Source organism: Siniperca chuatsi, linkage group LG20, assembly GCF_020085105.1.
Source record: "Siniperca chuatsi isolate FFG_IHB_CAS linkage group LG20, ASM2008510v1, whole genome shotgun sequence".
NCBI lineage: Eukaryota > Metazoa > Chordata > Actinopteri > Centrarchiformes > Sinipercidae > Siniperca > Siniperca chuatsi.
Window position 1 is genome coordinate 14730586 of NC_058061.1, and position 1132902 is coordinate 15863487.

General features: G+C 40.8%; 67 protein-coding genes and 3 long non-coding RNA genes across 175 annotated transcripts; 38 read left to right on the forward strand and 32 right to left on the reverse strand.

Moving 5' to 3' along the window:
* The first annotated feature begins 8318 nt into the window (after positions 1-8318).
* Positions 8319-13788, forward strand: metrn (meteorin, glial cell differentiation regulator). Of its 2 annotated transcripts, none has more exons than XM_044178544.1 (4): positions 8319-8635; positions 9367-9800; positions 11271-11330; positions 11898-13788. In XM_044178544.1, the coding sequence occupies exons 1-4, from the start codon at positions 8529-8531 to the stop codon at positions 12209-12211; spliced, it is 915 nt and encodes a 304-aa protein (XP_044034479.1). In that variant the 5' UTR covers positions 8319-8528; the 3' UTR covers positions 12212-13788. The 2 variants fall into 2 exon arrangements, with proteins under 2 accessions (XP_044034479.1, XP_044034480.1); XM_044178545.1 differs by lacking the exon at positions 8319-8635 and adding an exon at positions 8660-8952.
* An 11628-nt stretch (positions 13789-25416) lies between these two features.
* Positions 25417-32235, reverse strand: ccdc78 (coiled-coil domain containing 78). Of its 2 annotated transcripts, XM_044178548.1 has the most exons (14): positions 32025-32229; positions 31605-31736; positions 31417-31503; positions 30701-31030; positions 30074-30124; positions 29843-29931; positions 29491-29569; positions 29190-29315; positions 28906-29102; positions 28132-28306; positions 27505-27548; positions 27334-27415; positions 27081-27181; positions 25417-26999 (listed from the first exon to the last, which is right to left on the reverse strand). In XM_044178548.1, the coding sequence occupies exons 1-14, from the start codon at positions 32094-32096 to the stop codon at positions 26912-26914; spliced, it is 1653 nt and encodes a 550-aa protein (XP_044034483.1). In that variant the 5' UTR covers positions 32097-32229; the 3' UTR covers positions 25417-26911. The 2 variants fall into 2 exon arrangements, with proteins under 2 accessions (XP_044034483.1, XP_044034481.1); XM_044178546.1 differs by having other exon boundaries at positions 25417-27181; positions 32025-32235.
* A 694-nt stretch (positions 32236-32929) lies between these two features.
* On the reverse strand, positions 32930-59532 carry ift140 (intraflagellar transport 140 homolog (Chlamydomonas)). Of its 2 annotated transcripts, none has more exons than XM_044178549.1 (30): positions 59369-59532; positions 58703-58866; positions 58369-58590; positions 57962-58083; positions 57683-57813; positions 56951-57126; positions 56726-56817; positions 56538-56644; positions 56182-56321; positions 55833-56036; positions 55618-55690; positions 55351-55442; positions 55031-55158; positions 54755-54872; positions 54450-54571; positions 54223-54358; positions 53890-54021; positions 53004-53248; positions 38106-38283; positions 37342-37532; positions 37135-37230; positions 36877-37009; positions 36350-36493; positions 36089-36217; positions 35735-35917; positions 35428-35631; positions 35005-35217; positions 34501-34667; positions 34215-34356; positions 32930-34100 (listed from the first exon to the last, which is right to left on the reverse strand). In XM_044178549.1, exons 2-30 carry the CDS (start codon positions 58847-58849, stop codon positions 33921-33923), a joined length of 4347 nt encoding a protein of 1448 aa, XP_044034484.1. In that variant the 5' UTR covers positions 58850-58866; positions 59369-59532; the 3' UTR covers positions 32930-33920. The 2 variants fall into 2 exon arrangements, with proteins under 2 accessions (XP_044034484.1, XP_044034485.1); XM_044178550.1 differs by lacking the exon at positions 59369-59532 and adding an exon at positions 59048-59226.
* tmem204 (transmembrane protein 204) lies at positions 38344-48151 on the forward strand. 2 transcript variants are annotated; one of them, XM_044178554.1, is made up of 3 exons: positions 38344-40418; positions 41365-41515; positions 46731-48151. In XM_044178554.1, exons 1-3 carry the CDS (start codon positions 40203-40205, stop codon positions 46973-46975), a joined length of 612 nt encoding a protein of 203 aa, XP_044034489.1. In that variant the 5' UTR covers positions 38344-40202; the 3' UTR covers positions 46976-48151. The 2 variants fall into 2 exon arrangements, with proteins under 2 accessions (XP_044034489.1, XP_044034488.1); XM_044178553.1 differs by having other exon boundaries at positions 38669-40418; positions 41360-41515.
* Positions 59533-59953: 421 nt separating the features above from the next.
* Positions 59954-68953, reverse strand: telo2 (TEL2, telomere maintenance 2, homolog (S. cerevisiae)). 3 transcript variants are annotated; one of them, XM_044178552.1, is made up of 21 exons: positions 68531-68953; positions 66767-67155; positions 66407-66684; positions 66243-66311; positions 65521-65668; positions 65302-65404; positions 65151-65219; positions 64928-65069; positions 64457-64593; positions 64246-64328; positions 63534-63647; positions 63324-63412; positions 63120-63211; positions 62804-62920; positions 62607-62678; positions 62328-62498; positions 62155-62246; positions 61952-62051; positions 61537-61601; positions 61138-61253; positions 59954-60419 (listed from the first exon to the last, which is right to left on the reverse strand). In XM_044178552.1, the coding sequence occupies exons 2-21, from the start codon at positions 67105-67107 to the stop codon at positions 60304-60306; spliced, it is 2514 nt and encodes an 837-aa protein (XP_044034487.1). In that variant the 5' UTR covers positions 67108-67155; positions 68531-68953; the 3' UTR covers positions 59954-60303. The 3 variants fall into 3 exon arrangements, 2 of the variants coding, with proteins under 2 accessions (XP_044034487.1, XP_044034486.1); XM_044178551.1 differs by lacking the exon at positions 68531-68953 and adding an exon at positions 67527-67743; XR_006375954.1 differs by lacking the exon at positions 68531-68953 and adding an exon at positions 67527-67748 and having other exon boundaries at positions 60390-60419; positions 61537-61597.
* A 1146-nt stretch (positions 68954-70099) lies between these two features.
* rab11fip3 (RAB11 family interacting protein 3 (class II)) lies at positions 70100-99535 on the reverse strand. Of its 3 annotated transcripts, XM_044178555.1 has the most exons (14): positions 96539-99535; positions 89902-89995; positions 86480-86556; positions 83541-83713; positions 79577-79777; positions 77528-77665; positions 76413-76448; positions 76180-76273; positions 75686-75930; positions 75019-75100; positions 74755-74892; positions 74440-74595; positions 74139-74279; positions 70100-74033 (listed from the first exon to the last, which is right to left on the reverse strand). In XM_044178555.1, exons 1-14 carry the CDS (start codon positions 98171-98173, stop codon positions 73920-73922), a joined length of 3324 nt encoding a protein of 1107 aa, XP_044034490.1. In that variant the 5' UTR covers positions 98174-99535; the 3' UTR covers positions 70100-73919. The 3 variants fall into 3 exon arrangements, with proteins under 3 accessions (XP_044034490.1, XP_044034491.1, XP_044034492.1); XM_044178556.1 differs by lacking the exon at positions 77528-77665 and having other exon boundaries at positions 96539-99533; XM_044178557.1 differs by lacking the exons at positions 86480-86556; positions 89902-89995; positions 96539-99535 and adding an exon at positions 84307-84502.
* Positions 99536-100299: 764 nt separating this feature from the next.
* Positions 100300-105254, reverse strand: decr2 (2,4-dienoyl CoA reductase 2, peroxisomal). Of its 2 annotated transcripts, none has more exons than XM_044178558.1 (10): positions 105043-105254; positions 104307-104408; positions 104079-104147; positions 103434-103485; positions 103201-103336; positions 102577-102701; positions 102161-102254; positions 101979-102083; positions 101131-101319; positions 100300-100900 (listed from the first exon to the last, which is right to left on the reverse strand). In XM_044178558.1, the coding sequence occupies exons 2-10, from the start codon at positions 104405-104407 to the stop codon at positions 100866-100868; spliced, it is 906 nt and encodes a 301-aa protein (XP_044034493.1). In that variant the 5' UTR covers position 104408; positions 105043-105254; the 3' UTR covers positions 100300-100865. The 2 variants fall into 2 exon arrangements, with proteins under 2 accessions (XP_044034493.1, XP_044034494.1); XM_044178559.1 differs by having other exon boundaries at positions 101067-101319.
* A 1692-nt stretch (positions 105255-106946) lies between these two features.
* LOC122867315 (retinol dehydrogenase 13-like) lies at positions 106947-114189 on the reverse strand. Of its 2 annotated transcripts, none has more exons than XM_044177964.1 (7): positions 114072-114189; positions 109976-110094; positions 109708-109863; positions 109517-109621; positions 109166-109378; positions 108947-109048; positions 106947-107834 (listed from the first exon to the last, which is right to left on the reverse strand). In XM_044177964.1, exons 3-7 carry the CDS (start codon positions 109847-109849, stop codon positions 107512-107514), a joined length of 885 nt encoding a protein of 294 aa, XP_044033899.1. In that variant the 5' UTR covers positions 109850-109863; positions 109976-110094; positions 114072-114189; the 3' UTR covers positions 106947-107511. The 2 variants fall into 2 exon arrangements, with proteins under 2 accessions (XP_044033899.1, XP_044033898.1); XM_044177963.1 differs by lacking the exon at positions 114072-114189 and adding an exon at positions 111190-111399.
* A 151-nt stretch (positions 114190-114340) lies between these two features.
* sbk1 (SH3 domain binding kinase 1) lies at positions 114341-127317 on the forward strand. The gene is made up of 4 exons (XM_044177958.1): positions 114341-114479; positions 121941-122182; positions 122742-122944; positions 123456-127317. Exons 1-4 carry the CDS (start codon positions 114442-114444, stop codon positions 124281-124283), a joined length of 1311 nt encoding a protein of 436 aa, XP_044033893.1. The 5' UTR covers positions 114341-114441; the 3' UTR covers positions 124284-127317.
* Positions 127318-143944: 16627 nt separating this feature from the next.
* LOC122867316 lies at positions 143945-145701 on the forward strand. The gene is made up of 2 exons (XR_006375897.1): positions 143945-144544; positions 145344-145701. It is a non-coding gene; the product is annotated as an uncharacterized LOC122867316 (long non-coding RNA).
* Positions 145702-160828: 15127 nt separating this feature from the next.
* si:ch211-183d21.1 lies at positions 160829-178879 on the forward strand. Its single transcript, XM_044177957.1, has 12 exons — positions 160829-161018; positions 161787-162648; positions 162877-163057; positions 164042-164181; positions 168549-169114; positions 169661-169934; positions 170116-170311; positions 171810-171994; positions 172370-172465; positions 173131-173295; positions 174944-175037; positions 176643-178879. Exons 2-12 carry the CDS (start codon positions 161826-161828, stop codon positions 176704-176706), a joined length of 2784 nt encoding a protein of 927 aa, XP_044033892.1. The 5' UTR covers positions 160829-161018; positions 161787-161825; the 3' UTR covers positions 176707-178879.
* A 147-nt stretch (positions 178880-179026) lies between these two features.
* Positions 179027-198545, forward strand: nlrc3 (NLR family, CARD domain containing 3). 3 transcript variants are annotated; one of them, XM_044177955.1, is made up of 19 exons: positions 179027-179705; positions 181742-181909; positions 188202-188465; positions 189081-190827; positions 190915-191001; positions 191232-191315; positions 192090-192173; positions 192259-192342; positions 192462-192545; positions 192864-192947; positions 193127-193210; positions 194171-194254; positions 194743-194826; positions 195313-195396; positions 195675-195758; positions 195927-196010; positions 197307-197390; positions 197807-197890; positions 198051-198545. In XM_044177955.1, the coding sequence occupies exons 2-19, from the start codon at positions 181786-181788 to the stop codon at positions 198139-198141; spliced, it is 3405 nt and encodes a 1134-aa protein (XP_044033890.1). In that variant the 5' UTR covers positions 179027-179705; positions 181742-181785; the 3' UTR covers positions 198142-198545. The 3 variants fall into 3 exon arrangements, 2 of the variants coding, with proteins under 2 accessions (XP_044033890.1, XP_044033891.1); XM_044177956.1 differs by lacking the exon at positions 179027-179705 and adding an exon at positions 183910-183956 and having other exon boundaries at positions 181778-181909; XR_006375896.1 differs by lacking the exons at positions 194743-194826; positions 195313-195396; positions 195675-195758; ... (2 more) ...; positions 197807-197890; positions 198051-198545 and having other exon boundaries at positions 192841-192947; positions 194171-194227.
* A 10520-nt stretch (positions 198546-209065) lies between these two features.
* On the forward strand, positions 209066-221248 carry LOC122867314 (glucagon receptor-like). 3 transcript variants are annotated; one of them, XM_044177959.1, is made up of 14 exons: positions 209066-209275; positions 213905-213999; positions 214172-214274; positions 214458-214568; positions 215594-215715; positions 217754-217860; positions 218255-218411; positions 218586-218745; positions 219095-219155; positions 219270-219339; positions 219510-219601; positions 219804-219942; positions 220105-220146; positions 220582-221248. In XM_044177959.1, exons 2-14 carry the CDS (start codon positions 213940-213942, stop codon positions 220651-220653), a joined length of 1296 nt encoding a protein of 431 aa, XP_044033894.1. In that variant the 5' UTR covers positions 209066-209275; positions 213905-213939; the 3' UTR covers positions 220654-221248. The 3 variants fall into 3 exon arrangements, with proteins under 3 accessions (XP_044033894.1, XP_044033895.1, XP_044033897.1); XM_044177960.1 differs by having other exon boundaries at positions 214461-214568; XM_044177962.1 differs by lacking the exon at positions 213905-213999.
* A 283-nt stretch (positions 221249-221531) lies between these two features.
* wdr90 (WD repeat domain 90) lies at positions 221532-245834 on the forward strand. 3 transcript variants are annotated; one of them, XM_044179397.1, is made up of 43 exons: positions 221533-221877; positions 222065-222156; positions 222549-222725; positions 223054-223192; positions 223350-223520; positions 224039-224165; positions 224800-224867; positions 225182-225294; positions 225457-225690; positions 225878-225940; positions 226050-226118; positions 226242-226352; positions 226560-226705; positions 226822-226879; positions 227155-227273; positions 227755-227916; positions 228051-228181; positions 228616-228732; positions 229244-229479; positions 230404-230540; positions 230954-231084; positions 231418-231548; positions 231820-231981; positions 232399-232527; positions 233347-233480; positions 233581-233621; positions 233714-233839; positions 234857-235018; positions 235135-235217; positions 235302-235404; positions 235827-235948; positions 236506-236662; positions 236831-237021; positions 237159-237327; positions 237579-237702; positions 240144-240315; positions 242078-242200; positions 242483-242651; positions 243001-243131; positions 244090-244233; positions 244821-244937; positions 245056-245140; positions 245270-245834. In XM_044179397.1, exons 1-43 carry the CDS (start codon positions 221865-221867, stop codon positions 245425-245427), a joined length of 5547 nt encoding a protein of 1848 aa, XP_044035332.1. In that variant the 5' UTR covers positions 221533-221864; the 3' UTR covers positions 245428-245834. The 3 variants fall into 3 exon arrangements, with proteins under 3 accessions (XP_044035333.1, XP_044035332.1, XP_044035334.1); XM_044179398.1 differs by lacking the exons at positions 243001-243131; positions 244090-244233; positions 244821-244937; positions 245056-245140; positions 245270-245834 and having other exon boundaries at positions 221532-221877; positions 242128-242200; positions 242483-242650; XM_044179399.1 differs by lacking the exons at positions 221533-221877; positions 222065-222156; positions 222549-222725; ... (2 more) ...; positions 224039-224165; positions 224800-224867 and having other exon boundaries at positions 225435-225690.
* A 1921-nt stretch (positions 245835-247755) lies between these two features.
* rhot2 (ras homolog family member T2) lies at positions 247756-258573 on the forward strand. 3 transcript variants are annotated; one of them, XM_044179404.1, is made up of 19 exons: positions 247756-248014; positions 248915-248973; positions 249861-249942; positions 250123-250166; positions 250688-250741; positions 250858-250910; positions 251181-251289; positions 251488-251589; positions 251712-251810; positions 251917-252025; positions 252122-252242; positions 252513-252597; positions 252718-252863; positions 252998-253098; positions 255037-255167; positions 255322-255396; positions 255488-255610; positions 256731-256933; positions 257168-258573. In XM_044179404.1, the coding sequence occupies exons 1-19, from the start codon at positions 247978-247980 to the stop codon at positions 257283-257285; spliced, it is 1851 nt and encodes a 616-aa protein (XP_044035339.1). In that variant the 5' UTR covers positions 247756-247977; the 3' UTR covers positions 257286-258573. The 3 variants fall into 3 exon arrangements, with proteins under 3 accessions (XP_044035339.1, XP_044035340.1, XP_044035341.1); XM_044179405.1 differs by having other exon boundaries at positions 256734-256933; XM_044179406.1 differs by lacking the exon at positions 247756-248014 and adding an exon at positions 248098-248156.
* Positions 258574-259794: 1221 nt separating this feature from the next.
* On the reverse strand, positions 259795-261167 carry LOC122867943 (histone H1.0-B). The gene has a single exon (XM_044179415.1). The coding sequence runs from the start codon at positions 260917-260919 to the stop codon at positions 260332-260334; it is 588 nt and encodes a 195-aa protein (XP_044035350.1). The 5' UTR covers positions 260920-261167; the 3' UTR covers positions 259795-260331.
* A 1898-nt stretch (positions 261168-263065) lies between these two features.
* Positions 263066-317207, forward strand: rhbdl1 (rhomboid, veinlet-like 1 (Drosophila)). Of its 5 annotated transcripts, XM_044179409.1 has the most exons (9): positions 270716-271304; positions 278525-278683; positions 286258-286482; positions 287432-287580; positions 287740-287852; positions 292739-292811; positions 307548-307648; positions 309389-309449; positions 311591-311847. In XM_044179409.1, the coding sequence occupies exons 1-9, from the start codon at positions 271266-271268 to the stop codon at positions 311700-311702; spliced, it is 1032 nt and encodes a 343-aa protein (XP_044035344.1). In that variant the 5' UTR covers positions 270716-271265; the 3' UTR covers positions 311703-311847. The 5 variants fall into 5 exon arrangements, with proteins under 5 accessions (XP_044035346.1, XP_044035344.1, XP_044035347.1 ...); XM_044179411.1 differs by lacking the exons at positions 270716-271304; positions 292739-292811 and adding an exon at positions 263066-263162 and having other exon boundaries at positions 311591-317207; XM_044179407.1 differs by lacking the exon at positions 292739-292811 and having other exon boundaries at positions 270723-271304; positions 311591-317207.
* Positions 317208-317759: 552 nt separating this feature from the next.
* zgc:112496 (uncharacterized protein LOC541336 homolog) lies at positions 317760-321046 on the reverse strand. 2 transcript variants are annotated; one of them, XM_044179414.1, is made up of 7 exons: positions 320925-321046; positions 320639-320786; positions 319912-320005; positions 319079-319238; positions 318701-318853; positions 318442-318531; positions 317909-318049 (listed from the first exon to the last, which is right to left on the reverse strand). In XM_044179414.1, the coding sequence occupies exons 2-6, from the start codon at positions 320761-320763 to the stop codon at positions 318443-318445; spliced, it is 621 nt and encodes a 206-aa protein (XP_044035349.1). In that variant the 5' UTR covers positions 320764-320786; positions 320925-321046; the 3' UTR covers positions 317909-318049; position 318442. The 2 variants fall into 2 exon arrangements, with proteins under 2 accessions (XP_044035348.1, XP_044035349.1); XM_044179413.1 differs by lacking the exon at positions 318442-318531 and having other exon boundaries at positions 317760-318049.
* Positions 320976-330187, forward strand: wdr24 (WD repeat domain 24). 2 transcript variants are annotated; one of them, XM_044179400.1, is made up of 11 exons: positions 320976-321106; positions 322072-322150; positions 322437-322921; positions 323259-323436; positions 323605-324277; positions 325146-325255; positions 325346-325473; positions 325566-325670; positions 325771-326108; positions 326539-326723; positions 327331-330187. In XM_044179400.1, the coding sequence occupies exons 3-11, from the start codon at positions 322441-322443 to the stop codon at positions 327497-327499; spliced, it is 2367 nt and encodes a 788-aa protein (XP_044035335.1). In that variant the 5' UTR covers positions 320976-321106; positions 322072-322150; positions 322437-322440; the 3' UTR covers positions 327500-330187. The 2 variants fall into 2 exon arrangements, with proteins under 2 accessions (XP_044035335.1, XP_044035336.1); XM_044179401.1 differs by lacking the exon at positions 320976-321106 and adding an exon at positions 321170-321536.
* anks3 (ankyrin repeat and sterile alpha motif domain containing 3) lies at positions 329801-336543 on the reverse strand. Of its 2 annotated transcripts, none has more exons than XM_044179403.1 (16): positions 336433-336543; positions 335827-336024; positions 335507-335705; positions 334359-334480; positions 334196-334277; positions 333896-334013; positions 333636-333782; positions 333191-333316; positions 332888-333003; positions 332629-332793; positions 332374-332498; positions 332138-332279; positions 331771-332023; positions 331586-331657; positions 331399-331491; positions 329801-331319 (listed from the first exon to the last, which is right to left on the reverse strand). In XM_044179403.1, exons 2-15 carry the CDS (start codon positions 335991-335993, stop codon positions 331409-331411), a joined length of 1917 nt encoding a protein of 638 aa, XP_044035338.1. In that variant the 5' UTR covers positions 335994-336024; positions 336433-336543; the 3' UTR covers positions 329801-331319; positions 331399-331408. The 2 variants fall into 2 exon arrangements, with proteins under 2 accessions (XP_044035338.1, XP_044035337.1); XM_044179402.1 differs by having other exon boundaries at positions 335827-336048; positions 336433-336534.
* A 2912-nt stretch (positions 336544-339455) lies between these two features.
* On the reverse strand, positions 339456-342102 carry lg20h8orf33 (linkage group 20 C8orf33 homolog). The gene is made up of 5 exons (XM_044179608.1): positions 341684-342102; positions 340472-340947; positions 340301-340391; positions 340016-340162; positions 339456-339878 (listed from the first exon to the last, which is right to left on the reverse strand). Exons 1-5 carry the CDS (start codon positions 341709-341711, stop codon positions 339664-339666), a joined length of 957 nt encoding a protein of 318 aa, XP_044035543.1. The 5' UTR covers positions 341712-342102; the 3' UTR covers positions 339456-339663.
* Positions 342103-343058: 956 nt separating this feature from the next.
* On the forward strand, positions 343059-345100 carry h3f3d (H3 histone, family 3D). Its single transcript, XM_044179618.1, has 4 exons — positions 343059-343214; positions 343989-344123; positions 344381-344534; positions 344647-345100. Exons 2-4 carry the CDS (start codon positions 343996-343998, stop codon positions 344773-344775), a joined length of 411 nt encoding a protein of 136 aa, XP_044035553.1. The 5' UTR covers positions 343059-343214; positions 343989-343995; the 3' UTR covers positions 344776-345100.
* Positions 345101-345917: 817 nt separating this feature from the next.
* On the reverse strand, positions 345918-348312 carry lg20h16orf91 (linkage group 20 C16orf91 homolog). Of its 2 annotated transcripts, none has more exons than XM_044179616.1 (2): positions 348079-348312; positions 345918-346486 (listed from the first exon to the last, which is right to left on the reverse strand). In XM_044179616.1, exons 1-2 carry the CDS (start codon positions 348168-348170, stop codon positions 346159-346161), a joined length of 420 nt encoding a protein of 139 aa, XP_044035551.1. In that variant the 5' UTR covers positions 348171-348312; the 3' UTR covers positions 345918-346158. The 2 variants fall into 2 exon arrangements, with proteins under 2 accessions (XP_044035551.1, XP_044035552.1); XM_044179617.1 differs by having other exon boundaries at positions 345918-346483; positions 348079-348305.
* Positions 348313-348769: 457 nt separating this feature from the next.
* Positions 348770-358671, forward strand: LOC122868063 (uncharacterized protein C7orf50). Its single transcript, XM_044179614.1, has 6 exons — positions 348770-348932; positions 349407-349558; positions 349642-349743; positions 356476-356687; positions 357213-357294; positions 357809-358671. The coding sequence occupies exons 1-6, from the start codon at positions 348887-348889 to the stop codon at positions 357986-357988; spliced, it is 774 nt and encodes a 257-aa protein (XP_044035549.1). The 5' UTR covers positions 348770-348886; the 3' UTR covers positions 357989-358671.
* LOC122868058 (G-protein coupled estrogen receptor 1-like) lies at positions 349778-351431 on the reverse strand. Its single transcript, XM_044179607.1, has one exon. It carries the CDS (start codon positions 351423-351425, stop codon positions 350268-350270), a length of 1158 nt encoding a protein of 385 aa, XP_044035542.1. The 5' UTR covers positions 351426-351431; the 3' UTR covers positions 349778-350267.
* Positions 358672-359176: 505 nt separating the features above from the next.
* Positions 359177-361887, reverse strand: gnptg (N-acetylglucosamine-1-phosphate transferase subunit gamma). Its single transcript, XM_044179609.1, has 11 exons — positions 361731-361887; positions 361543-361597; positions 361397-361464; positions 361176-361230; positions 360997-361080; positions 360794-360887; positions 360381-360495; positions 360211-360293; positions 359848-359982; positions 359647-359728; positions 359177-359552 (listed from the first exon to the last, which is right to left on the reverse strand). The coding sequence occupies exons 1-11, from the start codon at positions 361795-361797 to the stop codon at positions 359473-359475; spliced, it is 918 nt and encodes a 305-aa protein (XP_044035544.1). The 5' UTR covers positions 361798-361887; the 3' UTR covers positions 359177-359472.
* Positions 361888-361913: 26 nt separating this feature from the next.
* On the forward strand, positions 361914-365454 carry tsr3 (TSR3 ribosome maturation factor). The gene is made up of 6 exons (XM_044179610.1): positions 361914-362318; positions 362828-363038; positions 363506-363699; positions 363827-363997; positions 364726-364780; positions 365119-365454. The coding sequence occupies exons 1-6, from the start codon at positions 362198-362200 to the stop codon at positions 365225-365227; spliced, it is 861 nt and encodes a 286-aa protein (XP_044035545.1). The 5' UTR covers positions 361914-362197; the 3' UTR covers positions 365228-365454.
* A 214-nt stretch (positions 365455-365668) lies between these two features.
* On the forward strand, positions 365669-374018 carry pdpk1b (3-phosphoinositide dependent protein kinase 1b). Of its 3 annotated transcripts, XR_006376037.1 has the most exons (15): positions 365669-365951; positions 367858-368148; positions 368362-368404; positions 368516-368653; positions 368803-368947; positions 369067-369164; positions 369300-369375; positions 369505-369573; positions 369820-369916; positions 370083-370256; positions 370448-370665; positions 370921-370978; positions 371351-371503; positions 371650-372720; positions 372824-374018. XR_006376037.1 is itself a non-coding variant. In XM_044179604.1 (14 exons), exons 1-14 carry the CDS (start codon positions 365928-365930, stop codon positions 371761-371763), a joined length of 1698 nt encoding a protein of 565 aa, XP_044035539.1. In that variant the 5' UTR covers positions 365669-365927; the 3' UTR covers positions 371764-374018. The 3 variants fall into 3 exon arrangements, 2 of the variants coding, with proteins under 2 accessions (XP_044035539.1, XP_044035540.1); XM_044179604.1 differs by having other exon boundaries at positions 371650-374018; XM_044179605.1 differs by lacking the exon at positions 365669-365951 and adding an exon at positions 366062-366196 and having other exon boundaries at positions 371650-374018.
* A 231-nt stretch (positions 374019-374249) lies between these two features.
* Positions 374250-392241, forward strand: kctd5b (potassium channel tetramerization domain containing 5b). Of its 2 annotated transcripts, XM_044179612.1 has the most exons (7): positions 374250-374625; positions 381904-382012; positions 382441-382532; positions 382654-382749; positions 382939-383043; positions 385559-385684; positions 388947-392241. In XM_044179612.1, exons 1-7 carry the CDS (start codon positions 374404-374406, stop codon positions 388974-388976), a joined length of 780 nt encoding a protein of 259 aa, XP_044035547.1. In that variant the 5' UTR covers positions 374250-374403; the 3' UTR covers positions 388977-392241. The 2 variants fall into 2 exon arrangements, with proteins under 2 accessions (XP_044035547.1, XP_044035548.1); XM_044179613.1 differs by lacking the exon at positions 382939-383043 and having other exon boundaries at positions 374256-374625.
* Positions 392242-393092: 851 nt separating this feature from the next.
* ube2ib (ubiquitin-conjugating enzyme E2Ib) lies at positions 393093-400330 on the forward strand. Its single transcript, XM_044179615.1, has 7 exons — positions 393093-393328; positions 394967-395045; positions 395172-395255; positions 395672-395744; positions 397050-397159; positions 397602-397681; positions 399545-400330. The coding sequence occupies exons 2-7, from the start codon at positions 394980-394982 to the stop codon at positions 399606-399608; spliced, it is 477 nt and encodes a 158-aa protein (XP_044035550.1). The 5' UTR covers positions 393093-393328; positions 394967-394979; the 3' UTR covers positions 399609-400330.
* Positions 400329-405689, reverse strand: LOC122868057 (interleukin-21 receptor). Its single transcript, XM_044179606.1, has 8 exons — positions 405494-405689; positions 403729-403861; positions 403440-403642; positions 403150-403307; positions 401736-401907; positions 401464-401566; positions 401282-401360; positions 400329-401209 (listed from the first exon to the last, which is right to left on the reverse strand). The coding sequence occupies exons 1-8, from the start codon at positions 405615-405617 to the stop codon at positions 400736-400738; spliced, it is 1446 nt and encodes a 481-aa protein (XP_044035541.1). The 5' UTR covers positions 405618-405689; the 3' UTR covers positions 400329-400735.
* Positions 405690-407514: 1825 nt separating this feature from the next.
* On the reverse strand, positions 407515-414001 carry si:dkey-220f10.4 (tubby protein homolog). 3 transcript variants are annotated; one of them, XM_044179646.1, is made up of 14 exons: positions 413795-414001; positions 413335-413396; positions 412095-412254; positions 411723-411953; positions 411372-411500; positions 411010-411168; positions 410756-410916; positions 410455-410616; positions 410208-410320; positions 408582-408696; positions 408396-408494; positions 408133-408304; positions 407896-408021; positions 407515-407597 (listed from the first exon to the last, which is right to left on the reverse strand). In XM_044179646.1, exons 2-14 carry the CDS (start codon positions 413374-413376, stop codon positions 407590-407592), a joined length of 1677 nt encoding a protein of 558 aa, XP_044035581.1. In that variant the 5' UTR covers positions 413377-413396; positions 413795-414001; the 3' UTR covers positions 407515-407589. The 3 variants fall into 3 exon arrangements, with proteins under 3 accessions (XP_044035581.1, XP_044035582.1, XP_044035580.1); XM_044179647.1 differs by having other exon boundaries at positions 407515-408021; positions 413335-413393; XM_044179645.1 differs by having other exon boundaries at positions 407515-408021.
* Positions 414002-414979: 978 nt separating this feature from the next.
* On the forward strand, positions 414980-417573 carry ccdc189 (coiled-coil domain containing 189). 4 transcript variants are annotated; one of them, XM_044179651.1, is made up of 10 exons: positions 414980-415091; positions 415186-415290; positions 415488-415522; positions 415612-415677; positions 415780-415943; positions 416308-416378; positions 416488-416604; positions 416739-416811; positions 417137-417241; positions 417337-417573. In XM_044179651.1, exons 2-10 carry the CDS (start codon positions 415273-415275, stop codon positions 417489-417491), a joined length of 804 nt encoding a protein of 267 aa, XP_044035586.1. In that variant the 5' UTR covers positions 414980-415091; positions 415186-415272; the 3' UTR covers positions 417492-417573. The 4 variants fall into 4 exon arrangements, with proteins under 4 accessions (XP_044035586.1, XP_044035587.1, XP_044035588.1 ...); XM_044179652.1 differs by having other exon boundaries at positions 415002-415091; positions 415213-415290; XM_044179653.1 differs by lacking the exon at positions 415186-415290 and having other exon boundaries at positions 415010-415091.
* On the reverse strand, positions 417562-421368 carry phkg2 (phosphorylase kinase, gamma 2 (testis)). Its single transcript, XM_044179648.1, has 10 exons — positions 421120-421368; positions 420724-420835; positions 420453-420628; positions 420294-420348; positions 420108-420173; positions 419497-419660; positions 419306-419396; positions 419013-419166; positions 418701-418826; positions 417562-418572 (listed from the first exon to the last, which is right to left on the reverse strand). Exons 2-10 carry the CDS (start codon positions 420816-420818, stop codon positions 418327-418329), a joined length of 1173 nt encoding a protein of 390 aa, XP_044035583.1. The 5' UTR covers positions 420819-420835; positions 421120-421368; the 3' UTR covers positions 417562-418326.
* Positions 421369-421508: 140 nt separating this feature from the next.
* Positions 421509-435148, forward strand: rnf40 (ring finger protein 40). Of its 4 annotated transcripts, none has more exons than XM_044179636.1 (20): positions 421509-421652; positions 422162-422310; positions 422465-422632; positions 423030-423336; positions 424354-424554; positions 424756-424877; positions 425056-425202; positions 425937-426011; positions 426176-426295; positions 426473-426652; positions 426889-427024; positions 427473-427594; positions 427754-428013; positions 428351-428480; positions 428608-428757; positions 431325-431537; positions 431636-431761; positions 432941-433081; positions 433214-433315; positions 433721-435148. In XM_044179636.1, the coding sequence occupies exons 2-20, from the start codon at positions 422173-422175 to the stop codon at positions 433895-433897; spliced, it is 3015 nt and encodes a 1004-aa protein (XP_044035571.1). In that variant the 5' UTR covers positions 421509-421652; positions 422162-422172; the 3' UTR covers positions 433898-435148. The 4 variants fall into 4 exon arrangements, with proteins under 4 accessions (XP_044035571.1, XP_044035568.1, XP_044035569.1 ...); XM_044179633.1 differs by lacking the exon at positions 421509-421652 and adding an exon at positions 421792-421813; XM_044179634.1 differs by lacking the exon at positions 421509-421652 and adding an exon at positions 421792-421813 and having other exon boundaries at positions 431328-431537.
* Positions 435149-435298: 150 nt separating this feature from the next.
* Positions 435299-443122, forward strand: LOC122868078 (tumor necrosis factor receptor superfamily member 12A). Its single transcript, XM_044179657.1, has 5 exons — positions 435299-436142; positions 440139-440237; positions 440349-440492; positions 440992-441040; positions 441481-443122. Exons 1-4 carry the CDS (start codon positions 436061-436063, stop codon positions 441030-441032), a joined length of 366 nt encoding a protein of 121 aa, XP_044035592.1. The 5' UTR covers positions 435299-436060; the 3' UTR covers positions 441033-441040; positions 441481-443122.
* Positions 443123-443258: 136 nt separating this feature from the next.
* Positions 443259-453173, reverse strand: znf646 (zinc finger protein 646). 7 transcript variants are annotated; one of them, XM_044179632.1, is made up of 5 exons: positions 453008-453146; positions 451632-451737; positions 448929-451512; positions 447612-448691; positions 443259-446883 (listed from the first exon to the last, which is right to left on the reverse strand). In XM_044179632.1, the coding sequence occupies exons 1-5, from the start codon at positions 453017-453019 to the stop codon at positions 446868-446870; spliced, it is 3798 nt and encodes a 1265-aa protein (XP_044035567.1). In that variant the 5' UTR covers positions 453020-453146; the 3' UTR covers positions 443259-446867. The 7 variants fall into 7 exon arrangements, with proteins under 7 accessions (XP_044035567.1, XP_044035561.1, XP_044035566.1 ...); XM_044179626.1 differs by having other exon boundaries at positions 443259-447010; XM_044179631.1 differs by lacking the exon at positions 453008-453146 and adding an exon at positions 452054-452442 and having other exon boundaries at positions 443259-447010.
* On the forward strand, positions 453049-456277 carry znf668 (zinc finger protein 668). 2 transcript variants are annotated; one of them, XM_044179642.1, is made up of 3 exons: positions 453051-453187; positions 453568-453650; positions 453750-456277. In XM_044179642.1, exon 3 carries the CDS (start codon positions 453758-453760, stop codon positions 455744-455746), a length of 1989 nt encoding a protein of 662 aa, XP_044035577.1. In that variant the 5' UTR covers positions 453051-453187; positions 453568-453650; positions 453750-453757; the 3' UTR covers positions 455747-456277. The 2 variants fall into 2 exon arrangements, with proteins under 2 accessions (XP_044035576.1, XP_044035577.1); XM_044179641.1 differs by lacking the exon at positions 453568-453650 and having other exon boundaries at positions 453049-453187.
* A 129-nt stretch (positions 456278-456406) lies between these two features.
* gjz1 (gap junction protein zeta 1) lies at positions 456407-458162 on the forward strand. 2 transcript variants are annotated; one of them, XM_044179656.1, is made up of 3 exons: positions 456407-456542; positions 457043-457626; positions 458073-458162. In XM_044179656.1, exons 2-3 carry the CDS (start codon positions 457069-457071, stop codon positions 458160-458162), a joined length of 648 nt encoding a protein of 215 aa, XP_044035591.1. In that variant the 5' UTR covers positions 456407-456542; positions 457043-457068. The 2 variants fall into 2 exon arrangements, with proteins under 2 accessions (XP_044035591.1, XP_044035590.1); XM_044179655.1 differs by lacking the exon at positions 458073-458162 and having other exon boundaries at positions 457043-458036.
* Positions 458163-458189: 27 nt separating this feature from the next.
* On the reverse strand, positions 458190-468395 carry LOC122868070 (circularly permutated Ras protein 1-like). 4 transcript variants are annotated; one of them, XM_044179638.1, is made up of 20 exons: positions 468243-468395; positions 467847-467940; positions 467063-467317; positions 465701-465928; positions 465429-465563; positions 465233-465313; positions 465055-465128; positions 464587-464772; positions 464437-464478; positions 464091-464180; positions 463738-463889; positions 463565-463646; positions 462854-462984; positions 462521-462605; positions 462242-462348; positions 461990-462102; positions 460553-460670; positions 459890-460030; positions 458709-458802; positions 458190-458480 (listed from the first exon to the last, which is right to left on the reverse strand). In XM_044179638.1, exons 1-20 carry the CDS (start codon positions 468321-468323, stop codon positions 458391-458393), a joined length of 2379 nt encoding a protein of 792 aa, XP_044035573.1. In that variant the 5' UTR covers positions 468324-468395; the 3' UTR covers positions 458190-458390. The 4 variants fall into 4 exon arrangements, with proteins under 4 accessions (XP_044035573.1, XP_044035572.1, XP_044035575.1 ...); XM_044179637.1 differs by having other exon boundaries at positions 465423-465563; positions 468243-468394; XM_044179640.1 differs by having other exon boundaries at positions 465423-465563; positions 468239-468288.
* Positions 468396-468874: 479 nt separating this feature from the next.
* LOC122868075 (protein kinase C and casein kinase substrate in neurons protein 3-like) lies at positions 468875-476316 on the reverse strand. Of its 2 annotated transcripts, none has more exons than XM_044179650.1 (10): positions 476064-476316; positions 474491-474561; positions 474166-474322; positions 473678-473913; positions 472181-472336; positions 471582-471757; positions 471340-471460; positions 470826-470893; positions 470608-470687; positions 468875-469516 (listed from the first exon to the last, which is right to left on the reverse strand). In XM_044179650.1, the coding sequence occupies exons 2-10, from the start codon at positions 474545-474547 to the stop codon at positions 469404-469406; spliced, it is 1164 nt and encodes a 387-aa protein (XP_044035585.1). In that variant the 5' UTR covers positions 474548-474561; positions 476064-476316; the 3' UTR covers positions 468875-469403. The 2 variants fall into 2 exon arrangements, with proteins under 2 accessions (XP_044035585.1, XP_044035584.1); XM_044179649.1 differs by lacking the exon at positions 476064-476316 and adding an exon at positions 475725-475895.
* A 1881-nt stretch (positions 476317-478197) lies between these two features.
* LOC122868067 (SH3 and multiple ankyrin repeat domains protein 1-like) lies at positions 478198-520775 on the reverse strand. 7 transcript variants are annotated; one of them, XM_044179623.1, is made up of 29 exons: positions 520523-520775; positions 520115-520169; positions 507194-507649; positions 502984-503187; positions 500560-500631; positions 500356-500464; positions 499994-500145; positions 499222-499389; positions 498628-498669; positions 497853-497969; positions 497669-497746; positions 497447-497513; positions 497057-497226; positions 496781-496911; positions 496050-496189; positions 495429-495536; positions 494584-494662; positions 489388-489470; positions 489090-489214; positions 487019-487154; positions 486759-486839; positions 486294-486302; positions 486081-486107; positions 485929-485985; positions 485629-485750; positions 484955-485078; positions 481641-484866; positions 480632-481528; positions 478198-480347 (listed from the first exon to the last, which is right to left on the reverse strand). In XM_044179623.1, the coding sequence occupies exons 3-29, from the start codon at positions 507575-507577 to the stop codon at positions 480296-480298; spliced, it is 6960 nt and encodes a 2319-aa protein (XP_044035558.1). In that variant the 5' UTR covers positions 507578-507649; positions 520115-520169; positions 520523-520775; the 3' UTR covers positions 478198-480295. The 7 variants fall into 7 exon arrangements, with proteins under 7 accessions (XP_044035558.1, XP_044035555.1, XP_044035559.1 ...); XM_044179620.1 differs by having other exon boundaries at positions 507194-507788; XM_044179624.1 differs by lacking the exon at positions 520523-520775 and having other exon boundaries at positions 520115-520480.
* On the forward strand, positions 513332-534089 carry LOC122868072. 2 transcript variants are annotated; one of them, XM_044179643.1, is made up of 10 exons: positions 513332-513475; positions 519769-519823; positions 528245-528282; positions 530327-530365; positions 530571-530795; positions 530904-531182; positions 531379-531654; positions 531819-532031; positions 532630-532743; positions 532820-534089. In XM_044179643.1, exons 1-10 carry the CDS (start codon positions 513346-513348, stop codon positions 533269-533271), a joined length of 1821 nt encoding a protein of 606 aa, XP_044035578.1. In that variant the 5' UTR covers positions 513332-513345; the 3' UTR covers positions 533272-534089. The 2 variants fall into 2 exon arrangements, with proteins under 2 accessions (XP_044035578.1, XP_044035579.1); XM_044179644.1 differs by lacking the exons at positions 513332-513475; positions 519769-519823 and adding an exon at positions 527613-527718.
* Positions 534090-537702: 3613 nt separating this feature from the next.
* Positions 537703-552899, reverse strand: LOC122868079 (vesicular glutamate transporter 1-like). Its single transcript, XM_044179658.1, has 13 exons — positions 552405-552899; positions 545066-545318; positions 544248-544366; positions 544036-544150; positions 543843-543930; positions 543420-543506; positions 542756-542892; positions 542120-542269; positions 541598-541730; positions 540920-541030; positions 540557-540684; positions 539919-539988; positions 537703-539734 (listed from the first exon to the last, which is right to left on the reverse strand). Exons 1-13 carry the CDS (start codon positions 552464-552466, stop codon positions 539454-539456), a joined length of 1734 nt encoding a protein of 577 aa, XP_044035593.1. The 5' UTR covers positions 552467-552899; the 3' UTR covers positions 537703-539453.
* A 7433-nt stretch (positions 552900-560332) lies between these two features.
* On the reverse strand, positions 560333-573064 carry LOC122868083 (sodium-dependent neutral amino acid transporter B(0)AT2-like). Of its 3 annotated transcripts, XM_044179675.1 has the most exons (13): positions 571460-571597; positions 571194-571332; positions 569603-569822; positions 568732-568889; positions 568179-568299; positions 567881-568056; positions 566056-566166; positions 565719-565960; positions 565234-565417; positions 564942-565143; positions 564328-564487; positions 563542-563704; positions 560333-563142 (listed from the first exon to the last, which is right to left on the reverse strand). In XM_044179675.1, exons 3-13 carry the CDS (start codon positions 569820-569822, stop codon positions 562894-562896), a joined length of 1986 nt encoding a protein of 661 aa, XP_044035610.1. In that variant the 5' UTR covers positions 571194-571332; positions 571460-571597; the 3' UTR covers positions 560333-562893. The 3 variants fall into 3 exon arrangements, with proteins under 3 accessions (XP_044035610.1, XP_044035609.1, XP_044035608.1); XM_044179674.1 differs by lacking the exons at positions 571194-571332; positions 571460-571597 and adding an exon at positions 572907-573064; XM_044179673.1 differs by having other exon boundaries at positions 571194-571558.
* A 430-nt stretch (positions 573065-573494) lies between these two features.
* LOC122868081 (epidermal growth factor receptor kinase substrate 8-like protein 1) lies at positions 573495-586392 on the forward strand. 5 transcript variants are annotated; one of them, XM_044179670.1, is made up of 19 exons: positions 573495-573897; positions 575022-575075; positions 575186-575344; positions 575460-575609; positions 575733-575815; positions 577019-577131; positions 577386-577441; positions 577536-577665; positions 577780-577865; positions 577958-578032; positions 581101-581249; positions 581897-582041; positions 582829-582875; positions 582966-583074; positions 583184-583309; positions 583450-583603; positions 583861-584023; positions 584326-584458; positions 585677-586392. In XM_044179670.1, the coding sequence occupies exons 2-19, from the start codon at positions 575046-575048 to the stop codon at positions 585761-585763; spliced, it is 1995 nt and encodes a 664-aa protein (XP_044035605.1). In that variant the 5' UTR covers positions 573495-573897; positions 575022-575045; the 3' UTR covers positions 585764-586392. The 5 variants fall into 5 exon arrangements, with proteins under 5 accessions (XP_044035605.1, XP_044035604.1, XP_044035603.1 ...); XM_044179669.1 differs by having other exon boundaries at positions 573501-573897; positions 575027-575075; positions 577777-577865; XM_044179668.1 differs by having other exon boundaries at positions 573502-573897; positions 574967-575075; positions 577777-577865.
* luc7l (LUC7-like (S. cerevisiae)) lies at positions 586216-593777 on the reverse strand. 2 transcript variants are annotated; one of them, XM_044179684.1, is made up of 10 exons: positions 593561-593777; positions 590544-590638; positions 590270-590368; positions 589274-589384; positions 588958-589101; positions 588679-588855; positions 588396-588484; positions 588258-588287; positions 587992-588153; positions 586216-587421 (listed from the first exon to the last, which is right to left on the reverse strand). In XM_044179684.1, the coding sequence occupies exons 1-10, from the start codon at positions 593619-593621 to the stop codon at positions 587301-587303; spliced, it is 1089 nt and encodes a 362-aa protein (XP_044035619.1). In that variant the 5' UTR covers positions 593622-593777; the 3' UTR covers positions 586216-587300. The 2 variants fall into 2 exon arrangements, with proteins under 2 accessions (XP_044035619.1, XP_044035620.1); XM_044179685.1 differs by lacking the exon at positions 593561-593777 and adding an exon at positions 591751-591821.
* A 74-nt stretch (positions 593778-593851) lies between these two features.
* Positions 593852-599888, forward strand: fam234a (family with sequence similarity 234 member A). 8 transcript variants are annotated; one of them, XM_044179676.1, is made up of 12 exons: positions 593852-593990; positions 594962-595269; positions 595352-595462; positions 595560-595742; positions 596329-596453; positions 596669-596801; positions 597384-597516; positions 597624-597767; positions 598095-598176; positions 598271-598423; positions 598506-598608; positions 598744-599888. In XM_044179676.1, the coding sequence occupies exons 2-12, from the start codon at positions 594993-594995 to the stop codon at positions 598953-598955; spliced, it is 1656 nt and encodes a 551-aa protein (XP_044035611.1). In that variant the 5' UTR covers positions 593852-593990; positions 594962-594992; the 3' UTR covers positions 598956-599888. The 8 variants fall into 8 exon arrangements, with proteins under 8 accessions (XP_044035611.1, XP_044035614.1, XP_044035612.1 ...); XM_044179679.1 differs by having other exon boundaries at positions 593877-593990; positions 594959-595269; XM_044179677.1 differs by having other exon boundaries at positions 593899-594009.
* Positions 599889-601371: 1483 nt separating this feature from the next.
* LOC122868089 (cytochrome c oxidase subunit 6B1) lies at positions 601372-603563 on the forward strand. 2 transcript variants are annotated; one of them, XM_044179690.1, is made up of 4 exons: positions 601372-601529; positions 602290-602430; positions 602736-602836; positions 603316-603563. In XM_044179690.1, exons 2-4 carry the CDS (start codon positions 602325-602327, stop codon positions 603367-603369), a joined length of 261 nt encoding a protein of 86 aa, XP_044035625.1. In that variant the 5' UTR covers positions 601372-601529; positions 602290-602324; the 3' UTR covers positions 603370-603563. The 2 variants fall into 2 exon arrangements, with proteins under 2 accessions (XP_044035625.1, XP_044035626.1); XM_044179691.1 differs by having other exon boundaries at positions 602317-602430.
* A 249-nt stretch (positions 603564-603812) lies between these two features.
* Positions 603813-620680, reverse strand: LOC122868080 (katanin-interacting protein). Of its 8 annotated transcripts, none has more exons than XM_044179664.1 (29): positions 620507-620677; positions 619814-619931; positions 618277-618365; positions 617806-617981; positions 617269-617381; positions 617054-617155; positions 616748-616897; positions 616260-616500; positions 615858-615983; positions 615564-615715; positions 615212-615318; positions 614813-614909; positions 614490-614699; positions 613879-614016; positions 612009-612873; positions 610361-611128; positions 610057-610265; positions 609667-609745; positions 609397-609574; positions 608969-609134; positions 608478-608644; positions 608317-608381; positions 607496-607606; positions 606749-606888; positions 606519-606620; positions 606257-606417; positions 605972-605998; positions 605573-605658; positions 603813-605487 (listed from the first exon to the last, which is right to left on the reverse strand). In XM_044179664.1, exons 2-29 carry the CDS (start codon positions 619823-619825, stop codon positions 605429-605431), a joined length of 4896 nt encoding a protein of 1631 aa, XP_044035599.1. In that variant the 5' UTR covers positions 619826-619931; positions 620507-620677; the 3' UTR covers positions 603813-605428. The 8 variants fall into 8 exon arrangements, with proteins under 8 accessions (XP_044035599.1, XP_044035595.1, XP_044035596.1 ...); XM_044179660.1 differs by having other exon boundaries at positions 615852-615983; positions 620507-620675; XM_044179661.1 differs by having other exon boundaries at positions 615852-615983; positions 619814-619967; positions 620507-620675.
* A 171-nt stretch (positions 620681-620851) lies between these two features.
* Positions 620852-628718, reverse strand: dcun1d3 (defective in cullin neddylation 1 domain containing 3). 2 transcript variants are annotated; one of them, XM_044179686.1, is made up of 5 exons: positions 628333-628718; positions 627171-627253; positions 625895-625945; positions 625168-625724; positions 620852-623057 (listed from the first exon to the last, which is right to left on the reverse strand). In XM_044179686.1, exons 4-5 carry the CDS (start codon positions 625611-625613, stop codon positions 622514-622516), a joined length of 990 nt encoding a protein of 329 aa, XP_044035621.1. In that variant the 5' UTR covers positions 625614-625724; positions 625895-625945; positions 627171-627253; positions 628333-628718; the 3' UTR covers positions 620852-622513. The 2 variants fall into 2 exon arrangements, with proteins under 2 accessions (XP_044035621.1, XP_044035623.1); XM_044179688.1 differs by lacking the exon at positions 625895-625945.
* Positions 628719-629086: 368 nt separating this feature from the next.
* Positions 629087-631986, forward strand: lyrm1 (LYR motif containing 1). Its single transcript, XM_044179689.1, has 5 exons — positions 629087-629214; positions 629998-630179; positions 630275-630335; positions 631284-631315; positions 631426-631986. Exons 2-5 carry the CDS (start codon positions 630021-630023, stop codon positions 631537-631539), a joined length of 366 nt encoding a protein of 121 aa, XP_044035624.1. The 5' UTR covers positions 629087-629214; positions 629998-630020; the 3' UTR covers positions 631540-631986.
* Positions 631987-639149: 7163 nt separating this feature from the next.
* Positions 639150-681290, reverse strand: LOC122868097. 2 transcript variants are annotated; one of them, XR_006376039.1, is made up of 7 exons: positions 681168-681290; positions 680209-680378; positions 662406-662510; positions 643819-643874; positions 642952-643036; positions 642590-642781; positions 639150-641955 (listed from the first exon to the last, which is right to left on the reverse strand). It is a non-coding gene; the product is annotated as an uncharacterized LOC122868097 (long non-coding RNA). The 2 variants fall into 2 exon arrangements; XR_006376038.1 differs by having other exon boundaries at positions 639150-642781; positions 681168-681271.
* On the forward strand, positions 662491-673712 carry kcnj12a (potassium inwardly rectifying channel subfamily J member 12a). Of its 2 annotated transcripts, none has more exons than XM_044179696.1 (2): positions 662491-662741; positions 668651-673712. In XM_044179696.1, exon 2 carries the CDS (start codon positions 668811-668813, stop codon positions 670110-670112), a length of 1302 nt encoding a protein of 433 aa, XP_044035631.1. In that variant the 5' UTR covers positions 662491-662741; positions 668651-668810; the 3' UTR covers positions 670113-673712. The 2 variants fall into 2 exon arrangements, with proteins under 2 accessions (XP_044035631.1, XP_044035632.1); XM_044179697.1 differs by lacking the exon at positions 662491-662741 and adding an exon at positions 665972-667015.
* On the forward strand, positions 681268-693764 carry med24 (mediator complex subunit 24). Of its 2 annotated transcripts, none has more exons than XM_044179693.1 (26): positions 681268-681405; positions 681701-681831; positions 681944-682026; positions 682125-682163; positions 682251-682324; positions 683086-683309; positions 683689-683800; positions 683947-684097; positions 684469-684582; positions 685017-685070; positions 685243-685325; positions 685458-685544; positions 685720-685831; positions 686201-686343; positions 686556-686593; positions 686706-686788; positions 687026-687204; positions 687627-687726; positions 688104-688279; positions 688441-688705; positions 689878-690059; positions 690146-690239; positions 690476-690575; positions 691225-691305; positions 692882-693030; positions 693380-693764. In XM_044179693.1, the coding sequence occupies exons 2-26, from the start codon at positions 681702-681704 to the stop codon at positions 693494-693496; spliced, it is 2970 nt and encodes a 989-aa protein (XP_044035628.1). In that variant the 5' UTR covers positions 681268-681405; position 681701; the 3' UTR covers positions 693497-693764. The 2 variants fall into 2 exon arrangements, with proteins under 2 accessions (XP_044035628.1, XP_044035630.1); XM_044179695.1 differs by having other exon boundaries at positions 685732-685831.
* A 410-nt stretch (positions 693765-694174) lies between these two features.
* Positions 694175-698241, reverse strand: csf3a (colony stimulating factor 3 (granulocyte) a). Of its 3 annotated transcripts, XM_044179702.1 has the most exons (6): positions 698225-698241; positions 696978-697041; positions 696449-696621; positions 695237-695344; positions 694994-695134; positions 694179-694909 (listed from the first exon to the last, which is right to left on the reverse strand). In XM_044179702.1, exons 3-6 carry the CDS (start codon positions 696599-696601, stop codon positions 694718-694720), a joined length of 594 nt encoding a protein of 197 aa, XP_044035637.1. In that variant the 5' UTR covers positions 696602-696621; positions 696978-697041; positions 698225-698241; the 3' UTR covers positions 694179-694717. The 3 variants fall into 3 exon arrangements, with proteins under 3 accessions (XP_044035636.1, XP_044035637.1, XP_044035639.1); XM_044179701.1 differs by lacking the exons at positions 696978-697041; positions 698225-698241 and adding an exon at positions 697102-697179 and having other exon boundaries at positions 694175-694909; XM_044179704.1 differs by lacking the exon at positions 698225-698241 and having other exon boundaries at positions 694180-694909; positions 696978-697117.
* Positions 698242-705434: 7193 nt separating this feature from the next.
* On the reverse strand, positions 705435-710560 carry lrrc3ca (leucine rich repeat containing 3Ca). Of its 2 annotated transcripts, none has more exons than XM_044179699.1 (2): positions 709956-710560; positions 705435-706819 (listed from the first exon to the last, which is right to left on the reverse strand). In XM_044179699.1, exon 2 carries the CDS (start codon positions 706734-706736, stop codon positions 705942-705944), a length of 795 nt encoding a protein of 264 aa, XP_044035634.1. In that variant the 5' UTR covers positions 706737-706819; positions 709956-710560; the 3' UTR covers positions 705435-705941. The 2 variants fall into 2 exon arrangements, with proteins under 2 accessions (XP_044035634.1, XP_044035635.1); XM_044179700.1 differs by having other exon boundaries at positions 709952-710554.
* Positions 710561-722140: 11580 nt separating this feature from the next.
* Positions 722141-735536, forward strand: top2a (DNA topoisomerase II alpha). Its single transcript, XM_044179692.1, is given in 36 exon segments — positions 722141-722299; positions 723304-723453; positions 723698-723788; positions 723921-723984; positions 724155-724300; positions 725298-725395; positions 725490-725702; positions 725791-725964; positions 726319-726420; positions 726570-726707; positions 726798-726936; positions 727031-727188; positions 727315-727440; positions 727693-727803; positions 728328-728433; positions 728579-728688; positions 728839-728931; positions 729032-729146; positions 729262-729383; positions 729833-729981; positions 730127-730358; positions 730471-730605; positions 730753-730953; positions 731094-731211; positions 731214-731288; positions 731440-731531; positions 731631-731780; positions 731897-731980; positions 732259-732465; positions 732657-732777; positions 733284-733448; positions 733749-733929; positions 734030-734088; positions 734184-734303; positions 734613-734845; positions 734972-735536. Coding segments are annotated over 36 exon segments (4740 nt in total). The 5' UTR covers positions 722141-722281; the 3' UTR covers positions 735116-735536.
* Positions 735537-735667: 131 nt separating this feature from the next.
* Positions 735668-740474, forward strand: LOC122868093 (gap junction delta-3 protein-like). The gene is made up of 2 exons (XM_044179698.1): positions 735668-736420; positions 736882-740474. Exon 2 carries the CDS (start codon positions 737096-737098, stop codon positions 737957-737959), a length of 864 nt encoding a protein of 287 aa, XP_044035633.1. The 5' UTR covers positions 735668-736420; positions 736882-737095; the 3' UTR covers positions 737960-740474.
* A 33890-nt stretch (positions 740475-774364) lies between these two features.
* Positions 774365-912725, forward strand: raraa (retinoic acid receptor, alpha a). 13 transcript variants are annotated; one of them, XM_044179707.1, is made up of 12 exons: positions 774385-774649; positions 775863-776041; positions 791789-791858; positions 836828-837666; positions 896169-896317; positions 903291-903432; positions 905719-905769; positions 908762-908922; positions 909062-909238; positions 909373-909577; positions 909822-909980; positions 910202-912725. In XM_044179707.1, exons 4-12 carry the CDS (start codon positions 837513-837515, stop codon positions 910396-910398), a joined length of 1395 nt encoding a protein of 464 aa, XP_044035642.1. In that variant the 5' UTR covers positions 774385-774649; positions 775863-776041; positions 791789-791858; positions 836828-837512; the 3' UTR covers positions 910399-912725. The 13 variants fall into 13 exon arrangements, with proteins under 13 accessions (XP_044035653.1, XP_044035642.1, XP_044035644.1 ...); XM_044179709.1 differs by lacking the exon at positions 775863-776041 and adding an exon at positions 812600-812719; XM_044179714.1 differs by lacking the exon at positions 775863-776041 and having other exon boundaries at positions 836828-837161; positions 837456-837666.
* A 1444-nt stretch (positions 912726-914169) lies between these two features.
* mki67 (marker of proliferation Ki-67) lies at positions 914170-925774 on the forward strand. 4 transcript variants are annotated; one of them, XM_044179722.1, is made up of 18 exons: positions 914170-914355; positions 914886-914988; positions 915410-915491; positions 915790-915905; positions 916532-916601; positions 916696-916771; positions 917223-917906; positions 918153-918385; positions 918486-918587; positions 918639-919260; positions 919755-919861; positions 920129-920306; positions 920408-920551; positions 920701-921701; positions 922137-922182; positions 922317-922397; positions 922624-923343; positions 923707-925774. In XM_044179722.1, the coding sequence occupies exons 2-18, from the start codon at positions 914900-914902 to the stop codon at positions 925515-925517; spliced, it is 6162 nt and encodes a 2053-aa protein (XP_044035657.1). In that variant the 5' UTR covers positions 914170-914355; positions 914886-914899; the 3' UTR covers positions 925518-925774. The 4 variants fall into 4 exon arrangements, with proteins under 4 accessions (XP_044035657.1, XP_044035658.1, XP_044035654.1 ...); XM_044179723.1 differs by having other exon boundaries at positions 918690-919260; XM_044179719.1 differs by having other exon boundaries at positions 918486-919260.
* Positions 925775-926629: 855 nt separating this feature from the next.
* Positions 926630-933492, forward strand: tut1 (terminal uridylyl transferase 1, U6 snRNA-specific). The gene is made up of 10 exons (XM_044179724.1): positions 926630-926891; positions 927316-927506; positions 927685-927891; positions 928340-928454; positions 928582-928709; positions 928875-929101; positions 929245-929354; positions 930330-930452; positions 931161-931253; positions 931423-933492. The coding sequence occupies exons 1-10, from the start codon at positions 926816-926818 to the stop codon at positions 932556-932558; spliced, it is 2406 nt and encodes an 801-aa protein (XP_044035659.1). The 5' UTR covers positions 926630-926815; the 3' UTR covers positions 932559-933492.
* A 3218-nt stretch (positions 933493-936710) lies between these two features.
* Positions 936711-943852, reverse strand: LOC122868104. The gene is made up of 2 exons (XR_006376040.1): positions 943718-943852; positions 936711-939493 (listed from the first exon to the last, which is right to left on the reverse strand). It is a non-coding gene; the product is annotated as an uncharacterized LOC122868104 (long non-coding RNA).
* On the forward strand, positions 940116-943311 carry pyyb (peptide YYb). Its single transcript, XM_044179729.1, has 4 exons — positions 940116-940270; positions 940530-940717; positions 942237-942317; positions 943037-943311. Exons 2-4 carry the CDS (start codon positions 940530-940532, stop codon positions 943059-943061), a joined length of 294 nt encoding a protein of 97 aa, XP_044035664.1. The 5' UTR covers positions 940116-940270; the 3' UTR covers positions 943062-943311.
* Positions 943679-984253, forward strand: mpp2b (MAGUK p55 scaffold protein 2b). Of its 3 annotated transcripts, none has more exons than XM_044179726.1 (13): positions 943679-943814; positions 954797-954876; positions 967193-967293; positions 974765-974917; positions 975239-975394; positions 976186-976413; positions 979415-979546; positions 979685-979787; positions 980864-980932; positions 981024-981185; positions 981428-981630; positions 982058-982186; positions 982708-984253. In XM_044179726.1, the coding sequence occupies exons 2-13, from the start codon at positions 954846-954848 to the stop codon at positions 982882-982884; spliced, it is 1644 nt and encodes a 547-aa protein (XP_044035661.1). In that variant the 5' UTR covers positions 943679-943814; positions 954797-954845; the 3' UTR covers positions 982885-984253. The 3 variants fall into 3 exon arrangements, with proteins under 3 accessions (XP_044035661.1, XP_044035662.1, XP_044035660.1); XM_044179727.1 differs by lacking the exon at positions 943679-943814 and adding an exon at positions 948091-948109; XM_044179725.1 differs by lacking the exons at positions 943679-943814; positions 954797-954876 and adding an exon at positions 956634-956952.
* Positions 984254-990008: 5755 nt separating this feature from the next.
* On the reverse strand, positions 990009-993786 carry abi3b (ABI family, member 3b). Its single transcript, XM_044179728.1, is given in 6 exon segments — positions 990009-990389; positions 990392-990957; positions 991704-991774; positions 991948-992127; positions 992537-992704; positions 993308-993786. Coding segments are annotated over 6 exon segments (1335 nt in total). The 5' UTR covers positions 993452-993786; the 3' UTR covers positions 990009-990183.
* Positions 993787-1001737: 7951 nt separating this feature from the next.
* Positions 1001738-1021939, forward strand: ace (angiotensin I converting enzyme (peptidyl-dipeptidase A) 1). 3 transcript variants are annotated; one of them, XM_044179732.1, is made up of 26 exons: positions 1001738-1002119; positions 1002194-1002450; positions 1006096-1006266; positions 1006417-1006504; positions 1007228-1007371; positions 1007541-1007732; positions 1009578-1009675; positions 1009887-1010056; positions 1010565-1010788; positions 1010953-1011097; positions 1011738-1011836; positions 1012683-1012805; positions 1012911-1013116; positions 1013542-1013678; positions 1014021-1014179; positions 1015558-1015645; positions 1015964-1016107; positions 1017084-1017275; positions 1017719-1017816; positions 1018235-1018407; positions 1018762-1018985; positions 1019089-1019233; positions 1019412-1019510; positions 1019784-1019906; positions 1020312-1020502; positions 1021397-1021939. In XM_044179732.1, exons 1-26 carry the CDS (start codon positions 1002095-1002097, stop codon positions 1021567-1021569), a joined length of 3888 nt encoding a protein of 1295 aa, XP_044035667.1. In that variant the 5' UTR covers positions 1001738-1002094; the 3' UTR covers positions 1021570-1021939. The 3 variants fall into 3 exon arrangements, with proteins under 3 accessions (XP_044035667.1, XP_044035666.1, XP_044035668.1); XM_044179731.1 differs by having other exon boundaries at positions 1001739-1002119; positions 1021394-1021939; XM_044179733.1 differs by having other exon boundaries at positions 1001740-1002450; positions 1021394-1021939.
* A 70-nt stretch (positions 1021940-1022009) lies between these two features.
* Positions 1022010-1058214, reverse strand: itga3b (integrin, alpha 3b). Of its 2 annotated transcripts, none has more exons than XM_044179734.1 (25): positions 1057772-1058214; positions 1039633-1039760; positions 1037304-1037386; positions 1036032-1036281; positions 1035721-1035819; positions 1035217-1035421; positions 1034231-1034424; positions 1033613-1033701; positions 1033380-1033516; positions 1032887-1032973; positions 1032732-1032799; positions 1032317-1032462; positions 1031991-1032137; positions 1031776-1031873; positions 1030921-1031074; positions 1030620-1030694; positions 1030452-1030531; positions 1028235-1028312; positions 1027973-1028075; positions 1027463-1027639; positions 1026148-1026255; positions 1025117-1025230; positions 1024498-1024596; positions 1024276-1024401; positions 1022010-1023550 (listed from the first exon to the last, which is right to left on the reverse strand). In XM_044179734.1, exons 1-25 carry the CDS (start codon positions 1058197-1058199, stop codon positions 1023383-1023385), a joined length of 3441 nt encoding a protein of 1146 aa, XP_044035669.1. In that variant the 5' UTR covers positions 1058200-1058214; the 3' UTR covers positions 1022010-1023382. The 2 variants fall into 2 exon arrangements, with proteins under 2 accessions (XP_044035669.1, XP_044035670.1); XM_044179735.1 differs by lacking the exon at positions 1022010-1023550 and adding an exon at positions 1023915-1024070.
* Positions 1058215-1074102: 15888 nt separating this feature from the next.
* Positions 1074103-1077194, forward strand: dlx3b (distal-less homeobox 3b). The gene is made up of 3 exons (XM_044179736.1): positions 1074103-1074858; positions 1075766-1075950; positions 1076282-1077194. The coding sequence occupies exons 1-3, from the start codon at positions 1074516-1074518 to the stop codon at positions 1076594-1076596; spliced, it is 843 nt and encodes a 280-aa protein (XP_044035671.1). The 5' UTR covers positions 1074103-1074515; the 3' UTR covers positions 1076597-1077194.
* Positions 1077195-1082302: 5108 nt separating this feature from the next.
* Positions 1082303-1087523, reverse strand: dlx4b (distal-less homeobox 4b). Its single transcript, XM_044179737.1, has 3 exons — positions 1086872-1087523; positions 1085693-1085886; positions 1082303-1084182 (listed from the first exon to the last, which is right to left on the reverse strand). Exons 1-3 carry the CDS (start codon positions 1087188-1087190, stop codon positions 1083928-1083930), a joined length of 768 nt encoding a protein of 255 aa, XP_044035672.1. The 5' UTR covers positions 1087191-1087523; the 3' UTR covers positions 1082303-1083927.
* Positions 1087524-1132902: the final 45379 nt, after the last annotated feature.

The following is a 1132902-nucleotide window of genomic DNA, read 5'->3' on the forward strand; positions in this document are numbered from 1 at the left end:
CTGTATGTAGGCAGGCTAATTATATTCTGAACAGCCAAGGATGACCTAGCTTGGCCAAACTCAATTCACAGGGCAGGATGCAGTGCAGAGGAGGAGGAGGAGGAGGAGGAGGAGGAGGAGGAGGAGGAGGAGATCGAGTTCAGTCAAGCAGCAAAAGAAAAGAACGGACCATCCATTCTTTTTGTTTTTTAGTTTGCAGCATTTTACATGTGTGAGTTTCTGATGAGTGTATTCTAAAATGTGATGTGTGCGTGTGATCTTTTTAAGTGAGACAAGCAAGAGATTGCTTGTTACACTAGTGATTATTAATGAGCTATATAGGGGTTTTGATAGATTCTATTACAATTATTATATGAAATATATTACGTAAAATTGTCCATATGAGATGTTTTGTGGTGTAATGGAAAAATTTGTGACCATAAAATTGTGAGGATTCATCTAATTAATACCACTCTCACATCTGTCCTCATATATTTAATATGAAGCTGGTTAGCTTAACTTAGCATAAAGGTAAACTGGACGCATCACACTGCACACTTTGACAGGAAACCGTCCTGTTTTCTGTGTAACTGTTGTTGACAAGTGGGACAGATGTGGACACTGATCATGGATCCACTGATGCCTTAAAACCATGTCAAAAGTTTAATATTTTTTTTAAATTAAAAGCTATACATTCCGTAGCATCAAGTATGGAAAGTCTATCGCAACCCGTCTTGGATGCCAAAATTATGCATCTGCCTTGACCGCCAAAATATATCCCCTTTGTATTCTCTCTCATTGCATCCAAATAAGGGTATTCAAATGTGGATGTGGTCGAGAGGGACAACATCTGTCTTTCCTGTGGACATATGTAAAACACTATACCTATTGTCAATTTTGGAGGGATCCTGCTTCTTGTTAAGTTTCCCTCCAAACTGATTCAGCCAATTAGAAGTAGTGTGGGGGGTGGGAGAGCAGCAAACAAGACAGACAGCGGACAACCTCTGTGCCTGACCCCCAGCTGGGTTCCAACAACACTGCCTATCAAACTCCCCAGGCCTGAGGCATCACTATATCACTGCTGGGCTGCTGATAACAATACTCACATCTGGATTTCAAATAGTGGGATTGGGAGATGCTCTGTTAATTGCAGCTAATGAGAGTCATAAACGTGAAGTGAAAGGGGCTGGAGACGCCGTCTTCTAAAGGGCAACGACTAAAGTGGATTTCCCTCCGAAAACAAGACAGACCAAACCATTCAGAGACCTGATTTTGCAAATAAATGTCAGGCAATCATGACAAGCTCACCCACACACACTACCATGCCCTAATGAGGGAATGCAGCATCTATAAAGGAGCCCGACACATGCTTGTTTCAATCTGGCCACAATCAAAAGCTGTGGTGCTGACTGCAGATGCTTTGTAGTCTAAATTTACCCTCAAACCTCACATACCACAGGAAACTTCCTGTGCATTCTGCGGTGACTGCGATGTGTTTTCTTTTGCCTTTTTTTTTTCATCCCTGCCTGCTGCTTGCAATAAAGCACTGACTATCAAAAGTAAAAATCCTCTGAGTTAGCACTGGAAACATTGTGTGAAGAACCACTTAAAAAGAGTCTGGCCTGTCTACCCTCCAGCTAAACTATTCCCTTGTGTGCTTTTGAACACTGAGGAATGTGAGAATCAACGCAAAGGACATCAAGGTTGGCTGCAGTATTGACGCTGTCCCTGTTTAAAGTCTCAGTTCAATGACACTATCATTATCTGCTTACGCTGAAATAAGGGACTTGATGTCAAGATACAATAATTATTAGGCTTTAAGGATGATCAATTTTTCACCACAACAGCACTTTGAGAGGAAAAAATATAGAAGAGCTGTGAGGTTCCTAAACAGTGGGAATTAATTTCCTGGCCCTACCATTACATGATTTTAATTTAATATTGTAAGAAATGAACAATTTGCTCGAAGTTTGACACAAACTAAGTGAACAAAGGTGAGCAACAAAAGCTCAAAGGGAAATTGAATGTCTGCAGATGTATCTGGAGAAGTTAGCTGGCAGAGATACTGCAGTGAGGGCTACTGGCATGTTGAGCTCTCTGCTGTCTTAATCAGCACTTCAGGCTGCATTGCTCAACAATTTCAGGGCTGAATCAGACCAGTGTTTGGCTCCATTTAGGAACACACAAACAGTGGTGGAAGAGATACTCAATTCTTTTACTTAAGTAAAAAACAATACTACAATGTAAAAGCACTCAATTACTGTAAAAGTCTTCAAAATCTTATTTAAGTAAAAGTACAGAAGTATTAACAGCTAAATGTACTTAAAATATCAAAAGTAAACTCTTGCAGAAAACTAAAAACTAAAAGTGTTTTATTATGTATTATATTAATGGACCTTTAATACTGATGCATTACTGTATTTTTTATTTAGTTGTTGTAGTGAGTTGAGGTGGAGATAATTTCAATTACTTTACATACAATTGGGTAGTTTAATCCAATTAATCCAATTCATTAATAACAATGCAGTGCATTTTATTAGCTGATTATATATTTTGTACAGTTTGAAAATTCTTTATCTGCAATGTAACTAATAACTGTGGATGTCAAATGTAGTAAAAAGTAGAATATTTTCCAGTGAAATGTAGTGGAGAAGAGGTATTAAGTAACATAAAATGGTAATAGTAGAGTACAAGTACTTCAAAATTGCACCTAAGTGCAATACTGTGTAAATGTACTTAGTTAAATTTCATCAGTACTGATAATTCTGTTTTGTTAAATGTCAAAATGTGAATTTAACACAATGCATGATGTACAAATATTGAGTTTGAAGTGACAAAAAGTATATCTATTGTAGGAAAAACAGATTTAAAAACCTAAAATTCAAGAGTGATAGAGAACTTCCTGAATTTAGGCACAAAAGATTGAGAGGTCCATTTTAGACACCTGCAGCCTCTTCCCTCCATTTTGCTAATGAAAAGTCCCCAGGGCACCCAGCTGTGACCTCTAACCCCAGACACTATAATTGGGTTACATTTAGAGCTGCTGAATGCAAAAAGTGGATTGTCAATTAGCTATAAAGAAGATTTAAAGGAACATCTTCAAAGCACTTTAAAAAATTAAAGAGACAAAGAGACACAAACACAGATGACAATGATTAATGAGATTAAACAAGTATTATAAACTAAAACAAGTGTGAATGTGAGTTTTAAGAGAGAGAGGCAGGAAGAGGAGAGAGTTGCTGCAGAAAATGTGTAAACTGAGACTTGTTCCCAGCTGCCACAAACAAATCTCTTGTGATTTGTGTCATTCTGACTGGATCATGAGATAATTTATTTGAATATGACAACACGTGGGCCGTATCTTCATGCAAAAGTTATGCGAGATCCCGATGGAGAAGATTAAAGCACACAAGGGCCGTATGAGAGTGTTGTGACAGTGGAGCTAAGTGATCTATTACATGTTTAGAAAAGCATTAGAGAGCATTCTCAGGGTGTCTCTGCACATTTCCAGCTGCGTTTGCTATCAACCCTCTCTGACTCTGTTTATCTGGTATAGATCCCTCTTGTATTGAGTTTCCCACTGGGCTTTACACTAACATACACACACACACACACACACAGTCACACAAACCGAGATGAGAGGCACAAAGAGAAATTTACTGTCATACAAACAAACACATACACAATAAGGATCCTGAGAAAGTGCAATGAGAGAGCAGGTGTCAGTTTTCACATGAGGCTCTCATGGGGGCTCGGAGGGTAAATATCAGCAAGTTTTTCCGGCCTCCTAACATTGGTTCTTCTCACAGTCTCTGGCCGCCATTCGACTCTGACCGTAGACCAGGAGTCCCTCACCTGCGTGGAGAGGTGGGAAAATGGCAACTTCACCGCTCTCACTGACTCATCACAATAAAAAACTCCAGTGAGTGTATGGGAATCGTTCAAACAGCCTCTTTCCTATAACTACATACACAATATGTCACTGTTTAAGCTGATTTACAGCTAAAACTTTGACTTGTTGTACAAAATATGCATCCTTATAATGGTTAAAGCTTGTAATGTTTTGTGAACCAGCTACCCTGTAATTGTAGATAATGTGTCGTCACAGCAACAAAATCCACAAGCCTTTAGTACATGTTGTGTACTTACTCAAACTTTTGTTTTCATACAGAAATAATCCAAGTATGTACTTGTCTTTGGCTCTATTTTCAACTTGATAATGACATTTACTTTAGGGCACTCATCCAGCAAGTGTATGACTCTATTCAGTATATGTATTTTGGCATTCAGGATATTAAGGTTTTTCCCCATATAACCCCCCAAAAAAATTTTTTTTAAACAATTGCGTATGTGACCCTGATTCCACAGCCACTTAAACAGTATTTCCCATGACTAACCTCAAACTAATCAGGCAAAAACATAAGACACAGCACAATCCTGTGGCGGGAAGGGCATATTTTCAGCCACCCTGAACGTAGGCTGATTATCAGAGTATCCTGACAAGGTCTTAGATCTCATTACCAGCAGATAGATGACGCTGTGCAGGAAAACAAACAGCAGCAATGTCAGATGAACTGGATTAGCACTCAGGTGCCACGGGAAGCTGCTGAAAAGTCTGGGAACGGGGACATCTCAACTTCTCAACTCAGATCAGGTCATCCTCTGGTGTTTCAGCTGGGACATTATGGATAGCATACTGCTGCTATACCAAGCTTTTCTGAATGATATACAAGACCTTTTCAGTCTTCTCTCTGGTACAGCACATCTGTAAAGGTTGTGTTCACTCCCTTTTATGACCAAAGACCAGTGCTCTGGGAGGCTGTGATCCTGCTACAGGATTAGGTTTCTAGATATCAGCCATGTTGGACTTTTGCTGCATTACAGAGACAGAAGTGTGAAATTGTGATGAATTTTTAACCAGTAACTTTCAGAGAGGCCTTACAAGCTGAAATTCAAAGGAGGAAATTCAGTAAACATTTTCATTACTGAAATAATTGATGCATTTCTACTAAGTATTTCTAACATGTTTTAGCCTCAAAATATGTTAAAAGTTATGTTTTAGCACTGCATGAGCATCAAAATCATCAACCTGTATTACCTTCAAAATAAAAGTAGCATATGATATATTTCGTCACTGCTTTTACTCACACATTACCCTGTATATAGAAAATGTCAGCATTTATGGAAGATACAGCATGTCTGAAAAGAGTCTCTTTGTGTCTGAGACAGCAAGAACAGACAGCGAGACAAAAAAGTTACACAATGTCATGGTCCCGTAAATGCCAGGATGTAGTGACACCACACTGTCACTACATCCTCCTCGTGTTTGCAGGCACACACACATAGAGGAATGCAGTATACCAAGTAAATAGACACAGCACTGACATATGCATGCAAACTCTCGTATGCGTACAGCAGCACTGTTTGAAGACGCTCTCATTGGCAGGCCGGTGAGAATACAGTGGACACAGAGAGAGCTAGAACTCTACAGGAATCTGGTTCAGTGGTTAAAGTATGAGGACAACCAGACAGTGTTACATTAGAATCAAAGATAGCATTGTTCCTGATGCAGAACGGAAACAACCAGATCTGATGGCACACACACTCAGACTGACCTTTAAAAGTGACTTAGACACTGTTTGATTGAAGCTCTGCACACACATGTATAATTTGTGATTCAGTCCTATGTGCAGTACAACACAAAGGTCCTGTGACACCAACGTGTTGCTACAAGGTGATTTATTGGGATTTACATGAGCCTTGTATTTACATTGTTGTCCACAGCAGATTTATGAAAATAACACTAAAGGTTTTATGCAAACTACAAAAGGGAAAACTTCAGCTTTTGTCAGGGGGCCAACATTTTTTGTTGGAGCGCCAGATTTGGTCCACGGACCACTTTATGCCGGCCACATTAAACAAATAAGAAATAACTTGTTAATCAGTGAGCTTTAGAGGTGCTGTTAGGTGTATTTTGTTACCTTTGGACGGAGCCAGGCTAGCTGTTTCCCCCTTTTTCCAGTCTTCATGCTAAGCATATGAGCGTGGCATCAATCTTCTCATCTAACTCTCGGCAAGAAAGTGGAAAAGTGTGTTTCCTAAAATTTTAAACAATTCCTTTGATTCATTTAGTGCATTACTTTGGTACCAAGTCATCCACTTTGTGATGACAATGTTAAATGCACTACTTTGCTCTGTGTATGAGTTAATGCATGTTTAAACTAAATCAAATGTCGTTTTCAAAAACCTTTTTTTCTAATCTATAACCCATACTGCATGACTTTTTTAGTGATGAAAACGCTCAGTAACTAAGAGTGGGCATAAGATTTCATGTTTCAAGTCATGAAACAGTTGATAACCACATCAAATGAGTTTAATCTCAGCATGTTTGAACTGTATGATCCTTTTGTGCATACCAGTGCATTATACAGCCACATGAAAGCATTGAATATGATCCTGGCTGGGTAAGACTGCAGTTCAGGTCATACCAGGGTCACAAAGCGTGTGTGCTGCTATTATTTTAATGGACACGTGTATGAATACATACACACTGATGTGTTTGACAAAGTGTGTAAATCTGACTGTCCATGTCTCTATACACTGTGCACATGTGGATGCTATGACATATTTGTGAAGTCCATAACTAAATTTAGGCACAATGTATTCATTTTTCTTTGACTGGGTCACCCCCCTCCCCCCATTGCTCTGCACTTTAAACACTGCTGCTTTGAAATGCCCTGCAGAAAACAAAGATCTGTCCTGCTGCAGACAATAAAGCAGCTGGATTCTTGCACATGTGCCTTTGTGTTGGTCTGAGGCCTTGTCATAACGCCATTGGAGAGGCCTAGACTTTCATCACACAAACACACACACATGCAATAACACACACACACATGCAGTAACACACACACACACACGTACACTGAAAGTCACTGGCTCGAGGAGATGGATGGCAGTGTCAACACAAAAGAATATTTCATTTGGTTATAAATACCACAACATGAAAGAGAAGCCCAGCGGGTAAAGGGCAGAGGGCATGACAACCAGAGGAGGCAAAATCTTCATCATCATCATCATATATGGTGTGTCTGAAAATCAGGTTAGCATTATTAAACTGTGACCAGTGCTTTATGTCTCCTCTTCTGCCTATTTCATTTGATTTAGTCTTAATTTACTTCTACATGAAATGGCCACTGTTGTTAAAAAATCTAATGAAGCACATGTAGACTAGGCTGCTGATCAAAACCAAAAAGCTTTATTATAATAAGTAAGCTCAGTGGATTTGGGGTGTTAAAAATGATTTGATTTGTGTTTGTTTAAGTCTAACAACCAACAAAGTGGATATGAAAGAAAAGCTATTGAACATTTTGAAAACCAACATTTCTCTACTATAAAACCCAGCATCATTAAGCATTTTAATGGTGTATTTGAAGTCCCCCTCCACTCAAATATGTGTTCTGCTTATTGTTTCCTCATTTGGATGTTTGACCTTCACAGGAATGAGAGTTTGGCACTAGAAGGCTGTTTTCACATTCAGTTTCTCTGTGCTCACCATAAATCTCAAGTTTAACACGTACGTGTGCGTATGAGTATGAATTAGTGACATCACAACTAGTTTGGAAGCCAATCCTGGTCCAATATGCAACTTACACAGGTGTGATGTGGTAACTTAAAGCCTCCAGTGCACAAACACTTTACAGTGAAGTAGGAGACATCATGTGTTCAGTAGTTAAACTTTTGAAATGAAAAATATTTGTACATAAAAGATTTTTAAGGAGAGAGAAGGAGTAGATGTAGTTTTAAGAATTTTTAATTAGCTAATTCAACTTTTTTGTGGAAAAACCATGTCAGATACAAATTACTATTCAATGCAGAGTATTAAAAGATATCTGGAGGGGGTCTTTAAATAATAATGATAATAATAATCTTTATTTATAGAGCATTTTTCAAGCTACGAAGTGTTTCATACAAGGCAGCAAATTAAAATCAACAAATTATAAAATCATTAGATTTATTAATAAAACAGATTTTTTAAAAACTATTCCAGTAAGGTAAAATCAATAAAGAAAAGAAATAAAAACAGAAATAATAGAATAAAGTGGAGGTTTCTGTAAACTCACTCACCAGTTATTCAGTCATTAGTATTTTCTGTGCAGACATGTCAAACACAATAGTGAATTGAAACTTTATATCTGCATACTGTTACTCATTCTGCAGGTCAGGTGTCCCTCCCCCTCCGCTGTGTGAGTGGTTTAAAGTTTCTCTTCTCGGGCTCTGATTGGTCCGTGAAGTTTTTCTGTGGGGGAATAACTTCGCAGCTCTGCGTGCCCTGACGCACAGCAGCCCGGAGAAGTTTAGAGGAGAGTGCGTACAATTTAGCAGTATTCTCTTATCTTAGACGTCAGGGTAAGAGGATACTATGGAGGTTATCAGAGATAGAGTCAGGTTTGTTTTATAGAGGATTTTTACTCGCAGAGGTTTAGGGCATCGCGGTTTTGGAATAATCTTTTTCTTACGTGTTTTTTTAACCGCGTCATCTGCTGTAGAAAATGTCTGGTTTTGGGGTTTGGATTAACGCAATTTGGATTTTACTTTTAGCCGTTTTTGCCGTGGCTTTTTCAAGCTACTCAGAAGACCAGTGCAGCTGGAGAGGAAGGCAAGTACTTCATATTTCATCTGTGCTGTTTTCTGCAGGTGGCTGAATGAAAAGATGATTCAATGATTCAAATGCCGCTCAGAGATGCTACAGGTGTCTCTTATTTATTTAGAGTGAGTGGCCGCTTGGACAATGCTTGTTTGAATGCAACATGTTGAGACTTGCCATTAGGACGCAATTAAAATATTTCTAGTTCTCTGCTGCGATTGCGCCTGCGGGCTGTCTGCAGGAGGCACGGGGGTCCAGACAGACAGGAGACTGAAGGATTAACTCCGATACTTGGAGAAAAGACATACTGTGCATGCAGTTGTTGAAGGGTAGGCTAGTTTCATTATAGATATATTGTTAAAATACCTGCAGAGGACTTTCAGTATTTATAGAAGTTTGGCCCTAAAGATGCTATGATTGGCCCCTGCTTCCACAGAGCTGCCAGTAGGCGGCGCCTTTTCTGAGTATGTCTGGGTCTACTAAAGTCCTACTAATGCTGGATTTTTAATTCTTTTTATTTCTTCTTTGGTTTCTACTCATTTCTTATCAAATGTTTGGTTTATGTTCACTCACATTTAAAGCAGCTCAGTGCATCCTGCAGTTAATCAGTGCAGTTGTTTCAGGAAAGTATCCACTGATGATGTTAGGGGCTCAGATTTTCAGCCCAAGCTCTTGCCTGAGTTTCAAAATCATACAGAAACCTTTATATAACCTCGTCTCCCTCCCTTTTTTCCCTCTCACAGTGGTTTGTCCATGCAGCAGGGCAGCGTGGAGCAGATCTCCCTCCACTGCTCTGAGGGCACACTGGACTGGCTGTATCCCAAAGGGGCCCTTCGCCTCACCCTTTCACCCCGCCTGCCCTACGTGGCGGTGGGGCCCGGCGGCAGCAGCTCGGGCCTCATCACAGCCTGCGTCAAGCCCTCGGAGGAGTTCCACGGAGCCCAGCTGTACCTGGAGAGAGATGGGGTCCTGGAGCTCCTGATAGGAGACCGCCTGGAGTCCTCTCCTCCACCGAGGGTTCGCTGCTTCAGCCGCCTACCTGGGGAGAGGGTGGCTCTCTTCCTGCAAGCTACACCTCATCAGGACATCAGCAGGAGGATCGCCTCCTTCCGCTATGAGCTGAGAGGAGACTGGACCGCTCGCCTGTCGCTGGACTCCAGCCCCATCAGCAGTGAAGGTGAGTCAGTGAGGCATGAGTCAGCCATGTTGGTTTGAGTGTGACTACTTGAGGTCAAATATGAATAGACACAGTACTTTTACTTTAATTTGTCATTTCTAGTTAATAAATTAGTGAACAGAGGAAGTACATTAACTTGCTCAGCTCATTCTGTTACTACAATGAAACAGTAATCTCTGTGTCTGTTGCTTTGTGAACACCTCACCGCCAAACTGTGGTCAAAGTTCTTTTTCTTCCTTCCTGAAAAGTTTTGGAGATGCAAGGTTTTAACCCACCAGTGATGATATTACACACCATAAAATCCTCCGTGTAGATGATTCATAATTCATAACAGGCCAATGTGGGCTGGTTAGACTTTCCTCGGCCCATGCAGAGTGCAGAGAGGAGGAAGTGGCCAAACTTTCCCCAGAGGCGTGCTGGTTTGGAGTAGGAGAAGGAGAGCCGTGGAGTGGGGAGGGGGGGGACAAAAGCACAGTATGTGGGGCTTTCTCCAGAGTCCAGAGCCCTTTGAATGGGTGCCGCATGAGTATTCTGGGATTACTGCCGTCGCCTAGGCAACAGGGAGGCCTCTGCCCAGCTGAGATGCTCTTCTCTTTTGTTGAGCTGCCTCTCTGTGAGGAGTCTGTAGGAGTATTACACCCCCCCCCCTCCAACACACACACTGATTAGGTTTGGAAGGGGGTTTGCTGTGGACTAGAGAGGATGGAATCTCATTTATCAAGAGGTTTTCACTAAGGAGGAGAATGTGTGGGGTGGGCAAGGGACCTCCAAAGAACCACAAGAAGAACTTTAAAAAAATGCCAGGATTTTTTTTCTACCCACAGTTTAGTCAATGCAGACAGACTGAGCTTTGCTGGTTTGGTTTACATTTTTTGTGGCCATCTGAAAATCCTGTTACAAATTGTAGTAAGGTGCACTGTGCACTGTATTGTGTGTGTGTGTGTGTATATATATATATATATATATATATATATATATTTTAATTTATTTATTTTTTTCTGGGACGTGGGATTGTTCTCCTTTAAAAAATAAATAAATAAAAAATCGTTGAAGTCCTCCCCCACTTCCTCTCCTTGGCCCCTGTCTAGCTGGCTTTGATGAGGTGTGACTGTAGACACCCTGAAAGGCTTTAAGGGGGGAAGTTTCATTTGGCCATTTAAATCGTCTGGGGTGGAAGAGCCTCACACCTAAAGCTCCACTGGTCCTCCTCTGCCAACTGTAAAAGTCTGTTGGAACGCAGTGGTTGGTCTCTCCTTTCTTTGTTGCTCGTCTTTGCGCAGAGTTTTAGGAATAGTTTTATTCACATCTCACATTCCTGTGCATGTGATCTGGAAATGCGGTCTTTGATTTCCAGAGGCTCAGTATAAGTATTAGCATATAGGTGTTTTCTAGCAGTTTAGAGTATTATGTGAGGTCACCAATTGACCCTCTGTCTTTTCTTTCTTTTTCCTCCCCTTGTTGTCTCTCCAGAGGCCTGCAGACCCTGCAACAACACTGAGATTCTGATGGCTGTTTGCACCAGTGACTTTGGTAAGTTACCTCATACAACTGCCGACATAACATGTAAAAACCCAGACAAAACTGTTACAAAATGTTATTGTCACTCAGACCCCCCCATTTGGCAAAGCCGCAGAATGTAATGATTTCTTGTCAGGATCCACAAATTGTTTGTGTCGAATCGCTTTAAAGTCAGAGCACCCCAGTGCCTCCAAATCCTCTCCTCTCAAAAGTGCAAAGGTTAAAAGTGAAAGAGCAGCTCTCTGTATCCCCCAACACACACATACAGGAACCTTCAATGGAGGCACTGTAGTGGACTAATCCTAACATCACCCCCCTAGCGAAGGAGCAGTGGACTAATCTGCAGGCCTGATTGAGCTGTAATAGCACTGAGGAGAAGAGAAGTTCAGCTGGCAACAAAAGTTAGAAGCATTAGTGAGCAGGGCCTTCGTATGGCTTCGACCATCAGTCGGTATCCCACAAAGATCACAGCTCTAGCTCAATTAGCAAATCATTTAAAATTAACAAAAATACATAAATTAAAGTTATACATTGTAAAATAACCACAAAAATGAACCTGAATGTTCTGTTTATCCACAGTAGTGCGTGGTAACATCCGATCAGTGGTGGAAGACGAGAACCTACGAGCAGCGGTGATCAAGGTCAGCGCCACCCGCGTGTTTCGTCAGAAGTACACCCTGTTCACCGGCAACAGTCGCCTGAACAGCCGGGGCGAGGTCAGGACTCTGCTGCAGTGTGGCGTCAAACCGGGGCCCGGCAGCTTTCTTTTCACCGGGCGGGTCCACTTTGGGGAGGCCTGGTTGGGCTGCGCCCCCCGCTACAAGGACTTCCAGCGGGCTTACACTGTAGCCAAAGCAGCCCAGCAGATACCTTGTGAACTGCCTGTTGACTGAGTTATAAACTGCAGCAGCTTGTCTACCATTTAGAGTCAAGGCCCTACTGAAAGCCAGGCCAAACTCAGCCCTGTTCCATGTATCGGAAGAAGCCACAGTGTGCAACTGTTGGCCGATGTAGCCATAGTGCCAACGGATATCGTCTTCCCAAAGGACTGAGGAGTGAAATGGACTTTTCCCAACTCCATTTCAGTGCAATATGCAGTCGCCGGATCAGAACGAACCTGATGGGGTCGTGACATGAGGGACGTGGCTGAAATGAAGATTTATAAGCATTTGGCATTGGACAGTTTTTACACACAGTAATGCCTTTATGCAGGTTCGGAGAAAATCTATTGAAAAGCTTTCCATTCGGGATAAATTAAGTCAAGCCATTAATTCAGGCCTATTGAGAGTCATTGCTTAGAAACTCAGGAAAATAAATTAAAAGTTCTATAGAAAGCGTACTGCCTGTTAGTTGGTATCCCAATGAGGATACACTTTAGGCACCTTTTTTGTTCCTAAAATGTTTGGCCATGGAAAAGTGATGTTTTGCTGGCTACCCCTGTACTGGGGTCATCCTCAGTGTTACTATTAAGGAGATTATTAAAGAAAAAGTCCTCACAAAAGGAGATGTTAAAAAATATATATTTGCACTGATAAAGGGAAGGGAATGAGCTGGAAAGTGTGATGCTGCGAGCACTGAAAACCAAATAGAAAGCAACGATATGTAGCATAGCGGAGCGATTGAGAATTTAATATATGTACAGATAATGTGAGCACGTACAGTAGTAACACAAAGCTACGGCCACCTGAGCAGGTTTCACAGCTCAAACTAGTGCTCAAAGCACTTTCACATTCTAGCCAACTCTGAGATCCTGCTGAGATTCATTTCAGTAGTAATGCAATATTTCTGCATATTTTTACTAATTGGACTGTATTTGACTTTAAAGAGAATTATTTAAAAGAAAATGTCGGGGTGGAATTGCAGCAGTGTTGCCAAAGCAGTTATAAGGTTTGTTGTTGTGAAGTCATTCACTGCTCTCTGCTGATGTTGTCATATATTATCGCACATAAGAAACTAAAACCAAGAAGCTATTTTATGATGTGAAGTAAAACAAGATATTCACCTGTGTGTATATAATCAGCAATGTTCATAAAACTGTTGACAATAGCCATTCAGAACTGAAGTCCAGTGTTATTATATGATATAAATAAATGGATGAAAAAATCCTCTAACCAGCTTTTGGTTGGTATTACACTGGACGAGGCTAGCTCAAGAGAAACACAAAATATGCATTCAGTGTATAAAATTCTGTTCTGTAAAATGATTTCATATCTAATGTGCACTATATCAACAAGGGGAGGGGTTCATACCAAATTACCGTGATGTGCTGATGCTGTATGCGTACACTGCCATTTTGCTGTTTGTTATTTTTTATGTGAATTTATGTCAATTTCAATGTGAATGTAAATATGTTAATAAGAAATTCTAGAAACAACGGCATGGAAAAGTCTGTGGAAAAACAACATTGTGTCAGTATTGTGGATTATTTTTATGTTTGTCTGTGTTATTAAAATATACTGGAAGAAAACGGTCTTGATGTTTTTGGATGTATTTATTTTCTTCTAATAGCCTTTCTCATATATTCACTTTGAACTCTTCTTTGGTCATTGTTTGCTCCACAAACATAATGCAGCTGGATCGCTAATGTATCAGCACTCTAACCCTCTCACCTAACACATCAATACAGTTGAAGCCACGTTATAGTATTTGGGTCCAAAGGTTTCTAGCATGGTAAACTTTTCTCAGACATAAGTCACTTCAAGTGCCCATTAATCAGGCCCCTGAAAGCTCAGAACAAATGCAATGTGTGAGAGAGCGAGAGGCCTGAAAGGCAGAGAGATTTAGGGAGTGTTTAGGACCCTGAGGGCGTTTGGAAAGGGAAGGACAGCGGTTGGAATTCTGTTGTCCTCTGCCTCCCATTTTCAGGATTCAGGAAGCAATAAATTGCCATTAAGGGAGTGGCATGGCAGACTCGGCTGAGCTGAGGTGCCACACAGTCGCTCACTTCATCCTGACCATGTGTACACGAGGCCACAATCAAACCAAATCTCTTTTCCACTCTACTTTGACATAAGCCTTCAAGCCTGGAGCTAAAGTTTGCATGCTGCCTCAACTTGGATTTTATGTACAGCACCACGTAACATATGTTACCTGTGGTGGCGTTCTGCTCTAACAGATGAGGAGCTGCATGGTGGATAATACAGAAACACCCATATTACTGAAAATAAATTCACGACCCGTTTCTCCTCCTTGCAAAATTCAGCATAAACATGTAACTGCACACACCTCAGTAAAATCTCAGATTTAATGCACCCAGTGAATCCATTTGAAAAAGAGCAGCTGGGGAATTAACATGGTGTTTAGGTTAATTGAAAAAAAAATCACAAAAGCTCGACATGCCTCCCATGTCTGGCAAACTATCTCCCATGGAAACCCTGACACTGGTTTGCCACTGCATCAGTAGTTCATGTGAGTGAACCTCCAACTTCCAGAGCTATTTACTGCCTCAGTGCCCCTTTAAAACATCCCGTAGCTGGGGGGCCCCAAGCTGCTTGGCCCTGCACACACACTCCTCTGCCCCCTCCCCTCTAGTCCATCTGAGGTTACTGCTGCGGGGCTGATAAGCCAATACAAAGAGCACCCAAATTATACTCCCTCAACTAATACATCATGTGGCATTCTGACAAAGCTCAACTTCCTGCATTGTTGTTACTGTGACCCCAGCTTGAACCCCCAAAACTGCAGTATTAACGTCAGTGTGGCCACAATGAGACAGTGCTAAATAAAAGCTAGAACTACTGTTTAAATGTATACAGTGTACAAATAAAACGTTGGGAACAGGACATAATATAACATAACTATGACTATAGAATTTTTTGCTCAAGACTTTGGAAAAGCATTTTTGCAATTACCAGTTGCACACATTCCTTTACCGCTGAGTGATTTTTATTTGTTTTGCAGAATGCTGCAAAAACACAATAAACCTTCCTCCCCCCGTCCACCCCTCTCCTCTCTTTCCTCTGTCCTGTTGTGTGGTGAGGTGAGGTATGGACACGGCAAAGCGGGAAGCACTCAGGAAAGGGGAATCCAAGGCGAGGGGAGAGAGTTGTTGGGTGTGGACTTCCGTCAGCCTCTGGGGGAGTTGAAGGAAAAATGTCCTGAGACAAAGCTCCAGAGATGAGAGCACAGACGGGGGGCAAAGTGCTCCTGGACACTCCCTTGTAGTTCAGCACAACAACAACACCCAACCCAGCACACAGGTCCTGTGTTTCCAGCAGAAACTCTCACTATATAAAGGTCCGCAAATCAGACCTGCAAACCCCCTGATACTGGACTTATTCAGACAGACATCAAACTTTCTAATCCAATCAGATAATGGACTCATCTACAAGTATTTATTGCAATTTTCCTGATGTGTTAAGCTTTTTGACAAGTTTTTCCTCGATAGCGGAAGTACATTCTCGACCTTGGAAACAGCAGTTGATTCGGTTGATTCTATTACCGTTCGGGAGCTTTCGATCGCATCACACGATATTCCTCAGTGGATGGAGTTTGCACAGTTATCATGGAATTGAGGATGTTCAAATTTCTGAGCACCTCAAGGACTGCTGTTTCCAGGACCAAGAATCTCCAGAACAGAAAAAAGTTATAGGGAGATTTTTGTGTCAACCAGAGTTTTTACTTCTCCTCAATAATATTGGATTACACAAATACATTTCACTTTGTTTGAAAAATGTAATTTCTGTATGCACAATGGAAAAATTTACATTTTCACTTTATAGAATAAGGGTTGCACCAACAACAGCTGGTTAGGTAACTCTCAGACACAGTCTACCAGCCTATTAATGTTGTAAATCCTGTTTTTCTCCCACATTTTATTCTTGGCTGTTTGCCCTCAAACAGTCAAATCTGAAACCATCTTCTCCCCTTTGTGTTGTTGTATAACTGCAGGAACATCAGTTAATTTGCTTCAGTTTCTTATTTAAACTATTAATATAATCAAGTAATGTCTTAATTCATTTTCATTCCTGCCCTATGTCCTGATCTCTCTCAGTACATAATAGAGCTTCTCACACTTAAGCTTCACCTGGGTCTCTCTCTACTGGAACATTTCATGGGTTTATCATCTAATCTTTCCCACAGCTGCTGGGTGGTGTGCTGTTGTGGATCCAAAACAGTGGTTGTGGATCCAAAACAGTCTGACACACACTTGATAAAAAATCTCTCTCCTTGTGCCAAAATATACTTGAAGCTTGTAAATGACTGAATCTCTGTAGCCCTTATGCTGCTTTCTTTCTCCAGTGATTCACTTTTGTTCCTCAATGGCAGGTGAGAAAGAGAGGGTTTCATTCCAACTGTCCTTCAAACACGTACAGATGAGACACATCAATCCATCCAGGCATTTATTTTTCCATCAAGCACAAGATTGTAGCTGCATGGATGTATTATATCTCTGCACACTTAAGCAGGTTTTTGCATCCACACTAATATCCCAAAGTTTGTCCAAAAAATCTTAAATTTGAGCTTAAAAGCTACACCCATTTTTTGAAAGCTAACTTCATAAGACAATTAAAAGATAAGATAAGATAACATTAGTGTTTCTTTGTTGTACATGGTTTTAGCCCATACTGTGTGATTACCTATTTTATACAGTCTATGGTTATTACGTATAAGGCCACAGCAGGAAGACAATTTGAGGGTGCGTCTGTACGGCCTCTGCATAAGCTGGGTTAGTAAGAAGTGATGAACAAACAGCTGTGGATTTCATCAGACTTTATTTTCCACATAAACAAATTATTTTGCCATACTGGTAACCCAACCCACTGCAACCAAACAAGTGGCCTGTCCGCGTCTTCCTGTGACTCAGTGGCTGTACATCCTGCTGCCTCTCCATCAGCTCAGCACCAACTGGCAGTGAGCCTGAAGTCCACAACCACACTTTGGCATCCCAGATTCCCAGCTGACAATTTCTTGTTCCCATAACACCCTTGCACAGCTGGGAGTAATAATTCCCAGATGGAAACTGTGAATGTTCACGTCTGAGAACATGCTAAAAGTTTTATCATCAGTACAAATGCAAGCAATAAGCGTCATGCTCTGCCTCAACTTTGATGGCACTACGCTTTCAGTGCAACAGTTTTTATAAGGCACTGACTCACATTGGTCTTTCTGTAGTGAGCCAAAACTGATGAGTAGCCTCTATTCACAGAGCAGGGTGAGGGTTGGAGAAAACAACGTGGTCAGCTTTAAAGTAGAGTGGGCAGTTTGGGTGGGTTGAGAGGTCAAGGCAGAATAGAGAACAAGTGTATAGCGGTGCAAGAGCATGTTTATCTGGCCATGTTATCCCTCTGAAGTACTGAAGGGAGGAGAGCGAGGAGCCCCCTTTGTTCCTCAAGAGCCTGCAGATGGCTGTAATCCCTTCCAAAATGCGCACTGAAAATCAATCAAGACAGGGTGGACATGGTGTATGAGTGTGGAGGCGGGCGACACTTTTCTCAGGGAGGGGGTCCCGCAAAGAAACACAAGTTGGGTCAAACAAGCGTCTTTGGTGCTTTCCCGCCAAAAAAAAAGTATTGTAAGTAAAGACAGAGGGAATGAATTGCGACCCCCTCCAATGAAGGCCCACTCGCTACCCCTCCATTTGAGCTGAACACAGCTGCCATCTCCTCACTGTATCCTGGGGCTGACATCGCCTGCAGGGGGTACAACCACAAAAACCTCCAAACACTGACATCATACTCTAATAAGGCTACTTGGAGACAGTCACTGTGGCAGGATGAGGGGAAACAGGCTCACATCACAGAAGAAGAGAGATGGATGGATGGATGGATAGATAGATGCTAACATCAGCATCAACATGCTCACAATGACAATGCTGGTCAACATGCAGATGTTTAGCAGGTATAATGTTAACCATTGTGTTTTAGCATATTAGCATGATAACATTTGCTTATTAGCACTAAACACAAAGTGCAACTGAGGCTGATGGGAATGTCAGTTTTGCAGGTAGTTGGTGATAAGTCAAAGTATTAAACAAACTTGATATATGAAAAGTTAAGGGGTTGCCAAAGTTATCACAACTTATCCTGAGGGGGAAATGAATGCCTGAAGCAAATTTTATAGCAACTCATACAAATAGTTGTAGAAACAAGTAATTAAAAAACAATTGAAACTCATGGAAGTGATGGAGGAAAAAGTCATTATGATTCATCCTCAGGGCACCATGGATTTAAGTACAAATCTCATGGTAATCCATTCAATAGCTGTCACGGCTTTCATTAAAAGCCCAAAATATCAACCTCATGGTAGCTCTAGAGGAAAAGTCAGTGGATCACCAAAGTCATTGGGATTCATCTTCTGGGCATCATGAATGTCTGTACAAAATTTTATGAAAATCCATCCAATAGTTGTTGTCAGTCTGGACCAAAGTGGTGGACCCACCAACAGACCGACAGTGCCATCCCTAGAGCCATGCTGCTAGAATGGCTAAAAATTAACATATTCACTAAGACCTATTTTAAAATATGAAATATCATCATATGATCATTTCCTAAGGGTCACTTTTCTACAGTAAATGGTGCAGTACATTTTCCTCCAGTTCCTCCAGTGCTAAAAACAGAACTCTTTGTAATACAATGACACTTGAATTCTCTGTCTTGCTTCCTCATGTGGCTGACGTCAGCCTTCTGAATACTAAACCCCAGACTGAGAGTCTACCCACTACAAGGAAGCACACCTGTCTTTGGAAGGGCTCTCCAACCCTTCCAGTTAACCACCAGGATTATGGTTTTCTGACAAAACCTGTCTGAATTTCTACACAAAGGGGAGAAACCTCCCTGGCAGAACAGTTCAGTTCTTATCTCGCTACCTGCCACCCACCTCTGTGTTTCTCCAATCTAATCCTGCAATACTGCAACGCTGCCCAACCTCCCTTTTGGCACAATTATTTTGCCTGTTATCTTTCTTCTCAGATAAGTCGTCTTAGGTTACCTCCTCAGAGACATATTGCACTGTGCCTATTGTTAAATTTGTTTATTAAGGAAAAGAGGTAGGCAGGAACGAAACTGCCACTCACAGTGGTTTTGTTATGTTACTAGTATCTCCTTGCATTTTCCTCTTGCAAAACAAAGCTTCAGGGCAAGATTTGTCAACAGATACGCTGATACACAGCAGAGCAGTGCTGTGAAATATGTGAAAATGTGATATTCAATAGCACTCTTATTATGAAACTTATGAAGGTGTTCATTTATTAATATTAAAGGAAGAATACATCACTTGATACAAAAATATTGTTATATTATCCATTGGTAATATATTAAGGTTGGTAGTTCTGTCCCTCTACATAACTTCTACATAAATTAAAAGTTTCCTTTATTTGAACAATCGCCAGAGTAAAGCTGTGACATTATTGCTTAGAATCAAAGATAGGGAAATGGGCATATGTGATTGAGACCCAGAAAGCAAACTAAATTATGAACAACTTTGATCCCTATCCCTTACTAATGCCCAACATGTGTTCTGGTCTACTGAGGCAGCTGTTGCCTCCGTTGATTTCTACTTTATGACCTTTGAATATTGAGTTCAGAAAAAAAGCTCTTGCATTTTAATTCTGGGAGATCTTCAACAAAACCTGGTATTTATTTTTGGGTTTAGCTCATCGAAACAATTTCAAACTATATCAAAACTGAACTGGAAATATCTAAATATGATGTCATGTTCTCTCAGTTTGGTGATTTGAGAATACGAAAACATGTGGTTTAAACCTGCAATAACTGATCTTTTGGCCACTTGTGGGAAGTGGAAACAAACTGACATATGTTAAGTTAATATAGTGAACATGTTAGCAAACAGTTGCCTATTTACACATCCAGCAGATATAGAGAAACATTAGCATTTATTTGGAGTTGTATTTGTGTCCACCTGATGAACAGTAAGTCCAATATTCACACGCCTTTTAGCTCTGTTTTGGTCTCCACCAACACCTGAGTGAAATATCTGGCTCTTTAGCTGCTAAATGCTCCACTATGTTCACCAGCTAGTTGCAAACTTTGTCTATCTGTCAAAAATTCCCAGTTATAATAATAATACACACAATAATCTTCACTGTCAGCAGTTTGTATAGTGACAATATTGTCGTGAAATGTCATTTAAATGTTATTTTGCACCATAAACAATATTCCATTCACCGATATTGGATATCACCAGAAATCTTGGAGACAAATATCTTAAAACCTTGTCATAAAACTGACACTGTTCGTGGCTAGATAGCACTAGAAGTTATGGGGGAAAACATGTATTTTTGCAATTTGGGTGAACAGATGCTTTAACAGGGTGTGTTTTAAGTTGGTTTTTCCTTTTAACATTCATGAAATTAATCTTTTAAGTTACATACTTCTCACATGGTGCAATGTGACTATGCAATGCTAAGTGGCTGCTAAGAGCACTTTTCATGTTGGATGGAGTGGAAAGGAAAAGAAAGAGTAACTTGTGAAGCCATTTATGCATCAGATGTGCTGACAGTCAGGCGGCATGTTTATATTCCAACAAAGTGCACTCACACATTGTGCATCAGCCCAGCCGCTGTGGCCTGTCTGATGTGTCAGAAGCTCCCGAGCCTTCCTTTCCCTTCGCTCTACACTCATTCCAGGGGAACATGTGTGCTGGAATTCTCCCCCAATTAAGACAGGGATTAGCCAGGTCCACTGTGGGAACCGGCCGAGTGTGGGAAAACAGAGGGTCTGTCCCTCTCTCCTTCCCTCACCGACACTCAGCCTCATTCTCATTCGCTCTTGTTCATCAAGCTGCCTCCCACCCCTGTCTTTTTCACCCTTACTGTAACTCTTCCTCATCCCTTTTCTCATCCTATATTCTGTCTTTCCTCAACATTTTATACCTTTCAGTCTATCTCTTTGCAGTTTAAGCCCCACTTCCAAAAATCTATTTTTCATTGTTTCCCCTCTTATCTTTTTAATCATGCACACTGACCCCCTTTATTTTTTCTTCTTTTCATTCTTTTCCACCCTCTTTCTTAGCCACCCAGAATCTCCATTGCTTTCAGTCCTAATTCTTCAAGGTTTTCAGTAGTGCACGGTTCTTCTGTGCTCCCCTCTCCTGCCCCTTCCCTCCTCCCTCTTAATGCCTCTCCAGCCTTCATTCTGAAAGCTTGTCTGGAGGGGAGCTGGGGACTGTTGCATGAATAATCTGAGACTGTCAGACTGAAAGAGGGGGCCGAAAAGACAGCTCATCAGAAAAGAAAAGACAGGTGTCTCCGCAAACAGACAGTTACATAGTCTATGTTGGCAGTTTCTCATTAATTAATGAATATCCAACATAAAAATTGTATTTAACTAGTCCTATCTTTGGTATATTGCACATACAATCTGCAGCATCCTAAAAATGAATCATGGGAGAATTCAAGAAAGAACCCATAAAACTTGAATGAGCATTAACTAAACATCCATAGGAACATCCTGGCTAAACTTCATGCTCACTTTTCCATTGTCACTACATCTCTTTCTCATGATCTTGCAATACTCTCACTATCACGCCGGATTCCTCTCCCACTGCCTCCACATTCCTCGTACTCATTGTCACCTTTTCTTCCTCGTTCCCACTCTCCCTCTCCTTTCCTTGCATTCCCATAAATCCCATCCCTGTGCACTCCTCCACACAAGGCTTGTCCGTTCCAATTATGGCAGGGCCGTCCAGCCCCCCAGCTCACACACTCTGCGCACACAGCCCTGCTCTCATTAAGCCTGTATCAATTAGGCATTAACCTAACCTAAAACAAAGGGCCTCTTGACGAGCGGCCCATCGCAGGCCATGTGAGGTACTTCCTCTTCATCGCTCCATCCTGCTTCCCATCCTCAGAACGACACATTCATCCAGCCTCTTTCCCACTGTGCTGGCCACAAAACAAATCTGGGCCCAAAGCATCATCAATAAAACAGAAGAGAGCAGAGAAAGTGAATAAGCATCAAATGTTTACTTGTAATGTTGATTAGGTTTTGCAGTATAATGATTTAACAAAAACCAGAATGCTAATGTTCTGTGTATGCTGGTTAAAACCATTCGCAATTTTCTTTTAATTTCACTCAACCTTCTGTCGACACGAAAAGTATTATTGTGTTGGTGGTTTCATACTTACAGTATTTTTCCTAACATTTTGAAATATCATGCAGCATCGTCCTTCACACTTCCCGGTGATGGAGTTTTTTTACTTTTACTGGACTGTGCTATCAGACAAGCATAACACAGTATTGTGTGGGTAATAGTTTTCAATTCCCAAATGTAAAACATTAGTTAGAATAAAAAAAGTCACATCCAGTAATTTTATTTCAGATGACAGGGATCATACATTTTTGTGGCAGACCAAAAGGACAGAAAAAAAAGAAGAACAGAAGTACATTTTTGCTGAGATGAGAGCCTGACATGAGGGCATGACTGTGAAAATTACACAATTACAGTTTTTGCAATGTCATTTTTTTTGCCAATATAAAATGATGTGAAATTGTTTTCAGAGGTGGACTCTAATCACTTTTGGAGAGTGCTGGACATGAACTCTTTACTACAGAAGCAACACCTGTACAGTATTACAGAATGCAATGTAATAGTTCTGAAATGAATGCTATCTTTGTGAAGCTTAAAATGTTTAGTTTTGATGTAAGAAAGGAGTTCATTTGACTCGATGGTAATTTCTGAGTTTGAAGCTTAAAATGTTGTGGATTACATTATACTGAAGAACTAAATGCAACTTTGGTCCCGTAAAGACAAGACACAAGAAACATCTAACAATCATTAAATGGCAACTTCATAGTAACATTTTATAATAATGTGCTATACTCCACATAGCCATAAAGTAAAATGATACAAAGCTCAGATTTATACAGCATTTTTAAATGATGAAATATTGATGTACTACAAATAGTAAATAAATAAGTAATGATCACATTCATCTTTTAAATGCAGCTATGAGAGGATCAGAGGCAAAATGATCTGTGATTTACTGGTAGAATGATGGGACTCATCTTGACATTCTCATCAATTTAATATTTTACTGATCATTTAACACTCATTTTATGCCTATATGTGTGTGTGTGTGTTTTATTGGGTTGTGTGCCTGTAAGTGCTGTAGTAGAAACAAGTGTCCTCCACTTTCTGTGGGAGGGGATCAGTAAGATTATTTCAGACAGACAAAGAACAAACAGCTTACTACACTGATAACATGCTGCTGCTGCTGGCTTTCACATCTGGAGTGAAAAATGCTGTAGGATGATGAGTTTCAACCCTTTCTACTGCTCCTCCTGAGCTGACATTCACCACATGAACAAGTAATATCTTATCACTCAATTACTGCTGCACATAAACTGATTCATCGTACGCTGGTTTGGGTGATAAATGACAGTGGAAGTGGGGACATAATAATTAGATTTGAATCTACAGTGGTGTGCAAAAGTGTTTGCCCCCTTCCTGATGTCTTATTCTTTTGCATGTTTGTCACACTTAAATGTTTCAGATCATCAAACAAATTTAAATATTAGTCAAACACAAGTAAACACAAAATGCAGTTTTTAAATTAAGGTTGTTATTATTAAGGGAAAACTAAATCCAAACCTACATGGCCCTGTGTGAAAAAGTGATTGCTCCCTAAACCTATTAACTGGTTGGGCCACCCTTAGCAGCAACAACTGCAATCAAGCATTTGCAATAACTTGCAATGAGTCTTTTACAGCGCTGTGGAGGAATTTTGGCCCACTCATCTTTGCAGAATTGTTGTAATTCAGCCACATTGGAGGGTTTTCGAGCATGAACTGCCTCTTTAAGGTCATGCCACAGCATCTCAATAGGATTCAGGTCAGGACTTTGACTAGGCTACTCCAAAGTCTTCATTTTGTTCTTCTTCAGCCATTCAGAGGTGGACTTGCTGGTGTGTTTTGGATCATTGTCCTGCTGCAGAACCCAAGTTCGCTTTAGCTTGAGGTCACAAACAGATGGCCGGACATTCTCCTTCAGGAGTTTTTGGTAGACAGCAGAATTCATGGGTCCATTTATCACAGCAAGTCTTCCAGGTCCTGAAGCAGCAAAACAGCTCCAGACGATCACACTACCACCACCATATTTTACTGTTGGTATGATCTTTTTCTGAAATGCGGTGTTACTTTTACACTAGATGTAATGGGACACACACCTTCCAAAAAGTTCAACTTTTGTCTCGTCAGTCCACAGAGTATTTTCCCAAAAGTCTTGGGGATCATAAAGATGTTTTCTGGCAAAAATGAGACGAGCCTTAATGTTCTTTTTGCTCAGCAGTGGTTTTCGTCTTGGAACTCTGCCATGCAGGCCATTTTTGCCCAGTCTCTTTCTTATGGTGGAGTCGTGAACACTGATCTTAACTGAGGCAAGTGAGGCCTGCAGTTCTTTGGATGTTGTTGTGGGGTCTCTGAATGGCTGAAGAACAAAATGAAGACTTTGGAATGGCCTAGTGGATATAAGTTGAGCAAAATGTTTGCTAATGTTTATTCAACATCTGTTGCATAACAGCCGAACCTTATATGGATTCAGATGTGAATTTGATACAGCATTCTAGTGAGGCTCACAGACGAAGAAGAACAACAAAATGAAGACTTTGGAGTAGCCTAGTCAAAGTCCTGACCTGAATCCTATTGAGATGCTGTGGCATGACCTTAAAAAGGCAGTTCATGCTCGAAAACCCTCCAATGTGGCTGAATTACAACAATTCTGCAAAGATGAGTGGGCCAAAATTCCTCCACAGTGCTGTAAAAGACTCATTGCAAGTTATTGCAAATGCTTGATTGCAGTTGTTGCTGCTAAGGGTGGCCCAACCAGTTATTAGGTTTAGGGAGCAATCACTTTTTCACACAGGGCCATGTAGGTTTGGATTTAGTTTTCCCTTAATAATAACAACCTTCATTGAAAAACTGCATTTTGTGTTTACTTGTGTTATCTTTGACTAATAATTAATTATTTGTTTGATGATCTGAAACATTTAAGTGTGACAAACATGCAAAACAATAAGAAATCAGGAAGGGGGCAAACACTTTTGCACACCACTGTAAATTTGTCAAAAGCCACAATCTTTTGGTTGTTTCACTGAACTCAGTTGTTGCATGGTTGGGCACAGATGTTTCATACTAGAATAACTGCAGATGATTTCACCAACCACTCCTTTTTGTGGGACTAAACAATACAGCATTTCAACATGGTAGCTGTTTTTCATGGCCACATTTATTAGACCAGTTGAATCTAAGCTAATCACTATTATGATCAGTATTCACATCATAATAGTGACCACATATAGTGGTAAATAAAAAGTTGTTCAGAGTCCAAGAAGTGAACTTTTCCAAAATGCTCCAAGTTAGGAAAAAACTTGGCTCTTTGCCTTCTTGACCAGCTGTGGTGCACCAGACTTCAACCTCAACATTTGTAATGTTACAATTTCTACTACTTATCTACTACTTTTCTTGCTTTTTGTTTACTTAGAGTGAATTTTATTTGTATGTTTGCAGAGGCCTCTGCAGGCACATCGTCTCTCACCATCTTTTTTGGCTGAGCGCAAAGAACAACCTGGTTTTGATTTTCCCACAGATCTGCCGGTGAGAGGAGTGGTCCCCAGCACCCAGCGCTTTGTCACAGTGACTATGTTGGCACAGACCCAAGCTGAACACCCCCCCCACCTCTTTTCCCAGGGCCCTGGGAGTGTAATACATTACTAACAAAATCCCACTTCCCATTCCTCTCAAACTTTCACACCCCTGCTCCCCTCCTCCCACGGCTGGCATGCCCCCTTAAAAGAGGATTGGGGTGACATGCGTATGACTCTTTCCATCTCCTCTACTTTTCCCATCATTCCCCAGAGTATTTTAGCTTCAACATTTTATCTTTTTCGACATAAAAAGTACTGACATTCTTTAACCAAACCTTTCAACTTTTAAAATACTTTTTAAAGGATTTTCCAATTTTAAAGCTATGTCAGCGATGGCACCAATGAAAACCCAGCTACCAAAACACACTAGAAAAAAATGCTGACCCTTTCACTGTTAAAGGGATTTAAAGGCAATACATGCCTATTCACACCAACACTGAGGTTATAAATATGAACCCTCATTCTGGAAAAAGCTTGGCTTGTTTGTGCCACAGTTCTCAGCCCGATGGGCGTGTATGTGTCTGGGTAACATGTAATGACATTATTCTCACCAGGGTGACCCCTCATTGTCACCACGCTTTCTTCTCCCGAGCTCGTGAAATTGACATAAGCTTTACAAACATTCCAGGCATTTTTTTCTCAAGGACGGATTTCTTTGGGGGCCTTTCATGGAGAAAGCCACCAGTATGAGCAGCACCACCTAGTGATGGTGTAAATGCACACAATACATATGCTCTCCGGTCAAAACAAGTTATTCAGTTAGATTTATAATTAGTATCCACTTAAAAAGCAATCAAATATTGTAATTTGAATGAAACCAGCTTACACTGGTTTACATATGATTTGCATATGATTTCAGTGAAAGAAATGTTTAAGACTATACGTTTTCATTTTCAGATTTAATATGTTTGAGGTTTAAAACTTAAAAAGTGTGTAATTTTAAATTATATTGCAATATATGACTGGGGTTCAGATTTTGTGACCAGTTTTCTTAATTGAGTGATGAATTAGCACTTTGGGAACGCACCACCTCCTGTATTCCATGCAGTCTGCAGAGATGTGAGATCTCCTCTTTATACCTGCAGATTGTGGTAAAGCTCAATGTAACGCTCTTCTGAAAGTGAACATTACATGACTTACACATCAAGTGACTTCCTGACCTGCCCAAGTGGTTATCAATGTAGTCCTGCAACTCGGACACCTGCGCCTCTGCAACTGTTGCTCTGGTCATGAGAAGGGCGCGCTCCTTCTCAAAACCCACCTGTTGGAAGAAAAGAAATCTTCAAATCACACAAAACTATTTATTTCTTCAAACAAAAGCTTTTAAGTGAGGTTGTAAAATTGTATGATTTTTTTGTGTGAGGGATGTCATGTGACAATCCAAATTTTAAGGGGTGAGAGAGTTTTGTTTACCAGTGTAGAGTCTGTGATCTCTTTCAGCTGTTTCCTTATGTCCGACCAGGATTCCTCGCATATCTGCTCCAGGTTTGCTGGCCTGATAAAGTTACATTTTTCATAATTTTTTATGACACAATCAACAGCTGCAACATTTGTCATTTGGTAAAACACAAAAATGCCACTCACTCCTTACGGCTTAAATTTTGAACAGGCATTTTGAGCATAGCCACCTGGAACAGAAAAATCAGGGTGAAGGTCTTGAATCACCATAAACACATAAATGTATGTAAAACGATAAGTTAATATAAATTAAGATTTGAAGTGTGTGATATCAACAGAATCTGAGCCGTAATATTTTGCACCTAAAAAGTGAAAAAGTTATTTCTGTTATGCTTATTTGATGGTCAGGCTTTCATTCAATTCAATTATAATAACTTTATTTTTCCCACAGGAGGCGCACAATTTAGCCAGAAACACATATCTGAACATGTTAAAGGAACAATCTTGGGAAATACGCTTATTTGCTTTCTTGCAAACCAGTCACCATGACAACCACCTAGTTAAGATTTAATAGCAACAAATCTCACATCCATCAGTGCTGCTACATGATCTACAATACACAGAAAGGCTTTTTGTTGCCATAGGACACAAATTTTGACGTAATTTTTTCCAGTTCACCACTCACAAAACAAATGCTTTGTGAGGGAAGTATCGACACAAAAAAGAGTCCCCACAGACCAAATATAAGCATTTGCCAGACGAAACAAAAGCAGATCAATCCACTTTAAAACAGCAATCCTTCTTTTGCGCTACCTGCTCCCGGGCTGCCTGCAGCTGACCCTCCAGTCTCGCCTTGTCCTGGCGAAGGTGCTGAAGCTCCTTCTCAGTTTCATCTCTGAGCTCAGTGGGCTCCAGGTTGAAATGGGCTTCTGGGGGTCCAGGGTCGAGACCGCTCTCCAGTTTGGCCAAGATCTGCTCCCTCTGAACCCTAAAGACCACAATGTATAGATGTGGCCAGTTAATCATTATGGATTAACTGGGAATTTGCTCTTGACGGCAGTGCTGGTACCCTACCCTACCCTAATTATGTTTGTTTGTTTTGGGGTTTTTTTTGACTCTCTAATCTTTGATTTTTCTTTTTCTTTTAAAATACCAAAAACAATTTATCTCTTCAGGCCTCTAAAATGTTTCAAATTACATCATCTGAGAAAGGAAAATCACTCTTCAATTTAGCTATATTCACAACTAATAGATACAATGATGTATGATGTATGAAGATGTATGCAACTTGTTATGAGGGGTCACAAGTAGACATGGCTTTGTATTAAGGGGTCATAAGCAAAAAAGGTTGGAACCACTGGTGTAGCAAGTTTCAGCAGCATGTTTATGGAATAGATATATACACTGAAAAGCAGAACATAAAAAGACACATCGTCATCTGGACACTGTTTTCAGATCTGAAAACAGTGTCCAGATGATTACAACTGAAACCTTTTCTACGATGAAACACTCCTGGACGAATGAGGGACTACACCGTCTCATAAAAAGACACATTAAACAAACAGTAAAGCACACGGGAAGTCTCACCTATACGCAATAAGGAGAGCATGATGGGTCTTGGTGATGTTCTGAAGTCTCTTCTTATAGGAGCGAGCAGCAGAGGCGAGCTGTTCCTCCCTGACCCTGTAGGATGAGCGAACATCCTGGAGCATGCTGTCCACAAATGCCCTCATCTTGGACGTCTCTGAAGGGATTTTACCTTCTCCAAGTCCATCAACGTACTCCTAAATGATAGACATGCAGATGGATGTTGTGTTAGAGATCGTCCTACCTGACTTTGTAGACATGCTTGTGTGAGTGCTGCAACTCACAGCTAAGTCCTGTAAATAGCACACAAGCCTTGCACGGTATTCCTCATTCAGCTCTTTGACTTGAAGCTGCAGCTTTGAGTTCTCTTCTTCTACCTCCTTCACTTGGCTCTGAGAGCACATCAGGGCCTTGGACAGAAACACCACAAACATGATTTGAATTTGAACACATTTCCACCATGTAACTTCTGTCACCTGCTACTGAAATTATTTTAACATTAATTCAGAGGTTGCAAAACAGTGACAGTATCTACAATAATTTTTGAAACGTTCTGTGAATCAGTATGGGATTGTTCATGCTCACCGCACTCCGCTCAGATAGTTCCTGCTGGCTATTATGGATGGCTCTCTTGTTCTCCTGGTGCTCTCTTCCCATTGCCACCCTGATGACCAAACACAGGCCCAACCACAAGAGAGTAGTGACCAAAATCCACAGCCAGTCACATCACAGGGGGAAAACAAAGAGACCACATCACACACACAGCACATAAATCAACAGAGACAAAAATCAAAGAGGGGACCACAGAGCAGATGTGTGTGGGACATACATCCTGAGATGGGTTTGGCTGTTTAATGACTGGAAATGGTAAGATAATCATGTTTCATCTTAATTAAGCTTGTGCACAAGTAAATGACAAACATTCAGTGGCCCTCACACTTTCTCCTCCAGTTTCTTCTGCTGCTCCTCATAGCTGTTCTTCATTTTCTCCAGCATGTCTTTGATCTCATCTTGGTTTCCAAGTAGCTATGCGAGAGCAGATGAACGAGTAGGCAAAGGAGGTAGGCAGTTACCGAAACTGTAGTTACATAGTTTACTGATGTCCGTAAAACATGTGTTGGCTACTATTCCCAACAATGAGATATATGTTTTGTACCAAAGTACTTACAGTTTTTTCCATAGTTTTTTGCTCCTTGTCCAAAGCTGACAGATCCTCAAGCTGTTAAGACAGTTATGTTTTGTATATTTGAATAAACATTTAAAATAAATAATGACAAGTATGATATTTCAAATTGAAGATTTAGTTTACCCCAAAAAGCTAAAAGAAAATGTGTTTTATAAATAAGATCTTTTTTTGCTTCCAAAAACATTCAATTTCTTGCGTGACCAAGGCTTTGTCAGTGTGTATAACATAGGAAATTATGTAGGAAAAGTTAGTCTTTTGCACATAAAGTGCAGTAAATCATGTTGCAATGGTTGCATGGACTGGAGAAATGTGAGAAACCTCACATGACAATTTGTATCGTTTTATACATGGACAGGAACATTTTCTGCTTATGTCGGAGCTGCATGACCTTTTTATTATAGCTGAGATGGGACTAACATGTAATTTTTATTTTGTTGTGGGCAATTCCTTTAAAGTACCACTACAACTACAACAAAAGCCCCAAAAATTGCAGGAACTATGGAGTGACAGGAGCTTAACCCAGGAACTAAAAGTCTCTTTTGCCCATTCCTGTTTTGCATTTCCTCTGCATCTGAAGAGCGGTGAAGATGAATTAACACACTGTCTCACCTTGACTCTGTTACACGACATGCGGCTGATCAAGGCCCGCACCCTGTACAGCTCACCATGCAGGCCCTGAGTGGTAGACTTCACACTCTGCTGCTGCTCCTCCAGCTGCCTACGGAGGGCGTCCTGGGCCAGCTCTTCACTCTGGTCCAGCTCTTTATCATGGGCCTGAGCCAGAGCTTGGTATTTCTTCTTCAGTGTGGCATAATCCTCTGTCAGGTTTTGACCGCTCATCTCTCCCACTTTCAGACGAGCCTCAGGTGACTGGAGTTCCCTGGTTAACTTGTCTCGCTCCATCTCAAGCTCTGTTATTACACCGGCTTGGTTCAATATCTAACAAGGGGAAAGAAAGTGCAGCACAGGCAGCCTCTGTGAATCGGGATCACACTGTATGCAGGGATGTAGAGGAGAGTTAACCTATAAAAACTCCATTTAACCCTGAGAAAATACTTTCCCCAAACTTTTTAGGCTTATTAAATCTTCTTGTCCTAAAATCCTTGTATAGTAAGATAAATCAAACTTATAACGGTTCTAGAAGAATTGTTTGAGGAAAAAGGACAGATTAGTGTGTTTGTGCTTTTTCACACATTTGTTCTTACTAAGAGCAATTTAATTGTGTATTCTCTATTGGGCATTTACACTATTGTTATACTGATCAAATAAAGGCTACATTTAACCACTTTTATTTAGCATTACATCACTTAAAGCACAACCTTCACCTTGTTTTTCAGCTCAAATGTCTCTTCTTCAAACTGCTCTCTCATCTTGTTTGTCTGAATTTTCTCCTCCACCAGCTCCTTAGATATCTGAAAGATGAGACAGAGAAAACAAAGTCTTCTGGATCTATACTGACCAGATACAATGAGCTTGTAGCTCATATATGCTTAACACAGCTCACGAACTCTACCTTTAGTTTTTCCTCTTCACTCTTGACAAGCCTACAGGACAGATCTGTGTTGGAGCTGGCCAGGTGGCCCAGTCTGCTCTCCAGGTAGCCCACTTTGATGAAAAGCCTTTCATTTTTGTCAAGCAGCTGCAACTTAAGTGAGGTGAACAGAAACGCTTATGTCCAATACCTTAATTTATCTCCCATGTTGGCTGTATTGTAGCTACATCTCAGGGACAATTTCCTAACCACCTGAGTTTGTAGTCTAAGTTACAGTTCATTTCCTTTAATTTTAATAATTTAATTTCATTTAAGCTAACGTTGGTTAACAGCTAACTTAGCTTACTTCAGATATCAGCTAGGTTACCTAGCCAAAATTTTCATAAGTGAAAAGTGCGTAGGACCCTTGCATATAAAGATTGACTGGTTTATTTTACTAACATTTTCTTCGGTTAGAGCTTGACGTCGGTCCTGAAGTTCATTTGAAGTTGGCTGGTGTTCATGTGTATCCATCTTTGTTCACTGTCAAAGGCTACTTAGATTAACGCACTCACGGTATCCACCAACAAAATGTTGCCATGGCACTAAGTTACAACACAAATAAAACTGGTGCGGACACTCTTGTTTCTTTTTTGCATACTTTATTTTATACCTTAGATTACTATTTATTTATTTATGTGAAGAAGAGCACCACAAATGTCACTGCAAATGTCATTCAGAAAAACTTAACTTCCTCTGGTGTCTTTCTGGTGACTTTCACCACTAACTTCAAATTCACTAGACCTGTTGAATATTCAAGTGTCTACAGTTAGCTTACAGTGTTTCCCCGGTTGTATCATAAAAACTACACTGTATGGGAATCTCTAAGAGCTATTATTGCTTAAATGTGATTTAGCAGTTTACTTTGTAAGCCAGAAAAACAACAAGGCCTCCTCCACCTACATACTATGTATTCGGGTCACTGCTTCTCACAGGGGCCCAAGGTTGGTAAATGTCATTGACAGCAACGCCATCTTGTGACTACAGTTGGGATACCGGCTTCTTCTGACTTGGCAAAATGACTTTTATTTGTTTAGGAAACGACTAAATCCCATCGGGATTAATAGGCAATAGGGTCACTGTATGCTCATTGTAAATCAGTGGTAACAATAACTTTATGTTATGGTTAAATAATGTGTATTGTCTGACCTGGCAGTCAGCTAATTCAAGTTAACATGTTTGGAGAACTAAATTTAGCAATTTTAGTCAGCTTCACTAGTCTGTGTTTGTTTCTTTTACATTTTATTACAGGCCTATGAATATGAATAACGCTACTGATATAGAACCTTTAAGGCCATACAGTGCAATTTAATTTAAAAAATGTTTTATTATAGTAACTTTACAATGTATAGGAACAATGCATTGTAATGTAAAACACATTCATTCACAATATCATGTGCTAAGTAGAAATTGACTCACACGTTATCAAAAATAGCTGGAAAATGCTTTACAGAGATATAACTTTTGACACTGAGATGATAAATACATTTACCACATCAATTGAATATAAAAAAATACATTGTACCAAATGCATGTAAAACACATAATCAGATCTGGGGATACACCTATGACAAACAGCAAATTCAGAGCCAAACCTAGATATAAAATTCAGCTCAAAGGCAATAATCTGTATTCATCAATATGTACCATTCTGCACAAAAAACAGCTGTAAAATTAATCCAGGATTGAAGGTAGAATAGAAGAGCTGCATTAAATAATTAAACTTTTTATACTCTTTTGCAGATCATAGATCTAGTGTATCTCTGAATGCACTCCTCATTAGATTGAAAAATTGTTTAAATATATGCGAACATGAACATTAACATATCAAAGCTGTAAAATAAGAGCCTCCATTGTTGATTCCTTCACTTGGTCCTCAGTCACACTGGAAATTTGCACTTTAATGTCTTGCAGGTCAGAATATTGTTTTTTGAGGTAGGAGACATCTTCTCAGCTCAACTGTCTTAATGAGTGTGGAAGATTTTAAATAACCTCATGTGGTCTTGGTGTAGCCTTCTCTCCCCCGTCTCTACTGTCTTCGTTCCACAGTCCTCGTCCACTGTGTGATAATCAAGTGCCTTCGATTGCAACCAATTTTACCAGTGTGACTTCTGTTGGTAACTGTGACACATCTCATGTTGAACAAACTGCACAGTCGTTCCCAGTTTGAGAAAGTGCAGACTCTTGCATATTCATGCGCTTAAAAATGCAGATTTTTCACACACATTAATAAAGAATCCAAATCTATCAAAATATATCATATTGTTTAGCAAAATAAAAATCATCAGTGAGACTTATTTAAGATACATTTAAGTCCTCCTCCACTTCATCCTCCTCCTTCACACTGTGCCTGCGGTCACCACGATCCATGGGTACACCCATCTCTTTTTGCAGGGCCTCTAGGCTGGCCTGGCTCACATAGTACCTAACATTCTGCGATGGCAAAAGCTTCTGGAGCTCCTCCAGCTTATGGTAGGCCTGGAGAAGAACAATGGAAAGAAGATAAAGAGCTGAGTGTTTGTCCAAGGGCTTTTCTTTTTACCAAAGTGTCATTTCACCTGATAAAAAAAGCTATAAATAAACGATAGTCACCACTTGGAAGTTGCCTTGCTGACAGTGGTGCTCCACCAGGAAACCAAATGCATCTCCAATCCTGACAGCAGGGTCCAACTCTGGCTCCTCCAGCAAGGCTTCACATAACCGCACCGCCTCACCAGCATCCTCCACATACAACCTGCAGATAAAGGACAAAAGCTCAGAACCTCAGATGAAGATCACAGCCAGACAATAACAAAACCCCCCATAAAAAATGTCTGTTTCAGAAGGAAAAAAGACTTTTCAAGATACAAAAGAGAACACATACGAGTTATATTCTTACCTGCGTGCATGGACAAACTTCTTGATTAGGGTGATTTTACGCTGCATGTCAGCCAGTCTTACTTCCTGTTGCCTAGTTGAAGAGTCCTTTGCTTTTGAGAGGCACTTGAAAGCCTCAGTCAAAGCATCGAGAGCCTTTTCATAGTTCTGGTAATCATCAATCTCCACCTTAACAATGGTCAACAAGAGGAAACTTGTTTACTAAGTATTCAACTTAATATCTTTTCTCATTATATTTTCTCGTTATATCTCATTATTTTTCAACATTTTTGTCTCAGTTCCAAGATCACTGCAACAAAAATAATACCACAGCAAACATACACTGTTATTTGAAAAATGTATTTTGCCTGGATAAACCAGAAGTAGAATTTCTATGTTAAAACTTAGATGTTTTACATTTCTCCCACAGAACACGCTTGTTGTTATTTAAGGCTACTGCCCTAAATTTAACAGACTTCTTCCAAAATGCTTATTGTCAGATATGTTGTATGGCGTATTGCTCTACCTGAGCACAGGCTTCATAGAAGCCAGCAAGCAGGTCCGGTGCCCTGCCTTTAGTGTAGAAACCAATGATCGTCTTCAAGATCTCTGGATTTTTCCGCCAGTCCAGAGACTGGAGGTAATTGGCAGCCATGATGAAAAGCTCCTTCTGACGAGAAACATTTGCAAAGAATACTATTTTCTCCGTGTCGCCCGACTTGAGGAGTGCCCTCATGGCCTGTTTGAAAAAGATACATTAAAACATTTTTAAGGTTTAATACTGTCATATTTTAACTTGCATGTGAATGTATTTGTGTGTGTCTGTATTGCATGACATCAGGCTGACAGGCCAGAGGGAGTAATCCTGTGTCCTCTCACCCAGATATCTGCAAAATGTTCTAAGCTTGCAGAGAATCCATATAGTGTTTAATACACACCACAGTATTACCTTGAGCTTGTTGCCTGCTTGTGTGTATTTCTTGGTGGCCAGGTGGTAATTGCCCTGACGCATGCAGCAGTCAGCTATCCTCTCCAGCAGCTCCTTTCTGGACTGTTCAGACAAGTCTTTTGAATCAGTTACAGTCATTCTCTCTGCCAGCTCCTCTGTGATGGTCAAGTTCTGGGTCACACACAACTCCAGGGCTTGATGGTACTTTGTTCATATAAAGATGAAAAGGCACACACACATACAGTTAAATACGCACATATGAACTGATGTTTCCATGTATAGGTGATGATGTGTCACAAACGGGTACCTTCTTGGCTGCTACCAGTAACTCCACAGCCTTATCATACTGGGAATGTGTGATAAAGAAGTCAGAGCAGCGTGCCAGGACGGCTGGGTCAGAGCTCTCGTTCAGATCCTCAGCGATCAATTGAAGCGCGGAGAACTGTTGAGTGGCGAAGGCCAACTCCAGAGCTTTGGAGACGTAACCAGCCTACAGTGGAGAAATTAGTAAAATAACATACTGCTGAAGCAAAAATTTCCCTGATCAGCAATGCTCAGTTTAAATACATGGTGCAATATTGCCCCCTTGTGGAATCATTTAGAATGCATCAATCTGAACATAACCGCAGCCATTAAGAAAAAGCAGACATTTGTGAGGGACCTTGTGGTAGAGTGCGACAGCTCGGTCCATATGGGTGCCTTTCTCCTCGTAGTAACAGGCGGCCTCCATCATGTCCTCTGGGTTACTGAGCAGAGCCAGGTTCATCAGCTGGTCATCCAGACCATTCTCCTGTTTAGACACAATACACACACACACCAACAACTGATTCATATTTATTGATTTATAAATACCTGTATGTTGGGTATTCACACAGATTTCTAACTAAGAATGGGCAGAAAAGTACACAGTGGAGTACTTTACCTTACAAAGTCGTATGGCATTGTTGTAGGCCTGGGCTCGCGTGTAGAAGTGGACGGCCTGTTTGATATCATCATGGCCCTCATAGTGTCTGGCCAGGTGGTATGACGCTGCCCTGTCACCTGTGTCATTGGCTATCTCAGATGCCTGGTATAATATACAAATACATACACCATCACATTTATGGACTGTACTTAAAAGTGTCTATGTTCATCTGACCAAGGCCTTTTAGTTGTCCCCTTAATTAAAGTTAAAAACAAAAGGAGAATGTGCACAACTCACTATATCAATATTATTAGTGTATGTTTATTACTGCAATACATACCTATGGGTCAAGTGCGAATAATGAGAGTTAAATCACAATGGAAGGCTGTCGTTTCAAAACAATTTACATCTATATTTGAAAGAAAGCTAATATCTCATGTACACTACCCAATATAAAAATGAGTAGAACGGTGTTCTCAAAATGTAATTGTTTTAAATAAAATCTTATAAATGTTACATGACACCCGTAATACAAACTGAGTCACCTTTTGAATGTTCCCCATGTAGCAGTGGACTCGAACCAGGGAGAGGTAATCCTGGGCACATTCATAGAAACGCAGCGCTGAATCCATGTCTGACTGGCTCTCCAGGTACTGGGCCCACCACTTATAGATGTTCCTGGAGTGATAAGATAATAGGACTGAAGTTTTAATGTAACTTAGTGCATGCATATAGCATGAGATTCATGTGATACCCACTTCAGATGACAAGGTTTTTACCGTCAAGAGAAAGTCTGGACTTACTTGTCTTTCATTTTGTTAACGTAGATCTCTAGAGATGATGTGTCATCCTGGAGCATTCTGGGCACTTCAACCCTGTGTGTGTCTGAATTCTCATAACTGTAACAAAATGGCTGACAATCACCACTGTTTCCATGGTAAATTTGCCCATAAACAGAAAGTCGCATGTACCAAAATTAACTGACATAAAACCACAACAGATTGTCTTACTATGCGAGGGCCAGGGTCCTGTCGCCCATTGACTCCAGGTATTTGGCATAATTGTAGTAAGTGGTGCGCAGATGGATGCGATCGTGGTTCTCTGCTGTTTCCAAAGCTTGCTGCCATTGGCCAGAAGCCTGGTAGAAATTGTTCAGCAGGTCATAGCGTTGACAGCACTTGTACAACTTTTCTGCATCTTCCTATTGGAAGACAGGAAAAGATTTTGGAAAGATAAATACTTTTGGTCCGGAAAGTCCCCGTTGTTCATTGTGTGGTGCAGTGCTTCACCCTAAAAAGAGGATGTGTTATTTGTGGCCAAAGGATGTGGCATTATGTTGGACTACGCATTTAGGGTTATTTATGAAGAACAGAAAAAATCCTCTGGATGGATTTTATGATCTGGAGTGAGGGGATGGCCTTTCTGTTTTTATTAATATTTTCTCTATTGCATTGTCTGTCTTGTCCGTTTTTTTCCTGTATGTTGTTTTTCTATGAATAAAAATGATGACAGAAAGCATGGCTGAATAAAAAAAGGATTGTATGTCACTAAATAAACATTTCATATCTATCATATTTTCAATTTCAAAAGTTGCAATGTAAAATTGAAGGATACCATACACACAAAAGCAGAGGAACAAACATTCCTTTATTGTCTTTAACATAATCCATAAATTTTCATAAAGAGAAAAATGGGTACAATCCATTCCACTAGCATGATAGTGAGTGTGGCATGTCTCATTGGTCATTTACACACCAATACTTGAATATCTTACCAGCATGCCGAGCTGAATGGCCAGCATTGCCACTTGGGCTTCTGGCTCAGGCTCAGCCTCCGCCTCCTTCAGTGCTTTTGCTGCCCTGGCATTTCCCATATTCCCAAGGCACACGCGTGCCACATCCAGCCGGCGGGTTTTCACACACATCCCTGCCATGTTTTCCCATACCGCTTTACTACAGAGAAAAGAGAAATGGCTTGTTTTCAAGGGTAACATGTAGCCCACTGCATTGGTATTTTATTATTCATCAGTGAAAACAGTTGTACACATTATACACATAACGTACAATTATTTACAGTTTAGTTTAGATTTATATTTTAGACCTAAAACTTTAGTATGCATGTGAAAATGGTGACAAACCTGACCCAAATATGTAAATACCCTTGGGTCTCACTGGCAAGACCTCTAGTAATGTAGTATTATTTCAACATTTATCACGATTATAACAAATGTTCACAAAAGACCTCGTGCATACAAACAATGATATAGCCAAACCATTAAATGTGTGCAGGAGTTTAACTCAAAGCAAGAGGCGTGCTTTTCTATCTCTGTCTTTCCTTTTGCCTTGCTGACGTAAATCAACCCCTCTACCCCCTTTTTTTTGCTTCAATTCCAAATGTAAGATTCCGCAGCCATCTGGTCTCTATTTGCGTCCCCTCCCTCCTGCTTGCTTTAGCAGATACAGATGTGGGCTGTTTATTAAAGTTGGGCAACAGGAAATACCCCAAATCTTTAGGGGCCCTGCTATAAGAGGGGGAATGGAGGCCAAGTGAAGAAAAAGAAAGAAAGAGTTGTAACTGTCAGCCAAAATCTTGCTCTATAAGGTCACAGAAAACCAACTCTGAAAACAAAAAGTAAGATACTTTAAAATGCTGAGCAAAATAGAGCTTGCTGCACACAGAGCGGCAAGATCTAGAGAGCCAGAAAAGGAAAGACAAGAGAAGGAACAGGTCTACATTTGGCCCCTCTTCCCATCCTCTTTTCCTCTCAGGAAATACATCCTGTTGCTGACTGACTGCGGTGGCCAATATGTTTGCTGCACACGAGAAAGAGGACTTTAGCGAACGCCCCCTGGGCTCCAGACAAAGGAATACACAACAGTGACGTCTAAGACATTCTCTCACACAAACACACACACATTTAAAGTGATCATGAAGGAGGGAGCTGTGTGTTTAAAGCTTGCTACAGTTGCGAACTGATGTCTCGGACTATGACGAACAACTCCCCCACATTTCAACTCTAACCTCAAGGATTTGCAGAAACAGTGAGCGAGGGAGAGAGGGAAAGACAGAGAGAAGCAAAAGGAGGTGTGTTAAAGGACTTCTTGTTCCAGTCAGGCAGTAGGGGCTCTTCTAGTTGAGAGCGAGTCTTGGTAAGCCTCAGTAAAGCCACTGGAAGTCAGCTCACAGCAACACTTCTCCAATCTATGCTTATTTGCATCTTTACTCTTCCGAAGGCAATGTGAAGTGGCTGAGGAGACAAGACAAGAAAAAAAGAAAGAAGAAAACAATCTACTGCCTACACAGAGAAGCCAGCTGCACACACAGAAGTCAGACCAGTGCATTAAGTAAAGCACTGAAGAAAGGAAAAGGAGAAGATAAAGTAGGGAGAAAAATCAAGCAAGGAGCGGTATCCAAGAGTCAAGCTGCAGCCAGCCGGAGCCAGTGGAATGGACCTAGGTGCCAGTTGGATTAATCCCCGCGTACCCGCAGTGCTGTCTGAGGAGGAGGGCTGAGGATCTGCTGCAATGACAACCAAGTCCTGAATGAGGATGAATGGAGATGTTCTTTAGCTAAGCCTCAAGACAACACTCTTGCCAAGTCCACCTCTGTGGGAACACTCGCTAACAGCTGGAGGAGGAGGAGGAGGAGGTGGTGGCGGAGGAGGTGGAGAGGAGCCAGGGGCCCCAGAGCACTACTGGTGCTACTGCCCCAGAGGAGAGGCAAGGGAGCAGGCAGGACACTGAGGAGGAACAGGGCTCAGAGGAGGGACACGAAGGAGGGGGAGAAGTGGCGGGCATTGGGCGTCGCATGGCCGTGCAGAGGCTAGTGGCGGCAGCGGTGGCGGTAGCCCTGCTGTCCCTAGTCCTAAACAATGTTGCAGCCTTCACCCCCAGCTGGGTCCTGCAGGCCCTGGAGGATGGACGCAAGCGGAGTGTGGGACTATGGAGGATGTGCCCCACTAGTGGGGAAAGGGACCGCAATGATTTCCAGGCGGCGAGAAGGGGGCAGGGGACACAGAGGCAGTGCGAAGGCCTGGGATGGGGCTCTGAGTATGCAGGCTACCAAGAATCCCGCAGCACCGTCAAATGTAAGTTTTTACACTAGTTTTGATTTTAAGTGCAACATAATTTTATTTATGTCTGCTTTCTAAAATAAAATGTTAATTAGCGCTTCAGAGTGTCTAATCTGTTTCTCATCATACTGGTTGACTGATTGATTGGTATGTCCAAGATGTAATAGTTCTCAACAGCAACAATCATCAGGTTGTAGAAATAAATTCTATTTTCAGGGGTCTCTGATTGGGGGCCAGAGATGATCTATATGAGGGATGACTATATGTCAAAACTCAAAACCAAAACACTCAAGTCACTGGATTAACAACAAAAAAACATCAACTTCATTTGTGCTACATCCAGAAAATTAAACCTAAATGCTTTACTTTAGGTCAGTGGCAGTCTGATGTATTAGTGTAAAACAGTAGCACACGGCAGCCAGCCAAATATTTATAGTATGTAAGTGATTTAAAAGCCAAATGCATCTTTTTGTTGGGCAATAATGTTGCTGAAATGGTTTGAGTATAAACCTTATCTGGATGAGTTTTCAGGCAGTCAGTGTTGTGGTGAATTTATGTGCTTAACTAAATTAAGCTCCATTGAGAAATTTTCATTCAAGAACAAGTCTGGGAAACTTTACTGGGCACAATGGGCAGCACTGCCTACTAATGTTAGACAAAGACGTGCCTCACCATTCATGATAAAATAGTAATCATGTCAATGTCACCTTGCTACAAATATATATATATATATATATATATATATATATATATATATATATATATATATATATATATATATATATCTCCCCTTAAGTTTCGTGTTTGCACTACAACATTCAGACATATTATCAGATTATCCTTTGGATATCAAGACCTCTGATTTCGATTCAATCTAACTTAACAAGCATATCCAATAAATGCATTTAAATCACGGTGCAGGAAAAATGACACAGCTCTTCTTCTGGTCCCTCAAGTGCAGTTTGACATGATGCGGGCATGTAATCTGATGGCGACGGTGGCCCTGACTGCCGGTCAGCTGATCTTCCTTCTAGGCCTGATGGAGCTGCCCTTCATCACACAGGAATCCCAGTGGTGGGAGGAGGCCATTGCTGCACTCTTCCAGCTAGCCAGTGAGTACTAGCGTTTCTACAACTTGTTTGCATCAGCTAAAAGACAAGTCTCAGGGAAGCACGTTTCTGATGAAATTGCTAAGTATCCTTCTATCCAACAAACTATGCACATAACATCATTCTGACGCGGAAAGAAAGAAATCCAGATGCTGCAGAGCAAAGTTCACATGCTCTCTGGTAGAATGCTAAAGAGTGGGGATAAAAATCACAGGGGGAGCTAGACTGGCTGACACTCCAACACTAAATATCAGCCTTGAGGGCAAAAACACAAAACACACTGTGAAAACATTCAGACACAAACAAGTAAAAGGCAGCACACCTCTTGCTTTGAGTTGACTCAGTGAAAATCAAATGTGGATTTTTTGAAAATGGCTGCTAGACAATATTTTTACTGAATGTAAGTCCAAATCCATGGTAAATGTAGATAATGTAGGTGAAATGTGACAATAAGTGCACAGTAGTGGAAACAATAACCGACTTAACTTACTGTACTACTATCCATCATCATTTTATTTCTCCTCGTTTTTATTTAAACATGGTTTGCTGAAACCACTGTGTTTCTGATTTTGGCAATGAGAGAAAAAAGTAAATAAACCAAATAAAACAACAGACCAGTCAAACTAAGAGAGAAGAAGATAGGGGAAACCAGAGAACAGAAAGAGGGCTATCCTCTGGATTAATTAGCATGGGACATAACTTAGTGCAGTCATGGTAACAACCCCCCTCCTCCACAACCAGCACCATCCATCCATCCCACTGTGCCACATTAAGAGTTGGCTGGTATGGCCTGTCTCAGTGCCCCTGCTGTGGAAGTGTGTTGAGTTGTGTTGCAGTGGTCACTCAGCTGGTTGGTATCACTGCGGCAGAGCGGCATGAAGGGGGTCTGCTCTGGGTCTAAATTTAGTCCTAGTCCCGAATCTATGGGCCAGAGCTCCAGCGAGCCAGGGAGCGACTGTCGGGCGCCAGGATATCCCTGCTCAGGACGAGGAAATGTCTGTGACTACCTGTTATGCAAACCCCCGAGCTGAAGAAGGAAAAAGCGGGGAGGGGGAATGGACGGGAAAGACAGTTTCGACAGGGACTGTGTGTTTGTGTGCACACTGGCAGGAGGGATTATGTGCATGCAGGTTTGTGTATGTCAGTGTGTGTGTTGTGATTGTGTGTTTATAGTGCGTTTTGGTAGAGACATGTCCTGTGTTACATACAACAGCAGGGTGAGAATAGCCTCTGTCCAGATAAGCCGGCCTAGCTTTTATGTCTGTTCACAAAATGTCCAAGAGCAATGAAAAATAAAGAATCTCCTCTTTATCGTTAGAGTCTTCAGCACGCATTGCAGCAGGGATGAGGCCTTTTATCTGAAGACCTTGGTGAGAGGATTGAGACCCACCCAACATTACAGTATTTAACCAATATTAGACAACACCACCAGCCAAACCCCAGTGACCAAGAACTCGTCTCAACAAAGCGTGAGACAATGGCAAAATAAACAGATTTCACATCCCATAAATCATTACCACCAACATGGGTGGTGGACATTTATAGCTGTTTTGATAATGTGGTCAATGATTATCTATAAGACAATGTTCACAAATGTGGGCATTAGTAACAATAGTGACAAGCAAAAAGTAACAAACAGTACACAACTTTTCCCCCTGACATCTAAAAATAGTAATGCTTTCTGTCTTCCAATTTTACTCTCTTGCCGTATATGGTCAACAACGCTGCTGAGTAATACGATGACATGTATCTTGGCAAATGGGATGTTCCCACCCAAAAACAGAATACTCAGGAGAATATTAATCAACAGAGGCTAACATATGTGGACAATCTGAGTTGAATGAGGGGAAATAAGTCTTCATTATGCTGCTATGCTTGTCAAATATTAACATATTATATATATATTAATATATTTAACTTTCTTATCATTTGGGAGTTTCAATAAAATATATACCCAGGTAAGAATAGTTTGACAAAACAATCCCAACTCAAGGTCCATTTACTAGCATTTTTCCCAGGGCTTTCAACCATATCAGACAGTTTTCATCAGCAGATGGAGCTGAGTTTTCATGGACACAGTAGTTTGGTAGTTTATTGTAGGTTTTTTTTAAGGTTGAGAATGACCCGTTGAAAATCTAGAGCCAAAATGATTAGTGAGTTATTCAACTAAGTGAGACACAATGCTAGCATGGCTAATAACAATGCCAGCTTATCACATTTGAGGATTTGCTGTTTTCTTTGTCTTTGTCTGATAGTAAACTGAATATATAAACATTTTTGAGGTTTTGGACTGTTGGTCAGACAAAACAAGCAATATGATCTTAGGCTTTAGGAAATTAAATGGGTAAATTTTTTACTATTTAAACAATGAATTGATTAATAGAGAAAATAATTGTCAGAATTATCAATAATTAAAGTTAGTTAGTTGTCTTGAATAAGCAAAAAGAATTAAAAGTCTGAAAATAAAGGCTGCAAAAATACATAAATACTGGCTTTCCTTTACCAAATTCATATTCAAATAAAAGGGATCCTTTCGAGTACAGACAGGCTTTAACCATTCAGTAATCCATTCCCCATTCCTACTTTAGACCTCCCCCACTGAGTCAGTGAATAGACTTCAGCTCTGAATGAATGGAGATATTTTTACCCATCACCCTTTCTCAGGAATGTTTTCATTTTCAGACGTGCCAAAATGCTCAGCTATTGCAAGCAGACTGTGGAATAACAATATCCAGTTCCATTCAGTGATATCTCAGCAGTGTTGGCAGGTCCAGGCTGAAAGTGCTATATTTGTTGTTTCACCCCTGGAGACAACTCTGGAATGTGTTTTCTGAATGGACAGAGCTCTAACATATCAAAAGTCATGACTGCATGTCCCTCTGTGTTTAACATTTCTTTTGATTTTGAGGAATTGCAACAGCGGGGCTTAATTCAGATCTGGCTCATGAAGGAGTCAAACTTTTCCCAGAAGTCTGTGGCTCAAGAGATTCCTGGTAACGGAGTGATAAAGAGAAAGAGAAAGAAATCCAGGCAGTGTAATCACTCTAATCAATTCTGTGCCTTTTAAGAATAAACCAAGACTATATTAACTGGAAGGAAAACAAACCAGATAAATGAATTTCCAAGACCTGTCCTTAAGATAAGACTTGTTTAGATTTTCTCTGTGACAGATCATGTCAAATGTCCAGAAAATATATTAACCTTGAAGCTTAGGGTGTGGAGGGGAGGGAAGGAAGGAAAGATGGAAAGAGGAAGAAGGGGAAGGAAGTTTGAGAGATAAGTGTGTGCCAAAAAAAGAGGTTCACACAGCCCACTCTGGCTAGAACCTGGACAGGAGATTATTCATTTTCTTGGATAAGGAGTCATACAGGTTAAACATGAACAGATTGAGCAAACAGTTGCATTCTTACAAGTACACACGGTGGTAGACACGCAATGATACAGACACAATGATCCACATCCTCATTTAAAACAATGAAAGCCATCTTACTGTAGAGGTAGAGAAAGAAATACAAATAAACTCCCCCCTTGGTGCCAATGACTGCTTCAGGAAACTGACTGATTCATATCCTAAAGCACCAACGTCCCTATTTCCAGTGATTATTTTTGGTCCCTGTATTCATACCACTGTGGATCGGGCAAGTTTTCAGACATGTATTATTGTTGAACTATTGGATGGCTCCAGACCACACTTGAATGCAGAAAATGAGTAATCTATTGGGGGGGTACTTGAATTGCATTGATTGATGTGGGCTTTCATACGCACCACTAATGGTAAAGAATGTGGAAGGGTGTAGGCTATGGAGACAGTGAATAACTGTCCACTGTAGATAATGTCGATAAAACAAAGTAAAGATCAAAGAAACAGCATGGAACTGAAGGCCATGGCTTTTTACCTTGGCATGCAAACAGGAGTTCCTCATTACGGGAGTTACTGTGAATCAAAGAAATCAGGAGATAAAACATCTCAAAGGCTTTTCCGAGCATATATTCATGCTCTGATATTTTTACTTTATTGAGAACTTTGATCTTGAGATCTCAGAAGTTCTTCCTTGGAGGAAACAGATTTCCAATTTCAAAGGCCTCACACAGAGCGCCCGCTGAACTGTGAAATACAAGGCTACCGGGATGGATGTCGCATGTGGGATTTCAAAAAGCCACTCAGACCTTTAGGTCACGCATTCTGTTAAATTACTGTACCATTAAACCGTGGCTTTCCGAAAAGCCAAAAAATACTAAACTATAAATTGTAAAATACATACATACCTATTCACAGAAAAGAAAATGTTTTTTTCCTTGCTCTGCCAAAGAATCCCTGAAGAATATTTTCTTTTCTGTGACTAGTTTTTAGCCACATTAGCGGCGTGGCTCCATGGATGACAATGTTGGTCTGTCTGTCAGTTGGTTGGTCCACCACTTTAGTCCAGACCGAAATATCTCAACAGCTATTAGATGGATTGCTATAGAATTTGTACAGACACTCATGATCCCCAGAGGATGAATCCTACTATTTTTGATAATGCACTGACTTTTCATCTACCATCACCATGAGGTAAATGTTTTTGTTTTGAGTGAAATGTCTGAACAGCTACTGGATGGACTGCCATGAAATTAGGTCACCCTCAGGATGAATTGTAATAACTTTGGTGATCCCTTAACTTTTTGTCTAGTGCCACTATAAGCTCAACATTTTAATTTGTCCAATACTTTGGTTTGTGACCAAATATTGGCAAACTAATTACACTGACTTTCTGTTTAGTGCTAATTAGCGAACGTTAGCATGCTAATCTAAGATTGTGAACATGGTAAAACATTACGTGCTTAAAATCAGCATGTAAGCATTGCCATTGTCATTGTGAGCATGTTAGCATGCTGATGTGACCATTTAACTCAAAGCACTAGCATGGCTATAGACACTTATTCTTGCTTCATTCTCAAGAGTACTGGACATTCCCTGGACATATTACATGTGAAACAGATTACACTGTTTATATTTGTCAGCTCCCAGTAATTGTATTAATATTAAACAGACCAATGCCCATTTGTCTAAATGTGAAACATGACACTGCTTAACAACATAGCATTCAGAAAAAAACTCAAATTGCTAAACGTTCAATAATATTGAAGTGGAACCTCACTTCACAATGACATGTTGCTAAATGAGGATGGCAGTGCGTTTTCACTGATCGAAGCCTTTTCTCTCCGTGCTCTTGTACAGGTTTGGTGCTGGTGATTGGACTTGTGACCTTCTACAGGATCGGGCCCTACACACACCTGTCCTACTCCTGCTACTTGGATATAGCTGCTTGCCTGCTGGCCACGATGGCTGCGGCCATGCTCATCTGGAACATTTTACATCGCCGTGATGACTGCCTTGCACCTCGAGTTATAATCATCAGTCGCTCACTGGCATCACCTTTCCACCCACGTCTAGACAATGACTATGTAGAGTCGCCTTGTTGAGCCATGTGACACAAGCCAATAAGGCATAATAGATTACACTGACAATGCTGTGTTCTCAAAATATTCATGTTTTACTCCAGCTAAGAGCCTCCAATGTGACTCTCAAGAGAAGATGACATTCCTGTAGCTCTACAACAGCTGGACTAACATGTACCTGCAATTGTAAAACTCTATATTTCGCAACTTCTCCCACCATAAACAAAGATATCAGAATTATTTTGCTGCTTAGTGCACAAAAGTCACAGATTTAACTAAAATTTCTGTATAAAGCAGCACTAAACTTACAAACATATTCAATACTGTATGATGTTTCATTTATTCATGCTTGGGTGAGCTAATTGGTGGCTAAATTTGGACTAGGACTGCCTTGTATGAAACATCCTGCTTATGAAAAGATCAAGCTGGAACTTGACCTATTTTGTTATATGTGCACTTATTAAATGGCCTCATGCATAATTATGAATTGGAAATTATGAAAGATGTTGAAAATGTAATACCAGAATACCTCATATTTGTTTTCATCCATTTAAAGCTTATTACAGTCTTGATACATATTAATATTAATGATATATGTTGCAAGTAAGTAGGTAAACTAACAAGGTAAAAGCAGAAGAGTCAGTCAACCTCAAACTTTTTGATTGGTCTTACTCAAATCATGGACAATATTTTATTTTAAAACAGCCAATGAAAAGGTAATATTTTGATCAAATAATATCAAACATGTACCTACTGAAAGGCATGAGGGAATATTCTCACTCATGAGTTATTGCCACATAACTAAAAAAAAAAAAAAAAAAAAGAACAAATGATCTGCCAATCAACGTATGTGAATTGATTTGGATTTTTTAAGCAGTATTTAGTAAATTGATGATAACAAATGTTTTGGCGATGTACTGCATTTTGAAATGACACACACTGAGTGACACATTTCAAGTTTTCATGATGCTTTCCATATGAAACTCTGCTTGCTTGTGGTACATAATGTATACTTAAATTAATATAATATAGGTGTATAAAGAATAGTGCTATCATTAGTAGTAGTATTATTGTGACCATATCATACTTGTGCACACAACTCCAGGCTATCTGTGGGTCTTCCGCATTGCCAAACATAGGGGCACATTAAAATAATAATATATCATATAAATTCAATAAATTTATTGGTAAATATTCAAACACAGTGGTTGTTGTTGTTGCTGCTGTTTTGGTGTCCAACACCACACCTGACAAATGGACAACACAGAGCTTCATTAAACACATTTTTAAAAGTTAGATATAACATGTATTTTTCAACCATATATCACAGCATTCTTCAGCACGCTGAATTTGCTCAGGTGTCATCACATGACCTAAGTACAGTACTAAATGCAGAACTTCTAATAATAACAGATGACCGTATATATCTTTGCTGAAGAGGGCTGTGAGATATGGTTGAAAGCTCAAGAAAAAGCTATTGTAGTAAGTGAGCATGGAGGTCAAGAATGAACCTCCATGCTTAACCTTTAAGATTTATTAAGACTGTTAAGAATTAAAGAATAAATTAAGAATGGATTGTTATTTGATCTGTAAGTTTAGAGTTACAACATACAGTATAAAGAAGTTGAGAGAGTATGAGGAAAAAGTGCTACAAATACTGTATATTGCTTTGGGTGTTGTGTGCTACAGCCATTGGTGGAACAAGTATTCTGATCAGACAGTGTAGTCCCTCATTCGTCCAGGAGTGTTCTATCGTAGAAAAGGTTTCAGTCGTAGTCATCTGGACACTGTTTTCAGAATCAAGACGTTTCGGCTCCCATCCGGAAGTCATTCTCAATTGTGAAAAATGGTCCGGGAACTCAGAAATTTAAGCTACTCTGTGTTACTTAAGCCCTGCCCTCAGGAAGGAGTCTTCGAAACGTCTTGATTCTGAAAACAGTGTCCAAATGACTACGACTGAAACCTTTTCTAAGTATTCAGATCCTTTACTTAAGTAAAAGTAGCAATACCACACTGTGAAAATACTCCACTACAAGTAAAAGTCCTACATTCAAAGTATTATCAGCATAATTTACTAAGTACTAAGATACTAAGTATCAAAAGTAAACATACTCAGTATGGAGATACCATCCAATACCATGACAAATACCATGATATAAAGCGAACAATGACATAACAAGTAATGTACTTAACGTAAGCTAGGTTGTGGGTTAGCAAACTGTTGCTACAGTTGCTGCTGCGAACCTAACAGCCGGATAGGACGAGTTGAAGTGTTGTGTTGTGTGGCTCAGCCCGAGCCACTTTGTTTATTTCCCATTTATAGAGCCAGGGCTGTGTACAAACACCAAGTTTTTTTTCAGCGCACACACAGAACGAACAGCTAGCGGACCGTGAGGAGATATTCGCTGAATTTGACAAAAGATGTGTATTGGATTAGAATTGCATACCCCACCTTTAAATAGTTTATTTATCTTAAGAAGTAGGAGAATTTTCTCAACCCATAAAGGAAATTTTAATTCAAAATCACCAAATTTGGAGATACGTGATTTTTATGGACAGGAAGGGTATGAAAAGTTGTAATCTGAGAAACTACTAAAGCTACTAGTAACTAAAGCTGTCAGACAAATGCAGTGGAGTAAAAAGTACAATATTTGCCTCTGAGATATAGTGGGGTAGAAGTATAAAGATGCATAAAATGTAAATACTCAAGTAAAATACAAGTACCTCGAATTTGTACTTAGGTACAGTACTTGAGTAAATGTACTTAGTTGCATTCCACCACTGGCTACATATATTGAACCCAAAGAAACTATGTTCAATGTGATATATTTCAACAGTTACATCTCAGCAATGCAACTCCAAAACACTAAGACACCAAAAATTAATTATCACAGTGTAGTGAGTGAGAAGAGTGCACTGGTAGAATGATTTTAAATTCCAACACTGCCATCATTATAAGAAAACTGACCCAAACCTGTCAGGTGAAAGATGATAAAACACTCTGTATCTTCACTACTCTGTGAAGATAAATATCTACATTTTCTACAATTCAAATTCTAATGTTTGCTTCAGCGAACAATGCTACTAGTTTCTTTGAAGAATGACAGACTAATAGTGGAGAAGAACTGTAACGGTTTCATGCAGTGAATTACATACTTTCCAATGACAAATGACAAACTGAGAGCATGAGCCACAGCCAATTATAATGACTACAACATCATTCATCAGTCTCTGCTTCACCCCTGAACACTTCCTCCGGTGTTTTTGTTCCTGATGGAACGGGGGAGTTTTGCTTTTAAATAGCAAATGCAGTGGCAAAAAGACAGTAAGAGAAGGCTTATATTCATATGGGCAGATAACCCTGCAGCATGTCACCTAAAGTCAAGGACAACATGAATGAGAGGAAGTAGCACAGTCTGGACTGAATAAAGACATTCCAGACTTTCATACTGAGAATATCTGCTTTGGAAGTGAATTATAACTTTCATAATTTGATTCAGACCATGCATGGACGAGGCTGAGTAAAGCCCCAGTAAGGTAGAGGATTTTGTTGTTCACACAAACATGTAGCTCGCCTACATGTCTGTGATTTGGATGAACTGACCCTTTAACATACAGTGTTGTGAAAAAGTGTTTGCCCCCTTCCTGATTTCTTCTTTTTTTTTGCATGTTTGTCACACTTAAATGTTTCAGATTATCAAACAAATTTAAATATTAGTCAGAGATAACACACGTAAACACAAAATGCAGTTTTTAAACGAAAGTTGTTTTTATTAAGGGGAAAACAAAATCCAAGCCTAACCGTTTCTGAAAAGTTACATTTCTGTCCACAGAGTAATTTAAAATACTCTGTGGACTGATGAGACAAAAGTTGAACTTTTTGGAAGGTTTGTGTCCCATTAAATCTGGTGTAAAAGTAACACCGCATTTCAGAAAAAGATCTTACCAGCAGTAAAATATGGTGGTGGTAGTGTGATCGTCTGGGGCTGTTTTGCTGCTTCAGGACGTGGAAGACTTGCTGTGACAATTGGAACCATGAATTCTGCTGTCTACCAAAAACTCCTGAAGGAGGATGTTCGGCCATCTGTTTGTGACCTCAAGCTAAAGCGAACTTGGGTTCTGCAGCAGGACAATGATCCAAAACACACCAGCAAGTCCACCTCTGAATGGCTGAAGAAGAACAAAATGCAGACTTTGGAGTGGCCTAGTCAAAGTCCTGCCCTGAATCCTATTGAGATGCTGTGGCATGACCTTAAAGAGGCAGTTCATGCTCGAAAACCCTCCAATGTGGCTGAATTACAAAGATGAGTAGGCCAAAATTCCTCCACAGTGCTGTAAAAGACTCATTGCAAGTTATTGCAAATGCTTGATTGCAGTTGCTGCTGCTAAGGGTGGCCCAACCAGTTATTAGGTTTAGGGGGCAATCACTTTTTCACACAGGGCCATGTAGGTTTGGATTTTGTTTTCCCTTAATAATAACAACCTTCGTTTAAAAACTGCATTTTGTGTTTACTTGTGTTATCTCTGACTAATATTTAAATTTGTTTGATGATCTGAAACATTTAAGTGTGACAAACATGCAAAAAAAATAAGAAATCAGGAAGGGTGCAAACACTTTTTCACACCACTGTACGTGTTTGAAATGGGTGTATCATCTTCAGTGTCTCCAACGGATATTTCATTATATGACCTCAAATACATGTACTATATAAAATAAACTTGACTTCTGGATCGCGCGCCAGTCTCTGACTTAAGTATGAGAACCTCTGTCAATTTAAAGATCTGCACCATAGAGACAAGTCCCAGAAGGTACAGGTTACCGCTGCAGGAAATGCATATTCCTGTGGGTGGAGATATGCGGGAATCGAACACAATACCAATCTTTTGAAAAAAAAAAGGAAAAAAGAAGCAGCAGTAAAAATAGCCATCAATGAGGAACTTAGTAAAGCTGTCATCATACCTATTAAACTCTTTATCCGGCCAGTGGGATATGCTATTTTCCCATTTGGGTAATGTTTGTACGTGCAAAAGCAACACTACAGCAGAATTCAGACAGTGCCCTGAATCACGTATTCTGCTAAAGATAATATCAGATCTTTGCTGAAATCACATATACATTGCACACACACACACAAACAAACAGGAACGGACACACACATCCTTTTAGTGACCTGATTCAATGTTTGCAAGAATGGAAAGGGCACTCCTTTTGGACCAAACTGGCAGGGGGACCCTAATGTCTGTGCGTGTGTGTGTGTTTGAGTCACAGTGTGTTTAGAAAAGTACATCCCCTCAGAACACACCCGCACACTAACAGAAACAGTCACATATATACACACTGAAGAGTTCCTTCCCTGAGCACAGACACAGAAAAAGTCCTTAATCATGTCCTGTGTTTAAAATTCTATTTCATGTACTGACATAAACAAATAAAAGTTATGCTCTGGTGGATCTGATTTTATTATAGCATCACGGTATGATACACAAACTGCTGAGGTTAGTTTTATATATTATTAAATTCTGCATATACATTATTTAAAACATACTAGCCTTTACATAGACAAATAGTGGTGTGTCATTTTTTCCCCACTGACCTGTCAAGTACCTGTTTTGTTCTTTCTTTCTTTTCTCAGGAATAAGAGAAAAAGAAAATAATAAAATAAGCTGTGTTTAGTGCCTTGATCAGCTGTCAGACTTAAAGAGAGTATATCAAAGTTAAGGTTACAAAACTATTGTGGTAGTTTCCCTCCATGTTGACCTCAACAGTCAAAGGTGCTGAATGAAATGAGGGTGAAGAGTGGCAACAATGCCCCATTCTCAATGCAAGTCTAAAGCAATTAATTACAGCTCTCCCACTACAAACCATTGTAGAGAATTCTGAGAAGAGTCAAGGCTGTAGCAACAATGCTGTCCCTGTGGCCTTTGATTAGCCTTTGAACTAAAGCTCGTGTGGAAAGGACTGCTGGGAGAGGTGATGACAGCGATCAAACAGGGGGATGTGCCCACAGCAGGCATGTCTCCTCCTGATGGTATGCCCATATTGATGCCTTACCTCTTGATGAGCTTGATAGACTTGAAGGCTTCGTCCATATCGCCGATGGTCAGGTAGAAGCTGAAGTTGAGCATGGCGTCACGGGTGGCCTTCTCACAGTTCTCCAGGCCCACAAAGTCTCTGAGAGCTCGTCTGGTCACCATATGGGGGAACTGGGCAGCTGACCCCTTTGATGGCTGTGTCTGGTGTGGAGGTGCTGACATTGTGGCTGAAATCTCTGCTAACACCGGATCTCTCTCACCGGGCTGAGGAGGGGTAGATCAGGTAGGAAAACATAGTGTTAAGACCGGTAAACATGTGATTCACAGCCAGTAATGAACATAGCATGTTGTGAGGTATGATCATTATTGTAAAACAAATGTAAAATGCAAAATCCTGGGGAAAACATGGGCTTGGGGAATGGATAAGAGGCACAGCAAACCAAACAACAACAAAGGATCACAGAACTAATCTATTCATCAAGACAAGGTGGATGGGAACTGGACACAGCATAGTGACATCTAGATATTTCAGGGATGCACTTGTGCTGCTGATCTTGGAGAGCCAATACTTAAATACTTAAATGCAGCACAAGGCAGACACGATCACAGTTGTTGGAAGTTGGGAGTCAAGAATACTGAAGCTTTTTGAACGATCCGTAGGGGACAGACACTTACTTCTGGTCGAAAGACACCCCCCCTCCGAAATAATAGCTGGGGTGTGTAAGACCAAAGACAGAGTTTCACATAAGAATAGCGATGGGAGCGAACAAAAACACAAGGAATATGTTCAAGTAAACTCGTGATTTGAAACAGCCAGCCAGAGAAACCCCACATGCTGTATGAGAACTACCCCCCTCCCCCGAAGAAACAACACACAAGCAGAACAGAGTGTTCTCTGTCCTCACCTTGCAGCTGAAATAATAGTAGGGCACATCCAGAGCGAGGAGCGCCTGCAGGCCTGAAGGTTTAGGGTAGCAGTCCTGTAGGAGGAGCCCATGCTCCTGCGTACAGAAAAGTGTCACTACCGACACGTCCACCTGAGCAGAAGGAAGACAACACACTGTCAAACTACTTTAAATGTGCTTTACGTTTATTACAATTTTATAACAAGTAATCACATGCTGACTGCTGGTCTTAGATAAATGCTTGAATCAACATATTTATGCCTTTTTGGTTCTCAAAACGGCTGTATAATAGCATGAGTAGCACCAGTCTCAATGTTAAGGAGCAGTCTCTACCGTATCGAAGAAACTAGTTGATGAGGATTCAGAGCTGATCGGCACTGTCTCACAAACAAAAAGACGAGGTTCACTCTCATCCCAGAAGTGAGATACAGGGCAGCGACCGCTGAGCTCTGTCTCCTGGAACTGCTGCCTGAAACACAGAACACACATGTACAGTATAAGATAACCAGAGGAGAAAACTCTACATCGGCAGAATACAAGTCAAAAACAACGTCAGTTACCTTTCACTTTCTTCTGACTGTGAGATACCACTTGACGGTCTGCCAATGAAGAAGTCAAAGTGCGTCACAGTGTCCATGTCAACATCATAAAAGTACACTTTGTGATCAGGTCGGCCATTAACCTGAGAGGAAGAGTTACATTCAGTTAAGAGAAATATTCACATGAAATGGTCGCATTTTAAGATACTGAAAGTAAGCATAAAATACTTGTGTCTTTTACAATAAATATCAGAATCAGCTCTCAAAAACACATATTGAACAGCTTTTAAGAAAGTAGAGGGTGACTGTTATGTTTGTCCATTCACCTGAGAGATTAGGATGCTGACTTGGCTGGCATTGGTGTTGCATTTGACTGACCTCAGGGCTCCCAGATTGGCAATCTGGTCAGCCAGGTTCTTAGCACTGCAGTGAGCTTTGGCATCTCTATAAAGACATACAGTGAGACTGGCAGTACAAAGTACTTTGAACATAGAAATTGTCAATGAACAGAAATTTACAATACATGGAAAGTTAGCTGGCTTTCTTTTTACTACTTTACTACTCTTAAGGAAGTGATACAAACATCCACATTAACATTATACCTTCGGGAGAGGTCAAAGACTCTAATGTGTGCTGTGTCTGTGCCTACCACCAGGTAAGACTGACACACACTGAGTAGTACAGGGTTGCCCTCTGCCTTGGAGAAGGTCAGCAGTTGCTTCACGGTGCCCTAAATAAAAGAGAGGAAAAAAGATGGTTCAACAATGAACCAAATTTATGGTGACAAATACCACTTGCCTGTGTGCATATGCTCAAAACAACAACACCCAGTTTGTGTTCAGAAAATACAGGCTCAAAAATTTATTGCGTCACTGTATTTAAGTGAATACTGGATAGTAGGTTCCAGGGCGGGACAAGAGACCTGCGGTGTGCGAATCTGGACCCTGTTAGGTTCCACAGTGTAGAGGTTCTCGCCATTTACAGCTACTACATGGGAGTCACAAGGAAACGATCCTGGGAAATCAGCAAGAAGGGGAGGTGGAGAAAGAACGTTTAGAGAAATGGAGGAAAAACGCATACGTTTACAAATGAAGGCAGGGATGAAGGACAGGAATCAATGCAGTTTCTAAAATGTCACATCTATAAAATGTTGTTTGGTCTGTTAGGTGGGCTTTTGCTTGTGTTGTACCTGTATTGCGAAGAACTGTCCCTGAAAGCTCATACACAGTGACCTGCTTGCCACTCCAGACAGTCACTGAATCCTGTTGGTATGACAACACACATCCAGTTACCATGATATCAATTTCATTATTATCTTCATGGGCAAACCTTTGTAGAGCATTTTTTCTTAAGTACAGAGAAATATCAATTCTACAATTTCCCTGCTCTCAACTCCACATTTACCTTGGTAACACACACTCCCTTGATGTGTATGTCAGACTGCAGAGCAAGGTGCGCTCCTGTGGTGAACTGAGTGATGCTGAGCTGGGTTGGGGTGAGCTGCACCGCTGCCACCTGCTGGCTGAAGTGGACTGACATCACATGCTCACACAGGATCAGCACTGTGTTCAAATTGTTGGCCGCCAGCAGATTCAGGCTAGAGCCCCACTGAAATGGAAAGTCTGAGTAAACTTTCATAGTAGAATACTATATGTATGTTGACAAAAAATCATTTTTATGTTATTGCATTTTACATAACTAATTGTTAATTTGCTAATATCACATTTTGTAAAAATGCTGGTCCAGATAGTACCTGTAGCTGAATGACATTTCCTTCTATTTCTGTGGGTGTTTGTAGCTTCCACTGGGCCTTGGTATCACCTCTGCTGCCTGGCTGCACCACCATCCTCCACATTGCTATGCGTCCATGGCTGGTACCAGCTGCCAAGATTTCTGGGGAGGACGCAACATTATACAAAAACAACGGGGCTTTGAAACAAGTCTGCACACCACTTGTAGTTATCAAGGGGACTGATTACATATAATCAGTCAACTCAAGGTTTGAGAATGTGATGAAATAAAGCATCTTGAAACTACCAAATCCACAGGAATGTGAAGAAAAAACAGCACTTTACTGTCCAAACTATGGGACAAATAGTTTGCAGTTACCTTTTCCTGCACAGTATGAAACACAGTTGATCATCTCTCCTCTCTCAAACCCCAGAGTCTCGTCAAGAGCCAAAACATAGTTGTCATCTCGCTCCAGGTCCCACAGCCTAAAAAATAAGAGACAGATATTGAAGTTGTGAAAATGTGAATGCAGCGTATGTGTGTACAAAAAGTATGTGTAAACTGACCTGATAACCTGTTCCCCTGTTGCTGTGATGAGGAGGCCGTTCTCTGTCCAGAAAATATCTACATTCTGCCCGGTCTTGCTACTCAACTTAACCTGTGTACGAAAAAAAAACAATTCCTCTCACTGGGACCTTTACAGTGATCTACCAGTACAAACATAACCCATTAAAATACCATGGTCTTCAACAGATTAAAAATAAAATGTATCTTTGATGACTTTAGTATACCTTCATAAATTCCTGGGCTCCTCCCTCAGGTCCAAGAGTGTACTGTGACAACATCAGGGTTTCTGTGATCACAGCAAGTGCCTCTCTTTTCTCAAGGTAGAACAGTTTCTTGATTGCGCCCTCCACATTGAGAAGTATGCTTGTCTTACAATGCTCATCCACACTGTGGACCTTACCTATTACAAGGTACATAGGGGTAAAGATTAAAAAAGTGATATATTAAAAGTACATATCTATTGCCACATAGCACAAAATTACTGGGCTTTTCAATGTAAGTAGAAAGTGACATGTTTTTGAGCTTTTTTCTTTTATAATTTGTGGAAAAACTGCCAAATTGGTCTAAATAATTTTCTCTTGGAAGTCTGGATGAAATAATATTCATTAAGTTTGTTAGATTCTCTCTCAACTCTCTCTAGATTCCTTTCGGCCTATATTGTTTTAGAAGTACTCTTCCCACTCTCTTTTTTTAAACTGCTCAGCAATGGAGCGCAGTCCTACAAGCAAGTAACCAGCATGGTAAGTCATACTCTCAAGCCATAAAATTTTTTTATGGAGATTGTGAGCTGTCTCAGAGAATGGTCATTGATGAAAATCATTGGTTACCAAAAGAGATTGTAAACGTCATGAGCTACACGATGTGGCTTTAAGAAAACATACTCACGGTGGTACAAAAACACATTAAAACAGGATTTTACTTAAAATGCTACACACAACAAAAAGACAAACTTTTACCATCTGCAGTGCTGACGTAGAATGCGAGTCCCTCCTGTGGGCCCATCCTGAGAGGTGCACCCTTCCAGCTGAACATGTCTAGAGCACTCTCATCTCCACTCACTGATGCCCGGGCTAGCATTGCCACATCGCTGTAACATATGTTACATCCTACTATTAGCAACACAGCATTCAGATCAAGAGGGCATAGTGATATCACAATGTTTTCAATATTATCTCACTGCCAATGACTTAAAAAGAAGAATAACTAACTCGGAGCATTGCATCCTGTTTACTTACTCCCCAGGTGAGGCCGGTCTGAAGATGCAGCAAGTTAGAGGTTTGTTGTATTCATGCTTCACAAGATGGTTTCCTTGAAGTCTCCCTCTAGCATCTACCTTCCATACTGCTAGCGCTCCAGTCTGTCATTAAATAATTACACTATATTTATGTGGTTCAATAAGAAGAAATTGGAAGTTTCAAATTGCATCTGTGCACGCAATTCATCCACTTTATGCCTTGATTACCCTGCTAGGGCTTGTGCCAAATGCCATGTTGGTAATCCATCTTTGGTCCAAGTATTTCCAGAAAAACATGCATATTTATCATGTATGCGATGCTATGAATGAGTCAGTATCAGTATGTTGATATGACATGTACATTATGCGCAAGAGTGTCTGTGTATACAGTCCTTGCAACACACTTACCTGATCACCAGTTACCAAGCGGCTGCCAGAGCTACTCCACTCCAGCAGTGTGATGCAGGCTGTATGTGTGCTGGGAAGGACTGTTTGATCTCCAGAGGGGTGTGTTAGCAGCACTACCTCTCCATTCTCCCAGCCTAGAGCCAACACTGGCTTTGTGGGATGCCAGCGCAGCACTGTGGGATGGTGAGGACGTTCAAAATGACAGCTCTCCACATATTCTCCCTGTATATGGACATAACATTTACAGTGAATATATAATAAATTGGTCTTTCTTTCTTTCTTTCTTTCTTTCTTTCTTTCTGTGTCAGTGTTCCTCTGCAAAGCCAGAGTTTACCTGCTGCAAGTAGAGGTCTACATTGCTTCCAGTGGTGGGGCTGCTTGAGGCCACAGCCAGTATAGGAAGAGCCGAGTGCCAGGTCAACTGAGAGGGCACACCACTGCTTTCAGGGGCCTCAATTCGGTGGTCAAAATACACCGTCATGTCCCCAGTGCTCCTCTCTAGATAAGAGAGAAGAAACAGCGGATGGGAACCTCCAATAATATATATGGGTATTCATGGTGCATTCTTTGATTTGATTTTGACTTGGATTTGTTGTGCAGCTTAATGTCCCTTTCCCAGCTACTTAGCAGTCTGGCTAATTCGTGTTATAAAAGCTCGGTATTCACTAACGTTAGTTACCTCTAGAACGTACCCTCAAATAGCATGCAATGATTACAAATGTATAATTTCACTTTACATGTAACGTTAGTTGACTTAAGCTAACTAGTTCACTGATTGGTACAGATAAACAGTGTATACTTTAACTGAGCTATTGATTCACCATAATAGTTAGCACTATCAGCTACCATTAACGTTACTAGCGTTGTGTGACATGATTAAGTTAGCTTTAGCTGCTAAGATTAGCTAAGCTAGATAAGCTAGCCAAAGTTAGCATTCATTGCTGGTCCTCTTTACTGTAGAATAAAGTTAACCGTTCTGTTTAAGTAGCTGAAGACCAACCTCACTGTCGTTTGCTTCGGGTTAATGCCGACTTAGTTGTTTAGTCCCGAAACAACTTAAAACATCGACCGTAACTTCCAGTGTTGTTTAGCCTCCTGTGTGATCAGAAAGCGTCTCTTCCAGTTGCCCCTGACAACCTCGAAGGCTGGACAGGGGGAGTTACGGAAAACAACGAACATAACCCGAGGTGTTGTTGAAGGTGGTGTTAAATTGATAGCAGTGGAATATGCTATCAATATATTATAATATAATATTTTTTCTGATGCAGTTCCCACAGGTTCCTGACAGTTCATTTTTAAGGGAGTTTGCTCTCATTGTTTTGTTGTCGAACAGAAAAAGGAGCAAAGACCTTGACCATTTTAGATTTGAAACCAAATTTGATTTAAATATGAAATATTTCATTGTTTGAGAACATACAGATGAACACATGTTTCATTTATGTCACAAGAGGAAGTAGTAGTAGTATTTCCATTTTTTATGAATGCGTGCTGTGTATGCACGTGAATATTCACAGGATGTCCTTTGCAAACAAACAACCACAGTACAGAGAGATGTGCCAGTACAGGAAAGAGATTGAAAAGGATATCCTCATAACATACATTTTATTGGTGGGCAAAAATGGCATCCTATCCTCCATTCAATCAATTTTCGATTTTATCTGGTTCTTAAATTCTACACAATATGTTCATCTAAACAATAAAATGTATTAAAATGTGTGTGTGCATGATGCAGAAAGACATTCTCAAACGCGTGAGAAGACATGTGCCCTCCATTTCCGCTGGTTGGCTGTGTGTTCCAGGATATGAAAAAAAAAATTGGCCAGCCAAACCCAAAAAACAAAATTTCCATCGACCTCAATACTCCGGTCCCCAGGCTCTGTGAGGACCAGGCCGAGGACCCATTCAGTATTTAATTGTTTATTGTTGATGCTTTGATCATGACTCCATGGCTTGCTGATCTTGTAGCTGTTTCTTCAGACTCTTGTCCATTAGTACCAGACTCTGCACAGCCAGACTGCGGCAATCTGCATCAGGGTCTCCTTCAGCCACATCTGCGAATATTAACAACACAAAAAATTATTATTAGCAGCTTTAGCAGTGGTGACAACAGGCTGCAAGAAAGTCTACCTCTGTCAGTATAATTACAAAAGCAAAAATCACATATTTTTATTTCTGTGCCTGCACATAATCCTGGCATTTTCTATGCACAATTAACAATCCTGCGTGGGAGGGGAAAATGTGTCCTTTGCACTGTGTCATTCAGCTCACTTTTATGTGAAACTTCTTTTAACCTCAGAGGGATAAACATCCAACTGTTGATGAGCCAATCACGTCATGGACAGTCTGGGTACAGGACATCCTGGTTCTCCATGTACTTCCCAGTAATGCTCAGTCCAGCTGTGCATGTGTGTGCTGTATGTGTTTGTGAGTGCATGAATGTGTGTCACTGAGGGGACATCCCTGACAGAATTACACTATGCAGGTGCAGCCTCAGACTTTTGTGCAAGAATCATGTGTTTTACGGTTAATCTGTTATTAGTATCATATAAACAATGTATTGCTTTATTCACGTGTAAGTTCTAAATTAAATACTAATGTATGAAATTGCGGACCTGTAATAACAGAACCAGGATAAATGCTCTGCCTGACTGTCACCTCTTAAGGAGAGATTTTAATGAGATTTATCTACAAAATGTGAATATTTCTATGTTCAAGTTCAAAGAAGAGGAACCTTCAGACCTTTGTCATCAGCAATGTTTGTTTTTTTACCTGCCAGCCAAGTTCTGGTCTCAAACAGCTGATCACCGAGGTCCACCAACAGGTTTTGAGTGGGCATGCTCAGAAACACAGAGCAAACAGCGAAGAGGACGCCTCGTCTCACCATCCTTTAACAGACAGATTTCAGGTTACAGCTCGGACTGAAATAAGACAACAAAACATCCTGTCCAGACCTTATTGTCTGTTCAGGCCTGTTGTTATTTTTATGTCTGACTGTTCTAATTAACATGTTGCTAGGAAGAGGCTATAGCCATACAGTTACCTAATTAATGTTGATGATAAAAAGCCTGGTTAATAGCAGATAATACTACATTATAGTGCTGTTGACAACCACAAATAGCTTCCTCAGACAATTAACCGTCTTAAAACACTGATATGCATCATACTTACTGGTCAACATGGTAGCGCACCGCCCACACAAAGTCCAGTAAAGCATGACCCATCTGTCCAGCTATCTGCAAAAAATAAAAAATGTCATGGGAGTCCCATATGGGTAGAGCTGGTAAATACTGTTGTAATATTGTTATTCTAATATAAGACTACATAGTGTTTGGGATTATCTTATTGTAATATTGTGTCAATGTCTTTTCCTGGTCTTAAAATCTACAGTATCTGAACTGTTCTAGCTCAGCAAAATGAGCGATGGATGCCTCTGTCTGTCTAGCCATAAATCCCATTACTTTCCATTATTTTCTCTTTTATAATAAAATATACTGTATATATATGACTGCATCAAGAGTCACACCTACATAAAGCTCTACATTGAGATCATGTCACATCAACACAGACAGATGGATAAAACTACCGGTGCATTGACTGCCAGATGCATGAAGAGGCTCATGGTGTGGATCAGCCTGCCCAGTACGAGATGGTCACTGCCCAACAGGTCAAAGGTCACCTGAGGCCTTGGGGAAAGGTATTACATTTCAGTTTTAACATGTTCTGTTGTACACTTTAGCATAAAAAAATATGAATGTTGAGCTTTTAAATTTGCATAAAAGAACATACTTGTCATAATTCCTGAGCAGAGGAAAAAAGAAGTAACCAGCAACAGGGGCATAACGGTTAGGGGTGGCCTTAGCTGGAGGTTGTGTGGCACCCTGTAGCACAAGAGAAATTACTTAGGAGTAAGCCTTCACTCAAATACCAAAAAGATGAAAATGTCTGTCTACTTTAACTACCTTCCTGAGGCGTTTTGTCTTGCTTTGAATCCGCTTCTCAACTTCTTGTCGCCAGTGAACAGGGTTGTCACCGGGGTATGGAGTCAAATCAGTGCTGGCAGCAATACTCATAGATGGATCTTTCTTTTCCATGATTGGTTTATAGAGCTCCTGTGCTGCCAGGGCTAGGACCTGATAAACCAAAACAAGAACAGCCTCATGATTACACTTGTGGCAATAATCAAAAGAGATTAAATCAATCACTAAATGTATTTGGTGAAGGACCACTCTTGTTTTCACCTCCAAGATATCGAGCCGCTGGCGAAGACTGTAGTTCAACGAGTAAAACTCTGTTGTCAAATACTGAGTCACCTATCAAGGAAAGCAGAGAAAAGCTAAAAAAAAAAAGCAGAAAATCGTGGCAAAGCTGTGTGGTAATGAACATAAATTTTGATGTGAAAAGGTAAACCGTCTAGAAACTGAGGTGAAAATCATACAGGGATACAGTCAGTGACAGTGAGCGCCACCATGGTCGCCTGCCTGAGACTCATGAAGCCATTTATGCTGTACTTATCGTCCATGTGAAGAAGCACTTTGGTCAGCTGGACACTTATCTGAAAAAGGCATAACAAACATGAACTGCAGTGCGAAAAGTGATCTGTAGGTAGCAAAGTAGCAAATATTCAAATCCCTGTACTACAGTAGAGTACAGGGATTTAAGACTTAATGCTATAGATATGAAATGTAATGTTACCTAGTGTTTTTTGAAGCACTGGATGAAAACTACATTTTTGTTGTGTGTTGCTGTCATACCTCTCTGGTTGCAAAGATGTTCTTCCTCACCAAACCCTCAGCGACTCTCAAACTGAGCTCCACGCGAACCGGGTCCTCAGAGGAAATTAAAGCTGGATAGGTCAACAGATGAGAAAATATATATATATAGCTGGAGCTAGTAACACAGAATTTAAATAGCTGGTGATCGGTAACGTCAAATAAATGTAATCTGTGGAGCCATACTTTCCAGACAGTCTCGTAGGTAGCGGGGTGGGGATGCTTTACTTAGTTCCTGATCGCCAGACATATCGTACGGAGTGAGCTCATCATCACTGCACCAGTGAAAGACTTGGAGTTAACAAACACTTCTATAATTCCTTCAATACATACACAATCCCACAAATACATTTAGTATAACAGCTTCACTGACTGAATTCAGGAGCTAAAGCTTACCTGTCCAGGTCGGAGTCTGGGTCAGTTTTCGATGGCTGAGGTCCTGACTTATTTAGAGATGATACATTCTGAGTAGATGGAGTCGTTTCATTGGTCCCTTGAGGAGAGTCAACTCTGCGGATGACAGACCTTCTCTTAAATAAAATCAATGCCTACAAATATATAGTGACTACGTTTTATGGGGTTTGGGTCATTGTTGGAACATAATCTTTAAGAAATTAGAATATTAGTTGCCAAGATTATGTACAGAATGTCGCCATTGCTCTGTTAAAACACTTGAAAACTGACTACTCAGTTTTAAAAAAAAGTTTGTAGTTCCTATTAAACAGATGGCAGATTCTTACATTTTAACTATGAAATACCAGTAATGCAATGTAACAGATGTAATAACTATTCAAATCTAAATATATTTTTTCAACTATTTCAGATGAGCATACATTTAGTCATCTGCAACACTGTGAATTTTCACCCACAACCTATATAAATAGGGATAGTAATGCTTGGCAGTTCATAATGTAATTTTGTGTAAATCCTACAAAACAAAAAGCCACTTTGTTGCATATCAGTTAAGATTCCTCAGAATTGAGAGATGCTATAAGTTCTCGTTATCTAAATTTAAGACAATACTTCTACCTCTACCTCACAGACATGCTGACCAACAGGCCAACCTCCCAATTGACGTTAACAGTTACAGAGATGTAAAAACACTTACCCGTTTACAGGCTCGGCCTCTGGTTCATCACCAGCGGGAGTCATCAGAGAAAGCAGCTCTCGAGTTTCCTCATCCTGATCATACTACAACACAGCACAATACAAACTCAGACACAGGGCTCATAATGGCATTTCAATCAAGCAAAGGCAATTAGGCGGACTGGGCTGCTGTCGGAACTGACTGTATCTTGCAATTAATACATTGACTGCACCTCAAATTTCAGCTTGGTTCCATTGATATCCATGCGAGAGCTCAGGCACTCTCCCACCACCATGCCCATGTGCCTGATACGCACCACACTGCTGTCCAGGTGGCTCTGCATGCCGCCCAGCATACACTGAAGTAAGTCTGAGAAAAGAGTCACACAACAGAGAGAGGAGAGCTGAAAGCAACAATTTTTATTATCCTTTAATTTATATGATGATGTTATTACTTCTGTTGCTGCTGTTGCTGTTACTGACTGTAAACCTGTTAACTTAAGTTTGTTGGGTAAAGTCCCTGACCTTAAGAACCCAAATAACACACAGTTGTCAGCTTGAAATTATACTTTTTGCAGTTTTCAAAAGCATTAATATGTTAGGTTAGCTCCTAATATAAATCACACTGTAGAATAGAGTGTGTGTGATACAAAGGATGTGGAGTCATAATCCTTTCTAGTTTGACCAAACATTGTTATTTGTACCTGAGCGCAGCTCCTGTAGTTCAGAGTCTTTCAGCAGACTCACACTCAGCAGTAAAGCCTTGCTGACATACAGATGCTGCTCTAGGGGTGTGTGCTTCACTGCACTGGGGTTAGCCCAGGCCTGGGACACAGACCGCAACACCTGAGAACACACACACATGTCAAAATCATCAATATATACAATGTGATATCATTTGGCTGCTGAACATCCTAATGCACTCACCTGGATGAGCAGTGGCCTTCGCTCCCTGTCTGCTGCGAGGTAACCGAGAACAATTCTCAAGACTGGAGTCTGAGAAAAAAAACATATGCTTCAAATGATATTAACAAGATACACATGTGGTTTACTTTAAGACTGCTAGTTATCTTCTTACCTCATACTTATACTGTAGTAACAGCAGTTTATGAGTGATGACAAACTGGGCTTTTTTATTTGTTAAGACTAGATTCCCAATGATCCTGCCCAAGGCATCAGGCCTGAAAAAAAGAGCGAGAGACTGGTGTCATTAAAGGCAGATAGAAAACTGATAGCTAGAGGCCAGATAAACTGCCGACTGTTTAAATACATATGACTGAAGCTCTAACCATCTTACCCGCTGACAGCCTGCACCAGTCCAGTGAGCACGCTCTCCACCCATCGCTGTGGAACGTTCGCCAGCAGCTTCCAGCAGACCCTCTGCCACACCATGTCTGAGCGTGTGCAGACAGACAGCCGAGGAACCATCACTGCCAGCACCAAACCTGTAGATAGAAAGAAAAAATGCCAGAGAAGCATAAAAAGGGATTCTGTGTCACTAGGGACCCTGCAATAAATAACCAGAAGTCCATTCATTAGGCGATAGTTATGCCTATCATACCTAATCAAGATTGTACAGCAATTCAAAGATTTTCATTTCTTTATTTGAAATGATACTAGCAACTAATTATTATTTCCATTATAATTTAATTTGGTGCCTATTTTTCCTATTAATGGTTTGTTCTTTAAAATGTCAGAAAATAGTGAAAAATGACCATCATAATTTCACAATGCTCAAGGTCATATTTAAAGATATTAAATATATTATAATGTAAAACAGACAAAAGCAACTAAGGAACCTGTGACTGTTTGGCATTTTTGTTTATAAATAACTCAAACGATTAATTGATTATCAAAATGGTTGTGCTTGTTATAATAATATTCAAGTGTGTTGTTACATGTTATAACCACTATGCAATTTTCACTTGTCGAGCCAGTAGTGCTACTTATCAACCACAAGACTTGCCGTGTGAATGGGAGGAGACACAATATAGAAATGAATAATGTAACTAAACTCACCACTATGGCCCTGGATACACACTTTTCCAAGTGTCTGAGCCACAAAAGTCAAGGAGCAGTCTGTGCCATCTGTTAAATATACAAACCAGATAAATAGACTGAATGAGAAACGATCATTTTGATATCACAACAACGAATCTTTAGTTTAAAAGATGTTCCCTTGCCTTTGAGTGCTTGGCAGGTCCGCTCCAGGGCAGTGAGCATCTCTGTGGCCAGTAGTGGATAGTACTGCTGAGGAAGAAAAAGGGGCTTGTTTTTTGGATGTAAACTGTTGGCGGTGAGGTCCGGCAATGCCACAATACGTCCCAGCAGAGTCTCTCGGAGCTGGGGGGAGTCAGAGGGTCCTGGCTCCAGACAGTAGGACCACAGCAGGTCAGAGAGTCGACCACACTGAAGGAACTTCTCGGTGATGCTGACCAAGTGGTCCAGATTTGTGCTGGCTCTGTGGTGGAGAGACAATAACAGAGTAATTAGTGAATAGACAAAATGATGAACATGCCCCTCCCCTATCCAACACCACCCACCTTAGCTCTCCTATTCCCTCCATCAGCACCAGCAGCGCCTGCTCTGGAGGGCCTTTGAGGAACAGGCCGTCCCATAACTCTGTGCGCTGGGCTGCTGTGAGGCTGGGCAACCAGTCGGCCTGGATGTTGCTGACAAGGAACTGAAGGGTACGAGTGAAGTGAGCTCTCCTGAACTCTGCCCGCTGAATTGAAGTGGTTCTACACTCTGGTCCTTCATCCAGGTATGAGTGGAGTGTTTGAAGAGCGGTGATAATGTCTTTGTTATCTGTGGATGTAGAGAGGGTCCGGAAACACTGGGCCAACGCTAGGCGAACCTCAGTATTTGGGGCAAGGGACTCCATCTTTGAAGAACGGTGAAGAGTTTCTACCAAGGTATGACTGCCAAATATCTATCGCCACACAGAAACAACCACACAACAGTCCAAAGTCTGTAGATTATAATGAGTAGCTATGAGTGTATTTTACATTTTACACATTTTGTGTAGCTTTATGGATTTAGCTACAAGTTATTTCAACATATCACACCAAAACTGTCTGGATGTAAGAAGAATGAAGTTCATTATGTTTTCGGTGAACTCTCCCTTTACTCCTGTAGCTAGCAGTCACTGAGCAACTAGCAGCTTTAATTATCAAGTTAGTAACGTTAGGGTTTCAAAATACAGCAGCGGTCAATAAAAACAGATAAACACAGATCTCTATTGGAGTGCCGTACGTTAAGGGAATTAGCTTCAACTGTTAGCCTGTTTAAGTTGATACGCACCTGGACATTTTTATTGAACAAAACAACAGAAGTTTATATGGCGACTGCGGACATGATTTTCATTCATTGTGACATTAAAACATTTCTTTTCGAGGTGAAAGTTGCAGTTCCTTCTGTCGCGTTTTGACAAGAACGTCCCGCCATGTCGGTCTCTGTGTGCTCCATCAAAATACATCCGTGATGAGCGAGAAGGAGCGGTAAGGTTCCGGGGACAGTCTGACCGGTGTGGCATTCAGGAGCCAACGGCTTCTGTAATACTTCTGGACGCTCGTTGTGTCGTAATCAGAAATCCTTTTATACATCGATTAACTATTAAACTAATCGGTGAATTTATTAATTAAGAAATGCGCAAGTCTTATATAGAATAATTACTTTAGAAAATAACGAATATACTATATATATAATATATAGTATATAAGCATAAATGTGATTAGTTTTTTCTAGAATAACAAAATAATTGAGTGATTGTTAAAAAATAATAGTTTTTTTGAAGATTTGGGGGTTAGTTTACAACGTTACACTAAAAAGCTGATTTCAGCATCTGAAATCAAGGGTTCTGCTTTTTAGAAAAGCCACATGAGTCGAATAAGACATCATAATAATTATACTACTCTGGCTTGATAAGTGAACATTACAATTTATTAACAGTTTGTGTAGGTGATGAGAAACAGTAACACCAGCAAGCTTTTACCCACAAATTTGTTGACAGCAGTTTCAGTCCCACCTCTTAGAAAAGTGTAGAAAATCAAACATAAAACCAAAAGTCAAATTATCAGTTACTTCACTTTTTTCATTTGAATTATTCCATTATTTATCTCCACTTAATCGATTTAGTGTTTTTACTAAGCCAATGAAATTGATTAATTTTCTATTGCCTTTTCCATTTCTTTTCACATTTCTTGATTATTGACTTGCTGAATATTGATAACACAAATGGGCTCCATAAAGTTCTGACACAAATTAATAAAAAATTTAAATCTTTATTATTGCACACCTATACTCACCAGCAGCTGACATGGTTACTACAAGGGGACAGACTGGCTTCACTCCTTCCTTCTGGCAGTTGTAGGTTGTTAACATAGTGTTATATAATTGGTGAAAGTATTAACAGGATTGTGAGGTGTTGTTGAGGGCCCATGCAGTACATATCCACAACCTGCAGGTGGGGCTGATAGGTTGGAGGCAGGGGCACCCAGTATCTGGTGATGAACAAAACAAGAGGAAGGAACCAGAAGAACTCCTCCAGGCAGTGTTTTGGTTTAACAACACACGTCTGTGATCAAATATCAACAAAGCTCTATGCACCGAGTCTCATGATCAGACACAATCTTATGGAGCTTATACAGGAATAAGTAGGAAATCAGCCAGAATGGAATAAATGTAACTTTTAAGACGGTGTAGTCCCTCATTCGTCCAGGAGTGTTCTATCGTAGAAAAGGTTTCAGTCGTAGTCATCTGGACACTGTTTTCAGAATCAAGACGTTTCGGCTCCCATCCGGAAGTCATTCTCAATTGTGAAAAAATTGGACGGGAACTGGAAATTTAAACTACCCTGCCCTCAGGAGGGAATCTGCCTGAGTATCTGTTAATAGCTAATTTCACCTGAAACTGACCTAATAGTTTCAAGATGGCCCAGTGATCAGTAATCAGGCCTATTGTTCTCTGGCTGCATCTACTTCATCACTGTTAAGAATCTTCACCTCGTTGTCTTCAAATGTGTGGTTTGTAGCTTTTAAATGCAAATGCACGGCGCTCTGTAGATTCTTAGTAGAGAGAAGAGTTGGTTTGAACGCGGTGTCAAGGAAGCCATTTTTGTGAAGAAAGAGAACCCCTCTTTGAACAGAAATGGTGGTCTGAGATTTAATCTGCCCAAAGTCTATCAGAGTGTATTATCACCTTGGTCACGCCTATCACATGCTAATCAGGCACTTAACAGTGATGAAGTAGATGCAGCCAGAGAACAATAGGCCTGATTACTGATTACTGGGCCATCTTGAAACTATTAGGTCAGTTTCAGGTGAAACTAGCTATTAACAGATACTCAGGCAGATTCCCTCCCGAGGGCAGGGTTTATGTAACTCAGATTAGCTTAAATTTCCAGTTCCCGTCCAATTTTTTCACAATTGAGAATGACTTCCGGATGGGAGCCGAAACGTCTTGATTCTGAAAACAGTGTCCAGATGACTACGACTGAAACCTTTTCTACGATAAATGTAACTTTTACAAATATTTCCATTGGGAAAACATTCATTTTAGTTAAAATGGAGCTGAAAATTGAATTATTCTAAAATACTAAACTGTTGCTTGATCATAAAAAAAGAAATCCCCTAAAGCATCACTTATTTGATTTATAGTGACTTACCATCTGAGCTTGTAACATGTGAGAGAACATGTGTTAACCTGGAGCTTTATTCTGTCAAATTAACAGTGTTAAGAGTATGTGTGGTAAAATCAAGCCTAAAGGCAAGCAAGCCCTGTATTCAGCTGAAAACTCTTCCAGAGCATATACATTACATGTACAGTACATGCAAACACATAGTACAATGTAAAAAATGAGGCAACCAAACACAGGGTTGTTTTATTCCATTTATTTTTCTAATCTTACTTTCACTGCTTACCTTTATATTTTTCTCTTTTTACAATGACTGAAATTTCCCCAGTAACAATTAGGATTAGATCATATGGAGAATCTTCAAAAATAATATACAGCTGTAACCAATACTGTTATAATTTATACATTTATCTTTGAAAATAGGCATAAATTTAACTTTCTCTTTTCTACAATATTCTCTTTATCTTCCCATGTCACATAATGGCAAGCCATGCACTACTACAGTAGTGATGTTTGTGCCTTGAGCAAACTTTCTTTGGACACTGGAAGTGAGCGTGAGAGAGAAAAAGAAATCACAAAAATGACGATTCATATTTACAGTAAACTGACAGTCACGTGGTCAGTGCTTTCCCCAGGGCTCATCATCAGGTTAGTTTATAGGCAAAGCTTGAGACCCAGAGGCACAGTGTTTAGACTAGCAGGCCAGTTTGTTTCTTTCTTTAAGGTCAAGCTCAGAGTCTGCTGATTTATGATTTATTAGAACAGGAAAGTGTTACCAAAAGTGCGATCACGGACCCTGATAGATAAAACGATCAGTTTAAGTTCAAACATCTGTCTTTGGTCATATTGAAAGCGGGAGTTAAAATGGAGAAATTTGGATCTGGTTAAAGTGCAATCACCTTCAGCTCTGCTAAAAGGGGAATGTTTTGTCAGCTCTGTGGTCTCACTGTCTAGTCATTCTGTTGCCAGCCAAGTTAGTCCCCAAACTATCTGTCAAAACCAGACACTAAAATATGAAGCAGGGAGAAAATTAAGTGTAGTATAGCCTGCTGTGTTCAAGTGTCATTCCATTTCCTCTTTATAATGCAAAAAATGATTAATTACTATAAAGAATGACGTATTAAATCTGTTGGGACAAATCTCCAGTCACACTAAAAGGCAGGAAGCTGAACTCAGAAAGCCTGGGTATGAGGTTTTACGTGTCCTGTGTTGAGGTCTCACAACCTATGACTCCACTAATGGAAATGATAGCATATGGTTTGTCAGTTAAAACCTTAGGTCAAAACAACTGAATCAGAGATCTACAACAAAAATCAGTGTTTCCATGCAGGACCTGACTCCATCTGGGAAGACAACAGTAGAAACTGCAGACTCTGCCATATATCTAAAACCACAACCCTGAAGAGGTCACAGCAACGTCAGCATTATGGAAGAGTGCAACGACCTCAACAAACGACCACTCCGAGCGGGTCACATTCAAGCGTTTGCACACGATGGCGAGTCAACCGACGATACAACTTTGCTTTGAACATTTCTCTTAATTCAAATCAATTCTCCCAACAGATTCATTCACCACCAATTAATCTCCCCTTGTGAATTAAAAAAAATGTACAAACGTGTTTTCAGCAGAACAGATCACAGAGTGTCAGTTGTCGATTTTGTCAAATGATGAATAAATATCTGCATGTTATTTAAAACAAGAAAAAAAAAAAACAACGGATACTGTACACGCTACATGCTAGAGAAGAATACAGGCAGCTGTCTCAGCATAAGACAAGAAGAAGAAATGTTCTTTTTCTTCTGACTATAAAAATACCTAGAATCTAGAATGAGTGTAGAAAAAACTTTACATGTACAAGTCATTTACATCCAAGGCCATTTTTCCATGGAGTGGCAGGTGAAGAAGAGCAGTGAGATAGAGGTGAACAGGGTGAAAAATAGGAATTCTTCTTAGCATATTGGTGCAGAACGCCATGCTGTTTGGACAAAAACAACCTCCCCAACCAATTATAAGTCCGTCAAGATGTCTGGTAGGTAAATCCGACACTTGTGTCCAGGTTCAGAGTCAGAAAGAAATGTCCAGAAGTATAGTGAGATGGGCTGCACAGTACCGATAAGCACGGCACCAGTCCAAAATCAGTCCGTACATCTTCGAAAAAGCGGATGAGGAAATAAAGAGCGGGTTTGGTTCATCTGCCCTCCACCAATGTCCACTTTCTTGCCAAGCATTATTGCTACCAAAGGCTGCCATGTCTCTTCAGTATTATATCTGCAGATCAGGAAAAAGATACAACTGGCCAATAGCCAGCAAAAAAGCATATCTGAACTCCTGAAAAAAATACAGTAAGTAAATGGAAATTAAACTCATCTAAGACATGGCTGCAAAGTTTTTTGTAGTATTCTTGAATATTTCCAATTCAATATGGCATTAAAATTAGCGTGATGTTCTTACAGGAGTGGGATGTCTGCAGCCAACACCAGTCCCAACATTGCTGGAATGTCAGTAGCAACAAATCCCGCTTACTTTCGGCTTCATACGGGCTTCAAAACTATCTTCATTTAAGATGTGATCCCTTCACAATAAACATTTTTTTTCTATAAACAAAACAATAATGAAATCAAAACAAAACTTAGTGCAAAGTACAACCATTTGACTATTCACATACAGCATTTTACAATCTCAATAACATTTTTACCAACGATAAATCAATAGGGACAAAAAAAAATTAAAAATGGAGTTTGGTTACCTGGATAAGCTTTCTCCTCATCACTTTCACTCAGCAAGAGAACCCTGGGGTCAGGTGGGCTGTACTTCAAAAAAAACTAAACTACACTACAATTCCCAGAATCACTCATCAGTTTCCCTTCATGCTTAGTTCAAGTGTTGTGAGAGTTTACAAAGTGAACTTGTCAGTATGAGCAGGTTATATTTTGTCAGTTACAGTACCCAGTCTACACTTAGTGAGATACGTTTGAGTTACCTAAAATTTGTACCTTGGAGTGATGGGAAATGTATTTTTTCCACTGGAGGTTTCCAGCCCACCTGAGCTCCGGGACCCTGTTTCATTGTAAAAATAAAAATAAATGAGATGAGGCAAATTATAAAGCACCCAGTTCCTTCATTTTGGATAATGAAGCTTATATTACTCCTCTTAGTGTCACTAAGCTTTTTCAAAACCTTTAAGTAACAGAGCAAATGTCAAACACCTCACACACACACACACACACACACACACACACACACACACACACACACAAAAACCCTCCGGGCATTTCTCATCCTCAATCCCTAGAAATGTCCGTCACTTGGGTTCACAAGAAAGACAGTCGAACATGGTGAAAGGACAGAACACAGTTGTAGGGGCTGGTAGGCAGCACAGCAAGCTTTAAACATATTAAAAGACAAATTCAAAAAGAGAAATCGCTGCTCCGATCTCCTCTCCAGTGCTTCATTTCTCACTTGTGATTAAAACACGATTCAGCCTGGTTCAGGAGATCACAGCCCGCATACTGTACCACCACTGTCCCAGGAACACTATACTGACTGAAATGAGGTATGTATGGTACGTATAATTAATGAATACTTTGATCACCTTTCATTTAAGGCCTTTCGGTACTGTATAATTGTCTGATAGTTTTTTTTTTGTTTGTTTTTTTCCATCAATCAAACACTGACACTTTGTTTTTGGAAAGGGATGGGAAGATTTTCTACTCTTTATGTTACTGACCTCTTGCACACATTTACACATTCACTCACTCGACAGAGGAGACTCGGGTCCCTCTAGCCAAATACATGGAAGTCACCAGAACCCAAGTGTATTCAGGAGGGTTAACACATACACACACAGGGATATCTAACTGAAAATTGCTTATTTTTCACAGACAGCCATGGACTTCTTAGAAAGCTTAAATTCGTCTTTTTGGGGGGAGTTGGATGAGTTGAGTGCGTTGTTGTTTTCCTACCAAAATGATGTCAGAATATTTTTACATCCTCTCTTGGTAGTATTCTTTTAGCCGAGTCTCCAATATTTTTACCAGCCTGAGGAGTCACTGTGTGTTCTCTATTTGACCTCTAGGATGGAGGGGTTGGACTCCATGATGGCCACGATGATTTTGTCAATGTAGTCCTGGAGTCTGTAGTTGATTTCCTCCTGTTTGTGGATGGCCTCCATCAACTACAAACAGAGAAACGGAAGTCAGAGGAGATAAAAGTGACAACAGAGACACAGAATAACACTTGATGAACAGACGATGAATACGTTTCACGACTTTTTTCCTACCTCTACACGAGATACAGAGTTGATCTCAGCTGCCAGGGAGTCAGAGAAGGAGGCCGACATCAAGTTCTTGGCTCCTTGGATGCTCAGGTTGATAATCTGGCCATTTAACTCGTCATTCTGCTCCTTCAAGCTGCGGTTGTCCTGGAGTGGTTAAGTCAAATGTAACACATCATAAAACAGCAAAATCGTTCTTACATTTCATCACAGTCTGGTCAGATTGATAGAATGAGAAAACACTGCATAAAAAAGTGAAGTGAGTGAAGAGGCAGAAACTCGAGGATACTCAGAATACGTGTGCTACCTGTTTGAGTCGTTTGATCTCTTGCTCCAGCTCGGCTTCGCGGGTGCGGGTCTGATATTCCTGCAGCCCTGCGCCGGGTGTGCGCCCTCTCTTTGCTTCGGCCTCCAACTTGTACAGCTGTAGGTGCTCAAGCTGTTTTCGCAAGTCTTCAATGAGCTGTGGTACAAACAAATCAAGAGACATCAGTGAGTAAAGTCATTAGGAATCTTAGAAAATGAGGGGTAGAGGGTAAAAACACAGGAACATTTGACGCATGACGCTACGCTGTACTGTAATATTTAGGGTTTATTTTGTACATAGAGAAACCAGTCCCACCTCCTGCGTGCACTCCTTCTCCTTCTGGCTCTGGTGGCGCTCATGGCTCAGCTTGTCAGCCATCTTCCTGCGGGACTCCGTTTCCTCCGTCAGCTTGTCGGACATGGCTTCTGTATCATCCTGCAGCTTCCTCTTCTCCTGGGAAAAAAAAAGGAGTGAGGATAAGGAGGAGTGTTAAGACAGGTGAGATATGGAACCTGAGGATTGCAGAAGGAGCACGAGGAAGGCTATACAAACCAGTAGATGAGATATTATTGCTCTCACCTCCTCTAGTCTCTCGATGTTTGCTCGAAGACAGGGAACACATGACCTCAGCTCACTGTTCTCCTCATCCAGCTGCTGCAGCCTGAGAAACAAACACAAATCCTTTAGACAGACACACATCAAAAACCTACAGTACAGTCACAAACTAACAACTGACACATCCTCGCTGTTTGTTGATAGTACACAATGCTATACCATAGAAAAGTAGCTTACATTCAGTGGCAGATTAGTGCCAGAGTGTGGCAGTATAGAGCCATGATTCCTCCAACCAACAACATATCAACCACTGGCGTCACAATGAACAAATGAGTTTTTAATATACCATTACATCTAGTACAACACACACACACCAAAAAAGCACAACCTAAAAACTTACCAGGGTATCAGACTGGTTTTGTTGTCAATATCAAGTTAAAATTATCACAAAGTATCAAAAACATCTAAATGGCTGATGACAATTTGTTTTGCTTTTGTGGTTTATAGACATTTTTTACTCATCGAAATAATAAACATAGGGATCAAATAGTTTTTAATAAACCAGGTAGCATGTGCAGATCTTTAACAGAATATAAACCAATTTGTTGAACAAAAAAATAAATATATTTAGATTTCTAATGCTGCCACCAAAGATATTCTAAAACACAAAAATATTTTCTCATCTGCTCACCTGGCCTGCAGGTTTTCCAGCTCCAGCCCCGTCTCCCTCTCCAGCTTGATCAGGGCCTCCTTGTGACGACGGGTCTCTTGCTGTAGTTGCTCATCAGCGTGTACCTCCTGCTCCTTCAGTTGCTCCTCCAAGGCATTGGCCCGGTGCACCAGCTGAAGGTTCTCCTGGCGCAGCCGCGCGTGCTGCTCCCCCGATGCCTCCGACTCTTTTTCTAGCTCTGCCACTCGACGCTCAAGGAGGAGCACCTGGGAAGAGTCAATGTTTCATAGTCAGCGGAACAAAACTAGTTGTATAAGTATTCAACTATGATGCATTGACAACGGTACTGATGTATCTGTACATCTGTATCTGTAACTGCCAATATGAAATGTTCCTTCTTCCTTTAACAACTACTGTAACAGGTGAAAACTGTGGCAGCTCACAGGTATGAATGTGTGTAACCAGAGGGATGTGAAAAGATTATCAGTTAACTTCTTTGACAGATGAGCTCTCACCTTGTCCGTGATGTCGTTGTCAGCGAGCTCCAGGATATCCCGCGTTAAGTCACTCATGGTGTCCAGAGTCATCGAGCTGTTCTGGAGGAGATGTCTGCACGTGGAAAGAGAAAATTTTACTCAACCGTCCCTGGATAAATTGCCGTTTCCCTATGCCAAACATAAGCTATCTGTTACAATCATCAGAAATATGAACCCTTGCCTACTGAAGTCAGAGCAACTATTTAGCTTACCTTGCTACTTTCTTGCTGGACAGCCTCTTGCCAGCGCTGAATGGGAAGACAGAACAACAGGAAAAATGGTCAGGAAGAGAAAAAAAGATAAGAGGAAAGAGACACCATCTCCTGGTATTCGTCCTATCCACCCCCCATCCCTCTCTCTGCTAGCAGAGGAGCTCCACAGACAAAAAGGGCATGTTGAGGTGGCTCTTTACTAATAAATCCCTGGGTTTCTGTTGAAACTAAAGCTACGAGATATTCACACATCACAGCAATCTAACACAAACACAGCAGCATATATTAATAGTGTCTACCAAATACTGATCTAGGATCAGTTTTGCTTGACAGATAGACATTGACCTGTGACAGCATTACAGAAACTTCAAATAAAACCTGTAATAGGAGTTTTATAGATTTCTAAATTCTTCTAAAATCCCTAAAAGTGAATTCTAAAGTTCTCACCAAATTCAGTTGTTGAACAGATCAAACAGGATTTCAGTATTACTAAGTTTCTGTAATACAGCTACTGGTCAGTAATCCTGGATCAGCAAGTCTGTTCCAATAAAATCAGGTTCTTTGAAAAGCTTTACTCCACTACCAGCAGTCATTCTGCAACAACTCAAATGAAGCATGAAGACATTGGCATTAAGAACCAAAACGACACCACTCACCTGTGATACCCGGGGTTATTGTTTCATATTTCTATAGACTCTTTCAAATGAACATGTACAATAAATCTAATAAGCTTTTTTTCAGATGAGTATAATGTTTATTATGTATGAGTGACAAATCATAATTTGTACAGATGGGAAGGAACTGACTACACCATCTAAAAAATGCATCGTTTTTCCTTCAATAAATGCTAAATATTAACACACCGCAACTCACACGCAAAAAGTGGGTGCACATGAAAAAAAGAGTGGGAACAGTGTGAGGTAAGATGGACCCACAAAATACACCATAATGTGTGTGTGTGAAAGTTAAAGTCTGTAACATAACACACACCATGTTGTCGCTAGTCCAACACAGCATGCACACATTATGAGAACATGCATGATTCTGTATCTAAACAGCACTGCAAACACATTCACACAGCTTATAGTCGGAGTGAGATGTGAATGACGTGTTACCTAGTCATCTCTAGGAAATTGAGGCGAGTGGAGAGGTCCTCCAGACGACTTATTTGTTTGTGACACTGGCTACAGAAAAAGTCCAGCGCCTCCTCCCTGAGGAAGCTCTGAAAGCAGTCAGGGAGAGGAGCAGGTGCACTGGAAAGAGGAAACAGGGAGGAAGAGGAGGAGGAAGTGGTGAGTGACAGACAAGAAGGGGTGCACTGAGGTGGGACAGGACACCTCTGGGGGTGCAGGGGGTATTAGTGAAATCCACAAGAGAGCTTGAAAGAGTAAAGTGTGAGGGCTACAGTGGGAGGGAGACGTGAAACAGACTGCAGTGTGGCTGTGGTTTGTTTTCTGGATAGTGTAAGGAAACAAAACATTCTAGGAGGAAGAATGTGTTGAAATTTTCTTTCCCTGCTGCCAAACATTCTTATCTATTCAACCTTGGCGTCTTTGCCGCAAGCTCAGAAAACCTACTGAGTGGTTACAATTAGTGAAATAAATCAAAATAACATAAGCTCTCAAGCAAACAAATGAAACGCATGGCTGATTATTTCATTGTTTGGAGTCTGTGCCCTCTCCTCACATCACCTCTAACAGCAGACTGTTCATTCAGGGAGCGAGTCAGGTCTGAATTATGCAACATACTGGCACAGGTTCCTGTTTATGTAGGCAGAAACAAGGCGTGGCAGACTTTGAGTGAGTGTCACTTGATGGTCATATGCACCATTGTACTGAGCCATTTTCTTCTGACAGAGTGAGGGACGACTTTGTTAGATAATGCCTACAGTGATGGGTTGCCTCTGTTCTACAAAAACGCACAACAGTGTGTACTTGTTGTCAAAGTGCTGTGATATGCAGATAGATAGATGTGGGGGTGTGTGTAGGCAGCACTGTTACATGCGCCAACAATGAGTGTGATTGGCTCAAAATACAGTGACGCATTCACACTGAGTGGGTGAAGTTTGTGGGATGCAGTTATCTTTTTTTGTGTATGATTTTATTGCCTAACCACCGAACAGATTTCTTCTCAACTTAGTATTCTATGAAATCTTTCACATACTGCATGTAATTTACTAATTGAATTTCATTAATTTGTTATTTAGTGCCAATCTAGTTGGACCATCTTATTGCCATATTGTCAATGGGCTACAAAAACTAGGTAGTTAGTTGTTAAGAGCTTCCTGGCAAGGCGAATCACAGAAATATCACCCAAGTGGGAATTACGCATTATCCGGCTTTGGGTCTCTGATGAAAACAGAGTAGGAGGGAGGAAAAAAGATGACTGGGAAAAGGCTACAATAGGGGCTTCAACACAAATGAAAGATGTCATAGAGAGAAGTGTGTATATATATGTGTATATATTTGGCTGTTTTTTGGTGTTCAGCGGACACCTTGATGCTGCTAAAGTTAATCTGTATCTGTACTATGGCAGCCCAGAGCTTGTTAGATACTCCTCAAGATGTCTGAACTTAATGCAACAAAACATCCACCGTCTGTCTGTCCCAGAAGGCTTGGCAACAGCCGCCACCCTTAAGACTTAAATAGTGTGAGCGTAAAACATTTACTGAGACGACTCAGGAAAGGAAGCAGTTTTAGAACAGAATTTAGCCCAATATCCACATTGTCATTAACTTTGCAACAGTGAGAGTAAGTCTGATGGAATGAACTTTGTATACACTTCATTTATCTTGCCCTTCAGCAGAAAAGGAGGCAGATGAGGGTGGGAAGGACGTCTCCAGATAGCTCTTATCAGCGTTTGACCTCAGTGTCTTTATTGAAACAGAAACATTTTCTCTGAAGAACGTAAATAGAGGCATTTAAACCTGGACGATACAGCTAAGAATGTAACAGTGTCACACCTCTTATCAGGAGGGGTTGATAAAAAAGAAAGTTAGTCAGCCTGGTGAAAATGATATTAATATTCACATCAGTTAAATAATCTTCAGGCTGTCTACGTTTCAGAATGTCCTCATACAACATTGGAGTTCAACATGTAAAAACACGTCGTTGTAAGATGTACTGGCACTCTGGTTTAGTTGTGTAGGGAAGACAAGCTCATACCTGGGAGAGAGCAGTGAGGAGCCATTGACCTGCTCAGGTGGCTGCACGAGAGGGGAGTTGCCCCCCTCCTCTGTGCCCTCCACGCTGCTCTCCTGTAGCAACTCTGAGGTATTACTTTCCCCAAAGTCCTCAAAGTGCTCCTCCTCTCCACCGATGACCGTCACCAAGGAGTGGTTATGGAGCTCGGAGTTCAGGGAAAACCTGATAGACACAAAGGAATGGATTACTGTGTTAGTGTGCGTGCTTACTTGTGTATTCAAGCACAGTGTAGTTAATTTTAGCCAAAATGAGGAAATGTGTCAGGTTTGGGTAGGATAAAAATGGACAACTGACTGGGTATAAACAGCCACATAACCATCCATTTAGGAAATCACAATCTCAGCCAAATCAAACAAGACGTTTGACACCATTCAAAGAAAATGGACATAACATGTTGAAGCATGGAAATGACTAGAGCCTACTGTAAATCCCAAACAAGTACAATTAATCTTCCCCTGGAAGAGCGGCAATCTGGTTCGACGATCACTTGTCTTCAAAAGGTAATCTGTTAATTCACATTAATCCCAAAGGCTGCTTTGGCTGAAACAAAATGTCTTGTGCCTTGCTGGTAATGCAAAACCATGATGGGAACACTTGAGACATGTGAGAGGAACCTTTGTGTAGTTTGATGCAGGTTAAGTTTAAGAGATGTCTTGTCTTGTCTAACTGCGCTGCCAGAAAGGGCTGTGAGTTTGGTTTTCAGAATTGGCTGGTTGTCTTACACAACTGAACACAAACCTATTGGGTGGATCTGGAAGTCTGTGAATTTGACAGAGTTACAAGAGTTTCAGTAAATAAACTCTTTGATTTTCAACAGGAAAGCTGGAAAGCTGGCCTTTCCTGTTGTCCAACAGGATATGTTGGATGTCTTAAGCACACACAGGACGAGGATGTCCCACTCAGCAGAAAAGCTTGCTTTCTCAGCACACAATGACAAAGCCCATTTTGCTTGTTTACAAGAAAAATGACATTCATCTGTCAAATTCAAAGCTAAAATATCACCTTAATTTGCAGTGTGAAAACCTTAAATCATATACTGTTGCACAAAAAAGCAGTCAAATAACACTTCTAACTCTTCAGTTTCTAACCAGACAACAATGCAGTTCCCTGTTTGCACAGGGCATTGCTGCAGCTGCAGGGCTCAAGTGGTTAATTAGAAACACAACCAGTTTTGAAGTCACTTACCCTTTACTCAGGCTCTTACTACTTGGCCCCATATTGAGGTCCCTCACACAGAGGGACGGCGAAGAGAGAGAACGCATCTTTAAACGCCCTCCACTGCCCTGGCGTGAAAGCCGCGGAGCAACTGGAGTTAAAACCCCGGACAACCAGAGTGGAATCCTGAAGTTTCACAGGTTACACCAATTTAAAACAAAACCACGACTCCCCAGTTTGGAGAAAACAAAAGGGTCTGCCTTTGAAAACGGCTAAGTCTGTGGTCCTAATGAGCTGCCAATCTACAGTGCCATGACTGATGTTATATCATCTGTGCCACCCGACAGACCAGAAAGGGTTGACTGTGAGCGGGTTAATCAGATTTGAGGCTAAGCAACGGCCGACAGACAGTCCTGCTGACCGTCCAAGGGCCAAATGTGTGTGGGGACACGGGTAGGACAGAGGAGGGTGGGGGAGGCTAATCCCGTTAGATTCTTAATCCCCAGTCTAGTGCATATACTCCTACTCTGAATATGGTTAGAGTTAGCTGGGCTAACCAGGCTGCACAGCAACATCTCAGTTTACTTACTGACCTTTTTGTTGCATTTACTCACAGTCAATGTTCAATCACTGTAAGTAGTAAATAGATTCTGACTTTGAAAACCCCTCTTGGGCATGAGAAACATATAAACTTATCTCCATTCACAGACTGTCCAGACAGTCACTGGCGTGATAAAGTCACTAACGAATCAAGAGAGAGCTTCTTCATTCTGGGAGGCGAGTTAGCAATGATTTTTGGTAAACATACTGTATGACTCTATGACCTTAATATTCTCTCATTTCCACAGTTAGTGTGAGGTTCCTGCCAGCAGTCGACTTAACAGGGCGATGGTATGAATAAGTGAAGGGGAGAGAATCAGATTAGCCATTGCCACACAAAGAAAAAAGGGAAAACAACAAAAAAAGGAGCTAACTCAACATTTCCTGAAATTCAAGGCTCAATCATGGAATAGGAAGTCCAAACACATCCATGTCAGGCAGACCACTCCAGTCCATCATCAAGCCAGACAGACAGGTCACAGAGTCAGCAGATGAGGTCTCAGTTCTCTGCACTTCCTCCCTTGTGTTTGCCCTAAATACTATATCAACAAGAACATTTATGTACAGACATATAGACCTCATCTGCAGCAACTATCTGCTTTTAACAATGAGAGAATGGATCGAATTCAAATCAGGATAAAGCAACAGAGAAATTGGGTTCATGATCAGGGTTTGATCTGCACCACAAAAATATAAAAAATCTCCTACTCATCCTACTTGTCTGATGAAAAAGGATCACAGAAGCACAAGAGACAGTTTGTGACTATCTTTCTGGTCCAAAATGACTCACTACTGTGCTTAACAATGACACATCTTCCAAATGTAGTTTTCTGTGATGCTACTTTGTCTTATATGGTGGAATTAAATTCCACTCTATGGAGCTGACTTTTACCAAAGAAACAATACTAAAGCAATATATTATCAACACTAAAACCATAATAATACCAACACTTTCTGATTTAGACAAATCCATTTTCAAAAGACTTCGTTCTTGCTCTTCACTTTACCATTACACATATACACGCCATAGTCAAAACCTACTATTCACTCAATCCATAATAATGTCATCTGAAGGTAATTCAAACCGATCAACATATACAGTACATATACTGTGTTGAGTCAGTAAAAATTTCAGTCCTAACACTAGCATCAAATGAAGCCATGAATTCAGTAAATTATTGAAAAAGACTGACTCAAACGTGTGACACAGACTGACGGCTGTGTGTCAGTATGAAACACTCATCACACCAGCCCATCTGAAAGAGATTCGGAAAGCAGTGGTAAAGTCATTAAAGATGACAACCTTTACTATTTTGACAACATTGAGCGGGCACTACTGGTGTTGAGGGGGGCTGGGATAACTGGGCATTTTCCATTGCACAAAGCTAATTATATTAACCTCCACTAAACATTATAAGAAAAGAATAAAAGAATCCAACTCCAGTCCAAAGCAACTGTAAGCCAAAGAACATAAGACAAATGAAAAACATTGTGACAAAACTATGAATAGAAACCAAGTGGTTCCTGAGAAATGCATCAGGCTGTCCAATTCTTGCAAACCCAGGTGGGATAACATAAAAAATATTTTGCTTACTGTGATCAGTGAACAGTTTATGCCATAAAGTAAGAATTCAGAGAGGATGAGCAGATCTCAGGTCTCTTTTCATACGATACAAATGATGATCCACTCAGACACACAGACTTGGGTAAAGAATGGTAGAAGGGCTTTCTGTGTTCAAGGTTTTGGGCGCTCACACTGTGCACATTTCAAGATATTTCTGAATGAGGTTTCCTGTTCAGTCAATGTCCCCGCTGACTATATGTCAAGTGTTACCTCAAACTGCCTGTACAATGCATGGTGTACAAGTACATGAGGAGCTAGGTGATCCGTGTTAAAGGTTAGTGCAGGGCAACTCCAGGGCTCACCCATAGCTGGAGATTTGACACATTTACAGTCAATTCTGCAGCCAGCAGCAATTACAAACAGCATTATGACGTTGATCTGGTTCTCAAAACAAATGGATTACAATTGATGATGTATGACAGAAGTCATTCAGGGTCGCAACTAGCCTTCTCAGCATATATGTACATATACAAATACGCAGGAAATAGGAGCATATTGGCCAAAATTGACATTGTGTATATGGCTGAAGGTGGAATGTATACCGACCTATTAACGCCATCTTCAGGGTCGTGCAGTGTGGCCTCAATGCCACTGTCCGTCTCTACATCCTCATGCATCTCGGGGGGTACGAGGGCCCCCGTGTCCTCATCAGTGAAGGTCTCACACTCACTGTAAGTGCTCTCGGAGCCCAGGTACGCACTGTCTGTAACCTCATTTTGCTGCAGAAACAGAAACAGAACACGAATAAACACATTACAGTATGCCCATTGAGCAGTAAACAGACAAATCTATACTGATCTAAATAATTCAAATAACAACAATACTTTCTAACAATGTCTACAGAATGGTTTGAAATGTCATAAGGTGTAATTCAAATTAGGATTATTTGCAATTACGTGAAGCAAAAGGTGGACAACACACCTATAGGTTGATCAAATGAAAAAAAACCCAGCCAGTTCAAAGACAGTCTATTTTGAATCTTCAATTCTAGCCAGCAGGTACTGACGCCAATTACGCCAACAACCAAACAAATCACAAAGCATAAACAGACTTCAGAGACAGCCTGCTGTGATTCAGATGGCTGTTCCAAGCAAAACCTGCTGCATCAACACCTCTAAGCAACAAGTTCAAACAAAACGAGCAAGCTTTAGGCTTTCCAAGCAACAAATATCAAATTCAATACAAAACCCATAGACCGATACATGCTACAAAAGAACATCTATTAGCAACTAGAGACACATTATCAGATATCAGAGCTGTAAAGCAATAATGAAGGCAAGACAGGGGAGTTGTGTTGGAAAGCATAACGTACCATTATAAAAGAAGTGCCAGGAGAAGCAGGGCCCAGAGGGCTATCCACCATGCCCAGAACCATTCTCTCTGCCCAGTCTCACTGACAGGAAAGTTGGCCTGCCGTAAGAACCTCCTAATAACTCCTGCTAATGCTTCCTCACCTTCACTCTCAGAGAGAGCGCGTTTGAAAAATGGAAAATACTGTTAACACCTCATTCAGCTCCACTGGGTGGTCAGAGGGGAGGAGACAGAGACAAAGTCCAAAGAGCAGCAGAAGTCAGCTGTAATACTCAATCAACCAGCTTTCTACCCGAGAGCCCGAGTTAAAACACCACACGATCAGCGCAATAACTGTTTAATCTTTCCTGGCTCCTGGGAGCTTCACTTCCTGGCCCAGAGTGACAGTCATGTTCTACATGTTTACAGACTGCACAGTGAATGAGGGCTATATATCACAACAACCTGTCATAACTATGTGACTGTTTGCCAAACGAAAACTAACCCTCTGAAAGGCAGAGTAGGTGCATGATTTGCAACGTTTTGGCAGGACAATAACAAAAACACTGGTTATGAAAAGCGGGAAGGCCACGACTTCTGTTGTTATGTGGTTCTATTTAAGATATTAAAATGTGAGATGGAAATGTGAAAGTTAGCAACGGGAGAAAATATTTAGTCAAGGAAAAACAGGGTGGATGGGGCGTTACTTTTCTCTTATGCCAGGCCTCAGCTGAACAGCCTCACCTTGCCTGTTTTGAAAGCAAACAGGGCTAGAACAGCACAGCCATTGAGAGAGAGGAACCCTTTTCTGCCAGGAACTCGAGGGAAAAACAAGGCCACGGACACAAGTGTGGCGTCTACTTCAAACATAAGTTTCCCCAGAAATCTGCTTACAGGTTCCAGTAAACAGCAAAGACACTTTATAAATCGCTGGACCTTACACATTGTTAATTCAGATTCACATCTACTTTCCTATGTAGAACACATCCGTTTCTGTTAGTGGCCATTTTCAGTTGCATTTGTAAAATTTTAATAAAAGATCTCATAACTGTAAGCGGCAAACTGCATAAAGTTTAGCTCAGTTTAGCAGTTTATCGAATGGTCATATGTAACTTAAACATAATGTAAAACAAGTAGACCTCAACTGCCTTAACAGACGCACATATATCTTTGAACATTTACATTAGTCTAACACCTAAAGCAACACAACTGGGTACATCAAGCCTTTGAGCAGAACCACACATCATTCAGGAACTATTAGAAAACACAGGAGAGGAAACTATTTTTTATTTACTAATTTGGACACATAATTTAATATACGGATCATTTAACATCTACTGTAACTCCAATTATCTTAATTTCACCCTCAACTTGGTGGTACTCTATCAGTTATAATGTATGAAATGTCTCCATTTTCTATTTCAAACAACTTTTAAACACAGGCTTCACTGTGGTCTGGAGACTACAATACATCAGGCATTGTGTTAGTGTTGCTTGTATTGGATTTACTAGTCTCAACAAAAATCCACAGGGATGCAATGTTTTTAGGTTTTTCTACCATTGTATTTCAAACAAATGCTTGATTTTATCATACAATTATCAACTCATGAAGCCCGTGAAATGGATTAAAGCGGAGGGAATCCATTTGCACTCTTGACTATGGTACATGGGCCTGCACTTCTAAACCATACCAAGAGAGGGTGCTGATACTGTGCAATGTACAGCTGCTAAAACAACAGTTATAGTCCTGCAATGCTCAAAGTGCACACAATAGCAGAAACACTGAGATTTTGCGGAGGCCAGCAACAATGATGGTTAAATATACAAGTTCCGGGCACAAGGAGACAGGAATTCCAGATATGCTAACCACAACTGTAAAAACACAAGTCCACACACATGTAAAAACTCAACGCACATTCCAGCTAATTCAATATTTGTCAAAGAATACTCAAAAGCCTGCCAGATGCTATTTAGTGTCAGCCAAACCAGGGTGTTCAGTCTGTGGAACATTCACAGAGTAATGATAGCTCTGCAAGTCACTCAGTGAATTACAGTGGGAAGAATGAGAGTGCACAGGGAGTTCAGCCTGTGACCTCCACATTGTGCTGCTGCGTGCACCAATGGGAACTGAAGGCACAACAACTGGACCACATACGCAACTAGAGAGAGGATAAGCCTCTTGTGTGGTGCCTCACCTCATCGTACTCCTCTGGACAGCCCACAGCTCCATCCCCTGGACTGTAGTTTACATTGTAGAGCTGTGGCTCTGGACCTGTAGATATGAGAGGAAGAAGACTGGTTTAATGAGTGCAGAATAAACACATAAAGTCAAACAGCAAAGGAGGCTCAACAAACACAAGACTGGTGTTTATAATACCAACATCCATGTGCAAACAAACAGCCATTATGAAGAAAGGGGTTACCGGAGGTTATGGATTTAAGGAAATGTTTTATAAAATGTATCATAATAGTTCCAATAGACTGAAAATCCATTGTTACAGTGATACATTCTGCTTATCTATAAAATGTGTGACTTAAAAACCAAAACCCAACAATCAACATTTTTAATACTCAAAATAATAATGAGCCAACAATGTTGGATATTACTTTATTCTGTCCCACTTTCTGGTTAAGCATAGACCTGCTTGCCCTGTAAATATAATCTCAGATCAATTACCTGATACAGTATAATACTAATAAACAAATTTCATAATAACTGAGTGTTTTATATATATCAATTTAAAAATAGATTACAATGTTTTTTGTATATTTTTTAATTTCTAATTTAAATTAACATGAGCTTATTGTTAACAATGAAAACAGGGTAATTTTATCTACAGTAGTAAAAAGAAAATCCAAACGTAAATGATATATATATATATAATTTAAAATAGATCTAGATAAGGGAAGGAAAAGCATTTTGGGAAGACATTAAGTATATGCTGCCGTGTTTTTTCAGATAAGGTTTTCCATTTATTTTGCAAAGGAATAACAGTGTTTCCATCAGTGTTTGACAAACTGATATTTCTGCCTATAATGTGTTTGCTCAAGTATGCAATCAGCACATTTTGTGTCCTAGCTGACCTACTTGGGCACATTTACAGTCAGCAATTTAAGCGTGATGTGACAGTAAACATTATGTAACTTTTACACTCACATTTCAAGGGCTATAGAATGTCATGTAATAAGGGTATGGGCAAAATAAAACAATAAGAAGCAACCCATATCCAATTCAAATTTGTCAATACAGACCTCTGTTGAAAGCACCTGCAGACAAGCAATGTAACCTGAGACAGACCAACAAGATGGAGTCCCATCAGGCACTGTGGCTCCTGTAGCTAGTAAACAGAGCTGTGAATAGCACCCTACTGAGAGAATAGAACACAAACAGTGTTCTCCAAAGCTGCCAGTAGACCCAAGGGGTTTTGTGCCCCCGGTCTTATGTAACCCATTGCTCTTGATGACTCGTACACGTTGCTGGCCATTTAAGTAAAATGAGTCTGCACTGAATGGGCTGTGCAGGAGAAGCTGGCTTCTGTTTGAGCAACACACCTGCAGTCTCTTGGCGTGATGTCAAAATATCAGACGTAGATATTTTTCCAGACCAACGTTTGTTGATCCAGACATGCTACAGCCACTACAGCGGACAAGGCATTTCCATAGCCTGCAGGCCTGTCTTTATTAAAAGGTACACCTGCCAGTAACAAGTGGAGCAGAAATGACAAAAAAAGAACGAGGAGTGTAATGAAGTTTAATATTGAAACTAGAGAGCAGCTTGGGAGCTGGAAGAGTAGGTTTAGTGGTAGAGGGGGTGGCAACGGTGGTAGAGAACATGACATGGATCTAGTGGATCTAAAAATCAATAGTAAAGTGTCTGAAAAACTGGACCCCGCCTTTACGAGCATAGTGGAATTCTGTCAACAGTGTGTGAGTGACTTGGAGAGTTACAGTAGAGGTCTGATCTTCACACACTGATGGGAAACTGTCTTCCAGCAGGAAATATCTGATCTCCACATTGCTGACTACACAGAAAATACTAAAGAGAGGCAGAAAAAAATAGGACAGTGAGTAACAGGAACATGGGACAATGACCCGCGGCTGGATTGACATCATGGTTACAAGATATGTGCTTTAGCCAAACAAGCCACCAAAGAAAATCCAAACAAAACAATTATTTCAGGTTGCCTATGCTGTGAAATAGGCATCACACTAAAGGTTTCTGGCGATATATACTTTATATAAAAGCACAGCTTGTTTTGACAAATTTGTCAATATATACCAATACAGGCATGTCTGTGTTCTGTCAAGCTGACTTTACAACACAGCTTTGCAACTAGTGACAAGAAGAGAAACAAGGGAGAAACAGAGAGGACAGGGCAGAGAAAGGACAATAAATAATTTAGGTGAATAGGACTCTCTGCCCAAACCCCATCTCACTGCCACTCCAGCTCTGAAACCTTGCCAATAAGCCCATGAGGCTGTGCATCTCATGCTTTCCAGTGCATGATTTATTAATGGTCTGAGTAACCAGAGCTGTGCAACCCAGAAAGCCTTAGGAAAGAGTACAATCTATTGATTGGCTGGGTGGATTGAGGCAAGCGGCGGACTATTGCGGTGACGTCACCACAACCTGTACAGTATGTCAACACAACCAGTGTGTGCTGTAAACTGCCGAAGAGCTGAAACTCTCTGTAATGACGTCACTTTGGTGAGCATGGAAAATAGTTCATATTTAAACTCAATTTAAGATTTAGATTATATTAGATTTAGTGCTGAGGTGAAGCCTGAAAAACCTGGTGTCATAGACAGGATTATAAATTCTCATTTTGGAAGGGAAAATACAGTATGTGAGAACTTACAGCAGTTTTTAAATAGCATATAAAGTGGAAAAGGAGGACAGCAAAATGGTTAAAGAAAGAAAAGCAGCATTTTTAGTCCAGTTACAAAGAATTTGGGTCAGTCTTCTGCCTTTCCTTTCAAAATCCCTCACCTCAGCTGAGCAATGGATGTGAACATACTGTGTTGACAACAATACTGGGCGCCATGTGGAATGCAGAGAGATGGAGCCAGATGCAGGAGACTAAATGTAGGTACATGAATTTGCTGCTGAGGCGGAGGGTTTTTTACAGCAGAATTAGGTTAACGTCAGGTTAGCCAAAATAAAATAGAAATAGAAAGGAAAATTTGTTCTTGCACATGGAGTACTACAGGCAGATAAAATAACATCAGTATGTAGAAAATGGAGTTCACCATACATCACAGTTCTTTGATTAGTGATGAAAATATTAATATATCCAATAAAAACTTACTGCATTTTTTTATTTATTTATTTATTTTTTTTTATTTATTTTTTTTTACACATGACATATTTATGTCAGAATATTTTTAGTAGGTAGGTTTCACAAATCATTAAATGTAGAACCGCCAGAGTCTTAGACAACAGGTCAATTGAGTCCACAAAAAGGGGACGCTAGATAAAGAGGTTAAAGGGGAAACAATTAAAGACGAGTTTACTTACTACATGAAATAGCAGGTTCTGAATATAAGATTAAAACCACTTGGACACACACACACACACACACACAGTGTTAAAAAGTGATGACATCCGATGACTCACCTCCACCGCTAATTGCAGAGATTCCACGGTGGAAGTCTTCAAAACTGATCACTCCCAGGCCGCTGGGATCCAAAAACTTGGTCAGATCCTTCACCTGAAAGATAAAAGTAACACAACATTCAAAACTAATTTCATCATGGCAACAGAAGAAAATCACTCTCCATAACCCTATCATTTGTTCTGCCTGGATGCTTCAAAATGATGTCATAAATGATGTAAGGGGAAGTTTTCCGCACAAGGAGGCAAATGACATGACTGCAGTGTTTGCATACTGACTTCAATGGAAAAGCACATGCACAAGAATAAGCCAGTACTTGATCTGAACATAAATTACTTAAAACCACTAAGAATTCATTCTTAAGGTAATTTCCCTAACATGACAGTTTTACTGCAGAATTGCATGAATTACAGGAGCAAAAAGTCATCAATAAAAACAACTGATGACCTCCAGAATAAAATCAACTTTTGCAGACGGTGCAATAGTGCGTTTACAAGGATTTTCAAGTGTGCAAAGGGTACGGCCTTTATTCTCTTTGCATATGACAAGGGAGAAAAAAAAGGGACAAAATAAGCAAAGAAAAATGTTACTGAAAGCTTGACAGTTTCAGACAAAATTACAGATAAAGGGAAGATATGAAGACAGTTTACTCAATCAACAGAAAAATTCTTATTCTAAATGCATTTATTAAAATTCATGCATGTATAATAATTTGAAGCAATATAGCGTTTTGAGCACAGAAATGTTGCTGCACTCAGCTGTTAAATGGGTTACGTAAGTGCACCTACATTCTGTATATTCCTAGTCAGTAACTTGGCAACAAGAGGACGTGTGCTTCAGTAACTACAGGACCTCAGAGCATTAAAAAACAACAACAGTGCATCTTGGATCAACATTTTTTTTAGATTGAAAATTGACACCTAGTGTATGTGAAATGAAATCTAATCTGTACTGAGAGAGCCCTCACCTGTACAAATTCCTTGGCACATTGCCCCAGTTAATGCGCACTATCTAGTTTTCTGGCTCCCAAAGACCTGGGAACTAGATATGCGCCTGTATCTGCAGAATTATTGGTGGCGCCAAGCAATCAAAATCTATTTACACAAATAATAGACTAAGTCAAATGTCCTTCATCACGAAATTGCACTAACCCATTATTACAGTAGAATTTCAGGCGTGTATCACTGACAAAATCAGCTGGGAGGGAGCCTGAGAGTATGTCGGTTGAGGTTTCTGTGGTTTTGACTCACTTATTCCTTGAGAAAGTAAGCGCACAATGTGAACATGGTCATTTTACTGAGACTTTCATTCCATGTGCGCCTTCTCTCTTCTACACTTTTTATATCGGTTACACATAAAAACAAGTTGATGTGCTTAGCAACGCTGAGCTCCAACTCAGGAGGATGAGAAGGCTGAAACTCCTATTAAACTGACTCCGACAACCCCCGTGGCTTATGATCTTGGTTTGGTGAATTAAACACAGCTGTACTTAGTGTAAGGAGGGGAGTGGATGATCTCACTGAATGGTGGTTAACACTGCAATGTTAAGTTTAGCATGTGGAATCAAGGCTCATCAAACTTCCACCTCCGCTATGCTAAACCTTTCCATACAGCAGATTTGGTATTGGCTGAAGACGGGTTTGTGAGGAAACAGGGTCTTTCCAAGGATTGAACTTATTAAAATAAATCTGTGGCTGAGGTCAGTGGGAGGCGTTTGAATACAGCTTTTAGTTTTCCGTTTCACAATGTATCACAGTTCACATGTTCCATGCAGCTATTCAGAAACCCCTCTGCTGGGTGAGGTGAGAAAACGGAGGTGTGATTGGGGAATTAACTATGAGTGTCTATGGTCCTGATGACATTTTTACATAACTGTTATAATAGGCAGTGAATTAGTAGGATGGATGAACCACTGACAGCCAAAGCAACCAGAGCAATATAAACCTACTATACTGTGGAAGCTATCCATGGCCTACATCAGAGTTGTTAAGTCTGTGCAGCAGTGCCAGGCCCCTCAGGTCTTGTGAACAGAGCCTGCTGGCTATTCCTAGGTCTAACCTAAAAACTGAAAGGTGAAAGTGATTTCAGTTCAGTTGTATTTTGGCCACAAGACCCTGAAAAAGTCTCATTACAGCTGTTAAACTGTCCCCATTTTAACTGAATTAATTTACTTTGTTTAATGCTGTTAGAAGCACTGTGTTTTGCAATGGATTATCAATTTATGTTCTCATTCTTGTTTTGATTGTTACTGTGTACTCTATATTTGACCTGCTGACTGCCTCTTTTGTTTTCTTGCATGGGTCTTGCAGCATGCTTTACAATTACACAGAGTTTACTGGCATGAAGTTTAGGCAGACTAAAAGACTCTTTAAAATTACTTCTTGAAACTATTTTATAAATGGTAGTTTTTTCTGGATAAGTATTTATTTAAATATTTATTTAATTATTTTGTATTTGTCTCTGTCTTTTGTTGTTAATTTTTTTTTTACTGTTTTCTTCCCATTTAATAGTTATTTTAAAATAGCAGCCTTTGTTTTCAAAAGTGTAATTCACAGTATTATCATAAATCCTGTATTATGTACTGTATTATGTAATAATGTATAATAATTGTATCGTCACACCTAACAAGCACAGCCCTGAGAGACAGTTGTAAGGCAGATAGCAGCTTTACTGCTTAGCAGAGCAGTGAAGGCACTGTGGTTTTTCTGTTTCCTCTATTTGTGTCTAATCAGTGTCGGGGCATGCCTGACCGCCTCTACACAAACCGCTGTTGTGCATAACCTCATGGAGAAGAATACCCTTTGGTGAGAGTCTTTCCTGCAGGGGATTTCACAATATTTCCTAAATAAAACTCTGATAACCATGATCATAAGCCTAGTGGGTTTGCATAAGATGATGAAAAAGAAAAAAAAAAAAAAAGCAGATTTGTCTTTGGATATAAAACATTAACACACAAGTGAACTCAAGAGAGGGGATGTTTCAGGGCATGGGACATTCCATTGTGGATTAGAGGGGCAGTACATAAAAGCAGTGGGTGAGGGGAGGGAGGCTGCCTAAAGTAGGGTTGGGAGTGTCGACTGACAAGAGAGACATGACAACAATGCAGTTCAGTATGGCGTTTGTGCACAATCAAAACCAGTGAGTGAAACCAGTGAGTTGTGGTTAGAAAGATCTTTTTAACTGAATTCCCAGATTTTGCACATGCCTGCAGGACATTTCACATTTGATTGGACAGTTTTTTTTCCATCAAAAGGTAGAGTAGTAGTAGTAGGCACGCATAACAGCAGGTCAGCTTTAACCGCTCAAAGTGTCGCCAACAGTCAAGTAATATCACAAAACTACAGTAAATCAGATGGTTTCATGACACTGTCTTGACATCTAAACATCGCACGTCACAAATCTCAAAATGGTTCTCCTGAAAAAGATGTCTCACCCAGAAAAATGATAAAGCAGCAAGAAGAAGCAAGTCGTGGGTCTTCATAAGGGAACATCTATGATTTAACTCAAAGGAGTATGTTTGCTCTTGAAATAGGTTTGAAAGTTGGCATACAATAGACTGTATTTTGTCTTATGCTTTAAGATTCTACATTATATGACGCTTATATTCAAACCACACACAATGCAGTATGTGTGTATGCACATGGTAACTATCATATCCTGGAATAATTCTGGAGAAAACATTTGCATGCTCAGCATACAAGCACCAGCCGAACATGCATGCAAATACTTCTTGAATACCTTCCTGCTGTCTCTTGACAGGTTGCTGGGATATTTGCAAAGTGGTACAGGATAATACACATGCAGGTTTAGTTGCTAGCCCTCAACTAAACTATGACAATTTAAATACAAAATCTTACTGAAGAATGCCTGTTGTATATAAGCTTGGCAGAAAACAAGTAAAGCAGAATGATCTGTGAAGCTTGTAGATGTAATACAAAAATAACAACTAAACCAAACATTGTTTAATCACACTTAGATGATTCCTGCTAAAAAAAACAAACAAACATCCTGAGTGTAGCCCTTAACCCCACTTCAACTTGGCTTACATCCCTACTGGCAATCTAAACTTTGTATTGGTTTTTAAGTGGGTTATTTATGGATGTCCTCATGAATTAGTGTGACCTATTGACTGTTAAAATACTTGTGTTACTACCATGGTCCACAGTAAAATGTCACCAATCTGAGCAGCTCAGGTGTGGAGGTTATTCAAATCACTTTTAAGCAAGCACATGTATTCTTTACTGATATGAGAATAATGAACCATTTGCTACATCAGCAAAGAAACAATCAGCACTCTGACTTCAGAGAGCTGCATGTAAGCCTTGTTAGATCAGACCTGACTTTCCCACTGCCTCTTGAGTTCAGCTAATGAATGCCAAATCCACTAAAAGGTTACATGCATTATATAACACAAATTCTGAAGATAAGTCTGTGTGCTGCCTGCTTACTTATTGTAAAGGTGAAAGGCAAACAAGCCAAATTCTCTGTCTCGCTCTCTCTGATCACAAAAGGACAGAAATCTGAGAAGAGTTTCCTGTAAGGGCACAAATTAGTTCCTGCAGCTCTCGGAAACCAGATATGTGATAGATAAACACAAAGAAAGACGCACAAGTCATCAATCTGCACAATCTGGTTAGTAGTCCAAGGAAAACCTTTAAGAAACAAAGATCCAAAGGAAACAGCTGGAATCTAGATACTTGGGAGGTTGAGCAGGATAACTCCACCAGAAACCAAACCGTATGGAATAACAGTTAAACAGACCACACCTATAAAAGAAAATCAACTCCCAGTGTCATGTAAATGTATCACCTTTAGCACTGCCTAGCAAAACAACAGGTGGAATTGATTTACATTAGACTAACATGACAAAAGCTTCGCTCCTCTGTCCCTAAAAACAAGGTCATGGGCAGTTGGTGGACGGCACCCAAACCATGGAGTCCCTCTGACTCAGGAAAATACATTTTACTCTTAATCCTTCACAATTCCCTGCCTGGGGATCCACAGATACCTACGGCTAGACACGGGACAGATCGGGGGCAAAAGAAGCGCTTTGAACTGGGAGATAAGGGATTAAAAAGCATTAGTGAGCCAGCATTACAATCTCTGTGTGGAGTACCAACAAGTACCCATCCTCACCCAAAGGCCTTGTTCTAAGTTCATTGAAAAGAGTTTAAATTAAGTTGGTTAATATATTCTAAAATAATTATTGATATCAGCCTTGTATCTAAATCAACATTTAAAAACAAGAAGGGACATATTTTTCAAATTACAAATGTTGTAGTGTAACAAGATAATTCTTATTGCTTCATGAAGAAATAGAGACAATTATAGAGATAAATGAGTTGAAAAAGATATGTAATACATGCTCGTCGGGGCACACTTGACAGTTATGCTTATTTCAGTTACCAGTAAGGTTACATCATCATTTGCATCCATCCCTTTACTGTTATTTGCAAATGGTGTGATCACTTGCTGAAGCTCAGTCTGATTCTTGTAAATATTTAGACAGGCATACAGACAAGCACGTCTGACAGGAAAAGAAACTGACATCGTTTTTACTCCAGAGCGTGTAACACCTACGCCAAACTCTTACTTTAACTTTCGGTTAAAGATGAGACCAACACCTTACCCCACCATGCTCAAAGGATCTAGTTAATACAGTTTAGTCAATAACTTCACACAGGGAAAAAGCAATGGCAAATTCTAATGGACTGATGAGAAGCAAACAGGCTCTCTTCCCTTTTACTGCTCATATAGAAAAATGCTGATTCACTAAGTAAGACTATCAATTAGAATTTAATCGATTTAAGTTACAATACGTCATTGCCTTGCAAGTAACAGTGAAACTATTTCACAGAATGTGGAAAGCCTGGTGCCAAGGTATATGCAACAAATGGGTGAGGGTCACGGGTGGAGTGAGACACATCAGCCATTTGACAAGAGATTATCCCCAAACCACAGGAAAATGCAAATGTGAGGATGGGTGTTTGTCATTTGACATATGGAGGAGCGCCAGGCCTGACAGAATTCATTAAAGCCAATATGCTTGACAGACTTATCTGGATGATAACCCAAATCTCATGGCTCTTGAACACTCACTAAATATAGATGACAAACTAATCCAGGCATGGCTTTAATAATATGCCGCGGCATTAGCCAAATCTATTACACCAAATGCTGAGAGCTGCTTTGTCGAAAACACACCAGCACCCAAGCAGGGGTCATTTACCTCTGCTCCAGTACATGTCATAATCAGGGTCCAATTTTAGAAACAACATACTTTAGGCTATATATAAATTGTATCAATAGCACAACGTTAACATCTATATGCAAATTTTACATTCACACTGAGACCTTATTTACTTTCTTTACTTCTAACAATAGTGAGTTTCAAATAGATTTTGATCCTTAACAACTTGAAATACTGATAGCAAAGTGACATCAGCCAGATGGATTTCAGTTGACTGAATTAAGCAGGCTTTTTGCAGGAAGCTCTCTGAGGTTCAGCAGGAAATCAATAATAAATAATTTACGTATATGGAGCTTTATATGGTTTTACACAGAACTTCACTCAGCATGAATTTCCCAGTAGCTGCAAGTTCAACACAATGAAATCAATAGAAAAATAAGGCATCTCACCTGATCGGCCCCATAGGCAGCAGCAAACTCCATAAACTCCTCAATACGAACGAAGCCATCTCCATCTTGGTCTAAAGCATCGAAAACAGCTTTTAGAGGAGAGACATCTTCCTCCCTTGTAGTCACAGCTGAGACCATTGGCAGTGAGTCATCTACCACCATCTTAGAGAGGGAAATTGTCTCCACTGTTTGCTCACTAGTCCATCCAGCCTCAGGAGAAGAAGTGTGTAAGTCCTGAACTGAAAAATCAAAAGATGCCACTTCATGACAATCTGATCCTTGGAGCTGGTTAGTGTCTGTCAACCTCTCCTCTTCCCTCTGTTCGGTTGTCGGATCAGGAACACATCCATTCTGTACACCCTCCTGTGGTTTCAAGTCCCAAGTTTCCTCATCATGGACCTCATCAGCAGTCAAGCACAGATCCAAAGCCATTGCCTCATTCCCCTGATGTTTGGCTTCAGAACAAATCTTGTCTTCCATCAAATCCTTAGACTCATTTTCCACAGAGTAACTCCCACTGGTGAAACCACCCTGGATGAAGGCATCTTCAGCCAGAGGCACTGTCAGTGATGAAGGTTCAGCTGACAAACTCAGAGCAAATGAGTCATTCTCACCTTGTTGCTCTGAAGTCACATTTCCAATTGCAGTAGCTCCTGCATGTTCCACCTCCGACTCCTCTGTTGATAAATGTAATGGCACACCTGTGCAGATAACAGAGGAAGGAGTGGCAGGGCACAGGCTCAGACTGCTGTCACAATCTGGAACCTCTAAATCCAACAAAGGCACAGATCCTTCGTAACAGTCCAGTTGCGTGCTCATGTGGTTGTGCGGGAGGCGGTCCTCAGGTAAACCTTGCAGGGTAGTGCTACAGGTTACAGTCACTTGATCAGGGAATAAACCTTTGTCTTCGGTTACAGGTGACAAAGTCTCCCTGTTCTGTGAGGGAGGGAGACCTGCCTGCTCCTCTTCTGACAGGTCTACCAGCTCCTCACTGACACCCTGTGGGTTCAACGCACCTGAGGACTCTGGGGGGAGACAAGAGTGGTCATTTGAGAGGAGATCTACCAACAAAAATAGATCCCCTGTGTTGGTCTCGGAAAATTTCGATGGAGAGACCGGTACACTGAGGCTTATTAGCTCAGCCTGACTACTGAGGGCATTTGAGCTCTCAAGAGGGTGCTCCTGTGTCAGACTCAGTTCATCACTGGCAGAGTTTTTCCCAACCACATCAGTGAGTTTGGGAGAAAATAGCCATGACAAAGTGCAGTCACTCATTTCATCAGGTCCCTCAGTTTTCTCTGTGAGGGACAATTCCTCTATATGAGTACAATGGAGAGAAGTTTGGGAAATAGTGGACTGATCTCCCTTAAACTGCAAATCTCCATAAGAAAGATTAGAGATATTTAAGAGGTTGTCCAACTCTACTGGATTGTCCTGGAAAATATTTTCTTCTTCACTTTGTTGGGATGTTGGATCCTGGTCCCCATTTCTGAAATCCAAACCTGTCTGGCCACTCTTGTTTGGACAGAGCACACCTCCATTGTCTGAATCCAGTGTGTGAAATCCAAGAGGAAATGGCTGTTCTGACTCCCACTGTGTGTGCCCCAAAGGGCCAGACAGAACTGTCGGCTCCATTTATATTGGCTGTTCCACTTTGCAAACTTGAGAAAGCTTGTGACGCCTTATCTCACGGCTGCTGTCAAGATACAGTTCTTCAGTTTTAATGCCATGTTTTTAAATGGCACTATACATCTCCAGTGAAATTAATGTGTCGAATTCCTCCAAGCATTGTCTACCTCTGACATTTAAAAAACGCTAACATGTATTGTGATTTTATAAATAATAGTATAAGGTAGGCTAGTAGGGGTAGTTTCAAAAAGCTAGGTAGGTTTAGAAAAAAATGTCAGTCAGGCAACGGATTAACAAATTGCATTTGTTTTAACTTTAGTGGTTGCCATCCACATCTCGACAAGTGTTACCTAACGTTAAACTCAAAATTCATATTAATGTCTCAGCCGTACTGAATATCGTACTGATGTAAAAGTGTTTTGACTCACTATGTCCCTTCCTGTCATGGCAGGTCCACTCCTGGTTGTTGCCCAATGTTTCGGCTTTAGCACATCCAACGTCAACATGCTTCACTTCTGCCTGAAAGCTGGCAAGTCACCGAAGTTAAATCTCAAAACTGAACTGACAAAAACGTCTGACTCTCTGCTCGTGAGCCAATTTGAAACAATACAAATCAACGCGTTAAGTCACCAGTGTTTGTCAACATTAGCTTTCTTAACCGATTATCTTATGTTATCCATGGCAAGCTAATTTGCTGAGGAGCCGACAGGGCAGCGAGGAAACGATGTGGCCAGTGTTACTCAAACCTAAATTAACCTCTAGCTATAATGTTAACCCTCTCATTACAAGGCAGTTTACTAAATATAACACCGACTGTCAAAACCTTTCCAATGCATTTATGCTAGCAACTAACGTTAACTCCTCCTTCGAGCATCCCACTTCTTTCGTGCCATTGGACAGGGAAGCTGCTAACTGACTAGCTAGCGAAATTAGCCTATTAGCTAGCCAAGACGCCAAACAGCCCAGCTACCACCTCTCTCAGTTAAATTGAACCATGTGGTCGCTTCAATATTCCACGGTTTAAGAGGTAACTACGGAAAGTGTCGCCTCTGTGATAGTCGAAGATTATGTGTTCATTTCGATGCCGTTTTCCAGCGGCAATCCACCTGTGTCAGGAACAAGACAGGCCAGACGAGTGACGAGACGAAACCGTTCTTTCCTCCTCAAATTCTTCTTTTATTCTCGTCTCAAAAAACACATCGGTCACAGCGTCCCTCTTCGAAACCCATAACGACACGAAAAGGGTAATAAATAAGGCCAAAAAGCTCCGTCATTTGGCAGTCAGTCCACTGATGTTGATCGCAGACACCGAAAGCTCTCGCATCAGCATCAGCAGTGTCCCGTCCTCCTCCTCCTCCTCCTCCTCCTCCTCCTCCAGCCGCATACACACCACTGACGTTTCACGCAAGCGTACAAAACACCCCGCAGTATCATTGGCTTTAAAGCAGTTATCAATTGGGACCTTATGATTTGTGTTTATGCATAAACCCCATGGCTAATATTCAAAACATTGTCCTGCACTCGTATGTCGGACAACGGCAGTATTTTACGTAAGCAGCCCCTCACACGGAGGTCAAAGTTCAGGGGCAGCTAGCGGAGCTTTCGGATGACCGGGATAGGGGTGTCTTGCTCAGTGACACTTCAGCAGGGGAGATGTTTGTCTGTGAAACCACCAGGTTTACCATTTAAAGGACTGTTTCTGTAAGCATTAATTTCAAAGCAGTTGAAATAAAATTAGTTATAAACCAATACGACACAGTTGAAGAACTTAAGTGGACAGAGATTTTTAATTTTGAGAAAATAGTCAGTGAGAATAGTCACTGTTAAATGGTTGCAATTGTAATGTTTTGGCGCCCCCATCTGACTTACAGCGGTGTAGATTTTCTTCAAAGTTTGCAATTGCCGGATCTCATTTTGGTCATCCAATCCAGTGGATCCCAACCTTTGTGGTTTGTGATCCCTTAGAACTAATTATAATCGACCTATGACCTTCTGACTAGCCTTCTGACTAACCAAAGACTGACTTTTTCTCCTAAAATTGTTTCACTTATTTTAAGGGGCCTGAAGAATTCAGTATCCAAAATTTCAGAAGAAAAAAAGCAAAAATAAATAAAAATTGAAAAAAGACACAAAACATTTTGGGGTTTTATTTTGTTTCTTTTTTTCCTTCAATCAACCCTCAGATGTGGGGTCCTGACCCCTAAGTAGGGACCCACTAATTTAATCTATCTGATTTGCGGTCTGCTCCTTCCTACAGGTACAATTCAAGCTTCAGTGATCAAGGAAAATGCATAACCAGTCAAACAGCAATCAGAGGACAAGGAGACAGTTGTCTGTACATTTGCAAAGAAACAAATTACTTGCAAAAGTAAATGCAAACAGTAGTCACCATTAACTGTAATTATAAAAGTTTTAACAATAAATGAAAGATACTGAAAAATCATATTAAATGGCATGTAATAAACATGACTACATGAAATGCATGATGACAATACACAGCACTAATGTGTGAGAAATCCTCTAATTGTTATCTAATTTGATCCATTACTAAGATTGTAAACAAATATAATACAGCACATATAGTATGTTAGTGTTCAACTCCTCGAGCCACTTAGCAATACACTCTTAAGGCAACAGTGGGTGAGATAAACCACAAATACTGTACTACAGATGCCCCCTAAATTACTCTTTTCAGCATTTACTTGTCACTTTTCTTCTCAGATGACCAATAACCTGAAAGAGAGACAGGTGGATTACTATGGGTTATACTGTATTCCTGTCATTTTAACAATCTCTTTAACTTTAATACTCTAAATCAGAGATGACACAATGCACTGCATACATTCTCAGTCATACTGTCTCTCCACATGGAACTCAAGCTGCGCCTCCTCCTACACACCTGGGTCAGGAGGAGGCCAGGGGAGCCCCTGTTCAGAGTTTAGCAGATTTAGAGTAGGCTATACCCATCAGCATGGAGACGTCGTTGGCTGAGGTCAGCCACGCCCCGCCGTCTGCCACCAGGATGGCTCCAGTCACATAGGAGGAGGCCTGGCTGGCCAAGAAAAGAATGCAGTGGGCCATCTCTGTCTTGTTGCCTGCTCGCTGCAAAGGAATGGACTGGAACGCACCAGCAGCCTCCACTCTGGGACCACCTGAGGGATTAAAAAATAAATAAATCCATGCTCAGATACTCTTACACTGTTATACTGTACATCAGTGGCTCCTAACGTTTTAGTCTGACATACCCCCACATCCCTGTCAGTTGAGCTCAAGTACCCCTTCACTGGCACCATACGTTATATTCCAAATGTGTCCTTATGAATGTATTATAACTTATAATGTAATTATATAAAAGTGGTTATTGTTACAATATTTTTTTTCATACATTTGAATTCGTACTACAACCACATGTAGCAGCTGGACATTTCAACTGTTACTTTTAGCTAACATTTCCACTGTTTATCCATTACTTTTAGCTAACACTTCAACTGTTTATCCATTACTTTTAGCTAACATTTCGACTGTTTATCCATTACTTCTGGCTAACTATTTCAAATGCTTATTCAGTACTTTTAGCTAACATTTCAATTGTTTATCATTAATTTCCATTTTTTGAGTTATTTGAGTTTAGTTGAGTTAATTAGTTGAGTTTTCCACATAGGCCTACCACCTGGCGACTGCAGAGGGACCCACTGGGGTACAAGTACCTGTTTGGGAACTGTGATGTTTAAGGAATTCAAAGGCAATCCGTATGATGAAAAGTGTTGTAATGTTCTTTTTTTTGTGTGCATCAACATGCTTAAATCTTTACCCAGTCTGCGGAAGCCCTCTGTGCCAGAGACAGGACCTGGAGCCACAGTATTGACTCTCACCCCACTGGGCCCCCACTCCACAGCCAGGTGCTTGGTCATGGCATCTGGGGACAGGAGAGGCAACACTGAGTCATTCTATTCTTATTTTGATATGATTACACAACAGTAAAAAAGCTCTTACCATTTGCAGCCTTAGCAGAGCCAGCATGCACCTGGAGGCCCTGTCCCCTGTATCCAAGTGTTGCAGAGATGTTGACTATGTTGCCACCATGATTCTGCACACAGAAATTAATCAAAATCAATGCAATGATTAAACAATCAAATCAGCTTCAGAGCACAGAGGCAGCAGTTTAAATCCCATTTAAAGATGACAAGGCCTTCAGTAATCTGTAATCTTTACTGTCCTCTTTTGGTGACCAGAGTGAATTGCAGAGAATGATTTCTTATTGAAAGTTATTGATCAATAACCCAATTATGTTCCTGCAGATACAATATTATTGTAATTTCTGTGCTATGGGGTAATAAACAATTTACTTATGGCTTCTTAACTTGAAACTGAGAAATATTGCGCCACACAGACAGAAAAATGTACTGTACCTGGAACCACTTCTCATAAACCACCTTGCTGGTGTTGAATGTACCCATAGTGTCTATCTCCATTACTGTCTTGAAGGCATTGAAGGAGAGTGAGGCAGCCGGGCAGAGAAAGTTTCCAGCAGCATCTGTCAAAAACAGCACCGTGACTTTAACCATAGCCAAAATTATGACAAATGATAAACTAAATTCCTATGCAAAACAGGCAAAAGAGTTGAATATTCCATTAAGGTTTTATAAATGTTTCATTAAAGCTATAAATGCATTAACTATGTGGTACATTAATGAAATAGAGATCACCTTGCATAGGTGATCTGCATTTAATTTGATAACTTAAGTAATGATCTTGTTGTGACGTAGAGGGGAGTAGGGTGCAAAGATAGATAAAATAGATGCAGCATTAGAAAAGTTGATGATTAAACCAAAACCTTTCACACTTAACCTTTGTTTAAAGTACATTTGCACTTATTCACTCTACATACACCTTCAAATGTATTTGCACCTATGTTGGCAGGATGCATTGTGTAATGACAGAGTGTGAAGGCGAGAGACTGCCGGCAGCACACAAACTCAGTAATCATTAGCACAAAAACATATTTTTAGGCTTGTTTCTAAGAGGTCACATACTGTTTATAAGGATGTCTATGCGGCCCAACTCTTTCAGTGTCTCATCCACAGCAGCTGCGATGCTCTCAGGCTGCCTCACATCTATACATAAAGGGAGACAGCGGCGTCCTGACACAGCAGACAGCTTTTTAGCTGCCTAGGGAGACACATAATCATGAGGCCAACACATTAACATTTAGTTACGGTGTAAGATATATAATTTAGGATTGTGGAAATTATGTAAGAGGAATAACTTCTTTGAGCTTGTCCAAGTTCCTGCTCGCAATCACTGTGTCACAGCCATGCCTGAAAGAAAACAAAGAAATATAACAATGTGGAGAGAAAAAGAGACAACAATAAAGAGCACATGCTGCATTTTGTTGAGTAGAACATGAATATGTAATAATATAGTAATGTAAATAAGGCTGATAGGGAGACAGAGGGAGTAACTCATGATGAAACAGGTGGGACAGAGAGTGAGGGACAGGAGACAGTTAATACAAGGTCAAAAATGTGCTAAAAGGCCACAGGCACACAAAACGAGGAAGACAGCCAGGGACACCAACAGATACAGTTACAAGATGTGCCGCTTATTTCTGCAACATGAGTAAATTATTGAACTATTTCAACTTTGTCACACAAGCAAAATTATGAAAGTCAGACGGTCAGATAACACAAGCAGAAGATTTAAAGTGCACCTACAAACTATCTCACTCACACATTTTACTGTTTTAGAGTAATAGTAATGACATAAAGCTGACAGAGCATTGATTCTACATGTTACAGATTTGTTCTTATACTATATATGCACCAATAATGTCTATGAATGTGAAATTTGACTAAATATTGACATTTCTGCAAGGGCATGTTATGGAGAAACAAACAGGTAATCCTCTCACCTCATGAAGATTTCAGCTATCCTGAATCCAATTCCAGATCCACCACCTGTGATAAAGGCAACCTGATCTCTGAAAAATAAAGTGCAAACCTTCAAAGGTCACTTCATGAAATTTACAGTGACAAACATGTCAACATTTATTTACAGACAGCTGTGTGAATGCAGTAAAGCCATAAGATCACACCAGGCAATAGGAAAACCATTTAAAAGCACACATTTTCAAACGTACTTTAGTAAATCTGGACTGTAGATGTGTGTGTACGAAGTCAGGCACTCGTCTGTACCAACATCTTCGGGCAGCAGCTCTCCTTTTCTCTGTGGCTCTGCCATGCTGATGAACAATGCATGTCAAATAGATGCAATCACACTGTCATTGCCAAAATCACAATGCAGTAAATGACATGTCTGTAAATGCAGGAGTTGCACAAAATAACAGAAACACTATACAATACAATAGCCCTCTGCAGCAGTTTGGTGAGGATCAGGATTGACAGATATTTAAATTAAAGTAAAAGGCAGTTTTTACTGTGTTTCAGTAATTGTTGGTAAGACTTGCTTCCATTTTTACTCTTTTTTTTTTTGAAGCACTTGTGGTCACATGCTGTCGTGCTTTTTGTGACTTAACCTGTGCCACATTACAGAATTTAAAATAAATCACAGTGACAGTGGCAGCAACTGTACAGCAGTCATGTCAAACAACTCTAACAGATTCGGCAGTATTCTGGGTGAGTTTGCCTCACAACACTGCATCTCAAGGCTTTAAAGGCTCGAATCTACTGCCACTCTTCCTGGGCCTCCACACAGAGGTCTGCCATACTGTACGCTACTGTGGGGGGTGTTTCTGTTGTTTTGTCTATCCCTGTAAACATATTCAAAGTTAGTCTACTGCTTTCTACAGCAAGCAGTGTACCAACAGCCTTTAACTGTCGGGACTTCACTTCTAGCAGCTGTCGTATTAACATTACCTGCTGAAGAAAAAAAAATAAGCTAGTTTTGTAGCGCTGAAAGAAGAACCGTCCAACTCCTCTGAGATGAAACACGAGCCGTAAACGAAGCACGTCTCTAAATCAGACGAAGATCCTTTACATTTATTCCTCAGCCATTAGGGGTTTTACTCAGGAGAAACTATTTGTACCTTGGACGCTTGCGTTTTCGCTGTCCTTTAGTGATGCATTATGGGCAATGAAGTCCGTCCCCGGTGCGTTCAAGAGCACACATATCTCACCGTCCAAACCTATACTCGTTTGTTTTAAGACAGAAAATGTAATCATGGGAAGAATATACAAATAAAGCAGGGTTAAAATTTTGAAAATACTGTGAGCACAAGACTTTAGAGGTCAGGACTGATTTGATTCATGCCAGAAAGAGAAAGTATATCAGACAACATCATGCTCTAGGGACTGTAAAGTCTTCGACAATCTGGAGAGCAAAAGAAAACCCAGTGATTCTGTTGCTCATCTACATTAACCATCATCTTCTAGGATGGCACCAGCGAGGGCCTCCACTGGTAAACCAACACTGAAATAAATGATCCAGGGTTTGCAATTTCAGGGCCGACGCTGATCAGTCTGCATTAGTGCAGAGAGTGGCCCTTATTGATCTGTACTTTGGGATTTACTGTTGGAAAAAGCCATGCAATGGATCCTTCAAATACTTTTGGGATGGATACTCTTCTCGGAAATGTAAGATGAGTGCTTTTGTAACTTGATTTCTTTCTCAAGAGTAAACAAGAGCAAAAGCAGAAGCAGAAGCAGAAGTGCACATAAAAGTACACAAACTTGATAGTAAATGATAGCAGATGCTTTTTATTACCACCAATGGTTTTACCATTTGTGTTTACTTCAAATGACCTTCCTGTTTTTGCATTGTTTAATACTTCTACTACAAATCCCATTCTTCACATTATTACTGAGCTTTTTTCAAAGCATTCCCTACTGTTTAATGTTTTGAATGTGGTTTTCTACTTTCTTACAATTAGTTTTCATTCATTTTGTATAATATAGTATGCAAATAATTCAAGTTCATTATGAAAATGTATTTGCATTGTCTGCTTTTATTGTCAACGTTATAATATCAGTGTAATGTAGAGGCAGTTTTTAGTCCTGACTGCAGTGCAATCCACACCATTAACATAACTCTAATAAAAAGCAGATGATGTTTCTGTGATGGATTACAAATGTCAAGTGATTTCCAAGTGTCTGCAAACTAATTCTCATACCAGGTTTAAATAAACTAAATCAAAGGCTTCCAAGATTAAAAAAAAAAACACATCCAAAAATTTAACACAGCTGCACGCCTAGATAAATGCTCAGCAGTAATGCACTCATGATCTGCACAAAAAAATGGAAAAACATGTATAACTACTACACTCTGTATTTTGATGCTAGTCTGCAGGCAGATGGCGCTATCTGTCAGCATATTCTGCTTGAATCCACAACAATAAAACCCATTGGCAGTGCTCTAAATGAACCTACAGTAAAGCTGCATAAGAATGCCTCCCTCTGTAACACATATACGGTTCAAATTACTGAGACTGGATTCACTCATCTTCCTAGTGTCTGTGTGTGAAATAAAGCATTTGAAATACTGTCTGTAAACCATAAAACACCATGACAAATTCCTTGCATATAAAAACCTACTTGGCAATAAACCTGTGCTTAAGATTCTGTGCTTAAGTGTAATGTGATTTTAGGGGTGAAGGGTTCCAGCAGCCTACAAAAAGGTAGACAAACAGTTGGTTAGATTTTGTTCAAATATTAATTTATTTCTGTTTTGTGTATTTTCAGATGAGATGTTTCTCCAAGCCCCTTCCCGTTTTTACCCCACCTACTGTATACATCTCAGTAAATTTCTGTCTTTGCAAGCACTGTATTTTAGCGGTTCATATCATTTTTCCAATGTGTCTGAAATAATACAAATAACTTAAAGTGAGACTATGTAACTTTATTACTGATAAATGCTAAAACCTTGTATAACAGGTACACACAAGTAGAGAAGAATCATAAAGTCAACAAAACAAACAAACTGACTCACTGATGTCAGTTACACAGCAATATCTATTTAAAGTTAGCCAACATTAGCCACCACAAGCTACTGGTCATACCAGACCAAGTAAGGCTGTATCAGCAAAACCCCTGAGTGTATTGAAGCGAGCAAGACTGTGTTTGTTTATGAATTCAACTTTTCATTTGTAAGGAAACGCAAGTGATATTTTTCCAGAAAGTTACATAGTCTACCTTTATAAAAAAAAAAAAAGTCAAAAGTCAATTTTCAAAGGCTGCTTGTTTTACGTGTTTTAAAGAAAATGTCCTGATGCAGGAACATAAAGGACAACCAGAATCACAGACTCAGGCGGTTAATTGTTCCAATGAGCCTGGCACAGCTCAAGCCATAAAGGTCCATTATCCTCTGCTGGCCCAGAGGCCAGAGCAGACCTACAGCCCCGCAGTACTGACAGATGGTCCTGGGCTCTGTCCTTGTGTCTGAGCTGGGTCTGTCTGTGCAGCTATGCTCTGGCCTTCTGCTGGTGGGTTTGACTTGGCGGACTGTCCCCCCTCCTCCAGACCCACCAGCCTGCTGCTGACCTCCCACAGACTGCGAGCTGCCTCCTCATCCAGGGCCTGGGGTGCTGGTTCCTTTTCTGTCATCACATCATAGTACCTTCCCGTCACCCCCTCCATCTCCTCGGACACGGCCAGGTAGACGCTAGGCTGGGCCCCCAGCTCTGGGCTCTTCACCAACAGGGAGAAGAAGGGACCTGTAGGGGGGGGGTTGGTGGAGACCAGAGGTTTTGCTGGTTTAAACTCAGCCAGAAGGAGATCTTTTAGAGCCTATCAGAGGTACTTTATTAAATTATACTGCCAATGTCAAGTACCAATTCAAGTACTAACTGGATTCATGTTGTTGTCTGTGGTGTATGACGAAAGGAAACACTTACATGAATGTGCATCAGTTACATTGTTCATATCAAATCTGGCACACGTTGAAGATTTTTATTATCTTCTTGATTGACTGTAAACAATCTCGATCACAAACACTGTTCTCCCCACAGTGGAGGACCTTTATTACCCCCGAGCGCACGGAATAAAAAAATACTCATTGCGGAATAAACAAAAAATAAATTAAAAAACAAGTACATTCAGTGATGCCCAGAATGAGTACTGAGAAGCTGTATCAGCAACAACATCGGTAGCACTGGTGTACTTTGATTTCAGAGGTTCTATATGAACTGTAATATCGTTTTTCTAAAGGGGTGGTTGGGGTGATGTAGAACATTGTAGCAGTGGAGGGAAAACCTTGTAAGAGTGATTTTGGTGTTTTTGTTTTCACTTCAGTTGACGTATTACATGCTCCTGTACTAAAAACTTACTAAAACCTTGAAACTACCCAACAGTATATGAAACAGTTCAAATATAGCTCCACCTCAACCAGCTACAATGGTTAGATGCTTCTTATATAAAAGAGTATAAACAGTCACAGTCCATTTTTCTTCACTGAACTTTTATTTTGATACTTTATATTAAAATTATTTACGTTACTTTAATACCATTTTCAAAGTGGCTAATGGAGTATTTTCACAGTGTGTAATTGCTACTTCCTCCAACACTGCCCCAAAACCAAGATGGCCTTAAATCAAACAGCATAGTCAGAAAGCTAAAATGAATGTTTTTTGTTTTTCAGTTGTAGAGTTAAGAGAAGTTTTGTGGAAATATCTATTTAATCAGAACAAGTAGATTAAAAATAGAAAATTCACTGATAGGACCAATGCAGCAGAGCTTTTACAGCCTAAGCTAATTGTTGCAGATGCATTAGGTAAGCATTTATTGACTTCTCTAAATTCAGAATCCAATAAGAAAGCAGGATACTCACTGAGCACAGAGCTTGAGAACTGTGATTGGTGCAGACCCGTGTGCCTCCCGAGCTCCGTGGCAACAACGCCTGGGTGCACAGCATTCACCGTGACTCCTGTGCCTGTTAAACACAGCATTGTTTAAAAATATATATCCAATGGCCAATTACAAACAAGAACATAGGCCGTACTCCCTCCCACCCACACATGCCCACATATGCAACAGCCAGTAGACTTGCCTTGTAATCGCTTGGCGAGCTCTCTGGTGAACAGAACATTGGCAAGCTTGCTCTGACAGTACGCCTGCTTGGTATCAAACTTCTTCTTCTCCCAGTTCAAGTCCTCAAAGTCAATCTTTCCAACGATGTGGGCGAGTGAGGCCAGGTTGATCACTCTGCTGGGGGCGGACTCTTTCAACTTATCCAGCAGAAGATTTGTCAACAAGAAGTGGCCTGGAGGAAGACAGAAACTATGGGAATCAGGTAGTGATGGAGTAAGGGAGAGTTTCTTAGAATGTAAAGATAATTTTATTTTCTTACAGAGAGTTTAAAAAAAACAGGACACCACTGTCTGTCTTAATTAGTAAGTACCTAAGTGGTTAACTCCAAACTGCATGTCAAAGCCGTCTTCTGTCTTCCATGCTGGACATCTCATGACCCCTGCATTGTTTATCAGTACATCCACACGCTGCTCCTCTACAATACAATAAAGATAATGTTTAAGAAACTGTTACTGAGTATGGTCTATTTCTATAACTGAACACGTTTGTTTGTTTCCTCACCTTGTTTGATTCTCTCCGCAAACTCTCGGATGGATTTCATGGAGGCCAGGTCGAGGCGACACGCGTAAACGTGAGGATTGAGGGTCTTCCCTCGTATTTCCTTCGCAGCTTCCTCGCACTTCCCCATGTCCCGACATCCCATAATGATCCGACCCCCTGATGATGTGGGAATGGGAAAAGGAGTGTGTCAGCGAGAGCAAAACAACTGCTGAAGATTTTATTGTGTCTTTTTCCAGCACATCAGCGTGACATCATATTTTCTGCACACCTCTCCGGGCCAGTTCCCGGGCAGTCTCTTTCCCGATGCCCGCGTTGGCTCCTGTAATAACCACAGTCTTCCCATTAATGGTGGCCTTACTAGTACACCGGCCTCCGGTCACATGGTTCCTATGAGTAGAATTAAAGTTCAGTGTCATTTTATTTAAGCACTTGAGATGTTAACATCTCGTAACTTGATAGCTTCTTAATTATAAATAATTAAAGGCCCTGCACAGGAGTTTTCATTTACTCTGGCTGAATAGACCTCTTGTCAGGTTGAAGTTAGGTGGCGCAATGCTTGTAATTACATGATGTCACCAAACTCTGCACACACCCGCTAAGTCCTGAGAAGAGGTCTAATCAGCTACATAAGTGAAAACACCTATGTGGGTTGACTACAGTTGTGTGCAGGCTTTAAACTTTCCACACAGCAAACTTGGGGAGATATAAGATTCCAGAACAGGAATACTGTGCCAAGTCCACAACAAGGGGGAGGGATGGGGGTTAATAGGGGCCAAACAGCTCAGTTCTGCAGGTTAATGATTAGTGACTCCAGTTGTATGACAAACACAAAATTGGGATTTGTTTTGTTTGTTTTTGCTCTAGTCTTAGTCTTGATTTAGTCTTAAAATGTTAGATTTGATCATCGCCAAAGGGCATTTGGTCCTGGATTTAACCTGAAGTCAACTACTGTGTAGATCACTGTCGTCGTGCGGTTCTATCCCATTAAGTGAGTAAGATAACACACGGAAAAATAAAGTTCACACTAGCCTTATTAACTGTGAATGGGTGAACAGAATGTCATTAACACCTTAACAGGTTATTCAATCCAATACACTCACCCTGCTATAAATGCTGCCTTTGTGAAGCATATCTAACTGCAAAACTGAGCCAAAGAGCCTGTACTTTGTGGGGTTGTTGTACTGGATTGTATAGTAGTAGTTAAGTGTTGACCCCCTCACTATGGGAGGAAACAAATATTACTTAATAAAATGACTAAAATGACAATTATCTGTCATAATAATCTGACAGTTTAATGCAACATCTCTCCGACAGTCTCAGCCAAAACTGAACTTTATGAAAATGTATTCTATGCATTAGATATATGCGTGTGCGAATTCAATAGCATATCCGTATCAGCAGCAAATGTGACACTTAAGGTGTAAATCATACAGTTACATCAGGACACAGTGGCCTTATGTCATATTATGAAGAGTTACTCACTTCAGTAAAACAGCGCATCCAAACAATGTTCCAAAAACTGAAACAGGTAAAATATATTTGCTCATGACTCCCGAATAATGCTGAGGACAAAATACACATTCAAAAATATTTTAGCACGGTTTCCACAGATGATTCGACAACACTCTTGTTGCACAAGGTTACGCGCGCATGCTTTTGGCGTCATCAGTTACTACTAACCAACCGCAAGGAGCAAAAACGCAATGGCATGGTGGGAAATGTAGTCCCAATTGAAATTTACATCCAAAACAGCAAATTACATTTTAGTTTTTTCCAACATTGTTGCGTTGAAGTTGTAAGCAACATAAACACTTAGAAGAAGTTCTGTAAGAATAGTTAGAATAAGAATAAGAGTGTTTTTTTATTAAGAAAACTTAATTGAAATCACAAAATCCCTGTTAACTGATATGGGTATTTTCTGTTAGTCTTTCAAAAATATCTTTACAATAAATACAATAATAAAATATCTTTGCTTTTACTTCTGAGATGTGTGAAAGTGTCGTTAGCTCAGGGAATCTATTCTATATTTTTATCATTTAAAAAAACCTGAGATACATCTGACTTCATGAAAATGTCCCTGTGATCACATAGGAAATAACAATGCCATGAAAATAAAATAAAATAGGAACTATAAGAATGAGATAGTGCTGGGTTTTACAGGAGGACTTGGACTTAGCAGAGAAGGAGAGGACTATATGATTCAGTGGGGGAGGGTGATGGGGCTGTGAGCTGCTTTTTCTGTTTTTGGATTGTGAAAACACAATGTGAAATGACTCTGCTGTTGTGACTGCAGTCGGAAAAGTCATTCTAGTCAGTTGAGACTGAAAAAGTGAAAGCGTCAGAGGGAAGAGAGAGCTAAAGTAAGAGACAAAGAGGGTCACGCCAATGCCTGGAGGTGTGAGGGCGGGGTAGAGCTTTGTACACCAGTAGCATACTTTTGAATTCAATACTTAACTTTTTTTCTCTCTGCCTAAATGTTACTCCACATGTTCTCTAAAGTAAAAAAAATCTCTCTTCTGTTCAAAGGTTAAGTACCTGCTGTTCAAATCAAATTCTCCAGGCATTTAGTTGGATTGTTTTTCTGCAAAAAGCAGATAGTTTGTAATGATGTTCAGATTTCAAACGACCGGGGAAAGTAAATAAGTAAAGTAAATGCTAGTGATAGTCGACATATTCATACCCATTTATAGACAAGGCTCCTCTGTACTTCCCATTTCCTCCAATTTTCCAAATGGCGAAATCATCAATGGCAAATATAACTCTCACAAGCTTCATTTACTCCTAAATTAACAGACACATTAATTGGTGTTTATGGCATGCCCTGGCAGTTTAATGCACTGATGGTTGTCCATGATTTTGTTTTCACAGGAAGAAGAACACATAAACTGTATCCTTTTTTGAGCCCTGTGTAAATATCCCTCCACTATGACACTACAGTTTATAGAGCAGCTGCTGCAGGACACACAATAACAGTAGAGTAAGAGTAAACTCTGCATGAAGATGAATTTGAGGACAGTGAAAAAACAAGGCCACCCCCTTGCAACAAGATTTGGAAAACTTGAGGTGACACATAAAAAGTAAAAACTAGGACGTGAATGTCTGAAAATGGAGTGAGGAGGGGAGGGAGGAGCAGCCCTGCTCTATTTCTTCACAGCTCAGAGGTGTCTCCTCCTGGTGTGTTTGACCCTCGGTGCTCTCCACTGTCAGCCCACAGTGCTTGACCTTCACTATGATTTATGACAGCTCTGTTCCCAAGATAACCCTGAGGAAACTCTTCGCCTCGCTGCCTGTTTTGGCCTCACTCTGCTGCGTGAGACACCTGAATGTCTCAAAGAGGTGCTGAAGATGCAGTCCTCATCCTGGACTGCTTGAAAACTTTCACTCTTCACATAGTCTGAGCCTGGGTATGAGCCTCCTGCATCTCTTCAGTGTGAATTTGAGCTGGAAGAACACATATGGTAAAAAAAAAAGAAGGTAGAAACAAGAGTGGACCGAAAAAGTATATGCAGGAAAGAAAAAAAATAATTATAGAAATGAATAGAAGTTTTTGTGACATTTTGGGTCTGAGGTGAGATCAAGATGGGAGAAAGTAAAAAACATTTACCAAGGGACTTGATGAGCGCAATCTTTATTTACTTAAAACAGCTTCCAATCATTCCACCTCCAAACCCATCTGATCTTTGGTGCTGATGCATTAAGGTTATCCCTGTTATGTCGATGCTGTTTTCTCAGTCCAATCTGTTCTGGTTGGCAAACATGCCTGGCAGGAGGCCTGTTGTTAAACATGTACAGTAAAGGGGAGCTGCCAGGGCAGTGAATTAATTGAAAGTCTTGCCTCGCTGTTACCTAAATAAGGACAGTTGGCAAAGTCACCGCGTGAAGTTCTTGAGGCCATAAGCTGTTGAATTATGCAAGAGTGGAGCAGCTTGTTCCTTCAAAGCATGAATCAAGAGTAAAAAGCTCATGGAGGCATTGATGTTAGATGGTTGGAAGGGAGAGTCCAGGCGCTAGGACCCGGGACACGTGAGTGTATTAGTTTGCCAGAGGGTGGAGACGGTGAACAATGAGGGAGCTGACTGGTAGGACCAGAAGAGGAGCAACATCTGAGACCCCCACCCCGCCCCCCCAACCAACCCAGAGTCCCGCTGGACCGACGGACAAAACAGACTGACGGGCCGACAGCGAGAGCAAGACGCTGAGTTTAGAGAGAGTGGGAACGTGCAGATTTGCCCATGCGTGCTGCAAAGAACAGAGGTTTGCTGAGCCCCCCTGTGTGGATGTGAATGAATGGGTTCGTGTCATTGTGTGTGTGGTGCTGAACTGGGTCATGCGGACCACTGGAGGAGCGAAAGATAAACACGCACCCTCCTCCCGCTGCTTGGCAGGTTGAGATGGTGGGCGCTCAGAGGAGGGATCCCAGCCTGTGTCCTCATCGCAGCATCCAGCATCAGATGATGCTTTGATTTAATCCGCCTCTAAAAGAAAAGTCACAAACTGTAGAGCATCTCCAGAAACAGGACAGGAATCATCTTGGGCGGGCAGAAGGCAAAGCACAACGGCGGACCTCATCCAAGCTTGGTCAGCTGTGAAACTGCAGAGTTTTGCGGTTTTTTAAGGGACCTGCACGGTTTTCTTTGCACCTGATCGATAACTTCCTTCAAACGAGGAGATCCATCCATCAGTTTCCCGCAGACCCCAGCGGATCAGAGCGCAGCAGCTCTGCTCGCCGAGCGGATGCAGGACCATGGAGGAGAGAGACAGGTCGCCAGCAGGTGAGTAACACCTAAATGCACCCTGAGGTGCCTGAAACCGGGTCGTTCAACAAGATGCTGTAAGAAAGACAGGGAGACAAAAATAATGGTTGTAAAATTATTAATATGGATTAAATGGATTATTGAAAGCCTAAGTGCTTTGGTTTTGATTTATAATAAATATTGTTCAGTTTTTTATTTGAGGAGCTTGGAGTTGTTTTCACTCGTAATTCTGTTGCACTGATTGTGAGTAACTTGGTGTTGTCTGAACTTTGACTCACTCTCATGGACAGTAATAATATATGAATAGGCTAATACATTCGTCTCATAATAAAGCAGTTCTTATACGGCTTTATTTTCCATTAGGCTATGATTAACTCTAACTAGTGTTAATGGCTGAGCTGCGACTTAATTTCTATTTTCACCCACATTACTCGTGATACCCGCACCTATTTGTTTCCCAATCTGCTTTTGTGATTCAGTCTGTGGTAGATGGATGCGAGGGCATCCGGGGCACTCCACTTTTAATGGCCCTTTTATACTTTGTCCAGGGCAGACAGGTGATATCTCATCGTTAATGCCGTCTAATGCATTTAAATGAGCAGCTGATTTGATAGAGCAAAGCAGAGGCTGGTAATGGACTCTAAATGAAACACAACAGCAGCCACTACACATGGATTTGCTTTTGTCACAAACAATTGGTATTGGAGAGATGCAGCAGTAATGGCTGGACCTTTACTTTGAAGGAGTAGTTCATCCCAAAATCAAATAAAATTCAAAGTCAAAGTTGCTCTACTCGGATCAGGATCTGCCTCAAACACTGTAAACAAAACTTTATACAGACATAATGTTGCCATTGTTTTATAGCAATTATAAGCATTCAGTTCCATCTGAATTAATCATCACATTTAATATATATTTAGAAAATGTTGCACTTTTAACATAGCAGAACAAAGCATACACATGCATGTAAGTATGGGATCTTTCATGAAAGTGGAGCCCACTTTGCAAACTTAATCATAAGACCAAATCCTTCCTTAAAATTCTCCACTTTGAATTAAGCAGAAACATTGTGGGAGTCCATAGACATGTCCCAAACATGTCCTGCAGAACTAGGAGGGTATCTGCTGCTTCAGCAAACAGATAAAAGGACTGCAGTATTACGGCTTCATATGAAAACGGCAGAAACCAGACAATGACCCAATCCAACAGCTGGCACAGACACTCCAGCTAAACCAGTTGTTGCCCCTCACATAGCCACAAAACTCGCACATCACTTATATACGGTTTTACAATGAGTTCTGGCAAAGTGACGTTAAAACAACATCTTAACAGATTTGAATCAGTTAAATGAAAGGAAACCAGACTCAGCAGATACAGTCTATCAATTGATTAGCTGCTGTAGGAAAACATGGCTGCTTAGAGAACAGAAAGGATGCAAACATTGTCATTAGGACACATAGAGGACAAGAAGCATTGTTTTACTCTCTTCAAAAGTCTGTGCCCTGCTGGGTGAAAGTAAAGAAACAACACAAATATCTGCAGATTACATCCCAACCCGCCATCATGTCAGTGAGACAACAGCTGCCTAATGATATCCCTGTCAATCAACGTGCATACTGTGTACATGTATGTGTGTGTGGGTGTGTTCATAGTAGGAATATGAGTGTATACTATGCGTTATTTGCATTCATGCATGTGTTTACTGTAATTCATATTTTCCATTTGCCCTATTATAGTTATTAACGATTATCATTTTATTTGGTTAGTCAGTGTTTGATTTATGTACAGTATGTTCTTGTTTTTAATTGTCTTGTATTTTTTTGTGTCCTACTTGCTTTTGCAGCATTTGCTAATATCCAGTCATATTTGAATTTAAGACAGAGAGAGAGAGAGAGAGAGAGAGAGAGAGATGGAATGCAGCCTCAGCAATCAACATTAGTGCATTGATTGTAGTTAGAGGCCATTGTGAATGAGCGGGATCACAAATCACCATATACTGTTAGTTTGCCTTGAGGTGGAGGGCGAAATGGTCTGAGGGAAAAAAAGGCAATGTCCTCCTTAGCAGTACTGTTACATCATTTAGCCACACCCCCTTTTAGACCCCATTTTCTGAGCTCATATTAGACTCCCATTTCCACCATGTATTTGACATCAAAGGGACGCAGTCTATAGCATGTGGTACAAAGGGAGGGATGCTTTAATTCAGTCTCATTGGATTCCCCCAATCCTGCGCTCTCTCTCGCGCTCTCTCTCTGGTCTGAAGCCTCCCTGTTGGCACTTGAGGCTACTGGATTGTGATAGAGTGGAGGTTAGGTACACTATGTTCCCTTATTACAACTAGGGTGATGATGACATGGCATTTATAATCAGATGCTTTATAGTTTCCAATTCCAAAGCCTTAATCCCAAACTACAATATTGATGTATTCTGCAGTGTGATGTTTTGTTGTTGGTATTGTTTTTTTATATTTTTTCTTTGATGGACATTTGTGGTCAACATACAGTACTCGAGCCAAGTGTCCTTGTAGTATCACCACCCATAGCTAATTTCCACTCTCGGCCGTTGTTTGGATCTCTTTAACCTTGGGATATCCCGCCTCGGGGGCTTAGGTCAGCCCAGCAGGAGGCCAATGGTCGGCAGCATTTCCGTCAGGACCTTTCAGCAGGCAGTAGCTCCATGGGATGTATAACATACAGTAGAGAAAGAGAGAGAGAGAGAGAGAGAGAGAGAGAGATGGGAAGGAGAGTAGAGGCGAGACAAGTCAGGGAGGGGCTACACAGCACTTGGCCCCAGCAGGGATCCTCCATATGGACAGGCAGGCAAAGATGAGAGCGGGTGATTTGTCAAAGTGAGTGTCCGTGGCCTAGGCCGCTGGTTCACCTATCACAGCACAGCGGGGGGTTTCTTCAGCTGTGTGTTGGTGGAGGCACTAAACCCACCAACTCATCGGCTCAGATATTCTGTGCGGCTAAGGAAGGTGATTCAGTTTTTTATGCCTGAGTGGGGAACAGAGTGTCCTGACTGCAGCTGGCTGTCACGAGGAAGCCCATTTGGTTTTTGATCGAGTGAGAGATTGTTTAGGATCACAGTGATTTCTTTTTATCCTACGCATCCACACTGAGGGATGCAGACAGATAGACAAAAATACTTTCCATCTACAGTATATGTGTGTCTATGCACGCAGTTGTTTTTATTTTCAGACAGTGACAGAAACCACATCAGTCACATTGTATTTCACTCACTGTTTTCCCTTTGACCCAGAGGCAAGGCACGTTGGGCATTTTGACAGTAAATTGGACACAGGAGATCAGTCCTCACCCATAATGACTCTTCTGCTGAGAGCAAAGCAGCTAGTCCATTAGTAATGGAGAGAGGTAGAGACGTGGGGCAGGCTTTGCAGTCTATTTATTTCTTTCATTAGTCCCTTGTTTATATTTTCTGGAACAGACAAGAGACAAAGAGGAGAGGAGGAAAGAAGGCTGGACTAAAAAGGGCAAACAGACGCTTTGTTTACATTAAAATACATTTGTCACAGATAAAGGTGCAACATCAATTTTATTGCCCAAATTTTTGTCTTTTCCACAACTACTATGTAACTCATCTCCTATATGTGAATCTGTATTCATGCTTGAACCTCACCTCTATGAAGTCTTTATGCGCTAATCAATTTCTTGTCACAGTTCATTGCAAGTGTATCACTCACTACATTTAAACTGGGAGAGCCAATAGCTCACTGAATGCACAATTATTGTCCCTGATCTTAGTCACATGACAATGCCACAGATAAAATGTGTCCACTTGCAAGCTCTGCTTCCTATGTTAATGAGTTGTTAACGTTACTACAGTTAGTCTTTGGAAAACAAATAGCCCCATTATTGAAGACGACCTTAAACGTACTTAAATATGTGAACAAAAAAGAGTCTGCAGCCATGCTAGGGGCTCTGACGCTGTAGGCACAGCGGTGCTTTGAGCTAAATGCTAACATCACCATGCTAACATGCTCATAATGACAATGCTAACATGCTAATGTTAAGCAGGTATAATGTTTACCATTTTCACCATCTTAGTTTAGTGTATTAGCATGCTAGCATTAGCTAATTAGCACTAATGACAAGGTTCAGCTAAGGCTGATGGGAATGTCATTAGTTTTAGTCATAAATCAAAGTACTGGATAAATTCAAGTTATGACCCGATGATGGTGGTAGATGAGAGGTTAAGGGATCACCACCGTTATTAGAGTTCATCCTGAAAACATGAATGTGTGTACCATATTTCATGACAATCCATCCAATAGTTGTTGTGACTTTTCACTCAAAACCACAAATGTGAACTTCGTATTGGTGCTAGAGGAAAAGTCAAGGGATCACTAAGATAAGTAGGATTCATCCTCTGGAGATCATGAATGTCTGCGCAAAATTTCCAATAGTTTCCTATAGCAGAAAATTCCCAGTCAATAGTTGTTGAGATATTTTAGTCTGGATCCAATGTGGTGGATCGATCAACCAAGCAACATACCAACTTGCCATCCCTAGGTCCACAGTCAGAATGTAACTCTCAGAGTTCAGAGGCTAGCAACACACCGGACAAGAACACACCCTGCAGTCTGTGACAAGAGAGGCGACTGCCAGTGGCATCACAGGGTTCATCTCTCTTCTCATCTCCAGCTAAGTGTTTCTAGAAGAAAAGGTCAACTGCTCCTGCAGTTTAATCTCATGTGTGACACATGAAGTCAGCCACAACAGGTTTCTAGACCGTCGCTGTGCTTATTAGGACGTAAAACTGGATGTTTTGCCTTTTTCTGGGACCAACCTGGTTTTTTAAGAGGTTTACACTGCGAATGCACTCAGCTCTGTTTGAGTAATTGCTAAATGGAGCGAGATTGTCAATCTGTATTTGAGGGGAAATTAGTGTCTGGAAAACAGATTTTTGCTGCTGAGCGAAAACCTTGTATCTCCACTCTTTAGGAATTAGAAAAACAGGCTGGCCTGTCATTGTTTTCAGACTGTGCATGCTTGAGTTTATTTATTGAGATTTTCAAACGGTTTCAGGCACTCAACTGTCAGAGGATTTTTCAGCACAAGTAAAACATGAAAATCACAAATATTGAAGTTACAATGACTTACCTCAGTGGCAAAAACAATACAGGATTAAGTGAGCAGCCCAGAAATCTGTCATTAAAAAGGCTTACAGATTATTAATAATGAGTGTGGCTGGCTCAAAAAACCCCACAGACATTAAAATGTGTCTCAAGCTGAATCCTCATCTGTATGTGGAGCGTGTTGCTGTTACCTTGTCTTTAGCTGCCTGAGAGGACAGGAGAGGAGCAGAGGGCAGCATGGGAGATCAGGGGGGCATGTGGCTGTGGTCGAGCACGAATGCTCGTGCGGAGACTCACAGCTGCTCTCTCTCAGAGGTACGAAAACAAAGGGCCTTTGATAGGGTTGAGTGTCACTGTGTGACTGATACACCAGACACCCCCCCCTCCCCAGACTCACACACAATCATCTCCCAGAGACCACATAACTTCATCTCCACACCTCAGGGACACTACACTGCAGTTTCTGGTTCACATTTACAGCATCATCGCAGCTGCAGAGAGCAGCCCAACCACTCATCACATTTCAGGACTCTTAATCCAGTTCTGCAAAGGAAATGAGTGCAAAGCGTCCTGCGCGTTTGGGTGGGGTGTGCTTTTGTCTTGGTGGGAGCTGAGTAATGTGATTAAGATCCATGCTGGAGTGCTGCACATTCTGCACATGGAGCTGACTGGAAGAAGTGCCAGTAAACAAGCACTCCCTTTGTTCTGCTTCGTTTCTCGCTGATAGGAGGCTATGGGGCCATGCAGGGTGGGCGGTCAGAGGAAATGTGCTTCCATTCTGTCTGTCTGTCCAGTTTAAATGTTTAATCACCAAACCTGGACCACAGACTGATCTGGATAATGATCAACTTTTGTGTTGCCCCGCTGAAGGCTATACAGTGGGCTCGCTCAGCATGAGTAGGCTACAATATTCATAAGCTCTTATATAACCATCTCCATGCTTATGATAAAATCAAGAAGCAAGTGTTATTTACAGAGATACATACGGTACACAGGGCACTCTTTCTATTTGCAGTGTTGTTTTTTCTTCGACAAAGAGTGAAAAGCTAAGAACACAAGGCTACAAATGGTCGCATCTTATTTTAGTTTTTGCTGTCTAATAGCTATATTTATCACACTCTTCCCACTAGATAGCTCAACAGCCTCAACACCTTCAGAGTGTCTGAACAAAACGTGTTTTCATCAACTGTACATTAGCTACTGTGTTATTAATTCAGCTCTATTTTCCCCCAAAATGCACCTGACAGTCAACACAGACATATTTGTGATGTTCTCGTTTAAATCAGTGGTGCCGAGAAACTGGCTGCAGGGAGAGAAGAACAAAGAGCAAAGCAGTTGTCTTTGAATGATGGATGATAAAGGCCATCAGCAAAATTGTTTGTGCTGATTTGATGCCTATTAGTGTGCGTATGTGTGCGTGCTGTGCATGATTGGATGATTAAATTTGATTGTGTGTGTCGAGGGAGGGGCGTTGAAGAGAGATAGATACAATGGGTAAGATCATTAGTGTGATCCACTTCATTTCCTCAAAAGGTCCATTTTATGCAGTTTGTTCAATAGTTTTAGTTGTCTTTCATTTTACTTACTGTTTGCACAGACACTGTAACAGACGCTAGCATGCACAGTCATTCATCTCTGATTTTTAATTTGTTGTCAGTTGGCACATTTAGGGTGTCTGACTCCATTTAAGCTTGCAATTAAATCAGCTATTTATTTCCCTCCTTGGATCAGTCTGACCTATTTCAAACCTGGCACTTCTGAAAACCAGCAATAACTTTTCTGTTGCAGTATTTTTTTCTCAGCTTCAGCAGTTTGACTGAAATACTTAGAACAACCGCTGTGCAAACCAAATGTTTTCCAGGCAAAACTAAGCAACCCCCTTTTCTCACAGCCCCACTGATTGTTTCTGCTGTAGTCTATGTATGAACACTTCAGAGTGGTCACAGACGATCAGTGGCATGTCTTACCAGCATGTATACACCTTGATGCTGTCAGCGCTCTCCATTTGTTTCTCCTTCTACCTGGTCATATTGATTTTCCTATAGCTGTCTGCCAGTAAGTGCTGTCTGAGACCGGCCATATCTGAAAGCTGGCCAGAGTGATCTAGAGGGACAGCAGGAAGTCCAATACATTTTTTGAAAGCACTTCTGTTTATGCCTTCCCTGAACTGATTCTATGGAAATGGTCTGTTAAAGCCTTCCTGATTTAACCATCCTTTGGGACACGATGTACAGACAAGAATATATGGATGTGCGCCGACAAACATAAAGATACCTGAGCATTCTGTCATAAGCACATACATGCATAAAATTTACATTGCCTGCCATCATCATAACAGAAGAACACCTGGCTATAAGCTGTTTTCTCTCCTCTTCATTTAGTCTGTCCCACAGCGTCAAGGCGAGCCTGTCTCTTTCTCCATCTGGGCCGGGACGGGTGGGCAGCGGTGGGGGCTCCCCTACGTCTAAGATGGGCTACTGCGGAGGGGTGCCTGTGGAGGACATGCAGGCCCTGGCCATCACTTCTCTGTCGGCAGCAGACGTAGCCAAGCAATATGAGCACATCCGTGAGCTGGGGAAGGGCACGTACGGCAAGGTGGACCTGGTGGCACATCGGACGCAGGGTGAGTTGGTTAAGGCATCGGGGTTTCAACATGTGGCTGAAGATCTTTATCCTCTAACCCTGTCTTATTAGTTGACTGTCAACCATCTAATGAAGCATAAATATGATTTTCTTTTAGATTTACTGTTTAATCCTTGGTTGTAAGAAAATCAAGGTTAGAGAGCTGGCTCAGTCTGAAAACAGTATAACTAAGCATTGTAAAGAAGTGCGGCATAGAGGGCAGTAGAGATTCAAAGTGCTGTGTGTGTACTAAAGAGCCTCTGTATTTCTGCAGCTGTGATCACAAACAGCTGGTAGTATGTGTGTAATGGAGGTGAGATTCATTCACTGTACATGTTTATATGAATGAATGTAGCAGCTGTTACAAAGTCAGGGTTGGGTAGTTGGAAATCTCTCCACTCCCTTCGAGTATTAGGTAACACTTACAAATTCACTTTAAGTGCTTTGGATAGCACTTGGAGTGTTTGGATAGTAAAATGTTGGCAGTACTTATTTGATGTACAGGTTTAATACACTAGAGCTTAACTGTGTCTAATTTTCTGCATCATTGATTTTTGTAGGCAACAAAATGGCGCTGAAGTTTGTTACCAAGAACAAGACGAAGCTCAAGAGTTTCCTGAGGGAGTACAGTCTAACAGGCTCACTTAGCTGCAGCCCTTTCATTATCAAAGTCCTGGACGTGCTTTTTGAGACGGAGGACAGCTATGTGTTTGGACAAGAATATGCCCCCGCTGGGGACCTTTTCGACATCATCCCCCCACAGGTAACGCTATCATCCTTCCTTCCACCAATCACCATCCACACTCAGCCAAAGCTGCTCCAATCAGTCACCATGTTCAGACACGGCAGTTTTAACAAGCTCTCCTGGGAATGGAGCCTTGTCTTCGTCCCGGTTTTCTCTCCGCGCAGAGCTCTCACTTTGCTTTAGTGCTATTCCAGTTGATGTGCTGGGAGTGCTTGACTTCAAGGTTCTTCTAAAGACTCATTAAAAATGGTTGCAACGGAGACTCTTTTGTTTCAGTTTTCCTTTTTGGAGTGTATCACTTGTGACCCTGTACTTTCATTCCTCCACTCGCTATAACCAGCACCTATTCTTTTTAACAGTACTGTAACCTACTTACCACAAAGCTCTTTTCTTGTATCACCTCCCATAGTCTCACCTCCTACACAATGTACTGTGTCTTTTAGACTGCATTAATCAAAAATCTTCTCTATTTTTCTCTCTTTCTGTCTCCCAACACTTTCTCCTTCCCTCTACTCTCTCTTCTTCTCAGGTGGGTTTGCCAGAGGAAATGGTCAAACGCTGCATGCAACAACTGGGCTTGGCCTTGGACTTTATGCACAGTAAAAACCTGGTGCATCGGGATGTCAAACCTGAGAATGTGCTCCTATTTGACCGTGAGTGCCGCCGCATCAAGCTGGCCGACTTTGGTATGACCCGACGCGTGGGCTGCCGTGTGAAACGGGTGAGTGGCACCATCCCTTATACAGCGCCAGAGGTGTGCCGCGCTAGCCGTGCTGAGGGTTTCCTTGTGACCACCAGTCTAGATGTGTGGGCGTTCGGCGTGCTGGTCTTCTGTATGCTGACAGGCAATTTCCCCTGGGAGGCAGCGCTGCCGGCCGACGCGTTCTACGAGGAGTTTCGGCGCTGGCAGAAAGCAGGGTGTCCTGTGGGAACGTACCCATCTCAGTGGCGCCGCTTCACTGATGATGCCTTGCGCATGTTTCAGAGGCTGCTCGCCGTTGAGCCGGAAAAACGCTGTGGTGTCAAGGACGTCTTCTGCTTTGTCAAGTACGAGCTGGTCAGCGAGCTAAGGCGCAGAGCATCCTGCCGAGCCAAGAGAGGTGAGAGGTCAAGCTCTGGAGTGTGCACTGGCAGTTGCACTTCCTCCTCGTCCTCCACTTCATCACGTTCCTCCCATAGACACCCTGAGCCCTCCACCCCTCCAGGAACATCCTGCCTGCGCCCGGCACCGCTCAAACGTAGTGTCCTCTCCGACCCGTTATCTCCCAGAGAGGAGTCCGGACAGCATCAGTCTCCCGGCCGAGACAAGAACAAAAGCCAGATGGTAATGGCAACTGCCATTGAAATCTGTGTGTGACCACACTAATGTTAGCAGTGGAGACTAGATGGCTTTTCACAGTAATAACAAGCTGTGAAGAGGTGTTAATGACTACCACAGAGACTCCAGTGAAAAAGGAGAGGTACTTTAACCATGAAAGAGAAGCTCAGGATCACATCCCTGGCTGTGGAAATGGTCATCATCAATCAGCGGTACATACTTGGACAGTTTATCACTGGCACATGCCGTTTAGGTTTTGATTTGTGACCAAAGACTGCTTCCCAAGCTGAGAAGCATGCAGGCAGTGTTTAAGAGTCCGCTGATGTTGCTCATCTCAGCAGCTCATTCTGTCATCCAGATATTTGTGTTTTCTGCCCATTCACTGTGGTGGTGCTAACGATTATATAATTAGATACTCCATAAAAACTGATTCTGTCTTTTCTCACTCATCACCCCATGTCTCTTGACTTGTGTTTATGTTATGTCTCTTTACTAGTGTTTATTTATCTCAGAATATAAGCTCCGGGGAGGCCGGTGATCTGAGGGCAATCTACTCAAACTACATTCGACTGCCATTTCTCAGACTTTGTGCCAACTTCCAATGCATAAAATTTGTCATAGACTTTTTCAAGAGAAAATGTTATAAAGAGAAAAAGAAAAAAAACCTTAATGTAGCAGTTTGAGATGTCTTTTCATGTAAGTGTTTAGACTTAGAGACATATTCTCAGTGATAGGCATCACCTCAGGACACTTAATTGGGTCACTTCCTGTTTGATTATTAATGGAAATCCATTGACTGGCTGGAAGACACATCTGCTACTTTTGAACTGCTATCAATGAGATTAATTTCCAATGTACCACAATAGAATACAGGGATTGTACAAACTCTGAGTGAAAAGGGTGGTGAACAATGAAGAGGACAAGAAATGTCTTTTTATTGTTTCTTTTCTACCTGCTGTGTGTGTTTGGATGTGTATGTGTGTGTGTGTGTGTTTCAAATGCTAAAGCACAAGATTTTTGTAAAGGAGGAGAACTCTTAGTAGAAACTACGACTCTATATTGTAAATAATTTGATATTTCTAGGAGTGCTCTGTAATATCAGGTAGTTCAACTATGTAGCGGTACTAATTTTCTACGACAGGGAAAGGGGTTTTAGGGTTTTACGGTTACTGTGGGGGCAATGCACTGTATGTAGCAACAAAATATGACAGAATGTACAGTATATAACAAATTAAATATATAGAAATATGATCTAGAGCCTATCACAAGTATAACATGGTAGCAGCTGCTCTTCTCTTTTTTCTTTTATTGTTTTGGGTTTTATCTGAACTGGACCTAGGTATGACACACAAATTGTTGAATAGACATCACTCATTTCTGCATTTTCCTGTCACCATAACCTTATCATGAGCAACATCCATTTCCTGTCTAAAATCATCTGCTTCCCGGTTGTCAATGAGTACAGCCCATTCTGTCTTCATTCAATCAGTGAAAGCCACTGAGGGCTTCTTTGCAGGTTGACACCTTACAAATTTATTTCCCAGCATCACAAAAGGTGTTCCAATATTTGATTAACACGATGCAAAATTAGCACAGAATATGTTGTTGCACCCCCTACGCTCACCTTTAGTTTAATCTTCCTGCCTGGAAATTCATCCAAATGTATCACTCAAATAGCAGAGCCCAGGTGTTTATTGTCTGGAGGGATGACCTCTGTGTCAGCCACTGATGTTCTGTGAGCTGATGATTGATCCTGAACAGCGCACAGCTACGGCTTCCGAAGACTTACTGCTAATTATGAAAGCTCTGTACATTCAGTGTGAATGCTTCAATGTGTGCTCATTTCCATTATTTTTCTTGCTTGAATTGTGTTAGTTATGTCAGTCAGGTGTGTGCGTGTCTATGTATGTGTGTGTGTGTGTGTGTGTGTGTGTGTGTGTGTGTGTGTGTGAATGTGCTTGTCTTCACTCTCCTTATTTCCCCACTCCTCCTATGACAGCCCATCAGCTCTGTCGCTATAGTGACAGTGCCTCCTCTGGTTCTGCTTCTGTCCTCTTCTTGAAAATCAATTCTAATTGAGCCCAATGAAACAACTGGTCACCAACCCCCCTCCCAGTCACCCAAGGCTCGTCATGACAGTTGCTTAGCTTATTATACTGGATGACACATTTCTGCAGATGCACATTTTGCTGTATTTTATGAGCTAGTTCACCAAGTCTTTATCAAGTCTCATCAGGCATAATCGAAGCTGTTGATGATCCCTATCATTTTCCCTGTCTCTTTCCATCCTTACTCTCGATTTTGCAAAGGTGACCTGATTGAGGCTGAAGACTTATCAAGGGGATGTATTTTATGCTGCGATGGTGGCTGCCTCATAGGATCTGTCAAAAGGTAATCTGTCAGTAGATTGTAGTGGAATGTAAATTAGCCCTGCCCTACATCTGCCTGTGTGATAATGTAGGATCTACATAGACAAGGATCAGATGGACAGTGTAGTCACAACATAAGGCAATATAAAGTAATGCAACTCAAAGTAACACAACTCAAAATAACTTAATGCAACATAATGTAACATAACGTAACATTACATTATGTAATGCATTGTAACATGACACATCATAACGTGACATACTGTAACGTGACTCAACGTAACATGATGCAACGTAACATGATGCAAGGTTACGTGACACAACATCACATAACTTATACATGTATACATGTAGCCCCCAACCTGACAAGTGACACAGTGTTCTGATGTGAGCAGCTGTGGCTTTGTTAAACATCATAGCCATTAGTATCATTAGACTGTTGTTGCAATGTTTTTCATTGACTGTTATAACAGGAATTGTTAAGTTTAATGATGAGGTGTCAAATTATATCAAGTTTTATCGAAGCTCTAGAGAGTAGCCTTCCGTTAACCCAGTTTATCCTGATCCAATAATTAAACTGTTTTCTGTCAGCAAGTGTTGTTGTAGAATCAAATGTAAATACTGTATGTATTGTGTCTTTAACAAAACAAAAAAAAGAATAAACAAAATGTTAATATATGTTGAAATAAATTTATTGCACCACATCTTATGGCTCCAGGACATTTCTGCGGGTAGTTTGAAATACTGTGGTACTGTGTTTTTTTTTTTCTGCCAGTGTAGGCAAAGCAAATTCAGCCCAGCTTTGTATGGTCCCCAGACTGCACAATAGATGAAGGTCAGCTTGAATCACATGTGATTTCCAGAGGCTTTGGTCTGGTTTGCCAGCGAGCCCCCAGACTATTTTAATAAGCTGACTTCCTTCTGAAAGCCCAATTAACACATCTGTAGATAGGAGTTATCTGCTGCCCTCAAAGAGCAAATGAGTTCAAGGGCGGTTAGAATATGGCACTGAAGATGAGAACAGTTATCAGCCCACCACCCCTTCATACTCTGCTGTTGTGTCAGAGTGGAGGAGTTTGCTCAAGTTGTTATCAGACAGAGTTTAGACAGTGGCGGTAAGATGTGGTGTATCTGCCACTGAGAAAAGCTAATCAGTTAAGACAGTGCAAGAGAAAGGAAAGGTCAACCATGACACGCAGGGCTTGTGTAGTGAGTGGAAGCTTGTCCTTCGTGATAGCCTGTTCTCTGCCCTTTAAGGGCTACAGCAGCCTAGTGGCAATGTAAGAATCCTAACTGTGTTAGTCCCAACGCTCAGCTGAGAAGAAGGAAGATGCTGAACTCAGGCTGAGTCAAAACGTGGAGGCATTTAATACAGGCTGCACTTGAATTTAACGGGTCAGGTCACCCAAATCACAAAAACACACACATTTCCCCCATTTATCCCTTGTGGTATCTTCTATTTTTATAGATAAGCATCAAAGGACATTTTACTCAACAGCAAGTTGTCTTTCCTGAAACAATGTCAGAGTTTCTCAGGATAATTTACAGACATGTTCCCTATCTCCACAACTATCTGCATGGCTAGATACCAATAGGGTAAGTAAGAAAATATTTTTTTCCAATTGGGCTGAACTGACCCTGTAAAGATTCTGCAATGCTGGATTATTCGTTGCTGCAGCTTTTAAGAGACTGTCAGCTAAACCAAATTGACTCCCTGGACTGGAGGAATCTGGATGTTAAGCCTTCAGTAGGTGGCCCAGAGCTCGGACAGCAAGGAAAGTGATCTCCCTGGATGCAGCTGTCTCCATGAGATCAAGTGTTAAATCCTCTTCAGTTCTGCTCTCTCAGCAAGGGCTAATGTCGGTAACATGAGCTGACTGTGTGACTGACGGGGAGACCATTCACTATCCTGATTCACGTCAGCATATTTCAGCTGTCAATTGCCAGGTTTCACCATGATGTACCACATGGACAAATATGACAAAATTTCAAGTACGCACCAGCAGAAACCCTCCCAAAAAAATCCCACTCATACTCTCAATGTGATGTTATCACAGCATGAAATGTGTGGCAGAGATAAGAGGCTGTCAAATCCTTGTAGCTTCGCCGGGGTGTATGAATCAAAGTGAACTGGAAGAAAAATAAATAATTCAGGTGCTCTTGCAGCATGTACTCCAAGTGTGGCTGAATTGTTTAACATTTTAAAGATAATTTTAAAGAAACAAGTTCATCCTAAAATTTGTATGTAGCTTTTAACCTCGGACTGAGAGTGTTCAGCTCAAACATCTCTCTGTGCATGTAGGTCACAACCTCCAAATTCTGCCTGGTAATACTTGAAGTACTGTATATCTTTTCCAGAGCTCTTTCACAGATGATGATGAGGACATATTTGTACAAACAGAGGTCGCAGGCATGTAATTACTGAACATTTCTGTCGTGCTGGGGAGCAATAAAAAGATGTAGCTGTTGTGTCTTTACATAAGCCACCTAATGTGGTTTTATTCAAAGAAAATTCTGCTGTGTAAGTGAGCAAACAAAGCATGGGCGAAGCATTCTTCTCGAGGTTGAATGCATAGTAAACAAAGAACAGAGATATTTTTAAGTTTTCTAAGTTGCAGACTGCAGAGTAATATTATTTTCTGCTCATTTTAACACCACAGGGAACATATTGTACAGTAATAAACCTCCTGCGTCACCTCAGGTTCCTGCCTCTGCATCTAGAGATGAATCACTGTGAAACTATTAGATGCACCATGAACTATTCTTCTGTCTCTGATGCATTTTGCAAAACAGCTGCAGGCATGATGCTGGAAATGCAGCCAGAGATTCGAAAGTTAGAAACTCTGGATAGTGATAGTGATCTCAGCAGGGCTTGACTGTGAAGGGATGTCCCCCACTCCCTCAGATCTAGACACAGGCGCTCATGTGAAATAGTGTCTGATCACAGCTGGAGAGCTGGGAAGAGAAGGAAAAGAGAGGGAAAGAATGCCAGAGCAGAGAGGAGAGAGAGAGAGGAATACGAGCAGGAAGGGACGTGTCAAGTGGGACAAATGTGTTTGTGTGTGTGCTAGAGAGGGAGTCACACAAGGGCAAAGTGAGTGTACGCCAAACAGTGTACATTCAGAACTGTGGAGTCATGAGAAAATAACCTTGTTTATCCTAAATTTGTTCAGTTTTTAGGTTGCTGCAAACCTCTATTCCATCAGAAACCTATTTGTGTGTACTGTATGTGTGTTGCCTGAGGTATGCCACTAAATTTTGTCAGTGCCAGACATAAACTCTCAGACAGTATGTGGTCGTCTTCCACCATTGCTATAGCAACTGAGACGATCCCAGTTTAGAACAGCTCAGAATTTTTTTTCTTGTTTTAGAAACCAGCACCAGATTCCTTGCTGTGGAGCTACTGTAGGAGTATTTGGTTGTGTGTTTTTGTTTTGGTTTATAATACTGAAACATTTTGTTCTTTATGTTGGAGTGGGTGTTCTGTCTCCAGCACGGATGGCTCATTAAGCTGGAGGATGCCTGTTTGTGCTGCATTTTACCATATCTCGACCTCCCTGACTTCCTCTGCACAGACAAACATCCAGTGCAGTCTGTACAGACAACAGGTGACAGTATACAGTACTGTATGTGCATATGTACTGTGCATCCTGTGTCTTGCACTGACTGCAGGAGATTTCCTCCAAAATGCATAAAAAATCACCCTCCAGTCGTGATTTTTTTAAGTTTAGTTAAATTTTTTTACAATTATTTTTCAAAACATCTAGATAACTGAGCACACTGCCACATGAAATGTGCTCTGATCCCCAGTGATACATAATGCATCTAATGACCCTTTGACCTTCCCTCTAGCACCACTTTGACAGCCAGATTTTGATCAAATTCGATGTGGATGTTCATGTTCCTTAGAGTATGAATCATAGCGTTTTCAGTGACCTCCTGATCTTTCCTCTTGTGCCACAATCAGCCCAAAACATGTAAAGGAAAATCTAAATCAAATAGGAAGATGAAAATGTACTGATAATATCCATGCTTTCAGATCTCTCACAATCTCATCTAAGATTGTGTGGGTTTAATAGCATTTTAGATGGATTTTAGATGCACCGTGGAAGCATACTGCGCTGTAATTAAAGGGATTCTGAAACAAGCACAACCCAATATTAAAACATCAACAACGTTTCTGAATAGCAGGTGTTTATGTGAGCCAAGAGACAAAACATTGGAAAATGTAAACATAACTTTAAGAGGCTGGTCTGCGTAATTAAAATGTCACATGATATATGCTCATATCAGGGCTCAGATGGCCACAAACTATGTCTTAATCCTGTTTTACTGCTTGAATTCACAAGCCACATTTGAATTCTGTCAATCATGACGAATCCTGTTGTTCACACTGTGGAGACTGTTGTGGCTCCAAAAGAATCACAACCCCAGGAAGCTTCATATTTTCATTCATATTCATACTATTACCATTCAGGGCAGAAATTATCCCCTCATTTTGAAACCTGAATGTGTACTGCCGGCAGCCATGAGACCTGTGTGTGCCACCCACCAACATCTGTCATCTCCCACGCTTCACTTCTTCCAGCGCTTCACCTCCAGCCTAAAGGACAAATCCACCTCCTTGTTATGTATCACCAATCTGTGATGTTCTACTTCCACCAGAGAAGCTTAATGATACTTCAGAGGTTAAATGGCTAAAATAACCTCCCTTCAAAGAAGAATATTACTAATATTTCCTCCTCTTCTTGGGCTTCTCATGTGCCGGATGCTGATGTTGCGTTGGTCGTCAACGTTACAAGGAAAACTTCTGTGTTGGGCTTTTCTATGGGTTTTTAGACTCACATATGTGACGACACATGGGCACATTATCAGACAGATTACACTGTTGGTGGAAATACATTTGTGGTGTCAAAAATCCTTTATTAATGTTTTCTTTTCACTTAAAAAATAGACCTGCATTTCGCTGTTGTCCTGCGAAAACCATGCATCTCCAAAATATCAACTTTTCAAGTAAGTAACAACAGCGCCATTTTCATAGGCCAGCAACGATTTGTAATTGTTAGTTAGCTGTTAATTCATGTTTTTGTGACGCACATGTTCTGCAGCCAAGTGGATCCTTCACAGAGCAGGTCGTCCATTACTCCCAGGGTTGGTGCTTCGATCCCTAGTTCCTCCTGTCCATGTGTCAACATGTCCTTGTTGCTCCCGATGGCCCAAGGCCAGCCTTGCATTGGTGTGTGAGAGTCAAAAGTGTAAAGTGCGTTGTCTGTTATGGTAATAAAGCACTAAATAAATGCAGTCCATTAACCATTTACCATTCTCGAAACTCAAGGGTTCTCACTGCCTTATTATGAATCTGTAAAGCGCTGATATAATATTTATTAACATTACAAAAAGAAATTACAAACCCTTTAGAAGTGCTTCTTATTATAAATATTAATTAGGCCTTATATAGATTTTTCTCACATTTCTGTGACCTCTTCCCTTTATAATATACAGTCCATTGGTCAGGCGAAGGTGTATTCTTTCAGGACCTGTCAGTGGAAGAGAAGGGAAGTAATTCACTGGACGCACTCATATTTTGATAAGTATTATTTCAGTCTGTGTTGACAACCGGAGTTCTTTGGAACAAAGACCTCATTTCACCCTGAATGTAATTATTTATGTTACTCTGAATGAAGTGCAAAGACTTAGTGCTCGTGTTCGAAAATAGGAAGAGAAATTGCCTCCCTTCTGGGTCTGAATATCACAGATATGACAGGGGAAAGGAGCATTTTTCTAGCTCACATCATCAAGCCTTCTCTCGGCGTACAGCAGTGAGTTTCTCTGTTTGCCACGAGGCTTCAGATTTTGACAAATGCTGCTTTTAAAGTTTCTGGTCTGAAATCTGTTTGACCTTCAGTTGTTTGGTGACCTCATCAGCCAAGCGATATCCTCCAGTGCTCAGCAGACACTCGGCTCGTATTAATGATGTGTTCAAATTGAAGAGCGAGCAGAACTGTCTTAATTACATTATATACAATGAGATAATTAATGAGGTAGTCAATGCCGCCTTGTATTTTTAGTGTTAATGCAGTTAATGAGATATAGAGCTATTGTTTCTTTCTTCTCCTGCTTTGAGAAGAGAGTGTCGCAAGTCATTTCTTGTCTTTTATTAACACAAAACACTCAGATTGGTAAATAAAGTCAAATAACAAATCCTCGAAACTGCTGGTTTTCCAAAGCACCTCATCTTTTTTCATGATGTATTATCTTTTACAGGGAGTGGATGGCTCTCTCAGTAGGATTCCTGTTTGCTTCATAAAAGCCGTTTCTCTCCTCAGCCGTTTTAATGACAAACAACAAGCATCCAGTCATATCCTGTTACCAACCATGGTGATGAATTGAGATTACCCCGGCAACATAGGCGGGTGTGTTTACACCCGATGCAAAGCAACCGCTTCAGACTGCATGGGACTTGTTTTAATCACCGCTTGGAAACCAGCCGTGTGTGTTATCACCCCAATCAAACTTTATTCTTCACCTCACAGAAACAACACCGAGATCACAGGTTGTGACAAGAGATCCAGAGCAGCGTGAGGTTGTCGGTAGTCAAATCATTGAGCGTGATTCACTTCTTCAATTCATTCACAGGGGTGTGCAGTATGACTCACTCAGGTCTCAACCTGTAGCGCATAAACAGATGTATAACTTTTTTCAGTTCTTTTCTATTTTCAGCCACACAAGCATCTGAATCTGCCTGTATCTCCACTCTATCGGTGCAGCAGTTCTACAGTACTGTATGCAGTGGTGGAGCAACTTCTATTATTTTATGATTGTGTTATTATTACTGATGCCTTAGGTCAGTGAAGCTAATTATTTATTATACCCTTGAGTAGTTGGTAAATATATAACAATGCATCATATTTTATAAGATGATAACTTGTTTTGTATGTAAAATGTTCATCTGAAAAGTAACTACTAACTAGTGAGTAAAAAGTACAATATTTCCCTCTGAAATGTAGTGCAGTAGAAGTATTTAAGTACAAAAACGGAAATGCTGATAACACACTATTTTATGGGAACATATTTTCTGTAGTTTCATGGCTGTTGATTTCCAGAGGAATTTCCCTGAAAGATCTGCTCCATTTAAACTCGAGTAAATATTCATTAATGCTTTGAAGATCATTTATTTATTGGAAACTTTATTCTTCATATATGTTGAATTGTACACTAATTTCTTAGCATGTTCAGCGGACCTGCTGTGCACTGACCAAAAGGTCAATTGTAATTAATTGATTGGAAGTGCATCGATTAAACACTGTCTTTATTTTCCGTAGTTTAACGTAGTCCTCTCTGTGAAACAAAAAGAGAAATTACAGACCCATAAAATAAAGTGTTACCAGTATTTCCATTTTATGCTACATTTTACGCTTCTACTCCATCACATTTCAAAGTGAAATATTGTGCTTTTTGCTCCACTACATTTATTTGACAGCTACTGTATAGTTACTAGTTACTTAAATGATTAAGATTTTACATACTTTCCAGGACACTTCCTAAGAAATTTGTAGGAATTTATTTGGAAGAAATTAAGAAATTACTAAAATAGTTACTGAATTACTCAAGTACAAACACCTCAAAATTGCACTTAAGTACAGTACTTGAGTAAATGTACTTTATATTATATTATATTATAATAAATGTATTTTCACCACTAAGTGTATGTATAGCCTAATAAGAGCTCGAACCTTTAATGTCATGCTGTTTTAAATTCATCTTAACAATTTCATTTTTTTTAATTTAACCACTCAATATGAGTGTGACAAATCCCAATACCATCTCTCCTGGCTCTAATCGTCTTCCATAAGTATGTCACACAGCAGCTGAAATAGGTTCATTCTTTCACTGGCAGGGACCTCATGCTGTGCTGGGTCACCTCTCATTCTGTAGCTGGCTGAATGACCTGTTACAGACAGGAAAGTGTATTCCCAGAGTGTCTCTTGTGCACACTCGCCCATGGCTGATGGTGGTACCATGGGTTTTGAGGTGAGTAAGTCTAGTGTGTGACGTCAAAGCTGAAGCTTCTTCATTAGCTGTCAGTGAAGGAGGGCATCGAGCTTCATCACCCAGCCACTAATGTACAAAAACTGCAGGGACAGGCTATACTGTAGCAGTCAGTTATTTGATACAGGGCAAGAAAAAGAGGCCAGTCAGATAAATGTGTTCACACAGAGAAGGCTGACTTCCTGTTTTCCATCCAGATCAATGCAGCTTCATTCTTTGATTCACGGTAGCTTCAGGCAACACAAACACTGACATCCAGAAGATGTCTGCAGTTTATGAGGTTGCTTGTTTTGCAGTGTACAACCAGGTTCAAGCTAAATTATATGGAAAATACTTTCAAAATCAAGTTTTTTTCCCTTCAGGTGAAAAATGTTACTTCTGTATTTCATAGGGCTCGGATAAAAATAAAACACATTCAGTACTCAAGGTCATATGTGGGCACTCAGACACAGGGGTAATTGTGAGTGCCTTCAGGGAAATCATCTTGTGAGGTGATCATATTGGGTGAATAGTAACGTCCTTCACTGAAGATAAATAGAGGATTGGACACAGTGTATATTACAGTATATTTAACTGTCTCTGTGTCGTACAACAGTTCCCTAGGTTTCCACCTCTCAGTAGTTTGATGCAGTGATACAAAGCTGGGGTGAGTAAGCTTAATGAGAGCTGTATTAGAATGTCATTATTTTGTTTAAATAGCCTCTTATGTACCAATCCAGCCCATGAACATGTGTGCACGTGATCGGTGTGTGAGTGTGTACGCAGTCTGGCTGTACAAATGTTGAATGTGAAATCTACAAACTGCTTGTTTTGTCTGACCAACAGTCCAAAACCCAAAGATGCTTATTTTTCTTATCATACATGACAAAGCACGAAAATCCATTTGAAAACTGGAACCAGTGAGTGTTTGTCATTTTTGCTTGAAATATGACTGAAGCGATTAATCGATTATCTAAATAGTTGCTGATTAATTTTCTGCTGATTGACTAATTGATTAAAAAACTAATTGTTTCAGCTCTTTCTGGGTTTTTAGAGCTTGGGACTAAAAATCATGATCTCTCGGCCGCTGCTGCATCGATTTTTGTAATCTGTCTCCTCTCCTCTCCTCTGTGTGGAAGTGCAATGCTAAATTGCTGGTGTAGCCCACTTGACACCAAGCACACAAAGCCATTACTACAGAAGACGGGAATGTGATTCCAAATCAAACAAATGTAAATAAATCACATAAATATTTTGCAGTTAAATATTAATGTGTTAAAATTAGACTTCCAGGAAAAAACAAAGAACTACGCATTGGCTGAGGAGATCATGGAGAGGGAGAGTAAACTATTGTGGTGTTTACTCACCACAGGTGCATTCACAGCCACACAGTGTTTCAGCATGCAGTGAGGGGACCTCACCAAGGGGGACGATCCTCGCCAACAGGCTATTTTCTCAATAAGAGAAAAATCCATGTCTCGGCAGGTGTCTTAAATACCCCTCACACTAATTGAGAGACTGACTGGAGGGGAGTCACTGAACGGGGCTGCAAAGAAATCACTGATGGAAAGTGTTACGTAGCTTATAGTTTGTTATTAAATGTCACAGCTATTGAAGTGGGCAGCTGAAGTATTGGCTTTCTTACAGAAAGTAAATCTTTCTCAGGTCTGTTTGTAATCAGGGGGAATGATTAACCTCTGCTTGCCTTAGCCAAATAGGAAGCCATTTTAATTATCCAGTCAAGACAATGCAGGAAATCATCTCCCATGTCCAGCTGGAGATGACAGTTTGCTTTCCTGCTATCAGGGAATTGTGGTGGACATGAATCATCTCTGCAGAGCCGCAAGCTGTAATTCTTCAGTCACAGCTGCACCTCTTGTTTCCCCACTTGTTACCGAAACTCATTAGCAGATAATTGAAAGTAACAACACTGATTATGAGAAGCGCTTGAGCAGCATCCCAGGGGTCTTTGCAATTTACAAGCTGGCAATGACATGCGGACAATGCTATTGTCTTCCACAATCCAAAAGGGAGTTGTGCTGTTTACAGGCAAGAAAAAAATAATACTTTTGGGTTATGATTAATATGTTGTGTTTCAGCATGTCTGTCTCAATATCACCATTTGCCTAAAAATGTACCATATGTTAAAGGAAAAATCATCCCTAAGATGTTTAATATTATATTAAGACTTAGTACTGCCGAACAGAACCAAGCTAGCTTTTTCCCCTTGTTTTTAGTCTGTACGCCTAGTTAAGCTAACAGGCTGCTAGCTGTAGCCTTACATTTACTGGACAAATATGACCGTGGTATCGATCTAATCATCTAAATCTCATCAAGACAGCAAATACTATTGCTTTAAAGCGGGACCATGTAAAGTTTTCAAAGACGAAATAGCACATTAATGTTCTTACAGTTGAAAACTGAACTCATAAGCAGTTCAGTATGACCCATAACTTCATTGTCAGTCAAGTTTTACCTTTGCATTTTCTTTATGTATCAGGGTCTCAGGATTATATAATAATGTAATATAATAATAATTGACATGTACAGAAAAGAGAAGTTGTTTTATTGGCCAGTGGTGGTGACCACTGGACTAAACTACAACAACAACAGTAAAATGCTACTTTGCATTGATGCATCAGTATTAAAAATCTAATAATGTAATATGTAATAATACATCAGTCACATTTTTCTGCAGAATGAGTACTTTTACTTTTTATACTTTTAGGACATTTAGCTGATAATACTATTAAATTACTTTTTGAAAAACAGGACTTTAACTTTAGAGCATTTTTAGACTCGCACCTTTTAGTGATGTGTGTACATTTACCCATCTGCCTCACTCATGTAACGTCACAACCTGGCTAAAGTTCTGCTAATCTATCCATTAATAATCTAGACTTCAACTCAACTGTAGAGCTAATAATTTATTAACATCTGATAACATTTTAAATGACAACCCTGGTGAAATGTGCTCAAATCATGTATCAAATCAATATATATAATTTCCTGCTATACTATACTTAATGTTTAAGAATAATGAGAACTATGGCCTTCACCTACTGATTACATAAGTTTCACTGGGTTGAATTCACATGAAAATTTCTCTGTCTAAACTCTTGCCAGTTACATCAGAAATGAGTCTGGAAAAAGATCCACCTACAGCAATCAGACCAGAGCGGTAATCAGAGCTCATGAAGCACAAACTGAACCTGAGAATAAACCCAGTCAATACAATCAAAATAAAAGCATTAACAGCACCTGATTAAGTATCAAATGACCCATTATGGCCTCTATATTGGGATTAGGTCACCCAGATATAATTACAATATGTTTGGAGGTTCTGGTTTAAGCTTGTTACGCAACACACACAGTCGTTGATTAAATTTTGTCACATTACGTAAGCATTTCTTGAAAGCTGGGTTGCCGACGCTGTACAATGGCAGGCAACAGGAAAACAGTTTAAAATTTAATCGTTCTTAAAGTACTTTGGCCTGTCTGACTGAACTGGCTGAGTCTCGGCAAGGTTGTTCCAAATCAAAACAGATGGAGCAATGCAGGGGAGCAATTTGGAAGTCAAAAGCAGCCTCGACTGTAAACATTTATGGCATTCCTCATTTTGAAAGCTGTTTGGATGGACATACAATTCAGGCAAACCATGAAGCGAATGTCTGCCATTATGAAACTCTAAGACAGGAAGTGTAGCTGGAGGAAAAGGGATAAACACGTTGGCGACTACCACACACACACACACACACACACACACACTACCGCCAATCAACAGCTTTAAAGTTGAGGTTGCCTAGCAGCAAACAATAGGTAGCCTACAAGCTTCCTCTCTGCTCTCCTCAGCAAACCCTCTGTGCTGCTGTGAGCATCACTGATTTGGATAAATTACTGTGATGAATGGAATCAGAAGTATTGTCTGCAGTGAGCATATTCCTTTTTTGTCCTGCACAAAATCTATTCATTTCATTGTGATGATAATAATCCGGAGAGCATTTTCTACTGTGATTATTAGATGTGATACTGACAGTACAAGGCACACAACTTTCATCATAATCACAGAAAAAAACACCTAGATATTACCCTTATATGATAGTTTCCCAAGTTTGTTTTATTAAAGTTTATTTTGCTAAGTTTGCTAACTAGCTGGGCTTACCTAAGTCTGCATAAAAACACATTTTCAGCCCTTTTTTCAGATTCATTCGTGTTTTATTTTTGCAATTCCTCAGACTCAGCCAATGAAACCATGTTTACGATTACAAATCAGCACTGTGCTTACCAAGTGGATTCAATTAGCGTTTTGCATTAGTCATTGTAATGCACTGTATTGTTTTACTCAGGCATTAATTCACCATACTTGTAAAAGAATAATTGCAGGTCTTTACTCTTTCACTTTGTGTAGATGAGCTTTGTTTTCCTGCATGTTAATTTTGTTCTTTTGTTTTTGTCTCACATAAATATGTCCTCTCAAGGACTTAGTGCTCCATAGAAAGAAGGCTACAGGAAGTACACCAACGCAGCAAGAACACATTAGTATCCGTCTTCATAAATTTTTCCTCATCTCCTCCTTTTGCATGCATGGAGGTTTTATTCCCAACTGTCATCTAAAATGCCTTAATATAGAGTACAGTATATAATGATGTGGGTAATGTGTGGCATGCAGTGTGCTTATTCAAAACCTTTGTCATTTTGTACTTGACTGATTAGCCCAGGACAGTTGGAACACTTCAGAAATATGATAATTGTGTTTTTATGCCGTCCTGATGCGTCCGCTAACCTCATGCTGAGGAGGGAGCGAAGCACTGCTGTGCTTTGTGCCGAGTTGCAATCATCCTCCTTGTCATCAGCTAAATTTTTTAAACAAGTTGGTTACACATGTTAGTGTTCCTGTCACCGAGAGGAAACAACAGCTCTGCACACACAAAGGTTTTGTTTACACATATAAAATATTTCAGACAGCAGCTCATTTCCTGGTTCAGGTTCATTTCTGAATGTGCTGTTAACACTTTATAGCCTTATAAAATTATATTAAAACACACTAATTGAGGTCTAGTCTGTTCAGTATGCGGTTTATTATGCCCTTATATGAATTAATTAATACACTGCCCTTATATTAATTAATTAATATAAGGGCACAGAGAGGCCCAGGATGTGTATCTCAGCTGGCTCTGCTGAGTGCAAGGAGGATGTTATGTACTGTATGTAGTTATAGGCTGAAGATAAAAAGTCACTGAAATAGGTGAAGAGCGATATACCTAGGTAGGTAAAATACAGTTTTCTCTCGCATACCCTGATCACAAACATTCTCCTCTGAACAGTCCCCTGTATTTTGCTCTGGGAATTTGGGTGCTTTAGCACCATGGAGGGAGTTTAGGTTGTATAATTTAAAAAAATTACACATGTTGGACATTTTATAGGCTACAAATCCAGTACTTTTAGACTCAGGATATTTATTTTTGACTACTTTTAAGCTTTTAGGCTGAAAAAATACATGAGGGCTTCAGTATTTCTTAACCTGTTAATTCCTTGTAGTGTGGAGAAGACAGCATTTTATATCTTCATGTGGGGAATTCACATTTACAGAAAATATAATTCAACAGTTAAATATATAATCACATATTAAAAATCCAAATAATAAGAAAAAGTAGAGACTTTGTGGTGTCAGGTAGAATTTTTCCGAGGGGTGAGGGATGCATCTGGGGGACTTGGACTCATGACCTCATGACATATTTCCAAAATCCTTCCTAAAGCCCTGCTTGTACAATGTAGCATACATTATTTAAATATATCACTGTAAATATGAACACAATATGTTGAACATCATCACAAAAACAGAACGTAAAAAAACAAAAGAAATAGTTAATAGCTATGTCTCTGTTATATGATAATATGATACAACATAAAAGAAGTGTATGAATGCAGTAACCTCTTACAATACAGACCCCCAAAGAAAAAGTGACTTAGTGTGGGACAGGACGTTGAGTGTTTACCTGCAGTGGATGAATGTCTGTGGCGGAGAAGAGTTTTGCTGTACTTTCTAGGACCCCTCTTTTCTGTGTCCCTGGCCTCCAGGATTACAGATACAGACAAAAACAAAGTGCTGCTTGGCACAACGTCACGTAAATTGCTAATAAGCAAGCTACTCGCTAGCTTACAAGCATTGACACGCCTACGGGCAAGAATTGGAGGCGGTTTGCACAATTTTGTCTGCTTCCAGTGGGTCTTCTCCTGTTTTCCTCCTAAAATTATTTGTGTTTAAACATAAACCGAAGCAAATTTTTGCACGAATTTGACCACTAGACCGTTTATTCGCCCCAAACAGCGAATGTATAAACTCTAGCTAGCAACGGACACACCTGTGTGTTTGTGTTCAGCTCAGCTTCCGACTTAAGAACTTTTGTGAGTTTTGTGCAAATTTTGATGAAATTTTGAACTTGAAACATTTGCTCATATCTTAAGTTTCTGGTGAGTTCTGGGTTCAGTCAGAGGCTGAGCCGAACACAAACACCATCCCACAGACACGGCGCACCCGGTACAGTGGCTGTTTGGAGTGAGTTAACGCAAACAGTCTGGCGGCCAAATTCACGCAAATTACGAGAGGCAAAAATTTGCTTCGCTTTCTGTTTGAACACACCTATTTTCCCTCTTAAGGAGCTTAAATGTTGAAAAAATCATCTTATTCCACACTGTCAGACAATATCAGTATGTATACTCTGTATCCGCTTGTTCCAGCTCTGTATACATGGTGTTTACACTGTGAAATATTCATACCCATAATTTTATACACATTTTATCGGAAATTCAGCTTGACATATTTGGCATCGTTGAAGACTTTGGGATCTCCACTAGAATCTAAAATAAAGTTATATGGGTTTGAGCAATGTTTGGCTGTTTGTAATGAACGGACCACTGGTGAGTCAGTAGATCAGCTTTGACAGATTAGTTGTGTAGAACTGGATGGCAGAGAATTATTTAATAAACCTGAAATAATCTACAACTTGCTGTTGCATCCAGTCAACATGCCTGTCCCTTCAAATTTAACTGAAAACATACTGGACCATTAGGCTTTACAGTCACTTTTTAAGCTAGTCCTACAAATATGACAACAAAATCTTATAATGGTAAAATCTCAGAAGCGGATCACTAACTAATCACTTGTTTAGATCAAAGTCAGTCTGGTTTCATGGAAATTCATTCATATCTTCCTCAGGTATCTTGCTGGCAGGCTAACTGGGTAGATAACAAATTGTCCGCAGTTGAAGTAAATATAATATGGTGAAAAACACCATTTAGGGCATGTGCTCACACGCACAAAAACACACACACACACACACACAGGGGCACTGCATGTTCTCAAACGTTATTACTAGCAGTCATGGATATATATCCTATTATGTGCACAGCCACGTACCTGTTTAAAGAGGCTTGTTTTTCATTCGCTCTGAGTGAGCTTTAAGTAATGCTGTTTCCAATGAAATCAAATTTAATGTAATTCACCACAGACTGCTGCACTATGGAAATCGATTTAACTTGAGCACACTGTGCTCTCTCACTCAAAGTCAGCAGGAGGTGTCACATGTGTAACTGATGAGACCTTTTAGTGCAGTAAATTCAACATACATGACATTTAAAGTGGCAATAATCGATATTTTTATAACAACAATGTATCAAATGACTATGTGAAAGGGGTCTCTCGTAGTGATGAAGCTACAGAGAAGTATCAACTGTATCTGAAGCTCCCCCCGGCTTTACGAAGCTTTATAACGAGTTTCAGTTCATTGTTTAGCTGTCCAGCCTGCAACTTTACTGTTTATCAGCTTGAGTGATGATATCTTAGTGTTGTGTTCACAACTCGTTTCCAATGCCCCCAAGTGTCAAAAAAAACTTGTTATTGCAGGTTTAAAAAAGGGGGGAATAATTCTAAATAAGAGCAGAACTACAGGTCATATTCAACAGAGAACATATACATCTTTATAAATTTCTACAAAGGAAAGACAAGGCAAGTTTATTTGTATAGCACATTTCAATAACAAGGCAAAGTCAAAGTGCTTTACATAAAATATAAAAGGCATCAAGACAAAATGTAAAAGCAACATAAGGCAATATACAAAGACATTTAAATACAATTAAAACAAGTTAAATAGAAAATAAAAATGAGACATAAAACAGGAGAGTAAGATATCAGTCAAAAACCTCAAATTTGATTTAATAAAAGGCAGTGGTAAACAGAAAAGTCTTCAGCCTTGATTTAAAAGAACTGAGTTGCAGCAGAACTGCAGTTTTCTGGGAGTTTGCTCCAGATGTGTGGTGCATAAAAACTGAACGCTGCTCCTCCATTTTTAGTTTTGACTCTGTGGACAGAAAGCAGACTTTTCCCAGATGACCTGAGAGGTCTGGATGGTTCATGACGTAGCATAAGATCAGAAATGTACTTCTGCCCTAAACCATTCAGTGCTTCATAAACCAACAGTAGTATTTTGAAATCAGTTCTTTGACAGACAGGAAGCCAGTGTACAGACATCAGAACTGGAGTGATGTGATCCACTTTTTTGGTCTTAGTGAGGAGCAGAGTTCTGAATCAGCTCAATACAGGCTTGTGAGGTCAATCATCTCTGCATAACTCAAAAGCTTGCAATATGCGGGAGATTGCTATTCAGCTCCTGTAGCCCAGTTGTAGTCAAGCGTAACTCTGCTGATGCATAAGCTTGTGGCTGTTATTTTGATACAGTGCAATGCACAGTGTTTTGGTAATGTGCAAAAAATCACTCTCTGGTAATGGTTAAATAATTTGTTGAGTTTATTTTGGTCTTTTTCAAACTCCATTCAGGAGGGATTTGAAGATGAAAACAAGGGGGAGCTTTGAATCCGAGTGGATCCCCGCTCTAGCCTCTTTCTAAACATCACTTCAATTTGAAACACTTGCTTGGTGTAGTAAATTGGCATTTGCCTCTGTGTGGCATGAACAAACATTCATTCATCAATCTGTCTCCTCTCACATTCCCCCTCTTCATCTGTCTCCCACAGCCACCTCCCTTTCCACTCCCATTTCCTTGTCTCCTTTCATTTCTCGTTCTTCTCCCTGCCTTCTTCCTCAGTCCCCTGTTTCCCCTTTGCCACCTTCCCCCCTCTGTTTCTCTCCTTAGACTACACCACCTACTTGAATGAACACATCTGCGTCATTCTTCCCATGCAACTACGTCAGCCCTACTTAAGGATCCTGGGGGGGGGGGTTGTAATGCACCATCATCCATAAAGACGAGTATGTGAAGTGTGGAGAGAAGAAAGGGGAATGGATTAGGCTAAAGTAATAGAGGAAATAGAGAGAGAGGAGGTTATCGAGGGGAAGGATGGATGCCAGTGAGAAAGTGGGCAAGAAGGAAATGTAAAGGACAGAATGTAAAGTAGGAGAGGAGAAAATGGGGTGCAGAGATGAGTGTTAGGAGGATGGCTCTGCTTGAACACTGTGTGGTTCCAATTTTTTGCAGAGCATGGTGGGAAGTTTTTGACAGCTGGTGTACTCAAAACAAACTTACAAAGGATAGGAAATGGATTAGACTTTTTATAATTGGTACTGATTCACAATAAAGTTTCTGGAGCAGGCATGTCATGGTGGACTAGTGGTTAAGATGCACAACATCTGACTCTTACATCAACATCACCGGTTGGATTCCAGATGAGGATCTTTGTTACGTGTCATGCCCCTCTCTCTCTTCACGTGTTTTCTGTTTGCCTGTATACTGTCAACTATCAAAAAAAAAGAAGCAAAGAATCCTGGATCGACCCGAATCCAGATTCTGAGGATCGACTTAGGACATCCCTACCAAAAAGAAAATTATGGACCAACGATCTTTTTTAGCTCTACAGAATGACATGAGACGCTTGAGTTTTTAAAAACAGGTGTGAAAACTTTTTGTTAAAGGAAATGTAAAGAGGAGATATGGGTGAATTAGTAAAAATGTACTATTTGTATAATGAGTAATACAATAATTAAATCTGCATGGCACAGCTATCACTTGTATGCTATTTGATGTTTGTTTTATTTAATTTCCTATTTTTTTGATCGTTGAATGTGCAGGTCCCATGCTGAATTTAATCTGTGTTTTTTGTGGTTTGGTTTTCTTCTTTTTTTTTGTTTGTTTTGTGAATATTTGGACAAGTGTGTTCAAATCAAATCTTCAAATCTAAAGCAAAGGCTAAAGATGGTCTAAGGCACTGCGTTTGTGTGATAGCTTATGCGAAGATTTCACTAATCCAAAATGTAATTCTCCTTATTGCACACTCTACAACTTAATATTATCCCATCCAAAGCCTCTTCATAAGCCTATATTGTGCTTTGATTCAATAGGCTGCCAAACATTACAGAAATCCTGGAAGTCAATGACATTAGAAGGACATCAAATAAGCAGCATTTCGGGCAATGGCAGAGGGGAAGCTCAACTCTGTTACCGAAGGCTGGTCTGCTATTATTGCTCCGGGACTTATCTCTCATTAATCGCCTCTCTCTTATCTTCAACGGACAATGAGCTTCTTAGAAATGGAAGTGGTGGAGAAAGCTGGGAAGCTGTAGCCTCTGTGATGAAATGGCTAATAATGAAATCATTTTTATGGGGCTCGAAAAGTATTTTAGTGAAAGTCTTTCATACACATTTAGCATAAACTTAAATGCAGTGTTGTGCTTGCATTCCTGTCTCTGCAGAAAATGATGCCAAAATGATGCGTCCCTCACAGTCGTATCCCACTGAAGCTCTTACATCATCATCAGCGTCAGAGATGCCCCAGTCTGGATCGCTAAAGATGGATCACATCTAAACTGGCAGTTATTAAAAGAAGACCAAAAATACTCTGCCCTGCACACTTGCCAGGAAATCTAAACAGGGAATCGGAAATTCAGTGGTTGAAAAAGGAGTCAGTGAGGTGAATTTGTCAGTTCAATATGATCCTCTGAGCTTAAGATGTGTGACTCAAACCTCTACGGAAACATTTTTCCTCTTCTGCTTTACAGTGTTCTGATTTGTTTGGTTGCAAACACTGAATAAATTCTCTTTATCTTGCAATTCTTTTCAGCCTTGTTCATTTTTCCCTCAGTCTATACTCTTTATGCCATGCTCTTTATTAAAAAGCTGTGGCTTACAGGGGAAGTGCCATCTGTCCTTTGGCAGATCTTGGCAGCGATTCTGACGAGCTACTATAAATATAATCAGGACATATGTGATGGAAACACATACGTCTGAAGAGATTAAATAGGCTGACGTGATTGTGATAGGTATCATTTCAAATGCGGTGTTGTCAGTATTGACTGCACATTATAGGGTCCATATGCAAATGCATGAAAACAGAATGAATGAATTTAATTGATTTTGCCAACTTAAGTGACAAAAGAGGATGATGATTGAGAGATAATCCAGAAGGTGAGCAAGCAATAACAGACACTGCTTCTCTGCAAGAAAAGAGCCGTGTACCTATTAAAAACTAAGCCCCCCTCCCAACACACACACACACACACACACACACACACACACACACACACACACACACACACACACAGTCATCAGATCTTCATCTGCTGCTCAGTGTTATTCTTCTGGACGACTGATTTCCCTGATGCACTGAGCAGCCTCCTCCCTCAGCACAGGAGTGTGTGTGTCTGTATCTGCATGTTGGAGCAGCAAGCTGAGGCCAGCTGTGTGTCCCTGGGTCTCTGTCCCTCTTCACTATCCCTGTCTGACCCATTTTCTTTAGCACACTGAGGCCGTTGGGACAGCAGACAGACCACATGTGAAGAGGCGTCGATGAAGCAAAGTGATGATCCATAGTGAGAATGTAAATGGTTCAGGGGGAACAGATGACCATGAATGTATCATACACGTAACACTTCTGTTATAGTTAATAGTTTTGTTGTAGTTTGACAGATATTCAGTACAGCTTTAATGTTAGACTCAAGTGTGAGACTAAAGCCCTGTTTGGGTCTGACTCATCCACTGCATGGCAGACAGTCCAGGATGTCCCCCAAAGAAAAGCTCAGGGAAGCGGCCGTGCACTGCTATTTATCAGAGGGGTTGAAGTTAAGCAGACGTGCCAAACCAGCCACTTGAAAACACTTCTGAAGGACTAACTGGTCGGTCTGGCAAAAGCTTGCTGGTAAAGAGCAGTGCAGAACAAATGGATTTTGAGTTAAACATTAATGTGTTTTTTCTTTTATGTTACAAACTTGTCTCCAGATAAGAGCTGGTCTGGATCAACCAATCAGCTCGCTTAATGCTCAAGTTCATACAACCCGTTGTTCAGATTTGTAAGGTGTGCACATTTGCACCTCTGCAAGCCTCTGCAACCTGGGTAACGCAGGACATTGTCAAATCTGTATATTGATTAAGTCTCAATTAGTACTGCAGTATCAGAACCTGGCTATCGAACTACAGTGGACAGCTAGCTTTACTAGACTCCTCACTGTTTACAGCACCACGCTCTGACAAGTGGCCTATCTCTCTAATGTCTGCGATTAGCAGGAAGGATATCAAGGTCTGGAGAGTGTCTTGTTCTGTGACATCAGTGTGGGATCTCTCTTGATTTAATTATTTCATTCTATGGGTCCACAGTGGTGAAGAGAGAACCGAACCACAAAGCAAAGCTCTTAAATTGGTCTTCATTCGGAACCTCTTCTACGGGTACAAGCTGGTTAGTGCACCCAGATGGACCAGAGTGGGGAGGACACCTTAGACACGCTGGGGGACTACGTGTTCCAGGTGGCCTGGGAGCATTTGGGATCGCCCAGGAGGAACTGAACGACGTTGCTGGGGAATAGGACGCCTGGGTGGCTCTGATTAACCAGTTGCCACGGCAACCCAGTACCGGATAAGTGGTGAAGAAATGGATGGATAGATTAGTAGAAGTATAAAGTTTTAGTGCCCAAGAATTTTGCCCTGACAGGAATAAAATTTGGGCTGAAAACTAAATACATGTAATCCAATACATGGGAAAATGTAAAGAGATAATGCCACAAAATTAATTCAGTGTAAAAATATTCAGATCAGCATTGTCATTGTCAATCAAAAGTACATTTTCGCCGAACCTTATTACACGTCCTTTCTCAGGACACCACCAGTCATGCACATAAGCACTTAAGCAAACAAGCAGAAATACACACAGCAAGCAGCCTGTGTTGACTGAGGAACTTTGCCTTTTTAGCAAAACCTTAAATAAATAAACAGCACCACCATGCAGCAAGACGTGTTAGAATAGGCTTGGGGATGACGGGTTTGTTTAAAAAGACATGAACAGCATGAAAGCAAATCAGCAAACTAATGTAAACCACTTTGCTGAATATATTTTAAGAAAGATATGTTGAAAAAAGCAAATTATATACGCAGAGACAATTTTTACTGCAGGCAGTGAATAAACACATGGAGCTGTGATGTTAGTTCATTTCTATGTCTTGAGATAAACGTTTGCATAGAAACAGCAACATAAAAATGGTCGTCACAGCACTAAAAGGGACGCACAGAGTAAAGTGAACAACAAATATGCTTAAAAGATCAGTGTGACTAATGCACAATTATCCAAAGCTTGTGTGTGCCCATGAGATTAGCGACCACACACACACACACACACACACACACACACACACACCACTGAGACCATGGGGAATACACATGATAATCACTTTTTGAAGTTGGGTTTTAGTTGTGTGTCTTCATGGATAAGACTTGTGTGGCTGACAGTGAGGGATTGAGACCCTGTCCTTCTCACACGCTAATGAGGACCTGGTGGCGAACTAAACAACCTTCTACATGATTAAATTTGTACAACTCATTAGGCAGCTGTGATTGAATATGCAGACGTGTAAACTGTGAGGCTTATGCGCCTGTGACCTTGACAACTGGGAACACACCCGGGCTCTGTGCATGGAAAAGCACCCTTTACCATTCTTAAATCTGCTGCGATCATTTTCAGCAAAGCTGGCGCCAGCCAATCCCAGCTGCAGCTGTGAACAATATTCCCAGGGTGGTGACCAGTCAGGACTCCTGTCGTCAGAGCAGTAGACTTAACAATCGATTCATTTCTGCTGACAACCTGAAGCCTGGGGCAAGAGTCGCGTTGAAGGAATAGCGGTCTAACCTTCAGGTTTCCATGTCAGAAAGATACTTTGGTGGTCGTGGGTGATTGAGGATACTGAAATAGAATCACAAATTTGCAGTCTACATTTGTTATGAGTCGTACTTTAATCATATGCAGCTTTTCAGAAAATATAAATACAGTGTTGAACTCTTTTCCAACAGTAAATCAATTAATTATTACACTTAGTATTAGCCTCAGCACTGAAGACGCTGAAATTCATGCTTGCAATAACCTACACAGGAAAAGACAGGAGACATACTGTATGGATGCCTCCAGAGTTTTATGTCCTCATAAATGTTTCAAAAGGAAGAACTATGTAACAGGATTGCATGTGTTGTTGGTGAGCACTGAGTATGAGCACAGTGCTGTGAAACAAAAGCTTCCTCTTAATGTTGTAATTATGGCAGGAGGCGAGAAGGGCCCAACAGGATTTTTCCATCACAAATGGTGACACACTTAAAAAGGAAAGTACTATAGTACTAAAAAAGACAGATTCTCTCTGCAGCAGTCTATATGTCTAAATGTCTCAGTATTTGTGTTTCTATGAGGATTTTCTCTAAAAACTATTTAAGCATGCAGAAATGCACTGCAAGCCAATTATATCTATTGATCACATTGTGTTTTGAAGCGAGGTGTCATAATGCTTTGACTGTCTAAATGTCTCTGGATAAAAACAACTGCGGGGAAAACAATGTGACTAGGCATGGAGGAAATGCTACTAAATGAAAGGACACATTCTGAATCCGGGTGCCAAGTCAACCAGCTCGCCTTCAGCTCAGGGTAAAAACACAAATGGCTCCCGACAAAGAAGGTTGTCTTCATTTGTTTTGTTTTTTTCTGAGGTTTTCATCACTAGTGAGAGAGTCAAAAATAGCTCGCTCATGTTGCACATGGAGAGAAGAAAGAGTGGGAAAAAAGGCACTTTGGGGAGAGAGAAGACTTTCCAGGCTAATTGTGGTAGCTTCTGATACATAGTGTATCAGCACGCATGCTGTGTCTGAAGACTTTGTGCCAGCAGAAACACTCTCCTGTGGGCAGCTGTGAGGAAATTAACTGTCTAAAATGAAAACTTGGAAAAATTTTAACCCAGCATTTCTTTTAGAAGTGATATGGCAGAAACCTCAGTACTTTTGAATGCACTTCTGTTATAAGGTGTCCTTGTATCTGATAGGTAGAGGTCAGAGTTCACAGATATTACACTGTATAGAATGAAAACTTACCTGTTAACAGTTGTCTATATATGTACTGTATACTTGGAAGAGGATCTTAAAGTGGGAGTTTGCACATTGCACATCCCTGCACAAACTGCAATTTAAATAACATATCGTAATCATATTGTACGCAATCTAAATTATTTTCTTATAGTTTCTAAATATTTTTATTTCTTAATGTCAATTTTATATATTTATGATTCTTGAACTGCAGTACTTGCTTTATCTTTCTCTATATTTCTACTGTGTTTATTGTTTTGCACCAAAATACCAAAGCATATTCTTTGTATGTGTAAAACCTGCTGAAAGCTGATTCTGATTCTGATTCTGATTCTGAAGTGGACTCACTGACAAAGTGACGCCTAATATTGTTTGTGCTGGGTGACTTCCAAAGTGTGATGTATTATCTTACATAATTTCCCCCACTGCCATTCTGGAAAACCATTAAAAATTAATGAACCCTCAGAAATGGTTGCTCTCCAGACTATAAATTCCATTTTTAATTATTATGACGCATTCAGGCAGGAAGATTCCCAGGGCCGCATGCAGCTGAACTGCACAAGATATGAAACCAATTCCTGAAACAAGAGATAGCAAAGACACTCTCTGTGTAAAGCATGATTTTATCTTATTTAGGAGTTTTTGAAATCTGAATTTTATGCCTATCTGTTATCCATGTTACAGCAATGTCCAAAACACTGAAATAATAGAAATGGTGTTTGAATGGTGGACTGAACTCACAGGATAAATGACACAATCCCCACCCAAAGAAATCGCTCTATTATCATGCACTTGGATCTCATTTTTTTCAGTTTGAATGTCTTGTCTTGATTAGGAGAGGTAGCCATCTGTACTTTTACTTTGGCTTTCTTGTACTTGCAGCTGCTGTGCTTTGCAGATAATTGTGAGCAACCTGCTATGGAAAAAGGATACATGTTTTTCCTGTTTTGGACAGTTGGTGCTCCGTAGCATACTCCACTTTTACATAACTGAATCTGACAAAGGCCATTTCACTTTACTGTCCCGAAGTGCACTTTCATCTCCACTCTGACTTTCCAATCAGGTCAACACAGTTTGTACAGAACCAGACGGTAGTTTTGCTAAATGTGATCATGTAAATCGGAACCTCGGAACAAATCTGTGACAAGACACAATCATTACGTGGCTTTATTCTCCTGGCCCAATTCTCAGAACTACAGCTGCTAATCGATGTGGATGTCAGTCGTGTATTTTCATGTGTTTTCTCCCTGGAGATATGCACTGGGCTCGCTCTTTCTCTCTTCGTAGTGGTGAACAGAAATAAGAGGGGAAAGCGGTCTAAGAAAACTTAGAAGATTATTGTGAAAGACAGACCAATAAAGTGTAGAGAACAGAGTGTTTTCAAGGAAGTGAGTCATACATTGCATATTCTATTTCTGATCTGGCCTTTAGCATTATACTATAATGATCTGTCTTTATTTTATAACACGACATGATTGAAGGCCTTCATTATTCATGAAGTTATATATCTTAAATATATGAATAATTTTAGTAGCCTAGAAGACATACAGTATAACTGTTGTATGAAGATATAAAAACAACAATGCTGCTGCTTACAACAGTGGTGTGTAATGCTGCAAGCTTGTAGAAGGATTTAATTTACGACAGCCTCCTCATGCCAACATTAAATGACATTCTCTGATTCAAAATGAGATTAAATGAAAACAAAGAGTATTATTATAATCATTATTAAATTGATTTTACAGGGAAACAAGTTTCAAAGATAACTAGTGTTTCAAAGATAACTAGTATAATACAATAATGATATTTTAAATTCATTTTGTTCCAAACCAGGGGTACTTGTACCCCAGGTGGTACTTATTCTGCAGTTGCTAGGGATACATAGAAAGCTGATGACTAGCTTAACTAATTTGACTAAACTAAATTGACATTACAATTTGATTTAAAGTATATATATACATATTGAATCAGCTGAAACACCTGAACGCTACAGTACGTGTTCGCGATTTAATTGTAAACTAATTAGCAAGCGAGCAGTCTTAACAGTTAGCTAAAAGTAATGAATAAATGGCTGAAATAGATCAAAATAATGGTTAAATGGTTAAAGTAGTTAGCTAAAAGTAATGGATAAACAAAAATGGCTCAAAGCAATGGATAAACAGTTGAAATAGATGGTTGAAAGTTTTGGATAAATGGTGGAATAGCTTAAAGGAATGGATAAATGGTAAAAATGGCTAAATGTAATAGATAAACAGTGGAAATAATTAGCTATAAGTAATCGAATGTCAAAATATTAGCCTCTTGTCATATTCCTCTTCCAGCCTGTTCATTTACCTGCATACTAACTCTCCAATCATTTCAGACTCTACCACTCCCTTCTGACCTGCCATTCCCAGAGTTCCCACACCTGGCTGCCCCACCCACCTGCTCACCTGTAATAAAAGTAATGGATAGACTATCATGGCCCGGCATCGCCTCTCCCTCATCCTTGAGGATGTTGGATATTTCCAGCTGTTCTCCCCCTTCCCTTGTGTTTCCTGTTTGTCCCCTGTTGGTTTCTGTCTCTGTTCAAACAGTTAGCTTAAAGGAATGGATAAATTGTTAAACTAGCTAAAAGTAATGGATAAACAGTTAAAATAGTTAGCTGAAAGTAATAGAAAATAGTTGAAATGGCTAAAAGTAATGGTTGAAATGACTAGCTTCTGCCACTGGAAATAAAAATGCAAACTTGACTAAACTGACCTAAACATTGACAGTTTTGAATGAAAAAAAAATTGTAACAATATACTTGTGTATTGTAACATAACAGTGTTAAAAACAAACAGGTTAAATTAAATGAACACATTTGGAACATGACAAGGGGTGTTGATGAAGGGGTACTTGAGTTAATCTAATAGGGCTGTGAGGGACATTGGGGAAAACAGATTGGAAACCAGTCTTCTACAGTATCTGTGGTACTTATTTTTACATTTAATTGACATTCTTGTGTGCAGCAGGAACTTTTTTTTCTTGGTGAATAGGAAACAAGTCCTCAGTCTTACAATAAGAAATAATATATTAAACATTACTGTCATTGCTGTCTTGGTTGCACTGCTCTCATTGGGATAAAATAACTAGCTGGCTTTTAGCAAACGCACTTGTTCAGGTGCACCTCTATGCTACTTTTTTGGCCCACTTTCCTCCATTTTGTGGATAAATTTGTCTAAGGTGAAAAGTGGGCCAGAACCATCCCATGAGCCTCCACATGTAGACAGGAATAAGATTTATTACCCAGAATGCCCCACAGGGGAATGCGGTCCCCTGCCCTGTCTAGCCAGAATCGATGAAACATGGAGGGGAGAGGAGTGGAAAAGAGCAAGACAAAGAGAAGTAACAGCTATTTTGGATTACAGCGCACCCAGGAGAGAGAGAGAGAACATCTTGTAAAGAAAAGAAAATGCAGAGAAAAAGAGAAAGGGGGCAAGCAAGAGGGCAGCAGGTCCACAGGTTCTTTTAGACATGTAGCTACATGAAGTACAGATAAGCTCTACATCTATGCAGGAGGAAAAAAGGAAAACAAAAATTTATTTCATTAAAACATGTTCTTGTCCTTTCTTGTTCATCATATTGCAACACATGGAGTGGTTCTGAGCCACAAGTTGAGTACCACTGTGCTGTACCATAAAATCATATGTTAAGTGTCACAACAAAGTATGGATCCTCAATCATCATGTCAGCGATAAGTTCTATTTGGCTATACATCCTGACACTTTGAACTTTTGCTTGGCTTCAGTTTAATGTTCATCCTCTCATCCATCAGTTATTGATAATCTATCAGCAAACTCCACTATGTAATTTACTGAAATAGACTCTATGTAAGTGGACAAAGCAATTTACAGGCAGTCATCAGAAAAATACATCAACAGATGCATCTTGTGACAAATAACATGCTCTATAAGTGTCTATAAATACATCAAAGGACTGAAAGGATGTAGTATATGGAATTTCTCTTTCAATACAAATATTTTTACTAAACAATTTTGTGTAGTAATGTAAAAAAGTAATATAGCAATGGTGGAAGTGATACTCAAGATCTTTTCCTTAAGTAAAATTAGCAATACCACAGTGTAGAAATACTAAAAGTAAAAGCCATGCATTTAAAATTTGAAGTAGAAGTACATAAGTATTAGCATCAAATATACTTAAAGTATTATTGTAGTAAAAAGTATAATATTTGCCTCTGACATAAGTGAAGTAGAAGTAGCATAAAATGAAAGTACTTGTACCTCACAATTGTACTTAATTACAGTACTTGAGTAAACGTGAATAGTTACTTTCCACCACTGCAGTATAGTAGTATAGCACTAAAGTCAGTTTACTATCAAACCACTGAACTATTTAAATGACTCTTTGAACTACATTTTATTTGAATCATGTATATTTTGATAGTAACTATTTGTGGCACTTTAAAAATTGCAAGTATTGTCATCTTGTCACAAATTATATTTCAACATACTTATAATAATACCCTCATAAGTTTACAGCGTGTATTGTAAACACAGCTTGTCTCAATGTGACTTCCAGCCATTGTTGACACAAATCATTGACAGCTTCTCAAAAATGATGAAAGCAGCTCGTGGCTCCTCTGTTTATTCTTGTCATATCTGATAGACTCATTCAACAACCACGAGCTGCTGTACAAAGCGACAGTAACAGATGGTTAGTGCGTGTTTGTGTACGTACAGCACATATGTAGGTCAGGTACACCACGGTCGCTGGTTACCATGGGAACTGGGTAGCAAACATGACTGCGATCTCACAGAGAAATCGACTTGTGGCCAAGCGCCTGCTCTCGCACCTCTCATCCCCTCTCAAAAATTAACCCTTTTGGATTATCCCACAGATTATGTGGGGGACATTCACCGGAGAAAGTTAACATTGTCAAAAGAAGCTCAGACTGAGCCTGCAAGGGCTTTCTCTGCTGGTGATGAGAACGGAGATGAAGCATCACTTTGGATCAATAATCCAACACACATCTGGTCAGCCAGAAGCACATTGGTGATGCCTTTAACTGCCATTAACCTAAATGTACTGTACAAAATCCTAATCCCACACTTTGACCTGAAACATCATCTCCACGTCACACATAGTGCTTGTTTCGGATCTGTTCACAAGTGCCTGTACATAACCTTGGAGATTCACAGGGAACACAAAGGGATTCTCCCTGCCTGTCTCTGCCTGTCACCTTCCATCACACAGACACACACACACACACAAACATACACTCTGTATGGTAAGCGCATGTGATTGGATGCAGTGAGCTGGTGATGCATGTTGAATGCTGATAAGGTTCTTTGGGTGCTTCCTTGAAAAAAAAGGAGAAGCTTTAGAAAGCTTCCTCTGTGCCTGCAAGACAGAGAGGAAGGAAAGGCGAGAGAGAGAGAAGAGAAAACAGACCTTCCCACATTATTCATCAAAGTCAAACCCTGCCCTCACCTCCTGGTTAGACCGTGCACATGCATGCAATCACGTATCGCCACATATAGGTGGAACTACTTCTACACAGTCAGATGTGAATCTCTGTGATGCATTGCTGCCCTTTCTTATCACATAATTAATTGTCATTAAATTGTCACTGAGAACTGTAGTGTACAAACACTCCAGTTAACATGGCCCTCTGCACTGAATTGTCCCATGCTTTCCTGTGGTGGATGTATATACAAACCTGCTTTGTCCTCACAGCGTCCCAGTTTTCATGTCTGTCCAGGCTAATGAGGGGTAAAAATTAGCTTGAGGCACACTGGGAAGCTTTTAGGGTCAGCAGCATGCAAAGCAATTTTTGGTGTGAGATAGCTACAGATAGGGCATTGTGTATTTATACACAGGACGAACAAAAGATCATACAAAAGGCCATTGATGACGTCATGTCAGGCCAGGTTGCCAAGGCCCAGGTCACCTGAAGCAGCAAGTTGGCACCAAGTCTGGTGATGTTCTATGTTTTTTCTTATCGCCCATTAAAAGACCAAAACCAACAATGAATTGATCCTACTAACAAGTATTTTCTGTGTAGCAAAAGCCTGATATAGCTTATTCCGCTGTGCAATAGAGCTCCGCTGTTGACCAAAACTATTAAAAACACATCAATGAAACAGATTGTTGCACTTCTCTCCAGCTTCCTTCTTTACGTTGAACATGGGCACTGTAGTTTGTTTTGAGTCAGCCCCACAAGTCTGCTCCTGATGTTGTTAATAGTCACTAATACACCAAATGTGTATTCATCAACTGCAGAAAATAGTTCCCAGAAAATGCACTGTTTGCTCCTGTTTGCTAAAAGCTACAGTGCCCAGCTGTGCCCACATTGGAGAACACATTGTTGGTTTTGTTCTTTTCATGGGATGTGCTGACAATACAAAAAAGTTGAATAAACCCTAACCTTATCTTTTAATTCTTAAAGCCTTCAAGAGAATGCATGCCATTTGTGAGCTGAAATGTCAAGAATAGCTATACATCTATAATGAGCCTTGAGTTTTTTGCTGTCAATAAGAAACCTTGCCTCTCTTAATTGTTAACTATTCACTAACTGGCTTGAAAAAGGACAAAGGTTTAGAATAATTCCCCTGAGGAACCCCCTAAAGGAAATGTGTTATTGTTCAAATGAAGTTCAAATACAAAAGCCATCAAAAATGGAGTCACAAATATGAGTACAGTAGTTTGTGTTCTGTATTTGTAGTGGATATATGAAAAAAATCTAAACGTCCCTCAGGTTAATCAATCTGCATCCAAGCAGAACTTCATGCCACAATGTGATTGGAAATATTCTGATTTTGCAATACTGCAATGTAATATGCAAAGATTTTAGCCTGTAGGTGGTCTTCCACGTGAGGTCTGGGGCAGGATGTTCTGTGGTTTTATTTGACTGCGCTTGCTGTATTTGCAGTATTTGATATGTCTAGAAGTTGGCCCCATATTCCCAGTGGGTGAAAATATCCTCCCAAGCCTGCTACTGCTGCTCCTGAAATCCATCTGATGATTGAGTCAGGGATGATGCTGGCTGTCTTCACTTCCAACAAAAATTACTCAACACTAACATCCAATCGCAAGAGTCACACTCTGCATTGCAGTCAAACAAGTGACATGACAGCACATTTGTCTGAGATCAAATGTGCATCCTGCTGTATTTTACACCGCTGCCATGCAGATTTGGATTACTTTGAGTGGCTTTGTATTATCCTGATAAATGATAAACCAAAGAAAACAGTGGATCCAGGGTCTGTTCAGATATCCAGAAACAGCTTTGCAATCATATTGAACTGCTAACTCTACTATGTAAACTTCTGAACTATCACTTCATTTGATTTGTATTTCACTGAATTGGCATAATCAAGCTATGTCACTGTTGATTAATAGTCTGTGAGCTGAGGTGGATTCTATTCACCTTCTGCTCAGTTACATATAAGTATTAAATGAAACTCTGATTGTCTTACTAATGATTCTGGTTGACCGATGGTCCGATATTAAATCTTCAAATTAATTAAGTTGATCTCCTATGTTACACTGAGCATACCATCTTTCCACATTATCTGCGGGAAGAGCCACAAGCAGCACAACCAGTGATGAGTCAGATGAAACGACATCTAAGTAGTGAGTCATCAAAACAAACCAGCCAAATGAATTAGATGTACCTTGTCAACGGGTTGTTGACTCTTGAAAAGCGAGCAGCGTTTTGACAGAAATTCAATTGAAATGTTGCAATACCTGCTCGCACTGCTGTGCCAACTTCATACACACACCATGAACAAAATGTGTACATCATTAACATTTCAGCTGACCTTTTTTCTGTGTCAAAATATACCCAGTCACGTCAAATAGCAACACACAAACACGAGTGAACACCACATTGGTTCACCAGAATATCAGAGAAAGACCTTCCTGTACAGGCAGAATCACCTATGAACAGTTTCACCACAGGACATCTCACTTATTAGAGGCATTTTTGCCTTTTTTCCCCAACTGTTTGATTTTGTCCACAAGCCTGCAATACATCAGATAAAACATACCCCCATGCTTATAGGGCCATCTTGTGGTGCTAAGAGGCATTAAAGTAATTCACACAACATTTCAAAAGAGACTGTATTACCAAAGGCTGGAAAAACAAAGTAGATAATATCAGAGTTTGGCTGTTACTGATGAAGCGACATCAGAGATGCCTGTTTTCAAAATGTGCTCAAGCTTAAATCTCTATTTCATGAAGAATGACAAGCATACAAAATGTGACACATTTCTAATTTGTGATACACTCTGACTTGCACGGTCTCCACTTTCTTTTAGAGAGTACATATTGTAAGTTTTCATTGGGACTTTTTTCTGACACTAAAAACAACTTCTTTCTCACCTATCTTCTCACTTTCTAAATATTGTTTACGATAGAGTGGCTAATATCATGTGAAGATCAGTATGGTGGCCTCAATGTGAAAATATCGGTTGTTTTTGTGATTTTAAGACATACACGTACATGATGGTATATAAGACTGCAAACATGAAAAAAGGCTTTAACCTGCAAGTCCAAAAGTTATTTATTTTGCATACCACTTTTAAATACACAGTATACAACATGAGGAGTAAATGAAAACCAACATGAAAAACATCATGAACAATAAAAAGCAATGTAAAAACTTGATAACAACACAAAGGGTAAAGGGCGATTCACTAAAAGAGGTCTATAAATGAGAGTTGTATGCACTACTGTTAACTTTTAAAAAGAAATACTGATGTAGTCAGATTAAATTCCCTAAGCAGGTTGTGATAAAAATATTGTGGACATCAGGTCTGAGCTCAAAAGTTTCACAGAAATATCTAGTTCACAGACCAACCCTGGCCTTCAAAATGATCAACAAAACCTTAAAATCCATTCAAAAACTAACAGGCCGTCCGTATAAACATGCCACAGTGAACACATGTGATCTTGTCTTGGATATTAGCAGTCTGCGTTACAAATAACCTCTGACACAGACTAGAAAGCTTGTTCATTTACATTAGATTAAAGTACAATATTTTCAGTTCCTTTGATGTGGCAACTCACATCACCTCTTTCTTGTGACAGTTTCTCCACAACAGAGGAACTTTGTTATACCGTTTGAATATTGATTCTAATTTAGATATCTGAATGAACAATCAGCTGCTGAAAATATACTCGAATAACCACTTCAAATGGCTAACGACTTAGCTCAGACTAAACATTATCTCTACCCTAACCTGAGACCACAACATAGTGTTGATATGGACAAAATCAACGTTTTTTTTTTTTTGCTATTTCTTTTTAGCCAAATACCAAGCTATCAATAAGTAGACCATATTTTGGAGATATGTCTTTCAGAAGACATTTAGACACAACAAAAAGAAAGAGTCACTTGTAATCTTCATTTCACAGTCAATTAAATTCAGAAAATTGCAGAAGTTAAATTTTTAGAGAGCAAGAAAAAAACAACATTGAAGCTATAATAAAGTTTTATGATAACCCAAATCCAAGACTATGTTAAACTTAATATTACAGTATTGATAATTTATTAGTTTCCAGCTGCACCCCGACAATAATATGTGTACTAACTCAGATGCTGAATTTTCATAATTCACGCCATCATGAGAGAGTTTCAGTTGCACTGTATGATCATTGGTACCTTGGTAAAATGATTGAATATAAACATACTATTATTAACAAACAAATTATTTTACATTGAGAATAGAGAGAATGAAGAGATGAATTATGAAAATGAATAAGATGTACAGTATGTAAGAGTTTAATCATAGACTACCTCATTTAAAGTGTGGTACGCTAATTACCGGTAATTCAACAAAATGAAATAAATACATAAATGAATGAATGAAAATCGGACTTTTTACTCTTTCAACATATTGTAAACTCCCTGACCACACACTAACCATGTGGCTATATTTTTTGATACTGTCTCTACAGGAAGAAGAAATGAAACTGTGTGCCTATTGACTCAGAAATGCAGAACAACAATGTCCTTGAAACCACATTTGCTGTCGTCAATTTTACATGAAACAATTCCATTGGAAGAGCAACATGTCAGATGAATCCGACCAGAAGTGTGCAGGAGGAAGTTTCACAATAACCTTGATGTCTTTTAGGTTTGTTCAAGTGTGGCAACATATTGAAACATTTGTTACACATTCTTCTAATTCTCAAGAAACGCATAAATCAAGGCGCTCAAGATATTAGCCCTCTTCTAGGAAATATGTTAGTAACCCTAAAAAGTCTATTTACTCTATTTAGTCAATTGATATTTATATTTAGAAAACTTCTAAGCCTGAGTTTAACATGCCCTAATGAAACATCATTATAATATTCTCAGCCAGAGATGCTTCTGTAGGATCTGCAGTGAGTTTAGACTGACATTATTGCATTATACATAATAGTACTTTTATTTTGGTAAACTTATATATAATATAATATTCTTATAGAAACTTACAGTGCTGTGGTTTTGCACATTACAGTTACAGTAAACTAAACCTAAACCTGAAACCTGTTATTGAAGTGTTACAACTGAACCCGCTCTCCCCTATTTCACAAAGTGGGGTCAGGGGCCCCCTTCAGGTCTCTTACAAGGCTTCCTGGGATGAACTCAAGGCCATGGTATTACTTTGCTCTAAAAACATAAATTACCAGAGTTTCACAGTATAAATACATTTTGTACAGTGTCAAACCGACTGGGGGTTACACTTAACCCTCCTTTTTTAACTCTACAAGCATTAGGTTTCGCTGGGTTTACTGGTGTTTTATCTTCAGCTGTGGTTGGCTGAATGGTGAACTGAGCCGTAAAAAAAAGAAAAAAAGGAGAGCTTCCCTGGCAGGCATCATCCCCCTCAGTCAGTCTGACCGCCCACAGTCCGGGGGGAGAAAGTGCTGCTTTGTGAATGAAGGGAGCGGCGAAGGGCAGAAAACAAAACTTTACCAAAATTACTTCCGACGGGTGACGATTTTACATTCAACTGAGAGGTTTCGACGGTGCAACAAGCGACACCTGGCCGACAAGGACCAAGAAAATACAGTAAGTCACGAAGCCTTTTTAGGACCTTGTGTGGCACTGAGAGAAAGCAGAGTGACAGGCTTTTTTTTTTCTCGACGGAAAGATGCATGCATAGCAGCCTGACCGTGACTGGAATAACTGTCGTGAGATGGGAGATAATTTCAGGGCAGAACTCTTCCTTCATCTCAAAGACGTCTTCTTTTTGTCTCAGCGTGGTTTAAAGAGAGTGACTGTCGTGTAAACTAATGTAGTCATTATTTAAGCGTTAAAGCTGTGACGACTTTGCGAGTGATTTAGGGATGAAATGGGATTGGTAAATTGCATCATATTGTTGACTTGATCCTGAAAAATTACACAGCTCCAATTTATTTTACATTATCTGTCCATTTAGTTACATAATTCCATTTATTCAAAGCTGAAGCAATTCACACTTTCCAAAGTACCAAAGTTTCCATATTCTATGTCAGTGTGTTTCGCAACATTACATGACTCATGCAGAAGACGTGCACTCCCAGTGTCACCATGCACAAAAAATAGACTCATAGAAGACTCATTCATGATATTATGAGGTTTCTCCTCTAGGGAATCTGGTCTGCAAGTAGTAAACATAAGATATGATCACAGTACTGTGAACAGGCTTCTTACACAGTAGCTTTTTCTGTGGCTCAGATTGTGTTTCAGTTGTGTTGTCCTTAAATAAAATCACCAGAACCGCAGTATTAACACTCACTCAGTTACTTTATTTTACTGAGGAATGCAACTGGTCATCTTTTTTTTTTTTTTTTGCAGAAGCTCATCTGTGCAGGTATTTCAGAGAAGCTGTAAATCATGGTGGTGAGTTTGGCCTGTGTGGCTTGTCTCTGCCTGGTGGTGGCAGTCAGTGGTGACCCCTGCCTCATCATCAGCGAGATCAACGCCGACAACCCCAGACTGGACACCACTGAGTTTGTGGAGTTGTATCACACCAGTGGACAACGGGCTTCACTGGATGGCTACACCCTTGTGTTCTATAATGGGAACGGAAACATAGCCTACAAGGTGCTGGACCTGAAAGGCCACAGCACAGATGACAGAGGATTCTTCCTGGTGGGCTCGGTGGATATGCTGCCCAAACCTGCCATTCTCCTGCCTCCCAACACAGTCCAGAATGGCCCAGACGCCATCGTCCTCTACCACACATCTGCTGCTCGCTACAATGAGAAGATGAACGTCTCGGCCTTCGGGCTGGTGGACGCTGTCGTGTACATGACTCGCCGTACTGGGGGCGCAGAGTTCCTGGCTGAAACGCTGACACCCGGGGAACCAGCCTTTGTAGAGGATGAAACGGCACTCGAGGGGGACGAGTCAATTGAGAGGTGCCTGCTGTCCGAAGATCGCTGGGGCTTTCAGGTATCCGCACCCTCGCCAGGTCAGAGGAATAACTGCACCCCGCCTGCCGCCCCAGCAACCATTCCTGTCATTACTGAGCTGAAGCTGGGAGGAGGGCAGGTGGATGGGCTTGTGGAGCTAACAGAGGATCCAGCTGCAGGTCCTCTGGTGCTGGTAGTGTTGGATGGGAAAACGGATAGGGTCAGTGTGAGTGTGGACGTGCGTGTGAACACCTCCAGGAATGGGTTGATCTCCATGACCATAGAGAAGAAGTACATGAAAGGTCAGTGTGCTGTGGGTTGTCATGATCTTGCTCTAATGCTTTGGATAATGCAATTTACCCACACTATAAGTGTTTCGTCATATGATGGCTAGTTTGTTTGAGCTTTTTAGTTCATCACGTTTCACATGTGGAAGCTATGTAGAGCTATAGTGTGTTTTGATAAATTTTCATTCATTCATTCATTTTCGTTTTATTGTAAATTCTTTGTTCCTGTTGATTTCTTCTCAGGAGATGAGTCTGGGGCAGTGGCTATTTACAGTGGCAGAGCCTCAGACTTCCCTGCGGGCAGTCCGCTGAGCCAGATACAGCCTCTAGATGCATTTGTGTTTGCTGGACCTGGAAACAAGCCGAGTGCCAACCTCACAGAGACTCTCATCCCAGGCAGACAGCCCTACCAACTCAGCAACAGGTAAGACACTGATAGTTGAGAGTTTCCCACTCCTTTAACTTACAAAAGTAAAACCACCCCAATTTGACTACAGTACATACAAGAAGTGGAAAGAATCAATACCAGTTTGGTGAAGCTCATGATGTGTTTTTGGTGTGACTGTCAGATGTCTTAGTAATGTTCAGTGGTTATTTTTGAGGCCATAGTTTCAAATGTTGTGAAACACATTCTGTTAAACGTGGTTCATTCAGTGGGGGAAAGGGTCAGCTTGTAACCACTGTTCCTTTTCACTGATACATTTTTTCCTGTTTGGCGTGTGTCATCCCTGTAGAATAGTAGTCACAAGTAGGCTCTCACTCACACTGACTCAAAGACACTTAAATAGATATTTGCAGAACAATACTCAAATTTGACCAGCAAGTTTAATTTGCACCGCTCTGATAAAAATTGAGCATTATGCAACAAGACTAAGGGTTTACAGACACACTAGCGGCTCTCTGACACTGTACTCAATAGTGCTTTTAGCAAAATGCTAACATCAGCATGCTAACATGCCTACAGTGACAGTGCTAGCATTCTGAAGATTAGCAGGTTTAATGTCTACCATGTTCACCATCTTAGTTTAGCATGTTAGCATGGTAACATTTGCTAATTAGCAGTAAACACAAAGTGTCGATAGTTTTTCAGGTGTTCAGGTGCTACAGGAAAGGTCAGAGGATCGCATAAAGTTATTACAGTTCATCTTTTGGGCACCAAGGATATCTGTACCAAATTCCATTACAATCCATGAAATAGTTGTGAACACATTTACTAAATGCCTCTTAAAGGACGTTTTACCTTGCCACTATTTATTTTTATATATATATATACAGTACAGTACAGTGTTTGCCCACTGCAAAATATGAATGTGTCATTCAACACTAACCAAGTGCAATATTATAACCCTTCAAAATAAGGGTCAATTTGTAAGGGTGTTGTTTCTTAATGATTTCATTATTTTGTCAGTTTGAGAGAGGGAGGCTTCTGTTTGAGTCGCTGTGGTGTGGCCACCTGGGCCAGAGATCCTAGTGTCTTCTGGGAGGCCCCGCAAACTCCTGGACAGCCCAACCAGTGCCCCTGGCCAAAGATCTGCCCTCACAGTATTGGTGAGTGTGACTTTTGAATTTATAATAGATGCTCAGCATTATTAAGCTTTGTATGTTTGTATGAGATTTAGTTAACTCTGAAAAAAACAAAAACACCTTTTTAGCCAGGCACTTTTTTTTTGTGTTTATTATTTTTTGAGAGCATAGCGGGAATATGAACAAACAGAAGAAGAGAAAAAAAAACACAAAGGAACACAGTACATCCTAGGTAATAACAATAACCACAGTCATGATTAAATTAAATGCAAAGCAGTTTTTCTGTAAAAAGTACCAAAGTGTATATACATAGTAAAAAAATAAATAAGGAATATACACAGCAAGGTGTTTTACACTGGACACAACACATTAGTCCTTACCCTGAAAAAATTTCACTACAGGGTCCCTGATCTTATCGAACACACCTCCTCTATCTTCATTATAAAATCTCAGTCTCTCCATATGTAATGTGTTTGCCATTTCTCTCAACCACAAATCATACTTGGGTCAATTTTCCACACTCACAAGATATACTTATTGCAATCACAATTCCAAACAAAACAGCCATTTTTTCAGAGTCTGTGTAATGTTTTAAACTGTATAAAAGACTCTCTGACATTGACCGATCATGTATACTCTTTAAACAGACCTCATCTTTTATTTCTACATTCAGCTCGTCTGCCCACTTGTGTTGAAGTCCTGCTGTGTTCAACAGAGCTCTGTTATGTAGGATCTGATTAAAAAAAAAAAAAAAGGGAAACCACCCCGCGAGTAACAGGATCAAATTTATTTTTTGCCTCCACGGACTCATGCTCGTCCAGGATTTCAAAGTTAGGCATATTTTTCCTGACATAGTCTCGATTTTGTAAATATCTGAAAAAACTTGATGCAGGCATATTGTTAACAGCTCGTAACTGTGCAAATGAGGAAAAGTTCCCAATCATATACAGGTCACCTATATTACAGATACTTCTCTGTTTCCAAGTGTTAAAAAATCAATATCATTTAGGCCAGGTAGCCAGGCACATATTTTGCCAGCTCAAGCAACTTGTTACTAATATGTTTTACTGCAAAAACATATTTTTGCTTTCTCTCTACAGTTTATAGGTAGTAAGGAAGGGAATAAGAAGCGCATGTGTGATTGACAGGTAGTAGTAAATCCCACCTAATCCAGACATTGTGCAATTGATTGGATGCTTGAGCTCCTCACAGTTTATTAGCAAATATTCAATGGCACTTCATAAATGAGTGAGATAACATGTCAGAATCTCACACATATAATCTAGCCAAATATTAAAACATATCAGTTTGTTAAAACTACCTGTTATTGCTTTAAGTTCGCACCATCTGTCCAGTTTCCCCCAACATTAAAAACACCAGAGATTTACATTATTATTGACCTATATGCCCTTCATTGAAAGTTATTAACCTGCCATTAGTTCCACAGATTGTGTTTTGAAATGTAAAATAGATTAGAATTAGATAGTATCTGTTTTATTGTTACTTAATTCTGCTCAACTTAAATGCTTTTAAATAGGTGTATGCATTACACTGTGCTCTGGTAACTATAAATCACCCACCAAGAGAAGGAAATAATACCTGAAAAACATGTCACATGGCAACCTTTGTCTCATCTGTCTAATCTCTCTCTCATCTGATTTAATGATGCGTGGGAACAACATCATTAAATCATGGCCATGACCTAATAACGTGTGAGAGCGAGATAACGTGTGGCCGTGAGAAAATTAGGATGACTCATCTTCATGGAGAGACTGGTGTTACTTGTTGTATACTTGACACATGTGGCATAAGAAGCTACATGTATATGCATGCCAACATGGATACTTTCAGGTAGACTGGGAACCGTAGAGTAATTTGTCTACTCAGAATGCACATCCTCAAAAACACTGACAGGATGCCGATCTCGGGGAAGTTATAGATTTTATCATTAACCAGTTGAGTATCTGGGGAAAAAAGCTACATCACTGGAACAAGTATTGCAAATTAAAGAACTGAGAGTTGGTGGGGAATGTTGCTTCTTGTTTTTTTGAGAAATCAGTTGTGCTTTCACAAATATTGAAGTTGAGGAAAACCTGTGGTTTACCATGTGGACTCCTTTCGCATCCCTTGAACAGATCATAAGTTAAATATTGTAGGGTGCAGCTAGATTTGTCAAAAATCAACAGTGAAAAATAAGTCACCTAAATAAGGTTACAAACTGTATATTTTCCAGCAGCAAAATAAGATTGTTAAAATACGATTATTAAGATAAAGCAACGTCGTTATGAAGATCATATGATTGAAAGCTCCAGAACAGCTACTAAATGGACCTTGTGGTGAGACTGTTTCCTCAACTGCTTTTTCCAAGGTCAAGGAAGATCTTTGAACCTCAAGATCCTTATAAACTGCAATAAGACTTTATAATAGGACATGTGTACTAAAGTACAATCTCTGAGTGGGTCGCCTGTGTCTGGCTGGGTGGATCAATTCTGATTCTGATCTTTATTTATTACAATATTATGCATGAGATGTCAGCCCTGCCCTGGGTTACACCAAAATAAGACTGGTTTTAAACAAACCTTAGCCAAAGTAAAAGGCTGTTGGTTCAACTTTAACCAGCAGTACTTCAGTCAGAGACCGATTTTGTGGGAATTGCCCTGCTCTTTGTATTTGAGAAAATACAAGAATAAGAGCCAACTGGAATTATCCTTTGAATTTCAGCACCTCTGTCAAAGAACGGCGCCAAAAAAGGTCACCACATAAATAGCAGTAAACAAGCCTGTACCATTCTATAGCGGCAAATTTATACCCCAGATTTAAACATCCAGTCAGGTTTAAATCTCCCTATCCAGTTTGACTTTTAAGAAGACAGACGTCAGAACACATTTGTCTGACTTGAGAATTTAGGTCCAGTTTTCTGTTATAATCATCTGACATAAAAATATAAAGAAGTTTTTGTGTGAGACTCAAATATTCTGTAGTGAAACATCACTATAGTCACGTCTCGTCTAGCTTGTCTATATTCTGTTTTATCGTTTCATCTTACAGTCTTATAAGGCTTTCACTTATTTTAGGAGAAACTATATGAGTTCAAGGCAGCTGGAACACCCACCTCATCTGGGCAACAGGGAGTTACAATGTACTCTCTTTCTTGGCAAGAAATCATATAAGCATACATGCCAAAATGTGAAGTATTCCTTTAACCTTTTAGCCATATAAGCCTAACCTATGTCACTGAATCAGTGTTCTTGCTTTCTCTTGCTGCTGAATGTGTAGGCTATTATTGTTTCATTAGTATGAAAGCAATGCGCTCCAGTGCCAATCTTACTATAAACTGAGTACATTTGTTGGCTTATTGCGTGCAGCCAATGTATTTGTATTTAACTTTATTCCAATGGCCTAAGCTTCTTTCTCCTCATCAAAAATGACAATAAAGTGCCTTACAGTCTTTCATCTTCTCATAACTAACAAATTATTATATTAACTTAATATTAATATTAAGTTAATATATCTGAGATATCAGTTGTATGCAACATCATTATGCAACACTGCCATCTGTTGCCTTCTGCTAGGTATTGTGTTAATGTAGTAAACGTGAAATAAATGGAAAAGCAATCTTCCATTATCTCAACAAATCCCTGTGGATTTGGCTCGGGGCTTGTTTTTTCCTGTCTCAAAACAACAAAAAATTAGCTCAAGACACAGAATCATAAAACATTTACAAAATTGTTCTCACTCGACTTGAACATGCTGTCAAACTGTGGCAAAGTAGGAAATGTGTTAGTTGGTAGACTCAGTAAAGAATATTCATTGGTTTATATAAATCATATATCTCTCATTACACATGACACACAACCAGTTAGTTCCACTGTATTCTCTAATGGAGAGATTATGGATATTGTGGATATTGAATACCTTGGGAAGATAGATTTAAATAGGCCTCAGCTAAAGGGTCAGACGGATGATTTTCCACGCAATACTTTTTTCCCACAAATGTCATCAAGAGGTCTCCATAAGACAGTAATGAATAGAATATAACTAAATTACACTAGTACTTTCTTGAAGCAAAATTAATCTCTTCAGTAATGAGTTGTTTAAATAAACATGTAAAGCAATTAAAGAAAAGGTTAGACCTTTTGTGAAATAAGCTTATTTGCCTTCTTGCCAATAAGAAAACTGATACCACTCTCATATCTGTCTAGTTAGCTAGCTAGCTTAGCACAAAGAATGGAAGCAGCTAGCCTGGTAATGTCCAAAGGTAACAAAATCTGCCTACCAGCATTTGTAAAGCTCTTTGTTACATGTTCTTCAATCCATACAAAACCCCAAGTGAAGTAAAGTTAAACTATTCCTTTAACAGCAGCTAATTAATACCTTCCTTTATGCTTTAGTTATTCCAGGAGGTACAGATTCACCGCCTCACCTCCCACCCTGGGGGAACAGTGACTTCCTGATCAATGAGCTGAACACTGATACACCTGGCGCAGCTGAGGACGGCGAGTACATCGAGCTTTGGCACCCATCGGGACGCCGGGTCTCCCTGCAGAGCATCTGGATACTACTGTTCAGTGCACACAACAACAGACCCTACAGGGAGATCAGCCTAAGTGGACACTTCACCACTTCTAAGGGCTACTTTCTGCTGGGCAGTGACAGGTTGGTGCCAGCTCCATCACTCCGCCTGCCCCCTAATACCATCCAGAATGGACCAGATGCTGTGGCACTCTATCGCAGCCCATTTGGCCCACCATCAGCCACACAAAGGGGGATCCCCACCAAAGGCCTGCTGGACGCAGTCGTGTACCGGCAGAGAGGATCAGATAAGGAGGCGCAGGAGCTGAGTAAAGCTCTGACCCCAGGACAGCTGCCTCTGCTGGAGGATCCAGAGGTTCTGCCCGGTGATGAGGCCCTCAGCCGCTGTAGAGGCCTTTACCCCTATGACCTGTCTGCTTTTTCAGTGAGTACAAAGGGCTAAGGTTTCACAGGGCATGCTGAAATTAAACAGTTTAGCTCAGAGGCTAATACAAATGGCAGAAACACAACATTGTTGAAAACAAAGAAGACAAATGCTGATTTCTAATGAATACAAATAACAGTAATTAAAGGAATACTACGCCATTTTGGGAAATTTGCTTATTCGCTTTTTTGCTGAGAGTTAGGTGAAAATATCGACACCACTCCAATATCTGTACCCTAAATATGAAGCTACAGCCAGCAGCCAGTTAGCTTAGCTTAGCACAAAGACTGGCTCTGTCCAAACGCTGAACAAACTCGACTTACTAGCACCTCTAAAACACTCTAATTAACACATTATATCTCATTTGTTGTACACAAACTGAAGTGTAAAAATTATTTCACAAATTGTTGAGCTATTCCTTTTAAATATTTGGCTAGTTTTTGGGCAGATGTCTCTTATTTCACTAATATTTAAATTAATGCAGACGTATCCTTATTGGAAATATCGTTAAAATCAGAAATGTATGACATGCATCAATCACTACAGGTGGCTCCACCCACCCCTCTGAGAGAGAACAGCTGCCCCCGTCCCCCTCCAGCCCCAGAGGGTGTGGTCATCAGTGAGGTGGCTAGTGGCCATTGGACCAATCACAGCCAGCAGCGGGCCTTTGTGGAGCTGCATGGGCCCCCCATGACAGACCTGCGGGGCCTGGTGCTCACTGTGTTTGACCAGGAGCGCAGTGGGACTGTCATTGCCCTTCCTTTGACCGGATCTATCGACCAGGATGGATTTTACATCGTTGGAAATGTCACTGGAGCAGGTGAGGGCAGTAGGAGATCTTGTTGTTTAGAGATAGACGACTGTTGGAAATGAAACAAAAGATTTCCTATATCTTTCTTAATAACAGTCTCTCTCCCACATTCTCGTTGTCTTTTTCTTCTTTTGTACCCATTCCCACCATCTCTCTCTATACTCCTTCACTTCCTCTCTCTCCTGCATAGATCAGACTTTCCCGGAGGGCTCCAAGGTGCCGGTACGAGGAGCAGTAGTCCTGTGCTATGACCTGTTCAGTGTCTGTAGAGCTGGCACTGCTCTGACCAACTCCAGTCTCAGAGATGTGCTTGTGTTCAGTGAAAACCAGCAGCTGCTCTCCTCTCTGTCTACCACCAGAGGGAGACAAGTGATTCCAGCTCTCAGGTAAACTCAGAAAAAACCCAACAGCATGAAGCACTGAGAATGTGTGTGAACTTTTGCAGTAATGATAAGTCTTAAACCCAATTAAGGCTATAATCTGACATTGAAAATGTCATTTAAAGGCCTTTATGTAATTCTCTTAATTGGGTCAAGGCCACCAACAGACTAAGAACCTAATGAAAGGACCATGGTTTTTTGATCACAGCTGGTTCTCTTTTAACCAGGAAAGATTATCATGGCAACGTATGCTACGCTGCAAAAGAAGGGCAGGTTAAGCTGAGAAGACTGGATCAAAACAAATAAAACAGCCCACCTACTAACCAGCCAATGTTCTATCGAAATATCTCACAGAATTCTGACACTTCTTAAACTGTGTATACTTCACAGTAAAGTGGCAATACAAAGGAGTAGGGCTGGGACGATTCATCGACGTCATCCATTACGGACATACGTCATTTTGCATATCATGCACCTGCGCGTCACAATGAAGTATGGCTGCACCCGGTCAAAGCATGGATTCCCCCCAGAGAACAAGCTGCAGCATTAGAACCTCACCCACAATCTCGCCTCGCTCTACCCCACCCGTGCAGTCTCCTTACAGTCGCACATGCTCTGCAGAGAAACAGAGAGAGAGAGAGAGAGTCTCCTGTTTATGTAGGCCTACTTATGCCGTTGTTTTGTAAAAGCTTGTAAGTGCACCTGTTGGTGCTGATGTCAGTCGGTGCCACATTGGTTTTCATTGATTCGATAGGCGACGTCATTAACAACAAGCCTCCTCCACACGCGGCTCACCTGATGCTGTGAAAACAGAATCGCGGGTCAAAAAATCCAACACGGGAGTTGTGTTTTTTTAGGCGACTTTATAAAACCCTGCTATGTTGTTCAGGCCTTTAATAGCACAACAGGAAGCTGATATGACCAGTTATTGACAGTGTGTTGCATATTAATAGGCCTTTTTCACAGCAGACATTTTTACTTATCATTGTAGGAAAAGCACAGGTGTTACTAATAACATTAACGATGGCTCCGTACTATTCAAGGAAGCCATGACGGTCGGCATGCGCAGTACCAGGACCCTGAAATTGAAGCCACTAAATGGAATCCAGCCATTATTACTTGTATTATTTACACCTGTGTTTTTTCTACTGTGACATGTCCAAATGTCCTCAGTGAAAAAGGCCTAGTACGCTAAAATAGTTTCATAGGATTCAAGGGTTTTTCACTGGTTGTATGCAGGCTTGGCTGCCTCCATTAACGTCATAAGAATTGAATACACACCTACCATCTCCACTAACCAATTTCCTGGGGGAAACCTGGGATTTCTACAGTCGCTGCAACTCATGAGAACACAAGGCGGATTTGTCCATACAGTATTTGCATACAAGAAATTTTTATGTCATTCTAGGTAGACTCGCTTTTTTTTTTTTTTTACTTTATCATCCTTATTACTACTGTATATATAAATGTGTATTCATACATGTATTGTTGCGTGCATGTGCAGGTCAGTGGAAGATGGCCCTGTTTCGCTCAGCCGGTGTTCATGCTGTGAGGTGAGGAGCCCCGCCTCCTGGACAAGCTCCTCGCCCACACCTCACAGCACCAACCTCTGTCCGAGCTCCGCCTTCTCAAGTGACATTGACCTTTGCCTCGGACCCCTATCCAGTGTCTGGCAGGAGCAGTCAGGAGGTGAGGCATCATAACTTAAGAAAACTAAAATGTGAAACTGAATAAAATATGATCTAAGGATCGAGGGTATCAAATGTTGCACAGATTGTAAAGCTCATTGAGGCAAATTTGATTTGCCCTGGTTTGAACCCAGCTGGAGACCTTTCCATGCCACGCTCCTCTTTCTCTCTCCCCATGTTTCCTATCTGTACCTTCTTCTTTGGCTTTAGAAAAAAAGAAAAGAAAATTAAAGCAATGAAGATAAAACCTTAAAGTTGGGAATTAATGTAAAACTGAACTTTTTTGTCTGAATTGGCTCTCTGAGTCTCTCTCATGGTCAGAACACAGTAAATAGGCCTTCATAGAAGCTGACATCCTCTTCTCTGTTTGTCCCAGACTGCAGTGGTCTAATCCAGGGGAAGAGGGTCGCTGAGGTGGCCGACTACCTGGAGCAGAGGTGTCACTGTGGCATCTCTGCCTTGTATCTTCGAGGTGAGGCACTTGCGCTCAGTATAAATTGAAACTGTCACATTTGGCTGATTTGTAATGTAAGAAATGACTGGCTCATCCCTGAGCTTTGGAAAAACTGTGTGTTTGTTTAAAGGATGTCAGTGAAAATAATTACAGACCACTGACTTCATTGGTTCTGGTGAAGAACTTGGCTCCTAACAATCAATACAGTGATGTAGGTTGTGTATGTAGTTATGTTGCAGGAACACACCATTACAGTTGAGTCCGGGTTTATTTTTACTGAGAGTGTAGTGGTGTAAGAAGGTGCATTTGACTTATGAAATATAAAGTATAAATATATATCCTAATAATAAAGCACCAGTGTAATAATGTAGCAACTCACAGGAGATGAGCAGGACTCAGGAGCACTGCTTTAGCAATGCCCGCAACCACTTCCAGCTCTGGAAGTCTTCTTACAGAAGGAAGTCATTTAGAGATAGACAGGCTCGGGCGTGGCTATTTCCTTGCCATCATCACATCCTGCATATATATCATATACATTAAATAACATGAATTGTGCTCTTCAAATGTAAACTCCCATCTCCTGTTTCCCATTTACAGAATGTATATATCTACCAAGCTAAAGCACGCCCTGAACACTTTTATATGTAGATAATGAAGCATTTGTCTGTCTGTTCGTGTTCAAGGAGCCAACTTTTCCTGTGTGTCTGGGTGGCTGCGAGTGTGGGGGAACATCCAGGCGCTGTCGAACCATCAGAAGGCCCTCATCATCCAGACATCACACATGAATCCTTCATCTGCTCAGGGAGACGTCTGCTCTGCTCCAACCATGGACCGTTATACAAGCACAGGTTAGCACCATTTTGACAACATAACACCTGCTCCCCAGCACAACAAAGCCTACACAGTCGGTTTATGCTTAAAATGCAAGGTGTCGCAGCTAGTTCATCATCACCTCAAAAACAAAACAGATACATATCAGCTAAATCAATGTATTAACAGTCTATAGTCTGCTTTGAAAACCCCCTGTTCAACCTTCTCAGTATGGTCTCTGGGGTCTTAAAACACCCCCGAATAAAACCGAGCATGGCAGCCTCCAACCCTTGGTGGTGAATCCTCTCTCCAATGTGTCAAAAGTATCTCATAAATTGTAGATTTCATATATATATACGAAATCTGCATCTAGACATGCCCTGGTAACAAAATAAGGGATCGACTTTTGGTAACATCATCATCATCATCATGATCATTAGGATCTCATCCAAAGTTGGTGCAGCCGGTACAGTGTGTTTGTTGGAAAGTATATTCCTAGGTAGAGATCTCATCACTGTGCGTCATACTGTGGAGCCATAGAAGACAAGATGTTTCATAACAACATGTAGAATAATAACAGGCTGCAGATAATTATAAAGCCTTGTTATATAGGACTTTTCATGTAAGAAATACAACTCTTATTTCTGATTCTGACATTCTTCTAAGCCAAATGAATTCCACTTTGAATGACTCTTTTTAAAGTGAAATAGATGTCCTTGCTCTTTCAACAATTACTATACATTGAAAGCACTCTTATGTCGGGGGAAATTCCACCTCCTTACACAAGTTATGGCTCACGTAAGCAGGGACATGAAAAATATATAATGGGGCAAAAAGAAAATTAGGTTAACATAATTTAAGCCTTTCTGTGACAAATGCTGACTTGCTGTTATATACACTGCTGCACTCTGAGTCTGTTACATGGAGTGTCAAAATGACCTGGAAGTACTTAAAGTTATAATCCTTAAGATTTTCATGAAATCAAAACTACTTACGCCATGTGCAACATAAAATCAGATCGCACTAATGCGTCATGGAAAAGGGCCAATTAAGGCGAGTTTGCGTGGCTACGCTGTAAACAGATACGCCAGTTGCTCCTCTGTTGTATTGCTGACAAAGTAGCTTCTCAAGGAGTACTCTTGTGGCTTTAAATGTTGAAATAACAAGCATAGTTAACAGTCAACAGTCAATAAATCTGGAATACACCACTTATCCTGAGATGTTAAAACATATTTCATTAAAAAGAATAAAATTATTACGTGCTTAGTTTGGTCTCAAACACACAAGGCGGTAGGAGGGTAGGATGTAGCAGGCATTTTAAGGTGAAATATGTGACTAATACTACAAAGTGAAAATGTAATGAGGCAAAGCTTTTTCAGGAACACATAATTCAAGTCTTTGGATGAGAGGATTTCTATGATACTCACTGTTGCAATGTGAGTCTGCTACATGGAGTAATAGTCTGTGCTCGCAGCTCAAATTATCTGTAGCATAGAATGCATCCCGTCAGGTCCATTTTGCAAAGACGCCTGGCTTTCTATGCATTAAACCTTACATATGCTTGTAGAATCTAAAGGAAACTAAATCTGTTGCTGCTTTAAAGTTTCATCGGGATGTTTGAATTGTGTTTAAACATATTAACTTGTTCAGAAAGTGTAACTGAGTTTGTATTTGATTCTCTCCTAGCGTCTGCCCTGGGGTTACAAATAGGGCTGATAGTAGCAGTGCTCCTGCTGCTGGGACTAGGAGCTGCTCTGTTCACATATTTCTATAGGAGGAGGTGAGGACTCTTATTATTTGCATTGCTCTCCTTATCTCTTTCTTCTCTGCTGGATGTGCACACTGATGCTGGTTTGCTGGGAATCTTCACAAAGCCAGATTATTAATATTTGTTTAACCCTTTGACTTGTAATGCTTCTTTTGATTACACAGTGAATGAGTGTTGTGAATAGGATTTAAAAATAAATGTGTGTAATTAAGAGTTAGTTATGCTCATTTAGCTCCAATGTTGGGAGTCTCGCAGATGTGTTTCTTTTGTTTCTCATTCACATAGGTCATTGCCTTTATTCCTCCCTGATCCACAGTGATAGATCCTCAGATAAGGCTTTTAAGAAAATATATAAAGAGAAGTCACAATCAATTTGTGCCTTTTTCTTTTGGGGTTGCAAAAGTCTAAATTGTTAGAGGAGGAAATGAAAAAGCACCAGCCTGCAGGGGCGTTGAAGTATTAGGGAAAGAACATGGACTACAACCATGATAGATTACATTAGAGCTGTCACTAAAGATACTTACAACTGTTGATATGAGGAGTGAAAATGACCTACGTACTTGTAAGTGTGAAAATCTAATATAGTGAAATATTTCAGTATGAATATAGTATAAAATAGTGGTACTGCTGTCATAATAACATTAGCATATGCAGAATATACAGTGTAATGAGAAATGTGCAACATATTCATATTTAATATATTTATTTGGTTTCTGAGTTAGTTGAGAAGATTGAGCCCACTCTCATGTCTGTATGGTAAATATGAAACTACAGCTTATGAAACTACTTAGCTTAGCTTAGCATAGCATAAAGACTGGAAGCACGAAGAAAAGGCGAGGCTGAACAAATCTGAACAAAAAATGTCGGACTATTGTTTGGCTCTGAGTAGTTGCCTAGCAACCAGCCGAGACTCCAGGAAGTTACTAGTCCAGACCAAGAAAGAGTCTGACACAACTCCCCTGTAAAACACAAACAGACAATTTGTAGTTTTTAGGCTTCGGTTTTTGTACAGATTAAAACAAACAAGATACAACATGTCAGTTAGTGAGCTTTAGAGGTGCTGTATTTTATCCATATTTCTGGCACAGTTCAGTCTTGTAGAATAGCACATCATTTTCCAAAAGTGTGAAATGTCAGCAGTAAATGTGAGGTTTTGGTGTCAGACTGTAGCTCATAATTAAAGAGCAAGACCTTCTTTCTATTATTATGATTTTACACTAACGTAGAACATAGTCTATGGTTGAGAGATTCCTTCACCAACCCTAACATCTTACTCCCACACTTGGCTTGGCCTTAATGCTAATCCCTATCACTCTCTGCACCTGAGTGTGCAACTCAGAAATAAATACAGAAAGTTCACGACAGTCCTCTGGAGGTTGTTGAAAGTCATTCTGGGAAATGCAGCAAATCACAGAGCGAAGTAGTGGTAGTAGATAAGATAGGTTGAGGGCAGAGTGGGGACAATCAAAAGGTTAATTCTAAACTTAACTATCAATAAATTACTCCTGAAATACTTTGAATGTGAGTGACTGGAAGCTGTAGTGTAATTTCACTGTGTAGATTCTGAAGGCATTAAGGCTCAATTATGTATGTTAATGTTGTTCTCTCTATTCTCAGGCGTCCTCTGGACTATTACACCATGGAGCTGAGTGAACACGCAGAGGGACTGTCGGATCTATAATCCAGGCTTTGAATCACTGTGTTTGCATCTGGAAGTGCTCGTGTGCGTGGGAGGACTTCAGCAGAGACAGCGAGAGACGGGGGTCAGAGGTTAATTTTACCTGTACGTAACTGATCGTGCGGTTGTTTTGAAACGAATGCCACCACAAGCGTCCTTCTGTGTGTCTATGGGAGATCACTAATGAAATGGCTAATAGTTGTCTGTTAAGAGTGTGGTTGCATCCAGTGTGTGGCATGTGATATTTCATGGCACCGGTGACACTTAAGGCATCAAATCAGGCAACCCATGAGTTGCATTTAAAAACATAAAGATAACATATTTTTCTAAAGGTCAATGTACAACCTTTGCCTATCAGTGCTGGTTACTACTTTCAAAGGAAAAGGAAGATAAAAGGGAGGATTTAAAAAAAAAATACTTGAGTCCTAAATGGTCATTTTTGTTGACTTGTTCATGTTACTGTGGAAATTTAAATTTAAAAATTTAAACAACCATGCTTTTGATTTATGCAGGAATCTTCATCACATTCTCAGCTGGCACTACAGTGTTTTAACAACAGACTTTATAACCAAGATAATATTTGTTAAGCTCACATTTATATTTCAAAATGGTCACCTTCCTGCTTTGTTTTCCTGCTACATGCTGTAATAGTCCATTTTAGACTCTAGTCACTCAAAGGGCTTGATTGTCTTTTAAATGTGAATGTCTAGCTAACTTGTGATGAGTGTCTGTAACCACTTTTGTATGCTTACCTAAAGCACACTGTTTACATTTTCTTGATTGAAAATTAGAAAAAGGAATGTGAGAGACTGATGTTGAAGTAATTTCTTGAATGAAGAGTATTGATGAGTATTTGTTTTTAGAAATGAGAGATTGCTTGGTGTTAAGAAAATCAGAGCTATTTTATGTTCCGCTTGTGTTTTTCTTAGTGGCTCAGTAACCTCTACTGTGCCTTTTACTTGTGTGTTATTTGAACCACTGATTCCTCATTTATTAGAGGGAACGTACAGCCATCTCTGCTGCAGCCATAAGTGTAAATACTATAGATATGATGTTAGTATTCTCGGGGGGTAGCAGTTAGCGGCAGTCTGAAATGATAACTTATTGTAGAAATACAGAAACTAACAGGGTTCAGTGAAAAAGTGAAATATTCTGATAATTCTGTTAGTAGTTAGTTTGATTCCACTTTTTAAATAGATTCCTAAAGTAATCATAAAATTTCCGCCATATAAAGCGCCATGAAATAAACGTATAAGCTTGGATATGCTCCATTTTTAATATAGTTGATGTGCTGCTTACCTTGTTATGTTGCCTTACTCATCTGCTGTGGTGCACAGAATTAGTTTGTTTTAATTACCTTGGTGATTTTCCTCCTCTGTACGATTTTCCTCAGTTCTAATTTCCCAATATTCACATTTATTAATGCACCTCTGTCAAATAAAATTAAGCCCATTGTTTTACAGCAAGTTCAACTATTTAAAAAAAGAAACTAGATGGAAAATCAGCAAAATCATATAAATTAAGGCCTTTTTTTTTTAGCTTTCAACGTGAGCAAATATGATGTTTTGCCCCTTGAAATTATGTTATGTAATGTTCATAAAATGTCTGTTTTGTAAACGTCTATATTTTTAGGTTTTGTGTAAAATGGTACATGTAGAAAGTTTTAAACAAAAAGCAGAAGGAGTTTGCACCTCAATATTATAGCCCAAATAATATATTGACATGCAAATGTGTTGACTATGTACACTAATGCTCAGAGCACTTGTTTAACATGAGAATCACATTCATCCCTATATATACTGTATTTACAGTGCACTGACAACAATCATAAGAAGTGGGAAAGAAGTATATGGCTGAACAAAGAACATGTGGTTGTTTAACCTCAGTTGCATATTCACAGATCAGGAGCACCAGCATTCAAATCTAACACAACTGTAAGAAAAACTCACAAATCCTTTACTGGGCACTAAAATTCTGTGTACATACAGTAAATAATCATGGTCTACAGCAGAAGATGTCACAGAAAACATTGGAAAGAAAACTCTGTATCATCTGCAAACCCAGATCATAATTTAAAAGCTTTCTTTCCTGTGTTTTCCTTCCAGCTTATTTTCCCATTTTCCAATGCCATGCACATGTATCAGGTTTGAATGAAAATACTTCCACAGATGTACAATTAAGTTGTACTGTTGTTTTTCTACCTGTTTTGTGTCCCGTCCGTCACTACTCTCTGTTTGATATGCTTCATTTTCATCCCCCAGTTAGTTCTCAAATATCAAATGATTATAATCGCTATAAAATTCTATATAATTCCCACTGTTCTCAGGGAGCAGATGTTCCTACAGTCTACTTTTGTATTTGCTTGGATGTGGTCGTGTATGAATACAGCAGGTACAGTACATTCACTCAGTACTAATGCGATTCACATTGCTATGTGATCAACTTTGTGCTGTGCAGCACCTACATATTATGTATGTTTGAGATGTGTACTTATGGCTTTATGCCAACATAAACCCAGAGAGTCCTATGTTTGCAGTATTCATGTACTATCTCATCTCAGTGCTCATTCGTGGTCGGCACCAACTGCATAGTTGAGTAGCCATCTAAAATAGAAGAGACTTGAAGCGTGGTTAAGCGCTCAGGCCTTGGACAAAGTCCCATTGCATGCACAAGTACAAAGCAGACGTGTTTTTTTTTTTCTCTCTCTCTTTTCGCTGTTCAACCTGCTAACCGCAACACAGGAAGGCAGATTAGACAGGCAGGAAGGAGCTGCAGCATGAAACAGTGTCTCCAGCAGTAGTACTGACTAGTTGATGAAGCTGCTGTGTATTTGTGACTCATTTAATTTGCTCACTAGTCCTCAACTAGATATCACTCCTTAGAGATTCCTCCAAATTCACACTTGAAATTGTCCTACACCTGCTTTCGTGAAAATTATGGCGTAACCACATGCCTTTGTGGGCAGCATTTTACATCCGTTGACAACTTCAGTAAAGCCCATGGTGAGTTACCTAAGTTTTGTTTACTGGACACTGCACTTTATATGTTTAACCTTCACAGCTACAGTTTCTAAAACTGACAACAGCCATAAACTTTAACTTTCCATCTTGATCTTGAGTTTGTATCTGCTCCAGGCCAATGAAAATGGAATAAAATAAAGATCCTCAACAGACTTTAACTCACATTGCCACAAGCTACAATACATTTCTGACACATACTGGCACATCATAATTAATATGTTTTATTTAATTTCCAACTGATCTGTCTTTTGATTTCTTTCTTTACAGTTACTTGTGTTTTACTTGTTGCTGATGATAATTATTATTACAGTTATTTTACTGTTTGACACTCTCCCCAACACATTTCTACAGTACTATTAGGGCGTAAACTTATTGTCGCGAGTTCATCTCATGGTTTTGAATAGGCTTCCTTTGAGAGAAGTGACGTGATCAGAAACAAACCACACAGGAAGGCATTTGCCATTTCCCGTTTGTCTCAGTGAAACATAATTTAAATTCATGTTTGCTGCACTTTCACTGCAGTTTTGCTAATATCCTGTGATATGAAATCATACTAATAATAAACCTTATTTATATACCACATTTAAATAGATGCAATACAATGTTCTTTGCAAATGTGATAAATATGCGAGGGAAGATACAGTAGATCCTAGTTAGAATGAAGTAGGATGTGTTTGTTTTTCTTTTAAAAGCTAAGAAATGCATAGTCTGGTCCAGAGTCTCGGTGTGAACTAATTACTGCATCATTGTATTCATCAGCAACAGCTAAACTAAGAGTCAGCAGAACAGTGACCTGTAAAAAAAACCTTTCTGACTGTGAAATGTGAAGTGTGTGGAGGTCATTAATGTAATTTTAATCAAGGCTGTGAAATAATATAAAATTCAATAAGAAGCACCTTAAAGGCCCTGCACACTCAATGTCACCCCAACAGGTATGGGGGAAAAAGGTCTATATAAGAAAGCCAGATTAACATTTTTCAAATATAGAACTAGAGCCAATGAAATTTGACAAAACCAGTTTCTCAAGTAATTCTTGAGTAATTTTCTCAAAAACATCAAGGTGGTTGGCCTGAGGTAATTATTGTTAAAGAGGCCATACCATGCTCATTTTCAGGTTAATACTTTTATTTGGGGGTCCTACTAGAATAGGTTTACATGCTTTAATGTTCAAAAAAACACATTATTTTTCTCATACTGTACATTGCTGCAGTACCACTATTCACCCTCTGTCTGAAACGCTCCGTTTTAGCTCCCTAAAAGGCCCAGTCTACTCTGACTGGTCAGCTAGCCCACTCTGTTGTGATTGGTCAACCGCTTAGAACATGCGTCGGAAAAGTCACGCCCCTTAGAATAACCAGATTTCTGATGCTTCCTGATCAGCTAGAAACACCGCTGTAGCTATGGTAACCATGACAGGGGGGGCTTAGGCTGAAATACAAACAAGGCGTTTTATACAAGTCAGGAGCAGTGTTTTCTGTGAGAGACCGTGACTCCCTAAGGCGTGGACTTTGGGCTTTGTAACTTTGCAAACCTTTTACACACACAAAAAAAGCTGTATAACACTAAAGGAAAGCGAAAAACCCAAAAAGCATAGTATGGCCGCTTTAATTCGTGTTACTGATGTCAAATATCCTCCTTAATCTGATGGCCCTAACCATAAAACTGAGCGGTACTATAAATCGCTCTGATTAAGAGCATCTATCATGTCTAGTAAATGAATATAGATTCTCAGTACATATGCAGAAAGCTAAATAGCTATCTGTTCATCAAATCTGCCTCAGTGAAATTCAAAATATATCTTAACATTATCAGTGAAAGCTTTAGAACAAATTGTTCTGTACACTAGTAACACCTTAATACACAATATAGTAAATTAATTAGCATTAATTAGACTAGGGAAGACATTTTTGGAAGATATTGAGGCCTCCGTTAATTTCTTCACCTACCTTCATCACGGCCTGTCATGCCCAATTTATGGTAGTTGCACATTGGAAGTAATGTTGTTTTGTATTGCGTAGACACAAACAGGAACGTCTGAGGGCAGAAATTTTCAAGCTTTCTCATGGAGAGGAAGGCGCACTACGATTCTATCCTGGACCGAAGCAAACGCATTATGTGGCAGGACAACTGCTATGTGGATCTTCAGTCCACGTCCTGCTCCATCTCTTCACACGCAGAAACAGAGGGTAAGAGTTTCTTTAACAGGTTCATCATGTCTCTCATGCACTGTTGACTTTGGAGTGGTTAATGTCAGAAGCTGCTTTCCTGTGTTTCCCAAAACTCTTCTACCCATTTAACCTTTCTTTTTTATTAATTTAGAGCAAACAAGTATGTAGGACCATAGACAGAGACCAGTGCAAAAAACAATTACAAAAGAAAAACATATGATCTCCAATCCTATTATACTGAAGATCAATCTTCAGATCTGAAACTAATCTTTAGTTTCTTTGACATTATCGTCCATGTCGCACACATCATATTCACATTCTACTGTTCTTATCATGAATGTTAAGATACGGAGGTGAGATTAGAGCCTTATCAGCAAACCAACAGTTGAAGACTTTTTTCATCATCAGGAGGAGGCGGATTATTTTGTGGTGATGTTTGGTGACACTGAGTCTGGTGGGGATTTGAAGGCAATGGGTGAAAACTGTCTGAAGCCTCTGCAGCAGAGGACTTGTGGGAAAATCAAAGGACCAGCTTGCTCAGTCAAAAGGCAAAAAAGCGGGGGTAGTTAAAGTTGTGTAATAATAACATCAAACGGGAGACTGATGTCAACTTTTTCAAAGACCTAATTGGTTGGAATATATTTTACTTTTAACTGTTTGCCGACAAGTTTAATTTAGACGTTGTAGATTTCTTTCACATTGATGTGGGAGTTTTTAAGTTGTTTTCAGAGAACTGAATTAGGGTTGTGTTCATACTCAAAGTTTCCTGCGGTGGTCCACTCCCGCTGAATTATGCTCCTCTATCATAATAGGAAATGTAGTGTATACACTCACATTTCATTTTTAGGGTAAACAATGGCAGATGCAGCTACTACACTCAAAGTAAGCCATACATTTTATGAGAAATCTATTGTTTGTGACTGTCGCCTAGTTACTATTAATCACTAGTTATGACATACCGCTTACCACGTCCGCTCACCAGTTTCCTGGGGGAATCCCTGATACTGATCAGGAAGCTTACAGGTGTTGGAAATTAATTTGGTCTTTATCAAGAATTAGGAAATGGAAAATGTCAAAAATGCTTGTATGGTTCTTTTGGAAACACTTACATGGACATTTGCCAGTTTGCATGCCAAGGAGTGCTTTTTAATTTACTCACAGAGGGTGGAGAGTCTTTCTTTGCTTGAATATCCCCAGGAGATTTTAGGGATATTGATGTCACCTTAGACAAAACAAATGTTCCTGGCAGATTCTCTCATTTTTCAGGTTTGTATAGCTTTAAATTCAAGAATCTGAATCTGTGTTTGATTTAAATTGGATTATTAGTGAAGCAGGTAGATGAACAGTCTAGAGAATTGTTTATGTCCAGTTCTATTTTCTCCCAATTTTGCTGAAAACTTCTTACTTTTGACATGTTTAAATGCCAGCTGGATATTTTCGGATGGATTATTGAAGACATGCTAAAAACAAACTAAAAACATCATGATCTGAAATTGTGATGAGTAAATTTGTACTGTTAAGTGAAGATTGAAAAGGCTGGGGAGAGATGTGGGTACTTTCTTTTTTTGGGGTAGGGCGTGTGCATGTGTTTCACAAGCACTGATGATAATTGCTATTCATAGTAATTGCTGCAGAAAGCTTAAAGCAAGCTGGAATTGAAGATTTGTCATTACTGTTCCAGGGGGTTAAATTTAGGTCTCTACCACTGATTAAATTGTCTTTTGGAGTTTGAAAAAAAAAAGTAAAATCCTGAACTCTCCTTGTTTGGGTTAATATGTTTAACTGGCTGTTGTACAGTATGTTAAGTGTTTGGCATACTGCTTGAATTGCTTCATACCTCACTCTTGGGTAGAATGTGGATTAAGGTATACAAATGCAATTCATTATATGCAACAAAAAAGTGCTTACAAATATGACTATCCACAAAACACCAACATTATTCTATAAAACAAAACAAAAATTGATAGGTGAGGTGAAAAGTGCAAGAGTGCTGTGTAATGGATCACTGTTTTTTGCAGGGACAGTACTCAACGAGGCGAGCCTATCAGATTAAATCAGATCGAAGGTAAGAGTGCAAGGAACACTGATTAATGATAAAAAAATACCCATAAGTGTACCGACAGATCAGATCAAAGAAAATGTGGTAGGAGCAAAAGTGAACGCCTGAAAACCACTCGTAATGGCGAGAAATATGATATGCCTGTCAGTAATGTTGATTTTTGATGAAGAAAGACTACCGTCCAAAGTATATATTGGATATATGAGCTACAAGGTCAGGCCTTATGTCCCCCCACCATTGAGATGCTTTACATGCCAAAAGTATGGGCATGAAGCAGCAGTGTGCAAAGGCAAACAAAGATGTGGGAGGTGTGTCGTGAACATGAATACAGAAAATGTGAAAGAGGAACTAAGCTTAAGCGCTGCAACTGTGGAGGGGAACACAGCTCTGCTTACAGGGGATGCAAGGTCAGTAAAAGAGTGGCAGAAGTAGAGTGGCTTCTCATGGGATTACATATGCCGAAGCAGCTAAGAAAGTAGACAGACAACACTAAGCCAGTTAGTACAGAGAGCAACAAAATGATACGGTGTGAGGGATGTAGCAAAGTAAAGGAAGACACACTGATTGTGGGGAAACACAAGTTTATATTGTTCATTGTTGATGTTATAAACTGTTCTGCACAAACAGATAAGAAGACAGAAAAGATCAAAATAATAGTTAAATCAGCAGCATGGTCAGGAATTTACATTCTACAAGATAAACCTAATATAATATGCATACAAGAAACATGGATGAGACCGCAGTGGGATTTCGTAATACAGGGTTATATAGCAATTAGGAATGATAGGAAGATTGGGAAAGGTGGTGGTGTGGCAACATTTGTGCGGGATGGGACGAGGTTTAATCTGATTAATTTAGGGAAAGAACACGAATCAATAGTGGTTAAGATCTGGGCAGGAAAGGATGAATTAGCAATAATTACTAATAATAATTACTACTATAACCCATGTAATAGGTTGTGCCTTGATACATTGGACATTGTGGTTGGGCAGGTTATGGTGTGGAGACGCACATAACACACTGTGGGGGAGTAAGAAAACAGATGCAAATGGTTTAATCATAGAGGAATTCATAGAGGTTGAGGTATTAGTACGTGTGAATGATGGGAGAGGTACCTGGTATAGCAGTGCTCAAAATAAGGAAAGCGCAATCGAACACTAGCGTCAAATGAAATGGCGGGTATCACAACCTGGGAGGTGTTTAGTAAATCACCAGTGGGAAGTGATCATCATACTATAAAAATTAAGGTTGGATTAGAAGTACACCAAGAAAGGGAACTGAAGATACTATGATGGAAATTAGACAAAGCAAATTGGGACACATTTCAAACACTGAAGGGGACAAGGGAAGGTTTTGCTTTGCTTTTACTTAGAAGATATATCAGATGGGGATGAATTCAATAAAGAGTTGGTTGCAGTCATTATACAGATGGCAAAACAATACCACATGGAGCAGAGGTAAAAAGAGTGATGGTACACTCTTTTTGGTGGGATGAAAACTGTAGGAAAGCTGTAAAAAGAAGGAATAGGGCATTTAGACAGTTAAAAAAACATAATTCATTAGAAACATTAATTCAGTCCAAAAGATCACAGGCAGTAGTTCGGAAGACTATAAGAACAACTAAACGTGCATATTGGAGGCAATATTGTAATAGAATAGGGAGAGAGACACAGCTGTCTGATATATGGGGAATGATTAGAAGAATGAGTGGAATTAGGAGAAACAAAATAATACCAATATAGAAAAGGCAGAACTTCTGACAGAAACATTAGCAAAAGCTCCCAGTTCAGAAAATCAGTAAGAGCTACACAGTGTAGGGACAATATTCTTGCGCAGAATACATGTGTAAATGTAAAAAAAAAAACTACCACAAGAGAAAGATTAGACTTAGACTTTCAGTTTGTTTGAATTAAAGAGGGCTATTTCAAATACGCAGCAATCATTACCAGGAAAAGACTGCATTTGCTACAGGATGTTAGCTCATATGGACAGCAGTGCTTGTAGTATTAAGATTGTTTGATAAAGTTTGGGACACAGGAAAAATTCCAGTTGCATGGAATCAGTCAACCATTGTACCAATTTTGAAACCTGCAACCATTGCAGGACAATAGAGGTAAGAGTAGGTACAGAGTACTCAAGAGTTTTCAAAGTTGAGAATGGAACCCCGCAGGGCAGTATTTGCAGTCCAGTTTTATTTAACATCATCATTAATGATATCTTTGATCAAGTTGAGAAAGGGATAGGGAAATCGCTGTTTGCAGATGACAGGGCCTTATGGATAAGGGGTCGAAATCTAAGATATATACAGAAGAAAATGCAGGCTGCAATTGAGACGGTGGAGCAGTTGGCAAATAAGTGGGGTTTTAAGTTATCCGTAGCAAAGACACAAGTGATATGTTTTTCTAGATGTCATAAAGCAATAGACTTGAAACTATATGGCCAAACACTTGAGCAGGTGAATGTGATAAGGCTTCTAGGAGTATTGTTTGATGAAAAGCTGACTTGGAGGCAGCACATCGATAAAGTAAAAGACAAGTGTAAAAAGCTCAACAATCTCTTAAGGTGCCTGTCAGGACGAGACTGGGGAGCAACCAGAGCAGCATTGTTGAGTGTATACCAGGCCCTTATGAGAGCTACATTGGATTATGGATGTGTAGCTTACATGTCAGCTGCAGAGAGTCACCTTTATAAGCTGGATGTGGAGCAGGTGCAAGGACTAAGAATGGCTATATGTGATGCCTATAGTAGATTTTAATATACAGCAACAACTGAGGAAGAAATTGGAACAGGAATCTGCTGGGAGGATAGCACAAAATTACACTGAGCAGCACTTTGCAGATAAGTTGGTGATATTTACAGCTGGTTCTAAAGACCCTGAGAGTGGCCCTACAGGAGCTGCACTGTTCATACCACAATGTGAAGTAGCTATTAAGAAAAAAAACACAGATCACTTATCAGTATATACAGTTGAGCGCCTAGCTATTTTGATAGCTTTGCAATGGTTAGAAGAAACAACAAAATAATGCACTAATTGCATCTGATAGTTGGGCAGCACTCACAAGTATTAAATCTGTGAAATGAAGCAGACAAGACCTTCTTTTTGAAATTCCATCCAATAGTTGTTGAGACATTTCACTCAAAACCACAAATGTGAACTTCATGGTGATGCTGGAGTAGAAGTCAGGGGATCACTAAAGTCAGTGGGATTCATCATGAATATCTGTATCAAAATTTTGTGCCAGTCCATCAACTGGATGTTTATATGTTTTACAGAATAAGTGAACATTTTGACCTGCTGGTTACATTAGAGGGAAAGTCAGGGGATTTGTAAACACACAACATCTATTGCATGTGTGTCCATCCTGGAAGAGGGAGCCCTCCTCTGTTGCTCTTACTGAGGTTCCATTTTGTTTTCCCTGTTAAAGGGTTTTTTGGGGGAGTTTTTCCTTATCTAAATCAAGGGTGCACCACATAGAGGGTGTCGTATGCTGTACAGATTGTAAACCCCCTTGAGGCAAATTTTTGATTTGCTATATAAATAAGATTTACTTGCCCTGACTTGATCACCAAAGTTGTCATCAAGTGGGGATCACGAACATCTGTACAAAATTTCATTGCAATGCATCCAGTAGTTGTTAAGATATTTCAGTCTGGACCAAAGCGTTGGCTGACAAAGAGACAGACATAGCGTGGTTAAAAAGAATAGAGAGGGGTTGGAATAGGATTAAGAAAGGTGTGTGTTATAGGGGGGATGATCAACATACAGGTTTTACAGAACAAGGCATCAAATGAAGGGGTTGAACCTGACCATACATATGAAATTCATAGTAAAGATTAAGATTAGGGAAGGAAAAGAGAAATGAAAAAGAAGAACAGACTTATTAATAGACTTGTCCAAAATTACAGGTGTTGTGCAACTTGATTGCCCAACAGAAGAACAAAAATGTAAATTTATAAAAAGACAACATATATGAATGAAATATTGTCCTCTGGTGCACATAATAAGAATGACCAGCATCACTCCCATAATAAATTGCCATCAGTATTTAGTTTTCAGAACTCTCTGTAATGAAGTCAAAAAGACAAAAATGAAGAGATGAAAACATGCTCTTCTTTTACGGCAGTGTGTTTTCCTCAAAAACCCTTCAAAAAGGGTTGTTCTAGCTCAAGAAATTGTCTTTGTTAATTATCACTTGATAATCTCATTGTAATTTCTTAAGAATTTTCTTCGCCCTCTGTTTTTTTTTTTAGATCTTTGCTGGGTCCAAAAGCATCAAGACCAGCTGCAACGCTTCAGTACGACCTCCTTCCTGGAGGGGATGTTAAGCCACCTGAGAAAGGTGGATTTGCTTAGTTCAGCTGAGGAGACCAAGATCAGGGAAGCGGGCAAGCTCCAGGACCAGGTTAACATGCTCACAACTACTGTCACTGGCAAGGACACTCAAGGGTCTGACGCCCTCCGGGGCTTCATAGAGAGCTCAGATTCTCAGGTAGCCCAGCTCATCATAAACCACGGTAAGGGGTATGAAATGGTATTTGCTCTCTGTGTTGGTCTTTCTTTTAAAGGGTGAAGAAAAAATTACTCTCAGTAAATAGTCTAGGCATCTGGTAGCTCAGGTGACAGAGCAGATCATCCAGTAATAGCTGGGATGGTGGTTTGATTCTTTAATCCTCTTAACAGCATGTCAAAGTGTCATTAACCAAGATGTTGAGCCCCAAACTGCTCCTGATGAGTTGTTCAGTGCTGTGTTCAGTGTATGAATGTGTGCGTGTAAATGTAACACATTGGAAAGCACTTTTCTCTTGAGATAAAAGCGCTATATAAACGCAATCCATTTCCTGTTTGAATATAAACGGACCTTTCTAGTCTTCCAACCGCTCAAAGCACTTTACACTACATGTCATTCAGCCACTGATGGCAGGTGGCAACGGCACAGCAGTAGAAAGAAACTAATTATTCACACATTTTGGGTTCATTATCTTGCCCAAGGACACTTCGGCATGTGGGCTGTGGAAAGCCGGGATCAAACCACCAATCTTCCGATTAGAGGACAACATGCTCTACCTCTACAGCCACCACAAGGTCTTGGTAATCAAGACGATAACCTGAGCTAATTTCCTTTTCTGCAGATCCCATGGTGAAGGAGCATAAAGAGGTGCTGTTACGGCGATATGAACAATACAGAGACAGAGATTCAGTCAGCTGCCCCAAACTGAACATCTCCTCAAGAACTTTACTTTTGGTTGATGGACTTTCCGACCTCCAGCAAAAGGAACATGACTTAATGCAGGTGGGGGTGACTCGAGGAAGGAAAAGAAATCATCTCAGACAGCTGGGGCAGGCCAAACTGTTGGAGCCCCTGACCCGGGTCAGTTTACCTCCCAGGGTCTCCCTCACAGTCGGGGTGGCTGGTATTGGCAAGACAACCTGGGTCCGACACTTCATCAGACAGTGGAGCCAAGGGGCCATCTGCACAGATGTGAGCTTCGTCTTGCCTTTCACTTTTTGCGAGCTGAACTCATTAGAGAAACTTTCTGCTGAGAGGCTGGTGAAAATGGCTTTTCCTCATTTAACAGACCCCAGTCTGGTCTTGAGTAGCTCCTGCCGCACACTGCTCATACTTGATGGTTTGGACGAATTCCGCTGCACTTTAAATTTCTCTGATGCAGCTCCTTGCAACGACCCAAAGAAAGAAGTGTCCATTGATGATCTTGTTACTAACATCATCCGGGGGAATCTGCTCCCTGACATAGCAGTATGGGTGACTTCCAGGCCAGGAGTGGCCGCACTCATCCCTGGAGGATTGGTTGACAGGGTGACTGAGATCCCAGGATTCAGCCCGAAGGACATCCGGCTCTTCCTAAACCACCACTACTCTGAGAGGGATTTTGCCAGTAAAATATGGGCGCACTTGGAGTCCCATAGGATTTTAATGGTGATGTGCTACATACCATGCATTTGCTGGATAGTAGCTGATACTCTGATGTACATCATGCAGAGTGGTACACCAGATAGCCTTCCAAGGACTTGTACTGAGCTGTATGCTCACTTTTGTTCCATGAAGGCAGAAGTAGGTGAACCAAGAGGCAGGGAGCCTGTAAAAATGGAGCAGCTCCATGGGAGCAATCGTAAACTGCTGGGAAATCTTGGACGACTGGCATTTTATGGGCTCCTCAAACACAAGTACACCTTCAGTGAGCAGGACCTCAGGGCCTATGGGATAGATCTACTGTTAACTCAGTGCAGTCTTGGTGCTGGAGTTCTTGTTCGGGAGGAGTCAGCCATGAACACAACATACCGGTTCACTCATTTGACTCTGCAGGAGTTTCTTGCAGCTACTTTCTACCATGTCTCCTCCAAGCGGGCCATCTTTGACTTGTTCTCAGAGAGCACCATGTCTTGGCCCAAGATCGGTTTCCAGAACCACTTTAGAAGTGCCTTTCAGCACTCACAACAGGCTGAAGATGGTCACTTGGATGTCTTTGTGCGCTTCTTGACAGGTCTGCTGTCCTCAGTGGCACAGAAACCTCTCGCTGGGCTTCTGGCCCTCGGGAAAGATGATGGCAATCAGAAGGCATGGGCAGCAGGGTTTTTACAAGGCCTCTTGGTCAGCGGGGGAGCTGTTGTGTCCCTACGTGCAGTCAACCTGGCTTATTGTTTACAGGAGCTGCAACACACAGAGCTGTTGCGGAGTGTAGAGGAAGATTTACAGCTTGGTAGCCTAGCAGGGAAGTTAACACGGGCTCACTGTGTTGTGCTGGGCTACCTGCTGCATGTGTCTCCAGAGTGCGGTGAACAAACCAACTTAACAGGCTCGCTGAACTACACAACAGTGAAATGTTTGCTCCCACAGCTGCTGTACTGCAGCCATCTCAGGTCAGCTCCCCAAAGCACTGTCTCCCAATAAACTAAAACTAAGGAGAAAGATTGAAGGGTGAAACTTATAACTTATCCACTCCACAGGTTAGAGAACAATCACTTCAAAGACGATGTCATGGAATTGCTGGGAAGCCTCCTGAGCGCCAAAGACTGCCATATCCAGGAGATAAGGTGAGATCTCACTTACTTTTCAACTCATTATTGAGGTAAAGATGAACTTAGCGGATTGCTCACATAAATGGTGAAACTTTTTAATTATGAGTTAGTGTCGGCCTTGTTGATTACAAGGTTGTAAGAGACAGTGATTATCATGGGGTAGTAGGATTGGTGCAATGATGATGAATGTGATTATCATTAATATTTTGTACCATATGATTTTAACCTCTTTTATACCCCCTCAGTTTGGCAGAGAATGCCATCAGCAACAAAGGTGCCAAAGCCCTGAGTCGAGCCCTCTTGGTAAACCGGACACTAACTTCTCTAAAGTGAGATCTGTTTGTTGCCTTTGACTGATTACAACTGAATTAAGTGAACGCACATAACCTTTTGAGTTTATAAAAGGAAGCTGGTGTGCTTCTCCTGCACTAAACTTAAGTTGGGTGCTCTGCCTAGAAAAACAGGCCATAACCCTTTATTTTCAAATGCTTTTATTTGGAATGAGATGAGAAATGAGAGATGGATGTGAAAGCATTCAGCAGTTGTGTGTGATACGTCATACATTACAACATATTCATTGCTGGCATTGGTTGATCGCAATATCTGTGAGTAATATTACTAAATCCATGTCAGAGCCGATTATGCTCTCATGTACCAGTGCGAGCTTAGAGCATCTTTGCTTGCTGGCAGCTTATAGATGATAGATGTTTTAAAATATTTTGGTAAACATACATTTGGTGAACATTTTTATAGCATGAATACTTTCTAGTCTGTGTAGTTTTATACCAAAGAATACCAAAAGTTCCACAATTGCACTCACTTGCAGCTATTTTGGAGAAACATATAATTCACTCTCAGATTTTGACTTATTACTTCAGAGTGGAGTGGTTTTCTGTAAATATTGGTCACCGAATTTCATTTGAGCATTTCTTTCAATAACAATTTTGTCTTATATACTGCAGCTTTAACAAGTAAAAGTCACAATTTGCTGCAATTCTTATGGTCTTTGTCTTCATATTTCACAGGCATATACATTGCTACATGGTGTTTCTGTTATGATTCTACATTGCTGTATATCATCTAACCACCTTTTTATAATTTAGTCTACGGAACAACAACATCGGCTCTAAAGGTGCAAAGTTCCTGGCAGAGGCTCTGAAAATGAACCAAGTCCTGGTATCAATCAAGTGAGTATAATTGCCATAGATTTTGGATTATACACACAGTGTTCCTACAAAATGTAATTGCTCAATTTCCCTAACCACTCATCAGCTTCCAGAACAATGCCATTGAGGAGGAAGGTGCTCAGGCCCTTGCAGAAGTACTGCAGTGCAACCGCAAACTGGTGTCTCTGAAGTGAGTTTTGTCTGACTTTCACTTGTCTGTTGCACATCCTGTGTATAGTATATGTCTGTGTCCATACTTATGATGTGGAGTTGCGAGTAAATTTTTCTTTCATGCATGTCATATTTCAGTATACAGAAGAATACGATTGGAGCAGGAGGGGCCAAAAGGATTGCAGATGCACTGAAGACAAACCGGACTCTCACAAAGCTGATGTAATCTTAAATTAATATATTCATTCACTATCCTGATCTTGATAACATCATACTGCATTTGGTGGATTAAAGACTACAAGTTATCTCTATGTTTTTCACTTTTTTTCCAGATTTATGTTGAGGTGTACAGTTTCTCACTAATAGACTAATAACTTGTTGCTTAATTTATTCATACAATAGGCTAAGCTTCATGTTAAGCTACATAAATAATACCATTGTTTGTCACAGAGCCTGTAATTTGGTCACATACTGAATGTCAAGATTAATGATTGTACTTTTTTCTTAATGTGTCCAGTCTATTTTTGTTCTTTTCTGCAGTCTTTGTAGCAACCAGCTTGGGGACAAAGGAACAATTGCTCTGGCAGAGGCTTTGACTGTCAACCACACTCTGCTCTCACTTGAGTCAGTACCTCCTGCACATAAGTGCATTGTAGCCTCTGCATTATCCATCACCTTCAGTTCTAAAAATCTAATGTTTATGTGTTTTAACATTGTGGGTCATTACACTTTGGTTCACATGCTGTGCAACAGCGATGCAGTTTGTCTTGCAAGTCATTCATTGCGCTTGTGTCTTTTGGCAGACTTCAGAGTAACTCAATTAGCAACAGGGGGATGACAGCCTTAACCAAAGCACTTAAGCTGAACCATGGCCTTGTCTCCTTGAAGTGAGTATTGAATTTGAAGCTTCTCAATTTTACCAGGTAGCTTTCCTGTAACAACCCAAAACTAATGTCATTCAGGACTTGATCCTGCAACAAAATATCTATAATCAAACTTAGTGATGTAATACTTTGGCTAAGACACCTCTGATCAGTTAATGAAAAGTGCCCCCTCATGTTTTCTTGACCTGAGTCAACCTTATTAGACTACAGCCAGTTCACACAGTAATAGTTTGACAATTTTGGAACTACATTATAACCTTTCTTAGAGTTAGATGAGAATATTGATACCACTCCCATACTTGTCAGGTAAATATAGAGGGCCTAAGTCTTGACGTCAAGTCTGGGCTAGCCTTTGTTCCACTAGCTTCTGTTACGCACTGCAAGCGCTCATTTAGCCTTTCTGTCATTGGTCTTTCTGACAAAATAAAACTGCGGTTTACTTTCCATATTCTAAGGCAAATTGGAATCCACTGCAGCACTTTCTATTATGTCTAAAGTTGAAACCTTCATGATTTTAACAAAGTTAAATAACATTAATTTGTTAGCATGCAAAACATTTACAAGCGGCAGCGAGAATAATTCCGTAACTTGTTTCGACCACCGACATTCTCTTCTAATGTCAGTTTTTAGCTGTAATTTCAGCTGTCTAAAACCTTTTACATGGTCATGGTTAACTAACTTATTTGAACCCAAACCATTTCCTTTTCCTGAACTGATTGATCTTTTCATCTAACTCTCAAAAAAGGGCGAATAAGCGTATTTCCCAAAATGTCTTTCCCAAAACTATTCCTTTAGGAAAAGTGCTACTAGATTTATAGTATTATTCTCTGTGCATGCTATATGTAAATAAATACTAGTTAAATATGAAATGTCATATGCACACGAGACTTCCTTGGCATTGAGATTGTTGGGAAAACTTTCTAATCCCTTCTTTCTGTTTTATGTATTTTTCCTTCTGCTCAGTTTAAGGGAGAACTCAATCGGGGTGGAGGGAGCAAAGAACATGGCCCACGCCCTCCGTGAGAACAGCTCTCTACAGGAACTCGAGTGAGTCATCTCATTAATAGCAGTGCATAGTGTAATGCCCCACAGAGGCATGGAAATACCTGACTGTTCAGAAAATGTCACTCCCCGGACTATGGGATGTCTCTCAAGGCTATTGTATGATGTAAAACTGTAAACCCCATGAGATTACTGTATGAACGCTGTGGCTGTTTGAAGAAATATGATGACATTCACAACTTAACATTCATGGTATTAATGAACTAATGAAGTTTTTATGATCATTTCTATAATCACCTTTGCCAAGTAAATTAAGTGTCATTTTCAAACTTCAAAGCCAGATTTTTTATCAGCTTGAAAGCAAACATATTGCAAAAGCAGTGATAGACTTAAAATTACACATAAAGTCTTTGACCCTCTACTATAACACCTAACTTGTGTATATCAGTGAACTATTCTGTCACTTTACTCTGTGACTGTTTGTACTATATTTACTGTGTATGTGTGTGTCTTTGTATTTGTGTGTATCTCAGTCTCACAGCCAACCTGTTGCATGATGAAGGGGTTCAGGCTATAGCTGGAGCAATCAAGCTTAATCAAGGCATCACCTCTTTGCAGTAAGTGTAATGCAAATGCATGCACACACAGACACACATGAGCCTGCGAGTAGACAGTCGAACTTAGCAATTAGCTGGTGGACATAGTGGAGCATTTAGAAGTTAAAGAACCAGATGGTTTTTTGAGAATTAGTGGAAACCAAAAACAGATAAAAACATTAATGTTGGACATATTTTTGTCACAAACATGACGTCAAATTAATACCATTTGCTGTGCCTGCTTGATATGTAAATTGCCTCTCTTTGCTAACATGTTCACCATATCAAAGGTTATAATATGTCAATGTTTACAGCTTGTTGGGCTGCCCCCAAGTGGTCAAAAAAATCTATTAATGCAGGTGTAAATTTCAGCCACACAATCACAGAACACAATTCTTTCATCACTAATGTTTACTTGCATTTATTGTTCAAGCTTGTGATATATAAAAAATTACATATGCAGTATTTGCGTCATAGTTGACCTTGTTCCTCTTTCTCTTTTTACAGTCTGCAGTGGAATTTCATCAAGTCCTCTGCCACTAAAGCTCTGGCCCATGCACTCTGCACCAATGCCACAATGCAGCTCTTGGAGTAAGGCCAATAGTTCAGACTTCTGCCATTGTCTGCCCCATTTCACCCTCCTCTTTTCCACATGCTCTTTTCTCTGTAATTAAATTGATCTCCCCAAAATTTCAAAGCTGTATTCTGTCAAGGAATCACATTACTGTGAGCAAATGATTAGCTGCAGGATTTTATCGACTGATCATGGTCTTATCAGCTGCTAAACCGTTACGTGAAATTTCAGCCACAGGGTTGTATTGTTGTTTATAATTGTCACTGTGTGTTTGTGTCTCCGTCTTTTGCTGCAGTCTACAGGAGAATGCTATTGGGAATGAAGGCGTCATTTTTCTTGCTGAAGCCCTGAAAACCAACACGTCTCTGTGTACATTATGGTTGGCATTACAATTTTTTTTTTGTTTTTTATAAGTTTTTATAAACATACATAGAAATATACATTCACATAAAAGTTGTGATTGAACAAAGTCTTTCTACATGTGTGACAATTTGTTGTTTTCTAATATTTTCCTGTGTGTTCACTGTTCTGTGTGCTGTCTCTTTAGTCTCCAGGGGGTCTCAGCAGGCACAAGGGGTGCCATTGCAATGGCAGAGGCTCTAATGACCAACCAAACCTTGCAAACATTAGAGTGAGTCCAAGCTGTGTCAAACTGTTCCTTTTTTATTTGACATTCAGCCATATACTGTATAATAATCGAGCTATTTAAATTTAAAACTCAATCTTTCTCCTCAGTAGTATTGCTGTTTTCTTTTTTTGAGTAACAGCTGATTGTATCCCAGTAACAGGCAATTTCCTTCTATTTCTCTGTCTGTCTGAAAAACCTTTACCTTCTCATTTGTCTGCTTTATAGAGTTGATATCTTTTGATTGGTCTATTTAAGCCTGACAAAACCAGCATCCATTTTAACTTGTCTAATTGTGGTCATGGCAAAGCTCCACTGGTGTTTACATTTCAAGTAGGCGGTACACTGCAGTAGATGGTCTTACCTTCACTGAGACATCAACATGAACCCTTCCTACACCTGTCAATATAAATGTGTCAATTGTTTATATCCTGGTAACTATCCCTTTAACATCTCTGGGTGTAGTAGACCACTGTGGGCAGTGTTGCAAATCAATTTACAGAACTGTTTTATGAATGTTGATATGATTTTTGAATCAGTGTGACATAATACATTGACTTATCAGGTATTGAATTTCCTGGATTGGATTAACTAAAATAGACCTTATTGTCTTGTTATTTTATCAATAAACACTTTTAGAAAGTGTACTACGCTTTTAATCATAATGGAGGGTCAGCTTCAGCCCAACAAGGTATTTTCTCATAGAGGGCAAAAAAGACAACAAAATATGCAATTACTTCCAACACAGCACAGAACAACACAGCAGAAAACAAAACAACCCAATAACACAACATAGAAGAATAGGCTTAAAATGTAGACAGAAAACTTTGTATAATGTTTCAGGCTTTCAAACACAAAACAACAAAAGAAACTATCTTATGAGAAAACACATTGTGAACTGAAGGCTGGTAGAACAGAACCTAATCCAGGAGAGGGGTGGGACTTCAGCTCTTGGTGAACCTCTCCAGTCTCCTCCAAATATGCAACGGACACAAGGCAGCTCATTGTGAAACTGTCAATTTCCTAGTCCTGGTGACGAGCCAATTTTTAAGATTGCACCCTGTGTTAAAACAACTCTAAAAGGAAGCAACATAAAACGAGAGTCTTCCTCCTTATTCAGTTGTGTTCTGATGCCTTTTGTCCCTAATCTCTATATTCTAATATAATAATAAGCTAATATATACTCTTGTATGTCTCTTTCATTGTCGATGCTGCCTGTGTTACAACACACCATTTATGCCATTTATGTACATCTGCTGTTGTGTTTTGTACTTAATGTTAGCACATTTTCCACCTTTTCAGTCTACGTGGGAACACTGTAGGGATGGAGGGATCGAAGGCTCTGGCTAACGCATTGAAAAGCAACAGAAGCCTCAAGTCTTTGAAGTAAGTCCTGACTGGAGCTTATCATGATCCACGTGAACCAAAATTTCAGTGTTTGCTCAGTTTAGAAGCATCTAACCTATCATTGCTGTTGACAGTAGGGACACCCTAATTACTGTTCTAGTTTGTTTCATACAGTCTGCTTTGATCACTGATCATAAGGCAGCAACCTCCTACAAGGCTGACAGCAGTGAGCCAACGTGTCTCACTACTCTACTCAACCAATGATCAAGCTTTATTCACCATGTTTGTTAACTAACAGTGACTGTTAGTTAAACATGTGAACTCTTAGTGCATTTAGCTGCAAGGTAGCTCCCAGGGATTCATATGTACTGGGCTTCCTGTTTGTTTGTGGGAACAAATCCATACTTAAATCACTGGACATTTGATTAAGAAAAATTATTTGTCTCTGTTTGCAGTCTTCAGGAGAACTCTCTCGGTATGGATGGAGCCATATTCATTGCAACGGCCTTGAAGGGAAACCACCAACTGACATACATCAAGTGAGTTGTCTTTTTTACACCTCTCCCATATTTTCTCTTACATAAATACATTTTACTGTCTGTGCATGTGTGTTTGTGTCACAGAGAGCAGCATTTCAAAGATGACTACTGTCATTCTGCTCATATTAAAAACGGACTGTCTGTTTCTGTGTTTCTGCAGTTTGCAGGGAAATGGCATTGGAGAATCTGGGGCAAAGGTCATATCTGATGCTATAAGAGCCAACGCTCCGGGCTGTGTGGTGGACATCTGACCAAGAACAGCTTCTGCTGAGGGGGGTCATACATGTAGCACAGAAATAACATTATGCAGTGTTTTCAGAAGTAGGTGTAAACTATGTAAATTACTACTGTAATTAACTCTAGCTGTATGTTGGTACTGAATATCACTCTGTAAGTGTTATAGTAGTTTCACTGTATTTTTATATAGATATTCACATATTTATTATGACATTATTATTGAAGTAGCAGTTGCCATAACGGATGAAAAAAATGTTTTTTTATGTAAAATACACTCAGCATCCATAATTACAGAGTGGAGCTGCATCCTTCTTTAGTTGTCCTTATTAAGATGTCATTCTGTACATTTGCTCTATTTGCACAAAATAATCTGGTGTATAGAAATAACATGGATAAAATGGACTCTGCCATTCACAAACAATTTTTACTGACACTCCTGCTGTTCTGACATTATAAGATTCATGATGATTGGCTTCATAACTTCTGGGCAATCTGTGTTGGCTATTTGATTTATTATGCTTACCTTACAGCAGCTGTAGAATACGGATATGACTCGATAGAGTATACGTTTTTATTTTTTCCAACACTTCTATACTTGTTGCAGTGGGCCATATAAATCTTTGGCTACACAACTGATTTGAAAAGGATCTTACTCTTTTTGTTTGTGTGTTTATAAATGCAAACAATTTTTTTATCATAATGAAGGGTGGCATTAAAGAGATTAAAGCAGAATAGGAAGGCATATCTTGAAATTCTAAAGAAGATGAGGGTCTATCCTTGCCAAATCATATTCACTAATGCCTTTGAGACCTTATTTCCTGAGCTGCTTTAGTATGTGCCCCAGTGCCAAGAAGCAAACAAAAGTAATTCAAATTTTGAATAATACTAATATCACTCATCTTATATATCAAACACAGAGGAGGAAATAATCAAACCATAGAACCATTTTTGTTCAATGTGGAATGGATCCTTCTCAGCCGGGTCCTCCTGACAAGCCACTGGATGTGTGGCACACATGTATGCCTATAACTGCCTGCTCATTTTCAATCTTCAGACAAGATAAAAGAAAGACCCAGAGGCCACCACAAGTTGATGTAATGCAATTAAGTGGCTTATGAAGCAGTGGCCTTCTCTTGGCAATGAGTTTGATATTCAGCCACTTCTTTTGCAGAATGGTTTAGATGTCTGAGCTGAGAGTGTTCACTGCTGCTGCAACATTTCTCTGGAACTCAGGACCAAACAATATAACCAATTATATTATTATATATTATATATAACCCCTTAGCATGGCTCTGATTTCCCCTCAGTGGAGTTTGTTTTATGGATTAAAGGTCTAGTTCTTCCATTTCCCCTTACAAATAACTGCTTAACAAGCTCAGCTGAATTATACACATATCAATATTTACATTGTGAACTTTATTAACTATTTATTGTTACTTGTGGGTCTTTAAAGAAAACAATGATCATGCATATGTGCTGCATTTAATGTTCATTGTGAGTTGTAAAGAAACAAGAGTCTACAGCATTGCTCTGTTGGGCTGTACCTAAACTAAATGCTAATATCAGCATGTAAACATGCTCACAATGACAGTGCTACCATGATGATGTTTAGCAGTTATAATTTTTGCCATGTTCACCATCTTATGCACCAATTCCCACACATTAAGTTCTTCTTTGCTGTTCTTTTTGACAGACAAACCTAAAGACTGTTGAGAAGCAGACAGAGGTTTTCATATACACAAACAGATGATCAGAGGCACATGTACATCCATTCATGCTGTATGGCTATATATCTGACAAAGAGTGGTTGTATGCGTATTTCAGCCTTTGTCCATCAACCCCAGGAGTACCATTTTGCTCCCAGCAGTAATCAGCTGGGGGCTTTCCAGCATCAAAACAAAGAGCTAGTTTGTGTTTTGGTGCATTTGTCGTTTGGCGCATTCTCACTTTGCTCTCACTGTATTTCATTTGCATATCCATCATTGGATGCATACAGTACCTTCAGATTGTTTTCAAGCTCACTGACTTTGACGTAATTGGTGTGGCGGCCTGAATTCTCAATGAGATTTTTTCATCAACTCATCCAGATACAAAGTTTAAAAAAGTACTCTGTGATTAGAGGCACCTGAGCTACCTAATGTCCAGCCATAATCATCATGATACATAAATGATGATATGTATTGAGCTAGGTATGCCAGTGAGTTCATTATCCTATTGATCATATTTATATCATACACATTATAATGCATTATTGAAAAAGCTTTATTTTGAAATTTTTTTAAATTAAAGTTGCAATAAGTAATATGTTATGCTTCTATCTTTTACATAATTTCTTCCTGTACTGTCAAAGTAAATCTCCTGAGGGGAGTGAAGACTTTTAAGGACACATGGAGCAAAGAAAAGAATATGTGTGTAGTGCATGAGGTAGACACTGTGTCCTTGTTTCCTACATTATGACAAATCTGATATGGCTTGGTATGAAAAGAGCTTAGGCAGCGAGGGCCCATTATATACGGGTTGCACATTCTCTGTGGTTTAAAAGACTTTGTCTGAACAGAAAAAGCAGCTTCAGAGTCACCGCTGTGCCAGCACAGAGGGTTGAGTGTGATAATTATGGTACTTTGTTCCTGGTGCAAAACATCAGCAGCTGTAGGAACATGCATGGCCATAACTACGAGGACCCCAGTCTAATATTTGTCTCATTAGCCAATGTGAGCCACTGTGTGACTTCATACAGCTGAATGTCCCTTTACAGGAGCTACTCCAGATGTTGAATTTAAAGCAGCTCTGTAAGCACTTTTGCAAGCACCTGCATCATTATATTCATTCAGTATCGTAGTCTCTGTTCAAATACGTGTTTATCCCAAGGAAAAATATAAATTCTTATGGCTTAAATCTTATGATGTACTGTAGGTGGAAGGAAAAACACATCACCCCAGAGTTAAAAAAAAATCATTCACTTTTTTTAAATTATTTTTTATACCTTTAGTAGATAGTCTTTGCAGAGAGAAGAAAGGCCCTGAACATTGCCTCCTTTTGCACTGATAAAATAGAAGATTAAAAGGTTACACAAGCTGTCAGAGCATACACATAATACAAGTCAGCTTGGCAATAAGACGGTGTAGTCCCTCATTCGTCCAGGAGTGTTCTATCATAGAAAAGGTTTCAGTCGTAGTCATCTGGACACTGTTTTCAGAATCAAGACATTTCGGCTCCCATCCGGAAGTCATTCTCAATTGTGAAAAAATGGGACGGGAACTAGAAATTTAAGCTACTCTGTGTTACATAAGCTCTGCAAGCTTCTCTACTTAGAATGCAAGATTCTAAGTAGAGAGAAGAGTTGGTTTGAACGGGGCGTCAAAGAAGCCATTTTTGTTAAAAAAAAAGAGAACCCCTCTTTGAACAGAAATGGTGGTCTGAGATTCAATCTGCCCAAAGTCTATCAGAGTGTATTATCACCTTGGTAACGCCAATCACATGCTAATCACATGCCAATCATATGCTAATCAGGTACTTAACAGTGATGAAGTAGATGCAGCCAGAAAACAATAGGCCTGATTACTGATTACTGGGCCATCTTGGAAACTATTAGGTCAGTTTCAGGTGAAATTAGCTATTAACAGATACTCAGGAAGACTCCTGCCCTCCTGAGGGCAGGGCTTAAGTAACACAGAGTAGCTTAAATTTCTAATTCCCGTCCCATTTCTTCACAATTGAGAATGACTTCCGGATGGGAGCTGAAACATCTTGATTCTGAAAACAGTGTCCAGATGACTACGACTGAAACCTTTTCTATGATACAAGTCAGCTTGGTTTTTCAGTGATTACACTGGATTCTAACAACCCAGTTTTACAGCAAACATGAATAGAAACTTCTCAAACCACTCTTGCAACCTAATCCATTTCTCCTCTGTGCATATACAGTATGTTCCCTACAGTAGTTTTTTTTTTTGCCAAAGACCTCATGTGTGACCCTCTCAACTTGGCAAGCAAGCACGTGAATTGTTTGTGCACAAAAGAGTGTCCACTTCCTGCTTTTCCATTGGTCAGAAAAACCCTATCCTTGCCCATTTATTGACTAGTGGTATGAACCAACATGCTTGACAGTAGATTTTTTGAGCTATAACAGTCATTGACTGAAAACATCTGCCTGCTAAGTGGCGACAGTGAACCAAAACAGTAAAGTTGCCAGCCAGAAAACTAAAACAATTAACTTAAATACTTTAAAACCGTTCAAAGAGCAGAGTTGGTGATGATTCTGTGTGTGTGCATCTACCAGCGACACTCACTTTAGTTGTTAAAGGGACAGTTCAACCCAAAATCAAAAATACACATTTACCCATCTAGATTGTTTTGGTGGCGAGTTGCCGAGTTTTGGAGATATCGGCCGTAAAGATGTCTGCATTTTTGGAAAATAATGGGACTATATGACACTCCACTTGTGGTGCTCAAAGCGCCAAAAAAAAAAAAAAACATTTGAAAAACTCAACAGCAATGTCTTTTCCTGCAGCCAGAAATCTGAGTGTGATATTTGACAGTGAACTTTCATTTGAAAAACAAACTACAAATATTGTTCAATCATGTTTTATCAACTAAGAAGCATCTCAGAAATCAGATCTTTTCTCTCAACCTGATCTTGAAAAGGTCATTCATGCCTTTATTTCTTCTCAGTTAGATTATTGTAATTCATTGTATTCAGGTTTGAGCCAAAAAAAAAAAAACATCTTGCGCCTTCAGCAAAACGCACCTGCCGGCTTTTAACAAATACTAGAAGACAAGATCATATCAGACCTGTTTTAGCTTCTCTTCACTGGTTACCAGTTAGTTTTAGAATTTATTTTAAGATTTTACTGATCACCTGTAAAGCACTTCATGGTTCAGCTCCACAGACCTTGTTGTGAGCAGTTTTGTGTAGGACCTATCGGTAGAAAGAAAATAGTTCCCACAACTGCTCATAACAAATCTGTGGATCTTGAGTAACTGGGTCATGATATCTGGAAAGAGACATTGCTGTTGAGTTTTTCAAATGTATTTTTTTGGCACTTTTTGACTGTGACTCTTGTTGCAAAGAAACATTCAGAGCTGCAAGTATGTAGGCCTACTTGCAGATGAGCACAATCATTTCTTGGTACAATTAAGACATCAAATGCGAGGGTCACGTATCAACAAACCAGCCTATAACACAAGCATCATGAGCATTGTAAATACCAACAAAAATAGTCCAGGCTGCCTACAAGGGATCCAGTCCTCATCAACACCCATCATATACAATATGCTACAGTGTTAACAGTGAATAATACAGTTAATTGGGAATAGCCCTTGCCTTAAAACAGAAGCGACCACAGAGGCCTGTGCTCCCCCTGGCACCCCTGTAGTTTGCACCCTGCTCTGAGGTTTGCAGGCACTGATCTGCTAATTGATCTCAGAATTGAATTAAAATATTATGAAGCCGTACATACAGTACTTTGAGAAAACTTCGATCTGAGAAACTCAAATCACAGCAAATAACGCATGTCTTTGCATTTGCTCTTAGTTGACGTTTGGGCTGTTTTCGATCTGCTCTACTATTTTTTATTTGCTTTTCTTTTAGTCTGACATTTTACACATCATGAAATTTATGCTGCTATTTTAGCTGAATGTCTTATCTAAAGATCTTTGCTTCATCCTGTAGGCCTATATGAGGTTTTCCATACAAATAAAGTTGTCTTGTTCTAAAACTACATCAGGATTTGTAATAACACTAAAATGGAATAAGGACACATTTATTGCCCTTTCAGTCTAAGCTTTGTTTTCAATTAGCCCATGATATTGAGAACATTTGAAAAAGTCTTACCATATGTCATGGAATTCAACTGCGGACTTCTGTGTATTTAGGCTATATGCAGTCCTGAAAATTGTTAGTAGATGGCTCTGGAGGGAAAGCGATAACAGTCTTTTTGACTACAGTTTGAATTTAAATTCAATAAATCGTATTTCTGTCACTGATCCACATATGAATTTAGAGAGGTGATAGGGAAATGGCTTTCCCATTCCCCAAAATTGCCTATTCTCCTGGTGTCAAGCAGCCACTTTGCTCTCAGGTCTCTTCTCTTTCATCCAGCACCTGTTTTTCCCACTGTTAGCCTCCAGACTAACCCCATCAGACACAACATTATCCTCATGTCCCTGGATTCCTCCACATATTCTTCAACAATGAAAAGCAGTTATAATGCAGAGTGGACAGCCCGGCTTCTTTTCAGCTTTCCAATTCATAAAGACAATAAATAAAGTTCAACAGAGGTCAAGCGCTGAGAAATTACATCACAGAAACATGCTGCAGAATTAAAGAATCAAATTAAAACTAGAATGAAGATAGAAATACCAAAACATCCTCAGACAGGTTGTGTTTAGGCTCTCCTCAGCCTCAATCTCCAGAGATCCTGGCAATGAAATAATTTCTGGAGGACATTAAACAAAGCTAAAGGAGAAACCTATTCATTATCACTGCAAACTAATCTGTTGTGGTATAAATGCACCTAAGGTTTTATCTGAGGACACAATTCTTCCACATTTACTGCACAAAACACAAACTATAAATCTATAACCTGTTGATCTCAAGAACCTCACATATGAAGCTAATCTGGGCTAGTCTATACAGTAAATATGACACTACAGTCAGAGACCAGTTATCTTAGCTTAGCACGGAGACTGGAAACAGGGGAAACAAGCTAGAATGGCTCTGTCCAAAAGGTAACAAAATCAGCCAAAACCTGTACAAAAACCAGCATGTTAACCTAAATAGGATAAAATGTGTTTTAGAGGTGCTGGAAGGCAGATTTTGTCAGAGCCAGGCTATGTGTTTCCACGTTTCCAGTCTTTAAACTAAGCTAATCGCCTCCTGGCTGTAGCTTCATATTTAGCATTCAGACATAAGACTATTCCTTTAAAGTTGAACAGCCACAGGTAAAGCTAATATGAAGAGGTGGTGACTGGCAGTTTTTCAACACCACTCATCAAGTTGTTAGAAGAAGAAGAAATATCTGCCAGTGTTCAGGCTCAGATATCACATTGACTCATTGAAAGAACCATTATGACTTGATTGATTGTTGGTTCTATGTAGAGCACAATCCTGGCAGTAGGGGTGACTACACTGAGAGTGATTCACTATTGGACAGAAAAACACCATCTCTCCATCAAGAGTCCTCTTCACTATTCTGTGGGCTGTTTATAATTTTACATGCCAATGATTTCATATCTTCTAAAATTATCCTCAAATGCTTCATTCAGCATTCTGTGATGAAGGTAGACAAAGAGGCTTGGTATGCTGAGCCAAATAATAAGTAACTAACATGTTGATGTGCACATTTAGGAGATGCCAGACACGAATGAAATGCACATCTGTTCTGTTTTGCTAACTTGCTAAACAATTGGGATCAGTGATTTGGATAGTATTTTAAATTTCTTGTTTACCTGATGGGTCTTTGGCACTGTGGAATGAGCTTCTATTCAGCTCATGCTTTCATGAAATCAGTCTAGACTTAACAACCAACACACTTGTGTTCCTGTGCATTCCCATCATTTGTTGGCTATTCAGAATTCAGCAATATAAATGGTAATAACAATAAAGTGCCATGCTGCTGCTTGATTCTTTTAACTAAATATATGACATAACAGCTCCAAAACACCCAACCACTTTTAAATAATGTACACCCATTTGCTATGTAAGCAGAAGGCTTGCAGTGCTGCCATCCTTGATTGTAAAATAAAATTTCTATTCTAAACTGAATGTAGTTTCAATAGCAAGTCTGACTCCTGATTCATTAGAAAGGGTTTTAGAGGAAAGAACCAGGAGGAAGGTTCAAACCATACTTCAGTTTGAAGGTGATCCCTTGCTTGGTGTTTTTAAGTGTTTTGGGTGACCAGTTACAGATGCCAAGATGCTCCACAGCAATTTAGAAGATCTTTTGTGCCCGCAATGGTTAAACTTATAAAATCATGTGGTTCTTGCTTTATTTCTGAGATATGGATTGTATTTTTTTTATATCATTTTTAAGGTTTCATTTCATATGTATTATTGATATATGATCTTATCTAAATAATTTATGAAAAGATCATTCAAATATGACATGCAAAACATGATTCATCTGTTGCGATCAACAGGGGAACCCAAATGCAGAACACCTACCCCTTGGCAGGCGGTAGGTGGACCGGCTGTGAGCGTGGCAAGCTGAGAAGGCAGGTAGGTAGGCATTTAGGTAGTGATCCTGGAGCAGAAGAAACAAATGTTAATTTCAGGCAAAACCACTGGAAGAAACTTAGCATGCACAATACTAAACGGCCTAGACAGCACTGATACCAAGCTGGCTGAAGCAACAATCTGGCAAAGAGCAGATCAAAGACCAGGATTGAAGTACTGCTGAGTTGATGAGCTAATGGATGGCAGGAGTGTCAGTAATCAGGCAGCCAGGAGAGAGCATGAGAGGTGTGCCAAGCCCTCATCAGACACAGACAGACAGACCAGGGAAAAAACAGGAGACACCAGGGAAGGGGAAAACACTAGGACAGACTCAGGTTATGTACTCACCATAACATAATCTTATTGTGAAGGCCATTTTAAGCTTGTTCAAAGTTATTTCTTACACAAACATGATTAGTTAACCAACCAAGAAAGAATACACTTGCAATTTGTTTTCAACATGTTCATTAGAAAAACATCAGGGATTTTGCAAGGAAAACTAAATCAGTGTCAGTGTGTGTGAGACAGTTTTTGTCTAAAACAGCAATCTGTGATCGTGATTTATCTTTACGTCTGCCTGCAAGGTGACAAAGTTACACAGTGGTCGCTTTTAAAGTTAGATTTTTTTGACAATCAAAACTTTTAGTCAGTCTAGTTCTGGGAGCTTCACTGTTGGGTTGTTTCAAATGCTTGAAAATTGGGACTGTTCCATTTTAATCAGTACATCTGGCAACACCAGTGCTGAAAATGATTGGAAAAGTTTGTATCTCTAGGTGCGCGTGTGCGTGCGTGCGCTTATGGGCTTTGTGGGGGAGTGTTGAGGTCTGGATCTCAGCCAGCTGGTGAGATCTATTAAAAAAGGTTATTCTATTAAAAAAGGTGGACCCAAAGTAGGAACCTATCCCAGCATGCATTGGAGGCCAGTCTATCACATGCAGGGATAACACACAATCGTATTCTTGCAACTCACCTTTCCATCATTTTCATCTAAGAAGCCCATTGATGAGATGTCGTCTTGATTAGATTTGTGAATCGAAATTGGGAATGATCATGCTGTTTTCATACTGTGTAGACCATAATTACTGAGGCCCAGATTAAGAATATTGGCCTTTTTCCATTGTTGCAAATAAGAATAGTCACTGAATCTTGCAAAAATATAATATCAAGCCACAGAGAGCTAAGATCTCACTGAGAGCTGTGGCATATGAATACACAGCTTTCTACATGCTTCTTGTGCTTGTATTACAGTGTGTGTGCATGGAATTTCAAGGAACAAAAAGAAAGTTTCCATCAATCCATCTATCCATCCATCCACTACTACTACAACCAATCCCAGCATGCATGGGCAAGAGATAGGGTACATCCTAGACAGGTTGTCAGTCTATCACAGGGCAAAATAAAGTCTTCACAGTTGAAATGTCAGAAGTAAGTGAATATTAGATGGATTCTAGCTGAATATTAACTTAAAGATCCCAAAAACATGACTTCAAACTTTCAACAGGGGAACCCAATCAAAGATTTTTGAGAGAAGTATTATTGAGAGGTTTTTGAGTTAAACAGTGAAAAACTGAGCTAACCTGCTTCATCAGAACTGTATGGGTGTAGTTGGACCAGACAAACAAGGCACCAACTGTTATCAGATTCTGATTCAAATGCTGCTAAATCCTGATTGGTGCACATAATTACAGTATGTGACATCACATACTTCATGTTCATGAAGGATCCCATCACTCATAGTATGAAGCAGATTGAGTTTTTAGGGCCTTTAAGAGACCTAAAAGATGAGAGTAAGATGAGACCTATCTTATGGATATCCAGTATAGGTGAAATAGATGGGATTTATCACCATCAGTGGAAGCATGGCCTTGAAGATAATATGTCCACCTGAGCCCTATAGCTGTATATTGGGATAAAAGAGAAAGTGGGTGAGAGGAAATGGCATGAGCAAGAGAGATCAGGTTGTGCTGCACTGCTTCAGGAGCTCACAGTAGACGATGTGAGTTGTAGATTTGACTATAACAGTTCCCAGAGGCCAATGTGACGTCTTCAATTTTCTTGTCTTGTCCAACAATCCAAAACTCAGAGACATTTAAGTTCCTAAAATGAAAGCTACACCAAAAAAATGTATCATCTTAACCCCAAATTTAAACTCAGATGGACATCCTATTCTTAATTATTTTAATGATGATCACTTTATTAGTTTTAGCATATAACAGCTTTCTTGTCTGCTTGTAATTAAATCCAGGTACAAGATGCTCACATATTCGTGTCAGGTTTTCTTAAATTGGTGTTGATAAAGAGGACTTTCGTTCTTTTACATCTTGATGAATGAGGTGTTTCTTTCTTTCTGGACAATTAAAGATTAATTATAGATTCTTTAATGATTCCTACGCAGGCACCTGAGTTCTTAAATTCCCTTTGATAGCCTGTGAGTCAAACAAAAAAACCACTTAAAAAAGGCTGTGGTTGATTGTGGCATGGATGGCCATACCCATTCACAATCATAAAGTGTAATGTGTTGCCTTCTTTTGCACCCGTAAAGCCGATCGTGCATTTAGAAGCACCCTTTTCCCGCCTGTGCTTGAATGCAAAGAAGAAAAATGCAAAATGATATATGAGAAAAACTGTTGTGTCCGTCACATCATGTGCATCCAATCCAATCGGTATTCAAAGAGAGCGAAAACGCACCACTTATCATTGCTTTTAGAGGACTGTAATAAGCTGCAATAGGTAGTCTGTAACGAGAAGTTGCTTGTTTACACATTTACTCAACATCGGACAATAATGATGAACATCAGAGGAATCGGTGAGCATCACGGACAGACAAACCGCTCTGTGCAGGTTCAGGTGCAGCCCGCCTGTCACACAGTAACACGCATCTCCACACCGCATCTCCGAGAGCAGCTTTCTCCTTTCTAAAGGACCGTTTATCTGTAAGTGACACGCTCATGTTTTGTATTTTTCGTTTTCAGTGGCAGAGTACTACAACTGTTTTATGCAGAAGATGTACCAAAATGAAGGGGTTTTATCCAAAACGCATTATAGTTTACATGTTAAGGGAAATGTCACATCAACATTCTGTAAGTAAGAAAAATTAGACAACATTAGAGGGTTTTTATTTCTGTGCATGCTTTTTTTTTCATCAGTGTCATCTTTATTTTTGAATCTACATATATTATTTATATGACTGGGTGTTAAATATGCAGCTAATTCTTATAACTTGACTTAAGCAATATGGATTAGAAAAAATATATATATATCTTTAAAAAGGTCATGATACTTTTGTGCAGAGATGCAACGCCTACAGTATTTCAAAAGCAACTGTTCTGAAGTGCTGAAAGAAGCCTATAACTGCAAAACTGCATGCACCATCAGTTACACTTGATGTTGCGGTAACTGCTGTGAGATAAGCTTGCTATAGGGGTTTCCATATGCTGCTCAGTAGCTTATGGCTGCTATAGATGCTCGACCAAGATATTCTTGTTCTGCTCAACAGTGTTGCTTTTTCTTTATGATTTATGGAAACTGAGTCAATAAATTATATTACCTGCATGAGACTTTCAAGTGTATGTTATTGAAAAAAAATATTAAAAAGTATTTTGTATTTATACAGAATTACACAATACACATACATCGTTATTTATATCAGCATTTTACCATATAAAGAATGAAGACATTAGACAAGACAAACAAGACAGGACCAAACAAACCGGGGTAATAGGACAAACTGTACATTGTGTTTTCTTTTAGGTTTGTTTACGCAAAAAAAATAGTAAATAAATGACTAAATAAAAAAGTAAAAGTAAAATAAAAAATAAATAAAAGTGGAAGAGAATAAAAGAGAATAATGATACTTATAAATATTATACTGATGTGAATTACACATTGGGAGCCATTTATGGAAAGAAAGAGGAATCAGCGGGGGGCCAGGTGTTTTCATAGGATGTGATGTTGTTTTTCAGCGATGCTGTGATTTTTTCTAGATTTGAGTGGTCTGTGAGTAGACTGAGCCAGTGGGATATGGATACCTTAGTTCTGTCTTTCCAGTTCAATAATATGACCTTTTTGGCAATGGTTAATGCTAATAATATGAATGGTTTGAGATGTTTGGGAGTATGTAAAGTAGAGACGTCACAGAGTAATGCAATGATGGGGCATATGGGGGATGCTGAGGCATGCAGTGGGGTGTGGATAGATGGTGAGAGGCTGTGGTTAAAATTTGCCTTCCACCAAGCGGATAGAGTTAAGAGTTTTTATGGATTTGCCTATAAATGGGAGATTTTGGATGTCCAATTCTTGAGTGAAGCTGTTTTCAGTTTCTAGCCAGAGTGGAGTGGTGTTATTTGTCTAGTGTCGAATGTACAGTAATTGGTGTGAGAGGAAATAGTGGAAGAAATGTGGGGCCCCAAGTCCTCCATATTGTTTAGGTTTTTGGATGGTGGATAGTTTAATTCATGTTTTTTGTCTTTTCCAATAAAAGGAGAGGAAAACCAGCCTGAGGGTGGGGTGACAGGGGTCATGGCAAAGAGATAATTAATTTTGGGGAGGATATTAATTTTGAAGGTGGAAATTCAGCCAATTTAGGATAATGGTAAATTATTCCATCTTTCCAGATTATCTTTTATTTCTTGTAGTAGGGGGGTATAGTTGAGTTTAAGTTGAGGATGGGGTTGGAGTTCTGCTGTGAAAATAATACTAATAGGGGAATGATCAGAGATGATAATGCTATGGATGGCTGGGTCAGTTACTTTTAGAGTTGTAGTGTGGCTTGTGGTGCTCAAAGTGCCAAAAGTACATTTGAAAAACTCAATAGCGAAGTCTCTTTACAGAAATCATGATCCGGTTACTCAGTAAATAGTTGCTTTGAGCAACACAAGCCGAGTAGCCAGTTACATTCAAAAAAGGCAGATATCTCTACAGCCGATATCTCCAAAACTCAGCAACTCAAACCAAAACAATCTAGATGGATAAGTAGCACTACAGGTTAGAGGAAAAATATGTATTTTTGATTTTTGGGTGAACTTTCCCTTTAAACATTCACAGCTTGTTGAAAGATTTAAAACAAAAAATCCTACACCGATTTACACTATTGATCTTAATGCTGGGGTTTGGGGATAACCCTAAACATTCGAGGATAAACCTGCGGTGTTTAGTAGGCCCTGGGCTAAGTGTAGGGATATCCCACCCTTGACATTTTAGGTGTGAAATTCCTGTTAGTGTGTCTTATGAAAACACATCACTGGCTTTAGATAATTATGTACTGATGCCACTCATGTCAAACAGAGGAGGGGAGAGCTCCACATGAGGTAGTCCCTGGACCTATAAGAAATTAACCCTGAGGTGGTCTCATTTCTTGAGCTGCCACAGGCAATGACTGTCAAATGCCACCTACCAGGAGAGAGAAATCAAATCTGTGTTTTGGCAGTCTGTTGACAGTGGCAGGCTGCGCTGAGCCTGAGGTGGGACCCCCCCACAGATGATGGGGCCCTCTGAGCTTGTTTTGCTAATATATGCCATTCCACTATAGCAGGGCCTTATCTAGGCACACAGCACCACTATAAATAGGCCACATTGCAAACCTAAAATATTTGTCAATGCATTATCACATGTTTTGACAAATGGAACAAACCAAAACAACATTTCATCCAAGTCCTGTGGGTAATTTACACTGCCTCGAGGTCAAAGACTATATGGATTGACAGAAAATGGAAACAAAATATAGCCTTTTTTGGTGAGATTATAATAAACTCCCCTATACAAGGCAGCTGCTGAGGGAAGGTTTAGGCCACATGAGGACATGCTGTAGCAAATTCATTGCTGTAACACATGCATTTCTGTTGTCTCTTTGATAGTCCAATTTCAAGGAGGAATGGTTATCTTTTCCTAGTTATTAACTTCAGAATCTCACATTACTCATAACAAAGTGGGTGCCAGGTTAAAAGGAACTGGCAAGACCCCCACCAGAACCCGTCCACTGATGTTGAACCACAGACATCAGAGCTGACTGATTACATCCTGTACTGCAGGTGACAAATGCACATCCAAGGCAGAGAGCCTGTGAGCTTGTGAAGCAAATCTGCAGGTGATAATTCTGATGGCAATACAGATGGAAACATTTTAATTATTCTGATGGCATACGATTGTGTTTGTAGAAAAATTAATCAGTCCTAATTAGTGTGTCCCAGTGACTGCGAGGCTCTTTCCCAATTCCATACTACATACTAAGCAGGTTTTGAGTGTTTAGTGTAGTTATGCTGGAAAAGTGACAAAATTTTAAGTATATTAAAAACAGATTAGTAAGCATATGAAAAAACCTTGTCCCCTCAACTTTATTTAGAGACACAAGTCATTAACAATAACAGAGACCAGGGGAATGTCTTTACATGAAAATATTAAAAAAGAACACATATCAATTGTTTTAATAGCCTTTTTATTGTTTGAAGATTGTGTCAATGTACTGTTTGATTTCACCAATGAGTAACAAAATTAAGAGTTTTGAATTTGCTTATTTAGATTTGTGGATATGGTATTTTGCCAATATATTTGTGCAGAGTTTGACACTAGAAGGCTGTTTTCACATTCAGCTGCTGAAGGAGGAAAAGTCTAAGTTTAAGACATGGACGTACGACATACTAGTAAAACAAAACTTGATTTTTGAGTTTGCTGTTGACGTACACTGTTGTCCCACAATGCAATGCACAAAGTACATGAAGGAGCTACTTAAAGCTGCAAAATATTAAATCAAATTGATGGTTGTTTGTTGTTGTTTTTCTTTGTTAAGTTTAATTGGCAGCGGCACTTCAAAGTCACGGTGCACAATTACAATTTGTTTGTAGTATGGGACACAGTATATGGTATGTATCACTTTGAGCCCATTTACTACCACTAGGAGTCACCACAATCGGAAATTTTCAAATGCTCTGCATAGGGGATTTAAATAATTTTTAAAAGTAAGCTGGTTCTCATCTTTTCTGCACACCTGCATCAGTGATTTGACACTGATACCAGTGTGTATGTGTAGTCATGAGAGTTTCATGGGCTTTTCAAGTTGCACGCTATTAGAGAACTTTCATGAAAGTCAGCAATGTGGTTTAGTGACTCAATTCAGCTAATTCTGATACATCTAGAAAATGTCTAGCTATAACAGTTTATTTAGGTCGCCTTGGTTTAAAAAGTTCAGCGCTTGTGGTAGGAAACCTAATTGAGAGGTTGTTGAAAATGGACGGTAATTCATCTCTGCTGAACATGATTGATCGCAGGGCAACAGGCACCAATTTCTCTTGAAAAGTCTTTCCTTGTGATGGATGTGCAGGAAGTAGTATTCACAATGTGCAACAATTGAAGCTTTTATAGGTCCAAAGGCTCACATCCATTTTGAAATTCTTGGACCAACCCATGCGTTTGCAGTTTTATGGACAATGCAGATCAATTGGCGGATGAATACATACACCCTAAAATGTCTTTGAACTATGAATTTGGACAGTACTTGAGAACTGAACTCAACACTTAATGACCCACTCTTTCAGCAGTCAAAATTGGTTTGTTCTCCTTCCTCCTTTCAGTCTTTCCAATAAGGAAGAACAAGTCTGCACTGGTGATGGACAGGACACAAGACATTATGGCTTTGATCTGCTTGCTGTTCCTCAAACTGCCAATGGTTAGTCTTGGTAAAATACGATATTAATAATTTTTTCTTGGATGACTTTTAAAGTAACCCAGCTCCAGAACTTTTTATCTTCAGAAATGTCTTCAAAGAAGAAGAATAAAATGTTGGCTGTGAAAGTGAAGGAAAGTCTTTCTAATGTATTTTTTTGTAAATGTTCTTACAGTTTGAGATGGCCAGTGGGAAAGTCTTAGAGGAGACTTATCTGAAGTGGGTCCAGTATAAAGAAGACTGTATCAAAATGATAGAAAATGAGCCACTCCTTCAAGGTATGGAGAAACTTCATTCATATTTGAATCATCATGCAGAAGGGCATATGGCAAGAGAAAGGAGAGGAAAGAGAACAAGGAAAATATCAAATTATGCTATTTAAATTTGCACCAAAAATGATCATCTATGGCTTTTTTGTTGAGGAACAGATATCTTCAGGGTTTTTTTGTTTGCCTTTCTAGCAGGCTTGTTTTGTAACAGGACATTTGACAGATACGCCTGCTGGCCAGATACTCCTGCCGGCACTGTGGTCAACATTTCATGCCCTTTTTACCTGCCCTGGTATGACAAAGGTAAATCACACTTTTAGTGAGTCTAACTTTGACAGAACAGCAAACTGAAATATAAATGTCAGTTTCCATTTGAGTATGTTTTTGATGTGTGGCAATGTTGGTTTGGCAGTCTCCGTCAATCTGTACACAGAAAAATATCTCAATGAATACGGGTGAAGTGGAAATACTGTAGATATTCAAGTTCGCCAAAACTTTACATTTATATCCCCACTACTGACACTAGGAATAAGAGTGAAGCATACAGTGTGTAGGGGTCGCTTTAACGAATAGTTGGACATGAAATATGCTTATTCACTTTCTTGCCAAGAGTTAGTTGAGAAGCTTGATACCATTTTCACGTCTATCCATTCAATAAGAAGCTACAGCCACGGGACAGTTAGCTTAGCTTAGCACAAAGACTAAAAATGGGGGGAGCTGCTAGCCTGACTCTGTCTGAAGGTAACAAATCCACCTACCAGCACCTCTAAAGCTTACTAATTTACAGCAAGTTGTGGTCTTACGGAGGGTTATGTAGCCTACTGCTACTCTAAATTAAACCGGATACTGGCTCCTACTTAGTATCCAAAGGTAACAAAGAAAAGGCTCACTAACACTTTATATCTTGCTTGTTTAATCCGTACAAAAAATGAAGAGTAAAAACGGCATGTTAGCTTGCTGGTTCCCCCCATTTACAGTCTGTGTGCTAAGCTAAGCTAACCAGCTACCGGCTCTAGCTTCATATTCACCATACAAACATGAGAGTGGTATCAATCTTCTCAACTTTCAGCAAGAAATCTAATTTATATGTTTACCTAAAATATCAAACTATTCCTTTAAAGCACAGTAGAATACATTTTTTTAATATTACAAACATTTATTTATTCATTTATGAAACCTGATTGGATTATTTTGTGCGTGTGTGTGTATGTGGTCATTGTGCCTTAGTATGTATGTACTGTATCTTTGTGTGTCTTTTCCCTTTATGCTGGAATGATAACCTGTCCAGGTTATTTACTTATCTGAAGGACTGAGTATTTCTCCTCCAGTGTCCCAGGGTGTTGTGCGTCGGTGGTGTGGCTCTGACGGCCTCTGGGAGAGAGAGGACAGTGGGCAGGTGTGGAGAGACATGACCCAGTGTGAGGAGGAAAAAGAGGTCACATCTCAGGAGGTACGTCTCCAGCTCGGGGGTTAATTTGTTGCAGCCGGGAGTGCTTCTTGTTGCTCAATCATTTGTATTACTTGCATTCTCTAGTGAGGAAGGGTTTCTTTTGTTTAGTGTTCACTGCACTGCTAAAACTGGGGTTGTTTCTTGTCAGGTTGCTTGTCATGTAAACATCTAATGGAAAAGAACAAACTCTGAAGTAACTGATATGTACTCACATGAGTTTGAATGCCAATTAGCAGCATTTGTCAACTGTGAAAGGGGTGCAAAAATACTTTGATATGCAAGTTTTGAAAGATACATGAGACAACTATCAGAGCTCAGAGAACAGGGCAAACCTTTTATTCCCAAACAGATTTCTATGAAGAGTTCTATAAAGATACAAAAACAAATAATTCCTAAATACTAAATGAAAGTATACATAGGCTAAAATGTATACTAAATATATAATTTACAAGAGTCACATATCTATTAAAAGCTTGTCAGTGACAGTAAAACCAAAAGGCAATTTGAAAAAATAAGTGTTTAAAGCAGTTATAATCAATATTTTTAAAACAACAATGGATCACACAACTACATGTGCAGTATCTCACAGAAGTGAGTACACCCCTCACATTTTTTGTAAATATTTTATTATATCTTTTCATGTGACAACACTGAAGAAATGACACTTTGCTACAATGTAAAGTAGTGAGTGTACAGCTTGTATAGCTTGTAAATTTGCAGTCCCCTCAAAATAACTCAACACACAGCCATTAATGTCTAAACCACTGGCCACAAAAGTGAGTACACCCCTAAGTGGAAAATGTCCAAATTGGGCCTAAAGTGTCAATATTGTGTGTGGCTACCATAATTTTCCCAGCACTGCCTTTACCCTGTTATACAAGCTGTACACTCACTACTTTACATTGTAAAGAATTGTAAAAAATTGTACATTTCTTCAGTGTTGTCAAATGAAAAGATATAATAAATTTACAAAAATGTGAGGGGTGTACTCACTTCTGTGAGATACTGTATGTGAAAGATCTTATAGTGATGGACCCACAGACAATTATAACCTGATTCTGCAGTTCCTTCAGCTCTATGGAGCTTTTTAGCATCTTTCAGTTCATTGTTTTGGTTTTCTAGCCTGCAACATTACTGTTGTTAATCAGTGTCACCGCTCTCATCGGCATGCAGGCATAAAAGGTCAGTAATGTAGAATGCTGCAAGGTAGCGCCATGCCTTGAAAGCCCTAGACACCCATGGTCCACCAACACAGGTGTTGTCACTTGTGCTGCTTATTTAGTCTCCTTGTTTTGTTGTTTTGTTGCACCTGTTTAATAAGACCACATGTAACCAATGCAGGAAGGCCAAAATGGGGAAAATGTGCTCAAATTTTGAAGTTGTTGTGAGGACCCTGGAAGCTGTATTTTAACAAGCTGGAGGTTTTCAGTTAAATTCTGGGACAGTTTGGTGAATAAAGAGCTACTGTGAGAGTTGTCCACTGAAAAGAGAGAAATGATCTAATCTTGGCAATGCTCTTGAGATGACAAATATCTCATTATGTCATGTCACTAAAATGTTTCAAGAAAATCAAGACTCAGAGTCTAAAACTACACCAAGATTTCCAGCTTCCTGTGCACAGTGCAAGCCTATGTATTCCCTATACTGTATACCATCAAAATACCATCACTTTTGCTTTATCAACATTTGACATCAGAAAATTACATTCAAGGCTTCATGGCACCAATATTGTGTGCTAACAGAGGAGAGGTCTGATGGGTTTATGACTTTCAGCTCTCACCTCTGTCTCTTTCCTATGACAAATTTTCCAGACATCCAACAACACTATTTGAATTATCTTGATACTGTTAACCACAATCTGGTAATCCCAGAAACAATTGTTTGCAAATGTTACATTCCTGAGATCTTCATTGCTTTGGCTCTTGTTCTGTCTTCTGTGAAGACAGAACAATGCTTTTCATAATTTGACATTATATTGGTGCAGTAATTTATCAGGTCTAACTTCCAAAAAGTGACTGGTGTGGATTTGTCTTTACAGCTGTGGTTCAAACAACTGATGGTGAGCTTCAGGATGTTGTACACTGTCGGCTATTCCTTATCCCTCTTCACGCTCATAACAGCTCTTATCATTCTTCTGAGCTTTAGGTAAGCTGTCAAACAGATGTGCTGTTATTTTTTTTGTCGTATGTCAAACATACCTCATGAAACTGCTCAAAAGATGATAGTAAGGACCACTAAGAGTCTACTTGACTTTGTTCCTTCAGATCTCAATTTTGCAGTTGTATGGGACAAATTTTACTAATTTTAGTGTGCACAGTGACGAAACAGAAAAGTGAAGTGATTAAATGGTGATCAAACAATGGCGATAATATATCAGCAACAAAATGGGTGCAAATTATGTGCCTTTGCAGGTCAGATAAAAACAGCATTATAACATTATAAGAAAATAAGAAAGCAACAAAGACACTAGATAAAAATACATATTTAAACCCCTGATACACAAAATTCTAATCTTCGGTACTTTTATGTCCCCTGACAGGAAACTGCATTGCACCAGGAACTACATTCATGCTAACCTCTTCCTGTCCCTCATCCTGCGAGCTGTATCTGTCATTGTTAAGGACACCATGCTGGAACGCCACTGGGGACGAGAAATCATGAAACAGGCCGATGTGAGGGAGATGCTCAGTCACCAGGTAGGTCCTGAAATTTACTGATGATGGCTTGCTGTCGTGTAATTGTTGTAGATCACCACTAAAAAGTCTCAGTGTATATTACATAGACGAGGCTAACACAATTAGATTCTTTAATGAGGCATTTTTAAACATAAACCTTAAGTAATGTGTATTTTTTATGACCATTTCCTCTAGGCTGCTATTGGCTGCAGGGTAGCACAGGCGATGATGCAGTACTGTGTCCTAGCCAATCACTATTGGTTCTTTGGAGAGGCAATTTATTTGTACTCTGTGCTTATTGCCTCAGTGTTCATCGACAACAACAAATACTTACCTTACATCTGTCTTGGCTGGGGTAAGTTCCATCTCTTTGTGTCCAAAGAATATGCATCTAAGAAGTTTTTCCACTTTACACCAAAGTGTACCTCAAAACAGAGATACAGAACACCTCACATTCGAAAAGCAGGCACATTGTAACAGTAGAAACTTCTCGCTGTCACACCTCTGCCCCGCTCTAGCACACCAACTGTACATCAAATCAGGCTTATCTGACAGCAGAGCATGCCCTGCAACAGCAGTGTAGCTTTTATAGATGGATGCCATGGAAACATTTACACAGCACCCTCCTGTTATTTAGTTCTTAAGCTTGTCTTTGAAAGCACCCGCAGCACTGAATCTTGCAATCTTTACGGTCTTTGTCTTAGGAACTCCACTTCTATTTGTGACTCCCTGGGTAGTGATGAAGCTGTTGAAAGAAAACAAAGAGTAAGTGTGTGTGCATGTGTGTGTAGCGCCCTAATCACTTCATGTGTAGATTCCCGCCCCGAAAGATCCATATTAGACAGTGGAGAAATAGTAACATGTGTCTTTTTCTCTCAGGTGTTGGGCTGTCAATGAGAACATGAACTACTGGTGGATCATTCGTTTCCCAATTCTTTTTGCTTCACTAGTAAGGATGACTTATGCAAATAGTCTACTCAGTGTTAAGCTGCATACCTTGCATGTGTCATCATCTAACATTTTGTACTTCTCTGTATAATATGTGGCATAATATTTTTTTTTGCACAACAATTAACAATTTTGATACAACAATTAATATTTTGATTTTCTGATCAACAGATCAACTTTCTGATTTTCATGAAGATCCTGAAGGTCATTCTTTCCAAATTACGAGCCAGCAACCAGAGTGGATACCCTGATTACAAACTTCGGCAAGTTGTCTCAGCATATTTTCAGTGATGATAAATTAGATCTGTTTCGCTTTTCAAGCCAAGGCCATGCATCTGGCTGTCACAGAAAAGCAGTGATGGATTTTGGTAGGAGGAGGAACAAAGACCAAAAAATGAATGTTGACAAAAAACTATTTGTATGGTTTTGTGACAAATTGCTCTGCCGTTTGATTTGTCCTGTTAGGCTTGCCAAGGCAACCCTTACCCTCATCCCTCTGTTTGGGATTCATGAGATCATATTCATCTTTGCCACAGATGAACAAACAACAGGCATTCTGCGCTACATTAAAGTCTTCTTCACCCTTTTTCTCAATTCATTTCAGGTAGGTTCAATTGGACCAGAGAGACAGCTTGCTGTTGCTGATATGTGTGACATTTTAAAACAATGTAGCTGTCTAAACATTATCTAATGTGTCTGTATAGAAAATATAGTACATGTTGCTTAAAATAAACAGGACTTTTCTTAAAATGTGGCCTCTCTGCAGGGCTTTCTGGTGGCTGTGCTCTACTGCTATGCCAATAAAGAGGTGTGTTGTTTCATCTCATATTCTCATTTAATTTTTTTTACCCTACATAGGAGGTACTGATTAACCATGTGCACCAGTCACAGTATCTGAGAGAAACACACATGAAGCTACATGGATGTAAAAGTGTAAATTGTGGCTTAAATCATATTAAAACATTGCTAATAATACTGGTGATGGGTTGATCTATATTCATCTTCTGAAGAAACCCATATAGAGTTGTCAGGTGAGGACTTGCAGCTGGGCAGATCACTTGAGGATGTATTAGAATAAAAAGACAGAATGTAATGTTTAAGTCAACCATTTTTGTCCTTTTTTAGAGTGGCTAATTGATCTGATCAGTACATTAAATTTTCAAGCATCAGACTGGAAAATGTCACATAATCGGTAGACAAAACGGCACATTAACTGTGAAATGGCTCACAACTCTGGGTGCAGGTCAGGACAGAGCTGAAGAGGAAGTTACACAGCTGGAGGATAGAGGCTGAGAATGTATGCTGTGGACAGTGACTAGCCGTCTCTCGAGTAGACACTTTCTCCATTGCCACAGTGCCGGAGCGCAACAGATCCTCCGCTACGACGACGAGGGCAATTCCTGATGGTCCACCCACTCCCGAGAGTTCACTCAATTTTAGACGTCAAGTTCAGCCAACTTCCCCTCAGCCTGATGAGTCTTTGTTGCACTGTCCATCAGTGGTAAATGGAGACAACACCCTGCAGTGTGGGGATCAGGATGACACTGGACAATCGTCTGGGGCAATGCAAGTGTCCTTCCTCATTCATCTTCAAGACCCTGTGGAGTTACTCCCACATGTTGTAAATGTAGATTCAGACTAAAGACATTCTTGCATTCACTGTACATTTTAAGATTGTGTTTTTTTGTGAATATTCAAAATTGTAGTAATTGGTATTATGCAAGTTGTAAAACTGTGAATATCTGAATAAGTGATTGTGATCATGTAACACTTGGGACATCTTTACGTAAATAATACAAATGGAGTATAAAATTTAAAAGGATATTTGTTTATATTGATTCTTTCAGTGTGTGATGGAAGGAGATGCAGGATGGGTAATTCATTACCTAAGAAAGTAGTGTAGGGATGATTACTATTTCACTTCATATGAAAAATGGGTACAGTAGAATGAACAGTAGGATAGTAAACAAAACAGTATAGTCAACAGAAAGTCCCGAAAAAGGTTGTAAATTTCAAACTGTAAAGTTAATCTACACCAGAACTATATGCAGTTTCTTCTTTGCAACATATGTTGGGTAGTAATTTATAGCCTTTCTGCTCTCATATTCCAAATTGCCAAAGTTTTTCTTCGGTATTCCTTTTGCGTTATGAACGTCATTACCCAGAAGCGCTAGGGAAAGCAACGCACACAGACGTCACGAGCGTGGTGCAGTCATTGGCAACGGCGGAGGCTGGAGCGGGAAGGCTATAACTGCTACACTAAGCTCTTGATGTCAAATCATAACTATTGTTTACTTGGTACCCGGGAGAACTGGAAAATCTCTCACATCTCATAATGATGTGAAGCAATATGCTTTACCGTTTTGACCTCTGGGAAACGGAGATGGAGCTTTCCCCGCTCATTTAGCTGTCTGTTTGCTAGCTAACATCTCTAAATTTACACTAAAGTTAAGTTAGCTGCTCGAGCTTTGACAAGTTGCAGCAAGACTGAGACATCAACAGGTGGATTTCCCATTTGCGATATCAATGGCCTCCAAAGGTAAAATTAGCTTTAAAGTTTTAATTTAAGTCGCTAGGTATGGATACGTCAAATTATGCAACAACAAAGACGGAGATAGAAGCCATAACTTGAAATAACAGTTAATGTTGTTATAATTAACTTATTGCCGTAAAGTCTAACGTTAACTAAACTGTTAACGTTACTGAACCCTGTTTTGACTTCGCAGGTTGGCAGCATCCTTATGTCAACATATTCAAACATGTCAGAGTTGAAGAGTGGAAAAGGTCGGCAAAAGAGGGGGATGTGTCATCATACACGGTAACTTTGCTACGCAATATAATTGTGATATTTAAAGTTATACTTTACCCCCAAACTGTCTTTTGAATATTAAACATCGCTGTGGGCTTGAAAGGTGGCTGTAAAAAGTGCTTGAATTTCGGCTACAAAGGATTCCAATAGTGACCAGTTTTCACTCAGGAAAAAAGTGTCAAACCCTCCGTAATAACTTTTCAAAACAAATCTTCAAGTTAATCTTCTTATCTGCCCTCCATCTGTAGGCTTACTATGTCCCAACAGTAATATTTTGACTAAATAAACAGCCTTTGTCTCAGTCCTCGACAACTTTCCAGCCTAAACAGGGAGATTGATTTTGGGTGGAATATCACTTTTAACTTTTAGTTTACTTTATGTCCACTATCCCCCCGCCCCAGAACAAGACACTGAAGTGTTCAGTGTTCCAGATCAGGGGCCCTGTTCCTGCCAACAGCTACATCCTGGTACCCAAAAACAGCAACCAGTCTCTGGGCCTGACAGGGCGCTACTTCTACCTTCTCTTCAGACCCACCGCTGGCAAATACTTTGTGGTCCACCTGGATGTTTCTGCTGAGGTATTGGACCTGATTTTATTGGATTATCCTGGGCATGTGTATGTGTGATGAAATCAAGAGTGTTTATATATCTATGTTAAGTCCTTTTATTTTTGTATTGACAGTCATGTGACTGGAGTTTATTTTGAAATCCATCAGGATACTAATCCACAGCTCTGCCTTTTTAGCTTTTTTTTGTAATTATTTGAGATTTCAAAGATAGGATACATACATACACCACATATGGTGTATATGAAGACTGACTGAAATAGGTTTTTTTGTTTAGTTTTTTTTCTTTAAGAAGGAAGACATTTTCTTTTCCTCTCTCTCTGTTTGCTGTGATGTGTAGGAGGGCCGGGTGGTCCGTATCTCCTTTTCCAACATGTTCAAAGAGTTCAAGTCCACAGCTACCTGCCTTCAGTTTCCGTTCCTGTGCGGAGCTGCAAAGGATTCAATCTATGAAAGCACGGCCAAATCCGCAAGACATGGTAAAATACATGCACACACAAACAACCATACTTATGTAGACATGAGCTATTGTTTGTATGCATATATTTTGATAATTCGCTGTACTTTTGTGCATAATCTAAATAATCTTGCATGTTTTGCTACAGTACTCGCAGTGTTTGTGTTTATGTGGTCCAGGTTTGGTGGGTCCAGCGCCCACTTCAGTGCGTTGGACCTGTTTGATGCTGGATCTGCAGTACACACTCTCTGTCTACCTCAACCGCTGCTACAGTCACCTGAAGAGCATCAAGCTTTGTGCCAACATGACAGTGAAAAACATGTTTACCAGTGACCTGCTGCTAGATCCAGGTGAGACTCGGTTGAGTAAGTTTAATTTCCCCTCAAAACTATGGCTGCATTTTCTTTCTTTTTGTGATAATAACATAAATATGTATATTTATATATGTACACTTCATGTCTATATGTGAATACTACTGGTGGTTTTCTCCTAGTTTGAGGTGATGTCATGAGGATAATGCAAAAATGTTCTAGTGCTTCAATATAGAAAAAAAATGACGACAGTGTTTTTCATTATCACAGACTCGAAAAGTATGGCTTAATTATTGGAGCCCTGTCAATCTTAAACCCTTGCTTATTCAAACCACTCAATTCAGGGACCATCTCCCTCAGTAAAATACAATGAATACTGAGAATATTTTGAGAGCACTTAAAATCCTTTAGTAAAAAAAATATGTTCTTCACATACCTATCATTCTGTGTCAGGTTCAGTCAGACTGCATTTCTCAATAAACTACATAGTGTCTTCTTTGTGCATGTATGACATCTTTACTTTTCTCATCTACTTGTGCAATTTTCTCTTTCAACAGGAGTTTCCTTCAGTGAAGCCAAGCTGATGGGTCTGGCCTCTTCTCAGGGAACAGGTCCTATGCCCAGAGACATGTCATTTCCTGTGCCCAAGGGAGGCTCCTGGCATGACCTCTATGATTACATCAGGTACGTTAACCTCATCTGAGAACATCACTGGAATTGTGCTAGAAGCAAAATCTACCCTTAAGTACTTTTTCCTCATTTCTGGGGCCATAATGTTTGGTAGTGTTTTGTTGTGTTTATCCCCATTTAGGTAACTAGTGAAACAATGACTTAATTTCACAATGTGATGATTGTATCAATGCATCTTTAACAGAGATTTAACTGCCTAAAATGTTTGTAAATGTGAGCTTTTGTTGTAAAGTGGTCAGGTCAGCCTCTCACCCAAGTTGACTATTTTGTACCAACATCATCATCTATTATACAGGAAGAAATCCATGTGGAGAGTCATTCTGAAAAATGTAATATGGCAGCGTGGGTACACCAAAAATGTAAAATACAACATTCACAAAATAATGGTACACACTTCAGATTGTTAACACATGGGCATGTAGCCAAAGAAGAGTATCTTAAGGGTGGATTTTTCCTCTTGATATTACAAAGACACTACCTGCAAATATATATGACAGACCACTTGTATTTGCTCAAAACAGCACTTGAATGAAATAAGATCTGCAGTCTCATCATTATTATTGAATGATATTTCAATAATGATTATTAAGTGTACTGCTATATCCCTCATCTTGTCCTTCCCCAACAGGTTTCCCTCAGAAGGAACAAAGTTACCCTTTGACTCCATTCAAAAAGGCAATCCCTGGCCTGAGGCTAGTAAGTCATGAAATCTGAACCCACATCTTTGGCTCTGGCTCATTTTTTTTTTTTCATTAAAATAAAAGTCTGTTTTTTCCACTTGCTTTTACAAGAAATTCTAATTAGTTTTTGCAATTTCTGCACCATTATTCTTGTATAATTTCTTTCATTCTGCTCTTACTTTTTAAATTGTTTTTATTATTTATTCATCAAAGTAAATTAGAGCCATTGGATCTTTTAAAATACATTTTTCTTTTATCCTACACACTAATCACTAATCCTAATAGGAATGTATTGTAGATGACTGACTTTCATATCCCTTTCTTTCCCAGGATGTGTCTCCAACCAAAGAAGCCCTATTAGAGAGGAGTCTCGATGTGTCAACCTCAGCAAACCAGTTCAGGACCGCGTGTCCCTCATCCAGCAGATCACCACTCCAAAATCAGTAAGACTGATAACATTTAGTACGTTTTAAATCAAGTCTTCATGATTCCAATCAGCTTGAATTTTGTCTGTGAAAATACAGAAGATGGCTTAGCTTGAGCCTTAAGTTTTTTAGCAGGCTGCTATATTGTTTTTTTCCAGTTTTCTTCTTCTGTTTCCTTAGCTCCCGAGAAATCAAACCCCCGTGGTGACCAGCATACCTGAGCTGGGTTTAGTTTCCACTCACCAGATGGATGATGGGCTTTGCAATAATGATGACCAGCATCAGCAGGAGTCAACTTGCTCCAGTTCACACCAGCTCACATCCAGGCCACCCTGTGCTGATGACAAGGGAGTTCACGTGTATGTGCATCCTGAGGACGGCTTCAGCAATCATGGGGAGGAGAGTGAAGAAGAGGTGAAGCTTCATACTGATTAGATTGCACATTCAAACTAACTTGAAAGCATAATAAAACCCATTATATCCCACATTCCTCTCTCTTTTTGTACATCATGTTCAGCACAATGCATGTCCTTGACTCTGTGATGCCTTGTAAAGTTTTGTGGCAGTATTGGAAACACTGTTGATTTTGTTATATCCTCAGTTTGTTTGCACTCCTGTTCCACATCCTGTACATCTATCATCATCCAAAGAAACCAAACAGCAGGTAAGAGAAAAGGACAGTGGAGATTGTAATGAAACCAGCTGCTGAGACATCATTTGTTTAAGAGCTCATTACAAATCTTTGCCTTTACCTTTTCTGCTCTCCTTGTTAGAATCTGCTTCCAGACCCGATTCTCAGGCTCAATCAAATCATTGGCTTTGGAGGAGCCACTACAAAATGTGTATGCTCATTTAGAGTTCAACCCTTATCAGACTGACTTCACGTACATTTTGAAGGTAACAAATAAAATGCATTAAATCAACGACTAATTGAGGTCTAACAGCTGAACTGTATTACGCTATAGGCGCTCTGGACCAAATCGGGTGATGCAGTGGTGTATCCATGTCACGCAATTATCATTTCTATGAAGATATCCTCTAACAAGCAGAGATTCTTCATTGGCCACACTGATAAGGTAAATGAGCTGTGATGTGTTGTGCTACCTCTGCAGCAGAATCTCTTCCAATGTGTAGGATGGCACAGCTGATTCTAAATATGGTATTTTGGTGATTCACCTAATTCCTGGCCTTCTAATGCAGTTGCATTCAGTAAAGAGAGAGAATTCGTATGTGTATTCATTACAGAAACTGAATGAACATCTGTCCATGTGTTGTCTCTGTAGGTATCTGCACTGGCTTTTAATGGCAACACAACACTGCTGGCCTCAGCACAAACTGGCAACCACAGTGTAGTTCGCGTATGGAACTACCACAAAGGAAATTGTCTGGCCATGTTTAGGATTCATGCTCATTCATTATCCTCTCTTAGGTAACCAACTGCATATACACATGCTCTCACGTACAAACAGTTATCTTACATGTACAATGAGGTCTTGCTTATGTTGAACACTGTTCACTCTTTTTTGTTCTCTTTCCATTTTGAAGCTTCTCATACGGCGGCGGTATTCTCTGTGGAGTGGGTAAAGACAGCCATAGTAAAACAGTAAGCGTCACAAATGCAAATCTTCTCGCATGAAAATTCAAGGCCTTAGTTTCTAATTTGTGCATGAAGGCAATTAGCACCAGCTGCACTGTAGAGAGACCCATGGACATCACTAGATCCAGATGAAAAAATGCCAAGCAACACTTCATATCATTACTTAGACTGATATAATTTTAAATGACATGCTATAAATTGCTTCCCTTATTAGAGTCTATGACTCAGCAAAGCTGCAAGCTGACTGTCTCTGTTTGTCATCCTAATTCAACCTTTCATAGATGGTGGTGGTGTGGAACACTATGAACGTTAGTAAAGGTGGAGAGGTGACCATGTTAGCCAAAGCACACACAGATGTGGACATCTACACCTTGAAGGTTGCCTTCTTTGATGATACAAGGTACCCTCCCTTCTCTCTTTGTATTTTTGGTTGTGTATTTGATTATTTCTTTTGTGCAACAGTGCATGTTTGCATATTGGAACATTTATGTGCACATGTCCGTCCATCTGTTGACCTGATGTTGATGACATTGGCGCTTCTGCTCTGTTTTATCTAACAATGTTGACAGCCAATGATCCACACATGACACATTCTACATATACTGTATCAGGTCTGTAGCAAATATAGGATAGACATTTATTTTCTCACACATTCCTTATAGAATGAGGAGTTCTGCAACAAGAGTTCTGTCAATCCTACAGGTTTCAGTCCACTCACACTCACCTCCTGTGTCAGGTTCAGGAAGGTGTCGAAGACCTTGGTGAGAGAGTGGGAGAGGTGAAAAGGTTTTAGGAGCAGGAAAGAAATGGGCCTCTTGGTGGCGTGTCAATAAATATGAACTCTGAGACCATGGGTTAATCTGTAAGTGTGCTGGTTTCAGGATGGTGTCATGTGGTCGTGACAACATTCGTCTGTGGCGAGTGCGGAATGGGATGCTGCGCTCCTGTCCAGTGAACCTGGGTGAATACCATTCAATGGACTTCACCGATGTGGCCTTTGAGGAGGGAAACTCATCCAATCAGCATCTTGATGATCGAACACTGTGAGTGAGCAAACCAGTCACTGAAACCATCCAGGTTTACGTAGCAGTGGAAGAAGTTTGAATCTAATCCAAATCCACGGAAAATGTTATTATTAAAAGATTACCATTTTTCCTATGTGATTGTCTTCCCATAGATTTGCCAGCAGTCGGAGTGGCTATATCTTTGAAATCGACTACAGCAGAGTTGTTATCAGAAATGTCAGAAGGCTGTTGCCTGCACAGCAGCAGCATGCAAGCCGCAGGGAGAAATTGACTTTTAACACAGGTGTGTCTGAAATCAATCGGAGAGAGAAAATGTTTGTTATTTAGTAGTTTAGAGCAGCGGTTGGGTAGAGGGAAAAACTTTATAAAGGGCCTGTGAGGAAATCAAGTTGTGTCTGTGTGTGTGTGTGTGTGTCATGTTCTGATATGCCGTTGGGGACTTTAAACTGAATGCACACTAACCCATGGGGACCCATGGGAATTTTTGTCCCCACAGTTAGAGACTGCTTTTTGAGGGTTAAGACTTGGTTTTAGGGTATAGGTTACAATTAAGTTAGGGTAAGTGTTAAGGTTAGACATTTAGTTGTGATGGTTAAGGTTAGGGTAAGGGGTTAGGGAAATAATTATGTCAATGACTGTCCCCCACAGGGATAGTGAAACAAGTGTGTGTGTGTGTGTGTGTGTGTGTGTGTGTGTGTGTGTGTGTGTGTGTCCCAGGTTTAGGCATTGCCATCAACAGTATCAGTGTGTCCTCATCATTCTGTGCCACGGGCTCTCAAGATGGATTCCTGCGGCTCTGGCCCCTTGATTTTTCTGCCGTCTTCCTTGAGGCTGGTAGGCAGTGATATAATCTTTAGTTCTTGTATGTTTAGTTAGTCATTTTCTAGTTTACAGGGGGGCGTTTGTCAGGTTGCATATGTCCTGGTTGACAGTGCCAGTAAACTCAGTTTAAAAATAGCTCGTTGGAACATCATCAACATCATTTCAGTTGTCTTTCACCTCTGCAGAGGGCAGCAACGTTACAAATATTTAAACATACATGAACACACAATTTTTAATCATTAACTTTTAATGACTTTTAAAAGAGCCTCTTTCTCTGCTGTAGCACCGTAATGAATTTTGCTAAATTTTGGTAGTACAAGCCAGGTTGTTGTTGTTTAAAATAATAGAAAATATAGTAATAAAAACAAACCTGACATATGTATACATTATTTGTTTTTGGCTGTCATCACATTTGTGTACTGACATTCATATCCATTAATATGAGATGTTTATGTGCACTCTTACATCCTCACACAGACCAAACAATCTATTTGGAGGATATCTCATTGTCATTGTTTTCCAGAGCATGAGGGACCTGTGAGCCTGGTGTCAGTCTCATCAGACAGCCTTCAGGTCTTGGCAGGCACCTCTACTGGTAACCTAGGTTTCCTTGATGTGAGCAGCCGTGGTTACAACACACTAATGAGGTCACATACAGACACTGTGCTTGGATTCAGTGTGGATGGCGTCCGTCGGCATCTCACAACAGCTTCTTCCGATGGCACAGTGCGAATTTGGAATATGGATTCCTTGCATCAGGTCAATCAACACCACATTTACATGTTTTCAGTAGCTATTTTTACCTCCTTTATAATCATCAGATCCTACTATTTGAATGCTTTATTTATTAATATTTACCATGTTTCAGCAGGCCTCAAGTGAAATCCTTTTAATCTTTTCATAATTTAACAGTATTTACATTTTTTGAACCAGACTGAAAGCTCAAATCTATGTACACAGTCTCACTGTAGAAAAACTGGACAATGGCTTTTTGTCCGATGTCCTTTCTCTGTTGATTCAAGGCCATGCAAGGCTCTGTTTTTGTTCCCTGTCAGACTGTTTTGTGCTTTAAAAAAGGACCAATAGTTGTTAAGGTTGTCTGCGTTTGTTGGCAAAACTGAACTCCAAACTCCTTGTTTTCTCTGTAAGACTGCAGTACTGTATGTGACACCACAGTGTTAATTCATGGATTCAGTGTTGCAGATTTTCAGGAAATGTTTTTGCTGAATGCTTTTTTTATTTTTTTGTGGCAACTTTCCTGTGATTGAGGATTATAGCATCTTTTAAATTAAACTTATGGCGTAAGTTTTTGTTTGCAGAAAAATGTAACAATCCTGGTGAAAATTGGTGTAAGATCATGTACTACTTTCAGCCCTTCATTCTCAGTGTCCCCAAAGTCAGAAATGATCAAATGCTACACATAAGGGCTTTAACAGTCAGATATAAAACAAATTTTAAAGATACTGATATTATTTTACTATACACTCCCAACTCCCCAACAGCAAACTAAACCACAAAGCAAATTATTTGGAGGAACTAATTTAAGTAACTGCATTCTAAACTTGTTTTCTCTTTCTTTCTTTTCTTTTAACTAAAGAAATTGTCACTGTATACATTACCATTGGTTTACCATTGGCTTATTTACTATTTAACTAAATATCTGTTGTTGTCTCCTGTGCTTAGTTGTATGATTTTGTGTCAGAGGACAGCCCCTGCTCAGTGGCCTTCCATCCCAGCGAGCAGGTCTTCTCTTGTGGCTTCAGCTCTGGCATCGTCAGAGTCTTTGACATCTCCAGTGCCAAGATGCTGACTGAGCACAAGTACGTCTAAACTAATGTGAAAGCTCCAGCTCCATCAGCTGCTGCAGTTCTTTTTTTGGATACCAAAAGCTGGAAAATACAGCTAGATACAATTCTTCCCACCTCGGCCAGTCTTCGTTGTGGGCCAGCTCTAAGAGGCACATTTAATATATATATATAAAACACGCAGCTTTGACTGCATTTTCAAATGAAGTTGGGAAATTCTTGTTTGTTTTGATGTACTAACCCTTTAGCGTGTGTCCTCCAAGAGAAAGTAATGACTGCTATTGTGCTCTTGTTTCTCTGTATGTTTGTTTGTGTGTGTATATATATATATATATATATATATATATATATATATATATATATATATATATATATATATATATATATATATATATATATATATATATATATATATATATATATTATAGGCAGCACAGAGGTGAAGTGGTGGGTCTTGCCTTCTCTCCGGATGGGGAGTTCATGTACAGTGCCGACTCCCAGGGCTCTCTGGCACTTTATAACGCCTCTGAGGAAGACCACAATGTGATCAGAGTTGTGTGTATGTAGACACAAGCACAAACACACCTGAAGCTAATTTCAGTACATCATATGTTACACTTATCAGTGAAATGTGAACTTAAATCAGCTTAATCATATAGTAAAACATTAATGCAATCTAATTTTATTAGTTAGGTATTCCATTACATAGATTCTATGCAATTAACAACACTATGAGATAATGCATACACAATACTTATATATTGTGTATTAGCAATTGATATAGGGAATTACTCAATAGCTTACCAGTTCCAATTACAGACACAAGCTAGCATAGCAGGCAGTCACATTCAACATCACTGTTGTTTGATTCACTCTGTACCTGATTGGCTAGGTAATGTGGTGGCCCGAGGCACTGAGCGCGCTCCAGACGCCCTCACAGTGAGCAGTGACAGCTGCTGTCTGGCTTTTGTTGGTCCCTCAGAGTACATTGTCACCATCGCTGACTCGCGATCCTTGGACGAGGTATCTTGCACACTGTCACCTTTCAGCACCATGCCATTTGTCGCATTGCTCAGGTAATTTACAATCAGATTTCACTTTAGGAAGTAGTGGTGAGGCAGCATCCCAAAATCATATACCATACAGAAGATGTACCTAAGAATAACCTATATGTTTGTAAGATTCCCATTTTGACCAATTAATATATTCATCATATCACCTGAACTTTGGAGGTCTTTGCTTTGCTATAGGTTCCTATTTCTTACTTTATGTGACCCATTCCATCTCTATCTAGTTGCTCCATGTAGATGTGAGTATTTTGGACGTAGAGAGCCCCCGTCTTGATTCTGCGATAAAGGTCTGCTTCTCTCCGGCCTCCACTGAACACTTGTTAGTAGCCACATCTGCTAACAAGATCCTCTGGGTTAGCACCAAGACAGGCCGTCTGCTCCGAGAGGTAACACTGCTGAACCTTAACACATTAGCTGACCATGTTAAATACTGAAAACCTATAAATGACTTGTTGAGAGGGTCCGAGATCCAACATTCACATGCTGAGCATGTATAGTCCATTCTAGAAGGTCAAATACTATGATATGGCATAGTTCTAATTGTATTTGGAGGAAAAAGTAGTTGGCTTTTGAGAACAGTTAGAAGATGGTTGTTGGGTTGAGATCAAATCAGGAGCCAGATAGCACTACATAACAAGAAGCTCACAGGGGTAGAAGAATGTGGAAAATATGTATGTAAATAGAAACAGGACAGTAACAGTAGTAAGAGTTTTGATATGTACAGTTTGTCTCTACACAATCATTGATTCTTCAACGGTATGGTGGAGTGTTTGTTTCTGACTGGATTTCTGTCCTCCTGACAGGTGTCTAAGGTGCACAAACACCAGTGCGCGTCCTTGGCTGTGAGTGAGGACAGTCGATTCCTGCTGACAGCAGGACACAATGCTGTGAAAGTGTGGGATTATAACATGCAGCTCGATATTAACTCACAGGTAGTTGTTAAAAACAGTTCAAAAATGTATATCTTTTAGAATGACTACTATCGATTGGAATATAAACTATAGAAAGTCCCTGTCACTGCCTTATGTATTAGTCAAATAAGCAATGTGACTGAATGCAATGCAAAGTACTTAATGCACACAAATTTACAATTAAAACATCTTGTGAAAGCAAGTACAGTATGCAGGAAACTAACAGACATTTTCATTACCAATTAATCTGCAGATTATTTTCTAGATGAATTGATTAATAGTTTGGAACATTTAGTGATGGGCCTTTTCACTATTTTCTGTTTTTTTTTTTTTTTTTTTTTTTTTTTTTGCGTGTGTTTTTTTTATGGACCAAAGTGCAAGTTGACAGATTTGAATTTCTTGGTCTGACTTACAGTCCAAAACCCAAACAAACAAATATTCACATTTGAGAAACTGAAACAAGTGTTTTGTCAATTTTGCTTGAAAAACTACTAAAACGATTATTTGATTATCAAAATGGTTGCCAGTTGATTTTCTAATTCTAATTAATTATTCAACTAATCATTTGTGCTCTACAAACAAGTTATTTTACTGTTGAACATGTACATCTTTCAGTGTATTCTGTGATTATGCCATCACAGGTCAGGTAATTTCACACTCCTGTCTGACTGTAATTTCTGTGCAAGTAATAAAATCATAAGAGTAGTTACAATTGTACAGTTATGTGGTAAAACATTGCATTCATCATTATCATAGAAGTCTTAATTTAATTTAGCAGTAGGAGTATTAGTAGTTTATGATGTGTCAGTAGTAACTGATACAGGTGTTTCTCTCTACCAGATGTTCATAGGCCACAGTCAACCCATCTGCCAGGTGAGCTTCACCCCTGACCAACTGGGCGTAGTCTCAGTGGGAGATGCCATATTCCTTTGGGACTTCCTGGCACATCCTGTTGACTATTTGACTGACAGCCGGTAATAATCCCTGTTGCATATTTGCATCTTGTTATTAATGTCTGTGTTACACTTGGTAAGTTTTATTGGTAAATGTCTGATACACTGTCTTCACTCCCAGTTCACCTCTCAGAGTAAGCTACATCTCAGCTCCTCAATCAGGTAACTTCATTTAGAGTTCATAGTCATGCTACAATAATACAAGATTTACCTGATTCAAATGTTCAAATTAGTCGTGTGTTTTTATGTAACAGTTCAACCAGATGCTGAAGTGAGTGGAGTTCAGTTGTCCAATGGGATGCCTCGACAGACAGCGCCCCTCCCCTCCTCACCGCCACCACGACTGGACGTCAGCACCCTTGACCAAGTTGACCAGGGGGGTGAGTTCTCTTTTTCAATTTTAAATTACCCACCAGCACTTCCTAGCTATTGTTAACTGTATGATTAGCTGTCAAAACTAAAAATCTTTTGCGCAGACATTTATAGCTAATGTCTTTCAATTCTGACCAATTGCAAGTTGCATGAGAGATATAAGATGTGTTTACATAAATCTGCCCCGATGTTCATAACTTAGCAATAACTTGATGAGTTCACACAGTTTCAGTAGCTAAAAAGAGTAGATTTGTACCTATACATTAGGAATCTCCAAATCTTGAATTTTCAGTGAGTTAGGTGTTATTAGTGTTGGTAACCTTGCCTCAAATTCCTTGAAATGTGTTGAAATGCCTCTCCCTAGGCTTTTATCTTAATGCATGATTGACTAGTCCATTTCTTAGTTAGTAGACTTTAGACAGTGTATTGACAGAGTTGTTGTTTTGAGCAGTGCAAGAAAGAAAGATTCATGCTCCCTCAGCATTCAAAATAAATTATCACACTCCAGCTGGAAACAAACTTACCATTCGATTACCATTTGAACTAAAAGAGGAAAAACCTTGCTCCTCAGGTGTTGCATCTCTTGCTGAAGCCTAATTTGCCCCTGAATTGTTTACATGGCATTGTTGATTTAATTGCCTATACAAGGAGTATGCCACCCTGGTGTATGGATTTACAACAGAAAAGTCAGAATAAAATAAGATGATTTTTTCCCCTGCTTTTAACAGTACATAGCATATGTACCTACTGTATGTATAAATATCTAAAAAATGACCAGCTGTCATTGAAGATTGCTTTTGCCAGCTGTTACAGGCAAAGAGGCTTGCTGACCATCCACATGCTGGAGTTTACCAGGTTGCCCCAAACATATTTTTTAGTAGTTGCTTAGCAACACCAACATTTACACGCAACACTTGTATCAAGAATGTATTTGTTGCTAATGGCTATAACAGAGGTCTTCAGTGGATGCAGGGACTTGATGATTAGGTTTATTGTCACCCTCAGTCATATTTTCCCTCCTGCAGCTTTGGGCTCCTTGTCTATTTGTGATGACACCCCAACTATCCCAACTGTTCCTGTCCCAGCCACTGGTTCAGGTCCTTCCACTGACCCCAGACCTGCAGTCTCGTTCCTCAAGGTCACAGAGCTGGTCAACACGTCTCCCCTGAATACCAGTCATAAGGCTGGTAAGTGCCCCACTGCATTGTTCAGCATTAACAGTGAACTGACTTTCTGTAGTTTTTTCTCCTTTATGACCTTTATCCTTTATTTTTTAATTAATGCTATTTATTTTGTCATTTAGTTGAGTTGATAGGGAAGCAGCCAGTACGTCCTGATTGTTACAGGCACTTTATCCCACGTTTCAAGACCTCCACTCTTGATCAGGTAAATAGCACTTTGTATAATGATAGACTGTAGTCACTGAGTGTTTTAGTTTGCTGTCCCATCTTAATGTTTTCTCTGATACAGGCTGCTGTGGCTCCCCAGCCAGGAGAAGAGGGCATAAAGCTGAAAGCAGTGATTGGCTACAATGGCAATGGCCGTGGCAACATGGTGTGGAGCCCTGACCAAGGTCATCATAATATACTCAAAAGAAAAAGTAAAACAAAAACTGTGTGGAAATAATTTTTTGGGAACCCTTAAATGTTGGTTGTCAAATCAAAGTGCTTAGTTGTTGTGAGCAGTGAACACATGAGGTCATGACGTGAGGCTCACTTGAGAATTTATGCATATATAGTTGTTGTTTTTTAAATAGATTTTTCTAGCAGCTTGTTGCTGGTGTTTAGTCTCAGTCTAATTAAGGTTAAGATATGAACTATAGCTTGAACATTGAACAAATAAAATTAAACTATAGCTACATACTGAATACTGACTAAAGCTAGACTGAATAGCAAAATTGAAAAAATTAAATACACAAAACACTATCACTTATGTCAGCTGTTAAAAAAGGCTGGTTATTGTTTTGCCCTATCCAGCAAATGATTTCTTTTGCAGGTCTGTTTGCATACTCGTGTGGCTGTGTGGTGGTGGTGGAGTACCTTCATACAGGAAGTCAGAGACACTTGCAGGGCCACAGTGAGGAGATCTCTTGTCTTGCAGTCACAAATGATGCACAGGTACTTTTCATAGTTGTAGACTTTACAGTTATATAACAGTGATTTGAAACAGTAAATACGGCATCGATGTGGAAATAATGCCATAAAGGTCATGTCGCTGTCTACTCAGGTCTTTCGGGTCCTCCTAACATGATTTTGAACTTTGTAGGTATATTTTTAAACTGTGTGGGTGCAGCTGGTGATGTTGCTATGGGTAACACTGTTAAGCCAAAGTAAGGTATCACCGTCAGCCAGCAGTGTGTTGAGGTGGTGGACAAACTACTGCTCTGAGTTGTCTGGGAAAAGCAACATGACCCAGTGTGCCCTCAGACAGCGCATTCTGAGTCATTTTACAGTAGCATGATCATCTACCTCTTACCTTTTATTTTATCTGTTAATGCATGCCGCTGTATGGTTATCTGAAAATGCAGTAAAAAAAAATATTTGTGTAAAAGTTTACTGCTAAAAATTTAGTCTCAAGTTTTACAGGCTATTTTCTCATGTTCAGCATGGATCCTGTGTCTTATGGAATCATAAATTAAAATGAAGGTGCTCTGTGTCTGTTTCCTCCTGTCCAGACTGTGGCATCAGCAGCTGGCGGCAGTAATGGTAGCAGGAGCATCATCTGCATTTGGGACGTCCAGAATGGAACTTGTCGTAATACCATTTCATACCACAGGGGGGCGGTGCAGAGTCTCGCTTTCTCCAGGGATGATCGCTTCTTTCTCTCTGCTGGTCAGTAAAATTTGATTAGGATTGCATCCATTAGTCATGAGCGTTTACTGTAAATTTTAACTTGCTGTTTTTCACAACTTGACACAATTGATTAAAATACAGAAAATGGCGCTAGGGCCAATCAAGAGACTGCTATTACTGAGCACTGATTCTTCCAAACGCCCATAGGAGACTTTTCTGACCCAGAGGTGGCTCTGTGGAGCAGTAAGACCTTCCAGCTGCTGTCCAGTTTGAGTGTGTCAGGACCGATCCATGACGCGGCCTTCAGCCCCTCAGCAGCCAGCCAGCTGGCCTGTGTGGGCAGCCAAGGGGTTTACTTCTGCTTCATCTGCACGCATGGCTTGGATGTAGACCTCAAGGTAAATGACCACAGAAAAACACAGTTAATAATTTTGTAAAGAATGCATGTGTAGTTGACAAAACAAGATCCACTGATCCACTATGTTGGATCAAAACATGTGATGCATATGGATTAACCACTCCTTCACCCTTGTAGGTCCAGAGGGTGAAAGCACCAGCAGAGGTGGGTGATGTGGAGCTGACGGCTCTGTGCTACCACATGGACTCCTTTCTGTTCACCGCCACCAATCGAGGCCACATTTGTGTCTGGGACATTACCACACAGCGCTGCTTCATGACCTGGGAAGCTGATGAGGGCGAGATCGGTACAAATGGACCCTCTGTATATTCTATCCATCTAGTTTGGATAACAATATTTTTTAGCTAAATACTCTTAATGGTTCATACAGAAAAAATATTATAATTATTCTCTTCTAGTTACTTGTATCTAATTAAGGAGATGCTTTTTTTTTTCTTAGTGAAATTATGAAGTGAATTTTGAGTGATGCAGCTTGCATGTATTTTGGTCCTGGGTTCCCACAAATGGTAATTGGATTGATATGGTTTCTTGGTGTAGGAGTTCTGCTGTGTCGAGGGAACCGTCTGTTGACAGGCAGCAACACCCGCTGGTTGCGACTGTGGGAGGTAGAAGCTGCACAGGGCGTGAAGCCTCAGGAAAAGGTCCGCAAAGGGGAAGACAGGTCTGTAGCTCATTCTCTTATGATTCTTCCTGTGTCTTATCTAGGCAGTAGCCTCTTTTCTTCAATTATCTTGTGTGATCTATACATACATGCCGTCCGGAGTCAGTTTACTCAGAGGAACACAGTGGCACACCTGTGTTGTTTCATTTCAGTTTCTATAAAATTCTGCAGAAGGGCAAGGAAATAGGTATAAAGGTATAGTTTATTTATGATTTCTGCTTTTTTTTTTTTTTTTTTTTTTTTTTTAAAGTATTTCCCTGTTTTTATCCCCTACAGATATTGCACTGTCTTGCACATTTCAGAATACCTTAATTATCATGCAGGGCTCCAGACTAACTTTATACATTGGTGGCACTAATGCGCCTAACTTGTTAATTTAGGTGCACCAGCACATAATTTAAGCCTTACCTTTTTTGTCAGTTCCCATACACATTGGTAATTTCTTAACACATGTAAATGATTGTAAACAGGAATAAAGGTGCAGATAAATGTTTTTGGTGAAATAGGGTGATGCCTCTCCCCATTAAGAGAGACGCTGTGCGCATTTATACACAAGGCACAGCTGTTTAACTTCATTGATTATTTCAATCTCCCGACACGCCGACAGGATCGGTCAAGATCTAACGTTAATTACCTCTGTGTTCTTCTACAAAAGGTCACACACACAGTCCAGGTTCATACAGCCGTCCTCCTGATAAATCCTAAGCTCCATCAGAGCTGTCCAAAAGATGTATTTCAGATGCTAAATGTTTAATTCTGTTTCCTCTGGAGAGTTTCCTCTGTCCTGTCAAGTTTATAACTACAGTTTTTAGTTTTGCTGCATAAATGTTCCATGATATTTGCTGTGACATTACTGCGTGCATGGAAATGTTTAAAATGACTGGCAGCAGCCTCTCTAATCATTCAAGTAAATCATTAAAGAAAATCTACATACATCAATACAACACACAATAAAGAAATCAGCTGGAAAGCTCACGCTGATCAACATCATTTCATCTGCAATATAGCCTGCAGGGACCGGTAGAGGTTGTGCGAAATGTCCATGCCGGTGCGGGTCTCTAAATCGGAGAAAATAATTAGTTCGGGTGGGTGGCTCTCAATGACAAGGTGTGTTTAGTTTTTTTTTTTTTCTTTGCAGTAAGCTCTCATGTGTTTAAAAAAAAAAAGCACAAAAAGTTTCTATATGCAGTGATGTTGATAGGTTTTCAATGTAGTCAGTCCCCGGGACCCACAGGTGATCAATAAAATTTGTGTTTTTTGACAAATTGTAGTGTTAACTCGTGTTTAGGGATGGGTATTATTAGGATTTTATCGATACTACTACTCTTATATATACTTTTGTTGGTTCTTTTTCATTACTAAATAATTGCTTTTTAAAAAAGATATTCTTTTAAAAAAAGAATAGAAAGGATTAGAATTTTGTATTTTAAATATAACAATGTTTCTAGAGCAGCAGTAGTAATGTTTACAACAGCAAAGTCACTATATAAACTCAGTAATATCTCACTGGAAACAAATCTAAAATGTAAAAAATAAATCATCTTCCTGACATGAAAATACTGAGTGAAGTTTAGAAAGAATAAAGAACTCAGACATCAGTCAGTATGAGTCCTTCCTCCTGTCCTCTGTCCTCCTCCTTCTGCTGCTGTAATTCACTGCCTGCAGGTAAGTTACAGCTTGTATGTAGAGGGAGAAGGGGCTGGTTTGACTCAGCCAGCAGTAAGTTTACAAGAATTTTCCAAATTTTAAGATACGTGACAAACGAAGCTACACAGTTAGACTACATACAGACAGCTTTCATTTTAGCTTGTTTGTAACAATTCACTATTAGCCGAGCTAACGCGCTGTGCTTTTGTAAACATAGTGCTGGTGGATCAGACTGCGGACAGAGCAGATTAAATTCAAATATCGCTTTCTACATGTTTACATGTTTATGCTTGTTGAACAGGTGTATCGATAATGTATTGGCTTTTTACTCGCGAAGTTTTTATTGCACTTACAGTAATGAGCATAGTCAAGTCGTCAACTCGAGTAATCTCCACCGCCTCTCTGCTGTTCTAATTGCGCTCCGTGTGTCTGTGTGTGTACTCAGCCCTGACGCAGAGAGCAGGTGAGAGGCTACAGCCTGATAATAGATTACACAAGTTTTACAGCAAGGTTTCTTCAGTTTATTTATATGATTTCAACACATTTGTTGTTCAAAATATAGCATTGTCAGGGAAAAATAAGGTGCGTCGCCTAGACACATTGATAGTGAGTTTACTGCGTCCTTTCGGATTTGAATGCATCAGAGACGCAGGACACCTACCTATTAACATCACTGTGAATGTGTATTGTGTGAAACCGATAAAGAATGAGAATATTTTACCCTCTCATCCTCAAGTCATGTCCCCTTTTAATAATAGGCTCTTTGTTCTTGGTCCCCTGTGTCTGTCCTTCAGTGGGACCATGGTGGTGTTGGAGCAGGAGATAATGCTGGATGGGACAACGGTCAGTGCAGCATTTGATAACACAATGGACATGGGCATCGTTGGCACCACAGCAGGAACCCTCTGGTACATCAACTGGTCAGACAACAGCAGCACCCGGCTGGTCAGCGGGCACAAGACCAAGGTACCAGTGTGATCTTTGGGAAATGAAAAATAACCATATGCACATCCTTTGTCTCCAGCAGGGGCTGGAACATACATCTTGTAAGTTGGAGATAAGTGTGTTAAACATTTGAAGCAACAATTTTGACAAGATGTTTGAAAACAGATCCTTATAATATATTAACATTGTCCTCATTGGTTGATGGACATGCCTGTGGTCCACACATCCCTTCTCTGTGGTTATATGTCCGCCAAAAACTATTGCCGTAATAGTAAAATATATGTAGTGAACAAATATAGAATCACTACCAATTCAGTTTATTTGGAAAAATGTATCTTTTGCTGAGCTCTACTAAATGCCAACCAAGAGCTACTGTGTCCTGCACTAAATCTCGTTTACCAAGCCCAGTCAGACTGAAATGTGAACGACATCTTTTCCTCCTCATTTTAAAACAAATTTTTATGGTGAAAAATCCAGCCAAAGGTAGACGTTTTTAGCCATGCTAGAAGCGTGGCTCTAGGGATGGCAATGTCAGTTGGTCAGCCTGTTTTGGTCCAGACTGAAATATATCAACAACTGTTGGATGGATGGCCATGAAATTTTGTACACACATTCATGTCCTCCTCATGAGGAATTGTAATCTCAAAATTATATTTTGTCCAATACATCAGCATCAGCTGTACTTTGTGTTTAATGCTAATTACACATGCTAACATGCTAAACAATGAACATGGTAGACATTATACCTGCTAAACATCTGCATGTTAGCATTGTCATTGTGAGCATGTTAGTATGCTGACATTAGCATTTAGCGCAAAGCACCACAGTGCCTAAGTACGTCCTCATAGAGCCACTAGCATGGCTGTAGACTCTTAGTCTTGTTCTTGTAATACAGGTTTTTCTGTAATTGCACTGTTCAACTCTAGGTTGGCAAGTCAATATTCTTTCAACTCTAACTCGCTAATAGACCTTTTTCATGGAGGACATTAAGACTTGTTAAACTCAGATATAACTAATAGCATTAGTAATGGCTGCATTGCTGTTCTCTAGGAGAACATTTGATTATTGAGTAGAAAAACGCTGGTTTGCACCATCTCAAATAAATGTGTAAATAAGTGTTTTGCCATTAGAGCTTCTAGACCGTGGAAAGCCCTGCTAGAGGACTTGCTAATTATTATTGTCAACTTGTTATGACAGAATGACTTTGGATTTACAATGACAGTGATAGTTGCTAAGGAACCAAGATGCATCGACAACCACACGACAATATAACAATAGAATCTTGTGGTAATATGACAGCGACTCGCCGAAATAGGTAAAAATTATCACATTTTCTTTGCCTTTTTGTGTAATTTATATAAAAACCATTTTAAATGAAAATACAGACACTTTTAGGAAAAGTCAGGTACCAGCAGCATTGTATTTTTTAATTCAACAAAGTTATTGCACACATAAATTTGAAAATGGTCAAAGTGACCATTATGGCTGTTCAATGCTGTACTTTAAATTAATTGTTGATTGGGGCAAGAGGAAAAGCTTTAAAAAAAAAAAAAAAAAAAAAAGAAAATAAGTAATTCTGAATGCAGCAGGAGAGTGTATGAACCACAGAAAAACGCCAGATGAGAAGGATTTAGCTTGATGTGTTTTTCAGAAGCGAGGGTCATGCTGCTAAAATTAACATGGTGATCCAGGACAGGTTACTGCATTTGTTCAGGCAACCGAAAACTCTACACTCAAACACAGGAGGCTTCATTCTCTGCTTGTACTCCTCTCTGCTGTCCAGGTGAATGATGTGGTGTTTAGCCCTGACGAGAAACATTTTGTCACCTGCAGCGAGGACGGCAGTGTGAGGGTGTGGTCAGCCCCCAGCAACGAACTGGTGGTGCAGTTCCAGGTGCTCAACCAGGTGAGGGAATACACTTAACAAATATTCTAAATTAATAGGTGGGTCAGGTCCAGCGTAAACTAAAGTAACTGAATGCTTTTTCTAATTTTTACAAATTACACAAATATAACAGAATATTTTTATTTTTTATATATATATATTTTATATATATTTTTTTTTTAAGCTAAAAAGCAAGGTGATAGGTGGGAAAATGGCACCGGTGGGTACAATCACAGCCACTGTGCACCAAAACAGCATACACCCTTTAAATAATACCCCCTTCTGTTTTTCTCCGTGGGTCAGGCCTGTGGCTGTGTATGCTGGAGCCCTTCTTCCAGTAAGGACAGTGCATGTGTGGCTGCAGGATACAGTGATGGGACCCTGAGGATCTTCCGGCTTGCCTCCTCAGAGATGGAGATGAAGCTGCATCCCCATCACGTGGCTGTCACTGCCATCCAGTACTCTGCTAATGGTGAGAGAGGAGAGCAGTGCAAAAAACCAGCATCTCCTGTATTTACAATGACTGTACTACTTGCTTTGCAGAAGTTACTTCATGATAAAATGTTGTAATTGTATTTTTTGGGCCACCCCACTTTGTCTTTCTTGTCTCCGTCTATTTCTACTTATTTCTCCTCCAGAGAATAATTAACTTGTTTGATGTAATAGGTTACTATTGTTGAGTTGAGTAGTCAGGAGAAGAACTTCCTTTCGAATTCAAAGACCCATGATCTAGCCCATGTGCTGGCAATAAGTTTCACATTATATTAAAGCTGCTATGTTTCATCCAGTTTGGCTCTGTAACTGTTTCTGGGCCCCTACAGGTCATGTGATCCTTTCAGCAGGGAAGAATGGTCTGGTGGCTGTCAGCAGCCCAGTGAATGGAGCGACCATCCGCGTCATCAAGGACCACAAAGGAGCGCCTATTAACACCATCCAGTGTGTGAATGAACAGGTCAGCTCACTGAATCAGACCAAGGAGTGAAGCTTAAACAGAGCTTAACACGGCAGCACAATAGAAACAGTGAGAGAGGTTAGAATTGCCCCTGATAAGCAACATTTACAGTGATCGACTACAAAATACGATCCTGAGAGTGCACTGCTGAGGTGTTTATACAACAGCAATCACTCATCAGTCAAACACTTTGGACAGTGCTCTGAGTTATTTATCCCTGGAGATTGAATTTTAGTAGATGTCACTCTTTTCTGTGCATGTTCAGGCATACTACAGCTCGTGTCAACTCTCTGCTCCTTCTTAAATGTACTTTAAACTGATGTTACTGCTGGCAAATACAAAACATATCACTTCTGTTTGCTGTTACATGGATTTTCTTCTATGAAAATGTCATTGGTCATTACTTGTTAATGTAAATTTTTGTTCCAAGTGACATCAATCCATTTATGAACAGGGTGCAGTCTTAAAAAGCCACATGGAATCTATTTGAAAATTAATTATAAAATAACTTTAATTGATAATGCTTATTAGGCAGAACAGTGAAACAATACCAGCCTGACTGCCTATATCAGAGGCAATGAATATATTTTAGTCTGTCTTTATTCCCGAATAGGTATACATGTCTTTTGTTTTGAAGTTATGTTTTTAAATGCACTTCATTTATGCAACACCTTGTCATCATATAATGTTAGTTGGGAAAGACAGTGACACTCGGCTTCTTCGGTACAAATGCTGTTGACAAGTTTTCTGCCTGCCGTCATACAGTACAAAGAATTGTCTGAAATTTCCTTTCATCAGCTCTCTGCAGATACAACGTACAAGGTTATGGATCGTATGTGATGCTATTTAAACGCAAGGGGAAAAGTGCTCATAGAAATTCTTCCTTTGGTTCTTGTGGCATTTTATAACATGTTTTAATCAGTATGTGTCTAAAGCTGTGTTATCTTGTAATCCTTAGTGTAAGAATTTCGGGCTGGAAGGAAACGAGATGTGGTTGGCTGCCAGTGCTGACAGACGTGTCAGTGTGTGGGCTGCCAATTGGTGGAAGGACAAGTGTGATCTGCTAGACTGGCTGACATTTCCTGCTCCGGCCTATTTTGGGGTACTGTCTGAATTTTAAGTAGCAGTACATGGTAATGACTAGAAATGTCACTCCAAATGTTGAGTGCTGCTGTATATCTCTGTCTTTCTTTTTTATTTATTTTTTTAAGGCTCATGGATACTTCATCTCCCTTAAGTAAAGACATATTGGCAAACTAAAAGTTCAATATTTAGCTATAAGGCTGATACTTAACCCCTAACCTTTTAGCCATTCAATACATTTGTATCTTTAAAGGTACAAGTAGCACTATGAAACAAAAATGTTACAAGTGGTTCACAGTTCTGTTTGCATCATACTCTTGCTGATCGTTTCACGCAATTCTGCGGATCAAAATTACAGCCTCAGGTCCGTTTTGTGGTCTATGCTCAGGAAAAAGACTGGCTAAGCCCTTAGTACTTAACGCATGTTTGTATACAATACTTCTGTTCAGCCTATTTTATTCTAAATGTATGTGCTTGTTTCATTTATTATTTTTATATTTTTCAGCATATTGTTATAGCCTGTTTTGGAAATCTCTGCAAAAAATTAAGCTCAGTCCATGTTTGACTGTTACGCATTAATATATTTGTAAACCTTTTGTGCTATAGGATGACAGCCCACCTCCCAGCCTGGCTGCCTTCTGCCCTGCAGACCCCAGCCTGGTGGTCTATACTGGCTACGGAGTAGAGAAAGAGCTGTCCTTCTACAGCCTGGCTAAAAAACAGGTACCGCAGCTCCTCTACCACCGTGTTGTGGTTTTTCCTGTACCTGTACAGGGCAGATGTTGCTGGCAGAATGTCCACAAGTCTGTGTGTAATCTCATACAATATATTTTTACTACAGATAATAAAAAAGATTGCCCTGCCCCACTGGGCCACGTGCTTCAGCCTCTCCTGTAAGAGTCAACTCATAGCTGTGGGATCAAAAGGTAAACTCGGGTCTTTTTCCTTTTTTTATGTATCTCCATATGGTTCCAGTAAAGAAATTAGATTTCAGTAGTGTATGTTTGGAGCATGTTTCTAATTAATGTCTCACTATGTGTCAAATCTCTTATCAGAGCGAGTGTTGAAGTTGATCAAGTCGACCAGCGGCAGGTTCCAGGACTTCCTGCAGCACAGTGACTCACTGCAGACATGCCACTTCTCTCCCTCTGGGACGCTTCTTTTCACTGTGGCTTATAATGAGATCCTGCAGTGGGAGGTGCAGGGCCTCTGAGGGCCTCAGATCTGTTTTTGAACCTCAAACCTTGTAGGTTTATCCCCTTTCACATGTGCCTAGTTTATATTGTTACTTTATGTGATTTTATCGTTCCATAGATATTTTTTTATCAATCAAATATTTCTTGGGAATTAGTTTAACTTTGTGGAGAAGCATTGTGTAAGATTGCAGTTTGTTTCATGTGTGCGGTTTTAAAATACAGCCATTTTTAACATGTTGAAGGGATTGTTTTGTGTGTCCAGTCACTTCTAATGTTTGACTATTTATTTTTCTTGCTGTGAGTTTGATTGTGTATGAATACTGATGCTGTCATGTCTGCTGTTTTTCAGTGGTAGATAGAATCATGGTTTGTGGGCTGCTCTGGGATGGGATGGGGTTTAAATAAAAAGCAGCATGTAAAATTACTGTAATGTAATTACTGTAATCTGTAATGTATGATGAGTCCAACAATGGTAGGATGGTGCATGCACACATACAAAAGGAGAGACTGCTACAGCCAAAGACATTTGTATTTTTACTTTATTTATTATTTGTATTTGACCATTCTGGTGGAGAGACAGGTGCACTGTTCAGAACATTTGTTAAAAGACACAAAAGTTCCCTTCTGTCACAAAGACTTCAGGCTTTCCAATTTGAATGACAATCTCCCAAATTACCGGTGCTGGGTCACTCTTCTGTCAGGGGTTTTCATCAGTTTGCCACTTCAGTATTCATAAAGGTTGCATACACACTGTAGATACCAACCTCCTTCACTGCTCTGTTGAGAGAACGATGATACCCAGCTGTTGGTAGTTCAGGCAGAACTTTTCCCATTTAAATGATAGTTAAGGCCACAGAGATTAGTCTGTGATGACATGATTATCTTTACATATTTAAAAATGTAGTGGGTGCTGCATTAAATATAATGTACATACTGACCATAAAAATGTGTTCAAATACATAGATAACGAGCGCAAGGTGCAGCACTACCAGTATTTATTAAATTTTTTAAGGATGATCAAGCAGTTTTAGGAAATATACAAACCAATCTAAGGAGGTTGAGAGCATTTAATTTAATATAAAACCAGCTGTAGAAAACAAGATTGCCCCGCAGGCAGATTAAATCATGGCAAAGAGAGGACATGTTTGATACTGAAATATGAGCAAAGGTAAACAAACACTGGGACTGTGATAAACAACAGCTGACGTCAAACCATATTGTTGAGAGCTCAAATTATCTTCTACATTTCTTCTCTTATTTGTGCTTTTGAAGATTGTTGTATAATACACATACTGGTAACTCTTTATCTCCCTGTGTAATGGACTCAGCAACAAAACCCCAACCTTTCCTAAAGCAGAAGTGGAGGTTTCAGATGAGGAAAAGTGGTGTGTTGAAAATTACCCCAGAAGTTTTAGACAGTAATTTCTCCAAATGATGCTTTCATCATCACTACCCTTTGCTTCAGGTAATAAAAAATCTCTTAGGCTAAAAATAGGGTGTGTGTGAGAGAGAAAGAGAGAGATGCTCTCAGAGGGATTGGCCTTATGTTTCTGTTTTGAATTAGCAAACTCCCCACCTGTCAGTTTTACATTCATATGTTCTGTTCATGTTTGAAGCAGCCTCTGGCAAGGAATATACTGTCTGAATATTTTGTAGACTTTATTTTTGGATTTGTCTGGTAACAGGTTTTGTGCCTTGCTCAAAGCCTTCTGGTGCCACTCCACCACCAACAGATAGATATGGCTGCTACCATAACCTACCTTTTGAATTATAGTCAACACCTTCTTGATTCAGATTCAGAAACTATACTGTTACAAGTTGTTTCAACACACTTTGACCCTTACAGGGCTATATCTTAAAGATTCAGGCCATAATTCTGATCATAAAACAGCATATTACATGTACATGATAATGCTAGTGTTGTTAGAAGTGATTTTTTTATTCAGTAAGAATAATCACCTCAATGGTAAGGAGGAGGGGGTTTATTAATATTTTCTGAGGTATTAGACTCCCTGAAAATAAAAGTCATCTATCTCATCTCTGTCTTTTCAAAAGAGCTGACATTTGTAAATAGAAGCAATCCCTTACTTTGGCTTGTTTTATATTAAAAGCTATTGTTACAATAAATGACTAACCAAGGATGTTGCTGTAAATAGGTTTTTGGGCAGAGGTTTAAAGCAGGAAAGTACATTTATTGAAGAGCTGTGTACAATTTTGAGGTTAGCATACTTATACTACTGTATAAGTATACTGTATTTCAGGTTTAAATATTTTTTTTTCACTTTCACTGTATTTGTGGCTGTTTAACGTTTTAAAGGCAAAACATGGGGACCTCATGAAATACCATGTGAAGTAAACGTGGGCAGCAGAGTGTTTGTTCGGACAGCAGAGGTCGTGTTTTCACCGTCTCCTCTGTGAACCGGAACGATATGGTTTCACCTTGGGTGCATGTCGCTGTGGAGAGAGACACACACTTTGTTTTAGCTAGAAATTTGACATTCAAATGAAAGATAAATGTCTCTGTAGTATTGCAGCGCGTCTGACTGTTTTTCAAACAGAGAGGAAACATGAAACAAGACGTCCGGATACTTTTATTGGGGGAGCGTAAGTCATTCGCACTGACAGCTGACCACAAGCTAAGAGACTAGCAAACATTAGCTGTTGTAGCTAACTTACTAACTTCTAGCTGCATTTACCTCGGTTACTCCTGGTGGTATGGTGCCGATAACTGTCTTAAAAGGGAAATGTATGTCTCTGCACTAAATTATGTCCTATCAGATAAAATATGTTTTCTACGAAGTGACCGCTTTCCAAAGGTTAATTTCCGCTAACTTAGCTAGCTTAGAGTATGTTAACCTGCTGTTAAGGTGTGAACGGTTAGTAGTTAGCTGCCATAGAGAAGTTAGTGAACGTGTTTTTTCATCGGCTAACTGATCAGCTGTCGTCTAGTGAACTAGTCACCACATTACACAATACACAGATGTATTTTAATTTGATGTTATTTTAAAAGTTATCCCTTAGTTAGTTAGAGAGCCGTTAGTTAGCTAGCTGTTAACCCAACGTTAGCTGCAGTCAGGCAGTTGCCGTATAACGTCGCTAACAGTTAACCTACCCACCTACCTAACTAAACTGGTGACTAGTTAGAATAACCTTTCATGTCACCATACTTTGAGTGAAACATTTCCATTAGCTTAACTTTATATAGAGGTTAACGATTCAGTATAATGACATTAGTTATCAGGCGTTCTGTAGATATATCAATGACCTATGAGATTTAATATTGTCTTTTTAATTCAGGGGCTAAAAACTCTGCTGTACAATTGAAGTAAAATAGTGTTTGGGGCAGTCCATGTCAGGGCATTTATGTGAATGATAACATAAGGAGTAGTCAGCTAACGTGCTAGTACATTTTACAGTAGTCACTTCATCATACAAGCCACATTGGATCCTTAATTCTTCCTCTGGCAGCTCCTCTCATCCTCTTCATATTGTCTCCTCTAACAGCCAAGGTGGGAAAGACATCACTCATTATGTCTTTGGTTGGAGAGGAGTTCCCAGAAGAGGTAAGTGTCAGTACAACTATTCAACTATGTACAGCACTGCTGTGATTTTACTAAAACGTCCTTTTTGCAGGAGGATAGGGGGAGAAAGCTGGGGGGATTTTAAGTAGCTGACCACCTGCCACTTATAGCTTATGTTGACCACTGTTTGCTAAATATGGCCCCTGTTACTCTACAGTAGTCAGTACTCAGCAAACTGGTTCATTTTTGTGCAGTAAAGAAAACAAATTGTTGCTTGGTGCTGTCCAATGTGGGAAACCTAATACATTTTAAATTTTCCTTTTGCAGCTTACTTTGCATTATGTAAAACTTATTCTACTCTATAGCAAAAATGACTTCTCACAGGATGAGATAGACAAATCTTTAGTTTAAGATATCAGTGCCAGTTGTAAAACACCTATAGTATATTATAACAAATTATATACAAAAAGTAATGTTTCTTTTAATCTGACTTAACTGAAGTAAGATTTGTTTCATACTGTCATTGCGGTATGTTGGTTAGAAATTGAAAATGGTTCCCCTGGAGTTTAGAAAACACTAGAAAAGTTCAATTCAATGTGGGTTTTTTGTATTTATGACTTTTGCAGCATATCTGGGGTTTATTTGACATGATGAAATCAGCCTGCTCTGCTGTGTACTATGTGTCCAGCACTTTGTTTTTGTGTAATTTTTATTAACTATTTTAGTTTCAGTACACTTGCTGGCAATATGTAAGACTGTAGGTACACAGTAGTTTGCTCCAACTCAAAATGCCTTTGAGAAATTTCCATATACATATAGTATTAATGACTAGTACATTTTGCACTACTGTTCCTCCAAAAGTGGAAATTGCCTAGCATTTCAGCTTATGGCTTACTTTTGTGCTATCTGTGATCTACAATCTCTGACAGGTTCCATCCAGAGCTGAAGAGATCACTATCCCTGCTGACGTGACTCCAGAGAAGGTGCCCACACACATAGTGGACTACTCAGGTAACATGACCTAAAGACTAATATGAAGTACCACCATTTTTCAGTCCTCTGACTGTTCTCAGTGCTTGTTGGACATTAAAGACACCAACTGTAAAGCAATTTAGTGTGTTTGTGTGTGTGCATGTGGGTGTGAATGGCATAACTTTGAGATTTGTTTATGTTTGTCCTTAACCCCAACAGAAAAAGAGCAGTGTGATGAAGTCCTTAGAGATGAGATCATCAAGGTAAGCACACCATACTGCACTAATGAACACACTGAACACCATCCTTTTTAACAGTTGAAACTTCTTTGTAAACGTCATGGGAAATCAAAATCAGATGCACTGAAGGGTTGAAGTGGGCTGAAATAATCTTGAGCAATGCTGTGCCACCCTTGATTACACATACCAACTTTGATAAATAAACGTAATTGTTTCTGCAGTTTGTTCCAATTTTGTTAAGACCAATGTCATATTTTAGGAGGCCCAGCATTTAAGCCATTTAGGCTCAGCCATTTTCTTTCTCTAGGTCCATGTATTTTTCTACATAAACTCTTTTGCACTTTGTAGCAGGCACCTGGATGTTTTTACATCTGATTAGCCAGTCTCAGTCATTCTTCCATTCTTATTTCCTTTTGTCATGTTCAGGGTTTTTGGGAAATATCTTGACATTAAGCGTTCTTTCTCTAGGATTTTAATAAAAGGTAAACAAAGATGATTGAATTCTGTTGAGTCCTTCTCAGCTGTTCTTTCTCCAACCCACACAGGCTAACGTGGTGTGTGTAGTGTATGATGTCACCAACGAAGACACGATAGAAAAGGTAGTAACCTGCTACTTGGTTTACATTGTCTCATACTGTATATCACATTTACTTAATGCATTTAAAATACAAACCAATTACACTTGTCATGTCACACGCTGCCTCTTGTTTTTCAGATCAAAACTAAATGGATACCTTTAGTTAACGGAAATGCAGAGAAAGGGAACAAGTATGTATCAGCTGTTGATGGATGTGTGTTACCTGGGCTCTTCTGTGCCACTGAACTTTGCACTCCTTCCTACTGTTTGCATGTAATGTAGGCAAACTTGGTAATCTAGGAACTTGAGTCACCCTGAATAGTCCATGCAGTAGTCACTATTTGAATGTCAGAATTATATCTTGTATTGCAGGATTACCTGTATTGTGATGTAATTTTTATACAAAACAAGTTATGATAGTGTTATATTGAGAGTTACCCTGTCTCTATATGTTATATCAGAGTTCCCATCATCCTTGTGGGAAACAAGTCTGATCTGCGCTGTGGGAGCTCAATGGAAACCATTCTTCCCATTATGAACCAGTTCTCTGAGATTGAGACATGTGTTGAGGTGAGGCTGAAGTCTCTCATGACGTATCCAGTCTGCTACTTACTGCAGTCTATACACACCTGCTAACCTTACCATTGAGATACACACATGGTTGCCAGGTTTCACACAAATATTTACACATGTACACTTTATCTGGCTTTTAGATTGCTGAGATAATTGTATCTGAAATTTTCTCTCTGCTGTTTTTCCTCTTTCAAGTGTTCTGCAAAGAACCTGAAAAACATTTCAGAGCTGTTCTACTATGCACAAAAGGCAGTTCTTCACCCCACTGCCCCTCTTTATGACCCTGAGGACAAACAGGTCAGCCATTTTTGGTAATGGGATGCCAACTGCGGAGTTCAGCCTGTCCACTTATTCACATATGGGCATACATACAGATTGCTTGAATAATAAGGTTTTTGTCCTCCAATATTTTTCCCCAGCTAAAACCATTGTGTGTCCGAGCCCTTAGCAGAATATTCTACATTTCGGACCAGGACAATGACCGTATCCTCAGTGACGCTGAACTCAACAGCTTTCAGGTGCAAGTTAAAATCACCTAACATTATGTTACATTGGTTCAGTTATTATTTGAACAAAAGCATTTTGTTTACTATAAAAAAAAAATCCATCCATCTTTATGTGTAGAAATCTTGTTTTGGGAATCCTCTGGCACCTCAAGCCTTAGAAGATGTGAAGACAGTAGTTTGGAAGAACACCAGCGATGGGGTGCAGGACAGCGGCCTGACCCTAAATGGTAAAAATCAGTTATGAATAACAACATGCAACTTTAAACTGTTGTTGCAAGGCCACACTCAACTGATGGCCAAGTATTGTCGCTCTTCTTTTTCAGGTTTCTTGTTCCTTAATACATTATTTATCCAGAGGGGCCGACACGAAACCACGTGGACTATCCTCAGGAGGTTTGGTTATGACGACAACCTTGAGCTGACTGATGATTACCTTTACCCTGAGTATGTGTCTTGTGACACTATTGTACTGTATCTGTCAACTCAACTGTACATTTTTATATTGCTGATAACTATTGTGTATTACAGCAGGTTGTATTGCAATAATATTGTAGAGTAAAGATCCCTGTCCCTGTATTCTACATAGTCATCTCCATATTTCTCCATTATGTCCTTGTTTCCATTTGGCTTTGTCTGTGTTGTGTTTGTACACACTAGTCAGGAATGCCCAAATATAATAATATAAATATCGAATTGTTGTTTTTCTGTTGTCAGACTACGAGTTCCCGTCGGCTGCACCACAGAGCTCAATCATTTAGGTCACCAGTTTCTCCAGCGGCTGTTTGACAAGTACGACGAAGTGAGTAGCAATCTTAACTGCCTTTAAAGTCAAGTTCAGTTCAATTTAGTTTTCTACATGGCATATTCAATAAAGGAGGGTTTCCTTGTTTTGAAGAAGTGACCTGTTTTTCCCTCTTAGGACAAAGACTCTGCCCTGTCGCCGACAGAGCTCAGGAACCTATTTTGCGTATGTCCTTACATGCCATGGGGTGCAGAGGTCTATATGACCGTCCCAACCACAGACGAGGGCTACATCTCTAATCATGGCTACCTTTGTCAGTGGACGTAAGTACCTCACGATGGTTAGTGATTTTATGTGATTGTAAGCATGCACTAGGTTTACACTTTTGTGCACTTATAGGCAATTTATGTTCTGCACTGTTCGAAGGTCACATGTATGTCAATCCCTTCACATGCAGGCTTTCTGCATACCTTGACATCCACCGTTGCCTGGAGCACCTAGGATACCTAGGCTACCCTATCCTCACTGAGCAGGAGTCACAGATTGGCGCAATCACAGGTGTGTGTGTGTGTGTGTGTGTGTGTTTGGGAGATTGACTGTTAATTATAAGCAATCCCAACAAACAGCATGTCACTTACAAATGTTGAGAACATCTCCTTATGGAACAGGAGAGACATACTGTACCCTCTTTGAAAACTTAATTCCCAGTCTCATAGTTAAGAACTGTTCTGTAGGAGGATTACTAGTCTTAATCCTGTCCACCGTGCCACATACATGTACATTTGTCCTTGAGATGTGAAGATTTGTAAATTGCATGTGTGTTGACACATTTACACATGCATGGTTTGAAATATAGTGCACTCTCCAGTCCACACATGAAATACATTTTGTTCTTGTGTTTCTTGTGAGCATTAACTAAAAGAATAATGATTAGTGATTAAATTAGTGATTGATGGTTGAGCTAATATGAGGACCTGTTACTAGGGTGTGTATATGGTAGTAGTGTCTCTGCAGACATACTGTGTGTGAACTAGTGGCAGTCTGAGGATAGTTTGTCAGGAAAGCTTGGACAAGATTGGAAAGTGTTATGTAATATATCTCACTGCTGCTAATCACACCCATTCTGTCTCTGTCTCAGAAGTGAGCACCTTTTAGTTGACCCTACTGTAGATGACCAGTATTGATGTTAATTGTTATTGTATTTAATTTTAGCCATGCCTGCAGTATCGTTCTAAGAAAGTTCCTGAGTGAAATATCTCAATAACTGTCAGATGGATTGCCACAGTGTTGGGTACAGACATTCATTGCCTCTAGAGGACCAGTCCTAAGACTTGGGTGATTTTTCATCTAGTGCCACAGCAGCTGGGGCTGACAAAGTACAGTTTAGATTGATGAATAGTTGAGTCAAGTCTGACAGTACAGAGTGGTGCTAGATAAGCTGAGTCCCAGATATCCTAAAATGGTAATTGTACAGACAATAAACCCTCTGGATTTTAGCAACAACATGCACTTTCCTGTGGCAGTACCCTCAGGCCAAACTTTACAGTTTGTGTCCTATAAGTGGTTGGGATCCTTTATTTTCATCGATTCAGTTTATTTTCTAATAAAATTTTATTTGATGCCTACATGTCTTATGACTATTAGTCTTGTTTCCTCTGACTTTAAACCTGTGATGTCATGTTGCCTAACACAAGCTGGACTGGCGTACCCTGCACTTACACATGTGTAATGTGCACCTGCATTATATTCTAAACCTAGTTGTTAGGCCTTGTGGAAATCCCCTAACTGCCATTAGAGGTCACTTTAACTAAGGTTTTAGTTCCGCAATATGCTGTATAGACTAATTTTACTTGTATGAAATCAATGTAATGCAATTAAGTATCCTTCAAGTAAAATGTTTTTGTTTTGCTGTAATACATTTTAAATCCAAAGAGTGCGCGTTACTGATTATCTGAGCGAAATCACTTTTTTTTTCAACCCAGGTTGTATTTTCATATTATTTGCTATCGTTTATAACAACGCTTTATCCACAAGCTTTTTTTGTTGAGATATGACACAGCTACAGATCCTCAAGGATAAACAGGTCAGCACAAGTGATGTTTTCTACAGGCTACATGTTTTCAACGGTGATGAAACAGGAGACCATGTAGAAGAACTGAAACAGCAGCTCCTGTGGCAGGTTGACCTTTCTCAGCTGGTGCAGGAATTACATCTTCTGCTTTGGCCTTTTTTAATGACAATGTTGGCCTCCCACCTCAGGGCTGTTAATTGTACTGTGTAGAAAACTAAACAAATCTAACTTCCCCTAGCAAGTAGTGAAAATTGGAAAATCTTGAAATTGAAAATCAAAGACCATTTTTAATTTTACCATTTGGTAAGGCAGGGGTTCAGCTGTGTTCTTGTAGCTAAGCAAGTCAAATTCTAACAGAATGGCAGCCCTGTGTGTTTGTGCATTGTGTTTATATTTTGTTTTTTTCTGCTTGTTTATATGTGCAGTAACACGGGAGAAAGAGGTGGACCTGGAGAAGTGCCAGACACATCGGTCAGTGTTTCTCTGCAAAGTGATCGGACCACGGGGAACAGGCAAGACAGCCTTTCTCCAGGCCTTTGTGGGCCGCAGCGTTGTGGTATGGCACCATCTGCTAGTCTGGGACTGAAAATATTAAGTGTTGCATTATTAAACTGTGAAACTTGTACTAGTCTGCATCATCAACATTGATAATACTAAGTAGTGACTGTTTTCCTTTTTTTTTCACTCTCTTTTGCCTTCTACAATATAAGGGGAATTCCAGCAGTGCCTTCTCACCCTATGCCATAAACACTGTCCGAGTCAGCAACCAGGAGAAGTACCTTATCGTAAGTAGCACCCATACTGACCTTAATGCTGACCCTTAACCTCTGACCCTGACTAAAGCCTGAGCACTACACTCTTCTCCTCCCCATGCAGCTCAATGAGGTGGATGTGGAGGTGGACTTCCTGAAGGCATCAGACGCCTCCTGTGATGTTGCTTGTCTCATGTACGACACCAGTGACCCACATTCCTTTGACTATTGTGCCAGTATATACAAGGTCAGTCACAACAAAGGTCATAGGAGCATTTAAAGGATAATACAAGTGTTTATTTGTTATCATTTTTAGTTTGTGCCATTCACATAGGTTGCCTATCTTCTTTACACTGTTTGTGCTGGTGTTTGCACACAGTCAGCCTAGTTAATAATGCAGTATTACAGCTCACTTTGCTGCCTTTAGCACTTTCTACCATTCAACTGAAGACTTAATTAGTTTTTTTCTGTTTCTCATGTACAGTAATTTCAGTGGCTGTGATTACATTTTTTCATACAAATCAAAAAAAATTCAAATTACAAATCCATTAAAAGTGTATTCTATTTACATGCTCTATAGGAAGAAGGGCTCTAACATGTGCAATACACTGAATCCAGCAGTTCAGAACAGGCAAAAGAGGGTGACATGAACCTGCTTCCAGCATCATTATTAGTTTATTGATGTGTGTTCTAGTGAAGCAACAGTTTGATCTGTAAATATTACTCTGCGGTTATTAAACAGGAGAAGCCACCTCCAGCTCCTGCTGTGATTCAGAATTTCCTGGAAACAAGTAAACTTCACTTAACCAAAGACCTCTCCGCTTAGAAAGATACACCACTTGGATAAAGCCTACAAGTGGTCGAGAGTACTCATAAAGACGAAACAGTGGAAGAGACAATGGTGTGGATTTTCAAAGATCTGCACTCTTTCCAGAATAAACATCTTTATTCTGGAAAGAGATCCTGATTACAAATTGTATCTGTCAAAAGAATTATAGAGGAATTAAACCTCTTCCCAAAAAATATTCCTAATTGGAGAATTTATTGTGATCAAGGTGTTTATAGGATATTTTAATCGTCTTGGCCTGTTATTCTGATTATTACCTGATTAAAAGGCTCCATGTAAACAGTTACAAGAAGAAATGGGTGTCTCCACCAATAAATAAACCAAAGATACAAACAATTCACCTTACAAACTTTGACAGATCCGTGTCCATGTACAAGTCATGATAAAAAGTGATTTAGACTTTTCTTCAGTTTGTTTACATTTATTATGTTGTTATTTCATTAGGACGCTTTTGAAAACAAGGTAGACCCTTCTCTGTCAACTAAAGTTTTCACTCTTTATTCTATTTCTTCTTACATAGCAGCACTACATGGAGAGCAACATCCCATGTGTGCTGGTCGCCTCCAAGGTGGACGTTCCTGAGGTCAAGCAATTCCACGGGATGACTCCAGCAGAGTTCTGTTATAAACACCGACTGCCTCCGCCGCTGCCCTTCTCCAGCCTGTTCCTTGACTCCACCAGCAAGAACATCTACACCAGGCTTGCCTGGGCAGCAATGTACCCGTATGTTCTAGTTAGACAGACTACTCTTCTGATTAGCTCTAGCTCTTAACTAAAATCAGATGTCACTGAAAACCTGGAAGATCAGTCACAGGAGAATATAGTTTAAAACACTGAGTGATTAAAAGGTGGCAGGTAGAGATGTAAGAGAAGCTAGACATTTGTTTTGCACACGGTACTAGCTGTGTGCTGCTTTGTGTGACTGACTCTTAATGTTATTTTTCCTCCAATCTCCAGACACCTAAATGGTTCAGACATGAGCAACACTTCATTCTGGCTGAGAGTGGCGTTGGGGTCGGCTGTGGTTGCAGTTCTGGGATTTGCCATCTACAGAGCTGTTGCCAGACTGAAATGATCAACAACCAGCTGAGCTTCTTTTTATTTTATTTTATTTTATTTTTTTCAAGCCTGACACTCTATACATACATCCATCAAGACCAAACCTCCGAGACCAGAGCCAAAACCACCGCAGTCTGAACAAGACCTAGTCTGCATCATTTTACTTTTTACCCTGAAGGCTCCCTGGAAACTCTTCATATCTATCCTTCTTAGTGTCTGACTTTTTCACTTTCTCCTATGCTCTGAGTCAGTTGATTGCAACAGTCCAAAGGCAATTGGAAGCTAGTGATTATATTATTCCCCATGCTGCTGTGCCCAGCTTTTTCTGCCTTACATTGTCCAACCAGGCTAAGTAGGAGTTAGCCTGTCAGCGCTCGGTGCATTGATACATGAAGAACTGTTCATGTCCAACAGGTGCTTTATCAGAGGGGAGGAAATGCAGGAAGACAGTTGCGTCTAATCTATTGCTTTCCCCTCAATTATCTGTTAAATGTTAATGGTGAGATTGGAGAAGTTTTATATACATGCAGTGTTTCCTAAGCATAATGTAGAAAAATGCCAAATTGACTAGACTGAGGAACCAAAGGGGTAGCACATTAAGCATTTTTAACAGAGCAAACATCCTGAATGGCTGCCATTGAATCTCTGGCTGGAACTCCTCAATGAACAACACTTCCTTTTGACCATGCCACCACAGATACAAGATTTTTATATCTGATTTGCCAAATAACTCCAGCAGCAATGAGTAGTGATAGCATGTTATTTACCCCTTAGGCATATTATTTTGCCTGAGAATGAAACATTTTAATGTTTTTAGCAGTAAGGCCTCCACTGATCTGCTGTGGCAGGGAGAGATGTGCATGAAGAAACATGGCAGTTTGTTTATGCATCTGCAAGTAGTCAGAAAATATTTTTCCTATAAAAGGAGGCCGAGCAAACCTCCAAAAATGACAAAATGTTAAAGAAAAATCTGGTCAAATTTATCTCTGCTTACGCTCAGTTTCCCTCTGTTCACATTGAAATTGAATTAATTAATTTTTATTCAGATTGAAATTGATTGATGATCTGTGCTTTTTTTTTCTATTTACATACACCTGACACTGTGCATACACTTTGACCTTGTTACATAATCTGCCATTGTATCATTTTCCAAAATGAGTCAGTCATGTTAATGTCTGTTTTGTTGCTTAATTTAGCTGGGGGCCTGCTGCTCCTGCAGGATACACTTGTGTGACTTTTGAAATATGGCTGTTTTCTTACTGAAAGTGAACTGATTTAGATGCTTAATAAAAGACCAGACCAGACCTTTGCCCAAAAGACGTTATGGATGTTGGGATGAAAGATATGTCGTGAATGCTGTTTATTATGTCTGACAGTTGGTTCTTTTTTTCAAATCTTCGCTTTGTTGATATGTAGCATCACTTTTTTTTTTTTTTGGCTGACTAAATTTTGTTTTTAATTTACTGCATTTAAACACAAGTATCAGTATCTGACCACACACGTGAAGCAATACCAGTTACTACCCTTTTGCACGTAGCTTCTCGAAATGCAAGAACAGCAACTGGATGCTTTGATCATTCAGCCTGAAGCTGTTAAACAAGGTTAGTTTGATGATCTCACACCTGTCTTTAAAGATCATAATGAATAACAGTATGTAGAGGGTAATTTGTGTGTAATCTTGACTTTCATCAGCTTGACTCCAGTCTGTCTGCTGCTGGAGTCTCAGTTCCAACTGCAGACAGCCTGGAATCGCCTGCAAGACACCACGAGGTGGCAGTGTTACATGTCAAGTGAGAGGCAGGACAGAAGAAGCCCTGGGTGTGTCTGCAAAAGCCACCTCCTCACTGCTCTGCAGCCACTCTGGGGAAAGTGGCTTTTGGGATTTTGAGTGTAGTTCATGTGTCAGAACAAAGTAAATAACTACTGTATTAATTTAAGTCGTGTATTCAGGACTGTGTTTGATTGCGCACTTTGCAGACCAGTTTTGCAGTAAATTAATCTTTTGGACTTGTTTACCACTGTCCTATTCCCATAAGGAACATTATTTCTTTACACTTTTGTTTCACAATATCTTTGGTATATAGGGTTTTACTTCATACCACTAAAGTGTCCTACAAAGCCCTTGTCTGCCCCCGTGACTGGTTGGTAAAGCAGTTATAAGGTAATTCAATCAAGAGTGCACGATACTAGTTATTGATAAAACCACCCACTGCTTTTCATGTGACTTCTGTAGTTCCCATTTCATAGTCTAACTTATAACATTAGAACTTGCAGTCTTCCCAAGTGTCCACCCATGTTTTATCAGCCTCTGCAACAGAAAATCATCCCTCTCGTTGGAACTTCCATACGTGCGCTTTGTCTGCAACATCTTGGTGCATGCAGCGGGCTGAAGAGGTTCAAATATATATGTGTATATATATGTGTGTATGTATAGTCTATTCATCTTTGATATCCACAGAAATTCCTCCGTCCACTAAAAGCATATTACGCACGCGTAAAATGCGCGCAGTAAGTTGACACACATATTTTGTAGAAGATGACAAAGGTTTATTGAATTACAGTATAAACATTCTTTAAAAGTGACTGAACACAGTGGGATGTTTTTATATTATAAGTCGTCTGAACATGAGAAAATATACAGAATGGAGCTTAAATAACTATAGAGCCTTTAGGAAATTCTTGCTGACGTCCACTGCCTACGGTCTGTACATTGTAAAGGCTCAACAATGCCAACCATTGACACATTTTGTATTTTCAGTATGACCCCGTGCACTGACAATAACTATTCTTAAGTTCAACTGTATATACATTTTTTTTTTCCTTTTCATCAAGACCCTAGATTAGCCTGTATGCATCCAATGATCAGACAGAAATTAACAGTATTATTAACGCCAAATAAAAATGCTCACAATTATTTCTACAGCATCTATTGGCTATAGTGCAATGGAGAAGAAACTACTAGTAAAAACAGCATAAGTTTGCATGAAACCTTACAAAAATAATACATATAAGAAAACATTTCCTTCTGTATTTACAGTGACTTTGTCTCTGATATTGTCCTTTTACTTCTTCTTTCCTGCTTTGGCTGCCTTTCTGGGTGTCTTTGCCTTGGGCTTGGCTGCCTTCTTTGCTGGTTTTGCCTTGGGCTTGGCTGCCTTGGGTTTCTTAGCTGGTGCTTTTTTGGCTTTCGTTGGCGTCGCCTTTTTCACGACCTTTTTCACTTTCTTTGCAGCTGCCTTCTTGGGTTTTTCCGGCGTCTTTGACACCTTCTTGGGCTTGGCCGCCTTCTTGGGTTTGGCGGGCTTCGCTGCCTTCTTTGGTTTGACAGATGCCGCTACCTTGGTTGACTTTTTGGAGTCCTCTGGTTTGGTCAGCCTGAAGGATCCGGACGCGCCGATGCCTTTGGTGTGGCGCAGCATCCCGGACGCCACCAGCCTCTTCAGGGCCATTTTAATCTGCACATCGGCGTTCTCGCCCACCTTATAGTTCTTCCTCACGTACTTCTGGATGGACTGACGGGACGCTCCACTCCGGCTGTCGTCGTGAACGATGGCCGCTTTAATCATCTCCGAGTACTTGGGATGAGAAGCGGGTTTTTTGGGCTTTGATGCCTTTTTGGCTTTGGCCGGAGCTGCCGACGTCTCTGCCATGGTGACTTTTTGAGTTAGTTAACAAAAAAAAAGTCCTGGAGGTGTAATTTCACCCGGCTCAGCTGGGAAACCGGAGAGTCAGAAACAGCGAAATATATTCACAGCCAGAAATAAAGCTTTCCCCCAGAAAGTCCGAGCTGGCAGACAATGCCACACTACTGCTCGTATAGCAAAAATGTTGTTATAATAGTCCACACAAACTGATGCGCCAGTAGCCTACACAGGATCACTTAGTGTCTTATTCCACAGGCGCCTCAGTGAGCCTATGAAGCCTATCTGCGGACGTGATTGAGAACACCAACTGCCAGCAGCTGATCTAGCGGACTCCATGGAACTGGCGCCGTCCCGTTTGTGTTTCTTCATCCTCCAACTCCTGTCAAATATAAAAGCTACGGCGGAGTACTGATCTACAAAACATTATGAGCTGATAGCAGAGACATTGGGCTTCACGGGGACACACTTTTTTCTCTTCATCCGCGCCGGCGAACAACTTTTATTCCAGGAAAACCCGCTGGAAGTAACGCGTGCTGTGAACAATTTTGCACAATTCGCGTTAAATTGACCCAAACAGACGGAACCTGGGGCAAAAGCATCCAATGCAGATCGAAATTGAATCTATGCTTAAACGGATGCACGCGGTTCGGCCGGTGTCGGATTCCGTTTTTGTTTTTAATACATCGATACATTTTCCCAACTAACACAGTCCGGCCATTGACTTTGAGTGACGTGGTCGAGATTATTTAGTGTTAAACCTCCTATAAATTAAATGTCACAGCATCTAAGTTACAGATGACACTTGGGACGATGATATGGGGTTATACGCGTGGGGATACGGTAGATGGCTTTGCTGTGTTTGCTGGTTTTTGGACAGAATTGGTTATAACTGTCACTACGGCAGTCGCCACTCGAGCTCCATTGTCAGGAAAGTTGCCAACACATCCAAAGATCAGGGATTCTGATACCGGATCATAAAATTGATCACCATATGTCGGATAGGGTTGTGAGTGGATGCTGTGTAACCAGGTGTGAGTCCAGCTGCAAAGGAGGGCTGCAGCCGAAAGCAAAGTCCTTTAATATAGGGCGCTGTGATGGCTTTCTTTTGTTCAGGAACTGGCGCATCAGACCACAGCCAATAACAGGTTTGACATTTGGCTTTCCTCTTTTTTGAGGGTCTGTGGTGCCGGTCCTAAGCAAGAAAATCCTCCCAAATAACAAACTTTACTACAAATCTCCTGTATTAGGCCTATTTCTTATTTTTAATGTCAGGTCTGATGTCCCTCCCTGCAACGCCATTTTGATTCCTATATGAAAGTCACATCCACTGGAGTAGTGCTTTCCCCCCGACTTTTGTGGCATGGTTATTTGAGTTATTGGACACTATTTTTGGATAATAACCAAATTTCTGTCCTCATGCACATTACACTCAGTGGTGCAAAACAACGCGTAGAGGTGGTCCTCTACAGTGTAGACTACAGTGGGATACTGCACATTTTGAGGCAGTGAAGTGTCCACTGTTCAAAATAACATTTTGCCCAATTACCTTTTACATCTCACCTGTTTATTTTATATATTGTTGCCGATAAATAATGTAAATAATCAAAATAAAGTTAAGTGTAGTGTGGAAAATATCATGAGTCCCTCTATCTCCACCTGTGTCCTTATAGTGAGTTGATGACTAAGTGTTTTGTTTTTTGGTGTGCGTGTGTTTTAACAGGAGGGTGGTTGAGCAAGGAGGGAGTGAATGAGTGAAAACGTGCGGGGAGGGGGGGGGTATCGTGATTTGTTGTTTTTTCTTCATGTGGCATAGCTGAGCTACTGAGGGAGGGAGTAGATGAAAGGGTGAGTTACGCTACATAGCACAAGTGCATAGAAGAGCGAGGGGAGTAGATGACAGGGTGAAGGAGTGAATGAGTGAATAAAAATGTTTAATGTGGGGTATTAGTCTGTGCAGTGCGCTGCTTATATGCTTACTGTATAAATACTATAATGAACAACCTATTGTTTGCGAGTCCTATTCGGGCCATGTGTAGCAGGGATAGCTTTCGGCTTGTTTTGTTGGGGGGGGGGGCAATAGGGTATTGGTCCGTTGTTTTTGTCACCGATTGTCCGAAGTGATGTGTTATTGTCTTTGGCCGCTTGTGCCCAGTTTAGGAAGCTAAACAGAGACTTCTCCCCGGGTTAGACCACTCCCTTCATCCGCCGACAGAGGGACGTCCTCAACCTGCTCAACGCATCATTTCAAAGTAATTATCAGTACGGTGAGATGTAACTTAATGACCTGGACATTTTATTAAGCTGCTTGCGGTGCGTTTCTGTTTCATAAGCGGCTGATAATTGACCATCATTCATAGTTGTCCAATGATTGGTCTAGAATTGTCCCTGCCAGAATTATACCCTAAATGTGTTTATTTATTTATTTTTTCCGAGGATTGGTGTCTCTGTGGTGTGGGCGGAGCTGAAAGGATTACTTGATTAATCAATTAGTCGATTAGCAGACAATTATTTTGATGATTTATTAATCATTTCAGTCATTTTTCAAGCACAAATGCCAAACATCTGATGATGTCAGCTACTTAAACATGAGGATTTGTTTTACATTGTAGTGAATTTAATATCTTTTGGTTTTGCACTGTTGATCCGACCAAAGAAGCAGTTTGATGATGTCACCTTGGGCTCTGGGTAATTACAATGGGCATTTTTCACTATTTTCTGATGTTTAAACCAAACGATTAATCAAAGAAATAATCAGCGATAATGAAAATAATCGTTTCAAAAATGTACTGCAATTTTTTTTCTTTTTTTCTTTCAAGAGTACAAAAAATGTCTTTATAGAGTAGTATTGGTACAAGTGTGATATTCCTTGTGCCCCTTTTGGTGTATATATAGTCATTCACTTCTGCTGCCAACACACTGAAATCTAGCTTCCCAGTTTTATCTTTAGTCATGCCAGTGTCTGAGGTGCAAATCTATTCAGCTTACATAATGCTTAACCCAGTGCTGGTTTATTTGTCAGAAGTTGGAGAGAGTCGAGTGGGAGGTACATTACACATGCATTTACAGAAGACAGCATCGTGTCAGGAGTTTAGCGTTGCTTCTCTAAATTTATGCCAGTTTGTAATTTTAGCTGCCTAAAGCCCTCTCAAGTCTTGTCCTGCCTCTGGCCGAAAGCATTCTAGGTAACATCACCCACCATTTACCCACTGAAGGCCTCAGTGTGCTCCATATCAGGGCTGTGGATCAGTTGTCAAAAGGTCCAAAACGACCCAGCACATGCTCACATTGTGCTCCTTTAAAAGCATTCTTTCTGAGTTGCTTTGATTTGAAGACTTTATCGTTGTTTACTCTGGCTTTAAAAGTCAGATAAGGTTCAATTAAATCAGATCATTTTTATTTACTCAGGTGGCAAGAAAAGAAGGTCTGGAGACAGTTTTTAGATTAGATCATTCCTTTTTCTGAGGAATCCTCAGGGTTTCTTTACTGTGAGTATATATATATAAATACACACACAGATATATCTATATATGTATATATATGTATGTGTGTATATGTGTATATATGTGTGTATATATATACACAAAGTTACATAATATCAGATAACATTATTAAAGGAATTAGATGGAGTTGTCTTGTAAATGAAGACTATGAAGTAATCACAGTTACTGCCTCAAAACTGGATGCTCATTTTTGATTTGTTTCAGTTTTAGCAACTTCTCCATCTTTATTTCCATGGAATACACCAAATGTGCTTTCATCAACATATACTGGGTTCTGCCATCACCTGCATGTGACAGGGTGTAACATTGGTTCCACACGCATACATGAAAATGTATACAGGTATAGTTTATTGTAAATCTTTGACCAGTTGCATCTTCCATACTTGCACATCAGTACATCTCCATGTGCAGTTTTAAAGTGCCAGTTGTGCCCTTGAGCTGGGCATCACTTAGTTCATCCGCCCATTACGCTGCCACAGATAAAACTGTCTATGTCTTGGTGATTAGACCTTCACTAAACTAACAGTGAACTAAGCCATGTTGAGACAACGGAAAGTGAGAACAAGGCATTGACACAGTCGCAGTTTTAATACGCTTGTCCTCGGGCCAGCTGGGGTGTGAGTGTGCTCAGTAGAGGTAGTGTTTGTGTGTAGTTGACAGTTGTGACAACACTTGGACGTGTGAGCAGGTGTCAGTGGCCAAGTGCTGTGCTGACTGCTGTACGATCGAGCCAATAGAGGCCCGTCAGTTTGGCCCACACCAAGGCACTCTTTGTGAATGTCTTACCATTCCCCACTCCAAAACACCCTCCCTCATCTCAGTATGTACAGCAGGTAACTATTTCCACAGCGTCAGCTGTCAAACCACCTCTCACGTGACAGGCTTTTCATTGGACTTCGGTCAGAACACCTGTGAGCTGTCAGTCAAACCATCAGAGATGACTAACAGAAGCTATTGTAAGCCATTGTCTCTCATGATACAACATGACACAGCATTTTTGGTCAAACAGTTTAAAGAGAGGTTTTTAAACAGAGGTGCTCCATTGGGAAATAATCAGTCAGTTATTACGTTCATATTAATGAAACAAACTAAAATGCTGAGTTGGAAAACTATACTTCTGATGCTGTAACAGTTACACATGTGACATATTGACCACAAGCTATCACATCTAATTTAACACTGATAAATTGCCGTTCAAGAATGCTACATTAAGCCCTAATCCTGACTTTAACCTTTGCCCCTTTAATACCTGGAGACTTAAGTACAGTACATGAGTAGCACAAGCTGCTGCAACAGGAGCCATCTTGTGTTTATGGGAAGAATTCAATATAATTGTGATATTTATTTACAAAAATTGAAACTATAAAACTGTCCTTAGTCGTTTGAACACAATGAGAAATTACCATTTCATGAACAGGCATTTCTTTCTTTTACTTTGTGTTCTGTTATTATGTCAAAACTTTACACTAAAAATATAAAAAACAATGATTGAAATAGTTGTAATGCTTCCTGTGCACTCAGTATACTTTTATGCAAAACATTTGCTAAATGCATAAGTGCAGGCATAAGTATTGTGCTCGGAGTCCATTCATACTGTAGTAGTGACTTCTAGTCGGAGCTGCTTTTACCAACAGAGGGCAGTAGCAGCTTAAATACAAGTAATTAATTGTGTTATTTGCAATCCATTTAATCTTAGATTTGGCTTAGATGTAATTAGTGCTGCTACACAAACTGAGGATATATAATTGTGTCAAACTGTAATATTTATATATAATATAATAGATAGTAACAAAAGTGGGCACTACCTTATGTTATATCCTGTACATGGTCTAACTGAAAGTACAGGAGTGATGAGCTCTAGTTAGTTCAGTTTATCTCAGGTGGGACTGGTTTGTCAGCACTCCCTGGATACTCTGTGGTTTGTTTACGTGGATGTCGGCCAACAGGGCTGCCCTCACTTTAGGGTGCAGCTGCAGGTTTAGACACCAGAGGTCTCTCCACACTCAAACCTTACTGCTGTGACTCCCAAACCTCCCAACCACAAGAAGCTGCTCAGAAAGCCTGTGCTCTACTCAGCTAGAAGTGGCACTGTGACACTGTAATGTCAAAAATAGCGACTGATGTTAGGGAGGCAGACCTGTGGTCCCTGTGTGAGATACTGCAGACAGGGCTGAAAGTGTGGCTCCCCTATGAATTCAGATCATGGCAGTTTTACAGAAATTCGGATACACCCGTCAATCTTTTTCCGTTTCCCCTTTGCTTTCCCTTTATCCTTTTAATGATCTCCCCTTTTCACCCTTCTTCCTCTAACTCTCTCCTTCCCCTTTCCTCGCCTCTTCCGTTTTATGTCCCCAAGAGATCTTCTAAGTGGAGCAGTTTTCAACTAAAACTGTGCCATTCAGTGACCTGATTCATTTTTCTGACATTTTTCATCATGCGGGTGATTCCCTCTATTGCACAATCACTACTGCCTGACATTCAGCGACTCGAGTTAATTCACATGATTAGTTGAGGCTAACCAGTTCCAGATGTCTTGTCTTCTTAATTTATAAAAAGATTAGGTCAGCTAAGAGAACAATACAGTGACACTGTAATGTTGTGATCCTGCACAATGTCAACATGCTGTGTGTTAAATTGTGTTTTGCAGATTAGCACAGCATTAGTATTTATGACTGCTGTCATCCCTTGAACTCTCAATCTTTTGGTCAGGTCTTGTGGTTGAAGTTTCATTCCTTCCTCTGTTGAGCTCTCAGACTGCAGCTCTTTTCCCTGACTTTCTTTTCTTTTAACTGTGCAAACTTACCTTTGTTCATTTTCTCTTCCCACTTAATGTTTTTTCAGGGTGGAAGATGGCCTCCACCTCGCTTGGGTGTCCACACAGAAACATCCTGAGAAACCTGTGTGGCTGTTTGCCATTGGTCCACCTAGACAACCAGTTTAATTAAGACTTCATGAGGGAATTTCTGGTTTTACTTTCTGTAGCACAACTTATATTCATCTGGCCCCAGCAAGGAGAATTCAGCAAGTCCGGCTAATCAGTTGTTGTTCACTGATGTGTATTTTCTAGTACCAGTATGCTAATCCAGTGCATCTATGACTGAATGTGTAAAATATTGTTTGGTTGGTTTATTTAAGTATCTTGCACCCAATGGCGCCCAGCTCATATGGGCTTACAAGACACTAGACAGAAAAAACAACCAAGATGGTCACATGAAAGATCGTACCATACAGTTCCACAAATTCAAAAAGAGAACATTTCAAAAGATCCTCAACGTATCTAGTGTGTCTTGTTCTATGAATCTTGCCAAAACAACATGACACCACAACATATCGACCAAAACAATCAGGATTCTTTGACTGAATCTTTTCTAGCAGACTCATTAAGTAGCTGTAGCTGCATCTGATCTCAAAATCAATGAAAAATGAAATGCTGAAAACTACAAATCTACATTTAGACAATCTAGTTTTTAACTTTGATCAAGTACTAAGAGGTTGCCAGATTGTATTTTTAAAGAATTTACTGTGAAGAAAGACATGTGACAGCTACCAGTTTTATGACTCCCAGATGTTGTGATATTGCAGCCCTGTGCACTCTTTTGTCAGTGCTGAAATTGACATTGCAATAACAGTACACCACAGAGCCTTATATTGTGGACATCTAAAAGTCTAGACTGAGCAACAGGGTGGAATTTCATCCAGGTTTAAGAAGGACAAAACCAAGATTTAAAGAAAGCTTTGGTGCAACAGAAATGTATAATAAACAGTGATTTAATCCTGGTGTAAAGTTAATCCTAGCTGGTGCAACCCATCTAAAACAAATCCCTACAGTTTGCATACACATACAGTGTGTAGTGTACATGAGGCGACTGCTTTATAAATCAGCATACATGCAGCTAAAACCCTGGCATAGCCTGTATATAATTAAGACACACTGAATTCAGACCTTTAAGGCATGCATTTATAGCTTCCTCTTACTATCCGTTTCACAGACAGAAACAAAACTATCCACGCGCAGACGCCGATAAATAAACACCTGCCTTATGGACCTCGAGGTCATTAAGCTGGTGAGGAAAGAGTGCAGACTGGCGGTCTAATTAATGTGCCTTTCTGCCTCCCTGAAAGGCCTTGTTATTCTCTCCCCACTCTCACAGAGGCTGGAACAGTGTTTTGTCTGCTGCTCTCAGGCCTTATTAAAAGAGGAGCAGGCTGCCTAGGTTCGTCCTACCATCTGCATCCAACAGGGCTGAATAGAACATGAAGGGTTTAGTCAGGCTCAAGAGAGACCATCCCGTCGGGGACACTTCAGGCAGCGGAGACCGTATTTCACTGGAGGCTTATCTCGCTCTGTCAGTCATCTGGGTAATGTCACTTCGTGGCAGTGTAATGGAAACAATGATACTGGCATGGCCCTCGGTGGGGCTTTGAGCCTAGTTGGCATCTTATTCACATATTTGGGAATGCTATTTACCTGTTTCTAGTGCTATTTTTGCTCCATCAAGGCCATTTGTGCATTTTCATTTGATAGTGTGTGATTGAATAGTGCTACATTCATATTGGCTTTCTTTCAAACAGAGCCAAGACTGTGTTTGTGTTGATGTTATTCATACAGCACATACATACAGTCACACTAACTCTAACATATGGGAGAGCCTGGGGGGTTTTCTTAAGAGGGTTTTCTGCTTTATTTTCTTACAGCATGGGAGTTTTTAGTTCATGGTGCTTGTCTATCATTGTTTGATGGGAGTCCTTTGAGGTTACCAAGGCTGAATTCAGTTTCATTTTGGCTGTTCTTTCAATCTGTCCCACTTATTGCAGTTTGCAAATCCTCCAGTGGTGACCTTATGATTAGATTTGTCTTATTCATGCTCACAACTACAGCGTATTGGAGACCAATGAATTCCGAACATTGATTAGTATTTGAACAAAGAACCCTATGGAGTGACTTCAGTCCTTCCTCACAAAGAAAGGAAATCCTGTCGTTGCTGTAGCCCAGGACGGTCATTATTAAGGTTTTGTTTAAACAGGAGTGTGTCAGGTGGGCATAATGGAAGGTGACAAATGGAAAGTCCGGGAGCTCTGCCATGTTCAAGGTGGCCTAGGTCCAATCCATTAGGTCAAATACAGCAGTTACTCGTGGCTTCATATAGTCAGCAGCCTCAGTCTGAACCAATAAACCACAAGACACATTGCTGTAATGAGTAGGTCCAGATATTTTTTAAATTTTATAATTTATAAGCCTTCCCGCCTGTAAGAAAATGAAACCAAACATCTGGTGCAATAATGGTACTTAAACAGGCAGAGGCACTGTTTGTCACCAAGCCAGAGGCTGAGTTACACTGCTGGTGGTAAATCTCACAGGAAACAGTGCAGAGGACAAGAAACACCCCTGCTTCAACCACAGTGTGAGCTGAAGTCGTCACCGGGTCGCAACCCTGACGACGTCTCCAGCCACAGGCAGCTCCAGGGCATCTAAGGCTGTTTCACTTTTTTTTATGAGTTAAGATTTTACGTCCCCTCACTGCTTCCTCCCCTTCATCGCCATTGTCCTGAAGAGGAGGGGTCACTGCGGATTTGTGCAGAAAGAAAACACCTTTTAAAGGGGATTTCAATCAAATCAAGCACAAACCACTGCCTGCCGCCCACACGAGCAGTAACAAGTTCCTTTTCATCATTCATATGTTCTGACCCTCTGGCTCTGCTCCCTCCATGCCAGTCTCTTTATTATGCGACAGATTAACATAAAAAGAGCCTTTGTTCTGGTATTACTTATACTGAACTATTGTATTGAGGACTCTGGTCTTGCGTTATTGTCGTGGTGGTATTCATTCGAGCTCATTGGAGGATCAGTGAGCCATCCAAACAGTTTAATTCAATTTTTATGTGTGTTGGTGGTGGGAGTACGCTTTGATTGTGCAGCAGTGCATACAATGTGCTAATGTGCCAGTGCTTATAATTAGCACATAGATGTAAAGGGTTGCAGAGCAGTCTATAGTTTCCTTTGGGGGCCATCCGTGCTATTGATATCATTAGTAGTTTTATATTTTTTTCATGCCATTCATGTCTTCTGTAACCCTAAAATTAAAACATCACATGGTTAGGATTTCACCATATGCTTGTGTATTATTAGCTTTTGTCTTGTTTACAGTGTGTGGGTTTGTGTGTATGTAACAGACCAGACTTGTGTGTGTATATGTGGGGGGGGGGAGTGCAGTAGTAAGCGCAAAGCCGCAGTGGAGCCCATCCCCTGCTCCCTCCCTGAGACGCCTTACTTGTGGTGAGGAGAGGAGCCGCAGCCCACGGCCACTCCTTTCCCTTCTCCAATTGGAAGAGAGAGGCTACCTCCCTCCCCTGCCTCATTGGTATGCAGGCAGCGCAGTGTGTGTGTATGAGGAGAGGGAAGAGAGAGAGAGATAGAGGTAGCAGCCAGTGCAATGGGATAGAGGAGAGCGACGAGGAGGAGGAGAGTGAATGAGAGCTGCTGGATCTACCTTGCCTGCGTGCCTGCCTGTCGTCTGCTGAAGCTGGGGTTTACTGCCGCGCCACGCTGCACTGGCACAGAGCAGAGTCACGGCCCATTTGCACCACCGTCTGCACTCTCAGCACCAACACAGCACCGGTTGTTACTCCACCAGCAAGGGAAACCAGGGACAGAGCTCACCAGGCTCTCTCCATCATTAAGGGGGGGACGCAGCAGCTACGAAGGGGACTGACGCTACAATTTAGGCAGCAGCTGCTACCTCAACCAAATCCCCCTCCACTTTATCCCATCCTTACCAACACCACCGCCACTCCTCTCTTGCTCCTCCCTATGCCCTTGTCCTCGGCGGCTCCTCTCACCTCCCTGGCCAGTATATGGATAGAAGCTCCCTGTTTCAGCTCATACAAGAGCAGGTAAGCGAGCGAAGCAAGCAGCGGCAGAGGTTTCTATGGTTACGGGCTCCTGGCCACCTCGCCGTCTATCCAGGGATTGAGACGTGGAGGCTGGGGGTGAGAGCTGATGTGAGGATTGATAGCAGGGGCTGTTTTTGCACGGGCAAACATGAGAGTGTGAGACAACGCGACGGATGCAAGCATCATGGAGCCATGTGGGCCCCGAGAATGTGAGGTCAGATCATGAGCCACAGTGGGGTATATCATGTATGGGGGGTGGGTGCAAATAGATGGATGGACATACTGTATGAATGGATGTATAGATGGAGTGATTGGTGCATTCTCCATTTGAAGAAGGAAGCAAAAAATCATAAAATAATGGTCAGGTATAGCTGCTGCATGAGTGTCTGCAGCAATCACGCTGTATGTGCAAGGATGTGTGTGTCTGTACCTGAATGTGTGATTTTCTGTGTTTACCACATGCCCAATCTTGTCATCTCAGGGTCACAAGAACCAAAGCTTGCAAGATTATTCAGCTTTTCATTCCCAAGGGTCGAGCGAGGCAGTTCCTGTGAAGTCCAGGTCACGGTTTTCTTCTAGAGTAGAAGTTGTCATTTTGGCTTTAATTCTTTTTCTTTTTTTTCAGTCCTGCTGGTGAAAACACAGTGTTAGTGGCCATATTTAGGCCAGTGAAAAATGTTTCTCTTGACATGTGGTTTCCTCTGCCCAAACTGCTGTTTTTACTGTCCAGTCAGATCTATGTTTGAGTTAAGCTTTGGTCTACCATCTCCAAAATGAACAAGCCAATATGGATTTGAAGGCAGATTTTACCCAGAAATGCATGTGTATATTTAGTGCTTCCTGAAGACATATGGGATTGTGTGTGTGTGTGTATTTCCAGTTCTATTTCATGTCTTTTATTTAACTCTAGGCTTTCTAATGTGTCTTGTGTTTTCTGGTGCTGAACTGGTCTTTTGGGGTTTGGGCTGATTGACAGATAGATTGGGCAATCATTCTGTCGAAGAGGGAGAGACTGATTATCTGCTGCAGGGTTTGGGGGGTCACGAGTGGCCCATCAGCAACACATTGATCAACAGACTTGGGGAGAAGTGTGTGTGTGTGTGTGTGTGTGTGTGTGTGTGTCTGTGATCATGTGCACAGTTGCATTTTTATGAATGTGTGTTTTTGTGGAGGAAGCCCGTGTGGGTTGAGTGAGAAGATGCTCTGTGGTCACACTGGTGAGTCATTTACTGTATAAGCACTTCAGTGATAACAACTACAGTGATACCTCAACAACACATATTCCTTCGTAGACACATTTGAATGCGGTATCAAAGAGGCTAAGTCATCTGTGTCAATATCCATTTTTGATGTAGCAGGTCCTTGGGCTGGAGATGAAGCCGATATTTCCTCACTGTAAACGTCTGGTTGTTTTATTGATTGTGGGGTTTACTCTGCTTGTGCCAGTATGTTCATATAGACAGTTTGCAAGGCCACAGTTAAGCAGACTGCAGTCCAATTAAGCTAAAGTCTGGACCAAATCACTCTCACTGGCTGACGACAGGCTCTTTCCACCTTTGGGACTCCATGCAGCGGCCTTTGATTTGGAAAAGGTCTATCTAATTAAACTAGAATGAAGTGAAATCTGCCAATGGTTTTTGGACTGTGAACAGGCAAGCTTGTTTTTAACAAAGCCTTATCCAGGAAAATGTTTGGGGTTTTTTGCAGCTTTGCCCTCCAGATTTAAATAGTCACATTCACTGGAGGCTTTCCCACAACGACCACAGTGTCCCACCGGCCTCTAAGCAAATCCACAAGAGCACCTGGAGGTCTAGTGCTTTGCTTAAGGGCATCTTGGTTGTAGTTGTTTGTAAAGGGAAAGGATTACTCAGTCACTGTTACTGCTTAGTTTTTCATAGTCTACGGTTGTAAAACCTGCAGCCTTACCCAACATTTCTTTTAGCCAAACACACATTAGATGTTAAAGGCGCTAAACTTTAATGCTTTTGGTGTTTCCTGTAGTATTCCTAAATCAGTATTGGATGTTTTGCCCCAAAAGAAAACTGGACATGCTTAGTTTATAAGAGCACTGCAGGTCTAAAAGAGCCCTGTCACACTAAACCACATAAAAATGCTGCAAGGGAAGAGAAAGAGAAAGCAACAGTGGCAACACGAGTGAGTTTATTAGTCTTTGTCTGCAGGAGGTTGCAATGCTGAGCTCAGGCTATTTCTGGCCTATGCAGGCTCACACATATGCTCATGATCAGAGCATGTACGCAGTTTCTCTGATAGTCTTTCTATTTCAGCGCCACTGATAAGGTGACTTGATGGTCAGCAGCACTCAGCCACTAAAGCGTGCTATCATTAGATGGTGAATATCTTCCCATGTGTCATTCAGTTCTTATCTGGGTTATTTATATCTCTCCCATAAGGCCTTGGGGTTCTGAATACTATTCTGACATATTTATGTCAAGTAGAGAGAATAAGGCTCTCATACACTGTCCCCCTTTTATCATTCTGTGATGCTAATTTGCATTGAGCTGTATTTGAAAATGCCTCTGGCTGTTTGTGCTGTGTTTAAACGCCAGGAAATGTTGTTAGATGATTGTTTGCGTCAAGGAAAATTCTTTGGATATCTCTCTTCACTAGTCTCCACTTAAGGAGAGAGTGGTTTGGATCCATCACATCGCAGTGCCACAGTGGTAAAGTTTGAGAGTAATGATAGTAACAGCAGTGCAGAACGTGCATTGTGATAATTACAGAGTCGGTGGCCCAGTTGTTGGTGAACACCAGTGAGTCCTGAGGGCAGCAGAGACAATTCAAAGGGTTTTTATCTGATGTCATGCAAATATGCTCTGCCCTGTAAAGGCCACTGCCCTCTGCAGATACACAGCCCTATTCAAGCTTGGCAGTCTTGTTCACAGAGACCAAAGTAGTCTGTAGTATTGGCTCTGTGCCACTGGGTCAGCACTGTGTCGCTGAGACTGGGAACCACACTAGTGCTGGTGCTTCATTCCCTCCTCATGGAAGTTAGAATCACCATCTTCCAAAGAGTAAATACTGTCATTCAACCTTTCAAGCTCTTTTACTTTTGACATCAAATAATTTATGTATTGTAAAAAGTGTAGGTGTACTAAGTCAGTGTTTTTTTGTTTGCCTAATTGTTTACATAATTTATACAGACCAAAATACTTTAATTTCAATATGTCTGACCAGGTGGTAATTAATAGAGGTGTGTACAAACATGGATGCCTCAAGTCAGCTGGAGCCGTGTTAGCACTATTCAAAGTAAATCCTAATTTAAAGTTTTAGGGCTACTTATACTCTCGATTAATCGTTTAGTCTATAAAGTGTCAGAAAATAGTGAAAAATGCCCATCACAGTTTCCTGACGTCTTCAAATCGCTTGTTTTGTCCGATAAATAGTCCAAAACCCAAAGAAATTAAATTTACTATCACAGAAGACAAAGAAAACATAAAATCTTAAAATAAAAAGCTGGAACTTGTGAACTTTTTTCTTCTTGAAAAATGACTGAGACGATTAGTTGATTATCAAAATTGTTGATAATTAACTTTTTATTGACCGACTAATCGATGAATCAACTGAGTTTCAGCTCTAATACTAGATTACCTTTACCAGAGGAAAAGCAAGAGGGGCCTAAACAGTTCAAATTTTGCCATTTTGAGACAATTAAGGTGAATGCATGCAACCATGGGAATCTTTATCATCTAAACTTTCTGCCCCATATGATGTGACAGCAGTATTAGCTACAACTCTTAGTGCTATATACAGAGGGCCTTGTCATTGGTTGTGTCTCAGCCCACTGGCTCTACTTCTATCATGGCTGGGTTTTGTGGTTTAGTTCCCAGGCCGGATGGTTCGCTTTTGAGCCCCTGTGGAACAGACTGATAAATCGGTCGTGGGCTGGTGTCAGTCAGAGTCGCTGCGCTGAAGGTAATAGAGGTCCGGGGGTTAACACTGAGATCAATCCCCTGCAGTCAGCATTCCACTCCTCTTTCCCCTCCTCCTACTCCTCGTACTCGTGTATACATTTTCATCCCGTGTCTTGTCCATCTCCTCCCACTTGCTCTTGAGCCAGCCAAGTGCGGTTGCTCTCCACCTTAATGCCTCCACCCTCCATCTATAATCTTCCGCCCCGCCTCCCTTTACATCTAAACCCTGCCTTTGTCTTATTACCTCCTTCTTTCTATCTCATTGGTCGCTTTCCATCCATCTGTATTCTGTTTTTTCCTTCCACTCTGTAGCCTTCCCTCCTTTCATCGTCTCTTCCTCTCCCCCCTTTTGTGTCTTTCCTTTGCCTCTCGAGCTCCAAAATGTCGGGAAAAAAAGGGGGGGAAAATGCAAGAAAGGGATGACACACAGGCGACTGGTAACCATGGAAACGCATGCAGCTTGTCAAAGTGTCGCCCTCACCAGTGTTGGATCGTTTCAATAACTGCTTCCCTCTCAGCGCTTTTTCCTTCCTTCTTCCAACCCTTTCTTCTCTCTGTCTCACCCCCCTTGTTCATGCACGTCACCAGCCTGGCCAAGAAAAAAAAAAAACAGGCTCTTCTTGCCAACACTCATTCATCTCAGTGTACGTCATCTCACTAATTGATAACCCTAATTGGCTATAAGAACCAATCCACCACCTCCTTGTATCCTCAGCAGACAGTCTCCCCAGTGTAACGTTCTTCCTGAATAAGGTCAGACTACGAGGAGACTAGTATCTGTGCAGTATGACAGCTCAGTGTCAACACTTGGTTTGCATAAATGTGCGCAGCCATATACAGTGTGCCTCTGTGTCTGTGCTACCGCTGTATGCGTAGTGATGTGCTGATATATGGAGGCTGACAGTAATCAGACGTCCCCAGTGTGGCTCTCTGTTCCCCCTGTCAGCCCGGGCTGAGCCAGGAGCACATTAGAATCTGATCTATCTCCCCTCTGTGGCAAGTGAATGCAGAGCACTGGAGAGTGTCACAGCCCTCTTATAGGAAAGAGAAGAAGAGGACTCACTGCCAAACTGCTGGGTTAGGCAGATGCACAGAATAACAGACAGTGGCAAGGCATTTTTATTCTCTGTGCGTCTCAGTTCCATTTCTGTCTCCACTCTGGCTGTCTCTGTTGTTCTTGCCTCTGTCCTCATTCTACTTTTCCTTTAACTTCATCATTTTTAATTTCTTTCATTTCATCAACCGACCAACCACCCACCTCCCTCTCCCATTTTCCACCTCTTTCCTCTCTGCTGTCTTTTTTTTTTCGTGCTTTCTCTCCCCACTGTATTCCCCACATGTCGCCCTGGTACCTTACACATCACAGATGCTGTCCATATCTGCACCATTTTACTCAGCGAGCCTCAAGGGGAGAACAGGGCTGTGTTTTAACAAACGTCCATGCAACACACAGTTAAGGGGATTATCTAAAAATAGACCTGGGCCCATTTTCTTTCTTGTCTTGGTTCATTTTTTCACAAATTTTGTTTTGTGTGCTTTTCAGACTGCCTTGACACTGCTGGCTGTCAGGCTCAGGAGCTGAGTATTGAGATTATACTGAGATGCATGATGGACAATGACCAAGAGGGAGATAGTCAAGTATTGTGTGGATTTTAAACAATGTACCTGATGTGAAGCGTGTTTTCAGTAAATTCCCTAGAGACAACAATGGTTTTGTGTGTACAGAATCTTGGTTAATATTGGCTCAAAGCAATTATTTTTCCTGCTGTTGAGAGTCATGTTAGTGTGCGTAGAGTATTGTCAAAGTATCATAACTACCAAAAGCCCTTCACTATCAACCAGCAGTGGGAAAACACTCATTCTGAGTCAAGCATCATCAAAACTAACCCATGAGTTCCTGCCTCCACTGTGCTCTCCCAGGTGAATAAATACTAAAGTTTTCAGGGGAGTGAAAAAAGCAGATTAAATGGTTTTAAAGGGATGCTTGCGTACACACACTCTCCCTCACACACCAATGGATTCCCTGATTGATCTTCTTTGCTTCTTAGTTGAGCAGTGAAGCTTTAAGCTTTGAGCCTCCTGCAGTAGAGACTGACACGGCGCAGCGTAGTTTAATGCTGCTCTCCTCATGCAGCCGATGAAATGCCTTTGTATAACCATGTCAGAGCAGGCCAGGTCCAGTTCAAGGCGGCCTAGATGGGATTCTTCTCGTGGACTTGACATGACATGGGCAACGATGATGCAGCACAACTGACTCCACACTGACGCAACATCTGAAAGCTCACTCCTCCCTGGGGCAACAAGAGGCTGTTGGTTTACTATCTGAACCTAATGAGCCTGTGTTAGCATTATGTGGTCTCTTTGTACTGCTCCTGTTTGTCCTGAAGCACATTTTCACAAACACAATCCGATGTACTAAGGAGAGCTGGCATGAGAAATCAACGCTCCATTGCAGAGCAATTTAGTGCATTTAAGAGGAGAAGGTAAGGGAAGAAAATCGAGTAATAGGTGAAGCTGTCGCCCAAAAATCCCACATTACTTAAACCAAGCGTAGATACACACCCTATACTTTACAAGCCATTTTTAACTGGGCGCTATTTTAAGCAACTATACTCAGCCATTTTTATGACACTTTCCTGCTTGAATCAATTATGAGGAGCAGCACTGCCATACAGACATCAGCAGTAATAACCCATGGGGCTGTGCGTCTCAGTGAGTGAGTTGTGATTAGAAAAACCACCCTGACTACGAGCTGCAAATGTGACCAAGGACGGACTCACACAGTCAAATGAAGCATCCCCTCAGAAACAAAGACTGAAAAGTCATTTAATGCTGAGTGACTTTTTTTATTCAGGGAAACTGCAGGTCACTGCGTATTAGAATTACATACCCGCCCTTCTTCTCTCACTGCACCCAACAACAACAACACCCACCCTGCTGTTTGCTTTGACAGACCTACTCCTTTAATGAGGTTGAATGGGGCTTTTTGGTAAGGCAGGTCTAATTCTTTCAAAGGCATCGTAGAGGCAACACCGCTTAATTAATATTGGTGTCACTGTCTGCGCTTATGCCTTCAGCCCTGTAGCTCTCATTTGTCCTTATGAGTATCTATTGTGCCTCTGTGTGTACGTCTCAGCTGCATTCTCCCTTAGGGCAAACTGACACTTCTCTGCAGTGCTGCTTATTAAAAAATCAGGATGCATAACAGAAACAACATCTTCAATACAACTGTTGTCAGCAATGCAGTTTTTATCCCAATGGTTTGAGAATGGGCTGTTGTTTTTCCAGCTGGACCCAGAAAACACCGGTTTCATCGCAGTGGAGAACTTCACCAGCTTGGTGGAGCACCATGAGCTGCAGCTGGACCCGTCCAAGCTGGACATGCTGTTAGCCCTGGTCCAGAGCAATGAAGAGGGACAGGTGTGCTACCAGGAGCTCATCGAGCTGGTGAGTGGAAACCAGATGCACACACACAGATACAGATAGTAATGCAGAGGGAGTCACATGAGGCATTTCATGTCCTGCAGCACAGATGCAAATATCCACACATAAACCCACTTTTGTTGGATTTCAGAAAGGTTACAGAATTGATTCAGACAGAGCCAGCAAGCTCCGCAGAGGCGAAAATTGACTCGACCATTCAGGTCGTTGTCCTGCAAAAAGAGGATCAATCTTTCCAGTTAATGTGTCGGCAAATCCAGACACTTAACATTACATGCCGCGAACAGAAAAGTGCTAGAAAATACCCACACCAAGTGGACAGAGCCACAGTATTAAAGCAACAAATTTTCACCTATCTGTTTTTACAACTGTGCTCCTATTAGAAATTCATGTAATTCATGGCTGATTCTCTCCCAGCGCGTAGATGACCACCTGCCTTCGGCTCCTCACACCGTATGGGTGTAAGCACCCGAGATTAATTTGACGCAATGCAATTCTGTTCCTGGCATATTTTCACTTCCTTAAGCTCATTTCCCTCTCTTTTGTTTTCTCTCTCTATTTATCTGTCTTTTCTGTTTTATCTCTTCCTCTCCCATTATTTTGTGCTGCCCATGGTTTGTAATGAAGGCCACACGAGGCCACTCAATTTGCAGTAGGTCCCATTTCTGGAGTCCATGCAGTACAGAGAAATCAGTGTAGAGGTGCTGTTCCCACTCTGCAGCCCTTTTTCTTGGAAGTGCACAGCTATCTTCGTCTGCCATTCTTGAATGTTGTTCTTTTTTTTTGATCAATCAATTCAAACTCATTTCAGTGCATATTCAACCCTCCCTTCCTCAAGCCATGTAATATTATCTCCCCTTTTTTGAACCTGCCTCCTTGAACCCTCAGATGTCATTTCCTTCTCTTTCATTCTACACTCCTTGTGAGCATATGTTAGGTGGAGGAAAAAAACCCTGCCTCGCCTCCGACGGCATCAGGGAGACACTTTTAAAATTGCCTATCAGCCAAATGCAAATTGCCTTCGATTAGCCCAGCGCTGGTAGTAGCAGGCAGTAATCTGAGGTAATTTGAGAACGCCCAGCCTCACACAGATATCGACCCGCAGGTCTGATTTTAAAGATTTGATCTGATACACAAACGGGAACACACACAGACCATACCCGAACCATTCTGTGCATTCATGCAATTTGCATATATACAAACGCTTTCAAGCATTTTATTATTAATTAATGCAGCCACCCACTTCCTCTCGGTCTGTCTCACTTATACACGCACTGTCTCAAACGCAGACAGACTCTCATTCATACACATGAGCGGTGCCAGTACAGATTTGCTGACTAATTTAGAGGATATACGAATGTAGATGTGAATCTGGCCTCCTGTCGTGCAGCATGCGATGCGTGAACTCTGCAGGTTCTCTGGAAGGAGCTCCAGGCTGCCTCTCAGAGAGTGTCGCATGTAGCATGACATTTTCAACCAGGTCATCAACGAATGCCTTCCAGCCTTCTTTCCCTCCTCCTCTCCTTTCTCTCTGCTGCTCTCTGACTTTTATCATTTTCACCTAAGTCTCTCCTGTTCCTCTCTTCACCCTCTCAAGGCTGTATTCCCTGATTTTTTGTCTGACCCTTTGCTTCTTTCCTTTCATATTTCTGTATCTGAGACAGATTTAAGTAGCTCTCCACAGTGTGTGACAGATGGCAGTCGTGTTTTGATTTGGAAAGTTCAGTGCTGCCATTATATCACAGACAGTGCCTAAAGTCTGGTATCTCTATTGATTTGTGGTCCGGCCTCGATGGAAGATGGAACTCCCCTACACCGAATTAAAATGGACATGGCGAGGTGCAGAATGTGTGTGTGTGTGTGTGTGTGTGTGTGTTCAGTCCATGTCTTTTCGAAGCTTTCAGCCCACAAGCTGCTGCGATTTCTCTCAGTTGTGTCTCTAACAGGTGTGTTCAACATTTTTCTGATTTGTTGTTCTACATTCAGTCAGTGCAGCCGTGAATCCAAGCTGCTTCTCCCGACCTCAGTGGGTGTAAATGTTTGAATCGCACTGTTGGGCAACAGCTTCTCTGGTGTCTGAGTGTGTCGGTGTGTGTGTGTGTGTGTGTGTGTGTGTGTGTGTGTGTGTGTGTGTGTGTGTGTGTGTGTGTGTGTGCATGCGCAAGTACAAGACATCATGCATTTTCAACCCATCTTTCATGCAGGGCGATCTTAGCCAGAGAACTCCATCAGTTCAGCCAGAGGGGTGAATAAGTAACGCTCTGCTAAAACCTCTCATGGGGGAACTGTACACACACAAATGCACCCACACACACACACATACTCACTCATACATATGCACTCACAAAGAGTATAGGTACATATCTGACTACTAATCCACAAAATCCCACACAGCAAGACAACCAGCACACATTTTACACGCGGTGACACGTTTCCACACAATTACACGCAGACATTTTTATGCAGGAGGCTGAGAGACGCCCGAGGTGTCAAAGGTCATATATGTTAGGGTTTGGGGGATGATTCTGTAATAAACAAGCATCTGTTAATGAATTGAGCGTAAAACCAGGCCAACCTGAAGTCGGATATATTCCTGTGTGTGCAATTGCACGTATCGATTTCTTTAAAGAGAGTCCTCTGATGTTATCATGTACCAGCTGTGTAACTGAAGAAGTGTGTCATTGTTTTCCTTCTGGTGGTAATTTGGCTAATGTTCGACAGAGATCCAAAATGGCTGCCACGGTTAATTACACGGGTAGCGGATGTATTTTAGAGATTATGGCGGGGGATTCTCTTTGTTCAGGTTGGAGGATTTTAAGACTGTTGCTGCTTTGGGCCTCAGTTTTACCCTTCTGCCCAAATGTTGCACTTACATTTTCTGTTCCCTCAGGAGGTATAGTTAGAGAAACGCTTATGTAATATGTATTCTAATGTTCTGCTTTAAACTGGGTGAGTTGTTTGTCACATTTGAAGAAGTATTGTATGAACGAGAGCAGAAATGAACTTCAGTTACAGCCCCAGTCAAGAGACACACAAGAAGTTGATATACAGTATTTTAAAGTTTTCATGTCATTTTAAGTCCCATTAAGTGCCCGCAGTGCATCTGTCTCCAGGGACACATATGCTAGCTATCAACATCACATCCCACACGGCTTTCTGTTTTAGGCAGATTGCTGGCTAAAAGTGATGCACTTTGCTTAAGTGTCGTGGAGTGAAGGTTTGTTTTTTTTTTTCCTCCCTGAGTTTTAGCACAGCAATGATTAAAGCATGAAGGAAGGCAGGGGCCGCAAACTGCTGAGGGGAAGAAAAGGTGGACTCTCATTTTAAAAGGATTTGGGCAAGAAAGAACCCAAGTATCTGGGTCAGGGTAGAATCAGCGAGGCAGAGATCCACAGTGATTTGGACTCTGCTGTGAGTTTGCATGAGTGTCTGAGAGAGAGAGAGACAGAGTGTGAGAGAGAGAGAGAGAGAGAGAGCAAGGGAGAGGGGGATTTTGGTCTTCTGAATGACTCACAAATTAGACAGTAAATGGGTATAGTGACACTGTTAGTCTGGTGGGGGTGGATCACTATCTAAGCTCGGTTAATTGGCACCATCTTCTAATATTCAAGTAACGGGAAATGATTTATCGTGTGTGTCTCAACAATTGTGAGTGAAAGATTAACACCACTGTATACAAAATCAGAAAGATGTTTGGATTTTTTTGTATCTGCAGTGCAGACGCCTGAATGGCCATTAAACCACATTTTTTAATTGTTATTACTAATTAGTATTGAGCTGTGAGGTATTGACCATGTGGTGTGGCTAATTAATCCATCAAGGACAATTGACTAGAGCTGAGAGCAGCATGTACAGTAGGCAACATGCAGCTATCAAGAGGAGGAGGATGGACCCTTGCTGTTTGACACACACACACACACACACACACACACACACATTGCTGTCATTTTGGCCCATTCAGCTGTCCCTAAAGGGGAATACTATCTTTATCTTAGTGCTCTTAGCCTCAGCATCAATTATTCCCTGGCAGACATTGCCTCGTCAGGGAACTTCCACCGTTACCGATGCACAAGTCAGAGGTTTTTGCGGGGCACCTTGCTCCACCGCTCCTCTCAGTGCGTTATCTCTCAAGTTTTGGTTGTTCACATGTGCCTTATTGTCTGTTCGCCGTCTCTCTCCTGTCATCACTTCAAAAGGCTGCTAATGCTCACTTTAGAGGCGGCAGTCCTGCATGTCAGAGAAGGCGAAGTGGAGTGACAGCTATGCTTAGCCGCGTCTCCTGGGAACAAATTTTCACAGAGGCAGCATGAATGGGAGAGAATACAGTGCGAGGTAGAGAGGCAGCAGGTGTTGTCACCGACCCAAGCGCAAATGAAATAAACTCAGAAACAGACACTTTATTTAGAGGAGAAAGCCAACAGAGGAAGAAAACACTTTAATATAATCTCATAGAATTATATTTACAGCCCTTAGCCTCTCTCTATTCTGCCTCTCTTCTTCATATAAACACACTTCCTTTTTTTCATTCAATAATATGAAGATATTTAGAATGAGAAAGGAGACGTTTCACCTTCACTGTCCATTGGTCGCCTCCAGAATGAGTTCACCCAGGCAGGCATCTCATCTTCCCTTCTTAATTTCCCCCTCTCTGCCTTCTAATGTCCCTCTACTCCTCTTCTTCTGCTTTCACTCCCTGCCTCAAGTATAGTATAATTGCATTTTCCAGGCTTGATTTCCATACTAAATATGCATCCCTCCATCTGCGGGAGAGCCAGCAGCCCAGCTCGACATCGTTCTGGTTATCACTGAGCAACAGGCCCCCACACCCTCACTGTACAACCACCAGTGTCATAATTACCCACTGTTAGGGTAGTTACCACTTCCTGTTCTGCTAACTTCCAAAAGGGATTAGCACTTTTCCCCCATGTTTTTCTGAGTGATTTCTTGAAAAGAAAGAAAAAAAGGCGACTATTCCATTTATGGAGCAATCTGTTCATTACTTCTTCATTATTTGCTCATTTATTTACAGTCTTTGTCCTCCAGTATATTTAGCTCATTAGCTTTTATAGCTATTGACCCACAATTTCTTTCACTATGCCCCCTGCTGTGTCTACATATAATGAGGCTACAAGCAGCAGGACCTGGCTGATGAATTACGAATGGTGTACTTTAATGGTGGGTTGCACTTCCTACAGGCCCCCTCTGGAGGTTTCAGTACACTGCATACGAAGCTGCTATATTGTCTAAGGTTACTATTGTGAATAACCTGTACATAAGGTCTACTGTTGTAGATGTATACTGTTACCAGTAGCAGCTGCTGCACACATGCCCTCTTTCTCTTCCTTCACTGTTTTTCATGAAAACTAATTTTCATAAAGTGTCACATCACATCATAACACACATATTTTGATTTAGAGATAATTGCTTCATCAGCCAGTTGTCCTCAAAGAAGCTGTATTGTTTTAGCTACACTGGAGACATCTGGCATTGCCACTGTGTATCAGTATCACAGGTAAATCTTACCTGTGAAGCATGCACTCTTGTCCTCTAAGGAAATGCAGATATTGACTTTAAAGGATCCCTGCTGTGGGTAGCTGGTATTGTAAGTGGTAACTCTGGCGGAAAATAACTTTCTGTGTTGTTATCCTGACGGTTCTCTGCCTCGGCTGTCAAAATAGTGGCAGGATAGTTTTCACCCTAAGCCTCCATTAAAGAACTTATCAAGAGTTAGTCTGGCTGGCCCGCAGGCTGCTGCAGAGCTCCTGCTCTGTAAGCAAACCTGGAGTCTGTGATAACATGAATACACACACACATACACACATGCTGGAATAGTTCCTCCTAACAAAGATTTGCTTTTCAAGGGCAAAATCACTTCAACAGCCCATTTGTAATGATGTCTGAGCTGCAATCAGCCCTGCCGGCAGTCACGCTTACATCCTGTCCAAATCAAAAACCACTTATACATTATTTAAGTTTCTTATCAGCCATGAATGTTCAGCTGCAGTTCTGTCATCTCTCCTGTGACAAGAAAGTGATCACCAGTTGTTTATACATGTATCATGGCTTTAATATTAAAAATTTTAATTGCTGCTGAGATATGAGGAGATTTATTAAACACTAAATACTGATTTTAGTAAAATTCTGAAAATGCTTTCAGTACTAGCATCTATCTTTTATCTCTGTGTTACACAGATGGGACTGAAAAGAATGTCGGTGTTATGCTGATTAATCATTTTGTGTGAGAAACTGTTCTCCGTCATTTTGGCTTAATTTTTCTATTAGTCAACACATGCGAGGGGGGAAAAAGCCAATAATGGATACTTGAAACCTAGACGTCACACATGAAAGTTAAAAGTACATACAAAAAAGTACCCATTTAATTCAGCAGTGTGCAAGAAGTGCAAAAAATAGAACATTTTCGAATGAATAGCAAAAGAGAAACTTTGCTGCTTATTTGAAGCCTCTGAACAATGTCAGAACAACAGAAAAAAAAGATAGTGTCACCACCCTTTCCCCTGACTATTTGAACATAAAAGTAGAACTTATATAAACCGTCATGCTATCCCTTGTGAAATCAGTACTTTATGAATGTTGGCGCACCATCTAGGATGATTAGTCACACTGATGAGCTTCCCTCAGATTATATGAAAAGAAGCTATCCTCCTTTACTGATGTTTGATCCACTTAGCGTGAAGAAAGTTATGGATTTAATTGCTAAAATGAAAAATTCAGCAGCGGGCGATGATGAGATCTACTCACCCTGGAAAGGTGTCCTTCAGCTGCTGACAGTAATGCTCATAAAACAAATCGAGACAATTTTATTGCAAAAAAGACATTAAATCATCAAGTAGCAAAAAACAAACACAGCAAATTAATGGAAAGCTGTCTGCTGAATCATTAAAGTCACTGTCAATACAGTAAGTAAGTCTGTCAGCTGGTAAAAAAAAGCTTTCTTAACCTTTGGCTCTGTCCAAAGGTCACAAAATCTGCCTAATTAGTTTAGTAATTAACACGTTATATCTCGTTTGTTGTGTAAAAAGGAGATGTTGTGGTTTTACAGGGGATTATGTGCCAATTATGTGACTATTTATGGGAGAACTAACTGGCTGCCTGGCAACCTCATGGTGATGTCAAGACTTCAGGAAGCCTTAGCGTGTTAGTTAGTGAGCTTTAGAGGTGCTGGTAGGCAGATTTCTTACCTTTGGACAGAGCCAGGTTAGCTGTTTCCCCCTGTTTCCAGTCTTTATGCTAAGCTGAGCTAACTAGTTGCTGGTGGTAACTTCATATTTAGCGTACAGACGTCAGAGTGGTATCGATCTTCTCGTCTAACTCTCAGCAAGAGAGTGAATAAGCACATTTCCTAAAATGCTGAACTATATTCCTTTAAATTAAATGAGAATGTGTCCCGGTATAATCATGGCAACCTCACCAAAAAAAGGTTTTTCTCCCTTTATCAGTCTAATTTGGAAAAATATGCTCATCATTCCTCTGAGTTTCATTAAAATCCAAGCAGTTGCCCACAAGATATTATACTCAACTATTGACAGTAATACATTCATGTTTTTTCACCTTTTACTCAGATGAGCAGTAAGCGCTCCAGCAGTTTCCGACGGGCCATCGCCAATGGCCGCCGCACGCTGCAAAGGGAGATCCTGCTGGACGAGACGGGGTTGGGTCTGTACAAACGTTTTGTTCGCTATGTGGCCTACGAGATCCTGCCCTGCGAGACGGACCGACGCTGGTACTTCCACCAGAACCGCCTGTGTCCCCCACCTGTCTTCATCGCCATCGTCACCATCGTACAGGTGAGATTTAGGAGGTGACGCCATCGACTTGTCAGACACTGAACTGAATATTGATTCTACTGATGCAGTCCTCTGATTCAGATATTCCTATCATATGTTTGGCCTGCAATATTTTACTTGAGTATGTGCTACTAACCCACGACGCTGACTTTAGACTGTTCTGTTAGCTCAGTCGTTCGCTTCAGACCCACTGAAAAGATTTTCTGCCTTTGATCACACACTTTTACTGAGAGCTCGATATGAGCTGGTAACCCATTTGGGAGTCAGGGGCTTAGTGGGTGCGTTTAATGCCATTCCTCCAAGCGTAAACCCTCAGTCAGCCTGCATGCAGGGATTTTTTTTCTCAGACACTGATTTTGGAAGTTGGTGGTCAGGTCAGTGAGCACCCTAGCCACCACAATGGCATTAAATGACCTATTATGTTCATTTGGAAAAAAAAAAGGAAAACCACTAACACAGACCGCCCTCACGGACCACTGTTGAATGGTTGGGGATTAAGCAGCAAAAATAACCTACAGCTTCTTAACAAAACTTCAACCTTTTCCCCTGAAATCATCATAATTCTGAGAAAAGAAAGCCAAGTGTTCTCATAATGCCTCCAAATGGCATTGAATGGTCTGTAATGACAATGAGGATGTGATAATAACGGTTCACATTCATTTTAATTCACAGAGACAATGAGTCATTATTCTATGAAAAGAAATTAATGGAATTGAACCAGATGTGCCGGGGTGGTTCTGCGGGCAGTAATTGTCTCCACAAGTCTAATAAGCATCAGCTGAGGAATACAGAAAGTGAAGAACACATCATGTGTCTTTCATAAAGCACAATGGGTTTTGTTTTGCCGCGCAGTTTCCACCTTTGTACCAGCTGTCTGCAGAGAGTGCGTAATGGGTAGGCTATGTCAGCAAGAACTGACAGTTCGGTGTCATTTCTGTGACTGTTGCAGATTATCGTGTTCATGTGCTATGGCATCATGCTAAACAAGTGGGTACTGCAGACCTATCAGCCTGACTTCATGAAGAGCCCCCTGGTCTACCATCCCGGCCACCGTGCACAAGTGTGGCGCTTCTTCAGCTACATGTTCATGCATGTTGGGTACGTTCACAAAGCTCCATTTACCCACATGTTGATTTCTGGACTGGTTCAATTAAACTACTACAAGTTTGGTTGTTGCAGATGATTCACAGCTGTAGGAGGAACAAAGATCTTATGCTGTCATTTGAATCTTGTTCTCTTTCTGCGCTCTCTCCTCAGTTTGGAGCAGTTGGGGTTCAATGCTTTACTGCAGCTGATGATTGGCGTTCCTTTGGAGATGGTTCATGGTATCTTACGAATAAGTCTGCTTTACATGGCAGGAGTGCTGGCTGGTGAGTGTCTTTTAAAATAAGCATATTATGTAAACCAGTGGTTCAAGACAGCACCAAGGGTGCCGCAAGATTTTTTCATTTCCATTTTCTTACTGTACATTTTTAATGACGTTCCACCACATAAAAAAAGAGGCGACATTTAGATTAACCACAAACTTTTTTACATTACATTTGCAAACATATCAAAACGGAAGCATTAGAAATGATAATGCTGCAGCTAAGAATGGTGACATCTACTTTTGAACAAAACAAAAGAAATACATTTACAATTAGCATTCTTAATTTTTATTCATTGTTTATTTTAAGTTCAATATTTATCTGCATATCTGCACATCCACCTAGCCTAAAACTTCTTTTATTTCCAGTAATCGTGACTAGGCCCATATTATTTAACTTAATATTTATATTAGTTCATATACTGTATGTCACATATTTGACATCAGTGTCATTCATTTTGTTAGTTCAATTACATTCTTATAACAGACATTCATGGTGTCATATTTAGCTGAAAAGTGTGCATGTGTGTTGTGTGGATGTTGTGTAGGGGTGCCATGTAAAAAAACTAAAACTATGAAGAGGAACCAGTGGTGAAAACTATGCAGTGATGTAGCACATAGTTTAGATATTGTTAGCAAATGTACAGACAGGTTTAGATAATTTACAGTGCAATATGGCCAGTTCTTTCCTTTTTTAGAACAATGACATACACAGAAAAGGCTGTTCATTCATTATTTATTTATTTCCACAGTATACTGACCTAGTTTGCTTGTTGTTTCATTACTGTTTGTACAGTCTATTACTCAGAAAAATGCTATGATTCTTTGTTTTGTTGGTATCTTCATCATTTATCAAGTTAAAGGTCTTGTACTACATTTCATATTTTCTGTATAGAAACCAGCAGTTACATTCAGCATCAAATGCACCTCCAGTGAGACTGAAGGTGTTAGGATCTTGTCCTCAAGCCGACATCCATGAGCGGCCCGTTTGATAGTTTTGATAAACACCGACCCAGTTGGTGGCCCAGGTCTTTGAAAAAAGTCACCAAACCGAACGCAGTGGAGTGTTTCATGGTGCCCAGAGGTCAGGCCGCAGCACTCCAGTCTTTGTTGACGAGAAACCTCATTAACTTTCATCCTCCTCCAAGCCAGTCTGGAGATTGGGAATTTTTAAATCTGCACTGATTGCTGGATGTGGTTTCTTACTGCAGTTTTTTTTTTTTTTTTTTTTTTTTTTTTGCTATTAATGCATATTTCCAGAAGTCATCAACACTGCTGCATAAACCTCTTTTCCCTTTCATCTTCACTGGGAACAATTTCTGTCTTGGATCTCGTAAAATCTCTTGCTAACTATTATTTGATTAATGTCGAGAGCAATAGCCTAATTCATATTGAGTAATATTCATTCATTTTCAGCAACGTGATTTTTAGGCCTTCTTTTCTATGTGACTTAAAATCCAAATGGTTCATTTTTCTTTTCCTGTCCTGTCTCTGCACATACAGCAGTAAAATGGAGTTAAAGCTGCACAAAACTCCTTGTGCTCTGTAAAAACCAGACCCTCACTCCCCTATACACAAACACTCGCATGCACACACACTCTTAACACTCATGAATTATTGTAGCTTTGATGTATTTTAGCAGTGATGACAGAGAGAGAGAGCAAGCAAGCGAGCATGGGACTTAGAGGAGGAAAAGTGGGAGAGTAATGCAGGGTTTCTCTCTGGGGAATTAGCCTAAGTGCAGTTTGAGATGCTGTTTGGAGATTTAAGCTGCAGCCTGAATCAAAAAGGAGGAGAAAGCAGTGAGGAGATGGTGATATTTCTACTCCCAGAGCCTGGAGATGAACTGCATTCATTAGAATTTCTATGCTCGAGTTACATTGTAGTGATCAAAAATTTAATTTGTGTAGTACAAGTTGGAGCTGTGTGTAACTGTCTGGAATGAAATTTGAATTTTACTGCATTTAACACCATATATCTAACACAGAATAAAATAAATAATCAGTAAACTAAATATTTGAGTCAACACTCAGTAGACGTTGAGTTTCAGCTCTTCTCTCTGAAAAATGAGGAAACCAGCTGAATTCCTCCTGAATAGTGAGGAAGACCTGAGCCGTCTCATGGTCACAAGATGATGAACGGCTCTTAGCAGCAAAATAATTTCACCATCTGATTCTGATTGATGGAGTTGAAATTGGCGCTGTGCTGGCACAAATGTTGTGATCCATTGGAAAGTAGTCCATTAGAGAGCAGGTTGGGAAGTGCACTTAGACTCTTTGTGTGTGTAATTCTGTGTGTTTGTTTTGGAGGAGTCGGTGGAGGTTAATGACATTTCCAGGGTTAATGACAACAGGCAAGTCTGCTCAGTCAGGATTAGAGAGACGGCACTACTGCTTCCAGGTGAGAGGTTAGACGAAGGGCATTAAAGGGCTTTGAGCACAGCAGGAGGTTTTCAGAAGACACTCAGTTGGTGTAGTGAGGCACACTGGTGGTGAGGATGGGGCTGTTGTATGGAGAGAATTTAGATTTTTGACTTTATGTGAGTCAGCATAATGAATTTGCAATCCTTCAAATTGGCTTTTATAGCAAAATTGTCATTTTAAGATGCATTTTGTCACTAACCATTATGAGTCTTATTACTGAACCTCTTGTAAGGTGCATGAATTAAAACGAATGAATTAAAAGGATATGTTTTTTGTTCTTTTTATTTCCCACTGAAAGCTTGACAGGAGAGAGCATATGTTAATTTTGAACTTCTTCCACTGAGATAACGCTAATTTGACCATTTCTTTGCAGAATATCTGTGAAATATATTTCTACATTAGAAAGATGTAAAAAGCCATGAATTGAAAGGACAACAGAGGACACATAACAAATGTATATAAGCTCAGAACAAATGTAAAATTACCATGCAAGGCCTTGTTTGAGACTTTCAAAATTTAAGGATATGAGGATGAGAATAAGGATGTGTCTTAGTAGATGCATCTCAAAAGAGTTTTTGCATGAACAGACAAGTTTCAATCAAATGAAGAGATCACCAAATGAAACAAAAGAGGCTTTATCTTTAACCTAATTTGATGCTGACGTTCATAGAACAAAGTTTATAACAATGTTAGCTGCCTGACTCTATGCATAGCAATGTCAGTCTGTCGATCCACCACTTTGGTCCAGACTGAAGTATCTCAACAACTATTGAATGGATCGCCATGAAATTATGTGCAGACATTCATGGTCTCGAGATGATGAATCCTACTCACCTTGGTGATCCCCTGACTTTTCTTCTATCACCACCATGACGTTCACATTTGTGATTTTGAGTGAAATGTCTCTGCAACTATTAGTTTGATTGCCATGAATTTGGTACACACATTCATGTCCACCTCAGGATGATTTTTAATCACTTTGGTGAGCTCCTGACTTGAAAAACTAATGACATTCCCATCAGCCCCAGCTGCACTTTGTTTAGTGATAATTAGCTAATGTTAGCATGCTAACATGCTAAACTAAGATGATGAAAATGGTAAACATTATACCTGCTAAACATTTGCATGTTAGCATTGTCATTGTGAGCATATTAGCATTTATCTCAAAGCACTGCTGTGCCTAATACAGCCTCGCAGATTCGCTAGCATGGTTGTAGACTCTCAGTCTTGTTGTTTTATTTGTTATCTTTGGCTGTGCAATAGGTCAAATTCTTGTAAAGATTTTATGGACAAATGTTTATGTTTGCAAATGTTTTGGTTTGGCTTACATTGTTTTTACTTTTTACATAGCACACTAAATTGGGGGGAAATGTAGATATTAGAGACGGATAGGTAGATAAATGTGAAATATAGGATCCATCCCTTCCAGCCATCCATTCTTCCTTTCGCTGATATACTTAATATGAGTGTGTGTGCAGACTTCTACTTGTTGTTTCACACATTTTACATTTTACCAGTTTTCCCTCAGTCTTTGTAAATTTGCAATTGCTTGAGGATGCTAGAAATCGTCCAGTGCTTTAGATTACTCAGTGAAATTCTTGATCTTTTTTTTCTCCTTCCCCATTTTGTTGCCCATGGCTGTCTCATGTTTATATTCATGCCGTCTTATTCTAGCTCATGAGTTCAATCATGTCAGCTATTGCTATCAGCTCTTGCACGCATGTTGCTTGTTATTTTTGTGCGGCAGCAGAGCTTTCAGGTTATAGCTGCACTCAGTGGGTGCATTTATGGGGCAACGTGCTGCAGGTATTGTGCCTTTATGTGTGTGTGCCTTAACACACTGCAAGAATTTCTGCACCGCAGGGCTTGCTTTCAAAGCCAAAAGAAAGATTTTTTCTTTTTGAAAATACCTCAGATACTGTGAAAGTATCATATATACATATCTCACATGCATCCACACAGTCATTATCTTTAAAATAATGAATATTGCAATTTAAAAGAATGAATGAAAGAAGAATTAGTTTAACAAAGTACAAGGTTTTAATCTGGGAAGGTCAGATGGTGCTTTATACATCTGTACACCTTGGATATGGCCTGATTTTGACTCCATTGCACTTGTCCTGTACTGAAGTGCACCATCTGAAAATAAAGTATGACATTTTACATTTTGTCCTCGGATGTGTGCTGACAAAAGGAGCAAATCTGTAATTATTTGTTGTCCTTGCTCACTTTGCATCCACTCAGTAATCCTTCATGGCTCTGAAGAGCTCCACTTGAATTTCATGTTTCGAAATACAAGCAGTCAGAATTTCCGGCTATGTTGACAAGATGAATGTAAAATGTTGAATAATGTTCAACATTTCAGCCCGGCTCCACATTAAAGAAAAGCAGCAGGGATTCCTTTTATTTCATCCACTGTCTTTTTTTCCTTCTTTCTCTTCTGGGTCTCCTTCCCTTGGACCAACAGCTCCATCAGATTCTTCATGTGCTTCAGGATGTCAACAGGTGCCAGAACACCATGTTTTTCCTCGTAGCCCTGTGTGAGCCTCAGGGTGTCTACCTCCTCTAACACCTTACTTCTGAGACAAATCTTCCAGCAGCCTCTCATAACAGCAAGCTGGAGTCTGCTGTCTCACCATGTGACATATTATACTACAAATTTCTTGCCTGTCAAAGTCGATTCTGCAATCTTCAATGTGACAAAAACAAAAACAAACTGGGGGTAAAACTTTCACTTTGAATCATCAGATTTTTGCTGAAATTTCTACAAAGTCTAGTGGAAACAGAATCTGTTGCTGTCTCAACAAGAGCTCACAGCTTCACATTTGGTTGTAAAGAAAAAGTTGTTATCAAGCATGAAAGAAACATGTGTTTAAGACCCTTATTTAGAGAAAACAAATGTGTTAGTGTGTGTAATGTGCCCTGCATTTCCAACTCTCTTTCCTGTTTGTTGTTGCAGAAAAATAATCTTTTTGGTTTATTTATTTATTTTGGTATATTTGAATGGGGACATAGACATATGCATAGAATATTCACTGAGCAGAAAAATGCCACAAATCATAACATTTAATTTGCAATGCTTGTCCCCAGGCTTTTATAAAAACAAGTACATGCATAGTGCAATAAAAAATACAATAAAAATGCAGTAAAATACATATGCAAATATACAAAACTGACAACAAATAGAAAATAAGAATGATAATAAAAGTGCCATGAAAGAATCCAAATTCCTAAGGAAAAACACCTCATATCACACCTGGCTACATGCCTGATTATTCTTCAGAAGTTGTTTCAACTTAGATTTTAAATGATCCAAGTTGTGACTGGTTTTGAAGTTAACCAACTACAGCATTAAAGAACTGCTTATATATTAATACATCAATAAAAACGACCCAATAATATGATAATAAAACACTAACAGGGGTCATTATGCATAATGAGTACTTTTACTTTTGATACTTTAAATACACCTATGTGCTAATTAGGGCTGTAACTAATGATTACTTTCATTATCGATTAATATGACTATTGTTCGATTGATCGATTGTTTATGTCTATGAAATGTCCAATAATAGTGAAAAAATACCCATCACACCTTCTTATAGCCCAAGGAGACGTCTTCACATGTCTTATTTTGCTCAACCAAAAGTCCAAAACCCAAAGATCATCAGTTTACGGTGATAAATGGTAAAGACAAGCAGCAAATCCTCTCATTTGAGACACTGGAAGCAGAGAATATTTGGCATTTTTCAAGATTTTTGAATACTTCTTCCAGTACTGTCCCTAGATAAATAAAGGTTAAAAACATTCCTACATATGCACCTGAGTAACTGAACTGCCACTGAGCACCTTTAACCTATGAAGCCTATGGTTTGAATTATGCAGGAGGATTTTCTCCTCCTTGTGTCCAGGAGCCTGTTAACAGAATATACTGTTTACTGTAATGAAGTGGCCAGCCAGTGTTAGAGAGCGCTGTGCTCACACTGCTTATTGGTATCGTCAGTCGAGGGAGGAAGAGATGTGGCCTGATATCATTTGTGGCCTGTTGGGAAATGTAATGGAAATGTGATAAATGACTGCATGTCAGTATAACCTCATTGTTGCAAGCTAGTTGATGTTGTCATTACTTAAAAGCACCATGCCAATTCACATGTAATGTTTAATCTTTCAGCAGTTAATTATGTTGTTCCGATATCAGGCAGGACGTGGTGGCCATATTCAATCTCTAAATGGCTGTGTTACGGACAGAAGGGCAGGAGACACCGAATCTGGGACTGAGCTTTTTGCAGGGCAGGTGCATCCTGATGTCCAGGGTCGATAGCCAGACCTTCTGACCGGGTTGGTATACTGGAGCGTCTCTGGTCGGCCAGCAGTCTGCGCCTGCAAAGCGCTCGTTGCAGCTGATGATGAGCTGTGTCCCAGACCCTCTCGCTCTCTCTGAACCAGTAGTCGACCGCAAGGACCTCTGATGGTTCACCCAACCACGGGAAGAGAGGGGGTTGGTATCCGAGCATGCACTGGAAGGGAGTGAGTCCAGTGGTAGGTTGGCGGAGGGAGTTCTGGGCGTACTTGGCCCAACCCAGAAACTGGTTCCAAGAGTCCTGGTGGCCATGGCAGAAGGTACGTAAAGCGACCAATCTCCTGGATCTTCCTCTCTGTCTGCCCGTTCATCTGTGGGTGGTATCCGGAAGAGAGGCTGACGGTCACACTTAGGAGGGAGAAGAATGCTTTCCATACCCTAGAGATGAACTGGGGTCCCCGATCAGACACAATGTCTTCGGGGACGCCATAGACATCACGGAAGATGTGATTGAACATAAGTTCAGCAGTTTCCATAGCCGTGGGTAGTCCTCTGAGGGGAATCAGTCAACATGACTTTGAGAATCTATCAACGACCACCAGGATGCATGTGTTATTGTCGGACGCAGGTAGGTCGGTGATGAAATCTACTCCTAGGTGTGACCAGGGTTGAGATGGCGCATTCCTGACATCCCAGTACGTACGTTCTCACATCCCTTGCCATGTTTGGCCACCAGAAGCGTTCCCTTAGCAGCGAGAGGGTTTCATTGGCCCCTGGGTGACAGTGCCTAGAGATGTGTGGGAAGAGTGGATTAGTGGGGTGCGCTGTGTTCTGTTGACATATTATAGACCTGGGGGGCAGCCCAGCGGAGCGTCGGTGGAGGCATTGGAGGAAGGCACAGACATCTCAGACCACTGAATGGGGCTCACTATTATCTGCTTGGGGAGTATGGTTTCGGGTTCCTCTTCGATTTTGTCTGGGGAGTGCATCCACGTTCCGGGAACCGGGGCGATATGAGATGTTGAAGTTAAACCGTGTGAAAAAGAGTGCCCAGCGAGCTTGACGGGGATTTAGGCGTTTGGCGTCCTGAGATACTCCAAGTTCTTATGGTTGGTGAGCACTGTGAAGGGATGTTTAGCACCTTCCAACCAATGCCTCCACTCCTCCAGGCCAGTTTGATGGTGAGCAGTTCTCTGTTGCCGATGTCGTAATTTCTCTCTGCTGGGCTGAGTTTCCGGGAGAAAAAGGTGCATGGATGGAGTTTGGCTGGGGTGCCCTGCTGCTGGGACAGCACAGCTCCTACTCCTGTGGTAGAGGCGTCAACCTCCACCACGAAGGGTCTCTCGGGATCGGGGTGAACCAGGTGCGGTGCGCTGGTGAATGCCTCCTTTAGAGCATTGAAGGCTTCGTTGGTCAGCGGGTGTGCAATGGTACTATAGTTCTGTATGAAGCGTCGGTAGAAGTTGGAAAAGCCCAGGGATCTCTGAATCAGCTGGAACGCCCTCAGGCATTTCAGGACCTCCGCAATGTGGTGGCGATGTTTGGCCAGGCTCCGGGAGTAGATCAGGATGTCATCAATGTAGACCAAGACGAACTTGCGGAGCACCTCGTGGATGAAATCCGGGAATACGGAGGGGGCGTCAGGCCATACGGCATGACGAGGTATTCATAGTGTCCAGTTGGAGTCACAAAGGCGGTCTTCCACTCGTCCCCCTCACGTATACGAATGAGGTTGTACGTGCTGCGGGGGTCCAACTTGATGTAGACAGTGGCACCGCGGAGCGGTTCCAATGCTGCTGGGACGAGGAGAAGAGGATAGCGGAACTTCACGGTAATCCGGTTGAGTCCCCAGTAATCCACACAAGGCTGCAAGCCTCCGTCCTTCTTAGCCACGAAGAAAAAGCTGGATGCCGCAGGGGACGTAGAAGGCCGGATCAATATACTCTTCCATGGCTCTTTGCTCAGGAATGGACAGAGGGTAGATCTTCCCACGGGGCACTGGCTCACCCGGTAGCAGGTCTATGGCGCAGTCCCATGGCCGGTGTGGAGGCAGTCTGGCCGCTCTCTTAGGACAGAACACATCACAGAAGGAGGTGTAGCAAGGTGGTATATCTACAGACTGTTTCTCTTGCGGACTCTCTACGAATATGGTGCAGACAGGAAGTATCTTGGAGCGAGGAGTAGATGGTGGAGGTTGGCGAGGGAAACAGTCTGGGAAACAGGAATTACCCCATTTCAGCACTTCACCTGCGGTCCAGGAGATGATGGGGTTATGTTGATCTAGCCATGGGCGCCCTAAAATCACCTCAGTGGTAGAACCCTCCAGAACCAGGAGGTGTTGTTGTTCCTCATGCAGCACTCCTAATCAGATGTTAATGGGAGCAGCAAAGACCTGGACACGTGCGCGGCTGAGTGTTCTGCCTGTCACAGTGTGAATCTGGTAGACTGATGGTGTGGAGGTGGTCTTGAGATGGAGTTGGCGGCAGAGGGCACCTGAGATGAAGTTACCATCTGACCCCAAGTCGATGAGGGCTTGTACTGGGATAGACACAGCGGGAGTAGTGAGGGTTACCACGGTGGATAGGGGTTTCATATTCTTGATAGATGGAAGGATGGCACTCACCATGGACCAAAGAGGGAGGATGGGACAGGAAATGATAACATGCCCTGCAGCTCCACAGTACAGACACAAGCCCCGAGACAGCCATCTTTGCCGCTCAGCGGGGGTCAATCTGTTGTTTTCCAGCTGCATGGGTTCTTGGTCTGGTTCTGGAGGGTGGTGAGTCTTTGGCTGGCGGAGGGATGGCATAGATGACGGCTGGTCCTGGTGTTCCGCCAAACACGCCTGCGTACGGGTGGCGACTCAGATAGATAATTGGATGAACCGCTCAAGGCCGATGGGTCCCTGGGATCCAATCCCTGATGGAAGGTGGTGATCAGGGACTGCTCATTCCATCCACTGTCAGCAGTGAGAGTTTGGAATTCCAGAGCATAGTCGTTCACGGAGCGGGAACCCTGCTTGAGGTGGTAGAGGCACTCTTCGGCAGAGGAGTCACCAGCTGGTCTTCCGAACACCTCCTTAAAGTGGGAGATGAAGTTTGTCAGGGATTGGGTCACCGGTCCATTCTGTGCCCAGATCATTTCGGCCCACTGTAGCGCGCGTCCTTGGAGCTGGGACTACTACTTTGGACCGCTCGTCAGGGTACAGGTGCGGCTGCATCTCCAGGACCAGCGAACACTGAAGGAGGAAGCCGTTGCAGTCCTCCGCCGAGCCAGAGAAGGGCGCTGGTTTGGCCATGGGACTGGAGTACACCGGAGGTGGCGGAGCGACAGCGGCAGATGCGGAAGTGGTAGCTGGTGTGAAGACTGGCGGTGAGGTGGTGAGCCCACGGCGAAGGAGATCCACCAGTTCTTGGAAGGGATCCGTGGCACTCATGCTGGTCGTCCTACGGTGCGGTCCGGTCTTCTGTTACGGACATAAGGGCAGGAGACACCGAGGTGGAGACAGAGGTGGTTTTATTCAACACAGCAATGAGAACACAGTAAGTTGAGAAGTGATGGAGGATGGAGTACTGATATCATCCTTTCTAGAATGTTGTTGGAGGTTGGGAGCTGGGGCCACACACGCTGGAGATGGGAGAACATTCAACTGGATGAAGGAACACTGGAGTGGAAGCACATGCTGGAACAGGAAAGGGTTGGAATCCAAATGTCATCTTTTCATCGAGGGTTAGAGTCCTTAGTACAAACGAGACTGGACAACTGGCTGAGGTGAGTAGGGTGCTCTTATACTGGTGGTGATGAGGTGCTGATGGGGATCAGGTGTGTGTAATGGCGAAGAGGTGTGTGATTAGAACTCTGGTGAGGGAGTGCGCTGTGATTGGGTGATTGTGGAGCCTGGTGTGTCTGTGACAGGCTGGAGGTCTTCAGGCTTATTTTTACCTTTGTTACACTACCATTTCCACATTCCTGTTATATAACTGACTGATGCTTTTTAAAATCACACTGCACATATATAGGCAGGGTAAATGTGATTATATCTGCTACCAGTGAATGGAGAGCCTTGGTGCATGGCCAAGTGTGACTGTCCATCATCCATTTTGCTGATGTTTGATGTTTGGTCGAGGCGCACAAAGCAAGGCACACAAAGCTGCAATTTATTCTAGTCTATGGAAATCCCAAAAGCCTTGAAATACAGCTTTGGGGTTGAATCTACAAGATTAAAATCAATACATTCAATTGAGTAATTGAAAAAGGTAACTTTTTGTTACCTCTTTGATGTTATATTTCCAATTTGGTAACAGACTGACTTTATAGGTTTTATTCATTTGTTGAGTCTTTGTTCTCTGTTAACTTGTCTAAATTTGATAAAGAAGCACGATACTGTAGAAATTAGGGTTCAAAATATGTTTAAATTTTTATGTTTTCTTTAATGTTTTATTGAAAACACATAATGAGTATAATGTGAAAATTTATTTTTGACCTTGAAGAAATAGTTTGATAAAAAAAAATCTTCACTCATGGTCCCCTTACTATCTATTTCCAGAGTTTTCAACTGCAATTCAAGGTCTTTCTCAGTCGAAGACTCTCTCCTCTTAAATTGAAATGCTGTTGAAAGCTCCTAACTGTATGACACACAGGGTTACACATGTGATTTAATGCACTACTGAAATGAGGTGGCGCTCAAGAAAGTTCGAGTGACTTCGAGCAGACAGTTATGGGATTTTGCTTGGAGCAAAGTTGAATCAGATAAACAGACGCTGCCACACCTTCACAGGACATCAGCAGCATCAGCAACCAAACTCAGTTAATGAGGGAGAGATGGAGATAAAACAACAGGAGGGCTGGATAAATAACGCTCAATGCCAGAGGGGTGTGACTCAGTCTCTGACTCTCCGACTTTGCTTCTGACTCACTTCAAGCGCTGGTGTAGAGACATTTAACAACGCACTGATTTGATTGGCTCCAGGTGAATCTGGGAAGGTTTGTGGCGAGTAGGAGGCGTTTTTAGGAATGTGAGAGCTGTGGAGTCGTCGTTGGGTTGCTATTGGCAGCTGAATACCATTTATTTCTTGTTCGCTCTTACTTTGAAGGCCTGTTGTCGGAGTGTGTGGCTGTGACGGTGCAACATTGTCAGTGCACAAGGTCAAATTTCTGTCTTTTTAGCCAACCTTAGCCGCAGGCCGCTATACATGTACAAACCCTGGTGTTGCATATAGTGCTGAAGAGTCTGGTCTGGTGTTTCTGATGTACTCCCCCTGGTGCTGAGCTGAACTGAGCGCTGAGGAATCAGGGTGACCTTGGTGCGTTGCAGAGGCTACCAGCGTGATTATGGTAATTCTCAACCCCCCCATCCCACCCCACAGTCACCGAGAGGTGACACCGAGCTCACTTCCGCTACAAACACCCCCTGCAGCCTCGCTGATAACAACACTGAGGGTGATGAATATTTCTATTGTAATGCAACCTAATTGAAGGTAGCCCATTTGTGTGGAGCAAGCCCACTGTGTTTATAGCTACTGTGTGAAGCCAATCCATTGCAGCAATGTTTTTCAGACACTCTGTTGGAAATTAGAGAGGAGGCTATTTCTCTGCTCAGTCTTGGTCTTGGGAAGCTGGAAGAATTAAATTAATTTCCATCCAAGGTCAGCTATTGTGCTTGTTAGCTGAAAAGCAGTCGTGAGTGATAACTTTTGGTCGTGACAATAAGTTCTTTTTTTTTGTATTACAGTTCTTCTTATGGCATAAACAACGTCAGGAGCAGTAGGCATATTTGGATGTACGCTCACCAATATATAAAATTTGTCTCCTTGCTTCTTCAGTTTTAGGCCTGCTCATATGCCCACACACACACACACTCACCCAGATCAGATATGATTATACGTTTCCACTAACGGTTGGTGCTGTGCTGAGCGATCTCCTCTCAGCAGCTCCGAGGATGTGACTTGTGGAGACTATTGATTTTTCCTGATGCCCCCTGAGCACAGGGGGAGCATACATACTATCATATTTTTCCCCATGTGGCAAATTTGTACGAGGCAGAAAATTGTTAGAATAAACAGAATCAATCTCTAAGGAAACCAAGGGCAAGGTGTGTTTACAGTGGCTATGTTGGCGCAATGTAAAATTGATGAATTGTATCCGTTCCTCCAGGCCAGAGCTTGGCATCGACGCCGCTGGAATCATGTTGTTTTTGTGTTCCCTTTTTGTGTGTGTGTGTGTGTGTTCTTTTGTATAGGTAGACAAGAGAGGTCCTGATTTATGTTGTGTTTCGACTTTGGATCTGTGTTTCCCTTATTGAAGTTGTTCGTCTAATGATTTGTTTTGACTGCAGTGCAGGAGCGCAGGTGTGTAGTGTTTTGTCGCTTTGAGGATGCTGACAGTTCGGATGCTCCTCCGCAGCTCGACGCTGCAGATACGTCAAACTTTGCAGACTCCGTCTTTCCCTTCACATCATCTGAGGGGTTTCTTCCCTCCCGCCCGCGCTCCACCAGGGCACAAGGAGATGGATGAAGATGTTAGATTGGATGAGGACTGATTGCGAGTCATGCTGCTCCACTTTAAAGAAGGCATCAGCGAAGGAGATGATATTTCCCTTATCTCTTTCTGTCTGGATGACACAGAAGAGTCCATCTCCTTCCCAGGTGGAAAATACCTTTAATAGAGCTCCCCCAGTCTGACAGCACTATTATAGTTGAAATGAGGATTTGAAATGGACGCCACTCTATTAAATGACATTTGAAGCTATGAGCTTTTCAAACAGACTGTAAAATAGACAAAAGACCACGTGACAGATGGTCTGCCTTTAGTTGAGTCACCCTGACATTTACTTATTTTTACTCATATCACCTGCATCACCTATAATTGCTTTCAAAAATCAAACACTATCTGCCCTTCATGATGCATGAAGCAAATGCTAAAATGATTCATCGATTAGTCTGTTGCTACAGAATTAATGTATAACTTTTTTGACAATTAATACATCATTGAAGTTATTTATTTAACAAAAATACTAAATATTTGCTGGTTCTGTTTTCTTAATTGTGAAGATTTCCTGCTTTTGGACTGTTGGTCAGATAAAAGGAGCAATTTGAAGATGTCAACTTGGGCTTATTGTGATGGCCATGCCAATATACAGCCGATATTAGCTTATCGCAGATATATTGGTATATGTGTATATGTTGGCAGATAAGTAACGAGAAATAGCAGCACCGAAATTTGTTTAGGTCATCTAGAACAGTGTCACCATTACATAGTTTGTACAAGTTCATTTTTCAGATGCAAAATGTCCCACTGAGATCATATCTTTGTCACGATTCTTAAAAAAAAAAATATTAAGGGATCCTTATCAAAAATGGTCATTTATGTAATGAGTTTATTACACAAATGACTGCCACCTCTCAAAAATCAGTATCTGCCTCAAAACTCCAGTATTGATCAGGCTATAATGGGCATTTTTCACTATTTTCTGACATTTAATAGACCAAATGATTAAGCATTTCATTCCAAAATGATTTGAAAATAATTATTTGCGCCTCTACATAAAGCAACATAATTATGATGTTATGTGTACATTGCACATCATAATTATCGTATCAAGCATGTTGGTAGCAGTTATGACATCACAATTAGCAAATTTAACTGAAACTAGAGCCCTAGTTTTCTTTTAATTGGGCAGCAGAAAAAAACTGTAGTTCTTATTGCATGATTGTACTCTTAGTGTGTCTTCTGTATCACTGTTCCCCATGCACTCTTCCACTCCTTCCATCAGTCTCCCTCCTTATTTGTGCTTAGTAAAAAATCTGATCAGGCATTTCCCCAGTTTATTAGCCAACAGAGGCAGACCTGTGACTACAGGAGTGCTGACTACAGCATGTCTCTGTGCAGGGCCACAAGATTTAATGCATACAGGACAGAGCTGTCTGAGGCAAGCATGAAGAAATCGAGCAACCCAAACTTAAAAGGCAACAATCCCACAGTATCAATGGGCAGAGGTTTCCCTTACTCATACTGTCCTCTGAGTTTTCTATTGACATATTTTACTTGACAGTGTCAAAATGGTAATCCTAATGGACTCAACAAAAATTTGTCTTACAAATTCTTTCATGTCTAATAATGAAACGTGACAAAATAAATTTGGATGGTTCTCATAGCTTATACCAATAGACAATAGAAAAGCACAGTGCTGCGTTGCCAGATTTGCTTGTACCCAATACTGACTAAATCACCTGAATAAATAACAATTAATTGTCCATTAATTGTCCTCTATTGTGAAATGTATTTACTGAAACCAACCAAGAAATGCAACTCAATGCATATTAATGTTCTCAAACATCCTTTAGGTTCCCAGAAAACATCTTTACAAATTAAGCGTTATGTAGTTTTTCTTCCCTGATTACATCTTCTGTCTAACTCCACTACAGCCTCTGAGAATTAGACATGTTTTCACTGTGGCATCTCTAATCAATATTTTTGTATTAACAATGGGTCAGATGACTATGTGTAATGAGAATTATCACCTGACTCTGCAGCTCCCCTCAGCCCTACAGAGCTTTAGAGCATCTTTCATCTCATTGTTTTGGTTTTCTGGCCCACAATTGTACTGTTTTGGTTCAGTCTCACCAGTCTCATCAGCGTTGTTTACAGACGCAGCAGGCAGCTCTTTTTAGCGAAAAAGCTCTGATAAACCCATTGTACACTACCTGTCCAGCACCAAACAACAGGCAGACAAAGTTTGCAATGAACTGGTGAACATAGTGGAGCGTTTAGCAGCTAAAGAGCCAAATATTTCCCTCAGGAGTTGATGAAAACCAAACAGAGCTAAAAAGAGAGTGAATATTAGATTTACATTTGTTGGGATCGCCTGAAGCACATCTCCACATGAATGCTAATTTTTTTCTGTGTTAGTGATGTGTAAATAGTCAACTGCTAAAATGTTCACCATATCAACTTTATAAGATGAGTGCATGTCAGTGTTGTGTTTTGTTGCCCCCAAAAAATCAATTAATTCAGGTTTAACTTTCAAAAAACCTCAAACTTTTGGCTATGTATAACCCACTTTTACACCAAGCATTAAATACATTATTACATATTTAAAGACAAGTTATGAATATAAGAAACATGCACCAGAGAAATGTATACATACACATGAATGCTTGATTTTTGATAGAAAGCATAGGCTAAGATGATCTAATATATTCACCCTTAAACTCTGTTACCTAATTTTAGCCTAGACATCTACAGCCATTTAGACATCTTTGAAACATCTATTCAACAAAATCTGATCATTAAAAACCTACGTCAGCCACCTTTCTCCAGGGACTCTTGATAGACTGTAAATAGTCTCAGTAATAACAGTTACTCACATATACAAACTCTAGAAAGCAGACAGTTAAAAGCATATTTTTTTGTGTTTGTGCAGAGGCATATTTTCAAAGGATTAGGATTTTTTTTTATTGCAACATTTACTGTGCTGTGGTGCAGCCTCCACTGGAGTGGCTACAGAGAGGCGCAGCCTTAGGCACTGTCAAACCCTGTCTTGGATCAGCTTACCATCCCTTGTCTGCACCTTATCCTGGAGAGACTGAAAAATACAAAATTGACCCATAGCTTAAGGGCAGCCTGGAGTAACAGTGGTGGTGTAGCAAGTTTGGTTTAACAGAGAGGCTCAGTTCTCTGAGCTGCATTGGGGATTGTACTGCGGTAGATATAGTATAGCCATCAGTGTGTAGTTGACTCTATACAAAGGACATCATTTTTACTGTCTACACTGCAGTGCACTTGTGGATGTTGCAAGCTCACAAAAAGATCTGAGGATGCTGATGATGACTTCAGGATGGCAACAATAAATAATATGTGCATGAGATGGAAGGTGTCAACTTGGCACTGAAATAATCGTACACCTCACGTCTTAGCTGCTGCTGAGTGCAAGGATCCTAAATCTTAAATCCCACTAAGCAGGAGAGCTCGCATGACAGGCCTGTTTAATATTCATACTGTATTTGGGAGCCTCTCACCAAAGCAGAGCAAGCAGGAGGAGAGAGCAGTTTGTTTCCTCCCTATGGAGCCCGTCTCTTCCTCTGAGCCGGAGGTCTCAGGTTGTCTCCTCATCTTCACCCACAGATGGTGGTGTCACATCCCTGACAAGTGTTTCCTGTGGTGGTATATTAACATTGGATCAAGTTACTATGTGTAATGTGAAGGGGGCCGCTGGTAGTGATGAACCCACAGAGGATATCTCCCAAGTCTGCAGTCCCCCTCAACTATAAGGAGCTATAACTTATTGCCTCTTTCAGCAGTGAAAAAGCTCTAAAAACTCACTCCAAACAGCAGCCAAACAAAACTAGCTAAAGTTAGCGACTATCGGGTGAATTTAGTGGAGTATTTAGCAGCTAAAGAGCCAGATGTTTCCCTCAGGAGTTGGTGGGGACAAAAACAGAGCTAAAAGGAGAGTGAATATTGGAAAATGCAGCTCCAAATGAATGCTAATGTTGCTCCTTGTCTGCTGTGTGTGTGTAAATAGGCAAATGTTTGCTAGCGTGTTCACCACATCAACTTTATAAGGCGATAATACTGTATGTCTGTGTTATTATTTTTTATTGACCCATTAACAAATTCTTTATTTCTTGAAGGGAATTTACCTGTTCAAAACCACTTTTTAGACAAAAAAAGTAAAGTATTCTGGGTTTGAAAAGAATGAAAGATATATGGAAGAAATACAGTACCTGTCCCCGCAATCAGTTAAAAACTAGGAGATGTTATATAATCTCATTTTTCTTTAACACCTCAATATCGACTGCATGATTTCAACCACAAGTTTAATCCAGGGGTGAAAGATGTGGTCTCTGAGAAAAAATGATTAGTTAATGAAGTTAATGAAAGAAAAGTTAATATTCATATCACTTTGCTAATGCAGTAAAAATAAATGAATAAAATTGTATCACTTAATTGTAGTGAAGCAAAAGACAAAATTTAACCAAAATCACAATAAAACCATAACTAAAACCCCCAGATGATATCTCTCATATCATTCTATCAATATTTCATCAATATATCTCCCAGCTCCACTGCACTGAAGTCAGAAAGAACTGCAGAAAAGTTGTGTAGCTCCGGAAAATGCTAAAAGAGAAACTCAGATGTTGATGTTGCTGAAGTTGCTCCAATTCAATTTTTTTTCCTTTACTTTGAAGAAAGAGAGACCACATACTGTATGCTGCGCTGTGTAATTGCAATTTTGTGGCACTGCTAAAAATGGGGCACTGTGAATCTCCTCAAATCTGTAGCTGAAGCACCAACCTTCATATGCCCCATAAATCCACGTAAAATAGCCCATAGGTGTCGGAGCGAGGAGAGATGAATGACTCAGGAACGCGCTCTGATTATCATCTGTCTCTCCATGATCATCACTGCCACCACGGGCTGACGAGGCGTTCTTTAAGACGATGTTTACTCTGTGCAGTCCCACGACGCACACACAGAATATGAATGTTACAACATGCATTATAGATCTGAGATCACAACTCCAGCAAACCCCAACTGTGATTAAAAAGAGGCTGTTTTGTTTTATCAGCCCTCTCCGCTTCCCTTATCAGCTCATTTGCATAATTAACAGTGGCTGATGCTGTCCTCACAAGCAACTGCCACTGTGATTTCTCCTGCTTGGAGTTCTGTCCTACTTCATGGTGTCACTGCGACCCTTATTACGTGGTGAACGCAGCGGCAGATGCACTGTGCTGCATTCAGGATTACATCTTTATACACCTTTAAAACTTCGACACTGTTTAAAACAGCTGCTGGCTACATACTGTATACTCCATTTCTAGGCCTATATTTATGTTATTCTCATTAATAACTGGCCAAACACACACTGAGATATTCCCTGCACAATAATGGAGATGGCAAAACACTTATTTGTACTTCTATATGTAACGCACACACAGCAAGGTGCAGACCAGTGTGAGCTTCAGACCAGTGTGAGCTTCAAGTCCATCAAAATTAAAACCGTCACACAACTCTTTTCCTTTACACCAGGCTTCATTCACCAAATGTTTTACAATATCATCATCCTTTTTTTGAAAAAATACTATTTACAAAATAGAAAATGTACAATATTCTATCTTTTTATCTTAATCTTTAGCAAATACTATCTTTCATCTTAACCCTTCAAAACGTAAAAAGGTTGAATGTCCATTTATTTAATACAAAACAACAAATTCTGTATTCTTGATTAGACCTCATCTCAAGACTGTGTGGCCGTGTACAGACTGTGCTCGATTGACAGCTCCCACATTCTCTTGTTAGTTTTGTTACCCCTGTCAGGGTGGGACAGTTTACATTGTTGTTATTGTTATTCGTCTATATAGTTTGGTGACATCACATAATTTAAGACATGGCTCCACCCAACAGAGTAATTAAAACAATTGTGTGCAGGGCCTGTAAGTGCTCACACCAAAAAAGTAAATTACAAGACCAAATAATAGCTTGAAAATAATTAATTGGTCATATATAACAGTATCAAGAGTATTTACAGGTGGATTTTTCTTTATCAAGGATGTAGTTATACTATAAGTGTGCGATCACTTTAGCAGACTGCTTACATACAGGAAAAGCCGAAGCAATACTGTACAGCAACACAGAACACAGGTGTGTGTGTGTTTGAGTGCGTGTCATCATGTATTCTAGATGTAAAATAAAAGGGCATGTGAAGGTCAGCTGATGTTGTACAGTCCTTGTGAACAGAGGGAGATATTTTAAACAAACGCTCAGAGGAAGGTGACTTGTGCTGCTGCGTGATGAGTAATCTGACTCTCCCTTTGTTTTCCCCCTCTGCTCCAAAATGCTGTCCTTTGCGCTCTCTCTCTCTCTCTTCCTAACAACACACACACACACACACTCTCTCTTCTCCCTGCACTGCATGCCCTCCCTCTCTTACGTCTACACTCCTAATCTATCTTTCTCTCTCTGTGTCTCTCTGCAGGCTCGCTGACAGTGTCCATCACCGACATGCGCGCTCCAGTGGTGGGGGGCTCCGGGGGGGTCTACGCTCTGTGCTCTGCGCATCTGGCCAACGTTGTCATGGTAACTGTCATCATCATCGCCTCCATTGTTACGTCTGAATGCGTTTTTCAATAGAGATGAAATGTCAGAGCTGTCCACATGGTGTGAGACCGAGACACCGCACACTCCCAATATTTGCAATGGATGTTAGTTGGATCATATCGATGTGATAAATAATTTTTAGTTTTTGGATCGAATATTCCATGTGACCTCTTTGAAGAAGCTCTCGCTGCATGTTGTTGATGAGTAACATACCCCAAAGACTTCCTCCAGTATTTCATATTGCTAAACCATAACATGTTTTCACTGCTCGACATTTGTATTGATGACTCTGAAGTGAACTGGCGTTTCAGACACTTATATTAATTATTAAGTTTATTTGTGTCCACTGAAAAAACAAGCAGTGAATTCCTTGATGCTGCTTTCTGTCACTAGGTTTACTAGGTTTCCACATTCTCTTCAACTCTCGAGGCAGCGTTACATCTCAAGAATCACTTTAACTAATGTCGCTGTTGTTCACTGTGGGCACTGGAGATGCCAGCAGGGATAGAAATCAAAGTGCGCTGACGGGCCTAAAGCAAAGACTCTGTAACTGTGTGCTCGTAGCAGCTAACAGACAGTTTATGTGGTCTGTTACGCTTGATGCCTGTTCGTTGTAGGGAAATCCTTCTAGGCACGTCTTAGTTCTGCTCTTCTGAGTTTTTTTTTTCTAGTTTGTGTTTTTGGAGGAAATCTTGAAACCTCGTCCGGTCTCGACCCAGTAAATTCCCGGCCATCTGCCATCAAGCATCATCATCCGTTTCGCTCAACAGACATTTTCAGGTTCAGTGAAGTTTCAAGCGCTGCTGTGGACGTGACTCACTAGAAGTCATGCAGCTCCAGCTAAATTGTCAGAATACATCATGGAACCAATAAGCGTGCACAAATTCAGCTTTTGACATTACACTTAAATCTTAAATCTCCTTTTTTTAGTTCTTGATGTTTTTAACGAAAAATTAGCCCTTGCGTTCTGAGAATTTGTGTCTTCCGAACAGCAAGCACTCTTTCTTTGAGTCTCTGAATAATCCTCTGCGCCTCACACACACACACGTGGATTGGCTGTCCTTTGGTTAAAGATTGCCCAAATTGCCTCCCATCAGAGAGCAGCAACACCACATCACATCCAGCTCAGGCCTCCTCCTACATGATATAAATGATTTATTTGTAGAAATATTGTGACATTACCAGCACTCCCACTCCTTGCTTGTTTTAAACGTATAGTTACAGCAGGTTTTGTTAATACTTTCTCCTCTGTCTTTAATTTTGCATGCCGTTCACCATTTCTTTTGTCGGCTATATGAGAAGAGGAGAAACACCAGCCCTGGGTCATATTCCCACAGCTAGGAACAATTTTTTATCCTGGGGAGAAAATGTATTATTCTAAGTAAGGATATCATCATTCTTTTCCCCCAGGGAATCACAAGGGCTATTTATTGGCCCACTCTCCCCTTCTGTTAAATTATCTTAGCCCTAATTAATAGAGTGCCACTGGGTTGGAACTGGGAAGTGAAGAGCAGCCAGGTGTATAATCGCATCTGTGTGTAGTCTAAATGCTGCCTCCTCTCTCATATGGATATGGATTGTCTTTCTTTCAGGTCTAAATATGTTCAGAGGATAGAAACAGAGGCGTTACTTCCCAGACTGTTAATATACTCATACAAATAATGGTTGTTGGTGTCGTGATTGTTTGTGCTGACGAGACACTTTGGCTCTGTGTTGCAGAACTGGGCCGGGATGCGGTGTCCATACAAGCTGCTCCGCATGATCCTGGCGCTAGTTTGCAGTAAGTTGTCCAGATTTACTCTCAAAGCCATGCGCTTCTGTTCCTGCTGTTGCTATTTATGTTGAATTTAGAGTGAAATCATTAAACAGTGTGTGCAACCTTCCATTTTCAGCATATTTAACGTCTGCACACCTGTTCAACATAGTAGCAGAGTGTTTATCATCTGAGTGGAGTTTAAAAACCTCTTAAAGCTGAGCAACAGACTCAAGCAGTCTTTGTTAATTGCACAGAGTGAGAGGCTCCATGATTGGACATGTTGCTTTGTTTTCAAAGCTTTTGAGTCATACTACTTGTCCTTTTTCTCCACACGAGGGCTGATACACTGTGACTTTCATTAGTGAGCAATATGTTCCCTCCATCTGTCCCGAGCCTGCCGCCCCCGAACTGAGAGAGCAGCAAGTCTCTGCTAGAATGCGATATTTCTCCTCAGTGATTTACAAACAGGGAATACGGCATTTTTAAAATAAAATGTGACACATCGTTTGTGTGAGATACTGTGAAGACTGAATTAACATTTGCTCTGGTTTTATACTGTCAGTGTTGAGTACTTATTCAGCCAGCGAGCAGCAACAAGCAACAACAAATAACATTTGAAAGCAATTTTTTTAAATAAAGATCCATTTAAATCCTCCTGTGACGTGCAGAAGTAGAGAAGTGATAAAACACTTTACTACAATACACTATAGCTTAAAGTCAGCTCAGTCCTAGGCCCTGTTCTTTATATGTGGAAAAGTGAGTTATACAAATGACTAATTTTCTTAGAAGGATGATGAAAGATTTTCTGATTTTAAATGACAACATGTGTTATTGGGAAAGCCAAATACACTCAAGTAAAAGTTGCAGACCAGTAAAGCCAGAAAACAGAAAAATGTACTTGAATCCTAAATACACACTGTATATATTTAAATTGAAACACTTAAATGAAAATTGATCATATATTTAAAATCTTAAGGTAAGATATTGTGGCTAGCAAGAATTTGCAATTATGAAGAACCCAGGCAGAGAACAAATAGGACTTTTACTAGTAGCACTAGGGGTATAATTGACAGTATAACAACAACTATATGTACTTACATTTGGGACAACCTCACTAATTGTGCACACTACATCGTTAATGTTGTGGAGCACTATATAGAACACAGTAACCGAGTAAAAATGCACAAATAAAAGTAGATTAGAAGTTCATGAGTCTATTGCCTGAGTGCATGACGGGAGACTTTCCTTAACACCTACCTCATGTAAATGCAATCATATGATCAGTCATCATATGAGTTCTCATCATGGTTTCAACTCTCTACTCATTTTGCCTCATTTCAAAATAAGAGTACACTGTTATTCAAGACTTTATCTAAGATTCACAAATCCTCTAACTGCGGGATGAGAATTAACATGATCATTTTAGTGTGATAACAACATGTAAGCCTAGATTAGATAAAGGAATAGTTCAGCATTAAGGGAAATATGCTTATTTGCTTTCTGGCAAAGAGTAATATGAGAAGATTGATATCTTTCGCATGTCTGTACGTTAAATATGAGGCTAGAGCCAGCAGAGGGTTAGCTTAGCTTAGCACAAAGACTGAAAACAGGGGGAAACAGCTAGCCTGGCTCTGTCCGAAGGTCCGCCTACCAGCACCTCTAAAGCTCATTTCTTGTTTGTTTATTCTGTACACGTGTAAAAAAGACAGGTCACCGTTTTTCAGGGGGTTATGTGCTGGACTATGTCTTGGCTCTGAGTAGTTGCCAGGCAACCAGCAGAAACTCTAGGAAGTTACTGGTCCCAGCCAAGAAATGGTCCAGCATATAAACCCATAAAACTTTCAACTGTTGTTTTTAGCCTTCAGTTTTTGTACGGATTCAACAAACGAGATGTAACATGTTAATTGGTAAGCACGTTTTATTAACTTCAGACAGAGCTAGGCTAGCTGTTTCCCCCTGTTTCCAGTAGCTTCTTATCTAGCGTACAGATATGAGAGTGGTATCAATCTTCTCATCTAACTCTCCGCCAGAAAGCAAATAGGCAAATTGACTGAAGAACAGGACCCTAGTCTGGCCTGTTTTCCTCACAGCTCCAGTCATGAGCAGATACTAAAGAGATTTCTCCACGTTTATTCTGTCATTCATCTCTCCTCTGTCCTCCACAGTGAGTTCGGAGGTGGGTCGTGCAGTCTGGCTCCGTTTCTCACCGCCGCTGCCCTCCTCGGGGCCCCAGCCCAGCTTCATGGCACACCTGTCGGGGGCCGTGGTCGGTATTAGCATGGGGCTGCTGATTCTCCGCAGCTATGAGGAGAGTCTGCAGAAACAGTGCTCCTGGTGGGTCATCGTCTTCTCCTTCATCACCTTCCTCCTCTTCGCCATCTTCTGGAACATCTTTGCATATGAGCTGCTGGGGGTGCAAATACCACCTCCTCCCTGATGAAGGCCCCCCCACAGGCCCTCCTCCACATACACACTGACTCAAACCCTGCTCAAAACAAAGGTTCCCCTTTGACCATAGTTAACTTTCCCATTTCCTCTCAAGTTAGACCCAAATGAAATGATATGAAATCATTCAAAACTAAAATCGACCAAGAATCCTTTTTTACAGATACTTTGCAAATCAAAGAAATATGTCTCTTTTATTAAAGAGGGATTATAGTAGCAACAAGTACAGGTGAAAGTTCCTCAGATCCATTTTGAGGAGCATTATATCTTTTTATATATACGTTGAAATCTCATCCACATTACCAGCACTAACCTTTCAGTGAGCATTTAGCTGCTGTGCTCTTTTTTTCAGAGGCTTTTTGAAAAGCTGTTTCATCAGTCGTTTCTTTGAGTGCATCTTTCATCCGTGTAAAGACCTCAAGTAAGAAGAATCTATGAAGAAGAGTTTATGACACGGCACGTGTCACGTTAAAGGAAGGAAAACAGTAGGAGTGTGTACTGCGGCGGTGACAATGCAAAACGTAAAGAGAAATGTACTGTCTTTCATTAAAGGTCAGAGACCAGGATCAACTGCAGGGTTTCAGTATTTTGCTTAAAGGCAAAGCAGAGTAGATGCCTGAAACCCAAGTCCTTTGGCTGTGCCACAGATCAGAGGTGCAGAAGAAGATTTAAAGAAGGATTTCAGGAAGAGCATGTTTATTTCTGGGGGCAGCAATTTAAAAAGCACTAATGAAAAATGATTGTTGATATGATTTTTTTTATTTCACAGCCCCGCTGTAACTCACAGGGCTCACTGTGGAGTTTCGCAAAATTGATGGAAATACTAACTGAAAAACTAAACAAACTAAAAGAACGTTTTCTTCAAAATGAGCTGCTAAGTAGATGATAAGACATCAATCAAAATTCTTTGCCCCTGAGTGAAAATGGAATAAGAAACCCTTTCCCAGAGCAGTTGCAGGAAGAATGGAGAAAAAGGTTTTAAATGCAAGATTTCAGGCAAATTTTATGTGGATTCTGTCATCCTCAAGGAGTAAGGACCTTAAGGTTAGAGGCATCACTGTCATCTTCACTTCATGGGGTCCTCAAACCTCATCGGTTTTCCTATGTTATTTCCATGACATTATACCTACACTGTGGATACAGAAACATAGTTTGGACAACATGGACAAGACGTGAAAATGGGAAATAAAAGTGACCACGTGACAGGAGAGGAAAGGAAAAGAAAAAGAAGTTTATGAGAAAATGACAGCTGATGTTTTCCTGGATGGTCATCACTTAAGCAAGCGAACTCCTCCTGTTGCTGTGTCAAACGCTAACCACCAACTTGCTAGGCGCACCGTGTAAAATATGCCATGTCATGCTCTATGGCTCTCAGCGAGACAAGGACACACACACACACACACACACACACACACACACACTTCTCCTCTTTGTCTTTGAGAGCAGCCACTTCCTGATTCTGTAGGTCAACGTGGACAAACCGAAGAGAAGAAAACCACAAACACACACAAACACACATACTGGCCTCTGCCTGTTCTCGCTCTGACAGACTGAACTGGGGAGGGCGCGGATGTGTCATCACCTGACCTCTGACCTTCGTGTCCCAGAGGGCATTGGGGTCTCTCTGTCAGGCCCAGTCTATACCTCAGTTTCTCATTCTTAGGGACTGTATACTTTTGTAAAGGAATGTACCTATAATGAAAAAAAAGAGTGTTATTAAGTTGTCCCCATTTTTCATTTGATAGTGGATGTGTGTATATTGTATGTTCATAACCAAGAGTATATTTATTTGTATTTTTTCCTCTTTGAAGGGGAAAAGAGAGAGTTTCAAATGGTGCAAAAATAATGCTATGATTGTTGTTCTTCTGATAACTCCTGTATGGCTTTGATCCTCTGAAAAATAGTCTATGAGGCAGAATCCCCTGGTTTGTTAGATGACCACCGACGACTCAAGCTCACTTGATTTTATAAATCTTTAGTGCTTTACAAAATAAGCCATAGAAAGAACTAATTCAAAAGGGCAAAAGCAGAGGAAAACATGTTCTTGTTGGTTTGGAACCTGCTGATTGGTAGCTTCAGTGAAACTTTATTTATTTCTTTGTGTGATCAAACATGATTTCTTCATTGTGTATATTCAACAGGTGAGGTGAAAGAAGACAAACTGTAAGTAAGAGCCTGTGAAACTCTGGACTGTTTGAGATATTTTCATGTAGCTAGACTCATTTTTACAACTTGTTTGCCAACTGTGTAAAATTGTAGTCGATGCACTTTCATTTTGCGAGTGTTCACATCTCCAGACTGTCCCCTGCAGTGTGCAGACGCCTCGCAGTATTTCTGCTTTTGCAAATAACAAATTATGTACAGGGCTTCTGTCATATATTATCTGCAGAGTGATTCAAGCTTTTTGGAAAGCTGAGGCGAGGATAGCAATTACATTTACTCATGCCACATTCCATTTTTCAGTCTTTCAATCAATAATTCATTTGAATGTCCACTGGCTGCCTCGGGAAAAAATGTTATGCATTTGCCAATTTTGATAGTTGGTCATAAATACTGTCAGTAGTAACAGAAGACTCTGTGTTAAATGAAGGAATCCGTATCAAATAGCCAAGAAAAGCCATTTTCAGATCAGGCAATACATGGTAGTGATGGATCCTTGATGGAAACTCTTGTGTATACTAGGAAATATTATTGCTTGGGACAGCAAAGATACATTGATGAATAATGCATAAATACCCTGTTAGTCTATAATGAAGATAAAGAGGATGCCTGAGAGGAGGTTAATGTGCCTCTTTAACTTAAGATTCATAGGAACCCAGAAGGGTTGTAAAAAGGGCTAGTAAATGGCTATGTTTTTGTAGAACACATTAACTGTGAATATTACACATGCAGGAAGAACATGTAGGACTTAAATCGAAGGCTTGTAAATTCTTGTTGTCCCTAAAACAAACAAAAAAATGGTACTCAATTGAGTTCTTCTCATACAAAGAGAATTGCCCTGTTTAATTTGTCATTTATACAAGTCTCAGATAATAGCATCATCAACAGAAGAGAAAATGAGAAAGATCTTAAACAACCAGGTGGGGGGAAAATTTTCAGGAGTAGTTTATTACTTTTCTGTAAGCCAAATCTCCTGACCCTGATCCTGAGCCAACCACAGCACCAACACACCATCTAAAAAGTCATCTCCTGTCTGATAAAAAGCCTCTCCTGCATACAGACAGCAGCTCATCTTAAAGGTGAGGAGTGATAGAGGCCCGACTCACATCCTCTGGCTAACAGCATGTGACGGTTTTGGATTGTGAGGGATGGAGGGACCGCAGAAACAACAGTGCTGGCACTCTTCACAAAACCTCAGCAGGGCTGCAGAGCAGCGGCGTTCGTGCTTTCCCCATCCTGTCGCGCTCGCGTCACAACACCCCCAGTGTCAGGATGATGCATGGCTGTTGCGAGGATACACCAGAGCCCAAAGCTAGAACATTAACAGGATATCTTCTTTTAATACGTGGATCTGACAGGCTGCATGATGTTAATTTAATTGCCATCTGAGTGACATATTTGTTTTCAGCAGTATAAGGAAGGCATGCTGACGGATGGCATGAGCTGAATAGGAGCAGACTATCAATAACAGGTGATCCATCACTTTGGCTGATCCACATGCTCCCTTTGATTGGTTTTGATACAGTCGTGACTGCGGTACAGGATGATGTTAAAAGATTAGTGCCGACTTAGTTGAGTCTCATGCATACATGAACCCTTGTTGATGTGACGGTACCCAAAATACTGTCCATTTCAGTGCTTGTCTGATTCAAAAATGCAGCATAACTTTCTAGCAGCATACTTGACATTTCTCTGACTGCTGTTTCTTATTTCCTGTTTCTTGTATTTCGTCATAAGTGGGCTTTTTTGCACTATTATAATGTAGTTAACTGACATGTTGGCGTGTGCCATATTCTCCACTGCCATAAACATTCTTTCATGCTTTTTTACCTCGCTATGCCAATCCATTGTGCTGTTATGCCCAATGCCTTGTTATAGTATATAAGCCCATGAGACTGAGCACCGGGCAGAAAGGCTGCTTTGCTCTTAGCTGTATGGTATAATCTACATGATCATGCACAGAATCCATAAAAGAAAGAAGCCGCAGTGCAAACAACGGAAGTTGTTAATATATCCAGTAGCTGCTCTGAACTGCTGCTTGCCAACTAGCCGGCCAGGTTGCCTTTTCTTAGTGTTTATTGCTACTAAGATATATATGAGTAAGTCTCACTGCAGGACTGTGCAGGTAAAGCAGGCTACTGTAGCTCCAGAGATGGAACTGTACTTACAACAACAGTCACTGGATGCTCACCAGTGCATAAAGTTACACTTGTAGTGTTTTACTGAAGATGTTGAAACCTGAAATGCTGGTTTAGGGGTTCTTGGGCCCCAAAAGTACAGACATTTGGCTTTAGCTCCCAAATTATCCTGGATTTTGATCTGTTAAAATGTGTAAAACAGGGTCCGATTTTACATTTGTGTTAATGAGCCGGTAAAATTTCACAAAATAAACTGGCTGGGACACAAAACTGCAGTGCAGACTAAACATGCATCTGTGAATCCCAATGCTTGCAAGTTGTCATAGTTCAACAATTTATCAAACTATCCATTATGCTAAGAATTTAAAGTCTACAGTATTGACCTTTAAATGAGGAATGGCACTGAACGTTCTGGTTTTCAAGTGGATTAGTGAACACTGATTTTTGTCTACCACAGCTAGAAACAAGGGTTTCTCTCTGGACATGAAGGTCTATTTTCTGGTTTGTAACAGAGAACATTGCTAAAGTCTTTGGTTTCTAGCTTTGGTACAGATTCTTTTCATGTTCATAAATACTGCCTGAGCCACTCAAGGTCATGCAAATATCCCAGGTGGTTTCTTTAAAATCAGAGTCGTTTCCCTCCAACGATTTAGAATAAAAAAGTCATATGTGTGCTGCTGTGGTAGTTTTTCCTGAGCTGCTTACTTGTATCGATAAAATGGTGCCAAGCTTACGAGGTTCAATCTCTCAGACCAGACAAGAGGTTGTACCAACACAGCGTTTACAAAAAGAATAAGCAGAAGAAGCTATTTTTCTCTCGGTCATGAGGAAACTAAAGGAAAACTAAATTTACATATGGATAATTTATATTAAAGTCCTCATTAATTATTTCACAATCTATTGTACTTTTTAAATGTTCTGAACGGAACCATTTTATATTGTATATATATGAATATATTTTGTTTTATTTTGTACTGTTCATTGTACTTTGCTTTAATTTAGAAACAATATAAATAAAGAACAATACTGTGGCAACATCCTACAGCTTTTTTTAAGTGTGTTTAAGCACAAAATCATCATCATTGCGCTGCAACGATTAATCGATTAGTCGATATTTAAAGCATTTTTTAAGCAAAAATTCACTGGTGTCACCTTCTCAAATGTAAATATTTTCTGGTATATTTAGTCCTCTAGAGTAAACTGAATATTTTATTGGCGAGATACAAATACATACTTGAAGATGTGACCTTGGGCTCTGAGTGACGTTTTGTAGACCATATGATTAATCAATTAATCAAGAAAATATAATTGAGAATGAAAAGAACTGTTATTTGCAGCCCTGATCATCATTGTCACTCAGCCTGGATTTGGAGTCCAGGCAAAGAAAAACTTTAAGGACATTTAGCTTACAGCTGTATGACTGAACTACATGATACCAAACTTGTTCACTATTGCAGAAAATAAAGTGTATCATTAGATCATGCCTATTCACATGTAAAGCAAAAGTGATCTTGAAAATGTGGTTGTAGGCTTTCACAACATTTGTAAACCTCATCCTACAAGTTCTACAAAAAACAAATGCTCAGTATACTGTATTTGATATAAAGGCTTTATTATTTTGGAAAAATACAAAAAACTGACAAACATTAAAGCAAGTTTAATGTAAAAAAAAAAAAATACTGTGCAATAGTTGTAATTTCTATCTTGTTTTGAGCTTCTTTGCTGTTCTCTGGTCAGTGTCAGCGTCTGAGCACTTCTCCGCCACACTGCTGGCCTTCACATCAACATCCTTTAGAAGTGGGAGCTGCTGCTGTTTGGCTATGGTCATCGCCCACAAACACAGCTCCAGCCTGTGGGGCGTCCAGTCCTGCTGGGGATCCACTGAGGACAAGAGGGGAGGCCAGTCATCAAAATCAAAGAAGATTTAATGTGGCTTTTTTTTTATGCTGATCAACAGAAAAAGACCTTTTAATGTCAAAGTGAAAACGAATTTCTGATGTAGATTAATTACAAATATAAAACACAAAAGACATTAAAGGATCTTTTTTCATTAATAAAAAGGTCATAAAAGCGACATTAAATTCCATTTGATTCAGTGTTGTAAAACAATAAAACATGAAATCATCCACTTTTTATAGTCACTGTAATAAAACTGAAGATAAAAATGAGCTAAATTTGAATACAACTGATTAAACAGGAGACTAAAGGTTACAGTGCAGTGCAAAATATGAATTAATAGTTCCAAATTTAATTTAATGAGAGTTGGAGCAGACCTCAAGTATTCTGGGAGTTTGTTTCAGATGTGTGGTGCAAAAAAAACTGGACGCTGCTTCTCCATGTTTTGTTTTGATCCCAGAAGAACTCTGGATGGTGCATAACGTAGTAGCAGATCAGAAAGATATTTCTGTGCTTTATAAACCAATAGTAGTATCATATTTAGTAGAATACAAATGCATCTACAACACCATAATACCAAAGTGGACCAATGCAGATGTACTTGTAACCACCCTTGTGTCTCCGTTATTACCTCACCTTTGTTTAGTTTTTCAGTCGACTCAACCATTTTGCCCAGGTAGAGAGCATAGTGCTTGGCTGTGTATTGAATGGGCTTTAGTCCCGGTACACTCTCCATGGCTTCATCCGACATGAAAGCAGTCTGTTCTGGCGCTCCTGCCGCCAACACAGCTGGAGCAAAATGGACAGTCAGCCCCAAGCCAAGCTGAGTGTAGCTGAAGTGAATACAAACTATTTAAACAGTCCACCAGTGTAAGGACTACTCTGTACATTTAATGAGAAGGCAATCATTTTGGGAGTTAAGAGGATCACAGATCCATTTTATCTGTATGAATTCTTAAGCTTTGATCTATTTGCTGGAAGTCTTCGGAAACAGAATAGAGACGCTTTGCTAACCTGAAGCGGTGGCTGGGCCGACTCCTTTCAAGGAGCTGAGCTCTGCGATCGCTGCCTGCACATCAGGCAGGAGGCTGAAGGCCTTTCTGGAACATTTCTCCACAGTGTCCTCACTGTTGGAAGCCACCAGCTGCTGCAGCCTCGGCCTGAACTTCCCTCTCTGCAGAAAAGCACACAGGGCCACTCAAGGACACAGCTGATGCACTGAGTGCTGTTAGATTGTTAGAGCCTCTTCATACTGTAGCTAAAACTATATATGTTTGAAGGAGTATTTACTGGAGCAGAGTGACAACATCTTTTGTGCGGTTGTGTTAAAGTTCCTTGGGATTACTCCTCCCTCTAAGCGTTAGTCTGTATGACCCTAGGTCACTAAACTGGTTTTGATCATTACATCTCTGCCATACTTGAAATAACAGTGCAATATTCTGTGTAATACTCCTGTGCAATATTTAGTTTTTCCTATTTATTGATATTGATATTATTCATACCTCCATTACTGCTGTGCAATATCCACCGTCTCATAACAATCTCAATAAGCTACACTTAACTCGATAGTACATGCACTACTACTTATTACTTATATTATTACATTGTATTATTATACCGTATTATCATCATCAACCGGTAAACCCACGTACGTCACACTTATTTTAATTTATACTTATACCCACCTGGTACTTAATTTATTTTCTGACCTGTTTTTATAATGTATTGCATTATATTTTTTGCTAGTACTTTCTCCTGTGTGCACTGACGTAAAGGCGAGCTGCTGTAACAAAGAGTAAAGTATTTCTGATTCTGATTATTATGATTTAGTGTTAGACGCTACTTACAGTGAGCTTCCACTCCATCAGTTTCACCAGCTCTGACAGAGTGACATGTTTGTCAGGTCGACTTGAAATGAGTGTGGGCAGCTCCTCTTGGTACCTGTACAGATACACACAGATTAGCACCTGTTACCTTATATAACTTATATTTAAAGCAAGGTCGACTAAACTCAATTCATAGAACACATTTTATATACAGGGATATCATAGATGTACTTTTTAGATCTACATTCATAAACCTACTGTATAAGCAGATCAAGAGATTTGACAAAACAATTCCAACTCAAGGTCCACTTACTAGCTTTTTCCAGATCTTTCAACTTTATCACATGGCCTCCATCAACAGATAGAGTTTTCATAAGCAAACATGGACGACAGGTGATAAAAGTGCTGTAATTAAATCCTACAGCTACTGAGCGGGAATGTCAACAAATCCATTTCCAAGACAATCGAGCAAACCCTCTCCGATGATGAAGACACTGATACAGGTGAAAGCTCCGTAAAAAGTGGCCCATTGATTCTGGGATTGTTTTGCCATTTCCAAGCTCAAAAATGAACTTTGATACTTAGATCAAGACATGTATTTTGAGTGACTTAAAGATATATATAACATACTGGAAGCCAGCAGATTAAACAGATTTACTACACAGTGCAATATGAGTCTACATCTCTCCCTTATCCTGTGAAATTGAGTGTGATTTTGTAAATTTTGCCTGAGGAAAAAAGGATTTACCACTTGTCAAGGTTCAGCAGCTTTCCAGGTTTCTTGCCTTTGGCCTTGGCCTCCACTACATCCCAGTATTTCCCATACACACTCCTCCATGTGGCTGGGTCCTCACAGGCAAACAGAGTACTCATGGCAGCAGAGCTCACACCATCACCTACAAACACAAACAAAATCTAAATGCACTTGTAAAGCCTCTATTTTATAGGAATGGACTACAGCACTATGCCATTAAACGTGTATTATTTTCACACTTTAAACTGCCTCCCTTTGATTCAACAAATACCGAGCTCACCTTTGTTTGAAGGACACCTAAAACAAAACAAAAACCAGCAAGTGGCCGATAATCTCCAGTGAACTTCTGAATGAATTGTAGTGGTGTGACGGTGCTTCCGTTATGAGATCCGGAATTCCCGCGAGATGATAGAGTAAAATACTACTTCCGGTACCGCAAGCAGTAAGCAACAGTTTCAGAAGGTTTGTTCCGTGGATTACTTTGTTATTGACTTGGCATAAATACTGTTAACCGATAGGATACATTTTTCATATTTCTTTAATTGTCTGACATACTTGTAAAACTTGTGTTGTGCATGTTTCGTCTTTGCAAACGTGGTCGATAGCTAGGTTAGCCAGCTAGCATTAGCATCACATTCCAGTCATGTTTATGGTGGAGTTACACACTGCACAGCGAGTTTAGCTATTTGCAGTCAACATACCAGCAGACATGTGAACACCGCGAAGTAGCTAACTGATATGCATAGCTCCAATTTAACCCTAATTTGGAGGAAAACGAACTCAAGGCTGTAATAGTAGGTAGTGGAGGTGGTATTGGTAGTCAATCTGAATAGTGTCAATGCACATGTTACACACTATTGGATCGTCTTTCACCGCATCATCGTAACTTCACGTGAGAACAAAACAGCTATCAATTAATCATCAGCACGTGGTAGAGGGTGACAGTATTTAAAACTTAAAATAATTATGTTGAAGAATATAACACTAAAGCACGAAGTTGACAGTTAGCCATTAAATGCCATTTGCACCCCCTTGTAAACGAGATGATACATTCCAAGGGAATATTTATCCTGATAATTATAATAATTTTGACTATATGCAGCTAAATATTTCTCACTCCGTAATGTAATTTTCTAGTTGTATCCAGTAAGTGCAAAGAATAGAATATATTCACATTCACATTTATAGTAAAAGCAAGATCCTCAGTTGATGTGCTTAACTATGTCAAAGTTTCAGTTTAAAGTCTATACAACATAAGTATACGCCAGTCAGTGTTAGATTCCATGTCTGTCACAAACGTTTACATAACAGATCATATTTCATTAGATATTTTTCATTTTGTTTCTGATAGATGTAAAATATCAGTCCTAACTATAAACCCAGATAGTATCATGCTGTGTGTTGCTCACATGTCAATCTCTCACTAGCAAGCTGGCTCTCATGGGAGCACATCAAGAGGATTCTGTGCAGCTGCAGACACTGACAAGGCCGGCGGTTCTTCACCAAGTAAGTTCTGCAGCCGTTTTTATTGTCTAAAATGTTAAAAGGACATTTAAGACACCAAGTACTGTACTGCCCCCTACACCAAGTACTGTATAAATCTAACATCTTATTTTGCATGAGTGCCACCTTCTGGTGGATTGTTGAACTGCCATAAAATCATTTTACATTTTGCTCAGATGCCTCTTACAGCAGTGCTGTAAAAGTAGCAAATTAATTTGTCGTTCACCTGATGCATCTTGTCACTTTTATTGTTTCTGAGCTCAAGTGAAATCCCTGTTGTCTGCAACAGGAACATGGAGAAGATGTCACGGGTTACCACAGCCCTCAGCAGCAGTGCCGCCAGTGGCCGAACTATGTTCTGCCACTTGGACGCGCCTGCCAACGCCATCAGCGTGTGCCGTGATGCCACGCAGGTGGTGGTAGCCGGCCGCAACATCTTCAAGATCTACGCACTGGAGGAGGAGCAGTTTGTGGAGAAGCTGAATCTACGTGTCGGGCGCAAACCCTCTCTCAACTTCAGCTGTGCGGATGTTATGTGGCACCAGATGGAGGAGAACCTGCTGGCCACAGCTGCCACCAATGGGGCAGTGGTCACCTGGAACCTGGGAAAACCCTCTCGTAACAAGCAGGACCAGCTGTTTACTGAGCACAAACGCACTGTCAACAAGGTGTGCTTCCACCCCACAGAGGTTTACATGCTGCTAAGTGGCTCGCAGGATGGCTTTATGAAGTGCTTCGACCTGCGCAAGAAGGAGTCAGTTAGCACTTTCTCAGGTAGAATATTATGTGATAAGCATCAGTGTATAACTATTAATTTCCCACAAGTGAAATACAAGTGTTTCGAATGTCATAAACTTCATCTTAATGTCTTTACAGTGCGGTTTACTGAAATTATTCTGAGCATTTTTGCATTTGAATGCATATCTTCACTCCTTGTGTTTTCATTGTTTTCAGGAATTTTGTATAAAACAGTTTCAACATTGAACAAGAAATAAAATCACTAATGTGTTGGAGCTGAAGTAATGTTTTACTGTTAGAAATTAGTAAACAAACTATATCTTCTTATTGCTTAATATCTCTGTTGATTTCTTTCCCACTCCCTTTCTTCTAGGTCAGTCAGAGAGTGTAAGGGATGTCCAATTCAGCATGAAGGATTATTTCACATTTGCTGCATCCTTTGAGAATGGCAACGTCCAGCTGTGGGACATCAGGCGGCCGGACCGCTACGAGCGAATGTTCACCGCCCATACTGGCCCTGTGTTCTGCTGCGACTGGCACCCTGATGACAGGTAAAAGAAAGTGACTTTTATGACACAAACCAACTGAGAACTTAGAGGTTTTCCTTTCTAAAAGTATATTGGGTCATACTATATGTCCCTTGCAATTAGTAGTGCTTTAGTAGTGGGTTTTAATTATTGTTATCCATTAATGTTTTTCTCCCTTTATTTCCATTTTAGGGGATGGCTGGCCACTGGGGGCAGGGACAAGATGGTGAAAGTGTGGGACATGACCGCGAACCGGGCCAAGGAGATCTATTGTGTCCAGACGATCGCCTCAGTAGCACGGGTGAAGTGGCGACCTGAGAGGAAGTTTCATTTAGCCACCTGTTCCATGATGGTGGATCACAACATCTATGTGTGGGATGTCCGCAGACCTTTCATTCCCTTCGCCACCTTTGAGGAACACAAAGATGTGACCACTGGTATAGTGTGGCGCCACCAGCACGACCCTCATTTTCTGCTCTCTGGCTCTAAGGATAGCACACTCTACCAACACATGTTCAAGGACGCCACTCGTCCCGTGGACAAGGCCAACCCCGAGGGTCTGTGCTTTGGACTGCTTGGTGATTTGGCCTTTGCAGCCAAGGAGAGTCTTATTAGCAGTGATACCAACAGAAAGCCTTACCCTGGAGGCGACCGCCGCTACCCCATCTTTTTCTTCAAGAAGCCCGACCCGACAGAACAGTTTGCCCATGTGTCCAGCGCCCTTACCGTCTTTGAGACAGACTTGGACAGTAACCGCATGGACTGGTTTGTCAAGACAGCACAACTCTACCTCCTTAGTGGGAAGCCGTTTGCTGAACTGTGTGATCACAATGCCAAGGTGGCCCGGGAGCTCAAAAGACCTCAGGTCAGACAGATCAATACAGGAACAAATCTGTACTGTTTTTTGTTTTTCTAATCACCCAGCTAGGTTTTGATATTGTCAGTTTACATGCAACCTTGACAGATTGTGATTTAAAATAATTGATAGACATATTATTGCATAACAATGATACATTTCACATTACTTGTTACATTTAAAGTACATTTAAAGTAATTAATTACTTATTACTCTATTGAAAAAGTAATTACAGGTATTTTACAGGTAATTACAGGGCTGCAACTAACAATTATTTTCATTATCTGTTAATCTGCTAATTACTTTCTCAATTAATCGTTTGATCTAAAATGTCAGCAAAATGTAAAAAATGCCCATCACAAGTTCCCAAAGCCCATGGTGATGTCTTAAAAGGTTTTGGTTTGTACGACCAAAAGTCCAAAATCTAAAGATATTCAGTACTATTGTAAAATATTCACATTTGAGAAGCTGGAAAGTGAGTTTCTGCCATATTAGCCTAAAAAATTACTTTACTTACCTAAAATTGTCAATCAATTAAACTAATCAGTTAATTAACTAATTGCTTCAATTCTAACCTGCTTGTTACATTTGCACTAGACCTTACAATGACAAGGGTTATTCGCATTAAGTGAGTCAATAAACTTGTACATTTAATATCACATTATCATCAGGAATTTAAAGGCAAGACGTGGTAAGCAGAATCATTGATAGATATTTGGAGATTGTAAGTAACAAAATGTAGCTGTAACTGTAATGTGATAATGAATTTGTAGCCGTGCTCCACTTTAGGAAAAAGTAATGTGATTACGATTAACCATCACTTTGTGTGTTACAAACTAATTGTGTTTGCCATGTATATATTTTCTTTAATACAAAGGTTTCCACAACATGGACCATGTTGAGAATCATGTTCTCTGACCCAGCAAACCTCACGCCCGGTCCAAACCACAACCTCAGTAAACTGGGCACCTTGCCTCTAATGAACAGGTAAATAAGCTTTTTAGGGTGCCATTGCAAAACAGTAATGCCAGTCATTTATAGACTAACATCTAATGCTGATGTACATTATGCTTTCAGTTTCAGCATGAAGGAAATGGGTTCAGGGATGGGCACAGAAAGCAGACTGGAGCGCAGTAAAGGTGAGAGCAGGCAGGACAACATCCACCTGGAGCCTGGAAACTCACTCATCAGCAATAATAATGAAGGTGAGAGTGGCCATTAAAACTTGTAGAAGCCAATCTGGTTGTCCATATGTATAATATGCAAGACTTAAGCCATTCATTCAATTTCCCTTAAGAAAATGAGGAGACAGAAGGCAGTGAGGGCCAGGCTGAGTATATGTTCGGTGATGCCGAGTTAGATGACGATGACCTCTACTCTATGGAGCATGACAACCAAACAGGTCAGTCACAGTCTAATCTCTGAGGAAACTAAAGAGCTGCTTACGTCAGTAACTGCTATTTATAACTGCCTGCGTGCTCGGCGCTCTTTTGTCATAACAGAAGAACAGGAGTACACGCTGCCCCAGGAGGCCTTCCAGCTGCGCCACGAGATCATGGATAACCCGTCTGCTCCAGAGCACCTTCAACAGGACAAGGCCGACTCCCCGCACGTCAGCGGCAATGAGGCTGAAATCACTTGTCTGACACCCATCGAGTCCTTCTCACTCATCTCCATTTCCCAGCCGCTATTCAGCCCACATCTACCTGCCAGCTTCTTCTGTCCCATTGTGCGGGAGATGCTGAGCTACTACGCCGAGCAGGGCGACGTGCAGATGGCCGTGTCTGTGCTTATCGTCTTGGGGGACCGGATCCGCAAAGAGATTGATGACCTCACCCAGGTCAGACAGAGAAAACAGTGTTGTAAAAACTGCATTTAAATACAGCAGTGTTTGCTGCATTTTCACCATTTCATGGACTAGAGTGTTTTTGTTGTGAGAGGCATTAGTGAAAAAGCTCAGGTTCTTCAAGAAAAAAAAGTTTTTATTTTGCTCAAAATGCTCTGATAGATACATTATGATTGGTCCCTGAACAAATATCAAATATTTTAGGTTTAATGTATTTGCACAGGCAAATTCATTGGATAACATCCATGTGAATTTACAAAATCCAGCAAGATTTAGGGCTTAAGGCTTAAGGCCTTATGCATGTCTATAAGTTGAAAATAGCCTCTATGTCCACTACTAAAACTCCCAAGTCTTAAAATTCAGTTATGACACTGCAGTTTGGAAGACCTAAGCAGACCCTGAATGAGTTGTGCTTCCATTTCAGGAGCACTGGTACATGTCCTACATAGACCTGCTGCAGCGATTCGAGTTGTGGAACGTGTCCAATGAGGTCATCAAGTTGAGTACGTGCAGTGCCATCACCTGCCTTAACCAGACGTCTACAACACTGCACATCAACTGCAGCAACTGCAAGCGGCCAATGAGCAACAGGGGCTGGATTTGTGACAGGTATGAACACCTGCATCACCATTTAATTTTAGAGAGCTATGTGTTTGTATTAACATACGATTAATAATTCATACAAACCCTGTTGCTTTCACTTCAATAAAGTCATTTTTAGTTGTTTATTTTTCTTAAACTCCATCCAGTTTTTTTAAATTAGTGTTTTTTATTAAATTAAAACAAGCTTCTAATAATGTTGGGAAGATTGATCCCACTCATCAATCTAGGCCAAGAATGAAGCTACAGCCAGCAGCCAGCAAATTTAGCTTAGCATAAACACTGGAAACAGGGGGAAACAGCTAGCCTGGCTCTGTCCAAAGGTAACAAAATCTGCCTACTAGCAACTCTAAAGCTCACTAATTTACATGTTGTATCTTGTTTGTACAAAAACAGCAGTTTTATGGGGGGTTGTACACTGGACTATTCCTTGGTCGTGACTAGTAACTTCCTGGAGTCTCCTCTGGTTGCCTAGCAATGGCTCCTAACTGTTGGTATTTCCAGTGTAAATGCTGTCTTTACTGCTTGTTATGTTGTCTTAAATGAAAGCTCTGCACAGTACGCTGAATATTCATTTAATTCTGACATGAACCGAGCTCTGACGTCTCTCCTCTAGGTGCCACCAGTGTGCCAGTGTATGTGCAGTGTGCCACCATGTGGTGAAGGGACTGTTTGTGTGGTGTCAGGGCTGCAGCCACGGTGGACATCTGGAGCACATAATGAACTGGCTCAAGAGCAGCACCCACTGCCCTGCTGGCTGCGGTCACCTGTGTGAGTACACCTGAGCTCATCACAACCACTGTTCACACAGCTGGTGCTCTGTGAGAGTGGGAATCAGTCCTCACACCGGCCTGGATCTCACACACACAAACACACCGCAGACAAACGAGACGTCTTCATTCCTCCACATGGGCCCGGAGTCTTTTGTCCCTGTGGAAAGAAGGGTGCTCTGTGCGTGTGTTTGAAGTGAGATTAGTCAAATGTCTGATATACTGAGTCTGAAGGAGGAAGAGGTTTATATGTGCTCTCCTTAACAGCCATTCAAGAGCAAACACAATCACATGTGGATTCATATTTGTATTTGAATTGGTGATTTTGAACCATTGGTGAATTTGTATATAAGCAGATGTTACAATAGATATTCAAAGAATATAACAATATTTTTTGTGAATTTACACTTGCTGCATTTTACATTGTTTTTAAACCCCTCAGTAAAATCCTGAAGGCTGTACAAAAAGAATTGTCTGCTCATCAAAAGTGGATTGTTAATGTTTGTAAATAATATGTAAACGTATTTTGAAGGACTGTAGATAATGTTGAATTAATGTATATGAGAAATAGTTCTCTATTCAAGCAATACATATTGAATTGACACTTGAAGTTGTCCTGCACCAGTATATTCTGTTTCATCAGTTGCATTTACAGAATATAGCTCAACTTCCCTTCAGTGTATACACAGCTTTTCTGATGAATCACAGTCACTGTAGACTGAATTCATGTGAACTTGCACTGAGCTTCATATATTCATTCAGCTGCACATATTCACACCTGGCAGCTGTCCCGTACATCCAGTCTTCCCTTGTCTGCTGAGCAGTTCCAATGGAGCAGTCAGGATAAAAAAAGTCTTGCTCGAGGGCGCTTTAGTGAGAGGAAAAGAACACTACTACCAACCACACTTAATTCTCATGGGTCGTAGGAGCCTCTAGTCCACCAGCGAGACACAATGTGTGCTGCTTATCATAGTTTGTATACCTCACTATTAGAGAAATACACAACAGATGAGTGTATGGGCCAACAGAGACAACTTCTGTCCAGATAAACCTCAACAGAACAGCTTTGTCTTGAGTGAAATGTGACTGTTACTCTTAAGAATCCCTGTTACATCCCAGTACTGTGTGGCCTGATGGCAACTGGTTGGAGAGTTTTACAGTCTAGTTGTCAGTTTTACTGGCAGACCTTCATAACATGAGTAAATTATCACTGAGAGATGGATAATATTTTATCAGTCTAGTCTCAAGTCTGGTTGTGTTTATTTGGGCACATTTACATTCTGGACGCTGCTCAGCATGACAGGTGTTTGTCTTCCACTCCTGTCTGCCATCAAGTGTGTAAATCAACAGCAGAGGATCAGTAAAGATGATAGTCCTCTGCCCTTTGACCTTTTTTTAAAAAAATTTGTACTGAAAATTCAGCTTTAGTGACACATAAGCATCCTGTATTCTGGCACACAAAACAGGAAAGCTTTCACAGATTTCAGAATACATACGAATTTAAAAAAATTGTTTTGTGTGCTTTCAGATTTTCAGAACACAAACTTTGTCTTTCCCACAATTTTGAATGGGGCACAAACTAAAATTTTAATTTGAACAGTAGCTCAGGTGGTCAGTAAACGGCATTAGAAAGAAAATACTTTATCACCCTTTTTTATGACTGAACATGTGACTTGTACAGTAATCATCATCTCTAGTAGTTTTCAATCTTTCCCATTAACAAATCTACAGTTGTCCTGTTAATCATGAGGGCAGAGCAGTGATGTACGAGGTGGGCGGAGTCTGTGCTCATTTAAAAACCTGCAGGCCTGAGGCTGGTGTATCGGATCAGCTGCTAAAGCTAATCTCAGCCAACATCCATATCGCACCAAGGTTGTAACTGAGCAGCAACTGTCATCACATCGATTTACCGCCAAAGCCCCAGGCACAATAGAGGATTTTCAGATGTACTCTGTATGAGGACATCCCAACAATCAGGAGGGGAATCCCTGACCCAGAGGCTCAATCGGCACAGAACTGCCCTGCGCTTTAGTGTTAGCAAGTGAAATATTGACCACATCAATAGTCAGACTAATCTGAGCCACCTGATTAAACATTTGGACAGGCTCTGGAGCGTCAGGGAATCAAGTCCAGGAGTGAAGAAAAGCAATATTCAGTGTTGGTTAATGAGAGAAATAAGTGGTAAATATCTCCATATATTCCACACATCTGCTTAGGTCTAATGCAGAGCCCAGTGAGCACCATAAATCCGGAGAAAATAAAATAGAGGTTTTATAAGGAATAAAAAAAGAAACCACAGACAAATGTTAAACAAAATTCAAGTAAAATATTTTTAATGCACAAGTCTACAACACCATAGCCCTTTATACAAGATTGTTTTTTTTTTTTATTTCTACTTTATGCATTCTCAAATCAGCGCCACAAATTATCACAAAGTCATGAATAATTTTGCAGTTTTCTGCTGCTTCTTAAAGATTTAACAGGGTTCCAAATGAAAGTCTCCACCCTTTTTTTTGTTGTCCTAATGCAAGCTGTAGACCTCATTTTACTGCTACTTGACTTATCATGGAATCTCTCCTAACAGGACTATGCTGCTCGTCTGTATTTCTATTTTTATTTACTGTTTGGATCATTTTGTCCATGTGTGTATATAATCACTCAGCTTTTCATCTGTCTCTGCTAAAATAAATGCTATGGGACTTACATTTGCAGATATTATCTTTAAACTGTTATGAAATTGTTTTATCACATAATTATGAATAATGAATCATGAAATATGAAGCAAAAGTTGTCTTTCTTACAAGGATGTGCTGCTTTAACATTTGATTGCATGCTGAAATACATTTAAATTTAAGAGTCTGTTGCATGTGTACATATGTCAATTTAAAATGATTAAAAAATTTGAGTATTTAAGTATCCACCCTCAACTTTCAGGCAACATGGTTTTAATTCAGGTCCATATAACCAAGACTATCTGGAATTTTAAAGATTTTGGAGGATTTCAGGGTACAATAGATCACGCTTAAGAAGATACACAGTGAATCCACTGAATGTTAACTAAGCACTTGATTGCACCACTGAGTGAAATCTGAATCTGGACTGACTGTCAGGTATTTGTGCTTTGAAAAAGAATACTATACTATTTATCATTTTACTCTTAACTCTGCATCATATGCAAAAGTCCACAGAATTACAGTACAATGGATTGAAAAGCCCTTCCCTGATGTAACAATGTATTGCTGTAAATGATTAACTGACTGAGGTTTCACACATTTCTCTCTTCTGTGTTCTTAAGCTCTTAAATATGCATTCAGCAGGACATTATTTCAAACACCTAACAGCAGCACACAAATAAGATTTCATTCAAATAAAGTATAGCTCTGCAGAACTTCTTTGACTACTTTTATGAAATGTACCTCTTCGGCTGGTGGCATGAACATAATTTAAACCACATTTCATACAGGAAGAGTACAGTTTTTTAGAAACATTTCACAGTATTACAGCCTCTGATCCACGATCAGTCCCTCCTCCTCTCTGTGCGTTTTCACAACCCAACTACAGGAGTCCAGTATACACCAGCACAAGCGTGTGAGGGCCAGGTACCCTTCCTGCCTGTTTGTCATTTCCCTGCAGTAGCTGCCATTGCCCTTGGCCTTGTCCACATCTGGTGAGCTCTGGTCCATCAGCCAATCCCAGAGGAGCAGCAGGTCAGCTGCTTCACTCCCAGAGCAGCTTTGGTCAGGCAGGGCCGGCCTTGTCTTTGGCCTTCTCCCATTTCGGTGAGATTGTTCAGGGTGGTAAGATCACCCTCAGTCAAATATTGGCAAAATGGCCTCTTCAAATATAAGAAACAAAAGTTATTTTCTCTTCCACCACTTGTGTCCATCCAAAGAGAGTTTGTTGTAAGTACTCACCTTTAAAGGTTTAAGGCCGTTCCCAGCTATCTGAGACTTTTTCAGGCGCACTCAGTCGCCTCAGACTCTGAAGCACGGTTTGCAGGTTCCTTGCTGTGATGATGAAACAACCAGATATTAGAGATTAACAATAGATTCCTCTGACAACACAAAACCACTTTAATCACTGAGCATTGCACCATCTTACCCAGTTCTTCTTCATGGGAATCCAACTTCTTTAGTAATTCTACAACACTGGAGCGTGTGAGGCCCTCCCCGGCTGTGAGGAGTACAAGTAAAATCATTTACTTTTTTTGTTGTTGTTTAATAACTAAATGTCAAAGGTGTCATCCAGCACAGGACACCTCAACTCATCTTTAACACCAGTTTCACCTTTTGTTTTATCTTCCACGCCAGTAGAGCTGCTATTCCCATCAGTAGTGAGACAGGCGAGCAGTTCAGCGTGGCGGGCCCTGGACTCCGCCAATGTGGCGCTCATGTCCTGAGCCAGCCGGTGATTCTCCACCAGCTCAGCTTGGACCCTCCTCCATGCCATCTTGTCCTCCATCAGACATCCCTCCATCACGGTACGCAGCTCCTTCTCCTGAGATACCTGGCTCTGCAGGCTCTCTACCTCCTCACAGCGCTACAAAGGCAGAGAGTTAGTCAGTTAAATGTGGATAAAAGGTTTTCAGTTTGGTCAAAAAAAGTCAGAAATGTGAAATATTTGTAAGGCAGTGAGTATTTACTTTGTAGTTACCTTGTGTAGCTGAATGGCCATCTCCTGCATCTCAGCCTCAAGTTGGTCAGCATAAGCCTGTTCCAAAGCATCGCTGGGTGGTCGAGCACTGCTGTGCCACCTTGCAATTGCCGAGGTCATCTTACGCTTGGGTCCAAACAATCTGAAGAGCAAGAACGGATTCAGCATTTCATACCACAAGAAAACAACACTGTATGTGCTGGGGTAAATGTGAAAGAGGGGATGAAGTCTCTTACGTGATCCCTATTTCTTTGAGATCATTTTCAGTCAGGGTGAGAAATATCCGCAGGTCAATGTCTTGCTCTTCAAGTAAGGGGAGATACTTAGAAAAGCCAAGTTGTTCCAAGAACTCTGCCAGATCCTACAGGAATACAAGATTTTAGGGCTGAAGAACCCAACACAGTCCAGAATAAACTGGCCATGAGCCACATACACACACCATTAGAGGTCATATTACTGATGCATCAAAAAGTGAGCAAACGTAGACATGCCTTTGGACCAGTGTAGGAGGGTGGAAGACCATCATGTGACCGCATCCCACAGTTCACTGTACCACTGGAGTGAGCTGCATCGTTGCCTCCATGGCGACTCTTGCCTTTTGAGTGATGACCCTTATTTACTCTGCGAGAGCTGCTCCTCTTGCACTGGTCAGAGTCCTGATGGAGAAAGGTATACTGTGTCACTGTGATATCTAAATAAAATCTGGTGTTTGACTCAAAAACAGTGGGATTTCTGTGCTCTTGTGTTCACCTCGTTACTCTCCACAGAGCCTTCCCAGTTGAGGCCAATCACATGAGGCAGGCCTTCGCTGCTGCTGCTGCTGCTCCTCATGGTGGGCATGTCATTGTCAAAGAATGGACTGTCATCTGTGACGGTATCATATAAAATGAATTGCTTTGGCAGACACCCAGTGTAACTGATCTCAAAGGACTTAAAGCAATAATCATACCAAGTTCGGTACTTCTTGTGGTGCATTTCTACCAAAGACACATGTAACTATTTCAGTTATGTATTTTAGATGTCACAAAACACTGGTAATCGTGTGCCTCTCACCTCTGCTGCTATTGCTCTGGCCGTCCAGCTCATTGATGGGTGAGGTCACGTCACGGTAGCGGATGCCCTCACTCTGTTCACCAACATCACGAAACGCCACGTAGCCTGGTGTCACTGCAGGAGGCTCTGTGGGGAGAAAAGCAGTATATAATAAACCCATGACTATAGTAATGAATGGCAGCATGCCAGTGATTGACTAAAGCTGTCTGTTTAATTGCAAATACAGTGTCTTTGTGATAATTTCTGTGATGAAATCTCAATAAACGGGGTCTTTCAGCACTCAAGGAAAAACTATCCGCTGTACACAAAGTAGTGTAAGTGTCAATCAACCTCCTTAATGCTCAGACTGATTGTATTTCCTTTTTAGAAACTTTTGTGTAATTTGACTTAACTAGAACCACTACACTCTTAACAGTGTGATCAGTATGATACAGTGTGACACTACCACACAGTTTGCTGGTGCCTCCTACTCGGAACTTGGCGATGGCCTGTGGCCCATCATGGATGCTAACGCCTTTAACTCGGTTTCGACTCGGCCTCCTCGGGGGTGCGCTGTCCGAGTCCTCGGATGAGCTCAGGTCTTCAAAATGTCCTGACAAGTTAGAACACACACACACACACACAAAAATTCATCATAAAATAAAAGACAAAGAAGGGATAACATATTTTGTTAAAATAAACAAGCAGTTACGCTTTTTCAAATACCTGGTTTGATCCTTGGAGTACGCGAGTCAATGAGGCTGACGATCTTTGTATAGCCGTACATCATGGCTAGGGCACGGGCAGTCTCTCCTTTAGCATTTCGGTCATTTACTTTAACTTTCTGTAAATTAATAAAATAAAACGGATGTCAGGATCATAAGGCATTACCTCTATGTGAGCAGGACAATGAGCCTCTTCTTTGTCTAACGGCATCACCCATCCTCAGTGGCATACAAATTTCCTGGTGCTGTAGCTCCGTCTTTGACTCGTAGAGAGCATATTTGTGGACGGAAACCTACTTACATGATCAAGCAGGAACTGTACAATGATTTCATGTCCAGAAGCAGTAGCCTCCATCAGGGGAGTGAAACCAGACCCTGGCTCCCTGTGGATGGAAAAAAAAGTAATGAAAACCTCTGTCTGAATGGAGTTTTGCAGTAGTTTTGGGATGAATGAAGACACTCACTTGACATTGGCATCAGCGTTGTTATCCAGCAGGAACTTCACCATCTGCTGGTGGCCTGTGCTCGTGCAGTGGAACAGAGCGGTCCAGCCTCGAGAGTCCTTCAGCTCCAACTCAGCACCTTGCTTTTGATGTAAGAAAAACAAAAAGCCTTTCATACTCTGAGTAACAAAGTGTTCAAACATAGAACCATAAACACCTTACAAAATAATAAAGCCATCCTTCCATCTTTATGATAGAGCATCTCTTAAATTCAAGTGATGCTGAAGATTGCAGATGATAAAACTTCAGCTTATGAATTTGTTTAATCCAGATTTGTTTTCTGTTTTTCAGCGTTAAAAGTCTTAAGTTAATACAAAATACAGCTGCTTCGACAAGAATCAAGACAGTTTTAAATATAACGCCCATTCTGTGATCTACACACTAGGTTACAATCTTAGCCAGATCTGACCTTAAAGTGCTTCTAAGGACATACTGTATACTGTACATATATTGTATGAGCTTGCACTGCTATGCTCATTAGCCCTCAGTATGTCATCTTTACCTGCAAGTGGCCTCGCTTACAAGATGCTGCACATTAATGTGGAAGGACCATACTGGTGGTTTTGCATGTTTTAGCCCGTTAAATATAATGCACATTAGCTTTACATTACTGTCCACAATTTCTTGAAAGACACTGCTAGTTTATCTTTTTTTTCTTTTTAGCATTTGTTTTTCAGTCATTTCACAGTATGGAAATCAACTTACAGAAACTTGAAACTTGTTGGTGTGTAGCTTGCCTTTTTTGTCAAAAAACTGCTGAGTTGTAAGACAGCTGAAACCTTCCTTGTTGGTACATTCAAAGCCAACGTCTGTGTTTATTGACAGTAACCTGCCAAACCGCAGGCTTTTGTACTGAAAAGGCATTTATGACATTGGTGTTTGTTACTGTTTGCCTTCTGGGTTTGATTTTCCGATGACACTTTTATGAATGCTTTGCATTCCGGCAAAAAAACAATCCAATCACTCTGCACGGTTTCACTTTGCCACTGTAAAAGTGTGACCATGGGGATTTTGCATTCAAAAATAAAACGTATCTGAATGTTCTGCTTGGATTTCTGAACACACCAACATACTTTGCACGAACTGTTACTGTCAGAGCCATTTTGTACCTGCAGCAGAAAGTATGCAATACTTTCATTCCCACAGCTTGCTGCCAGCATCAAGGGGGTTAATCCTTTGGCAGTGGTAGCATTTACATTCACTCCAGCCTCCAGCAGGAGATTTGCAATGTTGTCATGGCCGATGTAAGATGCATACATCAGTGGGGTCCATCCTCCAATGTTCTTGCCATCCAGGTCCACCTCACGTCTGAAAAAACAAGATCATAGTTATCAATACACATAGTTAAATGTGCCACAAAGGCAGTGGATGAAAGGAACACATCTGGTTTTACTATTATTATTATCATTATTATTATTTAAGCACCCACTTTTTGATGCATTCTGCCACCACGTCGTACTGGCCGATGGAGCAGGCGGTGTGGAGGTCCAGGGGGACATCCAGCTCCTCAGGTCGCACCAGGGAATCACCCAGCCACAGGGACAGGCTGGCACCCAGTTGCTCTGATTCACTGGCTTCGTCACTTAGCTCAGACATCTTCTACCTCTTTTCTCGCCCCTCCACACACCTGAAAACAGAGGTGGCCCTGAGACTGAGCACCAAAGTTAAAGATGAAAACAAGCACTATAAAGCACCGGATTCACATGTTACCTGAACATCAGACAGCGAGAGACGTTAAATGTTGTGGGTTTGACTTGTGATAAACATACAAACAATGCCAAATAATACTAGCGTCTGACTTGCAGTTACTTTGAGGCTCGTGTTGATTTATATCTTTACTAGCTCCCAACGTTGCTCTTTTAGCTAGCGCAACGTTAGCTTGGCGACATAACGTTAGCCTGGTTTAAACTTTTCCCCACCACACACCTACCTAATAATAAACTATGAATAAAGTGAATTCTCCGAAATGTCAAACGACAACCTCAACGAACTAATATTTCAAAATGTAGCCGAATGTCAAGAGTGAAACACTTACAGTCAGCAGGTACCGTTAGTTTGTTTTCTCAGCGGGTGAAACTTTTTTGTTTTGTGTGTCACGCTCAATTGTGCTCGTGTTGAACCATGCCCTACCCCTTCCTGTGTGAAAGGTACTGCTAAACTTTTTAACAGCAAAAACACTATTATATATAATAATGTCTGGCCAGTGTTATCTTAAACGTATTGCATTGCCCTGTAGGAAAATATCTGAGTTTGTACGTGCCAAAGAATCTGATTGTTTTAGTCTTACACTGGTTCCCTACCTGGAGGTTAGCACCATTTGAGGGATCCCCATGAAATCTGAGGGGTCAGCAGATCAGGGATGAGAAAATAAAAAAATCTGTTACAGTTAAAAAATTTTAATCTATTTATTTTTCAGATTTGAGATTTTTGAAGGAGAAAAAAACATACTTGTAATATTGCATAATTTCACTTCCTCATGCCTCTAAAAATCTGAGAAAAAAAACTGAATCAGAATCGGGTTTACTGCCAAGTAGGTTCTCACATACAACGAATTTGCTTGGGTATTTTGGGTGTAACAATAAACATAGTAAGAGAAAAAAAATTTAAAAGATTAAAAAAACAAGTACTACAAAAGTCAAGAAATAGAAAATGTAAAAATTGACAGTAAAAAGATGAAAAAAGTATGTACAATATATCTGTTTTTAGAATGAAAGAGCTGTACAGTTTGTGCAGGAATGTGCAAAAATTCACAGTATGAAGTAGGCTATAAGGAATGAGGAATATGTGCAACGTACAGAGATAATAGTCCAAAAGATGTGCGTTAATATAACGCAGTGAGACAGATGTGGAGACTATATGTTAATGTAACGTGTAGTGTCTATGGGGCGGAATAAGAGTCAGTGTCAGTGGGGGTCACAGGCCTTGTTGATGAGGCCAGCTGTAGACGAGAAGAAACTGTGAGGTTTTGGTCCTGATGGCCCGCAGCCTCCTGTCTCAAACAGTTTGTGTCCAGGGTGGGAGGGGTCAGCCACAATCTTTCCTGCACGTATCAGGGTCCTGGAGGTGTACATGTCCTGGAGGGAAGGCAGATTGCGGCCAATCACCTTCCCTCTGCAGAGCGAATGATATGCTGCAGTCTGCCCTTGTCCTTGGCAGTGGCAGCAGCATACCAGATGGTGATGGATGAGGTGAGGATGGACTCAATGATGGCGGAGTAGAAGTGCACCATCTTTGACTTTGGCAGGTTGAATTTCTTCAGCTGCCACAGGAAGAGGAAGGACTTCATAGTGTCAAAAGGGGAGTCACACAGGGTGATGGGGGTGGGTGGGGCTGGGTTCTTCCTGAAATTCACAACCATCTCCACTGTCTTGAGAGCATTGAGCTCCAGGTTGTTCTGACTGCACCAGGTCACCAGGTGGTCAATCTCCCACCTGTAGGCGCACTCATCCCCACCAGAGATGAGCCCAATGAGGGTGGTGTCATCCACAAACTTCAGGAGCTTGACGGACTGGTGACTGAAGGTGCAGCTGTTGGTGTACAGGGAGAAGAGTAGAGGGGAAAGGACGCAACCTTGAGGGAAACCGGTGCTGATGGTCTGGGAGTCAGAAACATGTTTCCCCAGCCTCACATGCTGCCTCCTGTCAGACAGGAAGTCTGTGATCCACCTGCAGGTGGAGTCAGGCACACTCAGCCGGGAGAGCTTGTCCTGCAGAAGAGCTGGGATGATGGTACTGAAGGCGGAGCTGAAGTCCACAAACAAGATCCTGGAATAGGTTCCTGAGGAGTCCAGGTGCTGGAGGATGAAGTGCAGGGCCATGTTTACTGCATCATCTACAGACCTGTTGGCTCTGTGGGCAAACTGCAGGGGGGCCAGGAGTGGGTCTGTGATGGATTTGAGGTAGGACAGCACATGGCGCTTAAAAGACTTCATTACCACAGAGGTCAGGGTGACCTCCTGTGGTCACCTGTGGTGGTGTCTTGTGGTCCTTGTTTTTTTTGGGGATGGGGATGATGTTGGAGGTCTTTACGCAGGCTGGTACGTGGCATGCCTCCAATGAGGTGTTGAAGATGTCTGTGAACACCTGAGACAGCTGTGGAGGGTGGAGGGAGAGACAGAGGCCCTGTTTACACCTGGCATTAACATGAGTCTTCAGTGATCCAATCACAAGTTGTCAGCTCTAAGTACAGGTGTGAATGCCACATTCAGAGGTGGTCTGGGCCGCATGTGACCACATTCTTTCAGCAGTGTGTACGCGAATGTGTCTTGGGCTACAATGAAGGATCGCCTACTCAACTGACTTCTTCTGCGTAAGCAGAACTACGTACTCATTCGTACACCAACGACATCATATTAAAGTGCGAAACAACAAGAAGCCCCAACAACAGACAAAATGAAAACGCTGTCTGATGTCCTCTGGCTGCTCTGCCTCAACTCTCGGTGAAATACAGATTTTCCAAATGGACAGAGAGCTTTACTTGTTGCTAAAGTAACCACTAACTGCTGCTAACTGTAGCTCCTGTTAGCTAGTTAGCCGTGCAGTTAGCGGTTCTATTAATGCTAGACTAAATCATAGGCAGAACAGCTAGAGGACATCAGATGGAAAAACCAGAAAATATTTTCTCCATAAAATATAATCCAATTTCACCAAAATCAGTGAATAAAGTTAAAAAGTTGTGTTATTGTACTGTAATCGGTGAGGCCCAACCCCCACAAACACTCCACTCCTGCAGTGTCTATTGTTTTTCCAACCTAATTCTTGTCTCATTTGTGGTCTAATAAACAGTAAATTCATCAAATTCAGGTTAAAAACAACAATGCATTTGGTCTTTGCAAATGGAAATGGTGTTTATTTGCATATAGAGCAGGAAAGTGAGATCCGATCACAAGTGGTCACTCGAGACGCATGTGAAGACGCTTTCTAATGCCAGGTGTGAACTGACATACTAGGAGCAGTCCAGTTGCAATCAGATTCCCCAACACATGTTAATGCCAGGTGTAAACAGGGGCAGAGTCTGGTCCGGCTGCTTTGTGAGGGTTCTAAACAAAACAAAACAAACAAAACTACAAAATGCTTTATTCAGAAATATGGTACAAGCAATCAGCTTAGCACTGTGATTTTAAGTGACATCAACTCCATGCAGCCCCTTGTTTTATGTGCTTTTTATTGTTTCCATCACAAAGAATGTCCAGCACACAGCTCAGGCCAGACTGTCCAGCCACACAGTCCAACATGATGTATGATAAAACTTGTCTTCATCATACAAATCAGAGAAAATTGAAGCGAAACGCCTCCTTTGATGGAGTAAAGACAAAAGCTGAGGTCTTCTCCTGAGTCTGTGATGTTGGGTCTGTTTCCTGCGCTTCAGTTTGTTGCAGGTTCTCCTCTGTGGCCGGTGTCTGGGCCTTGACTTCAGCTCTCCGGTGGAAAACACACTTCTTTGGAGAATCTGACACAACTTTGACGTGAGCTGATGCAATTTCTGTTGGGATTGGAGAAACCAGTCAGTTAACGGCACTTCGACCACACTTAAAAGTTCTTTCACAGTTCCAAGATGGACCTTTTTACACGGGAGAAACTTTTACTGTTCAAATCACTCTACTGCTATACTCCACTCACCGCTCTGCATGAGTTTGTACTGCTTTCTCTTCTCTTCTTCCATTTTTTTCCTGTAATCTCCTGTCATGGCTCTCATCACCTGCCTCTTCTTGGCCAGAGGAGCATTGGAGCTTCGTAGAGTCTTCAGGGCACGAGAGGCTTCCTCCTCTGTGGGGAGAAAATATTCAAGGTGTCACACCTCAAAGCAATTAAGTATCTGTCACATTTAACTACTTATGTGGCTCTGTTTGGACCTAGACCACTTTTACACCTAGTATTAACGTGCATGCTGTATAAACATCATACTCTGTTTCGGTGTACCCTTCTGGGACCTCATTCCCACTTCCAGCTGCTCAATGCACCAGTCCAGCTGTCTGTTCAGCAGCTCTTCTGCACTCTGAAAGACATTCAGACACCAAATCAGCTAATCAATCGGAACCCACCATGATTACTTAAAGGAAAACATTTCACACTGACCAGCTCTGCGTCCTCGCCTCCTTGATTCCCCTCAGCCGAACTTGGCTTCTGCTGTGGCTCGGTGCTATCTGAGGGTTTTTTCTGTCCAGATTTCTTCTTCTTCTTCTTGGCTTTTGACTGCACTGACAGTTCAGGTGGAGAGTGAACCTCCTGCAGCGGGGAAGGCTTTTCCTCTTGGACACACTGTTGGCTGCCTGGAGAAGAGGTGCCTGGGGTCTCTGTCGTCTCCATGTTTTCTACAGGTGTAACACCAGGAGGAATTTGAAAATTGAAGGCAAAAGCAGAGCCCTGTCCTGTAAAGGATACCCGGCTCGCAGCTGGTTCGGTCCTGTCTGATGACGGAGATGTTTCCTCCTGAAGTGCCGGAGAGTTGTGAGGTAGGAAGTTAAATCTGAAGGTGTTCTCACTGCGAGTCCAGAGGGGCTTCTCAGTTCTGCCGTCGACAGGAGTGGAGCTGTTTGACTTAGGTTCAATATCTGTTGAATGAACATACGCACAAACTATCACAGTGTATTAACACCTTGGTCACGCCAATCACATGCTAATCAGGTACTTAACAGTGATGAGGTAGTTGCAGCCAGAAAACAATAGGCCTGATTACTGATTACTGGGCCATCTTGGAAACTATTAGGTCAGTTTCAGGTGAAACTAGTTATTAACAGATACTCAGGAAGACTCCTTCCTGAGGGCAGGGCTTAAGTAACACAGAGTAGCTTAAATTTCTAGTTCCCGTCCAATTTTTTCACAATTGAGAATGACTTCGGGATGGGAGCCGAAACGTCTTGATTCTGAAAACAGTGTCCAGATGATTACGACTGAAACCTTTTCTACGATGGAACACTCCTGGACGAATGAGGGACTACACCATCATACACACAAACATTAAGATCCCTTACATTGACTTTGAACTGCATTAATTACCTCAAAGCTTATTCTAACTTTAATTGTAATAGATACAGACAAATCTATAACATAGCATAACACCAATTAAAACATTTAAACCCACTTCTGAATCGAAGTAATTTCAGGTTAATCAAACTGAGGGATGTTTTTTTTTTTTTCAGACAAACCGCCCACTTAAACTTAATATTTAAATCCACATTTTGTCCCCGAACGCAGCCTATAATAGACCACACACGTACAGGCAGCAAGGCTCGTAGGAAATATATTTAGCTTATGCTGCGTAAGACTTGTAATTAAATCATAATGTACCTATAAACAACAGCCTTTGGTCTGTCATGCTGATTCTTCCAATGCTGCAGGTTTTCAGCTGAAAGACGCCTGTTACCCGGAACTATTTAACTCGACGCTTCAGGGAGACAGACACGTTCAGCGGAACAGGTGCAAGTTTTAGCCGACATTGTTAAATATTCTTCTATTTTCTCGGTTTCCATGTAATCGTGTTGTGTCAGAAATTTACCACCGGTGTCGCGTGAGAATAGGTCCGTCTGGTAATATTTCCCCTTTGCTTGTTGTTCCGGTTGAGTGAGTGGATTGACACGACTTGTCCATTTGTATATATTTAAAAAAAACGAAAAACAACACTTTCTTTTTTATCATGACAAGCTAAAAAAATACATACGCAAACGTTACAGACTGATCTGATGTATTTCATAAACATTGGTAAATAGGGATACAGGTCACCACGGATTAACTTGCAAATCAATTTAAAAATAAGGCTTCATTTATAGCTGTGGAAAAGGCATATTTTACAGCCTGAAAAAAACACAAATACATTTAAAAAATTGGTACAAAATATGAAAATATAAAAACAGGTTGAAGGAATATAAAGAGGACAACAGTAACCACGATAAACAAAGGCTCTAATCACTGTATGCTAATAAAGCTGACTTGAGAGTAACAGGAAATGGTCATTTTATAGACAGTGAAACAAGCTGGTCAGGTCTTCACACAATAGCTTGTGTATTTACGCAGCTCATGCAGTGTTAGGTGTACAACGCTTGTGCGCATTATACGTTTACAAAATATAAGCAACTTGGTTTCCTTCCTTTGGTTAAAGCAGGTCTGCAGTGAGTTTTTCTTTTTTATGGAGGCTTTGTTGAAATTTCAGAATATAGCCAAGTATAACTGTATGGACGTTCAAAACAGCTGGCTTGTGCTAAAGACTGAAGGTCTTGTAAGCACAACTGCACCCCAAACAGAATATCCCCTTTGTTAATACAGGCTATAACTTATCCCCTTTCCATCATCACCTGCCATTGACCACATTTCCCCCCATCCATTATTGAAGGTGAATATACTTATTTCTACACATAACATAGCATATCCGTTGCTCAATAGGGCATCATTGTAGCCTTTCGTTCCGTTTAATGAGAAGAAAGGGATTTGATCGGTGAGCACCATATTTTCAGAGATCATTTTATAAATCCTAAGGCTGTAGAACCAAAAGCTAATGCCAAAACTGTGCGGACTAGGAAGAAGCTGTTTCAGGTTAAGGAATTAATGCAATAACATGTCGATACATCAATTTAAAAGAAGGCACTTTGTCCGGTTCTTGTCCCATTCTACTTCAAATGCAGAGGCAGTGATCCTCCTTTTTTCCTCCTCTAATCACATTCCATCGGGGATTTGAGTCTGGACCAATCCTGTGGGCTCAGGGGCGGGACTTCGAGCGCCTCTCCTCTCAGGCTATAAATACCACCTCCTGCCGCCCACGGTGAATATAACGTTAGTCAACTGAAACCTAAGAAGGTACTGTCTTCCAGGAAAATAAACACAAAAGGTAACGTGAGTTTTTACTTTTAACATTGTTTTTCTACATTCGGTGTTAATGGTCGTGTGGTGTACTTTGATTTTCAGATCGTTAAGGCACGTTAAAATACAGTTGAACTAAGTAGCGTTAACCATCAGCCAATTGATAACAAAACGGCGCGCGCTATAGCCAATTGGCTAACAGTTAGCTACATTTGACGTGCTCTATATAAACTTTACTTGCCAAGAAACCCGCGGTCTTATACTTTAAACGTACACTTAAGGCTTACCTCAATTGTATTGTTGTATATAAAATTGTATTTAATTGCAACGGTGTCTTAATTTGGTTGTAAGCCTCTGGTGGCTAGCTGGCGCCATTTTGCAACCGTCCATGCTACGTTAGCTTGAAAGTGGCTTGCCAACGACAGCGAAGAAACGTGTGTGTGTCCCGTAGCTTAATGGTGGCGGAGCTTTGTATATGCTTGTTTTATTAAACTAAAACCATCGGTGTATTACCGGGAGGATATACCGTATCTGCACATTAAGAAGCGTCCCACTGACAAATCGAGTTCTCGGCAATATAACGTTTCCTTTGTTTATACTTGTATAGAAACGTTAATAGTGAAACGTTATCGGGAAAATTATGTTTATGTTCTTTAATGGGGGTGTGGGTTAACTGAGTGTCAATAGTAAACCAAAGTTACAGGCTATACTTCACGAAGGCAGCAAATCTGTTTAGTAAAGCGTACTGGAGATATTATGAAATGTAATTCGTTGTTTGCTTTATTTGTTTGCAAATTTACAGGTGAAGTATGGCTCGTACCAAGCAGACCGCTCGTAAATCCACCGGAGGAAAGGCGCCTAGGAAGCAGCTGGCCACGAAAGCTGCAAGGAAAAGCGCGCCATCCACCGGCGGAGTGAAGAAGCCCCACAGATACAGGTACATGTTCAGTGTGAGTGATCTGGCTTCTCAGGTGTCGGTGCTTGAATGGCAGAAACGGCAGACAATTATTCTGCTAAAGTAGTATCACGTTTTTGTTTCATTGGGTTGGGCATGCAGATATTTCTTACAAGAGATCTTAAGTTCCTGCTCTGCATTTTCGGTGTAGTTTTCTTCAGGTGTGACTGACATGTTCGAATGCACAAAGTGCACATGTATGTGTTTTGGGGGTGTTAAATACAGCACGTTTGTTGTAGGCCTGGTACTGTTGCTCTGCGTGAGATCCGTCGGTACCAGAAGTCCACTGAGCTGCTCATCAGGAAGCTTCCTTTCCAACGCCTTGTCAGGGAAATCGCTCAGGATTTCAAGACAGATCTGCGTTTCCAGAGTGCAGCTATTGGTGCCCTGCAGGTGAGATGGCACTTTATGTTTTTTATGCAATTTTTTTCTGGGGGGGTCATTTATTCAGAGTTATTTGCTTCTGGCTCATTTTGTTTAAAAGTATATTCTTCTCTCCATGTAGGAAGCCAGTGAGGCATACTTGGTTGGACTGTTTGAGGACACCAACCTGTGCGCTATTCACGCAAAGAGGGTTACAATCATGCCCAAGGACATTCAGCTGGCCAGGCGAATTAGAGGAGAGCGTGCATAAATGATCTTGGATTTTATCTTTTTAGGGGGGGGCTGACTGGGGTTTTTGTAAATCTTGGAAATATTACCAGCATGTGTACCACCGAACTTGTCATTTATAGTTTCAGGCATTTCTTTTTGTACTTTCATTTCACTCTTGACTTTCTCCAACTGTCCTATTCGTGGTAGAATAGAGCTATATATATCTGTAAATGCTGGAAAACAAATATTCCACTGCCTTTCTCAGGTTTGCAAATCTATTTTAGGATCCGTACCTTTTTTAATCCTGTGTGTGCATGTCATAGGATTTCTTGTTGTGCTGTAAATAAACTTTCCGCTACCTCAAATTCTTGCCTTTTTTTTTTGCTTCTTTTTGGCTGCATTATCTGGATACACATGCTTTGGATAATTACAAGATTGAGTTCTTAAGGAGTACACCACAAATGTAGTATTTCCCTTCCATAAAGTTGGGACTTAAAACATGATGAAAACAAGATCAAAGTAGCTGAGGTATCAAGACTTAAACCATGTTTATAATGAGTTTCTTTTTAAGTTTCATAAAGTTGAAAATGGACTTGGTCATTGAAAATGCTTAACTCGATATATAAATGCAAGACGATATTTAAAAAAAAAAAAAAAAAAAAAATGCCATTGAGTGTTCACACATTCAAGCCTCTAGTTTCTGAATTGAGTTAGGCTTTGAAAGTCACTGAATTTGATGTTTAAGGTGCAGGAACCATGTACAAAATTGACAAGATCGGGAAATTGGATCCTAGACAAATCACAATGCAACTTAATAGCATCTCGTTAGCCCCTTCCTGTTATGTAAATGCAAAAACTTCTCAACATCGTTTTGCCAGTTTACCTGGCTGGTGAGTGACAAGTCTACCAGCTACTTGCATATTTTACCAGTTGGTGCTAATTTTGTGGTCTTTCAAACCCCACGCCCCCAGTTTGTAATGCAAGTGGAGATAACAGACATTAAGGGTTATTTCCTTCACTTGACAAAACTCCCCATGTCTAGTAAACTGTCAATCGGTGGAGTCCCCCTTGCTTGCAAATGCACTGATGGCATTTGGAAATTGTTAAAAATATGCAGTTTAATGTATATTGAGAAACTAATTATAGTAAGTTATGACAATAGAAAAACAGATTAAACCCATGTTTAGTGGCTGAAAGCATTTTAATCCACGTGTTCTGGTCAAACACTCAACTGAAACTGACAAAAGGAAATGTATGGTCAAACAATCCATATTTCATTTTTTGCTGGGGGAAAAGTCATGCATTTCCATAGTACTGGATGGCTTCACTATTACACCTTGCCATCTGGTGCTACAGCCAGACAGAAATACCACAGATACATTTCACAATAAATACAGCCTGAAATATATACATCCCACATTTGTCAACTTGATTTATTTTGCTCCTCCTCTTCATCTGAAAGCAAGCCAGGTAAATGCTCATACAGCTCCTTCTTCAGCTGTTCGTCAATGTTCGTCTCACTTCTCAGTGCACACCACAGAAGGAAGCAGGTGGCAAACAGGCTGATGGGGAGGACCTTCCACCAGGGCCTCTCAAACTGGCTCCCCATGGAGCGCTCAACTTTCCAGGTTCTGTGACTAGCTTTACTGGTGGAGAACTTGATGGGCTCATTGTTCACCTCTTTGTCATCATCTGTGGATCTAGCTGACCTCTGAGAGCTCAGCGCCAGGGGCCGCACACTGTTTAGTCTGCTGACAAGAATAAAAATACACCAGTTAAAACTGACTGATTTAGTGGATAATAACATTCCACATTTGCTGAAGTGCTGTTCTTAAGTATAATGGTTCATATTATGTGGTACTTGTACTTCACATCAGTATTTACATTTTGGAGACTTGTTTTTACATACTAAACCTAATAATCAGTTTATTAAATATGACACATTGTTAAAGATTAAACTGCCCAACAGTGTACCTATAAAGTCGTTAAAATGATCTACTAAACCAGTAAAATTTACACACTCCAATTACCCAATAATATAATCTCTGATAATGTAACATTAGCAGGGGTAGCTTTTCGGCATACCCAGTACTTTTCATTTTTAAACCTGAAATATATTTTGCTGTTAATATTCACTGTCAGTAGGCCAACTCCAAAATGTGTCATCTGATGACAATATCAGGTCCTGGTGCACTGAATTCCACTTTAAGGGAATTAATACTCTGGTCTGCTAGAACAATAATCCACATGTAGCATAGACTAGTTGCTGGAGAGGATGTGGGGACAAGTAGCAAACTATACACACATTCTTTGTGTCCAATATTGATACCATTTTGGGAAGAGGTTGAGAAAACCCTAAAAGTATATTCTTGACTTAAAAGAACCTCTGAAACTAGAAAATATTTTGGGTATTAATTTCCTAGGAAAGATAAAATCGTCTGACATGCATCTCTTTAATATACTGCGCGTGACGGCCATGAAGCAGGTGACAAGGACATGGAAACAGCCAAATCCACGGCTATCAACAGAACTAATTTTGGACATGGAAAAAATAACTTTTACAATCAGAGATCATGTTTAAAAAATGGAATAAGATTTACTCCGTAAAATAACATTTTTTCAATCTAACCCAAGATTTGCAATAAACAGGTACTCCTCCCCCCATATCCCTCCTCCTCCCCATTTTTTGTTTCTTTGAGTTCGTGTCTTAGTTATTTTCTGTTATTTATTAATTTAACTTGTATAAAAATGTGCAATGGACTCAGTTGTATGGGAGATGATGAAGAAAACGTTGCAATAAAGTATATTTAAAATAATAATGTAGAGGCAGCTTGTCAGAAAACTAATTTTAGCCGAATACTGTATTGTGTTTTAGCTAGCATGGTCTATGCTCTCCTCAGCACCTAACTACCCATGACAGGATCCACTTCATCGGTTTACTATCAGTGCTGCAGGTGCAGTACCGAAAGCTGTGACCTTTCAGATACTGTAACGCTAAAGGATAAAGGGTTGATCAAATAGTGACAGGTAGGGTGAATACTCTACAGACAGGACTGCACAAAACTGGATATCAACATTTGTGACCTTACTTGTATCTATGGCGTCAGAATTTTTGGCTAACAGCTAACTTGTGTCTCTGTATGTAAATACTATGGAAGCACCATTTTTACTAACAGGCTACATTACCACCATCAAAGGATATACGCAGTGACAACATTTCACATTAGGTGACAAAATCTGTAGGTCACAGAATTGGGTGTAACATGTATTCTAGTTAAAACCTTGTCATTGAACCACTCCAACATCGCAGTCAACATGGTTCCTCTTAACGCTACATACTCACCTCACGGTCGACGTAGCGTTATGAATAAATATCCCTCGACTGAAAGCAACGCGTGTCAGACCGGTGAAAACTCGTCCTGCTGTTGGAGACATCTCGGACAACTGGTCATTTTAGGATACACGATGTTAGGTCAAAGAAACTGAAGGTTTTCTTATCAAACGCTCCTTGGTTAGGTCATGTAACGCTGTGCAACCTAGAATTCCATCCGGAGCCGCTGATGAACGCTGGTTTGCACAGTTCCACTAAAATGTAGAGGAAATGTTGTTATTACTATATTATACTGTTATTACTAGCATAATGTGAGGATTAAAAGTATTTTTAGTTATTTGCCAAAATAGCCTATATGTGATGCGATGACGAAAAACAATATCATGTCGTTTGACATGTCAATCTTACCTAAATGTCCATTTAGTAGCTATTCTGAAGCTTTCGATCATATTACATGATCTTTATTAGTAGACCGAGTTTGCCCAGTTGTGGAAATGTAGATGTTAAATTTTCCATTTTCTCTCAGCTTCTAAATGGGACTTGAGATGAAATTGTTTTGTCAACTGCTATGTTTTAATGCTGCGATATTATTGCTTTTTTCTGCTTAAAAACATTTACAAACCTTCCGGCGTCCCATCATCATTTTGCAGATCACATCACTTTTTGATAGCATAAATGTATCAGAGATGCTGAAGGTTTCAGTAGTTTTCTCATCGAGGGTTTTGGAAGCGGTCACAACCGTCGACCAATCACAAAACAAAGGGAGATATCCGTCCAATCACGCTTCACCTGGGCAGTATCACTTCCTGGTTGCGTTCCCATGCTTGTGTGCTTTCCAGATTTCAGCAAGTCTTTTCGCAGTTCAAGTAAGTACATTTGTATATAAGAACAATGTGATAAAATAAATGTTTGGTCCATGATTAAGTTTTAGTGGGTATAGAATTTTTATTCGGCGGCCGTAGAAATCACGGTACCCAGCGTAACATTTGTGTTTTTGGCTGTGAAAAACTGTTTGCATTTTCCCAGTGAAATCGAGCATATTCCTATATTTACTCATGTCCATGGGCGCATCAGGCAATCAGCAATAGTGGGATAAAGTTGGGAATAAAGACATTTTCATGCAATTGCACGTGTAATCCGGTTGAGTATTCATATTCTGTATACTTCAGGTCAATATGTTCTTCTATTTCTGTGTGTTAGTGTCATGAAATGTTTATCACAGCAAATGAAGAATGCAAAAGCACTCATCCTTCTCATTCTCTAAGACTTATTGCCTTGTCATTCAATACTGCATGCAATATCTCTGTTCTTTAGTAATGTGCACATATTTTTGTTTGTAGGAGTAAATTTTATCATGGCTAAAGACAAATCTTTGAAACCAGACGCAAATCCTCTTAAAAGGAAGAAGTTGAGTTCAATTGGCAGTGAGGTCCATGCGGAAGAAATGATGGACACTAAAGTAAAAAAGACAAGGAAAAAGATGGAAGTAGAGGTAAGTAGCACTATCCCATGTACCTGTTTTAGATGACACAACCTGAAATTGCTCTAAAAATAATGAATGTTTGTTTAATTCAGGCGCCTCCAGTACAGATTCCTCATGTGACAATCACAGCAGATGAAAAAAAACAGAAAAAGGAAAAGAAACGCAAAAAGAAACAAATGACAGAGCAAACGGAGGTAAGAATGTTACCTGTTTACTTAAAAATGTGAGGAGTCATTTAGGTTTTAGGTTTAGGTGTGAGTACTCAGGTGAACTCAGACTGCTGATTTGTGTTGTTCCATACAGAACATTTTATTAGCACTGGTAATAACCCAGTTTTGTACATTAAATTTTGTCTGTTTCGCCAGTTTAAAGGTACTGAAAAACAATTTAGAGCAGCTAAAAGTAATGTTTTTGAGGCTCAGACCAGTAAGTGAGAGCTGACATTGTATTCTTACAGTTGAGTTAAATATTAATTTAAATAACAAAAATTGGTCTGATGTTACATTCCAGGTGGCATCAGAAATATATTAAAAAGTGGAAATTGAATTTGATTACAGTTGAAGACACCCTGTAAAACAATTGATCCAAAATTAATAATAATAAATGGTATGCATAAACCTTAACTGATTCAACATAAGAGTTTCCACAACAGTTGGAGTCCTTGCTTTTACATTCCAATAATGATAACTTTATTTACACTCATGACACAGACATGTTGTTATCTATTATCTGTGTGACCTACTGTAAGCAGTTGGCATTTATTTGAGGGGAGTATAACAGTTTGTGGAAGGATGTTAGAGCTTAAATGTGTGGACTGGCTTGGTCTGTCACATGTTGCACTGTTACATGGGCTTGCAGCTGGTACGTAGATGGATTTTCCCGAGGCTGACCTGTGCAGCTTGGCCCAACTGCTCCTCTGCTGGAGAAAAAGCTTCAGTTTATCCTGAAAGGTCTCCCCGAGGAAGCTGTAGATGAGCGGGTTCAGACAGCTGTTAGAAAAGGCCGCCAGCCTGACAGCGTGACCAGTCAGGGGGTAGTCCTCCCGCAGTGTGCCACCGTCTGTGTTACCTCTTAGAAGGTGAACACTTATAAACACATTCTCCGGGAGCCAGCAGAGGAAGAAGACTAACACAGCTGCTGAGATCATCCGCAGGGCTTTCTGCCTGCGAGGCCTCTGCCGTGGGCCGTTCTGCTCCCTCTGGCTCCTCTGGAGCACCTCTGCTATTCTCCAGTAGCACAGACCCAGGATGCAGAAAGGCAGCAAGAAACCCAGCATCACCTCAAGCCACTGAATCTGGGTCACGTTGGCGAAGCAAAAGTGGAGTTCTCCAGCGTGCTGCCCTTGAGCTATAGCAAAAGGAAGCACGGTGAACAACGACGAAAACACCCAGATAAGGCAGCAGCTGAGGCGTGCGCGCGGCATGCTGCGACCCATGAAGCCGGTCAGTGCGACAAACCGGTCGAAGCTCATCCAGGTTAAGAAGAAGACGCTACTGTACATGTTGACCTGCTGGAAAAGGTTCATGAAGGTGCAGAGGCTGGCCATGTCGTAGTAGCCCTGCTTCAGGTTGAACACCTCAATCAGAGAGTCAGCCACAAGGGTGAGGTCGGCCACGGCCAGGTTCACAAAGTAGAGGTCCGGGGCTGTCAAGCGTCCCCTGTTGTCCAGGTTGACCACTAAGATGAGGATGTTCCCAATGAAGCCAACAGGGAACAGGAATATAGTGTAGAGGCTGGAGAGGATGAGGCTAATAATATAACGCTGATGGCTCTCTGAAGCCGCCTGCAGAAAATCAGAGACGACTGCCATTTGTGTGTCATTTAGCTGAACAGTGAAGTTATACTCAGTGATGACTCTGTACATGGTCACGTCCATATTACACTTTTGTGTTGATCTGGTGTTAGCAGTAGCTAACCATTAAGTTGCCATAGTTCTTTGATTTCCACGGGTTTTTAGCCCCTGTAGTGTCCGTGGTGCCATGTTTCCACTTTCTGCACCGTGGGCTTCTTGGATGTACAGTGGAGTTGATGATTCTAGACAGAGAGGAGAAGTGTGGTAAGTCAACAGCTTGTTTTCAGCTTCTCAAAACTTAGATTTAGTGTGAATCAATAGACTTTCCAGAGGCAAAAATTCTGTGCACACTATCTATGACTGACACTGCATATTAGTTAATGGTCACTTTGGAAATAATTTTTGAGATTAAGGGATATTTCTTGTTAATATGTGAGTGATTTTACCCACCCTTGCAAAATATCATATACCATGCCCTTCAAGATCATCATACAAGATCAGTTACAAAACTATGTAGTTTATCATTATCTTATAAATCTGCTGTAGCAGTTTCACTTGAAAACATGTCAGATTTAGTGAAGATTAAGAAGGAATGCTATACAGTGAAGTTCAATATGAGGATACAAAATTGTAATAGTGGGCCCTGGTAATCTAGGGGTTTAAGGCGCCAACCATAAACTGTCCCTGGTTCGAGTCTGAGCAGGGACCTTTGTTGCATATTGGTCCCGTTTTCTCTCTCAAATTAATGGTGCAACTGACAGATACAGTTACTTTAATTTGAAAACTATCAGATACTATTAGTCAGTTAGCTTTGAAATACATTAATATGTGATACATACTTTGACATTAATATAAAATATCTTAAACTTACCTTAAACTAACGTTTCCTTGCACTGTATTGTGGTCCTTCTAATCCTCCCTGTCCTTATGGTGGTGATTAGGAAAGCAAGTGTCGCAGTAAATCTGCAGTAAAAGTGTTGTGGTGCCACCCACCACTTACAACAAGAAGCACAAACGCACAATGCAGGCGCACACACACACACACACACACACACACACACACACACACACACACACACACATACATTGTATTGTTTTTTAACCAAACAATGTTTTTTCATCATGGCTTCACTTCAGTTTATTAGCAATACATTAAGTAATTATAATTCCCTATGTATTTTATATGGACTTATTGTATTGCATAAATAATTATGCTAAGTTGGGACATGGAGCCATCTTGTCAACACTGGCACTGAAGTGTGAACACACCTATGATTGTAGAATGTTAAAATATATAAATATGGGAGTCAGGGCACTTTTATCAAAGACAGACTGAAGAGTATATTTACACAAAACAAGATGAAGGACAGACAGGATAGTTGCACTTCATCTTTTCTTGCTTCAGACTCCTTAAAACACAAAAAGACAGTTCATTGAGCTTTACTTTTGCTTTTATTGTGGTTTACAGGCACCTTTTTGAGACTGTAGATGATTTACCATGTTAATGCCATAATGCATCGTCATTTTCCTGTAAGGAGTAACATATATTAGATCTTTGATTTAAAGTATTACCACTATGATTTTACACAGTGTGAATAAGGTCTGACATTTCATATGACTCCACATCTTATACAACCCGGCTCCTGTATTAATTTTCCTACTGGTCCCTGTTTTTATGCCACTCTGTGTTGGCACCGATGCAATATGTGATCCATGCAGGTCGGTTATTCCTAGAACTGTTGCCCATCAGTTTCTTGAAATGAGTTGGAAAGTTCAGAGTATCACTTGGCTGGCTTGTTTTGGTTCTTTAAAGGCTTTAAAAATAATTACACAAAGAATATTGACACTGTCGGCCTAAACTTAGAGTCTGACTTTTATTTTCCTTGACTAAATGTTTCCTATGTGGCATTGTGGGAATTGCAGAGGTTTTTCCAGGCATTTTGTCTAAATGGGCTTTTGTGCAAATCATGTTAATGCAAATGGAGTCTGTTTCCCAAGAAAAGACGCGTGTCTAAGAGCACGCTCAATAGAAATAAAATTGAACATACTACCGACAGTAAGTCCTTTTTTAACTGTCTATGTAAACATATTGTTATTATAGCAACAGTAAGGACTGCACCAACATGTTGCACAATTCTGAGGATGTACAGCAAAACTTTTTTTTTGTAAAATAAAAATGTACAATGACTTTCAGTCACAGGAGACACTAAAAAAGAAAATGCATGTATGTAAAAACATTTACATTGTCACTTAAGAGAGAGGAACAGCAAAAGCATTTAAAAAGTTAGATTAAGAATATGTCTAATACATCAGATGTCAAAAGTCTTTAATTCGATGCATCAGAAGAGTCTCATAGATGAGAGAGTTCTTGTCCTCTATGACTCTATGTCCTGCAGGGTGTCTGTGATCTCGATGTGGGGAGCTATGATGTTTCTGTTGGGCTGTGTGCGCCTTGGGCTTCGACAGCAGTCCCTCAGCTGCCTAAACGCTCCGTGGAGACTCTCTCGACACGGCCTGTGCATGAACAGCACGAGCAGCAGGCTGACGCTGCTCCCTGAGAAAAGTACAAACTCAGCCACGCTCAGAAACGCTCGCTCTCTATGGCTCTCCCTCTCCAGTTGTGCTTCTCTCACCAGTGCCACGCTGTAAAAGAGCTGGCAGAAAAACATGACCACAGTGACTGTCAGGAACACAGGACCCTCCTCAGAGCCGGAGAGGAAACGGCCTTTAGATTTCCACTGCCGGATGCAGCCACCTATGAGAAGTCCCACTTGGAAGATGTAGGGAATCAAAACAGCCAGGCACAACCTAGCAGCTGCATACAAAACATCAGCACGGGCTAGATCCATAAAACATTCCTCCTCTTTCTGCAGACCATTGCTTGTTCCACGAAGCCCAGCCAGCAGCAGAGAAAGCAGGACAGAAGTCAGGATCACCAGAGCCGCACAGATCCCAGGCTTCCTCAGCAGGGCGTGGGATGGCGGATCCAGGGTTAGGACATAAGCCATGAGCACTAAGACCAACAGGCCGCACAGAGAGGCTGTGTTGATGGTGAAGGAGAGAGCAGCACAGCCCAAACCTGTGGTCTTCAGGTGGGCAGGTCTGTAGGCCACAGCGTGGAGAGAGAGGAGCAGGAGCAGCAGCTGGAAGCCACAAAAGGCCCAGAGCAGGCAGTCGAGCCAGGCCAGCCGTCTTTGTCCTCTGTAGGTCTGGAGGAAGCTGAAGAGCAGGAAGCAGCCTGCGATGAAGGCCAGCCCAGCCAAGAAACAGTAGACATAGTTTGCTGTGGAGATTATGTCATTGGCTGCAATTATTGACTCAAAGGTAGAGACTGTTGAATTGGTGGTGTCCATGGTGGTGAAGTTGTTGTCCATGATTTTGGAAGTGCTGGGAGTTAGAGTTTGTGTACTCCTGGTCAACAAGTCGAGGCTTTGATTAGACTGGAAATGAAAAGAGAAAACACCCACTGATGAAATCCTATCCTCTTTAGCATCACCACTGTTTATCAAGCATTTCCTCCCATCAGGGGATGAACAGAAATCGAGTGAATCTATCAGCAAAGTTCAGATATTTTGGGTACAAGCATTTATAACCTGGTGTCTGTAAACCAGCTGCTCTTTAAGTGCACAAAAACAAGTGGAAATACATTAAGAGCAACCATGTTTGAGTAATTAAACTTATTTATCAGCTGGGTTTTTTTATAAAAACAGTGTTTACTATTCCTCAGCCTATGAATCACTAAATGGGTTTTCCACAAGAACACACTCTTACAACATAGAGTACGTTTCCTTCCTATATTAACTCAAAGTTGAGCTAAAATTTGAACTTAACTGCAGGTCATCATTATAGAGCTCTAAAAAACTATATGTAGTGCTGACTACATTTATTAAAAAATGTTTTTCTATTTTCTGCTACCACGTGTCCCTGATGATCTTTGTCTGTTCCCCTTTGAGGAGCTGCCTACTCAGTAAAAACACATGTTTCCACTTACCATTTTTGCTTTCGTCACCCACTCGTCTTCTGTTATGTGTTCACCAGCCCAACGCTGCTGATTGACTCTGAAAATGATGCTCGTTGCATGGACACGATTGCTCACTGTGAAGGACTTTTATATTTCTGTGGGCAGTTCCCTGCCAGCACACTTTCAGAATGACTTCGTGGCCATGTGATCAAAATCTTTTCCTCCCCTCCCTATTTTTCTTTTTTTTCATCACCGTGCAGACTGAGGTCCATTAAATCAGAGAGCATACTGACTCCCTTGTTCAACTTCCCCTGAGAGTTAAATGCAGTCTTTAAGTTGTGCTGTGGTTACTGACTACAGCAGTGAAATGGCTTCAATTTGGTTCTTTATTTCTCTTTAGAGCAAGTTTTATTTATGTATTTTGCCATCAATGATTCTGCAGACAAATGAGGAGATAGATACTCAATTTCACCCTGTTACAAAGGGAAAATATTATATTATAAATATGTTTCCTTTTCCTTGTGGTAGTGTTGTCTCTCAGCAAACTTTCTGTCAGGAAACTAAAAACCAGTTTTTGTTTCGATTCAAAATTCACCCACACAATACCAGCTTTTCTGTGGCTCCTCTGTATGATTTAGCAAAACACTGAAAAAACAGGCGGTTATTTTTAAACCGTGTACCGTGGATAAGCATGAGTGCTTTTGAATGCAATGCTGAAGGGATGTTGCGCACCTCAGTAAACTTAACCACACAGTATAAATGAGTGTGATGCTGACCTCATAAGACTGTAAGATACAGGAAATGTCCCTCTGAACTGCAGCACAACAGGAAGTGATCGAAACCCAAGAAGTGCATTTAGCTTTCATTTGTCTTAAAGCTGTAGACTAACAAAATGTCACATTTATTTTTCAGTCAGAAGAAATAGGAAAGATAAGCTTTGCACTGAGCCAGAAAACTGTAAAATAATAGACAATTGGCAGGAAATGGTGGTTAATGTATACACACAGTGAACTGATTGTTCTAACATGTTTCATTCAGTCACAGTCAGTGTGAGTTATTTAGGGATGTTTGATACTGGTTGTACACAAACACAGAAAATGATAAGGGTCTACAAAGGAAGGTCTGTTAATGTAGATAACTTCCATGACATTTTGTTTTGCTTTGGTGTGACAGATTTCAGATCCACCCTGTTGCCCAGAGGGGACGCATGAGCCAGAGGGAGAGGAGGACTTGAGCCCCGAGGAGAAGCGCGTCCTGGAGAGGAAGATGAAGAAGATCCTGAAAAAGGAACAGAAGAAGAGGCTTAAAGCTGAGGGAGAGATGTCAGAGAAAACTGAAGCAGCTGGACCCACTGCACCTCAGCAGGCCTTAGATTACCTGACCTGGTAAGAGCAACTCTAACTTAGTACAGGACAGGGCTCCTGCCTATGATGTCATCACTTCTTACATAAGAAACCATAAGTCCAAAGCAACCCCAATGTCTGTATCCACTTAACCAGGAAGCAAAAAAACACTGCACATATGCAATATTTACATTTATTTATATTTAAGCTATGATATGGATCCAAAAGCAAACTGGCCATGTTTAAGCCTAATGCTGATGGCACTAAATATGACGAATTTTCTTACATGCCTAACATTGCACAGTAAATATATATGGGGACACGTAATCGGGAACACCTGAACAATGTAATGCAATACAACACAACACAGCCCTCATAACAAATACTACTTTGGTGAATCTTATAATGTTGTCTTTTTGGTTGAGAATGTGTCAGAGTTGTTGCTTCCACTCTTTGGTATCTGTTGAATTTGTTGTTTGCGGTATTGTATGTACATATACAGTATCTGGTTTTTGCAGTAGTTAACTAATGTAAGACCTGCAACTCGCACTGGTTTTGTCTTCGCAGCTGGGCTAAAACTCGTACAAAGTGGAAGTTCCAGAAGACCAGGCAGACGTGGTTACTGCAGCACATGTTTGACTCCGAAAAGGTGAAATGAACCTGCGTGAGCGCTTGATGATGGGGGATTTTTCTCCGCTGAGGTTTAGAGTGAGGGAGTTGTTGACCTCAGAGCTATGTCTTCCTGTTTGATTAGTTTGTGAGTTACACCCACTCTTATAATACTTCTCATACTTCAAAAAGTATGACACGTTTGTTAAGACTGACATGTTTTCATTTTTATTAGCATTTTGTGAATATAGCATGGTTGAGCTGTTACACACACTTTTGTAGAATAGAAAGCTGAAACTACTAAAAGTTCACATCAGTATTTATAAGTAATTTCACCCCATCTGTGCAGTTCTTGCACTATCAATCTTTATGAACTGCCCTAAAAATACATTTAAAGATGCTCTCTTGTGCTGCCTTTTAGAAGTACAATATTCTGTATATTTACTACAAATAACTACTATTTATTTACTTACTTGCTAATTTATTAGACAAGGACAATTATAATATGTAAACTAATGGACAGCAACATGATTATTTAAAATACTCGTTCTCAGATTCCAGATGAGAAGTTCTCTTTGCTGCTTCAGTACCTGGAGGGGCTTCGTGGGGCAGCCAAAGACACCACAGTTCAGAAGGCCTTAGCCCTGGTTGAAGAGTCAGGACAAGCGCCAGAGGACACAGATGTCCAGCAGAGGGCGCACAGAGCCAGAGAAGTTATTCAGCTGCTCTCCTGAACCCACCACCATCAAAGAAAAGCATGAAGTCCACCAGAAAAAGACTGATGTTGATCATTGGACTGATTCCCCAGGTCTCAAACTAGGACTAAAAATGGATGTTTTATATGTAGTTTTTTTGAACGGTTCTTTGGGTAAAATATACGTTTTGATTAAATTACCAGTATTGCTCACATTTTTTAATCTAAATGTTTCTACGTTACTTTTTCTTCTTCATTTCTTGACATTACTTGTGTGCATTATTGCCTGATAGTAATCAGTCACTAAAACCAATTTATAAAGTTTTTACTACAAGTTACAAAGCATCTGATTCTCACTACTTTTTCTCCAAATGTAAAGAAGTCCAGTTTCACCGTCATGGACACCTGAGGAGAGATGTAAATCCCTAAAGATGAAACGGAAAGCTGGGAGACTGCTGCAGTTAAGTCTCAGGAATGTTTGTAGTCGAGACATGTTTGTGCCTGTCAAAGCCCCATAATCTGTGAAGTCACTGATGAGAATATCCTTTCTCATCCACTTAAAGTATAAGCATTATAAACAGGTTTTTGGTTTTACAGCTAATTGTTTTGAGATTCATGTAGATCCATTCTTAAACTAAATCTTTCTCGTCATGTGTGTGCTGTGGTTATAATCTCAGTGGAACTGTTACATGCTATTCATAAAGACACACTTTTTGCCCATAAGTCATGTCTCCTCTATGCCTAGAACAGATTTACAGAAGGTACAGGTGCAGCTGCCAGTTCTGGCTGCAGGAACAGGGAGAATGTAGGCCACCTGCACTACATAGGCACATGTTTAGACTCTTAACTCAGGTTACAAACTTTTCAGGAAGGAAATTGACTCTATATGTGGGTGAAGGCTGGTGACATCACTTCCTGGATTTATAAAAATACACCCAAATACAGTAGCCTTAATACTCCAAAGACATATACTGTATATATAACATATATCTAAGTTACTCTCACCGTATCAAGCCACACACATGAATAACACCATGAGATTATCTGTTAAGATTTCTTTCATCTCTTTTGCCTTTTGGTCTAAAACACACACACACACACACAAAACAAAATACCATGGTTATTTAATAAAATGCTTTAGTACAAGTCTTTACCTGTATCAATTTCTCTTGTAAAAAGTTTGTGAACCTGCTGAAGACTCAAATGTTGAGACATGAATACACAAACCTTTTATCCCCTCTCAAAACCATTTTTATTTTTCAGTATGTTGTGTGTTTACAGAATGAGTCATTTACAAGATTATCCTTTCTGCCGAAAGTCCTGGAGAGAACTAGCTGAGTGTCGTAACAAAACAAAAAAAAAGTTTCTGCAAAAGTTTGACAAGTTTGTAATCCACAAATGAGTTTCTCAGTGTCACTTATTTAAATTAATCTTTAGTAATACTGTCTGTGTCGCTCACATTGACCAACAAAATCTTCTGATCCAGTCAGGTGCTTTGAAATGGTGACTTGCTCTGGGAGATTTTCACTGCAGATCAATAAGGCCATTGTCTCCCCTTAGGTGTTTATCCTTAACTGTCACAGTCACCGTGCCTTTTGCTTCATCTGTGGCATATAGCAAAGATATTGCACAAAAAAAAGTTATTCAAGTTTTATACAGCGTGTAATGAGTGAAGACAGCCTAGTTGAGTTCACTTACTTTGCTTTGAATCAAAAGGAATATTGTGTTGAGTGAGGAGAGCACGCAGTCTCTCAATCTCTTCTCTCTGTTTTTGGAAATCCTGTATGAAAATATATCAAGAGAATATAAAGTTTCTGCTACATATTTTAATCAGTATTGTAATAATAATATACATTATTTTGTAGGCTGCTATTTGGAAGAGTACGTAAATATACACACCGCTGTACATTTCTGTAAAGAGTTGTGTGTTTCTGAATCAGCTGCAACTTCTGGCAGCTTTATCTTTATCTTCTCTTTTTGACTCTTCAGGAGACCAGCATCCTCAAAAATATCCCTCAAAAGATTGTTGTATCCCTGCAGCAAACATACATTGCGTGTTAGTGGAAAAGACCATTAGATAAATGACTAACTGGAATAAAAATGATAAACAAGTATCTTTTAAAAAAGGCTGAGCCTTTAAATGTAATTTACTGTATAATTGTAACACAGACATCTGGAAACCCATACGACTCTACATTTCATCAGCTTGCAAGTGATTAAGCCAGTCGTGCCGTTTTATCTGTCAGCCAAACCGGTCTTTACCTGCTCCGTAATAAGACCTTCATAGCGAGCCTGCTCAGCTTCATCCCATTCCTTTTGCAGCTTCTCACTTAGTGTTGGATACACTTAAAAAGAGCATACAAATGATGAGAAATCACTATTAACACTGATTTACTGCTGACTTGTGCTGTAAGATGGTTCTTTTGTCTTACCTAAAAGAGAATGTGGATGGCAAACAAGGGGGGTCTCAAAGGTTAGCGAGTACACACAAGTACTGGGCTCTGAGACTTGGGCAAGCTTGCTGCTTGCACTGCACACAAGAATCACCTACAGAAACATGACAAGAAACAAGGTACACTCGTGTTCTTATTCTTGATTTAATCGTGACAATGATTTTTGAGTTGATGTGTTGATTGGAGAGCCTGATACGGCTCTAGGGTGGTTGTTCAAAGCCTTTTAAGAGTGTTAAATTACATGTTGGGTCTGGACATTCATTATCTCCTAAAGTGTTACATAATTGGTCTTATATTTAAGAAGAAATAGACATTGAAAGAAGCCAGTGAGCGATCCTAAATACTGTTAAATGACTACCAGAATGTGTTTAATCATGTAAAACCCCATTAACCTTTGTTTCCCTGTTTCTGGTTCCACAAGCATCCCCATCTCTCATCCACATGCCCGTGAAAGTGTTGTTTACTATTTCCCACTCCTGCCAGATCCTGTTAGGAACACACGAAAGGCTGCTCTTACAACAAACCCACAGCTTATTGCCAGTCATTTATATATTGATATTTTGAATAAGAGTAACTGTAGGTAACTGCATCTTACCCCAGTATCCCACTGTAGGCATTCCATCTAAATGACTGCTCATGTTGGGTGATGTTGTGAAATGGACAGAATTCATATTTATACCTGCAAAATGACCAGGCACACAAATACAATGTCATGTTTTTTCAGATACTCTGCCGTAAAATGCAAGAATCCAGCAATCAGCCTAAAATACTTACATTGACTCTGTGAAACTGAAGCACTTTCCAGCAAGCTGATGAAGATGTGCAGGGCCTTGAGGAGGACAATAGTGTTCGAGTGATACGATCAGTGAATTCAGTGATTGGCTGATCAGCAGAAAATATCTTGATATCTTTCACTTGTTAACCCGTTTACTTCAGAACATTTAAACACATTATTAAATAAAATGTAGGCTTTAAATCATGTCGAACTATTTTACCAGACACTGGAAATGGAATCACTTTAGGCTGTAGTCTGCTTCCCTGAGCCAGAAAAGGATTGTTCAACCTAAACACAGAAAATCTGTCAGAAAGGGGCTAATGTTAACAAGGTACACACTGTGACACATGTTTTTGCTTGACGTACCCAAATGTGTTTGGCTCCTCGACTATCTTCATTTTACCGGCGAATCCATGGTTTACTGTGTAAAAAACACACTTCGACATCACAGTCAACTCAATACAATACAAACACACAATATAATGGAGCGCATCTGGTTTGATATTACTGCGACATAAAACAAAATGCACTCAGTAGAGTATATAAGCACTTACTGAAAAGGGACACACAGATCATCCACAGCCTTAATACATGATGTATTCCGTTACACAAACGGTGCATGGCTGACGTTTGAGTGATTAAAATGTGTTACTGATTGCTTTCTAGCTCCATTTCCGGCTTTGTTCATCATTCGTCAGATGACTTGTCACGTGATCAAAATAAGACGTGCGCATGCGCTGTTTACTTCATGGACTACGACGTGCTTTCCACGATACAAAGTTATAGGGCTAATACTAGTTGTATTGTGATAATATCTTTGAAACTGCAAATTGTGTACTCGTAGATAAAATACGAAACGTTTACCTTTTGCGAGATAAATTCTTTAGACATGCTGGTGTCAGTGGGATAGCTAGCTAGCTAATGTCAGAGTGAAGTACGTAAACAGATGCTGGTTAGTTTTAATGCGAGCTGTAATCTGGCTGTAGCTAACCTAACTAAGTAGCTGTCCAGTGGTTGCAACATGGGACGAAAGAAACAGGGCAAGTTTGTGCGCCCTGGCAACAAGGGCAAAGAAAAAAGGCATGCAATGAAGGGGAAATCCTTAGAGGTCTTTACAGAAGAAATGCACACTGCTTTTGAAGGTAATAATGCTTTGACTATTTGCTGTTCAAAAATATTTTTCAACTGTTCAACTGCCTCATATTTTACATGTGGGCTACAAGACCAAGTTTTAACAAAGTGCAGTAATTCTCCTGTTTAAAATGCTAAATTAATATATATTTGATAAAGGACAATACCCAAGTATCTAAAGTAGAAGAACAGAGTTTACATGACATTTCTGTATTTTAGTACCAGGCCATAGGGCTTTGATGTATTAACCTCTTAAGGTTATCATTTAATGGTTGAAATAATGTTGACTGTTCATGTTCTTCTCAAATGTGCTGATATAAAATATGAAAGCACACCACCTCTGTTATCTTATGCCATAGTAATATATAGTAAGTAAATAGTAACTAATTGGTTATAGATTGACGTCATTGAGGAAAAAGTGCAAAGTTCTAAAAAAACGAAAAACCTGAAAGTGTAAGTACTTGAGTAAGAGTGTTCACCCTCACATCATAATGTACACTTTGTCCTCTTTGTTTTTCAGCAACTCTTCACCTGGAGGAGGGCGCAGAGGCCCCTCAGGTGAAATTGCCTTGTCCACTTGCCATGTGGGAGTTGGGTCACTGTGATCCCAAACGTTGCACTGGCAGAAAGTTGGTACGCAAGGGCTTTGTACGCAACCTGCGCCTCAATCAGAGATTTAATGGACTCATACTGAGTCCAATGGGCACAAAGTATGTGACGCCAGCAGACAGGTGTGTAGAGTTGTTTCCTCCATACTGCGCCTGTTGAAATCACTGCTAGCCTTCAAAGAATCTGTTTATTTTTTTTGTTATTATAACATGTAATAATGATTCACAAGACAAACCATAAGCTGCCACATATAACAGTTTATCCAGTCATTATTCCTTAGATTGATCAGTTAATAATTTAATCTATAATATTTGATTTTAAGATTTTTTTGATGTCTGATCAGAAGCCAAAAAAAGCATATTTCATAATGAAATGAAACAAAGATACCAAGCTAATTTGAGCATTTTTAAATCTGTAGACCCAACCAGCAAATGTTAATTTTTCAAATATTTTTTTAATTGATTATCAAACTTATGTTACCATAACAAATGTTTTTTTGTTGGAATTTCTTTAATACATCTCTTAATGTGATCAAATTATATTGAAATAGTTTGTGATAAAAAACGTTTGTGTTGACCTTTATGCACAGAGAGATTGTGGCTCAAAGTGGGTTAGCAGTGATCGATTGTTCCTGGGCCAAACTGGAGGAGACTCCGTTCAATAAGATGGTCGGAACGCATCCCAGGTTACTGCCGTACCTCGTAGCTGCAAACCCCGTCAACTACGGCAAGCCTTGCAAGTTATCTTGTGTTGAGGCTTTTGCTGCCACATTCTGCATTGTAGGTAAGGTTTTAGCTTTAGTTATTCGGGAATTATGTACTGTATTGTCCCCCTGACTGCTTTTTGTATTCTGTTACAAGTTACGGCAGTGAAACTCTTACATACTTACATACTATATCTGATTTTGCAGGTTTTGAAGAACTAGCAGTGCTCTTGTTGAGGAAATTCAAGTGGGGAACAGTGTTCCTGGATCTCAATAAAGTTCTGCTGGACCGCTATGCTGCATGCCAGTCAGAGGAAGAGCTGCTCTCTGTAGAAAAGGATTTCCTCACGTCAAAACCAGAGGAGGAGGAGGAGTTTGGTAAAATGGGGGAAAAATAAACCATCCAGTGTTTTTCCCTACATATTTGTGTAGCAGAGGTGGTTGGGGTCATTTGGGTTTTAATCCCACATCTGTCCTTATTTTAGTCTTGGTTTGGTTTCATGGACACCTTGTAGACCTAAAATAGTTCATATTTATTAAACTTTATTATGGTGAAAGCTCTCCTTGGCAGAATCATGAGTTACTGCATTTTAGGGAAACTGAACTAAAATATAATAATTTTATTGTATTTCACAGTTGCTCCAACGCTCGTAGTTTTTTCTATGGTGACTCACCACTGCTAAATTATTATTGGGGAAGCACTGGTCTCATACTTCTGGTCTCATACTTATTTTCGAGATGTGGAAATCATAGAACATAGTTCTTGAGGCTTTTAAGCTTTGTGAATTATTTATGAGTTCTCCAAAATTTTAAACACTGATGTAAACATTCCTTGCATTGTTTCCTGGACTGATAATCAATAATCAGACATAATTGCCATTTTACTTTACTTAGTTATTTTGATTTTGATTTAATTTGATTCTATTTGAATCTCTGAACAAATCGGAGATGTGGGCAGTGATTCAGAAGTCTGGAACCAGGCTGTTTCCAGCATCTCTGGAAAATTGCCCCATACACAGAAGGATGCATTTTAGTGCTGAGTTATGATCTCTGTGGTTAAAGCAATTTTCTTCTTAACGAAAGCTAATCATCTATCTCGTTCACAGATCCGTTTGATGTTAACTCTGGAGTAGAATGTAGGAATCTCAACAGACGTCAGTGGTAAGCATTTGATATTGCTCATGAGGGCATTCAATTTATAACTTCTTTCAGAGTGAGGTAATCCCTCAGACCACTGTTTGTTTGCAAACAGTACTGATGCATATGTTGATAAATCATCAGTACTGATCCAGTCATTTTACTGACAGTTGGTCAATTTTTATTTTGTTTTCCTAGTAGTATGTCACAGCAGAAAGTAATCTACTGTCAGATAAAATTCAAAAGCCAATAAGCCAATTTTGCTGGGAAAATCCCAAATATTCACACACATCTGTGCATTCCTAGTTTGTTTTCCATGGGTATGGTTGCTAAGTTCCCCAAACTGTCATTTCTGTATTTAGTGCACCTGAAGATGATGATTCTAGTGAGGATACGGACACCTCAGAGGATAACGAAGATGAAGCAGAAGATGAAAAAACAGACAGCAACAATGAGTCAAGAACGGCCTAACATCATCATGATGAAGAGAAAGAGACTGAACCAAAGTCATCACAATAAAAAAAAAATTCAAATATGGATTATTTTACTACAAGGACTGGCAAAACCTTTTCAACACTCATACATAAACTGAATGCTATTTGGGGTCCAGTTTTGTATCCAAAAAATAAGAAAATTATACAGTACATTGTATGTTTTTTTATGTAAACTGAGTAAATAAATGAGTATTTGCAACCGTATTTTAATTTGAGGTGTATATTGGGAAACTGGATTGTCACAGTTTCAGCTGGATACACATGGTTTGATTGGATAAAGAGATGATCAGTAAATGCAGACTTGTGGACTGTGTGAATACAGGCGGCTTCTACACAAACGTTTTGTTGAAATGGTGTAAAAGACCTGTAGCTAAACCTCGCCGCAATGCATTATCAGTCAATCTGAAAAAGAGCGGCGCAAAGATAGTTTGTGGGACTAGTTACTGCGGTATTTGAATATCAACAACTGCTGCCGTCTCACTCAATCCCGATCAGCAAGAAGTTCAGTAGGTTGTAAATGTGGCGAGGGGGGCGGACACAGCGGGACTCTCCTCTGCTGTCCTGCGGTAACATTGTTGTGGAACGACGTCACAGCTCGAAAATGAAGGCGCAGAGGCAGCCATTACTGGAGCTTCTCTAATTATTTTATTCCAAATAAATACTCGCGGAAAACTCCCATGGCAAGAGCTACAAGTCAGCTGGTAAGTGTTGCAACTTTAACGTGAATAACAGTTCGAAGCAGGTGTTCAAATTGTACAGTGTGGCGGCTGTGTGACAACAAATAGTTACGTCGGGCCTTCATTTGAAGAGCGGTGCTAGCCGCAAAAGATCGTTTAACGTTACGACTCACTAGCATCGTTAGCTCGCTAATGTTGGCTAACACAACACCTAATGTTTGCTACGTTAACCGGGGTTGTCCAATACTGAACTTAATTCATGATTAAAGGTTCGTCGAATTATTCGGTACTGAATTACCATTTACCAGTGCTTGCTATTAGTTTTATAGGATTTATGACCATTTCCCCTTGGTCAGTAGCTATCTGTTGGCTGATGTTAGCTAAACATGTTCGCGCTTTCGGACGATGCTCCTGCTTGCTAACAAGCTAACGTTAGCTTTATTGCGTTCAACCTTTGGTTAGAAGAAAGCTTTTTAAGGTTAACGTTGTGTAGTTCGATTGTCAACCCATTAACTTTTAAATTTCGATATTAATGTAGGCACACTAACTTTGAACATGGCTGAGTAACGTTACGTGAAAATAGCATAAGGTTTTGAAGTTACTTGTCTGTTACCTGGCTTGCTAACGTTAGCTAATTGACTGGCTGTTAGCGTTAAGTGTATAACTCGCTGTCAGTGATGGCCGGCATTATTTGACAAGGCAGCAGGAGCTAACGTTAGCTTGCTAGCAGGCGTTAGTTAGCAAAGAAAGTTCGCACAGGCCTGTTGTTACCCGAGTACTCGGGGTCAGGTTAACGTTAGCTGATGTTTTCTATCAACCAGTACTTGGTTAACCAATAGTAATGGGTCACTAGATAGTTATATGACCAGCTGGCAACAATACAGTCAAGTACGGATAAGGCAGCTAAATGGCCACACCTTGGTTGAATGAGAAGAAGCTAGGCCAACTGAACTAACTGACGTTAACTGAGTTGTAAGCCGAACAACATCAGCACCGAGTGTTACAGTAGTTCATTAAGTTAAAATTACTAACTTTGGTACAAGCACCAAACAGTTGGAAAGCACAACCTGTCGCTGTATGTTTTCAACAATCATTTGGTGTGTCTCTCGTCAGTGTTTGTTTGCGTTAGCTGCGATGTCAACTTGATCATGTACATACAAATGTAATGAGTTCAGTACAGTTGTGGTAGTAAGAACAGCTGTCACATGAAAGCAGTAACTTTGACATAGTTTTCACAACTTTAACACTGGGGGGTGGAACCACCAGGCTCAGAAGCAGCTTCTTCAGTAATCGCTGCATGTCTTTATCAATTCTGAACTTTGCTCCTCAAGTGGTCTCTCTAAAATTGTATATTTAACTTAAGTTGTGATACCCTACCAAGAGTGTTAGCTGCAGTAAATTCAAAGTCAGCGACCTTGGAGAGTGGGTCTATTCTATATGATCCAGTTCCTCTAAGCCTCATCTACTCTAGTGTTATATACAAATTTTCTGCAATAGGTTGGGTAACTGCTCGTTTTGTATTACATACTATTGTTTTCATTATACACTCTGCTGCACGAGAAAATGCATCAAAATGTATTAATCTGGGCTGGCCAATATGTAAATTTTTGCTATTTATTCCTTAACACTATTTTGTCATCTTATTTAAGGGAAATGTGAATTATGATGCACTATAACCAAGCAATTGCTAAATCTGTTTGCTCACAGAATGATGGCGAAAGTACCTAAAAATCCCAGTTCAAATGACAGTTCAAAGTGCTGAACTTATCCATAAATGGATATTCTATATATCTATTCTATATGTAACAGTTCTCACTTTAATTTCCTCAACAACCACATGTGGACATGGCTTTTTTTTTTGTTACACAATTTCTAGAACTGCATCACCCCGTTGACTGATTTATTGTCAATGTTCCCTCTCCTGTTCCAGTATGATGTTGTGCCCATTCAGCCCAGTGTTGTCATCTGTTCCTGCTCGCATCCATCAATGGTAAGAAACCACCCTGACTCCTGCTCGCCACTTGCTATCCCAGGCGCAAGCAGTAGCCACTGTCCCGGCATGGAGGGCTCAGCCTCAGAGGCCCGTGCTGTAGGAGCGCCTGCCAGCAGCCAGGGCTCAGACCTCCGCACACAGCCGGCTCTCCAGGCCCCCCAGCCACGCAAGAAGAAGCCAGAGGACTTCAGATTTGGCAAAATACTGGGAGAGGGCTCCTTCTCGACGGTATGTAACATGCATTCCACTTAGCTTTTGAATTATACCTGGGTAGATGTTGCTACATGCTAGCGTTCTTTTGATTAATGTACTTGGATGAGTCATCCTCAGCTTATTTGGGGTGAATTGACAAAACAGGCCCTAAGAGCTACTAGATTTTCTCCCAAGTTGACAATAAAGTAACATGCCATGTTATGTTTTTTTCTGTTCTTTTATCCTAAGGTTGTCCTGGCAAGAGAGCAGGTAACAGGGAAAGAATATGCAAGTAAGTAATAATGCACTAGTTTTTGGTGAATTACACTTTATTATCAAGATGTAAAAGTTGCTGGGTGTATTTTTGCCATTATATCTTGACATTTTCTTTTCTCTTCTCCAGTTAAGATTTTAGAGAAGCGCCATATTATGAAGGAGAACAAAGCCCAGTACGTGAAAAGAGAGAGGGATTTGATGTCAAATCTAGATCACCCCTTCTTTGTCAAGCTCTACTTCACATTTCAAGATGATGAGAAGTTGTGTATCCTTTAACAAATAAAATTTGTCAAGGCATGTTGTATATTAATAACTTACCAGTTTTGTTGTTTTGTGTAAAAAAAAAAAAAAAAAAAAAAATGTTTTTAACAATTTATTTCTAGTAATCAGTATTCCTTAACTAGCTTTTTGTAGATTTTGGTCTCAGCTATGCTAAAAATGGAGAGCTCCTGAAATACATTCGCAAAATTGGTTCATTTGATGAGACCTGTACTAGATTCTACTCAGCTGAAATAGTTTGTGCTCTAGAATACTTACACAATAAGGGGATAATACACAGGTAAGACTTTGTTTTATCCATAATGATATTTCTGTCCTTTTTGCTGTTTTGCTTATATAATTTTCAAACCCTGATAAACATTTGTTTTCCCCATAAGTAACACGTACCTTTCATTTCAGAGATTTGAAACCAGAGAATATTCTTCTGAGTGAAGAGATGCACATCCAGATAACAGATTTTGGGACAGCAAAACAGTTATCATCAGACAGTAAACAAGGTATAACTGCAATCCTGATTTTACTTGTACTTTTCAGCAAGTATAACAAGTGTGACGTGACTGTAGCATTTTACTTTCTGTGAGCAGTATGAAGTTATTCGTGTCTTTTTACCATTTATTTGCATCGTTTGGCAGCGAGAGCAAACTCCTTTGTTGGAACAGCACAGTATGTGTCTCCAGAGCTGCTAACAGAGAAATCAGCCTGCAAGAGGTAATGAAGTTTGGTCATCATGCAACTGATACACTTGCTAATTATTGTTTTATTGTTCGTCAGATACGAGTGGCATCACATCTCTAAGTTTATTTCTCTGTTTCCCTTTTTCATGTTCGTTTGTTTTAGCTCTGACCTCTGGGCCTTGGGATGTATTATCTATCAGCTGGTGGCTGGTTTACCACCGTTCAGAGCTGGGTAAGTACTAAGGGGCATGTTGATGTTACAGCTCTGTTAATCCTCGTTAATTCATGCTTCAATAATGGCTGATCATGTTGTATTGCTATTTATTTACCGTTTAAGGTTATTTCAAGTGCAGCAAATGCTAGGTGTGTGAATAACCTTGCCCCAGTAATATTAATCTGGCAAACAACATTTCACTTGTGGTTCACTTCCCTAACAGTCTCTTCTTTTTTTCCCCCTCTTGTATTTTGTATGTTGTAGAAATGAGTACCTAATATTCCAGAAGATAATAAAGCTGGAGTATGAATTCCCAGAGAAATTCTTCCCCAAAGCCAAGGATCTTGTCAAACAGCTTTTGGTAGGTCATCAAGTACCATGATTCATATGTGTAAGATACAGTTAAATGTTACTGATATCTAGAGGGGATTAAATGTGGTATATTAGTTGCCCGTGCTGGTGTCGGTTAATTACAGGGCAGTGCTTTTCTAAAGAAAGAAAACACGTTATTTCTGCTTTTCCCTCAGTCACTGGACCCTTCCAAACGGATTGGGTGTGAAGAGATGGGAGGGTACGACCCTTTGAAGCGGCACCCTTTCTTTGACACCATCTCCTGGGGTGACCTACATGTACAGACACCCCCCAAGCTCACCCCCTACCTGCCAGCCATGTCTGAGGATGATGAAGACTGCTATGGAAACGTAAGTTATTTTATTTCGGTCCAGGTCTTTCTTATCCCTTGTTTTAAATTTATTTTTTGTCCATTGTTTGCTTATTCATGGGAAAGCTTGTGTAATACATCATTGAAAGATATAGATCCCCCCCCAAACGCTGAACAAACACAGCCAAACATCATTATACCCTTTCTTACCTGTCTCATTTTCAAACTCAGTACGATGACCTCCTGAGCCAGTTCAGCAACATGCAGGTGGCCCAGTCCAGCTCATCACACTCCCTGTCGCCACATGAATCCACACCCCCGCAGAGGTCCAGCAGCAACATTGAGCAGTACATCCACGACCTGGACAATAACTCGTTTGAGCTGGAGCTCCAGTTCACTGAAGAAGAGAAGCAGCTATTGCTGGACAAACAGACCACTGGAAACCCCTGGTAAACCCCACCACAGTTTCAACCTTGTCAACCTGTTAATCTGTGTGTGTGTTAGGGTGTTATTCATTGTTTTATTTAAATCTGAATCATTTTTGAATCAAAGTCTTGCTCATGAAATGTGAACACAGTTAAATTTGTTTTTTTTATTAATTATTTGTTTGGCTGTCAATACATATATTTGTTGAGGGGGGAAAAAATGCATGTTTGAGTAAAAGGGAGGGGGTGCCAGTAATCTGTTGTTGCTTCTTTACGCAGGCACCAGTTTGTGGAGAATAACCTGATACTGAAAATGGGCCCAGTAGATAAACGGAAGGTGCGTGAATTCTAGCCAATATATTTGAGATTTTTATATTACTTATCTTTATTGTATTGTTGTATATTTATTATATATTTTTAAGAAGAAGAATTGTAATCCTTTTTAAGTCAAACCTTCTTACAGGTTAAGAGTTTCCTGCCAACTAGAAAATACATTAGCTGTGTTTTGTAATAGTTTCAAAGATATGTGAACAGGTTTTCTAGTAAGTTGGCACAGCATGAGTGAAGTCACTTCCCATGGTATTGCTCTGACTGCTAGCATATAGGAAGTAAAGGGGACTTCCCTGCTGTGGTGAGAAAAGTGGCATTGGCCTCATAGCCCCCTCTGTTGGTGAAGTACTGTCTCGAGACGTGTGGCATTCCATTGCAGGGTCTGTTTGCTCGACGGAGACAGCTGCTTCTCACTGAAGGACCACACCTGTACTACGTGGATCCTGTCAACAAGGTTCTGAAAGGGGAGATTCCTTGGTCCTTAGAGCTACGCCCTGAGGCCAAGAACTTCAAAACTTTCTTTGTTCACACGGTACATGACTATTTATTTATTTCTGATGTCTGTCCAGCATATTTTCCTCGAGCAGCATGTTGATACTTGCCTACTGTTTAGAATCTCCTCTCATATGTGGTTTTGTCTTTTTAATATATTCTTTTCATTTTTTGTGATGTTTGCAGCCTAACCGAACATACTATTTGATGGACCCCAGTGGAAATGCTGACAGATGGTGCAAGAAGATCCAGGAAGTGTGGAGAAAGATCTATCAAAGGCACCAAAACCCTGGCCTATAGGAGCACAGTTTCTCCTGTGGCCACTCCTCTTTAGCTCTGAGGCCAATCACTGAGCAGAGTAACACCCTCTTTAGTGCCCTTCATCACCGCAATGTAAACAAACTCTTAGAGACGCTGGCATCTAGACCTTGTTTGTTTTCCTGAGTAGAATGATGGGAAAAATACAACTTTGGATTCAGGGTTGCTTTGCTTGTTCTTTGTGCTCTCTGTGAGGCTTCTATTGCATTTTTCTATGTATGGATGATAAGACTGCCACCATCAACATCTGCTTCTTGTACATTCTGCAGTGGGGAAGAGAAGGGCAAGCTTGTCCTGTAGAGTGACCACAAGCTTGCATACCGCTAGGACTATCTCAAATGCAAGGACTGGTTTCCTGCTTCAATGATAACATAACACAAAATCTAGCTTTTGTGAACCAGAGCCTATCCTGATATCTTAATTAAACCATATCCTAATCCTACATCGTACGTGCAAGCTGTAGTCAGGCCCCACTTTTAATGCATATACTCCATAGTTGTAACAGATACTGTCAGGACCCACTTCAAATGCATATACTCCATAGTTGTAACAGATACTGTAAGCTGATTCAGTCTCACACGTTTACCAAACTCAAATCCTATATATATTTTTGACAGAGCCCAAATGTTCCCACGGTATTTGAGTTGTTTTTTAGTCCCTTGGTACTTGCTTATTGCAGTCCAATTTAAGGTCTCGATGTAACAAAGCAGAGGGCCGGTCTGCAGTGAGACATGGGTCTGAATCAGTCTCTGTATAAGTGTGAGCCTTCTATCACTGTTACTGAGGATGTATTGCTAACAGGGGGTGGGTAAACATGCCACTAGCTTGTACTTCCTAATCATAACTTGCTTATCTTTCCTGCATGGCCAGTTTTGTAGCTCAGCCTTGTCTGCTTCTCTCTCCTAGGGCACTGGAGATATAGTTTATTCAAGTTTAAAGGTGGGTATTTTTGACTGCATTGGCAACCATAGCGAATATTATTGGATGATTTGGCTGTTCTGTACCATTCACTGGCTATTTCTTTGTGGTGTGAATTCTTCAGTTTATTTTTCGGTGGGATAGTCGGCTCATCTTCAGTACGTCCTATTGAAAACAAAATCTTATGTGCTGACCACCCCATGCTGAACAGAAAACCTTCATCAACAGAGATACATACACATACTATCATTCTCTGAAGCAATCACAGTAAAGCTGTTGTCCCTGGACAAGATGGCAGAACTGCCTCATCGGGCTCATTGGCTCGTCTTTTTTTTTTTAATTTTATTTTTTTTATTCTGACTTTTGGCCCAATAGAAATTAAAGCGATTGATTTAACTTGTGCTCTTGTTTTAGCAATATGTATTATCATAATGCTTTTAATTTTTGACATATTACCTTAAGGTCCTTTCCAAAGGTCCACTTCCTTCAGCTGAGTCTGTGTGTGCAGTGTGTGACTGGAGTATAGGTGAATAGGACCCTCTGGCCCTGGGACCCGGGGCTCGATGTGGTTGGATGTCAGTTAAAGGATATCTATCTGATCCAAATAACCGATGAAATTGCTGTATCTGTCTATAAAGTTGAGGAAAGCACTAGAGAAGTGTTTTCCTCTAGTTAGAAAAATTGTTTGAATCAAGTCGATGGCAGTCGGTTACATTGTGTATGGAATACTCTACCTGGCTTGTAACTGACTAGAACTGTGATGTACAGACGATGTATTATTAAAATCTGAAGCAAGTAATGCAATGATATTAGGATACAGTTTTTGTATTTTTATTCTTGTATAAGGTTATTTGATGGCTATTGTTTAGCCTCTAGTTCATTCTGTGTTATTTAAATTCTAATATATGAATCATATTTGGATTGAAGTCATGTTCAGGGGCCATGTTGTGTATGTATTGAGATGTAAAGCCTTTGAATGTGAATAATTATTGTAAACTATAATATTTTACAGCTTTTTTCTTACTATATCATACATTTTCTATTTGCTCAGTGATTTAATCATATTCTGATAATTTAATGAATCTGTTCATTCTCTCTCTGATTATTTGTGCGCTAGGTCAGTAGATGTTGAATGATGAATTTTCCACTTAATGCTTGGTAGTCCAGTAATTAAAGCATGTAGGGATTTAGGCATACAAATAAAGCCATGTGTCCTGTCTTCTGTTAACAACCGCAGTCATGACACAGTGCAAGCAGTAGCATTCAGTGGCAATGACATCTCACGTTTTGCAGCATGTAAATAAAGTACCGGCCCATTATCTGTTTTTGTGTCGTGAAAATTACTTGAATGCAAACATCAAGGATGGTTGGTCTTACGAAATACCGTGACATAATTGTGTGTATGTCACGGTATTTCTTAAGATACATTTTCATACACTATGACATGTCCAGGCTTTCCGTATCAAGAGATGATTGCTCCATATTAAAGCGTCAGTAGATCAAGCTGGGAAGGCCCTCTTTTCTGGGGAATAATTTATGCAAGTCTCTGTCAGTGGTGCTGCACTGGGTAAGTAGGAGTGGCTGAGGCGCTGGCAGCCTGCTTTGCATGAATCGTGGACTCCAAGTTAGTTTAGTGGTTGCAGCTTAGATATTTCCTGTCAGCCGCACAGACGAGAGCCGAGGGCGGAGGAGACGAGGAGAGGGATGGCAGAGAACAGCTCCGAGACAAGCAGCGCCGTTCATCGGAGATGTTTGGCCCATTCTCCGGCGGAGAGAAACATTTCATCCGGTGTCGGGGCATCGAAATGGATTCGACTAAACGTCGGGGGGACGTATTTTTTAACAACGAGACAGACGCTGTGTAGAGATCCAAAATCATTTCTGTATAGACTGAGCCAAGCTGACCCCGAGCTCGACTCCGACAAGGTAAATGCTAAGCTAGTCGAGCTAACGTTAGTTAGCACTATAGTTAGGAGCGCATTTGGTTAACTCAATTTTATTTTCCAGTTATTTAGCTTAAATTTATTTAGTGCGCTGTCAAGGAGTTAGGGTAGTTCGTGGCTGCGCTTACCAGCTTGCTTAATTAGATCCCGAGCTTTGTGAATATCAGTGTTTATTCATACTTGAGTGATAACTCGAATTTTTGTGGCTAGCTAGCCATAGCCCGCTAAGCTAGCTAGATTCCGACAGTCACCACATTACACACGGTCTTGCTGCTAGCTTGTGTGTGTGTGTGTGTGTGTGTGTATAGCTGGCTCGTTATGTATCTTTTAAACAAGATACGTTGCCAGGTCTTGCGGTTACATAAATGTGTTGGTTCTGTAAAACAAAATAGTATATGGTTTTAACTTTTTCTATAGGTTTTCCAGTTAAAATAGCAAGTCGCCACAGTAGTTGGAAACTCTCCCCATCTGAGGCAGTTTCATTGCGTTGCACTCATCGAGGTGTCAAATGTCAAATAGTGACAGCAACCAAAATTTTCTCTTAATCTGGTCAGCTTGTTTTGTATTGACAAAAACTACTGTTACATATTCGACTTTGAACCTCGTTGTAGATGTAACTCAATTTTGAGTATGACTGTGTATAATGTAATATTTAATTTAAACTTTGGGTGGGTTATTTCACTTAGCTTTAAGCATTCATTTTCAATTATCATTTAGGTATAACCTTAATTGGGCTGGAGCATACTATTCCAAAAGCCAAAATGTCAAATAAATACATTTTTTTTTACATCATATTGGTATGCTATTAATACACTATCCATCTATAGCTCTATTCTGGCCCATCCAGGGATGTCTTCAAATGTACCAAATGATCTACACATCTTTATTGCTCGATCAACTTGTGTTTTTTTCCTCCCTCTCTTGAGGTTAGTCTGTTATTTGGCTCTGTTTGCTCTACAGTAATCAGCCTCTGTGCTGGTGGTGAGGCTCCCTTAATGAGTACATAAGTCATTGCCAAGTGGGGTGAGGTGCTGCTGACAACTGAGAGCTCAGGATGAAGTCACTCATTTCCCTGAATGGCCTCAATGCAGATGGAGGCTTCTCTCTGTTTGTCCATCTGCCAGTTTTAACAGCAGCGTGTGTGCTTTAAGGCCCCCAGCACTGTCAAACACAATGTCTTAGTGTCTGTATAGATAGTGTAATGTGCTCTGCTTTTCATCGTTCATTTTACTGCCCCATTATTCATTGTTTTCATCTACTTGCACATTTTAATCTTCACCCCTGCCCCCCTTTATACTAAGCTGAGACCATGGCTCATCTCGTATTTTCATGCAAATATCTTAATCTCTGAATAATCAGCTTGCTTTTTTGTCAGTTTATCTTTCCATGAGCAACGGATCAGTCCATTTCAATCCTTTGTCTTAAGTGTGTATCAGACTCGAGCCATTACCGTACCACTCTCCTGCAGGCGGCCTGGTTTAAGATGGCTCCCAGTAAAGGAGCTATATAGATAATATTTCACTTGCCACTGAGTCTCAAACTATATATGTTGACATGATGTCATCTCATAAGCAACTGAGCCAAAAAAGCCATGTTTTTTGTGTGTCACACAACCCTGCATGTGAATAGGAAGCCCAGCAGAGCACAACAGATCAGTGAAGAGCTCTGTTTATAGGCGAATGCAGTATTGTGTTTTCCCAGCCAAGGAAATGAGTGGTTCAGTTCTCAGTCACACAGGCTGACGTGCTTCAGCAGGACTCTTAAGGAGAACTGCATTATTCATGTTGTTGACTGGAGCCTGTTTTGCACATTGGGGTAGAAAAAGTGCTGTGACGTGCACAGTCATAACAGCTGACAGTCTTGTATTTATACGTTTTCTTTAAAAACCTTTTTTTTTTTATCCCAGCATTGACATGTCACTCATTGACTGCAAGATCATAAGCAGGTATTGCTCTCAAAATTGTCTATTGTACAATCAATGAGCTGATGCTGCCAACATCAATTTGGCATCTATCCCTTTTGGCAGACTCCTGCTCACAAACTACTCAGCTCAGGACCACTCAAGTAGAGACCCAGCTTTTTTGCTTTGAGAGCTGCATCAATTTTTCAAGCACCCACATCACAAAGGATTCTTGTTCCTTCAACATCTTATTCTTTTCATATTCATATCCATTTTCTGCCCGAAGAAGTTCTCTCTGCGACATCTGTGAGAGAAATATGGCCGCATTTAATGCTGAATTCAGGTTGTATGTCATGCCTGAGCACACTGTGGGAGGCAACGTAAATATTTAACAGTGATATCTTGGTCATCTCACAGTAAGTGCTCAACAGGACACTGCAGAGTGTTATGGGCAAATCAAGGTGTGACTCAAGGCTGATCCTACCGGCTTTATCAGTCTAAAGCAACTTTATTCACAAAAGCCGAGCACCTACATATGATCATAGCCTGGTGTTGCAGCAAATTAAAATGTCAGTTGGAATTTTATTCTGCACTAAACTCAGTCATCAACGAGATCATTCATTTCACTTCCAGCCCCTTTTTCTATTGCGATACACATTTCCTGTTCTGCCTAGAGAAAACGCCAGGTTGCAGTGATTTCCCGGCTTGCCAGCTTAGCCATGGAACTACTTAACTGCCTCTCATCATGACAGCAAAGCTTTTAGGGGACTTTTAAAAAGGAGCTGTTCATTTACTGCCTGATGCACTCCTCTGTCATAAATTGTTCTGCAAAACGCACTCATGGTGTTGTCTTGCACAGTTGAAAATGGTAGAAAGGTGAGAAGTTCCTCCCATCCTCGGTGAAAGGTCAAACTTGCATTCAAATGACAGTGTTCAATATCTTGAAATATGAGATAGTTTCACATATTAAAGCCATGATGTGATGTGTGTATTATTTAAAAGATGAAGGCCTATTTTACTATGCCATTACTGCTTGTACTCCAGAGGGACTCCGGGTTCCTACTCTACAAGGATCAGACTTCCACTTGGCCAAGTAGCTACAGTCATGTGATTCAGACGATCTACTGCAACAGCTTTAAGTACTGTTTCTGCAGTGGGCTTGTACTCCAGCCCGGCTGCAGTGAAGGCCGAGCAGCATTTGATAATGCTTTAATTCTTTTTCATTTTTGGCCTGAGCAAATTTGGAATGGCTTCACGTGATGGTGTTAATTGTTTTTATCTTCTGCTTTTGCTGTTTTTTTTCTTTGATAATTACTTGTAACCATCTGGTGTTTTATTTGAAAGTCTAAATGAAATTTAGCAGTGAACATCCCCACACCTGTCTGGCTTGAATTGGTTGCATGCAAAGTTTTTGGTGTACACCCATTGTTGTACTTGGAAGCAAACATGCAGTGACTTGTTTAATTTTGTTGATTTAAGGATTGACAGTGTTAAAGGGAAAGTTCACCCCCAAATCAAAAATACATATTTTTCCTCTTACCTGTAGTGCTATTTATCCATCTTGATTGTTTTGGTGTGAGTTGTCGAGTTTTGGAGCTATCTGCCATAGAGATGTTGATGCATTTTTTGAATATAATGGGATATCATGACCCGGTTACTCAAAATAATCCACAGACCTTGTTGTGAGCAGTTTCATGTAGGAACTATTTTCTGTCTACCGATATTTCCAACATGAAACTGCTCACAACAAGGTCTGTGGATTATCTTGAGTTTTTCAAATGTATTTTTTTGGCACCGTGAGCACCACAAGCTTATCTATCTATCTATCTATCTATCTATCTATCTATCTATCTATCTTATCTATCTATCTATCTATCTTATCTATCTATCTTAAAAAAAAGAAATAAAAAAAAAGATGGATAAATAGCACTACATGTGAGAGGGAAAATATGTATTTTTGATTTTGGGATGAACTGTCCCTTGTTTAATGTGTCTACTGAAAGCCTTCTTGAACATCATGTTTTTTTGAGGGTGGGTCACCATGGTATTTCCTGTGGTAAGATATGTATTGTGTGTAGTAGATGAATGATAAGGTTAATACTCTGCACTTCCCTCTGCTGTGAATCCCACCCTTCTAATTAGCTTTTGTGTACCTCAAATTGAAGTTGTCTTCAGTTTGAGTCCAGTCATGGTTAGGCCTGCTTTGACTTGGTTCTTGTTACTCTGTGTACTGAAGGCTTTGCAGTTTCAATATTTTTGCAAGGCCAAACCACAAAACACCATGGAGCATGCCTGACTACACTACATTTCTGGTGGTTATTGTAGCCGGTGTTGACACTTATCAGTGTATTTGTTGATATTATCTGGTCTCATTGGTTTAAGCAGTTGGCCTCCCATGTAGGTCTAGCATTCTGTCTGATAGTTACACAACTGTCAACCATAGTATTACACAGAGAACTTTTTCAGGCTGTGCTTCAAGCTATCTAATTCAATACATTTATTTCTAATTCTTCAGTTTTCCTTCTCTTTTCCTGTCAGTCTACAGTACATCCCAGCAGGCCTGTTCCCCTCACTGTCCCCACCCCTCTGTTTGTTGCCCAGTGCTCCCCAGCCTTGGCCCCCAGAGACACACAGCCTTTTGTTTGTAATTAAAAACACTGTCCCCTTTGTGGACATTGGCCCATATCAGAGCCCTTATAATCATCTTCCTGAACTGGGTCACTGTCACCTCAAGTCCCCCATAGATGCATGTGCACCCAGAGGACCAGCAACAGGCTCGTCAGTACAACGGGTCAGGAAGCAGAAAGTTTACAGAAGTGTAGAGTATACATATATGGTTGCTTTGAGTATTTGATCAGTGGGAGTTTTTTGAGGCGGTATACAATAGTTTATTAGTATAGGGCAATTGGCCTCTTTCACAGCAGACATTTTGACTTGTCATAGTAGGATGAGCACAGGTGTTGCTAATAATATTAACGATGGCTCAGTTATTCAAGTGTCCCAGTGAGCCAGCATGCACAATACCTGGTACCCTGAAACCAAAGCAGCTAAATGGTATTAATTTGTAATTGATTTCATTTACTCCTGTGCTTTTCCTACTGTAACATGTCAAAATGTCTTCTGAGAAAAAGGCCTATAATGCATATGTTGTCTCATAGCGCTTTACAGGCCCATACCAAAATGTGGAGTGAACCATAGACCTTTTGTCAAAGCAGACATTTCGACTTGTCAAACACAGGTGTAAGCATTGATATTAGTAATTGCTGGAATGGAGCCATCGTTAAAGTTTTAACTTCCACTGCTGCTTTTCCTCCTATGACAAGTCAAAATTCCTGCTGTGAAAAAGTTCTATGGATCAGAGTCCTTTGGGAATAATCAAGAAGCAATAGTGCTCTGATGCTTGCAAAGCTATCAAGATTCAGGTTTACAATATTTATTCAGAAAGCAAATGGCATGTACTGGAAAGTACAAGATTGGCAAAAGTTTGACAGGGATGAAAAGAAAAATGGGTGATGCTCATCAGGCAAACATGTCTGTCAAATCCATAATATGAACAAGCCCATCTTGCTCTCAAGTTCACTGTAATAGAAAAACACGTCGGTTCTTGTTTTTGATAATGTTATTTGGATATAATTCTGCCTGGTACCTTTTTTTTGGTTTCTAGTTTCTCCTGTATTGTTTGGAAATTTTTGGGCTTCCAAAGGAAAAAGGTTGGGAACTGGAAATACAAGGTGGATAAAGGTCTTGGCTAACTGTATGTGGAAAAACTATGGATGCCATGTGTTCAGATATTAGCCATAAACAAAAGAAATAAGTGACTGGACATTGAAAACGAGTTACATTGGAACGGTAATACACTTTTTCAATGTTTTGCCATCTTTAACACATCATTGGGTAGGGATAAATTGTAAAACGACTACTAATGGATACAGGTGGCCATGTAGTAGAAAATATAAACATTTAGTGCATGGTGGTTTTGATAAGCAGAGAAGAATAAATAGAGGTTAGAAGTAAAAGCTTAACCTTCTATGTTAAAATCTATCATTATGTACAGTGTGGTTTTAATGTGGTGAGTTGTGCAGCTTTGGCCTTGTCTGTTTCCTCCATGCAGGCGCACCTGTGCTTGTGCTTAAACTTCAGTTATTATGGAAATGTAAGGAACTGACACAGGGCAATGAGACCAGAATAGAGCTCCAGAGGGATATTTTTTGCCTTGGAAAGGAGGTCAACCAGCCAAGAGGGTTCGGAGATTCATTAAAAAAGAGAATGCACTGGGGCCGTTTCTCATTATTGGAGAGATTAATGGGTTTTGAGTTGAATCCATTTCTGGACTAAGTGTAGACTTGGCTGTATGTTTGAGTTTTGTCATGGCCTGGAGTGTACAACAATATTGCTGTGTTCTTGTTTAAATAATGAAGAAGTCGCACCAACCAGCAATGCTGCTAATTTGCCAGGATTGTTCCTGAAGCCATATACTCGACTGATGCAAAGTCAAACATCCTGTAGCATTTTAGGATTAGCACAAAATTTGCTTATGGCCTTTCCTCTGTACCGAGTACTAAATGTCAAGCATGTTTTACTTGCTAAATGTCATGTCATATTAAACAACTTTTAGTAATAAACTGGTGTCAACTGCAGTAGTTAAACAGCTGTTCAAACTGACTTTTATGTTATGTGTAAGGCCAGCTATGCAACAGACCAGACTAAGCTAATTGTCGGTTGTAAGCCAAGGTGCTTTCTCCTGGTCCCCTCGGTGGATTCAGCCTGCTGTTTCAAATCTTTTTCTGTTCTGCTCTAATTGTTTTAGCCTCCTCATCCCCCATGAGACAAAGACGGTCTAATCACAGCACTTACAGAAATAGGGGAATACCCAGCGGTTGTGAAGGAATTGGGATAAAACCCAAGGCCTTTGGGTATAGTGGAGTGATATTCCAAAGCTCTTGTATGTGTGTGGCACTTTGTGCGCATGTCCAACCCCTGTAGAGATTATCAGCACAGGAGCTGACCTCGTAATTCTCATCCCTCGAGTTTATTTTCACCTATGCACAGCGTTGTTTTCTTTCTCCACAGATTATGTTTCGATTTGAGGTATACGCCTGCTCATTGAATGTGTCTTTTTAAAGGAACACTGACATTTTGGAGAATACAATTTTAATTTTACCCATAATAAGATGAGAAGATTTTAAAGCACATTCTTCTCTGTGCAAACAATGCATTCCCTGTAATATCAGTGTTCTCTAACTGTGGATTTGACCATAAACAAGTACATTTCCAAGTTTAGTCAAATTCAAAACTCTTAACAGTAAAATATAATAGTACAGTGTTATTCTATTAATCCCATGCTCCTTTTCTGCTTTTCAGGATGAAACTGGTGCCTATCTCATAGACAGAGACCCCACATACTTTGGGCCAGTGCTTAACTACTTGAGGCATGGCAAACTGGTGCTCAACATGGACCTGGCAGAGGAAGGTAACGTCTCTGCAATATGAGATGGACTTTAAGAAATGTTTTTCAAATCGAAATACACTCTGTAGCACAACAAATGCTTTAACAAACTCTGTGAATATTTCTTTTCAATAATTCACTTCATTATTGTTGATTGTTGTAATGCTTTAATATCTGAACAGTGGTGATGGCAATGATTGTAAAGAAATAAAGGCAGTCCTTCTGAACTGCTTACATGTCCATCCGCATCTCAGTTTTAACAAAACGCAAGTGAAATACAAATGTTTTGATTGGTCAAAGAAGTATAGATTCTAACACATTATATTTTAGCATCTCCGTAAAACCCTGCAGTAGATGCTATTAGTAGTAGTAGTTGTAGTAGTAGTAGTAGTAGTTAGTAGCAGAATAAGTCTGCCTTAAAAGCTTCATTGTTTCTTTTTCACTGTTTTTAGGTGTGCTAGAAGAAGCTGAATTCTACAACATCACATCATTAATTAAGCTCATCAAGGACAAGATCAGGGAACGTGACTGTAAAATATCACAGGTATATGAAGTTTAGATAGATTTCTCCATAAATGGGACATTCCTGTTCTTTTAATTTTGTGAACTCTTGTTATTCCTCCCTTTCCATCCCATTTCTCTCATGTGTTCGTCCTTCCTCTCAGGTTCCGGTGAAGCATGTGTACCGGGTGCTGCAGTGCCAGGAGGAGGAGCTGACACAGATGGTGTCAACCATGTCTGATGGCTGGAAGTTTGAACAGGTAAATCTCTTCCTGCCGGGTCACAGCAGCAATCCTCCTTTCATGTGCTTCACCCACCCCGCTATGCTCACATTGACCCAGAAAGTCCAGTCGTCAATACTGGAAATGGCTAAAAAGCCAAACACATATTTCTCAATGTCTTCATACGTGATCCGGGCATCCCTTCTGTGCTCTGATTGGTTGTTCCAGCTTGTCAGTATAGGTTACGGGCGGGCCCACCAGTCAGAGTTTCTGCTGATTGTGTCAAGGGAGGTGAAGGGAGAGGAGTCTGCTTTGCCAAACAACAGCGGAGAGGTGTGTCCAACAAATTTCTGTCCATGGGCTGGTCACTGCATGGTCCCCATGTTGTCCATACACACCCCATTGGCCATTGTTTGTCCCAAGTAGACACATAGCTGTCGGTCATTTCTTGAGTTGATTCTTTTCAGTGTTCATTTGTACTGCTTGCTCACCACTGAGGCTAAGAGAATATAACACATTTTTTTCCTTGTCTGTGATTTTATTATGCTTTTTTTTTTTTTTTTTTTTTTTTTTAATTTTTATTCATACTGCATTCAGTTTGTAAGCTTGTTTACAGCCTTCTGTCTTTTTTCCTTTGATGTAGCCACCTGGCTGTTTTGGGGGCTGTGCTGTGATATGGTGCTGGTTGTTTAGAGGTGAAATTGAAATAGATTCAAACATTAAGACAGATTAGTCCAAGATTACATGAGTTTGTGTTGAGCTGGAACTGCCAAAGACTAACATTGAGTAATGAGAAACCACACGTTTATGTGTTGGGAGTGTGTATTATGTGTGAATGAATCTCTCTGAGACGAGGGATCACTGGATCTCCCATTAGAGCTGAAATCTCCTTACACAGGTCAGATAGGAAACTCCTAGAAACACTCCGTATGCAAAGCCTAAAGCTCAGTCGTCAGCCCAGGAGTCTTTTGGGCAGATGAGCCTGACTGACCTACTGCCGTCTTTAAGACTGCATAAACATAGATCACTTGTTGAAGTGTGTTTTTAAGATGAAAGGATCGTAGGATTTGGTGCATGTTGAGTCTTTAGCCGTGTGACTAGTGGAATCCATGGTAGTTAGTTGAGATTATTTGGTCTCTTTTTGCTGTGTTGATGCCTAACATAAGAGAGATCTCTTAACAACAAGAAGTCTCCGGCAGCGGTGCCTAATGAGGCGAGGCATGTCTGAACATGCACACCTGGGTACAGACATATACATGTAGCCTGCAGTATACACACACTTTATGTTTAGCAGTAATAGCAGTTCAGGAACAGGAATTTCTCAGGTTTTTTCCCCATGTTTTTCAAGGTGCGCATGCAGTTTGTTTATAAAGAGCTTAGGGATGTCTTCCCTTTATTTGTCATCTTGTGTGTCTTTTTATTCAAACTGACGTGGCTGGGAACAGGAACATTAGAAATTGCCATGATAAGTGTAAAATATGTATTTTAAAGATACCATATGTGGGATTTTCTCATACCAATTCTTTTCCTGACTGACGCATTCAATGCTTAAAGGAAAAAGTCACCTGCTGTTACAAGCAGTAGCTAATGTTTTCATTTGGGTTGTTTTGCACTCAGTTCCCTCTCACATCTTGAGTCAACCCTTGTGGTAGACTGGTAAGCCCTGCAGCTAAAACAAGAGTTGAAAATGAAATTAGAGTCATAGAAAGCAGATTATAGAACATAGCTCATACTATCTAGTACTGAAAGTATTGATCTTAATTAATATGGCAGTTGAAGCACTGGAGAAAATCCTACACATCTCGTCTGTGTCATGGTACTGCTAATATTCTAATCTTTAGTCACAGAGCTAAAAAAAATGGAACTGGTGTTGATTGAAGGGAGTGAGCTACTTTGTAGTTCTCTCGTTTATTTGCTTTGTAGGAGATACTGAGGTTTTCAACACTTGATTGCTTCAATTCCAACTCTTCACTTTAAACAAGCCTGGTCCTATTAAGTCAAATCCACCGTTCCACATTGATTTTCAACCAGCATGTTTGCTTCCCTGCACTTGTATTCAGTAACTATCTGCTGATTATCTTTTTCTGTCTGTGTGCTATTTCTTTCATTATCATTACCTTACTTTTGTGGACCACCAATTATTTGATCTCTGTGTAATTACTTTGATAACTCAGTTTTCTGTTTGCCCTTTGATCTTCATGAACGTTTTATCCTGGATTTTAATGCTGGCATGTCTACGGGTCCTAAAAATACTGTTTGCATTGCATCATATAATGACTTAAAACTGACACATTTCAATGTAGCCTTAAAGTCTTGAAGCCTGTAACTTTTATCTTCTCGTGGTGTATTAGTTTACATTTTTTAAGCGGGGTGCCCTGTTAGCCTTGTGGTGTTAGTGTACCATTTAATTGTGCAACCATGCCATCTGGGGTTTAAATCTGACTAAGGACCTTTTTATGTGTCATCCCCACCTTATCCCATATTATATGGTGTTCTCCATTGCTATCTATCTAATCAAGAAAATAATTAATCCTAAAAACAAACTTCAAAGTGAGAGTTGCACAGACTATACTTAGATTGGTCTGAATTAACTGTTTTGAGCTATGTCTAATTAGTGAAACTTGTCCTATTTTGTCCAAAATGCCATTTAGAATATATTGAGATGTCTTAAATTTAAGTGGCAGGAACCTGTAGACTCTCTGTACTCCTTGATTGCCTGTCAACCTCTTTTTAAATTACTTTAACGTCTCCCTACCTGTTTTCCCAACATGAGTAACCCAGTTTTGGCCTCTACTTCACCAGTCTAAGGCTAATTCGTCCTCTGTGCTCTGCTCTCATGTCTCTCTAGCTGGTCAGCATAGGCTCCTCTTACAACTATGGAAACGAAGACCAAGCCGAGTTCCTGTGTGTAGTCTCCAAGGAGCTGCACAATCAATCATACGGGACAAACAGTGAGCCCAGTGAGAAGGCTAAGGTAAGTGTGTGTGTGTGTGTGTGTGTGTGTGTGGAGAGAGAGGCCGGTTGAAAATCCATCCACAGCAAACATCTGTGAATGATGGCCTGTGCTGGATGTTTTAAATGCATCGCATTTACGAACATGCCACCACGGGACTGAAAGCACCTCTGGTTTATTGATGAGAACCCTCTATGAAGGAGAACATTGTGAATATTCAGTCCTTAAGTTAAAAAACAGCCTGTCTGTATAACCACAAGCGATCAGAGAAAAAGAACAAGATAAAATGTATAAATTAAAGCAAAGTAGACATTCATTTTGACATTTCTCTAACAGAACTAACTCAGCTTTTAGACTTATGCCGTGTGAGATTTGACCAGCAATAAAAAAAAAAAATAAATTAAAAAAAAAATTAAAAAAACCTCAACAGTGTAATCCGTGCTAGGGGCATTAAGAGTGCACAGGTCTGCAGATTAGTGGTGCTATTGGTAAGGTCTGTCATTTTCTCAAGGGCTTTGGGAGCGAAGCAGGAGGCACGCCCTGAGGAATTCAAACTCCCATCAGTTTGTCCCCGTGAGGGCCCCACTCCTTAAAGGCAACTACACATGAAGAAGCACAGCGTTAAACTTGTATTCATGCTGCTGTTTATTTTGATAGGAAGATTAAACACTACCAGGGCATCTTTCAAGCAAATGTAGAGAATTTGTTGTGATTGTTTTCAGGGGCACTATATCCACACTGGGTTTTTGAGTATGATTAAGTAAAATCTAAAAGTATCTCTCCTTTTTGTAGTAAGCATATTTAAGTGTGGTGGAAAGGTGTCCTTGGATAACATTTGTACTTGTTTTCTTGTGTTTTGTACCTTTTTTTTGAGATTTGACACTAAATGTAGTTGTTAATGTGAAACCCCTCTGAACATAATCCATTAGTTGTATTTTTCTCCTTGTTCTCCTTTCCAACATTTTACACCTCCATTCATTTCCATTATTTTACGCCATGCCTTTCTTGTCTTCTTCTGTGCCGTCTGCATGCTGCATGTTGCTCAGAGCGAGGACGAAGAGACGGATTATGAAATGAATGACTCTGATTAGCGCTGAGCACTTATGACTCACTGGTGAGCGCTCAAGTGCTCGTAGTCCCTCCACCACAACTCCCTAGTTTGTCCCTCTCTGCCCTCCACATGCCTCCTTGATGCAGTTTACACTACTGAAATTTTTCTCACATTTGTTTTCAAAGACACCTTGAGCTGATAATAATATACTTAAACCAGAGTAAAGTGACTGAATCCAGGTTGAAAATCAGCTTCAGAGTCTATAAGCCAAAGCAAGATCAAAAGCCAGATGGTTCCTGCTGAGACTGGCCAAGTACTTCTTTGCAGGTGAAGCTCTTTGAAACCAGATGGGAAGAGCTCCATTTCTTTCAGTAGTGTAAATAAGACCCTTGTAATTGTGTCATGCTCACAGCCTTGGTTAATGGAGGGCATGTTGAATCATCAGCTGCTGTAGTTTGACTCATTGTCCCTCATTCAATGACATTTAAATGGAAGGGAGGGTTACTATGCTCCCTTTGTCCATTTCATTGTCAAAAGTAGTAGTAGTTGAAGTGTTGCTTGGACAGCACTGTGTTTTTTTGTTTGTTTTTTTTAAAGTCAAATCATTAATAAATCCGTCTGTCGCCTAATGAGGAAAGTTGAGTTTAATCTCAAGCAATGCCGTGATGCATTTTTTACACTGATTTGGATTGCTACAGTTAAAGGTAGGGATGTCAAACTATATATTTTTTTTCATTATGATCAGTGGCAAAATATGACTCATCGCAAATAATTGCATATTTAATGTTATAATTCCTTTAAAAATCCACAGTGACGAATGCCAGGGGAAAAAAAAGTTCAGTCACAAGGATATCACACTAAATACACTAAATAAACAGCAGGTTTCTGCTTCTTAATGTGTTGCAGATGGAGAGCATAAACTAATGAGATGACCCGAATAACCGAAAGGCTTATCACATTTTAGTAAGATCCTCAAACTTAATTTAGTAGCTCAGTGTAGAGGCAAACTGATAACTAAATATTAACAAGTGACCTGGGCTGTTGTAGCTTTTCAGTGAAAGTTCACCTCCCAGAAAACATGAAAAAGTGAGCATCATTTTCTAGAGCCCAAGGTGGCATTTTCAAATAGCTTTTTTGTGTGTGTGTGTGTGTGTGACCAACAGTCCCAAGATAATTCAGTTTACTATCATGACAAACAGCGAATCCTCACATCTGAGAAGCTGCAGCCAGAGTAGTTCATATTTTTTGCTTCAAAATTGACTGAAACGATTAATTTATCAAAATAATTGCTGCTTATTTTTCTGTCATTTGACTAATTGATAAATGGACTAACAGTTTCATCTGTACTTGTGTAGGATATCATAGCAAGCGTGATATTAATCTCACAGGGGGCTGGGCAATACACCGAAAATACACAAAATGTCCAAAAGGGTTTTTAACTACTGAATATGAATAATCTTAGTCATAATACATCATTTTCTGTTCATTTTTCAAAATGAAGAATCATTAAGGAGTCAATTTAATTTGTTACTACAGTAAATTGTCTTATGACGTGGAATCTATGTGGGCCAACCCTTATCTCTTAACTTGACTGGCACAAAGAATGTATCTGGGATTGTGGCTTAGACTCCTGAGATCAGCTCAATATGTGTGATGGAGGCAAAGAGGACAAGTGCACCAGAAGTATGATGAAACATAGAAAAAAAAAAAACCCACTGTCCTCTGTAAATTGACACCCAGCAATAGTGAGTGATTTTGAAACCCCACATAAAATGTAAAAAAATTCACTGCTGTTGCCTTGATAACACTCTGTTTGAGTGTTCATCTCTTTGGCAGTTCAAAATCCTTCAGAGTGCTGTGGTTAGTTTCAGCAGCATGTCTTTCCAGTACCAAGGTTGATCCCACCTGACAAGCTTTTCTGCTTTATGAGCTTGCCCAGAATGGGCTCTACAACCATGTACCGCATAGTCTCTAGCACAATGCTTTATTTTCCTCACTTGTGCAAACATTTCCCTTTTTTCTCTGCATCCAGTTCAGTGTGTTTGATTCAGCCAGCACATAGAGTAAATGTGAGTGTGCTCCTGGCTGGGAGAGTATGCACTGTGGCAGCAATAAGTGCTTCAGTAAAAATGACTGACTACTGAAATACAGGGGACTGTACAGAGTCAGGTACTAAATGACTTTGTGGTATGTGTTTTTGTTCATTATATCATGTTTTTTTGGTCTCTGCAGATTCTTCAGGAAAGGGGTTCCCGGATGTGAAGAGGACTCAGTATTATGAGCTCCAGGTGTTATGATGCAAACATATCATCGTTGTGGAAGAATGGAGATTTAAAGTGGGGGGGGTGTGCATTTCTTTTGTGTTTCCCCTCCATTTTCATTTTTATTTCTTGATGTGTTTAAAAAAAAAAAAAAAAAAAAAAGTCTGTTTACTGACAATTTGTGCCTGTACATTTAAACTGGACCTTTTTGAATTAGCGGCAAGTTTAGTTTCTAAACTTTCTAATTGAAAGTAAGGAATTGCAATCCACATATGTTTTATGCTATAAAATATGGCCATCGTCATATAAGGCCAATGATTCACTCAGGGTGATCTATAGAGTTAATTCTTATGTCCTCCAACTCAAGGGGTCTGATAAGAGATCGGTATGGTCTTTATAACTCAAAAGTATCAAACTCAAGATCATTGCTTAGAGATGTTAAGAAGGGAATTGTGCATTTATTTAGTGCATATTAAAGAGTTAGGCTATTAAATGTGAAATTCACAGCTAAAACTAATCGATAACATATTTTCCCCAAAGATTTCAAACAGTTATACTGAGATTTGTGATCGTGAGGATCCCAGCTAGACAACACACATTTTCAGATGCATTTGAAACATTTTGCTTTACTAGAAAAACATTTTCAGCAACTAAAAGGACAACTTCTCAGACCAGGATGAAAACTATGTGAACAAAAATGTCAGTGATTTGATACTGTTGGGAAAGGGGCATTAGGTCCTTTTTATTAGGGCTTTTATTGGTGATGAGGAAGTGACCTGTAACGAACAGTAATACGAAACTCCCATTTTCACATAGACTAAGTAAGCTAACTTTAGAGATACAGCAGAAATATCTGCCTAATATGGCAATGTACTTTATTGTTCGCTTTCTTGGCTTGAGAAGTAAATGTGTTGCTAGTGTAGCTGCTTGTGGCACCATGTACTCTATCTTGCAACCTTAGTAACCTAATTACCCACAGATATGTCCATTGTGTGCTGTGGGATTAAGTAATTATTATATTTTCAGGAAGTTGACTTAAAAGTTTTCAGATGAAACTTTTAAGTATTGGACACACCTATAACCGCGAATTTTCATTCAAAATGTTGTGTTTCAAAGTAAGACTTCTACTGCTTCTGCGAACGTGGAGTTTTAGTAGTGTAAAGAAGTGAAATTGCTCTCTAAATGTTGTAAAGTGCAAGTTTATATCAAGTTTAATCTGTCAGACATTTTTCTCAACTTCAAATTTAGTTTGAGACCTCCTCATGTTCATAAGTCTAAAATTAACTGCCGAAATAGTCAAAAGTGTTTCAAATGTGAATTCTGTTTTGCAGTTTATTTTTTAAACATCAGTGTCCTCCAACGATGTCCTGTTTCCTGTGAGGAAAAACATCCTCAGAACAGTGGCATCTTTATTTTTTCCAATTGACTTCTGAGTGTTCCTTAACTAGTTTTATTTTGTGTGTTTGAGGGAACATCTTGTTTGATTAAGATTTTTTTTTTTTTTGAGAGGAAGTAATTGTGGTGTGGGAAGTTAGGGGATTGGAACAGTTTGAAGGCAGTGGTGAAGGACTTTCTGTTCATATCCAGAGGATTTTGTTTTGATGTAAATAATCCAAATTCAATATTAATATTTAACTCTTAAAACAACTGCACGTTTTGTACACTGTATAGAAAACACAACTTTGAATGGAAGTTGTTTATACTGGATCTTTAAAAATGAGAGTCTTGACAATGTTAACTTCTGTTTTGCATTGTTTGTACAGGACTCGAGATTTCTGAGTTAGGATTGAAACAGCTGATGCTGAATATGGTGTATTTCACTGAGAACATGCCTGGAACATGTTTTGATAACCAATAACAAAGCTATACTTGGCTGGCTATGAAGTTGACTGTTACATTTAAAATCAAATGTATTTTTTCCTGCATTGTGATAGATTATTTTAAGCATTTTGAATTGTGTAGATTTCGTACACAGCATTACAAGCACTACAGTGGAAAACAACACTGTGCACATTGCTTACAAGCCTGTAATGTTGTTAATGTAAATACCGCATTTTAGAACACTTTTTTTTATAGAAAGTTGTTTTCAGGTTTGATGCGTGGTTTTGATAGGTTGGATATTTCATTCACAAATAATCATTTAGTGTTGCCTTTTTCCCAAAGACCAAAATCCAATGTCTTATGTGTATCGTACACATTAATCTTAGTGTCAGGGATGAGTAAACTTTTCTTAATGCTGGCACACTTTGTACATATAGACTTGTTGATGACACACAAACCTCCATTTACTCACATGTACACGTATACACTTGACTAAAACAATTTTTATATTGTCGGGGAAACAAGTATGGATGCATGATTTTTGATATAGATATACACACAAACACACACAAGGGCTTTTAAAGTGCAAAATTTGACATCTGCAAAGAGGTTCAATCAAAGTAGACTGGATTTCCTGCCAGAGCTAGGCTATGTTTACATTTGCTATAGTATTCTGAAGCCTTCCAATTATGTACTGTCTTGCACTCCCTCACACACGTTAACATTTGTCTGACTTGTGTGACTGCACTAGTGGCAACTAGCACTCCCCACTCCACGTGAACTGATAATCACACAGACCGTGCAGCCTGATAAGAAACTCCATCCATTTCTGACAGCCTGTGCTTGAGCGTTGCAGACAATCTTGCTTTGAGATGCTCACTTTGTAATTGGATGAGACTTGTGTGCGTTGGCTCAGAGCAAAGGTATATTTGGGTCTCATTTTGAGACTTTTCTTTCCGTGTTGAGATTTAAAGTGTTTATGTGTTTTGATTTGCTTGGTTAAGTTGTAACCTCATTTGATATACTCTGGTTTGAGGTGTTTAACCCCTCTACTTTAGCAGCTACATTACCTTTAATGCCCTTCACAAACAGGTTGTCAGGTTGAGCGTTTGGCATTGATAATCATTTCATGTGATGGACAAACTTATCAAATCTGTAGCCTAATACTTATAAGTGCCCAGTTTGTTTTGCATTCAAGTCATAAGCCACAGACCACTGTAATGCATGATTGAAGATGATCACACTTGTAATCAGAGGGAATGAATGTGTTATTTTTCCTCAATCTAGCATATACATCAATGAATAAGGTTTTCATATCACTACATAGATCACTTCTATATGATCTTATGCAATGCTAAAAATATATACAAACTTAAGTATGAGGTTAAGGGGATAGATCTATATGGTCTTGCATAAGGTAAACTCAATAAAAATGTTGTCATTCATGTGCGTGTACTTTTTTTTTTCTTTCAGAGATGTGTTTACCCTGTGGCTCCGCCAGAGTGTAGCTAAATGATTCATTTTAATTTCTTACTGTTGTTTCTACACACAACAGTACACATACATTAGCATTTTATAATGATAAGTAATCATATCAGACATGTACATCACACCGAAGCGTCCATATACCTGTAGAGACCATAGCAATAAATGCATAAGGCATGACGACGACGACGAATCCAAAATTTTTGATGAATAGCGACCTCTTGTGTCACTTCTTCAAAACACGTTGCTGTGGCTTAGTTGCCTGGAAAAATGCCTGTTAAAATGTAAGCGATCTTTTTTTTTTTTTAATTCGTCTTTTTTTTACACGGGAGAATAAAACAGTGTTTGAAAATATGTGTTTTACAACCAAAAATCTCAATTAGGTTAATCTCCACTCTTGTAAACACAATGTGTTTTGTTAAACGTAATCGTTTAGGTTAACGGTCGTAGGTCTGGGCAAAGAAGTTATATTAGACAAGATAGAAATCCATCTGGGTTGGCTGGAATGGGACATCCCGCGCTCGTTCATTGATGAAAAATACGATTAATTTCATATAACGTTAGATGTAAACGGTTTAAATGCACATATATCAGATAATCCTAATAATAAACATAAGACCGTTGCTTGTTTATTTTCTGAACAGGTAACCTTAGACAGCGGCACAGCGCATGAGCGAAGAGCAACAACCGCAAAGCAAAGCTGATCTTCACCAACAACTTAAAGGTGCTTGTGATGCGCCGTGTGCTATCAGCATAAGATTTGCTGCTCCAATGAAATGGAATAACTGGAACAAATAGCCCGATAAAATCTTTTGGCTGAATCATTGGCAGTTAAAAAAAGATAAACGTGCAGACTGAGCTTCCTAGGGGTATTTAAGCAAAGACGGAAGTAAACGACGGATGACTGTTTCGCTTCACTGTTTCTGTTTCTGGCTTGAGTCGGAGCGGGTGGTTTTTCAGGAGGGAAACTTTGCAAGGTTTAACGGGATTTGAGCACGATTAATACATTTCGCTTAATTACTAGAGCCAGTGCAGCCATACTGAAAGGTAGGAGCACACCTTGATTAAGGAACATGTTAATTTTGTCGTGTATTATGATAGTTTACCCGCTTCAGTTTGCGCCATTTTCGCTAGTTTGGTAATGCACAAATGTGCGCGTCTTAGCTCTGGCTTTCTTTGTCTCTATTCTTTAATGGATTTATGCTATGGTTTATTCCTGTGGAACATTTCACACCCGTGTTTGCTATTCCATTGTAGATATTATTAAGCGTTAGAAGAAAGGCAGTGATCACTTTCTCTCATCCAAAATTGTATCCAAATCAAGTGCATTTGCGCATTTTTGTGCTGCATCAGGCCGTGTCAGACGCTAACAGCGCCAGCGAACTGTTAGGATATAGCATGATTCTGGCGCACATGAGTTAGCTTATCAAGCTAACCGGCTAGCTTGCTAATCAAATAGCTTTGATAACCAGTTAGTGGACATTTGTGTTGACAGCAAGTTTACAGTAAAGCTCAATGAACAGTAAACAAATTAAACGTTAATGGTTTCATTTCCCGAGATCCTTAAGTTTAACAACAGCGCAACCGAAAGAGAAGGAGAAGCGGTTTTTGTAGACCTGTATCACCCCCGGCTAACTTGGCTAGCCCCCTTAGTGTAATGTAACGTTACAACACATGTCGGCGTAAACGATACTTTTAAACACATTTACTGTACAAGACTGATGAAAACTGGTTAAAATTACGTCTTAAGTTGGTCTCTTACTATAGAGTACAACTCCACTGCTATAAAGTTAGTAAATGCTGTGTGTGCAGTTGCTAGTTAGTTTTGTTGCTTTGCCTTGTTGTCATTACCTCCAAAGCATCGTTGCTATAGAGATCATTAGACATTCCAGTGGAGGGTCTTTAATCAGAGCTCCTAATTAGCTTTCAAGCGGACTGGCAACACCGTGGTGTATAGCCACCTCTGTAAAAAAATATGTTAGTTAAAGTGAGGACAGTCACAGTCTTTCATGATGCCATGATAGGTTGAGTAATGTTTAACCGTAATTGTAACAAGGTGATTTAACTGATTAATACACCTTCATGTAGAGAGGAGTGCTAATTTATTCACTTGTGTAGACTAAAATGTACATAGGAAGTAAATTACTGTATACATGGGCAACTACAACTGATCATTGGCGCTCACTATGGATAATGTCAGGTTTTCACCATCTAAAACTGTAATATTAGATGACATTACAGAAGGTAGGAGCTTACTTGTCACTGTTGGCAATTGTATTAACAGAATCGTGTTGAAAGAGCCAAATGTGTCTGAAAAGCGCTCCACAACTAAAAACAGTTGAAACGGAACCAAATAAGACCTATCTCTATAAGAACATGAAATCCTGCCCGTCCTAAAGGCCAACAAGCCATTTTTAAATTGTTTTCTCGAACCAACAGTCCAAAATGCAACGATATAAAGCAGAGAAAAGCACCAAATCCTTTCATCCTCTTTGGCTTTTTTTGCTTTATAAATGACTTAATTGGCTAATCATTTCAGTTCTGAAAACAATATGATTTTATTACAAGGTCAGTTCAAGTTTTTAAGGCAGTGGCCTCCTCCTTGGGTGAATCCATGCTGCCAAGTCCTACCTGATGTTTGGCATTGTTTTTATATAATTGACTTGACATTCTCTTTCATTTCAGGAGTCCACGAATCATGTCAGGCATTGCATTGAGCCGGCTTGCCCAGGAGCGCAAGGCTTGGCGAAAGGACCATCCTTTTGTAAGTAGTGTCTTATGAGATGCACCTGTTCTGGCTTTCACTGTGAGGGTCTGTTTGAGCTTTCATTATATTAAGTCAAGTCCTCTAGTAAACACTGTCGTTAACTGTTTATTCATTTTTTTTTAGGGATTTGTTGCTGTACCAACAAAAAATCCAGATGGAACCATGAATCTCATGAATTGGGAATGTGCTATTCCTGGCAAGAAAGGGGTAATGTGTTTCATAGTCTGTTTGCATCCAGAATATCTTTGCTTTTATATAAGAATCATTGCTGAATGGAACACAGTGAGCTTCATAAGACAATGACATTTCTGTAGCAGATGCAAAAGAGCATGTATGTATTACACAATACAACTATAACAGTATGTCTTGCATTTCCTATTACGCCAGTAGAGGTAGTGAATCCCAACAAGAGTACAGATTTAAAATTTTCAGGGACCAAAACAGACATGACAACTTGATCATTCTTAGTAGCAGCTTGAACAGTGATGAGTCTTCAACCTGCTTTTAAAATGAATCTGGCATTAATATCAAGGTTTTAAGAGTAATTTCTTTGGTGGAAACTTGTGTGAGTACGACGTGACGTTCTGTTAAGAAGCTGATCTAACAGTTGTGTGTCTCCTCAGACTCCGTGGGAAGGAGGACTGTTCAAACTGCGCATGTTGTTCAAGGATGACTATCCTTCTTCACCTCCAAAATGTGAGTTACTGTGTCTGACCTGTGTTCAGCATAAACACAACTGTTACTGTGATTATTACACACACACTGTTATTATGCTGTAGCAGATATCTAACTGCATTACTCAGTCGGTGGATGGACTTTACACAGAAAAACACTTTATCTGGAATGTAAAGCCAGGGACACACCAAAGTACATGTCTTCCTTCGAGGGCATTTTGCATTATCAGGTGTAATTTTCTATCCTGACACTGGCACAAGTAACAGTCTGGCTTGTTTGACGGCTAGCTGCCAATCACATGAAGTTAATGAAAACAGGCAAGTTTAACTTTTGAATTGGTCCAGATGAGGTGGGGAGTCTGTACCCCCCACCCCCAACTGTCGAGCTTTCATATTGTTCCTGCTTATTTATCAATTCTGAAAACACTCTGGATGACAGGAGGTCTTATTTGGCCATCACAGTCTGCACATGGCCAAACTAAATTATAAATCCCTTCCAACATGTTAAGTGTATCGATGTAATGAAGATCATAATTTATAGCCAAGGGTGAACTAGTTAAAATAGTAACCCATGTTCTAGCTTTCTTACTAAAGCTGAGCAGTGTTGTACCTGCTGAACACCTCGGTCATCGGTCTGATAACCTGTGTAGTCCCCTTCACAGCAGTAGCAAAAACAGGTTTTTCCCCACATCATCATTTGTATTTGAAGGCTTATTAATGACTTCTAAACACTGCAAAGGTTGTTGAAGCTGATCTAAAAGCCAGTCTAACTAGTACATACTACTCCTTTTAGTGGCTTTATATACATTCATGTAAGGAGTCATGGTAATTTTATCCATCCATTCCAGTTCACAAGATGCTAATTGGTTGCCCCAACCAGTAGGTGCTTTCACACATGCGTCCTTTACTGCATTGTACAGCGTTTGCCAGTAATGATTTGAGTGTTGAATGTTTTAAGAGCTGATACAGCCGTGGTGCTAAACCGACTGTGACAGTTTGACCGCTCAAAACATTAAAACATTTTTCCTAGAGTACGATACTGGCCTATTGTGTGAACCAAATCATTACTTTACCACTATGGGTTACGCACATCGTTAGCGCACTGTGTTGACTATGTTTCTAATATCCAGCAACAGGGGTGGTGTAGTCTGAATATCTCATTAAAATAACATTAAGCCATTGCTTGTGTGAACAACCATATCTGCTGCTTTTTTAGTGGAACAGTTCAGTCAGTGTATACTCTGAAAAGGCCTAGTGACATTTGTGGGATTTGTTCATCCATTTGTAATCGATCAGAAACTTAAGTGCACTTATGTGTGTGTTTCAGGTAAATTTGAGCCTCCACTCTTTCATCCAAATGTGTATCCATCAGGCACAGTATGCCTATCTATTCTAGAGGAGGACAAGGACTGGAGACCAGCCATCACAATAAAGCAGGTTTGGATTGCCAAGCACACCTCATTTACATTACAGGGCTCTTCCAAAAAGTCTTTTTGCTTTTTCTTTCCTTGGTTTCATACTGTATCTCTAAATTTGTATCTGTAAGTGGATACAGTAATGTATTTTCAGTTATCTTGTCAGATATTTAAAATTTAGAAGGGGGAGTTTTCTGATATTCAACTTGAAATATATAAAATGAAACATTTTTATTTTTATTTGGTCAGCTAATCAAAAATGTCATTGACCCTGCTGGAAAATAAGGGACACAAGTTTTTGAATCCTTCAGTGAGAGCTGACCCAAATGAAAATTGAGTTAATGCAATTGACCTAGAACTTTTGTTCAAACAAATATTATAAGCATCCCTATAAAGAAATGCAAAACAGATGAATTGCTGATTTTTAAAATTGATTTTGTCTCATTGAGTCATTTATCCTACAGATCTTATTAGGTATCCAGGAACTCCTAAATGAACCAAATATCCAGGATCCAGCCCAAGCAGAGGCTTACACAATCTACTGGTGAGTGACGTTGGGTTTTTATCTCGTTCAGCTTTTCAAACATGACAGTGAAATGTAAAATTACTGGAAGTGACGTGGATGTCTGAAAAAGGTTAAGGAAACGAGAAGTCAATTACTGATCTCCTTTGTACAATGCCAAAGTCTGTTTCTAGGTTGAAACTGATGAGCTATATTTGCACTGTAATGCCATCTTACAGCACAGTTTTGAAGGATTGGAGGACTTTTTTATTGTTCTCTTGGCTAATGCATCAATATTGTTAACTCTGTGCCTAAAAATAAAATCAGCTCGTGACAAATGAAGTGGTTGTTATCTTGCACGTCAGAGGAGAGAGAACGTGTAAAGTTTCTGTACCTAAAGCAACACTACAAAACTTTGCGTTAGAAATTATACTATTGGTGGGCCACTCTCCTCCAGCCCTGGGGGGAAAAAAGCTGATGTCCACATGTGTCTGAATGGATTTAGTTTGTTGCATGCTTTGATTTTATTGCACTGTGGCTAAAGTACATGTTCCAAAAATCTATATCCATATGATCCAAACAAGGTATTAATGACTTAGATTTTCTTAAACTAGCAGATTTCATTTTATCATTAGTTTAGCCATTGAAGTAGATTGATTTCTATTCGACGCTGAAATAGTTCTTCCTCTTAAAGTGGTCATATTATGCTCATTTTCAGGTTCATAACTTTATTTTGGGGTTTTACCAGAATAGGTTGACATGGTTTAATTCTCAAAAAATACCATATTTTTTACTCATACTGCGCATTGCTGCAGCACCTTTTTTACACCCTGTTTCTTTAACGCTCCACTTTAGCTACCGAGTGAGGCATCTCACTTCTATTTGATCTTTGTTGGGAGTTGCACATGCACAGTACCTAGGTAAGGACTACTAGCCAATCAAAAGCAAGGTAGTGTGATCCAAACAAAGCTGCTTCAGCCGGTAACTATGGCTTTGGTTCAGCTGTTACGGTTCAAGCGTACAAGTTCCAACAACCCGAACCAGCTTCACAGCTTAGACTGGAGCAAGACAGTTCAGAGTGGTAAGTTATTAATTGTTTAATTAGTTTCAAATTTAAAAAATTAATCTTTCACACATAACATTTCATGTGCACTGTCTCTACATCCCAGTAACAACTATATGCCCGTTGACTACCTGAAGGGTATCTAACCTTTATTTTAATTTTAATTTCATATTTAGGTGTACAAAAAAAGCATAATATGACCACTTTAACTTGTAATTGCATTGCTAACGAGTCCTGTTAGCAAAGCAGCTCCTGACTGATGTGAACACACTGGCAAGTGGGATTGCAAGACCAGGAGGATTAGTGAGCAATAGGACAGGCTTCTTAAAAATCTTCATACACTTGATGGTCCTGAAGTGTAAATGGTAGTGATTGAGGTCAAAGCATGTTCAGGGACCTCTATGAATTCTTCTGGGGTGTGTGTGTGTGTTTGTTTCACAGCTTATTTTATCCACACACAACAATTAAGTGGTTAACTGCAAAGCGGTAAATTCTCCAGCCTGATATTAGTTTGCTTCATATCTAAAACCTATGGGAATCCTGGAGATGATATTGTTTTTAACTTGTGTGCACAAAATAATAATTTGTGTGTACAAATGTCTTTTTAGGGGGCTTTGTTTTAAAATAGGTGTCCAGCTTTACAACCTGGAAAAATAAATCTGACAATAGAGAGATCTCGATGATTCCTGCATTTTCTACTTTTGTCATATTGGTCAAAATTAGGTTTTCATTTTATTTTATTTAAATTTTTGTTATGGTTTGGAAATGCCACTTGTATATGATTTATTTGTGTAAGGGATCAGAGCACCATGATAACTGCTATTTTTTTAACCCCTTTCCAGCCAAAACAGAGTAGAATATGAAAAAAGAGTTCGAGCACAAGCCAAAAAATTCTCCCCCTCGTAAGGGCGAAGATTTGCTCCGCTGCGGCAGAAGGAATGGGTTTAACAAGAATCACCTCCCCGCTCAGTCTCTCAATGAATGTGCTCCTCTCACATCAGGACTTGCTTAAAGACTTCTATTTAAACTCCACACATTCTGTGCCATCCGTTCTCCTTTGACCTATCATTTTTTCTTAATTGCCAGTTGGCGCATAATGCTGGGAGGGGATGGGTGCTTCAGCACCCTGGTCATTTCTTTTTAAACATTAATTGTCTTATGTGGTGCAAGGGACACAGCTCGGTACCAGTTTCATCACCTCCATGCAAGCTGGCTGTCATCAATGTTCAACGAAGAAAATGTCTGTTTTATTTTGCTCTTTCACAGGGTCTATTCCTTTTGTTTCCCCCCTTTTTATGTTCCATAAATTTAATGTAAAATTGGCTTATTTCATTGTCAGTATTTCAACTGCTGTATAATGAATGGCACTTTTATACTGTTGTATCTCACTAGTGTCTCTAGATGGCTCTGTCTAATTCTCTTTCCCAGGTTTTCTATTCAGCATGCTGTAATATATGATAGAATCTGCTACCTTGGCTGTCTTTTTGTTATTCAGAGTGTTTGCTATGGAATATATAAAAATGGCCATGATGACTGAGGCAGGTAGGCTTACTTCTGTATCAGACTTTAAGGTTATATGGTGCTTTGTTCATGTATGTGTTGGCGTAAATAAAACTTTCTACAAAACATTTGCATTTTCTTTATTAATTGAGTAAAATATACACAAGTTCAACGTGGCCTTAATTGGTGAACTATTCAGTCATAAAAAAATCTGTCAAAAGGAAGTCTGAAAACTTAGTTACTTAACACAATTTATTAAATTGATGCAAGCAAAAGGTTATGCAAGTATTTTCTATAATCAACATTATGCATAATGCTGTAGAAACATTTTACAAATATGAGCTACCTAAATAGCGTCATAATGGCCAACTACCTCCTACTAAAAAAAATAAATAAAATTTACTGTAGTTATTTTTTAGCTTGAAGCAGTTGGAGTGTTATGAAGCATTTCCCTGTGAAGTTGATCTTTTAGGCCCAGCAATGAAAGTTAAGCTTGACACTATTTTACTGTCCAGTTGCTACATACAAACAGCTTATGCTTCAGTGATGGCATCCACTCTGATGATCCCTGTTGGGCAGGGTTTTCCTGAAGGGCTCCCATGGTGCTCTGCTGTGACTGGACTAGTCAGCTGCAAGGCGCTCAGGGTGCAGTAATCATTACAGTACCAGGGAGGCTCCCTCTCCAGGGACGTGGTGCTGCAGAGCCAACACCCTGAGTCTCCTTCAGCAGGGCTCCCTGGCTGTGAGCTGAGGGTCAGACTCTTGTGTGAGCCCCCTGGAGCCGACAGCGGAGCCATGGTGCTCACAGCATACGGGATGCCCAGGAGAGAGGTATCAATGCCTGGGTCAGGTATATTGGTGTATGTGCTGCCCTCCATTAACTGGTGGTTGAAGTGGGGATGACACGCTTCCTCTGGGACATCTGCACACTTGGTTAGCGTGTCAATTTGGAGCGTTTCCTCAGCTTTCAGAATTTCTGCCATGTTTTCTTGTGTAACCACCCAGCTCTATAATCACAGTCATGTTTAGGGACATTCTCTTGAGATAATTGCGTATTTTATGTGACGAGCTAAACGTACCTTGAAATCTCCCTGGCAGTCACTGTACAGGGTGTGGAAATACGGTGCTGGAGTTGGGATGAAGGCACTTTGCCTCAACCTGTAAGTGTGAGGAATATAAAGATGATATTTAGTGTATATTGGTTGTAGAAAATGGCATTTGCTATATTATGGTTTGGCATCAAGCTGGAGGAGGACCTTACTTTTTAACTGGAGCATAGCACAGAAGTAAGACGACTGGCACCATCACACATAAGGGGATAAACACCTTGCCCAGTCCAGAAACAAATGTGTTTGGTGGGAGATCTGTATGGACCAACATACAGTAGAAAAGATTAAAAGAAACACGGGGGGGGGGGATAAGTGTGGATGAAAGAAATCGATTTACAGTAACTGCTTTCTCAACAAGTTGCCTTTAAGATGAAGATCCTCTTGATTAATCTAAGATCAGCTGTCTGTTTGTGGGGAGACTCACCATTCACAGCTGTCTTCCAGTGAACCTCAGAGGACCAGTCACCCCACTCTCCCATGTAAAAAGCCTGATTAGGACTGGTCCGCACTCTGGCAGCATACTCAGTGTCTGGCACAAATTCATGATCGTCCACAGAATAATTCATACTGTCTGTGTTAATTTCATGTGATATCACCTGAAAGAAAGAGAGAAACAGGGCGGTATGTAATGAAACTGTGAAGGAGAGAGATGTGCTGTATGGAGGCCCATTTGTGCTTAATCAACAAATCAACTTATTAGTTTAAAGATAATAGGCCATGACAGGACAGTTATTCAAGAAAAGTGCAGATATTTGGGTAGAGTAATAGATAAAATCTACAACTTCTGAATTGCTTTACCTATTACCATTTTTTAATTTGACTGTCCTCGGAGATGGGATCTAAAGTGCCAGTCATTTCCAACATGGTACATATCCTGTCATGACTTTTTTCACAGCAAATATTTTTGACATGTCATCATAGCAAGAAAAGCGCATGTGTAACCAATAACAGCTTAATTTCATTCAGCGGTGCAAGGGTCAGCACTCTGGTGTTTGCCTGACCCCCAGGAGCCCCAAGAGGCTGTTAGTTGATTTTTATTTGATTTAATATTAACTAGGTCCAGTCCTGCATTATTACTTAATCTTGAGTCGCTGCTGCACAAAGGGGTTCTGTGTTAAAATCTAGTTTTATGAGTGTTTTAATAGTATTATAATGGTGCATGTTCAGTAGGGGCACAACAGCAAACTTTGACCCCATAACAGGTTAATCCAGCCAGGCTTTCTGGGACACTGGAGTGGAACAGAGCCATCTTTGTGTTCTTAGTTTAACATGACTTTTTCTTGCTATGACAAGTCAAAATGTCTGCGGTGGAAAAGACCTATGGGTCAAATAAAGTCACACACCCATAGACTGTCGCCAAACTGAGCAGACAGCCACAGTGGCCACTGATGAAGTCACTTTGGTAGTTTCTCATTTTATAAAGTTGTCTTGGCAGCTCAGAGCAATCGCCATCACGAGAATGAAACCCAGCGAAAGGAAAATTACTCTCTGAAATCTGAAGTTATTGACAGTTTGGGTCAAACCCCCTGGCACAGTGGCAAAAGTTCAACAAATCAAACCAAAATGCACCAGTAATTAGCATATTATTCATTATTTTTGTATCATTGATTAATTCAGTCATTTTTTTCCCAGTAAAGTGTTTTCATTAATCTTTAAATTATTAAATTGTACATTTCTCAGTTTTACCCTTTAATACATCAATTTTCTATGTTTTAGATGTAATCCATTAATAGATTATTGATTTGCCAATAGACTTAAACTGCCTCTAACAGGCCAGATCTGTTTCTCTTATTCCCGCCAATGAAAAGCATTCTTGCTTGTTTATTACTGGATCTTACGTTGTGTTTGTCTCCCCTTTTGTAGTAATGGAGCTGATACTTCAGGTTGTCGACCAGACCGGTGAAATCACTGTATTTCTCATAGGTACTTTTCCAGGTGAAGTGGTGTTGACTTGAGTTGTGGCTAACTGTGAGGCAGCATGGCGCGTTTGGTTTAACTAATGAGAGGACACATTGAAGACAAATACCAAAGGCAGGTTTTTTAAAAAGGATAAATGAATGAAATATATATATACATATATATCTGTTGAGTGTGTCTGGTCATGAGTACAGACCAGTATGTTCCTTACTGTTTGTCACAGGCATATATTCGTCATACAGCCGCTCACAGATTTCAGACCCATCATTTTGGTTGTGACAAAGTGAGATTTCAAAGGTATCTATATCCCCAAAGGTGTTTGAGTAATAGTCGTCATCAGGCATTGGATCGGATGTTTTGGCGGAACAGAAGTAATCCCCATTGGTGTTTGTCAGCAAACACACAAACTCCTCTCTGCACAAAGTCGTAATGAGACACAATATCATCATCACATTTAAGGTCATCCATTATTACTATGTGCCATGAAAAAAGGGCCTCACTTTTCAGATGTTTCTCTGAAAGTGAGCCAGTAGGAGCTGTTGCTGTCTGAGGTGTTTTCTGATGGTGCGATGCTCAGGGAGCAGTTGATGGTGAACAGGTAATCGTTCACACATTGAAGGTTGTGGTCCACACCTAGAAAATATAGAGGCAGTGTTTTATTTGGAGTGTCAGGAGTCAAAGGAGAGTTTTTACCAAAGTGTCACTTTGTAACTGTAACCCTAATAGGATCTCTAACCTCCGACTTTCATTGTACTACTTATCATACCACTATAAATATGGTGTACTGCTTCATAAGGATTTATTTATTTATTTATTGTTAATTTGCTAATTGATAATAAATCAGTTAATAACACTTTAGAGATCAGTAACAAACCATTATACACAGATGTAAAAAACATTTTTTTGTTTGTTAGGTTGTGAGCCCTCATTTTAGTTAAGGATCGCTTTGGTTGGTGAATTATCCTCTTTGTATTTGTAGGTTTTTTCTTCTGTTTGACTTCCCTCTGGAGGACGACTGCATACCATCCAGTCCAAGAACCATTACTGAGGACTTAATAACATTTTAAACTGCACGCTTTATGGGTTATGCCCATATGTACATTGAAAGCGTTACTGGTCGCTGTAATTGTTTCTCCTGTCCATACTGGCCACAAAAAGATTCCTTCTTAATACAAATTCAATGGAAGAGATGGAAGACAAAATACACAATCCTTGTTTGGAGCAAAAATATGGGCATATTCCAAACTAACAGTGTTTTTAGTAACTAATAATACTAATAATTGGAAGATGCCCACTTGATTTGTGTAAGCTGGACTGTTGAAGCCTCATATTAGAGTCAGCTGAACCTTAGAAGTCATTTTTTCACAGAACAATGACTGCGGATTTTGTCCCCCTTCTCTTCCATTAAAATCGTTTTAAGAGAGGATCTCTTTGCAGGGCATGTGAGTATTGTTTTAGGATAGACTTGAAAAAATGGGAACCTATCCTTTAATTGTAAAATTAAAAAAAAAACCTTAATTAACAGATTGTTACTGTATAGGTTTTTACACTTTACCATGTAGTGGCAATTTCTTTGGAATAAAGAAACACTCAAGGCAATCACTTGTCTTTCTGTAGGCTTACTTCAAGCGTCTGCAGACGGACTCACAGCAGCAAAAACATACATCAGTATAATCTGCTCTGAATGAGTACAGAGGAAAAAGAGCATCAGTTATTTATCCAGTCTTCAGGGTCAGGCTCCTCAACCCAGGGAGAAGAGTGTCCCTGAAGTCTGGACATAACAGTCACTAGGATGTTTTGTATTTCTATGTCATCATTATCAGTGTACTGTTCTCATCTCGCACACCAAACAATCATACACAAATGAAGTATTGACGTCAAACAATTATAATAACATCTGTATGTTATTATATCAGAGTCCGTTTGTTAGCCACCAACTCTTCAGCTCCAGCTATTAGTATAAAAAACAATAAAAGGTTGTAGGCGTTTGCCTTTATAATAAGAAAGCTTAGCTGACTTAAAGCAGTTAAACGGTTAACAAAGCGTCTGAGCTATTTATTCTAACTTTTAGTGTGTATGTAGTATTATATCTAGTTTTTAAAGCATCTTACATTCACATTTTATCAATGTGGCTTTTGTCCCAAGCAACGAACAGATGAGGTGCAATCTAAGTAATCTTGATGAGCATTTTTAGATTTTTTCCGTGGACAGACAGACATTTTCTATCACATTTTAAAAAAGAGACAATACTGGCAGAGATATAACCTGTGGTAGGATTTCCGTGCAGACAGACAATGTTGGCAGATATGAGCAGAAACGCGATCAGCAGCATCAGCTTCAGCCTTGGTGGAGAGCACCAGTCCATCACACCAGAGGGTCCAGACATCATCTCAGCCCAGAGAGGTCTGTCTTAAGTCATGCTGCCCTGAAGCTTTTGTAAAAACGTTTAAACCAAGACTGAGAGAGGGAGGTTTCAGTCTTTTCACACTGATCGCTATCGCTTACACCACTGGTTGGAGAGGATGTGCTTTTTTAAGAGAGCAGTTGTAAATGGAAAGTGTGTGAAAGGGGGACTTGAGTCTCATGTCACAACAACACAATCCATCATAATATGTGCTTTGTTATGTCTTTTCATAAAATTTGGTTAAACAAAGGTACATATATTATCAGATCCTATTTTAATTGCTGTAAAATTGCTGAAATGTTCTGAATCTGTTAATGTTTTACCCTTATGTTGAGATACTCAATAGTGAACTGAGGTGCATATAAATCCATTCTTCACTCATGGTAACCTACTTAATAGACAAAGCTGGAAGACATGCATGTTGTATCAGCACTGTGGTGAGATTCACTTTGATTGATGAGCTGACAGCAAAATTACACATAACATCAACTGCTGCACAAAATTCTCAAGCTCTACAAACTAAACTGTACCCACATCAACTATCTTTCTTTATACATAATGACCAATGTCCTAAATATCACATTGTAAATTATTTTGAAAAATAAATTAGAAATAGTTTTTAGCACTTTTTATGCACTGAACTGACGAAACACTTCTTCCTTTTTTGTTTTTCTTCTGTTTTATTTACACTACAACATAGTGACTCACACAGGGAAATCCCGCCAGTTAATTTATTTTAGCTTAATATTTGCGGCTGTTGCTCTGTAGTATCTGGAGAGCTAGACATACGTCCAGATAAACAATTCATGTTGGTGAGTCTGAGTAACCTGAAATTGGACTACATAAATTATTGTGCAACTTACAAGGAAGTCTTGCACAATATGTTGAGCTGAATGTTGGTTGTGTGGTGATTCTGAAAAGATATGAGCTTCATCTGAAGTTTGTGATTTTTTTGATTGTCTGTAAACATAATAATTCACACCCTAGTGGACTGTGTCTCACTGTGTTAGGCTGTACATAGTGCATTAAGTAATATGCAATAGGTCAAGAGGAAGTCATCACCAGCAAGCTGGAACTGTATGCCAGTCCAGTTTTGTTCAAGCCTTTTCAGTCTAATAGGACAAAACATGATTTGTAATTAAATTCATTTTGCTAGACTAAATGTCTCTTTGTGGTCCAAAGGGGCACGGTATTGTTAGAGTATTAACTTTATCACTTGTGTGATGCAGTAAGTACTAGCAAAAACTGAGGAGGCAATACTCACAAGGCGCTATTCTTTTTTTATATAACTGGATTTGAAGAACATTTGAACAGGAAACAAGTATACAGCATGTTACCACACAGATATGACTATCAATGTGATAATGGAGGTTTCAGTTCAATTTGGGTTTTTGCTTCCAAAAATATCTGTGCTCTAACAGAGGCCTATTTTATTTTGTTGAAACCTAAATGACTTTCTGTCCCCACATGTGAAGCAGTGTGAACTTGTGTTGAAAACGAGCTTGAGATGAGTAGTATATTGTGCAAGAGCAGAAACCCTGATACGGTTGGCTCTATCTGCAACTTGTTGCAGTTCCAACATCTGATATGAGTACTTTTTTCAGTTTTTTAGTACTTTGATAAAAATGTTTTCCTTCTTTGTGATAAAGACTCTAAGGATGACAGCAACTTGGCTAGAAATTACATGCAATCTGACTGATGAAGATCTGAGGGGGCGGTTGAGGAAGCATAAAATTGTATTTGTTAAGTTTTTGGAAAAAGAAAAACATTATAATATATATAACATATAATATACAATTCACCAAGTAGACACTGAAGTACATGCAATACAGCACCATCTCTCTGTTTAAAATACAAAAAAACATTCACAGATGTGCAAAACTTGTATTATTATCATTTAATATTTCACTGGTAGTGTTTACACAGTTGTCCTCAATATTTTAACTGCACGAGTCCTTTACAAATCTGGCAAATATAAAAAGACAGACCATTTAATTAACTTGTACTAACTTAAGTGACTTTGCTTCCACTTCAATATATCAGTGGTAAAATAACACTGGACCTATAAAACAAGTCTCCTCTGAGGTCTAAGTCTCTGGCATTTTTTCCCCATATTTAGCGTATACAAAGTGCTACAATGTATCAGGATACAAAACATGAAAAATGACCCTGTGGAAAATTATGCATATAGTTTTAACTTAAACTGTAAGTTTCTATCTAGATCAGGGATCTAGTTAAGCACTTGAGGCACACCATCACTCACAGGCCAGTTTGCTATCAAAGGACGACAGGGTGATGGCAAAGGCTTGCAGGGCACACATGGGGAAACTGTAATCCATGGAGAAGACGTCCTCAGCTACACGGCCAAACTGCATCACTATGTAATCCTCTGGAAAATACATCCAGAAAGAGAGGTGATGTTAGGAATAAAGACAAGACTAGCCATTTTTCTTGTGTTTGATGAGAGAAGAAGAGAAACAATAAGTCAGTTGCATCTTACCATTGTCAGGGTGGATGATCTGGAAGTTCTTGACCGAGGCCTGGGTGACACGTCCATGGAAGTTAAGCACATATGACTGAGTCTGCTCGTTCCAGCTCGGGGATTTGTTCACCAGGGTGACCAGTTTGTCTGTGTTGCTGTTCGCATGGCGGACCAGTAGAGTCTCAAGTTCCTATAATAAGGTAAAATATCAGGTTAAAATTCCCATTTAATCTACATCATCACAGGTTTTAAAAAGTGAGGATCATTTTTTTTAAACTTACATTTTTCGGATGAATGGACACTCTTTCATCGTTCTCCAGCATGCCAGGGATGATCACTGTCATTTTCCTGGGGCCCTTAAATCCCAGCACATTCGTCTCCTGGAACATGATAGCCACTTGTGTTACAGGTTTTATCTCTAGATATACTGTGTTAAGTGGGATTGTATAGAGTACGTTTGGACTCACATAGCAAATTGCTGCCAGCTCTTGCCGCACTGATTCACACTCTTTGATGAAAGGCTTTTTCTCAGGGTTTTCCCCTCCATCATAGACTGTGAACTTTGTACCCAAAACATTGGACCTGGAACAAATTAGTCTTATCAGATACAGGCTCTAAAATCAGGTGAGAGATGAAAATTGCAAGCCAGAATTAAAAAAAGCAACCTTGGGGTGCATTCATTTCCATGTTAAATGATTGGCTCCACAAATCAAGGGGAGAACTCCCAAAATGCCAAATAAAAAATGCCCTAAAAAAGGGAACATTTGGTTCCAGTTCATTTGGAGCAACTGTAGTGATAAACTTCCTAGTTCTTTTGTTTTTCCTCCCAATAATTGCTATATATTGACTTCAGCATGAAATATAAACCACAATTCACTGCAACATGAAAACTGTGGGTGCAGTATGATAAGGAACCCTGGTTACAAATTAAGTTAAACTTGTGAATCCTCTGCTTTCATTGTCTGTATATTTACAAAGCTGCATTGTGGACAGGAGGATGTGAAAAAATAGAGAGGCCTAAAGTAATTTCAGTATTGTAACTACGGCAAAACTTTCTATTATAGGCCTTTTTCACAGCAGATGTTCTTACTTATCATGACAGGAAATGCCCAGGTGTTACTAATAACATTAACAATGGCTCTGTTCCAGTAGCCTTATTACCACTGAGCCAGCTGGCACAATGCCAGAGCCCTGAGACTGGGACACCTAAATGGAATGCAGCTTTTATTAAGGTTATTAGTAACAATTGTGCTTTTCCTGCTATGACATGTCACAATGTCTGCTGTGAAAAAATCTATTAGTTGTGAGGGCTGTTTGATTTCAGCGTCAGTTGATCCCTTCACTTCTACGCTTGTTGAGGATCAGATGGTTAAAATAGCATCTTACCCTAAAATAGGCCTTTTTCATGAAAGACATTTTGACATGTCACAGTAGGAAAAGCACAGGTGTAAATAATAAAATGAATGATGGCTGAATTCCATTTAGCTACTTCAGTTTTAGGGTCCTGGTATTGTGCGTGCTGGCTTGCTGTCACGCTATCATGGCTTACTGGGACACTTGTGAAAAGGAGCCAGTGTTAATATTATTAGTGACACCTGGGATGACGAATAAATACAATTAAGTAGTTGATGGGCAGATATTTCATGGCAGTTATTTTGGCATGTCACAGGTGTAGATAATACTATTAATGATGGCTCTATTCCATTTCAGCTGTTTTACTGCCAGAGCACTGGTGTTGCATGTGTACTGATATGCTGGCTCAGTGGTGGGGCTTACTGCGACACTCAAATGGAACAGAGCCATCGTTAGTGTTATCAGTTACACCAGTGCTTTTCCTACTATGACATAAATAAGCACTTCGGGTCCAGGTTTGAGAGCCACTTGTTTAGCATGGTGACAGTGCATTTTTAAATATTATCTAAAGGGGCTTTGAAAGGGTTTCATGATATAAGAGAATTCACTAAAACGAAGAGCTGTGGAATCCTTTATCTGAAGGTTTGTAGATTATACGAGAAAAAATCAGTGTCACAAATTAAATCAGACAAAAATGGATTATCAGGATTTGGATTGGCAGAAATAGAAGAGAGTTATACCTTAGTTTTCCTATGTAGCAGTTTGTGTCTCTGGACAGATTTGTCGGGTCAGTGGAGATGAGATAGTTGGATGTTTTGCACTTCTTCCTTTTTCTGCCTGCCATCAGAAACACCTTGGTGATGGCACAATGAAAAACAAAAAGACAACGAGGATAGAAATATGACAGCTCAAGAAAACAGAATAATATGATTAGAACTAAAATCAATGTGCGCAATGATTGGGCTCAAATTTTGCAGACGCGCCAACCCTCTTGCCATCCTCCTTCTCCATGTGGAGGTAGTAAGTCGGGTAAATGCCCTTCTCCATGCCTCTCCTGTCCCTAGTGACCCTACACTGAATTGTCACATCTCTGGGGGCTGGACGCAAAGCAAACTTCTCAAGATCCTCCACTGACATTGGAGATGTTGGCTGAAATGAGAGAGTGAGAATGATTTCACCACTAGTCATTTTTATGTGCTGTCTGGGACAAATCAAAATAAGGTGCATACTCGCCTAATTTGCTTTTGACATCATACTAAACAGTTTGGGTTTTTACTTAGTGCCTCACCCTTTCATTAGATTCACTGCTTGAGGATGACCTCTCCCTGTAGTTGGAGTTAAGGGAAGCTAGACTCGGCGTAGTTTTCTCTGCTTTGTTTGTCTTTTTTTCCTTTTTCTCCTTTTCCTGTATTTCCTCGTCTTTGCTCTCGTCACTTATTTGGCACCTAGCTGTGGAGATAACACAGGCAACATTATTCTTTACAACAACTTTACAGTTTTTATTGTTGATCATAAAATGCGCTGGGCCAGATTATAGCTCACATGTGTCGAGTTGTTTTTTCCTCTTAGGTGATTGAGGGACAGGCCTCTGGGACTGGTCTTCCTCTTCATCGTCACTTTCATCGCGTTTATTCTTCTTTGGACTTGCCACCTCCACCACTGACTCTATCTCCTGGGTTGAAGCCTCCAGTAAGTGCTTCTCTGCACAATAGGAGACACTTAAATGCTGTACAAGCTGTTACATTTAGTATTATGTGTGCAAACTGAAACCAACAGCTGGATTAAAGCTTAACATTGAACACTGTGAGTCAGTGAAAATGTTTTTTCCTCCTCATACACAACATACATAGAATATTATGCAGAGAGTACTGATATGTTAATAATAAATTGAACATTGATGTTACTTTTACGCTCTTGTTTGGTTGTCTTTTTTGTCTTCTGTGGGTCTTCAGATTCTTTCACTTTGTCTTTCTTCTTTGTTTTTTTCTCCCTTTTCTCCTTGTCTGTCTCCTTTTCATCATTCTGTTCCGTCTCTGAAAAAGCAGTGATTTGCTGATGAATCATTTATTAAAGCAAATGGTTTGTTAGCTTAACATGTGCATGCATGAAAACACATGCCGAACCCCAGACCACCAATGGCCCAAAATGTATGTGTGGATACATTTGTACTCTCTGACACACACTGCAGTATTTGAATTCATCACATTGAAATACCTTCACACTGGAATAAAATATTCTGCTTTGCATATTCTTACGTTCAGCTTTTTCTTTTTTCACGTCCTTCTTCTTCGTCTTTTTTCCCTCCACCTGAGCATCATTCTCCACCTCACACTTCACTTCGGGCTCTTTGTCAATCTCCAAGTTCATCATCTTGGGAGTAACATGCTTCTCTGAAGGCATCTCATATAACGTCATGCTTGCCGTCATGTCACATTCACCCAATGTGATCTCATCCAATGGGTTATCATGGGCATGTTCAACTTGATCTCCAGAAACAAACAAACAAACAAAAAGAAACTGAACATAATTACAACATGCATTGAAATTAGATTTTCTATATATATATATATATATATATGTCTTCAGTTCTTCTGCTACATAAAATAATAAATTATTCTAATACTAACCACTCAGGGAAGTGTTGCTCAGGGATTGGCTGATCAACAGAGGTGTTTCATCTGAGCGGGCAGCTTTGTGCTTTCGGTTCTTTTGGCGAGTATCCCGATTGGCTACCACCATTTGAGAATCAGCCCTCTTCTTTTGCTGCTTCTTTATCAAAAGGGTTCGCTGTGGGAGAATTGAGTATTAGACTTATATTCAAACTGTCAACTCTGTCTCCACTACAGAGAAAATAGTGCTTCTTATCTCTTTATATTCAGTACTACAGTGGTATCTATCTTTGATCTTCTGCTCATACTTGTTAACAGCACATATTGTTGGTTGGTGGTAAGCTGTAGAAGAGTGTAGGTAGGGCATTTCATTACATCTGAAGGTACTACTTTTTTTATGTATATCATGACAACTAAACTCAACTGGCCATAAGCTAGACCATGGGTATTATGTATTATGTCAGAATTATAACATTATATGCTATTATTCAACTAAGAAAGGAACAAGATAAGGTTTTTGAACGCTACCTGGGATAATTCAGGTAATTATTTGTAATATGACTCATATTGGTTGTAGTATTTAATTAAATTCTAGATAGTGATTGTCCATTGTAATTCTTACTAGCTATTATTATTACCAAGATAATTCTGGATGCAAGATTTTATATGCAGGTGCCCATGCATCATTATTACTATTTACCACTATTAGTGGTACTATTAGTATCAATGTAGAATGATTTGTAATATTAGGTTATTACTATTAGTATTAGTACTTCTACCACTGATTATCCGCTGATCTTTCTGGTATTAGGTATTTACGTAGTACTCTACTGGATACAAGCCAGTAGCTCACATACTGTACAGTATAAACAAGTCTGTGACTTCAAGTTGAGCAGGAACTCCAAACAGCAGGTGGTTCTGACACAGGTAGCCATGACCTTGTGAGATTCAAGAAAGCTTTATTTCTTTGCAAAGCTCTGCCTCAGTTTTAACCACTTGTTATCTAATCAAACAAGGAATAAGTTCCAGTCTTTGCTCCACTGTCAGCATGGACTATGATAATTATATTTATCCTAAATATATGTTTTTGATAAAGGAACACAGCTAAAAATATACTCTGTGAGCCTAAAAGTAACATCTCATTGTAAGTAATTTGAAGTGCATTATAATTATTGTACCAATTCAAAATAAACCAAAACATATCTGGGCTATTTCATGTGTAAATGACATCAAATACTTATAATCCTTGTTTCTTTACCTGGTTGTCCAGCTTCTGTTGTCGTATATCGGGGTCCTCCATATCTGAGTAAAGACTCACTGCTGATTACAAAGTAGTCAGTAGATAATTGAGGATACTTAAAAACAACAGATGGAATCTAGCATCAAAGTGGTGAGAAATAGTTCAATTTCCAAAATAAAAGAGCAATTAAATATGGAAGCGGCTGATTGTGCCACCCTGCTCCATCTGACAGTCTGTCCACCTGCATGTAGCAGAAGGCAAAGTGGATTAAAAGGGGATAATGTTCTTAAACTGCACTGCACAGCGCAGTCAGTATGGACAAGCAGTCTCAAGGGGGCAAGGCGAGCTTTCCATGACTGCTTTATGGAGATACGAAGGCCTAATGTTACAGCTGAAACGTGAGACAACAGAAACAGGAAGGTGATTCCCTGCTCTTGTCAACTCCGTTTTCTAAAAGTTAACAGTCTGCATCACTCACCCAGGCGTAAACAGTCAAACACGGAAGCCGCAGCAGTGACCGCAAATTGCCCTAAAGTTTCCTTGGTCTCCTCCACCGTGCCTCACTGGGCTGTAGCGTCACACAGCATATCAAAATCACCGAGGCGTCCCAAAAAAACATAAACAAAAACAGACGTTGGCTATTAACGGGACACTCAGTCAGGTTTATCTCGTTGCCATGGATACAGCTACCATGCAGCAGCGATGGAGAGCCGTGAAATTCAAAAGACCCAACAACTCCGAGTCTTTAATCAGAAAACAACATCTTTCATGTCTTTATTATTAGTTAATCTGTGACAGAGAGGTTGTCTTGTTTACGTTTGTAGCGTTTGCACTATTTTCACATCGTTTTAGTACACGGATGCTTGTGTGCAGGAAACCTATTCATAGCCAAGCTAAAGACAATTTTCGACTACCAAAAATATAAATATAATTAAAATAACCATGTATGAGTGATGATGACTCAACATAAATAGTGGACATTGCAAAGTCTTTTTTTCTCTCTCTCTCTTATTTGATCATATCGCCTAAGGGTTAGTTAATTATGTATTTTGTGTGTAGTTTCAGTATTTTCCCCTGTGTTTTAAGTCTTTCAATAGAGTTATAATAAGTAAACCAAATATGAGAGATAATGAGTTTCACAAATTTCAAAATATTTTTCTTTTACTACTTTTCTTTTACTACATTTGATTATATCAGGGTTATATAGAAAACCCTGATATAATCATATATATATATATATATATATATATATATATATATATATATATATATATATATATATATATATGTATTAATATTTTATGTTATATTGTTTATTATATATAACCCTATATATTAACATATAGTAATACAGGTATTATATATAATTATGTATTTGTCATTCTACAACACAGGGCTGCACAATTAAATTAAAGTTGTAGCCCCCTTCACACTACACACAGAACATATATACAAATATTTAAAATTACAATAGAATGAAAATCAAAATCAAAACAATTTATACAGTATTTTATATATATATATATATTCTTATTGTTTCTTGTATAATAAATAATTAATTTTAAAATAAACCATAACTTTATATTATATATTTTATTTTATTAGGATGTCGCACATGACATGTTGTACATGTACATGACACACGCTAAACCGGAAAAAGGAAAAAAGGGGTGTAGCCTGATGTTGCTAGGATACAACGAGGTTGCCAAACAGGATGTTCCAGCTACATTGAAGCCTGTTTTGTTCAGTGTAGATTCGCCAGTTACTTTTATATGGTAAAACCCCCCCAACAATTAATAACTTTGATCTTGTTTTTAACTACAAAATCTATGTTGACACGTATGTTATGTGTATATTATTTTATGACAGAATCAAACCAAATCAATCGCACTTCAGTTTTTCAGCTGTTAACGTCTGCAGTTTTCTGAATTTATAATTCGGCTAAAGAAATAAAGCATGGATACGAAAATAAAGGTAGGCTCTACAAGTTTAGCTTGATTAACAATAGCTAGTCAGATGTCGGGTTCACTTTACTGCCTGCTCGTTTAGTCATATAATTAATTATTAATAATATAAAGAGTCATATTTTAGCTTTCACTGGATACAACTATTCTCTTAAGTATTGCCTTGTAATGCATTGCACTTGAAACAAGTATTGTTTTGTTCTGTAGGTACCACAGGCCCTGAAAGCCAAAGTGATGCTATGGTGAGAGCTGTGTCTACAATCCAGATTATGTTAATTTTACTGACTAAATATCATGTCTAACCCTGAATCCATTCCTTGGGTGTTTTCAGGACAGATGTAAGCTACCATGACATGGAGGAGATAGACAAAATGCAGTCCACACCTGATCTGAAGAGGTTTCTGTCCTTGTTTCGACCAGAAATGAATCAGTCTATTTATACACAATCACACACAGCAGTGACATATTTTCCTGTCACACTTCTTCTCTCCTGTGACAGTGCTTTATGCAGTGTGCTGGGGGTTGACCTCCCTGAACCAAAAAGAGGAGTTCTGCTGGAGTTGTATGTCCAAACTGTGCTTTTTTGCAGAGAGCGCAGCTTCAAAAAGGAACAAACTTCTGCTCTCTTGTCCATCATCAAGTCTGTCCATGAGGCTAACATAGGTAAGTAAAGCCATATTATTATCACTGCCATGTAGTTAGAAGTCTGAGATGGATCTGGCTTTCAACATGGATGATGTGTAAAATCAAACTAGGCCTATATTAACAGTACATAAGATAATAACAGATAATAAGACAAAATACTGTATAGTCTATATTGAATTTTAGTACATTTTAAAAGCCAAATCTCAAGTCTCCACAAAATAAAATTATTATTGGAATCAGACTTGAGGTCATGTGACTTTCATCACCACTACTGACTAATACCTCTGCTGCTGGACAAATACTACAGGTTAATTTGTTTCGATAATTCATTTAAATGTTCCCTAACTTTATGTGGGATGTGCTTGAAACACCTTTCTTGCAGAAACTCCACTCAACAACATAGAACAGTGTTTCAATTACTGCAAGGAGCTACTTCTCTGTCACTCAGTCAGGGTCTGTAAAAACAATTAGATGTCTTTTTTTTAAACTTAGAATATCATTTTAACACCCATACATTTTAAATGAATGTAATGTACACAGAGAATGTGTTTGCCCACTACAGCGACCTCCCTTTAGTATCAACCTCTTCAGCTCTGAGGAGGTGAACTGTATTTTAAAGTACATCCATAACAGCTATGTGAGACACTACAAACTCTACAAATATATTTTCACTCCACAGGTAAGAATGAGTTATTCTGCACAAATTGTTTCAAAGCAAGTTCTGCTATCATTCATTTTTACTATACTTGATTTTAGTCCTGTGGAAATATATCTGGAGAGAATAATGAGCTTTTAAGAATTTTTTTTTCACAGGTAAAACTTGATTTGTCTTTGACTTACTCTGGGATCCCAGACCAACCTGCCATGGAGGATTCTTCTGCTCCAGGTAATAATTACAGGGCATCTGCAGTATTAGTAGCACAAACGTTCTCTGTAGCATGGAAAAGGTTTAAAGGTTTTCAAAACTTCACTTCATGTTGAAATGATATGTTTGACATCCTTGTAATGTCAGTGCTTAAAATTTAAGAACTTATCACTGTTTTTGAAGACTCACAAATATAAAAATGACTTCAACGTCTGTGCACTTAACAAATGTGTTCAATTTGATGTGTTACATGGAGAACAGAATATTGTTGATATATGTATGATATATATATGAGAGGACCTTGGACCAGATTTATTAACACTTTTAAGTACTTTTCTTGCACCAGATGTTGAAAATGTGATGGAAAAAGAAGCAGAAGCAGTACCAAAGACAGACAGCTCTCCTCAAACACAGGAAGCATCCATCGCAGAGTCAGAGGGAGCCACACTCGGTAGGATCACAAATCATAAAAGGGACTGTGCAGAAATAACTTTTTTATGTCCAATTCTCCCCAAACGGTGAATGACTTCATTTCCTCACTTTCAGGTTCAAAATCAGAACTGAAGGCACTAATAGAGAAAGAGGTCAGAGAGCAGATGATGCACGTGTCTGGACAACTAGATCAGCGAATGAAAGAAATTACAGATAAGCACAAAAGTGCACTAAATTCTCCACAGCCCAACCACAAGGCCAAAAAGTAATGGATGATAAAGGTTTCTTTTAGCTTTTCCACTAAAACAGCCAGTATGTTGATGTACGAATAAAACTCAATTCAAACTCAAACATTTGTTTTATTGTCAATAACAGCTTTTTTCTTCATATACAGTACAATGTATATCTGCATTTGTACAATTACATGTACATTTCTCAGGCAGGCACTTTCAGGAAAAGTGCCACTTATTAAACTGAAAAATGAACTGAGGAGGGAATGGTGTTGGTTAGAAAATACAGTCACAAATGGTTTTCAGAGTTAGTGTAAGTGGGTTTCCTATTGAGGAATGTATGCATGCATGATAGCTACATGATTCTCTACCAACCAAAACACTGTACTTGAATGTTTCACACATGTCCTCTGATACCGTTTTGTATTTTATTATTATATTTAATAATTAATCACAGTGCTTTAATGCCCACTTCAGCCAGCCAGTGCTTAGAAACACATCCTCCCCTCAGTTATATAACTGCTGATCAACAGGTAAAATCCTAAATATACATAATATACAAATATGCGATGTGTTATATCACCAGATTGTGCAACGTGTTCCCTACTGCGATGTGTTACCGCAAATATGATGGCCTGAATAAAAGAGTTTCAGCTACAGCCACAAAGTTGGATCAAAGGGCAGATAAGGAATATTAAGTTGTGCATGCTTATCTTTAACTTGCAGAAACATGGTGCGCATTAAGGCACACAAACGTCCCAGTCCCTGAATTCCTCATCTTAAATTTAAAACAGTAATGCGATAAGACGCTGACATGACAGCACAAGCAAATGTTTAAATAAAAATCAACTTGGTTAGGAATGAGGTTGACCTTTTATGTTTCAAAGTCCTCCAGGCCCAGCAGCATGATCTTAGATGTGTTCTGAAAGAGGGCGGCTCGGTTCTGCTGCTCCCCTTTCTTCACCCAGTGCCCGTAGATACGGAAGGCGCAGCCATCGATGAGTTTGCGGACACCGCGCAGGGAGTAAGGATCTCTGGCCAGCACCTCCCGAGTCAGCGGCTGAGCCCTGCGGTAACGACTGTACATCCTGATACAGGCCAGCACACTGACTATCAACACCTAAGGAGGCAAGACAGGAAAGAAGATGAGAATTTAGAGGATATTTGCGTCATCAGATAGTGCTGAAGAGCCATTATTTTTTTCAAGGCGTTTTAAACATTTTAAATCAGCTGCCATAAAAATGGTACCCTAAATGTCTTTCTGGGACTGAAGAGCCTCACATCCTCCTTCTGGTACTGTCTGAAGAAGGGATGTGCTAAGGCTTGCTCAGCAGTGAGACGGACAGCTGGGTCCACCACCAGCAGCCTGGATATCTGAGCAGCACAAGCAAGACAATTGTAAAATAAAGCAATTGAAAATCAGGACCAGTGTGATGCTGTAGTCTAGGAAACAAAACAACAAAAACATTAGCTTTATGGTTTAAACTTAAAAATTATATATATTAGGAACATTATTAACATGTTATTATTTAAATTCAAACTAAGGTTTATCAGTCCTACCAGGTCTTTCACAGTGTCAGATCTGTCATCCCACTCTGGGGAGCTGAACTGATAGCGACCCTCCATGATCATCCTCAGCATCAGCATCTGTTTGCGATGCCAGAACGGTGGTGAGCCGGCCAGCAAGGTGAAAAGGATCACTCCACACGCCCAGCTTTCCAACACATGCATCAAAACAAGTGAGCAAGAATTGGAGATAAAATTCAGGACGACACCCAGGATCATGCTTTGTAAATGCATACTGATATAAATGTAACTTCGGATAAATATTATTGACGAAAGCAAAGACGTACAGATCGACCTCTTTGCCATAGCCTGTGTGCATTTCATCCATCGAACATTTCAGTATTTCAGGGGCCAAATAACCAGGTGTCCCACAAAGCTCTAATTAGACCAAAAGACAAAACATTTTTACACATTTACATATCTAAACAGATCATTAGCAATGATCTGCAGTCATCTGTTTCTTTTTATACTACAGTACCTCTAAGTTTCTCTCCAGGCTGCAGCTGCACTGAGAAACCAAAGTCGGACAGTTTGATGTGTCCCTGATCATCCAGGAGAACATTCTCGGGTTTTAAGTCCCGGTGGACGATGTTGAGGGAGTGGAGGTACTGCACGGCCTCCAGCAGAGCTCGCATGATACTCCTGCAGAGCAATGGGTTTTACAAAATGCATCGGTCTCATACATGGTCTCATTTCCAGGCAGCCATTGGTTTAATTTATTTTCAATACCATGACAACATCAACTTGCAGAGATGTGGAATGTGCGTTTGGTATTCCATCACAGTGAACATCATAGTGCCTTACTCTCAGTTAAGTTTGTTTAAAGTGCTGTGTGTAAAGTTGGTTTTCATACTATACTAGAATACATGGAAAGTAACTTCATCTTGGAAAAACACATTCATTGCACCATAAAATCGCAGTATATTTTGGAACATGTTCAGCAGAAATGTAAATAATACATGATATGGCATATGAAAGGCTAAAACATGCAGAAACACAGTTATAAAGGGCCAAATTAAGTTTTGTTCTGTTACAGAGAGCAAAATGCTACCAGATTAGCTGATGGGTTGTGTTGATGCTGGAGCTCACCTGGTTTCCTTCTCACTCAAAGTAACTTTTTCTGTGAGGTAGTCAAACAGCTCTCCTCGCCTCATGCTGTAAATGTAAACAAAGAGATTGATGCCATCCTACAATGATTTCATGAATATTAGCGTTCACATTTTAGGGAGGAATTATAAAGACCATTGCATTTTAGCTATTTGTTGTAATACTCACAGGTCAAACACCAAAAATATGAAGGTTGTGGACTCATAGGAATCAATTAGAGTAACTAAAGGGAATCAACAAAACATAAAACGGTTTCAGCACTTCTTAATCTCCAAGTGCAGAAAATTTAAGTGTCTTGCAGTCTAAAAGAGCAGGATTCCAACATACTGATTGAGGAGTGTCCCTTCACCATGTTGAGGACTTGGATCTCCTTCAGCGTAGACGTTTTCACCTCCTCCAGCTGCTGAGCCGTCATCTTCTCCGCTGTGATCTCAATGATCTTCACTGCCAGCTCCTGAGTCGTGTGTCTGTGCACACACCTGCGCACCACACTGCTCACACCCCTGAGATACCATTGGTATAGAATAAAGCATGGGTTTCTTTTTATCATCCCAATATAAAACTGAGATTACATTTCAGGTTATTTTGCTGGACTCACCTGCCAATCACCTCTTTTGGGTCATATTTCTGGTAAAACTCCTTGGCCCCCACCCAGTCTGGTAATTCATCACCAACAACGATGTCTTTGGTCATGGTGACAGCATATGAATCTATAACACCAACAAACTGTCAGACACATGTCTCACTTTGTAACAGTGTTGCATGATTTGTAACAGGAACTACTGAGCTAACTCCTGACAAGGAAGTATTGTGGTTTGCTTTAGATTAATTCTAGTTAGCAGGACATTCTTGGGATTTTCTTGCTACATAACGTTACACACCTCCTCTCTACTGTTATTTAGAAAGTGCCCTTGACAGTTAGCTAGCTAGCTGTGTCTTCCATTTGGCCTTGCGGCTGCAGCATGTTGACTGACCGTAAAAGGAAGCTACTCACCATGTATGCAATCAAACGACAAGAGGAAGAGGGAGACGGCGAACAAGCTATCAATATAACGTTAATAGTGCCATCTCAGCCCGAGGAATCTATCGTGAAGCCATAACTGTTTGCGATTCAGCGACGACAGTATCAAAATTAGCGTTAGTTACCGATAATGTCAACAAGCATTAGTTAGCAACTGAGCACTGTTTACATTCTAGTCACATTCCTCGAAACAGCTTGTAGCCTGTTGTTGCAGAGTGTGGCAGCACTGCCCCCATGAGGCCGGGGTGAAGGTTGCAGCGTGGTTGATAAAAAATAAATAAAATTAAAATTTTGGGTTCTTTTAGAGGCATTATAAATAAGTCAAAATAGCTACATTTTAAGGAAAGATACTACACAAATGTAGTTAATCTGATGTTTGTTTTTATAATTTCTTGACTTTTTGATGAATGAATTGGGATGAATTTACTCTGCGGAAGTACATTATCGTAATTTCCTGTAGATTCTGTGGATGCCCTGAGTTACATTTTCAGTCGCTCCTTGTGAAGGTTTGTAATGTTAATAATTCTCAGAAAACGGTTTATATAGTTATGTGCATGTATAGTTACTTTATAGAATATCTTACGCGTGTAGTGAATGTCAGTGAATAGAAATACCGACCACCAGTCATTAAATACGCTGGACAAAGAGCTCCGTTTAGCTAAAAGAGGTCTCGGAGAATTAACATTAGCATTAGCATAGCTAGCGTTAGCAAACTTGCTAATGTTCGTTAATCTTAGCAGAAATGCCAAATTAAAATTTGCCGGTAGCTACTCAGGCAGTGTCTTATACAATAACAGTTAGCACAACCGTTCATGAACACACATTTTCATATGAACACCTGAAGAGCAGTATTCTGAGCCAGTTAGAATCAGTGGCCCTGCGCTTGTAATGTAACGTTAAAGCTAATGCCGTTGCTAGCTGACATCAAATGAATGAGTTCCATGTGTAAACTAACCCGTTGTTTTTTAAAGTTGTACCAACGCAGATATGTCATGTCATGTTTGATCCCTTGCAGCGAAAGGAACGATGTCAGGTGCTGGGGGAGGAAAACGTCCCTCAGGAGGGGACAGCCCCCCTGGCCCACCTGAGAAGAAAAGCAAAAAAGAGGAGAAAACCACCACCACTCTCATTGAGCCCATACGTATAGCTGGAGTCTCCTCTACGGTCAGTCATTTGGTGTTTACTCTCACCATTTGTATTCCTTTACTTCCACCAATATGACGTATATATTGTACCTCATCTCAAGTATTTTTTGTCAAACAACATTCAGAATCTGAATGATATTCACCACCTTGGTGTCTGTATTTGATCTATGCAGGAGGAAATGGACATGAAGGTCCTCCAGTTTAAGAATAAGAAGCTGTGTGAGCGCTTGGAGCAGAGACAGACGATGGAGGATGAGTTACGAGAGAAAATTGAGAAACTGGAGAAGAGACAAGCCACAGATGACACCACCCTGCTGATTGTCAACCGCTACTGGTCGCAGGTACTTCTGCACATTTGATTACATTGATTTAACCTAAATATGTCCCATTTTGAGCTGAAACCTGATTTCAGAAATGTCCATTTAAACACAAGATTAGGGGAGTTTTCATTCTGTCAAAGCCACCAGATGTTCAACAACAGATGCAACACTTGTTATCCTAATGTCTGCCTTAACCTGATAATCTGCAGTAATATGCATTTGATTGCCAATTGGTGTTTTGTGCTGTGCTCAGTCGGTGGATGTACCAATATAATGGTTGTCAAAATATCTTACAAATTGTAGGACTCAGTTTTTGGAATAGCACTATCTGATTTTTGTTGTACAAAAAATACACCCATGGCAATGCTTTTTCCAGAGGATTAACACTCATTTCAATCCTTTTGCTTCTAATATGCAGTTGGAAGAGAATGTGCACGTTCTCCGCAGACGTATTGAGCCAGAAGCTCCGGTGACATCTACCCCTGCCCCACCCTCAGCCCCTCTCCCTGACCCCACACCAATGGAAGAAGATGGTGTCAATCAGGCCTCACCAACTTCTGCCGTGCCTCCACCTCCACTCCCAGAGGCCCAGAATGAGGGGGAGCAGGCAGAACAGCAGGAGGAGCAGCAGGAAGAGCGTCAGGAGGAACAGCAGCAGCCCTCTCCTCCCACTGCGTCAGAAGAGTTGTTGACACCCAAAGAGCCACCACAGGACTCAACAACAGGTAAGCCGGGTTTTTTCTGACCAAGATGATCTCTGGAAAGTCTCCATCATTGACTGCATTTATGGACTGCTATAATCTGACTATATAATCTGTAATCTGACTTTGTTTTATATTAATAGAATTTGTGTGTGTGAAGTGTTTACACGGGTATCACGCCACATAAGGTTGCAATATCAGTTCCCCTCCTGTATTCAACTTAAAACTCCATCTTTCTATTATGACGGTGTAGTCCCTCATTCGTCCAGGAGTGTTCTATCGTAGAAAAGGTTTCAGTCGTAGTCATCTGGACACTGTTTTCAGAATCAAGACGTTTTGGCTCCCATCTGGAATGACTTCCGGATGTCGATCTTTCTATTATGTTGTTAATGTTGTTTACACTTGTTGCTTTGTGCAACTTTGCAACTTTTGCAAAAGCATTCTTTGCTTTAAATTGATCATTTTATTGCTTATACATGAGAGTATATGTAAATGAAAGAGCATTTATGTGCTGCAAAATACCAATAAAACGTTTGATAGTCAGTTTGATTAAGGTGATTAGATGTATATTCACTAGTGTCTCAGCAGGTGTCTCACAAGTGAAACACCTGCTGTGAAAATGAAGGAAAAGAGAGGGAAGGAACAATATTCTGAATCTGAAAGTATCTTTAAAGACAAGCAAACAAATGTTGGGGGTGTGAAGAAGGTAACTGTTAGCCTAACCTTTTATGTTTTGTGGCAAAAAGCTTGTAGAATTTCAGGCTGTTGTATAGCAATGCTCACCTCGCTATCTGTATTTGCCTCGTCCATTGCTGCATGTCTTAATTGTCATGAGAACTTGCAAAATGCTGAATCTCTGGAAGTCTTAACTGTCAGTCAATGGCTGTAACAACTCAAACATATCTTTTAATGAGGGCACACACAGTTTCCATTTTCTAGCTAAAGTGTGAGATTTAATACATTGATGATATAATTACCTGCTCTGCTGATTTTAATCAACCTCGTACATAACCACCTGTTACCACCTCCTACTATGTTCAGATGCATCACCGCCCCCTCCTCCCCTAAGTGAGAATGCCAAGGGTTTCCTAGCCACGCTGGAGCACAGCAGCGAGGAGGAACTAACCCTGCACCTCCAGGACCGCATGCAGTTCAGCAAGGAAGCCATCGCCTGCTTGGTCTGCGTCTTTGACAGGCTGCATAGCCGCATTGACAACATGTGCAAGCAGGTCCAGGCTGCAGGTAACTGTGGAGACATGCTTGTTACTGACATACAAACAAGAAAGAGGAACATCTGCAGCACATTCACACATATCCTACTTTAAAACTAATTACCTGCTACTAATTGGGTTTCATATATCATTATCAAGTTGTTGGTGTAGATAAATTTTTGACACTCGTCAGCTCCACTCTAATTTGGCACATCTTGATCTTCATTGTCAGCATGTGAGGACGATAGCCAGTCTGACATTATCAATGTGAACCACACTCTGCTGGAGGAGAACAGTCGACTGAGAGACATGGCCACTCTCCTGCAAGGCCGACACCACAAGATGTCCATGGAGGTACAATGTCCTTGGCACTGTTTATGGGTGTCAGTGTGTATGGTGAATATTTGTGTGTGTGTGTGTGTCAGTGTCAGAAATAGTTGTAAAAACATCTACTTGTGTATGAAGCCATTGCTTTTGGTGTATACTTGTCACTGATGCCACAGCTGTTGTCATGTCTTTGCCCTTATTGCAGTACAATGAGTTAGTGGACAAGGTGACCAGCTCTGAGACCAAGGTGTCTGAGATGGAGACAACGGTGGAGGACCTGCAGTGGGACATTGAAAAACTCCGCAATAGAGAACAAAAGCTCAACAAACACCTGGCAGAGGCCATGGAGCAGGTGCGTTTGTATGAAATTGTCTGTGTGCGACTTGTGTGTCTATGCCTTTTTCTTCGTGTGTGTCTGCGTGTGTGCTTTTTATCTGTCCATGCTGTTGTTTCTGTTGTATACATGAGTTGACAGTGATAAGGTTCTAAGCATCAATGCGTGTCAAGCCAGTTTCTTTTATTGATGCACATCCCTCTGTCGATGTGTGCATTGGTGTAGTGATGCTATTTCCATCAGCTATCTGAAGATGAAGAAAATAAGCATTGTCTGAGTCATAAGATGTGTGCAGGTGTGTAGGCACATGTGAGTGCAAACAATGTATTGGCACACGCCCATCTAATCGTGATCCTGTGAGTGAGTTTCACCTACAGCTCATAAAGAGGCTTCACATCTAAAAATGGCAGGAGAAAACAAAAGCACCACATTTTGTGTAGCTATACTCTATAAGAATCCATCTTTAGTTAGTAATAAAGTACATGTGTACCTTTTTAGCCACTACATCTATGATGATGACTTCATTAATCAGTTCAACAATGTATATTCACTGGAATAATACATGCATTATCATTATAGTAATAACTTCCATTTAACCAAAATATACCTTTTTATTCAATTCCTTCCAAATATTCACTACATGTATTATGAGAGACTGGACAGACATGGATGTAAACTGCACTTGGCTGGTTGGCGGAGGCATACAGCGCGGTAATTCTAGTTTACCTATGTTCTGTGTTTGCTGTCTGCAGCTAAAGTCTGGATACAGCAGCACCGGCAGCTCAGGCGGACTACCTGGAGGCCAGATTACACTGAACATTCAGAAGGTGAGCATTCATAGAAAATAATTCCAATTAATTTTGTATGTCTATTTCTTTGCATGTAACTGACTTCATATCTCAGATGCCAGTTTGTTCTGGCAAAACGGTGTTTTTATACCATGCACATTTCTCCTATGTATGTAACACGTTGTCTTTGTTTTTAATCTTAGTTTGAGAGTCTCAATGCAGAGTTGGAGCACAATCAGGAGTTGGCTAATAGCCGTATGGCAGAGTTGGAGAAATTGCAGGTGGAGCTCCAGGAGGCTGTGAGGGAGAGTGAGAAGCTCAAGGTAAAGATATAATTTCTGGTTATTATTAGTAGCACTGGTAACACTACACCTGGTTATCAAGACCCTCATATTCTTGAGACAAGTCATTTTTTAAATCTGTGACTGATTATAGTTTGGGCCAGTGTTTTGTGGTAACAGACTTCCCATGCTCACACTTCACTGTCATCTCCTAACCAGATGGACTTGCGGAATATTCCAGAAGAGGTTGTGAAGGAGACTCTAGAATACAAATGTCTGCAGTCCCAATTCTCCCTGCTGTACAATGAGTCTCTTGGTGTGAAAACCCAGCTGGATGAGGCACGGGCCCTCCTGCTCACTGCCAAGAACGCCCATCTCCGACAGATTGAGCACATGGAGGTAAATTTCATAGATCAAAGTTGATCTCATAAGAAAAAATAAGTGTCATTCATCAGAGATCCCTGAAATGTAAGACCCCTGATATTTTTCTTAACTGTATCTTGACTGTAGCCCAGTGTTGACATTCCCAACTATTTGTCTTTACTGTTTTTTGTCCTAGCAACTTAAACTTGGACATGTGTATTATTACCACTATTTGTCAATATGGCCAATGGTTATTGTTTTCAACTCTTCAGAGTGATGAGCTGTCCCTTCAGAAGAAGCTGCGGACTGAGGTCATCCAGCTGGAGGATACCCTGGCCCAGGTGCGCAAAGAGTATGAGATGCTGCGCATCGAGTTTGAGCAGAACTTGGCGGCCAACGAGCAAGCAGGTACCTTTTGAAACACACCCTAGCATCTATCAAGAAGTCTTTGAAGAGGGAAGGGAAATCATGTCTTAGTGTTGTGCATTATTATATACCATATTTGTAAATCTTTGTAAATCTATACCTGTATTTAGAGATGGATTCACTGCAATATTCAGTTATTAGATCAGTGCAAACTCATTATTGTAAATTGCTGTAATTTTAAGATGATACTTGAAGTGAATATTAAGCAACACACTGATCATCAAGATGTTTTTAACATCTGTTAGCACATATATTGTCATTGCAGGAACAATGCATGGTATATCATTTGTATCACGATGTCACTCCTGTGCACCATGCAGTTGAGCTCATCATTTACAGTACCAGTTAATGTTAAATGACTCAAAACCAAACCACACGCTGACTGTGTTCTGAGTATTTTTGACTCTCATCCTCGTCTCTGTTCTCTCAGGACCAATCAACAGGGAGATGCGACACTTAATCAGCAGCCTTCAGAACCACAACCTGCAGTTGAAAGGTGATGTGCAGCGCTATAAGAGGAAGTTACGGGAAACACAGATGGAGATCAATAAGGTACATGACAAATGTTGTGTTTTATTCAGTGACATTCAGAGGGCTCTTCTACGCAAAACCGAAACAGTAGTCATACATTTCCTCTAACCAATGTCACTTTATTTATCGGTATCAGTAAAATATAGTCATTCTTAAAAATTGTTTTTGCTTTATCAACAGTTGCGTTGTCAGAGTGGCGACTCTGGTGTTCTGATTCTAGAGGAAACAACGAGTGACAGCATCGATGTGAAGAAAGAAGAGGATGAGGACCAGGAGGAGGAGGAGGAGAGGAGGAAGGAACTGGAGAGACAGCGGGCCCGAGAGAGGGAGAGGGAGGCTGAGCGAGAACGAGAGAGGGAACGTGAGAGAGAGAGGCAGCGCAGCGACGAGCTGAAGAGGAAGGACTCGGACACACTGAAGATGCTCAGAGTAGAACTCAAGTACATCCCCCTTCTCTTCAAGTCCACTATTATTTATATTAACAACATGTTTGGCCATAATCACGCATTTGCTGTAAAATATTGTTCCTCACATGATTCAAAATTTCATATTTTGGAGGCCAAAATCTCCATTGCCATAAAACAAAGTAGACAGTCATGTGCAGTGATACATTACCAACTACACAGAAGCCTTATCAATAATTGTATTTTTGTGTTTGCTGTTTTACTAGCAACAATGTCTTTAAGCCAATGTCTGCACGCTTAGAAGCACCTTACTAAATGCACTGATGGGATTGCTAATGTTAATGTAATCGCTTTGTCTTCTTTGACCCACCAGGAAAGCCCAGGAGTCCCAGAAAGAGATGAAGCTCTTGTTGGACATGTATAAGTCTGCTCCAAAGGAGCAGAGGGACAAAGTGCAGCTCATGGCAGCTGAACGCAAATCAAAAGCTGAGGTTTGTTCTTTGGTGTGTTGTCCTTCCATCCTACTTTCGCACATTTCTTTTTTGCATGTAACAAAAAGCTCTTTGTTGGCTGCTAATAGCAAAAAATTTAAAGAGAAATGTGAGTTAATCCTTATCTCAAACTGCCCAGGTGGATGAGTTGAGGATGCGAGTGCGAGAGCTGGAGGAGAGGGAGAGGAAGGAAAGCAAGAAGCTGGCTGATGAAGATGCCCTCAGGAAGATCCGAGTGGCAGAAGAGACCATTGAGCATCTGCAGAAGAAACTTGCTGCCACTAAGCAGGTATTTGTGTGTTTTGTTCTCTCAAACATATCTCAGGCGGGAGGCTGCGCATGTGTACCACTTTTATGTTTACTTCTGCCTAGTACACTTGTGCTTTAACAGGGGGGAAAGACTCAACAGCCTCCCCATAATTTTTCTTTATTTTCCAGCAGTGTGTAACTATGAAACAATTATTTTTCAGCAGCTTTTACCCAAAGGTTTTTAAATGCAGCCTATACACATATGGATCATTTTTACAATTGGTCATAGCAGCAAATTGATAAGTACAAAAGGATGATGAAATTTTAACCTCTTCCACCTTCTAAACGTAGAATTTCAGACCAGCAAGAAATGAGACATGAATCATCAGCCCTATTTGGAATACATTTCAGACTTCAACCTTAGGGACTGCACCAGATATGAATATAAACAAGCCAGCTGTGTTTAGAATGAAACTAGTGCAGTATCACATTTGCCTATGAAAGATGTTCTCCTAATCTTAGACTACAAATGAGGAATTGAAAGCTAACGCTGTCACCTAGAATTTAATTCTGATTAGCTGGTTAACTTAACACAATTTATTATTGCTTTTCTTTTCAATTACTTGGCAGCAGTGTTGTTAAAAATTGTGAAAAAGAAAACAACTAACCCTGAAGGAACTCTGCCTGACTTATTTTCGTAACCTTTTTAATACATAAATCAACCATAATCACATTCTAGTTTTAACAGTGTTCGTGTTTGTTTATGGGTTATCTTCATTTTCTGACAACATAGTTTTTTAAAGCTCTGCCGTTATTTATTTATTGAATTCTCTATTAAAATTGTTACAGCTTGCAGGAAGTGGGCTGACAATTCAAAACACTTGTTTTGTGCTTGAAATAGCGTCAATATCTTTTTAGTCTTGCTAAGATAAAAACTATACACGTGGAATGAGTACTTTTTATGTTTTTTAGTCACTCTGAAAAGCAGCGTTAACATTTTGTTATCCGCCACAAATGAATTTACTCTGCTGTCTGAACCTTCCACAAGAGAGAAGGAGGCAGCACCCAGGTAGCTCACCTGGTAGAGCGCGTACCATGTATCAAGGCTGAGTCCCCCCTCTCTCTCTCTCCCCTGCCTTTCCTGTCTCTGTCCAGTTATCACTATCAAAATAAAGCAGAAAAAAATATAAATGCAAATTTGACAAAAAATAATCTTTTTGGGTGTGGCACATCTTTTTGAGTGAGCCACCCTGATAAATTCTAAGTATGTAAAACACTGTCAGATCTGAGCTCACTTGCTTTGCTGTCTTGTAAATGTTGAGACGCTCCTCTGGAATTTAATTAGTAAGTCAGAAAGGAAATAAGGCAGCAGACTGTCAAGAGATGGAAAATATAAAAACCATTATCTGACTGGGGTCAAATGTAGGTTAAGTAATGTCATTGTAATTCTGAAACTTCATATATAGTGGATACATCCACATTAGGTAATGTAATACTGTCACGATAATACTCAGCTGTTAGTCACCTTAGTGCTACATTGAATATGATCAGTCTTAGAGGCTTATCATTTAATATGAATCATATTATCTTTTTGAGCATTTGCTCTTTTAGTTTGGGTTTCCATTGTGCCAGTGAACCAAATAACTGCACTAAGACCACCTAAAAAATGCAGGTCTCTTTTCATTAGCACTGAGACTATAATTCACTAAAATACATGAAATTACACCAAAATGTAAAAGGGTTATGACTGTGTTTTTAAGTTGTTTAAACTGTTCCATACAATTTTATGAGCATAAAAGAGACAGGTGTTGAGATCTAAAAGCCTACAGCTCCTCATGCTTTGGAGGTCTAGCAGAACAGAAGGCAATACACAGTCTGGACTGATACTGATTTATTCTGCTTTATTTATTCGGGACAGATCGCCAAAACTATCCAATAAACAAGCTACTCGAGAGTTCATATGACTTTTGTTTATAGGCCCTAGTTGGCTTGTAAGTGGGCAGTGTGAACCAAAATGAAGCAAACGCAGCAAAGTAAAATTTATAGCTACGTTTGTAGCACAGAAAACAAACCAGGTGTGATTGCACCTCGAGTTGCATAGTCATAAATGGGCCAATGAAGGTGTAATGTAATTAATCACATCAGATAATATGACGACAGCACAATCAAATTTAACAATTTTGCGCATATTCATACCAAAAGATACCAATGAGACTGAACTGTATTATTGATTCAGGCTGATAAGATGCTTGTCTTTTTATGTAAAAAAAAATACTAGTACATCGGAGAGCCAAAAGATCATATTTTCTTTGTGTGTAGTGATGATATGTTTTTTTTTTTTGTATCATTTATGTAGAGTTGGTAAGGAAGGAGTTAGATGAGTAGATGCTGCCATTTCCTTTTTAAAATCTGTAGTGTTAGTTATTTAAGTTGTGACTACAGAACATTATCTAGAAAGAAGCATAGTATTATTGGGGGAAAATGACTTGGAACTAAAACTTCTCAAACTGCATTGCACACTGCGATGAAGTTAGGCCTCTGCTGTTTTTAAACTGGAGTCCAGAAGCAATGTCATTTTTTTGATCCCTGACACCTGTGTCTCTCGAGGAGGAGGAAGCCCTGCTGAGCGAGATGGATGTAACCGGCCAGGCCTTCGAGGACATGCAGGAGCAGAACAGCCGGCTGTTGCAGCAGTTACGGGAGAAGGATGATGCCAATTTCAAGCTGATGAGTGAGCGAATCAAATCTAACCAGATCTACAAGCTGCTGAAAGAGGAGAAGGAGGAGTTGGCCGACCAAGTCCTCACATTCAAAACCCAGGTGGCGTGTAACTTCTTAACCTGGAAATGCAGCATTGATGGTTGTCGTTGTGTCAGGGCACTGAAGTATTAACTGTTACTGTTGCTGTCACGCTCCAGGTGGATGCCCAGCTGCTGGTTGTGCAGAAGCTTGAAGAAAAAGAGGGCGTCCTCCAGAGCACACTTGCCGCTCTGGAAAAAGAGCTGTCTGTCCGGACACAAGCACTAGAACTCAACAAGAGGAAGGTGAGAGGAGACATGCCATCAATCCTATTGTTGGCTCTTGCATTTAAGATTTGCTAATTACTGGATGATTTAATAGCTGCCAGATGTTTCTAAATATTAACACTGAGCAGCATTATAGGATCTGGATAATAGTATGTGCCAAAAGTCGTACACATCATCATTTTGGTGTGTTCAGGTGCTTGTTAACAATTCTAACATCTGAGATTTGTGTGTTTTCTTACACAAAACATTGCATTAATGAGCTACATTGTTAGCAAATTAAACCCACTGTCTGTCTCGATTCCCACACTTGCAATTTATGCAAGTAGTAAAGTGCCTACTTGTGTGATGTATTTCTGGTAATTGCTAACATTGCTCAAGTATCCGTTTAGACTGCAATTGTGTGGACGAGTGTACTGGGGCACTGTTAATGAGGTCATCTTCTCTGTCACGTAACTATATTGCTTGAAATCTTTTTTTCTTGTTTTTATGTTTGCTCTTATTTTCACAAGTAGGAACAACCATAACAATAAAATTAAATCATAACAGAAAACACACAAAAAAGGGCTGCTTACTATAAAGGGACAGTTCACCCCAAAATCAAAAATACATATTTTTCCTCTAACCTGTAGTGCTATTTATCTATCTAGATTGTTTTGGTGTGAGTTCCCGAGTTTTGGAGATATCGGGTGTAGAGATGTATGCATTTTTTGAATAGAATGGGACTATATGGCACTCGGTTTGTGGTGCTCAAAGTGCCAAAACAATACACTTGAAAAACAACAGCAATGTCTCTTTCCAAAAATCATGACCTGGTTACTCAAGATAGTCCACAGACCTTGTTGTGAGAAATTTCATGTAGGAACATTTTTTTTTCTACCGATTGTTCTCCTGGGATGAACTGTCCCTTTAACTGAAACCAGTGGGTGCCTGGAAGCTATGAAGAGGATCTTAAAAACTTATAGCATGCTGTGGAAAATGCCGTCAGAGATGGAAAATAGTAAAAGTAGGATAAAACATGTAAAACCAACGTGTTTAAGTTAGTTTACGACTGAATCTTCTAAAGTTAAAGCACAAAGAATAAACTCAGAATGTCAAGTTTTATCCGAGCTTACTGTACCACCACCACCACATTACAGCTCAGGAATCTCATCATTAGGGTTTTTTTATTGAGTGTGTCCGGTTCCTTCCCTGCTGCAGGCGGTGGAGGCTGCCCAGCTGGCAGAGGACCTGAAGGTGCAGCTGGAGCACACGCAGGCCAAGCTCAAGGAGATCCAGGTCTCTGTGGCTGAGAACCGCACCGCCCGGGAGAGGGAGAGCAGCAACCTGAAACGAGCACAGGTATGTTGTATTTCAGTATTTGGGATATCACTCAGAACTCTTTCCAAACTCACACGAATTACTCCTGAAGTTCTGGTTGGAAGATCGCATCAGGAATCTGTATTAAACAACCCCTGTCCTTATGCCTTCTAGGAGGATCTGTCAAGGCTGAGACGGAAGCTGGAGAAGCAGAAGAAGGTGGAGGTGTACTCTGATGCTGATGAGATTCTGCAGGAGGAGATCAACCAATACAAGGTGAGGAAGGGAGAACATTGTTCTTGGTGCCGAGAAATTAATGACTTTAATCAACCGCTGTTGGTGGCGAGGGAGTTATAAAAACACCAACAGCTTTCTGGCACAATCTGCAGTAGGCTTTAGCTGACAGAACTATACAGTCTCGTGAAAAAGTAATGTGCCGTAATACTAAATACTACACCTTTGCAATTGGCTTGATTGGCTGGCAATGGCAGTTTTTCATTCACGGGTATGGGCCAGAAAGTGAGCTCAAACCTTTACAGTCATTTTGTGCTTTGGGGATATCAAGAATCTTACTTGATACACCTTCAAGCGTTAGCTGTGGTAGCATACAATGGATAGAGGTAGCAACAGTGTTGGCAAGTCAGTATTTGGCCCATATACAATGTATTCATCTGTCTCCAGGCCAAGCTGCGCTGCCCCTGCTGCAACACACGAGACAAGGAGACGGTGCTCACCAAGTGTTTCCACGTATTCTGCTACGAATGTCTGAAGATGCGTTACGACACCCGGCAGAGGAAGTGCCCCAAGTGCAACTGCGCCTTTGGAGCCAACGACTTTCACCGCATCTACATCACCTAATTCACAGAGAGATGGAGGAGTGAAAAGAGAAAACAGTAGACAGAACCAAAGGAGAGAAAAGACAAAGGAACTGGAGATGTATTCAAAGAGGCAGACATTTTGGGGATATCAGATGAGTGTTTCCCCGTTTTCATCTCTCTTTGGAAAGACTTGTTTTACCGCATCATTGCCAGTTGGTGATTAATTTGGTGACCAAACAGATAGTGACACATCTCACTGAGAGTGTTGTGCTGTAGTTAATAAACAGAGTTGTTTGTGCACACAGTGATATTCTTACATGTTGAGCTGCTCTGCACTGTTTTCCTGTCCTTGCAGTTCTTGCCATGTTAAACATCCTCTCTTTCAACAAACCTGGCCCAACTTTAAATGTTTCTTTTTGTTTTTTTAACGTTTTGAAAAACTTGGAACTGCAGTGGTACATGGTTGATCGTCCTGAAGTGTTTCTTTGAATCGTTTTGTCCTGCTGGTTTTGGAAATCCTGTAAAATCAGTGAAGCTGAAATTTAAACTTTGAAAATTAAAAGAAGCCATCCTTTGCAGACTTGAGGATTGCATGTGTAAAACTAAATATGTTTCTAATATATAAAGTACAACAGCCAGAATCGTCCAACTTCCTTGGTTTAGGCTATAGTAATAACAATGCCTGAGAGACATCAGCTAGTTTGGCACCGAGTCAGCACATACAGGACTGTTTGGATCACCTTGGGCAAGGTCCTCTGTGTGTGTTCATCCTGTTGCCATGGTTCCTATTGGAGAGTTTGACACAACATCTGCAGCTTATAGTGCCTCATTACTGATGAAATCACTGCAGTGGAAAGTCAGCTCATATGGGTGTCTTTAGTGGGCTGTGCTGATCCAGGTCCTCTTAGAGCACTTTCCTAAAGGTTAGCCGTGACAGTCGAGTACAAAAACATCTGTTTAACAACATGCTTCTAACCTAATTGAGCCAATGAAACCCCTTTTCCTCTGTTCTGATGATGTGAACTATTTACTGCGAGGTTGGTTAGCGTCTGTTTGACGTTAGCTCTTGTGGGAAAGGCAGTTCACACCATGTAGCACACACAAAAAGTTGCAGGCTGCAGAGAAAAAGAGTGAATATTTGAAGAAAAAAAAAGTTTATCAGGCATTTGGGAACAGTTAAGTAAGACTGTTGGCATAAATAAGAATTATTTGATTGGTAATAATACATGGGAAGTGGTTGTTTACTCATATGAATGTGCATAATCTGTCATAAATAAATGAGTAGTTTTCACTTTGTGCTAAGCGATCATTTGTATGCCATACAGTGCTCATGTTGTCGTAGTAACGGTCTTCATTAATATATGAGACAATGCTGTGACAGGGGCCAACATGATAGCACTCCAGGCATGCGTCCACTGGCTTTGTTATTGCATATTTGTGCTGCAGCAGCAGGCTACACCCAACCCCAGACATTAATAACACCACCCTGTGTCAGGGACACTCACCATTCAAATGTCAGTTCCAAAAGCAAGAACATCACTGTTATTTTGTATCTGCAGAGGGCATTCAAGTGGGCAAAGAAAAAAGCTTATCTCACTTTAACTTTGAGCAGACTTTCCCAAAGGCTTTTAAAAGCAGATAGTTTTTTTTCTAGTAAATGTCATCTGTTTTTGCCTCAGTTGCTGTTCTTCTTTTTCTGTGTAATGGGACCCACTCTCATGCCAGAGAGTTGTGTTGTTTGGCAGAGAGGAGGGAATGACGTCGACAGGCGTGGTAATAACAATGAGAACACTATTAAGTCCAGACTACACAGACTCTCTGGTAAAATGTGGATAAAAAGCTGCAGGGTGTGGCTATAAAATATGAAATACATGAAACTGTCTGAAACCCTCACACCTGAGGTGGTATAATTGAAACTTTCACTTGAACTGAAGCAAATTAAACCACATACTATGGTAGAGGAGTTTCCTGTGAGTCGGTGAGTGCGCACAGAGAATCCGAGCAGTACAGTACATAGGAAATGACTCATAGGAGTTGAACTGTTAGCGTGGGTGTGTGCGCTATTAAAACAAGGCGCAGACTCCTCCGGGTGACTCACTCTGATGCTCGCTTTTCCATGCTGAAACCCAGCACGGATTGTTAATCAGATGAACTTTCGGGAATTGTGTAGCCGACAGCGAGCAGCATTTTACCCGCAGACATCATGGCTTCAAACGCTCTCTGCGCGCTGTGCGGACTTATTATAGCGGCTGTGATCAATTTCTATGGTGTGAACGCACAGAAAAGTAAGTAAAATACGTTTTTATTCAAACAGCAATTCGGGGTGTTTTTTTTTTGTCAAATGAGAAATTGACTTAGTAATGTGACTACATTGCTTTTCCTTTTCATGTCTTAATTATGATTTATGAGCAGTTGTTGGGTGTCCTTGATTCTGTGAACATGGATTAGAGTCTGGTGGTCTGGTCTCCCTATAATGGAGTCAGATAGTGGGTCTGCTTACAAAGCCGCTTCCTTTACCAGCTGCATTTCTCACCGGTTCCGCATTCCGATCGCCTTATTTCACCCCATCCATCCGTGCCCCTGGGTGAGAAGGACAGGCCACATGGAAAGCGTGCACTGCCTGTGTCCATTTCACACAAAGACACATTCTTACTGTCTTGCAAAAACAAAAAAAGAGCTTTTGACTTTGTTTCCACAGCCGTCTGAAGTTTGGTTTTAATCCCAGTGGAAAACACCAGACTCGGATTGCACTGAGAACATAAAATCTTGAATAATTACATGGGTTAGGACCATTTCCTCAGGCACCAAATGCATTTTAACACACTAAACTCAAAACATGCTTTATCTAGATTCTGTCCTTGTGAAACCATCTCTACATCTGGACATCAGCTGTTGGTCCACCCATCCCCTTCCATCTTATGACAAAACACAGCACCCCCACACCCAAAAACACCCTTTGTCAGGCAAGGTGCTGACATTTGCCAAAGTCTCCAGGAACACAAACAATAGCTCCAAACTTTCCAGATTTTAGATTCTGAACCATAAGAACTAACTGAACTGAAAAACTAATGTGGTAGTCAAAGGCTGATCCCTGCTGCTTCTTACTATTAAAATTTAATGGTGTGGTAAAAGGTAAAAGGTGTAGTAAGCCCTTGGAATAAAGGTCCCACTGAAACACCCCCAACAGAATTATTTCTTCCTTAACCGTTAAACTCAACCTTAGAAACATGTTTGAAATATTGTTATCAGTTTAATCAGCAGTTTCAGGTTGTTGTCTGATTTGAGAAACACTCATCAGATGTGGTTTTGAGTTTGGACAGTGGTCAACCAGCAGTCAAGGTTCAGTTCCTTTCGGTGACCTTTTGAACCCTTCGAGCATGAGTCCAGCTGGATGATGTAGGGCTGAAGTCATCCAGAGAAATGCTCACAAGAAATGTGACACATTTTTGCTGTGACCATGGATATAAAATGAGTCAGCCCAGCTCTGTAGGCGGGCTGGCTGTGGAGGACAGAGAGTCTCTGGGGGTCATAACTGCAGATTAAGAGGCCAAAATGCCTCAAACATGACTTTTTGAGCAGGTGCCTTTTGACTGCAGCTGGTTTAATAATGACCTATACTGACTGGTCCACAAGTATTGTGTGTCCTGTGTGACCATCTTAAGACCCAGTAAACACTCCTATACATGTGTGATGTAGGCTCTGGATCTCTCTTGAAAAACTGATTTTATTCTGGGTCTAAGGTTCAGTTCTTTCTGGATGTGTTTTGGTTGTGAGTGATAACCAAGTGAATTTAAAATATTTCCCAAGAAAGGTTCAGTCTGAATTGGTGAATCACCTCCTGAATCATCTCCTCATTTGTAAGAGTTGAAACAGTGAAAGGGGTACTCACAAGAGACAGAATTTAAAAAAGAATAGTCAAAATCAAACCAGCAGAGCTTGAGATATTCTGACTTTTAGTCAAAGGTCAAGCTCTGAAAACACAGGATCCTACGTTTCCCATAATGCATCTTTCGTTAGACCCTTTTTGCCTGTCCTGAATGCCGACTTCTTTCAAACTCCATACCTCCAGTGTGTAACGCAGGCCTTCTCTTAAAAAGTCTCAAACTCAAGCCGAGATTACCCCATTGACATCACTATGACATCATCAGGGTTACTCAGACTTAAGAACGGTCCCTCCAGAGCCACAGAAAACATTCAGCTGTCTTAACAGGCTGAATAGTACTCTAAACATGGCCAACACTAGCTAGTTTTAATTCTCAGTTGTGAGAATTTTCTGCTTTCGTTTGTCTGACGTGATAGTAAATTGAAAATCTTTAGATTTTGGACTGTTTGTCGGACAAAACAAACAAGTTTGCGGACATTTTTCACCATTTTCTGATATTTTATAGGCTGAATGATAAATCGAGAAAACAATCAGCTGATAGATAATGAAAACTATTGTTAGTTGCAGCCCTAATTCTAAATTCCCCAGTGGTAGAAAGTAAATACATTTACTCAAGTACTGCTCTTAAGTACAGTGTAGGGGTACTTATACTTCTTTGGATGGACAAAAAAGCAGTGTCTTGTTGGGGGCTCTTGTCAAGTTTCAGATGTCTATGAGTTGTTAGCAGTTCCACCAAAGACATTTCCCCTCTAAACTTCTCAGATGGTTTGAGGCTTAAAGAGGTGAATAATTTCACAAAGATTAGAATTATTAATTATTATTATTAAAAATTATGCAAATTTGTGTAGTATAACTTCTTTCCTCTCCCATTAATCATCTTACGACCCTCCAGATTCATGTTGTGACCCTTTGGCTGTAAAAACTGTAAAAATGTTCTGTAAAATTAGTATCACTGAAACTTGACACAATCATATATGAATAGCTTGTGTAGCTTTATGTGCAGCACTGTGTTGAAACCAGTTCTGAATATTTACACTGAACAAACAATGATGATAATCATTTTATCTCTCAAATATCTACAGATTCTTTTCTTTTTGCATTTATCCATCATGTCTGGTAGAGTTCTACTCAGCTTATCTTGACTTTGTGTTGTTACACTGTTTTGAAAAATTGGTTTGTCAGCTCCTCTGCTTGGTGTCACAATATTCATTACCTGCCATTGTTGTCATTGAAGCGGCCGCAGTTTCCTGCACACATTCATTTAATTACTTTTGGTTTACGTCAAAGTTGTCTCTCTGGTAGTTTTGGTATTGCTTTCAGTGATGAATAAAGCAGCCAGTTTGAACATGAAAGTTACCACAAATGATGACTCAATTTAGGCTCGGAGTGGTTCCTTGTTATAATAGACACAAAAGAGGTTGTCCATGCAAATACATATGTGACACTGAGAGGGAAGAAAGATTGTTATCATTTTATCTATCAAATATCTGTAGACTATTTCCTTGTTACATTATCTGAAACTCTGTCTGGTGTCATCTTATTAGGTTGACTTTGTGTCGTAATATTGTTTTTGTAGAGGTGTTTTTTCAGCTTGATGTCACAATATTCACCATTCTGCCTCTTAGAGGCCTCTTAGAGGCAGGATGTTAAACCTGCAGAGAAAACCACACACTATTAAAACACTAAACAGTCTCTACATTCGGCTTGCTATCGGTGTTAACTGTGTCACATCTTCAGGCTAATTCCTCCCTTATCATCTGGGAAGTGCACAGCTTTAATTGTTCATCTGTAGGTAGACATATTCTCTCCGAGTGAAACCACCGTCCACTTGTTTCTCACAGACACATTTCATTTTATTCTCTGGAAGTCTCACAGAAGAAAAACAATTCAGTGGAAGCTCTCTGTGAAAACACGTCCTGCTCTTCACACACAGCCTGCCTGTTCACACACCAGAAATTACTGAGTAATTCTCTCTCATGCAATTAAGTTGCATCAGCAGTCTGGCCCCAAGGAATTACCCGGTTTAATTTTATGAGAAGAAGAAAGCCACAGAGTTCCTCACGTGTTCTGTTCAAGTCACACCTTTTACTGTATTAGCTGATTCCAGCTGAGGTTCTCCTGCAAGTCACCTGGTTATGGTGTATTTTATTTTTAATTAATTTTATTCCAGAGTTAGGGGATTTTTGTTGTTTTCTAAAACTTTTGCACCAGTCTCTAAATATTATCTCTACATCATAATATTTCATAGGCTTAGACAGTGTTAAATATTTCATAAATCATGAAAAATGTTTTTCCCTGGAAGTACTACCCAGCTTTGACTCACTGTTTCCCAATGAATGACTGAAGGAGTAAAAGTGGCATGACTAAAAGATGATCTCTGGTGTTTTTCTGTGTGCAGGTCAGTGTGGCAGTTCAGAGTTTTGGAACTCAGACTTGGATGTCTGTGTGCCGTGTGCATCTTGCAAGCAGTACCCAAAGACCCCATCATGCAACACATGTAAGACAGTGAATCACTGAAAATGTAAATTACTTTCTGCCATGATTGAGTCACACAGTGGTATCCTTTCTTTCAGTGCTGCAATTTAAGTTCTTTTCGTACAACCAACAGGTAAATCTGTGGAGGAGCCATCTGATGTGTGGAAACTGGCAGCCATCACCAGTTTCTCAGTGCTGGCTGTGGTGCTGGTCGGCGCTGCGCTGATTATAGGGGTCATGGTACATCGACGCAAGTCACACAAACGGCCTCTACGTGGTGAGATTCTTTAAACTTGAAATCTAAGATTAATTGTAGGTTAAGCTTTTATGACACAAAGAATGGCTGCAGTCATAAATAGTGCTCCATGTGTATTTAAACTGAAACTGTTATCCACTTCTGTTTGGCAAAATAAAATTGTAGTGACAAGTTTTAGTTTCTTCTCCACCAACAGGAGGTGACAAATTAGACTTAAAGGGATCTGTTATGCAACAATGTTACCCTGGAATCCCAGAAAAGAAAGGTTTTCCTCAATGCCTTATTTTATGAGTGTCTTTATTTACTTATGTTTCTGTTAAAATTTTTTTTAACATTGTATCAGAGGTGGCAACAACATTTGTAAACTACAATACATTCTCTTAGTAAAAACCTTATTTGTGTGACATTCAAGGCTAATAGGGATGAGTTATTGATGACAAAGGTTACTTTGTCTTTTTTTAGATACGCGATCACTTTGCTGGGATGGGAAAATGCTAATTTTTGTCTTGATGTTTTACAGAACCCATTGAAGAAACTGCAGGGCCACTTTATCAAGCTTAAACATTTCAGTAAGTATAATTTTCACATAAGGGTTAGACCTATATATGAATTTGAATGAAAATCTGATCAGCCAGTGCTACATACGTCTGATGGAAGAGCAGTGGATGTGATTTAATTCAACCAATTTGTGGGTGATAGTATATAAAACCAGCAATTACACCTGTAGCTGTACCTGTAGTTCTATTTACCCATCTAGATTGTTTTGGTGTGAGTTGCTGAGTTTAGGAGATATCGGCTGATCAAAAAGAAAGGATATGAATTTTACCTGATCGACAGTGTGCAAGTCAGATTTTAATGTAAACCACTAAATATCTGGACCAGATATCAGCAGCTTCAAACCATATTGGTCAGATCCTAATCATAGAATGCAGTTTGTTGTGAATTGCCCATAATTCACCCACTTAATGTCAATTTAAAGAGAACTGAATCACTGTTGTGGCCTCCACAGCCTCATCTTCCTCTGGAAACAGATGTGACAGAACCAAGGAGCAACTGGTTCGGAGCCGGACTGGAGGAACCTCTGGACCATGAACTGTATACTCTGACTGCAGGGTATCTCTTGACCAGAATTGGACCATTTTAATTTATTAGACCGTTGGGTGAAGTGACGTGTTCAGTTCTCACGCTCAGTGTAGGTCCAACAGTGACCACAGGACTTATAACGAGCAACTCACACCTCCTGTAGGAATAGTAACAACATTACATTAGTGGTATCATTTTCAGATTGTGTGTGCCTTTTTTATATTCTACTTAAATGAGATTTTGATCTCGAAGACCTTTGTTGGTTTACAGATGTTTGATTCAGACGTAAGATAAAACTACAGTCCTTTCTTCAGAGAGATGGATGCTTTCCAAACTCCGTATTGCATTGTGCTGTTTTCCAGCAGGACTCCGATGAATGTAACACAGCTACTGCTGCCTGCTGGGCTGCAGTTTGATCTCCTGCTATTCAGTGGGGTTAGACGGGGTCTATATGCTGATTATTTACCACAACAGCCTCTTAAAGATAAATCACATGTGAGTAAGACATACTGTTAGGCACATTAAGGCCATTTGAATGTAGCTACTTTTACAGTAGGTGAAATGTATTCTAGCCTTTGGCCCTGCCAGTACCTGTGTGTACCTGTTCTTTTAGTACCCTAATACAGTGATAAAAGCTGTTGATTAAGGGAGCAAACTGTACTCATCCACTGTTACTGGGTCTCCTGAGACCAACACAGACCCTGTATTGCAGGTCATTACAATAATGTCTTGTCTATTTTAATGTTACTAGGTTTTAAGAGATGTTAGCTGGATTTTTCTCTATTTCAACTCCAGAATTCACACGTTACTGTCCCATCTTTTGTAGGACAGGATGTTTGAAACACTAGACATACAATCCTAAACTGCTAACATGTGGGAATGTTGCGAGGAATGTACTGTAGTTAAGAAAATTACACCTACAGTGTTTTAGGTGGAGCTACACAATCACTATGCTTACTGACTCTTGACCTTTCGAGTCAGGTTTCAGATTTGCAACAAGGCAAAAAGATGTATGTCTAGATGTCTGTTTGTAATTTTGTAGCCATTGAAACCAGCGAGAACCACCTGCAAGTGGGCAGGGTTGTTGTTTTCCACTTCTTTTATAACTCAAGATGTTTTTTTTTATCTTCAAAACATCATGCAGAATGTGGTTACTGAGATATTTAATGTGACTGACAATGTTTCAGGTCATATTTTCGATCTGTCTGCTTGTGGGTAAACTGCTTGCCCTCTGGCAGCAAAATCACTTAAAATACAGATACTTCCGCTATTCTTTTTAGATTTTTATATTATTTATTTGAAAGTATCTTGCAGTGTTGTTTTGCATCAACTGCAAGTGACAAGCACAGTTTTAAAGGGACTCCAGTGAAGATTTGTGTTAAACTTCCACCAGGCCAGCCAACAATGTTACTGAGCAATAACTAACAATTTCTGCTTATTTCTCTTGCTTTGTATTTCTAATTGTAAATACTTTACATTCACTGGCTTCTTTTACTTAATGCAATCTTATAAACTGCTTTGTGTACCAAATGTATTTTCACAATAAAACCGACAACTTCTAATGATAATGCAAGTCTTATTGATGTGCAAACTGCAAAAACTGCTCAATTTAACTATGTAACATTTATCTTAAGCATCTCAATATGTAAAGATACACAACTTACAATCACTATCATTTGGAAGAATATGGACAAGAAACAAACACATTTTCAAAGTCTTTTAATTAATTTCAACTAGTTTTATTTTCAATAATTTGCTTATATTCTAAACTAGTTCTAATAAAGAAGTAAAAATCTACGTTTCAGAGTGACAAAATAGTTATATAAATATGAATTAAATAGTGAGCAGACATTTTTGAGCACTCAAAATCCAATAAATCAGAGCGTGTGGTATATGCTTTTTTATTACACAATAGCTAATCTAGCAGTTTTCTCCTGCTGAAGAAAATCTTGCCATGAACGTACAGAGATCCATCTGATATTTTCATTCTAATATTTACAGAGACAGCTCTGAGATTAACGCACGCCACAAATACCAGGCTGTGATTGTGATCAATGACGGAGGAGTGAACGTGTTTAAGTGCCACAGGAGATTAGATGGGAGAACATTGTAAAATAATAAGTCAGTTTGAACTCAAATGTGCACAAGTCGTTTTACATAGGCTACCATGGCATACGAAAAATATGTTACAGTAAGATCATCTAAATCATAACAATTAATACACATAAGATTTTAAATAATGGAACAAAATGGCAGACGGCAAGTTGTCATGGTTTTTCAAGGCTAGAGTCAGTATACTGAACCTGATGCCACTGTACTCGATACAATGGTAAGACAAAACAAATGAGATGTACTCAATTCATGCACTGAAACAATACTTTCAGCATATTGCTTAAATATTATGACCCGCAATCTAGCTGAGGTGAACCATCTAACAGCCGACTTGTTGTCCATCGACCCAACAAAGACAACAGGTTGGCTGCATTATTATATACTTCCCGTCCTCCTTAGGCTACAAGTGTCTCATCTACAAATGTGCAAATATAACTCTGAAAACAACAAACTGCTGAGAAACGAGCATGTTATGGAGAAAACAGCATCCGCGAACTACAAAGTAAAACCTTAAAATTGATGCTTCATCCATTCTATTTGTCTTACAATTGATAACTATCTGAGTTTCTACGGTTACAGTGTATTCTCTACAATTAAGCTGCATGAGGCATTAAGTAGCAGTTGCTAGGTAGGCAGGGCTTTCCATGAGGTATTTCATACTTCTGACCAGTGCCAAACATACTAATACATGAAATGTAATGTATAAGGCATAAAGAAAATCTAATTTTAGATTGTTATAAAAAACAAAGGCCATGCGTTCACTTTTGCTGGATTTCTGATTTGTGAAAAGAAACCACTTCAGGAACAACAGGCACGTTATAGACAACTTGGCAAAAAAATAACCCAGAGAATCAATAATTGCACATTTTTCACAGAACAAGTGGTTCATGAACTTGACAGTGAAGATGAAACTGGTTCGTCCTTGTAAATCCATAAAGCTCTGGTATGTTTGCAGTAATACTTGTGCTTGGCAGAAATTAGGCATTTTGGCCACATATTTGTTTGAAAAATACATATGCAGTCATTCGATTTGATTCATATAAAGTATTTGTGAGGGAAGAAAATTCATGGAGAGGCAAAAAGGAACCACTTTCACCTCATTGTTGCAATACTTTTGTTATCGACTGCTTTAAGACGTTTTAACTGTTTGTGACTGAGGAGATTCACAAATCAGAAGATAAAAAACCCCAAAACTAATTATGTAACATACAATATAAAATCAACATTGTGGTTTATAGTATAACAAATACAGTGAGAGGAGGTTTGTTCACATTAAACTGCTACAATTGACTTACATTTTAGGCACTGGCACTTCAACATAACTGATGCTTCTCAAAGGTTCATAATTCAACAGCATGCACTGCATGTGGAGCTGCAACTAAATGTTGGAGTGATTTTGACAACTGTTCCATGAGCTAAATTATAAGAGTGTTGAAATGGCACAAGCGAAAAAGAATGCTATACTCAGTTCAGAAACTGATCTACAATGTTTTACACATCGGGTATGTTCCTTTTTATGGTTTACCCTGAGTGCTGCCAATAATGCCAATAATGCTCGGCTCATTCATTCCTGCCTGTTGTAACTGAGAACTAATAAGTAGATACAAATCAACTGATGAAGTTCCTTAAAGGCTACATGAGTTTTAGAAGACAGTTTTTACAACATTCATAAAAAGATTTTCTAATAAAATATACACATAAAATAACAGGAATAAATTAATAAATACATCCATTTTTAGCATACAATGTCACTCAACGTGAATATTATTAGCAGTACGACTATTTACTTGATAATATGATTTCGATAAATCACTTTGCCACTGACCTTTGGACACACCCAGAGGTATTTGACTTAATAATAACAGGCTTGCCCTATGTGAAATCCCAAAGGAAAGTGAGCAGTCCTTCGACACTCACGGCAAAGCTAACAAAAGGATTCAGAGATAAATATAGTTTGTATATTTTGTTTCCTAAGGAACTTACAGAGGCACTGAACACAATTATACATAGCAAGAGAGGAGAGATCATCGTATGGTCTTACAAAAATTATTATCAGTGTTAATGTTCTTACATGGACTTGGGCTGCACATTTCTGTTCACTTTGGTTGGTTGGTTGGTTTGTCATTGAGGAGTGAGCGGCAACTAATATTTTCATCACCGGCCCTGTATTCTGGGATCCTGTGTATTGTGTGTGTGTAAAACATTCAGGTCTTATTAAAAGCTGACTGATAAAACCTCTGGAGACTTTTCAGTGATGTCACCATCTGTTGTGGAGGTAAGACTGGAAGTCCGTAATGAAATGTGCATGTCTTCAAACGAGCTTCTGTCAGGACCAAGGAGCACTTTCTGAAAAAAATAATAATACTGTTTTACAATTATTGATAGAGGGATAAATAACAGATAGATAGGAGGAGCACCTGTCCTCTTCTCTTGTACACTCTGGAATCCTACTTCAAAGGAAAGAGCCCATGTCCAAGTCCATAAATGTGTTAGCATCCATGCTAAAAGAGGAGTCGTAGCTCTGGGTGTTCTGGTGCATCTTCTGATGGTGCCGCAGGTTGGATTTGCTGGAAAAGCTCTTGTCGCACAGCAGGCAGGCGAAGGGCTTCTCTTTGGTGTGGATTCGTCGGTGACATATGAGCTGAGTGGACACGCGGAATGCCTTTCCGCACTCCAGACACTGGTAGCGCTTGGGCTCCGTGTGAATGCGCCGGTGGTTCTTGAGAGCCATCAGGTTGGAGAACTCTTTCTGGCAGACGGAGCAGAAGAAGGAGCCCGTCTTGTGGCTGTTCTTGTGGTTGAGGAGGGAGCCGGCGTGGCGGTAAGTGCGGCCACAGTGCTCGCAGACGTGGCTCTTTTCTTCTGTGCCAGCGGAGTCGTTACTCTTCTGTGAATTAGTGATGCTTTCTGGAATATGGGACAAAGGTGGTGGAACCTGCTTGTGTATCTCGTCCATTCCCATGGTCTGATTTATTCCTGAGTCCCAGCAGATGTTATTATCAGGTTCGTCCACATCTTGTTGATAGGGGTCCTGAGCCCTGTGGTGCATGTCCTGATGCTGCTGGTAGCTGGCTGTGTTGGGAAAGCTCTGCTGGCAGAGGCTGCAGACCACAGGCCGGTCCTTCGAGTGCACCTCCATGTGGCTCTGCAGGTGCGCGATCAGACAGAAGGTCTTGCCACACTCGGGGCAGCAGTGACGCCTCATCTGGGAGTGTATCTGTAGAGTGAGAGGATCAGGAAATGTCTGGAGACACAAGGTACAGTGGTGGAGGTTTTCGGAGTGTGTCTTTTTATGGTTGAGGAGAGAGCCAGCGTGGCGGTAGGAGCGCCCACACAGGTCGCACCTGCAGCAGGGATATGTTCATATTCAATAGCTAATATTACACTTCAACTCAAACCATTTTACCCAACAGTGAATTATTTATCGACCTGCAAATTACTTATATTACTTTAATATAACCATTATTAAACATTACAATACTTTCAAAATAATAGCCTGACCAATACTGGATTTTTTTAGGCTGATACCAATACTTTAAAAGTTCAATTATGGTTGTCTGATATTATTATAATTTTTTTTACATTAACACATGGCATAAACAAACATTGTCAATAGGGATCCTTTAAATTTGTTATTTAAAGTATTATAACCAAGATATATACTGAGCAGGACATTTTACAAGTGAAAAGTAAACTTGTCTGTGCTCTCTGGTGAAAGAAAAACTCAAACTTATCTTTGGCATTTCTGTACTGCCATGCGCCAATACAGATATATCTGCAATATATAATAAGCTCGGCCAGTATTAATAAGCTAATACTGGCCGGGTACTCAGTCGGGTCAGAACAGCTGTTAAACAAATACAAAATATATAAAAACTACCCCAATGACGACTAACAGACAAAACAAGACTTACATACTCAGTTCACAATAAGACAGTAACTCACATGAAGCACTTGTCTCCCCTCTCTGACTGCTGGACTCCAGCTCTCACAGAGTTCTCCTGACCTCTGCGGCAGCGGTGCCTCTTCAGGCCAGACCTGCCCTGGAAGCTCTTTCCACATGCAGGACAGCTAAAGTGACTCGCCACCCGGTTGTGGACCCTCTGGTGGTTGTGCAGGATACTGGCGAGGCGGAAGGCCTTACCGCATGTGAGACACACATACTTTTTCTTCTGTGTGTGGATCCGTGTGTGATTGCGTAAAGCCATGGGGTTAGTGAAGGGCTTAGAGCAGAAGGTGCAACTGAAGTGCCCTGTCTTGTGGGTGTTTTTGTGGTTTAGGAGTGAGCCTGCATGCCGATAGCTGCGATTACAAATGTTGCACGTGAAAGGCCGCTCCTCTTTATTTGAACACATATTTGTTTGTGCATCACTGCTGCCTGAAGGTACATCACAGGTGTGGGCTGTCAGTTGGTCAACAGAGAGAAAGGCCTGCTTACATTCCTTACACTTAAAGGATCTGGATTTTAGGCCCTTCCTACTTCCGGCCCCATCCTTTCTGAGGTCTGCACAAATGTGGGCTAATAGCTGCTTCTTTCCCCTAAAGCCTTTTCCACAGTTTTGGCATGAATGCTTTTTATATGCAAAGTGGGTGCGCAAGTGGTTCTTCATTGCCAGTTGATTGGAGTAAGTGTTGTTACAAACAGAACAGTAATATTCACCTGTTTTATGGGAGTTTCTGTGGTTGACCAGACTTCCTGCGTGGCGATACGTACGCCCACACTGGTCACAGGCGAAAGGCCGTCGGTCGCCTGTGTCCTCTGATTTGACTGAGGTCTCAGACTTTGTTTGTCCTGTCATCCCTTCAGGCAGTTGCTTGCAGCGTCGAGAAGAGGTAAAAGCCTGATTGGCATCTGAAGTTAACGATTGCATTCCTCCATCTGACCTGGTCCCATTCATCTGCATGAGGGCCTGGATCTGGTCATTGAGTTCCTGGATTTTGGCTTGGTTCTCTTTGTGCCTTCTCAGGTGATTCAAGAGCTGCTTCTGAATTTTGAAGGCCTTCCCACACTCATGGCAAGTATGCCTAGGGGAAGAGACAGGGCATGTGGTTAATTCTGTTTGCAAAACAGTCTACACAAGGAATAGAGCTGTGATGACAAAACACATCTGCAACACAAAAAACAGAGACTATAGGCAACTCTTAGCTTGTTTTGTTTGACAATTATTTAGAATTTCCAACAAGCATTAAAAATTTGCAACATGAATGAAAAATGTAAGAATTTTACATGTATTAATGATGTGCATTGCTGTTGGAACTAACCTCTTAATATCAAAGTGGGACCTCTGGTGGTTTTTAAGGGCCAACAGGTTGTAGAAGCGTTTCTGGCAGACGAGGCATCTGAATACACCTGTTTTGTGGGACTTTTTGTGGTTAAGGAGGGAGCCGGCGTGTCTGTATGACCGCCCACACTGATCACACTTGTAGTGACGATCTTCGGTGTCAATAGTTTCTTTGACGTGACCAGTGTCTTCATGCTGGGCAACATCATTTACTTTCATTTCCTCTTCACCATGTGTCGACTCATCCTTCCTCCCAGCTGTGCAGCCATGGTTCTCAAGATGATGGTAGCTGGTGCAGAAGATGCCACAGCTGCCACAGATGATACTCTGTGCTTCCTCCTTGCCTCCAGACACATCACTGCTGTTCATATGTAAATTATTAACATTTGCTACCCGGTCCTTGTTGTGTAGGAGCTGATGAGTTATCAAGTCCTGCCTATTGGCAAAACTTTCCCCACATGTGCTACAGATCATCATCTCTCCAGACTCATCATCTTTCACTTCTTCGTGGGAGGACATGGAAGAAGGCCCTGAGCTTGCAGGAGTACCATGGGACTGTGTGTGCCCTCGGAGATGGCTCCTGAGAGCCCTCATGCTGGTGTAACTGTTTCCACATATAGAGCACTGATAAAGATCTCCATCATCATCCTCCTCGTTAGCGTCATCACCTTCTCCGCCATCATTCAGTTGATCAATGCTTATATTTTCATGAAAATTCTGTTCAAAGTAACTTTGGTCTTGCCTACCATTCAGACCATGGAACTCTATATTACTCCCTGGATTTCCAATGGCACAGTGACCATTACTGTCCTGGAAATTTATATTACTGTCATAGTCACTGCTAGTAGTGTCATGTTGCTGCTGTAGCAGTGGGCAACTGTGAGACTTAATCCCTGCAATATCTGCAAATGTCTCACCACAGTCTGCACACATGTGCCTCTGCATCAGGTGTTCATTGTGAGGTAGATGCACAGTCATATCCTGGGAAAAGTCCTGATTAAACTGCTCATGGAACAAAGCTCCATTGCTGTGGTCAGCTCCATTCTCCTGCTCCATACCAAGCACAGGGTGAGCGCCATCCTCCTCCTCGTCTTGAGAGGAGAAGCAGCCCTGTTGGTTATCCAGAGTCAGAGGCTCTGAGGAGAGCCAGTCTCCCTCAGCGATGAGGCTAAAAGATGACGGCTGAGCTTTGTGGAGACGAAGATGACTTTTGAGGGCGGCCAGGTGAGGATAGCTCTTTCTGCAGATGGAACACTGGTAAATCCCGACCTGATGTGACCGTTTGTGGTTGATGAGGCTCCCAGAGTGCCGGTAGCTTTTACTGCAGATTTGACACTTGAAGGGACGCTCATCAGAATCTACAGTTGAAGTCTCTTCCATTTCAGTTGCATTATCAGCGTTTTGTGTGCACGTCAGGGCAGGATTGAGAATGCTTGTGTCCATGATTGGGGGTTCTCCCTGAGTGCTACTGGAAGATGGTGTCTGATTAGTGGAGCAGTCTGAGTACACATGACCGTTACTTCTAATCTGCTCCTGTGGCTGATCAAAGCCTCCATGATTATCTATTGATGATACTGAAGGAACATTATTTATTGGAGACGCATAAAAATTTGACTCAGGCGAAGCAATACTGTTGTCATATGATATATTGTGGTTCTCTGACAAGGTATCTTGAAGCCCAAATGACAGAGATGAGGAGTTATGCATTTGGATGTGTTCCTGGAACTCCTCATCATTGGGGAATAGTACCTGACACAAATGGCAAAAATTTACTGGAGCATCCTGGCTCTGAGGTGAAAACTGGTCCAGTGGAGTGCCTGTGTATGACCCACCCATTGAACCGGGGTCTGTCCCGCTCCTTGCCTTATGAGTTCTCTGGTGGCTGTAGAGGGCAGCCATGTTACTGAAGAGTTTGAAACACACTGTGCATTCAAACATTCCCACTTGGTGAGTCTTTTTATGATTGGTCAGGCTTCGATGGTGTATGTATGATTTGTCACACAAATCACACCTGAACGGTCGATTTGCTGCATCATCAGAGGTCTCGGATTGCGCATTATAAACAACCTCCGTCTTGTCCTCGAGTGGGCTATTTTCTGTAGAAATCCCAACACTGGCCGACTGCTCGCTGAGATGATCATTTTCAATTTCACGTGTGGGATATTCCATGTCTACCTTCCTATATGATTGCTCCTTTACTCGTCTGGCAAGATGAACCCTCTCATGTGTAGCCAGCTGTGTTGCCAGACGAAAAGCTTTCCCACATTCTGCACAGGAGTACTTTTTCTGTGAAGTGTGGCTCCGGAGATGACTTTTCAGGGCCAAAGCGTTAGAATTTTCTTTACCACATATGTTACATTGAAAAGAACCCACTTCGTGAGTCTTTTTGTGATTAGCTAGGCTACCAGCATGCCTATAACCACGTCCACATTCATCACATTTAAATTTGCGTTCTTCCTCTTGTTGAAGGTGAGCATCCATGTGCTCGAGCAGACTGGGCATATTGGGACATACCATGCCACATTGTTTGCAAGGAAAACCTGTAGTCCTTCCAGGATCTTGCACTGCCATTACAAGATAACAATTGAATTAAGTGTACCAGACACAGAGTGTATGAATATGCAGGAGGGAAATGCATTACATGCCTTTATTGTCTTTATATAAAAATAAGATAGTTCTTTACAATAAGGTCCAAGGAGTGTCCAGGGAGGGAATACGGCAGAGGACGTTGAGAACCAGTTCCACACAGTTAGGAGTGACTTGAGTTTAGGAGAAGCAGGAAAATTGGGCTGTTGAGGAAAGAAGAGATGCCAGTTAAGAGCTGTGGTGAATACATTAACAATGCATGCAACAGTATTCAGTTTTATGCAATAAGTATACAAGTATATATTATAGGTAGCTAATAAACATTTTTACTAAAGATATTATTTTTTTCTTCAAACAATCCTTCTACAATACAAATTACCAACTTAACTTGTGCAACACACAAGTGAACTGTGTCAGTTCTGTAGCAACAATGACAATCTCAATTTTTATGCTTCACAGGTGTTGATCCCTGATTTCCCTGTCTGTAAAAGTCAATAAATCTTTGGAAAGATCACCCACGGCATGTTAGTTTAAATGCGTCTCCAAGTAACCAGCATCATGGACAGACTTATTAAATTGAATGCAGTTGGCTAGAAACGGTACCCAGCCTGAAATGTTTTGCTACATCTCCGCACCAGCAGGCTAGCTGATCTAGCTATGTCAATAAACCGGGAGACCAACGCCTCTCTACAGATTTATTGCCACTGCAAGTACCCATACTCCCCGACATTATAAACAAAAACCGAATAAACACACGCGTCCTCGTCAGGTTATAGGAAGAGCGGACAGGCTAACTACGGTTAAATGTGTATAACGGCACACTGAGTTAACGTTAGCGCGCTTCCAACTAGCATCATCATAGCTAGCTAAACAAACATTGCACCAAAAAGCCAAGAAGTCAACGCGGAATCACAACGTCAGCAAATGCGTCAAATTAAATACCTGCAGCAGTACTGGTTCAATGCAAGCCTCCGAAGATATATTTTAAATCATTATTTTAAAAGTTATTTTTATGTAAAGGGCAACCCCCTTTTTTCCAATTGTCTTTTTTTTCTTCCATCCCCATTTCCACATTGCTCTTGTTGCTAGGAAACAGGAAATGTGCAGCAGAGATATACGTCCGTCTCAATTATAACTATGTGGACTAAAAGTTGAGTAAAACTGAGGCGAGCTCAACTGTAAAGTAACCACAAAGTAAACTTCAAACGCAAATAAAAACCAATAACTTAAATGATCATCTCACTATTCTGCTGCTGGATTTCGTAAAACTCCTAACTCACATTAGCTGCTTCAGACAGCTAAGCTAGCTAACGTAGCTAGCTGCCATTTACTTATGAGCATTGTAAATTATCCTTGCTTCAGCTTGACACGCGTGTTACCATTATGGCAGACAGCCTGCTAACTTTATTAAAATTGCCGTGTTTTACGAGGGGAGTTCTAATACATTTATGTGTCTTATATTGATATTTTTACCATTAAACGCATTAAAATGTTGCACACTTGGCTTGCCGAGAGCTTTCGTCATCATGGTCCTAGAGCCGTCCCCCATCCTGCAGCCAGTCAACAGCAATCACCGTGTCTCACAGTAAATGCAGTCGTGTACATAGGCGTTTTTCCAAGCATTATCGACCAACTATTAATGTCCTGATTCAGGTAAGTAAGACATTTTTTTTCTCTAATGCACACCAGACAGCTAATGTTAGCTAAATCCATCCCGTGTAATTACGGTCATGATGATGATGACACTGTCGAGTGAATTGGTGCAGCCGGTCCTAAAGCCAGCCATTTTGAGTTAGAGAAGTGTTCAGCAAAAAAGCTATTTAAAATGAATACGCACATATCGTGTTAACACCATCACACTGACTCATGATCTTTGATCCGTGTCTCCGGTCGGACACATGCCACTCATACACAGTGATCTCTGTCATTGCATCGCCAACTTCATCAAAGCAGTTAGCTTATTGTCCCTGAGGTCCTAATGCCAGCCATTTTGTGATTTAATGCACACCCACATTTCTGTTATTATGTTATAGAGATCTTTTCTGGTCCATCATCAGCCACTGTCACTGACGATCTGCTCTCCTAATTCATATCTGTCACAGCACTTTAGCCTGAGGTCTGTGGAACAACCTTCCAGTCTCATATCCTTATGCTGCTAATAATCTCTTTATTTACATAATTATTACAAAGCTATTTTTATATAATCTCTTTGCAGATATAAAGATGGCCTCTCCTCAGCCTGGCAGCCCACCTCTTGCAGAGCAATACACCCCTCCTGCACATGACGAAGAGAGCCAACAAGAGGAAGAGTTGCTGAGTGATCAGCCTGCAAAAAAACGTGGCAGAGGCAGGCCTCCAAAAGCCAAACCTTCCTTCAAATGCTCTTTATGCACAGAGGCTTTCAGGAGTCTATCAGCTCTGCGGAGCCACAAGCTTTCAGCTCATGTAAAGGACCGTCAGCAGCAACACTCATGCTCGCAGTGTACTAAAACATTCTCGAGCAAGGCTCAACTCTCAAAGCATGAGCGCACTCACTCAGCCCAGCGCCCCTTTCAGTGTCCCGACTGTCACAAGGCTTACAAGACACCCACAGAGCTACGCAACCATAGCCGCTCTCACACTGGGGAGAAACCTTTCGTATGCATAGACTGTGGTAAGGCCTTTATGCAAGCTATATGCCTGAGGATCCATATGACGCAGCACAGTGGAGAGCGTCCTTACTCTTGCCGTCAGTGCTCTAAGAGCTACCCCACCCTGTCTAAACTGAAGGTGCACATGCGCTCTCACACGGGAGAAAAGCCATACTTCTGTGCTGAGTGCGGTAAGAGTTTTGCCGACCCTTCTGTGTTCCGAAAACACAGAAGGAACCACCAGGGCCATCGGCCGTATGCTTGCGACGAGTGTGGAAAAACATACACAGAGCTGAAGGACCTGAAAAACCATGAGCGCTCCCACACTGGAGAAAAACCTTACCTTTGCTCCGACTGTGGCAAAGCCTTCTCCCGCTCCTCCTCCCTGGCCTGCCATCAGCGCATTCACTCCCAGAATAAACCCTATCAGTGCGAGCAGTGTGGCAAGGGCTTCACCCAGCTGTCCTCCTACCAGTCTCATCTCCGTACTCACTCTGGTGAGAAGCCATTCCTCTGCCCACAGTGTGGCAAGATGTTTTCTGACCCTTCCAGTTTCCGTCGCCACCAGCGAGCCCACTTGGGTTTCAAGCCCTACCCCTGCGATAAGTGTTCCAAGAGGTTTCGACAGCCAGCTGATCTAGCCGTGCACGAACGTGTCCACTCTGGAGAGCGGCCTTACAAATGCCAGAGCTGTGACAAGGCCTTTGTAGCATCGTGGGATCTGCGGCGCCACATGCTTGTCCACACAGGTCTGAGGCCCTTTTCTTGCACTGAGTGTGACAAGTCATTTGCTGAGCGCTCCAGCCTCAACAAGCACCGCCGTGTGCACTCTGGAGAGAGGCCCTTCAAATGTGAGGAGTGTTTGAAGTCATTCGTAGTCTCCTCAAGCCTGCGCAAACATGAGAGAACTCACCTAGTGGAGCAGTCTGAGCAGCAGCAGCAGCAGCAGCAACAACAACAACAACAACAGGAGACAGAGGCCGGGTCAGCCTCAGGCTTTACTGCCCACACAACTCTACCTCAGTTCTCCTGTACTCACTGTGATGCTACATTTGGAAGCTGGGATGAAGTTCAGGCACATGAAAATCTTCACTCCATTGACTCCACTCCTCCGACTGTAACCAAAATTGTGCCGTTGGGCTCACATGTCTGTGAAACCTGCCAGGCAGAGTTTGCACAGCTGGCAGACTTGCAGGAGCATGAGAAGCAGCATCCCAAGCCGAGGCCTCATGTTTGCAGCAACTGTGGCAAAGGCTTCCTCAACAAATCAGGACTGCGTAAACACCAGAAGATCCACTCCACCAGCAAACCGTACAGCTGCCCCCACTGTAGCAAAGCTTTTCTGTTTGCTGCTTACCTTCGCAAGCACTTACGGACTCATGCAGACATTGCCCCCGCTGCCACACAACTCAGTGACGTAAACATTATTCATACTGACCCGCTTCCCTCTCCTCCACCCCCCAGTGAGGTTTCCCCCTCCACTGTCGAACCCAGCACCATATCCCTGACTGTTCCAGTGACTGTTCCAGTGACTGCTTTTCAGACTCTACCAGAGTACTTAGTCAAAGAAGAGGGACTTTAAGCTTTTTTTACTGTTTTGGAATTTTGATTCCACAAATATTTAGCCATCTTTTTAGATGACGGGTCTGATTTGTTATTTTTCAAGAAAACTTCCTTCAAAAAGTTAAAAATAGTGTCTCCATGTAAATTGTCAGCGCTTTGTCACTGTTTTGTATTGTCATGATATTTGAAAGATGTTACGTATCATGTTCATGTTTTAAAATATATATTGTACTATAAGTATCCTACTATGAAACTGTCATATCTGTTTTAATCTCTTCATAAAAATGTGGTGTTCAAACATTTATGCTGATCACTTTAAAATATCACTTAAAATGTGATTTCATGTAAACATATAATGCGTTTTTAATTACAGCTTGTCTTAATTTTTTTGAATTTACATTTTGTTGGAACAAACAATTTGTAACTGTTTTACTGTGTAATTATTAGTATCATCTAATATTATAAAAATTGACAAGTCAAAAAAGTCAGTGGCGTTACAAAATATTCAGAGGAATTTTTATACCAATAAAAAATGTGTAATGTGTAAAAAGTTGTAAAGTTTGTGATTTTGTTTTAGTGGTTTCTTCATGTGCAAAACCAACTTGTGTTCGTATTGTTTCAGAGTCTGTGTTGTATTTCCTATGCACGAGCATCTTAAATGTTGAAGAGGGAGATGCTTACGAAAAGTCAAGTCAGCACATCATCTGGTGAACTGTAACACACATATTGATGACAATGACATTTCTTGCACCCATAAAAGACTGAATGCGAAGCCAGCGTGAAAGCATTCCATCAGCGGGCTGCAGCAATTAAAGGTAAGCTCTCTTACTGCTGCACACTTTATACCCATTACCCATTTTACCTTGAAGAACATTAAGAACCACATATATTTGCTGTGACATTTTCTGAATGCTTAAATAAACATTTTTCATGCTTAATGCTTCCTTAAAGCTTTCTTTTGTGCATCTGCACTGCAACTTATGGGTACATCCTGTTTAAAGATGGAAAAATCTTTTATTGTACAGGGCAGAAAAAAATGACAAACTTTGGAGCCAAAATCATCATTAGATTCTGTTCAGTCGCTGCTTAACTTGTCGACGTTTTGTCAATTTAATGTTATGGTCCTGAAGAAACAAAAGCTGATTTTAACTGTATATATATATATATATATATATATATATATATATACACAGTTGAAATAAACTCATTTGAAACTTAAGATAAAATTCCTGACACTCAGAGAAAAGATCTATAATGATATATAAGCATGACTGAACGTGAAATTATATGTTCTTCCAACATTCCCACTTTTAAGATTCCCAACAAAAGCCAGAAGTGTCGATGGCAGCCATAGTAACAGGCCTCATCCCCATCCTGCGGACGGCAGTGGATGCCACCACCACCTACAAGTGCCGCTCCCTGTGGTTTGGCTTCCTGTGCATCCGCCTGGTGATCCTCTTCCTGGCTGAGCTGCCCTTCACCAAACTGGACACTGACTTCACCTGCAACAGCACCAGTGACATCTGCACCAGAGCCTGTTTTAATACTCACTTTAACAAACCTATGATGGTGGCCTGGAACTTCATCTACATGCTGGTTATCCTCTCCGTCCTGCTCATGGAGCTGTTCACCTCCCACCTGCGCTCCCTGGCCCAGAAGAGGATCTCCCAGATGAAGACTGATGTGGAGCTGGAGGCTCAGGTCGTGTCCACAGACCCAAAGGGCAAGATGATTATAGATCTCCACACAGACAGATGCACAGTAGGCTTCTACCTGTTCAGCATCAGTCTGCGTATTCTGGTTGAAGCCTGGTTTGTGTATGTTCTGTTTTCCTGGAACCTGCCAGCACTGAATAATGGTCCATACAAATGCTCGACAGACATCTGCTCCAAGTTACATGTTTGTGTTGTGAGGGCCGCCCCAGAGAAACGCATGTCTATTTATGCTTTGGCTTCTACCTCAGGCATGATTATTGTTTGTTCAGTCTTATTCTGTATGTACTCCATTACTCACTACCTTTGCAACTTTTAAATATTGACCTTTTTTTTTAAATTTACAATGCTCTGTTTTGGAATATATGAATTATACGAAAATATATTTACTGTGTTTGTATTGATGCCTCTTCTGAGCAACATTCAGTTCATATATTGTATATTTATAAAGTATGTAAAATAATGCTTAGTTGCTCTTGTGTGATTAAATTTTCTGTTGCATTAAGTTTATACTAACCTCTTAAGCCCTGTTGGAGGTTTACATATGTTGTGAGATGTGTTTTGCTGACACAAAAGGATCTAGGTGTTAGCTGCATGATGGTGTTTCTGAGTCAGGTTTTTCCTATGTTTTAGTCGGCGCAAAAACACAAACTCTGCCACAGGGACAGTGTCAAAAACACACCCATGTACACTGTATACTGCCTCAGCAGCTTTGATACGTAACACTGAAAGGAATCATTTAAGGCCTTATTCTGAGAACTTAGATTCTTTATGATACCATATTTTATGTTGATATGCTGTAATACATATTTGTATTATGGTATTTACATTGCGAAATATTTGATGGATATTTATTCAGCCAGATAATCAAATACAAACTGCAGCATTTATTCTTGTCATTCATGACTTGAGTTGCTTCCAACGAGGTGAAAGGTGGAGGCTGACAGTTGGCTAGAGTTTATGTTTATTCTTCAGTGAGATGGACTTCCTGTTGCTGTGCTTCATAGTGTAGAGCAGTGCTGCACCAGCGTCTGTTAGAGACTGGTGGGAGGAAGATGAAAGGAAGAATTCTCAGAAAAAGTTGAGCAAAACGGGCAAAGTATTCTAGTACTAAGCAGTATAAGTTCTAAGGACATGACATGAATTAGCTGTGAGTCTGAAATGATTTTGTCTGGGAAAAAAAATACAAAAGAATTAAGTGTTTAAGTGTGGTAATTCTAACCAATGTGAGGCACTGAACCTGATAAAAAAATACTGTTAAAAACTCACCCTTGGGAAGTTATGTATGTTGTTGTATATTGGCTCCATGGTTTTAACCCAGTCTTGGTATGTCTGTTTGTCATCTGCACTGCGATTATGCTCTCTGCAAACAGAGACACACTCACTTTGTACAGTACAGTATTTGCCCAGACTAAGAAATACTCTTCATCCAATAAATAAACAACATGCATCCAGACACACACTGTCATTTTACTGATAATATCAAGTTGATCATAAGGAATAACAACAGAAAGATATACTGTATATTACTTATGAACCTTCCTTCACTGACTCTCTGTACATCTTAGGATTGATTTTAAGATTTTAATGTTTTCCTTCAAGTCATTAAATGGGCTAGCTCCTACCTATCTCTCTGACCTTTTACAACCACACGTCCCATCAAGGTCACTCATGTCCACTGACCAGTTGCTTCTGGTTGTACCAAGATCAAAGCTGAAGCACAGAGGGGATCGTGCCTTTGGAGTTGTAGCCCGCAAACTCTGGAACGAGTTGCCTCTGCATGTTAGGCTGGCCCCTACACTGCCTGTTTTTAAATCCTGTCTTAAAAGACTTCTTTATTCCTTGTCTTTTTCTTATGGTCTTATCGCTTTTATTATGTTATCGTCCTTTTGTCTTTTAAACTGGTCTTTGTGTTTTTATTGGGTTTATTGGGTTTTTGCTATTTTTGATTGTACAGCACTTTGGTCAACAGTTGTTTTTTATTGGAACCTTTGAATTAGAGAGAAATGTGATAAATAATGGTCTTATAAGCATAAAAAATCTACAGCTCATCAGAATAATCTGATATATTTGAACATTTTAATGTCATTTTTCTACTGAAGAGCCATCCAAGTTCAGCTGATTTTCATTTCCCTTTAACTTACTTTTTTCTTTCTACGTTTTGTTCTCTGTAATCCAGTGCAGTCATATTTATCATCTGAATTCATATTTTTGTTTATAGCATTTGCTGCAAAATGTTCTTAACGGCTTTTTAATATCGCCTGAACAATTACTGGATTTATCTGTTTGTTTTTGTAATTGTTCCTGTCTTTTGTCTTTTTTTTCAATGTATATAGAATCAGCACTCATTAAACCCATTTGTCTGACTTCAGCATGAAGTAGCTCTCACTCTACATGTTGCCCACACACTAACGTCAGTCAGCATTTCCTCCATCCCTCCTGTAACTCACATTGCTCTCTCGATCAGCTTCTTCTGCAGCTCTCCTTCTCTCCTGGCGTCGAGGAAGCGGCCTCTGACAGCCAGAGTGGCGCTGGCCTGTGACGAGTTGAGCTGAATGATGGCCAGAGACAGTGAGGACAGAGCCGCCGAGCTGAGAAGGAGGGTCACACTTTTGTCATAAGAGTGCTTCTCAACATTTACAGCTTCAGCCTTACCATTGTATTACTGTGCAAACACACGCAGGGGCCACTTTGTAGCTGCTCAGACGATAAATTGCACGACCTTCAATCAGTATATGAAGCGGGCAGACTGAGTTGAGAGGTTCATTTACAGTGTGACTAAATGTTAGAATGGATGAGAAATGCGATTTACATGCTGCAATCATTTCTGCATGATGTGAAGGCTGCCGTATCTCAGCAACAGCCATTCTCCTTGGATTTTCAAAGCTTTGCCTAAAGGTTCACTGAGATTGGTATGAAATAATATATCTAATCAATTGTTGTCCTCAGGGTGAGAACGCCTCGTTGATTAAAGATATTACAAGATAATGACTTGTTTAAGCTCACAAGGAGGCCACAAGCATGCAAACAGCAAAGAGTGCTCTGTGTGGGTGAGGCAATCTCAAAACAGAAAAGTGAGAGAAGCACTGTAATTAAGGAAACATCATTATCACCTGTCATCAGTAACATCTCGATCCACAGTGATCACTCTGAGCATCATCTGTCCGTTCCTCTGCCTGTACCTCATCTGCAGCTGGATGGACACACGGCTACCAGAGGCTGGCGCTGACACTGAAAAGCAGCACAGAAAGAACACAAATATGAATCAAGAGAGTTTCAGGTTTTTTTTAAACAACAATCTAGTTGAGTGTTACTAAATATGGTGTCAGGGCCTGGTTATAGATTTAGGTTTGGCAAATATAAGTGCTGTAGTGGTCGAATGAGTCAAACAGCACCCTGGCCTGTTAAAGGAGTCAGTGGTCAGACTGGCTCAGATGAACCACCTCTGACCCATCTGATGATGCCCTCCACTCAGAATACAGGCTGCTCCCCTCACACAAGTGATCCCAAGTTCAGGTTGAACTGCTGAAGAATTCATTTGTGTCTATTAAGTCCAGATGCCCAACTAAGCTGTGTCTGTACTGAATTATGAATAAGAGTCAAAAGCAAACATGCAAGGCTGTATTTATGCACAGTGGTGCTTTTAGCTAAAAGCTAATATCAGCATGCTAATATGCTCACAGCAACAATGCTAACATGCTGATGTTTAGAGGGCAATATTTATCAGGATTCATCATCTTAGTTTAGCCTGTTAGCATGCTAAAATTTGCTAATTAGCATTTAACACAAAGTAAAGATAAGGCTGATGCGAATTAGTTTTGCAGGTGTTTAGTAATAAACCAAAGTTGAAGATGGCGTTAGAGGAAAAATCAGGGGATCAGGGGAATTTATCTTTTAAGGACCTGTAGCAAACTTCAGGCAATCCATCCAATTGTTGTCAAGATATTTCACTGAAAACCAAAAATGTCAACCTCATGGTAGTGCTAGAGGAACAGTCAGGGAATCACCAGAGTCAGTAGGATTCATTCTCTGGGCACCATGAATGTCTGTACAAAATATCATGGCAATCCACCCAATAGTTGTTTTATTTTTGCCTGGACCAAAATCATAACCCTACTGACATTGCCATCCCTGGAGCTACGCCGCCAGAGCAGCTAAAATGTTAATTTGATCGAAGTTTAATGAAAGCTGTTTCTCACTGACAGACTAGTAATATTTCTTTGTTGCCTTGACAGTTTCTGCAGTAGATATTGCCTTTTCTCAGAAAAATTACAGGTAGAATTGAGACATGTGCATTTAAATGGACATATTCCTGTCTTTCCAGAAGTGGCAAGACGTGGACTTCTTTTGCAACTTTTTTACTGGGCCTATTTTTGCATTTTTCCTCAATCCAGATTTGTTAGTTCTTGTTTTCAGATGTAATGACTCTGGCTCACTTTTCTCTCTTGCAGTGATCTCAGATTGAGACTTCAGGTTTTCTTGGTTGGCAACAACAGAAATCAACATCTTGCAATGTTCAGCAAGACCTGAACCATTTTTTTCCCCCTCACCTTCTGCGCCCTGTTCATTGGCTCCAAACTGGAAGGTGATCTCTGTATCTGGGTCCACGTTCCCAACCTCTCTGGTCCCTTTGTGTCCTGCTTCCCTCTCTCCTCTCATACTCCTAGACCAAAGGAGAACATCAGTCAGTGCTGTGGGCTTTGTTAATAATGCAATTTAAAGTGCATTCATGTGCCAACTAGACCACTTGATGAAGAATTTTGAAATATTAGTATTGAAGGTATATACAGCGCAGATCTTACAGTGACTGGGGCAGCAGTAATGTGACAGTACAATTTGTAGCTATGGTCCTGTTCTCAATGATCTGTTCAAACTCTGGGTGCAATCTTTTGACACTTGCTATCACCACCTAGGGGAAAACACACACACACACACACACACACACACACACACACACACACACACACACACACACACACACACACAGACAACAAGGACGGATGAGTGACATACATAAAAATATTGGCACTCAGTTTAAAAATCTGACAATTGTTGAAACACAATTACAAATCGTCTCTTACTTTGCCTCCAGTGCGATCAGCGAGTCTTCCCAGCTCATCCAGCCTGCAGTATGTTCCCTCTATGGCCAGCACAGACACTGTCACACTAATGAAAGAAGGACATTTCAGTATGAACTTCATTACAGCACAGTGCACAACAGACCACCCCCACCTCTCTGACCCCTTATTAGTAATAATATTTGCACTTATAGTAGTCTTATAGTTAATTTTGTTGGTGGAGCAACAGTGCTTCAAGTAAACTATGTAAATGTATGTCAATTGTCTGTTCAGCAGTATAATATTTATGTTAACGCTTGTTCCATTCTTGACATTGATGAGGAGATGTGTACCAACCCGTGACTGGCAGCATATTCCCCCAGCTCCTGGTAAAAGATGGTGGATGTGAGGAGGGTGTGAGCATCATTATCCTCTACCTCCAGATTCCCCAACTCTGTGTTAGCCTTTCCATCTGTACAGATAATCACCTTCGAGATCAGCAGGGATAAGCATATCAGGATTGTATTGTTTTGAAAAAAAAATGAAAAATGAAAAATTGACACATGATTGCTTTAGGAACATGATTGCTTTAGGTTTGTTTTTTTTGCCGGGTTATATTACAAATCATATAAACTTTACATCACAGCTCATCTGGTTAAAAGTGCAGACTGATTTGAAAACTGTGCTCTACAGTGCCACACAACAATAACGTGACTTTGACCCCCAAAAATGTTTTTACTTAAGGTTGTCCCAAGTATGTTCTTAAGTTCAGCCTGTACTGAAATGAATGGAACTTAATGCAGGCCTGAGGTTTAACAAATTAAACTTTATATTCAAATAAAGTGAGTACAAGTGACCATCACTGTGTGGGATTCTTGGTTCCTTTTCACTTGTTATTATTTGTTTATGGGTCTGTACACCTGTCATAAAGACTTTGGTATTCATTAACTTTGCTGATTCTATGCAACTATGCAGTGCTGTGAAATGATCATTTACTACAGGTCACATGTATAATGTAGTACATGTAAACTGTAAATGGGCTAAAACGTACCAAGACACTAAACCTACCCTGGACCCTGGCTGTCTGGAGGCCATTGCAATCGCCAGGAGGGCAGCTGGACCGAGAGCTGTAGTCCCACTTTCAGATAATCTTTCAACAAGAAGAAAATCAAAAAATACATTTGTTATTTGAAGATGACAAAGACAATTGATTGCACACCAATCACTGATTTTTCTCTTACCCCATAACTTGTCTCTGTAAGTAGTCCCTGGTCTGTGAGAGTGGAGGTGGACTGGGGAAACTGGCTGCAGCCTCTTTCAGATGGTCGCTGTTAGTCAACTCAGCACCACTCAGGAAATGTGACGTGAAATTCTCATATCCATGCATTGTCACCTAGCAACAGTAATATTAACTTTATATAAGAAAATAATAAACTGAAAAACAAATCAAATATGAGTCAGACACAAACTTAAAAGTCAGAAATAGATAACTAAAGGAAAATTAAGGAGAATCAGGGAGAAAATGTAAAATGTACATACAAATCTATTGTGAACAGTTTTTTTTAGATCAAGACTCTGATGATTATGTATGTACCTCATTGTTGAAGGTGATGAGTCCCACTCGTATGTCAGGCTGTTGTTCACTTAGTCTCTGAACACACTGCAACACGGCTTCCTGGACAAACTGGTTTGTATACAATGATTTTTATCACCAATGGCATCTTTATGGAATTTTGGACAGCTGTTATTGTTGTGATACTCCATGTTGTAATTTTTCAATTGCTAAGTATTGATTTTGTAGTCAAATTATAATGTTGTGTTACTTAGAGAGTTTGTCCCTTTTTAAATGAACTCTAACTGGATCTACAGTAGCTTGCATAGTGTTAATTTTCAGTCTTACAAAGTTAAAAGGAGACTTGAAAATGAGAAAAAAAACTCACCTGAAGACGGGATCTGTGGACAACATGCTCTCCCTCTGAGACCTTAAAACAACAGAGACTGATCATTTGAAACGCCACAGGTTGTATTTGTGAATGCCAGCTGTCATGATACCAACAGTGAACAGATCGGTGTCAGTCATGTGCTTTTACCTGGGAGGTGATGCTCATGGAGCCTGAGATGTCGATGCAGAAGATCAGCAGAGCGTCAGCAGCACACATGGGCTTTTCATTAGGATAGAGCAAGAAGAGACCATCATGGTGACCACTTAGAGGACACTGTGGTATACTGGGAGAGCTGGTCAACTCCGAGCGCTGACAGAAGTAACACACATCAACCTGTAGAAGAAGTCCACTCAGTGAGAGCAACCAGAGAAACATTTTACAAACCAGCCTGCAGTCTGTATCAATCAAACCAATCCAAGTTATCCATTGTTTCATTATGTTTTGATCAATAATACTTATGCTTGACTGCCTCTAAGAGTTTGTCATGCTCTGTTATTTCCAATGATTAGAAGGAGATTTACAGTTATTATTCACATTTGAAATCAATGACTCTTAATCGTTTACCTACTTATCAGTTTCAGAATAAAAGTCAAATGAAATACAGTATGTAATTACCACATTGTCGTAGGAGGAGTCCAGCACAGAGCCACACTGGGAACAGGAGGCGGGTTCTCCTTGTATGGTCTGCACTGGAAATATGTAAACATGATCGACATCATAAGCGAGTAAGCCTGAAAATAAACCTAGATGGCAGATAATTAAAGTTTTATGGTGATGATAAAAGTTTACTGACCTCTTTCCTCTGAGAGTAATTTCCCTAAACTGACGAGGACCACATTAGGATTCCCTGGCAGAAGCCCCTTATCTGCTGATCCTGGGTTGGGAACAACAAGAGCATTAAAAATAAGCATTTGTGTTGCATTGGTGGTGTAAAACATTCATAACGAGTGTTATTCTTTTGACTGCATAACTTTTACAGTTACCTTTACCAGTAGGTGATGGGACACATGACGGGTCTGAAAGGGATTTCTGAGATGATGAGGGAGATGAGTGGGATGCTGGTAACAGAACCAGGTAATCTGGCATTGACTTCATAAATGAAGGTCTCGGAGGAAGGGGTGGGGCTGAGGTTTGAGCAGAACAGAATAAACTGGGATGATCTATATGTTCCTTACAGACTATTTGAACAAAAGCTGCTTCAAATCTAGAGAATACAGTATGTTGTGTCAAAAAAACAGAAATAAAACTGTCATCTGTTTACCTGATATCTGGGCCGACACGCTGCTAGTATCAGCTGGCAGCTTCAACTGGACCCCCGTGCCTTCTGGTGTAGTGTATGAGTAGTTTGGATCCCATGGTTGTGCATTTAAATCTGGTTCACTTTTAGGGAGGTCATAGGTGAATGTCTGACTGTTGGTGTTGGGGGAAGGAAGTGGCTGGCAAGGGGACTGGCTGTTTGCTGCAGGTCTCATGTGTGGTGGAAGAAGAGCTGGGTAAAAGCAGATAGGAGCAGTGTGTTAAAGCAATAATTAACCCAAACAATAAAAACTGTCGGTCACCTAGTAGGATGCAGATCAATGAAATACCTACATAAGAGTAGTGGACCGCCAAACACACAGTGATTTACCACCTGCAGCTCGACCAAACTACAGGCTTAAAAGGCTAGTTCACCCAAATTATGAAAAAACACATTTTCTCTCTCTTGGGATGCACTAATCCAATACGTCGGATTAGAATACTGACATTATTAAGCGCATCAGGTATCAGCAATGATGTGGCTGAACCACATTAAATACATTTTCTTTCTGCAAACGTCACTGTAGAATTCAGTGTTTTGATTCAGTCACATAGCGATCCCTGGCATCACCTTACCATGCAGATTTCAAATTTGCAAAAAGAGAGAACTGCTATCGGATTCTAGGTATCAGCACCCTGAGCTTAAGTATTACAATCTGTGTGGGGAGAGAAAATGTTGAAACGGTGCATCCCTAACCTTTAGTGGTACTGTATCTAACCATGCAGATACGTTTGGTTTAATATATTCAGATTTTCAGATCGGTTACCTGCATCTGTGATTTCTGCCTCCAGCCCAAATGAAATGCACCATTTATGATATGCCACAAATTTTGCTGCATGTGCAAAGAAATGTTCTTGCATCTGAAAATAAGGCTGTGGTGGCCTACAGATTTGAGAAGCAGGCATGTTATGGTAAGGTCGCTGGTTTAAACTCCCTCAAACTGGATAAATTTAGGTGTGGAAAGAGAAAGAGCAGGGCATGCCCTTACCGCTGATGGGATGCCTTTGAGCAAGGCACTTAACCTCTAACTTCTCCAGTGGAGCTGCTCAGTGGTCATCAGATAAGACTGGATGCACTGGCCAGCTTCCAGGTGTGAATATGTGTTTTTTTTTAAATTATCAAATTAATGTCAATAAAGAGCAGCAGCTAACTTTCCTGTGTGTTTGGTAGCCCTCAGTGGATTGTGACTGAGAGGATAGCGTTGCATTTTAGGGTAAATTACTCCTTTAAGATATCGGTATATATGGTATTTAAGATAATACTATAGAACAGACACTAAACTTGTTCAGCCATACATTTACACTAATACTGCCACATTCACAGTACCTGTTTTTCGAGGAGGTGCTGTCTGCTGAGGGGTTATACTGATGGAAGAAGCTGTCTCCAGTTTATTGTGAAATTCTGCATTTTCATAGAAGGAAGTGGGCTTCACAACCTTCTTCACCCCCTTGCTCTTTTCCAACTGTTCAATAATCTTGGGGGGAGATGGGTGGGATTTCGGTGATTTGGCTTCTGCAGAGCTTGTTGGAGGAGGGGGAGGAGGAATGCGAGGACGGATCCGGTTAACAGGAGGGAGAAGAGCTAAAAAGCATAAATAATAAAAATAAAACTATATACGGTGGCTGTAAATTTGAGAACTGTTTCTTGCAAGAGAAATGTGGGCACAGACATAACAACTGGTGCAGCGGTGACCTTTGTGCTGTGAAGAAAATATGACTCAGGTGGCAGATGGCTTTTACTGAGCAAAGCAAAGTATCTGAAAGGAATATCTCCTCTAAGATAGACAGGAGAGGTTGTGTGTGTCACTGATTGCATAATACATAATAGTACTTAACCATCCAGTCACCCAGAAAGCGCTGATGAAAGGAACAATCCACCTGTGGATACTTTTACACAGTTATATATCATCAATCTTTCATATTCAAAACAAATTAGCAGTCATTTTGTGATTAAGTATTGGACTTTACTTCTTTAATCTTTCTCTCAATTTATACTTCAGTTAATGACTTCCTACATTTCCCAGAATGCCTTTTTAAACAAGTATTAGTGCTACAAATTTCGATTTTTCCTTTGATGTCACATGCCAGGAAGTGATTGAAAGAAATCCCACCTGAGCGTTTAAATACATTGGCATTGTCCTTCTGAGTCACTGATGGTGGCACATAAACAAACCCACAAGCAAATTCCATTGTGAGGTCACCTGCCTGTAAGAGAAAGGACATTATTCAACATAACGTGGCACCTAATAACACATTAAAGAGGCTACATTAAATTCTTTAACACATAACACACACACTTACAATCTAATCCACAGTAATCAAGGTAAATTACAGTACATTTTTCTCTGGGGAGCATGTGACATTCAGTTTTTAAGATTTTGACACACCTTTAAGAAGTGCTCCAATAAAAGAAACATCCAGACAATGCAGCCAACATGTATGTATTGGTTCGAAAATTAAAATGACCTAATCCTCTAAAAAAATAGACATATCTAAGACGTACTTACACATGCAGAGTCCTTTGAATGCTGACCGACAACCAAAAACATGAAATCCTCCCAGGTCTCAGAGTCACTGCATGACGTCATTCATTATTTGTCTCAGGCATCTTGTCCAACAGGTTTCTTTCCTCAAGAGTCTTCTATGATACCAAATCGGGCGTGTTCACAAAGCTGAGAGGTTGGGTGGTTAGTTAGAGATTTATCGCATATTGCCTAACTCTAGTTAAACATTTCATAAATGTAAATAAAATGGGTGAAAGAATAGAAGCTGAATTGAAAAGCATGGCAGTAAAATGTTGAAGGTCAAGATGATTAATATAGACTGATGATTAATAGCCTTTTCAAAATAAAAGAATATCCTACACTGACTATCCTTTCTTCTTATTGTTTTTGTTAATTGTCTCTCAGTATTTTCTTTGGCCTATGTTTGATTCATGTAATGAATCTAGATGTGGAATAAATTATCTGGTTGCAAAATAAAAACAAAAACAACAACAAAATTTCATGGCAATTCATCGGATAGTTGTTGAGATTTCAGTCTGGATCAAAGTGTTGGACCAACAAACTGACCAACATTACCATCCATAGACCCACACAGCTAGCATGGCAAACAAATAAATAAAAGTCAACATGACAGATTAGAGGCAAAAAAATTACACTTTTATTTTGAAAATCCACTCTCTCAGTCAAAGTCACTTCTGTGTGCTTCTATATAATACTTTTTAAGTAAACATTAACCTTGTGTGCACAAATCATAGTAAACCTGTGCCTGGGTAAACCTGATGTTTCATTTGACCTGTTGACTCAGACATGATGGTAGTAAATAAATAACCTCTCTTATTCTCCTTTGTTGCGTCTTAACGTGCACACATACATGCAAACGCACGTACATACTCACACATATACACATACAGCTCCTGCACAAACAGTACATTCTAGTCTTTGATAAGTTAATTCTTATTGCAGAAGTACTCAAAGTAGGTTAGAATATTAAGGCCTTAACATATTTTACATTTCAAAAATGGCTGGGAACAAATTATATATGACATTAACTCAAAATCAGTGTGACAACATATAATATAATAATAATTGTTATTTTTAGAAGATTTGAAAACTAACTCTTTGTGAGAAATAAGTTTAGGACGTAGTATATTAGACAGTGTGGCATCACTCGGCAACTTCAACATAATTTGCTGGGTAGAAGCCCTCCTTCCCTCCACTCAGGACTCCTCGACACCAACCCTGGTCGTCCTCCTCCTCGACCTTCAGGAACACTTCACCTGGGATTAAAATGAAGAAAATTAGTCATATTCACAGAAAATAAAAGTCTGTTAAAATGCAACATCTTGCTTCTGTGATTCAACATATTAAAAAAATCCTTGTTTTAATAAAGAGTAAATTATGTGTCATGATACGCAAAGTAGTAATTTTTTGTTTACTTTAAAGTACTACCAACCGACCATATGGGAGTTTTCTAATTGGCCACCTTACTCATTCTTTGACACTTTGACTATACTATAGTTCAACTAGAATAACCTCTGTGAGTCCAGTAGATACTGCAGCAAATCCAAATAAAAACACAGCACAACTCCTTGTTAAAGCCATTGCAAAAATGCCTTAAAGTGTTGTTCCTGTTAAGGCCACTAGGTGCCTCAATCTCAATCAAATCTCCACTTTTTCAATGCTTTTTTAATTTTTTGTATAAATTAGGATCTAAGAAGTTAGTGATTTGAAAAAATATTTAGAAAATATTTCATTTTTAGAGGGTGTGTTTGCCTTGATTGACTGTGATGGTTGCTGTTTGCTACATCAGCTTTACTCAGTTGCCCAGAAGTGGGTCATCTGGCTACAAAAGTTACAGACACCTTGCAAATGGTACTTTCATGTTTTACACTCATGTTTTTGTACTGTTTGTTTAGATTCCAATGCTTTATTATATAAGTAAAACATCTATTTCCACACTTGGATAAAACTACGCCATCATACAGCAAGATAAAACAGTAACATTTGCAAAAGACAAAGGAGTTGTCATGACGACACCTCTGATTCTGGTGCCACTCTAGATGATGAGGCGAGCAGTTGGCCAAAGCTACACTGGGAAACTTCGATTTTGATAAAGAGGTGGCCTTAAAACATTATATTTGAACTTCAATACCCAGAAATCCTGTAACGTAACATCAGTAAACTGCACACAGCACACTTATGTTTACCAGCCTGTCTGTCATCATTTTAGAGAAATGGGATGCATTTCTGTCTTCCCACTCCCATTTATACTGATACAACGGTTGTAATTTTGTATAAAAATCTTGCCTATTGTAGCTTTAACATTGAGAATAACACAACTGTCGTCACATCACACTTTATGTGTCACCTGATTTAAAGGACAGCTCATCACCCTCCTCTCCCACGTAGTCGTACAGAGCTCGCACCTTCACACCCCCAATCATCACGCTAACAGAAGAAGACAGTGATGTTTAAACAGTCAACAGTCACATAGATAGGAGTTGGAATAAAATGTACATTGTTCTTTTTGGTTATTTTTAAAAAATTTGTTACCATATATTGAAAGCACTACACTGGATAACTTACGGTCGGCCCTCTTTTCTTTTCTGGTCTCTCTTTTTTCTGTTTAGCTTTTTTACTGGTGGGACCCATTCCTGATGGATGAGATAAAAGTTAGGGTTTCAAATTTATCAACTCTTTGGTCAAGTTAAACACCTACAATGAATGCATTGCAAGATCATGCAAATATTCACACAACTTGAGGTAATTTGGGGGCTTTACACCAGAGATCTGAAAACACTTCATGTCTAAAATGTTAACTTTTCATGGAAAAAGTCTCATTTATATGGGTTTTAGACAATGTGTGAGGCCATATATTTCTTTAACTGAGGTAAAAACAAGAAAAACACTACTACAACAAAGATTTTCACACAAATACAACAATAATTCTTTTAGAAGATCTTGCCACCTTTAGTTCATGTTTCTAAAGTAAGAAATAAAGATAAATGATGTATCATTCTATTGTTTATTGTGATTTGGTTGTCCTGAGAGTGCATGTATTTTTTTCCTCTATGTACTGGAGTGAAACTTTGTAAAATACCTCAATCTTTGGCCAGTTGGTGGGCATGCCAGGACCGTGGTTGTTCTTCCACCATTTGACATCATCTTGATCATTGATGGACATCAGAGTGTGGTGGAGCTCACTGTACACTGCCTTCACACTGACACAAGGACACAGAGCTGGTTTGTCATGACACAGTAAATACACAGAAACACTTGCTCTGCATTAACCCAAGAGTCACACACACTATTCTCACACCCAGTCATCTGATGGCTGCTCACCTCTCATTGTTGGTGATGTCAAGATGTCTGTGGATGGAGAGGAAGACCTGCTTCAGAAAGCTGATCCTCTTCCTCTCCTCCTCCTGCGACTGTTCAAAAATGGCTTCCATCTCCTCCATATAGCGAGGTGTGTAAGACGTCACATCCTCCAGCACTTTCTCGTAGTGCTCTCTACTCTGCAGGCAGCTCACAAAAACAGTTTTATGATGAAACGTTGCTGTACACTCCCTCAGGAAGAACATTTACTGTGTTTCTTTAATGGAGGACAATCTAAAATGTATAAATCATCTGGTGCTCTTTACTGTTCCCATGCTGGTCTCCATAAACACTGAACAGTGTAACAGTAACCCATCTCCATACAAGGGAAATGCTTGGAACAGAAATGTAAGGCTGGGGCTTGTGTTTAGAGTTGATAGTTGAACTGAATAAATATCACTGCATGCAGCAGGCCAACAAAACATTCCTGGAATGCAACATGTTTAACTCTGTGGCACGTCGTGAATCAGGAATTGTGAATTTAAATGTGCTGTGAATGAAGCCCTTATTCAGCATGCATGACTTGGAGTGAAGTGGTACAATGTGTTAACATCTCTCCTCACCTTCTCTTTCTCCTCTGAGGCCTTCTCTCTGGCATCTGTGATTTTCTGCTTTTTCTCTGGACTCATCTCAGAGTTTTCGTTTGCTTGTTTCTCTTTATCGAGGGCTGTTTGCTCCCTCTGACAGGACTTGTGATAGGCAACCCGGACCTTCTCCAGCTGTTGAATACACACACACACACACACACACACACACAAACACAATTTACTTAATGGAAAAGTACGACATATTTTGAAATATTCTTATTAGCTTTCTTGCTGAGAGTTAGATGAGAAGATCAATACCACTTTCAAATCTATCCGGTATATATGAAGCTAGGGATAGACAGGATATGGTTCGCTTAGCTTAGCACAAAGACTGGAAACAGGGGGAAAAAGCTAGCGTGGCTCTGTCCAAAGGTAAAAAAATATGCCTACCAGCACCTCGAAAGCTCACTAATTAACATGTTATATCTTGTTTGTTGAATTTGTACAAAAAATGTAGTGACTTCCTCGAGTCTTGTCCGGCACATAACTCCCCATAACACTGCAACAGGTCGCTGATACACTGATTTAATTTTGCACAGCATTGTATTGTATATTTAATGTTTCCAAATTTTCAAATCAAGTTGAATTTTTGGTCAGTTTAGTTTGTTTTAATTTATTGCTAAAGTGTATTTTTTTGTGGCTAGGTTTAGTCTCTCAAAGATTAGCTTCTTAATTTTACATTCATTTTCATTCAAGTTACATGCTGTGCTTTAAATAATGATGTATAACTTGCAAATATGTATGCATAAGGACTAGTTTGACATTTTGGGAAATGCATTACTCACTTTTTTGACACGAGTTAAAAGAGTTGATTGACAGCACTTTCATTTCTGTAACCTAAATGTGCAGCTACAGCCAGCAATCCATTAGCTTATCTTACAGGGAGTTACGTGCCAAACCCCTGTAAAACCATAATCTATCGATTTTACACTTTGACTTTGTATGGCTTAAACAAACAAGATACAAAGTGTTAATTAGTGAGCTTCAGAGGTGCTGGAGCCAAGCTAGCTGTTTCCCCTGTTCCCAGTGTTTATGCTAAGTGAAGCTGTCTCCTGGCAGAAGTTTAATATTTATAATAAAGACTTGAGAGTGGTATCAATCTTCTCAGCTAACTCAGCAAGAAAGCGAATAAGTCTGTTTTCCAAAATGTCGAAGTGACAGTTCATTTTTGACCTTTAAAATAGTAGTTTGACAAAAAAAAGTACCAGTTCTTCAAAGTCCACTTACTAGCTTTTTTCTGAGCTTTCAACCGCATCTCACGGTCTTCATCAGCAGATGGAGTTGCCAACTGTTTGAGTTCGCAAACTCCATTCACTAATGAAGACCAGGACATGCAAATGAAAGCTGCAGAAGAAAGCAACAAGTGGATCTTGAGTAAAGATTTTGTGTCAAATTATCATTGCTACTTATGACCACCATTACAAGCATATGCACACACACACACACACACAGATTAATCAAAATGTGCTGGACCTTCATCAGCTTTTTGGACCAGGGTTTCTGCGCACGTGAAAAACTTGTGTTGTTGTCGTAGCTCTCCCTGAACCCACAGAAGATTTTCTTTGGAAAGGTCTCCTTCTGCCAGGTCTTCACCCGGTCCCTTTCCTCTGCCATGAGTGACTGGGAGATGGAAGAGTGGAGGGTGGACAAGCGCTCAGTGGAGGTGAAGAAACACTGCCACGCCCTCATGAGGGAGCCGTAAAGTGGCCCTGGGGAAGGAGAAAAAAGACTGAGGAATGACATAACAGAGAGCACAGAGGTGAGTCATGGAACCAATAGAGAAATAATAACCACCATTTGTCTACTGGAAAGTTTCAAACAAACACAGATGCAGCCATTTAATAAGAATCAAGTGGTAATTTTAACTTGATGAGCGCTGACATGATTAAAAAGGCCCGGGAATGCATGTTGTCTGTTTGTAGGCCACCGAGGCTCCCCATCATGCAGCTTCTCATACTTACGAGAATCCACTATGGACTTCCACTTGCTGCTCCACTGGTTGAGCTGCTGGGCGTACTGTTTTTCTACCTTCGCTCTCTCCATGAAGCAGGCCACAATGTCATTGCAGGCCTGGAAGGACTGTTCAGTTCGGTGCACTGTACGCACATAATTCCCCGGCTGGGAGGAGGAAAGATGGTGATGATGTGTAAGAATAACAGGCCTGTAGAACTCAACTGCACAAGGATGAGTTTTATATTCATAAACACACACGAGCCCTGTTTTGGATTAACTAGCTATTCCTCGGGTGGTAGTTTTCTTAGATTCGATCATGAATATAATCCTCACCATCCAGAAGCTCTGTTTCTTGGCATCCTCGGGCGGCTCTTTGGGAAGGCTTGCCATTATTGGGAATGTGTCTGTCTCAGAAAGCAAGAGATAGCCATTTGTGTTACACAATAGGGTTGCTAGACTGGTTGCATAACAAGCAAGGAAAAACAGCTTTTATTGGCAGACAGGTGACACTGATTATCATGTCTACACGGTGTAATGTGCAGATACAGCAGGCTGACTTCCTCATAAGCAGAGCTGTTCCCCCTAAATGGCACAAATCTCTGATAGGGAATAATTTGGGGGCTGAAACCTTGCTGACTGTGTGTGTGTGTATGTTGCTGAGCTTATTGCCATAACAACTTAGACGATACTGACGAGGTGTTATTTACACTGTACAGTGCTTGGATACATCCAAACCCCCTGCGTGAGTAAGGGGAGTGTCATTGCAGTGGCAGACTGGAATTCACAGGGGTGGGATCTGCCAGCAGGAATAGAACAGCTGCTCCGGCATTCTTCCTGTTGCCTTCCCAAAATAAATAGCAGGGAAAGGTCATCTTTCCCTTTGCTCTGGCTAATACAAGGTCTATTAGAACCAACTGTCTCCCACTATGACTCCTCCTGCCATTCGATTCAGAGATCACGACCACAAGAGCCCAGCAGGGGCTGGTTTCTGATTTGGCAAACAAACGGGAATGGAGGGTTTAAAAGGAATAAACTGTCCACTAGCAGATGTTTTTGCACAGCATGTAAAGCAAAGCACAAGTGGCGGATACATTAGAAGGAGAAGGCAGATTGAATAAAAGACGGGAGATGCACGCACAAACACGCAAAAGACGCAGTCACATTCGGGCCTATTTCTGTCTGGGTAACATGTTGACACATTGCTGGCTGAGTAATATGAAAGTGACTAACCACCACACCTCATCACAAGACTGAGCATGATTCAGGCTCGTCTAGGACTTTCTTTCCCTCAGCTATAGCTGGTCTTCAAACTTATTATAATGTTATTTCATAGTTTTTGTCAGTTGCTATGAGCTCCTGCAAGTGGAAACATAGTAGGGAGTCCCTGAAGGCTCAACTTAGATTTCACTTATTGACTGAATCTGATTCTGTTCTTGTGCATGCATCTCATTTTATCACACAGAAGCATTCATAAAAGTATTTTAATGCCAAAAACCTCCACCCACAAGCCAGTAAGAAACAAAAAGTGGAAACAGAGCAGTCATGCCTGGGAGAAACCAGCACTTACATTTCTCTCTGAATCACCAGTGATTACTCAAGTGACCACTTGTTACTGTAGTTCAAGGGCCTGCTGAGGATTTCTCTCCATTTCTCTGTCCGTCTCCCCCTCTCCCAGTGTGCCTCTCCTCCTCTACCACACGCTTCTCTCCCTCTCTCCTCTCTCTCTGACCCAATTTTCCCTTGGCACTTAAAGTTACACACACACGTTGTTGATCTGAAAGTGGGCGTGAGACACCGAGACAATGCAAGCAAGCAGAAAGATTTTTTTTTTAACAGAGCCTTTGCATGGTAATCACTCCGCTGCTAATTGGCTTCAGGGCAAACAAAGAGGGAGGAAGAAACTTACCTTTCTTGCTCTCCCCACCGTCAGCTGAGATATTCTAGATATTTTAGTTCACAGTCATTCCAGGATGAACTCTTCTTCCTCTTTCTCTTCTGTTCCCTACTTTAACCCCATCCTTTGTCTCTTTAACTTGCTAGCTTCCACCCTATCAGGCTGTTTAGCACTTCTTTGACTATCCCCCTCTCACTTTCTCTCCACTCTGCTATTAGAAAAACAGCTGGAAGAGTCCCCCTCCTTCTCTCTTCCTGCCCGTCCCTCCTTCTTTCTCTCTCAATATGGTGCTAATGAGATGCTGAACCTTCATTTTGACCGTTTGCTGGTCACAGAAACATGTCAGTGTGGCACAGAGTCATGTGAGCTTATTAGTGAGTGTGTGTGACAGCGGGTGGGGGTGGGAGGTGGGGGAGAGAGCCCTGTGCCCCTTTGTGACCTGCCATTCTCTCTGTGGTCAGGTCTAGAAAGAGAGCATGTCAAAGAGAGTACAGTATGTTCACCCACAAACTGTTTACTCATTCTGGGCATTATTTTACTAGATAATAGCCAGAAGTTAAAGGAGAACACCGGTGTCATCCTAGAGTTAAAGTTTACTTACTGCTGCCTCTATCTGGTTTATAGTTCTCAGTCTTTTTGTGGTAAATGCAGCATATAATTAGACTTTTCAAACATCCACTAATGTTTAACAGCTTATCCACAGCCAGAGTAGCTCAAGGACCACTTTCACCTCCCACCATACAAGAGATACTGTTTCTCACTTGTGGTTGCAGAAGCTTTGTATCAACTTGGGTATGTGTTCCTTTAGGTTTTATGATGCCAGACATTGGAATGAGCTGATTTACATGTTTTAAAAAAATGGGCACCACAACTTTAAAAAGAAGCAAACCTGGAAGAGTAAGTTATCATTCTACTTAACTTTAAAAAAAATATTTTTGTGATTTTATTGACTATAATTTAGGTATTGGTTTGTTTGTAGTATGATGTCACTTTGACCTTACTCTTTTTACATCAAGGACCACAATGGAAATACTAATGGACTTCAGTGTGTCGTCCATGACAGTTTGTAATTACAGCATGAGTTATTTAATGTTTGCCTTCTCACAATGTCAACTAAAGTGACATGTCTTTGAGGGTTACAATATGTCCCAGCAGAGATTTACATTTCCTTCTGGGTTGGTTCACCCAATTTATTAAAACATATATTTTCTCACTTACCACACACTAGTGGTATCTAGTCATGATAGTTTTTCTGCTTTATGTGCTTTGAGATATCAGTCTGTGAGATTTCTGCCTCAACCCAGTACAAGAGGTGAATGTAATTTTGTTTGTGGTGCTCACAGCATTGGAAAATGACATTTTAAAATTTCAAGAGTCACATCAGTTTCCACATTCAGTGCCCCCCGTTTACTCAGCCTCCATTGAAATTACAGATGGGTGACAAATTAAAGAAGAAACCTGATTGAATGAGTGAAAAAACATAACAAATGCAGATGCTTGATGATGATATGCTGTGGCCTTCGCAGTCAGCAGATCCCAACCAAATTGAACACTATGGGAGATTTCCACCACCATCATCAAAGCCTTTTTCACACTGAAGAAAAATGAATATGAGAAATGGCAGCTTGTGGCTTCATTCCTACAGAGAAAAACAAGCCCTGACATCTGTAATTTTGCTAACTATGAGCAGACTCCAACTATCAAATTCAAAGAAGGGACAATCTGAACAATTGGCACAAACTTGAAAAAACAACAGCATATATTTACAATTTTCTACCACGAACCTTAAACTGGCCACCATGCTAGCTAACAATCTCACATTTGACTTCTTCCAAGTTGTCTTTCATTGTTTATCATGCCTTACAGGTGTCTTTCGGTTTGCTGCATGAATGCAGCCACTGCTTGCTTTGAATTAAGCCATCTCATCTTCTCCCTCACCACGAGCTCTACTCTTTTGTCCTATTAGCACACCGAGCCTGATGGGAAAATAATCCTGGACCTGAAAACAATGTTGTGTTCAACCACCGCAGGGCTGAGACGAGCTGTTGCCAAATGACTCAATTCAAACACAGCACTTTAAATTGGATCATTATGTGAAACTGTCAAAAGAGGGAAACCATGAGAAATGAGAATCACGACAGGGCCGTAGTTTATTTTAGCATTTATTTCAACACCTTAGGTTTACCTCTATCGTGTTTATCAGTATATACTGTATTTTATTTAAAGCAAAACTTTATATATATATATATATATATATATATATTTATATATATACCCTTTATCTCTGCATACTTATACTGTACTATACTCAAACTGTATGTAGTCATATTCATTATGCATTTCACTAGACCTAAAATACTCTTTTAAATCATAGTATGTAATGCTTTCTACACTACTGCTCAGTCCTTTCTATAGTCCATCATGAGATAGCTTTGAGGCAACTCAGCATGAGAATACAGTCATAATTTTAAACTCACACAGAGAGAATATCAATTAACTAACGTTTGTCAGCTTCACTGGGGTCACCACAGGGCCAGCAGTATAGAAAGCATTTACAGAAAACCCAAAATGAAACATAAACAAAACAAAGCTTCAAAGAATTTGTCCACACTATTTGGAAGACGGAGATTCTTAAAAATGTTTACATACTTAATATTATTATCTTTATTATACTATATTTGTATGTTATCATTGTCATCATCATCATTACATATAGATCTATAAATGATGTGTTTTTGCCTTACAGTTGAATTCACTGCAGGGAATGGCTAAACTGGCATGTTTTAAAAATCCAGGGCGTTCATGTTCACCTCTATGTAACATATACAGTATTTACTTTAAGTACTTTAAGAACTTTATCACTCTGAAAAAAACTTTTGATAAGTGGGTCAGAGTATTTCTTTTCGAGGGTTGATGTGTGGAACAGGGAAACATTGGGATTGTCAACTAGTGAGAAAAAAAACTATGTTTTCTGACCATTATAAATGTGTTTTGGAAAAGGCATTAGAAAGAGAAAGGTGTAGGTCAGGGAAAGCATTTGCCACCAATGCAGACTGACGAACACTCACACACAAAATCAGACACACAGACTCGCAGAGGCTGAAGGTTGAGGAAGTCAGGCAGACAGAGAAGCAGTAAAAAGCCCTTTTTGATCACTGCACCTGCTGTGTGAGAGAGAGCGGTCAACATTATGGCATCAAAGAGGATGGATCCATCCCTTGACCTGTGCTATGGCCATAAACACCAATAAAGAAAAGATGATTTGCAGTTTGAAATGACATGCAAACCCTTTTCAATTCCTCTCCAGTATTTCCTCTCCTTTCTATAGAATAATCTAGAAAATAATAAAAGGTCATTTCACAACAATATTTTCTCAATATTTGTATGTCCTCATTATGCACAACTTAAATTCAACAGTTATAAATACCCTGACCAGTTTGAAATGAATGATTGCGATCAGCACTTAGTACAAAACAAATGGTTCTACTAATCCCGTTTAACATGTAAGATATATTTAGTGCTCGCAAAGTACATACATACAAGGCTTATTGGGGCATCCTTTGGGGGAATATGGCAAGTAAAAATAATATTATTGTTGTCTACCATTTTCTTCTGTCATCATTTACAAACAAAACCCTTTCTCTCATATTCTGACTTTGGCTCCACTACTTAGCCATTTGATACTCTGATCTGCTTAAAGCTACAAAACTGATGTTAGGATGTGACTCTTGTGTTTTTGCTGTCACCAGAGTTTCTGGCTCAGCCATAATCAGTAACATTTTATTGGGGTTTACCCTTTAAGCAGCAACTTTTCAACTGTTCTTTGAACTCAGACTGAAGTTTTCTCAGTGCTGCTAAGCAGCAGATGGTGTGAGAATCCATCTGTCAGTGTGTGTGTATATGTGTTTGTCTTTTACAGCACAAAACGGTGTGTTAATTAAATGCCTGTCCATCAAAAGTTTTAAAGTGTATTTTCAGTTGAAGAGCGTCATTTTCATGATATTCTTAATTTCTTCATACTCGTTCTTGACCAATAGTCATTCCACAAATTTCAGAACAGTATTCTCTACATGTATAGCAAATTTGCAAGAAAACACTTTCCCCTACACGTCCAGCCCTTAGTCTTAGTTCAACACAACTGTTGGGTGTCCACTGTTCTTCACTTGCACATCTTCTGTTATTGTTCATCTTTGTGAATTTGTTTCTCTCCCTTTCTTTCATCTTTGAATCACCCCTTCACTTTCTCAGTCTGTGTCTCGGGGAGAAGTAGTGACATGCAAAGGAGAGGAGAGCCGCCTGGGGAGAGAAGGAGGGCAAATGAAAGAATAAGAATGGGTGGAAATGAAATAAAGACGGAGCAAACTAAATACAGTTGATAAAACAGGTTTTAGGAAGGGATGGAGGGAAGATGAGATAACTTATCAAATTATATGCATCTAATGAACAAAAAGGGGATGGTCCAGCTAACTTGTATGGAAGGAATGAGACACTTTGACTTTCCTTCGCCAACCGGTGCTTCCTTTTTGACCTTTTGACCCCGTTGCCTCTATGTGTTCCAGAGTCTATTAGTCCTCCCTCACCTGTCAGTGAGTTTCTTCAGTGCCCTCTCGATGTTCATTCGGTGTCCCACACGTGTCACTCCCAGGTCCAAGAAGTCATCCTTGGTGAGAGAAGGCAGATGTGATCCATCTATCTCATTGTCTATAAAACGCTCTCTGTGTTCACCCAGGTTTAGGTAAGCCAGCCAGTCGGCCACATCATACTTGGTCCAGTAGGGCAGGGGCTTGACAGCGAATGGTTTGGCAGGCGGAGGAGGGGTGAGATGGGGATAGTTGAGGCATGACGGACTGGGGGGCAAGTGCATGGGGGAGGAGGCGCCAGAGAGAAAATGGGTGGGGGAGAGAGAGCGGGAGACAAGTAGGGGGTTTGGACATTGCACACCAGATGGAGAGAACAGTGGAGGAGTTGAAGCTCTGTAGGTATCTCCTAGAGGGAGGCCAGGTGAAGGAGGAGTGAGGGGCCCGGGGAAGTCAAAGGGGTTGTTGTAGACAGGTGTACTGGGAAGGATGGGGAGAGAAGAAGGTCTGGGAGGGGTTGGGTTTGGCTGTTCAGTGTTATAGATAAGAGGGCTGGGAGCCCGGCGCCTGGAGACCGAAGACCGCATCTCCTTAGTGGGACTGCACTGAAAATCAAAAGTCTGCCTGCGCATCTTGGACCGATGCTTTGGTGACGTTGGGTATGGGCAGAAGGTTGGGGAATGGGGAGGGTGTGAATGAACTGGGGAGGAAGGCATCTGTGGAGACGGAGAGCGGGTCCAGTTGCGCTGAATCGGGACTTGAGGTGAAGGGGAGACAGAAGGGGTGGCTGACAGATTTGGTGTCAGGATCTGACGATGCTGCGGGGAGGAGGTGGGTAATGGTGAGGTGGAGCGGCCAGTAGGGGGGCTGTGAAATGCATCAGTGTAATCCGCCGAATACCTGAGAGACACACAAAATGAACCTGTGAACTTTAATTCTAACAACAAGCTTAAGTTAAAGCAGATATGCAAACTTTCATTTTAATATCAAGGGCTCGTTGAAACAAACAAACCTATGCATGGTGGGAGACTTTGGAGTGTGGCTCCAGTCATCCATACTCTTCATGCTACTCATCTGTTGCAGCTTGGAGCTTAGCTCATTGATGATGCTGGCCTTCACACCCGAAAGAGGTGAATGAAGTTTGCGGCCCTCCAAAACCATACCATCTCTCTGCACTCCGCCTCCACCTAGCTCATGCTCCCCGACCTCAACCCAGCCCACTGACCGAGTCTCCATGGGCCTCTCTAAGCAGGCAGCCAGAGCAGAGCTAAAGCCACCCTCCATTTTGGATTGACTCTGCAAGTGTTTCCTTTCATCTGCGAGAGCTCCATCTAACCTGGCATCTTCTGGGTTGCTTTGTCTCTGCAACTGCAAAGGAGCAGGGTTGGTGCTGTTCTGCCTACGTAGTGCTACAGACGGGCCCCTCCCTCCCCCCTCCTTGTAATGAGTCATCTTTGGAAACACAGGGTTTGCCAGTTTGGCGCTGTGCACCTCAAATGTTTGCCCACCTGAGTAGGTTGTGCAAGGATCCTGATGCTCACCTCCTCTCTCTCCCTCTCCTCCTCGCCCGTCTCCTCCAAGCCCTCCCCTCTCTCCTCTCAGCCCACTCAATCCCAGCATTTCTAAATGGTGGTCGCTACTGCTGTGACTATCCAGCTCCTCAATCCCAGAATCCACCACAGCATCTTGCCAGTCTCCGCTCTTGGGTATAATAGTAGGGTGATAAGTGTGGTCAGCAGCTTTACCCCCTGTGCTGAGGCCAGCCTTGGGCCCAGCCATGGTCATGCTGTATTCAGAGGATGATGGTGAGGTTGTGGTGGTGGAGGCGGCGGCAGTGGCTGTCATGGTAGTGGTAGCATAAGTCATGGTGGCAGCGAGGGCCGCTGTGCCTCTGTCCTGGGCCAGGGTGTGACCATCTACTGAGGGGTCGTCAGAGCTGCTGTAATAGGGGTGAGAATGGGACATGGGCTGGGGTCTGCGTAGTGACGCGGCAGGCAAAGCCACAGTAGAGGTGGTGGTGGAGGTGGAGGAAGGGGGAAATATCTGTGGGGACGGATAAGATGGAGAGAGAGCCGACTGTGTAAGGTTGGCCACCTCACTGTCATAGGAGGTAAGGCTGGAGGCAGCAGAGTCACCACCCTGTGGAGATGGTTGGGGAGCATTTGAGGGCTTGGGAGATGGAAGAGGGGGTGGGGGAGGTGGAGCAACACCAGAAGAGTGTTGACTCAGGTGTTGATGCTGCCGAGAAAACTCCTGGACTCTCTCATTTTTACCATTAGCAAACTGTAAAGGAGGGGGCAAGGGATCTGCAAAGACAAACTCATCCTCTGCATCTATTGAGGGAGCTGGTGGAGGGAGAACCATCAGTCCTAGACCTCCGCCCGCTCTTGTTTCTCCCATAGCTTCATGTGTCTGTGCTGGGGCTGTGGGGACAGTGTACTGAGGGATGTAGCTGGTGTTGGGAGTGCTTTCCATCTGCAGAAAGGAAGGTCTGCGGGGTGCAGGTTGCGCTGGCGGTGGAGGAGGCTGTATGGGTGGAGCAGGTCTGCTGTTGTACACCTCCTTTTCTCTTTCTCTCTCCCTGGGGCTCTGTGGGTAATACTGTGTTGAATACTGACTGGTTCTGTCCTCTGAAAAGCGAACTCTAAGACCCTCCCTGGGTCCTCCCTCCTTTTCTCTCTCCATCCTCTCCCCACCTCCTCCTCCCAAACGTAATATCCTTGGTGACTGTGGCCGGCTCAGAGATGCAGGAGAGGTGGTGGCGGTGGGGGAGCTTAGGTGGAGGGACACTGGGGAAGTGTATGCTGATTGTGTAGGGGTTGCAAAAAGGGAAGGAGTTGGGGTCTGAACAGGGGTAGGGAATGCTCCTACTGTGGACAGCTGCCGACCAAAGTGTCTGTCCTCTCTGCGCGTCCTGCGGTCATCCTTTAGAGCCCTCTCTCTTGCAGCTAGGGCCAGGCCAAGTGGGGACGAGGGGTCCAGAACTTTCCCTGTAAGTGGGTGTATGAAGGTAGTAGTGGGCTGGGTGCCATACATTGAGGGAGCTGACTTGGGCTGGCCATCCTGACCGAGGACAGGGGAAGAATACTCAGGCAGGCCAAAGGCTGGGGGCATGCTGCTGGAATAGTTGACATAGCTGTCTCCAGAAAACATGCCCTCATCTATAGACTTGGAGGGGCGTAGACGAGGGGTGGGCACTTCCATTTGTGAGCCCTGTAAAGGCTGAATTCTTGCCCCTAGCGCTCCTCCCCCCTCCTCTGCTCCTCCTCCTGCCTCTCCTTGGATGTCCTCCTCAGATGAGAGGAAGAAAGAAGCACTCTTTCTTCTCATATCTCGGAAACGTTCCCTTTCCCTGCGCGCCCCTCCTCCTCCGTAGGCTGAACCAAATGTCGAAGTGTAATCCAAGTTTTCCAGGTTTTGCTGGGAGGAAACAGAAGGGGCAACAGTTGATGAAGGCAAGGAAGTGGACGTAGGGGGCTGAGGTGGCGAGGGGGTGAGTGGTGAGGGTAGACTGGTGTTGGGGCTGTCTGGGATTGCATCTGCTGAGGTGTGGTCTTCTGCATCCTGGGAGGGCTCAGCTTCCATGCTGCTACCCTGGCTGCTTCGGCCGCTGCTGCTGGTGGAGGGTGCTTTGACAATGATGGTGGGGATGGGGATGGAGCTCTTCTCTTTGGCTGCACCTCCTTTTCCTCTGTGCTGTCTCAGCCCATCTTCCACTTTCGACTGCTTCATCAGAGCTCCTCGACCACCCCTCCTGGCCACCCCCCTGCCAACCCCTCCACCTTGTTCCCTGTTGGCCATGTGCGGGTGATGTTGTGGTGCTTGTTGGACCTTAGGCTTAGCACTTGTCGGTGGTGTAGCACTGCTGTAGCCTCTCCTTAACCCTCCCATCTTGCCACCACCTCTCCTGGGTGCATCTGGCTCTCTGACACATAGTCCTTCTGATTGTCTGCGGAGGGTGGGGACCATGACCTGCTGGTTCATTCCACCAGGTCCTCCCCTCTCCCAGCCTGCTTGAGTAGGATGCCCTGGCTGGGAATGGAGCTGGTAGTGGGCTTGAGATACAGGGGGTATGGGCATAGCAGGCCCTCTCACAGGATGAGGGCCTGCAGATAAAGGCGGATCTGGGGCAGATGTGTTAGGGGGGGGTGGGATTTCTTCAGGTCCTGGCACTGACAGGCTGCGAGCCAGCTTCATTGCAGGTGGGTGAAGGTACTGCCTTTCCTCCTCTGTTACACCTGAGAACAAGGACACAGGCAAACAGACACTTAAAAAGAAACTCATATATTGAGCAGGCAGGAATTTTTCCATGACAATTGCTGTTACCAATAGATTTTTGACGCATCATGACTGCATGCTGACCATGGCCTGGTTGAAAATGGGCCTGGTTGTAGCCAAAACCTGGTCCGGGCTGCACCATACTCACTGATGACTGCTGCTCATAGGGTTGCTCCAGGTGTCGAAACACATTTTGAAAAGGGAGCAAAAGAGAATTTGAAAGGAAAGAGGGAGTAAAGAGAGGAGAGGAAACATTTACTCAGATATAATCAAATCAAACTGATGTTGGCTGTTAAGCTGATATTGATTTGATATACAGTATAATGCAATACAGGAGAACCAGTCAGTCCGAGTATTCATATATCAGGCAACAGAACATGGATGAATGGACACAACCTGACTCACACTTAAACAAATGTTTTGGTGTGGGTGGTCCATTGTCAATCATTTTCTCTAAAGTGCAGTGAGGGCAGGAGAACACAAAAAAAAAGCTAAAGACCAAGCTGCTTTATAGATAGGAATATTTTTTTGCTAGCCACTCAAGCAGCTGAGAAGCTCTTTTGTACTGTATATGTGAATCTGGTGTGGTAGGGCGAGATCCATAACTGTTCAGTATTTGTTAATATTTGTAGATACAGACATTGAGTCTAAAAAGCCAGCAGGACTCCAAGTTATGGTAATGACCAAAACTAGGACCATTTCCTTCTAATTCCCAACAGTACCTCATTGGAGACATTGGGAACAATACTCTTGCTCCGGTCCCTCTTGCCTCCATGAACCCTCTGACCCTGGTTGTCTGATGTAATAGTGTGTTGGGCAGCAGCCAAGATTTCATCCAGTTTATCTAAAACAAAGACCGAGCAGGGGCAGGGCAGAAAAGAAATGTAGAGAGGTAGTGAGAGGGAGCATAAAATAAAGGCAGAAACATGAAAAGGAGGATTTCAGTGAGCCCCCTCCTGTCCCCTCAAGGTTTAAAAACACCCTTTTACAGTATGACAAGAGCGGTGAGAGTGATTTCTTACTTAATGCCATCTGATAGACTGTCCTCTTCTTATCAGGACCCTGAGAGGACTCGTATTCTGAAAAAGGAGGAGAAAAAAAAAGAGCATCAAACAGGCTGACTCTTAATTAAAGCTCAGGGGCTGATGGGGTAATGATAAAGGCTGATATTCACCTGCTTTCTTTTTCCATGGAGAGGCGGCTGTAGCATACATAATTCGGGAAACAGAAATTAGGTGTGACTAGAACTGCTGTGTAGTCATGTGTATTAAGCAGATGAAAGGATGAAATACATACTCAGACACATGTGATGGTGTGAATACTGATGTGATGAGAGGGATGGTGATGGAAATGATAATAAGAGCACACAAATCCATGATTCTCCCACCTTTGTCCACTGTATGCAGCACATTTGGTTCAGAAGAAAAAAAAACAAAGAGCAGTTTGTGACTGATGGCATCAGACAGGTATCATTTCACAACATGGAATGGCATCTCTTAACTGTTTAATTATCACCTTTCTTCTTCATAGGTAATATCAAAAGTGCAAATGAATAAAAAAGCTCCTTCTCCATCAAACTATTGCTAATGAAAAAAATGAAATCGCACCTATACTGGATAATTTTCTTGGCTCTCTGCATCAACTCAGTTAATATTTAATGCTGTGTTTCCCTAATAGTGCCATGGTACTGTACCATCATCCTGCATAGAAGCTGCTAACCCACCTATTTCAAATGTGACCCTCCAGAAAAAAAACTGTGGGGTAATCAAATTATTTTTTTTACTTGTTCTTTCCAGACCTCCCCTCCTCTTTATTCTTTGCATTCAGTCCTTTATCCCCTCTATCATCTTACCCATGTCTTCCAGCTCTGATGTCATTGACTTGGAGCGCAGGGCAATGGCAGGAGGCGTCAGTCTTTTAGTCTGCTGCGGGGCTGCCAAGGGAAGCCAGCCAAATACAGACTTAATGTTTAGTATTCTAGTATAAACATGCAGTCACCAATGACAACCACATTGCAACAGGCTTTTAGGGTAAAGTAAACATGCAATCAGCTTTATCGTCACATCATAAACATAGGATGGAAATGACATACGAGGAAAATTTGACTCTTACCTTTCTTCCGAGCAGTGTCCTCCAGTTCAGGGTTTCGAGCAACCATCACAACTTTCACCATGAGACTGTTGCCACCCTGTCGGATCATGTTGACCACCTGCCGGTGGCCAACCTTCACCACATTCTGGCCATTCACCTGACAGACACAAAGACACAGAAGGACTGAATGCAGAATGAGTTGATGTGTTTCAATAATATCCATCTAAATGAAAAAACAATTATTGTTACAGGGAGTGGACACAAAAACTGATACACCATACTTTACAGAGTTATTGAGGGTCTACTTGTGACCACTGGCTCACTTTGGTAATGCAGCTTTCCCATGTTTGGCATATGTTATTACAGTTTTCTAAGATTTAGCTTTAAACATACCTAATTTTGGTGTTTTAGCCGGGTACACCAGCAATTCAGGCAGCGACTACAGTAAATCACAGTTACAAAGGCTTGGGCAGTCACATAAGTGATTCATATTAGGCTGAATATTAATTAGCAGTATGTGTCAGCTTTAATAGAGGTTTGACAATCACCATTTTTAGAACTGAGTTTTAAAAGCAACATATGGGAACTTTTAAAAAGGTACAAAATGGCCAGAAAGTTGCTGCTTGAACTGCTGGTGCTTCGTCGATGAGGAACACCACTCACAAGTACAGCAACTCCTCACCAACTCACACTACATACAAAATATATACTTAGAAACAGTATAAAAACTATAGCCAGAAAAATGACCACAGAAATGGATCAATCTTAAAAAAACCTTATGGGCCAGAAGGCTTTTAATGTGACGCAGTCTGCCCCAAGAGCCACAAGGAAGATTGTAGTGGGAAAAGAAACATGCATTAAATATAGGCTTGTATATAGCTAAAAAAATTATTATTAGAAACTAAAATGAAGTAATTAGGCTAATATTAATTAACACAATATCTGATTACTGTAACACAAACGAATAGTGGATGGATGTTGTGGTTTATTTCATCAAACTTGAATTTGAACTTGACCATCAATGAACCGTAAAATCACTATAGACTGCAACTAAACTTTTCTTAGTTTTGTTAAGCTATTTAAATGTGCTTTTGGCTGCATTTACCTCAGCATTAACATTTATATCAACACCATCTCCACCTCCACCTGCTCCGTCTCTTTCTCTCTCTCTCACTATCTCTCTCCCTCCACCGGTTGCGGTGCCGTTTGGACCTTGCGTATATTTTGTGTCTTTAATTTGTCTTATACTTTTGTTTACCATGAACATGTTTCTTGCCTCCTAACGTATTAATAATTAGATATATGCTAAAGATTATAATATTATAATTAAGAAAACTAAAAAAAGTAATATTTTGAGTAATAGAACAGTTTTTCTCAGGTGGAGTTGGCCAGAGTAATAATTTTGTAATCAAGATCATTGCGTTATCATTTATTTTCTGAGCTTAGTGATCTCATAGAAATCCCACCTCTGGACTGCATTTACGAGCTCTCCTTCACTGGCAGAGTGTGTCTGGATGTTCAGTAGCAGGTGCAGTCCAGGAGCTGACTGCATAATGAGCTGCTGTCTTAATAAATCAGGTGCTATGTACACACAGATTGCGGCCGCAAACTCAGTGAAAACCGCAGAGCACATTTGCGCAATGCCATTTTCTAGTAAATGTGGCTCTATGTGTATTATCAAATTGGTATTTACTGTTTAGCTATTGGACTGTAAGATGTTTCTGTTGTCCGCCCTGCAGATGTGTGTAGTTTTTTGGTGTACCCACTTCTCTTCAGCCTGCCTGGTCTATGTCTTTTTCATTTCCTACATTTCCCAGAATGAGTTGTGAAACTCTCAGAGGAACATGCCTGCACTTGTTGCATTCATTAGTGGAAAAATGCTGATATTTGTAAAATTTGAATCCCTAACTCAAAAAGTAATATTGTGCTTCCTGTAGCTTGTTGTGCTTGCTCCATCAAAGCTGTCAGTGGAAACATTTGTACCTTTATGTGTGTTTAACCATGGAGTTTTTCCTGTATGGTTCGTGAATTCTCCTAACTCTAAAAGGAAACAGTTATTTGACTCAGATTAAGTTCCATGCTGGGTCCTTACCTCAATGAGGAAATCCCCCATCCTCAGGCCCGCCCTCCAAGCCACGCCCCCTTCATCGACAGACTCCAGGTACTGCAGCGCAGGAAATGCTGGCGTTGGAGTGAACTCCTCTATGGGAGTCTGAGCTGCAGAGGACAAAACAAAAATGATAAGCATGAGTGGACACAGATAACAAGAACATGGGTTTGAAAAATGAGGGAGGGATAGAGAGATTAGAAAGAGAGAAAAAAGAGCATATAAGACTGCGAAATCTGTAGAGACAGAAAAATATGAGGTGAATTTAGCAGAAGAGCCTCACCTTTGGCTCCCCTAAGCACAAAGCCAAAGCCCTCATTGTCTTTCTTTTGTAGGAGCACTGTCTTCTCCTTAATGATGTAGTCACTTAGAGAGAGTAAAGAGGGAGCAGAGGGGAAGGGGAAAGGGGGGTGGAGAGAGACAGGGAGAAAGAGAGAGAGAGAATTGGAGAGGAGAAGAGCTATATGACTTCTATAGCAACAGAAAAAGTCTTATTGTCATGCAAATAAAGCATTTTCTGAATGTGGAAAACAGCTATACTGCATCACATTATGAAATCACACTGCAGCAAAAGATAGGTTGGCTTGAGAATGTCATACAAAACACGCTGGTGCACAAAAGGGTTGATGGCAGGAATACAGTTAGTGTCACAATGGGAGGAAGTGTATATGAGGTGACATTCCATACTATGGACTAATCCAGCTAGAGCTGACAAGCAGTGGGCCAGGGGGAACAGCACATTAGAAAAATGTGCACATACACTTCACTGATAATGGAAACTTCCAAATGCACCTAAATTGCTGCATTAGCTTTCACCGCCTCTGGCAGCTTTTGCAAGGATACAGCTTTACCGACTCCAGCGCACCACTACTGGTCATACATGACACTTCAAATTATGTACAAGAAGAAGTCAGACAGGCCTCTAACCTCCCTCCACAAACAGCTCCTCTTGCTCAAAGACTACAGCCTGGAAGGGCAGAAACAGTGATCACAGACATTGGCGATGCAATCTTAGTATGAGAATGTTGGAGTAGTGTAACAGCTGGCCCAGCAATCTCCTTCATTATTCTATTACCATGTCTGGGACTTCTGGCCAAGCTGCTTTACAACCCTTTTTCTAATATAGGACTGGTTAAATGGACTCCACACTGCCACACATAGCCACATCTCATGACTCATTTCTTCTGGACTTGACTTTCTAACAATGTCAATTCACCCTGGTTCTGTTAGAGAGCCTGGGGCTTGAGCAGAGCTGTATGATTTAAGAGGAATTCCAGATATTTCTTCCATAGGCAGCTCACTTCTGTGTTAGTTTGTGCTCCTCAACTTAACACAAACTGACACTTGACAAATCAAAGTATTTGATTTCCTAGAAGGGCTGAGCTGTGTGTGAACAGGACGAGTAGTCTGGTTGAAGAATTGTCTTTATTTACAGTGATAGCTTGACTGCCAAAACAATACAGTAAAAAGGCTCTGGGTATACTCAAGGACATAATTTCCACTGGGAATACAGTGTTTTGTCCCGCCCCCTTTCAAATGGAAAGTTTGAGTGAATTTGTGTGTGCATTTACACTGGGACCTTCATCAGAAGTAGCGAATGTGGATTTTTTGGCCCTGAGTTGAATATTTCAGGCACTGCTTACTCACAAGCTGCATACAAATTCTGCCACCTTCGCTTGAGTCAGCAGACCCAAAACCGTGGCACTTAATCTAACTAACTATCTGTAACCTAAAACCTAAACACAACCATTTCATTGGCTGCCTGACAATTAAGTCTGCAGCCAGGCATTCATCAGGGTAACTTGGCCATGTAACCACTTAGAAAAAATCAATGTATCATTTAAAAATGCCAACATTTTGATTTACGTTTAGGTTTTAAGCAGCAGAGCTTGAATTTTTTCATTGTCTGGCAGAGGACCCCATCAGTCCGACTTCATTCTGCCTCAGCCGCTTCTGAAACACCCATGTGTATAGTGGTACTAAAATAACAATAACAGTATAATATTATATTCCACGCTGTCTCTTACAGTACAGACCCAGCAAGGGTTTGTGTATTTAATCCGGCAGAGCATGTAATAAAGTTTGGCTGTGGAATCACAGAGGTCCAGCAGAGTCACGAGCACTGGCCTACAGGCCTGAAGATCCAGACTTCAACACCAAGCCGTAACTTTAGCACTGAACAGACGATCGCCAGTTTCCCCTACTGAGGTCCATCCCTTGTGTGTTCTCCATCAATGTTACTGTTTCGCCAACGCACAGCCGCCTTCCAGCCATCTGCTCCTCACACCTCATTCCTTTTTCTCTCACCCTGTCCTCCATCATGCTTTCCCTCTCTGAGGATCAAAGTAACATGGAGTGGGTGGACGGATCCATCGGGCTCTTCATCCATCCACTTCTACAAGGGGGAAACATGGCCTGCGATGGTCCTCCAGGTGGTTCTAAGTTGTGTTGCTGGCTTGCAGTAACACACCTGATTTCCTTCACATACTTAAAGCTGTTCAACTCGTCTGTCACCCCACTGCCTGGCCAATTGGGGCCATAAAAAGCGCAAACGTCCCTGGTGTTGGCTAGTAGGACACACTCTCTCTGAACTGGCTGTAATAAAGCTGGAAGCCTACAAGAGACCAGAGTTATTATGTACCCTCCTGAGTCATCCTCTCTTCTATCCACAATTACTGAGAAAAAAGGCAGCTTTTTAACCATTCATCTGCTGAATGTACATGCAGATAGACTGGCTATGTGGGGACAATACCCACACACCACAAGTGAAGCACTTGACGGACGTTAGTGACACACACTGTGGATGGAGACTTTGTAGATAGATGAACAGTACATATACATAAATATATGTACAGCAGAGATACTCCCACAGCCATCAAGCACTATGACGTATACACTTATATGTGAAAACCACATATATTTTATTCAGTGTATACAGTCGCATGCACACACAGACATGCACAGAAATGACCGGTATCTCAAATTACAGCTCGAGAGGAACAGATAAACCGCACTCTTGCCACTTATTGCCTTATTCACTTTCATCCCTCTGTACAGTCAAAATACTTCACATTTTTAATGATACACTGGGACACATAAAACATATGGGATGTGACAATAGCATTTTTAAAAGGAACAGGAATAAATGTGAAGTCCTGGTGAATGAAAAATATCTGCTTAAAGAAATCATGACTCAAAGAGAATGAAATACACCCACACTGTCTGACTGAAATGCATCAATATGTGCTCCCTTTCATGCACTAACACACACGCACACAGCGTTCAGAGACACACGGGAGGAAGACAGAAATAAACATGCTGCGGAGTCTCCATTCAATAGCCACTTCCATCCCACAGATATTCACATGCATAGGAAAAATACAAATTTAACACACGCGCACATATACACACACGCACGCACAGAATACATAGCTTATTAGTCTGTCTTTGAAAAGGCACGGCCTCTCAATAGCATCATCTACCTCTCCCCTCTCTCCATTGTCCTCTCCTCACATCCATAGCCAGCCAATGAATGAGGAAACAGCCGCTACCTGTAAATGAACCACACGCTCCTGTTTCTGGGGCCCAGTGACGGCCACGAAGAAGAGAGGGAGAGAGAGAAATCTCTCTCTCCGCATCCCCCCATTGCCATGTCCCCCCCTCCTCTCTCGCGCGCGCTCTCCACCACCTCCTCCTCCCTCCTCCCGCCTCCCGCCTCCTCCCGGTCTTCCAGCGAGAGCTCAGCCGGAGAGAGCCGCGAGAGTGGAGGAGAGCGAGCGAGAGAGGTGGGGACTGAGAGGGAGAGAGACAGCGTGCTGGTCCGCAGCCCGCATACTTCAGACAAGAGAAAGACAATGTGAAAGAAAGACAGAGAAAGAATACCGGCGTTTATCACAACAGGGAGAGAGTGTGTGGTGTGGGTGTGCTAGTACATGTCAGGAAGAGAGTCTGGCTGCAAAATAGAGGGAGGTGGAGAGCTGGATTTGCGGGGTGGGGATGCGGGGGATGGGTATAAATGTAAGGCCACACAGAGAGAGACAGTGCTCACATTTACACATCCACAGATATACGAACAGCTGACTCCCATCCTGGATTTACTCACACACACACTCGCAAACTTTCCTCCCGCTCCTTCCTCTCCTCTAAAGCAGAGCTGTCATCACCACACAGGTGAAACAAAACACTCTTCCTCTTCCTCTCTCTGAAATAGTAATTGACATTCTCCCTGCAGTGAGGGAACATGCTCCGGATCACCTTGCTCTTAATTGAGCACCACTTCACCACGGTGCTGCAATTACGCTTAACCGACTTAGCACAGGTAATATAACCCCAGTGGCTGCTATTTCCATTTAGAACACAAGCACAGCTGCATTAAAATGAATGCCTTTTTTGAATGACAGTGAGAGCTGCTCAGCACAAGGGTAATGTCAGCTACAATGTGTAAGAGGCTGTAAAATCCCGGGGTGGCGACTGGTAAGTCCTTCTCACTAGCCCAGGGACCTAACCAACGCTTGGTGTTTCAGCCTCCTCATGACTCATCAGCAGGATGATGTATGTACAGGCAAAGACACACACAGGCATATTCACATGCACACTAACTCTCAAACAAACATGCATAGCTTCATAATACACAGCTGCAGCTGCCCAGGGCTGAGCTGCAGCTTCAGACAGATGCCATGGAGGAGGAGAAGTACCCCCCTTTATCTTTCATTATGGCATTATTGTGTTCAGTGTAAACAAGCAACCCGAGAGGAGAGAGAGGCATGTGGATGGAGGTATCAAAGCGACAAGTGCATTTGTCTGGCAGAGCCAAAAGGGGCAGAGCTGAAAATGACATGGCTGCTCTTTGTGCTTTCAACACTGATGTGTTCACACAGCAAAACAATAGAGAACAAGCACTGTTCAGGATCAGCAGAAAACAGACATACAGCACACAGGAAGACGTGAAAGCACAATAGGTGAAACAAATGAGCTATGTACACACACGCACACACACACACACACACACACAAGAACCTCCTGTTACCTGCAAAACGAGTGTGTCAACTATTTCAATCACCTTGTCTGGCCTCACAGTCTTGCCTTACAGTAATAAACCAGAGAACAGACAGTTCAGTTGCTGCCCACACTCATGTGACAATCCACAGTTAGAACTACACCAGAGGCTGCAGCCAATCAGGTTTATTCTAGTTTTATTGGTCCATCTATTTTCTTAACTGGTATCCTGTTCAGGGTTGCGTGATGCTGGGGTCAGTACCAGCATGCATTGGGAGAGAAATCGGGGGCAGTTCGAGGGGACACAAACACAATCCCCCTCACATTTACACTTTTCCAGCAATTTAGACTTTCAAGTTTACTGTGTTTCTTAAAGGCAGCAGGCTTGGTTTACTGCAGGACTGAAGCTGACAGATTGTTGTTTCTGCCCCAACTTACTTATCGACCGATCACAGGTTGTAAGGGTCACAGCAACTTTTCTTACCTTGGGCCATCAGTGCCATCGTATGCTCCGACAGTGACGTTACGGAAAAGCTTCCTCTTGGCTTTCTCACTGCGCGTCTCTGCAAGGCACATGCAGGCAAAACATATGCTCAATTTAAACTTTCAGCTCCCGTCATGACACCTTCTCTGTCTTTTTGTAGAAGTGTTGTGTCTCCAGCGCGACACACAAATTAATCAAATATATTTACACCCTGTTTTTGTGTCTTCTACATGGCATATGGTTTGCTTCCTGCGTCAACAGTGCAGCTGTGAAAATAGGAGAAAAGTGAATGTCTGTGCTGTACATGAGCCACTGTCGCTGTAAAAGGGCCTGCTGGTAAACATGAGTGTGACATGTGTTGGGTGTTAAAGTAAAGCAAAATATAATGGGACTTTATGGCACTCAGCTTGTGGTGCTCAAAGCGCCAAAAAAATATATTTGAAAAACTCAACAGCAAAGTCTCTTTCCAGAAATCATGACCCGGTTACTCAAGATAATCCACAAATTTGTTGTGAGCAATTTCATGTAGGAACTATTTTCTTTCTACAAATAGTTCCTATTCAAAAAAGGCAGACATCTCTACAGCCGATATCTCCAAAACTTGGCAACTCACACCAAAACAATCTAGATGATAAATAGCTCTACAGGTCAGAGGGAAAATAATAATTTTAAAAAATTGATTTTGGGGTGAACTGTCCCTTTAACTGTGGGTCAGCTACAAAATCTCTTAGTAGATTACCACAAAACCCAAAGGCACTCTAAAAAACAGGCAGAACATTTACCATGCACAGAATAATATTTTAAAATACAATAGTGAGATGAAGCTCCCACTGGTTTTGTCTTACCTGATCGATTGGTGAGACCTGCCACCTCTTCCACACAGTCTGAAGGAAACCAGCCAGTGCGACCTTTCACTGTTCCCTCCCAGTATCCCCCCTCTCCGACACTTAACACTGAGACAGATAGATAGACAGATAAATAGATAAACAGGTATACATAGATAGATATATAGAATTTAATTTGCAAGTAAATCCACACAAACACTTATATATCTTTCCTTCAAGCTTCCTTGTTTACCTTTAGCTACCTTTTTAATGAAAACATTGCACAATCTACTGAGAACGGCTAGGAACATGTATTGCTTTGTGATGACTAGATGTGTCTACTGGTGCTTCTCATTTCTCTTGTTTACAATTCTCTTTTCCCTCGTGTACATCTCTTCCTTGCTGTTGATGTTTTAGATACAGTATCTTACTTTTTTTTCTGCATCAAACTGTATTGCAGCTGCACTTGGAGTATCTCCACTGTAGCATTAATACACCAAATGATCTGCAGTTGAGAATGTTTAGCTAATTATCTGTTAATGACTCCAATGTCAATAGCTGATTTTTGACAACAGTGATTAAATCGGCAAATTTTTCTCATATTCTCATATTTCACCATATTTATATTTGGCTCTAGCTCACCTTTGACTTTGTCCCCTTTGCTAAATGAGAGCTCTCTGTCTCCACTTGCAGAGTGGGCACGAGTGGCCACATAAACCCGCCCTGGCACTGCACTGTACATACGCTTCATCTGACCTCCGCCACTGCCCGCTGAGGTTGCACTACAGAGGGAGAAAAAGAGAGAGAGAGTCTCTTGCGGAACTGAGAGATAAGACTGTGTTGCACGCTGTGGAAAAACAAGTGAGACAAAGTGAGACGACATACAGCTTGTCAGGCTACATCAGACACAGTCAGAAGTTGCGTCATACCAGAAGTAAGAATGCATGCTGCAATCTTGTATTTACTAACAGTATCTAACACATTCAATGTGCCTCAATTCTGTGCTCTAATAATGCTCTTAAGTACACACTATTTTGGCAGTTAGAACAAGGAAATGAACATAGGGCAGACGTTAATGGCATTTAGTATGCAAGGAATTATTGTAATAATACTAGCTCCTCCATTTTTGCTGCTTTGCAGGACAGCAATGTCCATCCATACCACACTTAAAATATGTGGCATTCTTGCAGTTAAAAATAGCACACAGTATGCAGCTGAGAGACAAATAGTAATTTTCCTGCATACAGCTGATGGTAACTGGAGATTAGTCACCCCTGTTAGTAGATGGCCTCAAAGGACTTGGTCAGAATAAGAACCCACCACTCTCCCTCTCTTCATGTACACAGTATATCTTTTTTCCACAGGCTCCTTACCCCTGTCTGCCTCTTGGCTGCCGGTGCCTCTCCTCTGTGTCACTTTGGCCTCCTCTCCCTCTGGATGGGGAGCGAGTACGAGTTCTGGGGCTGCTGGAGCTTCTCACGCCTATGGAGGCCCTGCGCTGGCCCTGCAGAGACACACCGAGTTCCATATAGACAGAGCGTCAAAGCTGAACTTACTATAAGTAAAAGACTGAGAAAGCAGTGCAACATTAGCAAAGCATAATATCACAAAGATCAGCAGATGAGCATCCACCTAATGGTCCTCAGTACCTGTCCCGGGTTGGGATTGGTTGCGGCCTTGTTGGGCAGAGGGTCAGACTGGGTCATGGTGTTATCGCTGTTAGCGCGCAGTAGGGGGTAGGAATGAAGTGAGGGGAGAGGCAGAGTGTGGGCGCTCTCTTTTCGCTTGGGAACATACTTTGGCGATTCCAAAAAGGGCACTGAAGACAGGGGTGTGAGGTTTACCAGTGAGGGTTCAGAAGTGATGAGTAAGTAGGAGTAAGAAGTGAGGAAGGGCAGTGGGGTTTGATGTGACAGGGTGAAATGGAGGGAGAAATGAGGTAGATTGTTAGGGAAAAAGAAGGGAGATTGTAAGGGCAAATACATGATTGCAACATTTGATAGCCCCTTCAGAAGAGACCATTTGACATGAAAGCTTACCTATGTCAGAATCTTTATGGTTTTTGAGGATTTCCCCGAGTTCAAAGTGACCAGACATTATAGCTATCTGCAAACACAAAAAAACCCAAAATGAGATGTAATTGTTCTAGCTATTGTAATCATTGCTATTTCTTGTTTTATTGTTTTGTTGGAACAACTAACTGTGGATTGTTGGTCAAAGCTATTAATACTACAGTATTAATTGACAGTTAAACCGTTTACCTGAAAAGGGGTCTGACCATGCTTGTTCTTTGCCTCCTTATTTGCTCCCCTGTACAGAAGAACGCGGACACAGCTTTCCTGATCATTCAGAGAGGGAAAGTGATCGTTTAACATCTTTAGAAAAAACAGCAGCAATAATTATGGTAATGATAGTCTCATATAAGGGATCTGTTTCCATACTTGCCTTGTTGTACAGGGCAGCAATGTGAAGTGCAGTGTTTCCTGAGGCATTTTGAGAAGAGGTGTCTGCCCCATAAAACAGCAGATGCTCCAAGTGTTGGGCAAAGCCATTCTGGCACGCCTTTCAGTGTCAAGAGTATAATAGAATAATCCACAAATTGTCAGTATTAAAAATTATAGAAAGAGACTAGTTAAAGTCAAGGGGGTGATTGATTTTATATAGGACTGTTTCAGTACAATAGAATTAGGCAGAAAAATGGAGAAGATGAAAGATGTTGCAAAAGAGAAAGAAAGGGAAATAATATGTCTTACATCCTCATTTAGACTCCTACAGAAAAACAGGTCAGAGCCAATTACATTGCACCATGGTAGAAAAGAAAGGAAACAAAAAAAAAACATTAAAACAACAGAAATGAGCCTTCAGCAGCCTGAGAGGTTTCCTCATATTTTTCTGCAGGGACTAAAATATCACAAGATATGTACAAAGTAAAGAAAGAAAACACAGAGCACGGCAAAACCAAAATAAAATACCATGACAACCAGCTCGCAGCACAAACGCAAATTTACAGAATGTCACAGAGACATAATGTAGGCAATGCACCCATATCTACAGTAAGATAGAGATAATGAACTGGACTCAGCTTGAGATGAGCCAGATTTGAAACTATGTGGTCACTTCATTCACTTCAGTTTATCTACAATTTTATCAAATCACAATTATCAGTGCCTTTGCCTCTGAAAGGCTGGTGGGGACGATGAGATGGTAGGATGAAAGGTACCTTATGTATTTCTTCCATTCCAAACTCCTCTTCATCCCTGTGCTATGGAAAGAGAGAAGGAGGGGAGGAAGGAGAGAGAATGGAGAGACGAGTGAGGAAGTCACAGAGGAGAGGGGTGTGAGAAAATGCTGAGAGGAACTGAGGGCGATGGCACAAGACATCAACCACAGAGATAAGACAGGAAATATTGGTGCATTGCTTAAGTTTACATGACGAGAGACAAAGACCAGAGATGCTTAACATGAAAATATGAAAGGAAACCATGAAACCATAGATAGATAAGTATGCATGTGTGTATGTATGTATTCAATTACATTATATTTACATAGTGCCAATTCATAACAGAAGTTAACTCATTGCATATCCTGTAGAGCAGGTCTAGACCATACTCTTTATAATATTATTTACAGAGACCCAACAAATCCCACCATGAGCAAGCACTTGGCGACAGTGGCAAGACAAAACTTCCTTTAACAGGCAGAAACCTTGGACAGAACCAGACTCAATGTATGTATGTATGTATGTATGTATGTATGTATGTATGTATTTGGTGAGTTCATTATAAATCTAAAGTATTAAACTGTCCATTGGTACCTGATGGGACTCTTCCCAGCCATTCTCGTCCCTCGTCCCCAGCCTCGCCCTGTAGTACAGCAAGGTCTCACAGCAGGAAGTTTCGCCCCCTGTCAGTACAGTGTGGTACAGCGGGGTCAGGCCACAGCGGTCTCTGTAGTTTGGAGACGCCCCGAGGGACAAGAGAGCCTGGCAAGGAGAGACAAAAGATAAGCATTACTTTTCCAATGTGTGTAGGTGTGCATATTCTGTCTGTATATATAGACAAGCTGAGAAAGGAGGAGAAAGAAAGACAGAAAGAGAGAATTGGGTATATATCTGAGCCTTATTTTAGTCGTGATGCTGCTGCTGATCAATACAATCACAAAGTTTTAATAGGATGATACTAAGTTATTGTGATAAACATTTTCATGTCTAAATCAGTTATATATATATATATATATATATATATATATATATATATATATATATATATATATATATATAAACTTAGTATCATTCTATATATATAACCACGTAGTTTGATTATTTAACATCTGATCTCATATATACTACCAGATAGTGTTATACTGCATGTTGATGCTACAGCAGTGATAGACAAACTAATGCAAACATTTCCTGGTAAAAAAAAACACTTTTACAAAGGTGGGTCATGTTAAGCAGTTGCCACCTGTAAAAGTGGCTTTGATATGTGGTCTTTGAAAGCAACATGAGGCAGCTTATTTTGACCACATCATCTACCCTACTTTAGTGTGTTTGTGATCTGCATGCGACTTTAATTCAAAGTCCTTACCAGCAGCCCGGCGTGATTGTGAGCCCTAACAGCTTTGTGCACCGCTGTCAAGCCGTCTCTGTTTCTAAAGTCCAAATGAGCGCCGCCCTGAACCAGCAACCTGATGCCCTCCACCAGCAGGCCTGATTGCACAGCCACAGTGAGCGGGGTCTCTGACCCACAGAAGGGGGTGGGGGTCAGGAAGGATAGCAGGTAGAGAGGTGAAAGTGAAAGTCCACCCTCAGATACTCTTATAGTATTTCATGTCATCACTCAATACCACTTGTAAAATAATTTATTTGAAAGCAAAGAATTAATTTAGATACCTCTTAAAAATTTTATTTTCCACAGTGAGAGTACACACAGGGTTGTGGCAAACTCACCTCCACTGTCAGGGTCATGAAAATTTGGATCAAGACCTTTATCGAGGACTTTTGCCATTTTCTCCATAGCTCCAGTCTGAATGTAATCCAGGAACTTCTTCAGACTGGCCTGAAAGGGGTAGAAGAGAAAGGAAATGGATCTGAGCAAGGAGTGGAAATAAATACTGTGCACCAGCAATGTTCAGTAGACATGAGAAGAAATACCTTTGTGCTGAGTTTGGAGAGAGCCTTTTCATCCAGATTTGTCTGTTTATAAACTCTGGTTTTGTACCTAAACTGAGGACCAGAAAAAGATATGTGTTAAAACTGTGATTCATCATACTGCAACACAGTTCAGTTTATCAGTGACAGCATACATAGAGGAAATAAGAACAAGATTACTATTTGTACTGTAAATCTGTACTTCAGAGAGTGTTTGACAATCTGAAAATAAATTTTAAAGCAAAGAAGTAAAGCTGGGAATCGAAATTGAATAAAAAAACGATTTTATTAGAGTCATAGAATACTGGCTTGCGCTTTTTGAGCAAATAATTCAATTTAGTTAATTTCAGCATTGCAGCTTTAAAGCACAAAAAGCACCATTATTCTATTAACTGCAGCTAAACTCACTCACTGTTTCCAGAAATTCTCTCTCCCACTCAGTCGTTGGAACAGCTCCATGATTTATTTCTTTAAAATATTAAGTTAGATTTGGTTGTCTGTTTTCTGGGGAAAAGCTTGATCACATGTAAGGCTGAACTGGTTAATCCTGTCAGTAAAATATAGGTAGATTCAGTGCTTGAACTGAAATAAAATTAGGTGCTACAGTAATACTCTAAACCAGCAACATGCAGGAGTATTTTGTTTTTTGTCTGGTTTGATTAGGCAATGATTAACTTGAATACCTGTGTTTATACTTGTTGATCATTTGCAGACAAAATATATATATTTAATTGACATAAAGCGAATATTTACAGTTAAAGGAAGTGCCTGTTAATGTCAGTTCTATACATTTCTTTATAAAAATGTAAATTGTGTGCATGGAAGCAAAGAAGGCCGAAATAGTAAAAGAGAGTTAATGGTGATTATTTATTCTAATGATCATTAAATCTCTTTTACCGACCAGATATGGACTCTAGGGCAGTTTTCTTTTAACCACAGCAAAAACTACATGTCCACATACATCACAGGATCTGACAGACTGTATAGTCCCAAATTTCTAATTATGATGTACTCACAGATAATATATCCACACAGGCTATTTATACACATATACTGTGGTTTAATGGAGGGTCCTTCCTGATCAGAACTAAAAAATGTTAGTTTGTTAGTTTTATTTCTGTAAAGGTTAATTATGTACAGGCAGCAGTATTTAGCCGAGTGTTATTATGTGGTGGTCTAAATGTTTCGGCGCCTTCTCTATTCTGCCAGGAAAAAAAATTAGGTGGTGAAATTAAAAAAACATTCGCCTAAAATATGGCCTAGAGAATAAGTCTTCAAAAACCCAATTGAGTCATAAACATAACATCCTTCAGAAGATGAGTAAACTGAGTTCAGGTGGCTTCCATTTCCTCCCTGAACTGGGCCATATACTGCACCTCAGACAGCCAGAGAGGAGCTGCGTATTTCAAAACATTAGAGGTGTGTTTGATCAGGATAAATATACTTACAATAAAATATCTACAATGTGCTTATTAGTAAGTGGCGGTACACAGTAAGAACTAACAGTATCGAGCAACTACTCTGTAGCAGTGAATACTAGTCTAATTCAAGCACTGAAGTGATTCAAAATGGCATTACTCATGTTATAAATACATGCACTCATGGAGGTGTAAGATACATTCTGCTGTGGGGCAGAATTTAGATGCAAGGCTTGTCAAGAATGTAAACACTTCTGCCGAAATCTGAGTGCCGGATACTCTTTCAGCCCCACCCAGCTTATCAACATTTACAGCAGCTGGGCCACCAGAGGGCTCTGTGAGATAATTATTTCTCAGCATGACAACTTCATATTGACGTCATCTCACAGCCCACACTTCCTAAAAAGTGGAGAAATGTAATGTAGTTTGTAGGTTACATAATGTACAGAATGCAATTAAATCCATGATGTGGATATTATTTTTTGTCAAGATTTGTTTGTAATTAATTTACTGTGTTGAAAATGGGAATTCTAATACAAAAATGAATTCTAATTAAAAAAACCTAATCTTTGAGTAATTTGTCTGCAATTGCAGTACATTCCCTATAGTATAAAGAGTGCAGTCAGTCAGGGCAGTAGCTACCACTGAGGAAACTGAGGTCAGACTGTGGGGTTGTAGCAACACTTTTAGGATATTTTATAGGCTGATTTTTTGTATTTTTTTAGACTAAGTATATTTAAATGTGACAACTTTAAGGTCAATAAATAAATAAATCAAGTATTTCCCCACCAGATTGTTATGCCTGGCAGTTTGGAGAAGTCTGTGAGACAGCATTTAGATTTTCATTTTGGGAAATAAAATTCCTAGACACAACTGAACAGTTAACTGTAAAAAATAAAAATCCAAATATTAACCAAATACTGAATACAGACTTTAGCATCTGGTAAAAATTTTCTAGGGGGTGTTGGTGCTACTTGGACTCATGACTCCACCATTTCCACCTCCATACCTCCAGGTAAGGCACCCCTTTCTCAAAGGTCTGTGAATAGTCTCGCAGGGCCCGCTCCTCCTCCAGGAACTTTGCGTCCCGTCCATCTCCAGCCGGCTGGAAGAGGCCGTAGTTGTAGGCATCCCACAAGGACTCGCTGAGGGAGCAGATGATCTGCTGCTTGGCGCTCCACACCGTGCAGTCCGGGTCAAACTGGAGACACCTCTGACAGACGCACAAAGAGAGCACAGGGCAGCGTGGAGGTCAGAGGCCTCAGAGGTGGAGATGTGCTAATGTTTCTCTCTTCTACACCTGCTCTGGAGGCAGAAATAATAATGATTAATGGTTAATTAACAGTTTTTTAGACTGCAAGGTGCCACTACTCAAAACTAAAGGGTCGGTTCACCCCAAAAAGGAAAACAAAAGCAAAAACAAGAAATGGGTGCTTGGAAACAGGGCGCTGCAAGGTTTGTGGATTCTCCAGAGCAATGGGGACACTGTTTCTAGAAAAAGATGTTGCTGTTGAACTTTTTTGACATTCTTCGATACTTTGAGCACCACAAACAAAATTCTATTCACCTCCATATTGGTGTTATGAGAGAAAATGGAAGAGATGGACAAAAACTACATAATTACATTGTTAGATGTCACTACAGGTATGTTAAATGAGGAAATATATTTGTTTGTAATTTGGGTGAACCTACCTTTAAAATTGAAAGCAGGGTTGGAGTCCATCCCACCAAACACTTTTAGTCAAAATATGAGTCAAAATACCATCAATGCTTTTTTCTAACCATGCTAACAGTTATGCACGATCAAGAGGGACAGCAGGATAACCAAGTAGTTTATAGGCTATTGGCTAATTACATCGGCTAAGTAGATTTATTTGAGTGCTGTACCTGGGTACAATTTTAAGTTAATTGTACTTGAGTATTCCCATTTCATGGTATGTCATACTTCTACTAACAAGCTGCTGACATGGTCATACATCAGTAATATTAAACCAATCATATATGATAACGTAGCACTCTGATGGAGGCCATTCTGCATAATGAGTTGATAGATGACTTTTACTTTTGATACTTCAAGTACGTTGTGCTGATAATACTTTTGTACTTTATCTTTGAATGCAGGACTTTTGCTTTTAATAGAGTATTTTCATATTGTGGTATTGCTACTAGTGCTAGGCTTCATAATAGAAGCTTTAGCCTTTCTTAGCCTTGCTTTTATCATGGTTTCTCTGATCTTAGTCTACTTTCTGCCTCTAGAGAAAAAATTATATCATTAAAACAGCCGCTAATTTAATGGTAGTATGTCAAGTTTTGCATGTTGTGTTGTATGAGTGTTTTGTGTGTGTAAATCTGTTCATGCACACAATTATATTAATACACACAATTTCAGCTACATTTAGTCAGTTTGGTTAAATATCTGGCCAATGACATTTTATTATTATGGATTAATAATGTAGCATGCCGGTTTTAACATCAGTCGGCGAATGATGAATGCATGATAATGTGGTGTGTGCAGAATATGAATGCATTACTTTTAAATAATTAATTATCTGCCAAATTCATGGAAATAAGATGACTTATGCTGTCCTTATAGTGCTATCAGGATATTTGGGTCTAGCACACATTTATTTTCACACCACTTTTTCTCTTTACCTCTAATGAAGAAGTAAAGATTCTATACTGGGATGAATATTTCCCTTTCGTTATTTTCTTCTTTGATCTCTCCATGCATAATGTCAGATTTGTACCACAATCCAGAAGAGAAAGCTCCTTTGCCTCTTACTGTATGTCTGTGTGATACACGAGAGGCTCACTGGCCACAATGAAAAAATACCTCGGATGTATTATGTGTATGTGGTATTCCTAACTAGATTTCATGGTGATTTGTGCACTGCCCACTTCCTCATATTATTCCATTTTCTTGCATTTCCACAGGAAGACCATTTTTGTCCTTTTCTTATTAAAGTCTGGAGCCTGGAGGACAGAGCTGACCACAGGACTGAGAGGTTTGAATGAGATGTATGCATCCATGCTATTGTTCCATTTCAGAGAACTGTAAGTAAAATTGCACAGCTCAGCACACTTCCATGTCCCCTGTGCCCCCCCACCCCCCACTAGTTTGCACTATTTGATAGTGTAGCCAACTTTATTGGCATGGCAACCAGTTCATTAGTGGAGGCAGGCACCCGTTGCCGTAGCAATGTCTTGGTGGTCCCTAGGAGGTAAACCACATAAGGATGTGCATGTGTTTGTATTTGCACGCATATATAAGTGAGTTGTGAGGTATATGTGTGTGTATGTAAGTTCTTATGAGAGTGTAATAGGGTAATGGTGCAGTGTAGTGTGTGTGTGTGTGTGTGTGTGTGTGTGTGTGTGTGAAAGAGGGAGAGATCGAGTGGTTAATCCCTGGGAGTGAAGTCTAATGTAATGTATACTGTATATTACAGTGACACTTCTCTTCCCGTTGTTCTGTTTTATACAATTAAGGATTTTCTGTGATCTTTCTGGCAGCACTTGTCCCCACTCAGGAGACTTATTTAGGCCTTCACCCTGCAGTATTATGTTTTTTGTAAATGCATATATCTTCCTCTTTGCTTATTCATTCCCCACCTCTCTCTTCATAGCATTCATTTCCTCCCTCACTCTCTTTAACTAGCTCCTAATTCACTCCCTCTCTTCATCGCTCTTTAATTCAGCTCAATAATATTTCAGTTGCAAGGTTTGGGGTGCAGAGTGTTTGTCGGTGGTGTGCAGAGCTGAATATGATGCCTGTGGCAGAGACCTGAGAGTAACACAGATGCCTTCCACATGTACCTTCCTTTCTAGCGTCACTCACTTCCCCAGCTCTCCCCAAACTCATTAAAAACCTATTAGATAATTAGCAATTACTGTTATATTGAGGGCAGATTAGCTGACATGTAGAACAATCGGCATGTTCAGGGAGTTGAAAATGGAGAAAGGAAGATAGGGGGAGGGGTTACAGTGGGGCATCCATTCTCACTTGGATATGGCATGTGTGGGCTGGCCAATTCTCACCTGCCGCCACCGTACGACAGAGAGCCGCTGTAAGTGTGAATTGATACTAACTTCAGTTTTGGAAACTAGATATGACCATACCTGACCCAAGGCAGATGCTTACATGGTATTGTTGAATGAATATGCCTCGCCCTGGCAGGTTGCTCAACACAAGTCAAGCTCTGTATTTTTTCCTACTTCCTTTTAGCACTCATCCCTGGGCTTGTGGGATGACTGGAATGAAAAGTCTTTGAAATAGCTCACTATTTGGCTAATGTAAAAAATATGTGCATCAAGTGCCCATAGGATCTTCTTTACAACTAATTTGAAACAGATGTAGAGTCAACACTGCAGCAAAATTACTGTTTTAGTTTAGGGATGCAAAACGGCTGGGTTTAGAAGAGAAACAATTTTGAATCCTTTCAGCTTCCATCAGAGAGAAAGTCGGGATATAAAAATAGAGGATGAACACAGCAACTAAGTGCTGGCCTGATATGCTTGCTGAGGGGCCTCACTTAGGAGAAGTGGGGACCAAATCTCTGTTGACTAATTTTTGAAAAATTGTCACAGATCTATACACTAGTATATGTAGTGGAACAGAATTTTTGATTCATTTGATACCGATGAAGTACAAATGATAAACCCTGCATTACAAAAATTATCTTAACAAGTTTAGTTTTGTCTGTACTTGCACAAAGATCAGAATAAAGGTTACATAAGCCAAATGCATTATTGCGATAACATTGTAAAGTAGCCTGAGCTATTACTTTTTTTAAATTCTGTTTGTCGGATTAAAGCTGTCTCTCTCTGAGGCAGTAATACCAGCGAGACTTGGCTTGAACTACTTCCTCATTTGGAAAGACCTCCAGTCAGTGCCCTGTTTGCAAGGAAGACTTTTTACATAGATAACTAGACTTAAATGTTTAATTTTGATTGAGCTTGACAGTAATTCTTTTAAATTTTACAACTTATTTTTCTCACACGTTTTAGATATGAGGAACCGACTACATTACTTTTACATAACATTATTTTTCATCTGCCTCAACTTTTTTGAATTGCTGGATTTTCTGTTATGCAGATTTAAATTAGTTTCAAATTAGGGGTCAAGAAGAACCTGGGATTGTTTTATGTGTAGGTGTCTTTGTTTCATGAAATGTTTGCATAGTGTTTGACCATTGGTGTTTTTGATGAGAACATGCACCTACTGTTTGTTTGATATCGGGAATTCCAATGCGAAACACCATCATGGTCATGAAAGTGTCCTCCAGCGGAGCCACTGTGGTCATGCTGCGCTCCATGAGAACTCGTCTCTTCTGCAGCGCATTCAGGCCTGGGTGATGAGGCTGCTGATTGGCTGCGATTAAATGATGCTGTTGCTTATTGGCTGGGGGATGATGTAGCAGAGCTTGATTGGACATGTATGTAATACCTCGGCTGCCCAGGTTGCCTGGCCTCAGCGGTCGGTCTGCTCTCTGTCTACCGACCACAATGGCTGCTGGTTTCACCACCTCGCCACCTTTCCCTTCCCAGGATTGTCGTCCTCCCGTCATTTCCTTCTCCTCCAGACCTTCTAACCCTCCATTCTCCATGTCACGTCCACCTTCCCCTTTTTCTCTTCCCTGCTCCTCTTCCTCCTCCTCATCCTCCCCATCTTTGTCATCCTGACCGGGATAAAAGTGCTCGTTATTTCCCAGCATCCTTTGCTGTGCAGGGGTCACTGCAGAGCGGGCTGAGTGACATAGCTGTCATGGAGACAAAACATGGCTATCCCATGAGACTGGCTTCATCCTTAGAAACATGCTGTGGGAAACAGGCAGAGAAGGGAGTAAACTTTGGTCATTTAACTTTTATAATTTTATTGATAGAGTGATCTTACCAAAATTAGAATGTGTGTAATTCAGGTATGTAAAAAGACACGTGCAATAATAGAAAAACTAGTCACCAGCAATGCTAATAAGTCCACACGTGTGAATGAGCACAGAGCTGGTCCACATTTTACATTTAGCCACTGGGAATGCATCGGGGGAATAGCAGGCTGATGAAAGACAGGCTATAAATAAATTCTGTGAATTTGCATCACAGGTTCTTTGCAGAAGAGAGTGAGTTGGGTATGCAATTTAGCTTCACGAGGTCAAGATCATTGCTACTTTGTGGTAATGGACCCGACCTATGTCTGAGGCACAACTCAGGGCTAACAGCTAAATGTGAGCTCCTTAAAGGAAAATTCCACCCTCATATACCTGTACACTGTCATACATCATCAGCCTTTGATGTTCATTGTGATACAGGTGTTAATTTTTAAATGAGGTGTTGTGGTTGACCTTGTGGTGTACTCACTGCCCCTCCACCTGCCTTGACAATGTTGACATGGTTCAGTGATGTGATTCTTTTCCCACAATACCTTGTGACAACCTCCAGCAACATGCCTGAACTTGTTGCACAAAGTTCTGTGCAGCTATAACAGTCATGATAAGAACAATATGGCTGGCAGTATACTCCAAACCAAATAAGAGGACCTTGCTTTTTGATCTTGAGGGACTAACATCAAATCATGATCATTACTGTTGATAATTTAGATAGCTGAAACATTTCCTGCTACAAGCAGACATTACATGAGAAATATTTTGGTTAACATGTCAGGTCTTCTGCCTTTGGCCAGTTATCTGCAGGGAGAAGAAAGTACTATCAAACATTAAAATTAACCCACAAAAACAACTTGCATCACCAGCTATTTTGAAACAAACAGTCTTAAAAGTCTTTTAGGGTGGATTTTTGCTTTAAGATTGTTTCATTGCTTCACAGTGTTTCAGATTTGGCATACTGGCGCCTCCGTATGTCTTGTTTTTTCTCTGGTGAAGTCTGGCTACAGGGGCTTTGCCATCATGCAGATCTGTACCTTTGCCAACAACAGCATTAATGATGGTGAATGACGCAGGGAATCTCCCACTGTCTCATTTGCAGTTTGGTGCTCTGAATATCATATGAAAGTCTGAAATAGATGGGTATCAGAATGCTCAGATGGACAGACGGAACTCAAAATATCACAAGACGATGGAGACACAACTCAAATTAGGGCACAAATTGCAACTCATTCAATCACAGATTACCAACATGCAAATACTTAGTTATTAATAAAATATGTAGAAAACATGGTGTTGATGGAGGTTAAAGGGGTATTAAGTAATTTATGACTTTTGACTTATCAACCTCTATCGGTGACCAAGGACATCGACAGGGTGTCTGGCACAGCTTACAGTGGCCTGTAATCGACATAAATAATAATGTAGAGATGAAGAAGCTAGCCAATAGCCAGAGATCCAATAGAAACATTTGATGAAGAGGTCATAGAATATATCCATATTCAAAATACTGTAACAAGAGTTCTGCTTTGTTCTTTGTTTTGTTTTTGGCTTGAAAACAAAATGTGCTTGCTGGTTTGCCAATGGTGGCTCCACCTTTGATTGTTGCAGAGTTGAAAATGTGTGTGTTAATGGGGTTTGCATGTGTTTGTATGTCTTTCTACTTCTTTGGGAGGACCAAATATCCTTGCAATAACAGGAAGATGAAGAAGGTTGGCCAGTTGGTTGAGGTTAGAGTTAGTTCTGAAAAAATATGCATATCTTTGGGTTGCAGAAATGTGTTTTTTCTGCTTTCCTGTACTCTGATTTATCTTGTGACCTCTTGTGGGGGTTCTGACCCCCAGGTTGGGAACCCCTGGGTTGAGGTTAGGCTAAATTTTAGGTCTGGGTTTAGAGAAAAGGGATCAATCAATCTTTAGACCTTGTAAAAAATATGAAGGGATCAAGACAGATTGACCTAGAAATTTGATCTCAGAAATTGGTCGGTATAACTACAAAACCTGGCCAAGTCCTGCAGCTATGCATGATTATGGCTGTTTCATGCAATACAAATGACACTGCAACTTTCAAGTCTGGTCTGTTTATGTGTCACTGGTGAAAAGGAAGTCTGCTAGTTGAGCATTTCTGGGTGAAAGAGGCATTCCACAGAGGGAAGAAGACTGACCACGGTCGATTACTCAAGATGCTCTGAGAGTGACAGGGTGGCCACTTCAACACAAGCACAATGTCTGTCAGAGCAAGTGACCCAGGGAAGACAGAAAGAGTAGAAAACTGAAGGATGGCTTGAGAAAAAAATTGTAACCACTTGAGAAAAAAAAACAGGATCTGACTATCCATCCATTTTCTGCTGCTTATCTGGGGACGGATCACGAAGCAATTTGTTATGGTTTTGGGTTTGTGTATAGTTATTTCCTGTTTTATTTTGAAATACTCTCCTCATGTGTCTTGTAGTTGTACTTCCTGTCTTTGTGTGGTTTTCCCTCCAGTTTTTATTCTTTTAGTATTTAGTCTATGTGTCTTCCCTGTTTTCGTGTTTCTGACCTCCCTTTTGTACCTTGGCTCCTTACTTTCCCCCCCCCCCATTGGTCTACTTCTATTAGGATTATTATTATTTTTACCTGGACTTCTCAGCCACCCTTAGTTGTGTTGTGTTCCTCTTAAGTAAGTAATAAAGTTTATTTTACCAGTTCCCCGTCTACCTTGTCTGCTCTTGGGTCCACCTCCTGAACTGAACTTAACAGTACGGCCTGACAAATACTATGGACCCAGCGGATAAACGATTTGAGGATGAGGTCGTACACCCTCCTGTGCATCCAGGGTTGGTGGAGGAGTGCACCTAATAATGAGTATAGACTGGTAGCTTTGAATAAGGCATGCAGGGAAGTGTCCTCTAAGCCCTGGCTGAGGAGTTGGTTGCTGGAGTGGGCTGCTAACCTTCAGCCTTCACATCAGACTGTGAGCCTTCAGCCAACCACTCAGCATGCTTCCCAGCATGCTAGTAACCAGCCTTCACTTCGGCCTTCTTGCAACCAGCCTGCTAGTTTCCAGGCTGTGCTTCAGACTGCTAGTCTCCAGCACAAGGTCTAACGACTGGAGATCTGAGCTGGAGCCCGTTGACAGGGAGACAGGCAGAGGAGACGGTGGAACCAGTGATGCCTGAAACCCAGAAGGCTGATGCTGAACAGGATGTTGCTGCAGCTTGTGAGGATCAGGAGACTGCTGTAACTCCACAGGAACATGTGATTGCATCAGTTCAGGAATGGGAGAAGGCTGCAGCACAGGAACAGGAGTCAGCTGCAGCTTTGCAGGTACAGGGGATAGCTGTAGTGCAGAAAGTCCAGGAAGTTGGTGCTGTTTAGGGCCTAGTGATTCTAGCAGCTCAGATACAGGCAACTGCTGCAGCTAAGAGAGGTCAGGGGGCTGCTGCAGCTCAGCAGGTACAGGGGGCTGCTGCAGCTCAGGAGGTTTGGGAGGCTGCTGCGATCCAGCAGGAACAGGAGATGGTTGCTGCAGAACACTGAACAGCTGAGTCTCTGGGCAGTTGGGTCTCTGGACCGCTGGGCTGGGCAGCGGAGAGGCACGGCATCAGCGGAGGCCACGCTTCCTTCTGAAGGTACTCCTCAAAAGGGGACTCCAAGACAGGCAGTGAACTGGCTGGTTCAGGACTAACCACCTGGGTGCTGTCAGACTCCAGGACAAGATGTAGCAGGGAGTTGGGAGCCCCCGCTTTATAGGCTAGCCAGGTCCCCCAGAAAGGAGACTCCTGGGGATGGTCTGAAGTGGGATCTGGCAGGCGGTTAGCCAGCTCTGGACAGGCAGGTTCTGGCTAACTCCAAGCTCAGCCCAGCATCAGATTTGCCAAGAGAATCCAGGTAGGGCTGCAAGTTTTGCTTGAGGTTGGCAATCACAGTTCAAGTTCTCTGCCATAACCAGGAAGTTAAAGAAAGACAAAATTGTTTTCTCCATTAATGAGTATATAAAAATTCTGCACCTAATGTCCATGGAGTTTTCAATGGATAAGTGTAATCACTCACGAAATGAGCTCACCTCTTTAAACTCCTCCATGAGAATTTTGACAACTGCTGGGTCCATGTTTGGTCAGATTGTACTGTTGTAGTTAATTTCAAGCCGGGGAACCAAGTAGGCAGGGATAGGACCCAAATTCAGACGATCAGGTAGAGTAGGTGCAATATAAATCATTTAATGAACAGAAAAATGCTTACACAGATTCTGGCAGGCAGCAAGCACTCACAACAGGTAAGCAGTCCATAACAGGCAAAGTCCAAAGGAGCAAACAGAAATCACAGTCCCAGCTTCAATTAAGGGTATCAGTGAAACTGAGATGAATAATCCAAAAACACAGGCAACGAAGATCAAGACGCTTGACATGGATTCAATGACGATCTGACAAAGAGACAAGGGAAGCACACAGACTACATACACTCAGGTGAGAGCAGTCACCGAGACACAGGTGAAACTAATCAGGGCGTGGCAAATGATTCAAACTGGCGGGAAAAGCAAACAAAGACAGGAAGTAAAACTACAGAAATATGAGGGGAAAAGAGCATTTCAAAATAAAACAGGAAATACTATACATAACCCCTCAAACCATAACAACATTAGGGGAAAGTGATCTGATAAATGAATATACAAGTGTTTTGGAGAAAGTGTGTGGCTGGTCAACATATATAAAACTTTTTTCCATTAAGGTTTTCTACTGCTTGCAGTAAATTTAAGGGTTTCAGTGCCATCATTAGCCATAAGAGAGCTCAGCTGTTTGATTACCAATACCCGGTCATCCATATTAAGCATACATTTAACCAGTATTTCTAGGGCACACTATAAGACCCACAACTGGCCATTGTTGTAAGTATGATTAACATGTTCAAAATGTATGTATCACATTTTAGGCCAACAAACTCTTGCTGACAAAGAGAGTCGTGTTAAGTGTGTGTTAGCTGCATGTTTTGGAGATTAACACTATCATTCAAGTACACCAGGGAATAGAGGAGGCTGATTTATAAACAAAGTTTCATCAAATATTGAATAACACTGATACTGCACTTGGCAAGATAAGGAACTAGAAGGACATGCTGAGAGTAGATAGGAGCCTCATAATTGGGATGTAAAAGCGAAAGGGGAATACATGAGAGAAAGACGAAGAGAGTTGTAGTTTGCATAAAGCAGAGTAATCAGATTGAGAGGAAAAAGGGAGAACAACCGTGGCTGGAAGACGGATGAGAGCAAGTGGAGAACTAAGCCAAAATCAACAGTAACATAAGGATAAAACACGCTGTCATGTCACTCAACTCCTACTTTCCTACTTTTGCCAGCTGTTTGGCTCTCCTGTCCCTGTGCTGGCCATCATTTCTCCAACTAGTCTTGACTTTTCTTTCTTTTGGGAAAATGGCACTGGAAGAAAGAAATTATGTTCCACGCCCTCCATGCGTGATGTTATCATATCCTCTGTTCATAACATCCGGTCCAGCCGTGCTTGCATGTTAGTGTGTGAGTTCCATCCTGGGAAACAGTTTCTTTTCTCACATAAGGTGAATAAAGGATTTATTTCGACTAAACCAGAGTTGGTGATTGTTGGAACAGTGGAAAAAGCTAACAAAGCCTGTTTTGGTGAGTTTCTTTACTCTAACAAAAATGTCTATCTCTGTATGGAGCCTTTCCATAATGTTGTTAGACACTTAGAATAACAATCTGAGCCTGTCAGTGGCGTACTTTGATGGGCACATTTATCCCCAAGGATTAAGTTGCAGCCATTGCAGCTGTTTCGCAGCTGCCTTTTCACATAACTCAGTGAATTAAGGGTTATTTTGACCAAACCAGAGCTGCTGAATGTTGGAATAGTGGAAAGACCAACAAAGATCAGTCTGTAAATGTGTGATGCAAAGGATTTTACAGTAGTTAAGGATTTTAAAAGCTTTCTAATGTGTTCTTAATGTATCTTCTAGAGTATTCCTATATTATGAAAGCATCATCTTTTTGTGTCACCGTACAGTGTTTTCTTGTTGAGCTGCAGTGGCACCTGGAAAGCAAAGACGGATGGATGGATGGAGAGATTTGCAGAGAGAGGCCACTGTTATCTCTCGTCTCTATTCGTCTTTGCCTTTTTTGAGATATTTTCTCCACATCTTGCTTTTTGCAAAGCATAGCAAGGTTGGAATAATGACTTTGGGGCTCATTTGGTTGCTTTAGTCCTTGGGGTTCCTTATAAACAAAACATTATGCATGTTTTGGCTAATAAGTCAAACTCAAGTTTACTGCAATGCAAATTGTGCACGAGGCAAAATAATGTTGGATCTGAGGGACTTATTTTGATTTGTCATCCCCATTTCACTGTATTTTAAATTGTAAATTGTTATATGAATTGTATGTGTGCTCTGTAGAGTTTGCTGTGTGTTGCCTGTGCTGAAAGGGTTTCTCCTTTCTTTTGGCCAGTCTCAAGCACAGTCCCAGCACAATGTACTGTAAACACCTTATGGACAGTCAGTTCAACTCATACTCATATTTCCTCTTTTTGTCAATCCCTTTCTCTTTCTCTTTCTCTTTCTCTTTCTCTTTCTCTTTCTCTTTCTCTTTCTCTCACTTTCTCCCTATGTAGGACAGAGCATGTGTATGGATATATTTTCAGTGTATCAGTCCCCAGAAAGTAGAATTGGAGATCATCCAAGGAACAGATTGTCCCACTTTTACATCCTGCAAAAGTGGAGCGGCCAAGTTCTGTCCTCTATATCCCTCTCTTACACTGGGTCTCTGCCCTTCAGCCTCTTTCACAATGCCAGTGACGAGGAACCATCAAAAACACAGGATAGATGGAATGAGTCACTAAACTGGGGGTGGAGAGGGCACTTAGTTTTATTTGAATGGTGCATCACTAGCCATCAGGTCTGGGGGTGGTGCTCTGATGTAAGGAGGAAGGGTTGAGCTGAGGTATGATAAGTGGGTACCCTACTGTATATAGCATCAGCACTCATTAAAGTGAATTTCAAACGACAATACAACGTACAAATGCTTTTTTCAGTTTCAATGTCTATGTTCTCTAAAAGATAAAAAGGAGCATTAAAAATGTATTGAGGAATTTTGTTGAATGTTTTGCTTTCCTATTGCAAGGGCGAGGCTTGGCATTTTCAAGCGGTAATTAAATCTATGCTTGATAAAATCAGATGAAATGCAAGTGCTTAATTGACAATCATGGCGTCCTTGATTAATTTTACAGGCAGATAACAACACCAGCAATAGATCCATCCTCTATGCACCCAAAGATTCTGGCTTTTCTCTCAGCAGGGGAGAGAACACATCCGACACAAACAGATGCCTTTTAGTCAATTGCATATCTGATGCTAATCAAACAAAAAATTATAACCCTGCTAATCAGTCATTAGGTGGATGATTAAAATAATTACTCCCAGTTCTCCATTTCACAATAAACATCCTTCTCCTTTGATCTGCATTCCAGCTCGATCCTTCCCATCGCCACTCCAAGGACAATCTTTTTTTAGGAAAAAGGAGCCACAGCTTACTTCACAGGTTACACACCGCTCGCCTGATATTCCAAGCACGTGTGCACATACACACATGCCGTGTGATCGCGCACACAATACACAGTTTGACTCTTTAAGCAACACTCAAACACATCTGTCCTGGAAAAATGTCTAGCAGAAAGCAGCATTAAGTGCCAGACCAGTCAGTCAGAGCTTGGCTGGCGGTCTTGTGTAGATCAAAGTGGGCTATCTTTCTCCTCAGACTGGATATAATTGGGTCAGGTGGACCATGTGCTGAGGGCCTCGCTTGGGCTAAACTTGGCTGGATGGGCTGGGAGAACTCACTGCAGCACAGATTTAGGAGTGAACATCCCCTGCACTATTTTTGAGTCTTCCCCTTCCTGTAAACATTGTTTGATACAGTAGCTAAAGCTTCTTTGTCCGATTACACAGCAGAAATCCCTAAATGAGGGTTTCTCAACAACCCATTTTCAGGTCCCTAAATTTTCATGAAACTGAATCTGCATATAGCATCATTTTGTATTATATTTCCAAGCTCTAAATCAATCAAATATTTCTCTTTTACAAATGTCCTGCGGCCCCATACACAAATCTAGTAACTCATGTGGGATACACACTCTAGGATTGGGGACAAAATGTTTCAAACATTGCGAACATAATTTCATCTGCACCTTCAGTCTTAATATAATATTAATGAAGCACACTTAATGTCTTAGAACAACAACAACAATACTTCACATGTGTTGTTGGAGGTTATTATTGCAGGTTAATGAGCAATTCCATATGGGGCTATATATGAGACACAATGTTCTTGTTATTCTTTGTGTAGTAATAAAGTGTTCCCTTCAGCAATGAATTAAATGACACCAGACCCCAGGTCCATGTGCACATGTCTGTAGCAGCACTGAAACCAAACTTAAGTGTATAACACTAGTTTGTGTGGGTACACCCAGTATATAATAACTTAGGCTCTATCATCTCAAATACATACAAATAATCGTTGTAATGCTGACATGTCCAAAAGTAAAACACCTCTAGTTAATTTTATATAACACAAACTTCCCTTTCACTCACTACACATGATATGACTGGAAGTGCATTAAAATGTCATGAAAACAGAGACTTCAAAGGCAACTGTGCAGCAGGTTGCCTTCTGTTTCACAACAACAAAAGAAGGAAAGAAGCGTAGATGCAGGGTCAAAACATTTCTAAATAAAACTAGAATTAAAATTAGAATTCCTGGTATCAAGTAACTTTCTCATGGACATCTTTTACTTTTTATACTTGTCCTAGAGCTCCCGACCGAAGACCTCAGGCCTCAAATACAATGAAAGCAGGCCACAGACAAAACTAGTCAGACACACGGAGATGAGCGCAGGGTTAAGGCTTTAGGGTGGATTTTATGGCAGATAAACAGCCACAAATAGACTGTCCACGAGTGACAGTTTCACTTACCTTGCACGTCCATTGACATAAAGGTAACACTGAGAGACAAAAGTCAAGATACTAATAAATGCTGTTAGACATGGCTGACAAAGTGAGGACCATGTCAATGCCTGTCAGGCCCCATTACAGTTCGTCAACCTACCATGTAATGGGGTATGATTAGTTCTACAGACAGAAAGACCCTTCTTTACTTTGCACTTTATACTTATGACTATTACACTGCTAATACTGCTGCATACTCCAAAAAAAGGATTTTCTAATAAACCTTTATCCCAAACCAGTTACATTTATAACCTTGAACCAAGAGGGCAAGAGAAAGTTTGAAAAAACCCTCAAATCCATGTAGTATTTGGTATCAAATGAGACCATCACTTGTTTTGGGGGAGCACCTCTACAGAAACCGAGGTTGGATGTTAGACGGAACAAGCAATGAAGGTATTAAATGTGCACTTTCTATCAAAGATATTTTGTGGAAAGCGTGTTCTTTACACCTGCTCTCCACTCTAATCAGATCAACACTACCTTGTTACGATCCTAAAGTGAGCCAAAAATCGCTGGCTAAAGGGCCATCTGACCCTGCTGGCTTGAAAAAAGCTGCTCAGCAAACAGTGAGGTTGATGAGGTGCGACTATTATGCTATACCTAAAGGTATATGACCCCCCGCTTGTGTTATAGCTCTGTCATCATGTGATATATTACTCCTGTTTTCATGTCATAAGGTAGATTTATATACTTTAGACTCTAATTGGTGTCCTGCCAAGTACATTATAGTGTTATAAAGTCCCTGTAATCAGTGCATCTAAAAGCCAGTTGTTGCTTTCTGAGCTATCTGTGCGAGAAGAGTGTGACTGTATTTTTCATTCATTAACTTGAAGTTGCCCTCAGAAATTGTAAAGCTGGAGCTATTTGAGTTCTTCATAATGGTGGATGTGTTGCAGGTTGTTGGCTTCTGTTTTCATGGCTTACGGCAACCCTCCAGATCTTTCCCCTGGGGGAAATCTCTCTGTATGTAATAATGAAAAGCCTGCAGAGTGGAAACAGCTCTTCTCTTGCGTTCCATCTTAATGAGCACAACAATGAGACTCTATCAGTTCCACAAATAACAATTAGAAGTTCATTCAAAACCATATTAGATGATATTTTTATACTTCTCAATGTTATTTAATGATGTCACTTTAAAGGACAGACAGAAGATGGTCTGTGACATTTTGTTTGTCTTTGAATTAAAAGTCAATGAATAGCTGTGTGCAAGTGAATGCATTTGAATGGACATGTGTGTATTTTGCTTGTATATTTTAATAGCTCCATACAGCTGTAGCCCAGTTTAATACTCCCATGGGACTGATTTAAGGTACATTTTGTTGTAGGTTTTGCATTTCTGCTTCATAAATACAGTAGTAGCTTGCAGCTAATAGAGCCTAGGTGTAGCAGCAAGCTGTCACTAGAAATATTCTCTTAGCATGCCTGTCTTTTGTCCTACACTGTCTCCATACAAAACCCTAGAGGATTACTGGACCGTATAGCATTGTCACATCTGCTACACTGACCAGCCTATTTATCGACTCCTGCTCTTCCTGGAGAGATTGGAGAGGACAGAGCAGGACAGGGCTGGAAAGTACAGCATGAGAGAGGATGGAGTAAGTAGGCAGTGGTGGTGGACATTTTCTGAATCAAGCTTTCTGGCCAATTCAGTGTATTTCATGTATTTCATCTTCCACTCAGTTGTTTCATAATGACATTCTCTTTTGGCAATACCCACACATTACTTATAATCCCTCAGTGCCTCTCAATTGATAACGTCACCTGGCTTTCTTTGTTCCATTATTGTCAATTGTTCTGTGTTTGTTAGGAAGCCATTTATCTTAGTGTGCCCACTCCACTCTAAATTGCCTAGTTTATTTTCTTCCTTTTCCAAATGAATTCCCCTAGGTGCACTTAAAAATATGCTTTAAAAGTCAGCATTGCCTGTTGTGCATTACACCGTGTGGGACAGGTCTTAGGAGGCTGTGCAAAGTCAATTATGTTGAATATATAGGATGCAAGTGCACAGAGCTGGAACACACCACGGGATTAAGGTGTGTGTGTGTTTCTGTGTGTGTGTGTGTGTGTGTGTGTGTGTGTGTGTGTCTGCACGTGTGTGAGTCATTTCTCTGGGGTCCTTAGAGGGTTTCCACCTTTCCACCAGCTGACACCATAAATACTGCGAGCAGGTAACGGTTTTGACAAGTCGCAGCTGAAGAAGTGTGTGAAATGTGGGTGTTGATGAGCTCTCGTTTGATTCTGTAAAATGTAATACAATGCTGTAAGTGTCTGGATGGTATTAATATAGGTGTTACATAAATGCAGGTTTTACACAAGCACAAGTATTAACATTTTTTCTCCAAACTCCCCAGACTAATGTCTAGCTTATGGTACCTACATCAATTATTTCCCCAGTTCTTCTGTGCATGTATCACTGTAATACAATAGGTCATAACCTAGTTTGTAACTGTGGGGGAGCGGTTGTAAAATACTGCAATGTACAGTTGTGATTCATAATGAACATGGAGTAATCTACATGAAACAGAGTCTTAACTAGTCACAAGGGATTCAATTATGGCCATAAAGTTCAGCATGAAAGCCTCATTTAGAGAAATGAACTTTTCCACCATCACTGCCCACTGTGTCCAGTGTGAAAATGTCTGGCAGCAATCCTTTTGGTTAGAATGTCACCTTAATGTGTCTTTTTGTAATTTAACTTTCATGATTCACATTAATTAAAGCGAACACATCTAAATAACCTTCATTACAGCTGCCTTATGCTGCATACCATGGCTAATAAAGCGTATATGCGCTACAGCGGAGCAGTTCGCTCTCACTAATCAGCCTTAAAGCTGTTCTGGAGTGATATGTGCAATTACTTTAGAGTTGTCTTTGAGCTTTCTTTTTCTGTCCCACTTTGCTCTTCCTCCCCACCTACAGAAAACATGGGAATCAGACTTCAGAGGATGTGTACCCCCCTTCTCTTTGTCACAATGTAAGTAGCACCCACTTTTTTTGTAAAGCGCTGCGACTTGCACCCTCACACACAGCTTGGTGCTAAAGATCTTTTTTTCTTTCTTTGTGTGCCCAATACTACTTACTGCATGCCTTTTATATTCAGTTCATTGCTCACACACACACATTTTATATCATCACTGTCATTCTATATTTTTGTATTATGCACACTTTACATTACTTTGATTGTGAGATACACACAGCAGTTATTCTTATTCAGGTTAATTCCAACAAAAAATCAGCGTATACATAAACACAAAAAAGTACATACCTTTTAGTCTGCAGTTCAGGCTGTGTTGTTCCTCATTTTTATCCGCAGCGACCTCCTTGATAAACCATGAGAGTAAAAAAGGGACCAGGATTAGAAAATGAGAAAAAGATCCAGTTGATAAAATATAGATGAGGAAAAATAAGAAAGTGATTTGCTTTTCCTCTTTCAAAATCACATTTTCATGCCTTCTAGTCTTTAAATGTGCGTCGGTGTGAGCCAGCCTAAGCCACTGTATTGTGCAGCCTCTCTTTCTCTTTTTCATTCACACACACACACTTTCACCTACTCTATGCTCCAGTAGTCGTCTCCCTCTCTCTCTCATACACATACATTCATACACTCTCTCCCCAGCATTGCATCTCTCTCTCTCTCTCTCTCTCTCTCTCTCTCTCTCTCTCTTTCTCTTACTTCAGCTACTAGATTTATTTCTCTCCTTCGTTCTCCTTCCTCTCTTTGTACTTCTGCTGTGTATTGACTCTTCACCCGCTATCTGTCCGTTGCTCTCTCTGCTTTTTTTCACACCCAAGTGCTCTTCTATTCAATTATCCTCAATTTTCTTCATTACTCTCTCTCACTCGCTGTCTTTTTGTCTCTCACTGTTCCACCACATTCCAACCTCTCCTCCCTCTCTCTCTCTCTCACCCTCTCTCTCATTATTTCAGTCACTCCATCAATCAAACACACTCACACTCGTCCCATGATATGATTCCCTCCCCTTTATCTTTCCTTGTCTCACAAGTACAGTGGATGGATTCAGGCCACCTCACTGTTCTCCCTTGTGTTTTTCATGCTGAGAGGTCGTCATAAAAATGAGGAAAAACTGTTTGGACTTTTTTCCATTCATAAAATGTCTCTTTATTACCTATGCAGTAGAAATAAAATATGATGACAGATATTGCAGCTACATGTTGTGGAGTAGTTGTGCAATGTTCATGAATCTGTCAAGAAAGTGACCGACCACTGGTCTGACTTTGAACAAACTTGGAGGAATGATCCAGTGTTTTCTGTCATTTAAAGGGTCTATTCACCTAAATCACCCAGACACACACACACAGAAAACATACTCATTTAACATACTTAACAAACATTTATTTGGTGAGGTTTTGAGATACTTGCTGCTGGGAATTCTGCCCAAATCTCAATGTGAGAGCTGAATAGCATTCTGTTTGTTATGCTCACCGCACTGAAAAATTACATTAGAAAGACTCAACAGCAACAATGTTGGTGGGGTGGTGACCTCACCCTACTTTTTTTGTGCTTTGCGTGAACTGCCCCTTTAAAAACATACACTGATTGACCTGATGGGAGCCCTACAATCAAATGTCAAAATTCCCTATTTTAATGTAACTGCTACATTGTCAATCCAATTGATGCACCTTGATTTGCACATCCAGATATCCATTAAGAATTACACTGACTGGCCTACTGAGGGTGCTACAATTTCTGTTTAAAATTACTCCTATGCCGCAAGTCCTTACAAAACATACAGACTGACTTGATATGGATGCCATAACTACAAGCAAGGTAAACTATTAAATGTATATAGCACATTTCATACAGAAGGAAAACATGGTGTTCTTTACATAAAAACATAAAACACACATCTGAAAAGATTTAAATATACAAACTAATATAACAAAATAAAAAATATGTAATTTGATGTTTTTAATCATTTTCTTCACCACTATATCTCATCTAAGATAGGATCAGACCTCTGTGTGACCTTAAGGGTCATATAGTATTAACAGAAAGAAACATGTCTTCACATGGCCAGACCTTTCATTACTTCCTTGTTCTAAAACCTAAAGACCAATGATCTTGACTCTAATGTGTTATCTAAAGGATGGGGTATGCTTGAAACGAACTAGTTCTTACGACAGGTTGGCCAACCATGTCTGAAGGCAAAAGTGTGTGTATAGATACACCCAACAGGGTGCCCTGGTAGCTTACCTTGTAGAGTGTGTGCACTATGTACAAGGCATTATGGCAGCAACCTGGGTTCAAATCCAGCCTACAGCCCTTTGCTGCATGTCATCCCCTCTCTTTTCCCACATTTCCTGTCTCCCTTCAGCTGTTCCCATCAAATAAAGGCAAAAAGCCCAAAATATAATTTCGGGCAATCTTTCCTTGACGGTATCCATGGTGTTGTACTTGGTTGTACACTCAAAAGTTATATAAGAATTAAAAAGGAGAGCTTGAAAGAGATGTATCAAACCTATGTAATTTCTCACCTCCACACACCTGGCCAATCACTGCATGAAGTAGGTGTGAATGTTAGATTGTCCATTTCGATAGGTGAGAGAAATTGTTAGATTCAGGCCCCCCAATTCTGACGCTGAAATGCTGTGTGGTTTAAGACACTGTTCAACAACCACTTCAGTTGAAGCATACTGACCCACTAGTCATTTTGTATTTGAACCCTTATGGCAGTATTAATTAACAAATAAACTGATTGGACTGCTGGTACTGTTTTGTTTTTAAGATTTTTTTTTGTGGCATTTTTGCCTTTATATAGTGATTAAATTACATGAAACATGGTGGAGAGAGAGGTATGAAATGCGACAAAGGTCCCCTACCGGAATCAAACTGAGGACATTGTGATTATGTGGTATGTACCATAACCACTCGGACGCCCCCTTGGCGCTACATTTTAACATTGAAATGCCCTCAAATACTGCCAGTCTAGTTCTGAAGAATCCTGGTGATACATGTGGTTTGTGACAGGCTCAAGGAGTGACTGCTAGGCCTGTCATGATAACTACTTTTGTGGGATGATATATTGTCCCAGAAATAAATGCGATAAACAATATTATTGTCATTTCAAGACAATTTTATGCCTAGAATGATAAGCATAATAATGCAAGTACACCCTTATAATTTACTTATAATTCTTGGAATTGGAATGTAAAAAAATATTAAAACATCCTAAATAAAAACAGAAATAAAATCACACAACCAAAACAATAAATAAAATGGACTCTCTGGCTCTGTTAACAAAAATTGCACTTAAATAAATATTAAACATTTGGTACAGGGGTAGGCTACAGAGTCATTCATTCTTTAACAGGCAATATAATAATGGTAGGGAAAACCCTGCTGTTTATTCTGACATCATTTTGGCAGAAATTATCAAGGTCATGTCCATATACGATAAGTCGATATCATGACAGCCGATAATTACATATCGCATATATCGTACGATAAGTCGATAACGTAATTATTGTGACAGACCTAGTGACTGCATCATTGTGTCCCACCGGGTAAAGGTTTGGGATCTTCAGATGGCACATGTTGCTCTCACATGGTAAACTAGTTATGACACTTGCTGCAAAGACAGGTTGCTAGAAGAGGAGAGATTAAACCTTAAAACAAAAACTCAACAGTAGGGGCAACCGGTAGCTAGACGGATACAATATAACTGCAATGTCCTCAATTCAGTTCAAGGAACTGAGCAGCCCTCCCTCCCCATATTTCCTGTCTACACTCCCTGACAAAAGTCTTGTCACCTATCCAAGTTGTAGGAACAACAAATAATAACTTGAATTCTAGTTGATCATTTGGAATCAGACGTGGCTTATATGAAAGGCAAAGGCCTCTAGATTATGCTTATTTAACCAAAATAAAATCTTATCATGCCTTGATTTTTAATTATTTAATTAGGACAGAGAGGTCAGACTTTACTTAGACAAAAGTCTTGTCACTTAAAAGAAATAATGTACAGAAAAAGATTTGAAGAAACTGGTGAAGTTCATGACAGGCCCAGGTCAGGCAGACCCCATAAGACTACTGTTCGAGAGGACCGTTTGTTGGTTCGACAGTCCAGGGCCAGCCCTTTTTCAACTGCAGCAGAGCTACATAACAACTGGTCACCAGAAACCCCTGTATCTACAAGAATAGTTTGTCGAATTCTGTCACACAGTGGTCTCAATGGCCGAATTAGTGCTCAGAAACCAGCATTAAACAGAAGACAACAAAAAAATCGTGTTGCATTTGCCAAGGCCCACAGCTTGCAGGAAGGATGGACTGTGGAAAAGTGGCAGAAGGTTGATTTTTCCGATGAATCATCTATTGAACTGCAACCCAATCATCGCAAATACTGCAGAAGACCAATCGGAACCCGCATGGACCCAAGATTCACACAGAACAGTCAAGTTCGGTGGAGGAAAAATCATGGTTTGGGGTTACATTCAGTATGGGGGTGTGCGAGAGATCTGCAGAGTGGATGGCAACATCAACAGTCTGAGGTATCAAGACATTCTTGCTGCCCATTACATTCCAAACCACAGGAGAGGGCAAATTCTTCAGCAGGATGGGGCTCCTTCTCATACTTCAGCCTCCACATCAAAGTTCCTGAAAGCAAACAAGGTCAAAGTGCTCCAGGATTGGCCAGCCCCGTCACCAGACATGGTGATTGAGCATGTCTGGGGTAAGATGAAGGAGGAGGCATTGAAGATGAAACCAAAGAATCTTGATGAACTCTGGGAGTCCTGCAAGAATGCTTTCTTTGCCATTCCAAATTACTTTATTAATAAGTTATTTGAGTCATTGCTGAGACGTATGGATGCAGTCCTCCAAGCTCATGGGAGTCATACACAATATAATACTTATTTTTCCACTGCACCATGACTTTATGTTCTGTACTGTACATTATTTCTTTTAAGTGACAAGACTTTTGTCTAAGCAAAGTCTGACCTTTCTTTCCTAATAAAATAATTTAAAAATCAAGGCATGGTAAGATTTTATTTTGGTAAAATAAGCATAATCTAGAGGCCTTTGCCTTTCATATAAGCCACTTCTGATTCCAAATGATCAACTAGAAGTCAAGTTATTATTTGTTGTTCCTACAACTTGGATAGGCAACAAGACTTTTGTCAGGGAGTGTATATCTACACTCCAAGAAAGGCAAAATGGCAAACAAAAATCTTAAAAACGTAAAAAGTAAAAGTTTCAAAACCAATAAATTAACAGAAATAACCAACAACTTACTTAGGAAATTATATATTCAGTACTCTAATATTGGATGTGTGTGACGATACAAAGTAAGTTTATATAATGATTCTGTTTCAGTGAACTGCACATATGCAGTTGGAGTGTTTGAGTGAAAAACTGTCCTTATGCTTGCTTTTAGTACCCATCAAAGAGAAGGATGGAGGACAGAGGAAGGCGAGTGTGGTTGTAATACATTAATGCACACAATAGCACACTCTGTCAAGAGGAGATGTAGATGAATCCTGCCAAATCCAGCCTCTTAAGGACGACATGACACCTGCATCGTAACCCTTGATAAGAGCTCTAGTGGGTGCTCTCCTTCAATGGTGCACCACTCCATGGTGTATATTCAGCACACTTTCATCCTACCTTGGTGCTTCCACTGCCTTTCCTGCCCAGTGTCCTTATTCTGAGAAACTAGCTTTCCTCCTGCTTCCTGTGTTAACGCCTCTCATGCCAAAGGCAAGGAGAGAAAAGTGGGTCACGGGCAGATGGAGCATACAGTACTAACAATATGCTGGCTAGGTTTTTATTTATTTTTTTTTTTCTTTGTGTTTTAGTGAGTGCAGTTACTTTAGCTTTAGGTGAAGTAGAGTCAAAATGAAAAGCAAAACAATGCAGAAGAAGAGACAGGAGTAGAGAGCAGAACGAGAGAGAAGTTATTGATTTGTGAAATTGAAGCTGTGAAGCACAGAGAAAGTATTGCTTTAAATCACTGGCTCGAAACATAAAATGATGTCTGCACATTTTCAGTGTGAGTACTTTGAAAAACTTCGAACTTTGAATCGTCAACCAAATTTATATTAATATTACTCAAACAATGCAATCACATTTTGACATTTACTACTTGTGACTGCTGCACTCACAGACTAAGACTGCTTTGCAGATTCACAGCCCTAAACACAGTTTAATCTGCTTACTCTAGTGACAGTGAAATATGGGGCTCAACCGTGCTGTAAGGCCTCAGTCATGCAAGGAAAACCGATGCAGTGCTGGACTCTGGTGGCCATTTCAAGTAACTGAAACAGACAATTTTTAAAATGTGAGCAATGAAACAGTTCTCAGAATGTTGCTCTCATAACTCATTTCAGAAATGTGTCAACATTTGGTGTTTCATATTTAGCTTTTAGTTCTAAGGAAGTAGGTGACCAAGATGTGTGTTTCAACATTCGTACTGTGGGTTAATCTGATTTCTCTTCCTCTTAGAAAAGTAAAGTATGAAATTCATGGATATATAATATTATAAAGGATCAGGCTCATCTTTATCATTTTTATATATTGGTGTTGCTAAGTGTTGCTAACTACAGTAAGTCCCCATTGCACAAAATTAAACCGTTGTTTGGATTATGAGAAACAAGACGTAGAAACAGATGCAGCACATTTTGTTATGTCACATGTCACACCACGGGACTGTCTCTTTGTGTCTTTTCAGCTTTGAGACAGAGAGATTGGCACACCGTTGTCCTGACAAGAGAACACATTGATCTTTTGGTGTTCTTGGTTGTTTAAGTCTTTGCTTCACTTCTCTTGTGTGCACCATTTTTTAGGTGCAAGAGAGGAGTCTGTAAGTTATAATTCCATCTATTAAAAAATGTGTTCTTCTTCTACACAGCAATGCAGAAATGCAGAAGTTGCTGACCAGACTTTAGTTGCAGACGATGTATTTTCTTCAGTCTATATCTTTAGCAAGCAGCCGTATCTCATTAACACTCACAACCCAGTATCCTGAAATGACTTGCACATAACAACTGATTACAAAGTGCTATATAACTGAAGAGACGTATTGTATACTGTGAATCCTCTCCTACAGATGATGTCCCATAAAGCTTTTGAGTGTTACAGCATCATTATTTTGTAGTGCCTGTAGTATAGACAGGTTCACAACATCACATCTTATCTGTGTATTGATAAATAGTGATGTTGATTGAAAACCATGTTTTGTTTTCTTCTTTTAGCCTCAGAGCCTCTCCCACTGTTTGATTCACACTGTTTCACCCTGTGGTGTCAGCTCATCTGATTTCTGCTTTTGGTCTTAACTATTTGACCTGAGAAAAGATGTGACTGCTTCTTCTTAATTTCTCAGAAACATTTTACACAGAAACCATGGTAAAAACCAGACGGTCAAAAGGTCAGAAATTGCTATATAATATATATAATACTGTACATTGCACATAATAATATTAAAAAGACAAAACATTTCAAGTACTGTATGTCTTAATGAGCTAACAAGGCTACCAAAAGCTTCTCCAAATGCTCCTAAAAATGCAGCTGGTCAAAAAGTTTTATGTGTATATTTTGAACGCATCACTAGTTTTGATCTCTGTGAGGCTAGACGGCTCTTGTTATTATTATTCAAAGGTTTCAGGCCCAAAGTTGGGATGCAGAGAGTGCTTCTCTTGCTTTTGTCTTGGTTTGTGCTTTTCATTCGAGCTCTAGAGCTGCCTCGTTTTACTGAGTTAGTTGAACTGTTGTTTCCCATACAAAAGTGGGCTTGCTTTTAGTCTAATTTGGTCTAGTTTGGTCTTTTGTTTGCCATCTGTTTAGCTAGGGTTCTCTTAGTATAGACCTTTGATTTTGCCATTAGTTAATCTTTACTAGTAATGGGTTTCTGTCATGTAAGTAATTCTCTTTTTCACTGCTTTTCTGTTAACCTATATACTGTAGTTTGTCACACCTCCTGCTTTAGTGCAGGTGAGGCTGCTCTGTTTGGGAGGTAAATGAAGCATTTGTATGTATTTCCATTTATAATTGTTATAAATAATGTATTAACTGCTCTCTGTGAAGGTGTACAGGAGGCAGTAAATAAGTTATTAATCAGAAAGCTTCCTCGACCATCTACTTTCAGTTTCTATAAGAAATTAAATGGCTTTGAATTCACTCTCAGTTCTCTAGTTCCTCTCTTCGTTGTTAAGTTAAATGAAGATGACTTTTGGTATGCTACTAGCAACTGAGGTGAAATATTATTGCAGACGGGAAGAAAATCTACATGACTGTTTTTCTTTCGCAACACTTCTGTGCTTGGCTCCCCCCAATTCTAACTTCCTTAACATGACTGAATACTTGAAAGAGTGAGTCAGTTACCAGTCACTTCTGAACACTTTAGTCATTGGTGTTGTTTCTCTTTCTGTGTTCCGCTGGCAGGGCAATGAGGGGAGGAAAATATCTGCTGCTCCTGGCAGGTAAGAAGGATCCAGTGAAACATGAACCAGGATTGCTGGGGTTAAAGGTGGTTTTGGGATTGTTTTCATGTTAGTATTATTACAGTTATGTCATGTTTTTCAGTTGGAGTTTAAATGTGAGATAATATAAAGACATTTATCTATACACTTCTGAAACAGAGTTTGTCATGTCTGACACTCATATAATTTCAGAATTTTAAATGCAATGAAATTTGTCATTTTTCTCCAGTCATTTGTAGGTGAAGGGAAATATCACAGCTTAACATTATCATCCCAAATCAAAACTTTTGTGCATTAAGCTGAATGTTTCTGTCAACATTATGTCCTTCTATTAGCTGAAAGATGTAATTTTACTGAATTACAAACTAAAATACAAATTACAATTAACTATATTGAACAATTAAAATGGTAAACGGACTGCATCCATATTGGGCTTTTCTGGTCCATCGACCATTAAAGCGCTTTACAACACATGCCAACATTCACCCATTCACACACACATTCATACACCGATGGCAGAGGCTGGAGCTGTTAGAGGTTCAGTGTCTTGCTCAAGGACACTTCGACACTCTACTCTGGAGCCGGGGGATCTTTTCAGGAGCCTTCCTATTACTGGACGACTGCTCTACCTCCTGAGCCGTGCTTGATTGTGCACACTGACATGTATACATATACAAATAGATGCAAGCATTGGCTTTTATATACTTTTATACTGAGGATACTGTATTGACATTTACATTAATTCCCAGGAGGCTTACATTAACCCATCAGTTTACTCATGTCAGGGTTCATTCAAAATGTTATTAATAATTTCTAAAATTAATCACGCACTGCATCAGTATAAAAAAGTTGAATATTATATCAAAATTGAAAAAAGAAAATACAAATGTAAATGTAAACATTTAATGATGCTGAAATTGTCTTTGCAGACATTTTGTTTAAATGCGTATCAAACGTACACACAGGCATACAAACAGGCGGAGTTGAAATTCAGTTACCTCTGAATCCGCTGAAAAACTATTTGTACATAAACATGTAACAAATGTCTCCGAATATTTCCTACATTTTTGTAAATGTTGGATATTTTTGCAGATTTTGGTAAACGTCTAAAAATTTTATTATTTTATTAATTTATTAAAATGTATTAAATTACCCTTTACATATTTGCTTAACATTTTGTGTAGAAAATGTATTAAAATACAATTATTGATAAATGCTTAGAAAAGGCTCAGATATTTATCTAATACTGCATTTTCTATGTAATACTCACAAATGTACTTAAGTTGTTTCTAGCAAATTCATAAAATTATTAAATTGCATACATACAAGATATGATATTTAGTTATTTATTTTAAATCAATAATTTTGTTGCAGTAATTTTAAAGTAAAAAGAGGAGAGAAACATCATTAAATTCTCAATATCCTTTATTGTCATATCATTAAGCCAAATGTTTTCTAGAAGCTGTAGAATATTTTTTGTGCCAGTTAATGATATGTGTCCTTGTATTAATTAGAATTTCCTGCATTATAAGTAAACTGTAAAACAGTTACATTTTAGAAACACATACTGTCCGCAGACATACACGCACACAAAGCAGGAATAGACATTTATAGCTGCACACGTCAAAAACAAACAAAATTCATGTGGAGTATAATAAATAATTGATAAATAATGATTTAATTGACTATGTAAAATATAATGAATATATTAGGGTACTTCGGGTCAATGGAATAAAAGACTGACGATAGATGGGACTAAAACCTGTGCAAAAACTCAAAACGATTCCTTATGCAATAATGAACCCAGATACTACAGATCTGCTATAGGTGCAATCACTCTGGGCACACTGTTTGAGTCACAAGTAATATATTTGAAGATGTTGCCAAAAAAAAGTGGATTTTGCGAATCACCATTTTGAATTTTGACTTGGTGTCATAAATGCCCTGCTCTAAATGGCAGAAACTGAAGTAAATTGTGTATTATTAGTCATGAAAGAATTAGTTTATATTAAAGAACACTTTTTATTTTTTTATTTTGTTACAGTGTTCGTGGTCCTGGCAAGATGTCAGCAAATGCCACAAGGTAATCAGTGTTCAATGTGCAAAGGGTGTCTCCATCTTCCCTCTGTTACTTCTCAGGGGTGTGAAATGTCAGTAGGTGGCAACAATAGCCATTTACAACAGCCCTTTGTAATTTCTTGTAATGACATAAGCTGTGCCAGATGTCAGAATAACTACACAAATTCTTTAATGTTTGTATTCTTTTCCTTTGCCTCCTTCCTCCTTAGTTTCTATGTCACCCAAATTGAAATATATCTTCTCTGGGGACTTGTTTAATTTGAGCTGTGAAAGCACAAGTGAGAACACAGTGAAATGGTACGTGAACAACACGGAAGAAAGGCTGCAAACGAACAAAACCTGGAAGATAGCGGTTGCTGCCCCCAAGCACTCAGGCGTTTATCAATGCGAGAGCAATGGGAAAAGGAGTGGCAATTTCAGCATCAAAGTCCTGGGTAAATGTACCACATGAACAGAAGTATAGGAGTTCAAACTCCCACAAATGTAAAGAGATACACACTATCCATACAAATAATGATATAATTTATTTATTTACCATTCAGAATACACTCCCAGTGCCTCACTCATCATCAAGACAGGCCTGCCAGTGATGCGGACTGAAGGTTCAGTTGTCCTGGAGCTTGAAAATGAGGATGGTCTGTGGGGATGGAAGTGCTGGGTCAAACGAGGAGAGAAGACAAAAATGATTAAGCTGAGGTTGAAGGACGACAATGTGAGTCTGGCCTTTCAACCCAACAGACTGAATGACCCCGAGACCATTTTCTGGTGTACTGATGAAAATGAAGAAAAAAGAAGTAACCAAATCACAGTCAGGACCTCAGGTAGGCCTACTGTTATTTTAATGCTCTGTTATAGTACAACATTTCTATGGCTAAACCTTTACATGTTATTCCAAAGCATGCTCTTAAAGCTTTTCAATCTTACTTATTCATTCCATTTACTGGCCTCAGAAACCTTTTTTTATTTTTCAGTAATTTAAATTATTGGGGTAAAACTAATCCAATCTTCTTCTTTCAGTGAAGGACTTAGCACTGGAAATGGATCGTCTGCCTGCCGTAGTTGGGGAGAGTCTGACTCTGAGTTGCCATGTCTGGGGCACAAATCAAATTAGCGACACTGTTTTCTACAAAGACAATCAAATCCTTCAGCATAGCAGCAGTCCTACCCACAATATCACAGTGACAGAAGATTCATCAGGAAGATATAAGTGTAATGCCACCTACACATACAAGGCCCGCACTAGAGGGCCCCCATACCAAGAGGGCTCTGATTTTCAAGATCTGTATGTCCAAGGTATGCATATCCAACCAACAGTCTTTGACTGCCTTTGACTGCAATAACTGCTGGTGTTCTGACTGAAGTTTCCCTCTTTTGTGTGATACTGTATGCTTTACACATGCATTCTTTTCCCCAGTAGATGTCTTTTAAAGTCTGTCTTCTCATTTGTCCCTTTTCAGAGCCTCCTATGAAGGCAGTTCTCTCTGAAAAAACTGGCATGTGTTCTTGTCCACATTGTCCCAGTGGTGCCTCCTATCGCTGGTACCACAAGAATGATGGTCAGTCATGGGCATTAATGAGTTCCAACCAATCCATGATGCCAAAAGACAGTGGTACTTATGCATGTCGAGCTGTGTGGGTGAACGGGAGGTCTTTACTCAGCAACAACGTTTGTGAGTTCCTGCTTTTGTTCCTTCTAATGGACATTGTTTCCCTTGACATATTCATACACATTAAGATCAGTTAACTCGTCATGAGTGACACTCCGCCTGTGAGAACAGTTGTATAAAGTATTTTGTGACTCTGGAGGGAGCTTTCAAAGTCTGAAAAAATAGCCCTGATAATTTCGTCAGGGTTATTTAATGAGGTTTTCTTACATTTTTTCCCCCATTAAAAGGGTTTTTTGGGGAGTTTTTCCTTATCCAAATTGAGGGTCTAAGGACAGGGGGTGTCATATGCTGTACAGATTGTAAAGCCCCCAGAGGCAAATTTGTGATTTGTGATATTGAGCTATATAAATAAAATTGACTTGACTTGACTATTTCACCTTCGGCTTGGAGACTTTCAGTTTTTAACAGAAACCTGGACACACTGTTTGAGTCACAATGTCTTACAAACAGGGTAATGTGGAGCTTGAAAGACCTGGACCTTCACCAGTCAGGGAAAATTATGGGAATTGTAGGATCTTCACCCATACTAAACAAAAACAACTATCACTAGGTCACAGTCACAGGGATTTCATACATTCATGATATGTTATGTATGTCTCAGTTTCAGATCAATCTTCCAGCAGCACCTCTCTAATAGTTTTGATGATCTTGGGGGTGGTGATTCTAATTGTCGTAGTTGCTGTTTATATATATTGTAAGAAGAGAAGAGCCACAGGTGAGTAACTACTACTTGTTTTCCACTTTTTGTAAGCACACTGCAGGTATCACATAGCACCTCTTTTTTTTTTTAGGAGCAATATACGAGGATGTGCAGATGAAGCCACGAGAGAAAGGTGACGACAAATACGAGACGCTGCAGAAGCCACGTGGTGCCCAAAAGGAGGGCGAGTACGACACCCTTCACCCAGAAGCACCGGGCACGGAGATGAAAGAGGGTGAATACCAACCACTGAAGAAAGAGGAAATGAAAGGGGAGGTGTACCACACACTGGGGATGGAGGGGGCAGCAGGAGGAGAAGGGGCATATGAAGCACTGAAGAAAGAGGGAATGAAAGAGGGGGTATACCACAGCCTGGGAATGGAGGGGGCAGCAGGAGGAGAAGGGGCATATGAAGCACTGAAGAAAGAGGGAATGAAAGAGGGGGTATACCACAGCCTGGGAATGGAGGGGGCAGGTGGAGGACACGAAGCAGTAAGGAAAGACAAAGACAGTGATTATGAGATAGTGAAAGAAAAGATGTAAGCAAAGGCAGAGTAGCAAATGAGTCATGAAATGAAAGATAGGTCTCAGTAGCTTTTATACTGAAGAAAAATCACTTTTCCTACATTTCCCGCAAACCAGCAAAGTCAGGTGATGTCTTGGTCAATCCTGAAGTTCAAATTCTATGATCAGACAAAAGTTGTTAGTGCTATATGGGAAATATAAGTAACTAAATAAACAAAAGTCAAGTTAAAAAAAGAGAAAGACTACCAAGTAACAATAAAGAAGCTCCTGTATGGTGCATAGCGCACCAACTAACAATTGTTTCCATTACTTATTAATTATATTAATCATGTCAATTATATGAAATAGTCTGTAGAAAATAAAAAATTCCATCACAGGTCACCAGAACAGAAAATTTTATTATTTTGTGACACCAACAGTAAAAAACAACAACAAATGTATCCAAAGTGAGTGCTTGATCAAATTAATCAAATTCTGCTTTCAGTGATGGGAAAAGGGTGAGCAAATTCACTTTTTTTCCAGCAAAAAAATAATTTGCTTATGTCTCCTTATTAAGTCATATAATCATTTGTACATTTGTCTTATGAAAAGATTTTTGTGTCTTAAAATATATTTGCCTCACCAACACTTTCTGCAATGTTCTATTATTTGTGCAAATAGGAAATGCCATAATATTGTATTGATTCTGCTTTTACATTCAAATGTAAAAGTGCTTTAAATTCCAGTGTGTATGCTAATCTGATATCAGCTTAATTTGCCATGTAAAGGCAGTACCTTAAGAGAGAGTCTCATTCCCATTGCATTTTATGTGCTCAAATAAACCTATTTTGATGAAATTTGGTTGTTTTTCATTTTTTCATTAGCATGTTGTATGTTTAGATGTGATGGACCTCTGTATGCCTTTCTATCTTCAACCAGTTAATGCCAATGAACGTTTTAGTATCAGAATTCATTACACATACAACCCAGGTGTAATTTCTCTAAATGTTTGTGGAGTAGAGGAGAAAATAGAAGTCGACAAAACTGGTCATTTGGCAATCTTAGCTCACTTTCTGCTTGACAACCTCTAAAGTGTCCATATTTTAAACCTTGGAGTTTATCTGATGGATCAAGGTATTTTGCAGCCACAGAGAGAATAAATTCCTAACAAGAGGAGAGCCTGTATGGACGTATTTACAGCAGAAATGTAACACAGAGACTCATCTTCAAACAACCAGTTTTTCACAAAATATGAGGTTAGAAGATGGTGGTTGTGACTCCAAAATAACCTAATGCTAACCATCCAATGGCTAGGTAGGAGAGTGTATGAGTAGTTGTGGCTGAAAAACAGAAGGAAGTCCTAATAGCCACAATGGAAAACAAACTTTGACAAGTTACACAAAGGTGAGTGTTATGCTTTATTGGTGTATGTTCAAACAATATGTTTTACCAGAGAAAAGGTTCCAAGTAAAGAATGAAGACTAACCAATGAGCTAATGGGGCTAACGTTAGCCTACCAGAGCCATTGAAAGCTTTGGAAATGGCCAAACTGCTAAACCCAATGGATAAGTCTGATTCTGATTAAAAAATCAATAGGGTATAGTTTGTTATGTTATCTTAGTTGGTTATTTTGTTTTTTAAAGTTCTTGTTTCAACTTCTAAATATTAGCAGGTATTAGCATTAGTGAGGTTGTCTAATATTGAAACAATTTGGTATTAAAATTATTCGTATTGGTATGAAAGCTAATTGACCTCATTGGCCTGAATAAGTGTGTTTTATGCATTTCTGAAGGCCAGTACCAGCTTAACAGCATTTATAGATTCAACTTGCTGATAGCAGAAACTTAATGGTGATATTCTGTATCTTTACTCTCTATTTTTCAGGTCATTCCAGCAGTGGTTGATACTGACTGCCAGATATTAAATTCATTATAAAAAAGGTTGGCCCATTAAATTAACACTTTGTTCCAAACCCACTACTGATCTCCTGCACATCTTGCAACATGATGTAGGGACAAACAAATTACAAAATGTTTTGCTGCAGTATTATTATCTTTCCCATTCTCCCTTGTTCTATTTGTACGTTCTACTCCCTCTAACAGGCTTCGCTATTGGTTTACCATATTGAGGCTCTGCCTGAGGTGCCGCCTCTGCACCCTGAGATAGATCTTTGCACTCACCGCCTAAACAGGAGGTAGCAACCGCACACTATAAAACACCCGCTGTTCATCTCCCTTTTTCACTCAGCCACCTTAGAGCACAGATTCTTCTTCTTCTGCTGCTGGCTTGGCTGGCGGCACCAGGCTGACTCCTGCCCCGCCTGCATCACACTCCCCCGCGCTCACCTGGTCGCCTCCACAAGGGGGTGCGACTAGTGTGCATTCTCTACTACGTCCAAGTTTTCAAGGACGCATCCCTGACTGGCTTGGCTCACCATGGTGCAAAAGGTGCTGCTCCATTTTTCTCTGTGACTGCGCAACAAACATGTCATGGTGCCCACTACCACAGTGATAGCCTGCCTAATAGGTAGGGGGCCGTGAGGTCCCCCAGCCTACACAGGAAGGTGGTGGAAATCCTGTCATGGGCTGATCGCCATCTTTGCTACTTTTGAGAGCCTGGCACGTTCCCAGGTCCCTCACTGTGGGAGCAGACCGGTTGTCCAGAGGAGGCGAGCTTGATGACGAGTGGAGCCTCTCTCCTCCAAACATAAATACGTTAATCGGGCAGTGCATCAGCCTGTTCGCACTCAGGGAGAATGTTCAGTACCCTCTCTGGTTCTCCCTGCGAGCGAGCAACACCTTGGAGATGTCATGTCTACTACACAGCCAGGAGCCAACCACTTGTGAAACGTAGACTGGGACCCCCACCTGTTGCCTCATCCTCTAGTGGGCACTCCAGACGGTCCTGGATGGTCTCTCAGGCCCTTGGAGCAGGTGAGGACACTGTATTGATGAAAACGGCACTTCTCTTAGCCCATGCCTCTGCCAAGAAGGTGGGGGATCCTTGTGCTTTGTCTATGCACCCGTCCTGCATGTCTATCAGGGAGGATAGGGGTGCAGTGGAGCTGCGACCGAACCCATCCTGTCAACCCAAGGTCATCACTTCCATCTTCATGTCTATAGTTATTCGCCTGAGGGCATTTTTTCACCTGCCTCACAAAAACAAAGGGGAGAGGCACCTTCACACCTTGTGTCCCATGCATGCGCTTTGCTGTAACTGCACAGCAAGTCTCACACGAGCCAATTGTGCTCCTCTGTCAGGTCAGCGGCTGCCTCATTGGATTTGTGATGCGATTCACAAGGGCTATGAAGCAATGGGTCGCACCCCTCTGATGGGTCTTAGGGAGTAGTCCACCAGGAGCACTGCCTTGTCGGACGCCCTGTTCAGGAGCCTATCAGTGGAATATATTTGCCTTGTACATCCACTTTTGTGTTAGGGATATGACATCTGACTCTGTGTCTCACTCTGTGTTTGGTGCAACATCTGTGGAGGCACCATCTGGGTCAGATTGATGCCTTGGTCATTTTCAGCGCCTAGCTTGGAGAGTGAAGTCAGTTTGTGGGACCCCTAGGCTGGTGGTGCTTAATGGCTACTTGACCTATTTCGCCCAGTCAGCAGTTGGGTCAGGATTTTTGTTATCAGATTCAGGCCCAGCAGGGAGTACATCACATCCCTAACGTCTTTCGCCTTCAGTGGATACCAATAGCTAAGCCTGTTGGACGGCGTAGCAACAAAAATAGAAATAGAACTAAATAGAAATGGTAGTTACTTGGCTGTAACTCCATCTCTGTGAGTATGTGTGTAGCCCTGTAACTACAGGCCCAGCTGGCCCTGTTCTATTCCTGTTGCTGAGTTAAAAATGGAAATGAACAGCAGATGTGCTGGTCTTTTATAGTGTTTGGTTTCTACTTCCTGATTGCAAAGGTCTGTCTCAGGGTGCCGAGGTAGAGCCTCGATGAGGTAAACCAATTGCAAAGTCCATTAGAAGGCTATGCACATCTTGCACTCATAGAACTGGAATTACATACAGGTGACTACTATTTCTCTCACTGGCAGATGGATGCAGGATAATCCCATTGATTTTAGACACCAGAGCAGGACAGTGAGGGTGAATCCCTCAGTGCTTTTTACTGGCTGAGGAAAACTGGAGAGTCCCTTGCTCTGGTGCCATTTTATTTTTCTTCTTCATTTCCATGCTCTTATACTTGAGTTCAGTGATCAATATGCTGTGTGGAGTACGGCATTATTTGTAACATGAAACCACCGTATCCAAAGGTTTAAAGACTTACATTATTAATACCTGAATCAGGCATGGAGCAGAGGAAAGTTGGCTCGAACAAGACAAAACAGCTGATTAAAAGCTGTAATCATCTATTTTTTGAAAGATAGTTTATGCATCACCTAATACCAAACATTAAAACATAAAAAGGGTAGTAATGCATGAACATTAACTGCCAATAATGTCTATAATTATTGTACAGGAATTATCACCTCTAGGTTTTATTATATAACATTTTCCACATGTACATGATTTTTACATATAGTTTTAGTTTACAATTCAGAACAAAACATTTAACAAGAAATTAATTAAAAATGTCAGTAAAAACACTAACATTTAACATGTAATCTATCAATTAACTCCACTCAGTGAATCAGCCAAAGTAATACCATTACATAATCTAACACAGGGATTTTTTATCTTAAACCTTCATTTTGGGGCTAGCAAGATACATTACAACATCTACTAACAAAAGTAAAACAAATTGCTCATGTACAGTGAAACATCATTGTTTTGTTGTCCATTATCAGGCTTTTATTTTTAAATGGTCTTTAGCATATTTTAAAATTGCTGCACTATAAAATAAAGCAAAGGGTAATTAGAGTCCACCTTTAAACAAGATTGACTGAGATCTACGTGATGGCTCTACAGGACTAACATTCTCATTTTATTTGCACAGTTTTTAATCTTGACATATGGTAAATAACTGGTATCACACAACAGACTCGCCTCTGTGATTTTTGTGGTGTTGGGGTTTCTTAGGTTATATGGTGCCAGCAAAGTGCTTTTCTTGATGTTTACACTTAGAGCATGAATTGCCTGAACACAACAGTAATATAATAGAATAACATTAATGAAGCATATATTACATGTATAGTGGGAAATTAGCATTAGCCAACAGCTAAATGCTGATAAAACGTGAAAGTTGATGGTAGATTTCAGACACAAAATAATGATTTACTGTTGAGTGGCTGGTGAATTTGAACATTTATCTGTTAGTGGCTGGTAGGTGTTCACCCTGCATGCAGGGTGGGAGCCTAGTAGGCTAGTAGGCTACATAAAACATTTTACATGACGAAATCAAAGTGCTGAATCTAAAAATGTCAGTAAGGGCTATTTAGACTTCACAGAAAGCTGTGTACAGTAATGTTTGCAGGTGATCAATTACTTTGTCAGTGAATGAGTAAACCAATACTACAGAGCAAGATTTTTTGTTGTATTGGCACAAGTAACATGCTTTTTCTTAAAAGTGTGCACATTAAGGACTAAACTTAGCATTGTTTTTAGGAAAAAAAGCTTTCATAACATTGTGTGAAGACCTTGTAGCTGGTGAGTTTCCATTTTAACTTCAGTGGAGGTGCATACTCTGCTGTGGTTTGCGGAAATTCTACAACCATTTATGAAACTTTAAAAAAACTAATTAATCAAACTCAGTACGTTTTACAACAGAAATTGTGACCAATGTGCGCCTAAAGATTTGTAATCTTGAATGATTCAAAAATAAGTGAGAGGCATACAAATGAAATCCAAAACATGTCAGACAAGATAGAAATTTCTACAATTATTACAATGAATAAACATCAGAGAAAGCCACACCAGGCCTAAAGCACAGCCCTCCTCCAAGAGCGACTGCAGGGAGGCTGATGAGTCCTAAAACACTCTTACTTACTTAGATTGTCTGTCACACAAGGTACACAATTGCAATCACACACAAACACACATTTTACATTTACTAATGTCTTCACCTCCACTGTGGAGTCTCTCTCTGAATTCAGTTCAGTTATGATAATACAGTCAGGCTTGCTGAAAATTGTCCCCTCCCGCATTCCATTTTAATTTCGCACTTTCAAAGTTCTTCATGCCTTTAGGTGAAACTCCACACTGTTAATGTAATGTTTCTGCCTCACTAAAGGCTACGTGCAGAGGATCTGCTGGTTTTATGTTAACTCTCGGTCTCCCCCTCCCCTCCATAAAGGTAATTATTGGTTCCGGCTGGTTGGACATACTCCTCAGTTTTGTCCCAGTCTGAGACCCAGCCTCCTCCTCCCATGCCTCCGTTGGGATCCGCACCCTGGTTCATGGCTCCATAGCCTGCTCCGCCACTTGTGCGATACAGCTCCTCTGTCTCGTTTGCAAGCTCATCCTCATCCAGGATGCCACATTTCTCATCACTCAGCTGCTCCGGCTCCGCCCAAGCTTGCTTCTCTCCAGATGCAAAGAGGCCTGCAGCACAGACAAAGACAAGATCAGTCTGTAAGATATAAAGTTTTTGCATATTGCATTGCTAACCCAATCCACAGAAGACTGCATGAAGAACAATGCACAGATTATTGCATACTTAAACATCCTCATGCTGTGATTATGGAAGAATGAGTGGAAACACAAATGAAGAGGAGAATATACACACCATAGAATATAACACCGCCATAATGAACAAGAGAGGCGATAAGAAACACACCCTGCCACTCCTCCCGCGTCTATCAAGGGAGGGTGAGGGAAAAAAAGAGGAAGAGAGGTTATAAGCATTAAAAAAAAGGGTTCTAAATATTCTAAAGTTATAGTCACACATTTAATCAAACCAGTCAAAGAGAGGCTTGTGCATGTATTGTGTTCTATAAATGTGCTTACACTTCTTACACACCTTTACTCTGGTCAATAAAACTTGAGGCACCTTACTTAAGATTCTACACATCTTGTGACTGCATGCGCTGACTTCTGGTGTATTGAGCTACCCTGAGTGCAAAATTAATTGATATCTGTCTCCCTTAAGTGATACATTTCTCCCTCTATGACTATTGGACATGTAAAATGGTAACATTTAAAAGTAGTCCTTCTGAGGAAGTGACACCTCTGCTATTTTAGGTAGGTGAAACATTTTCTATGACCAAACTCAGTTAGAGGTGCTTTGTTTATACACACAATGAGGAGATGCAACATGCATGTTTGCTCAATAATCCATGGTAATTACAAAAACACACCTTCAGACAACAAAATAAGAAAAGAAATATCTTTTAGAGTGCATTTTACAACATATTAAGTTCTCACCTTATGCTTTGTCATGGCACCAACTATAAGTGGGCAAACCATACCAGACAAAGTGCCCACACCGTTGGAGATACCCATGAGGATGCTAGCATAGCGTGGTGCAATGTCCAGGTGGTTGACGTTGAAACCTTATGAGGAAGGATAAATACAACATTAACACATAAATTACAGGAAATAGTTATGTATTCACAAGCCTTACAAATTGTACTTTGATATTTGTGGCCAAAAGGTTTAAAAGAACAAGTCGATTCCCTCTGTAAAAAGGGGGCTTATGGATATTGATGGGGGCAATGTTCATGCGTGCAACAAAATGTGTACAAAACAGCTTGTTTTTTTTAAAGAGCAAACAAATTATGGTGTCACCTGAAATGGCAAAACCAGAGAAACCCACAGCCAGGACCAGAAATGTTATGGCAACCCCTTTTGTATGAGAGAAGCCCACCACCAGCAGCAGGGTTGCCTCCATCCCAAACCCTGATGCGGACAAGTGAAATAGCACAGACACAAACAAAAAATTATTTTAATGTGTTAATGAAAAACATTAAGTCTCAATGCAAGATGCTTATTGATTTAAGTCAACTGAAGGCCATTTTTCTCCACGCAGTTCTCTTCTCCCTTTTCATAAAATGCTGTTGACTAAGCAGTAACCTAAAGTTGCCAGCTTCCCAAAACTCGATATGTACACTGTAAGCTTCCTCATTTTACATCGCTATCGATTGCTCTCTAGTTCAAAAATAGCCAACAGAGACGGGGCTTCTGCTCTACAGTGAGTCATCATTTTCATTTTGCAGCAAATGTTTTCTCACCATAGCTGACTAAATACAGTAGTTAACCACAATCGCAGCTACTTCTGACTGCCTTCTGACTAAAATAGGGTGCTTAGAAAAACGTCTAATTACATCTAGAAAGAAGATGACTACAGTTTTCTTGTTTCTTGTTATGGACACAGCAAGTCAGCTGCATTTTTATATATACTACATCTATGTGTTCCCCATTCTGCAATTCTAATTTAGCCTTCCCTTCATTTTGGCCCTTTCTTACCTCCACAGTTCATAAGTTTCCTGACGTTAGTGGTGGTCATGATTTGGTTGGAGCGCAGATAGTCAGCTAGCTGGCCGCCAATGGGCACGATAATGGTCATGACGAGGTGGGGAAGTGCGGAAACTATGCCCACCTAGATGAGAAACAGAGTAGGCACAACTTCACCTACTTCCAAGGTGCATGAAGAAGGAAAAAGTCTAAAGAGGTCAAAACTCCAGCAACACTTGTAGTATACAGAACAACTTTATTGTGATCAGGATGACCCCGATGAAGGCCGCAAGCCGAAACATGTTGGTCTAACAATAAAGTTGTTCTATATACTACAAGTCTTGCTGGTGTTTTGACCCACCTAAATGAGAAAGAAAGAAATTTTTTTTTTTTGTAACAGATCTGAGACTACCGTAATAAACCTGGAAAGCAGACTAGCTTTGACTTTCCTCGGTAGTATCATGTTATTGTACATATGGAAACTTTTGTTCCTGGTGCAGTGCTCATAACCAAATGCCATCTGGTTTCTGTTACCTTGCTAATCTCAAACCCAAAAACCTCCTCGAAGTATGCAGGCTGGCTGATGAGAAGCAAATAGAAAGTCCAGCTTCTGCAGAAATTAGCCACAATGATGGCGTACACTGGCATGGACGTAAAGAAGGCCCTCCACGGTGTGTTGAATTTCTGTAACACAGAAAAATACCACTTACTTTGCTGATTTTGTAATGAAATTCTAAAGCCTCTTGTGATCAATAAGAAGATGGGTGGAGTAAATTGATAGTTGTACTTGAATGCATGAATGCAGACACAAATGAGCAGAGGTTACCACTGATATGGAGTTTCTAAATCTATCTGTGTTGTTCTCATTTTGATAAACTATTACTGGCATTTCAGAATCAGCTCATGATAAAGTTTGACACCCACTTAAGCTCCACCTAGGCTCACTTCCTTCTTACTCTTACTTTGCTTTGCTTGTTTACCATCACACTCTTTGTTCAAATCTACTTGCAGTCTTGTCCCCAACATAGTGATATTGCAAACTCTTCACATTCACTTGAAGGAAATGTAAATGATAGGGCAGGCCACATCAGTACTGTTAACGTCAGCCAGTGTGATGTGATACAGGGTTTGAATCATATTGTACCTAAGCAATCTACTCTATGTACTGACCGTTACTGTATGTTGGGCCGACTCGCCAATGCTTTCCTCAATATATTTTCTCTCCTCCTCAGTGATGGTGGGATGGGCTGCTGGACTTTCATAAGACACCAGGAACCAGAAGCAATACCACATGACCCCAAAACTTCCTGGGGAAAGGAAGGAAGACAAACAGGCAGGGAAAAGAGGAGTACTGTAAGTGTCAAAACTGGAAAGAAAGGTCAAAAAGAACAAGCTACAAAGGAGACACCTTGACTGTAGCTGCTGCCTCAGTACAGACTGGGATTAGATGTTGAATTCATACATAACAGGAGATGTTTTTTTTCTTCTTCTTCTGTTTCTCATATTTATTGTGCTTGGTTTTGCGGTCTTCTTGTCATTTTAGTTTCTGTATGTGTCAGCATCTACTGTGTTACTGTACGTTGTGCATAGTGATGGGTGTGCCTTCACAACTACTGAAATCAGCATTTTGATGTATTTAGTGTTGTCACAAACCAACTGATCACTTTAGGAATCTGTTGTCATGTTTATTATTGCAACAATCACATTGTATTGTATTTCTGATGTGTATGTGTAGTTTCCAAAGTTATAGTTTGGTCTGAAAAAAGTACCCCCAGTGTAAAGTCTCTTCATTTGATTTTGTTGAGCTCCAGCCTAAAGGTCAAGGGCTTCTTACCGTAGACATAGAAGACTGATGACCATCCTGAGTACTGGACCAGGATTCCAGCTAATGGCATGGCAATCACAGCACCAGCATAAGAACCTAGAAAAACATTGTGTTTAAGGCTGCAACTAACAATTAACCACTTATTTTGTCACTTAACTGTTTAGTCTATAATATGTCATATATGACAAAGAAAAGCAGCTACTCCTCACATTTGAGAAGCTGGAAAACAAACTGAAAAATAACTGAAACGTTTAATCGATTATCAAAATAGTTGCAGATTAATTTTCTTAAAATTAAGCAATTGATTAATAGACTAAACATTTCAACTCTAATTGTGGGTATATTAAACTTGCAATAAATGTCTCTTAAAGTGGTAACAAACATCCATTGTTTAAAGACAGTGAGAAACAAGTACAGTGATAATGGACTCACCACAAAATGCTGTCGTGGCCAGGCGACTTCTTTCAAGAGGTGGTGCCCATTTTGCCCAAATACCATGACAAGCTGGATAGGAAACTCCCTGTAGGATAGGGGAAAAAATAGAACTTGTGTTCTAAAATGCAAATAGAAATCTTTCTATGCCCATTTCTTGTTTAAGAGAAAGCTATAGACAAGAATCAGGCACCTCCACAAGTCCTTGAAACACCCTGACAATGATAACACAGCCAAAATGCATCCGTGCTGCTGTAGGGATGAGCATATTCAGGCAAGATGTGGCCACTATAGCAAAGCCAAACACTCTGGGAGAAGAAAGAATAGAGAAAGGAAGAAACATTCAGTATGTATAAAAGAATGCTTGATTATCCCTTGCATACTATAAATAGTAGATTAACAGACCTGTTTGCTGCAAACTTTTGACAGATGAACCCTCCTGGGATTTGGGTCACTATGTATCCCCAGAAGAAGGACCCGTGGATCATTCCGACTGTTTCTGGATCCCAGTCAAACTGAGCGTTCTGTTGATAATCGTGACATATAAAAATTAAATATTAATATTATGTTAATAATACACATATGATAATATTGTGTAAATAATCCAGTGTCTCTTTTCTTTCCGTTCTCGCTTTGTCATAGTAGGTGGCGGTAATGCACCTTAACAGTGGTTTCCAACATCCATAAAACGTTAAAAAGAAGAAGACACAAACTAGCTAACTTTTAGCTAGTTTTAAGCTAGCTAAATTTGTTTTCAAATTTTTTATAGATATTGCGATAATATCAATATCGTGAATTATTTTGGCCATGATAATCGTGTAGTGAAAATCTGATATTGTGACAGCCCTAATCTGCACATATACTTGAATTAGATTTTTGAAATGCACTGAGGTGAAATTTTATCTCCCAGAACAGACAGTGTCTAATACTGGTCATTAGATTAAGTGGGATTACAAGCCGCTAAACTGAAGGAAGAACAATCAAAACAAGAGAACTGACATGATTGATTACTGGTCCCCATGAGGCATATACTAGACCACTGACTTTCCTTCACTTTGCTTAGCTGTGTCAAACCTTTAACTACTTACCTCTTATATAAATAATCTAGAGAAACAATAATATTTATTTTGCCTTGTTGTTGTAGACCTTTTCACTTAAGAAAAGGATAACTAAAGGTACCATAAACTTAGACCACTGTTCCCACCTCATCCGCCGCCACTCACCACTACGACCTGCTTATTGTCTCTGAAGATGGTGTGGCTGTTGACCATGCTGACGATGGCCACACCCAAGTTACATCGAATACCAAAGGAGATGCAGAAGCCAATGCCAGAGAGGATGGCGATGATGTAGCGCCTGGGCAGGCCGAAGCATGTGCAGTCCACCACGGGCAGCTCCTTCTCCTCCACCAGCTCCGGCCGGCCCTCCGCCGACAGCTCGATGGTCTCACCATTTTCCTGCTTCTTCTCAAGAGCTCTGTGAAGAAGGGATTGGAAAAAGGGAGTAAATGGAAAATGTAATATGTAAACCATTGTAGTTTAGACTCAGTCCCTTGGTTGGTCCTATACCAGATATATACATTCACTAAACTGTCTTCAAAGGAAGTGCTAGTGAATCTGTTTTCTTAAGAAGTTGATTTAAATAGTTAAACTTTAATGTAGCCAACATCTTTGTATTTCTCTTCTGTCAACTTGTGAGGTTTTCCAAACTCTGGTTCCCACAGTGAAAACAGATCCTGTTCTGAATGGCTTTTAGACTGACAACTTGGCATGATAAAAGTACATGGATCTAGATGTTCAGACAATCATTCTCGCTGTCAATTTGACTGGTAACTCCAGCATCTTAACGAGAGACGGTCAGCACAGTTGTCTGTCAGCCTACCGCCACTGGAGCTCGCTGACATACCTTTGACTTATCCTGTCTTCTCAAGGTGTTCATATATTTGCTATTTTTGTATTGCAGAAATTAATCTCCTGACAGAACTGTCTGAGAGTGAAGAATACAGTGTGAGTAAAAGACAACAGTGTTTACAGAAACCTGTCTAATCCTGGTGTGTCAATGCTCCTCTTCTCCTTCCAAACAAGGTTAACTGCTCTTTGTCTGTTCCTGCCTATGTTCATATTGTTTGCTGAGAAACCCTGAGAACCCATGAACTCTGCCAGCCTCCAGTCTAACAGGCATCAAATATGTATCTAAACGCAGCAGATCATCTATTAAACATGACATCAGCAGTGCTGATGCTGAGTTCTCATATCAGACTCGAGCACTGCAGGTCCAGAGCACAGAGCCCCTTTTATATTACAGCTTTATTTATTATACATACTTAGGTTTTCATATTTATATGTAAAAGCTAAAAGAAAATATCCCTATGGCCTTCATGAATCAAGCTTGGACTGGGGGGGTTGGGGTGTAATTTATAGACTACTTTATCTGACAGCTGCTTGTACAGGACTGAAGGAGATAAAACGGACCCCCCTATGAACCACATTTAAGTGTATCATGATAGCTGACCCCCCAGCTGACACCCCATTAATAAGACATACTCCCACAGTGGCCATTGTGAACGTTCATCATGACTGAGATGAAAATCTTTACCTGGAAAAGCAAGTATGGACTGGATGCTGTACGTCACACTACTGTGTGCTAAGATTTATGTCATATAAACACATGGAAACTGACAAATATTTATCAGTTTCGCTATTTTGAGGTAATAGCCAAAGTGAAAACTGCAGGTCATCTGACACCCCAGAAAAACCCCATTACAACAACAAAATAACAATGACAAAATTGCTTTCGTTTCACCCACAAAAATTACTACTCACAGTTTAAACCATTAAGGCCAATACAGCCAACAAGAGCCTTTTCTAGATATTGTTTTCATGTCATCACTGTGTGTCGACCAGTTAAAACCAGCAATAAGTTATAAGTCACCTGCCAAAGGTATAGAAGTAGGAAGCGATAGATAACTTTTTTGGTACATGTGCTGGGTGTGTGCCATCGGTCTGGTAAATGTGGTTGCTGTGATCACAGTGAATCTCCTGTGCATCATGACAACCACATCAACATGTTAGTGTTGTAAGACGATTTGGTTGAGAAGTCCTCACCACAAAATGTATTGAACTGTGTCATGTAAATACAATATTTTTCATGGCGTGCATTGAGCATAATTTAACTGCTGCAATGTAGCTTACAGTAAACTAGAAAACTCCCATGCTAACTTTAAAGGTTATATGAATAACATTTTATGTAGATTTTTTTTAAAATAGTACATCCACAGAGTTTTTAGAAAGGTGCAGAATTAAAGTATCACTTTTCCTAAAAAAGTTTGTGAATTAATAATTTATAAAATGTTGACGGGTCCAAAATTAATGTTTTGTTTATCTCTGTGTGAGATGTCTGACGTTTGGTTCCTGCTTCTAACAAGGCTTGTGAGCCAATAGTATAACGACATTGGTATCACGTGGTATAGTTAGCCAGTTAGTATGGAAAAAACAGACACTGACATTAGCATATATTAGCTATCTTAGCTTAATCATCTGAACAACAATAACTCATAAAATTACAGTGCTGCATATTTAAACAAAATAAACAATTACCGACAGTCATAGTCCTTAAAACCATAACTAATGTGTTGTCACCGGTTAGATTGTCAAAGTTAGAGAAATAACAGCTTCAATCCCTGAGGGGCTACGTTAGCATTAGTGACGGTTGCGTTCAGTTACCTAATGTTATAGTTCCCTCAAACACTGTAACGTTATAAGAGAAAAGATGCGTATCAGAGGGGATTTAGAAGTGGGCCAGGGTCCGATATAACCGATGGCCCGGGGCCAGTACAAGTTTATGTAGGGCAACTTGATTGACCAGTCACTAGTCCGTCCGGGCCGGTGCCGGACTGGTCCACTTATGAAAAGACAGTCTCTCTTCTTTAAGAACGGAGTGGATGTGGGATCCCAATATATTACCAATGTGGCATGTCGAAGGTAAATTAAAGTTCAGAACTACTGTAAATCTGCTCATTATAGTGTTTAGACCCAAAACGTGACTATTATTGAGGGTGTCATCTCATATAGCAGTCTAACGTTAGCCCTATTATGAGACACTTCACTGAGGTACTTGTGGCTAGCTGCACTGAGCTCAACAGCTACGGTACTCATGTTAATATCTGAAAATACTGTCATGATCATTTAGTCGTCCTTTCTCCCTGTAGCCATTGCTGCTGTGTGGCACTCAGCTGTTTTTTATATATGAGGTTTGTTTTCAGCAAGAAAACACTTCTAATGTTAGGTCAACATTAAACAAAGTTTGTCTAATGTGGAGCGCTGTGGGTTTTAATAGCATCCCTACAATGTACTGTACTCCCTCTCTTGGATTAAAATGTAAATATTTACCTAATGTCTTATAGTGTAAAGATGATTGAAATGTCATTTTACAGTAAGTGTTGCAATATAGGGCCCCTATAATTATTAAATGATGGGGAAAAAAGGGTTACCTAAAGCTAGCTAGCCATATCCTAAGATTACCATAGATAACGTTACATGAAACATCACCGCACAAAGTAACCTAAATCTATAGCTAGTGTGTAAGTTATATGTTGCAAAATTAATTCATTACTCTATCACGAAAGATTCATCACTTGATATGACTGAGTCTGAGTCTCACTCCACTCGACCAGGAAATATGCAGGTTGTGCAACAAACTGGCAACCAATGAAATGGAAGGGGGAGGGGGAGTGCGTACAATATTTCATCCAATAGTTGTTATAGTTATCTCAATATAGTTGACATATTTCAGTCTGAACCAAAGCGTTGCACCAACTGACTGACAGACTGACAAAATACCTTATTTTCCTTATTATATATTTACCAAGATTGTATATCTTGGCATTTTGCCCTTATTAGATGGTTGGAAGTGCAGAGAGAGTTAAGAGATTGAAACTGATGTAGACCACTGGGTGTCATCCTTAGATGGTGTACAGCATCAAGACCAAGGACATATGACTTGTGACACAAACCTTACTCATTTTGTACATCCTACTTAAATATAGACCAACTGTACCAACGAATTCAGAATGAAGGTTTTTTCTTTTAGCTGTGTGAGACTTTGTTTCTCTGTGTACTTGAATGAACCCTGTCCTAAATGTTACCGCTCTATCAAGTCACCAGGGACAAGGACAATCACAAATCTGAAATTTAATTATATATTTTTAAACAACCATTATTGCAGCTTCATAAGATGTACTTCTTGTGGAGACTTAAAAATGACATGGATACTAACATATCGAGTGACAAAAAGACTTGGACCTGACTTTATGTTCCTGCCAACAAACCTTTTCAAATAAGTCAGCTAAAAACTCCAACAGTAAGAAGATTGGGAAATAACAGCTACACAATTATGAAACATACATGCTCGATTAGTTACTGTAAGCAGGGGTTCGAACAGTCTCCGACACTGATCAAGTATTAATGATTCTCTCTCTTGAATTATTAATATCTGTGGCTCTCTTGGACTATTTTTATCTCTCTTCATTCTTCCTGTCTCTTCTTCATCTTTAACACTGCCTTTTACCGTCAACTCCCCTGACTCATGCAGTCTCGCGCACACTTCACAACATTTTCTTCTTCTTCAACACCAATTTATTTCTCAATATCCAGAGGATGTCCACATTTTCTTTCTCTGCAATGGCTAAACTGTACATGCCTGTTTTTCAAAATATTTCTAGCATATAGGCCTAACGTATCTGCTGCAGTGACTTTTCATGACTGACCCTGAGTGAAAGAAAATCCGTTGTAATCCTTACAAGCCACCTGACCTTCTCTTTGTCTCAGTCATCACACCACGAGGAAAGGTCTGGGCGCGTCTGTGAACTAATTTTACTCAATAAGAAAAGTGCTCAGTTTTGAATCTTGATGACATGTAAGAAAACTGAATTCACATGACCTGTTCTGCTAAGTGAGTATTCCTGGTTCTCTCTGCAAACTAATCTCTTAATTCATACGTCAAGGACAAATGTCAGGGCAGTTCAGCAGCTTGGTTCAGAGTTGAGTCAACAGCTTGGAATCATTGATTGGATAAGAGAGAGTCAAATAACTGGTGCAGATTGACTGAAAGGTTGAAAAGCTCAACATGACACTACGTAGGACCTACTGAACTTAGTCTAGTAACACAAAATGTTAGAATTTCATCTGTGGACTGTTACAAGCACTGTAGTCACACAAACGAATACATTTTGGAGATCATTTGCATTAGTTAAATACAGTGAACTGAAATAATACTGTTATGTTGAAACTAAAGGAAAAAAGGCTACATTTGCCCAACTGTCAATTACATTTGTTCTCTCCTCTGATATTATGGATCAAATTTTAACATGTACATATTTCAGTTATACAGAGGGCAATTCACTCTGGTGAAGGATTCAGGAATGAGATGCCCGAAGCACAGAGAGGACATATTTATGAATATCTATAAATAGATTAGACCTGCAATGATTAGTCAGTTAATCAAAATTAATCCACAACTATTTTGTTAATTGATTGTTTGTCATTTTTTCAGTAAAAAATCCAAACATTCTCTTGTTTAAGGTTCTCAAATGTGAAACTTCACAGTTTTCCCCTTGGCTTAACATTATATAGTAAACATAATATTTTTAGGTTTTGGACTGCTGGTCAGACAAAACAAGACATTTCATGACATCACCTTGGGATTTAGGACATTTTGGTGGCCATTTTTGATTGTTTTCTGTTCTGTTATATAGACCTAATGGACAAAATTATCGCCAGATTAATCGAAAATAGGCTAATTGTTGGTCACAGTCCTAATAGAGACAGCTGAATGACAGGAGAATGTGAGTGGGTTCTTCTTCAATGAAAATATGTTTCTGTTTTGTCACACTTATCTTTACACATAACTTCAGGTAATTTAAATAAATATTGGCTATGGCTTAATAGAATCTAATAGTTACATAGACCATGACAATAATGAAAATAAGAAGCAGAACAGAGCAGATTAGAGTAGAACTACAGCATCACAAACGAATAGAAAAGAATAGAGCGTTTCTGTGCTGTCGAAGGGATACAGCTCCTTACCTAAAATAAAAAATAACACAGTAAGTCAACACGGCTTGTCTGCGTTTCTCTGTGCGCACGTTAAGCATGTTGCGTGCAGAGAACCTGTGCGCGTTACGCACGGCAGCAAGGTACCAAGGGAACACCTGAGAGCACGTGCGCTCCACGGAAATGAAAGCTTATAGGCCACTGTGGTCGAGTGGCCTAATCCTGGCTGTGAGATGCCCTCGGGGTGAATACGACGAAACGATGAATAGCTATAGGGCTACTTAGGGGGAGAGAGAGAGAGGTGGCCAAGGTGTACGGCCTGCAGGGATTTACGTGGGCCGACAGCTTGGACGAGGAGAGGCTATTTCTGGAGAGGATTTAAGTGTTTAGACGCTACATCAAATCCCGAGAGAAAGAAAGGGGAGTCCATCAACAGTTTTTTGCGCACAGATATCCATCACTGGCCAGACTCCTGACTGCCCCACATACCTTTTCTCAGCAAAGAAGATGTGTCACGCATTTTTTTTCCGGCTCTTTGCCAATAGGCCTGGTTGTAGAGCTGTGGAAGTTCTAAAAAAAACTCACACTCGAATTATTTGTGGGCCTTAAATGCCACATGATATTAAAAATAACAGATTTCTTGCCATTCCGACCTCAGTCCACGTCCCCGGTCCATCATCACAAGTTTTGCTGCTCTGCTAATATCTAACCCACACCCCAAAAGTTGTGCCTTTGGGGTTAATGGAAGTCTTCCTAAGCTAACTGTCCCATAATGACAGATGTGAGAACAGGCCGCAGAGAGCGACCTTAGAGGGCTCTTTTACACCAAACACACAGTTACTCTCAGTGAGTTTGGAAGAATAATTAGACAACTTCAACAAACATACTTTGTGTGGTAGAAACTGAAACACATCGCTTGATTGATCAGTCATAAATTTCCACATAAAACTATGACAAGGCTTCTGTAACGTGACAGCACTGCAGAAAAGCCTGGAAGACGTTTCATTTTACACTGATAGAACAGTTTCGGCGTAAAATGAAACTTAATTCTGTTTATTTGCGCCTCAGAAACAAATGAGGATATTCACTTATCATTGCATATGAAAGAAACTTTGGTAGACTAATTTTAGGTTTCAGAGCATTTGTGTGCCAGAAAAAAACTTTTTTTTATCAGCTATTGCATGACTGCAGTTGCTTATAAAGTGATACATTATTTATGCCAGTTTCTTATGTGACAGATTCAGCAGCCTATAGAGGGACAGATGTTGTACCAGGTCATCCAAGCCCACACTAATCCAGGCCTCTGGACGGCTTGATCTTCAAATGAGCCGTTTGCTTCTCTTTTAAGACAAATACTAATTAAAATCACGTTCAGCAACTAGGCCTGTAGACTGCCCTCCAGTAGGCTAATTTAATTGCAAAAGATTAACTTTCTGTTTAACATGAGAAGGCAATGACGCCTGCAGCAACAACATTTTCTGGTTGTAATTTGTCCCAGAGAGATTTTACATACCCGTATATTTTCCCGAGAGTCTTGGCTGCCACGGCCTTAAACCTGTCCGACCGGATCTCCATCCTCACGACTCCAGGATCCGACCAATGTCCAGTCTTTGCGCGCTCCCGATTGAGCGCACAGCCTTCTCCTCTACTCCCTCCGCCCCGTGTTTCTCACTCACACATAAAAAAAACAACAACAACTTGATTTCATTTGATCACCAGACTCCTCAACCCGCAGTTTCCTGTGCGGCGGTATCTGTAGTCAGCCACTGATTGTCCAGAGATTTAATTTGCTTAAACTGCCTTTATATAAAATCAACCGAACAAATATTGTCAGTCCCACTTTGCCCTTAATGTCCAAATGAACTTCAGTGCACTCTTTGGTGTCCGTAAAGGTTCACAGCGCGCTGGAGGCAACTTTCCACAGGATTCGTGGTCAAACGGTGTCTCTGGCCGTGGTCCTGAAACCAGATTACTGCTGCCTGCGCGCTAATCTCTCCAAGTGTGTAGTGAGTGGAAGGTAGCATGTCACTTCCTTCCCCGCAGCCCGGAGTTTTGAGCACTGAATATTTAAGTAGCGGCTATTCTTGGACCGCACAAGCCTTGAATGGAGAGAGTTGGTTAAACACTGTCCGATCGAAGCATATTAACCGAGTTCCCAGGTATTTGTAACAGGCTGCTCCCAGGGCGCTGTAATGATTCTGGGTTGGACTGCCGATTATTTGCTCTTTTATGACCAGAGATTCTTTTTTAAAAATGACTATAGATCCACAGTAAATGCTATGCACGTCTAAGAGTAAAAGACAAACAGAACAATCTGATTTATAAAACGATAAGACAGGTTCTACTTTGCTGTGCGCTCCTCTCAGCTATGCGCCCTGTGCGTCATATCTATACAGTAACAGTGGCAGAGCTGCAATAACGCATCAATACTGCAACCCCTTTCATATGGGTCTGAGACGTGCTTAATACCTTGAATTTATAACGGTGATTTGGGACATGTAACCTATGCTAAAACAGCTAAATAAAACATTGTAGCAAATGGCGAGCTGCTTTCTCTGGTTATCTTTGCAGAATTTAGAGTGAAGCAAATGACAGATAACTAACATTAACTGTATATTAGTGATGTGCCATCTACCAAGAACGTAGAGTTTAAGAGAAAATATTGCATTGTGGTTATAAGTGTGTGGCGTTCCCCTTCTTCTAACAATGTGCCGTCTACCAATGTGTTCAAAATGTGTGCAGACTGTCTGTATGCATGGTTTGAAGTACTTTAATATATATTTTTTGAAAATACTTGCATTGACAATGGTGCACACGTTTTGTTTTACTCTGATAGCGGAGGTCCTATGGTGTAGCTGAGTCTGGAATAAAGTGCCAATAAAAGAAACGGGCAACAGGCCTTTTTCACTGAAGTCATCTTGACATGTCACAGTAGGAAAAGCACAGGTGTAAATAATAAAATGAATGATGGCGGAATTCTATTTAGCTGCTTCAGTTCCAGGGTCCTGGTATTGTGCATGCTGGCTCACTGTCACAGCTTACTAGGACACTTAAATAGTACATCGTTAATGTTATTAGTAACATTTACCTGTGCTTTTCCAACTATGACAAGTCAAAATGTCTGCTGTGAAAGGGGGACTGTAGCTACTGATTAGATGAAAATGCCTTCATATTAGCTTGGTATTTCGTCATCGTGTAACATCACAGTCACTGCATGTCACATCCAAACCAGTGAGAGGGAAAGGAAATCCAGAAACATTTGTTTTGTTAAATTATAAATCAGTATATGAACAAAACTGGGTGTATAAAAACCACTTCAACATTATTTTTGACAACATGGGCATTTATCTAAAGAGGCACCAACACAGATTAAAGACAATTAAACAAATAATCCGTTATACCTGTTAGCATCAAAGATCATGTCATCCAATGTCACTTAATTATGGGACTGTAATTATTGACCATAAAAAGAAATGAGCAAGACAACATTTCTTTCATCTCTGGACAGTTTATTTTTTCTGGTACCATACTGGATGAGTACTGAAAGGATGCATGGTATTAGATAAAAGGTGCAGGAAAGATCTAGTTTATTGTAGCTGTACAAACCTATGACAAATGACTACAGTTCATATATTTGATTGTGATGTACAGGCAAATGTTTAGGGCAGATTTGGTGGTGGTTATAGGTAGTGAAAGGGCAACAAGTCAGGAGGTTCATGGTTAACAACGGTAACTGACAGATTTGGCAGTTGTAGCAGGTGGACATTTTTAAAACTTTACCTGTTGTGTATAGATAATGGAAAACAATGTGCACATTCAAGTAACAACTACTTCTTCTTTACTGTTATTCAAAAGTCTCACACTGCTAACTAAGCATTCAATATCAGATACAGCTCTTCTCCAGATCCTTTGCTGATATAGTTCTCAGCGAGTGAGAGGAGAGGAAGAGGGGAGGGAAGGGCATGGCAGAGGGAGGAGGGGACAGGCTGGGTGGCACAGAGATGACAGATGGAGTGTCAGAGAGTGAGCCATAACCAGCTCTCCGCACATCTACTGCACTGGAGCCAGCATAGGCGTGGAAAATCACAGGTGGAGGGTCCATGGGGTCTGTGGTTAAATCTACAGACAGAGATATAAGAAACTTAACTTGAAATTTGTAGATATTTCCTGTAAATTAGATATTAGCTCACAGGATAGATAGGTTGATCAGTCATGTTTCTTTGTCTATATTTAACATCCACTGTATATACACATTTGCTGTTGTATTGCTACTATTAAAGCTACACCATACAATATAATTTATTAGCGCTTCCAAACCGCAGCAAGTAAGAAGTGCTTCAGTACCAAGACACCATGTTGCACAGCATCAGTAAACACGACATAGCACGCACATGTTTAATAACTCAGCCGGCATGTGATGCTTTTCAACAAATGATACCCAAGAGACGAGAGAGGAAAAAGATCAGATGTTGATGAGTGTAGTTTTCTCTGGACGGAAGTTTGCTGATGAGGAGACGGTTTCTATTTCAATCTTTAGCCTCATTTTGTCTCTCTGTGAGAGACATGCTTGTAGTTGTCAGTTTTGTTCCACTTGACAGTTTTCTCTCTTGTGGCGCCGCTTTGCAGTGTAAGCAGATACAGTGGTGTGAAAAGGTGTTTTCTCCATTCCTGATTTCTTATTTTTTTTTGCATGTTTGTCACACTTAAATGTTTCAGATCATGAAACAAATTTAAATATTAGTCAAAGATAACACAAGTAAACACAAAATGCAGTTTTTAAATGAAGGTTGTTATTATTAAGTGAAAACAAAATCCAAACCTACATGACCCTGTGTAAAATAGTGATTGCCCCACCTGTTAAAACATAACTTAACTGTGGTTTATCACACCTGAGTTCAATTTCTCTAGCCACACCCAGGCCTGATTACTGCCACACCTGATAAAAATCAAGAAATCACTTAAATAGGACCCGCCTGATAAAGTGAAGTAGACCAAAAGATCGTCAAAAGCTAGACATCATGCTGAGAGCCAAAGAAATTCAGGAACAAATGAGAAAGAAAGTAACTGAGATCTATCAGTCTGGAAAAGGTTATAAAGCCATTTCTAAAGCTTTGGGACTCCAGCGAACCACAGTGAGAGCCATTATCCACTAATGGTGAAAACATGGAACAGTGGTGAACCTTCCCAGGAGTGGCCGGCCGACCAAAATTACCCCAAGAGCGCAGCGACGACTCATCCAAGAGGTCACAAAAGACCCCACAACAACATCCAAAGAACTGCAGGCCTCACTTGCCTCAGTTAAGATCAGTGTTCATGACTCCACCATAAGAAAGAGACTGGGCAAAAATGGCCTGCATGGCAGAGTTCCAAGACGAAAACCACTGCTGAGCAAAAAGAACATTAAGGCTCGTCTCATTTTTGCCAGAAAACATCTTGATAATCCCCAAGACATTTGGGAAAATACTCTGTGGACTGACGAGGCAAAAGTTGAACTTTTTGGAAGGTGTGTGTCCCGTTACATCTGGCGTAAAAGTAACACCGCATTTCAGAAAAAGAACATCATACCAACAGTAAAATATGGTGGTGGTAGTGTGATGGTCTGGGGCTGTTTTGCTGCTTCAGAACCTGAAAGACTTGCTGTGATAAATGGAACCATGAATTCTGCTGTCTACAAGGACAATGATCCAAAACACACCAGCAAGTCCACCTCTGAATGGCTGAAGAAGAACAAAATGAAGACTTTGGAGTGGCCTAGTTAAAGTCCTGACCTGAATCCTATTGAGATGCTGTGGCATGACCTCAAAAAGGCAGTTCATGCTCAAACCCTCCAATGTGGCTGAATTACAACAATTCTGCAAAGTTGAGTGGGACAAAATTTCTCCACAGCATTGTAAAAGACTCATCGCAAGTTATTGCAAACGCTTGATTGCAGTTGTTGCTACTAAGAATGGCCCAACCAGTTATTAGGTTTAGGGGGCAATCACTTTTTCACACAGGGCCATGTAGGTTTGGATTTTGTGTGTCCCCTTAATAATAATAATAATAATAATAATAATAATAATAATCATCTTCATTTAAAAACTGCATTTGTGTATACTGATACTTGTGTATCTTTGATAAATATTTAAATTTGTTTGACCATCTGAAACATTTGTGTGACAAACATGCAAAAAAAATAAGAAATCAGGAAGGGGGCAAACACCTTTTCACACCACTGTATGTGTATTTTTACATGTCACACAAGTTCAGGCCTGACAGTCTGACAAGTGTAAGTCTGAAAGAGGCTCAAACGCTATAACAATCTAATAAAAAAAAAAAAATCTATAAGTCTACCTGAGTCATCGTTAAGCTGGGTGTGCAGGTACTGGTGTTTGGTGTAGAATTTATTGTAGATACAATACACTGCAGCCATCAGAGCGAAGGTTCCCATGGCTGCAGCGATGAACAGACCAACTTTGGCATTATCTTTGTCTACATGGGCATCTGTGGAGGCAAACACATGACAAAGACCATCAGAGTTTCACACATAAATCCTGTTCAGAATAAGCTCTGAGTCTATGTGAACATCTGTTACATAAGCATATGTGTTATAGTGCATAGTCTAAGGACCAAAAGAATCAATCCAAACAAATTCACTAGTAACAAATGCCAGGATGCGTGACACGGCAACAAAGCACAACCAAAATGCACATGACAAGGGCAACAACCCAACAATGAACAAAAGAAAAGACCGGGACTAAATACACTGAGGTAGGTGAGACATCGAGACACAGGTGCAAACAATAAAGGCAGGGCCAACAATCTAAACTGGAGGGAAAGCAAACAAAGGCAGGAAGTAAAACCACAAGACACATAAGGAGAAGAGAACATTACAAAATGAAAACAGGACAAAACCCCAAACTATGACAATATGTTGCCTTTCTGACATTAACATTGTGCAGGCTGCATTCGCAGATCTATTGAACAACATTTCTCTGAACTACACTTGCATGTTTGCTTTGCATTTAAATGACTGGCTTCCTCTTTTCTGAGTAGGTCCTGTATGTGTGGTGGAGGAGGTGCTGCCGGGGCCTGATGGACATTGATCTCCTTCTCCGACTGCAGGGTGCTCTGGGAGCTGCTCAGAGGAAACACCAGCAGCAGGCAGAGAGCTGCCAGGCCCGCCATGTGCGTCATCCACTGGTACACCTACAAATGAAAATGAAGATACTTGCAAAAATATAATCAATGAAAACATGATTATTATTTTTATGTGAAGGTTTTCTGCTGAGGTTTACTTATTTTGAAAGTTTAGTATATAGATGCTTTCTCTTGGCTGCTAACAGGGCTAGTTAGAGGGTTTCAACGCTCATCATAAATAGCTATGTTACTCAACAGTCAAAACTATATTTCAGTTGCAGTTGGTTTTCATACTACAGCTTGTTGTTCATAGTTAGAATTTCCCACTTGCATGTGGCAAACCCAACCTGGTTTTGCTAATAAAAAAAAAAGCCTCTGAAACTATTTTATACACTCCCTATTCTACACACACAGACACATTCACTGTTAAGCAAAGGCAAGTTTTAACATTTAAAATCGATCTTGTCAATTGTGTTTACCTGAGGTCAAAGCGAGGATGTCGTGTTTCTCTCTGCCGGGTGTTGGTCCTGTCCTCTCTGCCGACTAAAGTGAGACTGCATCCAAGACAACTGGACTCCCCAGACACCTAATATTTCCACGGGGGGACACCTGTGAGTACTATTCCACACAAGCACACAAGTGTAGAAAATGGCTTACACAAGTGCTATGTTACGACAGACAAAGCAGTCTTACAAAGGAAAATAATGTAAAATAAATGAATTTGACAGGAAATTCTTCTGTGTGCTAGAGGCTTTCCTTTAGCAAGTTCTGCTCTGGTAGAATGTTTTGTAAGCTTATAAAATTTTGGCCTTGAATTTGTAGTTTGAACAGAAATTAAGAGGACAGTGGTTGTTCGCTCATAGCCAGTAAAATCAATGTTTTTATTTAGGTCTTTTAAAAGACAATAAAAGTGGTGATATGAGAAAAAGAGCCATCTAATATAAAAATGACAAAACAAATAAGAGCTTAAATGTTTTTGCAGAGGTCACACAATCTCTACTGTAACATGATGGCGTTCAGCAGAGAAATGCTCTGACATGAGTGCAACAGAGCTCCCTACTGACACATAAATGTACTGCTTAAAGCTCATGCAACTGGCTTACGCAAAGTGCTGAGCATTTGATATGAAGTCTATTATTATTACAATTTAGAATTACATTTATTTTTTTTATTTAAATATAAAAAATATCAGAATACAATAACCTGAGATATTCTCTGGACAAAGATATCAACTGTTATTTTATTGTGAAATTCATGTTCAAGTTTTCCTAATGCATTATTTTAATGTATATAAATCAGGAAAACTTTTTCTTTTAGATGTATAGACAGTTAATTATATTTCACTCTACTAGTCATTCTCCAGTATTAATGAACAATCTGGGGATAGAGATCTTTATTGTTTAGTCAGTCACCTTAATGGTCTGATATTTGATCCTCTCAGCTAGCTGGTTTGAAACACTTCTCTGGAAGGGCGCTGTGTGTTCCATTCCCATAATCGGCCCAGCAAGGACACTCAAACTGCTCAAGGACGGATACATATGAAAGAGAAACAAAGAAATGGGCTAACTGTTCACTGCAGCAAACAGTCAAAGCAGTGTTTTGAAAGCTAAAGCTACAATAGGTTCATCATGTTTCAGGCCACCTGCACTTATTCTGCAAATACGAGCTGCCAGATGTTTACAGACACACTAAGAGACAAACTGAAGTCTACCTACTGTGAGTCAGAGCTGGGAGGATACGGCTCCCAATCAGGCAGATTCAGTTTCAAATTGTGCAAAAACAGGTCAGTAAGAAAAGCAAATCTTCATAGTTCATGCCTCTACATGTTTTCCTCGTATAGAGCTGTTGTTTACCCTGGCAGAAGTTTTGATATGCTTCAACAATCCCTAGCAGATAATGGTGCAAATGGGCACTGTCACACAGCAAGCAAGTTTTGGTGGAGAACATGACTGCAGAAATGTTCTTTACCCCTTAAATAAACTGCCTGCATATCTGGGCTTTTACGTAAGTGATGTAACCACCCAATGCTTCAGTGGAGACGTCCTGTAACAAATATTAGAAAACTGTGCCTTCTAAAGTAAAAAATGGAAAGAAAACATCACTATTGTCACTTGCACCTTAAACTGAATGATACTTTTAAATACTTGCAATTTCTGCTTTGGAGCTGGCCACAGTAAGCATATACCGACAACACTTTTTTTGGGTAACTTTCATGCACAAGCCAGCTATACTGTACATACCATGAAATGTTATATGACAGATGAGAGGATACAACAAAACATAATATATTGCATTTAACAAATGTATACCAAACCGAGGATGGAGGATTCACTTGTATTTACAAGCACACCATTTTAATGAATTTACTTTGTACAACTCTAATTCATACTTGCAAAACATTTTGTATTTAAATGTGCATTCAGTTCCCCTTTTCTAAAGGAAATGAACAAACATCTTCAAAATCACTTTCTAAAAATGCAAATATATAAAACCATTTAACAAGTGAATACTTAAGACCTTGTTGAGTAAAGGTCCAAGCAATGTTTAAATTGCAAGCTCAAGCTACATTTCAAACATTTTTTAAATATACTGTAGCTGTAGTATGTTTTAAGGAAATAGCAAACATATATTGCATTGCAATGGCATTATATTAAAATGTTTTCAAAAATCCATTTTATACAAACGTACAGACTACATATAAAAGACACTATAAAAATGTGAATCTGCTAAAAGAAAAGTCTTTTTAAAACGCATGTTCAAATGTTTAGCCTTTTGTTCAATCAGCCTCATTAAATCTGAAGGCACTTTGTTTTGTTACATATGCATTCAACAGAATTCAATGTCAATTAATTTTGATAGTAACCCACTGAAAATGTAAAAAACACCTTTAATTTCAGAAAAATGGCTACAAAAAATAAGACCATGATGATCAAGCATTTAAGTCTAAAAAAATATTTTTACAATATAAACACCATAATTACATCATATACTGCACCAAAAAAAACACACCCACATAACAAAGCATCATGTAATGTAACAATAATAATAAATGTGAGAAAATCCCACAAATTTTCAGTTACATGTTGTTGAAGAATTTTACCTATACTATACATATTAACATAGACTTACATAGAGTTAAAAAAAATCAGGCTACAGTGCTCCACAACACTGTAGGGTTGAGCTTACACGTTACACTCAGACTCTGAGTTGATATTTTTGACCTTGACCTTGTTGTGGGCAGTAGGATCTATCTGTAGAAAGAAAATTGTTCTCACATGAAACTGCTCACAACAAATCGGTGGATTATCTTGAGTACCCAGGGCATGATTTCTGTAAAAAGTGTTTTTCAAATGTATATTCTTGGCACTTTGAGCACCTCCAAAACTCGCCAACTCACACCAAAACAATCTGGATGGATAAATAGCACTACAGGTTAGAGGAAAAATATATATATATTTGATTTTGGGGTGAACTGTCCCTTTTTTAAGGTTAAAAACACACAAGAGCTTTAAATACACGTAGAAGAGGCTGAACAGTGATACGCTGTAACGCCCTGTGATTGTATGCCTCCACCAAGCAGTCAAGTTGCAATATACATCCATGTCTGTCCAGACTCACATAATACATGTAGTGAACACTTGGAAGGAATTGTTTAAAGTATATACATTGCTGAACTGATTAATGAAGGATTATCATAGATGTAGTGGCTAAACAGGTACACATGTACTTTATTACTAAGAAAAGATGGATTCTTAGAGTATAGCTACACAAAAGGTGGGGCTTTTGTTTTCTCCTGGCATTGTTCAATGCAAAGCCTCTCTATGAGCTGTAGTGGTGAAACTCACTCACAGGATCACGATTAGCTAGGCGTGTTCCACTACGTTGTTTGCAGTCACGTGAGTCCGATGATGCTCAAAATTCAGAATGAGGCAGGAAGTGTAAGGCAGAATGGACGAGATGGAGGAAAGCCTGTACTGTGCTAGTTATTGTATACTCCCTGTGTCGTCCCAGTCAACGTGTGTGAAATCTGGAATCGCCCTATTCATTCTTAAATTATGGCTAAAAACCTATTTTGAGGTCACAACGACCTTTGACTTTTGAGTCATAACTGTCACCTATTCAGTGTCCGACCAACTGTGAAACATGGTCACAATCTCCCCTTCGGTTCCTGAGTCATGGTGTTTGAATAATGGCTAAAAGTGTTTTTCTAGGACATTATGATGTCACACTACGTACGTACATATGTACATATGGACGGATAACCCAAAAACATAATGCCTCCGGCCACGGCCATCACCGAGTGGAGGCATAACAAAACGAGTGAAAGGTTGCTGGTTTTGAAAAACTGGGACATTCATTGTCACAGTGGCATGTATGAATTCTTGAATTGATGAGGTGGATCTCACACGAGAGTGCTTTTATAAAAGTGGAAAAAAAGACTAATAAAAATGTAGGATATTTTACACAAAATGGATAAGTGAACTATTCATACAAAACTAATAAATGCAGGAACATGACATGATGTGAGTGGCTTCTACTGTAAACTAAGGAACATTGTTTTTGTTAATTTGGACAACTAACAATTAACAATTGTAGTTACTACATAGCAATAAGTTATTTGTTCCATATTAGACACATTTTAAAAGTTGTACTTGTTGGAACAGTAGTATTATCCTCTGCCTATGTCTGGACTTTTTTAAGTAAAAAGAGTAAAAAGTTTTTAAATATTAAAATGAGGAATCTTGTCAGACATTGCAATTCCTCTCTGTGCCATAGCTGCACTAAAAGCTGTGAGATAAATGAATTCTGCTTTGAAATGGCCCAGTGAAGTTTTGACTGCATACTGCCAGTTATTTCCCGCTGTGTAACATCATGTCCAATGTTTAGGGAGAGGAAGCAGCGGTCCCGCTCCTTTGGTCCAGTTCTGACATGTCAGTAATAGGGGTTTCACACTTGTCATCAGTGTTAACAATACTGTACCGACCAATCTCTGTATCTCTGGGTGTTCGCTTTGCTCTGTCCTGCAGAACAGCGTGGATCAAGGCCACTGGGACGGGCATCATGGCAAATATGATCAGTATAGCTAAAACAGCCAGAGCCCAGCCAGGGTAATCCAGGTGCTCCTCAGAAGCCTGGGGAAAAAAGGAATAAAATGTAATCACTCATGAACAACCGGAACTCATAACTATTCTGGATTACATATTCAATGTGAACGGAGAGAAATTCGTCATCAGTTATCTAATAGGAAGCCGGTGTGAAGGGAGAAAGAGACAGCTTGCTTTATCATTTGCTGTAGTTTTTCAGGTGCAGACAAAAACAAGAGCTGTTTGCCTTTCTCAAGATGCAACGTGTCTTTTGGCTGCACTCTATAAAGCTGTTGATGGTTTAGATAGCTGAGAATATTGTTTTCAGACTCCACTGTAGTGAACAAACACCACAAACAAAAACATTGATGCCCACGCCCATCTCAAATAGCTGTTTTGTTTCAGCGTTACACATTAAGGGTGTATTTTTTTATTTTTTTCTCTTACCTTCTCTCGGTTCCATGCCATATAAGTGGGGCGTGTGATGAACATGCGGATGGTGGTGGCTCCCAGCAACCCCAGCATAGCAAGTAGGCAGATGTATTTCCACAGATACTTGTAAATCACACTCGGACGCCAGCCCAGCATTGCCTCAATGTCGTCCAGGAACCTTCATAAACACAGCGGTAAACTTTCAGAAATTACATATTTTTGTGACAAACACTCGTAAGACTCAGAGAACTAAACGGATTAGTTGACATTTACAAGGAATTTAAAGTTCCCCTCCAGACACGTTTTAAAGTGCGGAAAAATACTCTGCTATGACTAATATTTTGTTTAACATGGTTATCCCACAAAAAAAAGGGGCTGGAAGCACATCTTCTCTTTCTCCCTCAAAAACTGCACACTCTAACATGTTTTCTGTTTTCTGTCAAAACTTTTACTACGCTAACTTAGTGCAACCTCTCAATTTCTGTACTGACAAGTCCGCTCTGCGCTGGAGGTTTTAGGTCGCATTGCGATTGGCTTTCGAATTTGTGACGTCCAAAATCTAGCTTGCCCGGAGTACGTTTGAATCTCAGATTTTAGTAAAGTGTACAGACATCTCCCCCTTCAGTGGAGGAATGTGAAAACACCTCTCTAGTGACAAACTTTGCACAGATACATGTCAGTAAAGTCAAGGTCTGACATTTTAGGAGACTTAAACATAAGAAAAACACATTTTTGAGTGGAGGGGTACTTTAAGATTTCAAGAGTTAAGACAGTTACCCACAGTCTGGAAATAAACCTCACCTATCAGCTCCATATAGCCAAGACACACTGAAAGTCTCAAAAACCACCACAATGATGAGGGGCAGAGTGGCAGAGTAATCATCGAACATCATCACAAAGTAGTTCCCACAACGCTGAGTGAAGAGCAGGCCAATTAGAAAGCCAATGATGCAGCTGAAAACTGCAACAACATAAAAACAGAACAGACATGTTAGTATAAAACATCTTTACAGGGAGCATACGCAATCAAGCGCTGTGGAGAAAAACATTTGTGGTGAATAACTTTAGCAGGTAAATTTACTAATTTTGCTCCCTCTCTGCTTGAAGGTGTCAGTGAAATCAGCTGATGGATTGTTGGGTTGGCAGGAAATCCTATTTAGTCTCAGCTCCATGACATGTGACAAAACACTGATCTACTGGCTGTAACTTTCTGGGAAAAATGATCATGAGACACCTGCCAGCAGGGTACCGAGGTCAGACTTTACTGTCCAAAAGCACTTAACAGTGTTGTTTAGAGCATTGTGCAAAAAGTTGTCCATGCCATCTCCCTTTGATTCAAAACTTGAATCTTAGTCATGTCAGTAATGTGATATTGAGGCTTGCATGGAGGCAAAACAGGTGGAACACGTGTTTACTTGTGAGCTTGATCTTGTTGTTGGCCAGAGTTTTGAAGCGGTCAGTGAGAGGGGCGAGGATGCCCTCCATAGTGCCAAACATGGTGCTGAGTCCTAAGTTGAGCAGCATGAGGAAGAAGAGTGCTGACCAGAAGGGGCTGCCAGGCAGGTGTGACATGGCCTCAGTGAAGGCAATAAAAGCTAGGCCTGTGCCCTCCACACCCTGAACACAAACAAGAATGCCAGCTTTAGTTTTTATGTACAGCACACAAAATACAAAAAAAATCCACTAAAGCAAATTGACAATCTTTACCTTCTGCATCTCCTTTTCCAGGTTACACTCTGTTAAATTGCCAGGGACCTTATTTCCATACTGTTTAAACCAGGCATTGTAGTCCTCTATAGCCACAGAACTGGGATCAGAATAGTTGAAGCCTGGTATCAGGTTTTTGTCCACATAACCAATACGAAGCTGCTCTGATAACTCCTTCATATTACTAAGAAAAGAAGACAAAAGAAAATGTAATTGGGAGCATACAGTTTGTGCAACAAGACATATCAAGTTCTGTAAAAATCTCAGAGGCATACAAAATATTTTGTTCGATGCATAGAGAATTAAACAAATAAAAAAAGTTTAAATGTTATATACTGGTTATGACAAACATACAGATATACTGGGGGTATGCCATTGTGGTTGGACAAAGAAATATTTATATACTAGTCACTTACATTTAAAGTCATAATGTAGTGTGGGTCTTTTGATGCATAACTCAATGATTGTCCTCTAATTAAACATACCTGACTACACATTCTATGACCTTTTCTTTGGCATGGAAGCCGAGCACAGCAAACACCACTAGAGTGGCCAGCACAGATGTGAGGAAGTTTATAGCGGAGACAGTGAAGGCATCGCGGTGGCAGTTGTTGTTCTTGGGATTGTAGGAGGAGTAGGCAATAATTGACCCGAAGCCAAGGCCTAAGGCAAAGAAGACCTGCGTGGCTGCCTGCCGCCACACCTGCATGTCTGCCCAAATTTCCAGCTAGAAATGTACAGAGGGAACAACAGGTGCGTCAGGGAAATATTCATATCTGCCTCCCTTCTCTACACTCAACCAGATATTTTATCTGGCGGTACCTTGGGGTAGAACATGTAGCTGATTCCCTCTAAGGCCCCATCCAGTAAGAGTCCTCGGATGAGGAAGCAGAACAGCACCACGTAGGGGAAGACGGAGGAGAAATACATCACCTAGGAAGTGAGAAATAATTATTACATTAACAAGTAAATCCAGGAAGTCAGTTATGTGGTTTTGCCTGCATACACAATAGGGACGTCACAAGAACCGATACTTCGGTACCAAGTCGATGCCAAAATTCTGAAAACGTGACGGTATCTGTTTTTAACAGTACTGTAGGTACCGGCAAAGTAATTCATCTGGACCTGACCAGGACTGCTGGTCTGCCAAATGAAGAAGAACGCCTACCAGCAGAGAGGCACGGTTACCATTGTTTTTGGTTGTAGACAGCTGGAATTGCTGTGTAGCCAACTATGTTACATACAAAGTTTGCAATGGTTAAATGCTAAAGGCTACCATGTTTAGGCTAATGTAATGTAAACATAGCTCATAGTAGTAGGATACCGTCCTTACCGTTCAGTCTGTGTCATCTGTCATCAAAATATAAGACTAATGGTCTGTCATCATGTCAGTAAACTTAAGCTACTTCTTTTTTTCTGAGTATGTGTGTGTGTGTGAATATATAGTGTAGTATGTGTAGTACGTGGGATTTATAGTTTTGTTTTTTACCATGGTATCGAGTTGGGTATCGAGAATTGTGGAATTTCACTGGTATAGGTATCAACTACTAAATTTCTGGTATTGTGACATCTCTGAGAACTTTGGGTTAAAAGGCACAACTCTCCTCTAGTGGCTCCTTATCTTTTTTTGCAAATTACAGGATTAAAGCACTTATTTCTACAAATTTCCATTTTTCTTGTTAGTAAGCTGTGGTCCAACAGACTCAACAACAACAACATTTGTTGTGAGCAGTTTCATGTAGGATCTATCGGTAGAGAGAAAATAGTTCCCACATGAAATTGCTCACAAAACATCTGTGGATTATCTTGAGTAACTGAGTCATGATTTCTGTAAGAAGGCATTGCTGTTCTTGGCGCTTTGAGCACCACAAGCCGAGTGCCATCTAGTCAGATATCTCCAAAACTCTGCAACTCACACCAAAACAATCTAGATGGATAAATAGCACTACAGGTAAGAAGAAAAATATGTGTTTTTGATTTTGGGGTGAACTGCCCTCTTAAATTGCTTAGTTACATTCCATATGCTTATGTAAAGTGTCTTTTAGTCAGTTCCCTGCTGAATCGTACTAATTTTGCAACAACGCATTTTCCCCACAGAGATAACTGACGTTTCATCTAATCTTAAGTGTAAAGCTTGCTGCTTGTTATGCACTGAACATATGGCCCTTGTAATCGAGATGCCAGGTGCTTAAGTCAGTGATAGCATGAAACACCTGATGTCAGCCTGAGCGGGATAAAACTTCCCCTCAGATGTTAGCTTTAACATAAAATACAGTAAATTATCATTTCCACACAGTATGTTTGTTCCAGGCAGGGTTAAATTTCTATGTTTGTTAAGTTAACATGAACCACCACCAGACATGGCTTGTAATACTAATGCCATCCTGATAGAACTATAGGAAAAGGTCAGTCCGAAAAGCTTTGCTTTTCATTATAATTTATAGCTCTAATGAGACTGAATGGGGCTTATATGTGTTAGGGGAAAGAAACAACACAGTATTAAATGTAAATTTATAAAACGCCCAATAATTTAACACGTAATGTGGATTTGAAGTGGGTCAACGCCTAAGCCAGACATTCCAGAAACAGAACAGCACAGCACAGATAAAATCAACAAGCCAGGAGCCACAACGGATTACACAGTTACCTTGACGGAGGTCTTGATACCCTTGAACATTCCTAGGCAGACAATGGTCCAGGCCGCCAGCAGACAGCAGACGATGTAAGGGTTGAAAGAGCCTGTCTCATCAATAGAGTCTGTGATATCCAAAGCTTGGCGGTACCAGAAATATGATGTGGGGGAGCTCTTTCTGCATTCTTTTACTGGTGTAAAGAGAAAAAAAGATGACCAATTACTAGTCTTACATGTGACACACAGCTTATACATTTACACTTTAATAACTGCTTGTGTCTCGCAGTTTTGAACCTTAGTGCTGTATGTTTACCTGTTACATTCCCCAGTTCTGGACAATGTTCCCAAGGTAAAGGGATCTGGAACGAGTTCCCAAGATAGAAAAGACTCCATGCAAGGATCACGTTGTAGTAGAGAGCCACAAAGAAACACACCTGAGGACATTGGAGAACAAGATTATCAGTTCATAAGAAAATTATATTTTAAAAGGGTAACTGCGCAAATACCATTTACCATATGTCAAAAAAGGTAGACAAAACAGTATGTACATGGTTGCAGTGCTTCCTTCTGTAGCTCCATGCTGATATCCAAGAGATAAAAGAGAGACACCACATTTTTAACCAATAGTAGCTTTGACAGGTGATAATGCAAAGAAAGTAACAATCTGCCTCTTTGCAGTTACTTCCTCATATTTTTTTTGTAATTTGAACTAGTAAACCTCATCACATCATAGCTTCTAGATGGTGGTAAAAGGAAAACTGAAAATTATTGACTGAAGCAGAAATGTACAACACCAGCAACATCATTTACTGAACAATCGAATAGTATTAGAAGGTGGGTCAATAAGTTAACATCCAGTTTCTTACCACACAGCTGGAGTAGCCGATCCCTGCGAGCTTGGGGGAGATGTACTTCCACACTCCGATGCTGCCCTGCCGGATCGCCTGACCGGCTGCCAGCTCCAGGAAGAACAAGGGAATGCCCACAAGCAGCATCAGCAGCACATACAGGAAGAGAAAAGCTCCTGAGGAGAAGAAGTGACCAACACACTGTTAGCAAAATGAGCACCAAAATTTCATACTCTGGACAAAATGTATGTAAAGGAGAAGCAGATGTTTGTGCCAGACTGTTTCCATCAAATCCCACACAAGCAGTATTTTTACTGCCGCCTGTAACACAACGTTCTTTTGAAAATATGTTTTACCCACCCTTCAGGGTTAGTAAGAAACATGGCGCTCTTTTGGATCAACTGTTTCATAAGCTGCCATTATAAGACAAACTGACAGCAAGCCTTATTGAAAGTAAAAACCAACTTCAACTTGTGGCAGTCATAGCCAAAAATGGATGAAATCATTAGAACTGTGTCCGTATTTTCCCATACAGTTTATATTGTTTCCCCTGGCAACAGATAGAAACCAGATGTTGGAACATCAGACTTCAGAGCAGCGGTGTTTAATTTAGTTTGTTTACAGATAATTGGTACTGTATCTCTAAACAATATGTTAATTAGTGTACTGCTTAGATTTGAAGGCATACATTTGGTAGTTCATGCATTTACATGCATGGTTAAGCCCAATATTGACAGTGTCTTTTTCATCACATGCTCGTCCTGTGATGATGACGCTGACTACCCACTCTCTCTTTTGGTGTAACACTGTATATCCTGCAAACACATCATTTGTATTTGGTCAAATACAAATGATGTGTCATTCAATAATAATAATATTAGGTACTCACCTCCTCCATTTTGATGGCACAAATATGGAAACCTCCAGACGTTGCCGAGCCCGACGCTGAATCCCACCTGAGCCAAAAAATACTCTATTTTACTGTTCCATCCTGCTCGAGCTGCAGGCTCAGCGGAGCCCTGCTGGCTCCCCTCAGCAGCATAGCCATCGATCTCTGACTCTGTGGTTCCTGTTTTGTCATCATCAGATGGCAAAGGCTGCTTCTCCATCTAAGACAGTAGGAGACAAAAGAAAAAAAAGACAGAAACTGGTCAAAATGTGAAATAGTACATAACCACTGGACTGATGAAGTAAGAGTGTAGCTGATAATCCATGGTCAACACAGCTAGTCTGTTGATTTTTTTTATATATATTTATGAGGACTGTTCTGCAGCTGAACAGTTGTTTCAGGGACATTGCACAGTCAAATAGACTTACTACTCAGAGTGCAACAAGCAATGATACATTTTCACTGATTTACTTTGGTGGTGTGTGTATGTGTGTGTACACTCAGTTGCCATTGTATTAGGTACACCTAGCTAAAACTGATACAACAGCCCTGCGATAAATCATAATTCATCATTGTTCATCATAATTCATAATTGTCTTTGTGTTCAATTTTTATTGAAATTGTTTTAGAGAGGTGTTAATTCAACTTTATGGTCATTTTGGAGGCTGTAGTTGAGGTGCTGTTGGATTGAAATGTGCTATAATAGGAATATAAGCGTTTCTAATATTTTGTCCACCCTATTTATATCAATGAGTGTGGGACTTGTTGCAAAGGCCAATGCTTTTTACTTCTCTTACTTTACTACTTTTCACTTCTCTACATTTATCTGACAACTTTAGTTACTAGTTTCTAGTTACTTTACGGATTCCGAGTAATAATACAAAATATAACCAATAAATATATTATGATGTATTATTATAGGTTAAGATAAGACTTTATTGATCCCTGGGGGGAAATTCACAAGATACCTAGCAGTATATAAGATAATTAAAATAAGCTCCACCTTTACCAAGTGCAACATTAAATTGATGTACACATTAATGCATCCAATAATTATAATCCAATAATATAATATACGATATTCTGCATAATGAGTACTTTACTTTTGGTAAATTTCAATGCTAATACTTTTGTACTTTTACTTGTACTATTTTGAATGCATGACTTTTACTTGTAACAGTATTTCTACACTGTGGTATTGCTACTTTATCTCAGTATCATCACTGGGTGTGACCACTGACAAACTGGCATCTGATTTTTCACAAAAGCAGCCAGCGACGCCACCAGGTGGTTAATGACACTAACAGTAGTAGTACACTAATTGTATTCGCTATATAACCCAGATATAATATAATCCCTGCTAAGACTAGATGCGTCCAATAAACATATCTCCTCACATACTTCACATAATTTAGAGCACTTAGTTCCTAACAAATGTTCATATCACCTTCACTTTTAAGAAATAAAGGCAGTTGTAGCCTCTTTGTGTCTGAAGTCATACAAACGACTGAGCTGCGTGGCTAATTTAAGACTTTGTCTGGACTCATTGTCAACACACAGAAAACGGAAACTTCCGATAAACCAAATTTACCTGATCACCAGCTAATGTCGTCAAAGAAACGCAGAAGAAACACTGTAGAGATGGCAGAAAACGGAGAATGTCGACGATAATATTTTATTCCTCGGTCGTTTCAAAGGAGGAAACGACCACATGCGGCTGCGGACTGGACCTATGTTGTCAAACACAGCGCGAGCTAAGTTAATCTTCTGTTTCTACTTATAAAATTAAATGTAACATATCAGATACTTTGATGCCAATGTTTAACTCGACATAAATATAGAAAAACAGATACACACGCGGTAAATTTCGTAATTTTGCCACCACCCGCGTATTCTCGCGACTTATTGGTGTAGATGTGGGCTCGTTTCTTCCGCGTGATGCAATACAACACAATGAACCACACCTACTATAGTGCTGATTTCAAGGGCTGTCCGAAATCTGTCCACCATTGTTAGCACGGACACAAGTACCCGAATACAGAACACATAGGAGACGACTGCATCCCGTTGCCACTAATGGTTATTTTCATTAGCCTTTAAATCTATTAATCTGTCTCTTATTTTTCTAATGAATCGTCTACAAAATGATATAACATACTGGCAAGATGATTAATCAACTAATCGTTTCAGCACTGCAGTGCTTAGTGGCCCTCACTGCAACGCAGTGGTGTAATACCACAGTGTAAAAAATACTCCATCTTGCAATCAAATGAGCAAAATGTACTTAAGTATTAGTAGGTAAATAAGAGCACTCATTATAGAGTCACCAGGAAACAGGGCCCTGTCAATATTTTTGTTATATTTTTTACAATAAATTTTTTGTTATATTATCATTGGATTATTATTACTGATGCACTAATGTGTAAGCATTATTTTCGAGGTGGAGCTAATTTCATCTTCTTTATATACTGCTGGATAATTCTACGTAAAGCAATGCATCATTGATATAAGCTCATCATCTTCATCTTCTTTGTATATAAATTCTTGATCTTAGCACTCAAAGAAATATAATGGGGTTAAAAGTACTTTTAGCTAAATTTAAATGATCCGCATCTTTGAATCCCATCGGCTCTCATATTCGCACAAGGAGCCGTGAACGCCGCATAAGCCTAAACACCGTTTATTAACACTTGTGACACATTTTCATTTAAAAATGAAAGTGGGACCCCACCCGTCATTTGTTATTTCTCATAGCAGTGGTTGTCTGTAATTGACAACCTTTTAAATAGTAAGGTTGACAAAGTTAAAGGAATAAAGTTGAATCATGTGATCTGCTGTGATCCACGTTTCCTACATTGTCAAACATAACACGTGGCAAATATCCACTTTCTCCACCTCACCTGAAACAGTTTTTGTTTCTTACTATCAGATATCCCCTCTTTGTTTCAGTTCATTTTAGTTTATGAAAAAATAAAGAAAGGATCGTCTGCTCCTGTCATCAGGCATAGTTTTCTAGGAGACTGGAATCATCTCGTGTCCTTTGACCAGTGGCTGTAACATCCTTAATATTCAGATCTAAAACTACATTTTTGCAAGTTATCCTCTTCAGTCGCACTGACCTGGCAGAGTGACATTTCTCTGGACCGTACCACACAGTCACACACACATACACGCTGTATGCCACGTATGCTTGTTCTGGAGGCAAATAAAACACGCAAGTCTACTGCCACTACCAACTCATAAAAACAGTATAGTCTATGCGCTTGGAAATAACGGCAAGTGTTTATTAAGAACTGATAAATACCTTGTTGTATCAAATAGTAGAGATCCTTGAAAACTTTTCCAACTGTCCCCAAACCAAAGTCAAGTGCTACCCTCGCTGGCTGCCACTTTACCCGACTCCGCCTATCTCTATTGGTGGACTCCAGTTGAGGACTGTTTTGAAATGTGACACCCTACTTTACCATTTTTTCAACTTCGCATATTAATGGATGTGTGTGTGTGTACTATAGAAAGATGTTTAGTTTTATTTCCGAGGCACTATGAATGCAAATATCAGTAAAATGCCGAAATCTGCCTGTGTGTCTGCAGACACCAGACATCTGTTGCATGCGAACGGCCCAATCTAGAGCCAGAGTTTGGTTTGTCCCTTCTGCGCTACTGTAGAAACATGGCGGTGCAAGATGGCGGCCTCCGTGGAAAGGGACCTGCTCCCTATGTAGATATAAACAGCTTATTCTAAGGTGATGTAAACACAATTCTTATTTTCAGGTGATTATACACTAATGAAAACATACACAAATATTATATTCCATTTCTGCCAATAGCTACTCCTAAATGTTACACACTGGACCTTTAAAATGATCCGATCTAAATGTATTAAGTCTAAAAATATTGGAATCAACCTATAAAATCCCCACCAAGTAAGTCTTTAAACTTAGCGTGTAACCCCCCCAGGTTGCTAAAAATCCCAAAATCCCAAATTTCAAGAGAAAATACAGAGGACATGCCCTCAGGTTTCGTGGTTGTAGCTGTGGCCCTGCACAATTTTCCTAAATGTGTCCCAACAGGTATCTGACTGAGTAAATATCTCTAAGGTGAGGTGGTAGACTGGGCGGGGCTGCACAAAGTGACACACCTCTGCCCTGTGAAAGCTTTCAATACCACAGAGAGGAGAGTGAGGAGTGAAATAACTGCAGGAACTCCGAGACACAGGACAGGTTTTACTTTCCGTGTAAACACACATACACAGCTGTTAACAACAGAAATAAAGTATTGGAAGCCTATCAATTCTGGTAAGTTGATCAAATATCCATTTCCAATCATCAGTCTCTGCAGTAGTCAGAACTCATTACATTTAAGATTTAAGACTTAATTCTTAATTGAATTTTGTTTTGTACAGTAACTATGAATCAGAAACGGCACTGAAAGATATTGTGTGAAATTTTGTCATGTGTTGGATGTTTTATATGCCACTAGTGATGTGTAGTAATTTGTCAAGCTACTTGGAAAACATGTAGCCACAGTTAATTCAATATTGCTTGTTCGTTTGATGGAATTTCAAGCTGCTAAAGTGGATTTACTTTACTTTACTTTAAATCAAAAACATCCTGTGCACTAAATTGAATCCCAAATTGTGTTGCAATATACAGTAAATATGACCTATGGAGTTTACATACAGTACATTATAACAATACTTTGGATGGCAGATATTGTGATGTGCTGAGGTTGATTTCTCACTAAAGTTTTTACATTCATTCGCAGTAGCTGATAAAGGAATTCAGTCAAGATCTTAAAATGTATTTTCACTTTTTCACTTAAGCATAGTGTGCTCAAATTGCTATGCTAATTTCTGTCACTGCATTGTCTGAGATTTTTATTTTCAAATACTATATCATATATGAGTAGCCTATGACACCAACCACACCACTTTGGCACTGACTGTATGAACAAATAAGATGGAAACCAATTTTGTTCAAGTATTTTTTAATGACACCACTCTTGAGGAAGAATAGGTGATACTGGACGTTTGCTCTCTTGATACCAGGGATTCCAGTATTGATGGTCACTGGAAACCAGAGATTTAATGGTGAGATACACTGTACTGTCGTCAGACTGGTTGGGCGGCTCGCTCACTCGCTCACAAAGCGCAATACCAGGGTAGTGAAGCAGAGAGAGGCACAGGCTGACATAGACTCAAACACAGGAAGGGAAAATCTGACTGAGGGTGTTGCTTTCGCAGGTACTAGCTAAGACTTGTTAGTTTAGAGAAAGACTAGCTGAGATTAAAGTGCTGCCAACACCATCAGTAACAGACAGCCTTTGTAACTCCACCTAAAATGTTTTCTGATCCCCTCTCTCCAGCTGTATATCCATAGAAAGCTGCTCTAACTTAAACATCTCCATTTTCTGACACCAGAACAGCTGACACAGTGGACAAAGGATGACAAACATCTCACGATATCTTGTTAACGTATGTCTTATCTGCTACACATGTACACCTTAACTCTTAAGACTAAGTGATATTTTAAGATGCATTTTTCATCACTTCCTCATCCTTTACTTCTCTTTCCCCGCTTGCAGCACCTGCTGACATTTTCACTCCAGGACGGGGATGTGCAGGGTGTGGAGGAAGCCCAGTCACGTCTCTCCTTCCTGGCTCAGAACAAAAAGCTGTGGAGTCAGCAGATGTACCTGGACGTTGGAGCGGAGGCCATTCATCTCCGAGACATACAGAGCCAGGTGAGAACAGATGCATGATGGTCAACGGGTGTGTAGGTTGTGAATGGATGAAGATGAGATTTATGCCATTCATATATGCACGCATAATGACATTCAGTTTCATCTACTAATGCAGGACGAGCTGGAGAACTACTCTTTCAAATCCATCTTCCGCTGCGACGCCATTAACACCGAAAAACACTTCCCATCCCTCCTTCTGTTAGTCTGCCAAGGTGTAGATCAGAAGAAGCCGGACATTCATTTCTTTAACTGCGAGACTGTGAAGGTGAGTAATAACACCTGAGCAGCTTCCCTGCTCTGTCCTGCCTGACTCAATGTGTCAGTGTTGAATTGTCAGCCTGGTTCAGGTTTTACAAGTGATGCCACTTTCAGATTCTTATTCTTGCAGGCTGAGCAAATCTGTGACGACATCGCACGCACGGTTTCCGGTTCCTCCACCAGCAGGAGTAAGAAGCTCCCTGATGCCCTTAGGTACGGTGAATGTCATGTAAAATCAGAGACTTTAAAACTGAAAACCATTAATTTGATGTTAGTACCTTAAGAAATTCAAGCTTTTAAGTACCCGATTTCCACGTCTTATCATGGTTTAAATGGAAGAAAGTGTGTGTTTCTGTCTGTATGTGTGTTTGTTTGCATTCATATTGTATGGGAGGAGGTTGATGGACAGCCAAATAATAACAGACACACAGCCGAACAAAAGACAGACACAGATAATTCATGATAATTCAGACCCATCTCCCATTAAACTCTCTAAACCTCTTTTACTGCCATTATATCTTATTTTCCACTGAATCAAAGCAGCCCGGTGTCACCATCCACCTGTCTGAGAGAGAGAGAGAGAGAGAGAGAGAGAGAGAGAGAGAGAGAGAGAGAGAGAGAGACAGACAGAGAGGACAGTGTAAACAGCTGAAAGAGAGAGAGGGAGAGAGAAAGACTTGTTTAACTGGTTTGCACATAACTTAAGGTGTGACATATAACAAGGCCACTGTGACAGAAAGCAGAGAGAGCAGAGGAGGTACGACGGCGGCGGTGTGCAAGCTCAGGGCCCTGAACGGATTACATGCTCTGAAAAATGTTCTCATAAAGGACGTGTGAAGGACAGACACATGTGGTAGGACAGACAAACGGCTGGGTTTTTGTGTTTATATGCTGATTCAATAATGTAAAAGTTTGAGTCAGCACTCTGAGGTAATTGCGTAGAGCAAAAGTTTTCACCTACAGTGATACGCGGCCTTGTCTGTTGCATTATAAACTGGCCTGTTGCTTGCTGATTTGTTTAAAGGAAGAATTTAGTTTGAAGCACAGTGTTGTGTGCAATATAGGCAATAGCCAGGAGAAAGCATAGTCAGACTGTTTACTGTACTTTCAAGGTGGAATAAGGGCTGCGGGGTTGAATTTCAGAGGCATCGCATTATGTCTATTGGACTGCGTTGTCTGGCTGGATCCACTGATCAAAGATGTCCTGTTGTTGTAACTAGTCTCTAAGGCTGTAGAATGAGGATGAGCCTGTCTGCAATCAAATGTGTGATTATGAATGAGTGTTTGACTTCTTGAAGCCACTAAAGGGTGTTGCCTGTGATGGTGCAGAGTGAACAGTCACTGCCATCATAACATTACCTGTAGTACAATGTTGTGAGAATGCAGCAGGGTTTAAACTCTCCTCTCGTCCTTTAGGCTTCCTCAGAGTGGGGGAGAGATGATCGACCCCTATGAAATCCCAAGCCCCCCCATCCCACATGCTCCAAATCCCCCACCATCCAACCCTCCACCTTACCCTGGACTCAGAGGTAAGCATGAATGCTTGTGAATGACAGTAAAACTCTTTGCTGTAAAAGTATTTGACATGATGTGAAGGTAAGAAGAAGGAAAAGAGAGAAGTGAGAGGTATTTAGGAGTACAGAGATTGCTTTGTGTGTGTGTGTGTGTGTGTAAGGGGGGTGAGTTTCAAGGGTAAAGGGGGGCAGGAATTCCAAATGCAGCAAAGACCAGGGCCATGAATGAAAATGGATGAACTGAATCCACTCCTCTCTTTCCACAACAGCGAACGGCGTGAACAGCGGGCCTGATATCTCCTTCCTGCGAGCAGAGAGAGAAGTGGTACGCCTCCGCATCACCTTTTTGAGTCTTTTCAGTCACCTCTGGCTGTAACTCATATCTGAACAGCATAACAAACTGGTTCTCCCTCCCTCAGGGGATCCTCAATCACTGTTTTGATGACATTGAGAACTTCATGGCCAAGCTGCAGCAGACTGCAGAGGCTGCAACGGTGTTGAGCCAGAGGAAGAAGAAAAAGAAGAGAAGTAAAAAGCAAAGCGCTGAAGGTAAAAAGAGATGGCATGATTTTTGCAAATGAGATCCACAAGAATAGTTGAAATAACACAGCTACGACTCCTGATAACACTGTGGGTGCTTTATTTTGCGTAACACAACAGAAGATTTACTCACTGCAAAGGCCCGCCCTCCACCAGAGGAGGAGTTCATCGATATCTTCCAGAAATTCAAATATTGCTTCAGCCTGCTGGTGTGTATTCAGTCAGACCACATTTCTATTTTTTTTTTTTTTGGTTATCTTACTGTGCTAAATAGTAAATTCCTCTATGTATTTCTTTATAGGCCCGTCTGAAATCAACCATCTCCAATCCTTCATCAGAGGAGCTTGTTCACCATGTATTCAAACCTTTGGATATGGTGAGTGAACGTTTATAACCTCTACGTTTCTACCAGCCGGGGCTTGTGGAGGCAACACCTGTTGTTGCTATTGCTGTAAACATTTGTCTTTTATAGCAGCACAGGTAAAAAGGCCTGGGTAGGACATGACGAACATCTTTAAATAAATCTAGTGTCCATGTGTCTCATCATTTACTATGTTGGAGCAGATGAACAGAGGATAGAGGTGGAGGTAATATTTGGAGACTGCCATGGTAATTAAGTTATATAATAGATGTTATACTAATTGTTTACCTGAAGGTAATGGTTCAAAACCAGGTTATAGGCAGTATGTTTGTCCCTGAGCTGTTATTGGACACAAGTGTGGAAAATAAACTGCAAGCATGTGTCATGTCAAAATAATGGAAAGGCATCAGTGTAGTTGAGTAATGTTTCCAGAAACTACAAGTTCCATTCAGTATTTACACAGGGCAGTTCCCTGTGTGTTAGCCCAATTGAAACTCCAAACACTTGATAAATGCAGCATTTGTTTGATCTGGTTTATGTGGCAGTGTTTGTATGCAGGCGTGTGTCCTTGGTGCATACTTGTAAAACATTTGGTTTAGATTTGAGCTGGACTAGAAATGCCACGTTGCTGTCCCCTGACTGCTACTTACTACTGAATTACAGCACTGGTGTATTCCAGCTGTCAAAAATAGTTTCTCTATGACTTTCCTTAAAGGTGCTATTGATAACATTAATAACATCCAGCCGCTAAATGACGCACTCCCCCTCCCCCTTCCATTCCATTGGTTGCCAGTTTGTTGCACAACCTGCATATTTCCTGGTCGAGTGGAGTGAGACTCAGACTCAGTCATATCAAGTGATGAATCTTTCGTAATAGAGTAATGAATCATTTTGCAACATATAGCTATACATTAGCTATAGATTTAGGTCATTTTGTGCGGTGGTGTTTCATGTAACGTTATCTATGGTAATCTTAGGATATGGCTAGCTAGCTTTAGGTAACCCTTTTTTCCCCATCATTTAATAATTATAGGGGTCCTATACTGCAACACTTACTGTAAAATGACATTTCAATCATCTTTACACTATAAGACATTAGGTAAATATTTACATTTTAATCCAATCAAAGAGTACAGTACATTGTAGGGATGCTATTAAAACCCACAGCGCTCCACATTAGACAGACTTTGTCTAATGTTGACCTAACATTAGAAGTGTTTTCTTGCTGAAAACAAACCTCATATAAAAAAAACAGCTGAGTGCCACACAGCAGCAATGGTTACAGGGAGAAAGGACGACTATATGATCATGACAGTATTTTCAGATTTTTATATTAACGTCAGAAACATTACTGTAGCTGTTGAGCTCAGTGCAGCTAGCCACAAGTACCTCAGTGAAGTGTCTTATAATAGGGCTAACGTTAGACTGCTATATGAGATGACACCCTCAATAATAGTCACGTTTTGGGTCTAAACACTGTAATGAGCAGATTTACAGTAGTTCTGAACTTTAATTTACCTTCGACATGCCACATTGGTAATATATTGGGATCCCACATCCACTCCGTTCTTAAAGAAGAGAGACTGTCTTTTCATAAGTGGACCAGTCCGGCACCGGCCCGGACGGACTAGTGACTGGTCAATCAAGTTGCCCTGCATAAACTTGTACTGGCCCTGGGCCATCGGTTATGTCGGACTCTGGCCCACTTCTAAATCCCCTCTGATACGCATCTTTTCTCTTATAACGTTACAGTGTTTGAGGGAACTATAACATTAGGTAACTGAACGCAACCGTCACTAATGCTAACGTAGCCCCGCAGGGATTGAAGATGTTATTTCTCTAACTTTGACAATCTAACTGGTGACAACACATTAGTTATGGTTTTAAGGACTATGACTGTCGGTAATTGTTTATTTTGTTTAAATATGCAGCACTGTAATTTTATGAGTTATTGTTGTTCAGATGATTAAGCTAAGATAGCTAATATATGCTAATGTCAGTGTCTGTTTTTTCCATACTAACTGGCTAACTATACCACGTGATACCAATGTCGTTATACTATTGGCTCACAAGCCTTGTTAGAAGCAGGAACCAAACGTCAGACATCTCACACAGAGATAAACAAAACATTCATTTTGGACCTGTCAACATTTCTTAAATTATTAATTCACAATCATAATTTTTTTTAGGAAAAGTGATACTTTTAATCTGCACCTTTCTAAAAGCTCTGTGGATGTACTATTTAAAAAAAAATCGTCTACATAAAATGTTATCAATACAACCTTTAAAAACAAGTGCCATCAGATTTAGAAAACATGACAAAATATTAGTTCTAGTAACATTTACCTACCTAATCAATAAGCCCTTAATTATAGCCACAACAATAATGTAGCTAAGACCCTTTGAAGACAGGCTGCAGTTTTTCGGCTTTTTCCAGTTGTTTTCTATAGGCAATAAGCGTTTTGCGCGCTGCTCACGTGCCCTGGGCGTCTCGCGTTTTTGCAGCAGCCTCTGAACGCCTTCAGTTATATTCAACTCGTCATTTGCGTTTTTCCCCCTCTGTCCATTCGGATCAGATTTGTGAGTTTACTTCACAGCAAAATCACAGTTAGGCAAAGGATAGGTGAGTCGGTGGTTGCCTAGCAACAATGGGAAAAAACGCAGCAGGCTGCTCTTTTTTTATTTTTCTATTCAGGTATGAATCAGTCCTCATCAAGAGAATGGCGTGGAATGGGTGTGTTTGATTTGTGTATACTGGCACGCCTTAATGGAAACACACAGCCTCTTATCTCTGGGACTGTGTATGTCACTTCTGCATGTGTGTGTACGTGTTGTTTGTGTGTGTGGGCACATCATTAGGCTTTTGTGTGTGTGTGTGTGCTTTGATTGTAACAGAAGAACAGACGAAAAAAAGTTGTGTTTAGCTTAATTAATAATCAAATAATGTCAGATATCAGTGTACTGCTGTGCAATCAGCAGGAATATTGTCAACTTCACTTTGTGTAAAACACCAGTGATTGTCAGACCTGTTTTTGCAGACTGGGAACATGAACATTGGTTTTGTCTTATCTGGGTGTGTACAGATGGTGAAAACAACAGGGGGACCAGGTCTCGGAGCCTCAGTGTCCAGCCCTGCCCTGACCAACTCTGCTGTTTCCCTGCTACAAGACAACCTGAACGAGGAGGAGAGGCAGCTGTGGACATCTCTGGGTCACAACTGGACACTCCCACGGTCAGTACCAACAACATGAAATACATTTTGTCAAGAGTGATAATCCAGTTTTACTTTATTTTTGCCTGGCTTCTCCTGGGACAATCCATTATATGTTGTATGTTTGTCTTGAAAAAAAAGCTAACATTTCATGGTGTAATTCAGGTATTTTTTGTCTTATCATATTGGATTTATTGAATTCACAGTTAAGAGTTGAGCTAATTTTGTTTGCCAATAAATCAAGCTGATAGATGTATTTAATCAAATGCCATATTTATCAAATATTGGCTGCTTATTCACCTCTCATATGATGGAGATTCTTCACTGACCCAGCTGCATTAAAGTATAAAAACTTCAATGAGAGTTTATTTGATTTATTACCTTTTAAAGATCTGCTCAGTAGCATAAAGTTTTAATGGGAAATTTTTGTGTAATAAATCTTTCCACCCAGCCAACAATATAATTATGGTGGCCACACTGAACACACATGTTTAGAGGGATTTCTCAGGCATGAAAATGGTCCAATGTGAAGATATTTAGTATTGGCACAACATAGTGGCTACAGGCAGCTTTAAAATAGTTTAACAGTAATCATACTTTTGGTCACACTGTAAAGTAAAACCCAAGTGCAACAAGGACCGATGCAGTGACTCTTTGTGCTCTCTCAGCTCTCAGCTCAAAGGACCTGTAGCTCCGTACACCCCTGTGTTCTTGGACGGTTGGAAGCCAGAAGCCCTGAGGGCAGACGGGCAGGTTTGGGAGGATCCGGTTGAGTCACAGTACAACCATGAGGACCTCAGAGTAAAACAAGAGGTATGGAATACCTGCCTGTGGTATAGGTTAGACATTCGCTCCATTGTGTGTCAAAGGAAAGCAACACTCGAAATATGTGTGTAAAAGTACAACACGGGTTGAAAGTAACACAATAATACATAAATATCATGTACAATAAACACTAGAGCTGCTCATTCATTCCTCAGTTCACCTCACAGTTCTGTCACTAGACAAGTGCTAAAAAGTGCTTAGATCTTTTTTTGTTTTTCTGTGTTTGCATGCCTGGTGAAAAAATAGCCCATCCAACCATCATCTCACTTTCTCTGCATTGCTCAGGGCGCCAGGTTTTGTGCTTCTTTTATCAAGTAATACATATTTTTGTGTTAGTTATAAACTATTATATGAATTTACTATTATATATGAATGGCTGACGTTTTTAAGGCTGCAGTTTTGTACTGTTTTTAAAGTGTCTGCCAGTCCCTGCTGGTGAAGTTTAACTGTTGTTCAAGCTTATGTTCGGCATATATTATGATTATTAATAGTGCTGTCGTTGAAAGATGTGTTTTGATGTTGAATGCACTTGCAATTCCAGCATCGGATAAGGAAGATATTTTGACTCTCTTGGCTAGCTGCCAAATTTGTCTTTTGAAAGCTTCCTCCAAAAAGAGGAAACTGTCAAAGCTCTTGCTGTACAAGCTGTGTGCATGTTTATCAAACTTTCCTTTTGTCAACCACTTTGATGACCCCTTACCTGTATCTCTCTGTCTGTTTATGCCTGTGTGTGTGCTATATATTCATGAATGTCCATCTCATTTTCACCCAACAGCCTCCTCAGCCAGTCAGACGTCCAGACAGCCGCGTCAGCGATGAAATGTAGGTCATCTTTAAGAAGCAAATCAATTAGCTGCTACAATTTACCCAAGACTGCATGTTAACAACGGTGTGTGTCTCCGTTCCTCTCAGAGATCGCAGCACATTCCAACCAGAGCCTGAGAGAGTCTACAGCTGCACATACGATTTCATAGCCAGGAACAGCAGTGAGCTTTCAGTGCAGCAGGGGGAGACACTCGAGGTAATGAAGCCAAGTAATTCATGTAAAATCACACAGTAATGGTGCATTCAGGAACCCATTGTTGAAAAGTGTTCAAGCAGCGACTGACAGCAACTCCTCCGTCTGACAGGTGATCGAATCATCCAAGCGCTGGTGGAAGTGTCGTAATCGCTTCAACCAGATCGGGTTTGTTCCCTTCAACATCCTGGAACCCATGGCTCACGTAGACAGCCCCGTCACCAACAAACCTCCCAGTGTAAGACACAAAGACACACACAAAAACACACACACATGCATACACACATGAATCACACAAGCTCAGAGGTATGCTGTCACCTGTACACACCTGAGTAAATTCCAGTGTTATTTTTCGCTCTCTGCTCCACATTCCTGCAGGCTCCAGCTCCGCCTCCACTCGCCAAGACTTTCTCTGCAGTCCCACCCAGCCCTCTTGCTCCACCCCAGGCCCCCTCCCACTCCCCCAAGCGCCCACACAGCTTACCAGCATACAGCCAACATATACCAGCTGCAGAGGACACAGATAATAAAGGTACCAAACTATATGCATCCGTGTAGGAGGTGTGGGTGTGTCACATAGATGCTGTGATAAGGTGGTTTGAATATAGGAAGCTATAATGTCCTAGACTGTCTCTGGCACAGTTACAGTGTGTGTGAGTCAGAGATTAAAAGCACAAAGACAAATAATGGATGGACAGTAGTGGAGAAAGTGCTGGAACAGCACTCTTGTAAACACTGTTAATGTTACTGAGTTTTTAAATTTCATCATTATTTCTATTACGTTTTCAGTCATGTTGATGAATGACGAGCTGCTCCAGAGGCTGACCAATGGGAAGAATCTGAACAAACCTCTGGTCATCCCTCGTTCCTCAGAGACCTCCGTTCCTCTGGACTACCACTCTCCTCCAGAGGAGGTAGCCGAGTGGCTCCGAGGGAAGGGCTTTAGTGAACCGTAGGTGACATCACAACTGCTGACCACAGAGAGTGCTGCCAGTACAATGTAATTTATTCATGAAAAGGTCAACATAAGTGACCTCCTTCCTTTAACACTGATAAACATCTTAAAAGGAAATTAATGAGAAAATATAGAAAAGGTAAATAACTACAATGTACAGATGATTTCCTGTTTCAGTGTACATTTTCTGTTTAAAGTAGGATAGATATCATAATGCAAAGCTTATAAGAATGCAACAACTTTCAGTATAGCAGCTCTTTAATTGTCTTGATTAGTCAATTGTATTTTTTGTCCCTCAGGACGGTGTCATGTTTGGGGGTGCTGACAGGGGCCCAGCTCTTCTCCCTCAACAAGGAGGAGCTACGAGCTGTGATTCCAGATGAGGGCACCAGAGTGTACAGCCAGCTCTCTGTGCAGAAAGCACTGCTGGAGGTGAATTAAAGGAAAATTATGGTTACTTTAAAACTGGACCTTATTTCTCTATTTTTATCAGTTTATCAATGACAAAACTATTGAATAAGCACACAACAAAATTGACCAGTAATCAAACAGTGACCAATATTTACAACTTTTGATAGCAAGCAAAAACAAAATCTTGAGTGTAATCAATGTTTTAAGTTTGCAAAATTGATGCTTAAAGGAGCAGTGTGTAGGATGGACGCTGTATCCAGTTCTCTGTATACATCCATGACATCCGCTCAATGGTGAAGTTATGACCCGCCCTACTCCACCTCTGATTGGCTAGTACTAGTTGCCTTCATTGGTTGGGTTGGTTAGGTTGGTTAGGTTTAGGCAAGAGGAGTGAGATTGGTTAGGGTAAGAATATCAGGGTAAGGCAATCAGAGGCAGAGAAGGACGGGTCATGCCTTCGCCATCCTAGGAAAAATAATATCATGACCCGCTCCCTCTGTAGATGAAAACTGCTTATTCTAAGGTAATGAAGACATGATTTATTTTCTTTATACACTAATGAAAATTTCTGCCAGTAGATCCTCCAAAATGTTACACACTGGTGCTTTAATTGATTTTGCTAAGAATTGTTTCACGTGTATCACATGCACTAAAAACCACAGCAAGTCAAATGTCCAACCCAAAAACCTATTTTTGCTCATTTCAGGATAGTAACACTCAAAGTAAAATGGAGTAACCAAAGTGCACTAATTATGGTTTTTAGATGTTATTTTAACCAAATTAGATAGTTGGAAATTACCTGATCTATATTCATTGTATATTAATTTATCTGTAAATGCAACCTGGTGACTAGGAAAACTATCAGTAGCATCATTTATTGGTTACCAGCAAAATAATTTACCTTGTGTCAGTAATATTACTTTATTCTGTGAGCATTAAAACATTTTTTGGCTGATGGGCCATCTTACTGATGCTACTCTGAGTCAGTTTATTGTCATGACTGTATTGTGTGACATACTTTTAAACCTGAACGTTAGTCGTGTCATAAAGGAAGAGGTCTCTAGTCAGCCTTGTAGTCCACAATAACATCTTTCGAACTCTGTAGCTGAAAGCATTTTAAACCTGTAAAAATGGCAAATGCTAAACTATATATATCTTTATTACCACACAGCACTCTCGTTAATAAAAATACAGAGCCTTTTACCTTCATGTGTCCTAATTTGCTTCTGCTTTTTACAGGACGCACGGAGGGCCACAGAGTTGGAGGCAGTCATGGAGAAACAGAAAATGAAGGTTGATCTGAAACTGGAGAGCAGCACATTGTGAGCAGCAGGCGTCTACATCATTAAGAGTGTCAGATGAAGGATTGTGTTCTTCTGGTAGTGTTGTCGCTTAAGAGTGAACATCTGAATTATTAATTGTATTCACCAGAGAACAAACATGTGACAGTGACTCCACCATCTAACATTGTCTGTGAAGACAAGGGTCATTTTGACAGAGTTACTTCATCTTAAAACCAGAGTATTTGGCAGCGAATCAAAAATGCAAGCTTTTAATGCAAGCAGGAGCTGTTCAAATGACATTTTATCGTTAAAGTACACTATTTGTAATGTATGTTTATTTTAATGTGAATAGTTTTCTTCTGTCTCATTTCTGCCTAGTAGGTACAGACTAACTTAAATGAAACGTATTTATCTTTGTTTGTAAAATACTTCTTTAATAATTCATGATTAACATGCCGTGACAATGACAAGACCGTGGCCAGCAGACAATAAAAATTAAAATGGGATTTTTTTTTAATTGAGACTTTAAAGAAAGAAGTCCAGCAGAACATAAACAGATATGACTTAACACATTAGGTAAAGCAACGCATCCATTAAAATTGGTTTGCAAGGAATTTGGGCCAAAATTTCAACTTATGTCTTTACTAATAAAAGGTATGTACAGTTATAGCACTGAATTTCCAATATATCATTTCTGAACCTACTGCTTCACATGCCGACACTAAGTTTGGAGTAACCATTTATTTTCATTATTTTAAATAAAAGAAAACAAGATAGAAACAAATTATGAAACAATAGACTTCAAAACAAGCATTTACTTATACTGACCAAACTCTCAATCAAATAGATTCCCTTCACTACTGACAGCATAAAATACAACTTGATTAGTTAAAAAAAATAAAGTGGACAATGGGAGAAATAAGGTTGATACTAATACTCGCAACTTTCAAACCTTTTGGTTTTGAATTGGGTTCCTAAAACTTTAACTGGGTTCAGCAAACTAAGTATATGTGGACATACATTCAAGAACTGCAAGTGCCGTTCACCAGGAGCTGGTGAAAAGAAATCTACAGAGGGAGACGACAAAAAAAAACAACTTGTTGATAGGATGAGGCTTTTCAGACCATGACAATGTAGGCCCAAAACATATTTACAGACAGATTCTGTATCAAAAGGCCATCAGTAAGTAAAGAACATGGATCAGTTACATTTTATGCTTCAGTCCAGCAGACCATCAGTTTATGGTTGTTTTTTCTGTTGTAGGGTAGTTTATAACAAGACATGGGATGTATTGGATACAGACAGCCACCAAATTACAGATGTGGGTATTACAATACACTCCACTACTGATCATTAACTAATCCCCCTCCCCCATCCGAATGCAATCTTCTGATATATCTGGATGCTAGAAAATTGAACCCATATAGTATTTCAGGTACGTGTACACTCTGCAAAGAAAGGAGGCAGGCGGGAGAACAAAGGGGTCAAGGCAAGGACCGTGTGTAACATTAGGATATTATAAATGGACAGGTGAGAGAGACAAAAGGAGGTTGTGTGTCGTGATTGATGGAGTTTGGTCTTCAGAGGTCCCCCATGTCCCTGTCATCTGCCCGGCGAGAGTCCGACCTGCCGTTCATACCATCCCGCCTGTCTCGCTCCCGTGACCTGTCTCTGGATGAGCGCTCTCGGTCCCTGGACGACCTGGATGACGAGACCGTACAAGATATTCAGGGAAGTAACACAAGTATAAGCGCACAGAAGAAAAAAGTAGAAGGCAAGGGTGTATTTATAAAGAGCCAAATTATAAGCTCCAACAGGATTCTTCAGTCTGATGGACTTTAAGGTTTATGACCACACGAGTGTGCAATATACTGGTTATTAATCTGCTGGAGACCAAAGAGATTATATACTTCCAAATCACTTCCAAGCTTCTGCCAAAACCGAAGACGAGGTGTGTCACCATTTAATGTTGATGTTGACTGCTGAGAGATGCAATCAAATATGAAACAGCAGTTTGTTAAACGAGGCAGTGATTTGTTTACTTCCCACACCTACAGCACCATGCACTTGTTTGCCTAGAATCATGATTTGTCACAACCTGCCTGTCACCTTTCAACTGTCTGCAGAGACACACAACACCATGTCTGAAAAAGCTGCAATCGTGAAAAAAACCAAACCTGCGCCCTGTGACAAGTGTGTTGGAGCTGTTTCTTGGAAGTTACATTCTGCGGGGGCTTGGTGTGAACTGTGGTAGCTTTGTTGTGTATTTACTTGTGTTTGGAGCTCTGCTCGTGGCTGTGACGGTGTCCTCGGCTGCGAGAGCGGGATCGGCTACGATGCCTCCTCCTCCTCTCCCTGGAGCGTGAGCGTGACCGGCGCTTGTCTCGTGATGAGGAGCGCGAGCGCCTCCTTCTGCGGTCACGAGAACGGGACCTGATAAAAATATAAGACACACATGAGTTATAAATTTGCCTCAGATAGTCCCTTTAATCAGAACAACTGATTTAAAATGTTGATAGATGGAGCAGCTTTCTTACCTTCTATGCTCTCTGCTCCGTGATCTGGTTCTATGAAATAAGTGGATGCCAAAACCATAAGTTTGAACAGTAAAACAAACTTCATACAACAAATTAACTTACATAAATGTCACCAGGATTATAAATGTCTGCATTCACCTCTTCTTCATCCTTTCCTCTTTCTCCCTCTCTTCTCGTCTCTTCAAGCGTTCCTGGTTCCTTTTCTCCTGCTTGTCGACCACAGTTTTCTGATCGAAATAAAAAAAAGCAGTACTCAATTAGAGGTGAAACCATCTTTATCCAAACCTCAAGACCATTTTTTCCTTTTCTATATGTTTTCTAATAATCAGCCCCATGTCACTCCTAGATATACTAGCAATTCATTTAGGGTTTTTGTAGTAATGGCTTTATTGTGTACATGGTGGGACAAGCTGGCACATACCTTTAGTTGGTCCAGTTTCTCTCTAATCTGGATGAAGCCCAAATGAAGCTTTCCACCAAAATGGTCGGCCAAACGACGGTCATTGTCATGGAGACCCAGGTAAGCAGAGCACACCTCGCACACCCGAAGCTTCTGCTGCTGGAAGCTGGAGGCCGGCATGGAGTTTCTGTACTCTTCCTGAGGAGAGACATAAAAGGATCAGAAGATAGAATTATTAATATAAGGAAAAGCACCACAACATCTTAAGCTGGAAGTACCTCCCAAGTACTCCTTCCTCACCTCTGCATCCTTCTTCCTAGTGCGGACCTTCTCTACTTCCTGCAGAACCTTCTGGGCCTCATCAACGTTGCCCTCGGCTCCGAGCTGCTCAGCTTTGGCCAGGAGCTTCCCTATTTCCTCATTCAGCTCATGAACCTTTTCTGCCTGCAATACAGCAACACAATTATATCTGACATGTCTATCGCAAAACACACTGTTGTAGCAAACTAGATGCTACATGAAAAAGTCAAAGACTGTTCATATGAGTCAAAAGCATAAATGTAACATGGGTATCACAAGGTCCGTTGTCTGTGTTTAAAAATCTTTTGTCACTCACCTTTGCCGCCACCTCAGCACTGATCTCTTCTTGGGTCTCAGCCAGGCGTTTCTTTGCTAGTTCTGTCCTGCGGTCACAGTCGGCAATGAATGACTCCAGGTGATCGACCGCCTTCAGGAGTGAGAACATGTGTTAATAGAAATACAGACTTAAATATGCGACTTGGTAGATTTATATACACAGGCACTAGGGTTGGGCGATGACATCGTTGTTGGGGGGTGGGGGGCATTTGAGCCCATTCACACCTACTCAACCGGTCTCTCTTTACTCTTCCTCCCTATTTGTTATAAGAGTAGCGTGGCTCCTTTAAGGAACAGGGCAGTGCGTAGTGATTGTGTGGGTGAGCGAGAGAGTGACGATGACTGCGATCGGAGCAGAGGGAAAGGTTAACAGTGAAGTTGTCTATTGGCAGTCTGCCCATGAGTGGCCAGGGGTGCTTTTAAAATCACGATGGTAGAGGGCTCAGTGGTCGATGGCTGTCAGCCATCTGTGATGGCATCGTTCATTGGCCCAACCGTAATAGGTATACAGGGAACTTTCAGTGGGGCTATGCTGATTTTGCAATAATCATCTGGGTTCTTCAGGCGCTGTACTTTACAGTCAAATCTCATTAAGCAAACACTGTTTTTACAGTGCACATGTTGCACAGTGCAACAGTTGGTCTAAAACTGAGGTTGTTTCATGGCTGTCAGTCAGTGGTATTGGTGAAAAGCAGCATTGTAGCACTTAGCTATACTGTCATTGGGGGTTGAATGAGCGACAAGTTACTTCTCCACAAAAGCATCAGAAACTGTTACAGACAGACAAATTAGCTAATATAAGAACCTGAGTTTGGATGTGGAAACAGTGGTTGTTTAACACTTGACTTTAAATACTAAAAGCAACAACAAAGCCAGCCACTCCCTTACACCGCACCAACAGTTAATCTGCATTTTATTATGCTGACAATTATATGGTCTGCACACCTGTATTATTTGTTAGTAGGACATCACTTACATCAAGCTCAAAGAACAGATCTCTCTCCTTGGAGGCAATTTCATAATCTGCCCGAAGTGCCAGGTCATGGATCTTCGTGCACTCACCCAGGTCCATACGCTATCACCAAAACACAAGCAGACATGACTCAAATTATGAATGAATCATAATAAAATGGTTCACAATTACTCATAGTACATGATTTAGTTATTTTCTTTCTGCATTTCATTGATATTCTGTGAAATAGACACTGGAATCATTTTGGGTGGTCAGACCAAAATTGTAGGCCACTTACGGTTCCAGACAGGATGTCATGTGGACAGCAGTTTAGAAGATGACTTTTGCAGACTCGCTCGTCAGTGAATTTCACCCTCTGCCGCGTCTCATCGCCTGAAACAGTCCAAAAAAAACAACCAGTGAGAAAGACCTCACATACTTGTTAGCAGGGGCGAGGTATCCAGTGCTTTAATATACATTACTGTAAAAGCACAACATTAATTGGGCAGATATGGGTCACTAATATGAATTCAAGGATTTTGTGCCCACCTAAATGAGTGAGGACCAATTCTTAAAATTTCTGATTGTCAATGCTTGACATATACTTCATCAATGTAACATTATACAGTATTTACCAGTAATGGAGTAATTTTGCCTCTGCTGGACTACATTTATCTATTCATGTGTCAAGAGTGAAGAAGTAAAAGTTACATGTGTGTATGTATATGGTACCTCCTCTTATTCTTGGTGCTTACCTTACCCAAGCCTCAATAAAAAGAATGTGGCGACGTTAGAGCCTCAACTCAGTTTAACTTGTGATAAGGCTCAGGGGCACAATACTGGTAAATAACTATAAACTGTTGTTTCAATTAACTTGTGTGAACAGCGCTACCTTGATTTTGCAAAGTATTCAATACATTTCAATACATTTGACTATGCAGGGAAGACTGTGATAAGAAATGTAAACATTTCAGACAAATGTTCCAGCCAAGCCTTTTACAAATATGAAACATTGAAAAGGAATTTTAAAAACAAAAAAAACAAAAGAAATCCAAGAAAAAAAATGTAGTTTATACACACTGCGATCTGCACCACATACTGTACCCTTCTGCATCTTCAAGACCTCAGCTGCAGAATTTTAAACCCGCTGTAGAAAAGTATAAATGGGAACAGTTTTCTTGCCCATACCTGTAGTAAGAAGTTGGGAGTCATACACAAGTCAGATTTTAAATGACGTGTGCAAAGTTTTTGTTTCGATGACTGCTAAAATTGCCTTCTGAAAACAGACGTCTAATGGAAAATTGTTCGTTTGGATTCAGCGCGATCAGACGTCTTAGCTCAAGCTGCATAAGACTACTCCAAATTGTAATTCTAGTGCCACTGAAGATATACCCATTTGTGTGATTTAAAAAAAAAAAAAAAAAAAAGGCTACAATAACTTCCGGAAGGCAAACAAATTGTTTGGATATTCATCATAACAGCTTTAAAAATTATGTGTGACTCACGGCTCGATGAACATGAGGCTTTTCTGCAACTCCTTTGCAGATTGATGTAGGCTGGCAAAGATACACTGAACCTTAATGAATAAAATAAAGGGGCCACAATTGTTCAATTTGTATGCAACAAATGTATGGGAAGAATTTGATATCAATCTCATCATACATACACCCACAAACTCACAACACAAATTCACTCGAGCTGTACTGATCGAATTATCAATTTAGATAGATAATCCACAGGGCTGGAGTTCTATTCAATCAACTGTCAGGATGAACCTGTGATTTATAAAATGGCAGGGCCGTCATTTTCTAATAAGCTGTCATTTTCTACCCATGACAATCAGACTTGACAGCTGATTTACCTTTTAATGTCTGTATCCAAATGGCTGGAAGCAATCACAAAGCACATCTAAGCATCCATAAAGACAACAGTAGTATATTATTATATATATTATCAGGATAATAGTATAATATTAAATTTATTTTTAATAGATTTGCATTTGTTAGGTTCACTAAAAAGGCAATTATTTATTTAAATACCAAACAATAGTGTTGGTGCACAGTTTGTTCTAGTTAATGCAGACTACAACCAATTAAGACACACACATTCTCTCATAGATAGATAGATAGATAGATATCTGTCTCTATCTATCTATCTAGCTATCTATATATATCTATATCTATATCTATATATATATATATATATCTGTATATAGATAGATAGATAGACAGACACACCAGAGTATTTAATAAAATAAAGTACAATTTTAAAAAGGTACTTTTACCATTTTATGCTACTTTATATATTCCTACTAAACTTCAAAAATAAATTGCAAATATTGCACTTTTTACTCCCTACATTTATCTGACAGCTGCAGTTGTAGGTTACTTAGCTGATGAAGATTTTACATACAAAACATGATCAACTTAATGATAAGATATGATGCACTTATGAAATAAACTATCGAACAATATACAAAGCAGTTCAGACTAACTCACCTTAAACCAGCTACAACATTAAAATACTGACAATAACACGTGATAATTCAAAAATACAACGTATCACTGACAGAGCCCATTCTACTGCATAGTAAGTTATTTGACTTTTGATGCTTCAAATACGTTTTGCTGATCTTACTTTTCGGGTTTTACTTGAATAAGATTATGAATGGTCTTTTACTTTATCCTTCTTTCACTACTAATAACGTTGCACTATTGAGTTTGAGTGGATAATAATATAAAACGTTAGCAATCATCCAATTTATCAGTTGAATAACTCGGTTCATTAAGCCTAATGTTAATTCAACCGGTAGGCCGAATGCGACGTCTAGCCTGCGTGTCCGTTATAAGTATCAACTATGAGTGACGTTAACGTTACCATGAATGTAACGCAGTAGCGTTAACATTTTCCACTTAACTAGTTATAATTGGATTAATTCCAAGAGTTGATAAATTGTTGAATATTGTTCAATGCTCGGTAGCATGGCGCCTGACGGTTCCGTAACTTCTCAAACAGTAACGTTAGCTAACTTAGCTACTAGCTAGGAATTTAGTTAGCTAACGCTTCAAGTGGTAAAGTCGAAACTAAAAACGTGACAACTCTTTGAATTAAAAAGAGCCAAAATGGATACAAACATTAAATCCTATGGTTAATCGGTAAATGCTACTTGAATCTAACGTTACTGAATTTTACACAGCCCTCTGCAGTACATCCATTCATGCAGGTCTGTCCATCACACACCAACACAAGCGAGCCTCAGCAGTGGCTCCATCTTGGCTAGCTAGCTAGCTCAGCTAGCATGCTACGGCAACTCACCATCCCTCGCTGTTCCCATTAGCTGGTCGAGCAAAGCTCTCATTTGAGCTTGGGCAGACATTGTTGTAGGTCTTCCGTCGATGGTGCTATATAAAAATTAAGTAACTGAAAGCAGTTCCTTAGTATTGTTGTTAAGTTATTTGATTATTTCTTCGTCCAAGCATCGCCTCTCGCAGCTTTTCTCTATTTCATGGACTCGCCAGTTTCCGTTTAACATTAGGGAAATGACGACAGGGCCTGTGGTTTGAAAGTTCCGTTTAGCCACAGCTAACGCTAAAGGGAGGGCTATCGGTATGAAATCGACCAATCGTAACGTTTGAGAACAAGCGCATTAACAAATCACAAAGGCCTGGAATCTATTGCCCTGAGCTTAGCCTCTCAGGCAGTAGGTACTCATACTCACCACCTACTCACAGGCTGGCGTCCCCTGGTAACTCTTCTAACTACAAGTAATATTTGGGTTAGAGAATGTTAATGTTAAGGTTAGTGTCAGATTTGGGGGTTTTGACATTGTTCGGGTCTATAAATCTTTAACGTATGCAGAGAGAAAGCGCTACCCGAGAGACAAACTCAGGGCAATCAACATTATTACAATAGTGGTCTTGCCTGTGATGTGTTTACGGAGCTGAGGCTGACAGGCAGTGTTGTTGGTGTGTGTGTCAGGCCTACTACCTGTAGTTAGCCGTACCAGTGACCACCAAAGACGACAGTGAAGAGTAAAGTAAGACACTTTTCTTGAGTCAGTGTAAATTCTTCATTGAACTTCAACTGGCGAGACTTCCGTGACAACGTTCCTGCTTCTGTAGGGCCTGGTCTTTGTTCAACAAGTTAGCAAACTAACCAAGTGTTAACCGTGAACTTTCCAAACCAAAGTGCGCTAACAATGATAGCTGTCCGACATTGAACTACTCGGATAAAACATTCTTCTTGGGCTATTTAGCTAACATCGTACGGTAAATTTTGACGTGCTTGCTAACTTGCAAACATATTTTTAAGAGTAATAAAAGTGTGGCTAGGGAACAAATGACAGGATGTGCTAGCCTGGTTGTTCATTATGGGTTTGTTTTTGTGCTGAGAAATCTCTGGAGTCAGTGCTGGCACGTCTGAATAGGCTCAGATCCACAAAGCTTGATGCAGCAGAAATAGCTGGACTGACAGACACTGCTGCCTTCAGTATTTTTTTATGTACTATATCTGTGAATGCCAGAGAGTTTTGTCTGTTATTGTTGCTGGTACTTTGACACATGCAGGTTTGTAGTTTGCTCCACACTGGGACAGATACAGACGCAAACTGTAGGCCATGATGGGAATATTCTCTGTGTAGTAAACAAACAAGGTTATTTCAAACCAGCATTATATTGAGGTATGGTTTTACTGTAAGTTCTTTTACCTGTCAAGTAGATCTGTGGACCGGTAATGCATTGAGGCGACAATGGAGACCACAGGCAGTGCCACTGAGGGCGAGCCTCTGAAGAGGGTAGAGGACGGGGCAGAGACAGGAACAGGAACAGCACCATCAGCAACAGAGCTGAAGAAGAAGAGTTGTAAGGAAGTCTTGGGTTTTGCCAAACTGACCCACTGGCGAACCGCAGTCTTCTTCCTCTCCTTGTTCATCTGCCTCACCATAGTGTTTGCCTTCTCCTTCATCATCCCCTGTCCTGTCAGACCACAGTATCTCATTACCTGGAATAGGACTTTCTCTGAAGCAGGTGTGTACAATTGTGCGCTTTTCACAGGTTGGTAGTGTTTTAAATGTGGGACTAACTAATATTCTCTCCTTCTCCGCCACAGCAACCTATGACTTCTTAGCTATTGAAGATGCAAGCAAGGACAAGGTGATGGATGTCATGTTTGTCCTCAGAAACACAGAAGGCAGTCAGAACAATACATGTGCTGATGCAGGTAGGAAGTATTTGAGGACACATTTTTGCTGTCTTTATGGTGGCTCTGTATTATGTTTGTTTTTATGTAATTCAGACACATTCTGTGTGTTTTCCAGGTCTGCCCTCGCCATGTGTGTTTGTGTTAGCAGTGGATGGGACAGATGGAGAGACCCTGTGGGAGCGTCCGCTGGATCCTGAGTTCCACTGGGCCCAGTGTGGTCTGGACAAAGAAACAAGTGGAACCTGGGACTGTCTGCTGTCCCATTCTGACCAACTCACAGCTGTTGACAAATACACTGGTAAGTGACCCATTGCTCTGTCTCATCACATGTATATAGCTCCATGCAGTCATAGCATTAAAAATAACTTTTTCTATATTGAAAGTAAGTCATTTCTATCTTAACATATTAAAAACAACACAGAACACCTTTGTTGTTTTGTCACTTCAGATTTTTTAATTCATTCGTTATTATTTAGACAGACATAAAGAAGTTTAAGCCCCTACATGTATAATTTTTATGTAATTATAGCACATTTCAAATTGTTCTGATGTTATGTATTTTTGTGAAAATGACTGTAGTCTGTTTAACGCTTTCAGCTGCTTTATCGCAGTGTCCCCAGGTTGGTTTTGTCATTACAAGTTAAAGCAAGGATCTAAAGCACTGCGAATATTAAAGAAATGAGTTTCAGTAATAAGAAAGTTGTAAATTCATCTCCCGATGACCCTGAGATGCAGTTAAAAGCTCAGAGAAAAGTTAGTGAGTGGGAGATTATTTTGTCAAACTACTATTCCCAAGGTCAAGAGTGATCTTTCACACTCAAGGAGATCTGTAGTTTGTGTTATAAAATCAGATAAACTTGAGAGCTCTGTTCCTGTGTGTACAGGTGATGTCAGGTGGCAGCAGCCTCAGCCCCCTGGTCTGCACAGCACTGTGCCTGTTCTTAGTGTCCCAGATTTGGATGGGGATAAGATCAGCGATGTGGCTCTGGTGTCATCTGGCAACACACAGGTAAACATCAGTGATATTATTTATTACTGCTATATTTATTTCCTTTCTTTGTATCTTATGGTGTAAGGCTTGAGTCACATTGTATTTTCTTCTATAATGTTCTGCTGTAACAGGACTCAGATATGCAAATAATAAGCAATGCAAGTGAAATCATCTGTTAATGTTGCAGCAAAATAGAATTCACCCAATTTCAATGTCTCTCGTCATATCTATAGACTCAGCTGGTATTCCTCTCAGGTAAGACGGGTGTCCAGATTGGTTCTACGGTGGCTCTTGACTCCACAGAGACAGCCAATCATCTTCTCCATCGCACTACAGAAGGTTCTCACTATGTACTACTACAAAAAGGTTTGTATCTGAAATCAGCTATGACGGTCACAACAGGTTACGGCCCATCTGCAGTCAGACCAGTATTGCCTAATGGAGGAGTGCTGCACTGTCAGAAATTAGAGGCAGTTCAGCTGAGAAAATAACCCAATGTTGTAAAGAAGTTAAAAAGACGTTATCACATATCTGGAAACCAATGGAATTTGACTTAAAACTGTCCTCAGGGTGTGTGCTATATTTGTCAGGAATTGTGCCAATGTAGAAAGAGGTGGCACTTGATCAGAGAGTACTGAGGTGGTCATGGGGGCCTAAACGTAGCAGAATATCACAGTCTTGTGATGTAGTTTTATGTAATACATTCACAAAGTCCTATTTTTATTTTCTATTGGAGTGTTTCTTTAAACACCTCATTTTCATCTTAGTTTTATTTTATACAAAAATTTCTTGCTAAGGACTGTTATATATTATGACAGATTTGGTTTTGGTTTCCCAGTGCTGATACTGCGACAAGGTAGTTCCGATGCAACTGTTGTACATAGATGTATACGCTTGGATGACTATACACTTGATGGCATTAGTGAGTAATCTTGTGCTCTTTCACAGACACTGGTTTGTATGGACTGGCACTGTGGAGGATTGCTGCCAAGGCTAAAGCAGGGATGGAGGTGGGCCTCAAGAAGGATAAACACTGGGAGAAGAATGCCAGTGCAACATCTGGCCTTGTACCCGTCTACGAGTAAGAAGCAGCCTACACTAACCTACTGATTATCACCTCAGCATCACAGATTTCACTTAACAGCTCGTCATCATTGAGACTTGCTAATATTTATTTCTACTTTGTAGGTCTGACTCAGTGAAACAGGTGCTCAGAACAGGAGAGACAGATGATTCACCCAACCTTCTGCTTGTGACTGGGAAGGAGGTGGCATCAGTCGATGGCAAAAATTTGCAGCTACTGTGGAGATTCAATACCAGCTCAGTCCTCAGGTAACCATCCTGTTTGTTTGTTTTTATATTGCACAAATTATATAGAGCTGAAACAATTAGTTGTTAATCGACTAACAGAAAATCAAATGGCTGATCGTTTAAGTTGTTTGGGGGTTTTTTTAAGCAAAAATGCTGGGTTTTGGGGTGTTGGTTGGAGAAAATTATTATTAACCTCTATTTTATAGACAAAATGATTAATTTATTAATTGAGAAAATAATCAACAGATGACTCGATAATGACATTAATAGTTGCAGCCCTATAATGAATATTGCACATACAAATTCAAATTTAATTGGCTATAAAGTCATTTGTTCTTATTCATTCAGTGAGCCCTCCTTTGGGCACTTTAACAAAGACGGGCTACTTGATGTTGTGGTTGAGGAGGACGTTGGCAACTACACAAAGAGGGTAACACTGCTGTGATACTTAAATTTCATTTTCTGTGTCCAGCTTCTCTCATATAGTGATCAATTTGAATCACCACTGTCCGTCTTGTATGTAGGTAATAATCCTTGATGGGAAGTCCGGTGGTGTGCTGTGGGAAGTCAACCTTTTGGCCAGTCCTAACTCACCGAGACCCGCCTCAATACACACTACCAACTCCTTCTCAATCTTCGTGTTTTGGGGCAAGATGCCCTCAGAGACCAACTCATCTGTAAGTACACTGCCTTTATTAAAAGATGCATGTTAACAGATTTCTCACAAACTGCTAATTGGACTCGAATGTTTCCTTCCAGGAATCATTAACTAGTGACCGACGTTCCTACATGCTCCATCCTCTCTATTCTAGAGTTCTCCTTGAGTCAACCAGTTCCATGGAACACATCATAACATTTAAAGGTGCTTTTTGCTCTGAAATTTTTTATGCTCTGACAAAATCACATTATCATTTAACTACAACAACATGTGAATGAGGGGTGGGGGAAAACAAAGGGGTCCACTCTTTGTGTGACTGTATTTGTGTTTTTATCTTAGCCACGCTGCTGGAACGTGGACGCCATGCTGCCTACATCCTGCTGACAGGTCCTGGGACAGAGGGAGCTGAAGGCACTGTGGTCCTCAGCAAGCGGAAGATGAAGCAGGAAGTCCCTAACAGCAATGTACTCCGCATTGGCACCGGCGGAGGTTCAGAGACCAATGAAGACATCAAAGAGGCCTTCAACCGTCTCCGCTTCAGCGAATGGTGAAAGGACAAACTGTAACATGCACAGTACATCCTCAGTGTTCAAACCATTTTGGCACAGCCGGCTGTACGGTGGCTTAACTTGACTCTAAAAACCAAAGTGTGTACACTAGCTATGACTTTCCAACTGCTGACAACCAAAACAAATTCCTTTGTTTAGAGACTTGGATTGACTTGTTTTGACAGGGTTCTTCCATTAATCTTCATGGAACAAACCAAAGAGCTACTGTTCCCTGACAATCACACCGATTGCTGTTCTCCTGCTGATAAATCTACAAACAGGACCTGCCTTGCTGTATTGTTTCTAGCACTTTCATGCATCAATGCAATGCTCTTTTTTTTAATTGCAGAGGCTGGATTATTATTTGGATCTATGCAACTTTATGCCCCACTGGGCTTTAAAGGTAGCAGACTCATGCCACAAGAGGGGGTAGTTCCTGTGTATTTCAAATTATAGTAGCCCTAAAGGAATGGTTACACAATCATAGGGCTGCTTTTCTTTTGGTAAATGTTCTCAGACTGTACAGTAAAACAGACAGACGTACATTGATGTGAGTGATGATTTTGTTATGCATCCTGTTCGTGAAGGTATTGGTAGGGCAGTCTTGTAGTCAGTGGTACTGTTGTTGATAATCAAGATGTGTGTCTGTATTCAATCCAAGATAAGCTGTAACTAGCAATACTCTTTAATGCACACTGACTAAACCTATGAGGCACTTCATGCTGAGTCTCAAAGGTTCTCCATTATGAGTTACTGCTGTGGGTTTACGGCTCCTTATAAAGCTGTTTTTTTTCCTCAGTGATTTAAATAAAGTAAGTAAATAAGTGAAATTAAGGTTCCTGTTTTTGCTGTACATGAATATATTGAACCTGTGGGACAGCTTTTCCTTCTGACTTTATATTTGAATTTGAGCAATATTAAACTATGTTAAAAGAACTGCTTTTGTTTATTTTCAAACATATCTTATAATACAGGGAAAATAGAAAAACCCTGGGGCATCTTTCTTATTGTAGCAACTGGAAGTTATAGCCCAAACTAACTGTTATCTGAAAGCTATATATATATATAGAGAGAGAGAAAAAAAATACAGTATATATACTGTATATATGAGTGTATTTTGTAAATGGAAGTGCCACATACATTTTGTATAGTCTCAAACTTGACAAAACACACTATGAATACTTAATCTATTTATCTATTGAATGCCTTAACATTGACTTAATTTACAATATACGGTCATCTCATTAAAAACGAATTTTGTCATCAAAAACAGTTGGTAATTTATCAAATCTTTTCAAATGTTTGTCTTGTTCGATATTTTATATCAAACACAATGAAATGTAGTCAACTCATATTCAGAAATCAAAATAGTTTGCGTCCTAATCAATAATATAAACGCTATAAACCTTTGTGCTGCCCTCTTGTGTTGTAATGTGGACACTTGTTAGATACATTGCAACAGAATACAGCAGGCATGCGCATTAAAGGCTGAGCCGCATGTCTGGCGTGTGTCCATGGATGTGTTTAATTCAGTCACGTATCACGGAGGCTGTGCCGTACACTTTACTCCCTAAATAACTTGCAGCGCGTCGTTTATGCACCATGACGCACGACAGCTGACGGGCTCCTGCCGTCCTGAATTACCTTGGGGAATGGACAGAAGCTCCCTGTAGGGAAATAACGGGATCATGAAACACGTAGCCCACCGTACCTGACTTTTTTTTTTTTTTTTTTTGAAAACCGAGCATGGCAGAAAAAGCTGCGCGGAGCGCGATGGGAGGCGGAAAGGCGCACAAACTGCACGCGGTAGGGTCATAATGAGGACACTGGTGGACGCATTTGCCACCATCCCATCAATCCCATCATCAATGTGACCAACACAGCCCACTAAACCGTGCACTGTGACAATGCTCCATCAGAGTAGGCTATAACCGCAATAAACACATTAATAAGGACTAGGACTGCGCTCATTTATTCCCGCGGAATACGTTTGATAAGACTCGAACAGTCGCAGCTGCGCCCCACATGAGCTGGCAGCTGTAATTCCTAGACAGAGTTCCTGGTTTGGACAAACTGAGCATTTGCCGGCGTCACGTTATTTCTTCAGCTGAAAAAAAAAAAACGCACTGCTGTCTTTCCCTAATACAACTCCAACAAAACCACCTGAGATAGGCCTACTTTAAATAGGCCTACTTAATGCAAACATCTATTAATGATTAACAAAAATACTGAATGGCACAATACTTCCGCCTTGAGAAGAAAAGTTCACAGCTGTGTGCGAGATATGAAATTAAACACCAAACACCGTCATGCTGCTCCTGTGGTGTCTTGGTTCATCTCAGTTGCCTATCATAAACCGCACATCCCTTAAAGCAGACCTGTGTAGGTCCTCTGGGCCGAGAGACTGCGTGTGCCTGTCATTTCAATGTGACCTGAGTCCGCCATATCGTTATGAAGGGACTGCACGGCTGCAATATTTTCAGACCGGAGCGCGCGCGCGCGTGGGGCTCAAAGTGCTTATCAGAGACCGTCCGGTATAAAAGTCACTTTGAGCTCGAGCCAGCAACTGCTACAAAGGTAACGTTTACTTGCATGTCTCTCTTTTTTCTTTTTTTAAATATTTCTCTTGAGACACACCACATGTAATTTAAAGGCTATGTAGAGCCTACATTATGAGAGAATAGTTATCTTTAAAAAAAAAAAGGCTCAGCTGCCGCGTCTGAAAATGATGACACTAATTTGAGTTGCGCTTGTAGATTTTTTTAATCCATTATCACAAGCTGTACTTTAACTACTTTAACTTTTAATAGCAATTAATCACCTGGTTAAATTAAATAACAAGAAGACTATTAGGCTACCTGTTTGTATGAAAAGGGAAACAGAAAGTGGGTTATGTTAGGAGGAAATGCTTTTAAGGGCTGGTGAACAAGGCTGTTGATAAGCTGTCTGCTCATTTTTTTCAAGTATTTGGTTTTCGTATTTTGGGGGTAAGATTCCTATTATTAGGCGCTAGTTTGATAACCGACCGCCTATGTAGCCTGATCTTTGCTCTGTGAAAGGAGTATTTGATGAAAGCTCTACATTTCTAGAAACATCCTTACAGTGCCGCATGCAGCACCCCTAAATCTCCCCAAAATAAACCTCCGCTGAGCTGTAGTCCGTGATCATCTTCAGCTATAGAGCAGTCCATACACTGTAAAGGTTATCTGCACACCTGGGCTACAGCTATAGGTGCATTTATGTCCTGTTGTCTCCATTTGACACATAATGGGTCTATATGTTTGAAATGAGCTGCAGCTTGGTGACAGAATAAGTTTTTTTCTTTTGCACTCTACAGTTTCCATTGATGATCTTCTCTTGACAGAGGTGAAAATGGCTGAGGACATTCAGACAAAACTTGAGAAATATCGCACCGCTCCCTTTGACGCCAGATTCCCCAACCAGAACCAGACCAGGAACTGCTGGTCCAACTACCTGGGTAAGACATTTCTCACCTTTCTAAATGAAGATAAAATTCTAATTTAACAACCAATTAAAACTATGAAGACAATCTGTGCCATCTAGATATTACAATATAATAAAACGTAAAATATGCCCTTCTCAAAACCTAATACAGCTCACCTAAGGTCTTTAGATGTGTTGACTCCTGACCTCTGGGCTGGAGGTAATCCACTTTGAGATTTCTTGAGGGCCACTGACTTGACCCTTTCCCTTGAAACCCGGATCGAGGCCACAGGCTTTTTAAAATATTCATTGTTGTTGTTATTGTTTCTCTATTAATAGACTACCACCGTTGCCAGAAAGCTCTGGATGCTAAAGGAGTGGACACTGCCCCATGTGACTGGTACAAAAGGGTCTACAAATCACTCTGCCCCTTATCCTGGGTAAATATTTTTTTTCCACATCTCAACTTATTTATGAGAAAAACCACTGTCCACAAAAGACATGGGCAAGCTGAACAGTAACAGAATATATATGGTACTCTCACATGTGGGCTGAGTTTGTTTAGCAGGGGTCAAACAACTTTATAATTCCTTGCATTCCTGTGAGTCTCTGCTCCATCCTGAGAATCAAAACAACGTGAAATGTTTAAGTCCAAAATTAGGCATTGGAGATTCCCCCTTTAAATAATTCTCAGCCCAATAAAACAATGCAGGGAGGTACAGCCTATTTTGAATTAGTTTTTAAGCCAAATCCTAGGGATTATTTCAGATATCATTACCACTTTCCCCCAAATTGACATGCCATTGACAATGACATTTTCCACCAAAGGGTTTCTGTCATTTTCTGAACTTTGTGAATAAAAAAAAAAAGACTGTTCATGTCTCAAAATAAGTTTTCCCCTAAAATGTTGTCCCTTTAGATCCAGAAATGGGATGACCAGAGAGAAGAGGGGACCTTTCCAGGAAAAATCTAAGACTGCCATCTCCAAAGCCGTTGGTCTGCAAAGATCTTTTCAGCTAAATGTTTGTATAAGTGGTGGGAGAACACGTGGCTCCATCACCACCTTTCCACTACTGATGCTCTGTCCTGTAACTGAATGGTCATTCCTTACAAATATTAAATGTACAGCAGATTCTGCATTAAAGTCTCTCAGGATATAATGAAGTAGCTCAGTGGTCCCGTATGTTTTTTCTCTTTACTGTTCATCCCACCACAGAGTTACTAACAGATACTTTGTGTTAATTCAGAACAGTGTGGGGTTAAGTGAGGACATTAAAGTCTGAACATGCAGGCCTGTAGCACAAAGCTGAAGTCGGTCATTCCCACGGTAAAGGAGGTTTTTTCCATTGAGCAGCTCTTTGTGGCCCAGTCATGCTTTCACGCTGGTCTAAAAAAAGAACTACAAATGTAAACAAATATATTTTTAAATTTTATTCATTCAAATAAACCTACATCAAATATACATATTTAATCAAGATTAGAAAAATAATTAAATATTTCAAAACACTAAATGTCACACATACAATAATAGCCACCACCCTACAGAGCACGACTGAGATACAGAGTAATGACTATTGTTGCTGTTGGACGCACTGAAATTAAATACATAAAACTGCATTTCATTTTACAATTACTCCCATCATGAGGAAGGAGTATGAATAGTTTATATAGGGGCCCAATGAAGCAGTAAAAACTACTACAAACAAAAGTATCTAACATTTCCAGATGATAACAACAGCTAATGCTAAGAGACTTTCCCATGCAACAAGTTAGTATAGTAAATATTGAATAAATGAAAAGTACACACCAAGTATTATAGTGAAGGAAGAATCAGATAAATCCCTTTGTAAAGATCGTCCTTCTCAATTTGAGGTAAGGTTATAGTATTTGCATATTAGAAGTTGCCTGTTACTGAATATACTCAAAATCTAAACTAGCAAATTACTAAAACTGCTGTACTGGATCAAGAAATGTGTTTCTCCAAAACAGTCTACCTTATATAGCAACTTCAATAAAGGTCACTTGGATTTGAAGGTTGTTTTTTTTTCTACCTGATGCTAAGCAGAAAAAATATACTGACCTAATTTTGTGAAGCCAAATATATGTCGAAGATTCAAGTGTGGAGTCTGAAGCTTTGTACAGCTTCAGTTTTCATTTTATTTCTGTTGAAATGTACAAAAATCTGACCACTGTACTTTTTTCCCCCCAACTACAAGTGTACCACATTAGCCATCGATATAAATCTTCCAAAAAGGTGAAAACCTCTCTGGAAGCACTTCCCCAAGTAAAACCATTAGGCTTTGAAATATATTAGCCGACAGATATAAATTATTAATAGATATAAATTAGTGTCTGCATAGCATTACGATTGGTTGGTGCACTGGCGGGAGTGTTAGTCACTTCTAATGCCCATTAGGCAAAGAGCTGATGGTCTAGGCTCATCAGTAGATAAAATTCATTAATAAATGTAGCATTGACCACATCCTGATGTGAGAGTGTATTCATGTGGCCTTAGAGCTTTCTTTTTGTTAGTTTGTTTTTTTTTAGAATTTACACGCCACAAGCAGCATTTAATTATGCAGCACAAAAGTCACAAGTAGCAGCCACATATATAGTGTTTAGTACTAGGCACAATAATAGGGCTGATAAAAAGGCAGCCTCACAGGTTTATCCTGGCACTGTGGGAGGGACGACCTGGGCAACCATACAGTTCGTGTTCAGGATAAGGTGTGGGTGTGTTTTCACAGCAAGGGAAAGGAGTAATCCAACCATAAAGTGGAATTGTGTGTGTGTGTGTGTGTGTGTGTGCGCGTGCATGTGTGCGTGTGCGTACAAACCCATTGTTATCTATGCAAACTCTGTCCTGTTCAGTGTGGACCATGTGAGCCACTGTCAAGCCACCATTACAAACCAAGGGAGTTTTTTCAAAAGTCACCCACCAAAAAGTGGGCTTAAAAAGTCAGCCATAGCTCCTCCCTCTCAGTTCTGCTCTCTCTGTATGAGCACTGAATCCACGTCTGTCTGTTCGTCTGTCAGTACCTCCTCTTTCCGTGTTTCCCACCATCAGTCATGCAGGTTTTAGGCCGAAGAGCTGCATTAAGGTAGAACAAATAAGCATTTATTTAAGAATTAGCACATTCAAATTTGATTCAACAGTTATTTTACTGATGACTCACCTGGATCTGCGGTCTGCTTCTTCTTGTTGTGATGGACTATCTGATTCTCATTGGTCATCTTCACATCCTGATCCTCCACATAATTACTGCAACACAGCAAGAAAATGAAGAAAAGTAAATTTGCTGTGCCTGTGGAAAACTGGAACAGGGGACAACAAAAAATGGAGGGCTGACTGATAACAAAGCTTGAAGCAAGCAGGTCCAAGCCTTGAGACCAAAGATGGGGCTAGAGAGGTAACGAAGGGGAGAGAGGAGGGACTGAGACATCACAAGTCAAGTGTGTGGTAAGGAAGGTGTGTGATGGCTGGGGGACGTTTAAGGGCACTGGAGGAATCTTCAATACAGAGATTGACCACAGGGAGGCGCTGACACGGAGCTTTCACAGGCTCTGTTACTCACTGCTGATGGTGTCTGCTGCCACGGGGGCTGAAGTGGAGAAGAGCACATCTCTGTTCAAAACAACTCACCACTTTTGGACAATGGGGTTGAATCTAACCTTCTTTGTCAATCCAACAGTTTCTCTGTTTTAGACTTTGTATATCAAATGGTCTTGAATTAATTCACAAGTAATAAGCCTATGACCATTTACCACTGAACTAAAAAAAAGTGAAAGGCACTGTACAACAAGTCAGCCATAAGACCAAGTAGTCAATCATATTTCTACATTGTAAAAATCCAGCGTACCTGATGACAGTGTTCCTCTCACGGTGTGCAATGTAGGCATTGTCTGTGAACAGGATGGTGTGGTAGGGCACCACTGGATCACAGGTAGGCAGAATGCCTCGTGCCACATGGGTTTCACTGTCTAAGATGCCGTTATACACCAGGAGGTCGTCCACCAGCAGCTGTACACACAGACAGACACAGATTGCTGCTTGAGGTCCAAATGTAAATAAATAAATAAATTTAAGTGATTGCCCAGCTCACAGCAGACAGCGAGGCTTACCCCAAACTCCTTTACTCCCCTCTGTGGTGTCTTTGAGTAGTTCCACAGTTTGATCATGGACACAGACACTGGCTGATCAAAGATGACGTACACACGGTTCACCTATGTGGAAACAATCGATTACACTTACACAAATGTATTGGAAAACGCTCTTCTGAGTGTGTTAACTGAATGCACTGCGGCCACTTATTCTCTCTCTCTCTCTCTCTCTCTCTCTCTCAAATCCTTACCAGTCCAGGGAGCACCGGGGCTAACCACATGTGTCTTCCATCGTGGGTGCTGTTGACTCCATCTATTAATTTATCTGGAGTCCTCACATCACCGCTCACATTGTCCAATACGTTCACACTGTCTGGAAAAGCAGCGATGTCTAGTGGACATAATGTTGAGGAACAGACACAAATTTATACCCATTAATACTCCTTCAACAGCTATTACTAATTTACCACCTGGGTAAGTCATTAACTGTGTGCATCCTCTCTGAATCAGCTATGTCCTTTTAAAGTTGTTTAATCTTTAATGTGTCTCCTTCCTCAAGGTCTCCTCTTCCGTCCCACATTGTCTGAAGCCATTTTACCAATGACTTTCAACATTTTTGTTGGCACTGACATGACAGAGAAAGAAATGATTGAGGAATTGGCCTATGTCTGAATTTCTACAAAATGATTAATTAGTTACACTGCAACCCCTGATTATAGTATCTCCATTTGATTTGACCAGTCAATGTGATGCCAGAACACAATAATCCTTCATGGTATCAGGATAGGTTTTAATATTAATACCCCTAGATAAGAGATAAGAGGAGAATATTCATAATTTGTGACTTCAGTCATCTAAACTCATTGTTTACAGATTTACACCACAAATTATTAATCACACAACAGTGAAAGATTATATGGATATATTCTAGCTGGTTAAGAGAGTTTAGGTTTGTGAAGATAGATGCAGGTCGACGTAAACTCATAATGAAAGGATACTGTTGTCACTGAGACGGATCTTCTCATGGTTCTGGTCATAAAATTCGAGGCCGTTGAGGCCGATGTAGTATGGGTCTCCCCAGGATGTTAACAGCTGCAGCTGAAAGATGACTGACGGTGAAGGTCAAGGGATATATGACAACACGAAGCCCCATGCATAGCAAACATCAGGCCTGGGTTGTGTCCAAAGCCACTCCCTATTTACTATATAGTGCACTATATCTACCCTCCACCATTGTATTTGAGTGTCCTCCATTTGGCATGAATTCATGATGGCTCACAGGGGGTATATGTTCAGGCTGGCTGCTCCAATCCACATTTGGTATAATAGAAAAATAATAATTCCTAATGAGACGGTGTAGTCCTCATTCGTCCAGGAGTGTTCTATCGTAGAAAAGGTTTCAGTCGTAGTCATCTGGACACTCTAAGATGGCCCCAATGATTACTGATTACAATAATTCCTAATAATCCTAAAAAATCCTAATCTAAAAGCATTTCTGGAGATGTTTACATCCCTTTATGTCTCTTGCAACACACCACAAACACTGTTACACTAGACTGTTAGCCAGCCGTGACTGTTACACGAAACATAGCTGCATATACAGTAAAGTATCAACCACATCTGTTACTGATTTTAACTGTTGGTCAGATAAACCGATAATGAAAAAATTGTTGCAGCCCTAATGCAGACTGATTAATATTGCCTGAACATACAAATCCAATGTTTGCAAATGAACAGTCTGGACAGTCAATCAGATTTGTCAGCAGTCTGAACAAATCCAAAGATCCAACTGACAATGCAAACAGTGTCAGAAGGATACATCCACAAGGCATGATGGGAGCTTCATAGTCCATGCTGGCCTGTTCTTGTTTCTTAGAGCTTCCTCTGAATTAGAGACAGCAACATTATAAATTAAGAAATGCAGTTTTCAAGCTTTCTCATGAAATAACAGCACATGCTAATTAAATTTCTGGCTCCTACTTGTGGTAGTCCTCTGCACTCTTGTTGTCAGTCGGCGTCTGGAGGAAGTCTATAAAGAGGATCTCTTGGGCAAAGTCAAAGTGACAGTTGCCTGGTCCTTTCCTGATCAGGAATCCCTCCGATGGGGAGATGGCAACATCATCCATGAACACATGGATCACCTTCACCTGAAACAAAGATGTAGAGATTTGTGTGTTTTATGTGTTGTTTATAGTCTGCTGCATAGAACATTTCTTATTAAATGTAAAAACTTGTGGTAATAACTAATCCATGCCCTCCAAAAACATCAATGATTCTCTGGCTCCACCTGAAGCAACTGACACTGTAATATAAATCATATTTATGTGGTTTCACAGTTTATTATGTAGAGTATTATATAGTTTGATATATACAGTTTACTATTATTATTTAAAAGGAACTTGCATTGATCTCTTGTAACAACCGCACCTTGATAGCAAATACAGTTTGAGCCTGACAGAAAAGTGTCTCACCCCTCTATAAGAGTCCTCAGAGGACTTGTTGTAGTTCCAGATACGAAGTCCGGCGATGGTCTGGACCTTGCTGAACGTTATGTTTAAGGTGTGGGGCTCTCCATAGGAGAAAGGGATCAGCCACATGTGTTGATCATCAGTGGTGATGTTGTTTCCATCTATAAGCCTGGGTAATAAATTGGATTGTGATAATTAGATTTTTCTTGAGAGCAGGGTAGGAGAAGTAAGGGTGTGCGAGTGTGAAATATGATGTAGAAAATTATATGAAGAGTAGAGTGAGGAAAATGTTAAAAAGGATCATTCTCAAAGGTTATTCTACTACTACTACATCTACTGTTGTGTAAATGGAAAAAAACCCACATGATTAAAAGAGTGTCAAATGTCACTGTGTTTTAACATTCTCACAGAGCATATAGTGTAAAACGTACTTATCAAGCGTCCGCAGGTCGTGTCCGTAGTCAGGCAAGTCGTTGAGATCCCTAGGTGAGGCAGCCATCATACTGAGGTCTAAAGGTAAACTCTCTCCATCCTTCCCCACCACCTCCAATCCTGTCAGGCCCATGTAGTGGGAGTCCCCCCAAGTCAACACCAGCTCTAGTCTAAGGCCTGCGGTGGAGGGAGACAGTTATTGTAAGTTTCCAAACAACAACAAAAAGAGAACTGAACTTGTGATGACAGGATGCTGATTATTTACTCACACTTTCCAGTGTACATCCCAGGATTATGCTCCATGTTCTCCTCAGATGGGCTCACGGTGGGGTTGAGGTGGAGTTTCAACTAAGACAACATGTGAAGACAACCACAATTGTATTACACTGTCCTGTTGATAGTGTGATGGCTAATTTACTATACTCTTCTTCCTCAGCATGCGTAACACTCAGCATGCTTAACGCTATTGGTTCATACACAATGAAATCTCAAGTTTTGCTGAACAGATGGTTTGAATGTCATGGATCTTTGTTTAGTTATCACTATCACAATTGGGAATAAGGTGCCTAAATTTACAAGCATTTGACTTTGACATTTAACACGAATGAAGTTGATAAAAATTAAAACCTGTACCCATTGCTGATGAGGCCTGTACTTACTTTGAGGTCTTCTTCTCGGAAACCGGCCTGTGTGAAGGGTCTTTCCTCTCCCTCTCCATCAGCGGTGCGCGGTCTCTGCAGCTCCTCTTCATACTCCAGGCCTTCGGGACCCTCACTTTCACTGAGGAAGGTTTCATCATAACGAGACATAGCCTCCAGGATCTCATCATCAGTGGTGAACAGGATAGTGTCACCAAATTGGTCCAGCTCTGAAGTGACAGCAGAATGAGGAAAAAGGAGAAGTTGATCAAAAGTAACACACAAAAGCACCATAAAAACTTGTGAGGCAGTTCTGTTCAGCTACCTCCAGACAGGGTCCCAGAGGCCTTGGCGATCTCGCCCCTGAAGATGCACCTTCCATCCAGCAGCATCTCCACCTCCTTCACCCCTCGGAAGGAGTGAATGCGTGACTTGTTGTAGTTCCACACTCGGATCATGGCCACCTGGTAGGGAGCTCCGAAGTCCAGGAAGATGGTGTGGCTACGACCAGAAGTGAATGGTGCTAGCCAAAGATGCATGTCATCCTGGGTACGATTAACACCATCAATCAAGTTAGTGACCACACGTGGATCCTTGCCGTATGCAGGGAGAATGTTGATGTCTGGAGGGTCAGCACGGATGTGAGCAGGTTGTAGGGGCTCTCCACTGGAACTGAACACCTCAAGGCCGTTGAGGCCCACGTAGTGACGATCGCCCCAGGTGGACAGGATGTTGATGACCAGCCTTTGGCCCTGGGGCAGCACCGGGATCTCAAACTCCTCCTCCCGCTCCATGGATGGATCATCATCAGGGCCTTCACACATTGCTCCCTGAGTGGTCAAGGAGGAAAGTGGGCTCCTGGGTGTTGTGGAGGGGTTGACTGAGATTGTGGGTGGACCACGACCCTGGCGCTGGAGGAACTCATCAAAGATGTCACCTTCGAAGCCCATGTTGGAGATGCGTCCACGTTGGCATTGGTTGAACTTAGTGAGAGAGTCCCAGGACTCCATGAGGGTGTCATCCTGTTGGCTGTGCAGCTGGGCTAGAGAGGTGCACTGCCTCCTGCTAGTGCTAACCAGTGAGATCGGCCCCTCTGGAAAATACATAGAGATTAGCTATTAATTACTAACAAGCCACAGAAAATAAGATAATCCTTTTATCACTGTACAATGCCTTTACATTTATCATCAAACATGGAATACAAGAAAACAAACATGTTAATATATTTTGTGCTGATATACAATTACATATACAAATACATTCCTTCAAATTTTAATGAGAAGCTCTTTGATCTTACGGTTAAAAAGATGACTAAAGTTAATCAGCAGCAGAAAGAATGACAATCATTACACAGCACAAAGGCCAGGGCAATAAGCACGGCTGCTCAGTAAAGTGTAGTGTAAGGACTCTAGTAAACTAAGCTATATGAGTAGTAAGGCTTTCATTTTCCAACCAGTCCAATGACAGGCATCACATAATGCTGCACCGTAACCACACAAACGTATGCTCTATGTGATGACTGTCTCAAAACAAACAAATTAACATCTAAAAATGACGAAGGGAGCAGCACTTCATATAGAGAGCCAGTGACGAGGTGTATAAAACCACATGACCCAGATAGTACCTAGCTGAAGTAAAATAATCAGTGAATAAAAATGCAACGACTTTAGCTAATGGTTATTTGGTTTAAGAATCCAGATATAATGTTTGATTAGTCTTTCTTCTGATTCCTTGTTTGAGAATTACTAATACAGTTTAATAATAAATGTATTATCATTTTAAGAGATTATTACCATGAATGCAGAGGTGTGATATCCTATGAGTAGCCTGATTGGTTAATAATAATAATAATAATAATAAATAATTGGTTAATAATAAATACAGCACAAAATAAAGTACAAGGGTGAAATAATCACATATAAAAGGTGTCCTTCTGTGTTTATCATAACTTTAAATATGGCAGCCTTTCCCACCTGTGTTTGACAGTGCAGTAGCTTTGAGGTGCTGCTCCTCTGTCTGTCTGCTAGCGACTGCAGTGTTTCGGAATGAGCTCCTGCGTCCGCTGATGGGCCTGTCCTGCTTTTGATCCCCGAGCTCCTCCAGCAGGTCGCAGCTCAGGTCCAGAGAGTTAGCCTTCCACTGACCCCCGTTCACAGTCCTCTCCATCCCCCTACACACTCGGCCTGGGTTACACGGCAGTTCTGGGAGCATTGAAGAGGATGAGGCTGTCGGAGATTTGGGCTCTGCAGAGTGCTGAGGCACCAGCCACCGGGGCCTCTCCCTGCTGGCCTCGCAGCCCTCTGGAGCTCCCCTGTTCAGGGGCTGCAGCCACTGGGGGGCCACCCGTGAGGAGGACGGCTGGGTGGTGACTGTCTGCTCCATGGGTGCAGGCTGCTCCACCTGCTGCCTGAGAGAGAGGGGCTCTTCTGAGGCAGACAGGTCAAAAGAGTTTCTTTGTGTGGAGGAGCGACGAGCGGAGGATGAAACCCCCACTGGTGAAGGAGTGATGGGTGGTAGCAGTGTATGTGATTTCTCCTGCATGTCTATCATAGCCTGGCCTGCTGCTTCTGATGGCTGCGGATTCGAACTGTTGTGTCGCTGGGTGCTGCTGCCCTCCACACCCTTCCTGTCCTCATGGCACTGGGGGCTGGCACCCCGTAGATTGTGTCCGGAAGACGAGGGGCTGGAAAACAAGGAGTCTGAGACCTGGAAATCCTGGAGGTCTACTGTGGTGCTGTAGTCAAAGACCTGGTTGCCACAGCCCCTCTCCAGCTCACCTTCAAACACCAATGTGCTGTTAAGGTACAGCTTTATATGCCGTGCACCAATGTCAAGATCCTAAAAAAGAAACAGAGCTTTAATTTATCTGAATATACCATGTTCAACAGTTTGCACACCACCTTCTGACTTTTGGCACCCAGTTGTGTTACGAAATGCCCAGTTATTTCAGATTTTAAATACATTTACATAAAATAATTTCTACACATTTAAGTAAAGATATACGATGCAAATGAATCAAACAAAAAGGACTTGGGGTTAGATGGTATCACAGGAAAATATTTAGCATTTCATATTATATATTATGTCTTTGTATACTGAACAATATTTTGAATACATAATGATTCTAATTCAAAGTAACACAAACTGCAAACCCAAAAGCATGAAGTCAAAAAAGTATATCACTTGGGGAATTTTTATACAATCTCTATTGATTCATTTACCTATTTCTTACATTCAGAGTAAGAGCTCTCCAAGCTAGCAATAATTAGCGCTCTCACAGACACCAAGTCATGGCTGCCATGAAGAAATGGCTGAAGCCTAACTCAAATCTGCTCAATCCTCTAGGCAGTAAACCACTATAAACCCAGGTTAACCTAGAACCTATTTCCCACCAATAGCGCCTTACCTTCCAGGTTCAAGTAATTCTAGATAGCTGTAGTAACATAAAAAGAGATACGATGAGATCTTTGTACCCCTCTATGAAGAACAGTGAGGTTGAGAGGCAGAAGCCCACGTTTCCCCTAACACTAATCCTCTCGGGCTAATCTCTCACTGTTCCACATTTGAACAGTCTGACTGACAGCTCAGCCAGCCACTGCTAAAAGAGGACCACACCCCTGACATAACCACGTCAATACAGTTACCCGTATTATAGTGACAACACACAAGCATGTTGGATTTATGAGCTCTGGTGTTACAGACAGCTAAATGAATAATCTCTGAAGAGAGAGAGATAAATCAAGATGTGTGGAACGGATTGCACTTGTGTTGAACAAGTGTTATTTAACAATTCAACTTCTTATAAACTGTAATGACACATGAACAAAATTAAAAAGCGCATACATTTAGGCTTCTGTTATAGTTCCAGATTTTGATGCGAGATATTCCAAAGTCTGGGGAGCGCTCTGTGTTCCTGATGATGAAGTAGAGCTGGACGGGAGGGTGGAATGGACACGTCCACATGTGACGCTCTTTGGTGGTCTGCCAACCCAAGAGAACACGCAAAATCAGCAAAAATATATTGTCCATGTAAATAGTGAGATTCATTCACAAATATCAAGTCACCACCATAAACTTGTATGTAATAGGCCTTTTACGCAACAGACAGGTGTAACATTAATAACATTAATGATGGCTGCATCCCATTTAGGTGTTCAAACTTCAGGGCCCCGTTTTTGTGCACGCTTGTTTGCTGTCATGGCCTACTGGGACAAAAAAATAAATAGGACAGAGCCATAATTAATGTTATTAGTTACACCTGTGCTTTTACATCTGCCTGTTGCGTAATAGGCCTGTACTCTAGAAAATTTGCAAAAGTGATAAAGATGGAAAAATGCTTACAAAAACATTTAATGCAGGTTATGCGTAGATCATTTTCAATGTATAATTTCAGATTTAATTTGTGCGGCAGAAATCATTTAAACAGGATTTAGAGGCAGGCAGCAGAGACTCACCTTCACCTTTCCATTGACAAGCGCCCCCAGATTCCCAGGATAGTCAGCATTCCTGATGTCTAGGTCATGAGGTGACACATACAGTTTCTTGTTTCTGAGGCAGAAGAACTGCAACTCAGTCAGCCCAACCTGCAAAGCGTTCCCCCAGTTTGACAGGATCTCCATGGTAACATACAATGCAGGGGTGAACTCTGCAGAGGACTGCCTTCTCTGCAATGACAACACAAAACATTCACAAGCGCTTCTGTACACTCGTTTTTCTATCACACCCAGCAATATTAGGATTATTCATTCTGAACTGCGAGACGGTGTCACTGACTCACCGGCTGCTTGCTATAGTCTGTTGTGACACTCTGAGGAATGTTGTAGATGGTTCCTGATTCAAGTTTCTCCAAGGCTTTCAGCAGTTTCTGTTGTTGCCTGAACAGAAGGATGACATCCTCAGCTCTGCTGCTTTGTCTGTTGTCCCTGACCTTCATGTTAGTGGTGACGGATGGCTGAGCACAGCTACACTGATAAATAATTCTTCATGGTCAGGGGGTGTACACACCATACATTTCTGTTTGTATTAGGGGCTATAAAACACTAGTATGTTTATTCTGACAGTGCAAGATGTACAAGATTCCCACCACCCACCAAGTACCAGGTGTCCTTCTATCCTTCAGAAGCCAGAATGTATATACAGTATCTGTGCGTTTAAGAGCCATATTCTGTCAGCATACCTGGGGCCCATGAGTGTGATTCTCTGCATGGCCAAAGTGACACTGTTCTCATCCTTGTCGTAGCTGCTGTGGTGCACTAAGCCATTCATTATCTGGTGTCCCCTGCCCTGGATAAAGAGGAAGCAAAATAATGAGTCAGAAATACATAAGCTTTAGGGGCAGAGTTTACATGTAAGCCAAATCCTTAACACTATCACTGTATTAAAATACCACATAACACATACAGTACATGTGTAGAGTTATGTGTGGACAGTGAAAAGAGATATCAGGCCGTAATAGTATAGGTACTCTGGATCAGCATAAAAAGAACTATCGACAGTAAAGGGACATGTATAGTGTCGGGCAGGCAGACCGTATTGCGGCTGAAGAGCTCAGCACTCTGCACAGGGTCATTTTCTCTCTGGATGGCCTGGCGCACCCTGCATGCCATCTCCTCTGGGTCCCGCTCCTCAACAGAAGCCTTTCTGGCTGCTGACAGGGGTCTCTCCACCCGACTCTTTGGCCCTTAAGCAAGAGGCACACGTCTTTTAAACAACAGTCATGCACCATGCTATCCAACAGATCTATTTACTGAAGCATATAGAGTTTTATTTGAAAATGGGAAATCTGCCATTTGTGGACTGTGACTATGAAGACTTACACTGACCATCCCAGCTCTCTTTAGAAGATGGTCTATCTAATGTTTTGCTCATCACCAACATAGGCTTGGTGGGTATAAAGCTGTCGATGTTTTCTTTCCTTTTTGCAAATAGAGCGCGTTCAATCTTACGACCTGGAATAATGGAGAAAATGAAACAGAAAATTTCACATTAGGAATCTATTGCGAGTTTGTAGACATAAAAAGGGTCTAAGTCCTTCTGTATTCCATGAGCTGGCTAACATAACACTTGAACTGTGCACAGACAGCTAATGTACTTGATTATTCTCCATGCGTACAGGTCAGTGCTGATGAAGCAGATACGGAGGAGATGGAACCACTCTGGACAAGACAGACTCACCCTAAAAATCAATAACAAATTTACATATGAAAATGGATACTGAAGCCTACCTTTAGGTGAGGGTCCAAAGTCCAGGACAATAAGGTTTGCTGAGTCCAGATGGCTATGGGAGCCACTGGGCTGAGAGTTGGAGGAGGACTTGGAGGACGAGAGAGGTAGCCCCAGTTCGTCCAGACTCTCAGTGCTCTCCTCCCTCTCAATCTGCTCCTCCACCCACTCCTCGTCTGACTCCTCCCCCGCTGAGCCACGGTTGCTCCGCCGCATGGTAACCTCCAGGCTCCGACGCAGAACCTAGTTTATAAAAGGTCAGCGTTTATGTATGCATCCATGCACACAGTCATCAGTGTAAGCACTCACAGGCGCAAACATACACACATGCTCGCTGACAGTTTAGTTGATTTGATTTGTGTGACTACCACTGAAAAACCGTCATAAATTAACACCCAGGAGCATAAAACAAATTTAGATGATTCACTACATCGCATGCCACCCTGACAAGATGAAATAAAACAGTGTACATATTTCTTCTTCCGCTCACCTTCACTTCCTCAAGGTTGAGAAGTACCTTCTTACTGTGCTCCTGATTTGCTTGGCCCCCTTGGCTCTCAGGCCTGGAGCTGAAGGAGCGCGACAACTTGGAGGTTTCCCTCGGGGAGCAGGGACTGCGAGGCGAGCGCAGACTGGAGCTCTGTATGAAACAAGGTGATTGGATAAAGGGGAAATGGCAGAGATGAAGAGATGCTAAGTAGTACAGACAGCTGCATCTGACACATAGCCCCTCCCCTGGAAAAAACACCCACACACACACACAGGCTTAGTAGGCATAGTTATGTCTTCACTCTACCTCCATGTCTACGCTTTCATAGGGCTCAAAATCCTCAGAGTAGCGCTTTTCTGGGGAAATCTGCAAACTTGGTCCTTCCTCTGTTCGAATTCTGACAGAATCCTGCATAAATAACAAAAGAGGAAAAATGGAATATGTGTACTTTCATAGGAAAATATTTATTTTTGATGCACCACAATCAAGGATTACAATATTAAGTAATTAGAAGCCTCTACCTGCACCCATTCTTTCCTCTGGACCTTTTCTGGGGCAGTGTGGCTCCTCTTCCTGTGGGTCTGCTCCAGATTTCGGCTATCTTCAGTTAGCTGGTGGGCGCTTCTACAGACATCTGCCGATGAGTACCAGCACAGAAAGGAACATGAGCAGCTTGCAGCAGACTATTGCCTCAGAGGAGAAGGAACAAACAGTCACATACGCAGATGGTCCACAGTGCATAGAGGAGGGAAAAAAAACTGGCTGCCAGCTACAACTGTCACTATCATTTATTCACTGGGACTGGGCATGGGATCATGCCATGCAAACTACAAGCTGAGGAGTGGTGGCTATTAGCTGGTGTTCCATATGGTCTGGGGATGACAGAAGCAACAAGAATACAGTATGACATGGTGCCGTCAATTTCAGTGTAAAAAGTACTAAATATTCAACAATATTTCCCCCGGCACAATAGAGAAGTAAAAAAATTATGAGGGCTTATATAAGAATTTTTACTTTCTGAGTGTCTGAAGGTTTATTTTGGTCCAGCAGCAGCATACCTGCTGTACGTGCAGGCCTCCAAGCAGGTGGGGAGGTGACAGACTTGTGGCTGAAGCTCTTGGGCTGCTTCCTACTGGCTTCAGCATTGGCTCCGTTAAGATAAATTGAAAAACCTTGCTCGAGCTGTTCCAACTCAATCTCCCTGGGGTCTTTGACTTTAAGGCGCTTTAGGATCCTGAGGAGCAAAGACAACTGGTGACTACCTCTACAATTCTGAACAGAAATCTGGCAAAGAGTGTACAGGTTTGAGATAGCTAAGCTTACGATTTGGGATTTATAGGAGAACATCACACATTTTCAAGCTATTCTAACCTACCCTTTCCCACATGTCACACACTAACTTTGTGTATCTCAAAGCAAGGAACCAATCAGTGCTCCTATTAGGCAGCACTGAAAGTCAGGGGAGTTGTGTATCTCCTCTGTGAAATCCAATCAGTATCTCCCCCCAGCAGCCTGTGCTCACACTTCACCTGTTTTTGTGCTGGAGGGCGATTAAATATTCATCCAGAGTGTCATCCACAGCAGAGGCAAGCTTCTCTCCTTGGCACGTCTTACTCTCCTTTAAGAAAACGAGCATGAGTACACACATACACACACACACACAATGCAGTCAGAAAAGCCAACATCAGCTGTTTGAGGAAAACAGACTGTCACAATACACATCATTGTTGCACAGGTATTCACATTCACACACTACAATCAATATCCACTTTATTCTGTACAACACAAAATGTATGCAAACAACTTGCTCCTCCAGTCTCGAGTAAATAAAGCATCAATACAGCACATGCAATGTGTCAAGATGTTAAGTTTACTGTACATGGTAGATAGACACATTTATGTAACTTGCAATATGTGCCTATTCAACCAACTCATGGTACAAGGATGATACCAGCATCAAACAAAGATTTAGTCAGTGTCAGTCATAAGGTTAAAAATGTGATTAAAAAATTGTGAATGTTTTCTTGCGAACACATTCGGGCCCTTAATAAGAACTCATCACTTTTGCAAACCTTAACATTGTTGGAGTCCAGGTGCACCCATCTGTGTTTTTCAAACTAACTCTGCTGAATAACACACCATTTGTCTCATGATGATTTCACGACCATGACAATATTTAGTTAACTCTAAAGACTGCAGACTTTCAATTTTGAGATGAGGTGGCGGAATAGTGATCACAGCAAAAGGCACTGCTGAAAAATATGCAGGGAAACTACTGACTCAGCATGGGCCAAGATCCCTGTGGAATAACTCCAGCACTTCTGTGAATCCATGCCATGTCAAATTCAGGCTCTTCTTTAAAAGGTGGGCATACCCTGTGCTCATTAGGTGTGAGCACAACCGTGGAAAAAGAGCGATACATGTCACAAATCTTTGAACTCACCATTTGTGTTTAAAAACCACAGTTGACAAGATTTTTTTTAATTGTAAAAATGCATTTGTCACATCAGTCAAAACCCAACAGAAGGGTCTACAATCCTCAGAATATGAATTTTGTTCAGACATCGCTGCACTCAACTAAAATTAAATCATCCTCATTAAAACATTAGATGTCTGCATGCTTTAGTCTTTAGCATGCTGGTCTTGACCCTCAGCCAGTGGTACGTTAGACTCATTAGTGTGTCTTTGAAGGAGCATCAGTTGTCCACATAACACAGTCACCTACAGCTCATGCCATTCCATTTTTATAAATCATCATGCAAGATGAGCAAAGAAAAAACAATGCCCTTACTTAGTTTCTACAAGTCAACTAGGCTACAGCATCTCTCAATGTCAGGAGCAGAAGAGAACCAAAGAAATTTGAAGGAAGAACAGAGAGTACTCGTTAGTGACAGAGTACAGAGAAACAGAGACAGCTGAGATACTGCGCTACAATATGTCATGGATTGTTGCGAGTAATGTCCTGAAAATCACTTGATAGTGTCTCATGTCAAGTAAAATGACAGATGTGAACTTGAAACTAGTGTCAGAGCAGATGAGTCGTTACATAAAACGATCTTTGCTTACCTCGTTATCCATTGTGTGGCTGCAGATGATGCTGCTCACATAATCCTCTACCAAATTTTGGAGAGGGACGATGATTCTTCAAAAATGTCATTGAAATCTGTGTTGTGTTTGATTACAACTGCAGTGGGAACACAGATGAGAACCCCAAGGTTACCTGTGACATGAAACCTAAATTACCTTGAATGCAGTTTGTTTAAAATGTCGCCCCACCTGCTGGACGATTCAGCAGAACAAACACATAATATCCGCTATTTCCAAGCCAAACATTAACGTTACCGTATCTTATTTTAACCAGGTCTTCGTCAAAACTCATTTGAAACACCGTAACGTTCATACGTTGACCTGCAGAGAGTTGACAGATGTGTGGTAACGTTTGCTTGATTTGTGTGCCATTAATAGCTAACACGCTAACCATTTCTGACTATGTTGACGTTACACGGCTAGCTAACACTTTCTGCCAATTCCCAGTACCTTTGCGGGTAATTTATCGCACAATTAACTCCTGCGTTTATTGGCAGAGACAACGTTAGCAAACAGCTTAGTTAGCATTGACGCTAATAACAAACTGAAAGGCTAACTAGTTAGCGTTAGCATGTATCTAGTTAACATTAAATGACACAAAAACTGGCTTTTGCTCTTATATTCTCGTACACCCTTTACTCCGGTTCTAATAAATATTACAAACATACTTACTGCCTATGTAAAACAACAGTTTGTCAGCCATTAGTTTTGAAATTAAGGAGTTTTTCTGTGTTTTCTCATGTGCCCAGTGTGTAGTGTTAGTTGGTAACCAGGATAGCTGTCCACCAATGGTGAGAGCCGCATCAGTGGCAGACACGCCCCCAGCCTGTCCGCTCTCGGCCAGCTGCTCCAACATCCATACGAGCCTCCACAAAACTCTGTGCTGCAAAACCACGCTTCTGGAGCACTGAAGACAGCAGTATGCAAGTATGTCATTCAGCATGGCATAGCATAAGGTTACAAAGAAATAAGGAGATCTTTGATCTAACATCACACAGATTTCCATGGTCAACAGTCAAAAGTTCAACACTGTTTTTATTTATTATAAATCAATACATTTTATATAAAAAAGGACAAATGGGGTCTGAAATAAAACCATTATAGATGTAAACCAAACAGATCAGGTTATGGCCACCCTCTTACCACACTGGACCCATATCACAGACTCTAGATTAGCCAGCATGTCTCGTTAACACTCGTTGCTCATCCCAAAACACCCCAGGGCAGTGATTCTCAAACTGGGGGACCATCGAGCCACTGCGGGGGGGATGATTCATGGTGATATAAACAAACAAAAGTGCTCTGATGCTAGCAAGGCTATTTTGCTAACCTGAATCTTTTGTTTATTTCAAGGGAGGGGGACCTTTTTCAGCTTCTGAAGGGGGGTGTGACAGAAAAAGCTTGGGAACCACTGCCCTATGGTATCCTTAATATCAATCTACAGTTTGTAAAAGGTTTAAAATGGAAATAAAGTGGTTGACATCAATCTCTCTGCAAAGCATTGCAATCATAGCAACTAAGCATGCCATTGTTTTTTTTGTGTGCAATCCATTACAACCATCACCAGCAGCAGTCAACATCATTTGTGAAGTGTGCACACAAATTTTTTTTGTATAGCAGTTCAAGGATGTGAAGACTCTTAATCTCCTGAAGGTAAACAATATAAGCTTTGTGTGGCGCCCAGTGTACCGGTCCTGAATGTAACGCAGATTTAGGCATCTTCTGTCGAGAAATGACCAAGACCTAGCTTTAGCTGATTTGTTGTGTTACACTTCCTAAAATGAGATCAATGAGGCATCTGAGAAAAACCAGCATCATTGTGTTGTATACACTTAACTGCTTCTTGAAAATAGGTGGACATCAAAATGGTACATGCTAGAGGTCAAAAAGGAGCACAGCCCGCCGCTTAAACAAGGTAAGCAGCCCACTGCACTAGTAGCACTCAAAAACACTCAAGGCAGGAGAGGGTGGGTGTGTTACCATGGAAACCAACTTGGATTTTAAATGGAGTTCACAACTTTGTATTATTTTTAAAAATAAAATGCCCTTGTGACAGAATTGTAATCCATTACTGTTTACCATTTAGTTGGCATTTAGTGAAGGCAATACAAGTGCAACCAATTCATCCTCACAGCACTGCAAGATAAAAGCATTCAGTCTAACTAGATTAGTTCAATAAAGATGATTTCACTGACCCTTATGGTAAATCTCGTTTTGGTAGTAAGAAATTATTTGTAGACAGGTTGCCCAAATTTCCCTTCTTCTTTATTATTTACTATTTCCTTGTACAAAACATATCAGCAGTGTTACCAGGTCAAAATTAACTGACTATATGATCATTGTGGGAAGAGGTTATGGCTTTCCGTTGCCTGTTTTTTAAACCAAGAATCTGCTGAGCTAACTCTGCTGGGTTACGGTAGGTAGGTGTGGGTTAAAATGGACCACATGTCCAACTATTAAAAACACTCATGGGAACAAAAACAATAACTTAAATAGAAGTGCTTAAAACAGTTCTTAGAGCCCTTTCGAAAAACAAAAAAATAAGCTTGCAAAGCAGGAATCCCACCCCAACAGAAAAGGAGAGCGAAATGAACAGTTGTAATGGTAATACTAATATTCATCCAATGATTCACAGATGTACAGTTCATGTGGAGGTCATATCCTTCCACCCCTCCCCGGTCAGTGGCCCCCCCACGTCTGTGAGCCGCGGCTTCCCTCTGTTTCAAGTCTATCTGTGGTGGGAGAACACTCTGTCTCAGTACACCTCCCCTCTTCCTCCTTTGCCATCAGTGCCTGTTCCTCCTCTTTTTTCCTGCGCTCCAACTCCCACTCCACAAAAGTGTCGAAGAGGCTGGGCCAGGCCTCGTCCTCGCTGTAGTTGCTCAGGTCAGACCCAACAGCCTGGGTGAAGTTGAGGAACATGTTCCATGTGTCCCTTGAGATGCCCCGAATACTTGAGGGGTTCTCCGCCAGGAAGTCCAGCCAACGCTCCAGGATCACAGGCGTGTCCTGGGTGAAAACCAGGCGCCACAGGGCGATGGCGATTTCGCGCTGCAGCGAGCGTTGGCCCTCCTCAGCGTCCAGGCCAAACTGGAAGGTGAAGCGGTACAGGTCCTTGAAGTTCTCCTCGCCCTGGGCGTCCAACAGCATGCAGGAGAAACGTGAGCAGATACCCTCGAGGCTGTCTGCCTGGATGGCCTTGCAGCCCTCAACAAACTCCTTCCTGGTGACACAAAGAGGACCGGACATCAGAATGATACTGGACCATTTCACTAAGGATGATGAGGCCCAGAAGCAAAAAGCATACTTTTCAACAAAGCTAAATGAACAGCATCAGAGCTAACTAATAGCTAAATTTACTAAGAGCTACAATAAAACTTTGTGAAGTCAGCTAATCCAAACAATAGGGCTATGTGTCTATAACAACACCTCAAACATCACTGACAAAGAAGGGGGCCCAACCCCTGGCGGTTTAAGGAACACATTTAAAAATTGTACTGAAAACTGTTCGTTCTTTCAATGTAACATTGACAAACATTATTTCACTTTAGTGTTGTGGGCCTCGACCCAGGCAGATACACAATATAATGGGCTTTCAAAGTCAAATGTAATATAAAGAGCTTCTGTAAGCATCAGTTGACAATGAAACATGTTGGTAACCAGAGTGCGGTGTTGTTCAAAGCCTCTAGATAGAAAAGTGCTGAGTTAAAAATCAGAGAGGGGGAGCAGTGACAAGTGACCCGGCCAGCAGGCAGCCCTATTCATCTCCGACACGGATTGCACAGCAGGATCCATTTCCTGTGTGCCACCTACCTGACAGTGGGAAACTGTTTTTTGTGTGTGTGTGTGTGCGCGCTGCACAGTGAAAGACTGAAGACTAGAAGTTCACAAAGAACAGTGCAGTCATCGGGCGTCAAGCTAGTTATTAGTGTTGCACAATATTTTAGTTAGTAGTATTAGGCAATAATTGCCTGAAAATATGTTATCATATATTCATATTTTAATCGTAGAAAAGGTTTCAGTCGTAGTCATCTGGACACTGTTTTCAGAATCAAGACTGAAATTGTGGGTCTCACAATTGAGAATGACTTCCGGATGGGAGCCGAAACGTCTTGATTCTGAAAACAGTGTCCAGATGACTACGACTGAAACCTTTTCTACGATAGAACACTTGTGGACGAATGAGGGACTAAACCGTTTTATATTTTAATATTTTGGGCATTTATTTGATAGCGATAGAGGATAGATGACAGGAAATGAGGGAGAGAGAGATGCAAAAAAAAAAAAAAAAAAAGGACCCCAGACAGATTTTAACCAGCGACATTGTAGTCAAGGGGCACCCCATGGGTGATTTGTCTGTTAATTACAAGTGCCTAAGTGTGCACCATTTATTATAGCTATGATATATTTTCTTCTTAAATGTAACAATTACTGGATAATTTTAAAGTCATCAGTTTAAAGTTTCTTTGCATTTCTAAAAACGTTTTACATTTACCCAAAAGTTTTCAGCCAACAGCAACACTTACAAGGCGTGGGGCACCTCTAAAATGCCACTGAAATGAGCCATGAAGTGACTTATCAAGTGCATTGAGGAGCTTTTGTAGCTGGTGTGCACAGAGTGAATGGGATACAATGAACAAAGGACCGGACATGGATCAGGCTGTATGTAACTAATAATGCCTCGATTGGCCCCAATCCTGCAGATTTCCTTAGGGAATCCCCATAACGTTTTCACTTGAGGTAACCAGAGAGGGACCAGTTTCATGAAGCAGATTTCCAGGATTTCTTTGGAGAACTTTAAATTAAAACCAAGAAGAGGTCTTTTTACACCTTTTATCACTAAATGTTCAGAATTGGAGGGGGGAAATGGCTTTGTTTTTTTGCATTTTCACCTTTATTAGACAGACAGTGAAGATAAAAAACAGGAAACATGGGGAGAGAGACGGGTATGAGATGCAACAAAGGAATGTAAGTGGGGACGTTGCAGCTATATGGTATGCATCTTAAACTCTATTCCACCAGGACACACTGAGAAATGGCAAATATAATAGCAATATCAATGTGACATGTTTTATAAATATGAGTTAAAGTAGTCTGTGCTCATCTTCATGAGTATTTCCAGATACTTGAAAACAGCCTCTTTTTTTGTAATTAAATCAGGGTAGGGACTAATGAAACTATGTTTTTTTAGTCATCTGGGATGAGGAAATATCTTTATCAATTTGTTCAGTTCTCACCTATAGCCAACTACTGTGCAGTAGTTATGCTAGTTCATCCTGATTAACAAATACCAGTGACAACAACACACCCCATTCCCCAGAACTCCACCTTACCTTGTAAACTTGCACATGGTAGCTGCTTGAAATTTCCATGCAAGAACAAGCACACGAAACTCTGCTGGGTCCACACACAGGTCATTACAAAACCTCTCCATGCCTTCCTCCAAGATGGCATCTTCATGTTCATCCTTGTAGCAGCAGAACAGCTCCTCAATACGCAGAACTGATAGCCCATCTCCATCCAGACACTCGTCCTTGCGTGGCTCCCCCAACACTGCAGGCATGACGGGTGTCTCCACTGTAACCTCCAAGGCCTTGGTGCCATTCGACAGCTCACTGATGGCTTTGCTACACGGGGCACTGGGCTCTTCTTTGTGGCCCCCACCACCACCACCACTGCCTCCTTTCTTGTGGTGGGACTTGGAGCCGCTCTCCTTGTCTCCACTCTTACTGCCGAGTGAGGACGTCGGATTCTTACACTTGGTGACACACTGGCCCATGTCTTCCTCCCTGGTCCCTCGTCTGTCTTTCCTCCTCACCTTCAGTCCCCGTCCGAACCACCTAGACGCCTCTGCTCTGGCCTGGCGAGACGTCTCAACATACCCTCAGGCCTGAGATGAGGAACAATTTAAAAAAATGTTAATTGTCATAAAGTGCAGTTCTAAACCGAGTCAGTCTTGCTCACACTCAAAAGGTCAAGATCCACATTTCTGTGGCTATTAGTAGAGGGAAAGCAGACTATAGGGATTTTTGAACATTGAAGGTCAAGAAGTTAGGCTACCTGTGCCAAATCTGCCACAATCCAGGTCTTGCACTGCCAAACTTAAAATCCCTGAAGAGTGAAAACCAGAGAAAACAACAGTCTATATGTATACATACAATGCAGATTACCATAGAAACAAAAGAAATTCAAGAACAACACTGGTAACCACAGAAACCTACTGAGGTAGAATTGGTTTTGTGTTACACAGAGCCACTACATGACTTTAATATGCTCTCTTTCAGGTTTTCCTTTGCATCACCAAAGGCTATTTATAGGCAATTAAAATATAACTAAGTTTGTATAATTTTATCTTACTGTTTAACTTATTAGCTTTGTTGTGTTTGATTTTATTTCACAAGGATCCTATGTACTGTATCCACATAAATGGCTTGTGTACAACTGTGTGTGTTTATCTTTTCTTGGTATCAGGCGTGAAAACAGACAATTTCTATTTGACAGAGGGAGTTTTACCAGGTTCTACAATAGGCAGTACATACAGTGTTGCTGCCTTACTACATCCCAGCAGTAATGGCAGCAAATGAAAAATGCAATCACAGAAATGATCAACTGGCTAAAAAAAAAAAAAAAAAAAAAGCAACCATGGACCAAGACTGTGGAGCTACTATGGTTGCCAATGAAGACTGCAATATATTTTCTGTGACATTTTATAGCAATCATTATGTTTACACAGACTTTAATGTGATTATTCCCAACCCTTGGCAGCAAAAATTCAATGGAAAGTCTCTTTGAGGTTAAGAAAAACTAAGAGAAACATGATTACTATGGCATGTGTGCCCCCTTCAAGTTTTTCCTAAAAGGCTTACAAGTACACATACATGTATGGAAAAGATAAGGGGAACAATGTCACACTGAAAAGTAACATCGCTGTAGGAACTCACATCTTTTCCAAATCTTCCCAATAATCAATGATGTTGTCAATCGCAATCACTTACAGCGGTAACTAAGGTTGTGATTGGCAAGTAGAATAACTTGACAATAAAAACTTAATTTGCAGAAAGGCAAGTAATGACATACATGATACTTTTATGGAGAAGAGGATGAAAACCTGATAACTGATCGAATTCCATATAAACTGGGGTTTAGAGTAATAAAATTGACACAACCTGAACATGTGTAAAAGCATTATCTCTCCTCTATCAATGCAAGTACTCTCGAAGTAGCTTGATTTCATTTGTACATGTTAATGCAATTAATCATATTGCCATCACATCTACACACATAAAACTTATGAGTTGATCAAGTGTTTGAAGTAGCTGGTCAGGAAATTACTTACAGACAGTCCCTCAGATGGCATTGGCCACAGATCAAAGTGACTTTCTATTCTGCTCCATCATTATGACCTTGACATCCGCAATGCTGAAAAGACACATTATATTGTCATCATAAGCAGAAAGTGATAGCTCATCATACTCAAACCTGCAGGACTATTTTTGTCAACATGCTATGAATATGTAATTTGAGCACAACAAAAAAGTTTGCCTGATTGTAGGATTATTCAATTACTAATTTATAACAACAAAGAACATGGTTTTAAAGCATTCATATTTAAAATATATTGTGCAGTGTGGACTTAAGCAGGGCTTTTACATCTCTGGTTGTGGGGTTGAAAATCTCTAACGTTAGCCACGATTTGTTCTGAATTACAACTCATGAGCTCCACAAATTCGAGTTACTTCTGAAACCAACTTTTACTTTGTGTTATGATCTTGTCAAGCCATGATTCTTGGTCTAACATTAATAGAGACTACTGTATCCGCATCATTGCTCCGGGCATGTCGAGGCAAATGTCTCACTGGTCCAATCTGGCTAACTTTACCAAAGTGATATCTGATGGACGTCTCAAGGCCTACTTATTAATTTGAATTTTTAATGATCATCTTCCACAAGCTAGCATGCTAACTTAGGTTAGCCAAACACTTCAGTATCCAGCCATTTATTTTAACTAAGCTAGATTGTTAGACCTTACACTGTCAGAGATAAAGTTGAACTATAATACTAATGCGTGAAAGTTGCAACGCTGTCAACGCACAGCCTCAGTTAAGTTAGATAGTTGATCTTAAGTAACGTTAGCTGGCATTAACGTTATTTTTTACCAAGTTATGGTCGTTGGGAAGAGGCGAGCACAAACAGGATCAAGTGAGCTTAACAGCACATGCACAACACTCGAAAATATCATGTAAACAGTGTTTCGATAACCATTTACACCTGTCAATTTTAACCATTCACTAAATCAGATGGTACTTGTTGTGAAACTGTTACCGATTCACAATACATCACCGCCACCGGGCCATTTACATCATAACTGCCTGGCCCTGACGACGTCGCCATAGCTAGCTAGCATCAGCTCGGTTAACTAAAAGTTAGCTATCGGCTAAGCTAGGTCTATCGATTAAGACAACAAGAAATACCACATTTATCCTCTTAAAGAAACTTACCTTTTTGTAAAATTCTATTGTGTGGAATTTGATGGACATCACTTCAGGAATGCCAGGACAAATTAAGTAGTTAGTAAGTTGGCCAATGTAGCGTATACGACCAGAAACGAACTGAGGCAAACTCGTCGCGTTAACTCAGATTTCTAGCTAACTAGTTAGCTGGCAGCTGACAAAAACTTCCACATCAATGTCGAATTTTTCTCCACTTTTTGAAAAAAAAAACAAGTAAAAACCTAGCAACCAAAGTGTGCCTTTGAATCCTTTTTGAATTATGTCCCCTCTTTGGAGTGAGTTAAAAGACCATCTCTGACTAAAGCAGCCAATTTCTTTGTGCTTCCCCCGAGTGTAGCTACATTGTGGGCATTTTCCTGCATCACTTCCTCCCTGCCTCCCTGCCTGCCTGCAGGCAACCAACAGCTGATCTCCATCTCAGCGATGGCATCGATAGGATAAATCTTTTAATTTTAACAAAATAATGTGCTTGTAAATACAACATTACACCCAAATGGATAAGTTACTATAAAACCAATTACTGACGCATGTGTTTTGTTGATGACATTTTACAGAGAATAATATTGAACGCTGGAAAATGTGTCAAAGCCCTTTTGTAACGCATCTTAAATGGCTTAAACTGAGTCTATAAATAGTGAATTGTAGAAATGTTGCTACTACTTTAAATAGACAAAACATCTCCAACTTTATGTATGATGAAAAGTAGAGGCACTCGTTTATCTGTATTTGTTTTTTTTCTTTCGTTTCTTCTTCGCAACCTCCCCGTTTAGAAGCCAGGTCGAGAAAAACGTCATCATCAGGCGACAAATGTGTTTCTGCTGCCTTAGCAAGCTGCTGTCGAACTGCAAGCCTCCTCTTCAGACACAGTCGGTAGGTCAGAGTTTGTAATATTAAATAAACTAAAACATAATGAGCGATGACGCTAATGCACATTGTTAATGTTAATGGAACTTAACTCTTAAATAGCTATTACATGTGTTCTTTAACAGCAGATATCTTATAAGGGCCGCCAGGAGACTCTCAAGGATAGCTAACTAGCTTCATGTTGACAAGTGATGCCAAAATATTGCCTCATGCTTTCTGTTAATACAAATACGCCAATGGCATTATTTGTAAGACTTCCTTTGATCTCAGCACATATCAGAACATACGATTAATACCTTACAGTCAGTCATATGACAGTTACTTAAGGCCATGTTTGGAAAACAGCTGTGTTGGGTTTAGTGACATCTAGCGTTAAATGATGGGATCATTCTAGGCTAGATAAACCCGTCAAAGCCAGCAACTGCTCTGGGGCCCCAGACTTCCAGGGGCCCTAAATGTCCTAGGTTGATGTCAACTTGGACTTGGTAATATTGATTAATTGCATTTTTGTGATAGACATTGCACCGTTAAACTACAATTTCTACTAAGGCAGTTATTGCATTATTAGCTATTCTTGTTGAACTTCCTTGTAGACCTTTGTTATTTCGTTTTTGTTTGTTTTGCTCACATGATACATATACATTTAAATAAAGTTTTGTTTAATCAAAACACCACAAACATACTGACTTATTGAGTCCCTAAGTACAGACAGATACATTAACAAAATATTAACAGGGTTTGTAATGCCATTATTCTTTTCCGTACAACTTAAATTTCTTGCTTGTGCAGGTAGCTGCTGTTTTTGAGACCAGATGACGGCTTCCACTCGCAGGACGGTGTTGTCACTGTACATGCGGGTGTTTCGCATCGCCCGGACCTGGCAGACACAGAGTGGAGTTACAAGTGACACAGAGACTGAGAGGAAATACATACTTCAGGAGGCCCGTGCTCTGTTCAGACAGAACCAGCAGGTGTGAACAACAATACACTGCTCACAGAAATGAAAAGGCAGTAGCTTTATGGCAGTTTGTGTAACTCATCTTTTCTTTTCTGTGCTTCTTCTCAGCTCACAGATCAAGAATCAATAAAGAGGTGTATTGAAGAATGTGAAGCAAGGATAGAAATAGGTAAGAATGGAGAGATGCCACAAGTTTCCTGACATAAGTCTTGACTAAGCCTTATCCTATTTAGGTGAGGACCAACAGTAATATGTAATACTAATCTGTGCTTTCCACCTTTTCTATTTATCAAATGAGAATTTCAGGATTTTATGTTTTTTGTCTTGTTTAACCTAATGCCTTTGATAAGCATCCAAAGTTGTGTGGTGGGTTTAATTCAGTGAAACATCTGTCAAATGCTGATTTTATAAACCATGTAACATACTTCCACTTTGACACTCAACCTATAATATTTTGATCAGGTGAACGATCCCCATGTCTGATGCTTGTGCAAAATCTCTGACAGCACAGCGGTGTTACTTTTGGTCACCATTTATAACAGGTGTAATATCTAGTGTGTGATAAAGTATTTGTCAGTGAGTGACTGAGCAAGTTCAGCTGAAGGTCTTGTGTGTTTAAGCGTGAGTAAACAGGGGAGTAAACATTTCCCTAATGGTCTGAATGTTTTTGACAAAAAACTATAATTGGGAAAAAGCAGAACCATCAGCATGAGCAGGGTTTACACTGTCGTCAGTTAAGTGAAATAGAAACCGGCTGTAATGCTTGGCACAAATAAGACCAGAAAAGTGTTATGCTTCTGCATGCTTTATTTGTTTTTAGTTTAAGAGATTAGTTCAGTTGTGGGCAAATAGGGAATTCTACACCCATGTTCAGCTGTTTCATCTTAACAGTTTACATCCTGCCTTATGAAAGGAGTAAATCAAGCAAAAAATAGATTAAACTATAAATTAAAACACCCCAGAAATCATCCATGTAGTGAGAGAATCAGATGCTCCGTGTAGGACCATGCAGGACTGCAGGACAGAAAGCTTTCTGGCTTTGGAAGAGTGATATTTTGTTGCCACTGATTTTGGATTTTTTTCATGGTTTTATATAATTTTTTTTTTTTTCCCACAGGTCTACATTACAGGAACCCATATCCAAGGGCTGTAAGTAATAACTATATATTAGACAGATTAGATATTATTTCTGTCTGTATGGTTTATTGTGTTGTTGAGAAAGTTACTTCAGTTATTTTGTTCTCTGAATGTTCCCATAGACGTACCTACCACCACTGGGACTGGCAACTCAGAAAGGCAGGAAGCTGCGAACACAGCAGCGCCTGAGGAAGCAGGCCAAGCCAATTTACTTACAGTCACATGATGAGACTTGATGCTCGATATCCTCGCTCCTCGCCAAGAGTTCAAGTTACCAAGGACAGGAAACTAGAGTGCAGTCACAAGCTGATCTCATGGGCTGCGTTGTGGCAAGCACTCAATGACGCAAGAACACCCGTCATTCAGGAAAATGCCATTTTTCATTGCCATTTTTTATTGCAAACTGTGTAACTGTTCCAACTGTAGCTGGAGAGCAGCTTCAGTTCAGCTCAGGAACCCTGTCAGTGTGGAGTGACCTGTAATATAAGATCAAGTTGTATATTTTATTTATTTTTCTGTGTAAAAACTGTTGTAATAAACACTTCATATTCTTTCCATATCAAATAGAATCATATAGAGATAAAAGTTTAAATTGTGTCAAAAACAAATACATATTCATTTCAACAATGTTATTAGCAAGTAATTAAGCTGCTAAGAAACAAATAAAGTTGTCTTAAAGTAAAGTCTTATACTCTGGTAATACATTTGTGAATTAACCATCTTCTCTCTTTTGCAGCATGCACCTTTTTAAGAACCACTCCCTAATATTGACCCCATTCTTCAGCTTTTCCATATCGATAGCCTGTTTATTCATGTAGAAAATATGAAATAAACTCCAGAAATGTTGGCAACAGCACAGAGGAAGTTGGTACACTTGGAGGACACTTGGTGTATGGTGTACTTCCTATAAAGTTCTGAAAAACTAAAGAGGAACATCAGGGAGCCAAAAGACACACAGTATTATATCTTACAGTATCGTACATTTTTGTCATAACAACATGAAGTGCTTTCCTGTGAGGCATGGAGACAGGAACACAGAGGGGATATAAATGGAAATAAAAAAATGTGTAGCCTTTGTGATAAGAGGCAGAAGATAGGTAAGCGAAAGGTAAGCCTGTAATATGTATTGCAATTTAAAGTGTCATATGATACAAAATTTCTTCTTTTACTACTACTACTACAATCTATTCATCTTCAGTTTTAAAAGGAAAAGGAATACATGCTTTAGACTGAATCTAAATTCCTTAATTTTTTTCTTGTGAAGGAGATATTATATTTCACCACACTTACATCCCTTAACATCTCGTACTTAAACATTTATTCCGTCTTAAAATACATTTGTCGTTTTTTCTTTTCTGAACTAAACACATGAACAGTCACTTCAGACTTGGGTAATAATATATTTGTATACAGGCTAAAATGTATAAGGTACAGCCTACTGAACTGCCTCAGTACTGTCATTATAAGGTAAATTGTGCATTTATTCTTTAGCATCTAGGAAGTACAGCTTGCCTTGAATGAGGGAGGGAGAGGAATAAGACTTGCATATTTTTGGAGCTTTGATGATTTCATTGATAGTTTTGTCAAGCTCAGCTGAGTGCCAGCTGACCTGCTGGATGTTCACCAACACGACATGCACCAACCGAGAGGACGGCTGGCTGGAGTGCGATGAAATGTCCACATCTAGTATTTCATGATGTTATTCTGGCCCGGTGGATCCATGAACGTAAGCAATTAATACTGTACCTCAGGTTTAACAGCTGGGCATCTACAAGCCAGACTTTCGACATGCACTTCTTGAACATGAAAGAAGCTCCATTTGTTTATGTTCATGGACATGTAAAAAATGGATGACAGGGATATGATGTTGGATTTGCAGCTTTTACAGATTAAAAGTGTAAATAAATAAAAAGTGGCAGCAAAGATTGTGAAACTTTGTTTATAATTTGGTGGTTTGGTTATTTTGGATGGTTATTTAAAGAACTGTAGTACTCTTTGTGCATTACATCTCAAATGTGTCATTATTCCAAATTCATTAATTCATATTTTTCATTTAAATTAATAGACTCAGAATGCTGTTATGCTACCCAACATTTCTGGGGCTGCATTTAAAATCCTCTCACAAGAAGATTATGGAATATCTGCAAATATATTTGCTTTGATATTTCTTTTGTCTTTCTCCATAATAATGACACCCGTGTAGTGAAAGAGCAGTTTGGTTTGTACATTGCTTTCAGTTCTATTTAGAAATCAGAGCAGAAAGAAGCGTTTCTCTCATGTACCATGTGATTCATTCAAATATTGATAATAGTGACAGTGACCTGCTTATGGGGTTAAATATTCATTTTCAGTCTGACAGTGTTTGCCAGTACAGACTACAGACCATCTACTCATACTGCTGTAATGTACAAGACCTCTGTCTCATCTAATTTCCAACATTAAATTGCATTTTGCATGTACTTCCTTTTTTGTGTGGTTTTTACTAATAGCAAGTAGTGGCTCTTACAAACAGGGACTTACTCACCCACATGTATAGTATGTATGTGCATTGAATGTACAATGGAAGTTGGTGAAAATGTTCCCTCCTGCTCTAAAAGATGTTAATAAAATTATTATATTTTATTAATAAGAGTAAGCTATAATATAGATGTTTTTACATTTAATTTGGTCCCTTAATTAGTCATTTGAAACAGAAAAAGAGCACCAATAACTTGATTATTAGGTTAAACCAGCTTGCATGAATGATAGGCCTCCACTTGAATAATGTGGTTCATTTCAGTGAGTTGGCTACAGCCCAAATGTACTTGAAAAGCCCTCTGTAGCTGATGTATTCTGTGGGGACTAAAGTATATTTTATGTTCTGCTCCACTTTCCAGCAGAGAGTGGAAAATCAAAAATGTGGATCAGCAAACATGACTTTTGATAATCTCAGAGGGGCACGCCAATACAGTTCAGTATTGTTCTCTGGTGATACAGTGCTGTATACTGTACACCCCAGAGCTCATAATGTAGACCTTATCAGATCAGTTTAATTTCACACTCTGGACTGCGTCACCTTGATAAGCACAGCGTTCCTCTCCTCTTGGATTTTTTGAGGTCATTTTCTTTGTCCTCCAGCACCACATTGGCCTGCATGCAGCCACATGATGGAGCCCAATGGACACAGAGTGAAGGAAAGTGAGCATGTTTTACTGGGTGACGTAAGTCCAGTGGCTGACATACCAGACCCCAGCCTCAGGCGTCTGGGCTGTGGCGGCAAACAGTGGCCTGGTAGAATGAAATGGTCTCGGTTTAAACATGGAACTCACATGTCCTATATAGACGGTATTATGCTCTCCCACTGCTGGGGACAGAGCGAAAGCGTGGATATATGTTTCAGTCACATATCCTACACAGTGCTACAGAACCTAATGAGTGACACGCACAGAAAATAAGGTTTGTAAAGAAATACTCAAGGGAGACTGTCTGTATAGTAATCTACTGAATGACAAGGGGTCAGACGAGGAGACAGTGGGAAGACGAATGTGCGGCAACACCAGAATGAGCTAAACTAGTTTGTCAACAAAAAGTGAACCTATATACCAGCATGAAGACAGACTGTCATGAGTAATTCTGGACATCAACTCCAGTTTCTGCCTGACTAACTGTCTGATGGACTGACTGTGTGATGGCTGATTGCATGACTGTCTAAATAAACTCCCTAGTTCATGGGTATCTCTGATGAATATAAGCATCTGAACTGACTAAATGTATTTATTTTTTCAAGTTAGCCAATTCATCTCCCCTTAACAGTCAAGTTTACTGAGTGAGAGTGGGCAAGCAAAGGTTTAAAGCAGTGAAGAAAATGTTGAATCCCAACACTCTTTAGCCACCAGGGGTCACACCATACTAAGTACTGAAGCCTTACATAGTTCAGCAAGTTCTCTCCTTAGAACCATGAGCTAACACTACCAGTGTGAGTGGACCACACACTTTGCTGTGCATTTGAGATGTGACCTGTGACAAAATTGTTCAGGTGACCAGTGGCTTAAGGTAGTTACGACAGGCCCCAGTGCATGCTATTATGACATGCCCTAGTACATGCTAGTTACTAGTTATGAAGCACACACACACACACACACACACACAATTAGGTGTATATATATTTTACCAATGATGTGTTGGATTTTACAGTTGAATGAGTTACTTAGGCTATTGTATCAGAACCATGGATAGCGCCTAAACTAGCTTCTGTATATCATATCGTCTCGTCACATGATCAAATAGAGACTTGACATCAGACAACATCAACATACCCAGAAAACATCATTGCATATCTGTATATGATAAAAATACTAAATAAATAATTTTCACGTTTTTCATAGTTTATTTATAGTTTTTATAGTTCATGTAGAATATAATTTTGTTATAGATGTATACTAGATACTATTTTACCAAAAAAAACAAACAAACAAACAAAGAAAACCATGACGAAGATGGGTTTGCCTTTTTAAGGGGATATATAGCAAATGACACTGTATATAGTGTAATGTGAGTCCTTTGAACACATGTATTTTTGAAGTGGCAATAACTGGCCAGGACCCATTTTCTGCTTTTTTAACAAATCTCTTTGGGCCCACGGGTCCCAGTACAACTGCCTGCGCTGTCTATATTTACGCCTCTGCAGATGACATTAAATGTGACACAAACCCGATGCTCAGTATGAAAACAATGCCTCTTGATCAGGAGTCAAAACAACTAATCAACTAATGAATCACCAATGCAACTTTAAACATAAACTGAGCTACAACTATTATTTATTTCCACCTCTCCACAAAAGGTCATCTGAGTCCTCTGTTTGGTTCTCGAAGAGTTCCTCACATTAATTACCACGTCAGACTTAAATAACTGACTGATGCACAGTAAATAAAGTGTGGGGTTGTTGCAGCTCTCTGTTCTCTTTCTGGAGACTACATTACATTACCTCAGTGATAAATGACCGTCCTCACTATAATTGACCACTGATGGCAGAGCAGCAGCAGACTGTTTTAACATTAATGCAGAGTAGTGACTCACTCATGCACTCTGTGCATTCATATATAGCATTCCTGTTGAACAATCACTGTTCTTCTTTTCACTCTCATTCTTGCTGGGCTGACATTTCATTCATTTAAACAACTCAGATTACAATAAGTTATTTCTCTCAGTAAACCAGATAATATGATCAAGAAACAATGTTCACTTGCACATCTCCTCTTACTGTATATAGACAAACAAAAATTCACATTTGAGAACCTTTTATAAATACTGTATCTGTAATCAGTGATGATGTAGTGAAGATAATATGGTGTAAGGTCATTTACATGCCCCCAGATGTTGGATGTTATATAGCACCATACCTGCTATGTACTGTGTACCTTCTAAACATCAGCATGTTAGCATGTAGACATAAACATTTAGCGCAAAGCATCACTGTGCTTAAATATAGCCTCACAGTGCTGCTAGCGTGGTTGTAGACTCTTGGTAATAATATATTGGTAATTAATATATGTAATAAAATGTTTCAATGAACCTTTCTAGTCCCTCATTTTCCAGTGTCTTGCTCTATAAAACCAAGGGCGTTGCAGTGGCAGCTATGAGCAGAAATCTGTTACTTTCCACACACCGTCACCTACGTCTGTGGCAAGAGGTAAAGGGATGATTTAACTCCAGCAAAGATGGTGAAGTGGTTGTTAAACATAGTGTGGAAGCCTGCTGTTTATTTGAATGTGAAATGTGCCAGCTTGTGATCTGTGATCCTACTGCTTATACTATAGATTTTGATACATGAAAATAGAAAACATGAAACACTTCAATAACAGCGCGGTGACTCTGTTTTGAACCGACTTAATTGGCAACACAGTAGCAGAGTGTGGAGAGTGTCTCCCACTGTGGTAAATGTTGCTGGTTTGTGGCTTTTATAATGCTATACTATACAGCTGGATACATTAAACAATATATATTAATAAAGGAACAGATACAAGTGTTAAGCAAGTTTAAAGCTGCATTAGGAAAAAGGTATGTGTCCCAAAAAAACACAAATGACACATAAGTTGCAACAACCTCTAACTAACCTCCAATAGATCTGCTCTTGTTGCCCATATTTATCTCTGGTTCCTGATATGGTAACCACCATAATGTAGCTGAGACCCCTCCTGGGGATATTTAACATCAAGGCATCTGTCCTATCCTTTTTGGACAGAATACACATTTTTCTCAAAAAATAAACAAAATGTTGCAACTGTGAAAAGACAAAATGGTTGTTCAAATACTTAAAGATCAAATTTACAATCAGGTGGGTAGAAGTTCACTTCCTAAACCGTATATTCAATCTTCAGTATTTGTTGTGTTCTTATGTATTTTGTTCCTTATTACTGCAATGAGCTAATATCTCCACGGGGATCATTAAAGTTTCATTTTATCTCCCAAGTGGACTTTATGTAGACATACAGTTTGTTTCAGTATCAGCATGAATCATGCTGGTGAGAACTGAATTTCCTCTCAGGGGCATTTTCTGTCCTTTCCCAGGCCAAAAGGTTATTTAAAACAATCAAGAAACTTTCTCATAATGGGTTGACAAAAATGCATCTTTAAAGTTTGTTGAAAATTGTTGGAATATTATCTGTAACCTAATTGGTTAGTGGAATAACGTGTATATTTACAGTAAGAGTTGTTTTCTAAACCTAAAACAACGTCTCAACTATAAAGCAAATGGATGAATCTGCTGCCAAATTTTTTCTCTCAACACAAATTGTCATAATTTAAAAACTAAACAGGAGCTTAAAGTGCAGTTTTGAGATGTTGTTTTTGAAAAACTGCAAAATAGACCAGACTTCCTTTAAATATATTCTCCCCTTATGCTGTAAATTTGTCTCTGATTAAAGCTTTTCCACATTTGCAATATAACCAATTAGACTGAATTTCTGTAAAAATGGGAGTCCAAAAGTAAGACTTTGTACAACATTAGATAAACACTATAACTGACAATTTGTTGATTTCTCTGTCTGTAAATAAACTTTCATAATAAAAGTCTCAAAGCAGGCATATGACCCATTTTTTGCTGTGATGTCACATACTAAAAACTGGATCATGGAAAAAAATGGTTCTTTTTAAAGGTTGTCTGGTGCAAATATAGATATTTAGAGATTCACCTGAGAGCAGTGTCATTATGGAAATGATAAATAAGCTTCAGTACAAGAAGAATACAACAGCTCCAGAAAGAGGAGCGTGATCCATCATACATCCCCTTTAAGCCCTTCACTCTGTGTGCATTATTTAGGCATTTCAGAGACCCTGGGGGAAATATGGTGGAAGAAACAGCGGGAGCAGGAAAAAGGGAAAAGGATAGGGTCAAGAATAATGCAGGAGTTAGATATTTAATGGTGTACTTACAGAGCTACGATAAGGTAATTAGATGCTTGTAAATGGGGAAATCCATCTCCTCATCTTACCTGGTCAACTTGCCTTGATGCAGATCGCATTATTGTCTGTCCTGACCACAGTTGTACCATCATTAAATAAATATCAAGCCTGTTTTCACTTTACAATGCAGTCAAAACACACAAAATAAGGCAAATAATAGCGCTACTGTAATGGCAAGTCATCTCTAATGAGGATTAAAAGAAAAACTCTACTGACCTTAACATACTATAATACTTATAGCTATTCAATTAAATTCCATTCAATTCAAATCAATTTTATTCTAGTACAGTAAATTACTTTTAATAATGCCACAGCCATAATGTGTCTGCAGTTACTGCTGTACTGCAGCTACGACCTTTACGGCCTTTCATGCTTTCTAATGTAAAAAGTACAATTGCAGCTCTTTGTTGCACATTTAATTTAAATAATTGTTAGTTCTTGATTAGATTGGTGCTCCAGTGATTCAATTATGAGCAATCATCCTCATCAGAGTCATGATATGTATTATAATTTCAAAGGCAATCAAGCATTTTCTGAAGCCTCTAAGATTTGAATACATCTCCGTGGGTTTGTGGGATTTTTCTGTGATTGAATCATTTCTATTATATCTTTTTGTGTCTTAACTCTGCACAGATGAAACACTCATCCTAAATACACCACACTTATCTATGGCGCAGTGCAACATTTCTTCAGACTTCTTCTACACATGTAGTTTCCATTAGCCTCCATTCAAAACATATGTAATGACGACATTTTTGCACATACTAGCCACAGCTTGTGTCCATCACCTTGGGTTTATCAGAGCATATTAAAATAACATAATACAAAACAGTTTTCAGTACATACATAATTTGTTGTTTGAGTTACCTTGGAAGTAAGCAGTAACTTAAAAAACTGTAGCTCATCTTGAGGTACATTTTTTCAAAGGAGACAGTGTTTGTGAAGGGCAACGATCAATGAGAAATGACAAAATAACAAAACATATTAGTCAGTGATTAGATATTTTTGTTTTAAGTGTTATATTTGGAGTGACACAATATAGGCAATAAAAGGATGAGATGTTCTGTCATGACTAAGCGCTTAATTGCCCTTTAGTGTTGCTGCAGACATTTGTCTCATCTCCAGCTCTCTTGCTCGCTCCCGTCCTACTCACTCTTTGTCTTTCTCTCGGCTTTTGTTTGGACTATACGTTTCACATTGTCTCAGCTCACAGAGTAGCTACGCTGAGATTGGAGGAGGAGGACTGATGTGTGTGTGGGTTGACTCGAGTAGTGTAGCATTAGTATTAGCAGTGAGTATTGCTGAATGCTTGCAGTATGGAGAGCACAGACGAGTGCTGATGCATGCTTGGTTAAACTCTGTCCACTGGGACGCAACACAGAAAGTGTGTGAAGTGTATGCAAGTGTGTCAAAGTGAGGTCTTATTCTACATTTTTAAGAGACTTTTGTGAAAATCGAGTCACTCTTTTGTCCTCTGGGCTCTTAGTTTCTTTTTATAGTCACCTCACATACTGTAGCAGAACATCTATAACTGAATGAGTTGATACAGCACATTGAGGACCACTAGTTGCTGAGAGTCATTATTGTGTCCAATTCAGAGAGCAGAGAGAGCACAAAGCCTTAGAGTGCTTTATATTATTTGCCAACCAGAGTCATGTGCCCACAAATGTGAGCCAGTGCTCTGTAGAGGTGTTTAACAATGACTGGATGTGCCGAGGTCCAACTCTAGTGTTGGGTCACAGGGTGACTGTTCCTGGGTAACTCGAAGAAGCCATTAAATATTTAGCTGGCCTCCTTTTCATGATCATGGTATGTAAACAAACATATTATCTGTGTTATTGACACAAGATCTTTTGGCCTGGCACAACAGTGAAAGCCTAGACAGCTCTTTAGTGTAAAAGGAAAAGAGGGTCACAGAGGAGGATTAATTGTCAAATTAATTTCTGCAAGATTTGATCAGACTACTGGGAATGCTCTGCAGGCACACTTTGAGGAACAGTTTGGTTTTTGTAAAGTAAACAAACTGTCGCCAAAATATAATTTGTTTCAAGAGATTAATGAGAACGTCAAAGACAAATCAGTTTCAATGCAGCACTTTGTGTTCTGCGTGTTGCTGCTGTTGTTTTTAGGGCACATCTGCTGAAAAATGTACCCTCATGTTCCATTTTCTGGTCCATTACTTAGTTCCTCCTGACCTTTACTCGTTTTGCTACTTTACACATAGGGAAGCATTTAATGCAGGATAAATGCATTCGTACAATGTAATAGTTTGATGAAATGAAATAAAAGTGATCAAACACAACAACTGTTTCTTTTAATTGTGAGAGATGCATGAAGGTGGATGGAAAACTCATTAAAGGGGGCAGATGAATAATGGAGGAGGGTGTGTTGGTGTTGTGCTAGCTTAGTTTACATCTTCGCTGGATGGAGCCCTGTTGTGGCTCCTTGATGGGGGTGGGGGTGGAGGGTTGTGGGTTCGGGGCAGGTGGTGTGGTCAGAGACAAAGCAAGGTGGCGGGAGGAGGAGGAGGCTGACAGGGCAGAGAGCCAGAGTGTCTCAGCACTGCGCAGTGAAAGTGAGGAGATGGCTTCACTGAAAGGCCCAGCCAGCACAGCCTCATCAGGCAAAAATGGAAAAAGGTTAGCCAGTGGTAGCCATGACAGGAAACACAACCTTCCTCATTGTAGCTGGTGGAAACAAAGTGTGGGTGGGGATTGCTTAATGCAACGTGATAGGCTGCCTGCATGTTTAATGCACAGTTTGATTTCTGAATGTTACATGCTATAGTCTAATTCAACTGTACGTGAACTGCATTTTCCCCTTTGCACTGTCTAATTGTACTAAGGAAAGGGCCTTTTTCATGATGTGTAAAGATGATTTCTATTCTGATTCTGATCGTAAAATGTATGCTTGTGGTCCCACTGTGAAATAATGAACATCATCTGTTTGCAGCAGTTATTAAGACGTCATCACGTGGCTTGGGAAGGCAAACTGTGCTTCATACCTTCAGGCAGAAGATATGTAGTAGAGTGTACCATGAATCTACGTGCACAGCCGCGTGGTGAAAGTGACAAATGAAGCGACTGGTTGTAGGTGGCTGTAGGTGCTGGGTTTCAGGTGACCAGTGTTGCATGGGCAGTGTGGTAACCAGAGCTGGAATCTCCTTTAGAGAATAAAGAGTCCAGGCTCCATCTGGATCAGTCTGATATGTCCTGCATCCAGAGTGGGAAATGAAAGGCACAAGACATGCACCAATACAGATGCAAAGACTGCTACACAATCGGGCATAAAAAAACAGGTACATGAACATTTAGACCAGTGCATGCATGCATTCCTACATACACACACACACACACACACATACACACCAAATTAATGTCAGCCATGCTCAGTGCTATGCTATCAATGCTTCCTCCTCCAATGTGTCAGGGAGCATCTGGAAGTGAAAATTAATAATCACAGGTCTCAAAGTGTGATCTTCTGCACATCCTTTATATATGCCTTGTTACGAGGGAGAAAGCAATGATGTGCTCTTCAAATTTTAGAATGTATATAAATAGCTGTTGGTAAATCATTTGTTACATTTGCATTTCTACAGACTAGACTCACTGTGAAGATGTTTGGGGGTTGGGTGGAGGGCAAATGATAACAATAACTTATCTGTGGCTCAAAACATAAGATCATTTTATGGGTGTCACAGCCTGTCATGTCCTCACCAGCCCATAATCACCCACACCTGCTCCTAATTACACTCCTGCCCTTAATCAGCCCCAATCACACCCAAGATAAAATCACTCCACTCTCAGTGTCCAACCTCATTTGTGGATAGGACTCCATGCACCATACCGTTCCTGTGTCTCTCCAGTTCCCCGTGTGTTCTCCAGTCCTCTGTGGCTTCTCCATTCCTCCTTGGTCTCTCCGGTCTCCTGTGGCTTCCCTCCGGTAACTTCCCCAGATTCATTCTACCTATCTCCACACTCTCCACTGCTGGCTGTCATCATCAATAAAGACATTCCCTTCCATCTCGGTGTCCTCTGCCTGTTAGTGCGTGACAATGGGAATGGGGAGAAATGTAGAAACATTTATCAGTGATGACACCATTTGCTATACAATTGCTTAAAGACCTTTCATAACCTCATCAACAATGAGGTGTGTGGAGGAAGCATTACATATTCATTAGTCATTCTCTTCAACAGAAGCATACTCACTTCCATTGCTTATTTGTCTTGTCAGCTTTGTCTTTTTGGGTGTCACATACACAGAAGCCTTTCACTCTGCCATTGCTGTGTTTATCTGTTCAGAAATAAAGGGGAGTCTCACTTGTTGGTCTACACCTGTGGAATGATCCATTTTAAACAGAGAGAGGGGCAACGGGTGCAAACTGAGAGAATGACTGTGGCAAAGATAAGGTTCAGCCGGTGTTTAGGTTAGAACAGAACCGGTGCCAGTAACCTGGTCAGAAACAATGCACTCAGAGTGGCAGATGACTCATTTTGAGTGTGATTGCGCAGCACTGAGAGCAGACAAAGAGAGCGTGGTTGAGAAAACACTCACCATGAGTAGGACGACTAGTAAGCCACAGCTCGGCATTTAAACCAGAATCAGTTTCATTTTCATTGTACCTATGTTGTATTGTTATGAACAGCCAAATAATGTATACATGATGCTTTCAAATTTAATATGAATATCATAGCATATTGTTGAGATCATATAATTTAAAAAAATGAAGTAACATATTTAGAATAAGCAGGAAAGAAATCCCAGTGACTTGTTGCTTGCAGTGTGAAAACAAGGTCAGGGTTTCATAGTGCCTATAGTACCTACAGACACATGAAACAAGAATAGGGCTTCCCACATAGTGCAAAGGGGCAGTTCAAGACTTATTATAGACAGGAGAATAAATATAGCACTCAACATAGATTGATATTCAGTGTTAAAAAGCACTATGTATTCAAGTCATGTCATTTAGAAGATTATCAGCTGTCAAGGAAAGAGAAGTGAATGACCACTAATGTAATGGGTTATGCTTAATATAAAAAGGCACATAAAAAATAAAGAGCATGGAAATTACTTACTTGCAGCAGAGAAGAAATAGAAGCAGTATGTTGATTGTGTCCACCATTAAATATATCTGAAACAAGATGATAACAACAAATAAAGGCAGCAAAAACTACTAAATACTTGGTGTCATTCATCTGTAAAACTGTACAGTATCTGAAACTGTCACAGAAACTCTGGACCACTTCATGAAACCTCCTGTCATGAACTGACTTGTTTTGGGAGCCACAAATGCACAAGCACTTATTGCTGAATAGATTATAGTTTGTTAGTAGACAAAATATAAAGTTGTCCTTTTTCCATTTTGTTGTGACTTTAATAGACTAGTAGAATTTCTCAGAGGAAAGTTTTTAGATGTTTGGATGTTTGCCTGTGTGGGCAGGTCAGTGGTGATCCTTCCTGTCGCTTCACATCACTCTTAAGACTGCCTTTTAGCTGTCTGAAAAGGCATGTCCTCTTGAAGGTCACTGCTTTGTTTAAATGGCAGTAAAACATTGCTTATAACAAATGATGCAAATTCTTTTAAAATAATCTTTAATTTGTAATTACTAACAATCAATGTGATTTGTGGTGTCTTATCCTAATTTTGGAAACATCTTTGTTGCTTATTGCTGTACTTTTCTTTCACAGCATACCCCCAAAGATCACTTGTCAATCAGTGTGGCCAAACACATCACTTCCTGTGTACCAGGGGATTGTTTTTTTTTTTGTAAATGTTTTTATGAACTGATAACAGGTTGAATCCCTGATGAGATGTATCAATCAGCAACAGACAGGAGCAAAGCATTTATATCAAAATGTCACAGATTATTACTTAGAGTTAGTGTATAACCACACAAATCCAGCCAGTCCACACAGGTCATGGGGACGCCAGGCTGACCTAGATACTAAAAATACCACCGGCTGCAGTTAATTAGTGAAGTAATAATATTAGATAGCTTGACTGGAAAGAAATGAACAGGAGCTGGAGTAGAGGATGATTAATCCTGTTCAGCTGCTGTGAGCCTAATCACAGATCCATACACAGCATTAATAGTTTTGACTCATTCAGCAAAAAAGAAAAATGGTTGATGAGGTTGTATAAGTGTGAATTTTAATAAATAACATGAGTAGTATTTCTTTAATGAATCATGGTAACAATACAAGTGCAAAGCAGCTGTCAGCTTCCTCAGTTCTATACAGATCTTTTAGATCAGATGTCAAATTTGAGCTCAAATTGAAATTGAAAAGTGCCCGTTTTATAACTGGCAGACAGAAACACATCAGTGTTATAGCGACAGTACCCAGCTTTACATGCATTTTGATGAGATGTCTGCTTGAAACAGCATTTAGCCATTGGCTGAGGTAACCAGCATCCATAAAAAGAAAACAGGCGTCAAGGAAGCAGATGGCAAATGTGGGCAATCTGCAACCAACAACAGAACAAGAAAGAACTGGGAATGTTTACCTGTGCTTTTGAACAGGTCTTGTCCGCTTAGTTCTTGTTTCATGTCTTACTCTATTCCATCATTGTTGTTGTAGCTATAATTCCCTGTTTTAGCTATATATTTCAGTCTATCAGGACATTAAAGGTTCAAATAAATCCTTCCTGGTTGGTTATAACACTTGAGTCAAACCTGTTAACACTAAAATGGAGAACAACTGTGATTCAGAGATGTAGTCTGATAGCATTTGACCCAGCTTTGATTTAACGCCAGGGTGTCTGGAGAAGAAGGCACTCCACACTGACCCCGCAAAATACTGAAAGTCCTGTTGTACTTTGGGACTCTCACTTCTTTGACAGTGCAGTACTTTGCTGGACAGCCGCACGCTCAGCAGTGCTGAGGTCTATAAAAGCACAGAGCACTCTATCATTCCTTAGGGAGAATACAAGAACAAACACAAAGTGATGCCCCATTTTGGATTTTAAAAAAGGGGAAGGAAACTGGGAAGGAACGACATCTGTCTGACACAGTAAAATGAAATTGGTCAATTGCTCAACAGACGCACAGCTTGGTGATGGTGCTAAACGAATCCAAAAGTTCTGCAAAGACTTTGTTCAACCAGCGGCAGATGACTGTGACAAGCTGTTAAACCCATTTTCACTGGTTTTTATCACCAAGATGTTGGACAAGAAACAGAAATAAACCAGGTAATATGGAAGATAATATTTGCTGGGTTTTTTTCCTCCACAAATAAGCTGTATGAAACTTCCTCTTAACAGATGCAGTTTGTTTTATATTTAATTCAGTTATATTTATGCCATGGGAAAGGATAGAACACTGGCCTGTAAACAGTTATGATCAGATATAGTACATTATAAATCTTCTCCACTTCCCAAATCAATCCACACAGTAAAAATGACAGTGCTCTTATGCAGAGCCAAGTCTGACAGGACAGAACACAAACCTCCACTGTGGGCACTGATAAACCTTTTACATCAGACAGATGAAAAGTCCACAAAGTCTGGATAATTATGCATTCTCTTAAAGGTTCCAAGGTGAAAAAGTGAGAAAATGTACAGCATCTTATTAAGGTTTCCAACTCCCTGTGGACATGCCGTTTTCCACTGTAACCAAAGGTACCGATGTTGAAGTAATAATTGCTCTTGCCAGAGCGCTACAGTTCACATTGTGTGTGTGTGTGTGATTAGAGCCGACGTCCCACTCCTGCAGATCATCTTAACACAGCTCCAATTACACAGGAGTTGATTAGATGTTCCCTGTGGAAAAGGCTGGGAGGAGTACAGAGGACCCAGACAGACAAATGAACCACAAACGTTGGCCTCTGATTATTATGAGAGGAATGAAAGGTCTTTTTTGAATCCTAAGATAGACATGTGCCAGCCAAAACTGTTTATAATAAATTTAGACATTAGGAATAATAATGTTATTTTAGTGTTATCAAACTCTGATAAAATAGCTCTCAACATTCTCTCAAAAGAAATCTTAAGTAAAATCCACTCAATAAATGAGTCAAGTAAATATTAAAATAATCATAGTGTAACTACCAACACAGTACAGGAGGTTAGGTTTAAAAGTAGGGAATAAGATAAAAATAAAGAAAAAGAAAAATCAAATAGCAGTTCCTGTCAAGGCTAAACAGGTAGGTTTTAACATTTAAGCACTTACCAAGACAACAGCCATGCTAGCAGCTCTGTGAAGCTGTACTTAGGCACAGCAGTGCTTTGAGCTAAATGTTAACATCGGCATGCTAACATTGTCCCAGTGACAATGCTAACATGCTAATGTTTAGCAAGTGTAATGTTTACCTGTTCACCATCTTAGTTTAATGTGAAAAAATTGGCACTAAACACAAAATATAGTTGTGGCTGATGGGAATGTCATTAATTTTGCAGGTATTTGGTCATAAACCAAAGTACTGGACAAATTAAAATTTTGACTAGGCACTAGCTGAAAAGTGAAGGGATCACCAATGCTGTTACAGTTCATCCTGAGGGAGACATAAATACTTGGACCAAATTTCATGGCAATCTATCCAGTACTGTAGTTGTTGAGACATTTCAACCACAAATGTTAACGTCATGGTGGCACTCTAGGAGACGTCAGGGAATCACCAAAGTCATAGGATTCATTGTCTGGTAACCATGAATGTTGTTATGCAGTTTTGTGCCAATCCATGTAGTAGATGTTGAAATTTCACTAGATAAGTGAAAACTTTTACTTTTGAGGAAAGGTTAGCGGATCACCACAGTCATTAGGATTTATCTTCTGGGCACCCAGACCAAATTTAAGGCAATCCATCAAATAGTTTAGATATTTCACTAAAAAACACCAATGTCAACCGCATGGTGGCGCAAGAGGAAAAGTCAGGGAATCACTAAAGATTCATCCTCTGGGGACCATGAATGTATGTACAAAATGTTATGACAATCCATCCTATAGCTGTTGATAGAGTTCAGTCTGGACCAAAGTGGTGGACTGACCGACTGACATTGCCATCCCTAGAGCCTTGGCTAATAAATATAGCTATGCATCATTCTTTTTTTTTTACAGACCAAACAAAACAACATGACATCATTTTAGTCATCAAACACCATTTCATCCATACAAACATCGACCATAAAGGTCAGTCCCTCAGAATGACTGAGCAAGAGCGGCTGTCTAGAGCAGCAGTTTTTACAAAATTCAACACGCCTGCAGAGGGAAATCCATCACAGAAGTGTTATAGCTACCAAACTATTTACAGACAGAGGCCTCAAGAGACCATGATCCAATGCAACCAAAAGACATTTTGTGTTCAGTAACGGGTGCCACTCTCATCTTTTCTCAGCTGAAAAATCTCTCACGCCAGTACATTTAATTGCTCTCTCTGCCTGCTGTACACATGTTAGCCTCAGCTGAATGCAGTGAGTTCACACCCAGTCACTGGAGGTTTCCGAGAGACACTCTGGGAAAACAAACTGAAGATGAAGTAGACAAGGCTGAGAAAAAGTGGGAACATCAATGATATATATTACAAGACGAAGATCATAAAATTAATTCTGGCATTTTGATGACATTAATATACGAGTATCGGAAATACCACAGTGGCTAATCTTGTTGAAACAGACAACTGCATGACACTGTACTTGACTGCTTTGTACACATTTTGAAGCTGATGTATAAAAAAGATTGTTAATAAGATGCAAATGACTACTCCTGAGACGTCCAGTAGAGAGAGCAGTCCAGGGTGACTGTTGGGAAAAGGTCGCATGTCCTGGGAGTGTCACCGCTCTGCTGGTGCTCTGCCTTGGAGACTCACTGTGACACCAGCTCAGCACGGCCAGTACAAGCCCTGACACTAAGTCGGGCTGACAGCACCATACACTGTCACACTGTCGGCTCTCCTTTGCACTCCTCCTATCTCAGTTACTTCCAAAACTGCCATTTCTTGGTAAAAAAAAAAAAAAAAATCTCTTTGGTTTAAAGGGAGTTTTGAGTGAAGCAATGTCTTGTTTAAAGACACTTTTAGCTTGGAGTTTTGCCTTATTTCTTCAATTTGGTCTCTTCGTGTTCTGTTTGCTCGTGTGGCAGTTGGAAAGAGTTGGTACACAGTGCATCAAAATATCAAAATAGATGGGGCAAAATGGATGTAAACAATTGAGTCAATTCATGAAACAATTGCTAGACTATTAGAGTTAATAATGGAGAAATAGACCTGATAGAAATATGTGTTTTCCTTTTACCTCATATACATTACAATAGTACCACAAGACTGCAAGGGGAGACACCTGTGACATTGTTTTGTATTGATTAAGTGATTGGTTAATGGGTTGAAGTTTGATATGTTTCCCTTCCAGCTAGCTTCAAAATAATTGAGGAGCTCAGACTAAAGGTAAAAGTTTAGCCATTGTTGAATTGGTACAACACTGGAGAAAATTAAGTTACTCCTAAAAATACTATGTTCAATATTTTATCATTCCACATTATTATTATTATACCAATGCTTCCAGGAATAAAGCTTTTAATGAAAACTGCAGGTCTTCTACTCATACAGAAATAGAGAAACTGTCCCTGTGGGGTCTTCAGGGGGGATGGAGGTGAAGAGCAAAGTGGTGAAACACAATCCAGGAGGATAGTGTGGTCGGAGGTGATAAAGCAGCAGAGGCGATGACGTTCAGAGGACAGTCAGAGGCCGGTGATCAGAGTGCCACCATGGCTTTTCCATGCCACCACACCCGCTTCCTCACCAGCCAATTACAGTAATTAGAGGACTGTTTCCAGTTACTGAAAGATTAAACGCTCAATTTCCTGGCTGCTAAGATAGCTCTTGCTGGACATGTTTCACTATCAGCATGGAAAGTGAAATTGTAATGAAAGAGTTTGCAAAAGATATGAGAATTACAAAACATCCAATAAGACATGTAGTTTGTCCACATCATATTTCTGAGTATGTATGAGAATTTGTTCATTATGTGGTTCTCTGGTGAACTACTTCAAGTGACAGTTTTGCTGTAGTGTTTTTGCTCTAAAATTCACAGAGATCAAACTGTGTGCAGATGTTTAACTGAGAATATTTGGGTTTCTGTTTCTTGCACTTTTTTATTAGCCCATCAAGTCATAATAATTATCACTGCTTATGCTAACTAGCCAGTTTTTCTTCTGGATACTACAAAAAAGGGGAGGTTTTACTACCGGAAAGGCAAAATGCATCAGTTCCTGTGTCGCTGAGCAAATGCTTTAATGAACTAGCTGTAGGCTGAATCACTATTGTGTTAACAGAATAGAAAATTACTTGAAGATCATACCACACATACCAAGTCAATGTAATTTATAGTAATGTATTTTGTGAAACAAAATGACACGCACTTCATGGCAGAGCAAGCGCTATCTGTCATGCATTACTGGCCAGGTCACTGAGGTTACTGTACAGTGCTACTGGCACAGCCACTTGAGCTCTTGTGTGTGGCGAATGAGCCAAAAATAAAATAAGTCCTCCAAAATGAGAGCATGAAGCATCACTACTTGGGATCTTCCTGTCCTCTACTGTTATTGCCTTGTGAAGCTCTGATGCAACACAGTGAATAATCCTGCTGCGTTAGGACACTTGTGCCATGGTCAGAGTGTGCTGCAGCTTAGTAGCACCCCAACACAAAAATGAAATTCCCAAAATGAAGGAGAGAGATATTGCTTTGTAAAAGCAAAGGTTTGGTATGGCTTTTATTCAGGGATGATGCAGCCACATCAGTGCTTTAGACAACGACCAGGAGTAAAGACTATTACATGAGCTGAGTACCTAAAGTCATTCTGAAATTCATATTGACAGATCTAGGCCCAGTAATTCATTAAAAAAGCTGTTACTGAGTTATGGTTAAGCGTTAACTTCACATCAGTTTGTCAGATATGCAATAGGATGATAGAGTTAAGAAGGGGTGAGATGGAGTTACAGGTGAGACAAAACCTCAGAGGGTGTTCTCTGTTCCTAGTCTTACTGACGTGTGTATTGTCGGGTTAATGAGAGCTTCTCCCCATCAGTGTAATGGAGAAGAGTGGTGACTGTCAGTTTGTACCTCTTCTTTCATGGTGCTGCGGGTCTGAACCTAATGGTGACATGAGGGCTCACTCACGAGGCTCATTGCTATAATGAGAGCACCCCATCCCAGTGTCTCCTGAGTTGGATAATGTTATGAGTGCACAGCTTTAGGCTTTAATGCCTGAGGATTAGATGCACTAAAGCTAAAATAAAAGTATAAGTTTGGGTCCTCCATCTCTGAAGTCTCCAGTGTATTGAAACTATTTTCCATTGAGCATAAGAACAAGTCCTCCACCCAACAAAGTTTTAGAAGGTACGACAACCTCAAGTCCAAATTAAATTCATATTATATCATATTCTAATACAACATTAATTAACCATTTGAATGTAAAGCTGTCTTTGCTTATACATTCTTGCATTTGCTATTCTTTACTTTGGTTGCTTTATAGTACTTTGTAATACTGTTTTGAGGGGATCTAGTGAATAAAGGTTTATTATTTTATTTACATATATATGTTGCATATTCACAACTGTTTATACACTGTAGTAACATAGCCACATTTGCTGCTTGGTCAAAAACTGGGTTATACATGGTCAGAAAATCTATAAGAGAGCTAAAGGCATAGAAGTCACTTGTTGCTCACAGGGAACACATTTTTTTAATTTTTTAACATGAAGCCACTACAATATGATCAGTGAGAGCATTTATCTTCAAAGTACCTATTTAAAGGCTTAATTCAAAAGGGCTAATGACACAAGCCAAGTGTCACATGGACTATTAAGTCAAGAAAAGGCTGCAAAACCATGAATTCAACAAATGATAGAAAGTTTGAATTTTACAAGATCACAAACAGGAAAAGGCAAAACACACTGACAATGATTGCTGATGGTATTGTAGACATTTAATCAGCATAAGCCACTGGACAAAATTTTCAGATAGTTCCTAAATAGGATTCTTAGAAATTACAGTAGTTCAAGATGACTGATTGATATGAATCCATGTACATACTGAGTTTGTATTTTCTCTCCCAACACTGTGATTCCCACAACTAAAATGAGTGCTGATTTTTAAAACTTTCACACAGCCTCAGTCTATTTCTCACTTCTCATCCACACGCCCACAGAGAGAGCTGTTAAAGAGGGACAGCAACTCAAAACGCTTAATCTCAAATAGAGCCAAAGTGAATCCCACTGGGTTACCTTGGGTTTAATGACACCCAAATACACACACACATACATATACTGTATAGGTACATGCACTTTGCTATCAGAATTTCACTGACAACTGACGAAAAGTTCTGGTGAACTTCACCTTTGTAAACAGTTGCCGTCCAAAAAAAAATATTGCTGAACATCATCCCCTTCCCCAGCTATCCCTTTAAATCCGGCCTCTCTCAAGGGAACAATGGGAGAAATGTTTGGCCTTTGGAGCCAGTGAGCGGGGCCATTGAGCGCCTTGCTGTGGGATCGGATGCAGTGAATTAGTGTAAAGCCTCAGTGGAGAATAAAGCTGACGCAACGGCACTGCTATGGCCTTACTATCAGCTCCTGCCACGCAACACTGGGCCCAACCTGGACAACTCCAGTGTTGGGAACAATTGATACTACCATTCTGAGGGATATATTTTTATATAGACGCACAAATGCAGATATGGATGTGCATGCAAAGGCTGAATTGCAGTTGAAAGATAAAGGAATACACTGAATACATATTTATTTGCAAAAACATGCTATTTCAGTGGGATGTTTTAGTCCATACAAATCAGATGTATCATTCTGAAAATTCCTCTGGTTGTTGCATTCAAAGATGCCCTGATATCAAAGACCCTTGAGACTGCTAGCAAAAAGCATTGCAATCAAAAACCATAATGTCAGATAATGAAACCCAGGAGACAAACAATTAGCAAACATAGATAGTGTGAAAAGAAAAAGTGATTTTGGTTTTATCTTACAGTAGAAGGGTTGCTGGTTGCCACCCAAATCTGAAACTCTTGATGTCTGAGTGTCCATGAACACACCAAAGGGTGCAATTTTCAAAAAGTCCCTTGCTTGCAACTACACAATAACAAAACAAAAATGTAACTTTAACAATAAAATTACAGTTATGGACTATTCACTGATAGATTATCAATCTCAAGGTAGTTGCATGTCTCTCCAAGTTTGATTATTCATCTATTATATGAATGGAAACCAGTGGCTGCATAAAAGGAAACTGTCACCAGTAAAGTATGCCATTTCCAAATAATGGTTTGAAAGATGTAAAACCAACAGCATGGTCCTTTAAGTAAATGCAGTACAGGATCCTGGCATGTCCTCTTTACTCCAGCTCTCATGTGTAAAGGAGAGCTTCTCAGCCCAGTCTTATGAATGGCATCTTGTAGATTTCATCAAAAAGGCCCCAAGCTAAAGGGGCAAGTGGCATCCCACCATATGCCTGCACAAAACCACCATATGCCCCACTGGTTAATTCATTTTTACAAGGCCACACAGGCCTATTTTTCAGCATGTCAAAATACCAGTGATACCACAACACACTTTTGAACCTTTGTTCAACCTCCAGTGCTGCATGGCATTTAAATCATGTGATGACATCTGACTTCCAAAATCTCTTTGCCATTTTGTATAAATCTGCTGTTTCTGTCTTGTGTCTAATCTAGTGACATTACAGACGAGTGTGTGTAGGTGTGACAGTGACTGTGCCTGAGTGTGTGAAAGAGCATACGGAGAGTAAAGATAGGTCTTTATGAGTGAGTATTTTGGCGAAAAAGAGGAACAGAGAGAGAGTAAAGCAGGCAGTGTGAGTGAGAAAGCAAAGTGAAAGTAGAGAGCGATGCTTCGAAATAATGGGGTCTGTGATGCCACTGAGAAAAAAGGTCAGCTGCTGATAAATTTTGGGTAAAATCAGGGCTTCGCTGGGCTCGGCTGTGTGGAATCGACAGATGGAGGATGGGTTCCCAGGGAGCCAGACCTGCTACAAATAGCTCTGTGTTCACAAACGCTCCTGTGTGCACATATATGCAAACATGAAAGAAGCCAATGTAGACAAATTTTAACACAGATGTATACACACCCACACAGACACATTTGAAAACAACTACATGAAATATTCTACATTGATGCTTTCAAACAACACATATAGGCTTTGATGAACATATCGCTTATGCAATGGACAATGAGACACAGAAACAATAAGAGAATAGTATAAACTTGCCATCTTCGTTCTCGCCTCTCTGTACTACACGAAAAGATGTGATCTGGTTCTTGGCCTGGTTTCACTTGGTTTTGTATAACGTCCTGAGCACATCGCTGTGTACCCTTCTTGGGACTAACTCTGAGTGATCCACGCAAACTGTCCAATCACATTGCAGTTCAGCCATCAAGGTTAGAGGAACAGAGAAACGAGCGAACACATACAATAGCTCTGATGAAGTCACAATGTGCCTCCTGACTCTTAACTGCTCTCCCTGTCCTCATTCTGCCATTTAAAGTGAGCTAATTTGCAAGAAATGCAGGGGATTTCATAACTTTGAAGAATATAAACCAGTTTAATGTGGACTGCATGTCCATTCACCCATTTTCTTTGTTCTAAAGATGGACAAGGCTTTATTCATAATGGTAACACCCTCCATTAGTCTTTTACTGGATGAGTGACAAGCAGTCCTCCATACAGGTGGTCGTGCCCGTGGAAAATAAATAAGCTGGGTGTTTTTGCGGTGTGAAACCAGCTCTAAAAATATCAGCTATAGAAACAGAGAGGGAGTCCGAGAGTTCCTGAAGACTTAATCTGTTCTGTAGAGAGGTTTACTTTGGGTCATGAGTGTCAACATCTGTTAAAATTAACTTGCCAAGACAGTGTCACATGGGAAAGAGGAGGTACCACTGGAAAACATCAGGTGAGCGACCATCTCTCCATCCAAACATTACCTCACTTAGTAGTAGCATTGTGTTGGAGCTCACTGTGACTTGTACCATGGGTCACATCCTAAAATGAATTGATAAGGAAACAATCTTGCTTTGCACTTAATTGGTTTGAACACCATGAAGAAATTATTACAGTGTTTAGCATCAGTTGTCACATTTGTTCACACTACAGCAAATTTTATTTAAAAATCTTATTAAATCAGCACACAGTAGATAATTTCATGAGCAATAGTTTCTTTCTCAAATAAAAAACAAGGGATCCCTGTCTGTTGTTACAATGCATTTTTAGAACTTCTAATTGCTGGTGTTGGTAAAGGTCAGAGGTGAAAGAAGTATTCAGTTTAGTTAATTAAATGTAGCAATTATTAAAAGAAGAATTAAAACAAGAATTAAAAGATTCTGCATTCAGTATTAGCAGCAAAATGTACAGTATCAAAAGTTGCATGAGTACCCATTATGCAGAATGGTTTTCTGGGGTATTGTACTATTATATATATTATAATTTGGATTATTATTACTCATGCATACTGAGTTGAGGTGGAGCTAATTTTCACTACTTCATGAACTGTTATTTAAGTTTAATCATAATGTTTCTGTGTAAAATTGTAATCTGCAAAGTAACTACTATTTACAGCTGTAAGATAAATGTAGTGGAATAAAAAGTACAAAATGTCCTCTATATCCATCTAATACTAGTGCCTCAAAACTGTACTGAAGTACAGTACTTGAGTAAATGTACTTCCACAAAGGCTGAAGAGGGGCAACAGCGTTTGATCACCACAGGGATGGTCTGTCGTTTGGGCAGAGGCAGAGGTCAGGGTCAGCAGAGGGAGAGGTGGCTGTGAGGACACTGGATCCTGAGCCGATTAATTTTCTCACCCCCAGGGTATCGGTGGAAAGGCAGACAGGAGCTTTTCTCAGTGTGCTGTCACGGTGAGGACATGGTGAACCATAGACACCCGACTGCCACCCCCAGCATCGCACCGCACAGCACATTAGGTAATGAAACTCTTGTGAAAAGCTAGTATACAAGTTTCAGGTGAAGTAAAAAGTATATAAAGGTTTTGCTCTGGAAATACTTTTCTACCTGACATTCATCAGGTGATTTAAAAACCTGAATGATTCTGTGGCGACAATGTTTTACACTGACTCCCAATTCAATACTAAACCATAACTAGTAGCAGTCAAAATGAGACAGGGTACCATTCTTTTTAATATGGAAGATATCTCACTGATGAGCAAAACCCTTCAGTCTGTATCTCTCTTTAACAACATAAGACACTAATTCATTAGTGTTTATGTGTACTTAGTGTGGCAACTTGAGTGGGGAAAAAAAGTTCTTAGTGGGTGCAAAATGCACAATGTCAAACTACACACTCTCAAACGAAAGTTTGAGTGTGCTTATGTTGCTGTCACACACACCCTTGTGTCACACACCATCACCACCAACACCACCTCATTGTTGGAGCATGAAAGCTCAGATTCATCCTGTTTAATAAAGTGTAGCCAGTCTGAAAGTAAACACTTAAATGATCTAAATAACTATTATCGTATAATGAGGCTTTAAAAGCTTATATAACGGTAACTAACAATAGGTTGCATTTAAGCCTCAGTGACTCGCTGTCAAAACACCTCACAGGAGAACAAGGTAGATAACCACAGGTTCCTGTTAATTGGATTAATTTTCTAATGGACATTTGTGTTGTGATATTTAAATAATCCATCAACAGGGAAATAAAAGCCTCTTTTCTATGAACTGGTCACTTGACAGAGCTCCAGCCAGCTCACAGGCCTGGCAGACTGGCCAGCGCCGCCGGCGGGTCCGGGCCCGGAGCTGGGTCCAGAGGTCAGTGTGTTTACCAGGGAAACTGTTAACTCATAGTCATTCAGAATTAATGTTTCCCATTACTCAACAACACTCTGTGTTATAGTTTGAGGTTTTGTGATTTCCTGTGTTATTTTGTAGTGTGTTCCTCTTGTATGTCTTGTGGTTTTACTCCCTGTCTTTGTTTGCTTTCCCCTCCAATTTTGATTGTTAGTCCCTCCTTGATTGTTTGCACCTGTGTCTCATTGTCTCACCTCCCCTAGAGTATTTAGTCCGGGTCACTTTCTTTGTTCAGTGTTAGATCATTGTTGTTCCTGTCTTGTGTGTCGGTATGACATTTGTATGTGTTGCTGTTTGGTGCACTTTTTTGTTTGTACCTTGTTCCCGTGCTCAGTTCCCCGGCATTCTTACCGTGAGTTCTGTTTGGACTCTTTGTCTCCCTTGGACTGTGTCTGGATTTTGAACTTTACTTGCTCACTATTGGATTTGTTTAGCCTCATTGGATTCACTTCCTTGGTTCCACCAATGCAGCCGGTAACCCATTTTCCTTGTACCTGGACCTGTATCTACCTATTTGCCTGTTACCTGTTTGTTTCCTGTCTGCCTACCGGTCCGTCCGCCTGTACCTGTATGTAAGCCACTTCACCCCAATAAACACTGTAGCCATCTGGCTACTTCATCCTCATACCGCTTCCTGGTCGTCTGCTTTTGGGTACACATACTACACCACATACGACACTCTGATTCAGTAAACTCGTCATATTCGGTGCCCCATGTCGCTATTATCCAAGCTAGCGTAGTGGTCATTTTTTGCTGGACCCGTGTCACTGTGGTTTCCGTGGGAATGCAGCCATTGAGGATTTCATCAATGGAAGTAGGCGTGGTCTAAACTGGGTTGGAAAAACGATAGGCGCTATTGTTGCGTTGTCTGAAAGGGCCTTAAGAGCCACAGACTATTATGCTAAAGGTTTAAATTTCCACAGGTAAAAATATGTGATAATTATATTTTTGATGTGGTAAATGTTTTTTTGCATAACATGAATCTGGGAGATAGCATTGCAGTTCCTTTCAGGATGTCAACCAGACATTTTAAAAATACAAGAGAATATTTAAGTATTTAATTATATTTAAGGGGGGAAAAACAACTGATTGGAGGTGGAGAATGGTCTCAATTCTTAAATATTGCCCCTTTTAAGAATTACTATGATTCCTGCAGTTTACAGTAATTTGAGCATTAATTTAGAACAGTGGTTAAACTGTATGTTGGAGGTTTCTTGAACACCTGCAAGCCAATCAGACATTCCCTGTTATTCCTTGGTTACCTACTTATAAGTCATAGCATAGCAGATTGGAGGATATGTTCAATAAATGTAGGCACTGGATGGTTAATAGAAAGTGTAAGATAAGAGTGACATTATTAAGGGTAGTTAGAATGGCCATCAGATCAAACCTCCATCATTGTCCATTTCCTGGACTCAAAGTAGCACCAGGCGGAGAGAAAGAGGGATGATAAGTGCAGTTGTAGGAGTCATTATGTAAAAGCACTAACAGTCTTTGTCCTCACATGCAGTCATGGCTGCTGTGACTTTGATGGTGTAGTGGGTGTTGTAGAATGTCCTACTATAGTGTTTTCTTGAACAAATCCCCCATAATTTTTCAAGACAAGCTTGACAGTATCAAACCTGGCTGGAAATCAACTGTGGGTCTGGCAGACAAATATAACGAGGGATTGTTTTTAATTTGCTATTGCTTCTTGTGTCAGGTGATAGACAGTAAGCAGAGCATTCAGTGGTTTTCCACTGACATTAATGCTGGCAAAAGTGTCTGTGGCAGGTCTGGGTTTCACATAAGCATGTTTAACAAATGAAGATGGTGTATGTATCAGACAAAAACATAAGGGTAACCATCTAACATATTTCCTTACTATTTTGTGAACATGTACATGTGTAATATGTAGGGATTTTTTTGTTTTTGTTTTGGGGCACTTCTCACTGATCTCAGCCTCACAAACTCCTTTACAGACTGTGCAGTGACCTGGGACCAGGTGGTTGATCTGAATCAGGCTACACAGGTATTAGTCCTCACGTTATGATCATGCTTAGCAGTGAAGTGTAGGAAACTACAGTAGCAGACCATTGACCTGCATCACACTCATGCACATCAATAGGTTGAATGTGAACATAAACAATATCTATACATGATTACCTTTCAATATTTGTCTCAAATTCTTTCTGATAAACACACCATTTTCCTTTGTTAAATGTGTAAAACTGGAATTTGCTATGGACATCATGGTCTATGTAAAACCACTTAATGTGGCACTGCAGCACTGATATAAAAACAATCAGCTCAAAATGAAAGAAATTAAGGCTTTATGCTTTGTGTAAGATGTTATTTCCACACTGTCCAACAGTGAATCAGCTCCCCAACACACATGCACACTCCACCACCACAACCATGCTAAACAACCAGCTGGGCCCAAGAACAAGAAGGCCTTTTCACAACTATTTCAGCCAGTGTGAGTACAGTAATATCACATTCCTAATCCCTGCTGACAAGAAATTAAGTTGCAAAAATGAAATGAACAGGAATGGCTCCAAAGCCTGAAATAGCTGCATCAGACAGGAGTCTCTGAGAATAATGTAATTGGGGTGCTTAGTGACAAGCCGAGCAGGGAGGGAGCGAGGGAGGATGAAAGTTCAGAGCTCTTCCGGGCATCCACACAATAAAAAGACACATTAGTGTTAAACAAAATGATTTGTTAAGATGAGAGGTAAAGAGGCAGATGAAGGTTCACTGAGAGTATGTAGCTGTGGTTTTGAAGATTCAGTATGACAGAGGGTAGTTTTCATTTATTAAATAATTCAATAGGAATTCATTTAACCATCTTTAATCAGGTGTAATGAATGAGTGTGACAAAGTAGGAGTTTTGTACATTCTGTAAAGTCGCATCCAATCTATTAGGCTAATCTATCACTTTGAATAGCTCCCTAAATCCCTCTCCCTTAATCTTTACCTAAATTAGGAAAATACACTGCTGATTTCATTAACTTCAAGAATCACACATTACTAACACAGCACATATTTCGCATGTATTTCCCTTTGTGTCAAAACCCCTTAGATGATATTTCTTGATTATGATGGAGAGAGATTGAGCTGTCAGCAGCAATAAGTCAAGAGAGCTCTTGTGCAGTGTCTGCCTTAGGCGAGCGTCATTGTAAAAGATAAAATGCCACAATCACTATCACCAGAAAGATTGTGAAAAGTTTATTCTTAGGGCCCTTCTGATTAATGCAAATTACACCTGGCTGTATACGACAGGCAGGAGCTCTCACTATCTCCAACTCTCTACTTTCTCTGCTCAGCTGCTGTTTTAATACCTCAGTGTGCCACTTCTTTCTTCCATTTTCACATTAAGTCTGTGTTTCAGACATCCCATATAAGTCTGTTTTTGTGATTTGCTTTCAGTTACACTATGGCAAAGGAGTTGCATGATTTCCTTTGTGATGAATTTGATTTATTTTTTCTCACAGGCAGAAAAGTCGCAGTACTGCACTACATGGAGGCATTTTAGTTCAAATTCTGTAAAATGACTGGATTAGAAGGATTTTCTTAAATGTTTAGTGAGTGGAGCAAATCAAGCCCAGCTCCATATATGGTGTCTTGACTAGAGTTTGTTTAAAACAAATTTATGAATATACAATCATTTAAAATGTACCCATTCAAGCAAGATAAAATTTTGATATCAAGATTACAAATTAAATTATATTATTATAATCTCCATTTTTTATTTTGTCAACATACTTTTTCTCTGATGAGTCATGTTTACAATGGCCTTAGTATTGCCAAAACCTTTAGTTGACCAACAGCCCCCCTCCTCCTTTTTTCTCTCTCTGTCTCCCTCTTTGCTTCATTTCTACCAGTTGCTATTGGTCTGAAGATAGTGAAAATGTGTTATACCTGTAGCCATGGAAGCGGCAATGAATCCCACTTAGCCATTTCCCTGGGAGGCAAAACCCTCTTCTTCAGACACACACATGCAAAGGATATGTGAACTGCCACCTGTGATTATGGTGCAGTTACATAACGAGGTTTACAGTCTGAATGTGTGAACCTTGTGATCTACTGTTCTCCAGGCTTGCAGCGCCACGGCGTCGAAGCCTTACATTATGCAGGAACCGGTACAGTACCTGTTGCCGACACAGACCGAGAGGCACTTTAAAAGGACGCTTTGAGCTCCATTAGTTGACGTCCTCGGCCAAACACAATAGCCTGGTGATGATCACACACAGGCTATTGCAAATCACCCTTAGAAGTCTGAAATCAGAGGCTGCGAGGGAGAAAGAATAGGAGCACAGAGAGAGAAAGAGGAAAAAAATAGAGAGGGTTCCTGCACTGATGAATCATTAGTGATAAAGCTGGGGCTGAGCCAGTATGGCTGTATTTAGAAACTTCTCCCTCTTTCAACCCCCTCCCTTACTAATTGTCATCTCTTTTAGCATTTGACTGATGACTGGCTCTCTGAAAAGACATGAGAAAAGGGGAGCAGCCATTCAGCTCTGAGGATAATGTCACACTTTGAAGGGTAACGGTAATGTACTCAACAGTGCTGGTGACGGAGAAAAAGCTACAGCTTGCTCCAAAAAACAACTGAAGGCAAAAACCAGGGACACTGAAGAATACAGGCATAGTGACACATCAAGACAATAGTCCCGTGTAAACACTGAAAACAGCATCTCCTTGGGAGTTAACCATGTTTTCCTAGAATACTTTATGTAGAACAGTGTTACAGAATATGATGAAATAAGAGAACTGACTAATAGAGTGATTGGCATACTTCAATTTCAATTCCTCTGACGTGGGAGTCCTGGTGTGGCAAGACTGACATGTATTGTCAAACACACATGCACACAAGCACACACATACATCCTCAGGTCAAATGTTGTTGATTAGTTGTTGGTGACAAGTGTGAAAGGCATCACTCTGAGAGTGAGACACAGCTCCCAGCAGCATGATATATCGATACACACTCTGCACTGCACATCACACATAGAATCATTTCATTATGGCAACCAATTATCAAAAATACATGAAGATTAGCCCCGGTCACGTCATGACTATGCAACAGTCAATACTCTCACCTGATGCTGCAAAGGCCAGGTGCATTTGCTTTATTCTAAATGAATAACCTCCCATTAATCATCTCTTTTCTATGAAGGTAGATGGTGGGATAACAGGACTTATCTCAGAGTAAAAGCAGAGCAGATGGGCTCAAAAAGGCAGCAAACTCTGGGCTGTTAATTTTATGTAAGTCATTGTGAAATCCTTTCATCTTCATAATGTTTCTTCCATTTACTTTTGATTAACATCTGATCAAATACAATGGGGGATTGTCTGCTGGAGTTTTCTGAATGATACGTCTGTGCATCAAGTTGCTGTCAACTGGTAGTGCCATGATGTGGGAGGGAGGGAGAGAGACAACAAGAGAGAGAGAGAAAGAGAGGAGGGGAGGAGAAAAGAGAGAGAGGGAGGGAGGCTGCAAATGGCAGCTTCTGTGACACTGGGGGAGGGAGGGAGGGAGAGAGAGAGGGAGAGACAGAGAGGAGAGAGGGAGGGAGAGAGCGAAGAAATAGTCAGAGGGAGAGAGAGTGTGAGAGTGAGAAAGAGAGAGAGAGAGAGAACAGCAGTCCAACTAGATCAGATTGCAAAAGATTGATAGAGAGAGCTGTTCAGTTAATAAACGGTGAGGGAATATTGTACAGTTTTATGGGAAATGTGAAGGATAGACTTCAAGTTAGCAAAGATGAAGGATGAGCAGAAGACCAGCTGAAGAAATTGCGTCAGAAAAAGGAGATACAAAAACCTGAATTTTCACTGGGATAATCCTCGCTAAACGCTTCGTACCTGTTTTGCACATCCAGGACTGACTGAGCAAAAGGGTCTTGACCCATGGTTCTGGTGTGATTTGGTCTGGTCAGAACTGCGTTTCATCTGCGCTCGCAACTGCACCTGAAAAAGAGAGAGACAAGAGATCAAGCAAGGATGAATAAATTCAAAGGGGGTCTGTGCCTTGTGCTGAAGATGATGGAGTGGTTTTCTCCAGTATTAGAGTAACACACAAAGAAGGAGCAGCTGCGGTGGCAGATGCAGAGAATGCCTCAGTTTGGTTAATTGGGACACTGGGAGAGAAGATACCACCTTTTAATTCTGCGGTCTGGGGGAGGATAGGTAGAAATAAAGGTAAGAGAAGGACAGAAAACTTCACCTCAAACTTGCAGCCTGAATGTCACATCAATATTCGTCAGATGTCACTGGTCTGTAGTGTTATAAAAGTGGCACTGTATGGCAATGTGTACTCTTAAGCATTCTCTTTGGAGCACATCCACAGTCATTCTGTTGAAATTCAAATCAGACATCTAATACTATCAATTCATAAATCATTTAGTTTTTAAGAAACAGCACATAAAATCATTTTGAATTAGACTAACCTAGTGATTGAACAAATTAAATATCATGACTTTATTCAAGTTCATCTTTGTGTCCATGCACATGTTGTTGTCCCCTAAAACTGAGAGAGAAAATGTATAAAAATTGCTAAAATTGACTATTTATCTGATGCGAATGTAAAGACCAAAAATTGAAGCTGAAAGTTATTTCTGTAGTCTCATTGTTTCATTTAATATCCACTGTGATGTAGTACAGAGCCAAAACAGAAAATAATGTTACTAATCACATATGTACAAGTCTACAGTATTTCACTTTACTGCAGCAGAAAAGCTTTTCTGTAGAATGTGATTAGATACAATATTTTAAATGATTTTTCCACCCTAAGGCTCTCATGCAGGGCTGTTCACCTTTAGCATTTAGCTTAGATTCCCAAAGGGATAAAACATAAAATAAAACAAAAACTGAAATGTTGATGCTAGAAGGCAGACAAAGAGAACCCTTAAAAGTAATCAGTTAAAAATAAAATTAAATCCTGAAGTTAACAAGCAATGAAGTTTGAATCTACAATAATGTGGGATTCATCTCTACAATCGATCCATATCACAGCTTGTTCACCTAGACAGGAGAGGTAAAGCAGAATGAGAGGATATCAGTGCATTATATTGCGTGTAACAATAAATATGATCAAATAATCAATAAATTATTAATTGGTAAAAATCAACTGACAATTAATTAAATAATAATTAGAGTCATTTTTAAGTAAAAATGCCCAAAATATAGAATAGCTGAGTAGCTGTGGGTTTTTGAGCATAAGTCAGACAAAATAAGCAATTTTAGGATACCGCTTTCAAATCTGGTAAACTGTGATGGGAATGTGTCATTACTTTTTACATTTGATAGACTAATTAATGACAGAAGTAAAATATATTTGTTTGTTTAAAAAACAATCATAATTGTTGACTATGTTGACTATAATAATCATTAGTTTTAGGCCTAGACAATAGTGTAACCAGTAGAATCATAAATTCAGTCAATGTAAACAAACACTAATTTCTGCATTACAGCTTCACAATTTGACTTCAACAAATACCTTGATAATAATAATCCACTGGTTACCACTTGAGCACTTTTAGGCACCTAATTTCCTGGGAGTGTTGTATCAGAACTGTAGCATCTAATTTAGCATAATAATTCTGGAAGACAAACACAAGCAGGTATTAACGGATAAAAATTGCTTCAGGTACTGCACTTCTATCAGCGTATAAAGAAATCACTGATGTGAGGGGACAATAGAGACAGAGGATGAAGAGAACGAAGATTATGCAGCGTTGCCTGACAGTTCAATGACCTCATCCTGCTTTTCATCTCAGCTTAGTTCATTTTTATTATTCAAAAGGGATATGTGGCATGCAGTAGGACACACCGAAAACATAAAATATAACACATCCACAAAAAAGGTACAATATAATATCAAACACATGGACAATAGCTTATATATCTTCTTGTCTGACTTAATGTATAACATCTAGCAGTACTATATTAAAAGTAATATATCTAAGCATGTGTGCTCTAACCAACAGGTGTCACTTAAAATTGGAAATTATAGAGTTCAGGTTTAATATGGGTGATTCAGCCTTTGTGAATGGGTACAAGTAATTAAAAAACTGCACGAATAAAGATCAGTGAGAAGCTCACATGTGGGAATGATCAATCAATGGGAACCAGGTGTTTGAACGGTGGAAAAGCTACAGGTGCAGCTAGCAAAAAAACTACAGATTTTGTTCTACTTGCATAGAATATACCAGCTGTTATAGCAATGTTAGAAGGTGACTCAGTTCTTTATGAACACTTCTCTCTACCACTTCTCTCAACAACCACCTGAGATGGCATCTCAGCACAGGGGCTGGCCTACATACCGAGTCTAACAGCCTCCAGGGTTGGATACTGTCTGGTCCTAACTTACACTGTCTTTGTCTCTTTGTCTAGCACTATCACCAATTATTGCATTATATTTGAAGACAACAAAAAAGCTGTGAACTAGTTTGTAATATACTGTCAATCAGACAGCATCTCTGCATAGTGAAGTGGTGTTACTTTCTATAGGAAAATACCTGTAGGTCACTTGAGACGAGATGAGTTCCGCATGGTGAACTATAGGAAAATACAATGACACCAGAGCCTCTGCTCTTCCTTCACAATGGCCTTGGGAGGTGGGCTGGGATCGTAGTGGTTGAGCTCAGTTTTCTGCATGCTTGTCTTGAGATGAAGTACCCTGTCCCACTCCACCTCATTGTTCATCCCAATCCCTTCCATTATTTTGCACATCCAATTATTCATTCTATTCATCCTAATCAGCTGCAAGCTTATCATCTCCCCTAGTCACTCCTCTCAACTCCCCAAGAACAGCACTAGGTCACAAAAGGTTATTCATGAAATTATTGGCTGGAGTGCAAATCACTTTCCGTGTCCTGCCTTGCCTTATGAATCAAAGATGCAAGTTCTTTGGTTACGGATGCACACTAAACTCAGAGTGTTTTAACTGCAAGACAAGGTAATAATATAAATACAACAATACACTACTAATGACCTCCCTCTGAGCTGTTGTTTCACACTCCTCGTAGTACAAGATTTGCATGGTAGTGCTGTAGTGCTCTAGGAATTAACAACCGGTGTTAAAGGCACAATTTGTGATTCAAAATACAAACAAAAACCACCAGAATTCAAAACACAGGATTGGAACCTGCTATGACTTTCACACTGATTGACACATCTCTCAATACAAGGACTAACACTAGACAACAAGTATATCTACACACCTTTAACACCATCAGTAAGCTTATATTTAGTTGTTGTCAGCACTAAAGCAAGCATATATTTATCAAAAAATGCTTATTTTCGTCTATACAACCAGCTGTTCAATTACATGTGAATATACTCTACCTGTAATTATAATATGAACTACTGATTTCCCCTTTAACTTCTATTTTATTTGAATTAAGGCAATTAATATGTATAGCTATCCAGCTGTCAACAGCAGTTGTGTAATCTAATGTCAAACTTTTAGGCCTGATAAAGACTACTGTCAAATATCAGTCAAAGAGCCGGTGACAAAGATTAATCTTTAAGCACCATGTACACTCAGACCTTACATGTGCAGCCTCTCAGAGGGACAATTTGATTGAAAGTTTCCCATGTAGCAACAGCAAAGCCTTTCTGCATGGGTTGAGACTCTAAGGCACTTATCTAATGACTCCAAGGACGCAGAGAGGGTTTTTACTTTCATTTGGCTGGACACCTGACACTGTACGACTACAGTATGATATAGAGCCTACGCACTGGGTAGGGCCGCTCATGTCATGTGTGTAGTGTAGAGACCAAGATGTATAATGTGAAATGCTGAGACGACATTCAGGCTCAAGATTCATCTCAATTGTATAACACAGTCAGTGTAGTTATTATGCCATACAGCCAAGCCCACCTGCCACTACATGGATGAGTCAAGGAGCACAAACATGCTTAATTAAACCGTCTGTGTAAAAGTGCTAGAGACAATTAGAAAGGATGAGACAATCTAGTTTGGTTGACATATTTAAAGATTTACATATTTGAGATGAGTGGTAGGATTACTATTTTTAGCACTAACAGCTGGACTCTTTTGGGAATGTAGTGTGATATTGTCAAAAGGCAAAAAGAGACTTTGGAAGTATAAAAATTTAACATAACATTTAGCTACAGTATGTTGTCCTGATACAGGTATGTGTTTGACCCCTAAGGGGTGATTTTAAAATTGTGCGTGAGGTAATCTGGCTATAGATCAGGAGAACTTCCACCTGAAAGAGTGTGAGTGAGGACGGAATTAGTGTGAGTGTGTGGCAGACGGCAGGGCACCCGGGATTTGGGAACGCACATGAGTGAACTGTCAAGTCTTCAGGGCCCAAATCAGGCAGGCAGACACAGAACGGATGTGGCCAGGCGATAAAAGCTGTCTGCACCCAGAGGGGCCTCAGTCCAGCTCCCATGGGTAAAACTCCTTGACCCTGAGGCTCAACATCCAGTGCAGTGGCCAGGTAATCTGCTGCCTGACCGAGAAAATCTACAGCCGTGCTGACATATTGCAGATTAATTTAATTCCAAACTAACATTTTGACACATACAGTATGAGTATGTGCTTTATGTTGTCAAGTGTGTTGTATGTCTAATCTTGTAATATTCTTGTAAGCTGAAGTTCCAGTATGTAATTACAATGAATATGTAATACAGGGCATTGCACAGGGAAGAAATCTCTACTACCTACTTGTATGGAGCACCATGGGATGGTGCTATAAATGTATTGCATCCTCAAAACATGATTAATGATACTGCAAATTGTACAGAATGGGGTCAAATAAATAGAGTCTTCTCTCCATCCCTGTTCACAGCATCTGGAATTGCATGTCCATGGAATCAGTGGCACACATACAAGTCCCCTAGGTGTATGTTTAAATACACACACACATACCCTCTACTCCCCTAACAAAAGTATTGTACTAAAAGGACAATGGCAAACTTAGAATAGATAGAAGAGCGCAGCTTGTCTGTTGGATGTGTGATGACTGCATGGCATGCTGCTGATAAACTATAAATACAACCAAGACATGCTGAAAACTAACATGCGTAGCCTGCCCTATCACTATTAGGCCTAAAATATGACAACCCTCCTCATTTTATAAAACACCTAACCAAATACGAGGAGTGACTCACATGAAGGTCAATTTTTTCATTACGTAATAATAAACATCTGGTAGGTGATGACTTAGTTTGTCTCCACTGCCAACCTTCTTTATAATTTGAAAGAGAAAAGCACAGGAAATGCCATGTGACACAAGTGGATCTGCTGTGAGGCCAGCTCTTCACTTACCCAGCCGACATCAAAAGACATGAGGACCCTTCAGTGAGGGCCAATTGGATTTTGAGTCGTGATGTTTAAAGAGAGCAAGATGGTGAGGCGAAGGAGTGTGAAGTAACTGAAGTAACTAGTATTATGGATACTCACACTATAAACCTTGTACTGGGAAGTGGGACAGGAAAAGTGTTCTCATAAACCCTAACAATGTTGAACATTCTATATAATTTTACTGTTAACAAAATTACGATAATCTGTATTGTTTCCTATTATATTTATCAGAGTTAGATTTGCGAGTGGACAAACTTAACAGAAGCTGGACTCCAGTGTTACTGCATTACTAAATAGGAAACCTTATAATAAACAAACAAATGTCACATCAACAGAGGAATATATAAGAAATACGTCGTAAAATAATACTTTTTTGTGTAATTTTCCTTACTTCAAAAGGTATTGAGAGAAACTCCTGAAACATGTCAATCATGTAATCAAAAATCAAAATCAAGTTAATATAGTGCAGATTTATCTAGTATATCCACCCAAAAAAATCTTATTTTTATTCAAATAAGAAGAACAAGTCAAAAACTGTGATGATGGTTCTAACACACAGACAGTTCATTTAGTGTGATGATCTATTAATATCAGTGGCCTTCTTTTTGGGCCAATAGCAAAACCGTTTATTTACTTATGTAACAATGTTTTGCTAAAAGCTTTCAGGGTTGGTTCTTTGGTGATGTTTCATATACAGGTATGGTGTGATTTGACCATTATGTCACAGAATGACACTCACATTGTTCTCCTCTCCTGACACTCTCTACAGGGACTGGATTAAAGCACAAGGCTCCCACCCAGCTCCCTGCCTATGACTCACTAAAATGCAGCTTAGCCAGTGATCAAGCTGTGAGGGGCCTTGATCACACACTGGGACTCCAGGTCTGCCCTTCTGCTCTGACCCTGCAGCTGGAGGCGCCGCTGGGAGCATGAGTGTAGGAAGGATCAACCGCTACAGCATTGTGTCATCTGAGGAAGAGGGCCTCCGCCTCACTACCATGCATGGCATGAACGGCTTTGGCAATGGCAAGATCCACACACGTCGCAAGTGCCGCAATCGTTTCGTCAAAAAGAATGGCCAGTGCAATGTGCAGTTTGCCAATATGGACGACAAGTCGCAGCGCTACATGGCTGACATGTTCACCACATGTGTTGATATTCGCTGGCGATGGATGCTGGTAGTCTTCACTCTTGTGTTTGTTGTGTCCTGGCTGGTCTTCGGCTTAGCCTTTTGGGTCATAGCTTTGCTGCATGGAGATCTGGATAACCCAGCTGGAGATGACAACTTCACTCCATGTGTCCTACAGGTCAATGGATTTGTGGCTGCCTTTCTATTCTCCATTGAAACACAGTCTACCATAGGTTACGGCTACCGCTGTGTGACTGAAGAGTGCCCAGTGGCTGTCTTCATGGTGGTCTTCCAGTCCATAGTGGGCTGCATCATTGACTGCTTTATGATTGGCGCCATCATGGCCAAGATGGCAAGGCCTAAGAAGCGAGCACAAACACTGTTGTTTAGCCACAATGCTGTCATTGCCATGCGGGACGGAAAGCTGTGCCTCATGTGGAGGGTAGGGAACCTTCGCAAGAGCCACATTGTAGAGGCCCATGTCAGGGCACAGCTCATCAAACCTCGGATCACTGATGAGGGGGAGTATATTCCTCTAGACCAGATAGACATTAATGTGGGCTTTGATAAAGGCCTGGACAGGATTTTCTTGGTTTCACCCATCACTATTCTCCATGAGATAGATGAGGAGAGCCCCCTTTTTGGGATCAGCAAACAAGACTTGGAGACAGCAGACTTTGAGGTTGTCGTGATTTTGGAGGGGATGGTTGAAGCAACCGCCATGACCACGCAGGCTCGCAGCTCCTACTTGGCCTCTGAGATCCTTTGGGGTCACCGTTTTGAGCCAGTCTTGTTTGAGGAGAAGAACGTGTACAAGGTGGATTACTCTCACTTTCACAAAACCTACGAGGTGCCGTCCACCCCCCGCTGCAGTGCCAAGGACATGGTGGAGAACAAGTTCCTAGTCCCCAGCTCTAACTCCTTCTGCTATGAAAATGAGCTGGCCTTCCTAAGCCGCGATGATGAGGAGGAGGATGTGGGTGGTGGGAGCAGGGCACTGGCAAACCTCAGTCCAGACCGGAACAGCCGACATGAGTTTGAACGCTTACAGGCCACCAGGGCGCTGGATCAAAGGTCATATCGTAGAGAGTCGGAAATATGACCTCTACTCATTGACCCAGGGTCAACTTTCAATAACTTTATCCAAGGGTAAAAATGCAGAACAATGCAAAGTGCCATAGGAAATGCTGACTACTGTGAAAGATTGGAAAATTAATAAGACAACAGTAAAACGGACTTAACTGGAAGAAATGGGAGAAAGCAAGAGTACACAGCTTAGAAAATTGTGGTAAGGAATGTCTACAATCAAGGAAAAGGCTACAGAAAGACCTTCTTCCTTAATGGAAACTTGAATCTTTTTTCACATGGTCATTTTGAGTTAAGAGTGTTCAATGATAGTGCATCAAAAAACTATTATGACAGAACCTTCTAATCAAATCTTAGGTGTAAATACATTGCTTAGGTAAGTTATGTTTTGTGTGCAGTATCAGTTTCCAAAAACACCTCTAAAAAATAGAAGTTGCTATTTCAACTTGTTCTTGGGGACAAATAATAGCGTTACGAGGCTCCTCTTAAGCTCTCCTCGCATTGCTGTAATTTGCTGGACCTGCGTTCAGTGACACATTGAAAATTCGTGCACTGCAGCATTCAGATGCAGTGAGCCATGCTAAAACATCTGATCGGGGGCCACTGAGAACAACATAATTCAAACACCTTCATTTTAGTATTGGTGTGATCCCAAAATCTACCATAATATAGAAAGAGTAGGCAAAATGAATTGCACTATGAAGAACATAAAGGAATATGTTGAACAGAAATGAAATTGTATAGAGAAACACTCTATTTATAATCTCTTAATGCCTCATACTTTAACCTTATCTTAAAAACAAACTAACAAGCTGATTTGGCTGCACTGCCCTACACATATCATGTGTATGTCATGTACTAACATTGCTAAGTAGTCAGGTAAAACAAAACAAAAGCACAAATGGTGGACAACCGACTTAAAAATGTTGTAGTTTCACAAAATTTCTTTTTTGCAAGATACATGTTGCAATATCGAGGTTTGTATTTATCAAACTAATAACCCCACAAAGAAATGCACCTTAAAGTGTACCTTTATTTTCACAACTTGAAATATTATCTAATAAACTAAGTTAAACTAAAACCTGTATGTTGGTAGTCATTGACAAGTTTTCTTCCATTCCATATGGAAATTAAGACTGTAACAAACTGGCATAAATTGATCACCTTTAATGTATTTTTGTCCTCTTTAAAAATGAATCTATGCATATTGTTAACATCATCAGGGGACAGAAATCCTATTGAGTTCTGTGTGATATGAAATTATGTAGTGATATTGCTTTAATCAATACCTAATGCTTAGAAAGACAGCCTGAAATTTAAAAAAAAAAAATGCATAAACTCAATTTCTAAGAGTAGCTGTTATGTTTATCAAATCCATTTGACAAGAGGTAAGTTAAATTGTTAGTCAAAATTTCACATATCTCTAAAACTTTTAAAATGTACACAGGAATAATGCATGAGAATGAGAATTATCCCTGATGTATTTCTTTGGCCAGAGAGCAGTGCTATGGTCATCCTGAATTTGAAATGTAAGGTTTGGGTATTTCTAACCACCCAACAAGCATCCATTCCAAATGCTAAACGAACAAGCATCATAAGGGCAAATGTGTCTACAATAGTAATGCTAATAAGGTTAGAATAGTCCAAACATATTAGCCAACTTACAGTAGCTGGCCCTACATTTCTATTCATTTTACATCAAGAGTGGGTAAATTTAACTGCTCTTTATATTGTTACTAACAGAGTCAATCTCTGTTTCAAACTTTACCCGGGTTATAGACTAATGGCAGGACAAAATATTATTTAATTATTATATGACAAATGTATCCTTTGACAGGTAAAATGAATGTGTGCAAGACTAAATTTGGCTAAAAACCTGTTATCACAGTAATTGCTGTCCAAACTGATATACATGAGCAACAGTAAAACAAAGAGAAAATAGCTTCCTCCTTTTTCACTCCTCATATTGATTTCTCTGGCATTTACAAACATCACATACTATATACTAAATGCATTTGAGCAATATGATAATACGATGAGTTAACAAACTGGACCATGGTGAATGGAAGCAATAAATACTGAAGCTCACCTTTCTGAATTCATTCTAATAAGCATATTCTTAATGATTCTCTTGTAATAAACTGAACATGCATATTTATAATTCTTGATTCACAGATAACAAGTGAAAGGCATGGTGTGATATGAATGACCCTACATTTTTTTGTTTTTATTGTACTTGTATGTGTATGATTTCTCAGATTTGAAACCAAAGTAATAGTAGGTGATTGTTCCCAAGGTAATCTTCCAAAAACAGTTTAGACTGGTCTTGAAAAATGGACAGCCATATTCCAAAAAGGTGTTTGAGTCTCCAGTTCGCAATGGTCTCTTTACAAATTTAAATTATTCCTACAAATATACCATTAATTAAATCAAATCAATCAAAAGTTAAAACCAAATCAAAAAATTAAGTAAGTAGTTATAGATTCAATCATTTGCTATCACTATATACAGTAGTTTAAGAGACAAAATTATGATGCATGACAACTTTTTTCCTTTGGCATGGACAATAGCATTTAAAAATGATCCCTTATTCTAGATTCCTAGTCAGAATTTATCATTCAAACCTCAACTGTTTATGTTGTGTCACAAAATACTTTTTTATCAAGTCTAGATTATCTATTACCTCACTAAAATGTGAATGTCATGTCCCTGTGTAACAATTTTAGTTAACTTTCACACAAAGAAGAAAACATACAGGATATGGTGAAAAACCACAACATGAAAGCAAAGAAGAGAACCAGAAAATGGTTGTTATTTTGGTCACAATGACTAATATTTTCCTAATAGTCATTTAACTCTAGCAGTATGCTTAACTCTATGATATTTCTTGGTTATATGTTGATTTTTTAGAAAATTGAAGGATGTAGTAAAATATAAAGAACATTTTTTGGCTAACAAGTGAAGCATTCTTTACCCAACCCTAAACATTTATTATGCTCATTGCCTTCTGGGAAGGTTCTATACACTGATGTATGAAGCCTCTGTACCTACTCACAAAACTTCAGTGGTTGAAAAAAAAGGTGATGCATCAACAGCTTCTATGCCGCATCACTGAAATGCATAGTTCAATCATTTCTTCTGAATAATTTTTTCGGAGATTGTTTTAGCTTTGATGTTGCCCACCTGAGCCCTTCGAAAAGAAACACACACAAAGGTTTTAGCTAAATATAAAGATTTATAGTGTAAAAAGCATAGTAACGTTATAAAAACTATAATAAGGAGCAGCCAGGCTGAACAAACCTGCTTATTTTTATACTAAGTTCTTTTTGATAGAATACAGCAATCAATATTTATCCATTTTTATCAGAGTATTACAATGAAATTACTATTGAGAGGCAAAAATATAATTCTTGTCTCAGTTTTCAATTATTTAATTTCTGTTGTTTCATTTCAGCACAGATGTTCATGATCAAACAGGTATTTCTCTTAAAGGGATGATTGGAAAAACCTTTGACCTCTGTAGAAGTCTTCCTATGTCCAGCAAAATGTCTACTGGGCTTTTGATTTTAATTCAAAGTCATTTAAATTATTCAATTAAAAACTAACTGTGAAAAAAGATTGTTTTTATCTGTTTTATTGAAAGTGGTCCACCAGTCTGGGCTGTATTGAAATGTAAAATCCAATATAAACCCTGTACATCCTCAAGCTTAATGAATGGATGAAGTGGTAGCTGAGGAAACACATCATCATGAGGGGTGGTTTAAGATGAGAGATCATGTCAGATGACTTCCTGGTCTTGAGCCAGTTATTCAAGAAGGCTCATCAATCAATCACTGTGACACACAAACAACCAGTGGGGCCAGGGGCCTTTTGGCCCCGCTGAAGTGGGCAAGAGGCCTGCAGCTGACTTTGTCAGATCAATGGGGTAACAATACATGAGAGATCATTGTTACTCTACTACTTCAGAACTTAGGAAACCTTAAAGTTTTTAAGTATTAAATTTCATGATGGGCCTTTACCACTGAAGACATTTTGTCATGTCACAATTGAAAACACTGGTGTAAATAATACATTTTAACGATAAGACGGTGTAGTCCCTCATTCGTCCAGGAGTGTTCTATCGTAGAAAAGGTTTCAGTCATCTGGACACTGTTTTCAGAATAAAGACGTTTCGGCTCCCATCCCATTTTTTCACAATTGAGAATGACTTCTGGATGGGAGCCGAAACGTCTTGATTCTGAAAACAGTGTCCAGATGACTACGACTGAAACCTTTTCTACAACATTTTAACGATAGTTGAATTCCATTTAGCTGCTTCAGTTTCAGGTACTAGTATTGCATGCTTGCTCACTGTCACACTGTCACAACTTACTGGGACACTTGAATAGTACAGAGCCATTGTTAATGTTATTAATAACACCTGTGTATTTCCTACTATGACAATTCAAAATGTCTGCTGTGAAAAAGGCCTGTTGCACGGTAACTGCACATTTAGGTTTTCTTGTAAGTTAAAGTCTTACACTGTGTACACTGTTCAGTAGAGCCTAACCAATACTGGATATTTTAGGCTGATATCGACAATATTTGGAAGTTAAAAAAATGTGATATATTAAATCTGAATTATATATCAGCCGATTTTCAATTTTTAACATAAACACATTACTGTAACAAAGATTATTGATAAGGGTTGCTCAAATTTGGTTATTAAAGAATTGTGACTAAGAAATGTACAAAGTGGGAAATTTTACATTTGAAAATCAGCTTGTCAGTTCTCTCTTTTTGACAAACTATCTAATGGTGACACTGTCTCTAAAGCATATCTTTATTATTTCTGTACTGTCATTTCTTGTTACTTATAGGTCAACATATACACAATACCAATCCATGATAAGCTAATATCAGCCTATAATATTGGCCAAGCTGATTCATTGGGGTCGATCTCTATTGTTCAGTGATTTGGTTTTCAAGTATAATATAATTTGGGATAAGCATAATGTTCTTAACAATGTTTTGCAAATATGCGTATGGTAAACAGTTTAAAGGGACTGCTCACCCCAACATCAATACATATTTTTCCTCTTACTTGTAGTTCTATTTATCCATCTAGATTGTTTAGGTGTGAGTTGCCGAGTTTTGGAGATATCGGCCATTGAGATGTCTGCCTTCTCTTGAATATAATGGAACTGGATGCCGCTCGGCTTGTGGTGCTCAAAGCGGCAAAAACATACATTTGAAAAACTCAACAGCAATGTCTCTTTCCAGAAATCATGACCCGGTTACTCAAGATAATCCACAAACCTCGTTGTGAGCGGTAGAAATAAAATAAAATAAAAACATAAAAAAAGAATTTGTTACACAAACTGCTGCAGCCTGCTTGGTTAACAACACTCTCATTTAAATGAGAAAAATGGAAGGATTTCATTAATATTTTTGTGAGGGATGTGACATTGCATGCAACGTAGAATGCAAAAACAACAAACAATCAATTAAAGTAAAATCTTGACATAAAACATATACATGACATCCACATGTACATGTAAGATCAAAAGTTACAGTAAAGAGTTATGCAACCTGAGCTTGCTAGTACCATGGCATCCTCGCATGATCTATGGCCATCAGTTTTTTCTAAATAATTCAGGTTGGGGTGATTAAATCACCCACAGTGAGTGACAGATGTAGGATTAACATGCTGGCCACTGGTTGTGCTGAGCTCAGGCGTTGGGTCTCAGCACTAACTGACACTGGGATCACAGAGGCAATGCTGTAAGCATTTGCCAAGTTTGATTATGTAACATGGCCTGGGCAGTGTATGTAGGCTTTGTTTGGCTTTGTGTCACACACATAGAATAGAAGTGAAGCTTTCAGGATTAGTGGCGGACAGTGTTAATGAACGCCTAAAGCATTAAAAGCACTATAGATTTTTCGTCAGTGTTGCACGGGTTGTGGAACTCAGAATTTGACTTTGCTCTGAAAGTGAGCCGTCTTTTGATAGCTGTGATGTCAAACTGGTGTACTGTAATAGTAGGATTAGACGCCAAGACGTCCTGGATAATTAGAGGCATGTCAGGATAAACTGCCCTGCAAGTGAGATGGTTGCTATGTAATCCTAAACACATGCCATACAGATAGGATGGGTGGCCTGTTGGGATGGGTAGACTATGACTTCAGTTACTAAAAATTTAACTTTGTGTATTGTCTTAATCTATATTTATATATGCTAATACAGATTGTGTGAGCTACTGAACACTTGAATTTCCCCAAGGGGGATGAATAAAGTATCTATCTATCTATCTATCTATCTATCTATCTATCTATCAACCAACTGGGGTCAGGGCTCTAAGATGCAAAGCTGCTATAGGTGCTTTTGCCTAAAAATACATGAAAATTACCTTTTTTATATACTTTATAGTGACTATTTTAACCTATTCCTCAGGCAGATAATGCTGCAATTCAATAATGGTTTGTCAGCAGTTGTCTGTATCCCAGAGCAATGATGCCACTGGTGCACCAGCCTCTCCCTTCACACTCACGGCTCCTGCAAATAAAACCTATTAATTACCATATGGAGGCTGTTGCCACGTAACCTGCTGGCTGAAAAAAATAAATAAATAAATAAAGCATGATGCTGGGGAACTAACCAGACACATCTTCAATAGAGACCAACACACAAATGCTAAATATTGTAATTTGGTTTTATACAAAAAGAGAAAAAATAGATAGATAGATAGATAGATAGATAGATAGATAGATAGATAGATAGATAGATAGATAGATAGATAGATAGATAGATAGATAGATAGATAGATAGATAGATAGATAGATAGATAGATAGATAGATAGATAGATAGATAGAGGGTTGTGATGATTTTTTTCCTACGTCATCATGGTATTTTGTCTAAATTACGCAACAGAAAGTTGACACCCAGGATCCCTTGGGAATGTCCCTTCTGTGACTCCCAGGGAACAGTTGATTAAGCCAGCTGGGGCCTGGACTCACATATTTGCTCACATGATATAAAACAAAAAGCATTACACCTACTAAAGACTTCTAAAGCTAGATGTGGATGTGAAAGGATGCAAGGAAGTGGCCTCGCCAGGCTCTCTGCCAGCCAGCCCATATAGACCAGTTATAATTAATGCTGGAACAAACTCCCTGTAGCCTGGACTGATGACAGTGAAATGAGGGGAAATCGTGTTGAAGGGGCTATATAAAGCTCTTCAGTGTCAAGCCGCATGTGGCTCTGTGGCCAACACTTTCACCGTACTCCCTGTTAGTTCTTGTGATAGTATCACTCAATCAAAGATACTTACCGGAGGTCTGAGGTCTATGTAATTAGAACTATACCTTTTCTGCTTTGAGAATATTATCTACTACAAATTAATTTATATACATGAATATTTAAGCTCATCCCATAGTGTTACAAATGTGCAATATAGCACAAACCTGAATCCAATTCAGTTCTAATCAAATTTAATGTAATTTGCACACTGTAAGTACAAAGTGAAATATTTTTATAGGTCACTAGATGTAGATAATGTAATCAGATGAAGAACTCCATTGTTATACAATGTATATAACTATAGCAAATAATGAAAGAAAGTAAAGACTGGTGCAAAAATGTCAAGTATGATAGTAATAATAGAATCCAGAATAAACATATGAAGTGAGTAATACATAGTTTTGTATTAGGAGATCAATGATTGGTACATACTGAAGTATAAATTAAGCTATTCTATAAAAAGATACAGACTATGTGTTTTTCTAACACTTCACAACAGATTGGTTGCCAACACACAGGCTTGAGTTAGAAAACTGAAAATCAAACCAAAGGAAAGCACTGCTGAGTTGACAGAAAGTACAAACTGATCCTTTAGAGTTCCTCAAGTGTGATGGGAATTTATCCAATGACTGAGACATAATTTGTAGTCTGTTGCCCAAATGGAAGATACGCAATAGCCCTGTAATACGACCCCCATTTGCCGTCTTGTGTGATAAGCCAAGAGCCCACTGGTGTTGTCCATTAGCTGTCAACAGTGCACATCAAAAGTACACATCAAAACACAAATGTAATTTTAAAAGACATAGAGGGATACCCTTGGTTGATAACATCATCATATCATTAATTTAGGTAAATATATAGTTATTTTTAAAGAAGACATTTTGACAAGTTACAGTAGGAAAAGCAAAAGTGAAAATTAAAAAATGGCTGAATTCAATTTAACTGCTTTGGTTTCAGAGTCCTGGTATTGTACATGCTGGTTCACTGTCACACTGTCATCGCTTACTGGGACACTCGAATAGAACAGAGCCACCTTTATTGTTATTAGCAACACCTGTGCTTTTCCGACTATGACAAGCCGAAAAAAAGCATATTGCTGTTGATATCCAAAACTGTAACTGACTGTCACTGACTGCTGATGAGAATCACTGAATTACAAATGACAGTGCTAAAACCACATCAGAAGGGCCGACGATTTTGAGAGAAGCTCTACTGAGCTAATGTTTGCCTAAGTACTAGCTAAGTACCCAGCTAGCCTATCCCAGAAAAACACTAGATTCAAACTGTTAAAGGCCCAGCACACCCATACAGGTGTTTTCACTTGGCTAATTAGCGCTATGTATACTAAATATACATGATGTCAGAGGAAAGTGAGATGTCAATCAAGCACGATACGCGCCCACACAGTCCTGAGAAGAGGTCTAATTGAAGAAAATTAAAAACAGCTGTGTGGGTGACCAAGTGTTCTATAGTTTTTTAAAGAATTGGTTTCATACTTTGACAGATTATGTATGTCCAAACACAATAGGATGGATTAAACCAGATATCACAGTTATACAGTATATATGGCTTTGTGCTAGTCCTTGCACCATTAGAATAAGGCCTTATGTGTTGCTTTCAGGCATGCATTGCTGTCTGCCGATGTCTTTTTTGATACTACCACTGGAGGTCACCAAAGCCAGACATTTTGAAGCCTTACATATACAGTTAATATTTGGTTCCATTTGCAGCCAAAGCTGCTCACTGCAACTTTAACATCAGATTTCCCAACCAAATCTATATTCTTTTAATTATCAGCTGCTCCACCAGTGACTGCATCGTCCCTTGACAAGACTGGGACCATTGGGAGTGTTAACTGAGAACGGGGCTGTGTGCAGCATTAAACATGACGACACATTATGTGCCTTATCTTCTCTCAGTTACAGTAGGTGCCTCTAGTCTATCCTGATTCATGAAGTAACATGAATGGACAACCTGAGGGGACATGAGGGGACTACTCTCATTTCCTGGCTCTCAACCCTTGGTAATTACCTATGTGTGCCCAAAGGCCCTCAGTGTGTTTAGAGGAAGAGAGAGAGAAAGAGCAAGACAGTGAAGTTATGCACTGTAGAAAGAGTAGAATAGGCCTATTGTAACAGATATGGAGTTCTCCAACAACTCAGAGGCACAAGCCATGAAATATTAGTTCTATTTACTTCTATTATTTCATAAAGATTATCCTCTTCTGCTTGTCTGTGCAAACCATACAGATTGAATTTGATAAATAGTTTACAGAAAAACACAATAAATATAAGTTATTTGCAGAGGTTTGAAGATAGCAGATGTTGTTCAGCCCAGTACAATTGAGCTCAGAGGTATTTTGTGGTGCACAAAGCACCTATAAAATTACATCTAAGAAACTGATAAACATCTCGTAAAAATAATAGCATTCATAAAAGCATGTTACTCTGTTAAAAACTAGTCCTAAATGAAAGTATTCACTGTAAGTTGATTGTAGGGGGCTTTGAGTACCACAAATTAAATGCCAGTAAGCTCCATTGTATTAGGATAAGCTATAGCCAATAGCTTCAAACGTAAGCAAATCACACAGTAACTGAAAAAACAATAAGAGTCAGCAAAACTGGGTCTGTCCCAGCAGTGAAGTCATGAGAACAGACACAGGGCTGCGACTACAGTCTCTCTGGTCTCCCCAGGGGTAGACTCAAATCTGTCAGCACCCTTCACTAATGCAGCTCTCAGTGAAAGGCAACAGGGTTACGATACTTCTCCCCAAATACCCCTCCACGCACACATACACCTCACACCCTCATCACCCCTCCATCCCTAGCCTACCTAGACTATGCCAGGACGCATGGATCATCTCTTGCTGGCTGGCATCGCTCTGTCCCAGGACACAGACATAGCTCTAGCCAGGACAACGTCTCCAGTGTCAGGCAGAATGAGGGTCTTTGTTGCTGCAGACTCAATACAGGTCCTTCACTTGCAGAGGTAGTTGGGTGATTCTAATATGGAGAACAGTATCCCTTTTAACATGATGAAGAACTGAGTGCAAAAGTGGATAGGAAGCAGTTCGAAAAACTCTGCAAACCATGATTGAATAGAATCTTTTCTATTAAAAACACTTTCAGTATTGTTTTAAACTAAATGTGATTTGTAGGGCCTTCTGATGTGAATAACGAGATTAGTTTTTACAGTAATACTGTTTTTAACCTCTCAATAAAGGTACCAATCCCAAACTTTGCATTGGACTCTTGGCATTAAATTCTTTTCAGTTTCCAGCTGACTGTTTGGTATGGCTAGGATCTTTAAGACAACTATGTTTTGCTTTTCTTTTCACCTCTAAGGTGTGACATAATAGACAAAAAATCCTGTTGAAAAGAACTGAACTAGCACACAAAAATTAGAAACTGAAGTGAGGCAGTGAATCACACTGAAAGGAGTGGTTACATAACACAACAACGCATTTCACTGTATTCCCTGGAATAAAAATAATGGAATAATAATAATAATAATAAAAATTAAACAAAGTTAATGTAAATTTGAAATTACTCACGTAATTAACCTTACCTGATGGTAAAATATATAAAGTTAAGACTTTTTTGTCTGTAGCGAGCTAACGTTAGCTTGGTAGCTGTTACAATGGGTTTTCTCAGGTAGGTTAAAAAAATCTCTGTAATTAACGCTAGCAATGCCAGGCTCGATAATAAGTAATTTATAAGTATGTCGCCAGATGGTTTGTGTGGTGTTTCGTTTTCAACCACTGGCATTAATGCAGGATACCTTTTGCTTACCTTTCTCCCTTAACGTACAAGGCCGAGCTTTGACTCTTAAACTTGTAAATTGCGACATCTTGTGATATTGTTAAGTCATTACTCTGCCGTTGACCGTCGAGCAGTCCCCTCTCTAACCAATCCGCGGAAAGAATACTGAAAGACGTCAAGAGATTAGCCAATGAACGATTACCTATTTTACAGCAATAATGGCGTCCTTTGTATTGTGAAGCGGAGGAGCTACAAACAAATATCTCAGGTAAGCATCAGATTTATTAGTGCAATGTGGCTGTATTTTGTCTTATTTACTGTGGCATCTGTTTGTTTTTGCACCCAGCAAAACAGCTTTATCTTAATTCATTAGGCTAGTTATGAATGACATCGACAGCTAACGGCTAACGTCAACCAGACAAATAATGAATAACTTATCTAAAGTAAGCTAGACTGAGTGATATCGCATTTAAAATATACCACAAAATAGCTTTAATGGCTGTGTCTTAGAAATGTGGTGCTATTGTTTTTTTTTTACAAATGTGTGTGGTCGTTTCTACCAGGATGAAGGTGGTCAATCTAAAGCAAGCCATTCTGCAGGCATGGAAGGAACGTTGGAGTGACTACCAGTGGGCCATTAACATCAAGAAAAACTTTCCAAAGGGAGCAACATGGGACTACCTTAACCTTGCAGGTTAGAGGGAAGATATTGAAGTTCCCCAGCCATCATGTTAATTATGTGACTTTACACTAGTTATCTTATTGTCCTTTCTATTGTGGCTTTAAATGCTGCTTGTGTATTCCAGAGGCCCTGATGGAGCAGGCGATGATTGGTCCCTCTCCGAACCCTCTTATTTTGTCTTACCTCAAATATGCTATAAGTTCCCAGGTGAGAGAAAAAGCAGTGTTATGAAAAATGGTGTAACTGAGGAACTGTGTCCAACAGTTCTGATGTTATTTTCTGAACGTTACCTTCTCTCTCCTTAGATGGTGTCTTATTCCAGTGTGCTTACAGCCATCAGCAAGGTAATTTATGCTTGATGAAAATGAGGGCGTCATGCATTTTACTATAAGATGTGAGAGGTTTTCATGAATGTGTCTCTTTTCTGATAGTTTGATGATTTTTCTCGGGAGCTCTGTGTCAAATCACTGTTGGAGATAATGGACATGTTTTGCCATCGTCTCAGGTATGTAAAATTATCCATGACAGTGTTGTCCTTCTCCACCAATATTATACATTTTCCATCCTTAATATTACCTGTATAACAAGTCTAACACATGCATCAATGTTAATGTTAGATGTTTATGCCTTGTACCAATAGAGGACTTCTTATAAAATCATAATAGATGCACAAAAGCACATTTGTCCATTTTTGTAATGATAAATGAATATATAACTTACAGTCAACCATAACACTCAGAATTATCTGCAAGCATCTGTGTTCACTGACTGCATAGTAACCATTAACCAACATGTTAAATGGACTGTGTAGATTATGTTTTAAGACGCTGAGAATTTATGTCAGAATGAAAAGGTTATTGTTTATTTATATCTTGTTTAGACTATTATAATTCCTATAACCTCACTCCGATAACCTGCAACTCATCCAGAATGCTGCTGATAAGGCTTTGGTCAGTGCTAGAAGTGATCTTATAATACCAAGATCAGCCTTGTTTCACAAGTTAACCTTTAGTTTCAGAATCACCTCTTACTTATTGCCTTTTGAATAACAACCATCAGCTACAGCAGCACACCACTAACTCTTAAAGAGCAGTTCAGGATCTTTGAGCAAGTGATCTTTTTATGTAAGCCTAATGTTTTATTTGTTTACTGCTTGCCTGCATGTTTGCTTAGTAAACAAAATGTGAATTTGGTTTTAGAAAAGCCATATGTTTCTTCTCATTTAAGCTATCTCTGACTCACTGCCTCTCATGTCTGACTCCAAAGCTGTCACGGGAAAGCAGAGGAATGCATTGGGCTGTGTCGGGCTCTGCTGGTAGTGGTAGTGTGGCTGCTGCAGGGCTGTGCCTGGTACTGTGAGAGGCTGAGAGAACTGGGTCCATCAGCCAGCACAGAGGCCAGTCTGAGAGCCTGCCAGGAGAGGCTTCACACTCTGATGAACAGCACCAAGAACAGAGCCCTGGTTCACATTGCTCGGCTGGAGGAACAAGGTGTTACGATTGTGTGTGGGTGTGGGGGTGTGTGGGGGTGTGTTTACATAGGATTGTGCAAAATGTATTATTGCACAAACATCTTTTGCTGCCAATATGATGGTGGTGCTGCCCTGCCAAAGCTATTTGAAAACAATCTGTAAACCTTAAGTGACAGTTGACAGAGTTTTCCTGGATGATATATCTCTCTGAGTTTAGTAGGGAGTTTTAGTTACCAGTGATTGTATGAAAAGATTAAATATTATTATTTATATTGGATATTGGCAATATTAGAATACCATTTCTAAACCTAAACAAATTCTGTTTCAGTCAAATCTTAGTGTGCATGATTGTTATGAGCCAGACATCTTACAGTGTTTCTGCTGCTATTCCTCCACAGGTTCCTGGAGCAACGTAGAGCAGTCAATGCTGAGAGTGACGGATGGCCTCGGCAGTTTACCTAACCAGACGCTAATAACTAAATTAGAGGAGAGCTTGTCACTAGTAAAAGGGTGAAGATTCCCACCTTATTCTTAAATATTGAATACACAGACATTTAACTTTGGTATGACGCTGTTTAGCCTAGACGTGGCAGTATACTTTGTTAAAGTCCATCACAATCAGTCCTCGTCTTGCTAACTCTTCACTCTTTCCTCAGTATTCCCCTGATGTTGTCTGTGCAGTCTGACCCTCTGCACCATGCCTCCTTCCCATCAGTCCACGCCTTTATCATGCTGGAAGGGACCATGAATCTGACAGGGGAGACACAGCCACTGGTGGAGCAGCTGATGATGATCAAGAGGATGCAGGTGAACATTTAGTTGCAGAGAAATGTTAATCTCACTTAAACTACTTTGCCTGTTGGCAGATAAAAACTGGCAGGGAAAGGAAAGTGCTTGAAAAGTCTTTTAATACCTAGAAATTAATTTATCAAGATGGCGATAAACTGTACACAGTAAGGTAAGGTAAAGAAACTTCAGGGTTTTCACTTTATTGTAAAAAAAAAATCTACATTATTATTGCATATCACTGAAGCAACTATTAATAAAGTTTTACATTTATTTTGTTAAACTTGCAAAAGATTCCCTGTTCCACTGGCCAGATATAAGGGTGTATGTCAGTTGTTCTGTGTATTTAATTTTTTGAGCAGCAGTCTTCTCAAATTGTTTGTCCTCCACAGCGAATCCCTGCTCCTCTTTTTGTTCTGGAGATCTGGAAGGCCTGCTTCACTGGCCTCATTGAGTCACCAGAGGGCACAGAGGAGCTCAAATGGACTGCCTTCACGTTCCTCAAGGTAAGATCTATTTCAAAGATGAGGAGTGCTCCCTCTGTATGCTCGTGAATTGCCTTGCGTGTCTTTCTTTTTTGCTTGGCCTTAGTATTTATCGTCCTTTGACTTTAAATAATAGTCAGTGCTGATGTTGAACGATGATTGAACTTCATTAGTTTGCTAATTTTCTCTTTTAAGTTTGTATTGTCAATATTATATCTACTTTAGTCTTAAGTGGACTCTCTTTTGCCTATATTAACTTTAGTTTAATGCTGCATGCAATAATCAATTTATTATATAAGGTGAAATAAGGTAAACTGATTTACATCCAATATGGGATTATTCAAAGTATTGCCTCTGTGAGCTATAGGGACCAGTGACAGATTACGTAAGTGTTGTCAGATCTATGCACCCTCGACTGCACTTAAAGAAATGCATTTCTTGTTTCTTTATACTAGATCCCACAAGTTCTGCTCCGACTAAAGAAGTATCCTCAGGGTGACAAAGGACAGGTAAAACAATTGACTCACTGATGTCTTTCTAACAGATGAACACACTGACACAATCATGAGCATTTAGTATTGCAAAGCAGCCATGGTCTAACAAAGCAATAACTGTGTGTTTTAAAATGTAATGAGATGAACCTTCACTATCACTTTTAAACACAGCAAATGTATTTTCCAGGACTTCATGGACGATGTGAATATTGCATTTCAGTACTTACTCAAGCTCACGCCACTACTAGACAAGGCTGATCAGAGATGCAAGTAAGTGCTCCAATCTTGCTACACCCATCTTCACTGCCTGTAATCTCATTGTGAGACATTCTAGATAACAAAGCCAGCTAAATGCCTAATAAGTCAGCACCATGATCATTTTTCTTGTGCTTCCTTGCATAGTTGTGACTGCCTCGGCATGCTCCTGCAGGAGTGTAACAAGCTTGGTCTGCTGTCAGATTCAAATACAGCCTGCCTCACTTCCAAACGGTACGGGTTCCCATCGCAGAATAATTTCAGGAACTGTTTTGGTTAATATGATCATGGATGAAATTTTGTTCACCAAATTCACACAATACACCATATCCCCCAACCCCTCCACCCCATCTCTGTCTTTCCTCTGGTGCTCCCTTCCTGTCCCTCTCCCCTTGCACATTTGATTCAGGACCGAGGACAGGGAGTTTGCCCCAAGGCTAAAGACAGCAGAAAATGCTAACATCCAGCCTAACCCTGGTCTCATCCTGAGAGCTGAGCCCACTGTCACCAATATTCTCAAGGTAGACCACCATAACCTGATCTAGACTGTACAGGGCAGTCTATTACAGTGTTGATATAGTGCTGCTGATTAATGGTCTGGCCAGAACTAAGTAGTGTTCACAATGGGTACAGAATTTTACATATATGTGACAGTAAATGTAAGTGATCCACAACCACTTGGTTAGTAATAAAATAAATGTATAATATGAAGGAAATGTAAGAAAGTATTTGATCTCAGAGGAAGAGGAGAATCAAAGTTACACGCTAAGAAAAACCCAAGCAAAATGTTGTGTCAATGAATAAAAGTGTTTCTCAAAGATCACAGCACTATAATGAATACACCTTTGTAAAAAGAACATGAACATAATTCTTCCTTGCTTGTACATTAGACTGTAGATGCAGACCACTCCAAGTCCCCCGAGGGCCTTTTGGGGGTCCTGGGACACATGTTGTCTGGAAAGAGCTTGGATCTGCTCTTGGCGGCAGCAGCAGCCACTGGGAAACTCAAATCCTTTGCCCGGAAGTTCATTAAGTGAGTAAATGCAAAATAGAATTGCAAATTAAGACAAATAATTAGTTATCAGAATCATGACTCATATAATGACTTGCATGCCAATTTACAAGCATATTTTAAAGGGTGGCAGATTTTTATTGTTGTTGTGTTTACCCCGTTGGAAACTCCAGTTGGCCTAGGAAGATGTTTCATGTCTTGTAATGTGTTTTGTTTTTTTCTATTTGTTCTAGGCTTAATGAGTTTCCCAAGCACATCAGCGGCGAAGGATGTGAGTTCAAATACAAGAGTGACATGTTCCAATGTGGGAATTTCTTTCCTCACTGACATATTATTTATTGAATGAGATCTAAAATTGAGGATTTTTCCCTCCTCTCCTTCAGCCAAGTCTGCGTCAGTACGGGCCCTGCTCTTCGACATCTCCTTCCTCATGCTCTGCCATGTGGTGCAGACGTATGGTTCTGAGGTTAGTTCATGGCAATTCAAGCTTTTTCAGAAAATGTGTGGATTTTACTACAAAATCAGCCTGCTCTTTAAGTGTAAGGCCACAAGAGGTCTGTGTGACCTAACATTTTCTGCAGCATCTCTGCTTGCTGAACGGAGTATTGTAAATTGATTAGATCTCTGTCATCTGTCCATTTTGGTTGATTAAGCCTAAATTGATTCATACAGTGCATGGCTGCCCTGTGTCTCTCCTTTCCAGGTGATCCTGTCAGACCCCAGCACCTCAGGCGAGACACCCTTTTTTGAAACATGGTTGCAGACATGTATGCCTGAAGAGGGCAAGACTCTGAACCCAGACCACCCCTGCTTCAGACCAGAACCTGGCAAAGTGGAGAGCCTGGTCACCTTGCTGAACAACTCCTCAGAGATGAAACTAGTGTAAGTATTAAAATCACTGAATGCTTTGAACTTCATTACCATGCAGCAATAATGACTATGATGGAAATAAAAGAGCACATGACTTTCACAGTAGTGGTACATTTTTATTTGAGGTTTTTTTTATACCCTAGTGCTGCTTTTAATTCTTTTGATCTTTAGATATTTTTTAATATATTGAACATTTGGTGGGCATCTTTAGCACTACTTTAGACAGGTGTCATTCCTATTTTGAAACTAGGACTTAAAATGTTGCCCGATCAGATTCTAAACAGATCATCTAGTACAGTAATGACTCAAAGTATTTCAGTGTTCAATTTTATTATTTTCATTTTAATTATTTTTATGTAATGAAAATGTTGCCAACAGTGCTCTAAATATGGAACTTCCTCTGACGTTTATCTGACGTTTATCTGTTGTGACAGTCAGGTGAAGTGGCATGAAATCTGCCTCAGCACTCCTGCAGCCATCTTGGAAGTTCTGAATGCATGGGAGAATGGTGTTCTTTCTGTGGAGGCAGTACAGGTGTGTCCAACTTCACTGTTCTTATTACTTCTTTTTTTTTGTCTTCCCTTTACTGGAAAATATTCTTGAGATTTCCTGAGTGTCAGTTGCTCATATGATGTTCAAGCAGTACCAGTAACCTCCCTAACCATTACATGTCTACATGCCATTTTTGTGTTGACTCAATACTCAAGTGATTATGACGTATTCTATGGAAACTGACAAATACAATGTGTTAAGAACTTCTCCATTTTCCATTCAAGTTTTCATATCACGCAATGTGGAAGGATGCAGTTTTCCTTAGAATCCTTTCTCCTTTGACATTACCCCCCACCCCCAATCCTTCTAACCACATCCTTCCTTCTTTTTTCGCTGCTGTCATTTCTCTCTGAGTGTAGAAGATTACAGACAACATCAAGGGGAAGGTGTGCAGTATGGCAATCTGTGCGGTGGCCTGGCTGGTGGCCCATGTCAGGATGCTGGGGAGGGATGAGAGGGAGAAGCCCCAGACTATGATCCGACAGCTTGTAACCCCGCTGTATGGGGAGAACACTCTGCAGTTTTACAATGAACGGTACAAACGACTGAAACACACACTAACTTATACTTCACAACCTTAGCCCATGATCAGATGCGGATGAATCTTCAGTATGTTTCAGTCTCCTTCACAGTCCATTATTACATGGATTAACAATTATGTCCTCTTCCCCCCACACACACACACACTTTCACCAGCGTGATCATTATGAGTTCCATCATGGAGCATATGTGTGCCGATGTCTTCCAACAAACGGCCGCGACCCTGCGCCCCCCAGTGGAGGGACAGGAGCCGATCCCATACCGCAACCTACTGCCGGCCAAAGACCCCATCCATGTGGCCCTCAGCAAGCAGTTCCAGACAGTGCTGCGCAAAGGCTGGGTGGACAGCCGGGCCCTGCATCTGTTTGAGAGTCTTCTCAACATGGGAGGGGTCTTCTGGTTCACTAACAATTTGGTCAAGGTAGGAGGACCAAGAAAAGGTGCTGCTTGAGCTTGAGGCCTGACAGCTTGAGGATCAACATCAGCAACTCTGGCTGTATTTAAAGGCTGCAACTAACTCAAATCTGCTGATTATTTTCTTGATTAATCGCAAAAAAAAATGGGAAAATGCCCATCACAGTTTAATACAGCCTCAGGTGATCATCTTCAGATTTCTTGCTTTTTCCAATCAAAAGTTCAGTTTACTATAATGTAAGGCAATGAAAAGCAGCAAATTCTCACATTTTGGAACCTGGAACCATCGAATGCCTGCCGATTTTTGCTTGAAAAATTACCTAAATGATTAACTGATAAAAGCGTCAAAATAGTTGACGAATAATTTTCTGTTTATCGACTAATCAATTAATCGACTAATTGTTGTAGTTTTACGGCATTTACAACACGCTTTTTATCATAGGTCAACGCTTATCAGCACAATGATTATGCTAGATTAGATTATGCTACCTGTTTAGAAGCATATTTTGATTTTTAGATTCCTCTGGTTTACACGCATAATACAGCGGCCACTATGGGTTTTACCATCAGTGCAAATTTGCCAGGGTTTTGCCACATTGTGATGTCTGGGATGATCTGGAATTTATTTTTCTCAACTAGCCACTCTTACTGAGCAGCCTGCTGCTTTATACCTTTTTCTTAGTGGATTGTTGTATATGTGGGCAGGACACTATAAACAGACATACTCTTTACTGGTTTATTTAAAGGTACACTGTGGAGTTAACAAATTAGCTTGTGGTTTTATTCAGTGTTTTCCACCATAACAACTTGTTGAATGCATTTCTTTCCTCATAAAGCATTTTGTTTTTTTGAAACCTGCATTGTTTAAATCCGTATTTGCTAGCCAGCTAGCTGTTTTCTTCTTCCATGCCTTTTGCTTGCACATTGCGGTATTTCTTCGCACATCATCGCCACCAACTGTTGATCAGTGGAATAGCATAAACCAATCAGCCAGAATGTGTATCCTGTCACTCGTATGACTGTGCACATATTTATGAGATAAAAACAAAACAAGCAGCCATAAACTCCACATGGTACCTTTTTAAGATGATGAAAACTCCATCTTGTATCAAAGGCGCATGCAAAGAGACCTTAACTGGAGTATGGCCAACAGTCAGATTACCTGATACCTTATTTCAGGAGCTGCTAAAGGAGACTCGACAAGAGTGGGCCAATCGGGTGGCGGAGTTACTCTACAGCATCTTCTGCCTGGATACTCAGCAGATCACCCTCACCCTGCTGGGTACCATACTGCCCGACCTGCTCACAGACTCCGCCCACTGGCACAGCCTGGCAGACCCCCCTGGAAAGGCACTGGCCAAGTAAGAGAAACTTAATACTTTGATGTTGAGTGGGTTTTGGTATTTTTGGATCTGGTGTTAACTTTACTCTCCTGATAACGCCTCAGGTTGTCTGTGTGGTGTGCACTCAGCTCTTACTCCTCTCACCACAAAGGCTCATTCTCAGCTCGTCAACGCAAAAGGCAGAGAGAAGATATTGAGGTAAAACAGTTGCACAAGGCCATTTATGTGTCATAATAGCTGCATATTATGTCGTATTATGTATTATGTCATGAAAATGTTATTTTCGGCATAAGAAACTGACACGTTAAAGTGTGTAAATACTACGATCTAATTCCTTATAATTGATACTGACACTAAAAATAAGTAGGATAGCAAATACTAATATTTTAATGATCTAATGCAATGTAGTCTAACATATATATTATTGGCTGCAGGACTACAACAGCCTCTTTCCCTTGGATGACACTCAACCCTCTAAACTCATGCGTCTGCTCAGCTCCAATGAGGATGAGCCTGTAGCCCTTTCCAGTCCAGGTCAGTTTATTAATGTCTGGGTTTTAATACATGGTTGAATAATGAAACCTGTGGCATTTTGTCTGTCAGTCTGAGCTGGGGATTATGCAAATCCAGAGCTCATTCTAAGACCCTGTTGCTTCATGTAAGCACTTTTAGCTAAAACAGAAAAGCATAAATAAGCGTCTCCTTATAAACTGATTTGTCTCAACAATAATTATCTGTTGAGTGTCTTACCCGTGTGCAGGTTCTGACTTGAGCACTGCAGTCTAATGTGAGGTTTTTGCTTCCAACAATTCAGTACTGAACAACAGGAGGTATTGTTTTGTAGTTCCAAACAACTCTTTTCATCCTGCTATCAACCTGACTGACATAATATCAGCTTTGGGAATTTTCATTTTTTCAGTTTTAGCTACAGCTACATAACGACAAAAATCAGTGTATTGCATGAGTTAGGAAAAAACTACTTTGATTGGTGCAATTGAGACTGAAACTAAGAGGTTTTGTTTCCCCCATAGTCAAATTAGCACCACCTATTCCATTGTAAAGAAAACAAAACCAACAGAACACTTCAAAACTTCGCTGTTGGCATTCTGTGGTTTTGTGTCTCAAATGGCAAAATAAAATGAAAACAAAACTGCTGTTTCTCACGTCATGTCTTATCTCATAGGAGACCGATCTATGAGCAGTTCCCTTTCTGCCTCCCAGCTCCACACTGTCAACATGAGAGACCCCCTTAACCGAGTCCTGGGTGAGAACCATGTCTGTGTTATATGTCCACACAATCCTTTTTGCCTGCATCTTGCACAGAGAAATGAACCAACATCTGTACTCTGTACAACTCTCTTACGACCTCCTTTATGAATAAATTAGATGTATGTGAATAAATGAGTGAGGAAATATACTGAATGCAGATGCTTCCATACAGGGCACGAGGGGTCAATGAATGCCTTCACTGTCACCAGATCTCAAATTCCAGTTTAACACCTACAGTGTGGGGGGTTTTGAACAGCCATGTTAGATAGCATAATCAAAACACAAATTGAGGAAAATCTTTTGGAAGAATGGTTTCCTTCCCTCCAGTAGAGTCCTACGGATTAGTACAATCTATACGAAAGAGCATTGAAAGTGTTCTGCCTGCTCTTGGTTGGCCAACACATTACTAAGACGCTTTATTTTGGTTGCCCCCTCAATTTGTCATGCAACTGAAGGTTGGGTGAACTTTATTTCAGGCACTTCCATGACCATCAAACATGAAAATAATGTTTGATTGTATTTGAATGGAAGTAATCAAGAATCTTATTAGTTAGCCAGAAAGCTTAAGTCTTTTGTGAAGTGGCTGTTTAGTCTCACGCAAAGAACGGTACATAGGTGAGACTAAACAGCCACTTCACGAAAGACTTTATCAGCACAGACGACACGCTAACTTGGGATTGCAGAGCGCTGTGCATTTGCATTTAAAAGCTACAAACCACACATTTGAAGACAGCGAGGTGAAGATTCTAAGTAGAGAGAAGAGTTGGTTTGAAAGAGGAGTCAAAGAAGCCATTTTTGTGAAAAAAGAGAACCCCTCTTTAAACAGAAATGTCTGGTCTGAGATTCAATCTGCCCAACGTTTACCACAGTGTTTTAACACCTTGGTCAAGCCAATCACATGCTAATCAGGTACTTAACAGTGATGAGGGAGGTGCAGCCAGAAAACAATAGGCCTGATTACTGGGCCATCGTGGAAACAAAGGTCAGTTTCAGGTGAAACTAGGCAGGGTAGACAGCACTCAGGAAGATTCCTCCCTGAGGGCAGGGCTTAAGCGACGCAGAGTAGCTTAAATTTAGAGTTCTCGAACCATTTTCACAATTGAGAATGACTTCCGGATGGGAGCCGAAACGTCTTGAATTTGAAAACATTGTCCAGATGACTACGACTGAAACCTTTTCTACAATGGAACACTCCTGGACGAATGAGGGACTACACCGTGTTAATATTGTTGTTGAAATCCTGAATAGCTGTGAAAATTCTATAGTATCCATAGCCAAACTTATGAAGACAAACTGGAAGCTATTGCTGAAATCCTACCATTGTCTGTGTTTGAATGTTGTCGGAATTTACATGTCGCCAGGAGCATCAATAATTTAAAAATATATATATATATACTCATACTCCAAACAACAAGAGACAGCACACATAGCATGGGGCCCAACAGACCATGCTGATCTGGAGCTGCCCGACGTGTCTCCTACGCCTCTCCGTGCCACGCCATCTTGGTATTGTTGGCTGTCCACAACAACTATGACAATTCACACCACCTGTTCTCTTCTCCTCTCCTCAGCCAACCTTTTCCTCCTCATTTCCTCCATTGTGGGCTCCAAGATGGCAGGGCCTCATACCCAGTTTGTGCAGAGTTTTATGGAGGAATGTGTCGAGTGCCTGGAGCAGGGTAGTCGTGGAAACATCCTGCAGTTCATGCCCTTTACCATGGTGAGTTATGAGCTGAGAGTAGAAGAAACTGGGAGGGGAGGGCCAGACAGGAGGAGATAAGGAGGGAGATGAGTAGCTGTTGTGTCAGCCATTATTGAGAAGGGTTTGGAATTTTGGAACTAAGTGTTTGTTCTGCTGGTTGCAAACACATTTTTAAGGAGAGAGAGAGAGAGAGTATCCAAGGGTAGCAGTAAAATAAATGTCTGTGCAAAGATCCGGGGTCAAAACTTGCCCTCTAAATAACCATGGCCAGACTTCTTTGTGCTTTGAGCAACATGATGCCTGTTGAACTGTTTCTTCAGAAACTCTAGCTGAAAAAATATGGTTATTTGTCTTTTTGTGCATCCAGGTTTCTGAGCTGGTGAAGCTGCCTGCTCTTGCCAAACCTAAAGTTGTCCTGGCCATCACTGACCTGACTCTGCCGCTGGGAAGGAGAGTAGCTGCCAAAGCAATCTCTGCCTTGTAAACTGTGGGTTTAAATTGACCTCAGTACCAAATTGACCCCCTATTGGCCCAGTTTCTCTGGGGGTGAAGTACAAACCCAGCTTAATGTTTTATCTTGTGCTGAGAGAAGCTCTGAACCTGGCCGGATCATCCTTTTTAAAAGGATTGTCTTTGTTGGAAAATAACGTGTTTCTAACCATGTCTCTGTAAACACTGTTTTGCTATGTGTTTTATGTTCTTTTTCACAAAATTTGTAAATAAGTTTAAAAATAAAAACCCCATAATGAAGATCCCCGGTTTCTGCATGTCCGTATTTATTTACTCAAAGTGAGTTTCCCTTATTGTATGTTTAAGGTCATATTATGGTTTGGTCACATTTGGAAGTTATAACAACATGAGATCTGACCGCTGAGATCACAAACCGTGAGTCAGTTGAATGATCACATGCTAGCGAGGCTACCACATGACACTACGTACAAGGGACTTTGGACCATTCTCTGAGTGACAAAAGCTTGTGGTCATCGGGCAGTTGCTCACCACTTGCAACACTTCCTCAAGGAAATCTGTGTGGCAGAAATAATGACACAAAAGCCTCTATTTCACTTTTAGTTGCACTTCTCTATTACAGCATTAGCTTTACTGGAATTTTAGATATAATTTCATTGATGAGACAGCATATGTCAGTGTGACCTTGTGCCTGATGTGTAAACATGCATGGTCATTGACAAAAAGGAACAATTCCCTTTTCAGGAAAGTGGGTTTCTTTTTATTAAAAAATCAAAAAACACAAAAATGTGCAGTAGTTTTTAAAATAAGATTCATACAAACATAATCAGTTACATTCACACATTTATTTAAGCGGTCTCTAAACTCTGTTATGGAGATCATTTTAAGAATAGTTTTTGGACTATTGAAATGTGTGTTTATATAGGTTTGTATCTGTCTGAGATTTTTAGTTAGTGCTATGTAATGTAGGCTTAATAAAGTACTTTCAGTAGAGGTCAGCAGACCTGCATTAAAACAGAAGTTGCCTCAGCTGTCAACAAAAAGAGGACTGAGGGATACAAAAGCTTTGTTATCAAAAATAAATTAAATATTCCATATTTCAATTCCATAAATAAATATATACATATAAATAGATACAAATAATACTATAAATAATAATAAATACATGCCATAATAAAAAAGTGTCAGGATTGGGTACGTTTGGAGCCAAAAGCAGTCCCAGTATGGCACCTATTGGTCAGCTCTCTGTCTCCCCCTCATTGCTCTGGTCCAGACTCCTGAGGCAGCGGACCACGTCCTGCCCAAAGGACTGGAGCTGCACCAGAGTCAGGTGTGCTGCCACCTGAACCTCATATTCCCCTGGTATACGTAAGGCCACAGGCGTTGGTGTGGGCTGCACCACAGACTCTGTTTGGACTATTTTCAGCATCTGCAAGGCACACAAACCACATCATAAAGGTGCCTAAAAATAAGGATAATTTAAGAAAACTGTGATTTAGAAGAATTCCACTACCTTATTGATCTGAATGACAAGGTCTCTGATGTCAGCCAGTAGCCCAGTCACTTTGTCTTTGTTTTCCAGGCGAGGAGAGACAGAGCTCAGTAAGGCCCGGTGCAGCTGAAGACCCTCAGACATATGTCTCAAACTGGTCTCCTGATAGGAAGGAATACCAGCAAACTGGTCATGTTGTCTGTTTTTTTTGTTTTTTTTTATCCTCGTTTAATTTTCAGAATTATTCCCGTAGAAGATTCTTACCAAACTGAAATTTTTGGACACAACTCTGAGTACAGGAGCAGAGGGGATGCCAATGTTGGACGCCATTATCACAAGCTTCGAATTTTCCGAGGAATTGAGTTGTAGGGTCTGTGGGAGAGACATAACATAGAGATGTTATGGATAGATTGCAGCTTAGCATGCAACACATTACCTTGATATGTGCTTGTAGGCCTGTTAACCTGCAAAATACTAAATCTTTCATGAAACAACAGTGGTGGCAGAAGTACTCAGATCCTTTACTTAAGTAAAAAATAGTAATACCACAATGTAATGATTCTCCATTATGTATAAGTAAAAGTCATGCATTAAAAATTGATATATAATTATTATCAGCTAAATGTACTTTAGGTATCAAAAGAAAAGGTACTCATTGTGTAGCATGGCCCCTGTCAGTGTTATATTATTGGATTATTATTACTGATGCATTTACTTGTAAGCAGCAAAGTTATATTTGTTGATGTAGAGCTAATTTTAACTACTTTATTTACTTTTGGAAAGTTTAATCTGGATGATGCATAGTGTTTTATAAGATCATTATAGGCTTTGTATGTACTGCATGTCTAACCTGTAAAGTAACTAGTAATGAATTAAATGAATGTAACATTGTACATGTAGTACAAGTCTAAAGTAGCCTAAAATAGAAATACCCAAGTACAAGTACTTCAAAATTGTACAGTACTTGCAAATGAGTAAAAACTACATGTTAGAGATAACTAACTTAGTTACTTTCCACCACTGTGAAAAAAGCATAAAAGCATGTAAAGTTTTGGCATGCTTAATGCTGGAAATAAATCCTCAGACTTTTTGAGCTTGATGCTAGTTCCTTTTAGCAGTTCACTTGTTTCATTACTTCTTAAACTCAGTGAATATTGGTCCTGTAATGGCTACAAATAGTACTAGCCTATAACTAATAGCTAATAATTCATCACATTTATTTACTTCATTTACAACTTCTCAAATATATAATGCACAGTGAATGCTGCATAGCTAATAATTTAGTAATAAATTAACACATTTTCAGAAATTAACTCAATAAACAGCCTTTCAGACCAATAACAGAGAGAACACAATGCTGACTATCAGGCTCAATCTTGCAGGCAGATGAATCTCCCGCAGCAGCCTTAAAGCTCTATGTAAAACTTTAAATCAAAAGAAACACTGCGCCACCATGACGCATCTGCTATATCTCACCTCTATGTGAATGCAGGATTTGTGCGTGTCGGGAATGGAGAGCAGGATCTTTTTTATTAAGCTGCGGCTCCTGTGTATGATCTCCTCAGACCCCGGATCCTCAACAAGTGTGTTTCTCCCCGACAGGGGTGCGCTGCGGGCGAAGGTGGCCATGTAGCATGGAAGTGCGAAAACTGCAAGAGGAGAAAAATCAAAACCGTCACCGTCGAGGCATCAAAACAATCCCCTTTATACATCCAGCACAACGCGTGTGCGTGTGTGTGACAGAAGAAAGCCTGGCTCTCTCTCTCAGCCGCTCCTCTGTGCTGCAGCAGTGGGCATGACTCCCCGCAGGCTGAATTGCTGCATTAGTTAAGAATAGTCACTGTAATGTGAAACCCAAGCCAAAAGTAACGACGACAGTAGCGACATAGCGATTATGACAGTTTGAGCAGATGTAAAAACAGCAGCAGACGTAAACTTATAATAAATACGCTATTTACTCCTTAAAACAGGTCCAAATGCTTTAAAATTAATTTTGCAATAATACCAGTTAATTAATGCTGATAGATGGTCCAAAGGTTGATCCTGAAAGTTGTAGCTCTCTGCTGTGTCTGAGAAAGAAGAGAAAGCAGCATTATACAAGCATTACCTCACTACTATAGCCTACTCACCAATCAGAATGTTCATGGCCTCTGGTGAGAAATGCTTTAAGTATTGACCTCAAGTGAACACTATCCATTACTTCTAGTACACTAATAGTCATATATATAGCAGGTCCATGTAGAGGGATTTCCCATCATTTGTTCATCTGAAGAAGTCTCATTATGAGTGACAGGCGATTTCCATGAAATAAACACATTTAAATTCAAAGCCCTGTCATTGTTTTAGAAGCCTAACTTACTTGTATGCAAATTGCAGAAGTGATAATGGTTATATTTAGCCTAAGCACAATATTGGATTTTCTGTTAATTAATTTAACAATCTGGGTCTCAAAATAACAGTAAACTTTATTTTTTATATCAATCCCTTAAACAAAATCTGCCACAAATTACTTATTAACAGTATTATTATTATTACTAACATAACATAAAACGAAAATAGTAAAACAAAGATTAACTTATGGAATTAATGAAAAATAGGTTACAGAAAGATGTACCAGAAGGATAAAATAACAAACAAATTAATATAAAAGAGTGAAAGTAGTAGTTTCAGTGTAAGCCTCCAAAGTAACACAACTCAAGACTTTTATTTTGGGAACAGGTATTCCTTCATTTCTGATTTTTTATATTGATGTAACACAGCTTGTAGTTTAAATATGAGTCTAGCCAGTTACACAAAACTCAAAGTCATATATACACAGAGACCTGGAGGAAACAGGCATTTCCTCTGACAGCAGTTAGAGGGGAAATGGAAATAGGAAGTGCTTAAATGCTTTAATCACAATGTCCTCTGCAATCTAGGATTTTTGGAAAGAATGTTTTGTTTTATTTTCTTATGACGTCTGTGGTCATCCTGAGTGTTTTTGGCTCACCGCGATTCTTCTATGGAGAATGACTTGTCAGAAGCCTTGCCAGACTTGTGGCTTTAGCCTTGCCATTAATAGATTGGAAAATTTTACATCTTATAGAAATCAGAAATAGTCGTGATAAACAATATGATGGGAGTGGAAACAACTGAAGTACACACACAGCTGTATTGCCCTGTCTGTAAACAACTGCCCACTGACAAACCTCAAAAAAGATTATTATGACAATAATAACTGCAGCAATTAGAAAGGTCTAAGTTAAGTCTTACCTGAAGCATCCTTGATCCACACAGATGTCCACTGATTCCAGGATGGTGAGTTCATCAGACTTGTAATTATGCTATGAATAGTATGGTAAACGAGAAAATAACAAGGCTTTACAGATACAAGAGCGCTATCTGGTGGAATTATGTGTTTTACAAAATACACCTCAGCTGTGTGGTTACACTCTGCAAAAAGTGTTATGCTTGCATTTCATTCACAAATCTCACAAATTTCAAAGTGCAGTGAAAAACAACAGTCACTAAGGTGAACATAAATTGCTGGAGAAATTTAAAAACAGTGGTTTAACACTAATTTATTTCATACAAATGGGATTTCAGTTCATCCTTCCCTTAAAGGAATAGTTCGACATTATGAGAAATACTCCCATTTAATTTTTTGCCGAGAGTTAGATGAGAAGATTGGTACAACTCTTGAGTTTGTACGCTAAATATGAAGCTACCGCCAGGAGAGGGTTAGGTTAGGTTAGGTTAGCTTAGCTTAGCTTAGCTTAGCTTAGCGTAAAGACTGGAACAACTAGCCTGACTCTGTCCAAAGGTAAAAAAATTGGCCTACCAATACCTGCAAAGCTCAATAATTAGCACGTTATACTTTGTTTAATTCGTACAAAAACTGAAGTTGTAGCTGTGAGGTTTCCAGGCAAGCAATGGAGACTCCAGGAGGTCACTGCCCCCAGCCAAGAAATATATATATATATATATATATATACCCGTGCATGACTCCCCGTAAAACCACGTGTCATTTTTACACTTCCGTTTCTGTACAGAATAAATTAATTAGTGAACTTCAGAGGTGCTGGTAGCCTTATATCTTTTACATTTAGACAGAGCCGGGCTAGCTGTTTCACCCTATTTCCAGTCTTTATGCTAAGATAAGCTAACTGGCTGCTGGCTCCAGCTACATATTTACCGCACAGACATGAGAGTGGTATCTATCGTCCCACTTAACTCTTTGCAAGAAAGTGAATAAGCGTATTTCCCAAATTGTCAAACCACTATTCATTTTACCACCTGAAATTATCCATTAAATCCTCATTTCAAAATTGTAAACTCCAGACGTATAACATTGTGGTGAGAGTTATGTAATCACCTCATAGGTCAATCTTGTGCCTCCATTGTAGCAGATCGGTTTGCTTCATGCTCTGACACGAGGCCCCTTGATCAGTCAGTGTAGCTATGTTACATCTGGCCATGCATGATAGGTTGTGAAGGGAAGCCGTCAAATCTGATCCCTGAAATCTACACTGGTCTGATCTCCAATCAATCCTGCCCATGAAAGGAGGGCATTATTCACTGCCGAGGCCTCGCTCCATGGCCCGGTCAGCGACCCAGTTGAAAACATTATTTGGTTCTAGCGGTGGAACAATGTGGTAGATTGCCTTTGGCTGGGCAAAAGGAAAGACTGCACAGGCATGTCCTGCCTTTTTAACCCTTGAACACAAGCACTCTGATGCTTTATTTCATCCATAACACAGTGTCGACTTTTTATCTCCTTCTTACAACGCTATCATTACAACAAGTGGAAAGATATCTGGTGCATGATTTACATTAGATTTAGTATGCTATGTTTGTAGTCCATGAAAGCCTTGCGGTATTAATAGTAATTTAAAATAAGGTTCTGCAGTGATGAACAATGATTGGCTCTTCAACAGGCATTTAAAAGATGAACCCACAGGTCAATCTGGATGGACTGAAGAGGTCAAAAGGAGTTTTAAGATGGCAGGCAAGGAGAGTATCCACAATGAAAACAGAAAAGGGTTTTACATCACACACATTTACACTCACCTCTTAAATCTCATATTTTTGTGACATACAGCTTCTTTTTCATGTTGGATTACTCAGGTAGCCATAAAAGAACCTGGGTTTAGAGAGCCCAAAGATGGCCATAAAATGACTCAGTATTTAACATGTTAAAGGAAACAGGTTTTAGGGTTAATCCTGGGTCCTGGGACCATGTCTCAGTTTCACAAAAGGTGTCGATATCAAATGTTTTCTGCTTTTGAAACATAAATATTGTTCATCTACAAAGATCTTAGTAGATAAGTAACTGCCTTCTAACTTTTTTAAACTAAAAACATTTGGACGAAAGGAACTGGCACTAACTCAGCTTAACATTAGCACTAGTGTTCATGCAGAACATCAGTCCTGTGAACAGAAACATTTGCCTTCTTATGCTGAAATACCATATGTGTCTCCATTTGACAAACACTAAATTCTACAAAATAAAATGTATATCAGAAACTGCTTAAGAGGGGAGTTTGAGATAATATGCGCTATTTATGGGTCAGATCCAAAGACAAGTTGTTGTGGTTACATGATAAGACTGATAAGACTGTCCAGGATAGATCTCTTTTGAAACCAGGTTTTCATTATCGATTGTGTAATTTCACGCGCAGTGAGAGTTAAGCTGAGCTGTTCTGTTGCTCGGGAAATGACAGAACCAAGGAATTGCAAAATGTGTTTTACATGGAATGTGAGTCCAATTGAGAGGATAGATGTTGAAACCTGGTCTTCCCCAGAGGCAGGAGGTTTAGACAGGAACGGATGTTGCTCAGGAAATGATTTCACAGCAGACATGACATGATGTGTAATTCCATAAAAATTCTGACTCAGATACAAGACACCTTCATCAGCTGAATTTGACATATAAGTACATCTCTCATTTGTAATCTTATGATGGAAATGTATACAGGTTGAAACATTTAATGATAAATCATCCATGTATTCTTTATGTCCCTGGTTTCACAAAAGATGTTCAATCCCTGAGAGTATATCCAGACTGAGAATCTTGACCTACATTAAATTTATACTACTTACTACTACTTAGCAGGTCACATGTAGATGTAGATTTATTGTCCACAGGGCAATTTTAAACATACATATCCATGTACTGTGCAGTAGTTATTTATACATATGCCATGTTGTATATAATGTTCATTAAACCCGTCAGTACTCACATTTCAGCTGTTTCACCTCCTGTGTTTTAGCTATGCATAGTATATTCATGTATACCAGTCATCACTCATTCATATGTCTATAGTACAATTGTAATAGCCATTTACTGTGTAATAGCTGTATAAGTAACCACCTGTATTTGATGTATGCCATTTCAACATTACATTTTGACATTCTATTATAATATGATACATGCTGTATAGTAATAAAAAATGATTTATGGGGATTTATGAGATCACTGAAAATACTGTTACATTGATTAGTATGCTATGGGGGTAACTGCCACACCAGCAAAGTGATTGTAATTTATTAAATATTTTGTTAGTGTAATTTGATTATTTGCAATTTTGTTGTACCACTAAAACACAATAAAAATTGAAGTGGCAAGGGCAAGTTATTCCTGCATTTTTTATCTAATCTTGAGGCCCTGTTTTATAGATGGGCTCTGTGTCAATTCTAGTTTAATACCTTATTATATATTTCAGTCGGTAACATGCTTACATGATACACATTCTTAAACAAATTTGAGTTTAATCAAATTTTCACAAACTAACTTACAGCAAACCTGAGGCAGCTAGTATTCAGGTTGATTTCTGGACTCCAGGCAAAATGGGTTGGCGGAACAGGTGAGTGGAGGTCTCAACAGGGACCCAAAGCTCTTTTGTCCCCAGGGCCCACTAGTGGCTTAATCTGGCCCTGCTGTTAACAAATGCCCTTATTATAAAACACTACTGTTTGCTGCTATGGCTGTGTTTTTGGTTCTGTATGCTTCTAGTGTGCACTGTGTGTTGTTGCTGATGTACATTCCTTAAAAGTACAAAAGCATATTTGACTAATAAATGCTAATCTTAATGTGAAAACATTAAGATAAAGGCATTTATTTTCATCACACTTACACACTTTCCACGACAGGGGGAGCTGTGTAATACAAAATGAAGCTGGGACCTCGAAACAGTGTTTTCTCCTTAGACAGCTCTGATCATCTGTCTTTTGTCTCTGGATCACCCCCTCAGACCATCTCAGAATATTGACACTCACCCAAAGGATGTCGATGTCACTCTCCTGAGATACATCATATTAGGTGTCACTTACCTTTTTTGGCTAAAAGAGGAAATCAGGTGCCCACACAGGCCCTCACTGGGAGATCCCATGTGATCTCCGAGCCTGGAAACATTTTCACCTGCAACCCAATCCCAAACAGGGCTGCGCTCTGTAGGATTGGATGCGTCACCTTATCCCCCACTTTGTGTCCCATTACCCAGCAGTTGTAATGCTCACACCAGTGTAACGTGTCTAAGGTAGCAGGCGGGCAAGCTGAGCTGGCCTGAAATTTAAATTAACCTCAGCAACATTTATGTGTGCTGGGGAACAGAGGTGTTACATTACCAGTACCCTTACTCCCGCCATGCACACACACCTGTCGTACATACAGGTGAACAAAAGACATGCATTAGCTGAAAGAAATACAGAGTCACACATGTCTGTTACTAGTTTTATGTTTATCTGCTCTAGCGGTGAGCCTCCCTTAACAGTGGCTGGTTTCAAAGCCTGCGTGAGAGTCTGTTATCAGAGGAAAGAGGGAAGGAGGGAGCTGTGTGTGTGTGTGTGTGTGTGTGTGTGTGTGTGTGTGTGTGTGTGGCAGGAAATGTCAGAGAAAGGCTTACCATCTATTTTTCAGTACTGTTGAACCTCCTGCTCGTCATGGGAGGCTGTACCTGGGCTTCCTTAAGATTAACTCTGTCAAGATCAATATCATTGTTTTCTGTAAAACAAACTCAGCCTGTTAATAGAAACTATGGAGCATGGATACTGTTAAAGGTGGGGTATGCAATTCTGGAGAAATCCAATACCATGACAAATACCATGATATAGAGCAAACAGCGACACAACAAGTAATGTAACTAATGTTAGCTAGGTTGTGGGTTAACAAACTGTCCCTACAGTTGCTGCTGTGAAGCTAACAGCCAGAGAAGACGAGATGTTTCCCAGAGCCAGCAGACCAGTTCCAGACAGCGATACTCACAATTGTCCTGCTGCTATAGCTAACATCACAACAACAGCATATCTTGGCAAACTAGAAAGTAAGCTGAACGTCTGTGGGCAAGTAAATTAAAATTACCTGGCACACAAATCATGGCTGGAATGGCTGGAATAGTGTTGAGTTGCTCAGTCCGAGCCACTTTGTTTGTTTCCCATTTACAGAGCCAGGGCTGTGTCCAAACAACAGAAATAAGAAGCTACAGCTAGCAGCCGCTTAGCTTAGTTTAGCATAAAGACTCGAAACAGGGAGACAGCTAGCCTGACTCTATTGAAAGGTAGCAAAATCCACCTACCAGCATGGCTAAAGCTCACTAATTAATTACTAATTAATATTATATATTAGGACAGATTAAACAAACGCGATGTAACGTGTTAGTTAGTGAGCTTTAGAGGTGCTGGTAGGTGGGTTTTGTTACCTTTGGAAAGAGCCAGGCTTGCAGTTTTCTCTTGATTCCAGTCCTTATGCTAACATAAGCTAACCGGCTGCTGGCTGTAGTTAGACATTTGTGGTACATACTTGAGAGTGATATTAATCATCTTGTCTAACTCTCTGCAAGAAATAGAATGATGAATGATTCCCATGATGTCAAACTATTCCTTTAAAGACTGAGTGCTGCCTTTGAGAAAGAGGCAGTTTGAGGATGAGGTGGAACTGACTTTGGCTGCCACTGTGAGCACTCTGGACCCTAACTGAGCAGCCTAAGGGCATTTGGAAAGTGCTTTACCCAAGCAAGGGTAAGGCAGGCAGCAGAGAAGGGGGCAGCTGATCCCCTGTGGCATTCTCCCTTAATTTCTCCTCTAGAACTGGGTCACACAAGATGATGGGTGCATTCCCAGACTTTGTGCACAGTGTTTTTATAGCCATCATAAATCATTTAGTGGTCTTGCTCTGCTCTAGAGGCATTTGTGTGTCTGACACAGGGAAATCCTTGTTGACAAACCATCAAATTTCATTATTCAAGACTGCACTGGGTTACCTTGCTCTGTGGAAAAGAAAAGAGCATATCTTAGAGCACAGTCTGATGTGGATTAAATTATGTCTCCACTCAAACACATTTCCCTTTTTGTGGTCTCAGGTTGTATTGACAATTTGTTTAGAGGAGACACAAAAGCACCTTCCTCTTTGCCACGGTCTGGTGAAATAGGAGATTCACATCCCTGGCATCTCTTTCAAATGGACCAGCAGGTCATGGCCCCATAAATGTTATTTGGAAAACCCATGGGAGTGACCACATCAGACAGTATGACTCCCAGAGGCATCTTGTGTGATTATTAAAGGCATGAGAGATAATGAAAAACAGCACAGAGGAAGAGGCTCTGTCTAGATGACTGGGTATGATCATGAAGGACTCCTCTGTGTTCTCTTATTTACACTGGGTGAAGAGGTGAGGTGTTTGCTGAAAGGCTTTTCCTACCAGAATATGAAAAACTTGTCCCTGTTTAAATTATAAATCTCTCTCACTTTCTATTTCATGATGGCTGAACTGCAGTAACCTCTAATTATCTGCTCCTCAAATCAGCCTTTTCTGACAATTAGACAATATTGCATACAGGGTTATTGGATTGTGACTGAAGATTGGCATGTCAACATTAGCATATTATGCTGAGGAGTAATTCCAGAGCTGCAGTGTTTTTCTGGTACCAGGTAGGCATTAAATGCCATGTAAAGTTTGCTTCTATCAGGTAGCTAACAAGACTCAAATCTTCCATCACATCTGGGCGACAATGAGTTTTGGTTTGTTCCCTCCTCACAAACTTACAATATCCTACGTCCATGCATTTGCTAAATAAACTTTAACTTTCAATGGGCTAACATGGGCAAACATATCAGGACAATGGCTAATTAAAAGAAAAGGATGTGTCTCTTTATGTGCAGTGTAGAGTACTGCATGCTGCATAGATCATTTAGGGATCCCACTGGTTATGGGGTTGAGCTAGCAGGGGTTTCCTGTCAAATACTCCTAACATACAGAGGCAGCTTGGAGGTTTGCGGTTCTCATCAGTATGGAGCTCTGGTACAGTAGCTTCTATCAAAAACATCACAGAATATCTGAGGTGTAACTGATCACACAGCAATCTGATTCATCAGCACAGTGAGCTGAATATGCATTTGCTAAAGAGTGATTCCATTTCTAGATGCTGTATCATGCATTTTTTCATCTTTTGTGAGACAGTTGAGTAAGAAAAAACCCCAAAACAATTATTTAAATGGAAAACATAATTTTACTTAGAATATACTGGTGAATATCGTAAGGGTTTTAATGGAAAACAGTTGTACATGGAGTTCCTCATACTAGTGTTGCTTTTTCCCATTGTTCAAATTGCTGTTTGACGTTGTCTTCTGAATCGTCTGTGTGTGAGCGAGGTGCATCAAGGTGCATGCACCACTGGATAAATCCCATTTGTATCCCATATTTGCAATTCGCCAAAAACATGCCGCTGCTTTTACTTTGTTAGTGCGCAGACTAGACCATCAACTCAGCCAACAAAAACCCCTAATGGGCTGCTGAAAGATAAATTATTTATCTGGGCTAGGTTGCATCGGCCTGGTTTTCTTGTGTAGGCACATGTCTTGTTGCCCACCTTGACTCTGTGACAACAGCTGGTAGAAATCATCTGAGACTGATGATGACTTTGTAGTTGCAGGTTGTAGCTCCATCCTGTTTGGTGTGGGTTACCACTTCAGGTCCCATGTGTAGCTCCATCAGCCCTATACTACAGTACTAATGGTGGAAGACTCCTCTGACTTGCCCTGGCTCCTAGGCAACGACTTGAGATACTCCAGGTGTCTGCGGGCGTCCTCCTGATTAGCCCGGACATAGTAGACCAGGTAGGAGATGACCATGGTGAACCAGCCGAACATGACGACCAGCATGGCCACATCTGTAGTCCGCTTCATCACCACACATAGGTCTATGTCTGGTGCCAACAGGAAGGCAAGTCCTTGAACTCCTATTTCCTCAGGATCTGAAGTCTGGCACACAATGCCCGTTAGCGACGCAGGCTCCAGGTCCACATGGGGCATGGCCATCTGCAAGTTGCAGTCACAATGCCATGGATTGTTTGTTAGGTTGGCGCGAGCCCGCAGGCCCTCAAAGGCATCAGGGTTAAAGTTTACTAACTTGTTAGAAGAAAGGTCTAAGAACTGTAGTGAGGAGCCCAGGCCTCTGAATGCCCCTGATTCTAACTGGCTTAATTCATTGTGTGATAGATCCAGTTCAACCAGGTGGGGAAAACCTGCAAAAGCATTCGTTGGGACTGTAGTGAAGAGGTTGAAGTCCAGGTAGATGCGTCGTGTGTCATTGGGGATATCCTGGGGGATCTCTGTGAGCTGCAGATTGCTGCAGCGTACCGTTTTGCCGCCATTCTCGCTCTCAGAGCAGTAGCAGCTCTTGGAGCAACTAGTGGCAGCATGGTGGAAGCAGAAGGTCATTAGCACCAGGCTGTGCAGCAGCAAACACATGACCACTGAGTGGCGCAGTAGCCAGTCTGCAAGTAGGGACATCGTGGGATATGGGCATACTCCAGGAAGGACCACCTGGGCGCAGGAGGTGAAGTCTGCATCAACCTCCCCAGTAGCTGTTGAGCCTATTACATAAAAACAACAGAAAGTCACATTAGCAGTGGTGGGAAGACTACCATTTGAAAAAAAGAGTGCAGATTGTACTGTGAAATACTTTTCTCAAAGAAAACATGGGTGATAAGCAATGTTCTTCAGAGTCCATAGTGTTATTTAACGGAGAAATGGGTGGTACAATAGCTTGTCTAATTGCAGTGAGAAGGCAGCGGGAATGCTGCATGCTCATTCCAGCATGTTGTTGGCCAGAAACAACTTCACTTCTGTTGTATTTCTAGGAAAGTCTAAGGATCAAACTTTCCCTTCATACCATCACAACAAACAAGCTCCAAAAATCCTTTGGTGTCACTGTGCCTCTTTTATAATTGACATCCCTGCGATGCAGGGCTATTTCAGTACACAGAGACTGGCATTAACATAGTGATGTGACACCACAAAGAACAAAATGTTCTTAACAAAACATATAACCAACTAGATTGTTCATGGAGTTGTATATATATATATCATTTCAGTTCTTTCTAAAACTATATCTGCCATTCTGATGCAACCATTTTAGTGAAAGTGACTATTAAATCTTGCTTGGTGTCTGTCCAGCTATGCAGTCATTAGTCCATAAGGTAATTTAGTCAGAAGTGCAAGTAACACAGGTAAAAGCTTGTCTGTGTGTCCCGTAAATTACACTTTATATTTTGTATGTAAGCCTTTGAAAATAGCAGGTCTTCCCACCCTAACACACTTCATTAATAGCTGATCAAGGCTACCTCCTATCCTGTTACTAATCCTCTTAAGGAAAAACTCCTTAAGTCAGTGTAGCATCAGCGTTGGCCACCCAATCCTTTTGTTGGGGTAAATGCTAATGCTATAAACAGCAGCAAGGCCAACAAAACAGACAATGTGATGGCCTGTCTTCTTTGAGACAAAAAGAAACCACCGAGTTTAACCAGACTTCTTAATTTCTTCAAAATGGCTGGAGACTGGGTAAGATCCACTTACCAAGATTAAAAAATGAAATCGATCTCTAAGTACCTCTACGTATCACATGACGTTGGGGGGTAGAGGACAGAGTGTAGTGGCAATGGTGGTGTGTATGTGTGTGTGAGGGGGACGGGCGATTTGTCTACGAGACACAGCTAATAACACTCATTGTGTTACGCCCGTTTAAGAGATGCCTGCCAGACAACCCCAATAATGAGCCATGGAGGAGATGGAGACTGATGCACCAGAGCAAAGCACACATGAAGCCTCTGCTATTAAGAAGCTCTGACTGCTGGAGTTTGCCTCTCTCAGACATTAGATGTTAATCCAGATATCTTCATTGAGGTGAAGCAACTTTCAAAAGATTTCCCTCTACACTTTGTGTTAGCAGGGTGTATGAGAAAGTAAAACAACATGACAGAACACCCAACAAAATAAAACATCTTGCCTAAAGTTAATGAGTAACATTATGCTCCTGTAAAGGCTGTACTTTTCCCATCACATGGCATGCCAGTATGGCATTTTGCTGAGAGATAATGGGGGAGCAGAAGTAGAAGGCTGGTGATGGAGGAGGAGAAAGCATGTGGGCAAGGATGGAAATTGGACACACCAGCACAGGGTTGTGAGAGAAAGAATGTTATTAAGAGGATTTAAGCAGAGGGGTAACATTACAATAACAACACAGAGAACAGTGTGTGACACTAATGAGACATCAAGGAAAGGAGCAAATGTTAGTAAGTCAAAGGGACAGTTGATGAGGACAGCTGGCAGTGAAAGAACAGGGGGGAGAGGAAGGAGAGGTGTCATCTGTGGATGGGATAAACAATCGAGGGTGTAAACCTCATGAGTCGCAGGGTGGGGCACCAGTACAAAAAGATTTTCAATCGAAATTTTCCATCCAAAATATGCTTCTCAATAACATCATTGGCAAAAAAGAGTCATTTTACTAATTGTCTATACCTTATAACAAATATAACCCATCTTACAGCCATATACTCTAAATGCAATAAATCAGTTGGCCTCTAAATCAGGTGATGTCAGTTGTCCTAAAGTCATTGCCTACCTCTGTGATAAATAACTCTCCTGCTTTTAATTTAAGCAATAAATACAGTGCTCTTACAGCCAAAGGTCAGTCTCTCACTTCATAAATTCACTTCTGTCAGTGCTGTACTAACAAGTCTCTGGGACCAATTATATGACCAGCAGCAATTTGTACTCAAACCCAAACAGGAGACGGCATTAAAATGCAACCCAAATTTAATATGTTAATGTAGGTTATGACATAGTGTTTTTCATGCATGAATCTAACTTCTTTGTGGCATCACATCACAGCTGTGAGCAATGCATGAATGGCAAATAAGATGCTGTTTTTTTAGTTATCAATGGGGTGGGGGGTGTGACAAAAAGGGAAACAGGAACATAAAGCATCCTTGACATCTTTAACATGAAACACAGGCTTTTAATGCAGCTGTAATCATATTTCAGTGCTTTAAGCTCTATCCACTCCCGACCCGTTACTCAATGCCAAGCTCGATTACTAAAGATGCTCTTTTTGTTCCTTAGAGTGCAACACTGTGCTTGGCAGGTTTCCATTGGACCTGAAGAGCCCATTTTTCCACATAGAATAATCTAATTGAGTTGAACCTAGAGAGCAACATGCATAAGCACACTGTTACAGAAGGACAGTCAGCTCTTTCAATAGTGTAATAGCATTTAATGTACAGTATGTTTGATCTCATAGTTACTGTAATTTCCATGTCCTTAATACAAACTTGACAACATTGATCTAATGAATTTATATTAATCACAACACAAGCTGAGGACATTTAAGATGCAAAATTAAAGCCTAACAGTGGATTAGGTATCAGTTCCTGCTCAAATTTAAATTCTACTCATAAGCAACAAGCATCTGGTGGGAAATTAACTGAAAGGAAAGGAGATAAAGGCGATGCCTCCTGGGAACTGATACCCTTGTTAAGTTTGTCTTTCATCTTGTTGTAGTCAGCACCATCCGGTGCTTGTTTCCAGCACCAATCACATTTAGAAACCCGCATTAAAACTCGAAAACAGCAAACTGACGGATTAAAACTGTGTAGATGCATGCAATATATCCCAAAGAAAACACATGCGTTTTGATCAGTAACAGACACACACACACACACACTCACTCACGTCTTTGCCGCTTTTCCTCTCCTTTTCATGATGTGTTTCTTAAAAAGTGCCCAACAATAAGCTCGTCCAGCAGATCAGAGCGCTCCCGAGGAGGCGGTTCGGTCAGTGTTTCGGTCCGTTTCCATCAGGTCCTCTTGCAGCTCGTTAAACTTGTGCTGAGAACCACGAAGCGCCACTGGAAATGCTCCTATAGTTCAGGACTCGCGCAGTGCTGCCTTTTAGTTTCCACGCAACCAGAAAACTAGGCAACATTGCTGGTGCCAGCGCGAACTGACGAGGACGCAGCGCAACTGCAAGACTCTCACTGACGGCGGTGTCTCACTGACTGATCCTGGATATGACAAAAAATATATATATCAAGGTAAAGTTTAAAATGGCAGACACATGGCGCGCAATGCATTTAGACTGAAAGCCTCAATGGCTGGATGAATGACTGCTGGAAGGACCTGGGTGTTGGCAATGCATTAATGCAAATGTACACATTCTTTCTTATGCATCTGTTGATTGCTGTGAGTGAAGTGGATTTAATGTGCATGCATCAGGTGCCATTAAAGTGAGCAATCCCCCCTCCCCACATACACACACACCCACTCGCTCTCTCTTACACACACAGAAGTGATCTCATACACAGTGCAGTGCTCATACATAGAGCGGTTGGGTTGGCAGCCTACACTAATCATTTCTGATCTGAAGCTTGTTGTTCCAAACATGCAGCCTGGCTGCCAGGGCGGTGGATCTTTGGCCGTCTCCGGGCCCTTTTCCTGCCTGCTGCCAGCCGATAAGGAAGCCCAATCAAATCCACTGTGAAAACAGACGTGCATGGGCACTGGCCTGGGCGAGTCTGCCAAGCAGCCAGTCATAAGGTATTAATGGAATTAAAATCAATAAAGTGGGACACTCCACCCAAACTCCTTCCCTGGTGCTCTGGAATGACAGACTGTGGATGGGTCTTTCTTTCTTTCTTTCTTTCTTTCTTTCTTTCTGTAGTATCATAGACTGTCTATTGTGACCAGGTAGAGTGAAATATTACCGCTGTCATATTTTTTATGTCCCTGTGTAATGCGCCTGAAAAGGAAAATTCTAGTACTTTACAACTTTTTGTCTCAGTCTTGGACAATGTTAGCTGTAAGCACTGAGTGAAAGGCTGGATTTCCAACAGGGCAGCTGCCCCGGGGCCTTAGACCATCAGGGGCCCAAAGAGCACAGCTCATTTTTGCGCCGGGGTCCACTTGTCATGTAATCCGGCCTTAACTGCATGAACCATTTTCTAATTATCAATGGGTGTGCGGATAACAGAAAGGAAAACAAAGCATCCTTCTTTTACTGTATATTTTACTTGAAACGCAGGCTTTTAATGCAACTCTAATCATATTTCAGTGCTCATTTGTTATATCATAGACTGTTAATATATAGTGAGACCAGTCAGAGTATTGCTGTTCTCTAACATATCTTTTTCATGTCCCTGTCCTTATCCCTGTCTCATTTGGACAATTTATCTATAGGTTGGCCAAAGATTGTACTGCACTTAACACCATTACTTTAGGGATTTCATGGGCACACTGCTGGGAACAGTTTACAGTCATGGTGGAGCCAAATGGATCCAAGTGTCAAACCAGTTCCTTTAACATCAAAACACATTTTTGTTTGTCACTTTGGACCATCTCAATCCCTTGTCATTATGTTGGACTTCTCATTTGGGCCACATCTCTTGTTCCCCTGTAAACCAACAGATTAACCCGCAGGAGTTGTAGCTCCACAATGCAAACGGCAGTCATATTGGGTTTATTGGGCTGCTACGTTTTATGTTTATGTTTGTTTAGCCCTTCAAATAATTGCTTAGCTGATTAAGTTTAGGTTGAACTGTTTACAAGTCAACTGAGGTTTGTATTTCTTTGGTCTAATCTGACTATGTTGTAAAGCTATTTCTTCATGTCTGCTACCTCTACAGTGAAGAGGGTGATCACAGTGTTACACTAACCTATAGATATATTGGTCAAAGTCAAAACCAAAACAGAATCTTTTAATGTTTTCATGCAGATTTTACTTTGGTATGTCATTGTAGGGTTGATTGATTGATTGATAAAACCACCATAATACATTTGTGTAGTGTCAGTCCCCATGAGAAACACATAACTTGTTGTTCATTGTTGCTGCTCTACATTCACTCCCTTTACAACCCTGAGGTTATGAGGCTGCACTTGTCAATTAGAAGAAGATCAGCTAGGTGGAAGAGCATATGACAGTGAAACAGCAGAAAATAGGATTACTTTCCTCATCTACTGAGGAGAGTGCACTAGCAGTCAGTCTTTCCCAGCTTTATCAGATTAGTTCAAATGCTCCGCTGTGGTTGGCAGCTAGACGGGGGCTGTATGCATTATCAACCAAGCATTAGACCTGATATACTACACTTTCAAGTGGATCAAAGTGTCTTTTTTCCTCCTTTTCTCTACAGTCTCTCAAAGCGGGCTCAGGCGTCCTCTCTGTTACTCTGATACCTGTGCCGGGGGCATACCTGCAAGCTAACATTAATCCATAAAGCCAAAGTGCTGAGTGGGAATTTGGCTGAGAAAATACTAGTACCAAAGTTTCTACAATGTCACCTTAACAGGGTGGGAATGTTTTGCCATTAGCCTTTTCTGTGTGCTCTGAGTTGCAGTGGAACAAAAGGATCCATAATAATGAGATCTCTCCCTTTCTTTCTCATTTTCTGTCCCACTTTGTCTTGTCTGCTCACAAAAACACGCATACATGCACACGTATATACTTAAGCGCACACACAGACACACACACACACTCTGGCTCCCAGCTTACTCCTCGTCCCTGAGTGAGATCAAAGTCCTGCCTTGTCTTTGTGAATACAGTATTACCTTACTTTATTTATTTATTTCCTTACCTAACTTGAACCTTTTAATCAAAAATTGTGAGAAAGGTGTATTAAAAGGAGTTCCCTGCTACTGCCAGTAACAGGGGGGTCACCTCACCTCATCTTCCCTGTGAAGAGCCTTGTCTTTGAAGTCTGATATCATTGACATTAAGGAAGCAATGGACTGGTAATATGAAAGTGTTGTAGGTATTCATTGATCCTTGTTGAGTTCCCCACTGTCAGAGCTATGATTGGCTAAGTCTTTTTAAAAGCTTCCAACAACAAGTATTGGACTCTTGAATCTTAAGCAGTCTAACAGTTGTGGAGATATTTCATTCAGAACCAAAAGTGTCATCCTCATGGTGGTTAGAGGAAAGATCAGGGCATCACCAAAGTTAGTAAGCTTTATCCTCTGTGGAACATCAAAATCTGTACAAAATTTCATGGCAATCCATTCACTAGTTGTTGAGATATTTCAGTCTAGGCCTAAGTGGTGGACTAACCAACAGACAGACCAACATTGCCATCCATAGAGCCATACAGCATGGCTAAAAATTACTATGAGTCAGTCAGTGTGAGAAGAGAAAAACACGAGGCTGAACAGCTCAAAAGACACTATATGACTGGGGCTCAAGGGGTTTTGATGCATTGACTTGAGTTGCTAGTTTGGTCAGAGCTGACCAGACTAATAGGGAACCTAATGGTGTCTGAACCTCACTGATACATGACTGACACATGAACGATTTATGCATACATCAACTCATGTTTAGGTTAATACTATTGAGGTCATGGTAGTCTACAATATATTTCACTCTGCCAGCTGATGAAGCCGATTAATCCAATCTGCTTCTTTTGTTGAATCTATGTGACCTTGTGAGCTGAAGAAAAACTGTTTTTAAAAAGTGAAAATAAAGTACTTACTCTGCATACTGTGAATATAAGGTGTTCCATTTCCTGCAGATTTATAGCTGTTATATTTGTGAAACACCTTATGGTAGCATTTCTTACAACAGGTGTGAACAATCAACAAAGTGGCGTCCCTGATTGTGATGTATGGCATCTTAAATGTTAAGTTGTTATAGTTGCCTGCAGCTGTCTGCCAACACAGGATAGAGGTGGTTGAAGTTGTTTTCCACTGCCCTTTTAAAGTAATTAATAATTCTTAGTACTCCATTGTGTTTCTCAGACATATTCACAATGACAGCCAGGGAGGGGTGTTCACCTTAAAGGTCATGTTATGGACCTCCAAGGACATGACCCAAAAAATCGTTCAATGTTGTAAATGTTATGGGTTTACTGTAGGTGTTATTTCCTTCCCCAAAAACATTTGGGACGTCTGCATGATATGTCAAAGGTTTAAATATTCATGAGTCACATCTTAAAGAATGTTACCAGTGCTTTTTATTTGTCATCTAGGTTGCTCTTCTCATTTATATTTTTCCTGTGAGCATCTGCACACATTCAGAACAACTTGAACTACTGCGATTTGTTTTTCTACTTTTAACAGTTTGCTGCCATGCAGTCATTTTATCTGTCACACACCTGGAAATTGCATGAGCTAAATGCCCACAGTGAACACGAAGCTGTAATTTCAGTTTCAAGGTTTCTCTTTTTTGTCATTATTTCATTCTAGTTGAGTGTTTTCATATCAGTACCCACATTACGCTCTACATGCTCTACTTCCTGTCGATCATCTAACACCCACAGGAAGAAATGGGACTAATCTTTGCTTGGAAATAATTACTCAGAAACACTGAGGGGAACTCAAGCTAATTCACTTAAGAAACTCGTGATGGAGCAAACTCCAAGGGAGAATACACATCTCCAACTCTAACACAGTGACATTTCTCAAAGAACAACCTTTATAGACATTTTGGGTTAAAGGCTCAAGTTGAAACATTTAACCAATTCATTGGAGGCAGAGGTGTTATTTGACTCATAAGTGTCTACTCTTGCCTAACAATATTTATTAAATATACTGTTTAGTTCTATATTTTGGGAAATACTCTTACTCACCATCTTGCTGTGAGTTAGATAAGAAGATCGATACCACTCTCAAGTCTGTACACTAAATATGCAGTTATAGCTAGGAGACAGTTAGCTTAACTTAGCATAAAGACTGGAAGCAGATGATACAGCTAGCCTGGTTCTGTCCAGAGATGTCCCGACTATTTATGGTTTTACGAGAGGTTTTGTGATGGCAGACTGGCTGACAACAAGAGTTCAGGAAATCACTGCATCCAGCCAAGAAATAGTCCTGCACATAACCCCTCGTAAAACCACAAATTGTAGTTTTTACATTTTGGTTTTAGTATGGATTAAACAAACGAGATATAACGTGTTAATTAGTGAGTTTTAGAGGTTCTAGTACCTTTAGACAGAGCCAGACTAGCTGTTTCCCAGCTTTCAGTCTGTATGCTAAGCTAAGCTAAGTGCTTCCCGCCTGTAGCTTCATATCTAATGGGCAGATATGAGATGGGTATTGATCTTCTCATGTAGCTCTCAGCAAAAAAAGCAAATAAGTGTATTTCCAAAAATGTCGAGCTATTCCTTTAAGATCAAGTAGTGGCAATTCAGTCTGACTATCAGGCTAAGGTAGTCCCAAATATGAGCTAATTAAAGCGCATGTATGTCAAAACCCACAGTCTAATGTCAGTGTTTTCAAATATGTCCTATGTTTCAACATGAGGCCGGTATTTTCAAATGTATCCACTTTTGAGAATATTTTCAGAGAAACTCATATATCTTTGACTTGTCTTTGGTGGATGGAAAGCTAAAATGAAGAAAAAAGATGCATGTAGAAAATCCTCCTTATCTCTGTAGACTGTCATATATCTTTTACACAACCAAAGTTCTCTTGTGGAAGAAGCTCTGACACACCTGTCAAGTGTTCAGTCGGAAGCAGCAGTTGTTTACCTGTCACCCTAATATCTGTAAAGCAGCACTATCCTTGTATGACACAGGACATCAAGCGGCACCAAACAGCCCGTTTAGACATCAGCAGATCTATGAGACATCAAGTTACTTTCTTCCCCACTTCCCCAACAGTCATGCTGTATCAGGACTCAGAAAACATGGGGCCATCAATAAATAAACAGGAAAGCAGGTGGTACTGAGAACAGGTGTCCATCTACTTTGCTAATGTCTCTCAACAACATGAGATGAGTGACTATTTCTGGATGCTAAGTACTTAGTATTCCCTGTTTCATACTGCCCACTAGTACTAGATAAGAGGAAGTCTGTGTGTGAGTGTATTATAGGGTTAGAATAGTAATGGTTGCATACAAAAAATATGTAACTGTATTCTCTTAAATTACCAGAAAATGATGCATCCTGTAGATAGATACATTTTAAAAAATACCTCTTCTAGAAAAATGTATCAGAAGCCAATGGACAGTCTTCTACATCAACATAACATAAATATGCTAAACTACTTAGTTTGTCAGATGTTATTGTATGTACCAGTTTACCTTTAAAATGAATATTTCAACATTTTGGGAAATATGCTTATTTGCTTTCTTGCCAAGAGTTAAAAAAGATAGATATCACTCTCCTATCTCTTTGTTAAATATGAAGCTACAGTCAGGAGACAGTTAGCTTAGCTTAGCATACAGACTAAAAGGTGGAAACAGCTTGCCAGGAGTGTAAAAACTACAATTTATGCTCTTAGGGAGGGTTATGTGCAGAACTATTTCTTGACCGGGGCGTAGTGACTTCTTGGAGTCTTGTTGTCATCATGAGGTAGCCAGGCAAAACCTGAACAAACAAACAAAAAGTGTTGTTTTTACATTTGAGTTTTTGTACAGATTTAACAAATGAGATGTAACATGTTCATTTGTGAGCTTTAAAGGTGCTGGAAGGCTGATTTTGGACAGAGCCAGGCTGGCTGTTTCCCCTGCCTCCTGCCTAAAAGTTAGCTAAAGGCTAAACTGTCTCCTGGCTGTAGCTTCACATTTAACAGACACACATGGGAGTGAGATCTTATCTGACTGCCAGCAATGAGTATTTCCCAAAATGTCAAAACTATTCCTTTTATATGGTAGAAAAAAATTAAAGTAGTTTGAATACTAAATTCGGCTAATCCTTTAGATCATGCTTCAGATTACAGTTTTGATGAGGTGGTGGGATATTTTTTGAAGGTAATAGTGAATTCTATCTTCCAAAAGACTCTCAACACTGCTCCAGTTCACAATTCTTCTGTACTATATTAAGAAAGGTACAACATTTACAGCCTAAATTGTCTCTCTTGTCTGGTACAGAGGAATCAAAAATATTCTTTTGATAAGGTATCTTATCCAATCCCTGTTGTACGTGTGAAAAGGGGAGGACAGCAGCTGGCACATTCTTTTATATTTCTTAAAAGAGATCAATCATTCTTTCCGGCTGAAGATACCAAGTGCAAAATCAAACTGTAATGTGCGTTTGCACCTTCATTCATGTGTGCAGTTGTGGGTGTATTTGTGTATATACACTCCACTACATCCACCGGACTACAGCTCAAACTCCTCAGTCCTATTATTATCATGCCAAGGTCAGATGAGTGGGCACCATAGCAGAGGAAGACAGATAAGAATGGTAGAACGGTTAGATGAATCATGTTACTGTATTTCCATTGACTGATTGGACCAGAAATGTAACGGTCCATGTTTATTTAGTATTGAATAAAATCCTCTGTCTTTTCTCTGTAGTGCTTTCTTAAATCCTGCACTTCTGAATCTCTTTACATCAGCTGAACACGGTAAGACATGAAGGAAAGCGTTGCGTGATGCTACATAGCTGCAGAAACACATCAGCTGAGGGCTATCATGAAACTACAACAGCACACTTCTGGGGTAATAAACCCATTAACCACTAAATAGCTTTGAGGCAGCTATCATGTACAGTGTTTATGCATGTGTGACAGAGAGACTGAAGGAAATGAGTGAGAAAGACAGAGGTGCAGGGGGAGAGAATATTGATAAATTGATCAATTGAAATTGAACACTTCAGGAGGGAGCACTGCACTCCCAGAAAACATTATAGAACACTTTCCTGCAAGTCAATTTTTGTACATTCCCTTTTTCCTCCCAATTTGGAATGGCCTGTTCTTCCATTTCTTCTCTTCGGCTGAGAAGTGTTTAGAGGGAAAGAGACAATGTAGACACACCAGCCAGGACACAATCTCTCACCAGCTTCGATGGGGCTAAGCCAACTGAACCACCTCAGCAGTGGTAAGCTTGTTGTGGTGAGTGCTTGTTTGTCTGAACCATCCGGGCGGCCCAGTCAGCCAGTCAGTGTATTTCTATAATGGATTTTAAAATGTACCTTTAGTTCTGACTTAACTGGTATAAATATATATCTTGAACTGTATCAGTGACTACCGTTGACTGGTGAATTAAAAGGTATGCATAGGTATGCGAGCCTACTATTTCCTTGTTATTGTACATCTAACAAAAATCTTCAGTACTAAAAGTATTTTCTTTCCTGTTTGTAAGAAGCAGCTGTCACCCGCTGATACAAGTACCTTGGGTGTTGATCATAGACTGTATAAACAGTGATGGTGTTGATGAAAACTTCACTTTTCAGAAAGGTGTTAAATTATTTGGTGTAGCTTCAAGACAAGATGTTTCTCTGATCTCTGTAAATTATGCAGGATAACATAGCTAGCTTATTATTCAAAGAATATGGTAAAGCTTTAAAAAGTGCTATATAGTAGCTTGTGTGATACGCCATCAATAAAGACTGCCCTATGACTTGGTAACCAATTGATTTAGACATATACAATTTTATTATGGAATAGAATGAAATTGTATGGACAGACCCGAGGACAGATAATAGACTGTTGATATTTGGTCTAAACCCAAACTCATATGTGTATAAAACATCAGTACTCTCTCTGAGCCAAACTGTATGTTGCTCTTGACAAAATCTCTTTGTGCATTATTAAGAGCCGTCTCTCTCTCTCTCATTTGCCACAAAAACCAGCAGATGTGATGACATCAAAGACAAACTGTTTATGGTTAAATTTGGAGGATATAAAAAATATATCCATTTTAGCTTAATGTATTTTAATTATTATATGAGGCACAATCTAGTCAATAATTTGATGAGGCCTAACCGTAATCTGTTTCACATATGGTCAAAAGCTTGAGAAGCTCTTTGATGAAAGTGTGTATTTAATAATATCTGAATCTTCTGAAAGACAAAAAAGAGCTGTTTGTCACAGAATTTTCATTTTACTATGTGGCTACACACTGTATATGTACTGTACATACAGTGCAGCAAAATGAAACAATGCATATGACGTTAAAGTGCTGACTTCCAGGTTTAATGGTGTTTACATCAATATCCAGTGAACTGTGTAGAAATGTTAGCTCTTTTTATACATATAGCCCCCATGGGTAAATGGGCTACGATTCCCACACCACTCACCCAATAATCACCTCCAAACTCCTTTAAAGCTCAAAGTCAGCACTTCAATTTGATAGTTTTTCTTTCCAGTGTGCTGCAGTACAGCCAAAACAATTAAATAAAAAAACATATGTTCATATACTAAGTGGCCACACTATAAAATAAATATGTGCTATGTATTAGCTGTGCATGTATATAGACCTATGCAGGTAATAATAGCGGCTGTTATTGGGAAAAGGTTCATCTTGATTATTTTTGTAAGATATTTCCTTGCATTGTCCTTGTCCTTTGTAGTTTGATCATACAAAGTCAGACAAATAATAATCACTCAATCAGGCATTCAAGTAATTAATCAAAGGTTTACAAAATGTAATATTTATTTCCACATCGGCCAATTATTGCCAAATCAGAATTGAATGTTTAATGGTTTTAGATGATTATGTGTCAATCATAGACTGTATAAAACTGGAAAAATGCTAGCTTACATATGATATACCTGTTTATTCGTTTAATATAACTTATTTACTCACTGTTTTGTACTTTGATATCTTCCCGTCCAGTGGCAGACGGGAAGGTGACTTCACGAGACAAGGGTATGGAAATCATTTATAACATTATCAAAAGAGTCTTGCGGGTCTTATTATTAGTAATTCAGTGATTCTTTATCTCACTTACTCTGCTGTGTGTTTTTACAAAGGTGCAGATGGCTGTAACTGACAGAGGTATGCTCGTAATTAGTAACAACGTCAACAAAACTCTCCTGCAAATCTGAATCTGTCTTATTTAATAGTTCAAAGATGATTTATCTCACTTATTCTCTTGTACTTTGATGTTTTTTTGCAGGTGGCTGTGGCAGATAAAGGCATGGAAATAGTTCATGACAACATTAATGCTTGTCTCCTGTAATTCTTATTATCACTTTTAATTAATCGTTCACTTTGTTGTAATTTTAAGTCCCCTCAGCTGCTGCCACTGGCTGTCCCCAAACACTATCCAGAGGTGAAAAGGGGAGCAGTGTCCTCCTGCCAGTCTACAGCCGCTCCACCACCAAGACCAATGCAGTGCCTCCCTGTGGTAACACATGGTAACTGTAGGGGACCTTGGAGCAGCACTGGACCCCAAAGGTGCAGCGTGCAGGCCCACCGGTGAGAGAAGACAACACAGAAGACCGAGACTCAGTGCTCCCGCAGTACATCCAGAGTTTGCATGACGACGAAGAAGAAATTCTCACTCCTGACCAGATCAGAAGGACGAGACAGGACAAGATGGAGAGCCTGTGGCGTTTCAGTCATCAAAGTGAGTAAGCCCTTTATTAAGAATATAGAAGTAGCTATTGTGACATAACGTTGTGATAAGCCAAAGTTAACATCACATACCGTATGTTGATGATATTTTATATTAATATTGTATAAAATAATGAGAGTTGGTTTTTATGTCAGGACAGGACTCCTGTTTCTCCTGGGGCACCTGAGAGTGGATGTCAACCAACCGATCATCCCAGGAAGCTCCGGCATCACAGCAGTCCAATGAACACACTGAACACCTTTCAGCACCAAACTTCCTACCAGACCGTGTCGGAGGGGTTGGATCCCTAAAGTTAGAAGTAGAAGAAGACGACAGCCCTAGTCAAGAGGATGAGGAGCGTCCTAAACTCACCTGTGCAGATAAAGCTGTCAATATGTGCTTCCTCTGTGGCGGCAGGCTTGTGAAGCTCTGAAGACGCTCTTAGCATCTGCTCGCCTCCATGTGCAGAAATGAAGAAAAAGACTCTGAAGAAAGAGACGCTGACAGTTGAGACTGAATGAGAAACAAAATTAATTGGAAAAAGTTAAGCTCGGCATTGAAATGTTTAAATTGAGTCCCCAATTTATTAGCATTCTTAATTGCATTTAATATAAAAATAACAAAGTTTATTTCCTAAATGTTACATAGTGATGTCAAGATAATGCAATACTGTTCAAAACACACAACAACACATTTCTATCAACACAAATGTATGGAGAAATCAATCAAGGGTAACAGGAAGTCAAAATTAGAAATCAAATTTTGTATATACATATGCTGTGTATATATATATATATATATATATATATATATATATATATATATATATATATATATATATATATGTGTGTGTGTGTGTGTGTGTGTGTGTGTGTGTGTGTGTGTGTGTATATGTGAGGCAGTGCATCCATGGGAGTAATGTCTGGAGTGGATAACAATAGTTTATCAGCATCTATTTCGATTATAATATTCATGATGCAAACATCACAGGTCAAATACTGCTGCTGAAGAGTCAGATATGCTTCTACCACTGCTCTCTGAGCTTTCGCCTTGGTCTTCATCTTGTTTACTATTAGTTTAATCATAACTGTTGGAGAGTTACATAAGAAAATCAATACCACTCTCATGTCAGTAAGGTAAATATAAATTAAAGTCACAGAACGTTAGCTTAGCATAAAGACTGGAAACAAGGGGAAACAGCTAGCCGGGCTCTGTCCAAAGGTAACAAAATCCACCTACCAGCACCTCCAAAGCTCATTAATTAACAAGTTGTATATCCATTGTTTAATTTAATACATAGACTGTATAGAAAGATATACAGTCACATACAGTCTATGAATTAGTACAAAAACTGAAACTTTAGAGGTGCTGGTTGGCAGATTTTTGTTACTATTGGACATAGCATCGATAAACTTATTATGTAAATCTACTTTCAAGCACATAGGAAGCTTATTGGCCGTGAGACACAACGTGGGCGGGCTCATGCCTCTTTGACCGTCGGTGATTGGTTGTTTACTTGAAAAAAGACTGTTTTATTTTCCTCATTGGAGGGAAACGTCACAGGGCCCTTCGTTTGATTGGTCAATATTGCTGGCGCGAGAGGTTTCCTCCAAGTTTCGAATTTTTGAATCAAGTCTTGATTCATTCAGCGACGATACGTTTTAGTGCAGCCAGGCAGCAGTTATTTTTAGGAGTAAGGTGGGAGTTGGTTAGCTAGCATTGACGTTAGTTATAAACGAAGTCTGTAAGTTATTGCAAGCCCCAGGGTTTTGCACTAAAAATAAGAAGAATGGCTGAACCACTGAAGGTAACTTTACGGTCATTTCAATATTTGCTACTTGCAGTTAACGTTACTGCTAGTGTTAGCTACAGTGAAACTTAGCAACAGTTAAAGTTAGTTAGCTAGCTAACATTGTTTAGGACAACATTAAGCTAGTTATCGTTAACGATATTTAAGTAATGGCGCGTGATGTTAAAACGCAAAACTGCATTGTGCAAAATCCACTGGTCAACAAAATAATATTTAATGTGCCCCTATCAGTAACGTTGACATGATAACTCACCTCCTATACACATGGCACAACATCAAGTGTGATGTAGGCCAATAGATTTTTAGAAACAATATTAATATTATGGTCCATAACCTTAACCATCTGGCTAGTTAACGTTAACGCTAACCTTACGTTACATCACTTCCTATAACGTTAACTAGGTTACCAGTCTCACAGCAGACCATGGCGTTGCACTACTAACGTTAATGTTGCATTCATTTAGGAACAACGTTAACTTCAATATAGCAGTTTAGCTAATGTTGTAGTTAGTCGGACCCCGGGGAACTTCAATCAATTTGAAGTGTTTAATTTGAAAAACTGGTGGAAATGTGACCTCACATTAGAGAGGTAAAGTGTAGTTTGGGCTGCGTTTGTCATGTTCGAAATAAAAAAAAAGTGGCTGCAACCAGTAAACCCTGATTCAAACATCTGCTCTTCTGAACTGTCCTTGAGCAACACAATGAAATCAGATCCCAGCAACTTCAAGGGGGTGTTTTGTAGACTGTGCACTGATTATTTAAATTTCAAATTTTAAAAGACATAAGTTTTTGTCTTAACCAAATTGTCAGGTTTTGTTTTGTCTACATTAAAACTCAAGATTCAAGTAATTATACAAATGTGAAGCTGTTTAAGCAAGTGGCACTGCAGATGTTGTTGCTCGTTGTATGAAGATTACCTGTAACACGAATAGAATCCCTGCTGCAGTCTTGACTGCAGTGCAAGAAAATTCACAATAAAGATAACCCTGTGTCATTCGCAGCAGACCTACTTTGAAAACAAGCCGGTGGAAAAGACGAAGAAAGATCCGAAGCGGCTGTCAGTAGAGAGGATCTATCAGAAGAAGACGCAGTTGGAGCACATTTTGCTCAGACCGGACTCCTACATAGGCTCTGTAGAGCCTGTCACCCAAGTAAGAAGTCACACAGCAATGTCTTTGAAATTGATGGCTTCTCTAATGAACTTTAATTGATTTAAGACCTTGGGTAAATCTCAAAGGAGCTGATATGAAGGTGGACTATTTTAGATATTTGCTGAAGAATTTTGCTCTCACTGCGGAGTTGCAGGATGTTTATTGGGAGAACAAAGCATTAATGGTTCATATTATACAAATATATGCATGATTTTTGTAGTCACTATTTGACTCCTTTCCTTAGCAAATGTGGGTGTATGATGAGGATGTTGGACTGAACTGCCGTGATGTGACGTTTGTGCCCGGGCTTTACAAGATTTTTGATGAGATCCTTGGTGAGTAAATAGCTCATAATTTTAGATGGTGTATGATGTAGACAAATATACAAAATGTTGGCCATCCCATGACTGGCCTACTATACTGAAGCAATTTTATTTATTTATGTTTTTATTTTACTCTCCCTACAGTAAATGCAGCTGACAATAAGCAGAGGGACAAGAGCATGTCCTGCATCAAGGTCAACATTGATGTGTGAGTAATATATAATATTGCACGACCTATTAAGATCTCGAAATGTCTTATGATCCTGTGTCCCTTTGCTTGTAAGTTGTCAAATAGCCCCAAGTCATATGCAGCTCAACTGATTTCCTTGGTATCACAGAAGCACATGATGAAATGTGTGTGTACGTTTTTCCTTTTAGTGAAAACAATACCATCAGTGTATGGAATAATGGGAAGGGTATTCCTGTGGTGGAGCACAAGGTGGAGAAGGTCTATGTGCCTGCGCTCATCTTCGGACAGCTCCTCACCTCCAGTAACTACGATGATGACGAAAAGAAAGTCACTGGTGAGATTGATTGTGGAATTCTGAAGACTCATTTGTTTTGATTGTTTGGTGTTAAATCAGTAGACCGTTACGTTATACATAAATAACATAATATTTCCAAATCAATACTTCGGTGTACATTTTCTTGCCGATGATACTATTTTATATGCTCCAGGCACCACCCCAGCCCAGGCCCTGGCTTGTCTTCAGTCATAGACAAGTCACGGACTAGTTTTAAATGCAGAAAAGACAGAGTTCATGGTATTCCCCACCCTCACCAGTGTCTCTGACTATCCTGCCATTACAACTTTAAATGGCACCCATATTATGTTTGCTGAGTCATACAAATATTTAGGAATTTGGCTTGACAGCAGACTATCATTCAAGATTCATATTCAACATTTGACTCATACCTAAAAATCAAACTAGGTTATCTGTATAGAATTAAAGGATGTCTGTCTTCTTCCAACCATAAAACTATTGTGCTGTTAACCTTCATGACTGTCCTTGACTATGAAGATATTCTTTATTGTCATGCTGCTCCATCAACACCTCAGCAGTTAAATCCTGTGTATCGAAGTGCTTTACACTTTATCACAAATGACACATTTTGTACTCATCATTGTTCTCTGTATCACGCGGTTGGATGGACGTCCTTACAGTCAAGAAGTAATAGCCATCTCATGTTATTCATCTATAAAGCTTCCAAACTACCTCACGTCTCTTCTCTCATTTAAATCTAGTAACTACAGTACATCATCCAGTAACTACTGAACCTTAGATATTACTCATGTACGCACTAATGTTGGCAGGACTGGTTTCAGGTGCTATGCACCTTTTTTAGATGGAGTGAACTACAAACTGCCCTCAAAATAGTCTTACATTCCCCTTGGAGATTTTAAAGCTTTATTATCTGATGTCTCTTGGAAAAGAGATCTTAATCTCAATGAGACTGCCTGATTACATAAACATTAAATAAATAAATAAATAAATCTTCATACCAATGCTTGTTCTTTAGGTGGACGCAATGGATATGGTGCTAAGCTTTGCAACATCTTTAGCACAAAGTTCACTGTGGAGACTTCCTGTAAAGAGTCAAGGAAGACCTTCAAGCAGGTAGGAGGGAGGCTGAACCACTTTTACTCTTTTGTAATCATTGTAACTAGTAAGTGGAAAATGTCATTTTACAGTATGTCCATGTTTTCCACAGACTTGGTATGACAACATGGGCAGGGCAGGCGATGCTAACCTCAAACCCTTTGACGGAGAGGAATACACTTGCATCACCTTCAGGCCAGATCTGGCCAAGTTTAAAATGAGCATCCTGGACAAAGACACAGTGGCTTTGATGACCAGGAGGGCCTACGACATTGCTGGAGCCTCCAAGGGTGTCCGTGTGTTTTTTAATGGCAAGAGGCTGCCAGTAAGTTACCATGCTTTTTCACTTTTCTGTCTCTCACTTTCCACCTGAAATTGTGATTAAGACTAAGACAACCACTCTTGTACTCCAGATTACAGGTTTCCGTAGCTATGTGGACATGTATGTGAAGGACAAGGTGGACGAGATTGGCAATACCCTCACAGTGGTTCATGAGATTGTCAATGACCGCTGGGAGGTCTGCCTCACCATGAGCGAGAAAGGTTTTCAGCAAGTCAGCTTTGTCAACAGTATTGCTACAACCAAGGTAATGTCACAGTGTATTAGATCTTTTGTAGTGCATTTATTATGTATATATGTGTAACAGTATGATTGATTGAGCGTGGGTTGTGACCTCCATGCCAAACCAATTAATTTTTTAAGTAGTCTGTTGGGATACTGAGTGCCAATTTTAATTTTAATCTTATTTTGTCAGCCCTGTTTAAATTTTCATCTTAAAGCAGCTATAAAGCATTTAAAGGCTGACTGAACTAGTAGACCAGGTTCCTTTGGCAGCTAAGTATAAGTCTGGCTGCTCTCCCAGCCACTTTGTGTCACTGTGATTAAGACTTATGACATTTATTCTGTAAATGGGATCTTGTGTTTGTCCTCTGGACCTCAGGGAGGGAGGCACATTGACTATGTGGCTGACCAGGTGGTTGGCAAGCTCATTGAAGTGGTGAAGAAGAAGAATAAAGCTGGGGTGGCCGTCAAGCCTTTCCAGGTACAGTAATCTTATTATAACCTCAGATCTGAAATTGTGTGATTTATAGTTTGTCATAGTTGTTGGAGCAATACTGAGTGGAAAATATTCCAAATATTCTCTGTTAGCAAAACACATAACTGAGGATGCTCCACTCCCTCTCCATCCAGGTGAAGAACCACATGTGGCTCTTTGTCAATTGCCTGATTGAGAACCCCACCTTTGACTCTCAGACCAAAGAGAACATGACACTGCAGCAGAAGACCTTTGGGTCCACTTGTCCTCTCAGTGACAAGTTCATTAAACAGGTGCTAATGAAAAATCATTCAAAGTTCTTACACTCAGAAGTGTAATTGTTTGGATTTCACTAATTCCTCTTCATTTTCTGTTCTCCATAGGCCACATCCTGTGGGATTGTGGAAAGTATCATGAACTGGGTGAAGTTCAAGGCTCAGACCCAGCTCAACAAGAAATGCTCAGCTGTTAAACACACAAAAATCAAAGGGGTGCCTAAACTGGACGATGCCAATGATGCAGGTATTGTATACCACGCTCTTTTTTTAATACAGCCTCATGAGAAAACAAATGAGCTGTCGTCATCTCATACAGCAGTAACCGTGTTCTCTGGCAGGTGGGAAGAACTCCATCGGCTGCACACTGATCCTTACTGAGGGAGACTCAGCCAAGACACTTGCTGTGTCTGGGCTGGGAGTGGTCGGCAGGGACCGCTATGGCGTCTTCCCTCTCAGAGGAAAAATGCTCAACGTCCGGGAGGCCTCACTCAAACAGGTTAGGTCCAACAGTATTTTGCTTATAGTCAGTGGGTTCAATCAAAGAACCATATTTAGCCTTATCTGTCTGTAATGTAGTTTAGCAAACAGCTGCGAGTAAACATTGTTTGGTCTTCCTCATCAGATTATGGAGAATGCTGAAATCAACAACATCATTAAGATCCTCGGTCTTCAGTACAAGAAGAACTACAGCGACCCAGAATCCCTCAAGAGTCTGCGTTATGGCAAGATCATGATCATGACAGATCAGGTGTGCCAGCAGTTTCATTTGATCTTTTTATCTCATCTAGGGCATCTGTTTTACTTTGCTTTTATGTATCCAATTTGTATTCATCATTTTAAACTTATTTTACAACTTTATAGTGCTGTCATAGAGAACCTTTTAAACTCTGCTTTTCAAGGTTGTCACCCACTTCATTATAGGTGCCATGCCACATGTAAAAGATCAGATTACTTTACATTAATATGACTGGACTCTACTGTATTCCTGTGATTGTGACAGGATCAAGATGGTTCCCACATTAAGGGCCTGCTAATCAACTTCATCCACCATAACTGGCCATCGCTGCTGCGCCACAACTTCCTGGAAGAGTTCATCACCCCCATCATCAAGGTACGTAGTCTCCCCAAAAGTCTAACACTGAAATCACAGGATATTTGGGCTGTGGTTGACAAGTTGTTGTTTTTTCCTCTGAACAACTCAGTCCTGGTCTGAATCAATTCATGTAGTTAACTGGAATTATGGAAAGTAGCTAAATGATTTGGGGATATAACAAATAATGTGAAACAAAGGTGATTTCTACCCTTGATAGAGGTCCAAACTGTCTGAGTAGTCTGTCTGAATTTACAACAACGTTGCCATCTGGTGTCAAAACCCCAGAACACACAGAACTGAAGTTTTTTTTGTTGTTGTTGTTGTTTGTTTGTTTTTTGTTTTTTGAAGGAAAGCTGCTGTTGGTGCTTTTTGGCAATAATTCTACCATTTATATAAAAATCATACTGTTCATGATTCGTCTTTGATGATGGTCATATTCTATTCTTATTTTACCATTTTGTTGTCAAACACCTTAACCATTTAAATGACAAGGTGAGAGGACATGAAGTGATTGCAGACTTCTTTTATTTCCCTCTCTTTAGGCATCTCACAAGAAAACTCAGCTGTCTTTCTACAGTATCCCTGAATTCAATGCATGGAAGGAAAGCCAGTCCAACCACACATCTTGGAAAATCAAATACTACAAAGGTTTGTTATAAACCCCTGTGTGGTAGTAAAAATGACAAGTAAGCAACCCTTCACACCTGGCCAGTGTCATGGTTTATAGTCTTGTGTGTCATCATAATGCCATATCTAATAGGTTCTCTTCCTTTTGTGGCCTTTGTCCAACCAGGTTTGGGAACCAGCACATCGCAGGAAGCCAAGGAGTACTTCTCTGATATGCAGAGACACCGTATCCCATTCAAGTACTCTGGACCTGAAGACGATGAAGCTATCACCCTTGTAAGATATTACCCTTCTGTTTGGCTCACTCCACAGCCAATGTGTAAACCCATTACAGGATGCATTATAAGTTATCTCAAAAATTCTGGCTAGCATGTAATTACCATTGGAGTGTTAATATCTGATTGCATCTTTGTTTGATTTGCCCAGGCCTTTAGCAAGAAGAAAGTGGAAGAGCGGAAAGAGTGGCTGACCAACTTCATGATCAACAGGCGCCAGCGCAGAGAGCACAACCTGCCTGAGGTAACGTCCCAACAATTGGTGAAATTCTTGTGCTTTTTTTTTTTTTTTTCCTACTGGTTTCTGTTAAGTTTCACTTTATCTTTTGTGGTCTCTTCATCAGGACTACCTGTATGGTCAGTCCACCAAGTCCCTCTCCTACAACGACTTTGTCAACAAGGAGCTGGTACTTTTCTCCAACTCTGACAACGAGAGGTCAATCCCCTGCCTGGTGGACGGTGTGTGAAATGATTATGATCACCAAGAACACATTTGTAACTCTTAAGAAACACTGTTTGTTTTGTTAGGTGTGAGAGTGGTCTAATGTGCGTCTGCATTTGTGTTGTATGTCAGGTCTGAAACCAGGCCAGAGGAAAGTGCTGTTCTGTTGCTTCAAGAGGAATGACAAGCGGGAGGTGAAGGTGGCCCAGTTGGCTGGCTCAGTGGCTGAGATGTCAGCCTACCACCATGGAGAGGTGAGATTACATGACATTTGAATGAGCAGATTTTTGTTAACTTGCTAAGCTTTCTGTGTTTATCTTTTCAGTATGTAGAAGAGCCTGTTGGTTTGATGTTAGATTACTACCAATTGTAGCATCCATATGTGGGGAAAACAGTAGTTACCGGGTTTTTTTTATTTAGCTTGGATTGTATTTTGCTATTGCACACTGTATGTGTCATTTGCCTTCAACTTTTACATTGATTTGAAATAGATACTGTCATCTTGGCAAAGTCTTCTCCGAGACCTGGTCAGATTTGTAAAGTTTCTGGTTAATTAAATATTAATTTGAAGAGGAAGAAATGCAAAACAGCCTTTCATAGCAAATTAATTTTATGCCAAATGTTCCTGAAGAGCAAAGCCAGCTATATTTAGCAGTTTTGATAATACCGTACTGATTTAATCTCAACTCTTTTCATTTTTCAGGTCTCTCTGATGATGACCATTGTTGGTTTGGCCCAGAACTTTGTGGGAAGCAACAACTTGAACCTGTTGCAGCCTCTGGGTCAGTTTGGAACTAGGTTGCATGGTGGCAAGGACTCTGCCAGCCCTCGATACATCTTCACCATGCTCAGGTTAGCAACCTCCTTACAAACTACAAATAATCTGAAGCTATGGGCCTCCTGCACACAAGTGATAAGTTTGAGAATGTGGGTTAATTTCATGGTTTACCTAGTCAGTGATTAACTCAAAACTTCTCCCAACTTTCTGTCCTTCCAGCCCTCTTGCCCGCCTTGTTTTCCCATCTGTGGATGACAACCTACTCAAGTACAACTATGACGACAACCAGCGTGTAGAGCCGGAGTGGTACATGCCCATCATCCCCACTGTGCTGGTGAACGGGGCCGAAGGTATCGGCACAGGCTGGGCCAGCAAGATCCCCAACTACGACATACGAGAGATCGTCAGCAACATCCACCGTATGCTCAATGGCGATGAGCCTCTGCCCATGGTGAGGACAGGAAATTGTTGCTGTTGCAGCTGTTGTTGCTTTCTGAGATTGCTCTCTTGTGTCTCCTGGTGTACAAATCAAATGATGAGGGTGCTTTTTTTTTCTCCCATAGTTTCCAAACTACAAAGGCTTCAGAGGCACAATTGAGCATGTGATGGACAACCAGTATATAAACAGTGGCGAGGTGGCCATCATTGATTCCACCACCATTGAGATCTCTGAATTGCCTGTCAAATGCTGGACACAGGTTAGTCACTAAAGTTTTGTCCTTCCTCCTTCGATTGATGCTGTTTGTAACAGAATCAAATGAAATTAATTCTTGTTCATTTTAAGTACCTTTGAGACCATTTTAATTACCTCAATATGTCATTTCACATTATTCTCTGTGGTCTAGGCCTACAAGGAGAACGTTCTGGAGCCTATGTTGAATGGCACAGAGAAGGTCCCTCCTCTGATCACCGACTATAAGGAATACCACACCGACACCACTGTGCGCTTTGTGGTCAAGATGGCAGCAGAGAAGCTGAGGGAGGCGGAGGCTGCTGGACTCCACAAAGTCTTCAAACTTCAGAGTCCCCTCACCTGCAATTCTATGGTAATGGCTACCACACATTTAATGTTCCGGTCTTGTACATTACAATAAAACCTCAAGCATTTCTGAAAAGCTTAACCTGTTTCCAAATCATCCAGAACGTAATATTATTTTATTTATTTGTTTATTTTTCCCCTTTTTAGGTTTTGTTTGACCATGTGGGCAGCCTGAAGAAGTATGAATCTGTGCAGGATATTCTCAAGGACTTCTTTGAGTTGAGGATGAAGTACTATGTGCTGAGAAAGGACTGGTTGGTTGGCATGCTGGGGCAGAGAGTGCTAAACTCACCAACCAGGCCCGCTTCATCCTGGAGAAAATCCAGGGTACCTTGGTCATCGGTTAGTAGCTTGTTACAATTTTTGTTTAAAGCACACACTGCTACAATTTGCAATCACAATTTAGATTATCATTTTAGCCATAACTGTCAACTTAGAATGTGTTTTGATTTCCCTTGATTTGAAAGTACTAATACTGTCCGTGTACTTGTAGAGAACAAGCCAAAGAAGGAACTGATTCGCATGCTGCAGCAGATGGGCTATGACTCTGATCCAGTAAAGGCTTGGAAACAGGCTCAAGAGAAGGTGGGAATCACATGGCTTTCAGCTACATTAATGAGAAATGCTAAATAATGAGCCTCCACCTGAGCAAATAAGACTATACATTTGTGTTCATGCTCTTAGAATGAGGAGGAGATGGAGGACGAAGAGGAGGAGGAAGGAACAGAGAAGGAGGACACCAGTGGGCCAGACTACAACTACCTGCTGAGCATGCCCATGTGGTTCTTGACCAAAGAGAAGAAAGAGGAGCTGTGCAAACAGAGGGATGCTAAGGTGTGATGTTGAGCTATGTTGCAATCTTGCTGATGGCTCGAATTTAAAATTCGAAATTTTCAATTTAAATTGGTTTACCTCGTGTAAACATTTCTGACCCAACTGCTGCTCTATAGATGACAGAGCTGAACACCCTGAAGAAGAGGTCTCCAGCAGACCTGTGGAGGGAAGACCTTGCTGCTTTCTCTGAGGAACTGGCGGTATTGGCTCTTAATCTGTCTACACTTATTTTGTTTTTTATACATGCAGTCATAAGTGCACATTGTCAGTCACATAGTCAATTACAGTATGTCCACCATAGTTTTAGAAAGGGATTGGCAATATAATTTGCCTAATTGACAGTCATATTGCCACTCCCATATGAACATGCATGCATATTGAGCACTGAAATCTGTGGAAACCCTGGTTAAATTCAGTCGTCACTGTCAAACTTTTCCCTCCTGAATAATCTTGTGATCTTGTTCCTTCTTGTGCTCAGAACATTGAGGCAAAGGAAAAGGAGAATGCCACCATGCCTGTTAAAAAGGGGACTGGAAAAGGCAAAGCAGTGAAGGTGAAGCAGGAGACTCTGCCCACGCCACAGGGTCGGCGTGTTGTCCCGCGCGTTACCAGCACCATGAAAGCTGAAGCTAACAGGAAGGCTGATCTTAAGAAAGGAGAAGGCAAGAGGGGCAGGAAAATCAAGGTATGTCTTTTCATATTTAAATAAAGCACACTAGACAAGGATTAGTGTACATTATTATGTTTTTGTTTATTGGGTTACTCAGTTATCACAACTGTCAAAAACAAAACTGATTTGTTGGTTGTAAGTCTTATAGCTGCATTTAACAATTGTTTGTACAGCACATTTTGCTTGACCTAATTTCTGTACTTTAGAATGAAGATGTGGTGATGAAGATGGAGTTTGGAGAAGATGCGGAGAATGCAGAGCCATGTGAGGAGATTGGCTTGGCTGCACGACTGAGCAAAAAAACTAAAACTCAGGCAAAGGAAAAAGGTGAGAAGGACTCCAATCGATAGATAGATAGGTAGATAGAAATATTACATTGACCAATTTTGAGTTCTATTTTGATTATTATTATTTTTATGATGTATAATTTAATTAATATCTCAATATCTAAAAAGTAAAATTTCTGTCGAACAAGATGCAAAAAATGCAGTAAAATGAAATATAAAATAAATAGTTGGAACTTGCTATACTCAACAATCATGATCAAAACTTTTAAGCATGATTGCACAGCTCCGTCTGTGTCTACATAAAATAAATATATAGTGTCCTGTTTTAAAGGTGCAACCAGTAACCAATGGCTCTTTAGTAATATCTAGTGGCAGCCCTGGGAAAATACATCATCTGCAAATGCAACAAAAATTACCAAAAATCTTGACCATCATAAGTAATGTGTGACAGTGAATTATTACAGATTGCACTTTTTTAAAAATCATTTTCAATAATACTTCATTGAATTTTTATTAAAGACGACTAAGAAACGCACTTTTCTGCAGCAGTATCAAAGACCGGCAAGCAGAGCACTCTTCAGTTCAAGCCTGTTGCCAAGAAGCCCAAGAAGAATCCCTGGTCGGACGATGAGTCTGACGATCTGTCCAACGGTGAAATGGAGGCAGAGGAAGTGGTTGCCCCCAGGGAGCGGGTTGAACGCAAAACTAAAGGTGAATGTGACCATGATAATCACTGATAGTTACACAGGTGTATACAGAGTTTCCCATCTATTGTCCTCTGAAAAGACTGTTTGCTCATACATACGAATACTTGGCAGAGCACTATTCTAAGCTCTTCCCTCAACCATACCGCTAGACAAGATGTAATCACTCCAGAAATGTTACTCATCTATTATGGGAGGACTCTAGCAAAACAAACTTCTCATTCTAATTTTTGTTTAAAAAAAACAACAACCCTGCAATACGTGGCAGCATTGCTAACTCAAACCATTCTGTTACCTGCTTCTTCAGCTGCGGTGAAGTACAGCATGTCCGACAGTGAAAATGAATTTGATGACTGGGGGAAGAAGGATGCTCCAAAACGGAAAGCTGTAATCAGTGATGATGATACCAGCTTTGCCCCAGAGCCCAGCACCATGGCTGACAGCGACGTGGACTCTCCAACCCCGCCTCCCAAAGCTCCAGAACCCACGTGAGTATGAGACAACAGACGGCTTCATGTTTAAAGCTTCTTTCACATCAAGGCTTTTTCAGACTGTTTATTTACCTTATATTCCATCATTTCTATGCAGGAAAAAGAAAGTGGCAAAGAGCAAATCAACAGTAAAACAAGCTGAAACCAAGTCAAGCTGTAAGTATTTTCATGGAACACTCATGTGATGAGCTTGAGAAATGTTGGGCCAAGGGTCTGAGGTTTAATTATTTGCTCTTTGTGGTTCTTTGCAGCTCAGTCGGATGATCAGGTTCCTGCATCTAAGGCTACTCTTCAATGTAAAACCAAAGAGGTTGCACCCAAGAAAGCTGCTGCTGCAAGGAAACCGGCTGCATCCAAGAAGAAGGCTTCAGGTATTTAGACAAGTCTGTTTAGCCTAATTAGGAACAGCTCAGTATGGTTTGTATGTCACACAGATTGAAGAGCAGATGCATGGTTAAAGTTTGAGCGCTGTAATATTGCTATTTTTATTTATATCTCTTCAAATGGTACCAATAAGTAGTAACAATTACAAAAGTTAAATTGTACACATTTATCAAACACATTTCTTGTAAGCACATGTAGATTAGACACAAAGTGCATGATGGTTAAATGAAATTATATGCATCCTTCCCTAATTTGCACAGTTAGCATGGTTTGTTTTTCCTGTCAATTTCTCATAGATGTGAAGCAGCCGTCCATCCTGGATGCTCTTTCTAAAACCAAACCTTCATCCAACATGGCTGCCAAGAAGGTCCCTTCATTTGATTCCAGTGACTCCGAGGGTGAAGCTAAAGCTCCAGTTACAAAGGCGAAACCCGTTCTCAAGCGGAAACAGGCTGTCAGTGACGAATCTGACAGCAGCTCAGACAACCTCATGTCACGCCTCAAGGCCAAAACAACTGCCTGCAGCAAGGTCAGTTTTTACACTGAAGGGGTTAACGGACCATGAGGCCTCATATTTTTTATGTTATTCATTTATTCAGGTATTGTAAGTCACTATTAACACCTTTTTTATACCTGAATATTTTCTCTGTTGTAGAAAACCAAGAAGTGGGTCGACGATGACAGCTTCCAGGTTTCAGACCAGGAAGCAGCAGCTCCTGTAGCTGTGGCACCACGAGACAAGCCCTCACGTGCCCGGAAACCTGTAACCTACAACCTGGACTCAGATGAAGACTTTTAAATTTTAATCTTTAAGTGTCTATGTGGTCATGTTTTTTAGATTTTGTATTAAGGCAGGTTATTTAGTAAGTTATACAAATAGTTTGTACCACGTGATTAATATGGCTTCACTTTTATCACTTGAAGCACACTTGCATTTACACTTGGGGCTTAAATGGACCTTAGAACTGCAGTCCTAAAAAATCTGATTCACTGTAGAGAAAAAAAGTTTCTCATCCTGTCAAGAAAAGATGCGTCGGGTGCTTGGACCCCATTATACCTGTGTGTAAGTCTAGTTTTAGTCTTAACATGACTTACACTTAACCGTAAACCCTAACCCTTAAAATCTTTTGTAATCCACTTGTTTGTGTTTTGTCTTGTCTTGTAAATATTTCAATGGCTGTTCATTTTATATTTTGAAAAATAAAGTTAATTTGTTTGTAGTGGTTGTGCAGTGTGTTTGTAATTATGAGTTGCATGATAGGACTGCTTTAGGGCTAATGGTGTCTATTGAAATCTGTCATTGATGTTTTCTGTACAAGTCAGGTTGTCAGTAAGAGAATTCAAATGACATGTTTAAGGAAGGGAGGAGCATCAGCTGCACATGTGCTAGATATACTGTGGTGTAATGGGGAACAGGTCACTGAGAAATTTGGGACTTTAATTTAAGACTTTTAATTTTGGGTTTTTATTCACAAGTTGAGTTTGTGATCAGTGAGAGTTAGAGAAGTAGTTATCTAGTTTTTCAGTACAACACTGATTAGCTAGTTCAAAGTCCTATAACTACTTGGACGCAATCAACAATTTTATGCCTTGCACAAACGAGTTCAGTAAAAGTTGTCATGTATTTTAATGCTAACTGAATGAAGCACCCATGCATGTGCAGTTCATATAACGTGCATAAATCATCCTGATTTTTCTCATGTTTCCCCTTCTGACCAGTGAAACTGGTGGTGCAGCTTGAAACAAATCCTTCCTGCCATTTAGGAAGCTCTTTGAAATGCTCATCAAGACTTTGCCTTTCTTGGGTAAACATTGCTTCTGTCTGGGACTCTTGATGGGCTCAGATTAGGACGTAGCAGGAATTTCCTTAAACTGTTACCACCCTCTCAATTATAAACCCCAGCAAACCTCAATCGCATCCCATTTGGAGAGAGTGAGAGAGAAACAGAAGTTGGTGTGGACATGAGCACAACACTGATTGGACACAATTTTTAAATCTTCCGTAGGTTTATTCGCGGACATATATGAGTGGGAGAAGACAAACAAGAAAGCAGGATTATTAAGGCTCATCAGAGAGGTTTGGTTTTGCTTGTCTCTGCATTAGGTAAATAAAATTCCTTAGGCTGAACCTGTTTTGTTATCCTGCTGCCACTGGCTTGTGTGAAAAGCTGTATCAGTACAGTTTCAGACCAGTATACTGCCACAAGTAGCAGCTTGCAGCTGGTCAAGGTTGTATTCATGACTGTTGCCTTTAAAATTAAGTTCAAACATGTGATAACCAACATTAAGATTACTCATATTACATGTGGCACAAATTCATTGGCCAGTATTTGAAAAGGTCCAAAATGACTTGTACCTTTAATAGTAACTGGTAATGGTAATTTATATTATAGCAACTGTTCTCTCTTACAGACTCTTTAAGATCAATTGTTAAATGAAACCTAAAGAGAAAGTGAAATACCTAGGGGTTTAATATAGGCCAGCGGTATTGTTTTATCCCTTGAGTCATATGCTTAAATTGCTGTTATTGCAGGTGGTATAATCATGTTTTATTTTTGCTTTCAGGTTATTGGAATGTGAACCCTATCAACACTTCAGGCACATAAACCCTAACACCAACCTTTGACCTGCAGTTTGGTCTGTTTATGAGTTAATAATTGGAGATAATAAGATACATTTTAGTTTCTATTTTTAACCAGAGACAGCATTTGCTCTGAGACGGACAGGAGGATAAAGCTCCACACTTTCAAGAAGCTGTACCCAAGACAGTGCTGCAATCATGGGTGAATGGAGCTTCCTTAGTGGACTCTTTGATAACCTCCAAGCCCACTCGCCGATGCTTGGTCGTTTCTGGCTCTTACTCATGCTTGTCTTTAGGATACTGATCATGGGAACTGTAGCCAGTGACCTGTTTGATGATGAGCAAGAGGAGTTTGCCTGCAACACCCTCCAGCCGGGCTGCAAACAGGTGTGCTACGACATGGCCTTCCCTATCTCCCAGTACAGATTCTGGGTGTTTCACATCGTCCTCATCGCCACACCTTCACTGCTTTTCCTCATATATGCCATGCATCACCATAACAAGAGGAACAGCCGCTCCAAATTCAGCCAAATTTGCAGCCAGGACTACAGAGAAGACATCCGTTTAAGGAGGCTTTACATTATCAACGTGGCCTTCCGCATAGTGGCAGAAGTTGGCTTTCTGGTGGGCCAGTGGCTGCTGTACGGCTTCAAGGTGGAGGCCCAGTTCCTCTGCAGCCGCTTTCCTTGCCCCCACACAGTGGACTGCTTCACCTCCCGCCCTGCAGAGAAAACAGTCTTCCTCTGCTTCTACTTCATTGTAGGGGTGATAGCAGCGATTTCCAGCTGTGCCGAGCTGCTCTACGGCTCCTCTAAGTGGTTTTGCTCAAGGCAGCCCTTCACCCCAGAGCGCTCCTGCGTCTGCGAGAACCTCCACAACTTAAAGCAAGAGGAAGTGATGGCAGAGGAGAAACCCAGAGGAAGGACAGTGTCAGAGAGTGCAGCCAGCAGCGTGAGGCTGAAAGGAGGATCGCTGAGGAGCAACGCAAGTAGGAAAGTCTCCAGAGTCTGCCACAAGCACAGGGGCGGCAAATATGTGAGCAGCAGGACTCTCATGGTGTGAGAGGGCCTTGATTCAAACATGCTGAAATAATTTATTTTCATCTAAATGTTATAACCATATTACTAATTCCTGTATGCCGTGTCACAACAAGTTGTTTCACTGTTAATGAGTAAAGAAGTGTTTAGACATCATAAGGAAATGCTTGGGAGATTGGGAAATGAGCGAAGACAAGAAATGAAGGCTTTGATAAGGCGGATGCGTTGTTGACTTGTTTGGTCTGATGAGTGACAGGAGGGGAAAAGCCTTTGGATTACACTTGATACACTGATTGCTTCTTTGTTTCAAAGAGAACTGATTGTACATGCCTCTGCCACACCCTTAGTAATGGAAAAATCCACCATAAAATAGCATTTAAGTCAAAATCTATAGATGAAGACAACTGTCTCTGTAAACTGGAAACCATTTCTGAATTCTATTTTAGCGTGAAATAGTTCCACATCTGGGGAAAAATGCTTATTTGCTTTCTTACTGAGAGTTCATGACTGTATGTTAATAGAAAGCTATAGCCAGCAGCTAGTTAGCTTAGCTTAGCACAAAGACTGAAAACAGGGTCCAAAGCTCATGAAATCCACCTACCAGCACCTTATACCACGTTATATCTGGCTTGTTCAATCCATAAGAAAACAAAAGAAAGTGTAAAAACAATACAATATGGTTTTATGACTATTTCTTGGACGGGAGCAGTAACTTTCTGGAGCTAGCTGTTACCCTCCGTTTCCAGTCTTTGTGCTAAGCTAAGCTAACCCGCTGCTGACAGTAGTTTCAGACTTACTGCACAGATATGAGAGTGGTATCAGTCTTCTAACTCTCAACAAGAAAGCAAATAAGCATTTCCCAAAATATCTAATTATTTCTCTAAGTATGGTAAGCTGGTATGAGCTGTTATGAGTTATAATGACAGGGAAGTAAGTTAGGTTCTATATTGAGGCATTCATTGTAAACATTTAGACCCTGAGGTCCTCAGTGTATTTAATACCTTCATTTATCAAGGTTGTAATGTTGTCCTTTCAGTACCACTTTTTAATAAGGCACCCTTTATAAAGGGTTCACAAGTTATAACTAATGGCTTTATTAATGGTAAATAAATAATTTGCTAAATCTTTATAGAACAGTTATAAGCTCTTAATAAGAACAACTTTTGGGTTGCCTTCTGGAAAATGGCTTCAGAGGCTATGGCCCAAACTCCATTTATTAACAACTTATTAAGCTTGTATTAATTGCATTTATAACGACATTATTATTAGATAGAAAGGATAAACACTGGCCAAAGGGATTTTTCACAATTTTGCAAACCAATAGTTGTTCCTATCAATGGCTTGTAAATGATCTATAAAGTGTTAGTAAATTAATCCTTAACCATTAATAAAGTCATTAGTTATAACTTACAAACCCCTTATAAAGGATGCTTCATTAAAAAGTTGTACCAGACTTTTTAAACAAGGACAACCCTACCACCTGACAATAGTTACTTTATAGTAAATCCCATTATACAGTATGATCATTTCATTGAATAACATCCATCACATTGTGACCATGACCAGGAAGGGTAAAGGGCTGATTTTGAAATAATGTTCTGTTTTTGTTTTTTTAAATAAATTATAACTTTCGCTTGAATGTGATGATGTGAACAGAGAGTGTAATTCACAGGCGTACACCAAGAGCAGCTGGCAGCAGGACTGGTTGCTCAGGTTTTACTTTCGCTACATGAATCTTTCACATGATCATGAATGAAGTGATGAAAAACTGCACGTACTTCAGAACCTTTTGTGAAATCAATGATGTTTCATCCCAGTGTTTTACTTTTTACTAAGTATTGTAAATGGTAACATATTTCATTATGTTTGGCGACTGACATGACTGAAGTTTTTTTATTGGCACTTCTGTAACAGATATTTCTGCTTGTCATGCTTATATTTTCAAAGTGCACTGTAAATGGGCCAGTTGAGTGCAAAGCAAGTCATACAGTATAGATGAATTCAGTTTCCCATAGTATGTTTCTGTTTGTTTGAGAGACTGTTGTTGTTGCAAAATGTAATCTGTTAAACAGCATATCAGAAACAAGCAGAGTGGCATTTTTCAAATTTCATTGCTGCGCAGGATGTTGAACATGAAGCTACTTGTTGCTTTGATGTTCAAGCTCATGATTTGTCGACTAAAAAAACACATCAACAGATGTTTAACATGCTATTGTTATCATTCAGTTTTACTCTTTTTTTACACTCAAGTGTATCTGCAGGAATTATGCTGTGACGCCACTCTGCTCTAAATTGCGTTGTTGTAACATACAAGGGTGGTGTGAGGGACTCTAATCAAAGCTGCCTCATATCGTCACTCTTCACCTACAGAACATGAATATTAAAGTTCCCCTCATTTCAAAAATGTGTTTCGCTTATTGTTACTTCATTTGGATGTTTGTGCAGAGTTTGACACTAGAAGACGGCTTTCACATTCAGCTGCTGAAGGGGAAAATGTATCAGTCGAAGATGTCCATTTATTTTCATGTTCTACTAATTTAATCACATCTATGGGGAAATCATTTGACTTAATAAAAGTAATGATTTGCACGTCAACCTTATGACCTGTCAAATGTTGACACCTGCACAAAATAATATTCATTTTCTAAATGTAAACATTGGGAGGACTTTATGCTGATGTAAATCTCAGACATTGTTTTCTTCCAGCTGCTGAGGAAACCATCATAATGCCTGCAACAAAACATGACAACAGCAAACAATGAATTTACTGGAATATGTTCCGAATATTTGGCAAAAATGCTTTGATAACAACAGCATCGAGCAAATAATCTTGCATGAAAGCAGCACCTCCCCTGCCTCCTTGTTTTGAGTGCATTTTGTCAACAGTAGGTGGCAGCAGTGGAGCAGAAAACCATGAATTATGAAGCTCTCATGTTCAGTTAGATGACTTCATTTGCATCCACATTATTTCAATGACAGCATCCACACTTTCGAGTCAGGAGTGGATTTTTTCTTACGTTAATTCATGTATATTACCTCAGTTCTGATTAAAACAATATAATGTCTCCACCTCGAAAAAGCTTACAGTTCCATGTTGACCGAATTAACTAGTTGTTTTCAATGATCACTGATGTGTTTGCAGTGAGAGCACGCTCACATGAAGAAAATGTGATTGTCCTTTGAAGACTTAAGCAGTCACAGATCCAAGTGGCTCATCTAAATACAAAGTAATCTAAACACTCTCCAAAGAAGCTTATTTTTGACTCAGACATTCCTCCCAGAAACACACATACCTCCCCCTCCTGCTGTTCCCTGGACGCATCATATATGCAGATTGCAAAGCGGTGCAGGCTCTTTGATGTGCATAGAACAGAATTCTAGATGTGTTTTATATAACCACTCGGGAGGGAAGGAAGGAAGAGTCGAAGAGGATTACCGTCGAAACTTTCCCTATTTCGTTTTGTCTGCCTGCGTCTCTACCTTTTCATGCCTACGTTGTCAAATTGGAAGTCTGCCTGTTTCTGTCTTTCTATACACCTCCTCCTCAGAATCATTTTTTTTCTGTCTTTCTGTGCCTTTCCATACTTCACTCTGTCTTTTCTGAATCCGGGAAGGCCTCGCTGCTGGAGTCTGCCTCAAAGAAAATATAGGTGATCTGTTTTCAGCGACTCCCTTCACACCAACACCGAGGATGAGATGGAAGTGATAACATCTTTCTCTGCCCCCCCTCCTCCATTCTCCCTCCACCTTGAGTAAGACACTTAAGGGGCTCCCTGTGCTCTACCTGTGTCCCCAGTCCGCTCCATGGAGGCTCTCTCAGTACACACCTGGCTGACTGACAGCTGTGGAAGTATAGAAGTGTCTCTGAGAGACTCCAGAAACATCACTCCTATAGTTTGCTTTCTTTGTTCCAAACACAGTAGTGACAGCTTACTCTGTTGCATAGCTCTTTGATTTGTTTTTTTTTTTACGGCGCAGTGCCCAGTTCTAAACAAATCAAGCTGCTTGTTCACTGGCCTGAGTTTTGGTAACTTCTGACACAATAATGTTGATTCCAGTCCCTGTAAGTTTGGATAAACACGACTGACTTTCCCTCAACAACACTTTACAACACTTCATTTTTATATGTGTTGTAATTTCTCAATAATTTGTAAGGAGGTTTCCTGGAAATGACTATTTCATATGCGACTAATGATTGGAAAAAATAGACACAATTACCTGCAACAGTACACGTGGTAAGTACCCACTCATTTATTTTAGTTAAAAGAACACAACAGGAAATCATATAGAATAGTTAAAAGTTGTTCCAGACAATTTCCTTTGAAAGAAGGTTATGATATCAGTTATTTGGAATTAATTCAAAGTGTACCAATTGAACACTGTTTCAATTTTCCCTATAATTTGTACCACATTTCCGAGTCTTTTACAGGGAACCTTCTAAGAAATTCCAGTATAAATATAATTTCCTTTATAGGAAATTAAGAGGAAACTACAGGGCATGTAAAAGAAAGTGTTGCCAAAACAATTGCTGAATATGAGCATCGGTCCATGCTGTGGTACCCATGCTGCATCGCTTTCCAAGCATGACTACTTGCAGGCTAGAATATGTCAACATCTACTTCCTTGCACCTGCAAACCCATGCCCTTATGTCTCGATGTGTTGATGTAGTTTCCTGGAGTCAGAGCCGGATTAACCCACTAGGAGGCCCAGGGGCAAAATTGAGCTGTGGGCCCCTGTTGACCTCAGCTGCCGGTTAGCTTAGTTTTGCAGACTGGAAAGACTGGAAACAGAGGGAAACAGCCAGCTTGGCTAACAAAAGTCCGACTTCCAGCACAAATGAACATATCATATCTCTGTTTAGTGTTTTGTAAACTTTAGAGGTGCTGGTAGGCAGATTTTGTTACCTTTGGACAGAGTCAGGCTAACTGTTTCCAGTCTTAATGCTAAGCTAACAGGCTGCTGGCCTGCTGGCCTCATATTTACCGTACAGACATAAGAGTAAAGCGAATAAGCATATTTATAAGTTTTCCTTTGAGCTTCCAATGCAAAGAAATCACACAAACACTTTGGTGTCACCAGAATTTTAATAGTGTGATCGTCCCTGTGAATGTGCCCTCACAACGATAATATACAACAAAACTTGTATGAATATTTTTCATGTAGACAGAAGTGTGCTTCTGTACTGGATATTCAGGCCCAGTTACGTAACTGTGACCTTTATGACCCTCTGTAGTGCTGACTATGCCTTATTTGTTTCTCTGTGTACTTGCTGACCTCTGGCCTGCCACACAGCCGGCCACAGAGCCAGTGGCCAACGACAGCTTATATCTCTCTCCTCGCTCAAAGCCTCTGAAGCGTGCTGCCAGATTCATGGCGTCACCATAGAGCTCGGGTCACCGCACATCACACCTCGCCACTCTATCTCCTTCTCCTCCTCCTCCTGCTCATCCATCCATCTGTACCCTTCCCCCTCTCTCTAACCCTTGCCACAGGGTGCACTGTGTAAATGCAGTATTTACAGTGAAATATTCTTGCTGCATCTATTCCTTTCTCTCATATCTCCCTCCATCTGCTTTCTTCACTTCTTCCTGTTTTCCCTGCCTGAGGGGGGTTGCAATGTGAATGGTGCACCGTCATCTGAACTCATTTTCTCTCCCTTCCCTCCCCCTTTTCTCTCATCTTCTCAAGGAAAATATTGCTTAAAAGCCTCTGGGCTCGGGCCACTAAGCCTTGTTGCATATAGTGACCACAGAGTGGATGAGCTGACTGCTCTGCCCCCGCTGACACAATAGCTTTGTTTGATGACGATGATGCTTCTTGGCTGCTCTCTTCACCCAGTGCGGCAATGTGTTTGACGGCGGTAAAGTAAATTGTTATGGTTCATTTGTAGCTTTGTGCAGTCTGCACATCTGGCTTTGAAGAGCTTCTTTCCAAAACAAGATATTGCCTATGTTACTGAAGCGCAGAGCCAAGTACATCAGGTTGCAATATTTTCCCATCATGAATACAGCCTTGTGGGACAGACAGACTTCATTTGGTTCTGATTTAACCTTTTCCAATCACGTTTTCCATTTAGTGTGCACATTTTTGTGAGAAAAGGACATTAATATACCTCTGTGATGACTGTACCCATAAATGGCTGATGGGCTAGATAGAGTGCTGTAATGATGGATAAATTAATGGATGGATGGAAGTAAACTTGTTTCTGTCAAAACTCCATCGGTGCTCACTTGTCTTGGATGTCCTTGTAGTCCTCGTGGGAGATTACAGTGTGTGTGTGTGTGTGTGTGTGTGTGTGTGTGTGTGTGTGCACTCAAGTGTAAGTATTGTGTGTCCTTAATTTAAACCTGTGTGTGTGGGTGTGTGTGTGGTTCTCGCCCTGTGTGTGCAGAGCTGTCCAGAGTGGTATGCTCAGCAGTCGTGCTCGGCTGCACACTAACTCAATGTGACAGGGTAGAAATACCAGTACCGACCACGCTCTCGCCCACCTACCATCACACACACTAACTCCACCCGCCACAGACACCATCACCACCCCCACCCCCCTTCTCCCCCACTCACTTCCCACTCGGCCACACCACGCCCACACCCCATTGGCTGTCTACTTCCGTCACTTCACGTCTTCTGCTCGGAGACAGAACCATAAGCCCTCCATGTTCTCCCTCCCTCTTCATCTCACCTCACCCCAAAAGTCCTTCCCCCCGTTTGCCTGCTTACCAGCATCATTACGTGGGGTCCTAATATGCATCAGTGAGTGACATGGTATCAAATGGGACATATTGTGCAATATCCCATTATGCAATGGCACATTTCCATATGTTCATCTGCCCAGCCTCGTGAGAAGAGTTCTTTCCCTCTACTTTGCTTTCTCTCTCTCTTTCTTTCAAAATCTTCTGGTGGTTGGTTGGCTTCCTAAATGCTTAACCAAGGTGACAGTCACAGTAGGGGACGAGTCATTTGACATTTGCAGCTGTCACAGTTTGAACCCCGACCTCTGTTCCCTTCACAGCTGGTGAGTTCAAGCTGATAGGACAAGGGGAATTTTAAATACCACACGATCTTCTCTCTGTTGAAGAACAAGAAGACACCTTTCTTTAACCTTCAGCTACAGTATCTGGGGAAAGTTGACTTATGCAACACCTTGCTCCGTATTTATACCATTACACATTTTCACGCCTGGGTGCAGCTGGATAAAAGCCCAATCTTTGGCTACAGGCAGTTCCACTGGAGCATTTGAGTTGTCAGTGCCTTGCTCAAGGACATTAGCCTACTTGTTGAGCGAGGAGGGGGCTGCTGTGTACTTTCCAATACTACTTTTTTTTTCAGTATGAAGATAAGACATAAACACAAACAAAACAACACACAAACAGACAGACAGAAGACAAGATCCCTCCCTATTCACTCCTTACAAGATAAGGGCTGCACTGCAGTGCCTACAGTAGGCTATATGCATGTATAAACACATACAGTACATATATATAGAAATATGTACATATACAAATACCTATGCTGTATATACATATCCACGCATTTCATAAAAGGTATGGAATTAAAAAGGTAAAACTTTCTCTGTTTCTGCCACTTCAGATCAAATTTCAACATTTTTTTTAACCCCGTGTTTTCTGGCTCTCCTCTGTTCTGAATAAATAATATCCAAAACCTGAAAGTAACTAATGTCTATGAGACAGCATTGGAGAGCTCTTCCAGCAAACAACAATCAGTTTTTTTGCTGCTGTCAAACTTGTAAGATGCATAGATTGTCCACAGTTATGTCTTGATTCTGGGCTCCAGAAGTGCTTGATAGTCAGTGGTGGAAAGTAACTAAGTACAATTTTATTGCACATCCATTTCATGCCACTTTATGGTACTACTTCACTACAGTTCAGAAGTAAATATGTGGTTTACTTCACTACATCAATCTGACAGCTGTACTTTCAGGTTAAAATTTACATTAAAAACAAGCATATGTTAAGCTAATAAAATTCAATGTATTGCCAAAGATTAAACCAGTGGTTCCCAACCTTTTTGGCTTGTGACAACTAACAAAAAAACAGTGTCTACTTGGGGCCCCTTGTTATGTTTGTGACATCTATGAGTTGTTAGCAGTTCCACCAATCAGTGATTTCTCCTCTAAACTTCTCAGATAGTTTTATTTAAATAACTGTTGGAGGCGCAAAGACCTAAAACTATCCAATATTTCACAAAAGACAAAGTTAGAGAAAAGTCCAAAAAATTAATGCAATCGTGTGTAGCAAAACTTATTATAATCCATATATGTTACTTACAGGGCGCACTGATGCATCAGTATAAATAATCTAATAATGTCATATAATAATATACCAGTTACAGGGACCATTTTTCAGCAAAACCAGTGCTTTTACTTTTGATACTACTAATAGTCATGTGCCCTTACTTAAGTAGGATTTTGAATGCAGGACTTACCTGTAATGGAGTATTTTTAGATTGTTGAACCTTTACTTATGTAAAGACTTCTTCCACCTGTGTTAATGGTAAAGTTGGGAGGCTGAGAGGGAAGGAAAGAGGAGATTAAAGCCAGAGAAGGGGCCGCATTACTCCTTCCCCTCACCACTTTGACCTTTTATACAGAACAAAATCTATATTAAGACTGAACACCCTGTCTATATTTTCTTTCTGCATCACTCTCCATCTCACCTCTCCTCCTTTCTCTGGGCTTACATGCATTTTTCCCCCTCCTCCTCCTCCTTCTCCATCTCTCCTCCCCTCTCTCCATGCTGTGTTTTTCTCTATCCTCAGGGAGACGCTGCATGCAGAAGCATTGTGGATCACTGAGCTTCAAGACACCGTTTCTAAAAATTGCTCCATTTTTCCACAGAGCATTTTTCTAAAGCGCTGAGAGGGACAGGTGGCTTGGTATGATGCTACAATTCCTGTCTTGGAATTTGTTCTGTGAGCTGATGGATCAGGGTTTAATGCATTATTGATGTAATATGATGTATTTGTCACAGATTATTAATTCATATTTGGGTTTTAAAGTTGTTTGAAGTTGGTGGTTTGGAGTCTTAATGTCATGTGATGTGAATTTGTCATCAGCATCAACGATTTTAATAAACTCTAAGCACTGATGGATGCAAAGCTCCTCTCCATCAGATTTCATCTTCAATAGTGTAAGTTTCACAGCAGTACAGCCCCAGAGGCATCCATCTTGGATCTTCCCCAGTCCAGTGGAGGCGTGTGGGGAAGCCTGGTGGAGACTACATTTTGGCTCCCTTCCAGTCCAGTGGGCATGAAGCAGGACTCAGAGGCTCCTGGGATTTCCCTTTACACCAAACCCCTCGCCCTCCATTAACCAATTAGAGGAGAGAATTGCTTAACTGGACATATATAAGACTGCGTGCGGGCTGTGGGGAACAGGAATAAATCATGAGTAACGGGAGTCACGAAGAATCACCATGGGAGAGTAGGTGATGGAGAGAAGGGACAGAGAGAAACTGTGTGTGAAAACTGTGGCGTGCTAATATAAAACACAGAAAATATCATAAAGTAGTCCCCTTCTGCTCCATTGCATCTGATACATCTGCCGTGCATTCCACACTCAAATGTGTGTTGCCGAATACACAGGCCTATGATAGATGTTTATGAGCTAGTGTCAATTTTCTTCTGTGAATTTACTGTCAGCGGATGATGAATGCACTCAATATCGCTGGTTATTCATCTCATATATTCTCTGCAACTTCTCCCATTGCAGAACTACGTCTCATATTCACCAATAGGTGTCGTCATTGCCCAGCTTGTTCTCAGAGGAGCTCAGGCTGGCAGAGAGAGCTTCCCTTTCAAAATTACTGGGGCACGATGTGGTGTAACGCTGCATTGTTGCCATAGCTCGGTCAGAGTGAGTGTTACAAAAGCAAAGGAAATCTTTCTGTGCACTTATGAATTGAAGTGTGTTTTATGTGTGCCGATTTATGCATAAACAAATATTTTAGTTGCAGACGCTTAAGCTGCAGTTCAGAGAGTGCACGACCACACTGCAGATGAAAGCAGGTGACAGGTGAAGGACAGTGTGTGTACACAGTGTCACCTCACCCTCGTGGTTCACCTTTGTGTGTGTGTGTGTGTGTGTGTGTGTGTGTGTGTGTGTGCCTTCCTGTAAGTGACCCACATAAATTCATAAGGCCTCTGCCCTTTTCCTGGGGCTGCTTGGGAAATGTGATGTGACATGTGGGATGAGCAAGACGGAGAGAGGGGGGGAAGAGGGATAGGTGAGGTTGTCATAGGTAGATTCTAGATGACACTAATACTCAAGTCAAACGGAGACACAGACAGGCTGCATTCTGACTAACTCCTGCATACAGAGAGATAAGCATTTACACTGACAGGACACCACAGCACTTTAATCCATACACAAAAATAAACTGAATGCACCTAAACAACAAAGCATTAATACTTGTTCAATAACATAAGTAATGTTGAATTAAAATGTGAGTCACTGATAAAATTATTCTGAGACTTGAGCATATTTATCATAAACTAATGAGCCCTTTGAAGACTGGCAGGCTCTCACTTCATTAGACATTGTAATCCATTGGCAGAAAGTGAAATTTGTTGAATTGATTTTTACGCGTTTTGAAGAACTACATTTTTCCCCAATTCCACAATTGTGAATGCATTTTTAGCCTAGCTAGCGGCATGGCTCTCTGGATGACAATGCCTGTCAGTCGGTCCACCACTTTGGTCCAAACTGAAATCTGAACAACTATTGGATGGATTTACATGAAATTTGGTATAAACAATCTTGTCCCCCCACAGAATGAATTGTAATAACTTTGGTGATGCCTTAACTTTTCATCTAGCAACATCATCAGGTGAAAATGTTTGTCCAGTACTTAAGACTAAATTCATGCAAAACTAATAACATTCCCATAAGCCTCAGCTGTGCTTTGTGTTTAGTGCTAATTAGCTAATGTTAGCATGCTAACATGCCAAACTAATATGGTGAACATGGTAAACATACCTGCTTAACATCAGCTTGTTAGCATTCATTGTGAGCATGGTAGCAGGCTGACATTAGCATTTAGCTCAAAGCACTGCTGTGACTAAGTACCGCTTCACAAAGCTGCTAGCGTGGCTGTAGATTTTTCATGTTTTAATGTCACATTAACTGACCACAATAGAATGTGTTGTTGCTGTTTTTTTCTGAATTTTAGCAGCTTTTCGAAATCTTTGCATGCACAGTAACACCTGAGGAGAGGCAGCATGTGTACTAGCACCCTCTTTTGTACCAGAGGCAGCAGCCTACAAGAAATGTGAGTGTAATTTAAAAATTGAAAAAATCTACACAGACATGTTTGCCATTGCAATAAATTAAAAAAGCAACAGATATTGAATTTGCTCAGAACATTCAGCTACAGTAGCTTGTGGTGAGCAAACACTCGTGTCCATAATGGACAGCAGATGAGAAAGAGGGTGAGAGAGGGAATGACAGCGAGAGAGAAAATGAGAGAAGGTGAAATCTATTAGTGTGACAGCACTCCTATAAAGCTGGAGACCTCTGGGGACACACTCCAAGTGCTTAGTGCAAAAAACAAGAGAGAGAGGGAGACTGGGTAAGAGACATACAAGATGAGACAAGTGATTAAAATTAAAGGAAGTAAAACAAGCTAAAATGACAGAAACGGAAAGAAAATAGTGCATGTACAGAAACCACTGAAACTGAGCCTGCCTAAGGAATTCATGACATTATACAGCCTGAATTTATTGCATGTGTAGATAAAATGCATGTGCGTGGAGCTTGATAGGCCTGCGTGTATATGCTTGTTCATCTATGGATTTGTGTGTGCATGCCCCCCCCCCCCTTTTGAGTGCTACCAGGATGAGTGTGTTCCATATGTATGTCAGCTCCGATCACTCAGTGAAACAGGGGGGGAGAGGGAAAGGAAGGGGAGGGCGCGGATACTCCCATTCACGTCTACATCAGTCCATGGGTGACTGAGCATCTCAGACCTGAGGTGAGAAAAAAAAACTACACTGTTTTTGGGAGGAGGTGTTAGATGAGAGTTGAGAAGGGTGTTCTTTTGGGAGGGATGGATGGATGGAAATAATATTCTTTTAGTGGTTTCAGCTTCTCGGGAGAAGTATTGGTTTACTGCTAACATTCATTCCTCCTTGCTTTACTTTCTTTATTTCTCTTTTTCTTTTCTTTCCCTCCTCTCTACATTTCTGCCTCACCTTTTCTCTCTCTCTCTCTGCTGTCAGTCTCCGTCCTTCTCCCTCTACACTGCCCCACCCATGTGTACTTTGACACCCAACTCCTGCTCTAAGAGGCAGAGGGCCGGCCCCAGCCTTCAGTGTCCTAGACCTCAGTCATGTGACGCTGACCTGCTATGTTTTACAAGGGGGCCTCGGAGGAAAAGGGCTGCGTTCACCAGCGGCAGGAAACAAAGCACAGCTCGGAGGGTCGAAGTGGAGTGTGTTTGAGTGAGAGGGGGATTGTGGGGGGGGGTCAGGAAGCAGTATTTCAAGAGATGGAACTCGACTATAAAAAGTTTGACATCAAGAAGCATGGAGTTTTCAAGCGAGGCCACGTTCAAACGTGTTGCGTTATTGTCTGCCTGAGATTGAAAGTCTTTGATCAAAGCAAATTGGATTTTTTCCACCTGCCTGATTTTTCAACTCTTATTGACATGCTTAGATGAGCTCTGGCCTTAATCTCCTCTCTCCTTCTCCTTCTCTCTCTCTCTCTCTCTCTTCATCTCCCTTCCTCTCTCCCTGCATTCAATCTCACACATCTGAGCCTCCTCTCCCCCACGCACAAGTACACACATGCACCAACATGTACACGAAAGAGACATCACACAGCAAAGTAAGTACATGAGGGATGACCACAGATACTTATAGGCAAGTGTGGACACACACTCACTAACACACACACACACATCTGTGTCATTCCTGGGAGATTTTAGTCCATTAAATGAGAGCAGCCCGGTCCAGTCTCTCAGATCGCTGCCGTTCCCCCCTCTTTGTTCCCCAAATCAGGAACAGCTGTGCTCCTCCACAGTTGTAAGTCACTCACTCAGTGGAAATTTAAAATCCATTAACCGAGCCACTCATTGCTACCCCACCCCTTTGTGTGTGTATGAGAGTGTGTGTGTCTATGTGTCTGTCTCGCTTATCTGCGTCTGCACACAGAGACACAGACACATTTGTGTGCACACTTTGTGTGTACATGTTGAAAGTCAAAACACCCCCTCGGCCCTGCGCAGTAGATTTGAGACAGCGCCTCTTAAAGTGGCCTCTTGTTGAATCACTGTGTTCTCAAGTAAAACACTTTGAGCAAAGCTCGGACTCATCTGTGTTTGGTGCACTGCATAGTTGCGTCGTGATCTGCGTCCCACACCTTGAGCACTTCGCTGTATTCCAGCCGTGAGTAGCTGGGGGAGAGGTCACATGAGGTCATGTTGTCTGTGAGCGTGGAACAACAAAAACAAGGCCCCGCTGAAATAGCTCGCTGCTTGTCCACTTTCTTGGCTTAGCCAGCGAATTACTGTGCCAGGAAAAAACAACAAGCCCAGAGCCTTTCATAAGGCGAGCCCTTCAAGCTCACTATATAGACGCAGGCACAGCTGCATGCACGAACACACAAAGCAAGCAGATGCTCACGGAGACAGAAAGATAGAGAGACAGCAGGAGGAAAGGAGGAGATATAGGGAGAGGGAGCAGGACCATGATATGGAGATTGGATATTTGGATGCCAAAAGTCAAATCTATGGTTCTTTCCGCTGTTTTTCTTTTGTCTCCTCCTCCACTTTTCCTCCCTCCTCTATCTCTTGTGGAGATCTCTCATTTCCTGCAGGCCCAATGTTGATTTCATACTGGAGCTCGGGGCTTAGAGTGGGAGTCTGTCAGATGGGTAAGGGGGAACATAGGGGAGGTAAAGTGTGGGGGTATTTGAGTTCAGGCCAAAAACAACCTTCACCTCCACTTCTCTCAACTACTCTGTGCGGTTTTAAAAAATGTGAGCATGCTAGTGGGGGGGGGCACAGCATAAGTACAGTCTTACATCAGTCAGATATACTCCTTTGGGACAGCTGGTGTAGTATCTTGCTCAAGAGCACCTCAAGAATAGTTTAGGGAGAGGAGAGCGCAGTTCACTCTCCCTGAGGAGATTTTTTCCAGGTAGTAGGTTTGTCCTCTTGTTGTCTAGAATGACAATGCCCGCTATTAGCCCATTCGTTTATTCATTTGTTGTGAGGTCAAATGAGTTTTGTAGCTACAATGAGAAAAATTTGCCAGCTACACAGAGCATCGTGGCATTTCATGACTTCTGAAGCAAGCATTCAGCTTCTGCTCCATCATGGTTGATGCAGTAGGCTAAAGTGTTTCATTCAGTAATGTGTTAAAATGTTGTACTTATGATGTAAGAAATCAGTATATATATCCTTGGTCAAAGTTGTGATTATAAGTTTAATTGTTTTTTCTGCCGTGATAGCCCCCTCTACATTAGTGTTAGTGGGGGCATACATTTTTGGTAACTTACCGACTGACACAATACTGGTCATTTAACCGGTGCAAATCTGTGTGAGTAGGTACTAAAAAGAGTTTATAAAGTTTGAAAATAGTGGGAATAAGTGCTAAAAACTTTGGTTAACTAGCTTCCACTCTGAAAGTTTAAGCTAGATAACCTAGCTTGCTAGCTTCCTCTTTCTGAGTAAAATACAAACTTCTAAATGCTGTAATGTTGTGAAGGAACAGATGACTTAAATCGATAGCGATAATAACCAACACTATGTGGTTTCAGTTCCACTTAAAGTACATGAAGGAATATGATTCAGTTTAAGATAGATAGATAGATAGATAACCTTTATTTAATCAGAGGAAAGCCAACTGAGAGCAAAGCTCTCATTCACAATGGTGCCCTGCAAATTCATAATCAAAATAAGTGTAAGATCAAGATTCTTATACGAAACATACATTCAACACAAACACAAGACAAATGACTTACAAAAGTAAAAACACAAGAGAAATACAGAAAAACAGGTACATTACCCAGGGACATAGCAGACACATTAAGAAAAACAGGAGCATTCATTATATAAAACATCGCTCAACAGACGGCTTAAACTGTTCTAAGGTTAAAAGTTTGTCTAACTTAAGGGAGTCCTAAAGCTTATTCCATCTATAAGGGGCATAAAAGGTGAATGTAGTTTTTCCCAATTCCATATTCAGAAATGGGATATCCAGGGTAATGCATTCTTGTGAACCAGTATGGTATCCCATATTACAGTGTTTTAAAAGAGGATACAATGATGGGTTCTTAAACTGTGACCTGAAATAAATCTAAGAGAACAGTGATACACAGCTTCAAGGGGCTTGACGGTATGGGCAGCAGCATGCATGTAAACTACATCTGCATAGACAAGCACTGATAAAAACGTTGCCTGTACAATCTGCAATCTTCTGTTAAAAGAGAGCCACTGTTTGTTTCTTAAAAAGAAATCCAAAAGTCCTGCACACTAACTGCCAGTCATCATGACTTTATAAAATCTAAGACTTTTGTGGGCACAGATACATGGAGGAAATAGCCTAGGTGAGGTTTCAGCGTGCCACTTTCTATGTGGTGTCACTTTGACCTTTTCTTGTTGAGCAGATCAATTTGTCAGCACAAAAAAAAAACAGAATGAGTCACTTCGGTTTTAGTAAGTTGCATAAAAAATAACAGCTTTCTACACTTGATTTCACCTTTCAGCTTGTGTTTATCTCACCAGGAAAAGGGCTGAAAAACTGAGGTTTGACTGTTGTGTCTTGCTGGCACAGATGCCATTAATATGTACCGTGAGCCTCACATGCATGGCAAATTGTAACACTCAGATTACTGTGGCACACTGCCAATTTCTGCTCTTCACTTCCTTTCTCTTATTGTTACCATAGATGAGGCCTTCTAGACATGAACAGCTGCGGACCTCAGCTTTCACTTCCCCTTCTCTGAAGCCGCACATGTATCTGTTATCACAACAAGTTCCCCAAACGTGGCTTCTAATGCCCTCTCTTCCTCCCCCATGCCTCCACATGCACACGTGTGCCTGCTGGCATGCTCACGATATATAGAAAACTGCTGCCACCATGCTTCATTTGAGGCAGTCTAGTGCGCTAGTTTGTTAGTGGGGTTGTCCTGTGAGTCCATTATTGTAAACTAATGATATTTTCATACCTGTGAGCAAGCAAGCAGCGGTGAGAGGTTTTTTAAAGGTGCATATTTGTTTTTGAGCACAGAAGGGTGGTGTCTGGAACTGTGACTTCCTGTGTGATTGGTGTCAGATTGTCACTTTTGTATGCACAGATACACTCACTAGCTAACCACAACATATATACCTAATTTGGCATACTTTTGGTGCCATAGCATCCAAAACAGACACATACACACACCGCGAGCCAACAGACCGTCATTGCATTGCTGAGGCTTCACACCTTTCTTTCTCTCTTTCACTCAACGAAAGCATGAAAAAATCCCTCACCCACAGTAATGTGTGTGTGTGTGTGTGAGTGTATCCGTTCAGTATCTGTCTGGGGCACAGACTGACAATGCCCTTGTGTGGCCTCTAGCTTTATAATTTACACACTTTCTACAACGCACATGCACACGCAAATGCAGAAATAAACTAAGCCCGCCACACATTGGCTCCAGGTTTGTTTGCATATAGCTAGTCAGTCAAACTTATATCAACACAACACACCTCACATGTTCATGAGGTTTCTTTGTCTGCGCCTTCGAAGCTCTGTTTACACGCAGTCCAGATATGCTCCTACACATACACACTGTAGCCTCAAAACTCTCGCAGTAATTTGTGAATGAACTCGCTGACACAATAGCTTGGTCACACCTATGCCAGTGGAAAGATGTTGGGTCGAGCGAGCCTTTTTATAATGTACTGGATATGGATTCAAACACCTGACCATCACCGTTTGTGTTTGTGAATGCTGTGTTTGGTTAAATATAATGAGACAGAGAAAAAAGATGCATCTTTTTGTAACTTGCCTGTTCGTGGCAGAAGGGTTCACTTTAACTCAAGAAAATAGACAAAAAACACATTATTTGTAGCAATACTGTGCTCCAATGGAGCACTTTCTCAATCAGTCATACACCGCACCACTGTTTGTGCTTGCTACCTGGAAAATAGGAATGATCTCTTTTCATGGTATATATGACAGTTGCTTGCTTGCGCTATACTAGCATAGATCAAAGACATGAAGGTCAGCTGCACTTCCTGCAAAGAGAGAAGTGTCTGCCAGAATGTAAATACTGGGCAACACAAGCTTTGTCTTGAGTTTGTTGAATATTCAACCATAAACATAAACATAATATACAGTACATACAATATTGTCACACTTTTAGTTTAATTACATAATCCTTTCATTGTCACAAAACCTGAAAATTTGAAAATTCCATTTACATGTCAAACCGACACACACACAAGCACAAACACACACACGCAAGCATACACTATCAGATTTGCAGGGAAGCGCATCAAATATAACAAATGTTTGCTAACACGCGGAACCAAGATGGTGAACATGGTAAACATTATACCTGCTAAACATCAGCATGTTAGCATTGTCATTGTGAGTATGCTAGCGTGCAGCTAGCATTTAGCTCAAAGCACTGCTGTGCCAAGTGCAGCCTCACAGAGCTGCTAGCATGGCTGTAGACTCTTTGTCCTCATACAAACATAGCCATGGCTTGATTTTATAAGTTTTTTCCATTTACCTAAATTTCTGTTATCCAACAATTGCATTACTGTAAAATGTGATTTGATCAAGGGTCATAAATGTTACCTTAACCAAAGATAATGGTATTTCTTGGGCATCTGTATTAAGAGCCTTAATCAAATAACTATTCTACGCTCATTTAGTTGTCTGACAGCATGCTAATAACACTGGGATTGTGTGATCGGCTGTACTGAAACAAGTGATGAGTAATTGAAGAGAAAGTAGTGGGTGACGGAACATTGACTACTTGTTACACAGAAATACATATCTTTGAGGGCTGATCATCTTGCATCCATATTTTCAAATAAACTTTGAAAGTGTGTCTTTGAAATGTTCCTTTTGTGGATGTGGAAGCCCCAGACAGAGAGAAAAAGATGCCTTTTTATTTATTTTCATGGATTTGTGGAGACATAGTCCTAATACTACTCGTGCTTCCCCTGAATTCTTCCAGCATTTCCTTAAAAAGTGGCACAAGCTCAACATAATCACTGGAAGCTGCATCTCAAACGACATATGCTACAAGGACAAAAAGACATTTGAAACATTCATATATCAAAACAGTCATTTCCTGCATAGTTTCTGTGTGGAGCTGGAGCAGGAGTTTCTTATTTTATTTTATTTTTATTTTTTGGGGAGCGATGGGGTGGTGGGCGGGAAAAGCTGGAGGGAGATTCGCTGGCTGCGAGGAATCAGTTTCAGGATTGTAAACATGGCAGGGACACTCCCCCTTCCCCCCAAATCTGAAAAGTGCCTCTTTTGAAATGGTGGAGCTTATGGGTATTGCCCCCCCCCCCCCTTCCTCTTCGTGTTTCCTGTTGAGCTGGCTAGACTCCTTTGACAGATTTACAACTCCGGGGTCAAAGTTTTCCAAAGGCAGCAGATAAATCTTACACTGCCGCCCTCCCTGCTTCTCCTTCACCTGATAAAAAGACACACACTCTGAACAGCCGCCCTGCACTGCCCCCACCACTAACACACCCGCCTCCCCCCACATCCTTTCATATGTAATGTGCTCTTTAAAAAAAAAAAAAGTCTGTGTCTGTGCACCCATGTGCGTGAACACGTGTATGAGGACGGCTGCCTTTGTGTTCTGCAAGACGTGTGTGCAAATGCTTTTGTGCATTTGTGTGTGTGTGTGTGTGTGTGTGTATGAGTGTGTGCACGCAGAAGGGTAAGTGCCTTGCAGTTTTGCGGTTAAAAAAGAATGCAGGACATTGTTTTTAAACCATAAAGGCAGGCTCTTCATCTTTTTTTTGAGGACCCCCTGCTCCTTCTTCTTTTCCCTCCATCTGATTTTTATGTTTTGGTCCCAGTGTGATACTCAATCTGCTTTCGTCTCCTCTCCTCCCCCAGATAGATAAGATGAGTAGGAGTATGCTTCATTCCTCCATCATGCGACCATTTGTATCCCCCCCCCCCCCACACACACACAATCTATACCTTTCTCTCTCATCCCACCCACTGTAACTTTCATTTCTCTTTATTCTGTCATCACCATGTCTGTGTCAAACATCTTCAGCTCTACCTGGACAGACTGTGGAGAAACGGAGTATTGAGGGAGAGTCTCAAAACACACACAGGTCTTGGGGCCATGTCTCTCCCACTCTTTTTCTCCCACTCTTTCTACTCTCTCCTTCCTCTTTATCTGCTCTGATCTCTGTTCTAGGGTGGGAGGCAAGATGATCAGTATTCACAATATCTAGCCAAAACACATAAAACTTTTTTTTCAGTCACAATCAGTCTAATAAAATCTTCACATTACTTTTCCTAGTGATTGTCATTTGGCATGCTGGGATGCCTAACTCCTCTCTCATTTATCCCCTCTTCTGAGAAGGAGCAGAAATGATTTGGATTGGTGACAGATCCATAGAGGAGCCATTGTTTTAGACTTGTCCTATTGCCTTTGATGTGGTGATTGAAGGAAAGGAGGACATGCAAGTTAAACTTGCATCTTTCTTAAGATCAAACAGAAATTAGATGAACGACAATGAATGTAGTGGTGTATGAGGATAAATTACCTTGGTTATATTTAATGAATATTTGAATCATTTTGCAGTCAAATGAGGCTCTTTTCAGACTGATGGCCCACATGTATAGAACTCACTGACATTATGATATTTGTTTTGTTATTGTTAGTAATGAAGTGTACTGCACTTTTTTTTGCCTGCACTCTTCGAGCATTGCAACCTTGTGTATCAGCATCGATTTCCCTCTAATTTTAACACAGTAATATCATATTCTTTGTAGCCTGCAACAACAAACTTTCCCCAATATACACACATTCTTCCCATGGTGTTGGATCAATGGACATGATTGATTTGGTGGTGAGCTGGCAGCCAGTCCTGATCAATGCTAGCTTGGCTGATGGCCGCGGACCGTACATCACAGTCACTGTCATCAATGTGTGTCAAAGTAAGTGTGAGTGAGTCTAGATAGTAGTTTGTTTTTTATTGCATCATATTATATTTTGCTTCCGTTTTGTTTTTTTGGGGCACTTTTGCCTTTATTTGATAGCAGAGAGCATAGAGGCAGACAGGAAACGAGGAGGGGGTGCAACAAAGGTCCCTGGCTGGAATCGAACCAGGGCCATTGTTGTTATGTGGTTTGCATAAACCATTCAGCTATCAGGACCCCCCCACCACCAGCACCATCACCACCACCACCACCTCCCACCCCCACCTCTCACCCCACCGTGTGATAACTCCAGTAAAAGGATCATTATCTCATCTATGGTTGAGAAACACCCTCTAATCTTTGGGTTTATGCAACTCTTTCAAAAAGAAGTCAAAATTATGCAGCTATCAAGCTGAGAACAGTTTCCTTCCTGAAAAGTCAGCATTTTGGAGGTACAAGGTTTTCGCCAGACATCAGAAATATGTGATAACATGTTGATTATCGAACTACAACTAAACCTATATGAGTCAACTTGGTCTTTAGAAAGACTGATGATATTGAAACATAAAATCTAACAGTGTAAACACTCTAGTTGCCAAGACACACTCCACAGGTCATCCTGTTTCGCAAACTACGCACAAACCCAAACACACAAGCATACGCTATCAGATTTACAGGGAAGCACATCAGATATTACAAAACATCACATGCCTTGTGAAACACTCCACGCGCTGCAGCGTACACTCTGTCAGGCGGTGACCTTGAATACTTAAGAGGCCCCTTGGTGGAGGTTTCTCCCCCAGTGCTCTTCACACATCAGTGCCGTGGGAATGAGTGATATGATGGCAAGAGAGGAAGAGGAGAGAAAGACCCACCGAATGACAGAGAGAGGAAGGTTAAAACAGAAAAAGGAGAGGAAAGGAGGTAAAGTGAGGTGGTGGTGGGGGGGGGGGGGGGGGGTTGGGGGGCGGGGCGGGGGTTCCATCTCCAGTGAAATCTTATCACAGTGTAGTGGGGGAAGGGGGCTTTCCACTGGAGCGAAAGATTGGAGGTAGGGGGGCTTCAGGGGATTAACAAATGAACAAACCTGTTGTCCTCTCTTCCACTCTCTCTCTTGCCTTTCTCTGTCCCATCATCCTCTTTTTCCAACTGGACATGCTCTATATACAGTATCTGGTCCCCACGTAACCTCTAGAGTATTTATGGTCAGCGTGTCTTTTCACAAGACCTGTTATTGGATTACAGTTCACTCCAAAGAATCTCTTTCCTTCTCTCATGTTCTGTCCTCTCTCTATTACCGGCTGTGCTACTCATTTCTCTTTCCCTCGAAACCACACTTCCTTTCTCTTCCTCTTGTTCTAAGTGTCTTTTGTTCTAGTCCAGCGGGGATGAGGTAACGATGGACGGAGAAGCAAGAAAGACAGAGAGCTAATGTAGTCATGTGGTCTGTTTGGGGTTTTTTTGGCTCCACACACCTTGTGTCAGTCCACCGGTCCTACATTGGCCATAATATCAAGTGACAGGCCGGCTTTCCACTTCAACAAGCCTGTGTCCTTAAAACAGGGGACAAGAGAGGACGCAAGAGGCTGACAGCGAGATAGAGAGAGAGGGATACAGAGGAATGGGAAAGGAGGGAGATATCCAAAAATAATGAGATGTGTAGATGGAGGGGTGGTAGGTCAGGGGATGAGGGAAGGGAGGAAGAAATATAAAAAAAAGTAATGACATCAAGCCTCCAAAAGCGCTGCCTTCATTGGCTCACCTCCTCCCTCCAGCAGCACAGAGGTCGGCTGTTCAATGAGAGATCCGGTGACCTTTGAGCGGAAACTTTGATGTTAACTTTGCATGATTTGTTTGGCTGTTGAGAGAGAGAGTTGAAGAGAGAGACAGAATAGAAAGAGAGAGAGAGAATGGACTGTATTCCTGAAACTAGGCCAGTCACTGTCTAGAAATGTGGACTCATGTTCCCATTTCCAACCATTCCCCGGAGGAGCTAGCCTGCCTGCTGCCTGCCTGTTCGGCCAGTTCACTGTCGGCTCGGCCAGTTCACTGTCAGCTTTGCTGCCTTCACTGTCCCTGTCTGTTATCTGTTTCCTGCACTTCTGCTGTATGCTATTACGTAATGCTGAAACAATTATCTGTCAGAATATTAATCAACATAATTTGTTAAATTATCGATTAATTCTTTAAAGTATAAGGCCCGTGATATTTTTCTTCAAATATACAATAAAACTATCAAAACCAACAATTAATTGAGCCTACTAACAAGTATTGCATGTGTAGCCAAAGTCAGTTGTTAAAAAACTGTTAAAACACGAGTCACATCGTTGCACTGGATGACATGTTCCTTCATTACCATGAACACACACACTGAAGTTTATTTTGATTCAGTCCCAGATTGTCCTGCTACCGTAAATCAGAAATACTTTATTATTATTACTTTATTGATCCCCAAAGGGAAACTCTGTAGAGAATACTAAAATACTAACACCAGATGTGCATTAATCCATGGCTAAAAATAGTCCCCAACAAATGCACCGTTTACTCCTGTTTGAATAACATTTGCTAAAAACTAGTGCCCAGTGTTTTAGGAAAATAATGCATTTGTGACCCATTTTTAAAGTGAGACAGACCAACGTATTGTTGATTTTGGTCTTTTCGTGGAATTTTTTGACAATAATAATAATAATTTATCATACAAAAATGCCAAATATTTCTGGTTCCAGCTTCTGAAACATGTCTTGCCTTTTCTGTCATTGTAAACATCTTTGGGTTTTTGGACTGTCAGTCAGACCAAACAAGCAATTTGAAGAAGTCACCTTGGACTCTGGGAACTTGTGATGGACACATACTTGCTATTTTCTGACATTTTATAGTTCAACTGGAAACAGTACAGATGGATTAACTGATAATGAAAAAATTCTTACATTGTAGCCCTAACATTCTGTTTTGTTATGTTGCATTGAGTTTTACAGTTTCATTTGACGACTCAATAAAGTTACGTGTAAAAGTTTAATTCAGGTGTGGTGCTGGTAAACAATGGGGAAAGCATTACGTTGCATCACAATGAGTTGCGTTACCTGTTACTTTTTTTTGTGCTACATCTTAGCTGTTTTCCCTCTGTCCTGCTCTGGGGTCAGCTACAACAACAGGTTTACAAAAGCTGCAGTGCCTTTACCTACCTTACCTCTCTGATGTAGTTTTAACTATAACTGAGAGTAATGAACTCCACAAAGGTAGTGTTTATTGCAGAGCTATTGCATTGGATTGTATTAGATTGTGCAGGGGGTGGACGCCAACACTTTATCCACTATTAGCTCAAAAGGTTGGGACCTTTGGGTGGTGTTGTCTCATTCATAACCCCATCTGCTGCTACCAAGCCTCTTATATCATCAGTCATCTGTTTGGGTAGAGTTAAAGTTGGCTTGCGGAGGGGCCAGGGAGCCGTGTGGAGGGAGGGGCCGGGCACAAACATAAAAGCCTCTCGTCGACATCTGCCAGCCTACCTATGCCTTCACTCTGCCTGGCACTGCCAGACCATTAGCATCATGTAGCGCCTGGCACTAATCCAACCAGGACAGTGCGACCTTAATCTCTGTTCCTGTCACTGAGCTCCTAACACTTCTGGCCATCTCCAGATGCAACAGACTGTATATTTATATAGCATATGTGTGAGTATTAATTTAAGAAAATCATTCAAAAATAATTTTGTTTTGAAACTGTCTATATCTGATACTGAAAAAGTACAAAAACATGAAGCAAACAGCTGTAGACACAAAACTGTACTTCCTCTTCTATTCACTCCCCATAGACAAACCACACTGTCTGGGTGGCAGAGACAACAGGAAAAAGCTAAGTTGGTGTTTTTGTGAATTAACTCAGGGGTATTAGTAGTAGTAATGTCCTTGAGTGATGTACAAATAACTAATAAAATAAACTAATAAAAGGGCAGAATTTTAACATATTCTCAACAAATAAACATGTGTTTTATACATGCCTACTCCTACCAAGATTTCAAACTTCTATGTTCACAAGAACACTTTTAAAAGTATCAATATCCACACTGGTATCAAGATATTAGTCCTGGTATTACTTAATATATTGGATCTGCCAATCATCCCTCCTTTGTTAAAACTTCTGTCCTTTGAGCCAGATGCATGGCTATGCAAGATTATCATCATACTGCCGTGGTTCTCTAGCTGTCCTTCTGTCAAGGGAAGGTGTTTTCCCTCTCCGTCTCATTTGGATCAGATCAGCAGCAGGTTCCTCGTGGATCACAGGGAGACATTTGAGGATTATGGTCACTCCTCACAGCCTGTTTCTGTCAGTCTATGTGCAACCACTTGTAACCCTGGGAAAAGCAGCAGGAGTCACAGACGAGCAACATCTGATCCTGACCGATCATTATATATGGGTATCATTTCCCCTTTGCGTGCCTGCATACGATGAGTCATAGTGACAGTGAGTCAGAGTGCTAATATAGAGACAGAAACTAATGACTGAAATGTCTATGCTTATGTATTAATATCACTGTCTAAATATGTAAAAGTTCAATCAATCAATCAATCAAGTGTAATCATATAAGGTACAATCAAAGTGAAATGTAAGTCCCTTCAAAATTTATCTTAGTCATTAATGATGATTTTGCTTATCACAAGGAAAGTCCTGCTCATTTGATATATTGTATCAGTTCATCAAACTACTCAAGCTGAACTCTGTGTTATTTAAACTGTGTGTGACTGCTCATGCAGAGAGTCATCAAGGTGTAATGGTGACTTACACAGGAAACCCAAAAGACATATAGCAGAGGATTCGGGTGGTGATAAAAGCCTAAACCTCAAACTTCCGCCAACAAGCTCGTGTTGTTTTTCTCTTTCACAAAGAAAGGCATACTCGGTGCCCAGACTGGCAGCTGAGGACAAGTCTACTTATCTGTGTAGCTCTCTTCATTTTTTTTTTAGAGTTTCTAAAAGTCTATAATAAACAAAATATGGTGGCTCTTGCTTTTAAAACTGGAGTCAGTGCAGGGCGTGTTTTAAAAAAAAAATCCCTTTATTTACTCTCCAGCAGAGTTTACTTTATGTTCGCCCCCCTCTGAGATGGTCTCCTGCCCAGCCATGCGTTACACCCCTCAATTCTCATCATTTCCAGGTTTTCCTCCATTGTTTCCCCTGTTTTTGTCACAGCATGACATAGTAATCAATAAGCAATTAAAAAAGGCAACATGGCACAGGGCATTGCTTACTTAGCTCCAGTGTATGTTTAGCCTTTGCAAGGATATGGTGCAGGGTGAGACCACTGGTGTGTGTTTTTGGTTTTACAGTCAGTTTATTGTCTGAAAAATGAAGCTCAAAGATTTCTTACACATGACATTTATAAAAGCTCACTGTACCGCTTTTAGCGTTTGCATCTGCGGTTACAGGTATGGGTTTTTATTGACATTACTGTGGTATTTGCCATTTTCCTGACATTTGAAGACTATGCAAGTGCCATGAATAACATTTAAAGCTCCAGCTTATGATCAGTCTTAAAGGAGGGGAAGACGAGCCAGCTCAAGGTCAGACGATACTCAGCAGTAATCTTAACCAGGAAGAGATGTTGAAACCACCCATCCTGTACGAAGGAATAGCTGCTGCTGCTTTACGAGGAATTCACACGCAGCGGCTGCACCAGTCATACTGTTTTCCATCCTCTGATACTCAGATTTGCACTGAGTGGCATGACAAAACCACACTTCCCCAATTACAGCCGTGCTCACTGTAATGTACACATGGACCTGACGAGCATATCAAGTGTGTCACTTGACGGTTTAGACCGTGCTTTCTACTGGGTGGTGGGAGTAAGATGTGTTTTGTGTAAGTGTGTTTTTTCTCTCCTTGCACCTTGTATGGTTGTGTGTGTGTGTGTGTGTGTGTGTGTGTGTGTGTCACAATGCTGACACCTCATTCTATAGTCTTCTGACTCTGACCCAGCCAGGGTAGATGTCTCCCATCAGCCGTGTCCAGTCTACCCCCTACAACTCTGATGATCTGACAGACCTGCCTGCCTGCCTGCCTGCCTACCTGCCTGCCTGCCGTCCTGGATGGCTGTTGGGAGAGGCTTCAGGGGGTGTAGGTGTGTGTGAAGTGAATGTGTGCGTGTGTGTAGGAGGAAGGCAGAGATAGAAAGAGAAAGTATCTTCATATGACATTTTGTGTTTCCAAGTCGTCATTTTATGCTGTTTATTGGAGTTATTATACATAGAAAATACACAGTCTGTGTGTTCATTTCGGTGTGTGTGTCTGTTTCCCTGCATTAAAGTGAGTAACTCACTGTGTATGTGTTTTTGCATGTGTGTGGTACAAGCCAAGAAAAGGTATAGGCATGGTATGTTTTGCATTAATGCAAAGGATAAAAAAAAGAGAAAGAAAAAAATCTGTTGAAGTCCAGAAACCTCCACTTCTCCCCTGTTCTGCCTCTCTTCCTCCTCTCCTCCTTTCTCTAACACTCTTCTCTTTTTACAGGCTGCCATTTCCACTAAATTAGTGCCCAGGGTTTTAATTGCAGTTTATGAAGCTCATTTATTGGCCCGAGAGTCTGTGTTTGTGTGATCTGGCATCCAGCTAGGCAGGCCAGTCCTCTCCAAGCCTCCCTGCGGTTTTGCATTTCTTTTTTTCCCCCTCTGTTGTTTTTTTCTCCCCCCTTCCTTTCTTTTTAACACCAGAATGTTGCTGGGCTTAACCGTACATGCTGCTGTTTTTATAGAGAATTAGCACTTCTCTACCCAGCGCTGGCTGTGTGGCTCCACACTGGAAGTGTTGCCTTTAAATCAGCCTTCCCATTTAAAACCGCCTAGGCACGTGCCAAGACCCACACATTTAGCATACAGAAGCAAGCATTTCTGATGACTTTAATCAAAGCATTGAGATCATTAAGTAATATCATGATATCATAGCATGATACACAATATATGTAGTATGTCTTTTATAATTGTTATACATGAGGTAGGTTAAAGAGGGGACATTATTTTCATGACCCATGACGATCTCACTTTCTCTAAATTTCTGTTTCACTTCCCCTCTCTCTTTCTCTCTTCCTCAACATCATTCCCTCCGTGGCATTCCAGTGACACCCTGGAGGCTAATTAAGCCTTAATTACATTTGTTGGAATTGATTTGTGATTTTGTCTTTCCTCTGTTGTTCCAGCTCATTGGCCCCCATAGAAATGTCATTAATGCACCATTATTTTCACGGGCGGTCTAATTAAAGGGACATACTCTCTGGGTTTCCTCTGATGAGATGCTGGGAAGAGGAACATGTTGGTGACTGGCACCCCGATGAACTAAAATAGAAGACATAGTGGGAGGGAGGGGGTGTAACATAAACTTATGCGTGGGTATAAAGGCGCTGTACAGACAGAGGCTGCCAGGTGGTTAGTTTGGGAAGGATGTCTTATTCATGTTGCGTGACATGACATTATCACAAGACATGTTTGTTTGGCTTAGCTGCCTAAGGGGTGAAGTTGGAAGATTTTACTTTCATTACAGCTCTGCCAGCTTTAAATTAATATATTTATAATTTATTCCCAATATTTTGGGAAATATGGTGATTTTCTTTATCGCTGAAAGTTAGATTACAAAATCAATACCACTCTCATGTCTGAATGGTAAATATGAAACTACTAGGCAGGAGATGGTTAGCTTAGCTTATCTTAGCATAAAGACTGGAAGCAAGGGGAAACGGCTAGCCTGGCTCTCTTCAAAGTCCAGAAATCCACCTACCAGCATCTCTAAAGCCCAGTAATTAGTATGTTGCATCTCGTTTGTGTAAACCATACACAAACACAAATGTATTTCTTGGCAACCAGCAGCTGGGCCAATGTCTTCCTGGACTATGTTGGTTGCCTGGTAACCTCACAGTAACGACAAGTGTATGGAATAAACAAACAGGAAGAATGTGTTAATTAGTGAGATTTAGAAGTGCTGATGGTGTATTTTTGAACTCTGAGGTTAGGCAGGCTTGCTGTTTCCCCTGGCTTCCATTCTTTATGTTAAGCTAAGCTAATCAACTCCCAGCTCCAGCTTCATACTTAATGCACAGACATGAAAGTGGTATCAATCTTCTCATATAACTGTCAACAAGAAAGGGAATAAGCGTATTTCCCAAAATTACAAACTATTTCTTGAAATTAACTCCTGACCGTCAGGTCACAGCGGTTGTGGTCTTAGTTTTTGATATCCAGCACTTGGTGTTGAATGCTTTCTCATGCATATTCCACCTCCTCTACAATGTAACAAGAAAAGCAGATATTTGATGGGAAGAGGTGGAAAATGAAAGTACACAAATATGACCCAATTGAACATTTAGCCTTAACCCTTCTGGATGTGATCCCAGACCTTAAAACTTGTTGTCTTAATGGGTGACCTGAGTAACAGAGCATCGGGCAGCTTGCAACACAGCACGGCTAGGGAACCAAAAGCACGCTTGATTCCCCTTCGGAAATAAAAAGCAGAATTTGGAGTTGGCAGTTGTTGGGGCTTCTTTTAAAACACTGGTCTTTCCTTAGGGAGGCTTGTGGGAGGGAGGCAAAAAAAGGGAGAGGGGGTTTTGCGGTGCATTCACATGTGGAAGCTCAAAGCAGTAACAATCTTTCCCAGCCTGCTCTGGCCTCATATGGCCTATGGTATCCTGCTATGAGCCTCATAGCACAAGACTATTCCCTCTATCTCCCTTTCTCTGACTGCTCCTCTGACTTTCTTTGCTTGCTCACCAACTTGCTGCCAGAGTGACTGCCTGCCACTCTCCTCTGCCCTCAATTTTAGTGCAATTCTATCACTTGTCTGCATGTACCCTCTCTGTCTGTTATGATTGTGTATAATGGGACCCAGTCCAACATGCTGGCTGGCAGGCTGACGGGCGTGTTGGACAACTGCTTCACAGTTGGCTTGGCTGGTGAGAGAGGGGGAAGTATAGAAGGAAGGAGTGGGAGAAAGAAAGAGAGAAAAGGGCGGAGGGAGGGAATGAAGAGCTGAAGATAGAGAGGGAGAACAGGGAATGGGGTCACTTGAGTTTGTTGCTCATAGGATATCAAGCGGCTCACTCTCTCCACCCCGTTTAGTAGTTTGGCTCTTCTGTTACCTCCCTCCCTATCTCTTCAAAACCGCCATCTTTGGGAGTGTTACTACAACAACAATGTCCTTCATAAAACGATCCAGTCACCCCCGTTTTGAGCCCTGGCTTAATCACATCATGTAAACAATGAAGATGAAGTTCAAGTGAAGCATTAAGCAAGCTTAATTCTTGTATTTCTTTTATATGGCATTGGCAAAGCTCAGCAGACTGTATTAAATACCCTGAGAGACTTGCTTTAGACCTGATACACTAGAAATGTTTTGCTTTGCTACAGGTTGCTTTGCAGCAGAAAAAAAACATGAAGTCTGTTGAGCTATGCAGAGAGGTTAACCATGTCAGGAGTATGAATTGTCCCTAATAAAGGTGTTTTCCTTAACTTTGCCAGGTTCCCGCGACTGCTGAGTCATCTGGAAAAAGCAGCGTCTCGCATTCTTTATTCTTGGGTAATGCAGCACAAGAGGACTTCCATTTTTAGCTTTACGACAAATTACATTAAGCCACAGTTCAGTGAGCCCTAATGCTTTGAAAGTAACAAAAATCGACAGAGAGGGATAAAAGTTTTTTGATATTGCTCAGGCTTTCTCCTGGCAAGGCCTCTTTTATACCTCCTCCCTGCCGCTGAGCGGGAAAAGAATGGGTTAAACCTGTCTGCGGCCCACATCTGGGAATCATTTGAAACATTCCACAAGGCTTACCACATGTTTTCAGATGGACTAAATCCTGCGAAAGGCTCGGCTGTCAGAGGTTTGAAAAATCATCTCTTTTTTTTTTGCCAGGAGGGGAAAAAATGAGAAAGAGAAAATTAAACTGTATAATGGCTTTTCTCTCTTGCAGGTGAGATTAGGTAGGGATGTGGGTGGGTTTGCAGGGCGGCCCCTGTGTGTGGCAGCGGCGGTAGTGGTAGTGTGTGTAGAAATGTGTGTTTCTGTGTCCTCTTGCATGTTGGTGGCATGTTATTCAAATGTGTTTTGAGTGAAAGCTGTTTCTTAACAGCCATTTGCAGTTCAAAGGAGGCTTTGGGGCTTGGCTAACTGTTTCCATGCGGCTGATACAATCTCATCTGCACTCTTTTTCTTCCCCTCATTCATTTCTTCTTTATACTTCACAACCTAGTGCCATAAAGTGAACCGATGTGAAAGCTATGTAGCTTTTCAGCACGCCTGTCCAGACACACTTACAGACATGGGTGTCACATTCAGCTACTGGCAGGGTAGCTACTTTTGAGCATTAGAATGGTGTGATATCTTCATCTTTTAGTGATCCAGAAAGGCTCTTTAATTAAGTCCAATCGTGTAGCCTTCAGACTCGCCATGAAGTGCTTTCTATGGTTGCTTCTTGACAGTTTTACCATTACACTCTACTATGGATGACAAGCTAATAAAGGGCAGTCGGAGAGTGATGAATGGTCGGCTGCTGGGAGTTCCAAATAAATATGTGGTTTTAAGAAGAAGTCAAGGGACTCTGTAGTTGTTGATTGACCACCAAGCCTTGGCACCTTCACGGTTCTCTCTCTTACACCAGGTCTCAGATCCTCTCCAAATGTATACCCAAGAAAGGCTGGTAGACTGCTGGCCTTTATGATGTCACGCCCCTGGGCTCTCATGTTGCCCTGGTGTGTAAGACACCTCACTGTAATTGTCCACTGACATTTGGGGAACTGGAAATGTTTCTCTTGGGTGTAGGTGACACCCTGCGCAGAGGAGGGCTCCCCTGCCTCTCTGTCACCCTCTCTTTTTCTCTGTGAACCAGGCTATGACATGTGGTATGTGGCCCCATGCTGGGGGTGAAAGCATTGATCAGGCTGGCTAATGTTACCACACTTTCGAAATAGCATTGGACTTTCACACTGGACAGTAAATAGGCACCCGACTTTTAGAGGCAGAAACTGAGCAATGAAACATGAGCGAGACACTCCACTACAGTCCTGTAACAATGACCATACAGGGACTATTTTATGTTATGGTTTTCATAGGAGTGAATCACAGGATTAAGGCAACGCTGTGAGGCCACTGAGAACATTGGATGTTGGGCCTTTTAAAGCATCTCAGAGTTTGTCTGTATTAAGCTATGTAGGGGTTGCCAATTGTTTGTTCTGGTGACCTCTAAAGGAATAAGAACATTTTGGGAAATTAACTGGGAAATTTGCTGTCTTGCCGAGAGTTAGATGTCTGTCGTAAATATGAAGCTACCGCCAGCAGTCGATTAGTTTCATTTAGCATAAAGACTGGAAGCAGGGGGAAACAGCTAGGCTGGCTCTGTCCAAATGTAACAAAATCTGCCTACAAGCGCCAGCGAAGTATCCAGGAAGTGCTCTGAGCCAAGAAATAGTCCGGCACATAACCTCCTGTAAAACTAAAACTTTTAATTTTTACACTTTGGTTTTTGTACGGATTAAACAAACAAGATATTACACGCTAATTAGTTTATCAATTAGTTAGCTTTAGCAGTACTGGTAGGCAGATTTTGTTGCTGTTGGATAGAGCCAGGCTAGCTGTTTCCGCCTATTTCCAATCTTTATGCAGAAGCTAAGCTAACCGGCTTCATTTTTACCATACTGCAATGAGAGTGATATCAATCTTTTCATCTAACTCTCAGCAAGAAAGTGAATAAGCACATTTTCCAAAATGTCAAACTATTCCGTTAAAACAAAATTACTACAAAGCTAATGTCTACTTGTGACCCATCATCACAGGTATGCATATGTTTACGGGCTGTGGCCAGTTCAACCCAAGGGTGATTTTTTGCACTTAGTCTATTGGAATCATTTTTACAGGACTAAATTGGTAAAATGATCCATAACAAAAAAGCTAATATTAGAGGACTGTCTGGAAAAAAATGCTGAATTTTATGTAGTCTGTATAGTTTTGTTGAGGGGATTCTGACCCTCAGCTTGGGAACCACTGAAGTAATGGAAACATCACTAGTCAACGGTAAATGTTCTGCTAACCAAAAGCATAGGTGACATTCTGTATGCATACTGTACTTAATCCTTCATGTCAATGTCTGGCTTGTCTGTCACAGCAAGTTGCTCCTTGAAAGTCTTGAAAATGGAGGCAGCATTAGAGATCTTGGATCTTCGAAGCATGTCCAAATTCAGATTTTCTGTCTCTGTACAGGACACCAGACACCAGGCACCAAGCTAATGCATGTGCCTTACAAGCCACTGTGTCAAGCCTGACATTCTGAAGGTTTGCTTTTATACAGGGAAGCTATGTATTACATGGAACATGCATCGCATGGCTTTTCACTATGCTTGACATGTCAGTACAGTACACTGTATATTGCATGTTGAAATGCAGTCTATATCTGCATCTCAGAGGGGAGCTATAATAGACTGGAAAGCCATTAAAGGTCCCATATTATGCTCATTTTCAGGTTCATACTTTTATTTTGGGTGTCTACTAGAATTTTTTTACATGCTTTAATGTTCAAAAAACAATTTTTTTTCTCATACAGTCAATTGCTGCAGCACCTCTGTTGACCCTCTGTCTGAACGTACTCCATTTTAGTGCCTGTCTCTTTAAGGCCCCCCTCTCTAAAAGCCCACTAGCAGCTAGCAACTAGCTGGCACAGCGCTAAAACGAAGCGTGGAGATAGATCTGGCTATGCAAGACAAGGCAGCAACTAGTGATTGTGAGCACTGCCTCATTCTCTTGCTGGTGTGCTCGACAGCATATGACAGCTACAGTAACTTAGCTTGGAAAATAGCGATATGGGGCACTGAATTTGATTAATTTACTGTTTATCAAAACACAAATGAGACAAGAATTAGGTTAGAAAAACAATAGACACTGGCCTCACTGATTACAGTACAAAAACAGAAGTTGATTCATTGATTTTGATGAAACTGGATTATATTTTCTGGAGAAAATATTTTCTGGTTTTCCCTGACGTCCTCTGGCTGCTCTGTCTCAACTTTCGGTTTCCCAATGGACAGATAGCTTTACTTGTTGTTAGCGGTTACTTTAGCCGCTAACTGTAGAGCCGGAGGACATCAGAGGGAAAACCAGAAAATATTTAACTTTCTTTCACAACCAAAAAAGCACTTTCTACGAGACATAGTGAACAACTTCCAGCTCTAGCTCAGCGACGTGATGACCGCTTGGTGTTGTGTTGTTAATAAAGTTAAAACAACAACAAAAAAATGGTTGGACAGTGGGTCCGGGTCAAGCCCCCAGGAAGTACGCAGTGCTTAGAAGCCAATTTGACATAGTGGCCAAACCATGTAATTACAACTTCCAGGTCCGTCATGTGATGTACACTGGCCCAAAAATACACAATTAAAGAAGTGGCTGTAACCACAGTGACTGTGGATTTTTTTTTTTTGAGAGTTACAACCCCACTATTTGAATTTGATCCATTTGGTCCGATAACATTTGGAAAGTCTAGAAGAGCCACATGATTAAATCATTGTATCCCCTGTATCGCCCTGATGTCTCTGGTGCACTTGCTCTATGGGTCACACGATGTGGAAGCTATGCAGAAGATCCGGGTAAATTTCTACAACGGAAGTCGAACTTTTTTGGCTTTATGCACCACTGAGCAACTTTCACAGGAATGAATGGGGTCCCGCCTCCAACACTGTATCCAGTTCTCACACACGCATGCTGGGCCCCACCTGTCAGAAGGCAGTGAAAAAAGACAGTTTCATCTCTTCAACCATTCTGTTGTGACAGCAGCTACTTCCACCAGTACATACTTTTAGCATTTCATGACTCCCTTAGTCCATGGTTACTCGCATGCCTGTGTGTCCCATGTCACAACCAGTCCCCCCCAGCACTGCATTCTTCACTTGTGTGGTGATGTGTGACAACTGACACAGCTTAGTGCCACTCACAGCTTTTGTATAAGAAAGCCTTAAAGGCAGCAGGGGAAACAAGGAGGATACTGTCGCTCGCACTCTCTCTCTAGCAGTGTCAATGCTTCCTGAAAAAAAGATGAAAAGCAACTGAGAAGGTAACGCGGAGTCACTAGCTGTCTTGTGGCCTTTTGTCCAATCATATGGGACAAGGGGTTTCACATCTACCACCTGTCACAAAACTTTGCTTTCTGGGGCAGAAAGCTATTGAGTGTTGCGGTCATATCTGAGAGACAGGAGAGAACCTGAGCTTTCTCCTGACACACAACTCCTTCGCACACAAACATGCTCAGAGATGCACGCACCTACCACTGTATGCACACCTGTGTGCACACACACATATGCACACTTGAGTATGAGTGAGAATTTATTTTAATTATTATTGCCACCAATTAATTTACACTTGATCGGTTTGTGAGCTTTCTTTGTTCGTCTTATTTCATTTTTTTATGAGCCATGTACAGCATCATATAAACTGTATCAGCTGTTAGAACAGCTAGCCAAGCTGAGAGCTAATTTTCACATGCAGTCCCTTTGCAGGCACAATTAAAGACATGCACACAGTTAACAGACATCCACTCTGCAAAAAAAAAAGAGGACTAACAAAAAGGCATACACAACAGTTGATCACATATAATACATTATACATCGATTAAGATGTAGATTATAGAAAAATTTGAAAACCAGCTAAAGTGTGTAGTATAAAAGAAAAAGCAGAGTCAGAGAGCACACAGTTGGGTTGCTTTTAGACAAATCTATAATTTGGCGTGTAATATAAAAAGAGCTGCAGATCTTCATGTGAGCTGGTAGAGAGTTCCTCTGAGTGGTGGCTTTAACAGAAGAAGCTGACTGCCCAAATGCAGTGTGACAAAAGAGTACAGTACAATATGTGATGGAAGCTATTTTAGAGCCTTTAATGGTGTTCTCAGCAGGACAGGGAGGCATAGTCACGCAATGGAGGAAGGGGCAGATTCGTTAAAATTTTATACAAATGATACATATTTGAATAAAATCTGAAAATCCTCTAGGTTCTCTGGTGTCCCATGGTGATGATATGGAGTAGACTTTTTATGCAAAGCTTTTAAGGCTTGACAAAAAAGGACAAAATACTGTAAGGAATGATGCCATTATTATTACAACTGTCTGAAATGTGTAGCATATAAGTTTTCAGATCTAGATAATTATTTCAGTGGTTGTATAATGAATGCGTAATGGCTGTGTTGATGTTCTTATATCCGGAATGTAACGTTCTTTCTTTTCCTTACAAAAGTAAACGTTTTCATCTATGTTTTGCCAAAATTCCACACATTTTGAGGCTTGTGTAAAATTAGTATTACATTTTGCCTTGTTTCCCTTTGCCTTGCTACACTCTTGCTACAACTTGTGTTTGGTTGCATTGTTTTTAAAATATCAAAAGTTACATAATCAGACATTCACTGGAGACACCACTGACTTTAACCTCACATTAAAGGTTAAGTATAAAGTTAGTTCTTTTGCAACTCAAGAAACTGTCTTTGGCTGCCAAACTGAGAATAGAAAGGGGAGTTTTGTGCATTCTAGTCAGTGGTGGAAGGTAAGAAAGTACATTTACTCAAATACTGTACTTTAGTACAGTTTTGAGGTACTTGTACTTTACTTGAATATTTCCATTTTATGTTACTTTATACTTCTACTGCACTACATTTCAGAAGGAAATATTGCACTTTTGACTCCACCACATTTATCTGACAGCTGGAGTTACTTTTCAGATGAAGATTTTACAAACAAAACATGTGATCAATTTATATAATATGATAGTTATGGATTAAACTATCTAACAGTATATAAAGAAGTTCTAATTAGCTCCACCTCCAGCAGCTGTAACATTAAAATGTTGCATGTCTGTTAATGCTTCTGTAATAATATTAAAATAATATATGTATGATGTTATAACACTCTGAAAGGGACAATTATGCCCAGCGAGTACTTTTACTGTTGATACTTTAAGTATTACATTTTGCTGATAATCCTTTTGTATGTTTTAAGTCAAATCTTGAATGCAAGACTTTTACTTGTAACAGAGTATTTTTACACTGTGTTATTGCTACTTTTAATTAAGTAAAATATATGAGTAGAGTGCTTCTTCCACCTCTGATTTTAGTGCAGCATAAAGGCGCTATAAGAAAAGGTGAAAGGATGAAACACACTTAGCAACTAGACGAATGCTGGACTTTTCTTGCTGCCTCGCATCATTTCAGCAGAGCACTGAGCACATCTGGAGAGAGCAGGACATCCACTTTTGAGGACTGGCCCCCAGAAAAGGAAGGAGGCGGGGTCAGAGCTGGTGGTGGATTTCACAGCCAGAGAACGTGACTGCAATGGTTGCCTGTGCGAAAGCCGTGCCAAACTTGCCTGCTCTCTGAAAGCGGCTCGCCATCTCTTGCCTGCGGTTTGCCGAGGGGGTGGGGGTGGGGGCTAATATCACTCGGCACTCGCGAGAGACACCGTTTGCAGATTTGAGAGTCGGCAGAAAACTTTGAAAAGAGCACCAACGCGGAGAAATACAGCTGCGCGGTTGAACTTCCACTAGCAGCCCGACGGGACCGGGAGGAGGAGTCAACAGGTCCCAGGTATTACCATCCACTTGTCATTGACAGCCTGTCAACATTTGACAGCATGCGCCGGCCTCTGTAGGAGGTTAACCGGGTACCGTATTAAACTGTTTCACCTGGAGGATTTTGAATGCGCCGTGCATGGCCACGGTTGATGAGCACGAGCGTGCTTTAACGTCGTTCATTGTCAGAAATAACTGGACTGAATAACTGGAGTCCGAAACTCCTGTCAAGTTGGTAATTCATGGCTACCAAAGCCTCCGCATTGTGGAACAGAAACTATTATTGTGTTTGTCGGAGCGACATTATATTCAGTGGGTACGACTGGTCTGTTAGGGCAGCTAGCATGCAAAGCTAACGCTCCTCTGCTCCTCAATGTAGCCTGTAAAGACATTGGGGACATATTTCAGCGCTGACAGTGTCCTTTAGTCAATTAGCAGAGCCAACCAGCCAACCATGTAGCTTGGCATTTCAGAAAGTGCCGATATGTGGAGTTAAAATCATGCAGTGCTGTGTGTCTGAGCGTCTGTACCCACTCCGGCAGGAGCTTGTTTGTTTTTGCAACGTCAGGGCAACGGAATGTGGAGAAATATGTATTTTGTGACATCGTGCATTTGCAAATTTTGGTCACTACTGCTTCGTTGTGGGCGACTTTAGGCTTGAGGTGAACTTTGCTCGACTGCTGTTAATACCGATCATATCAGGAGCCCACTTCCTCCTCTCGGTGTGCTGTAAATGGATGAACAGACATAGCTCTCAGAGGGGCAACCACAGCCTGCATTCTTTTGATGTGCTCTAATACTGAGCTTGAAACTTGATGACCCTAAACACACATGCTTTTTTCTGTCGCAAAAAATGAAGCCCTGAAGTACCACTGCAAACTGACAGATATCGCCCCTAATTTATTAACACCCCTGATTAACCCCTGTCAAGATAATGTGGCAATTTGGATCTCAGCAAATTAAATGTCAGGATCTGTGTTATAACATTTGAGTTACATACCCTGCAGCATCAGAAATCCTAGTGTTATCTTGTAAAATGTTGTCACGTAAAACCACAGATTACAGTGCTTATTACCCAACATTTAAGGCTGCAACAAGTACTTTGTCGTTGTTTCCTTTTAATTAATCTGTGCACTTTATGCATTTGGCACAGCATGATTTGTTGAATGATATTTTATGATACTTCAGATTTACCACACCTCACTCAACTTCTCTGATATTGGCTGCAGACATGGCAGCGCAGGCTGATATTTCTGTGGGGTGGGGCTGGGAGAAGAAGATGCCCTTTCCTGTGACAACCTGTGACATTCAGAGCAAGATGCATTAGAGGTTGAGTCACTCAATGGGACATTTGGTGTTTCTGAGGGCTTTCCCACCCTGTCGCCTCATCTCTTGGTGTGATTCACAGGTAAATGCTAAACGCAAGATTGTTTACCTGCCCACTAAACTGTCACATATGATAATAATTTTGATAATAATCTTTAAACGTTTGTTATAACCGTTTTAATCTGCTGTCTAGCCGTCTTGTGATACCTGATCCCATGTCATGCCCATCATTTAATTCTAAAAATATAGTTCCTGTCTCAATGGTGGGAATGAGGTTATCTGAAAGGTATGATGTTGGCATTTATAAGTAAATCTCATATATTAGGGCCTAACTCTTGAAATCTAACATAGTGAGAAAGGTTTGGTGAAATTATACCCTCAAATTATTGTTGATAGCAGCTTTAGTCACATGTTTTTTTTTTTAATGTTTAACTGCCCAGTTTTGTACTTGTTTGTAAAAATGCAGTGGTGTTCTGTTACATAGCACAAGGCGAGAGCTTTTTGCAATGCTGTCAACCCTCTGACAAGTGTCAACGGGAAGTTGGTTCTCTCCTTGTGTGAACAATGCCAGTTAAAGGCCTTGCACGCCTCGGTTTCACATGGCACTCAATGTGTCATCATCGTTGAGGCAGTGGCACACTCATTTTGTCCCCTTACATCCCCCACCCCCTCACCATGTCCCTCTCCTTCCTCTGCAGATTGTAAAGTCAAGTATGAATGACACTGGAAAGGAAATTTTTTGGTCTTTGAAAACACAGTAGTAGTGAGTCAGTAGCTCCTAGCTCTGTCAGTTTTGTTTGTCACATTTAATGACAGTTTCTTTTGCTCATCAACCTGTGGAACAAATGACTTTGACTACCAGATAAAAGGTGCTGAGTTATTAAAGGTTGGATCGGTCACATTTAGAGACATTTTTGTGCAGATTATTGGCCAAATTATATGGTATAAATGGCATAAACTAGCGTCAACTTTGTATGTTGAATTTAGAAAGTTTGAGTGACCTGTTGTCATATTGCATGGCAAGTTAGAGAGTGGTTGCAGTGTGTCTTTCCATCCTTGTACACCAGGTATTATAGATGGTGTCATCCATACAGCTCAGTAGGTCACCATATCGTTGAATCATGCAAATCACTTAGATCTCAGTCACAAGATAGCATCCTTCACAAATAACACATAAACCACCAGTAGCAGGAGGTGAAAATGGAAATATTTTAGAGCTATACTCTTGGCTAAATGTGGCATTGGACTGTGGCTGTCTCTGAAAAAGCCCTCAGTGTGTCAGGTGGTTTGGTTTGATTTGGTCTGTAGTGGTCTAAGCACACAGCCTCGCCAAAGCAACCTGCTCCCCAGTTGTTGACAAGCCAGGCTGACTCACGAGGCTGTGGCTGTGCAGCACAAACTCATCAGGCACTGACAGATGAGACATGCTCCCCACAATGGCAGGGCACCCTGGAGATGTCACCCAGCACTTGCCTAACGGTAAACACCTCTACCCAGTCCCACCCACACACTCTCAGATTTTCACTGCTAGTTCTGTTTCTGGATTAGGAAGTCCTTAAAGCGAAAAATCACACAGTTTCACTCACTGTAAATAGAAAAAACAATGGGCAGGGTTTTTAAAATTAGTTTTATGTGTACATGTGTTGGTTTACCAATTTACTGGCGTTGCCATTAAGAATAATTCAGTTTGTCAGCAAATAACATCTTTGGCCTGATTGAGAAACAGTTACTTCTACAAATGGAGGCCAGTGGAACCAAGCAGTGTAGCTTTACACTAATAAAACCAGCCTTGACCTAAATGAAACAGGCCTCTGTCAGAAGAAGTAGAAATAAATTGGGATATTACAGTGGTTTGGCTGTGGTGCCCAATGACGTAGTCATTGCCTTAGGGACTGGGGCGAGTGTGGGAAAAGCAGGAGAGAAGAAGGGTGGGAGCCGATACCAGGAGAGTGTAGCCGAAGCCGAGTGGGATTTTTTGGAGGGGGAGTTCTGGAGCTGCTGTGATGTTGGGATGTGGGAGCTCCACTCACGTCGGCCGGCGGCAGTTAGACAGGCCTGCTTTTGCATACTGATCCTCTTTCCACTGCTTTCCACATAGCTCACTGGATCGCCCGGCCCTACCAGCCTCGCAAGGGTTAACTACCCCCCTCTTTCACACCGCCTCCTTTTATTCCTCTTTTTATGGCTTTGATGGTATTAAATAATCTTTACGTGTCAGAGTGCACAGCTCCCAGTGTTCTTGTCGGGAGAGCGAGAGAGCAATTAGGTCAGAGTGGTAGAATAACTTGGTTTCATCCCAGCCTTAAAGCTGCAGGGTACCTCACTCCAACTTGCTCTTTATATTCACCTCAAACCTTCAGAGTGAGATTTTCAAAGAGGTCCAAGGCCAGTGGGGTTATCAAAGCACTCAGAGAGAAAACTTTGTATCTCTCTGTTGTATAATCTCATGATAAAATGTCCCAGAATGGATCATCGGTTGTGATATTTTAAGTTCCTCACTATGTTAATTTGCCTGAAGAATCAGGCCACGTTTGTCTCCTTTTTTCCTAATGAGGCTGAGCTAAAGACCCATATAACCTATTATCCTGGTTATTGATTTGGAATGTGTTTCAAGTCACATTTTGTTTTGGTAGACCTTGAAATCATTGACATATTTATCTGCAGAGTTGTTGTACTGCTTTTTTTTTTTTTTTTTTTTTAGACAAACAGATCTTGAAGATACACACAAAACAATAACAAATTGAAAGCCATGTGTTTCTGTTTGACACGTTCTCACATGATCTGTGTTGTAAAGTTTCCCATAACCTGTTGTCCCATGTTTGAGATTGCATTTCCGCCATTTGGCATGGGAATGTTCTGGCCCATGTCACACTGTTTCATTGCCCTCGTCACAGGGTTTCATACTATTTTCCACACTCATTTTGTACCTTGGCTTTTTACGAATGTGTCTCTGCCCAGTCGGACAGTCCCCCGGCGTGATGGCTGACATTTCCAGTGAAAGAGCCCTATTGTTGGTTCTTAATCCCCCTCCACCCTCCTCTCCATAAAACAATGGTATCAATTGCTTCCACTGAGTACATCCACAGCTCTGAGTGAGAGACAGACTGACCGGGCCTGTTAGGTAGTCTGCCAGCCGTCCTACCGGGCAGCCAGGCCGACCTCGTCATTCTCAGTGATAGCTGTGCTGCCCACAGATTCCTCTTCAGGCATCTGGGCTAATATTATCTCTGTAGCATGAGAACCTTGATCGTGGCTGCGCTGCCACCTCGTAAATGCACAAATAATGGCTTGTGTACATATTTATTTTCCCGGGGAGACAGTGGAGCAGACCGGTGGCTTCGACACACCCCCATCCCCCACCTTCTTAATGAATGGTCTCTCCATTCTATTTTCCTTCATTTTCCCCAGGACACTGCCATTAACTTTGACAGATGATATGTTCTTTCACTGAAACAGTGATCCTGAGCGCACTGTCACTGGAAATTGGATTCGCACACCCACCCCTTTGCTGCTTGCCTTTTCTCCATCTCTCCTTTTCTCTTTGTCCTCCTTTTTCCTGTTGCTCTCTCTCTGAGGGACATGCTGTTAATATTCCTTTTAGAGCTGCACTGTACAGCTGAGCTGCCAAGTTAACCCTCTGCTGCCATGAGTCAGACAGCTAGCCAGATAGCCGATATCACTTACACAGATGTCTGACCAGCCAATCTGTCCTTAAGCGTGGTAACACCAGTACTGCTCTGTGCCAAGTGTGCGTCTGCAGTCAGTTATGAAATTGTAGTGATTTTTGGTTGGTTGTCCACAGGAACAAAACCTTCCATTTTCATATTTACTTTGTTGACAATGGTATAATTTTAGTCTTAATCTTTGTTTTTAGGTAATTAAAAAATTGGACAATAGAATATTAGAAAAATATTGCTCAGGTGGCAGATAGAGAATATACAAGTAGACAAAAAAGGTTAGACTCGTCACACTGGATGGCTCCAGATTATTGCTGCATCTAACAATCATATTTTCTTCACTGATTATTTTTCCAATTAGTCTATTAGTTGTTTAGTTTATAAAATGCCTTTAAAATTGTGAAAATGCCCATCCCAGCTTCCCAGAGTCCAAGGTGACGTCATCAGATGTCTTATTTTGTTCTGACCAGTAGTCCAAAATCCAAAGATATCCGGTTTAAAATGATAAAAAACAGAGAAAACATGAAAATATTCACATTGGAGAAGCTGCAGCCTGAGAGTGGATGGTGTTTTTGCTAGTGAACATGACTTAAAAGAATAAACAATTATCAAACAAATCTACTCCAGGTTACAACAAGAATCTATTAACACTGTAGTGGCTACTTATCAGCTGGACTGCTCTTCATCATAGTTCATCTCATCTTCCTAACGGAGACACTCGACAGCTCCTGTGTCATTCCCAGTACACATGAGTGTCCTGTGCAGCAGCCATGTACAGTTTCAAAGCACTACACAAACCAAAGCATCTTCACACTGATTTCAGTGGAACAAATCCTCTCTATTGTGCCTCCTGTGTGGGCGTATGTGGCAGTTGACAGTGTATTACCCAGCTGCTGTGGTTGCAGCTGCTTGCACATTAGCTCGAGTTGCTAGGCCACATTTATCAGTGTGAAGTGAACACCCCGGTGAAGAGATAATGGTCCTGCACAAAGATGATACCCCTCTTGCTGCTGCTAGCTCGAACAGCTAGCTGGTCGTAAGTGGCTCAGCTCATAGCATCGTTATCACACTGCTCTGCTGCCTTCGCTTGTGCCCGCCAAGTCTATGTAGCTAGTGAGCCGCTGCTACTTATTCTGTCTCCATGGGCTGTCATCACAGTGCAGAAGAGCCATCGCACCAAATCACTGTCATGCTGAAATGTTGCAGTACAGAGCCTGTTAGGTGACAGGATTCCTGTGTTTGCAGTTGCAGGAGTGTACATCAAGCCAAAATTACACCCAGAAACAGTGCAGCAAAAGATGATTAGGGGCTAATTACATTTACCTTTGTGTAAGTTTATATAGCACTAATTAATCTTCCATGTCCTATAAAAGCTAAATACATTTCTTTTGTGTTGGTAGTTTTCACATAAATAAACTGCATGTACAGTACATGTAAACTAGGCCTCAGCCCACAGTTGTTTGTCTGCAAGAAACCACAACTCGTGTTAGTAAATGATACTCATTCAGTCAGTGAGACTGTGAGACACTATCAATAACTGCGGATCCTTTGATTGGTTTTGTACTTCATTTCGTGTCAACATAATTTCCATTTTTCTTGGCTTTTTGTGTTGCAGTAATAATTCTGTAATATGGCGCACCAGGCAGCATATGGCTGCCATTTATGATCAACGGCCTCTGTTAAGAGGTGACTGGAATATGCAAATGTCTGCAAGCTAATGGAATAGTAATGTAATGAAGTACGTTGTAGATGGCCAATAATGAGCTCTGGTTATTGAGTGTTGATGGCTTCTTCTCTGCCAGCCTTTGTTGTTTCACAAGCTGCAGCTTTCTTGTTTGTTCTTCATGGCACACATACACACCATGACCCAAAACACATGTGCACACACAAACACACGCTCACACTCACACAGACTTAGATACATGAATATTGCATTCTTATTGATTCATGGCATTGGGTGAAAAGCATATTGATAAATACCTGGAGTACTTGCCCATTGAAATTGTGAAACTAAATTGGGCAGAACTGAGACAGATGCGGTGCAGTAAATTAAACAAGCAATCTTCTCTGTTGGGTGACAGCACAATGGTGATTAGGGTTTCATGTGAGCTGCCCTACATTATTTATGGCTGTGCTGTGGGGCTGCCTGCAGTTGAATAAACCCACAGTCCATTGACTGGGCACATTACGGGAGGCCGTCTCGTAGCGAGAGGGGGAGTTAAAAATGGCTTTATTTCCTCTCGAGGAGGTCCATTTTCATCTAAATGAAGGTGGAAGCCCCAAGCGTGTTGTTTCCAGGCCCTGCGTGTGTGATATGTGTTGACTGTGTTCCAGGAGGCTTCTCGGCACCGCTCTGCTCCGTGTTCCAGGGTGATTTCTGCAGAACCTCTCATTTGTACACATCAGCCATTCCTAGTTTTCTTAGTCACTGCCTACTCAACTTGGTGCCCATTGCCAATTCACAATTTGGCTATTTTTTGTCCACAGTTGCTATTCAGGATGTCTGTGCAGATGTCATTTAATATAGAGTATCTGAATATATATATTGTTTTATATTTTCCTACATAAGATATGCTGAATCACTTTGCATTAAGATAACACAGCGTGCATCACTGCTTTCCTTTGATAGTTTTCGATGAGAGCTTGTGGCCTGTATTGTTTTTTATGGTATCCATGGAGAAAAAAGCATTTATCTTATGTGGCAGGAAGGTTTGGACAGGATCTAGACATTTTCTCCTCATCCACAGCATGAACAATATACTGAAGTTCAAATTCCACCTGCAAACTGGCACTGAAATAGAGGCAAAACAACTCAAAGTGGCTTTGCTTGCTAATGCTGGCTGTCTGGAAAACATTAATTGGAACTCCTGGCTACCGTTTATTTGTTCACGCTGCCTTGCAGTTCACTCACTTGCAATGCAATGCTGTGTGTTAAGGAACATGTTCCAGTGTTTAAAGGAGGGCAATGGATTATGATAAACAAAGGATCGGAAAGAGATTGACCTTTTATATAATCCATTAAAAAATACCTTGATGGCCTCAATCCCCATCCTGCCGATCAACCTGGGTCACACCTAGTTTTAGCTTGCTACAACCACAAGCTATGTTTTTTTATTGCAACAAAAAATTAAAGACAAAATGGATGAGGCTACATCTGGACATCCTGTTGGAAAACTTCTACATCAACACAACTACACAGATAACTGTGAACCTTATTTGTGTATTTTTGATTTTCTTCTTAAACCTATGCACATTAATACTAATGACATGAGTTTATTTATTGGTATTAGTTTCTTTGTGAATTTTATGTAAAACCAAACAGAGTGGGGCAACCCAAGCACAACCAGATGTGGTTGTTAATACAAAAATAGATCCACATTATGTAGAGTCAACAGAGGGATTTCTGCCACAATCAAGGACAATAAGAGGGCCATGGACTTGATTCAAAGATTGCATTGTTCAACCTCATAAACAGAGATATTGAAGAGGGCTTTTTCTGTGGAAGGCCTGTATAGCCTTAACAAGCATGTTGTATTTACATTGACACTTCAGACCTTCAGACCTTAGCAACGCATTTATAAAGCGTAAGTAATCATTGGTACTTGAGATCAATAAAGAGGCTACAGAAAATTAGATATTGCCCCTGGTGTCTGTTGAACACCAGCTGGGCCACTGTGAATGTAGAGTAGAGGTGTGAGAAGAGCCAGTCTATCAGTGCATATCTGTCAGGCAGATATAGACCTTTTTCACTGCAGACATTTTGATAGCACATGTGTAATTAATAACATTAAAAATGGCTGCATCCCATTTAGTTTTGCCAGTTTCAGGGCCTGGTATGGTGCATGATGGCTCACTGGTATGGCTTACTGGGAGACTTAAATTGAACTGAGCCATCGTTAATGTTATTAGTAACACTAAGGCTTTTCCTGCTGTGACAATTTAAAATGTTGACTGTGAAAAAGTTATGTTTGATTGCTACTTCTGTCTCTTCTCTGAAACCACACTGTCCCTCTATCGCTCCCAATGCCTAGTTGACTGGTGTGGTTCAGCAGTGAACACTAGGGCTGGGACGATTCATCGATTATGGACATATGTTGATTTGCATATCGTGCGTCGGCGCGACGCAATGAAGTATGGCTGCACCCGGTCAAAGCATGGATTCCCCCAGAGAACAAGCTGCAACATTAAAACCTCACCCACAATCTCCCCTTGCTCTACCCCTTCCGTGCTGTCTACGTACAGTGGCACATGCTCTGCAGAGATACACACAGTCTCGTGTTTATGTAGACCTACTTATGCCATTGTTTTGTAAAGTGCACCTGTTGGTGCCGATGTCATTCGGTGCCACGTTGGTACTCCTCCACACATGGCTCACCTGCTGTTGTGAAAACGGAACCGTGGGTGAAAAAATCGACGCTGACGCAGAAACAGTGCAGACACATTCGGGGAGAGAGAAACAGAAAGAGGCAGGCGGGCAGGCCGGTGTGTGTGTGCAGAGACCAGAGGTGTAGGTGTGTGCATGTGTGTGTGGGGAAAAGAGAACTGAAGGAAAAAGCAACGTGAGCAGATTAAAGTTGTTTATGAGTAAACACTAAAATAAGGTGGTGAATTTAGTAGAATTAAAGTGGTAACATAAGATATAACCTGCTAGAAATAGGGTAATATATACATTTTTTCTTTTAAATATTATAATATTTTCAATAGACAAATATATGTTTTGTTGCAGAATAATGCCCTGCAGTACATACTTTTCATATTAATGAGACAAGTTTTAAATTAATAAAAATTAAATTAATTGTTAAAGTAATCAAGTAAAAGAAAAAATAATCTTCAGAATAATTGATAAATTAGTCGTTAGATTAATTGACTAATCGAATAAATATTTATATATTGCTCATATATAGCATTTGGACTGTCCAAACGCTTGAGCGCTTTGAGTGATTTGGAGAAAGTACACAAGAGTCTTGGAAGCTTGTGTTTGCAACTGAAAGCTGTTAATCTTCTAAGTGCGTTGGAGGTGTGGGATATGAAAATGGGATGCCATCTCTAATTTGTGTTTTTGTTTGTGCATTTCACTTCTAGTAGAGTCATTGTGGAGTATCTGCCCATGCACAAGTTATGAAATGGCTAACAAGAAGGCTATGTTTGTTTTATTTGAGAAATTAACTGTCATCTCCACTTTGATGGATATCTGTTGAGTGAGTGTGTCCTAATTGTCCTCACAACAGCGTGTTTTCATTCTCAGTTGGCCTCTGGCCCAGGATACCCACTCGAACTCTAGTCCACTTGTCCAGAGCACCAAAACAATGCAGAGCTGCCGTGTTTTCTGAGAAGTCTGTGCCAAATCTGGTCCCTGCACTCAATTGCTTCTTTGTCATTTCCTCCATGTGAATGTCAGTGCGGCTGAGCTATGGCTCCATGGATTCCCTGTGTTCAGATACCTTGCATGGCTTTCATCGGGAATTAGACAGCGCTGTTAGCCTCCCTCTCAACCACAACCACAGCCCCTTCGTCCTCCAACCATTGTTTTCCTATCGAATGAAACTTATTTCTTAGCCTCTCTCATGAAGCATGAAATACAAGCTTTTATATTGGCATTGGCAGGTATTTAAACTTCTGATCTGATCCAGGCTGTGCTCATTAAATCGTCAAAATGATGTAACGTTTCACTGCTGCTGCTGTGTGCCAGCATGGCATGTTTTTCCACTTAGGGATTCCAGTATTTGTCTCTGTCATAAACACAGGGTATCTGGTTGCCAGTAGTGGGCCCAGCCTTCATTTGGACTTTGACATCGAAATGTGGCTGAATTCTACAGAGAGAAGCTGCCTGGCTTCTCATTCAGCAGCTTGCGTAGGTATGATAAATGTTACTAATCACCTATTGACCCTGAGAGGTCAAGCCTTTGCCCTGGCGCCCATCACCCTCCTCCTTCCCGCTGTCTTCTCGCTGCCTCTGTTCCCTGTGGATAACCTTTATCTTACTCAGGCAATAGTTTTTCTCCTCAACTCTGCTTGTCCACCAACAGATACCAAGCAACACAACTATGCACTTTCCTTGTTTGCAGTCAAGTGTGAAATTTTTTTCTCCTTCCAGATTTATCTTTCCAAAAATATCTTTTATTTGGCCTTGTAGCCTCTGAAATACATTTATGTTGGGAATGTGATTAGATACAGTGAGCCAGAACAGATATGCTTTCCTCTCCATGTTCTCAGATTTTTGACCTTTACACTTAAAATATCACAGCCAGTTTTTAGGACCTTACTGAAGAGATAAGTAAATAGAAGAAAGTGTGAGATTATCAGGAAAATAATCTTCTGGAAAGAAATGAATTTGGTTGAAATACCAAGGACAGGGGGCTATAAATGTGTATACACACACACACACAGACTGAGTATCTATGCCTAATGGGGTTTTTGTTCAGCTTTTTTTCCACTGGCAGTGTAAAGAATCGCAGAGGAGCTTTTGTTCTTTTGAAAATCCACCTGATAATGTCGGTAGCTGGCTCCTTGCCTGAGCTGGTTGGATTTAAAAGACGAAAAGAAAAAAACCACAACAAAACTCCTAGTCTCCGGTGCCCAGCCCAGTGTTATGCACTTTACACACCCAACACAGTGGCCCAGATTTTCAACAATCCCCTAGTGAAACAGCTCTTCTGTTTGGAGCAAACAGAAGTGGATGGTGAATGTCATTTTCAAGGGGGAATCCTGAGAGTTGAAGAGTGCAGCACAGGTAGGAAAAACAATGCTGGCAACACAATAATGGCACCAGCATGATGCCAAGTTTTCTGGGTTCACAGATAGGGCCTTACTCCATCCTCTCCCCCTTTCCCACTTAAATGTTCCACATGAGACTGATTGAGCCATTTCGTATTGCTAAGCTGCGTGAAGAGTGCTACTTTTATAATGAAAGAATACTGCTAAATCAAGGCTTGACAAATCTACTTTCTCCATGTCCCCATATTGAGGGTTGGCGGATTAGGCTCTAATTTTAGTGCCACTTATCTCTTCAGCTGCTTTTAAGAATTAGTTCCAAATAACAAAAAAGTGTGAAAAATGTGAAGGGTTTTTGGGGGTTGGATGGGAGGGTGGTGGGAGTTGGGTATTGTCAGGGAAGCAAGGCTGTGAAAAAGAGATTGTCTAGTAGCAGCGAGGGCCTTTGCATGAGAGTAAAAATTTACATACACATCTCCAGAAAATAACGGTGTTTGTGGCGGTTGGGCAGAGTGCAGTTGTCAAACGGAAATCTTTGAGTCATTTTTCAATCGCCATCGCTCTCACCGCATAGTGTCTCAAGTGGCTTCATGAGATCACAAAGCCTGATGAAGTTTTGAAACAACCCAGACAGTGAAAAATTTAACACAACTTTTTTCACCTCTCTCCCTCTCTCTGTGGAAAGTGGAAGTTTACAGAAACTTAGATCCTGGGCATTTGTGATTGAAGCTGTATGCGTGATGAATTTACAGTCAGAAAACCACTGCATGTTTGTTTTAGCGGTCTAGTTTCTCGTTGACTTACTGCAAGTCAGCAGTAAGTTCATCTAGTCTAAACAAAATCACTTTTCTGGACTTACTCTAATGTCACTAAGACCCCAATAGTTTATAGCTTTCCATCTCACATGTATTTGGCTACTGTGACACGTCATCAATACGAAACAACCATCAATACCCTATTAGAGGCAGTTGCATTTAAAACAATGGAAGACACAGCGTTGGTGTGCATTCAGCACTTTTGAATAGCCGTCACCTTATTGATTCTCCTTCAAGGTCGGCATCAATTCCTCTCTGCCCCGTCTTTTCTGTTTGTGACAGCGAAGGGCAAATGCATGTTAAAAAAACTCGCTGTTCAATTGAGTTGGGAGGGGGAGACCCATAAAAAAAAACACCATGGCGGTTTCCACTCAGATTTGCTTCTCTTGGAGAGGAGCTCTTTTCGTTGCGGGCAGTGTTTGGGTTTGATTATGTAATCCATCAGGGTATTACCATAAAGGGGAGGAGAGCGGGATGTCGAAGGGTTGGAAGGTAATAGCGGTGCTACTGATGATCATCGTCTAGCAACTGCCCAAGGGCAGGAATGTTTTGTGTGCCGATGTGTCCGACAGGTGGCTAGGAGACACTAATTGATTAATGATCAGGGTGATATATGAGCCCCCGCGGCCAGCCTAAACATAAAGGCTCAGAGCACCGGTGTCGCCCTAAATCATTTCCAACCAGGCCAGTAAACCCAAAACAGTTCCCTCATTAGCATATGAAAGACCAATTGGGAGGGAGACTGCGCCTTCCAAGCCCTTTGTAGACCACCTATTGTCAACATCCTGAGTCTGAATTAACAGGCTAGCATTTTATGCCAGATGAATAATGACAACAAAGATGGTTTTATGATTAAGGGTCACTCAACACTAATGAATGATTAACAATCTAAGCCTTTGATATTGTTTTGATTTCACCCCCTTGTTCTGCCTCTTCTGCGTGGCTTTGACAAAAGCAGCACTCACCTAGATGATTGTACGCATAAAAAGAACTACTGCCTTCTGCACTGTATGAGATGTAAGTTGCTGTTATTCTACTACAGAGCACAAGATATTGTTATAAAACTCAAAGTTGAATGTTTTCACCATGTGTTATAGTAACTATAATTCCTTATACCTAGATGTGAGATAATTTACATTCTTTACATGGGTGTTTTGCTCTGTACATCATGGAGCTGACATATTTTCCATTCAAGCAGTGTCAGACTATTCTTGCATGATTGAATATTAGTGGAATTCACCTGCCCCCAGATGATCATATTTTACACTTGGTGTTCCACACAACACTGTCATTGTCAGTGGATTAGTCTCTCTCAATCTCTCTCTCTCACTGTTTCTCTCTGAATCTCTCTCTGCCTCTTCCTCTCTGACTCTCACTCTCTCCCGTTATTTAGCAATCCACAGGGGGCCTTGCGTGACCCTCTTCATTGTTTTGTTTGGATGACTCTGAAGGACAATGGCAGTCTGGAGCCTTGGCCGGCACTCAGCGTGTGTGAATCTGCATCTTTCCATTGGGAGTGCTGTCCTCCGATGTCAAGAGAGGTTATGTGATCTATGTGTGACTGAAGGGGGTTTCCACCACTGAGAGTCAGAGCCTCAAGGAGAGGGGTTTATATTGTATAAATGTGTGTGTGTGCGCATGTGGCCGATGGAATTTTATAGAGTCAAGCGAGTTAAAACAACACATTGTGTCTGTTTTAATGTGAGCTCATGACTCTCGCCGCAGGGCTGCCATTCCCAAGTAACCTCGCACTTGGAGACTACTGGTCGTACCCGTTTTTTTACACATTTGTACTGAGCGGCAGTGGAGGGATGCTGCTGTCACAACCAGTAAGTGAATGTCCCAAGGCCGATTAATAATTTCACTTGAGAGTTGGACCGCCTCCCATCAAACCTTTTTAACCATCAGCACTTGAGCAACCCAAATCCCAGTCCCAGGTGTCAGTGCTAGGCCGTACATTGAGGATTGGGTGACCCTGCCATATTATCATTTCAGCCTCTCCGCTTGGTGAGACTGTGGGTCCCTGAGCAATCCAGGCCTTCTAGGTACGGCAAATTGGGTTCCATTTTAAAAGCAGATGGACTTGTCTGGCAAGGTTCCAGCAGTGAGAGCCCCTTCTTCTCCTTGTGTGTATGTGAAAGGTGAGTGTCTGCAGTTAGTTGCTTCACCCATCAGCAAGGATAATGACGTGATTACCCCAGGCTACTCCTGTCCACTCTCATCAGTGTATAGGCTCCAGGCTCGCACATGCATGCCCACACACACACTTCCGTACATATGCATAAACTCTGTCCTCATTTCATCCTACCTGCCCTTTGATTTAAATTAGACTGTTCTTGGTCTAGTGGACCAGTAAAAACACAACATTCAGACACCACTCCGATCCTCAAACACGAAGTGAGGGCGTGTAACAAAACAGGAAATGAAATGAGGAGTCATTCAGGGCCTGGGCACAGGCAAGCCCTCAGGAAGTGCACTGTGCTTTGAAGCCAATTTGACATAGTGGCCAAACTGTGTAATTACAACTTCCAGGTCCATCACGTGATGCACACTGGCCCAAAAATACTTTTTTCCATAGGCTTACATTGTGAAAGAAGTGGCTGTAAAGCGGTGGATCATTTCTTTGAGAGTCACAACCCCCCAGTTAGTTTTCTAACTAAAAAGTGGCAAACCCACACTGATACATTTTGGGGACACTATAATTATCAGCCATGCCAGTGTAAACAGGAGCCCGGCAACACACGTCTTATAATGTTCAATTTCTACTCACTGTTGTCTATTGACTGTGAAGAGATGTTAATTCAAGGCTGTAGGTTGTGGTGTTGTATTTAATTATAGAGTATGTTATATTTTAAGGTGTATTGCTGTATATTTTGTCCTCTACCCTGCTTATAAATGGGAAGGACAACCCACCTAATACAATAGGTAATATTTGTTTTTGGGCTAATATGTGGCACTGTATTTTGTATTAATGATATAAATGTCCACACCCTGTTGTGAATGGGTGTTGTGGTATTAGACAGTACACATATTACATGATATGTTTGTAATGCATAGGTCTAGAATTCCGATAATTTTAAGATCAGCAAAGGCACCACTTGGCAGTGATGTTGGCTTTGCACCTCCTTAAGCCTGGTCTTCCCTCTCCATCTTTGTCAAATAGGCTAAATATGCACATGTAGCAGGAAGGTGAGCTTATAACCAATGCATGTTGCATTCATCTGGCAACGTGTGAATATGGAAATGTGATTCCTCATTAACATTGAATTGAGGTTTGCACAGTAAACCGTTGTGTGATGTGCAAATGAAACCAATCTTTGTAGTAAAGATAAATGCATTATTTTTGTAAAAATGATATTTTTATATCTTCACTGTTTGACTGTCCTTAGGAGCTTGTGATAACAAATCAGTGTGAAATTCATTTGCTACTTGTAAAATGGCACTAAGGACACTTTGGCCTGGAGGGAGGGGATTTTTTTTACTAGTGGTATCGTGACCATTCTAAAGAGCAACCATTACCATGGCTGTCAGGAAAGCTCTGTCCTGATATAACTTGCTGCTTTCTTTGTTAAGTATAGAAACGTTCTTCCTCACTGTGACAGCAAGTGCATAGTGAAGTGAAATAAACCCAAACAGACCACTGTTTTAAATGTCAATGGTTTCTCTTGAACATGCTTTTGGAAAACCCTGGCCTCGTCCACAGGAGCTGGAGGGATCCATGTAGCCAGGATATGCTAAAAAGAGATGCTCTGTTTTCTCCTCAAAGAGAAAGACAGGATAAGCTCACTGCTTTTGACACAAACCAATTTTCTATTCAAATATTATTGACCATGATTGTGCAGTTTGGCATTTCTGTTGAATCCATGAAATCCAACAAAGTGCCTTTTAACATTTGCAAACCACCATCCTGTAATTTTCATCCAGTTGTTTTTGATTAAAAACAATCCCGCAAAACATTTTCCATGCTTTCTGTCACACAAAGGTGGCGTTTATCAGAGATCCTAAATGCCATATGACTCTTTCAATTTAGATCTGCAACCAGACATATTGGTTAACACTTCTGATATTTTAGCAACATGCATAAACAAAATGGCATTGTTCACACACTCGCTCCAAACCAGTGTAGCTAGATCCATGTGTGCGGCAGCCATTCATCTGTACAGCATAGGCCTAGCTGTCTTTCTACAAAGAGATGACACGCCACTTTATATTTGTCTCCATCTTGGCAATGAAGGCGCCTCTGTGTCCCTATTTGTGCATCAGGCTGAGGGGATTTCTAGGCTGGCACCTGATTCACATTGCTGTAATTGAGTTGTGGCCATAAGCACTACTGCGCCTGCCTAGGCCCCAGGTAATTCACAAACCACAAAAGCACTGTTTTACTCCACTTTTCACATGATGTCTGGGGCACAAATGTAGCGAGTGAGAAAGTCCAATCTATTGGAAAAGGGCGGGAAGATTACAGGGCGTATGAGAGTGAAGGAAGGAAAAAGAGTGTAAGAGTTTTCATGTAGTGAAGCAGTTCTGTGCCAGAGAGGCTAGGGAGTCACTGAGTCTGCAGCACGTGGATAAGGACCACAAAGCTGTTGGTTTCAAATATCTTTCTCTCTCTTTCTCTCTCCTCAGAGCTTAGGAGCTGCAATCGATTCAAGGGGAGATTTCCTTGGCCAAGGACAGGGAGATTGACGTTTTTGGGGTAAGCCCGAATTTGTCGCTCCTGTCAACTCTTGGTAATTGGACTTCTCCACACTCCACACTTTTCTGTGGGTACCAGACACCATCTTGCTCTCTATACAATAGCATTGTTCCTCGTCATGTGACTGCCATATTGGTTTTGTGGTTGTATTGAATGTATAGCACATGATTCTTTTGTCTGTGTTTTCCCCATGTCATATCTTCTGCTTTTCACTGCCATTGTAAAGGTCACTGTTTATGTACAGCTGCAGTATTTTCAAACCTGTGGAATCATTTTCATACACATATACACAGACACACTCTCTGTACTGTTTCAAGGAGGTGCTCTGTCTTGTGGCCTGCATGCCGCCAGTGGTAGGATCAAGTCTAATCCTGGGTCTGTTGCATCAGAGTTGGAGATGGCAGAAAGGAGATTTGCTCTGTCATGTTCAAGCGACAAAGACCAAACAAAAACAGCCATTCATTATTAGGAACTGGCATGAAAAACTTGGACCATCACTCTGTGAATATAGACTGATTTATTGGGTCTGATTCATCTTCCTTGTATCAGCTGCAAAACATTGTGGCAGCAGAAAGAATAGTAATGTACTATTTATTATATTCTGTCATTTCCCTTTATTTCATTTCATGCTGTTTTGCCAGAATGTTGGCACAATAATGACTGACAGCAAGGAGCTGAAAAGGTTGGTCAATTCCTCTCAGCCAAACACAGTCCTCAAGAATGTGTCTTAGTTTGTCCTGTCCTATTTGGCCTGCTTGTTCAAACTTGTGTTTTCTTTTCTTTTCCTGTCATGTCTTGTCCTGTTCTATCCTGTCCCATCCTTTCTGTCCCTTCCTAGCCTTCCTGGCCCTGGGGAAAGGTAATCTCTTCGTCCCCCAGACGAACACCTTCCCCCATACCAGCCTCCAAGCAAAAGCAAATACAGTGGTATGTGTACCAAGATGCCAGCCAATACCCAGAAGAATGCAGACTCCTTTTTAAATCGCCTCCGTCATTGGATGCCCACACCAGAGAGGGTGTGTGTTTTTGTGCACAAACAGATATTCACACCCACAGAGGACGTCCATGTGTCGTAACTGGGGATGACAAGTGGTCTGGCAGACACTTTCCCGTTAGCAACCAGTTTGGCATATGGCTGGCCCGATGGACGAGACTAAGGCTGGCACTTTGGTCTTATATGCATACAACGCTGAGTTCCTCTCTCTTCTTTTGTCTTTCGTCTTTTTTGGAAAGTTATCCCACTGTGTTGTCTCAGCTTTTGTGAGGTTATAAACTGGCAAAGGCAGCCAGAAAAACATGTAGGAATTAAAGTAGGTCAGTTTTCGATGCAGTTTGGCTCCTCTTTTAGTTTTTTAGAGGGCATAAAACCTTATTCACTTCATCTGTTCATGATGAAATGTCACAATTTTGGAAATCATGTAATTATTCCATTAGCTGCTTCATTTATTCATTGCTGTTTTATTTTGTGAACTGGCAGGAGGTACATGCAGTACTTGTATGCAGTCATTTTCCAGTTTCTCTCCCTCTCTTTCTCACTCTCTGTCTCTGAGTTAGCAGGTTTGGGGTTTTCATCTCCACTTAAAGCGGTATTTAACCCTGCATTCCCATCACCATTTAAATCCAGTCTCATACACAGGTTGGGAAGCGGCCCCGGCCGTTGATGTGGAACACATGCCTTTAATGATTCACACTCTGTGTGCGGTAGGTCGGTGATGGCTGCCGAGCCCGCTGCCTCTCCCTCTGTCTAGAATGGGACTCCTGTGTTTTTTTTTCTGTGAACTCCATTCCACACATGGAAACCTCAGGAAAGTTGAAATGTTTTGTTTATGCACAGTTGTTCCTGTGTAATGGCACTTCTTATTCTCCCTCAAAGCTGGACAGAGTTGAAAAATCACTCGACACCTTTGTTGTTTAGCCAGACTTGGTCTTTTTTGTCTTGCCACCATGCTACAGAAGCTTTTGTACTCTTTTTTGGTTTTCCCTATGTTAGATTAAAAGTGTCTTCCTTGTATGACTGTGCCAGTTTCTTTAAAACTCGAATGGCTCTTAGGCATTCTTTGTTCTTTCATCGTGATAAATTAGTGTGTAGTGTTTGGTAGGATTGTGTTGCACATGGGGGCTTTCCAACACTTCCACCTTCTGCTTAACCAATTTGATTTGTCAGATTTACACAAACCCCCAAATTTGGAGAGTTACGGTTGAGTAAACTGCTTCAAGCTCAGTTGGTATTTTGTGCTGCTGAGCACATTAATTGTAAGGCATTTGAATAGCAATATATTGTGTGGCATCTTACTTCCTCACCATCAGATGAATAGCAGAAGTGTGCTGCACGTCCTGATGCTCAACTGATTTAAGTTTTTGGTTGTTGTGAGTGTGCACTCCACCTACAGAGAAGTTTGACAAGGCCACATGAATCTCATTCAAACAAATGCATCCAGTGCCTTTCCCCTGTGCATTCATCCACTCAGCCATTGGTTTACTTTTCATGCGCGTGTAAACGGGGAGTTTCTGGCTGTACAGTCAAAGAGCAGTCAAATGTGCCAGCACGTGAGAGGGAGTGGGCGCTGTCCCGCCATCCAAGCTGACATAAATGGCTTCCTGTTTTTGCTTTCACCCAGTCCCCCCAACCCCAGCCTACATCTTTCCATCCACGCTTCCATCTTTTGTTCTTCCCCTTTTTTCTCTCTATCTCTTCCTCTGTCTCGCCATCCAGGATCCCACACCCCTTTGTGTGGCCTTGTCTGACCTTTCCTTCCTCCACTCACTCACACATACGCACATCTCACTATCTCTTGCCATACACACCGGCTGGACATCACACATGCATGGTATGAAGACAAACGGCTCATGTCCTTGACACAACTGCAAGTGAGCGGTTCTTTCCTTTTTGCACAGAGACAAACTTGCGGGTGGCCACAGCACTCAAGATAGAGACTAACGCACTTGCTGACCTTGCATGACAGAGGGATGGATGACTCAAGAAATAGCATGTATATGCCAGGCTGAGGCATTGTATTAATGTGCAAAATTAATGCAGTTATTGTTTCACTGGCAGTTATGGATCATGGATTCATGATTCGAGGAAATGTTTGTGTGTGTTTGCGTGGAGAGTAATTTAGATTTAGCTCTTTTCCCACAAGTGCTTGACTTAATGCCCATGAGTTTACCAATCCAGTTTACTGTGGTTTTATTTGCTGGTGCTCAGTTTTAACAATACCCATAATCCACAGCATAACAAAGTGCCACTCGTAAAGCATTGCTTTAATGAAACAATGCCTTTGTGCTGTTTTATGAACTGTGTTTTGAGTAAATTGGTGTTAATCTGTTTGGGGTCATAAATTAAGCTTTCTGTTAGAACTTGTTTTACAAAATTCGGTGCTCTCAAAGCTGGTTGTGGTACAACAGAGTGAGTGCTTGAAGTATGGAGTGTGTGTGAGTGCTGAAATTGATGAAGAGACCTCCCTGGATTTAAGTGTTGCTACAAAGCACCACCCAATACTGTATGCAGAAAACCCCAGCCACTCTAGGCGAGAGGGCGTAGCTAACAGTACTGGGTAGTCTGCAGTTCCTCTTTGGGGCGCCTCCTGACAGGAACTTGGCAGCAAGGAAACATAAACAAATTCCCTGTGGTGGGCTGGCAGGCTGGGCGGCGCGGTTCTCCCCTGTTACCATACATGCACAGCGCAACGCAGCTCGGCTCAGGCTAGCCCGCTCAGCTCAGCACCCACAAGCTGTGAGAAATAGATCTTAAAGGGACAGTTGCCGCCTGCGCTCCTTAAAGGGGCACACGCAGTTGCATACGCCGACATGTTTGCTTTCCACTGTATTGTTTCGGACTGACAGTGATGTGTGTTACTTCTGGTGCACTGACCTCTTGGAGGTTTCAAACAACGCCATTTAAATGCTGCCTGGGGGAGGGAAACTGCTGCCAGGGCTCCCAAAATGGTTATTTGTGCTGAGGTAGCAAAAAGCTGTAGCGATGATGATGTAACGATGGAGGGTGGGAAGATGGGAAGGAGGCCTTGCAGTCCATTATAGAAGAGAGAGAGAGGGCATGGTGGGCCCAACAATCATAATACACACACATGCACATGCTCACACACACATGTGCAGTATTCCCACAGCCAATACATACTCAAACATACATGCATGCACACACATGCTTATTTATACATATGTGTGCACATAGAGACTCACATGCCTGCAGTTTTCTCTTTCTCTCTCCCTCTTTCTCTCTCACTCTCCAAACACAGTGGTGTATTGTGCAGCCTGACCTGGTCCCTGTCCAAAGGCAAAGAGAACCCAGATTGCTGAAACAGAGGGCCCACTACTAACAGGCCGGCCAGGCTGTAGTTGTTATAGCCTGCTATAGCCTTCCAAACCAATGGGGACTGGTAGCTGAGCCCAGACACTGGGCGTGCATCTATATGTGTGTGTGTGTGTGTGTGCACACATGCACGTTCTTTTTGATTAGCCACAGAAGGGTTTTTTGGACAACACTTGCAGGAGCCGACATGGCACCTCCGTGCAATTTCATAAGCACTGGTAAAGGCATTTGCCTGACTTTTAATAGTCCTTCGTCTCCACAACATCATCCAAAAGCACTATTTTCAACCACCCTTTAATGGCTGGTGGAGATGGGCCGCAGAAAAGAGGGCGATGGCAAGTAGGAGGAGACCCTTGTCCTCCGCCAATTCCTACTAGGAGGATTAAATGTGGTGAATAGTGAATCTCTTTTCACTTTTTTTTTCCTGGAGTGGTGATGGATGCAAGAGCTAGCTCACAGTCTGCCTCATTGGTTTCAGTCGCCTGCTTGACTGGCTCAACTGTGTGTACTTCCATGTGATTAGCACCTGTATGAGTGGTATAGTTACTAAGTATAGCACTTTAACAGGCTGGATTTTCTATGTTTAGATACTGGAGTATGAATTTTTGGTAATTGATTTTTTAAGATATCATAGATATAGCATTTTGGGAGTAAACAGATCCTTAAATGGTTTTGTTTTCAAAGTGACATTTGTATAACCCAGCCAATCAAAAAACAGGACATCATGGCTAAAGCTGTATTCATTTCCTTAAGTTACATTACAGCTACATCAACTGAGCCCCTTCCCACAAGTCATTTCAGCTGTGCAAGTGCACTGGACCATGAGTAAACCTTTATGCAAAATCATAGATGTCTCAAAAACATGTAAAACTGGAAGTGGTGGGGGATTATGTCACTGGCAGACATTTTGTCAAGGTAACAATGTCATTTCCCTAACTGTGTGTATGTGTTTATGTGTGTGTGTTTATGTGAGAGCGAGAGAATAGAACAGTCAGTGCTCTCTCTGTGAGAGAGAAACTCTTAGGATCCACTGACAGAGCACAGCACAGGCAGCTCTAGTGACACTGCAGTGCACAGGAGGAAGGCAAGCAGAGAGAGAGGGAGACTGTTGAAGAAAGGGGAGGAGGAAATGGAGGAGAAGATGGTGCCAAAAGTGAGTTAGAAAGACAGAAAGAATCTTCCCCCACAGGAAGATTGTACATGAGGACACTGAAAATGGGAGATTGAGAGAAGGAGACAAGGATGAGAACTCCTGGCATGGCGGCAGGTCTCCTGGGATACCATTAGCTGGTGTGTGTGTGTGTGTGCATGTGAGCAAGCAAGCACATGTACAGTATCTGACGTTCTCCATTTAACTCAGTATGTAAGGCTCTACTTAATGCATGTACGTGTCCACGTTTTTGGTGTGTGTGTGTGTGTGTGTGTGTGTGTGTGTGTGTGTCCCAGCACTCACGTGGAGTAAAACCTCCCACCAATAAGGTAAAGAAGATAGCATCAAGGGCCCAGATGTATCCACCCCCGACACCTCCTCTCCCAGGTCCCAGTAGGCACATCTCTGTAATGGCCCCCTATCGATCCTGAGGCCTCCTTGTCCACACTCAATGCCCATCGATCTGCACCTCGCAAAGAGTCTCAGAGGGCTGCTTCACATCCTGTGGCTCACTGTGTAGATAGTGAATATGTGTAAAACAGTGCTTGTTTATATTTTAGAAAAGAAACCTGCATCTGCATGCCTGTGCCTTCATATATCTGTATATGTATTTGTGTGTGTGCAGCAATGTGTGTGTCCTTACCTTCCTGTTTCCCATTAATGTAACCGGAAACCTTCAGTGAAATTGTCCTGTTGCACCATGAAGTTAAGGCCTTACTCTCATTAAACCATGAATGACGCAGGCCTCCATGTCTAAAACCTTGCGGCATAAAGACATAAACACCCAACATAAAAAGACTCACTCAGCCACTCTGCAGTCTCCCACAACAGAGACAAGTCCGAAAAAAGAAGAAAAGACTCGCTCGCCTCCCATGTAAAAAAAAAAAGCCTGATTAATCAGTCAAGCCACATGAAAACTTTACTTGTTATTGTTGCTGCTTGATTTATTGAAGGCCTGGATCTGGGTCAAGCATCCCCCTTCTCTCTCTCTCTCCTCTCTGCCTTCTTTCTTACCCTCTCTGCCTTTTTTTCTACCTAAATAAGGGCCCACCCCCCACGTCTCTTCCCTTTGTCTCTCATCTGGTTTTCTGTTTTTGTTAAAGGACAGTTGATTAATGGTGCCACAGACAAAGCCCACAGTCTGCTCTCAGACCAGGCTCAGATAGGGCTCCACTCTAGGTAAACCAAAACACATGTGCTCTGGACAGCCACTGGGAACCCCTGAGGAGAGAGAGAGCGAATGGTAAAGAGAGAAGAAATTAACGATAGTAGTCGCTGATGTATTATAGACAGTGATATAGGGTCCTTCCTGCGCTGGAAAATGTGCAGCAAAGGGAAAAGGATGTAGGAGTGGTCTACAATATGTACAGAGCCTGGCTGACATACTCAGGGTGTGGCCTTTTACACCGTGTGTGTGTAACTAAAATTTTGTTGCACCATGCTAGCCTCCCTGTATTCATTAAAGTATAAAGTTATCCTTCTGCTCAGGCTCAGCTTCACCTCTCGCGGTGTGCAATTGCACATATTTAATGTAGTGAAGAGACATTTCAACACCAGTATTGTTTCTTGCCTGCAGGCTTCTCAGGAATGAGTACAGTTGCACTGAAAGTCTTGTAGAAGAGAATTGCCTTATTGAATAATATAGAAGCATGTTATTCCTGTGACTGCAGTGAGAGTTTTATTGTCAGTTGTCTTCATAATGGCAGGGCTTGACACATGTCATACTTTATCGCTACACAATTCTGTGTTTGTGTATGTTTGTGTATTTATGTTTGTATTCAGCATTGACATGGTCTAATTGGCTGTGCTTGCTGCCTAAGGTAAACATGTCTTCTCAGGAAATATTACCCAGACGCTATATTGGTTAATAACAATTATGTGTTCAGTTATGCTATAAGGCATTAACTTACTGAACCATTCCACTCTCCTTCAATTTAGAAGCAAACCCCTTCATCCAACTATAAGCCCATATAGACAGAATATAATATGGAATGTATTATAGCAGAGATTATAAATGATGAACTGTCCCTTATAATGTCTTTTTGCGCTTAACTTGAGGGGTCCTATCCCTGTATGTAGACATGTGAGTGTATAACTCATCCACCCGAGATGCTTCCACGCTGATGATTTGTATGCTGCATTCATGCAACATCGGTAAAATGAGAAGAAAAGCCTCCTGTTATTTCACATTGTAAGTGTTAACTCATGCAGCTTTTGTGGTGCGATGAATTCAGAGCAATTTGTTAACAAGTGAAACCAGATACAAACAAACTTTTAAAACTTTCCTTTTAAATGAGCTGAATGGATTGTTTTAGTATTACTGGATTTTTTAGACTTGACTGTAGTTGTTTCCACCGAGTGGGAGATATCGTCGCTGTCAGAAACCTTTTCCCTCTCCTCTTTTTGTTCCATTGCCACCACCCAACCTGCAGTATGTGGGCCAAACTAAGCAGGGATTGAGTGTTGTTTTGGAGGCAGAGAGATCCAGGAGGAGTCTAGCTGGTCAGCAAGGTCACTGCCCAACAGCAACACCACCAGCTCTTTGCGAAATTGTGCACACCCAGAGAAAGGATGGCTCTCTCTTGACGAGTTTGTTGCAGTCATCCACTGCGTCTCACCCAGACAATATGTGCCTGCCAGCTTCCTGTCATTCCCAGCTCACACACAGGGATGATCCCGAAGCCTTCCTCTGGGTCTATGAGGGATTAGCAGTGGCATGTGGACTGCTGGAAGAGGAGGCAGGCAGAGAGCAGCCAAGCAGTGAATGTAGCCCTGGAGCAACAGTGCTATACTAGCAAAAAACTCCATCCTGACCGCTGTCCCATCATTGGACATTGAAGTTGTTGTGAGTCCTAGGAGAGAAGTGCTAGTTAAACTGGTGGCCCAGGCACTTCCAGTACAGCTGTGTATTGATGGAGAATGCTAGTTTGCCACTGTGTAAAGCCTTGCTCCTGATCAAGCAGGGTTGTTCTATAGAACCATAAGAGGTACATACCAGGCTTAGTGGAATTCAAGACAAGTGAGACACTCACAGCTCAACCTGGGACATAAAGGCATTTTGCATGTCAGAGCAGTGTGTAAATTGCAATAGTCACATAATACTAGTGGGATTATACTAGTATACTAGAGGGAAGGAGAAAACAATACAGGAAAATCTCCTGTAGTTCAAATCCCTGAATGTTTGACACAGATTGGTGTGATTTCAGAAGGCTGATGAGAAAATGCACTGGGGACTGTTAACAATAGGCAGGGTGACTGGGACTCGCTGTGAACTGGGACTGAGGTGGGTGTGTTCATTTTCCATAAGAAAGGGGGCTGCATTTCCAGCAGGCCTCTAGCAGAACAGGAACGGAAGTGCTTTTATATTTTACATTCCCTTTCCAACTCGGCGCGTGAAGTATGGAGTCTACCATAGTACTTGCTTAAGTTTCTTTCCCGGTGCCATATTGACATCAGGAAAAAGGGGGAAATTGTGTCCCACGCTTCAGCTCCATATGCAATAAACTTGTGGTCAAAATGTCAGCTGAGTCTCTGGTGATGGGTATGAAACAGCTGAGACTAAATGTGTGCAACACGTTTTTTCCTCTTTTTATGGTTCTTCTTTATGTGATCGGGACTAAGTCCATTAAATGCATGCCTGACATTGCCATTGAGCATGGTGTTGACAGAGGAGAGACAGTGGTGTGCAGTGAATCCAAAAATCAACACACAGCCCAATACTACAGTCTTCTCCCAGACAACCAGAGTGATGTTCATGGCATTGGTATAGGTGTCATGTCACTTATTGACACTGTAACCTGCTGTGGAGCCTGGGCACTGTAGTCCAAACAAGCATAGTAACCTGCTCTGATGAGCACGGGGGCCAAGTGGCTCATCTTCACTTCATTAGACCGAGCGCCTGTTAATAATTCATGCCCCGCTTTCCCTGGAAGCAAAACCAAAGGCTCAGCTGTGCCTGTCTGTCCATATTCCTTGTCACCGGACATTTAAGCCTTTTCCCATTTTGGACTACGAGTTATTTACTCACTTACCTCCCACGCCTCACCCTGCAATGTGCACCTGCCTGGATGAGCAGATGATGTTATAGTGCCAGAGGCGGAGGTAGAGCAGATTTGGCATATATGTATTTTTATCTTTATTTTTTTGTTAGCTTGTTTTTCTCTGTCATTACCGTCCTCCTCCATTGTTACTCAAAGATGATTGTACCCAGTACCCAATGTACTCTTTTTCCCTCCCTTCATCCCCAGGGAGTGACTCTTTATATTTTAGTGTTGTTTTGCCTATTTCTTTCTCTCTGCTCCTTGTCTCTTGTTGCACTACGGTGTCAGATTTAGTTATGTATGCACCCCATGTGTTTGATCCCCCCTGCACTTCTGTGTTGTGAACATTGCATAACCACCCGCTGCTAAGCCTAGAAGTGTACCTCAACTCCCTCTCTCTTTCTCTCTCACACACTCTCATTCCTCTTTTTCTGTCACCCCCGTCTTCTCTTCGCTTCTTTGGCAGCAATCCAGGTCATCACTCCTTTCCTCCCCCCCTCCATACCCCCTTCCCTTTCTCCAATCCCAAACCTTGAAAGTTGGAGCAGTTGGTCTCCTTGCCTCTCTTACTCTAGATTTGTATTTGTCTTTTTCTTCCCCCCTTCCTGCCATCGTTGTTACACTCCTTTTACCTTGCTCTTCCTTTATTTCCCATCCTTTCCCTCCTCTCCCTGCCTCCTGCTATCCACTCTCCCAGTGGTCTCATTAGGCGTGAAGGAGGCTGCCTGGTGTGTGTGTGTGTGTGTGTGTGTGGGTGTGTGTGTGTGTGTGTATGTGTGTTCTCTTAGGCAAAGTCTCACTTGACTGAGCATGCCACTTGCACTAGTGGGGGCCCAGGCTCCATTATTACCACAAAGCTGTCACAAACAGTATATAAAGTAGCCTCCTGTTGCAGAGTTGTGGGTGAACACAGGGCACTCTCTTAACAACATGCATTGTAGGCAAGCTGCTGTTGCCTTGGTTGTAGGAATGTGCACCTACATAGATATAGAAAATATAAGCAGAAATGTCAGAAATACACGTAACCTGGCTATAATTTTGCCAGCACATGCTGCTCATGACACTCAAAACCACATATGGAACATCTGTCTCTTCTCTATAATGACACCCCACCTATGTGGTCCAACCTGTGGGATGTCTGATGCCCCTCTGTCTTCCTTTCTACTGAGTGAGTGAGTGATTATGTGTGTGTGTGCGTGTCCACCACTGTTTTGCTAGTGTCTAGTTACAGGAATGGGGCAATGTGCTGGAATGGGCCCCTCTGCTGCCTCACTGGCAGGCCTGACCCCGGCAGGTCACCGTCCATTACTGCATGAAACCTAAATGTCATGCACGCCCCCCTGCTATAGCCATTTGTCTTTCTCTGTGGGTCAGTTGGCCTGGACACACACATATGCACCCAGACTCACTCACCTGCTCTTACTTGACCAGCCTGACATGCACAAACATCCTCCACAACAAGGAAGTGTATTGTAATGATTTCCCAATGTACGGATGTATTTGAATACACACACATGTTTCTCTGCATCAAAGGATGAATGAATAGTAACAGGGATCCTTCTGGTGCCGTTCATATTGCTCATTGCTCTTCAAAAATTCCAGGAATTCATTTCCTCCAACAAGTTTGAAGTTATCAGTGCTATTGACTGACTGACTGCCTGACTGGACCCAGCTGTTGGCCAACAGTTGTTTAGCTTTAGCTTATCTGTGTGTGGACACTAACCTTTGGTGCCGATGATGGCCACAAAGTCAGTGGACAGACTCAGAAGGCAGTATACTGTAGGTCTGGTGCTCTTTTTCCCTTTTAAAAATGCACTCGACAACTTATTTTAGAGTTGTTTTTTCTGCAGAAAACTGTAATAGTTAAAGAAGTAGTTAAAGCATCAAGGAGAAAAATGACGACCCTTTCTTTTGTCACTAGCTCTTAGCCTTCTTTGATGTAACCTTTTTGTTACAAGGCCACATCATGAGAATGATTCATTCACTATTCGAAGATTTCTTATCTCTGAGGTGATTAAGCATGGAAACCTTCTTGAAAAACTGAATGCCACCTCATTTTTCCACATTCACCTCATGCATTAGGCCTAAGTCCTTTTCAGTTCTCTCTCCACCAGTCGACGTGGAAAAAGCATTTTTCCTCCTGTGTTAAACAAGCTCAATCTCTGTATATACTGTGATGTGCCCCAACAGCCATTATCAGAAAGCACACTGGCCAACTCCATCACTTGTTTCCTACATTACTGAGCAACAGCCATCCATTTTAATAGATAACGGACAGAGAGACCCTGCATATGGGAGTGTGTGTTATGAAAGCTGTTGTGAAAGCCACAGTGAACGTACGTACACACACATGCGCATGTATAAACACACGACTTGTTTACAGGAAGCTGTTAGCCATGTGTCCTTATGATAAATAAACAGGGAAGCATCCCCTTTTTAATGATGGTATATACAGGCCTGCACGCTGAATATTGACGGAAAGATTGAAAGCGTTCTCAAGGGCCTTTCCAAAATGACGTATGGCTCATGCTCTGTATTTTTTACCCACCCCTCTCAGCTCTCCTTTATTTATCTTAGACAGCAGCTTGTGCAGGGGTTTGTTGACGTGAGAGATGCCATAAACACATTTATCAAGGGGGGCTGCCAATAGGGAAAACATGAGGAGTATGAATGAAAAGAATGTGATAATAAACGCAGAAAGAATAGCATAACAATGAGAAAGGAGAAAAATGCAAACTGAGCTCCTCAGGTATAGCAGAGGGCATCCACAAAGTATAGTGCCAATAGTGAACAGGTTGCTTTTGAGTTTTCACAAACCTAAAGCATAGTATCTCATCACCTGCTAGCAGTGGCAGCTCAGGATACCACAACAACAGTGCCACCTGCATTAGCAGTCTGCCCGTGCAGCGCAGAAGATGCCGTACTCGTTGCTTTGATAAATGTATCATTGTTTATGCTGTCTCCGTCTCTCTTTTTTCTCTGTCTCTCCTTCTCTCTCCTCCTCTCCATCCTACATGTACAGTGCTGAGTATGTTCGGTGTTGTTTTAGTGCTAGTCAAGCGTTTGATGTCTGTCTCAACTGTTGTTCATCTGCCTCCCTTAGCTGAGATCACAGGCAGCATTTATTAATTTGCAGGTTCCGGTTCTCAGACCGCTACCAGCACTTCCTCCACATGCCTTTCTTTTTTAAAGAAACTATTACTATATGCTGCCCCCCTTTTTTGACTATAAGCAAATGACCTACTTTGTGAATCTAAAGTTAGCTGCACTCAACCCAAGGCAAAGGAGTGAGTTGATCGTTTTGCTTGTGAAGGAGGGGGTCAGAGTGTTATCAGTGCTCCACAAAGACACAGGGTTAATTGATGCATGCTGGTGTCACTCGCTTTTTTGCCTTGCTGGCTTTTTTAAGCTGCTGTTTAACCCCATTATCTGATTAGTTGTATGTATGGGGGGTTAGGGAATATTTTTGTGTATGTGTGTGTATGTGAGGGTCCTAGTTGCCTCACAAAGATGAAGACTCTCTTTACCTAAGGGGGATGGGGTATGACAGTACTGTAGCGACCCCACCCACCCTACAGCCTTCTATTGAAGCTGCACCCCCCCGCTGATAAATGTGTTTTTCTTAAAGGAAGGAGGTGGTTGGTTGAGAGGAGTCTCTTTTAATGTAGCTTTTTTTTCTGTGTGTGTGAGTGTGTGTGCGGCTTGCTAATACAATGCAGGACCATGCTGCGGGGCTACAGGCAGGCAGACTCGGAGGCAGGCCTGCAACCTTAACCCCAGCATCATTTGTTTGGACGAGGGCCGTCAGCGCCTGTCGCGCGGCCCATGATGAAGTGTCAGTCGGTAATTGTCCCCGCGAAGCATCCACATCTCAGGGGGTGATGGGGGAGGGAGGGAGGACGGGGGAGGCAGGGAGCTGACAGAGAGAGAAATGACACCCTAGGCTCCTCCTATTCTCTCTCTCTCTCTGTCCTTTTCACTCCCCCTTTCTCTCTAGTTTTTCCCTCCAGTCTTCCTACAGCTGCACCTCATATGAAGGTCTGCTATGTTCCTGGCTCAGACCAGGGGCTCCCATGGAGCTTCAGCTGGGGTCCAGTGGCAATATAATATGTGTTTGTGCATCTACTGTACATTTGTGTGTGTATAAAGTTGCTCAGAGCAGGGCAGTATGCCTCTGCCTCTGCGTATGTGCAAGAGAGTGTATCTTTAAAAGTTATTTAAACCATATTTTCCTTCCTCTATTATCGATCAACCTCCTCCTCTCCTCCTCATTCAGTCCTCATTTTTTTCTTTATCATATTCCTCACATCCCAATTATCTAGTGTGCCTTGTACTTAAAATGGGCTATTTATTTTGGTAAGAGTCCTCTTGAAACCTCTTTGCTCAAAATAGTGGCTTGCCTGATCATCTTGAAAATACATATATATTTTTTTAGCCCTGGTCGTTTTGGTAATTAGTTTTAGTGGAGGGTTTATATTGATCGAATGATATCTCTATGCAATGAAAAGCTTTTACAGGACACATGGTAGCTATTTATAGTGCGATCCATAATGTGTTGCCGTATGGTGGGGGCCCTAATGCACATCGCCCAGGCTCCTGTGCATAAATCGGCAGCGGAGGTTTGAAGTCAGAGCCCAATATAAGTAGCACCATGATGCTAGAGGGGGAGTCGAAAAGACAGATAAGAGGGGAGAAAAGAGAGATGGAGTAGAAGGAGAGATTAAAGAACAGACAAAGGATCAGATGAAAGAGGGAAGAAGGTGGGGGCGATATGAAAAACAGCATGGACGAGAGAGGATCCAACACGAAGAAGAAGAGTAAAAGATGAATACTGAAAGGTGGGCAGGGCAGGAAATGGAGATACTGAAAGAGGCGAAGCAGCCAAGAGAGACGAGGATATGAAGGAAACCACCTTGAGATATGAGTCCTATATATCCAGTTTCCTCATTCCTCCATAAGACCCCCACCCCCACCCCCACCCACCCCACCACCATCACCACTATCACCAACTCTATGATGATGGGATGAAAACTGTAATGCATGCTAGATCAGCGATAGGGTTTCTTATAGAGGAACAAGGGGAGGTGAGGAAGGAAGAATGAATTCAAGAACAAAGGCCGGAAAGTGTGTCTGAAAAATGAAGGGATGACAGAAAGAAGTAGAAGAATGAAGGATGAAATATGGGACGGAAGAAGAGTTAAAAAAAATATATAAAATAACAGACCAGAAGATGGAGACTCCATTTTATTGGCGTGTGGCTCCCTATGACACCCCAAGGACAGCAGGTGAATTAGAAGGGGGGCAGATGGGAGGCCTCCAAGTCCTTGTCCCACTGTCTGCCTGTCTGTCTTTCTGTTGGTTGGCTGCAGGTGGAACACAGCCTGCCACTCCTGCTGTCTAAATGAGGAGCCCCTCTCCTCTCGCTCTCTCTCTCTCTCACTCACACACTCACTGTCTCTCTCTCTTTCTCTTTAATGGGGCACTGGCCTGGGGCGCTGAACCAGCTCCCTCCGGAGCAACACACACACAGCATGCACACACACTGATCACGCATTACAGACACTCCTGGATGCCCTTGCACATGGTGTGATACGCACACACAGAAAGGGAGAAGCAAGAGAAACCATAGCCCCCCAAATTATGCCCCAGTCTGTGAGATGATGAATCTGGTTGGTGATTAGTTAGTTGAGGAGGGAGGCGCACTGCTTAGGCCGTTTAATGGGCTATAATTTGGAAGATAACTGTATTGTACTATCTCTCTTGACATTTAAATCTAATCAGACCCTGCTGGTTAGCACTGTGGTCTAAGACGAGGGAGCCTGGGAGGGATGAAAGGCTGCTAGCGGAGAGGGATTGGCCTATAGTGGGGCATTCATCCCTATGGGCTGAAGCTAAGCAATTAGAAAACAAGGCCCAAGCACACACATTATTCCTGCATTCCTTTTTTATTTTTTGTTTAACTGATGATCAGTTTACGGAGCCTTAAATTCAGTAACAGAATAGCATAGCAACAGATACATACAAAGTCACTTCCCCTACCACACACACACACACACACACACTCACATATGCCCACATACACACAAACATCACTAGGGAGCCACTCCAAGGTCTTTCCTCTGCTCCTTATTACCACAGATGCTCAGTTTGATTAACACTTCTCTTTCATCCTCTTCATTAGCAGAGGAAAAGCCACTGCAGCAGCCCATGAAAAGAGGGCATGAATTAGAATCCACTTATTCCATAGACTGCCACTAATTCCACACAATGGCGGTTAATGGTGGGGAGTAATAGGAAAAGGGTGTTTCTAATTGTTTCTTTGGACGGTGCACACTGCTGCAGCTGTTTCTGTACAGCAAACCAGGTCGCTCAAAGAGCCCGAACAAAGCCCAACGCCAGTGTTGGAGGGCCCGCACGACTCCGTTCGATAGAGCTCACGAGCAATAAATGCGTGTAGACGAGCCAATTTCCTCTGGCGAAGCGTTTTCCCGAGTAGAGGAGCTGGGCCCCAGTCAATGAGAACCACCTGGTGCTGAGGGAAGTGATTAGGGTTGGCACCACAGTGAGCGAAGAGCTGTTTTGAAGGATTGAGATGGGGGGGGCTCACCCAAGTTTGGTTTGTTGGAGAAATATTGATGTTAGGTTTTTGTCAGAGCAAGATCTGAGGCACAACGTTGTTTTGTTGGTGCTCAATTAGAGGGAATTATTTTGGTTACAGCATGTGTTTTGCATTTTGACGCTGGTGCTGATTTCCGAGTGGGTCGGAGCGTCGGACATGCCACAACAGTGGGATTGTGGGTTCAGCTCCCACACAGAATACACACATACCAACTTAGAAGTCAAAATAGTTCAGAGTGGCTAACCATGGAGAAGATGAACACTTTGTCTGCATTGATGGAAATTTTATTGCAACCACAAAAATTTGTCTGTAAATGCACAGAGAATGGTGATAATATCTGCATGGTAAGAGGTTCACTTGCAGCGGGGCCCACCCATACTACAAACAGACTCTTTGGATAAAAGCCCCATCAAATGGCATTCAGTGTGCTTTGTTACCGTGCATCACTGTGTCATTAAATTAAAACTTCCATTACAATAGTCATCTTGAATGTATTAGTGTATATAAGCTGGGCCTGGCTAGGTGATCCCAAACCTTGGTTTTCATGTCAAGGACACACTCAAGGCCAAAAGCCCCATTTGTGAATATTTACTTCAAAGGACCCCAATCTGATAAAAAGATTTCTTGTTTGTGCCAACTATCATCACTGTAGAAAAGCTCTGATCACAAAATGTTCACTGTTAATGGGATGACTTACTTTACAGGTAAATTAAAGGGTAATTTCTGTTTATTACAACTAGGGTCTTATTTTACATTGTTTCATTGCTTTCTGTCTGTTATCCCAACACTGTACTCAAAAATTAGTGGCAGAAATGTAGGAAGTAGGAACACGGCGGCGTTGCTACAACAAAGTCAGATGGGGCAAGAAAAGAGCGGTTATATGATTGTTGTAAAGAAGCCAAAACTGTAATGGGTGTTTATAAAGGACAGCTTGGGTACTTGGGTTACAATTTAGCTTTTCTGCCCACCTTTCAGTATATATCTTTTCTCTTCCGAATAAGTTTGGCTAACCTAGAGATTTGTTTTGAAGCTCTATAATCGTCTGACTGCTTGTGTTTTTGCCCTGTCTGACTTCTTTTGAGTGATGTGGCCGCATTCCCAGATCTTAGCAATTAACTTGGTGAGTACAATGTTATTATTACCCATAGAAATAGCATCCAAAACTATGAAAATAAGACCCAAGTTGTAATAAACCGGAATTATCCTTTAAATTAAATAATAAATGATTATGGCGCTCATTATTTTCCTAGAGACAACCTCCTCTCACTGCACCATTCATCTGAAGGCTCATTCGCTTTGATGTTTATTTAATTTATTTAACCAGGCATGTCAGATCCTTCTCTGTTATCTAAGCTGGTAACAGTGCGCTCACCCTGCATGTGTGTGTTCTGGTCAGAAAGCTCAGTGTTGAGTTGTAGAAAAGTGTTGCTGTGTGTGTGTGTGTGTGTGTGTGTCCCTTCCCACAGGGGTTATCACGGTTGAGTGAATGTTGGCTCGCGGACAGTAGTGCTGATCACATTTGATGATGGAAATACATACCACAGAGGATTGTGTGTGTTTATGTGTGTATACAAAGGCAGAGCTCTGTCACTGTTTGTTTCTCTTTTTTCTGCTGAGTCTACCATTCTTGTACCACTACGTTCATATCCTTTATCTTTCTTTCTCCTTGTTTTTGCATCTCATTGCCCATTTCCCCTATTCACCTGTTGTTTCTTGTCTTTTCCCATTTCCTTTAGGAGATCTACGTATAGTCCATCATTCCCCATTTATTCATTATGGCCTACTTGTCTTCTGCTCTTCTCTCTCCTCCTCGCTACCTCTGCCTAGTGTCCTCATTGTCCCTCCCTCTCCCTGTTTCTCTTTTAATCTCTGTTTATCTCTGTTCATCTCTTCATCTCTCCCCAGTCTTGGCATTTAGGCCTCTAATTGAGCTGGCGTCACTTGAATACATAAGCAGGAACAGCAGAGAATCCAGTCATTGTTTTCTGTGCCCTGCACTCAGAGACAGCGGGCAGGGCTGCTCTGTGTGTGTGTGTGTGTGTGAGAGAGAGAGAGAAAGTTTTAGAGAGAGGAAAATAGAAAATATGAAAGATTTTTTCAATTTTATGAATGTGCATTGCATGTTTATTTGTATTTTGCTTGTGTTTCCATTTCACAATCACAGCTTTGTACCTTGGCTTTCTTTACTGTAAGTTTGAATGCATTGTTGCAAAGGACAAGATACCCATAATAGCCATTATAAACAAATAATCGCCTTAATACATTTTAAAGCAGTGCTCTGTAACATTTTCAACAACAAGCCTGTTGAGCTGAAACAAAGGTTTAATTTTCCGTCGATTAATTGATCAGTCAATCGACGGAAAATTAAACCTTTGTTTTTAAATAGTTCTCAGTTTTATATAATTATGAAGTGAATGTCTTAAGGTTTTAGACTGATGATTGGATAAAACAAGACATTTAGAGGCTTCACTTAGAAATCTTTGCTCATCTCATACATTTTATGACCTAAACAATTTTTCGATTAATAGAAGAGAAATAGTTAGTTGCAGCCCTACCTGTCTGAATTGCTATTCTTTGTGAGTGTTTGATATGAAACAGTCATGAGTCAGCTCATAGCCAGCTCATTTAAGCTTACACCCAGTCAGTTTTCTCAGCTGACACACCATCCCCACCCCCATCCCAAAAAGTGAAATGAAGCAATAGTCTGCTTTTCCAAAATGTGTTTGACAGCTACTTTGGCTCTCCACTAACAAATCCCAGCACACACACACACACACACACACAAATACCTTGGAACAAATCCCTGGCTAGCTCCAGTGTGCTGTAGAGGTTCTGATCAATCAGGGCAAGGTTGTGTGGTCTCCTTTTTTTGATGCAGCACATAGTTGTAATCTTCACCTTTCACTTTCTGCCTCTGGGGCAGAGTATGTGTGTGTGTGTGTGTGTGTGTGTGTGTGTGCGAAAGAGAGAGAGAAAGAAAGGGGTAGAGACAGAGTGAGGTTGCTGTACTCGGATCTTTCAATCTTTCAATGAGTTAGCTTTTTCAGGTGAGAAGCAGAGGTGTAAAGAAAGAGTGTGTGAGTGAGAGAGAAAGATGGAGAGAGAGAAATGGTCTGAGTTCTCGAGTTGCAAACTAAAAGAGGACCCACTGCAGGATGCCCTACAGGCAACTAATGTAGCTAACACACACACACACAGAGAAGGAAACTGACGGAAAAAACTGAAATATGAAACAGTGGCAGCACACATCAGCACATACAGTAAGAGACAGAGATCCCACGCGCATGCACACACTGACATGTACACCAAACTCTGTGTGTGTGTGTGTATGTGTGTGTGTACATGTCTTTGTTCTGTCTGGCTGTCCTCTTGGCACGTAAATCATAATGGATCTCATTATCCATCTGGGCTGGCTTGGTGGGGCCTGTCTGGCAGGAGATGATAGCTGGATGGCTAAGGGGTTGCCACCATGCACACACACACACACACACACACACACACACACACACACACACACACACACACGCATGCACACTGAGCTTTATCCATGTATGCATGTTATTTAGCCGACATAGCTACTGTAGGAGCATATATGTTTCATTCTTACTCATATAACATCAACAGCAGGACAGACAACTACACACACATGCACGCACACACACATGTTTGCAGCCCATCTAGACACAATGGACATTAGTGGCTCAGCTTGCCATCAGACAGAGGGGAAGTGATGCAGAGCAGAGGGAGGGACAGATGAAAAATGAAACTTATCCCTCTCTCTTGTCATCACCCCCCTCTCCTACTCCTTCCCTCCCTCCCTTTCTTACTTTCTGTATTTCCTCCCCATCTCCTATCTGTCACTTGTTTGGAGGACACCGGCAGATGTCGGTTTGTCCCTCGAGGTGAGCGGGGCTTGTGCTGCCATCTTTTTCCTCCTTATCACAGCGCAGTCTCCCACATAGGACACAAGCAAATCATGAATCACGCGTACAGGCCATGCACAACACATTAGTTGTGAGGTGGAAAAACAAAAGTTGCGTCCCAGTAAATCACATGTTTTGTGAGTCTTGTACACAAACACAAGCATACGCTGCAGCCATTCGGTATCCGAGCAGTACTGGCTTTTATGCTGTGAATACAGGCGAAGCAGTTGGTTGCTCGTAACACGGTTAGGGACTACACCATTTGTCTGGACATGACCATTACCCAAGCCAATTACTGGCTGTTGTACAGGCGACTTGCCAACAACCTAATGTTTTCCCGTCATGCCCACCAGCCACCCCCACCCCCTCCAAGCCCCCTCAACCCCTCCCCTTACAAACACACAAACACACACAAGCAGAAAGAGGGGTGAGGGGGGAAATATAGATAGAGAGGAAGGATGGAGGGCCTGGGGCAAAACCCCCACCCGACTGACTGACTGACTGATACAGCTAATAAACTTTCATTTAAGCTAATGTTCCCCCTTTTTTCTGCTTTTTCTCCCTTCCATTCCTCTCTCTCCTTCCTTGTCTTTCTCTCTCTGCTCTCTATTTTTACACTGTTCATTTACACTCTCCTCCTCTCTCCATCTCTCTCTCAATTTTCCTGTCCGTGCGCCAGCAGAAGGGCTCGTCCGAGCAATCGATGCGGGCAGTCCACCAGCCGGAAGCCCAGTTGGCCAAACAGCACACCACTCAATCAGTCTGAACAGCAACACAAAAGGGCTGCTGGCGACCAGTAGAGGTAGACACACTCTCTATACACAGCAGTAGATCCTGAACTGAACTCATTTTATAAATCATATACACACCCTGCAACAGCATAAGTATGTGACACACTGAGTTGTATATATCAAAACAAAGTGGACTGAATCAACAACAACACATCAAAGATTCAAACTCATCTTTAAAATAGCCGGACTGACCGGAGCGTTTTGGCTCACGTCTCCTCGTCACAGCCAGCCCTTCTATCTTTGAATACTCTAGGTGCTATAAAATTTCAGACAAAGCAACTGCTATGTTTCTCTCCTATTTATAGCAGCTGAGTGTGCTTTGTCTGAGACCACATTTGGCTCAGTGTGTACATGTGTGGTTTTCCCTGTGCTGGTTACCGTATGTGTTGACAGTGGACATGTTCTGTACAACCACTCACAGTTGCTGTAGTTTCACTGTCTAGCTTGAAGGGTGCATGCAGCAGATGCAATATGTGTGTGTGTCTCTGCAGTGATTGAATTTTAGGTAGACAGTGCAGTGGGGTTTCATTGCATTGTGTATCTTTGCTAGTCATAATATATGTAACGCCTGTGTGCATGCTCACATGTGCTGTATGTGTTCTCAGTTAATTTGTTTTTAAGTTTAACCAGTAGGGCTGCAATTAATGATTTCATGGTCTGTCAGAAAATAGTGAAAATGCCCATTACAATTTCCCAGACCCTAGAGTAATGTCTTAAAATGAGTGATTAAACTGATTAATTGATTGTCAAAATTTTTATTGATTAATTTTAGAATTAATCAAGCAATTGTTTCAGCACTATTACTGTACTTTTAGCAGCATGGTACATGCAGGACACAAAACATAAAAGGAAAACATCAGTTGCCAAGCACTGTGGCTACACAGTGTGCCCAATTACACCAGTCTTCCCTTAATATTGTACTACAGTGTTTATAGACACTGTACACTGGTTAGTTTTATATGGTGTAACACCTCTTGAACATTTTAAAGTTCAACATTTTTTGTCAAAAGAGTGAGCTTAAACAAATTTAACAATGATTTCCCACCTTAATCTGATAATAATTGGTTCCTCGAGACATGTGTTTTAAAATGTGCTAGAGTGTGTTAACAACAACTTCCTGAGTCTCACTAATTGAAATCATCTCTTCATGTGCCACAAGTCAGGATCCATTAAGACAGATTAGGCCCCAACGAACAGTAAACCGCAGCAAATCCGGGTCATCAGATGGCATGGACAGTCAGAGGAGAAATCCCTCTCCACATGCTCTCTCAGCACAAGTAGAGGTGTGTTGTCATGGAGAGAGTGGCCTCAGTGTGGTTGTTAAGTACACTATCTGGCTCACTTCTGTCAAGGACCTTTGCTAGCTTTTGATATGTGAAAGGAGAGGGTTTAATCTGTTGAGCGCACTACAGCCTGAAGTAGAATTGCCTCGTTTCCCTACTTTACCCACTGACCTACAGGGGAACACACACCCCCATCACTCCATATACTCTCTCTCTCTGTCTCTGAATTGCTTTTGATGCTTAAAGAGAAGTGTCAGACATCCTTCTAGAGAGGATGCGAAAGAGAGGGAGAGAAATCTCCATGTGTGGGTTTTTTCATGGGTATATACAGTATTCTGCATCCATATTTCCTCCCAGCAACCTAGTATGAGCAGAATTTAAATCATTCCCTCAACCAAAAAAAATATAGGTGCAGCCCTGCTTTGTGCTCATCCTTCCAAAGGTGTAGGGCCCTATATGCTCTGCCGCTTGAGGTGTGCTACAGTAGACACGTCAGACAGTCTTAGTATTTTTTAATAAGACGGGCAATAGCAATAAATCCTACAGGCTAATCACCCATTCGCCACTCTTCTTCTCTCTCCCCCAAACCCAGAGCGATGCAGCATTACCCTGCTGCCGCCTTCAATTACACCATTCATCATGCGTCTTATCTGGCTGCCGGTTTGATTGAGTGTGCAATGGGAGGCGTCGCAAACCCTGCATTCTCTACACCAGCTCGTGTGTGTGTGTGTGTGTGTGTGTGTGTGTGTGTGTGCTTGTAGGGAGTGTTGACAGGAATGGAAAACTGCATTTGGGGGGTTGTGGGCATGTGGCGGCGGGTGTATATGGCATGTATTGGGATGTATGAATGTGTGAAGAGAGGATGAGGGAGTGTGTGTGCGCGTGCGTGTGTGTACATGCCAGATCTACAGGAGTGTATAAATCAAACCAAATGATTGTCCCCCACTCTGATCCACTCTATCCAGCAAGCATATTTCTTTTTATAATTTTTTTTCCCCTCCTACTGTCCCTGTACTTCCTTCCTTCCCTCCTCTCCTCTCTTTCTTCCTCATCCTCCTCCTCCTCTTCTTCTTCTCTGGAACAGATTTGTCTGGGGGCCCCTGTCTAATCTCCAGCGGTGCCGGGTGTTGGGAGACGGGCGACAAATTTTAATAAGCAACTGGGCGCTGTAATTTAGCAGCCTGGGAGGGAGATTAGGCTGATTGATGCTGGGCTCGCCTAATGGTCCAGCCTACGGCTCCTGGCCCAAATTGGTGGTAATGAAAGTTTTGTGCAAATTGAGATGGAGGAAAATAAGGCATCCTCATATCTTCCCTCACTCTCTCTATCTTCATTCATTTTTTGTATTCCCCTCTCTCTGTTTCTGTCTTCCTGTTCATTTTCTCCTCTGCTTACTCAATCTTTTTGACAAGGTGTGTCTTTTTCTCCCTCCGTCACATCCTCTCTTTTTCCTCTTTCCCTCTTTTCTTTATCTATTTCACTTTCTGTCTTACAGGCTTTCTCATCATTGTTCATGCTCTCTTGCCTCTCCATCTCTGTCTTCCTTTTTCATGCCCACCGCTCGTACTGCCTCTTTACCAAAATCGATTCGTCCCCTCATCTGCTGTCTCTCCCTTTTTCCCCTTTTTTTTCTCGCTCTTTCACTGTTTTGTAGTTTTTCAGGCACTCCTGAGTCAGTTTCGGTCCCTACTTAACTCCATCTAGTAGGTTATTTACTTTTACTCACACCCTCATTTGCTCCCTCCCCTCCTCTTTCTTGGCCTTTCTTGTAGGAGATGTATGTGTGTGTGTGTTTGTGTGCAGATGGGTCGGGAGGTGTTGTCTGAGTCGCTCCTGTGTTGTCAGGACAAATTCATCCAGATCTACAGAGAGTTGGGACGACAAGTCTCCCTCAACCTTCATCTCTCTTAACTTGTCTTTCTCTTTTCCTCTGTCTGTTTTTTCTTTCTCTCTCTGTGTCTCCCTTGCTTTTTCTCTTCATCCCACCAAATCACTTTCAGCTGGCCTGCTGCTCTGACAGGCTCCGACTGCCATGCATTATTAGGCCATGGAGATTTCCAGGCCACATTTCAGGATATGGCAAATGCGTGTCAGGGTCCATCACCATGTCCCACTGGAACACTGTATTATTCCATGTATTTGTCAGACTGTTTTACAGTATTACAAATTCCAATAAGTTATAGTTATTTTGTAGATTTTGTTGCTGTCTGAGGTTTGAATTTAAGTTTTTTATAGATACATTCATTGCTGCTCTCTGTCCCTGTCAAAGGAGTTTGCTTTGAATAAAAAAAAGAATAACAATGCTAGCTTCTATGGCATCAGAGAAGAGAATGCCACCTACTGAAACAAAAACTTTATAAACATGAAATTGAAGTAAGAAGACATTGTATCACAAGATACTATTTTATTTGTCTCTATACTGTGCCGTGAAGAAGCACTACAGCAGTGACTGCTCTGCAGCAAAGATATTAAAATAAAATCAACGTAGATTTCTGCCTGTGTGGGTGTATGTGAGTTTGTATGAAGCTCAGGAAACTGAGGTTTCATAAGTAATGCATGAGCAAATGAGTGTCCTTACTGAATCTCCAACTTCCCTCTGACCACCACTCCCTTAAGAGAGAGACAGAGAAACAGAGAAAAAAAACAAATGAGTACTAAATGCAGGGAAGTGAAGAGTGGCCCTGGAAAAAAACAATAGACAGCTAGGGGTGCAGGGGGTGGGCTGTGCTAATCCAGTGGTAACGGATGACTTTAGTACTGTATGTTACATTTGATATTCTGACTGTTATAAAAGCCCTTGAGAATGGATGTAATGGCGTAAACTCACATGGGATTTCTGACCCTCTGGGAGTTCATCTTATGGTGTGTATGCGTGTACTGTATAAGATTGTATGTGTGGATGTGTGTAAATGAACGTGTGCATTTTGGCTCATCTGTACAGTCACACATTTCCCTGTGTGCATACGTGTGAGTGGGTGTGTATGTGTGCCAGCTCCCATTCCCCAACAACAGAGGCTGTCTTCTGGCACTTTTGAGTCCCCCTTTCTCTTAACTCCCACACAGCTCTACTCGTGGTATTTTTTAAAAAGATGATGCTGCTGAACGTGTCCTCCTCCTCCCTCGCTGCCACCTTGAGTTATGCACTGATCTATCATTAATAGCTTCATTAGCATTTTTCTCCCTCTGAGGTGCTTGTGTATATAGTTCAAACTACAGCACGGATGCTCACATTAAGCAAGCGAACATCCTCAATTCTATCCATGACAAAAGCGTAGGTCGGTAGGAGGAGGTAATAACCCCAATACGCTTGGAGAGTTCCTAACATAAAGCGTGTACACGGTCCCCAAATAAGCATTCTCTCCTCTGTTTCCCTTCAAGGCCTCCTGTAAAGTGTGTTTCCTAACTCATATTGCACAACAAGTGTCCTTTTGCAATATCCTGGACAAATGTGAACAAGAAGAGCATTTATTCCAAACCCAATCTGCACTCCAACCAAGGCTAGAGAGGAAACTAGTGAGGCGACCAGTTTGATGCACAACAGAAATGATGCAGCAGAGTCGGGTAGCTCAGCCCGTAAATGAGTGGCAACCGCCTGTGAAGTTTATCTTGGAGAGAGGCAGCCCTTGTTGATTGCTCACCAAAGTCTGTGGTTGGGATCCCAGACAACACAATATAATCTTGCTCCCCGAGTCCCGACAACTGCCTAAACGCAATGTGGTTGAAGAGCTGGTGTGGGTTATTTTGAGATTGGATGTGGCCTCTCTCCACAGGAGCTGTTAAGGCTTTGTAAGGTTCACACTCGGCTGGCCAAAGTGGTTTGTTAGAGTTGATTGTTTATTTTTCTTGGGGGGAGAGAGCAAGAGGGATGTTTGTATGTATGAGATGGATGACGGAAACATGGAATGTGGCTTGGACCATAAACTCGTGGGAATTCTTAGTTCCTGGTTTCCTTTTTACAGTTGTAGCTTGTTTAAAATGTCCAGTGGTCAGGCGTGCAGTAATTTGGCACTGTTCAACACATTGCACAAGTTTTTATGCAGGCCATTACGCCTAGCTGTTTCTTGGAGAGGCAGTAAGACAGGGCCATTTTAATAAATAAACCCTTGGGACATCAGGAACAATGGATAATGCTTGGCTGCTCCCTCTACTATTTTCTCTCCTGCCTTTGCCTCACTGGATTTTGATTTCAGCATGGTTTGTTTGAAGGTTTTTCAAAGACATGGAGTGATCACTTTGATTATCTACTTCCTAGTGATTATCTACCTCCCATGATACAGGCTAGTGGAGGGGCAATAATGCAAGAAACCAAGAGCGTATGAATAGCCTCTGTTTGCTGAATGCTCTCCTCCCACCTCATAGTTTTAAGGTGGATGATGCTGTGAGATATTAAACGGGCTGACGGAGTGCTTTGATGTTCCCCTTCATATGATCGTGGGATATGCCTGATAGTATGGGCTTGGGGGGGGGGTCTGTTCCCCTGGCTGTTGCGGAGATGGGAAGCAGGGTGGGGGAAAAATGAGGGCCGTATGGTGGAGGAGGGAAGGAGCAGGGCGAGGTGCTGATGGGAAAGAGACGAATGGCGTGCCAGTGTCAGAAGTGGTCATGTGCTGAGGAAAGAGTAGGGGAGAATGAGAGAGAGGATGGAAAGAGGGCTTGACTGATTAACCTGTTTACCTCCCAGAAAATGCTCCAGGCGCCATTCTGATTAAAGTTCAGTCTTTCATCTATCATCGCCATGGCTTGCTCGAAGCTTCAGAGCTGCCGATAGCAAACACTGTCAAAACGATCAAGCCTCCAACAGTAAACGGAATACTCTCCACCAGTGGCTTCATTTGCATCTCATCCTTCCTTGTCAGCTCTTGACTTGTCATGAACATACCTCCACATAAATCTGTTCTTTCTGTCACTCTTTCTCATATGTTGAGTTTGTGTGTATGTCTCTCTTTATCTACTCCTCCCACTTTGCTTCTAAGCTTCTTGCTCTCAAGACTCACTGGGAAGGGTGCTTGTGTGTCTCAGGCTGTTTCCTCCAGTGACGTGCTTTCCCAACTCAAGGCTTTTAGCACTTCCAGCATAATACGATTACACCCATTTGGGGATGTGATATTGTCAACGGCTTTTTAAAATATCCCTTCAGTCCAGTCGCAGTAGCACTGTAGGTGGACTGAATGCAGTGACGGGCAGAAGCAGCGCTGCACACAATGTTCTGGCCACTCAAGCACAAATGTTAGCCCTTTTAAAAGCTTTTTGCACCGTCATAGACCCAGTGTGTGTGAGGACAGCCGGATGGGAATGTAGAAGACAGGGGTAGGCAATTAGGTCTGGCCATGGACCATAGGGGTTAGTGAAGGTATACAGGTGCAGTGGAGATGCATACCTTGAAAAAGACTGTCCTCCAAGAAAAACAACAGCATCAAAATGCCCCAAAATGACATATATTTCCATTCAGTTGACAAAGCCCTCATAGCATTCATAGTAATGAATGTCGGGTGATGTTACTATAAAGCCACAAAGTCAGGAAGGAGGTCAAGGTTGATGGGTGGGACAACAAACCGTAGGACTTTAACATGGGAGACCACTGTTTGTTTCCTGTTTCATACTGAAAGTCAACGTTGGTTTCTTTTAACCTATCGTTCCCTAACCTTAACCAAGTAGATATCATTGTAACCATGACGACAAAGGTCAACTAACCTAACCTTAACTTAGTACTTATTTTAACCCAAATCATGCTCTTTTCCTAACCCGAGCCATGTCGTGTTTGCGCCTAAACCTAACCAAACCTTAACCATAACGCTGTCAGATCATTTTCATTGGATTTAAAGGATTTCTATTAATATTTTTATATCTACAGAAGAATTCTGAAACATGTCTAAAGTTTTGATATTGCCGAAAAAAGGAAAATTCCTTATTTTATCAGAGAGTGCCAAATTAATTTGTTTAAGGGCCAGATTTTTCCCATAGGCAGCTCTTTACCGACCCCTAGTACATGATAACACAGGGTTCCTTGCTCATAGTGTTCAACGCACACAAGCAACACACATTTGTTTTGTCAAGAACATTAAATTCGAAGTGTTTAATGTTGGGTTTGCTACCACCAGTAACCCTCCACTACCTCTGTTGGACACTCCTCCTCGATTTCATCGCGTTCTCTCCAGTGTTGATCTCCCCGCTTCTCAGTGATGGGTGGCAGAAAATTAGGTCAGTGCTGTGTTTGATCATGCTGTCACTCGTTCCTGGGGAGCCATTCCAACCATTTTATTTAAAAAAATGCTCCTTTGTTTTTCTTGCTCATTCTCTAATACTCTCTCACTTTATCTGCCACGTTCTGTCTTTCCTCCTGCCAGTGAAAGTTGACTGAAAACACATGGGCATCAGCCTGCCTAGTCATGCCTCAACACACGATCCTTGTTGTCAGTCAGGCCAAACAGCAAAATACAACCAGCTTTCACTAAAGCTATGCTTCTTGCTCTGTGTTTCCAAAATGCCAAGGTTGACATGGATTCCATTTGTTTGGCATTTTAGCAGTTTGTACTACAAGGAATGAATTTGTTGTACGTATTTCCTATAGAAATGGCAGGATGCTGTTTCAGGTGTCTTGATACATAAGTATATCTTTAGAAAATTTGATAGATAAGTAGGAAGGATATATGTTGTTGTTTTCAAGGTGAAAATGACAATTCAGATTTGGTTTAGGATTGGATGGAAAACATTAGATTTTCACCTGTGTTGTTTGTTGATTTGTCAATTTTGCTGTATCTGTTTTGTCAAACTTACATATACACACAAATGTGGCTTGGTGTTGTTCCATTCTGAGCTGATGGGGACATATGTACACGCGTGAGCACATCTGTGTACACAAAATTAGTTAAGGAGAGCTATTATTGGTCTACATGGACCCTAACCCTGGGGGCAACAGGAAAGGTTTAGGTGATTTCACTTCAGCACAGACAGCCTATATGGTGGTTGGAGCCTGTGATGGACTGATTTAATCCTACTGATGGTGCTCATAAGACACAGCAAGAGGGTTAGACATATGTGCGCGTGCACACAAATGGAGTCACCCTTCAGTTATACATGTGGACATAACAGGAATTGTGTGTGTGTGAAAAAGAGAGGTCAGCAGGGCTAACACAGTCCCCTGGCTGTTCTCAAGGTTAATGTGAGACTGACAGCGGCTGCTATTAGCGGCCTTCAGATGGTTTCCACCCCCTATATGTGGAGCTGATTCATCCTGGTGGCAGCAGTGCATTAAGATATAACACCTCCACTCCTAAGTGTCACTCACCCCTTAAGACAGGGCCTACATCATAATTTTATATTTCCTATTAACTCCTATTGTCTACTCTCAACCACAATGGTACATTAAAGGGATAGGCGCTGCCGTTACCACCTCATTCTCACGTGTCACTCAACTCTTCCTATATGTCATTATTTCATGTCATCCCATTGTCTGTTAATTGAAATACCACAGACATTGTCTGTATGGTCCATTAAAGGGACAGGAGCCTTGTTCCTAAGTGTCGCTGCTGCTTTAGGCGCTAGCTCATTAATTTTCATAGTCTATGTTTGACTTACACATGCACAGAGAGGTGGGGCTGAGGAGAGGAAAAAATACCATCAAGAAGAAATGCACACTGGCATGTTGAGGATCACCCAAACCTCATTTACATTTTAATTCAAAGACATTAAGCAGATGCTCTTAGTAAGTGCAGGTTGATGTTCAGTGTCTTGCTCAAGGACGCTTAGGTGAGGAGGGTTGCACAGTTGAATGAATACAGTCAGATAAAGCCATTTTCTGTTTTCATGGTTAAAAGTCACATTTTATTTTTAGTTGCTATGACAGTCCCAGTGTAGAGTTTCTTGTGGTCCCATTAAATCGAATGACCAAAATGGAAGCTAGCACAGATCGGCAGGCAGCTTAGTTGGAAAAGACCTACATTCCAATTGGAAAATGGTAGCAGAGAGTTAAAAAGAGTAGATACACCCAACATTTGAGAGGAAAAATTCCTTTCCCATGTCTAAATGTATAAGCATTGTTTAAGTTCTTAAAAGTAGATTATCACATGTCATTTAGAGATAGTGAAGAGGACAAATTCTGTGCAAAGGTTTGTCTTAGAAATTACCAGCACTAAATATTTGAATGTTGTAAAGGATCATGATAAGCAAGACCAGTAGAGGGTGGAAGGGGGGTGTGTGCCTGGGTCCATATGAAGAGTGATGATGTTGTTGACTCACTGTCGGCCAGATGCCAATCAATCAATTAACCAATCAATAGTCATCTGGTGAGCGCCTAAGGACACCGGAGAAAATCTTCCAGAAACACTCGAATCAATTACTTTTCGCCTCAGCCACAGACTCATGCACAGGTGCTCAAACCATACACACACACATACACACTTTCATTGATACAGTTATATATTCATACTTATGCAGGCTTACATGTTGAAGTCACTGCCTCCCCGTCTTCCACATGCCCAAACTCTCAGGCATCAGATTGCAGTGCCATGGGAAAAAGAAAAATGAGTAAATTCTGTCTTTTCCCTCATTCCTCATCCCTCATCCCCTTTCCTCCTCCCCTCTCTCTCTCTCTCTCTCTCTCTCTCTCTCTCTCTCTCTAATGGAAAGCAGCATTCCCTGGCTGCCATCAGCAGCTATAGCCAGCTACACTATAACACTGTTAATAGATAGGCCTGGCAGCTTATGGAGCCCATGCATTTTTAAATGTGAGTTTTATGATTCCTGGAGAGCAGGCAGGGATTTGCTTGATATTTGTTCCCTGAGTGTGTGTGTGTGTCTGTATAAGAAAGGGAGAGAATACGGAGGGTAGAAGCAAGGGATAGGATGAGTATCACAATTTTGCTCTTGTTTGCTTTCTCACTTTCTTTCTCTGGGGAGGTTGCTCGTCACTGTTTTTTCCTTTCTCTCAATTTTTTCTTTTTACCACCATCTTTCACTTGATTTCTTTCAAAGTCTCTCTTTTTCTTGCGTTCTTAATTAAAGTCGGAGTACATACACACACATGGACACATCTATAAGGTCATTCTGGTCATGAACCCTGTTACTAAGCAGGATGTACATTCTTCTAAGCTGAATTCAGCTGTTGTTTTTACATTTGTGCATTATTTTGCATGCTTCTAGATGTCAGATGGATTTTCTATGTCACACACACACACACACACACACACACACACACACACACGCACGTTGTATGTTAGCTTATGCATGTGTGTCCTAGAGAGGTCATAGCATGTTGACCACCTCTCGGTAGTATTCATGCAGTGTATGACATGCAGTTTGCTCAGGGGCAGTAAATGCACACAGTACCACAATAGGCAGCAGCGCCGGATGATGCAGCACCCAGCTAACATGGACTGTTTCATCCCTTATTAATATGTGGGGAGAAACAGTCCTGACTGCTGAATTGCTGCAGTCTGCTGATACTGGTCTGTTTTATAGTTGACATGTTGACAAACATCTGCAAATACCAGTGAACAGTGGTCTCTTGGCACTAAAGCTTCCACCCTCAATTGATGTCTGATAAACCTTCCCTTGAATCTATTACTCAAACTGGACTTCTTTGATCGTATTAGCCCCTTGCATTGCTTTTACACAGGGTTATTTGTCTGAACAAAAGACAACAGAGGCTAAACCAGTGTACCAGTGGTTAGTCCACTTCTTCATTGTTTCACTACTGCTCTCAACTGCATGCACTTATGCATATTTTCTCACAAACATTTCACCAAGCCCATAACAGTATTGTGTTGTGAAGGTCATGCTTGAACAAATGGGCCACATAGGTATCTGTCCTTGGCCTATTTAGAGCCCCTGGTTTGGTAATGTGGTATGAGGTGGATTATCTCTGGTCTACCATCATGCACTGGAGCCTTTTTTTTACTGTCTCACTGTCAGTGTGAAAAGCAGGCAAGGCCCTATAAATATGCAGACATACACACAGTTCCAAACACACTACGGTAGATCATTCAAGTAATTGAATTTAGCCTTCTGTAAACAAGACGCTAACAAGCCCTCTGGAAATACAGTGACATTTAGGCTGGTGAGTCAAACCGACTTTTTTTTCTCTCTCTCTCTCTCTCTCTCTCTCTCTCTCTCTCTCTCTCACACACACACATATATACACACACAATGCATAATACCAACATATTCACAGTTCCACAATCATGGCTAAAGCACACACAGATTCATGTGTAAACACACTCATATAGGCACGCTCCATAGAATAGTTGTCACACACGTGTGTACATTCACTATCACACATATACACACATAGGCAGAAGAAAATACATTGATTCAGATTTGCTTACACCTTAATAAACCATTAGTTGTCCTTGTGAATTATAATGCCCTCCTTTTTATGCCAGTACTATTTGTTTATATACTTTTACAAAATACTGGTATTGAGTTGCCTGGAGGAACTCCAGGCTGTCCCTTTTTAAGAGGGCACACCCGCTCTGAGGAGCAGATCTTGTTTGATCCTCCAGCGGGCGAGTGGCGGCATAAACAGGAAGGGGCCCTGTGCTTTAGTGCGTCATTAGCTCTCGTGTCATCCGATCTTCTGTGTTGAAATGTGCCGAAGTGTTTCGCATAACATTGTTAGCCTGATATCCTGGATAGGTACACGAAGGTGACACAAACTTATAGGCAGGCACACACACAAAAATACATGCTGAAGTGGTGATGCACACACACATGCACAGTTTATTAGTGTGTGCTGGCTGGAGGAAAAATGAAACCACTTGAGCCAGCTGTGTTCTGTTCCCTTATGAGAACTCAGAGTGATGTAAATGTCTTGATAAAGGTGCATGCACCCATCTGTGTTTATGCATATGGCATATGACAGCTTAAGTGTTTTGAATGTAGTTATTCTGCTTGTGTTCGTGTGTGTGTGTGTGTGTCAGCGGGTGGGGCGTGTTGAGTCTGTTGGAGTCCTGTTCAGAAATATGGACTTCATTTGTGCCGACCCTCTCCCGCTAACTGGAACGGGGTTGGAGGTGGACTCAGGGAGCCACCCCACTCAAGGACACACACACACATGCACAAGCTAATGCACATACTTACGCATGGGTTTATACACACTCAGCGCCCTTCTCTTGGACAAAACAGTGTATTGTAATGTTACCAGCAAGTAGTGAAATAGATTCTATTGCTAACTCAATCTTCCATTTACAAACAGCCTCCACTCTCTGTTACTCTGAACGCTATCAAGCAAATTTTATCCAACATTGAAAGAAACATTATTCACAGTGGAGATTGTCCTTCAGTTACGTAAAACATTACGAACACTCACTGGTTCATATTTCTCAAATGTGAATATTTTCTGGTTTTCTTAGTCTTCTGTCAGTATTAATTGAATACATTTGGGGTTTATGACTGTTGGTTGTACAAAACAAGTGATTTAGATAAGTCAGCTTGTGCTTCAGGAAATTGTGATGGACATTTTTTTTTACTATTTTCTGACATTTCATAGAGCAAATTATTAATCAAGAAAATAATCTGTAAATGAAAAAAAAGTAGTAGTTGCAGCTCTACATGATAAAAAAAACTAGGTATTTTCATAGTTGGGTCATCATAATAGCATGATCATACCCAGGCCATTGTCATATTGAGGAATGTATTAAAAAATATTTAAAAATATATATATTTGTGTTTTTCATTCAGTGTTGTTCTGCTCTATGTATGTTTTTGTTTAGAGAATCTTAAGACATTGGCTCCTTCCCTTCAAGGAGAACATGTGTCTTTTTATTTTGATACTGTAAACAGTCGTCCCCATGTTCTCTGTTCCTTTGTGAAAAGACACAGATGAATCTACCATACTGGTTTTTATAGCAAATCCAAGTAACATTTCAGAGAAACTTAGCCTGAGGTTTTGTCAGATAAAGTTTTAAACAAGGTAGGTGAAAGCGCTGAGAAAACAAGGGATTGCCAGGACAGTACCAGAGGGCTGGTGAGGCAGGACTGAACGAGTGGAGGCAGTGTGTAACTGTTGGGAATGAATAACATGCACTACAGACCCCAGACCGCAGGAGGCATGACTCCCTCACCACTAGGAAACTAGGGCTGTCTGCTCCATGTTCTATTTGCTCTCACTTTGCTCCTCATTTAGTCTCCCTGGACCTTCTGTGTGTGCTCTTCTTCTCTCTTCCTTGCTGTATTGTTTCCTTTGGAATTTTTGCCACCTCCTCTCCCAGTACATTTCTCTCCCTGTATCTGTATTGCTCACTTCCTATGTCCCCCAAACCGGAACACATATAGTCTTTAACTCCCTCTCTGCGATGGCCTGTCGTCCCCCCAATCACCCCCACCCACACTTGGCTCCCTTCCCTCTTTTCTTCCTTCACAGCTCTCTCCTTCTAACCTCCCCACTCTCTTCATATTTCATATTAAGCAATCCTTTCCATGGAGCCAGCTGTGTAAACAATAGGGACCAGCCCTCCATGTTTTCTCAGAGCTAGAGAAAAATGCCGGAAAAACCTGGACACAAGGAGCTTGCCGCACACCGTCCTCACCAATGATCTATGGCCCTTTGTCTCTCCGACCTCCTTTGAGCACGAGTGGGACTTTCTGGGCAGTGTTAGTTTTTGTGTATGTGTGAGGCTGAGTGTTAAATGTACGGGGCAGTGTGTTTATGTGGGTGTGGGAGCTTTCTGTTACCATAGCCCCCTGCAAATATTGACCAAGCTGAATAGCTACAGTGAGTAGCTCAAAAGCAAACACCGCATGTCATGCTCTGCCAGATATGCAGTTTTGTCACTAATTGCATTCTCACCGGAAATAATTTGTCTTGTTTAATGCCTAATCCTTACAAGAACACCCCCTTACTTCCCCTGATTTATGTTTTTTAGGTTTTAATATTGATAAAGAGAAAGTAATCTCAGTCGTGTGCCACGTAGCTGACCCATATTTCGCAGGATCACTGGTCCATGCTGCTCTTCTATCTATAGGTCTATAATCTGTCTACCTATACTGTCAGCAGCCTATTTTTACACAGATGTTCCCAGAAGCTGCTGGTGTTCCTGTGATTTAACTGTCTTCATCTGATATTCTTTATTCATGGGGCGGGTAGGCGGGCGACTTTAGTTGTAAGTTTTATTGACTTTGCTTGACACAGTGTGCGTGTGTGCATCTGTTCGGATTCGACCGTGAGTATGTGTTTATGGTTATATATGCATGCATGCATGCAGGTGGGCAGATGGTCCAGTTCTGCACGGACAGCCACAGCAGTCCTCATTATGTGTGAAGGAAGCAGGCTACCATCTTACCCTGACACACACACATACACGCATATACACACAGCTCATCCCTGGGTTTATTTTTTGCAGGTGCAGTGCTTGCTGGCATTTGAGATAATTAAAGGCTGACCTTTCTGAGGTGAGGCAGAAATGTCACCCAGCCTGCTTCACTGACAAGTGGATTCACCCCACAGGGGGCCTTTGCAAAACGGCTGAGGTTTCTCACCGGCCTGGATGTGCACTTAGCACCCTTTAGCCTTCATGAGCCACACTTTCTGGCTGTCATTGAGAAGTAGCTGCCACCTCCTGCTCTCTCACCCACAATGCCTCAGCTCGCTCTCTTACCATCTCGAAGCTACACATGTGGAAGGAGCACTGAGGTGGAAGTAATGTTTGGTCAGTTAGTTAGCTTGAACTTACTCTTATATTTTACTTATACAGTGGTGTGAAAAAGTGTTTGCCCCCTTCCTGATTTCTTTTTTTTTTTGCACGTTTGTCACACTTAAATGTTTCAGATCATCGAACAAATTTAAATATTAGTCAAAGATAACACAAGTAAACACAAAATGTAGTTTTTAAATGAAGGTTGTTATTATTTTAGGGAAAACAAAATCCAAATCTACATGGCCCTGTGTGAAAAAGTGATTGCCCCACCTGTTAAAACATAACTTAACTGTGGTTTATCACACCTGAGTTCAATTTCTCTAGCCACACCCAGACCTGATTACTGCCACACCTGTTCTTAATCAAGAAATCACTTAAATAGGACCTGCCTGATAAAGTGAAGTAGACCAAAAGATCTTCAAAAGACATCATGCCGAGATCCAAATAAATTCAGGAACAAATGAGAAAGAAAGTAATTGAGATCGAGAGCCATTATCCACAAATGGTGAAAACATGGAACAGTGGTGAACCATCCCAGGAGTGGCCGGCCGACCAAAATTACCCCAAGAGCGCAGCGACGACTCATCCAAGAGGTCACAAAAGACCCCACAACAACATCCAAAGAACTGCAGGCCTCACTTGCCTCAGTTAAGGTCAGTGTTCATGACTCCACCATAAGAAAGAGACTGGGCACTGAGACTCTGCCTGCATGGCAGAGTTCCAAGACGAAAACCACTGCTGAGCAAAAAGAACATTAAGGCTCGTCTCATTTTTGCCAGAAAACATCTTGATGATCACCAAGATTTTTGGGAAAATACTGGATGACGAGACAAAAGTTAAACTTTTTGGAAGGTGTGTGTCCCATTACATCTGGCGTAAAAGTAACACCGCATTTCAGAAAAAGAACATCATACCAGCAGTAAAATACGGTGGTGGTAGTGTGATGGTCTGGGGCTGTTTTGCTGCTTCAGGACTTGAAAGACTTGCTGTGATAAATGGAACCATGAATTCTGCTGTCTACCAAAAACTCCTGAAGGAGAATGTCCGGCCATCTGTTCGTGACCTCAAGCTGAAGCGAACTTGGATTCTGCAGCAGGACAATGATCCAAAACACACCAGTAAGTCCACCTCTGAATGGCTGAAGAAGAACAAAATGAAGACTTTGGAGTGGCCTAGTCAAAGTCCTGACCTGAATCCTATTGAGATGCTGTGGCATGACCTTAAAAAGGCAGTTCATGCTCAAAAACCCTCCAATGTGGCTGAATTACAACAATTCTGCAAAGATGAGTGGGCCAAAATTCCTCCACAACGCTGTAAAAGACTCATCGCAAGTTATTGCAAACGCTTGATTGCAGTTGTTGCTGCTAAGGGTGGCACAACCAGTTAATAGGTTTAGGGGGCAATCACTTTTTCACACAGGGCCATGTAGGTTTGGATTTTGTTTTCCCTTAATAATAACAATAATAACCTTCATTTAAAAACTACATTTTGTGTTTACTTGTGTTATCTTTGACTAATATTTAAATTTGTTTGATGATCTAAAACATTTAAGTGTGACAAACATGCAAAAAAATAGGAAATCCGGAAGGGGGCAAACACTTTTTCACACCACTGTATATTAGTAAGGGATTAAGAAATAATCCAGCATGCAGTGTAATCTCTGTTGCATAATACTGCTGAAGAGATACAGTGAATTGTAGCTGCTGTTTTAGTTAAATACCAGTTTTTATTAGTTTGAAAATAGTTGCTTTTAGCCCATCATGTACTAAGAGCTACAGTGGATGACTTACAGTAAGTCTGTGGCAATTTGGCTTGGTGGTTTGGGCAGACCTAATTAAATTATTCACTCACCAAAGCCCAGTGACTGTACTTCAGTTAATGCATCACGGTTTTTGCATGGAAAACCTGTTTGTGTTTAGAGTACATCCCTGTTCTGTCATCTCGTGGTGGATGACAACAGACCATGTATCACTACACCTTTATGGCATTTTAGTGTTTTTATTAGACATTTTAAAGTGCTGTAGAATGAGAAGAAAAACTCGGAGAAAGAGGGTGATTACATGCAACAATGTTCCTGGATCAGGTTTTAACCCAGGGCATTAGGGGTACATGACCTATTGTACACCTTAGTTCACTGATACACCAGGACAACTAAGCACGTCTTAATCTGGTAGAATAAAATAAGACTTATAGATTATAGAAAAACCTAAAAGAATATTGTTGCTTATCTAATTTACTGTGTTTTGGATTCTTTATCTTAGGTTACTTTGCCTGAATAGTTTTGGGAATCCTTCCAAGTATGGTCTGTTTAATATATCTCCACCATCTTTTAGTGAGAAGCTAATCCAAGGTAGGGTGGTGCAAATTATTATTGACCCTCTCTGAAACCCCAAGCTTCTCACTAGCCTTGTATGTCCCTTTCTGGCACATCTATCAGCTGAAGTCTTGTGTTAGTGACTTGTCAAAGTGTGCCTCTCTGCCTCCATCTCTTCTCCACACCCCCGCAGATTTGGTCTACTCTTTATGCAAAGTAATAAAGCTAGTAATGTACAGTAAATGCAGTGTACTGTAAGACTCTTCCCCCAGGGCAATAAGTTGACATGCAAATGTGATTCAGGACATGACCTAGGCACACATTAATTAACACACACGCACACATACTGGCTGCATGCTTGACCACACACAACATCCAGAAGCTCAGACACTTGTTGAAATATACGCACGTGTTTGTCTCACATGTGTACATCGCTGCACATACAACAATACACAACAATACACACACACACTTAAATGTGCAGTATCTACACACTCATGCGTGCACATGTGCACATTCACTCCCACAATGTCACCTCTCACTTCTGACGTATACATCCACCCACACTGCTGTCCTCATAAAAATTTCAGTGCATCGTGCTTGAGCGACTTCCATTATGTGTAGCACTGCAAAGCCATACAGGCTGGAGGTTGAGCCCACTCTGTTCTGTTAAAGACTGACATCCACTCTGAACTAGCAGCCTGTGGAGAGGTTTTTGTACAAATCCATGTGGGTTTTATGTTTAGGCCATTATAGAGAAATTCTATGTCACCTGTCTCTCAGTCTTAAATGGTGAAATGCTATATCATCATGGTGGAAACACCAAAGACAATTACAAGTTTATATGAAGCAGCATGTCTGTCATTTGAAACAGCAGGTGCAACACATTGGCGATATTCTAATAACATGCCTACAGGAAAGGAGCAACATTCATAAAGTGGCAGGTATCATATAACAACAGCAATTGGCTTGATACTGTGTTTATTGTTCTTCAGTATTTGTTACCTCAGGTTGTCTGTAAACTGAACTACATATCACTGAGGAACGATAACGATCAGTTCACTGTACTGCGTAGGTTTACACTTAACATTGTGTAATGAAGTTACAAACCAATATTATTTCCTTGAGAAGAGCATAGATGTATTGTCTGAGAAGTTAAACGACACATTGAAGTGTGGTGCTGCTGCCACTGCAGAAGACTAAGAAAACCAGCAAATATTCACGTTTGAGAAATACGAACCAGTCAGTGTTTATAATGTTTTACGTAACTGAAAGACAATCTCCACTGTGAATAATGTTTATTTTAATGTTGGATAAAATTAACTTGATAGCATTCAGAGTAACAGAGAGTGGAGGCTGTTTGTAAATGGATTTTTAAGATTGAGTTAGTAATCATGGTCAAATTTCCTTACTTGCTGCTCTTGACACAGAGATATGTAGCACTAGCAGCACCCACATCATGGATAATTGGTCATCAGGACAGATATAGATTATAGATGTTGGTGTGTGTGCATGCATGAGTTCATACTGGTGTGTGTGTGTGTTATTGTCTCAAGAATCACCCTGTGCTTTTTTTCCAAGCCACGACAACAACTTTCTATCAGTGACCTCTTTGAACTTTGTACGTGCACGCATCTGTGCACGTGTGTGTGTGTATGTGTTGAACTGTGTGTACGTTAAAACATGCATCTCTTTCTATTTATGTACACACCAGAGTGTCTCTGTATGTCATGCGTTGCATTTGCCATCCCCTGTGGCTCTGTTTGCTGCCGTCCACCCTGACCTCGTGCTGCCATTTGCTTTTTCCGATTATTAATTCAGCGTTTGCTGTCACAACCAATTACAGTCTCTTGTGCCACATGACCTCTGACACTTTCTTCTCTCTGCCTTTTACATGCCAAAGTTAAGACCAAGTGACCCAGATTGTTTGTTTATTTTTCCTCCTAATGTAAGTGATCACATACATTCCCTCAGGAGCTACCCTCCATACAACACCTTGCCTGTGTGCTCTTGAGTACGTTGAAATGAATTTGGCAGATATGGGCTAGCTATATACTGATAAAAGAGACATTGAAGGCTATACAAATGGGGGCTGCAGAGGAATTGTTACAAACTCTTTGAAAAGACGTACATTAATGGCTCGATTACAGACCCCAGGGTCCCTACCAACTTCTATAGGCTGCACTGTTGGATCACCTTTTAATCTTAGACTATGCTATCTATTCCTGTTTTTAGTAGTCCATGTTTCAGTTGTATAGGTGTAAGTACAATAAGCAAGTGTGTGTGTGTGTGTGTGTGTGTGTGTGTGTGTGTGTGTAGAGTTAATTTTCTATGTGTACATGTACCACTGGCATACAGAAAGCTCACATTCCTGTTTGTTACGATTATTTTCTTTCTGTATTTTATCTTCAGTGTTGCGTGAATTTATGCATGTTTATGTGAGACATGTCTTATCAGCCTTGACAATACTTGAGCACATCTATACTACACTGAAGACCAGGAACAGTACAGCATTATGCACACAACTGCTCCCCTTTCTTCTTCTCCATATCAACGACCTTGCGTGTCAGCCGTATCATATAGAACACATACATCATACGGCAGGAGGCACCTGCCGGCGAGATTCGAGAGCACCCTGACAGAGGAATGGAGGGGAGGGTAGCGTGTGTGCGTGCGTGCGTGCGTGCGTGCGTGCATTTGTGTGTGTGAAGAAGAATAGGAAAAAAATGTGTAAATGAGGAGACAAGGTGTATTACAATTACGGATGTCTGTTCTTGTATTTTTATATATATATATATATATATATATATATATATATATATATATATATATATATATATATATATATATATATATATATATATATATATATACGTGTATATATATATATATATATATATATATATATACACGTATATGTACATACTCCTGCGACGAGTTGGCCACTGTCCAGGGTGTACCCTGCCTAAGGCCCAAAGTCACTGGGATAGGCTCCAGTCACCCGCGACCCCTAACGGGACCAAGCGGTAGAAAATGGATGGATGGATGGATGGATGTACATACTCAAAGTGTGTGTGTGTCTGTTTGACATGTTGCACGTTTGTAGTTGTCTGCAAGGATTTCAGCCTACTCTATCCAATGTAGAATTCCACAGCTGTTCTTGAGAATTGGTGTGATAGGTTTGTAAACATTGACAGGAAGCAGGATGTGAATTGCATGTCAGCAGTTTTACCCTGCATTGGTATTGCGTGTGCAGTTTTCACAGCCGATCATACGGGCCCTCGGTTGTGCCGTGATTCCTCAGATAGTGGTGTGTGTCTGATCTTTGTGCTGCTGATTGTGTGTATGTGTTTTGTCCTTACTGCAGTGGGATTATACAGGTGCTCTGTTATGTCCTGCTTCTGTCCACACTCTGTTGTGGCTTTTGAGTGTGTGTGTGTGTGTGTGTGTGAATGGATGAGTGCAAAAGGACTAGATTGTATAATGTGTTTGAAATGCTTCAGCTGCATTGTTTACATGCAGTGTTTGTCTGCTCTCAGCTCCAGACACTGGGCCTCATTCTTGAAGCGCTCCTATTCAAAGATTTAATTTTAACTTATACTTATATTAGGATATTTTTGTGGGGATTCATCAATATTTCATTTGTTTTAAAATGTTTGAGGGTAAAGAAAATGTATAATGGGACCACAAATTCTTATTATCAGTTGTGATTAATAGGACAAAGAAAACAAAATTAATGTGGGAAACATTTCAATTAAATTTTTATTTTCAACATTTTTATGTTTTACATGTTTGCTCTAGCATAACAGGAAAAAATAGGTCAGTGATTTAACTGATATTTGATGACTCATGTCATCAGTTTTGACACACTGGAATGGGATGCTTTAAAATTTGATTACCTGAACTTGATGCCTAATTTTAGGGATGGGATGTTCTTTAGTGTCGGCAGCTTACTGTCCAGTGACCTTTATATAAAAGCCCAATGTCTCTAAACAACCCTGATATTCTGCATTATAGATGAAGGATGTTTCTCAGTTTCTAATTTTACATCAAAAGTCATGTAAGTAGAAACCTTGATTACCTTTATGTCCCATTAGTCTGTTCCTATCCATTGTGCTGCAGCCAAGTCCTTTGTAGTAAACCACAATATCCCCGTTTCTTTAATGTGACATCAGTAAAAAGAATTAGGTGTGGGTGCACTACAACAAAGTTGCTGCTGGTGTAAGTGCATGGTAATGTCTGATGTCGCTTATCATTCAGAACGGCCTCTTATGGTGCCCACTCTAGACGCTGTAATGATAATGGTGAAGGAAGTGGCCTATTTCTAGCCTGTGGGTTCTTCTAGTGTCCGAGTGAGTTGTAGTTCCTCATTGAAAGACCCAGTTCAGTGTCTGTGGCCTCTGGGTGTTACATTAAAATATATATGGCTTTACATCACTTTAGTGTGTATTTTTGACAATGCTGATGCATTTTACACGATCGCACCAATGTGCAATGTAGAGTTTATCAAGGCCACATGTCATAACGGTAATGGTTGTGCAGTACTCTGTATTATGGAACCAGAAATAATATCTTACAGGCCATTGTTAGTATGTTACCTTAACTCTTAACTCTCTTTTGGTTTAATAGGTGGCTACTCAGGGGAGAGAGGGGCTTTAAAAGCAAATAAAACTATATCCAACTCCCCTGGGTTTAAAAATATGCTGTTAAAGCTTTCGGCCTAATACAAGCACACCCTCCAGCCCACAACCCCTGACCACCGCACACACCAGCTCACTGCGACAGGGTGACTAGAGAGCACTTTGGCAATGATCAATAAAGATAAGGCGGCTAATAGAAGGCCAAGCCCATAAAATCAGCTCTCCATCTGATTAAGAGACATATCAGGGCTCCACTTACACTACTTGCACTATGCACACTCACACAACCATACAGACAAACATTCTTACTGTAGTTTGGTAACTCATTCTCGTAAATAATTACTCACTTTTCCTACAGGTAGGTTTATAGTCACACACACATGTAGACACAGGCACAGGTCTAGCACTGAGCCCATATGGAATCACTGAGAACAGCTTTCTGACAGTTACACCAAAGAATGTAGTCAAAGATGGTTATGGTGGAGCAATGCTCCTTCAGAGACAAAGTACACCACCAAGTGAAAAGAAACAGACATCCTTGAATATAGACAGTGACAGGAAAGATCGACTTGAGAGATGTGATTCAAGAGGATTCAAAGTACCACTGCATCACCAGTGCACAGCTAGCCGCCAGGAGGCCCTGGGTTGTTTTCTACAGATTGTAGTCCATCTATAGTGAGGATGTTAGTGGGGACCGATTTTACAGCATCAGTGATTCTGAACCCATGCAGATGAACATTATCAAATTTACAGATGGATGACAAATTAAAGGGAAAACCTGAATAAATGAGTGGAGAAACAGAACATATTCAGAGATTGCATTGTTATAATGTATCAACCTCCGTTCAGATTTAACCCTATCCTCACCTGAGGGCAAACACACCATCATATTCAACCTTCACATTAAAATACACTTATTGTTAAGCATATGCAGGAAGTTATGAGTATAAGCAGTAGCTTAACTCATCAAAATTCGCTCACTGCAGCAAATAAAGTAAGCAGAACAGAAACAAATGTATGTTTGACTGATGCTCGATCCACTTAAAATGGTCAGTAATTGTTGCATCCCTAGCTTTCACAGTCACTCTTATGGGAGATTTTGAACTGGCGTGCTAGACAGCGCTCTCCACCACATCATTAAAACACCAAATGAGAGAATATCTTTTGCAAAAATGACATCCACCCCTCCAGTAGAGTTCAGAGACTTGTAGAATCTATGCCATGGAGCATTGAAGCTGTTCTGCCTGTGGTGAAACACTTTATGTTGGTTTTTCCTTTAATTTGTCTCCCACCTGTACATGGCTACCACCAGTGCGCCCCTCTCACCTGTCATATCCGGATGCTTTATGCACATCATTCAGGTGGGAACAGGCACACAAACATGTCTGACTTGACCCCTCTCTCTTTACAGGAGTTCATCCGCGATGTCCTGGTGTGATTCATGCTAGAGTGCCACATTCCTGAACAACACTGTTCATGTAAAGACACATTCCTCCTGCTTTTTCAGTGCCGTCTGTGTGTGTATGTGTGTGTGTGTGTGTGTGTGTGTTGCAGTGATTTTACTTTTACTGCTGTGCATTACATCCCCTGACTCATAAAAGGGTCATTACAGTAAAAAAAAAAGTTGTGCTCATGTTATGACAAGCTGTTTTGAAGAAAGAGCTTCTCTTTTACTCTTGTATATATTGTGGTGCTAGTGTACCATTTTATGATAATTGTGTTCTCTGGGTGTATAGTTGACAGTGCCCTTGTGTGTGCTCATGCTTTCTGAAGTGGTTACAGATCTGTTTGTACATGTCTTGCTCTTAATTTGGAAGTAATCTCTGCAGCAGAAATCTCCAGTGGTCCCAGATCGGCACCTTGGGTCTCACCTCTGGCTTCTGCAACTGGTGTAATTAGCAAAGTTTTCTTTTGTGTTGCTCTCTTCGTTTATGTTTTGGCTCCTCTCCCACAGTATTTGTAGTCTGTCACTGTTAATGAGCGTGCGTATGAGCTCACAAAGCTGCGATGAGACATCACACACCCACTGCTCTCTTCGCAGTTTTAACACTCCATTAGATAATTAAGGTGGAGGGGTGTTTTTGTAACATTTCAGATGAGACATTACCATTAATTAGTGTCAAAAGAAAAGAACTGTTTTGCTCAAGCACTTTAGTACAGAGGGAAACGATCTCTTTACCTTATCACTGAAGCACTAAATGATCTCTCTCTCTCTCTCTCTCTCTCTCTCTCTCTCTCTCTCTTTTCACAGGCAGAGGCTGTTCAACTGCAAAGAGGAGGCCCGTCCAAGGAGAAGACCTTTGTCTTGGCATCACGTGATCTGCGCATTCCCTAGTAGCGCTCTGAAGTGGAAGAGTGAATCTACATTCCCTTGGAAGCATCACAACCACTAGCACCACTATCACCACTATCACCATTCCTGACTGCAGTCATGAAAGTCACCTGTTCTTGACTCAACTTGCCTTCTGTCTCTTTCGCCCCTTTCATCTTAAAGATAAGGAATGGCCGTGCTAGTTTCCAGCCTCCCCAACGCCTCTCGCAAATAAGGCCTTTCAGCTTGTTTCACAATACCAGAGAAAGGAAGGGTAAAACACTCTATAGTCCTCTTTTATACTTCTACCCTGTGTCTCTTTTTAATCTTTGTTTCCTTAGTAACTCAACTCTCAACACACACATTCACTAAACCAAGAGGATTTTTTGTCTTGGTGACATCTACAACATCCATTTTAAGGGCACCAACACTAAAGTTTCCAAACCATAAGGAGATATTTTTTACACACTTCGTCCGGCAGTCTTTTGGAATATCTACTCATGCAGTGTCCCTATGGGGGATTAAATCAGTACAGGAATCCACACTGACTCCTCTTTGGCTCCGTTAGATCTTAAGGTGGTTTTTCAGTGAGGTCTGTTTGTGACTGGAGGTGGACTGAGCCACCATGGCTGGGAAGGGCAACCCGCTGCCGGGCCCCCACCTCAACGGCTTCCCCATGCCCACCTACTCCTACTTCTTCCCCCACATGTTGGGGAGCCTGTCGCCTCCAGCCCTGCCAGGACTGCCCATCAGTGGGTACAGCACACCCTCACCAGCCAGTAAGTAAACTGTAGACTTTACCCTTTTTACCCTTTCTGCTTACTTTGTGCTGGTTCAGGTTTCAGATGTGGGACTGTGCCATGCTCTGGCTATTGTGCAGGTTGGTTGTTGAGTGACAGGAGGTGGGGAGAGGAAGATTTACTTTCCTTTGCGTGTGTCCTGGTTTACCTGTGCGACTGTGGCACACTGTTTCCTGTATAGCTCCCCTACTGCGTGTGTGTACATATGGTTGTGCCTGTGAGTCTGCTGGTAAAAGGACTCTTTCATCTCATCCTGTTTAGATCATTCTTATTTGAAAGATGTGTGTGTTGGTAAACACACACATACACACACCCACACACCCACGTCGCCTCCAGCGCTGTCCTTAATTTACAAGCCCACACACATCAGCACACACACACACACACACACACACACACACACACACACACACACACGGAAATGTCACAAAGAAGTGAGGCAGGACAGCCAGAAAGGAGCATTGTTTATTTGGGGAACACAAATTTGGCAAGTGTTTCTGAAATAAATCTCACAAAAGCTATCATCGTAGCCAACCTTCATGCTACAATTCCTTTATATAGTCTATCAAAAGCTTCAGAACTGATTTGCAAAGTTGAAGTCAAACTAGGTGAAAAGTATTTTTTCAGAAAGAAAGAGAAGCTGCTCTGTAGTGTATTGATTTATACACATGAAAATCAGTTTAACCATGAGCAGAGGTTGATGAAGTATTTTAATATAACTCAAGTAAAAGTAACAGTACATAAAATACTTTATCATGAGTCTTGAATAGAAGATTTTACTTAAGCAAAAGTACGGATGTATTAATATATTTAGGCCTGTGTATTAAAATTAGAAGTCCTCATTATGTACAGTGGCTGCTTTCAGAATGTTATACTATTGATGCATTAACTTATAAGCACTATTTTAACGTTATAGCAGGTCAAACTTATTTTATCTCCTTTACTGCATGCTGTTGCGTAGTTTAATCTATAACAATACATCATAGTTTGCAATATGAGTATATGTTGTGCATTGTAAGAAAATCTTCATGTGAAGTGAAAAAATCTGCTAGTGTGATGAGATCATTTCAATACAAATACTTGTTTCAAGAACTTTCTGGAGGTCAAAAGACTAAGGCAGATTGCAGCACTAAAGTAAAGAAACCCTCATACTGGCAGTTTTTCACCAAGTCACACACTGAATCAGAATTTGACACAAAAATTCTTGAAACATGCTAATTTATATTGCAAAGAGGTTGAATTGATTTCACTGCACTGGCAGATTTTTCATTTATTTTAAGAAAATAAGACTTTAAGGACACAAAAATATATAGTTTGCACTGTGTACAGTATGTAAAATCTTAATCTCCAAAGTAACTAGTAACTACAGCTGACATGCTGTATGTAGAAGAGTGTAAAGTAAAATATTGCCCTCTAAAATGTAGTGGAGTGGAAGTATACAATAGAACAAATATAAGTAAATGCACCACCAGAACTGACTGCGAATCAGAACCCCAAAAGTGCTTTGAAATTCTGTTAAATATTATATTCATATAATCCCTGCATCTCCCCGCAGACTGAGGAACATCAACAAACAGCTAGATAATCAATTAAACAGCTGTGGCAGCAGCAGAAATGTGAACTGAAGGAATACATTTGGTGGTGCAGACGTACAGTCAGCTTGTGTGTATTGGTGTGGACAGGCCTGGCAGACCGCAGCCTCGCTCTCACAGGTTCAGAGGGGGTCAGTGTATTGACTTTCTATCTGCTGGAGTTTGCGTTGGCAGTCAGTGTAGAGGGAAGTGAAGACCAGTTAGTGCACAGCCCAGTCACTCCCACTTCCCCAATACCAGATACCCCACCTCACTCACAGACTTGAGCTCCTGTCAGATTCCTCTTTTTGCACTGTTGTGTAAGTGTGTGTGTGTTTCTGAATATCTGCATGTGTGTGTGCGTCAGGCCACTCTCCCAGTGCTTGCCATGCAGGGCGGCAAAGTTCCTTCCCTTTTGCCTGGACAAACATTTCCTGTCTGTAAACACTGGAGAGCCAGGGACACCACAGCTTCCTGTTGAGCATGAGTACACACACACACATGCGCACAGCACACACACACACACACACACGCTCTTAAACATAAACACAATCTTTGCTCTTCATGCTGGCTCACTTTCTCTCACTCCTGCTCTTCCTTGCATGCAGATAACTGCAGGCAAAATTCACACACTCACACACACACACACACACACACCCCCACAGCGACAGAAACACACGTGTCTCCTTCTATATACTTATACACACTGTAACACAAACACACCACCTTCACCCCTTTCTCTTCCTTCTCCTATCCCCCTCTCTGGCAGATCATTTCTCTCTCTCTGCCTCTTGCTCAAACACCTACTTTTTTTTCTTTTCTTTTCTCTCACATTTTCACACACACACACACGCACACACTCCAGCTAAACCCCCACCAACCCCATTCAGTGCTGAGCAGTGACGAAAGAGAGAAAGAAGGGGCGGGGGGGCATTGGACTTGATGGATTTCAGCATGGCAAATCATCCAATGTAGGCTAAATGCACATGACTGTATGTGCGTACCTTGTCCTTCAGGAGATTCTTGGTTTTCCCTACTATTGTCAAGAAAGATAGTTTTGTTCTTGTCATTTTAAAGGCCATGGATTTACAAGAAAATAAAGGTGTTAAGCATAGAAATTCTTAGCTATGTACAGTTCAATTATGATTCAAATCTTCTTAGCTGGGACTGAAGGACACTTGGTATGTTGACTTTTCATTCTAACTCACATCTTTTTTAAATGAATGCACATCATGTCATAGGCTGCCTTAACACAAGGTGTTAACATACATCTTTGTATCTAGATAGTCTGTAGACATGACATTTGTGCTATAATGGATTTCTTGTTCTACACAAAATGCTGACTGCTGCCCACGTTGTTAACTTGTGGACTGGAGAGGTGTTGCATTTACACTCTGTCCACCTGATCGGATCTTTAACATGTCTTTGGTACATGTACAGGTACATACACCTGTATTTGTTTATTTTTGTTCCACGTGAGTGCAATCTAATATTGCATGTTGCAGGTATAAAGTGCAGATGTAAAAGGGTGTTATTGGCAGTTCCTGAAGTGGATAATGTTGAGTAAACAGTCCTGAAGCTAGGCCTTGCCTTTTTGTATTAATGCTGAACTCATTTGCCATCAAAATCCTGTTCAATAGGCCTTTACTTTTTTCCATCTTCTTTTCTTTCTGGTCTCTTTCCTCTGTTCACACTCATCCTCCACCCCTTTCTCAGAGTTGTCCAGCTCTGCCTCCTTTAGCAAACCACAATAGACCAATTATTTGGACCAAGCAGAGCAGAAGGGTTAATCAAGGCCTACAACTCTCTCTCTCTCTCTCTCTCTCTCTCTCTCTCTCTCTCTCTCTCTCTCTCTCCCCAGCTCTAGCCTCCTGGGTTGTGTCTTCACATCACATTATCTGAAAATCATCAGGTTAGGTTACGCACCAGAGCAGATCAGTTTCAAATATTGATATTACATTTATTGCCTGCAGCTTTATTAGTTAACTGAATATTATCACCATGGATTGATCACACTCACACACCGACAAACGTGCACGCTGCTGTATTGAACACAGCCAAATATCCACATCCAATAGAATGTGCTCATTACATGCGCACACGTACATACACGTACATACATGTACACAACTTTCATTAGTGTTTTCGATTAAATCCTTCATGCCACACTCCTGCATGAATATGGAACTATCTGGCAATAACACCCCAACTATTGATCCCGTTATTATCATTAAAGCCTTCCGCTGTCTGTCACCAGCTCTAACACCGTGCTATTACATTAGCCCAGTGTTATGAGGGATCATAATGAATGGAGCCAGCTTGCTACCTGCTGCCACGGCGGACTAATTGGCTTTTCCCCACAGAGCGCTCTTGTATCAGCAGCCACAGTAATTGCTTGGTACAGGAGCGTTTCCTAGGAAGGTTAACACACACGAGCACCATCTCTTTTGACTTATTAGGGGGCTTTTATGGCATTTATGAGTGTACTTTTGGGCCAGTAGGAGAAATATGAAAGGATATTTTCAGACCTCAAGGAAGCATGTGTGTGTGTGTGTGTGTGTGTGTGTGTGTCACCTATCCCATTAAGCAGCCCATGGTGGAATGCACTGACCATGGGTAAATATGGTTATGGTAATGTTGGGCAAAGTGTGTGTTTGTGTATGTGTGTGCTGGTTTCAGGACAGACAGGTGGTTCCTCTCTGCCCCGGTGGTCTGCAGGAATCAAGGGGGCATGTCAGTACACGCCATGGGTGGCAAAAACACACACTTTCACGTACACACACGGCTTGTGTGGTAGGGATAAGGATAATGACAACGAGAAACACTTGCGGTGTGCTCCCCTTTGGCAGCCAAAGTGTTTGTGGATACGACACAAACACGCAAGCTATTGACTGGAGCACTTTTTCTATCAGGCTGCCAGGTACCAGCCATTTAGCCACTTCAGAAAGACACTCACAGACACATAGACACATAGACTCATACTCACAGATAGAAACAGTACCTCTGGGGGGCTGGTTGTCATTATTGGAAAGTCATTTGAGGGGTGCCGATACTCTGACGGTGCGGCTGCAGGCTTATTAGACATGGTGTGTAAAATACATCTAGCATGGCAGCATAGCACTCATTCACCCCTAGCTTAACAACCTTGTTAATTAACTGAAGAGCACTGGGAGGCTGAAAAATGAGCACAAGGACTGTCCTATTCTTACATTTTCAAAGAAGTAATTGATGCTACTTTGAGATCCTTGGAACATCACAGGTAGTTTATTCTTTCTATTGAATCAGATTACAAGTTTAATGCATTGTAACTTTATTCAGTGTTGAATAGAACATATTTACAGGTGCATTTTATTTGCCACACACTAAAATGTCACACAGCATGTCATTCATTCACATTTCTTAATTGTAACAAATCTTGCAAAACAAAACTGCAGTTAGTTAAAGGCTACAACATTATTATTATAACTATAAATTATTATTGTGATAATTGTTATTGTGGATATGAGTATTCGATGTACATTGATGGACTGTACAGTCTTTTTTAGACAGAAAATAACAGTATTTAGGCAAATAAATACATTTATTCCAAATATACATAAAGACAGTGCCAAGACACAGTTTGTGTTTTAAGAGTATATTGCTCCAAAACATGGGTAAACAATACCTTTATTTTGATTGCTGTCAAGTGGCTGTAATATAGGAAGGCAACCATATCGGCAGACAAAAACATTAATATTGGACAATTCTTCAAAACCCCGAATTACGTCCAATGTTGTTTTTGTGTGCATCGCAACTACCATAAGGGTCAGGGAAAGATTGTGGTTACGGTCAATATAATAGTATATTAAAGTTAACTTTAATTAAAGGTTTGCTTTGGGATGCAATCTCATGTATACAGCATTCAAGTCTGACTCGCTGCACATCCATACACCCCCGCCTGACCTCCACACCTTTACTTTCTTCCTTTCTGCACAAAGGGCACACATTGGCATTGGACGTAAATTGTGAGGTTTAGAATCAACAATATGAGCGTAAATCCCAGGGAAACTGAGCTGAAGCAGGATAACAGGTGAAAGGTATCGGTACCCATGTTACCCAAGGAAAAATTAGTGAAGATGGGCAGAGTAGGCTTTGGAGAAAGTCTGCTGAAAAGGGAAAGCCAAAAGATGAGCAAGACAGTCAGAGAATCAGAGAGAGATGGAGAGACAGAGATGCAGGCCTTCTGTGCAGATGTGACAGAAGTGGGAGCCCCAGACACACACACACACACACACACATACATATAGACACACACACGCGCGCGCTGGCTTTGGCAGCACCCGTGTCCCGTGCCAGCATAATGTGCCAAAACACCAGCATGCTTAGCCAAAAGGGGGTCCCACATGAAAACCCATCATCCTCTCCATTGGCCCTCTGGCCTTCCCTCATATCTTCCTCACTCCCTTCTTTTTTGGCTTCTGTACATCTCTTGTTCTCTCCCTCTCATTTCTCCAGCTCCAGTCTTCTTCCCCCAGTCCATCACTACTCCCTCTGTGGGGTTTGTTCTCTTTCCTTGCCTGATCCGTCCTTCCCTGTCCACTCATCTCCTTTCCACACTCATCTTTCTTTTGTCATACCTGATCATCGCCCCACACCTTTCTCTCTCAATCTCTAATATCCTCCTTTCTTCCCACCCTCCCTTTTTCCACCTTAGGACTTGACAGAGCTATCATTACCCTGCCACCTATTTACTCACAGCCTGTTATTTTCCATTTGCTTTGAGGGGACCTGGGACCAAATCCCTGCCCAGAATACTTGATCCTAGCCACAGGATTTATCCCCGAGTGGCTTGGCAAGTGTGGTCCACTCCTTCAGCCCCCCTTTCTCTCTCTTGTTCTGTTCCTCTCTCTCCTTCTTCCTCTATCTCTTGCACTTTCATTCTGTTCTTTCTATTGGTTTTTTTTCCCTTCCATGGCCGCTTATGCAAATACAGGCCCTCCTTTTCAAAGAGCTGTCTACCCATAATCCGATGGATGGCTCCATTTTCGTCGTACACACACACACACACTTACACACACATTTTGCACACAGAAAGGCAGACTGCATCACATACTCTATTAGGAATACAAGGACACATGCTATCTCTCATAAACATTCACACCAACTGGCACATACATGCACACATGCATACAGATACACACACAAAAACTGACACATGAGCACAGAGAGAAAGCCCTCCTCTGCAGCACGGGTGTTATAGTTTGAGCAGCGAGCGCTTTAAGCTGTAGTTGGGCCATAACAACTTCAAAACCAGCAGGCTGTCGCCAGCAGCCATGCAGCACTCAGTTGGGTAAACACTGGCATAATCTAAATCTCTCTCTGATGTGCCAGCGCAAGTATCTTTATTTCTGCGCTCTTCAAAGGCCCCGCAAGGAAGTCAAGACAAGGGTAAAGCGATAAGAACCCCCCTTTTTCTCTCTCCTTCTCAACGGCTTCCCTATCCTTTCCTTCAACCCACTCTCGCACTGACCCCCTTCTCCTTCCGTTTTTCTCCCCCCCCCACGCATACATCTCTACTCTATCTTCTTATGCCCTTTTTGCAGTACCCATTGCATACAGTCATAATTCACACGGCTGCATACATTCAAATGTCAATGACTCTCTCACAGGCATCATTCCTCTATTGTCCTTTGATAAGCGGTAGGGATGACGGCATCTGTAAAATATAGGGCAGTTACCTAATGGAGGAGACGAGGGAGCGAAGGAAAGGAGAAAGCTGAGGAAAGGTGCTGAGAGGTTGTGCGGGTCTGCCCTGCACAGCTCCGCGAGTGATTGAATTATCAAGCAGAGCTTTGCTTGTTGTCCAAGGGGGTTTCAGAGGGAAAGCCCTTTTCTCAGCGGTTAATGCGCTTTTTCAACCTAGCACAATGGCGAGCTGTGTTGCGCAAAGGGGCTAAGAGAGCTCTGTTGGGCCAGAGCTTATGGGGCCACCAGCTCTCTCTTGGCACCTCTCTAAGGGGCCCCTGGCCACACTTAACCTCAAGCCTGTCTGCTAGCATTAGCACATAACCTTCTTAGAGTGGAAAGATAATGCACTGGTGACAGCATTAGCACATTACAGGCATAAGTGCACCATAGGCTAACTAGTGCACAATGAATTCTGCTGTTTTTAGATGATCATTAGCATTTCAGAGATTTGTGGACACCCACCTTTAATGCTGTGGCCACCTTCTGAGTACCTCAGGTGTATTCATTATCTCTTTCAGTAATGGTCTTTGTGCAAGACAAGTCTTTGTTACTGTGTCTTCACTTAGCCTAGTGGTCTCGCTGCTTTTTTAGTCAAGGCTGAGGTTTTGTATCAAGTTGAATACTGAACACTTGAACACTGTTACAGTACTGAAACCTTTTTTCTACAGTGTTTCATAATATTGGGATACAAGAAACCCTCTCAAAGCAAATAAAATGTTATTAGAAATGTTTGTTATTCTGTAATATTAGAGTTATTTTGTAGTCACTGTCATTCAACCTCAGGTGCCATTTGTGTCTATAGCCCTTTTTTTTTATTTCCTTGCTTCTATCTTCCTGTAAATCGAAAATGATTGTGGCTGCAGTGGAAATCCTTAGTGAGGGTTTGGATAGCATTTTGAGTGTAAATGCAAGAAGAGTAAAAGTGAACCATCTGGAACATAAACAGTGTGCTGAGCTGATAAATTCACTTAAAGAAAAAGTGTTTCCTCATGCACAAAAACTAAAATACACTATAAACTGCAAGGTTGTCTGTCCGGATAAGACTTAAACTATGGAAGGACCGATGAGTGTGCCAAAAAAACAATAGATATTTGGGACTGTAATTATTACTGGTGTAGAGGGAAAAGAAACTCTGACATATGCGCTCCAGACGCGATTAAAATCACTAATCAGCACATGCAATATTAAAATCAACGAACCTCACTTACATAAATAAATTCCATCTGAATAGTGTATCCTGTCTCAATGCGTTGCGAGAAACACAGATGTGGGGTGTAAATTCTTAAATCAAATGAGGTCTGCAGGTTATTCTGTGCCAGTGAAACTAGAGCTTATGTCTTTTATTATAAGACAATCAGAAATAAAGTTTGTCCTTAGTATATTAGGCTTAGATTGATGGCTGTATGTTGGTGCTATATGCCTTCTGCGCTTATTTGTGTGTGCAGATACACTTACTGAACACAAAAAGATTCCCCATTAATTAGTCAGGAGTAGGAGTAGTGCTTCTGCTCTTTTTAAGTGTAGTATTTAATAAGCTGAAGGAATATGGCTTAACAGCTGAGTAATCATTTTTTCCATTTTAATTATGATTTATATGTGAGTCAAACTTTCCAGTCTTTCCTTTTTTAATGTAAAATCGAACAATGTGTAGACACACTGTTTCATTTTTCATCCTCCTCATCTCTCTGATCTCTCTTCTCACTCTGCGGCCTCTCTCTTCTTCCTTTTCATCGGGAACAAACAGCTGTTCGGCAGTTCAGCCTGTGATCAGTGTTAAGAGGCACCTGAAACTTGCACTGGCACTTTCTCAGCCTCTCCCATTCTTCCTCACTCTTTCTGACACACACACACACACACACACACACACATTTATACGCTCCTTTTATCATCGTGTCCCAGTCTTTCTCCTTTTTACAGAGACGTCCTGTAAGTAGGCTCACACTAAGCGGACAGAGAGGATGCGATTAGTGACACAACTGGTGTGCTTTATGCCTTGAGTAGTCCCCTAATTTGGCCTGTCTCATGCAACAAACAGATGTTCACACACTCTCACAGTCACACCCGCCACAAAACCGTGTGCCAGGAAAGTGGCTGTCACATCACCCATTTTCGCCCTTGTATTTTTTATTCAACCTGAAATGCAGAGTGGTAGCCTCGCCATCATGGATTATGTCTTCATTAATCTCTGCCTTTAACCCAGTGTTGTGATAGATTGATTAGACTGTGTAGGATTTTCAACGTTGTTGTTACGCATGAACTGTTGATGATTGTGAAACTGGTCGGATCTGGTGCAGTTACTGAGGAATTCCACAGACATTGACATTGACTGATCAGCTACTGCCAAGATAAAATCTCAGGTCTTAGGCTGGAGCAGATAAACACACACACACACACACACACACACACACACACACACACACACACACACACACACACAGAAACCATACTTGCTTTGAAACATTTTCTTTGTCTCCTGACTCAGACAGACTTGAGCACAAACATGCATGCTTCAGTCCGGAATACAGTATATGAGATTGTCCAAATTTGGATTGTGGCAGACCTCACAGATAGCAAGTGGTTTTACGGATCTTGTCTCTCCTTGTTGTTGAAGCTGACACAATACACATTTTGACAAAGTATCAGCACCACAAAATGACACAATAACAGTCAAGTCTTTTGATCAGTCGATTGTTTTGTGTACACTGAAGAAAAACCTAAAACAGACAAAATATATCTTGCAGCAAAGCAATCAGGGAAGATTATGGTTTGTTATCGGAAATACTGGTCTGAGGGTCAGGAGAGGCCAAACCAGCCACAATTCTTTTGTAGTGTAAGTCGATGTCTATGTAAAACTATTATCCAAACTGTCTGTTGGAAATCTTGCTAAACTGCAGGCTTATCTATGTATTATCTAATCACTCGATAACTGATAGAAATAATGGCTAAAACTAAAAAAGTTGCAATAAACTGGAATTATCCTTTAAGTGAGCACATGTACTGTACACCTACGTACTCTGTGACTGTATGATGAAACACCATGAGTAAAACAGGACATCTTAAAGGTAAAAGGCAGTGGTGACTGATCACAGAGAAAGAGATAGAGCGACGCTACATACCTAAGGTCAAACCCAAGACCTCCCTCTCTGACCCGGAGACCCCTCTAATCGCTCATTCTTTGAAAGAAAGAGACAGGACTGAAGAGGGGGTTAGGAAGAGGGAGAGAAAGATCAAGAGGGGGAGAGTGAATGAGGGAAGTGAATGGCCCCTGCAGGCATCTTAAATCACAGCAGGCCCAGACATACCCTTCACCAAAGAATCGGGAGCAGATTCACACTTTCCGCAAATGACCACTGACTTACTTAAAGGTGGGGTATGCGATTCTGGAGAAATCCAACACCATGACAAATATCATGATATAGAACAAACAACGAAACAGCAAGTAACGTAACTAACGTTAGCTAGGTTGTGGGTTAGCAAACTGCCCCTACAGTGGCTGCTGCAAAGCTAACAGCCAGAGAGGACGAGACATTTCCCAGAGCCAGCACAGCAGCTCCAAACAGCGATACTCACAACTCTCCTGCTGCTATAGCTAACATCACAACAACAGCATATCTTGGCAAACTAGAAAGTAAGCTGAATGTCCCTGGGCAAGTCATTTAGCTTAAACTTAAATACCTGCAGCATCTTGCAGGTATTTAAGCTTTCTTCATTCTACAAATCCCCTCAATACTGAACTCATGTGTTCCTGTTTCTCAAATGTCTGTTTGCTGTGCAGATGCAGTTTCAATTATGTCAGTTGATTTGTCTCATAAACTTGTTTTTATTCCCAGAATGTAGGTGATGTCTCTGTTTACTGTTAACAGAGAGAGAGAGGGAGGGAGAGGTCAGGTGGTGCCAGAGATGGGATTTCGCTGATTCAATATTTACTCATCAAACAGAACTATTTCCTGTAAGCACTTGGCCAAACTCTCGCTCTCACCACCTAACTCTTTCGCTCTCAGTCTGCTTGTGTTTTATCTGTCTCTTTCTTCCCCTCAGGTCATCTTTCTGCCCTGTTCCCTTTCAACATCGTAAACGTCTACAGGATTTGTTTTCCCTCCCAGGCCCCTGTCGTTTGTCTTTATTTCCTACATCTTCTTTCTCAAAAATCGACTTCTTCTCTCTTTCTCTCACCACTGCAAGCCCTTCATCCTTTTCTTCCTTTTATTTGTTTGACCCTGCTATTTCTCTGTCTCCATGACCCCCATCCAAAAAACATTAGACAATGAATAAGCAGTGAGCAAACATCTGTCCATCCACACACGCATCTATCCAGCCACAACTGTGAGTTTCAAACACGGCTGATAATCGAGCTGTGTACACAGTGTGAGTGAGCTGGTTTGACTTGGGGAGTTATGTTGCTTTAAATATTATATTAACTGAGGTTCTCATGGGTGTGTGTAAGACAAGTGAGTGTGTTTTAGCGTTTGAAGTCCAGGAAATGTCCACACCTCTTTTGATTTTCTGTGTGTGAGTTTGTGTTTTTGTCCCTGTGGCTGTTAAGCAAATGTACAGTATATACACATATACCACAGCCGTGAACAGTGCAAGGACAGTGAGTGTATGAGTGCGTTTCTGGAGAGCATTAGGTGGTTTTCTGCTGGGAAAACAACTATATGGCCTCTCTTGCCCCCCCCCCCTCCAAAACTGAAAAAAGAAGGCGCTCAGTCCTGGCAGATGTGCTGTCAAAGCTGGCGTCTTTCAGACCTTTGAAAAATAGCCTTTATGTTAAAACCAGCTCACTTGGACTGAAGGTACACATGGAAAGTAGTGGAGGAGCTCCAGGGCAAAACGTTTTGAGGGGAATATTTTAAGTCTTTATCATGAAGGTAGTCGTCTGTCTGTCGACACGTTTGGTGTGGCTGCTTGTACTGTATGCCCAGAAGCTGACGTAGTGTTCCCTTGTGGTGCTTGTGCGTGTGTGTGTGTGTTTGTGCACATGCATACATGCACATATGTAAATTTTTTACTGTGTGTGTGGCTGTGAATTCAAAACCATCCCACACAAAGTTGGTACATTTGGGCCATGTTCCTGTAGATGAATAGACCCCATGTAAACAGGCCTCAAACCAGGAAAAACATCCTTGGATATTCATCAAGGTCGCTCGTTTCCTCCTAGACCTCTTTCTTTTCTTTCCATAAAGCATTTTGTTGTGCTCCACAGTGAGGTCAAGAGCTCTTACCGCTCTTAGCCCCCGCTCCCATTATTTTTTCTAATAGTAATGTTCGGTGGTTTCATCCACATATGGTGCTCTCGCTCTATACCTAATTAAACCCCTCTTATTTTGTTCCATCTCTACCATTCCACAGACATTCTTGGCCAATGGGCTTGTGCATATTGTACATGAAGGATAAGTTGTATGGCGGAAATTGAATAATGCAACTAATGACTTCAGCAGGTACTTGGGATAGCAAGGCCAATTATTTGATGCACAACTAGCCTCTCAACAAGCTACTCTCCTCCACACTGAGATGTTTATAACCAAAGGACATGCTGTTCACATCAGCCTATTCATCTCTCTGAACATATGCTAACAAATGTTTGCAAAACAATTTTTTTTAACTTTTGTTATTAAATAAAGAAATACAGATAAATGAAACAACATTGAAATAGGATGCCATTGGCCACAATTCGATGATCTGCAATGACTAATGTCACATGATTGGTTGAATGTCAAAGGAAATTCTTCCTTGTATGTTCTTTGGGCCTTGTGTATCCAGTTTATTCCCCAACTTAAATAGCTTGACATTTTGGGAAATACGCTTATTTGCTTTCTTGTCGTTGGATGATTAAATTGATACCACTCTCATGTCTGTACGGTAAACATGAAGCTGTCACTAGCAGCTGGTTAGCTTAGACTAGCATAAAGACAGAAACAGAGAGGAAACAGCTAGCTTTGTCCAAAGGTAACAAAATCTGCCTAGCACCCCTAAAGCTCACTAATTACTACATTATATCTTTAGTAATTAGTATCTCATATCTCTAACCGGCTTCTGGCTGTAGCTTCGTATTTATTTATAAGCATATTTCCCAAAATATTTAATTATTCCTTTAATCATAACCATGTATCATGTACTGTCCTGTGAGCTTATAAGCAGGGACTTATACGCCACACTTGTCGGTTGTGCAGGTTTATTAAACAGTCACAGTGAGTATAGTGGGTGACATTTACTTGCAGTGCCAACGTTGACAAGAGTTTGCAAGAGTGCAAATGTGATTTTGTTTCCCTCATTTTGCTGCCTTCATGGGTAGCTGTTTTATATGCCGGTGAGGCTACATGCAAAGGCCTTCACAGGGCTTTTAGTTTTGTCAGGAGTACCGCAGGTGTTGTGTTTCAGGATTTTGAGGAGGCAATGGAATGAATGCTTGCTCGCTCACACACACACACACACACACACACACACACACACACAGACTGAGGGAAGTTTGCTCCTCTGTCCCCAGACTTCAAAGCTAGCTGTCCCTTGAGGAACTTCAAACGCTGGGGATGCCATTAAAAGACAAAAATTATTTTCTGTAAGGTCGTGATTTATTTGATTGAAAAATGAAACCACTAACCCAAGAGGCATTATTTTTTTCTTCCCTGGGCCTGCTTTACCAGGCAGAACCTAAATTACTACCAGGTGGGAATCCTCTTAAGAGCAGAAAGGATCAGCCTGAAGAGTGAAGCTTTCTTGCTTGCTCTTGTCTTCCAGCCTCTCCTTTGACTCCATATCTCATTTTGTGTCTGCCTCTTTCTCTGTCGCCCTCTCCATTTTTCTTTAGGATGTAATTCCTTCATTAACGAGTAAGAATAAATGCACACACATCAACTAGTCTTATGCCTGGTGTAGTGTAAAAGTCTTAGCCTGCAGTGCTAGCAAACAGTCCCCCACAACCATCAGTCAATGAAGAAAAGATAAAAGAGGTGGAGTGTGCTCTGAGTGTGTTTGAGAGAAATAAGGAGGAAGTGAAATTCAAGTGCTTGAGAGAGTGATGGACTTGATGGAGTGTGTGTTGTGAGACAGAGAGACAGGTGAAAAGTTTGAGGGACTGAATTGAGAGTGTGGGCGCATGTGGAGTGTCGTGAGAAGGGGGAAGCAGAAGACTATGAAGAAGTACTTGAAAGAGATTAGAGACTGATGGAAGCAGGCATACAGACAGAAAGGAAAAAGTAGATGGTAATAGACTCAGCATGTTAAATTGAATCTTGCTACTTGGATATTAAAGTTAGTTGTGCTAATAAGAGCATAAAGGTTAAATTTTGGAGTTCAGAGACAAAAAAAATATCTTGAAATGCTGCTGGTGGTATACATTTAATGGTGGTGTTATGTGGGCTGTGTTAGTGCGGCCGTGTCAGTACGGGGTACAGGTAAATAAGAAGAAATTTGAACCAGTTAGAGAAGTTTAAAGGCTTATGAAATAAGACACTGCACAAGGCCGGGTTGTACAGCTCTGGAAATTTAATCTCAACAGCAAAAAAAATGCCCTCTACGCCTACTACATCTTGATAAGCAAGACAAGCCGCAAATAAGCATGTTATGAGGTATTCTATATGGTATGCACACTCGCATGGGCAACAAGTATTTGGGAGGGAGTTGGTGTTTCCTTTGCATGTTAGTTGGGGTTTGTGTTTCTGTGAATGTTGTCTTGGCTTTGTTTACCTGTGTGTGTTTGAGTGAAGGAAGGAGAGACTGAAAAAATTTGTTTTTCACAGCTTAGAAGCCGATATTTTCACCAACTGTCTTGTGGTTTGAGCGTATCGGCCACTCAGCACATGAATCACTCATTTCGAGTACGTCTGTGTGTTGCTGAGTGTATTTCGTCCATTCATGTGGATATTCCCACTGTTTGTTTACGAGTGTGTCTGTGTGCTCCTGTGTTTGCGTGCGTGTGCAGCATTGATGAAATTGCGTCTCCTCCTCCACCACCTCCTCCTCTTCCCCCTCCTCCTAATGTTATCTCACTTCCTCTGGGCCCCTGACAAACCTACCAAACAGGGAGAAAATAGAGCGCTTTATTGGGACGCCTGTCAGGACTCCCTCTGGATTTATGGGCAGCAGACAGTGTTTATCACTCAGCCGAGAGAAGCAGAGAAAAAAGGGGTGGGAGGGAGAAGAAAAACAGGGTAAAGGAACAGAGCGATCCTATCCCCCATTTGCATATAGAACCGCTCAAACTGACTGAAACCATTTCTGGAAAAGGATCATTAAATAATTACACTGTTAACATCTTGAACACATTCACAGGACAAACCAGTGCCACTGGAGATGTTTGTTGAATTTATTATGTCAACTGTTCAAGATTGTTGAAAACTAATTGCACATTTTTGCTTGTTTGCAAAAGGCAAAGCCCTTGGAATAAGTGTAATTTCTGTTGCTTTGATTGATCAACAATGGATGGTGACAAGGTGCTAACAGAGAGTTAAGTCATGCTGTTTTTTGCATGTAATTAGCATCTGTTGGGTATTGTTGTATTTGAATGCTTGGAAGGGCATTTGTCCACTGCATTTTCTTTCCACTTTGAATCTTCACTTTCTGTTTACATCTTAATTTTGGTCTTTATCCCAACAAACAATTTGGAAAATGATTCAGTGCAGGCCAAATGTACATTAGTTTGAACTGAATCACCATTGTAAATTATTTGAAGATCTGCTGTGACAATATTGTGTGTACTGAAAATTTTTATCCAAACAACTTCTCCGAACCTGACTGAGATAAACATGCTCGTTTTTCAGACCAACTCAGTTTCTCATTAATGGGGGCTGTATAGTGCTGTCCCAGCCTTCTTTTGTTGAATCACTCAAGGACACCTTGGCAGAGATGTTTTCTTCTCTTTCTTGGTTCTGTTCCCCAAGCCAGTATAAGCGAGCTAAAGTTAGCAGTTAGCTGTTCTGAATCATAACCAGGCTCTTGATAGACATGATCAGTGATAGCTGATTGGTACTTTAACTATTCTGCTTGGCAAGTAGCATATATCTTGGTAGATTTGGATGAAAGTATAATGCTAATGTCAGGTTGTTATATTTTATGGCTATTGTATATATGTATCTCTTATTTTTTTCCAGTGACTTGTATAGATTATGCTAATCTTTTCTGTAGCTACAGGGAGTTTGCTGTTCGGCTGAGTATTTTAGTTGTTATTTTGTGGCTACCTGTGCTCATCCAATTTGTTGTTCTAGGAACTGTCCACATACAGTGCTGCTTCATTGATACTAATTCTGGGTCAGAATAAGCCTTATTTACTAAAGTGCTTTACAATGTCCCAACATTTATTAGAGGAGCTACAGTTTTCATTCAACAACAACAATCTAAAACTAGCAAAAGTTATTCATTGTGTCTTTACTCTGCAATACAGTCATAAAATCCTTGCTTTGGGAAATCTTGAGCACAAATTATAATTTTCGTGTTCTTATTGCTACAAGTTTCCATGTGACGTAAATTTTGTCATTTGCTCATATCTGTAAGCATGCAAACATGCTGCCCAAAATGTGTGATTATGTGGACTGTACGCTTAGAGTAGACCCTTGCGGACATGGGCACATGACAAAACTTTTGTCATGTGGCGCCTCATGGCTATGCAGTCACGAAAAGTGTTATTTGCACTTAAGAGTTCCCATAACAAGGTCAAAATTTATGACTCTGTGGACAGTGTATGCACACAAAAATGCATGGACACATTAGTGTATGCAGATACCCAATGTAGTATAAACAGAACCGCGTGCATGTCCACTGTACATTTTCACGTACATATTGGCATATATCCAGACCTTTAGTAGCAAGATGTATCTTCATCAAACCAGTTTTGATTTAACATTACTCTAAATCAGAATATTTGTAACAGCTTTTAAAGCTCTTGGCGGTTACACTGCAGTACCAATATTCATCCTGTAATTGCTCAATAACTAGCACAACAACGCCGTCAGCAATGTTGCTCAGTATAGTGAGCACATGAAGTTCTAACTATCCATCCACCTAGCTATATGTCAGGAAACCTAACAACGCATAATGGTTGGCACATAGGCATGGACCTCTGCTACATGCTAACTAGTATACAAGAGATGCAGGAATGCCACATGTTGGTCCATCATGGCCACACAGTGATGGACCATAATGACACCAGGGAACAGCTCAGACATTGTAGACAAACAGATCTTATTGGCAGAAACTATTTATATTTATTATTTAGAGTCTCAGGAGAGAGTTCACAGCCGTTCATTTTATACATCCCTCACCTTCTCTCACCATCCTCTATCTCTGTCTGCTGAGAGGATGAATTAGGGATGACGGAGCCTCTGTACAGGCTTTTAGTGAAGGGGAAAGGAAGAGGGAGGGAGGGGGAGAAGCAGGTTAACAGAGTCATTAACACATGATGATTTAACTGGTTTGATTTAGTGCGTGGCTACGCTTTTCTGGCATCTTAGACTATCCTCCTGTGGATTGGAGGGAAAAAGAGTTTTCTTTTCCCCTCGCAACATCCTACCTTCCTGCCCTTGAGGAGTTCTCCTCCTTGTGCTCTTATACAGCTTCTCTTCCCTCACCTTCTCTCTTCCTCCTCTTCTTTTGTGCATCTTCTTCAACTAACACAACCCCTCCTTTTTATCATGTTCCCTCCACATTGCATTCAGACTCACTTGCTTTCTTCCTCTCATTTTCTCTTTTTCTCCATCTCTTCCCCGGTGTTCATTTGTATTAAGATTTAATGCCCCCAAACAAGCTTTCTGTGTCAGCCCACTGAGAGTGTCAGCGGGGGCGCTCTGTTCCCCCTTCTGTCTCTGCTGTGAGAATCACTCTCAAAGCTGCACTAGGTACACACACACACACACTCTTGTGTTTTGGGCACAAAAATATACACTCTCTGGCATACACACATGCAGTCTCACGACCAGGCCTCATCTCACCCAAGCCCTAGAAGAGCACTCCATGCACTGTAGGCGTGTGTGTGTGTGTGTGTGTGTGTGTGTGTGTGTGTGTGCTACAACCACACCAATCACATTTCACCTACCCAATGGTTCCCTTCTCCATGGGAGGCGGGACTCCATGCCTGACCATCAGGAATTAGATCAAGCAGCATCATGATTGGATTTGAGCTTTGACACACACACACACACACACACACACGCACACAACACTTCCTCCTCCTGCTGCCTCGATAAGCACCCTCAGTCCTCACAATGGCCATGCACATCCACATATGTTTGCATACACAGAGTGCTCACTGCCGTTACTCCCACTCCCACTCGCCTGTTTCCTCACGATTTCCCAACCTCATGCACACCCACATATACTACTGCTTGCACACACACACACACACACACACACACACACACACACACACACACACACTAAAAAGCTAACAAGAACTAGGGCAGGAGGTGTAGCTCTAATCTCTTTCTACATCTCCTCTTTCTTCCTCTTCCCTTATTCTTCTTTTTTCCTCTTTGTTTTTTTCTCAGTAAAGCCCTTAATCAGAAGGAACCCCTGTCCCTTCCTCTTTCTGCCCGTGGGGCGTCCCAATTCACCAACGTGGTGAATAATTAATGCCGGCAGGCCGAGTTGATTAAAATAACACATCAGGTCTCCTTCATTGAGAAGAGGCATGGCTCTACTGTGATATTGTAAGCCACAGCAGAGTGGAGAGTTATTCTTCATATTAACCTTGATTAAGATTTTATGGGCATAAGACCATATGTGGGCCCATGTGGTTTTCCTATTGTAGCAGGTTATGGTAGTTTGGATGTTTTGAAGAGTGAAAAAAACATTTACTGCAAATTAGAACCCAACACATACAGGATTTTTGAGGTCAATACCAATAGGGCTGCCACTAATGACTATCTTTCTATAGATTAATCTATCGACTGTTTTATCAATTAATCTATTCATCTAAACGATTCATTTTCCTCCAAAAAATCGAATTGACCATTTAATTTGAGTTCATTTTATTTTGACAAGCTGTATGTCATTGTATAATGCAGCACAAAACAAAATATAAACAAAGGTTTGCATATTAAAGTGCAAAACTGTAGGTTTCAACTGGCAACTCCAACATGATAAAAACACACACAAAACAACGTAAAATAAGCCCAGATTCTAACCTAAACATTTTCTCAAACACTTATTCAATGGAATTTCTAAGGTAGCAGGCTTTATGGCTTTATATTAAACAGCTACAACGACAAAACATATTAAAGGTTCTTCTTACTAATGAAAACACTATGGTTTTAGAAATGCAACCCAACGTCAAGCGGTGGTGGCAAATCCAGCGATCACTCCGGTCAAACGGTTCCACAGTCAGTAAACCAGTTCATGGACCAAACTATGATATCTCCCAGTTGTGTCCACCCCTGGTTTTCTTTGTGTACCCAGCTTCAATGTCTGTGTCTGGCTTACAGTCTATGCAGAAAAATAGCGATACCACGAAGCGTCCTTTGGTTTGTGTTCATTTGTTTGAGAGAGAGAGAGACAGAGACAGCTGTGGTCGAGCAACATGGAGAGTAAATAGGGAGAATTAGAAAAAAGCCGGTGAATTAGAGAAACAAAACAGAATTTTCTGATTGTTTCACAGCGGTTACATCGAAAGCACAAATAAACACACCCCCAGTCGTCATGAAGCAGCAATTTTTTGTGATATTGAAGAAAAATAATGAGAAACCATACGTTGGTTAAAAATATTGATGTCGACGCATTTTTAGTGTCGACGTCATCGATTACGTCGACGACTCACGGCAGCCCTGATAACATAAGTTGACATTTTTGAAAATGAAACCTTAAATTTGGTTACTAAAGAATTGTGACCTCAGATATGTACTGAGCAGGACATTTTATAGTCGAGAACTAAATTACCAGAATCTCTCTGTATGTTTTCTGTACCACAGTTTCTTGTTACCTAACGTCCAACTTATATGTCAATACCCATATATATGTGATAAAATAGGGGAAAAAAGATCAAATTGATGATGACTGATGTATTGGTCTGGCTTTATCACAAATTTCTATCAGCTTCCTGTCAGACCTTAGTGAAAAGTCTATCACTATGGCTTCCTCCTCTCTTCCTCCCTCGCTGCTTCTCTGTGTTGTTCCTCTGTTGGTAAAGTTTTAAATTGAAGCAGATGGCATTCATGGGTGACACATGATGCATGTTCGCTAATTATGTCTTTGCTGTGCCGTTGGCCTGTCTCCTTTGATTCCCTCGCTCCAACCCCCCACCCCCCACTCCCACCCCCACCCCTCTCTTTCTATCTCTGCTGTACGTTTTTTCGCTATGGCTCCAATAATTCGGTTAGAGCCATCTTTAAAGAGGAGGCTGTAACAAATACTGTGGAATCAAGGGTACTGCAGGTTTAAAAAGAGAAAGGGATTGCGATTATGCGTATGTGAGTGTGTGTACAGTTTTAATAAGGCTTGTTCCTTTTTGAAATGCCGTCTCATACAGGCATGGGCAGGTTGTTAATGTGTGTGTGTGTGATATTGTTGAGTGGGTGCTCAAGTGGGCTTGTTTACTATTCATAGCTGCTGTGAGCTGTGAGAGGCTGACTGGCCTGACACACACACACACACACACACACACACACACACACACACACACACACAAACACACACACACGCACTTGTGTCTCTGCTCCACTCTACTCTGAAACATCGTTGCAGCCACTGGGGGTCATTGTTCCCCATAGCTCCAGCTCAAACTCTGTTGTCATAGTTCTGCTGTGTAGGTGTGTGCGTGTGTGTGTGTGGTCCATGCCAGTGTTAGTCACCTTGACGCCATGCCCACCAGACTCACACTAAACACATTTGCACCAAATTTGTTGATGCATTACAACAAGTAAGAGACTGAGAAATGTCTGAATAAAGGAGGTAGATTGGGTCACTGCTCTGTTTCAATGATTTATTCATTTGTGACCTTGTTTCCCAAAAAGCACATTTTTGATTCCAGCAAGTAAGCATCTTTACTTTTTTATTCACAGTGGCGCTTCTTGTCTCTTTTTTCATGTCTTTTTGCTTCAGATCGTTCTCAATCATCTGTGTGTTTTCTCTCACTGATCTCTTCCCCTCATTACCTATTTTGCCTCACTCTTCCATTTTTGTCTCTTTTGTTCTTCTCTTTTTCTCTAGTTAACATTCTCTTTCAGAATAAACTCTATTGGTGTTGACTCCCTTTGATGTTTTCTCCATAGATACAAGTTATCTAATAAGCTAATTAAGCTTTTTTTGAGTTTGACCAATAGACTTTTATTGGTCTCCACTGGTGCTAAATTAGGACTGTAAGATTTAGTTCTTGGTATCGATAATGCTACTCCGCTGTTGCTAAATGTCAGGACTTACCTGACCCCAAACAGACTTACACCTCCTCAGGTGAGTTGGAAGTCCTTACCAGCTGTTAATGGGATTACCATTTGACCTTTGACCCCCGTGGCTAGCTAGCTAAGCACAGAGCAAGCACATGATGGTTGACGGATTAGCCTGATCCCTGGATATACTAAAGCTTGTTTGGTCAAGAAACCAACCCTGCAACTGCCTTGTTCATATGGAGCGCACAGACGGGGGGGGTGTACACACACACACACACACACACACACACACACACACACACACACACAAACAGATGTAGAGACTGGAGGCCACACACACACACGCACACAAATAGCCAGCCAGGAAGCTAACCTACATCAAGTGACCGCGTGTTGGTTTTACAATCAGCTTTCTCTGGATTGCAGCTCAGACAGCCCTCCTCCCCATCTCTGGCTCTCTCTCATCACAAAGAGCGGCTGCTTTACGACGGTCTGGCTGCAGTAAAAGCCAAGGGTTGTGGGTGGGGGGTGAGGCTGTCAGAGAGGATGTAAATTACACAAATAAAACTCCACACTGGCACTGAGCTTCCCCCAAGAGAGAGACAGATAGATTGGAGGGGAGGGGAGGGGAGATATTTGCTGTAACTTCAGAGAGGAAGGGAATGGGACAGACAGAAGGAGTGGAGAAAAAAAGAATAAGAAGGTATGCAGAGAAGAGGTGGTAAAAAGGAAGAGAGGGAAGGAGAAATATATATCGAAAGAAATGATAGCATGACAGTCTGTGTGAATATAAGAGAAAGAGAGGAAAAGAAGTGGAAAAAGTTAGCAGAGAGCCATCATTCCGCACTTGAATATTACTGTCAGAACCCTGTGCATCCCCCATAGCTATGGCAGCCGTTTTCCTCTCCTGCTCTTTATCACCTCCTCCCATCCTTCCCTCAGCATCCCTCCCTTCCTTCTCAAGGGGTTTTTCCTCATCTGCTTGTCCATGCACCTTCACACTCTTCAGAGGGCGTTCGGTACATTCGTATGAATGTTCATTCTTGCTGATAGAAACATGCCACTGTAAATTTAGACAGAACATGCCACCTCCAGCCAGCGGATTTGGTCGTCTCTGGTCGACTTTGGTCGAATGCAGCAGGAGTGGGGATGTGACCAGCGACGTTCAGTAGGAAATTGGGTGTGCTTTGTAATGTCGGCATTATTTTGTAGCTTGGCAACATTAACAGTGAGAGGAAACCTGATTATAACCAGGGTTTCCTCTCACCCAAATAGGAGAGTGCAGAATAGCTATTGCTACATTGTCCTTCCCGCTCAGTCAATCTCACACACTCACTCACTCACACACACACACACACACACACACACACACACACACACACACACACACACACACACACACAGAATGTCACATTTGTAATGTAGGTATGCTCTTTAGAGAGTATGGTCTGAAGTTATAAGTGGGATCGCTAATGCTATTAGCTTCTCATTTATTTGATTGTATTGTGCAAATATATATTTCTTAAATTAAAATAAATTTAATTATTAAAGTATGTTTGAATTTCCTCCAAAGTTCTGGTGTGGTTTTAGGACTGATTATTTTCATTGTTGATTAATCTATTGTTAATTGTTTCGCTTAATCGTTTAGTCTGCAAAACATCAGAAAATTGTAAACATGCTTGTCACAGTTTCACAGGGCCCGAGATGACGTCTTCAGATTGCTTGTTCGTCCAACCAACAGTCTAACAACCAAATAAAGTAATATTTTAATTAATAAATAAAATAAATTCACACATTTGAGAAGCTGGAAACAGAGAATGCTTTGCTCAATAATTGACTTAAATGATTTATCTACTATTAAAGTTGTTGTCAGCTCTCTGTGATTTGCAGTGTTAACAGGTGGATCAACCCACCCAAAGTGCACTGCAGCTAAGCATCAAAGTAACAAAGTAATTTGATATTTAAGTTATTCCACAATAATCCCATAAAAATACTGCACAGGGAAAAATGTACATACTGTATATTAACCTAAGCTACTGTATATGCATCCACTCAATGACACAGACACACACTGCCTTAGAGATTCTTTTGTTAGCTACTCAATCAGTGTAACCGCCAAGAAGGGCATACGAGGGGCAGCTGGCTGCTCTCTCACTGCCTGCCTGGGCCGCTGACTGCTGCTCCGTGCACGATAAGCTGAGGGAGTACAGCCGTGTGACCAGTAAACTTCATGGCAGGTCAGCATAGTGGCAGACGGGAAAGTGGTTAAGTTGATTATATAGAGGTGTACGTTTCCTCAGGGAGTTAAGGAGGAACTGAGGCACAGTGGTATGAGGGAGATCAATTGGACGGGAAAAAATCGATGTAGTATAAGATATGCACAGAGAGAGAGAGAGAGAGAGATAGGGAAGGGGGGGGGGGAATTATGTGTAAGAGACAAGCAGAATTGTCCAAGACAGATACAGAGGGAGGATGGTAAGGTAGTAAGAAGAAGAGAGGAAAGATCAAAGATCTTCCAAAGTCTAAAGCAGTGAACACACATGTCAGTACAGTGGTGTAAAGTGAACTCCAGCCCTTGAATGAAGGAATCTTTGCAAGTTGGACAATTTGGTACTCAAATCAGAACCTCAACAGACTGAACAATAAGACATAATCTGGAGGGATGAGGCGTGGAGCAAACAGTTCTAGTTTTTAATAAGCAACAAATATTTTGACAAACAACATTCTCTGATGAAGACATGCTGTTCTGGTTCTTTATATATAAAATAAACATTCATCTTAATGTGAATACAGATGATTATTTTGAACTATTAGTTAATCAAAAACTGTACTTGGATGTTCACAGAAATGGTCTGTTATTATGCCCAATAAAGCCTCAAATCTCTGTTCTGTTCTTTTCTTGGAATTAAGTGCTTACTTCCTTTAAAATGGATGTTGCTGCCAAATTGTTTTTTTTGTTTTTTTTGTAAGTCAGGCAGTTCTCTAATTGCATTTGTTACCATGTCAACAATAGTCTTTTACAGGAAAGGAAATTTTTTTGTTTTGTTTTTCTCCTGCATCTAAATACACTGCAAAGCATTCTAATCTGGCTGATATTAAGCCATTAAATGATGTGCAGCCCCCAAAGACCTTGGCTTTGGGCACTGCAATAGCATCTAGTGATCTCTGTGCAATAATTCATTTATAAAAAAAATAACAACAACTAGATATGCATGTCAATCAATCAGAAAAAAATTATATTTATTTATTTATTAATTTTGCATTATTAAATTGTCCTCAAGTTCATGTTATCTTTAGTTTCGCTGTCCTTTGACTTCATTTTTGTTGGATGTTGTGGTTTCAGAACTCTCACAAAAGCTGTTTTTGTTTCCTGTGGTCTGCAAAATTTTAACAAAGTTCAAAGCAGACTCATCAAGGTGATTTGAGTGTCACCCCATTCAAATGCCACACAGGATGTTGAACTTTATCAAAACAACCATAGCTGAATCCACCAAAGCTAAGTAGATGTTCAGTGTAATGTATTTAAAGTACATTCAACAAAAGGTTATCATAAAGGCCTCAAACTACATAAATTATATAAACAAGACAAATTCTGCACATTAACAGTACAATAGTCTTAAAAGCCAAATATGAAAAATGTAATTTTTCAATGGGTGATTTAGGTTCTGAGCCCCCATGCTATTGTTGTTGTGTGTGTGTGTGTGTGTGTGTGTGTGTGTGTGTGTGTGTGTGCGTGTGCGTGCACGCGTGTTTGTGTGTGTGTGTGTGTGTGTGTGCGTGTGCGTGCACGCGTGTTTGTGTGTGTGTGTCAGCCATACTGTGTGGCTGTGGTTTGGGACAACAGAAATACCCTGGATGATGTGTCCCACTCAGCTGTTTTGCCAGACGACTGGATTTTTGGCAGAGAGAGAGAGGGTGGTGTCCATTGTTGTCTGCTTGCTGGAATGATCGTGCACCTGCATGTTGCTGATGGTGGGATTTGCTGTAGGTATGTGTGTGTGTGTGTGTGTGTGTGTGTGTGTGTGTGTGTGTGTGTGTGTGTGTGTGTCAGTGGTGGACTGTGGAAGTACCTTATATAACTTCATGACAGCCAGTATTGAAATCTTGTATGTCAAAGCTTCCTTGGACACACCAAACCAAATGTTTTCCTTGATTCATTACTCATTTCAAGGAAGTATAGAGAATTTATCAAAACATATAGGTATGATGTGGAAAACACTTCTTCTTCTTACACTGCTATTGCTCCTTTTACTTAAGATAAAAGAAGAGAATTTTTTTCTCAAGTAAAGCAGTTGTCTTCTAATTCATGTCATTGATTGTTTTGCACACATCTATTGACTCAACCTGTGTAATTAGCTTGTGTCTATCTAGATACATGGAACTGACTTTGTTACTGTTTACAACCTGTGTGAATCTGCGTCCGACTCCGTGTGTGTGTTCCAGCCCAAACATTAGACGCACACTGCTCATTCATATGTTATTAGGTAGCAGCTGCAGGTCTAAACGGTGGGAGTGATATGCACATGGACATCATTGGTGTCATTGCATTATTGCCCATTGTTGTTCAGCAGAAGCCTCTCTGACACAAATTATGATTATCGCTCCAAGTTCAGCCCGGAGCACTCTGGCTAACGGCCTGGGTTTGATTGTTGAATCCTGAGGTGTAGTCTAGCAACTCCCTCGGCACCAGGACTGCAGGGCATTATATGTGTGTGTGTGTGTTTGAGTGTTTGTGTGTGTGCCTGGGTGCGTGAGAGAAAGTGAGGGAGTGTTTTGTATACGAGCTGGCCAACCTGCTTTATCGCCTGATCATAGGGAATGGGTACAAAGTATTCATACATGCACCGATTATAATATGCGTGAATCTACTGTACAGATATTGCCATACTGTACATACTGTACTGTATACGTGTTTGTACATTTGGATATGTGTGTGTTTGTGAAGCTGTATGCATTTTTAGTCATATAGATGCACAGGTGTCCTGTGTATTTGAGTGTGAGCTTGCGTGTCTGTGTACACACCTGGTGCGCCGCCGTTTGGCTGCCGTGTGTGTATTTGCATGGTGCTCCATGCTAATGGAGTTATTTAATGTGAACTTTTTTGGGGGACAGCTGAATGCCAGCAGATCCATTATCCTTTATCTGAACTCCCCAGAGCAGAAAGAGAGAACAAGAGAGAGCGATAGTGGATGAGGGTGGTTCAGTATATGGATAAATGGATGGATGGATGAACATTGGTGTCCTATGACACACTCCCGTTAACTGTCACTTTCTGTCCCTCATGAATTATTCACACACACTTTCTTCACGTGTCATAGTTGCTATCTTCTCCATTAGAAAAGACTCTCTCTTACTCACAACTTATATTTCTTTTTTTATGTAATATGGTTAGGACAATACTTGACCAGTATTGCACTATATTCTCTTGTAGTTTTGGAACAGAGTGTATCCATATCCCTATTACAATGATACAGTATAAAAACATACTGTATTATGTCCATAGAATATCTAATTGCCCCTGGCTCTGTTATGTCTCAAAGGTATTTGTGTGTTGTGTGTGAGCTGAGACCGGTTGTGAGTGTAGAGTTGAAAGATGTGCAGAGGGTTTGATCAATTGTATTAAAGCGCTCTAGACAGTTCCTGGCCTCGCAGAGCCACAGAACAGCTTAAGTAAGAAATTCAAAGAGAGGAGACTCAGATGACACTGTTACCACGAATACACACACAAAGACAAAGTTGCGTGCAAATGTACAACACATGGATATCAGCCATTTTGCAACATAGGGAAGTTACAGTAAAAGGAGGGAAGTGTAGAAAGCATTAGTCATTACTGTTGATGCTTGTATGTCGTTTAACATCATTTACTGTAGATTGCCACTTGAAGGTCACCACCCTTTTGTCAAAGTTACTACATTTATTAGGACAAAATCTTACATGTTACATGTTACAAAATCTATTTCAAAATGCTGCGATTTATCGGTACAGGAGATCAGCTGTACCCTCTCCGTTTTTGATAAGATAAGTCAAGCGCTAACACAGGAATTTGGTTCAGTTATTAAAGGCAGGTGAGAGGTGGTGTCGGGGAGGAGAAGGGTGGAGGGGGCAGCACCTCCCATCCCAGATATTTGGTTGAATTAGACCAAATCTGAATGATCCATCCAGAGAGAGAGGGAGATAGAAAGAGATGGGCTGTTGGCCAACTAGGTTAGAGATTTTATTGTTAATGTCTGCTTGGTTGCATAGAGACTACCTCAGATAAACACACAGGCCTGAGTGCGTGCACACTCCTGGTCAAACACAGTCTAGACAGCCGGACGCTTAGCTGTGTGCTAAATGAAATATGCATCATCCCTTGTTTCTTCACTGCAAACACAACAACGTTTGAAGATACATTTGCAAAACAGGGGGGATAAGAGAGGGGGATGACATGCGCTAAATGTAAATGCAAGAATCCAAATGGGGATGTCACAGCTACATGGGTACACATCTTACATGGTATGGTCTGCCAAGGTGTCAGACTTTATTACATCAGTGAGACATATGAAAGCTAAGATTAACATGATTGATGAGCAGAGCCTAAAGACTTGGATGTAAAGCTACAGCAATAATACAGTTGACAGATGTGTATGTTATGAGCAGGGTATTGATACTACAGCATAGCAGCATCTCTGCAGGTTGAAATGTGCAGTATTGGCTGTTCATGTTATCAGAGGTACAGAGCAAAGGGGACAAGTGGAAATAGTGAAAGACCGGGAGAATGATTTTGTTAACTCCTGATGAGCTCCGACATGCCAGGCCTCCCAGCAGCCCCTGGCACTCCTTTTCTCACCTCCTTACATGAGCAAGCTCATCAGTGAACTTCCCCCCCTGCACCTTTTTACACCTTTTACTGTGGCACCTTTTTTTCCGATTAAACATGCAAACACTGATACGCATGGATCCATGCCAAAACACCCCAAGATACACACACAGAAACTCACACACAGACAGATGTACATATGCACACAGACTTACACTTTCTTACATTGTCACTGAAGCTTAGCCTTCACTTTTCTGCAAGGACTGTTGGCAGCAAGGATGGAAAGACAGGAGAAGTTCCAGAGACAGCAGAGAGAATGAGAGAGAGAGAGAATAAGAAAGGGAGGCAGAATGGGGCTCTCCATCATGCTGTCAGTAAGGTGCAGCTTTAGCGTTAGCAAGGAATAAAGAGTGTTTTTAAAAGGTGCTGCGAGGTGCAGCGGCGATGATTCGGATAAATTACTTCTCTTTTTCATTCAAAGAGCCCAGCAATGCCCACAGGGTTACCGTGTGTGTGTATGTATGTATGTGTGTGTGTGTGCGTGTGTGTGTGTGTGTGGAGACAGAAGGAGAGAGAAAGAGTGTGTGCGCAAGTATGTGGGGAGAAAGTGACGGCGTGCATGCTTCAGCCTGTAGTTTGCGCTTGAGAATGCATGCAAAACCCAAACTCTGCCCCTCTCCTTTCACCACTGAGTGGGAAAAGTAATGTAGTTCAGAGGGGGCATGTAAGGCGGAACAAGGGCTCAAAAATACTGAATAAAGAGTGAAAGGGAGCTAAGGTCTTAATGACAATAGGCCAGGGCTGGGGGGGACTGATGATGGTGGTGGTGGTGGTGGTGGGGGGTCCAGATTGATGATAGATCTCCACTGGTTAAATATTATCAGGCTTCTTTTTTCATGTATCAACCCCCCCTCCTGTCCTGGTATCACACAGAGAATGGGCCGGCTAATGATCTGCCCATCTGAGCCATTCACTTTTTGTATTAGCCCATTTACTTACTATTGAGACACTCCCCCTCTCTATGGGTTCACACCACAGATGGTTTGGGTAGCCATAGTGACTGCCGAGCTTTATTTATATCAGTCCAAAGCCCTTCTGTGCTTTTTTTAACTCTTGGAAGTTTTGTCACAGATGGAGTGCTGAGTTTATAGTCCCAACTGCAAAGGTGGATAATTTAAAGTATTTTTTATTCAAGCTTTCTGACATAAAAGTGAGTCGACATAAGAGGGGGAAAAGTATTTTCAACTTATTCCCTATGAAATTGAATGGATGGAAAGAGCTCTGTCCTAACTCTCTCACTTCTGCACCTCTTTGACAGCAATACTTGCCAATGCAGATTTGTTTTTTAAATGTTCTAGTCTGTGAGAGTCATGTCATTGCTACTGCGAGGATATGTGTAACATTGTTAAGCAACAACAGAACAGTTGCACTGTGTTGAGAGATGCGGATGCATATTTTAGTATATGATAAGCCAATTGATGTTGGTCATGTTTCCCCCAGTGTTTATTTTTGCATTACTGCCTAAATATCAAGGGCGGGACAAGTCATGGCCTGAGGGCAAAAAGTTTGACAGTTTGATATCAATTTTCACAGCAGTTCTCTGGGTTTGTTGTCTGGGCCTGACAAAGGACGAGCCTCTTTTCTGCTGCCTGTGGCTAAGCTGAGCAAACCTTTAGACTGCAGAAACAACCACAGCGCAATGAAAATCTGTGCTCTGATGGGGCACTTTTCACTGTCAGGGTTGCCCTCAGCTCTCAGATGAAGTTGAGCCATACGCACCTCTGGGACTAAAAAGGGCTGCCTCTCATCCAATTAACACCTCTCTTTCATACACATAAATATACGCACACATTAGGGCTGGGGTGGGGTGGGGTGGGATGGGGTGTATGGTGGACAATAACAGAGGGTGAGAGATGGCAGAGAGAGGGGAGTAGCTGCTCCATCTACATTCCCTGCGCCCCAATCTTTTGAAATGCTGATGACTCCTCCTCCCTCACCCTCATCGCTCTGCTCCCTTCTTTTTTAATGTGGCGGAGTCATCCATTCCATTAACCCTCCTCCTGCTCCCCTCCCCAGGTTAGAATGAGGCAGATCCCCCACCGCCAGCCTCCCCCCACCTCCCTATTAAAGGCAGGGTAACAGGGGCCACAGTGGTGACGATGGCAGGGGCATTTGTCATGCTCTGAGCCGCGGCAGTCTGTTGCTCTCCCGTGGGCCTTTGTTGTCCCCAGCTCCCAACTTGCTGGCTAAGCAGGGGATTTCACATGTTTCATTAACATCTGAACGAGCTCGGCGCTTTTGTACATTTCACATTGCTTGGCGGGAATGTGCACGAACACAGACATACACGCACTTAAAACCATAAAAAGCAGAATGCAGCAAGCACGTGTGCCCAGGAGAGTGCAGTCAGTTTTATAAATGAGCAAGGGCAGGATTAGAGCTGTATCACACACACACACACACACACACACGTGCACACACAACTGTTGGGATGAGTGTTGAGTGCACATTCAGCCTGCAGTTATCCAACCTCTGCGCGGTTCGTGGCACACATTCGGTCTTTGTGCTAAGCACAACAATCAGCATGCCCTGCCCGGCGCCGGTGTTAGGGGCACCACTCAAGTGGAGGTCACTCGCCAAGGCGTTATAATGCTTTGGGCTGGGCACAACAAGACTGAGGGCAATCCACTTAAAGCGAACCACTAACCCCCCCACCTCCTCTCATATCCCATCCAGTATCACACTTCTGAATGGAAAACGGGAAATCGGCCCTCTGCAGCACTTCAAAAACTGGAGAGGGAGAAAGCAGCTGCTTTTTAAACACGCTGCCTCGACACCCGGACAGCAGTGCCTAAGATCTCGGTTAGAGGGAGATGAAACGGCTCGAATCAGGCAACATGGGCAAAATCAAAGCTTAAAAGACTTTTGATGAGAAGATGGCTTTTTTATATTTTCCTCGCTCCCTCATTTTCTCACTTCAGCTGACTTTTTCAGTGACTTTTTGCCACAAGGGCAAGGCTGAGGTCAAGAACCTGGATGCAAGGAATGGAGAAATGAATGGTATCATACATAGATAAATAGAATGTACTTGAGTTGTAATTGCATCAGTAATGCCAATTTGTGAGTGAGTTTTGGCAGAGCTTTTTGCTTTTTCTTCTCTCCCTCTGTGCTTTCCTGGAGAAGATAATCTCTTTGCCTTAGCCACCTCATACTATACTATATGCCTGCTTCTTACTCTTTAGTTAGTTAGGTAGGTAGTAGATTTTTTCCCCATTGTCAATGTTTTAAAAATCTGCTTCAGTTTTTTATTTCATCAAAGAATTGCTGGGATTCCTTGTAAAAATGACAATGGAAACAACATCGAACTAATTTTGTAATCTGTGTAACTGAGATGGCACATGAAACAACTGCACTCACATTATTCACGACTGACATACCGTCTACTTTCAGCATGAAGTGCTGAAATACCAGAACTGGGAATGTATAAATCTGCAGTTCTTTGATTAATTAATTAAAATCTACTTCTCTGTACCATCATTTCTAATTCCTAAATGTTTTTGTACTCCAGATGTCTCTAGCCCACTGATCTTTACGCTCAGCAAACACCACTTCTCTTTATATAAGAATCTTGATCTTTTCATTATTAGAAAATACCTTGGCGAACTTGTAAAACAAACTGCCCTCTTTTTTTGACCACAGCCCATTGATTTGTTTATCCCTCTTTACTCTTTAAACTTCCTCACCCTTTTTTAAAGTCTCTTCTCTCATCTGCCTGCCCTCTTGGTTGCTCCTTGTCACTGTGCTTAATTTTCTGTCCCTCTTGTCTTTCTTAATAGAATTAGCCGTGTGTCCATCCGTTTGTACTAAACATCTCCCTGTTTCTGACAGCTAATGGGGGCCATTCCAAGTCCGGAATGACTGATATTGAGATATCCTTCCTCCAGGGTAACATCCATAGCAATTTCCCCTTGATTTGCTGAGTGATGGACTCGGTGCAAAGGAACATAGACCTAATGATCATTGCGGAGATGTGCTCTCTAAATCAAGGCCGTAGAGATTACAAGCTGTACAATAAGCTATGTCTCCTCCCCCCTCCTCTCTCTCTTTCTCTCCCTCTGCTGAGGTATTTCCAGAATGCCGCTGGCCACGATGGATTTACGAGTAGCCCATACTTTGGTAAACACCGATGGTGGGCAGCTTTGTCCTCCCCCCTGTGATATAGTGAAGGTCCTCATAAAAATGGGAAAACCAGGTTACGGCCACCATAGAGTTGGGCTAAACAATAAAAGGCTTTATGGGCAGATATAGGCCTGTACCATAAATGCTGGAATCTGCTGTCAGAGGGACATTAAAGGGATAATGATAGGGGGGGTAGCTTTCACAAAATCCCTGAAGCTACTACGAGGGACTTTTTTAGAAAAGACACACACAGACGCACACACACTGAGGATAGCAAAGCACAGATGTAGAGATCTATAGAACAGTTTAACTTTGGGTCAGGCTTTGCGCGTGTGTGTGTGTATCCAGTAGATTGACAGAAAGGAGGTGGAAGCGGGGCAGTGTTTATCGATAACTGCAGCTTGTTCTCACATCGAAGGGTCGGGCCCTCATTACACATTGGCTCACTGTCGAGGAGCACAGCTGTTGGGTTTGGCTGGTGCTGCCTGTATGGGCTGCACAAAACCAGCTGTGCAAACAAATACACACAGAAACAGTAATGGCAGTAAGGGGAACAGAGTGGTAACAGACAGGTCGGTGGAGTTTCAGGCAGACTTAAAAGCAAACATACACCTCTGCGCGTACACGCACACACAAAAACACGCTGACATGCACCCAGGGGAGATGTGATCCTGGCATGAGGAAGTTGGCTGCTGGGGCCATGCCAGTGGTAGGAGTAGGCGTGGAGGTGATTATGGTGCTGATCATCACAATTGTGGGATAATGCTGCTGACATGCAGACAGCATGTTTTTGCCCCACACTGTGACAGAGACCTGGACATCTCCTTGGAGGAGGAATGGCAAGGGGAACACTTTTTACTGCTTCCTAACAGCCCTGATTGGGCTAAGAAAGAATGAGAGTGGGGGCAATAAAAGTAGTTTGACACCCTCAAGGTCCAGTCAGCAATCTCCTCTCCACCCTTGCCCATAAAACTCTTTGAATTCCCTCCTTAAATCCTTCTCCCCCACTCTCCCCCCATCTCTCCGCTGGACTCTCAGTTCCGGCTTTGCTCCGAATCAAGGACGCTGTTTACCGCTCGTGGTATTGCTCTATTATTTGCACTTACATAACCATATATTTCTGCAAAGCCTCCACATCTGAATGGTGCTTTAATCAGGCCCCTCCATCGGTTTGCCTGGACTTTATACAACAACACTTTGAAGCCCAAGACTCGCCTCTCAGTGAAGTTAGGGGATTGAGACACAATCTCATTCTGTCTGGCTTTGCTGCCCGCCAGAGTACTTTTCCATGTTCTCAGGAGTGTGGCGCTTATTGATGCTGGAACAAGAACAGCCACCTGGACTTTACACTGTCATGAAGATGCAATGGAGACCACAGACCACTCTCTTCCCCTACATTCGTGGCACCAATTGTCAAGTGTGTGTATGAGCACTTATACTCATATTATGTGTATGCATGTCTGTATTTGTTTGTGACGAGTCACTTTCACTTACAGACCGGACACCACTGTTCCGTCCTGTGAATGTAAAAATACCACATTTATTTCATCTTAGGCAACTGGATATATTGAGCCCTTTTTAAGGATGACAAAGGGACTTTTTTGTTTAAAAATAAATGTTAGAAAGCTGCAGGGAAAGGCCTTTTTTCAGGTATAATCTTGTATTCTTCCCTCCCCCTCCGTAATAAGCAATGAACAACAATCCGTTATCTCTTAGCTTGTTCTATGCTATCACAGGGTATTACCCGAGGATGAATGCTCTCCCCTTGGAGAAGAAAACAGAGCCTGGAAAATTAGCATTTTCTGACAGCCATTACTCATAGGGCTAATCCTGTCAAGGAATGTGTGGCTCCGCTATCAGTGCAAGCAAGGGGTCGCCGTGGCCCAGGCCTGCACACTGGGCTCTTATCAGGCAGGATAAACATACTGGGGCCTGCATTAAATAAGTGTCACACTCAGTGGGGGCGGAGCAGGCCAAGCCCCCCTGCCAGGCTCCATGCAGATAATCCCTGCAAAAACCTTGTTGGTCAGCCCCAGCTGTGGCCTGTGGCTCAGGTGTAGGGAAAGTGGGGGAGGAGAGGTATTGTTCAGGCAGTGGTGTAGATTACAACACAAGTCACACAGGTTTTTGGCCATGTCCACATTGATGCAGATATATTTGAAAAGGCTATTTATGTATGAAATGTTTTCGGTCCGCACGGGCATTTTCAGGTCCATTTTGAAAAGTTTCACATCCACACTGAGATACCAAAACAGAAGAAAAATGTTGAAGATCGCATGTCCAGTAGATGATGGGACGGGACAGGTGATTTTGCCGTCATAGACAAGTTGTCAGAATCTGCAGCTCAGAAACTGCTCTTGACCTTGTCTGGGACATCCTGTCAAACATGTTTGATCTTTTCATATGTGGTCTTTTATTGTAAGAGGTCAAATGAGACAAATTTTCACTCTTGCTAGTGTCAAGGTAATGCGAGATGTCCACCAACAAAATTACATCTAGTGAGTGCTTGGCTTTAATCTCTACCATTGAGCTTGTGCAGACAACTTGAGCCAACAGCTGTACTCCAGATCACATGACAATCACAGGTCAATGTTTTTTAAAAGCTCAGTTTCCCTGTCATCACCACAACATGGGACTGGTGACGTGTTTGTGAAAAGTTTGGGTGTGTTTGTGGGACTGTGACCTTAATTGGCACTATATTCTTTCGCCATTGATATTTGCATCACCTGACTTTGAAAAGGAAATATTCATGACTTTATAGTTCTGCTATGATAGCTTTGGCATGTACTCAAGCCTGGTGGATGACACAGCTGCATGTTCGCATAACAAGTTGCAACAATGTGCATGGAATGTTGCAGAGTAAAGGTGGGGTAACATTTTATTAGGGAGGTGGTGCAACTCTGAAGCAAAACAACTTCCTGGACTTTATTCCAGCTGTACCTACACTCTGAGTCAGTTACTGTGACTGGGTGACTTTGCCACTTTCGTTGCTTTATGTGTGCTTGGTGAACTGAGGCGTCTCTCTGGGCAGCACTTGAGGCAAAGTGTAATGGTGTTACACTGAGTGTACAAGGTGGGAAACCTTGAATAATGTGGGATGAGAGCGAGCCAGAAAGGCGAATCCGAGTCAGCCAGTGGGTCACCAGGAGGTGAGGCTGCCTACTTCCCTGGGTTCAAGAAAAGTTCAGCCGCATAGCATTAGGCAAATTAGGGAGACAGGGCTAGGGGAGAAAAAATCGGAGGGTAGGGACTGATGAGAGCATGGGGGAAAGGGTCACATTAGTTGGAAGGAGGAGCCCAAATAAAGAGTGAGAACATAGACCGGATCTTCCAGGAAAAAGATACAGTCTGGAGCAGCACTCATTATGTCCATGAACTCCGTGAAAAGATATGAAAGGCTCATTACTGAGCTTATATAACTTAATCATGTCATCAGATTCATTCTTATTTAAAGCCCCCGCACGTAAATTTGAGGGAAGGCGCCCTCCCTGCTGACGTCCCTGAAGGGGTTAAACGTAGGAGGAGCAACGCATGAAAAGAGACTGAGGGTAGGAAGAAAAAAAAAAGAAAAAGAGCCTATTGGAGGTGGAGCAAAAGCCCTCAGCTGCTGTGCCTTGTCACATTTTTGCAGAACATGATAGCCGCACGATTTGGTGTGGGAACGATTTAGGCTTCTCTCTCTCTCTCAATACAAACAAGGCGGTGCTGCATGTTTCAAGCGACACTGGATATCGGAGAGCAGGGTCTGACCGAGGAAGCCGCCGCCGTTGTTGCAGAGCACGGAGGGAGACCGGTTCATATACGGGGCTGACAGGAGTCCACCCACGTCGGGCGCAAACGGGACAACCAACCGTAACCCAAAGGACAGACTGCAACTAGACGGAATGTCCTCTCTGATATTTGCGCTTTCATCCCATTGATAATTTCCCTGTGTTGTCGACACGGACTGGGAGATTTGTGTTGTCTTTTCAGGGATTTTATTCGGGTTATTTTCTCTTTATGGTGTGGATACAGCCTCCAATGTTGCTCTCTGTTTGAGCAAGGCCGAAAGGACCGATACATTCTGCTGAAGTTGTTCGGGTCGTTTTCGGTTTATTTTTTTCTGTGCATATTGCAAGCGGCGTTCTTGCGTTGGACACCATGCAGACTGTTCTTTTAAAACATGTTTTCAAATTGAGCGCAGCCGATTAGGCTATCTGAGACGCTGATTCACTCCTCGGTTTGGGTTTCGATCAATACGGCGCTATAAGAAGATGCCAAATGTTCAAATGTTCCCGCTGTGTTCGGATTTATCACTTTTCCTTCGATTTTAATGCAGTTTCCCCCCGTTTGGCCCCCTCAGTTTCTACCTCTGCTGGTGGCGAGCTGAAAACCACAAGGCTCGTGTGTTCCTGCGTGCGCGACAGTAGTTCGTTTTTTGGTAATAGTCCCCTGCTGTCGTCCTGCTTCGTATGATGTATGAGAGTGTGGACGTTGTGGGACTGAATCCCAGCCCGAACCCGTTTTTAATGATGGATTACTACAACCAGAGCAGAGGATGCTTGATCCCAGAGAAAGGACTGGTGCCGGGAGCGCCCCATCCCTACAGCACGTCCATCAGAAACCAGCACTGGAACGGCTCCAATCACTGTAGGTGCCTTTTCCTGCCTCCTCAACTTCATTTCACTAATTGGGGAAGTTAAAGCCTCAGTGTTCGTGTGTGTGTGTGTGTGTGTGCACACATTTAAAGCCTATATAAACGGCGTTTTCCATTTTGTTATTTTAGATCACATGACAGTTGGGACTCTAATTTTATTATGAGGCTTTTATTCCCGTGTTTACCACCCTGTTTTATCGCAATTATTTAAACCCTATAATATGTGCCAAGCAGCGTTCCATGTTATCGCCATTGCTGAGCTTCATAACTGCATTATATATACTTGACCCACTTTCGGCTCTCTCTCCTGCCTCAGTATGCGCCCAGGCTGGGTTATTTATTATTATTATTATTATTATTATTATTTTGGATCGCTTTGATCCAGGCCACGTTATCCAAAGCTTTTGCGTTCCTGAAATATGCACTTGATACAAACAAGGTTTTGCAAGCCATGCCAGCGTTAATCAGATCAAACTTTCCTGCCAGTGTTATCCCTCCGTTCCTCTGGTAATCTGGAGAGCTGCACCCACAGGCCACAGTTCCTGAGCAGCAAGGCCTTAACTGGTCAGTCCTGTCTATTCCATGTCCCAATCAGGCCTTGCGCTAATTAAATGTATTTTAAACCAGTGATTTATATTTAGTAGGTAGGCTGGAGACACAGTTACAACACTGTGTGCCCTAAGAATCGAATTCTACAGTTTAATGTTTAAATCACATATTTATCATAACAGTTTATGTCAAAAGACATATATCAAATATTAGAATAAATATTTAAATTCTAATAAATACAACCAGAAATTAATATATGTAGGCTCATGTGCCAAGGAGTGAGGATGACAGGCTTTCTGTCATGTCTAAAAATAGCATGTCAGTGTCTGATGGTGCTTCTAAAATCTCAGTAAGACTTAGTTTGGATAGGTGATTGTGTTCGGTGTAGGTGTTTTTCTTGGGTTAAATAACCACCGCCAGTCATGGGAGATTTCAGTTTATTGACACGGTATCTGCTGCAGTAAGAGAGAGTTTTATTGCAACAACAAAGTATCACAGAGGCCCTTCCCATTCTTTACCTCAAAGGAGCTGCAGTGCACAAAGCTCAACCAGGCCTTTATAGATGAGATAGCTCTGTTGTCTTTCACAGCTGAAGGAGTGTAAAAGGCAGGAATCTCCACAGGCTCTTAAGGGCCAATTTCCTCCTCGTCTCAAGACTATAGAAACACACGACAAAGGGAAATTTAAACAGGAATTTCTGATGTTTGGCAGCAACAACAAAAGCACTCAAAATGGTTATGTTTGCGCTGTAGTCTATCTCCCTCTCCCTCTTTTTCACTGCTTGTTTTTCCAAGTCAGATGAGATCAAAAATTCCTCTTGACTAAAAGGACAAGTCGCATACATATTTCAAAGCAAATATCAAGCGAGCTTGTTAGTATTTATCGAACCGACCCACTAAACAGCTCTTGTGGCAGCATTGATTCAAACCATGTGAGCTCGTATGAGGGAGACTGTGGGGGTTTGGCCCAGGAAAAGACCTCTGATCCCTTACTCGACTTCACATTGTGTTGCTTAACGGAGAAGTTGCAGGGGGAGTGTGTGCATGCGCGTGGGAGGGGGGTAGCAAAGCTGCTCTTTGCCTTGCTGCTTGAATGTAATAAAAAATTTAGTGCACAACCAGGGAGCTGTGGCGGGGGGGGGGGCTAGAGTAGAGAGGCACAACATCCGTTAGTGTCATCACGTGGCTTGGAGGCTTATTGGATCATAGGGGTAGAAAACAAAACAGAGCAAGATTTCACCTCCAGTTCTTAAGCAGGAATCCAAACCAGTCAGGCTCAAAAGCACGAGACAATCCCAAAAACATCTGCTGGCTTCATCTTTTTCTGTACTTTTTTAAAATACAAACTTCACAGACAGTAGTCCCATGGTATGTGATCCTCTGCACGTGGGTTTAGAAACAGATTGCTGGTGGAGCTAAACATTTTTTTTACCCCCTCAGTGCTTTTCCTTTTTGGTCCTCTTGTTTTTTCAACCTCTCCACATTGGATCTAACTATTCATTATAGGCTTTACAGACGAGCTCTCTGGCTCTAAGAGTGCACTCAGTGACATCTTCGAAGTAAATGGCCTCCTGGAACCATTAAGTTGCTGGGCACAAGTCCAGATCATATGGATGCTTCATCCCTGATGTTATTGTTCTTTAAAGATGCTGCCACTTTAGTTATTTGACTGTTTCCATCCAGCTGCTGTCAGCGCAGGTTTGCCCAGTCACAGGCAGTGTCTGCAAGCCGCTTATAATCTGGTTATATTCAGAGCAGCAATGCTGAATCTTTATGGTGAAAAGGCTCTGGTCATGCAGATTAAATGCACTTGATTTTTCACAGAGTGCCTGTCAGAATCCTTATAGCAATTATGGGCTCATGCATGAAAGAATGTGCATGGCCTTGTTCACATGACTGTCACACACACAAAAATGGGGGTATGAAGGGAAGAGGGATTGCGTGAGGTGGGCTCAAATGCTCACCAGTCCATAGGATTCTTGCCCTTTGTTTTTTGTTTTTCTCAGGCTGTCCACGTACAAAAGAAAGTGGTCACCGGGGATTTGTATCGAGAGTAGACGAGGCAGAGAGAAGGTAGCTAGGTTGTCTTCTGCAGGCAGGGCCTGCCAAGTGGGCTATTGGACACGAACGCTGTTTGTCTGAGGGGTAAGTGACTGGTAGCTTAATCTGACTCATGTGGTATTTAAGTGCGGAAGTACTTTTGCCTAGCAGGAGACGAGGTCCAAGAAAAAACAGATGGTGTTTTATTGTTTTTCGGTGCAACGGACTGTAAGTGCAGGAGCAATTTTGGGCAATGATGAAGGGGGAGGTTGGAGTGGATTTATTTTTTTTTTTTTAAGCGAAAAAAAGCAAGAAAGTTTGAGCTTTGCTGGTGAAGTGCAAACCCATGTGGTTTCTCTTTTGGCTTTCTGAGAGGCTGCAGCATCAGACAGCGCTGCAAGAGCGTCCCTAATTGTTTGTGCAGTTAGGCAGCGACATGGAAAACTGTGGGTGATGTGTTTGGACTTAGTGTAGGCCAGCAGATTGGTGTTGGCCTTGCGAAAGAACTGCAAATATCACGTCCACCCCCCTTTATTTATACATGCAGATTTTATTTGGCAAGTGTGTGCTGAGATTTGGGAAAAATACAAACAACAGAGCATAAACAGAGAGAGGCTCGTCCTGTCCCCAAACAGAATTGGCCAGAAGTACTGTCGGTTTCTGACATTGAACTCCCTTCAATGTCGTAAACAGCTGGAGAAAAGGTCATCTATGAAGGCAGAACATAAAGTACCAAATTTATCAATCCACTCAGGATTTCTTGGCAAAGCTGCTTACAACTTGAGTAAAATTACAGCTTGTGACTTTGTTGACATAAAGCAGTAATGCAAAGCACAGGCCTTAATATTCCTGAACTGCAGTGTTTTGCCCTTAATGTCAAGTCCCTGAGCCTTATAATATTTTCTGCATGCTTTTTAATGTACATGTTCATGCTTTCATGGACAGGCTGATGAGAGGATGGGCCTCTCCTCCTCAGGCTTTGTTGATCCCAACTTGATGGAACTGGCAGGATGGATGGACAGCATTGAGGCAAGGTCCCCTGTTCTTCCAGGGCAGGGAAGCGTCAGGCAGGCTCTTTATTGCGCCACGTCTGCCTTACCCCTTTCAGCCAATGGCGACAGTGATTTAGTAGCCTGAACGCCACGGAGAGTGAGAGTGAGAGAGAGAGAGAGAGAGCGCGCACGCCTGTGTGTGTGTGGGTGAGAGAGAGAGATCAGTATGTCCACAGAAACACGCCTGCTTTCACCTTCAGGTGAACATCAATAACACATTTTGTCATCAAGGTATGTTTGTAATGGCAAAGGGGTGAAGGGAGTTCAACACTGCTGCCACCGCTCTCCTGGGAAAGGCCGCAGGGCAGCATTTCACAACCTGCCATCACTCGCTCCCAAAACGCCACCTTGCCACCAACCTTCAGAGCTGTTGCTGCCCTTTTTAATGCGATTCATCGTTTACGAAATAGAGATGCCCTCAGAGTGGGATGTTCACCATGCCACAAGGTTAACCGGAGCATTGGAGGCACATGTATTTGTTTGATAGTGCCCGTTGCTTCAGTCATTTTTTTAAAGTGTAATGATTGGGTGTGGTCCGTCACCTTGAACATCGGCAGAGCAACTGGCTTTTGGACAGACAAACAATGCTATAGCTGACTGGCAACTTTTATTTTCTCCTGGGGTTGGCATATTGCAGTGTTATTCTGTATTGAGTGTGTCAGAAATTCAGCTTATTTTTGTCGGTGCAGTTTTTTTGTGAACACACGCTCAGACCCACCAGTGGGCCCCAGCATGTTTGTAGAGCGAATTAGCCGGAGGCATCAGTCAGAGTGTACTGTACACCAGTTTGGTTTGATGCTAAATCCCCAAACAAGGGTTGGTGTACACTGCAAAGCCCCCTTTGATGAGCAAAGCAGGGCAGACAAAAGATCCAGGCAGTGTCATTGATTCATAAGGGCTTAAAGAAGACAGCTGATTGCAGACATTGTGACATAGAGCTGTAATCTCACTATCATTAATTACAGTCTCCCCTGTGTCTGTCCTGCTACACACACACACACACACACACACACACACACACACACACACACACACACACACACACACACACACGGGTGGGACTGAGATCGAAACAGTTCAGGTTAAAGGGGGGTTCTACCCTCTAAAATATTCATAGCTTCTTCATTTAAATCAATTCGGCTCTACGGGGGCAGTCAAGCGTCAACTGTCAGAAATTGAGCTGGGCCTGTTGTAATCACTTCTTTACTTATCTCTACAGATGGCTTGTTCGCAATGGGCTCTGCATGGCTAGCTCACCAGCACACTCTCTCTCTCCCCTTCCCATCTCTCCGCCCTATCTCCATGTTTCATCCCCACCCTCTCATAATGGAACACATATAAATTCATCCGGGTATTGAACCAGAGACATTCATCACCCCAGAATTCATCTGCAAGGCATTTTCATTCCCAAAGTGACTCCTTTCTCTCTCCCACTTTATCTCTCTCGCCCTCTCTGTTTCCCATCTCCATGGTTGCATTCTCTGCATGGCAAGCCTGAGCTGGGCAGTCAGTGTCACGATTAATCTTTAATGCTCGCCTGCCCTAATTTTTCCTCATATTTTACAAGATTTCCTGCCCTCCAACCCCCCTTTTGCCAGCATCCGCTATATATAGAGTGATTACATGGAATGTTGCCTTGTTTCATCAGTTGCGGAGGACCACTGCCTGCCTCTGCCTCTCCTGTACAGTCTGCCACACTCTCTCTCAGGCCACTAGCTCTAGGCCACAGCACAGGACTGCTGCTTCCACCAACGCACTCATCCCCAGGCTCCCTTTGGGGATCTGTGTTAACATCACATGGATGACAACTCTGTACACCTCAAGTAGTTCACACACACATACACACACACCGCAATGGAATGCCCTCCTATTTAGAGAAGGGGACAGCCGAGAAAATAGGGTAGAGGTTAGTTAGCTAAAAATACAAGAGCCTGGCAGTTCTCCTGCTGTCTGGGCAAAAAATAGCACCGTGTTGCTGCCGTCTCAGTCAGCATTGTTAACTAAGGAGCAAGAAAGAACGCTCTGCCCCAGCTCATGTTTGTGTTTCGTGCAAGAAAGAAGAGGGTGCTCTGAATCACTCAAACTTACCCTTATTTATTTGTGCACACAAAAACAAGTCCCCTCGGCTACAACTGTGCTTTCAACAAGTTAGCAAGCCAGCACCTAAGATAGAAGAGATGTGTGAGTGTTTCAGATGATCTCATTGCGGTTAATAACTGGAGTCCTTATTTGCCTGGCTTTCATAATACCCGGTGTTGGTGTCTTTAACAGGGCAACTTTGGAGGAAGACAAGCCCTTTCTGTATGTCTTGATTTATGGAAGTAACTTTAGATATCTATATTGTGTATCTTCTCCTCTGTGGTTCTCTGTCATGTCATCCTGGCCCAGCCCAGCTCAACCTGGCTCAATCTGGTCTCACTTAGTGACAGAGGAGCTAGGTCTGTCTGGACGCCACTCTTTTTTCTTTCCCACAGCCACTCTGAATCACTTCATATTCATTACGTGTCTGGCTGGAGCCCGGCCTCTGACATTTGACTCTTAAAGGCCCACCTGGGACTGGGATGAAATAGACTGCCAACAGTGCGGCGGAGGTGGGAAGGAAGAGTGTAGTGCTGGATAGTGATGGATAGGACAGCATGTTCGACTGAAGGAGGCAGGCTCGGGTTACAGGCCGCTTGTTCCCTGTAACCCTGTTTGTGATATTAGCATTGTGTGAACTGAGAGATGCCCTGTAGCTGAGCAGCTCCAAACACGTGTAGGTTAAGAGAGGTGAATGAGAAGAGAATGAAACAACTGGATCCTGTTTGTTATGAATAGAGCCACTGTGTGTTTAAAGGGAGGCACTGTGATATCAAGCAGCCCCTTCATTTCAGAGTCGTATTGTCTAACCTTTGATGCGACCTTTAGTGTCTTATCTGGGCCATTGTTAGTGAGAGAGATAGTTGCTTGGTAGATATCACAATAATGAAGTGGTCATGTCAGATGCTGAGGAGCATTCATTGTTCTGTGAAAAACAAATATGTCACAACCCTCTTTGCTGCTAGTTAATTTGCCAAGAGCCCCGGTAGGGTTCAGTTGGTGGCCTACTGGTGTTCGTCTCTGAATGTTTCATACCCAGAGACAATGCACTGGGAAAGAAACTGAGATAAAGCCCTCAGGATGATATGGGCCCTCCTCTCTTGGTGAAACTAGACACATAAATGTCTTTGTCTATTCCTCATTCCATGTCATCTTTTTTCAAAAGCCCTGCCGGCCCAGATGTTCCTTCAGATTGGGGAAGGGGGTGGGCTGATAGGGAAATATGCAGCCATGCAGCACTTAGAGTGGAGAGGGCACATTCTGTTATTCCACGGGATTTTTAACAGTAACCTGAGGAAAGCTTTTTATAGTAGGGTAAAAAGACGAAGGGAGGGTAGGAAAGAGAATGAAGTGAAGCATTTGTTCATCAGTTCTGCTCAAGAATATGATAGAGATATTATTTATTTAGTTACTATTTCACAGTTGTGCTTTTGCTTTGTTTTGACCAAAGTCTACTGCCTTAATGCTTTACTATTTGCACGCATACACACCTTTTGTTTGGTGCTCCAAATGATAGCACTGTGATCAAAGAGGAAGCCTCCTCTGTGCCTTGTGGAGATAAAATCATAAGTATAGGAGCCCTTTGACAGCAAGGCTTTCCCCATCTCTCCATTTCTGCTCCAGCTGATTAATGGAAAAGGTGACAACAGTTGGAACCAGAGTTGTCAAGTCGCACAGTGTGGCTCCCTGTAGTAACTGGTGGCCAACCTCGTTGCTTGTAGTGGTGCTGTTCTGTGCCACCCCTACGGCGTGACACCCTGCTTTGCCCTCACACCATACGTGGGAAACCTTTGCACAGCACTGCTGCCACTGTGGCGGTTCCACAATAGAGCTGGATTATTGTGTCTGGGCTGTCAGCACCTCTCAGCTGAAAGAAAATGAGACAGAGAGAGAGATCCCAGGCACTGGGAGAGGAAGGGGGCCTCTGGGAGAGCTGGCATTTTCAAACAATAATCTCCGTGGAGCCTTTCAGGGGGTTTAATGTCATTTTTGGCCTCTGGATTTTTGCCCTTTTCTCCTTTGAACAAAAATCAGTGGAGAGCGAATAGGGAGGAAAAGAACGAGGAAATAAGTGAAGGGAGACAACAGACAGAGAGAGGGAGAGGCTTGGCTGGGTGACTGATTATTATTAGTGTTCTAGTGCGACTGATGGAGCCTTGGCCTGCATCCAGTGGCTGCCAACAGGCCAGTGTTGGCAAATTGAGTCTGGTACAGAATGACCTATATCCCCGTCCTATTTAGTACATTACAGCATTTTTTCTTTGTCTTGCCCATCTCTTTATCCGTTCCTCACTCCTTTCATTTCTTTATTTTGTATCAAGTGTCATGATGAGATACAAGCCCGATATATTTTCACTAGTATACCCTTTAATGTGTGTGGCCCAGTTGCCTTGGCAAAACCTGTTTCCACTGTCCAGCCTCATCATGTTTTTAGCTTTAGCCTTTTCAGATATTGACATGTTAAACAGTGAGGACAGATAGATGGCAGTTTAAGCTGACCAGAGCTTTTTACTTAGTACCTTGCGTGCAATCTGCATGGCTGCCCAAATTTGTTCTTGCTGGCTAGAGGCGGTGTGAATTATGGATAGGATGTAATGCAGCGATTAGATTCACACACATGTCCCTCTGCTGCAGTGGTGACCAGCTAGGTTCCCTTCTGCACTGAAAGAGGGTTTCCCTGGCTGCACATGAAAGTCTTGCCCATAGTGCTACTCACTCACCTGGCTACCAGCCTCATCTTCCCCACACTGCTCACCTCTAATCAACCTCCATAGCTACATACAACCTGAAGCTAGCAAGAGAAGAAATCCGCTCTCGCACATACTGTTGCTAAAGCTGTAATCCCCAACACCAGGTAAAGAGATGCATGGGAATCTTGGTCAGATGACTTTAAAGAGGGAGGAACTATGGCAAGGTTGAACCCCCCCCCCTCGTAAAGCCTGCTGGGATGCTCCTTGGGCTTCAGAGACCCAACCCCACCTGCCCTTACTGCTCAGCGGGAAGTTCCATCACTAGCTTCCCCTGAGCTGGCCTACTTGGGACTGTTTGATCTCATTGTGGAAGCAAGCGAGCTTGCCCGCTGCCTGGCAGGCAGAGAGCTCCTTGATGCCGAGGGTTGGGGAGGTGGAGCAGGCTTCAGTGGAGAGGCTTAATAACTGTATTAACATCGGTGGCTCCCCCAGGACCCACGCCTACACAGCAGAGGGAGGAGGGTCGGTAGCACTGTGAAGCTGCCTTCTTGCACATTTAATGCTCTGCCTTAATTTTCTCTCTTCTCCTGCTCTCTTTTTAGCTCAGTTTTTCAATTTGGTATGATTTCTAAATCAAGATATATTAGAGCAACGAAATAAATGATATATCTTTCTCTGTCTTCATGATGCTCAAACGTTTTTTTTCCACACATTTCTCAATTTCCCACTATGCTGCGTGACAGTTTCTCTCTTTTTATCAGTTTATGTTCTCATAATCCCTGTGGCAGCCCACTTCCTGGAACTCTCCATCTCCTCATTTTGTCTCCGTATCTGTGTTTTCTCTAATTGTTCGCCCACTTTCTTACATCTGGCTTTTTATTTATTCATTACAGATTGACATTAGTATTGTTGTTCCATCCCAACTTCCCTCCCATCACAATAAACAAGTTGGCTTACAGATGTGTAATATTACAATCAACTTTAAATTGAAAGTACTATACTCTTGCTTCACCTGTGTGTGTTGCTATTCATGACAGCTCCCCTTATCCCTTGAATTATACATCGGAAACTGTTGAATAATTGATAGGCCCCACTTAGCTTAATGGACAGAGTTAACGGGGAGAGGCGTGCGTTCCTACTTGCTGTGGAACTGGGTTGCAATAAATGGCACCCAGTCACCCCCAGGGTCATGATGAGGCCCGGGCCACAAGGCAGAGAGACGTAGCAGTCGACAAAGGCCAGCCGGGGTTAACTGGACCCCAGAGGGAAAGGGGACAGGAGGGAGAAGTGGGAGCATTAACATCAGGCTCACCTGAGGGCTCAGCTCAGGTTACTTGCACTCATTGTTTTTGGCAGGCCTGCTTACTAGTGTGTGCATAGGCAGCAGGCATGATCCTGTGCGTTTATGCAAACATACATCTTTTTACACTAGTATTTTTCACACACACATGCACTCACAGGAGGCATGCTTAACTCTTACACATGGACACAGAATATTTTTATTCAGGTGTTCCTAAATAATAAATAATGATCTGCTCTAGCAGTTCAGTCTTTGAAGAACATAGAATTATAGACTTTTACATTTGCAAACCAAAAAAATGTAGTGATAAATGACAACCATGACAAAATCAATAAGCCAGCAATGTTTTTAGCTCTGCCAGTATTTCTCTACAGGCTGCTGTTTCTTTGAACAAGTCGACCAATAAAACAGTTGGCTAAAAAATGTTGTATCCTTTAGAATAAATACATTTTTGGTATTATGTTCTATGCGAAAGACCTCATTTTTTTTTTAGACTGATGCTGTAGGAAGAGATCATCATTGTCTCACTAAAACCAGTCCACTGACTGGTGGGCAGCCATATCACAGGAAATTGTGTGTGTGTGTGTGTGTGTGTGTGTGTCATGATCAAATGGCTCCCCCCAGGCTACAATGAAAGGTCAGGGATCCATGCAGGAAATTTGTGTCTGTGGAGGCACAGACTTCACACACAGAGAGAAGGGGAAAAGCACAAACCATACTCGAGGAAGCTAAACATGTCCTTCATTAAATTCTAGTAACATCCCACTGCGCTCCCTTGATGACTCTGCCTGCTCTCATCAGCCATTTTTCCTAAGCACAGAGCTAACTTAACCTCCCGGTGCTATCGACAAGCTCCTCACTTTTTATTTTTTATTTGTTGCATTAGCGCTGACACTAAAGACAAATGAGTCTGCCTCTCCCCGCCCACCCGTTCTCCCCTCTCTCTGCCCAAATCTTCCACTAAGCAGCCCCCTGACACTACACATCAGACAGCTGAATCAAATGTGTGTCATCAGTCATCATTAGCGGACATGAGCAGGAGAGCAGTGGCTGGCCGTGTTTATAAAGATACCACTGTGATCTTTGGTGGATTTAGCCGCCTTACTTTATGCAGAGGTCATTGGTCAGGTGTGTAGCGAAGTTGGTCAGTGTTGCAATTTCAGCCTATGAATCTGTAGAATAACATCTATACTGTTTGTGTGTGTGTATGAACGATGGCCAGTCAGAGTGGCTGTTTTGTCTCCTAAATGTGCAACTAGCTTGTTTACCTCCACGTCTGGCTAATCTACTGTAAATATGTCAGCTGTCTCGTAGGGGTCTTAAGGCCATTTAAACCCCTGTTCTGACCTAGTAACCCCCTTGGGTCCCAGCGTCATTGAGCTCTTTTACAGACTAGTGACAGGGTAATGGCTCGCTTGCTTCATCTTCTTGTCCACACCCCTGCAAATACCTCCACTTACATCCACAATAATATGCCTTCAACTCAAAACTTGACATTGGTTCTTTTAGCTAATTTATGAAGGGAACTGTTGTCATTATGTGTTTCATGTACAGTAGAGGAATGCACGTTAGCCTGCTGAGGCTTGAAGGCAGATGTAAATTACAAGCTAGTTTTAACTATTAGCTCTAACTCATGTTGACGAGTACATAAAGTGACAAACCTAAATGGGTGATTTCAAGAGAAACGGCCTGGTAAGATGGCACATTATTTAGCATCGTTTTGCGCACACACACACACACACACACACACACACACACACACACACACACACACACACACACACACACACACACACACACACTCACACTCATTCATCGAGTCACGCACACGCTGCACTCACAACCTCTCCCCCACTTCCACAGTCATGCTTCTGCTCTGAAGTTGAGAAGATCAAACCCTCGTAATCTATTCCCCTGTGATTGACTATTGTGTTGTCCACAGAGAGGGAAAGAGGGAGAGGGGAAAGGGAGAACATGAGTTGAGAGAAGCAGTTTGACATGACAAAGCCTGTCCCTGGTGATCCTCTCTTTCCCAGATCCTCATGAGCCTCTTCTCTTTCTCCCTTCTCTCTTGATCCCTTGTTCTTTCCACCTCCTCCTGGCTCCAAGTCCACTTCACCCCTCTAATGCAAATAGCCCTTTGCTCCCTCCATATTTATGACCTGCTTCCTCCACTGTTAAATATGCGCTTAAGAACGGAGGGCCTTGAATGCTGCCAGTCACATTGGATTAGTGAGTATCAATGGGCAGATAACCTCTCTGTTATAGTGAGTGAAGAGCAAACACTCTAGCACAAGCAGTCATGAAGGTTTTTTGGCCTTCAAACACTGTGTGGTACTCGGCTCAATAAAGATGGATAGGGTCTGGTTAATGTGTATGGATGTAATTTCAGTGCAGGCGGACAGAATGGTGGTGTATGAAATGCATTTTCCAGTATTTCTTCACCTGTGATTGTTTTTAAATGCTGAGGGCAGAAATGTGTTCATGATCTCCTCACACATTTAAATAATATGCCCCAAATCTTTCAACTACAATGTTCTTACAAGACATAATTTGCACTCACAACTTTTCTTCTTTGACCATTTTTGTATTTTTACCTGCAGTTCTCTTTTCATGATTCTTTTAAGGTCACAGGAATATTTTCGGGCCTCTGACCCTTGGACTGCTTATTACTGGTTGCTTGTAATGTCATTGACCTTGGATTTTACAGGAATAGAGGGAATTGAAGTTTATTTGACTGTTGCGCTCAATCTAAGTGGCTGTGAAAAAAGAGCATCAGTCAGATGACTAAAATGTAAACCTTTTAAAGGCTTTTGTTAGACCACACAGTGAGTTTCTGGATTGGGTAGGCCTGGTTTTAGTATTGCTTTGGCACCCTCCTGGCTCCTAGTATGCATGAGTGCAGTTTGTTATCACAGAAAGAAAAAGCACGCACACAGTCATCCACTCCCGCACAATTCTATAATTAACCAATGCAGGCACTCTGTAAAAGAGAGGCTTAATGTTTCATGAAACCATTTTCACAGTCAGAGCGGTAACATTAAAGATCAGTTTGTAAAAGGCTGTGGTTTCGCTCTTGTGTGTTCCTGTTATGATCCAATGCTGACCTTGATCTTGAATTATGTGTCCAAAGGTATCGCAGCTGTAAGTCACTCCAGGGAGGGTGTATTGATTCACTTTGAGAGAGTTGACAAAGGGAGTTTACACTGGTTACACCTTTTCCCTTTCTCACGGTGGAGAGTGTCTAGAAGCAAACATGCCAGCTTGCACAGCTTTTATTTGGTGCCTGCTTTTGAAATGTTTGTCTTGCATGCCACAGACCTCCCGCAGTCCTGTCGCCTCAGCTCAGCTCCTCTTTCTCCTCATATGCTATCTCCTCCTCTATATTTATGAGCCCCTTTGTCTCTTAATGTGGGTCAGTGATGTTGCTCAGCTGTTGTATGCGTGTGATCAGCTCGTAAACATAAATTCATGTTCAATGGCAGACCCACTGTGGGCAAACACTGCCTGTATTCGTCATGTGGATTAGCCACGGAAAAGGCTTGCAAATCATAAGTCTGCTTCTCCCATTGAGTTAAACTCCCTGTCTTGAACTCATTGCAGTGATTAGGCTTTGGGGTTGCCCCTAATGTATACATACAGGAGGACACTTGAAACATTTATCTCTGCACAAAAAAGCCTATATCCATTGACACCATGGCATGTCAGACCATCTTAATACACCTGCCATGTACCAAATGTATGTTCAGAATCCTTACTGAATCCTGCACACACACACACACACACACACACACTTTCACATTCTCACACACACTCTTACATGGGATATCAGGTTTTAGAGTGTTCATGCCCACACCCTACTATGACATGTGTTACAGGCTGCTGAAACACACCACTGTGCCTGTCCACATCCTGGCATCCTCTGGCCAGCACGGGCTGCCTTTTGCTCCCTCGTGCCCACCACCATGTCCCACACCATCAGGTCATGCCAAATATCTCCAGTCACCCCGGGGCAAGTGCCAGCTCACATAGTCCCAATGTCAGTCAGCAGGCAAAGACAGCTGCTGGGTAGAGTTACACTGCATTACTCAGGGCTGCAATGGTGCGTTGTTGCCAGGGAACTTGTGGTTCTCTCTGGCAAGATAGCTGTCTTTGGCTGCTTTTTCTGTTTTTTTATTTTTATTTTTTTTGTACAATTATATCCATAAACATTGAAGTGCTCGTAAGATTTATGAAATTTATTTGTGGTTTAGATGTCCTGTGCATTCTGTATTTGTTATAAGGCTCCTAATTAACTATACCGAAGGCTAGCATGTGGCTGCAGCAGCACAGAGCAGCTACTATGGTTAACATGAAGCTGCTGTTCCAAGTCTAGCCCCTGTAGACCTCAACCTTTGCCATCTGCTCAATCCCTTGCTGCCCCTCCCCCGCGCTCTAGTTTGTCCACACGTGTTCTCAGTTCCGTCTCCATTTGCCTGGGCAGCAGTGATAGGAAAACCTGGTGTGTTGTTATTTCAGAGGCCTGGCAGCATGGAGAGGGAAGTTATCTTGGGCCTCTGGAGAAGGGCTTGGGAACATGGTGGGGGCCGCTGGGCTGATAAAAACCAGACCTGGCCTAGACAAGAACATGCTGACGTTCACACGCACAGGCTCTCGTGCACATAGATACAGTACATATCACGCAACATGCACTCAAATATGCAAACAGGCAGATGCACTCATTTGCACAAGCATGCACAAACACAACCTGGTGTTTTCCCCACTTCTGGCCCACCATTTCCTGGTTTTGAGGAGAGATTGTCATAACAGGCAAGAAACACTCCTTACTCTGCACCGCCTTGCCCTTCGGCCTCTGCTCGGACCCTCATCTATCACTCACGTATGTGTGTGTGTTTTTCTTGCTGTAACACTCTAGATGAGGGAGTTACTTGGCCCCAATTTTGGAGCACTACCCATCAAAATTTGGTCTTGGAGCCAGTGTAGCCTTCAAACATACTGCGCAGTCCTTCAAAAACTCAAGCTGTCACATCAATTTCTGCTATCTCTGCAAAATTTTAATATCTGCAATGGTAACAAAACAGCAGGCTGTCATTTCTCTGAAATATAGACCACAACATAGTCTCCTAAGTCGAAGTGATGTGTCGTTTGCCGCAGAAAATTATATTAGAATCGGATTAAACTCTCAGTTTGATCCATGTCCTTCCTTCCTTTACACTAAGAGCATCATGGTGTCAAATTTATGAATTAAAATGTATATCATGACACTGTATATATCATGCCAGACTGGTATTGCGCAACACTGCAAGTATGTTTCCATCATTTTGCTTGGAAAGCTTGGAGACTTATTATTAGTGACAGCACCCAGTATCTCCATGCATTCTCTCTCTTTCTCTCCCTCTGTCTCTTTCTACCATGAGAAGGCAGACTGTAAGCTAGACATGCAGCAGCTTAGGTGGAGCACAACCAGGCAGGGGAATCCTCAGTAATTCTCCTAACTCGCCCTCGCTGAAACACACACACACATTCATACAGTGCCATAACATACATGATATGAGTGGGAGTAGTGACAGGTGGACTACTAGCACAACACACTTCAGAATCAAAAACAATTTGTAAGGCAATAAAATACCGTAATTGATTTATTGTGATTTGTTTGCATCTTACATGGAAAATGAATCAGATATTGATATTCCCATGTGGATAGATTTTAAGGCCTTTTGCTGGCTGTGGTTGTAATGATGAACATCTCGATGCTTTAAAAGTGTAAATTAGACCATTTTACAAACAGCCCACAGAAGGATTCAAGAAGTGAAGGAGGATTTCCTGTGACTTGCTGCCTTGCATAGGATGTAAGTTGTAGAGAGCTATGGGAAGAGGAGAATGTCAGACTCAGTAAGTGGGACAGGTAGGAATAAAGGGGTGATGAAGGTGGAAAGTGGCAGGAGACGGGGGTGCAAAGGCTGGATTTAGTTACAGTGAATATGCGAGGCGTGAGGCTCGCTGTTTGCTCTCCTGCCCCATGTTAACCTCCACTGGCGCTACTTCCTCTGTGTGTGTGTGTGTGTGTTTTCACTTATGCCTGTCTGCCCTGCCGCTTGATTCCTCCCCCTCCCGTCCAATAACTGTTCACACTCTGTGTCTGAACACAAACACACCCCACTGTCGCTCTCCTTACAGCTGTCAGTCTGTGCGTGCCTGCTAGTGTGTGATTGCGTGCACACGCCCTCACCCCGGCTCAAATTCAGATGGTATGCGTGGCTTTGCTGTCAGTAATCATTGTGAAGGCAGCGAACGGAGCCCCATTCATTTTCAGCGGAAAGCTGTTATGACGCTTTGTTAGAGAATGGCAGGATTTCCCTGTAAGCAAGGAAATAGTCCCATTTCCCCCTTCAGTAATTGAAGAGTGCTGACAAAGCATTCCCCTTGTGTGTGTTTATCGTTTTCCCTGCTGCTTACCCACATTCCCGACATGGAGACTAGAAATAACGTCTGAATATTTAGCAAAAGTCAAGCACCATGCATGAGTGATGCCCTTCTCTGCTCACTTGTTGGTCTGTTTCACTGCACTTAAAAGCTCTTAAGTTGCTGCCAGTCGTTTTTATGGACATGCATGATACATTGGCCTGCAACTCTCAGAGTTTTGCAAGGCGGTCTCTATCCCCAGGCTGTTCCATCGGCCATCCCACTTCATTATTTTAAGCAGACTTCAAAGCAAGCCTTAATGCAACAGCCTGTGGCATGGTGGTCTGTCTGGTGTATCTTCTCCTGCACACTCACTGCATGGAAAGACAAATGGACCTCTATATGTTCTCCCATGTAACTTACAAATGGTGAGTGTGTGTGTGTATGTGTGCATGTGTGTGTCCAAATAACCTAATAGAAGCCAGGGGAACACAATGGTCCATGTTAGAGTAGAATTCAACAAAGTGGAAGACCCTGTCAAAGGCCTCCCTCTCCTCCTTCCCCTCTGCCTTCATTTTCTCCAGTTCTTTTTACCACAATCCAGCCAGCCAGCCAACCAGCCAGCCTGCTAATGTAGTTAGCTTCCCCGTAATGATGGTGAAATCTCATTAATATGCTTCACAGCTGGGCCCAGTAACCAGTGGGGATGAAAGTAATCAAATCTCAGAGGACTAACCTAGAGCTGAACCTCAAGAACTGCTCAGCAGCACTGGGCCGAGACAGCCCAGAGTCTGGAGGCTTGATAATAGCCGGTGGGTGGGTGTGTGTGTGTGTGTGTGTGTGTCTCTTGGTCTGTGGTCTCTTGGTCTTGATGCCTTTGAAGTGCTGATGTTAGCCAGGCTATCTTATGTCAGTATTACAGCTCAGGCCAGTTCATCATGAGAATAGATTTCATTTCAGTCTTGTGCATATTTGTCCATTTAAGTCTAGGCATGCGGTGATTGCTTACAGAGGATGTGGCTGCGAGGGTGCGGCTTCTCTCTAAGTGCACTTGTGGCTCATGATTTATGCAAAGTGAATCTGAAGAGCAGCATTACAGACCACTCACACTTTGAACTTAATTAAATCACCGGTGCTTTGGCTCTTAGTTTGAGAACACCATGCTACATTAAGCTATTAAGATATCTTGGGGCTGCACACACACACGTACATGCACACACACAGGGTGTTTATAATACTTGTCTGTGAATGTGAATATCAACAGAGTTGTAAATTAAATCTTGGATCTTTGACAACATTTTTTCATTCAGAATTGCTTTTATGAGATAAGTATGTTGTTAATTCATGGCAGAGAAATTCAGAGAAATACATACCTTACTTTACATGTGCCTTAGCAGAAAGGCTAGTTTTCAGCCATAGCCAGTGGTCAGATGTTAGACAGACACAACCTCCTTTAAATGGACTTCTGCAGTGCAATGTTAGGTTTGTTTTTGCTGGTTATACCTGATGGCCTGTGCTGTTTATTCCCACTTCTGGGACTGGTCTGACAACATGCCAGGCTGTAGTCTTGAATTCAGCCTTGTGTCTGGTTAACAACAATTGCAGTGACCATACGGTTCATATGGTTTGTGTTTCACCGCCTCACCAAAGTACAATAGATTCCTTATCAGTGACTCCTTACTGTTTTTCATTTAAACATTATTTTCAGGGTTGCGGGTTCCTGTATCCCCAAGCAAAGTGGGGTGTTATTGTCTATTCATTCTAGCCCTCTCTTGGCTAAAGGGATGATATTCTAGCTGTAGCTTGAGTATTAGTTACCGTGGTGACTTTGCAGGCTCTGGAGGGGCTCCGACCTGGAAACCTTGCCAGACACGCAAATTTCCAGTGTTAACATGTTGCAAGGATATCGAGGGAAGCTCTCCAGCGAGTGTGAGTCAGTTCTTCCAGTGTTTGTGCGTATGATTTCGTGGATCACACAATAGGCAGGCTTGTATGATGGTTCGTGTTGATCAGAGCTTGGATGCAGGCTGGTGTTGAATAATGCCTGGGTGAGGGCTGCTGAAGGGCTAAGTAGCTCTGTCCTCTCTGCTGAGCCTCTCTGCCTATCTGTCCACAGGCCTGCCATTGTTTTGCTCCATGCCTCAGCTTGACAAGGCTCCAGAAGCCAGCCATTGTATTTAATTACAGTCGCCAGCCCCCTCACAGACTCTTGTCCTTGTGTCCCAGATTTCCATGGGTGCTCTCATTAAGACTGTGTGTGTGTTTATATATGTGTGTATGTGTCTGACCGATGAGGCTTTTATAATGGCTCTAGGAAAGCCCTTAGCCTGTGTAAATGTAGGCATAGTTGCAATTTTTATGTTTATGTGTATGGGTGGGTGGCACATCTGTTTGTCTATGCGTTTCTAATGAAGGCAGCTTTAACGTGGATGAATAGCTCTGTGGTCACACTAATAATGCAGGGCTGTAATCAGTCCACATCAAGAGAGGCAGAAGAGCGCAGAAAACTGTGAATGTTTTTTTGCTAATGAGAAAATATGCCATGTTATGTAAGGGCCGCTCCACTTAAGTTTAATTTGTTTGACATGAGTGTGGTGACTGCATGGCCCAGTGGCATGGGCAAAGATGGCCCATAATGACACCAATAAAATGGCAAGCAATGGACAGACTCTCTCCCTGCCCACAATCTGTCCTCCTTCTCACACTCACCCTCCCAGCTGACTTTGTGACTGAATCCTTTTTCTCCTCAACCACAGTAAAAAATAAAAGTGACTTCTTACTATTTTATATATAACTCTTCTCGCTGGAAAATAGCATAATTCTTGATTAGGAGCATATGAGTTGTCCACACATTCTCTCAAATGTATCACTCTTTTCCTGTAATCTCCTCTGAAATGAATAGTTCCCACTTTTGCTTCACACAAGTTAGGAATTTTTCTAAATACTCACATTTGAAGTTTTTCAAGACTTTAAGTTAAATCTTGACAGGTGTGTGTGTCTAATGTAGATTAACCTAAATACTCGAGGGAGAAACATAAGTAAAGTAGCTTTCACTCCCCGTGTGTACCATTTTTATCACTTCATCTGTTTTGTATTTCTGTCTTTGTTTATGGCTCAAACACATTATAATTTTGTCTCTCCTACGTCTTTGCCTTTTTGTGCCTCCCTGCTTTCCTCCCTGCCATCTCCAACCTACGTCATGTTTGGTTTTTCCCCCAATTACAAATAAATGTTCTAAGTCTTTACAAAAGAATCTCTGTTCAATAAAGAAAAAAGCCTTCTGAAGTAAATAATAAGTGTGTCTCACTCCAGTTGCTTGTCACTGTCTCCTTTTTCTCTTTTGAAAATATTTACACCAAGAGCTTAAAAGGTCGTTGCTGGTGTGAAAGTGACATATGACATCTGGGCCTCATAAATGAAATGTCTTAATATCCCGGGCCTGATTGGGTGTCACTGTTAGGTGTTGCAATGTGAGCTTTATTGCTGTTTAGCTTAACTGTCCCCAGTCAGTCATATGCTGTGTCACATAACATGCAAGCTTTGGAGAGGCTAGATTTTGGTGTACGGTGCTTGTGTCTGTTATTTTTTCCAGGAAGCCTTGGACATATCTGGGCATCAGGTTGGTGTATTTAGGTTGTTCTGAATGTAATCTTCATCTACTGCATGTGCATGGAGATTGGCAAGCTGAGACACACTGTGTGTGTGTGTGTGTGTGTGTGTGTGTGTGTGTGAGAGAGAGTTCTCTCTCAAATAGGGAGGAAAAATTTCATCCTTGCTTTATATTGCCCAATATGCAGTGCAATTAGAGTTGTGTGTGTCAGGATCAAGTGCGAGCATAGTGTCTGCGGTGCCGTCATGTGGAGTGTGTTCCCAGCTGTACTACAGGCCTGCTGAACCAGCCCACTCTGTTAAATATAGATGGCTTATTTACACTCGAGCACTGAGCTGCAGGCAGCCCCTGAGCTGCTTGTCAATCTCCCAATCCCTCTTCTCTGTTGAGCTGATGATGCTGGGCAGAGCAACAGGGCTACAAAGATGCACACATGGATATAGTTTATCTGTATGGCTATGGATGGAACCAGAAGGATTTAGATCACTAATGTGTTAATTTTGTTTTGTAACTAGTCAGTTCTAGAATGGCCACCACCACTGGTGTCAAGTTTATCTTATTTTCTTAAATGAAAAAGGCATATAAAAATACTTAGACAGCCTAGTTAAGTTAAGTAGAAGACACATGCTAGCTCCATTTGCAAACAGGGATTATACACTTATTTAGTCAGCCATAGGTGCAGGGCTGTGGTGCACTCTGAATGGGTGTTTTTATATTTGATTAAAGAGCTGTGTTTTGTAACACACAGGATATGGAGGTCAAAATCCAATACATATTACATAAAGGCAACAGCAGGTTGATTTCATACAATACCTGACCACTTTGTTTACCATGTACAAGCACACAAAATATGGAAGCCTACAAAATGCTCACATGCTGTTTGGTTTCTCATATTAGTGTTTATTAGTTGAAGACAGCCTCTTTCTGTTTACTGGTATTTGCTGCTCTTGATTGGTACAGCGTATGCTTTATCCTTTAATATTTTCAAGCATTCATACTTAAAAAGACTGCACAATTTAAAAATAAATAAAAGCACAACTCCAGGCCTTTTATCAGAGGAGAAAGCCTGTCTATGAACCCTGCTAGCAAAGCAGCTTCTTGCTGTAACACACACACACACACAAGCCATCATTTCAGCAGTAAATAAGAATACGCTGCAGAGGCTGGTTTCGGTGGTGCTTTGATGATCTCTGTGTGTGTGTGTGTGTGTGTGTGTGTGTGTTTGTTCTTTGAAGATATTTTGTGGACTCTTTCCTGTGGTGGATCTGCAAATGCCAGATCAAGAAGTTGTCCTTGCACTTGCAGTTTTTGTTTTTCAAACACATTGTTAGAATTTGAGTAAGTTACCCTTCTGGTGATTTGTATTGGATGTTGTCAGCAGTGTATCGGTCCGGACTGGGTTGTTTAAGATCTGTGTGTGTGTGTGAGTGTACACATGAGATTTTTTGTTTATCCTGCTGATATCGATTAATGCTGCACATCTGTCAGCACTCCATCTGATAGTGTTCACTAACCCCTCTTGTTGCTCTCTCCTCTCCACAGCGATAGAGACCCAGAGTACCAGCTCAGAGGAGATAGTGCCAAGCCCGCCCTCACCTCCCCCGCCGCCCCGCGTCTACAAGCCCTGCTTTGTGTGCCAGGACAAGTCCTCAGGGTACCACTATGGTGTCAGCGCCTGTGAAGGCTGCAAGGTGAGACTCCCGGCCTTCCTCTGAATCTGCCAAGCAAGCAAGATGTTCATCAATCTTGTAACCTTCATGTGATTTACACTTGGAAACAAAAACACTCTCAGGTCTTCCCAGCCTAAGCTGAGATGATGAAAATGATAAGGCACGTCATTTTGAGTATTTCACATCCTTTTGGGTTTTTCAGTGTTTAATGCTGGAATTTAATGTTGGAAAGAAGTCAAAATTGACTACTTTTTCATGGGGAATAATTTACAGACATTATCAGTTGCTTTATTGAGCTGCCTAATCATCAGTATGACCTGGACAAATTGCAATTGCCTCTTTCAACACTTAAAAACTGCAACCTATATCTGTGCACATTGTAAAAAGATAACATATATGATGGACCTGCCTCTTTTTATGTACAGTACGTGAAACTTTGTCATCTATCAAGTGTTGTTGTGACTCGTATCAGCTTTGTGCTGCCCACATCGGCCGTCTGTTATCGGTACAGCCATGTTACACAGGTGCTGAAGAGGCCTTATAACCCCCATCTGCTCTGTTATCAGTTAATAGTTGCTGTGTGCATGCATACATGTTCTTCTGTTAGTGTGAGCACACAGACGTCTTTATCTCGCTTCTCCCAAGGCACGGAGCCAGAGTTGTGTAAGCTCAGAGGAGGATAGAGATGAGGAGGAGGGATCTGTGGAATCTAATGCAAAGTTACTGCCAGGTGCAAACCTTATATCTCCACATTGTCAACATTTCAAGAACCACCTTGTTTTCTTGCTTGGCGATCATGCAATCTTGAATTTAACGAATAGAACCTCCAAAGTTGTAGAGTCTTAACCAAAACAAGAGTATGTAAATCCTCCTTGCAAGGTTTACTCATGACAGCAGCCCTGTGTATAGCAAGAGGAGTTAGGGAGTGGTTTGATGAAGGTAGCCGCTGTTGGTGACAGGTGCCTGCTAGAGCCTCTCACTTATTGACTGAGCAGCCAATACCGTGTGAGATAGGAGTAGTGTGGAAGAAAGGGGGTAGAGCAGCGAGAAAAAGCCATTCTGAAGAAGGCAGGAGGCAGTAGCAGTAAAAAAAAAAAAAAAAAAAAAAAAATTATGAAAGTGTGAGGAAGGGCAGGAACTCAGGGGGAATGTAGAAATGCAGACAAAATGATAGAAAGATGGGAAAGACTGCAGGGAGGGAGATAGTAGGAGGGAGAGAGCAGACTGTGCTCTGGGAGGCATGAATAGCTAGAAAGAGAGAAGTTGGGATGGTTGGAGGGGCAGCAGATTAGGTGGACGGGGTACAGGGGCCACAGCTGAACTCACTGACACCAAAAGAAAGATGGACGGTCATCGCATCAGAGCACAGGGGGGAAGGGGGAAATGACTAAAGAATGCAATGGGAGGAGAGCACAGGAAAGCTGGGAGTCTGGCACACACATACATACTAACACATAACCTTTTAACACAAACCCTTCTGAGTGCTCCATGAAACTTAACCTGCTCCCCAAATGCGACTTATAAAAAGTTAACAAAGTAAGTAAAGGCCGTCCCCTGTGCTGGTTTATAGGGGCAGCCAAACTGCTGCTGACTGTGCTCCATGGCTCCTTGTGGATGCTTGAGATATCTGCAAATTTGAAAAGTTGTAAAACTTCTGAAAATGTCATCTTTTAAGTTTTGATAATAGACATGCTTAGACTGAAGAGAATTCATATCAGCCTATTTTATTTACTTACCTTATTCATATCAAATCTATTACTCAGATTTTATTCAGGTTAGTGGAAATATATACTTGACTGTCGAGGCTGTGTGTGTGTGTGTACTGAGAGAGATTAAGCATGAGTGTGTGAGACAGAGAAAAGGGTAGATGGTACGTAGTTGCCCTTGTCAAGATAATATTTTGTAGTGTGTGATGCGCAAAGTGTTTCTAAACACTTACCAAGTTAGTGTGTCTGAACAGTTTAGCACAGGTAGAAGATGTGGCCATGGGATCCCTTGCCAGTCTGAATGGGTTTGTCTATATGTTTTAAGCCTGTGACAGGATGTTCCCCACCATTTGCTCAATGCATGCTGGGATAGGGAAACACAGTTAGGTTAGATTATCAAGTTTTAATTTTTATGCAAGTTTGTTCTATAATTTAATCTCAAGGCCCGTATTGGTAGTGTGCATAGTCTCAAACTGAATTCATATGATATACTTGAAACAAATATGTACACTATCTGCAAGTGAAAAGTAAAGTGGACAGCTACCAAGCTAGCTGCTGACTACTTGTATCTACTTGTATGTATCTTGACTATAGCCTCGTTTGTGTCCGTGTGTGAGGTGTTTGCATGTATTAAAAAGCATCGACTTTGACCTAAAAAGGTGTTCAGCATCTCTGCGGCCATTTCAAGCCCTAAATGGCGTTTATTATGTCCACTTAATGTTGCTCCCCATTGTCTAATAGCATCTGATTAAATAGGGTAATAAGTTAAATAATAAGGCTAAAAAAAATCACACCTCCCAGTGAGAATGTGTGATTGTGTTAGACCAATATAGAAGTATGAATCTCTGTTCTGTGGTTAGTGTCAGTGTGAAACACACCTCATGTTGCCTCAAGCAGAGGCAGCGGTTGTGTAGTTGTAAGTGGTCACCGGCATCATTGCAAACTTGCACTGAACTGAGGGTTGTTGGATTAACTGTTAATTTACGATGTAGTTGAAATGACAATATAAACAGAAATAAATCAGAAAAAAATTCAAAAGTGAATTTTGATTTGTTTTCATCCCAAAGGTCTAGCATAGACAAAGGAAGCATTTAAAAGGTATTACACACTCAACAGTCTGACACTTGCTAATAATAGTAAAAAATCTGTAACAGTGTGATAAACATAGAAGGAGGGCAAACAATAGATGAGCTGTAAACTTATTGATCAGTGTTGTTCGCTCTGACAGCTCAGAAAGAGTGTCAGAATTGACACTGTAATTAGCTTTTTGAGGCCATTGTGCAGTGGGGATATAGCTGATGTTTAATTTGTCAGCCAACAGATATTGTGCAGTGCAAATTATTTTAGAACAATGACAACGACTTCACAAATTCATAAGTTTGACCATCAGTTGTTGACACTGCGCTCTGAAACGTTAATGCACTGAAACTAAGATATGATAGACATTTCAGGTCTTTCAGCTCTTAAATCTAGGATTCATTTCATAAAATGTTTCTCCACAAAACCATCAGCAAGCTCTGCATGCCTCCTTGGTTGGATATAACTAGTTTCCCAGATAGGTTATAGCTGAAAGACAACACATGCGTATAGACTGTGTCTGAACAGCAGCAAAGTAAAACACATTCAATTCAATAATATACTGAACAAAGAATCAGATATATTGATTAACTACAGAAGGAAAAGCCCTTAGTTTTAGGCAGAGGTAGGTATGGCAGCACCTCAGAATGGAACATTTAACAGCTCTGTGTTTTTAAAAAAAATCAGAATTTGGCTGCTGCTACTTGTACAAAGACCAATGGTCTCAGGCTTGGAATTCAGAACATTACAGTAAAGGCAAGCCACCCATGTCTTGCCCAACTTCAACACAACAACAACACAACCGTTCAGCTGGTTAGTAAAGTGTTATCCTAATCATTAGGAATGTTGGCTAAAACTATGAAAATATCCAGAGTTAAACAGCTAGCGTCAGCCGCTAGTTCCCCATCCATGAGCCGTCTGTCTGCCCACTCAACAGCCGCAGAGCTAATTTGAAAAATTCAGCATGCCTTCTCCGTATCTCTGACTTCAGAGGAGATGACTTGGCATAGCATACTCAATAATTCAACACTACAGGCATGTGAATGTATATGGTTGTCTCATCTGAGACTGGGGTAAGTCGAGGGTTAGCAGCGTCTGCTTTGCTGCAGCATGCCAAACTACAAAGGCATTTCCTTGGGGCTGCAGCAAACAGAGGAAACAGGAGGGGGATGTTGAGCTCTGCTACTTGGAGACAACTCGTTCGTTTGTTGTTTAAGTTCTACCGCCCGCACATACTCACCAGCATTGCACTTCTTTTCCCCTCCAGATATTAACACTTAAACATTAAATATGCATGCCCACCCCCTCATGTTTATGTTTTTGTCTTGGAGGCATGGCAGCACGCAGCAGGCGATCTCTCTTCCTGGTATCTGCTGCAATGGAAGGGAAGCAGCCATATTTCCAAAATCCCCAACCGCCGCTTCTTGCAAGAATGTCCCCTATTTGCGGTGTTTTTCAAATGGCCCTTTTACCAAGCATCCGTCTTTACTAATGTGTGGGCTGTAGCAATAGCTGCTTCGTAATAGAGGCAGGGGCACAGGCACACACATGTACACACATGCACGGACGCAGTGGGAGGCTGGGAACGCATTCTTAATTTGGGCACAGTGTGAAAGTCACGTAAGAGAGGATTCCTGTACTTCCCTGTGAACTCGCCAACCCCAGACTCCACTCCCCCGCTTCCTTCTTATTAAAGCATTTCCTCACGCACATGCAAAGTAGAACGCACTGACACACTCATAAGCGCATGAGGCTCAAAACCACACCAGGTAGACAGCTGCGAATTCAAGAGCACATGACACATGCAATCATGTATGTGCTGTTACCGTTCGCTCCTCTTTTTCATCCCTCACTCCCTCTCCCTCTTCTTGCGGCTCTCATCTCCTCTGAACACTGCAGGGTGGCTGACAGGCCCGCTGAGGGCTCTTGTCGCCGGGTGGATTAAGCGGTGATACAAAAAGAGGCTTAAGGGCCGCAGGAAGCAATGACTCCTAAAAGGAGGAGAGGGGGGAAGGGGCAGGAACAATCGACTGGCCCACGAGCCAGCAGCAGCAACCAATCAGGAGGTGCGAGAGGGCACCTGAGCCTCATTATGTGAGGAGGGTGTGGGTCAATCCATTGGTGACACTGGGGTCAGGGTCAGGGCACCGCCGGATCAAAGAGGACATGATACATGCACACACAGGCACACACAGGCACACACAGGCACACACAAAGACCACAGACTTATCCCTCAGCATTAGCAGTTAGAATTAACGTCAAACTATAAACCTTGTTCTCGCCACTTTTTCCGTTGTTTCATTATTCTTTTGGGAGACAGCAGGTCTTCTCAGAGGAGTTTGTAGGTATCTGCTAGAGGGTGGAATTTTTCACCCTTTTCCATTGCTAAAAATGTATTTTATGTGACAAGATGCAAAGCAGATGTGAGGCCTAGATGAAATCAGGACAAAGGTTAGATTAGATGACCCTCTGAGTACTGAAACACTTCCTCTACCAGCTGGAAGCAAAGTATATCAAGTGTAATCGACACTGTCTCCCACGCTGGTACCTTGTTCAAACCGATACATGACAAACTGTATGCACTTCCTCTTAGTAGTTCATTAGAAGCCTGAATCACTTCCACTTTGTGGTGGACGGGAGATGTGAGAAGAGGCTGGTGATCTGGGAAGGACAAATTGCGGGCTTAGATCCACCGGCCATCTGTCGGCTAGCAAAGCTAATCCCTCGGCATGGGATGGGGCTCCCTGGCAGCTACCCCACCACACCACACTCCACCCCACCTCCCACTCTCCCTAGCTAGCCCCACCCACCCTTCATAACCCATGTCCCACTGTGTCACATCAATACTGACATTGACCTGTATTACATTTGTCCCGCGTCCTGCTTGCTGAGTACTCACTCAGTTGTGGCTGATTTGCATTAACCTCTTTTTATCTTTTTGACACACAAGGGATGTTCAAGCAATAAGGCCACAGAGGTTAACATCGATTTTATTGGGGTTGCGTAGTAGGAGAATATAAGTTGTGATGTATGGCTTTTCAGCTGGTTTGTCACTGTTGACTCTATGTAACACATGGGCAGTATTTAGAGGCCCTCTTGGTTCCAAAGCACAATTTTTACATTAACATTACTTGAAATAAGAAAATATAGGAAATTCAATCTTCAGAATTGGGAATGATTTTAGACTAAAGGCGTGGTTAGTTTTTTCTTTCATATCAGAAATCCCAGGTGTCGTTTTTTTACTTTTACTTTTACTAAAACATAGAAGCTATCTATGTTTTAGACCTTTCTTGTCACTTTGGTTTTTACGCAGTATTCTGAGCTTATTTGCGGCTGTTAGAGCTACTCTTAATGTTCATAGGGAGAGGATCTAAATTATTACTGAGTTAGTGCATGGGATGCATGTTACACCCATCAGGGAGAGGTACTATGCTCTGTTTCTATGTCTTGCTATGTCAAAACATAGTCTCCCCAAAGATCTCCCATTTCAGCTCAGTGACCAAAGATGAGCTCATTATAATTTGTCCTCTACCTAACACGCATGGACTAAATTATTATATGTAATATCTGATTTTCTTCGATCTAGTTAAATTGAAAAGGGAAATGCAGGAAAAGAGGGATTCCTTTTTTGTTCTTACACAACACTCTCATGTTCTCTCTCTCTAATAATATGTGCTTGGCCTGGATCTAGAATTGCTTATTTCTGGCTGTGTAAACTAGGCCATGGTTATATAGCACCCAGTAACCCTGTGCCTTTTGCCCCAAAAGCCTTTTGACCTGAAACTTCTCCAAAAGCATTTTTGTGTTGTGTCTCGAGTGGCCATCACCGAGGAGATTGTGACAATTCACTGACTATTGGTATTTGTCCAGATTATGTCACGGAATAAACCCTTTAAGGACTTAACTGTATGGTAGTTCTTTGCCTTTGAACTGCAGCCGGATATGGCCATTCTGCATGGCCTCTTTTTAATTTCATTTTTTTAACCTTGCAAGTAATTTAGGAGGTTTTTTTTTTCTTGGGAACTGGATGAAAAGGGACATCGTAAACATGGGCAGAAGGCGGACACACAACAGCAAACAGTACCGCAATATTTGTTAAGTAATTTAGCTCTTTATTGCTTTATTTGCGAAGATACTCCCACTTCCCTCACACTTCTTTTGCCACCCATCCCTCCACCAACACCTGTGCTTTCTGTCTTTCTGTCACATAGGGCTTCTTCCGAAGAAGCATCCAGAAGAACATGGTGTACACTTGTCACCGGGAGAAGAACTGCATCATCAACAAAGTCACCCGCAACCGCTGCCAGTACTGTCGGCTGCAGAAGTGCCTGGAAGTCGGGATGTCAAAGGAGTGTGAGTATAAAAAATGTGTTACCCACAATGCCCTGCTCCCATTGGGCTCTTAGGGCCAAGCACAGATCATCATAGTTGTTTAATCCCAGGGGGTTAGTATGATTGTTACCTCTGCAGGAAGTCTTAAGCCGCAGCATTTGTTGACATTTGTTCCACTACCAACATTGCATAAGCATTCACTATTGATGCACTCACATATCAGCTTTGGCAGTGATTCAAGTCTAAATCCTGTCAGTTTTTGTAATTGTTGTGAGAAAATTGAAAACTGTTACTATTAATTCCTCTTACATTGATTCTTTTAGTTGATTTTTTTTTTTTTAATTTGGAGGTTTCGTTTGAAGAAAATATCCACTGTAAATGCGAGACAAAGGGCAGCCGTGATGCAGACTGGCAATAACAGCCAGGGTGTCGCCAGGCTTGGCAGGCCTCTGTGATGAATATGTTCTCACCTGCCGAGAGTGAAAGAGCAGGCGTCTGCTCCCATCATTGCACCCCGGGGGCTGTGTGAACACACACACACACACACACACACACACACACACACACACACACACACACACACACACACACAAGGCAGTCAGACTTGATAAAGTAATTGGAAGAGGTGTGACCGCAGAGAATTCAGAGCCTAGCAGGGTTTTTACCTCAACCCGATCACATGACACACACTGTTATACACACAGACACACACACTTACTTGCGATCATTTTGCACATTACGGGAAAGTGTGTAAATGGTCACATTTTTACTCATGAATACTGATTAATACTCAGTAATAAATAGAAAGAGGCATATGCAGACAGAAAGTGTAGCACCTCTGCTCCTCCCACAGGAACACACCTGTTTAAACTCACATGCAGACAGCCTCCATTGCTCCATCCCTCTCTGCCTCCTGTCTTCCCAGCGCTGTTTACCTCATCTCTCTGGTACAGTGAGTGCAGGGAGCGCTCCCCATGCCACAGAACTGTGGCTTACAGTAAAAGAAGTTATCCTCTGAGCTCCTTACCTTTGAATGGGGCCATTAATCATGGTTAGAAGGATCACAGCAGCCAGCTCTTTTATACACACACACACACACACACACACACACACACACACACACACACACACACACACACACACACACACACACACACACACACACACACAGAGGCACACAACGGGGGAATAGACTAGAGTTAGAGAGCCATCCAGTGGTGAATAAGTAGTACTGAACAAGTGAAAACAGCTAAAATTGGTTTTCTGAATGGAATGGAGGCTGGAAATTTTATTATCGGATAGATTTCGACCCACCTTTGCTGAGATGGTTTTGGTTTAATAGTAATGCCTTTTTCTGATTGTGGTCATTTTGTGCAGAGTGTGCAGATTGCTTGTCTTGTGTCCTCTGCAGTGACTTTGGCTAGTGAAACTGGTCTGGGCTGGTGAGGAAGGAGAGGCTGGCCATCTGGGGCCAGCAGGGAGTCTCTCTGCCTCTCACGCACACAGACACGAGAACACACGCACACATAAAAAAGCATGCTTGTGCATAATTTTATGCACACGCTCAAATTATGGCCATACAAGGTGACAAACACAAACTGGTATGGAGAAAAACGCTTTAACAGTAATACACTCGGACAGCTCCACTTAAACACCATACTCTCTCTGTCTTACACACACACACACACACAGAAGGTGGACCCCCTGCTAGCACTAGGGGACGTCTGGGTGACCTTGTGTCTGCCGGCAGACAGCTCCAGATGACAGTGCCAGGCCTTCTGCCAGGTGGCAATGGCAAGCAAGACAGCATCTGAAGGGGGGGGTGTTGGGAGCAAGTGGAGGGTTACAAGGGAAACGCCTGTAAACCTAGTGACACATTAATATCAACCTGACAGTATGGTTTTAAAGAAGACCGAGACTTATGGCCAAAATAAAGGTTAACATGCCATAAATCATGAAATCATAGTCATATTTAGATGGCTAACACACAAAAAATGTTAGGATGTATTGGCTGATTTATACACATGTTGCCCTTAGCCTAGTGCATTGGTTTCCAGCATTGGGGTAGGGACCCCTCCAAAACGGGTTATGAGATAACTCTGAGGGGTCACCAGTTGAACAACAAGTTAGAAAGAAACACATTTCTGCTACATAAAACTGACATTTCCCTTATTTTTGCCTCCAAAAATATTCAAGTTAAAATATCTGAGAAGGTACAAAATCACTCTTTGCTTGAAATGCTAACAGCTCATAGAAATATGTACATTTTGACAAGAGGTCGCGAGTTGACTTTGCTCTGTTTTAAAGGGTCACAAGCCAAAAAGGTTGGGGAACACTGGATTCTCAAGCAACACAAAGGAAAGTAACTTTATTCCCACTACTGACACTTCTCCATTTTGAGTCCTTTTTGTATATCAGTGATTATTATATGGTTCAGTTGCACAATCCTTGAAACTATATTTATGTTGGCGAGTTTAGACCAGCCACCATACCTCATCATCATCATCATCATCATCATCATCATCATCATCATCCCCCTTTTGTTTGTCTTGCTCACAAAGCTATCGCTCACGTGTTCATCGAGGAAGGTGTTATTCAGCGATAGAAAAAGCAATAAAAGTAAAATAAGATGAAGCAAAGAATGATGGAGAACAGCGCAAGGGGAGGATAACATCAGCCAGGAAGGCAGGGTAGTAGAGAAAGATGAAGGCTGTGAGAGGAAAGAGTATTGAACCCAGTGTGAGTGAGAATGAAAATCTTGAAATAAGAGAGCAGAAGGGGGAGGAGGGATGAGAGAGGCTGGAGGACAGAGAGAGGGAGAAAGTTTCATCACTGTCGACGGTGGCTCTGTGCTGTGAGCAGCGGGAGCAGCGGGAACATTGACATTTTTATCTTTCCATTGAATTTAATCTGTGTGATGGACGAGCTGCCAGTGCTTTAATTTTCCTCACACGAATTATCCCCGTCTGCCCACCTCTCTCTGTCTTGTACACAGACACAAACACACACACATGAATACACACCGAGGCACTAACAGAAATTGTCTATTAACTGCACACTGCAGCTGCAATCCAGTATGAGAACAAGTGATTGAGTGATGGCTGTGTGTGTGTGTGCTGTCACAGTATTCTGTACACGTATCACACCGGCTCTTGTAAATCATTTTTATGCGATGAACATGTAACCGCAAACAATCCAGGATGCAAGTTCCCCCATTAGCATTCATATTCTCATAATGCATTATGAAAGATGCATTGCTTGAAGTTTCCACGTACGCAAACATCAAATGCACGTTTGTTTCCACACTCACACAGTTACAAAAAAAAAAGCAAGGCAGTATTTCTTTCATTTTCACCCTCCCGCTACAGTCCTCCCCAAGTTATTGCATGTGGCAATTCGCCATGACAGATCGCCAGTCGTGCCTAATAGTTCTTTAATGACTTCATTAAATTGTGTTGTGCGGCTTATGATTGTGCTGCCAATTTGTCAACGCGGGTAATATCTGGGCGCTAGGGATGCCCCACTTTTATTTGTGAATTAATTGGACATTGACTGTGTTGCACCCTCTACCCCTCCCCTCATGGCAGACAGAACACAGATTCCCAATCAGCACCACAAACAGGGCTGGCCCAAATATGTTCAGCAGCTTACTACAGTTTTATGCAGGGTGTTCCTTTACTAACTAAGTCATAATTAACTCATTCAAGTAAATGGAATTTGGAAGCATTTTACTGTTTTGCTGTTTTTACTGACATGGTTTATAAAACGCTCCCATATTTATTTATATATATATATATATATATATATATATATATATATATATATATATATATATATATATATATATATATATATATATATATATATATATATATTACTGTATAATATGGGGGTTTTGATGCGTCACTTGTCACACCTTACTGCACTGTTTCTTACTGCATATCCACATGTGTTTTGGTGACTACACTAGCTTACCACATGAGTACCAATAAAACGCTGGCACATAATGTATTACCATGCTCCATCTGCACAGCGGGGTCTTCATTTCTTGTTGTGGGGAGCAGTGCTTAGCAATAACATAGTGCAGCATCAGACTTCCAGCCCCCTCCTTCCTCCTTCCCCTCTTGTTCTCCCAGGCAGGGAGGCCTGTCTGCGGGCTGATGGATGAGCAGCAGCACCGAGTAGTGCATCCCTCCCTGGCCCCGGGCCATGCCTCTCTGTCACAGACACTGATCTCCCATCAGCCTGAGCGCTCTCACCCTTAATGGTCAAGGTTAGGATTAAGACAAGGAAAATCTGATCTTAGGTCAGCAGCTAGGGGAAATTCAGGTTCCTCAAGGGGAGGTATAGATGCAAGGACTGATAGAGATGAGTTTAGGAAAGTGGGATGATTTAAAGCACAAGAATTACAATTTTGGAAAGGGGAGATAATGTGCATTGGTGAGAATGAAATGAGAGGAAGACAAGGAAAGAGAGCATGTGTTGTATAACCAAGAGAGCGAGAGAGATGTGAGTGTAAGAGAGAGAACGCTGGAAGGTTTTTCCCGGTATGGGCTCAGCAGCCGGGCCCTTTTAAAACCATTAGAGGCAGGATATTTGTCATATTATGTTATTAGATTAGCCTGGACCCCTAATGAAAGCTGTGGCAATTTGTCAGCCTTATGGATAGCTCCATCCACCACCACTATTTATCAACTAGCACCCCATCCCACCCCCACCCTCAACACACACAAACATACACAATCTAGTCATTGCTAAACTGCACCCCAGTCTGGATGGGCAGGGAGAAATGGATGGAGCCTGTAATGGGATTCCAATGCTAAACACCCCGTCTAGTGTTTTTTGTAATTTGGGGTGAGCACACTATTCTCAGCCATATCGCCCAGAGGGAAACCATATTGGATTATTTCAAGGTTTTTTCCCCCCTCCCTCCATTACCAATAGCCCTTCTTTAATGGAGCTGTCTCAGAACATTTATCTTATGGCATCGGATAAGAGAAGTGATGCTGTGGTTGCTGCTGCCGTTTGCTGCAGACAGAGCATCCTTTCCTGCTGTTGACTTTGCCTTTGATCCTGATCTCAGTTTACCTTGTGGCAGTTCTTATATGGAACATGGAATATGTGTGGTTTTTAGCATGTTGCAATCTGCACAGATTTAATTGGCTGATGAAGGCCACATAAGTTTGGTTTTCACTGCAGGTTCTATGTCAGCGAGTTTTCTAAAAATTTAATAATTTAATCAATTGCGTAAAGGTTACAGTGTAGCTGAGATATAGTATGAACCACTCTTAATTTTAGACATTGAGCTAACTAACTAATCATCTCTGCCCCTCTCCTTTGCTCCCTGTAGCAGTGAGGAATGACCGGAACAAGAAGAAAAAGGATGAGAAGAAGCAGGAGTGCACAGAGAGCTACGTGCTGAGTCCCGACACAGAGCAGATGATCGACAGGGTTCGCAAAGCACACCAGGAAACTTTCCCCTCTCTCTGCCAGCTGGGCAAATACACTACGGTCAGTAGCATGACACTGACGATCTGTGTGTCCCTACATTTGTTCACCTTTGTTAGCTGTAGTTTATTGTCACCTGCGCTTTTAATTACATTTATCTGGAAATATCTCTGATTTTCCTCACCTCTTCCCATCCTTCTAGACTAATAGCTCAGAACGACGTGTATCATTGGACGTAGACCTGTGGGACAAGTTCAGTGAACTCTCCACCAAGTGCATCATAAAAACAGTGGAGTTTGCTAAGCAGCTGCCCGGCTTCACAACGCTTACCATCGCAGACCAGATCACTCTACTCAAAAGCGCCTGTCTGGACATCCTGGTAAGAACAACGGCCCAGCATTTTTATTCACACAATTTCACAGAACATTACCCAGATTTTTACCCAGAAGAGGTAGAGGAGTGGTTCAATTTTCTAACCAAATCAACAACCCGTTCTGTCTCTGCCATCCCCAGATACTCCGTATATGTACACGCTACACACCAGAGCAAGACACCATGACTTTCTCAGATGGACTCACGCTAAACAGAACCCAGATGCACAATGCCGGCTTCGGTCCCCTTACCGACCTGGTTTTTGCCTTTGCCAACCAGCTCCTTCCTCTGGAGATGGATGATGCAGAGACAGGGCTGCTCAGCGCCATCTGTTTGCTGTGTGGAGGTATGGCAAGTCTTCCCAAAACTTACTGAACATTCTCTTTGCCTGAAAAATCCCCAAACCGTGCAATTACATAGTCTTTAACAGTGTATTAAAGCTATGACCTGGACTGAGTGTCTATGGCTGAAATAGCAGCAGGGTGGCCATGCTGTGCTCTTTCATTAAGCACCACCTAGTGGCTAACTGTGATTATGACAGTAGGAGATTTTTGACACATTTTTTCTGTACTTTGTGTATTTATCCACAGATCGTCAGGACTTGGAACAGGCAGAGAAGGTAGACATCCTGCAGGAGCCCCTTCTGGAGGCGTTGAAGATTTACGTAAGGAGGAGGAGGCCCCACAAACCGCACATGTTCCCCAAGATGCTGATGAAGATCACTGATCTGAGAAGCATCAGTGCTAAAGGTCCGTGGTCACTAGTCACTAGTGTTTATATGTGAATAGTGAAACATTGTTAATAATTTTGAAAATAAAAACATTTTAGCTATGCATCTGTTTTCTAAATGTTAAGTTCAAGTTTAGATCATATTAAAATTGTGTTGAAGAGAAAGAAAATGAATGAATGAGTACTTAAAATGTATTTTGGTAGTTAACATTTTCCCATGTCTCTCCACCCCTCTCTGCAGGAGCTGAGCGTGTCATCACCCTGAAGATGGAGATCCCGGGCTCCATGCCCCCTCTCATCCAGGAGATGCTGGAGAACTCAGAAGGTCTGGAAAGCGGGGCCGCAGGCGGCCGACCCAGTGGTGCCCCCCCAGGCAGCTGCAGCCCCAGTCTGTCCCCTAGCTCTGCCCAAAGCAGTCCGGCCACACAATCGCCGTAGTAGCGGCCCGCCTTTTTATTTTTCCTCACGATGCTCTCTGTCTCCTCCCTCGACGTTCTAAAGAGGAGGCGCGAAGGAGTGGGGCCTTGACCCTGACTGCTGAACACAGGAGACTGGCAGAGCCAACCTCCTCCTCTTCTACGACACAAATCCCCACCTCCTGATCTGCTTTCCCTCACTCTGGAGCACTGTTCTGATGTGAGGGGAGGTAAGGCCGGGCAGGCCGGGTCAACAGGATGCCTCTGAGAGACCACACCGTAAACACTGCTGATGACTCCTCCTCCTCCTCTTTCTCCCTCCACTCTCCTCTCCACTGCTGCTCCTTCCCTCTCCACCCAAAAGACTGATGGAAATAAATCTGGATGCAGTGGAGACCTGTTTCGAATGGAACCGAGAGTGGGTGGGGCACCGTGGGACAAATATATATATATATATATATGAACAAGGACAATGCATACCAGACACTTTTTTGTTGTACTCTGAGGCAGACTGCAAGCTTGGGACTTGTCAAAAGACCCCCCCTCCTCAAAGACTCTGGGTCTTTTCTCTTTTTCCAACTTCAAAAAACAGATTTCGTACAAAAGATATATAAATATATATAGAAAAAGTTAAGGAACTATTGTGATTGACATGTCCAGAACAGAATGGCAGGTGGAAATGAGGACATGTTTTCTGAGATTAGAAACTGTTGTACTCCTTCACTGTTTGAATCTTTTCATATCCATCGAGAGTATTGAGAGAGACGTTTCAGTTTTATCACATTTGTACATTATTCTAATTAACAAAAAGCAAAAGATGTTGGAATTTCTCTCCAGACTACACACACACACACACACACACACACACACACACACACACACACACACACACACACACACACACACACACACACACACACACAAATGTGCACAGAAAACAAGTCGCAATGAATATCACCTACTATTCCAGGTTGGATTTGTTTTCCTTTTTTCTTTATTTTTCTGCTTCCAAGAGAATGGAAAAAAATGATTGTATGAACTTGGTTGTATGATATGGTCACAGGTCCTTTCAAGAAATCAAATTAATGAAGATTCATTATTAAGGTGTATTTTAAGTAGCCTTTGAGTTTGTGTATATAAGCTGTATTCATTTCTTTAAAACTATGAAGAGTTTTAGGCTTCACCTGATTTTTTTTTTTTTTTTTTTTTTTTAAGAATATCTTTTATGTGTTTTGTTTATAGGTTTGTGATGTAAGAAAAGACATTTTGAGCACATTTTACTGAAGGAAGTTCTTTCATGTTTTGTGTCCTACTAAATACTGGACAGACCCTTAACCAATCACTGGCTGTTCAGAATGTGGCTTTCACAAACGATTTCAACCTTTCCCCCCTTTCACTTTTAAAACATGTTTTTTTACATACGGTAGATAACAAAGTAGCACTCCAGTCGGGGCATAGCTTTTTGGCCATGTAGCAGAAAGAGATGGTGTTTTATGAAAATGGTGAGCTAGATGCCACTTGTAGCTTGCCAGGTTCAAGTGAGCCACAGCAGCTCGGCTTCAAAGAGAGTTAAAATGTGAAGAATGGTGTACATACACACTGTATTAAACACAAGTGATTCTCAGTAGTCTCTGAATGGATCAATAATCTGTAGTGGATGGGAAAAGACTAGATTGTAGTGATCCCTCTGCTCTGTCAGTGGTCAGGCAAGTGAAAGTCCCAAATGTGATGTTTGTCAACTAAGTCCTCACAAATCTCCCCCTGGCAACCTGTGGTATTAACAAATATGTGACTTTTTGCCGGATCCAGAGCAACCTTGCACCCTGCGATTCACTTTACGCCAAAACGCCTTCACCGTCAACACACGTCATCTAGACCATCATTACTGTACACACGCCAATGTCTCAGGAAGGAATCATTTTGTGTGCTTGGCCTGTTCTTTGTATATGTTCTGTGCTGCACCTCCTAACTCTCCTATCACAGATACACACATACACACACTTCTGCTACTGAGCCCCTGAATTTTTCTTCAGTCACTCATTTTTGTTCGGCCTGGCAGACCAGGACTGACCCCGCAGCATTACGACATAGGATGCCAGTGTGGAGTCTCTCTGAGTCGTTCATGTGCTTTTTATTTGTACGGTCAAAGCTGCTTTCATCATTTAGGACTTCACCTGTCCAGAACAGCGCACAACTTTTCCCTCCACAGCTAATCTGGAATAGCAACACACACACTGTCAGATTGAGAAGTACGGAATGTGTTGCAATTTTGTCAAGAATATCAAGCGACTTTGAAGAAAAAAAAAACCAACAAAAAAGATCAAAAATAAAACCAACATTTAATAATTATTAAATGTGTTTGTGTTGTTCACGTGTCATTCTTTTCATTGTCTCATTGTCTGCTACAGCCAGGTGTGTCCTCCGTAGGTTTTCATAAATTTCTTCTCACTTTCTGTAAGCCTTGGAACACCCTTTTCTTGTGTGTAGCAATAGCAAAGCATTGAAGAGACTGATAACAAGGGTTCACAGGTAACTGTTAATATTTAAATTCAGTGTTGCATGTTTGCCAACACCCAAAAGATACATACCAGAACAATAATCTTGATAAAAATCAGCATTAAGGTTAGGTTAAAGTGAAACTTTTTTATAAGATTTCATAAACAGTAAAACACACCCGTGCTCAAATCAATACTCTCAGGGGTTTTGCAGCTACAGCATTGCTTGGTCTGATTTGACCTGTAGTTTATGGTGGCTAATGTTAGCAAACTTTGGATATATTGTTGTGTAATGGACATTAAAGAGCGAGTTTGCTGACTTTATCACTCTATGTTTTAGCAATTGCTATTATCCTGTAATTGTGTCTTGTGGCCGCTGTTAAGCGAAATGTACATATTTTAAAAATAAGAAGAATCGAATGTGTTGGAAGAAATGACATCAAACAGAAACTCTCTACCTCCCGAACCAGGCTCTATAAACATTTCTCACTAGCATTTTGACATGTTATAAAAAGCACAGTTATAACTAATAAACCAGTAGACATAATATCAGGGCCCTGGAACTTAACACCTAATTGGAATACAGGCCTTATAAATGTTATTAATGACACTTGCACGTGCTTTTTCTGCAATGAAATGTCAAAATGTCTTGCGTGAAAAAGGTGTATTATTATTATTATTCTGTGAAACAAATAGAGTACTATAAATAATGGCTCTCAATGCTGTGATATCCTGTATGTTAAACCCATGAACCAGCTGACAATCTGGATGTATCTGTGGCTGCTTCTGAAGATCCATTCAACTGGAGCCTGGTGAGGTTTTTGAAAAATATCTTTAACAAATCTTACAGAAGTTGGAAACAAATTATTATATTATATTATTATATCTTTTTTAAATCTATGGACAACATTAGAAATGCCAAACCTGATTTCCGTGAAGAAGCCCAGTGATAGGGATGCTAAGCTCGAAAAACGAAAAGTACTATGCCCCGCCCTCTTACCGACATTGTGACGTTTCAACCAATCACAATCCTTCGCGCGGAATTTCAAACATTTTCAAATCTACATCCCTTTGCCGAAATGAGATTGTTCCGCCAAATTCGTAAACAAAATAGTCCCCATTATGTAAATGCAAGTTAAATTTGATGCAGACAACCAAATAGAACTTTAAAAACGTAGTAACACAAAAAATACATATATTATATCCCAAAACATCAATTAATACGAGTATTATGTTTAGATTAATGTGTATGTAATGTGGCGGAGTGATACTACGGCACCTCTCTGGAAAAGCCGAGAGACGGCAAGTGACGGCTGTTCAAGGTAGCTTACGTTAGCCATTCGTCGATGTACATTGTAGGGTGCGGTATGATATCTATTGTACTTTTAGTCTGATATGAAATTGTAGTAAAATTCTTCTTCGCCACATCTCCGTCGATGTTTATGGATTGCCAGAAATTGACGTGTCTTTGAACGGACTTCCAGGTAAAGCTACAACGCTTACAAATATTTGTCGTTCAATCTTGGCCACATATTTAAGTTTTGGCTAACTTAGCGTCACATGTTCCACTGAAAAACGTGTTGATTTGTAAATTAACTTCGTCTTTAATCTCACAAGTAATTTATACGTTTATCTATTTCTGACAGAGTATAATGTTACTATCGAGGCGACATTGCACGTGGGATAAAGCAGGCTTGTCAGCAGTGTGTTTTAACTTGAACTACTTAACGTTACTTAAACTACCAACGACTTGATTTGATTTGCAACGATAAGTCGAATTACGTTAAAACTAACGTTAAAAAATATTTTTAGCCAAAAAAAGATATCACTAGCTAACGTCAATTAGCTAAGTTAGTGATGTTTTTCGCACACATCTTGTCTTTGTTTCATGTTTCTGGAAGGCAATTATTTCTAACGTTAAAATGCTATGTTATCTAAAAATGGACGTTAATTTGACGTTGTTGTTTAGGTAGCGCTCTGTGTAGTTTTGACACTTGTTTTCTAACGTTCCTAGGTAACGTTACGAAAATGCCATTGCATGGAAAAATAGTCGTGATTAAGAGGACTGGAGGAGATGGGACTGAATTTCCTCTTACTGCAACGTGCTTATTTGGAAGGTGAGATATAATGTTTGCCAATGTTTTCAGATTTAAATTTGTTTTATCGTAATTGCACTAGTTTTTTATTTTAATATAAAGTTGTTAAGTGGAACAGTAAACACATGCACATGTTATGTTGGAGCCAGCATTTCCTATGTATAGCCTCATGTTGGGCTTGTCAGACGTGCTATAAACTGTTTTGGTTTGGAGGCGGGCCATCTACTGCTGATGTCAGAATAATAATAATAATAATAATACCTTTTTATTTGCACTGTTCTTACATCAAGTACAGCTGATCCTTATTGAATATTTAAACCCCCAGTTCACTTTACCTTACCTTTGGACCATGGAACATTTCATTCACTACTTATGAACAAGCACCACTTACGTGATGTAAACCTTTTTTGTTGACACATTTGTTTCTTTGTGATCTTTACAGGAAGCCTGACTGCGATATTCGTATTCAGCTTCCTCAAGTCTCCAAGGAGCATTGCAGAATTGACTTGAATGAAAATAAAGAGGTAACAACACATGGTGAACATGACCACATTCACTTGTCACAGTGTTTCATTTTAAAAGGATATCTGGGATAAAGAGGAATTGTACATTTAGTCACATTAATGTCTTCATATTTTGATCATCACAATGTTAATTTTGTAGATTTAAAAAAGAAAAAGTGTCATTGCTTAAATCACTTGTGAGTTCACTGTGGGAAATGTTGACCTAAATAAAGTAAAAGCCTAGCTTACACTGTTATTCTGCTTTGAGCTACTTTGACGGACTGTGCTTGAGGTGATTATTTATGTTTGTCTCTCTCAGGTCATTTTGACAAATTTGAGCTCAGTGAATCCAACTCGTGTCAACGGAGAGGCTCTGCAGCAGTCTGAGCGTTTGAAGCATGGAGATGTGATAACTGTTATTGACCGTTCTTTCAGGTGATTATTAGAAACATTTTACCACTTTTGTTGCCTCAGAGACTTTTGCCTTCCACAGTCACCAAATGATTTTACTACCAACATTTGCCCTTAAGTAATATGACCTTCAAGTGCATCGATTTATTTAAAAAAAAAAATAATAATAATAAATGTACCTAGGTATATTTTATAGACAAATAATGCAAAGTGCAAACATGCAATACATTTAAATCAAAAATCAGTTGTTGCCACTCTGTACAGTGTGTTTACTCTTGCTAGAAGGTACTGCCCACGAAATTACTCCATCTGAATTACACCATCCACTCAGTTAAATGAAAGACTTTGAGAAGCATAATCTGCTATCACCAGACCTCACACCATTTTCACTTGCATAATAAATGCGCCATTTAAGTATCTCTCACCAATTGCAAATGCATTTTGATTGTCTCTACAAGAGTTTTACAGTTATGTAGCCACACATGCACCATGTTCATTCTTATACATTAAATAGGACATTAAATCTAAGTACAGACAGAATGTGTTTAAAGAGCACATAAACCGGATGCAATGGAAATGGGAAAAGCTTACCACTTGTGACAAATGTAAATTAGGTTTTGCTTATATTTTGTTGCTAATTGTCATTTCAGGTTTGAGTACCCACCAGCACCCACACCAAAGAAGAGGTCTTCCATAGGAGGCAAAACTGAAACCTTCAAAGTAATTTACTTATTATTTATCTTTTATCATTTTTTTTGTGGGTTTTTTTGTTTGTTTTTTCATAAATGTGTTAATCAAAGTGTCTTATGCCTAGGTTCTTCAAGATCAGCAAGTGGGGGACACAGTCACCACTGAAAAAGGAGAAAAGAGGATCTCTGAAGTGTCCACAGGTGAGACTTGTGTGATAGTGGTTATTCTGAATTAGATGTATTTGAAGATAATGTTGCAGATTTAACGGTCAGTGCATTCCCAGACTTATTTCTTTAGGTGATTAAACATGATAGATCAAATGTTTTTAAAAATGGAGAAAGAAATTGTTTTGAATCTTCTATAGGTACAGAACCATGGATTTAATGATCCATTTCACAGTGCGCAGTGGTCAATGCTCTATCAAACAGATCCATTACAAAATACAAGTCTTTGTAGTTTCATATTTAGCTCAGTCTATAAACTATCAAGATCACTAAAAATGTTTTTGCAGCCCTTCTCTAACTCCCTGTCTGTTGATAGGGATTCAATGCCTGCAGTTTTTCTCCAGTCTAACACATATTATTTTTGTTTCAGTTTTATTTACACTATCACGTTTTACAAGCCTTTATGTGCGTTTCCCCCCCCCCATAGACCCTCATCTGAAAGATGGAACTAACCATGACAACATCCAGCGATCCCTGGAGAATACTGTGGAGGTGGAGTCCAAGGAGGATGATAGCCTGCTGCAAAGCAAGACCACCTCCCCCTTCAATGATCTGTATCAAATGATCAAAAAATCTCTGGATGTCAAGACTCCTCGGAAATCTTCTGCCAGTCTGCTTCAAACACCTACCTCGAGGTTTTGCACTCCAAAACCTTGTTCAGTCATGAAAAATTATGGAAAACCTGTCATTTCCACAGAAGACAAGAGCACTCCTAAGAAGAATGAAACTAAAGTCTCTCTTGGAGCAGGTGAAACTGAGGGGGAGGCTGGAAGAATAAGTAATGGGACCCCAAAGTCTGTTAAGAAGCAGAGGAAGTCCTTCCAGGTTCCTTCCACCGAGATGGCCAGACCCGAAGCTGAAAATGCTGCCAAGTCTGAAGCAACTTCACCCCAGAAGAGAAACCGTGCAACCCCTCCGAGGTTTACTGTATGTGAGGTTATTGAGCAAGTTTCCACTCAACTTCTCAAGTCACCTATGAGGAGGAGAAGCAAGGAGGCCACGCCAACCAAATCTGCAGTGACTAAGGAGCAAGAAGAGCAAGTAGTGACTTCTCCCAAAACACAGCATCTTCGAAAGGCATCACCAAGGAACTCAGGAAAAGCTGAAAAAAGTAATTAAGTATTATAATACTGTTGTTTCTCTTTGAATGTAAGAGTGTTAACCAGATTACAGTAATTATTGTAATCTGTGGGGTGCTTTGAGAACCACAAGGTGAGTCCCATTATATTACACTACAGGTATGAGGAAGAATATGTATCTTTGATTTTGGGGTAAACTGTCCCTTTTTTCAAGCATGTTTTAAGATATGCTTGGTTGTTACTGATGTACAATCATGTTTTAAATTAATTTCTTATAGTGACAGAGACATCCAAAAAACGCAAAAGTGGAGAACTTGCGGCCGACTTGCCCATATCACAAATGAAGAGGAAACGGGTTTCCTTTGGAGGTCACCTGAGTCCTGAGTTATTTGACAAACGACTGCCTCCTGACTCTCCATTACGCAAGGGGGCTGCTCCGCGGAGAAGCTTGTGTCTGTCTAAACCCAACCAGTCGCTCCTTAGACGAGCATCGGTCATCGGCTTGATAAAGGTAAGACTTTAATGGAGTATGATAACTCAAGTAATTTGATCTAACATTACAATTGTTATCCTTCATGTAATCATATTTAAAATGGATCTTGTTTTTGAAGTTTGAACAAGAGCATCCAGATGAGCAAATTATGCAATGTCCTGCAAAAATGAGGACTCCATTGCCTAAGAAGTCATCAAGTGCCAAGAATGCTTCTCCCAAGGCTGCATCTCCAGCAAAGAAGTCGCCAAAATCCAGGACCCCTTCTCCCAAGGCTGCATCTCCAGCAAAGAAGTCGCCAAAATCCAGGACCCCTTCTCCCAAGGCTGCATCTCCAGCAAAGAAGTCGCCAAAATCCAGGACCCCTTCTCCCAAGGCTGCATCTCCAGCAAAGAAGTCCCCAAAATCCAGGACCCCTTCTCCCAAGGCTGCATCTCCAGCAAAGAAGTTCCCAAAATCCAGGACCCCTTCTCCCAAGGCTGCATCTCCAGCAAAGAAGTCGCCAAAATCCAGGACCCCTCCTCCCAAGGCTGCATCTCTAGCAAAGAAGTCGCCAAAATCCAGGACCCCTTCTCCCAAGGCTGCATCTCCAGCAAGAGGATGGTCCCCCTTCAGAAACAAAGTAGAAACTCCTAAGGCCAATGGACAGCCTAAGAATCAATGCAAGTCTGTCACACCTGGAGTCCAGACCCCCACAGTACAAGGGCGCTTCTCTGTGTCACGCATCAGCACACCATCTCCAATTGCAGGTGATGCTGTTACTGACCAGGTGCCTTTAGTCACTCCTAAAATACCCCTGAGGAGGAAGAGCACCTCACGTAAGACTCAAAGTACGGCAAAGAGCGCTGTGAAAGTAATGCCTAGAAGAAGTGGCATTTCACGGGCATCTATGAAACGTATGTATCACTTAAATTAGAAATCTTGTTTTTGTTCCTTGCACTTTATCATCAATAGAAAACCTAATCCCAAACTATGTCAAAGTTGTCCTTGGTGCGTGTTAAGCAGAATGAGGTGTAAAGAGCAAAGTTCAAAGCCATTCAACTGTTATGTTTACCATTCAGTTTTATCATGTGTTGACTTCAAAATATCCCATCTTATTTCATCTATCAGTAATTTATAATTTATTAAAATGAAAACAGTAAACAGATAAACCTGAAAATTTACAGAAACCATTTACCGTCTTGACTCAAGTGTTCCCTTATTTTGAGTATTATACATATTATACATACATACATGCATGTATGTATAATATGCATACTTCATGATCTCAATAATGAGATTTAACATTTGTTTACTATATAAAGAATAATATCTGATGCAGTGGGGTTTGCTTTGGGGCTTCGCTTGTTTTTGTTTGTTCTTTGTCTTAATTTCTTTTCTCTCCTTTCAGTCTGGGCAGATGTTGTGAAATTTGGGCTGCCTAAGGCTCAAGTGGCTGCTCCAGCTAAAAAAATAGTCGCCAAAAAGACAACGAAGAAGACTGTGTCCAAACCACAGGTAAAGCAAGATACTGTAACAATTACAGGTTACGCTTATGTCATCGTAACAACTAAATATTTTTTCTAGTCTTGCAACCCTAACCCTTAATTAGTTGGACCTATTATAAACAAAGAACTTTGACTATATTTTGTTTTGCTATGTCTTTACTTTTAATAACTGTTAGGGGAAAACAATATTCTTGTTCCTTAATACAGGAATTTTTCAACAAATACACACTTAAATTAGAATGTTTACTTAAACTACATGTCTTTCTCAATCTCTCAGACCCCTGCAAGAGAACTCAAGGGCCATGTCAGCACTGGACATGCAAATTCACCTGTTACCATTGTTTTGAGCAGAGCTCTCATTCAAAAGGTTGTACAGCCAACTGGTGCTGCACCAAGACTGGTAACCAATACTGCACTCCTTAAAAAGAACATGAAAATGGATGAGGACTTGACTGGTAATTACCCCTTTTCCATCCTGACAAATGGCAACACTTGTTCTTGGTAGTGTATTTTGGACTTGAACATTGTACCTGCTCATGTTGTGTGTTGTTTTCAGGAGTTTCTGAAATGTTTAAAACCCCTGTAAATGAAAGGATGAGGAGATCTGTTATCAATGACACAAGTGCCATGAAGACACCAGTGGGAGGTCTTGGCACATCTGTGGTAGAACCATCAATGTTGAACACACCAGAGGAGCCAGGTAATGTGTGTGGGTGTGGTGGCGTTGTTAGGAGAGAACCAAAGCATGACATTTGTATTCTGCATTATCGATAAGACTAAGGAGTTTTTCAAATCAGGTCAGTTAGATAATTCAATTAGCAAACTAATAAAATGTGACTTGTTTTACAGGCGAAATGATGGTTTCACCACTGAGTGTTTCATCATCAGTGAAAGACACAAACTACAACAGCGAGGCAGTCCAACGCCTCCTCCAAGAATCTAGCTTCGTCAGTGACATCCCTGCTTTGGAGACTAACTCTGATTCTAGTGAACAGCAGTGCACAGATTTGAAGACTACCTCTGTAACAACTCCCAAACAGAAGCCTGAATTACCGGAGTGTCTCACTGGAGTGAAGAGGATCATGATGACGCCAAGACAGAAGGCTGAGGCTATTGAGGACTTGAGAGGGAGACTTCTGAGAACTCCTAAACAGAAGCCTGAACTGCAGGAGTGCCTCACCGGAGTAAAGAGGATCATGAAGACCCCAAGACAGAAAGCTGAGCCTGTTGAGGACCTGAGAGGGAAGATTTTGAAAACTCCTAAGCAGAAACCTGAACCGCAGGAGTGCCTCACCGGAGTAAAGAGGATCATGAAGACCCCAAGACAGAAAGCTGAGCCTGTTGAGGACCTGAGAGGGAAGATTTTGAAAACTCCTAAGCAGAAACCTGAACCGCAGGAGTGCCTCACCGGAGTAAAGAGGATCATGAAAACCCCACAATGTGAGGCTGAACCTCTCGAAGACCTTCAAGCAAAACTTCTGGAAACTCCCAAAGTTCTAGAGGCTGGTGATGTGAGTTTGGATGGTGTTAAGGAACTTGTTGAGACACCAGCACACATGCAAGAATCTGAAGACCTATCTCAAATGACAGACATGAAAACTCCAAACATGAAGAGCTCCCCATTGGTATGTCTCACGGGTATCAAGAGAATAATGAAGACACCCAAGGAAAGAAGTGCTCCAGTTGAAGATATGGATGGCGTGAAGAGCCTCATGAAAACTCCTAGAGATGAGAATGAACCTCTTGAGGAGAACTTGAGTATTAATTCACCAGTGGAAGACTTTGAGGGACTTCAAGAGCTCGTGGAGGAGCCACTGATTGATCCCACAGGACAGCTGGAGACAAATGAGGTAATAATGGAAACACAAGCTGTTTTTGCAGTTTATCATTTCATTGATGTAACCTGGGTCTAAACATTTAGGCGTTTAGACTTCAAAATCAACAATTTATCCTACTATTGTCTGTGTACATTTCACTAAACCTACCCTTTCAGCGTTTCCCTAACCTCTCCTGGAGTAACCCTTGTCCTGCATGTTTTAGATCTCGCCCAGCTGATTTTTAAATGATCAGCTTGTTATCAAACAGCTTCAGGAGTTCATAAGGATTTGATCATTTGAATCAGCTGGGTTGGAGCAGGGAGTGATCTAAATCATGCAGGACAAGGAGAACTCCAGGAGAGGGAAACCCTGATTTACAAGACATTTGTTGTCTGCATAGTTTACTTGTTTTATTTCAGAGTGCTAGTTGTCCAAATTGTTTGCATTTTTAAATATTTTTTTTAACAGGTTGAAGATCAAACGCCTCTGGATTGTGGTGGAGACGTTGCAAAAGGTGAGTTGGTTTTTAAATTTAATAACAATAATGTTAGATGAGTAGTAAATTACATTACTTAGTGGTTATGTAAGCTGCATTACAATGATGAACTGATTATTATTGTGGTTTAATTGTCTTCTCTCCTTATATAGAACTAGACTTTGCCCATGAGGAGCCACAAGACGATGTGCCATCAGATGTGATCGATGTGCCCCAAGTTGAGATGGGAAAGGGTACATTTACTAATATTTTAAATTGGTTTATGTTAAAATGACTTGTTAATGAGATAGTTTGTTTGTTTTATATAAAACGTGGACTTTGAGATGTCAACGTTATGGAAAATCTGCATATTGATATACCTTTTTTTATGCCTAAAACCTAATGCAAGTATTTAAACAGCTAAAAACTCAACCATAACTTGTTTTTCTTATTTTTATCTATATTATTTTTTTATTTTAGAAGCAGATGCAAATGAAGTTATTGATGACCATTTAGAGGAGGTGCCAAATGGACACGATGATAATGAATCATCAGATGCCATGGAAACTATCTCTCAAGCAACTATAGATGAGAATTTATCTGTGGAAGAACCTGAAGTGGAGGCTGCTACTGGCAAAGTCACAGACATGGAAACTGCTGGAGATCCTGACCATGAAAAGAAATCTGTTCGAGGCAGAAGGGCAAAAACAGTGGAATCTAAAGCAGCTGAGGATAAACAGGAGGCAACAGAACATTCTGAAGATCCTGTCGTCCCTGCTCCAATCAGAGGAAGAAGAGGGAAGAAAACTGAAGCTATTGCAGCACCTGCTGTTAGACAAACGACAAGAAGCAGAAATGCAAAGACCACTGAAGGCAGGGATGTTGACCTCACAACGGAGAAAAGTGCTCTGCCTCCCAAAGTTGCCCTTAAGCCTAAAAGAGGAAGAAATGCCAAAAAAGCATCTACTGATCAAGCTGAAACTGTCCAAGAGGTTGCCACTGAAACTGAAATGGTGCCACCTGAGAGTGAACAGAGTCCCCCGGTTGATGTAGCAAATGAGAGTGCAGCACCCCTGGAGAAGGCCGTGTTGAAGCCCAAGCGAGGTCGAAAAGCTAAACAACCTGAACAGTCGGTGCCAGAGCAGCAAGATTTGCCTTGTACTCGCAATGGTGATGTTCCCCAAGCTGACCTAGCAAAAGGTATGTCATCTTTCTTTTATTGTTTCTGCTTTCATGTTGTTGGTTTAAACTGAAATCACTTAAAACTATTTCTGACCCCGTGCAACACATGTAAAAGTGAGGGAATTTGATAAATGTAAATAAAATGTTTTGGAGAGTTAGCAATTGTGGGTGTCCCATTAACCAAAGTGAGACATGGGACATTTGAGTTAGCTCTAAACAAACAAGTGTTTGACTAAAGTATGTGCTCTGTGCTTTTAAGGAACAGTTTTATCCCTTTTTACCTAAAGTGTTTTTACAATATTAATGTATTGCCTTGAATGCTCAACCACTGTAATTGTAAAGATATCATTTCTCCTTTGTTTTCCCCTATTATTTTAAAAGCATATGCAAATGAAGTCTGTGGTGACCAGCTGGAGGCGGTGCCCAATGGAAGTGACGAAAATAAATCATCAGATGCCATGGAAACTGTTCCCCAGGCACCTGTAACTGAGAGTGTACTTGAAGTGGAGACTGCAACTTGCAAAGTCACAGAAATGGATGCAGCTATTGTTCAGAAGAAATCTGTTCGAGGCAGAAGGGCGAAACTAATGGAATCTAAAGCAGCTGAGGATAAACAGGAGGCAACAGAACATTCTGAAGATGCTGTCGTCCCTGCTCCAGTCAGAGGAAGAAGAGGGAAGAAAACTGAAGCTACTGCAGCACCCGCTGTTAAACAAACGACAAGAAGCAGAAATGCAAAGTCTCAAGAAAGTACCTCTGATCAACCTGAAATAGTACCAGATAATGCTGTGGAAACAACACTGGTTTCCACTGAAGCTGCGAGTGACCAGACTTCTCCTATAAATACCCATCAAGAAGAAGATTATCCTGCAGAGGAAGCTGTTGTGAAGACCATTAGAGGGAGAAAAACTAAACAAACACCTGTTGAGCCACCTCAACTAGAGCCAGAGAAAAATGAAGTTGTGAATGACAAGCATCTGATGGCTCAACCTCAAAAGTCCATCCCTACTCTTGGAAAACCTAGAAGAGGGAGAAAGACAAAACCTGATACTGTTGAACAAAATGACGTGGCAGAAGACACCGTTGTTACTGTGGAGACCAAGCAGCAGTCTCTGCCTCCAGTCAGGGCTAAGAGGGGAAGAAATGCCAAACAGGAAGAACAAAAGCTAGAGAACGATGGCCAGACTACTTCAGTTGAGACTACTAAACCCCAGGAGCCGGTTAAAAAATTGAGAACCAAGAAGGCAGAGCAAGACTATGTAGAACCAAGGGAAGTCCAAACCGTTGACATGGTTGTCCCAGAGGAGGCTGAAGCTCCACTTGTTGCTGAGCCAGTTAAGATGAATGAACATGCTACCGTGGCTGCAAAACCCAGAAGAGGAGGGCGAAAAGCAAAACAAGACACTGAGAGTGAAACCCCTGTCGAATCCACTGAGGTCCAAGAGGTCCCTGCTGTCAGCGCCACAGACAAACTCAAACGGGGTAGGAGAGGAAAACAAGTTACTGAAGAGGTTGGAGTCACTACTGTAATATCAGAGGAAAAACCTGACCATGAGCTGGAAGCTGAAGAGAAGAATAACACTGAGCCAGATGAGTCAGTCATTAAACATAGCAGGGCAAGAGGGGGGAGAACTGTGAAAAATGAAGTTTCACAAGCCATTCCAGCCAAGAGAGCCCGTCGAGGTGCAGCTCTTCCCCTTGAGGAGACCAATGCAAAATCAGCGGTCCTGGTTTCAGAGTCTGCGTCAACTTCATTACAGCCAGTGAAGAAGGGGGGACGTGCAGCAGCAAAGCCCGCAACAGAAGATGTCAGTGACCAGGCAAATCCCACTGAAGACTTACGCAGTGCTGTTGTGGACATAAAAATGTCCAAAAGATCTGTGAGGTGGAAATCAGACTTGCAAGTCTCTGAGATTTCAAAAGTAACACCTGTAAAGGCAGTCCGAGGCAGGAAGTCAAAACTTGGACACCAAGTTGACACTGAAAGCAAAAATGTGTCAAAGGATGGCAACAAAACTGAAGAGAAGGAACTCTCAGATGAAGTTGTCGAAGCTCAGCCCGTCAAGAGAGCAAGGCGAGGAATAAAGGTCGCTGATGTAACCGCTGGCGAAGCAGTGTCCACAAGCAAGGTGAAAAGTGTTGCCGCTGAGGCACAGCCAAAAACCCGAAGTGGAAAATCAGTAAAGAAATAAAAGCATTTGTATATGTTCTTAATCATAATTATTTTTTTCCTTCTATTTTTGAAACAGTCATTTTTTAGGTTGATTGTATGGCATTTTAGAAAGAAGTTTTATAGACTGAAAATGAAGCACTGCTTTTTTTTCCAATGCAGCAGGGAATCTTGTTTTAACCATTTATGTTGTGACAAGTTGTGTTGTCCATTACTTTGCAAATATTTTTTATGTTGAAAGAAGTGGTTATTAAATTTCTTTGTACAATGGGGAAAAAATGGTCTGAATTTGTCTTAATGTCCAAAAATGTATTTGGGGCTCTGTGCATCCACATATGGGGTTAAAATGACTGGGATAATTCACCAAATGGCTTGAAAGACACTGGGCACACCTGAAGTTTATATGTAGCCAATTGTAGGTAGAGATACTGGTCTGTTGACTCCATCATTTAAATGTTTTTTCAGTTAAATAAAGTGCTGGAAGATGAGACAGAAGGGAAATGGAATTACATTTGCTGCCATGTGCAAGTTAGTGTTACTGCAGGTCTTTTTTTCTTTAATTCTTCATGAGCAGAGGCAAGAGGTTAAATAACATTGGTTTATTCAGAGCATATAAAACCTTACTTTCTAGGAGGGGTTAGCAAGAGTGAGTCAGGCAAGTGTAAATTGGTGTATAGATTAAGGTTTAAAAAAAGAATTCCACTGAGCTTTTAGCCTAGATTGGGCCTTACTGCAGTAAATGCCCTGCCTTTGCAAATTTTTAAGTTAAATATTTATCTTTAAGTTTGGATTCCCCATCAACCCACATTACAGAATAATTAGTAGAGCTTAGTATTTACTACTTAAGACATTTCATTCCATTTCCTTGGATATTGCTAAAATAAACTTAATTCTTGGAGACCTATCAAAACTGTTGCCGTTGTTCAGACATCACTTAATTGCAGTAGCATATTGAAAAATAAAAAGGTAAGTTATGTAACCAGTGCGATAATACATTTTGAACAGTCTTACTAAACCAATATAAAACTTACTTAAAATCAGCACAGTAGCTGGATGTGTTTATCTCATGAAAAGATACAGAATTCCCATTATTTCAGGCTTTGCAGCACAAATAGATCAAATTTGATTGACCGGAACTGTGATAAATCAGGAGAGCAACTCGGACACATTTTGTAGACGGACTTGAAACAAACGCGGGGTCGACGCTGGTGGGAGATTTGAGCGAGAGGCGCCTGGGCAGCAGTCGGCCTCAAATTTGACTGACGACTTTGGTGGTTGACTTATTTCTTGCTTTAACATTACATTTTACGTTTTGCCATCATGGAGGCAGATAGTGACATAAAAACGACGCCGAGAGGGTTTCAGTGCACCCTGTGCAATGTCAATTTACCAAACAGTAAGTAACGTAAGCTAACTTAGCCACATGTGAGTCAATTAAACTTCCAATTGATGTTTCCAGTTACCCCTCGTAACTTTTTCTAGGCAGGTGGCTAAGAGTATTATCGGACGAAAAATTCCAGCTAACTTTAAGCCACGAGGGGGATGGAAAACCACATTACTGGCCCTTCTAAAATGAACGACATAACGTCAGTGCATTGTTAGAAAAGTTAAGTTAGCTAATGTTATACTGTACTTGCCAAAGCGTTTTAATGTATTGGATACATTTGTCATGTTTTGCATGGTTTGTTAGCTAAACCAGTCTTGCACACTGCGTTGAACAGCTATAATTGCATGTAATTGCTGGATGGCGTTTTGATCTTTTAAGCAGTGATATAAGTTTTTCTGATGCAGTATTACTCATATATTTTAATTTCCTGCAGTGCCAAGCTTGGAACAGCATGTCAAAGGGCGGAAACACCAGACGTTGAGCACTGTGCGTACCACCAGGAAGACTCAGGAGCAGCACAGTGTGTTTGTCAGTGGCATCAAGCCTGACATCTCTCGGACTGACATAGCTGAGTACTTCGAACGGTTTGGGCCTGTCTCAGATGTTATCATGGATAAAGACAAGGTCAGTCAGCTGTTCTCAATGAGATACAGCTCAAATGATGTTCATAGCCTCACAGTGCTCATCTTTACAGTTTGTGTCCATAACAAGAGCGCTGGCAGTCAATTTCTTTGCAGCATATGGAAAGTGACTGATGAACCCCAATGTAGTCTGACTGAGATGTGTCACTCTGCACTCGCAGGGTGTGTACGCCATCGTGCAATTCAGTGAGACTGACAGCATACAGGCAACCCTGTCCTGTGTTGAGCATCAGATGAAAGGCTTGAAGCTGCGTGTCAAACCCCGGGAAAAGAAGGATTTCAAGTTGATTCCCAAGAAGAAGAATGACTTCCAGAACCTCCAGCAAGTTCTCGACCGTCTCAAACCTCAGCTGTGTCAATTGGTGTCTGTAAGCATCCTGTTGTCAAGTATAAAGTGTGGGTCTGTAAGGATGGAAAATGCACTTGGTTGTAAGGAGTGTTACAGCCTCTAGGAGCTGCTAGTGGAGCCTTTTAAATTCTTGAGTCTTAATTTAGTTCCATACTACAGTATATCTTTATATTAACCATAAAATCATCTAGTTTAACATAAAATATACACATTATACTATACTAACTATAACTTGTGCATTACATACTAATGTTAATAGCACATAGTTTTGGAAGTTGTTGTAGAAAAAAACTTACTTTTGGCATTAAACTGACAGGAAACTGACACACTTTAGTCAAACACTGTTAGATTAGTATATATTTGGACTATTTAGTCAATGAGAATAGACCAGCTTATTATAACATGTATGTGTGTTATCAAGGTGTCACATTAACAAAGGGACAATGGTGGTGTCCTTTGTCATCCAGGTGGATGCACAGATGCAGTATATTGTAGAGCGATGTCAGCTGGGAGAAAACGAAAAGAAGGCCCGAGGCTTGCTGGTTCAACTCCTGCAAGAGGTTTTCGTAGAGTTTTTTCCAGGTGACCTTTGTAACCACTCCTACAGAGAGTCAACTTTTGAAATTTTGTCTTACACAATGATAACTGTGTAAAAGTTTGTTGTAGGTTGGCTCTCTCACTTTTAATACGATGTTTGGATGGGTTGCAGACAGCCAGATTCTGCCATTTGGTTCATCTGTCAACACTTTTGGCATCCACTCCTGTGACTTGGACCTGTTCCTGGACCTGGAAAACACCAAGGTGTTCCAGGCCCGTGCCAAGTCCACCGCAGAACAGGTCTGACATCTTTACATAAACAGTAATCGGTACCTATAAAGTGCTTGCTTTTTTATTTTAACAATGCACAATTTATAGCCAAAATATCAAATATTGTAACTTTACAGGGAGCCTGCTGTGTATTGAAACATCCTCCTTTTTCTTTTGTCTTCCCTATTTCTTCAGGCTGGGGAGGGCATGTCAGATGATGGCCGCTCTGAAGACTCCATCCTGTCTGATATTGACCTGTCCTCTGCCTCTCCGGCAGAGGTCCTGGACCTTGTGGCAGCAATCCTTAGACGCTGTGTCCCCAGCGTGCACAAAGTCCAGGTGGTCAGCAGCGCTCGTCTCCCTGTAGTCAAGTTCCATCACCGTGAGCTTAACCTGCAGGGGGACATCACCATTAACAACAGGTCAGTCGAGGATTCTTAGTATTTCCTTGATACTGTGTTGCGTCAAAAGTCTTCAGATGTGATGAGAAATGTTGTTTTTAACTTGTGCAGTGAGCAGAATTACTTTATGGTTTCCTTTTCTCCTATCCTGTATCCCTCTCTAGACTAGCAGTAAGGAACACCCGCTTCCTCCAGCTGTGTTCAGGGATAGAGGACAAGCTGAGGCCTTTGGTGTACACAATCCGTTACTGGGCCAAGCAGAAGCAGCTGGCTGGTAAGATGAAATGACTTGCACCTTAGAGACGGATGCAATTTTTAAAAAAGATTATTGTGTTGTGGTTATCTGTGTATTTAGGTAGTTCATTTCATTTTTTGGTCAACAGATGTCAGTAGAACTTCACTTGCCCCTTTGTGTTCATGTTGGGATCTGTTTGGACACACTGATTTGCATTGCCTTTTAGTGTCTTGTTATGGAAGCTGTGGTTTAAATAAATAAAGCAGACACAAGTACAGCTCCTTTTTTTGTGTTGAAATATAGGCAGTGTTTCTTTTATAGAGTTTAATCTTAATCTTAAAGAGTTGTTCTTTACTGAAGAGCACACTAATTACCTCCTGGGGCATATCTTTTTGATTCCCTTTGATGAATAATAGCCTCCACACTGCCAGTGCAGTTTACAATAAGGAACTTGTGCAGAGTGATTAGCAGAGCAGGATGGAATCGGTTGCATGTAAGGGTTGTTGTAATCCAGAGTTAAGATTTTGAAGTGATTGCATAGATCAGGGTTGCCAGGTGCCAAAAACCAAGTAATCGTAAAAAAAAAAAAATAAATAAAAAACACAAATAAGAAAAAATTACTGAATTCCAGAAGTAAACTTTCTAACTTCTGTTAAACATTATATGAAAGAAGTAAGTTTGCAAAGAGGTTTTAAGTGGCGACAATGACTGTTGTCCAAATGAGTGCTTTACCATTTTACTATTATAAAAAACTAAAACTACGACACTTGAAATTGTTGTACATTTAGGGGCTTTAGAATGAGTATGAGTATACATCATACAAAGGGCTAAATTATTGTACAAATAGTCATTTTTGAATACCGGGCTTTACACCAGCGGAGATTCCCTTTTTTAACAGCAATGTAACGCAGCTGGTTTTTCTGTATCACTTAACAATGACGTTGCCCTTTTATGAGATGATCATAGTTTCCTGTCAACTAATAACAACACAACCACGTGTGTTGTGACGTGTAGGTAATCCCAGTGGTGCCGGTACCCTGCTCAACAACTATGCTCTGACACTGCTGATCATCTTCTTCCTGCAAAACTGTGAGCCTCCTGTTGTCCCCACAGTGGACGAGCTCAAAGACATGGCCTGTAAGTGCGGCATTGCTCCTGCACTCAATGGGCCTCATGCAAGAACATTTTTGTATTAAGTTTGTCTTAGTTATATATTTTTAATTTTAATACATTTTCTGTATCGTATTTAAATTCCAAATGCATTCAGATTAAGACCATTATGATTTCAGGTCAGTTCATGACTCGTTCGACAGGTCTGGACCACTCGTGAATTTTCTTCATACCTAAGAGAAAATTCTAAGTAGGAGAAAATCGGTGAATGCCACAAATTCTCTCTCCACTCAAGAATGAATCTGGTCGTACGAGTGATTCTTGCATGTGGCCCAATGTGTCTTGATCCCTGCTTCTACATTTCTGTACAATTAACAATTTAAGCAGTCTTCGTGAACAAAAACAGGGAACAAATAAAAATGTTTTCCAGTTGATGTGTACTTTAAAATAGATACAAGCCAAAGCCTTCAGACTGCAATTAGGACAGCAAATTGTTTGCACATTATGTGTTTATGTATGGTGATGTTTGGATTAGATTAGAGATATCAGTAGGTCTCTATTTCAGTGTTCCAAATATTTCACTTTTTATCATATGGATTTTTTCAGACTGGTAAAAATTACTTCCATATTGTAGATAATTTTAACCGTCCCATACAATGAAAATGACATGTTAATTTATTTGTTTTGCTGTCATTTCAATGCTATTTGTTAACCTGTTTATTACCTCCTTTGCAGGTGATGAGGAAGAGTGTGTGATTGAGGGCTGGAACTGCACCTTCCCTAGTCAGCCTATTGCTGTGCCCCCCAGCAAGAATACACAGGACCTCTGTAAGTGAGAGTAATTGAAAAAAGATAAATGTGTCCGAGATTCCCGGTGACATGATTTATGTAACCTAGCTTCTTCATGAGTTCTAAATATGACTTAATGTAACCTCTTAAATATCACCACTACAGACCCTAAATGTCACATTTTATGTTCATGTATGTCTCTATCTAGGTACCCTGCTCGCCGGCTTCTACTCCTTCTATGCTAAGTTTGATTTTGCCAGTAGTGTCATATCTGTCAGGGAGGGGCGTGCACTCCCAATCACTGATTTCATCAGCCAGCATAAAGAAGAGGTGGTCATGCAAGAGGAACAACCCACCAAGTCCCATCACCACAGTCCCAAACTGGGCCCCCTAAATCTCTTAGACCCCTTTGAACTCTCCCACAACGTAGCTGGAAACCTGAATGAGCGCTCTCAGCGCAGCTTCCAGAGGGAGTGCCAGGAGGCTGACAAGTACTGCCGCAGCCTGCAGTACCAGCGCAAATCCATCAAGGGGAAGTCATGGGGGCTGGTGCGCTTGTTGACCCCCCATGGCGAGGTCCCACATGCCAAATCAGAGCAGCTGACCATCAGCATCCCCTTCAAATCAGCGGTGCTCCCTGAAGTGCTGCGTAATCAGCTGCACATGGCGGGAGATGGTTTCCGGCTGCTGTGGTTTCAGAAGGTTTGCTCTGCCGTGGAGGGAGTCTTCCAAAGTGTTCTCAGGTGTCACCTTGCTCCCTCCACAGACGGCGTCTTTGGTGAGGATTCAGCTGTCGATGCTGCTGAGGAAATGGAATCTCCCTCAGCTTCCCTCAACACATCAACAAATGACAGCTGTGACAGTGTCGAATCCCAAAACGAAGTCAGCCCTCTGGGTACAGCTGTGGTCGGTGGCAAAAGGCCACTATCGTCTGGCAGCGATGCTTCTGTGTCACCTCAAGGCAAAAAGCCAAGACTGGCTAAAAGAGGCAAGCCTGAATTCCCTCACTGGATCTGTGTGCAAAGGCACATAGTGTGGGCTGGCAGGAGGAAAGTGAGAAGGGAGCTGATCAAAGATACAGACTCGAGGCCAGAGGGCAGCTGCATGGAGCTGGAGTCCCAGGTCACAGCTCGCATCATAGAAAAGGAGCCAGAGCTCAAGGAGCCCCTGGAGTTCAAGGTTCAGCCCCAGATGGTGGGTGGGACAGAAAGCACAAGGGCAGTGCTCAAGTTGGAGCCAAGCAATGACAAAGCAGGAGTTTTTCATGACTTCTTTCATTTCCTGGAAGCCTTCTTACCTAAGATGGTAGAGACATTACTGGAGAAACAAGTGGGTAGTGCCTAAAATGGGACTGGTTTCAGATGTGTCCATTAAAATAAGAATTTTGTGTTTTCTTTGTTTTGAATCAAAGATGCCATTACTGCTACTTGTATTAACCCTTGAGAGTTTGACATAAATGAGCGACACTGTGGCTTTATATTGACCAGGCATCAATTATTATATTTGTAAATAAGGGCTTTGTCAGAACTTCAAGTTTGTAATGTTTTCATGTATACTGTATATTTGTAGGTATGAGTTTGTTTCAGAATGAGATTTCCTGATGAAGCCTACTTTTATGTTTGAGATGTGGCTTGGTTTTAGTACATTTCTGTTTAAAATAATGCTCTTAAATGATGAAGCTTTAAAGGGGAACTTCAGTGGCAGCCATTTGGTGTACACAGCATCTGATGCTGTCTTCAAATGAATAAAAAAAAAAAAAAAAAAAGGCTTTGTAAAACACTGCCTCATTCTATACACAGTAGTTGTGATTAGTCAGGACCATGTATACATTTATTTTTCCTTCAAACATCATCTTTAAACTGTCACTTTTTCATAAAGAATCTGTAATTGTAGTTTAACATAGTTGCAGGAACGGGGTCGATGCTTTGGTTTAACTTGTGTCATGGGCTGCCAGAAAGGGCCGTTGACCAGAGCTTTTATCCAGTCAGGTCTTCGCTCATACGACTGAGACAGATGAGAGTAATTATTCAGGTAGGCAGACTGCTTTATTATACCAGGACAAACAGGAGCTGAGGGATGCACAGAGCTCCCCTGTGCTGATTAACATCATTCATCTCACTTTTAAAAGATGGCCAGCAGGTTAGATGGGGCTATGAAGATGGCTGTGATGATGAAGGTGTTTGAGACAGCTTACAGCATGTTTATCTGCTGCTGTTTTGCATTACTGATGGGATGTTTGTTGTGGTCATGAAATGAAAGATAAAACTGTCTTATATGACCCAAAGATTCAATACATTTGTGGTCCAGCAGAATTCCTAATCAGAGTAGTAGTCAGAAAATAGCAAAAATGTGTAATTGCTCCAAAGTTTATTGCCAAATCAAATGAGCAATAGTGTGTGTTTTAAGCTTTTAAAAAAAAAAAAAAAAAAGATGATTTTGGCCCAAAATATTTGTGGTTAAGTTTTGTTTGACATTCATCAGAAAGACAAATGTTGCATTATGACTCTGCTTGAACCACTTGAATATGCTCAAAATATTGATTTTTTTTTTTTTTTTTTTTTTTTTTTTTTTTTTTTTTTTAGCCATGCTAGCAGCATAGCCCTGGGGATGGAAATGTTGGTCTTTGGTCCAGACTGAAATACCTCAACTATTTAATGGATTGCCATGAAATTTTGTACAGACATCCATGGTCTGGAGAGGATTAATCCTACTGACTTTCCCTTTAGAGCCACCAGCAGGTCGAAGTTTTCACTTATTCTGTGAAATACCTCAACATCTACTAGATGGATTAGCACCAAATGTTACAGGCTACAGGTCATGGTTCCCAGAGGATGAATTCTAATGAACTTGGTGATTCCCTGACCTTTCCTCTAGTGCCACCATGAGCTTTACATTTGTGGTTTCTAGTTAAATATCTCGACAATTATTAAATGGATTGCCATAAAATTTGGTACAGACATTCATGTCCCCCTCAAAATTAATTGTTATAGCTGGTAAATCGTTAACCTTTCATCAAGCGCCATCATCAGGTCAAAATTTCACTTTGTCAGATACTTTGCTTTATGACAAAATACCTACAAAACAAATGTTATTCCAATATGGAAAATTAATAAACAGAATTCCCCCTTCCACCCAAATACTAATTACATTCCCTTCAGCCTCAGCTGTATTTTGTTTATTGCTAATTGGTAAATGTTAGCTTGCTAACAAACTAAGATGCGAACATGATAAACCTTATACCTGCTAAACATCAGCTTGTTAGCATGCCGGCATCAGCATTTACCTCAAAGTTAACTTTAGCTTCACAAAGCTGCTAGCATGGCTGTAGACTCTTGTTTTTGTTGTTGTGGCTTGTGTTTTGTCGGCTGAAACACTGACCATTCTCGTTTGTGTTTATTTTTCTGAGCTTTTGATGGCATATCACTTGAACATCAGCCATTTACTTTGACTCACACTCCAGGCTACTCCAATATCACCATGCCTTGTTTTTCAAAGGTGCTCCTGATATATGGTCTCTCACACAAACACCTCTAAGCCAGAGAATCAAAATGATTGATATCAAAGCTGGGGGGGTGTTTGCTTTTGGCCAAGAAAACAAACCGTTACTAGTTGTTCTGATAAGACTCATACTAGCTATTTTCTTCAAGTTTCCCTTCATCAAGAAAAGCAATCGTAAATCATCAGGTATTGATGACCAACCAATTCAGTTACATGTTGCTCGTTTGCTCTAATTACTATAAGAATTGATTGTGGTGGGCATTTGTATGTGTGCTGCGTCTTTCAGACTGTTGAGCCTATTCTTCGTTTAGAGTTCCCCAGAATGAGAAGTGGGGGGGGGAAGCCAGTTTCATGTTATGTGAAATTGGTGTCCATTGGGAAGAGATCCTGAGTCAACCCCCCTGAGACCTGAAATATCCACAGCTTGCGGCCAATATCAGCTGTTTACAGCTTATGTCTAGTCCGCTGTGGCATATGAATGCATTGAGTCACATCTAGTATGACGCCATCTTGTTTTGTAGTGTATTGCTGTAAGTTTACAGCATATCTAGTCATCCGCATAATCGGATGCCTAGAATAGCGAGGGCGTAAGACATTGACTTTGCCATTACAGATTTTAAGGGGATCATTTCAATACCTAAATAGCACACTGACTCCCCTAATTTGTAGTGACTTGTGAACATCCTCTGAATCAAATCATCGTCCTTTCCCGAGCCCTCTAACACCTATCTCGCCATCCATCAGGGTTACCTGAAGCTGCCATTGCCAGCTCGCTCATAAACACATCAGTTGGTGGGATATTGCTGTAATTGGTCAGCTCTGCTTTCCAGAAAAGACAAATGGTCTAAGTGATGCTGCTGTTGGCGGAGTAGCGTCGGTCCTCTGGGGGAAAGGGAATCGCATGAGGCATCGTTGTTTTGGAAACCAAATGGGAAAATGAGAAGCCCAGACTTGTGCACCCATTGTTTAGGACTTACATGACTGCTGTTACAAAGAAGCTGATTTTGTGTGTGTCCCTCCAAAAAAGGCAGAAAAAGTCTGTAACATGAAAGTTGAAGAGAAATACGTTATTGTTTGCTCACTAGTCATCTTTGCTTCTGACTGATACTCGGTGACCCCTTTTATGTGGCCATGAATTATCAGACTGTGGTAGTGGACAGCCATCAACCCTCCATTTTGTCTCCTGAGCAAGTGTGCAAACAGACCTGGCTCCCTGGAAAGCACTCTGTTCATATTAGTGGCTTCCCCACTCTGGAGATAAGGCTAAATAAAAACGCATAGTCATTTCCCCCTCTCTGTCTGTGATGGCAGGAAGGAGTCAGACATTCTCCTTGGAGATTGCTCTTACACCAGTGTGTAATCTTCCTTTTGTATTTGGACTAGGCAGCATGTGTCATGCAAATGGAAAATGGTGGTGGGTTTACTATAAAGTGGGAGACAGGTTCAAGAGAAAAGCTTTTAGGGCTCTATTTGAGGAGTACAGGTAAATCCAACATCATGATTTGTTCAAGTTATCGCTCTCGGCCAAAAAAGTGTGTCTTACTTAACAAAGTTGCAGACATCATTAGCACCAGCATCAGTAGGAAAAGTTGGCAAAACTGAACAAGATGAGAGAAAAACTTTTGAAAATCAGTTGCCTCCTACTGGTCCTATTATCTTGGCCTTGATGGCAACTCAAACACTTCTCCCCCTGTGTAGGAGCCCAAACTGCTCTTCAGGAGTGCATTAGCTGGGGTTTATTGGACTGTGAAAACTCAAACTGTCTGCCCTTTTGCTTATCTGGGGGCTGTTACTTTCTCAGTGTTTACCTACAAACACTGGAGACAGCTAATGAGTTTTTCCTGGGCATATTGTTGTTTCTTTCCATTGACTTTTATGGTCCGTAGAGTGAACGCAGAGTGGTTGATTACTGGAGTAGAATTAACTAAATGTTCAGGATAGCCACCATCAGCTGTGGGAAATGGGTGATTACAACTGAGAGGACACATATCGGTTCCCTTGAATGGGAGATGATTTATTCATGATTTAATCACTTTTAGCTATTCCACCCTTTTTTCGCAACTCATCAGATTGTTAAAAGCTATGATTTTCCAATTTAGGTTCCATTTAGCTGTTTTGCATCAATTTGGACATTGTTGGGTGTAAAAACTACAGCACACTAATTGTCCCCTCAATATCAGTTTGAATTATGGTACAATAATTGCTCGGAAATGGTCAGTGCAATCAATGTGTAATACCACAATCCACTTACAGCCTTTATGGCGTGGTCATATACACTTTCACTGCTTGTTTATTGTCAACAGCAGCAGCAACTCTATGGAGGCTGTCAGTGGGGATTTATGCCCAAATCAAGTTGTGTTTTGGACAAGGGCTTAGGGACAGACAAAGGAAAAACCATTGTTGTCATGACTTCCCCAGGGAGCCCCATAGGACAACATGTAGTGTGCTGTTACGTACATGGCTGATACTAATATACAGCGGGGCTGTAAAAAATTATCGTGAACGCTTCCATTTTGCTGTGTATTACACTCCAACTACATTTGTACAACATGTTGCTGATGTCATGAATAATAGTAACGTAAATATACATATGAATTTTCTAGAGACAGTACATGACAAAGTAAAACAATCCCCACCAAGAAAGGAAAAAAGGGGAAAGAAAAAATGATCATGGTATGTTTTGCAAACAATATTTTGTGTTTTTGCTTTTGTTACATATGATCAGTTTAAAGTTTAAGTTCTGCTTAATGGCGGAGAGTTAAATATAAAGCTACAGCCAGCTACTGGTTAGCATAGCTTAGCATAAAGACTGGCAACAGCCTAGCTCACTAATTAACATGTTATATTTTGTTTGTTTAATCTGTACAAAAACCAAAGTGTGAAAATTACAATTCTTCATTTTCAGGCTGTTATGTGCTGGACTATTTCTTGGCTCTGAGCAGTTGCCAGGCAACCAGCGGAGACTCCAAGAAGCTACTGCTCCAGCCAAAAAAATAGTCCGCCACATAAGCCCCCTATAAAACGGAGAATTGTGAGCTTTACAGGTGCTGGTAGACAGAATTTGTTACCATTGCCCAGAGCCAGGCTAGCGGTTACCCCCCTTTTCCAGTATTTTTGCTAAGCTATGCTAACTGGCTGCTGGCTGCCTTATGTTTGGTGGTATCAAACTTCTCATCTAACTCTCCGCTATAAATTGAATAGGCCATGTCATTATTTCCTACAATTTCCTTCACAGCAGGGCAGAAAAAGCTTCTCAAGCAGCATCTAGACCACACAATATCACTTGTCCTTTAAATTATGAATAAATTAACCCAGAATTTCACAAAACAATTAAGCAATGAAAAGTGCACAGAAAAAAGAAAAAAAAAATCAGTTTCACACCTGGCATAAAATCGGCTGCACATCTCTATCCTGAAAAGAGAACCCTGCACCTGCACTGTTGGATAAGGGACAAGTTCAGGCGTCATGAACTGAACAGCAGACTGCGAAGATCCAAGATCAACAGGAGCCGCTGCAACGGTCATAAATGTGACATAGTCTCAGCACTTGATCTGAAAGGTATCTGTGTACACAACGTCTTTGGGCGAGTGTGTGCTCATGGTATATCAGCGTCATAGGTCCACACCCACCCTCCAAGTCTGTGGTGATATGAATTTGAAAAGGCATCATAACCAACATCTCAATGACTCATTTAATTCAATCATAAAAGAATTACTGCAGTGAAAATGTGAGTGTGTGAGCAATATTGATGTGTGTGTGATCTGTAGCTTATGACCTCTACCTCCACATCATATTAATGGCTTTATCACCATAATGCATGCAGGTAGAGGCAGAGGTAGGAGCGTAGATGCATAGAAGGCCAAAGGTGAAGCGGCTAATGATTAGACAAGTTAGGCTACATCATTCCTGGATAAGGTACATTTCATATGAATGAATTTACATTTGTCCAGTGCTTCACGAAGTTGGTGACAATATTTTGTCTTTTTCTTTAAACAAAAAGTTGCAAAACTGTTTTAAATGAACCCATGTATATATTCTGGAACATAATTTGGGTGGCTGCACAGACAGGCATTTCCCATCCCATATCTTCTGGATCTACCTGGAGATGAATGTGTTTGTTCATTAAATACTCGTGCACAGAATAGATTGGAGTCAATAAAACAAGTGGATGTCTCCGATTACAACAGTCTCTGTGCACTGCCAGAAATTCACCCTAATTAATTAAAAACGACAACAACAACAATTGAATTTGCCTATTATTCATTGTGGCAACACTGTCCTGAATATTCCACATATCCTCACATTTAAAGCGCACTTGGCATTTGAAATTTTTGTAAAATTGAAGAAGAAAGCTCACTAACAGCATTTCTTACTGAAACCCTGGTGTCAACCTTAACTCACCCTTGTGAAATAGAGCTGGACATTATAAAGATTTAAAAAAACTTTTTGAAGTTGATGTCTTATTTTCAAGTAACAAACATCAAGCTAACATTGTATGTTAAAATATCTTCTTGAAAGTAAGATATTTTTAATATCACAAGGAATTCTTACTAGCCCTATTGAGGGTATGTGCAAAGGCAAGTTATACAAAAAACATGTTGCAGGTTAGCATCCCATCTCTCTTTGATTGTTGACACCCATAGTTTCTGAAGAGCTGTGCAGGCCATTATTTGAGGCGTGAAGGGTCAGTTCTATCATTCTCTGACTGTTGCTCTGTTGTGGCTTCTGAACTCCACTCCACTGAGACATTTCAAGGTGGAGATGTGGTCACTTCTGTAAGCCTGTTGAGAGAAAGAAATTCAGTGTGGGTGAGTTCAGGTTTGTGTCTTTTCTTCTGGAAATACTGTGTGCTTTCCACAATATTTTGAGATTGGCTGCACATCGCTCTCACCCACTAGTTCCTTTTAGCATCCAAGAAAGTTTCTGCTATTTCTCTTAGCCTACAGGATTGTTACATCACATATTGGTGGAAAACATATTGACAAGGGCCGGGCATGAAATGAATGAGCCAGTATGGTTACTGGGCTGAAGCCAACGCTGCCTTTAACCTATGTGGACCATCATTTGAACTCAAAAAACATAGCTGGGGACTATGTTGTGTTCTCTTGGCGCTGTTCGTGGTGCAGAACGGGCAGCGTGCAAAGACAATCCAGCAGCTTTTGTTTCTCTATATAATCAGGCACGAGTGATGTCCTGCAAATACCACCCTCTATAATTTGGTGAAAGCGATAAATTCAATTTTAAGTTTCATCATTTACAACAGCAATACCCATCAACTACAGTTTTCAAGCTTAATATTGGAAAAACTGAGTGAAATCTGCGTCTTTTCCATACGTATTTGCATCAAAATAAACTTCAGATTTCAGCTAAAAGTCAAATATTCAAACCAAACTAGTTTTGCAGAGATCACGCTGCCTCTGAAGCGAGGGGTGTGGTTAACTGTTAGTCAGTGCGCATCAGGTAGCCATGCACACTACATAACCCTGTGAGGACAGGAGAGGAGAGCAGCAGACAGGCGCAGCACCGGGGTGACTACATCAGGATACAACTGTCAAAAAGTAAGTAACTTTTTTGTTACTTTAATGCATCTTGAACTTTTAACCGCATCTCAGAGAGATGTTTGCGTGTAATTTATGATCAATTTCAAGTAAAATAATATATTTTCATGTAATATTGGGAATACTTTAAAGGCATTTCATGCATTAACCAGAACTTTAAACATCACAAAAATAATATTTTGGCTTCAGCAAAAGTTTTTCAAGAACAAAATTTTCAGTTTTCAAGTGATCATACCATGGTATTTCTCCTTCTCCGCAGATGGCCAACATGCTGAGATCGTGGATGATGCTTGCAGCGCTCGTCGTCTGCCTGCTGGTGTGTTTGAGCAGCTTCGCGGACGCCTACCCTCCCAAACCGGAGAGCCCGGGGAGCAACGCCTCGCCGGAGGAGTGGGCCAAATACCACTCAGCTGTCAGGCATTATGTCAACCTCATCACCAGACAGAGGTGAGTCAGGTTTATCTAGGCAAACTAAATTTAAATTTATAAACATCTCCTTGCCCCCCCCCCCCCAACTAGACAATGCAGGAAACCAACAGAAATTCCTAGAGTGCACATCCATCAGAGTTTATTTAAGTTACTGCTATTGAAGTTCAGAAGTGCAACCTCAGGGCCATATCAGGTTTGTGCATCACTTGGAAAAACTGAAAAAGAAGGACTAATAAATGCTGAAAATCTTGCTGTGATTTGGTATCTTTTTATCCTCTGGCTGGGTCAGACAGGTAGTCCACCCCCTTGATGTGAGGGATTAAGTCTCTGGTTCAAGGGCAAGTTTGCAAGGATAGCCACATGGGGGATCACAGCCTCACATTGTGGCATGACTGTGCTCACCTATTTTCCACCCTAAATCAAGATTTTTCAGATTCTGGTTAAGAGTTCAGCCCTCAGGACTCTTGGGTCATTATGTTTAAGTTACAATGCATTGCTGTGTTTGTTTAAAGAAATAATGAGGCGTAGGAGCCTGGTTTTCCTCAGATGGGTATATAAAGTTCAGACGAGATAGAAGCCTGTAATGGTTCCGTTGTGACCCCAAATCTTGTAAAAGACATACGGCAACCCCAAACATCCTAATCATTTGCTTTTGTTTCCTACTAGGTGAAAATCAAGACTGGATCATGACAGAATATTTAATACTTAAATGGTAGTAGGTTTTCTACATGTTTGGGGTTTTGAAATGTAGCACAGAAGATTTTTTTTTGTTGTAAACCTGTAATGAAATCTCTTGATTTTTAAGTTTTCACCGTTTTCTTATCCATCATACCTAAAATATAGCAAAGATTATATTAGTGATTTCAGTTTCGATCAGATAACTAGTAACTGTTAACAAATACACTATCCCTGCTGTGTGGCACATGTCTTGATAAAAGCATGTATAATAACATGAAATTAATTCTGTTGTTCCGGTTGGAGAAAATAGCAGGTTTACAGTTTTCCTGTGATGGAAGCTGAGTGTAGTCTCATCATTGACCTTCCTGGTCTGTAATTAAAGAGGCTGGATCTGTCATTGCACTCAAAGGATCCACAGTGTAGCCCCTCATGCCTTAAACAAAGGCAGGTTTACTCTTCAGTGACCAGACATTGATTTAAGAAAAGAGGCTTCAAAAGACAAAGTCAGAGGAGCTTGTTGTGTTTGCCTTTGCGGACCCCGGGCTCTGAACTTGAAAATTCTTCTTTTCTCTCAGATAATTGCTCGGCTGATTTGTGACTGGACTGCAGACACTGAACAGAGAAACAGTACTGATAAAAACTCAACAGGGTGTATGCAGCTGACTTGCTTTGTTCACAGCTTGATGATTCTTTGAAAAAAAGATGTCCCATAGTTGAAATTCAGAGCAAGGCTGATGGGGTCACCCAGTGAAACGCTGACTGACTGCTGGTGTAAAGCAGAGAAGGGTTTCACATGAATGAGAATCTCCCTCTAATATTTTTCTGCAGCCATTACATGCTGGTGTTTAATTTTCTCCAGGTATGGGAAACGGTCGACCCCCGAGCAGGCGGTGGCGTGGCTGCTGTTTGGGGCTGATTCAAGCCAAGACACTGAACCACGGTGAGAGAAAGAGATGAGAATACACGTCTGGTTGAATCACTTTGGGCTTTTAAAGGCTGATACTGATACCAGTGATTTTATACTAAAGTTGACAATTGACAGTATTTTGTGTGCCTAAAATTGAAGACAATTTTTTAAGGTGGAAAAAGCCCTGAAATAACTGAGCAATGGAATACATAAACTGTGCAAAATATCAATGTCTAATATTTAATAAAAACCCAATTACCATGATGGGAAGGAGAGAGGTCTGATCGGCCACACTCCCCACTATGATTTGAAATATGAGAGGTAACTGGCTTGTCATTACAAATAAAGGAAGAACATGCAGTTCAATGAGAGAATTAAATCAAACAATGTTTCATCTTCCATTAACAGCCCTGCCAATACTGATCCAATATATATATATATATATATATATATATATATATATATATATATATATATATATATATATATATATATATGAGACATGGTTTTATTGCTGTAAGCCTTACTGTGGAAGGATTACATTGCTGTTTATGTTACTGTTCTTGAGCTCCTTGTTAATATCATTTTACTCTCCAACTGAGTATTGATAAGCATTTTATCTCACTGTGGATTCACACAGTTCATTGCCATAATGTCACAATTGCATGTTCCAACAGTTGAGCTGGTATCCATCACATATTAGGATGTGGTACATTTCAATTAATTAAACTGCTTTTTCTCTTTTCTTACAGCTCGGACTATAGCGATCAGTGGTAAATGAGCCCAATGTTAATCCTTACCTGGCCCCCACCCCGATCCTTTGCTTCACCAACAATCAAAAAACACTGAGATTCTCAAGAGACAACCTGCACTGGACTGTGTGACTCTCCATATTTAATGTGCATGCAAATCTCTCTTTATCTCCCTCTCTGATTGTATTCCTCTCTCAATATATCTATTTTTGTCTTTGGCCAAAACATGTAAATAATTTATATCAAAATTGAATGCAATAAAAGTATTAAATAGACACACACATGCTTTGGTATTTCCTTGTTTATTTTTTAATAAAGCCAACTGTACCTGCTCTTCTTGCCACTAGATGTCACTATATCACCAGGAAACGTACATTTGCAAGTTAATGTAGCTTACTGCTGCTCTTGTATGGGTTCATATCGACGGCAGCGGACACGCTTCAACTTCGCACCGGGGTAACACAACAAAATACGCATTTGTCATCACAAAAACCTTCCCGGACTTCCTTTGGGAAACAGGATCAGCGCTAACAGAGCAGACAGTTGGCTTTTAATCAATGGAGATATTTGTAAGAGCGCGCGAGCCGTTTTAGGTAGGGTCTCGTTAAAGATAGCAGTTTGTGTGGGTTGCCGTTGGCTTCGGTGTTGTGAAAGTGACTGCATAGATTAAACAGGACCTACCGTGCTTCAACAACTGCGAGTAGTCCCGGTGGAGATATCTCAAACCTGTGCTGCATCTCAGACCGAAGAGGCATCCGGATAAAGGTGATCCGGGCAGGTGAGCGCTTCAACCTTTAGCTATTTTTCACCGAGGAATCGTGGTGTTTAGTTTAGGTTGGTGGATGGCATTTATTCCGTTTCCAAATATGTAGTCCACCTTCGCCACTCGCCAGGTGGCTGTTGGTACACACAGTCAAATGTTATTTCATATTTCCTGTGAAAGTCTCATAACCATTTTCAATGACGTTTTATAAACACCTATTGTCTAACCTCGTGTAGCATTTTCTTCCTCGGACAACGAGGAAACGCACATTCAGCACGAGAAAGCTACATATTACCTCTACCACGGGCTCGTGCGCCGTATATTTGCCTCAATCAGTAGCCACTGCAATTTGTATTAAGCTAGCCTAATTGACCTCAGGCTATTTGCACCTGTACAACGGCCACAGGTAAAAACAACTATCTTTGACAGGCTAACTCAGAAATAATGTATATTTCATCTGAGGGTTGGAAATTAATTCAAAGAATAATGTTGATAACTGGATGTTGACGACTGGATGGACGTCATGCACCTGTTCATTGCCATTGCGCATGCCCACACGTTCGGGGCCGTGCACAGATGTTTGAGCGCGTGTGCAGTAATAGAAGGGCAGGTGCTGATGTGTGTCTGACATGTAGGGTAGAGAAACATTGAAAAGAATTTAACAAATGTGGTGTTTTTTTGTTTGAAACAACTATATTCCACTAATGAATGTACTAAGTTTTGGAAAGAGATTCAGTTTGCCAATTAATAAATTAAATAATCCGAAATGGTCTAAACCAAATTTAAGCCATTTAGATTTATGATTTCTACAACATTTGTGCAAAAATTATTTCCCCCCTAGAAATTACACAAACTTGTTTTCATGCTTATAGCCATTCAATATGCTTTGTATTTTTTTGTACATTATCACCTTTTTGAATAATCAGTTTTATTTATGTTTACATTCCAACAAACATACATGCCATCCTCCATTACATATCTTTGAACACTCTATAAGCAGCAGAATGTGTTAAACCCCTTCCCTCCCATTTCCCTAATTTTCTCCCTAGTTTTATTTCCTGTTGCATATGCAATATAGAGTTCAAATTTAACAAGATAAGAAACAAAATGTCAACAATTTTCACACTGACAGCTACAGAAGCAAAAATGAGAATAAAATACACCCCAAACAAATTAGTAAAAAAGCCTACTGTTCATCCCTTGCAAGGCATACAGTTACATTTATATTTAAGCATGACCCAGTTCCTCATTCAGGGGAAGATTCCCGATGTCATTGTGTCTTATATAATTGTTTAAATGGTTTACAGATTTCTTCACAAACACTCAGTTTACCTCTAAAAGTATGTTCTTTTTTTATTAATCCTATATTATCACCTTAAAATTGTCTTAAGGTGAGATTTTTATAAATCTTACCCTAGCTCAAGACTAAAATCGATTAGTCTTCTCTGACAATTTTCGTCCCAAAGAAGGAAATATCTTTTGAGACCTTTGGATTTGTGTTTATGTTGATATAACTGGATTTCCATCAGTTTTACCTAGGTTAAGCTGGTGCTTATCAGTTTTGTTAAAATGTCTATGATCTTGTCTTTTCTGTTTTATGCTTTACTGTCAGACATGTGAGGAAATTTTTTTAGTGCAGAGGAAGTATTTAAAGGTCCAGTGTGTAACATTTAGGAGGAGCTATTGGCAGAAATGGAAAATAACATTTCTAAGTAATGTTTTCATTAGTGTATAATCTCCTGTAAATAAGAATCGTTTTTTCATTAACTTAGAATGAGCCGTTTTTATCAACGTTGGGTGCGGGTACCCTTCCATGGAGGTCGCCATGTTGCCCCGCCACGTTTCTACAGTAGTAGTCCTGAACGGACAAACCAAACACTGGCTCTAGATAGGACCGTTTGTACTTTTGGTGAGTTTCGCGGCCACTGTAGTTTCTCCTACACGCTTGGAAGGGTAGGGTGATGCGAGCAGTATTCAAATGGTTGCAAACTGCAATTTCACCACTGGACACAGACTGGACCTTTAAATGACCTCTGCCAGTGCGAAAGAAGTTATTGTATTTTCAGTGGTAATAGAGATATACTATCCATTTGTGACTACTCAGGCAATAGGTAATTACAGAGCAATGTGTTCATGCTGTGCTGTTTGTTGTCCTGAAGCATCCTGGAAGGGAAGATTGGAGGGCCATTACAGTAACATGAGCAACATGAGTACCATGAGTTTACATGCAAATTTATTTAATAACTTGAAGCCTGAGACCTCATCTACAGGATACTTCAAGGTTAATTATTGAGGCCAACTTTGCGTAAGAAATGTATTTCGTCACTTACTAGATTGTGTGCGAGACAGTAGCACAACCATGGATGCTATTGAAAACAAAGGAAAATGTTTAATTCTTCTTAATTCATTCTTTATAAAGAGTTTATCTAGTTTATATCTTTCAGGCAAAAGCATGTTGGTGATAACTCTTTTACATAAAGGTAATGATATATTCCAGATAATGATATTGTTATTTTGCAGCAGTCTTTTGAAATCAAAGCTCTTATCACAATAAGCATTTTGTACAGTTTCTTAAAACTTCCATAATTTATAGTCACTTATAACAAAATGAAAATCCCACTGCTGGATTTTCATATCAAACCACAGTCAGATAGGTCACATTTCAAAGTTTTTGACTGGGATTAAAGAAACTTCAGCCTTCTTATCAGTTTCTGTTTTGGAAGTGGGAGGTTTACCATAAATTTCCCTGCTTTGGACAGCTTTTGGGATTGACTACAAGTTTAGCAAGTCTGGTTCTACCTCAACAGAAACATCGTCTAAGCACTTCTTTAACGATTTAAGAACTCTGCTTGAAGTCGGACTCTTTAAACTTTGAAAATGTGTCCTTCACTCTAAATTCTTTCAGGAAGATTTAAATCCATTTTGTACGAGACATTAAATTGGATCAAATCAGAGCAAAAATGCCTGTGTGGTGGTGTAGACAATGTGACCGTGACATGTCTGAGCCGCAGGGTAATGCATACTTGACACTGAATTAATACAAATCCTTTAACATTGGTCACACATTCAGAAAAATTGAAAGAGCTCTCCCTGTGTGACCCCTGATCCTCGCTCAGATCTCATTACAGTGAAGAAGTCAGAGGGCATCCTGGTTATTTGACGTCACATACACCTTCAATGGTGCCTGACCAAGACATTGTGCAGTTTTACTGAGTGATTAATTACTGCATCAAACAGGAATTCTAATAAACTGTAGTTGGCAGAGAGAAAAGCTTTAGAAGTAGGAGCCATCAGCACCCACTTCCACAGGGAAATTAATCTGCAGCAGTTCACATAGCCGGACATTTGGAAATGTCGTGACAACTACTGGATGGATTTCCATGAAATTTGGTACATCCACCTGACTTTGGTGATCCCCTGACTTCTAGCACGACTAAATGTTTCACTTATTCAGTGCAATATCTTAACTAGACGATTAGCACAACATTTTGTACAGACATTCATGTTCCCTAAAGTATGAATTGTAATCACTTTGGTTATACCTGACTTTTCACATAGTGCCACTTAAGCCCCTCAGAAGCTACAGCTGGTGGCTGTGCCCTTGCACAGATTAACACATAGGAAAGCCCCACATGGGCAGGGGGCCCAGATTGGCACGATTTTTCAAAAAATATTCAGATTTGGTCAATGCATTTGTGCAAATTGAAGTGTCCCCAGTCAGTACCGTAACGCAAATCCATTTTAAATTTCATTCATCCAAAAATTTGCAGCCCAGAAATAATTTATGTGCTCTATCGAACATTCTCTCCATCAACAGCAGCACTCACAGGGAGCAGACTGGACTATAACTGTTGTAGTTAAGGAAATGAACCTGTTGGCCTATCATTCAGACCTGCACGCATCGCATGCCTGACGCTTTCACACCACGTCAATATAAAACTCCATCACCTTTTCTAAGGCACAATGAAATTTAACCGACTTATGGAAATCAAAAAAAGAGCTGATTTCAAATAGTTGGAGGTTTTCAAAATGATACAGACCCGCCTATCTGCAATGCATCTATCTGTCTGGATCACGAAGCAATGATGAACTGAAAACTTCACTTGTGTCAATGTTGTGATAAAGGTTGAAGACTATCAGTAGTTCAGCCTACAGTTTAAAGCCTCCTGCTTTACAGGTGGCGCTTTTATAACACTTGCCCAATGTGCGTCATGATCAGTGTCCAAGGTGCTGATCCTGCGACCCCCATGATGTGTGAGATGTCTGACTGCCTACTGGTCACGCTGAACAGCAGGATTCCCGCTTTACTGGTAGGGGATGCAGTCTTGATGGCTAAAGAGATTTGTCATTTCAAACGTCAATGTTATTTTCAATAGAGTGAGAGCGCATGCTTCACACAGCTTTCTCTATCTCTTCCGCACAACAGCGAGGACTGAACTTTAATTTGCAGATGGTTTAAATGTGTTTTTTTTTATATTTAACGGTGGAACAGGTGTCCACGGAGGAAACGTCTTCCACATGCCTGGCCACGCGACTTGGCATCACGTTATTACTTTAATTATGATGGCCAGTCAGACATCGGATCTACACATCAGGCTAAAACATTATCTGATTTAAGTCATATTCATTTTTAGGCTCTTTGTTGTAGTTCGGGGTGGGGTGAAAATATTGCGGTGCTCAAGCCCTTCAGCAGCCACAGAGCTGGAGCCTGTTCACGGTTCGCAGATTTGGTGGCTGTAAAACCGTTTATTTAGCAGCTTATTAATTAAAATTTGAGTGTGACATCTTTGTTATGTTTGTTTTGAGATCTTGGGGGGAGGGTATTGTATTTTTTTTATAAATGTCAAGGGCAGGAAAATATATATAAGAAGGGTGTTGCTTTTTTATAAAATGAAATTTAAGATTCAGCCCCCCCTCACCCCAATAATTTCCATACTGTCCCTTAATAGATGCCAATAAATACATGGGCAAGCCAATGTGTCAGTTTTGGTCTAAAAGTGGGGATTTGCTCTGTAAAATTTGTGTCTTAACCTCCAGAGATTAGAATGACATTGAAACAGTGACATTCATTTAGCTTATTCCATCATGGCTGCTTCCTCTGAAAAGCAGGGATCTTTAATGAAATCCCAGCAGGGTGGTGATTGTAAACGCTCCCCCTGGGTGACTCTCAGCACTTTTCCTGAGTCCTTTAGCCTCTCAGTGGTATGTACATGACATGTAATTCTCATTACACTAATTGCAGTCTGTATCAGCTGAGGGAAAAGGAAGACCCACAGCACTAAGTTGATCAGGTTTTATTAGATGTCTGGCATCAAGTGATATCTATTGATGGTGGTAATTCTTCGTCATTATGCTGTTTTAAAAAAAAAGAATGGGTTCTTCAGTAATGTAGAAAACAGAAAATAATCATACATCGCAAAATGCTAATACACCTGAAGATAATGAACTTTACTCTTGATTTCTTACTGTTTGAAAATCTCTGAGTAGCTTATGTGGCTGATGTGGGTCCCAAATCTGTTAGTTGATGGTTAATCATTTACGACTAGATTTTTCAAGGCACGTTAAGTTTCATTGTAACTTTATGCTCAGTCTGTGCTCAGGAAAAATAAATGAAGTGTAATTTTCCATGCTGTTCTTTCTGCCAAGTAGTAGCACAGTTCTGTATATTAATATGCATGTGGGGAGTATAATATACCTTTTATTTTTGAAATCATTCAACCATGCATCACATGGCTCTAAACTGCACTTCAATTTATCCTCTCCTTCAAAAGACCTCAACACTTTTATTTTGAATTGTTCAGGCATCTGTAGTGACTCGGGTGTGGATATGAAGGCAAGATTGAATGAATTGCTTTAATATTGTCTGTTGAGAAAGAGTTTAGTTTAGAATTTAGTTTGACAACAGAAGCATAAACATACTGGTGCTTTCTTGAAGATACTTGAGGGCAGAGAATCAAAAGAAGCTCTTGTGGTAGTTTTCATGAAGCCTTTTGAGTGACGTTCCCCATACTTTTGTAAGAATAGCGTGCGTCCCATGTATCAAGGCCTAGCCCTAATGCAGCGGCTCGGGTTCGAATCCTGCCCGCAGCCCTCTGCTGCATGTCATCCCCTCTCTCTCTCCCCCTTTCCTGTCTATCTTCGAATATTATTTTTCAATGCTTTTAGCAGCAAAAATCACATTTTAATCAGAGGTTCTAAATGTTGGTACATAAAAACCAATACAATCTGTGATGGTTACTGATTACATACCACCAGGGGTAAGTGAGGAAATATGTTCTTTTGTGGTTTGGGTGTGACCCGTTCAATTTAAATTCAACCTCAGACTTTACTTTCAAGAATCCCATTAATGTGTATTGTTTTTTTTAATAAAAAGCCGAAAAAAGAAGTTAAATTTTGATGAAAATGAACTTTGACTCTGACCCTTCACTTACCACTAGACTGGAAATAAACTGTTAATTTTCTTCAGCCCACAAGTTCTTTTTTTCAGTTCTGGTAAAATTGTTGATTTCCAGAGCTGTAGAAAGAGTGTGACCAGGTAAAGTTTATTTATGTGGTGCACTCAGGCCACTGGAGCTAAATACAACAGGTTTGAAATCAAAGTAAAAAAAAATTGCTCAATTTCATTATAGACCTCAACTCTGAAAGTGCTGTTAAAGCCTTAGTTTTGGCTGGTGAGCTCTGTCAAAATTGATTTCCTGCCTGTTGTGTGAAGGCTACACACGCTGATTTCCTCATACGTATGAATGCTCAAACCTCTTAATAGACCCAATTTTAGCTCCAACTTATTATTATTTTACGCATTTTCCCTTGTTGCCATGGCAAAGTGCCGGGGGAAAAGGCGAAGAGCTGCTCATGGTTGTCTTGGATACGACAGTTTTCCCTTGTAAAGTAATGAGAGGAGCTGAACCTGTGGGAGAACAGGGTTATTTTTAGGCCTGACTCCAGCCTGCATGTGTGGATCAAGACTTGTTTGTCACTGGTGCATGTGTGTGCGTGCGTGTGTGTGTGTGTGTGTGTGTGTGCGAGCATGTTTACAGGTTTTAATGCAGCCTCACTGTGGGAATAGCTCAAGGCGTTTTACACTTGGCATACAAACACCTGGGCCACCACTTGTGTCATTGCTCCAGGCCAAAATGTGCTTGAAGCACATTGGATGCAATTTCAAAACATTTTTATCTTCGGATGTAGGCTTTATTTGCAGTTGTATGTTTTATATGTCTGCAAGTACTACTTAAGGAAATAGACGCTTCCCTCAACCACTATGGATCCTTGCTGATATGTATGATAAAATAGTTTACAACACTACATTGGTTTCATGTGAGGCTGTAGGCTTGCAGACCTTACATACAAAACCCTTCAAAAGCAAAGGAAAAGTATTTTGAAGCAAATACGTTACAATCCTCGTAGAATAGCAGAAGTATAGTATAGAAAGAGACCATCCAATCTTATTTTGAAAAAAAAGTTTTTAAAGCTGGCTGTAGCACTTATTCCCATGAATTTTAGGGATATTTTAAGGCACCAAAGCCTTGACTTTTGCCCTCATTACTGGTTATGTAAGACTTTGGTGATGCAGGAATTTAAACTTAGTCTGTTGTTACACTGGAAAGGGCTATTTGGTAAGGAGCATCAAAAATGTTTAGAGATATAATTATAGGTCAGTGTGCATGCACGAAAACCACACACTCACAAAACACACCCAGCTGGCCTAGAGCTTCTAGAGATTGATAGATTGACAGCGTAGAGATGATAGCAGGACTGCAAACGTGATGTCATGGCAGCTGTGCTATTGAGCTGCTCTCTTCCTGCAATAAAACAAGGAAGATGGAGATTTGTGTGTGTGTGTGTTACTGTATGACTAATAGAGAGAGAGGGGAAATCACTTAGAGAGCAGAGACAGTTCACATACACAAGATATTACTGTAGAGACAGACTGACCCACAACTTGCACAGCTGCAGGGTCTTTCCCATCTGCAGGATAAAGACAATTAGTGTGAAAATACCAATTTTGACCTCATTGAAGGATCACTTATTTCCACACTGTTCAACTTCAAGACTAGTCTATTGGTATTAAGGACACCTTTAATCCTTGATTGTAGGGACTGATTACTGGCTGCAGCTCTTAGTAGACATCCAGGGTTTTCAGCAAGAAAATGCCACCAATTACCAAGAAAATGCCACGACTGGTGATGACTGCACCATCGTTAGCCTTTGGTCAATTATTCCCCATCAGTAATATGAAATAAGAATCAGGGAGACTGGCAGAGTGATAGCACAGAGTACATCCTGCCCACCCCCAACTATCCTTTCTTCGAACCCCCCCCCCATGTGTCAGCATGGCCATGCTATGCTGCAATCGGCTTTGACTTCTTAGCGGCCGTGTGGTCTCTGCATACTTTTAACAAGCTCTGTCATTTTGCAGTACAAACACGGGATGCCACGGATAAGCCTGGGGGACTGGTATGCGGTATTAAGGACCTGATCCACATTGATCAGAGTTCTGCAAAAGCGCTTGGTCCTTCAGCATCTAAGAATGTGCTTCAATGTCACCCCGGTAGAAGCAATTACAGCTGTTAATCAAGTAAACATGTTGTCCCCACCAATGATGCAGGAGGCACTCCTTGACTTGCCTTTGTCCCAAGGTACATTTTAAGATATTTTTATGTATAGACCTTCAATACGCACACATACACCCCCCCCACCCCCCACCAACCCCCACCCCTCCAAAAAGAATAGACAAGAAAAATCCCTGTATAGCTGCATTTATGTAAACACACCGCGATCCATTTGCCCAGTCCTGCCCTAAAAAGAGTGAAATGAAAAGAATTGGACAATTACTAACCTCAAAAACATAATGAAGTCGCCTACACACAATTGATACACATAGAGAAAGGCACTTGAAAAATGTGACAGCTTTCTCTATGAGTCAGTTACACTGAGTTCAGGTGGTGCCATTCCAAATATGATATGACGTCCGTGGGTTAAGAGAAATAGATTTATTACATAAGGCAAAGAGAGGAAGTTAAATATAGACAATATAACCTATGGGCGAATAAACCAGGTTATTGGATGGTTAATGGATGATGGGTAATAGAATAATTTTTATATATATATATATATATATATATATATATATATATATATATATATATATAGATAGAAGGATACATTTAATCTAACCTGTTATAATAATGAAATCCATGAAATATCTTTAAATGGATCATTCCGTCCCTTATTCAGATAGAGGTATGAAATGCAATAACACAGGTCTCCCAGAATTTCAGTCCCAATGCGTCCCCAGGCTTCCCTCATTTTGGTGGATCAATATTTTTGGATTATAGTGGAATTATGCCCTTTTCCAGTGGGTTGACATTTAATAGTTGGATGTTTTGATAAAATGCTCTGACGCAAAAAATGCGGACCTGCAAACATCTGAACAAATAAGATTTGGCAATATTTTAATCTCTGCACAGAGACTAAAATTAATATAATGACATCCCACTGGACTTGAAGATATCTTCATATTTGTGTTCATTGACAACTGAGAGGCTAGAAAAGAAATAAGCGAGTGATAAAAGTATCTTTCATAATGAAAAATGTTGCGCAGCAAGCCAGTTTAGAAATATTAGCCACTCAGTAGTGAAAGAGAAATATGATGCCATCTGAAGGAAGAAATATATTTAGTTCAGTTTCTTAAATAAATAATGTTGGAAGCCAGACAGGAAGCATTTAGAATGCAGCAGTCTTTTGTACCATTACTGATAGTGCCCCCATTTGGCCAGTTAATGTAATTCCTTCAATAATGGAACATTGTGCTTTATCACTTCAAATCTGATTAATGATGATGAGGCTGAAATAGGATTTTTATGTTGATACACGCGCACATTCACACACAGTGACCCTGTGGTGACATTGCTGGGTTTTGGCCACCACAGCACTGGTTCCACTATGGATAGTTATTGTCATGGCAACCAGGAATTAGCATCCTTGGATAACACAGTCTCGCCCTCATCAGCTGCGCTCTTTTCTTCCTCACCATTGTTCTTGTTCGATCTCCCTCTCTCTCTTGCTCCGTCTTTCTCTCTCTCTCTCTCTCTCTCTCTGACCCCCCACCTCATGTTTCCACACAGCCAGAGCCTTCCTGCCTGACACTTCTATTTTCTTCTGTCTATTTCTCCTCGCCCTCATGTCTATTGATTGCCTATTCTGTTTACGTCCCCCCCCCTCAACTTCTAATTGCTACTCACTGTGTGTAGTTCACAAATTCCACATCACCTGATATGCCAGTTTTGAACCTCAGGACAACAAATACTTAGTCTCTCAGTCTTCTGTCTGTGATGCTTATTGCTTTTTCTTGCTGCCTGATGTTATATGGATCAATTAGAATCAATAGAGATCCTCACTAAGCTAATGTTAGCTGGCCTACCCACTCACTCACCCGCTCACTCAATCTTTCCAACTGTTGCTAATAGTATTCCCCCAAGGACATGACAGCTAAATCGGTTTGGGTGTTACCAGAGCAACCGGCTATTCTATTTATAGGCATTAACAAAGTTAGATTCCAGTTATCGTGTGTGTGAGCTTGTTAAGACAAATTAGGAATGAGCTGTGCACGTACGTAAGTCCATTGACTGTGATTATGACAGAAAAGGATTTGTTTTCTTGGTCATGGCTGGATTTAGACCACTGATCCCTGTGTGTTGAACTTGAAAGGCCTCAACCTAAAAACATAGTTTATAGCTATAGAAACAATTTTTTAAAAAAGCTAATAAAAACAAGCCGTAAAATGTGCTAAACTCTGACTTTGGATCTGTGTAAAATATCTGCTCTAAAACTTCTATAAAGAGCTTCTCACCTCCTTCCCTTGTTTCAACCTTAATTTTGCCTCAGTGGTCTGACAACCAAGGGATTTTGCTTTCATATTCACAATCAACACTATACACACATTCGTATTTTCAATGCATCTCCCTTCTGTCTCTTTGCACTCTCTTTCATTGCAGTTGACCTAACAAGTTTTGTGGAGGATACCGGGAGGAACCAATTTTTAAAATGCCCGTGGCAACATCCAGCTCTGACTCCGGTAAGTGGCTTGGTCTCACTATGACGAGGGCATCTTTGTGTGTGTGTGTGTCTGTGAGTGTTTGTGTCAGTGAGAGAGAGTGATATCGAGATAGAGAAGAGGGAGGAGATACTGAACGGTTTGTGGTTATTCCAGCTCTCAGGACATGTATCTCATCTCCTGAGTTCTAATGTGACTAAATGAGCTGGCTAATGGAGCGCTAAAATTCCAGCCTTGGATCAGTCATGCCTCGAAGGATTTTCTGTTGTACCCTTCGCGGCCCTCCACTCATACACACATGCACGTCAAATCTGCACTAGTGGCCAGTGGTACAAATGCACACGAGTGCATGCACACAAATATACATTCACATTTTTATTTGGAGGCATTAAGTGAGTGTTTTATTATGGACTGATGACTGATCAGTGTTGACTGAGATAGTACAGTGTGAAACTCAGAGGGTTTGCAATCACATTTTGAGTGGCTTGCATGGGTCATAATTGGCAATGAACTTTTTTGAAATATATGTTTATTTGAAGGTTTGTTTTCTATGAAACTGAAAGTAATAGATTTAAAGTAAAGATGACTGCAACAGATAACAGACTGCAGTGCAATAACTGACAACATGTCAAATGCTCCAAATAGTGCACCATGTCTTGCTCTGGATCCCATGTCATCTAAACTGGTTGATAAAACCAGGATCAAAGTATGTGACTATTTTTGCCAAAAAACGTATTACACCTTTTCCGCAGATTTGCTGGAATCAAAGTCAAATTTGGCGTCACATTGACTGTCTCTTTTCGTTGGCTTTTTATCACAGTGAATTTTCAGATGTATACCTTGGCATTGATATCAAAGTTAAAATTGTAGTACTGTGACAGCAGTATAATTATATTTCCTAGTTTGAGTGCCATAAAAGGTGCCCACATTAAACTCTAGCCATGCTTCCATGCATTTCCTTATCACTCAGTGCTGAGGGCACTTGATCAGGACACATAAAAGATTGAAAAGCCACAGCCAGATGTCTGGGAAATTAAGAGTCTCAGTATATTCAGAGGACCAAATCTAGAAGTCAAAGCTTTATAGTATTGTGTGATAGTAAATTGCAGCAGTCAGCTGCCGAATAGAGAGAGAAAAGCAGTTCTATGGAGGGTTAAAATGTGTGTGGAGTTTCATTTTTGTAATAGGCTGTCAGTTGGTTTTGATTTGTACACCAGCTGAGGGCTGAGTCTGGATGACTGGCATTTTATTTTTATTTTTTTTTTTAGTAACACACAGTAAATTGTTTCTCCAAACCAATTCATGTCTTTTTCTAAATTTAAAAAGCAGCATTTTTGGCAAGGCTATTTTTGCGCCGGCTTGGAGAAGGGTTAGAGAAGGGTCATTTTTGATTTTAAACAAGAAGATATTTTTCAACTCCTGTCAGCGAAGGAACTCTGATATGCATTTCTTCAATTTATGAGCGGAAAGCACATATATAAATTTCCCCTGAAATGCTCCTCACTTACAGTGCATCTGTAAGGCAGGCTGTGTTTGTACCTGTCTCTGTGATGTCAGTAATGGAGGGTTATCACTCATATATGTGTCAGCTCCCTACGCACCGCCTCCTTTACCGATCCTCCTTCCTACGAGCCAACCTTCTGCTGCTCTTTCCCCCAGTTAACCCCCACAGGGAAGCCTGGAGGGAAAATCGTCCTGCCTCCTTTTCTCCCTCCTCCTAGAGAAAGCATCATAACCCCCCCTCGCTCATGCACACAGCCCTCTCTCGTCTCCATTCATTCATGTGGAGGAGAAGACGCTCCTCCAGGCATAGCTTATACACATTCACATCAAGAGCAGGTGAAGAGGGAGGAAAGCGCGAGGAGCTGTTTTGGCAGAAAGAGGAGAGAGTCGGGCACAGATAGAGGGAGGGAGAGTAGGAGAGAGGGAGATCTCTCAGTCTGCCTCAGATACAGTATTGGGTGTGTTACTGTGAGTGTGTGCATTGTAGAGAGGTGTTGTTCACCATGGCTGGCAGTGTGTTTGGAAGGCTCTCACTGGAGGAAGGGGACTCAGCCAATTCCCTGGAGGGCCTGGAAATCAAGCTTGGGGGAGAAGGTAAGAATACAAGTCCCTACCTGCTTGGTGTGTGAGGGAAGAAACACTGGACAGAAACTGTGGGGAAGCTGAGATCTAAGGTTGAATCACTGTTAAAATGCAGCTAAGCAGGCGACAATATGCTTATGTACACGCTGAGGACAGTTGAGGGCTAGTTGGTGTTTTAAATTCGCATTGCACCTGCTCCTGATGTGCTGGTTCAAACCTCCAGAGTGTGATGAAGATGAGCAGAGACAGATTAGGACCCAGGGCAGCATGTGATCGTACAGGAATCCGAGGCAGCAGGCTACAAAGACAGGAAGCGAGACGTAAAAAGACAGCAAGGTGCAGTGGAAACATGTCACATTTCCTTTTATTTAATTTACAATGAGACGCCTTATTGTAAACGGAGAGCAGTAGAGAGAGAGAGAGACAGAGGAATGCACTTTGAGATAAGTAAAGAAAGCAAAAAGATAAGAAGTCATTACAAGTGGAACAGTCTGTGTAAAAGCAAATATGTATTTGTTTGAATGATAATGCACAGATAATGTTTGCTCACACAATATGGGGTGGGAAGGACCATGCATCCTATTCATTATTGATGGAGTTCATTTATATCACATGGGGTTGCATACTACACAGTAATATGTTCTGAGTGTGTGTCCATATCTATTTCTGTACTGTTATTTCCTTACATCTATTTGATGTTGTCATGTTAAATTAGTCAAAGTTAGGAGCATCATTACATCATTGCCAAGTCTATTGCATGTCATACAGTATACTGTGTTGTGAGATATCCTCTGCTCTGTAATGTAGCTTGACAAGACATCAGTGACAGCCATAATGAATCACATTTTCTGTCAAAGCATTCGCATCAGTTCAGAGTTACGTGTATGTGCGAGAGAGACAGAGAGAGAGAGAGAGACCCCCAGTGCATTGTACATTCATGGTGAGAAGGTAGGGGGTCATTCATATGCAACAGTGTTCTGATCAGAGACAGCACGCTTGAAAGTGTCAGACTCACAACCTTCAAATAACTCGGCGGCTCCTTCACATTCACCATTCTCCACGCACGCACACACGCGCTGTATAATACACAGGCTCTCTTCCCACCGAACCCTCACACTGTCAAAGGAATATTCTGTGTGCCTACTGGACTAATGAAGCGGTGTTCAAACACAGATGATGGATCATTGAGTACAGTGTGTTGGTAGGATTAGGCTGTCAGAGATAATCACTGGGTTTCAAGAGAATGGGACAATTTAATTCTGTTCTGGCTGAGGGTATTCGATAATGTGGTGACACTAGCAATTATTTCATCCACATCACACCCTGACTCTGTTTGCTCTTTCATTAACTGCTGCAGGGGAAAAGAGGCACAGTCAAAGTCAAAATGTTTGCCTTCTAATGGCAAGTTCAGTCGACAAAGTTGTTGGTGTTAGTTTCCCCCAAAACTTCACATGAAATCTCTCGCCCCGACTCTCTGTGGCCATGGGGTGAGGTGTAATGGGAGCTGCTGTCTATTTGCAAAATGTCAACAAATATCACAAGTGTTGTCTCCAGTGGTGACCTTCAGCTGGCTAATAAGGCGATCCAGCCCGCGTCCATATCATGCCAGCTTGGAACAAGCATCACCATGGCGATGTGGTGGCCTAAATGGCAGCTTTAAAGTCCCTCGTCCTGCTGATTGGCTACCCAAGAGAGAGGAGGTCAGGGTTACAGTGTTTCCCCTGGAAATGCTGCCTTTCATGGGACAGTCATGCACACGGTTGCAATGGTTAACAGTTACACTTTTGCAAAGTCAAGCAGAATGTAAAGGATTTTCTTTTGGAAAATCTTATGAACTCAACCAAATAATAAAATAAAAAGGATAGATTACGATCACTGTTAACCTGACAACATCATCTTAGAATATAGTGGGCTATGCTGCTTTAAAAAAAAAAGTGTAAATTTTTACAGTTTATTTAAAAAAAATTGTAATGATGTTTTTAGCTTTATGTTACGTGATGAGGTACCAACCTAACTAATAAACTAATAAAGTGAATGCAAATGATCAACAGTGTACAGGATTTCTGGTTAAAGGCCCTGAACATCAATAGTACACCCACATCCACAGTACAGGCGATTGCTGATGAGAGGTGCTCTGAGGACTATGTGGGTGTGTACACACTAGTTGATTGACTCTCACTCTCACACTCCTGTTTGCATTATTGAACCTATTAGGGTGGGGAGCTTAATCATTCTTATGCTGTGTTCACATCATATTGTTTAGACTGTAATATGAGCAACCGAGTCGGAAAAAACGTTCCTGTCAGCCTCTGAGTTGTAATTTCAAGTTGGAAATATCAGGAATTTCTGGCAGCGATGATGTCCCACTTGGTGAAAAGAACTACAGAAGAGTCAACAAACCGTTGATAAAACGCTGACAGTTGCATCTAAATAAAATCCACTATTAACACTAATACAATCTATTCAGGTACTTTTTAAAAGGAGCTATAAATATTTAGTTTGTATCTGTAACTTGTTAATAAACCGCTCCAAACACTGCAAAAGTAGCTAATTTAGGCTATTTCAATGATGTGACTACAAAGCTAGCAGTGGGGGTTATCAACCATGCGTGAACACTCTTAAGTCTGAATAATAATTTTATTAAAGTTTTTCTGTTCTTCCCATTCTGCCGACATTGCGTGAATGCATCATGATATCATGATTAGCACAAAGAGTTTGTTGACCTCATACAATTCCCAGCATAGCTTCACTCAACTTCAACCTGATCTCAACTAACACCTGTAAAGTTTCGTGACTGCATCTTGCACGGTTGTGACACTATCACGTTCACAAAATATGTCCACAGACATATAAACACCTGGCAAAGTACTCAAAACCGCCTCTGTGGTAGTTCCCGCTAAAGTAGGTGTCCCCGGGACAACATTTTGCCATGCTGACAAACACACACAGACTCACAAGGTGAAAACAATACCAGCCACACGCTGTCGCGGCTGGTAAACACCTGTGGGGGTGTGCAGGACCTTTAAATTTTAAATAAAATTTTCTGCATCTGTCTACAACTGCATAGTATATAGTAGATAATTCAAATAATGCAATTTAATGAGGCGAGCTATTCATTTGAAAGCAAGCCTGCAGTGACCACACAAGCACATTACACAATGGATGTGCCCACACATGCTTCACACAACGTTCTCTGAACTTGTCATGATGAGACAGCTTGTTTTTTCAGTGACGCTCCATGAGGAGGATGTTGACTAAATTATCTCGAGTTGAGCACACACACACCAGAGCAGTGTTCACATTTTAGCTGTAATAGTTGTATTCTGTATGCTCAGTGTTGCTGCCTGAATTGGAGAAGAAAATACTTCAGACTGATTGCACTCTGCAAGGACATCAAGATGGAAAGAATCAAGCACATACCATAAGGACAAATTAATCATGTACTTCAGTCATAAATGATTAATCGGTTCTAGTACACACAATGGAATATACTCCAATCCAATATAATTCTCCACCACTGTCTTAGACTTTCATCTTTTGCTATCTGGGGGATTGATAGTAATTATATTTTGCTGGAGAGCAGGGAACAGAATCAAATCTAAGAGCAACGTTAAAGTATTTAATAATGTCTGTCGAGGCCCGAGAGTATTTTATTATATGGAGGTGACTGGCAATTTAAAATAGTTTCGGTGTCATCCGCAACATGCTCTTTTCTGTCATTTTAATAGGGTGACAGAGAAATAAGGCTGCAGTAACTTCCAACAGTGAGTCCAGGAAACAATGAGAATATAAATGAGACTGCTCAGAAGTCTGACTGTGTTTTCACAGGACAAAGCAGGTGTTATTACTGCAGAGTCACTCTGCACACTGAAAAGCTTAACATTGACCTTATCCATTGAAAGTACCCTGATTAATCACCAGCAGGTCTTTCCTGCAACTAACTCTCAATGTCCTTTTCAGTGTAATTCTGGCTATACAATGAATTTTAAAGGTGTAACATTTAGGAGGCTCTATTGACAGAAATGAAATGTAGCATTCATAGGTTTGTTTTCATTAGTGTATAATCACCTGAAAATTAAGAAAAAGAATAAGCCGTTTTTATCTACAGAGGGAGCAGGTCCCCTTCTATGGACTCCGCCATGTTGCTGCCATGTTTCTACAGTGGCCCAGAACGGACAAACTAAACACTGGCTCTAGATATGGCATTTCGCGAGTTTTGCGGCCACCGTAGTTTCTCCTACATGCTTGGAAGGTGAGCGGTATTCAGTTGGTTACAATCTGCAGCTTCACCGCTAGATGCCACTAAATCCTACACACTGTTCTTTATAACACAGATTAGGTACTTGTGAACATATTGTTCCTCATGGTTCATTGAGAGCCTTCTAATCCAGGACCTCTAAAATAACCAAAATAGTATAAATCAAGACAGTGGTAAGAGATTTGTGATGAAAAGAGTTTTTCAAATGTATTTTTTGCCGCTTTGAGCACCACAAGCCGAGTGCCCTCTGGTTCACTTATATTCCAAAAAGGCAGAACTACAGGTAAGAGGAGAAATATATATTTTTGATTTTGGGGTGAACTGTCCCTTTTTAGGTTAGGTTAGGTGTCAGATTGATCAGGATTTGGTCCTGGCTGAAAGAAAACACCTTTATTTTCCACTAGGGGGGAAATGGTCTTTAGCTCACTCCATAAAGAGATACATTTGTGACTGTACACGTCCACAAGAATAAAGATGCTGAATGCAAAAATAGCATCAGTCAAAGCGTCCACACATTGCCTGAATTGCACACACCCAATTTATTATGTAGGATTTCAGCCAAACAGATCTTCATGAAAGCATGAGACAAGCTAAACACACACAGAACACATAGGCTGCTAGAGGGGGAAGAGGAGTCATCAACTATCAATTAACACACCTCAGGTGTGAGGCTGGGTTTGGGTTGTTGGAAACCAAAAACAAACAACACCTACTGTGCTAGTTTATGGTCTGCCCATTACCTGTTGATATTCTTCTGGATAAAGCATTTACTGTATTTGCCTTTTAAGACAGTTTGTTTATGTCAAGAAATTTCAGCCGACCAGACTGTTTTTATTGCCAGACACAGGGCGTAGAAAGAGTCAGCTGCACACTGTACTCACACTGTGTTTAAGACCCCATGAGGATTCAGCATGGAGAAACACCAACACAACCGCATCTTCCACATCTCTTTCTCCATGTTGAACCCTCCCTCAGCTCCCCTCTCCATCTCTCTCTCTGTTTTCCGCCGCTCCATAGCAACAGAACAACCTTCACTAAGTGCTGGCTAAGAGGTTCATGTTCCCCTGCTGTGCTCCAACCGCAAACAATAACAGCCCAGATTGTTTGGCTGCCTCCATGACATTGAGTTTAATTGTAACTCTCCTTGGAGGTGAAGTCGCGCTCAGATGGGACTTTAGGAGACAAAAGCACCTTTTTATTTGGGTTCCTTGTGATTACATGTCCTCTGCTACAATAGTAACACACTGTAGTGTGTTACTATTGTACATTTTTATTAGCTGAACATTACTGACAAAGTAGCATTTTACCTAAGCTGTATTAAAACTAAATGAATCATTACAACATTTGTTGACTTCTTTAAATGTCAGTTTTCTTCTCTAGTTAACACTTTTAAACACACCATCTCAATCTCTTGGGAACTTCATATCTTTGTGTTAATTATGTATCTGCTCTACTGGGACTCCTCTTTGAGGAGTTTCCCCCGTAAATCCGGTGACACACAGTAGTGAAATTGTGTAACAACAAGACCTACTCAAGCCTGAAAAAGCCTTTAAATTTTACAACATTTCCCTGGAAGAGTAGGATCTGTAGATGACGTACATATAGCTGGCTCAGTCTGTCTTCACACCTGAGTCCCTTTTTGTGCTCTTAGGCCCTCACCTGCTAAATGGAGTTCTGTAATGGTATCGAGTTACAGAGTGTACTATAAGGAATTTAGATTCACTGAAGCGAAAAATGACTTTCGCCTGAGTTCTCCCCTTTTTAAAGGCTCAGAAGAAGAAAAAAACCCTGAGTATATTATTATGCAAATGTCTACATGCAACTTTAAAGCTAATATGAGACATGAGCAGAAGCTAGATTAATACAGTTAGTGATAGAAAAAAAGCAGTTTGGTCCTGGTTATGCAGATTTATTTGAAGTTTATGCGGGTTTATGCAAGGGAGGATGGCTTTGACAGCAGCAGTATACAAGATGAAATACTCCACCTGAATGCTAAAGAGACAGTTGTTTTTAAAAGAAAGTTGCAGTTGCAGAAAATAGAAAATAAATGCTGTATCTTAGTCTGACATTCAGACCTCTTCCTGTATGAACTTTTGACCTGCATGGCCAATCCTCTGTTGTCTTTGCTTTGATGCTTGCCAGTGAAGATGAGGGAAGCAACTCTATTTATCTATATATTTTGAGAGAAGAAGGGCAGCGAGACCAGAGAAGGACGACAAGTTGGATTTTTAATAATCTCTATGAATAATAGAACGACCCCAGGCATACTCAGGACTGGAAAAATGGCTATTATTCTCCAGTCCCTTTCACACCTTCTCATTATTCCTCTGTGACTTCCAAGCAATGACAATATCACAGAATATCTAAACGCAAGTCAACACCATTCCTTTTTCCTGATGTTTTTGTCCAACATCCTTGGTGCACTGTGGAGAGGCAGCTGTCAATTTTATCAGGATTGTTGGTTCTGATTGGGGCTGGAGTGAAAGGGGAAAGGAGAAAATGATAAGTGACACATGTAAATATATTAAGACAGCATGGGTGTGTGAGAGAAAGCTGAATAAGAATCCAAAAAAGAACACAAAACAGTGGAAAGTAGTGAAAAAAATGAGAAAAAGAACAAAAACCCAACTAACTTCACACACGTCGAGGCGAAGCCGAGAAAAGCTAACATCGGGAAAAGTGCCGATGTGGCAACAACACCGGCTTACAGTAGCGGTGATTAAAGAGAATTATGCAGGACCTGTAAGCAGAGCCTGCTGGTCTGATATTCTGTGCCAGGCGCAAATCTGGCAACTCTCCTGCTGGAGCAGAGCTGCTGTTCAAAGGAAAATAGAAGAGAAACAAGACTTCACTGCGGAAGACTCGTGTAATTATTTATTTAACTTATCAAATTATTCAGAAAGAGGGTGGATTGACTGTAATCATCAAGGCCGTCTTCCTCTGCCCTTCTTGTCTTTGTGGCTTTCTGTCTTTTTAATCTTTTTTTCCTGAGTGAAAGCACAGATCAGGATAGTTTCTTGTCTTTATGACTGTTTGTACATGGATATAGTTTGCATGTAAAAATACTTCCAAAACACCACAGAAGAAGACCAAAAATAGTTTTCTGCTCATTCTCAAAATATCTATTACCTCATCACTCCTCTTTAAGCACCAAAAAAAACCCTCCTACTGCGCTCTGCTGAGCAACAGAAACATAAATCATTCGCCAGCCTCTTGACAGACCAGACCTGAACTGCACACAGAAACACACGCCTTATGTTGTGTATTAACCATGACTGCTACTGAAACTCACAGTCCATATTGTTCAAATGTACAGCATCAATGGACAAACTTTTTTTTTATCAGTTTCCCTCCCCTCTTCGCTCTTCTCTATAGAATATCAACTTGAAACAGTGAGTTTGGTGATACAAAGGGATAACTGTAAGGGAATTAGAGAACATTTTCTGTTGGAGTCGATAGTGTTTGAGTCCACAAAGTAATTTTGTTGTTTATTGTCAATAGAGCAGCTTCAGGCTGCACATCATTGAAAACACTGAACAGAGTAATGGTGCTCTGGGTTAGAGAGACTTATTCATGATAACCACGGGTCTCTTTTTTTCACAAGAAAAATGTGAATTCTTCCATTAAGTGATATTCTGTGGATCATTGAAAACTTGATTTACTGTTTGATGTCAGTTTATTGGTTTTTAGCCATGCTAGTGGCATGGCTCAATGGATAGCAATGTCGGTTGATCCACCATTTTGGTTCCAGACTGAAATATCTCAACAGCTGTTGGGTGGATTGCAATGAAATTTTTTATAGACCATAGACCGTTTGGTACAGGCAGTCATGGTCCCCAGAGGATAAATCCTACTGACTTTGGTGATTTCCTGAGTTTTCCTCTAGTGCTACCACCAGGTTGACATTTTTGGTTTTTAGTGACATGTATTTACAACTGTTGGATGGATTGCCATGAAATTTGGTTCAGACATTCATTGCTCAGGACGATTTGTAATCACTTTGATAATTCCTTAACTTTTCCTGTTGCACCATCATCAGGAAACATTTTCCCAATACTTTGCAAGTATTTGTACATAAACCAAAACTAATAACTAAACTAAGATGGTGAAGTGGTAAACAATATACCTGCTAAACATCAGTATGGTATCATTGTCACTGTGAGCATGTTGCCATGCTGTTGTTAGCATTTAGCTCAAAGCACTGCTGTGCCTAAGAATAAGCCTCACAGAGCCACTAGCATGGCTGTAGACTCTTATTTGTTGGCATTTGTGCCATTGGTCACTTTAAATGCATGGCTGTCTGTATCAAGGTATACCCGGCCCGACCATCAATCTAATTTTTCCTGTAATTGTGCACATGGGACTCATTTTTAAATATGCTAGCTTGCTAACTCGCTCCTATAACTCAGCTCAATAGGAAGAACACAGAAATGCATTTCATATTGGAACATACATTGTACCAAAGAGTTTCTGTAAATGTTGCATATAGTGTAGTGTGAGTGGTACTGTATGCAAATCCCCAGTTCATGTCTTCAGAGTTCTGTCATAAGGTGTGTCATACATCCATAATATAAAATAATACTTAGTATGCATAGATTGTAATATTTTGGCCAGTTCCTCTACATACAGTAGAGGAAATCAATGTATTAAATACCACTAACAGCAAACAATACAAGGTGGATGCATCAATTAAACTGCAACTGTAAACATTACTGCCAATTACAAAATGTGAAAATTCACAAAAAGCTTTTCAGGGATTTATTACTTTTCATGAGCTGTCATACTATCATATTTTCATTTTACAGCTGTGAGTTGCTCCTCCATTTTTGTTGTGCATTTCATTTTTGGACAGTATTATTTTATTATGCATATTGGATATCCTAATTATACTTCATTCTGTCATTTTCCTTTGCGAAGGTGCTACATGTTTAAATGGTTAGAATTAGTCCATAGAAAGCAATTGGGACACCATCTCCTAACACAAAACTAATTAGCAGCCCTCTAATTGGACCAATCACCTCTTAATGCTCTGTTATGCCCTTATTAGGAGATGAGACCTATGAAGTGGGTCGTGCAGGATTTGTGGTGGACCACCAATCTAAAAAGCCAGTGTTGTATTTTTAGCTTTGGAAACAAAGGCCTCAGTGTCTGTTGAGCAAATTACAGCAGACAAATATTTCCTGTGAATAAAAATGCCCACTCTTCTGACAGTCATGTCTGATGTGATTAATGCCTGCTGGTAGGTGATGTCAGTGTGTGGTACCTTTTTAATGCGTTATATTCTAAGTCAGTGGAGATGCTTTGAAACTAAACTGAACCTTCCTTGACCTTCATCGAATTGTTGACGTCCCCTTGCATCTGCTGATTGATTGGTTGTCTTATTGAGTGATGTCTGTGGTTTAGCAGTTAGATTTTACATCTTTGAGATAAGGCTGCGTGTGTGCATGCATTTACTTTGATGGGCTTATCATCAAGGGTGCACCATGAACCGGAAAATATCATTTTGAAAAATGCACCACTGACTTATGCCATATTAAAATCTAGTCTTATCCAGCCTCTAAAACAATGCACTGTAGTTTGGTGCAGGTATACAAACTGATCATATGCAAACTGGTAAAAAAAATGTATTTTCTCTCTTTGTTGTTGTTAAGCTGATGTGTGTGTGTGTGTGTGATCATGTGCGTAGGAGGGAGAGGGACGAAGTTGGGAGTTGTTGGACAACAGAAAGATACTGTTGCTTCTGATAGACTTAAGGGGAGGGTGACTGACAGAGGTGAAATTGCTTGGGAAAGGATGTGAGGCAGCTCCCATCCATCCAGCCTCCTCTCAGTCAGCTATGTAGTGGGAACTTCTGTAAATGTGCTCTCTCCCTCCCTCACTCTCTCTCTCTCTCTTTTCCCATGGGTAACTGCAGAATATGGAGGGGAGTGGAGTGAAATCAACTTTCTTTCTTCTTCTTCTTTTCTGTGTGTGTGTGTGTGTGTGTGTTTGTAGCCATGCATCAGGCTCTGGACACTCTGAGTGACAGCACAAGCTCCACAACTGCCAATGACCTGGACCTCATCTTCCTCAAAGGCATCATGGAGAGCCCAGTGGTGAGAACAGCTTCATACTGTACACTATTAAATGTATGAGGAAATATATGTATGTGTGTGTGACATGCAGTAAAGGACAGTCAGAGATAAGTCAATGTGAAAGGACTTCAACTTTAATGTAACTAAATCACAATTACATCCCAACAACACAGGGTAGTTACAGTATATTAAAGTGGTCATATTATGCTCATTTTTACGTACATAATTTTATTTTGGGGTTTTACCAGAATAGGTTTACATGGTTTCATTTTCAAAAAACACCATATTTCTGCTCACACTGCACATTGCTGCAGCACCTCTTTTCACCCTGTGTCTTGAACGCTCTGCTTTAGCTACTGAGTGAGGTATCTCACTTCTATTCGATCTTTGTTGGGAGTTGCACATGTGCAGTACCGAGGTAAGGACTACTAGCCAATCAGAGTAGGTCGGGTCCTGACAAGCAAGGTAGTGTGATCCAAAACAAAGCTGCTTCAGCCGGTAACTATGGCTTCTGTTCAGCCATTACGGTTCAGATGTACAAGTGCCAGCAACCCGAACCAGCTTCACAACTTAGACTGGAGCAAGACAGTTCAGCGTGGTAAGTTATTTATTTTTTTTATTTTATTAATTTGTAACTCATTTATCTTCCATAGGTCTCTACATCACAGTAACAACTTTATGCCCATTGACTGCCTGGAGGGCATCTAACCTTATTTTAATTTGATATTTAGGTATACTTGAGGAAACTGCTCAATTCGTTCATTATGATACATGTAACATAGTGATGTAGATATGTTATGGAAGTAAAGGCTGGACTACAATCAACAACTTTTTCATTTTGCAAACCTATTACATGCACAAAAAAGATATATAACACAATAAAGGTAAGGGAAAAAGCCAGAAAGCATAATATGACCACTTAAAGTTGGATGCCAGTTAGTGTATCTGCTGCAAAATTAAGGATATTTAATGCATGCAAATTTACATTTTGCATTTTGTTACATGGCAATGCAAGTCTTGCATTTTGCACATTTGCCATAACATTAAAATTAGATTTCAGTATCATTATTTGCATGTGCCATTTCCTGCATTAACACTGGCGTGTAACACATCATTATGTTGTCACAGAGATTTGCATGCGTTATGAGAAGGTTTATTAAAATTATATTGCAAAATGGAAGCTTAATATTCACACCCTTTATTACATTTAAAATTCAAATTTCAGCTTGCAATAATTATCCTAAAAAGACAGCTTAAATTCATCAATTACAATCACATTACCATGTTAATGGTCTTGCTTCATTGTTTTCTCATAAGTTGAAAATGCAAATTAAAGAGAAATCTGGTATTTTATTTTCACGCCACGTCATGCTGCACAGACAGCGAAATTCAGATGAAAATCTTAGTCCTATCACTGGCACAAGTTTAACCTGGCAATGCTGATTTCAAAGGCTTTGAGTCATTTCATGAGTCATTTCACTTTTCTCAGTGGTTTTATGTGTCTGAAACAGGATGTTGGGATAGAAGCTAACATCTTTGAGAGTTTTGGATTTTGAAGTTTAAACTTAGTGAGGAGAAAGGAGGCAAAATGGTTGCCATTAAACATTGCTCGCCTCCTCATCTCTCCCAGTTACAGAGAAGGTGGACAAGAAAGATGGGGGTAGACATATTTTTAATAACAGGTACAGCAGAGAGAGCTGCCAATATTGTGGTGATGGTATAATTGAATATGCTACTGTATAGAGGTTGGGTCACTGAAAACATTGGAAAGTTTTTTCACTTTGATACAAAAATACTTCGAAATGTATTTTTGGCATGTGTTTGGCGTATAACAATATTGAACAACTGAACAACACAGAAAAAGACATTTTTCTATTAAAAGGGTTGATAACATTGCCACAGTTTCCCTGCTGCCAGTCATTTTAACAAGGTTATACAACATTTCTATTGGCAATCAGAGCAAAAGATTGAAATAGCAGTCAGTAAGCAGCACAGTTACCCTTGACATGTTTGACAAGTTGACAAGTCCAGGTGGAGTAGCAGCCCCCATGATCAATGGAGAATCCAGGAATGAATGGCAGCCTTAGGTTTTACACTTTTACTCCAAAAACCTGTTTGAATGGTTTAGTTGAGGATCTTTATTTTGTTTATAATAATACAGAATTGAAAACAACTCACTTGCACATTATCCATGGTTCAGATGAGTTCTCTGCTCATTATATTTAAGCTGTGGTTTGAGTTTTTATGGATGTTTTGATACATTTTTCCACTATGAAGTGTGATCATTATTGGAATGTATTGTAACTGACATGGATTTAAGCTGACCACAGCTTCCCTGCTCTGTGAAGAACTAACTACAAGCTTTTTACAGCTCATTTTCAAACTTATAGGCACTCATCTACGTGTTACTCATGTAGAGTTACAAGATTTTGGGTGAAATGTTACTTTAAAAATGAAAAAAGTACAAAGTGAAAAGGTACCACAGATTTTAATCATTGCCTATGTGGCACCAATCTCCTACTAGTAGTTGTACATCATCCCGTTTAGTGGCAGAGGAGAATATATAGAACCAGCTGCACCTTCTATTTCAATACAGTAATACTCAAATACACACTGCTAAAGCACTTGTATTACAGCACTCAAGAAGGATTAAAAGGGTTGCCTTACTACCTAGACGTACTTTATATACATGCATTGTTTTTTGTCCACAGCCTGTTTATCTGTAAGAATGAACAAGATAAATGTTCAAATCCATGTTGCATTTGTACAGATTTCTCTTGGTCAGTTGCCCAGACATCGGATTAAAGCTAGTCCTTGATGGAAGCAAATCTCTGAAGTTATTCCAAGGACACTTTGTCTTTTATCCAAGAAAACTCAGACATGGCTGGCAATTGACTTTTGTTGTTTTGATTGGTCTAAAAAACTTTAAAATAATATATTTTATAATATATTCGCACTATTCAGACCTTTCAAACAGTATTCATCCTCTGTCTCTCTTTGATTCTGAATGTTTCAGAAGTTTGGGAACAAGGACAAGGTTTAAAATGTTTCATAATTAAATGAAGCTACGCTGCATGCAGTGGTGCTGTATGAGACAAAACACACACTTTTACAATATGTGCAACAAAGACTTTTGTAGAAATTAATTATTCTCTTAAAGAGCTTTAAGTACAATCAGCTGTTTGTTTCAGGTCTCGCCACAACTTTGACTTGGACTTTGACCTGAAATCTTTAAAAGTCTTCAGCCCTTCTAATTTAGACGAGCTTGTGTATCAGATTGCTTTGCTGAATTAAACTTAACCTTCAGCACTCAGATGAATGGCTTAACAGTGATTTGATCCTAGAGTTTCGTGATTGATTGATCATCCAGGTCCTGAGTCAGCAAACAATCCCTTAACCTTGATGCTGCTAGCACTACATGTGACTACTGCTGAGTCAAAAATTCACACCTTTTTCCAGAACTTCTGACAATCATCTATATGCTTTGTAGCATTCATTTTCTTCTTTTGACATCCACTTGCCATTTTGCCAGTATTTTAGTTTTTGCAGTTAGTGTACCTGAACACTGTTTAATTAGGCTGGATATCTAAGATAATGAGAAAAAATAGGGTTCATGTTTTTTTCTTACACTGAAGACTTCACCAAAAAACACCACAAAAGTACACTTTCTGCATAGAAGCAGATCTGTACAAACATTTCCTTGGTTCTCCTTGTACAAAGTCCCTCTTATGAAGCCAATCCCAACTAGAGAGCGATGTCGCTGTTACGGAGTACAGCTTTTTGAAGTGAAGAGTGAAAGAGCTTAGCAGTGGCAGACAGTCTTTTCAGAGTTTCATCCCACTGCGTGTCATGTTCATGTTCTCTGGTGTCGAAGTCTTCCTCTTCTACTTCTTGCCCGGAGCACAATTTCACAAACCTTTTAAAAGTGAAGAGAAGGAAAATGTATTCTGCTGTGCACTGCAAAAGTATGCAAGGAAAAAAGTATATATGCAGTTCATGTCATAGACTGAAATTCAATCTTTGCCTTTTCCTTTATGTTGTCAACAGTCATTAGTATGGATAACCACATGTATCTTTCTAACATTGCACAGTCAGTGTTAGCTGATTTGCACTGAGGTGGAAGTTGTTTGTAGGCATGAGGTTGCTCTGTCCAAGGAGATGCATTGGTCGGCGGACTACTCCTCAGACTCAGACAGAGCCGGAGGTAAAAATTTGCGCAGTCTCATTCAGTAATTCAGAGGCAGTTCTGTTCAGGAAATTTGGAGATCGACTATCCACAGGGGGCAACAGGAAGTACTGGATCAAAAGCCTCCCATATTTCTGAAAACAGAGTCTCTTCTACTTCCTTCTATCCCTATTTCTCTCTCTGTCTCTGTTTGTTATTGGTTTCTTTTCACTTAGGGCTGATTGATTTCCGTGTGCGTGACACTGGTGTTTGTTTGTGCTGTGTGTCTGAGAGAGTTCTTGGTGGTTCCCGGTGTATTGATGAGCATTCTCATAAAAGATGAATCTGCTGATGCAAGCTATGTGTAAAGAAGACGTCTCGATGAAGGATGTGAAAAGGATTTCTAAGATCATAGTTTCTCTTGACCCCATGATGGATCTATAAACCCCTAACAAGCTATTAATGTGCTGACTCTGAGACCACGCTAACAGAGGGATAGAGGGACAGAGCAAGGGTCCATGAGTGTGTGCATATAGCATAGTGACTTCAGTGAATTGTGCTGATTGCATCACACTGCAGTCAGCACAACCTACGATTCTATAATAAATCTAAAGGATGATTAGACCCACAATGAGCAGATATTGACAACAGGAGCGATCATCTTGCAAAAGAGCTTCCGCAGTGCTCGATTATTATTAGCTTTGACTGCACTGGCTCAATGCTTGGCTCTATATCTAACTGAGCACTCAGGACTATTGAGGCATTTAGGACAACTAAATGAGCTGACACTTGCTTTTAGACATTTTGTTATGTATCGTGTGCTTTTGCCTCTAAAACAATGAATTTTGGTGCTATATGAAACAGCTTGTAGAAAACAAGCGGTCAAAGACAATTATTACCCCATTTCCTGCCAGCTATTGGCATTTAGCTTAAAGTGCGGAAACAGAAATGCATAAAGGCTTGTCTATACTACACTGTAGTACACCTCAGCTAATGTAGCACTCAGCACTCACCATGGAGTAGCAGTCTTATTTAAAATATAATCCTAATGTCTTCAAAACATGGTATGTTGATACATGTTGTTTTATATGCATTGCCATGGATTAATTTGCACCTAAACTAAACCAAGGAGAAATGTTACTGAATCATACATTTCAGTCAAAGCCAATGTGAGAAACTGTCTATTACCTTTACATTATTTAAAGCAAACCTTTGTAACCTTTGCTGTTTAACACCAATGGTGGCCACAAGTGACAATTACAGGATAATGGCTCATGCTAAACATAATACAACAGTAGCCCATGTACAGAAGACTCATACAGTGACCTGACTCAGTGATGTCAGTTACACAGCAATATCTGTTTAAAGTTTGCTATCATTAGCCACCATAAGCTACTGGTCATATCAGACCAAGTAAGGCTGTAGCGGCAAAACCCCTGAGTGTATTGAATTAAGCACAAGTGTGTTTTATTTATTTATTTATGAATTCAAGTTTTCACATCTAAGATGAGGAATATATTATTTTTTATTTCAGAAGTTACAAAGTCTTGCGTTAAATAATCTATTATCTTCATGAGCCACTATTGATGACCAGTGGGAGCAACATTGATTGATCAAATTACGGTACAAGCCACTGTGCTATAGTGTGTTACATTTTCATATTGGAGAAGCGAAGGCTAGCTAACTAAACCAGAGATCCATCAGAAATATCTCATGGAGATACAAAATACAATTCTAACACTGCTTTGTCACTTGCTTTTTGCCTTGAGAACAGCAGTGCTCATTAGCCTTTATAGCGGAAATGTCTAGGTGGAGAGGAGGAAGATTAGTAGTGTCATGTAATTACAATGGAACAGGAATTTTGAAAGCCACCAATTTCAGTACTTGGCAGAGTCATTGTTGAATAATTGGTATCAATGATAGACTGCATATCAACAACCTGAAAAACGAATACACTGTAAAATGCACATTATAATAGGATTGTACAAAAACATGCTTATCTTAGTCATTTTTTACATAAATAGTCATTTTATCTCTTCAAAGTGTCGGTAAAGCAGACACATGCCTCAGATATTTTGTTGGTCATGTCCATGGGTCTCAAAACAGTGTAATCATATCACATAGTGTCCACGCTGGCATGTTGCCCAAGGGCCAGGTGCTCACAGCTCGCTCCATCAGGTTACAAAGACTTCTGCCAAAACTCCAAATGAGCGAAGTCCTGCTGCCGCATCGCTAAACAGGACTGAAGAGCGCCGTGTGTTTTAGGCCATGTGCAAATAACTCTGTCTGTGCGGGTATGTGTGCTGTGCCTGTGTACATATGATGATTTGTTTGTGAGACTGTGTACATGCAGGCATTTGTGAATATTTGTTTGTGTGTAAATGTGCACCATATCCTGTTTCTCTGCAGGGATTTTTCCTCTCTTCCTCAGCAAACAAACAACATAGCTGTCAGAGCAGTCTGAAGTCCCAACAGAGAAATCCTCTGTGGGACCGCCTGACAATGTGAATCTTCAAATGCAAAAGATTGCTTGGTGTACAGTTGCAAGTAGTGCTACTGTAGATTATTTAATTTGCATGTGGTTTAGAAAAACTGTTGATATGTAATTAGGTTCTGTGGAATTTGATGGGTTTATACAGTATCCGTGTTTTTGTTTTACTTGATTAATTTTCATCATATGTCAGTACACAAATCTTTATTAGCAAAGAAAAGTATGATGTATTAACCCTAGTTTTGTCACAAAAATATAACAGAAATAAAAATCCAGTCCAAAATCCAGGTCCATGATACAAAATGATCCAAAATGCACCAGAAGAATATCTGTGACCATGGACCAGAGGTATGGAAGCCATGTCCAATAACCACTGAACCCTGTGTCCTTGGCAGCAGCAGAGGAGAAAGTGAAAAATGAATGTTCCCTGAAATATTGATGTTTCACAGCAACATGCTGAAAAACCTAAAAGGCATAAGATTTGAAGTTTGTGCAGAGCTTTCTTGGTTTTTGTATAATTCAGTAAAGATGTATGAGTGCAGGCTGTGGGTGATTCTCAGCAGGGGTTGGTTTCAGGTTGTTGTTTTTGCTGTATGTTATCATGCCCTTTTCTGTGTTACTGAATCAAAACAAACAGTCCCGGCGAAGTCAGAAAACATTTCATTATAACCCAGCAAGGTGCATTAACTGCTCACTGAGACGCGCTAATGGAACTACATGTCCCTTTTTTAAAGACTGAAACTGTAAAATTGATATACTGTAAAGTAGAAACAAGGCTATCAGGTAATCCTGGCACTTATGATGGGAGAAGCTAAGTAACATTCATTAAATCCCAGGCCCATGAGCAGTTTGAAGAACCCAAGCTCGAGGCTGTGAGGGAGAACAACGTTGAGCTGGTCCAGGACATCCTCAAGGAGCTCAGCCCGCTTGCACACAGGAGCCAGGCAGCCGACGAGCTGGTCCGCATCCTGAAGGAGCCTCACTTCCAGGTTTGGAGAACAGGGCTTACATCTCACAGCAAGCTATAGCTTTAATTAACCGGCACTCAGGTTAAAACTTTGATTACTTTTCAAAGTGATGTTCGTGCTTAATGATGCATGTTGTGCTAGCATGGAATAAATTGATTTGGTGCTACAGAGGATTATGTGTTTCAGTCCGTGCAGTGTCTGACAGTAGCTCTGCACAGACCAGAGCAAGAACACCTGATTTGTGCAGTATAGCATGATTCTGTTACCATCTCCCTGTAGTGGAAAAAGCCTATTTGTCATTGTCATGATCAGTTGTTGTGTCACCTGCTGTTCTGCTCACAGTCCCTCCTGGAGACCCATGATTCTGTGGCGTCCAAAAACTACGAGACCCCTCCCCCCAGCCCCTGTTCCTTCATGGACTCAGCCCTCAACAATCAGCCTGTTCCCCCAGACGCAGTCAGGATGGTGGGCATCCGTAAGGTGTCTGGCGAGCACCTGGTAAGTCTGCTCAGCTAAGGAGCGAGCCATTGCAATCGCTGAGACAGGATAGAGCCCTCCTGTAAAACTCCTCAATAAATGGTATGATTTGTGTTTTAGGAGCAGCGCATGCACTCAGTATAATGAGCTCTATTTGTAGCATTGTTAAATAGAGAAACAAGTCAGATTTATACCACCTTGTAGCACAAAAAGGGTTTATTTATCTGCAGTAGGTTGACATGTTGTTGATTAATACCAAGGACTCTGATAACTTTGCCAGGTGCTCTACTGTCTCAGTTTCTACCCTCAAACTCTCTGCCAACTGTCTGTGGTGTCAAGGGTCATTTGACACCTTACTTGAGGTTTGCTACGTGGGACAAATAAGGAGCAACAACATCGGCTGACCATAATATACCTGTCAAACAAGCAAACACACCCTGAAATATATCTGTATTTAAGCCCAAATATCTTCTTAATGGAACAGTTGGATATTTTTTGCAGCCAGTGTCTAGTGGCCATTACAGTAATTGCAGTTTAAGATATTTCAGCGTTAGCTTCACCACTCAGCCATGGCAGTTGCTGCTTGCACTCAACCTCACCCCCATGTACTTGGCTTTTGAACTGCAGAGCAACGGAGGACAGTGCGAGACTATTCTATCTAGTTTTTGGTCACCCACTGATAAAAGTTATACTGTAATTGTTCTGAGGAGTTCAAATTTGTGATTGTGTGTGAAATAGATTCTGTGTTGTTTGGGTCTAGTTAGCCCACTTAACAAATGATTGTTATATTTTGACTCTGTCTGTGTGTGTAGGGAGTGACATTTCGAGTGGAGAGCGGCGAGTTGGTGATTGCCAGGATCCTCCATGGCGGCATGATTGACCAGCAAGGTCTGCTCCATGTGGGTGACATCATCAAGGAGGTGAACGGCAAGGAGGTGGGCAACGACCCCAAAGTGCTCCAGGAGATGCTGAAGGAGGCGAGCGGCAGTGTGGTGCTGAAGATCCTGCCCAGCTACCAGGAGCCGCACACACCAAGACAGGTCAGCTGGGGGGGAATACACAAATCAAACCAAATACATGCAGACACAGTGTTCTAACTCCAACCATCTACCCAGCAAATAATAATTACGGGAAGGGCTTGCATATTATTTAGACAAATTTTAGTGAGTTGACAATCACAATATGTTTTTAATCACCCATCCTGAAATAGATATTGTCCGAAAAGTTCCGATTAGTTTGAAAGTATACTGTCATTTTCATCAGTCAAGTAATTACCACTCACCATTCTCCCTGTCTGTAACCTTGTATGCTGTGCCAAGAATCATATATCTAATTATACAGCAGGACTTTGTAGATGACATTGGCTGTTTGGCTATAATACCTGCATTACAGTTTTGTCACTTATCCAAATGCAGAGTAATTTTCTGCTCATACATAATGGATCAATAATTGAAGTCTTCACGAACAAGAAAAAGAGAGAACCCACAGACAGCTCATGACACTGGAGTCCTTGTCTTTTTGATTTAGTTTTTTTTTCCTTCCATGGTGGTAAAGTTCACATCAGAAAGATTATTTTAGTTTGTTGGATATCAAATATTTGTAGGAAATTACTCAAGAATGCAGTTTTATAACAGCTGAAAAACAAAAAATCTTGGTGTAGTCGTGGCTCTCATTGGGTTGTGCTAGCTAATGAACACTAAGAGCCAGAAGAGACTAGTCACACTGAAAATGTGACCCAGTTTAGAGTGAGGGGAAATAGAAGGGTTATCTTGCCTGGTGATGTATTGCCAATAGGATGGGAGGACAGAGCACATCAGAGAATGCAGTGTGTACAGCTTGAGAAGTGTTGGGCACAAGGCTCTGTGACTGATTGGTCTCAGCGGTAGAGAGGAGGAACACTAGAGCTTGAAGAAGCCGTGTCAAATGAATTCCTTACATTAGACCAAAATATACTAGAGCATAATCTACAAGAAAATTATGTAGAGAGGGTTTATGTACTAGGATTATTAGCACAGACATGCATGTATTTGAAGCATACTGTTGTTTTTGGAGGAAAAAAAATCTCAGGAACTGAAAAATTAGTTTTCCACTGGATGAGAGTTCATGTGTAGCCTAATGATGTCAGTCGGTCAGTCCACCACTTTGTCTAGACTGAAATATCTCGACAACTATAGGATGGATAATCATGAAATGTTGTACAGATATGCATAGTGCCCAGAGGACGTCTCCTACTGACTTTGGCGATCCCCTGACTTTTCCTCCAGCAGCAACTAGATTGACATTTGTGGTTTTGTGTGAAAATGTCTCAACAACAATTGGATGGATTGCCATGAGATTTGGTACAGACATTCATGTCATCCACAGGTTGAATTGTAATAACTTAAGCTAACTTTTTGGTTAACTTAACCTTTTCTCTAGCACCATCATCAGGTTAAAATTTTTACTTGTAGAATACTTTGGTTTATAACTACTCCCATCAGCCTCAGATGATGTATTAATTGCTAATTAGCAAATGTTAGCATGCTAACATGCTAAACTAAGATGGTGAGCATGGTAAACATTATACCTGTTAAACATCAGCATGTTAGCATTGTTATTGGGACCATATTGCCATACTAGCATTAGCATTTAGTTCAAAGCACCACAGTGCTTAGCCTCACAAAGCCACTAGCATGGCTGTAGACTCTTGTTACATTATTCTTTTGGCTTTGAATTAGCCCAAGAGCTCAAAGAAGTCCCTAAGCCTGTAGAAGAACTGTGTAATTTTTTAAATGAAAACATGCAAACTACCCAAACTTGCATTGACTGGTTTACATAAGACATCAGCTATACAGTAGTTGTAAAGAAATATTAAAAAAATCACGTTTCCAGCTGTTTTTTCCCACTGTACTGGTAAGACCTGTGGAAACTGAGGGAAGCAGCCAATCTGTCAGACTCTCTAAAATTGCTTTCATGTAGGAAAACTTAATACCCTCCCATCTCATAGGGTTATTCACTGAAAAGGTGTGCTGCTGTGTGAGTCATGGCTCTTACATTTCAAAAGGTGCAGACTATTCTGTAAGAAAACATTTCCACAGTATATCATGTTAAGACCTTTGCTTTGCGAAACCAGATTGTACAAGTGTTTAGTTTTTCTTTTTTTGTGGTATCAGCTCCGGATATCAAAGTGCCCACTTAATACTTAAACACTTATCAGTTGTCTGTCAGAGATATTAAAGAATGATTTGGCTGTGCTCACACTGTAAAGAGCTGTGTAGGTGGACGTTGTACTGTGCGAGGAGTTGCGATGATTAGAGTCGCTCCCAGAAGTTCCCCCTGAATGTAATCCAGCTGTCTTGTGTTTTACGCCTGGAGCTTGGTCATTGCATGGTGACTAAACTCAACTGACAGCTGCCTTTGGCCAGTTGAGACTGTGAGTGTGTGTCTGTCTATCCATTGTGTCCTTACAGGGGAATGACACACACACACACACACACACACACACACACACACACACACACACACACACACACACACACACACACACACACAGTACAGTACGGACTGGCAGCCTTTTTTTATGTTCATGCATCAGTTTAGTACGAGAAAAGGCGTCAAGTGCAGGGGGGATGGAGGGGATGGTTGCCATGGCTACAGATTTTGTCTCTCTCTCTCTCTCTCTCTCTCTCTCTCTCTCTCTATTTCTGTCTCTCTCTCTCTCTCTGTCTCTCAGGCTGCTTGTCCTGTCAGTGGGGGTTGGGATCCAGGGTTTGGTTTATGATCTGAATCCTGTAGCCTTGAGATGTAGGGAAAGTGAGCTAAGGGATAGAGAGGGCTGTAAGTGCGCAAGGCTGTTTCATAGTGATGGACACTTACTCACCCAATCCATCTACCACAGATCATGTATTGTTCATGCACCACACCAGAGGCTGCATAGGTATACATCTCCAGCCTGTTTATTCAATTAAATGTGTATTTTTTCAGTCTAACCTGTCTGTTTTGACATCCATTACAGCAATTTTACTGACACGTTCCCTCTTTTCAACATCTTTATCCTTTTAGGCCTTTGTAAAGTGTCACTTTGACTACGATCCATCCCATGATAACCTGATTCCATGTAAGGAAGCGGGGCTTAGCTTCAGCAGTGGAGACATTCTGCAGATTTTCAACCAGGAGGACCTGAACTGGTGGCAGGTCAGTTTCAACTACATACAAAGATATTCAACGTTTTTGTGCATCAGTTGTTTGAGCTAAGACTGAAGAGTTTTTATTAACCAGCTTGTTCGCTTGTTCACTCATTCTTTGTGTGTGCATGTTGTGTTTCCCTCACAGGCCTGTCACATAGAGGGAGGAAGTGCAGGTCTAATTCCAAGCCAGCTGCTTGAGGAGAAGAGGAAAGCGTTTGTGAAGAGAGACCTGGAGCTCGCTACCACAGGTACACCTCTCAGCAGCACGCAGCCGAGCAGAGAAGCACTTCTCATTATGCAGATTTGACACAGACTCCTCGCCGCACAAACACCCCGGCAACAAAGACAACATCTGTTCCTCTCCATATCATACAAGCATTTCATCTGGCGCCGGGGCCGCTCATCCTCCTCTCACCTCTCCAGTCTGTTACCCTGTCAGTGAGCACTAGAGAACTGGTAATGAGCATCGGTGTGACTCAAGCTGATCCAGTCTTCTGGTTATTAAGCAGCAGGGTCTGACATTCACAAACAGCCCTCCCCGTGAAAGGAGCGTTGATAGAGAAGTGGTGATAAGACCCCCGTAAATACAAACCTGATCAATAATCATCTCCTCTCTTATGAGATGCGGAGTGAAAAGAGGCTGTTTTCCTTTTAGATTTATCTGCTCCGTACAGAGTCCTCAGCAGCAACAAAACAGGTGGTGAGTCACAGCCAGGCGCATGCCCTTCACTTGTGGAGGAGAGGAAGATGACAGCCTAACTGTACTGCCCTTGGAGCCTGGGAAGGACACATCTGCTAGCATGCTTTCCACATATTATACCAACTGAAAGCATGGTTTGAATAAAACATTTTACCAGGTTATTTCTGAATCGTGAGGTCTGAAATTGTTGATTCAATCCATACATTAAGAAAAATAATTCATAATTAGCACTCTGGCTCATGATATTTGTCGTCACAGCTTGATGAGCTGAATTCTGACATGAAAATGAACAACTGAGCTCATGTTTGCTTCCATTCATAAGACTTTTTCCCCAGTGGCTAAATAATCAGCCATATTGAACAGACGCTCAGCAGATCGCCTAGTCACAGGTGTTCTCTTGGCAGCAGACTGGTTGCATAAACTGATCAATATTGGTACACAGTGCCACCTAGTGGTATTGTCCCCCTATAACCTTCAAAGTCTTTGGATTTATGACAGCAGTGCTTTCAAAGACATTTCACCTCAATAGTACATAATTTTAACAGGGACTTTGTTGTGGCTGGCAGAGACGAGCGCCAAAGCTTGGAGGTTTTATTGTGTTTTGTGTGTTGCTGTCTGTCTCAGGTCCTCTGTGTGCTGGGATGGGTGGTAAGAAGAAAAAAAAGATGATGTATTTGACTACCAAGAATGCAGGTACTTTAAACTCACCACACAAAGTAGAACATCACAGTCACTTGTTTTGCATAAATTGGACAACATGTTTATTGTTTTGTGTTACGACTAGAATTCGATCGCCATGAGCTGCGGATATATGAAGAGGTTGCCAAGGTCCCACCCTTCAGGAGGAAGACACTGGTTCTGATTGGTGCGCAGGGGGTCGGCCGCCGCAGTCTGAAAAACAAGCTGCTGGTGTCGGATCCCCAGCGGTATGGCACCACCATCCCCTGTGAGTGCAGCCATTCATCATCACACTAATCCTCATATTCACACGTCATTTAGTACCTTTGATGTGTTTTTGTTTTTTATTGCTAGAATGTTTGTTGTATTTGTTGCATACCGTGTTAATGTTGTCATTTTGTGTATTCGTATTTTCCACTTCTTTTTGTGATTTTATCCTTGCATTTTACCAGTTAGCGTCTGTATTTGCATGGTGCAAATGACCTATTTCTGCCTCTTTTTATCCTTCAGTCACCTCCAGAAAACCAAAGGTGGATGAGAGGGACGGCCAGATGTACTCCTTCATGACCCGCAGCGAAATGGAGTGCGACATCAAAAATGGTCGTTTCTTGGAGCACGGAGAGTACGACGGGAACCTTTACGGCACTAAGATATACTCTATACACGAGGTGATAGAAACAGGAAAGATCTGCATCCTGGACGTCAACCCACAGGTAGAGGAAGCCCACATGTGTACGCTTACCTTCTTTCACTTCCTCTCTGCCTTCATTCCTTGCTTCTGTTCCTCTCCCATCTAAACTTCTATCCATTATTTGTCATGCTTTCCAATGTAAATGACTTAAGTTTAAAATTCTAGATTTAAACCAGTTATGCACGGCTTGTTGTTACTGAAGTATTTTTAGGCTAAGCACATCAATATTTATCAAAAAGTATATCTTAATGATCAGCATTACTCGCTGGAAACACTCACCTAATCTTATTTACACACATTAGCTTGATAAATTTGTTAGATGAAGATGCTGCAGTTGCATTTTAATCACATTCTCAGCTTTATAATTGTGTGTGTGTTTCAGCTTCGCTGCTTGCTGTGCAGCGATGCAGTGATTGTAAAATGTCTCATATATCTGTTTTTCTCTGAAGGCTCTCAAAGTCCTGCGGACGTCAGAGTTCCTGCCCTATGTTGTGTTCATTGAAGCTCCAGATTTTGAGGTTCTCAAAGCTATGAATAGGTCAGCAATTGAGTCAGGAGTGATCACAAAACAGTTAACGGTGAGTCTGTGTTCTCCTCTCATTCATCTTCTACTATGACAAATAGGGTCGTGCATAAACACACATTTTCCCGCCACACTTGGAACAGTTTTGGTTATTTCACATTGGAGATTGCTGTCTCTGCTGTTTTATCTGTGTTCTTAGCACTGGTTTGATGTTGATTGTTGCTTATTTAGTCACAAATATTGAATATTACTGAGAAATACTTTACTTTAAAACCAAGCTTGCAGGGGCTTTAAAAGTCAGCAGTCCTACCCGTAGAATCACCCCGGAATCCCTGAAATAGTTAGACTGAAATGCATCACAAGAAAGTTCATTGTGTTCGTAATTGTGTTTAATTTACTCAGCATAGAGGAATGTTAACAAGAAAGTTTCATTTCTACCATTTCAATTATGTAAAATAGTTTGATTTCAGTTGTGCACCAATTTCACAGTTTACTCTGTTCTTCCATCCAAGTAATTGCCTGCTCATTGCATTTATTTTCACCCAATCTCTCAATGTCCTGCGCCGCTCCCTACAGGACTCTGAACTAAAGAGGACGGTGGACGAGAGCGAGCGCATTAAGCGAGCCTATGGACATTACTTTGACCTCTGCATCATAAACGATGGCCTGGAAGCGGCATTCCGAAGTCTACGGTCAGCACTGGAGAAACTGTCGACGGAGCAGCAGTGGGTACCTGTCAGCTGGGTCTTCTGAAAGTCACCAAGAGCTCACCAGCAAGGTGCCAGGGCCTCAGGTCGAAGGTCGGAGGACGATTTAACACTGGTAGCTCCAGAGGGACTGTCTCCATGCAGTCATTGGTGGTGGAGGTCTGTAGTGAAGGGCCAAGAGTCATGATTCAGTGCAAATGATCCTCATGTAGAGCGTTTTTGTACAAACCTAGTGTTCCTCTGTTGAGCCTAATGTCAAGTTGTATTTTATTTGTCAGAGCTGGAATCATTTTATTGATACTTGTTAAGAAGAATTTAGAGTTGATTATGAGGTCTAGTGCAATAGTGTGAGTGAGTGAGTGTGTATGTTATCATAAACGTGGAAATAGGCTTAGAGTAAAGAATATGTTTTGCAGATAACACTGCTCAATCGAAGGTTTTCATTGAAGGATATTAAACTTTTTAGCCTTTCCAAATCTTAAATACTTTATGTAGTGAAATGTTTACATTGGATTGGTAGGACAGATTGGTTAAGGAAAGATACCAAATGTCATATTTGTATTGAATTCTCTATATTTTACCATTTGATCATACAGTATGATTGTATGTGTTCAGAAATGTGCTTTATCTTGTATGTCTCCACTAATTTGAAAATTGAATAGCAATAGTAAAATGTTAAACTAAAACATACATTTACTCACACACTCAAATGAACACACACACACACACTGATATATACATAAACACAGTGAGAGCAGTGGAAAACTGTCTTGTTGAGACATTTTGCATTAATCTTGCAGTCTCAATTTGTTTTGTTTCATTTTTAATGTTGATTACGTTGTACATTTGTTGTCCTGGTAAAGTGTCTGATTTGTTTGACAGTGAGAGGATCCAGCGAATGGATCACAGTGTCCGACTACTGCCTGCTTAATTCTGTTGGAGTTGTATTTGTAGCACTGAGAACACTTAAACCCTCAAAGAAAAAAAGATGAAGAAAAAACTGTAGCCTACAATATGCACTGATTGTATAATGAAGGCAAACATATTAATTAACATTACAGGTTGGACAATTGATGGAAGTTGTCACATTTAATTTTTTGTTATTTTTGATGTACAGTAAAATATTTATCAGTGGCTTCAAATTCATACTTACTTTTGCCTTAACATGGTTCAAAAGCCAAGGAAACACTATCACTGTTCCTTCTTAGCAAATAGAAAAAATAATACTGGCAACTTATTTAATATTTATTTTCCCTCAAACTTGTAAGTACTGTATTGTAATAAAGAGTATATAGTATAACATAGAGAAACACTTGGTGCTTTGATGATTCTGCTGGTGTGTAGATGCAGTTGCACAACTACACTGTAGTTTTGATGTTCATATAAAAATGTATTAAAATTGAAAATGCTGAGAATATTGCTTCACTGTCTACAGTTAATAGTAATGTAGAGTCCCCTAAAGGTCACTGCAGGGAACTTTTTTGAGGACTACTTTTGCGTTCCCTCGCAATATGTTTTGCAGATTACCGTACTGCTTTCTTCTGGAGAGAGCTCTTGATCTAAGAATTTGTTTAAGTTTACTTTCACTAATTACATAACCATGCTTGCCTATAGAGCAGTAGTACTACATCAGCATACTTAATGCCCAGTTCAAAGTAAAATTCAATGAGCTGATCCATACTGGGGCGTTGCGCTGGGAGCAACTGAGTGGACATAGACATATGGCTCTGAGGGAATGGAAGAAGAAAGTATTGCGAGGAATTGCAAAAGTATTTGCGAGCGCAAAATTTATTGCGAGAGAATGCAATAGTAGTCCTCAAAAAAAATTCTCACCGTGACCTTTAGGGGGCTCTGTATTAATGCAAATTATTTAAGTTAAAATCACAACATTGTATAAAATAAATGACCATACTATTTTTCAAAATACACAGAACAACTCCAAAAACAACACAAGGTGCATCCTCAGCGTTTGTTTGTTAAAATGGAGTTTAGCCGGTGGATGCCTGATGTTACCTCTGTGGAAGAGCGGACTGTGGGTGGTTATGGGTGCTGAGGGTGGTTATGGGTGCTGGGTGAGGATGGTGGGGTTGGATGCAGAGGTCCTGTGGGTGTCATCCAGTGATGAGGTGCTTGAGGCAGCGTTATCGGATACATGTCGTAGGCAGGTGGCTGGCCCCCCGGCCAAATGCTTGTCAGCTTGGGGTCAAACTGAATGAAAGTGAAGTTCAAAGTAAAATTGTACTTAGCCTGAAGTAACACAGTCCATTTTCAAATTGTTAAACAGTATTTTTTACTTAATGTCTCAAATCATATGATAATACAGAAAGTGCACATGAGCCTGAAGCTCTAGATTACTAACCTTAGAAATAACACAGAACAATTTTAAGTGTTAAGGGAATAGTTTGACATTTTGGGAAATAAGCTTATTGGCTGTCTTGCTGAGTGTTAGATTAAAGTATTGATACATGCTACGGTAAATATAAAGCTACCGCTAGCAGCTGGTTAGCTTAGCTTAGCAAAAAGACTGGAAACAGCTAGCCTGGTCATTTCACGGTGACGACAAGACTCCAGGAAGTGACTGTGCCTGGCCAAGAAGTAGTCTGGCACATAAACCCACGTGAAACCACAACATGTGGTATCAACACATTTTCACACTTTGGTTTTTGTACAGATTAAACAAACAAAATATAACGTGTTAGATTAGTGAACTTTAGCGGTTCAAGTTGCTGGATTTTGTTACCTTTGGACAGAGCTAGGCTAGCTGTTTCCCCCAGTTTCCAGGCTTCATGCTAAGCTAACATTAAGCTAAGTGGCTGCTAGCTCTAGCTTCATATTTAGCATGCATGTACATGAGATTGGTATCAGTCTTCTCATTTAATTCAAGGCAATAAAGCAAATAAGCGTATTTCCCCAAAATGTCAAACTATTCATATTTAACAAGTGTTGACATTTAACTGTCTAGCAGTTAAAATTATTTTGTGATTCTCAGAATCAAAATACCACTGACGATTTTGGTAAAAGATGCTCCTATATGTTAGTTAGTTTACTCCTGTTGTTTAGATCTGTGTACAGTGATCTAATGACAGAGGCTGTAGTGAGGGTTCACACACCAGTGAGTATGGTGGTGGGTGATCCACAGTGCTGTACCGAGGAGGGACTCCGTAATGCCTGTCCTCCTCTGCCTGGCCTTCAGACAAAGAAATTGTATGGAGTACTGAAGATGTGTTGCCATCATGCGTTGTTGGTATGGTGATGTCATATGCTCCTCTTTTCTTTTTTGTGTGCAGATAGAAACAGAGGAGTACCACAGCTATGGACACCATCAAGACTGGGAATCTAGGAACACACGTCCATCATTTCAAGAATAATTTATAACTCAAGTAAACATTGCTTTCCTTTATGGAGAGATTCATTCATGACTTAATTTGACTACTTACATATATTGAAAGATATTCACTACCACAGTCATGGCTGGAATTATGTCAACCTGCTGACATTACTGTGAGGGGGAAAAAAGTAAGACGTACAATGCAGCAGATGCTGTGCCATCCTGCTTGAAATCAACAATACAATTATGTGAAATATGGACTTCTATTGACAGTGATAAATCTTTGAAATGAGAATACTACATGTAATTTACAACCATAATCTGTATTCTGTTCTGAAATATAATAACTAATAATAACTTGTATGTTACTTTTGTAGTCGTGGACAAGCTAAACAAAACATCTACAGTATCAGATTTAATACAGTACATACAATAATGGAATATGATAATGTGTCAGCCTTTATATCTTAACGGCTCCGCAGAGTACAACTGGAGAGGTGTAGGAGCATTCTGTTTGACTTTACTGTCTGAGTTTAACAACTGACAGTGGACCTTCATCCTATAAATCTGTAGCTCATTACAATTGTAAGTAAAAATCTACTGAATTCACATAATTCTAACATATGTTACCTTAATGACACAGGATTAGAAGATAACTGGATTTCTTATCATTATATTACAGTGGGATGAATCCTTACCTTATCTAAGAATCCAAAACATACAGAAACTGTCCTGACTTGTGGGTTGCTATCAAAGGATAATGTGTCACTCAGGGAAGTACACAACGTGAAGAGCTTATACAGCCTTATTGTCTTTTTTAAAGACACAGGACTTTGAGGTGTGCTCTGTGTCTTGCATGTTTCCTGTGTATGTTGAACAAAATCTTTCTTAAATCTATTTAACTCACTATTTACGGTAGCAAACCATCAACAACATTCTTCAGAGGTCGATTATTAGACCACTCATGTTCTGTTTCTACTTATATATACAAACTTTGTCATAATGGCCAACAAATAACAACAATTTTGAGGTTTTATATATTCATACAGTTATGCCAATTTTATATTCCCCCAAATAGTGATGGCTGAATTCATAACACCATGTGGCCCAAAACGCATCTTTCTGCTTTGCTTTTCAGAAAACAAAACTGGACACATTTTAAGCGTGATTACACCTAACTTCATTTTATTCACAAGTATAAAATACTTTATTTTTTAAATTACATACGCTAAAAAGTAACAAGTGCCTTAACTCTTAAATTTTACCTCTTAAACTGTCAAAACATACATAACGTACATAATGTACATATTACCGTTTAGTGGGGTTTTAACTGGGTTTTCTTTGAAACTTAAGTAGTTGTATCAGTCAAAGAAAGATTCTCCTTTCCACATAGTGGATTCTTTACAAGGAGATTAATCCTATAATATACACATATGTCCCAAACGAAACATATAACCACGTAGATGCACTAAAGGTTACTGTAACCTGTATGTACCCAAATAAGGGTCAAAAAGATTTAGAGCCTGTGAAATAATGTTCTGAAAAAAACAAACTTCACCCTTTGAAAACCTGTAAAACTCCAAGAAATCCAAGAAGAGACCTGTTAAGAAATATCAACTATGAGGTTACACAAGGGCTTTTGGAAAATACAGATTCAAAGCAGAAAGTACATTTACAAATAGTAACTTTAAAATAGCAAATTCTGGCCCTGATTTCGGCTGGAAAAGCAGGGCTGAAATTCGTACTTGTAATTTCAGTGTGTTCATTTGTTCAGTGTCACTCACAGTGTAGGAACTTTGAGTTTCACAGTGTTCTGCTTTGAGTTTGTACTCAGATGTTCACAAAATCAGGTTTTTTTCTTTGTGTAGCCTCACCGTTGATATAATTTGTGCACACATTTTTGCTACATCACATTTTTGTCTTCTCCAGACAGGTTTACAAAGACTGATATACAAACACGTGTTTTGAAATAATTTCTGAACATCACTTCACAATGTCAAAATCTTATTGACGCCTTATTTGATTCCATAGACCTGCCCTGTGATTAAAAAAAAGTACAGTGTGTTTTGGCTAGAGGGTGTTTGAAGTGGAGGAGGAGGAGGATAAGGTGGGGTCAGGGTTGCTCTGAGTAAGCTGTAGGGTCTGTGTATGATGGTGGTGGGTCTGGATTGGATGGTGGTTCAAGCTGGAAAAAAAGAAGAGGAGACAGAGAAGACAATTGATGCAATACGCGTGCTGATGATGAAATCTCTGACACCTTGTAGAACATTTTCAAGATCACCTTTAGCAAAAAAACACTCAACCAACCGCGTATCTAAATTACATCCTCATCATGAAATATGATAAATGTATGAATGTGAACATTCAACACAGTGCTGTACCCTGTATGGAGGAGGTGGACTGGCATTTCTTGAGCAGTACATGGGAGGGTCTCTGTAAGGAGGTTGAAAATATGCTTCATATATGTCCATTACTTTCTCATCCTCCCGCTCCTCCTCATATGTGGGGATGACGTATACAGATGGAGAGTTAGTGGGCCTCAGGGGCCAGCCTTCTGCTTCTCTGCGTTTCTTTGCATAATGGCAGCAAAAAATCCACAGAACAATTCCACCACACAACATGGAAATCCTGAAATAGAAGGACAGCTTAACTATACGTGCAGCATGCATACAATGAGGTATTGAAGTAAGTCAAATGAATCTTAACGTGCTGGGAACAGAGGAAATACTTACTCAAATGTAGCATAATAAATGACCATGGCAGTTTTATTATCTAAATCAGGTTTCACACCTGAAGAAGAAATGAAGAGGTCTTGTCATTCAGAAGGACAGACCTGTCCCAAACCTGAAGATTGTAACTCTACTTAAACATACAATTTGATGTTCAGTTTTGCAATACATTTATACATGGGAAGTTCAGAGGTAACTCTCTTCATATCCTTAAATCACACTGACATAAACAGAATGTCTTTAAGGCAGGTATAATTACTGTATTACTGTGAAAGCTGCACAATCCTAGAATTTTTATCTAACATGGTAGATTTTGTTCTTTCTCACACAGAATCGCAACTTTGTCGACATAACACTACAGTTCAAAGTAAAAAACTGTGTACAGTATGTGTAGCTTTTATGGGATGTAGCTACAAAAAATATTGTAGACTTGAATTTGGATCGATTAAAGTAAAAGTAGGCAGCAATGAAAGGCAGTAGCAAAACATTTCCTTTCCATTTTCAATGAATAATAACGGGCCTTGTACCATGAGATTGTTCCTCCAGTTTCAGGCTTTACTGAATAGGGTCAAATCTAAAACAGCAGTTTGGATAAGCTGTCCCTGACTAATTTGGTATTTTTTATGCTGAAAATAAAACTTACCTTCAAGTACAAGCCATGTAGTGCAGGTTAAGTAGAGTGTTGACTTGCAACAGACATTTTATAGCCTCACTGACCTGTTTAAAGTAGCAGAACTCACCGAGGTTACAGCCAGTGACGTAAACAACTTATCACTGACACTGCTCTCACCACACAGTAGAATGGCAGCGTTGGGCTAAAGGCCACTGGCTCTTACTGATTAAGATACATTGTAATAAACAACACAAAGAAGTAATACGGAAGAGAAATCACATTACGGAAAATAACAGGGACACACAAGATTCAGCTTGTTTCTTAGGAATGCAGTCAAGGTGTTGTTGAAACATGTTGGAGGTGTCTCTACTGCAGCTCTCTGCGCAGCAGAATGTTTCACTTTGAAGGAGGATTTTCTGGCCCAGCAAAAAAATATAATTTGAGGCTCATACTGTGCCATTCAACACAGATGAAACAGCTCAAGGTTAAACCACCAGACACACTATTTCAAGCTTTTATTTACGCTTAACGTCGATCTCACTACAGGCTTGAAAATATTTGCCATGCTGCACATGTTTTACACATCAACCTAATGGCAAAGGCATTAGTTATACAAGAAATCTGAGTTACTCCAGCAAGAATAAAATCATCCAATAACATGAAATATAATGTTCGTTAGTGTAGGAGAGGGGGAGGTGGAGGGGGTGGTGGCACAATACCAGAGGTGCCAGTGTGAGGGGGTGGTGGAGGAGGAGGGGGCACAGCTCTTGATACTGGTGGTGGTGGTGGCGGTGGTGGAGGAGGGGGTACAGCTCCTGATACTGGTGGTGGTGGAGGAGGTGGCACAGCTCTTGATACTGGTGGTGGTGGAGGAGGAGGGGTACAGCTCCTGATACTGGTGGTGGTGGAGGAGGTGGCACAGCTCTTGATACTGGTGGTGGTGGAGGAGGAGGGGGTACAGCTCCTGATACTGGTGGTGGTGGAGGAGGTGGCACAGCTCTTGATACTGGTGGTGGTGGAGGAGGAGGAGGAGGGGGCGCAGTTCCTGATACTGGTGGTGGTGGTGGAGGAGGGGGCGCAGCTCCTGATACTGGTGGTGGTGGTGGTGGAGGAGAACCAGCCCCTGATACTGGAGGAGGTGGAGGAGGAAAAGGGGCACCTCCTGCTACAGAAGGAGGTGGAGGCGGGTACATGCCAGTTGACGGAGAGATTGGCGGTGGAGGGGGAGGTGGGGGGAGACACGTGGGTGAGGTCAAGAAGGGCGGAGGGGGGAGGCCAGTGTCCATGGAGGAAGGGGTAGGTGATGGTGATGGTGGAGGAGGAGCAGGCATATTGGGGTCTGAATTGGCAGCAGGAGGAGGAGGGGGAGGCAGGCTGTCGTTGGTGGGGTTGGAGGCGGTTTGCAAGGTGGGGACTGATGGCGGAGGCACAGCGATGCCAAGACTGGATCTGCATACAAGACAAAAAGAAAATAGACCTGCAGCTTCTATGAGCAATCATGGCATCCTGAGAGTGATACACCTGTTCGAAATAGTTCGACATTTTGGGAAATTTGTTATTCGCTTTTTTGCCGAGAGTCAAATGAGAAGATTGATACCACTCTCATGAGTGTATGCTAAATATGAAGCTACAGCCAGCAGCTGGTTAGCTTAGCTTAGCACAAAGACTGGAAACAGGGGGAAACAGCTACAGTGCAGCCTGGCTCGCTTGCTCGCTTGTAATCCGTACAAAAACCTAAGTGTAAAAATGTTGGACTATTTTTTGCCCAGACCCGTCACTTCCTAGAGTCTCTGCTAGTTTTCTAGCAACTGGTTTGAGCCAAGAAATAGTGTGGTGAGATTTAGAGGTGCTGGTAGGCTGATTTTGTCACATTTGGACAGATCCAAGCTAGCTGTTTCTCCTTGTTTCCAGTTCTTATGCTAAGCTAAGCTAACTCGCTGGTTGGCTGTAGCCTAATATTTAACGGACAGACATAAGAGTGGTATCGATCTTCTCGGCAGAAAAGTGAATGAGCACATTGCCCAAAATTGTTTTAGTCCATAATGCAGAAACCTTTCAGACATGATCGGAAATTGTACAGGTAATAAATAAGATATTATGCCTATATTATAATAAACAGTATTTGTAGTGTAGAGTATTTAATTAAAATAACAGTATTGATATAAAAAGGGCAAAGGAGGACTTTATCTACATACACAGTGGTGGTTGTATTGCTTTGTATGCTGTTTGTGGTCCCTGCTCTCTCTCTGGGCTGCTGCTCAGCGACCTGTTAGGAGAAGATGAATGAAGATTAGATGGCATAGCACATCTCTACACCACAGTCAGCCATACTGTATATCACCCTAGACATCACACTAGGACTAAACTATGGAAAAGGGGGAATGCATTGTGCTGCACTTCTGACTCGAACTGTGTTTCGTATCCAAGTATCCAATTTACCTGAAAAAAGTGTCCAATGGAGTCCAAGATGGAGTATGATATTGGCACTCTTGAGTAGCTTTCCTCTGGCTCCTTGCCCGAAGTCGGTGGGGTCATAAGCTTGGAACGACTCCTGCTTTTGGGAGTAGTAAAAGCACCAATCTCTCTCCTGGCTAACTTATCGAAGTGGATAGCTGCAGCCTGGATCAGAGCACAGTGAGAACAGCCTCCATCAACAAAACACAAGAACTCAATTTTCACATCACTCGTTCCCTTGAGAGAGTCTCTCTTATAAAGATGCTGCAACAATAAAACAAATGGAGCATAGAAACCAAACTGACAGATTAAAGATACAACAGGTGACCTGCAAGTGGAACAAATACAGCGACTTGCACACTTCCTAGTTTGCAAATATACAACTAAGATTGTACTGGGGGAAAAATGCAACAGTAATACTCTAGATACAGTATATATATTTTTAATATTTGAATGTAGTGCATTTCTGCTGGAGTTCCTGAAGGAAACACATTCCATGCAAAAGCAAATACAGTTCATTAATTTATGAAAATGAAAATGTCATAAAAACATGGTTAGGAAAGGCGTTCCTCACCAGTGACAGCAGGTTGACTGAGGACTCCATATCTTTGATCTGCATGGCCTGCGAGTCCAGCAGCCTCAGCAGGGCGGTGGCCAGACTGTTGATCTGGTAGGACACACTGGCCAGCGACTGGGCAGCCAAAGCCTTGGCCTCTTCAACAGCCTTGGTTGAATCCTCTGCCTGCAGCATTATTATTATTATTATTTTACCAGAGTAGTTTATAAATGTTGTAAAATGCAGTGATGGAAGAAGAATTAAGATTTTTTACTCAAGTACCACAGTATAAAAATACTCCATTACAAGTAAAAAAAAAGGTCCTGCATTCAAAATCTTACTCAAGTAAAATACACAAGTATTAGCATAAAATGTACTTAAAGTATTAAAATTAATCCTTATGCAAAATGACCCCACTCAGAATGTTATATATATTCTATTGGGATATTATTATTGATGCATTCATAAGTGCAGCATTTTAATGTTCTCATGGCAGAGCTAATTTTACCTACTTAATATACTGTTATGTAGTTTAATTTATAAGAATGCATTATATTTTTAAACTGATCACATGGTTTACATTGTAAAACCTTGACCTGAAAAGTTCCGCCAGCTGTCAGATAAATGTAGTGACGTAAAAATTAAAATGAAAATACAAGTACAGGACTTGAGTAAATGTACTTAGTTGAAATGCTTCAAAAGCTTTTTATTTTTCGAAAATAACTAAAACTACGACATAGTTATGCTTTTAGAGTTGTTGTGGCTTTTTTTTTTATGAACATTACTCACCTGAAGGAAATTGCTTTCGCAGTAATCTGCGACTCGAAGGAGGTTGCTGTGGTTATCAAGGAGAGCCCTCCTGGCAGCTGGCGCCTCTTGAAATATCCGAGTAATAACTTCAGAAAGGTTCTTTCGCTCCATCATTTCTCCCATTTGGCGCCGCTAACAAAACCCCTTTAAAGATTTACTCACGCTGCTTGAGCAGGATGTAAAAGTTCTTGGCAGTGAGTCAGTCGAGGCAGGAAGGTGTTTTGGTCGGTGGTGAACGCGGAATCACCTCGGGGTAAAGATTTTCACCGTCTCAGAGCAGCTGGTCCCAGGGCAGGGCTTAGGGCTCAGGGCTAGACATCCACTGAAACATCTGTAGTAACATTTGCCTCTTAAGGAGAGATGATGCATCTCATATATTGTTATAGGCTACCGTTTTACATAGACAATAACATATATGATAAAATATATAACATGATACGTGTATATTACGTCTCTTGACTGCCACTTGTATTATTTATAAAATCCACTAGAGGTCAGTGCAATGTAGAGAAAGGAGCCTCTCTCCAGGTCTGTGCGGTGGCTGATGCCTGTTGTACTCTGCATTATGGATGATGATGATAACATATCAGTGCTACAGACAGTATAAGCCAAGCAGTGACAAGCTCACTCGTAAATATTAGCATTAGTTTAAATGAACATCAGCTGAACTGGATGGTGTTTCACTTCTAAGGGGAACATTGTTACATGATTCCGAAATGCTCAGCCAAGTCAAAATACATTGTATTGTTCTAAATGTCCCGTATAAACAACCTGAATTCCACAACATCCTTGATTGTGTATGTGTGTGTGTGCAAACGTTCACCGTGGCCTGACTTCAGTCCAGTACTGTACATGTGATTAGTGCACATGTTTTGCCGTGTGTCAGTTTATCTGGACACGTTCACAGTCTGGCACTCACAGCATTGAGCCATGTGACAAACCACAATAACATGTTATGTGGTGTTGATACTTGACTACCAGATAATATAAGAAAATGTCTGACAAAGCACCCCTTGACTGTTTAAATGCTGCAGCTCTACAGACTTTGGTACACTGACCTCGACCATCACTCCATTTTTTAAATTTATTTTTTTACTATTATTATATTTTTGAGCCTTTTATGCATTTGTAAGATAGCTGACATTAAAGAGATGACAGCAAATGAGGGGAGAGAGATGGAGAATGACATGCAACAAAGGGACCAGGGACGTTGCAGTTCATGGTAGGCATGGACCATGTAGACATAGACCACTTGAGGGTGGTTTTTCACGCAATGTTTCGGCAACTATCGAATGGATTGCCATGTAATTTTGTACAGACATTTATGGTTTCCAGAGGATGAATTAGCATGTTAGCATATTCATTGTGAGCATGTTAGCATTTAGCTCAAAGCAACTGTGTGAATGTCATGGTTTTGGGTTTGTGTCCGGTTGATTTCCTGTTTTGTTTTGAAATACTCTCCTTCCCTTATGTGTCTGGTAGTTTTGCTTCCTGTCGTTGATTGCCTTCATTGTTTTCACCAGTGTCATTGGTTTCACCTATATCTTGTTGTCTCCCTCACCTAAGTGTATTTTAGTCTGTATCCTTCCTTTGTTATCGATCAGTTCATCCCTATTGCTATGTTGGCTCTGCCTTTTGGATTTCACCTGCCTGCCTGCCTGCCTGCCTGCCTGCCTACCTGTCTGCCTTCCTGTATCTGCCAGTAAGCTCTTAATTAACAAATCATTGTTCTGCTTCCTCTTCTGCGTTTGAGTCCTTTCTCTGTTCCCCTGCTTGCCAACGCCATAACAGAACGAACGGACATAGAACAAAGGAAGGACACAGACTAAAATACACTTAGGTGAGGGAGACAACAAGACACAAGTGAAAACAATAAAACCAATCACAGACAGGAAGTAAAACTACCAGACACATGAAGGAAGGAGAGTATTTCAAAACAAAACAGGAACTCAACCAGACACAAAGCCCAAACCCTGACAGTGAAAGTACAGCCTCACAGAGCTGCTAGCATGGCTGTAGAATCTTCTTCTTGTTAATCTAACTCTAACCAAACTGACCTTACTTCTATCATTAACCAAAACTGAAGCTAAATTCTAACTCAGACACTGAAAAATGAGAAACTGTGTTTCACACTGTTGTATGACCTTAGTAGACTTTTCCCTGACACATTACCGTCACTTTGTAATGAAGCTTTGAGGAAAGTTAAAAAAAGAAAATATATTCTCTTGTGTTTTGAATGTTTGTTTTTTGTTTGTTTGTTGAGCTTTGGAGTATCCAAATAAAATGAGTACCAAATCCCACTAATCTTATACTCTAATGATGTTAAAATGAACACCAACAATTATTAGCGAATGTTCTTTTATAACTGATAATTGTTCCCTTGAACCTCAGTCCTCCTTTGAAAGTAATCTAATTTTTGTTGGTCAGGTTTGATATGAATGATAGTGTTACAGTACATTTCTGCAACAGTATGAGCTGTTATCAGTTTATCGCTTGTATTACAGAGTCATCAGGATCTTTATCTGCTGATAAGACATTATGGATGACTTTATTTCTTTATTGAACATTCATTTTCTCTGTGTTCAGGGTTAGGGTATACAAATAATACATTTTTGTGCATACTTTCTCAGTCTCTGGCAATGACAGATAACTAATTCTGTCCCTCGCTTCTGTTGTTCTGCATGATTTAATGCAGATGGTAATGTATACTCACATAGAGACCAAAAAGACTCAACACACAGTACCCAGACAACAGACATGGCCTAATGATATAATATACTGGAGACACCAACTGCAGATGAGGAGAGGGAGAACACTCTATACTTACCTTCCTGCCCTCTCTCTGACCTCAGACATTATGTCATTTTCTTTCTGAGCCTCAAATGTGCAACCTTCAATTACCTGTTCCATCACTATTCCACACCTACACTCATTGCTTTTGTTGTGATACACTTTTTATCTTGGTATTGGAGAGGTCACATTTTTGAAAAGTCTTCATTAATAAACAAATTCATTATGTTTATCCTGGACCATCTGAAAAGATATATTATCACTGGGCCCCCTTCCCACTACAGATTAGCTGCATTGAGATCCAAATCCAACATGCATATCAATCAGGACAGCATGAACAGCACACTGCTGTTTTATGGTCTTGTACACACAGGCCAACTATCAAAGTGTAAAACCAGCTGGGGTTGCTAGCTGTGAAACGTGACTTTACCCTTATTAAAATTACAATTTATTTTTTCACTCGCATGAAATATCAAACAAGCATCTCTGTAATGAGATATTTCAGATGTAAAATTAGACATCACTCTATTATTCAATGCCAAAATTATGATATTAAGAAATTTTCTGAGATTTCTCCAATATAAATATAGCCTGAAGGAGGAGGTCAAAGCTGCACATTTATACTTGTTATATTAACCTCTAATCACATTTATGTTAGGTGGAGCTCTGCTGGGAATTATGCAAGGTCACCAAAATGAATAAACAATTAAGAATCAAAGGCTGAGTTGTAACAGGTGCAACAGAATTTACAGGAGAAATGTCATTGGTGCTGTTCATGGAAGACATCTTAACATGTTACAGTTGGAAAACACAGGTGTAAATAATAAAATTAATGATGGCTGAATTCCATTTAGCTGCTGAAACAGTAAGGTTCTTGTTAAAGGACAGAAGTGTACAGTTGGAGAAAATCTGTCAGCCTCTCATCTGCTACATACATAGCTTGCAGTGGGAATTGAAAATGTTTTGCATATTTAAATTTCCCCTTTGCATTAACAGCTTGTTGGTACTATTAAATCCTCAAAATCCATTGGTCTTACTCAAAATAATTAACTATCTACCATTTAATCCCTTCTTACTGTCTACAGAGGCATAACTGATGACTTAAAATTATCACCTTGATATATTAAAGATTTTGCAAAACAGGACACATGCATTACGCAGGAGGAATGCAGATTACTCTACTGGAATAATAGTTGTTGTGTGCATGGAGTTATTCAAAATGTATGTGAAGAAACTGCAAACTGCAAGAGAGTTAACATGTCATCTTATACCCTACAGTACACAAACACACACATGCTGCACCGCAGCATCCATGCCCAATGGTGTGCAACATAGGCCTGTTTGTGAAGATTGGATGTTCTGGGCCATCATAGCCTCTCCACACTTCACAGACTTCCATTAAAGGAAAAGCCAAATTCAATTATTGTGCTGGAGACTGCAGGAAAACTACATTTTCAGCACACACAGGCACACACAGGCAGGCAGCAGTGAACACTCTTTGTGGGCAGTTTTATTGTCTTTTATTGTGAACTCAATTCCAATTAGTCTTCAGGCACCTGCTGCCCTTTTCTCAAACTTTTAACAGTTTTTAAGCCACTGGCTTTGAAAAACAGAATAAAAATCCTGTGACGTATTTCTTTTCTCATCAAAGGTATAAAATTATTTTTGGCACAAGATATTTTCCTTTTCACTTTACGTAGATTGTCATTTTCTGACATGACACTATCATGACCAGGCGTCATCAGCCACACGTGTAAGTGTGTGAAAAGTCTCTCACCTCAGCAACTTTGATTTACACGCCCACCACTACCTAACTGATCACAGTGCTCCATCCATTTATATCGGCCCAGCTGTGGCTAGGATGTACTGTGTCAATATGTAGCCAGCCCACTTCAGGCAGGTTCACATGTTGGACATGTGCCTCATGTTTCCAAAGACATCAGCAAGTGTGCATGTGTGTGTGTGTGTGTGTGTGTGTGTGTATAGGAAAACTGGAAATATGTTTGAGATATGTTATCTCTTTCTTATCTGCTACATGGCGTCATGGATATGACGTCCCTCGGGCTGACTGAGGCAGATTTCAGCAGAGGGTCTTATGCAGGACAGTGGGGTGTGATTTTTTTTAATCCAAAGCTGAACTCATTGTGACACTGAACTACTCATGTAATAGCTATCCCTATCTCATTGTGAGGTGATAATGACTCCCTCTGCCTTGACCTGACAAACACTACTCAGGGTTCAGCTTCAATCAGTGGTTTTTAATGAGATCAGTCACAATTTCAGCGTTAATTCACTTATTTCACTGGCTGGTGTGTTACAAGGAATCTTAATAGGCTCAACCTTGTGTAAGTTAGGCTTAAGTTCTCTGGAGTTCATTTACCTCAAAAGTAAAATGTCAGCATCATTAAAATTACATCTTTATCTGTTCCAGAGGGAAACACCATATCAGCAGTAACGCTTTATTTCACCATCAAAGACATTCTGCTTCAGATAAGATTCAATTTAGAGAACTTTTATTGGATGATAATGATCTATTGGACATTATAAAGCCATAAGTATTAATTTACTGTAGTCATGTAAACATCAAGGTTAATAGATACTTTGACTCATGACTGTCATAACCAATAATTAGACATGTCAGATTTCATTTTTTATAGCTGCTTAACTGTTGGGGAAAAAAGAAATATCCACACTTCAAACTCTTACTGAAAAAGAAAAACAGTCACTTAAGACTATAGTTTTTCTGCTGTTGATGTTGAATTAAGATTTATGATCCCCACCTTGTGCAAAATAAGATCACTCATTTGAACATTATCATGCTTCATGGCCTCATACAGTCCCTGCTGCATTGAGTGCCCTCATTGAGTAGCTTAAAGACTCCCGGTTGTTACAGTGCTCAAAAACTTGTCAATGTCAAACGCAACACAGCTGAAGGACAATTTTAATTTGTTTTTGGCTCTAACAAAATCAGAGTGTGTATTCTCTCCTTTTTTTTGCCTTTATTTGACAGTAACAGCTGCAGATACAGACAGGAAAGGTGAGAGAGAGAGAGACGTGGGGGTGACATGCAGCAAAGGGCCGTGGGCTGGAATCGAGCCACTGCGGTAAGGACTTAAACGGAGAGTTCATATTCAATATATATATATTTCCAATTACCTGTAGTGATATTTATCTATCTAGATTGTTCTGACGTGAGTTATCGAGTCTTGGAGAAATCGTCAGCACTGTAGGAACTATTTTCTTTCTACCGATAGTTCCCAGATGAAACTGCTCACAACAAGGTCTGTGGATTATCTTGAGTAACCAGGTCATGACTTCTGCAAAGAGACATTGCTGTTGAGTTTTTCAAGTGTTTTTTTTGCCGCTTTGAGCTCCACAAGCTGAGTGCCATCTAGTCCCATTATATTCAAAAAAAAGGAAGACATCTATACAGCTGATATCTCCAATACTCGGCAGCTCACACCAAAATAATTTAGACGGATAAATAGCACTACAGGTGGAAGGAGGAGAAATGTGTATTTTTGATTTTGGGGTGAACTGTCCCTTTAATGGTGGGTGCTCAACCAGGTGAGCTACCGGAGCGCCCCGTCATAGAGTGTATTCTTAAGTACAGGTGGTCTTCTAATATGAATTTCATTTGCATCGTCTATCACAAAATTACTCAGAAACATAAAATATGGTATTATTTGAGGAAAATGTTACATTACAAAAATTGCCAAGAAGAAAGAAACCAGGCACATATTTTCCCTCGAGTCACAATGGTTTATTTTAAATTCTTAGTAACCAATTCCAGTAATCTGACCAAGTCCCCAGCCAGGGTCAGGTGAATGATCATCTGGTTTGTAGCAACGGAAGCAGGATTTGTATCCTTTAAAATTAAGAGCGCCATTTTGTTTGTGCTTAGCTAGTGACATCTGGGAATAGACTCACTCTCTCTGACCTTGGACTCTGACTCTGGGATAGAGCATGTTATAATGAATGACTCCTATAGCATTGGTGCAATTAACCATGTTGGAGACATCTGTCATACTGAAAGCTTTGACACAACGTCTGCCTGATACCATATTGAAGAGCAGTGTGTGACCACTTCCTTATGTTGCTGGACTAAAGCAACAGAGATTTAAAGCTGCTGTAATTTTTACATGAACAGTGGATCAAATGACAATGTGAAAGGGGTCGCTCATAGTGATGAACCCACAGAGAATTGTCATTCGGATCTGCAGTTCCCCTCAGCTCTACGAAGTGTGTTGTCTTTCTGCTCATTGTTTTGGTTTTGGCTCAACAGTTGTTTCCAGCTGCAGAAAGCAGCTGTTTTCACAGAAAAAGCTCCATTGACCCACCGTAAGCCAGCACCAAATGGCAGACAGACACAGTTAGCAACTAGCTGGTGAAGAAAGTGGGAGGATTTAGAAGCTAAAGAGCCACTAACAATGAAAGCTACTATACGGAGAAGTAATTACTGCAAGTAAATACATTGATTGGCAATTGCAGAAAAATACTGACCATAAATAGCATCAAAATGGGATTTGATTTCATAATCATTTTCAAAATCTTAAGGATTATAACTTCAAAAGCTCATAATACATCAGTTTTGCGTTTACAGTTTGTTTCCACTGCCCCAAAAAATTAGTTAATGCAGGTTTGAGTATGCCAAAAACTCTATCGCTGTACAATGTGCTTCCTAAATAGTCCACCATGTACAGAATAGGATTTAATATTCCTTCATTAAATCTGTACTGAATGTTCTATGTACTAAAACCTCGTTCAAACTGCTCTCTCAGAGGATTCCAGGAGGATGAGATAGTGTAACAGTTCAATTTGGGATTAAGAGCTACTCACTGAATTTGGTTTGTTTACTCAGTAATTATGGCAAGAAACTGCACACGGGTTTCTTATTCCCTCAAGTGAAGGAAATAAACAGCTCAGTGGAATATTTTTCCCCTTTAATGAATATTCTAGCGCTAATCTGCATGTGCAATACACACAGACAGTGACTGATATAAGATATAAGCTGCGTTAACAGTCAATGGAAAAAGGGCTTATTACAAGCTACAGTACAGTGGGACTATACACTTTGGATTTTTACTATAAAGCTGCCAAGAATGGCAACAGCTTGAAAATCCCTCCACTGCTTGACAGCTGTGAACCTCCTTGATCATAAAAAAGACCTGTCAAGAAAATACATTTTGGGGGGTTCTTGCAGACTTTTGATCGCTAATGGGGTACTTTGTAAATTTTGTGTGGGAATCAGTTAAAAACACACAGTTTTTCCATTTGTAATAATTTGATTGAAACATTTTCTTTCCTTGATATGAGAGAGAGAGAGAAAGCTGTGATGTACAAAACTCACTTTATAAAAGACACAATTCAAGGTGAGCCCCTTTCACCGTTTTGTACCTCTCACTTTTTCTGCTAATCTCTTACAGCCTTTTCAACCCTCAGCCTTCATCTCCTTCGTCACCCCCCTCCCGTTTCATTCCCCTATCCCCTCTCTCTTTCATTTCCCCTGTCTTTATAACTCCCCCTCCCTCTGTTGTCACTAAGCTGAAGGAGGGAACTGAGAGCAAAGTATGTGGAGTCCCTCCCAGACACTCCAGTGCTGGTTATTGAGGATCCGTCACTCTACTGGCAGGCAGGCAGGCAGGCAGGCAGGCAGGCAGGCAGGCACACTGCACTGTCATATCTTATCTCTCATCTCCTACAGTTATAGAAACTTGGATGTGATCAAAGATACTGCCAGCCATCCGAGTCCTAGCAGGCTGGTAAACGGTAAAAGAAGGGAGGGAGAAAAGATAGTAGTAAGAAAGGGAACGAGGGGGGGGGGGATATGTCCAGTGCTGTAAAGTGGTAAGAGGGAAGGCTGCAGAGAAGTGTGGGCTGGGTTAAACTGGCACTTAAAAAGGAGCTCGCTTTGGCTTTTGTGCGTTTCACCAGCAGCCAGGCTGGAAGGCTAAGAAGGACGCAGTGAAGGAGTGGATGAGACAACAGCTCCAGGGGAAAGGTGCACTCTCACTTCATTGGAACAAGTGTATTTTTAGATTCCAACTCTTTCACTTTACAGTCTTTCTCTTCTAGTCTTTCCTTGGTGGAGGCTAGCCATGGGCAGTGGTGTGGACAGGTTTCTGTGGACAGTGCTGCTGCTGCTGCCAGTCTTGGGACTCTCTGAGGCTCTGTCAGAAAGCTGGCAGCCAGGGGAATATGCAAACAACATGACTGATGCATTAAGATTCCTCTCTGACTACAACAGAACTGCTGAGGAGGTGTTCTTCTTCAGCATCTCTGCCAGCTGGAACTACAATACCAACATAACGGACCACAACTCCGCGCTTCAGGTAGGACAACTCCTGGAGTCTTGAGCTCAGAGGGTGACATGCTATCTGAACCTTTATCTCATGCTGGTATGAAATTGGCCCGTTTAGATCAGTTTTTGCCAGTACTGGCACCTCGTCACCACAAATGCATTCATGGTCAAGGGTTTCTGTGGAGCTGAGCCCTGTTTGACTTGGAGATCACCCCTATTCATCTCTCTCCAGAATTACAGGCTCAGTTTCCTCCCAACGCAGCCAACTCAGCTTGTGTGTTACTGGCAATATAAAACAGATCTGAATGCCTGCGGTGCGAACGTCTTCAAGTTTTGAATGAATTTCTAGGGGGTCTTGTGTGCTATTATGTTGGCTATTTATTTGTTTAACTGTCTGTTTTATGATATTTTCTGCATAATACAGTTTCTCCAGATGGACGCACCCGTTACAGGATGCAGTTTTACACACACTAATAGTCTTTATAGTCCTATGTGACAATATCTACAGCCGATAAAATGCCTCACCTTTGCAGGAATTTCAAAATGGGGCTTTTTAGAGGCAAGCTATGAGACATTACATTAATAACAGATTACATTGGTTTTATAGTTTCATCTCACCATATGCCTGAGAAACATTTGCATAAACACTGAAGACAAGGGAGACAGGATACCGGCAATAAAGCAGGAGAAAAGTACAACCAGGTGGAAAGTTGCAGGAGCCAATGAAACTGTAGCGGTGTGAAAGAGTGTTGACTTGCCTTTGGGCATAAGAGTCAACACGCTCATATTCATGGAGGAGGGTGAACAATACAGTCTTACTCAGTCTTACAGTCATAAACAAACTCATAAAAGCAAACGGACACACTCAGGGAAAAGTCTCTGGGTTTTTTCTGAGAGTGCTTGGACAGCTGTCACAACAGGATTTCCGTACACTATCCTGGCTTTGAACACTGGTCTGCTCACACATTGAACAAGTGCTGATGTGGCCCCCACCACAGCGGTGTCAACAGGGTCAGGGTGTATAATGTGTTCTGCTCTCCAGAATGTGTCTGGGATGTAAGGAGAAAGATGAGCAGACTTGTAGTTGCCTTATATGAACAGGATTTTTCACACACACACACACACACTTCCTCCTCAGCCCATGCAGCTTCAGAGGTGAGGGTGATTTGGTCTCGGTGCAAATGAGGCTTAGACGTGTAGAGTATCAAAGAGAATGAGGATCAGTTCACAAGCTTCTAATCATGCTGAATAAAAAGCGATGAGAGTGGATATCAATGACTGATGTCCTTTGAACCCCAGAATGAAATGCTAGCCGCTGTCACAATCAGACCTGAGGCTCAGTCATTCATCTCACTGCACACTGTTAGAGAATTACCTACACTGTGATGGTTTCATTTTGAAATACTATAAATCCATTTTGGAAACATTTTGTCACCCAAGCAGATTTTTTTTTCTTAAAATTGTACTATCTTCAAATACTTATTTTATATTCTTTACCTAAATACAAACTTTAATGTATTTCCCTTTTTAAAAACTTACAATCAAAGAGAATGTGGTATCTCATCTTGGAAAGAAACTCTTACAGTAGCATTAGATTCAAGACCAGTTATGTACACATACAGAGCACATTATGTGTTCAAAGGATAAATGAGTATGAAGATTTGTTAATGGAAAAGTTACTGTGACGCTTTGCCTCTTTACAAATTACAACACTGATTGCAGCTTGTATAACAGAAAGAATCTTTAGTTGAGAATGTGACTCTCTGGGCGGATGGATGGATTTAGGCACGCTGGAAAAAATTATTGAGAAAAAGACAGAGATTGAGAGGAAGAGCACAAAGGTCAGAGTTAATACTTCAACTCACCGTCACCGGTTTTCCCTCCTGCAGCCTGTTATTTTAGTAATGGCTGGGAGAAAGACAGATAAGAAAGGTTAAAATGAGAAAATTACCAGAATGAAGCTACTGTTCTGTCTGTTTTATCAGGATGTGTGTTGAGCAACTAGTGAGCTGTGAGGAATAACTCATTGCTCTGTGGTTACGTCAACATTAGTGTGTGTGTGTGCAGATATTTTCTATTTTCCCAAGTGTGACTAAGCTAGCTCAATTTACAGTATGGTTTGCATTTCTTTACTGTCACATGGCACAAAGTATAGGCTTGCAACACAATAAGACACCATATTTTCTCAGGCAAATACAATGTCAAAGGGGCATTATATGGGGCACATAGTGCTGCAACAATACAGCAGTAGTTCATCATTTTGTATAGAAGAAAATCAATGTGAAACACTTATTCATGGAATGTTCCACAGCAGCCTTGACTCTATCCATTCTTCTGGCACTGTCATTATATACTGAGAACGCCTACAGTACATCCATGACCTTCCAGAGTGTCATAAAGAAAAGCTCCTGAGATTCATTGAGGCCATATATGAGCACATATATCCTTGAGCTAGGGTTATTTTGCTGTTCTGTCCTTCCTCGCGACAGACAGAGAGCACTTTATTGCTCCTAGAGAGAAGATGTGTTGGTACAGCTGTCGAGCAACATATCAAGTCACAGATGAAGACATGTTGTAGGTATAGGAGTTGAATAACAAGAGCGTACAGCCATGTTAATGGCTCTATGAGGCCATATTGGTCATTATTAAGAAAACTAAACTATTAAATAGGTAAACCAAAGTATTGGGGGCGCTAGAGGACAAGTCAGTAGGATTCATCCTCTGAGCACCATGAATGTCATGCTAATCCATCAGATAGTTGTCAGTATGTTTCAGTATGGACCAAAGTGGTGGACTGACGAACAGACCGACATTGCCAACTAAAAAGAAAATTAATAGGAAAACCATAATATACACTGCTATTCATACAAAAAATCTGTTTAAAACACGCACATTATGAACAAGATAAATACATTTAGTCTCTGAAATATATTATACGCAAAGATTCCATTATATAATATGAGGTAGTGTGTTACAACAGTTATCCTAATGTAAATGTTCAACTTGAAGAGAGGCAGAAATCTGATACTGATATGAAAATGTGGCCTCTAGTACCAGGAAATGTCTGGCTGGAAAAGTCAGTCAGGTTGGACCCCAAGACAGAGCTTATGGGGTCTTTTTGCTTTATGCTCTGATGGCACTGTGCCAAAACACTGCCTTGAAAAAGATGGTATGTGTAATGACAAACTAATATATATTGAGCTTCCTCAAAAAGTAGATTCAACTCAGTTTTCCTGTTTCGTCCATTAGGCCCTGCAAATAATCAAGCCTGCCCCTGTATCAGTATCTTAGTTCTCTTCATGTCCACCATCAGTTCCTCCTTCATCTTGGCCACACTGAGCTGTAGGTGGTTCTTCCCACACCACTCAACAAAGGTGTCCACCATGTCCCAGTACTCTCAATGCTGCCCACCATCTACTCCTGATACACACATGAATATAATATAAATAACTGGCTACACAGGGAAAATAACATTTTTGGTCTCTTCACTGTGGACTTTGCTTGGTCATAAAAACACACTTTAGGACATAAAGAAGCCAAATGACTGATGATGCTACATATCCATTACCCCCTCTTTGCAGGCTTTAAATGTTTAGATTGTTGTTTCTGAGTAACTGCAGAAATGAAGGGATTCAATATATTGCTATCATTCACTTCCTCCTCCTCTTGTCTTTAGGTAAATGCATCCCTTGAAGAGCAGGCCTTCTCTGCAGCATGGGGGTCAAAGGCCAAGCAGGTCTTCTCTCTTGCTATTCTCAACTCTCTCCTTGACCCCAAAGACAAGAAACTCATGAAAAAGATCATGATACTGGGAGCTGCCAACCTGCCCCAGAAAGAAAGAGAGGAGGTTTGTTTCTGTTTCATATTTTCTAATTGGGAAATTTGCTGTGAGTCCTTGTTTTGATGAGTAATCATGTTTTTGTCACTGTATCAGTGCTGGCCTCCTTTGAACATCAAAGACTGACTGACTTCAAATCTCTTTTTTTCTTGTCTCCAGTACAACACAATTCTTAGCACCATGGACAATATTTATTCAACAACCAAGGTGCATCCACAGCCAAACATAAGCTGGAGCCTGGAACCTGGTGAGTAAATATAGAATGAAGGCTCAAAATGCATGAAGTATATGATACAGATGTTTTGGAGTTATTTGAAAGAAACAGGAATGGAGCAATGTTGAGAAATATGAAACAACAATGTGGAGGGGAAAGTCTAGAGGGAAAAAACAGTTAGAAGTGCTTAAGATCTTATCTGCTCTTGGAACAGTAACAGGATGGGCAAAGTACTTAAGAGAGGTCTCCAAATGAAGTGTCATGATGTGCCCATGATGTTAAAGCTAAATAGCTTAAACAAACAGCATGTCGGTAGCTTTTAACACCGCCGTCATGTATTGTGAACACTGGCTCTGTGTTTTGTCAGCAACAACTGACAGAAGTAATTGTGAGAAATGCTTGCCAAGACACACAGTACGACAAAGAGAGCAAATTCAAAGTATGTAGTACATCCCTTCACAAACTACATGGTGTCATTATAATAACAAACACACTGTCAACTTTCCCACCATTTCAACCATGTTCTGTGGACTTCAACTTTCTCCTTTCCTTCACCTTCATTTCCTTTTTCTGGCATGATGCATGAGCATGATGTCATCTAAACGCCAATACATCTTTATTGTTTTAGGAAAAACTTACAGCTTTTGCTTTTGAGTTATATTTTTTGTTTTGTTTACCAGATGGGGCCTGCTTCACTTTATATTTATATCCTTTTCTTTATGACTGAGGGTGTGTTGGATTTTTTTCATTTTGCAGATCTTACAGATATCATGGCCAACTCCAGGAGCTACAAAAGGCTGCTGTACGTCTGGGAGGCCTGGCACAATGCATCAGGCGTACCTCTCAAGCGGTACTACCCCAGGTTTGTGGAGCTCAGCAACAATGCCTCTCAAGCCGATGGTAAGAACTTCCCCTTGACCTTTGACATGGAGAGCACAATGTTCATAATGCTACAAATAAGTGATTAATTTAACGAAAGAGGAAGGAGAGTAAAGGAGTAGAAATGACTGATAGAGGAATAGAAAGACCAAGAAAGAACATTAACATTTAATTAACATGTCTTGTTTAGGATTTGCGGACACTGGAGCTGACTGGCGCTCTGAGTATGAATCTGAGACCTTTGAGCAGGATATAGAGAAACTCTACAGGACCATTGAACCCCTCTACCAGAACCTGCATGCCTTTGTGCGCCGCCAGCTCTACAACCAGTATGGTCCCAAATACATTAACCTTAAAGGACCCATCCCTGCCCACCTGCTAGGTACAACAGAACATTTTTATGTTGCTAACATACACTATCTGCTGACAAAAGCAATGAATGTGTACTGCAAGACGTAAGGGACTGTCCGAAAATTATTAGGGGGCAGGTGAGGTCAGAAAAGGAGGAGGGGTTATGAATTTTTTGTGTTTGCTAAAGGGTAGTCAGGGCTTTTGGAATGGCAAAAAACTGAAAGTCTACTGAAAGTTGAATAGTTACATCATAATAATTACATGAAAAACAGGCTTTGTGTATGCACCATGAATGCATTTTGCCATATGCAGGGGACAACAATCATGATTCTTTATCAGGGCTTTATTTTCTAGTAGCTGGAGGACCAATATGTCAGTTTTAAGAAACACTAAATGTGGATCTTTATATTTAATGGGGATTGAACATTATCTCTCTTTGTTCTCCATCATTACCTGCAACAGAACTATGGTTAATTTAAATGCATCATATAAAATTAACCTATGATATAATTAGGGATGGGGTTTTATAGCATTTTATTGAATCTGAATCAAGTTCCAAATTTGCTTATTGAATCTGAATCCCTTTGAATCTTGTATCCAATCTTTTTAGGTAGTTTGTTTGGTGGGGAATGAAGACATCTCTTAGTTAAAAAAAAAATACTGTTTTTATTTCACTCAGTAACCTTGGAGACTCTACTGTGCTGAAAGGGTGTAGGGCTTTCGCCACATATTTTGTCCCTTCTCTTTGACATTCATAAACTGTGTCCTGACAAAATATTCCTTTTGCTGTGAGGGAAAACTACAAAAGCTACAGCTACAAAAGCCTTCGAAGTAGAAACAACACTGTGGAAATAATAATTCTATTTTATCATAAATTAAATATCACTTAAATAATATCACTTAAATAAATCGCTGATTTTTTTGCATGCACAATGCACTTAATATTACGTGAAAGTTGTTGTACTGCTACAGGTCGCAGAATATGGTGTAACTCCAGCAATAGGCTAAGGTGGAGCACTTGTCCTTCTCAAGTTCTCAAAAATGCCACAGGTTCTTACTTTAACATTTTTAAGCAAGGCACTTGTCGTCGTTCCCTTTGTCACAAATGCATTTCGTGAAATGTATTATTTTGTATATAATGTAACATTCAATTTAAGGCTGTCCGCCATGTTCAGTCAATCTTGCATTCTCTAATAACTGTGTTGCTGAGCACGTGTTTGTATACATCACCAGTTCATTCTTCTTTCCAGATGCTTGTAGTGAAAGAATAGTTTAGGGATTCATTAGCCCTAAACTAACAGCTTAACAATATCAGGCATTTTACTAACTTGGAACTGGCTCTGCAACAGAACAGGCTATCGGAACCCATCCATGATTGTAATGAAGGTTAGGCACAACTCAAACTGTTCTACTAATGAATGAAGCGACCTGTGCCCCATTCGCTTATTCAGTTTCAGTGCTACATACCTCTTGGTTCAAAAATAGAGAGCAGCTGAAATGCTTGGGAAGCGAGATGCACCATTTGTTATGTTTACTATAATTTTGCCAATTGCTAATTCCACTTGTAATGTGTGATTTGGGCTCTGTAAAAATATTGTTCCACTAATATATTAAACTTGACATCAGGGTCCAATAATTTTGTACAGTCCCTAACATACACACAATTTAATAAAAGCTCAGAAAATCATCAAAGATGTAATCACACATGCCAGAGACCATACAAACTCAGAGTATTAAGATGCAGACACACCATGTAAAGTACATTTGTGTGCTTATCTCATACTGTGAATGAGGCATTTCCTACAGTGCCTCTGAGTGGAGTATACCATAACAATTTAGAACTGTTGCTTAAGTGTGTTTTCTTCCTCACCCTCAGGAAATATGTGGGCCCAGACATGGAACAATATTTATGGTATGATGATCCCATTTCCTGACAAACCCAACATGGATGTGACTGATGAAATGGGCAAACAAGTATGTATGAGGGGAAGATTTTGTGCCACTGGGATGGATTGCAGGGGGAAAAAATTATAATTCTGTAGGTCTTGCAGACAGTGACCTCACCAGCAGAAAAATGCCACCACAAATCAGAAATCTCATAAATCCAACTCTGTTTTTAGGTGATTATAGTTTTGTCACATAGCACTGAGCTGAAGTGACTTGATTGATCGTTTCCTCTTCACAGGGCTATAATGCCACACACATGTTTCGTGTGGCCGAGGAGTTCTTCACGTCCCTGGGTTTAGAGGAGATGCCTCAGGAGTTCTGGAGTGGATCCATGCTGGTGAAGCCTGAGGGTCGAGAGGTGGTGTGCCATGCGTCTGCCTGGGACTTTTACAACCGCAAAGACTTCAGGTAAAATTAATTAATTGAGTTACAAGTGAGCTATTTAGTGAGTTATAGTTACACTTAATTAATTGCTAACTTACAAGCTAAAACAGATATAAGATATGTTGTGATTATTGTACACTTAACAGAGAAGTTGATGGACAGTACTGTATGTATGGTCATATTGTTTTGACTCTGATCCAGCACACTGGATTTCAACAGACACAATGAAGTGCTAACTTTCAGCTTTAAGGGTGTTTGTAGATCTTCACATCCATAGCATAAACATTGTAGGACTCAGCCCTTTTTTTTCTTCTTGTGGGGGTTTAAAAAAGTTTATTGAATGTGGATGTAAACACCCTTAAATTAAATCTGAAAGTCAGAACTTTAATGTCATAGTTAGTTTAAAATGTGTTGGTGTACAGATTTAACACAAAACAGTCCTAATACTTATGGACTGCACTGTCAATACTTAAGGAATTGATAAACATGATAATACAAATGATCAATTATATTGATGTTTCATCCTCTTTAGGATCAAGCAGTGCACCACAGTAACGATGGAGCAGCTCTTTACTGTACACCATGAGATGGGGCATGTCCAGTATTACCTGCAGTACAAGGACCAGCCTGTGGGCTACCGTCGCGGAGCCAACCCCGGTTTTCATGAGGCTATTGGCGATGTTTTGTCTCTCTCCGTTTCCACACCCAAACATCTAAAAACCATTAATCTGCTGGAAAATGTGACCTCTGACATTGGTAAAGAGAATAAGATAAAAATAAATTAAATCCAAGCCACTAAAATACCCTCCCATAAAACAGATGTGGATGAATTGCTAACATTAGGCAATTAGGTGAATTCTTAAATATCTTATTCATCATCAAATGTTTCAAAAATTAAATATTGCATTGTGTTTTTCCAGAAACTGATACAAACTACCTGTTGAAGATGGCTCTGGAGAAGATAGCCTTCCTTCCCTTTGGCTACCTCATCGACCAGTGGAGATGGGGTGTGTTCAGTGGACACACTCCTCCAGAGCGGTACAACTCTGACTGGTGGTACCTCAGGTAGGCTTTTATGCACATACTTTATATACTTAGAAGATATATAAGAGTTAGATGAGAAGATCAATACCACTCTCATGTCTGTACAGTAAATATGAAACTACTGCTAGTAGCTGGTTAGCCTAATGTAGCCCAAAGACTGGAAACAGGGGGAAACAGCTAGCCAGGTTCTGTCCGAAGGTAACAAAATCCACCTACCAGCACCTCTAAAGCTCAATAATTAACACGTTGTATCTTGCTTGTTTAATCTGTACAAACTTCCCAGAGTCTTGTCGTCACTGTGAGGTTGCAAGACAACCAGTGGAGATCAGAAAGTTTGGACCATTGGACAGAGCCAGGCTAGCTGTTTTACACTATGAAGAGACTGTGGTTGTACTGGCTAGCATTCACACTTAAATGTGTGTGTGGGTGTGTGTGTGTGTGTGTGTGTGTGTGTGTGTGTGTGTGTATGTGAGAGAGACGTGAGGTGTGTTGGAAAAAGAGCACACATGCCCAGCTGACACTTAATGGATGCATAAAACTTAACAAATAAGAAAACAAACCAATCATTATACAGTTGGCTGAATAACTTTCCAGAACTTATGTCTTAGTTATGTAACCCATGCAAGTGTGTTCTAAATCTATCTCGTATTTCATTTTAAAGGACAAAGTATCAAGGCATCTGCCCACCCACCAGGCGTACAGAGGAGCACTTTGATCCTGGGGCAAAATACCACATCCCTGGAAACACACCATACATCAGGTAGCATCCTGTTCTAGTCCCACTACAATGTAATAGTTTACACATAGAGGAGATAAAGACAATCAGCTTGGGCTACTGATATTTTCATGACATGTTTTTTTAGTATTTTTCTAGCTGTCTGATTAAAGCTTTACTCACACAGACTTGTCACAAACAGCTTTAAAGATTTTTAAAATTCTATAAAATGGGGCCAGTGCCTTTTTTAGTGCACAATCATAATGAGTGTGTGTGTGTGTGTGTATGTGTACGTGCCTGCACATACATATGAGGGCACCGGGTTAATATGTGAATAAGGTAAAGTGAATGAACATGCAAGAATGGCTTGTGAGCTGGGAATTCTGGTATTCTGTGCTGTAATCTGGATTGAATTACTGGCACTTGAGTGTGGTTTTAAAAAATACAATAATGCTACAATAGCAGGAAGCTTGTTGCAGAGGCAGGAGGCCCTATAAGAAAAGCCTCTGACCCCAGCTGGTTTCTTTAACAATGTGGAAAGTGACAGTTAGTTATACACACACTTACTTAAACAGACAAATACACTTTATGTAGTGTTTGCTGAAACACACACTTACACCATTCTTATCATCTAAAGTTAGGGGTCATTTTTATTTTTGTAGTAGTAGGAAAGAATTATTATTTTTTAAATAGTCTTTAAAGGTTACTACAACTAAGTAGATAAAATTTGTTTAAATGGGTTGTATATTCTCTACTTTTTGGTAATCAGTTGTTTTTGTGTAACTTATAGATTTCTTACCCCACATCTCATTTTGATTTCTGTCTTTTTTACTTTTAATGAAATGTTTTTGTAGCACTGAAGAGATGACAAAGCAATTCTGTCCCCTGCAGGTATTTTGTCAGCTTCATCCTGCAGTTCCAGCTTCATGATAAACTGTGCGAGGCAGCCAAGCACGAGGGTCCCTTGCACACATGTGACATCTACCGCTCCAAAGAAGCAGGGGCCATTTTAAAGTATGTAATCTGATTGGGGCCTCCATTGTTCATTACACAGAGCATGAATAATGTGTTATGGAAGCAGTGAAAAGGTTTAATACAATTTCATTCTACCTTCTCCAGGAAAATTCTTCAGGCTGGCTCTTCCAAACCTTGGCCTGATGTGCTTCAAGAGGCTATAGGCACCAACAAGTTGGATGCCAACTCACTGATTAAATACTTTGACCCCATTATTAAGTGGCTGGAAAAGCAAAATGTAAATGAGACCTTGGGATGGCCTGACTTCAGCTGGGTCCCACCAATCCCTGAGGGCTACCCTGAGGATATTGGTAAGAGAGGACTGTAAAATGAATGGTAAACAGATGAAATACATGAACATTATCTGGAAGTAAAAAATACAATATAAAAGGTATAGCTGCATTCTGAATAAATCAGCATTTAAGAAAGTGGATGGGCTACAAATTGTAGTTTCTTTCTCTAAGATGTAACAAAGAAATGGTGGCAGGAAGGATTACGTGGTGCACACATGTTTCTTTTGCCTTGTTAAATGTCTTGCAGTCTGTTCCAAGATTTTCTCTGCATGCACACAAACAGAAAAATACAGTTTTCTTTTCCATTTGAAGCAAACTCCTAAAAAAATTAAAAGCCTGTGGTACATCGTAGTTTTGCTCAGAGTATTTTTCAGACCTAATTACATGGATTTTTATTACATTCCTGCATTTCAGCTGACTTCTCCTTCCCCTTGTTTACCCAGACAAGAATACAGATGAGCTTGATGCAAAGAAATTTCTGGACGAGTATAACAGCACAGCTGAGGGGGTGTGGAACGCCTACACTGAGGCCTCCTGGAAGTACAACACCGACATCAACGAAGCCAATAAGAAGGCCATGGTGAGACCCTCTGACTGACCGACTCCATTGAAACCACCTTACCATTGTTCAAGCATCATCTGTCATCAATCAAATGTGAAGGACTGTTGCATCTTATGTTGATTTTGTGCATTAAGTTAGGAATCAATAAAATGTTTGCTTGATCAAAAATGTGTCAATGAATCAATGATTGATTGAATCAGTGAGTCACTAATCAACTCATGTATGCATGTTTCTATCGATCTAGGCGACCTTATGTACCTATCTGTGCATTTTTAACCTCCATCCATCCATTCACCCTGCTTTCTCTGACACATAATGTAAAAATAGAAAAATTAAAGAGTATTCATTATTCCTCTCTAGCTTGAGAAGAACCTGGAGATGTCAGCCCACACCCTGAAGTATGGACAGAAGGCCCGTCAGTACGACACCACTGACTTCCAGGAAGGCTCGGTCAAACGCATCATCAAAAAACTCAGCGACATTGAGAGGGCCGCACTGCCCTCGGCAGAACTTGAAGAGGTGTGGAAGAAAAGGTTTTAGTTTTACAAACATTTTTTTCAGGACAGAGCTGCTGAGACAGAAATTGTTTTATTGGTTGAATTAAATTATAGTGTGAAAGCCTCAGTTGTTCTTTCTAGACAAAAATAGACAGAAAGCCAAGACGTGTTTCCTATAGCAAACAATCGTCAATATGCATGCAACAGGGAGCAGAAAGCAGAAAGCACACCACCACAATGATAGCTTATGTATGGATGGTATTTGGAAAGAACAACAACTTGCTGGAAACCAGTAAAATTGCTTATTCGAGGCAAATATGTTTTTGGCACTCGCTAACGCTGACAGACATACAGTATGTCGACTCTAGCTAGCTAACAATATCTAGCTAACGAGAGAATTGGCGGCTAGAAGCACTAGTGACGCTAACCCAGAATACACAAAGTTACAGTAGATCTCACAGGTAGTGGAAAATGAACTGTGTGTGTCCCAGAGCATTAATAGGCAGCAGGGGTTAAGAGCATTAAGCTTCTCTCAAACTAATGAAATTCCTGTGGTTTGCCATTAAAATATAACAGACACTGGACATATGCCAGATGTCTTACATGATAAACTCATAATATTAGATGCCCGCAGTGTATACAGGCAAAACTTCACTCATAGGATAAGAATTATTTAGAAGCTAGAGGGGTCATGAGAAGAGACTGCACTGTTTGTAATGGTTTTTCTCTAAAGAATTTTAAGCTTAACAACATGAAGCATTTTCCATCAAAGCTCTCAGTCTGCCACCTCTATCAGCTGAAAGCACACTGGTGATCAGTTTGACATGCGTTTAGTTTCAAAGCATTGATCATAGAGCCTGATAAACCTTTGCACTATTCATTAAACAGCCATGAACACACAGTAACTGTGAACTGTCTTACCCTAAAACAGGCTCCCCCCTCCCCCCAACGGTTTCTGTCCCAGTTAGTCCAATCTTTATGTGATGGAAAGGCCATGTTTTAATACATGTTTTATACTGTAGACACAAGATGAACAAATTATTTGGGTTTGATTTTAAACCTGTTTTCCTACTTGGGAGGAGCAACACCATGACTTTGTTTGCTTGTGTGTTATGCTTTTTCCAAACTGTAGTGTGCAAGTATTAACCAACTGCAGGCTGGTGCACTCAAAAACAAGTAGTGACTGTAATAATTGTCAATATGTAAATCAAACATAATGTTCAGAGATTCTCACTTTCACTTTTTAGAGTCACTTGTTTCTCTTACATGCCCATACCCTTTTCCCTCCACCTGAGCACCCGTTAGAAAGCTTGCACATTTGTTTGTCAAAAATCAAAACCAGATAATTTCTGATGGTTTCAGTGGGATCTAATGCTTGGTCGATGTCTTTACCTTTTCAGTACAACACTCTCCTATCCAACATGGAGACCAAGTACAGTGTGGCTGAGGTCTGCAGAGATAATGGGACATGCCATCCGCTGGATCCAGGTGAGACTATGGAATATATCCTAATATGAAGAGTTTAACTCCAAAGCATATAAATAAAATGAATAATGAAGCAAAGGTGGCATTTGAGCAAACAGTGCAGTAATTGCTTAATACTTGCCCAATAATTAGTGGCAAATTAATGAATTAATTGATACATGTAATTACATTCAGCTACTATGAAACAATGTAATAACTGTAATAGGTGCAATAATGATCACTTTGCCCTTGATCTAATAAAAGACATCATGAATACTCTGCTGCATTGTACAATATACAGTAGGTAAAGTTAGTGTAATAAAAGAATGTGCTGTGTTTCAGATCTCCAGAAGATCATAGCAGAGTCCAGGGATTATGACGAATTGTTGTTTGCCTGGAAAGGATGGAGAGATGCTGCTGGCAAAGTACTTCGCCAGGATTACAAGAGATATGTTGAACTGGCCAACAAAGCTGCCACACTCAATGGTATGACCTTAAAGAGTAATTTTACATCCACCTTGAGATTCTCCCTGATCTCTCTTTGCTTGAAAAAAGGTGGGCCCTGGAGAGCAGGAGAGAGCAGTTTGAGAATTTAATTTTTCAGAGTGAGGGCTGTTCTGAAGTCAAAGATAATCTGAATGGTCATTTTAAATTGGTGGAGTCAAAGAACTGCTTTTGACACAATTCCATCAGCACTTACCAACAATGGTATGTGGCTGATTTAGATTGACTTGGCTATACAGAGTCGCCATTTTGTGAAATATGCTGATTCACTTTCTTACCTAGGGTTAGATGAGAAGATTGTTACCACTTTCATTTTCGTACTGTAAATATGACACTACTGTGAGCAGCTGGTTAGCTTAGCACAAAGACTGGAGACAGGGGGAAACAGCAAGCCTGGCTCTGTTCAGTAACAAAATTCACCTGCCATCACCTCTAAAGCAAGTTATGTCTTGTTTGTCTAATCGGTACAAAAACTGAAGTTTAAAAACATAATTTCTTATGTCGCTACAAGTACCTTCCTGGAGTCTCTGCTGTTAAATAGTCTGGCACATAACCCCCTTGTGCTGGTAGGCAGATTTAGTCACCTTTAGACAGAGCAAGGCTAGCTGTTTCCCCCTGTTTCCAGTCTTTGTGCTAAGCTAAGCTAAGTGGCTTCTTGCAGTAGCTTCATTGTTACCATACAGTCATGACAGTGGTGTAATCTTCTCATTTCTGTATTTGTTTTGCCAGCGTTTTGGTGATTAGTCTACCTGCCCACCGGCAAAATATATACAACAAAGAATAGCTTCTTGGCCTCCCCTTTTAACGTTAAACTCTCTCCATTTAGGATATTTTTGCTTCAGAAGTAGCTTTGCTCAAAAGACATGTTTGCATAAACCTCAGTCTGCATTGCCTACATTACAGACTTAGAAAATACACCTCACTGACAAATATTTTTTATCCCTGGTACTGTCTGTAGGTCACTCTGACAATGGGGCTTTCTGGCGCTCCCTGTATGAAACCCCTACCTTTGAGGAGGACCTGGAGACTCTGTGGAAGGAGCTGGAGCCACTCTATCAGAATGTGCATGCCTATGTTCGCAGGGCTCTGTACAAAAAGTACGGCTCCAAGTACATCAACCTGAAAGGACCCATTCCTGCTCATTTGTTGGGTGAGTAACAAGAGGAATGTTTGGGGACTGAATTTTATTTTTAAGCTAGTACAATATTTGGGGCTTTACACTGCCATAAGAAATGTCGTTTTGATTATACCGGGCTTTCAGGAGTCGAGGCTAAGGTCACAGGCCAAAACCACACTTCAGTCAGTAGTTCTCTGTGGAATTTAAAGGATTCTAACATTCTAGCCCAAAGTCTCCTTTTATGTTGAAGCATACCCCATTGATATTCTCTTGTTGGCTGAAGATGCACTTGGATTTAGGTGGGATTTTTATTTACTTTCAGAGGCGTCAAGCGTGAGATTGCGTGTGACAGTTCAACACGGTTAGGGACTGGACTTACTCACAGTCACAAATCCCACAAAGGAGAGGATGACTTTCCCCTGCAACTTTTTAGACCTAGATATAGGATATATGAATGCTGTCTTCTGTCCTTTCAGGCAACATGTGGGCACAGACATGGTCTGGCATAATGGATTTGGCCATGCCCTACCCACATGCCACGCAAGTTGACGCCACTCCAGCTATGGTGGCACAGGTGAATGAACACATGAACCAGCTGTTGCATAATGATCACCGCTGTACACATGAATACACAAGGATACACCCAAAGAACACGCACTCACATGCACTCTTCTACCACTCGCCATGCAGCTTTAGAGGTCAAGGATCAGTTTGTTTCAGTGGAAATTAGACTTGGATGTGGTCCAAGCAAAATGAGGATAAATAAAGAGTAAATATGAATATAATCTATACATATTTTCAAGGGGAACAAATATGTTACTTCCTTTCCTTTTAGAACCATAATTTGTTTACACTTTGTGCAGTCATCTATTTTTCTAAATGTAGCTGTTGCTTTTTCCAAATGCTGAATATCTCATTGCCTGCATAACTGTTTACATATATGAACACATGCATCCACTGCATTTCACTGATGGTCTTCTTTTCCTGTTCAGGGCTGGAACGCCACCAGAATGTTCCAGGAATCTGACAAATTTTTCACCTCACTGGGTCTGCTGCCAATGCCAAAAGAGTTCTGGGACAAATCCATGCTGGAGAAGCCGTCTCAGGAACGCCAGGTGGTGTGCCACGCCTCTGCATGGGACTTCTATAACCGAAAAGACTTCAGGTAAAAAAAAAAATCTTCCCAGAGTTAGTTCTAGGATCTGGGCTAGCGAACACTAGTAATTTGAGATGAGATGTGTTATACTGAGGCAATGTCATAACAAAAATGATAGTGAGTAGTTCTCTCCTGTTGATAGAGAGGACCAGCATACTGCTGTCTAACCAAATTCCCAGATATACTGTGTGTATATATATATATATATATATATATATATATATATATATATATATATATATATATATATATATATATATATATATATATATATCTGATTTTCCATTTTCAGCCATTAAGTGCATGGAAGCCAGAAAGATGTAATATTTATGAGTTCTTTGCTGTACTTGTTCGTGTCTCCAGGATCAAACAGTGCACTGTTGTTACTATGGATGACCTGATCACGGTGCACCATGAGATGGGCCACGTCCAGTACTTCCTGCAGTACAAAGACCAGCCTGTGTCCTTCCGTGATGGAGCCAACCCTGGCTTCCACGAGGCCATCGGCGACGTGCTAGCCTTGTCTGTGTCCACTCCCAAACATCTGCAGAGCATCGGGCTCCTGGACAAAGTTGAGAACAACCACGGTGAGTGGCCATGACCATGAGTACTATATAGTTCTGTAAAAGCATGTGATGTTTTAACACAGCGTTCAGCTCATGATTTTGGTGTTTCTGTCCCTTCCTCTAGAGGGTGATATAAACTTCCTGATGAGCATGGCGCTTGACAAGATCGCCTTCCTACCTTTCGGCTACCTGATGGATCAGTGGAGATGGAAAGTATTTGACGGACGCATCCCACCGACTGAGTACAATAAAGAATGGTGGAACCTCAGGTAAAGCTCACCAGCATTTTTACAATTACAAAGTGCATTGTTTATCATCAAAAAAAAAAAAGAATGATTAAACAAATGTAAGTTAATCGGTTAATTGTAGATTTATTGTGTAATAAATAAGTGTATCTGTAAATTATTTATTTCAATAAAAACTTTAATATACTTTATTGCATTGCAGAATGAAGTACCAGGGACTATGTTCACCTGTAACCCGTACTGAGGATGACTTCGACCCAGGTGCAAAGTTCCACATCCCTGCTAACGTGCCCTACGTGAGGTAAATATTCATAATTTGGCAGAACAAACAGGGCACCTGATAACTGAGCACAGATAGACTGATAACGGCTTCAACACACTCCAATGTACTATATCTAGACAAGATAAATACGCTGTAGAACATAATGTGCGTTTACTCACATGGCTCAAAAAAATCCGTCACCGTTTCAAGCAATTGATGTGACATCGCCAGTTTGTTTTGTGTTTTGCTGTGCTTTTCTGGTTTCTCCTGGCATTAAAGCATGACAGCACATGTTTAATGATGTTCAATCAGGTACTTCGTTAGCTTCATCATCCAGTTTCAGTTCCACAAGGCTCTGTGTGATGCTGCCAAGCATGATGGGCCTCTACATACCTGCGATATCTATAAATCTGAAGAAGCTGGGAAGCTGCTGGGGTTAGTACACACACCTACACACACCCAGAATGATATGCAACCACTAATAGGGATTCCACAAAAAATATCCTTAATGTACCATCTATGCCCCGTGGTGCATTAGTGACATGAAAAACCTCAATGTAATTAGAAATTAAGTCAAATCTCAGCTCTTTTCACCATTAAAAAATGGATTTCATACTAGAAACTGATGACTAAAAAACTATGTATATTGTATTTATTTTGTTCCATAGATAACAGACATGATTGTGGCACTGAGATTATGAAATATGTTCGTATTTGTCAGTGCAGGAAGCTGGTGAAAACATGCTTCATGCTATGTGTGTAATTCTCTCTAGAACACACTCTTGCTTCTGATCCTTGTCTCCTCTGACCCTTCTCTCTGACCTGTATTAATGTTTGCAGTGATGTGATGAAGCTGGGCTTCAGTAAGCCCTGGCCCGAGGCTATGGCCATGATCACCGGCCAGCCCAAGATGAGTGCCCAGCCACTCATGCAGTATTTCCAACCTCTCATTCAATGGCTGGAGGCAGAAAACAACAAGAACAATGATATTCGCGGGTGGCCTGAGTACGACTGGAAACCTTCAAGTTCAAGTATGTCCAACACATTCGTGCAGCCACATACTTTGATACTAACTAAAAGCACATGCATGTAGGCAAGCCTATCGTAAGTTTTCCAATCTCCAAGCCAAATGTGTTTTGAACGCTTTCCCAGAAAAAAGGCGCACAGAGGCATTAATTTTGTTTTTCTCTTCTGCTGCGGCTTACAGTGAAATCAATGTTCTGCTCCTCTTGTTTTACTGATGAGATCCTGCTGAAAGCATGTATACAGATTAGATTGATGAGATTCTTAGCAACAGAGTGAAAGAGAGAGCTAGGAAGAGAGAGTGGGAAAAGATAACACAGCTGTCGTTGTGCAGGTGAAGAGAAAAATGCTGAATTCAGATGCAAAAATGAATAACTAAGTGTGGAAAGAATATGAAGGAGGTAAAAGAAAGTGGTATAATTTCTTCAGACTACACTGTGCCAAAAGGGAGTAAGTTATTATTATGTGGCATCAATACCAACACAGAAATTTGGAGACAGATGTTTTGTGGAGGTTATTTGTACAGTGTCAACAACAACAGTGTCATTGATACAAAGCACCCATATATCCTGAAAATCATCAAGTTACAAAGCTACAATAGTGACACTTTCAGACCTGTCCAGTCCAACTTGCGCCGATTTAATAACCGCAGAGATTTAGGCATGTTGTGTGCCATCTGTAGGTAGGAAGAGTAATATCTTGTGTATTTTTTCTACTTTTGGCAGGCAATAAATATTACAGCTTCACTTTCTTTTTTGAGCTGCTGTTCATTTGTTTGAAATTTTAGATTTTAAAGCTGCAGCTTGTTAAATATGTTAAATATGAATGAGTGAGTTTGTGAGTGAGTGAAAAACACTCACTCTAGCATTGTGCTTACATGGTATTTTATGTGTGTCCAGCAGGTGAAATAAAAGCTAATAAAGTGGACTTCCTGGGTATGAGTGTGGATGACTCAGCTGCCATAGCTGGCCAGTGGGTCCTGTTGGTCGTGGGTCTGGTCCTTTTGGTGGCCACCATCGTATTGGCCTACAAGTACAGGTCAAATAAAGCCACAATGGAGCTCAAGCACAACTAGACATCAGTGATGGCTAAAAGGCTAAAGTAAGGCCTGACTTACTGTAGCTAGCACAGTGCCAACCTCAATGTGAACATCAGTGTTTTTGTGTACAGTACAGTACATCTGATCAAATTTGTTATTCTTTTTGGCCTTCCTCCTTATCTAGTCTTGTATATTTATTGTATACACTTTGAGTCAAATTATTTTTTGCCTATGCAAAAGTTCATTACAATTTTGTAATTTATTTGCAATATTTGAATGTTTAGGGAGGAAATGTTTTAAATGAATCTTTGTAAAGTCATTAACTGCAAAAGCATTTTTGAATATTTGATTTTGTTTCTTTTTGTTGGATCCTCTGCATTTCTACAATAAAGACATTAAATATGTATTCTGCCTATGTGTTCAAACAAGACATCATGGAAAACCGAATGATTAGGGTAGCAATAAAACTGCAACAGTTGTTAAAAACAATTTAATTACATTGAAACTGCACAGTAAAGAACGACACCACCACAGAGAGCAGAGTTTGTGCATTGATTTCAGCCCTTCCCTCTTTACTCACAGAGTCAATGAAGCCTCTGTAGCAGCCACAGTCACAACCTAGTGATCGAGTGGTAACGCAACAGCGTTATCCAGTCTACTTTCAGTGCTGCAGGTTGACCTCAATGGGGGCCAAAATGGCTTGGAAACAATCCAAGTGTCAACTTACTGTCTCGTACAAAAACACAAAGCTTAGGGACCGTGAAAAAATGGCCAATGACATATGCATTCAAATAGTCAGTTCAACATAACTTGTCACTATGTACAAAGTAAAGCCAGAGTTTAGTCTCCAGACATATATAACATAATGTATTATTTAATCCAGTGTCACGACTCCCTGTCAAGATATCCAGATAGGTTCTTTACTGTAATAACACAAGACAGTGTAATAAATAATAATCGTGTGCTCCCATCATCTCATCAACACATGTTGGCTAATTCTACATACACACAAAAAACTATTGCTTTTCAATTTGTTGCAGGGGTGCTTAGATGACTCTTGCCATGGAATTTAATGTGGACAATTAAAACATGTCTAGCTGGGCTCTAAAATTATTATTATTATTCACCAATGAGTCCCAATTTATCTCTGTACCTCTGTGTATTTATTCCCTGAAACCAGGGAAATCATTTTTCTACATAGCCTGAAAACCTTTTGCATATGAGGTCCATGCCACAACCATAACTGTATTTGAGATGCAAGTCTAGGTAATGCTTGCACTGACATGGACATTCACATAAAGATGCTTGTTCACTCATAACATTCTAAGTGCAGTTTGAAGATTATCTCCAAAAGACTGCTGTAGGTTTAAAACCCTTACATAGCCTACAACCACTGACCACAAAGTGATGCCTGGGGACAAAGCAGGAAAGACATACACAATCACAGAGAAAATCAATAGACTCATTCCTCTGATTAGAGAGGAAAACAGACATGGTGGAAATAAACATGACCAGCAACTTTTCTCAGAGGATTCAGAAATAGAAAAATGAAATGAAAAAAAACATGCAAACACCAAGTTCAGTACATAAAAACCTGCAACGTAATCAAATTTACAATTTACTCTTGAATGCAACCCCGATTCCAATGTACAACACTGCATTCATCAAAAATACTTACCAAATTACAATCTCTGAAACAAAATGTTCAGTATATTGCACTGAAATCTGCTGAAGTTAAAAAAAATGTAATCCACAATTGGTCCATGCGCTGTAAAGTTCATGTGGCTCGACTGAGCCCATTGTTCTTTGTTTGGCCCGTGTCAAACCAGCGTGCCGGTGAGTGGTAGCCTCAGTAGTAGTAATGCTGCATCTCTGTCCAGTTGGTGATCCAATACTTTTTCTGTGGCTCCTCAGGCTGAAATCCCAGATTGAACTGATAGCGCTCAGCCTTACGAATTTTCACCCCCTGGTGCTTCGGCATTATCCGGTAGTAGATGGCTCGCTTGAAGAATCCAAACTGGTGGGGAAAGTGAGAGAGAAAGAGGTGACATTAAAGAGGATACACTTAAACAGCGGGAGAGCTGGGATTAATGGCGGATTAAGAAGAAGATTTAGGATTCACAGGCTGAGGAAAATGAAGTTAGGTAAGAGATAAACCCACAGTGAGTAAGACGGAGAAGAAGGATAAAGTAGTGAAGACAAACAAACTGATATAAATGTCAGCAGGGCAATGCACAGTATTAGCCTGAAAGGGAAGTAGAAGCAATGTTAGGTAGATACAAATAGCTGACATAAAAGAGAAAGTTAAGTGGTAAGCACCCCAAGCTTAGCGCTGTAATTAATAGTATCCAAAGTAAATCCACTTATAGGGGTGTTGTTACCCAAATGCCCCACTGGTGTGTGCAGTTGGGGGACCCATGAGGTCCTCAGTAGTCCTCAGTCAGCCTCTCTGTCTCAGAGGGCTGGATCTTCATCTCAGCCTTCTGGGCCTTGGCCTCATACATCTCCCTCCTGTTGGCCCTCTGGAAGAAGCCACACTGGGGGTGGAGGAGGAGGACGAGGAGGGTGCATGGAGGGGGTAAGTCAAAGGTTAGACTAATGGCTCGATATGGAGGTTAGAGATCAGTCAGATGAATGGGTCAACAGCTATCACATAATCCAGAGAAGTATAAACATAGTACATGTGGAGAGATTCAGAGCTATTCAAAGTGTAATCAGTACAGTAATGATTGGTAGTCCCACCTTCCACAGTATCAGAATGATTATTCCCAGTAGAAGAATTCCCGCTACAGCTGCAGAGATGATGATCCATAGCGGGAGCTCATAGGATGCCTCCACCCTATCCACTGATTCTATTTCTACAGTAAACTACAAGAAAGGTGGAGAGAGTCAAGTAAAATCCTCATCACCATCATCACCATCATCATCATCATCATCATCATCATCATCATCATCACCACGCACCACGTTAGTCTGACTGTCCATCCTGATGGTTGGCTTATCTGTAATGAGCTTCAGTGTGGCCTGACCTCTGACCGTAACTCTCAGAGCATTGAAGTAATCCTGCAGGAACACACACACACAGCATCAAAACATTTTCAAAATGAAGTCAAAGGTTGTAGAAGCCCAGAGCCCACATATACTCTTTCAAGGACCTGGGAAAAACCTGCGTTTGCTGTTGGTGTAGTATCGTAATACAAGGTCTCCACTCTGTGTTTGTGTCCACTATCAATCTGCAATTGCTGAAAAATTTTCTGGGTTGTTTCATTTATCAAGGCTGGGCTAAAACTGCACAAAACTCACAGATGCTATTGCTAAGTACAAGATTGTTTAGGAACATTTAGTACATGACTCAAATCAAAACTGAGCAATAAACATGCAAAAACATTTGTTTTATATGGCATATTTTTACTTTAGGACTTTGAAAATAGCAACAATGCTTGGAAAGGCGAGCACAACTCATTATAGTTTTTCCTGAACCGAAGCAGGAAGAAGTCATGGGCAATTTTATTAAATTATTAATATTGTGTGTGTGTGTGTGTGTGTGTGTGTGTGTGTGTGTGGATGTAGCTGGTGAGCTGACCTCAAGCATAGTGCTGTTCCACAAACGGGACCGGACATAAATCTTGGCTGAATCCGTCATGTTGAACAGTGGACAGGTAAATGTCACGCATCGTGCTGTCCCCTTGGAGCATTCCTTCAACACACAATGAGAAGGAAACAACTATTATGCAAGTGAACAAACACGGACAATTACACCATTTTGCTTTTGCAGATTTTTTTTTCGGGATGTACATTAACAGTTTAGAAAATGTGTATTAACGCCAGTCTACTGTAAAGTCTAGGACCCCTTACGGTTAAGGTAAGGTATTCTGTTATAGGAGTTGGGAGGCTGCCGGTACAGTAGAAGATTCACTCTTGCACTCAGTGATAATGTTCTATATTACAGTCTATGCTGAGTGAAAGTAGGTCGTTGCTAGTGGTTTCTAGCCGCACTAGCAGCATGGCTCTAGAGATGGCAGTGCTGGTCTGTCGGTCAGTCAGTCTTTCTACCAGACTGAAATATATCAGCAACTATTCGAAAGATTGCAATGGAATCTGGTACAGATATACATCATCCCCAGAGGATGAATCCTACTGACTTTTGTGATCCCCTGACTTTTCTTCTGACACAACAAGCAGGTTGACATTTGTGAGTGAAAAGTCTCTACAACTGCTGAATGTACTACCATGCAATAAGGTGCTGACATTCACAGTAACACTGGTGTGAATTCTACTCTCAAAAAATATAGATTCATCTGCATTTTTCATTATTATTACTTGCTTTACCATTCAACTTTAGAGTTGCTACAAGTTCTTACTTTATTACTCTTGTGCTTGCTATACAGTAATGTAGCATCACTGTTCATAATCTACTGAGGACACACAGATAATGTAGTGTCTGTATATGAAATAGCAGTTATGTGATTTCTTTGGTTTGTACTAGCTAGATTCTGTCTGTTGAACAGGAGAGGTGAAATGAGGTGACCGCACTGTCAAATATAATCGATGTATTCTTCCAATGACACATAAACTGCTCATGAAAGCGCTTGATAAGGCAGATCCATTTCTTACCAACAAGTAGGTCTCGGCTGCCTGTGGCTCAATAATATGTGGCTGGGTTGTATCATCATCATCCACCACGATCTGCCGTTTAGTACGCTTTCGTCCGCTCCCTGACAACTGGGAGACAAGAGGGAAAACGGAAAATGAAAGAAGGAAGCAGAGGAGACAGAGACATGACATCAGAGGGCTCGTGGTAATTACTGGTTTTGATAAAGACATTACCAAATTCTTCTCAGAATAGCATTGTCATTTCCACTGTCTATATCTAGGCCGCACGCATTGTGACTTTCTATTTGGGGCTCTGAGAGGTTTGTAGTGGCAACACAGATGTTTTTTCACAAATGTATTTCTGAACAGCTGTGGTTTGGCTTGGAGACCATTTTCACACCACTTTTCTACCACTGACTTTTACTCATACTGCTCAGATTGCTTCAATTCACACACAGGATGAATTACAGCCCATGTAATGCCTGTGAACAACACAATACACTCAACGGCAGCAGTGTAAAAGTAAATTTAGTTGTGCTTAAAGGGACATTTCACCCCCAAATCAAAAATACGTATTTTTCCTCTTACCTGTAGTGCTATTTATCCGTCTCAGCTTGTTGTGCTCAAAGTGCCAAAAAAATTTATTTGACAAACTCAACAGCAATGTCTCTTTCCAGAGACTCTTTGATATCAGTTAAGCAAGGGTTCAGTGGTTAGGTCAGTTAGGTCAAAAATGTTATTTGTCTCATATTTTTGGTTTATTATATACCTGCAAAACTGATCTGGCATCAGCCGCCGCTGTATTTGTGTTTAGTGCTTATTAGCAAAAGATGATAAAAATGGTAAATGGTATATCTGCTAAATATCAGCATGGTAGCATTGTCATTGCGAGCATGTTAACATGCTGGTGTTAGCATTTAGCTCAAAGTGCCACCGTGTCTCTGTACAGCCTCACAAGGGCTGCTAGCATAGCTGTTTTTTCCCCCCAGGCCTTTCATTAAAGCCAGTACCTCTCTCTTTTTATGTAACCATGTTTGTGGCTTTTCAGTAATGGGACATTTTGAGATGTGCGTGTGTCATGGTTGTGAGCAGGGGTAAGCTGTAAAAAATTAAAGAACATGAACGCAGGATGTTTTAGCCAGCTGAATCACAGGCATTGTTTTGTGTATTTTTTGTTGCAATTAACTGTGTTTAACACTGTTTCAAGGTGTCCAAGATATTTGGGCATAAACTTGACCAAGTGAAGGAATGAGGATGATACAGTACACTTCAACTGGCTCTTGAGGAAAAGGAGCATATTATGACACTAAACCAAAGCCTAATAAAAGAGCCTTACAGTTAGGTTTAGCTGGTTTACAACTTCTCCAGGAGGGTTACATTCCACCTCTGATTCCCCTCTAACAACAATCTTCGTCAGGTACAGTAGCCACTTGCCGTTGGCTACCTCAAAGGGCCACTCAAACTCCACAGCCAGGGTCCCCATGTTTCCCAGGGGCTGTCCCCCCATGTTCACCTAGTGGAGAAAAAAGTCAGCAGCACAAAAAGGAAACTTCAGTTGAAATCAAACAGACGGTGTGACATAACAAACTGGTGTTAAATAACAGTCAGGGCTTGACTGTGATTTTGTAGCTCCTAAATAGTATCCACCCCTGGCCATGCTTACACCACAAACCATAGCTCTCACATAACAATCCCTTCCCCACGCAATATTAAACTTCTGAAGAATGAAAGTTTTGGCCTCAGAGACAGGGTGGGGATGAGGGAAATGTGGGTAGCACACATATTGTAGATGCAATATACAGTCCTGGAGGTCTAATATATAGTCTGGGTGGTGAAGGTGACTCACATTGAAGGTGAACTCCACCAGACTGCCCACGTCACTGGTGTTGACCATGGCTGACTCGCCCATCACTTCCCCACCGAATTGTGTTAGCACCACCATGTTCGCTCTGGACAGGGTGAGAGTTAGAAATGATTGTACGCTGTGCAAGTAGAAACTGATGAGGAAGATAATGTGATGTGACATTTAGTACTTCAGTATCCATGGCATTTCTGTGCTCTTTTCTGTATGTACAGTACGTCATGAGTTGTTAGGTAATGGGACTCACATGGAGAAGGAGGGGAGGATGGTGTTTACAATCAGCATGGCCACAGGCACAGGCTTCAGGTCACTCTGCTCACTAAGACTGAAGAAACAACCCTTATTACAACATTGTGTTCCAGTGTAATATTTAGTGATTATATTAGAGCCACAATAACATAACTACTGACAATTAAAATACAATTACATTTTTAAAATTATGATTAGGAACAGCTACAAAATACTCTGGAGTCAAAACTGGGGCCCAAATATAAACAAATGTGGACATAAAATGTGAATTAAAACAAGCCTCTAAAGTGCAAAAGTGAACTGCTACCACCCTTATGGACGCTTGGTAATTTTCATGATTAGCCTCAGATATAAAGGAAATACAATCATGCATCAGTGTTAAGCACTTACGTGGACAGAAGCAGCTGGGACTCAATCTCTTCTGTGTACAGACTAATCCCTGACGTCTCAAACTTGAGGGCAAGTGACACCTGATAATGAAAACGAGAGAATGAGAAGTTTCAAACCCATCTCAGCAGATGAAAAAAGTCCAAATGAATGACAATTATTCAAACTTACCTTTTCATTGCCTTTAAGTGGATTCCCCAGCTCACAAATCACTGTGTCCTCCAAACGGCATTGTACATCGTGGTCCTGAACACGCAGTCAGCATATTATGAAAGTGAACAAAAGGATTATATTGAGCAATTCAAGTGACTGGAGATGCATGTGCAAGAAAGACAATTGACGTGAAGCTACTTTTACATATTGATGACAAACAAAAAGGAAAGTGTAAGGTAAGTGTAATTTTAACATATGGCATAAGGAAATAACTATAAATAGACATTTCACAGTCGTCTGCTGCCCTCCAGTGGACGTACCGTCGACCTAACGCCAGAGTATCTCAGTGCGTCAGGGATGGTGACATTGAGTATCGCCTGGTGGGCGTCTTCAGCATTGAAGTTGGTCACCTCTGCCATCAGCCTTATTATCTTCATACTGCTGTTGAACTGAAGTACCTGGAATTTGCCCTGCCTGGACATAGAGATACATGGACAACATTATTATAACAGTATTATTTACTCACTGATTTTTCAGTGACTGTTTTTTGCCAAATTAATAAATGTATTCCTTTATTTATTTCCAGGTATTTCTTGCTACTGTAAACATGTGGCAGTAGCAGCTAATCCTAAAAAATCATTTGCACTGTTTTCAGTAAATAAGCTTTTCCACAGTGCTAATGCTAAAATTCTGAGTGAAACATTTGTGATTGTTATGCATTAAAATGGTCAAATTTAAATAAAGCCACTACACTATACTACAGATGAGAAGCTCAATACCACTCTCATGTCTGTATGCTAAATATGAAGCTACAGCCAGGAGATGGTATCTTTTCTTAGCATAAAGACTGGAAACAGCTAGCCTGGCTCTGTCCAAAGGTAATTGTAGGGATTAAATAAAAAGATACAACATGATATACCCCATTCCAGACTTTATGCTAAGCTAAGCTAACCAGCTGCTGCCGGTAGCTTCATATTTACTGTACAGACATGAGAGTGGTATCAATCTTCTCATGTAACTCTTGGCAAGAAAGCAAATAAGCGTATTTCACCAAATGTCAAACTATTCTTTTAAATGTTATCTATTTGTGACATACGTCTAAAAATATGGTTTATAGCAGCTTTAAAAACCCTTCTTAGTCAAAGAGGGCTTCAATATTCAGAATTTAATTTCACCTGGGGTAAGGCTTTTCCTCTTCGTCAACAAACTGGGCTGTCACTTGCAGGTTACTGCTACATTTGTTGTCAGAGCCACACTCCTTCTGAAAGTTAATCTGCAGGAAATGGAACAAATATTATTACTGGTGTTTACAATCAGCATGGCCACAGGCACAGGCTTCAGGTCACTCTGCTCACTAAGACTGAAGAAACAACCCTTATTACAACATTGTGTTCCAGTGTAATATTTAGTGATTATATTAGAGCCACAATAACATAACTACTGACAATTAAAATACAATTACATTTTTAAAATTATGATTAGGAACAGCTACAAAATACTCTGGAGTCAAAACTGGGGCCCAAATATAAACAAATGTGGACATAAAATGTGAATTAAAACAAGCCTCTAAAGTGCAAAAAGTGAACTGCTACCACCCTTATGGACGCTTGGTAATTTTCATGATTAGCCTCAGATATAAAGGAAATACAATCATGCATCAGTGTTAAGCACTTACGTGGACAGAAGCAGCTGGGACTCAATCTCTTCTGTGTACAGACTAATCCCTGACGTCTCAAACTTGAGGGCAAGTGACACCTGATAATGAAAACGAGAGAATGAGAAGTTTCAAACCCATCTCAGCAGATGAAAAAAGTCCAAATGAATGACAATTATTCAAACTTACCTTTTCATTGCCTTTAAGTGGATTCCCCAGCTCACAAATCACTGTGTCCTCCAAACGGCATTGTACATCGTGGTCCTGAACACGCAGTCAGCATATTATGAAAGTGAACAAAAGGATTATATTGAGCAATTCAAGTGACTGGAGATGCATGTGCAAGAAAGACAATTGACGTGAAGCTACTTTTACATATTGATGACAAACAAAAGGAAAGTGTAAGGTAAGTGTAATTTTAACATATGGCATAAGGAAATAACTATAAATAGACATTTCACAGTCGTCTGCTGCCCTCCAGTGGACGTACCGTCGACCTAACGCCAGAGTATCTCAGTGCGTCAGGGATGGTGACATTGAGTATCGCCTGGTGGGCGTCTTCAGCATTGAAGTTGGTCACCTCTGCCATCAGCCTTATTATCTTCATACTGCTGTTGAACTGAAGTACCTGGAATTTGCCCTGCCTGGACATAGAGATACATGGACAACATTATTATAACAGTATTATTTACTCACTGATTTTTCAGTGACTGTTTTTGCCAAATTAATAAATGTATTCCTTTATTTATTTCCAGGTATTTCTTGCTACTGTAAACATGTGGCAGTAGCAGCTAATCCTAAAAAATCATTTGCACTGTTTTCAGTAAATAAGCTTTTCCACAGTGCTAATGCTAAAATTCTGAGTGAAACATTTGTGATTGTTATGCATTAAAATGGTCAAATTTAAATAAAGCCACTACACTATACTACAGATGAGAAGCTCAATACCACTCTCATGTCTGTATGCTAAATATGAAGCTACAGCCAGGAGATGGTATCTTTTCTTAGCATAAAGACTGGAAACAGCTAGCCTGGCTCTGTCCAAAGGTAATTGTAGGGATTAAATAAAAAAGATACAACATGATATACCCCATTCCAGACTTTATGCTAAGCTAAGCTAACCAGCTGCTGCCGGTAGCTTCATATTTACTGTACAGACATGAGAGTGGTATCAATCTTCTCATGTAACTCTTGGCAAGAAAGCAAATAAGCGTATTTCACCAAATGTCAAACTATTCTTTTAAATGTTATCTATTTGTGACATACGTCTAAAAATATGGTTTATAGCAGCTTTAAAAACCCTTCTTAGTCAAAGAGGGCTTCAATATTCAGAATTTAATTTCACCTGGGGTAAGGCTTTTCCTCTTCGTCAACAAACTGGGCTGTCACTTGCAGGTTACTGCTACATTTGTTGTCAGAGCCACACTCCTTCTGAAAGTTAATCTGCAGGAAATGGAACAAATATTATTACATCATACCTTACAGGGAGACTATCACATATACACGTCTATAGTTATTTAAAATGTGGCCTATGAATGTGTTATATGCACCACTTCATACCTCAGTTCTTTGAGAGAGTTTCTGCTCCTGGCTGAGAATTGGGAAGGAGTCCAGGTTCTGCAGGGCACGTCTGGATTTAGGTTTTTGTTCATATAAGGACATGCTGAGGGAAAAGACCACCAGCTCCAGTTTGTCCCTCACAGGCGTCTGTAGAATCACCCGAAAAGTATTAGTCTTAATAAGCACATAGTGACTGAGCAACAGTACCTTCTCAAATAAAATTATTTAAATGTCCATAGCAGTAAAAAAATACCCCCACACATTTACAAATGCATGAACACACATCTCAATTAATATAGAGACACACACAAGTATTGAGACCTTACCACTGCAGTCAGATTCAGAGTATGACACATAGATTTGGACGATGGCAGGCTCAGGAAGCCGGTATATGTGTTATCTTTACTGTCCTTAAAACGAACACGAGGGCTTCCTCTCCTCTCTATGTCGGCCTCCACTGTGTACTTCACCGCTTTACAAAGTAGAGACACATACAGTACATTATAGAACGCTGTGGCAAGTTTATGTAAATAATACAGCAGTTTTACAATACAAAGAATTCACATAAGGATCGAGCAACGAGCAGGCCAGTATCTCCACAGTTTGTAACTATAGATTTACATGTAGATATAGAGTAGATTCAAAATTGCAGCCTTTATTTTATGCAATTTGAAATCATTTGCACATTACATGGTTTGTCATTGAAAAAATCATTATTTCACATAAAGAAAGACTGCTTACTGATATTTTTCTTGAAGTCTTTGTTTCCATTGCTTAGAGTGAAAGACATGCACACAGTCGCTGTAATGCTGTAAAACACAAAGAAAAATTAATCTATTTTAAGCAAACTTGAATAAGCCAGTTTCAGAATGAGATATTCTGAGGAGACATCTCACCAAGGTGTATTTTCAGCACACTGACTAGGGTCCACAATCTTTGGCTCGACAGTGAAGTCCTTACTCAAGTGGATGACGGGTCGAGCCCTGAAAACAAATGAAAAGAGGAATCAAACTGCACTCAAGTTGTATCATCGTATGAAAACAGTACTCATATTTACCATTTACAATTGAGACATACAGTACACCATCAATTGCAACAAAAGTTGTTAATATCTTCCATATAATGTAACTCCTTGTATGTTTTCACTGTTACCAGGTGAAAACTATGTCCTTCCACAATGCCATATTTTCAAGAACTAAGTTTATAAAAACTGCATTAGTATAATTTTCTTGTTTGACCAAACGTCTGAAAGGTTTTCAAAAAAGGGTCCAGGACTTTCTCAAGCTATTATAATATTTTATTTTAGTTAAAGTTAAATCATGAAAAACAAAGAAGTGAAGTTTTCCCCCAACAAGCCATGTTTCTGTTTAGCCTCTCTCTTATTTCTACCTGAGCAGGGCCATGCGGTCGTCCAGAGAGCCAACTAAGATGTCAGGGTAACTGTTGTCATCCATGTCCATCCCTCCACTGATGGAGTAGCCGAAGGTCTGGAATCCTCCGTTTCCCACTGACTTACCCTCAATCACCTACAGAGGGCAACAATGACACATGGGAGATCAACACAGCAAATGTGGGCCCTATCAGATTATGTCTGAGGGGCATCCACGGCCTAAAGATGTTACCTGACTGGGCTCCTGTGAGATTCCCTTTTTACTTCCCATCCATATGTAGACCTTTCCTGTGTCGTGGAATGGAGCTCCCACTGCAAAGTCTGCAGACATTAGCAATGGAATGAAATGTTGAAAGGAAACATGCAAAGGCAGGCTGCTGAAAAGAAGCTAAGGGAGGTCTGTCTATTGAATACATTAGCCCTCTAGGTGGCAGCATAGCACTAATTAATGATTAGTAAATTGCCAATCGTACCAATTTTATACAGCTTTTAAGTATTCCAAAATACAAGTCAGTACATTATGTTTCCCTGCTGAGATAATTGCTTAGCAACAGTGCAAAAAAAAACAATCATACAATGTCTTAATGGGGAACACAATGCTTCCTTTCTACCATAGCTTCACAGCATAACAGTTAGTGCACCACCTCTTAATATAGAGTAGTATACACAGGGGTAGACAAAATAATGGAAACACTTCATAAAATGGACTTTAACTAGAAGTACCTGCATTACCATTTCACAAAGTGTCATTTTTGAAGCTGTGTATTCAACTTAGTTGCTTTTCCATGAGGTATTTATTTTTTGTTCGTCCCCTGTCAGTGTAAAACAAATGGTGCGTTCAAAGTCATACCTTGGAATCCGTCTTGGTTGATGTCACCAATGGCAGCCAGTGCAAAGCCGAATGCAGAGGCCGATGGACCTTTCAGCACCACGGTGGCAGTCTTTTGGAAAGATCCATTCTCATTCATGAAGATATACACTGCTCCTCCCTGATCCTTCATACGGTCAAAGTAAAAAGGGGCGCCCACGATCAGGTCATTCCAGCTGTAATAGGCAAAGGAAATATTCCAAAATATACATTAATATGCAAATTCACACATGCCAGAAGAGGACATCTTAAAAATGACCAAACATTATTTTAATGCATCTCTAATGTGCATATTCCTTAAAATCGTACAGACCCAACAAGGTTTCATGCATTAAGGGAGACACATGATTTCAAAATGATGTCATGACGAAAACCTTATCTCAGTTGCTGAAAGGACAGGTTTTCTTTTCTCATACTCGCTCATCTCATACATACATCAGTGTCATGCATTCTCTGCATAACAGGGCAAATCATAGTTTCAGAGCATTCGAGCATGAGGCAGCTCAAAAGCACAAGATATAGCTACAGACAATCCACTAACACATGCAAACATGTCACTTTTCTTTTTTCTATCTGTGAATTTAGAATTATAAGCAGCTTGTGCTTGAAATATGGCATTAGGTGGAAAGATTATTTTTAAATGAATGGGCTGACACCTGCAATTGTTTTGGTTCCCTGTAATGAAATATGTCAAATATACTGATGCACTGATTTGAGTTCATTTTGAGGGGGCTGTTTAGATTTTCATTAAAAATTACTTTTTCAGTTTGGGGTTGTTGTCAAACCAAGGACATAAAGGATACAAAAAAAGAGCCTCTTGGATTCCCAGCATGGAATCCTTGTCCTTGTAATACCCAGCAGTAGTCTAATCAAGTGCATTGTGGAGGACCTTACATTCTAAATGTACTATATAAGAAAGAAAAGGCTAAAGATAGTATAAATGTTCAGTGTGGTGTGCAAAGACGCACTCATCATTGTTGAGGTCAGTGACAGCCAAGCTGTTCCCAAAGTACGAGCCCACTTGTTCCCCGGGGATGATGAGCACCGGCTCGATGTTTTTGTCAGTCTTTGTCCCGAACACCACAGAGCCCTTGGACTCGTCCCTGGGAGACCCTGTCACCACTGTGTAATCGTCATGACTTAGCAGCTTTTTCTCCTCAACAACTGAATAACCTGCGGGAGAAAGCGTTTGAGAGTCACTGTTAAACCCTCATCTGACCTTCATAAAAGCAATACAGGCCCCTTTGAATACCACGGATAAAATGAGATGTGATACAGCTGACACTATTCTGAATTAAAAAACATCTTTAAAAAACATCATCTTGCTTTTTCTGTTTCTTTTGCAATTTATACTGACATCTTGATGTTCATCTGACTGTGGGAGCTTTAAACAGCCTTAAAAGCATGACATTTTGTTTCCCAATGATTTTATAATTTACAGTATATGATGCAAAAACATTCTGTATATTTACCCATATAACTGTATCGTCTTTTCAACTGTCCAAAGTCTTTGCCTATAGAGTCCCAGGCATTCACTGGATCTGGATCTCTCCATGTTACATGAACATTTCCTTTATAACAAAGCAGAATTAGGCAACAATGTTATGTCTGCTTCATGCACAATGGACAGGTTTCCCAGACAGAGAATAATCCCAGTGTTAGACTAACACTAGAATTTAGCAGCCTTGCACAGGGTTTAATCCCTGTCTGTGAAGCCAGCCCATTATTTCAATTTTAAGTAACAAAACACACTCTTTTTTGGCGTTAACTCTTCAGTGCCCACCTTGCCACAGGTAGCTGCCTGTCGCGCCGATGTAGACATCAGTGTCTGTCATGCCGCCTGAGATGCCCATGTTGCACATGCCCTCAAGGTCCATGTCGAAGTTGGGGTTGCAGACCTCATACCTGTAAGTCTGCCACTCATCGCTGGGGTCAAAGGTCAGGTCGTTACTCCTGACATAGCACTTTCCTGTCATCCGCAGCTGCTCCTCTGTGCCGCCTTGGATGATCTTCACATAGCGATGACCGCATGCCTGGACACAAGAGAAGAGTGTGTATTCTGGGATGTTACGGACTGTACAATTGCTCTAATTTACAATGTGTCAAATCTGGCAACCTCTTCTGATAATGTACTCATTATCTTAGATTAAATCAGAGCTAGTACTACTAAAAAAGAATGTCTTGCTTTCTGCTGTATAGTGTAAAAATAAACACTGGCTAAGAGGGAAAAAATAAATTAAATGCTCATGACAGTAAAACAAAACAGCAAATAATTTCCTGATAAATACAGTAGCATTGCTCCTTTTTGCATTACACACTTCAAACCATTTTTGAATAAGATGAGGCAGTCTTTTTGCTGTTTTTGTGAGCCAGATATTGTTTTTTTAGAAAACAAGTCAATATAACAATTTAAGATGTTAGCACAATGCTCCTATATAACAGCATTGAAATACAAAAATATGCCAAACATACACCATCTACTGTATCTATAAAAATTAAAACGTCCAATAACAGTGAAGGGGAGGATGAAAAATTGGCTTAAAATAAGAAATTAGAGACTCCTTTGCAGTTTCCAGCAATAATAGAAGTGTCTGATGTGTGGTCAGGTACATTGCAATTTACAATTAACCAAATGTAAAGGGTATAATAATTAATTTACCAATATATCTGCATATGTATATTCATAGTTCAAGAATATTTCTTCAAAAAAAGACAAGTATTTGCTCTATAATTCATATTTAAAGGGGAAAAAATCCCTCTGGAGAAATATGATATCTTACTTATGACCATAATTTCAGTATTACTGTACATGGCATTTCCTACGTGCATGCATCATTCTGTCCTGGGCGTGTGCGTGTTGAGTGTAACATCTGTTTACTGTATGTTGCTGTAAATATTGCAACAAGCTCACTGTGTCATCTGTGACACTTAATATAGAAATACAATGGGTTTTATCTCACGCTGCATCCCCTCAATGCTACAGTAAATGTTACAGTATACATAATATGCCACCTGTGACACATGACTAATAGAGTAAAACAGGATGTCATCTCACCAGCACACGTCCTGCCGGCTGGTCTCTCTGACTGGCCACTGTCACACCTAGCCACATGCCCTCCACCATCTCAGATGGATTTGCTGTGGATGAGTCAAATGGGTTGGGTCAGATGTGGGAAATACATTAAAGGGTTGAAAAGGTTACTATCAACATGGAAATAAAGTGTACAAAATTACAGTTTAAAATCCAGATTATTGAAATGTTTCTACTTAACAATAAGGTTTCTAGTGTTAATTCAGTATCATATTTTAACCAAACAAACCAGTATACAGTCCATATCAGCCATGTGCAGTCATCCATTGTATGTAAAAAAAACATTCAACATGATTATGGTGATAATAGTCACAGGAAAACCAACCCAAACAATAAAGCTTCATTCAGGCTGGATCCTGCCCTGACAGATATGAACCACAAAAATGCACTGTGACGGCAGAAACAGTCATTCCAACCTCATCAAAAGTGATGAGGAATCCTTTTATTATGGTTCTTACTTTTAGCCTCTGGGGGGCCTGTTCACCTCCAGGTAGTAGAGTGGTAAGTCTATCAGTTAATAACCTTCAATTAAGAATGGATGCGCTTTCAGAGTCTCATATCCTGGAGCTCATCGTGTAGGTGCAGCAAATGATTGCAAATGCTATAGGACATGCTAGGGATTAGACTATTTGACACACTAGCTCTGTCCTTAGTGAATAAAGAGGAAGCTAGCTGATTATCATTTGCAGGTTATTATTTACAGTTCCTAACTTAGCAATCAGGGAAATCCTCTATAGTAAACTGTATATGTTAAAGAAAAACAATTTTACGCATAAAAGGTCAGTTTACTTATCATGGGGAGTACAACTCAGCCTGTGAAAACACTTGTAGGCTATAATAATAGCATATAATGTGGCTGTGAAGGAAGCTTTGGTAAGTCTGAGAAATTAACCTTTGATGATATCTGATTGTCTGAGTCAGTGTCTTCGTTTTAAGTCTCAAAAGTTATCAAAACACATTTTTATCGGAAAGCATATCCTGATTTTACCTGAAATGGCTGTTTATTTTATTGCTTTTGTGTATTTTATGTATTTTGTTTCTTTATATTTCATCATTCACTGTGGTATTTTATTTCTCTTGTTGTGAAGCACTTTTTACTTTGTTTTGATAAGTGCTCTATAAATAAAGTTTTAAGTTTATTATTTTATTATCATTATATCATCAGCGTTATCTTGGTGTGGGCTTGGGGACAAGAATTCTTTAACAGACAGCCTGAATTACATACTGGGGGCAAAGCGTTTGAAAGACATGTTGACCAGACAGGGAGGGTCTAACAAAAAAGATACTTTTGGGTGAATTATGGGAAATGTAGGATCTAGACTTTAACCTCCGGATAGGATATCTCTGCTTGTGCTGCTTCAATTTCGACCATTACTTTTTAATCAGCTTTACGGAAGTGAAATACTAAATCAGTTGAGTATCCCTTTAATAACTATTACTGGGGTGCTTTTAAGCCACACTTGTGGTGTGGCTCTAGGGATGGGAGTGTCGGTCTATCAGTTGGTCGTGTCCTGCCCACCACTTTGGTCCAGACTAAAAGATCTCTTCATGGTTTGCCATGAAAAGTTTGTACAGAAATTCATGTCACCCTCAGGACGAATTGTAATAACTTTGGTGACCCTCTGACTTTTCATCTCGTGCTGACATCAGGTCACAATTTTAATTTGTCCAAATTTATGACAAATTCCTACAAAACTAATGACATTCCCATCAGCCTCAACTGTACTTTTTGTTTAGTGCTAATTAGCAAGTGTTAGCATGCTAACACGTTAAACTAAGGTAGAGAACAAGGTAAACATTATACCTACTGGCATCAGGTCACAATTTTAATTTGTCCAAATTTATGACAAATTCCTACAAAACTAATGACATTCCCATCAGCCTCAACTGTACTTTTTGTTTAGTGCTAATTAGCAAGTGTTAGCATGCTAACACGTTAAACTAAGGTAGAGAACAAGGTAAACATTATACCTACTAAACATTAGCATGTTAGCATGCTGATGTTAGCATTTAGCTCAAAGCACTGCTGTGCCTAAGTACAGCCTCACAGAGCTGCTAGCATGGCTGTAGACTGGCTGGAGTCTTGTTTTTACATCAGTGCTCATTCCTCTCCCTCATCTTGGAGTCTGCTCAGGTTCAGACTGCAGTCAACTACCATCACTGTGTGCCTCAGGCTCACTCAAATCACTAACTGGACCTGCACAGAAACTGTTATAATAGGCCTACTGCAACTCTGCATTTGCCTGTTAAATACCAAAACTAATCACTTCTAAGAGCTCTGCATCTGGCTTACTTGTGCTGACCAGGTCCATTCTGGAGCAGTCAGTGGTGTCTGTTGTAATGGGGCAGTAGTAGACAGCACCTGTTTCATTGACATTTTGTAGGGAATCTGCTTTCTCTTTGGGTGCTCCTGCAAGAAGCCTGGAGACACACAGACAGACAGAGGCAGAGACAGATGAAGATGATTAGATTATATCAGAGCTTTGTCATGGTGTTAGACAATACAACATAGACACAGTGGCAACAACATAAAAAAGCTAGATGATTTCAGATAATCCTTCTAGTCTAAACACAGAAAATCCTATCCTACAGGTTAAAGTTGTAGTACATTTGAACATGAGCCTACTGCTTCCATCTTCAGCAGCATTTAGCAATAGAATAATTTCCCCTAATAAAGTATATGAATCATTAAGGGTGGCACCTTGGACACTGAGTATGTATTCGGTTCCACACACACACATACACACACACACACACATACACAGTGAGCCAGTTCATCTGTGAATTAAAAGTGGAAAGAGTGGAGCAGTCAGAGCATGACCTGTGACAAGTCTGGGCACCACACACACACACACAAAGACACATAAACTAGTGTCTTTGTGATGGACCTGATCTTTTTGTCCACTCACCCAGACACTCCCTGCATCAGCACCTTTTAACACACCACAGAACTTTGAAGTAGAGGGATTACTCCCTTGACAAGCCTCTGTGCTGGGACACACTATTTACTGTCAACACAAGATTTATTAGCTCCACTTTGAGGGCGGAAGGTGCCGACAATCTTGTTTACAGTGTGTGTGACACATGGCCTGCTGTACTATGTGGGAAACAAAAGCATATAGTCAAAGTGCAGAATTTAATTTTCTTTTCATTCAAACTTTCTGAAAGTGTTCACACATTACTGGTCGGACACTGACATGTTACTGGCAGTGGTGAACAATGGAAAGTGGAAAATGGTGAGTCAAGCTGTTAGTCAAGCTTGTGGGCATATTAACTGTAGGGCAGCTGCCTTCCTTACACGCACTGATAAGTAAGAATAAATACAGATAATGGGTGTAGACTTAAAAATGCACCTTTACAGTAAGGTCATTGTGCCTTCAAATCAAAATGTCTCTCATGAGTCAAACCTTCATTGTTCTCAGAGGTAATACATGATACATGGCATACTGAACTACTTGATGTCTGAGGATTAACATGAAAAAACATTTAATAGATTTTGTAAAATATCATTGCCTGCTCACACATTACTCACAGGATATGTGGTGGGTCTTCATGCTACACAAACTGAAACTGTATACCAGGCTCTACCACACCACAGCCTTCTGTATTTATACAAACCCTTACATGACAAAATGCCCCCATACATACTTGCACATCTCAAGAGCCCAGCCAAAAATATTGTCTCTTTGATGTGTCACCTGAACATGAACAGACTCAGAAAGTTTGTCTTTGCCTGAAAATCAGTCATGTGAGTTTGCTTCCGCTGCTGATTTGAGATCGACGTTACCGATTTAAAACATGACCATCTTGGAGATGACAAAACATCTTAGTTCAGGAGGTGTGTCATGAACTTTACCCTTATGTAGTCTTATTACAACCAGGTTGAAAAGAGATTTGGACCAGAACTATATGAAAGTGACTACATTGCCTCTTTAAGGGGTACAATATAACAGCCAGCTTTACACTGAATATTTTCCACTGATGCATGAAAAACAGACATCCTCCAACCATGTATGCATCATTTGAAACAGAAAGGCACTATTATCCCTTCTTTCTGCTAACAGATGGGCATTATCAGCAATGAATCCATTTTCTTGCCACAGTGATGACAACCAGGAATAGCTAAGATGGCCTCTGAGGGCCAGCAGTTTCCAGTGGACTGGGAGGAAGAGGCCTTGGTTCAGGTAATCATTCAGTAATGTAGACAGCATCTGAGATTCCACAGAGGTCTGTAGTAGTTAGTGGGGCTGACAGATATGTGGAGAATCAGGGCCACAGAATCCCACTGTCTCTACAGTATGAGTGTACGTGTGTGTGTGCTCCCATACTACAGAAAATAGTAGCACATGAGCAAGTAGGTGTGTGTTTTCTGTGTACATGACTTGCCTTTCTACTTCCATAGCCGTTTAATCAGAAGTTGTGGCCACCTAAAATGTGTTTCAGCTGTAAAACAGCACAGAGTGTCTCCAAACACTCACTTACAAGGTTAGCCATTGATGTGGGAAAACCAAGCTGCATTTAGAAAGAGCAAGAAAAAAAGGGGTCAACCTGGAGAATAAGCAAGACTGTTATAAAACACTTAGAGGCCAGAACTTTGCTTGCACAGAAAAAAAATTACGAGGAATTGGGGCACAGACTCCAGTGCTAATCACACGTGCTTTAGGGAGGCTTGGGTAACCTTGGCTGGCAGAGTGCTTGTTGCTGCAAACCGGACGAAAAGACCTAGTCCAACTCGACCATAAATATAGGCCTACTCACTGTCGTCTCACTGTCTCATCAGAGCCATGAGGGTCACCTGTGTTTGTTGTGTTAATCCAACACTGCTGATTGATGCCATCAGGTTTGACATATAGTGAAGACACAGCTATAAAACTGGGAAGTGGCGTTTTCAATCTGATTAAAGCAGGTGTTATAATGTTAGAAGTCATGAACACAATAAATATGAGGCTACAGCTGGCCGCTGGGTAGCTTAGCTTAGCACAAACACTGGAAACAGGGAGAAACAGCTATCTTGGATCTATTCAAAGGTAACAAAAATACCAGCACCTTTAAAGCTCACTAATCAACATGTTATATATTGTTTTTTTAATCAGCACAAAACCTAAGCATAAAAAAACAAGATGTTGTCTCCTTTGGATGCCTGCGAGCCCCTGTAAAACCACAGTGCAGGTTTTACATTTCAGTTTTTGTACAGATATATAACGTGTTAATTTGTGAGCTTTAAAGATGCGAACAGAGCCAGGCTAGCTATTTCCCCCTTTTTCCAGTCTTTGTGCTTCATATTTAGTGTACAGACATGAAAGTGGTATCTCATCTGTCTCTTGGCAAGAATGCGAATCAGTGTATTTCCCAAAATGTTGAAGTATTACTGTAAATAGGACCCCTAACATAGCCTAAACTCTCCTTGCTATAATAATGACTGAAAGATCGTTTCTCAAATATGCAATAGCAAGGCAGCTAGACCAAACATTATTACTAGCCTGTAGTTCATATCACTGTTATCAGGTGAAAACTTCTCTCCAAATGTCAGCAAAAAAGCTGTCACTTTATGTGAGGAGATTTGAAAGGATTCGATAAGTCTATATGTAAAAATCACCAAAACTGGAGTTATGGAAAGGTGACTCGGCATCCTGTCCTGTTCCAACTGCACCAATGTGTCCTCCTATCTCCCTCCCTGCTCATCACCTCCTCATAAACAGGCTGTCAAAGGCCCAGGGAAGGGAAGGGGGGCAAGCTGCATTCCTACTCTGAGGACATGTTGAAATTCGCCCCCTCTGACTAACAAGTGATCCGAACGGCTGGCTAAACCAAACATTTACAGCAAAAAACGCAGCCAGCCAAGGTGAGCGAGGCTGCATTCTTGACATCTGGGAGTAAAAAACTCTCAGAAGAAGGGAGCTGAACGAACTACTGTATATTCATATCAGTGGTGTTTAGTTAAACAAACAGAGGTCAGCTTATCTAGTCATCTTAATCACCACAGCCCACCAAAGCTCCTGACAGCACCAAAAACAGAGGAGGGGGAAGAGGTGTTGAAAAAGCGAGGGAGTGAAGGGAGGAGGAGTGGCTAGGAAAAAGAGTGATCGTTCCTTGTCTCACAGGAGAGAAAAAAAGAGAAAACTCTACAAGGTCTCAGTTTGGTAAACAAACATCTGTCTATAAGACACTCAACACAACACTTGTAGTTCTCTGGTAGTTAATTAAAATTAAGCCATAGTCTCTCAGGCTCTCACCCCACCTGACTGCTCCTGACTCAGAATAACATCAGCACCGAAAAAAAAAAATTAAAGATGACTAAACCCCTTTTGGATGACATGTTCTCTCCATCTCATAGGCTTTTGCAAGATTAACAAGAAGAGACAATGTGCAGGACCAGTCAGTCGTGTTTACAGAAGAGCAAAATGTCATCATTTAGAGTACATTCATCTTCATCTTCTGTGACCAGTCTGAACAGGAATGTGATGAGACACATGATATATGTCTATAACTGGCACACAACTCTTCACCCTGTCTGGCCTTAAATGTCAAGAGGTATAAATATTTAAAAATGGGAAAGTGAGAGAAAGTGGGTGACAAAGAGACCAAGATGTAGAAGGAAATGAGAGTAAGACAAAGAGTGAAGAGGGAACTTTCTGCTTCTAGCTCTCTGTGGACAGTGTGTATTTATGTGTATTTTTGCATTCTCAAGTATTATAGCTGCTGCGAGTGCGTTTGAGTATGTCAGCCTTACACAAGTGATGAATCACCATCCAGATAAGGCTTAGGGCAACCTGTTTGTCACAGGGTGCAGTTGTGGCCCTCAGGGCAAAGAACAAGAAAAAACCTTCAGCTTCACGTTAGAGAGCCTCAGGGCGTGTTTTTGCCTTTTGAAGATGATAAAGACTGATAAAGATACACAATAGATACATGACGCAAGAAGTCGTGATTACTGTGATCTTTCTACCAATTTCACACCTTCTACAATACTGTATGACACAGTATACAAATTCTATGGATGATAATTTAGTGAACATCCACAGGGTACGGATTCTTAAAACAGCATCCTACACCAGCCATGATTCTGTTACATCATGTAGAGCAGCCACAGGTCTACCTCTTCTGAAATTAAAATTGTGATGTGTCAGGCTGCTTTTGTCCGACCCAAACTGGAAACAAGTAAAAACACGCAGATGTTGCCCCTGATAACAAGGTGTTGTTGGATGAGGATACAGAGGGAGGATTGGTGGAAATTAACTGTGCTGAGGAGGTTTAGTGATGTGAAGAGGAGATAGAAGTTTAAGAGACGGTTGTCAAATGTGTGCCAATGATGTCTCTATCTCCAACTCTCCAACAACCAGTCTGGGCACAAGCTGACTGTGAACAAAAGTTGGTTAGTTATTTTACAACAGGCTGGTGCTGCTTGTGCTGAATTTAGTTTGGGTAACCTGTGGAAATGGAGTGCATGTTCACACTGTGACTATACGTGCACCGCTAAAGATGAAACACGTACCTGGCTGCCTTCAAATGGCTGTACAGGGAGTTAATCAGCTAAAAAGTCATATGTGCAAGTGGTTGTGGATGACGAATACTGGTGAGAAACTGGCGTTAGCCTTTACTTCAGCTTACTGTCATCACTGCCATAATAGGAAAAATGTATGTTGTTTCCTTCTAATTAGATATGTCTGCTTGCTGAAGGATAATATGAAACAAACCAGTGAAATATGAGTAAAAAAGGTTTGTGTGATTTTGGAGAGGTCTATGTAGGTGTGCCTCTGCCAGTTTAAGTGACAAAACTATCACACGCGGTGGACCTGGTCTGAGAGAGCACAAAACACAGGCACCACCAACGTTGCAGCGCACTACAAAATTGCATTGACACTCCCCGTTCTACACTGTGGCACATGGCAGGTCACCAAATTGCCAAACAAGTACAGGCAAGGAACAGGCACACAAAATGCTATTAATCCTGCAAATAAATGGAGATAATATTGAATGGAGCGACTCAATTTGCAGATTGAATTAAGCATAAGAACAAGAGCAAACCAGGGCTGAGATCTTTTTATGCTCTTGTAATGATGTAATGACTTCAATTGAAAGACAAGAGGATGGTTAATATGATAGACACAGTGTGTATAAGGGGGACATGAAGTTATGTGATGAGTGTGTGTGTGTGTTTGTGTGTTTTCTTTCTATAACTGCTCTGCACCCAGTGTGGTTTCCTTTGCATTACAATAGCACTCTGATAAATCTAGGTCTTTGTACTTTCAGGAAACACTCTCACACTGCAGTAGGTGGGGTTGGGCACGCACATTGCTTTCAGACCATTCACTAGGCGTGCTCACAGTGAATAGTCCGTGCCTGCATGTACAGAACGTGGCTAACAGATGAGTCCTCTCTGGACAAACAGTGATACATCAACCTGCTGCAAGTAGAAAAGTGTTGGTCACACAGGCCTGCCATCACAGCACCTGTGCGTCTCAGGACTTTCACATTATTATTATTATTATTATTTTTTAATTCTAAGGGCTGGGTAATTTGGTGTATGAAAGATATTAATAAGGATATTTTCCAATATTGATATATATCACAGCATGGAAAATGTACAGTATGTGAAAAAAGGACTTCTATAACTCATTTTGTAGGTTTTTAATTGCAGCATGCTCAGAATGATGAATTTGGAAAACTGACATGTGTAGAATGATTACATGATACGTAAAAGTAAAATAAAAAGTAGATAAACAATAACATGGAACTATCACCCAGCCCGAACAACAACATTCAACCACAAAAACCTTACCCTTACAACCATCAGCACACAAAATGATCTATATTCTAGAGTCCTATAAGGAATAGACTACAATATACCTCTTATATTAAGACAAATCCTTCAGTATAACTGTCAGATGGTGTCAATTATTAACAAAGCAAACATGCACATAGTGAAAGGAAGTTAGTGGCGCACACCTAGCAAACTGTGTGCACACTGCTGACAAAAACCGCAGTCCACCTGGTAGGATGCAGTCAGAATACTGCTCCATTGGTTCTAAAATCCCTAAAACATTTGTTTTTCAGTCACATTTCTCTGAGTTCACTGACTGTCACTGAGTTCAGAGCTGAGGTGAAGTGCGAGTGAGTTTTTTTTTTTTTTTGCTCTGCACTCTCATCTCTAACAAGTCTTCAGAAGTCTTCAGCCTTGTAAGACTCTCACAGTGTAGTAGTTGATGGTGACGTTAGAGATTTTAAACAAAGAAGCAGACTGAGTATGCATAAAAATGGCAAATAGAGGAAATGAAATGCTGGCATCATTGTGATAAATGGTAATTTAGTCACAAGGGGGAAACATTTGATGGAAATGAAATGCAATGCATAAATTACTGCTGATCAAAAGAGGGAATGGCACAACTGAATAGTGTTAAATAAAATATAATATTAGTTTGCACCTGTTTAGTTTCCACACACACACACACACACACACACACACACACACATGCACACAGCAGTCTAACAGGGTATCTCAGCTGGACAAACATCCTGTTTGAAGACCACCATCTGCCTTTGGTGAAACAGTAACAAGAGAGCAAACTCATTTGGACCCAGTGTGACAAATTAAACATGGCAGGTCATCCCCTGACAGTAAACTAACTCACTTTTCATTAGCAACAAGTGAAACCTTGTCTGACAAGGACAATGTTATTTTGGCTTATGTCTGTAGGTCGGTCTGCTAACTATGCCCACCCAGTGTCTGGTGTCACTGGATGATTGATGTAAGACTGGCCCTCCCCCTAGTGCTGCAGATGCAGATTGCACAGCACTGCTACACACGATTAACACACACACACATAAAACATGCTATCTACTAAACTGACAGGGACATATATACACAAATGTATGCATACAAACAGGAATACACACACACACACACACACACACACACACACACACACACACACACACACACACACAGCTGGAGTGATCCTGGACACATGTTTCTCAGTGACCCCACATCACAGCAGCACACATCCATCCTGAAGACTCACATCATGCAGCCGTAGCAGAATTCACAAGAGACTCACAGTATCAGTAACAGCATTTCCATTAACATTTTGACCCCAGCTGTATGTAAAGGAGGGGGGGGGGGGGGGATTACAGGTGGACTACCTCACAGTTATAATGGAGCAGACAATAACACTGTTAGCGTGCCTCTGTAGTGCCAAGTTTTCACTCAGATATTACTCAGCTCATATAAAAGCGGTGCAGGTGTGTGCATGAAACATCTGTTTTTACCTGTTGAGGCTTGTAAAAAATCCTATATTTAATTGTATTATTTTAATTGATCTATAAACTATATACTAAGAGGCATTTTATAACATCAGCACATTTTATATTGTTAAGGATAAACAACAAGTTACTGAATACATTGACTTCCACATAACACATACCAAGTGTAAACCAATACTTTAGGATCATTTCCCCTTCAAAGATGAAAAATGGCATGAAGAGGGAAAGGCATTGAAGCATATAGTTTTTCTAGCTACAGGTAGCCCTCATTAGCCCGGAGGCCAGCCGCCAGCTTCTTTTCCACGCCAGCTTCTTTTCCATGCTGTTTGAGGGCATTTGTACAACCAGGGGAGAAAAGTGGGATCTCTTACACTTTTGTTAAGATAGACACAGTCTTCACTGCAGGTATTTCCAATGAAAGCCCCCAGCATTGACCAGGTGAGAGGACAGCTGATGAGGCTCCACTCGAACAAGGCTGCAGGCCCCGATGGCGTTAGCCCCGGGTGCTAAAAGCCTGTGCCCCCAGCTTTGTGGAGTCCTTCAACACGTCTTTAACCTGAGCCTGAGTCTTCAAAGGGTCCCCATTCTGTGGAAGACATCTTGCCTCGTTCCTGTGCCGAAGACGCCACGTCCCAGTGGCTCCAAGGACTACAGACCGGTGGCACTGACCTCCCACATAATGAAGACCCTGGAGAGACTAGTGCTGGAACAGCTGCGGCCCATGGTCAGACCCCCTCCTGGATCCCCTTCAGTTCGCCTACCAGCCCGACTGGGAGTTGAGGACGCCATCATCTACCTGCTTAACCGCATCCACACCCACCTGGACAGGCCGGCAAGCACGGTGAGGATCATGTTTTTTGACTTCTCCAGTGCTTTTAACACCATCCGGCCTGCCCTGCTGGGAGAGAAGCTGGCAGCGATGCAGGTGGACGCCCCCCTTGTGTCCTGGATTGTGGACTACCTGACTGGCAGACCACAGCATGTGCGGCTGCAGCACTGTGTGTCAGACAGCGTGGTCAGCAACACTGGGGCCCCTCAGGGGACTGTCCTCTCTCCCTTCCTCTTCACCATCTACACCACAGACTTCAGCTACCACACAGAGTCCTGCCACCTTCAGAAGTTTTCTGATGACTCTGCTGTGGTGGGATGTGTCAGCGGTGGTGATGAGACGGAGTACAGGGCTGTGGTGGGTAACTTTGTTTCATGGTGTGAGCAGAACCATCTGCAGCTCAATGCAACAAAGTCAAAGGAGCTGATTGTGGATCTACGGAGGACCAAGGCACCGCGACCCGGTTTCCATCCAGGGGTCAGTGTGGACATTGTGGAGGACTACAAGTACCTGGGAGTATACTTGGATAATAAACTGGACTGGACCAGGAACACTCAGGCTGTTTACAGGAAGGGCCAGAGCCGCCTCTATTTTCTGAGGAGGCTGAGGTCCTTCAACATCTGCCGGACAATGCTGAAGATGTTCTATGAGTCTGTGGTGGCCAGTGCTATCCTGTATGCTGTTGCATGCTGGGGCAGCAGGTTAAAGGTAGCGGACGCAAACAGACTGAACAAACTGATCCGTAAGGCCAGTAACATTGTGGGGTGGAGCTGGACTCTCTGGCGGTGGTGTCAGAGAGGAGGATGCTGGCCAAACTACACGCCATCTTGGACAGTGTCTCCCACCCGCTCCATGACGTGCTGGCTAAACAAAGGAGCACCTTCAGTGGAAGACTCATCCCACCAAAGAGCACCACAGAGCGCCACAGGAAGTCATTCCTGCCTGTGGCCATCAAACTATTTAACTCCTCCTCTAAGGATTAGTCTGTTTGACCCTAGGTCACTAAACTGGACATTGAGCATTACATCTTAATAATAATTGTGCAATATTCTGTTTACTACTCAAGTGCAATATTAGTTTTCCTTTGTTAGTTTTTCTTATTACTGTTACGGATATACCTCAATTACTCTCGACAGTACATGCACCTCCGCTTTTACTATTATTTATTACATAATTAGTGACATTGTATTTATACTGTACTTCACCATCTACCAGTAAACCCACTTGGTACTTTCACTTAGTTTATCTTATACTTATACCAACATGTTACTTAATTTATTTCGGACCTGTTTATAGTTTAAATTATCGTTTTTCTCCTGTGTGCACTGACGTAAAGAAGAGCTACTGGAACAAAGAGTTTCCCTACGGGGATCAATAAAGTATTTCTGATTCTGATTCTGATCTGATAGAGAACCTCCTCTGTGGAGATTAGCAGGAGGCACGAGGTCCCGCTGGGATCCATTTCAACATGTTATTGGAAGCCGTCATTCATTCTGCTGATACACAAAATGCAACTCATGCCATTACCAACTGATTGGATACAGGGAATAAATGTTATAAAGATTAGGGCTAGTCACTATTTAAAAACTTGCACTTAACTTCATTGAGGTCAGTTGCAGTGGCTGGGCTTAGACTTAAACTAGAAAGGCCATAAAACCTTATAACTTCACCCTGATTCCAACCTACAAACTCACTGGTTCATAACACAATCTGTTGTTTCTGTCTGTTTGCAGTTTGGCAAAAAATTAATTATTGACACACACACACACAGACTCACACAGCTGGAGTGATCCTGGACACATGTTTCTCAGTGACCCCACATCACAGCAGCACACATCCATCCTGAAGACTCACATCATGCAGCCGTAGCAGAATTCACAAGAGACTCACAGTATCAGTAACAGCATTTCCATTAACATTTTGACCCCAGCTGTATGTAAAGGAGGGGGATTACAGGTGGACTACCTCACAGTTATAATGGAGCAGACAATAACACTGTTAGCGTGCCTCTGTAGTGCCAAGTTTTCACTCAGATATTACTCAGCTCATATAAAAGCGGTGCAGGTGTGTGCATGAAACATCTGTTTTTACCTGTTGAGGCTTGTAAAAATCCTATATTTAATTGTATTATTTTAATTGATCTATAAACTATATACTAAGAGGCATTTTATAACATCAGCACATTTTATATTGTTAAGGATAAACAACAAGTTACTGAATACATTGACTTCCACATAACACATACCAAGTGTAAACCAATACTTTAGGATCATTTCCCCTTCAAAGATGAAAAATGGCATGAAGAGGGAAAGGCATTGAAGCATATAGTTTTTCTAGCTACAGGTAGCCCTCATTAGCCCGGAGGCCAGCTACGCCAGCTTCTTTTCCATGCTGTTTGAGGGCATTTGTACAACCAGGGGAGAAAAGTGGGATCTCTTACACTTTTGTTAAGATAGACACAGTGTTCACTGCAGGTATTTCCAATGAAAGCCCCACCATGGACCGTCTTGGTTGGGACATTGCAGTTCACACAGAAGTTAATGTAGCCAGTGAGTGCATCACTGGCTACATTAACTTCTGTGTGGACTGCAATGTCCCAACTAAGACGGGTCCATTGTTACCCAAATAACAAACCGTGGGTAACAAAAGACATCAAGGACATTCTAAATGCCAAGAGGAGGGCCTTTACTGATGGTAATAGGGAGGAGGTGAGGGCAATCCAGGCCGACCTGAAGGTGAAAATCAGGAGGCCAAAGAGAAGTACAGGAGGAAGCTGGAGCGAAACTCCAGCAGAACAACATGAGGGAGGTCTGGAGCGGCATGAAGACCATCACTGGCTTCAGACCGACTGGCAGCAGAGGAGTTGAAGGCAGCTTGGACAGGGCCAACGAACTGAATCTGTTCTTTAACAGATTCGACACACCGGCTCCTGCTCATCCCCCTCTAACTCAGCTGCTGTCGGCCCTCAAGCTCCTCTGAGTACTCTGCCCCCCTCCCCATCAGGCTAACGGCCCTCTCCAGACCGACGACTCCCCCCTCCCCACCTGTAACTTCTGCTGTGTGCCTGACTGCTGACCAGGTGAGAGGACAGCTGATGAGGCTCCACTCGAACAAGGCTGCAGGCCCCGATGGCGTTAGCCCCGGGTGCTAAAAGCCTGTGCCCCCAGCTTTGTGGAGTCCTTCAACACGTCTTTAACCTGAGCCTGAGTCTTCAAAGGGTCCCCATTCTGTGGAAGACATCTTGCCTCGTTCCTGTGCCGAAGACGCCACGTCCCAGTGGCTCCAAGGACTACAGACCGGTGGCACTGACCTCCCACATAATGAAGACCCTGGAGAGACTAGTGCTGGAACAGCTGCGGCCCATGGTCAGACCCTCCTGGATCCCCTTCAGTTCGCCTACCAGCCCCGACTGGGAGTTGAGGACGCCATCATCTACCTGCTTAACCGCATCCACACCCACCTGGACAGGCCGGCAAGCACGGTGAGGATCATGTTTTTGACTTCTCCAGTGCTTTTAACACCATCCGGCCTGCCCTGCTGGGAGAGAAGCTGGCAGCGATGCAGGTGGACGCCCCCTGTGTCCTGGATTGTGGACTACCTGACTGGCAGACCACAGCATGTGCGGCTGCAGCACTGTGTGTCAGACAGCGTGGTCAGCAACACTGGGGCCCCCTCAGGGGACTGTCCTCTCTCCTTCCTCTTCACCATCTACACCACAGACTTCAGCTACCACACAGAGTCCTGCCACCTTCAGAAGTTTTCTGATGACTCTGCTGTGGTGGGATGTGTCAGCGGTGGTGATGAGACGGAGTACAGGGCTGTGGTGGGTAACTTTGTTTCATGGTGTGAGCAGAACCATCTGCAGCTCAATGCAACAAAGTCAAAGGAGCTGATTGTGGATCTACGGAGGACCAAGGCACCGCGACCCGGTTTCCATCCAGGGGTCAGTGTGGACATTGTGGAGGACTACAAGTACCTGGGAGTATACTTGGATAATAAACTGGACTGGACCAGGAACACTCAGGCTGTTTACAGGAAGGGCCAGAGCCGCCTCTATTTTCTGAGGAGGCTGAGGTCCTTCAACATCTGCCGGACAATGCAGAGAACCTCCTCTGTGGAGATTTAGCAGGAGGCACGAGGTCCTGGAACAAAGCTGGGATCCATTTCAACATGTTATTGGAAGCCGTCATTCATTCTGCTGATACACAAAATGCAACTCATGCCATTACCAACTGATTGGATACAGGGAATAAATGTTATAAAGATTAGGGCTAGTCACTATTTAAAAACTTGCACTTAACTTCATTGAGGTCAGTTGCAGTGGCTGGGCTTAGACTTAAACTAGAAAGGCCATAAAACCTTATAACTTCACCCTGATTCCAACCTACAAACTCACTGGTTCATAACACAATCTGTTGTTTCTGTCTGTTTGCAGTTTGGCAAAAAAAATTTAGTTTATTTTTGATTTCATGGTTTTTATTGTTGATTTACTAATGGTAAATAAATTCTGTAATAATGCTTCTGATGTAATTGGAACAAATTTTGGGTTCCCAAGTTATTTCTTTGGCAGGTGTGTGTATGCCCATGGGTTTCACTCTCTCTAATAAGCCATTATCTCTGCAGTTAAAAATGTTAATCAGTCTTTAATAAAGGGTTTTTAATGATCAAGTATGCAGTCATAAGTGTTAATAAATGTATTTTAAACCAGATTGTGCTCAGCCCTTTTTTTCTTTTTAGAAATAAATTATCTAACAAATCAATGTGAGTTTTTACAACCTGATAACCCAAAAGTTGTTCTTATAACTGATCTATAAAGAATTAGTAAAATATTTATTAACCATCAGTTAAGCCATTACTTACAACTAATAAACCCTGTGTAAAAGGCATCTCATTAGAAAAAGTTACCCAACAATACCATGAAATCAAAAACAAACTGCCTGAAAGTGGTAACTATTGTTGTATTGCTAAAAATACTCTTTTGCTTTCCATTTAATCCTGTTAAATTTCATATTCCTTATTTAGATGTTGGTTTTTACTGGATCTTCAATATATATGTAATACAATGCTATCAAAATAAAATGTATTAATATCATCATTAGCAATAAGTATTACATATACAGCATTTCATGTAGCTCACTATGCATTACTGAAAAGAGTATTATGTTTTTAACAAACTCCAATTAGCTACAGTACATCTTTAAATGACAAAATTAAATGCTGTGCATCTGCATGTAATCGCATATTAGGACAATTCTTTCAGATGCTAAGACTGCAAATATGTAGATCAAATATCTCTCAAATGAAATTTGCTATGCTTCCTTTTCAAAGGAAAACATCAGGAACAACTTCCGGCTGGCTCTCATGTAATGCATGTCTGAGGGTCTAATGGACAACACAGGATTGTTATCTGCAAGTGTTTCACTGTGGCATGACACCAGTGCTCTGATAGACCTACTTCAGAGACAACGGCCACTAGCATTTCTACAGTATGTGAGTGAATGTTGGATCACAGCCAAGTTAGACATAGCCACCTGCATCATTTACATTAGCCTGTACAGCACGTCATATAACACGTCATTCAGTTTAAGTGATATGACACCAAAAATCTAACAAAGCCACAGTACTTCTGGACACTTAGAGCCTACAACCCAATACATAATACTGTGCTACATATGAAAATGACAGACAAAAAGACCAGTATATGGATATTTTCATACTTTTTTCTGCTGTGAAAACCTGTTTCCATTGGAATCCACTGTAAGTGGCATGGATTCAAACTCAAGCAGAGTATTCAATATATAAAAAACAGGTTGGTTGGAGTATCACTTAAATGTATATCTGATGCACTATTTTCAGTCATTAACAGAATAAAGTGTGTCTGTACCACACACATCCCCATCTACTGTGTTACATTAACTTTGATTTCAAAGATTTGATTTAGGAATTAGACGTTTAATTCCATCAAACTCTATGAGGTTTTAAGAAAAGCTGAGCATGATCCCATGCATGTTCAAACTCAACATGAGACTGTTTGTGTTTATGAACCTTACAGCAGGTCGAACCGTTTAATTAGTACCTGCAGAAAGGGGAAGGCCCCGTCAAATTAAATGGCTGACTTTCATGGCCTCAGGCCACTGCAGTCAGACAGAGATGAGCTGGAAAAGCAAAGGCACTTCAACTCCGATTAAATATTCATCCGTCAGATAAATTAAATTCTTCTCCTCAGGTCACACAGGGTCCCATCTGTAAAATTAAGAAAGCCTTTGGAGGCCTTGTGTGTGTTCCCCAATAGTCCCCAGAAACATCATTCTCACTCCTGTCTTGTCTCAACCTGAAACCTGGCAGGTTGTGACTGTGCAGAGAAGGGTAATACATTCCAAGCATACCATGGGGTCAGGGGACTGGAAGAGCCAATAGGTGGCCAGCTGACTGCCCAGTCCCTCCTCCCTGCTACAACAGAGAACAAAAAAAGCCTTCTCAGGAAAAACTCTCTGAGAACTGAAATGGGTGATTTAAAGAGAAGGGGGGAGTGGAGAGGTGAATGTACAAATTGGCCTCAGGTAGCATTTAGATTATTCAGGTGTAGCCCAAGAAGAAGCAATGTTGGTCTACTAATTGGTCATGTACCCCCCTCAATTCAAAATACGTTTTTGAATTGCTTCAGCTGAGCCAAGATACACTGCTAGATTCAGACTAATTAGATAATAGCCTACATCTTAAGAGGTTAAGGGAAAACTTTATTGCGCTGACTTTATTGCAGAGCAGGGAGTGGAAACCCTCTGTCTTGACTTTTATCCTGGACTCTGTTTGACTCATGCATGCACAAAGAATGCTCACTTCTAACATTGTACATGTCACGACTGGTTAATATGCCTCGTTCTTGCATTTTTCAAATATTCACACTCTAGTTCGCTCCAGTGATGTGGAAACATGTTACAAACAACTCTGTGGTGCGGTGAGACAGAATTGGGGCCACAAAAGAAGCTAGACAACACAGAGGAAACAGACTGGACAGTAAAACCAGCCCTAGTAAAACATGGGAAACACCATCAGCACATTGTGATGTGTCTTTACAGAATCACAGATTATGTACCCTACTAGCTCTGAGTACTGGAGGACTGTCTTTACTCAACAGTGGTGACACAGATTACAAAGAGGCTGTTAGAGAGGACACTGTTGAAATGGGAGATACCTTTGTAAGAAATTAACATACTACACCACATACACATTTCTTAAGAAGGCAGGAAGTGAAAGTGAGATTTGGGTTGCAGATGTGCAGGTTGAATCACAGGTCAAACAAGATTAGACATTAAATAGAATAGTTTGACTTTTGGGAAACGCTCACTTTCTTGCCGAGAGTTAGATCAGAAGATTGATACCAATCTCAAGCTTGAAAGCTAAATATGAAGCTACCGCCAGCAACTGTTTAGCTTAGCTTAGCATAAAAAAAGCTCCCACCTCACCATAACCCTGTTCAGGTTATTGACCTTGGCATGTTTTAGGTACAAGTGCATCTTTTGGACATCGTAGTCAGCTCAAATTAGTGTTAAAGATAGATCCTAACCAAATCAGATATACACTGCAATGTAGAACTGACATGAATTTGCTTAAACTTAGCTAGCAGCAGACTGATGAGACTTTTTAAAGCCTCCTTGCCCCTAAAGGCCTCCAGTGTCATTACCACGGCCACCGGGTCCCCTCTTTGGGTTGCTGTCTGTGGACGGTGACTCCGTCCCTCTGGGGACAGGGCCAAGATGGCACACTGATCAAGTGTCAGCTGGACACTGCTACCCATTCAATAAACTGGAGAAATCTCTGTAATGCACAACAATCTCCCATCCCACTTCGCTTGGAGATTAGGTTGATAAACCTTACATTCAGACTTCACTGGTGACAACACAGAGGAAGTGGGCCCTGGTTTGCAATTTTCTCCCTGCATTACCCTTCAAAGCAGAACGAAGAAAGAGATAACAGCAAGTTATGAACACGCTGTGTGATCATGGATGCGGAAGGATGGGGGGGGGTCGCTGTAATTGGCCGAGGGAAATCCTACACTAAACAATGATACAGTTTGAGAATCTTTCATTAAAGAAGCTACATAAGAAGACAGGAAAGATGTGTCTCACACATTCTTGTCTTTGAACATCAGCTACTCCTAAAACAAAAAGCATTTACTTTTAAGTAAATCCTCCCAAACACTGTTAACTCCACATGAGCATTCGTGTCTCGGTAATAACAACCTACAAGTGTTTCAGGCCAGTGAACACCTTTATTGCGAAACACAAACCCACTTAGCTGAATGTAATAGCCCCGAGGATAGGTGGAAAGAAAGTATGTCACAGCTTTCTGTGCATTCCAATATGGCTGAAAAACTGATCTGAAATATATATTTTTTAAACAATAGGCTATTAGACTAATACTTTATTTTCCACATGCTGTGATAACCTTAAAAGACAATTCTGCTTGTGTATTGAAGTCCACAGCACAGAGGGCCCAGCTTTTTCACCCACAGCTACAGGTTCCTCTCACAGATGCATGTAACAGGAATTATGGCATTTCTTATTTAGTCAATTATGCATTTTCAACCACAGGATTGAGTCAAAGTTGGAGAGTGACTGCTGCTGTGACACCGGGCACCTGCCATAATTGGATGATTGAAGGTTTTGGACTCACATGTCAACCAGAAAAAGCAAAAACTGAAATGGAGAATTTGTGTGTAAACAAAAAAGAAGTTTGCTATTCATGTAAAAATGCAACAGCCAGTTTTGCATCCACATATGTTTTAATAGCTCAGATTCCTGTTTGATGTGACTGGTGTCGACAGAAATGCAAGACACGCTTTTTTTATAATGACCCATGGTAACAACTCCCGCAAGACCGTCGTCTAGTCCCCTTTTACTTACGACAAAGCCACAAACATGACACAGAACATCTGTTCGAGACATTTTTCATATAGGCTACTATAAATTGGCTCTGAGGGTAGGCCTGAATAAATCTGTAGAGACTTAAACCGCTCCTGTGTCTTTTAACTAGTGGTTGCCTTGAGAGAAACTAGGCTACTTTACGTGTAGAAAAGGGAAGTGAGTGATGAAACCACGGGAAGCGTTTAACTAAGTAAGCGCAGTTAATAAACGGGCGACAGGTGTTAAACGCAATGAACTGCACTCGCTGGTTTTGCGCAACTAAGTGGGGCGCCATAAGCTTCTCTGAGGCGGATCAAATGGTTGTTTTTTGTTACGCCTCCTGGTCTAAAGCAGGTGCGTGGCCTGTTTTAACGCGGACATCATTTTAAACTCTAAATGAAAAAGTGGCGCATTTTCTCAGACATGCACAGATGACAACTCACAGGTACTTTGTGGAGCCCTCCGTCTGTAGATGCAGAGCTACAGAGAATCCAAAGAAGCTCCCTTTGGTTTTCCCCTCTTTGATCACAGGAAACCGATCATCTATATTAAATCCACTGCAGATTCGCGTCCCGTGGTACACAGCCAAAACAGCGCAGAGCAGTAGTCTTGGAGACATGTTTGGGCTGTTCATCCCTTGCAAGTGCGGTGGGCTTCCCGCAGATCCACGATCAGCGTGGGTCCGGCACGGCAGTCTCCCGCAAAAAGCTCCAACAGGTAGGTTGCGCTTCACAGAGACCTTCCCATTGAAATCCGCCTGTCTCCGCGCGCACTCAGTGTTACTGCCTAGGTGTCGGTGTCTGCCTCCCTCTGCCTCTCTCTGCTGCCCTCCCCTGCTCCCCCTTCCTTCCCCTCTGCCCTCCACACCCATTTGAAACAAGTGTAATGCATTCACGCACTGAAGTCTGGTTAGCTGTGTGAAACCGCCGTCTCTCGCCTTTTCAACCTCCCTGTCTCTGTTTGACTCTGTCACACGCTCACAACATTTTTGCTTTCCACCAGTTCTGCCTGCCAACAATAAAAGTTGCAATCATTATCATTAAATCCTAGTTTTAAACAACAAATAAGTGTAACATCATGATGTTGTGGCTCTTGGTTTCTATGCAATATAGTCTACATGTAGGCCATGTGACCTGGATTTTCATAATATTTTCATTCATGCCTTTGTAAAATGTTCATACAGTATTACATTATGTTTTGAGCAATACCTCTATCAACACGTCATTCAAAAAATTAGTTATAGTTATAGAAAACCTTGTTTTTCCTCAGTCAACAATTATATGAGCTTATTAATAACTGCAGGCAGCCATTAGTTCCAAATACACATTAGATATTACATGTAAGTCAGTGGAAGTGCTCTCTCTACAAAGAGTGCCATGGTATTAATGTTTCTGAAATGATTGTGTCTGTTACTGAAAAACATTGAACTTTTTTGCACTTATCACATGCAAGAAAGGGCATACAAAAAGCTTCATCAGCTGATACAGCTGGTTAAATGTATACATTATATGTGTATAATTGCGTTAGCTCAGCGCAGGGTATTTTGTGTAGGAGGGACTATATTATGAGAGTCGGGCCTTCTGTCAGAACTCCTCCAAGCCAACTAATAGATGCACGGCCCGCCCTCACATGAGCATTCTTGTGACAGCCACCCTCTGCCTTGCTTTGCTGCCTATCGCTCAAACTTCTGGCATCCAACAGGCAGTTTATTAAACCCTTAATCCCCTTAGAGAGTTCATGGAACAGGCCAGGGTTTTTTAAAGTATCCTTTCCGTTCCATGAATCCCCCCTCCACCCCCTCTCCTCCTTTTTTTTGGTGTCTTTCTTAGGAACCCCCTGGTGTCGAGAGACCAACTGCAGCTCCATCTCCTCCTGGTTTGCTTGTATCTCCACAGCAATGTGCGATCTTTCATCGTGTCTGCTTTATTGGCTGTCTCCTGGCTAAAATCTGGCATCACTGACCTCCTCTAATTGATGAGCTGAGCTCCCACTCTGCATCTCTTCATGCTCCAGGAGTTTCTCTCACCCAGAAGTAATCTCTCCTCCATTCCCCAGTGAAATTATGCCCTATGGAGAATGTAGTTCACTGTGCACATTCCACAGGCCAACTGCTTTCTGTGTGCTTCAAGAAACACAGAGGTATTAATGTTTTTACTACGTTCTGTTCAGGTGTTTCTATTTTATTTTTGCTGTGCTGTTCACAGGTTCTTATTTGTGTGCATGCCCTGTTTCAAATAGTGAAACCATATATAATATCACTTCTGAACCACATATAACTTCCCTTTTGATTCCAGGAAACAAGACATACTGTATGTATATGACAAAACAGAGAAAACATGCTGCAATCAACAAGGTACATTCCTCAGATTGTAATGCAATGCAAATCTGCCTTATAATCTTTGTTGGAGTTTATATCTTGAATATATTGCTAAATTTAACAACCCTGGCCTGTACATTTGGAATCTGACATGTTTCCAGAGTTAATCCAGGCTTAAACTTTGTGTTTGCATTTCATATTATCTTTCAAGTGAATGCTTTTCAGCCCAAAGGTGAGCGCACAACATGCCAGTGTATACAGTGTCAACATCCTGTTGTTGCCTTATCAAGACGTGCATCTGGTACAACACTGACGTTGAACAGATCCATGCAATCGTGCAAGTAAAGACCCAGCTTGACCGCTCTGCCTTGACACAAAACAAGGGCCTTGAGAGAGATATTACCAGAGAGGAATTTAAAGCAACCAAACCACGAAAGACAAGCAATCTGACCTCGCCCTCTATTTTGCTCTATGTGATCAATTCCCATGCTTTTTGCGAAAGGGCTGTTGAGCACCTGATGCTTAACCCCTCTGGGGCTTAGACCCACCCTTTTGACGTCTGAAGAGTGTCACTCTGGAAAAGTGACAGCTGATACTGTCAAACTGCGTTCTTCTTTATTGGCAGAAAAAGAGACACTTTCGTATATGGTGTGTAACTGGACTGACAGCCGACTGTTTATCACTGTTATGGCTGTCTCTATATTCATACTAGAGTTGCCTGGCAATGGAGATTTAAAAAGTGCAAAAAGCTGTATCTGATTACTTTTCTCACAAGAGCAGTTAGTTCACTTTCAGTCCCTGCCCAGCATTACAGTAGAGAAAAAAATGAGTTCCGGCCTTTAAATGTGTATTCCCCAGACCCAACTGTAAGCTAACACCAGGCTCTGTGAACCATGGGGACAAAGACCCGAATGCAGTTGCTGCCTTCGCCAGAGTCCTCTGCTGTAGAACCCTCCAGTCTTAACCCACACAACACACATGGAATGTAATTTGCAATTTATCTCCCAGTTTCCTGTTTTTTTCCTCTCCAAACCCACTGCCGTCCTCCCCCGTCACCATACCATCCCTGAAAAATAAAAAAGACTTCCCCCCTTCATCTTCTTCTCATTATTCCTATGTTTTTCTTTCTGCCTCATAACATCCATATAATTGCAGAGGTTAAGCCTACATACTTATAACATCGTCCTGCTAAACTTTTCCTGCTGCTTTGTGGTTTGTCGTTCATCGGTTTATCAGTTCTGAGGGCTGATGGGATGGGGTGGGTGAGGGGGATGTTATGTGGAGTTCCTGATGTGAATGTGTGATAATAGAAATGGACTGGCTCTTGTAGAGTGCAAATGTAAAGACTGAGTGCACCAGTATGCGCCCTAATAGTTCCATAATAACACTTATTTTTCTGGAATAGACTGAAGAAACCAATGTGAGAACTGCAGAATACAGCCTTGTGAGCATGAAAATAAACCAGATACAAAAAACGTCATTGGCCTCAAAATAACTAGATATCAGCCTCGTGTTGAATTTCCATGAATATTATTCCACATTAACTGGCGAACATAACATACAGAGCAGGACATTGGTTGAATATGAAACACAGCACGCTCTCACACTGAGTCCTCGCTGCACAGCGACGACAGAGCCGGCCGTTGCCATGGAGCTGGGAGTTGCTATGAAGCCAGTATGTTCTGAGCGGTGGTAACGTCTGTGGAGGAAGACAGTGTGGTCTTTTTAAACTACAGCAAGGACACTTGCTGGGCTTGGATGACCTTTCACAGGAATAAAACATGATCTCCTTGGTCCTGTCCACTAAACCAGGAATTTACCACAGAAACATACACATATTTATGAAGATGCATGTGCACAGTAACACAAATAATATGCAGCTTTATGACTATGCCACATTCTTGTCCCACTGTGAAGACAACAACTTTCATACTTTGGTTTTTCACTTGACTAAATTGCTTAATATCAAGTGAACTTTTGTACACAAAAGACAATTAACTCCTTATTTTCCTGCTATAGCTTTAGCTGTATGGCACAAATGAAATCTAATTTTAGAACAAAATATACATAATACATAAGCAAAATCTAATAATGTGTCATTTTGTTTCATATACCAAACTTTTACCTGAATAATTCAGTCAACTCTCAGCCTCTGTTTCCACAGAAAGAGAGTCAGTCAGTATTGTTTAAATACAGGACAGTCCACAGTGAAGGGACAGTCATATTAGCCATATCTTTCCCAACAAATGTCCACAGCAGAAGGGAAACAGCTGACACCGGCTTATCTACTAATCAGTTTTGGTATGAAGGGAGGGATTATTTATTATTATTATTTATCCTCCACCACATTTCATCAAGTTCTTGAATCAGTTTTTCATGAGTTACAAACTCATTTTTTAAACAAATCTCGGGCTTCAACTTGATGTAATAGAGGATGGAATTGCCATTATCACAGCCTCATTGGACCACATATGTTTGTACTATATATCTAATATGGAACAACTGGCCTGATGTTATATGATACCTCTCCATACAATGTCTCTGCATGTGAAAATTGTGTTTTATGACTTCTCTAGGTTGCTGAGCATTCGTCCTCATGTATGGGGCAGCAGTGTGGTGGTTCTGAGTGTTTGCATACATGTGTAAAGTACACACATATTGTATGTCTATGTGTGTGTGTGTGTTTGTGTGTGTATGGAAATATCTGTGAGTATATGTTCACATTTGTTCATATTAGTGCGGGGGCTTGTATGCCAGCATCCACATGTGCGTGTTTTTTGAGTGTTTGATGTATGCATGTGTGTGTAGCAGGAAGGAAATGCAGCAGGGGTTTGGGACCCACACAAGGTCTCCAGTTCATGCTAAGTGTAAGAATGTATAGCCTGAGGAGGAAGGCGTGGCTCCGAACACTCTCCCACTGTCCAGTGGCACCTGTTTTTCAGCTTAGCTTTCAGGCAGACAGATAGAGCGATGGGAGACAGCGGGACATAGTCACTGTGTTGTGGAAACAAAACAGCTGTTACACGAATTCATGTTATAAATACAAAACTCCGGGCATAACAATGAACCCTCCACAGTTTGTCTTTCTTTCTCTGAAAGGAATAGTTTGACATTTGGGAAAAAACCTTATTTGCTTTCTCGGTGAGAGAAATATCATATCTGTCTGCTTAATATAAAGCTACAACCAGCAGCCAGTTAGCTTAGCTTAGCAAAAAGACTGGAAACAGGGGGAAACGGTTAGTCTGGCTCTGTCTGAGGTAAAAAAAATCTACATACAAGCACCTCTAAAGCTCACAAATTAAGATGTTATATTTTGTTTGTCTAATCCGTACAAACACAAAACTGCAAAAATGACAATTTGTGGTTTTATGAGGGTTCAAGTGCCAGACTACTTCTTGGCTGCGAGCAGTGACTTTCTGTCAACCCCACGGACGAAAAATAATGTGCTAATTAGGGAACTTGAGAGGTGCTGGTATAGGCTGATTTTGTTGCCTTCGGACATAGCCAGGATAGCCATTTTCCCCTGTTTCCAGTCTTTATGCTAAGCTAGGCTAACTGGCTGCTGGCTGAAGTTTGACATACAGATGTGAAAGTAGTATCGATCTTCTATCTAACTCTCAGCAAGAAAGCAAATAAGTGTATGTCGCAAAAATTTCGAACTATACCTTAAAGAAGTTGTTTGGCTGGACCCAGCTGGTGTTATGCCAGAAAGTAATGTACAACAACTCACAGTATCAGAACATTTAAAAAATGTTGTGGGTGAGATGCATTTCTTAATGGAATTTATAACTTGCTAAAAATGCACTTAGAGCTGAGTAGTTCATTGTTCCTGCAGGCCCTTTCCAGTTTTAAAAGTGCTATAAAGCAATAAGACAAATCACTGGCGGCAAAGAAAATTACCAGCAATAATAACAAATGCCCTTTCCAAACCTTTCTGCCACTATCTGGAAATGTTGCATTAACAGTGATAGGAATGCAAGATGGAGTTAATGATTTATTAAGGGTGAAAATTAAATTAAAACACTTGCTGTACAAAGGTGCACTCTCAGTAATGTTTAATCATTAAGAAGGGAGTCACTCCATGCAGCATTCCTTTCTCTGCCAGTAGAGACACTTTTGTTCGAAATAGGAGTCATAGGTAAAGAAAGAAATGTTTGAGGGGAGGCTGGGTTTGATCTGGCTTTGTGCCCAGATGACTGATAACCTTGGGTATGAGTTCTTAGTCTGAAAGATAGAGAAGCAATAATAAATAAAAAATGCCTAAAACTATACATTTATTGTTCATCCAGTGCAGCTTAGGTATATGTCAACTAGAAAATACAGATCTTTAAGGGAGTGGGTGGGTGAAAGAGCTATCTCTCTGGGGAATGACACCAGCTTGACCTTTAGCCAGAGCTCAATCGTAACAGGAGGCTCACTGTGTTTTTTACTTAGACCACACTAGTTATTGGGATTGGCTGTTGCATGTGCTCAAAAAGGTCAGGAGTGCATTTCACCTTAGTCAAGTTTTTTCCCTCCTCCCATGGGACACATTAACTCAGAACTTGATACTTCACAACCTAGTGAAGCCTGCACCATCACATGTCTGCAATGTTTACCAAAGGAGCAGTTTTCTGTCTCTGGGACCTAAACAGTCTGCTCTTTCAGAAAGTGCTGCATTATTTCTATGGGTACACAGCAGAAAAAACACACACATGTGGCCACACTTTATTCTAGTTAAGACAACAGTCTTATCTCTGAAGATGAAATATCATGAAAGGATTGGGAATATTGGCTTACAATTGTCTCTGAAAGTCACATTGCCACATTGACAAACTGGATAATTATATTCCTGTCTACGTTCACTTAATCCAATTATTAAGAGCCCCACTATTCTTCACCCTGGATAATAGGTGAATATATAGGGCACTAAATCTGATGCATGGTGCTGTGACCAAGCCTAATGTAATCTGGTGGACAGACCATTGAATAATGACACAATCTGGAGGGTAACTGCAGTAAATCTGACCAGCAAACACAATGCTAGCTTGCTCCTATATCGCTCGTCCTCCCTCCTGTGGTAAAGTGAGTTGATATGATTTACAATGCTCCTTATAAAGCCTCCTTCCTGTCTGCACAGCGTATAGTCTGGTTGCCCCGCCCCTGCAAACTTCACTGGTCACCCTTTAGACCTCCTATAAACACTCTGAGGATCTTTTGATCAGCTGCTTGTAGTGGATCCTCTTTAACCACATGGTGCCATTTTGTTTATGACTAGGCTTGTATGACCTGCAAATGAATGTTGGAACATAAAAGGATGGGTTCATATTGAACACATGTGTTGGTTTTCCACAGCCAAACCTGTGGTCCATGTCCTTTGTTTGTTGTGAGTGTGCTGAGGTAGGCAGATGGTTCCGATTTGATCGGTGGTGAAACTGTTGTAATGTTAATAAACTCATGAGATTGTAAATATTAACGTCTGTATCTGTGTATTCAGGTGACTGAGTTTTCTGATGAAGAAGCAGGAGATAGTAATTGGTGATACCGTTTAACTGTACAATAATTCACAGTAAAAAGACTTTTTAGTTGGTAGAACTGTTGATATGTCTTTGGAAAGTATTGCATATCACCCTTCATCCAAAAGTCTGTGTTAAAAACAACACAAGTCTGGTGCTGTATAACATGTGGCACTAAAATATGTGAAAACTACCTAGGCCATGCATGCCATGTGTGTGTTTAGCATCCTCTCAAGCCAGTGTGTGAATCTGCTCCATCCCTCATTACTGTGTGTGTGAATACAGAGCCGAGCCCTTTGTTTCCTACGACAAGTGGAGCTGTACTCTACAGACCTGCACATTTTCCACTCAATTGAATGGCTCTCTCAGATCATTAAATGTCCATTCATTAGCAAGGGACACAGGCAGGGACTTAGCAGTAAGGCAAACACAGAGAGGCCTGTCTGGGGGCACTGTCCCTCACACTGTGGCCTGCAACACTGTGGGTGGTAGTAGCTTTCAAGTATAGCACCTGAGATAACCATTGTCGTGATGAAAAAGTGCTCAAAGGTAGCTGTGATTTTCATGTGAGCATGGGCAATCCAAGATTTAATTTGTTTAACAATTTATTTTAAATTAGAAAATAATATCTATTGAAAGATGCTCTAGGCCAGTGGTTCATAACCTTTTTTTGTCAGACATACATCAGACAGCCCTGTCAGATGAACTCAAGCACCCCGTCATCCACGCTGCTATTAACTGTTTATTCATTTTAATAATTTAACATTTACTTTAAGCTAACAATTTCAACTGTTTATCCATTAATTTAAGCTAACTATTTCAACTATTTACCTATTAACTAATTAACCCATTAACCCTGCTAAGCGATTTCAGCCATTTAGCAAACTGTTTCAAGTTCTCTGCTTGCTTGCTAACTTTTTTCAAGCATTCTCAACACCTGGTGAACTGGTGTTACAGCTGACTCAATATGTGGATGTATTTTGTAATTCAAATCATAATTTATATATTTTTTCAAATTAGTCAAGCTACACCACAATCTGTCCAGGTACCCCCAAGTTACTGCAGCAGTTCCGCTGAAGTACAAGGTAGAGCAGTCACTGATGTATATCCTTTGTTTCCTAGACTAGACTTGATGTTGTCATCACTTCCCCGAGGACACCAGATCCAGTACAAAGGCCTGTACAGGAGACAAAGGAGTGGAGGTAGGGGAAGGACACTCACCTCCTGGAGCCAAATATTTATTCAGAAACTTAATCATGGTCAGATGGATTAGAGTGGATGTAGACTAACACACTTTGTTTCAACATGACTTAACAACCTGATTGACTCACTTTGCCACATTTGATTTAAGGAGTATGACTGCAAGTTTACAAGATGAAGATGAGAGAGCCATGGTGGAGTTTTTGTGTAAGCTGAGGAAGAAAAGGGGGCAGAACGGGAACTCCCAAAATCTGCCGTGCTCAGGCATGCCTAGAAAATTGACAGCTCTCTACTCTGTGTTAACAAGCCCACCAAATAACTAGGTGGATGTCTTATTGGATGTCTGATTTTAGCCCTACAAAAGATTTCCAGTCATAGGCATTTGAGTACATTTGTTCTGGGCATTTGAATTCGGTTTATTGACAAACACCTACACAAAGGTGCCAGATGACAGGACCTTTACATGTTGCGGCAGTTATTATTAATAGTTCATCTTTTACATGATGTTTAAAAAATGGCTTACGTATTTGAATTTTAAGACTGAGCTTAATGGAAATACAGATGTTTATGCATTTAAGATGCATGCAATGAAGACCACAATAAACATCTTCATTTAACAAACTCAACCTGGGAAGGCGCTCTTTTTACACGTGGCTTTCTATAGATACTGTACACTTGTCGAACGTGTAAGATCACACAGTTGGTGTTAAAGCCACTTGTAAGGCGTTCTTTTTACATGTGGCTTTCTATACTGTACACTTGATTGATCGTACACTTTATCAAAGTGTAAGATCACACAGTTATCACAGGTGTTAAAGCCACTTCTCTTGACACCTACTGTGACCATTTTGACAAGACTTTGATGAGGCTGAATTGCTGTAGCCTTCATATAAAGCAAAGTGGAGGGCAAACTTTGCTAGAAACACCGGGAAATGCATTTGATTGTGTTGAGATGAAAATTGCCGTCATCCTGCCTGCAGATTTAGTAGAGATAATCAGCAGATAGAAAGGAGCGGTTTCATCTAGTCCTCCATGCGATTCAGTCTGAGCCAAAACAAACATGCTTGGATCAGGGTGGAGCTTCCTGCAAGAATCCTGGGAGAGGGCATCTCAACCCAGCAGACTCAAGGAGAGTGTAGCTGTAACCAAGGCTACATATTCACTCTTCAGTGATAAGCACCAAAAGAGATCGTAACAAAGGGGTGAAGGGTCAAGATGAACTGTGGGATAGTGGGGACTCAGTTCGAGTCATGGGAGACTGAGACATGGTTTTGCTATAAAATACAAAAAGATACAAGTATACTCTCACTCCAATTAGCATACTATTGCCTTGTGCATTCCCTTGGCTTGCAGCCCACTCAGAGAGTGGCCTTAGTGAATAAGAACAAAGAGGTAGTAATCAAAGCAGTCTCTCTCTTTCTTTTGATTGCTCCCTGAACAGCTGTTTCTACAGGTCGCTCTTACTCATCCACTCTTGGCAAAGTGGAGCCGGATAATAGATGCATTCTTGACAATGAGGCTGCGGTTGCCAGGACAGGGACACTTGTATGTATGCCTCTGTGCAGCGTCTGGTGTTTGGCCAGCTGAGTGGAAAAGATGGAGAGGACTACTAAGAGGTGATGGACGGAGTGAGGAGCATGGGATGGTAGAGGTGAGAGAGACATCAGAGGGAGGAAAGGAAGTCATACAACTCAATAAACCCATAATGGAAAAGAGATAGGAAAGACACAGGAAGTGAACTTTTAACAGAGGATGCATCAGATCTTGATAAGGACATTTTGTCTTTCTATGTATATAAAAGAACAGACACACACACTGGTGGTTTGTTAGCCTGCCATTGTCCAGCTCACTGTGTGTGGCTCTGCTCACGGCTGGGTTGGACCGGACCACTCAATTAGCGCAGTGCACCGTTGCAAAAGCTGATTGACATGGAATGTTGTCCCGGTCAGAGGCCTGTTGTCTCCATCCAGGAGGTTGTTTGTTTACATCCCTGCATTTAAACATACTACAGACTGAATACTTGTTGAAGTATGTGCTCACATTGGGGGGCCTGATTAAAATAACTTGACTAAGGACTCGGTGATATGGCTGAAATGAATATCACAGAATTCTTAAGAATAAGATATATATCATGATATGGCAAATGGAGGCAAACTCCCATACATCCCATTTGTCAAATTTATATTTACTGCAATGAAATGTGTTTCACTGTTATGCATTGTGACCATGACACTATTTCAACTGTTTATGCATTACTTTTAGCTTTTTCACCATTACCCATTACTTTAGGCTAACTGTTTCAACGGTTTATCCATTCCTTTTACCTTTTTTTTACCATTTAGCTACTTTAAACTAATTATTTTAACTGTTTATCCATTTTAGCTACATTAACTGTTTATCCATTACTTTTAGCTTTTTCACCATTATCTATTAATTTAAGCTAACTCTTTCAATGGGTTTTACATTTTAAAGTGGTTTACATTACTCTACGCTAACTATTTCCACCATTTATCCATCACTTTTACATGATACAATTACACTGAGAAGTCACAGACCATAATATTGAATCATCGCTCAGCTCTAACTTCACTAAACAAATTTCTTTGTCCCATTTTATGTAATAGGATGAATGAAGGGACATATATTCTTGTGATTGAAGTGTGAGATGCAACTTGTTCAGCTAATAGGACATCAACAGGAGATGATGCTATAAGATTACGGAAAGAACATAGATGATCTCAAACTCAGAAAAGGTACAGACGTAAACAAAAACAAGCATACAAATTCACATTAAAGATTACCTATACTGTACATGTAACAGGGTGCAAATGAAGTGTGTTAACTGCTGAGCGTGACTACAGAGAGACAAGTGTCATTAGTGCTCATTAAAAGCAGCAGATGGCCAATAGCAGCTCTCTGTTTTTCAGCTCACACGAGGAGGCTGTCCTGCAGGGGAGCATTTAGCTTCAGAAGGTGTTTTGGATATGTTTATGTGCATGTGTGCTTATGTGTGTGTGTGTGTGTGTTTGGGGAAAAGGGCATGCCCTTTAACATCTGGCCACATGTGTCTTCCATTAGCTTTTTGACTCCTTTGGCAGCTGTAGACCCCTGGGAACACATTACCCAGGCCTTACCTGGGCTCTTTTCTCTGGTCCCCTTTAGTGAACAACACACACACACACAGACACACACACAAACACTGTTGCTGCACATTGCTCTTTCCCAGTGTGAAGCAGCCTGAGAACAGTGAGGCCTCGATTCCATGTAGCTGAGCCAACTTACGACACCACTGGGAGGCTGGAACGATCATTTGTTCCAGAGGAATCCCAGATCAAGTGGAGTATTTTTAGTTAGGAGGGATGGGAGCACTGAGCTGTTGGCCAGTTTCAGAGGAAACCAATTACTGTAGTTTTCTGATGGCTTTGAGTTTCTCTCTGCACTATTATATTGTACATGTTAAGTCAGTGTTTGGATAATGCATTTTACAGATCATGTACTTAATTGATATCTGGAAACATTTGGAGGAAAGACTGACAAGGGTTTTAGTAGAAGTAGAAAACATCAGGTGATTTTCCCTGTCTGGACACACAGATCTACATTACACAGATGGCTCAAAGTCCTTGACTCATTGCCGTTTTCTCTTTTTATCTCTAATCAGGACTGAGGAAGGAGGGAGCGTGAGATGGGGGGGGTTAGCAGTTAATAGACTTCCAGTTCTCCCACTCATGAGAGTGCCCTGACTCCCCGACCATTCAATCAGATCAGCACAAACTAGCCAATGGCGCTTCATTATCTCAGGGAGCTCCACACTGTTGCCTTGAAGTTTTCAAAGGGAGATGAAATTGCGTTGATGGTTGCGGGGGCGTAGGAAGCAATGAGGGGAGTTTATTTTTGTGATGTCACCGTCTCCCACATAATTAAAGTCTAAACATCCTCTGCAGTGTAGGTGTATGTATGTGGGATTATGTGCACATTACTGTACTGCTGGGGATAACTTTGAGTTGTTTATGTGTTTAGGGGGTTAAATATAGCACTCTGTGTTGCTATAGAAGTCCTTATAGTGCAAATTAAGAGCAGTAGGTAGAAGGTGTATACATAAATGTGTGTTTCCCCTTTGTTAGTCTTGCAGGTGCATGGCATTTCTGCATGTTTGTTAAAGCTTTCTACATCATCTGTATTTCTATATATATCAATATAACTCATATCTCATATCGTATATCTCTCATTCTTTCAAAAAGTGTTCGCTTGAGCACAAGAAAACGGGCCGTACAATATTTGCCTCGAGGGCTTCATAATTCTGTGTACAGTCTGAGGGAGAATCAATTCAACCTGGAATGCTGAAGCTGGCATCTCGAAATTGAAAAAACTGAGAAGAGCTGCAAGGAGATAAATACAGAGAGAGGTACATCTTGTACTTGAAGTGAAACTTTTTGATAACTACAGCCATTGTCATCCTATCAAGGTCTGAGAAAATTGCTAGACTGGTACAGTATGTCTCTGATTCTCCCTCATACGTCATGTCTGAGGGTCACTACCACTAGTGTTACTCTTTTTGGCCTAAAGGGCCTCCCATAATCACACTGATGACTCTCAGGAAGATTTGAGAAGTTGAAAATGGGAAGAATCTTACTTTCTCTGAGGGAAAATGGCTTCATTTGTAATGTACAGTACAAAAGGTAAGTTTTTCTTTAACTCGACAGAGATCAGACCAAACCCTAGTTAGCCAGTAATTGCCGGGGTTTCTCTGGGCAAGGTCTAAGCTTTTGTCCTGTGTTGGAACCAAGCCAGCTGCTCCACTTTTACACACTGCATTAGAAAAGTACAAAACATGCCCCTGAAAGCTGTCTCATGTTACTGTGTTGTGAGGGTTTGATTGGTTGAGTTTAGTGAGTTCATTTGACCGTGTGCAGGATAGATTTTCACCGGAAGATACATTCAGAAAAAATTATTTGAGGACTTTAGACTGATGCCCATTTGTACACACCTTACAGAGGAGCAACGACATCCGACTGTATTATATTAGATTAGATTCAACTTTGTTGTCATTGCACAGAGTACTAAGACAACGAAATGCAGTTTAGAATCTAACCATAAGTGCAAAAAGCAGTAAAGTGCAAAGTCATATACATGTAACAGTGAGAGGTAGATATGAATACGCTAGTAAACCACTATGTCTACGAGTTTATGCACACAGTTTGCAATTGGGGAGTCTCTTCACTGTCTGGTGTCTGGAATGACATTTGTGGATCAAAGACAAACACCAAGTTTGCAGAGGAGGTTTAGCAGGTCTGGTCCCTGCAATAACAGGAGGCTTTTCATGGGTGTAACCTGACAGCAAACAACTTTACAGTTAAGGAAAACAGAAATTGGAAAGACACAATGAAGCAGTAGCTGTAATTCATAGTAATTTCCTAAACTTAGCCGACTTGAGTTTGTCTGTAGACACAAGAATGGAATCCTTTTTGTATTAATAGGCACACTATGTCTACGCCTCCACAGTAAACTGACAGAGGAAACTGCTCAAATTGGTTTCTTTTACTTTCCCCATCTCATACATTTCCACTATATTTTTATGGTGTGTGTGCCATGACAGTCTTTCTCAAAATGAAACCACCACATTGAAATTTAAGACGTTTTCACCATCTACTGGATGATTTGTGATACTACAATGTCATGACCATTTCACAATAAAACAGCAACTTATTTGCTCTTTACATTCATATAGAACTGGCAGGACTGAAGATACTTTGATGTTTTTTGTGGCTTTCTAGAAGCAGCTTAAAATATGTAAAGTACATTGTTATCTGATATGTTTTATGTTCTAACATGTTTTTAATCTGCTCATATATTTGAAATATTTCCATACTATTATCAATACAAACCTGATCTGGATGTTCACTTGCAAAAGAGGGACTGAATGTGCTGAATTTCCTCATTTATCTGGTGTCACATAATCTACATTATGATCTTCCACTCCTGTTTTGCAGTAGGTTTAAGTGTGAAACTGTCTGCAAGAAATTAACAACTTGAGACATGCACGATCTCACTCAGATATGCCTAAACATGATGTAAGGTCTGGGGGCATTTGGCAAAATAATTAGGCCTACTTTTAGAAAAACACTTTAATTGAACTAGATGTTGAAAAGCAGCCTTAAATAACATCTATTAAATGGTGTTCTTGCCACAGAAAAGATGAAGATCATGGGATCAGATGTCCTCCTCTCTTCTTTATTTGAGTGGAACTGAAGACAAAACCATTTGGATATATGACCTCTACTGTAAATGGAAACAGATATTTTGAAAACCAGAGGAAGATTTACGATTCCTGTCTGTATCACAACATAAAACTATTGTTCATTAACCTAAAAGTTCTTCTACATAGTACCTTAAACACAATTTTGGTGGTCCAGTGAAACAGTGAGGCGATAATGTAACAAAAATGGTGACTATTTTAGAAGCTCGGGAAGGATTAAATGAGTGTAGTTCAGAGCAAGATCAGAAACCACTGATGCAGTGCAGTTAATTGTAAGACAACACTCATTCCTGCAGGAACCCACAAGTGCACCGCCCACAACAAATGGCTCAAAAAGCCTTTCACCGTGCTACAAGGTCTCTTGAAATATATTGATTGAAAATGAAATATGTATATGATTACTTTAAGGATAAATGTCAAATAACAGAAAACTGGTCAAAAACTAAAAAGTATTCACTCTCTTTGTGTCCTTTGGGTTCAAACTGCACAATTCAACTTTGTGATTTGGCGCCCCCAAAAGGCAAGAGAGGAAACTTCATCAACTTCAGAGATCACGTGACTCATCAGTCACGATTGATAAAATCGTATTCAAATTTGGGTGATTTGGGTGAAGTGACCCTTTAAAACTTTACGACAGTGCTACAGAAACTTACCAAAAGGGGGCGGTAGTTTATCAGGCATGAGGGGCTACAGAGGAGATGCATGTTATATCAGAGGTGACATTTAAAAACTTGAGATTGGGGTCTGTGAGAAATGTTAGTGTAACAATGGAAAGTATTGGCAGTAGCTGGCAAAACACAGTTTGGACATCTTCAGCTGTGTGAAGCTGTATTTATCTATTTTGCAGGCAGAAAACGAAATGTGTGAATGAATACAGCAGGGGACGCTGTGCACCGTGCTTTCAGCTGACTGCACATGCGATGCAGAAAAAAAAACAGACTGAGTGAAACTTCTCCTTTTAAATTACAAGCCGAACAATATTTTTCTATTTTTCTTCGGCAAAATATTCCTCAAAATGAAACTGCGGTCTGTTTTACCTTACATATTGTCTACTGTGAGTACAGTGCTTTACCTTCATTTTCTAACAGTGTTTATGTAATTTGCATTTGCGCGCGCACACACACACACACACACACACACACACACACACACACACACACACACACACACACACACAACTCAACACAACACAACACAGTGTGGAAGAATTTACCCGCAGGCAATATCAGTTGAACGAGTCTTTTACCTATCTCTTCCATCTCTTTCACGTAAAGTTCACTGTCCGCCAACACCTTTGAATGACAATAGGAGTCTGTGCGAGACCGGCCAACAGCCTTTCAATAGGCTGCATAAAGTGTGATCTCTAGGCACTGTTAAGAAAACATTGCATAAAAACATGAAGGGGACGGTCTGGCTGCAGGATTAAGGCTTTACAAAGGCTCTGCGCTGCTATTGTGTTGTGACATCTTGGTGCCAGCCTGTAGATGATGCAGTTAGTGAAGAAAACAGAACTTATAGCTAGTTGAGTTTTTGGTCTCTGAAGGCCTTCGGAGCCGCATGTTCGCCCAGTGAACAGGTAAATGCAAATCTAAAGAAAAAACTCAGAGCTTTGAGGTATGCGTGCGCTCTTTGGCTGAAGGCTGGGTTACGACTTCGCCTGGAGCGCAAGAGGGGGGAAAACGGTGGAGCCAATGGGAAGGCAGCTTCCAGCCCAGCTCTCTATAACTCTGTGTCACAGGGGCTGAGCGATGCCACAACTAAGTTTCTGCAGCTGGGAGAGTTTCAGTGGACTATAGGCTCTTCAAAGCTGTGCGTTCAAAGAGCGCGCATACACCAATTCTTTATTGCGATTTGGCTTTGCGCACTCCACAACGAAATAATCCACCAGTGGACTTCCTTTACTCTGGAGGGCTGCTTTCACCATGAGCGCCGGACAGACGTATGAGAAGAAGATTGCGTGTATTTTGACCGATCTGCCAGGATCTATGAGTTGCCACCCGAACTCCAAGGACTCTCCTACTCTGCCCGAGTCTTCAGTGACGGACATGGGCTACTACAGCGGACAGACGGCCCACGGCCAGCACGAATATTATCAGAGTCAACCGTACGGACAGCCCATGAACTCTTACCATCATCAGTTTAATCTGAACGGAATGGGAGCTGCTGGAGCGTACGGCACCAAGTCTGAGTACCCCTACACAAATAGCTACAGACAGTACGGACATTACAACAGAGAACACCTGCAGGCCTCACCTCCGGGCTCAGGTAAATGTTGAGATATTCACCGGTTATTTTACTGCGATCGTGTTTACATCCAGTACGCATAATGTTATCTGAGCGTTAAGGTCAAGTAACTTGTTCGTGTTTGTCTTGTCAAAGAGCCCTGACTGCATATGAAAACACGAATCAGACCGTGTTACAAGCTATTTATATCTATCTTATTTATTATCCTTATTTTATGTATTATCTATTAACTTTTGTGAATATTCCTTTAGTTTTTGGAAAACATTTGTGGTAGAAATGGGAGACAATACCGATACTGTGACATGCTGACTGAAGTCAAATCACATGCTTTCTTTACGTTTCATGTCTTTATAAATTTGACCTCGCAAGGCCAGTGTAATATTCACATGCCCGTATGATTGATTTATTATGTACTTGCAGGTAAAAAAAACTAACATTTGCTTAGTGGCAGCCTTCCGGCTGCTGTTAATGTCCTGTTTTAACAGCCCGCCTGGGAATGAGCAGTCATTAACAGCTGGCCGTAAAACAATGATGGTTTGATTAAAGCTAATAATATTCACTCCATCAATTTTAACACGTTACCTCTGGCCTGCCAAATTGGAAATTTGGCAAAATAAAATCATTCTGCTTGAGTGATTTAGTTTAGATTTCTGTTTTGTGACATTTGTGTTTTTGCAAGTCTTTGAAGTTGCCATATTTTAGTTTTTAACTTTGAAGCACTCTTTCCACATTAATATGACAAAATATTGATAAATATATGATTTTTACATGTTTTTACGCAGGCAGAATTCCCTTATCATCTCTATCTATATTTTGTCGTAATGGCGTCACTTTTATTGTATTACACTAAATGTGTTACACTTTATGGCTGCTCGAAGTTTTCCTTAATGGTGTATTTGATCAAAATATTTTTTGTTGGAATTTTTAGTGAAAGAAGAGCCAGAGCCTGAGGTCCGCATGGTGAATGGAAAACCGAAAAAGATCCGCAAGCCGAGGACGATCTACTCCAGCTACCAGCTCGCTGCTCTGCAGAGGCGCTTCCAGAAGGCGCAGTACCTCGCTCTGCCCGAGAGAGCAGAGCTGGCGGCTCAGCTCGGCCTCACTCAGACACAGGTAAGCTGCCTGACCCGGTGTAACACCTGATATTTTCTAATCGATTAATACTTTTAGAGTCACGTGAGTCAGGGCTTCCCAATATGGCCAAATATTTGCTCTGTAATTATCCTCCAATGCGTAATTACGCACAGCAGACACTGGATTTCCGTGTCTCGGTTTGATGGACTTTATTTAGATACTTGTTAAACATTTAAAATGCTCTATTTTCTCTCAGTAAAATATTGCAAACTGTGTTTAATGTTAACATTGCATGCGTATACATATTTTATAGCAGTTTATCTTTTCTGTTGCATTAGGCTAATTAATGTTCATACTCTGGTTCTCTCAGGTCAAGATCTGGTTCCAGAACCGGAGGTCTAAGTTCAAGAAACTGTACAAAAACGGCGAGGTTCCCCTAGACCACAGTCCTAACGCCAGCGACTCCATGGCCTGCAATTCCCCGCCCTCCCCCGCAGTGTGGGAGAACAGCACCCCTCAGAACACCCCGATCAGCAGACCTCAGGTCCCGCAGCCGACGCACAGCTCGTCGCCGCCATACCTGGAGGATTATAACAACCACTGGTACCAGCAGGGATCACACCTACAGCACCCGGGCACCGTGCACCACCCAGTCCCGCAGCAAAGTGTGGGAGCTGTTTATTGACAATGACTCAAGAGCAGATTCATCTCCTCAGTTTTTACAAACGAGGTCTCTCCACAATGACTCTGCAGAGCAAAGGTTGACTGGACCGGGAGGAGGCCTGAAGTGAATTGCTTTTGGGTTTTTTGGATGATCAAGACTCTTTGAGAACTGGGTTTTCCATTCACAAAGCACATAAGGGATTTCTGATCACTTGTGGCAGCATATTTAACGGACATCTGGCGTGATTTTTTAAATTATTTATCGCTTCTGTTGTATTTCCTTAACTTCTTTTGTAAATGAATATGCAAAGTTTTTTAAACAAGTAGCTTAACTACAAACCGAATATTGACAAAACGGTGCAGTTGATCCATGCTACATTCAAATCATGCATGTGGGTTTGTAGAGAGCGCGTCAAATAAAAAAAAAAACTCAGGTCATATTTATATGGATTTGTACAAAACGTCGAAGGTTGTAAATATGTGTTTATATGCAGAACCACTATGATCATTTTTGTTTGAAACAGAACGACTGCACTGTGGTGCTTCCAAAACCATTTTCATATCCATGTAATTAGCCCACTTGTTGCCTTCTTGTCAATTGAATAAAGGTGTTACTTGCATGTTGTGTGTCCAGCCCCTTTATAAACAGGCTACTGTCCAGCGCCTTTTTTGAAATGCAGGACAAACCGTGCAGATAATTAAATGTAGGATCTACAAGGTCCACGCCATCTTAACTACAGTATCATAAACAGCGCAGGAAATGTTTCTGAAAGCACAGAGAAAATCTAACCATTGTGGGGAAGTCATTTTCCCTGGTTACGCATCACTTTCACCTGTTTAAACATATATTTTTTGGATTATTCACTTTAACTAATAATTAAATAATTGAGTAGGTACGTTTACTTGGTAAGAATTTGCTTGCACTGGATGCAGGTTCATTCATAATTCAGACTGCGTATGCACAAACACTTATAGACTCAGTAAACGTTTATAATGAATATTTAATTATAATCCACGCATCTTTAGGTCTAAATATGTACTCATCCTCTTGAATGAATAACAGCCTTGTGCAGAGGATTACAGTGGCAGTGTTTAAATACATTTTATCCATGCCTATTACAATTAAGGTACAATTATACACTTTTTTAATTCTGGAAAACTGGAAACGAAAAGGTTCAATTACATAACCATCATCTGTTTGTCTATCAAATATCTTTTTTGTTATTTATGCTTATTATCTACTGATCAAAAGGCTATTTATCTCATTGACCCTAAAAGGTAAATGCGCCACATTGTGCACAGAAGTACAGACTATAATGGGCACAGCACAGTGAACTGACTCCCTCTGTTTTGGCGCCGTGGGCTGCGTGCAAAGCGCTGCAGTAGGAGGCGACATACAAGCAGACATGTTGGAGTCACTCGGTTTTATTACTATTCTGCTGCCAGATAACAAGAGAGAATTCAGCGCGTTGCACACACACACACACACACACACACACACACACACACACACACACACACACTCCAACAGCCACCACACTCACACACACAGAGGGTGGTGTGCGGGGGTGAAGCAAGAATGTTGCCGAAGGGGATCTCACGCGCGCGCACATGCACACACACGCGCGCAGCAGGATAGATGGAAACGCTGCCAAATATTGAAGGTATAAGAAAACACAACCCCTTTTTATTTTCACTTTTGACATGAAAAATGATCGAAGACTGCTGATAAGCAGGTTTTCACACTTGAGTTCAGTGCTCATTCATGTGATGACGCACTTTTTATCCAATATTTAATTAAGTAAATGTTCCACAATACATTTTAAAACATACGCGCATGTTTTAAAATGTAGGCAAAAATCTACCCAGGTGATGAACCAGCCTAATGGCAGCGACTGTGGCACAAGTGAAACCTGGGGAATACAGTGATATTAATTAGCTGAGAGATGCCAGATAAACATGGCAACTAGCCTACTCCGATACCACTGTTATGACAGCGACAACGAGCCAGTCAGAAAAAACAACCTCCCTTTCTGTGTCTTCACAACTAATAACTAATGACAGTGGACAATAACCTCAGTTTGGCCACATAAACCATGCGTTATTAAATATGTTGCACACAAAAATTACATGATGGAGAAACCGCTAATGGCGATCTTATCCACATGGACCACCAAGGCGCCATTACGCACTGAGAGAAAATGTACCCACGGCGTTAGTGGTTTTATAACCTTTTCTACCGCTTTTAGTAACTAGAATGGTATGCGCCCAGGACTGAAGGTGTTACTATAGGAAACTTTATTGCAACACTGTGTCATTACAATAATTTCAGAACATTACAGCTTCAAATGTGGATTTAAAAAGGTTAATCTTAAGACATCAAGTCTCACAGTGTGCCCTAAAGTTTTTTTTCTTAAATTGTATATTTTCATTTTTGGACATAGTTGCATCAAGAAAAATATGTTGGACTTGGGGAATATTAGATATATTATATATACTCTATTATTATATTAGTAATGATCAGATAATGTTACTTTATTTAATACAATTCTGGATAGAGATTCGTTCGTTAGAATCAAGTATAATTATTACATCCTTTACCTACATGAAGAAAAAGTTTGATTATATATCATAAAAAATATATTTATATTATTAAAGATCCCCTCTAGACATGTATTAAAACATATACACAAATAGTCTGCTTGGTGTGTCTGATATGTTTTTTCCTCAAAAAAAAAGTATAATATCCACATTAAAATCCTTAAAAAGCCATCTACTCCTTCTCGTTCATTCAAAATTCCAGAATCTATGAATATGCAAATTGTGTTCATTTCTAAAGTTTTCCTGCTGGACACAAGATGTCTCCTACATCGCTGTAAAGTCCATTCTCAGTGTATGTGCACTGGCGCCTTCAAGTTTCTGCATCACACTTGTATAAGTTGCAAATTGGACCAGGATTGGCTTCCAAAGTATTTGTGATGTCACAAATCAATGCTCGTAGGCCCACCCCTCACAATCAGATATTCAATGAGCACAGAGAAACTTTCCACTTTCAGCAGAGGAATGTGAAAACATCCTTCTAGTGTCAAACTCTGCACATACATCATTCTGTAGGAACAAGAAGAAAAACATATTTTTGAGTGGAGGGGGACTTTAAAGAATGTTTTCTTTGGTCAAATATTTTTTCACCTTGATTGGCTAGAGCCTGCCTTGTGCTGTTTTATTTTATTATTATTTAATATATGAGCACATACGGCTGACAAATACACCAGAAAAGCTTACACACCTTCTAGGGATGTTCAGGCGTGTAATGGGAACTATAACATTATGCAATCCATATCAATAGATATTAACTAATATTTTCATTATTCTGAATCTACTGGACTTTTGTCATCATTTCAGTCATGCAGTCTGTTATTATATTTATAATGTTATAATATTTCCACAGAATTTCTTTCCATTGATCATTTGAAAGTGTTATTGAACTGTAATTTACTATTCCAATAATTTGAGATTTATATTGTTTTTTTTCTTGTTTGTTGTTTTGCTTTTTTGTTGTTTTGTTGACATTTACCATAAATATTTTTAGTGCACTTTGTGGTTTCTTTGACATTTCATTTATTCCAAAAAGCACTGTACATAATTCTACCAAACTTGGCACACATTCTTTCAACATTTTGCCACAAACAATGAAATGTGTCACAGCTCTAAATCCTATTTCCCTAATGTCTTCCCTTTAAAGTTTATCTCCCTGAACTCAACACCAGTTGTCTATAGCATCACTCATCATTTCAGTGCACTGTGCTGATTTGACAAAAGCAACATGATTACTATTGCCTTTTAAAATCAATGAAATCTCATCAAGAGTACATGTGACGTCCCCTCGGTGGCTCCCTCAGCATGTGTGGCCCTTGGCTGTGGTTGTCAGGGGAAACACACTTGTGTGTGTGGGCTGTCAGACATGTCCATATATGTCATCTCTAAACATTAACAATTGTAAGTAGCCATGGAGGTGAACTGTTGAACTTGAATGTGATCCTGCAGGGCACAACATCACAGCACCCTAAATAGAGCCGCTGCCTGGGCCCCCATAAGCCCTCCTCCTCCCCCCTGCAACAGTCAACAGTGTTGTGTTGGCATTTGTCTCTGGGGTGCAGCGATATGGGTTGAGATGGAGGTTAGGAACAGAAATGCATCCATGGAAAGACTTCCAGCAGCTGTCCAACACTTAGTCCGGGCCTGGGCCGAGCCTCGGCTGCATTAGGATCACTCACTCGCTCCATTTTGCTGTAAACTGGGATGAAATGAAGGGAGAGAGGCATTCTTGACAGCTGTGCACTCGTGAACCCTGGCTGACCTCAGGCCAGAGCCGGACTGGGCTGTGTGGTGATGCTTCACATCCAGTCAACACATCCTGATAAAACCTTCCCGATGGTGAGGGTGCTGCTCAAGCATGAGCTCATCTTGACCTACGAACTGAAAATGTTGCCTCCAGACAAAAAAAAACTGACATTAACAACTGTAAATGCTGTAAAAGAATCAAAAACATATGAAAAAAACAAATTCCTGCTGAAATCCAGTGTGTGTGAGTGTGTGCCTTTCTGCCTGCCAAACTGTATTCCATCTTTTAACCTCACCCCCCGAGTGTGTGTGCAAAACTAAGCCCCAAACTAAGTCAAGCCTTCCTTCAGATGAAACCAAATCATGCATTCATTCTCTCTATCAGGGAAGCTGCTCACAATTACCCGAGATGTCAGATCACTCAAGTTAATAACAATAATCACCTCAAAGACCTGCTTTGCCATTCGCCCATTCAAAGCAACTGGGATTTAATAACAAGCTATTTTCCCTCGTATTGCTATCCTGCAATTAATACCCATCAGGCACCTCGTATCTGATAACTCCGACCATCCACAGCATTGATACAGTCAGATTTGCCTTTATCATTACCCTTCAACCCATCTCCCAGCCTTCCGTCCCCTCCTCTTAGCTTGTCTATTACACGAGGAGCCTTTTCACTTTCCCTTCAATCTGCCTGCATGATAATTGGCCCCCGTTTGAAAGGTCCTACTCTGTCTGCCCAACTCCACAAGCCATTATTCTAATCTGGAGATGTGAAATTGCCTATAATTTTCCCTGATGCCCCGTCACTTGGTTCAGCAATTCTCGCCTCTTCTTCCCAGGGCCCGCATGTTTAACAAGGCACATAATCATCAGGAATGAGGAAAAAGGGCACGAGGGATGTATGTATATAAAGAAGGAGATGTTAATGTAATACAATGCTTGTTGTTATGTGAGACAATCAGCTTGGAGGAGTGAAAACACAGGGCTCTGATGTGGCTTTGTTCTTTAGAGAAACATCACCGCAGGCTTTAGACCTCCTGGCTGCGCTTCTCTGACTAAGGTAAGACAGGACTGTATGTGGCCTGTATGACATGGTGGTAGCAGCTTGAATGTAGGCTGTTATATGGCCTGTGTGTGAGAGTGGCTTTTGCTATAATTAAACAGTATGATTTTATCGTACAAATAACAGCTGTATCAAAACTCAGTGAGAAAAGTGTATAATTCATCTTCAATTAATGTATTGGCATTTAGTTGATATGGTTAAAACCAGCTTTTTTGCATGCATTGTGCTTGGAAGCCTCAGTTTAATCAGAAGGTGTGAAAAGCCCTTGAAGATTCGAAGTCATGACCCCTTGAAATGACATCACACATGAAGAGCAACACCTGTAAATATACTGTATTTTAATAGATGTAATGCCCAGTAGTAATATTAGGAGAAAATATCTCCACAGATACTGCATGAATGATTGGTTAGTTATTTTTCTAATCCCTGTGTGTGTGACATCAGACAAATTGTATCTAATGTTTGCCAGACAACCAAGACAGCAGGGTGATGAATGAAAAAGATAAAACGAAGTCATTGGACGTTTCTTTAACCCCCCATTTAATCAAGGGCATCAGCCCAGATTGCGGGATTTGTGTTTGCAAAGATATAAATAACAAATTCTCTGTGTTTAAACAGTGCAAGCGCCAGAATGTGCAAATCAGTGCAAACGACTATAAATCAGGCACAGTTTATTGGAGGAATAGCATGGCCATTTGTCATGTTATTATGACAACGCTGAGGTTTCAGTTTGATCTCACTCGAGACGAGAGTGAAGGAAAATATCGTTAAAATGCTGGCTTGCACATCCTTTCTCCTCTCCTCGCGGCATGTGTCCCTCACTGGTGAAAAAAGAGGGAAGTTGCCTCAGACGTCTCTTACACCTTCTTTTAAAGTAGACGAAAAACGTCCTGTTTTCATAGCCCACTTAGTCCGTGCGTAAAAGTTACACTGAACACAACCACCGTGCGTAAAGGTGGCACCCCGTATCCCTTTGGTTCACCATGCTGGGAACTATTTTTTTTTTCCTTTAAGGGAGGGGTGGTCTGCTGGCTTTACATTTGAAGTAATTATCCCAAAACATGAAAACTAAAATTAACAGAGGATACGATATAAGAAAGCAATATATGTTTTCTCTAAACAGGAATCAGTCCTTTAACAAAACATGACTGTCGAAATCGAAGCAGATCTGCAGGTGTTCGTCCATCGCAGCGAAGGAGTGTCGATGAACAAAAGACATCTGAGATCCCAGCGATGAATTATCACACGGGCTGAGTTGTGGTGGTGAACAAACTCTATACATTACAGCAAACCAGTCTCGAGATACTGTATTTCATCCACCGATCAGGAACGCCTTTACCTTTAGTCTCACATTTGAGTCCGGTTGCCATTAATCTGGACTCCTGTAAGCAGTCAGCGGCTCTTTCACAGTGTGATGAAGAAAATTACACGCGTATCTATTTGCGTTTTAAAATATTTGACAGTGAAAACGGTTCACTGATAAAGCAGCAACCCAAACAAACAGGCACACGATAAATGAATCATAATAACGCCAATCCAACAGCTATTTATTTGCAATGCTCAAAGCATTGGTTGGACCATGCAGCTGAAACTCTTGCTAATAAAGTAGACCCACGCACACAACGTATTCTTAAAAAAATGCCTTTATCCAGTTTCTAGTTAAACTGCACACCATTTCTAAGTCCACATTTCAGCGAGTTTATAAACTGAGTGAATTTCCGTGACATAATAACAAATCTAAAAAATATATTTAATGCCTGGTCGAATCTTGTGAAAATTGAATTCAAAACGCACACGAAATACAATGAATATGCACACGTTCTATTTAACACACATTTAAACACAATTCAGTTCAGAGAAGAGCCCTTGAGAGAAACCAGCAAGTTCAGTGTAGTCTGAAGTGCGCTTCATATAGGCCCGAGCACCTGGCCTGCACCAAAAAACAATCACATCATCTGAGGCCTGGGCATCGCGTCCTGGTGAGGATGGTGGTTTGGATACCAGTGACCAAAACTGTTCATATAATTGTTTGGGTGCATTTGGGCTCCTTTGTTCGCCATGGAGACCTCCCAAAGCTGTGGCAACCCGGGCGAGCAGGGAGAGATGGAGCTGGTGCTGTGGAGATGTTCTCCCTCTGATCCGCTGCCATGCTTCATGATCTTTTTATACTTGGAACGCTTATTCTGAAACCATATTTTCACCTAAAAAGAGAAAATGCACATAATTGTCACTGTGGTCAACAATCAGCAGCAATATAAAGGAAATAATACTGTGAAGGGGTTTTTTATGAGCATATTTCCCCTCAATTAAACTCAATACACTTTTCAGAATTGGCCTCAAGTGAACATTTGGGAACAATAAAAGGGGAAAGTCTTCACAGCTCTCATCTTTTCTGTGTTGTTTTTGCAAATCCCAGGCCTACTACTGGCGCATTGTTAGCGATTCAGCCTAATGGTTGAATGGCACTTGTAATCCATTAAAACCGAGCTCTCTTATTCGCTGTTTTATGAGTCCAGTGGTGCATGAGTGTGACAGCAACAAGCCGAGACTAAAAATATTGTGAAAAACAATCCAAAGAGCGCTGTGGTAGGTCACTGAAATTTCGGCTGATCCCAAATAAGATGGCAATTTATACACGTGAACAATGGTGTGAATATTCTTAAATTGCATTAAAAAGCCCAAATGAAACACTAAACATCTAAGCAACACCAGCACGAAAGGCCGCATATAACTGGGAGATAATTGTTGCGATAAATGTGGAGGGATTAGGAGGCAGCTCAGATGACAGAGTCGATTCATTTGTGTAGGCCTATCTGTTATTTTGAAACTGAAACTAAAGTCAGACAACTTTGTCATTTTCTGAATGAAAGGGGAGAGAGAAAAGGAGCAAGGCGACATCTGACGACCTCATTTTGTGTCCCATTTGAGAATAAGTTGACAGCGACACGTGCACCTGCTTGTCTCCAAAATATGTTTGCACATGCACGTGCAATTATTACCCATACTGCCCATTTCAGTATTTCAACATTTAATTTACAAAATGCATGTGAAGACGCACTACAAGTGCAGAAGTGATGTACCATGTATTTGCATTCATGAGCTGTTGCATGTAAAAAAAAAAAAATAATAAAAAAATTAATCAAGATATAGAAACAAACAAATAATAAATAAATTTGAATAAAGCTTATAAGGAAGTCGTTTAATTTCATAAGATATATTTTGTAATAAACTCTTACAAAACACTTGAAAATAGCTGACAACCCCAACATTTTTCTTATTTTTTCTTATAATTTTGTAACTGCGGTCATGCTTCATTCACTGAGAGCACTTCAAGGGCCAGGGTTGACAAAGGGAGTACAGCCACGAAATTAAGTATAGTAAATAAGGCAGCATTAAAGGATTGAGATACAAATCACAACAATTTTGTTTTTCATTTGATCTCCAGAAGCGCCGTGATCCTTAACAATATAGCAGATAACAGGTTTCCTTTTCAGCCGTTTCAACATCTCCTTTCTTTCGTAATATTTTTCTTCAGTCTGATTAAATTTCAATTCAATAATCCACTAAATACTGAATATTGCAGGCCTGATATTTTAGACTGGAAGGTTTTGCTGAATAATTGTGAAATTAATAACAGACTAATATAGTGCAAATATGCACCCTACATTATCCCTGATTCCTTAAGGACTGCTGGGTGAGTTGAAGGCCCACCTGAGTCTGGGTGAGTCCCAGTTTGGCCGCCAGGTCTGCGCGCTCCGGTAAGGCCAGGTACTGGGTCTGCTGGAAGCGCTGGTGCAGAGCCTGCAGCTGCAGACTGGAGTAGATGGTCCGAGGCTTCCGGATTTTCTTCCCCTTGCCATTTAGACGAATGTCCCTGTTCTCAATTACCGTGGACTTCTCGCGATCTTGTAGATTGAACAGAAAACAAACACGAGATGAAATAAGCAGAGTTTTGATTTATAGCTTTTCTCTAAAGGCTGTAGGTCAGATGTCACGTTTGAACTTGACTTTTCCTGATCTCCCAAAACAAACAAATCTACCATCTCAAACAACACGAAGCTCTGATGAATGGTTCAATTTTACTGACACAAGTACAAACAGCAAACTGTAATGCCCCGCACTGCATGTTACAAACACAAAAGACTCAGGGCCTGAAAGCCAAAAAATGTAAGTTCACTTTTTTTCACCGTATTACAGCGTCATCAAATCCCATGGCCATAACAGGCTGATTATAGTTTTGTTAAATTAAGCCTACATTAGTTTAAGCTTAATGTTTACATGAGGGATTCACATGACAATGACGGCACTGGCTGTCTTATGTTACCATCACACTTTAACAACAAAAGAATGCAAGAAGAATCATCAATCAAGTGGGAAATAGGAGCACTCCCACAAGTCCACAGACATGAAAGGACTAGGCTATTTTCTGGAATCGTTTTGTTTATGTGCAAATTATGGTAAAAACGAGTTCCTGAGGTAGGCCAGGCTACACGGGCCATAATTGGACTTACCCACAGAAAATTATGGTCAATAAAATTAATGGCACCATCTGCCTTCATTATATAAGATGAGTGGTAAAGAGAGAGCATCCCTGAGAGGCGGTGGTTGAACGCTAGGCCTTGCTTGGACATTAGTAATTGAGTTAGAATGGGCCTCCTGACGTCCATGCCTCAACTAAACTTTCAATATAAGACTTTATTTTTGAAGAAAAAATTAGTTATTTTTGTTTAATTTCTAAACCGTCAAGTGAATTATTTTTCTCACCAGGAAAATGTCTGGGGAATTGCGCGCCCTGTGCGTAATTGCGCTTAAGCATGATGGCAGATCAGAATTTTATAACCATGAATGATGCAACAATTGAGTCCGGCTCGATTTGGCTTTCTCACATACCTGTCTGTTCTAATCTGCTGTGGGCCAGACTGCTGCTGTTGTGATTGCTGTGCTGGTAGGACATGTAAGCAGACGGGGGATGAGTGTTCACCGCGCCCGGGTAGGCGTAGCCAAACGAGCGGCCATAGGACGCGCTGCCAGGAAAAGGACTTTCGTGCTGGGAATGCCCAGCAGCATGTAAGCCGTGAACGGGGTAAATGTGAGAGAGTCCGGAGGAGTGCTGCTGGTGTGCCGGATGTCCGTGGCCAAACTCTAGAAAGGCCGATTTGGAGGGATCTGAGGCATTCAGACTGTCAGGCATGAAACCCATAGACATCATTAGCTAATACGCGAGTCCATAAACCCGTCGCTCTGAAGAGGGTTTCATGAGTTCTGCCGGGCAGCGAGGAAAACCTGGAACAAATCCACACTTAAGTCCAACGCATTGCTCGTGAAAAAACGTTTTCCGCTATACTAAGTTACAGTTTGCATGTTCACAGCTGTTTAGGAGGCAAAAATCAAATAAAAGCGAAAGGGATCCTTCTTTACATCATTGGAGGAGCTGACATGGTTCTTCAAACACCTCCTGCCTGCAGAGCCTCAAACATACTGCCTTCCATCTGCGAGCTCTCTGATTGGTCTTCAGCAGCCAGCTGTCACTGGAACTCCACCATTAACTTCATTAACATATGATACAGGATGCAGTTTTGCAGCCAGCAGAGACCTCCTTCCATAGATTATGAAATAATCTATCATTTGGTCATATGTATACATTTTATTCTAGTCTATCTTAGAGTGACATGAAGCCATTTATTCCATAAAATAAAAATGCGTTAAAGCGCAGACTTAATATTGTCTGTATTTTCTTGAAAACATACCTGCTTTAGGAGATTTAATAACTTATGGCAAATTTGGCTAAATGGATCTCTTTTATTGTGACGATTTAGTTGAGTTTCAAGAGGCAAGGTTTAATAATTAGGCTAGCCAAAATGTGCATCTGATATGAAGGGAATTGACAAGTGCAATGGCTAATGCAGGAGCTTATACAATCTAAATAAAAGTGAGACCTATTAGACTAATTTTATCTGGTGTTAATAACTCAAATAAAATGAGATTTGACATTGTTTTCGTTTATAAAGTTCCAACGCTTCATTCTCGCCAAAAATAAAGTTTAGATTTCCGTTATTTTAACAATAGTTTTAATAATGTAACCAAGTTTATTAGAAACCCTGTATTAATTGAATCGAATAGATGACAAACAGGTTCATTTCTCTTTTTTTTCACCGGCAAATGAAATATTAATGCACTAGAAAGAGTTTTCTGTGACTCCAAAATCTTCGTGATCACTGAGAAAACATTTTCTGATATTTGGGATTTTGCCTCTTTTAATTTTGCAGCAAGCGTTCACAATATTATAGTCAGAACAGAATTTATGGACATTCCTTGCAAAACAACCCCCCACCCCGCAAAGACATAAATACATAAATAAAATGTATTTTATTTTCTACAGACAGAGGGTTGTTTACACTGTGTCCACACACCATTACATAAGCAAGACGTGCTGACTCATTCTTGGTTTGGGTCGGACAGCTACACATTTTACTGCTCATTCAACACTCCTCATTCTTAGTTTCAACACAGAAAGTAGCCAAATCATTAAAAGTTAGCACCACTGCACCAGGATATATAGATATTCAATAACACCATTTTAAAAAGTAGTTGGATAAAAGCTTTGATAATAATAGTGCAGTGAATTTACATAATTAGTGTGATTACTCAAAAAACGAATAAGGATGAATTTCAGTGGCTAACCTGAAGGAGACAGAAAAATGACAAACTCTCCGCACAAAAGGATGTTTGATTTCAGCTGTATGTAAAACACACATAGTCAGCCCACATGTCACTCATATTATTTCTAACTAAATGTCAGAGTTTATAAAATAAGGCAAACACAAACCTGCCAAAAGAGGGAGGGACTGTGGTGCAGACTACACAGTCAGCAAAACTCACAAGGTGCATGTGGATATAGTGTGGGAGTGGGGAGAAAATGGTGACCACAGGCTCAAAGAGAGAACCCTGTCTTCATATTTAAGCCTCTATTGACTCGCTCTCAAGCAGAGTAAATCCACAGGTGGAGAAAAACACAGTGGGAGGAGAAAAGAGTGGCTATCCTGCCACTAAGGCTATATTTTAAATGTAATAGAGTCACCATGTGTTACAGCACGGTTTGATACAGATCTCACCTCTCATCTCCGCTGAATCACATGTGAGCTGCAGTCAAATTATAAACAGAGTGTTTGGTGGGTTGAGCGTGGTGCTGAGCTGCTGTCCAAACCCATCATTTTGGTCATGTCCTGTACCCTGCCTGCAACTACTGGGATCCCAGCAGCACTGAAGGGCCTGCTGGGGGCTGGACGGCTTCCCGATTCCCCACAGGCCTCAGCCAAGCAGCCAGCCAGAACAAAGCCACAAATTATTATCATAGTAAAATTTCAGTCACAGTAAAAAAATTAAAAAAATTAAAAAAGGCTGCTGAGAGGCCAGTTTCATATTGTGGGTGCAAGTTTCTCACTTCACACATAAGACCGCGCAGCTGTAAATCCTCACTGGGAAATTATATTATGAGAGAATGCAGTTTTGTGGCTGTGTCTATTAGGAATTCACTGCCTTATTATTGGTGTTGGGATTAGAGTAGCAATATGGTGTTTGCAGTTGGCAGTGACTGAGAGATTTTTGTTGCTATAGGAGCAGGTGTTGCATTTAGAGCCCAAGTAATCAGTTCAGAGGAAAGTGACACTTTTTGACAGATGAATGGGATCAGGGAGGCCAAATGAAGATAAACACAAAATGCAAGGCTTTGAAGACACAGAGGCCTATGGGCATATTTATGCAGCTCTCTTGTGAGGCACTTCAGCAGCTGAATGCAGGGGATTGAGTCCTGGATGTGACTATCTGTCATAACTGTGCAAATCCAAGGTGTGGGCACAAGAGGTGTATGAGACAGAGAGAGGGAGAGAGAAAGAAAGGCAAGGAGGCTCTTTAAGGCTTGTAATTATGTCTGTATTAGGGGTGTAGAACAAAGGCGAGCCCTGCAGTCATAGGGCAGGGATGAGTCCTCGCCTTGGCTGTCTTAATACACGCAAAGGGATGATGTTAAAAACAGTCACACTCCTGAATGCAGCCCAGACTTACTGGCGTCTACTCTGCTGCACAGTGCGCATAGGCATATGTCTGCAGAGGTGTGTCTGACATAGGTGTGTGTTCTCAGTGTGCTCTCTCTCTCTCTCTCTCTCTCTCTCTCTCTCTCACACACACACACACACACACACACACACACACACACACACACACACACACCAGTCGAGTTTGTCCATCACGCAGCTCTGATGCAGAGTGACAGCATTCTTTGTGTACAAACCAAGAGCACATTCCCAGGCAACTGCCGCGGCTGTGATCTTCCACACTGGCACATCATGTTTTACAAGTAACCCTCTGTTGCTGTGGGCCCGGAGCTGAGGCCTCAGACTGACGGTCCACGACCCCGACAGGATGCCAGGATTTATTATCACAGGCTCGGCTCACCACATAATAGACACGAATTAATACCCACATGTCCCGTTTCGGCAGCACACTATGATGGGTCTGAAGCTGAGGTGTGGTTTGACACAATTATCCCACCAGAAATGCAGCACAGAATCAAAGTGTAGACATGCCGTGAGAAACATGAAAAATATGTCCCATTTTTGCTAATTTCTGACCAGATGAAAACCAGATATATTCATCACAGTTCCAAATTGTATATTGACTATTTATGTATGTTTTTATACGTTTGGATATGAATATTCTGCCCATATGGACCCAGTGGTTCCCTTCTTTGCTTTTATATGAAAATATGTCATTCTGATTCACTTTAAGCAGGTATCTGTCATTACCACTCTCCAAGGAGACTGTTTTCTCGTCCCATCAACAAAGCCAATGAAAACCGTAGGATTTATGTTTTTCTGTGACTGTTTTCTGCCTCAGGAAAGAGAACGGGGCAGAGGAGGAGCCGGAGCAGTGCAGAGGATGAACTGGCCTAATCTGTCCTCCAGGCGCCATCACACAGGAACACTAATATCTGCACGTCCGGCGTCTCATTCCTCAAGTGCAGCCACGTTGCGGCTGATATGTGTGTGTTGTGCCTGTGCTGGCAGCCTCTGAGGGCCCAGTGAGTTCACCGGTGTTACACGATCAACATCAGTCATGTGTGAAGTTCTTGGCACAAACAGATCAAGTGTTTATTAAAAAAGAAACACACCTGTTTATTCTTTCTTATCATGTAAGTAATTTGGATAATTTATGAAAAAAAATCTCTATTATACTTCTAATTTCTGTTTCTACTATATGACATAGGTGCCTGCAATTAATTGTGTTATTATTGTGTGAAAATTTGCCTTTAAAATAAACATTAACTATAATTGCATGCTATTGATGTGGACTGACAGCTTTAAGGTGAGTAGTTCGTATCATGTCGTCACAATTTTGATTGATTTGTGTTGAGAACTTTAAGGCAGGCTTTTTAAGGCAGCAATTATGTGAATACATGTACTTTTTTTTCTATTTTTAATGCTAATTAAAAGATTCAAATTTAATTAAGATTTTCCAATTGTCAACTTTTAATTGTTTTTTCTTATTAAAATTAATGTATTTGAGATATACATTTGTATACATTTTTTTCCATTTTTGTTTATAAATATTAGACTGTAATTAAAATGTTAATACTTGAGTGCTGTTTGCTTGTGAATTTATAAAGCTTTTGTAGAAAACTTTCATGTTTGCAGTTAGCTCGGCCTGTTTTAACTCCTTTAAATTATTTTTCTATATTTATATATTTTTTTGAACCTACAATATGATAAATAAAAAATAAATACAGTTCAATTAATATAATGTATTTGTTGTATATGTTTCCATCATTCATTTCCAGTTTTGCAACTAAAAGGAAGGTCAGTATTCCATTAAAACAATTTTGCACAATTCATTTAAATTATGAAAAGAAAATCTGCATTTGTCTCTGTAACTATATGTATCCAAATAAACTGTCAAGCAGAAAAAACTTTTTTTTACACTATACTTCATCAAAAAGTTATTGTATTTTTTTGGCCATTTATCCTTGTTTATTAATTCTGTTTGAAATATTTATTTCGATGATGAAAAAATATCGCCTCATGCATGACCTTTCACACCCCACATGTTCACCTTTACCTGGATTGTTTTTTATTGGCCAATTAGAACTGAGAGTCAAATTGCAGATTTAACAGCAAAATGAATTGCCGGTTATTTGTCACTATTTTGGCACAATTAAAAAGAAAAGAAGAGAAAATTGGATCGCTTGGGTAACCACAGACAAAAAGAAAATAGATAAATAATAAAACCAGTAAATAAAAAGAATACACTAACAATTACCTCCAAACACTAAAGTGACTTGAATACTATTGCGTGGGAAATGCCGGAGTGTGTCTGGTCTTTTGGCTCGAGCTTTGAATTCATCATTGGCATAATTGTTACCAGACAGCGGATGACAGCAACATCGACCACTGCCGCTGACTGTTAGACTTAAACTTTTAATTGATTGGTTGAATATAGAGGCCTTGGCAACTCGGGGGAAAAACCCCCGTCTGGAATCCTTTAACCGTAATACGCATATGAGCCACTCCGGTGCAACCTGAGCTCGGTGTCACACGGGCCATCTGATTTAAACGGCTTCATTTGTAGAGAACGGCGGTCATATGTCTAAATTATACATTGTTGATTTTTTTTTTCTATCCTCAGTCGTCTGGTTGCGGCTCAAATGTGCATTTGGTACCAATTCTGACTGTGGGCGCTGGCACACACACACACACACATTTTACTCTCATTCAAAATACTGAAGCTTCACACAGTAACCTGTCTACACAAATGCAGCGAGAGCCCAGCTGATGGACAGGTAGTGGGACAGTAGTGGCAGTGTATTGGGTTACAGCATCGTGCTTGGCTGGAGCTGCAATATGTGCCTGCTCCACATCTGGAACAAAGAAGCCAGTCTGGGTCTACCCTTGGTGTTTACAGCTCTGTTGTTTTTTCACACTCCTCGCAAAATCTTGCCCAAACACACATTCCAGACTCACCAGCTCAACATGGGGGGAAAATATACTATATTTTTCCACTGTAAATCTTGCCCCCAGTACCAGGGGAGTAGAAAAACAAAAGCTTGGAAGCTGGCATGGATCAGTGGGGCAACAAGAGGGTGGCAGCGGCTGGAGGAGTGGCCCAGAGAAAGAGAGACAGTTGTCTCTGTGTGAGAATCCTGTCAGGCCTGGTGGCTGAGATGGCATGTGAGTTCAGCTGAGGTCAAAACAGCTGGGGGAGTGGCATCATGAGCTGCCAGGGGCTGGCTTTGTTAACTGTCTGTTTACAAGCATCTGAGGAGACATCTGAGGAGGCATCAGGCGCAGTATTTCTAAGGACATCTACTGAAGTCTTGTGAAGTAAATAAAGTATGAAAACTGCACAGACAATGATTTCAGGCCATAAATCTCCTCTACAAACAATAAAAAGATTCACCATGCCCATAAACCCAGTAGAAAGGCCAATAGGTTTAACAAGCTGCAGATGTTTGGACAAAAAAATTATTTAATATGTGAAGAACTTCTGTAATTTTTTGTTTTTCCTCTCTCTTAGGAGCAGATGAGCTGACAGACGGAGGTGGAAATACTGAACATACCGGACAGTTTACCCAGCACATGCACATCCAGTCAACACACAATGACACAAGGCTCAGGGTTGCCAGGTTAAGACGGTAGGTCCTGTTAAAGACTGGTTTACCAGGTTCAAGGATTATCCATCTGAAGTTACCTGCCCCTCTGGGTAACGTGAACCCCCTTTTGTGGTCTGCAGGGCAGCAGTGTGCGAGGCAAGCGTCAGTTTGTGATGCCCGAGGTGATGGGGATGTCAAGCCTCAGAGGATGGGACATCTGTCTCGGCGGCAGGACAGGTCATCAAGGCAAGGCTGCCAGGTTAAGTGACAGTGGGCACACAATCTTCCACCATTATATCTTTTTATCTGACATCAAAAAGGGATTTTATGAGAATTTTAGAAAAGAAACATGTGACCTATGTGTCAAAACAGGTTTCCAGCAAAGCACAGACACCTATAGCAGCTCTCTTATTATACATGAATAGAGAATTAATATTTGGCCTGATACAGAGCTTGCACAGCCGTGAGGTCAAAGCCCTTTCTTTATAGCTCTTCAATGGGAACAACTTGACAGGATCAAGTTCAGCTCCTGACAACAAGCCCCGTCTCTGTAAAGTGTTAAGTTCCATTGTGACCTACAATAAGGCACAATGGCCCCGCAGCACCCAGCCTGTACCAGGCTGCCTATCAAATGACAGCGTCTCTCAGAGAAAAGTTGGCAAACTGATATTAAGATATATGTCTATTGTATGTATCGTATGTTTTTTTTTACATCATGCAGCATGGTTTTATGTTATGTGTGAGAATTCCTTAGTCAGTGCACTGTAAATGTTTTTTAAAGGATCAGGGATTGGTTGAAGTTTTCTGGAAATAGATAGTAAAAAATTATCAAAATTTAAAAGTAATCGAAGTGATCCATTTTTTTCCTGGGATTTCTCATTCTTTTTTGTACATACAAATATTTCTAATATGACCTACTTATAACTGCAAATAAAGATAAATAATATTGTTTTACTCTGATCTAGAAAACAAATATACATAAATAATAATACATAACAAGGTATTCTGAAAATAATGTGTAATAAGTGTAAGGCAACAAACATTTCCCAGCCTCTTGTCATTATTCTTCAAAAAACTGTGACAAAGCAAATGTAATAGAAGCAGCTTCTTTTTTAACTTAACGTTTCTCTATAATAATTTCAAAACAAATTAAAGGTTATCTTGAAGTTGTGAAAGAATTTAAGAACAAATTTAAGACATTTGCTCTCAGGAATTTTAATGTATTTATAAGAATTTTTAGGAATTAAAATAAGGAGACAGATAAGAAAATACTTTAAAATGCAATGACTTATTTTTTGGCCACTTGGGGGCAGCAGAAACAAGATGTGAACACAACACATAACATATTATCACCTTTAAGTTGTTAGCAAACACAATTGGCTATTTAGATATCCTACAGTTACAGAGTTTGTGTCCAAATGGTGACTGTCAGTCCAATATTAACTCTCTTTTAGCTCTGTTTTTGGTCTCTACCAACTCCGGAGAGAAATATCTTTCTCTTTAGCAGCTGAATGCTCCACTATGTTCTCCAGCTAGTTGCTAACTTTGTCTCTTTGCTGTTTGGTCCTGGGCAGGTTGTTTTTTTAGAGCTTGTTTCACTACAGCTGCCTTTTATGTCTAAAAACAACGCTATGAGAGCAGTGAGTCTGAACCAAAACAGTAAAGAAAACCAATGACTTAAAAGAGGCACTAAAGCTCCGAAGAGCTGAAGGGAACTGCAGAGTCAGGTGATAATTCTCTATAGGAACACCTTTCGCATACAAGTAGTCATGTGATACACTGTTTATATAAAAATATTGATTAAAGCAGCTTTAATTACTATTAAAACCAACTTTTTAACATTTTCTTCCTTGAGATTAAATTTACAAACAAAGAGGAGGCCTGCTGTATAAAACAAGCATGAATAAGTGAACAGTCATAGTAAACCACTAAGCCGCCTAGCGTTTAAAGTTTGCTCCCTTGACCCCAGCTTCGTCGTGACCATTTTGCTGCAGTGCTTCAGGTGTTTAACCATGTCATATTAAAGCGTTTGTCACTGGAGGGCTAGTCGACTGGGGCCAGGATGGGCCAGGGATTTAAAAAGGCCTGTGCTCCCAGATCATCAGATTGTCAGTTGCTGTCTGAAGCCTGCCAAGAAACATCAAAGCCTCAGAGACTTGCTCATATTATCTTTGAACCTCACCAAAACACACCCCTCTCTGCCTGCTTGCCCGCCCCCATTCTTGCCCTTTATTACCAGTTTCTTTTGATAATTAAAAAAAAGTGAAACAGAATTGATAAATGCAAGAATGAAATCAGACCAAGTGGAAAATTAAAAGAAACACCTTTGAGGATTTGTTGTGGTCTTTGCAGCTTTGTGTGGACATGCCATGCCAGCGCTTTGTCGAGGCGAAGAGACAGTCTCAGTCTGAGCAAGCCCGTTCTCAGAGGGAGCTGCCTCCCATCAGCTCCTGGCCAAGATTGATGGCTATGAAAGAGCTACCTGAGGCAGAGATCAAAGTCAGACATGATACATACGCCACAGCGTTTAACTCTTTCATCTCCCGCCTTTTCTACATGAGTCATGACCCTTCACCTGTCTATCTGTTTGACCTCTAGCAGACGAATAGTAGGGGTATAGGCACTCCATGAGGCTGCCATTTTTCTTTATTGGACATAAACAAAACAGGTAATGTAAAATTTTAAGAAATGAAAATGACCTGTCTGATGGCAAAAGGATAGGGAACAGTGTTGAGGTGATTCCATGTGTTTTATTACATGCATATATTTTTTTTTACCCCTCATCACAATAAATAGGACCTTGGTTTCTCAACGTGGGGCTCTCCTCACAGAAGAGGCCAGTGGTGGAGGGCTATTTGCATTCCAGCAGTGAGAGTGAGGACAATTAAGCCATTTCCCCTCCAATCTATCTCCCTCCAGCCAGCCATCCAGGCAGCCCAGTAGATCAATGGGAAGTGCAGCTGCAAAGCCCATGTGTGCCAGGCTGTGAGACGAGAGAAGAGAAGATTGGGGTTAAAACCCTCCTGGCCCTCAGATTGGCTCCATACCTGAGTCAAAGCACAGATGAACCAACAGCTGTTGCCAGGCAGAACAGGGAAAAAGAGGTTCTCACCCCATCTGTGAAAGCATTACACGGTTTCTGGCTTCAGGTCACTGTTTATTTTCTTAATAATTTGATCTAAGATGCCTGTATTTTGTATTTAGCATCATTTTGTACCTGAAAGGAGACAGCTCTGGTAGCAGCAGGTTCATTTCACCACCTGTATTGCTGTATATAAAGGAAGCACCCTCAGCTTCCATCACAGTCCATCCCTGTGCTATTTCCCCCCAGGCACTCTAGACTGGCCACTCCAAAATCAATTAGCCAAATCACATTTCACAAAAGTAGCTGAGTTCTGATTTCAGCGGCCTGGCCCCTCAGGTGTCACAGAGTCAGCTTAAAAGTGCGGGCAGTGAGCCTTGGTTTAAGTTGTGTGGGATTAGACCAAACAAAGAGCCATAGATATCTAGCTGCACCTGTGCAACTTGCTCCTCAAGGGCCGCTAATAGGGAGAGTATTTGGTCCAAATGGCGGGTGCTCAGAACTTAATCTCCCAGCTCTCGGGCCATTGCAGGTATCTGTTTCCACTGTTCCCGGCAACAGAAACTGTCCTGAACTTGGACATGATCGCAGAGCCATCATGTAACAAGGACCTCCATCTCTGCTGCCCCTGCCAAGTCCAGGTGATCAATCATTTACATGTGTAATTAGGAACGGGTGTCAAAACAGAAACTGTACACTCGCTCAGGGACTCCACTGTGTGCAGTGGGCTGACATCAGACTTGGCAAGTGGTGGGTAAACAGGGTCAGAGAGAAAGAGTCAGAGAGAGAGAGAGGAAGAAAAATGAGATGCTGAGATGTGCAGGTTTCTTTGACACTTTCAGCTTCTTACCACCCAAGGGGTGAACAGCTCTTCAGCATATCAAGTTGTGTAAGAGCATATGGCTGTTGATATGATAACTTCAATAATGGTGTGTAGTACTTTACTGCAAATGTATCCCTGTATTTTGAATACAACTAAAATACTTAGAAAATGAAAACATGTTAATTCAAGCAAAGCCATGTTTATTTGTGAAGGCCTTACGGTCTCAAAGGGCTTCATAATTACATCCACACTCTAAATCCCTGTAACAAAAACAGAAACAGAAATCATGGGCAAAATGAATTTTGTTACGGATCAGCAACAAACACAAACACTTTGTAACAGATCAAGTTTCCTAAACATGTCAAACTACTTCTGCTTTAGTCAAGTGGCTCATTGGTCTCCTGAGTGTCCAACCAGCCATTCAGCCCATTTGAGGTCATAACAAGGGATTACACTGCAACAACAAACACAACCCAGTGTAAAGTGATGTTTTGAACACACATGATAAAAGCACAAGACAAGCTATGAATTTACTTTGATTTTCATCTTCTAGTTGTCTCATAAAAGTTCTCATCCTTTTCATAATGCGACCTCAGCTCAAACTGGGACACAGTCTGAATTTGACATTAACACCTTACAGAAACACAAAAATCACTTCACAGTAACAATCTCATCAAAAGTTGCACAAAATCTCTGCAGATCTTAAGTGACGTTTTCCCACGGTCAATGGGCGTGCATATAACTGGGCAGGAGAATGCAGAAATACCAATGCCCAGTAATCCACCTGTCACCTGAGGGGGATAGGTGTGGCGCTGCGGGGCTAAGGAGGGGATATGTGCAGGCTACCGTGACTTATGTGGACTCATCTAGCCAACACCTCAGTGCCCAGGGGGTGAGTGGGTGTTTAAAAGAGTCTGTCTGAGGACTACGTTTAGAGTTTCCCAGTGCAGAGTGGATGAGCTTTGAAGAGGCAGGTCCAGTAATGAATTAGAGTATTGTCTGCTCAGAGGGAGAAGCCTCTGGGTGGGACATCAGATCAAAGGAGGTCCTACTTTATTACTTACAGCGTCAGTTCAGGTATGCAACTGGACGGAGCAGAGGGCAGACACACTGACCCTTAAAAAAAGGACTTGGAATGACATATACATTTAATATACGTTACATACAATACATATACGTTTTTTATTTGTATTTATCCACATTAAGACTATGTGCTAATAACCTTTATCAACGCCAATGATTTGGCATATACGCCTCAATTTGACTAATATTTCTTGACACATCCTAAAAGTGAATTAATAAAAAATGTTCATGTTTGATATCACCAAAGTCCACACCTAGTTGGTTAAAGCTCTTGCTGTTCTAAACACCAAGCGTTGGATCTGTTTATTTACTGATAAAACCCACAGGAAGTGGTGTGGTGATGTGATGTTTCTGGAAGCAGCAACAGGACTGTTATAGTGGTTTGGATAGACAAAAGAGGAATCAGATAGTAATAGCTACTGTAGCCGACTCACTTCAAATTCAATAAACAGCTCGAACATTCTCACTAAGGATGTTACAAAATCTTTGAAAGAATAGTTTGACATTTTGGGAAATACGCTTAATCGCTTTCTTGACAAAAGTTAGATGAGAAGATTGATACCACTCTCATGTCTGGATGCTAAATATGAAGCAGTAAAACAGTCCGCAGCCAGCAAACTTAGCTTAGCATAAAGACTGGAAACACAGGGAAAAAGCTAGCCTTGCTCTGTCCAAAGGTAACAAAATCTGATTTACCAGCAACTGTAAATGTTATGTCTCGTTTGTTTATTTACATACAAGAAGTTTTATATGGGGTTATGTGCCAGGCTATTTATTTGGTCGGGACCAGTAACCTCCTGGAGTCTCTGCTGGTCACTGGGCAAAGAGTTTTTGTAGGGTAGCTTCATATTTAGCGTACAGTCGTGAGAGTGGTAACAATCTTTTCATCTTAACTCTATGCAAGAAAGTGAATACACATATTTCCCAAATGGTCTAACTTTTCCTTTAAAGATTTTTCACTAGTCAACTAATATATTGTGTCTTTGGAGTAAGAACATTTTGGTCTGTAGCTCGGACATGACTGTGAAACAAGTTCTCTCTCAGACGTTTTTGTCCAATCATTACGCCACTCAGCCTGTACAGTGCAGAGACACAGAGGAATGCACTGACCGCTCCTCTCAGGTGGCTCCACATCGTCCTGGGGCTGGACCAGCCTCTCGGAGGGTCATTCTCCCATGACATTCTCCTCAGCGTGGAGAGGGAATCACACACTTCTGCTTTGATGTCAAAGTGGTCAGGTTTAGAGGATGAGGCAATGACGCGTGAGACACAAACACCTGGATGGAGTGGAACTAAACAGGAATGCTGAATCTGAACAGTAAAAATCACATTAATCCTTGCAAGACAGTCTAAAACAGTTTTTGAAAAGCTGTGTTTGAAATGTGATAAGTGTATATCTAAAATAACACAGATTTATGCTCTTTTTTTAGCCATGCTAGTGCTAATGACATGGCTCTAGGGATGGTAATGTTGGTCTGTTGGTTGGTCTTTTGGTCCAGACTGAAATATCTCAACAAATATCAGATGGATTGACACACAGTTTTATACAGACATTCATGTTCCCCAGAGGATGAATCCCACCTGCTTTGGTGAGCCTCTGACTTTTCCTCTAGCGTCACCATGAGTTTGACTTTTACTTGCTTGTCAGCGAGTACAAGTTTGATTAAGTTAGAAGATAAATTCCATCAAAAACGTATGTTACTGGGAAAAATACAAGCACCATGAGAGCAGAATATTGCTCTCAGATCACAGAGTCAGTGAGTTGGATATAGTCTACAATGGTAATTTTATAAAGTAAGATCCCAGTGTTATGTAATTAAAATGCACCTGATATTTAGCTCTACATTTTATTAATAATTCCATTTTTGGACCTGAATGTTTTGAAAAGCATTATTCAAACTGAATCAAATCATGAGCAGAATGTGAGATTGTACAATAAATCTTTGCTGAGAGAACTGGAATCAAATTTTACCGCTGTTAGATCAAATCATTACACCCCAACTCCCAACGGAGTCACAGACCCCTCCCTCCCCAATGAAGGCAGAACATCGTCTCTCTATGTGGTGGATTGCTTTCCTGTGGGACTGTCGTTCTCTGGGTGCCCATTCCTCCCTTCTGTTTCTTACCAGCTGGGACTGCTGCTCAGCCACCCAGCCATAATGTCATAATTGTCCTGTTCCTCTGCTCCTCTTCAGCCACCAGGACACAATGGATGGCAGCTTAGAGTGAAGTGTCAATAGGTGCTCCGGGCTAACTGGGTGGGTCCCAGATTATTCCCACACCTGCTGCTCTCACTTTGGCACTGCGAATGACTGTCCTGTGCCACAAGGAGGGAACCAGGTAAATGTTCTTTAGTTGGGAGTTTTGTATTAATCGTGTACAAACAAAGTAAAAAAAGTGTCTTATTGTAACAGTGTTATAATAAGACTTTACTTTAGGTGTTTAGTGACTAAATTGATGTTATCTTCTTCGTTAATAAAACATTCAACAAGGATTGTGCTGCACCACAACACATTTGAAAACCAACATTGTCCTGCAGTGGAGCTCCCCAGGTCTCAATTAGCCCTGATGACTTGCCTAGGGGGAGCTTGTGTTTAAATCAACCAAGGAAATTATTGTTTGGGAGGCATAATAATTGATTCCGGGGCCCCAGAACCACAAAACAATTACTGATTACTTATTTCTGTTTGTCAGCTATGACAACAGAAGTTTTAATAAAGCAGTGGGAGGGGAAAAACAAAACTCCTCACACTGGAAAAACTGGAATGGCAATCAGCGTCTATACATTACATAGAAATAGAAATACATGGAGAATTTTTAATTCAAAACTCAATGTAGATTTTTTTGGCATTCTTTTTATACATCTATCGTGTATCATAAAAGTGAATATGTTTTTGTATATGAAACATCATCACTTATTAATCAGCCTTTGTAAAAACATGAGCACAAATTCAAAACAGGGGACACAGGGGACACAGGGGACACAGGGGACCAGGGAACAGGTGTTCTCCATATACTCTATGTAATGTCATCAGTTAAGGTAAATGAAACCACCAACTACCATCTGCCATAATCACATGTATCACCTCTTATAGTTGTAGGCACACTGAGAGAAATAACAATGATTTACAGTGTACGCACAAGCACAATAAAATGATTTAAGTACTGAAAATATCTTTTTAAATAAGCCATTCTGTGTCTCCAAGATTTCCTTATAAGTCACTGTAGCTTATTTGTGGCGGACGTGACCGGCGTTGGCAGTGATGTACTTCCTGTGGGTTTGTCCCGCAGTCTGGCCCACGGAGAGATCTCATGATAAAGGTTTAAACCAGGGCCTGTTTCTCGCCAGCTGCCTCCTCTGGTCACGTTAACTTGGACCTCATTAGTCATAATCTGCTCCCTTGGGCCAGCCTTGAAAAACCTCTGCCTGGCAACTGCACAGAAATGCATCGAAAAAGAAAATCCTCTTAGGTGCCTTACCCAAAAAAACTAAAACGGTTATCTGATGGATGAAGCTTTGGCAGTTCCTCTGTTCGAATGAGGCAGAAAGGAAAATCTCTTTCTCTCAATGTGGAACTTCAGATAACAGACAAAGTTACTTCTTAAAATCTGCATGTGTAGACAAATATGCCTTGTGGTGGGTGGGCAGCTGAGTAACTGCACTGTTTCTCTCTCGCTTATGAGAGTGTACCTAATTCATAACCACAAAACCAGCCAAAACTATGCATCTAAAAACCATACATCCACCGTTAGAATATTCGTTTGTGGCCTCTCTTATACTGAGAGAATTTTACAAAAGCACTGAGAGGAAGTGAGGAGCAATTACCTAAGGATAGTCATCTTGGGCAGAGGAATTTAGTAGAGCTTTAGTAAACATGACGAACTGGTAGTGATAACGCCAGGAGAATGACTGATCCTGCTCATACCCAAACATGTAACCTCCTCGTTGGCCGTGTAGGGGCTAGCGCTTCAAACACATCCATATTTCAGTGACAGCAAGCTTCGGGGGGGAAACAACCCATTTACCTGTAATCTGTTCTAAAAACAGCCTAGGAGGAGTGAGGCAGGCCTGTGACGATGGGAAAGCTGTCTGAGAAGATATGCCTTAGGAGACTGTGTCAAGAGCTGAAAAATAGAAAGACGAGGAGGTGGGTGAAGCTTCAATTGACCAGAGCTTGACCCCATTAGCTCTGGCTAATTCACTTCAGGCAATCTCATAAATTTTGTTTTGATGTAGGTAATTTGAAGGGAGGATTTTGACAATACAAGCCTTTAAGATGAGCAGGTAAACAGTTTGAAATATGGGAATTGTGCATTTAAGATGAGCAGATAAATGAATTAAGAAAAATGTGAAGTGTGGTCTATCATAGTAGGGACTTCTGGCACAACTTCTTAGGTGCATGGAGAAGGGAAAAAAAGTCTTAAGAGGTCAAAACTCCGGCAACACTTGTAGTATATAGAGCAACTTTATTGGCCTTCACAAGCCGAAACACGTTGGTCTGACAATAAAGTTGTTGTGTATACAGTCCTCCAAGTGTGGCTGGAGTTTTGACCTCCACTGAATACAGGTAAACACTGTGTAATTTATCTGGAATCTCACATTTTGCTTTAAAAACAATCTATAGTTGATTTCAGAGGTAAATACTGGATTTAGTTCATCTTTCCACAGGTGACTTTCCTCAGGTCGCTCACGTTTTCTCTGCCTATTTATTGTCATTGTCATGCAGTTAACTGCTCAAGGCCCTGAAGGCCATGGGGCCCCAAAATGTCTCAGGGGGGTCACCTTCTATTGTTTCACATAAGATTTAAAATCCTAAAATCTGTCTGTTTTGTCGTTTTTCCCCCTTACTGCTACCTTTCTCCAGTACACACTCACTGCAGAGCCAGGAGGAATGCTGTATTAAGTCTGGCCAACAATGACAACAAAAAACATCAACAAAAGCCAAAGGGCCAAACCCGACTAAGTTACCTCCCCTGGACATACAATGCCCCTGCTTACCTCACCCTGCCCCTCCATTTTAACCCAACCCTTGCCCCCCTGCCAAGTCAGGAATGCAGTGGGACAGTGACCTTTTCACCCAAGAGTCCCATCTTGGTTTCTCAGGGAGATTAGGAGGTGGTAGAGGAATTGGGAGTGTCTAATGGAGCTAGCTGTTGATTCCAGTTGGAGAGGATTCCAATTTTTTGGAGAGACACCAGACACTGGGTTTGGAACACTCAGGTCCTGAATTTCATGCTGTATTGCAACAACCTTGTACACTTTTCATGCCTCACTGGTTTGGCTATTATTCAAAAATGTGAAACCAATGCAACTGCAACACAGCAGTTTTCTATTACTGAGCCATCTATTATGAATAACTGAGCGCAGCCTCATTAAAGGGGCTTCTCCTCAGCGGCAGCAGACTGTTAGCAAACATAAAAGTGTGACTGGTGATTTTATGAGCTTTGCTTTCAAACTTGGTTTCCGTTGACTTCCGTGTTGTTGTTGGAGCGTTGCCCAAAACCGACGTTCCAGCCGTCTGCAAGGCTCCCGAGAGAACAGAACCACAGGGAGCGCCATCAGGTGCGTTCGTCATGCTGAGGTGCTCTATAACAGCTGTCTGGGTGGTAAGAGTGGCCCAGCAACTGCTGACATCACATTGCCCCCACTGGTTACACAGGGAGCATGACAGCATAACCAAAACCTCTACAGTCTGTATGTTGTATATGAAAATAAACACACACAAAAATAACATATAGATCTGCACTTGTATTATGCTATTATATGTGAACCTTATATGTTTTCAGCCACACTAGCGAGAGATGGCAGTGTTGGTCAATTGGTCCACCACTTTGGACCAGACTGAAATATCACCACCATTTCACCATCCTCTGACCTTTCCTCGCATTTCCTTCATTTAGTTTTTTTTTTTGTAAAATGTCTCCACAAGTATTGGATGGATTGCCATGAAGTTTGGTACACATATTAATGCTTCCCTCAGAATGAATTGTAATAACTTTGCTGATCCCCTGACCTTTCATCTAGCACCATCATCAGGTCAAAATTTCAGTTTGTCCAATACTTTATGAACAAATACTTACAAAACTAATGACATTCCCATCAGCTGTACTTTGTGTTTAGTGTTAATTACCAAATGTCATCATGGTAACATGCTAAACTAAGATGGTGGACATGGTAAGCATTATACATGTCCAGAGGAGTGACGCATGCCAAAACAAACATACATCTGCACGGCACATTTTATGGACCTCAGCCAAATAAAGTCACACTATGTTACACAGGGGTGAAAAGACAAACAACAGCAATAGTGGCAAGAAAAGCTCCTGACGCACTCCAGATATTAACATCTCTGCAACAGCTGGGTGTTACCTCAGCAGACCAAACCAACAAGAAAAAACTCTGAGTTTTCCACAATTATGGCTTTCAGTTTGAGATTCCAGCGCTAAGATAAAAGACTATTCCACATCGCGCAGCCCTGATAACCTGGGTTAGCAGCCATTATTACAAAGTGTTGCCAGATGCAGCCACAAAATGATCATCAGTCTCCAGTTTATCAAATATTTGCTCTTTAGTTTCTTTATATCACATTTTCCTCATGTCCTATCCAATTGGTATCAGCTTGATCTGAATGTACACTTTTCTCAAGTCAGTGTGACAAACATATACAGATCCTACATATCTCAAATAATATTTACATGGACAACTATAAAAAGGAAAGATGTATTACTTTAAGGGAAACATAGAAACAGTCTCATCTAAGGAAAGGCTCTTGTTTCTGTTGAGCTGACTGGCAGTTGGGTGGTGGCAGTACCTGGGGATTAACAGAGGTGTAAAAGGGTAATAACTAGCCTCAAGCTTCCTATCAAGCTCCAAATACAGCCAACTTACACTGTCTTAAACTGTCAGTAAAGAGGTAATCATGAGCACATAATCAAAGCTTGTAAAGAAAATACTTGTACAAGCAACTGTAAATATTCAGAAACACCTTTTTGACATGTTGAAGGCTATCGGCAATTTCACAAGTTTTAAACTATTTCAGTAACTGAGGTAGATCTAATGACATGTACCAACTGTGCATATTTGCATTGTTTATTGGGTGAAACCCACACACTCTGTGGTTTTCAAGTGTTATTTTGGTCTGTATGTGCCGGAGGTGTACATGGGAAAAATTATTATTTTGGTACATAATTAATACATCCTTTTCTTTAACCTTTTTTGTTACAACTAACACATAATACTCATATTCACTGTGCAGAAGACAAAAGTGTTACTCAGATTAGAGTTTATTTGTTTATTTACAGTTTGTCTAATGAATGAAATCATATATCAAATAACAGTGTTAATCCAAGTATTCACATCCTATGTGCTACTACACCGCAGCCGAGGATTTATATTTCAAGACCAACAAAACAGATTGGTATCAGGAACAACAACTTTTACCCAGTATAGTTTTTGCACATTTTAAACAACAAATAATTATACTATATTTGCCAGCCAAATATATTAGCATTTCTACAGTGTAAGCCTCATTATGCAAATGATTTGCCAGTCATAATCAATATTTCTTGAATTTTCCAGATCCAAGTCATCCTCATGTTATGGCTTTTCTTTTGGATATTGACCATGAACAGGTCTGCTTTTGGGTTCACTTTGACATTTCCAAAGTCATATTTTTGCTCAGAAAACATAACATCACATCATAGCTACCAAACAGGTCTAAGTAGTATAATGCATTGCTCTCCTGTGACTATCTATTTTCCTCCACTCAATGATTCATTTCTGCAGGAAGTTGCAGGTTTGTGTGCATCTAGGTGCGGCGGAAACCCAATCCATCAGGGCAGAGCGAGGCGGGTGGGCCTGTGCTGTCTGACATTATCCAGACACCTTCATGACAGCCCCTGCTTCACCGCTGACAAACGTGTTGCCAGCAACATAAGCTGGCATTGAGGGACAAGAGAGCAGCAAGAAACAAGTGGCTACAAATCAGAAAATGTTGAAATGACAGAGTTTGAAAGAGGCTGGTTTGTTGTAGAGCAGGAAGTTAAAGGACCTACTGTATATCAACACATAAACATCCTATGTCTCTACAGTGTTGAAAGTAATACACATACAAAAACCCATAAAACCCACATCAATATAAATTTTAATTCATTAAAAAATATAAATAATCCCAGTTTCTCATTTAGATATATACGTTTTATTAAATATAATATCTAACCGTTTTCTACTCATTTCAATCTGGGGCAAACTCACTAACAGATCTCTAATCGTCATATCAAATGTCTGCCCCGCCAAACAGAAGCATGTACTCTCTTTGTCCAGGCCCATCTGCTAATCCACACAACCAGCTTCCTACTGCAATCAAACCTCTGTAAACTTCACAACACCAGCAAGATGGCCGCCTCTGCTGCTTTATTTCAACCTCCCTCTGACCACAAATAGGTCTAAATCGACCCAATTACTTATTGCTTCCTTAAACGCTCGAACCAGATTTACTGATACTTGCCAGCAATGGCTCTGTAATTACTATCTGCTTCTTCTGTTGTCTTCTTGTGTATCCTGTGAAATGACAAGTCTTCTTGTGAGCATCTCCGCTGTGACTTTGGGGAATTTCAGAACAGTGTGACACATTACATGAAGTGAAGGGCAGTGATAGAAATCATAGCCCTGATATTCACTTCCATTACAGACAAATCCATCCTGCAAATAGTGGCTTTCATGCCTATATTAAACCAAATTATCTTGTTTAGAAGATTTATCAACATTTTTCCACAAAATTCAACTTTTACACTTTTAAGCCATAACAGCAGACATTTCTATTAACACACACTTGCAGCAAAATGACATCCTGCAGCGCTATATAAACAGCAAAACCACTGAGAGACAGTGAAGATGACAGATGAGACTCCTGTCTCTGAGTGGGTTAGCATATGGTAGCAATCAGGGAAAGTGAGGGTCTGCTGGCCCAGCAGTAATTAGCAGACAGCCTCATGTTCATGTTTCTTTTAATAGCTCAACACGGCCCAGTGTGGACTAAAAATAAACAGGGCAATTATGGGTGGCAAGGAAGGCCATCATTTGAGGGGTCTGACCTTTGAACCCAGGTCAGAACCCATATAGATGTGTCCATGTGGACCACCTGTACCCCCCTGGGCCACTGGGGAAAGGAGCCATGTTGTGTTTATGTTAGGGGTCAGGCGCAGAGGTAGGCCATTGTAGGGTAAACTAAATGTGTGAGTAAATACTGTCTATTTATATCATAAGAGGAGTCTCAATGCTTGTTGTGTTTTGGACCCAAGATGCAACAGTTGCACCAGCTGTTTGTAAGTTCAAACTTAGCCTAGCTATAAGCATAAGTGTTTACTAAGTGGAGATTTATGCATCACTAAATTAAAATGTGTTTTTTTGTGCTCCACATGAACTTCTTACACAGAGATGAGTTCTTAGTGAATATTTACACCTGGTAGCTGCCAGGTGTAACTGTTGTGTAGCTAAATGAACCAACCAACAAAAGTAATGCTGCTAATATGTGTGACTATGTGATCCCTTTAGATTGAAAAGTTAAAGAAGTAATGGCCTGACAAATCTGACCTGTAAATTAGAAAGATTTTAAGTTACATTGTTTTTAAAATAACCAACTATACCTCAAATTACAAAACATTATGCTAGTAACATTAGCATTAGACCAACCAGCCAAATAACGTCTGTCATTCTAAACTGCATGAATACTACTAACTGAAACACATATTTCTCCATGTAGCCTATATATTAATAACAAAACATTAACAGTTAAGTTTAATAGTTAGTGTTACTTTTGGAAGCTATGTTACAACTTGTGATGCTACAGTGACTTCCTGTTTACATACTAGTTGATTGCTTTCCATTGGGAAGTACCACAGATGTTTCCTAGCAACAGATTTACACATTACTAGAGACTTAACTAGCTAAACAATTTAGTATGGAGTTCCTCCACCGATTTAGCATTGTTTGTCCATAACACTGTCTGACTCACGATGGAGTAGTAAGTAGTATTGCAATTGATGCAGCACAACCAGAGATACATTCTTCTTCCTACATTCTTGGCACCTACATTACCCACAATACATTTCGACCATCAGAGTCAGAGATTTGAGTGTGTTGTGCTGGCAAGGTAACTTTTTTTTTACTGCTAGTTTGAAATGATCTAGCTGTTACTAAGAACTTAGGAAGGGCTTTATACACAAACATAATGGATTTATGTTAAATTGGTGCAAGCCAGTCAAGGAGTCAAACTCTTATGTGGCTCAACAAATTGCTTCTAAAAAGTTTTCTTTAAACATTTTAGTTGCTCTCTATGAAGGACGATTGGATCATGTCAGAAATGTTTCAGATAGTATGTTGCAAAACCCCTGACGCATAGCACAGAGATGTTTAATTCCCATTTCCCCACCCCACCCATAAGTGTGTTTTCTCTAAATTACCGTATGTTTGAGAGGAATTCAAAGTCTCAGGCTTCAGCATGAATCTGTTTCTCTGCACTGGCTAGTATTCCGGCACAGATGTTCACATCAGCCCAAGAACAACAAGAAAAGCTTTTCACACCTGGCAACTCTCAAACAGAACTTGGCACCAAAGAACCTGCAAGGTTGTCCCATATAGACCTTTCACCTCTTGTGATGTCAATGATCCTCTCGACCAATTAGATGCTGGAAGCTGCCCTTGGACTTGCCTGGCCTCGGACACAAAGACAAATGATTCTATCAGATTAAATGTTTTTTAATGGCAGGCAGAGAGGCCAAATGTGGGTCTTTCACTAGAAGCCATATGTGTGTTTCTCTGGTTATCATTCCAAATGAGGCTCATTTGTAACCAATATGTGAATGAAAGGCTAAGCTCTGGCAGAGATGTGGAGGAAAATGTCTTGTTTGTCACGTCAGGGACAGCACACAAAAAGCAACAGTGTAACAATTTATTTCCTTATGTCAATATCGCTCCATCATCAACGTGTTCTCAGATTTGATTGACTATGAGAGCAACTGGCAGGCTGTAATGACATGGACTCATATTATGTAGCTTTGCATATGAAGCGGATTATGGGCAATATGTTCTGACCTCAATCTGCCAAGAGAAACAGCAAGAGCAAGCCACACATCCAGAGGCCTCGCTATTTTTAAGCCCACATTTGGACTCGGCACTCGGTGCCTACCACACCAAAGGCTGCTGGAGCCACCATCGAACCCAACACAAAGACATTGTCCCTGAGACGAGAGCTTCAAAGGAACAACAAGGTCAAATGCTGTATTTTTACTCTCTGGTTCTGGGCCACACTGTGGACCCAGCTGGACCTCATGTAGTGGTATGTCTTGATAATTTTCCACATATACATGCACAGACCTTTCATTACTCAGCCATTGTCCTGTATTTCAGAGAACAGGTTGTGGGGTCCTTCACCTGGCTATGGGGTGACCTGGTCATTCCTATGGCAGTGGATTAATCCCCCACCCCCAGGAGAAGAAAGACCCCTGCACCACTTATGAAGCGTTTGTTCTTCCTGTCAGCCTTCAATTGAGGATAATTGTGTCTTTTAGATGTCGAGGGCCTGTGATCTGCCATCCATTGAGCCCAAAGGGAGGTTAAGTTTCACCTCAGGTTGGATGGAAGGCAAAGATAGTCCCAGATTCAACAAGGAATGCCTTGATATTGATGTAAACACAGATTTAACATCAAAGGGTTAAAACTGGATTCATAAGGGGAGCAGTCATGTTATGTTGTGTGTATTGTGCAATGCCTGACACTGAGTGACAGCATCCAAGGTATCAAAGACATTTTAATATGAAGTTAAGAATAGGATGATTCATGCAGGTAAGCATGTTGAAGGTCACTGTTACGCAATGTTTTACAAAAGATAATATGCAAATTTTGTATGAGGTGTCTGGTATTTAATAGGGATGATGTTTTTCTTTCTTTCTTTTTTGGTGCAAACACAAACATACATGTGCACACACACCTACATCATCCCCTCTTGCCCTTCCTCAACCTACATGTGCAGCAAAAATGCTCCACATAGAAACAGCTTTGGTTCAAATTTGCATTACATATCCAGTTGTGCTGACATCAGAGAGGGTTTCCTTTTCTTCCTGCCTTTACTCTCCTCTGGTACACCTGCAGCTGGTCGGGTCACATAATCAACTCCCAATGGCAGTCCTTTAGTGCAACAGCTGTGCACCAGTGAGAGCATCATGTGGGAAATTACTATAAGCTGAGCCTCTCAACTGATCGGTGCGTCTGAACAACATAATAATCTTCAAACTCTAAATAAATGCAGCTTGGATGTTGCCTCAGCTCCCGAGTCATACACGGACCCTGACAACACATAAACACCCCCCATATCTCTATATCTCTGTCTGTCACACACACACACACACAGAGTCTGAATTGTGGGTCAGTGCCTCATGTGGTGACAATGTGTGCGCTGTGCTGTGGCAGTGGAGGCAGCAGTCAGTCTGTAAAAAGAGGAAGTGGTGCTGTATACCCCGGAGGAGTAGGGTCCCGGGGAAGAATGTTTATCCTGTCCACTGCCTTTGATCTTTTACTGTTAATCACTTCCTGCACACTGTATATGAACTAAGCAGCTCTGCGTTGCAGTGCTGGACCCACCAGTGACACTGGGAGAGGAAGAGGAGGGGCAGCCATTTTGGATTTTCTAAACAGAGAAAGAAAGAATAGTGAAATCATGCTTTCTCTGGCAGTATCATGCAATGAATGTTCTGACCAATGTGGACAAATATATTGAAGTTCAGAACTGCCTAATTGTTTTTTGACATGTAATAGTGTTGGACACATGTGTGGGACTTCCAGGAACAGCAGGCACAGAGAGTTACAGTAAAGCTGCCATGCTCAAGACTTATGAGGCCCTAATGTGCATCTACCACACCATGTGGTTTGAATGGCGGTGACAGTTTGTGGCCATTGTAATTCAAAATCCCTGCCAGAGTTACAAAAGTCTCCAACCCTCAATGCCACTGATCACATGAGGAGAGACTCAGAAGTTCTCTCACGTACAGACTGGTTGTCTGGGTTTTGCTTTCCATCTCTCTGTCTCTCACAGATGCACACCACCTTGGCTGCAAGACCCCATGCAACACACCTCACCCCTGCACATTTTAACCCCCAAGCATCTGAGAACATTTATACCGCTCTGGAATTCAGAGGGTCTAAACCCCACACCTGGCAACTGAAATTAAGATCTGCAACCAAGGACATTTGGACTTAAATAAGACAATGCCTGACCTCTACCCAAACCCCTGCTCCATGTCTGGCTAGCATTGTGCATGCAGAAAACACACACATGTTACGCACACACACACAGACAACAGTCCGTGACAGGTTAAAAAGCACCCGTCGCCCGCTGTGGCAGTTGCCACTTAGTTAGTTGTTGTGTGCTAGTGGGTGGATGCATCGATGAAAGACAAAGCATGAAAGCTTTTGTCTCTGAGTGAACGGCTTGAATAATAGTTGCTACAGTAGATTGCGTGTGTCATGAACTGCTTTGAAAAAGAAATTGTCATCACAAGATGAGGAGACAGGCAAAAAAGGATTTGTGGAGATTTTGCTTCCATTCATTTTGGATTGTGTGTGCAGTCTCTGTGCTTTTTGGTGTGAGTAGGTGGGTGTGTGTGTGTGTCCATGTACATGTGTGTGTATGTCAGGAGCTTTGTTTTAAAGGTCTCTCCTATCAGTCATTCAGCGATGCCCTGCAGCCTGTTCTAAAGCACGTATGCTGCTTGAATAGGCCCTCCTCTCTCGCGCTTTCTGTCTTTCACACACTTACTAAAACTATGCAGCACGCTCACACACACTCAAATACACACAAATAACCAAAGTAAAATCACAGTAGTGAAGGGTCATTGTTGCTTTGCTGTTGTTTTGCTGTTGTGTATTTCCAGTAGCCATGTCAACTGACCACCATGCCAATACAACATTGTTTAATTCTGTAATGCAAATACAAACTTCCCTATTAATGCCACAAAGTTCTCACTGGTTCTCTGAGCTTAAAACAACTGAGACGCTTGTAAATACAAAAAAATCAGGGCCTCAAAGGATGCGAGACCTCCATAGAATTTTAAATAACCACATAAACCACAAACACAGCCTTACACAACATGTGAATGTACCATCCTGAGTTGCTCCTCTGACTCATTTTATTTTAAGTGTGAGGTTAGTTTTCGTCTGTGTATTTTCCTGTGACTGTGTGTGTGCGTGTATGCACCTATCTCTCACAGGGCTTGCGTGACTAGTGTGGAGTGTGAGCAGAGAGTGGAAAGGTTCCTCTCTTGCCTAAGGGAAATAGCAGTGTGTTGTGTGCATCTAACCTCTTTTAATCCCACAGAAACTTTTAAAAGGCCATGTAAAACAGCAAGCCCCTCAGGTAGCTGCACAGTACACCCAGGCATTATCATAATGTTAACATGCAGGAACACCATAGTTCCCACAAAGCTTTTGAGCCACCACGTCAAATACGTGTAAAGACAGTATCCTTCATAGATTTATGGGATAGAAATGGGAAGAAAGTCGGTTCAAATTCTGCATACTGTATTTGCAAGTTAAGTTTTAAATCTCAAAAATGAGGACTTTGCGTGCAGCTAACAGTCTCTGTCTCTTTACTCATCACAACAGGTTTCAGCAGCCGTCTGGCACAGTTGAGGTGAGTCAGCCCATGATATGAAGGGTGCGTCACTGCTTGTCATCTCTCTTCCAAAACATTATTTATTATTTTACCAGTATTTATTTAGTTAAACTTAACCAAGCATGCTTGCCTTTTCCGAGCTGCAGCACATTAACACGGTCGCACAAATTCACACCTAGAGGCTGCCCTGTATAACCACAGTCGTCAACTGTTGGCTGCAGAGCAGCTTCACTGAAGCAGCTGGGGGTTAAGTGTCCTGCTGGAAGGTACCATGAAGACTTTTTGTTAAGGGGAGAGACGGAATCACCTCTTCAATTTCCTTGAATTTAACAAAGCTGGGCGGGAAATTTAAACCAGCCTGACCAACCATGTCACTATGGTTAAAAGCAATATAGTTAATAACCATGATAATGATGATAGTTAAAAGGGAATTGATATGAAGCAGGTATCAGTTCTAGTTTTCAGATCAAACCCAGCTCAGCTCAGGTCTTTTTTTTTCAAGGAATGAATACATTTACAGATTTTAAAGTGAGAAGGATTTCTCTCTGCAGAGATGCAGCTAATTATGATGGAGTTGGAATCACAGGTAAAGAGTCTACAGCCATGCTAGCAGCTCTGTTAGGGTTTAATTAGGCACATCAGTGCTTTGAGCTAAATGTTCTAACATGCTGATGTCAAGCAGGTATGGCGTTGACCACATGGTCAATATCGTAGTTTAGCATGTTAGCATGCTAACATTTGCTAATTAGCACAACCATGTGTACAATTTAGGTTGACGGGAATGTCAATAGTTTTGCAGGTCATAAACCAAAGTGCTGGACAAATTGAAATGTTGACCTGATGATGGCACTAGATAAAAAGTGATCACCAAAGTTATTACAATTCATCCTGAGGGGGGCATTAATATCTGTTCAAAATGTGTATATGGCCAATCCACCCAATAGATGTTAGATATTCAGTCTAGACCAAAGTGGTGGACTGACTGACTGCCATCCCTAGAGACAAGCCACTAGCGTGCAGAGCTTTGTTGTGATTACATGTTGTCAGATGTTATCGGCCGTGGGCGCAGGCCCCACTGACATCACTCCCTCCTCCTGGTTGTCCGGCAGAGTACCAAGGGCAAAAAAAAATTTGACAAGCCTTTTCATTGACTATTATGGCAAAAAGTCTTCAATAATTAATTAATGCCACATTTTTGTCCCATCTTTGGTGCTAAGTAGTCGTGGTGTTTCTGTGCTGCCGTTTTTTGATTAACAAGAGATCACTTGTTAATCAAAGAGTGTGGGCAAAGCTGTGGTGTGGGTTTTCTTTCTTTTTTTTGATTTTCTGTTAATGTTGTTTGTGTTTCTTTTATTTGTCTGTTCAAAAATGATGATGTTGCTGCTCACGCTAACTACGCAGTACTTCTTCAGACTTAAACACTGATTTGTTCCTGCTGCCACTGGCCTTCTAAATAACTCATTGTGATTTTTATTTTGTATTTATTGTTTAATGTTTGTCTGATGGTTATGTGGTTACTACTGGCTGTACAACAAATTGCCCCTCAGGGATAATAAAGATATCCTTGATCCTTGATCCTTCTATTTGCTCTGAACAAACCACTGTAGTTGTTGCTGCAAAAATAGAATGCAATACTTACGACTTACTGAATATAAACTGGTGTGTATTAATTGGTGATAAAAAGTGGCAAAGCCAACAGTTATTGTTGTCTAGATTTTTAATATGCCACAATCATGAGCAGTAACAATATCAATGTTTACACTACTACAATGAAAACAATTTAAAAAGAGGTGATAGGTTAATGCAGAGAAGTTAAAAGAGGTACAGTACAGATAGCCTTAAGCAAATGGGAAGGGATGGAAAGAGGGGGTGTAAAAGAGATGGAGGGGGCGAAAGAGGGTGGGATGGATGGAGGGAGGCACCCTGCTGGTTCCCAGTCCAGTCCCAGAGTGACAGGTGGAGGGGGCTGGCCCATATGTGTGTTTGTGTATCTGTGTGTGCGCGAGTGCAAGCAAATGAGAGCAGGGCTTTGGGGACGGGGGTTCACCTGTTCTACTCATGTCCTGACAGGTAGGATCCCCCCTCTGCCAACGACCCCAACCCCCCAGCCCAACCTCCGCCACTCAGTCCCCACGCAGCACCCAACAGTTTCTTTTATTCCATCTCAGGGTTCAATCTGGTCAGTGCAGCCCCCTTATGCTCCCGTCCGTGGGCGGATGTGTGGCAGCTTAAAGATTCCCATCTGCTGTCCTTGACTCGGTGCCAGAGGAGCTGGGAATGGCTGTCTGTGATGCAGGAAGTACAGGGAATTGTTGAGGCTTTGCTTCCTGGTTGATTTCCATGCTCAGGGTTAGAGAGTATTACATGATATTTGTGTTGGAAGCAGTGGGAAGTATTGATACTTACCTATCTTTGCCTCGTTTTAACAGTCACAGATATTAATGAGATTGGTTGGGATCATTTCTCGGATGTGTTTGTGCTCAGTGTAACATATTTCCTTTGGAAATTGTGGCAACACTAATACAAGTTTTTATCTTTCAAATTAGTTTTGAAAATGCCACCCCACCTCTTCAGTTTTGATTTAGATCTCTGGGGTTGAAGTTAGATTAAATTTGGTTTGGTTTGGTTTAGGTGGTTGAGGTTATGGTGAGGTTTTGGACCTGGTTTCACTTTCTTTACTGCAACATACCACCCTGGTTGAGCCCACACAGTCCGCTTCTTTTTGTATATATTAGATGAAAAAGTGGACATTTATTTTCATACAAAAATAACACATTTCCTGTGAGCTCAGGCTGCAATTTGCTAATATGGAAACATCTTTTTGTACTTGGTGTTCTTCATCCCTTAAACTAACTTTTCTTCCACTTTTTTAGTATCCCAGAGAACTGATCTACTATAATAACTTCAAATACTTGTTTAAAAAACACAGGAATAAAGGATTTTTTTCCCATCGTGATCTTAACAAACACAAAAATGCATAGGCATATGGACACAAAGACAGTTAAAATAACCTGTTCTTTCATATTATCTTGCTGTAGCCACTTTATCATGTTGTCCTGTGTGTTTCCGTGTGTTCCCCCCTGCAGGCGACAGGGAAGTGGTGGCCTGGTGCCAGTAAACACAGAGCTTTTGTTTGTGGGAATCGGCCTCAGGTGCAGTTGACCCCTGACCTGTAAGCCTGCAGGTTGAACAAAGGGCCATTAAAGAGAGCTGGGCATGTCTCCACTCCAGAACGACTGAGACAGAGATGTTTACAGAAAGTGTGCAAAGGGTCAGGACTTCAGATGAAGACGTGGACATATGGAATATGCTTTTTGAGCATTTATAAAAACAACACACTACACATTCACACACAAAATATAGTAATTGATGGTCCATCCCTAATAAATGGAACGCTTTCTAAAACCAAAAATAATATGGACACACCATACATAAAGGGTTTGCTCTGTCTCTGATTTCTAACATTAATCAATTCAGTGGCATTTTTGAGGGACAGCCACCCATCAAACAAGCGCTGACAGCTGCCATCCACACTTATAAATCCAGACCAGGTCACTTCATCATCATCTGATCACTCAAACAAGGTTCCCTTGGAAGTATCCCCTTGTCCCCCTGTCACTGCTATAACAAAGTGGAGACAGGGGCTTGTCCTTTGGGCTACAGCTGGTGACAGGTAAGTCCCTCGGATTCAGCAGCAAAGCACAATGCCCTCAGTCACTCAGGGCCCCGAGGGAACAGTTGGGTCACTCAATCTGAAGAAGTTGGGGTGTGTGGGCCGCCCTGTATACTGACTACCTTTACACCTGGTGATGGTCATGGAATAATCAGAACTACGGAAATCTGCACTACACACACTTTAGAGCTTTGCGTTCATATCCTGCTTGTTGGGTTTGTTTATGTTTTACTTGTTAATCCAGCCTGTTGTGGACATACTGTAGTAACTGTATTTGCATAAAGCCTCTCATCTCTTCCCTCCTCTGTCTTTCTGGCTCAACACTGCCACCCAGTGACCTCACCCAGTGAAATTAAATCACTCAGTCAGTCATCAGGCTTCAGTCCCGAGGCCTGCGGTTAGGCAGACAACATGACTTCACTGCCAGGGAAATACATAGGACAGGATGGGATGGGATTTTCCATCCCCCCCCCCACCATGAGCTAACAAAGACAAGTGCTTGACATAGTCAGAAAAGTCTGCAGTGGACACCTATGATTTATGGTTCAGAGTGTGCTTGAAGCTGCACTGATTTTTTTCCCTGGTCATCAGAACTTTTTTTTTTTTCATCATAAATGCCAAAAACAAGGTAGACTGTGGAGGAAGAGCTGTCTCTTCTCCCTGCATAGCTTTTAAATTGATTATTAAATACAGAGGGAGGGTTGTCTCTGTGCAAATTGTGATCTGTAACAAAATAGACCATCACAGGCGCTGGCATCAGAAAGTGACTGAGTGAGTTTGTATTTGTGTCTTTAAGTATGCCAGCCAAGTATGTCAAACCTCAGAGATGATTACGAAAAGGACTGTGTTTTCTTCGATGTAGTCACTCATTAAATCACAATGGCCGGATTACAGGGAATCATTCAAACTAAATGTATAACCTTAAGGTATTACTCCAAACAGACATCTAATAATACAAATACAACTGTCAATCTTCACCATCGAACAAACAAGTAAACTAGGTCAGAGCTGAGAGTCATTTGCAAGGCATTAAAAAAGTGTTTCTGTCTCCAAAGTCTTTAGATTCATCGTCTTCTGCTATTGTCCTAATAGAGAACACTTCATTAGTGGTTCTCCTGAGAAGACGAGCGGGCTGTCAAAATGTAGATGTAATTAGTGATGGGGAGGAAACAGGAGATGAGGGGGCCCACCACACCTCCTGGAGATCTGAGATACTATAGGTAAAGGGTGGTTGAATAATTCAAAGTGGATGGCAGTAAAGATGCTGCTTTTCCCCCTTCAGCTGAGAATGGGGTCTGACATTCACATGTCGATATCCTACGTTTGTATAAACATGCCAAAAAAAACACACAGTAGCACTTTTTTGATTATTAAATAAAGCACAGTATATCATACATATTACTTAAACATGCATTCCAAACTATCCAGGCTACCTGTCATGACCAAACTTAGCCCTGACAACTATTTCTTAAAGCTGCTACATGTATAATCAATATTTTTATAATGGCAATGGATCAAATGACAGTGTTTAATGTGAATCACTTGTAGTGATGAACCCACGGAGAATTATCACCTGACTCTGCAGTTTATAGTGGGTTTTTTTTGTTTGTAACTCATTGTTTTAGTTTTCTGGCTTATAACTTTACTGTTATGGTTCATTCTTACCGTTTTCGGCCGCAGCAGCATGTTGTCAGCAAAAAAACGCCAAAAAACCATTGAATTAAAATCCCCAAACATTTCTTGTTCACCATTTCAACTTTGAAGGTCACAATATGTCAGTATTGTGATTACAACTCAAGTGGCTAAAAAAAAAACAAGTTATAGCAGGTTTAAGTATTTATTTAAGCTCAGCTTAAATAAACCAGCCAAGAACAGCAGCATTTTACTGGTGACCACTCCACTGAAAGTCAGGCCCACATACACACATATCTTTGAACGTGTGAGCACACACATCACAAAACACACTCAGGTCTCAGCAGTCTGATCCTCCACTCTTCTTCACCTTGTTGGGATTACAGGTGTTGGTTTTCTTTCCACTCTGCAAGAGGAACCAGGGTCCTGCTCCATTGTGCCTGAGCATTTGTACGTATAAGAACACGGGAAACCTGATCATATTTAATAATTCATGACAACTCTGAAACCCCTTCACCTCTGTCCATTAGTTCCTCTAAGACCTCTGCCCTAACACTACTTTGTAACTTCTTGAACACAAGAGAGCGTGTCTCCCCACTGCCTCCACTAATGCCCGTCACTGCTCTCTCATAGTGACAGTGACAAATATCAGCTTTTACATGCACTCCAACTCTGTCTGACTGACTGCTGATCAACTGTAGCTTATTAGCGTTATTATAGCCTATTGCTCATTTACTATGATGATTTTAAATTGATAGGCTGAGGAGAGCAGGGCAGCGGTATTAAGTAGGTGTCACTGTGGTCTGGCCACACTTTGTCTCCATTCCCTTATACTGTGTGCTTCGTTCTCCTGCCAGACACACCAGAGGCATAAATCCTAGTCCCCCGCCACCCCCCACCACAACTCAAGTTATAAGCCCCCCCACCACTAGGTGGTGGGGGGGCTGGAAGTGACAAGGAAGCTTGCTGATAAATAATGCACACGGTACACCTCAGAGTGTAACTAATCCAACTAATCCGAACCTCTTGACACGAGATGGCCGAGGCTTAGCCACGACATAGCCTTGACACTTCCCGTGCTCTGTCACCACCTTGGCATTGGAGGTGTATACAGTGAGTGTGTGTGTTTGTTTGTGTACATGTGTGTGTGTGTGAGAGAGTAACCTATGCAAAGAAGGCATCTACATTCCTACGATCATAGCACAAATCACATATATGATTTGCTTTGCCTCTGAAAGGTAAAAAAACTGTTGAATCTATCTAGAATAACAAGCTGGCAGCCAAACAAAGAAAAAAACTCACACAAACTAATTGGAACCTCACCTTGAGCACTCCGTGAACTTAATAAGTTGGGTTTATCTGAGGTGAATATTTGATTACATTGTGTCAATTTGTTGGTCTCCATCCAGTGTGCCACCCTGTTCTCTCGGGTGATGACACTGTCGTTGGAAGGAGAACAAACAAATCACCACACCCAAAACAATATCACCTTAATGGACATTCAATGAGTCTTAATCACTGTTTGTCCAAGGTTGTAATCTATCTTCTCTATTAAAATAGCTCACGTTTTATTTTAAAAATAAACAGATAAAAATGTCATTCCATTCTCTTTTTATTCATGTAGTGTTGTAATTCAATCAGCAGCTAATGGCACTTTGTAATGTCATAACACAAGATTTCCCTGCTCACTACCACCTGCTGGAATGCAGGTTTCCCTTGATAATTGGGGCAATTAGAGATTCCCCTGCTCCGCTATCCCTATCCCAGGAACCCTGCTATTACTATTACACAACTCGACCAGGAAGACTCACCTCAGGGTCTACAAACTCCTTATCTTAATTATCATATCAGCTTGCTCAGTTAGGCTTTTGCCTGAGCCAATATGCAAGGACTACAAATGCCGCGCTAATGTAAATTAATGACAAGAGAAAGTGGGCCTGTTACAGCATATGCTATCTTGAGGCAAATGGGCAAGTGAATATGTGAGGCTGCTACTATATGCTAAATGTCTGGATATAACACACACGTAAAGCCATGTACATTAAGTGTGTATACCTAAACACACAAATGTGTACACCTGCCCTCACATGCACAGAGACCCGTGATATACAAAGAAAACAGTGACAACTGGGATCAAACAGAAAGCAGAGAGAGCAGAGAGTCTTTAGGTGTGGCGGCTCTAGAAATGCAACAGTAGGAGTGACTCTCTCTCATCTGTCTTGAGTAAGCATTTCATCTTGTGCCTCATGACAGCTGATAGCAACCATTTGTTTTTGTTTGTCCCGCAGTGCCAGCCGTCACTTAAAGACCACCTGTATTCTCACACGCGAGGCTTGTCATTTATCAGGAGGCCCTTCCTTTGTCTCCAAACTGACAGAGAGAGATTAATACCCCTCACACACCTTTACCTCACATTTAGGGCCACCTTGTTGCTGCTCGGTGTTGGGAACCACTTCAGAGAAAAAAGCCTGGAAGATGACATGGGAGAGAAAAAATACAAGAGGAATATTGTGAGTGATACAGTATCGTTTCAACATGACCTAAACCGAAAACAAACATGAGATATGTAACAAAAAGCTCAAGGCCTGGGTAGCAGCCCAGGGGTACCCCTTGGATCCAGTGTCTCCACCAAAGCTCTTGTTTTCCAGTACACAGTGACGGAGACAGCAGACACAGTAGGTAAGTGTTTGTGTCGGGCCAGGCCTAAGCCCCTTAGACTCCGTTAGTCCCCTAACGTCTACTCAGGTTCCTCAGGTTCTCAGGGTTGGACCTGTGTTCTGTTCCCTGAGCGCCATCATGACACTGGCCCTCAGTGGCCACAAACACAAACAGTAATTGTGATTGAGACTCACACAAACAGGCATATAAGCACACATGCACACACACTTAGTGTAACACCACTCCCTTGCATAAAGAGCATCCCAATGGAATGTAGTGGTGTGTGTGTCTGACGCCACGCTAAGCCACCTCAGTCCTGCTGAGGAGTCTACTTTTGCAAGCCCTGTCGTCTGCGTCTGGCCATCACAATCATGAGAAAATCACTAGGTGCCTGTGGGGCACATCTCCCAGGTTACAGGTATGCCTGTTGACACATGCCAAATCCCCCTCTTTCTCCCAGGTTGGTGGTGAACACACTGGAACGCCCTGTCTAAACCGCAGACATCACATAGGCCGCTGAGCAGAGCAGGACATGTCGGGTCATGTGATGGAACCACTGGCTGCGTCGATGCCTCGTAAACATGCGTGAGTGCAAACCTGCGTGTTGATCTGTACTCACACACAGAAAACACATGCGCACACGAACATATGCACCCTAGCCAATTCACCAGGTAAGGCGCTGCTTGCCCTGGGGGCTCTTTGGGGCCTACAGCGAGCCACAGCTATGCCTGTTCTAGTTGAGCTGCTGATGGATAGGAGTGTTGGCACATTCCTCTGACAGGTGACGGGTGCAGCTCCTATTTGATCTGCCACTGAGTGCAGAGAGAAGAGGAACCAGGAACCAGGGAAAATAAAAATGCCCTAAATACGTCTCTGGTGACAAACCTGTGAGGTGGTAACATGTAGAACCACAGTATGCTAATATGAGTTGTGAAATATTTCTACTAAATGTTAGCGATCAGCGGGATAAAGTTACTAAGACCGTTTACTCAAGTACTGTACTTACTACTAAAATCAGAAACGTACAGTTTTGAGGTACTTGTACTTTTATGACATATGTCCATTTTATAATGCTTTTTATACTTCTACTCCAATATATTTCAGAGGAAAAAAAGTTGTACATTTTAATACTATACATTTATTTGCTATAGGTAAGAGTTACTTTGCAGATTATGATTTTGATCCTATAAAACATGATTCATTGCTATGGATTAAAACACCCCACAACACATAAAATTATTAAAATTACCACTACCTTAATCCCCTACAACATTAAAATGCTGCTTACATGTTAATGCATGAGTAGTAATAGTCCATTTATATGACATTATAACAATGTAACACACATTTTGTTGCTAATTTACTTAAGTAAAATTTTGTATGCAGGACTTTTACTTGTAATGGAGTATTTTATATAGTGGTATTGTGATAATAATAACAATGCTATATTTAAAATGCAAGTATATCAATAATGTTAATCTCTATTGTAGTTTTAATAATTTACTGTAACGGCTGGCAGGTGAATGAAATTGAAACAAAGTTACACTCTTCTAAGGGCGAAAACTCATCCAACAATCATATTTCCTTGAAAACATTTAGCCAGACGTGTGGGTATGGTTACAGTCAGCTCATATTACAGTAAGTCATTCATAGGCTCAGCCAGTGGCGTCTTAACATTTCACCGTACCTGTGACATCACATAATTCTTCCATTTATTCTCAGGTACGCTTGAAACCACACTGTGTACATCACAACAATACAACAATACACCCTAAGACTATCAACCACAAATGCAAACAAACCCAGAATGCATTCTACACACCTTAATGCACTGTTGTCTCCGCTCAGAAACCACAATATCCTTTAATGTGGGTAGAAAATGCAGGTTTTGTGATAGAAATGCTACATTTGATGCAAGTATTTGTTTTGCCGCCATGGTGACTAAATCCAGGCGTAGGAGGAAACAAGAACGAGCCTGGAATCAAGAACAGGGAGATTCAGATAATCAGGTCGGTATTAAAACCAACAGGATGAAACTGCTAGCACCACATAGCACATCGCTGACACATAGTGCCCACTGTGCCAAACTACGAAATGTATGTCAGTACACTGAGAATACTGTAGGTATATCTATCAGCACCAGCTCTGTGTATGTGTGTGTGTGTGTGTGTGTGTGTGTGTGTGTGTGTGTGTTTTTTCCATTTGCAGGTATCTGTCATTCTAGCGGAGAGACACAACAAGATCTCTGCCTGTTGCTGAGAACGTACACACCCCTGGAGATGTATTACATTTCAAAGCCAGGCTTGACATATAGACAGGCATGAGCAAGTCTAAAGCAAAATAAAGTTCAGAGGTGAGGGGGAAAATAAAATAAAAGTATATATCCTCATCTAAAGAACTGCCTATTTACTTGACTGTTAAAGAGGTATTTAATTAATTCTACTCTCTTGTGGCTCCAGTCTTTCTGGTGTGTGGAGCTGCTGCATTATGTGCGCTCCTTGTAAACAAGGCCGTCTTGTATTTCCTGTTGCCTGCTTGGCACGCATCTTCCTCAATCCACTGTACTGGGAAAAGAAAAGATGAAGCCTTATGTACTTATATGTGTTTCTGCGTGTTTACATGTACGTGTGTGTTTGGGGAGTGGGGTGGATGTTGGCTTGTGGAGGGAAGGTGGTTCAGCCACCGCCCTGACTTACTTCCATGCTCCCCGGCAGAACCGCAAACCCCCGCTTCCCTCCCTCTGCTCACCCCTGCAGAGGCCAATGCCAGATTCAACACAGCATCCACGAAACAAACACAAACTCCCACTGTTCTCCTCTACGTGGCTTGCAGCGGTTGTGCAAGACGTTTGGTAGAAAATCCTTGTTTATATCGCAACCATAATACAGTGGATCTACAAAGAGAGGCTCCAGCCCACGCTAGAACCACTCAAAACATTACTGACCACCTTCTAAACACTGAAATTGAGCCTCATTGCAATGTAAAGGTTTGGGGCTACGGAGGTTTGGCCCAACCTAGAAAAATTCTGTTCATACTTTTAAATGCAAGAAAATACATTTTCACATTAACATTTTTCCAGGGGTTCATGTGACGACTGTGCTGTGTTTGTTTGTTTATCTGCAAGTCTTATGTGCTTGACTGTATTTAGGTATAAGTTATGTTTCTGTATGAATGTGTGGTATTTGAGTCCATACGTCAGATTGTAAGAGGTTCAGGAGGGCTGGTCCCCTCATGTCCCCCTCCATAAACCTCCAGCACGCCTCCCAGTCTAAGCACTGCCACTCTGTAATTGTGGAGAAACCACAGCACACAGCCCCATATATAAATACCCTATTCTCCCAGCCTTGTCAAAATAAAGGTTGTGTGGGGAGAAAGAAATAAGGCTTTTTTGGTGGCCCTCTCCCCCACTTTGTAGCTATTTTTGCACAAACTAACTCTTTACCTTGGGGTGAAGCGGCATAGATTTGAGTATGATACATAAAGATAAATTTGAGGAGGTTTCGTCCTTGTTCGTTTTATTTTAAGCAAAGCTTAACATCTAGAGAGCTAAAAATAACACTGCAGCCCTCTTGTTTTAAAGTTGTGAAACTTCCACAGCTGAATGAGAAAGGTTATGACACTATAGCATATTTTACACGGCACCTTTATTACAACACACAGGTGAGCTGACATGGCTGGGTTAAAAAAAAAGGCTTAAATGTAAAGAATTGCCTGAGCTGTGTACACACGGCACCCTGTTGACGTGCAGCCGGCTTTGATCTGTGTTTTCAGTGTGCGGAGACTTCCTTGTCGTCTTTGCGGCCCACTCACCTGTCTATGTCTACAGCAGGTCTTGTCTCCTCTGAACACACACACAAAAATGCTTTAAAAATGCTTTAAACACCTGCTGAGAGTAGCCTCAGACCAGGCATGATACTAAACCTCATCACTTTACTTCCACTCAGAATGATGTAAGACCTCATCTCAATAACTAATAAATAAAATGGTTGTTTTGTCACATAAGGACTCGCAAGAGGTGGGCCATTCACTCACTCACTCACTAGTTACAGACATCAATGTATTAGGCCTTATTTATCTCTGAAAACACAAACAGTTCATTTCACATTGAGATCAGACAACAGGGAACTGAGGTAATGCTTTATTTTACTGGCAATTTCCTAATAATTTAGATGTTTCCTGGAAAGAACTGTTTGGTGTATATATGGTAATTATAAGGAAAATAAAGACAAATACAATGGCAATACATTCATTTGATTTTTTTCAGTATAATAATTGGTGCACAACAGGCCAGCTGAACATGCAAAAATGTAAAAAATGTCTACAGGTAAGCATACAATTCAACATATATGGAGACTAAAGTTTTCAAAATTAATGAATATGTAATTGAGCCCACAATGATTTTCCTTCCTATTTTCCTTATAAGTAGTACCAACTTACATAGTTCTTTTCAGGAAACTTTCAATGAAATCATAAGGAACTTGTTAGAAATTACAAAACCATAAAATTCAGTGTTACCGATTTTGCAATTCTAACAAAAAAAACAACAACAATCTTTTAGTGTCACAACATTAAGCAGCTAGGTCACAAATAGCATGTCTCATGTTAAGTCAATCTGAAATATTGTTGCAAAGGATTGTTTAAAAGCATAATGTATCTTAAGTGTAAAAGACTCAAAGAGGAATTTGACTGAATTTTATCTTGTTCTAACACCTGCATAAATGAATTTTTCTGCTGTCTCTTGTACCCTGCATGTGTTGTCCTGCTGCCAATCTGTCATGCCATATTAAAGTAAACTTCCATAGAGAAGAAACTTGAAAACATGGTGATTTGAAGTAAAGTTCTCATTTCACAGAATCATTATTGCCCCTAAAAAGTCAATTTCTTTTTTTTCTTCTATGCTGTATATTATATCACATACTTTTACACAACTTTTCTGGCTTCTGCCTTCAGGACAGAGTTGTTCCTCAACTGGGAAAACATGTGAAACTGAGCCCTGTTCTGCTTTAAACAAGTGTACACAATATTAGACGGGTTATGGATGTCAAAATCATTCAAGAGTTACTTATATAAGTGTGCCAAAGAAATCTGTCTATTCAGTGACAGCAGTTTCATCAAGGACTTAGCTGTCCTTCTCACTTTCAGCTCAGATATCATGATACCTCCGGTTGGGATGGGTTCTGCATTGTTGCTGCCTTGTTTTTGAGCGTGGATGCACTATCCATACAGCCAGGATGTAAAACATGCACATGCATGTTGTGTACATGTCCTTATGAACATGCACACACATTGCATCCTTCACACATTTCCTTTCCTTGCTCTCTGTCTCATGCACATCCACACATACACACACGGGCAGGCAGCCATTGGAGGAGGGAATGCGAGGAATGCTCCAAACCCCGGGCTGGTGTTCTGACTCGTCCCAGACTTCATGCCGTCACCGCCGGGGTCTGTGGCCAGACCTCCCTGTGCCAGACCCACTGGCTCCAACACCCGCCCAGGCCAGCCGAGCTGCAGCTCGCGACCCATAATTAACCAGCAAGCCGCACTGCAGCTCACATCCCTTCCCCCTCCCCACACTACTGCAGGGGCCCCTTGGAAACTCAGAGGAAGAATATACAGCCTCATACCGCAGCTTGCAGATGAGGATGCTCTGGAAGACTCTGGAGGAGGAGGTATCGATGATGTGTATTAACAGCATTATGCATCAACACTCAATCATTTACTTTCAAGTGTCATGAATTGACTGGTTGCAATTTAGCATGAGATGCTTAACACATAATTATAGCCAGTAAGGAACTCTTGGCAAAGATCAAAGACTCAAAGCTAAATGGTTTTCTGAAGAGTTTACAAACTTGAAGCATGAGAAAACAAGACTATAGTACCTTTTGATAAAGAAGAGGTAAGTGTGTGTATCTTAGTGTGTATTAGACGTAATGCCAGGGTACATGTAATTCTCCAAGACTGGCATAATTATGGTTGAGACGTCTGGAGGTACACTTTAGGAGTAAGCAGTGATCATCTTCATTCTTCTAAAGGCTGCTCTCTTGTTCAGGCAGGAAAGACCTTTATTCAGGGTGAGGTTTCTTCAGATCAGCCAGAGGGTCTTATTCAGGAAGCCTATGCCAGCCAAGTTTGGTATGCATGAGCGTTAGTGCTAAACGGAGACAGAAGTGCACAAGGTGAATGATTTATCACGTTACCTTCTTTTGAATGCCGAGCCAAACTCAAACCACTTCTGATTACCTGCTCTAAATCTAACAGACAGACACATACGATTTTTGAAAAGCGGCGACATAGCTCCATCAAGTGCTAGACATAGTCATAAAGCTCCATCCATGCTTCTTCTTCCCTGTCAGAGGAGCCTCCTTCACGCTGATGTGGGGTCATGGCTTGTAAATTTAACAGGGCCAGGGCTTCCTTGAGGAATACCTCATCCTTTGAAAGAGAAACAGGAAAATTACATGGTGAACAGCCCACTTGGTTTTTCACCCCCTTTCTTGCACTGTAATTTGCTTCTGGAGTGGGTCGGCCTAAAATAACCTTAACCTAATATTCACAACATAGGGAGACTTTGAGAAATGCTGGAGGTCTCCCCTTGGGTGGCGGTGGGCCGTCCTCGGCCTGTAGGCGTTTAAGCGATTGTTTACTTGCTTACCTCTATTAGATACATCAAGAGCACGTGGGCGCAGTACTCATTTGAGCGCCTGTACATGAAACGTACAAGCGCAGCTTGTGATATGGCTATAAACATGTTCATCTGGTCAACTGATTTCCCCAATTCTCAATACATTGAGTCATGTTTGTATTCAGTAGGCGTGATGTGGTTTATCACTAAAATACTGTGAATATACAACAGATCCTTGGTATCTTGGCGAATGGATCCACAGTCCTGTTTCTGCATTTTTCCCCACGTCTACAGAGCTCAACCAGAAAACCACTAAACCCAATTGATGGGCATCAAAAGAGAAATGCCCATGATCTCACTTGAACCAGAGTTTCCTACAGGCAGGTTTCTCATTAATCTGAGGCTCCGCTCTTCTCCATATCCTCATCGTATTTCCATGATCAGCAACCATGACGCCCCAGATATTTATACAGGCAAGGTTAGAAAAGGATCGGCTCGACCTTGGCTCTGCATGGTATGCATTCTTTATATCTAAATATCCATAAATCTGACAGTGATTTATGATTTGTGATTCATGGAATATGTGTTTGCGGGTTTTATGTTCTCATTGTCCAGCAGTATATGAATGAGAAATGTTTCATCTATGGCATTTGACAATTGGGTCGATGCATGTAAATGTGTATTGTTTACTCTTGTTGCTAATTATTTTATTGCTGCAGGTTATAATCAAAGTGTAAAGTGAATAGTTTCTGATAATATGATATAATGGGTTTTAATAAAGCACTAAATGCACATGCATTTGTATGCCAGGACACACCACACATGCCTGCAGACAAATATAAGGTCTGCATTTCCTCATAAAAGCACTTGCATTCACATACACACGCACACAGGCACACACAAACTTACCCCCCACCCCCCACACTCACTCACACACACCACACCACATGCACCACACACACACTGGTTCTCATATGGAATATCGTGGGTGGCGCTGGACCGGTAGAGGGCTCTGTAAATAGCTCAGGAGCAACCCCTCCATTTGTGCGACCCAAATTTCCTTTTCTGAGGTCGGCTGCCTGGGCTGGAAGTGCTGTGCAGCAAGCCTTCAGTCGCCACGGGATACCACAACGGCCACGCTGACAGCACTTCACAGGGACCACGGCATGGCAGGGGTGACCAGATGGCCGTCCACACACATCACATTGGCACACCGAGCCCTTGCACACACACCTCATGCGTGCATATACCGCATGCACCGGTGCATTTAGCCATGCATTCATGCACCTCCGTGTCTACATATGTACCCATGAGTGTGTAGATATGTGCACGTGCATGGAAACACACTCCTAAAGCTTACAATCATGCTTACAAGGAGATAAATGCACTACACACATCCACGCACACAAACTGTGCAACTATATTCTGTCACAGACACTGTTAAAGAGAGAGACAGTGGGTGGGAGGATGTGTGTGGTGCATGTTTGTGTCTTTGGTTTGGTATCTGTGTGTGTAGGAGGCGATTAGTTTGCTTTACTGCTTGACTTATTTGTGACATTGGTTTGTATTATATATGTGTGTTTGTTGGGAGGGTAAAACTCCACAGACGAGAGATGGAAAAACAGTGAAATGGAGTATGACATTTTGGGAAATACGCTCATTCCCTTTTTTGTTGAGAGTTAGATGAGAAGATCGATACCACTCTCATGTACAAGAAATATGAAGCTACAGCCAGCAGCCAGTTAGCTTAGCTTAGCACAAAGTCTGGAAGCAGGGGGAAACAGCTAGCCTGGCTCTATCCAAAGGAAGCAATATCCACCTACCAGCATATCTCGTGTGTTTAATCCATATAAAAAACAAAGTAACTTCATAGTAACTTCCTGAAGTCTAGCAGTAGGAAGTTACTACGTGCGGCCAAGAAATAGTCTGGCATCTAACACCCCTTAACACTGCAACATGTTGTTTTTACACTTCGTTTTTGTACAGATTAAACTAAGAAGAAGAGGGGGCTATTTGTTATTTTATGTCCCTCTCTGCATGATAATTCCCAGTTTGTATCTGAGATAATGGTGTTCATCTCTAATTCCCATTTTCCCTTGATGTCCAAACTGTTATCCCCATTTGGTCAGTTTCAAATTAAACTGTGGTAGGCTAGTTAAAATAGAAGGTAACTCCTTGGCTAAGTCCTTGGCTGAGAAAATTATACAAACAAATTTACAGACAGCAGTTTATCATGTACATTTCCAAGACATTAAAACCTGTATATATATATGAATATGAATATGCAGAATTTTAGAAATATGCTCTCTATGCAGTGATAATACAAACAACATTTATATTAGATGGTGTTTCCAGGTAATTTGAAGCCATAACTATGCTGCGCCAGTAAACAGTTAAAGTGCCATTCTCAGGTTTTTACACCATATCATGCACAATATCTCTGCCAGAAAACACAAAGCACTTACTAGAAACTCAAATGAACTATGAGAAACAGTAAAACACGAGGGTTTGGGCAGCAAAAACAACAGGGACTACCTCATGTTTCTCCTTCAAAGGCCTTTTGTTTATAGTGGATGGACCGAATGCTGCCATTCACATCTGCCATTTCTACCCGGGACAATATTTTATGAGCCCTTCAGAGAGGACCTTTCGCTTCCTTTTCCTGTGGTTTGGCCTGGGCTGAGCCGTCGGGAGAGGGGAACAGCCAAACCCAAATGTAGATGCTCAACTTGGCAGGCTCTCCACGGAGTGTCCTGACCAGACAAAAGCAGGGAGAGAAATACAGCCATTTATTTATATTCACTGTGGTTTTGCGTGTTGCGTCCTAGACTTCCAGACCCCGGGTGGATATTCTGTCTGAGGACGAAGACAGATGGATGGCTTTCCACTGACATACTTAAAGGAACCTTCAGGATTAATGTCAGATCCATATGTGTTAATCGAGTGTGAGGTTTTGATATGTGGTCTACCCCACCCCCAACCCTCCCTTTTTTTTCTTTTACTTTTTTTAAAACAAAATGCTGTAGGTCTATCTTTCACAACAGGTTATGGTTGAAGACAAACTATCCTCCTGTAAAGACTTGACATTTTGTATGATGGTCTATAATGACAGCAGCAGGGAAAGTATGAAATGTGATCATTGTCAGAATCACCAGCTTAGACTCTTTTTCTATGGGGGATGACCTCACCACTGTCAGCCAAGGTATGGAACCAATTTAGAGGATCTCCCCTGGATTGCTTGTGTGTTCAGATTTGTCAAACTCCAGTATTCATGGGCCCTCCTCCACTTCTGTTTCATGTATACTTTACTATTGGAGAGACTGTGTGTGTATGAGAATGGTAAGGATTGGGGGTTATAACAAAAACTGAAACTTCTTCCAAAAGAAACTGTGCTCAAGCCTCTCTGACTCATACCTAGGTACTGTTTCTATGTGGGAGAGCCCATAAATGAGTCAACCAAAGCTATTTCTATATAGGCTTAGAAGTTGGGAGGGGGGGAGGGCTATATATGTACATGTATACACAGACACACACACATACACACACACACACACAGTGGCTGTGGCTAGCTAGACCTCTCTGGTCAGGAGCCGGTGCCAAGAGCAAGCCGAACAGTGGAACACTGGGAGTCTTGTGCCTGATTTTGGAGCCTCTGGCTCTCTCCCGACCTTGCTTCAAAATACACTGCGGCTTCGAGGAACAGCACTCTCAGCAGTAGGGAGGCCAGGCATGGAAAATTTAGACGCAACAAGAAAGACGGAGGGAAAAAAGAGGCAGGCGAAATTTATGTGCTCATTCACATTTGCGGCCGTGTGCATTTTCTTAATGCTTTTAACACACTTACTGTAAAGTGAAGAGTTCTCAGAGAAAATTTCAAATCTGAAAGTGAAAGAAAAAACTGCACTGTAACAGTAGTTTGTGACTCTATCCAAACAATACTGGGATTACATGTTGCAATGTGATGACTAGTTACACAACCAGATGTTTGAAAATGTCATGTTGTATCAAATTGAATGTATTTTGGTACAGAATATTTTACTTTAGAATAAGAACATCTTGGATTATCAAAATGCAAAGCAGAGAATCCTTGACTCTCCATTTTTATAAGATTTATATAGTTGCCTCTTTGTTAATGTGTTTGTATTACTCACTTGTTACTGTGTAAGTCTGCTGATCCAGCAATTGTAAGCATGACACAGACTAGTTGCTCTGACATCTCACCTGACACCAGAGGCATAATAACACCTTGTCTTGCTAATAGTGTGTGTTATTGCCGCTGTACCCTGTAATCTCTTCCCTTTCTGACGCTGGTAATGACTTGAAATATCAAACTGGCCTGCAGTGATACAATCCATACAAACACATGCAGACACAAATAGTATGTCATACAGTGACACAAACACAAATGCACACACGTTTGTGCACAAACACACATAGACACAGCTGTCAGTGATCTCACCTGAGCCAGAAAAGGCAACTTACTCTTGTTTTTATCTTCAGGCTATTTGCTTGCGACTGATCTTGTGTTGTCTTTGTTGATCTGAAAGTAGAAGAATTAGACTCAACCAACCCACACACTAATTTAGGATAACATAAAAAGTGGCTTGGTCTCTCTTTGGATACTGAATGGTATATCTTGTGTCTTTACTTTGAAAAATACCCACCTAAAAAGTCCCAGTCTCTGTTTTAGAGGACACTTTACAATGTGTAACTTTGTGATTGCTTTGAAAGTACACAGGTGAGGAGACCGCCACATAAGAACAAGCAGGTATGGTTGAAGTACCATCAGAGGCCCATATCAAAGTCAGTGGAAACTTTTTTTATACCCCCAGTTGAGGCTTCTATTTTCCTTTCATTAGCCAAACAAAGCCAAAGACTATAACCCATACATTCAACAGAGCATATCTGAGAGGACGTTTGATCATTTCTGTGTGGGCCCATCCTGTCTGCCTCAGTGCTAATCCCACTGCTCTGATACACAAATTAGTACACAAACCCTGCATTCCTCCAGTGGAAATATAAACAGTTAAATACCTGA

What these genes read in the sequence shown, in the direction of transcription:
- metrn (XM_044178544.1), top strand. Translation starts at nt 8,529, where the DNA reads ATGTCTGGTTTTGGGGTTTGGATTAACGCAATTTGGATTTTACTTTTA. An exon ending in CAGTGCAGCTGGAGAGGAAG is followed by an intron (nt 8,636 to 9,366) that starts GCAAGTACTTCA and finishes TCCCTCTCACAG; the next exon opens with TGGTTTGTCCATGCAGCAGG. An exon ending in CAGCCCCATCAGCAGTGAAG is followed by an intron (nt 9,801 to 11,270) that starts GTGAGTCAGTGA and finishes TTGTCTCTCCAG; the next exon opens with AGGCCTGCAGACCCTGCAAC.
- ccdc78 (XM_044178546.1), bottom strand. Translation starts at nt 32,096, where the DNA reads ATGGATACACATGAACACCAGCCAACTTCAAATGAACTTCAGGACCGA. An exon ending in AAGCTCTAACCGAAGAAAAT is followed by an intron (nt 31,737 to 32,024) that starts GTTAGTAAAATA and finishes ACCTCACTTAAG; the next exon opens with TTGCAGCTGCTTGACAAAAA. An exon ending in GTGAAGAGGAAAAACTAAAG is followed by an intron (nt 31,504 to 31,604) that starts GTAGAGTTCGTG and finishes CTCATCTTTCAG; the next exon opens with ATATCTAAGGAGCTGGTGGA.
- tmem204 (XM_044178553.1), top strand. Translation starts at nt 40,139, where the DNA reads ATGGCCGTGCAGAGGCTAGTGGCGGCAGCGGTGGCGGTAGCCCTGCTG. An exon ending in ATCCCGCAGCACCGTCAAAT is followed by an intron (nt 40,419 to 41,359) that starts GTAAGTTTTTAC and finishes TGGTCCCTCAAG; the next exon opens with TGCAGTTTGACATGATGCGG. An exon ending in TGCACTCTTCCAGCTAGCCA is followed by an intron (nt 41,516 to 46,730) that starts GTGAGTACTAGC and finishes GCTCTTGTACAG; the next exon opens with GTTTGGTGCTGGTGATTGGA.
- ift140 (XM_044178549.1), bottom strand. Translation starts at nt 58,849, where the DNA reads ATGACGGTGTATTTTGACCACCGAATTGAGGCCCCTGAAAGCAGTGGT. An exon ending in AGACCGGCCTCACCTGGGGA is followed by an intron (nt 57,814 to 57,961) that starts GTAAGTAAACAG and finishes CATATGTTACAG; the next exon opens with CGATGTGGCAATGCTAGCCC. An exon ending in GTTAACAAAATGAAAGACAA is followed by an intron (nt 37,010 to 37,134) that starts GTAAGTCCAGAC and finishes TTATCACTCCAG; the next exon opens with GAACATCTATAAGTGGTGGG.
- telo2 (XM_044178552.1), bottom strand. Translation starts at nt 67,107, where the DNA reads ATGGAGTCCCTTGCCCCAAATACTGAGGTTCGCCTAGCGTTGGCCCAG. An exon ending in GAGGCCGAGCCTGTAAACGG is followed by an intron (nt 63,648 to 64,245) that starts GTAAGTGTTTTT and finishes TGTCATCCGCAG; the next exon opens with AGTTGACTCTCCTCAAGGGA. An exon ending in ACATCTTTGCAACCAGAGAG is followed by an intron (nt 62,921 to 63,119) that starts GTATGACAGCAA and finishes TGCCTTTTTCAG; the next exon opens with ATAAGTGTCCAGCTGACCAA.
- rab11fip3 (XM_044178555.1), bottom strand. Translation starts at nt 98,173, where the DNA reads ATGGAGCCGACAGTTCTGTCTGGCCCTTTGGGGCACACACAGTGGGAG. An exon ending in CCTGAAGATGGCGTTAATAG is followed by an intron (nt 79,778 to 83,540) that starts GTCGGTATACAT and finishes TGTGTCTATCAG; the next exon opens with GTTTTCCCTGAACTCCGAGC. An exon ending in AGATCAAACGACTCAAACAG is followed by an intron (nt 74,280 to 74,439) that starts GTAGCACACGTA and finishes TAACCACTCCAG; the next exon opens with GACAACCGCAGCTTGAAGGA.
- decr2 (XM_044178558.1), bottom strand. Translation starts at nt 104,407, where the DNA reads ATGGCAGAGCCACAGAGAAAAGGAGAGCTGCTGCCCGAAGATGTTGGT. An exon ending in TACAGTCCAGATTTACTAAA is followed by an intron (nt 104,148 to 104,306) that starts GTACGTTTGAAA and finishes TTTATTTTTCAG; the next exon opens with AGATCAGGTTGCCTTTATCA. An exon ending in TTTATGAGAAGTGGTTCCAG is followed by an intron (nt 102,255 to 102,576) that starts GTACAGTACATT and finishes TTCTGTGTGCAG; the next exon opens with AATCATGGTGGCAACATAGT.
- LOC122867315 (XM_044177963.1), bottom strand. Translation starts at nt 111,254, where the DNA reads ATGAGCAAATATATTTTACCTGTTTCAGTTTTTGGAACATTGTTTGGA. An exon ending in TGCGGAGAGAATCAAACAAG is followed by an intron (nt 109,622 to 109,707) that starts GTGAGGAAACAA and finishes ATTGTATTGTAG; the next exon opens with AGGAGCAGCGTGTGGATGTA. An exon ending in GCTCGCCAAGCGATTACAAG is followed by an intron (nt 109,049 to 109,165) that starts GCAAGTCTACTG and finishes TGTGTTTAACAG; the next exon opens with GCACAGGAGTCACGGTGAAT.
- sbk1 (XM_044177958.1), top strand. Translation starts at nt 114,442, where the DNA reads ATGCAGGACCATGGAGGAGAGAGACAGGTCGCCAGCAG. An exon ending in GAGAGACAGGTCGCCAGCAG is followed by an intron (nt 114,480 to 121,940) that starts GTGAGTAACACC and finishes CTCTTCATTTAG; the next exon opens with TCTGTCCCACAGCGTCAAGG. An exon ending in GGTGGCACATCGGACGCAGG is followed by an intron (nt 122,183 to 122,741) that starts GTGAGTTGGTTA and finishes TGATTTTTGTAG; the next exon opens with GCAACAAAATGGCGCTGAAG.
- si:ch211-183d21.1 (XM_044177957.1), top strand. Translation starts at nt 161,826, where the DNA reads ATGGTGGTGAGTTTGGCCTGTGTGGCTTGTCTCTGCCTGGTGGTGGCA. An exon ending in CCCTACCAACTCAGCAACAG is followed by an intron (nt 163,058 to 164,041) that starts GTAAGACACTGA and finishes TTATTTTGTCAG; the next exon opens with TTTGAGAGAGGGAGGCTTCT. An exon ending in TGGAAATGTCACTGGAGCAG is followed by an intron (nt 169,935 to 170,115) that starts GTGAGGGCAGTA and finishes TCTCCTGCATAG; the next exon opens with ATCAGACTTTCCCGGAGGGC.
- nlrc3 (XM_044177955.1), top strand. Translation starts at nt 181,786, where the DNA reads ATGGAGAGGAAGGCGCACTACGATTCTATCCTGGACCGAAGCAAACGC. An exon ending in CAAGTCCTGGTATCAATCAA is followed by an intron (nt 192,174 to 192,258) that starts GTGAGTATAATT and finishes ACCACTCATCAG; the next exon opens with CTTCCAGAACAATGCCATTG. An exon ending in AGCTCTCTACAGGAACTCGA is followed by an intron (nt 194,255 to 194,742) that starts GTGAGTCATCTC and finishes TGTGTATCTCAG; the next exon opens with TCTCACAGCCAACCTGTTGC.
- LOC122867314 (XM_044177959.1), top strand. Translation starts at nt 213,940, where the DNA reads ATGGACAGGACACAAGACATTATGGCTTTGATCTGCTTGCTGTTCCTC. An exon ending in CCTGCCCTGGTATGACAAAG is followed by an intron (nt 214,569 to 215,593) that starts GTAAATCACACT and finishes TTTCTCCTCCAG; the next exon opens with TGTCCCAGGGTGTTGTGCGT. An exon ending in TACCCTGATTACAAACTTCG is followed by an intron (nt 219,602 to 219,803) that starts GCAAGTTGTCTC and finishes TTGTCCTGTTAG; the next exon opens with GCTTGCCAAGGCAACCCTTA.
- wdr90 (XM_044179397.1), top strand. An exon ending in ATATGGATTCCTTGCATCAG is followed by an intron (nt 229,480 to 230,403) that starts GTCAATCAACAC and finishes TCCTGTGCTTAG; the next exon opens with TTGTATGATTTTGTGTCAGA. An exon ending in AGTTCCAGGTGCTCAACCAG is followed by an intron (nt 242,201 to 242,482) that starts GTGAGGGAATAC and finishes TCCGTGGGTCAG; the next exon opens with GCCTGTGGCTGTGTATGCTG.
- rhot2 (XM_044179404.1), top strand. Translation starts at nt 247,978, where the DNA reads ATGAAACAAGACGTCCGGATACTTTTATTGGGGGAGC. An exon ending in CAGCGGCCTGACCCTAAATG is followed by an intron (nt 252,026 to 252,121) that starts GTAAAAATCAGT and finishes CTTCTTTTTCAG; the next exon opens with GTTTCTTGTTCCTTAATACA. An exon ending in ACCAGGAGAAGTACCTTATC is followed by an intron (nt 255,397 to 255,487) that starts GTAAGTAGCACC and finishes CTCCCCATGCAG; the next exon opens with CTCAATGAGGTGGATGTGGA.
- LOC122867943 (XM_044179415.1), bottom strand. Translation starts at nt 260,919, where the DNA reads ATGGCAGAGACGTCGGCAGCTCCGGCCAAAGCCAAAAAGGCATCAAAG.
- rhbdl1 (XM_044179407.1), top strand. Translation starts at nt 271,266, where the DNA reads ATGGATAGAAGCTCCCTGTTTCAGCTCATACAAGAGCAG. An exon ending in ACCAGGAGCTCATCGAGCTG is followed by an intron (nt 278,684 to 286,257) that starts GTGAGTGGAAAC and finishes CCTTTTACTCAG; the next exon opens with ATGAGCAGTAAGCGCTCCAG. An exon ending in ATCTGGCCAACGTTGTCATG is followed by an intron (nt 307,649 to 309,388) that starts GTAACTGTCATC and finishes TCTGTGTTGCAG; the next exon opens with AACTGGGCCGGGATGCGGTG.
- zgc:112496 (XM_044179413.1), bottom strand. Translation starts at nt 320,763, where the DNA reads ATGAGTACTCTGTTTGCCTGTGAGGACCCAGCCACATGGAGGAGTGTG. An exon ending in TGATGGAGTGGAAGCTCACT is followed by an intron (nt 319,239 to 319,911) that starts GTAAGTAGCGTC and finishes GCTTTTCTGCAG; the next exon opens with AGAGGGAAGTTCAGGCCGAG. An exon ending in GACTGAAAAACTAAACAAAG is followed by an intron (nt 318,050 to 318,700) that starts GTGAGGTAATAA and finishes TCTTGTCCTCAG; the next exon opens with TGGATCCCCAGCAGGACTGG.
- wdr24 (XM_044179400.1), top strand. Translation starts at nt 322,441, where the DNA reads ATGGAGAAGATGTCACGGGTTACCACAGCCCTCAGCAGCAGTGCCGCC. An exon ending in GGGAGCTCAAAAGACCTCAG is followed by an intron (nt 324,278 to 325,145) that starts GTCAGACAGATC and finishes TTTAATACAAAG; the next exon opens with GTTTCCACAACATGGACCAT. An exon ending in CATCAGCAATAATAATGAAG is followed by an intron (nt 325,474 to 325,565) that starts GTGAGAGTGGCC and finishes ATTTCCCTTAAG; the next exon opens with AAAATGAGGAGACAGAAGGC.
- anks3 (XM_044179403.1), bottom strand. Translation starts at nt 335,993, where the DNA reads ATGTCTGAGCTAAGTGACGAAGCCAGTGAATCAGAGCAACTGGGTGCC. An exon ending in TGGCCATTCAGCTACACAAG is followed by an intron (nt 332,024 to 332,137) that starts GTAACTACAAAG and finishes CTGCCTTTGTAG; the next exon opens with CGCTGTGAGGAGGTAGAGAG. An exon ending in TTCCCATGAAGAAGAACTGG is followed by an intron (nt 331,492 to 331,585) that starts GTAAGATGGTGC and finishes TCATCATCACAG; the next exon opens with CAAGGAACCTGCAAACCGTG.
- lg20h8orf33 (XM_044179608.1), bottom strand. Translation starts at nt 341,711, where the DNA reads ATGACAGACCAAAGGCTGTTGTTTATAG. An exon ending in GAGGCGAGGACGCAGAGCTG is followed by an intron (nt 340,392 to 340,471) that starts GTCAGTGTGAAA and finishes AATGTCTTTCAG; the next exon opens with AGTGCAGAAGAGCTGCTGAA. An exon ending in GAAGGGTACACCGAAACAGA is followed by an intron (nt 340,163 to 340,300) that starts GTATGATGTTTA and finishes TTCTCCCCACAG; the next exon opens with AGGAGGAAGCCTCTCGTGCC.
- h3f3d (XM_044179618.1), top strand. Translation starts at nt 343,996, where the DNA reads ATGGCTCGTACCAAGCAGACCGCTCGTAAATCCACCGGAGGAAAGGCG. An exon ending in AAGAAGCCCCACAGATACAG is followed by an intron (nt 344,124 to 344,380) that starts GTACATGTTCAG and finishes CGTTTGTTGTAG; the next exon opens with GCCTGGTACTGTTGCTCTGC. An exon ending in CAGCTATTGGTGCCCTGCAG is followed by an intron (nt 344,535 to 344,646) that starts GTGAGATGGCAC and finishes CTCTCCATGTAG; the next exon opens with GAAGCCAGTGAGGCATACTT.
- lg20h16orf91 (XM_044179616.1), bottom strand. Translation starts at nt 348,170, where the DNA reads ATGTCTCCAACAGCAGGACGAGTTTTCACCGGTCTGACACGCGTTGCT. An exon ending in AACGCTACGTCGACCGTGAG is followed by an intron (nt 346,487 to 348,078) that starts GTGAGTATGTAG and finishes TATTCTTGTCAG; the next exon opens with CAGACTAAACAGTGTGCGGC.
- LOC122868063 (XM_044179614.1), top strand. Translation starts at nt 348,887, where the DNA reads ATGCTTGTGTGCTTTCCAGATTTCAGCAAGTCTTTTCGCAGTTCAA. An exon ending in GCCTTAGATTACCTGACCTG is followed by an intron (nt 356,688 to 357,212) that starts GTAAGAGCAACT and finishes TTGTCTTCGCAG; the next exon opens with CTGGGCTAAAACTCGTACAA. An exon ending in ACATGTTTGACTCCGAAAAG is followed by an intron (nt 357,295 to 357,808) that starts GTGAAATGAACC and finishes ACTCGTTCTCAG; the next exon opens with ATTCCAGATGAGAAGTTCTC.
- LOC122868058 (XM_044179607.1), bottom strand. Translation starts at nt 351,425, where the DNA reads ATGGACGTGACCATGTACAGAGTCATCACTGAGTATAACTTCACTGTT.
- gnptg (XM_044179609.1), bottom strand. Translation starts at nt 361,797, where the DNA reads ATGCACCGTTTGTGTAACGGAATACATCATGTATTAAGGCTGTGGATG. An exon ending in GCCTACAGTGGGATACTGGG is followed by an intron (nt 360,888 to 360,996) that starts GTAAGATGCAGT and finishes TGTTCCTAACAG; the next exon opens with GATCTGGCAGGAGTGGGAAA. An exon ending in AAGGTCTTATTACGGAGCAG is followed by an intron (nt 359,983 to 360,210) that starts GTAAAGACCGGT and finishes TGTTTGCTGCAG; the next exon opens with GGATACAACAATCTTTTGAG.
- tsr3 (XM_044179610.1), top strand. Translation starts at nt 362,198, where the DNA reads ATGGGACGAAAGAAACAGGGCAAGTTTGTGCGCCCTGGCAACAAGGGC. An exon ending in TATGTGACGCCAGCAGACAG is followed by an intron (nt 363,039 to 363,505) that starts GTGTGTAGAGTT and finishes CTTTATGCACAG; the next exon opens with AGAGATTGTGGCTCAAAGTG. An exon ending in AGAGGAGGAGGAGGAGTTTG is followed by an intron (nt 363,998 to 364,725) that starts GTAAAATGGGGG and finishes TCTCGTTCACAG; the next exon opens with ATCCGTTTGATGTTAACTCT.
- pdpk1b (XM_044179604.1), top strand. Translation starts at nt 365,928, where the DNA reads ATGGCAAGAGCTACAAGTCAGCTG. An exon ending in AACAGGGAAAGAATATGCAA is followed by an intron (nt 368,405 to 368,515) that starts GTAAGTAATAAT and finishes TCTCTTCTCCAG; the next exon opens with TTAAGATTTTAGAGAAGCGC. An exon ending in ATGAAGACTGCTATGGAAAC is followed by an intron (nt 370,257 to 370,447) that starts GTAAGTTATTTT and finishes TTTCAAACTCAG; the next exon opens with TACGATGACCTCCTGAGCCA.
- kctd5b (XM_044179612.1), top strand. Translation starts at nt 374,404, where the DNA reads ATGGCAGAGAACAGCTCCGAGACAAGCAGCGCCGTTCATCGGAGATGT. An exon ending in CCGAGCTCGACTCCGACAAG is followed by an intron (nt 374,626 to 381,903) that starts GTAAATGCTAAG and finishes TCTGCTTTTCAG; the next exon opens with GATGAAACTGGTGCCTATCT. An exon ending in TGCCAAACAACAGCGGAGAG is followed by an intron (nt 383,044 to 385,558) that starts GTGTGTCCAACA and finishes ATGTCTCTCTAG; the next exon opens with CTGGTCAGCATAGGCTCCTC.
- ube2ib (XM_044179615.1), top strand. Translation starts at nt 394,980, where the DNA reads ATGTCAGGCATTGCATTGAGCCGGCTTGCCCAGGAGCGCAAGGCTTGG. An exon ending in CTATTCCTGGCAAGAAAGGG is followed by an intron (nt 395,256 to 395,671) that starts GTAATGTGTTTC and finishes GTGTCTCCTCAG; the next exon opens with ACTCCGTGGGAAGGAGGACT. An exon ending in TCCTTCTTCACCTCCAAAAT is followed by an intron (nt 395,745 to 397,049) that starts GTGAGTTACTGT and finishes TGTGTGTTTCAG; the next exon opens with GTAAATTTGAGCCTCCACTC.
- LOC122868057 (XM_044179606.1), bottom strand. Translation starts at nt 405,617, where the DNA reads ATGATGTCTGGACCCTCTGGTGTGATGGACTGGTGCTCTCCACCAAGG. An exon ending in ATATATGCCTGTGACAAACA is followed by an intron (nt 403,308 to 403,439) that starts GTAAGGAACATA and finishes TCCTCTCATTAG; the next exon opens with TTAAACCAAACGCGCCATGC. An exon ending in CTGGAAGACAGCTGTGAATG is followed by an intron (nt 401,567 to 401,735) that starts GTGAGTCTCCCC and finishes TGGTCCATACAG; the next exon opens with ATCTCCCACCAAACACATTT.
- si:dkey-220f10.4 (XM_044179647.1), bottom strand. Translation starts at nt 413,376, where the DNA reads ATGGAGGACCCCGATATACGACAACAGAAGCTGGACAACCAG. An exon ending in AACAGAAGCTGGACAACCAG is followed by an intron (nt 412,255 to 413,334) that starts GTAAAGAAACAA and finishes ATTCTCCCACAG; the next exon opens with CGAACCCTTTTGATAAAGAA. An exon ending in GAAAAAACAACTCGACACAT is followed by an intron (nt 410,917 to 411,009) that starts GTGAGCTATAAT and finishes TTATCTCCACAG; the next exon opens with CTAGGTGCCAAATAAGTGAC.
- ccdc189 (XM_044179651.1), top strand. An exon ending in AAAGCCAAAGTGATGCTATG is followed by an intron (nt 415,523 to 415,611) that starts GTGAGAGCTGTG and finishes GGGTGTTTTCAG; the next exon opens with GACAGATGTAAGCTACCATG. An exon ending in TGTCCATGAGGCTAACATAG is followed by an intron (nt 415,944 to 416,307) that starts GTAAGTAAAGCC and finishes CCTTTCTTGCAG; the next exon opens with AAACTCCACTCAACAACATA.
- phkg2 (XM_044179648.1), bottom strand. Translation starts at nt 420,818, where the DNA reads ATGACCAAAGACATCGTTGTTGGTGATGAATTACCAGACTGGGTGGGG. An exon ending in ATATTTTTGGTGTTTGACCT is followed by an intron (nt 420,174 to 420,293) that starts GTGAGTATTACA and finishes TTACATTTACAG; the next exon opens with CATGAGGCGAGGAGAGCTGT. An exon ending in CTGACACTGTGAAAGACCTG is followed by an intron (nt 418,827 to 419,012) that starts GTAGGACTGATA and finishes TGTGCTGCTCAG; the next exon opens with ATATCCAGGCTGCTGGTGGT.
- rnf40 (XM_044179636.1), top strand. Translation starts at nt 422,173, where the DNA reads ATGTCAGGTGCTGGGGGAGGAAAACGTCCCTCAGGAGGGGACAGCCCC. An exon ending in GGCGGCCAACGAGCAAGCAG is followed by an intron (nt 427,025 to 427,472) that starts GTACCTTTTGAA and finishes CTGTTCTCTCAG; the next exon opens with GACCAATCAACAGGGAGATG. An exon ending in CACAGATGGAGATCAATAAG is followed by an intron (nt 427,595 to 427,753) that starts GTACATGACAAA and finishes CTTTATCAACAG; the next exon opens with TTGCGTTGTCAGAGTGGCGA.
- LOC122868078 (XM_044179657.1), top strand. Translation starts at nt 436,061, where the DNA reads ATGGCTTCAAACGCTCTCTGCGCGCTGTGCGGACTTATTATAGCGGCT. An exon ending in TGGTGTGAACGCACAGAAAA is followed by an intron (nt 436,143 to 440,138) that starts GTAAGTAAAATA and finishes TTCTGTGTGCAG; the next exon opens with GTCAGTGTGGCAGTTCAGAG. An exon ending in GACCCCATCATGCAACACAT is followed by an intron (nt 440,238 to 440,348) that starts GTAAGACAGTGA and finishes TACAACCAACAG; the next exon opens with GTAAATCTGTGGAGGAGCCA.
- znf646 (XM_044179626.1), bottom strand. An exon ending in TCCCACTTTGATATTAAGAG is followed by an intron (nt 448,692 to 448,928) that starts GTTAGTTCCAAC and finishes CTCTTCCCCTAG; the next exon opens with GCATACTTGCCATGAGTGTG. An exon ending in AGGGGAGACAAGTGCTTCAT is followed by an intron (nt 447,011 to 447,611) that starts GTGAGTTACTGT and finishes TCCCTGCTGCAG; the next exon opens with GTGCGACCTGTGTGGGCGCT.
- znf668 (XM_044179641.1), top strand. Translation starts at nt 453,758, where the DNA reads ATGGCCTCTCCTCAGCCTGGCAGCCCACCTCTTGCAGAGCAATACACC.
- gjz1 (XM_044179655.1), top strand. Translation starts at nt 457,069, where the DNA reads ATGGCAGCCATAGTAACAGGCCTCATCCCCATCCTGCGGACGGCAGTG.
- LOC122868070 (XM_044179637.1), bottom strand. Translation starts at nt 468,323, where the DNA reads ATGACGTCATGCAGTGACTCTGAGACCTGGGAGGATTTCATGTTTTTG. An exon ending in TCCACAGATCCCGTCTTCAG is followed by an intron (nt 464,181 to 464,436) that starts GTGAGTTTTTTT and finishes TATACAAACCAG; the next exon opens with TTTGTCCAGGAAGCCGTGTT. An exon ending in CTGATCGCACTGGAGGCAAA is followed by an intron (nt 462,349 to 462,520) that starts GTAAGAGACGAT and finishes GTTTTCCCCTAG; the next exon opens with GTGGTGATAGCAAGTGTCAA.
- LOC122868075 (XM_044179650.1), bottom strand. Translation starts at nt 474,547, where the DNA reads ATGGCAAGCCTTCCCAAAGAGCCGCCCGAGGATGCCAAGAAACAGAGC. An exon ending in GGTCCAAAAAGCTGATGAAG is followed by an intron (nt 472,337 to 473,677) that starts GTCCAGCACATT and finishes TGTATTCAACAG; the next exon opens with CTGGAGAAGGTCCGGGTTGC. An exon ending in CCTCAGAGGAGAAAGAGAAG is followed by an intron (nt 471,758 to 472,180) that starts GTGAGGAGAGAT and finishes AGCTGCCTGCAG; the next exon opens with AGTAGAGAGCACTACGAGAA.
- LOC122868067 (XM_044179620.1), bottom strand. Translation starts at nt 507,685, where the DNA reads ATGCTGGGAAATAACGAGCACTTTTATCCCGGTCAGGATGACAAAGAT. An exon ending in TGTGCTTAGGGGAGCCAAAG is followed by an intron (nt 489,215 to 489,387) that starts GTGAGGCTCTTC and finishes TGTCCTCTGCAG; the next exon opens with CTCAGACTCCCATAGAGGAG. An exon ending in AGTCTATCAGATGGCATTAA is followed by an intron (nt 485,751 to 485,928) that starts GTAAGAAATCAC and finishes TCTTTGTTTTAG; the next exon opens with ATAAACTGGATGAAATCTTG.
- LOC122868072 (XM_044179643.1), top strand. Translation starts at nt 513,346, where the DNA reads ATGTTAGTGTGTGAGTTCCATCCTGGGAAACAGTTTCTTTTCTCACAT. An exon ending in AATCACAGTCAGGACCTCAG is followed by an intron (nt 531,183 to 531,378) that starts GTAGGCCTACTG and finishes TTCTTCTTTCAG; the next exon opens with TGAAGGACTTAGCACTGGAA. An exon ending in TAAGAAGAGAAGAGCCACAG is followed by an intron (nt 532,744 to 532,819) that starts GTGAGTAACTAC and finishes TTTTTTTTTTAG; the next exon opens with GAGCAATATACGAGGATGTG.
- LOC122868079 (XM_044179658.1), bottom strand. Translation starts at nt 552,466, where the DNA reads ATGGAGATCCGGTCGGACAGGTTTAAGGCCGTGGCAGCCAAGACTCTC. An exon ending in GAAACTTATGAACTGTGGAG is followed by an intron (nt 541,031 to 541,597) that starts GTAAGAAAGGGC and finishes TGTCCGCATCAG; the next exon opens with GGTTTGGGATGGAGGCAACC. An exon ending in TGGCGGTGTTATATTCTATG is followed by an intron (nt 539,735 to 539,918) that starts GTGTGTATATTC and finishes TCTGTGCTGCAG; the next exon opens with GCCTCTTTGCATCTGGAGAG.
- LOC122868083 (XM_044179674.1), bottom strand. Translation starts at nt 569,822, where the DNA reads ATGGAGAAGCAGCCTTTGCCATCTGATGATGACAAAACAGGAACCACA. An exon ending in GTGCCATCAAAATGGAGGAG is followed by an intron (nt 568,890 to 569,602) that starts GTGAGTACCTAA and finishes TCTTCTCCTCAG; the next exon opens with GAGCTTTTCTCTTCCTGTAT. An exon ending in GCTACATGTTCTACCCCAAG is followed by an intron (nt 565,961 to 566,055) that starts GTACCGCCAGAT and finishes GTACATTTCTAG; the next exon opens with CTGGAAATTTGGGCAGACAT.
- LOC122868081 (XM_044179669.1), top strand. Translation starts at nt 575,046, where the DNA reads ATGACAAACATCTCACGATATCTTGTTAAC. An exon ending in TCTCACGATATCTTGTTAAC is followed by an intron (nt 575,076 to 575,185) that starts GTATGTCTTATC and finishes CCCCGCTTGCAG; the next exon opens with CACCTGCTGACATTTTCACT. An exon ending in TCACCAACAAACCTCCCAGT is followed by an intron (nt 583,310 to 583,449) that starts GTAAGACACAAA and finishes ACATTCCTGCAG; the next exon opens with GCTCCAGCTCCGCCTCCACT.
- luc7l (XM_044179684.1), bottom strand. Translation starts at nt 593,621, where the DNA reads ATGTCTGCCCAAGCTCAAATGAGAGCTTTGCTCGACCAGCTAATGGGA. An exon ending in CTAGGAAGAAGGATGCAGAG is followed by an intron (nt 588,856 to 588,957) that starts GTGAGGAAGGAG and finishes GTCTCTCCTCAG; the next exon opens with GAAGAGTACAGAAACTCCAT. An exon ending in AGAAACTGGACCAACTAAAG is followed by an intron (nt 588,485 to 588,678) that starts GTATGTGCCAGC and finishes TATTTCGATCAG; the next exon opens with AAAACTGTGGTCGACAAGCA.
- fam234a (XM_044179676.1), top strand. Translation starts at nt 594,993, where the DNA reads ATGGAGACCACAGGCAGTGCCACTGAGGGCGAGCCTCTGAAGAGGGTA. An exon ending in TTGGCAACTACACAAAGAGG is followed by an intron (nt 598,177 to 598,270) that starts GTAACACTGCTG and finishes TCTTGTATGTAG; the next exon opens with GTAATAATCCTTGATGGGAA. An exon ending in CCTCAGAGACCAACTCATCT is followed by an intron (nt 598,424 to 598,505) that starts GTAAGTACACTG and finishes GTTTCCTTCCAG; the next exon opens with GAATCATTAACTAGTGACCG.
- LOC122868089 (XM_044179690.1), top strand. Translation starts at nt 602,325, where the DNA reads ATGGCTGAGGACATTCAGACAAAACTTGAGAAATATCGCACCGCTCCC. An exon ending in CTGCTGGTCCAACTACCTGG is followed by an intron (nt 602,431 to 602,735) that starts GTAAGACATTTC and finishes CTCTATTAATAG; the next exon opens with ACTACCACCGTTGCCAGAAA. An exon ending in CACTCTGCCCCTTATCCTGG is followed by an intron (nt 602,837 to 603,315) that starts GTAAATATTTTT and finishes TTGTCCCTTTAG; the next exon opens with ATCCAGAAATGGGATGACCA.
- LOC122868080 (XM_044179659.1), bottom strand. Translation starts at nt 618,395, where the DNA reads ATGTGTGTACTCATGCTCGTTTTCTTAAAGGAGAGTAAGACGTGCCAA. An exon ending in GCCCTCCAGCACAAAAACAG is followed by an intron (nt 617,982 to 618,276) that starts GTGAAGTGTGAG and finishes TTTGCTCCTCAG; the next exon opens with GATCCTAAAGCGCCTTAAAG. An exon ending in GAAGCAGACCGCAGATCCAG is followed by an intron (nt 605,488 to 605,572) that starts GTGAGTCATCAG and finishes ACCTTAATGCAG; the next exon opens with CTCTTCGGCCTAAAACCTGC.
- dcun1d3 (XM_044179688.1), bottom strand. Translation starts at nt 625,613, where the DNA reads ATGGGCCAGTGTGTCACCAAGTGTAAGAATCCGACGTCCTCACTCGGC. An exon ending in ACCATGTGCAAGTTTACAAG is followed by an intron (nt 623,058 to 625,167) that starts GTAAGGTGGAGT and finishes TTGTGTCACCAG; the next exon opens with GAAGGAGTTTGTTGAGGGCT.
- lyrm1 (XM_044179689.1), top strand. Translation starts at nt 630,021, where the DNA reads ATGACGGCTTCCACTCGCAGGACGGTGTTGTCACTGTACATGCGGGTG. An exon ending in TGAAGCAAGGATAGAAATAG is followed by an intron (nt 630,336 to 631,283) that starts GTAAGAATGGAG and finishes TTTTTCCCACAG; the next exon opens with GTCTACATTACAGGAACCCA. An exon ending in GGAACCCATATCCAAGGGCT is followed by an intron (nt 631,316 to 631,425) that starts GTAAGTAATAAC and finishes ATGTTCCCATAG; the next exon opens with ACGTACCTACCACCACTGGG.
- kcnj12a (XM_044179696.1), top strand. Translation starts at nt 668,811, where the DNA reads ATGAGTGTAGGAAGGATCAACCGCTACAGCATTGTGTCATCTGAGGAA.
- med24 (XM_044179693.1), top strand. Translation starts at nt 681,702, where the DNA reads ATGAAGGTGGTCAATCTAAAGCAAGCCATTCTGCAGGCATGGAAGGAA. An exon ending in TGCTCGGCTGGAGGAACAAG is followed by an intron (nt 683,310 to 683,688) that starts GTGTTACGATTG and finishes ATTCCTCCACAG; the next exon opens with GTTCCTGGAGCAACGTAGAG. An exon ending in AAGGCTGATCAGAGATGCAA is followed by an intron (nt 685,326 to 685,457) that starts GTAAGTGCTCCA and finishes TTCCTTGCATAG; the next exon opens with TTGTGACTGCCTCGGCATGC.
- csf3a (XM_044179701.1), bottom strand. An exon ending in AATCCTGCATTCACATAGAG is followed by an intron (nt 695,345 to 696,448) that starts GTGAGATATAGC and finishes TCTCTCCCACAG; the next exon opens with ACCCTACAACTCAATTCCTC. An exon ending in TTGTCATTCAGATCAATAAG is followed by an intron (nt 694,910 to 694,993) that starts GTAGTGGAATTC and finishes TGTGCCTTGCAG; the next exon opens with ATGCTGAAAATAGTCCAAAC.
- lrrc3ca (XM_044179699.1), bottom strand. Translation starts at nt 706,736, where the DNA reads ATGTCCCTACTTGCAGACTGGCTACTGCGCCACTCAGTGGTCATGTGT.
- LOC122868093 (XM_044179698.1), top strand. Translation starts at nt 737,096, where the DNA reads ATGGGTGAATGGAGCTTCCTTAGTGGACTCTTTGATAACCTCCAAGCC.
- raraa (XM_044179705.1), top strand. Translation starts at nt 874,721, where the DNA reads ATGATGTATGAGAGTGTGGACGTTGTGGGACTGAATCCCAGCCCGAAC. An exon ending in CTGGAACGGCTCCAATCACT is followed by an intron (nt 874,899 to 896,168) that starts GTAGGTGCCTTT and finishes TCCTCTCCACAG; the next exon opens with CGATAGAGACCCAGAGTACC. An exon ending in AGCTGGGCAAATACACTACG is followed by an intron (nt 908,923 to 909,061) that starts GTCAGTAGCATG and finishes CCATCCTTCTAG; the next exon opens with ACTAATAGCTCAGAACGACG.
- mki67 (XM_044179719.1), top strand. Translation starts at nt 914,900, where the DNA reads ATGCCATTGCATGGAAAAATAGTCGTGATTAAGAGGACTGGAGGAGAT. An exon ending in GACAGCTGGAGACAAATGAG is followed by an intron (nt 921,702 to 922,136) that starts GTAATAATGGAA and finishes TTTTTTTAACAG; the next exon opens with GTTGAAGATCAAACGCCTCT. An exon ending in CCAAGCTGACCTAGCAAAAG is followed by an intron (nt 923,344 to 923,706) that starts GTATGTCATCTT and finishes TTATTTTAAAAG; the next exon opens with CATATGCAAATGAAGTCTGT.
- tut1 (XM_044179724.1), top strand. Translation starts at nt 926,816, where the DNA reads ATGGAGGCAGATAGTGACATAAAAACGACGCCGAGAGGGTTTCAGTGC. An exon ending in AGCTGTGTCAATTGGTGTCT is followed by an intron (nt 927,892 to 928,339) that starts GTAAGCATCCTG and finishes TTTGTCATCCAG; the next exon opens with GTGGATGCACAGATGCAGTA. An exon ending in CAAGCAGAAGCAGCTGGCTG is followed by an intron (nt 929,355 to 930,329) that starts GTAAGATGAAAT and finishes TGTGACGTGTAG; the next exon opens with GTAATCCCAGTGGTGCCGGT.
- pyyb (XM_044179729.1), top strand. Translation starts at nt 940,530, where the DNA reads ATGGCCAACATGCTGAGATCGTGGATGATGCTTGCAGCGCTCGTCGTC. An exon ending in AACCTCATCACCAGACAGAG is followed by an intron (nt 940,718 to 942,236) that starts GTGAGTCAGGTT and finishes AATTTTCTCCAG; the next exon opens with GTATGGGAAACGGTCGACCC. An exon ending in AGCCAAGACACTGAACCACG is followed by an intron (nt 942,318 to 943,036) that starts GTGAGAGAAAGA and finishes CTTTTCTTACAG; the next exon opens with CTCGGACTATAGCGATCAGT.
- mpp2b (XM_044179725.1), top strand. Translation starts at nt 956,862, where the DNA reads ATGGCTGGCAGTGTGTTTGGAAGGCTCTCACTGGAGGAAGGGGACTCA. An exon ending in GCATCATGGAGAGCCCAGTG is followed by an intron (nt 967,294 to 974,764) that starts GTGAGAACAGCT and finishes ATTAAATCCCAG; the next exon opens with GCCCATGAGCAGTTTGAAGA. An exon ending in AGGTGTCTGGCGAGCACCTG is followed by an intron (nt 975,395 to 976,185) that starts GTAAGTCTGCTC and finishes CTGTGTGTGTAG; the next exon opens with GGAGTGACATTTCGAGTGGA.
- ace (XM_044179731.1), top strand. Translation starts at nt 1,002,095, where the DNA reads ATGAGACAACAGCTCCAGGGGAAAG. An exon ending in TACAACCGCAAAGACTTCAG is followed by an intron (nt 1,010,057 to 1,010,564) that starts GTAAAATTAATT and finishes CATCCTCTTTAG; the next exon opens with GATCAAGCAGTGCACCACAG. An exon ending in AAGCCAATAAGAAGGCCATG is followed by an intron (nt 1,013,679 to 1,014,020) that starts GTGAGACCCTCT and finishes ATTCCTCTCTAG; the next exon opens with CTTGAGAAGAACCTGGAGAT.
- itga3b (XM_044179734.1), bottom strand. Translation starts at nt 1,058,199, where the DNA reads ATGGGTGTGGAGGGCAGAGGGGAAGGAAGGGGGAGCAGGGGAGGGCAG. An exon ending in CAACCAAGACGGATTCCAAG is followed by an intron (nt 1,033,702 to 1,034,230) that starts GTATGACTTTGA and finishes TAATGTCTGCAG; the next exon opens with ACTTTGCAGTGGGAGCTCCA. An exon ending in TGTGCTGAAAATACACCTTG is followed by an intron (nt 1,032,800 to 1,032,886) that starts GTGAGATGTCTC and finishes TGTGTTTTACAG; the next exon opens with CATTACAGCGACTGTGTGCA.
- dlx3b (XM_044179736.1), top strand. Translation starts at nt 1,074,516, where the DNA reads ATGAGCGCCGGACAGACGTATGAGAAGAAGATTGCGTGTATTTTGACC. An exon ending in GGCCTCACCTCCGGGCTCAG is followed by an intron (nt 1,074,859 to 1,075,765) that starts GTAAATGTTGAG and finishes TGGAATTTTTAG; the next exon opens with TGAAAGAAGAGCCAGAGCCT. An exon ending in TCGGCCTCACTCAGACACAG is followed by an intron (nt 1,075,951 to 1,076,281) that starts GTAAGCTGCCTG and finishes TGGTTCTCTCAG; the next exon opens with GTCAAGATCTGGTTCCAGAA.
- dlx4b (XM_044179737.1), bottom strand. Translation starts at nt 1,087,190, where the DNA reads ATGATGTCTATGGGTTTCATGCCTGACAGTCTGAATGCCTCAGATCCC. An exon ending in CAGCAGATTAGAACAGACAG is followed by an intron (nt 1,085,887 to 1,086,871) that starts GTATGTGAGAAA and finishes TCAATCTACAAG; the next exon opens with ATCGCGAGAAGTCCACGGTA. An exon ending in TGGGACTCACCCAGACTCAG is followed by an intron (nt 1,084,183 to 1,085,692) that starts GTGGGCCTTCAA and finishes TTCTCTTTTTAG; the next exon opens with GTGAAAATATGGTTTCAGAA.